Source organism: Ambystoma mexicanum, chromosome 7q, assembly GCF_040938575.1.
Source record: "Ambystoma mexicanum isolate Mex_15411 chromosome 7q, UKY_AmexF1_1, whole genome shotgun sequence".
NCBI lineage: Eukaryota > Metazoa > Chordata > Amphibia > Caudata > Ambystomatidae > Ambystoma > Ambystoma mexicanum.
The window spans coordinates 330,108,125-331,261,557 of NC_090941.1; positions in this window are offsets into that span (position 1 = coordinate 330,108,125).

Here is a 1,153,433-nt window from a genome sequence, read left to right on the forward strand (position 1 = left end):
GAAGAACCGCCAAGCAGGTGAGTTCAGCGCTGCGCCGTAGGAATGCGAAGCGATGCTTCAAAGACTTCTGTCTTTCAGCTCCGTGGCGAGATGAATCAGGATTCAGGTAAGGATTAAAGTTAAAACTCCTGTTCTAACCTTTAGCTTTCTTTTCTTCTTGTTTCAGGTGTCCCAGGACTGAATGTAACGCTCACCTGATTCCCGCAGAGGCGCTGGTCTTGACTGGGTGAATGCTGTATCTTCAAAGGTGATGTGTAACACACGGTTGGCTCTTTGGGCTGGACCTCTGTGCACTGTATGTCTGACTCGAAGAGTAAGATGTCTGCAGATAGAAAATATGGGATTAATGAACTGGAGTTATTGGGTGCCTCTCTCCTCTTCCCTATCTCTTCTCCTGTAGAACCCCAAAGGTTAACTCCCTCACCTTAGGTAAGTGAACGCCGAGCCCTCCATCTGCCTCGGGGCAGGGTGCCGTAACCAGTTTCTTCACTGGATAAGGGTGCAGGCCTCTTGACCTCAGAGGACTGCTGTCCGTCGTTAACTGCACGAACGGTAAGTTCTGGGCACTTCAAATGTCTTGAAAGTCTTTTGTAATGATATCTCTTGTTTTGCAGGGTTCCGGCGATGGCGGATGGCGGGCTGATGAGAGTTGAGGATAGAACCCGCGTGAGGAATAGAAGCGCCTGGAAGCACGTAAGTAAGCGCTTGTAGCCTGCTTCACGATGCGCACTAACTGTCCCTTTTATCTTGCAGGTACAAGTTCAGAGCTTTAGAGAAGCTGAAGGGTGCTGGAATACCCACTGGATTCGGCGTGGGAAGGAGTAATGGCACGTGAGTAATAAAGTTGCCCAATGTCTTTAAACGCACCTTCTTTTGTCTTTCAGATGCGGGATGCAGCGCCGAAGGCCTCCGGAGCGTGCGAAGAGCTGGTAAGCTTTTGTCTTTCAGATGCCGGAATGCAGTGCGAAGACCTCCGGAGCATGCGAAGAGTAGGTAAGCCTTTGTCTTTCAGATGCCAGAATGCAGCGCGAGGCATTGGTGACAGCCGATGGACCAGGTAAGAGATGCGCTGCCACTGAAGACCGTAGTGCTAACCTGTTCTTTCTTTGTCTTTACAGGTGCTGCTGAAGACTGGATTCCAGGATGGTAAGCCTTTGTTCCCTTAGGCCCAGGATCAGAAGCAGAAGACACGATGAGCGTTCTGCTGCAGAGAATGCAGAATAACACAAAGCAAGATTCATCCATCGGGTGTAGTTTAAATAGCCTCCTGTAGTGCTTAGGTGTCTCCTTCCACAGCCACGCCTAGGTAAGAAAAGAGTTCCTACTTTCCAGAAGAGTTCCAGTGTTCTGAACCTAGGGAGTGGCTCCTGCCCCACCCAACAGGAAAAGTAGTCCCAAACAGAAGAGGATCAGGGGTTCAACTGGCAGGTAAGTAAGCAGCATGGTCTGCTGCAGGTAAGTCCACCCAAGCATTATGAGCCCGGCGCTTCCAGCGCTGGGACTGGGCATCTTTATGAGCCTGGTGCCACTGGCGCCAGGACAGGGTCCAAAAGGTCCCAATTGGGACTGGCTGGCACTCGGAACCGGGGTTATGGGTCTGCTTCCAAGGGAGTCGGGCAAGTCCTGATCTTTTGGAAGCAGAGATCATGACACTGAAGCGGGCGTGGCTGAAGACTGGAGCTGCTGAAGACACAGTGAGCGTTACGCTGCAGCAAGCAGAATAACGCGAAGCACGTGTGGCTGTCCGGGCGTGGCTTAAATAGCCTTGGAAGAAGTCCCAGTAAGTATTCTTCCACAGCCTCACCCAAGTAACAAAATAGTCCCTTCAGTAAAATAGTCCCTCCTAAGCCTCATTTGGCTTGGGTCTTCATGCAGCATGGTCTGCATCAGGTGAGTATGCAGCATGGTCTGCTTCAGGTAAGTTATCACTGATGAGCCTGGCGCCCATGGCGGCAGGACTGACTTTATCCTTATGAGCCTGGCGCCATAGGAGCCAGGACTGCACCCAAACAGCCCCTAACTGGGGCTTTTGGGCATGCTCCAAGTGGCATGATGCCTGCTTCCGGGGCTGCTGGGCCTGGTCTGGTTTCCCGGGGGCAGGCATCATGACAGGTCTAGGATGCATATAAACCCTTTTTTCCGGCCTCCAATGTTTTCTAGATTTTTGGAGGCCTAAGATGCGTTTTAAGGCCTTTTTTGGGCTGCCATCATTTTCTGGAACTTCAGGGCTGTATATTTCACTGTGAAAATGTTTTTGGGAATTCCAGAGGTCTAGGATGCGGTTTGAGGCTTTTTTCAGGCTGCCACTGTTATTGGGATATTCAGAGCTCTCTGACACATTTTTAGGGCCACCAACATTTTCTGGACCGTAGGGGTTCTAGGATGCATGTAAACCACCTTTTCGGGCCTCCAATGCTTTCTAGATTTTTGGAGGCCTAAGATGCATTTTTAGGCCTTTTTGGGTTCCATAGAAAGCGTATTTTGGGCTGAAAATGTTTTCAGGAATTTTAGGGTTCTGGGATGCAGTTTAAGGTCTTGTTCAGGCTGTCAATGTTTTGGGGACATTCGGACCTCTCTGGCACATTTTTGGGGCTATCAATATTTTCTGGACTTTAGGGAGTCTAGAATGCATGTAAACCCCTTTTTCAGGCCTCCAAAGTTTTCTAGATTTTTGGAGGCCTAAGATGCGTTTTTCTGCCTTTTTGGGCTGCGTAGGATGCGTTTTGAGGAATTCCAGGGGTCTACGATGCAGTTTAAGGCCTTGTTCAGGCTGCCAATGTTTCTGACACACTTTTCAGGCTACCAACATTTGGACTTTAGGGGTGTAGGATGCATTTTTGGGGGCGAAAATAATGTTGTGAATTTCAGGGAACTAGGATGCAGTTTAAAGCCTTTTTCAGGCTGGGCTGCATATGTTTTTGGGACATTCATAGGTCTCTCACACATTTTTCGGGCCAACAACATTTTCTAGATTTTTGGAGCCCTAAGATGCGTTTTTAGGCCTTTTTGGGCTGCATAGGATGCATTTTTTGGAATTTTCAGGAATTTTAGGCGACAAGGATGCGCATTCCAGGTAAAGAGCTGACCGACAAGAGCTGTTGTGGCTGGAGTGCTCTTGAAAAGTGCAGGGTTGCCGTGGTCTTTATTGTGAAGACAACGCTTTTGAACTGTGCTGCATTCTGGCGAAAACAGTGACGACTTGCATCCGTTTCAGAAAATCACTCCCCCTTCCCACAACTCCTATATAAGCAGAGTGCATGTGCATTCGCGCGTGCGTGTGCATTCCGGCATTCCGGGCACAGAGCTGTCCGACAAGAGCTGTTGTGTGCTCTTGAATCGTGCTGGGTTTCCATGGACTTTATTGTGAAGACGGCGTATTTGAACTGTGCTGCATTCTGGTGAGAAAGGCAAGACTTCTTCAGAGACTCGCACCTGGAAAAGCACAGTGACTGAATACTCATACTTCTTCTTGTTTTCCCCTTGTTATGCGAAAACAGTGATGACTTGCATCTGTTTCAAAAAGCCACCCCCCTTTCCCACAACTCCTATATCAGCAGAGCGCACGTGCATCCGCGCGCCCGCATTCCTGGCAAAGAGCTGTTCGACAAGAGCTGTTGTGGTTGTTAGGGCGAGTAGGGCGAGCGAAGTGAGAAAAGAAACCTTGCTTATTTAGATTTGCAATTTCACTCACCTAATATGCTGAGAGGGTTGTACACACTTAAAACAAGCATGCCTGAATATCCAGCTATATCGCGAACATCTGTGACTCTTAAATCAAATCCCATGAAACCTCCTCGACCATAGTAAGTAGAAAAAAATTGGCGGGAGTTTCATCTTTTTCAGTTGACCAAAGAAACCTGATGGAGATATACGGGAGTTTTGTCACACCCGACACCAAGAGTTGAGTGAAATGGTGCTGAAACACATCGAGACAGCAGTTTTAACAAATAACGGTCTGTTGCCAGCTAAAGTAACTGGGTTGCATTCTAATAATCACAACACTTCCTTAACAGACACCCAACTACTAACTGGTATAAAAGCGGCGACATATGAGCGCAGGTTGAAACTCAATTAATTGATTTAACTGAGGATTGCGTCCCTCCAGCTATACCATACATTGGAACAGTCATTGTAGAAGTGGCTGGTCAACGGGAGAATGAAAAATCATTGCCATGTTTGAACGACACCAGACACGGCCCCAACCAGGTTTGTGATGAATATGGGAATGGACAAGGAATAGGGAATTTAAATAACACACGTATTGGTGTACCGAAGTGCTTTTCTCCGTTTATTGACGGCCCGCAGGAACCAGGGACACAATTAGATCAATAAAACAGTCTCTTTGATCAATCTATTCACACAGTGATCGATCACTCACTATCTTATATTGTACCCACTCCCCGTAGACCACAGGCCATGCCTGAACCCAAACATCACACAGAATCTGCAGATCAGTCACCTCTGTTAGTGATCACTTTAAATGCAATGAATATAACAATGGTCTCTCCCCATAAACTTTTTGAAACTTTAAATTTTAGTTGCTTAACCAAGAAAAACAAATTAACAAGCTTGTTAGTTGTATAGAAGATTTTGACACGAAATATGGAACACGTGAAAATGCTTTAGAATTGAAAAAAATGAAAAGTTCACAAATTACCTGATAAACGAGGAACAAATAGACAACTTAGCAATATCTACTCAGAACTCATCACTGACAAGTTTATCTGTTATCGACTCCCAGAAAATAACATCTTCAAAAAGCGTAGATGTGAACCTTTTGTGCCGAAATACCACCACAGTGGACAAGCATATCACTCCAGTGATTGTGGTTGAACACAAGGGAAAATCCCTGTCTATACAACCTATGAAAGCAGCATCCGTGTTTAATTAGTTTCAAGCTAAACCCAATACAAAAATGAATAAATTAGGTAAACAAATACCCAAAACCACTAACCAAAAATCATCTAAACTACCTGCAGCTCTAGCACCAGATTTTCCTTAATAAAAATTGTGCCGGTGAGGAAACAGAGTGATAACAAATATCAAGAGATAATGAGCAAATATAAATTAAAAGCAAAAACACAACATAAAACAGTGGAAGCAACAAAAAAAATCAATTATCTAATGACTACACCCCCTTAAATGACTTAGGGGCCGATTCATGGAACAAACGTGCGCCGAAAATCTATGCGCAAGCAGAAAAAAACAGGCGATTCATGGAAGTCCCTGCGCGTGTCTTCCTCGGGATGTGCGCCAAACCCGTGCATGGCGCACATGTCACTGCAACATCCTGAAAGACGTGCGCGACGCGCACAGTGAAAGCGCACAACCTCTGCGCATACACTAGAAAGTGGGCGGAACACGGGGCGTAACGCGCGGAATGGGGAACAACTCGCGAAAACAAGAGCGTAACTGGGTATGTACTGCAGGGAAGCAGACGGAACGCCCACACGCACCCGAACCACACATATTCATGGAATCGAATAGGGCAAAGCCACGCACAGCGAAAGACATGCACAAGCCCAAACACGTCCCCCACACGAAGGCAGGCGGTAGCGTCCGTGCGCATTACAAAAGTGGCAACATACAGCAATAGTGCCTGTGCGAGCAGGGTACGCGTATCTCAGGGGTGCGCGGGAAGTTCCACACGCGATTCCATCAGGGTACGTGTATTTCGGGGTGCGCGTGAAGTTCCACACGCGATTCCATCAGGGTACGTGTATTTCGGGGTGCGCGTGAAGTTCCACACGCGATATCAGCAGGGTACGTGTATTTCAGGGTGCGGGGGAAGTTACACACGCGAAATCAGCAGGGTACGTGTATTCCAGGGGTGCACGGGAAGTTCCACACGCGATTCCATCAGGGTATGTGTATTTCAGGGGTGCGCGGGGAGCACCACACGTGAATTGCACGTGTGGGCCCTCCCAGGTGTTCCCTCTACACCCTCCACGGCACCTGCAGGTGGCTCACACCACAGGGGACTACGCTGCACATGTCCTGCAGGCACCCCATCCACCATGGCCATGCCCCCCAGCCAACCCACATGTCAACTTGCACTACTGCCCACCAACGCATGTCCCCCTGCACCCCCAGCCACCAGGGGCACCAACCACCAGGCCCCCACCCATGTCTCCCACCACCCCCACCCCCCCAGTCACCAGGGGCAGCCTCCACCAGGCCCCCACCCATGTCTCCCACCACCCCCACCCCCCAGCCTACCAGGGGCAGCCTCCACCAGGCCCCCACCCATGTCTCCCACCACCCACACCCCCCAGTAGTGCAGGGGCACCCACCACCAGGCCCCCACCCATGTCTCCCAGCACCCCCAGCCACCAGGGGCACCAACCACCAGGCCCCCACCCATGCCTCCCACCACCCCCAGCCCCCAGTCACCAGGGGCAGCCTCCACCAGGCCCCCACCCATGTCTCCCACCACCCCCAACCCCCAGCCTACCAGGGGCACCCACCACCAGGCCCCCACCCATGTCTCCCACCACCCCACCCCCCACTCCCCAGGGCCAGCCCCCACCAGGCCCCCACCCATGTCTCCCACCACCCCACCCCCCCAGTCACCAGGGACAGCCTCCACCAGGCCCCCACCCATGTCTCCCACCACCCCCGCCCCCCAGCAGTGCAGGGGCACCCACCACCAGGCCCCCACCCATGTCTCCCACCACCCGCACCCCCCAGCCTACCAGGGGCAGCCTCCACCAGGCCCCCACCCATGTCTCCCACCACCCCCGCCCCCCAGCACTGTGGTGCACCTGCCAGCAGGCCCCCACCCATGTCCAACTCATGTTCCCCACCACCCCCCCAGTCGCCAGGGGCAACCACCACCAGGCCCCCACCCATGTCTCCCACCACCCCCACCCCCCAGCCACCAGGGGCACCAACCACCAGGCCCCCACCCATGTCTACCACCACCCCCACCCCCCAGTCACCAGGGGCAGCCTCCACCAGGCCCCCACCCATGTCTCCCACCACCCCCGCCCCACAGCAGTGCAGGGGCACCCACCACCAGGCCCCCACCCATGTCTCCCACCACCCCACCCCCCAGCCTACCAGGGGCAGCCTCCACCAGGCCCCCACCCATGTTTCCCACTACCCCCGCCCCCCAGCACTGTGGGCCACCTGTCAGCAGGCCCCCACCCATGTCCAACTCATGTTTCCCACCACCCCCACGCCCCCAGTCACCAGGGGCAGCCTCCACCAGGCCCCCACCCATGTCTCCCACCACCCCCACCACCCAGAAGTGCAGTGGGAACCCACCACCAGGCCCCCACCTATGTCTCCCACCACCCCACCCCCCAGCCACCAGGGGCACCAACCACCAGGCCCCCACCCATGTCTACCACCACCCCAACCCCCCCAGTCACCAGGGGCAGCCTCCACCAGGCCCCCACCCATGTCTCCCACCACCCCACCCCCTAGCAGTGCAGGGGCAGCCTCCACCAAGCCCCCACCCATGTCTCCCAGCACCCCCACCCCCCAGCACTGTGGGGCACCTGCCAGCAGGCCCCCACCCATGTGCAACCCATGTACCCCTGCACCCCCCTCCCCCAGCACTGTGGGGCACCTGCCAGCAGGCCCCCACCCATGTCCAACTCATGTTCCCCACCACCCCCACCCCCCAGCACTGTGGGGCACCTGCCAGCAGGCCCATGTCCAACTCATGTTCCCCACCACCCCCACCCCCCAGCACTGTGGGGCACCTGCCAGCAGGCCCCCACCCATGTCCAACTCATGTTCCCCACCACCCCCACCCCCCAGCACTGTGGGGCACCCTCCACCAGGCCCCCACCCATGTCTCCCACCACCCCCACCCATGTCTCCCACCACCCCCACCCCCCAGCAGTGCAGGGGCACCCACCACCAGGCCCCCACCCATGTCTCCCAGCACCCCCACCCCCCAGCCACCAGGGGCACCAACCACCAGGCCCCCACCCATGTCTCCCACCACCCCCACCCCCCCAGTCACCAGGGGCAGCCTCCACCAGGCCCCCACCCATGTCTCCCACCACCCCCACCCCCCAGCCTACCAGGGGCAGCCTCCACCAGGCCCCCACCCATGTCTCCCACCACCCCCACCCCCCAGCAGTGCAGGGGCACCCACCACCAGGCCCCCACCCATGTCTCCCACCACCCCCACCCCCCAGGGGCAGCCTCCACCAGGCCCCCACCCATGTCTCCCAGCACCCCCACCCCCCAGCACTGTGGGGCACCTGCCAGCAGGCCCCCACCCATGTCTCCCACCACCCCCACACCCCAGCCACCAGGGGCAGCCTCCACCAGGCCCCACCCATGTCTCCCACCACCCCCACCCCCCAGCAGTGCAGGGGCAGCCTCCACCAGGCCCCCACCCATGTCTACCACCACCCCCACCCCCCAGCCACCATGGCCAGCCCCCACCATGCCCCCACTCATGTCCGCTATCACCCCCTCCCCCCAGCCACCATGGGCAGCCTCCACCAGGTCCTCACAATCCCCAATCATGTGCGTTATGGTCAGCCTCCACAGCCAAAAAGCCCTACCAAGTAACCCATTCACCCACATGGAAATGGAAATTACATGTTACACCCCCAATGTTCATAAAGCAAATGAACCCATGTCCGTCACACACAATGGTTGCAATTGAATGGGAAAACACCCAACATGACATGCATGAAACCAATGAGATGATACCACACAGTGAAGTATGAAAACAAAATTGTATTAAAAAAAAAAGAATGCAAAAGAAATGAAACAAACTACAATGGCAATGAAAAAAAGATAAGCTGCATGTCTGATTAAAAAAATAAAAACACCAAATCCTAATCCAAAAAAATGTTGTCCAAAGTCAAATGAAAAATAAAATCAATCCAATGAAGAACTATGTACAAAACTTCCAAGGGTCCATGAGCCCAACTGAACAAAGGAAACCTACAAAAAACCCTAACTAAAATGCAACTATATACAAAAAGTGGAGCAGTGTCCGTGGACTCCAAATCATAAGAACAAACAAAGGAAACATAAAACTAAAGAACTATATACAAAGGTGGCGGGCAAGTCCAGCGGCTCACTCCGTGGTGTTCCGGGCCAGGGCATCATCGAACTCCTGTTCGATGTCCCGGAGGCGGTCCTGTTCCATGGCCCCGAGGGTCCGCAGGGACGACGCCGTGTCCTCCTCCAACCCCCTGCGGATTGCCTCGAGGCACTCGGCCCGCCTCAGGGCCCTCCGCATGGAGTTCTCCGCCCTGACCATTGTGAGCCGCGCCTCTTCCGCCCGCCGCCGCTCCGCATCTATGGCGTGGCCCAACCGCTGCCACACGGAAGACACTCTCTGTCCTGGGTCCTACTGCCCTTCGGCCGATGCCTGCCCCTCCGATGTCGAAGGCCCCGAGTCTTCATGGCTCCCACCATGTTGCTGCTGCTCCTCTGCCTCTGCCCGTGCACTGCCTCCTGCTGCCTGCACATCCTCCGCCGGCTGGGGTGCAGTCGTAGATGTGGCCACCCCTGCGGACGTCCGACTCCCGACTGTGGCAGGGATGCCTCCTCCACCAGCCTGGCCGCACCGTCAGAGGCAGCTCCACAGGGCACCCAGGTGACTGATGGGTGGGAAGATGCCACAGAGGACGACTCGCGCGTAGGGGGTCCAGTTGAGGAGGGGGGTCGGAGCAAGCCCCATCAGACGGAGGAATCCGGCCTGGGTGACCTGTCCCAGCAGGCTGACGTGGTCAACGAGCCATTCGAGATGACGTGCAGTCTCTCCATGAAAAGACTGCAGGTCACCTTGCATGGCCTGTTGACGCAACGCCACACCAGCCAGGACAGGCTCAACCTGGACCTGGATAGCCACGTCCGCAGGCAGAGGAAGGCCAGTTGACGTCAGCTCATCCCCTGCCTGAAAACGGGTTTGGACGTAGGCATCCCTGCTGGTGCAAGATGATGCAGGGACAGGATCGGGGACAGGATTGCACACAGGCACCTCCGCGGTGGTCTGTGCTGCCTCCTGTCCCTGGTCCTGCACTGCACCACTAGCACCAGTGGGATCCCCACCTCCAGACCCCGTCTCTGGTGCTTGCACAGCCTCCTCCTCCACCAAACCCCCCACCAACCTGGATGACTCTGTGCCATCTTCCCCTGTTGGGCCCTGTGGGGTCCCAGCTGCCCCATCTGCTGTCGAGGAGTCCAACTCCAACCTCCGCCTCTTGGACCTCCCCCCGGCAGCTGCGGCCTGGGACGCGGCACCAGACTCCTCACTCCCCGACGAGATGACAACACGGGAGGGGAGCCGGGCCTTGCGTCTCCGGCTGGCGGTGGGATCCCCGCCGCTGTGCTCCACAGCACCCTCTCCGCCCTCTTCATCAGTTGACGCTGCAGACAGGGAGAAACAAAACACAGGCATCAGGGCACTGTACAATGGACACATACACACATGACAGTTGCACATGAGTGGCATTGGCAAACCTCAGACATGTCATCACAATCCCCAACACACATGTCATTACAACTCGCACACATGAGCCATACCACAGCCATATCGCAACTGCCACCACCATCCATACACATACAACAGCATGAGCAGCCAAAGGTGAGCCAAACATCACATGCAACACAGGAAGTGCACCACACATGTACACACACCACCACACTTGCATGCATGTGTACACCTCTGCCAAGTGTCGCATTGTTCAGACGGGCATCCATGTCACATCTGCCAATCAGGCTTCCACATACCGCTGTCACATGCATCCATGTTGCATCACTGTTGCACCCTTGTCAAATACACACACATGCACATGTACACAGTGCTGATACATGCAGCCGAAAACAACATACATGCGTGACATCACGGACATGTCTACTTACATACACATTCATCCAAACATGTGTGCCCACACAACTGCATTTGGCATGCAAGCCTACACACACAAGCACCATCCATGTCTCACACATTACAGCCCTCGCATGTGTCAGCCCCACGGCCCTGTACACCCCCACCCATACTCGACCCCATACAAACAGATGTGCAACCTGCACACTACCGAATAATCACCACACGCACTGCTCACAATCAGGATGCATGTACACTCACCGCTCGATTCCAGACGGGTCTGCTTCTCTAGGACCTGGACGTGGAGCGCTGGGGATATGCGTTCCAGGACCCTCATCTGTTCTTCCGACAAGTGGCCCCAGCGCCCCTTGGCATCCGCTGCCTTCAAGAGGCGCCGGGCCTTGGTCAGGGTCCTGGACCTGAAGTCCTCCCAGCGCTTCCTGACATGTTGTAAGTCGCGGACTGCCACCCCCTTCGCGTTGATGGCAGTCACGATGTCAGTCCAGATCCGAGTCCGTCCTTCATTGTCGGCGCGGGAACTTCCGAAGAGGGCATCATACTGCCCCAGGACTTGCTCCACCAGGACACCAACTTCGGTGGCACTGAAGCTGGTGCCCCTCTGCCTCTCTGGCCGGGGGTTGTCAGTGGTCACAGATGGTGTTTGCCCCGACATGACAACCCCAGAGGCAGGAGTGGGTGGGCAACTGGGTCCTGGGGCTGGGCTGTGGAGCGATGGAATCCCAGTCGGGAGTCTTCGGTTCCAGCAGGGGTGGTCACAGCAACAGCACCCCTGGCTGATGTGCAGGCAGCAAATGGCAGTGCACGTGGGCAGCAGGCAGTCAGGCAGCAGCAGGTGGGAGCGTGCTCGGGGCTCTGGGGGGCAGTAGTTCGGCCTTCTGGGCAGGAGCGTGGTCTTCCGTGTGCATACGCATGGCCAGCTTGATACGGAGTGATTTGGCACGTGAAAAATCTGCACGTCAGCGTGTAATTCGAGGAAAGGCCCTTAGCACATAAGCGCGTCTGCACACATACGCATTTTCATTGGACAGAAGGCCCCTCAAGCGCAAGCGCCCCTGTGATGTGACGCGTACAGACGTGCATGCGCATTTCAGCGCGCGTGAAAAACTGCACGTCCGCGTGTAATACGAGGAAAGGGCCATGCGCGTATGCACAGCAGCAAGCATATGCGATTTCATTGGACCAAAGGCCCTTAGCGCGTGAGCGCGTCTGTGACGTGACGCGCGCAGGTGTTTCCCTCATTGCACGTGATGACAGAACACACGTGGATTTCCACCAATCGTGTGTGAAAGTTCCCGGCACCCCGGAACACACGTACCCAGGCTAATCGCGTGTGGAACTTCCCGCGCACCCCGAAACACACTTATACCCAGGCCAGTTGCGTGTACGCACACTTCCCTCCGATCACACGCGATGACACTCGGACCGTATCAGAATACGGGAAACACGCGCACGGCAAAAGACGTGCACAGGCGTCAATGCGTCTGCCACACGAAGGTAGGTGGAAGCGTCCCCGCGCACAGTATAAAAATGCGCACAAACAACAAACGCGTATATACAGCTACGATGAATGCCCCATTTGTCGCTGCACTGATCGTGGGACACCGCAGGAGGAGGAGAATAGCCAGGGCATGCATTTTCGCACCACGGACAAGCCTTTTTGGGATGCCTGACGACCAGGTCTATGGCAGGTATAGGTTTCCACCCCATATCATCCTAGACCTGGTCAGGGAGTGGGAAGATGACCTCACATCCCCCACCCTTTGCTCCCAAGCATTGAGCCCCTTGGAGAAGTTGCTCAATGTCCTGCATTTTTTGGCCACTGGGTCATTTCAGCGGACCACTGCCATAGTGGGGGGGTCTCACAGGCCACGCAGTCACGCTGCCTACACCAGGTACTGGCAATCATGACAGCGCGGCTCAGTCCGCAGGCACATATACATGCCCAGAACACCCGCAGAAAGGCAGGCCGTTGTCCTGGATTTTTTCAGGGTGGCACACTTCCCCAAAGTGCTCGGTGCCATAGATTGCACCCATGTGGCCCTACGTCCACCTAGGGCCATTGAGCACATCTACCGAAACCGCAAGCACTGGCATTCCATTAATGTACAGGTGGTATGTGATGCAAAGGGAATCATCACCTCTGTCTATGCAAACTACCCTGGCTCCACCCATGACAGTTTCATATACAGAATGTCCGCCCTGAGCCGGGCCCTGGAAGCTGGGCAGCATGGCGACACATGGCTCCTAGGTCAGTACAAATGCCCTTGCACATGCGTGCAAGTCACACACAGACAAATATCCAAACCCTAATAATCTCAACTATTATCTTCTCCCCAGGGGACAGTGCCTACCCTCTGAGCAACCACATGATGACGCCAATCCGGAACCCCACCACACCACCCCAGGTAAGATACAACGCCGCCCATATTGCAACCAGGGGCATAGTGGAGCGCACATTCGGAGTGCTCAAGTCACGTTTCCGCTACCTTGACCGCTCTGGTGGGCAACTACTCTATGCACCACCAGTAGTGTGCAGGATCATTTTGGCAACATGTGTCCTGCACAATGTTGCAACACGATAGGGCGTCCCGGTGGACATGGTGGTGCCCCCACATCCCCAACCACAGGCGCTGCCCATGGGAGGGGACAGGGCACGTGGCGAGGAAGCCCGGACCCAGCTTGTGGCCACATCTTTCACCTAAACTCCCACCCCTGCGGAGTGCACTCAGGCCTGGCACATACCAGGTGACAATCGATGATGACAAAGAGACAGTCAACTGTCACAACCTTACCACCCTGAGATAGTTGCCATGGAAGTGCCACATCGTCTGCATCCCTAGCTACTTAAACACAAGCTATCCTGTGTGACCAAAAGGCACACATATGACATATGACATGATATGGGCCATACAGAAGTATTCCAAGGCGCAATGAGGCAGGGAGGGGGGAACAAGGGAACACAGAGAACGGTACTACTAGGCCAGGTGTCATTGGGATCGTGCAAGTGCAGGGGTAGGGGGAATGGGAAAAGTGCAAGGGGAAGGGTGGGGGGGAGTCCAGTACAGGGGAAGTAGCCCAAAAAAATAATACATAGGTCCCCTGGTGGCAACTACAAAGGTAAGTGCAGACAAGTGCTGGGAAGGGAGGGCTGTAGGGATAGAGAGACAGTACTGCAGTGCAGGGGTTGCCAGGGAGGCAGTGCAAGTGGAGAGTGGCTGGGCCAGGGACCGAGGTCGGTGAGAGTGGCCCAGTTGCAGCTCCTGTGCAGTTCCAGTGGAGAATTCTGCAAGGGAGAGGCAGACAGTAAGCAGAAGCAAAGAGGAAGGTCTTTGAGGTGCTTCCAGAACTGGAGATGATTCCCCTCAAGTTCAAGTCAGGCCGGAAGTCTGTTCCAGGGGGAGGGCCCTGCTGCGGAGAGAAATCTACCCCCAGCTAGTTGCTCTGAGAAGCGGATGACACGGACATGCAAGGTGTGCATCACACACACCTGAAAACCAGGCCCTGGCCATCACTGTCATGTCACTCAAACCCTCCCAAACATCAACATGACATGGCACGCAATACCCATACACCAATGCGGTAACGATAAGGTAGACATTGCCATGTCGTAAATGCACAGTGGCATCGGACACTGCTGCCTGACCCGGAATCAGATGAAATGACAGACCAACAACCTCACACCCAAAATAAGTCATTTCCAAATGCATTACAACAGTCGTAGACGTAACATCACAATGAATGCCTGTCTACATGCACATTATGCATTGCAAAATCAACACTGCAGCTCATGTGTGCAGTGTCCTACTCCTGCATCACACTGCTCAGCGCACAGCACAGTGAACAGCCATTGTGTGTGATGCACACCCTGAGCATCACATCTAAGTGACAGACCACGTCAAACATCAAATTAGGCATGTACTGGATCCATGATCGGTCACAGAACATGTGCTGCCGGGACACAGTGGGCACCAGAAGGCAAACAGTGTACACGTGGATATGCAAGGGTGGGAGTACATGTAGTGCATCAGAGTGCAAGTGTGTGGTTCTGCAAGGACATGCACTCCACATATGCATGTGCACTCAAGTGACCATCAGTGTTCCCTACACATCACATGTGAACATCCACCATGTGTACACCCCAGCATGTCAAACCACAACTATCCCCTCGCACCTGAAAGGAAAACACAACACATGAACAGGCATTGATCAGCAGAACACAACATGTACATGGGATACCACCATTACTATGTCAGAGTTCCCATCACACTGCAGGGCAAGGCAACTATCAACAACAACCCCCCCCTCACAAATGACCATGACCCACTGAACAACTGCACCTGGTCATGGAGCCTCCAAACCTCAATTCCACCTGGCCACAGGATCACATTTACCCTTCGTCACCATCTCCCACCTTGTGTGTAAAAAGATGCCTGAACCCTCAGAATCCACACTCATTTCCGAAATCACAAAATCCAAGGCATAAAAACAAACCCAAACACCCTCCAGTAGATGACTTGACGTAGCAGTACCTCACAAAGGCCAAGTACTACCACAATGATGCAACAACCAAGGTAGCACAGCAAAACAATGTCACGACAGGATGTGAGACATGTGTGGTACATGACATAGGATGATGCACCATGAATGGATGTGTACTGTCAGAGGTCCCCTGTACAGGCGCGGGAGTGTCATGAAACAACCACCCCCACCATGTCCCGGGTGCCTGCAAGGTCAAACTCACACAGGCCCCTGAGACCCTGGTGGGGAAGGAGGTTCAGGGATATGCAGTCGGGACAGGTGTTGACACACTGGATGACTGGAATGAGCGGCAGGAGAGGGGAGGAGGAATGACACATGAAACTAGGGAATGCACGAAAATGTACAACCTGCATGAACACATACACAATCCAAACAGACTTGGACATCATTGTCATGGCCTTCTGTAGTCCAGGCTCAGGAGTGGTATGAACCAACCACCCCCTCTAGGGTTTTGGCGCCTGCAAGTTCGGGGCTTACACAGGCATCCGCAACCCCAGTGGGGAAAGAGGGTCAGGGAACGTTGCTTGGATAGGCACGGGAAGCAGGAACACCGGGTAGAGGGTACAGGTTTCAAAATTGCATAGGATCACGGGTGATTAGGGAGAAAAAAACATACCATATTGAACCACACATACATCCATGCATCAGTACATTCCCCAGCAAGCCTATGCAGAGCAGTTTGTAAGAAAAACAACAAGACACTTAGCTCTGGTTTTGAGTGCTGGCCTCCTGCACTCTCAGGTCCGGTTACAGGAGCACTGCAATGCTGCAAAGAGAGACACAGTCAACAACCTGTACGTGCCAATTGCACAAAAACACAACACCAAACATGCCCCATAGCAACAGACTACTCTACAAACAGACAATCTGTGGTTGATGCTTCGTACCCATATATAACATCACCCCTGTGACGGGTCATACACAGTCAATGCAGTAAGGCAGCCGCTGCTGGGTGCGTGGCAATGGAACACCAATGTGTCACAATTCACACAACATGCAATGTTCCCTGGGTAAGCAGACAGACCCATATAGCAAGCCATGACTACAGAGCAAGTTGCGTACCACCATGACCGAAACAAAGTTGGCAGTGCATTTATCATGAAGTACGTGGAAAAGACATGCACTGCACCCGAGTATGTCCCTTGCTGCATGTCCCTGTGAGCTGCTCCTTTCCATGTCTCGGAAGGCTACATGGTTGATACAAGTGCCTCAATGGACCTTGGTGTACCGGAGGGTATGTGCCACTGCCCCTGCATGTGTCCCAGACAACCCTACTATCAGCAGCCATCAGTCCACAAACACATCTGAGCTGCATTGTGTGCTTCAACACCAATATTCGTCTAAGCTCACCCTCAGTGCTGTGACTAAGCCTGCATGTGCAACTCGCCTGGTGCAAGCTTTGCTGTGTCGTGGCCCCCCTGTGATGCTCACCTTGCCTGGAGTTCCTTGGAACATGTCAGCAGTTCTAGGATGTGGGTCTGCAATCACTGTGCCTCTGCTTCTCCACACATGTGCATGTGGGCACCAACAAACGGGTCCAGAATTCCGTCGTCCAATGGGACATGTCTGCTGGCAAAGGTGCTCTGGAGGCTCATCCCCCTGCAGAAAGGGCATGAAACACATGATTAATGCTTCAAAGTCATCTGTGTGTGTCTCATCAGGCATCTCATTACTTGACCATGTCAGAGAGTCACATCACAAATCACACCATTGGTCCGTCTTTCACCTACAAAGTGTGGAACACTATCTACAGCATGAATTGCAACAAGCACATGTACAGGAAAGAAATGAAACATACTACACAATGCATAGCAATCAATGTCCACATTAATCATGACACACCCCATCTAGCAAAAGCTGAACAGTGGACAATGACACCTAAATCATCCCCACTAGGGGTGTCAACACAAGTCACACAGCACCAGACAGGCCACAGATATGACAGTCCAATGCCCTTTTGTAAAATGCTGTAACACCGAACCATCCTTGTGAGCCCATGGATAAGGGAGGCAGGAGTGGCATATGTGAGTCAAGGAACCCAAGCAGCAAACACATACACAAGACAACCATGAAGGGCCCAGCTGGAACAGACAGTGGATGCCTTCAAAAGCCACAAAGCACCGCACTGTCACATGAAAGCACAATAGACTAGCAATTTTAAACTAAATCAACTATTAACTAATTACACTAACTATGGAAAACCTACATTGCCTATTTAAACTAACTATCAAACAGAAACTTAACTAACTAAACTAAAAGAAAAATCAAAAATGGCCACATACGACCCGGGGGGGAGGGGAGGCACCCAGGAGGGGGGAGGTACAGGGTGCTGCTCAACATCCACATGCGATGATGCTGAGTCAAAAAAAAATCCTCCATGGGCTCAACGCCTGCACAGCACGACCTATGTGGGAGATAGATGGTAGTCCGAGTCTGGCTCATCCTGGAAAGGAGGACGTGGCACAGTAGCCTGGCCACGCCTAGCCGCAGCTTGCCCCTCGTCGGCAGCAAGTCTGCCGGACGGGTGAGCCTGGTTCTGTGTGGCGATGTGACGTAGGTCTGCATGCAGAACCTCCCGTGATACACGTGCTTCCTCTTGCAAGGTAGCACGTGTAACACGGAGTTCCTCCTGCAAGGCCTGGCTGGACAACCGCTGCACCTCCCGGCAAGCCTGTAGCTCAGCCGAGATGGTACACTCAAGCTGTGCAAACCTCTCCTCTGCCCGCTGCCTCTGGGACATCATAAGGACACCCAGAGTGGATCTGAGGGAAGCATACTCCTCGCATCCATGTGAGCCTCTGCGTGAGCAGCAATTGCTTGACGCAGAGACGACATTTCAGCCTGGCGTGCCCTGTCTGAGGCCGCCATGCCCAGCCTGAGCGAGCGGGCCGTGGACCGTGCCGCCTGCTGCTGGAGAAGCACCTGCCTAGTAGTGGGGAGCACAGATCGGGCCACACGCTCCATGCTCTCAGCGATGTTCTCCATTGCTGCCCCCTGCCGTTCGGAATTGGCAGTCATGTCTTGCTCCCACTCAGTATACAGCGGTTGCGCGCAGCGACCGCGTTGCCGGGCTTGACCCCTGCGGGACCCAAGGACCGGGGGTCCTCGCTGTGTTGGCACCACCTGCGGCTGCACGACTACATGCCCCGTCGACGTGATGTCCCAGGCACATCAGTGACTGGTGTGGAGGGTGACCCTGCGTCCCGATCCACCACGGGCGGAGGAACCAAGACTGTCTGATCCCTCAGTGCAGGGGTCGCAGACAGAGGAGTGTCCACATCAGAATCACTCACCCCTGACACATGGACTTGATGGTCATCCAACTCAACATGGACGTCAGAGTCGTCATCAAGGCTGGACTCATAGGCAGCCAGAGACAAGATGGACTGCAGCACTTGGGGGTTTTCGTGGCCTACCACCCCACGACCCCCACTAGTGCCGGGTTGATGTGGCGTTACCAACCCTGTGTCTGGCATGACAACACCATCCTCTGCCTCCATTGCGTCATCACCTGAAAAATAGAGAGGAAAAGGTCAATACACATGTCAGACGCACACGAAACACACACACTGACAGAAAAGGCATCAGGCAGAGATGTGACACACAACATATGACCTGGCATGCATGCTGGGTCTACTTTGAATAGCTTCTGTGATCAGACCTGTTGAAAGGTGGCAGTTTCCATGGAAGTGGGTCTATGCAGTGCAGAAAATGTGTACGCCACTCACTACCTACATGTACAAGCACTACATGGTGTGTGCCAGGAAATGTGTATGCAGTGCAATGTCAAAATCAGACATCACGTGCATTGTGCATTCAATGTGTACCATGTGTAGAAGCCAAGCACCCCTCCACCCCAGTACCAAAGCAGGGATGCCTAGCATGGTATCAAAAGGCTGACCATACACCTGTGTATTGACAGGCAGTGTTGACTGGCATCAACAGCTTCATGTGATTCAAATTACAACACTGCAAACGATGCTGGGACAGTGGGCAGGACACATGATGGAAACTCCGGAGGCCGCCCACGTGTGAAGAAGACACAACAAGAGTTGGACAGAGTCATTGGCCATTGAACAGGCTGAGGCCTGTGAGCCACACAGATTGTCAGAGCCTAAACATGTGTGCAACGCAGGACTGAGCCACAGTTGACATGGGAAGGCTGATGAGATGGCAGGCAATGTATGTAACCAAGGACTTATATTACAGTGATCATCCAGTCAAGGACACATAGGGGCATGCGTGCAATGCACATGGAGCATGAATGGGCACTCATGTCCCTGCGGGACATCTGACCCATGCAGAGTACAAGTGAGATTCCCTGCATCGAGTACTAAGGCTGTACCACATGGCATATGTCTGGCAGATTCTACGCTGGAAGTTAGCATCTACACAGGACACATGAACAAGAAACTACACATTGGCAAGATTGGAGCAGACCAGTGCAAAGGTGGAACTGGGGTGCAGAGTGGCGGAGGAGGGGCAAGGGAGCATGCCTACATGGAGTCCCACATGCAGGCAGAGGAGACATGCATGACGGTAGCATTGCATTACTTACACATCAGAACCATGTACACGTCACATGTAGCAGCAATCATGCACAACACATCCCACAAGTGAAACACACACGTCCTCAACAAACACGCATCAACACTCACTGGACTGGGCATCAAAGTCCAGCTTCTCTCCCACTCCTTCGACCAATTCAGGTGGTATGAACTCCGCAACGAGAGCCTCATGCGGAGTGAGTTCTTCCTCCTCTGGTGCAGGCCCACCGCCAGTCACCAGAGTCAATTTGTAATTTGAGGCACACTTGGCCTTAGTGCTGCGCTTGATGTCATTCCAACGCTTTTTGCACTCCTGCGCCGTGCGCACCTCATGGCCGAATGAACTGACATGTTCCGCAACATGCTTCCAGTGGGTGTCACGTTGGGCAGCCGTGGTCTGACTATTGGCACCCACTAGCATGTCACGGCTGTGGCCCCGCACGTAGTCCACGAGGAAGTCCAGTTCCTGCTTACAGAAAGGCTTCTTCCTCGACGTGCAGGAGGTTGTGGCTGTGTGTGGGGTCCCAGCCTGTGCTGCAGGTGCAACCTTCCTCCTCTTGGACTGTGGCGCAGACCCTGGCTGGCTAATGCCGCCCTGACCAGCATGGCCAGTGGGTTCGGTGGATTGAGCCAAGGGAGTGGCAGGTGGAGGGATGACCAGAGGCCTGACTTGTGTCAGTGGCAGCTGGGTGCCCACTAATGGACCCTGCGCAGCAACATCAGCTGTGGCAGGGTGGTTGGCCGCAACGGTCCTGGTTGGCAGACTCACAACCGGGGTGCTGGTGGGTGCATCTGCCCCTGCACTTGCCAACACCCGGCTGTTCGGGGCAGCAGATGACATGACTGCCCCAGGGACACGTGTCTTGGTCTGAGCAGCCCAGCCTGCCCCTATGGTTTCCCCCCTGGCCTGTTGGAGATCTACCAAGGGCTCTTCAAGTGCCAACGCAGCCTGCGCTGGCAGACCCTGAGCCTGGGTGGCGGTGTCCACAGCTGCACCTGCGGCTACCACCACCCTTGGGCCCGTGGCAGTCGATGGAACGGACTGCCGGGTCATATGGGTGCCAGTGCCAGATGCAGGAGCTGCATCCCCCGGAACCACAGGGGGTGGTGGCATGGCTGCACCGACACATGGCACAACATTGTGCTCAAGTGGCGCACCCCTGGCTCTTCCCCCTCTGTGGCTGCCCTGGACACCCTGGAGTCCCCCTACTCCCTGGTCACCACGGCCACGTCCCCGACCACGCCCGCCACGAGGAGTACGCCCAGCTGAGGCGCCCCTCACCTTTGGTGGCCTCCCAACCATGGCACAGATGTAGTAGTGCTGGCACAGATGGAGTGGTGCCAATGGGAGGTATACACCACAATTGTCCTGGGCAATTGGGGTGAAGGGGGTGGGAAGCAAGATGTTAACAGCCCCCCTGCACCTGCAAGGCTGTATGTGACCCCGGTGATGTGGTGACGGGTCACGCAACGCTCAGGCACCCCAAAACTGCAGTAAAACCGTGAACGCAACCCTGCAGCCTACGTGCGTGGATTCAACCTCCCGCAGTACGCGGTGGCACCCAGTAACACGAATAACGCGTACGCGTGGGACACGCAGGCTACTATGACATCGAAAATGGGTGCGATACACAGGGGCACCCACAGTGGGAAAAATAGCGTGTGTGACTCACCGTCTGACGAGCGCGATGCAGAAAAACACACGTAGCAAATACCCCCGCCAAAAGAAGAGATACGTCCTTGATAGCTGTGAAGTTGTGATGGCGCGCGAAACAACAGGAAGCAGCAACACATGTCGGTCTCCACGAAAGGCACGCACAGCGAACTGCTGGGCCCGCTCACCTTTAACCCGTGCTGAGGGAAATGCACGCGCGCGTCACGTCACTTACGCGCATAGGCCCTTTCCTGTATCACACGCGGACGTGCAGTTTACACGCGCGCTTACGCACATGGCCCTTTCCACGTATTACACGCGGACGTGCAGTTTCCACACGCGCTTACGCGCATGGGCCTTTTCCACGTATTATACACGGACGTGCAGTTTCCACACGCGCTTACGCGCATGGGCCCTTTCCTCGTATTACACGCGGACATGCAGTTTTTCACGCGCGCTGAAATGCGCATGCACGTCTGTACGCGTCACGTCACAGGGCGCTTGCGCTTGAGGGGCCTTCTGTCCAATGAAAATGCGTAAGCGTGCAGCCGCGCTTACGCGCTAAGGGCCTTTCCTCGAATTACACGCTGACGTGCAGATTTTTCACGTGCCAAATCACTCCGTATCAAGCTGGCCACGTATATGCACACGGAAGACCACGCTCCTGCCCAGAAGGCTGAACTACTGCCCCCCAGAGCCCCGAGCACGCTCCCACCTGCCATCTGCTGCTGCCTGACTGCCTGCTGCCCACGTGCACTGCCATTTGCTGCCTGCACATCAGCCAGGGGTGCTGTTGCTGTGACCACCCCTGCTGGAACCGAAGACTCCCGACTGGGATTCCATCGCTCCACAGCCCAGCCCCAGGACCCAGTTGCCCACCTACTCCTCCCTCTGGGGTTGTCATGTCGGGGCAAACACCATCTGTGACCACTGACAACCCCCGGCCAGAGAGGCAGAGGGGCACCAGCTTCAGTGCCACCGAAGTTGGTGTCCTGGTGGAGCAAGTCCTGGGGCAGTATGATGCCCTCTTCGGAAGTTCCCGCGCCGACAAGGAAGGACGGACTCGGATCTGGACTGACATCGTGACTGCCATCAACGCGGAGGGGGTGGCAGTCCGCGACTTACAACATGTCAGGAAGCGCTGGGAGGACTTCAGGTCCAGGACCCTGAACAAGGCCCGGCGCCTCTTGAAGGCAGCGGATGCCAAGGGGCGCCAGCGCCACTTGTCAGAAGAACAGATGAGGGTCCTGGAATGCATATCCCTAGCGCTCCACGTCCAGATCCTAGAGAAGCAGACCCGTCTGGAGTCGAGCGGTGAGTGTACATGCATCCTGATTGTGAGCAGTGCGTGTGGTGATTATTCGGTAGTGTGCAGGTTGCACATCTGTTTGTATGGGGTCGAGTATGGGTAGGGGTGTACAGGGCCGTGGGGCTAACACATGCGAGGGCTGTAATGTGTGAGACATGGATGGTGCTTGTGTGTGTAGGCTTGCATGCCAAATGCAGTTGTGTGGGCACACATGTTTGGATGAATGTGTATGTAAGTAGACATGTCCGTGATGTCACGCATGTATGTTGTTTTCGGCTGCATGTATCAGCACTGTGTACATGTGCATGTGTGTGTATTTGACAAGGGTGCAACAGTGATGCAACATGGATGCATGTGACAGCGGTATGTGGAAGCCTGATTGGCAGATGTGACATGGATGCCCGTCTGAACAGTGCGACACTTGGCAGAGGTGTACACATGCATGCAAGTGTGGTGGTGTGTGTACATGTGTGGTGCACTTCCTGTGTTGCATGTGATGTCTGGCTCACCTTTGGCTGCTCATGCTGTTGTATGTGTATGGATGGTGGTGGCAGTTGCGATGTGGCTGTGGTATGGCTCATGTGTGCGAGTTGTAATGACATGTGTGTTGGGGATTGTGATGACATGTCTGAGGTTTGCCAATGCCACTCATGTGCAACTGTCATGTGTGTATGTGTCCATTGTACAGTGCCCTGATGCCTGTGTTTTGTTTCTCCCTGTCTGCAGCGTCAACTGATGAAGAGGGCGGAGAAGGTGCTGTGGAGCACAGCGGCGGGGATCCCACCGCCAGCCGGATACGCAAGGCCCGGCTCCCCTCCCGTGTTGTCATCTCGTCGGGGAGTGAGGAGTCCGGTGCCACGTCCCAGGCCGCAGCTGCCGGGGGGAGGTCCAAGAGGCGGAGGTTGGAGTTGGAGTCCTTGGCAGCAGAAGGGGCAGCTGGGACCCCACAGGGCCCAACAGGGGAAGATGGCACGGAGTCATCCAGGTTGGTGAGGGGTTTGGTGGAGGAGGAGGCCGTGCAAGCATCAGAGGCGGCGGGGTCTGGAGGTGGGGATCCCACTGGTGCTAGTGGTGCAGTGCAGGACCAGGGACAGGAGGCAGCACAGGCCGCCGCGGCGGTGCCTGTGTGCAATCCTGTCCCCGATCCTGTCCCTGCATCATCTTGCACCAGCAGGGATGCCTACGTCCAGACCCGTTTTCAGGCAGGGGATGAGCTGACGTCAACTGGCCTTCCTCTGCCTGCGGACGTGGCTATCCAGGTCCGGGTTGAGCCTGTCCTGGCTGGTGTGGCATTGCGTCAACAGGCCATGCGAGGTGACCTGCAGTCTTTTCATGGAGAGACTGCACGTCATCTCGAATGGCTCGTTGACCACGTCAGCCTGCTGAGACAGGTCACCCAGGCCGGATTCCTCCATCTGATGGGGCTTGCTCCGACCCCCTCCTCAACTGGACCCCCTACGCGCCAGTCGTCCTCTGTGCCATCTTCCCACCCATCAGTCACCTGGGTGCCCTGTGGAGCTGCCTCTGACGGTGCGGCCAGGCTGGTGGAGGAGGCATCCCTGCCACAGTCGGGAGTCGGACGTCCAGCAGGGGTGGCCACATCTACGACTGCACCCCAGCTGGCGGAGGATGTGCAGGCAGCAGGAGGCAGTGCACGGGCAGAGGCAGAGCAGCAGCAGCAACATGGTGGGAGCCATGAAGGCTCTGGGCCTTCGACATCGGAGGGGCAGGCATCGGCCGGAGGGCAGGAGGACCCAGGACAGAGAGTGTCTTCCGTGTGGCAGCGGTTGGGCCACGCCATAGATGCGGAGCGGCGGCGGGCGGAAGAGGCGTGGCTCACAATGGTCAGGGCAGAGAACTCCATGCGGAGGGCCCTGAGGCGGGCCGAGTGCCTCGAGGCAATCCGCTGGGGGTTGGAGGAGGACACGGCGTCGTCCCTGCAGACCCTCTGGGCCATGGAACAGGACCGCCTCTGGGACATCGAACAGGAGTTCGATGATGCCCTGGCTCGGAACACCACGGAGTGAGCCGCTGGACTTGCCCGCCGCCTTTGTATATAGTTCTTTAGTTTTAGGGTTCCTTTGTTTGTTCTTATGATTTGGAGTCGACGGACACTGCTCCACTTTTTGTATATAGTTGCATTTTAGTTAGGGTTTTTTGTAGGTTTCCTTTGTTCAGTTGGGCTCATGGACCCTTGGAAGATTTGTACATAGTTCTTCATTGGATTGATTTTATTTTTCATTTGACTTTGGACAACATTTTTTTGGATTAGGATTTGGTGTTTTTATTTTTTTAAACGGACATGCAGCTTATCTTTTTTTCATTGCCATTGTAGTTTGTTTCATTTCTTTTGCATTCTTTTTTTTAAATACAATTTTGTTTTCATACTTCAGTGTGTGGTATCATCTCATTGGTTTCATGCATGTCATGTTGGGTGTTTTCCCATTCAATTGCAACCATTGTGTTTGACGGACATGGGTTCATTTGCTTTATGAACATTGGGGGTGTAACATGTAATTTCCATTTCCATGTGGGTGAATGGGTTACTTGGTAGGGCTTTTTGGCTGTGGAGGCTGACCATAACACACATGATTGGGGATTGTGAGGACCTGGTGGAGGCTGCCCATGGTGGCTGGGGGGTGGGGGTGATAGGGGACATGAGTGGGGGCCTGGTGGGGGCTGGCCATGGTGGCTGGGGGGTGGGGGTGGTGGGAGACATGGGTGGGGGCCTGGTGGAGGCTGCCCCTGCACTGCTGGGGGGTGGGGGTGGTGGGAGACATGGGTGGGGCCTGGTGGAGGCTGCCCCTGGTGGCTGGGGGGTGGGGGTGGTGGGAGACATGGGTGGGGGCCTGCTGGCAGGTGCCCCACAGTGCTGGGGGGTGGGGGTGGTGGGGAACATGAGTTGGACATGGGTGGGGCCTGCTGGCAGGTGCCCCACAGTGCTGGGGGGTGGGGGTGCTGGGAGACATGGGTGGGGGCCTGGTGGAGGCTGCCCCTGGTGGCTGGGGGTGGTAGGAGACATGGGTGGGGGCCTGGTGGAGGCTGCCCCTGGTGACTGGGGGGGTGGGGGTGGTGGGAGACATGGGTGGGGGCCTGGTGGAGGCTGGCCCTGGGGAGTGGGGGGTGGGGGTGGTGGGCGACATGGGTGGGGGCCTGGTGGAGGCTGCCCCTGCACTGCTGGGGGGTGGGGGTGGTGGGAGACATGGGTGGGGGCCTGGTGGTGGGTGCCCCTGGCTGGGGGGTGGGGGTGGGAGACATGGGTGGGGGCCTGATGGAGGCTGCCCCTGGTGACTGGGGGGGTGCGGGTGGTGGGAGACATGGGTGGCGGCCTGGTGGTGGGTGCCCCTGCACTGCTGGGGGGTGTGGGTGCTGGGAGACATGGGTGGGGGCCTGGTGGAGGCTGCCCCTGGTGACTGGGGGGGTGGGGGTGGTGGTAGACATGGGTGGGGGCCTGGTGGTTGGTGCCCCTGGTGGCTGGGGGGTGGGGGTGGTGGGAGACATGCGTGGTGGCCTGGTGGTGGGGGCCCCTGCACTGCTGGGGGGTGGGGGTGGTGGGAGACATGGGTGGGGGCCTGGTGGAGGCTGCCCCTGGTGACTGGGGGGTGGGGGTTGTGGGAGACATGGGTGGGGGCCTGGTGGTGGGTGCCCCTGCACTGCTGGGGGGTGTGGGTGCTGGGAGACATGGGTGGGGGCCTGGTGGAGGCTGCCCCTGGTGACTGGGGGGGTGGGGGTGGTGGGAGACATGGGTGGGGGCCTGGTGGTGGGTGCCCCTGCACTGCTGGGGGGTGTGGGTGCTGGGAGACATGGGTGGGGGCCTAGTGGAGGCTGCCCCTGGTGACTGGGGGGGTGGGGGTGGTGGGAGACATGGGTGGGGGCCTGGTGGTTGGTGCCCCTGGTGGCTGGGGGTGCAGGGGGACATGCGTTGGTGGGCAGTAGTGCAAGTTGACATGTGGGTTGGCTGGGGGGGCATGGCCATGGTGGATGGGGTGCCTGCAGGACATGTGCAGGGTAGGCCCCTGTGGTGTGAGCCACCTGCAGGTGCCGTGGAGGGTGTAGAGGGAACACCTGGGAGGGCCCACACGTGCAATTCACGTGTGGTGCTCCCCGAGCACCCCTGAAATACACGTACCCTGATGGAATCGCGTGTGGAACTTCCCGCGCACCCCTGGAATACACGTACCCTGCTGATTTCGCGTGTGTAACTTCCCCCGCACCCCGAAATACACGTACCCTGCTGATATCGCGTGTGGAACTTCACGCGCACCCCTGAAATAGACGTACCCTGCAGAAATCGCGTGTGTGACTTCCCCTGCACCCTGAAATACACGTACCCTGCTGATATCGCGTGTGGAACTTCACGCGCACCCCGAAATACACGTACCCTGATGGAATCGCGTGTGGAACTTCACACGCACCCCGCAATACACGTACCCTGATGGAATCGCGTGTGGAACTTCCCACGCACCCCTGAGATACGCGTACCCTGCTCGCACGGGCCCAATCGCGTGTGGAAATTCCCGCGCACCCCTGAAATACACGTACCCTGCTGGAATTGCGTGTGTAACTTCCCCTGCATCCTGAAATACATGTACCCTGCTGATATCGCGTGTGGAACGTCACGCGCATCCCGAAATACACGTACCCTGATGGAATCGCGTGTGGAACTTCCCGCGCACCCCTGAGATACGCGTACCCTGCTCGCACGGGCCCAATTGCGTGTGGAAATTCCCGCGCACTCCTGAAATACACGTACCATGATGAAATCGCGTGTGTAACTCCACCTGCACCCTGAAATACACGTACCCTGAAGGAATCGCGTGTGGTACTTCCCGCGCACCCCTGAAATACACGTACCCTGCTGATATCGCGTGTGGAACTTCACGCGCACCCCGAAATACACGTACCCTGATGGAATCGCGTGTGGAACTTCACGCGCACCCCGAAATACACGTACCCTGATGGAATCGCGTGTGGAACTTCCCGCGCACCCCTGAGATACACGTACCCTGCTCGCAAGGGCCCAATCGCGTGTGGAAATTCCCGCGCACCCCTGAAATACGCGTACCCTGCTCGCACAGGGCCAATCGCGTGAGGTACTTCCCGCGCACCCCAGTGATACACGTAGCCCGCTTGCTGTGCTGGTACAGGGTTAGCGCAGCCCTTTGCGCTGGATTGGGTATATTGATGGCTTTTCCCTGCGCGAGAGGCGTTCTTGGGGGCGTAACTGGCGCTGCTGCAGGGTCGCTGCACCACTGTGCGCCACGGCTGGTTTTGGTGGCTGGAATCCATGAATACGCTGTGCGCGTAAATGGATTCTTGCGCACGCGGCTGGTGCAGGGATTCGCACGCGCACACTGTGCGCCAGCCGCGTGCGCCACTTGTGCGCTGAATTCTATGAATTACCCCCTTAATCTCTGCCTTAGCTAATGCAGGAGCTGAGAAAGGATCTAAGACGCCCATCATTGAACCACACACAGCTTTTATACTAGGGGATACTAAAAATATCGAATTTGTTAAGCAACTTAGAGTGCGTTCGTGTGAAAAAAGTTCCATCTGAGGTAGCTGTGCCACATGTTCAGGATACCGGCTCTAAAGAAAGTCAAAACATTTCAAATGAACTATTCCCGCAAATTAAAATGATGATCCAATCGACACTTGAGGAATTTCTATTGTACAAAGATATGAGTGTGCCCAATAATATTAATAGAAAAAATGCAAATTATGGACAGACTACAATGAGAGGGTTCCTCCTCTCTCTTTGACCCATAACATGAGAATTAAAAGAGACTCAAATTTAACAGTTTTTAATTAACTCTTGTCCTAGCTAAATCTAATACTGTGGGATGTCCCTCCTCTGGCCTACTGATAGCTGTGTCTAGCACTGAGGGTTTTGAAATCTCACCTTGGTTAACTCTGAATGAACATCTTCAATTGGTTAAAATTAAATACTTGGGAGGTGTACTGCCTCTTGTCAACATGTATAGGAATCCCTTGGCAATAGCCGACAATACGTTTTTTTAAAGATCTGGAACAAATATTAGACACAATAATGGCAACACAAGAAGTCAGTAATACAACATTGGTTGGTGACTTGAATTTGAAGTGTTTTTCTGAAAACAAATCTGTATTTGCAAGATTCATATTGAGAGACTTCAATCAATGGACATTGAAGAAATCTCAATGTGATCCCTTTCAGACAGGGTTTGTTGCTGGAATGGGCACATCAATAAACTTACTGACAATTAAAGCCATTATTACCCACCATGCTCAAATGAAACAACCAATATATCTCGCATATGTAGATTTGAGAACGGCCTTCAATTCTGCTTCAAGAAGATTGCTTCTTGAGAAAATGGTGTCAGCGGGTTGTCCTTCTTATTTAGTAAACCTGATACGAGCATTACACACCAATACCATGATGCAAGCAAGGTTAGACTTGAAGGGTACACTAACACCTTCAATTGAAACACAAAGAGGTGTCATGATCTCTGCTTCCAAAAGATCAGGACTTGCCCGACTCCCTTGGAAGCAGACCCATAACCCCGGTTCCGAGTGCCAGCCAGTCCCAATTGGGACCTTTTGGACCCTGTCCTGGTGCCAGTGGCACCAGGCTCATAAAGATGCCCAGTCCCAGTGCTGGAAGCGCCGGGCTCATAATGCTTGGGTGGACTTACCTGCAGCAGACCATGCTGCTTACTTACCTGCCAGTTGAACCCCTGATCCTCTTCTGTTTGGGACTACTTTTCCTGTTGGGTGGGGCAGGAGCCACTCCCTAGGTTCAGAACACTGGAACTCTTCTGGAAAGCAGGAACTCTTTTCTTGCCTAGGCGTGGCTGTGGAAGGAGACACCTAAGCACTACAGGAGGCTATTTAAACCACACCCGATGGATGAATCTTGCTTTGCGTTATTCTGCATTCTCTGCAGCAGAACGCTCATCGTGTCTTCTGCTTCTGATCCTGGGCCTAAGGGAACAAAGGCTTACCATCCTGGAATCCAGTCTTAAGCAGCACCTGTAAAGACAAAGAAAGAACAGGTTAGCACTACGGTCTTCAGTGGCAGCGCATCTCTTACCTGGTCCATCGGCTGTCACCAACGCCTCGCGCTGCATTCCGGCATCTGAAAGACAAAGGCTTACCTACTCTTCGCATGCTCCGGAGGTCTTCGCACTGCATTCCGGCATCTGAAAGACAAAAGCTTACCAGCTCTTCGCACGCTCCGGAGGCCTTCGGCGCTGCATCCCGCATCTGAAAGACAAAAGAAGGTGCGTTTAAAGACATTGGGCAACTTTATTACTCACGTGCCATTACTCCTTCCCACGCCGAATCCAGTGGGTATTCCAGCACCCTTCAGCTTCTCTAAAGCTCCGAATTTGTACCTGCAAGATAAAAGGGACAGTTAGTGCGCATTGTGAAGCAGGCTACAAGCGCTTACTTACGTGCTTCCAGGCGCTTCTATTCCTCACGCGGGTTCGATCCTCAACTCTCATCAGCCCGCCATCTGCCATCGCCGGAACCCTGCAAAACAAGAGATATCATTACAAAAGACTTTTAAGACATTTGAAGTGCCCAGAATTTACCGTTCGTGCAGTTAACGACGGACAGCAGTCCTCTGAGGTCAAGAGGCCTGCACCCTTATCCAGTGAAGAAACTGGTTACGGCACCCTGCCCCGAGGCAGATGGAGAGCTCGGCGTTCACTTACCTAAGGTGAGGGCGTTAACTTTTGGGGTTCTACAGGAGAAGAGAAAGGGAAGAGGAGAGAGGCACCCAATAAACCCAGTTCATTAATCCCATATTTTCTATCTGCATACATCTTACTCTTCGAGTCAGACATACAGTGCACAGAGGTCCAGCCCAAAGAGCCAACCGTGTGTTACACATCACCTTTGAAGATACGGCATTCACCCAGTCAAGACCGGCGCCTCTGCGGGAATCATGTGAGCGTTACAGAACGCAAAGCCAACCGCAAAACTCCCACCCAGGCGCTATGGAAACCTCGGATACCGACCAGCTAGCCCAGTTACTTGGGGAACTAAGAGCAGAAGTGCATGCAGCCTGTCAGGAAACAAATGCTCTAAGAAGGGAACTGATTATTTCCAAGGAGCGAACAGACGATCTCGCTAGACAATTGCTACAGTCACAAGCCGGACAAACTCCGTTACCCGCATCAGGGGCAAATCTTCCTTCAACATCCTCTACGAACCCAGTGCAGATCAACCTACCTGGGAATGTACCTCTGGCTCCGCCCGAACGATTTTCTGGTGACCCAAAGAGGTTTGCAGTATTTATTAACCAGTGCCGGTTGCACTTCTTATGCCGGCCAGCAGCCTTTCTAACTGATCAAGCTAAGGTAGCTTTCGTGCTTTCGTACCTTAGTGGCAATGCGGCAGACTGGTCGATCCCTCTAGTTAATCAAGATGATCCGGTTCTCCATGATTTTCAAGCTTTTCAGCTCAGTATGGAAAAACTGTTTGCAAGACATTCACAGGGGCAGGCCTTGGACAATGAGCTCCTTTCATTGCGACAGGGTAATCAAGACCTTTTGGCTTATATTGCATCTTTCAACAGACTGATAGTGGAAACTCGATGGCCTGAGGACAAAAGGATTACGCTGTTTTATATAGGTCTACGTGGAGAGCTCAAAGATGTGTTAGCCCAAGTAGTGAATCCCCCGCAAGACTGTTCGGACTATATTGACTTAGTCGTTCAAATTGACCACAGACTGCAGAACAGGAAGGCCGATCGTTCCAAGTTTGATGCTCGAGTATTTTCCAAACCACCAACTCCTACCAAAGGAGTAGACTCTGGGGAACCCATGCAAATAGGGGGCCTGAAAGGACCACTAACACAAAAAGAGCGGGAAAGGAGAAAACAGCTGCAATTATGCCTCTATTGCGGAAACTTGGTGCACTTTCTTCGAGACTGTCCGGTGAAACCAGCCAAGAAGGCAGTAGGAGCTGCAGTTACCAGGGTCACAAACTCTGAGCAGGGAAACAACCTCGCCCGACAAGAATAGAGGCACTCTTGCCGAGCGTTAAAACCAGTTCCGTGACCTCGCATTTCGTGATACCTATGGTCCTCATTAGCCCTGAACATCCGGATCGATTACATGCGATTGAAGCTTACGTCGATAGCGGTGCCATCGGCAATTATGTGGATCATGAAATGGTTTTGAGGATGAATCTGACTCTTTGTCCAAAGGCTGTAAAGGACGTCATTACTACGGTGGATGGTACTGAGATAGCCTCCGGACCAGTAACGCATACCACCCAAGAAGTGACGCTAGTAAGTCAAGATGGACACCATGAGAAGATCGTGTTCGATGTGATCAAGGCCCCTCAGTTCCAGATTATTGTAGGAATTCCTTGGTTAGAGAAGCACAATCCTCAGATCGATTGGCGAGCAAGAACGGTTCAGTTTCCAGAATGTGTCTCTACTTGTCACCCTCGACCTGGTGTTGCACTGGCAGCAATTTCCTCGGAGGCTCCCCAGTTACCTCCTGAATACCTAGAATTCCAAGATGTTTTCCGGAAGGATCAGGCTAACTCTCTACCTCCTCATAGGTCTTATGACTGCCAGATAGACCTGATACCTGGATCTACTCCTCCTTGTAGTAGAATTTATGCCCTCACCGAGCCTGAGAATCTTCACCTCCGACAATACCTGGATCAATGCCTAGCGAATGGGTTTATTCGTCCTTCCAAGTCCCCTGCTTCCTCAGCTTTGTTCTTCGTTCCAAAAAAAGAAGGGGACCTTAGAACTTGTATAGATTATCGCGCCCTGAACCAGATCACCGTTAAGAATAGATATCCGTTACCTTTGATCCCTGAACTTCTAGACCAAGTCAGAAAAGCATGCATATATACAAAGCTGGATCTTAGAGAAGCCTACCACTTGGTACGAGTAAAAGAGGGCGATGAATGGAAGACGGCCTTCCGCACCAAGTATGGGCTATTTGAATATCAGGTCATGCCCTTCGGACTTTGCAATGCCCCGGCCGCCTTTCAATATTTTATGAACGATGTCCTCAGAGAGCTCATAGATGTGTGTGTTGTTGTTTACATTGACGACATCCTCGTTTATTCTTCATCGGAAACTGAACATCGGAAACACGTGAAAATGGTCCTCGAGAGATTGCGTCAACACAAACTTTTCGCTAAGTTGGAAAAAAGTGTTTTCAACGTGACTGAAGTTGAATTCTTGGGATTCATATTATCACCTAGCGGAGTGCGTATGGATTCAAAGAAGGTCGATGCTATTCTCAAATGGCCATCGCCATCCTCCGTAAAAGGTGTTCAAAGCATGTTAGGCTTCGCTAACTTTTACCGCAGGTTTATCCCCGAATTCTCTCGAATAGTCCAGCCCATCACCGCCTTGTTAAAGAAAAACAAACGTTTTGAATGGTCTACCGAGGCGGAACAAGCTTTCCAGAATTTGAAGACTAGATTTATCTCTGCACCGATCTTAAAACATCCTCGCCCAGAACTCCCCTACATCGTTGAAACTGATGTTTCGAGCCTTGCCATGGGGGCAGTTCTATCACAAAAGTACCCAGTAACCAATCAGTTGCATCCCGTGGCATTTTGGTCCCGCAAATTCTCGCCTCCTGAAATCAATTACACTATTACTGATAAGGAACTTCTAGCTATCAAGTCCGCCTTTAAGGCTTGGCAGCATTATCTTCTGGGGGCACGACACACCGTTACTGTGATTACAGATCACCGAAACCTGCAATATTTGAAAACCGCAAAAGCTCAATCCTCTACGCTACTCCGTTGGGCACTATTCTTTGCCGAGTTTGACTTCATAATTACCTATCGACCTGGTACAAAAAACGGTAAAGCTGATGCCCTTTCTCGGATGGGAGTGGAAGAACATTTGATCAATCCTAAACCTGTACCTATCATTCCAGAACAAAGAATTCTAGGTGTAATCGCCACACAATCCATAGAGGAAGTTAAGGATAAAGCCAGGCTACTGGTAACTCCAGCAGACATACAAAATTGGCATCTGCAGGGAAAGGACTTTACGGTGAAGGACAACCTATTATATTTCCAAGAACGGTTATACCTGCCCAGCACAGATTTACAGAAAAAGGTAATCTCTTGTTATCACGATTCTTTAATGGAAGGACATCCCGGTATGACCAAGACCTCGGAAAAGATCAAGCGCTACTTCTGGTGGCCGTCTTGGAAAAAAGATATCAGAGACTTTATAATGTCCTGTGGAGTATGCGCCCAAAACAAGAGTCAAAAGGAAAAACCAGCCGGCCTCTTACGCCCTATTGACATCCCGCCTCGCCCTTGGCATACGCTTTCTATGGACTTCATCACCGATCTACCTCCATGCTCCGGATACAATACGATCCTAGTAATCGTGGACCTATTCTCCAAGATGGCGCATTTCATTCCACTCAAGGGCTTACCAACAGCAGCAACTCTGGCCCGAGAATTTCTCGAAAACATCGTCCGACTGCACGGTTTTCCTTCAGTTCTAATTTCGGATCGAGGTAGTCAATTTATTTCTCATTTTTGGCGAAGTTGCTGTCGGTCGGCTCAAATTGATGTGAGACTTTCGACCAGCCACCACCCTCAAACCGACGGACAAACCGAGAGGACCAATCAAACTCTGGAACAGTATTTGCGCTGCATGCTACAACAAAGTGAAAAAACTTGGAAAGATATCCTTTGGATAGCCGAATATGCCTATAATGGTATCCAGTCATAATGTCGAATACAATAATGTCGAAAGACAAAATGTCGAAAATATTTAATCGAAAATAAAAATGTCGAATTACAAAAATGTCGAATTTTTTTCGATTTTTTTTCGAATTAATGTTTAAATAAATAATTAATTAATTATAGTTTATAAAACATAATTTTTTAAATGGTTAAAGGTATATCCATGGTGGGTGGGGGGGATGGGGAGGAGGGGGGGTTGGATGTAGGGGTTTGGGATGGGTTTCTTAAATAATTAATTAATTATTTAATATTATATTAAAGATTTTTTAAAAATAATTAAAGGTATATCTATGGGGGGTGGGGGGGATGGGGAGGAGGGGGGGGGTTGGGGTAGGGGTTTGGGATGGGGGGGTTGGGGGGGGACCCCCCCCATAAAAAATGTTAGTATTTGTGTAAAAAAAAAAAAAAAAAGTGTTTTGGGTTTTCGATTTTTTTTTCGACATTTTTTTTTCGAAATTATGACTTTTCCTATTATATGTATGTGTTTTCGACTTTTTTGCATTCGACATTTTTTTTTCGACATTTTTGCTTTTCGACATTAAGTTTTCGACTTTTTGTCTATGAACCGCCTATAATAACTCTGTCCACTCGGGAACTGGGAAGACCCCGTTTTTTCTTTTATACGGTAGTCACCCTCGAACCTCGGAGTTGGATCCACTCCAAGATCTTGGAACACCAGCAGTAGACCACCTGCATTCTACAATCACCCAAGCCTTTAAGGAAGCCGTTTCTCACCTTCAAAGGGCTAAAGAACAATACAAGAAAGGAGCAGACCAACATCGGAAGGAAGCCCCCCAATATCAAGTAGGAGATCAAGTCTGGTTATCCACCAAATATCTACCTCTAAAAGGACCACGCACATTCAACCCAAGATACCTTGGTCCCTATTCCATCACTACCATAGTAAATCCAGTAGCGGTCAAGTTGGACTTGCCCCCTCACATGAAGATACATCCGGTCTTCCACGTCTCTCTATTAAAACCCGTGCAACCTCAAACCCGACTAACTACATCTCCAAAACCTATTCTAGTTGATGGAGAACTCGAGTTTGAAGTCAAAAGCATCCTGGATTCCAAGATCTCCAAATCTAAACTATTTTACCTGATTGACTGGAAAGGCTACGGTCCCCAAGAAAGATCCTGGGAACCTGCAGAATATGTCCACGCGCCTCGTCTAATCAAAAGATTTCATCGAACATTTCCTAACAAGCCCAAACCCCCGGAGAAGCCCGGTTTGGGAGGGGCCTTGAGGGGGGTGCTGTCATGATCTCTGCTTCCAAAAGATCAGGACTTGCCCGACTCTCTTGGAAGCAGACCCATAACCCCGGTTCCGAGTGCCAGCCAGTCCCAATTGGGACCTTTTGGACCCTGTCCTGGCGCCAGTGGCACCAGGCTCATAAAGATGCCCAGTCCCAGCGCTGGAAGCACCGGGCTCATAATGCTTGGGTGGACTTACCTGCAGCAGACCATGCTGCTTACTTACCTGCCAGTTGAACCCCTGATCCTCTTCTGTTTGGGACTACTTTTCCTGTTGGGTGGGGCAGGAGCCACTCCCTAGGTTCAGAACACTGGAACTCTTCTGGAAAGCAGGAACTCTTTTCTTGCCTAGGCGTGGCTGTGGAAGGAGACACCTAAGCACTACAGGAGGCTATTTAAACCACACCCGATGGATGAATCTTGCTTTGCGTTATTCTGCATTCTCTGGAGCAGAACGCTCATCGTGTCTTCTGCTTCTGATCCTGGGCCTAAGGGAACAAAGGCTTACCATCCTGGAATCCAGTCTTAAGCAGCACTTGTAAAGACAAAGAAAGAACAGGTTAGCACTACGGTCTTCAGTGGCAGCGCATCTCTTACCTGGTCCATCGGCTGTCACCAACGCCTCGCGCTGCATTCCGGCATCTGAAAGACAAAGGCTTACCTACTCTTCGCATGCTCCGGAGGTCTTCGCACTGCATTCCGGCATCTGAAAGACAAAAGCTTACCAGCTCTTCGCACGCTCCGGAGGCCTTCGGCGCTGCATCCCGCATCCGAAAGACAAAAGAAGGTGCGTTTAAAGACATTGGGCAACTTTATTACTCACGTGCTATTACTCCTTCCCACGCCGAATCCAGTGGGTATTCCAGCACCCTTCAGCTTCTCTAAAGCTCCGAACTTGTACCTGCAAGATAAAAGGGACAGTTAGTGCGCATCGTGAAGCAGGCTACAAGCGCTTACTTACGTTCTTCCAGGCGCTTCTATTCCTCACACGGGTTCTATCCTCAACTCTCATCAGCCCGCCATCCGCCATCGCCAGAACCCTGCAAAACAAGAGATATCATTACAAAAGACTTTTAAGACATTTGAAGTGCCCAGAACTTACCGTTCGTGCAGTTAACGACGGACAGCAGTCCTCTGAGGTCAAGAGGCCTGCACCCTTATCCAGTGAAGAAACTGGTTACGGCACCCTGCCCCGAGGCAGATGGAGAGTTTGGCGTTCACTTACCTAAGGTGAGGGCGTTAACATTTGGGGTTCTACAGGAGAAGAGATAGGGAAGAGGAGAGAGGCACCCAATAACCCCAGTTCATTAATCCCATATTTTCTATCTGCAGACATCTTACTCTTCGAGTCAGACATACAGTGCACAGAGGTCCAGCCCAAAGAGCCAACCGTGTGTTACACATCACCTTTGAAGATACAGCATTCACGCAGTCAAGACCGGCGCCTCTGCGGGAATCAGGTGAGCGTTACAGAACACAAAGCCTACCGCAAAACTCCCACCCAGGCGCTATGGAAACCTCGGATACCGACCAGCTAGCCCAGTTACTTGGGGAACTAAGAGCAGAAGTGCATGCAGCCCGTCAGGAAACGAATGCTCTAAGAAGGGAACTGATTATTTCCAAGGAGCGAACAGACAATCTCGCTAGACAATTGCTACAGTCACAAGCCGGACAAACTCCGTTACCCGCATCAGGGGCAAATCTTCCTTCAACATCCTCTACGAACCCAGTGCAGATCAACCTACCTGGGAATGTACCTCTGGCTCCGCCCGAACGATTTTCTGGTGACCCAAAGAGGTTTGCAGTATTTATTAATCAGTGCCGGTTGCACTTCTTATGCCGGCTAGCAGCCTTTCCAACTGATCAAGCTAAGGTAGCTTTCGTGCTTTCGTACCTTAGTGGCAATGCGGCAGACTGGTCGATCCCTCTAGTTAATCAAGATGATCCGGTTCTCCATGATTTTCAGCCTTTTCAGCTCAGTATGGAAAAACTGTTTGCAAGACATTCACAGGGGCAGGCCTTGGACAATGAGCTCCTTTCATTGCGACAAGGTAATCAAGACCTTTTGGCTTATATTGCGTCTTTCAACAGACTGATAGTGGAAACTCGATGGCCTGAGAACAAAAGGATTACGCTGTTTTATAGAGGTCTACGTGGAGAGCTCAAAGATGTGTTAGCCCAAGTAGTGAATCCCCCGCAAGACTGTTCGGACTATATTGACTTAGTCGTTCAAATTGACCACAGACTGCAGAACAGGAAGGCCGATCGTTCCAAGTTTGATGCTCGAGTATTTTCCAAACCACCAACTCCTACCAAAGGAGTAGACTCCGGGGAACCCATGCATATAGGGGGCCTGAAAGGACCACTAACACAAAAGGAGCGGGAAAGGAGAAAACAGCTGCAATTATGCCTCTATTGCGGAAACTCAGGGCACTTTCTTCGAGACTGTCCGGTGAAACCAGCCAAGAAGGCTGTAGGAGCTGCAGTTACCAGGGTCACAAACTCTGAGCAGGGAAACGACCTCGCCCGACAAGAATAGAGGTCCTCTTGCCGAGCGTTAAAACCAGTTCCGTGACATTGCATTTCGTGATACCTATGGTCCTCATTAGCCCTGAACATCCGGATCGATTACATGCGATTGAAGCTTACGTCGACAGCGGTGCCATCGGCAATTATGTGGATCATAAAATGGTTTTGAGGATGAATCTGACTCTTTGTCCAAAGGCTGTAAAGGACGTCATTACTACGGTGGATGGTACGGAGATAGCCCCCGGACCAGTAACGCATACCACCCAAGAAGTGACGCTAGTAAGTCAAGATGGACACCATGAGAAGATCGTGTTCGATGGGATCAAGGCCCCTCAGTTCCAGATTATTCTAGGAATTCCTTGGTTAGAGAAGCACAATCCTCAGATCGATTGGCGAGCAAGAACGGTTCAGTTTCCAGAATGTGTCTCTACTTGTCACCCTCGACCTGGTGTTGCACTGGCAGCAATTTCCTCGGAGGCTCCCCAGTTACCTCCTAAATACCTAGAATTCCAAGATGTTTTCCGGAAGGATCAGGCTAACTCTCTACCTCCTCATAGGTCTTATGACTGCCAGATAGACCTGATACCTGGATCTACTCCTCCTTGTAGTAGAATTTATGCCTTCACCGAGCCTGAGAATCTTCACCTCCGACAATACCTGGATCAATACCTAGCGAATGGGTTTATTCGTCCTTCCAAGTCCCCTGCTTCCTCAGCTTTGTTCTTCGTTCCAAAAAAAGAAGGGGACCTTAGAACTTGCATAGATTATCGCGCCCTGAACCAGATCACCGTTAAGAATAGATATCCGTTACCTTTGATCCCTGAACTCCTGGACCAAGTCAGAAAAGCATGCATATATACAAAGCTGGATCTTAGAGGAGCCTACCACTTGGTACGAGTAAAAGAGGGCGATGAATGGAAGACGGCCTTCCGCACCAAAGTATGGGCTATTTGAATATCAGGTCATGCCCTTCGGACTTTGCAATGCCCCGGCCGCCTTTCAATATTTTATGAACGATGTCCTCAGAGAGCTCATAGATGTGTGTGTTGTTGTTTACATTGAAGACATCCTCGTTTATTCTTCATCGGAAACTGAACATCGGAAACACGTGAAAATGGTCCTCGAGAGATTGCGTCAACACAAACTTTTCGCTAAGTTGGAAAAAAGTGTTTTCAACGTGACTGAAGTTGAATTCTTGGGATTCATATTATCACCTAGCGGAGTGCGTATCGATTCAAAGAAGGTCGATGCAATTCTCAAATGGCCATCGCCATCCTCCGTAAAAGGTGTTCAAAGCATGTTAGGCTTCGCTAACTTTTACCGCAGGTTTACCCCCGAATTCTCTCGAATAGTCCAGCCCATCACCGCCTTGTTAAAGAAAAACAAACGTTTTGAATGGTCTACCGAGGCGGAACAAGCTTTCCAGAATTTGAAGACTAGATTTATCTCTGCACCGATCTTAAAACATCCTCGCCCAGAACTCCCCTACATCGTTGAAACTGATGCTTCGAGCCTTGCCATGGGGGCAGTTCTATCACAAAAGGACCCAGTAACCAATCAGTTGCATTCCGTGGCATTTTGGTCCCGCAAATTCTCGCCTCCTGAAATCAATGACACTATTACTGATAAGGAACTTCTAGCTATCAAGTCCGCCTTTAAGGCTTGGCGGCATTATCTTCTGGGGGCCCGACACACCGTTACTGTGATTACAGATCACCGAAACCTGCAATATTTGAAAACCGCAAAAGCTCAATCCTCTAGGCAACTCCGTTGGGCACTATTCTTTGCCGAGTTTGACTTCATAATTACCTATCGACCTGGTACAAAAAACGGTAAAGCTGATGCCCTTTCTCGGATGGGAGTGGAAGAACATTTGATCAATCCTAAACCTGTACCTATCATTCCCGAACAAAGAATTCTAGGTGTAATCGCCACACAATCCATAGAGGAAGTTAAGGATAAAGCCAGGCTACTGGTAACTCCAGCAGACATACAGAATTGGCATCTGCAGGGAAAGGACTTTACGGTGAAGGACAACCTATTATATTTCCAAGAACGGTTATACCTGCCCTGCACAGATTTACAGAAAAAGGTAATCTCTTGTTATCACGATTCTTTAATGGAAGGACATCCCGGTATGACCAAGACCTCGGAAAAGATCAAGCGCTACTTCTGGTGGCCGTCTTGGAAAAAAGATATCAGAGACTTTATAATGTCCTGTGGAGTATGCGCCCAAAACAAGAGTCAAAAGGAAAAACCAGCCGGCCTCTTACGCCCTATTGACATCCCGCCTCGCCCTTGGCATACGCTTTCTATGGACTTCATCACCGATCTACCTCCATGCTCCGGATACAATACGATCCTAGTAATCGTGGACCTATTCTCCAAGATGGCGCATTTCATTCCACTCAAAGGCTTACCAACAGCAGCAACTCTGGCCCGAGAATTTCTCAAAAACATCGTCCGACTGCACGGTTTTCCTTCAGTTCTAATTTCAGATCGAGGTAGTCAATTTATTTCTCATTTTTGGCGAAGTTGCTGTCGGTCGGCTCAAATTGATGTGAGACTTTCCACCAGCCACCACCCTCAAACCGATGGACAAACCGAGAGGACCAATCAAACTCTGGAACAGTATTTGCGCTGCATGCTACAACAAACTGAAAAAACTTGGAAAGATATCCTTTGGATAGCCGAATATGCCTACAATAACTCTGTCCACTCGGGAACTGGGAAAACCCCGTTTTTTCTTTTATACGGTAGTCACCCTCGAACCTCGGAGTTGGATCCACTCCAAGATCTTGGAACACCAGCAGTAGACCACCTGCATTCTACAATCACCCAAGCCTTTAAGGAAGCCGTTTCTCACCTTCAAAGGGCTAAAGAACAATACAAGAAAGGAGCAGACCAACATCGGAAGGAAGCCCCCCAATATCAAGTAGGAGATCAAGTCTGGTTATCCACCAAATATCTACCTCTAAAAGGACCACGCACATTCAACCCAAGATACCTTGGTCCCTATTCCATCACTACCATAGTAAATCCAGTAGCGGTCAAGTTGGACTTGCCCCCTCACATGAAGATACATCCGGTCTTCCACGTCTCTCTATTAAAACCCGTGCAACCTCAAACCCGACTAACTACATCTCCAAAACCTATTCTAGTTGATGGAGAACTCGAGTTTGAAGTCAAAAGCATCCTGGATTCCAAGATCTCCAAATCTAAACTATTTTACCTGATTGACTGGAAAGGCTACGGTCCCCAAGAAAGATCCTGGGAACCTGCAGAATATGTCCACGCGCCTCGTCTAATCAAAAGATTTCATCGAACATTTCCTAACAAGCCCAAACCCCCGGAGAAGCCCGGTTTGGGAGGGGCCTTGAGGGGGGGTGCTGTCATGATCTCTGCTTCCAAAAGATCAGGACTTGCCCGACTCCCTTGGAAGCAGACCCATAACCCCGGTTCCGAGTGCCAGCCAGTCCCAATTGGGACCTTTTGGACCCTGTCCTGGCGCCAGTGGCACCAGGCTCATAAAGATGCCCAGTCCAAGCGCTGGAAGCGCCGGGCTCATAATGCTTAGGTGGACTTACCTGCAGTAGACCATGCTGCTTACTTACCTGCCAGTTGAACCCCTGTTCCTCTTCTGTTTGGGACTACTTTTCCTGTTGGGTGGGGCAGGAGCCACTCCCTAGGTTCAGAACACTGGAACTCTTCTGGAAAGCAGGAACTCTTTTCTTACCTAGGCGTGGCTGTGGAAGGAGACACCTAAGCACTACAGGAGGCTATTTAAACTACACCCGATGGATGAATCTTGCTTTGTGTTATTCTGCATTCTCTGCAGCAGAACGCTCATCGTGTCTTCTGCTTCTGATCCTGGGCCTAAAGGAACAAAGGCTTACCATCCTGGAATCCAGTCTTCAGCAGCACCTGTAAAGACAAAGAAAGAACAGGTTAGCACTACGGTCTTCAGTGGCAGCGCATCTCTTACCTGGTCCATCGGCTGTCACCAACGCCTCGCGCTGCATTCCAGCATCTGAAAGACAAAGGCTTACCTACTCTTCGCATGCTCCGGAGGTCTTCGCACTGCATTCCGGCATCTGAAAGACAAAAGCTTACCAGCTCTTCGCACGCTCCGGAGGCCTTTGGCGCTGCATCCCGCATCTGAAAGACAAAAGAAGGTGCGTTTAAAGACATTGGGCAACTTTATTACTCACGTGCCATTACTCCTTCCCACGCCGAATCCAGTGGGTATTCCAGCACCCTTCAGCTTCTCTAAAGCTCCGAACTTGAACCTGCAAGATAAAAGGGACAGTTAGTGCGCATCGTGAAGCAGGCTACAAGCGCTTACTTACGTGCTTCCAGGCGCTTCTATTCCTCACACGGGTTCTATCCTCAACTCCCATCAGCCCACCATCCGCCATCGCCAGAACCCTGCAAAACAAGAGATATCATTACAAAAGACTTTTAAGACATTTGAAGTGCCCAGAACTTACCGTTCGTGCAGTTAACGACGGACAGCAGTCCTCTGAGGTCAAGAGGCCTGCACCCTTATCCAGTGAAGAAACTGGTTACGGCACCCTGCCCCGAGGCAGATGGAGAGCTTGGAGTTCACTTACCTAAGGTGATGGCGTTAACCTTTGGGGTTCTACAGGAGAAGAGATAGGGAAGAGGAGAGAGGCACCCAATAACCCCAGTTCATTAATCCCATATTTTCTATCTGCAGACATCTTACTCTTCGAGTCAGACATACAGTGCACAGAGGTCCAGCCCAAAGAGCCAACCGTGTGTTACACATCACCTTTGAAGATACGGCATTCACCCAGTCAAGACCTGCGCCTCTGCGGGAATCAGGTGAGCGTTACAGAACACAAAGCCTACCGCAAAACTCCCACCCAGGCGCTATGGAAACCTCGGATACCGACCAGCTAGCCCAGTTACTTGGGGAACTAAGAGCAGAAGTGCATGCAGCCCGTCAGGAAACGAATGCTCTAAGAAGGGAACTGATTATTTCCAAGGAGCGAACAGACGATCTCGCTAGACAATTGCTACAGTCACAAGCCGGACAAACTCCGTTACCCGCATCAGGGGCAAATCTTCCTTCAACATCCTCTACGAACCCAGTGCAGATCAACCTACCTGGGAATGTACCTCTGGCTCCGCCCGAACGATTTTCTGGTGACCCAAAGAGGTTTGCAGTATTTATTAATCAGTGCCGGTTGCACTTCTTATGCCGGCCAGCAGCCTTTCCAACTGATCAAGCTAAGGTAGCTTTCGTGCTTTCGTACCTTAGTGGCAATGCGGCAGACTGGTCGATCCCTCTAGTTAATCAAGATGATCCGGTTCTCCATGATTTTCAAGCTTTTCAGCTCAGTATGGAAAAACTGTTTGCAAGACATTCACAGGGGCAGGCCTTGGACAATGAGCTCCTTTCATTGCGACAAGGTAATCAAGACCTTTTGGCTTATATTGCGTCTTTCAACAGACTGATAGTGGAAACTCGATGGCCTGAGAACAAAAGGATTACGCTGTTTTATAGAGGTCTACGTGGAGAGCTCAAAGATGTGTTAGCCCAAGTAGTGAATCCCCCGCAAGACTGTTCGGACTATATTGACTTAGTCGTTCAAATTGACCACAGACTGCAGAACAGGAAGGCCGATCGTTCCAAGTTTGATGCTCGAGTATTTTCCAAACCACCAACTCCTACCAAAGGAGTAGACTCCGGGGAACCCATGCAAATAGGGGGCCTTAAAGGACCACTAACACAAAAGGAGCGGGAAAGGAGAAAACAGCTGCAATTATGCCTCTATTGCGGAAACTCAGGGCACTTTCTTCGAGACTGTCCGGTGAAACCAGCCAAGAAGGCTGTAGGAGCTGCAGTTACCAGGGTCACAAACTCTGAGCAGGGAAACGACCTCGCCCGACAAGAATAGAGGTCCTCTTGCCGAGCGTTAAAACCAGTTCCGTGACCTCGCATTTCGTGATACCTATGGTCCTCATTAGCCCTGAACATCCGGATCGATTACATGCGATTGAAGCTTACGTCGACAGCGGTGCCATCGGCAATTATGTGGATCATAAAATGGTTTTGAGGATGAATCTGACTCTTTGTCCAAAGGCTGTAAAGGACGTCATTACTACGGTGGATGGTACGGAGATAGCCCCCGGACCAGTAACGCATACCACCCAAGAAGTGACGCTAGTAAGTCAAGATGGACACCATGAGAAGATCGTGTTCGATGTGATCAAGGCCCCTCAGTTCCAGATTATTCTAGGAATTCCTTGGTTAGAGAAGCACAATCCTCAGATCAATTGGCGAGCAAGAACGGTTCAGTTTCCAGAATGTGTCTCTACTTGTCACCCTCGACCTGGTGTTGCACTGGCAGCAATTTCCTCGGAGGCTCCCCAGTTACCTCCTAAATACCTAGAATTCCAAGATGTTTTCCGGAAGGATCAGGCTAACTCTCTACCTCCTCATAGGTCTTATGACTGCCAGATAGACCTGATACCTAGATCTACTCCTCCTTGTAGTAGAATTAATGCCTTCACCGAGCCTGAGAATCTTCACCTCCGACAATACCTGGATCAATACCTAGCGAATGGGTTTATTCGTCCTTCCAAGTCCCCTGCTTCCTCAGCTTTGTTCTTCGTTCCAAAAAAAGAAGGGGACCTTAGAACTTGCATAGATTATCGCGCCCTGAACCAGATCACCGTTAAGAATAGATATCCGTTACCTTTGATCCCTGAACTCCTGGACCAAGTCAGAAAAGCATGCATATATACAAAGCTGGATCTTAGAGGAGCCTACCACTTGGTACGAGTAAAAGAGGGCGATGAATGGAAGACGGTCTTCCGCACCAAAGTATGGGCTATTTGAATATCAGGTCATGCCCTTCGGACTTTGCAATGCCCCGGCCGCCTTTCAATATTTTATGAACGATGTCCTCAGAGAGCTCATAGATGTGTGTGTTGTTGTTTACATTGAAGACATCCTCGTTTATTCTTCATCGGAAACTGAACATCGGAAACACGTGAAAATGGTCCTCGAGAGAATGCGTCAACACAAACTTTTCGCTAAGTTGGAAAAAAGTGTTTTCAACGTGACTGAAGTTGAATTCTTGGGATTCATATTATCACCTAGCGGAGTGCGTATCGATTCAAAGAAGGTCGATGCAATTCTCAAATGGCCATCGCCATCCTCCGTAAAAGGTGTTCAAAGCATGTTAGGCTTCGCTAACTTTTACCGCAGGTTTATCCCCGAATTCTCTCGAATAGTCCAGCCCATCACCGCCTTGTTAAAGAAAAACAAACGTTTTGAATGGTCTACCGAGGCGGAACAAGCTTTCCAGAATTTGAAGACTAGATTTATCTCTGCACCGATCTTAAAACATCCTCGCCCAGAACTCCCCTACATCGTTGAAACTGATCCTTCGAGCCTTGCCATGGGGGCAGTTCTATCACAAAAGGACCCAGTAACCAATCAGTTGCATCCCGTGGCATTTTGGTCCCGCAAATTCTCGCCTCCTGAAATCAATGACACTATTACTGATAAGGAACTTCTAGCTATCAAGTCCGCCTTTAAGGCTTGGCGGCATTATCTTCTGGGGGCCCGACACACCGTTACTGTGATTACAGATCACCGAAACCTGCAATATTTGAAAACCGCAAAAGCTCAATCCTCTAGGCAACTCCGTTGGGCACTATTCTTTGCCGAGTTTGACTTCATAATTACCTATCGACCTGGTACAAAAAACGGTAAAGCTGATGCCCTTTCTCGGATGGGAGTGGAAGAACATTTGATCAATCCTAAACCTGTACCTATCATTCCCGAACAAGGAATTCTAGGTGTAATCGCCACACAATCCATAGAGGAAGTTAAGGATAAAGCCAGGCTACTGGTAACTCCAGCAGACATACAGAATTGGCATCTGCAGGGAAAGGACTTTACGGTGAAGGACAACCTATTATATTTCCAAGAACGGTTATACCTGCCCAGCACAGATTTACAGAAAAAGGTAATCTCTTGTTATCACGATTCTTTAATGGAAGGACATCCCGGTATGACCAAGACCTCGGAAAAGATCAAGCGCTACTTCTGGTGGCCGTCTTGGAAAAAAGATATCAGAGACTTTATAATGTCCTGTGGAGTATGCGCCCAAAACAAGAGTCAAAAGGAAAAACCAGCCGGCCTCTTACGCCCTATTGACATCCCACCTCGCCCTTGGCATACGCTTTCTATGGACTTCATCACCGATCTACCTCCATGCTCCGGATACAATACGATCCTAGTAATCGTGGACCTATTCTCCAAGATGGCGCATTTCATTCCACTCAAAGGCTTACCAACAGCAGCAACTCTGGCCCGAGAATTTCTCGAAAACATCGTCCGACTGCACGGTTTTCCTTCAGTTCTAATTTCGGATCGAGGTAGTCAATTTATTTCTCATTTTTGGCGAAGTTGCTGTCGGTCGGCTCAAATTGATGTGAGACTTTCCACCAGCCACCACCCTCAAACCGACGGACAAACCGAGAGGACCAATCAAACTCTGGAACAGTATTTGCGCTGCATGCTACAACAAACTGAAAAAACTTGGAAAGATATCCTTTGGATAGCCGAATATGCCTACAATAACTCTGTCCACTCTGGAACTGGGAAAACCCCGTTTTTTCTTTTATACGGTAGTCACCCTCGAACCTCGGAGTTGGATCCACTCCAAGATCTTGGAACACCAGCAGTAGACCACCTGCATTCTACAATCACCCAAGCCTTTAAGGAAGCCGTTTCTCACCTTCAAAGGGCTAAAGAACAATACAAGAAAGGAGCAGACCAACATCGGAAGGAAGCCCCCCAATATCAAGTAGGAGATCAAGTCTGGTTATCCACCAAATATCTACCTCTAAAAGGACCACGCACATTCAACCCAAGATACCTTGGTCCCTATTCCATCACTACCATAGTAAATCCAGTAGCGGTCAAGTTGGACTTGCCCCCTCACATGAAGATACATCCGGTCTTCCACGTCTCTCTATTAAAACCCGTGCAACCTCAAACCCGACTAACTACATCTCCAAAACCTATTCTAGTTGATGGAGAACTCGAGTTTGAAGTCAAAAGCATCCTGGATTCCAAGATCTCCAAATCTAAACTATTTTACCTGATTGACTGGAAAGGCTACGGTCCCCAAGAAAGATCCTGGGAACCTGCAGAATATGTCCACGCGCCTCGTCTAATCAAAAGATTTCATCGAACATTTCCTAACAAGCCCAAACCCCCGGAGAAGCCCGGTTTGGGAGGGGCCTTGAGGGGGGTGCTGTCATGATCTCTGCTTCCAAAAGATCAGGACTTGCCCGACTCTCTTGGAAGCAGACCCATAACCCCGGTTCCGAGTGCCAGCCAGTCCCAATTGGGACCTTTTGGACCCTGTCCTGGCGCCAGTGGCACCAGGCTCATAAAGATGCCCAGTCCCAGCGCTGGAAGCGCCGGGCTCATAATGCTTGGGTGGACTTACCTGCAGCAGACCATGCTGCTTACTTACCTGCCAGTTGAACCCCTGATCCTCTTCTGTTTGGGACTACTTTTCCTGTTGGGTGGGGCAGGAGCCACTCCCTAGGTTCAGAACACTGGAACTCTTCTGGAAAGCAGGAACTCTTTTCTTGCCTAGGCGTGGCTGTGGAAGGAGACACCTAAGCACTACAGGAGGCTATTTAAACCACACCCGATGGATGAATCTTGCTTTGCGTTATTCTGCATTCTCTGCAGCAGAACGCTCATCGTGTCTTCTGCTTCTGATCCTGGGCCTAAGGGAACAAAGGCTTACCATCCTGGAATCCAGTCTTAAGCAGCACCTGTAAAGACAAAGAAAGAACAGGTTAGCACTACGGTCTTCAGTGGCAGCGCATCTCTTACCTGGTCCATCGGCTGTCACCAACGCCTCGCGCTGCATTCCGGCATCTGAAAGACAAAGGCTTACCTACTCTTCGCATGCTCCGGAGGTCTTCGCACTGCATTCCGGCATCTGAAAGACAAAAGCTTACCAGCTCTTCGCACGCTCCGGAGGCCTTTGGCGCTGCATCCCGCATCTGAAAGACAAAAGAAGGTGCGTTTAAAGACATTGGGCAACTTTATTACTCACGTGCCATTACTCCTTCCCACACCGAATCCAGTGGGTATTCCAGCACCCTTCAGCTTCTCTAAAGCTCCGAACTTGAACCTGCAAGATAAAAGGGACAGTTAGTGCGCATCGTGAAGCAGGCTACAAGCGCTTACTAACGTGCTTCCAGGCGCTTCTATTCCTCACACGGGTTCTATCCTCAACTCTCATCAGCCCACCATCCGCCATCGCCAGAACCCTGCAAAACAAGAGATATCATTACAAAAGACTTTTAAGACATTTGAAGTGCCCAGAACTTACCGTTCGTGCAGTTAACGACGGACAGCAGTCCTCTGAGGTCAAGAGGCCTGCACCCTTATCCAGTGAAGAAACTGGTTACGGCACCCTGCCCCGAGGCAGATGGAGAGCTTGGCGTTCACTTACCTAAGGTGATGGCGTTAACCTTTGGGGTTCTACAGGAGAAGAGATAGGGAAGAGGAGAGAGGCACCCAATAACCCCAGTTCATTAATCCCATATTTTCTATCTGCAGACATCTTACTCTTCGAGTCAGACATACAGTGCACAGGGGTCCAGCCCAAAGAGCCAACCGTGTGTTACACATCACCTTTGAAGATACGGCATTCACCCAGTCAAGACCGGCGCCTCTGCGGGAATCAGGTGAGCGTTACAGAACACAAAGCCTACCGCAAAACTCCCACCCAGGCGCTATGGAAACCTCGGATACCGACCAGCTAGCCCAGTTACTTGGGGAACTAAGAGCAGAAGTGCATGCAGCCCGTCAGGAAACGAATGCTCTAAGAAGGGAACTGATTATTTCCAAGGAGCGAACAGACGATCTCGCTAGACAATTGCTACAGTCACAAGCCGGACAAACTCCGTTACCCGCATCAGGGGCAAATCTTCCTTCAACATCCTCTACGAACCCAGTGCAGATCAACCTACCTGGGAATGTACCTCTGGCTCCGCCCGAACGATTTTCTGGTGACCCAAAGAGGTTTGCAGTATTTATTAATCAGTGCCGGTTGCACTTCTTATGCCGGCCAGCAGCCTTTCCAACTGATCAAGCTAAGGTAGCTTTCGTGCTTTCGTACCTTAGTGGCAATGCGGCAGACTGGTCGATCCCTCTAGTTAATCAAGATGATCCGGTTCTCCATGATTTTCAAGCTTTTCAGCTCAGTATGGAAAAACTGTTTGCAAGACATTCACAGGGGCAGGCCTTGGACAATGAGCTCCTTTCATTGCGACAAGGTAATCAAGACCTTTTGGCTTATATTGCGTCTTTGAACAGACTGATAGTGGAAACTCGATGGCCTGAGAACAAAAGGATTACGCTGTTTTATAGAGGTCTACGTGGAGAGCTCAAAGATGTGTTAGCCCAAGTAGTGAATCCCCCGCAAGACTGTTCGGACTATATTGACTTAGTCGTTCAAATTGACCACAGACTGCAGAACAGGAAGGCCGATCGTTCCAAGTTTGATGCTCGAGTATTTTCCAAACCACCAACTCCTACCAAAGGAGTAGACTCCGGGGAACCCATGCAAATAGGGGGCCTGAAAGGACCACTAACACAAAAGGAGCGGGAAAGGAGAAAACAGCTGCAATTATGCCTCTATTGCGGAAACTCAGGGCACTTTCTTCGAGACTGTCCGGTGAAACCAGCCAAGAAGGCTGTAGGAGCTGCAGTTACCAGGGTCACAAACTCTGAGCAGGGAAACGACCTCGCCCGACAAGAATAGAGGTCCTCTTGCCGAGCGTTAAAACCAGTTCCGTGACCTCGCATTTCGTGATACCTATGGTCCTCATTAGCCCTGAACATCCGGATCGATTACATGCGATTGAAGCTTACGTCGACAGCAGTGCCATCGGCAATTATGTGGATCATAAAATGGTTTTGAGGATGAATCTGACTCTTTGTCCAAAGGCTGTAAAGGACGTCATTACTACGGTGGATGGTACGGAGATAGCCCCCGGACCAGTAACGCATACCACCCAAGAAGTGACGCTAGTAAGTCAAGATGGACACCATGAGAAGATCGTGTTCGATGTGATCAAGGCCCCTCAGTTCCAGATTATTCTAGGAATTCCTTGGTTAGAGAAGCACAATCCTCAGATCGATTGGCGAGCAAGAACGGTTCAGTTTCCAGAATGTGTCTCTACTTGTCACCCTCGACCTGGTGTTGCACTGGCAGCAATTTCCTCGGAGGCTCCCCAGTTACCTCCTAAATACCTAGAATTCCAAGATGTTTTCCGGAAGGATCAGGCTAACTCTCTACCTCCACATAGGTCTTATGACTGCCAGATAGACCTGATACCTGGATCTACTCCTCCTTGTAGTAGAATTTATGCCTTCACCGAGCCTGAGAATCTTCACCTCCGACAATACCTGGATCAATACCTAGCGAATGGGTTTATTCGTCCTTCCAAGTCCCCTGCTTCCTCAGCTTTGTTCTTCGTTCCAAAAAAAGAAGGGGACCTTAGAACTTGCATAGATTATCGCGCCCTGAACCAGATCACCGTTAAGAATAGATATCCGTTACCTTTGATCCCTGAACTCCTGGACCAAGTCAGAAAAGCATGCATATATACAAAGCTGGATCTTAGAGGAGCCTACCACTTGGTACGAGTAAAAGAGGGCGATGAATGGAAGACGGTCTTCCGCACCAAAGTATGGGCTATTTGAATATCAGGTCATGCCCTTCGGACTTTGCAATGCCCCGGCCGCCTTTCAATATTTTATGAACGATGTCCTCAGAGAGCTCATAGATGTGTGTGTTGTTGTTTACATTGAAGACATCCTCGTTTATTCTTCATCGGAAACTGAACATCGGAAACACGTGAAAATGGTCCTCGAGAGAATGCGTCAACACAAACTTTTCGCTAAGTTGGAAAAAAGTGTTTTCAACGTGACTGAAGTTGAATTCTTGGGATTCATATTATCACCTAGCGGAGTGCGTATCGATTCAAAGAAGGTCGATGCAATTCTCAAATGGCCATCGCCATCCTCCGTAAAAGGTGTTCAAAGCATGTTAGGCTTCGCTAACTTTTACCGCAGGTTTATCCCCGAATTCTCTCGAATAGTCCAGCCCATCACCGCCTTGTTAAAGAAAAACAAACGTTTTGAATGGTCTACCGAGGCGGAACAAGCTTTCCAGAATTTGAAGACTAGATTTATCTCTGCACCGATCTTAAAACATCCTCGCCCAGAACTCCCCTACATCGTTGAAACTGATCCTTCGAGCCTTGCCATGGGGGCAGTTCTATCACAAAAGGACCCAGTAACCAATCAGTTGCATCCCGTGGCATTTTGGTCCCGCAAATTCTCGCCTCCTGAAATCAATGACACTATTACTGATAAGGAACTTCTAGCTATCAAGTCCGCCTTTAAGGCTTGGCGGCATTATCTTCTGGGGGCCCGACACACCGTTACTGTGATTACAGATCACCGAAACCTGCAATATTTGAAAACCGCAAAAGCTCAATCCTCTAGGCAACTCCGTTGGGCACTATTCTTTGCCGAGTTTGACTTCATAATTACCTATCGACCTGGTACAAAAAACGGTAAAGCTGATGCCCTTTCTCGGATGGGAGTGGAAGAACATTTGATCAATCCTAAACCTGTACCTATCATTCCCGAACAAGGAATTCTAGGTGTAATCGCCACACAATCCATAGAGGAAGTTAAGGATAAAGCCAGGCTACTGGTAACTCCAGCAGACATACAGAATTGGCATCTGCAGGGAAAGGACTTTACGGTGAAGGACAACCTATTATATTTCCAAGAACGGTTATACCTGCCCAGCACAGATTTACAGAAAAAGGTAATCTCTTGTTATCACGATTCTTTAATGGAAGGACATCCCGGTATGACCAAGACCTCGGAAAAGATCAAGCGCTACTTCTGGTGGCCGTCTTGGAAAAAAGATATCAGAGACTTTATAATGTCCTGTGGAGTATGCGCCCAAAACAAGAGTCAAAAGGAAAAACCAGCCGGCCTCTTACGCCCTATTGACATCCCACCTCGCCCTTGGCATACACTTTCTATGGACTTCATCACCGATCTACCTCCATGCTCCGGATACAATACGATCCTAGTAATCGTGGACCTATTCTCCAAGATGGCGCATTTCATTCCACTCAAAGGCTTACCAACAGCAGCAACTCTGGCCCGAGAATTTCTCGAAAACATCGTCCGACTGCACGGTTTTCCTTCAGTTCTAATTTCGGATCGAGGTAGTCAATTTATTTCTCATTTTTGGCGAAGTTGCTGTCGGTCGGCTCAAATTGATGTGAGACTTTCCACCAGCCACCACCCTCAAACCGACGGACAAACCGAGAGGACCAATCAAACTCTGGAACAGTATTTGCGCTGCATGCTACAACAAACTGAAAAAACTTGGAAAGATATCCTTTGGATAGCCGAATATGCCTACAATAACTCTGTCCACTCTGGAACTGGGAAAACCCCGTTTTTTCTTTTATACGGTAGTCACCCTCGAACCTCGGAGTTGGATCCACTCCAAGATCTTGGAACACCAGCAGTAGACCACCTGCATTCTACAATCACCCAAGCCTTTAAGGAAGCCGTTTCTCACCTTCAAAGGGCTAAAGAACAATACAAGAAAGGAGCAGACCAACATCGGAAGGAAGCCCCCCAATATCAAGTAGGAGATCAAGTCTGGTTATCCACCAAATATCTACCTCTAAAAGGACCACGCACATTCAACCCAAGATACCTTGGTCCCTATTCCATCACTACCAAAGTAAATCCAGTAGCGGTCAAGTTGGACTTGCCCCCTCACATGAAGATACATCCGGTCTTCCACGTCTCTCTATTAAAACCTGTGCAACCTCAAACCCGACTAACTACATCTCCAAAACCTATTCTAGTTGATGGAGAACTCGAGTTTGAAGTCAAAAGCATCCTGGATTCCAAGATCTCCAAATCTAAACTATTTTACCTGATTGACTGGAAAGGCTACGGTCCCCAAGAAAGATCCTGGGAACCTGCAGAATATGTCCACGCGCCTCGTCTAATCAAAAGATTTCATCGAACATTTCCTAACAAGCCCAAACCCCCGGAGAAGCCCGGTTTGGGAGGGGCCTTGAGGGGGGTGCTGTCATGATCTCTGCTTCCAAAAGATCAGGACTTGCCCGACTCTCTTGGAAGCAGACCCATAACCCCGGTTCCGAGTGCCAGCCAGTCCCAATTGGGACCTTTTGGACCCTGTCCTGGCGCCAGTGGCACCAGGCTCATAAAGATGCCCAGTCCCAGCGCTGGAAGCGCCGGGCTCATAATGCTTGGGTGGACTTACCTGCAGCAGACCATGCTGCTTACTTACCTGCCAGTTGAACCCCTGATCCTCTTCTGTTTGGGACTACTTTTCCTGTTGGGTGGGGCAGGAGCCACTCCCTAGGTTCAGAACACTGGAACTCTTCTGGAAAGCAGGAACTCTTTTCTTGCCTAGGCGTGGCTGTGGAAGGAGACACCTAAGCACTACAGGAGGCTATTTAAACCACACCCGATGGATGAATCTTGCTTTGCGTTATTCTGCATTCTCTGCAGCAGAACGCTCATCGTGTCTTCTGCTTCTGATCCTGGGCCTAAGGGAACAAAGGCTTACCATCCTGGAATCCAGTCTTAAGCAGCACCTGTAAAGACAAAGAAAGAACAGGTTAGCACTACGGTCTTCAGTGGCAGCGCATCTCTTACCTGGTCCATCGGCTGTCACCAACGCCTCGCGCTGCATTCCGGCATCTGAAAGACAAAGGCTTACCTACTCTTCGCATGCTCCGGAGGTCTTCGCACTGCATTCCGGCATCTGAAAGACAAAAGCTTACCAGCTCTTCGCACGCTCCGGAGGCCTTTGGCGCTGCATCCCGCATCTGAAAGACAAAAGAAGGTGCGTTTAAAGACATTGGGCAACTTTATTACTCACGTGCCATTACTCCTTCCCACACCGAATCCAGTGGGTATTCCAGCACCCTTCAGCTTCTCTAAAGCTCCGAACTTGAACCTGCAAGATAAAAGGGACAGTTAGTGCGCATCGTGAAGCAGGCTACAAGCGCTTACTAACGTGCTTCCAGGCGCTTCTATTCCTCACACGGGTTCTATCCTCAACTCTCATCAGCCCACCATCCGCCATCGCCAGAACCCTGCAAAACAAGAGATATCATTACAAAAGACTTTTAAGACATTTGAAGTGCCCAGAACTTACCGTTCGTGCAGTTAACGACGGACAGCAGTCCTCTGAGGTCAAGAGGCCTGCACCCTTATCCAGTGAAGAAACTGGTTACGGCACCCTGCCCCGAGGCAGATGGAGAGCTTGGCGTTCACTTACCTAAGGTGATGGCGTTAACCTTTGGGGTTCTACAGGAGAAGAGATAGGGAAGAGGAGAGAGGCACCCAATAACCCCAGTTCATTAATCCCATATTTTCTATCTGCAGACATCTTACTCTTCGAGTCAGACATACAGTGCACAGGGGTCCAGCCCAAAGAGCCAACCGTGTGTTACACATCACCTTTGAAGATACGGCATTCACCCAGTCAAGACCGGCGCCTCTGCGGGAATCAGGTGAGCGTTACAGAACACAAAGCCTACCGCAAAACTCCCACCCAGGCGCTATGGAAACCTCGGATACCGACCAGCTAGCCCAGTTACTTGGGGAACTAAGAGCAGAAGTGCATGCAGCCCGTCAGGAAACGAATGCTCTAAGAAGGGAACTGATTATTTCCAAGGAGCGAACAGACGATCTCGCTAGACAATTGCTACAGTCACAAGCCGGACAAACTCCGTTACCCGCATCAGGGGCAAATCTTCCTTCAACATCCTCTACGAACCCAGTGCAGATCAACCTACCTGGGAATGTACCTCTGGCTCCGCCCGAACGATTTTCTGGTGACCCAAAGAGGTTTGCAGTATTTATTAATCAGTGCCGGTTGCACTTCTTATGCCGGCCAGCAGCCTTTCCAACTGATCAAGCTAAGGTAGCTTTCGTGCTTTCGTACCTTAGTGGCAATGCGGCAGACTGGTCGATCCCTCTAGTTAATCAAGATGATCCGGTTCTCCATGATTTTCAAGCTTTTCAGCTCAGTATGGAAAAACTGTTTGCAAGACATTCACAGGGGCAGGCCTTGGACAATGAGCTCCTTTCATTGCGACAAGGTAATCAAGACCTTTTGGCTTATATTGCGTCTTTGAACAGACTGATAGTGGAAACTCGATGGCCTGAGAACAAAAGGATTACGCTGTTTTATAGAGGTCTACGTGGAGAGCTCAAAGATGTGTTAGCCCAAGTAGTGAATCCCCCGCAAGACTGTTCGGACTATATTGACTTAGTCGTTCAAATTGACCACAGACTGCAGAACAGGAAGGCCGATCGTTCCAAGTTTGATGCTCGAGTATTTTCCAAACCACCAACTCCTACCAAAGGAGTAGACTCCGGGGAACCCATGCAAATAGGGGGCCTGAAAGGACCACTAACACAAAAGGAGCGGGAAAGGAGAAAACAGCTGCAATTATGCCTCTATTGCGGAAACTCAGGGCACTTTCTTCGAGACTGTCCGGTGAAACCAGCCAAGAAGGCTGTAGGAGCTGCAGTTACCAGGGTCACAAACTCTGAGCAGGGAAACGACCTCGCCCGACAAGAATAGAGGTCCTCTTGCCGAGCGTTAAAACCAGTTCCGTGACCTCGCATTTCGTGATACCTATGGTCCTCATTAGCCCTGAACATCCGGATCGATTACATGCGATTGAAGCTTACGTCGACAGCAGTGCCATCGGCAATTATGTGGATCATAAAATGGTTTTGAGGATGAATCTGACTCTTTGTCCAAAGGCTGTAAAGGACGTCATTACTACGGTGGATGGTACGGAGATAGCCCCCGGACCAGTAACCCATACCACCCAAGAAGTGACGCTAGTAAGTCAAGATGGACACCATGAGAAGATCGTGTTCGATGTGATCAAGGCCCCTCAGTTCCAGATTATTCTAGGAATTCCTTGGTTAGAGAAGCACAATCCTCAGATCGATTGGCGAGCAAGAACGGTTCAGTTTCCAGAATGTGTCTCTACTTGTCACCCTCGACCTGGTGTTGCACTGGCAGCAATTTCCTCGGAGGCTCCCCAGTTACCTCCTAAATACCTAGAATTCCAAGATGTTTTCCGGAAGGATCAGGCTAACTCTCTACCTCCACATAGGTCTTATGACTGCCAGATAGACCTGATACCTGGATCTACTCCTCCTTGTAGTAGAATTTATGCCTTCACCGAGCCTGAGAATCTTCACCTCCGACAATACCTGGATCAATACCTAGCGAATGGGTTTATTCGTCCTTCCAAGTCCCCTGCTTCCTCAGCTTTGTTCTTCGTTCCAAAAAAAGAAGGGGACCTTAGAACTTGCATAGATTATCGCGCCCTGAACCAGATCACCGTTAAGAATAGATATCCGTTACCTTTGATCCCTGAACTCCTGGACCAAGTCAGAAAAGCATGCATATATACAAAGCTGGATCTTAGAGGAGCCTACCACTTGGTACGAGTAAAAGAGGGCGATGAATGGAAGACGGCCTTCCGCACCAAAGTATGGGCTATTTGAATATCAGGTCATGCCCTTCGGACTTTGCAATGCCCCGGCCGCCTTTCAATATTTTATGAACGATGTCCTCAGAGAGCTCATAGATGTGTGTGTTCTTGTTTACATTGAAGACATCCTCGTTTATTCTTCATCGGAAACTGAACATCGGAAACACGTGAAAATGGTCCTCGAGAGATTGCGTCAACACAAACTTTTCGCTAAGTTGGAAAAAAGTGTTTTCAACGTGACTGAAGTTGAATTCTTGGGATTCATATTATCACCTAGCGGAGTGCGTATGGATTCAAAGAAGGTCGATGCAATTCTCAAATGGCCATCGCCATCCTCCGTAAAAGGTGTTCAAAGCATGTTAGGATTCGCTAACTTTTACCGCAGGTTTATCCCCGAATTCTCTCGAATAGTCCAGCCCATCACCGCCTTGTTAAAGAAAAACAAACGTTTTGAATGGTCTACCGAGGCGGAACAAGCTTTCCATAATTTGAAGACTAGATTTATCTCTGCACCGATCTTAAAACATCCTCGCCCAGAACTCCCCTACATCGTTGAAACTGATGCTTCGAGTGCACAGAGGTCCAGCCCAAAGAGCCAACCGTGTGTTACACATCACCTTTGAAGATACGGCATTCACCCAGTCAAGACCGGCGCCTCTGCGGGAATCAGGTGAGCGTTACATTCAGTCCTGGGACACCTGAAACAAGAAGAAAAGAAAGCTAAAGGTTAGAACAGGAGTTTTAACTTTAATCCTTACCTGAATCCTGATTCATCTCGCCACGGAGCTGAAAGACAGAAGTCTTTGAAGCATCGCTTCGCATTCCTACGGCGCCACGCTGAACTCACCTGCTTGGCGGTTCTTCAGCATTCCATCACGCTCCCTCCATCTCGCGGCCGCCCTCCGACACCTAAGGAGACAAAGACAGCAAGGTGAGCAAGGGGACTCTCTAAGAGTATACAAGCTACCCCCAAAGACTTACCTGGTTTACCACGGGGGGTACTCACCTCATCTCGGGTCGGCGCAGTCAACTCTGCTTCATCGCCGTACCCCGGCCCCTAAGGGGAGAAAGCAAAGACAATACAACTTACCCCCCCAAAAACTTATCTGATTTACCACGGGGGGTCTCACCTCATCTCGGGTCGGCGCAGTCAATTCTGCTTCATCGCCGTACCCCGGCCCCTAAGGGGAAAACCACAATAGACTTACCTGAATCTTACCAATTGCCATTTGGAAATCTTCGAGTGGTTAATCGGCAACCTGCAAGGAATCGGACAGAGTGAAGATCAGACATTTGAACTCTTATGAACAATTGGACTTTAGAGCCAATACTGGAACTCACCAATTCCTCTACGCCAGTGCAGTAACTGGTCATCAACGCGCACTTGCGTTCGACGCAGGATGGAGAGCTCATCCTTCCAAACCATCAGGTGAGACTAGGAGGGGACATCAAGAGTGATCTGTGGGAAGACAACGGGAGTGGGGAAGGTGGGTTGACACTCAATTCCACGGTGGTTAATTCCCTTTCTCCTTTGCAGAAGAATATTGCTCTGTCATCACGTGCTGTGTGGGAAACACCCGTGCGGGTCACGTCACAGACGCGCTTACGCGCTGAGGGCCTTTGGTCCAATGGATTCGCGTATGCGTGCTGACGTGTTACGCGCTAAGGGCCTTTCCTCGGTTTTCACGCTGACGTGCAGGATTTTCACGTGCCAAATCACTCCTTACCAAGCTGGCCACGCGTAAGCACACGGAATACCACGCTCCTGCCCAGAAGGCCGAACTACTGCCCCCCAGAGCCCCGAGCACGCTCCCACCTGCCATCTGCTGCTGCCTGACTGCCTGCTGGCCACGTGCACTGCCATTTGCTGCCTGCACATCAGCCAGGGGTGCTGTTGCTGTGACCACCCCTGCTGGAACCGAAGACTCCCGACTGGAATTCCATCGCTCCACAGCCCAGCCCCAGGACCCAGTTGCCCACACACTCCTGCCTCTGGGGTTGTCATGTCGGGGCATACCCCATCTGTGACCACTGACAACCCCCGGCCAGAGAGGCAGAGGGGCACCAGCTTCAGTGCCAACGAAGTTGGTGTCCTGGTGGAGCAAGTCCTGGGGCAGTATGATGCCCTCTTTGGAAGTTCCCGCGCCGACAAGGAAGGACGGACTCGGATCTGGACTGACATCGTGACGGCCATCAACGCGGAGGGGGTGGCAGTCCGGGACTTACAACATGTCAGGAAGCGCTGGGAGGACTTCAGGTCCAGGACCCTGAACAAGGCCCGGCGCCTCTTGAAGGCAGCGGATGCCAAGGGGCGCCGGGGCCACTTGTCGGAAGAACAGATGGGGGTCCTGGAACGCATATCCCCAGCGCTCCACGTCCAGGTCCTAGAGAAGCAGACCCGTCTGGAGTCGAGCGGTAAGTGTACATGCATCCTGGTTGTGAGCAGTGCGTGTGGTGATCATTCGCCATTGTGCCGGTTGCACATCTGTTTGTATGGGGTCGAGTATGGGTGGGGGTGTAGAGGGCCGTGGGGCTGACACATGCGAGGGCTGTAATGTGTGAGACATGGATGGTGCTTGTGTGTGTGGGCTTGCATGTCAAACGCAGTTGTGCGTGCACACATGTTTGGATGAATGTGTATGTAAGTAGACATGTCCGTGATGCCAGGCATGTATGTTGTTTTCGGCTGCATGTATGAGCACTGTGTACATGTGCATGTGTGTGTATTTGTCAAGGGTGCAACAGTGATGCAACATGGATGCATGTGACAGCGGTATGTGGAAGCCTGATTGGCAGATATGACATGGATGCCCGTCTGAACAGTGCGACACTTGGCAGAGGTGTAGACATGCATGCAAGTGTGGTGGTGTGTGTACATGTGTGGTGCACTTCCTGTGTTGCATGTGATGTCTGGCTCCCCTTTGGCTGCCGATGCTGTTGTATGTGTAGGGATGGTGGTGGCAGTTGCAAAATGGCTGTGGTATGGCTCATGTGTGCCAGTTGCAATGACATGTGTGTTGGGGATTGTGATGACATGTCTGAGGTTTGCCAATGCCACTCATGTGCAACTGTCATGCGTGTATGTGTCCATTGTACAGTGCCCTGATGCCTGTGTTTTGTTTCTCCCTGTCTGCAGCGTCAACTGATGGAGAGGGCAGAGAAGGTGCTGTGGAGCACAGCGGCGGGGATCCGACCGCCAGCCGGAGACGCAAGGCCCGGCTCCCCTCCCGTGTTGTCATCTCGTCAGGGAGTGAGGAGTCCGGTGCCGCGTCCCAGGCCACAGCTGCCGGGGGGAGGTCCAAGAGGCGGAGGTTGCAGTTGGACTCCTCGGCAGCAGAAGGGGCAGCTGGGACCCCACAGGGCCCAACAGGGGAAGATGGCACGGAGTCATCCAGGTTGGTGGGGGGTTTGGTGGAGGAGGGGGCCGCGCAAGCACCAGAGACGGGGTCTGGAGGTGGGGATCCCACTGGTGCTAGTGGTGCAGTGCAGGACCAGGGACAGGAGGCAGCACAGGCGGCCGCGGAGGTGCCTGTGTGCAATCCTGTCCCCGAACCTGTCCCTGCATCATCTTGCACCAGCAGGGATGCCTACGTCCAGACCCGTTTTCAGGCAGGGGATGAGCTGACGTCAACTGGCCTTCCTCTGCCTGTGGACTTGGCCATCCAGGTCCGGGTTGAGCCTGTCCTGGCTGGTGTGGTGTTGCGTCAACGGGCCATGCGATTTGACCTGCAGCCTTTTCATGGAGAGACTGCACGTCATCTCGAATGGCTCGTTGACCACGTCAGCCTGCTGGGACAGGTCACCCAGGCCGGATTCCTCCGTCTGATGGGGCTTGCTCCGACCCCCTCCTCAACTGGACCCCCTACGCGCCAGTCGTCCTCTGTGCCATCTTCCCACCCATCAGTCACCTGGGTGCCCTGTGGAGCTGCCTCTGACGGTGCGGCCAGGCTGGTGGAGGAGGCATCCCTGCCACAGTCGGGAGTCGGAGGTCCAGCAGGGGTGGCCACATCAACAAGTGCACCCCAGCCGGCGGAGGATGTGCAGGCAGCAGGAGGCAGTGCACGGGCAGAGGCAGAGCAGCAGCAGCAGCAACATGGTGGGAGACATGAAGGCTCGGGGCTTTCAACATCGGAGGGACGGCCATCGGCCGGAGGGCAGGGGGACCCAGGACAGAGAGTGTCTTCCGTGTGGCAGCGGTTGGGCCACGCCATAGGTGCGGAGCAGCGGCGGGCGGAAGAGGCGCGGCTCACAATGGTCAGGGCGGAGAACTCCATGCGGAGGGCCCTGAGGCGGGCCGAGTGCCTCGAGGCAATCCGCAGGGGGTTGGAGGAGGACACAGCGTCGTCCATGCGGACCCTCGGGGCCATGGAACTGGACCGCCTCCGGGACATCGAACAGGAGTTCGATGATGCCCTGGCCCGGGACAACACGGAGTGAGCCGCTGGACTTGCCCGCCGCCTTTGTATATAGTTCTTTAGTTTTAGCTTTCCTTTCTTTCTAATTATGATTTGGAGTCGACGGACACTGCTCCACTTTTTGTATATAGTTGATTTTTAGGTAGGTTTTTTAGTAGGTTTCCTTTGTTCAGTTGGGCTCATGGACCCTTGGTAGTTTTTTATACGGACATGAATGTTTTTTTTTCTCATTCACATTGTAGTTAGTTTTCTTTCTTTAGCATTCTTAATTTTTTTTAATCCAATTTTGTTAGCATACTTCACTGTGTGGTATCATCTCATTGGTTTCATGCATGTCATGTTGTGTGTTTTCCCATTATATTGCAACCATTGTGTGTGACGGACATGGGTTCATTAGCTTCATGAACATTGGGGGTGTAACATGTGATTTCCATTTCCATGTGGGTGAATGGGTTACTTGGTAGGGCTTTTTGGATGTGGAGGCTGTCCATTACGCACATGATTGGGGATTGTGAGCACCTGGTGGAGGCTGCCCCTGCACTGCTGGGGGGTGGGGGTGGTGGGAGACATGTGTGGGGGCCTGGTGGAGGGTGACCCTGCACTGCCGGGGGGTGGGGGTGGTGGGAGACATGAGTGGGGGCCTGGTGGAGGGTGACCCTGGATGCTGGGGGGTGGGGATGCAGGGGGACATGAGTGGGGGCCTGGTGGAGGCTGCCCCTGCACTGCCGGGGGGTGGGGGTGGTGGGAGACATGAGTGGGGGCCTGGTGGAGGGTGACCCTGGATGCTGGGGGGTGGGGGTGCAGGGGGACATGAGTGGGGGCCTGGTGGAGGCTGCCCCTGCACAGCCGGGGGGTGGGGGTGGTGGGAGACATGAGTGGGGGCCTGGTGGAGGCTGCCCATGGTGGCAGGGGGGTGGGGGTGGTGGGAGACATGAGTGGGGGCCTGGTGGAGGGTGAACCTGCACAGACGGGGGGTGGGGGTGGTGGGAGACATGAGTGGGGGCCTGGTGGAGGGTACCCATGGTGGCAGGGGGGTGGGGGTGGTGGGAGACATGAGTGGGTGCCAGGTGGAGGCTGCCCCTGCACTGCTGGGGGGTGGGGGTGGTGGTAGACATGAGTGGGGGCCTGGTGGAGGCTGCCCATGGTGGCAGGGGGGTGGTGGGAGACATGAGTGGGGGCCTGGTGGAGGGTGACCCTGGATGCTGGGGGGTGGGGGTGCAGGGGGACATGAGTGGGGGCCTGGTGGAGGCTGCCCCTGCACTGCTGGGGGGTGGGGGTGGTGGGAGACATGGGTGGGGGCCTGGTGGAGGCTGCCCCTGGTGGCTGGGGGTGGGGGTGGTGGTAGACATGAGTGGGGGCCTGCTGGAGGCTGCCCCTGGTGGCTGGGGGGTGGGGGTGGTGGGACACATGAGTGGGGGCCTGGTGGAGGCTGCCCATGGTGGCAGGGGGGTGGGGGTGGTGGGAGACATGAGTGGGGGCCTGGTGGAGGCTGCCCCTGCACTGCTGGGGGGTGGGGGTGGTGGGAGACATGAGTGGGTGCCTGGTGGAGGCTGCCCCTGCACTGCTGGGGGGTGGGGGTGGTGGGAGACATGAGTGGGGGCCTGGTGGAGGCTGCCCATGGTGGCAGGGGGATGGGGGTGGTGGGAGACATGAGTGGGGGCCTGGTGGAGGCTGCCCATGGTGGCAGGGGGGTGGGGGTGGTGGGAGACATGAGTGGGGGCCTGGTGGAGGCTGCCCATGGTGGCAGGTGGGTGGGGGTGGTGGGAGACATGAGTGGGGGCCTGGTGGAGGCTGCCCCTGCACTGCTGGGGGGTGGGGGTGGTGGGAGACATGCATTGTTGATCAGTAGTGCAAGGTGACATGTGGGTTGGCTGGGGGCATGCCCATGGTGGATGGGCTGCCTGCGGGACATGAGCAGGGGTGCAGGGTAGTCCCCTGTGGTGTGGGCTGCCTGCAGGGGCCGTGGAGGTTGTGGAGCGTACACCTGGGAGGACCCACAAGGCCAATTCACGTGTAGTACTCCCCAGAACCCCTGAAATACACATTCCCTGCTGGTATTGCGTGTGCAACTTACCGCGCACCCCTGAAATACACGTACCCTGCTCGCACTGGGCCAATCGCGTGTGGAACTTCCCGCGCACCCCTGAAATACACGTACCCTGATGGAATCGCGTGTGGAACTTCCCGCGCACCCATGTAATACACGTACCCTGCTCGCACTGGCCCATTCGCGTGTGGAACTTCCCGCGCACCCCTGAAATGCACGTACCCTGCAGAATTCGCGTGTGGAACTTCCCGCGCACCCCTGAAATACACGTACCCTGCTCGCACTGGGCCAATCGCGTGTGGAACTTCCCGCGCACCCCTGAAATACACGTACCCTGCTCGCACTGGGACTATCGCGTGTGTAACTTCCCGCGCACCCCTGAAATACACGTACCCTGATTGAATCGCGTGTGGAACTTCCCGCGCACCCATGTAATACACGTACCCTGCTCGCACTGGCCCATTCGCGTGTGGAACTTCCCGCGCACCCCTGAAATGCACGTACCCTGCAGAATTCGCGTGTGGAACTTCCCGCGCACCCCTGAAATACACGTACCCTGCTTGCACTGGGCCAATCGCGTGTGGAACTTCCCGCGCACCCATGTAATACACGTACCCTGCTCGCACTGGCCCATTCGCGTGTGGAACTTCCCGCGCACCCCTGAAATGCACGTACCCTGCAGAATTCACGTGTGGAACTTCCTGCGCACCCCTGAAATACACGTACCCTGCTCGCACTGGGCCAATCGCGTGTGGAACTTCCCGCGCACCCCTGAAATACACGTACCCTGATGGAATTGCGTGTGGAACTTCCCACGCACCCATGTAATACACGTACCCTGCTCGCACTGGCCCATTCGCGTGTGGAACTTCACGCGCACCCCTTAAATGCACGTACCCTGCAGAATTTGCGTGTGGAACTTCCCGCGCACCCCTGAAATACACGTACCCTGCTCGCACTGGGACTATCGCGTGTGGAACTTCACACGCACCCCTGAAATACACGTACCCTGATGGAATCGCGTGTGGAACTTCCCGCGCCCCCATGTAATACACGTACCCTGCTCGCACTGGCCCATTCGCGTGTGGAACTTCCCGCGCACCCCTGAAATGCACGTACCCTGCAGAATTCGCGTGTGGAACTTCCCGCGCACCCCTGAAATACACGTACCCTGCTGAAATCGTGTGTGGAACTTCCCGCGCACCCCTGAAATACACATACCTTGCTGAAATCACGTGTGGAACTTCCCGCGCACCCCTGAAATCCACGTACCCGGCCAAATCGCGTGTGACACTTCCCGCACACCCCGGTATACACACACACATATTTTTTGTCAGCGGGTCCGTGTTTGTGGGTACCCCTTTGCACGTCATTTGTCCTGGAGGGCCACAGTATAGGACATTCATCATGGCAGTATATAGGTGCTATTTGTTGGCGCACCTTTTGGCGCACATTTCTTACAGCCGCAGAGACGCTACCGCCTGCTTTCTTGTGGCGGTTGTAGGGGAGGATTGGTCCAAGAGACCCCCCTCGCCTGCGTTTTCTCCCCAGGTGAGGGCAATGGCTCATTGGGCGTCCCCTCACACCACCCGGGCCCAGGTGATGGAGGGTTCACCCGCTGGAGACATTGCCCACACGTATTGATTGCTCAACACATATTGACTGCCCACATGTATTAAAATTTAGCTAGGCCCAGAAACCATTTTATTTGGTAAAGATGGTGTGAGCTTGGCGCACTGTAGCGCGGCCCCCACCCTTGGAGAGTCTCAGTCATCCCTGTCGCCGCAGCACCCTGGCAGATCCGCTGCGAGCACGTTCCCACGAACAAGACGGACATGAGCTAGCGTAATACACTAACATTGTATCAGTTCACCTCCCGCAGTGTATCATCGCTCCCAGCATGACCCGGCCAGTAGGCCTGGGAAATGAAAAGAACAGTAAAACGGTCATCAGATGGCAGACAGTCTTTATATATTAATGTCAAGACCACTCGCAAAGTATGCTTTCTTCCACAAAACCCTTTATATTACAAAAGCCTGTAAAATGTATAAACATAAGAAAGCATGCTTCCATGATATAAGCGATGGCGAGCCCACACCATTGCAGTTGGGTGCTAAAAACAAAGGAACACACCAGGGATCTATTTGTTACGTGTATCACTGGGAAACTTACACTCTATGGGCTTGCGCCATAACTGAACTAATGCTGCTAGAGGACACGAGAAGATGAATGTAACCATACAGAGGGCTTATGTGAAGGATGCACGAGAAGGCGTTTGTCATGTGTGCATGTCTAGGCCCCACATGTGCCACCACCGTCACGAACAGTGGCGGGTTATTTTCTGTGTACTCCACCAATTCTAATTCTACCTCACTTACTGCAAATATATATGCATATAACTAAGTACTGTAGTTGTTAAAACATAATGTACGAATAAGGTGCTCAGACTGGATATAATCAAAACGCATCCAGCAAAGTTTAAATGCATGTTTTGTATTGATTTGAATAAGTATCATAGAGTGTTCAAATGTTTGTGATGTCTTTACATAAAATCGGCAGCACACGAGGGAGATACCTTTGTGAAAAACGGGCAAGGCCATTCCCCCTCCCACCCTGCGAAGACTGCCAAGGCATGAGAACAAAGACCGCGCCGCACTGCTTTACCTCCCCCAACCAGACTGGAGCCGCTTCAAAGAATTGTAATCCCCTTTGTAGCACCCAAGGCCGCGGCCCGCCACCTGCATTATTTACAGCTCAGCAGTAAACCTCTGCCTGAACACACGCGCCCCCTTGTAAACCCCACAACCTACCGGACCATCTCAGACTTATGGCCCTGTGCAATCAGGACACCCAACACGCTGACAACACACAGAGGAACATCCATAACAACTTCTAACAAGGCAGAAAGACTTGTACCGCCCGTCCCAGGCTCTGAAGCTTAGCCCCTCGACCTATGGCCTCGGTCAACAGGACACTGGTAACCATGTCCTGACGTATTACCTCCAGACCCCTCACAAGGTACATTCCTTCTGTGTTGCATTAACCTGTAAAATAACCTATTGAAAGATTTACTAAAGAAAATAACACTGTAATGACTGAATGACTGCGGTGTGCATGGCCGAGGGCAAATAAGTCAGGAAAGGCATTCATCTCTGCCACAGGCCGCATTGGCACACCAACACCGCCCGGATGAACTCAAGCCAACCTGCCAGGCCCAGCCCAACCCACGAGGCTGACCAGTGACGTCTTCCAGCCAAGACCAACCACGCCGCAGCAGCACCTATAGTTAGTCGTCGCCACCCAATCCCATTAAACTTGTGCCCCCTATAGTGTGTAGGTTCTTATGACGTTTTTTGTAAATATATACGCCTGTCTTTGCTATTGTCAGACAGAGCGCTCTCAGAGGTTGCAGAGTTCTTTGCATGCCCTATTCTGATTGATAAACTCCCATTTACTCTCACCCGCACTCTGTCTTGGCCTTATTCCCATCCTGGGAGAGTCCTTCATTGTCTCTCATTGCGGGGAGGATCGCGCTGGTTGGGGACGCTTGCCTTCAGTGGTGACCCCGACGTGATTTTTATTATTATTTCCCGATCCAACATTACCGTCCCCTTTTGGCACGAGAATCTCCGGTCGAAAAGGGATACGCACGGTGAGCCAGCTCCGGGAGGCTGCCCGCCAACGGCGACCGGTACACTAAGAAGTGCGCACTCAATAGAGAGAGGGTACGGGATCCCGGTTGAAAAATCCCCTTTGAGTACCGCTCGCCGGAGCCGGGGCTGACTGTTGAGCTGACGGCGACACTGCCTGGACGGACCCAGTTTCAGAGACTATCGGTTCAAGACGGGCACGTGAGTACTGAGTGCGAGCGATTGTAAGGGGAGCGGGGAGAGAAGTGTAGGACAGGTAACGAAGAGGGGGTACGCAGATCTACTAAAGATCATCTTAAACTTTCTTTGCTTTTTCTTTGCATATGGCCATTAGGATTACGAGGTGAATAAGAGATAAAAGTGACGGGAACCTAGCTCCGAAAGGGGGTGGAAGGCGGCGCCGCATAGTGCTATCTTGACTAGTACTGGGAATATATGAAGAAGTGGAATATGAAATAAAAGTGTTCAGCAAAAGGGGGCACTGAGAATATATTAGTGATCGCTATTACTTCCTTCTTTTCTTTTCTTTAGGGGTAGGGGGAGAATAAAAGTGAGATTAACACAAACTTAGGGAAAAAAAAAATAATAAGAGAAAAAGAGTCCTACTGGAAGGGGGGAGAACAGGCTAACATATATATATATATACATGCGCATCCATAGATTCAAATAAGACGGACAGGGACAGCCGGCTACGGAGGAAAGGGAGGGCAGCTTGAATGGTGAATTGAGTGGTACCAAGAGGTGAGTGCACCTCGTATGCGTCAGAAGACAATTTGATGTTGCGAATGTGTAAAGCGACTATAAATATATAATAGTTAAATGGTCATGGTAAGTGTGACCGGATAAAACCTTTTTTTTTGAAGACAACGTTGATACAGTGAAGTGAGTGGGTACCTTTTGATTTCTGGATTGAAATTGTCAAAATAAATGATGGGTTGCTCTTGTATGTGCCCCCCCAAAGAGAACACAGTAGAAACTGTGTACAGTTAGTTTTGTGTTGTGCAGTCAAGTGGGGGGAGCCTAAACGAGCCTAACATTGAATGTGAAGTAGAATATAAAAAAAAAAAACAATATTGATATTACATTTACATTGTAGTTGCAGACACACACACAGAGACAAACAAGCACTAGGAGGGCACAGAGATGGGGGCTGAAACACCATTATCACATATTTGTAAGAATCTCCCAGGGTACGCAGAACGGATTAAGAAATATCACGACCAATGGGTAACTGAGCTGAAAGGAGAGGGGTTACCCCAGATATGGCCAGAGGGAGGGTCATTTGATAAGAGTGTTCTGGATATGGTGACCACATGCATTTGTTTGAAATACAAAGGAAAGCAGCTGCAAAATAGGAGAGAAATAGTAGATCTTTGGAGGTTATTTGAAGAGATACCACCGCCCAAAACACCAGCATTAAATACTGATCTCCCATCCACCACAGACAATCCACTACTGATACAGAAAGATGTCAAAGAATTGCCAAGTGTAGCGCCACCAGTAGAGGTAATAAGTTTGTACCCGATATTAAACAAGCCTGTACCCGCAGAAGGATACAGTGATCCCACATATGTGCCTCCCCCGACAACTACCACACCCCACCGGCCTACGGCACCCCCACCATATGAAAGTACGAGAGAGCGAGGCCAGGCGAGTACACAAAGGGTGGACATACAGAAGCTCACAGATGATTTACAGTCAAGACTGTCAATAGCAAAAGATGAGCTCTCAAGGATAAGGGACATGTGTGGGCAAACAGCACTTAATGCACCTAGATCAGGGCGTGCGTCTAGAGCGCCAAGTGAGAATAGAAAACCTGAAGAGGGGTGGAAAAAAGGTGAGATACTGTTCAGAATTGAAGAAGAACCGACACGAATAATTGAAATAGGGACGCGAGAGGAAGATACCGACAATGAAGAAAGGCCTATGGGGGACAGAGAGGAATTACTATGTGACATAAGGGACGAATTAGAAGAAAGCGACAGGTTGAGCATGGCAATGGGAGGGGGAAGCGAAGGAGAGGATGGTACGTGTTCGATGAGAACACTGGATGATGAATGGACAGGGCGATTAAGGAACAGAGTGGGGAAAATGGCATCACTGGGAACATCAGCAGCCAAAACGGGTCCGGATGGGACGACGAAAGGAAAGCTACAGCTCCCGTTGATACACAGGGGAGGAGGGAGGCCTAACTATATCCCATGGGCGCAGATGGATAAAGCCAATTTATTAAAGCTATTGCCCCCGTTATCAGGAGGGGCAAGTAAGTGGATATATGCCTTTGAGAAACATACTGCTGGGGTACCCCTAGCTATAGGAGATGTGAAAAGTCTGCTCGTGTCAGCAGTGGGCGATCAGGCTGAAAGAGTATGGGTAAAAGCCGGTTTCCCGGGAGTAACGTTAGACTGTGACCGCCATGATGGGGCCTCCTTTAAAACAGTGCGTGCCAGGGTGTGGGATGCCTTACGCGAAACATTCCCAGATACGCCAGACTTACAGTCAGTGATGCAGTGTACAATGAATGACGGGGAGGAGGCTATGGATTACATTTTACGGGTCCAAGAGATGTGGAGAGCAGAAACGGGCACGCCCTGGTATCAATCGACATCTTTATTTTACTTCATTATAAAAAGAGGGCTCCCAAAGGAAGTGCAGAAGGCGCTCGACAAGATAGCAGGAATTGAAGCAAAGGGATGGCCAGAAATTCAGAGCATAATAGTACACCATTGTAAGCGAATTAAGGAGAGGGAGAAGGAGGTGGCGCAGAAAAGATTGGCAGACGAGGCGAAGTTAGTACAGACAAAGTTGGTGAAGGTTGCAGCAGCAGTAGCCGCGCTCCCACACAGCAGAGAGGGAGATGATGAGGAGGAGGGGCTGATAGCACTACAAGGAAGAGTGGCAACTAATTGGGCGGGAACAGGACAGCGGCAGTGGAATGAGCAGGAGCAAGGCGGAGGTCCGCAGTGGCAAGAGTGGACCCCTCGAGGGGGACGAGGTGGGTACAGGGGCCGAAGAGGAGGTGGACCGGGGTACGGGGGAATGGGAGGAAATGGATGACAGGGTCCTAGAGGTGCACAAGGAAGTTGCTGGAACTGCGGGCGGTGGGGGCATTACTCTAGAGAGTGTAGAAGCAGACCCAACAACGGGTTCCAAGAGGTAGAACAGTATGGCCATCCCCACCCGGGAAGCCCATATGGCCTTCCAATGGGACAACAACAACTGAGAAACCCAGGCCAGGGTAATGCTGGCCAGCAACAGGGACCCCAGTACAGAGCACAGAACCACCCACAAAACAATGACAGCGTGCAATACACGCCAGGTAACCCTTTCGCGGTACATGTAAACGGGGCCCCCGCGCCAGCACCTTACAACGGTATGTCAGTGGTTTCCGGAAGTGTATTTAATGAAGGGGGGGCAATGAGACACCCCGCATAGGACAGCCCACAGAGAAAACTTGCGTGTCCAGTCCTATCCACCAGTGCAGCAGAGGAACCATTGGTAGGGGCGCAGATAGGAGACAAGCAATTCATATTCATGGTTGATTCGGGAGCGGAGAAATCATGTGTCAGAGAGGGCCGATTCCCGTTATCTAACAGGAAGTTAGAGACGCAGGGGTTCTCTGGGGCTGTAATTGAAGTTCCTTACACAGAAGCATTGGATGTAACAGTGGGGGGTAAAACTGTAAAGGCACCCTTACTGTACTATGAAAACTCACCAGTAAATTTATTAGGGAGGGACCTCCTGAGTAAACTTAACATGACCATATCATTCACCGAGAGAGGAATAGTGTGTTCCACACCCGGGATATGCCCCTTGCGTGCGATGCTGGTAGTGCACGCCTACACAACCACACAGGAAATACGAGGGCTGCCACAAAATGAGGAAATGTTCATTGAAGGGCTAAAAACTTTGGCCCTCATAATTACAGAGCTAAGAAGCATGGACTGGAGGATTCCAGCGGAATTCCTCTTCCGCCCCATAGTATGTCCCAACGCAGCACCAGGATCAGTGGTATCATTGGACTTGCACGCTGTACAAGTATCAGCGAAAAGGATCGCTGTGATTGGGATGGACGGAGAAGGATGTGAGTGGCGCACAGTGCTGTGTACAAACGCCAACATCGCCCTACGAGAGGTAACAGATGAGGATCTCTTTTCTGACACAGAAGGGGATGGCGAGATAGTGATTGAAATAGCGATGCCCTGTGACATTTTAATACAAGCCAGGGAGACCCCCGTCCCATTAATGACAGTGGTCGGAGCACCGCCGACATTTTTTGATGACGACATGAGGTTCGTACCAAACAATTTATGGACAACAGGCCCCCATGATGTAGGGCTGTTGCACGGAGTACAACCTGTGGTAATAAAACTAAAGCAAGGAGCAATTTTACCGCGAGTTAAACAGTATCCATTGTCCCGTGAGGCTGAAGAAGGGATAAAAGAAACAATAAATGCACTACTAGCACAAGGGATAATAGTGCCTTCAAACTCCCCATGTAACACATGCATTTATCCAATCAAAAAAGCAAAAGGAGGGTCTTGGAGGATGATACAGGACTTACGCCCCCTCAATGATGTAATTCAGAAGGAGTTCCCTCTAGTCCCGAACCCTGCATCGATACTATGCAGCATCCCGAAAGCGGCATCACATTTCACAGTAGTAGACTTGAAAAACGCATTTTTCTCAATACCCCTAGCTGAAGAGAGTAGATACCTTACCGCCTTCACACTGGGGGGTAAGAAATATGAACACTGCAGACTACCACAGGGATACTGTGAGAGCCCGAGCATATTCAACCGCATATTGCATGAAGACTTGGAAAACCTGTCAGTTGAGAGTACGATTATTCAGTATGTAGACGATCTATTAGTGTATGCACAAGATGAAGCAACATGTAGAAAAGATTCAACAACGCTCCTAACTTTACTGGCCAACAAGGGATACAAGGTAGACAAGGAGAAGCTACAGTACTGCCTGACTGAGGTCTTATACCTGGGACAGCTCATATCAAAGGATGGAAAAAGAATAATTCCCGACAGGGTAGAAGCAATAAGATCAGTAGGAGCACCCACAACAGTGAAAGATATGCAGAAATTCCTGGGGATGTGCAACTATTGCCGAGCATTGATATTAGATTATGCAGCATACACGAGGCCCCTCCTACAAGCACTCAAGGAAGCACAACAGGAGAATGAAAAAATACAGTGGTCAGAAGAAATGAGCGAATCATTTCAATCATTGAAAGAGCTAATTTCAAGCGCTCCAGTACTAGCAAACCCCGATTATGGACGCAAATTTTACCTATTCTCACACTGCAAGGAAACACTCATGACCGCAGTACTGACACAAAAAACATCCTTAGGACACAAGCCATTGGCTTACTATAGTGGTACTTTCGATGCCGTGATGCAGGGCCATTTCGCGTGCGAGCAATCACTCGCTGCAGCCGCGTTCGCGATTGAGAAAAGTGCCACAATAGTAATGGGTTGCCCTGTGACATTGTTTGTGGAACACTCATTATTTGCAATACTTGAGAGATCAAAAAGCACACTGACTACACAGCGGGCGACCGCCTATGAGATTATATTGTCCAGTGCCAATATCCATATAGTGAGATGCAAGACAGTGAACCCCGCCACATTCATTACAGAAGCGTGCACGCTCGAAGACATGCAGAACCACGATTGCGCAACTTACACAGGAGAAAGAGGGGGGGACACAGTGGTGTGTGAGAACGCTCTAAGCGAGGGGGAAGTGTACTTTGTGGATGGGTCTGCATCAATTGACGTGGACACGGGAGAAAAACGTGTTGGCATGGCAGTAGTGAGGTTAGAAGATGGTGAGTATGAAACACTAGTACAATACTGCCTCCCATCACATTACTCCGCACAGGCAGCAGAGCTGATTGCGCTCATAGAAGCACTGCATGCAGCAAAGGGTTGTGCAGTGACAATATACACAGACTCAGCCTACATGACGACGACAGTACATGGAGGGCTAGCAAGATGGGGGCATAGGGGATTTAGACGGGCAGACGGAACACCAGTACAGCATGCAGAATTGTTGAAAGAGCTAATTGAGGCCCTACAAAACCCTACTGCAGTAGCAATAGTAAAGTGCCAAGCACATACATCCAACACAGATGTTGTGTCTTTGGGGAACGCGGCAGCGGACGCTGCCGCCAAGGAGGCTTCCTATTTTCAGAAATATGACACAGGTGAGTACATACTTAAGCACAAAAGAAACGAAGAGCCCCCAGAAGGATACAACATGATGCCCATATCACAAATACTAGAATTGCAGGAAGGAGCTAGTGCAGAGGAAAAATTGATGTGGACAAAACGGGGGTGCAGCAAGTCGGGAACAGACCTGCTGTGGCGGCAAAATAACTCAGGGAAAGTGGTAATGCCAATACAGTTACTAGAAATTGCATTTCAACAGTTACACTTCCCTGCACATAACACCAAACAGCACATCGCAGCAGAAATACAGGAAGAATGGTTCGTGCCCTGTCTCCAAGAGCATGTGTCTCGGTTGGCAATGGAATGTACAACATGCCAAATATACAATTCAGGAATGACATTACGTACTCTCCGGGGAACAATTCCTAAACCCATTGGCCCATTCAGAGAGCTGCATATAGATTATGCAGACATGGGGGAAAGGTGTAATGGCGCGCGGTACATGATCGTGGTTGTGTGCCCATTTTCAAGGTGGGTGGAAGCAGGACCCTGTGCACGACCTGATGCCAAAAGCGCCGCCAAGTTCCTAGTAAGGGAAGTGTTCCCGCGCTGGGGAATTTGTGACGTGATTCGCTCAGACAACGGCAGCCATTTTGTAAATGAGCTTTTCAAGGAAGTCACTACATTATTGGGAATAAAACATAAATTATGTTCAATTTATCATCCTCAAAGTAATGGCGTAGTGGAAAAGATGAACGGACTGTTAAAGGGCAGGTTATCAAAACTGTGCTTTTCATTAAAGAAGAATTGGATTTACTGTCTACCCCTTGCGCTATTTGAATTGAGAAATCAGCCAAGCAAGGACCACCATTTGTCCCCGCACGAGATCGTGACTGGGAGACGAATGAACACAGCACACTCTCCACTGCGCGAACACTCAGATGCTCACAGAAGCGCCGCGATATTGGGAGATGAGTTCACAGACTATTTAAGGAAATTGACAAGGGCAGCGCGCGTGATATCAAAGCAACTGTCCCCACCCTTCACTAGAGAAGAGGGTAACGTCACAGAGTCCGTCACGGAGCCAGAGCAACAGTTACAGCTGATGCCAGGCGACTCAATTTATGTCAGAAGCTTTGTGCGTCGGTGGAATGCACCACGATTCCATGGCCCATATGAGGTAATATTTTGCACGCCCACGGCAGTGAAGGTGAAGGGCTTGAGGTACTGGGTACACTTGACCGATGTACGGAAGGCATATAGCAATGTACAAGAGGAGGTAGATGAGGAGGCACAGACAACAGCAAACGATGCAACTGAACAGAATGACTGAATATGAACTTGTGTGTGTATATTGGTACTAGATTTGAATGGGAGAATAACTGTTAAGGAAACTTTAAAAAAAAAATGTGTGTTTTCTCTTTTCATCTTGTTGATTTGTATATACTTAATGAAATGACCAAATTATGGCCTGTATACACCCTTGTCTGTGAATACCCCTCCCCGCATCCCCACCCGCCTCCATTTCCCGTCAAATATATATATATCGGCACTGATGGTGCTAGCAAAATGTTAACATGCATGTACTTAATGCACTTTTATATCTCAAACAGGAGCTTCCATGGCATCTAACGGGCAGCCTGCAACGGATAGAATTAGTAGAATGAGAGAATTAGTACATGAAAGATGCAGATATTCATATGAGTGTGGATTATCTGTATGCATAACATTGTTTTTTATGCTAATGTTTGGTCTGGTTACATATTGGTTTGTAGCGTTCATCTCTATCGAGATGAACGAGGGGGGAGGTATTAACAGCACTACTGGGCCCAATACAACTACAAGAGCCAATACAAGGGAAGGTTATTTTTTGAGATGGGACGGAAATAAACTTGTATGGGGTCGTGTTTGTGCCTGTGCGCTGGTTTGAGCGTGCGCTTTTTTGCCCTATTCTATTCCATGAATACGTGTTGTAGGCGAGCGTGTGTGCGTTCCGTGCACTTGTGCCCTGTACTTCCCCCGTGACGCCCACGTTTTGGCAAGTTGTTCCCCATTCTGAGTGTTACGCCCGTGTTCCGCCTACTTTTGTTGCGTGCGCCGCGCTATGTGCGATTTTCGCTCTGGCCTGTGCGATTTTCGCTGTGACCTGGCGCACGCTGTTAGATGGCCTCTGCGCCAACGTGCGCCGCGCACTTTTTTATCGCACATCCGCTGGTTTTCTCGCGCACGGACTTCCATGAATCGATGTGCGCTGCTTTTCGTGCGATTTTCGCACTTGCACTGCGATTTTCGCTATTCCACTGCGATTCGCACGTTTTTGCCCACTTGCGCCGCGCTAATTATTCCATGAATCGGCCTGAAAATGACTAGAAGCAGTGCATATAAAGCGGAGATGGATGGGGTGCGAGACTCACTGAAAAACAAAATGGACATACACAGTGAGAGGGGCATCTTTTTTAGGAAACAGACATTTTGGGAACAGGGAGATTAGAGTGGGAGGTTGTTGGCAAAAAAATTGAAAGGCTTAGCTGGTAGTCCTTATGTGCAGAAGAAAGTGACAGGAGAGGGAACATTTACAGTTAAAATGGGAGATAAGTGAATTTTTTAGGAAATAATATGCATCTCTGTATACAGAGGACTGTTTGCGACATCCGAAGACTTGGGCGAGCTTTTTGGGAAGATTGATTTACTGGCTTTGTCTTCTGATCAAGCCAATGATATTGATCACCCCATAGGGGAGGAGGGGATACTAAGAACAATAGGCCAGCTTAGCACGGGTAAGTCTCCAGGACTTGACAGACTGCCAGTAGAATTCTATAGAGCACTATGCTCTGAATTGAGCCCGGTTTTATGTCATCTATATAATTCCTTGATGTTTGAGGGGGCCATTTGCCCATCAATGCAGGAGGCATGCATTACAGTAATCCCAAAACCAGGAAGAGACCACAAGCGATGTGAAAATTATTGGCCAATATCGTTATTAAATGTGGACTTAAAAATATTTACCAAGATATTAATTAATCGCTTAGACAAATGTATTGGTAATTTAATTTGGCAATCCCAAGTCGGGTTTATTCAGGGGAGGTATGGCTATGACCACATTAGGACGCTAGTAGATATAATGGGACTCTCAAAGGATGAAATTAAGAATGTATTATAATCTTAGTGGATGCAGAAAAAGCCTTTGATAGGGTTAACTGGGTTTTCCTAAACTACATGCTTCGGAAAATGGGATTTGGTGAAACCTTCTTAAGAATTATTAAATCCCTGAACATTTGCAAAGGTGTGGGTAAATGGAGTGCTCTCTGCCTCCCTCGCATTGCACAAGGGAACTAGGCAGGGTTGTCCGCTTTCACCTTACCTTTTTAACTTGGCTTTGGAACCTTTAATAGCCTATTTTAGGCAGGAGGAAGGACTTAGAGGACTCAGGATTGGGGACAGTGAGGTGAAAGCAATATGGCATGCGGATGACATGGTTATCATATTGTCCAATCCAAAGGATGGAGGGGATCGACTAAAAAATAGGTTTAAGGAAGTGGGACATTTGTCTGGCCATAAAATAAACTGGGATAAAACGGTAGTCTTCCCATTGGAGGTTTTACAGCCCAGGAGCGATTTAAATTCCTGGAACTGTCAATGGAATGTAGGTGAAATTAAATATTTGGGAGTATATCTGGTCTGTGATCTAAAATAAATTGTGGAATTCAACGCAAAAAAACGTATTGAAGTGCTCCGCAGAGACATCTTAAAATCGGAGTGACTAGTATTGGGATTATGGGCAAAGATTAATGCTATCAAAATGGTACTCCTGCCCAAGGTCCTCTATGTTATTCAAACCATACTGTTGAGATTTACGAAGAGAGTCCTTAGGCGTATTGATAATTTTTTTCAAAAGTTTCTTTGGGGTGAAGGGAAAAGACGCAGAATTCCTTTATATGTTCTGCAGCGTGCTGTGCGGGAGGGAGGACTTGGGTACCATACATGGAAAGTTACTGTATGGGTTTTATATTGAAGAAATCAGTACTGTATTTTGGGGAGGGGGAAATAATATACCTATTTGGAAGATTATAGAGAAGGAAAAATTCTAGCCATATGCCCTGCAGGACATTTATACAGGAAAAATGCCAAAATCAGTTGTTAAGCTACCCACTGTGGGCATCACAGGAGAGACTCTGAGAAGTTTTAGGACCGCCAGAGCGGACAATGTGTGGATCCATTGTGAGGCATCATTGTGGCATAATTTGGGTTTACAGATAGATAATAGGACTTCATGCTGGCGAAGCTGGATCCAAAAGGGTGTTTTGAGGGTGTGTGATGTATGGGAGAATGGTCGAATGGTCCCCTTTGAGCAATTTCGGAGAGTCTTTGGATTAGGGGGAGTTGAGCGGAAACGGTATATAGATTTACAATCTCTCCTCACTGAAAGACAGGGGATGTTGGAAGGCCCCATGAAGTAAAGGCCAGTAACTTGCAATGTTTTTCGGTCATCCCCATGCAAAGTGTCAACGTACCTAAAAGTAATGCCGGTGGACAAGCATAACGAGGATGCTTGGGAGAGGATGCGTCATGTTTGGGAGAGGGAGTTGGGCAGGGAGATATCAACAATGGAATGGGACTCCTTGATGAGAATCAGTACACAGTTGAAAATGAATTTGAGTTTGCGGTACGTGCGGCAAAGAATTCTGTGCCGTCTGTACTGGACTCCAGCAAGGAAGTTTAAATTGGGTTGGTCCGGATGATGATAAGTGCTGGGGATGCGGTTGTGATGGGGGTGAATTATTACACATGTTTGGTTGTGTCCGAGAGTAGTTGACTATTGCAATGAGGTACTTGATAGAATGGATGGACTTGGTACTAAGAGACACCCTACCAAGAAAGCCGTATTCGACAATCCTGCTGGCCAACAATGGGAGAGCTATAGTAGCTCGGGAGCATACTGAATGGATCAGCAGAGCACTTGTTGTACGGCACAACAGATTTTAAAGGTGTGGAAATCACGGAAAAAGCCAGAGGTGGAAGGATGGCTATTAGAGTCACAAATGCAATCTAGATATGAGAAAGTAATGCTAAAAAAACAGAAGCGTGAAGAATATTGCACTGAAACTTGGGGTTTATTTGAGGAGTTGTATGGCTAGTGCAGATGTTTTCTAAGGGAATGGATATTTTCGATTTAGTAGGAGACGGGTTGATTGAGAAATTATATTGTTTGTTGTTTGTTGGTGTCTGATTGTGATGCCTTGTCCGGTCATGTTATGTGTGATGGATAACTATAATAAAATGGGGGATCTGCATAGCTTATTCAGGCAAGTGTTATGATTGCTACTTATGATACAACTGAATTGTTTGATACTTTATGTATAATATATCTTGAAATGTTGATCTCTGTTACCATGAAAATGATTGTCTCGTTTTTTGTTATACTAAAAATGAGATAAATTGAAAACACTGGTGTTTATATAATTTGCTCTCATTTTAGCTTTAAAGTAAGAACTCCTTTCATAGTTCCCACGTTGCTCCCCTTGGGCCCAGACCGTGGGCTTTGCTTATATATGTTTGATGTTTGTTTGTTTGCGCCCTTAAGCTTCTGGGTCAGTGGTGCACGATATAAATAATTAATGTAGAGTAAAGTAAATTTGAGAAGTTCCCTGGAGGGAGAAGGCTCAGGGCTCTTACTCCATCAGATTTGATGTCCCGAACCGAATGGCAAGCTTAGTCTGGTGATGGAACTCAAGAGATTGAATATGTTTGTGAAGACTCTGCACTTCAAGATTGAGAGTCTGCAGAGGATCATTCCCTTGTACAAAGCTTTCGGCTTTCTGATGCCCGTTCAGGCTGCTTACTTTCATATGCCTGTTCGGAGTTTGCAAATGAAATATCCAAGTTTCTGTTCTGTGGCGGCATTTCTAGTTCAGAGCTCTTCCATCCAGCCTCAGGACTGCTCCCAGGGTATTTATGAAGGTGATGGGTCCTGTGGTGGCATACCATAACATCAGGTGAGAGAAGGTTTTTGCATCCCTGGACGATTGCATGATAAAAGCTTCCTCCAGGGACTTCTTGTTGAAGCACTTGGACATCACATGCGGGTGCTGCAGGAGCTGGGGTTTCTGCTAAACCTGGAGAAGTCTCACTTACACTTATCCAAGGACCTTCAGTATATTGAGGCCCAGTTTTGGATGACGCAGGGGTGGGTGTTGCTGCCATTGGATTGGGCAGTCCACCTCCAGCGTCTCTTGAGAGGGGGGGCGCTAATCCATGGATTAAGCTATTGCCAGAAAAGTGTTCAGGGTGCAGGGACATATGACAGCATGTGTGTTTGTGGTTCTGTGGGTGAGACTGAGCCTGTTGGTGTCTCACTTGCACGGCTGCTGGAAGAAAGACCCTTAAGCTTATGAGACCAGATTTGCCATCTTTACAGAGCTGATGGCCCTGCTTCATTGATGTGGAAAGAGGCAATCTTCTGAAAGGATTTCCACTGCTTCAACCCTTGCTGAACATAATTCCCACGGATGTTAGTGGACTTGGCTGATGGGGCGATGGTGGGGACCAGAGTGCCCAGAAGCATTGGATGGCCGTACATTCCTCCAATTGCAGGGAGCTGGCTGTGATTTTCTAGGCTTTTTTAAGTGTTCTCTCACTACATCCAGGGGCCGTCGGCTCTAGTGAGGATGGACCACATGTCAGCAATTGCCTATATGAACTGCGAAGGAGGGACATGGTCCCGACAGCTGGAGTTGTTGGCATTTGAGTTGGGCTGCTGGGTGGTATTCAGCCTGCCATATCCACGGGTGATTCACATCAGGAGTGGATAACATCCAGGCTGACAATTTGAGCAGGAGGTTTCCTTCACCCAGTTGGGTGTTGCGCTGTAAGGTGTTTCGTCTGATGTGCAGGGTGTTTAGTCTGCCAGTGCAGGATCTTTTTGCTTTTCCTCAGGATGCTCAGCTGCCTCAGTTCTGCTCAAGGTTACCTTGTCCAAGGGTTTGGATGTGGATGCCATGATGGTGTCCTGGCCGATGCAGCTACTCTACACCTTTCCCCTCTACCTCTGCTTGCCAAGGTGCTGGTCAAGATTCAGGACTCTAGGTTGGCGGTGATTCTGGTGGTGCCAGCAGGGGCGAACATTGCTTTGATGATGCACCAATAGCATGAGTCGTGGGGCTACCAGTACCCCAGCAATCCACTGGCTTGGCGCCAGGCAGGCAGCTTCATGTTCTCTTAGGGAACACAGCAATTCCTGTCGTGGGGTGTGTGCTCTACATCAAGTTTGCTTTTGCCTGCCTTGGGTGGGGGGCTCGGCGGGTCTGACCCGGGGATGACTCTTGAGCCTTGCACTCTCAGGGCAGGGTCACGGGGCCTGTTGATATGTAGCAGGCTGGCAGTGGCAGCCAATCATGTTCAAGACACGTGGGCTGTCATGTGTATTGGTGTGTTGCTGGGTGTCACACACAGCACAATGTGCAGATATTCGAAAGGAAGTGTTGATGACAGAGGAGAGAGCAGGCCTCAAGCAAAGCACACCCGACAACGGGCCTATTTCAGCTGAGTGGCTCAGCCGTAAACAGCAATGGTGAGTCTCTGGAGACAGAATTTGTGCATGTGGGTTACACACAGTAAGAAATAAAAACATAAAATTGAATGAGGCAGCGGGAGTCGGAGAAGAGGCAGTCACTCTCAACGATCACAGTGAAGTGAAGTGTTTGTAATGAATTATTACTATCTCTGTTAGTCGAGAAAGGGCCAGAGCACTGCCACTCAGTCAGTGTGTGTCACGGCTGTGCAGTCATCGTGTGAGCATGACTAACAACACATGCAACTCAAACTACAAGGGGATGTTTGAGCACAGATATAAACAAATATGAAAAAGAAAAGATCACATTTCCAATCAGACTAAATGAGTGTCTTTTGAATGAAGATCCGGTTTTCTCAAACACCTGTTGCAGGCAGCAGCTTCCCTCCCATCCATGGCATATGGTGGTGGGAGCATGAGATCACTTAAACTCAATATTGTTCCTGGCGCTGTATCCAGAGCTGGTGCAGAAGAGAGCCATGTCATGGTCTGTGTGGGTCATTGCTTGCAACACCTGGCTCAGTGTGGGCTAGACAGCGGTGGAGGGCCAGCCTTTATAGTAGTCCTAGTCCTTACAAAAGTGCACCATGGGAGAGGGGAACACTGAATCCTAAAACGACCCGTTTGTGTGTACATAAGTGTGAGCGTGCAGGATGGCCAATTTGAATGAATGCCAGAACCACACTCTTAAATTAGTGTGGATGCGGCCCACATGGAAGAGCTTCCCTGGGCCGACCGGGTGCAGGGAAAGGTGAAAGGTCCTGTCCTGTTGGCGCATGCAGGGCCTAGGTATCCTGGTTGATGTGAACTTTTTGGAAATAGTATCATTGTGCAGTCTTTCATTCTAATAATTGAAGCGTGGACCGGCTCCAAATTCCCATTCCCCTTTTACGTTTATCTTCTTGTCTCCACCCTCCATATTCTATCAAGCATGGCCCCAAGTATTCAATTGAATCCGATTTCTCATAAGGTGGGCCCAGGTGGTGTTAGGGACCTGGCTGTCCATGTTGCTTGGCTGCGCATAAGGCGTTTATAGTGCAGCTCAGTTGGTTTGTTGGAAGCAGCCCCACTGATGCTCGCTAGTGGGCACTGGGTTTCTGGTCGGAAGTCCGAGACAGTCTGCACTTGTCTATCCATTTTAAGATAGACCGGGCCGAGACCGAGTCCTCATTCTTTGGGGTATTACTCGGTGGGAGGGCTCCACAAATGGAGGAGGTCTGACTAAAGCTTAAGCAAATCAGGAGGGACTGAAGTGGTTATCTGCTGCAGCAAAGTCAGGACAGATTTACCAAGTGTGCAGCCTAATGTATTAAACATGCTGCTCTGTGATGCTACTTAGCGAAAGAGATGTTTACGCTGCTGTCAAAGATGCTACGCTCCTGTCAGTGCTGCTTTGTGTTACAGGCATGTGAATGGGATGGTGTTCTGTGGTGAAAACACTTAGTGCTGCCCAGTGGTAAAGGCATTTGATGCTACTCAGTGAGTCACTGTTAAAAAAGCACAATGAAGACGGTTAATTGTAAAGGTTTAAATTGTGTGGGCCTGGGAGGGGTGATGATTCAGCATTTAGGTGGCTCTAGCCTCACAATAAATATGTGCAGGAAGCTCTATGTTTTGACATGGGCTGCCCTGGGTTTATGTTATCGTACCTGCTGGCTCCTTCATGCAGTAAGATTGTATGTATGTATGTATGTATGTCACACTTATCAGGTCATGATCAAGCCTCTCTGAAAGCTCTCCAAGACTGAAAACGAACTGCATCCATGCTACATGTCTTTTTAAGTCATCAGCGAAAGCGCTCATCTTCTAAAAAATGCCAGAAAATCGACATGGACAAACTGCTACAGGCCAGGACAAAGCTTCATAATTTTAGCTTACAGAAATTGAAATTTCCATTAAACTGTAGTAAATATTGCTGCATGTATGTGTATTTTGTGCATGCCCGTTGACTCGGAGTGCCCAATGCACAGTGCTTCTTGTAAGAGCTAATTTCCTAAGTTCCAGTGTACAATTATAGGACACAGACAGTCAATTGTATTTCTCCATTAGGTATAAAGTGTGGCAAGCACAAGTGTGCTATAATTTGTCATAATGTGGTCCTTTCGCTCTCAGTCCAAACTATTGGATTTGGAGCCTAGTGTTTGACCTTGCTTCCAAACTTTGCAGCATACGGCTGTCGCGTTCTGTAAGTAGAGGTGTCACGGTATTGGTTTTATGGCAGTATGATAACCGTCTTGCCAAATGACAGTATATCATGGTTATCACGGTATAGCAGGTGGAGTTAACTAATCTTAACAAATATTTTCTTAAAGGCCATACATTGTCAGCATTTTGATAACTTGTCTCTGCACGATTTTAGCTGATCCTCCAGGAATCTAAGGTAGCTGCAGATTTGGTCTTTCATGGCGCTCACTCGTTGATCGCCTTGAATGAAAGAGTGACTACTGGAAGTGTTAAAATCACATTTTGAGTAATGAGCCTACTGCTCAGTCACAGGTCATCGCTTTGAAAATCGGCCTCGATCTGCATTATTTTGGAACCACATGGCATGGGCATCATGACCCCTCACTGCGATTAGTCATAAAAGTTTGTTTTGATAACGCTATATCCCATTAAAGGGGGAAAAGTCACTCATGTGAGGTTGAAAGCCCATGTCATTGTTTCTTTTGTCAAAATGTCATAGCCAACACACACTCACCGAAAAGTTGCATATTGATAAAATAACTGTAGCTTGTTTACCATCTGCCTGGTGTATTATAAAGGTTTGATGTTGGAGTCACCACTGACCATTTAATCCTAACAGGACAGCGTTCAGTGGGCGCTGTTGATTTCATTCAATACATGTTAATTTACCTTCTTGAAGATAGTGGCACAAAAATGTTTTGTAAATGACAAAGTTAAAATACATATTGGCACAAATATGGCCTAGACCACCACCTCAACACAGCTCCATCATTACCATTTTCCCCAGGTCTGAGCGCATTAGGACCCTTGTTATGTGAGTTGAGACAGAGGAATGCTTTCATGGATGGTGTCACAAATCGAGGATAGACCTGAGAAATATCTCACCCCCATTGCCCTGGATACTTCAAATTGAATGTAGAATCTTTCCTGTCTGCTTGAGTCCAGTGCAATATGCAGAAGGCAGGTGAAGGAACAAGCGAAGCAACAACTCTAGTGCCAATGTGCAAATCTACAGGGAGGACAGTGGGGGCGGGAGGGGCAGTTTATATATTTGCACAAAGCACTGATAGGTACAGTGTTCATAGAGTCTACAGAGCTAACGTATTTTGTGGACATGCATCAGATGGGCATCCAGTTCACCCCCCCCTTGAATTCTGGGATGTGTAGTTCCCCATCTTTCAAATTGGTGCAAAAACTACAAATCGGCTGATCTATAACCCCACTCTACTGATCACAGAGAAAGATCGGTCACAGCATTGAAGCTGCATTTACTAATGTGGCCTCACTTTCCCTATGCTCTTGTCTGCCAAACAAGGCTCCCTTGGCAGGCGCCACATCCCACAGTGCAAGATCCAGACTCTGCAGCACTTGCTTACTGCAGCCTTTCCAAATCAGATTGAAAAGCTCAATAGCGGCAGGCACTAAAACGGTATACCGGTATAAACACCATGACGGTTATTATAGTACAATTAAGCTGTTCACGGTATCTATAATGGTATACCGTTATACCGTTACACCCCTATCTGTTGTTGTATTTCAGAATGTACTTTATGTCCAGAATATGGGGATTAAGGCAATTAGCAAAATTAATTTAATTTTAAAAAAATGATTTCCCAGAATGCCTTGCACACTGCTTCCTCCTTACCTTTCCAGGTCAAGGGTGGGTGAATTAAAAAGAACATTTGTGCTGGCAGACGGTTGCATTTGCTGATACCTGAGGTGTACGATCATTATTCTCTCTTAAAAGCTCAGTTTTGTTTATTCCAACGTTAGTCACGGTCTCTGGCATCTAAACGCTGGCCCTTATTCCAAACAGCCTGCTTTCATATATATTGGGTGTATGGTTGAATGTACAGATCCTACCTTTTATTGTGCCTGTGCACTTGCACAGCTGAGCCCCAATACACAAAATGATATGAAACAATGTTTTCTCTGTGCTTCCTTCTGCATTTGGAGTTTTGTTACAGGCCACTCAGTAAGGGCCCTCTCAGATCCTGTGTTTGGTTTCGATTCAGTGGCTGCATTGAGGACCCTTTTGAAGTTTCATCAAGGCCTGTTTTCTGTGTGTGCCTGGGAGGGATCACGAGGAACTTAAGGTTTATTGCACTAAGTTTCCTTTGAATACGTGTTTTCTGGTGCGGGGCATGTAGGGGACTATTGCAATGCACTCCTGGTAGGGACCTCCAGCAAAAACATTGCCAAACTACAGGTGGTCCAGAACAAGGCCCTCAGGCTGCTACTGGTATTTCCAGGAAGGATCATATCTCCACAACAAGGAGGCAGGTGCCCTGGCTGCCAGTTAAAGAAAGGATCATCTTCAAAACTCTCTCACTCGCGCATAAATGCCTCCATGATCTAGCACCCCCCTACCTGGCCACCTGAATTCAGAAACTCTCCTCTCGAAGGCCTACTAGGGTGGTCTACACCAACCTGATCTCCACTCCGAAAAGTAGGAAAGTGCAGGCAGGTGGCACTAGCTTCCCCTCCATGGACGCCTCATTTTGGAATGCGCTTCCTGCGCAGTTTAGGATGATTGACTCCCATTTGGCATTCCGCAAAGCCATCAAAACCAGGCTATTTGTCTGAATTGTTAATCCTAAATTCCATGTTATGATTTGTTCTCTGTAACATGCCTGTAACCAATACTTTATCACTGTAATAACAATTAAGCATCCTTACATTTTCATGCAAAGCGCCTCAATGCCTGTGGGCTGTAGTGCGCTCTACAAATACAAATAAATAAATGTTTGCTCAGGGTTTTGAACAGAAAACAGGAAGCTGTGGAAAGTGAGAGCTTGTCACTTCAATAAAGTCTAAATACAGCAATCTAAAGCCAGGTTATCGCTAGTGCCAGTTCTGCAGCACGCTGTGTCATACTGGTATGAGCATCACGTGGTGCGCTGAGGACAGGTTTTACTAATTTTCCAGCCAGCAATCGCACCTCTGTGGTTTAGGTGCATTACCCTGATTTAACGAGGGATGGTTCTCACACTGTAGAATTGGGTGGAATTGGGGAGATGGTAACCGTATTGTGGCATTGCTTTAGATTGGAGATTGTCTGAGTGGCATGAGGTGTGTGGTGGCCCCATGGTTGTGGTGAATTGTGGCATTGTTAAGTCATAGCTGAAACTGCATGTTTGCGGACATCACCCTTTCCTGCTACCTTACCTACAGGATTAGACAACATATATAAGCATTGTAAATCCTGGCCCCTAATCGCGTGAGAAATATATACTTAGACAGACCCAGATGTGGGATTCATGATTGCTTAGATTAAATGCTTCTGTCTGAACATGGATTTATCACACTCTCATGCTGTCTCGACTAAGGGCTTGGTGATGCAACTGCCCTTTGGTATCAGCTGTGATTCAAGAATTTGGGAGAACCCATCATTGCACTCGACACAAGTACGACCCTAGCCTGTTGACCCATGCACAATAATATATCTTTAACTGCTATTTTCCAATGTAACAATGGGGTAGGAATTACAGAGAATTTTCTCGGGAGGATAGCTCAGTGGCAACGTGCTTGCCTTAGAAGCAAGACGACACGGAGAAACACAGGTTCGATCCCTGGGTCCGCGCTTAGAAACCTCCTGGTATTAAGCGTGTTATAAATAACCAATCATATCATATCATAGAGATCGAGGAAGGATAGAAATAAGGAGGAATGGTAGAAGTGATAAAAACAAGGAAGTAGAAGGTTGGGGGAACGATGGTAGAGAGACAGGAAGGATACAATGTGAGAGAGGAAGGAAAGGAGGAGAGGAACGATGCCCATGAAAGAAAGGGGAGAGAATGGAAAGGGAAGCAAGAAGAAAGGAAGGAACAAAAGAAAAAAGAAAGAAGAAAATCAAGAGTGAGGAAGGGATAAGGGAGTGATGGATGATAGGAGGGAAGAAGGAAGGAACTGCTTGCTCCTCCTAGCTTATTTCAGTAATATAGATCAGCAGGTTGAGCCCTCGCAGGCGCTGCTGCGACTTATGCATGATCTGCAGGTAGCAGGTTCAAATCCTGGCAAGGTCAACTTAGCCTTTCATTAATCAGAGTTTGATAAATGAGTACCAACTACTTCGGTTGGGAATGATTGTATGTAAATATGTGCTATGTACAGTGCTTTGGCAAACGCGCTATTTAAATAAATCATTATCAAATGCCGGGGCCATGGAAAAGGAATGTTATCACTCGTTTTCTCAAGTGTTTACACAAAACATTACATGCAACAAACACCATTAACACTCCATAAGTTGCATTTTCTGTAAAGCTGTGAATTGACATGATTCACGGATGAGGGTTTGAGGGCCACCTTTCTTTTAGGTGAGGGACACTTTTTCTTAGGTGTGAGGGTCCATTTATTTTCCCAGTCCGACCCTGGGTGCCAGTATGGACGAGATGCTCCTTGCATTCTCTCCTGCTCAATCTGATGGGGGCTCCAGGTTGCTTCCTGCCCTTTTCCCCATACCCTCTCAGGAGGGTTCTTGGGGCTCATATCTTTCACATCCTGTGTTAGAGGGTTTGGAATTTGGGAGGCAGGGGTTGTATAGGTACAGTCTGATGCCATAACTGGTGCTGGCTGTACAATAATTCTGGAGGAATCTACACTGAAAGTCTGTGATCAACATTAGAGAATCTTTGCTCTGTGTGTGCCAATAGTTCTGTGCAGGCTGTGGATTGTTCTGTGCCGATGATTCTGCAATTTTGACAAGAATGCTGGGAAAATGTCTGTTTCCACAACTAGTGCTGGCTGTACAAAACTGCAGGATGCCTTCTACACCAAAGGTCTGTGAACAACAGTAGAGAAACTTTGCTCTGTGTGTTCCAAGAAGTCTGTGCATGCTGTGTATTGTTCTGTGCCAATGATTCTGCAATTTGTATAAGAAGGTTGGGATATTGGCCTGGCTGCTTCCTCTTTTCAGGCTCAGTGGGTGGCTATTCAGGCTTTTCAATAGCCTTGGGCTCTGAGTACTGGCTGTGAGCCCCCTGTGGCTCAGCTGCTGAAATGGTTCTTGCTTGCCAGGGCCTTGGTGTATGCAGGGGTGACACCATGGGAACTTCCTTTGGTGTTGTGTGATTTACAGGACTTGCCTTTTGAACCAGGAAAGTCGGTGGATATAACATTTCTAAGTCTGTGTTTCTGATAACTATTACATTTTCCCGCAGGTTGAGGGTGATCAGGGTGAAGCTGTTGCCAGCCCGTTCATCCGTGTCGAGTCAGAATTGTTTATCTTCTGATGTGATCTAGGGTTTCTTCTCAATGTTCTCTCTAAATTTCACCTGGCACAGGATATTGTTGTGCTGTCCTTTTTCCCTAATCCAACCTCTCCAGATGAGGAACAGTGGTACAAGTTGAATGTCAAAAGATCTCTCTTGAGTTATTTGGACTGGACTGTTTCTATTAAGCAGCCAGACAGTTTGTTTGTTGCATTTGGGGGCCCAAATCCTGGCACGAAATCATTGGCCCCTACTATTAGCCGATGGAATAGCGACCAATTGCTTAAGCCTATGCAGTGGTGCAGGATACCTTGCGTGCCACTATTTAGGGTCGCTTGACTAGAGGGATGGTTGCATCCTGGGTGGAAGTGCAAGGCGTGTCCATTCAGGACATGTAAAGGACTGCGACATTGGGCTGAAGCGAACACCAGACACTGTCGCCTCAACATGCATAAGCAGGGGGCAAAGTCCTTCGGAGGGTGGGTGGGTTGTTGTGTGCTGGCACACATGTTCATGGGTGACTTGTTTTTGTGGCTGGAAATAAATTGGTGGTGGGGGTTTTGGAATAGTGCACTAGTTGGTCTGTTTTTTTATTCATTGACAGTTTTTCACTGCTATATTTGGGATCTTGGAAGTATGTAGTGGGACGAGGAAGAGGGACACGGAGGTAATAAACGGGTTACTTACCAGTAGTTTTCATTACTCCTAGTCCTACTTTTCTTCATCACAGTTCTTGCGACCCAGCCTTAAAGTAGAGTGAAAAAGTCAATGATGTGTAAGGGGACATTGAACTGATAAATTGTGGTAGCTGGCAGTGTTATGCTTTCAGTAGAGATGGGTGGGGATTTTTGGACCTCTGTAACAAGGAAGAGTAGGACTAAGAGTAGGACTAGGACTGGGAGGATAGTTTAGGGGCAACTTGTTTATCTTGGAAGCAAGTCAATGCAGAGCAACGCAAGTTTGAATCCCTGTCCTGCTCCTAGAGACCGGTCTCCGGTACTTAGTGCGTTATAAAAGATTAATTAATAAGGAGTAATGTAAATAACTTGTAAGTCACCAGCTCGATTCTGCTCAGCATTGTGCTCATGTCAATTCATTATTTATTTACCCAGAGCAGATATACTGTGCAAACATACACCACCAAGAAGTTGAGCAGGTGGATGCAACGAGAAGAGTTTTGGTTGAAAAGCCAGATAATTCTGGCCTAAGGGAAGACTCAGTGATCATTGATATTCCAGGTGGTCTGAAGATAAGGGTAATGGGGGAAAATGTGAAGAAGAGAAGGTGCGGCCACCAGCTTCAAAATTGCAGCATACTATTGCTGTTTGTGTGAAAACAGTGTGAGAGGGGGCTCACCTGAGCCTCTTGTTTTGATTGAATTTTGAGTCAGGGGCTAACTCGGTAAATGATGCACTTGGGAAACAGATATTTATTTTCTTATTTATATATTGTAATTAATATGGTATGGATAGCTGCAAAACCTGAGTAAAGAGGGACTCGCCCCCTGTCCCTCAAGTTATAGTACCAATTGATTTGCTACAAAAATACATTTTCATGATCAGTATTAAGAATTTCTCGAATTCAAAGTCTCATAAAAATATAAAGAGTTTATTTGTGCTTGATCTTAGCCGGCCAACACGTGTTTCGAACTCTGGTCGCCCTCAAGGCTAGCTATTAGTACATTTACATCATGTACACATAATGTTTCATAATTATTAGTGTCAAATATAAAATTCCACAACGAAAACATTTTTTTGTTGTTATTACGATTGGAAAAAGAAAAGAAAAAAATAAGAAAACAATAATATTAAGAATGGAACATCAAACTGAAAAATAGAAGAGAGAGAGAAAAATACAATTGTAAATATTAGTCAAGCAGCCAGTTTCATGTATTTATATACATTATTTCATCCTGGCATCTAATGTTATCAAACCATACTTATCAATATTAACAAACATGATATACTCTCTCTTAATGTGATAGTATTAGTCCACTGTTTGTAGTTGCATTTGTTGTTTAGACATCAATTTAACATAAATTGTTTTCCGCTAGGAGAGTAGTTGTGCAGCCACACCCATGTGCACTTGTAATTTTTGAACTGTAATTGCTCATGTGAATATTACCCCGCCATGTTATTACTGTTGATTGCATTCCATTCGTTAAAGGTCATATCACTCACCCTATATTTGTATATTATCCACTGATGTTAAGTGATATTATTCTTGTCACCTTATTGGGGTGTGATAAATTCCAAATTAGAAAAATACGTGACACTTTTGTCAGTATTTAGTCATTGTGAATTGCGATTAAAAAACATGTTCTCCCCCTTACGTCCATTGGTATTTCACTGGTTACTTTTAGGTATTGCACTTAAGACCCTTGTGTTTATATAGTCAATTTGTAGTCTGATTGACACAAAGAAAAATGGTCTAGTGTTACTTAATCTGCCCCTTAATGATCTCTTTTCAATTATTCATCTTATAATCACATATAATGTCCTTACCCTAAATGGAACACTATCCTAAATGGAAATGAATTTGAAAAAATGGGTCTCTGGTCAGAAATCACCCTTGACCGTCGTCATGTGGTTTTCCCAGCGGCCGCCATTTTGATAGTTTTTTTTGTCCGTGATGACGTCATCACGTAATGTTGTGCACCACGTGAGTGCCATGGCCCACAATGTAAACAAAGGCCATCACGCTCATCATATGCACGTAGGTGTTGACCCCAATGATTGTTCATTAAGAAATGCTGTCTTAATGTGTGCTATGTTATAGGCAAAGGCCATTGCGCTTATCATATGCACGCATGTGTTGATCCCAAATTATTGTTTGTTAAGGAATGCTGCCTCATTGAAATAGTTAATGTTTGCTAAATTACAAATAACCTGCAAGCTCAGCCCTAATGTACTACTCGATCGAATTATGGGTCGCGGGTTACTGACGCCATTCCGCTAAAAATGTGATGTAATATTCTCCTAACTCATCCATGTTGGTATGTGGAACCTCTGTTCTGGTTCATTGTGCTGTAGAGCTACTCTCTCACAATGTTGACAGTACTAATGCATCAAATAGTGCTCTTTTAGTAGAAATGACTTACATCCACTTATCCAAATTTCATACTGTGAATATGTTGATATACATCTCTCAAAAATACATTAATTTTGTGTTCCCGATTAAGGCCAGTAGTTAGGCATCGTAACTTACAAATCATTTTCGATTCATATTGTCTCAGGAGACGTTTTTCATTACCCCCTCATATGTTACATTGAACTTTTCGTAAACCAATAAATCTTATATCAGTCTTGTTGTCTTATCAGTCGTGTTGTCTCATTGATGTGATTCATGCCAATGATTGGCCAATGATAGTTTCATATCTTGGCTGTTAAGGCTAGATATATGCTCACGTATATGAATATGTAACTCTTGTATGATGCTTCTAACATAAATGTTATGACATACAGAGATAATGGCATATACCACAAGTCTAGATAGGCTTTATGAAATATTTTGGTGTCTGCATGTGCATATCTGCACATACTGCAGTTACCACATTTGAAAAAACCCTCAATACGTGGTCTCATCCAATCACATCCACTCCTTGCAGAGTCTTCTTTGGATCTGAGAAATAATCAACTTATCATATTCCTGATAGTTGGTGCTTGAGTATAGAGAAATTCAGGATTCTCATATATGTAGTCTGTTAAGTCCCCATCCACCTGTAAGATGTGCCAATGTTTCTTAACCAATTTAAACAATAAGTTACTATCATTGGAGTAATTAGTGGTGAAATTCACCTTATCCTGATATTCAGTGTTGTTTTTCACAACTGGATTTAACCATAGTTTGTCTCGCCATACCTTCAATCTTATTACATGCTTTAGATACACATTTTTTAGTATAGCCTCTCTCACAAAATCTGTGAGTTAGTAGTTCACATTCTTGATTATGTCTGCATCTATACTGCAGTTTCTTTGTGACGATAAAATTCTCCAACTGGAATATTATCTTTGATAGATTTCTGGTGGCAACTGGCGGCATATAAGGTAGAGTTAACCTCAGTAGCGTTTCTATAGGTTTTGCTTTCTATTTTGGCATTATGGATGAATATATTCAGATAAAAAAAATCAATAGTCTTCTGATCACTGTGTCCTACTAATTCAAGATCAAAGATGTTTAGATTGAGATAACTAACATGGTTTCAAAATGTCTCTGAAGAGCCATTCCAAATCAAAATAATATCATCAATGTAGAGTTTCCACATGATGATATTATTAGTAAATTCAGCATTAGTCAACGCATGGGTTTGTTTGAATGGTCCCATAAATAGATTGGCCAAAGCGGGGGCATATTTCACACCCATTACAACCCCTTTGGTCTGGAGAAAATATTCTTTATTGAAAAGAGAATTGTTGTTGCTTAGAGTAGATATAATACATTCCTTGATCATCTCTATGGATTGTCTATAGGATGCTGAAAAATCCATATATGGGTAACCAATAGTCTGTATTGCTAATTTATGGTCTTTAGAAGTATACCGTGTTTTAACATCAAGTGTTGCTAGTATATAGTCAGACTTCCATTCAATATTCGCCAACATTTGTAAAAAATGTGGAATCTCTTATGAATGAGGGCAACAATTCTACCTGATGTCTGATCACAGTGTCAATATGTGTAGACAAACCCTGAGTGGCCCAACCAATCCCACTCACAATTGCACGTACTTTGGGTAAGTTAACAAAAGGTTTGTGAATTTTGGGGAGAAAACATATACAGAGTAATTCGCACAAAAGTGGCGCAGGCGGCTGGCGCACAGTGTTCCCGTGCGATAGACTGCGCCAGCCGCGTGCGATAAAATCCATTTCAACGCACAGTGTATTCATGGATTTTAGCCTCCAAAACCAGCCGTGGCACAGAGTGGTGCAGCGACCCTGCAGCAGCGCCAGTTACGCCCCCAAGAACGCCCTCGCGCAAGGAAAAGGCATCAAAATCCCCAATCCAGCGCAAAGGTCTGCGCCAACCCAAAGCCAGTTTAACGGACTGCCAAACAGCAAACGCCAAGCGGGGAACGTGTATTACGGGTTTCGCGGTAACTTCCACACGCGAAAGGGCCTGTGCGAGCGGGGTACGTGTATAACTGGGGTTCGCGGGAAGTTTCCCACGCGATTGGCCTGGGTACGTGTATTTCAGGGGTGCGCGGGAAGTCTCACACGCGAATGGGCTGGGTACGTGTATTTCAGGGGTGCGCAGGTGTTTTCACACACGATTGGGCTGGGTATGTGTATTTCAGGGGTGCGCGGGAAGTCTCACATGCGAATGGGCTGGGTACGTGTATTTCAGGGGTGCACGGGTGTTTTCACATGCGATTGGGCTGGGTACATGTATTTCAGGGGTGCGTGGGAACTCTCACACGCGAATGGGCTGGGTACGTGTATTTCAGGGGTGCGCGGGTGTTTTCACATGCGATTGGGCTGGGTACGTGTATTTCAGGGGTGCGCGGGAAGTCTCACACGCAAATGGGCTGGGTACGTGTATTTCAGGGGTGCGCAGGTGTTTCCACACGCGATTTGGCTGGGTACGTGTATTTCTGGGGTGCGCGGGAAGTCTCACACGCGAATGGGCTGGGTACGTGTATTTCAGGGGTGCGCGGGTGTTTTCACACGCGATTGTGCTGGGTACGTGTATTTCAGGGGTGCGCAGGAAGTCTCACACGCAAATGGGCTGGGTACGTGTATTTCAGGGGTGCGCAGGTGTTTTCACATGCGATTGGGCTCGGTACGTGTATTTCAGGGGTGCGCGGGTGTTTCCACACGCGATTGGGCTGGGTACGTGTATATCAGGTGTGCGCAGGAAGTTTTACACGCGAATTGACAGTGTGTGTCCTCCCAGGTGTCCCCCCACCCCCTCCACGGCCCCTGCAGGCAGCCCACACCACAGGGGACTACCCTGCACCCCTGGTCATGTTCCACAGGCAGCCCATCCACCATGGCCATGCCCCCCAGCCAAGCCACATGTCACGTTGCAATATGTCCAACCCATGTCCCCCAGCACCCCCAGCAGTGTGGGGCACCTGCCAGCAGGCCCCCACTCATGTCCCCCAGCACCCCAGCCCCCCAGCAGTGTGGGGCACCTGCCAGCAGGCCCCCACTCATGTCCCCCAGCACCACCGACCCCCAGCAGTGTGGGGCACCTGCCAGCAGGCCCCCACTGATGTCCCCCAGCACCCCCGCCCCCCAACAGTGTGGGGCACCTGCCAGCAGGCCCCCACTCATGTTCCACTCATGTCCCCCATCACCCCTGCCCCCCAGCAGTGTGGGGCACCTGCCAGCAGGCCCCCACTCATGTCCCCCAGCACCCCCGCCCCCCAACAGTGTGGGGCACCTGCCAGCAGGCCCCCACTCATGTTCCACTCATGTCCCCCAGCACCCCCACCCCCCAGCAATGTGGGGCACCATCCAGCAGGCCCCGACGCATGTCACCCAGTCAACACGTCATCACAATCTAGATCCCTGGCCCTCATGCCCAGCCTCCACAGGCCAAAGACCCACCCACGTATTGCATACACCCACATAGAAATGCCAATCACATGATACAACCCCAATGGCAAGTATCCAAATGAACACATGTCCCACCCACACACACAATGGGTGCAAGTGAATGTCAAAACCCATTCCATGACATGCATGAAACCAATGACACAATACCACTAATAGAAGTATCAAAATGAATATATTAAATAAAACATGATTGTAAAACAACAGAAACACACAACAATGGGAATAAGAAAATAAAAGGTCCATGTCCGATAATAAATGCAAAACAAGAAATCATTATCCAAAGAAAAACCAAATGAAATGTTGTCCAAAGTCATAGTCCAAAAAATGAAAAATCAAGGGAAAAACCAAAGTAAAAACCATTGATCCATGGTGAACACATAAAAAAATAAAAAAATAGAAGAATGCAATGGCGAACTATGTACATCAGAATAATCCAGGGCCCATGAGCCCAACTCAATAAATGAAACCTACAAAAAAATACTACCTAATGTAAAAACTATACACAAAACTTTGGCCCATACAACAAGTGGTCCAAAATAAGAAAAAAACAAAAGGAAACCTAATACTAACTAACTATTTACAAGGGCAGCTGGCTAGTCTGACGGCTCACTTCTGGATGTTCCCGGCCAGGGCATCATCGAACTCCTGCTCGATGTCCCGGAGGCGTTCCTCTTTCATGTCCCCGAGGGTTCGCAGGGATGATGACATCCGGACCCCCAGGTCCCTGCGAATCTCCTCGAGGCACTCGGCACGCCTCAGGGCCCTCCGCATGGAGTTCTCCGCCCTGACCATCATGAGCTGTGCCTCTTCTGCCCGCTGCCGCTCCGCACCTATCCGCTGGGCCAATCGCTCCCACACGGAAGACACTTCAAGTCCAGGGTTCTCCTGCCCTCCGGCCGATTCCTGCCCCTCCGATCTTGATGGCCCCGAGCCATGATGCCTCGCACGTCGAGCCTGCCGCTGCCTCTGACGCCACTGCCTCTGCCAGCACGACGGCATCCAGGCTGATGGAATCCACAGATGCCGTCGTACACATGCCCTGCCCGATGATGCCGTCACATCCTCCATCTGCTGGGGTCCAGTTGCTGGTGTGTCCACCCCTACTGGACCTCCGACTCCCGACTGTGGCAGGGATGGGATCCCCACCGAGCTGGCTGCGTTGGTCGGGGCAGGTCCACAGGGGGCCCTGGTGGCATCTGGGCCGGAAGACGGCATGGAGTACGACTGGTGCATAGCCTCCACAGAGGAGGAGAGGGTCGCCAGAGTGGCCGACACATGTAGGAAACCCCCGACCATGGTCGTTCCCAACTGGGCCACGTCGGCACAGTGCTCTTCGTGATGACGTGCGTGCTCCCCCCGGAAAGCACGCACCTCATCACGAATGACACCCGTGCGCAACGAGACACCAATCAGGACCTTCTCCATACGGCTGGGGGTCCCCTCGTCCGCAGGTAGAGGAGTGTCAGATGACATGGACATCCCCCCTACCTGCGGACGGGCCTGGGATGGGCATCCCTGCTGGTGCATGGTGGTGCAGTCACAGTGTCAGGGACAGTGACATGCACAGGCCCCTCCGCGGCGACCTGTGCTGCCTCCTGCCCCTGGCCCTGGACTGCACCACTTCCACCAGCAGGGATGCCCCCACCAGGCCCCATGCGCGGCTCAGTAGCGGCCTCCTCCTCCTCTGTGGGAACCACCAACCTGGATGGCTCCACACCGTCTTCCGCCATTGCAAGCCCCTGTGGGGGCTCACCCACCCCTTCCGCTGCAGCCGTGGGTGCATCCCCGCCGCTTGGCTCCACAGCGCCGTCTCCACCCTCTTCTTCACTTGCCGCTGTGTAGAGGGAGACATAGAACACAAGCATCAGGGTACTGTACAATGGACCCCTAGACAGGAAGCAATAGCAGATGAGTGGCACTGTCAAACATCACTTCCATCATGTCCCTCCACAACACATGGGTCAGTGCAGGCAAAACACATGCAGTAACAGGCATGGCACATGCTATGGACATTAGCATACATGTCCAAGGGACTCTTGAAACATACAATGTTTGATTGAAACTCACTTGCATCATGGGTCATGCCTATCACATGCACACACTTCACCGTAGTTTCATCCATCTGGACTCGTACACCCCAGTCACAGTGGATACAAGGATGACTAGGCTGCATCAGTGGATCTGAACATTGTCACAGACATGTGTCATGCATCCATGCCATTTACAAGTCACAGACACGCAGGTCAGACACACAGACATGGACACCATACATGTACATGGCATCAGCACCCATCCATCACACCCACCCATGTCCAGGAAAAGAGACTGGCATGCTTTCATGTGTCCATTCCGCACAGATCTCCCCATGTTGCATTTGAACACATGCACCAACCATGTGGTTCACACATTACTGGCCTCACATGCATGACCATGATGTCCCTGCACACACACATACGTGCATGGCCTATGTCACACATACAGGCAAGTATCAGACAACCAGCACACTGCAACATGCCCTGTCTCACACAGAAATGCTTGGCCACTTACCGCTCAACTCCGGACGGGTCTCCCCTCAAGGATCTGGGCGTGGAGCGCTGGGCATACGCGTTCCAGGACCCTCAGCTGGATCGTACTCATGGTGTCCCGGCCCCCCTCCACGAGGCGCCGGGCCTTCATGAGGGTCCTGGACTTCAAGTCCTCCCAGCGCTTCTTCACTTGCTTGATGGTGCGGGTTGCCACCCCCTCCGCGTTGATGCCAACCACAAAGTCGTCCCAGATCCTGTCCCGTCCATCCTTGTTGGCGCGTGATGATCCGAATAGGGCATCATAATGCCCCAGGACTTGCTTCACCAGGACACCAACTTCGGTGGCAGTGAAGCTGGTGGCCTCCTGCCCCTCTGGCTGGGGGTCGCCAGTGGTCTCGGATGGTATTTGCCCCGACATGGCGACCCCCGAGGCAGGCGTGGGTGGGCAACTGGGTCCTGGGGCTGGGCTGTGGAGCGATGGTATCCCAGTCTACTGTTCCAGCAGGGGTGGACACAGCAACTGGACCCCTGCAGATGGCTGATGTGCAGGCACCAAATGGCAGGGCACGGTGGCAGCAGGCAGGCAGGCAGGCAGCAGCAGATGGCTCGTGGGAGGCTGCTCAGGGGTCTGGGGGCAGTAATTCGGCCTTTTGGGCAGGAGCGTGGTCTTCCGTGTGCTTATGCGTGGCCAGCTTGATACGGAGTGATTTGGCACGTGAAAATTCTGCACGTCAGCGTGTAATTCGAGGAAAGGACCTTAGCGCGTAAGCGCGTCAGCACGCATACGCGATTTCATTGGACCAAAGGCCCTTAGCGCGTAAGCCCCTCTGTGACATATCGCGCACGGGCGTTGCCCTGGCAGGCCTTGAAGATCCCACGTGGATTTCCATTGCTCTGTACGTGCTTTTCGTGGGGTGCGGCGCGTGTGTTTTGCAGGCGTTGGGCTTCACACGCTATTACTTCACAGAGGGTGGATGTTGGCTACGCGTTCTTCTACACGCAAGGCAGACGGTGAGTGCTACCCTGCTCCCCCAGGCCTGATCGCGTGTGAAAACACCTGCGCTCCCCTGAAATACACGTACGCAGGCCAATCGCGCGTGAAACCACCCGCGAGCCCCTGAAATACACGTACCCCGCTCCCCCAGGCCCAATCCCGTGTGAAAGGACCTGCGCACCCCTGAAATACACGTACCCCGCTCCCCCAGGCCCGATCGCGTGTGAAAACACCCACGCACCCCTGAAATACACGTACCCAGGCCAATCGCGTGTACAACTTCTCGCGCACCCCTGAAATACATGTACCCGCTCCCCCAGGCCCGATCGCGTGTGAAAACACCCGCGCACCCCTGAAATACACATACCCAGGCCAATCGCATGTAAAACTTCTCGCGCACCCCTGAAATACACATACCCGCTCCCCTAGGCCCGATCGCGTGTAATACTTCCTGCTCACGCCAGGAATACACGCACACGCTATTTTTGACACAGCGGGTGTCTGTGTTTGTCGCGTACCCCTTTGCACGTCATTTGTCCTAGAGGGCCACAGTATGGGACATTCATCATAGCTGTATATACGTGCTTTTTGTTAGCGCACATTTTGGCGCACATTTTTTTCATGCGCAGGGTCGCTACCGCCTGCTTTCGTGTGGCGGACGTGTATGGCCCTGTGCGCGTCTTTGCCCTTGCGCCATGAATACGTGTTGTAGGCGAGCGTGTGGGCGTTCCGCGCACTTGCCTCCTGTACTTCCCTCGTGATGCCCACATTTTCACGAGTTGTTCCCCATTCTGCGTGTAACGCCCCGTGTTCCGCCTACTTTTGCTATGTGCGCCGTGCTATGTGCGATTTCGCTGTGGCCTTAGCGCACGCCGTTAGATGACCTGTGCGCCGGCATGCGCTGCGCACTTTTTCAGCGCACATCCCACATTTTACTCGCGCACGGACTTCCATGAATAGATGTGCGCTGGTTTCCCTGCGATATTCGCACTTGCACTGCGATTTTTCAAGTAACACTGCGAATCGCACGTTTTCGCACGCGTGCGCCGTTTTTTTCAGCGCACATCAATTCCATGAATCGGCCTGTTAGTTGGCATTGCGGGTAACATGTTGTTTAAGAACCATTTTTCATCATGTTAGAAGCCCTTTCATATGCCATTTAGATTTTAACCCTAGAATTTCTTTAACTACTCTTTTATTTGGGTCTGAAGTAATCTTTCTGTAACATCCAGGTGTTGTTAAATGCAGGGTACCCATTAAAATATAATCTTCTCTGTTCATGATGACAACATTCCCCCCTTTATCTGTCTCCTTGATTACTATAAAGACTGCCTCTGAGAGGCATTCAAGTGCTCTAATTTCTTCATTTTTTAAATGTTGCCTCGTCCAAATTTGGTTGTGCTCTATTTTCGTCCATATATAGATGTATTTCTTGTAGTACTGCCTTATGAAAGATTTCAATGACATCATCAGTGGATGATTGGGCACTGAATTTAGATGTTGGTTTCAATTCTTTCATTGGTAGATTTCCAGAGTGAATACCCAATTCTTCACATATTTGTTGTCAACTTCTAAGTGATTCTCCTTCCAAAGAAAGTAGTAAGTGAGTATTTTCTGTATCTGACATAGTCAGTCTGCTTTCGTGTGTAGGTACCTATGTTGGGTTGTACATGACAGTCTTTTTTTAAAAAAAAGTATTTGTTTATTTATAACACAGCACATCGGAGAACATATACATTAACGTTTGTGTGCAACCCCTCGAGATGCATATAAATTGACATTACCCCTGTCCCTCCCTCATTATTCCTAGATGAGTCTTATCTCCCAGTCTCATTGGATCGGACCAGGCACTGGGTGTTCGCTGGTTAAGTGGAGGGCTCTCGCGATCAAGCGTGGCTTATAGGTCAGGGCCAGGTAGTTCTGATCATAGTCTAACAGCGGTGCCCAAATGTTCATAAAATGATGGAGGTGGCCCGCCTTGGCTACCATGACCTTTTCAGCTATTAGGATGTCCCAAATTTTAACCCATCAGAGGGTCATCAGGGGGCCTTCCACAGACTTCCAGGTGCGTGCCACCGTAATTTTGGCTGCCAGCAGGAGTTGGGTTATCAGCGCTGCCTTCCGTCCTGTCGTTGGGTAGGAGTCTGGGATCGGGATCCCCAGGAGGACATGCTCGGGTGCCAGCGATATTGTCACTTGGCTAATATCCTTTATTGCAGCAAGGCATTCGGACCAGAACTCCCTTACCTTAGGGCATGTCCACCACATGTGAAGATAGGATCCTAGGAGGCCGCAGAGGCGCCAGCAGTGTGGGTCCAAAGCCTGCTGGAAGTGGTGGAGGTGGGGCAGGGGGGGGAAGTACCAGCACAGCAACAGTTTGTGGGCGCATTCCCGATTAGTGATGCAGGGGGAGGCCGTGATCATTCTCGACCAGATGTCCATCCAGGTATGATCCTCTATACAGTGACCCAGGTCCGCCTCCCATTGGGTCATATAGGAGGGCTTAATGCGGAAAGGGTCCTCCTGCAGTAGTTTATAGAGGGCCGTGATCTTCCCCCGAGCTGGCAGGTCATTTACTGTGAGCTCTAGTGGGGTGGGGGTTTGAGTTGATGCAGCTCGGGTCTGGGGGTGGGAGCACCAGTGCCTCAATTGGGCGTAGGTGATCCTGTCTGTTTCCGCAAGTTGGAAGGTTATTTTGCATTGTTCGAAGGTTCGAGGGGCGCCCCCTTCGAAGAGCTGCCCCAGTGATTCGAGACTACCCGCCACCCAATTTCTAAAGTTCATTGGGCAGGAGCCCGGGGAGAAAGCTGGGTTAAGGAAGATTGGGGAGAATGTGCTCAGGTCTCCTGTGATCCCTTTGTGCCTACGGCCCTAATCCCAGGCCCTCATTGATTGTTTAGTGGAGGTCAGCACACCTGGCCAAGCTCGGCGCAGTACGGAGGGAATAAATGGAAGAAAGCGGAGGGGGAGAGAAAGGCGGGATTGTTCGATCTCCACCCATTTCGGGTGCCCCAAAGCGATTCCCCATGCTTGAAAGTGGGCCAGCTGTGCTGCAATTTGATATTTGCAGAGGTCTGGAACCCCCAGTCCTCCCAATTTCGCACTGCCCATCATGGTTCTTCGGGGGATACATGCTTTCTTGCCCTTCCAGATAAAGTCAATCATTTTCCGTTGAAGCCGCTGCAGAGGGGGGAGCGGGATTGAGGTGGGAAGAGAAGAGCAGGCTTAAAGGACCGTGGGAGAAGGTTCATTTTGCATGCCATGATGCGGCCTAAGAGGGAGATCTCCTGCGACTGCCAGCGGTTGAGGTCCTTTTCCATTTCTTCGAAGAGGGGGTGAAAGTTTGTCTAACACACTTTTGCTGGATGGGCTTGGATCTGGACCCCCAAGTATGGGATAGTTTTGACGCTCCATTGGAATGGGCTTTGCTTCTCTAGGGCTTCCCTTTCGCCTGGGCCCAGTCCCACCCCTAAGGCCACCAATTTTCCAAAATTCATGGCGAAACCTGCTACCATCCCGAAACTTTGGATTTCGGCCAAGGCCGCCTTCATGGAAGCCTTAATGTCAGTGATGGTTAGTAACACATCGTCTGCATAGAGAGCAATCTTATGTTGGGTGGGGCCTATCTGAGGGCCTCTGATCCAAGGGTTTTGGCGAACGCGTTGGGCCAGGGGTTCCATGGCCAAAGTGAAGAGTAGGGGGGACAAAGGGCATCCTTGTCTCGTTCCACATGTGAGAGGAATCGGGTCCGACAAGAGGTCGTTGACTCTCAACTGAGTTTTGGGGGCTTCATAATTAGCTAGGACCATTCTCTGGAAGGTCGGGCCAAAGCTGAAGGCCTCGAGGGTGAGGCGTAAATAAGTCCAATCCACTCTGTCAAAGGCTTTGGTTGCAGAGTGATTTGCTGCGCTTCCTGATTAGCGATCTCTATTAGGTCTAGTGTCCTACGGATGTTGTCTTTTGTCGACCTGTGGGTTATGAACCCAGTCTGGTCCGGGTCTATAATGCTAGGGAGGATAGGCGCAAGGTGGTTGGCCAGAATCTTGGAGTATATGTTGGCGTCCAGGTTTAATAGTGAGATGGGTCTGTATGAACTATTGTCCATGGGGTCTTGTCGGGGTTTGAGGATGAGGACTGTGATGGACTCGTGCAGAGTTGAGAACACATCCCCAGTGGCGGCAAATGGGTTGAAGATTCGAGTTAAAAGGGCACCAGTTGAGGGAGGAATAGTTTGTAGAATCGGGTGGAGAACCCATCTGGGCCTGGGGCTCTGGATTTCAGGCTTTTTATGGCTTCCTCGACTTCATCGCTTGTGATGGGCACTTCAAGTCCTTCCCTCGCCACAGGCGTAAGGAGTGGGAGAGCTGCCTCTCGGATGTAGGACTGCTGTTAGTTTGAATTCCTCGGGACTGCCGTCATTATCTCCGATTGGTGGGCTACTGCCAGGCATAGCTTCTCGGGTTCCGCAAATTGGATCACCACCTGTGGGTCGCGGAGGCCCAGGATGGTATTTCTTTTCTTCACTTAAGCTAGCTTGTTTACCAGCAGCTTATTAGCTTTGTTATTATTGACATATTACCATTGTTTTGTTCTGGTTAGTAGTTTCGCCGTGGCGTAATGCGCCTCCAATCTGTTTTCCTTTATGGAAGGCTGAGCCTTGGGCGATCAGTTCCCCTCTGAGCACTGCCTTCATGGGGTCCCAGGTGTTAGCTGGGGAGGTATCCTCGTCACGGTTTTCCATGAATTATTTTTTTATTGTTTGGCAATGGTGTCCCTCACTGCCATGTCACCCAGAATAGGGTCATATAAGTTCCATCAGCGGCGAGGGGGGGGGTCCGGGTTGTGAGCTCGCAAGATTAGTGAGACTGGGGCATGGTCTGAGAGGATCCCGGGGCCAATGGAGACGTGGTCCGTGAAGGCCAGGACCTGGGGGGAGGCCAGCAGCAAGTCCATTCTGGAGAAGGTGCGGTGCAAATATGAATAGAAGGTGAAGTCTTTCTCTTCCGGAAATAACACTCTCCAGGTGTCAATGACATTCAGCATTCGAAAAAGGTGGAGCAGGTCTTTCACCAATTTTAGGTCCCTGGGGGACGGGAGGTGCGATCTGTCTTTGAGAGGGTCTGGGGCTCCGTTAAAGTCTCCCCCAATGACGACTTGCTCTTCACTGAATGGGAGGAGGGACTCCTCTAAGTCTCGAGAGAACCCTCCCGCGCACCCCTGAAATACACATACCCAGGCCAATCGCATGTAAAACTTCTCGCGCACCCCTGAAATACACATACCCGCTCCCCCAGGCCCGATCGCGTGTAATACTTCCTGCTCACGCCAGGAATACACGCACACGCTATTTTTGACACAGCGGGTCCTGATGCTCATTTGGAGCGTAAGCTGAGATAAGGGTGTAGAGTTGGCCAAAGATGATGCATTTGATTGAGATGAAGCAACCCTCCTGGCATCGTAGCGTGTCTAGAACCTGCGGACTCAGCTCCTTTGCAAAAGGAATGGCGGTGCCTCCCTTCTTGGTGCCGTTGGAAGCCAGGAATTGTAGAGGAAAAGGTCTGCTGCGCAGGCGGGAGTAGTGCGCCAGGATCAGGTGAGTCTCTTGCAGGAAAGCTACTGAGGATCCCTCATTCTGTAGCATTTGCAGGACAGATTTCCTTTTCGGAGGGGAATTTAGGTCTCTGACATTTAGGGTGGTAAACTTCAGTTTCAGTTGTGGGGGCAGGCCCTCCAAGCTCTCTTGCCGCGTGAGGGTGGGGTTTGGGGGGAGTCACGTCAGCCATAGTCGTGAGAGGCAAGCTGCTTTGGGTTCTCCTGAGGCTGAGGATTTTCAAGTAGCCTCCAACGGGAGGTGTAAACTTCTAACATAGGCCTCCAACAGGGGGCCAGAACTATGGCCAGGGGGACCGATTTTAATATATTCGTGCATCCCCTCGCCACCAGGCTGTCATCAGCCAACATGGTTGAATTTAACTCCAAGGGTAAAACTGTGACATCCACCTTGGAGGAGAGTATGGACCGCGTGGGGCCCGCAGCAGGCTTAAGTAAGCTGGGTTGGTTCCAATGCTATGTGTTCTTTAGGCATTTCGTTGATCTTCATTTGGGTTTGCGGCTTCTCTGCACCCTGGTCCAGGGGGCGCGCCCCGGCTTGCGGGAAGCTGTGCCCAGATCGGGAATCTTTCTGCCGGGGGAGGAGGACCCCATGCCCCCTGGGGAACTGGGGCGCAGGATTGACGCTGCGTCATTGAGGTGGCTGATGGTTCGCTGGGTGCCCTTGTGCAAGAAGTGTAGAGTCGTCAGAAACAGCCACCGGTAGCGGAACTGCTGGTCTCGGAGGAAGAGCGTGAGTGGACGCAGCATTCTGCGATTCTGCAGGGTTAGAGGGGAGAGGTCCTGGAATATCTGGAGAGGGGAGCCCTGGAAAGATAGTTCATCGCGTGTGCAACCTTTCGCAAAGATGGCCTATTTGGTGGTGTAAAAATGGACTCTTGTGATTACATCCGGGGGGAGTCTGAATCGGTTCTTCGACGTGGGTGCAATCTGTGGGTGCGATCGAGTAGGAGTTGAGTCTCATCCAAGTTTGGCAGCAGCGACTGGAAGAAATTGCCCACGTACTTGGGTAGCTCCTTGTCGGGGATTGAGGAAGGCACAACTCGGATGCGCAGGTTATTGCGGCAGGAGCGGTTTTCCAGATCTTCCTGCTTGAATTCAAGGATCTCGGTTCTGTCCATAAGGGTCTGGATTGTGCGTTGCACTTCTGCTAGCAAGTTATAATGTTCTAGGGCTAGTTCTTCAGATTCCCCCATCCTGTGTTCGATGTTACTGACCCTTTGCTCTGTTTGATCTAGTTTTGCAGTAAGTTCCGACATGGAGTATCTAAACTCCACTTTGATATCGGACATGAAGGCTTGGAGGTCTTCCTTGGTTGGGAGGGTCCCTATATCATCTGGCGCTTTTTGAGGTGTGAGTTTAGGAGGGTCTGCTTTCTTCCCTTTTTCCGTTGCCAGCAGCATGGTGGAAATGTCTGCGGATTTAGGAGGTTTCAGAGATTTGGCCATGGCTCCAGTGTGGGGGGTGACTCCCAGCGAGCTTTGCACGAGGTTAGAAATGTTAACTGGCGGGTAGGGTGCTAGTTGACCGGTAGGAAGTCCCGAGCTGCCAGCTAAGGAACCACACTATCTAGGTATGGTGGCAGCGGGGGGTAGAGTGGGCCGGGTTGCCCCAGGAAGTGAGCAGACAGGATAAGCTTGTCAGGTCCTTCGCCACAGTGGGGTAGTGGTTAACACATGAGTAGAGGGGGGAGCGGGGATCCCAAATATAAGATGGCCATTGGTCCTCTACTCACCAGTTGCTGCAAGTTCCCGGAGTGAAGGTGGAGGGGTCAGGCCCCCTGTGCTGTTGAAGGTAGGGGGTGGGCAGGGGCGCCCCAGGTAGCTGAGGGAGGAGTCGATGCCAGCCAGGGCTGCAGTGGAAGATCTGGAGGTCCTGGATTCCAGGGAAGAGTAGATAAGGCTCTGAAGGGAGGGGGGCAGGTCTTGTGGGCCCTGATGGTCCAGTCCCTATTCCATCGTGGCGAGGACCCCCAGAGGGCATCTGGGTGTGGTTGGGTGGCTCTTGGAGGAGTCTGGGGGGCTCCGGGGCAGAGGTGGATGGAGTGTCCGTGTGTTTAGCTGAATAGAGGGGGAGAGGTCCCCAAGTGGCACCTGCGTGGGCTGAGCAAGGGCTCCTTGGAGGCAGTGACTGCTCCTGCTGAAATGGTGTGAGAGCTCAGCTCTCAGTGGAGGCTGACGGGTGGTCCCGGCTGTTCCTAGCTCACGGGAGGTGGACCAGCTGCATCAGAGGCCGCCACTCACTGGGGCCCCTTCCTGGTCACAAGGGTCACCGCCGGTGACAGATGGGAGCCCCCCTCCAGGAGGGCGCCATGTGCTTGCGGGTCCACCGCTCCCGCATCCAGGGGGAGGATTCAAACGTCCCACTGGTAGGGCATGCTGCAGTGCGGGTGAAAGGAGGAGTGTTCCGGGGCCCGGCACCGGAGGGGCGGGAGGATGCCGCCGGCGCTCTCTGCAGCTCGCGAGCCAGGTCAAGGAGGGGCAGATGCGCCCCGGCAGAGATGGCAGGTGGGTCGAGGGGGGACCCGCTGGATGCAGGCTGGAGGCGCTGGAGTGGGGGTGCTACCCCGGGGGACTCAATCCTCATGGGCCGGGTCCGGGCCAGGCTCCCAGTCAGCCTCAGACTGTGCCGCGACCGCGGCTAAGGCACTGCCAGAGGAGCTGGTATCGTCAGGCTTCGCAGTCGAGCCCAGAAGGGATCCAGGCATCAGGGGCAGTCCCAGAGCCAGCGAGGGTTGTTGGACGGCTGCAGGAACAGGACCGAATCGGCGCGCCCACCATTTTGAAGCCGCTTGACGGACACTGTCGGCGCCCCCCCCTGCCGTGTTTTCTGGGATCTCGGCCTCGTCATGCGCTCAGGTTGTAGCTGTCGGTGCTTCCCACATTCCGCCACCTAGATCCATCGTTCACGAGGGCTGACCATAGTAGGAACTTGGGATATTTAGATGTTGCTGCGGTCCCATGCAGAGGCCATTGGAGGAGCTGCCATATCGCTGTCGCTCCAGCCCACACCCCCTGTACATTACAGTTTTATGATGAAAACATTTCTTTAATTTCAGTGTCCTGATACCTTTGAATAGATCAATTTGAACATCTATCATGTTTGCTTTATTAGTAGGGGCAAACGAAAAACCTCTATTGAGAACAGATTTTTCTGCATCTGTTAGTTCCCTATCTGATAAGTCAATTATTAAATTCTGTGTTGGCTTTTCTGTATTTGCTTCTGAGAGCCTGATCTTGTTGCTCCTTTTATTTGATTTTGATCTCTGCCTGTTGCTGTTTCTCCCTCCTCTTCTTCCTCTGATGACCTTCCCTGTGTTGATGTAGCTTGTACTACTGGTATTTGGAATCTGACTTGTTTGTAATTTTGCTGTTGATTTCCACGTTTGTAATGTTTGATTTCTTCCAAAAAACACTTTCTTTGGCTTGTTCACCCTGTGTTGGTATGTGTTGAGTTCGTATTGGTTGCTAATGTTAGGTTCATCATTTCTCCTTCAGATTCTATTTATGAACTGCCCAGGGAAGTAGTAGGTGTTGTTGTTCTTGACGAACTTTACATATTGTAATTGAATTTACTTTGGAACGTAAACACCCGATCTTCTTTGTAATCTCTATCGTCTCTGAAATATTTGCAGAATTTTCTTAATTTAAATTAATTTCATCCTGATAATCTTTCAAAATTGAATACATTTTGGTAGCTTCCACCGCGCAGCATATTATTGCTGTTGTGTGCAAACAGTGTGAGAGGGGGCTTACCTCAGCCTCTTGTTTTTATTCTATTGCATGTTTTCCAATGTTGAAACACTTGGGTGATGAAGCTCCAAGTTCTTGTGTGTCTTTTAGTATGCACAGTTCTGTCAGCAGATGATAATCTCTATGCATACTCCTTCTTCCCAAGATGTTCATTTTTAGAATTTCGGAACAATTGGGTTGCATTTGGTCCCTTGGGAATGGCGAGTTGGAAAGCTTTCTCTATTCTAGCTCCTGCGTCAGCTCTATATAGGTGTCAACAAACATGCGTTTGCATCCAGTGGGGCATAGTTTGTATGCAGGAGTGGATGAGCATTACCAATACCAGAATATGCACTATCTGCCAATGCTCTCAATTTTTGGTTTTGTTGCATTTTGGTGGCACAGCCACCACAATGTCACCAACACCATTGCTACAGAGAAGAGAGAGAGTAAAGGGGTGCCAGTAAGATGACTTTGGGGTTGGCATGACAACTGGAATTGCTGTGGCATAATCAGCTGACACAGTAAATGTTATTTCTTGTTCCATTATGCTGATCTAATCCAATAGTGGTATGTTGAACTAATTTTATCCCAATCAGTGCTACTGTACCATGTCACATGTCTGTGTTACTTTCAAAGCTGGGGCACGTAGTGAATTTTCTGTTCGAAGCTAGCGGTAGTTTGGCTATATTTGGGCTACCTTCCTGGCCCTGTTTGGTTACATGTAGGTTTCCCTTTCTGGATACTGTTATTATATAAGCCATTGCTTTTTATGAGGTATGTCCTCATAAGAAATCTCTGATTTCTTATGAGGACATCTGTATATTGTCTATGGTATTTGTGAGAAACCAGATATATATCATATATAGTGACCTTGGGGGGGGTTTGAGGGGGCGGCGATGGCCATCGCTATTGGATCCTGACCCTAGGGGTGGAGATTCAGGGGAGGATCACCTGGGTGGAGGGTCCTGGGGAATTGGGAGTGAAATGTCCTCAGGCGAGATGCAGTGTTCTGCTTCTTTCTTTCAGAAAGAACCCTCTATCCCCTAGGTAGTAATAGGGTATTGCAAGCATTGTCCCAATGATCTGGAAAAAGGGGTCAAGGATAAAATAGGTGAGACATGGTATCCCTCTTTTCTTATTAAAGACCAGCCTAAGCCTCACTCAGCTTTTGTAGACTACTGTAAGTCAGCACCCCTAATTTTCCCACATTTCAACCCTGACAGTTCTGGGACGAGGAAGAGGTGACTAAGAGTAGTGAACACCAAACACCTATTTCACCACTCTAGTACTGGGATGAAGAAGATGTCTGTAGAGTACTGTGAGGGTCAGGCATTTCCCTCTAATTATGGTCAGGCAAGCCCAACTGAGACTGCAACCTGTCAAGTGGTTGAAGGTGAATAAATGGTAAGACAGAAAGGAGAATGTAGAAAAAAAGGGAGGCCTGTGTGGGGAAGACCTGCAGGGGACCCTGGCCACGTAGAGGCAGCCATGGTGGGAGCTGAGAGCGAGGCGAGAGGACACCGTCCATGTCTGCCCAAAGGCAGTGGAGTTGCCGGTGTGTGACTGACAGTGCCCGGTGTGAGCAGGGCTCGCAGAGGCTGGCCTGCCATCTGGGAAGTGAAGAAGAAGCTGGAGCCACAGAAGAGGAATGCTGGGACCAGTGCCTGATAGGGAAAGCCACTCAAAGGCTGCGCTACTCCTAGCCGGCTGCACTTATGCATATTGAATACCGAACTATGAGAAACTTGGAAAGCGATTTAAATTATGCATATTGAATACTGAACTATAAGAAAACTTGAAATCAAGCTGAACTATGCACAGTGAAGTACGGAACTGAGTAAAAACTTGAAATTAAGTACATTGCCTCCTGAATTGGATAAAACTGTATGGGCCAAGCAAATAGTGATTAACAGAAAAGAGAAAGTACCCATCTGAAAGCAACCTGAGGAAAGGAGTGCAAGTGTGAAAGAGTACCACAAAAAGGTGGGGCCTTGAAATAGGTGAATGATATGAATACATGCAATGCAGCTACACCTAATTCCAAATGTCCTGTAAAAAGAGACTATGTGAATCTGACTCTGTACACAGGGGCCAACCCAGAAGAACCTTTGTGAACTACTGAGTCCAGAAATCCTGGTTGCGCGACCTGTGATGGGTGGACCGTGTGATCTGACAACAGAGCCTAGACCAGTGAGTCATAAATTGTGAAAACTAAGAACATTGTGAAATGAGCCAAGGAAAAAGTGGTTGAGTTAACATCGTGGGGAAGGGACCCTGAGACCTGAGGCATTACTAATATTGACTTGAGGACGAAGCCTCAAAACCCGTTTCTTTTGAACTCTGTTGCGTGAAACTTGGGAAAGGGAACACTGAGGATTGTGTGGAACAATATTGCATTGAACTGGAGAGAGGCAATCTTAAGATTTTGGAGAACTGTTTTGAACTTGGGGTAGGGGGGGCTGAAGAAGAGGTTAAGAAGCAGCTCAGAACATTACATTGCACACTATTTCTTTGATTATTGACTTCCTCTACACGTTATTTAGTTTTAGTTGTGAGGGCAAGAATAGGTTTTGGACAAAGACAGATTCTTAAGTTGGACTCAAATGTACCTTAGTTTTGTTCAGGTAGGGAAGTCCCACCTTAGCATGAGGCAAGTTAGGACTTCTACACCATGCTGACATTTTCTTTAATAAATCAGATTGTTTTGAACACTGGATCTGTTGTCCTGTGTCTTACCTTATGATGCCTTCACGTACTGTACTTCCCCAATCTCAATGTTATTTTTATGAGGACATCTGTATTTTGTCAGTGGTATTACACCTCGCCAATAAAATAAATTGCAAGGTCATCTGCAGGTTGTAGTTCATTGGATAGATGCAGTACCACTGACAACATGCAGGTGTCCTTGTAAGAAATAACATTAAGATCACATTTACAATATAGGACAACTACGACCATAGGCTGCAACTATACAAGCAACCAACAGATGCCACTCTCCAGTTGCACTGTTGCTCCTTTCCCCATTGTGCTGTCCCCCTTATCCTGCCCCTCACCTGACTTGCGCTGTCTCTCCTCCCCCTTGTGATGTCTCTCCTCCTCCCTTGCTCTGTTTCTCAGCCCCCTTGCACTGTCCCTCCTCCCCTCTTGCGCTGTCAGTCCTCCCCCTTGTGCTGTCAATCCTTCCCCCTTGTGCTTTCGCTCCTTTCCCCTTGTGCTATTGCTCCTTTCCCACTTGTGCTGTCCCACCTCCCCCCTTGCGCTGTCCCTCACTCCCCCATTTGCGCTGTCACTCATTCCTTCAAATTATGTACAATGTGTATTGTTGCTGGCGTACCTTTCATCTATTGGATTTTTGTATTCTTACCTATGTTGCCATTTATTTCTTATTGCTCCACCCACAGTGCTTCACTCACCACCAGCCCCCTCAGCTCTTCCCTTAATTCCCTACCACGCTGTCATTTCGTCCTCTCTGTGCTGTCATTCCTCATTCCTTCCCTCCCTGCTAAATGTAAAATGCAACATACAACTACAAACGCCCAAACTATTGGCATAGCCAATGATTGTTTTCTGAAACCGTCTGAGGTTTCAAACAATACAAATAAAACTAACCCTGCTGAAAATGTCAGTGGCTCATTTATACATTTTCCTACTGGGTCCAGTTACTGGCATATCGTCTTTGGCGATATACTCAACTGGTATGGAGAAAAGCGCAGTTGAATTCTGTTCTATGTCTGAACTGGTTATAGTCTACTGATTTTAGATGGTATTTTCATAACCTGTAGAATTTCACTTGATTTTCTTTTTAAATGAACCACGTTTATTAAGTATCGAGATTGTTCAAGATCATTGCACTTGTTTAAAACGTGATGCAGAGTGATAGCTGGAAGCAGACCTTTCAGTACAAAAATATTTGAAAATGTTATCCCTTATCCTGCCTCAGCAGCAGTCTTATAGTGCCACCTTGTGGCGTTTTTTTTAATTCAACGCCTAAATTTATTTTCACAAATATCGCTTCGTTTTGTTAGACTTTGTGGTATTCTCCAAAGAAAGCTCATGAGTGCACAAGAAACGTATTTTGTAATCCAATTTTTATAGTATGGCCAGTTTTGGAATGCACGATTCCGTCATCAAATGGCTCATGTTGCCGCAACAACTAACAACGCTGATGAATACCTTTTGTTTTTATTTCTGTTTATTTTGATTGACAGGTGAAATCAAACAAGCAGTACATTTTACAGTACGCATGACCGTCATAAAAAAGGAAAGAAACAGTTGTTAAAAAATAAAACAATTGGTGGAGGGCAACGTATTACATTTACCAATGTGTTTACCATTATTGTTAAAAGTAACAGAGGCAAAAGTAAGAAGAGCAGTAAAAAAATACAGGAGTAAAATGAGCACACCTGAAGCAAGAGAAATCACGCAAAATGCAGGTAATCTGGCAAACGGTGTTTATTTGTTGGAATGTATTATTCGGTTCGGTCAAAGGTAAACACGTCCATTTGTAAATTGCCAGCAGACTCCATGAAAAACAAGCATTGGCAATGCCAATAGTTTTGGCGTTTACTTATGTTATTTGCATTTTGCATTTATAGGCAAGGCACCAAGGTGCAAGGGTATCACTACATATTATCCCCACCAAAAATATCGCCATGTATGTGGTCGTCTGGAACGGCCATAGGGGATATTTTGGGGGGGATAATTGTTGGTGTTTTTTGGGAGCGGAGGTTGCGGGTGTGTGCCCCTCTCCTTTAAAAATAATGCAGGTGTGCCGGGGGTGTTCCCCCACAGGTCCAATGCCTTAATAAAGCCGCAAAAATAGGGCGATATATTTGTATGGCGATATTTTTTTAACACATGGAACCGGTGCAAGGAGTTGTATGTAAAGTTTTAAAGGAGGATGTGATAAGGGGTGCAGGTGTGAAATAGAATGAGAAGGATAATAGAGCAAGGGAGGAAGCCATTGAAATAACAAACACACAGGAGCACGTACACACACACACACACATACACGCGCGCGTGCGCGCGTGCGCGCGCGGGCGGGCGCAAAGACCAACATGGGCATAGGGGAACGTGTGAGCAGAAATCGACAGGTCTGTCTAGAAACGGAAGAACTATTAGCACCACAACTCCCCAGCATAGCGCAATGTTTTTTTATAACTAACAAGCATACTTTTTTTTTTAAAACAAATGTTATAAACACAACTCTGCTTCCATTTGTTAAAACATTAATATTGCCACAACAGCAAGGAAACAGGAACTCACCTCTAAGGTTTTCATTACAATCCTCATGTACAACTCAGAGATCACCTGTGAGAAGCCGAACACGGAGCCATTATTAGCACCAACATCGGTGCCAGCCACACCGACAGCCTGTGTAGCAGCATCACGTAGAAGATAGACAAGGCAGAACTCTTGCATTTGCTACTGCTTCTTTTTAACAGGACTTGTGTGAAGGACACACATACTGCTTACAAATCAACTGGATGAATGCAAAATAAGAACATTGCGTGCATTTGGGAAATAAAGATGGCTGAGGCCTTTTAGAGCTTTGTTCACAGGATACTACACATCCTACCGTCCCAGCCCCCTCTGAAGGTGCAACATCTCTGAGAGGAGTCTAGGAGCTGGGGCCTGCTCAGATATTAAATGCCTTGTCTGACCCCCTATTATTATTACCACTTGGGCGAAGGAGCGGAAGTGCCCGCCCCTTCCTACCCTTGTTATTGGGAAACTATGTACAGTGGCATTGAAGAAGGAGATATGTAGGTTATGGTTATTAGTTGAATCTGGGAGTCTCCATCAGATTCTCCTTTCATGTGTGTATACGAAGAAGACTGACACAGCATACAGAATGGCATGCAGCGGCAGAGTTTTTGTTACATTGACAAGGAAGTAGAGGTGGGAATTTGCCAGAAATGGCAGCATCGCCATGTTAGGGTGGAAGAACGCTGCGATGAGCAGGGGCGTAGGAGACACATACAATCTGGGGGGGACAGGAGGCCCTTTGGGGACTTTGCTTTTTAAAATGTATTTATTGTGTTTTAGTCAAAGAATTCGACTTCTCACAAAATGAAAATTAAAATATCAGTACGTGTTAAATTACATATATCATCACTGTATAAAACAAGAGAAAAATATGATAACAGCTTTAGTATTTAAGCGCTCTCAAGATTGGTGGTTCCACTTGTGTCGGTCGGTTTGTCCATTGTTTGTGGGAACAGGGGTGTCCCCTGTATCATGGTCCAACTCAATCATTATATAATTTTATATGAAAGGCACCATTGATGTGGTTACCTCTTATTCACCAATCAGCTTGGTATAATATTGATGAAAAAATCTGTTATCTCATACTGGTGGATTGGGGCATATGCCATCCTGAACTGAATGCAGGGAGGATTCAGACCGGGGCTCTCTACATTCGACCACACGTTTGTGTTATGGCACCTGATTAACAAGAATGGAGCAGTAAAGAACAAGCCTTTCTATGTTGCATTTCTGGATTTTTCCTCTGACTATGAGCTCATGCTAAGAGAGAGGAAATACCAATTATTTCCAGATTACCACAGCTAGAACGCCAGCTCTTTAAGAGGCAGATCACCTGTAAGTGGACTCCTGCCAAATAAAGGAGTTGTAGCATTTTCTGCCAACTGCAAGTTGATACTTTTTTGTGTGGGGAGGAGACGTCTGTGTGTGTGTGTGTGTGTGTCTTGGAATGGAAGGATGGGGGTTTCAAAGAAAGAGGAAATCTTGTTAAGTCCTGTTATGGGAGGAGAGGGACCAGATGTGTGATGTTGCTACTTTGACTGTGCTTTATTGAAGCCTGGGAGGCCACAATCTTCATCGAACTTGATGGCTACAGAATAGAAGTCCTGTTTTTTAAAAACTCTTATTGCACCAACAGGCCACCAGACTAGGAGGGTTATTATGCCAAGCTACAAAGCCAAAAGACTCTAAGCTGCGTTCAATACACCCATGCCACTCAGGGCCTGTCTCACAAAACTTTGTACTCTAGCATATTGGGAAATGCCCTGAGCATCTTCGAATTCATCCTGCTACTTCCTACCTGATTCACAAAGCCTATAACTGGAGCAAATCCCCAGCTACCAGGGGCATCTCTGAGATGCCTTTGAGCAAAGTTTCACTTGGGTGTGAGCATGTCAAAGAAGTTCCAGGCATCTCCAGATTTGCTTCAATTTTAGGTTTTGTGAATAAGTTAGAAGGTAGCAGGAGCATACCTGTGATGCCTAGCACATCTTCAGATTTTCTCCAGTGAACATATTCCTGAATCGTACCCTCAGCGCCTAGTAAGGATCAATCGTCAGTGCCTGTCAAGGATACCTACACCTCTTCCAAAGCATGGAAAACACATGAATAATAGATGCAATGGGAGGGCCACAAACCCCGGACTTCACTGCATTAGCCCCACTCCACCCATTGATGATGACATTTTAAATCTCCCATCACTTGGTCATTCAAAATGCCACAGCCAGACTGGAAGCTGGAGGGAAACTAGGTCATCCGTCTCTGGAAATCTGCCTGGTCCACCAATGCAGACACAGAACAGCCTCAAAACAACTCAACACTTGAAGAAAACATATGGCACCGTTCTATGCACTTCCTTTCCTTAACACATCAAAATCTGCTCCATAATCTTAGAATAGGCTGCACATCGATAGGTGGGGTGGTGGGGGAGTTGTATTGGGTTTTCGAGACGCTAGCGAGTACCTCCTCACATGCATCCCCACTGAAGGATCCCTAACCTTCAACAATAAGCTCAAAACTACCCACAAACTGACCTGCCACCCCTCTGGTCAGAAAGAGCAGTAAGGGGGTGCCGAGCAGTTGTTTCATCCATTTGTTCATTTGTTCATTCGTTTGTTCATTCATTAATTTTTTCAACCATGCATTCCTTCATTCATTCTCCCTCAAAGAGGCCAAGTCAATAGAATGACTGTCCTCAACCACTGGTATCCAGTTAATGCAGATGAATCCCATTGCTCAGCACTGGACGGGCAGAATAACCACCTGAGTTGCAGGCTCCTGCCGCCCAGTGTTTCATCGAGCCGAACTACAACGTCTCTTCAAGCACAGCAGCTTGCTGTACTTGTGAAAAGAGCTCTTGCACTGACCGGTGAGGCATGACAAAGGCTGATGCCGGGCCCTGAACCCCTCAAATTAGGACTTCTACAGGGATGCAATTTCTGTCCCAAGTATGACCCGCGCGATGCTTTGGGCACGCTCGGTGACCCCTAGTGGCTGCCGCCTCTTATGGTGTGGGGTCTTCTCCATTCTTTGCGTCTGAATGATCTCGCTTCCTGTCAGCAGTAAGAGCTGCTTCTGCTGACATCGTGCCACCCTCACGCAAGGCTTTCTCTGCAGCTGTATCGGAACCTGCAATCACCCTTTTCTAGAGATGAGCCTTGATGAGAACACAGATTGTAAGCCTGATAAATGGGACATTGTCACATTTGGTTATTTTGCAGAAGCTTTTCGGGGACACGCAGATATGGTGTGAAACACTATGACTGTCCTCCCAAAACAAGTTGCCCAAGTCCTCTTCCACTGGTTGATCACCGCAATAACAAGGCCACTGTCATGTCCATAAGCAGACAGTGATCTCTGCAAGGCTGGACACTGCACAGCCCTTAGCTACAGGGCAGATATACAGCTGCAGTTCCAAACCCAAAGTACTGTAGCGCTTAGATTACTCCTGCACTCAGGACACTAAGCACTGCCCATATAAGGGATGCTACACATAAGGTTACCATATGTGATATAAGGCACATATGCTACACCCCCGAGTCTATAAGTCTCCTTCATATATGGACATATGGACCAAGAAGAGTGTGGAAACCGAATAAAATTCCCCTTTGTTTCAAAATATTCTTTTGGGGGGGACCAGAACCTCCATCCCATGATAGTTATGTCTTTGAAGTGTAAAGCACAGTAACAGGTCCACCCACTGGCACATCCCATTTACCTTCCATCCATCCATGGGGATTATCAGCTGCAGCCCTCCCATCCATCCATGGGGATTATCAGATGCAGCCCTCAATATGCCGACACTGTGTGCGCAGAAGTAGCGAGTGCTGGAGATAGACGATGGTGCAGACATGGTCTGGTGCCAGATGTGGGCGGTGTTATCACTAGCATGCTAGAGACACTTTAGGCCCTAGTACTTAATCTTTTAACACATCAATCATCACCGCCTATGCATACCCCGTCCCCATAGCAGAGTACTGAATGGGGAAGATGGCTGCAGCCGGCCATATATTATGCCTATTACGACCTCAAATGGGATCACAATGAGCATTCACAGCTGGAAACATGATTCTCCCAATTTGTCCTCGATTTACTCATCATTCAACCTTGCGGCGGCTGAGACAAAGCTGTTTTCATCTTGCGCCCCAGTCAGACATCCTGGCCACTGGCAGCCATCCGTGGTTGGATCCCAGCGTTACAGTTCTGAGGAAGACTTAGCTGCTTCCTCTTGTCGTGGTGCCTCACCTGTGGTGATGTGGCACACCTGAGGATTTTCTACATACCACGCTAATGCGTTCACTAGGCCTTCTGCACGCTAAAGCATTTGGTTTTATGACCTATTGTAAGGTGCCACTGAACGATACGCCTTCTCTGGCTCCTCTCCCTGATTTCATTTCTAGGTTTGCTCTTATGCAAAGGGGCCAGCCCGGGCAGAGAGTCAGGTGCCAGAATGCTCAAAGCCGATTATTGTCACTCTCTATGGATTTGTCTCATCTTCAATGGGAATGCTTTCTCCATCGGAGAGTTTAGCCTCGATACATGAAATATTAGCAAACCACAAAGGGCCTGACAGAAGAGTTAGGAAATGACTGTTATATTTGCCCAGCAGGGCCCGACACGACATCGCACACACACAGGACACTTCACTTACCTTAGGTAGCTGTCGAGTAGTCTCCCTCCTCGATAATCAAACGCCATCAACAGTCAGCATGAGAGTATGTGTCGCTACCTGGCTGCTCTACATCGTTCTGGAAAGCGCAAGCTGAGGCTGCGCAGCAGCTCACTGCGCAGGGGCACGTGCAGTTTGTTCCATGGCGGCCCGGGCACGTTCCAAATGCGCAGGTGCGCGGCATGCATGAGCTGATGAGCGAGTTGCGAGCAGAATGTACTTTTAGCCTGCAGTCTGCAGAAGAACTTTTACTTTTGCACGCTGACTGCTGCAGCCTGCAGATGTATTTTTTTATGCTGCATGATGCAGCTGCAGACAGTGCTGTGCAGAGACACAGAGCACTGCAATGTGCATGACAAAACAAACACATATTCTGGGGGGGATAAATGCCATTATATCCCCCCACTTACAATTGTGGGGGTGATGTGTCCCCCCATGTCCTACGCCCATGGCGATGAGGGTGATCAAATGGGTTTTGAGGTATTAGTTGTGTGTTGCCCTGATGTCGCTTTTGTGGATATGAAACTGTTCAGTCCTTCATTTTTAAATCGAAGCTATAAGTCTCGCTGACAGTGGGCCTCATTCCGAGTACGGCGCTAACCAATGGCGCTATTAACGCCTTGGTTGACGCCGTACCCGGACCGGCAGCGCCTTGGTGGTTGGCGGAATTACCGCCCCATTCCAAGGTTGGCGGGGCGGTAATTCCCCAATCCCCATTTACCCTTCCCCATTCCCATTCTTGCCCCATAGGGCATAATGGGAGTGGGGAAGGCGTCAATTACGCCACCGTAAATTACGGTGGCGTAATTAACATCAAGGTCCCTTAGCGCCATGGTATTTAACGCCTGCTAAAAGCAGGTGTTAAAAGCACCATGGCGCTAAGGGAACTCGGAGTATGGCGGTAAGGGATTACCGCCACCGCTCTCGTTAGCGGTGGCCGCTATCCCTTACCGCCATACTCGGAATGAGGCCCAGTGTGTCTAAAGTACTGTTGCTCACTGATATCACGCCAATAGGTCTGTCACTCGGGGGCGGCCGTTAGTTATCTCCTTCTGGTGCCTAGGTTTAAACGTACTATGTCAGGAGGAAATAGCTTTCCGGTAAAAGCAGCACAATTATGGAACTCCCTCCCTTCCACCTGCAGAGAGGACCTTCCCTACCGCCAATTTAGATCCAAAACCATCCATTGGCTCAAGACTCACGACATATAAACGACCACCTGCTCTCTTGCTGCCCGGATGCTCCAGGCTACTATGTTTGTAAATATGTACATTTAGGTTGTCACCTGCTTTGACGTAGACATCGGTCATGTGACAACCTGCTCCTTGTATATAATATTGCCTATATTGTTTTTCTTTGTAAGTTATGCCTCCTCGGCATGCATTGTTTCCATTTTTACGCGTCCAGCACTGTAACCACAGCCGGACCGCGTACCTTGTATGTAACCAAGCTTTGCAAACCTCTTGTTGCCTCTGCGCCTTGCTACCTCCCGGTTAGGTGCGCAATATAAATAAATAAAATACTAAAAAATACTTATACGCTCATGTGGTGTGGACCAGCCGCCATCAGCACTAGTAAGTTCACTCAAAGCCCCACGGCAGCCAAAGGCAGAACCCCTCCACAGAGGTTTTGCGCATTTGTTTGAGCTACCTTCCTTAAAATTGTTGTGCAACAGCACTAAACGTAGCGATGCTCTGCGCCAGGGTTTCTTTTAACTTATTGTTTCATGCATCATTGGCAATTTAATTCGTTTAATGTAAACACTCTTCCCAAATGTTCATCAGATAAAGAAAACCTCTGAAAGTGGGCCATTGCATTTAGTAAGCAGTTATAACATAGTGGTAGGCAATAGGCAATCCCTCCACTGCTATTGTTGGCCATCTCGCCAACGCAATGCCCAATCGACAATGCAAGTAAAGGAAAGGCAAACAAAGGAAATGAACCAGCCTTGGCATGCGGGAATCCACGTGGACATCGAGGGGCGAACAATTGGCCCTGGCCCCTGCAGCCCAACCAGCATAGCAAAACGGCACCACATTAAACATGCACAGTGCCAAATTTAACATGCATTGGTGGGCTGGGGCCAAGTATACTCCTGTAAAGCACAGCCCACTCTCATTGCGCTCCTTCTACCAGTTCAAAGCATTACCGCAGCCCAAAAAATGATTTAGCACTTGCTGTATTCGAACATACTACGTGTAGTATAAACACAGTTTTGAACCGCATGCATCTAACACAGTGAGCTATTGGTCCAGTAACCCTCATTCACAGAAGGCATACATGCTTGAACCATTTTCAATCATGCCGTCTTTACATGCTACACCGACAGCCGGAACACCCCCCGCCCAAACCCCAGAACAAAAGACTTCCAAACCCGATGGCAGAAGCACCGGGTTTAAAGTGGGCATGCCTAAAGTGGGCATGCCGGCCCCCGCCAACAGCATTCCGCCACCATGCCAGAAGGCTCAAGAGCCTCCCAATCTTCCATCAGCCACACGATCGTCTCCCAGTTACCCATCGCTTAAACCTCACACGCCCCACACCATGGAGGAAATGCGGGTGGCCCTGCCGTCCTCCTGGCAAAGGCAGGTGCCCGATTGCGCCTGGCCCATCAACTGCACTCTTACCAGCAAACTTGTTGGAGACAGGCACAGAACTGCCACTGCTCCTCCACCGTGTGTCCGAAAGCGAGGTCTAGGCAAAGCAGACCCAGCAGCGAGCACTCCGCGCAGACTTTAAACATAGTCCGACAGGAGTTCATCTGACAAAATGTATTGGTGCATACAAATGAAAATCTAGCGTGCATTTACTTAAGTGCAGTCATTTTGCTTGTACTTTGGTAGCACGCACAGCTCCCCGGCAACAGCAGCAGGCTGGCAGACGTGAGAAAGAGGGTCAAGGCCCGGCTGGTGCTTTGGCATTTCATAGCCAAGCATCGGGCAAGTTGCCATGCCAACGCCATACACTGCTCCCAAACTCCCCTTTCTCCTTTTCTTTTACATTTACAGCACCAATGGTTTAGTGATTAGGTGGCTTATGCCACCAAAGCGTCAAAACCAAAAAGAATGAAATGCAGGTACCTTCGCTGTGGCACAACACCCTGGCAGTAATGAGTATACAAATGCATGCATTTATTTTAATCGCCATTCATGCATCACTGTTGTGTTTGATTTAGAGCTTAATAAGCATACGGACTGTACATTATGAACAATGAGACATAATTAGCTGGGTAAGAAATTGAATTTACAATTGAATGAAACAGATATGCCCACTAGATAGTAGGACAGCATTGTTGTGTGGTTTCTTTAAGAGACGTGCTGAAGTGGATAAACGGGGTGTCACGCAAGGCACTAGTCAGTGCATGAGCGGAGCCCGAGAGTGTAAAACGTGTCTCTGTGCCTTACTTAACTGTGTCACACAGATTATTTAGGGACCACCCAGTCTCCAACAATGCGACAAGGTGGTCATGGGAACTGTAACTGTGCTCACATCACCTGAGCCCTGCACTTGGTGGCTCCGTTGTTGATGCTGCAGTTACCCGGCCTGCCAGCTGAGCCCACGCCGGCCCCGGGAGAGGGAGGATGCGGCGGCACTCGTGGCCTGAGTAATCGGGTTCAGGAGGTGGCAGTGACCCATAGAACGCCCAATCTGGTGGCTTTGAAAAGCCTTCTCATGCCTGGAGTGCCTGTAGAGGTTGCAGCTCCTCCGGTGGGCTTGTGCACTTCGTGGATTTTATTTTTATGGTGGTTGGTGTGCCCTGTTTTAGTGTGTCCATGCAAATTTCCCCACCTGGAACTGGTCACTGTTGGTTATCTAGAGGGGCACACCCCCCTGGTCTGAACATTGTATCCACCTCCTGGAGACTATCCAAATTGGGTGTCTGGTGTGGGTTATCACACTCTCCAAACAACTGGTGGGTCGTGAAGCTGTGCTGCATAAGGTCTTGAGGAGCATAGTTGCCTGCCATGGCTGATGAGGTGGATGAAGCACTGGTGGCTGACAGATTGCTCAGACAGGATGGCTCCCCTGCCTTGTTGCTTGGATTTGACACTTCAGGGTCCCTCTTGAGCCTGCGTCTGCATTGTAATCGGTGGATAGAGAGGCTGGATATGTATTCTGATGTGACGGGGGAGTTGAATGACAATGCCAAGAAATCTATGCTGCCTTACTCCGCTGGTCCAGCTGAGGGATTACTTCATACCAATTCTCAATGTGGACTAGGAGAGGTGTGTAATGAGGTCTGCCAAACAGAAGAAAGAGAAAACACTGGATGCCTTCCACGGAAGGCCCCAACAATTGGATGTTTCATGTGCCCTGGAAAACAAAAAGGAGGAAGTCTGGCAACAGTTGATCCAGGGCTGTTTCTCTGTGAAGATGAGGAGATAGATTTTGAAGGAAACTGGAATCACTCTTGCAAGAATACTGGAGTTTGGCCGGTCACATAAGTTGGGTGATGTCAGAGCATCCAAGATGGATGCCACAATGAACGTGATAAAGCTGGAAGAGGTGTGTTTAGTGAGCAGGCAACAGACGAATAAGCCTATCAAAAGGGGTGCGTGGCCCAAGAAGGATAGCTGTACTGAACAGATATCAATCTGTCCACAGTGTGGATATGACTTGCTGCATTCCAGTGATTATCCGGTGAAGGGTCACACATGTGGGGGATGTGGCATTGTGAACCACTTCGCTAGAGTGTGCCGTGTCGCAGTGCCCGCCATGCCATCGAGAGGGAAGGCAAAGCCAAAACCGACTGTTCAGAAATAAAACCAGAAGGTCACCCAGGTAGAACCTGCCAAGAAAGAAGATGAGCGATCCGTCAAGGAAGAGGAGGAGGAAGACATATTTTTAATTTCCAGTGCGCTGGTCATCGTAAGGAAGAAGAAAAGTAAGCCTAAGTTTGTGGTATGCATTCATAATACAGATACCCCAGTCCGCATTGACACAGGTACATCAGTGAATGTGATGACCTATGCTCACTATAGTGCTGTACATGAACCACCGTCACTGAGCAAATGTTCACATTTGGGGGGGTAAACTTCTTTACCCCTAGAGGGCATGCTCATTGCTCCTATAGAACATGAAGGGGAAACCATCAAGGCCACTTTTTCTGTCACCATTTCCATTTGATAGAGCAAGTCAAGGAAGAACTTGAAAAGCTGGTGCAGTTGGACATCATTGAACCTGTTGATGGTCCCACCCCGTGGGTATCCCCGATAGTGTTTGCTCACAAGCCAAAACAGCCAAACTCTCACATGATCTGTGTTGACATGCGCCTTCCCAACAACGCGATAAAAAGGGAAAGTTACTTCACACCAACAGTTGATGATGTGGTAGCTGACCTACAGGGTGCAGTATTTTCTTCGAAACTTGATCCAAGGGCCTGGTATCATCAGTTGGTCCTACACCCTGCTCCATATTATATTACAAGGTTCACCACACACAAGGGTCTATACTGTTACAAGCAGTTGAGCTTTTGAATTTCCTCAGCTGCAAAGGTGTTTCAGAACTCGGTGAGGGGTGCGCTTGCTGGCATACAAGGGGCCATCAACATAAGTGATGACATTCTGGTGTTTGCCCGCTCTGAAGTGGAATATTTGGATCGATTAGAAAAGGTGCTGGAGAGAATTCAGTGTCTGTGCCTAACTCAGAGCAAAGGAAAGTGTGAGTTTCTCCAATGATGACTGGAATTCTTCAGGTTTGTGTTTCAGGAAGATGGGATTTTGTCAGAACCCGCTAAAGTGTAAGACATCAAGAATGTCAAGCTGTCCTAAAATGTGTCTGAGGTGCACAGTTTTCTGGGCATGGTAATGTATAGTGGAAGATTAATTGAGGATGTTGCTACTATTCCTGAGCCACTTCGCAATCTGACGAAAAAAGATAGTGGGTGGCAATGGACACCCTCTGGAACAGGCAGCATTTGATGACATCAAATGTGCACGCACGGCAGAGAGTAAGATGGCGTTCTTTGAGCTGGGAAAAATGTTGGAGATGATTGTTGATTTTACCCCGTTTGGTCTCGAGGCAGTGTTGGCACAGTCCAACAAGAGAGGAGATGTGAAGCTTGTGGCCTATGCAAGCTGAGCATTGTCAGTGACTGAGCAACGCTATTTGCAAATTTAACCTGAGGCTCTGGCCATGTTGTGGGGATGCAAGCACTTCTACTTGTGTATATATTTAAAACCAGTGACAGTGTTTACTGACCATAAACCTCTCATTCCTATTTTGGCAGGGTCATCTTCAAAACCTCCGGCCAGAATAGATAAGTGGATTCTGGCCCTTCAGGAATATGATGTTAGCCTGATATTTTGCCCAGGAAGGGACAATGCGGAAGACTACCTGTCTAGGCAATCTGTCACTCGCAGCTCCTCATCAATAGATGAAGACTGTTGAACAGAATAATTCCTTCAGCTGATCACTGAGGCCCATATTCCAAACTCAATGTCAGTTGAAGAACTTCAGGGTATGACTAAAGACGATGAGTATTTTCAAATAACGCAAAATGCTATTTCCAGGGGTGAATGGAAACATGTGTTGTCGAGTTTGGACAAGAGCAACCACAGTGCCTGAGCGGCATTGGCGCAATGGTGGTACATTGAGAATGAACGGATAGAGGGGGGCGTGGCCAGCGAGCAGCCGATGTAGACGTGTGCCCGCTGAGCTCCTGGTGCCGCCAAACATCCTGTTAAATCCTGGGGGAATCTGACTCGCAGCACCCCTGCAAAACTACGATAAGTTGGCGGAAAGACAGCAGAACGCATCGCAGCTACTCCAAAACAAAAACGGAGACCGAAAGCGGAGATAGCTGCGGCGGAAGGTGAGAGAGTGTGGCTGCCGCCGAACACGATCCAAGATGGCCGACGGCGACTTGGAATAACTCGCCATTCACATCCAGAACAAAGAACAGCGGCCCACGGGAGGTACACACACCTAACGGGAAGGCCGCGACCCCGCCTCGAGACGTGAGGACACTGGCACTGTGCGAGCGGCCCCGGCGCACTGCCCCTGACGACTCCATACACAAGACCGCCGGCGCCGTCCCCGTCCCCAGGCGTGCCGTCCAGCCGCAGGCGCTCCGCTCCACTCCGCGTTGAGCGCCTGCCACTCCAGAGCAACAGGAATCTGGCAACGGCGGGAGGGACGGCGAAGCCAGACACGCAAAACGGTGAGGAGAAAGGTGGGCGGGAGGCGGTGGTTGCGACCGGTCCCTTCCCGCTCCTGGCCTTCCCGCCCGCCCGCTCCCAGTAAATCCCCCCGATCATTGCGGTGCACGGAAATCACCGCTGCAGCTTTAAGACCCTCGCTGGGAGTGCGGCAAAACACAGAGGTAATCCCACACGGCAAGTCTTGGGAAACCATCCAGATACACAGAATCAAGCTGAAAGGGACTAGCATTACTCTGTTGGACATAAGCACGTTGCTCCTGCACACAGAGAGGCGCGGGAAACCCGGAGTGTAGGTGGACGGTCCCGCGGAAGGGAACGGGAGGTGGGGGACGGAGAGGGAGAGCCGCCCCACCCGCCCACCCCCTCTCAACAACCGAACACCCTGAATCCAAATAGCCCCTTTCCTCGACCAACAGCCCAAGTATTAAATCCGTGTCCTGGCTCACGTACAACACTTTTAGGATCAGGAAACCCCTGAAAGTGGAAGAGGGTATGGGTAAAGATAAGGGCAGAAGAGGCACGACACAAAGCAAAATGGAGCAATACGCAGTGCCCACACTGGCCTTGGAGCCGACACAGGCAGCTACTGAAGATGAGGAACCCGAACCCTCTCTCAAAGACATTATGAATGCCATAGCCAATTCCAGAACGGCTATGGAGATTAAAATGGATGGCATCAGCACAGAAGTGTCCCTCCTACGCCATGATTTGCAGAAACTCACGTCTCGCACGGGAGAGGCGGAAACCCGCATATCCAACACGGAAGATGGCCTCCGTAACATGAGTCAACAGATGACCAGAGTAATGCAATGTGTTAAAACTCTAGAAGAACGAGTGGAGGAGGGGGAGGGACGCTCTAGGCGAAATAATATACGAATCCTGGGACTACCTGAGAAAAGTGAAGGCCCCTCCATGGAACTATTCCTGGAACAACTGCTCATGGATCTATATGCCCCAAAGAAATTCTCAAAACTCTTCTCTATTGAACGTGCACATCGAGTCCCAACAGGCAGACCAACGCCTGGGGCCCCACCCCGCACAGTGATCGCCAAAATCCTAAATTACAGGGACCGAGACACGGTACTGCAGATGGCTAGATCCAAAGGTTCCATGACCTATAACGGCGCCAAAATCGCCTTCTTCCCGGACTTCACCAGGGAAGTACAAAGAGCACGCCAATCCTTTGACCAGCTCAAGAAAAAGCTACAGATCCAGAACGTCAAATATGGCCTCCTGTTCCCGGCACAGTTGAAAATCTACCACAATGGCACAACAGTGCACTTTAATGATCCAAAAGATGCATGGAACTGGCAGAAAACAACCTGGAGGGAGATTGGGGCCCTACAAGTAGAAGGGAACGTGAACGAAATAGACCGCGCCCAGACAGACCCCCGAATGCACAGCTACTGCAAGACCAGGATGAACTACCGCCAAGAGGAGCCGACTGAGGCGGGCAGGCACAGGTTGACACCAACATAACCGCCAACATCTGCAAGGGACTTCAAGTTGAGATGCCCGTTGGCAACGCACCGTCAGACCTCCCCCGCAGAATAAAGAAATGGCGGCTCAAGTGGGCCCCCCTGACAAAGGTGAAAGAACTAGTGCCAAGTAACAGCGAGAGACACACAAACTAGTTATACCAAATGTACTGATTAATTTTTCAGTCCGAGCAGACCCCAGTCAAGCTCGGCCTAATGTTCGGGCGACAGATACTTCTAGTTGGGGTGGAGTATAGGGAGGGGGCAAGGGAGTTTGTTTTCATGACAGAGTTTGTTTGTCTAGTTTACTGTTTTAGGATCAATGCGCGCAATGGGCTGGAGTCTGGCTCCCGTGGGGCGGACAGGGGTCACAACCCAGGGACACACACAGCATTACCCGGTATGCCCAACTCCCGACCACCATGACAGAACACGCCATTGTAAGCAAGACCAGGTCCATTAAGATAATGACCTGGAACGTGAACGGGCTGGGCACCAGTATCAAGAGGCGCCTTGTACTACAATATCTGAACCAATGTCATGCGCCCGATGTGGTTTTCCTAACCGAAACGCACCTGGCGGGTACGAACTGTAACCTCTTTAAGCGAACCAATTACAGCATTGCGTTGCACTCGGGTTTCTCCATGGGAGCCAGGGGAGTACTGATCCTGGTACACAAGCGACTACCATTGAATCTCCTATCTGTCACACAGGACACAGGAGGTAGATTCGTTTACATAACCGCGACTCTCTGGGAGCGGTCCATATCCATGCTAGCTGTATACGCACCACCAACCTTACTCACCGCACTAATTAACGATATAACGCCTATGTTAGCGGCGGATTCCTCGAACTTGGTAGTGGTGGGGGGAGATTTTAACGAAGTCATGAACCTGGAACTCGACCGTACGCACATCCGTTCGAGAAACCCAGCTGCGCATACTAAATTAGCCACATTCGTCGACGCAATAGGCCTGAAAGATGTGTGGAGACACTTACACCTCGGCACAAGAGAATACTCGTTTCTCTCCGGAGCACACGCCTCACTATCCAGACTTGATTACTTTTTTCTCCCGACTTCCGAATTACATCTAGCAACCGATGCACACCTCCTACCCAGAGGCATATCGGACCATTCACCGCTCATACTAGGGCTTAATACCCACAGGCCGGTCCCCCCACCCGCATGGAGGTTAAATAATTATTATCTAGGCTTCCCCGACTTGGTGGAGCATATTAAAAATGCGACAGAATCATACTTTGAATTGAACAGAACCTCCGGGGATAGCCCTGTAACACTGTGGGAGGCATACAAGCCAGTACTGAGGGGGGAACTCATATCCCAGATCGCGGCCCACAAGAGAAAACAGGTAGCAGCGATCCGGGCGGCCGAAGTGCGCGTGCAAGAGGCAGAGGTAGCTCATCTATCCCAGGACCTCCCAGAATCTCATCGCGAGTTACAATTAGCACAAAAACAGTTCCAAAACGTAGCCTTGGACAATGCCAGACAGGCACATGCAGCGATGCGTGCCAGAGTATACGAAACCGGGGATAAGGCAGGCAAAGTGTTGGCATGGCTGGAGAAGCGAGACGAGGGGCTCCGACATGTTAGAGCAATTAGATCACAGGGGAATACACTAACAACAGCGGACCGCGACATGGCGGAAGGGTTCGCAGCCTATTATAAGGAGCTTTATGGAGCACCAACCTCCCCCATTGACACCACGGCCATCTCTGGAATCACCCTTCCCTCCTTGACGCCCGAACAAAGAGCCCTGCTAGAAACCGATATAACAGAGGATGAACTGTCTGCAGCCATAGCGAACCTCCAACCCGGAAAAACCCCGGGACCCAATGGCTTTCCCGTTGAGGTGTGGAAGAAAATGGGCACAAGCTTAATCACACCACACTTACTGAAAATGTATGAAACCTCCCGCAGCAAAGGGTCCCTCCCACAGGACCTGAGACAGGCCACTATAGTGGTCATACCTAAGGCGGATAAACCCCCAGATTGCTGCAGCTCGTATAGACCGATTTCCCTCATCAATACTGAAACCAAAATCCTAGCGAAAACATTAGCCAATAGACTCCAGCAAGTCATACCCTCCTTTATCCACCCGGATCAGTGTGGTTTTATGCCGCAAAGATCCACGCGGATGAATATACACCGATTATTCACTGCAATGGAAAATGCGACCACTATCCGAGGCCCTCTAGCCCTGCTGGCAGTAGACTTCGAGAAGGCCTTTGATTCTATTAGATGGGATGCGATCTGGGAAATAATGCATAGAATGGGATTTGGGCCCCAGTTCATGAGTTGGTTTAAATTATTGTATAATTCTCCATTAGCTGTCACGAAAGTGAATGGCCAAGTATCAGACCCCTTTGAAATTGGCACAGGGACCAGGCAAGGATGCCCACTGTCAGCCATGATATTTGCAATAGCAATTGAACCGCTCGCAATACTGTTAAGAACTAACGAAACATGGAAGGGATTCTGATGGTCTGAAGCCTGGGAGGACAAAGTGTCCCTATATGCAGACGACCTGTTGGTATACTTACAGGACCCGGTCAGATCCTGCCCCATAGTGACTGATCTACTCCAGAAATACGGCTCCTTTAGTGGCCTGAGAGTAAACTGGGCCAAATCTACCCTGTTCCCGCTTAGACAAGAGGAAGAATCAATCCCGCCCCAATGTCCCTACCAGGTAGAAAGGGAACAATTCAAATACTTAGGTATATTAATAACAAATAATCTGACTGATTATGTTCCCAGAAATTTGTACCCAGTCATGACAAGATTTGCAGAGGACACCCGTCACTGGTCATCCCTTCCTCTGACATTACTGGGTAGAGCTGCGCTCTTTAAAATGATGACCTTGCCTCGACTCCTGTACATATTACAGAACGCCCCCTTATACATTCCTCCAAACATATTCAAGAAAATAGATCAGACACTTCGTAGACTACTATGGAATGACGGCCACCCACGTATAGCTCTCGCCACGCTCCAAAGATCCATATGGGAGGGTGGAATAGGACTACCCCGAATGCAAACGTATAATTGGGCCAGTCAATTGATGAAAGTGAATGACCAACTACACGGCGACACCGGCGCACCACATAACAGATCTCTAGAACCCGACACTCCCGGGAAACCCATTATGCTATATCTCTACAAGAAAAGAGACCGCGCGGCCACCCCCAACATGCGAGCCAGATAACACAAATCTGGATAGATGCACACAAATTTGTGGGATGGGGCGACAAACTATCGCAGGCGCAACCTCTGTGGAATAACAGGAACCTTCCCAGTGTATACACGCTCCCCAGATGGCCGAACTGGTCTCGGCATGGATCACTCACACTGGGAGACCTTGTGAAAGATAACACCATGGTTCCTTTTGCGGAGTTGGCGCTCCGATTTGGACTTCCCCAAACTGAACACTATCACTATGCCCAACTACAACACGCATTACAGAACATTCTCCCCGAAGTGATCTCTCTACCAGACTTCACCCCCATTGAAAGAAACTTATTCCCGGAACAAATCACTCATAAAGTGACATTGGTTCTGTACAGTGCCATAAGTTCCTTTGGCACACCAGATCTGCTGTCACTGCGGACCAAATGGGAGTCGGATGTGGGGGCCATACTACCGGAGGAATGGGTCATAGCATTGATGTTCCCTAGGGAGATAGCAATATCATCGAGGCTTAGACTGATCCAGTTAAAGATACTACACAGAGTATACTATCCTAGGGTAGCCCTATATAAATGGGGAAGGATCAATGACCCGAGCTTCCTGCGATGCAAAACAGAAGAAGGCACCTTCTTCCACATCCTGTGGGATTGCACACACATCCAACCACTTTGGGAGGATTGTTGTGTGGAACTCTCCAGAGTCATGGGGAAAACAATTCCCAGAAACCCTAAGCTATTACTGTTGGGGATAGATGATGAAATTGACTTATCTAGATATGAAAAATTGCTTTTGTTCACCACTACTGCACTTTTGAAAAGGAACATTGCTCAGAAATGGGGCTCGGAACAAATACCGAGCTACGACCAATGGAGGACCGATGTGGATATTTGTATCGCAACGGAATACAGAGTATACGCAGCCAGAGGATGCCCGGCTAAAGCCCCGAAAGTGTGGCAGAAATGGGAAGAAGCCCAATGAGGGCTAACACAGGCAAATTGGCCATTGAGACACATCGAAAGGCGCCCCCCCCCTGACGCCCATGGTGCCCGCAGGATAGTGCAGCTAGGCGCTGCCCCGTGTTCGGACAAAATTGACCCATTTGTTCTTTGTTCTTTTCTTGAAACATTATGTGTACACCAATCGGAGACAGACAGTGACCTATACCAGCAATGCGCATGTATTGATTGTTTGTTTGTTTACTTGTTTTTAAAACACCAATAAAATATGTTATCAAAAAAAAAAAGAGAATGAACGGATATTCACTAATGACGTTTTATTGTTGAGGGGATCATGGATGGTGGTAGCTTACAAGCTAATTCCAAGGGTGATTGCAATGGCACACCACGGCCTTCAGGGGATGACCAAGACGAAGGCTCACCTAAGGATGAAGGTGTGGTTTCCTGAGTTGGACGAGCGAGTAGGCACATTTGTTAAAGCCTGCGTCTGGTGTCAGGCAGCTGCTCCAGTGCAGAAGGCACCAAGTATGAAGTCCTAATACCAGTTCTTACTTGAGTACCGGACCATGCCTCACTGCTCCATGGGAGTGCCCCAGCAGAGACATTGTTTAAAAGATGCCCCTGAACCTCGAACGCTGGATTCTGGGTGAGATAGACGATCCAGCTCTCTGGGAAGAGAGAACAAGGGCTAATGAAAAAGTGACGGCAAGCAGAAAGCTGCATGATTACCCTCTAACATCTGGGGACGCAGTGCTAGTGAGGATCAGACATCCAGCAAGAAATCTATCCCTGACATATGAACCTAATCCATTTCAGGTTGTGGATGTGAAGGGGTCGATGGTCACGGCGTTAAATGGACATGACACAGTCACGAGAAATTCCTGTTTCTTTCAGAAGTTTGCAACTTCATCAGGTGAGGACAGTGGGGTTGGCTCCAATGTCGAAGGGGCGGATGCCCCCAGCTGCGTAGGAATGGAGAATGAAGATGAGAGTGATGGATTTTCCTCAATGGATGTGTAAGGGGTTCCTGATGTCCAAGGGAGGGGGAGAGAATCAGTATGAAAGGACCCAGGAAGGTGGTGAACAGTGAAGATTTCCACTAAGGGAGTCCAGAAAATGCCCATCATATTTACAAGACTATGTGGTTGATGACTAGAGCTAGGGAGGTGACCTGAGGTTGAGAACCATAACATGTTGTTGATGTTATAATGTTTTGAAGTGTGGTTTTGTTTAATGTTATGAAAAAGGAGGAGTGTTGTGCTGATGAGAATAAACGGGACGTCACGCAAGGCACGAGTCAGGGCATGAGTGGAGCCCGAGAGTGTATGATGTGTCTCTGTGTCTTACTCTACCCTGTCACACAAATAAAATATCATATCATATTTAGGGATCCCTCCAACCCCCCGACAAGCATAGCTTTGTAATCTTGCCTACCCTATGTTTGTGATGTATGAAGTCCCTGCTGACAAGGTACACCCTACGTCACTGTGTTAATTAAGTTGGGACATGCCCCAGCACAGGGTTTAGTCCCAACTATCCAGTGCTACTGTCTCTGTGTTTGTCATTGTGATGCTTCAGGCTAGCTGGAGGCCTCACAGCATCTGGCGATGAGGTAGGCAGTGGGCCTGTAGCACCCCCTATTGTGTTCCACACCCGCCGGTGCTTCCAAGTGTTTCTCTGTGTGCCTGACCATCCAGCACCACTTTTAGCTCCCCCCAGTTGGCAGGTGGAGCCCATAGCTACTCCCTTGGCTTCCCGCAATCGGCAGATGGAGTCTATCGCTGCTGCATCCTTGCCTGCTCCAGACCACAACTGCTCCCATGACGGCAGGCAAAGCCTGTGGCAGGCAGCACACTGTGGTTCCCTGTGGTTAGTGGGTGGAGTCTTTGCCTGTGTTTCTTCACATGGCACCAGGACAGCCCACTGCCCCATTGGTCGTCACCAAGTCTCACCATGATTGATCGGTGGAGCCCTCTGCTGGTTGTCTGTGGGCTGGTTTTTGCTGGGGGCGCCAGGATTTACTGCAGCTCCCAGTGCTGGACAGGTGGAGCTCTCCACATCCCCAGGCATCTCCAGTAGTTCCACTGTCATCCCTGGTGTAGGTTTATTCTGCCAATGGGCAGCTTAGCTTGTGTCCCTTGAAAAGGTGCTCATGCAGCTACATCCTATGGGTTCAATATCTGCACGGCTGTAGGATAATTGTGCCCTATCAGAGTCTGTGTGGAGGTGTCTGTTTGCATCCTTTTCAGGGGTGCGCTGTGGGCACACCCTTAGGACTTGGTGTTTGCACAGCCACTAATGGTCTACGGCATGGATATGGGTAAGGAAGAAAATGGGTTCTTGTCCTCATCTAGTAATCCACCATATAGTGGTTCACAGTCATAGGGCAATATACAAGATCGATCACGCAAAATAACTCATTTGGCTTTGCTGGGAATCCAGTGGTGGAGTTTGACATTGCTGGTGCCCTCATAATGCTGGGACCCTGTGCAACCTATGGGTGGGGCGCGTGGAGATGTTCTTTGACACGGTGAGGGAAACCAATAACAAGGCCAAGAAGTCGATGCTGCTGTTCTACACAGGTGGCATGCTTCACCAGCTGCTCAAACCATTACAGGCCAAAGACGATTGCACAATGCAGCCAAGGAAGCCATACAAGCATGCTTCCAACCTACGGACAATAGAGTTTATGAGAGGTTTTGCATACACCAGCTGCATCATAAGCCAGTAGAGTCCCTTGATGGCTACCATGTTCATCTTTGTTGACTTGCTGTTTAATGCTGGCTATGAGACGAGACTGATGAGATACGGGTGCAGATCATATAAAATTGTGCATCGTCGCAACTATGATGCCAGATCTTGAAAGAAACTAACATTCCTTTGCAATGGATTCTCAAGCTGGGTAAAGCTCACACATTGGTGGCTACGCAAGTGTCCCACATGGAGGAGGCATCAAGCCAAGCCGCGCTGAGGAGCCCCATGCCATTACCTCCAAAGGCCCGTCAAGACCACATAACAGGTCCAACCAGAGGGCAAGGCATATGGCATCCAAGTTCTAGGAGAAGCTATGCAAATCCTCTGATGCATGTGGGGGTGCGCTCCAACATGGTCAAGCATATCCAGTGAGTGGTCACACCTGTGGCCAGTGTGGTAAACCCAACCACTTCACCAGACTGTGCCTGCAGCCCAGCTTCCTGCTGCCACTATGCTCCTGCCAAAGATGGATGGCTGCCATGGATGAAGACGTGGCTCCGTTTTATCTAGAATGTAGAGTGCAGATGACATTTTCTTCATCTCTACTGTTTGCCACGATGCCCAAGGTAAGAAATGACTGCCTCGCTGTTCTGTCTCCATTCTCTCCATGATGATGTCGATCCTCATTGACACTGAAGAATCGTTGAATGTCATCCCTTCCTCTCAATTCCGCCAGTTGATCCCTTCCCTGAAGTTGGCCAAGTTTCGCATCCACATTTTAACCTATGGGGGATCAAAACCATTGCAGCTGGATGGTGAGTTCCACAGTCAGGTGGTTCATGATTGGGTGTTGGTGCCGGTGACCTTTTAAGTGATGCCCACGGCAAAAGACACTCGCCTCAATTGCTACATGGCAGAGGAATGGGAATTGTTCATTTTGCATACCACATGTACCTGAGGGATGTCGATCGTTTGTCTGCGTGAAAGGACACAAGGTTCGCCTGCATGTGGATCTGTCTGTTCAGCCTATCCTGCTGCATCACCACAGGATTCCCTTCCACTTGTGCAAAAGTTTGAAAACAAACTCTGCAAGTTGGAACACTTAGGTATCATAGAGGGGGTGGTGGGCCCCTTGCAGTGGGTGTCCCTGATTGTAGTGGCCAACAAGCCTAAGTGCCCTGATGAGGTATAGACCTGTGTTGACATTAGGTGCTCCAACAGGGCCGTTCATCAGGAAGGACTTCCCATGCTCAACCTTGATAATATACTGTTCGAGCTGCAAGGGGGCAAGGCATCCTCAAACATTGATCTGAATGCAGGTTATCACCAAGTGCCACTTCTGCATGTGGACTTGTGTCTCATAATGACGTTCTCCCCCCACTTTGGCTTGTTTCACTACAAGCGGCTCAGTTGCGGGGTGTCCTCTGCTGAGGAGGTGTTTCAACACAAGAACAGGGTTGTGTTGGTAGATCTCGCCAGGGATTTGAACGCAAGTGATGACGTCCTCATCTTCGCTGCCTCAGAAAAGGAACACATGAGGAGGCTGACAGTGGTATTTCAATGTCTGAAGCAGCATGGGCTGACTGACACTCAACCAAAGAAAGTGCTGCTTTCTCTAGGCATGAGTAGATTTCTGTGGCTTTGTTGTTCATGAACAAGGCTTGTCTCCACATCCTCACAAAGTCAAGGACATAAAAGAGACAGCAGCCCCTATATCCCTGTCAGAGATGTACAGCTTCCTGGAGATGTTGACAGAACCCCTCAGGAATCTGAGCAAGAAGGACCACAAATTGAGGTGGGACCAGGAGAAACAGAAGGCATTCAGATATACCAAATCTGCCCTCATTACGGAAACATCCATGGCATATTGTGACCCTTCCAGAGAGACAGAGATGGTGGTGGATGCCACGCAAGTTGGGCTGGGGACAGTGCTCATACAGGCCGATCCTCAAGCCAATAAATGTTATGTCGCTTTCACAAGTGAGACATTATCCTCTACGGAATGGAGGTATTCCTAAATTGAGCGGGCAGCCCTTGTAGTTGTATGAGCTGCCGGCACTTCCACGTGTACATCGTTGGTAACCCAGTAACAGTGTTTATGGGACATAAGCCATTGGCCCTTACCATGCAAGGGTCAGTGTCAAAGTCCCCCATCCAACTTTAGCAGTGGCTGCTACAACTACAGGAGGATGGAGTAACTGTCCTGTTCTGGGCAGGAGCGGACAATTTTGCAGACTACCTGTCGCCTCACCCTTTGCAGATTCCTGTTGACACTGTGAAGTAGACCAGGATGTGGAGGGTTTTGGTGGGATTTTCACAAGATTGGTTTTACCAAGGTCCATGTGCTCGATGGATGTTGGCGATACCAAGCGCTGGGACGAAGGGCTGCAGAATCTCCTTGCTCAGCTACATGGGGGCCAGTGGAAGGCTTTTCTGATGAGGACACAAGACTCTCAGTCATTCCCTCAGGTCCTGTGGAAGGTGAGAGGGAACTCCATGTTGGCCTCGAAGGAGTGTTGCTGCACAGACCCCACTTCGTCATCCCCCTTGAGTTACAGAGACGGGTGATAGACCTGGCACATTTGGGGCACCAATTGGCCAGCAAGATGAAGGCTCATATTCAAGTGGCGTTATGATTCCCAGAATGTATTAATTTATTGGAAATTTCTATGGTGCCTATACACAGGTGTTTCCAGGCGCCACAAGACAAGATGGGGGGGGGCATGGGAATCAAGAAGTAAAAAAACAAAAATGGTTATATTGGCCTTGTGACAATCCTACCGTGCAAGTGCATGAAAAGGTGGTAAGTGCAAGGGGAAGGGGGAGGGAAAAGTGCAGGAATGGGGTGTGCCCAAGGGTGGGGTGCCAGGCAAGTTCTGGGTAGGCCAAAGTGGCAAGTGCCAGGGGAGATAGGGGGAAGGGGAAGAAGTGTGTGGTAGACAGGGAGGACCAGCTGGGCTAGTCTGGGAAAGGGGGCCCGAGGGATAGTGCTGAGAAGGGATGCGAGAGGGAGTGGTAGGGGTGGTCTGGCCCTTGTATGACTCTGAAGGGACCAGGCTCCTCTCGCAGTGGCAGATGGAGAGTAAGCACGGGAGCGGGTGAGGGAAGGAAGAGGAGAAAAGGAAAGTCTTAAGAAGTTTCTGGAACTTCAGATCCGGCTCAAGTCTGAGAGGGGAGGGAGGATTTTCCAGAGGGCAGAGCCAGCCAAGGAAATGAGGCCAAAGTGGATGATGCCAGGTGGCTAGACCCATCACCAAAGAACCCCGACTATGTCTCCTAACAGAGCCACAAACCCATGGAAGGCTCTGAGCATGGAATTTGGGACCGTGTTGCAGTCTTCACATTTCATAGCTGTGCTCAATGATTTCTCCCAGTTTTCAATAGTGCATTTCGTGGTGTTTACAGATGCAGTTATTTCGATCATGGAGGAGATGTTTGCTGTCCATGGAGTCCTGAACTCCAACAGATCAGACAATAGGCCGTCCTTCCAGGGTGAAGACATTCCACGATTCTTTGCATTCTATGGGATAGAACACTGATGCATAAAGCCCTGCTGGCCCAGTGCCAAAGGGGATTTACAGTGCTTCATGAGAGCACTTTTTAAGGAATTCTGAATCACGCTGCATGTGGATCAATACTTTGGCGATGCTTTGACCTCCTTCCTTATGGCCTACCGGATGACCCCATATGACCCCATATGCTATGACAGGAGTGGCTCCTGTGGAAGCCTTCCTGGGCAGAAGGTCTAGCCGCTGATCCCAGGTCCTGGGCTTAGGGGACTAGGCAGAGCTGGCTCACCATGTGCCAATGCCAGTGCTTTGTAAAAAAAATAAGTGCCACAGCCGGGGGCGCTGTTGCGCACGGAGAAAATGGCCGCCTAGACCCGGTGCTCCTGCATCACCACGAGATCCTGCGCTTAGAGATCCTTTTATACGCCGTCTCTGGAACTTAAAACCTGCTGGTGTGACTGCCGGGGAACCCGACCACAACTCGTGAAAGTTTGGAGCCGTGGGGGAATCGGACGGCTGAGATCTGGCTTGGGCTACGAGGGGGCGGAGCCTAAACTGGTGGTGGTTCGCGCCCAGCCCTAATACGCGACCCGCGCCTCTTACGGGACTGGAGGTGCCTGGCTTCATCGTTGGTTGGTCCGACTCGCCCTGAGCCCTCAGCGCGGACCTGCTGGAGATCCTCTCCCCGATAGCTGAGCTGCGGAGCTTCTGCCTGTGTGTGGACCTGCAGACGGCGCGACTAGAGAAGCAAGTAAGCAGTCGACTGGAGCGGGGACAGAGGGAGGCGGTATACTGATCCTGCCAGCTAACGGCCGTATCTCATTATATAAGACATTCTTTCGCTGGATGCACCCGGCTGACATTTCGCCCTCCCATTTTGTGATATGTGGCCCTGATTACCGGGAAACTTCTGCAGACCCTAGCGCACTTGCGGAACCAGTAGTGCGATCGAGAGGAACGCAGGCAGTGCCCCGAGAGAATATACTCTGCGACAGTGTGTGGTTGGTGAGCGGTTTACACACGGCTGCTCTTCCCCGTAGAGTCGGACACACCAGGCACATTGTAGACCAGACTGGGTGCCTGAGGAGCTGTGGGCTTCACTGTGCAAATTTGGGAGACGCCACTGATACGCTAAACAACGGAACTCGGGGCCTACTGCACTGGGACCTTGGACCTCCTAATTCCCACAGCCTCCTGGTGTCCTCAAACAGTTCTTCAGCCTGAGTGGGGAGCGCTCGGCTGAGCCCTACATTAATTGTGCTGGTGCTTCGCCGCCACTGCACTACGGCCACCCGGCCTTCCGTGAGACGCCTTGTGGGCCCGGATTGGCCTCGCAATGATGTTGTACTAAACGAGGCGCCTGGGGGTGCTCTGGGACCCACTTGGTGCTGCACACATAGGAGGACACATTCCATTCGCGTACTACTACACTACTTAGGTGATCCACTTTTCTGGGCTTCGGATTCCCCGAGTCCTTGCCCGCGTGTTGCGGTTTCGGCATCCTGAGCCTCCACGATACACCCGCTTTACAATCTTGATTCAGCGACATCATGGGGGAGCCAAGCAAAACAGGGCATCCAAGACTCCCGGAGGCAAAAAGAGGGGTCCCATGGACACGTTTACCGACGCGGCTAACCACGCTGTGACGGTGAACACACATCCAGATCCGAGTGTGCCGGGTGAACAGGAGGGGACAGATAGAGAAGATAAACTGGCCACACTTGTCCAAAATGGATTTCTGCCAGTAAACATCAAGCTGGACGAAATAGTTGCCACCATCGGCTCCATGAGAGCCAGAATAGACAAGGAGAGTGCACGTGTCACAGAAACTGAAAACAGGATAAGCGTAAGGATACGATGAGCAAGCTGCAGAACAAGTGTGAGGACCTCGAATCCAGGTCGAGGAGAAACAATGTTCGCGTGGTCGGAGTGGCGGAGTCCTTTGGCAAGGGCCAAATGGAGAAACATGTGGAGGAACTGTTTAAATCCTTGTTCGGGCCGGAATCGCTCTCGGAACACTTCCTGGTGGAGAGGGCGCACCACACTCTAGTACCGGTACCCAAGCCAGGATCCCCGCCACGTACAATAATTGCATGCCTCCTGAACTATAGAGACAGAGACACAATCCTTTGTTTGGCCAGGGAGGCTGGCACATTACAATATGAGGGTAACCGGATACACATATATCCGGATTTCTCCGCCACTGTCCAGGCAAGTAGACGCTCTTATGAACCAGTTAAGAAATTCCTTAGAGCGCGACAGATCACGTACGCGCTGATGTTTCTGGCCAAAATGAGGATACAGCATGCAGGGAGGGCACACTTCTTTGAAAATCCATCTGAAGCCTTATCTTACATTGAGTCCTCCATACCCCTCCCCCCCAGAGGGGACCGGCCGGCATCGAACAACAGACCCCGCCCGGCAGACTAAGACATACGTTCTTTGCAAACTTGGGTCTGGCAGTTCTGCGCCTACCTCAGGGTCCCTCGAAAACGAACACCTTAGACGGGCATTATCTGTAAACTGGTGATGATAAGGAACTGGGGATAGTGGTCATGTGAGGCAACATGGCTACCGTTGGAATGCTCCACAAGTTGAGGGTCATGCATTGTCAAGTTGGGGGAGACGGTGAGGGCGGCGGGTGGGATAAGGAATCTGGAATGGGCTGTTGCTGTTATGATATCCCATGGTTTGAAATGGGACAGGGCCCCCACCTCATGGCACTCGGCCCTGAGGAAGTTACCGGGGGAATGAGTTGTTTGTTATTGGTTAAAAAAGTGGTCTTTGAGGTGCTGACACGATCTATGCTTTGTGCAAGCTATATACACGAGGTTGGGCATGATATTCGGACATTTTCATGTAAGACTTGGAACACGCATTGAGGGTTAAACTACTGTCGTGGAATGTAAGGGGACTGGACAATCGGTTGAAAACTAAGAAGGTGGGAAACTACATTGTAAGGCATGGTGCTCAGATTGTTATGCTGCAGGAGACACATACTGTGGATACTAGTAATGAGTCTATATTGCCTAGTTGGGGCAAATCCAGGTTTTATACAACCTATTCTTCTCAGTCCAGGCGGGTCATTACGCTCAAATCTGGGATTCCGGCCTGAAGGCCATAGATCAGATCCCCTTGGTAGGTATGTTCTGGTGTGGGGCTTGATTGCAGGACAACAGATGCTACTGATGAACACATATGGACCTAACATCGATGACCCTGCCTTTTATATGGATGTATATCAATTAATTTCTACCATGGACGTATCTACTGTGGTGTGGGGTGGTGATTTCAACATTGCTATAGACCCCAGACTGGATAGATCCAGCACTATCGTTAGAGCACCGAGTAGAACTGTTCTTACTCTGAAACACATCCTAACCCAGCTCTCCCTCGAAGATGCTTGGCGAGTGCTTCACCCGAATGGGAGGGGTTACACATTCTATTCCTCTCTTCACGATTTTGAGTCCAGAATTGATTATTGGTTCATATCCCCTGATCTGATTACTGCAATGAAGGCATGTGAGATACTACCCTGTACGTTGTCTGACCATTCCCCGATTACACTAGAGGTTACATTTCAGAACTGCCCTAGGTCGTCCAGAAGATGGAGAATGCCCGGGGGGTTGCTAAGCGATGCTGGACTGGTGGAAGGGCTACACATCGAAATCTTGGCGTTCATTGAGAACAACGTGGGCTCCATGGATAGATGTTCCACGGTGTGGGAATCCTTTAAGGTTTGGGCTAGGGGGACTCTGCTATCCAAATCCGTTGGTCTTCTGAAAGGGGTCAGAACTGAGCTGACGCAAACTGAAAATGAACTTAGGAACCTGGAGGACACCTAAACTCGTACACAGGATAGGGCCACCCTAGCTGAGATTCAGATACATCTCCAGAAATTTAGCAGCCTGGCTACTAGGAGCTTCAGTATATGGCGGCCCCGGTACGAGCCCGTAGATATGGCGAGGGAAATAAGGCGGGTAAGACACTGTCCAATTTATTGAAGCAAGACAGACACCCCAATCGAATTACTAGCATACAAACAGCAGGTGGGGAGATTTTGCTTAATGAGCAGGAGATTAATGCTGAATTTGCCAAATTTTACAATCGGCTGTATAGCAACAGAGACACTAAGTCGGTTACTGAGATCAGGGCATACCTAGAGACACTGACGATGCCAAAACTCTCTGAAGAGTCCCACTTGGCATTGGAACAGCCTCTCACTGCTGAGGAACTTGCTGAGGCGATCAAGGAATTGGCATCCAACAAAACCCCAGGGATTTATGGCTTGGGCGCAGAGTTTTATAAAGAGTTCCATGAGGAGCTTGCTCCATTGTTGTTACAGGTCTGGGAAGAATCTCTCCAGTGTAAAATATTGCCTCCTTCCATGAGAGAGGCCTTAATAACTGTTTTCCCTAAACCGCGCCGCCCGCCCCAGGACATGTCGTCCTATAGGCCACTCTCCCTTATCAACACGGATGCCAAGATATTTGCCAAGGTGCTGGCCAATAGGCTTCTGCCTACGGTCCCCATGCTTGTTCACCCTGACCAGAGTGAGTTTATCCCCGCTAGATCCACGGCCCTAAACCTTCGTAGACTCTTTGGTATCATGGCCCAAATAGACCCGGGTAGGAATGCGGTTGCCATATCGTCGGACGCGGAGAAAGCCTTCGATTCTGTGTCGTGGGGATATTTGCTAGCAGTTTTGGAGGCATTTGGTATTGGTCCCAACTTCATTAGATATGTGGAGCTATTGTACACGGAACCCGGGGCTCGGGTATTGACCGCTTTAGGATAGCGTTCCTAAAATGGTAGTGTTGCCCAAATTGTTGTACCTATTCATGAATATCCCGATATGGCCGGGACGACCCTTCTTTAATAAACTTAGGTCAATGGCTACGACCTTTCTCTGGAATGGGAAGACTCCGAGAATAGGGTGGGAGAAAATGATTGAACCTTACTCCACGGGCGGCATAGCAGCACCTGACTTTGAACTATATTATTATACTTCCCAAGCCCAATTCTCGAAATACTGGTATACCAAAAACGAGGGCCCCCCCCATGTGGCGATAGAGCTGCTCACCACCTCCCCCACTAACTTACAGTCCGTAGCCTTTGACGCACACTATAGGGACACATGTGACTTCAACCCGGTGAGCTGCACGGTTGGTGCATGGAGAGCTATATTTAAGAGACTGGGAGTGTTGGCCCCCTATAACTCAGAGGTTTCCCTTTGGAATTACCCTAACATACTGCCAACGCATGACACTGGCTTACGTGAGGCCTGGGATCCCAATGACGAAATGAGACTGGGCGACATGTTTATTGATGGGAAGTTTGCGACCCTTCAGGCGATCACTGGGGCGTTTGGTAGGGGTCCACTTAGGGTAGTACAATACTATCGCATGAGATCTGCCTTCCAGAGGCACTGGGCGTCCTTTCCCAATGAACCCCCTACACACCCTTGTGTGCAGATGATAACCTCTGGAGACCGTTTGGGGATTTCCAGTCTGTATGCGGTAATGCAGGCACACTCCCCCACGACTAACCTGGTGAAAGACAAATGGGAAAGCGACCTTCAGACCCCCATAGACGACAAGACCTGGGAAAGATACTGCTCCCTCACCAAAAGGGTTTCCTTAAATGCTGGATTGCGACTAATCCAATTTAAAATCATAAACAGATTACACTACACCCCGGCCAGAATAGCCAAGTTTGTACCAGACAATCCCGGTGTATGTCCCAAATGCGGGGAGGGTCAGGCTGGCTCGTTCCATATGTACTGGAGTTGTCCGGTGGTGGTTGGGTTCTGGAAGGAGGTGGCGGATATCCTTGAACAATTTACACAAATCCCCCCAACATTAACCCCACAGAAATATTTGTTTGGGGACATAGGCAAGTGCTCTGAAAAGCGCAGGAGGCTGTTTAATGTCTTGTGCGCGGTAGCCAAAAAATTTATTTTACAACACTGGAAGAGTATTGCACCGCCAACTGTGCAACAGTTCCTTTGGGAATTGACATATGTTAACGAAGCGGAGGAGCAGTTTGTCCTCACCCACCCAACGGCCAGTAGGCCTAAAGATATATGGGGACCCTTCAGAGTGTACTTATGTGACATGCTTTCTGATGATGATGAGATGATATGATTATGCCACCTCGAGAAGATGTATGATATGTGGACCGATTTTCTCCCCTAATGCCTTTGTTCTTCCCTTTGTAATTTTTTTTCTTTTTTTTCTTTTTCTTTTGTTTGTTTCTTTTACTCATTCATGCCTGCACTATGAAGTTGTAGCTGTGTTATGTATCTTTGCGACCACTAATAAAATAAAGTGTTAAAAAAAAAATAAGTGCCATAGCCCAAATGTTTCTATTATGTTTGTGACACAGAAAACAAAGCCAACGCACTGTATTCATATGGCAAATTTCCCCCGGCATTGCCCTGGTGTTTGTGATTTTTGCTGTTCTCTTTTTAACCCACCCTGCTGTGGGAGTGCTTCCAATTATTGCAGTAGCAGAGCTACACCAATGTCATGCAGAGTGATTGAAACAGTGTGTGAGAATGGCCAGAATGGGCACCCAGCATTGTCACCTTCCAACTCATTGTTATTCATGAAAATTGATAACTAGCACTGCCAAGTCTCACCCTAAGTTACCAGGGGAATCCAGACGTGGACCCCTTGCTCACTGTTCTCAGAGAGACACAGTTCCACCTCACTGATGATGTCCAACAAGGCTGAAACACTGTATGGGGTTGCTGTTGGTACTCTTGTTCAGAGGAGAATTACCTAGCATTTCGGTGCTGGACTGCCAACTCACCCTAAATTACCAGGGGAATATAGACGTGGACCCCTTGCTCACTGTTCTCAGAGAGGCACAGCTCCACCTCACTGATGATGCCCAACAAGGCTGAAACATGTGTATGGGGTTGCTGTTGGTTCTCTTGTTCAGAGGAGAATTGGCTAGCATTTCAGTGCTGGACTGCCAAGACTGATATGCAGGGCTATTTCTCCTTGTTGAAAGGGACAGTGAGCTAAAGACTTGGTTGAGACTCTCCCGGGGGCCATCCACCCAAGAACAGGTCAATGGGCTGTGTTCGTGCCCGTAGAGAGACTCCCTGAACCCCCTTTGTTTTTCAATGTAGGTCCTGTTAGAGATTTTGTCAGGGGGCTATACCTAATCTCGTGGTATTCTCTTATGTTGGTAAAATGGTATGGCTTTATTATGGTAATGCCCCATATAGAGTAATAATGCTCCCCTGAGAATACACTAAAACCTGTATTTTATCCCGGTTCAACTCTAAGGACAGGTTACAAGGCTTATTACACTTAGAATCTTGACAGTGCTATCTGTTATCCCAGTGACTTATCTATGAGACTGGGCTACTGCCTTTAGCAGATCTGTTCAGCTGTAAACATGCATAGCTGAAATGCATCACTCACACTCTGTCTAACTACAGAACCGCCAATAAATCAAATGACATAACCCAAACACCGTAAAAATGTATCAAAACACACAGTGACTTTTATAGTGTATATTTATCATGGCAAATAAACTTACTGATTATGAAAAGCAACATTGAACAGCAATAGAATTATCTGTGCGAATGTGGATCAGCAAGAATAAACAACGAGAAAAATAATTTCAAAATGAACTAAAAAAAAAACCAAAATGAAATGTATTCAACCCCCACCGACCTTAGGTCGTGAGATTTGGCAGGAGCCACGCTTAACAAAAACATGTGACTTCTTAGAGAACCATTTGCTTCACATTTTATTTTCGACATGAAAAGAATCCTTTCAGGCTGTCTGAAAACACATGAACAATTATTCAGACCATAATGACATCTGATGGATGTTAATCTAAACCATCATATTAAAAATACCCAGACACAATGCTTTTTGCTTATAGCAGATATAATTGTTGATTATTTCATTTTATTTTCAACAATACTATATTTCTTTTAGCTTTTTTTATATATACAAACACATAACACTATACGGTCACAATACATTTTTCTTCAAGGGTTTAACATGAGATGGTTCACTTCTCATAGCTTTCCATTACAAACATTGTTCTTTTGTAATTCTTCTTCCAAAACCAATTCTTTTGTCACTTCTTTCCATACAGGGATCTTTCTCAAGCTAATATGCTTATAAAATGACGTGTCAACGCATTTCGGCCTTTCTCTCATGGGATGAACCCCAGCTTCAAGAAGTTTTTCCCAAGGCCTTCGTCATGACAGATGGTACTCTTAGATGGCCAATGAGTCATCTAACCCTCAATATACATTTCTAGAAAAAATGATAAATAAAATCATGAGTAAAAAAATATATAAGCACCATGCTTGCTGGGTTGTGCTAATCAATTAAAAAGTGCCATATATAGGCCAGGTCTACTGACCTGCGTAGTACACTTGGAACAGGGACCACTAATGAGTGGGCATGTTGTTTTTGAAGCCACTTGTTAACACATACAGGGTTGTTGTTTTATTCCGGATACAGTTATTTTCCAAAGTTAATTCTCAACATACTACAATTTTCAATTCATTATTTATTTGCATACCTTAGCATGTGATAGATTGATAGATGTCATGCAATGTGTCTTCTCTTTTCTTTCCCAAGTTGAGACTCCTATGGGTAATGATTTTTTTATCTGATCACTATCTTTGAATATATATATATATATATTTTATTGGTGATCTAATTATTTATTAATATATATAGTTATTTTGTGTGAAAATAATAAAAATTCCCAGACACAATTACACCATTAACCTTTCCAGACAACATACAGTTAAATGCAAAAACCATAAAATAAAATAAAAACAAAAATAAAGGTTATTTGTTTTTAGTTCCTCGTAACCAGAATATACTGGACCATGCCTCCGCAATGTCCTGTCCATCAACCTTTGCACTACAAATGCACATAACGCTATCATCAACAGAACTCCTCTAAACCGGCCCTCCATGGGATCTCCTCCAAAGGCATCATCTTTATGGCATCTCAGGCTCCTTATCTTCACCCTGTTTTTTTTGTCCGGCGGCTTTCTTGGGGCCTCTGACTGTGGACCTGTGCGAGACCCTGATCAATAAATGGGAGTGGCCATCTGGAAACAGGTACTCTCTTGTTTCGCTCTCGTAGGTCCGCACACAAACACCATTGGCCATTTGGTTTTAACACACCCAAAGTGGGAGTATTTGATGTGCTATGAATTGGCCTAATGATTCCTCTGGATTCTAAATTCTTAATTATCTCAGCTAATGATTCCAAACACAGGCAATCGATATTGTCACACAAATACTGGTTCCCTACCATGTCCCCCTGGTAATATGGCAATTGGAAATTGGTTAGGCCGCAATCATATGCGTCTTTGGCAAAAACCTCTTTAAACGCCATAAATATTTTTCTCAGCTGATCCTTTTCTTCTTCTTTTGTGCATGCATCTGCAGCCTGAACTTGCTCTTCTACCATTTTTGAAAATTCTGGCAAATCCTCTAATGGATAAACCTCTGTACTCTCCTCTAACCTGTAGCTGTATCTTTCTGTAGATTTGACACATTTAAATATTTTGGAATATTGACCTCCATCTCAAGATGCTGCTTTCCTGTTTTCTTTTCTTTTAAATCCAATAGGATGCAATTATCTTGGTGACAGCACACTGTCTCACTTGATTCATAAGGATACACAGACTGAATTTTAAATATTCCCTTAGGTTGTGAATCCAAAGACTCTGGCAACTCACCCTGTGCATTCACATATCTTTCACGAATATTCCTAATCACTGCATTACTGAAATCTGCATTGTAGTGAGATTTTTGTATTGCCATTCCTTATGCTGAATTCACCTCTAAATGAATATCCTAGCATCCTTTATTATCCACCAGGATTTTAATGGGTCCATCCCCAATCTCTATCAGTGGTGTATATTAACATTCTAGCCCTTTCTGCTTCATGGATTCCTTTAGGCATACAAATGCATCAGAATCTTTCATCTGTTGTCGCTTTCTGTGCCATTGTAACTTGTCTGGTGAATGTGGGGACAGTAATATCCTTTCTCACCTGTAATTCAAAAGCATTTGGGGCCATCGGTGCAAAATGATTAGCTTATCTCTTGTCTTCAAACTCAGGTACAGGTCCCCCTAACCTGCACCACACTTTGTGATTAAGGAAGTCTAACACCATACACATTCTGTGCTTGATGTAATTTCCCAGATTAAATGTGCTTTTTGCCCTACTCACTATCCATACGTTGTGATGGATAGTCTTAGGACCAATTGTGATTCTTAGCATGCATCTTCCCATGACCCTATTTCCAGACCCCAGATTATCCAATGCAAAAATGTGTTGGTTCTTTATTCTGAATCTCGGGATCTCCTCCCTGTTAATATTTGCTGAAGTAGTTTCTCATTAACAACACTTCTTTCCGGCTCAAGTTCTAAGGTGGCTTCTGACACTTCAGAATGCCCATTTACACAGATAGGAATCCATGGCAGTCCCTCTTCCATGCGTACTTCAGAAAGTGTTGTAATGTGTTTTTCTGTGTTTACCTCTGGAGTAACATTTGGCATGCATTCTCTATGTTTAAATAAAAGCGCAATGTGTTTTCTACTATTTGTGTTTGCCATTGTTTTGTTAGGGTCTAAATAAATCTCCAGAGACTGCTTTTCTTTTTTACCTCGCATTTCACCCTGATACATTAGAATGACAGTGACACTTGGCATACAGCCATTCTGAAGATACACTGCCACTTCCTCATCTGACTTAGCCACAGTATGGCATTCTTTTACACTGTTGTTTTGTGACATCACCTTCTTAGGCCTCAATGGTTTTTTGGCTAGGGACTATAAAACCATATTTACCCCATCAATAAGGGGCAACAACCTCTTCAGACAATTCATACCCATTAGGAAAGGTATTTCACTGAGAGATGTGATTAATACTTCCTGTCTCATCCTGTTTTTCCCTATCTTTATCTCAACCTCAGTGACACCTTCGATGGGTATTTCCTCACCATTGAAATTGTGCACAGGGCCTTCATTTTTATCACCTTTATGTAATTTTGTGGGGATCTCCCTTCATTGATACATTTTACAAACTCTTTGGACATGATCGTGGCCGGTGCACCCGTGTCAATCATTGCAAATGCATTGCATTTTTCCTCCACATTGATAGGAGCATAATACTTGTCTTCAACCTCCTCTAGCACACACAAAAAAATTGTGAATTCTTGCTGATTTCAAGACTCACTTTTCTTAGCCCCTTTTCACTTCTCGCTAAACACATGGGCATGTGAAATGATATTTTTCCCTCCTTTTTGTCCACTTCATTTTGAATTCTTTGGCCTATTTTTATGGGCTCAGAACCCACTTGGACCGTGGCAACTGACTGTCCCTTGGTTCTTGGGCTATCAGTTTTCTCACCACAGCCTTGTGACTGAGCCTTTTCACAAGGATCATATGGCAGCCTGTAATTTTCTGGTGCATGACACCTATCTGAGTTTTGCACAATGCCTATCCTTTCGGTCTTGTGAAATATTTGTGGCTCAAAATACTCAAGTGACTGGCCTGCACCCTCCTTTTTGAGCTACCGTTTTTCCTGTCTAGATTTTAACAGTATTCTGACTATCAAGGGAGGATATTTTAACAGCTAATCCTACCTCTTCATCAGGTGTTTCATCTTCACATAACATTTTCTTTTTAAATCGGTCTATCTGTTCTTTAGGTTTTTCTTGTTCATTTTCTCCTTTTTCTTCTTCATCTGCACACACTTCGATAGTCTGGTTCAACTTTAAATTTAACCACACTTCCTTTTTGTGTGTGTGTGTGTGTATCCCTTGTTTCACTTTCATTTGCTGGTATTTTTATTTTTGGACCAACAAACGATTCAGGGCGTTACACAAAACTGATTCATGAGCTTCTGTTTTTTTGTAACATTGCAGGGGCTACTTGTCAGAATGCACAAGTTCACTCCTATGACATTCTGCACCTTCACTTTGCTGTTTTTTTAACTTCACAGAGTTTTCCTATTTGCTCAGACAACATTTTAACTTGGGCCTCTAGGCATTGAAATCGGTCCATGTCCCTGGATTCGTCTCTTTGCGGCCTGGGCCAAGATTGGTTAACTTCACCCTGATTGGGCCTATTATGGTGCCACTCATAAGATTGCTTTGTATTTGGGTTGTTTCTGAACTCCTGGGCCATGGGAGGTGAAGAGCGCGGTGTGACCATTCTTTGACTGTGGTCGACTGGAGGTGGTGATTTTGATATTGATTGTTATTCATGCCTGACATATCGGGTCAGAATCTTACCCTAGGGTTATCACCCAAATATCTAAGACTAATATAAGTCTCTCTATTGCCTGAGTCATTTGATTGGCACATAGGACTTTGGGGTGGCGTCCTCTGTGGTGGCGTGCCCCTCTGGTTAGGTAAGAAGTGAGGGAGAAGGAGAAGAACAAAACAAGTGACTAAAATACTAGGCCAGACGGCATTTCAGAGTAGTGCTGGGGGGGAATAGGAGAAGAACAAAGAGGGGGTCGAGACAAACAGGCAGCTATCAAATAGGTCAGGTGACAAGTCTGAAAAGCAAAGTGCTAGGGTACGGTGACTGGGAGGTGGGGGGCACACAAACACCATCACGGGGGATAGGGGTGCATATACACCAAACATCAGGGGAGGCAAGAGAGGGGGGTGTGGGGAAAACATGACCAACACAGGGATGCAAAAGGGGGGCACAAGCAATGAAAGAGGCGGGGAGGAGGGGAGGGTAAGAGAATGAGACAGACAGGTGTCTACATTACTAGGGGGGGCACACACAACCATCACAGGGGACAAGGGGAGGAGGGGGGCACACACAACCATCATGTGAGCAAGGGGAGGAGGAGGCACACTCACCCATCACAGGGGCAAAGGGAGGAGGGGGGCACAACCACCATCACGGGGAGGAGGTGATCACACACAACCATCACGGGGGCAAGAGGAGGGGGGGACACACTACCATCACGGGGAGGAAGGGGGGACACACAACCATCAAAGGGGACAGGGGCTGTGAGGGGGCACACAGAACCATCACGGGTGCAAGGGGTGGGAGTGGGACACACACTACCATAACGTGGGCAGGGGGAGGTGGGGGCACACACAACCATCATGGGGGCAAGGTGTGTGAGGGGGCACACACTACCATCACAGGGGGCAAGGGGTGGGAGGGGGGCACACACTACCAACATGGGGGTCAAAGGGTGAGAGGGGGGCACACACAACCATCATGGAGGGCAAAGGGTGGGAGGGGACATACACAACCATCACAGAGTGCAAGGGGTGGGAGGGGACACACACAACCATCACGGGGGGCAAGGTGTGGGAGGGGTCACACACTACCATCATGGGGGCAAGGTGTGGGAGGGGGCACATACTACCATTACAGGGGGCAAGGTGTGGGAGGGGGGCACACACTACCATCCTGGGGGGCAAGGGGTGGGGGGGCACACACTACCATCACAGGGGGTAAGGGTTGGGAGGGGGCACTCACTACCATCATGGGGGGCAAGCTGTGGGCTACATTGACCCACTAAACAGAATTTCTCCATAACCAAGCTGCGCTTCAGCAGAAACAGCAAAATGGTTGCGCTGGTTCCAGTGAGCACCATGGCCTCGAAACTGCATTTTGCAGCGATAAAAAGATGGCTGCACCATCTTGCCAAGCACATATTGGGCAGGATGGAACAAGGGGGAACACTGAGGAAGCTTGCCAGTGTGTTCTTACATATACAAAAGAAATGGAATGAAAAAGCAGCGCTGCTTTGCTGAAAGCCCAAAATTCCCATTGACAAAGGGAATATGTCACCTCTAAAATTATTCCGTTCTGATGCTATTTTTCCCTGTTTTCACCAAACTGCTTTTATCAAAAATACCCTGTCACGCCCAGCCATATTCACATTGTGCTCCATCAGAAAAGAGCGTTATACATGTATGAGATGATTCTGTTCAGCAGGTTTTCTTCCAATTCAGAGCAAAAATAAATATAATTGAATCAAATTTCAATGGCTGCCTGGGGGGAAGTCAGCCAAAAAATAGGTTTCTGCAGTGGCTACATGCGGGGGAGAACCAGTCAAACGGGTCTGCTGGGAGGATGCTAGCAACATAAGGACCCCCACAGTAAACTCCTTAAACACACATGTGATAATTGCTAGGTTGGAAAGACCGTTGTCTGTGCCCCAGCCTCATACAATAGAATTCTAGGACACCAAAGTGCGAAGTGAAATATCACACCTATTTGTGACTTCCACCAGAAGCTTCAAAGGAAATCTCTGTGACAACCTGGGGTGAGGGGTTAGCCTTGGAAAGGCATGCCCATACATGGAGAACAATACTGACATTTGTTTCCAAAGAATATTTATTAATAAAAATGTTAAAGACTTTTATCTCTGCAGCAGGACTGGCAAAAATGTGAAAATGTGACAGTTTAAATGTGATTTTGTGGTTCATAACTTAAGACATTGTAGCATTTACTGACCTCCTGGGAATAGAAATGGCAGAGAATTGGATATTATAAGGAAAGTATCCTTGATGCCATTGCAAATTTTAATGCTTACATGTCTAATGATAATCCACACCTATGTATAAAGTCATAAAATTTTAAGTAATTTAATTCTCACTGAAAAGCGTGAAAAACTGGTAGAAGGGCGAAACAATGTCTCACAAACTGGAAGAGTGCACTGGAATGGTCTGCATAAAATATGTAACCTGTTTATGTAAATTGTTAAGAGACTTCAACTGTATAAATGTACAATTTTTGGCAAAATTGGATTTTAGCTAAAGTAACTGTGGGAGGTTTTGAACATTGTAAAACTCACATCATAAATCTGGCATCCTGCCCTTAAAATCCAACCAACTGAGAGCGAGGTGGGGACTAGCACCCCTGACTAATCCACTGGTTTAGAGGTGTGTTTAGCTAAGCCTGCCCAGCCATATACTTCTATGATGTCACTATGCATTATAAATAAGAGTCCATGACAGAGCTCCATACAGACACTCTTCCTGAAGTTCCTGCGCTGCGTTCCTGACCTGCTCTATTCATCTTGCTGATTCCAACTACAAGGCCTAGGCATTGCTGATCCTATCCCAGCAAGGCCTCAATTCTGCAATCCCACTAAAATCCCAAATAACTAAAGGGAAAAAGCTGCAGTATTCTTGTGGGAAGCATCCTGAGACCAGCCGGCTTGCTGCCCACTAACTGCTTGCCCACTAACTGCATCCAGCGCTACCTGTGCCATCCAGTGACCCAAATTGTCCAGCTGTTCGCTACCCGGTGACCAGACCTTGGCCAGCTGACTTTTGCCAGGCGTGCCACCGTGTGGTGACCAGACCCTGTTGACTGTCCAAAAATCCCAAAACTAAAAAGTGGATTGTGAGTATAATCCCCACCCACTAGAAACACATGGGGCCTCATTACGAGGTGGGCGGTAAGGGGTTACCTGCACCGGTAAGGGCACCGGTGCCGGTAATCCCTTACCGCCCTACTATGAGTTTCCTTTGCAGGTCCTTCCTTAACGCCTTGTTTTTGCAGGCGTCAAGGACGGGACCCGCAAAGGGACACCGGGGTCAATAACGCTACTGCAATTTGCGGTACCGTTATTGCCGCCTTCCCCCTTCCCATTGAGCCCTATGGGGGCGCAAATGGAAATGGGGAATGGCTCTGGTGAATGGGGAATTACCGGTCCCTCCGACCACCGGAATGGACCGGTAATTACTCCATCCACCAGGCCGGAGTCGGAAGGGTTTTGGAGGCAGCCATGGCGCTAATAGCGCCATGGCTGCCTCCAACCTCGTAATGAGGCCCATGGCCTATCTTGTCTTGCCTTTGTCCTTATCCAACTCCCTAAGTTGTCATATTTCTGCCCTGGTAGCTTGTTGAAACTGTTAGAATTAACCGCATATCCTGTCTTTAATTTTAAGTGCGCCATCTCTCTTTTCAATTTTGTCTGGTGTAAATCATAAGCCCCTAGTTATTTTTGGAGTAATCAAACTAATTTCCATATATTTTATTGTTGGGGTTGAGCACTGGGGTGACAAGGTTGACCTCGCGAATCAACCTTGGAGCTTACTGTGTTCCTCTTTAACAATATAGCCTGGATAATTTATTGTAAGTAACATTTTCCTTTCCTTCAAAACTGATTTTCTCACTTTTAACTGCTCTATTTCCCTAAAAAGGAATCTCACTCTACCTTCCAAATCTCTCTCAATTCACCAGCTAGAGACCTATTTTCACCTCTATATTGTCCCTGTGATATATATCTTTCCCCCAGCCCAAAAACCACACTCCACATCAGAGTATTTCACCTGTTTATATTGAAAATCATTTGGGTAATTAAAATTAAAAACAGGAATTGAGAAAATTGCAAGTTTTCCCACGTGTCATTTGGCTGCAGCATGCTCTAAACTTTCCACTCGTTTTCGAATTGTATGCCTTTTGCTGATCCATTGCATTGTGATTTCCAGTGATATAACAACCATGCTATTGTGATAAAACATGTATATTATAATTTAAACGTGCACTAATTAATAATTTGTTAAAATTCTAATGTTATTTTAGGCCTTATTTTGTGAGGGAAGGTTGGATTTTGATTCTGTTTTCTCTCCCTTGTTCCTGACTACCCGCTGCTTCTTTCTGTCCACTCAGAATTCGAATATTTGTGGGCTGAGGGAACATTGCAGGGGGAAACCTTAACTTGGGTGATATCTTTCCTAAAATCAAAAAGTGCTCCTATTCAATTGTGCAGGGTATATGTTCTAAGAGAAGGTTAACCAAGTGCAATGATTTCATTTTCATTGTAATTATCACCCCATTGGTGATTGCTGCCCCATATTAAAAATGGTATGATTTCTTTTGAATTTTAAAATAAATAAATAAATGTTGCATTTCACCAACCGACTGGGCTCATGGTCCCTTGCGACCAGGGTATTTGAAAACGGGGGTGTGATATGAGTTGTGTACCTTCTCAAATTGAATTTGCATAAAATAAGGAGAAAGGCATCTCAGTTGTTCGCTACATCCTAGGCTGAGACCAAAGTGTGTGTTGCCTGATTGAAATTCGTAACAAAGGTGTGGGAGGGGGCACACACAACCATCACGGGGGGCATTGGGCCAGAGGGGGGCACACACTACCATCACAGGGGCAAGGAGTGAGAGGGAGGCACACACAACCATCACGGGGTCAAGGGGTGGGAGGGGGCACACACTACCATCCCGGGGGCAAGGGGTGGAGGGGCACACATAACCATCCCGGGGGGCAAGGCGTGGGAGGGGGCACACACAGCCATCACGAAAGGCAAGGGGTTCGAGGGGGGCACACACAACTGTCACTTGGGCAAGGGGTGGGAGTGGGGCCCACACTACCATAATGGGGGGAAGGGGTGGGTGACAGGTTTTCCTGTTCATTGAGACCCCGAATGACACTAGCAGTTGCAGAATCAAGTGTCAGATGAAAGTACTGTCCATACTGTTCCCTAGGTATCTCAAGGGCAGGTATAGGCATTAGTACATTGCTGCCTCTGGCAGGGCTGGGGCTGATCTCAGCTCCATTAAATATAGTGCTGTGTTGTTTTTTTCTTGAGATTTAAAACGAAATATTTACTGTTCCAAATCTTTGCACCGTTTATGAAGTCGGTCTGCCTACTGGCAAAGGTTAGAGTTCTCATCACTAATCATATTCATCATGGCTTGCATTTAATGTATTTGCATTTGGCCCTGATTAAACTCTCTGTCCTTCTTGTCATTCTCCTCTAGCATTTTAACCATTTCTTGTTCTATAGCATGAAATAACTTTTCTTTCTCCATGTTATTCTTTTGAAGCGTTTGCATCTCCAAAATGGTATCATCCTTGTCTTGTCTTATTGCATCTATGACCCCTTTTCGGTGCATCAGTTCCTGTTCACTCTCCTAATTTTTTTTTCCTGAGATAATTATCCATTTCACCAGATTTACACTGCAGCTCTGTGTTAGATTACTCTACTCCGATTTTAGACACTTTATTTGCTCACTTGCATCATCCAAGCTGGTTTGTAATGTATTAATTATTTCGGAATCATTCCCCTGCAGTCTTAAAGACCGATTTAGGAGAAACATCGCACATAATCGTATTATGCAATCTTTTTCTACATACTTGTCTGAAGCCCTGAAAAGTCTTAACACACAGACCTGTACAATACTCCCTTCTTCAATGATGTCCTGCACTGACTCTTTTTGTACCTCTTCATATATGCGGTTTCTCCATAAAACTGCATTTTCTGATGACCACACTCCCTGGGAAAATAACTTTGCCTCCAGGTAATTCACCAGTTCAGAAAAACCTGCTTCAATTTGTGACATAATGATACTGTGCGCAATGCCATACTATCACCTCACAGAATTAGTTCCCTTTTTAAGTGCACCAATTGGCTGTGCCTAATACACTTGCCATGCCCAGTAACTGCTTTAAAGATCCTTCCCACAGGCCAATGCACCAAAATATGTTAAAGATTTTGTCAGGGGGCTATACCTAATCTTGTGGTATTCTCTTATGGTGGTAAAGTGGTATGGCATTATTATGGTGATGCCCCATGCTGTCATGATGCCTACCCCCGGGGCCCCAGACCAGGTCCAGCAAGCCTGCATCCAGTCTTCTGCCACGCCCGCCTCAAGTCTGCAGCTCCTAGAAAAAGGGGGAAACAGAAGGAGAAAAGGTTAGAACAAGAGCAATACCTTTGATCCTTACTTGGATTCCGGATCGACCGCGCCTTCGAGCTGGAAGAAAGAGGTATTTCACGCGCGCCGCCTCGCCTGCTGCAGCGCCGCGCTGAACTTACCGGCATTCGCAGCATTCTCACGGTCCACTGCATCCCTCTGCACGTTCCCGCCGCACTCCGGCACCTAAGGGGAACACAAGAACAGCAAAGGTGAGCCAAGGGAATAAACAGAGGCAATAGTAACTACCCCCATAGACTTACCTGATTTACCGCCGGGGGTACTATTCCTCTTCACGGGCCGGCGCAGTCTCCATAGCATCCTTGCCGTACCCCGGCCCCTAAGGGGAACAAAAGGACAACAAGGTGAGACAAAGGGACAAGCAAGGGGAATCCTTCTCACCACAATAGACTGACCTAATTTTACTGCCGGAGGCATTATTCCCCGAACTTCATATTTTCTCTCCGCACCTGAATAAGGGAGAAGGCAACAGGTTACATTCTGGCCTTATTTTATTGAACTGTGTTGGATAAGACAAATCCTTACCTGAACTTCGTCAGCTACCACGAGGAACTCTTCGCTGGGGTCAAGCTGCAAACTGCAAGGAATCGGACAAGAGTGAAAGGCAGACATTTGAACTCTTACGAACTACAATGTTCTGAAACTCACCAATTCCTTCTAACCAGTAAAGCAACTGGTTATCTACCCGCCCCTGCGCTCGATGCAGGATGGCGAGCTCATCCTTCCAAACCATCAGGTGAGACTTTAAGAAGAGACATTAGAGGCGATCAGTGGGGAGAACAGGAGGGGGAGGTGGGGGTTAACTATCAACTCCACGGGTGGTTAATTCCCTTTCTCCATTTACAGAAGAATACTCCTACGGGCCAAGCAAACCAAGCTGGGTGGGCCAGTCCAGTCTGTCATCTCGGCACTACACGTCACATTGGTGGAGACCGCAGCTGTCCAGTTCGGATCGACGCCCCTGTGGGAGCCTGGTGAGCGTAACAGAACGCGAAGCCTACCCACAAATTCCCACCCGGGCGTTATGGAAACTTCAGAAACTGACCAATTGGCCCAACTACTAGGGGAACTGAGGGCAGAAGTGCATTCCACCCGTCAAGAGACCAATGCTCTTAGGAGAGAGCTGATTTTGTCAAAGGAGCGAACTAATTATCTTTCTAGGCAATTACTGCAAAGCCAGGCTGGACAAACGCCCTTACCAGGACTCGGGGGGAATCCAGCTCCTGTTTCATCGAGTACCTGTGCAAATAAACCTACCAGGAACTATTCCATTAGCTCCGCCCGAACGCTTTGCCGGAGACCCTAAAAGGTTTGCTGTGTTCATGAACCTATGCCGCTTGCACTTTTTATGCAGACCTGGAGCCTTCCCAAACGATCAAGCCAAGGTAGCCTTTGTATTGTCATATCTCAGTGGCAGTGCAGCTGATTGGTCAATTCCACTAGTTACTCAGGATCACCCAATTCTTCGAGATTTTCAGGGCTTTCAAACGAGCATGGAAAGACTGTTTGCCCGGCACTCCCAAGGACAGGCCCTGGATAACGAACTTTTGTCCCTACGACAGGGTAACCAGGACCTTCTATCCTACATCGCGACCTTTAATAGGTTGATAGTGGAAACTGGATGGCCTGAGGTAAAACGAATCACGTTATTTCATTGAGGGCTTCGAGGAGAACTCAAGGATGTCTTGGCTCAAGTCGTGAACCCACCTGAAGACTGAGCTGAATATATAGGCTTAGTGGTCCAGTTAGATTACAGACTTCAGAACAGAAAGGCTGATCGAGCCAAGTTTGAGAATCGGGTGTTGGTTAAAACCCACGCTAACCCCAAAGGGGCAGATGCTTCAGAACCCATGGCAATCGGAGGGGTTAAAGGACCCTTAACCCAGAAGGAAAGAGAAAGGAGACAGCAAATGCAATTGTGTCTATATTGTGGAACTTCTGGGCATTTTCTACGGGATTGCCCTGTGAAACCACCCAAGACGGTGGTAGGAGCTGCTGATAAAAACCATATGGAGTCAGACTCGGGAAACGACCACGCCTGATAAGCGTAGAGGTCCGCTTGCCGAGCTTGAAGAAGGATACTCAGACCTCGCATTACATCATACCAATGGTCCTCGTAGATCCAGGGCAATCATCGCGTATGCACGCAGTAAGGGCATACATTGATAGCGGGGCCATAGGAAACACTATTGGGTCAGGATGGGCATCGAGAGACTATTGTGTTTGATCTAATCAAAGCCCCACAGTTCCAAATAATACTGGGGATACCTTGGTTGGAAACACATAATCCTTGTACTGATTGGCGAGAGAAGAGAATAACCTTCCCGGATTGTGCACGAACCTGTTACCCAAAGAAAAATCTGAACGCAGGCCTGGCCTCAGTAACCACAGCAGTCATGCAACTACCTTCAGAATACCAAGAATTCCAGGATATCTTCCAAAAAGAACAGGCAAACACCTTACCTCCTCACAGATCGTACGATTGTCAAATCGATCTCATACCCGGTGCACAACCCCTTTGTAGCAGGATCTATGCCCTTACAGAACCTGAGAACCTTCACCTACGACAATACTTAGACCAGTACCTTGCCAATGGCTCTATTCGCCCATCCAAATCCCCTGCATCTTCAGCTTTGTTCTTCGTGCCCAAAAAGGAAGGTGATCTCAGAACGTGCATAGACTACCGCACATTGAACCAGATAACTGTTAAGAACCGATACCCATTGCCTCTGATCCCTGAACTACTGGACCAAGCGAAGGACTCTTGCATATACACTAATTTAGATCTCCGGGGGGCATGTCATCTGGTACGTGTAAAAGAGGGCGACGAATGGAAGACTGCTTTCCGCACTAAGTATGGGTTATTCGAATACCAGGTGATGCCTTTCGGGTTGTGCAATGCACCATGAGCCTTCCAATACATCATGAACGATGTCCTTCTTGAACTGATTGACGTTTGCATTGTCGTATATATCAATGATATTCTAGTATACTCCTCTTCAAAATCTGACCATGTGAAGCACGTCCGAGCAGTCCTTCCTTCAGAAATTGCCCCAGCACAAACTCTATGCAAAACTGGAAAAATGCATTTTTCATGCCACAGAAGTGGAATTCCTTGGGTTTATCCTGACCCCAAAGGGAGTCTGAACGGACTCACGAAAGGTGGACGCAATCCTTAAGTGGCCATCACCAAGTTCAGTTAAAGGAGTACAAAGTATGCTCGGCTTTGCCAATTTCTACCGCAGATTCATCCCAGATTTTTCACATGTCGTACATCCCATCACAGCACTCTTGCGAAAAAATAAATGCTTTATGTGGACTGAAGAAGCTGAAAATGCCTTCCAAGAGCTGAAAGCGAAATTCACGTCTGCACCTGTATTAAAGCACCCGCACCCTGAACTTCCATACATAGTGGAAACTGATGCATCCAGTCTAGCCATGGGAGCTGTCCTGTCTCAAAAGGACCCTGAAACTGGCCAGCTTCACCCAGTAGCATTTTCGTCCAGAAAGTTCTCAGCACCCGAGTTAAACTATGCGGTTACCGACAAGGAGTCATTAGCCATTAAATCCGCCTTCAAGGCTTGGCAGCACTATCTTCTCGGTGCCAGGCATACCATTACTGTGATCACCGGAACTTGCAGTATTTAAAAACAGCCAAGGCCCAATAGTCACGTCAACTCCGATGGGCATTGTTTTTGCTGAGTTCTATTTCGTGATAACCTATCGACCAGGTTGTAAGAATGGTAAAGCAGACGCCTTATCCCGAATAGGGATGGGAGAGGCAGAAGTGAACCCAAAACCAGTACCTATAATTTCCGAACAAAGGATTCTTGGCATGACTACTCTACAGACACTAGAGGACATTCAGGTAAAGATCCAGCAACTCTTTGATCCTACAGCCCTGCAGGACTGGGTAAAGAAAGGCCCAGACTACTCTGTCACCAATGATCTGCCTTATTACCAAGGGCAGCTATTTCTGCCACACAAGGAACTACAAGATCTAGTCTTTTCCCGTTATCATGATACCCTAATGGAGGGGCACCCAGGTATTGCAAAAACTGAAGCTAAAATTAAAAGACAATTCTGGTGGCCCACCTGGCGAAAGGATATTAAATATTTTGTGATGTTTTGTGGCATTTGCACCCAAAACAAAAGTCAAAAGAAAAAACCAGCTGGACTCTTACAACCTTTAGACATTCTGCCTACACCATGGCACACCTTATCGCTAGACTTTATTACTGATCTACGTCCTTGTAATGGATTTAACACCATTCTAGTTATTGTGGATCTTTTTTCCAAGATGGTCCACTTTATTCCTTTAAAAGGATTACCTTCAGCCTCAATCCTGGCCAAAGAATTCCTCGAAAACATTGTTCGCATACATGGATTTCCGTCCGTGTTGGTCTCTGACCGGGGCAGTCAATTCATTTCACATTTTTGGAAGAAATGTTGTCAATTGGCGCAAATCGACGTGAGATTATCGACCAGTCACCACCCCCAGACCGATGGTCAAACGGACAGGACCAACCAGACTCTTGAACAATACCTGCGTTGTATGTTACATCAGACTGAGAGTAATTGGAAGGACATTCTTTGGATCGCCGAATATGCATACAATAATTCAGTACATTCTGGAACTGGAAACAGCTCCTTTTATACCCTATATGGGCACCATCCTCGAACATCAGACCTTGATTCACCCCAACACTTAGAAATGCCCGCAGTGGACCATCTACACGCTACGATCACACAAGCCTTTAAGGAGGCAACTGCACATTTAAAACAAGCGAAGGAGAAATATAAGAAAGATGCAGATTGGCATAGAAGTGATACTCCACAGTACCAGATAGGGGATCAAGTATGGTTGGCCACAAAACACATACCTCTCAAGGGAATGCGGACCTTTAACCCTAGATATTTAGGACCTTACTCTATTAAGGCCATTATCAACCCGGTGGCCGTCAAGTTGGACTTACCTGCTAATATGCGAATTCACCCTGTCTTTAATGTGTCACTTTTGAAGCCAGTGCAAACAGGGACAAGATTAACCAAGCCACCAGACCCCATCCTTATAGACGGGGACCCCGAATTTGAGGTTAAGAACATCCTGGACTCCAAGATGGTGAAGTCAAAACTTTTTAATTTAATCGACTGGAAAGGTTACGGACCACAGGAAAGGTCTTGGGAACCTAGTGACCACGTGAATGCACCTCGATTGGTGAAAAGATTCCACCGAAATTTCCCAGACAAACCAAAACCACAGGGAAGAATGACTTAAGGAGGGACCTTGGGGGGGGAGTGCTGTCATGATGCCTACCCCCGGGGACCCAGACCAGGTCCAGCAACCCCGGAAGCAGGCACCAAGTTATTTTGAGCAAGCCCAAAAACCCCTGCTTGGGGCTGTTTGGGTGCGGTCCTGGCACCCATGGCGCAAGGCTCATATGGAGAGTCTGTCTTGGCACCATAGGCGCCATGCTCATAGAGTAGAACTTACCTGATGCAGACCATGCTGCAAACTTACCTGATGCAGACCATGCTGCAAGAGCTCCAAGCCAAATGAGGCTTGGAAGGGACTATTTTACCTTGGGACTATTTTTTACTCGGTGGGGCTGGGGAGGAATACTTAACTGGGACTACTTTGGAGGCTATTTAAACCACGCCCGAAGAGCAGCACACGTTTCGCGTTATTCTGCATCCAGCAGCGTAACGCTCACTGTATCTGTAAGCCTGCATCCAGTCTTCTGCCACGCCCGCCTCGAGTCTGCAGCTCCTAGAAAAAGGGGGAAACAGAAGGAGAAAAGGTTAGAACAAGAGCAATACCTTCGATCCTTACCTGGATTCCGGATCCACCACGCCTTCGAGCTGGAAGAAAGAAGTATTTCACACGTGCCGCCTCGCCTGCTGCAGCGCCGCGCTGAACTTACCGGCATTCGCAGCATTCTCACGATCCACTGCATCCTTCTGCACGTTCCTGCCGCACTCCGGCACCTAAGGGGAACACAAGAATAGCAAAGGTGAGCCAAGGGAATAAACAGAGGCAATAGTAACTACCCCCATAGACTTACCTGATTTACCGCCGGGGGTACTATTCCTCTTCACGGGCCGGCGCAGTCTCCATAGCATCCTTGCCGTACCCCGGCCCCTAAGGGGAACAAAAGGACAACAAGGTGAGACAAAGAGACAAGCAAGGGGAATCCTTCTCACCACAATAGACTTACCTAATTTTACCGCCGGAGGCATTATTCCCCGAACTTCATATTTTCTCTCCGCACCTGAATAAGGGAGAAGGCAACAGGTTACATTCTGGCCTTATTTTATTGAACTGTGTTGGATAAGACAAATCCTTACCTGAACTTCGTCACCTACCACAAGGAACTCTTCGCTGGGGTCAAGCTGCAAACTGCAAGGAATCCGACAAAAGTGAAAGGCAGACATTTGAACTCTTACGAACTACAATGTTCTGAAACTCACCAATTCCTTCTTACCAGTGAAGCAACTGGTTATCTATGCGCTCCCTGCGCTCGATGCAGGATGGAGAGCTCATCCTTCCAAATCATCAGGTGAGACTTTAAGAAGAGACATTAGAGGCGATCAGTGGGGAGAACAGCAGGGGGAGGTGGGGGTTAACTCTGAACTCCACAGGTGGTTAATTCCCTTTCTCCATTTACAGAAGAATACTCCTACGGGCCAAGCAAACCAAGCTGGGTGGGCCAGTCCAGTCTGTCATCTCGGCACTACACATAACATTGGTGAAGACCGCAGCTGTCCAGTTCGGATTGACGCCCCTGTGGGAGCCAGGTGAGCGTAACACATATAGAGTAATAAGGCTCCCCTGAGAATACTCTAAAACCTGTATTTTATCCCGGGTCAACTCTAAGGACAGGTTGTAAGGCTTATTACACTTAGAATCTTGACAGTGCTATCTGTCACCACAGCGACCTATCTATGAGGCTGGACTACTGCCTTTAGCAGATATGTTCCGCTGTAAACATGCACAGCTGAAATGCCACACTCACACTCTGTCTAACTCCAGAACCCCCAATAATTCAAATGACATAACCCAAACACCTAAAGAATGTATCAAAACACATAGTGTAGGTTTATCATGGCAAATAAACTTTCCAATCATGAAAATCAACATTCAACAGTGATACAATTATCTGTGCAAATGTGGATCAGCAAGAATGAACAGCAAGAAAAATAATCTCAAAATTAGCACAACTCAATGACAAAATTAAATGTATTCAACCCCCTACGACCATGGGTCATGATATTTGGCAGGACCCATGCATAACAAAAATATGTCACTTCTTAGAAAACCATTTGATTCAGATTGAATTTTCAACATGAAAAGAACCCTTACAGGCTGTCGAAAAACACATCCATTCGTGCGTGCACCTCAATTCATAGATATATTCACCTTAGGTATGGGTGAGATTTGTGCACTGTTATCATGGGAAACCCCTCTTTGTTGTCCTGCCAGCATGCAGAAGTATTGTGACCTCTGCCAGACAGGCTATCCAGATAGAAGGACACAACCTCTCTGACAGGATGTCTGCTCCCCCGTCTAAAGCGAGTCTCCTCAGCCTGCTGCCTGCCAGGAAAGACTTTGTCCCTCTTCCAGTCTCCTTCTCATCTACCTGCTGTTCATCTGCCTACACCCCTTCTGTCTCCTGAATTTAAGTGCTATCCCTGTCAATCTCACTAAAACCTGCCTCTTTTCCTGACGTGCACCATCACCTGATTTGGCCTCAGTATTTTCCCCTTGAAGAATAGTTTTGCAAATACATTTGCAACAATCATTTCCTGCTCACAATGCTGCTTTCTCAACAGTGCATATTTTCTTTGCAGTTTGTGCAATGTTGAATGAGATCACATAGCCAGTGAAATGCCTTCGCACATTTTAATTCCATTGCAGAAAAGCACTTCAATTTCTACATGTCAACTGAGCCTGCTTTGCACTGCTTTGTTAAAGATAGGTTACCAATTAATGGGAAAGGGTGTTAGTTGGTTAATTCAGCTTAGTATGTGCACAGTGCAAACCGGACAGATTACCTGTTTACCCTGAAGTAGAACAGGTGCTTACTGCAAGAATATGCATTTCCATTTGTAATGTGCATCAGCCATTTGGTGTCTGTATTTTCCACATGGATCCTCCTGCCACTATTTTACTGCCTCCTCTGAATGTAATATCATTGCTCACAATGTCCCTACAGTCCTCAGGTTCCAGAATTACAATGAGCCAGCCCAGGATGCAGAGATTTGTGGCCAGTTTACGCTTTTGTTACTTGTTATGTGGCTACTGCTTCCTGAAAGACAGAAAAAATAATAAAGCTGACAAAACACCACAACATAATCAAACTGAGTCTGAAATAAGGGCCAAAGCTGAACCATGGCAAACACCCACATAAATTAAGCAGTGGACTTTTTTTTATTTCTGGTCTCTTCAACTTTGCTATCGTAGTCCCATTATCATGAGAATGAAAGAAATACTTATCACCCCTGATCTTAACAATGAAAATATGGCTGCTTTGCCTTTTAGGACTTGACTGAACCACTGCCCATAGCACAGCATGGGCGATTTTGTTTGAGTGGAACTCTTGACCACGATTGGACGCTTCTTTCTGTTAAATCCTTCTTGTCTGTCAGTATTTTGGGGCCATGGTTAGATTCCCAAAGAACTGTCTGTATGGCCTATATTCCACCATTAGTCCAGCACTTATGTCCTTAGTGCTCGGTTCTTTTTGAAATTACTCTAAGCCCCATCACCCTTCCTGTTTTTGGGCCAAAACCCACCTAGAACGACATCATCGTAATCAACATCCCCATTTCACCAGTGGATGCAAGCCTGTTGATTTGAACTATGATGCATGTCACGTGCATCTGTATTTGTCTTGGGTGAACCCTAGAATTCTATGTGCTTTGCCAACTGTTATTTTGGTGACTTTTGTTTTATTCAAGAATACATGAAATTTACCCTTTCCAGGAATATTTCATAGACCCACCCTCAGCATTTTCAGCTATTTCTAGGATGCATACATTATTCCTTTTTGAGCAGGCCCTCAATGCCTGTCAGTTTTGTTTTCTGGGGTGCAACTGTATTCTTCTGTTCTTCAGCTGGTCCAATAGCATAGCCAGTAGAGTGCTTGCTTTGACATTTGTGCAGAGCCTGTTGACCAGGTTCGAATCCCGGTAGGGCCAAACTCAGCCTTTCATCCTTCCGAGGTCAATAAATGAGCATCACACACCGTGGGTAATAATAAGGAGCGCTCAGATACCTGATGGTTCGTAGCACTATATAAATGCTAAATTATGTATTATTATTATCTATTAATTGTGTGCTATTGACTTTGATGGTCTCGTCTGCACCTGAGATGTCGATTCTATTTCCTCCATTCATTCTTTGAGGTTGTTCATAATACGGTGCAATATATTCCACTTAGACTAGTGCTAGTTTTATAACCCAGAGTCTTGTGATCTTCAGTGATTATTCTGGCCTCTTCCAAGCTGTCCTCTTTTCTAATCTTCTAACATGTTGACCTGTGGATGTGCCATCTGTTATAAAGGTTCTCCTTTACCCTTAGTCGGACTGATCTTGCGGAAACTCTCCTGACACATTTGGCCTTTAGACATTTTTTGTTTTGTTTCATGGGCATAGATATGGAGCCGTTTGCTCTTTTTTTTCGAAGGAGGTGCATTGGTCTCTGAACAGTGTGTTTCCTTTGCAGCCTCAAGGAATCCACCTGTGCCCGTCAAAATATATATGATGTAGTACAGCAGTCAGTGCCTATGTTTCTTTAATACTGCTGTATCTGTGTACTATTTGAATGTCACACCCCAACAGTTTCCAGTATGGCGGCATAATGGCACAGTCCATGTTTAATTTTCCTCTCAGGTTTTCCACTTGCTCACTTCTAAATGGAGCTTTACCCCTTTCAACAGATCGCCCTGCAATTTAAGATGCTAGTTCTTGGAGGGTCTGGTGTCCTTTCCGCTTTTCCCCTTTTACTCTGTATTCCCTTTTCGACACAGCTGCAAAATGTCTATCTGTTTTTCAAAACGTTACTTTACTTGTGCAAATAAAACCCTCTCTAAAGTTGTGCTATCTCACACAGCAGCATTCTGTCTCTCTGGAAAATGTCTCCCTTTCTGTATTTGAAATAGCAAAAACAAAGAGGTGATGCCCGGAAGGTTTAGAATGAATCTTAACCTCTGGCATTGCTCTGGGCTACCCTCCAGACCATTGTTCTTCGCCTGCCGAGCCATTACAAAAGAGGGACGATCATATGCAAATCAGGCTTGATCCCACCCCAAAAAGGGCAGTCCAGCCCGAACTGCTAGGTCTCATCCCTTCTGCACAAGACCACAAGCCTCGGCAAACATGTTTCAGCCTTGGGCCTGTATTTATACGTGTTCCTAAATCACACAGCTTGCTTGTAAGCAGTGGAGTGATGTACATGGTATGAGGGACTTAAACTAAGCACTGTCGAGGTGGATTTCGCGTGTGACAATAACAAGCAAGCTAGATGGCACCCTACAGGTTGAGGCAAGAGGAGAGGAATAGTCTCATCAGTAGGGTCTCCATTTCTCTCCTGAACTCTAGCACCGCTGGAGCTGCCCATATGCCGGTGGGATGCCGTACAACAGGTGCAGGTGCATAACATGTGAAGGCCTGTTTCCTCATCTTCTCTTGACAGCATTTTGTGGTGTCCAGTCTCACGATGGTGAGGCTTTTGGAATAGCACTGTCCCCTGTCAATCACTTGCTTTCCAGCTAGGGTAGGCGGTGCGTGAGTTGATACTGCCTTGAGTGTAATGCAGAAAACTTTGGAGATGACCCGTGCTTGCATTGACATCCATTGTAGCTCCCAGAGTGAGGGGGAAGATGTGCTCATACCTCATGATGCCGGGGGAAGGATCACAATAGCCTGCTGTAGCACTTCGAATGGTGGTATAAGGGACATCTGGCAGGAACACGTCCCTTGCACATAGATGTGATAGTACTAGTGGTCGGGAATCAGTAGGAAGGGTTTTGCATGAGAGATAGTCGATACCAGGCCTGATAGTGGCCTGGCCAAATTTAGAATCAGCTTGAAGGAGAACGCACAGCATAGTTAGAGGCTATGCAGCCAACACCTTAACGACCTTGCTAACACTTTTCTTTTGTTATCAGCAAAGCCTTTCTTATGCGTCATGATGGGGACATTTCTCAATGAAAAGTCCCTAAACAGCACCTGTTACCTAGAATGTCTGTGTCCACTTAGAGATGTGTTGTAAGTGGGAAAAGGACAGAGCCCCTTTAAGAGGGAAGCCCAGGACTAATGGGAAGGAGAGGGAGGCAGGAGGAAGGGGAGGAGCATGGGAAGGAAAACGGCAGTAATGTAATGGAGGAATAAAGGGAAGGTTGGAGTGCACGATGGCTCCTGTGTGGTTATTGAGTGTGCACAAATCAGCCCCATGCGGGGGGCCTAACAACTGGCGACGAGGCGATACGAACGCCAGCAGTGCCTTGATGCAAGTACCCTGGAACGGGGAGCGCCGCGTCTGAAGGAAGAGGACGGCCCAGCAGCGTGGATTAGGCGGGCTGAGTACGCCCAGCAGCAGAGGAGGAGGAGGGCCTGTGTGCCCAGCAGCATCCCGGGGCCCAGTGTGCCCGCAATGAAAGAGGGGTCCGTGTGCCCTGCAGTGTTGGTGGGCCCGTGTACCCTGCAAGAACGGAGGGCTCGCACGCCCTGCAGCAAGGTGGAATGGTGGGCCCTGGTGCCCTGCAACGACAGAAGCCAGAAGAAGGACCTGAGTGCCCAGCAGTCCAGGAGGGCCCGTGAGCCCAGCAGCAGTGGACCTAAGAGCCCAGCAGTCCAGGAGGGCCCGTGAGCCCAGCAGCGGTGGACCTAAGAGCCCAGCAGTCCAGGAGGGCCTGTGAGCCCGGCAGCGGTGGACCTGAGCGCCCAGCAGTCCAGGAGGACCCGTGAGCCCAACTGTGCGAACGAACACGCACACCAGCAAGGAGATGGGCCCGTGTGCCCTGCAGAGGGAAAGGAGAGGGCCCGTGTGCCCGAAGCCGCAAGGGAGGCCCGTGCGCCTCACTACAGGGAAGAACATCGACCGGAGCAGTGGAGAACGCCGCCGCCGAACTCCGACACTGCACAGCAGGCCCGGCTGGAACATCCCGCCCGCCCGCGAGAGGGAGAAAAGGACAGACTACCACGGACACATCCGCCGCAAGTAAGGAGCTCTGCCAGGGGCCGGGAAGGGACACTAAAAGCGGATTGCGATTACCTGCGCTTCCCACCCCACATCTGCAGGACCGACAAGCGCGGGGCCCAGCAGCAATTAACCCCGCGTCTCCCTGTAAGTGACACTACGAAAAAAAAAAGAAAATAACCCGCAAGTGGCCATACCCTGACCGACGAGCAAGAAAATATTGGCCACAAGGGACACGTGCACCCGGTACATGCAATAAGTGGCCCCACAGCGCCACACGCACACGTGAGGTACGGTGCTTCTGATCAGAGAAACGGAACACACCGCCCTACCCACTTTAGAGCGAACGGCCCGCAACGGCCCGCAAGCCCGCTGCACAGCGCCCCAGCTGCCCCAACCATAGTGAAGACGGGGAAATTTGGGCGGGAAGCCCACCAATGAAATAAACCGGCCAGAGGTCGTCAGCACAGCACCCGTGGCTGCCCCTACCTAATGCGCACAGCCACAACACTAGCAAGTTTGGGCGGGAAGCCCATGACCCAGATACACGGCCCGTAGGCCGTCAACAAAGCACCCTCGGTCACCCCAACCAACGCACGTTTCCACAACGGTGCCCCAAATGAGGGGTAAGGAGAACAATAGAAAGACTGCTACAGAGAGGGGAGTACCACCCAGGAGCAAAACAACCAGACAACTGTAAACAGAGAGCACTAACGGGGACACCCACACCACGCCAAAACACCCAGAGCCACCCACCCAGTGGATCTATGTTATTGGAACCCCCATGCAGCGCTACGACAGCAAAGGGACACATTAGTGTGCCCCACCACGCAGGCCACCGGTGCAGAAAATTGACAGGCCCACAGAAGGACGAAACCAACACAACTGTGCAGCACCACTACCAGAGCCAGCACAAGAGTGCACCCACCCTGCCTACACCCAGCCACCCCGACCAACGCAATACGAGACGGGGGAAGCAACAGGAGGGACACGAGAACGCAGTGGAACCCACGACAAGCCGCGCCACCACCACAACAAGGACATGCACAGGAAAGAACGAGTAGACAGACATGAAAAGCCGGCCAAATTCATGGGTACCAGCCGCAGAGAAGACCCGTACCAGACAGGACCGGCAAAAGTAAAAGCAACACCACCCATACAAACCAGAGGATCAAAACACAACGATCTGCCGCCAAAGATCACACGCAAGCGCACCGTGACTCCATACCCAAACTAAACACCGGCCACGATGACTGACCCAGCGCACGCAGATGCTGACGCAAGTGCGCAAGCCCTAGCAGACTTGGGCCCCACTTCATATGCCACCATCATGAGAAGGCCCAACCCATTCGCCTTGATCCTGCACCAGGGCCAAGGAACAAGATGGGAGGAATGGGTCGAAGAATTTGAGGACTTTTTAGGTGCAATTGGGAACAAAGACCCGCCCAACAAACTCAGCATATTTAGGAACTTGGTAGAAAAAGAGGTAAAGGACATCATCAAGACAATCCCACCTACAGACAAAACCACGTACCAACGTCTCCTCGATGCACTAAACGACAAACTCATAACAGGATCCAACAAAGACTACGAACGGCTTGCATTCAACCAGAAAAAGCAGCGTCCACACGAATCGATTGGGGAGTTCGTCATACGTCTCCAGCAGAAGATAGGAGACTGCGACTTCGCCAACTTCAATGATGAAGAAGCTATAAGACTAAGGATCATAGAAGGGTGCACCTCGTCAACGTTCAGGAAACACCTTCTCATAAAGCCCCTTCCCCTAGGGAAAATACTGAATATGGCAAAAACATACGAGAGAGTTGAGGCACAGGCAGACACCATTGAAAGGAAAATGGAATGCAACGCCATCGCAGCCCTCACGGAAGAGCGACCGCAATACTCTGAGCCTACTCGACCCTGGAGAAGGAGGAAACCGAGAAGACACTGACCAGAAAGCCCGGACACAGAACAATGCCACGGGCGAGGGTGGAAACACACCCACAGACAACCATACCCAGCCTTTGGACGAACATGCTGGCGCTGTGGGCAGGAAGGTCACCTTCAGAGAATGTGCAGGACAAGACCACCCACAAGCTCGACATGCCAACCCACACCCCAGGCAAGAGTCCCGAGTACACCTAGAGCACGGTTAGACATCAGAAAAGACATCACGATTGTGGACACCAGCCCACCCAGAAGTCTCAGGAATGCACAACCCCTCGACCCTTACGGACCAGCACTTGGCACACGAACCCCACCCGTCCTGCGAGAGGACTATGAGCTTCGCAACCGCCCAGTGCCCTTGGAAATATCGTACGGGGGGGGAAGTACAAAGCAACCGTACCAGAGAAGGTGGAAGAATACCCCCTAGACAAACCCCAAGACCATGCCGCCCAATGGAGGACAGCACAGGCAGAACAGCCCAAAGGACAGTCACGACGTGACCCGAACCAAGGAGACCGCAGAGTGCCGGACACCATCCGCATGATACCGAGTCCCGCCAGAGGACACAGCCGTCTCAGTCACCGGACAGCACTACAGCACGCACTCATCAGCGTCCACTACAGGTCATTCAAAGTAACCCACAAGAAGGACTACGTGCCCGAAGAGCGGGTGACAACTATGACAGAGAACCACGGCAAAATGACGCCAAAGGACTCCTTCCTCCACGAGCTATACTTTGAAGAGCAGGAACCAATGAAGGGAGAAGAGATTGAGAGAAGGGAAGAGGAGAGAGCAAAGACCTATGAAACACTGCAACAAGAGAGCATGGAAGAGACCCACGAGCAACCAAGCAGGCCCCACCGGGCCACAAAAAGACCCCAACGTCTCATCGAACAAATGTGACCCGGGAAGTCTCATGTTAAGCAAGGGGGAGGTGTTGTAAGTGGGAAAAGGACAGAGCCCCTTTAAGAGGGAAGCCCAGGACTAATGGGAAGGAGCGGGTGGCTGGAGGAAGGGGAGGAGCATGGGAAGGAAAACGGCAGTAATGTAATGGAGGAATAAAGGGAAGGTTGGAGTGCACGATGGCTCCTGTGTGGTTATTGAGCGTGCACGAATCAGCCCCATGGGGAGGGCCTAACAAGATGAGAATGTGTTAAAGTGAGTACCAGAATATAGACCCCTTTTAAAGATGAATTGATAACCATGATGTCTTGGTTGACATGACAAAAAAGTTGGCTTTGTATCTTTGGTCAAATGTTCTTAACAAAATCAAAAACAGCGAGCTGGAATTCTGTAACAAAGACTCTATACAAAACTGAATTTATCACACAACTTATTTTAGGGTATATCTTAAAGTGGTGAAAATACAGTGGTTTTAAATGGGGTATGTTTCAGGCTTGCATTATTTTGCGTCCTGGACTTATAATTTTCCTTCTAGGATGTAAAAAAATAAAGATATAATGATATTCTTTTGACCTGACATTTTTCTATAAGGATGTATTTGTTGTCATGTTGCTGCAAAGTGTTTATTTTGCAAGTAAACCCTATTAGACAGTATTATTGTAAGATGTGAAATCCAAAACCTTTAAATTTGCACCAAGTAAAGCATGGAAGCTGAGTTGTCAAGGGTGTGCAGTCAAAATATCGAAAAAAAATTGTTGAAAGACAAAAAAATAAAAAAAAAAACGTCGGAAAAAAAGTCGAATAATTTATTTTTTTATTTATATTTATTTTTTGGCTCTCGTATGCAAAAAAAAGGTAAAAACAAAAAAAAAATAAAAAAAGGGGGTTAGGAGGAACCCCCCATTTTGAATAAAAAACGTTATAAAAAAGAAATTCAACTTTTTCTCGATATTTTAACTTTCGACTTTGTTTTTCGATTTTTTGACTATGAACCGTTGTCAAGTGCATAAATTGCAGAGTGTGTTAAAATCCCTGCTTCTCTGTTTAACCAAAATATTGGACAAACGATTTCTCACTGTGACTTAACTGCAAACATTGGAATCCTTGTAAGCGATTAAGTTCACACTATTTGAAAAAACATACCCCTCCAATGGGGCAGAAATAATTATTTTACAGACAAAATGGTGTACCGTAATTACCATTAACCCAGAATTGCAATACCGTTGCACTGGCCCTGCCTCTGTCCGATATCAATTGATTTAACAGGAAAAGATATAGCCTCACCAGCCATTCCTTGCTCCAGGGATTCGAGTATAGTGGGGGATTGTAGCAGAACCAATATTAATTTCCTCCCCTGTTGCTTAGGCTGTCCAGAACTCTACCCCAGTGGAAAATTAGTGAAACTCTTTTCTATGTCCAGTTAAGCGATGTTTTTTGAATTTTTTTATAGCCTGTCCTCTGATCTTTTTAAGGTTTCTAGGAAAGTCAGGATCTTCAAGAGCTAGTGAATGGGACTAATTTAGTAGCAGGTGAAGCAGGGCAAGGTTGCTTTGTAACAATGTTGATGCATGCAGATCTGAAAAGATAGGGCTCTCTATGGGTTGTAATGTTTAGGTATTTTGTGAGCTGTCTGGATTATTGTTTAATGTGCTCTCCAGGCTACTAAGGTAATTATGTGGTGATCTGTGGTCTCTGCCAGAGCAGTTCTTAAAGAGCGTGGAGAATTAAGTTGGCGTATCTGTTGTGTTAGTGTGGTATTTAGTGATTTTTAGTGCACCTTCTGGTGGAATACATTCCATTGTGGAACCTGTGCTGTTTCAGTGGAGGAGTTGTGTGTTGAAGATGCTTTGTCAGTTAGGGTGGGAGATATAATGAATTTAACATGGTCATTTGTAGCCCCTGATTCCCGGCCCTGGTTCATGTAAGGGTGTACTCTTCCCTTCCCCGGAGCAGGGACATTTCCCATGGATACCACCACCACGCACCCAGCCCGCTGGGTAGGGAGGGGCACTGCACCTGCTGAATACCACTACCCCTTTCTTTATTAATGGTCATATATATATAACATCCTACCCCTGATTAACCCTTCAAGCAACTTAACATACCCCTAATTCTTACCCCAACTCTACACTTCCCCATACTTAAAAATGACCCTCTAAAACATTTAATACATATATACATATAACTACACATACATTGACATACAAGGACAATTTCAGATAGATGATACATCCTCTGTTTGAGCTTTTGATTTCTTTTTGAATTCAAAATGACATACCTAAAAGGATTGACATTGAGTTTGCATTGTTTGGTTTCAGATAGTAGGCTTTTGTGGCTAATTGGGGAGTGAAGAATTTGGTACAGACACACATCAATGATTTTACATTGATTCAATTTCTTGGAATTGACTAGGGATGATTTAGAGTACTTCTAATTCAGTATTGTACTTGCAATTTTAGGAAGCAAAGTTCTTATTCCCCTGAAGAAGGATCTGATATCCAAAACCCATTCGGCACGATTAAGACAGAGGATTTTTCATCTTCCTGGAATGGTCTGTATATTCAAATGAGAACTTTCGTGGATTGTGATCATCTATAGGATTGTAAAGATGTATACCTGAATGACCTATGTTAGATCCATATTTTCTGTGGAAATTGCTGATGTACATGATGCTATGAATGTCATTGGAAATTGTGTGGATTTATTTTAAAAGTAGTTCACCATAGAAGCAAAGCAAATCCGTAGTTCAAAATATCTTTTTGTTAATTTGTTCGACATAAACAGTGTTACACTACATGTTTCAAGCAGTATTTATGGTTAATGTGCCCGTTAAGAGTGCTTATGGGTCTCTCATTAGGTTGTAATGTGCTTCTTTTGTTTGTGAGTCCAAAACAAGCACAGGACACATAAATAAATATATTACACTTTATCAAAATACTTTATAATTCTGGTGTCTGCGTCTTTATTCATAGGTGTTCCCTTGGGAGACAAGCACATAGTCCCTACTAGCCGGGCACCGTGGGGCCACAGGCTACATATTGTTACCACATCTTTCTCCAATCAGCGCCAAATTTCATTTCATGGACACATCATGCAATCATGGTTATTTGGGGCTTTTAACGTTGATTTTAGGCAGCAGCAGCACACAAAAGAAGAAACCATTTGGCTTTCGCTTGTTTTTGCTGGTGACTCACCAAGGAACCAAGGACCAGAAGGGTGATAGAAGAGAGCAACCAAGAACCAGAAGGGAGTGACTCACCAGGGACCGAAAGTCCAATGGGATGACAGACCAGAGGAGCATTTCACAAGAGACTAGGGTTGCCAGATGCCTAGATGTCATGAGCAACACCCTACTCTACCCCTGGTCTTTGCCTTTACCTTAGTTTTATTAAAGAATGTCCATTGGCTGCCAGTAGGCTTCACATTGTTGCCTTGGGTGTGTGTTTTGTCAGCATTGTACACATTGTTGGTTGCATGGGTGTGGTGATTATGAGCACAACCTCCAGTTTTGGGTGCATGGCTGGAGATGGTGGAGTCAACAGTCCTGCAGTGCGTCCACTGGGTGAAGTGTTGAAATGCTGTGTATATAGAAGTGTATAGGGTTCCAGAGGATGGTTTATGTTGTTGGGTTGTGGCCATTGCGCAGATTACTCAGTACTGAACTGTATTATGCTGTAGTGGTTCTTTGTAGTCAATTGAATGTTGGGGGCAGGGGCAATGTTGTGAAGATTTTGTGGTTTGGTTGTAAGTAGTACAATGCTATGTGAATGGAAGTGGGTAGGGGTGCCGGAGGCTGTGTTATGTTTGTGGGTTCTGCTACCTGGTTACCTGTTTGCATGTATGGCTGCATTATGTTGTGTAGGTTGGGTAGGACTGCCGTTGCCTGTGTTACGCTTCTGGGTTGTGGTATTTGGCTATATGCTGGCATGCATAGCTGCATTACGCTGCGGTGGGAGTCACCAAGGCCTACGCTCTTGGGTGCATGGCCAAAGGCCGTAGGGTGTAGGCCAGGCCTGCAAGAGGGTAGGCCTTGGCCACACCCACCGAAACATAACGCAGCCATGCATGCCAACAACGTTATACCGGTATTTGGATGCACAAGTATGTTTATGGAGTCATTCTTTTTCACCTTCGCTCCTTTGGTTAAGTTGTTATAACCATATGTTGCTGCATCGCCCACTGTTACAACTGTGCATCTCTCTGAGGGTGGTCATCTTTACAGAAGGGTTGTGAAGGACATTTTAGACTTGGTAGAGGAGCAGAAGTGAGCTGTCAAGCGTACACTTCTATATGGTGTAGGTTACAGCACTTGTTCCACATTAGAGAACAATATGCCACCACTTGCGTTTGCTGTGGTTAGCCCCTGAAGACAACTTTAGTTTAGGAAGTGCAGTAAGCTATTGCGACATTAAAGGAGTTGCTGTGCATCACACATTTAAAATATGCAAAATGTACACAGCCACCCACACATAGTTGCAGTTATGTAGAGCTTACTTTTACGTACATGGAGAGAAGCTACTTTGTTACACATGATGCAATGAATGTACAGCTGCCACAATATGTAAATGTACATTTATGGGCCCAAACTGCTTTCTCTATGTGTAGTGTCTTATGACTGAACGGTAGGTCGGCTGACTTTGTGAGCGCAATGGCTGCGCATACGTGGGTGGTATGGCCATCTTAGGGACTGTAGTGCCTTTCGGCAAGGACATTTTTGGCCCTCTCGTTCATGAAAGGAAACACATTACTTTACAACTCCTTTAACGATTGTACTTGCTTTCCAATGTCTGTTCTATAGTGACCTGAACTGGTTGTGTTGCGTGTGTGTTAGATGATGGCCATTGGTGAGAAGAGTTTGTTGGCAAGTGGTATCTGTCAGTGTGTCAAGGTTGTAAGCGTCCAGTTGTTTTTGTTTCCAATTGCATTATATGTTGAAAGCATTCATATAACATATTGCCAATGTGATTGTATATGTAAGGAGGAATGAATGCTGGAATTGCAAGGTCTACACAATATGCTATGGTTTGCATTTTGTGCCACTTACTAAAGTGCCATGGAATCTAATTTAAGTATAGATACATAGATAAAGTGTTCGCTCAGGACTTGTTCTTGAATGACATGATTGTAGAGAGTGCATGTATGTTGCCACATGTTGGAAGTTTGAAAGATTTCATTTATGGGTATGTTTTTGCTTCCCTATATTTGTACTAACTACATGACAACATTCTGTGCATCCTCTTATCTGTTTAACATGGCCTTACCATTCTGGCACAGTAGTCCAATTCCTGTTTTATTCCTGAGATTCTATCACTGTTTGTAGGATTGTTTGCAGTACTTATGTGCAGGAGTACCATTTGTAAACACAAGTGGTCAGAGCCGTTTACATAACTGTTTTCAACAATTGCTGGCATGTGTAATACATCATTGATTGCTACTTTTGAATAGTAATGTACACCACTTGTATTGGAAAATTTGAATGGACCAGGCAGTTTTGTGTTTGAGTACTTTTTCCTTAGTAGAGTTTGTAAAGGAGTTTATTTACACTACAATGGTGTGTTGCTATCATTTTCATATGGTGGAAGGTACTTTTGCAAGCAGGTTCAGAATGCAGTTTAACGAATGTCCTGGTACTCCTGTGTATTTGCGCACTGGACAGGAGTTATGAGTTTGTAGCATATTCATTTGTCCTTGCTCGTTGCCTTTTATATGGTGGTCGAGCAACTGCTGCAATGACTTGATAGAGGTGTGCCGACCGTTACGCATTGATGTTTACTCTGGGTTGCATTTTCATCGTGACACGCCACTGCTTCTTAGAACAGAGGTGCTTATGGCAACCGTGAAAGAATATTGTAAGAAAATATGTTTCTTAATGGCATACACAGTGCATTTGGAGAATACAGTACTTAAAGGGATGTGTTGGTAGGGAGACTTAGTGTGTGTGTGTAATTGGATCGCTTTGTTTATGAATGGCAACTTGACAGTACCAGTACTGTTGGTGAGGGGACAAGTGGTTCACTTGTGAGTGTGTTGTACGACGTGCGGTTTAGCAAGTGTGTGCATTGCTGTGGGAGTATTTACTTTGCAAATGGATTACTTGTAGTTGTAGAAGGGTGAGAAAAAGTTTTGGAAAGGTGTTCAGCTTGGAACGGAAAATGTTTTCGTGTGTGAAATTTCATTACCTTTTCTGTGCATATGTGCTTTGTACATGTGTGTAGCAATTATTTCCCTTGTTGGTTTTATTAATCCACATTTACGATTGATAGTATTGTGGATGCACAAATAATGTTTTCTTCTTATGTAATGTTACATTCTGTGCAGTGTGCAAGGTAAGTGGCAGGCACCCTGTTCCAATGCATGCAATGTATGTACTTGGTTTGGATTGGTAGGATGCATTAGATGCTCCTTTGCTGCAACTATTTTACGAATGTTATAGGAGATGCGTTAGTACGGAGAAAATTTGTACAATTGTCAGAAGAAAATAAGAGAATAACTGTTTGGATATTGCATGGTGTAAGTGATTTCAATCTGGCACTTCACCTAAGTCAATGCCTAGCGTGGAATGTACAACTGAAATCCTTATTTATTTATTTGTGTCTATAAGTTCTTTTATTTCTGAACGATGAACCACTTATATCACGCCCCTCTCTTTGAATCCCCCGCATCACACTGAACCAGGAATCAGGCTGGTTTGCAAAGTTAAAATATTTATTTATGTATTTTACAATATATATCACACTATTTTTAATGGGTATACAATAATCACCAATGGGGTGATGTTACACTAAACAATCTCTTTAATCACAAGGAGTAATGATGGGAAAACAATGCAGCACAGAAGTGAGACTTTTGTGGGTTTGTTCAAATCAATAGCAATGTGCTAACTATTTCCCCCTGCACACCCTTCAATCCCCCAATATGCAATGTAGAGATTTAGCAGGAGAGAAAACAGGTTTCAGGAATGCAGAATTAAGCAAATATATTAATCCCAATTTCCCCCCAGCAAACAGAAGAGAGAAACAGAACTGATTGGCAACTGTCAACATGGGTTTAAAGTTGGCTTGGAATGAATAGGTAAAACACTAAAAATGATCTAAATCCCTGAAATTGTTGAAATTCTAATGGGAGCCGCTTTATCTGGTTGTAGACAAACACTAGCAATGATTTGAGAGTAATGAGCAATGGAAAAACTTGAATTTGAGGTTGGGCGCAATGAAAAGCTATTTTACACGTTATAGATTTTGGGCAAATGAAATATTCACGCCAAACTTTTCTGCGCGCAGTAAGCGCGATTGCGGAAAAACTATAAGATTATTGAGATGCATTTTTGGGTTCTTTAGAAAGCTTAGGATGTTAGCTACAAGTCGACACTTAAATTTCATTTCTAGCATAACATATGAAGAACTTATGGACGTTTTTGTGGAGGTCGTTTTTTTTCAGACAGAGGCAAAATTGTAAAACAAGGATGCGCTTTTAAAACACAAACAAGGTTTCTTTATACTAGTGATGGACTATGAAGAAACAAACTCCACGGATGCTCAGCCACTTGATCAAGGCAACTGCCAGCCGAGACGCTTGCCTTCTTCAGATGCAATATATCAGCACAAAGATGATTTTAACAGTATTATTACAGAAGGACTGTAGGATAAGGGAGAGAGTTCAGGCAAGACAAAAAGGATTTCTAGTAATACAGTTCTGGATATAAGATAGATTTGATTTGGATAGGGATGACTATGGAAAGCACATAGGCTAGTGACAATTGTATACTATGGATACTCACTACCAATGTTAGAATGGAACCGCCAGGGATCTGGTTCTGGTCAGGGATTTCTGGGACAGACTGCTGGGCACACCGGACTGGTCTGATTCAGCGATCAGCAAAGCGCTCTGGACACCGCACGGCAGGACTGGACTGGATCTGCAATGGCTCTCTGGTCTGTACAGCACAGAACGGCACCAGACAGGGTTTAATCTACCCTTCTGGTTATGAAGATAATTCTTTGGCAGGCAAGCAGTTACAGCACAGCCTGGCTGCTTCTTTGGTTTCCCCTTTAAGTTGAGGGATGGGTTCTGGAAGTTAGAAAGTGGTTCAGCTATGCTCTGAGCCTTACTGCTTTCAAAGTTTCTGTAGTCTGGAGTCTGGTATATGGATAGTTCTCTTGCAAAGTGCTCCCCCAGCAATCAGTTGGTGGGTGAATGTGTGTGCTTTCTTGAGTCCTCAGCTGTCTCTATTTATGCATGTGGTAAAGAGGTGGGTAAGCTGAATTATCCTAGGTGCACCCGTCAGGTAGTCTATTGGCTAAAGTCTGCTCTCTCCCTTGATTGGAAGAGGAAACAGAGTGTCCTCATTATGATGCGGTTTTATGAGGCAAAACATCCTCCCCTTTGCCTTCTGCACATAAAATCTATTTTTGATATAATACATCTTTACATGTGTACAATCTTTATACCAATAACATACATAGATCCCATATTTTGTGGAGCAAATATTCTTCCAATCCTCGTTGCTGTGATTGACAAATTTCCGCACTTTTTGTCCGGGACACAATATTTAATTTGTCCAAAATTTTGTATATATGCTTGCATTGTATGTGGGCATAATCGTATGAAGTTTCATGCTTCTGACATAAATACAATTGCTACAAAACTCGGATTTTCACTGCACCTTCTCAGAACATTGCACAGAGTTCTGGCTCCTTTTAAAATGTGCACAAAAAAATCACATTACCAATACTGTTAATTCTATAATTTTTACAAATTTGCACAGTCCTTTATCAGTCTTTTAAAAAAATATGCTTTCTGTGCTTTGTGACTCAACAAAAGTGTTTGTCCCTGCCTCCATATCCATCTTGCAGCTCCAGAGCAATCTCCGCTCTCTACCTCCTGGCAGAGGCCACTTTGACACTTTACAGTCTGCATATCCCTTCAGCCAGGAAGGTCCATTGTGCTCCTCCAGCAGCAGCCCAAGATCCCCTCCCCTGATTTAATCAACACAAAGGTGTAAGTTCCTGGCCTTGGTGAGAAGCAGGAGAGATGCCTTTTGTTGGGGGAAGCTGGGGGGAACTGGTTTGGTGACTTTGAGTTCAGCTTAAATTCACTGTCAATTTATTACATTTTACTTGGTTTAAAATAAAACGTGCAATTTTTAATCAGGCAACTAGAACTCTAATTCCAGTCTCTAAAGCATGGAGATTAAATAGTTGCAACATATATTACTTTTGATAACAGGTCACTTCATTTCCAGACATTTGATTTCAATTGCACAAATTTAAGCTTCTGATGCAACTAATGACAGCTGTCATACAGGCGGCTGCTGGTGCTGCGCCCATATTTTGCCAGATTTTCACAGGCAAGCACACTTTTTACTGGGGATATTTTGATGATGGATTCCGCTTTTCCTGATATTGTGTGTTCATACTGATTTCTTAAATGAAGTGGCGGGTAACACCAAGTAAAGATATTGGATGTTTTGTGGTGTTTTGGACCATTATTTTGTATTTTCAGGAACCAAGAAAAAGGGATTTAAGAGCAATTTCTGGGTTTCTTTCAAGAAAGCACTGCCTTTCATGAAGTTTCCATTTTTACTCGGTGGGTAGCCCAGTGACATGTTTCAGCAGTGAGGTCTCCTTTCCACCACTGACAACAGGCACAGTAGATTTGGCAGCCATCCTTTTGGTTTCAAAGCGCAATTTTCATAGGTTTTTGGGGCGCATCTGGATTTGCGCCCATTTTGATCATTCTTGCACCATCAGCACACAGGGATGTCGCAGGGCATAGCCTAGTAGGTTAAAACATCCCACAATGGGCTGACATGGGAAAATTAAACATTTCAAAGCCCACACCATTGCAAGTGGTATTTGATGATAGGTGATGGAAAAATGACCGTATGCTTCTTGAGTAGCTCAGAGGCACTCATACCAGATGTGCAAAAGTATTGCATACAATATATTCACACCTGTCCTTTCTGGTGGTGGGTGCTGATGTGGATTAATCTGGATGCATACATTTTGCATAGTTTTACAGAACCTTCTACTGCCAGTGCTTGACAATCACACTAGACTTGTACTGTGAGTGGTTTACCGTACATATGGCGTGTTGCGTACAAATGATATTGTTAGATGCAGAGGTGTTGCATGTGATTGATGGATGTGTGTGTGACTATTTAACAGTACCCTATGAGGCAGTGCTGGCAAAAGAGTAGTGGAAAGGGAAGAAGCACTATCACCGCTTTACTAGGGCGCGGTCCTCACAGTAGTTGGGGAAGCACATGTGCCACAGCCTGTACTTGCCAGCATGCTGGGAATGAAAATGGGACTGTGGGGAGTATCCAATTAGGTTTTGAGGGTGTGCCTCACTGGAAGGGGCGGTAATACTTTTCTTCATTGCTCTGTGTAGTGAGGATGGCAGGGATGGCAAGACGCACAGTGTTGCTGGTGGGTGATGCCTTTGTGCAAGATTTGCACAAGTATGCCCTGGAAAGAGGCATTGCTGAACATTTCTATTTGGAAGGAGTGGAGGCTTTGTGGTGGGGTGTCCGTGTGTGCAGTTTCAGCGCTGTGGCTGAACTTTGCAGACATGTGGCCATTGTGGCTGCTGTTCATGTTGTTGTGGTGCATTATGGAGCCCTGCATTAGGGTTACATGCCTTGTGCATGCTTGCTGAAAGCACTGAAGTGGATTTTTCCCACTGCTACGGTCCTTTTTTCATGTCTACCACCAAGAAGAGTATGGAATTATCTGAATGTAATTGGTCCGCAGCCAGAGGTCGGAAGGTGTCTAATTAACAGAAGCATGTTTGAATTTGTGTGCACAGCTGGGATGTTCTACTGTGACAATGACATCCTTAATCCTTGAAATGTGTACTTTTTCTATGCAAATGGCTTTTCTTTGACCACCATTGGCAATGGAATTTTGTTTTATAATCTACAGGAATATTTGAAGAGGTTCCTGTAAGAATGTGAATGTAAGGAGGAGAAGCTAAGGAAAATCAGAAAAGAAACAAAAAAAGAAGGTGTTTGCTTGCAAGTAGTTATAAAAAAAATAAATTAAAAAAGACTCTTTTCAGAGCCCCCCCCTACAGACGAAATCTCCTACCCTGGCTGAAATGTGTTCCCCACACTCGTACACAGCACAATATGTCAGCGGACAGCGCTATATTTGCATGATCGCACATGCCACATCCAGGGTTTTTGAGGATGCCAGGCATGGAAATCGGACTGTGGAGGCTCACAGATTGGTCAGTCAGGTTTCTGGGTGTGGTGGGCAGTGTTGCCAACTTGGAAACATTCTCGCTGCATTTACGCAAAATCATGGCCCCCTAGCGACTTTGCACTGCAAACGCGATTACTGAGAAATGTAGATACTTTCTTCCGTTGCTTTGGAAATATACATGTTTTCCAATTGGTTTGCAAACCAATAGAAAAAAGTAGCTATAATTTTTGGTAGCCATGTACCTAGTAGTTGGCCATTGTTTCTTAGTAAATACTGTGTAAACTGCACTAGTTGCATCACATTTCATCAAAAACTGGCGCTTGTGTAATATTGAAAAAGTCTGCTACAAAAAAGATGGAAGAGCCATTTGCAACTGTGGGACACTTTTTCATTGGTCCCTGAGTCAATTTTATGGTCTGGTTCAAATGTGATGCTCAGCTAGCAGGGGGTTCTGCAGATCAGAAGCAGCTAAGTGAGGTGCTTTGGCAGAGCAGTGCATTGTGTCAGTACTGGAACTGGCAAATATCGGCGCTTTGAGGTTCCAATAGCGTTCAAACCTGTACATCTAATTATTGCTTAAATAGTTTCTGGGTTGAAAGCGGACACGGGCCCGGCAGACGTATTTTATACATTTTTACCATTTTCCTCCACATGCTAAAGAAGCAAAATATAGTTATTTCTGATAGGTATTTACTTCTGGCTGTGATATATCGACATGCATGCCGTACTGTACTTATGCATTATGTTATGTACTGTCATCTGTAGGTTATCATACCACGGAACACAGATAATTAGCAAGCTAGCTGGGTGAACATTTAAATGAGCGGCTATAACAACCCTGCCCTCGACAATTAACCATCATGCACATGGCCAATTATGCAAATTAGGGGATGCCATTATTTGAATAGTGCTAGCTACCTTCCATACTGAGGAGTTGGCAACACTGATAAGACTGTGGCAGAAGGTCTGTTTGTACAGAGGAATCCAGAAGCCTATGGTTATGGTTGTGTGGGTCAGGAGGCAGAGTGTATGCATTTTGGGGGAGTCTTAGGTACATTTGTTGAAAGTGCATGCAAAACACTGTGGAGTGGCTGCACATTTTGGATTCTGTCATGTGGATGCGCACTGGTATGGAGCATGTGCATTGAAGTTGGTGGTTTTGGTTCCTCTTTCTGCCACATTGTTGATTCTTAATCATCCATCAGTTCTTATTCTTCATTGTGGAGGGAAGAGTTTAGGACATGTTACTGGATTTTGTCTGCACTTTGCGATGAGGTTATGTTTCAGAACTCCTGAGTAACTTTTTTCTCGCATTGCACAGACATAGTTCTGGCTGTGTTCTTCGTGGTTTGGTGTGCAAATGGAGAAAGCAAGGTGCAATGTTGAGAAGGCTATTTGTGCCTTAATGCGAGATGTTGGCAAGTCCTACTTCCGCAATGCAAACATTACGTTTAGTAGAACAACCATTTTTCCCACAGATGAAGGTCATCTTACTGATGCTTGCTATTAGCTTTGTGTGTGAAATATGAAAAATGCTTGGTTGCTCTTTTTGCAAGTACAGCAAGCATTTTTCTAGTACGTGCTGCTTATTTCGACCATTCGAAAGTCAATGAAACACCACAAAAAGCCTCTTTTCAGAGCCAGCACTTTCCCCCGGGAAACAACTGCACTGTTTTTCACAGAGCTACTACTCCCATTATTCATCGCCAAATCTGCAGAGCGTAACGGCTGTTTCTCAGCCTGCATCCTTTCATTGCCAATTCTAGTTCTGAACTCTGAAAGGTGTCGCTGAAAAGAGCCTTTCTTTTAAATGGTTTTGTTGTTGGGAGTTTTGTGTATTTTTTGGTCTTGTAACACATGACACAGAAGGAAAGTAAGGGAAGGGAGGGTAGGGGCACCAACCACAGGGATAAGATAGGGCACATGCAGAGAGAGGAATATGTTGGGTGGCCCTCACTTAGGTAAGGGATACTCATTCTCATGCTCACTGACCAACCCCTCGAAAGCACTTCAAAGTTGTTTCCCCTTGCAGAGTGGCACGTCGCACTTCGTGCACAATACAATGACCTTTGAAAGGTAATGGTCTGCTGCAGTGTATATGACCTGTAAGGCTGATTTAAGGATCCATTGACCCACAGGAGTGTCCCTGGTGGTGACAGGAGCAGATGTGGAGGATGCTGTAGAAGAAAGTAACCTACTGCCTTTTTTTCGAAGGGCACTACTGTCCACACTGCTGCCTTCTGGTTTGCTTTCAGATATCGTCGCATTGAGGTGCTGCTGTAACTGTACAAGGCAGGTTTTCCGCGACTGAGTGAGTGAATCTTACATGGGTAGCACAACCTTTCAGCACGTCTCCTACGCTGGTAAACAGTTTCCACACCCAGCACTCACGTTGTCTGCAGGCGTTGTGGATTTGCTCTACTTCATCCTCGTTCTCCTCTTCATCTACATGTACATCGCCACGCCTGTTACGTTGTCAAGGTCTTTCGGAAGGAGGAGGTGGTGTTGAGGGTCTGGGTGCTGCTGACTTAGAGGGAGTAGCAGCAGTCATGGTTTCCATTAGTTGCAAAGGTAACATAGCACAGTAGAATTGAAGAGAAAGGAATTCCAGCACGAAGTAATGTGGCCCCCTCTCCTGCTCTGCACAGCCACAAACATACTGCAGAGCACTTCTGTAGTGTGCCTTTTTGTAGGGCTGCTGCGGAGCAATTGGAAACGCAACACGGGCCTACATCGTTAAAAGAAATAGTTACATGCACAATGCACAGTGGGGGACATTTGTAAGGGTGTACCTTCAGAATAACACTGCTTATATTGTAGCAAACAGTACTTTTTTCATCTCTGGGGGCCCCAATCGTGACTGGCAAATAAGGGTACACGCCCAGCGTAGATGTGGTCACATAGTGACGTTGCAAATGTTCTCCACTGGGACGGCTGTTCACAGGACCTTTATTGGGTGGAATACTTTGTGGCCATGTGCATACGTGTCCTGCGAACAGGGTTGGCCTCCTCGGACTCATTAAAAGTTCAACACATGTCTGTAACGCTCACCTGATTCCCGTAGAGGCTCCGGTCTTGACTGGGCGTATACCGTATCTTCAAAGGTGATGTGTAACACACGGCTGGCTCTTTGGGCTGGACCTCTGGGCACTGTATGTCTGACTCGAAGGGTAAAATGTCTTAGGTAAGTGAACGCCGTGCTCTCCATCTGCCTCGAGGCAGGGTGCTGTAACCAGTTTCTTCACTGGATAAGGGGAGCAGGTCTCTTGACTTCAGAGGACTGCTGTCCGTCGTTTACTGCACGAACGGTAAGTTTCGAGTAATTCTAATGTCTTTAAAGTCTTTAGTAAGGATGTCTCTTGTTTTGCAGGGTTCCGGCGATGGTGGATGACGGGCTGAAGTGAGTTGAAGATGGAGCCCGTGTGATGAATAGAAGCGCCTGGAAGCACGTAAGTAAGCGCTTGTTGCCTGCTTCACAATGCGCTCTAACTGTCTTTTTATTTTGCAGGTACAAGTTCGGAGCGGCTGCAGGGTGCCGGAATACCCACTGGGTTATATGTGGAAAGGAGTAATGGCACGTGAGTATTAAAGTTCCCCAATGTCTTTAAACGCACCTTGTTTTGTCTTTCAGATGCGGGAAGCAGCGCCGAAGGCCTCCGGAGCGTGCAAAGAGTTGGTAAGCTTTTGTCTTTCAGATGCCGGAATGCAGTGTGAAGACCTCCGGAGCGCACAAAGAGTAGGTAAGCCTTTGTCTTTCAGATGTCGGAATGCAGCGCGAGGCGTTGGTGACAGCCGATGGACCAGGTAAGTGAAGAGCTGTCACTGAAGACCGTAATGCTAACCTGTTCTTTCTTGTCTTTATAGGTGTTGCATAAGACTGGATTCAGGATGGTAAGCCTTTTTCCTTAGGCCCAGGATCAGATGCAGAAGACACGATGAGCGTTCTGCTGCAGAGGATGCAGAATAACACAAAGCAAGATTCATCCATCGGGTGTGGTTTAAATAGCCTCCTGTAGTGCTTAGGTGTCTCCTTCCACAGCCACGCCTAGGTAAGAAAAGAGTTCCTGCTTTCCAGAAGAGTTCCAGTGTTCTGAACCTAGGGAGTGGCTCCTGCCCCACCCAACAGGAAAAGTAGTTCCAAACAGAAGAGGATCAGAGGCTCAACTGGCAGGCAAGTAAGCAGCATGGTCTGCTGCAGGTAAGTCCACCCAAGCATTATGAGCCCGGCGCTTCCAGCGCTGGGACTGGGCATATTTATGAGCCTGGTGCCACTGGCGCCAGGACTGGGTCCAAAAGGTCCCAATTGGGACTGGTTGGCACTCGGAACCTGGGTTATGGATCTGCTTCCAAGGGAGTTGGGAAAACCCTGACCTTTTGGAAGCAGAGATCATGACAATGTCCAGCGACTACTTTAGCACAAGCTGGTTGTTTGTCGGCTACAACAAGTGCAATTTTCATGTGTACAGCTGTCCATAGGACGTGGGTGGACGCCTCAAAGGACTGAAAGGACGTCACCATTTTTTCCTACCATGCTGGATAGGGGCACTGCACTGTTACCAGGACACAGAGGATCACATATGCATGCGCATAGCTGTGGAGCGGACGAAGGTGCCCTCATACAACTAATTAAAGGTTGCATCACAAGATGCAGACATGTGGCCAGTACTGGAGGCCTAAGGATACCTGCATTGTGATTGCGCATATACTGGACTGTCATTGAAGGATGCTACTGGAAACGAGTTTTGAACTTACCACCGTCTCAGCCCATGTGTATTGTGAGACATGACTTGGGTTTAGTGTCACTGTATGCTATTTGTAAATGGAAAATTTGCTCGCTTTATAGAAAATGTGTCATGGCGGTTGAGAAGTCGGGTTTGATCAATATTATTGCGAAATATCTTCTATATTCAATGGATGTGTTTCCTCTAAACTGGAGACTTAAAGCGCAGGAAATCATTGGTGAAACAGGGATATCAACACCATTATTACTAGAGAACCCGAATAGAGCCAAAAAACGATTATGGGAGTATGATTGGATACAAACGCGAATTGCGTGTACGCAATATCAGACATTCATAAACACTCCCTTTAAGATGAAACGTTATGGCACAACTGAAAGCTATTTGATAATGTTCCCCAGTTCACGATTGCGTGATGATTTCCTGCGCTATCGATTGAACCTTTGGCCAACCCATGAACTTCTATATAAACGCAAATTAATAGCCGAGGACGAACTTTCCTGTCGATTTTGTAAATCCCCTGTAGAAATTCTGAAACATCTGTGTTCAGACTGCCCGTTGCTACTCATGCAAATAATCATGCATTTCAAACCCCTATTAATGGATTATGTCATAACCACTAGTGACGGATTGTGGGAATTGTTGTTTCATTCTAACAGGCAATCATTAAGATATGCTATTCTGAATTTTTTGTATAGCTTGAAATTGATAGACAAGAAATCGAATCAAAGCAAATTATGATCAAGTGTTTCTGTAGTTGTATTTTACTTTTATGAATAAGGATAGGTGGCTCTTTGCATTTATTATTCTGTACTTCTTTTTAAAAAGAAAAAATGCTCTGCTTTAAACTGAATTGTTAAATATTGTTTATTCTTTTTTTATCTCCCTTTTCAAAAATGTCTTAACTGTCGAAGTGAATTTTAAAAGATTTTGTAATTGTATTTGTTGAAAAATCAAGTTTACTTGATTAAAACAACTTATAAATAAAAAAAGTATAAAATATTTGAGGACTGCAAAATTGTTTAGCAATGGTTCCATTTTGGCCTCCAGGCTGTCTACTTTGTTATTTATAGAGGTCCCTTCATTTTCTGTGGCTGTATCCTGTTGTGGAAGAGGTGCCGCTTTTGGTGCATTCCTTTTATTTCCAGTATGTCCTGTTAAAGATAAAAAAATATCTTAGGTGTATATGAAGCAATACATATGAACTTTCTGATTTTTCAGAAAGTTCTGCGTACCAATGGGATTACTATCGTTAGTCATTTCGTCATGACAGAAATTCTCTTCGAGTCATTCTAGGGTGCTTGCCATTGCTTTGTACGAAAAAACATCATGGTTTTCTACTATTGTACACTGCATAAACTGTGCAATTATAGGAGAAACTTTAGTGTACTTACCGCGCTGTACAGACATTGTGCTCTGAATACTTTGAAGTCTTTACTCTGTCACTTCCTCCTTCATTCCTATGTAAAGCAGCAGTGCAGTAATATTTTTGGACGCACACATTTTTTCGCTTGTTGGTTTCTTTCATTATGGTGCATACCCTAAGCCTTTGCTCTGTTTGTTTCACAAGTGCAGAGTTTGTAGCCCTACTTCATTTTTCCTTCCAATACACATACATGGTGCTATTTGTATATGTTCCTTGTCTTTGATGAATGGTACCACCATGTAAGAGAACTTCTGCCTTCTTCAGTAGTTTGAATACTACCTGATATTCGCTAGCAGACGCACAGTCCGCGGTTACTGTGCCCATCGGTATGGTGTGATACATTTGGTATGCTGTATGGTACATCTATACAAAGTAAGAGTATTCTGGTAAAGTAGTCATTGTCTCGGGAGGATAGCTCAGCGGCAATGTGCTTGCCTTGGAAGCAAGATGACATGGAGCACCACAGGTTCGATCTCCGGGTCCGCGCTTAGAAACCTCTGGGTATTAAGCGCATTATAAATAACCCATCATATGATATCATATCAAACACCTTTGTAATTCAGTGAAAAGACTTTGTTAAAGGGACGTTATGGTTAAGTTGCACTACTAAAAACCTATATAATTCAGTGAAAAAACAATGTTAAAGGATCGTTATGCTTAAGATGCCCTAATAAAAACCTATCGCATTTACTGCTAAAGCTTTCTTAAAGGAACATTACAGTTACTTTGCACTAATAACAACCTATCCCTATTATGGTTACTAGTAAAACTGAAAACCCCCAGAAATTTGCCAGTTGTGGTAAGATAAGCAACCATAACTCGTGCCACCATTGTGCACTGCAAGGACTACCACCCATGATATCAAAGATGACATCACAAATGTCATTAATGAGGTCACTGATGACATCACATGTGCATTTAATTTTCATGCACATCCTGCAGAAAGGATTGGCATTACAATGTTGTTACAACAATATCAGAGATTATTGGATTAACTATCATGCGCCAAATAGTTAATGTTAATGTTACGAATTGTTCAGACGATACTGAGACAAGGAAGAATACATTGAGCAACAATGTAGATCAAGAACAACGTATGCACCCAATGAAATAAAAACTGCATCTTTATCTTCCAATAACTTTCTTTTATCTGAAGGGAGAATGTAAACACTAGAAAAACATTTTTTTTAAAAATTATTTTATTGGTTTTGAGGTAAGAACGAAACAATACAAACTTGCAACTGAAATAAGAAAACAAAGGAAACAACAAAAACAACGACAGTCTTCATGTGGTATTGCGTATAGGGTATGAGATGACAAATTAAAATAAAGTTCTAGTATCTCAGGAAGTGAGGGGGGGCAGTTTCGGTTAACATCTTCTCTGTGTTGGTGTTAGGAATCAGTTTCTGCAGGACGCTATAGTTCTTCAGGGAGGCTTGTAGTCTGCGTTGAAGCGCATATCGCTCAGAAGGGCCTTCCAGGAGTCCAGAGTGCCGTTTGCGACGTCCCCACTGGTTATGGTTCCGTCTTGCCAGGCCCTGGTTTCAGCAATCGTCCATCTCGCCATTTCGTTCAACCATCGTTCATGCCTGGGGCCTGCTGGAGTCTTCCAGGCCATCGCTATAGTTCTTTTAACCAATATGCATGAGATGTCCATCAGTTTCACAACATGTTTGAATTTGCTTGGTCTAGGGTATGTTCCTAGTAGGCATTCTCCGGGTGTCCAGTCGTACCTTTCCATTCCGGCTTCTATGCAGGATTGTTTAGCTTTGGACCAGAGTGACATCACTTTAGTGCAGGTCCAGAACATGTGGATCATGTCCGCCTTGTCGTTCCCGCACCATGGGCATGTCGGGGAGACCTTCTTGTTGAATGAAGCAACCCTGTGGGGAGTCATATATGTCCGGTAAAGGACATTCATCTGTATTTGTCAAAATCTGGAGTTCCGCGACACTTTCTTGGGGTATATTAATGCTCTTTCCCATTCCCTGTCAGTAAGTGGGGATTCAAGATCTACTTCCCATCTCGCCTTCAGTGCCTGTCCTTTGGGATTAGGTTTGTCGATAAGCTTGTTGTAAAGCCTGGAAATCGGTCTCCATCCGTCCGAAAGGTCGTGCATTTCCTGTAGCAGCGGGTCTGGGGTGGGTTCTTCTGGCCAGCTGTTCCACTGCTTCTTGGCGATCTGTTTGAGCCTATGGTACCAGAGAAACTGGCCCTTGGATAGTCCTTCATTGTCTTGTAGCGACTCGAAGTCCCTAAATTCCCCCTCTGTGAACAGGTCACCCCATGTGTATATGCCAGCTTCCTCCCACCTCCTTGCAGTGAGGAGTTCCGCCTCCGTTTTGCACACATCCACCATTATGGGGTTATCTGGAGAGTACAGATGTTTCACCTGCCTTATGTAGCAGGTCCTGGCCCATACCTGCCTGCTGAGCTTAACAACCAGCGGGGTTTCCGAGGGTTGCCGAAGAGGGTGCCATAGAGTTTCCTTGGGGATTAGGTTGATGGGAGACTGTCTCAGTAGTCCCAATTCGGCCGATGGTTCGTCTGACAGCCATTTTGTGATGTGACTGAGCTGGGCAGCCAGATAGTAGAGCTGGAGATCTGGGAGTTATATTCCTTCTTCTTTATGTGGGAGAGATAGGGTGGCCAATGTCAGTTTGTGCCTACGGGGACCCCACAAGAAGTCCTTAATAATGGCCTCTAGTGTCCTGAAGAAGGGCGGGCGAACGTAGTGGCAAATGTTCACAAAGAAGTACAGGAATCGGGAAAGAATTATCATTTTAGCAATCGCCGCTCTACCCACCATTGACAGTGGTAGTTTGGACCAGAATTTTATAGATCGCCGAAGGCTGGTAATTGCAACTTCAGTGTTATGCTCATGCGTGAGCTGCGGAGTGTGGCCCAAATTGATTCCTAAGTACCGGAACTTGTCGAGTTGCCACTTTATCCCAGTGGGCGGAAGGTCGTTTTCTGCAATGCCCCGTAGTCTGGCTAGGGGCAATGCAGAGGATTGGTGTCTGCGGAATTGTATTCCTGAGTATTTCGCATAATTGTCGAGTACCCCCAGTACTGTTGGTGCGTTGACCTCAGGGTTCCTCAAGTATAGAAGTACGTCGTCCGCATATAATGATATTATATTGTAGACATTACCCACCTTAATGCCAGCATTGACGGAAATATATGGCTATCGGCTCCAGACCCAGTATATACAACATGGACGAGAGTGGGCACCCCTGTCTCGTGCCCCTTTGTATTTCCCAGGATTCTGAGACAATTCTGCCTGTCTTAACCCTGGCCGTTGGAGAGTTATAAAGTACCTGGATCCATCTAATGAAGCCCTTTCCAAAACCAAAGCTCCTCAAAACCTCCACAAGCAACTCCCAGTAGATGGCGTCGAAGGCCTTGATGGCGTCAAGTGACAGTATCGCCAGGTCTTCCTCACGGTCGTGGGTTTCGGCCATGATGTGTTGAAGCCTCCTCAGGTTAGCTGTGGTGTTGCGTCCTGGGACGAATCAATTTTGGTCTTCATGGATTATGGATCCTACCACTCTAGCAAGTCTGTTGGCCAGTATAGAGGTGAGAATCTTACTGTCATAATTTAGCATGGCCAAAGGTCGATAAGAATCGCAATCAGTGGGTGACTTGTGAGGCTTAAGCATGGGGATGATTATAGTCTCTTTCATAGTGTTGGGCAGGATACCATTTGTGTAGGCTTCCTGATAAACTTCGTGCAGGATGGGGGTGAGAATGGATTCATATGTTTTATAGAACTCAGGCGGAAGGCCGTCACTGCCGGGGGCCTTGCCGTTAGCGAGCGACCTGATGGCCAATCTCACATCTTCAGGAGTGATCTCCAACTCCAGCTCGTCTCTCTGCTCACTGGAAATTTGGGGGAGGCCTATCTCCTCCAGTGTTTCTATTAATTCTGCGGTGGATAACTGGGCTTCATGGGCATACAATTTAGAGTAGAATTTGGCGAATGCTTCATTGATCCCCATTTGCGTCTTGTGGGATACTCCTTCTTCATCCCTTATCTCCGTTGGTAGGTGCTTGGGGTGTTCTCGCTTACAGAGCCAAGCTCGCAATCTACCCGGTTTGTCCGACTCTTTGTGAGATCTGGTGGTGTATGTTGCAAAGTCAAATTTCTCCAATCTATCCCATGATTCCTGACACATTTTTCATGGGCTGTTTTCAGCTTCTTCTCGATCTCTGGGGAGATGTCAGGAGTGGACTCCAGGCGTGTGATCTCTGATTCTTGAGCCTCAATAGTCGACTTTAGTTGTCTGAGGGTGCCACCAGCTCTTGATATGATTTCTCCCCTGGTAACCACCTTCATGGCTTCCCACAATGTGCTCCAGGTGGACACTGATCCCTTGTTGATTTTGACGTATTCCTCTAATCTCTCAGCGAGGTCCTCTCTGAACTCTGGGTCTTCTAATGCTGCGGTGGGCATCCTCCACATGGGGATCGGGGGTTTGGGTCCCCTTAGTTGCCATTTCATGACCAGCGGGGAATGGTCAGAGATAGATCTCCCCAAGTACTCTGTGGCTGTTGCCAATGGTATCTGTTCCTTATCAACAAACAAATAATCGATTCTTGTGTGGACGCTTTGTGGGGCTGAGTAGTGTGAGTAGATTCTGGCAGCTGGGTGCTGTGCCCTCCAGATGTCCACCAGGTTAAGTTGGTCGAGTGTTTCCGTCAGGGAGCGAGTTGCGGGATTGCTTGGTTGGGGAGGAGGGAGTGATCTGTCCATACTTGTGTCCATGACGCAGTTGAAGTCTCCTCCCCATGTGAAGGTTCGACCTCGATGGTGTGCCAACTTAGCGCTCAACGCGCTTAGGTATGACGGAATTCCATGCTGTGGAAAGTATGTGTTAGTGAGGCAAATCAGGGTCTGTTCTATGGTGCCCCACATTGTTACGTATCTTCCTTCCTTGTCGGATTCCCACCCTTGTAACTGGAAGGGCACATTTGGGTTTACCCATATTAGCACACCTCTCGCGTATTTGGAGTATGGGGACCCTCTCATAGTCCCTTCCCATCGGTCTGCTAGTTTTGATATAGCGTCCTCCGTGAGATGGGTCTCCTGTAATATTGCGATCAAAACTTTCTTCCTCCTGAGGTAGGACTGTATGCGATTCCTTCTGAGGTACGAGCCCATTCCCTTCACGTTCCATGTCATCACGATGAATTGTGATGCCATCGGGTCAGTGTTTCGGTTTCAGCATGGGGTTTCAACCCTTTGGCCTGATGCGACATCGATCCACGGATAGCGCGCTGCAGGCGGGAGGCCCCTGCCACCATCTTGTATTTTTTCATCATTAGTGAAACGAAGACTGTGAAACTAATAGAACTAGTGACATAACTCAAACTGGTGCGCCCAGTGACTACAACACTGTTGCGGTGCTCAGGCGCTCTCGAGCCGTCTGAACCCATCCGGGAATCGGGCGCGAACTGGGTCGGGCGATGAACTGGCCCGATTGGGTTTTTCGCTGGTGGTAGGGTTGGTGTGAGGCGGCAGGGCCGAACGAGGGCCGTTTCCTTACGTCATACTGTTGATTGGATTACCTTCTGGAGTCCGGTTGTTAGCGATTCGTGTGCTCTTTATGGCCGCATGTAGGCGGTGTGAAAGGGCTCAGGGGTTTAGTCTACTTTCCAAGGGGCATCCTTGCCGTCAGCGAGGTTATTGTCTTCGAGCCACATGTTGGCCGCCTCCAGGTTATCGAGAAATATTGTTCGCCCATCATGGATGACTCTTAGGCGCGAGGGGTAAAGCAACCTGTATTTGAGGTTCAGTTGACAAAGCCTTGCTTTGATCGGGACGAATGAATTCCTCTCCCTCTGCTCTTTCTGAGTGTAGTCGGGGTATATAGTGATTTTAGCGTCCCCCCTTTCAATAGGACCTATTTCCCTGGAGTGTCTTAGAATAGTTTCTCTATCCTGAAAGTTCAGTATCTTAGCTATTATTGATCGTGGATGCGAGCCGGGGGAGGGCGTTTCTGGAGGGATCTATGGGCCCTTTCGACCGCAAAGCCTTGAGTCAGCTTTCCGGCCCCAATCTCCTGTAGCAGGAGGGTTTCGACATAAGATGTGGTGCTCGAGCCCTCGGTTCCCTCCGGGATACCCAGGATCCTGATGTTGCCCCGTCTGGCCCGGCCTTCGGCCTCCTCCGCCCTTTCTTCTAGGAAGGCGACCTTCCTCTTTAGATCTGAGAATTCGGTCTGCAGGGTTGAGGTGGCCCCGGACGTTTCCTCTGTGGAATTCTCAATGATCGTCACCCTCTCCGCTAAGTTTCGGGCATCTTGGTGAATGAGTTGTATGTAAATTTTAAACTCGTCGATTTTGGAGTCTATATGGGTTCTCAATGAGGCAATAGCGTCCAATATTTGAGAGTGGTTATCATTGGCTTCCCCTTCGTTTGGCCGGGTGATTTCGAAGGAGCTAGTTCTGGTTTGGGTGGGGGTCTTTGCCTTGGCTGAGACAAAGGAGTCCATGGTGGTAGCTCTAGCTTTGTTTTTGGCGGCCATCTTGGGATAACAGTTGCTGCTGACCTGGGGCTCAGTTGCTGGGGTGCCGTTAGGGTGAAAGTTGGGGCCCCTCGTTTATAAGGCTTGAAATGAGGAACCCAAGTTGACTATGCACAGAGAGTTCGTAGCCACTGGTTGGGAATAATCCCGGGTGCTGCACTAGTGGTGTGTGGTCTTCTAGGCCCACCAAATTCAGACTGAAGCTACCGCTGCCACTGCGGCACCCATACCCCACCCCCCAGACTCGGGTCTGTTGATGTCTGGACACACGGGGCTTCAGGGGTGAATCGCGGCCAGGGGATGGGAATCGTCACCCCCTAACGTGAGGGACTAATTATGTGCCCCAGACAGTCCAGCCAAGAAACCAAATGCAGGCGGCCACAGGGGGCGGCGGAGACAGGGGCCCCGCTCGCGGGTATTGTGTGGTCTCACGCACCTTAAGCTTTAGGCTTCAGCCTTCGGAGCCTTCCATGGGTTCTCTGACTGCTTCGACCTGGATCATGTCCACTGGGTGAGCCTGAGGATCGAAGTGCCTCGGCAGCAGCTCCTCTGTTGTCTCTGCCTCCGGGAGGTGGCTGCGTGGCGATCGGATGGCTGGTGTTGTCGCCGTATGTCCCCTCATGCACCCCGTCCGCGGGATACAGGTCGTGCAGCAATGGAGCGGGGCTCCAGCGATGCGGGAGCTCCCGTGTGTTGTACGCGGTGCGTGCGTAGGACCAGCTGGGGCGGCCCTCACACGGCGAAGGAGGAGTAAGTCGGGAGCCCGGGAGTCTGGTGCCGGTTCCGATCTGGTGTCGCACGGGGGTCCGCTCCGACAAGCGATGCCTCTTCACCTCACCCCTCGGCGCTAAATCCCAAAGCGCGCTGGTGGAGGTCCTCTGCTCAGGGGCTCCGCTAAGCCGCGCAGGGCGCCATCTTGGATCCAAGAAGCGCGGCAGGGGAGGGAGTATGTTTCAGAGCCTCCTCTTCCTTCCAGGGGGTCCGATAATCCAAACCCTCGGGTAAATCTTGACGGGGACCGCTTCTCCCACCGTCGCGTGCTTTTCAACTGGCTGCAGCTTCTCGTGTACCTGAGAAAAAGGATCAGGAAACGGCGTCTTGGCCGGAGCACGGCAGATCAGCAACTGCACGCCATCGGCTCCAAGCCACGCCCCAGAAAAACATTGATAATTGTACTCTCTATTTGAAAAGTAAAAAAACTATTTTGTTTAACTTCGCTATCCAAACCGACTCACATTCGACATTCGATTCTCAAATCATGATTCGTAAGAATATTCATATAAGGAAAAACATATAATATTCGTAGAAAAACTATTTGCCATACCTGATCTAATCAACAGCCCAATTGGCACTTAACATATGCAAAAATCCTTAACATAAAAAGAACAAAAACAGACTGTTTTCTTTCTGAATTGTGATCCACAGGTACAAAAAAAACTGCAAACGGATAGACTTAAGGGCACATGCATGGTATAAAATTCGAGAGCTGATTGGTTCTTAGAAACACAGATCGCAAATCACAAATATATACTGCAGAAATACTTACATTTCCTCATTGCTTTGGAAATGAATTCAGGTGGAAAAGTGAAGACTTTGTCTAGCAAATTCGCTCAATTGGTACTATTTCCTATCCTGACCTTTCCCCTTTGTGCTTTCCCTTTGCTGTACCTTGTTTTCTGTCTGGATGTTTTATGTTTGTTTTAGTATTTTTTATTCATTTGTTAAGGATTTTTATATCCTTTTTCTTTAAAATTTTGTTTCTTTCTTTTGATTTTTCTTTTTGATTATTTTCTGGAGATTGTGACACCAGGATCGGACTGTGACAAGAAATTGGCCCGGGCACCTAAAAAAAGTGGCCAGCCCCATACCTATAAAAGAAGGGGCCCTCAAACCCTCATCCGTGAATCGCATCAATTTGCGACTTTACCGAAAATGTTAATTATGGAGGGTTAATGGTGTTTGTTGCATGTAATGCTTTGTGTAAACACTTCAGAATACCAGTGATAACATTACTGTTGTTCTTTTTTTTTAAAAAGACATCATCATCACATTGCTAAATCCTATACTTATTTTGCAGAACCAAAGAACAGCAGCGAGTGAAAGACAAATTGCTTGGTTTGGGGGCGATTGGTAAAAGGAAAGAACTGTGTAGCTCAAGACGTGTTTCAAAGAGACTTGATGGCCTCATTTCGTATTCCCTCTGCAAATATTCTTAAATTCGAAATAAGTGTCCCCATGCACACACAGTAAGGGAAACGTGTCTACATAATTGTAGTGTTAGCATGATGTGATAGCCCTGTACGGCAGGGGCTTACAGGTATTACAAGTGGGCCTAGAGGGCTGCACAGAATAACTCCTGCATCCGTTGCTCGGAAGCACGGGATTAGTACTAAACAACAAGTGGCCCAGGAGGCAGGCACAGACAACTGACGCTCTATCCTCACAGGTACTAAAGACTATTCAGCTGTTGGCTACAGTCTCGCAGTTGTAGAGGGAAACGGTAGAGCGGAACCCTCCTCATAGGTAGAGACACTGACTGGACACCACTGCAACAGGTACAATCTCACTCTATCCACAGGTAGAAAACCACATACTTACTGGCAGTGGCTACCACGCTGTAACCGGCATCTCACAACACCCTCACAGGTATAGACTAGTACTCTGCACCTGAAAACTCTCTCACATGACAACTACCTCACAGGTGCAGAGAGGTACCCTGTCTTGGACACCAACCTCAGCGTTACACAAACATATGGACGTACTACCACCCTCAGAGGTACATATCTAAAGTAGACCATGATACACCAAGTATGAAACAGACCGATATCCTGCACTGGACCACATCACAGGTTCAGACTTGCAATCCGGATGGGACACCACCCTCAGAGGTAAACACCTGCGTCTGCACCTGACACTATGCTCATGGGTACAAATATGTGCATGGAGGATTCTCCACAGAGCCGACCATTCCATGGGGCAGTCACAGATTAAGAGATCTAAGTGTTTGTCATGGATGGCACTTCCCTCACTGCTGCTGTACAAAATAACATTTTGCACAGGGCAGACACAGACCAAGACCAAGAGAGCGGTGTCCTTCACATGGCATTACCCTAACTGCTTCTGTACAAGACAGCTACTGCACGGTGATGGGGCAGATTGAGGCAGAGAGAACTGTGGGCCTGCCCTCGCACTCTCCTCACTGCTGCCGTACAAGACTATGTACGTGGCAGATTGAGACAGAGAACTGTGTGCCAATATATTCCATAAGAAAAGCACACGACATTGCAGAGAGAAATACCTCATGCAAATTGTCGAATCTGCACCCCTGTCTGGAAAAATACTGTCAGCTTTCTGCTGACAGCCCCTCTCCCCCCCCCCCCAGTTTCACCACAGACAGGCCGCAGCATAGCACAGAGCACACTGCCCTTTTCTCGACTGTCTAAGGCCGGGTCTCAGCTACCACCACATCAAACACATACACATCCACAGAGATCTATCTCAGGGCATAAAGCTAACCGCGCTAACAGAGTGTGACGTTAGATAAGCACTGTGTGTACTCGGGTTCATTGTGTTTCCTACATGAATGCATTTAAAAGGAATAATAAACACATAAGTCTATACCACACTGTACACCCAATATCCCTTTTGTCGGTACAGCAGCTTGGTTTTCAAAACTGCCCATTTCCTTAGGCTTGTGGCAAAGTCCTATGCTGGAGTTCCGGAAGTGGGTGATAGGGTACGTGGTGGCCAGGGGAGGCCACCCACATCAAGTGATGCTTACCCCAGAGGTGGTACTCGACAGGTCCCCCAGCTCAGGGCTAATCCCAAATTCCTGGTGTAGGCATTAGAGCTGATGGCCAGGAAAAGCGGAACCGAGCGGTGCTATGGTGCTTGCAAATGCAGGTTGCCAATGTTATAGCGGTTCGCGAGCAAGATGCAGGAGCCAGGAGAATTGACATGTGCATGCTCAGTTGAGTGACACGGCCCAACGGAGGGTTCTGCGATACAAATAACTTCTTAGCAGGAGAAGGCGGTTTTGGCCGCAGACACCGGGAGAAAGGACCATAAAAGTCGATGGAGGGTGCCATTGGCACACCTGATTCTAAACATACTCACACAACATTGCAGAGAGGAATACCTCATTCAGATTTCCCAATCTGCACCCCTGCCAGCGTGGTAAATACTGTCAACTCTTGCGTCAGACAGAGTGCCATTGAGAGCCCCTCCTGAGCTCACATCAGCAGGTTGTGTGCATTACTGCACCATTGTTAGCCAATTAGATTGCTCGAAAGGCAGTCAATTACTCCTGGCATAGACCCTCTTCTGACAGCTGTTGTAACCTCGGAGTGCAGACTGAATGAGTGTTTTAAATGTCCTCTAACTGTGAGGTCCTGTGCCAAGGGGCTGCCGTGCCCTCCTAGCCCAAAGTATTTGCCCCTTTCATGTAATGGGTTCTGCCCATTCAAGATGAGGCAAGTATCATCCAGTGTATACGAAAAGGGCAAGTCATGTTCAAATGAATGGGCAAGCCATGTTACAAGGATGGGATACGTCATGTTGAAAGGACGGGATAAGTCAAGTTGAAATGAAGGAAGTTAGTCCTGTTTGAATAATGGGAAATGAATTGAAATGAATGGGGTTAACACTGTTTAAATGATGGTGCAGGACGTGCTAACATGTATGAGGCCAGTTCTGTTTAAATGATGGTACAGTCCTTGGTGAAATACACAAGGCCAAAATTCAGTTTTAATGACAGCAACATGTCCCGCTGACATGACCTGGACCAGCCCTCTTCAAATGTATGAGGCCAGTCCCATTTAGATGATAGGGACGGGCCCCGTCGAAATCCATGTTTAAATGATGGGACAGGTCTGCTGAAAAGCAGGAAGCCAGTCCTGTTTGAATGACGGGATAAGCCCTCTTGAAATAATGGAAACACTGGCACTTAAACAGGACTAGCCTCCTGCATTTAAAGAAGACTGGTCTGTTACATTTAAACATGACTGACTTATTTCAAGTCCTAGAAAGAGCGAGATGGCCCCATGTGAAGGAGATCAGTCCCGTTTAAACAGAGGGGGCCTAGATTGGCATTGAGTCGAATGGGCAATATTTTGGCTGGCGAGATATTCTCATAGCCGTATTTGCTACCATCGAATGCCCGGGTACCCTGAAAAAACTGCTTTGCACCCCAGTTCCAGATTATTTATCACACAATATAGCCCTTTCTCAGCCCTCTCAGCCCTCTCCATGTGTGCCACTGTGGGAGCTGGGCACCAAATGTACCCGAATAATGTCGCAGACACAAAGGCAAGTTCTTTCTAGACACGAAGGACATGTAAGTTATTCTTTAAGTTCAGAAAGCGTCCATCTACTTGGGACTGTCCTTTAAAAAATGTGCCCACGACAATTTCTTCCTAGCGCTGATGTGAAAGGACCAGATTCTGGGAAATGGGTGATTTTTTAAATAATAAGTGCTGTGATGATTCTGGACAGTGGGCTGCCTGGTGCGTAAAGGAGGGAAAAGAGATCTGTAAACACTGCCCCTGTGGAGTTGGAGGGGGCAGTGAGGCACATGTTGGACACTCTTGAGGAACCCACCCCCGACAGAACATGGACCCCCAAATGACCACAAAAAAACCTTACTTATTCTGAATATTTGGACGGTATGTTGCCTCATGCAGCTTATGATAACAATTCACACTAAGTCATACTGCATTTCATAATAAGGACTTGGTTGAGAAGGAGTCACCACTGGATTCTGTCGATCTCGCTGGGAGACCACAGACTCAATAACCCCAGGGGAAGCAGATGGCTGGCAGTAGCCCGCACAGGGCCCGGCCTCATGCTACTAGTGCAGCATTTTCATCAAAGCAAAGTTAACACTTAGTAAATAAGTATTAACTTTCTTTGACGATCTCGTACCGACTCCTGCTCGACATGTGCGCAGCGAGCTGCCTGGCAGTGGCAGCGACTGCCTATGCCAAATGCTAACGTTACAAGTTACACTTTAGTTACTTACTACAAAAATAAGTTACACACTAAATCCGGCCCATCTACTGTTTATACAACCAGCCCAGGGTCCAGTCCAAGTCCAATTTGATTTGCCCAGTGGCCGGATCCGTGGATAGGCCAGTCCACCCCTGGGGGACCCAACATCCAGAGGCACCCTCCACCGATGAAGAGATCGACCTTGTCACAGTCCCTGAAGACCCAGAAGACAGTGAGTGGGTAGAGCAGCCTGCTTCATCTGAGAAGTACCGCCAAAGGAGCTTCACACCTTCCCTGTGCTGGCAGTCAGATGTCGAGTAGGGACAGTGCACATTTTGTGGTGAGGTGCGAAGAGGAGGATTTTCCACGGTTCCTGCACAAAGCCTGGTATCACTGCATACGTGAACGACCTAATAGGTTACCACTGCTGGCAAGTAGATAAATGCTTCAGGAGCAGGCTCCGGCAACAGGCAATCTGCTGTGGTTGTAATGCCCTGCAACCCACTACCTGACCTGCAATGCCACAGGATGCACAGGAAGCAGGAACACCATCCTCAACTGCGTCATCCTCTGCACCTTTCCCATCAATTGCATCTGGTGACAATGATGGAAGTGCCGCCCCAGCGTTGGACTTTCCATGTTAATGCAGGTCACCAGTAGGTGGTGTTTTCACCTGCAGGAAGTGCTATTTGCCATAGGACTGAATGCAATAACATTTGAACAGTTGAGGACGCCTGGGTGGAGCATGGGCGAAATTGCCAGTCATTTTTGTACTCCCTTTTTCAGGTTTGTTTATACCCAACTGTTCAGTAAATTATTTTTTTTTTTAAAAGGCTACTTGTACCAAAAAAATTCTACTTTCCACCTATTTTTCCTACATCCACTTCCTCCCCTTCAGATCCCCTCCTTAACCTCACAAGGGTTATTTTCCAAACCACCTAAAATGTTTTAAAAGATCTAAACTCTGGGTATGTGGGTTAAACATTAAGCACCATGGCAACAGTCTAACCCTACCGGTAACTACCCATCTCCCAAGTTAAACACCCAAATGAAAAAAAGGTCCCTTAACGCAGGTAGCGGTAACATTACCGGCAATCCCGTCTTGATGCTGCCGATTATATCACCATTAACACCTGTGTAGTTTCCTACGCAAGTGGTAATGGTATTTAATTGGAAAAAATACACCTTGCGGTGCACTTCGGTGCCACGCCCTAATTCCTTAAATCCAGTTACTCTGTTGATGACTGTGACATCATCAATAAAGAAACGGACTTCAGAAACTATGGCACAGCACAACGCTAAACTAGAATGTCATATTTTAAAGATAAATTAAACACCCATACCACCACACACTTATTTTACGGTGCACCTCAACGCTGTACCCTAGTTCCTGAAGTCATTTTTCACTGTTGGTGGCCGTGACATCATCAACAGGGAAATGGACTTCTGAATGTATGGCCTGGCATAGCGCCTGGCACAGTGACACACCCCTAAGCGATAATTAAAAAAAAAATGAAACACCCTTACCACCTTACATCTGCTATGGATGTTTAATTTTGAAAAAACACAAATACATTGTAGCGCACATCAGCACACAGGTAGTCCCTGAAATCCATGTTCTCTGTTGATGACCGTGACATCATCAACAGGAAAACAAACCTCTACAAGTATGTCATGGCACAGTTGCATACTACAAGATCACATATATAGATATATATATATATTTATTTAAAACCATTAGCACTCTCAGGGGAAACTACACCGGTGCTAAGAGTTGAGGGAGCAGCGGGGAGAGGAAGGATGCACAGGCAAATGGGGTACTCGTCAACATCATTCAGGCTGCTCGTGCTAGCGGTGTTTCATTAAAAATATATATGTGATCTTCTGATGTGGAACTGTGCCATGCCATACCTTTAGAAGTTTCTTTCCCTGTTGATGATGTCACAGTCATCAACAAAGAAAATTGAATTCAGGAAGTAAGGTGTGGGGCGCAGACGTGCCACAAGGTAAGAGTGTTTTATTTTCTCCAATTAAACCTTCAGAAGTCTGATTCCCTGTTGATGGTGTCACGGTCATCAAAAGACAAAATGGGTTTCCGCAACTTGGGTGTGGCGCTGAGGTGCGCCCCAAACAACCTTAGCACAAGCAGACTGAGTGCTGTTGACCAGTCCCCCATTCCCCTGTGCATTCTTCTCCTCCCCACTTCTCCCTCAACTCTTAGCACCCGCGTAGTTTACTATGCAGGTGATAAGGGTGTTTAATTGGAAAAAAAAACCTACCTTGCGGCACTCCTCACTGTCACAGCCTAGTTCCTGAAATCTATTTTCTCTGTTGATGACCGTGACATCAGTAACAGGAAAATAAACTTCTAAAGGAATGGCACAGCACAGTTCTACACCACAAGATCATATATATATATATATATATATATATATATATATATATATATATATATATATATATATATATATATATATATATATTCTTTTTTAATTAAACACCCTTAGCACCCGCATAGGAATCTACACAGATGCGAAGAGGTGCATGACGAGCGGGGAGGGGAAGGATGCGCAGGGTAAGGGGGCGCTGGCCAGCGGCATTCAGGCTGCACATAATGCAGGTTTATACCAGAGAAAACAGCCCAGGCTCCAAGTATCCTGGATGGCTAGCGCCGTTTCCAGGAATGTAATGAAAAAAAAGCAAATCTTACCTTCAGTCTATGCTACACCACTGCATAATCCTCCTGTACTCTTTTTCATGTAAAGATAAACTAATAAAAAGGAAACACATCATCAACTTCTAATATACAAACAGACAATCTGAATCAAGAATCACAGTTCTCGAACCAATACTCATACATCTTTTACTTTTTGTAAAATAAACTTCATCTTTTTTGTAGACAGACATTGTATACTCTTGGTTAGTCACGTTTTACGAATCAAGAAATCATGCCGAAATAGTGCAAATTTATCTCTGTGCCCACTCTCTCTTTCCCAAAATGAACAACACTACTCTACCTCCTTTATACTCCTCACAACCACCCTTCAAACAAATCAAATATTAAACCACCCCTAAAGCTACTTTTCAAACTTCAGTACAAAGCCTGACTGTGAGAACCACGCCAAAAAGAACACTCAATCGAGAAGCGATCCTTCAGATCACTTGAAAACCTAATCTTATCAAAGCAAAACACAATGTAACCATGGCTCGACCATGAACGTGTCTCAGTGACGCACTTTAAAATCAACAAAACAACATTAAATAAAACAGGTCTCGATTTCAATACACAAATGTGGGACCTTAATTCGCCTAAATTCAACCCCCCCACTATAAAAACAAAATCCAAAATGAACTTGAAATACTCATTTTATCCTATGTTTTCAAGAATGTACTCTTTTTTTCCTCAATCTCAACAAAATACACACCAAAAATAAACGACCTTAGGACACAAACCTTCATTAATCATCCTTACTCACCCTGGCCACAGGCTCCCTGCCCTCAAAAAACTCCCTAATTGGGACCCTTTATATAATTTTATGGCACTTTACAATGTCGATTCTGAACTTGATTTGCGTATCGCATAATGACCCACTTTCAGAATAGAAAAAGTTTGGCACCAGCAATGCATCATGGGAGATATGACTAACCTTTTGGGTACAGGGGCACCCCACTTTGAGCCAAATAAAAAAAAACTACTGGACACATTTGCGCCAAACCAACAAAGGATTTCCTTCAAGCTCTTCATGCCCGACTTCTTTCATATTTGGCGTAATATTTGGCATAACTCCGTCCGGTTGTTTGGGCTGTGCACGTGAACATAAATTTAACATTTTGCCTGTGGAAAATGGAAAGGAAAGTGAAAAACACACCCATTTTGACCCATTATATCTTTTGAAGCGTAACACAATTTTGCATGAAACGTTCCAGTCCTGGGGAGCCCAAGCCCTAATATAGAAATGTCAAACGGTATTAACCATTGAATATTCCTTGTCCAGGATGCCTATATGAGATGGGAAATAAAGCTGATTTAAAGTGAAAAGTGTAATCGATTTTTATGAAGTTCTAGAAACTATGGACTAGTTAAGCCCCAATGCAACAAGAGCCAATAAGGGTTGCAAACCAAAGGTCAAGCCTTGCCCTACACACCTTGCCCTTCCCCCGCCTGTCCTCTCACCACTACCGCCATCCCCCTTCCTCCTCTTTGGATGCGACTAGAGTACCACTAGTTCCTTTTATCCACGTCTAACACTTGTTTTATTAGCAAAGTGTTACTTGAGCAAGACATTGCAGTCGATGCTAAAACTGAGAGATTTGCCTCTGAGGACTGTTTACGGTGTAAACCCTTCCCGATTCATACGGGATGGCTACGATTGGATAAGTATTTATTAAGCTGGGTTGAAAAGGTGCATAAGTTAAGTTTTGGTGAGACTGAATATTGTACATGTGCTCCTTATCCAAGGAAACAAGACAACATTTTAGCCCTGAGATGTCTTCAATTCTGCCTGACATGTGGGTGGCAAGGTGTGTTGTTAGCGTACTGATGCATAGACATGCCAGGGTCTATGTGGAGAGCTCCTAGAGACTCCTTATATAGGTTGAAGATAACTGGTGACATGATGTACCCTTTCAGGACTGGGCAGGTGTGAATGGATGGTGCAGTGACCAGTGGGTTCTTTCTGACAACTAGGAAAACTGGTCAAGTATGGCATCTGTAAACCCCATCTGGGAGTCTTGGTTTTTAAATAATGTTGCATGGTTGAAGGCCTCAAACTCCTTGGAGAGTTTGAGTAGCAACTGGAGGCGTGCATCTCCTTTGTCCATGATGTGTAATGCATTGTTGATAACCTACACGAAACTTCAATGAAATGTGGCTTTCCAACACATTTCTCCCTGAAGTTATTTTGCCTAGCAAGGCCCAGCCTGACTCGGTGGAAAATGCCTACCAGATATTGTTTTTGGAAATAAATATCTGGCACACACAGGTACAGACTGCTGATTATGAGAATGCGTTTTTTTCTTCAGTTTTCCTCTTGGAGTTGGCTACTCTGCAGCCTTTCCTAAAATACAATATTGCTAGCCTTTTAAATTCACCTGCAGGCGGAATTCTGGAGAAGGACAACCATAACTAAAGGCATGTAGTGAAAGAATGCAGCTACATGCTTCCCATTGGGTGCAACAATACTAAAAGTTGCACATAATCATAGGGCGCATTCACAAAGATGTGCAGTAGAGCAAAGCAGGGGATGACCTGAGCACCACAGATCTGCTACCATTTGCAAATCTGGAGCTGCCTGCAGAATCTTCCAGATGCTCAAGTGGAAATGTGATTAACAAATGTTTGATCAATTGATTTTCATGGACGCTCCAGGCAGCTTTGGATCTGCTCGGGTTTTAGGCTTCCTGAAGCAGGTATAAGGTAGCAGGAGCATCTTAAGAAATGTCCAGATTTGTTCCAGATCAAATCTTTGTGAACTGGACCCATGCTTCGGGAAATGAAGGGGAGCAAACCAATGTGCACCAATCTTACTGATCCAATGTTTCATGTTTATTTTGATGTCTTGCTTTTTAAAAGTCTGCATCATCTTGGAAAACTGCTTATGGGTGCTTTGGGGCCATGAGTCAGAGGGAGGAGAGGTCAGAATTAGAGGTTATGTAGAAAGGTGGACACTCATTAGACTAATGATGCTGTGGGGTCCTATTCGGCTGGATGGAACATGTAAACCCTTAGCTAGAACTCTTTATATTAGACTAATACACTGGGGGAATGAAAATAAAATGCTGGCAGATACCAATTGGACTTTAGAGAACAGCTCAGGATGATATATCAAAAGTTGAATTTGAATATAACCTTGGCTAAATATGTCCAGATTTTGGTACACCCGCCTACATGGCATTTATGGACTTAACATCTGTGATTGATTACATGGAGAGGTCTCTCTTGTGCTCTAGTCAGCTGAACATGGGCATCCGTATGCCTTCATTGACCTTTCAACAAAAAAAAAAAATATATATCTTTTTTGAATTTTTTTTATTTACCTGTGTGTAGCCAAGTTAGGCTTTTACAAGGACTGGTTGTTGGTGGTGAAAAATCGTGCTGCCGACCAAACTCGGGCCCTGCCACTCAGACTTATTTTCCATCTGGATTTGAGATTTGAAGTTTTCCCAATGCCAATTTCAGGATTTTGGCTGCGGCGATGGTCCATCTGGTGTTATCGCCAGAGAGTAGACGCGTCCACCAAAGATCATCTTCACAGAGATCACAGTCCAAAAACAAGGGGGAGAGACAGGCTTTTCTAAGTTCTTGAGTAGCAGAGCATGACATCAACAGGTGTCTTATAGTTTCCGGTTGGTTAGTTCCGAAGCATAGTCTACAGACATTAGTTGTTGATTGTGATCTGATTTCGAGAATTTCCCTGGTCAGAAGGAGGTTGGGCATTCACAATACAAAAATCCCCCTCATGACAGCCATTGGTGAAAATATTTTTGTAACATCCCTTTGTCTTAATCAAACATAATAAAATAAATAGGAATCACAAAACTTCCACATGATAAAGATGTAGAAAACCTATGCATAAACACTCAGGGTACAACCTCATGCATTTACGCTAGAGAGATGGAGATCTCAAACTTGAAACCCTCCCTGCCCTGTGAGCCACAAAATCTATAATACTAAAATTCCACTTAAAGAATCCCCATGCACACTAATCTATAACGCCCCATTAATGGTTACACCAAGCAACCCCTGAACAGACAACTTCTCCCATCTACACATATCTATAGAACATAGGCCCACTTTCAATCATGGTACTGTATCTCCATCCCCTTTATAACCTGCTCTGCCCACTTCCTGCAATGGAGCAAGGCTGTCTGAGACACTTGCATTTTGCCCATACATACCGCCAAAAGGGTGTTGGCTTCCACCATACCCCCAAACACAGAGTATCATTCACCTTTATAACTCTCAGTTTAGCAGGAAAGTGTACAGAGGCCCTCAGCCCCCAAACAACAAAGGCCTTCTTTATGGCCTACAAGTCTCTCTGTTTGCGAAAAGTAGTGTTGTTAACATCAAGAAAAATATTGACCCTCTTTCTCTTACAAAAGAGTACATGCTTCTTGGCCTTAACTCTCTCCAAAATCTCCTCTCTCAGCACTGCTTCTCAAGTAGACCACTGTCCCGACTCGCAGAGCAAAGCACCTCCCTACTCACAAAGCGAAAACATTTGATAATCTTAGGTGATGATAAATCATTAGGAAGATCTGTTTCATCCAACAGTTAAGAACAGCAAAAGCCTTGTAGTCTGCTTGCTTCACTCCCATTGGGAGCACGATCCATCTCATCGATGAATCCCTCTGGAGGTTTTCCACTCATTCAGTCTGGGAACCCACAAATCTGTTCTGCTTTATCCTGGGGGCTTTAATCTGTTTCATGTTCTTCACGGTGTCCGCCTGTTCTAGTGCATGAATCTGCTACATCCGTGTATCATGTTACACCTCCCCCACTCAGTTCTCCAATTAAAACACTGCATTATTCAATTTATCATATTTCGAATTGGTTTTTGAGGTCTGATATGATATGATATTTTATTTGTATCGCGCTCATACACAAGTGTTTCAGAGCACGACTAGGCAAGGGAGGGGAGGAAGGGAGAACACAACAACGATCTTACTAGGCCCAGTGACATTGACTACGCGCAAGTGCATGGGAAAGGGAAAGGGGAAAAGTGCCTGGAAGGGGGAGAGTGGGGGGCAGAGGAGAAACAGATAAATAATAATAAATAAAAATAAAAAGATAATTGAGGCAATAAACAGTGGTAGTGCAGCCAGCAAGTGGCAAGTGCTGTGTCTACGGCAGCAGACCCGGTAAGTCTGATAAGTGCAGAAAAAGAAGAAAATGGGGGGGGTGTGGGGGGCTGTATGGGTACAGATACAGACCCCAGTGCGAGGGGTGGCCAGGAGGCAGTGCAGGAGGGTGGCAGGGTGAGCAGGTACCTGGGCCCAGGGGACAGAGGGTGGCCAGGTGAACAGTGCAAAGAGAGAGCAGATAAGCAGGGGATAGGAGGAAAGGGGGAGCAAAGGCAGAAGCAAAGAGGAAGGTCTTGAGGTGCTTCTGGAACTGGAGATGGTTCTCTTCAAGTTTTAGAGTGGCAGGGAGGCTATTCCAGAGGGAGGCCTCAGCCGAGGACAGAGATCTACCCCAAACTTGTTTCTTTGAGAAACGACTGACCCTGAGGGAGTTAGAGGTAGAGAAGCGAAGAGCTTGAGAGGGGAGGTATTTGCGGAGGGATAGCTGAAGATATTTTGGACCCAGGCCTCAGTAAGCCTTGTGGACAATGCAGAGGGTTTTGAATTTAATCCTTGCATCCACTGGGAACCAATGGAGAGATTTCAGAGCTGGAGCGATATGATCCCAGGGATTGAGGCCAAGGACAAGTCTCGCAGTCCTGTTCTGAATTAGTTGCAGAGGGCGGAGAGCAGGTAGATTTAGAAAGAGTCTGTTACAATAGTCCAACCTAGAGAGAACCAGGGCTTGGGAGACAGTGAGCTTCTGGGGGAAGGAGAAGAAATGCAGAGTACCTCTGAGGAGGTGCAGTAGGAAGTTTGACTTTTTAGAGACCTCAGAGATGTGGGCAGAGAAGGAAAGTATGGAGTCAAAGATGACCCTGAGGTTCTTAGCCTCGCAGGTGGGTGTAGGAGGAGCACAAAGGGAGGCTGTCCATAGAGTGAAGGGAAAGGATGGTGAAGGTGTGCCGATGAGAAGGATCTCTGTCTTGCTGGCATTCAGACAGAGATCATTGGCGGCACATCAATCTTGAATGGCAGTTAGGCAATCAGTGATGAGAGAGGGAGAGGAGGTAGCTGAGGGCAGCCTAAAAATGAGTTGAGTGTCATCAGCGTAGCACTGGAAATTAGAGCAGAATATGGCAATGTAGTGGGCGAGAGTTGCCAGCCATTGGTTAAAAAGCCAGGGCGAGAGGTTAGACCCCTGAGGAACACCACAGGTAGAGAGGAAGATAGATGATAGGAACGACCCAAGTTGGACCTGGGAGGGTCGGTCAGAGAGGAAAGAGGTCAGCCAGGCCAGAGCCTGATCAGTGATACCCAGGTTATCATGGAGATGCTTGAGCAGGATGGTATAGTTGACTGTGTCAAAGGCAGAAGAGAAATCGAGTAGGATGAGGACATAGGGAATGTTAAAGTCAAGGTTGGAGAGCAGATCTTCACGGATGTTCAGGAGAGCAGTTTCCGTGCTTCTGGCAGCTCTGAAGCCAGACTGATGGTCAACAGAATTGGAATGAAGGTTAAGCTGAGAGATGGCAAGCTTATCTAGGAGTTTGACCAGAAAGGGAGTAATGTAAATTGGGTGATAGTTAGCAGGACAGGAAGGATCAGCTGTGGGTTTCTTGACAATAGGATGCACAAGGAAGTGCTTCAGAGGGGAGGGGTAGGATCCTGAGGCAAAGGAGTGGTTGCAAAAATCGGCAAGGGCTGGAGCGAAGGTGTCAATGTGGTCCTTGATGGTTATAGAGGGTATAAGGATGAACCTGTTTTGACGAGGCTTTCATAGATCGGACTTGTCCAGCGACCTCATCAGGGGAGAAAAGTGGAAAGGACGAGAAGGAGGGTGGTGGGGTGGTGAAGGGGGGGTCAGCAAACACAGACTCAGAGGGAATAGGAGGGGAGGGGAAGAGAGGGTGGACAGAATGTCCTGGGTTTTAGAGATAAAGTGTGAGGCAAGGGCATTGCAGAGAGCCTGGGAGACAAGAGAAGGGGTAGAGACTGCAGCAGGGTTGGCAAGCTCCTTGCAGATTTTAAAGACTTCGGCCGAGTTGTTTGATGCCGCAGAGACACGGGCTTGAATGTGGACTCCCTTCTTGGTGATGCCAGAGAGTCAGTATTGCCTTTGGAGCAGGCGACAGGCCAGTTTGTCAGGTGATGAGCAAGAAACCTTCCATTTCCTCTCAGCCCCTTACGTTTAAGTGTAGCTAGGTCGGAGTCATACCAGGAATTGCACTTGGCTTTGGACTTCAAGCGGATCCTCATGACAAGGACAAGAGCATCAAGAGTATCAGAAATGGAAGAGTAGAGTAGGGACAGGGCTGTGTCCGGGTGTGAGTCATCCAGAGGAGGAGGGTGGGAGAGAAGGTGGCAGCAAAAGCCTCAACTGACACACGCTTCCTAGGTCGGAGGTCCAAGAACGTAGGTGGCAGTGTTGGGGTGGGCTTGGCTAGGAGGGAAGAGAGTGAGAGATGAGGGGAGAGGAGGCAATGGTCACTCCAGGATAGAGGAGTGGTATGAGAGATAGAGAGAAGGAGGCCAGAGGAGATAAGGACATCAAGTGTGTGTCCTGCAGAGTGCGTAGGGCCAGAGGGGAGGATAGAGAGGGAAAGGGAATTGCAGAGGTTGCGAAAGAGCAGAGATGAGGGACAGGGAGAATCGAGGTGGATGTTGAGGTCACCAAGGAGGAGTAGGTGAGTGGTTGAGGCCAGGAGGAAGGAGGAGAGGTCAGCCCACTCATAGAGAAAAGAGGTTATTTGACCAGGGGGCCGGTTGAGAGTGGCAACAGTAAGGGAGTGACTAGGAGATATTGAGAGCCTGCAGACAAGGCATTTGAAAGAGGAGTAGATCTGAGTGGGAATGATAGTGGCAGGAATCCACTCAGGAAAGATCAGGGCTACACCCCCTCCAGGCCGAGTGGATCTGGGTGCAGAGAGAATCTTGTAGCGATCAGGGTGGAGAGTGTCAAAGCTCGTGACAGAGCTGGCCATGAATCATTTCTCCGTAAGACCAAGGACATCAAGGTCCAGTTCTTCAAGGAGGGGTCCATAGATCCGGTGAAGGAACAACAAAGAGGATGTTGGTGAGGGTCGGTCTGGAAGAGGCGCTGTTATAGGTATCAGCAATAGGGAGATCAGGGTTGGAGGCCAAGATATCCTTTTTAAATTTCTTCTTACCAGACTTAGTGAGAAGGGAAGGATAGTTGATAGAGAAGCAGTTGGAATAGATGGGAGAAACAGAAAGCGCCATGAGTGTGAAGAGAGGAGGCAGAGGGAAGAGAAAGCAAGTCCAGCGGTATTGAACAGTCACTCGGCTAGCAGGTTACAATCAATGGGCAAAGTTAAATGCAAAATACACCCAAGTTTGACATTCAAGTTAAATGCAACATACACCCAAGTTTGACTTTCAAGTTAAATGCAAAATACACCCAAGTTTGACTTTCAAGTTAAATGAGGGCCAGGTAGTTAATGAATTCATAGTGGGCATCAGATGGTAAAGGTGAGTACAGAACAGCTTCAAAAGGATACATAATGGGGAGAGCTGAGAGTACCCACTGAAAATGGAAGTACAGGGAAATCGAGAAGAGGGGAACTAACTCATGCAGAATAAGGTAGGAGAGTCATGGGAGTCCAATAGTCCAGGGGTAGCAGCCTCATGGAGGGTTGGGCTGTGCCAGAAAAAGCTTCTAGCAACCTGTAAGCGGACAAGAATCTGACAGGGGCCTTAGAAGTGGGCCTTGGAAGGTGGTTTTCCCAATTCTACAGAGCACCCCCATTACAGCTTGGCTCGAGGGAATAACCTGACAAAATAGCTTTGGTTGAATCACTTCACTGGGAACTAATCCTGGGATAAAAGGAATCTGCCTTCTTGCCATCCCTATGAGACTTCATATGCACAAAAGTCAGAGTCTTGCCATGGATGTTTCATCCATTGAAGCAGCCCAGACTCACCTCTCCCGGTACCTACCACAAAGCTTTCCACTTCCTTACAAGGATCCTGTTATGGTGAAATGTCCATGTCCCCAAGCAGAAGAGGCAGTGAGTCATCCATCTCCCAGATAGGAAAGCTCTGCCTCCGGCCGTCTCATGCCTCCCTCTAGATACCCAAGATATGCATCTACTAGGGGTCTACAAAAGCCCTTGCCTCCTTCCAGGGAGGGGGGGATTGGCTTCAGGGGATCTCTCTCCATACCTGGAAATGCTACAGGACTGGATGCTTTTCATCAGGACCACCTTCACCAAGCCGGGCGCAACCTCCTTCAAACCTCCAAACATAGCAATACGGTCGCCAAGCTACACCTCCTCTATTGACCCTTTTTCATGCAATTATATAGGGATGCTCAGGCAAGAGTGAGGTGTGAGACAGAGGGGGAACTTGCAGCGGCTACTGGTGCAGAGAAGGGGGCGTGGCAAGGCTGTGTCCAGTCGCCCCTACTTTTTAATCTCTACACAAGTTCATTGTCTCCCTATTTAGAGAAAGTAACACTGGATGGCCCCGTATGGTTGCATGTGTTTTTACAGAACATTTTATTTCACCATATGTTTTACCGAATTCCCCCACCCCCCCCACCCTCAACTCTCCAAAAGGCTGGGTGAAATCCACCGTTGTGGAACTGGTCAGAGGAACTGCTTTCCTGTTATTTGAACCCTTGGTGGTCTCATTTATTTCAATAGAACTTGAAAAAAGTTCTAAACAAGTAGCCAATCTTATTTACTTTGGTACAACATTTACTTGTTATGTTAATAGGACTGTCTATGAGAATGACATTTACGTAAAACCTTGATGTGTTTTTGGTATTGCCTTTCATATTTATGTCTTAATTGTTCGTGAGTTGGTTTGGGTAATTGTTTAACTAACGCCTAATTTTTAATGAGTATGAGCCATTTTATCCTGACAATGTATTTTGAATTGTATGTGTGAATATATTTGTATAGGGTTCTGATACCCCAGGGTCTGGGCGTGTAACAAATGAACAAAATAAATAAATAAATAAATAAGTCAAACTGCTATAATTAATTATTATTATGTATCTGATTTTATTGTACTTTGATGACAAATATATGTGAACAAAGTAAATGTAGGGGGATGAAGATGTTGAAAAGGTCCTCCTGAATCACATGTTCAAAAGTGGGTTGTTTGAAACTGTTTTAAAAACATTAAAAACGTAATTAATAGTACAGCGCGTTAGCGCCAATGTTGCATCAAGTGTTGTCCTGAAAAGTTGTGCAGTGAACCACATTGTTTGTCACTCTGCAATTCTGTAGTTGTCGTGTCACTCACAGTTTCCATATGAACTATTATTTGAAAAAAAGAAAAAATCACCAAGGAGAATCGTCCATGTTTTTTGTCTTGACTGGAGCTAACAATTGAAATGCAGGGATTTCGCAACACGCTCATCGGCTAACTCTCTGTCCCCTCAATGCCCTTAGTCACCATTCTGATAGCGAGTTGACCTAGACATTCGACAAATAGCCTTGGACCACCCTCCCACTGAATTTATATGTTGAACATGAACATTCATTTGCATGGGCACTTCGCTGCTGCAATGGTCAGCAGTACATACTCGCTTAAACCTCTTTTCTGTCACCCAATGACTGCTGATAAATTAAGGATGATGCATTCAGAGACCTTATTTGAAATGCTAATTCATATTTCTGTCACCTCCAAGGTGTATTATTGTAATTTCTCTTTGGTGCCTACCTGATTGCGAAACATCACAGGTTCCATTTAACATAAAGTGCTGTGTCTGACATACTTACTCATCTTAAAATAAATTTGCATATCGCTCCGGTCTTTTGATCCACGCCATGGCTGCCAGTCAGTGTCGTGCTTCCTACCCACAAGGCCCAGCATGAATTGATGCATTGTGATCGCTTCCCCTCACAAGTACTGCATTAGCAATCTCACATTTCGCGCTGACAATGCTGACCTTGCCGTTACTGCATCCATGGATTGCATGTACTTTGTGCCTCTGGAAGGGTGCTGTCAGGTGTGAACTGCTTGAAGGTTTCAGATGTCTTAAAATGGTGTCAGGGTGATACATTTCAAATCCACGACTGAGAGCATATTTTCCCCATTGCCAATAGATGGCCATCAGAGTGGTGCTTTTCACATGAGCAACCTCTTAAATTCTAAACAAGCTTTTGGACTAATACAGAAATTTGTTATAAAAGACACAGGATCCAAGTTACAGTCTGTGGGGGCCATTCTAGTGCTATACATGCGCACGCTCCCTTAAAAAAGGCTGCTTCCCCAATTTGTTGTGTATTGGACAGTCGCTTGTCTTACAATCACTGCTGGAAATGGAAAGAATCCAGACACTAGGACAAGGACGTCATTTCAGCAAAATGCCAGGGGTAGCGGAAGTGACAACACATGAACCTTGACCTCTTATGATATCACAGAAGGGATGTCATTTGAACCCGCACTGAAGTGACATCACAGGAAGCAATGGAACACAACCTTTTTCCCCTTGACAAAACAGGAAGTGGTATCACATAGCATTGTACCTAAGTACACCACGAAAAATATGGTTACAATATCACTGTAATTTGATAAACATGTCATACAAGAATGGATCACCACATGTACCAGAAAAAAACATGCCATCACTGAAACTTGCGAAAAGAAAAATACATAGTCCAAAATGGATGCTTATTCTACTCTAAATGCTTTTTGGAGTATTATGTCTGCATTGTGAATTTGAGGTGTTTAAGAACAGACTAAATCAGTGACGCACGCCCTGAAGTGACCTGAAATAAAACTTTTCCAGAAAGACAAATCATTTGTTATTCCTATTCTTAATTATTTAGGGTCACTGCTCAAAGTGTTACACTTGTGGAACCCCGTTTTTTTTTTCAAGAAGCCTGAACAAGAAAGCCAGCTACTCTAGAAACAAAGAACCACATTGCATTGGCCACAGCCCTAGAGCTTCAATTTATTTATATAAAAAAAAGCAAGGGAGACCTCAGGGGTCGCAAGTGCGACCCCTGGCGACCCCTAAATGACGTCCCTGCACTAGGAGCCAACCTCTTTTTTTAGGCAGCTTTCTGCAAATCGGGAGATCGCACAGACCATAGCCACTCCCCATTACCCACTCATTAATGAGTTTGCAGCCATCAACCGTTAAACACACTTTCATGTGCGTGAATGCAAAGCAAATAAAAAAAGACAAACCAGAGCAGAACTCTTCTGAACTCTGAAGTTAGTCTCTGAATGTTGGCGCGGACATGGGTGTTTGATTTACCTATATCCGGGTTATGGAGATACATTTTCAGGCGGATTCTATATAAGGGTGGATCTGGCACCATTCCTACAATACATATGGTCCACTAGTGGTGCACTGAAAACAGGCTATGCGGCCCCAGTTGGAGTGCCAGTTTAATGCCTCCTGTTCCTTGTAAAGGGCAGGGACACCATCAGGACTCTTCGTTTTTCAGTTCACATGGGCCCCAACCCCCAGAAAGGCCCCAAAGCAGCTGCCCTATGTTGGCAGTCGTCTGAAACAGCAACACACACATTCAACTCAGGACATCAAGGGTCTGATTCATAGAATGGTTTGTGTGCCAAAGAAAGTGCACTTTGCTGCACGCCAAACTCATGTTGCTGATTCATGGATTGGTCTTTGCATGGGTCTGCACTCACTTTGCATGGGTCCTTACCTCCTTTGCGTGGTGCTGAGCGCTTTGCGCGACACACTGCGCAAAGTGTGGGAAGTGCCAGTGCAAAGAAACAAACATGGGGAGGAACATGCATATTCCCCATTCTTTGCGCAAAATGAGGAAAAACAAGGAATAACGTGGGTGTGTTGAGGGACGTGCCACGTAAAACCAACACGCCCACTCAAACGCAAACATAACCCAATTCGTGGATTACTAACCGCAACTTCCCGGAGTGAAAAGGCACACGCAAACCTTGTGATCTCACCGCCATATGACACGCAACGCAACATACAAAGCGCAAAGGCCACATATAAAAGCATGTCAGGCCCGCCATTACACAAGTGCATTTCCAGGTTGAATCCCACCATAGCGGCAGCGATCGTACATGTTCATGGAAGAAGAAGGAGGAGGAGGTTGGCGAGGTACAGGATTTTCCATCCTCGCACAATGCTTTTTGGCATACTAGATGACGAGGTATATGCAAAGTACAGATTCCCTTCCCATGTCATTCTAAAACCTGGTCAGGGAGTGGGAGGACAACCTTGCATCACCCACCATCTGCTCCCATGCATTTACACTCCTGCAGAAGGTGCTGACAGCCCTACATTTTTTGGCTATGGGCCAATTCCAATACACCTCTGTCATTGTTGGGGGCATATCGCAGGTCACGCAATCCTGGTGCCTTTACCAGGTCTTGCGCTGTATATCATCCTATGTGTGTAGGCACATAAACATGCCCCACACACTGCAGGCAAGGAAGAGAGTGTGGCAGGAGTTTTATGCCTTAGCACACTTTCCACGGGTACTGGGAGCCATTGATTGTACGCATATTGTGCTAAAGCCCCATTGAGCGACCAAGCACATGTTCCGCAACCAGAAGCATTGGCATTTAATCAATGCACATGTCATCAGCGATGTGAAGGGAGTTATCATGCATGTAAATGCAAATTTCCCAGGCAGAACACACAATAGCTTCATTTACCACTGTTCTCCACTATACCAGACCCTGGCATCGGGAACCTTTGGCAATACCTGGCTCATCGGTGAGTATCAACTATCATGCACATGCAAGAAGTCACATAACACATAGAATAACAGCCCATGACAATCGATGCTAACAACACCCATTTCCACATTTGCAGGGGACAGTGCCTACCCGCTCTCAACATTACTGGTCACGCCATTCAGGAATACTGGCACCTCAGCTGAGGTAAGGTATAACGCAACACACATAGCACTAGGGGCATAGTGGAGCATATTCTGGGCGCTTAAGTCCCACTTCCGCTCCCTTGACCATTATGGTGGCATATTTCTATATGCCCCACCAGTAGTATGCAAGATCATTGTGGCATCTGTGTCTTGCACAATGTTGCTACACAGCGTGGCATACCAGTCGAGCCGCAGGAGGAACATCACCCACAGACACAGGCACCACCCATCCCCTTGGCAGGCCAAAGTGCACAGGTACAGGATGCATGCAATCAGGTTGTGCAGACCTACTTCACATGAATAGCAGCCACTGTGGAGCACACAGAGTGAAGTCACATCTCTGTTGCTCTTCAATGATGATTCACCTTGCCCATAATAACACCCTTAGAATGTGTGTCTGGGAGAGGCAAACTGTGTGTGTCCATAGCCATCAAATAAAGTGCACAAACCACTGACACATTCATAGCAAGTGGAAACAACAGTTTTCTTGACACTCACACAAAAGCACACAACACAATCAATGAAATCTGTTAACACTTTCACATGCTCACCACAATTAATTGTGCACTCATGCACCCAACAACACACAGAACACAAGTAGAAAGGCACAGCACATAATGTAAGCAGGAACAAACACTTGCGAGGACTGCTCTGGCCACCCTAGGCTTGTCTCAAACTAATATATAGGTGGATTGACTAATCCATTCCATGCCAACAGTAGAGCTCATAAAACACATCTCCATAGAAATAGTCATGCAGACTGAGAAAAGTGCAAGTTCAGTTCAAGAAAGATGTAAATCTAACATGAGCTCTTTTCCCTTAAGAGTCTGCTCCAGCTGTCCTCATTCATGTAGCGATGCACTGCTCTGTAGTTGGCGAAACCAGCATATACTGCTGAGGTGTGGCATGTAGGCATTCCACAGCCCTGTGTCCTTGCATAACAGCAACTGTCTCTTCTTGTAGAATGCCTGAGAAGAAAGGGCAGGGCAAGGGCAGAGCAGGACAAGGGCAGAGCAGGTAACACATCCCTGCACCAATGGCACTGTCCCCTGTGCCACCCTGAGTGCCATGCAACAACTGCAAGCTATAACTCCCACCTCCAGGTCTCCCTCTGCACCCATGCAGCTGTAGGTGCTCACCTCAGGCCAACACACTGAAAAACACCCCACACAGAGACATCATCCCTCCCCAAAACAGCACCACTGTGTACCCCCCCCTGCAACCCATGCAACAACTGCAAGCAATGACTCACCAGGCTTCCATCTCCATGTCTCCCTCCGAAATTAGGCTGCTGGAACTGCTCACCTCAGGCCACGCACATGAATACACCCAACACAGGGAACACATGCCTGCCATCAATTACATCATACCCCGTGCTTGCCTGCGTTACATGTACCAGCCTGCACAAAGTACATAATTGGCTACCATCCACATCATTTCACCCTAAATAATCTTCTCAGCTTGTGCATGAAAGAAAAACAACTGAACAGCCTTGAAGTGTCCGTATGCAACAAGCTAACTTGAGAGCTATGCTCTACCAAGTGGCACCAAAGCGTAGGGTAGCACTCCTGGCCATTTAGGGGCTTGCCCTTGATGCATTTGAGATTTTTTCTCCGGAGTGGGCTGTTTCCCCAGTACGGAACTCTGCTGAGTAACATGACCAGAACACTGCATCAGAGGCAGGTGCACAATGGCTTGGTTAGCACCCCTGGACAGCCAGGGCACTGACTGGTACCCCTCTTATCAAAATAGAAATTATATTGTGCCTCCTATTGCAATAAATATATGTATATTGTACATAGCTAATATGTAACTTGCCTGCAGGCCACTTGTTGAGGTTGTGAACTGAGACCTTGTCCTTCGTTGACCTGTGTGTAAAAGGATTACTCGTGCAACTAAACTAATCCACAAGCATATGTTGAAACAATGTATTCAAATACTGAACCTAGAACACTTGTTTTACTACATTGTTTTAATGTTTGAGAAGTCCTGCAAGGAAAATCTTAGAATACACAGTTATTGCATAGGCTTGTTGATACATGTATTAAAGGCAAACCAGTTATATGTGGTTGTTCGAGACTTGGCACGAACCCTAGATCGGTGATGTATTACATGGAATATTAACCCGAAGTGGGGCTGGACATCGTGCCCGCCAAGTGTATAAAAAGCGAATGCATTCTAATGTACAACGTCTCTCACTGAACACTCTGAACCACGCTGGAGTTCGTTGTGTTGTACTGAGGGCCGATAGCTATCTGATTTTGCTCTGTTTTTGTAACTGGATTCAGTATAAAATAAAGTACTTTGTATGTTCCTTTGTAACCCGTGTTCGGTGTATTTCCTTTTGGGGTACTCAGCCTCGATATTTTGATTCTGTTTTCATAGTTGGCGCCCAAATAGGGACCCTCAAGATTGATGCCGGATTGTTGAAGGTTGACACACGCTATCGGATCGGGATCGGACGGTGTGACAAAAAGGGGCAACACTGAACGAGACGTGACACCTCAGCAGCACTGCACAACCCGATCCCTGGACGATTAGCTTGTGGTCTGAGACGGCATCTTGACGAGGGTCCACTTATCGAGGCGGGCAGATTTGCCGAAATCACAATACACGAGGTAAGATTAGTTAGGTAAGATTCTTTGAAATCCGGTCGGACCTCCTTAGGTTTGTTTTGGTGAGTCGTGACTCGACTCTTAATTCAACCCTGAAAATTTGTATTTGGGGCATTGTATCTGCAGACACAATTATTGACACAATTATTGACCAGGTAACACCAATAATTTGATATGCCTGGGAAATTGTCTACCTGCTTTAGGGCATTGTTCCGCAGCGATAGACAATCTTTGGAAACTGTAAGCATGGCATTGGAAGACATGCCTCCGAACTTCAGTGGCCAATCAATGGTAGTTTCGAAATCCCTCGTAATGAGTATTTAGAGTCAATTCTATTAAAGAAAAAGGCTAGACCTGCAGCATTTGATGTTTTGCAGAATTGGAAAAAAGAAGCGTTGCAACAACTTAAAAGTAGAGAGAAGCATGCGTGCCGTCATAAGACGAACGCCGAAAAAGCATTATTGTATGACCAAGATAAACATTCTGAATCGACTAGAAATATGGACAGGGCTTTCTCACTTGAAATTCATAAAATATATCCGTCCAAAGATCTCCATACTTCCGATGAATTTATAGATAAGTTACTAAATGAACGAAGGCCTGGTGCTTCTGCGCCACCTCCATATGTTCCTCATCCTGCTGCTTTGCCTCTTCCTCCTGTTATTCCTGCTCCACCTGCTGTTGTTCCTGTTGTTCTTGTTCCTCCTAATGTTCCCCTTCCTCCAGCTCCTCCACCTCTTATTTTTGCACCAGTTACAGTACCTCCATTGAATTTGCCTGCTCCCTCTCTTCCAAGTGGTCCTGAGCCGCTTGTAATGGATCGAGGTGCAGGGTCAAAGGTTGTCACTCGCAATGCCATACCACGGGAGAAGAAACGTGAGTTAATTGCATGGGCTAAGCACTGTATGGAGAAGGATGATCAAGCTAGTGTTTTTGCCACACTTTGTAATATGGATAATTTTCCTGTGAAAAAAGTTTTTATTGAAGGTTTAGGGATTCAGTTATGTATAATGTGGGGAAAATTAAATAATGTGGATCTGCCGCAAGGGTTAAGGGATCTAAATACTCTAGCGTTTTCTAGAGACACTGTGGAGAAGGTAAATGAGCATGTCGAGAGGTTGTTTGGCTATAGAAAGGAGTTAGCAAAGTAACAGAATGAGGATGACGAGGAGGAAAATATGTATGTACAGAAATGGTTCCTTCCTTGTCAAAAATCGATATCTGAGGAAACACGAATTTGTACGAAAGATGCGCTTAGATTGATTTCGGATATGTCGATAACTCCAGTTGAAGTATATGACACATATAGTCAGTATACGCCAGAAATGCAGAGGAAAGTGATACAGGTAATGATAGAGTACCTACAGGATGATTGTGTAAAAAGAAAGATTAGTTGTCCCACAGAGTTATTGAGTATTTACAAGAGAGCTTTTTTACTTGACACTTCTTCGACTGCTTTAGCGCTCGATTTAGCTCTGTTGCTTAGTAAGCGTTCGGAGTCACCTTCTTCTCAGTTGCCAATGAGAGAGGTTCCTCTGACATTTGTCCCAAAGGTTGAGATTGCGGCCGACGCTGCGCAGGGTATAGTCGCTGTGGACATTCCTGCACATTATGTATCACAGTTCGTTCACGTCCCGTTCTCAAGACAGGAAGTGAATACTATTAGGCAATCCATTCCTGATATTAGGAAAAATCCGACAGAATTCTATAAAGAAACAGAGCCCGTTTTGCAGTCCTCAGTGTTCACCGCAGGTGATATCGATTTGTTATTCCCTGTACTCCTGCCCGTAAATTTGTGGAAGCAAGTTAGAACTATAGACGAGGTACCAGGGTTGGGAGATACATGGGTAAATATAACTAGACTCAATGGAGAAAGCCCAGCTGGTGAAAGACCGCCCCAGGTGATACTAACTCTGCCTGATAGAATTATTGCAAAATTAAAAACTATTATTCCAGAAAAAAGAATTATATGGGACAAACTTACGGCCTGTGTCCAAGGAAAGTCTGAGGGTGCTACCGAGTTTAATCGGTTCGAACAGGTATTCTCGGATTTCAGTGGACAAGACCTAGGCACAGAGTCTGGGAAAAGGTTGTTCGTGGACAAATTTGTGCGTGGGTTGCTGCCTGACATCCAGTCACAAATGATGTCTTCTGAGAGTGCTTGGCAGGCGAAATCACAATAAGAAGTACTGCATATGGCTCAGTACTACGAGAACCGTGTCAATAATGAAAAAGATAGGGTTGAAAAACGAAAAGGCAATTTGAAAACTAAAGTGCTATTGCAGCAAATTGTTAGAGGCCCCAGAGGGGGTAGTTCTCAGGTTAGAGGTCAGTATGTCCCGCAGGGGAATGTGCCCTTGGGTCCTGTGAAAATTAACCAGTGCTCTTATTGTCATCGAGAGGGTCATTGGTGAGCACAATGCCCCGTCCTTCAACAAAGGGCAAATAATACATTTGGAAATATGGGTAGGAGATCCAGAGGTCGCCCTGGTGTAGGGGGCCCCGGTAGAGGTCAGTTTGCACAGGACCCTCAGCAACCTTTCTCGCAGGACAATCAGACGTCGAGTGTGGACACCAGGAACATATTTGATCATCCTTCCGCTGCATATTTATCTGAAGAGCTTCCTTTTGACAATATTCTGTTTCGTTAGGATTGCCCGAAGCAGGGTTTGGAACCTACACCTATTCCCATCAATCAGAAAGGTCCCTGCGTTGAAATGGTGGTGGGAAATAGGAAACATCAGTTTTTGATAGACACTGGAGCACAGAAGTGTTCCATTGATCATTCATGGGTTCCAAACATTCCACTGTCAGGGCAAACCAATATTTCAGTAGGGTTTTCTGGTACACCAGTTGTTTGTCCGATTTCTATGCCGGTACCTATTTCTTTGGGTCCCTTTACGGACCATTGTCCATTTCTGTTGACTTCGAATTGCGGAGAGAACTTGCTGGGGTTGAATCTGTTAAATGAATTAAATGCAGTGATTTATTGTTCTTCTGATGGAGTGCGCTTGACGATTTCACCACAGCAATTTTCTGTATCGCAATTCTTGACTAGATCTTTGCTGCCAGAATTCATTAATGTACCAGAGAGCGTATGGGCTGTTGACGACAAACATGTCGGTGTTTTACAGAATGAACCTGTTAAGATAGTTTTGAAACATGGAATTGAGCTGCCACGCATTCCCCAGTATAAGATTTCAGTTGAGGGCGAGCGAGATTTGAAATGCATTGTTTCCGATTTTGTGCATCGCGGGGTGATTGAAGAAATTTCAGGAAGTTTGTGTAATAGTCCAATTTTACCCGTGTACAAGAAAGGCGATAATGCAATTCCATTCCGTTTCATAATTGATTTACGTGCCATTAATAAAGTCGTGGCTCCACAATTTCCAATTGTGCCTGATGTAATGACAATTCTAACCTTGATTCCAGCTACAGCTACTTACCTCAGTGTGGTGGATCTAAAGAATGCTTTCTTTAGTATTCCTATACACAAGGATAGCAGATACTTCTTCGCGTTCACCTTAGGGGGACGCTCGTTCACATTTACTCATGCACCTCAAGGGTACACAGAGAGTCCTAGCATTTATAGTAGGGCTTTGAAAGAACATCTTGATACCCTTGAATTGCCCTCTACCTGTACTTTGCTTCAGTACGTTGATGATTTGCTTTTAGCTGTTGACTCTGAGAGTGCCTGTAAGGAGGGCACTGTGTTATTGCTTATCCATCTAGCCAAGCATGGTCACAAAGCTTTGCTTAAAAAATGTCAATATTGTTGGCAGGAGGTCGCCTATTTAGGCTATCTCCTGTCAAAGGAGGGAAGAAGATTGACACCTGAAAGAATAAAACACATTTCTGGCATGCCTGTCCCAAATACACAGAAGGAAATTAGAGCCTTGATAGGTAGGGCTTCTTACTGTAGGTTGTGGATCCCAAATTCTTCACTAGTGATCAAACCGATGTTGGCTTTGACAAATAAGGGTATTTCTTCGCCATTGCCATGGAACGCGGAACACCAGCAATCGTTTGATTTGCTTAAAACTGTATTATGCTCTGTACAAGTTTTGGGCACACCAAACTATGAAAAGGCCTTTGTGTTGTTTGTGCATGAATGTGAGGGAAGAATAGGCCGTGCGGTTACTTTTCTTCCGCCCTTGATCCTGTAGATGCGCTTTGCCAAGATGTTTGTGAGCTGTCGCCGCTGCTGCTGCGTCTGTAAAACAGAGTGAGGGAATGGTCCTAGGCCATGATCTAACCCTGATGGTGCCTCACTCTGTAGATGTTCTACTGAACCGAACTCAAACGCAACACCTCACTTCTGCACGGTTGACAAGATATGAATTGATCTTGTTTGCTCCTCACATTCAAATTAAGAGGTGTTGTGTTCTTAATCCGGCTGAACTTCTACCTTTCCCGCAAGATACTACTTGCGGCGATGAAGTGCCACATGATTGTTTATATAAATGACCGAGCAAGAGACAAAGGGTAGAATCGATTTGAAAGATACTCCTTTGGACAATCCGCAAGGAGAGCTGTTTTGTGATGGCTCCTGCTTCAAACTTCCGGATGGTACATCCACAGCTGCTTATGCGATCACTACGTTAAGCACGGTTGTGGAAATTAAGAGAATCACGCATAATTCTGCACAGGCCGCAGAGATCATAGCACTGACCCGAGCTTGTGAACTTTCCAAAGGGCTTGCAGTGAATATATATATACTGATAGTCAGTATGCCTTTGGGGTGGTTCACAACTTTGGGAGACTTTGGTCACAGAGAGGGTTCCTAACTTCACATGGCACCAAAATCCAACATGGCTCCCTAATAGTACAACTACTCTCAGCGCTTGCGCTCCCTACTCAGTTAGCAGTTATGAAATGTGCAGCACATCGAAAGATTACAGATGATATAGGGAAAGGGAATGCTTTCGCTGATCAGATAGCTAGACAAACTGCCACCGATCCTCATACGGAGATGTATGTTTCAAGGGAGACTGTAAATGCTTATGCGATGGATGAGGGTGTTGGGTCTGTACGGGATATCCAAGCTGATGCCACGTTAGAAGAATCCCAAAGGGGGGCTGAAGGCTTGGGGAAACTTGATGATAACGGGTGTTGGGTGGATATAGTGGAAGGGAAATGGCTACTCCCTGACGCGTATGTAATGATGATGGCATGTATGTGCCCAGAAGATGACAAAAAATGTTAGAGAAAGTTAGGGTAAATGACAAGATTTAGAAAATTGCCCAGCGCTACATCCAGGATTACATGATTTGCCTACAAGATAATGTGGGAAAGGGGACAGTAACTCCAAGGGGAACTTTTGGGCCACCCTCTGTCCCCTTCGAAGTGATCCACTTTGACTTTATTGAAATGGAACAATGTGATAATAAGAAATATGTGCTGGTGGTTATCTGCGCCTTTAGTAAATGGGTTGAGGCTTTCCCTGTTAAAGATGCTACAGCTATGACTACTGCAAAAATCATGTTAAGGGAATACTTCCCGCGGTTCGGGCTACCAAGAGTCATCTGGTCGGAAAATGGTCCACATTTTGTCGCTGCTGTAATTCTGCAGATATGTACGGCATTACGAATTTACAAACGGTTCCATTCGGCCAGACATGCTCAGAGCGCCGGACTAGTAGAAAGACACAACGGTTTAATTAAGAACAAGCTCGCTAAGACGTGTGCCGGCACCAAACTAAAATGGCCGGACGCCTTACCGTTCGTGTTGTTATCGATGCACACAACCCCTCAAACTAAGATAGGGCTCCCTCCATTTGAGGTGGTAATGGGGAGACCTGCCAACATTTGGAACCTTCCTAAACACAAGTCATTGAGAAATGTTGAAAATGTATTACTTTCAGATTATTGTAGTCAGTTGACTAAAAACCTGTATTTGATTTATCACCAGGTACGAGAAGCGTTACATGTGCGATACGAGGGCCCGGGCCACAGCATACGGCCTGGAAGTTGGGTGCTCGTCAAATCGTTTGAGTGCTCCTCTTGCCTCGCGCCTCGCTGGCGTGGGCCATTCCAAGTCCTGTTGGTCACCCAGACAGCGGTGCGGGTTGCTGGGAGAAAGAACTGGATCCACGCGTCCCACGTCAAGAAACTTCCTCACCCTGTGCCACACGTTACAGAAGAAACAGAACCCCTCGCTGATACTGCAACCAACGATCCCAAAGCAGTAAGTAGCACTGGGAGTGTGTCGGAGAATCTCTCTGAGCCCGTAAGGCTTGGGGAAGCTGCCATCTTGTCTCTACACTCTCCAAAAGTTTTGCATCCGGAAACTGCCATTTCAAATTCGGCACCTTCACTTGCTTCCAACACGTTGCTTCCAGCAGGAAGTGACGACATATTGTTTCCGGATCAATCAGTACCGGGAAAAGTAAGGTACAATCTACGTCCGAGGAAATAGACTTACGGCACGGTTTTGCTGTGCATCTGATAGACTTACGGCACGGTTTTTCTGTGCATCTGATAGACTTACGGCACGGTTCGGCTGTGCATTTGAAGAAGAAAAGGATCATCGAGGGCTTGTTTTTGCCCAGAATTTGAGAAAGGGGATTCTGTTAGCTAGGGTTGTGGAAGGACTAAGAAGTCGCTCGACCGGGAGGTCGCCAGCAACGAACTTTGGAGTGTCCGCTTGAAGACTACAATGCCTGCTACCGCTACCGCTCGTATGGGACTTGTAAATAAGGGGGTGACCAACCGGGACAATGGACAAAATGCCTGGGCCCCGAAAATGTATTGCTGTATCTTTATAATGATATTTGGTTTTTTAATAGTCACTGCCTTAGGATTGTGGTACCTCGAGGAAACTCACTCTTTAGAACTTTTGTTGCCTACTGAAAGTACACCTATCGTTCCTACTCCCTTTGTACATTTGCATACTCTATCCCCTAGGGATTCTCAGCACAGACAAAGGTACCACAATAACACTCTACTGCTTATCATTAATGCTACGCATGCGATTTTTAATAAATCTAACTGTTGGGTCTGCTCACATTTACCGCAACACGGGGATAAGGAGCTAGGTTGGTATATTCATTCTTTACCTTTGACAACTGCTTGCTATGCTTCTCTTATAGCACTATTCTTTGGCCGGTGGAATCATAGCATCTCGGGGAACTTTGATGGCACCAATTTGAATAGTTTTGAGAAACGTGTTTTAACTCCCCTGAGATGCTCGCTTTTTGCAAACAGGAGTAAACCGAATGTTGCTTCTATTAGGCCTTCTGATAAATTGTCTCGTCCTTTCCAATCTTTGATTTCCTTTAAAATGGCTCCAATAGGCAATAAGGATGCCATGCCTCCTTCTTACACTGTTAATCATAGCCCCGATTCAGTTTCTTTTTGCATACAAAGGAATGGAACTCAGTCAATGGGAAATTTTCTAGGTTGTGCCAATGTTGCAAATTTGACTGGGGAAAACAGACCTTTGTATGTAGGCGAACCTGTTTACTTTGTATGCGGTAATGTAGCATTCCCATGGTTGCCCAGGGATTGGCAGGGAACCTCTTATTTAGGGATCCTGTTACCTGGGGTGTTTATAGCTAGTACAAGAGAAGTTTCAAAGGCTCGTCCACGGCGGGACGAGAATGGTGACACCCCAGCACAAATCTTGGGAGATATAGCTAAATCAGTTGTGCCATTTTGGGGGCAGATAGCAAATTCAGAAGATATCAGAAAACTAGCGAGAGTACTGGAGAGAACTATCAACCGGACCACGGACATACTCTATAATATGACGTTAGAACAAAAGGCGATAAGATTAGTAGCACTTCAAAACCGAATGGCATTAGATGTCATTCTGGCTGAGCGTGGTGGAGTGTGTCCACTTGCTGTGTTTTCGTACCAGATTCCTCCCCAACTGTCTTCAAGGCAATACAGAATCTGCACGTCCTTAGTTCCGAAGTACATGTTCCCGAGGGAAACTGGGATCTAAGCGCTTGGTTCTGGGACTTCTTGCGATCTTGGGGTTGGAAGGTACTTTTGCTCTTGCTAATTATTTTGGGATAGCGATAGGTTCGATAGGACATAAAGTGTATGCCCCGGATAAAACTTCCAAAGAATATGTGTTGAAAGATATTTTAGCAAATGACCTAATGGCAATAGATATTTCCGACAGTGATTCAGGGTGCATGGACGATGATGCATGGAGTTATTTGCGAGTTATTTGCAAGGAGTAGTTTTAGCACTTGGCATAGGCCAAAAGGAGGGTTTGTCAAAAGTGAAATTATATCGTGCCTCCTATTGCAATAAATATATGTATATTGGCCTACGCCAAGCTGCTCGAAAGTCGCTTGCGAGAGAAACCGTGTTGCAAGGTCCTGACCTTAAATCAATGTAAGCCGCCATTTTAGGCCAATCCGCCATTTTAGGATTCGCTTTGTAAAAGTCACCCTGTAAGTTAAAATGGTGGACGATGTCATTCCAAAATACAACATGGCCGTCTTGACCTCTGTACATAGCTAATATGTAACTTGCCTGCAGGCCACTTGTTGAGGTCGTGAACTGAGACCTTGTCCTTCGTTGGCCTGTGTGTAAAAGGATTACTCGTGCAACAAAACTAATCCACGAGCATATGTTGAAACAATGTATTCAAATACTGAACGTAGAAAACTTGTTTTACTACATTGTTTTAATGTTTGAGAAGGCTTGCATGGAAAATCTTAGAATACACAGTTATTGCATAGGCTTATTGATACATGTATTAAAGGCAAACCAGTTATATGCGGTTGTTCGAGACTTGGCACGAATCCTAGATCAGTGATGTATTACATGGAATATTAACCCGAAGTGGGGCTGGACATCGTGCCCGCCAAGTGTATAAAAAGCGAATGCATTCTAATGTACAACGTCTCTCACTGAACACTCTGAACCACGCTGGAGTTCGTTGTGTTGTACTGAGGGCTGATAGCTATCTGATTTTGCTCTGTTTTTGTAACTGGATTCAGTATAAAATAAAGTACTTTGTATGTTCCTTTGTAACCTGTGTTCAGTGTATTTCCTTTTGGGGTACTCAGCCTCGATATTTTGATTCTGTTTTCACACTATGAGCCATGCCCCCTGGAGAGGCCTGGGCAGGGCTTGTCAAACCTCCTCCCCTGCTCGCATATGCATGCGTTGCAGAATAAAACAAGGACTTGGTCATTGAATCCTGCATGGAACTGTGAAACCTGACAACCATGGTTTACTGACCAGTGCTCACTGCGTGCCTGGGGTGTGCCTCCAGCCATGCAAAGCTCAAATGCGTTTAGCAGCTGCCTTCACTGCCAAGGTACTCGCATCCACTCCCCTGCACCATCAAACCACCTTCGATATTCACCCCTGGGGCCATGCAGATGGTGTGGTTCTTTGCCAGGAGGCTAGGGGCTTTGTTTGTGTAGCAGGCTCATGGAAGGAGCTACCTTGTGCCCTGGCCTGAGCTCCATGATGTCTGGGGGTGTTGTCCCCTTCCGTGGACACCGGCTTTGAATGTGGGTTGACTGTTTGCCTGGCCAGCAGTGGACCCGGGGCATCCTGCTGGGATCCCTGTCCCTCCCTGGAGTTAAAAGCAGAAATGCACCCTGGCCAGAGCACCCCTGCTGCCCCTCCTCACCCCTGACCCTTGTGCACTAGGCTTGCAAATGGCTCTGCTGGGGCCCGTGCCCTGTGCGTCCTGCTGGTCCTTGGACAGGGGGCCACATGGACCTTCCTGTCCAGTACCATTGGTATGCAGAGCACTACCAGACAGCCCACTTCCTCTGGAAGTCTGCATGGCTGTCAATTTTTAATTATTTCAATTTCCAATTGGGTACATAAGGAGACAGGATGCTTATGGCCAGAACTCCCCCTTTGGTACACATAATACAAGAAAGCTCAGTCACTTTCCTCTGGTTTACTGTAGACAGTGTGTAAGGAACCTGGCTGTGCCCTACTTGTTTTTTGCTGCCCCACCAGGGCTTTGTTGTGAAACCACTATGATGATGGCCTCGTGTTGAAACTACTGCACCCCTCCAAGTTGGCCAAGGGCAGAGCCCCACACAATGTTACATCAGAGCATGGCCTGCTGGGGTTGTCCTGATGCCTCACGGTGGTGGGAAAAACAAGCCTGCGTGGCTTTACCCTGCAAGCACAATGACTGGATGAGCAGCATTCTGGAAACCAGAATCTTTGGGTACTGAGGGGGATCATGGTTTGAAAGCTGAAACCAAAAGGAATAGACGGAAGGACGCCACCAGGAGTGGAGCATGCAGCTCAATTTGACCATACATGGTAAACCCCACGTGGCCCATACACAGAAAGGATTCACAGATAGGTAGCTCTTTTTCAATTTTGTGGGTGTTGGTGCATATCTGTTCCAATTTGGTGGAGTATTTTGTCTGGGTAATCAGGATAATCAACAAGACCCCTCCATGGCACCTATTTACTTGACCCCCCAGTGTTTGGCCTTCGAATTCTTAGATAGACAAGTGGCATTCAGCTACACAAGATTGACCAATAACACATTTGTGATGCTGTCAGATGTCTGCGGGTGCACATGCACCACAGTGAATGGATCAGCATGTGCCTACCCTTTGCCGACAAGTGGGGTAACACGCTGAACTGTGCTCATGATATGGATTGGTGTTTGCAACTATATTACATGCACTAGGAATTACCAATAAGTGCAGTTCATAAACTGGTATGGATTAAGCCCCTGCCCTTTGTAAAATCTATATGATCACAGCGCTGCCCATAATGTTGACAATTAAACTGCTGACTCCTATTATGGCGTGGATCAGTGCTCACATAGATCACTGTGCCCTGCATCCCCATAACTGCCTCCCCCTCTACCAACTTAACTTTTTGGCAGCACACCATGAAGTGTGCCGCCGTCTCTCCTCTGACGCAGTGGCGTCAGTTCTCTTCCACTAACGTGGGTCTGAACTATCGTTTCAGGGTCCATTTTTCTTTTTTTTCTTTATTGTCCCCTGCTACCAACTAATGGAAGTGGGGGATACCCCTGCAACCCCTGACCCCCACTACACCGACAAAGGGGAGCAGGGGACACCCCTGCAACCCCTGCTCCAATTAGTCAGTGTAGTGGGGGTCAGCATGTTATTGACATTTTATTAACATGTTGCAATTTTTGGGGTGACATTTACATATTATTCCCCCTTTGTACACACCACCCCTCACGATAACTGATTGATCGGATGGGTCAGTGAGTTCCCCGGATTGATCCTGCTGAGGTTGGCGATGGCCCTGGCATAGCTCTCAGAAGAGGATCAAACTTGATCATCCAGAGGAAGCAAAAGTCACAACAAGGCTTCTTATCTGAACCTGTGGAAGGATAATTATTGGTTGAGCAGCTGTTGTGTCCCAGACATGCACACCCATAGCTTGGGGTGCCCCTTGTGCCATGGTCTGGCCAGTGGAGTGTTCCACGACCCAGAAAATGGACGTGGATGTCTGGCAGGGTTGAGTTAACCAGCTGGGAGAACACCAACCATGCACCAGCTAGGGAGCCCTAAGTGGACCCCATCCACTCCGAGCTGGCACTGGAGCTGCCTGCTTGCCGGGTGCACTCCTTTCTCTGGCCTGCTAGTGGGCGGGTGTTGGTGGGGGAACCACAGTCCGAAGGGAAGTCCTGAATGGGTGAATCTGGGAGCCAAAGGAAACCTGGCTGTTCTCAAAGAATCCCTCCCCATGTGGATGGTGGCCTACCACGCTGGCCGAGCTCAGAGCCATGGTGCAGCAAGGCCTATTCCACCAGTGGATGTTGAGGATCTGGCTGCCCACTGCTGTGGGTGAGTGATGGGCATGCTTGCCGGTGCAGCAGGAGACATACTCTTGTGACCAGGTACCATGAGCTTGGCCCTGTGAGGCTGTGTTGGGGTTTGATGACCCCAGTGTTCCCACCCAAACCCCACCCTGCCTGTGGCCCTCCTCAGCTCCTCCCTGAAAGGGGAGTGGGAGGACATGGTTGTTGAAGGATGAGTGGATTGGTTTGGTTGTCTGGAGGTGGTGCTGCCTGTCCCCTTCACTGTGGGAAGCCCCTGTTGTGGTTGTGCTTCTGGAGAAGATGGTGGGTGTGCTTCCCAGGCTGAGTGCCCAGAACCTGTTTATTTGAAAACCGCAATGGTCTTCGCTGACTCACAAGTGGAGAAGCTAGATGGGGGCCAGGCTGCCTTGCTGCGTGGGTGGGTGGGACAGGCAGTGCCCTGTCCCCCCAGCCGTCCTGCACTTGCAGGTTTGTGCTGATGTCTGGAAAAAAAAATGCATGTAGCTCCTGATGGTGGGTCACTCGTCTTGTGCATCAATGTGGAATGCAGCACGATGTGAGAATCAGTGTTAATTGCAGGACACATTGATCGACACTCTGAAAGCACATTGTCGCCCTGTATACCTCATGGGGCTCTGCTTGTCTAAGGGTTACTTGAATGTCAATATCTCCAGGGACACTCCCTGGGTACGTGGCTGGGGTTGTTGTAGGTCCCTATTCTCTTTCCCTCCCCTAAGTTTGGACCCTGATCAGCACCATCACAGGATCCATGTACCCAGCACTGGAGCATCATGGCCTCCCTGTTTTACCACCCCATGGAGTTGGGAGGTCCAGGCGTCCAGTGTGCCCTGGTGGTGGAGGAGGAAGGGGAGAGACTGGCCTCAGGCACAACTGAGAGTGGGATGGGTCACGCCACCCACTACCACCATTGTGGTGTTAGGGTGGTTGGCACCCCACAGAACAGTGGTTCTGAACTGCTGCAGATACGTGCTTGGTGGCAAAGGCTGAACAGCATGGCAGAGAGGGCCTGCCCTGCGGTGAACAGCACCCAACCCTGTCCACTCTGAACTGACCACCAGTGAGCTTCCAGGATGCTCAGCCTCTGCTCTGCCTGTAGGTGGGAGACACCCATTAAAAGGGGCCCACCTGAGGGGACATACCCTTGACACAGTCCCAAGGTGGGTGGAATCCATTTTCTAAAACTGCAGCTATAAATGTGGGTGGCACGCCAGAATGGGAAAGGCTGTGTGGGTGACCGCAGGCAGAGCCACAGTTCAGGACCAGGGATCAACCAACCCTATGAGTGTGTGTTGTATGCACAGATGGACTGGGTCCCCCCTCCAGCAACAACAGACAAGTTACATTGAAGAGTGTGAGCACCAAATAAAACATCAACATCAGAATTCAGGAACAGAGTAATGTCAGGCAGGCCTGTGGGGTACCCTTGGATACAGGGGAAGGAAATGGACACCAAGGGAGGAGGGGGAAGGGCTGGAGAGGCAATAATGGGCAGCTGGGGAGCGCAGAGAGAGAGACAGAGAGGGGAGCAAGGAGAAGATTTATTGATGGGGAGATGAGGGGAGAGAAGGAGGCTGTTAGAGTGGGTGAGGGCTGAGAGAGGGGCGGAAGAGGGGAAGACAGAGACAGAAGGAGAAGAAAAGAAGGAAGCATGAGCAAAGAGGTCGTAAGGCACACTGGTGGATAAATAGAACAGTTTGGGGATTAAGAGAGACAATAGGGGGAGAGGGTAAAGGCAGACAGGGAATAGAAGGCCATCTGCTAAAGGGGACTCCTCAGCTTCTCAGCCCCAAACCCAAACAACCAATGCTCCACGGCAGGCAACCCAGAAAGAGACCCAGGTCCCCAATCCCCATGCAGTCGATTCCATGCGAATAATGAATGAAACAATAACAAAAACTTTATTGACTAAAAATAACAAAAATAGGGGCATGAATCATTGGCTGTAGTGCAAACACTTAACACTTACAGGGACAACAGATGAACAGATGCTGTGGAATTTCACACGCATGCACCCAAAATATACAGTCACACACAGTGCAGTCAATTACAGTGCAAGATTTGAACAACAATTCTGAAAAGAAAGTCATGTAATACATTGAAGATGCGTAAACATACAGAAAGCGAACAGTTAAAAACAAGTTACTTGTGTGTGGAACACAAGTGAAGGCAGTCAGGCGTCCACATGTGCCAAGCAGTACAAATCGAGATGGTCCAAGTGCACTAAATTGGTCCATTGGAGTGCAGGGAGACGTACGGGCATGCTGCGCTACCATCTGTGTGCAACTCAGCTCATTTACTCCTTTTGGCCAGGCAACCTGCATGCCAAAAGAGCTGGACTCCTGAAAACCAATGCAGGCATGACATGCAATACAATACTGCCATGTGCTGGCAGGGTTCCCCCAGCATGGGGTGTGGCCTATGTCCAGCTTGGGGAAGGAAAAAGCCAGGTTTTGAGTGCATCCCGGAAGGTAAAGTGGTCCTCCACTTGGCAGATGCTGAGTGGGATGGAGTTTCAGAGTGTGGGAGCCTGGATGGAGAAAGAGGTACCTAAAATTCTAGAGGAATTAAAAGAAGAGATCACAAGGATGAGTGGAGAGCCTGATGTGAGGTTTCTGTTGTGTTGGTAGCCTGTAAGTCAGTGTTGGAAGAAGTCAAGTACTATCTTGTGGAGGGCACAAATGGTGATGCAAATGGACCTGAAGGTAGTTTGTTGGACAATGGGAAGCCAGTGGAGCCCCTGGAGTGCAGGAGTCATGTGTTCCCTGGGAGTGAGTGCAAGGATGAGGCCGGTTGTGTTGTTTTGCGTCTGTAGGAGCTTTCTGAGCTGATAGGCAGAGGTGCCCACATAAATGGAATGAGAGAAGTCTATACAGGAGAGGGTGATAGCCAACATTGACGTGACCCAGTGAGGGTAGGCTAAGCAAGGGAAGGATCAGCTAAGGATGTGGAGGTGTAGATGACAAGATCTACAAGCAGCATTCAGGTGGTGAGAGAGTGCTCTATCACAATACATGGTGCATCCCAGGTTCTTGACGGAGCTGGATGCTGTGGGAGTAGGGTCTAGGGAGCACAGTGAGGGGGTGGGTTGGCGGAAGAGTGCTGTATTAGTGCAAATCAGGTTTCCACTTCCACCAGGATTTAGAAGGAGGTGGTTAGCTGTCAGGCAGTGGTTGTGAATCTGTGCAGCCCGAGGTGAGGTCAGGATGGGGAGTAGCCAGGGTCTGGTGGCTCTTGGAAAGATCTGTGTGTCATCTGCGTAGTTGTAGCAGGGCAGGTCATAGGAGCAGATAAGGGTGGGGAGAGGGCTCAGGCCTAGGTTGAATAGTAGGGTGGATAGGGAATCCCCCTGCAGGACCCTGTTGGAGACAGGGCAGGAGGGGGGAGAGGAGAAGGGTGGCAGGAAGAAAATGTTTGAACTGTCAGAGAGCAGAGAGGGGAACCATCTTAATGTAGAGTCCATGATGCCTAGAGAGTGGAGTCTGACGACGAGGATGCTGTTGTTGATAGTGTCAGAGGCTGCCCATGGGTCAAGGAGGATAATTGCAGCACAGGCTTGTGAGTCTGCTGTTCTTTGTGGAAGTGCAACCAGAAATCCAAAGCATATGCATGGATGATCAAGGGGATGTGGCCCAACTCACATCTTTAGTGACAGTCACCATCAGCAAATCACATGATACATGCAAACCCTACGTGTGCCACTGCATGCCACTATCACCAGCCATGAACATGAACATTATTGACAGTGCACAACCTTACCTGCTGGTAGAACTGCACTGCTGTGATTACCTCACCACCTCAACCTAACACTGTGCCTCCGCGATGGGGTATAGGGGGCCAGAGTCCGGCAGATGGTATGGGGACTAAGGTGGAAACAATGTGCTGGGTGGACCTCTCAGGGAGTGCAGATACTGGATGATGCAAGGTACCTGTAACAACATAGGACATTGCATTAGACCAGCTAAAGGAGTTATTCATGCAGACTGCACATGTCTAAATCAATGTAGATTGCAATCTGCACCTGTATGTGTGAGGCTGTTGCAGTCCAATTAACTATGACATTTGACTCTACTGTGCATGGCTGCATGTCCAGCCCTCTACCCAGGAAGGCCTCGATAGGGCAACGGCACATCACACAAGGTGACAAAAAGATAAAAGAAAAAGTCTCCATCTTGGACGGGGGGAAATAAAATATGTCCACCCTTCGGGGGAGGAGGGTGTCCAAATAAGTGACAATAAGTCAACATAAAAACATAAAAATCATACCCCCTCCATGGGCTCACGGACATCAGGGCACAGGTGGGAAAGGTGGTGTGGGTGGCCTGGGACTGCCATATTGTGGTGTATACTCAGGTTGTGACGGTGCATCCTGTCCATGAAGTGCAAAAGCCTGGTCTTCATAGGGCTAGGGTGACTCGTGACACAAATACATACATGTGGAACCCAATGGCGGAGAGATCACGATGAACTTCCTCCCGAGTGGCCACAGAGTCTGCATGTGTGCTCACTCGTGATGCATCAGAGTGCTGGGAGAGCGTCTACCTCAGGGTGTCCATCTCGAGGTGAAGGTGGGATCTTGTAGTCAATAGCTCATCATGCAGTGACGCACAAAAAGATCACTTGAACACCTCCATAAGAAAAACAATACCCCAGAATCGGCATTAGCCTTCGCTGAAGCCAACAAACCTTATAAATCAGCAATAATCACCGAAAAAGCCAATTCCCTCAACCTCCGCATTACTAATGCGTCCTCAGACAGCAAAGAACTGTTTACCATCCTTAGAGAGCTCGAAAACCCTTGTCAAACCTCAGCGCCTTCTAACGTTAGCAAAGACTGGTGCACCACTATTCAAAACGCACTCTCATCGAAAATCCTCCTACTGCAAAATAAAATTGATAGTAAAAAAACGCTCCTAGCTGACAAAACTCCACCCATCATATCAATGACCACATCAAATGCCACTACTGGCCCCCCATTTCAATTCACACCAGTGACTAACAAAGAAGTATTTGACACCATAATGAAACTCAAAGCTTCCAACTGTAAAGAAGACCAATTCCCCTCCCACCTAGTGAAACTATGTGCCCCCACCCTCGCACCTATCATCACCGAATTCATCAATGCCTCTTTCCTCACAAACACAGTTCCCACCAGTATCAAAAAAGCTAGGGTGACACCACTTCTAAAAAAAACATCCCTGTACCCAACAATACCCACTAATAACCGACCTATTACAGCGGTCCCATTTCTCCTAAAAATAATTGACAAAATAGCTTACTGCCAAATTCACAACCATTTGGACCAACTTCAATTACTAGGAGACCGCCAGTCAGGATTCCGTCCCAACCATAGCACAGAGACAGCCCTCCTTGATCTGAAGATCCAAATGGATGCCACTAGAGAAGCAGGCAAACTCTGTCTACTGATGCTCCTGGACCTCTCAGCTGCCTTCGATCTGGTTGACCACGATAAACTCTGTAACACTCTAGCAAACAATTTCAACCTAGCTCAGAACGCTACCAACTGGATCAAATCATTCTTGGCTGATAGGACTTCCAGAGTATCCATCGGCAAAGAATCAGCAGACCCAGTGCCTGTCCCTGCAGGTGTGCCGCAAGGTTCCTGCCTATCCCCCACTCTGTATAATGCCTACACCAAGCTATTATTTGCAGCGTTGGATGCCATGGGTGTCATCTATACCAACTTCGCCGATGACACCCAAATCCTCATTCCTCTCTCAGGCAATCATGAACAAGACTCCCTCCTGGTTAACCAAATCTACTCACTCATCCAAAACTGGATGGCTAATAACAGCCTTTGTCTCAACGACGACAAAACCGAGCTCCTCATACTAGGCTCCTCCAGCAAAATCAACACCCTTGAGCCCGCTTTCAAATCATTCACCATCGATGGAACCATAATCCCTGCTCTTAAACAAGTCAAGACCCTTGGCGTCTACTTAGATGCAACACTATCCATGTCTAAACAAGTAAACACATTAGCCTCGTCCACTTCCTACACCTCCAAACTCATTTCCCTCAGACGTAAATTCCTCTCAGCCAACAACTGTGTTACTCTAGCCAGAGCACTCATACTGTCTAAGCTATTGTAATAACCTATTCCTTGGCACTTCCAAAGCCAACATAGCCAAACTTCAACTCATGCAGAACAAAGCCCTCAGAGCAGCTCTAGGCATCAAAAAATCTGAACATATCTCTAACACCAGAAGAGAGCACCACTGGCTCCCCATCCAAGCCAGAATTCTATTTAAAACCCTGAGCATCACCCACAAATGCAGGGCTAACAAAGCTCCCAAATACCTCAACAACACAGTCACGATGAAGCCCCAGAACAGACTCCTCAGGTCCAACAAAAACGCATACCTTGAAACCCCCAGATACAAAAGAGAGAAAGCAGGGGGTAATAGCTTCAAAACACTGGCCCCCAGACATTGGAATGCGCTACCTTCCCACATTATGAATGAAACCTCCTTCCCTAAATTCAAAAGCTTCTTGAAGACTTGGCTCTTCAATAAGTTCTAACTGAACCAGAGCACTAATCCCCTCCAATTAACTTTTTATACCTGACTGCTTTGTATATTATTGTATATTATTGATTGCTATTCCTGTGGACCTCTGTGTTCTTTCTAAGATTGCATTCTCCCATTGTCTGTAACTACACCGTGATACCCCCGGGTCTGGGCGTATAACAAATGTAATAAAATAAATAAAATAAAGTGCTTCCCTCAAGCTCTCAGTGTCACGGTGATGGGAGGTTCGAGACACCAACATCTCCAGCTGCAGGCATTTTTTTCTGTGCCACTGAATCTGAATGCAGGGAATCCTGCAGAGATGCCCAGTCTGTGGGAAGGCCCTTAGGACTGCATCTCAGCATGCAGTGTCCTTGTCAAGGTGTCCATCAATCATCAACAGAAGAAGTTGTACTGCTACCTAAGGGTGACGGCCACAGTGGCTATATTGTTTGAAGCCTAATTGGTTCAACCAGTAATTGAATTGGAACTAATGATCAAATCATTCACTTTAGGTGCCAGAAGAAAACACGCAGATAGCCAAGAGGGTGTAGTGATTAAACCAAGGTTGTATATTTACTTTTTGCAAACACTCTGTGCACGTATTGAACAGAAAAAATATAAAATGGTAAGAGAAACCTAAAACTGGTAGCAAAAAAGGCAATAGAACAGTAAAATTGGAAATGGAAATTCTTTTTGGGTAGAGTCTAACCCCAACAGTGGAAGTAACTGTGAGGGAAAGAAATGTAATTACACATTAAACATAACTAAACATATTCAATAAAGATATGTTTTCGTCATGTAAAGACATAAATAGAGACATTCAAAAGAAAGTCATTTTATCATGCAGAATTATGCCATAGTAAAGCAAACTAATTCTGTTGTTCTGATAAATGAGGACATTCGAAGGAAAAAAACACCTATGTCTAATATGGTGATTAAATAGAACCATTCAAAAGGAAAACATTTTCATGTGGCAGATAATGCCATAGTGCAGCAAACTATTTTTGTTGCAATTTCTGTGTCCTCAGAGTCTTTTTTTGTAGTCAAAGAAGTCCTTAATCAGAAAAGGGTTGTGCCTTGGAAAGTCTTTAATTGGGAACAGGTTGTGCTGATGTGACAGGGGGCAAGCTGATGTGGCGAAAGATGTGGCCTATGTATTGGTGGTCGCAAATAGGCCAATTGAAGAGATAATATGTGCCCCCTTGTCAAAAATGCGTTTCAGCAGCGAAATTGTTGATATTAAGAATGTCTGCCTTCGTCAGGGCGAAGATTATGGACCCTGTAAGGCAAAAAAAGGACCTTAGTTCTGCATGTATTTTGTCTGGCACCTGGGATGGACATCTAAATCCAAACAAGATAATCTGTCTGTAAATTTGTTGAAAGGCAAAGAGAAAAATGCTTGCTGTGGAAGAACGCAGCTTCCCACGGGAGCTTGGGACCCCTTTTCCTCACTGGTATTTCCCACACCACCGTAACCGTCGTGACTGTCCTCCTCTACCGTGTAGATGTACAGGATATTGGCCTGAATTATTGGTAGTGTCGATTTGGGGATAGTCAGAGGCACTAACAAAAAGTTGATGTAAGAGAAGTCATATGTGTGTGGCTCACCACCCTATTGCGGGGAAGGCTGGTTGAGTCAGAAGAAAAACTTTACCTGCTCAGATCATGCATCTGGTGCAGCGGTAGGTTCTACCAGTGATGAGGCATATGCAGAGGGCTCGAAAAACAAGGGCTCGAGAAGCAGAAGTGAACAAAAAATCAGGTGGGGTTGTATAGGTGCGCAGCTCAGATGGTGGAGAGATACCAGTGCTGATGGTCCTGAGAGGTCAGATGCTGTGCATCCCGAGCAGCTGCTGAGGGGATGACATCAGCCAGGCGATGGATGTCCCCCACCAGCTCCTGCAGGACCTTGCCATTTTGGATGGTTGCATGCACCATCTGCTACTCTCACTCCGACTGTCTGTCCATGTGTGTGGGGCCAACGAAGATGGGATGTCGGGGTCCAAGCCCATCGCAGTGGGACCCCTGTCATTGGCTGCAGGTCTGTTACCCTGCGTTGGACAACAGCCCCTGCTGCTGATTCCAACACAAGTGAAGGCGATCTTACAGCCATAACCACCTTAGATGTGGGGATTCCCACTGACCGGACCTGTGACTCCTGGCTCACTTCCTCTGATTCAACTGCCACATCTGGACTGCTTATTGGGGAACCTTCCATGTCCCTTAGTGAGTCCTCCACATCTGATTCAGCAACTTCATGTCATGAATTTGAAGAGTCAGTGAGGAGTCTGCATCCTTACAGTGGAGTGCCTGCAGCACCAGGTGATTCTCAAAGGGCACAACACCCCAGCCTCCACTGGTGGTCTGCCATGTCTCCCCCTCCGCCTCCTCCCCCAACTCTTCATCTGCTGCATGATCACCTGCACAAAGAAAGACAACATTCCGAGGTATGAGTACCTGGCAGAACATGCATATGGTCATTACAATGCATACAAACACAAGATGGCCAGCCACAAATACATCACACATTGTGACTGAGCACACTGTGACCTGTACAGCACTGATGAATGGCATTCAGTGACCTGTGCACTCATGGCTGGGCATATCAGGCTGTGCAACATGGCATGGTTAATGGGATCAAAAGTACATACATCCACATGGACATTATAGAGAGTGACTCCCATCAGTGGAAGGATGGAGGTCTGTGCATCATCAGTGAGCCCCTATTCTACTCCAACCTTTTCTTGTTACACCATGTGGAAGTGTGACCTGTACATCTGCAGACCCAATATTTCATGCAGGCATATGTGTTGCCATGATCTCCCCAACCAACATTGCCCCCCACTAGATACGTGAATGGTCCCAATCACACGCATCACAACCACGTGTGAGGAGAGTCCAACATGGACATGACAAAGGCACACTTGCAGGGCCATTGCTTAACTGACACTCCAAATGTGGAATGTACTACACTGAAACAGCTATTGGCCATCCACAACTTGTCCGGTCTGGAAGACGGCCTCATTCGTCTATGCACAGACAGTGTTGCGCATCCATGTCCACCAGGAGCCAAGGCCAGGGAATAGATGACTGTGACATCAGGCACACATTGCTGTGATTCTACGTGAGTCCTGATTAGCATTCACAATGGACGATATGCATGCGTGCCACTGGGAGTCTGTTCAATGAGATGTGTGTTGCATGCCATTGCCACACATACGAGTACTGGCACAGCAGTGAATCCCAGCAGGCAGTGATGCGTACTATGACACCAACATGTACCACGCACAGAAACCACACAACCACCTCCCTGAATGCAGGTCAGGTGATGGAAGTGTACATGGCATCATTCATGCAGTGTTAAATATCTTGCACTCTGCACACCCTAAGTTGAAGGGTGTAAGAGGATTTAATTGACCGTATAAATTATAAGTCTATGATTGATCCAGGTGTGGAGGAGAAAAGACTGCTCTGGCACATGGGCAGTAAATATACATGTAGTTTGGTAAGTTCCCAAGATGGGGAACTCCCGTCCCCTGCACACTATCTTAGGCTAGACGCCAAGCAATTTCATATATATATTTACAAATGCACTCATACATTTATAATAGTAGAAAGAAACAGCTTCATAAGTATTTTAAGAAAACACACTAAATGACACATTCAACAATATTAATTTGTGAAAAGAAAATATTTAACATTTTCAATTTTCAATATAACACTGGATAAAAAGGGGGAGGGGCTTGTCCCAATGCATTTCGAGAGAAACTCTCTTCATCAGGGGAAGTGTTTATAAAAGTTGTCTAGAAATAATCCAGAAAAAAAGATTTTGTGAATACATTTCCATTTTTCAGCTAGTATATAATGTAGCAACATATTGTTTACATCATGTAAAGAAGGTCATTTCCCCACAAATATCTCTTGGCTTCTGGTTTCTTTATTCACTTATTCTTTTATACAGTTGTCCTTCCTAATGTAAATATAATAACCATAAATCAGAGGAGTAAAGAACACTCATAAGGTCATAGATATACGTGAACAGCAGTAGATTCTTATATCACTGTATCTCACCTGCCTCCTCAGCATGATGGGGTTCTTCCATTTGCTATAATATCAAAAGGCGTCTCCTGTGAAAACATATTCTTTTCTGAGTACTCTTTACTACATTTGCTATTTAGTATCTGACTTTGTGAAGATTAACAGTTGTTACAGAGTCAACCCATAGGGAAGTGAGTCTAAAATATGATTGGTCATCCTCAGTGGCCCCTTCTCCTTCACCTGTGCCTGATCATGGGGTAGTGCCTCTTCCTGCTCTGTGGAGTGTCCCCTCTTGGCCCTAGTGGCCCTTGGCCACCTGTAGGCCTCCGACCATGCCCTTGTTTGGATGCAGGGTCACCTGGAGGCTGAGGACCACCATGTACTCCTCCTGTGGCCGGGGTATGTGTGTCCTCACCATGTCGGCCTCCTGGGATCTGGGGAACGTGTGCTCTCACCACACCCCCCTCGTGGGGCTGGGGCAATGTGCACTTATGGTACAGGCAAACGTAAAAGCACACCCCAAGAAAATTACCCTCCGGAACAAATTACAGTCTATGTGATGGACAATGTAGAGTGGTCCTGCAAGGCTCCAAAGCAGGTGCTGGAGGTCATAATGCATAAAGGGCTCTGCAAGTCAACCAGAAAAAGAAAATACAGTACACAATTCTTTGAGGGCTCCGCAAGTCACCCAGAAAAAGAAAATACAGTACGCAATGCATAGAGGGCTCTGCAAGTCACACACAAAAGTAAAATGCTGCAAGTGAGGCATATGGTCACCCCAACCGTAAAAATGCATACGTGATGCTGTATAGAAGTTGGCATCCTGGTGGATCGGGTCCTGACACATTTTGACTCCCAGCAACTCAGCTCGGAACAGACAGAGGTCATCTGATCTGGGAACACACTCAGCTACCATCAACCCGGAGGGGGTGGCAGTCCGTTCTGTGAAGACCGTAAGGAAGTGCTGGGAGGACCGCATGCTATGATAAGGAAAAGACAGCCCTCGAGGCAGGCGCCACAGTGGAGGTGCACTGTGAGAGCTGCCATTGGATATCATTCCTTCAGCTCTGGGTCCTTGCGAGGTTCCACCCAGAGCTCCACACCCAGATCCTTAAATGGCAAACCAGTCTGGAATATGCTGGGGAGTACTCATGGGGGCATTGCAGTACAGTGTATACGTGTCATGCATGGGTATGCATGGTTGCAGGTACTCCCTTCTTTTTTTAATTTTATTTTTTATTTGGTTTATTCAAACCTTTAAAAAGATACAGAAAAACCCTCTTTTACATTCCACATCTTACCCTCTTCTGTTAATTCAGCATAGATATGTGACATTTCAGAGTTCTCAAGAAATCATTTTCCCGTTAATGACCGAGCTCTAAATTTACTTGCTCAGCATCCAGACATTCTTTTAAGACTCGCAAGAAAGTAGTCAAAGCAAAGAGTGCTGATCTGTTTGATCCGTCAAACATTGCTTTCCACCAATCATCGGCACTCAATGTTCGATGTTTGTTAATTATAGGTCCAAAAATGTTTGTTCTTTGGTTCCGAAACGCCAGGCAAAACAACGTTAAATGTTTTAGTGTCTCCTTGTTTTCTCTGCAAAAGCGATATATGAGGTCTAGATCAGCAAATTGAGTCCAGGTGCTTAATCGTTCTTTAGTTGCCAGAACATTAAGCCTAAATGGCATGTATAAAGTTCTCAATTTATGATCTGGGAAGCGGGCTAAATAAGCTTGTAGCTGACCATATGCTCTCGCTTCACCAGGTATTTCCTTCATCAGTTTCGATTTAGATCTTAAGTCACATGTGTTGATCCAGTTAGATCTCCATAGCTTCCTCTTTGCCAAATCTGAATTTTCAATTAGTTTTTGTATCAGGATATCGTGATCTTTCAGCGCTTCGAGACATTGATTATTCCACTTTGAAAGAATAGTATGTGCTTTATCCATGTCAGGCTTATGCAGTATTTTTACTTGAGACACTGGCACCTTTAGCATCATTTTCCTAAATATGGTTAACAGGTTCCAGCATTGCTTGGATAGAAATGAGGCCCAGTTCATGACGTATACATACCGTTGAGGTTTCCTTAGGCAAGTGTAGCACTCTGACCCAAAAGATGTTTTCAAGTGTATTCCACAGATCACCTGAGCAACCAAAGGCATTTTCTGCACCATAAATCAGTGCCCGCACAACTTTTTGTTGGTAGAAGGTGACAGTTGGCTTCAGTGAAAATTTCCCATATTGCTTATTGATCATGAAAGCTTGGTTCGTGACTTCGACCCATGGAGCATCAATTCTGTTAGCTCTGATCCTCATACCCAGGCAAGTAGTGCTTTTTACAATCTTCAAAGATTCCGTATAAAGATGGAAAGTACATTTTTTACTTCTCCCGCCAATTCCTGTCAATTTCTTAAGCACCAATATTTCACATTTTTGTTTGTTGATACAGAGACCGATTGTTGTTACGCAGGTTTCGAGGATACCAAGTTTACGCTGAAGCCCTATGGGGGTCAAATCTAGTAAAATAAGGTCATCTGCGTAAATAAGGTAATCAATGTAAGATCCATGGATTTTTGGAGGAAACGTAACAGGTCCATTAAAGACGTCATTGACATTAGATAGAAACAAATTGAAGCTAATGGCCGCCAAAGGGCAGCCTTGTTTGACGCCTTTAAATGTACGAATTGGAGCAGATAATGTACCGTTAGAGTCTAATCTGATCTTGATCAAGGTGTCAGAATGTAACTCCCTGATCGCCTCCAGCAAGCTAGGGGGACAGTTCCACATGCTTAATTTTTTCCACATCAGGTCTCGATTGATGCTGTCAAAAGATTGCAAAAATTCTATTAGAGCCAAATAGACCTTGGTGTTAGTTCCTATCGCTTCTATCTTTATCAGGTTCAACAGTAGCAGGTTTAAGCCACACACAACTCCCTTTACAAACCCTGCTTGTCTCAGAACCACGTGATTGGTTTCTGTGGACCATTTTAGGAGTTTCTGTTGAAGGAGGGCGGCATAGATTTTCCCCAACACATCAAGAAGCGCTATAGGTCTGTAGTTTTTCGGGTCAGTTCTGTCTCCTTTTTTAAAAATCAGAACAACCACATCACTCTTCCACGATTTTGGAGTGGACAGCACTCTTCCACGATTTTGGAGTGGCACGTCTCTTGACGATTCTTTCAAAAAGGATTACACAGAAGTCTGCCCACAGGTCCGGGTTGCGTTTGATGGTGTAGTTCGTCAGCCCATCTGGACCAGGAGCTCTTGAGTCACGCATGTTATTGATTGCGTGTAAGATGTCAACTCTTGCAAACACTAAGTCCCAGTGATTCAAGACTGGCGATTTCCATTCCTCTGTCACTGAGTCTTTACGAAACAGATACGTGTAGAACAGAGCCCATACTACTTCTGGGACCAAATTGGCCTGAAAGGCATGTTTAGGCGCCAGTTTGTTGTTTATCAGTCTCCAGTACTCAGAGAAATGTTTATTTTCCATTTTTGACAACATGAGCTCAGAGAAATTTTGTAGCATTACTTCCATGTGCACTTTGGTCCAATTCTTATAATTCTGTTTGATCGCTCTTTTGCGATCGCGAACAGTGGCATTATTAGATCCTACTAATTTTCTTAGTTCACGCCGCATTACTCTTTTTCTCTGCAACACCTCGAGATCAAATGTATGTTTGGTGGCAAACTCAGCATGTTTCATACTATGTTTGTGTTCTTTAAATTGCATCAAGAGGTGTTGATATTCAAATGAGTCCAGTTTTTGCTGCAAGTGAGATGTAATAAAAATGACTTCGCTTTCTTTGAGGTTTAAGCAGGTCCTGCTGGCTCCAGTGTTCACTGCGTATGGCCATATTGCTTTTTCTGGTTGAGTGGAGCAATTGAATCTTAACTTGACCCTGTCATGTTCACTATGGATCATTTTAGTGACCTCTAAGTGCGTTGTTCTTGTATGAATAGATTTGGACAAGAATATATAAATCAAGAACCTAGCTTTACTCTAGTCTTCTCCAGGTAGGGTTGGCAGGAATGTCTCCAGCTGTGTTACCATTTAGCATCGCCAGCATTTGAAGGTCCATTTCTAGGCACCATTGACAAGCTGCAAGATCTTTTTGTCGATTGCTATTCTTCTTGCGGCATGATGTCTCTTTATTTGCAATACAATCAATATTCAAGTCGCCACAAATAATTAAATCTGTTGGATTTACTTTTTCGAGTAAATTATTAATGGTAGCTGTGACTTGATCAATAAAGGACAACAATCCAGCAGCCAGGTGATTCCAATAGAAATTAATAATGTATTTAGGCGAAGCATGGTGCTTGTCATTTCGCAATGAAATCACGGTGGACACCTGAATGAATGGAGAGATGTTGGTAGATTTCTCAATCTTAAAGTCAGAGTCTTTTTTTACTGCAGTAAGAAGACCCGCCATCGGTCTGCCCTTGGAGCACTTTATCGCTGGATTTAGCGCTATTTCAAATCCTTCCAGTAAGGGGCATTCGGTTAACCAGGTTTCCTGTAAACACAAGAGGTCGAGATCTTCTGCCAGGCTGTCGAAAAAAGGTGCATAAACCCTCTTATGTTCCAAGAGCCCAAGGTACAGACAGAGGTACCCTCCTGATCCTGGCATTACTTATCAGGTTCCATGTTTAAAGTGCCAGCAAGCCACGACTAGTCATTACTCTTGTCTACGGAGTTGACTGTTGACTCAGTGGCGTCTGCAGTTGACGGTAGGCCTTCAGTGTCTTCGATGGTTGTCCTTATGAGTTCCCCCTTCCAAAATTTAGCCGGTACTCCCTTCTGTACACAGCATGTGTGGTGCACTGATCTACACCGGCATGCAGCCTCTGGCTGATGATGTGAGTATGTGGTGGCAGACATCTGTGAAGTGGACAGACATAGGTATGTGCACTGTCAGTTCTTGGTGAGTTGGTGCACTCGTGCACATGCAATGTGAGTTGGTGACAGCAAGTGCTTTGGCAGGTACACATGGCAGATTACAATGTTGGGGGCATGTGAGGGACATGCATGCATGATACCTCTATGGGTTGCACATTTGCAAGTGAAGATTGCATCCTCCACACTCAGCAGCTGAGACTGACACATGTGTATGGATGTCTGGGACTGTCATGTTGGTGCATTGACCTCTCAGGTCAGATCGGTCATCCCGCTGCATGGGGAGTCAGAGATGACGTGCGATCATGACATTTGTTTGAGCTAGGAGCAACAGCATAGGTGTATGTACCTGAACAATATGTGCCTATACATGTTGAATGCAGTGGCGGCTGGTGAGTTTTAAAGCTGGTGGGGCGGTAAGTTCGCAGGGTGAATTTGGGAGCGAGTGCACACAGCGCGCAAGCCCACTCCACCCAAAGGGGGTCTGTGGGGGTTCTACCCCCGCGAAACATTTTGAAAAATAGTCTCCAAAATGTGCTATTTACTATCCAAAACCCACCAAAATATGACATGGATTTGTTCATGCAAGGTGTTTTCGATGGTCTGTCAAGAGAAAGCAAGAGACTGATCTGAGAAAGGGCAACATAGGCTCAGAGCAGTATTAAAATGGTTTCAGGCGTGAAAGAGGTCGTTAACTGCTTGTAACATTTTAGGTGCACCAGAATAATCACATTACAATGTGAAAAGAAGTTAGATTGCCCCCACAAAAGTGAGTTTGCCCTTTCCCCAAAGTCTCTGAAGTTACCCTCCCTTCATTTGAAGGATTAGCCATTCCACCCCACCGAAATGTGTTGCCTTAGTTATAAAAAAAATAACAGAACTTATATGTTATGGTTATTTAAAATAACCATAACAGTTAAGTTGTTCTGTTATGTTTTACCCACCCATTGACTGCCCATGGCCATGTTAATCCCTATGGCCATTCCCACCCAGTTCCTGCCCCTCCTCGCCCAAAACTCCGCCTCATGGGAACTCTTGGAGCTCACTTTAATCAAGCCATACCATAATATTAATAATAATAATGTATTTCTCATATAGTGCTACACAACCATAGGTCTCAGAGCACTGAAATAACAGAAGACACTATTATCCCACAGAGAGGTACTCAATTCTCGACCTCAGGATGATAGGCTGGAGGTTCTGTTTAGGGACCGTGTGGAATGTGTCTCAACTGGACAAATATGCTATTTTAACATTACCAGGGCTAAGTGTTCTAGCATTTCCCTCATGCACAATTTCATTATAGTTACTCACTTACTAGTCTAAATTTGGATCTCTGGGCAAACAGGGCTTTAGACCCTATGAAATTTTGGGCTGTGTTGACTTGACCTGGCTCAGGTACAGGACCATTGGCAGGCAGGTCAGGACGCAGGGGATACATGGTACTTGGGTCTGCTCTGCACTATTAACAAAGGCCCAGCAATAACAAAGGTAAGGCATTTCATTGTTTGCAATTGCGTTTAAATGCACACATTTTTAGGCAACTAAAATGATGATGGGGTTAGAACTTGCATGTCAGGGGAATGATTGGAAGAGAAGGAGGGGACAGTAGACAGCTCATTTTTACAGCGGTCCTTAAGTGTGTGATTTCAGACATTATATAAAGAGATAACCTCAACCCCGCCCCTTTCACTACCACCCCCTACCACGTTAAGGAACTTAATTCTGTCCAATTTGGTCACCCGGAGTGCAGGGTGGGGCCGCACCCCCACCAGATTTCAACAGGTATTAGGAAAATGTAAACCTTCGCACACTTGGGCGTACTGTACACATAGTGGCAGTGAGGTACCCTTTGAGAGGAACACAGCAGGCTGATTGTTCCTGGGCACAGAAGCCGCACAACAGCCCGGTACTGAGGTAATGAGAGAAGGAACAAATGCAGCAGGGGCTGCAAACATATGAATCGTCGCTCGGGACTGGCATAACATCAGGTGCCTCTCTAGAGTCGCGGGGCACAACTCCTTCAGTTTAAATTCCTCCCCCTGATGCAGCAGCCTTCACTTCCACCGAGCGAACGAGGAGAAGACAAGGCACCTGTTGCTGAGCGCTGACGTGCTCTGCTCGCCATGTACGCAGAGGGGTTGTGCACCTGTTTCAGCTCTCTTTTTACGGGTTTCCTTTGCCTGTTCAACAATACGAGGTTTGATACTTTCACTTCAAAATTGTACTTTCATGTAATGTACCGGTCAGGTTTCTGTGAAGGAGGCATGCTAAATTCCACACACTAACACATCTCACATTGGTTAAAAGAGAAACTTCTGATAAATGTGAGAGTGTTTCTAACACTTTTAAAAACTAATAGTGCACAAATCATACTTTCACACAGAGCAAAAAATGAGCTAATGGAATGCGAACACAGAAAAGAAGTTGCGGGTTGGTAAATTACAGTTTCACACAGAGCAAAAAATGAGCTAATGGAATGCGAACACAGAAAAGAAGTTGCGGGGTGGTTGCAAGGCAAGGATTTATTGTGCACATGTATGTTAATGACAGGTCTCTACTTACAAAAGGGGTGCAATGCTCCCGGCAGTCAACACTGGCTCCCAATCAAAGAAAATGCCGCGTGTGGACACAACAAATACAATCCTCGCACGGGCCTCGCACTGCCAGATGAATCTGTGCAACCCCGGATGCACTCACCTAGTAATCTCATTGGCTGTTTGCCAGCCATTGGCAAACAGCCAATGAGATTACTGTATCTTTGCAGGGAGGGAAGCAGAGTCCCTCCCTCCCTGCAGATTACAGATCTTCACTGCACTCTTTGCGCACATAGTGATACTGGCGGGGCCACCCCTCAAGCGCCCCACCAGCATCCTACTTAAAAGAGTTACATAAAGTGCGTGGAGCTACAAGCTCCACGCACTTTACTATAAGGAAAAGCAACGCAAAACGGGACGCGCCCCGCTGTTGCAGCCGGCCCATGAAAAGGAATCCTATTCATGGGCCAGCTGCAATAATACTAATTGTCGCCAGTGTCTTGCCGCAGCGCCCCCACGAGGTACAAATTAAAAACAGATTCAGTAGAAGAACTTATGAACTTCTTCTGAATTTGTTAAAGTACTCAGACCTGTTGGGGGGCCTAAGTGGGGGGGCGGTGCCTTGCCACCCTATTATAGCGCCTGCCACTGGTTGAATGCTTACAGGTGAAACGGTCAGGGATGCAAGTTGCTACATGTAATTGGGTGTACTGGGTACCCAAGTAGGTGTCGTGAGTTCTCTCCACCCACTCGCATGGCCATACTGTGCATAATCAAATCATGTCAGGCTCATGTGGTCCTGCATAGAACAGGGCAGCTTGACAATTATGGTGTTTCCAGCAGTGCACCATGCATGCCCTGGGGGGTTCCCAGACCAACTATGCTTGCATGCATTTGTTGTTTGCCAACCCTACCAAGGGACCCACTGCCTACCCCTCTACCCCTGTGTTGAGCCTTCCGTGGCCACGAGGCATGGGGGTGTGGTCTTTGCCAGGAGGCCAAGGCCATGGGCCACATGTGCCCCTCGTGATCCTATGAACTGCCTAGTCTGAATTTTGTACCTTAGTAATGCATGTTAGGTCCAGAAGGCTGGCTGGTTCCAGAGGTCTGGATGGGCCACAATCTGGTATCTACTCCTGTTGTGTCCATGAAAGGGCATGACACTTTTGTCCATTCCTCCTCCTCTGTCGACACCTAGGGTACACAGTTCACAAGTGAGTATTGTCTCCTTCCTTTGGTCCACTGTTGACAGTGTGTGAGGGTCCTGTGTGCCCTCCACTTAGAACTCACTGACACACCCAGGCTCTGTACATCCCGATGACGGACAAGGGCTATGCACCACGCAATGTGCCCACACAGCTCTGCCTGCTGGGGTGCTCTTCTGAGTGGGCGAGTACTTTTGCAGCCCAGCAGGGTGCCTGGCCGTCAAATGACCCTCAATGACTTGTGCCACAATAGCACGGCAGCCTGTCCGTCTCTGCAATCTTGCGTACTTGGTTCATCTCGGGTTGGACTGCTTGTCTGGCCATGGCTGTTCAGACAGGCATTTACATGCCACCTGTGTAGGGACAGTGTTAACTCGAGGGCGCGTCCCCTCTGGGAGTGCTCCCTCACATGGGTGTCTTTCCCCTCCAAGCAGTGCAGAAGCAGAGCAGGCCAGCAGTTACCCAGTGCACATGTGAGAGTACAAAGATGGTGGGCTGACCACAGTGCCTGGCCAACACACAGTGGGTGTTGGCCCACATGAACATTTTGCCCGTGCACCTCTCTACCAAGCTCAGTTTCCAACTGCAGTCCAGGGTGATGACAGTTCCACAGGTGCCATCTCATCCTCCCCCACACCAGTGGTGTAAGCATGGGCAGCAGCTGCACCCTTCTCGCAAGATTATTGCCTGGGCCCAGGCTTTTCCTCCCACCCATCCAGCTGGACCATTGGTGCATGCGTGACAAACAGGGCCCACCACCCTGCAGCATTGGGACATCCACTGACACTGAGGCCACACATACAGGCCTAAGGGTATGATGCTTACCCAAGCCCACCCACCTAGTATCCTGTCACCTTGGTAAGTACTCACATCAGAGGTGGTGCACTGCTACATTAGGGCAAGTTAATTAAGTGGATCATCGTTACGTGTCACATCAAGTAAGGTGGGGAGTACACAGTGCACAGTGCATTTCGCCATCTGACAGTGGACAGGGGGCATGTGACCAGGGCTGTCACAAGATGTGGTGAGGCCCGGGGCAAAACATTTGGTGAGGCCCTCTTATGATTTTTTGCACTGGGCCAGCTGTGGCACCCCTGCAAATGGGAGGCTTGAGAACTCTCCCCTTGAGTTTGTGTGGAGGAACCCAAATATGGTTTATTTCTACAACTTCAAATCATCAACTACAGCAAAGTTAGATTTTTCTACTGAAGAAAGGTTTATGTCAGACTAGCTTTTGTATCATTATGCATTTTACAGCCCTTTCTTTGCAAAATTGGGTAGAAATCCATACAGTTTGTAATTGGTTTCTTATGGTAGCACATGGAAAAACCCAATAGTTGCAAGTCATCAACCGTGCACAGGAACATTTTCCAATGCATTTCATGCCGCCTTTGCACACAACATATATTAGTACATAAATATATTCATGCTTGTTGTTCCCATGTATGTCCATGCAGGCTGCACCAATATATGCCATTATTACCATGTACAGACTCCCAGCCTGTAAAAATGTCATGCCACAGAAAGTATGTCGAGGCTGACTGTGCACCATAAGTGTTATTACTGCCTAGACTGGCCTAAATTCAAGGTGGGCCAGTTTAGCCAAATAGTATGTTTGCTTTAACCTTGATGTATAGTCCTGTGTATCAAGAGTAAAGAAAAACAAGTATTGGCAATGCTAACAGTTTGGGCTTTCGTGTAGGCATGGGAAAGGCACTGCTGTATTGGTATTTACTAACCATTGATGTTAGCAGGTGCAAAATGGTTTGACTACCTGAGCATCTAACAGCAGTGCCTTGCAAATGCCTAATATACACAAGCCAAAACCGTTGGCTTTGTCAGTGTTTGTTTTTAACAGGACTTCAGTAAAAGACACGCAGGGTGCTTTTAAATAGAGTGACTGAAGGCAGACCTGGTCAAGACATTTGCATTACACTCGTACTGTGCTTACAACTCCAACTAAGTCATTAACTCTCAGAAGAATCCTTTGAGAAAACACTCACAGACACTGTGAGGGCAAAGTTTGATGGCAAGGCTTGAATAAAGCTAGCTCAAAGAGTTCCAATAAGGAAGTGTTTTGGGTGAGAAGGGCAGGAACTGGGTGTGAACTGCCATAGGGATTAGCATGGCCATGAAAAGTCATTGGATGGGCAAATAACTAAACAACATCTACATGCTTTGTGTCCCTCCTCATCTGCCATTTCTCCCTATCTGTTCTCAATGCTGTCATCAGGACTGGAATTTGGCAAAATATTACTCACAGGATCTGAGATCCAGCTCCACAATCCTGGGAAATCTATGTGCACTATACTTTTATTTTAGAATGCTGTAGTGTGTTCATGCTTTAAACTATGTTGGGCAGGGCTTTGAACTGTGGTCGCTAGGTTCTAAAGTGAGGCACTTCTCCCCAAGACCACTAGAAGGTCTGAGCAGGAGCCCTTGTGAAATCCCTTGCCAATGTTGCACTGTACTGGAAATATTGACGTGCATTTTTTAGGTTTAAAAGAGGTGCAGATTTTGAACTTTGCTGATGATAAATCCTCTGAGGGGAAGAGGTAAATGTTATTATGTGGCATACGTCATTTATAACACACCTGTACACAAGTGTTTCTAGGCATGACAAGACAAGGGAAGAGCAAGGGAGGACAATACAAATGATCTTACTAGGCCTTGTGACATTCAGATCGTGCAAGTGTGACGGCGCTACAGTGCAGGGGGTATCGAGAGGGAGAAGTGCCAGGGAGCGGGAGGGGAATGGGGAGTGGTGTCGAAGATGACACCAAGGTTTTTTGCCTCACAGGAAGGCAAAGGAAGAGGGCCCAAGGAGGGCGGGCAGAATGAGAGGGGGAAAGCCGGCGCAGGGGTCCCAATGAGAAAGATCTTAGTCTTACAGGCATTATGTTCATGGGGGTGATTACAATACCTGCCTTACACCCTCCTAATCCTACTGTCGCTGTCCTTTCACTGCGGTAGGACGGATGCCACAGTAAAAAAAGTCTATTTCCACCATTATTTGTTCGCTAAAGCAATAGTTTTGGCTTATTGGTGGCACACCTAATAACCCAAACAAAAGGAATCCATGTAGTGGAGCAACACATTTGAGCAGATCGGGCTCTAGCCCCCTCCTGAAATGTTGGGCTTTGTTGGCTCAACCTGGCTATATGGGCGGCGCCAGCCCTTGGCTGGGGAGGGCTGAAGCCCTCCCACTTTGAGGCAGATGGCTTCTTTCGATGTGTCACCAGCACGTAGCACTCATTAAGGAGCGGTATCAGCATCAAACTGGCAGAGCACATAAGCCTATTCACGCAATATCAACAGACTCACTTTGATAAAGCCAAAGTCTGAACTTCTGTTGTAAGCTTTTACATGGCCCACCTCTTGCGAGACTAGCATAGCATTATGAAAGTAAATAACCTCTGAATTGGGGTGAAAGGCGCAACAATGGCCAAAGGGAAGGTGCAATAGCTATTCAGCTTCCTAGCTGGGCTCAGGGATTTGGGAAGGATGTGGGAGAAGGGCTGGTGGAAGATATGTCAGGGCTGGTGGTGGCCCGTTTCTTTTTGATATTTATGGGGCACCCCTTACATTACAGATTGGAACAATAGGCCAAGGCAGCTGTGAAGTGCTTAAATCAATAATAAAGTCAAAATAATGCAGCAAGGTGGTTAAAAGCTGCAGATTATCAGTAGGTGTCTTTGTTAGAATACTGCCAACATGGGGGCAGCTGCATGGGGGCCCATTTCAACTGTAAAAGCTGAAAGGCCCAGATTCGTTACCTCGGTGGGCAGACCGACAGCACAATGGGTTTATTGGCCCCACTCACTATCCGCTTTCAGAACTGTCATCCAGCCCCTGCCGGGCTGTCCAATGGAGCCGTGGCCAGACGCAACAGGACACAGGCGTTAATCCGTGCCTGGGCTTCGCTGTTAAGAAAGGCCCTGCAATTACTAACATAAAACATTTCGCTGTTAGCACCTGCATTCATATGCATACATATTTAGATAATTGAAATTGTGATGTGGGGTTAGCACTTGTATACCAGGGGAGTGATTAGAAGGGAAATGGTGATATGAGACGTCTCATTCTCACTGGTAGTAGTTCTTGAGTGCAGGGTTTCAGAAATGAAGGAGATGGCTGCTTTAACATTGAAGCTTCACCAGAATCGTCTCCTTCGAATGTGGAAAGATGTTAGATACCCCCACAGTAACTTTGCCCCTCTCCCAACATTTGACGTGTTAGTCCCAACCCACCCCCCAAAAGTTTAGCCTAGGTGCACCTCTGATGCAGTGACCCCACCTCTTAATTATGTGGCCCGCAGGGCTGCTACATTTAGGGGTGGGGGCTGGCACACACACTCACATACCACACTTTCATAGATGCACTCATCCACCAGTCACAACACTCCTTACATGCATGTATACATAAAAGCCAAACACAGAGTTGACCCCAACATAAACGCCAACATGCACGCATGCATTCATTCACATATACATATCCATTACACATATATACACATTTAATTAAAATTAAAAAAAAACACTAAACTTACTGCCATGCACCTTTCAAAAGCGGATGGCCCTCCCATCACTTCGACACGTAGCGATGCTGCTGACTGATAGGAGAGAACTCCTCTCCTATCAGTCAGTGTGTTCACGCTGAGCAGCGTAAACACACTGACTGACAGCAGAGGAGCCCTCTCTTGTCATTCAGCATGTCCACGTTGTCAGCGGAATAACGGGAGGCAGCAGAGCTCACTTCTGAGCCCTGCTGTCTCCCATCATTTTGCTGTTTGTTGCAGAGCCAAACGGCTTCGCAACAGACAGCAAAATCATTGCTGGTGCAGAGAGCAGACAGCACAGTCCCCCGTGTGAATAAAGGACACGGAGGACTGTGCTGCCTTCTTTCTACTCATGAGAGGGGGCCGCGAGGACCCTGAAGAGCGCGAGTCCCGGGACAGTTTGCCCCTCCTGCCCCCCCCTCGTGACGGCCCTGCACGTGACATTATGTGGCCATATTACCACCACTGCTCAGGGGTCACAAACCATTTTACTGGGGCTCAAACCACAGACAGTGTTATGCTACAGCCAGACCTTCGAGCAATGTTGGTGGCTCTATTGGTTCTTTTGGCCAGTACCTTTGGCCAGGCAAAACTGCACATGTGGCTGGGCCAGGCCATCCAGATTGCCTGAGTCACAGCTGGCCCAGCCGTGTCCCACATTTGTCTGCAGCCGTGCTCCATGAAACCTACTTTGCACATACATTGTAGTCTGTGGTTAGTGCCTCCCTGTGTGATGGACATGTGGCATGGGAGATTGAGGGACTCCTCGATGCTGGTACCAGGGCACCAGAGCAGTTGTGTGACTACTGCCTACATGCCTGTATGCTGTGGGAGTGGCTGAGCATGGCCAGCAAATGAAGATCTAGGCTGGACACGCGAGCCAGTAGGTGTCCCAGGGAACTGCTAGTGGGGCTCCATAAGGCAGATGGGGTCCCCAGGCCTTTTGGGAGGGTACTGCTCTAGTGCGTCAATGGCATGGACCCAGTTGTGCACATTGTGGCCACTGTAAGAAAGGAATGGTATCAACAGTAAGACAGACACAAGAGCCCCACCGTTCAAGGGTGTTTCAAAAATGCCTATCTTATCCTAAATCTATATATGGGAGCAAGCTACGACAATCAAATAATAACGCAGTCCTAGTGGTGTCTTGTCAAAATAAAAGGGCCTATAATAATAAACCTAAATCCTTACCTCTAAATACAAATAGTGCGGGAAACAGCGTTACGAAAACGAAAGAAGTCTTGAAATGATATGTCAGTATGTTCAGGCCTTTGGCCTCCCTTCCCCATGTTTTCAGCACGGGCAAGGAGAGCTTAGCACACCCTTTGGCTTGTCGAGCACGAGGTTGCAGTTCAGAAAAAACACCAGGGCCTTCTGCGACAAAGTCTTTTATTCCCTTGAAAGTCTCTTATTTGTAGAATGCCATGGAGTGCAAAATAATATTTAAAGTTTGCTTCTCTTTGCGGTTTACACAATTGAAACAGGCTATCCTTACCCAACCTTCTTACTTCCAGATTCCCATTGCTTTACTGTCAGAGGATAGTGTTTCAAAATCCACTGCGAAAGGGTCAGACCATCCCAAAAGGTGACATTTTGACTGGACCATAAAAAATATCTGGTCCAGCTAATGACCTTGATCATGTGCTGGCTCGTTCTTATAAGGGAACGAAAGTCCCAAAGCATTCAGATGTTCACACATATTCAAGTTAAAAGCATGTTTGGGAGCAGTGAATCAAGCACTACAATCACCCACAACGAACAATTCAGGAAACCTCATGGCAACAGATGCAATCCAGACCGACTATACATCTTTTAGAGAGCTTATATAAGACAAGGGGCCTCATTACGACCCAGGCGGTAAGGGGTTTATGGCAGCGTAAACAGCGCCGACCCTTACCGCCTGAGTACGAGGTCCCTTAGCGCCATGGCGGATTTAACACCTGCTTTTAGCAGGTGTTAAAATCCATGGCGCTAAGGGACCATGGAGTTAATTACGCCACCGTAATTTACGGTGGCGTAATTAACGCCTTCCCCACTCCCATTATGCCCTATGGGGCAAAAATGGGAATGGGGAAGGGTAAATGGGGATTGGGGACTTACCGCCCCGCCAAGGTCGGAATGGGGCGGTAAGTCCGCCAACCACCATGGCGTAAACGTAGTTTACCCCATGGTGGTAAAGTCACGGCCCAGGCGGTAACTTACCGCCTGGGTCGTAATGAGGCCCAAGGAGATCTGTAACTAAGGCGATACAATGCCTTCTGCCTTATTCTTGCCAGTAGGATCTCTTCAGATTCAATCCGATTTCCCTCAGGTATAGAGACTCCCAAATAATCTCAGAAGACTAAAGTCGCACCTCCACCACTATGATGGTTGTAATGTTCTGTTTTGTAACTGGAAGGGTACAATGTAGGAGAGCACAACTGTTGTACTATCATGCCCACTGTTAGACAGACAGTGCCAAGCAGTGGTTGCTATATAACGTCATAAAAATAGCAGCCTTTTTCTACAGCAGATCTTGCATGTAGGCCCACTGTGGAAATATGATGTGCTTGGGTGTGGAAGGCTGCTGTGGGAAGAAACCAGTGTCTGTGGAGACTGATAGTGTAAAGGCAGGTGAGCTGACTGAAGAGGTGCAGTAGTAAAAGGGACGTGAAATATTGAAACTTAGAGTTTGAGAGAAGATAACACCCCAACAAGATAATTAAGAGTGTGCATGGCAAGGATGAGGGTTGAGGAGCTGTGGAATGGTATGGAGAGAATGTAAGGAGGGGACCTGAGGGACCACAGTGGAAACCCCATCCTGATTATTACAAGGACATCAAAAGAACATGGGGCAAGTCTGGAAAAGTCTGGAAAAGATTCTACATTGCTACACTTTGGAGTAAAGCGCTATATAAATGTCAAAATACAAAAATACAAAGACATATAAAAGCAATTTTGAGAAGAGGGTACAAGAGAACTACAAACTCAAGGGATAAGAATGGAGATGCAGAACATGGGGTGGTGGCTGAAGCAGAGATCTTGAGGGGTAGGGGAGCATTAGAGGAGGATGAGGGGGTATTGAACTGGGGACACATGCTTAACGAATTAATGTCTACACCAGATTTACGCCCAGCCTGAAAGGGGGCAGCTCGAGAATGCACAAGACCTTGATGGATTGTTGGGGAGGGGTTGGGAGAGTGGGAAATGAGGGAGGATTGTTTGAGGGGTATTTTATTGGGGAAAATGTTTAGTCAATATTTGCCCTGATGCTGTGTCAGAGGTTTGTTCAGATTGTATGTAATAACAAAACTGTTGACTGTTTTGTTCATTGGATACAAATGGTACAGTAAAGGTTTAGAAAATAAAAAAATAGAAAAAGGGATAAGACTGGCAGCATTGTTGGTCCTGGTTGCAAGCAACTGAGTTGCTGTTGGGAGCGCATGCTGTTGTGTTCTACCATGAAGAAAAAACATGCAAAACGTCACAGGCCCTAGTTCGCAAATGAATGGCATAGAATGTCTAGCAGCAAGGGGTGTTACTGCTGAGGGATCCGTACCACCACCACTTTTTCTGATCGTGGTTCTGGGAGGAGGACAGGGTCAGATTGGGACAAGAAATAGGCCCGGGCACCCAAAAAAAGTGGCCCGCTACTCGCCTTCACTACCCTTGACCTCTGATGACATCACCGGAAGTGATGTCATTTGACCCCACCCCAAAGTGTCATCCTGGAAAGAGATGAAACACAACCTTTCACCCCTTGACAAAACAGGAAGTGGCATCAAATAGCATTGTTCCTAAGTACACTATGAAAAATATGGTTATGATTTCACTAATGTGATATACATTTCATACAAGAATTGACATATGTATCATTAATATCTGTGTGTATAGATCCATATTGCACGTTGCAAGTGCCAAAAGGCGAGGGGTCAATCCCACCCTGGAGGACGTTTCCACGAATTGGAGAAAGTTCCCTGTCAGTAGCTACATGGCAAGAGTTGATTGCAGCCAGATGTGAACCTGAAGTTTGGGCAAGTGCCATATTTGTTTGTTTGTTTGTTTGTTTTATTATTTATATTGCGCGACATACTCTCAGGTAACAGGGCGTAGTAGTTACACATATATGCAAAACTTAGTTACAAGGCTTAAGTATTTAGAGACAGGAAATACATACAAAATATATACAGGTACCTATTTACAAATGACAGGTGCAAGAGAGGAGAGCAAATGATACATACAGCTTACTTGCATTGACAGTGTGTGTGAAAAAAGGTGATGATTAGGTAAGCGTGAGCACAAGTTAGGGAGCATTCGCTTTCAGCCACAGGATGGCGTTGCACTTGAAGTTTTGGTAGGGCAGGTTAGTTCTCAGAGTGGAAGGTAGGGAATTCCAAAGTTTAGCTGCTTTCACCGGAAAACTGTTACCGCCTATTGTCAACCGGTTAAACTTGGGAATAGAGAGGCAGTCTTTGTAGGCAGATCTCGACAGTCTCAGCAATGTCTGTCGGTGGAATTTGTCGACCAAGTAGGTGGGTGCAGCGTTATTGAGGGATTTGTGCGTGACAGAGTTTTAAGAAGAATTTTATCATTCGTTGGAAGCCAGTTATTCTGCGGCTGATCTCAGAAATATGGTCTCTTCTGGAGATGCCTAGTGCCGTTCTAAGAGCATTATTTTGGAGCGTTTGGATTTTTCTGGTAATGGTTTTCGTTGAGCCCAAGTATAAAGCATTACAGTAGTCCAGGCGTGATAGGATGAGGGCTCTGGCTAGGATAGTGCAGCTGGTGTCAGAAAGGAATGGATTGGCAGTGCGGATAAGCTTTCATGTGTAGGCTGTAGAGGACACTAGTGAATTGACTTGTTTGCTGAAAGTGAGGCTTGAATCAAGGTAAAAACCTAGTATTTTTACCTCATGCCCAACTTTGATGCTGTTGCCGTCAATAGTGAACGAGGAGTAAACGGGTCCCAGTTTTTTTAGACTGGAGGTGGTGCCCAGGATGATGAGTTCACTTTTATCATCATTCAGGCATACAACAGGCGTGGCCATCCATGCCTGGATGATGATGTACACTCTATTCACCAAAGCCAAATCTGCTTCATAATCCCCAGAAAGCGGGAGGAGGATCTGGGTGTCATCGGAATAGTACTGTAGGTGATACCTAGATGATCCAGATCATCGAAGAGGGGCTTGTTAAAAAATGTTGTACAATGTAGGTGAGACACATAAACTCTGAGGCACACCGCAGGTGATTGGAATGGGGTCGGCCGCTGCTGTGGGAGAGAAAAGCCTCATAGTTCTACCATTTAGAAAGGATCTAATCCATGTAATTGCATTGTCAGAAAAGTGTGCCGCTGTGTTGAGGTGGTTACAGAGTATGGTGTGATCGACCAGGTCGAACGCGGCCGACAGGTCTAGCAGGAGGAGTAAGGCAGCTTTGCCGTTATCTCTGAGCTCGTCAACTTGTGTCTTGAGGTCGATCAGAGCTGTCTCTGTTCCGTGTTGAGGCCAGAAGCCAGATTGTCTGGATCCCAATAAGTGGTGTACTTCCAGGTGTTTTTGGATTTGTTTATAGGCAACCTTATCCAGAATTTTTAGCAGAAAAGGAACTGTTGTAATTGGCCTGTAATTAGTTGGTATGCTAATGGTATGCCATATGCTAATGCCACCCCACCACCTAGCAACCACTGCTCTTTACGACAAATCAGTTTTGCTGACATGGCACCCAAAGGTCTATGTGAGATATGGAGCCTGTTGAGATCACTAAGCGGGCTTCCCATGTCCAGGGACGTGTGAGGCAGGAACCTCTTCCCAGGTGTGGTGACTCCACATTGACCCCCCTCTTGCAGGCAGAGGCATTTTAACCCAGCAGTCTTGAGCACCACCGGGTGGAATAGCTGGATTGGCAGACACATAGTTCTCAAACCTTTCCCCACCTTCCTGGACAGAGAGGTAGTCATCTTATAATAACACAACATGAGAGCTTTTCTGTTAGTAGGACGACATCTTATGTAATAAAACCTTAAGTAAAAAAAAAATGTTGACAATGGTGGGGCTAAATAAGCACACGGTTTCAACAAGCAACAAAGATATAGACATTTACCTCCCAAAAGAAAACATTTGCACCAAACAATGCTTTTATAACTCTGTTTAGCAGTTTGGCATATTTTTTTTTATCAGTTCTCATGGACACAAAGTCCAGTTAATAAAATATACAGTAAGGTAAAGACAGTATGGCTAGCAAGCTAAGGACATTTTTGGGATTAGATTTACCCAGAAGCTGTTCCTAGTAATCTTTACATCTTTAATAATGTCACTACTTAGTTATTTTACTTGACATTTGCAATCATTTCCGAATGTTCTTAATCGTTTATTTATTTTTATTCTGGTTGTATTGTTTGAAAAGCTGATTGATATTAGTTGACTTTATATTTTGCGATTCAGCCACTTTATACATTTATCTTCAATCAATCTATTGTGCCAAGATTACATTTCTTCACTTTTTGAGCCATGTTAGTTTATTTAACTGACACCATTTCTTCTAAAGTGAAACCCTTGGCTTACCATGGTACTTACATTCTGAGTTTCCCTCTAAGAAACTACAGTATTATTTTCAATTCTGTGTGACTATAGGAGTATGCTTTAGAGTGAGTTTACTTTGGGACCAACCAACGAACCTTTGAGAGGTTCTACTTGTAAGTAGTGCATATCTGTTTTAATAGCTCTGTACATTGTTTGGAACTTCCCTAAAAAATTATCTGTAACTATGATTTTTTTCTCACTTTAGGGAGCCAGTACATTTTTGCTTTACCCTCAAACATGTTGCCTCCCAGAGACCCTACATGTTGACTCAGTATAGCTTTAACCATGTATAATGTCCTTGTCCCCTGACTGGACTCATTTACACAAATTAAAACTTGCAATATAACATTCTAATATCTATCTAAATATATAAAATACTGTGTGTTTCTGTACTCAGCTGATGCAATTTATACACCTCTGTGTGCCCTTCCAATTCAACAACAGCTGTAATTTTAACAAATGCAATTATCAGTGTTAGGTTGCCATATGCTGTCCAAATGGCAAAGTGCACCTCTGTGTGCTTTTCTAATTCAACAACAGCTATCATTTTAGCAAACAGAATGAGCACGGTTCTTACGCAGTCACCTTCACTTTCCACTATCGCAAACATTCAGAATAATTTTAAGTTACTTCTTTTCACCCCTACTTCTCTTCACACAGGGCACATCTGTTCCAGTGTCAATGAAACACTGTAGGACAAAGGCCTCCTTACAAGGTAAAACTGAAAGTAGGTGCTGTAATTATGCTACTATGCAGTCTTATGCCATCACAGGGACTCTGCAATGGAACAAGGTTGACAATTACGCATCTATAAAGATACATCAGAGAGACCTGTGAAATCGATGGAATTTAGATACTGTTCTTATACTGCGCATACCTCTCATTCCATCTGATACAAATATGCCTTTCAAATTCAAAAGAAGACAGTTACCTATAGCTTAGCCTTTTCAATGACCATTAATAAGTCACAGGGACCTACGCCCCCTTCCTGGAAGCCGTGAGTGGTAATTCCGATATTTCAGAAGGGGGACAGAAGTGACCCTATGAATTACCGACCAATATTGACCTTTAAGATATGCTAGAACGGCATATGTTAGGCAGGGAACGGCCAGTATTGTACAATCGTTTACTCAACAAGCAGTTTAGTGTGTATTTCTATAATTCTTGGGCAATGGAATTTACATAGAACACACACCCAAAAAATGATGCTATCCGCTCAGCCATTCCCTAATGGCAGAAATAGCTATACTGGAAGTGCACTTGAAGAAGCAGTGCTCGCTGTCAGTGCTCCAAAGGAATGCAAACATTATGTCTCCTATACTATTGCCCTCCAGTTCAGGCCAGGGGGTTTTGCCTACGCAACCAAAAACATGTATTGTTGTAGCCCCTGCTTGCGTAATAGGATTCTTGCTAGGAGCCCCAGCCAGCATGCTGATCTCTCTTCTGCTTGAACTTCTTGTTACCTGGGATCTTTTCATTCAGTACCGAATTAGTCCTACTTTGGATAATTTTAGTGGAGGCTTCAAATTAGTTTCATCAGTGATTTTAAGCTTCAGCAATCAGACATTCTTATTCACCTATGCATATGACTTTATTTTTGTATTTTCTAGTATTTATTTGAATAGAGAGAAGATGTTCTGCAAGAAGCCCTGTATTTCAGGAATAATTAGCAGGTGGAGCAATCACTTGTCTGGGTGTCTTAAAATAGAATGAAACATGCACAAATACAGTAACCAGGTGATGAGTGGGTGTTAGGCAAAATTGCATGCAGTACCCTTTGGGACCACCACATACAATTAGGACTATAGGTCTAAGCAAAAACCAACCTTTGGTATAAGTCTGTACTACATAGTTTGTAGTAGCGAGCTGAGCATCCAGGCTTTTCCCAAGAGGGAATGTGAGTAGTAAAAAAAGTTACACAGAGGTCTTACAATCACAGTGGTTCAAGTAGTTACTTACACTCAAGGTTTCTTGGTAAAACACTTACAAATTTATTACACAATCATTTAGAAAACATTCACTAGAAGGAGGTAACTTAATATTATACACAAATATAGTTCAACACAAAACCAATAAGTTTCTGAACAATTTAAGCTCCCCTGAAATAGGAGCCAAAGGGCATTTCAGTCACTTTGAATGAGAAGGCAAAGGCACAAGTTAACAGAATAGATCACAAATACTTTCATAGGCAGTGCAAATAGATTTAGTTCACTAGAGGACTCGATTCAGTTCAATAGGCATAGGTCAAAGTCAATGGGCTAGTGTCTTGGTCAGGAAAGAGCAGTTCTTGTAGTAAACAGTAAAGTCTTTGCCAAAGTTTTCAAAAGTTGTTTCTACGAAAAAGAATTGTATGTTGGGTCACACGTTGATTAGGCCTGTAAGTTGGGAAAGTTCCACAAACTTTCACCGCAAAAGTGGCATGCTCTCAATCGGGTTGGCACTGTACCTTAGTATGAATCAAAAGATGCAGCTGAAGACGTTGGTTCCTGGCAGTTCCTGCAGATCTCACTGTTCCTGAGCCTCACTCGTGGGGACAAAAGGGAGGACGTCAGGGCAATCCTACACTGCACGGGATCGTCAGAAAATGCTGATAAAATGGAGTCACTTCAATTTGGGTAGCTGTTCATCAAGCACACAAGCTGGTGTCCTTCCCCCTGGTTAATCCTAACCAGCTTCGAGAATGGTATGCAGGTGGCTTACGAGTTGATTGGTGCCACCAACTCAAAGGAAGAAGTCGTCCTTGAAGGGGCTACTCTGTCGAGATGAACTTGGCAATTCGGACCTGTAGCAGTGCTTCACCGGACAGACCAACGGTCCAGGAGTTGCAGCAGCCGTCTTCTTCCAGCTCGTCTTTGGTTCTTTCGTTCCAGTGGTCGACTCGGCTTTCCAGTCCATGAGACTCGCCTTTTACACAGTTCATTACAGCATACCTGCCACTCACCCAGCAGGGTGGCTGTCCTTGCCGGACAGTCAGCCAGCCAATCACGTCAGAGTGCATTTGGGTCACCTAGGAGACTAAGCACAGGGAGTTTCGTGCTTACTTCCTGCCCACCCCAGACATTCAGACGCCAGAGGCGGTCTTCAGTCCTGAAGCCCGACAAAGGCATATGAACAAAGGGACCAAACCTGGTTTGGCGCGCAGAGAGAAACACTAGAAGGACCTTTCCAAAAAGAAAGGGCGAAAAAAGAAGATCGGGACCCGTTTAAACAAAGGGGTTAAGGCGCCATCTTGAAAAACATGGCTCCCGTGATTTTTAGCTAGCAGTGTTCGCGGTCGGGAAAAATCATGGTAGTTTATTGTAAAACCACTGCCACCAGCCATTTTGATAGGAAAGGGTAGCATTTGACTGCTACATGAGTTTCTAGACACAGGGGATACTAGGTAACTCCTCCAGCACTCTATAGGAAGATGGGCCTCATTACGACCCAGGCGGTAAGTTACCGCCTGGGCCGTGACTTTACCACCATGGCGTAAACTATGTTTACGCCATGGTGGTTGGCGGACTTACCGCCCCATTCGGACCTTGGCGGGGCGGTAAGTCCCCAATCCCCATTTACCCTTCCCCATTCCCATTTTTGCCCCATAGGGCATAATGGGAGTGGGGAAGGCGTTAATTACGCCACCGTAAATTACGGTGGCGTAATTAACTCCATGGTCCCTTAGCGCCATGGATTTTAACACCTGCTAAAAGCAGGTGTTAAAAGCGCCATGGCGCTAAGGGACCTCGTAATTGGCGGTAAGGGGTCGGCGCAGCTAACGCTGGCGTAAACCCCTTACCGCCAGGGTCGTAATGAGGCCCTGAGTGTGTGCTGGGTCTAGGAATTTAAAAAGATTAGTAAAGTCAATTTAACCTTATATTCTCTGAGAAACAGTAGTTTATCCCAGAGAAGGGGCCTCATTAGGACCCAGGCGGTAAGGGTTTTACGGCGGCGTAAACAGCGCCGACCCTTACCGCCTGATTCCGAGGTCCCTTAGCGCCATGGAGGATTTAACACCTGCTTTTAGCAGGTGTTAAAATCCATGGCGCTAAGGAACCTTGTCGTTAATTAACCCACCGTAATTTACGGTGGCGTAATTAACGCCTTCCCCACTCCCATTATGCCCTATGGGGCAAAAATGGGAATGGGGAAGGGTAAATGGGTTAATGGGGACTTACCGCACCGCCAACCTCGGAATGGGGCGGTAAGTCCGCCAACCACCATGGCGTAAACATAGTTTACGCCATGGCGGTAAAGGTACGACCCAGGCGGTAACTTACCGCCTGGGTCGTAATGAGGCCCAAGGTATTTAAACCTTTTGGAAGTCTAAAAAGACATCCCTGTGTTACTGCACTGAGGGTGCTGTGTAGCACGCATGAAAAGATGTCTATGGAGTTATCTTAAAACTCCACAATCAAAGAACACAAGAGTAAAACACACATCACAATACATGAGACAGTGGGAAAAAAAGGCTCACACTCTTTCACAGGAAACAAAATCAAGTCCTCAAAATCCAGCAAAGTTGCTAGGGGTCTCTAAGGCGAAGGGAATTAGCACATTTATGAGAATTCTCCCTAACAGTAGGGAGTGTGTGAGAAATAAAGAGTTGATTGTAGTGATATACAAGAGTACAAATGGACTGATGCAGAGGTTACCTATTTTAGAATATACATTCATTTTACAGGTGGTGCATCAGAGTTTAAGCCAGTTCAGGCTAGGGGGTATTGCCCATGCAACCAAAAACATTTATTGTTGTGGCCCCTGCTTGTGTAATGGGATTATTTGTAGGAGCCTCTGCCAGCATGCTGATCTCGCTTCTGCTTGACCTTCTTCATACCTGGGATCTTTTAATTCCGTACCAAATTAATCCTACTATGGATGATTTTAGTAGAGGCTTCTAATTAGGGATTTTAAACTTCAGCAATCAACAATTCTTACTCACCTACAAATATTCAAACTAACCGGTTGGCTTGTATTCCACTGCGCTTAACACCCTCACAATTAATTAGGCATACTTTTTTATGAGCCCTGGCACTTACAGGCTGCAGAGGATAATGCAGAGGATAATGGAAATGGATAGCTTCAAGCCCAATGAAGCTAAGAAAATACAAAATGTTAGAGGTTTTTTCACCTCTGCGCCGTACCTAATGAATAACTATCAAAATCACTGTTAGTGAACATAAAACCAATTAAACATTCTCTGAGAAATTTCTTAATGTTCTTAGTGTTCTATTTTCCAGTGGTCTTGACCAATTTTCAAAAATCAAGTGGACTTTGCCGACACGTGTTTCAACCTTTTAAAAAGAGATCTCCCTTAGGGATTAAGCCACCACAACAACAGTCATTTATCATAAAGAACAGAAAATTATAATAAAAATGTATAAAGGGTGGCGGTAGGGATGATGCTGCCGTACTACTCAGGCATTGCTTCAATGGAAAGGAGGCACATTATCTGGATAGTCCTGAATCCTCCTCCAATGGCTAGAAACTTGACATTAAAGAGTAGGGAGTTCCATTGGTGGGGGCAAGGAGGGTGACTGAGTGAACAAGAGAGGTAGCAGATTCAGAGCAACGAATAGATGTTATCGAGTGCTTGGACTCAAGTAGTGTGAAGTACTGAGTAGAAGGCCGTGGAGTTAGGAAGGCTGGTGCTTGGGGGCCATGATAGCCCCTGCATCAATTGAAAACAAGATAAAGAATCTCAAAGAAAGGGAGATTAAACACCGAAAACCATCCCTCGTGAAAGTTATACACTTAGGTTTGTGAGGGTTGAGAGAGGTTGAAAGAGGTGCAGGTGTCAGAGTTCAGCACCCTGTCAAGAGGAGTAAAGGAGTGCAGAGGGAGGCCATTGTGGGGGCCTGCGTAGTAGTTCAGTCCCCTTAGACAAAAGTCAAAATGTCAGGTTTAAATGGAGTGAAATGTGAGATTGGAATATCTTTTAGATCTTCAGGTGGTTAAGCTTGGCAGTGGTGGTAATAAAGTGTTGCAGTTTCAGATTAATAAAATGTTGAAGTTTTAGATTGTAACGAATGAGAACACTTCTGATGTGAGCCTTTAGGGTTCGACCATCTTTTATATGTTTGTTTTGTTTTCTTTCAAGGGGACCAAGTTCACACACATGTACATGATGATTGTCTTACTGGCACGTTGCACGTGCATGATGTTTATGTGCATGATGTTTATCTATGATTTCTATTTTATTTATATTATTGAGCATTTGAAAGGCACTTTATACAACATAAATGTGTTTCAAAGCACCACAAGGCTAAATGGGAAGGGAATACGGGAAATAATAATATCCAACTGTAGTCCTCCTAGGTCTTGTGGCATTCGGACGTGAAAGTGCGTTTAGGAGAAGTGCAGGGAATGGGGATGGAAGGAGGAGCAGGGGAGTGGAAACGTGCTGGTTTAGGGCCCCGGATGGAAGTTCTAAGGGGAGCTAAGAAGGAGAACCTCAGGCAAGTGCTGGTACAGGTGGCTCTCAGGGGTGGGATGTGGAGTCACCATGCCGGGGCCCGCAGTGCAGTGCAGTGGGGGGAGGGGTGCTGGTATTGCCTGGGAGGAAGGGCCTGGGATCCTGTGAAATTCATGGGGTTCAGGCCACCGGTCACAGCGGTCGTGGGGTGATTAGCAGGAAAGGGAAAGAGTGAAAAAGGTATAATAAAGCAGAGATTTGAGCAGTTTCTGGATCTTAAGGAGGTCCGGCTCAAGTCTGAGATGGGCAGGGAGGCCTTTCCAAAGGGATGCACCAGCCGAGGACAAAGATCTGCCCCCCACTCTCTGCATGGAGAAGCATTTCACAGTTAAGGAGTTTGAATTAGAGGAGCATAGGGCTCTAGCAGGTGAATATTTAGGGAGGTAAAGTTGGAGATAGCATGGTCTCAAGCACCAGAAGGCCTTGTGGATGATGCAGAGGGTCTGGAATTTGATCCTTGCAGTCACCGGGAGCCAGTGGAGAGATGTTAGGGCTGCAGAGACAGTTCCTGGGCTTGAGGCCAAGGATAAGTCTTGAAGCCCTGTTCTGGATTAGCTAGAGGGGGTGAATGGAGGAAAGAGAGAGACTGAAAAAGAGGCTGTTGCAGTAGTCCAACCTGGAGAGGACCAGAGCTCTGGAGACATTGAGCTTCTATGATGTTTATCTATGTGATTAATTTCAAATTTGTAATAAAAGAATTGATTTTTATGGGAAAAACATTGAGTGGTATTGTAGAGTGAGACTATTAACAAAGTGAAGAAGTGGGATTGATTCTGGACTGGAGGGTGAAAGAGCTTGTGGGGTTGTGAGCAGAAGGACAAGATTAAATTGCTGTAGCAGTGTAGCTTGATGGAGGCAGGGGTACATGATAGAGAATGAAGGGATTCCTAGTAGAAGGAATGAGGAAAGGAGAGAGGTAGAGCAGGTATTTTGTCAGCTGGATAGATGGAGGTGCACTTTTTTTAAAGGTTGCTGGATTTCTGGTGAGAGTTGGAATTGAGGATTGGGGGGGAGGGTGAAGAGCCGAGAAAGGTAATAGTACCCAAAGGGAGAAACAAATGCTATGTTAAAGTCAGAGAAGATTGCATCAATAGATTTTGCCAGGGGTCAAGAGAGAGAAAGCCTGAAGGGCAAAGCTTATTTGCTTCAAATAGGGAACCCTGAAGTTGTGCCAAAATGTACATTTGGCGATAGTAGAAGGAGGGAGCAGGCAATCATTTGAGGAGAAGGAGCGAAAGATGAGGTTGAGTGAGTTGCCATGAATGTGTGTTAACTGTGTGTCGAGGGTGACAAGAAAGTGGTCATGCTAAAGACAGCGTCCTTGGCCATGTTCAGAAGGATGAAGTAGTACATGATATGGCTGTCAATTCAGAGGGTAGAGATTTGAGTATGAAGTCAAGACCATGAAAAGGAGGTTGAGAGACGTAGGATGCAGGTAGATGATAATTATAGCGAGAGGAGTTGGAGCAAGAGCAAAAATGCCAATGGCTTCTAAACAAGATGGGATGAAGTCAGAGGGCAAGTGGGCTTGCAAGGATATCTTTGTTGAGCAAGAGACCCACGCCATACCCAAACTGAAACTTCTCTTGGGAGTGTCCAGTAAGGGCTGAGAACTAGGCAAGTCACCAGAATCTTTGTGATCTATGCAGAAATGAGATATCAATACTACCCCTGAAGCACAGGCCAGCCCTAGAACAAACATAACACAGAGGCTGAATCTGTTTTGTTGCAATGGAACACTCTCCACATTGGATGAAGGGGATTAAGGTATTTCTTCTACCCCAACATCAATCCTAGGCAGACCCAAATCTGGAACCTATAGCATAATAGGTCTCGCTTGCTTATCAGCTGCCAACCCAGGACCTTTGAAGATCTTCCCTCAAGCGGCAAACAAGGTTGATATAGGGAACTTGACATTCTACAAATTTTACAAATTAAACCAATAACAGCAAGGACTCTTTTCTGATAAACATCATCAGTCCAGGACTCCATCCTTCCCACACTAACCTAACAGCCTTCTCAATCTATCCCCAAGATACACTACATGCACACATTCCTATGCATACTGCAGCCTAGCCCTACCCTACTAGTGTCACTACGACCAACTGGATTGCTGTTTAAAGCTATATCTGCATGGACCTTCAACACCTCTGTTCCCTACCCCACATACACCCAATCTTCTAGCTCAGCAGTTCTGCGTGGATGTCATTGGCAGTGAATCAATCTTGGGCTCTCCCTTTTGGATTGACAGAGACCAAGTGTCAACCCCATAAACAATTTAGAGACATACTGGTATTTAGAAATTCATGTATTCTGGCCTGCAGCAACCAACACCTCACTTTTCATACCTTCCTTGCCGTATCCTCCCACTAACATTCTCTCCCCTTCCCCATCTGTTCCAGTGCCAGGCGGCAAAGGTTCTGCTATATACGACCACTTCACATTACATTCAATTATGTTAATATTGGTAATGGATCTGTGGACCAGTGCTACCCGCTGGAAACTTTGTGTCATTTCTGGCAAAGCAATATGTGCCCATTTGTGCTATCCCTTCTAATCTAGTGCCAGGATCTGCTCCTCTCATTGGAGGACGTTTTACACAGCTCCTTGCAGCCCTGCCCTTAGCAGTCTTAGGTGCTGGGGAGGACAACAATATGGACACAATGCTTCTAACTGCCAGCAAGTGACATGGTGTATTAGTACATGTAAGTCATTATTGACTGTCCCTAAACCAATCAGAATGCTCTCAAATTGTCAATAATTTCTGTTATTGTCCTCATTTTAAACATACTGGCTTCAGAAGCAGCCACAAGTCAAAATTGCATATTCTATTTTAATTCAACACACAGTGATAGCAGCTTTATTAAAGTAGGCATCAACCCATGTTAATGACATGTACCGTGGCCGTTTACGCTTAATTAATGCACACGTCCTCATAGCTCACTCATCAACGCAGCTCACAAAATTATCAATAATTTAGACAGTATCCTGGAGTCACTCGTCATTTTGATACACAGACTTTGCTTGATTGGTCAGTGAGAACTAATGTTGACCTTGTGGCACCCTCAAGCCAGTGAAGGGAATTATCTTTTACCAGTGTTTGCCAAGGCCAATGACGAAATTCGGTTTAATCTTAGCTAACCTGCCTTCTTCTTGGAAAGGCAGCACTCTTTTACGCTTACATAAAAAGAGGGACATCTCCTGTTCAAATATATATAATTTCATTGAGCTACTGCGTGACTTTGTTAAGTTGTTTTCTAAATGCCTAATGAAACATCTAACTTCCTGTACAGAACAAAGTTAAATAATACCCTTACCTTAATCAGGTTGCCATAAGGGGTTTTGTTGTTCCCTGATTCTGTTATACTGCCTGGTTTGGAATACGACCTTGGCAAAAGGCAGTAAACCACTTTTGTGAATTTTGTCAATTTTGCTGCAGCTTTGTATCTTGTATAAGATTAAACAGTGGTTGCTATTGGAAACAAACCTTAACTTAGAGTACCCACCAGTTTGCTGAGGCTCATTTGAACACTTTATACCAGTATCTCAGAAAGGTGAGGTTGGGTAAGAATGCGACTATTTGGTGGAAGGTTGAAACAACAAAGGGATAAAAGTAGGGATGCACTTTGGCTCACTTGTTAATTAACCTGCTTATTGCTTACATGCCGCCAGGTTGGAAGGTACATGATCATTTATGTTGAAATTGGGGAGGGTTCTAAGAATTCAGTTGGTATCACATGCTGATGACACAATCATTCTTGATTGAAGCTCAATAAAGCCATTGAGATTACAGTATGCTTTTGAAATGTGTTGTGACCACAGTTACATTATAAATAGCAAGCAAAAAATTTTGTGGGGAAGGCAATAAGAAATGTACCTGTTTTTTGGGTAATTAAATATTAGAATCTGTTCCTTAATGTTCTTTTCGAGGAATCTATTTTGTTGAGGATGCTTTGAGGCAAGTGAAAATTGCTAAACCCAAGTAATTAAAAGTATACCTAACTTTGAGGCCGATTCATGGAATAATTAGCGCGGCGCAAGTGGGCAAAAACGTGCGAATCGCAGTGGAATAGCGAAAATCGCAGTGCAATTGCGAAAAACGCACGAAAAGCAGCGCACGTCGATTCATGGAAGGCCGTGCGCGAGAAAACCAGCGGATGTGCGATAAAAAGTGCGCGGCGCACGTTGGCGCACAGGCCATCTAACAGCGTGCGCCAGGTCACTGCGAAAATCGCACAGGCCACAGCGAAAATCGCACATAGCGCGGCACACGCAACAAAAGTAGGCGGAACACGGGCGTAACACTCGGAATGGGGAACAACTTGCCAAAACGTGGGCGTCACGGGGGAAGTACAGGGCACAAGTGCGCGGAACGCCCACACGCTCGCCTACAACACGTATTCATGGAATAGAATAGGGGAAAAAAGCGCACGCTCAAACCAGCGCACAGGCACAAACACGACCGCCACAAGAAAGCAGGCGGTAGCGTCTCTGCGGCTGTAAGAAATGTGCGCCAAAAGGTGCGCCAACAAATAGCAGCTATATACTGCCATGATGAATGTCCCATACTGTGGCCCTCCAGGAAAAATGACGTGCAAAGGGGTACCCACAAACACGGACACCCGCTGACAAAAAATACGTGTGCGTGTATACCGGGGTGCGCGGGAAGTCTAACACGCGATTTCAGCAGGGTACGTGCATCACAGGGGTTCGTGTGAAGTTTCACACGCGATCGGGTCTGGGGGAGCGGGCTACGTGTATATCAGGGGTTCGCGTGAAGTTCCACACGCGAACAGCCTGGGCGCGTGTATTTCAGGGGTGCGCGGGAAGTTCCACACGCGAACAGCCTGGGCGCGTGTATTTCAGGGGTGCGGGGGAAGTTCCACACGCGAACAGCCTGGGCGCGTGTATTTCAGGGGTGCGGGGGAAGTTCCACACGCGAACAGCCTGGGCGCGTGTATTTCAGGGGTGCGCGGGAAGTTCCACACGCGAACAGCCTGGGCGCGTGTATTTCAGGGGTGCGGGGGAAGTTCCACACGCGAACAGCCTGGGCGCGTGTATTTCAGGGGTGCGGGGGAAGTTCCACACGCGAACAGCCTGGGCGCGTGTATTTCAGGGGTGCGCAGGAAGTTCCACACGCGAACAGCCTGGGCGCGTGTATTTCAGGGGTGCGGGGGAAGTTCCACACGCGAACAGCCTGGGCGCGTGTATTTCAGGGGTGCGGGGGAAGTTCCACACGCGAACAGCCTGGGCGCGTGTATTTCAGGGGTGCGCGGGAAGTTCCACACGCGAACAGCCTGGGCGCGTGTATTTCAGGGGTGCGCGGGAAGTTCCACACGCGAACAGCCTGGGCGCGTGTATTTCAGGGGTGCGGGGGAAGTTCCACACGCGAACAGCCTGGGCGCGTGTATATCAGGGGTGCGCGTGAAGTTCCACATGTGATTTCACAGTGTGGGTCCTCCCAGGTGTACCCTGTACACCCTCCACGGCCCCTGCAGGCAGCCCACACCACAGGGGACTACCCTGCATCCCTGGTCATGTCCCGCAGGCAGCCCACCCACCATGGGCATGCCCCCCAGCAAAGGCACATGTCTCCTTGAACTAATGAACACCAACTCATGTCCCCTTGCACCCCCACCCCCCAGCACTGTGGGGCACCTGCCAGCAGGCCCCCACCCATGTCCAACTCATGTCCCCCACCACCCCCACCCCCCGGCACTGTGGGGCACCTGCCAGCAGGCCCCCACCCATGTCCAACTCATGTCCCCCACCCCCCCCCCAGCACTGTGGGGCACCTGCCAGCAGGCCCCCACCCATGTCCAACTCATGTCCACCACCACCCCCACCCCCCAGCACTGTGGGGCACCTGCCAGCAGGCCCCCACCCATGTCCAACTCATGTCCCCCCCCCAGCACTGTGGGGCACCTGCCAGCAGGCCCCCACCCATGTCCAACTCATGTCTCCCACCACCCCCACCCCCCAGCCACCAGGGTCAGCCTCCACCAGGCCCCCACTCATGTCTCCCACCACCCCCACACCCCAGCAGTGCAGGGTCACCCTCCACCAGGCCCCCACTCATGTCACCCACCACCCCCACACCCCAGCAGTGCAGGGTCACCCTCCACCAGGCCCCCACTCATGTCTACCACCACCCCCACCCCCCAGCCACCAGGGGCACCCTCCACCAGGCCCCCACTCATGTCACCCACCACCCCCACACCCCAGCAGTGCAGGGTCACCCTCCACCAGGCCCCCACTCATGTCACCCACCACCCCCACACCCCAGCACTGTGTGGCACCTGCCAGCAGGCCCCCACCCATGTCCAACTCATGTCCCCCACCCCCCCCCCACCCCCCAGCAGTGCAGGGTCACCCTCCACCAGGCCCCCACTCATGTCTCCCACTCCCCCCACCCCCCCAGCACTGTGGGGCACCTGCCAGCAGGCCCCCACCCATGTCCAACTCATGTCTCCCACCACCCCCACCCCCCAGCACTGTGGGGCACCTGCCAGCAGGCCCCCACCCATGTCCAACTCATGTCCCCCACCACCCCCACCCCCCAGCACTGTGGGGCACCTGCCAGCAGGCCCCCACCCATGTCCAACTCATGTCCCCCACCCCCCCCACCCCCCCAGCACTGTGGGGCACCTGCCAGCAGGCCCCCACCCATGTCCAACTCATGTCTCCCACCACCCCCACCCCCCAGCCACCAGGGTCAGCCTCCACCAGGCCCCCACTCATGTCTCCCACCACCCCCACACCCCAGCAGTGCAGGGTCACCCTCCACCAGGCCCCCACTCATGTCACCCACCACCCCCACACCCCAGCAGTGCAGGGTCACCCTCCACCAGGCCCCCACTCATGTCACCCACCACCCCCACCCCCCAGCAGTGCAGGGTCACCCTCCACCAGGCCCCCACTCATGTCTCCCACCCCCCCCCACCCCCCCAGCACTGTGGGGCACCTGCCAGCAGGCCCCCACCCATGTCCAATCCATGCCCCCCTGCACCTGGGTCCCAACATTCCCCAATCATGTCCGTAATGCCCATCCTCCCCTGCCAAAAGGCCCAACCAACTATCACACCCACCCACATATCAAAGGCAATTACATGTTACACCCCCAATTTAAATAATGCAATTTAACACATGTCTGTCACACACAATGGCTGCAAGTGAATGACAAAACACCCAACATGACATGCCTGAAAGCAATGAGATGATACGACACATTGAAGAATAAAAAAATAATATGTATTTAACAGCAAGTAGAATGGAAATGAAATAAGAAAAAACACAAAGCAAATCAAACAAAACAAGATGAATGTCCAAGAAAAAATTCTGAAAAATTAAAATAAGCCAATTAAGAAGATCATCCTGGGTCCATGAGCCCTACCAAATTAAACCTAACTGACTACTAACTAAAAAGTGAACTATATACAAAAAAGTGGTGCATTGTCCAATCGCAACCAAAAAATAATCAAAAAAACAAAGGAAACCTAACCCTAACTATACAACTATATACAAAGGCAGCGGGCTATTCGGACGGCTCACTGGTTGTTGTCATGGGCCAGGGCATCATCGAACTCCTGGTCAATGGCTTGGAGGCGGGCATGTTCCCTGGCCCCGAGGTCCCGCAGGGATAACGCAGTGTCAAGCTCAAACTCCCTGCGAAGACCCTCGAGGCACTCAGCCCGCCTCAGCGCCCTCCGCATGGAGTCCTCCGCCCTGACCATCGTGAGCCGTTCCTCCTCTGCCCGCTGCCGCTCCGCACCTATCCGCTGGCACAACCTCTCCCACACGGAAGCCACTCCCATTCCAGGGTTCTCCTGCCCTCCGGCCGATGCCTGCACCCCTGATGTTGATGGCCCCGAGCCATGATGCCTCCCACGTTGAGCCTGCTGCTGCCTCCGACGCAACTGCCTGTGCCAGCACGACGGCATCCAGGCTGATGGAAACCACCGACGCCGTCGTGCACGTGCCCTGCCCGATGATGCCGTCACATCCTCCATCTGCTGGGGTCCAGTTGCTCTGGTGTCCACCCCTGCTGGATCTCTGACTCCCGACTGTGGCAGGGATGGGATCCCCACCGAGCTGGCTGCATTGGTCGGGGCAGGTCCACAGGGGGCCCTGGTGGCATCTGGGCTGGAAGACGGCAAGGAGAACGACTGGTGGATAGCCTGCACAGAGGAGGAGAGGGCCGCCACATTGGCCAACACATGCAGGAAACCCCCGAACATGGCAGATCCCAATTGGGCCACGTCGGCACGGTGCACTTCGTGATGACGTGCGTGCTCCTCCCGGGAAGCACGCACGGCATCACGAATCACAGCCGTGCGCATCGCGACCCCAATCAGGACCTTCTCCGCACGGCCAGGGGTTCCCACGTCCGCAGGTGGAGGGGAGTCAGGTGACATGGACATCCCCTCTACCTGCGGACAGGCCTGGGACGGGGCATCCCTGCTGGTGCATGGTGGTGCACTCACAGGGTCAGGGACAGCGACATGCACAGGCCCCTCCACGGTGACCTGTGCTGCCTCCTGCCCCTGGCCCTGGACTGCACCACTTGCACCAGCAGGGATGCCCCCACCAGGCCCCATGTGTGCCCCAGTGGCGGCCTCCTCCTCCTCTGTGCAAACCACCAACCTGGATGGCTCCTCACCGTCTCCCACCGTAGCAGGCCCCTGTGGGGGCTCACCCACCCCTTCCGCTGCAGCCGTGGGGGCATCCCCGCCGCCTTGCTCCACAGCGCCGTCTCCGCCCTCTTCTTCACTAGCCGCTGCGTAGAGGGAGACAAAGAACACAAGCATCAGGGCACTGTACAATGGTCCCCTAGACAGGAAGCAATAGCAGATGAGCACCACTGTCAAAGTACACTTCCATCATGTCCCTCCACAACACATGGGTCAGTCCAGGCAAAACACACACAGTAACAGGCATGGTGCATGCCATGGACATTTCCATGCATGTCCAATGGACTCTTGAAACATTCAATGATATGTAACTCACATGCATCATGCCTCATGCCCATCACATGCACACACTTCACCTCAGTCACATCCATCTGGCCCCAAACACACCAAACACAGCGGATACAAGGGTAATTTGGCTGCTTTACTGAATCTCTGCATTGTCACACACATGTGTCATGCATCCATGGCATGCACAAGTCACAGACACGCAGGTCAGGCACACAGACATGGCTACCATATATGTACCTGGCATCAGCACCCATCCCTCACCCCCACCCATGTCCAGGTACAGAGACTGGCATGCTCTCATGTTCAAAATCTGAATAGGGCTCCCCATGCGGCATTTCAACACATGCAACAACCATGTGCATCACACATCACTGGTCGCACATGCATTACCATGATGTCCCTGCACACATACATGCATACATGGCCTATGGCACACATACAGGCAAGTATCATAGAACCAGCACACCGCAACATGCCCTGTCTCACACAGTAATGCATGGACACTTACCGCTCAACACCAGACGGGCCTCCCTCTCAAGGATCTGGGCGTGGAGCGCTGGGCGTACGCGTTCCAGGACCCTCATCTGGATGGAACTCATGCGGCCCCGGCCCCCCTCCACGAGGCGCCGGGCCTTCACAAGGGTCCTGGACCTCAAGTCCTCCCAGCGCTTCTTGATCTTCAGGACGTCGCGGGTTGCCACCCCCTCCGCGTTGATGGCAACCACACAGTCGGCCCAGATCCTCCGCCGTCCTTCCTTGCTGGCGCGGGACGATCCAAAGAGGGCATCATACTGCCCCAGGACATGCTCCACCAGGACACCAACTTCGGTGACAGTGAAGCTGGTGCCCCTCTGCCCCTCTGGCCTGGGGTTGCCACTGGTGCCAGATGTGGAAGTGCCCGACATGGCAACCCCAGAGGCAGGAGTGGGTGGGCAACTGGGTCCTGGGGCTGGGCTGTGGAGTGATGTAATACCAGTCGGGAGTCTTCAGTTCCAGCAGGGGTGGACACAGCAACTGGACCCCTGCAGATGGCTGATGTGCAGGCACCAAATGGCAGGGCACGGTGGCAGCAGGCAGGCAGGCAGGCAGCAGCAGATGGCACGTGGGAGGCTGCTCGGGGCACTGGGGGGCAGTAACTCGGCCTTCTGGGCAGGAGCGTGGGCTTCCGTGTGTTTTCGCGTGGCCAGCTTGATACGGAGTGATTTGGCACGTGAAAATCCTGCACGTCAGCGTGAAATCCGAGGAAAGGCCCTTAGCGCGTAAGCGCGTCAGCACGCATACGCGATTCTATTGGACCAGAGTCCCTCACCGCGTAAGCGTGTCTGTGACGTGACCCGCACGGGTGTTCCCCACTCAGCACGTGATGACGGGGCACACGTGGAGATACTGCACGTCAGAGTGTCATCGCGTGTAATTGGACAAAAGTGCGCGTACACGCGATTGGCCTATGTACGTGTATTTAATGGGTGCGCGGCCACTTACACACGCAAGTACGTCAGCGAACCTGTATCACGTGGTGCGTGTGAATTTCCACACGCTATTGGACTGGGAACTGGATTCCAGGGGTGCGCGGGTCACACGCTGTATCCCGTGGTGCGTGTGAATTTCCACACGCTATTGGACTGGGAACTGGATTCCAGGGGTGCGCGGGTCACACGCTGTATCCCGTGGTGCGTGTGAATTTCCACACGCTATTGGACTGCGAACTGGATTCCAGGGGTGCGCGGGTCACACGCTGTATCCCGTGGTGCGTGTGAATTTCCACACGCTATTGGACTGGGAACTGGATTCCAGGGGTGCGCGGGTCACACGCTCGCCTAGAACACGCGCTAAGCATAAATTGCGGACTTTAACAATAACAAGCTCAGACGCCAGGATGAACATACCGTTCCTAGCAGCAGTGGCAGTGGGCTACCAAAGGACGAGGAGGAGGATAGTCAGGGCCAGAATATTCACACCCAGAACCAGCCTTTTCGGGATGCCTGATGACCAGGTGTATGGGAGGTACAGGTTTCCACCACACATCATACTGGACCTGGTGAGTGAGTGGGAGGATGACCTCACATCACCCACCCTGTGCTCCCAAGCACTCAGCCCCCTGGAGAAGGTCCTCAATGTACTGCACTTCTTAGCCACTGGATCATTTCAGCGGACAAGTGCCATAGTGGGTGGGGTGTCACAGGCCACCCAGTCACGCTGCCTACACCAGGTCTTGAACATCATGACTGCACGCCCATCAGTCCGCAGGCACATATACCTGCCCAGAACACCTGCAGAAAGGCATGCTGCCGCCCTGGATTTTTACGCAGTGGCACGATTCCCCAAAGTGCTAGGTGCCATCGACTGCACCCATGTGGCTCTACGTCCCCCCAGGGCATCTGAGCACATCTATAGGAACCGCAAGCACTGGCATTCCATCAACGTGCAGGTAGCATGTAATGCCAAGGGAATCATCACCTCAGTATATGCCAACTATCCCGGCTCCACCCACGACAGCTTCATTTACCGAATGTCCACCCTAAGCCGGGACCTAGAAGCTGGGCGGCATGGCGATACATGGCTGCTTGGTGAGTATGTATGCCACTGCACATGCATGCATGTTGGATACTGAGCAAGGTCACAACCTCACCAATGATACCAATCCCCACCTCCACAGGGGACAGTGCCTACCCTCTCAGCCCCCACATGATGACGCCAATTCGGAACCCCACCACGCCACCCCAGGTAAGATATAACACAGCCCACATTACTACCAGGGGCATAGTGGAGCGCACATTCGGAGTGCTAAAGTCACGCTTTCGCTCCCTTGACCGTTCTGGCGGGCAGCTGTTATACGCTCCCCCAGTAGTGTGCAGGATCATAGTGGCAGCATGTGTCCTGCACAACGTTGCAACACGCCGGGGCCTGGCCGTGGACATGGTGGTGGCCCCACATCCCCAACCACATGCACAGCCGCTGCGCATGGGAGGGGAAAGGGCACGGGGGGAGGCAGCCCGTACACAGCTAGTGGCTAATTACTTCACATAGAAATCACACCCCTGTAGAGTGCACACTGCCCTGGCACATTCCATCTGACAATCAATGATGACTCAACCTGACACTGATCCTGAATGTCTGGAGAATGAACCGGGAATTCCATGTCAGCCTGAGATTGTTCACCTGGAAGTGTCACAATGTGTGCATCCCTACCCACACAGACACCACCAATGCAGTTTTGTGAAGTTACACATTGAAGCAGCTAAAATGAATACCCACTTGCAAAATGCAACAAGAGGACAGTGCCATGTCAGCCAACCCAACCCCAGCACTGCCACACGACACACCGTGCCATGTCATGCTAATTGCAGGTAAACAAAGTAATCCCCACAACATGACATCACTCTCACTATGTACAGTGGCACTATTAGAAACCTGCAACACCTGAAATGCTCACAGCAATGCCGGACCAACAACATACTTGAGCACGTAGTACCATTAACATGACATCAAAAATGTTACATATTAGTAGTCTCACCACCTGGAAATGCCTGCACTCCCACCACTGCCAACTGTGCAGTGTTGGCGCCATGTAGAGTTGTAGGTGCACTGCTGCCAACATGGTCCCCATCGCCAGACTAGAGGTCCTTGTGTGGACTTGAGGAAGGGACCTGCAAATTGGGAGGTAGACACAGAAGAAGAGTTACACATCAATGCAACATGCAGTGTACAACACAACAGCAATATGCACTATGAATGTATACACAGTATTGACTACAGACTGGCCACACAGCTCATGGGAGTCCAACGTCACTGTGTAATTCACTGTCACTTGGGCACACCCTTTGCAAGCCCATGGAAACGGGAAGCAGGAGGGGTGTGTGTGACTCAAACCCAAGCATCTGAACCAAATACATTACAAGCCTGCATGTGCCCAGCCACAATGCAGCGTATGCCCACAGGAACCACGGAAGCCAACAGATCGAAGCCAACAGATCGAAGCCAACAGATCGAAGCCAACACATCGAAGCCAACAGATCGTCCCAAAAAAATTGGGAATAAAAGAAATCAAAATAAAAATAAAAATAAGAAACAATCAAAAATGGCCATTGATGGGCCCGGGGGGGTTGGGGAGGCCACCCAGGAGGTCCGAGGACAGGATGCACACCAGAACCCACCTGCGTGGATCCTGGGAAGATAAAACACCTCCATGGGCTCATGGCCCACACGGCTACCCTATTGTGGGAGTATCACTGCTGTCGCTATTATCACCCTGTGCAGCTGCATCCGGAGGTGGTTGCACTATGGGAGGCAGCCCACGCAAGGCCCAAGTCTGCTCCTCCATGGCTGCAAGCATGCGGGTGTGGTAGGTCTGGTTCTGGAGGATGAGTGTGCGGAGGTCCCCATGCAACAACTCACGGGATGCCCGGACCTCCGCCCTCGTTGCCTGCATCTCAGCTGAGAGCGTACGGGTGAGACGCTCCAGCTGCTGTTCTGTCCTTTGGTGTGTTGAAGCCTCAAGCTCAACAAGAGTCGTCCTGAGGTGTAGGAGCTCCTGCCTCAGGGCTTCCCTGTGGCCCTGGGACTCAATGGAGATGGCCTCCTGCAGAGTCGCCAGTGCCGCCCGCCTGTCCCTGTTGGACCCCAACATGTCCTCCCTGTGTGACTGGCAGATGGAGTCGGTTGCCTGCTCTAGTCGCTCCATCAGCCTTTCTGGGGGGACAATGGAAGTGGCCACCCTATCCATGGCCTGAGCCATCATCTCGGATGATGCAGCCTGTTGGGTAGCCATACAGTAAATGGATTGCTCTCATGCGATATTGCCGGGTGGCGTACGGCCACCACGTCGACGGGCACCACACCTGTCTGGGGCAAGGCGAACTGCGCCTTGCTGTGCCGGCACTGCCTGAGGCTGCAGGACTGCATTCCCCCTCTGATCTGCTGGCCCAGGAACAGGATCAGATGTCGCGGAGTGTGACCCTGCATCCGTAACCACCGAAGGCGTAGCTGCCAACACTGACATCCCCATGGAGGGTACTGACCCTGGTGCAGGTGGGTGAGACAGAACAGAATCCCTCCCTGGAACACTCACCTGCGACGGCACGTAGGTCTCATCCGAATCAACACCTGAGTACAGCTCGGGGGAGGTGCAGCCAGAGACACCCCTTGAGAGCACGACCTGCAGCACTTGTGGGTTCTCCCCCACCACCACACCACATCCCTCACTGGTGGGTGGTCGGCCCTGGGACACCTCCTGGGTCTGCACCATCTCCACAACCCCAGCAGTATCAGGTGCGTCTTCCCCTGCAAAGACATGAAAACAAAGTAATGGAAACAGGCATTAGCACCATGGCACACATTGAGGGCTGAGAAGCAAGAGAACCAGTACTTGATTGACACATGTCCCACATGACTAAAACCCTCCCATGCATGCACCCTCACTGCGTATGAAGTGCAGGCAAATGGCACACACTGATGACACCAAGATGGAAGATGAACAAATTTTCTGCATGCTGCCTGGCAGTGGCATCACACATTGGCCTGTGATTGGCAGGTGAAACACACATGCCATCACACAGATGGCATGTACCATTGCTATTGAGTGAAGATGGAGAGGAGGGCAGCACCTATTCATTCAGTCCAGTTCCCGCATGTAATAGCTTTTCTGATTCTAACAGGTCAGATTTTTCACCTGGAGCTGCCAGTCTGAAATGGTCAAATTGCACAGGGACATGTGTGTACAAATGATATCCAGGTAACAAAGTCACTCCACTTTACCATAGCCATGTCAGACATGTGACTAGTGGACAGCGACATGCCTAGTGAAAGTGGTGGAATGCAAACAAACTGACTGAATGAACAGTGAAAAATAAGCAAATATGTTGTGTCAAGGTGACACTTCAAGGGCAACTGGCGTGCAGTTGTGCTAGATGTCTACTGTTGGCAGAAGGGATACTGCTATGGCCAAATGCAGCTGCGCAGGAAGTATTGCATGAAGCACATGGCTGACCCATACGACTGAGGCGCACACACTCTCACCTGGCACCCAAACAGAAGCCCTCACACACACACCATTCACATGGATGACACACACATGCATGTGCACTCACCGGACAATGCCTCGTAATCAGCCAGATCTCCCACGCCTTGGATCTGTTCCTCCGTGACGTAGGTCCCAGCGACTGACTCATGTGGAGTGAGTTCCATGTCTACTACTGGAGACCCACCTCCAGTCACTAGAGTTGCGGCATGACTTGAGGCCAGCTTACTCTTTGCCCTGCGCTTTAGGTCATTCCAGCGCTTATAGCAATCATTGGCTGTGCGCCTCACGATTCCAAGGGCACTTACGATGTCCGCAACGGTCTGCCAGTGTGCCTGGCGTTGTGCAGGTGTGGTCTTGGATCCTGCAACAATGACCATCTCGTTGTCATGTCCGGACACATACTCGACAAGTGCATTCAGTTCGTCATCCGTGAAGCTGGGCTTCCTGGACGGGCCGGACTGTGTAGCCGTGTCTGGGGCATCAGCCTGTGCCGGACGAGCACTCTTCCTCTTCCGCTTGGAAGGTGGTGGTGATCCTGAGTGTCCTGCGCCGCTCTGGACACTAGGGGCAGGAGCCCTGGTGGACTCTGTATCAGGAGTGTGGGATTGCACACTCAGCATGGGAGTTGGTGCAGGCATTGGCTCTAGTGTGATGGTGTCAGGGGGAATGTCAGCAGCATGGACTAGGACCGACACTGTCCTGGCTGGGTGTGTGAGGGCTGGGGTGGATAGAGCCGCAGCTGCCCCTGCAGCCACTCCGCCCTGCCTCCTTGGTGCAGCAGATGACCTTGCTGCCCCAGATCCACGTGGCATGATGGCATCAACGTGCACCAGCGCACGTGTCGTAGCCCTGCTGACCTGGAAGTCAGCCATGGAGTCAGCCAGGTCTGGTGCCACAATGGGCTGGTCCAACAAGGGCTGAGCATGGATGGTGTCAGCCACTTCAGCCTCAACGGGAGGGGGGGAGGGGGGGAGGGGGGGAGGGGGGGGATGATGGGTGCCTTTGACTGGTCCTCCACACATGGGGGGACAGGCTCACCCTGCAAGTTACGACCACGTCCCCTACCGGATCCACCACGGCCACCACTTGTGGCTCTTCCACCTTTGCCACCCTTACGGAATCCTCGCCTCCCAGCCATGGCACTGATATTAATGTGCGTATGGGAGTGGCTGTAGACAATTGTCCTGGGCAATTGGGGGTCAAAGGGGTTGGGTACCAGATGGTAATTGTACCCTAGTGCTCTAGCACGGCTGATTGTAACCCCTGGGGAAAGATGACGGGTCACGCAACGCACAGGAGGCCCAAAAAAGGGAGATGACGTGCACGCAACCCCTCCTAGACCACGTGTGCAGAAAGAAAAACCTGCACTACGCTGTGGCACCCAGTAACACAAGAATGAACGTATGCGTGTCACATGCAGCCTAGAATGACCTCTGAAGGGGTAGGCTACACACGGGGCAAGCACAGAAGTTGGATACGTGCGTGACTCACCGTCTGCCAGGTAAAAGAGCGTGAAGAATGAGCGCGTTTGGCTGGCTAAACCCCCGCCAAAAGAAGATGTGTACGCTGTCTGAGAAGACAGGACAACAGTAGAAGGGGACACTGTTTGAGGGAACAGGCCCAGGTAAACCAGTAAAAGAGAAAAAAGAGAAAAAGCTGTCAGAGGTAACAGGGAATACGAACTGGAAACGCCGTGAAGTAAATCGCGTGTGAAACGACAAGAAGTACAGAATTCACCCACTCGCTCTCCACGAAAAGCACGTACAAGGAAATGGTGTTCTACATGTACCTTATATACAGGCCCACACGTACAGCGTCACTTACGCGGCGTGTACGTTCACCAATCACACGCTTTGTCACTCCTGCGTGTAGATCCATTTTCACCAATCACACGCTTTGTCACTTCTGCGTGTAGATCCATTTTCACCATTCACACGCTTTGTCACTTCTGCGTGTAGATCCATTTTCACCAATCACACGCTTTGACACTGGGACGTGTCACGCAACAATTTCCTGCACGTGCAGGTGACTATAGGCGCGCATATGCTGTTGACGGGTTTACGCGCTAAGGGCCTTTGCTGACGTGTGGGATTTCACTCCCTATCAGGCTGTCCACGCGTTCACACACGAGAGACCACGCTCCTGGCCAGGAGGCAAAATTACTGCCCCCCAGAGCCCTGAGCACGCTCCCACCTGCCATCTGCTGCTGCCTGACTGCCTGCTGGCCACGTGCCCCACAGTGCTGGTGGGTGGGGGTGTTGGGAGACATGGGTGGGGGCCTGGTGGAGGGTGCCCCTGCACTGGTGGGGGTGGTGGGAGACATGGGTGGGGGCTTGGTGGAGAGTGCCCCTGGTGGCGGGGGGGTGTGGGTGGTGGGAGACATGGGTGGGGGCCTGGTGGAGGGTGCCCATGCACTGCTGGGGGGTGGGGGTGCAGGGGGCATGAGTGGGGGCCTGGTGGAGGCTGCCCCTGGTGGCGGGAGGGTGGGGGTGGTGGGAGACATGAGTGGGGGCCTGGTGGAGGCTGCCCCTGCACTGCTGGGGGGTGGGGGTGCAGGGGGACATGAGCAGGTGTGCAGGGTAGTCCCCTGTTTTGTAGGCTGCCTGCAGGGGCCGTGGAGGGTGTACAGGGAACACCTGTGAGGACCCACCCAGCCTAATCGCGTGTGATGATTCCCACGCACCCCTGTAATACACGTACCCTGGCCAATCGCGTGTTAAACTTCCCGCATACCCCTGTGATACACGTACCCTGGCCAATCGCGTGTTAAACTTCCCGCATACCCCTGTAATACACGTACCCTGGCCAATCGCGTGTTAAACTTCCCGCGTACCCCTGTAATACACGTACCCTGGCTAATCGCGTGTTAAACTTCCCGAATACCCCTGTAATACATGTACCCTGGCCAATCGCGTGTTAAACTTCCCGCGTACCCCTGTAATACACGTACCCTGGCTAATCGCGTGTTAAACTTCCCGCGTACCCCTGTAATACACGTACCCTGGCCAATCGCGTGTTAAACTTCCCGCGTACCCCTGTAATACACGTACCCTGGCTAATCGCGTGTTAAACTTCCCGCGTACCCCTGTAATACACGTACCCTGGCCAATCGCGTGTTAAACTTCCCGCGTACCCCTGTAATACACGTAGCCTGGCCAATCGCGTGTTAAACTTCCCGCGTACCCCTGTAATACACGTACCCTGGCCAATCGCGTGTTAAACTTCCCGCGTACCCCTGTAATACACGTAGCCTGGCTAATCGCGTGTATAACTTCACGCGTACCCCTGTAATACACGTACCCTGGCCAATCGCGTGTTAAACTTCCCGCGTACCCCTGTAATACACGTACCCTGGCTAATCGCGTGTATAACTTCACGCGTACCCCTGATATGCACGTTACCCGCTTTGCGTTCCTTGTTTGGCAGCCCTGTAAACTGGTCCAGGGTTAGCGCAGCCCTTTGCGATGATTTAGCGATTTTGATGGCTTTTCCTTGCGCGAGGGCGTTCTTGGGGGCGTTACTGGCGCTGCTGCAGGGTCGCTGCGATACTCTGCGCCACGGCTGGTTTGGGAGCATGAAATCCATGAATACGCTGTGCGCGGGAATCGGTTTTAGCGCACGTGCCTGGCGCAGTCAATCGCACGCGGACACTCTGCGCCAGCCGCTTGCGACACTTTTCTGCGAAATTCTATGAATTACCCTGTAAGTCTCATAGAAAGAGGCGGGGGTGGTTGACATCCGATTTTCTGATCAAAACATGGCAGGATAAAGTGCATATGTTGAATACCTTCGGTCCAGAGATTTTGGTGCATTCTCATACACAGACCCTGAAATGAGCTGAGGCGTGTTCTTGGAGATCAAACTGTGTTAAAGGAAATCGGCCCCAGTGTAAATTATGGATTATGTCCTCATATGATCATGCTGCCCAACCATATTTATGCTTCTGGATTATAATAAATGCTGAAGACAGTAATTGCCCTTAATGTAAATGTATCACATTATTCAGTTGCCCACTGGCATATCTGACCTTTTTAATCCAGTATTATAGGGTGTGCACTCACAGTCTGATGAAACTAAATGTATGTTAGCAGCAGTAGGGTTATACTATTCAAAGGTACTCCAGCCAATCTTCCAACCTAAAATGTGTAAACATGTTTTTGATTTGCAAACCTGCTACAAATGTGCACATATTTAGAAAGGTGTGCTCTAAAGGATTTCTTGCTGGCATGTCTAGAAATAGTTATTCTACATTTCACATTGGCCTTTTTTTGTTCTGCTTGATCCCTAATATAATTGATGTCTACAGATGTATACGGGTTAGGACAAAGTTATTCCAGGTCTGGATGTGATACTTGACAGTGGCAGAAATTACATTAAAAGGGTATTTTTGTTCTGTTGAAAACTGGTAAATGTATCCCTGTGCTGAGATGTGGTGAGCAAGAATTTTACATTTTTAAAAACAAAAGCAACCCCAATGTGCATTAAATACTACACAGCTTTACCTGAAACTTCTGCCAGTCAATGACTTAAGAAGATAAATATTTACTTGTATAGTGATTCTTTTTACGGAAGAATGACAAAAAATTAATTATAATTATTATCAGGGTATATATTGAGCACGGGCCTAGCTTCGGGAAGCAATGGAGCACTTTACAGTTATGGGGGAAGAACACAGTGAGGGAAGCAGAGAAAAAAAATAGTAGGGAGCTAACAGCAGAGGGTGAAGGTGGGAAATTGGCAGAAAGGGATCTTCAAGCAACCAGGTGGGGAGACAATGGGGAGCAGATTGTTGAGTCTCAAGTAGGGGGGAGGGCAGGGTGTATGGACCTAGGTGTTAAGGAGGAGCCATTTCTTGGAGAGGAAGATCTTGAGCTCTTTCCTGAACTGTAGAAGTGATGCTGCAAGTCTGCTGTTTATGGGGAGGAGGTTCGAGAGTGTTGGAGCGAAGACAGAGAAGGTGTGTTTTCTGGTTCTTTGCTTCCTGCATCGTTGTAATGCAGGCCTGCACATTTCCTTATTTCTGATGGATCACAGGCCTCCGAAGATACTGAGTTTCTTGGTAATGTAGCTTGTTGACTTCAGGATGAAAGCCTTGTGGATGATGCCACCCGTTTTTCCGCAGGAGAGACAGTTGGTACCAGGCCATTTGTGTCTTTCTTGCTATGTGCAGTTTGAATGTGAGGTGTCTGTCGATGTTGACCCCATGGGACATGGCACAGGTGTAATGCTCCCGTTGTGCCACAATTCCACCCCACAATCTGGGACATAAAACAGGCTTCTGTGATCTAAATATTCCATTTGATTTAAAATAGTAAATCAAGGAATTAAAGGGGGGTCCCATAACTTACAATACAGTGGTGGTCATCCACAATGCTTTAAATGGGCACAGGTAGATCGTCCATAGAAACAAAACACAACCTGCCCGCTGTTTTCTGCCTAATGTTTTCATTCAAATTTGAACAAACATCAGTACATAGAAAAGCAAATCTGAATTACCATTCTAGATAATAAACACACTTAGGGCCTCATTACGACCCCGGTGGTACGGAGTGAACGGCACCATAAAAGGTGCCGGCGCCGTTCACTCCGTACCGCCGCATTACGAGTTCCCCTTGCGGGACACGGTAAGCACGCCTGGGAAAACCAGTCGTCTTTACCGGGTCCGGCTAGGGGAAGAGGGAGCAAACAACGGGCCATCTCGTAATGGCCCGTTGTTTGCTCCCTCTCCCATTCCCGTTCAGCCCTATGGGGGCTGAAATGGGAATGGGGAAGGACTGTGTCCGGGTCCTTGGAGGGAGGAATTACTGGGCCTTCCGAACTCGGAATGGCTCGGTAAGTCCTCATTCCAAGGACCCGGACCCCGACGCGATTTCGGCGGCAGCCATGCCGCCAATAGCGGCATGGTTACAGCCGAACTCGTAATGAGGGCTTTAATGTTCTTTATAGAAACATACATTGGCATTCATTTTCATACAAGTTGTTACAAACAATCTACAGTATTGGATTATAGATGTTTACCTGAAGCCAACTTCCCGTAAATCAAAATGTAAAGCAGTTCTCAGAATAAAGTTAGACACAAAACAATGTACTTTCTTTGAAACCATGTACTGGCATAAGAGAAGTATGTTGCTTTATTATACATTTCCCCAATTCTTAGACTGATTCAAATCTAAAATGTTAGACACTGGGCCTCATTCTAAGTCTGGCGGTCCAGAAATAAGGGTGCCGTTAGCAATGTACCGGCACCCTTTTTGAACCGACAGACTACGAGTCTGTCTGCAGGGTCTGGATCTCCCAGCAGGTCTGACCTGCCTGGAGTACCGGTCCCTGCAGGCATGTTTCTCATGGAAGCACTGGCATCGTTAGCAACAGAGGCATTGCTTCTGTGTCTCCATTCCATCGGAATGCGGATTTAAAGTTCTCGCCCGCCTGACATCCCAGGCTGCCGCCACCTGCAATGTCACAGTGGCCCTGGAATATCAGGTGGTCGAAACGGTATTACGAGGTCAGCGGCAACCTGCCAGTAGCACCAGCGGGTTACCGACAACCTCACAATGAGTCCCACTGTTGGTGACAACCTAGTGACCCTTAGCTTGGGCATAAATACAATTTGTTGTATTTTCTAACTTTGCGCTGGTTGCAAATAATTGTAAAGGCTTCTCTGGCTTTCATTTTCTTTTGGAAACCTGGAACAGCAGTCCCTAATTCTCTTACTATTTTCAAGGAATCAGCTTCACCCTCACAACAACCGAGTTCCATGTGTTCATTAAGGAACCTATTTCAATTACTGTATTGAATATGGCAGACACCAATCAAAGTAATTGCCATTCCAAAATTCAATATGGGATGTCTACGGCTCCCAGAGATCTCAAACTATAGGAGAAAATTCTTTTTTATGGTAATGCTACCTCAGGTTTCAATTTTTATTATAAACCACAAAGAGCACACAGCCAGAACTATATTCCCCCTTTCATTGATAAAGCTTTCAACAAAAAAACTTTATTTGCTATCTGGAATGTAATTAATTCTAGAAAAATGTGTCTAAATAATATAGGATTACAATAATCACTTTATATTTATCTTTCAAAGGGCCAATGCAGGAAGGGAAACAGATTGACGAGAGGCAGCTCAGTCAGGTCAGCTCTTTGTTTCAGTCTGTGTACCTTCTCCTAAAATCTCTCTCTTGCAAACAGGGCCTGCTTTTGGAAAAGGCCTTTGTAACCTGTCCCATCTTGAAAAGGTCCTCTTAAGAAGATGTTTTTCTGCTGAATTCAAATCGGTATCCAGTTACCTATTCGGACAAAGGGTTGAAAAATTATTATCAAATATGTATTTACAGAGGTCACTTTGAATGTACCTGTTCAAAGCTGACATTGTGTCATACATTCTAACTGAATTATATTTGCAAGTGTGCCAAATCAGTAACAAAATACCAGCTGCTATTATGAACTTTTTAATTTAGCTTAATAAAAGCAGACATTGGTAACCTATTCTTTATGGGTAAGGACTAATGGAGCAGACACTTCTTCATGGGGAATAATGCTCTGCCAAGGTTAAAGGCTGATGACCTGTCCTATGCACATGCTTATCTGAAGTGGCAAGTAATTATGAGCCAAATAAATATAATTGTTACGTTCAAATTAGCTTCAACATTCGAACCAATGGATTTGGACCCTTCTAGGCACAATACTGGCATTTCAATGTATTTCTTGGAGTTTGGAAACAGGATCTTTGTATTAGGTAAACAAAGATGGACCCATGAACTATTTTACGCATTTATGAAAGTGACCAGTGATGGATTTTGGACATTCCTGCTTCAAAAAAGAACTGACTTGTAGATAAACAGACCTCTTCAATTCAAACTGAGGTGTCAATTTCGGTATTAAATGTAAAATGAAAATGTTCTCTTTGTGTAATTTTTACTTATAAAGACAATCAGATAAAGTATAGGTCTATTAACAGACATAGTGTGATCTATAATAAACATTCTGACATGGTAAATTACTTAACATTCTGTACGTTTCCTTAAGCAGCATGGCAGCACACACACAGACGCACCTTTACATCACATTATTTAATCCACAAAGCATTTTTCCTGTTACTTTTTTTGTCTGTTTAACATTAAATACCTGATATTTCGGTATTAGCCTACTTGACCTAAAACATTTGACCTTTTGACCAAATTCACCTTTTCTGAGTGGTCCAAATTGACCTGTTTTGCATAGGGTTCAAATCAACCTTTTTGATTTAGGTCAAATAGGTTACTACCTACTTACCTGACATGAGGTGCAGGGGTTGCGGGGGTATCCCCCGCTACTCATGTTCATGTAAGAAGGTCAAAGGGAGGTTTCAGGGATGTCCCCCGCATCTTTAACAATGGAGGTCAATTTGGTCAAAAGGTCAAAGGTTTTTAAGTCAAATTGCAGAGGTCAATTTGTAAACGGTCAAACATACCCAAACCGATATTTCAGTGTAGAGTAATATTCTATTAATATGCGTTTATACTGTGTCAAATCACGCATTACTATTTAAGTAGGCAAAGTACTGTTTTAGTTACTAACCATATTTTACTGCTACACTGATATGTCTTGAGTTGAATCATCAAATGACAAGGGCTCTCCCAGAAAAAACAATATATGCCACGACACTGCTTTCAAATGCCAGTAAATCCCCAAATGATTACTGCTATATTATACCAGTTATAGCCGAGGCTGCTAATTATAATAATTGTAGTTTAAATACTGTGCCAAATTCCAAGTTGCTACCATACTATGCCAAGTGCAGACTCTTGTGCCATATTATGATTGTTACATCCTCACATCTGTGAGGTGTCAGAAATGAGAGGCGGGCACAAAGTTGTAATGTTTTCAACATTAGCCATTTTTATTAAAATAAAAAGGGTTTGGGTTGAAGGACTATCTGTCCCTATTCTAACAAGAGTATCCTTGCTTTTAAAACTAAAGTTAAAGCAAGCGAACCTTCTGCCCAAAAGATATATGATCCTCACACTAACATACTGTTATGACTGAGTGTTAGGATTATCAACACAAGCAAAAAGGGACTGACCTGAATCTGATGCAGCAGTTAGAAGTGAGGAGAGTCCTCCCGAATACCCTGTGTTTCCCCCGACCCTGTAAGATTAACGGGTGAAGAGTAACAGAGCGCTTAGGGAAACCCTCTGGGGAATAAAAACCTGCACCAGGTCTCCAGCTTCTTAGTTCCTTCTGGACGTGTATTGCTGGTAGCTGCGTAGGTCTTCTAAGCACACTGTGGTATGTGCGAGGAGGAAGTTAGGAGATCTCTGGTCCCTGTAGAAACATTGAGTAAACTAAATTAAAGACCATCAGACGAAAAGTCGGGAGTGAACAGTATAATTCTAATAGAAAAGAAGGTTGCCCGTACTCTGAGTATGGATGCACAACAACCTCTGACAGATGACACTTCTGACATTAACTGAAGAAACGGAGAGTGTTCTGAAAGAGGCAGAGTATTATGAATCTGAGAGTAGAGTTAGCTGGGATCAGAATGAATTCTTATAGAAGGCTCCCTTCCTGCAGCTACGCTCACCGTATTAAGTTCTTGGAAGCTTTGCAGAAGTCTGCGCGGATCCTTGACCACGCCGACTGAATCAATATTGCACATCCGTGCAGACTGATTAAAGGTGTATCTTTCTGTTTGCTGGAAGCAAAGCCTAGCAGGAATTGTAAGGCTCGGAATCGAGGCGTCGGGAACAGATTCTGCGACACTATGAAAGAGAATCCTGAGATTAATAGCGGAAAGGAGAAAACCGCACATTACCTAGGTAACGACACAACAAACACATACCCGGAAGAACGCGGCAGCTTCAGAGACGCGTAGGAGAGACTGTAATTCCTCGTAAGTGCCAGGGATATTTAGATGAGTGAGAGAACAATCAAATATATTAACTGCAGTAGAAGCACAGGTAAAAGGAATAAGAACAGAAAGAATAAGCGATCTTATAGAGCGTTGTTTGGAAAGTGTAGCAACGCAGTGAGCCTCTGTTCGAGAAGGTAGAAATGCTGTGTTCCTGCAGGGGGGCGGAGCCTGGAGCTGGAGGCCTTCATTGGCTGAAGAGACTGCAATGCTGCGGTGGAAGCTCAACGCCATGTTGGAAATATTCAGAGTAGCATTAACACGCTTCCATTGTCGCCATAGTGGCCAACGAAGCCCATGCCGCATGACACATTTACAATCAAAAGGTTCAAGGTAAATGTCTTTATATCCAACTCATCAAAAATGTGCACACATCCAAAAGTGTAATTCCAACAAAACAATCCTTGTTCATTCCCTTCCCCAGAACTATTTCAGGGAAACCGTTGAAAGTGTTTTATTTCAACAATGTTCGGGTAAAGTAAAAAAAAAATGTCTCCTTCACAAAATACTTTCCTCAGAATGGCAAAATAAATGTCTCTTTCATAGAACACTTTTATCAGGATGGTAAAGCAAATGTCTTTTCTATAGAACACTTTTCTCAGGATGGCAAAGCAAATGTCTTTTCAACTTCAACAACTGCTTCAAATGAAAAAGTGTTTCTTTCATACAACTGTCCAAAGGTATGACTTCCTGGAATGCTCTCCTGCCAGGAATTTACCAACTGATATTTTCCTTTTCTCTGCTTTATGGATTGCTGGTGTACTCCCTTGCCAGGAATTTCCCCCTTTTGGTTCACACAGATCCCCTGTTGTACTCTGCTGTCCGGTATCTCTTTCTAAAAAGGGCTCACTGCCTGGTGGTTATCTTTTATCAGGTCTTTACTACGATGTTCTAACTTTCTTGTAAAGTATAACACAGTTACACTTCTTCACTGTTTATACCTTGTTGACTCGAGATTACACTTGTTCCAACTTCCCCCTTATTGAAATCCCACATATGGAGGCTTGTTCAAGTTCTCTCTGTCAAATTCCTTCTAAGTTATTTTTGGCTTTGGCAATGCTTGTTCCACGTTTCCCCAAACTGACATCTCATGTAAGGAGAATTGTATGTTTGCGCTTCTATCTCTTCTTTAATGTCTTTTATCTTATGGCAATGCAGGTTCCAGATTTCCACAAACTGACATCTCATGTAAGGAGAATTGTACCCTTTTTGCCATTGTCCTTCAATTCTACTTGATCAGTATTCAAATTGACTACCCAAATATTCGTTAACTTGATACCAACTTCTCTGGGTGAACTCACTGGTGTAATATGATACAGCTGCAGTGAAGAATTTTCATTGGGTATGGTTCCCCAGCTAGGCAATCTTACTCAGGTTCCCGCATCGTCTTTTCACTCCTTTCCCAATGGAACCATTGCCACTCCACAAGACTGCATCTCTTCCGGGTCTGTGGCAGATGACTTCTCACTTCTAGCAGTCCCTCCAGGGCACCTGCTTTAGCTTCACCGGAGTCTTCTCCTGCGGTACTCAATGCCTTCAGGCAGCTGGCTGAGAGAATCTTCTTCTACCCATACGGCTCGTCTCTGTGCCTCTGCTTCCGGGTTCGCATAACGCTCCGCGCCCTCTACAGCTTTCATTGCCTTTTCCTTCTCTCCTACCTTTCAGGTGATTTCCACGTTTAAAAGTCCCACGCAGATGATTGTAAACCTGACTAGACCACACATTGCACTTAGCATCACTTTCATTCCATATTGACTCCTTACACCTCTTCTTCATCTCAGTGCTTAAGGCTTTCTGGGACTTGGAGACCCAAGGATTTTGAAATAGTTGTAAGTTGCATTGTTGCACATTTTTTTAGCCATTATAAACAATAGCTGTTAGAGATGTTTTAGAGGTGTTATATATTTCTGAAGAGTCAATAGAGTGGAATTAGGGTTTCTTGTACACTAGAAAGGAAAGGATACTGGGAGTCACCACCTCTCCTTGACAGCCATCTCCTCTCATGTGATCCACCCCCAGGATACCGCCCCCAGGGTCAGGATCAGGTAGCAGCTGCCTTTCCCTGGCCACGAGGGAGGAGACTTTAGGCTAGGGATCAGTAATGACTCCATAGGATTCCTCACACATCACAGATGTAGTCATAATATGTTCAAAAACCTATGTGCTGCCATCCCATGACAAATGCACAAGTCCTGACACTTTATATATCATATTTATTATTTCTTTATTTGTAAAGTGCACCTTCACCAACAAGGGCATCATGGCGCTAACAAGGAGGCAAATCATTGAGAGCAGCAGAAGGAAAATGTCATGGAGCACTAGAATAGAAAAGGTTTCATAGTGCGACAAAATAACAGATGATTCTGTGTGACACGTAGGGACAGCAACAGGGAATTCCATAACGCAGCCACCGCCACAGAGAAAACATAGCCCCCAGATCCAAAGCAATGAAAATCAAGTACAGAGCATTGCAGTAATCCAAAGAACCAGGAACCACAGAAGATATCACCAAAGTATGAAAGTGAGACAGAAGAAAAGGGAGAACATGCGCAGAACTTTAAACTTTAAACTTAAAGTAGACAGACTGACAAACCAAAGTGACCTGGGGTTTAAAGGACAGAGTATATGACAATGAAATGCCAAGGTTCTTCACTACCTGCACAGTGTTCAGCAGAGGGCCGAGGGAAGGAGGCCAGAAGTCACTGGTCCACAGGGCAGAGCTCACAGCTGAGCCCACCACTAAGACATTGGTTGTACTTCCATTCAGCAGAAGCCAGTTGTCGCTCATCCAGGGTTTCATTGCAAAAACACAAGCCTGACAATTGGACGCCATATGCTGCAGTAACAGATCCAGGCGGACCAGTATTTGGCTGTCATTGCATAAAAGTAACATCTAAAACCGAAAGAGTGAATGAGTGTGACCAAAGGCTGAATATAAATATTAAAAAGAAGAGGAGAAAGAGCAGAACCCTGTGGGGCCCCACAGGAAATATGCAGGGGGGGCAACAAAAATTAGAGAGAGAAGAAGGGATTGTGACTGATCAGAGAGAAAAGCACAGAACCAAGCGAGTATCGTGCTGGTGAAGCCCGCCGAGGAAAGCCTGTCCAAAAGAGTGGCATGATCGATGGTGTGAAAGGGAGCGACAGATATAACAATATCAGTGCCCCAGCAACACACTGATCCACCAAGCGGGCCAGGTCATCCACAACGGACACTAATACAGACTCAGTCCCTCGTCCAGGGCCGGAAACCTGATTGAAATGGGTCCAAGGAACCAGAGTCTTCCAGAACAGAACCAAGTAAAGGCATCACCAAAGACTTGAGTAATTTCATGAAAAAGGGAAGAAGAGAGATAAGCTGGAAATAAGAAAGAACAGTAAAGTCCAAAGAGTGTTTATGCCTCATATAGTCACAATGTACAAGGTGCAGCTTTAGATGGATTGATGCTTCATCATATACCAAGTACAACCTCACATGTCATGTAAATACCTTCTAATGCCGGTAACGGCTTCATATGCATTGTATAGTTACCACATTTAAACTGCAGTCTTGATATGTGCACCTGCTGCTATCACATAGAAAAAGCATCCTAAAATGCCCCAGAAATGCTAGTTAATGCATCTTGTACATGGTATAGTGAAGGCATGTGAGCTGCAGCCTCACATGTCTAGCTGCTGCCATCATATGTCAGCTATTGCCTCAAATACCCTAGTAATACCCTCTAGTTCCAGGCAATGTCTCATATGCTTGGTATAACTACCATGTATAATGTGCATCCTCACATTTCTAGTTACTGCCATCATAAGCCAACAGCAGCCTTAAATGACCAAGAAATTGAAGTTAATTCCTCATAACAAACTGAAGAGTTATGGCTGGAAGGCTTGGAATAAATCACAACCACCGGTATTGCTCTTGGAAAGCCTCAAAGTCATTGCTTTTAGACTGCTATGATATTACAGAAGGGGAAAACCATATGCGAATCAGCCCTTGGCCCGTCAGAAAATGGGCAGCCAAGCCTGAACTGATATGATATGATATGATATAAGTCATTTGGAACGTGCCTGAACACAAGTGTTTCTAGGTGCGACAAGACAAGGGGCAAAGACAGAGGGAGGACAAAACAAATGATCTTACTATGCCTTATGTCATTCAGATTGTGCAAGTGCAGACAACGCAAGGTTGGGGGGGTGGGAGAAAGGAGAAGTGCTAGGGAAGTGGGAAGTGCTATCAGGGTAGCATTGCTCAGAGGACGAGGACACAGGGAAGCGTGGCTCTGGGTAAGTACAAGGAGGGAGGGGACTGTAGGGTTACAGTCACAGCCCCTAAGTACACGGTAGGCCAGGAGGCAGTGCAGGGGAACCTGGTTATGGAGGAGCCTGGTACCCAGTGAGACTCTGGGGGTAGCCAGGCAACCGGTCAGTGCAGTGGACAGGAGGGTCAGCAGGGGAGAGAAAGCAGAGGCAGAAAGGAAGGTCTTGAGCTGCTTCTGGAGTTTCAGGTGGTCTGGCTCAAGTTTGAGAGGGCCTGGGAGGCCATTCCAGAGTGAGGCACCTGCAGAGGAGAGAGATGTACCCCCGACTCTCTGCCTAGAGAAGCATCTGACCCTCAGATAGTTGGAGAGGGCTGAGCAAAGGGATCAAAAGGGAGGTGTTTTGGAAGAGAGAGTTGGGTGTAGTGCGGGCCCCGGCCCCAGAAGACCTTGTGGATGATGCAGAGGGTCTTGAACTTGATCCTTGCTGCCACCAGGAGCCAGTGGAGGAATTTCAGGGCTGGAGAAATTCAGTGCCTGGGCTTGAGGCCAAGGACAAGTCTTGCAGTCCTGTTATGGATTAGTTGCAGAGGGCGGAGAGTAGAGGAAGGCAGATTGAGAAAGGGGCTGTTGCAGTAGTCCACTATAGAGCGGACCAGGGCTCTGGAATGTTGAGCATCTGTAGGAAAGTGATAAAAGGAAGAATACCTCTCAGGAGGTGCAGTTGGTAGTGGGGCTTATTGTGTGATGTGAGAAGAGAAGGAGAGAGTGGCGTCGAAGATGACACGAAGGCTTTTTGCCTCACAGGAAGGCAAAGGAAGAGGGCCCAAGGAGGGTGGCCAGAGAGAAAGAGGGAAAGCGGGAGCAGGGGTCCCAATGAGAAGGCTCACAGTCTTACTGCCATTAAAGCAGAGATCATTGGAGACACACCAATCCTGAATAGTGGATAGACAGTCAGGAATGGGTGAAAGAGGAGAGGAGGCTGAGGGGAGCCTGAAAGAGAGCTGACAGTCATGCGCATAACAACAAAAGTTACATCCCTTCTGCAATAGAACACAAACAACTCCAGATTTGTTTGGCCGCATTTAGTGTCATCAGTGAAGCATAGCTTGTGTCTCCAGGCACAGCAAGCTCAGAACCCACATCTGGGCCTACCTATCCAAATAAGGGTAACAAATTCAGCACTGAATGTAGTTAGATAGAAGGCACTCTTTGGAGTTGCATTTGAACTGTTTGCATATGGTTTTTCCCCTTTTGTACTGGCATGGCAGGATGATATATTCCAAGTCTTAAAGCCATCACTCTCCAATGCACCAGTTTATGCCTCAAATGCATAGTATAGTCATCACATGCACAAGAGCAGCTTTCCATTTGCACGTGCTGCAATCATAGGCCAAAAGTAGATACCAATGTTCCAATAATTTTGAAATTCTGTCCAATTCCAGTTAATTCTGCATTGGAAGTCACCCAACTAACGTGCATCGCCTCTGTCATGGTCGCACACCCACCCAGCCCACCAGCATTACAAGGCCACATCCAACACCACAGCTCTCAACATTGATCTTGCTACAGCTCCAGCTCCTAGCACTGTTTCAGCACGTTAACAAAACAGTGCATCTTCTTTTTCATATGACCATCCTCCCTTCTGCCCGAGCTCAATGCATCAGCGATGTAATGCTGACATAGTGAGGGTGGGAACTGAAGGTCCACCCCTTTTTCCTCTCCAAACTGTTAGGCTCTCACTCACTCGTATACATTTACATGCAGTTATGAGACGGAGCCTTGCCTGCTGTGAACTTCCTTTATTCACTCCTACACCATAACTAACTGTTTCCCCCCTTCGTCCCTCCCCTTCCGCCCTTTTCCCGCTCCCCTGTGTGTGTCCGTTGTTAAAGGGGCTATGTCCCTTTCTTAACCACGTACAACACCTCCCCCGTGCTTAACATGAAAGTCCAGTTACATCTGTTCAATGAGTCTCACTGGTCTCTTTATTGTTTTGAGAGGCCTCCCTAGGGATTCCCTGCTTTCACCAGTCATTCCCACCTGGGGTTCTGTTTTGTCTTTGCTTAAATCTTCAACTGCTACCTCTTGTGTCTCTGGCTCTTCGAGATATTGGGCCTCATTACAAATCAGGCGGTCCGGAAATAACGGTTGTTTCCGGACCGTCTGATCCCGACTCCTGCAGGCGGGAGGTGATGTTCCAGCCAGGTTTGACCTGGCGGATTTAACACCGCCGGCCTACAGGCGGACGAGGAAACACCAGCCGCATTATGAGATGCTGCCGGTGTTTCCATGATTCCCATTGAGTCCCATAGGACTCAATGGGAATGGGGATTAACACCATTCCGCCTCCGTGATTCCCGGAAAACCGGGGTTGTAATGCCCCGGTAATTCTGGGAATCACGGAGGCGGAATGGTAATATGAGTCCGGTGGTAACCAGGTGGTTTTACTGCCTCGGTTACCGCCGGACTCGTAATGAGGCCCATAGTCTCTTAAAGAATGAGGAATTCCGAGTGAGGTCCCCTGGTTCCCCAGTCGCCGTGATCATGGGTCCCTTGATGGCTTTGATGACCCGAGGCTCTGGGCTGTAGCGCGTGTCTGTCTTTTTGCGTTGAGTTTGCCGGACTAGGACAGTTTGTCCTACCTCTAGTTGGTGTTCCTTCGCTTTCCTCTTCTTGTCAGCCCACTGTTTGGCCTTTCTCATCTTTTCGGCGTCTCGTTCTCTGATGGTCGCATCCTCTTCTGGTGTGTAGTCTTCCCACCGGGGAATGCGTGTTCGGGGTTGGTATCTCACCATGAGTTCGGCGGGTGGCTTTCCCGTTGCATCATGTTGAGTGTTTCGATAGCTTCTGAGCATACTGCAGATAGCCTGCGTGTGAGGTGTCTGCTCCGCTACAGCCTTCTGTCTGGTCAGTTTGATGGTGGCCATAAATCGTTCCACCATCCCGTTGGCTTGGGGCCAGAGTGGTGTAATCTTCTGGTGGTGGAATCCCAAGTGGTCCGCAAGGCTCACAAACTCTCGTCCTTGGAATGGGGATCCATTATCTGTCTTGACAATGTTAGGGATGCCCCACTCGCTGAACAGTTCGTCTACGATGGGTGCTGTTTCTGTGAATGACGTCGAGGGTATTTGCTTAATGAATGGGAACCTCGAGTATTCGTCTATTATTACTAGTAGGTATCCCCCTTCTTCCAGGGGTCCGTAAAAATCCATCGCAACTTTTTGCCAGGGCCTTGTTGGAAGTGTTGCTAGTTGGAGGGGGTTCGGTGTTGGCCCCTTTGCTGCTAGTTGGCAGGGTCTGCAGTGCATCAGCATATCTTCAACTATCCCGTCCATATAGGGAAACCAAACGTAGTTTCTGAGGATTCCTTGTGTGTTGTCAATCCCTCTGTGGCCCTCATGGGCTAGTGTTACCAGGGTCTTCCTTAGGTCTCTCGGGGGCTACCAATCTGTTTCCGTGCAGCAATATGCCTTGGTCTGTGGCTATTAGTTCTTCGTGTACCTTGGCTAGCCGATCAAGCTCTTTCTTGTCTGCTCCCTCCCTTCTGTTACCTCGTACTTGGCGCGCTCTCCATTTTTTGGAGCGGGTCAGGGAGATGGCAGCTTTGATCGTTGGGTCAGCCTTGCTTCTTTCCTCAAATGTTGCAGTTGAGATCGTCGGTGGCATGGCATTTGAGGACAGGTAGGAGATGTAATCAGTAGCCTCATGGGCTAGAGTGTCGTCCTTGTTCATCATGGGGTGGCTGGACAGGTAGTCCGCTGGGTTGGCTTCTCCCCCAGGCTTGTGGACAATCACGTAGTCATACTCTTGTAGCCTTATTCCCCAGCATTCTATCCGGGGTGGCATTTTGGTTTTGGGGTTGCCAAATATTGAGAGCAGTGCTTGATGGTCTGTCGCAAGGGTAAACATTCGTCCGATGATAAAGTGGTGATATTTCTCGCAGGCCCATACTGCAGCTAAGCTTTCTCTTTCCGCTTGCGAGTAGGCCCTCTCAGTGTGTGATAGAGCACGGCTGGCGTATGCCACCACTGCATGTCAGGCGTTGTCTTTGACGTCGGTCTGGGCCAGGATGGCACCGAGTCCGACTGGACTGGCATCTACCGTGATGATGGTGTGCCATTCCGGATGAAAATCGCCAGCTGGCGGTTGTTGGTGAGGCTTTCTTTGATGGTTGTGAACTCTGCTTTGCAGGGTGTGTCCCAGACAAACAGCCTCATTACAACTCAGGCGTTAAGGGTTAACGCCACCGTTAACCCTCAACGCCTGATTCTGATTTTAACGCCTGCTTTTAGCAGGCGTTAAAATCCATGACGCTAACCTGCCATGGTGCTAATTACGCCGCCGTAATTTACGGCGGCGTAATTAGCACCTTCCCCACTCCCATTATGCCCTATGGGGCAAAAATGGGAATGGGGAAGGGAAAATGGGAAATGGGGATTTACCGCCCCACTCACCTTGGAATGGGGCGCTAAATCCGCCATCCACCATGGTGTAAACGGAGTTTACACCATGGTGGTAAAGTTGGTGCAATTAGCACCAAGGTTGTAATGAGGCCAAAAAGGTTAGTCCTTCTTCAGGAGGGTGCGGAGCGGGTCGGTGATTGATTTGTTAGGAGATGGACAAGGGGCGGGAACTCCTAAAAGAAAACACGTCTCCAACAGAACCCTGTTTACATTCATTGTATGCCACTGCTTTTGTTATCTCTGAACCAGGGGTCGTAAAGGCAGTGCCAGAGGTAGCAAGGGAGTTTTAGGGTTCTTGTTGATATCCCCGTCAACGCCCAAATAATGTCCCTGAACTCTGTAGCTCCCTTTAATGCCATCTCCACTATCGCAGGAAACACCTGTAGTCCCAGTTGACCAAGATGACTATGGCTCCCTCTCGCCGCACTCCTCAGCTGGCTGTCTTAACATCATTGGTTATCCAGAGTATATCCCATATGCATGGCAGCTGGTGCCATGTTTGATCCAATTGCAGCAGATGAGGAAAGGGGAGGCGTCTCATCTTTGGAGGTCCTGAGGCTGTTGCTGTGTGTTTAGAGAATACGATCCTGAGCACCACTCCATAACACCGACTGTGATCCATTTTTTTTCATGAGCAACCCAGGAGGCTTAGAAAATATGACCCACTAGAGAGCTCCAGGGACGTTCAGCCACATTGGAGGATTGCTGGCCTTGTCACCTCATTTTAAAGTGTTTGTCACTTAGGGCCTCATTACGACCCAGGCGGTAAGTTACCGCCTGGGCCGTGACTTTACCACCATGGCGTAAACTACGTTTACGCCATGGTGGTTGGCGGATTTACCGCCCCATTCCGACCTTGGCGGGGCGGTAAGTCCCCAATCCCCATTTACCCTTCCCCATTCCCATTTTTGCCCCATAGGGCATAATGGGAGTGGGGAAGGCGTTAATTACGCCACCGTAAATTACGGTGGCGTAATTAACTCCATGGTCCCTTAGCGCCATGGATTTTAACACCTGCTAAAAGCAGGTGTTAAATCCGCCATGGCGCTAAGGGACCTCGTACTCAGGCGGTAAGGGTCGGCGCTGTTTACGGCGCCGTAAAACCCTTACCGCCTGAGTTGTAATGAGGCCCTTAGTCTGGAAAGGCTGCTAACATTATATAAATGGTTTGCTAAGTACAAGGCAGTAGCTAGTAAGGAAGTAATGTGTCTTTTGACAAACTATGCTATCACCCCGATGATCGGGGCCAGGCAGAGCCAATAACGACCCACCATCCAGAGCCTAAGGTAGTTGAAAGCATAGTGAAGACCTCTGCAAGGGTTCGGTGCTGCTGAGGCCTCATTACGAGTTTGATGGTCTGGAAATAAGGGTGGCGGGAAGAAACATATTAGTACCCTTTCTGGACCGGCAAATTCGGAGTCTGCTGATAGGGGCCACAAAACTCCCAGCAGGCCTGATCTGCCGTGAATTCAGGGCCCTAGTGGCAGACTTCTCACTGAAGCACTGACACGGTTATGAACAGTGCCAGTGCTGCAGTGTCCCCATTCCCATGAAGTCCTATGGGACTCCACGGGAATGGGAAGTTGCCATTCTGCTGCAACTAGTGATATCCAGGGGGCACTGGGGTGCCACCAAGATATCAGATGGCGGAAACAATGTTATGGGGTTGGCGACAAGCCCATTGTCCCTTTTCTAGTATCTGTGCATGCAGCCAGGGATCAGAGCTGCAAAAGGAGACATTTGCAGCAGGCCTGTTGGGTGAAATATTCAAAGGTGGGTGTAAAATGGAAACATGGGTCTCGAGCTGATGGGAGGAAAAAGGATGGCAGACTTGGGAAAGGTGCTGGGAGGCCAAGCGGGAATGTGGTCAGAGACCATGGATTCACGCCCATGTTTCTGGCCACTTGATTGGCTGGCGCCTTTCCCCACAAGTTAATGTGCCATCAAGTAGCATGATAAATTATCTGCACCAGCGCCAGCTCAATATGTTCTCAGGGTGTGCAGCCGCACAAGGGCATCCCCACGGCACTGCAAATAACGCCTTGCCTCCAGCTCAGTGTCATGCAAACATAAGTATCGGTCTGGCCCAGTGCCTATTAAAGAATCACGCCACGCCCGGCGCGGGCCTTAAACACAATTCACAAGAACAGCAGGGGGCTCAATTCTGTTGTTCAGCTGATACTTGTTCTTTATAGGTATTTGAGGCACATATTTGGAAGGTAAGTGGGGTTGTGTGGGGTTTTCTTTTGTAAATGTCCCATCACAGTTCCAATTGCCTGTACATTCATAAAAATGGGCTGCTGATGACAGAGATATCTTTAACAAAAGTAGTTCAGGGTTCAGTGAGGCCCCAACTGGTGCTGTCAGCACGTTGGGAAGGGGGGGGGGGGGGGGGGGTTCTCACCGAAAATTCTTGCACAGTGCAGTGGCAGACCTGACAATGACCTGCAGGTGCGCAACGCCATTGAGTTGCCCGGGCTTCAGCCCTCACAGAAATTTTAGATGAGGGGCGGGGCTTCGAGTCATAGCTTTGAATTAGTCAGAGAGGGAAGGAAGGCCTTCCTAAAACCGGCGGTTTTTTATGTTTACTGTGTTTGTGCACAAACATGTATTTGCACAAACGCAGCAAAACGTCAAAGGATTTAGTGTCAGTAAAGGCTTCTATCGCTGTACTGCCTTAAACAAATGAAATGCACACATCAGCCCCCTCCTCACGGATGCAAGCAACATATTGTGCTATTTCACATCCAAGAGGAGGGTGCTGATGTGTGCACTTGCTTTCTGTCATGCAGAGAGGCGAGGGTAGCCTTTCCGGAAATGTGCATTGTTAAAGGGTGTTACATGATAGCTTATGTATGTATGCATGTGTGCAAGGAGTGTGTATGCAATGTATGTGTGAATGAGTGTGTGTAAATGAGTGATTGATGTATAGGGTGGGTGCGCATGTAAATGCGCGAGTGCATGGTCAATGGGATGTCTAAAAGAGTGAGCGAATGTGTCATTGTGTCTGTGTGTGTGTGTGTGTATATATATGTGTGCGCTTATGCGCAGTGCTGGGCCAAGGAACTGACTCTGCCAAGTGAGGTGGGGGTGTGTGGTGGTTGGTGGGAGAGGGACGGGTGGGGAAAGGGGATATATGGGCTCCCCATCAGACAACCGTTGGGGTAGAACAGAGGGGGCAGAGCCTCTAAGTTTGCCTTGCCCAATTTCTGAAGTGGCCCTGCCCATCACCATTTAACCCCCCCTATCACCGAAATGTAGGCTTCTTGCCTTTCCTGATGATCTGCACATATTTTTGAAAGTGGTAACTGAGAAACAGACAAGATCTAAAAATGCTGTTGTAACTGTTGTAAACTAAGTATTTAAATGTGTCTAATAGTTTTAGGCTGTATATTTATTTTGGAACGTTAAGGGAGCTTTGATTAAAGCGTGGTAGTATTATTATGTTATTTTAGGAAAGGTGATTTTCAACTTGGACATATGAAATTTGAATTTGAAATGTGCTGATGTTCTTTTTGTGTGATTTGAATCGTTCTGTATTGTTGCTTCTTTATTGTTTATATGCTTTTGATTAAACAAAAAAAAACGAGTATAGTTTTGTTAATTTGCAGACGAAGAGTCACTAAGTATCTACTGCTCAGTATAAAATATTATGTTCAGTACCGTTGAGTTACAGTGAGATATAATATTTCAGTGCTTAGCTGCAGGACACATTTGTTATGACATACTTCATAAAAAATGATATTACTGCTATCATTATTATTATATGAAGCTATTACCTTCTTCTCTTTTGTTTCCCCTTTGCCACTGCCATCCTAATACTCTAATGCTGGCTTCGTGCTGATGTAATATATTAAACTATAATACTGCAATTTTCATTTAGGAACACTTCACCGTGTGTAGGCAGTGATTGAGGATGCAGGAAAGTGTATTCCGGGTTAATTTGGCAATTGACGAAACAAATGTGAAACATAAAATACCTCCAATACTTGTGCCATCATTAAATCTCCCTGTTAGATTTTAGAAAGCTGGATATTGACCTAGACCAGATTTGCACCAAAAAGAGCAATAGGGTAAGTGGTGTTCAACCTATGTTATGGGTCATAGTAAACTCATTGGCCCTCATTACGACCTTGGCGGAGGACCATGGTGCAATTAGCACCATGGTCCATGGCGTTAAGGGTGCAATTCCGCCATGGTGGTTGGCGGACTTACCGCCCCATTCCGACCTTGGCCGGGCGGTAAGTCCCCATTCCCCATTTTGCCCTTCCCCATTCCCATTCTTGCCCCATAGGGCATAATGGGAGTGGGGAAGGCGTTAATTACGCCACCGTAAATTACGGTGGCGTAATTAACATCAAGGTCCCTTAGCGCCATGGATTTTAACGCCTGCAAAAAGCAGGCGTTAAACTCACCATGGCGCTAAGGGAACTCGTACTCAGGCGGAAAGGGTCGGCAAAGTTTACGCTGGCGTAAACCCCTTTCCGCCAGGGTCGTAATGAGGGCCATTGTGTTGAAATTCACTGGAAGACATTAGGTGTTTCTTCCTAGGCCAGAAATGTGTGTTAAACTTAAGGATTACAGGTTTTCCAAAAGGGCTGCCCTATAGACTTTCTGCAAAAGGTGTTGCCCAAACTGCTAGATCTACCTCCAGGAACAATGCCGGAAATTGAACGGGTACACCGTTCTCTTGCCCCTAAACCAGGAGTTGGTCAGCCCCCTTGTGCCTTTCTGATAGAGTTTTTATGCTACCCAGAGAAAGAAACGCTGCTGAAAAGAGCCAGAGAACTAGTTGGCCCTCATTACAACTCAGGCGGTAAGGGGTTTACGGCGCCGTAAACAGCGCCGACCCTTACCGCCTGATTCCGAGGTCCCTTAGCGCCATGGCGGATTTAACACCTGCTTTTAGCAGGTGTTAAAATCCATGGCGCTAAGGGACCATGGAGTTAATTACGCCACCGTAATTTACGGTGGCGTAATTAACGCCTTCCCCACTCCCATTATGCCCTATGGGGCAAAAATGGGAATGGGGAAGGGTAAATGGGGATTGGGGACTTACCGCCCCGCCAAACTCGGAATGGGGCGGTAAGTCCGCCAACCACCATGGCGTAAACGTAGTTTACGCCATGGTGGTAAAGTCACGGCCCAGGCGGTAACTTACCGCCTGGGTCGTAATGAGGGCCGTTGTGTTGAAATGGGGTGAAAAACATACAATCATGCTTTTTTAATGACTTGAGTAAAGAAATTGTTATGCAAAGAAAGCAGTGTAATAAGGCTAAAAACCTGGACACGGTCAAGTAGGTCGCTTACTATATGATTTATCCACTATATTGAGAGTGTTTGCAGATGGGATTACACACTCGTTCTCTGATCAACTCAAGGTACTCTCTTTCATGAAAGGATTGCATTCTAGTCTTGGTGAAACATCTTCAACGACAGCACAAATCCAAAAGCGTTGATATTCATGGCATACATACGCATCTGTGGAGGTGTTTGCACTTTATTTTTTGATTTTACTATCCTATAATACGGAGGTTATGATTATGGCATTTTTCAACTGTGAAAGTCCATTGGTTGGAAGTTACTGCGCTCTATTGGTAACACACAGAGGTATTAGAGGGCCCTTTCCTCTAATCCCTTGAAGTGAGCTGCCATATCATGGCGCTCATGGGAAGCACTCACTCTTTTTGGTGCCTCAGCTGTGAAGAGAATTTGCTTCGCCGTTCGTTCCTCCTTCGTGTGTGTAGCTTGGTGTTTCTGCACTTGTTGGGATCCACCTGGGGAGTTCAAATCCTGGGAGAATCTACCAGATTACTGGATATTTTGTTCTGCAGTATCTGGAAACAAAATAGTATTTGCGTTCTATGTCTGGACATTGGTTTAAATAAGTGAGGCGTGTATTGTGACTGCCCGTTTGAGATTGTCTATGTTGTCGAGTCCTTTTTCATTTATGCTGTGTCTATTGCGGCTAAACTGAATGATTTAACACGGACGAACACAAAACTATAGCATGATATGGGCAGCTTATATTCAGTGGCTGGGTTTGGATGAACAGACTACTTTGCAAACTTGACTAGGCGGCATGAATAAGCCCAGATGCCCTAAAACGCCTAAGACGCCTAAAATACGTGCTTTAACATTTGTGCTAAGTTAAAGTTGGACTCTTGTCATCGCCCTTTACCACTCTCAGTTGAGATCTCCCAACAGCCCCATTGTTAAGTAAACTTGGAATGAAGGCAACTGTCATGAATGGTCGGCCAAAAGGAGTACATGTTGGTGCCTATTGTAAGGAACCGAAAAGAGTGGATTGTTTAGCTGGATTCAACTGCCTGAGCCTATTGCTGTTCACAAACCTGATGACTTATACCCCCTGGCCCTTCCCCACAGCGCCATCTGAACTGCACCGAGGCTGTGATGTAATATTTCAACTTCATGTTACACCTTTTCATTTCGACCGTCATGCACAAATACTGTTCTGCATGGTGCAGACACTGGTTCATTGTGTGATTAGTTCATTATCTTGAAGTAATATGCTGTGTCAGTATGGATGCAGGTCCAAGATAGATGTGCGTGTAAGTGGCTGAGGGGTATAATATTGTGCTTTGTTAGTGCTTATGTATTATGAACAACTATGAGTATGGGATTCCTGAAGTTGCACTCTGTATCATACTTTACCTGGTGTGGTGTGTACATCCAACTGAACTTCGTTACGTCTCCGAGCATGGCATTGGGATGATTTTGGAACTTATGAATATTTGCAAATGATTATCTGGAAGTGTATGTATGTCTGGGTGTGTGTGAAAACGTACATGTATGTGTGTATAAACGAGTGTATGTATACGCATATATATGAATTTGAATATACGCACATAGTTGTATGCATGTGTGTGTGTGTGTATGTAAAAACACGAATATGTGGGTTTTGGTGTGCATGCGTATATGCGCAAGATTGTCAACTTCCATATGGATTTATTTATTTACATGCTTATTTGGGTATTGTACCCCATACCCTTTAGCTCTAGTATATTTTAGAGATGTAAATTGAAGTACTATTACGGTTGTTTGATGTATTAAGATGCACCTGTCATTTCAATTTTGTTGGTGGGTGGATATTCTATGTCAAGAGGGAGGCGAGCATTAAGCTTCATCTTCTTTTATTTTCCACTCTCCAGCAGTTTCAGCAAATATAAACTTTGTAAACTTTTCATTTTTTTTATTTTTATTTTTTAAATTTAACTTCAAGTCCCATGAATCCTGTAGTCCCATAGTCTCTGGCCATGTGACCTAGTCCTTCCTGTCCCTTAGTTCCCCTCTTCTTTTTCTGCTCTCCAAAGATAAGTACAATCTTTACAGTGCTCCGTGATTTGTGTTTATTATTATTAATAACGTGATCCATTGTAGACTTTATATGGTTATTTTATACCCCTAGATCGTGTGCGCGCACGACGGTGCAGTGTTACTGTAATAAATCGTATTAGATTTTGTTTTTCAGAGTGTGAGGAATCTGCGGCCCGTGCCGCACTACTCGGCACTCCAGGGGCCTGCAGATTTCCTCACACAAGGCCTGCGGCGCTTCCCGAGCGTCGGAGCGGGTAAGCCCCCACCCTTGGAGGGGCGGAGCTATCTGCGAGCGGGAAAAGACCTTCTTCCCCGCTCGCGTAGCTTACAGGCAGCCCCTGCCAAGGGAAGCCGCGAGGGGATCCTCCGCGGCATGCCGTGTGGAGGAGCAACTCCGGCCCCCACCCTTGTGGAGGCGGAGCCAGAGAGCGAGTACGGCTCGCGAATAGAGGATTCCCCCCTCTATCCTCTACCAAGCGTTTTCGCTCGCACGACAGGCCCCCTCCTTTGGGGGGGAGGAGCTTAGCCCGATGATCTCCGTGAAGGAGAGAGTTCTAACCTAGCAGTCGAACGTTTTACTATTACGGAGCAGCGATTCGCTCCATATATTCAATTATACACGCAAGCCTTGCAGTCTTCAAGCTCCTGAAAGGGTGTCAGACCCAAGGGAAATAGTAAGAATCCCTGGATAGACACAGTCACTGACTGAGTAAATAAGAAGGTGCAGCCTCACAAAGTGAATCAGTGGACGTGCCACTACACCTTTCCAAGGTAGATATAAGGCACCTGTCAGCACAAGAAAATGGCTACTTTTGAGTGGAGTGATGAAGAGGCAGGCTACGAAGACCTAGCCTACAATTTTAAAGAAGTGCTGGGGGATTCACTGTCAGAGGCGGTAGCTCAAGGAGTTAGACCCTGCAGGAGAGACAATTGAGCTCTTTTTGTGTGAGAAAAATATAAGCACCGAGGATAGCACGTCTACTAGGACTCCAGCAAAGGGTCCAAAGGGCTGTATCAAGGCCCGGAAGAGCGGAGACTCTTCTGACCCCCCAGGCCAGATCGAAGGGGCAAGACCAACAACCCCAGAGGCTCCTGACGCTTTCAACAAACTCAGGGAAGCGTTTATGAGGAAATCGCAGGTGCCGAGCCTCGAGACCCCCTACACAGGGGAAGACAATATGGGCAACAGAGAGGAGGATTTGACCGATGAGGAACCTCAGGAATCCCCGGCATCCTTGCAGGAGGAAGCAGACAATGAAGGGGGACGAGGAGAGCCAAACTCCTCCTAAGAAAAGGCTCAGAAAGATGAATAATCTAGAGGATGAAACCTCCGATATGTTCCAACCGGAGGAGATAAGGAACCCCAGATCTTCTGATTGGGTGCCCTCTCCGAGGGTAGCAAAATAAATGACGCTAAGGCTGCGGAAAGCATTAGAGAAAGAAGTTAGGCAGAGGATGAGGGCGGAGTGCCCGAAACCAGACTTACCAGGAAAGGTGGCAGAAGCTCCGGAACTCGACCGAAGTTGCTTTCTTTCGTCTCCAAGTCGAACAGAGACCCCAGGAAAGGTATAGACCGCTCCTGGAAAAACTGTCAGGAGAAAGTTCTGGACATAGCCGGGCCATTAGCAAATATTATGGACCTCGCAGAGCGAGCAAAGGATACTGGGGAGGAAGTGGACCCAGTAGTCCTAGCAAACTGGGCGTAGAGAGCGGTATGCTTATTAGGCAATGTGAACTGCGCGATTTCTTCAGAACGCAGGAGAGGTCTCCTACTTAAGATCGACAACAAATTAGATCTGTCATCTTATGAAGCTGGAGAGGCAGCTCAAGGACTCTTATTCGGCGACACATTTGGCAAGGAAATGGGGAGGTTCGTGGGAACCTTTACCTCATTAGAGAAGGCCCAAGCATCAATGAAAAAGATCTTCCCCGGGAGAGTTTTTGGCGGGACCGGTCGGTGCAGAGGCCGAGCGACCGGTCGCTACCAAGCGTTCAGAAGGCCTCAAGGAAACAGGAACACCTACTGGGAGAACAGGCAGCCTGATTCATTCTTCCCGTCTAGAGGTCGTTTCCCGAGAGGGAGGAGAGGCAGAGGACAGGGAAGAGGACACAACTTCCCCACAGGTGAGAACTTTCGCATACCCTCCAGTTGGGGGGAGGACAGCGCTATTTGGGGAGAACTGGCGCTCGCTTTCCAGCGACGCCTGGGTCCTGCAGACAGTGAATGGCATGCACATAGACTTCATAGAGACTCCCATTCAGAGTCATGTTCCCCGTCCTCTAGCCTCGACCCAAATAGAGAAAAGTCTATTACACACAGAATTGCAAAAGTTGGCAGAGAAGCAAGCGATAGAGCAATGCACATCGCCCCCAAAATTGTGAGCACGATGTTTTTAGTCCACCGGAGAGAGAAAGGCCAGTGACAAATCTAAAAAACATGAACGGTTAGGTAGTCTACAACCATTTCAAAATGGAAGGGATGCATCAGCTCAGGGATACACTCAGGCAAGACGATTGGCTAGCGAGGATAGACCTAAAAGATGCATACCTGACGATACCAGTTCACAAAGAGTTTCGCCCTTTCCTAGCGTTCGACTGGGACGGGCAATTATGGCAATTTGCTACGATGCCTTTCGGGCTGGCTTCGGCGCCGTGGGCGTTCAAGAAGATCATGAAACCGGTAGCAGCAGCAATCAAGGAGAAAGGGATTCGGATGATCATATATCTAGACGATATCCTGCTGATGGCAAACTGCAAGGAGACTCTCCTTTACCAAGCCGACTGGGTGGTGAAGCTCCTGTCGTCTCTGGGTTTTTTAGTGAATCAGGTGAAGTCGGAATTGAAACCAACCAAGAGGTTAGAATTCCTAGGGTTTATCCTGGATACCAGGACAGCTACTCTAGAGCTTCCTGGCAGGAAGATACGAGACATAAAAAGAGAACTGAGAGCATGTCTCAGCAAAACAGTGATCTCCCTCCGCACTGTAGCTTGAGTGGTAGGCTTATTAGCAGCTTCGAGACAAGCGATCTTTCCAGGCACGCTTCATTATCGAGCCCTGCAAAGACTAAAAATAAAACATTTACGACAGGGCCTGCATTATCACCACCTAGTTCAGATCGATCAGGAATCCAGGACAGAACTACAGTGGTGCTTAGCGAATATGGAAGCATGGAACGGTAGAGCCATCTTCGGCGACCGTCCAGATCTGATAATAGAGTCAGATGCCAGCCGAGCAGGCTGGGGAGCCAGATGCGGGAATCTCCAGACAGGTGAGAGATGGAGCGCGGAAGAACTCCAGCTTCACATCAACTGTCTGGAATTGTTAGCCGGATCATTTGCGATCAGGGCTTTCACGAAAGTAAAAGTGAATTTGTGTATTCTGCTGAAGATGGACAACATCTCAGCAGTCAGATACATAAATCATTTAGGAGGAATAAGATCTAGATTGCTGGCAGAGATAGCCAAGTATTTTTGGCACACCTGCCTGGATTCTGGGACTTCAGTGGTAGCCGAGTACCTGCCAAGTTCGCTGAATGTGATAGCGGACTGGAACTCCAGATACCTCTCGGACTCCAGCAATTGGATGCTGGATCGGGAGACATTCCGACAGCTGGAAGAACTGTGGGGACCGATTCACACAGATCTGTTTGTGTCCAGACTGAACACACAGAAAGAAAGATTGTTCAGCTGGAGGTTAGACCCAGGAGCAGCAGGGGCGGACGCTTTCCTGCAGGACTGGAGGAAGCAGACTCTCTACGCTTTCCCGTCATTTATAATGATGAGCAGGGTATTAGCGAAAGTGCGCAGAGAAGCAGCGAGCCTCATAGTAGTAGCTCCGATTTGGAAATCGCAAGTTTGGTTTCCGACGCTCATGGAACTGCTAATAGACTATCCGAGACTATTACCTCAAGGAGTGAACCTGCTCACGGACCCAGCTGGGTCATTTCACCCTATGAGAGTGAAGGGGACGCTGCCGCTGATGGCGTGCAGGATAGCAGGAGATGCTGGAATCTCCCTGGAATTTCGGCGCAGGCTGCAAGCCTCATCGCCGAGTCTTGGGCACCTTCCACCAGAAGGAGCTATGACGCAGCTTGGAATAGATGGTCGACATGGTGCAGAAGGAGAAAGATTCATCCCGTTTCTGCCCCCCTAGTCGAAGTTCTAAATTTCCTAGCGGAATTGTTACAGGATGGTAAGGCTTCCAGGACTATAGGAGTCTATAGGTCCGCAATTTCAGCAGGGCATCTGCCGATAGAGGGTCTTCCAATAGGAGAGAATATATCAGTCATCAGACTGCTGAAAGGGATTAGATTCAGGAAACCTCCACAGCCAAGATACAAAACCTTATGGGACGTTTCCATAGTGCTGAGATTTCTTGCAGATTGGCCAAACAACTGATATCTGTCTCTGGGACAGTTATACGGAAAACTAGCTATGTTCCTGTGCATGGTATCATGCAGGAGAGTAGCAGACGTGAAGGCTCTAGAGGTCAATAGAAAGACTTTTGGTCCGGAAGGAGTGACATTCAACATAGTTAGAAGGACAAGGACAGACTCTTCATCAATCACTTACCCGTACATGCCAGATCACCCCAAGTGGTGTGTAGCAACATGTATTAAAGAATACGAGTCTAGAACAGCAGAAGTGAGGCCGGCAGGGATAACCCAGCTTTTGATAGCGTGCAGAAAACTACATAAGGGAGTAGCTAATGCCACGATAGCGAGATGGGTTAGAGACATCATGAACCTGGCTGGCATCGATATGTCCAGATTTGGGGCGCACTCAGTTAGAGGAGCGATGGCCTCGAAAGCATTAGGGCAAGGCGCAGCGTTGCAACACATTATGAAAGCAGCAGATTGGGCTAGTGATTCAACGTTTAGAACGTTCTATTTTAGACCAATTTATACAATAGCTGATCCAGTAGTAAGAAGCTTTGAACAAGCTTAATGCTCGCCTCTGTCTTGACATAGAATGAAGATTCCCACTGCTAATAGCGCAGGCAGCTCTTGATTCTATTAAAGACAAGGAGGCGAGCATTAAATTCCCGTCCAGAATACACAAGCAGATGCGATGATGAAATGAATGACTTGATGCACGGTTTATAATTAATATGATTATTCCTTCCAGAATAGGGTGTGTATTCCCCGCCCTAATATGTACATTTTGTTTCCTCCTGGAATTAGGAGATGAGCAAAAGAACAGCTGAGACGATTAAAGGATCGTATTGCCTGGATCGAGCTCGCAAGTTCAAGTGTGAGAGGCCAATCCAGCACTAAGCAGAAAGTTCGGAACAAGTTGACCAGTTGGTTACACAGTTTGGGAAAGGATTGCAGTTCGAGCAGTCAAGAAGAGGAAGGACTAAGGGACAGGAAGGAGTAGGTCACATGGCCAGAGAATATGGGACTACAGGATTCATGGGACTTGAAGTTAAATTAAAAAAAAAAAAAAATGAAAAGTTTACAAAGTTTATATTTGTTGAAACTGCTGGAGAGTGGAAAATAAAATAAGATGAAGCTTCATGCTCGCCTCCTTGTCTTTAATAGAATCAAGAGCTCCCTGCGATATTAGCATGGGGAATCTTCATTACTGCCTCTCTGCTATCCCTGTTTAGCCGGTTCTAGTTTGGTGGGAAGTAGACCAACAGTTTCTCATTTTAAACTTGATTGATTGTGTAAAATGATCATTAGCTTTGCTTATGTATTAATCCCAATGCTCCTCTGTTTTGTGTTTTATTTTGGCATTTTCTTTCCACTCCCTTCCTTTTTTCTACTTTTGGTCCGTGTTCCATGTGTGTGAGCTCTTGTGGGTTTTCCTTAATGTGTCATCACTCTGCTGTGCTTTTTGCACTATATGCATTTACGTCATTGTTCAAATAAGCAGGGGTGAGGCGCGCACCCCAATTCCTGGCCAATATATTACCTGAACAAGTATCCAAAAACAATCACAGGGTTAAATCCCAAAGTGTCCAAAATATTTACAGGGTTAAATCATAATGAAGTTCACAGGTTAATTCACTTCTTGCACTGTTGTACTCCTCCAAGCGCTTTCGTATCTGCAATACTCATCAGGGAGGCTGAAATGCCATTCAATTCATGTGAAACCAATATAAATGCAGTTGCAGTCTCTAGGAATTATGGTCAATGTCGTGTACCCATTTAAACAATTCAGGTGACCAGTGAACAGTGGCGGCTGGTGAGTTTGAAAGCTGGTGGGGCGTAAAGATCCCCGGGCGAATTTTCGGAGCGAGCGCGCGCAGCGTGCAAGCCCACACCACCCAAGTGGGGTGGTTCTCCCCCCGCACATTTTTTTGAAACTGGCCTCCAAAATATGCTATTTACTGTCCAAAACCCACCGAAATATGACATAAAACGCATTAGGTTTTACATACTAATGGTGGGCATTATTCTTACGTGTGCAAGTGTGGTGGTGTATTTTACAGCAGCTTGTAAATTTGAGAATAGTAGGTACTATGGTGTATGCATAAAGAAATTCATCATTAATGGTAGCAGCTGCAAAATGGTGCAAGTGCCTGGGCATATAATAGCAGTGCCTGGCAAATGCCTAATAATTATAGACAGGCCAAAGCTGTTGGCTTTGCCAATGCTTGTTTTTAACAGTCCTTTAGTGAAAGACATGTATAGCGCTTACAAATCGAGTGGCGGAAGACGAACCTGGTTAAAACATTTTTATTACACCAGGTCTACAGCTCCATCAAGTCATTAACTCTTAGAGGACTGCTTTAAAAACACAGGCAAGCCCTAAAGTTCGAAGGTTAATGGTAAGGCTTGAATGAATCGACTCGAGCTCATAGAATTCCCATGAAGAGGAGTTATGGGCGGGGAAGGGAAGGTACTAGAGGAAATGGCTATAGAAATTAGCATGGCCATGGGAAGTCAATGGGAGGGCAAATAACCAAACAGCACCAACAAGCTGTGTGTCCCTCCACATGTGCCATTTCTCCCTATGTGTACGCTAATGCACACGTTTTGCCTAATAGGTGGTGCAAATAGCCCAAACTAATAAGGCCACCAGTTCAGACAATGCGGATTATGCCGCAAATGCCATGCAAACGTGACGTCACTCAGTCATTGTCTAAGTATGGCTGAATTATGTTCTGCATAAAGGAGGTCTCTTACCTGTAGGGGTTTCCCGTGTACTGTAACAAGATGGATGAGAGTCTCAGCAAATTCCTCTGCAATGCATGCCTCCCAGTCCCGGGAGCTGGCAGTGACCCACCTCTCGGCAGAGTGATGTGGCTTTTGATCCCCGTGTACAAGAACTGATAGAAGGGGTCAAGTCCTAAAAATAGAAGTGGGGGGACTCATCTGCAAATGCAGTGGGTTGTGCTGTCGCCAGAAATGACCATATCAAGGTGAAATATGCACATTTCATTAAATTGGCTTTGCATAACCATCCAAATTGCACATGACGAATGGCATTTTTCTTTCATAAAATCAATACACACACAAAACCAAGAGAAGATATTTGCTTCTAATAGTGTTTTTGAAAACGTTAAAAGGTGTGCATATTTTAAACTCCACAAACCTACACAAATGTTTTCTCTGGAACTTGCAGTACCGAAATGGTACTGCAAGTTCCAACGATAAAGTCCAATGTCCAACATTATAGTGTAATCGGGCTGGGTGCCCTGCCATGCATATGTCCATGAAGGTCCTTTGCTATTGCAGGGGGATCTCCTTCCTACATTCATCGCCACTCGCCACCCCTCCACCCTATTTATACTACCATTGTTGACATACATTTATGGTAGTAGATGCCACGTGCTCAGAGGAGATTGGGGATGGATAGTACAGAATTGTTTGTCTAGCAAAGGTGCTAGAAGTGGTTTCGCGAATGGGCTCAGGCAGGATTAGGGGCTAGGAGATGGACTGTGCTCAGAGGTGTGCGCCCATAGATGGATTTGAAGACAATGTGGAGCATATTCAGGGAGGGGCCGGATGGCAGAGGAGGAACGCATGAAAGCAGCTCTCGGAGAGTGCATAGTTCTGGGGGCAGTGATATAAGAAAGTAAGTTACTTAAATCATCTCTGTTTATTTTTATAGCACGCACCAGCACTTCACGCATATTTGCCTCGTGTAACTACAGGTAGATAGCGAGCAGTGGCGAGTTTTCCATCTCTCTCACGGTGACGAGAGAACAAGGGAAAATGGTGCTGGCTCAGTTACCCATTGTGAGCGTTAGCTCTGCTTGTCACTCTTGAGAAATGTTCTCAAGAGTGAGGAAAGATGGCTCTTTCAGCACACGGGAAAAGAGCGACATATGAAGAGAAACTGAAGGCCTGATTTACAAAACGTTTTCCAATGGAATTGTGCAATTGTAAAACACTTTTGTAAATTAGGTTCTGGCACTCATAGTCAGTGACTGGTGAATAGATTTATGAGGACAATCAAAGGCAAAGCAGCCCTGCACAACTCCCTTGGATAGCATTGGACCCTTGGGCACCAGAGGCATTGCTGGGGGGTGGGGGGGAGCTATAGCCCCGTGTCTTTTGGTTGTAGCCCCAGATAGAATCTCAGGGGCTTCAACCAAAAGGCTAGCTAGCCCCGAGTCCTGACAATCCCGACATCAGTGTAGCCCCGGATCTTTGCCAGACCTAGCAACACCCCTGTGGTGTCGTGTCAGAGGTTAAAGTGAATTTGAAAACTGGAATGGATGCAGGTACAGGGCATAGAAGGAAATCTCCTCACTCTCTGAATGCAACTATAATTCTTTACAGGGCAACTGCGCTCTCCTGATAATTGCACAATTTGGAAAGACATTTTAAAGCATATTTTAGCAAGTTTGTGTGGCGACTGTTAAACAGATGTCTCATGTTTAATTGGGATAGGAATTCATGGAGAGAGGATGGGACTGACAGTGACTCTGGAAACATGTACTTTGTGTGTATTTACTTGTGTGAGGAGCTTCCCCATGCAAAGAGGTGAAACTCCTCAGGAAAGACAATAATTGTTGGTTACAAATATCACCCCAGTAAGCTTTTACTCCTATGCTCCCTCTCTGCTTGTGCTTGCCAGCACCTTTATATGCCAACACACCCTTTCCATTGATATTGCCATTGTGCCCTGGGTGACCCTTAATTGAGAGTTGAAAGTTCTCCAACTCTCGTGACACGAGTGACCTACACATGTACAGTGCCTGTGTGATAACGAGGGGTTCCGGTAATGCACCAGTACATCCAAAGCACGGGGGAGTTATGCCCGTGCAACAGCCCTGACTTTAAAGGAGCTCAACCCATAACGTGCCAAGAACTGTGCAGTGTCCCATCCAATGAACAACCCAAACAGGCCCTGCTTCGCTTCCTACGTGGCCACATGACAATCAAACCTTTCCTAATCGTCCCCACATTGTTATCCTTGTCATTTTACAGACCTGTAGGTTAGTCAAACTTCATGGATTTAAAGCAAAATAATTTCCACACTTATATTAATGTAGTCTAATACTAAACTCTGCGTGTATTCACCCAAACACCTAATTTTCCCATTATTATATGTACATATAATTTAAGAATAATTATAAACACAAGGTCACTGGGAATGTACCTTTATTAATAACCAACCTTCATTATAATACATAGCAAGCAGTAAGTTTGTTCGCCACATATAACATTGCATTCCTTCTCAATATGCTGCACAGAAACAGAATGCTTTCAAGAAATAAAAACGTGTGCTTGTCTTACGAAATTCACTCCCTTTACCTGCCATAAATAAAAGCTACGAGCTCCAAAACCGGACGGGATCAGTCCCGTTCAGGCGGGATGTACATTTCAGTTACCAACACAGCATGTTTACACAAAATATTAGCTCCACACGCCATTATGAAATCCGAATGTAAACCAATTGCAACCTTTATTGACAACCATATTTAATCGAATCCAGGCATCACATAAATTCACAAAACTCACTTCGAAATTATTATCACAGTTATTTGGCAACAATGCACAGTGCCATAAAAACACAGAAATTGCTCAGCCCTGGGAATCCTACACTCATCGCAAACAAAGCACCATGCTATGCTGAAGCGTATGGGAAAGCTGGCCTGCTGCCTGGCCTGGCTGCGTGCATGCCGCTGCAGTGCACGCGACACGCACACACGAATAGATGATTGTTATTCAGTTAAGTAACTGAATAAAAAAATCATTTTTTATTCTGTGCAAGCGCCGATGCAGCAGGGCAGGCCGGCCAGGCCTGCCAGGGTCTGATGCAGCAGGACAGGCCCAGTCAGGCCTATCCCTGAATCAGGGCCCAGGTCTGCCAACTGCCCCACAGGCCCCAAGGTGTTTCCAGCACCGGACGTTGCTGAAGACACCTTGGGGTCCGCAAGCAGTCGGGCACCTCTCTGGCACGGGCACACCATGCACAGCACAACAGGCTTCTTTCTGAGTCGGGCTGGGCACCTCTCTTGTCGGGCACTGCCCGCCTCAGAAAGAAGCCTGGCTTCTAATGCAGGCAACCTTAGTGACACAAGGCCCTTGCCTACACGGTCCCTCCAGTCAGCACTGAAAGACGTGTAGGCCCTGGCTTGCATGTCTTTTAGTGCTGACTGTGTAGGGGCCGTGTTACACACACGCCCGAAACAGGGGGTACTAGTAACTTATCGCAGGCAAGGGCTCAGAGCTGTCTCTCTCTGGTCTCAACAGGTCTTGTCCACACGTCGCTCTCGTCGGGAAGAGAAGTGTGAAGGTGGTGCAGGCGCACGTACACACCCTGCGCCACCTGCATAGATACAGTAATGTCATTGGCTGTTTGCCAGCCAATGCAAGGTTTGTCATTGGCTGGAAAACAGCCAATGACATTACTGTAGCTAGGGGGAAGGAATCTTCAGTGCGGTGTTTGCGCAAATTTTATGCTGGCGGGGCCAACCCTGAAGCGCCCCGCCAGCCTGCTAATTAAAGGGGCTACGTAGAGTGCGTGGAGCTACAAGCTCCACGCACTCTACTATTAAAAAAGAAGAGTAAATTGGGACGCGCCCCGCTATGAAAGCCGGGCCCAGCCCTACACAGTCACAGACATACACATAGCCTAGCCTTGCCACAGCGCCCCTGCGCTGTTGGCAAAGGAAATGCACCTTCTAGAACCTAAAAGAGATTCAATCAGAGAACTTCTCTGATTGAATCTCTTTTAGCTTCTCTCTTTCTTTCTGGGGGGGCGGCACCCGGCCGCCCTATGATAGCAGCCGCCACTGCCAGTGAAAGACTCCCCTCCAACACACACCACCCCAATTCCTGGCCAATATATTACCTGAACAAGTATCCAAAAACAATCACAAGGTTAAATCCCAAAGTGTCCAAAATAAACAATTCAGGTGACCAGTGAAAGACTCCCCTCCAACACACACCACCCCAATTCCTGGCCAGGGGGAGGGGGGAAAACCGTGAATATGGCTTTCCAGTGTAGGGCAAAATAACCCTGGTGCTGCAGCCTCTGGAGTCCGGATCTCCACAAGTTAATTGTATGGGTATGTACAAATGATTAGCGCTGTGTGTTGGTGCAATTTAGTCTATATACACATTTTGTTGCGTTGGGGACAATGGCCACATGCTTGATTTTCTTGAGCTGGAATGTTAAAGGTGTAAACAACCGGTTAAGAGGAGAGAGATACTGGCGTTTATAGGTAAAAAAAGACAGAGCATAGTATTCCTACAGGAGACCCACTGGACCGGGGATAAAGCTGGTTACATCTTGAATACTTTGCATGTAAAATAATGTTCAAGCTATTTTGCCAGTAATTCTCGTGGTGTCTCTATCCGGTTTAGGAATGATTTGAGATATAGGATTGAAGGTGTGTGGGTGGATCATGATGGGAGGTTTGTTGGGCTTAAATTGCATATAGAAAATGTGTACCTGATGCTCTTGAATAGTTATGCGCCCAATGTAGATCAGGCTGCTTTTTTTGAAAAAATGGATGAAGTCCTGGACAAGTTGCATAGTACGGTAGTGGTTATTGGGGCGGACTTTAATGCCACTTTAGATGTGGAAGTGGATACATCTAACCAGACCGGTTCATATGACGAAGCCAACGCTAGGAAAGTAGTTGTTCCAGCCAGGTTTGACCTGGTGGATTTAACACCGCCGGCCTGCAGGCGGACGAGGAAACACCAGCCGCATTATGAGATGCTGCCGGTGTTTCCATGATCCCCATTCCCATTGAGTCCCATAGGACTCAATGGGAATGGGGATTAACACCATTCCGCCTCCGTGATTCCCGGAAAACCGGGGTTGTAATGCCCCGGTAATTCCGGGAATCACGGAGGCGGAATGGTAATATGAGTCCGGCGGTAACCAGGTGGTTTTACTGCCTCGGTTACCGCCGGACTCGTAATGAGGCCCATAGTCTCTTAAAGAATGAGGAATTCCGAGTGAGGTCCCCTGGTTCCCCAGTCGCCGTGATCATGGGTCCCTTGATGGCTGTGATGACCCGAGGCTCTGGGCTGTAGCGCGTGTCTGACTTTTTGCGTTGAGTTTGCCGGACTAGGACAGTTTGTCCTACCTCTAGTTGGTGTTCCTTCGCTTTCCTCTTCTTGTCAGCCCACTGTTTGGCCTTTCTCTTCTTTTCGGCGTCTCGTTCTCTGATGGTCGCATCCTCTTCTGGTGTGTAGTCTTCCCACCGGGGAATGCGTGTTCGGGGTTGGTATCTCACCATGAGTTCGGCGGGTGGCTTTCCCGTTAGGTCATGTTGAGTGTTTCGATAGCTTCTGAGCATACTGCAGATAGCCTGCGTGTGAGGTGTCTGCTCCGCTACAGCCTTCTGTCTGGTCAGTTTGATGGTGGCCATAAATCGTTCCACCATCCCGTTGGCTTGGGGCCAGAGTGGTGTAATCTTCTGGTGGTGGAATCCCAAGTGGTCCGCAAGCCTCACAAACTCTCGTCCTTGGAATGGGGATCCATTATCTGTCTTCACAATGTTAGGGATGCCCCACTCGCTGAACAGTTCGTCTACGATGGGTGCTGTTTCTGTGAATGACGTCGAGGGTATTTGCTTAATGAATGGGAACCTCGAGTATTCGTCTATTATTACTAGTAGGTATCCCCCTTCTTCCAGGGGTCCGTAAAAATCCATTGCAACTTTTTGCCAGGGCCTTGTTGGAAGTGTTGCTAGTTGGAGGGGGTTCGGTGTTGGCCCCTTTGCTGCTAGTTGGCAGGGTCTGCAGTGCATCAGCATATCTTCAACTATCCCGTCCATATAGGGAAACCAGACGTAGTTTCTGAGGATTCCTTGTGTGTTGTCAATCCCTCTGTGGCCCTCATGGGCTAGTGTTACCAGGGTCTTCCTTAGGTCTCTCGGGGGCTACCAATCTGTTTCCGTGCAGCAATATGCCTTGGTCTGTGGCTATTAGTTCTTCGTGTACGTTGGCTAGCCGATCAAGCTCTTTCTTGTCTGCTCCCTCCCTTCTGTTACCTCGTACTTGGCGCGCTCTCCATTTTTTGGAGCGGGTCAGGGAGATGGCAGCTTTGATCGTTGGGTCAGCCTTGCTTCTTTCCTCAAATGTTGCAGTTGAGATCGTTGGTGGCATGGCATTTGAGGACAGGTAGGAGATGTAATCAGTAGCCTCATGGGCTAGAGTGTCGTCCTTGTTCATCATGGGGTGGCTGGACAGGTAGTCCGCTGGGTTGGCTTCTCCCCCAGGCTTGTGGACAATCACGTAGTCATACTCTTGTAGCCTTATTCCCCAGCATTCTATCCGGGGTGGCATTTTGGTTTTGGGGTTGCCAAATATTGAGAGCAGTGCTTGATGGTCTGTCACAAGGGTAAACTTTCGTCCGATGATAAAGTGGTGATATTTCTCGCAGGCCCATACTGCAGCTAAGCTTTCTCTCTCCGCTTGCGAGTAGGCCCTCTCAGTGTGTGATAGAGCGCGGCTGGCGTATGCCACCACTGCATGTCAGGCGTTGTCTTTGACGTCGGTCTGGGCCAGGATGGCACCGAGTCCGACTGGACTGGCATCTACCGTGATGATGGTGTGCCATTCTGGATGAAAATATGCCAGCTGGCGGTTGTTGGTGAGGCTTTCTTTGATGGTTGTGAACTCTGCTTTGCAGGGTGCGTCCCAGACAAAAGGTTAGTCCTTCTTCAGGAGGGTGCGGAGCGGGTCGGTGATTGATTTGTTAGGAGATGGACAAGGGGCGGGAACTCCTGAAAGAAAACACGTCTCCAACAGAACCCTGTTTACATTCATTGTATGCCACTGCTTTTGTTATCTCTGAACCAGGGGTCGTAAAGGCAGTGCCAGAGGTAGCAAGGGAGTTTTAGGGTTCTTGTTGATATCCCCGTCAACGCCCAAATAATGTCCCTGAACTTTGTAGCTCCCTTTAATGCCATCTCCACTATCGCAGGAAACACCTGTAGTCCCAGTTGACCAAGATGACTATGGCTCCCTCTCGCCGCACTCCTCAGCTGGCTGTCTTAACATCATTGGTTATCCAGAGTATATCCCATATGCATGGCAGCTGGTGCCATGTTTGATCCAATTGCAGCAGATGAGGAAAGGGGAGGCGTCTCATCTTTGGAGGTCCTGAGGCTGTTGCTGTGTGTTTAGAGAATACGATCCTGGGCACCACTCCATAACACCGACTGTGATCCATTTTTTTTCATGAGCAACCCAGGAGGCTTAGAAAATATGACCCACTAGAGAGCTCCAGGGACGTTCAGCCACATTGGAGGATTGCTGGCCTTGTCACCTCATTTTAAAGTGTTTGTCACTTAGTCTGGAAAGGCTGCTAACATTATATAAATGGTTTGCTAAGTACAAGGCAGTAGCTAGTAAGGAAGTAATGTGTCTTTTGACAAACTATGCTATCACCCCGATGATCGGGGCCAGGCAGAGCCAATAACGACCCACCATCCAGAGCCTAAGGTAGTTGAAAGCCTAGTGAAGACCTCTGCAAGGGTTCGGTGCTGCTGAGGCCTCATTACGAGTTTGATGGTCTGGAAATAAGGGTGGCGGGAAGAAACATATTAGTACCCTTTCTGGACCGGCAAATTCGGAGTCTGCTGATAGGGGCCACAGAACTCCCAGCAGGCCTGATCTGCCGTGAATTCAGGGCCCTAGTGGCAGACTTCTCACTGAAGCACTGACACCGTTATGAACAGTGCCAGTGCTGCAGTGTCCCCATTCCCATGAAGTCCTATAGGACTCCACGGGAATGGGAAGTTGCCATTCTGCTGCAACTAGTGATATCCAGGGGGCACTGGGGTGCCACCAAGATATCAGATGGCGGAAACAATGTTATGGGGTTGGCGACAAGCCCATTGTCCCTTTTCTAGTATCTGTGCATGCAGCCAGGGATCAGAGCTGCAAAAGGAGACATTTGCAGCAGGCCTGTTGGGTGAAATATTCAAAGGTGGGTGTAAAATGGAAACATGGGTCTCGAGCTGATGGGAGGAAAAAGGATGGCAGACTTGGGAAAGGTGCTGGGAGGCCAAGCGGGAATGTGGTCAGAGACCATGGATTCACGCCCATGTTTCTGGCCACTTGATTGGCTGGCGCCTTTCCCCACAAGTTAATGTGCCATCAAGTAGCATGATAAATTATCTGCACCAGCGCCAGCTCAATATGTTCTCAGGGTGTGCAGCCGCACAAGGGCATCCCCACGGCACTGCAAATAACGCCTTGCCTCCAGCTCAGTGTCATGCAAACATAAGTATCGGTCTGGCCCAGTGCCTATTAAAGAATCACGCCACGCCCGGCGCGGGCCTTAAACACAATTCACAAGAACAGCAGGGGGCTCAATTCTGTTGTTCAGCTGATACTTGTTCTTTATAGGTATTTGAGGCACATATTTGGAAGGTAAGTGGGGTTGAGTGGGGTTTTCTTTTGTAAATGTCCCATCACAGTTCCAATTGCCTGTACATTCATAAAAATGGGCTGCTGATGACAGAGATATCTTTAACAAAAGTAGTTCAGGGTTCAGTGAGGCCCCAACTGGTGCTGTCAGCACGTTGGGAAGGGGGGGGGGGGGGTTCTCACCGAAAATTCTTGCACAGTGCAGTGGCAGACCTGACAATGACCTGCAGGTGCGCAACGCCATTGAGTTGCCCGGGCTTCAACCCTCACAGAAATTTTAGATGAGGGGCGGGGCTTCGAGTCATAGCTTTGAATTAGTCAGAGAGGGAAGGAAGGCCTTCCTAAAACCGGCGGTTTTTTATGTTTACTGTGTTTGTGCACAAACATGTATTTGCACAAACGCAGCAAAACGTCAAAGGATTTAGTGTCAGTAAAGGCTTCTATCGCTGTACTGCCTTAAACAAATGAAATGCACACATCAGCCCCCTCCCCACGGATGCAAGCAACATATTGTGCTATTTCACATCCAAGAGGAGGGTGCTGATGTGTGCACTTGCTTTCTGTCATGCAGAGAGGCGAGGGTAGCCTTTCCGGAAATGTGCATTGTTAAAGGGTGTTACATGATAGCTTATGTATGTATGCATGTGTGCAAGGAGTGTGTATGTAATGTATGTGTGAATGAGTGTGTGTAAATGAGTGATTGATGTATAGGGTGGGTGCGCATGTAAATGCGCGAGTGCATGGTCAATGGGATGTCTAAAAGAGTGAGTGAATGTGTCATTGTGTGTGTGTGTATATATATGTGTGCGCTTATGCGCAGTGCTGGGCCAAGGAACTGACTCTGCCAAGTGAGGTGGGGGTGTGTGGTGGTTGGTGGGAGAGGGACGGGTGGGGAAAGGGGATATATGGGCTCCCCATCAGACAACCGTTGGGGTAGAACAGAGGGGGCAGAGCCTCTAAGTTTGCCTTGCCCAATTTCTGAAGTGGCCCTGCCCATCACCATTTAACCCCCCCTATCACCGAAATGTAGGCTTCTTGCCTTTCCTGATGATCTGCACATATTTTTGAAAGTGGTAACTGAGAAACAGACAAGATCTAAAAATGCTGTTGTAACTGTTGTAAACTAAGTATTTAAATGTGTCTAATAGTTTTAGGCTGTATATTTATTTTGGAACGTTAAGGGAGCTTTGATTAAAGCGTGGTAGTATTATTATGTTATTTTAGGAAAGGTGATTTTCAACTTGGACATATGAAATTTGAATTTGAAATGTGCTGATGTTCTTTTTGTGTGATTTGAATCGTTCTGTATTGTTGCTTCTTTATTGTTTATATGCTTTTGATTAAACAAAAAAAAACGAGTATAGTTTTGTTAATTTGCAGACGAAGAGTCACTAAGTATCTACTGCTCAGTATAAAATATTATGTTTAGTACCGTTGAGTTACAGTGAGATATAATATTTCAGGGCTTAGCTGCAGGACACATTTGTTATGACATACTTCATAAAAAATGATATTACTGCTATCATTATTATTATATGAAGCTATTACCTTCTTCTCTTTTGTTTCCCCTTTGCCACTGCCATCCTAATACTCTAATGCTGGCTTCGTGCTGATGTAATATATTAAACTATAATACTGCAATTTTCATTTAGGAACACTTCACCGTGTGTAGGCAGTGATTGAGGATGCAGGAAAGTGTATTCCGGGTTAATTTGGCAATTGACGAAGCAAATGTGAAACATAAAATACCTCCAATACTTGTGCCATCATTAAATCTCCCTGTTAGATTTTAGAAAGCTGGATATTGACCTAGACCAGATTTGCACCAAAAAGAGCAATAGGGTAAGTGGTGTTCAACCTATGTTATGGGTCATAGTAAACTCATTGGCCCTCATTACGACCTTGGCGGAGGACCATGGTGCAATTAGCACCATGGTCCATGGCGCTAAGGGTGCAATTCCGCCATGGTGGTTGGCGGACTTACCGCCCCATTCCGACCTTGGCGGGGCGGTAAGTCCCCAATCCCCATTTTGCCCTTCCCCATTCCCATTCTTGCCCCATAGGGCATAATGGGAGTGGGGAAGGCGTTAATTACGCCACCGTAAATTACGGTGGCGTAATTAACATCAAGGTCCCTTAGCGCCATGGATTTTAACGCCTGCAAAAAGCAGGCGTTAAACTCACCATGGCGCTAAGGGAACTCGTACTCAGGCGGAAAGGGTCGGCGAAGTTTACGCTGGCATAAACCCCTTTCCGCCAGGGTCGTAATGAGGGCCATTGTGTTGAAATTCACTGGAAGACATTAGGTGTTTCTTCCTAGGCCAGAAATGTGTGTTAAACTTAAGGATTACAGGTTTTCCAAAAGGGCTGCCCTATAGACTTTCTGCAAAAGGTGTTGCCCAAACTGCTAGATCTACCTCCAGGAACAATGCCGGAAATTGAACGGGTACACCGTTCTCTTGCCCCTAAACCAGGAGTTGGTCAGCCCCCTGTGCCTTTCTGATAGAGTTTTTATGCTACCCAGAGAAAGAAACGCTGCTGAAAAGAGCCAGAGAACTCATTACAACTCAGGCGGTAAGGGGTTTACGGCGCCGTAAACAGCGCCGACCCTTACCGCCTGATTCCGAGGTCCCTTAGCGCCATGGCGGATTTAACACCTGCTTTTAGCAGGTGTTAAAATCCATGGCGCTAAGGGACCATGGAGTTAATTACGCCACCGTAATTTACGGTGGCGTAATTAACGCCTTCCCCACTCCCATTATGCCCTATGGGGCAAAAATGGGAATGGGGAAGGGTAAATGGGGATTGGGGACTTACCGCCCCGCCAAACTCGGAATGGGGCGGTAAGTCCGCCAACCACCATGGCGTAAACGTAGTTTACGCCATGGTGGTAAAGTCACGGCCCAGGCGGTAACTTACCGCCTGGGTCGTAATGAGGGCCGTTGTGTTGAAATGGGGTGAAAAACATACAATCATGCTTTTTTAATGACTTGAGTAAAGAAATTGTTATGCAAAGAAAGCAGTGTAATAAGGCTAAAAACCTGGACACGGTCAAGTAGGTCGCTTACTATATGATTTATCCACTATATTGAGAGTGTTTGCAGATGGGATTACACACTCGTTCTCTGATCAACTCAAGGTACTCTCTTTCATGAAAGGATTGCATTCTAGTCTTGGTGAAACATCTTCAACGACAGCACAAATCCAAAAGCGTTGATATTCATGGCATACATACGCATCTGTGGAGGTGTTTGCACTTTATTTTTTGATTTTACTATCCTATAATACGGAGGTTATGATTATGGCATTTTTCAACTGTGAAAGTCCATTGGTTGGAAGTTACTGCGCTCTATTGGTAACACACAGAGGTATTAGAGGGCCCTTTCCTCTAATCCCTTGCAGTGAGCTGCCATATCATGGCGCTCATGGGAAGCACTCACTCTTTTTGGTGCCTCAGCTGTGAAGAGAATTTGCTTCGCCGTTCGTTCCTCCTTCGTGTGTGTAGCTTGGTGTTTCTGCACTTGTTGGGATCCACCTGGGGAGTTCAAATCCTGGGAGAAGCTACCAGATTACTGGATATTTTGTTCTGCAGTATCTGGAAACAAAATAGTATTTGCGTTCTATGTCTGGACATTGGTTTAAATAAGTGAGGCGTGTGCTGTGACTGCCCGTTTGAGATTGTCTATGTTGTCGAGTCCTTTTTCATTTATGCTGTGTCTATTGCGGCTAAACTGAATGATTTAACACGGACGAACACAAAACTATAGTATGATATGGGCAGCTTATATTCAGTGGCTGGGTTTGGATGAACAGACTACTTTGCAAACTTGACTAGGCAGCATGAATAAGCCCAGATGCCCTAAAACGCCTAAGACGCCTAAAATACGTGCTTTAACATTTGTGCTAAATTAAAGTTGGACTCTTGTCATCGCCCTTTACCACTCTCAGTTGAGATCTCCCAACAGCCCCATTGTTAAGTAAACTTGGAATGAAGGCAACTGTCATGAATGGTCGGCCAAAAGGAGTACATGTTGGTGCCTATTGTAAGGAACCGAAAAGAGTGGATTGTTTAGCTTGATTCAACTGCCTGAGCCTATTGCTGTTAACAAACCTGATGACTTATACCCCCTTGCCCTTCCCCACAGCGCCATCTGAACTGCACCGAGGCTGTGATGTAATATTTCAACTTCATGTTACACCTTTTCATTTCGACCGTCATGCACATATATTGTTCTGCATGGTGCAGACACTGGTTCATTGTGTGATTAGTTCATTATCTTGAAGTAATATGCTGTGTCAGTATGGATGCAGGTCCAAGATAGATGTGCGTGTAAGTGGCTGAGGGGTATAATATTGTGCTTTGTTAGTGCTTATGTATTATGAACAACTATGAGTATGGGATTCCTGAAGTTGCACTCTGTATCATACTTTACCTGGTGTGGTGTGTACATCCAACTGAACTTCGTTACGTCTCCGAGCATGGCATTGGGATGATTTTGGAACTTATGAATATTTGCAAATGATTGTCTGGAAGTGTATGTATGTCTTGTAAGAGGATTCAATTCAACACTACAGCTAAGTCAACGCCTAGTCTATAATACTGAATGAAAACCCTTATTGATATATCTTTATGTCCAGTTCATGTGTTCTGGATGACTACCCCTATATAACACCCCTCTCTTGGAATCCTCCTGACCCCACTGAGCCAAGAAGTAGTTCTGTTTTGCAAGTTAAAAGGTTTATTTGATAATTTAACAATAGATATATAGATCACACTTTATAATAAATTAATAATTGAATATCACACTTAATCTAATATGATAAATATTAACAACGGAGAATCTGGCACTAACACGCTTCTTGATAATCTCTAAGGAGTTGACATGAAATGGATAAGGTAGCACAGTGGTAAATAGGTACAGAAGTATAATGTGGTAGAGAATGCTTTATAGAGTTCAAATGGATGGAATGTTGAATGAATGAAATGCAGTATAGAAAATACTCAATATGATTTCAACAAAACAATGTAATCACTTTTCTCTGGCAATCCCCTCCCCCCCTTGATGCAATGCAAGGAAATGGAAGGAAGCACCCAGTTCTCAGAAATGCAATCAACTGTAATTCAGTTCACCCCCAGCAAGCTTAAAGAAAACAGATAGGAGTTTTGAAAACACAGGCCCAAATTGCTTTGATATGTGCTGGCAATGAATTGAAAAATATGCTAAAATACTTTTAATTCCCTTTCAGAGGTTCAGGGTGAGTGGTATCTAGTTAATATTAGTCCAGGCTCACACTAGCAATGATTCAGGAATGATTAGCAGGTTAAACGAATTTCTGGCAAATGGAAGGCAAGCAGCAGCAGTTTTTACATGTGAAGAAATTTGCAAATCGCGGTAAAATTCGCGGATGCGCCGAGCGCTATTACAGAGGAACCACAAGGACTATCTCTATCGTTTTGGGGTCGTAGGAAAGCCTAGGATCTCAGCTTCCAAATGAAAGTTACTGCAAGTCTCTATCACAAACGGTCGCGGAGATATGAGCGATTAAATAAAGGTTGTTTTTCAGATTTGAAATTTTAAAGTTCCAAAAGACAAGTGCAGCTTGCAACTAGAAAATGACAAGTGACAGCTTTACAAATGACAGGTGACAGTTAGGAGACAGTTCTACTTAGATTAAAATAGGATTGAATTATATTATTTTAACTAGGAGATTGGTTCTGCACAGTTTTCTAGGTACTCACACTATATTCTTGAGTGAAATGGGCCTCGCCATGGATCTGGTCAGGTTTTAAACTCGCCTCTGGTCTCTGCACTTCACAGTGATCTGGGTCAGCTCTCTCTGGTTCTCTGGTCTGGGTCTCTAGTTCTGGATAGATTGAAGTCTCTAGTTTGGCTCTCTGGAGGTTTGATGAATTTGAAGTCTGGATCTCTGGATGTTGTATGGTCCGGCAGAGCGCGTTGCAGCAAATGGAATTGAAGGTCCCTATCTGTCCTGTCTGTCTGCTTTTATGTGTTTAGAATGTGGGTGTGTTCTAGCATCACTGACCCTACCTCTCTCTCAGCTTCTAATTGGTCAAACTTCCATTTATCATTTGATTGGGGAATGAACTGTGAGTCAGAGGGATGTCATTTTATGGCTTGCAGATAGGACACTCCTCTGTCAGATTGCACACATTCTATATTTGATAATAAAAGACATATTTCACAGTTACACAGTTGCTTGAAATTACATATACATGGTGTGGCTGAATTTAGCCATGTCTCTGTCCAAATCTGCTGTTTCTAAGAGCTTGCATTCAGAAATGGCACATAATTGACTTTTTAACAGATTTTTCACTTTCTGACATTGACCCAACTTTACATACATGTGTGTAGGGAGTATGGACATTAACTGATGAAGTTTCAGATTTTTAACATGCATACATTTAGAGTAATATCCACTTTTCCGCTAAAACCCCCCTGAACATGCCACCGGGTCGAAAAACCTCTTAAAATGTGGGCAGAAAAATCACAAGAATTATGGTGTCATTTATAAAATTTTCACATGTCCGTACTATGAGTTATTCATCTTTTTCTAAACAATATTCTGGCTACAAAGGGGTGTGGTTTCCTCTCAGCACAAGGTAGAAATACTGGTTTATCCAGTTCTGCCAAGCCAGCTTGCTCTCACAGGCAGTGCCCCTCCCCTTTCCTCAGGAGGAAGCCACTTTTACGACCATTTACGACTCCTGCCAATAAAACCTTTGCCTGAGCCAGGACAGGGCTTTGTTCAGAGCTCCTGTAGAGCACAGGTAATTCAATTATCAGATAGATGGCATATCCTTAGTGTGAGCAGCAAAAGGGCAGCTAGGCCTGGGAACACAGCTGTGACTCAAGTTTCACTCCTGATGGGGTAGTTGCCAGGCAAATTGGAATCTCTTTAAGCTGTCATTTCTGTTCCCCAGTTTCTGCATTCAAATAAAACTAAACATTTTCACATATGCAGCTAGAAGGCTGATTCTAAGTTTAAAACTATGACATTTAAACAATTGCAACCTATGTGACACTCAAAAGTAGGTCACTCAGTCAATTTAAACATTTAGATTTTTTTTAGTGTCTTTCAGTCCAAATTTACTTAAACTGCTGAAATCCACAGCGCAGCCAGTCTTGTTATAAACCTTCAAGTCACTTCAGAATATAACTTTACATTGGATCCACCTCTCAGTAAGTCTTTCTTTAGCCTGCTTTGGGTTCATTCAGTTTTACACAAAAAAGTAAAATCTGGTGTGGTTTTAAAATGCCGGCTTTTGGATAGTGGTGAGTACTGGTACTGCACCCATTTTTGGGATTTAACAAATGAATTCCCCACAATTCTAAGTTGCATTTGGCAATCAGCATTGCCATTCCCAATGGTTTCAGACTACTGTGTGGGTAGTCCAATGGTGGTTTTAGGCAGTTTCCTTCTGTGCCCATAACATCGGCAAAAATGAATGGCAGCCTATTCTTCATGCATTTCCCTGTGCATTTTCTGGGAAGCTCTGGCCATCATGAGGTTTTCCATGTCAGTACTGCACAGTTTTGAGGTAGGGCTCGGATGCATGGGTAAATACATCCCACAAGCCCCCCTCTTGCGATGGCCATTCTATTTCACGAATGGGACTCGCAAAACCTGGGATGTTTCCTCATCTTCTTCCAATAGATGGCACAGTTCAGCATCTTTTCCTCCATCCGGTACTGATCGATCGGTTCTCCTCGCCGGTCCTGATGGGAATATTGGGCGGTACCCCGGGCCCGTTGCGTCTCTGCTCGCGGTCTCCGGATTGTCCTCCTTGGTCATTCTCCATGGTTTCATCTCTCCTAGGATGATAAAGCAAAAGCGGCAATACCTACTCATAGACGTTTTTCCACCACTGTTGAGATAGTGGGGCAGCATATGCATTTCATCATAACAAAACATTACATTCTTATTTTGAAAAAAAAAACAGTATAACTAAGAGACAGTTTCATGCAAATCACAATATTTTAGAGACTAGATGTGGTATGTTTTATGGTTGGAACTGAATTAGTCTGAGACAGTACCCGCTAGGATTCCAGAGGATTCCTCCAGTTGTTGCAGAGTGTGCCTGGGACGGCAACATTTCAACTGGTTTATGTGGACCCACTTGTCTTCCCCCTCTGCCAAAGGACCTTTGGGGATGTGGATTTTATAGGCCACAGGGGAGATCTTGTCGACGATCTCAAATAGTCCTTTCCATGTAGGCAAAAATTTGCGCTGCTTGGCCTGGTTCCTTTGGAAGTTGTATAGATAGACCCGGTCCCCCACCTGATATTCCTTCCTGGAAGTTTTCAGGTCATAGTGGGTCTTCATGCTATCAGCTGATCTTTCTAGATTCCGCTGAGCATAAGCAAAAGCATGTTGGAGGTGTTTCCTTAAATTCTCTACATACTCATGAGTAGTGGAGGCATTTATCAGTGTCTGCTCTTGGGTCCTATAGAGCAAATGCTGAGGAAGCACCATCTTGCGCCCCGTCATCAACTCAAATGGTGACATTTTGGTTGCAGATGAAGGGGTAGATCTGATAGCCATTAGGACCAGAGGTAATCGAATATCCCAACTTGGCCCAGAATCTGCCACAAACTTCTTTAATATGCTCACAATTGTCTGGTTATATCTCTCTACTGCCCCAGAAGAAGCTGGTCTATAAGCAATATGCAGCTTTCTCTTGACCCCCAGTATCTCCCACATCTTTGTCATTACTTCACTGGTGAAGTGGCTACCTCTGTCTGACTCAATCCTTTGAGGTAGACCAAAACGGGAAAAGATGTGGTTAATCATCAAGGCAGCTGCAGTTTCTGCCTTGCAGTTTGGGGCTGGGAGACATTCCACCCACTTGGTAAACAAGCATGTCACAGTCAACATGTACTTATTCCCCCTAGCCGAGCGAATCACAGGGCCTACAAAGTCGATTTGTAAATCTGACCATGGCAGTGTCATCCCCCGCTTTTGTAAAGGTGCCCGGTGTGTGAGGGATGTCGGCTGAAATTGTGCACACACAAGACAACCCTTCAAATATTGGTTGAGGTCCTGGCCCATGTGTGGCCAGTATGCAACCTCTCTTAAGATTTCCAATGTTGTGTGAAACCCCCTATGACCGGCGGTGGCCGCATCATGGGCGTGACTTAACATCAGGCTTCGGAATGAGGTAGGAACCACCCACTCATCGTGGCCAGCTTTGGATTTCCTTACCAGCAAACCCTCTTGGATCCGGAACATTTTTGGACATTTCATCAACACTCTTAGGTCCTCTTTCCCAATGTAATCGGTATCCGTCAGGGGAAAGTTCTCAGGGTCCTCAAGGTGCTGGTAAAATTTACCAATAATTTGATCCCCCTTCTGAGCAGTAATCAAATCAGCATCAGGGGTCTCCTTGCTCCATTGTGCAATTGAAAGGTCGTTGTGAGCATTTGTCTGGGACCTAGTGATAGCAGTGACCTGGATTTCCCCCAATAGGGACTCAATCTCAATTAGATCCCCTTGGATGGCCCCGGTTTTGGCCAGCTGATCAGCTAAGTCATTTCCAGTTTTGTCTGGTCCCTCTACTTTGGAATGACCCTTGATCTTTTTCCAATAGATGGTCATCTCATTCGAGGTGACCAAATCATCAATGTTTTGGATCAACTTCCCATGTTTCAAGGGTTTGTTGTTAGCACATAACATGCCTCTGGTTTTCCAATTAACCAGGTGCTCCACGAACCCGTTCCGTACATAATCCGAATCTGTGATTATGACCAGTTCGTGGAGTTGATGCTGGACAGCAGTGAGGATGGCCTGATGCACAGCCATCAATTCTGCCACCTGACTACTTCGGGGACCAATTTTGTATCCAGCGGAGGGTTCTGGGGACTCATTCACCCATGCATTCCCTACGCCAGCCACCAGTTCTTTCTCCCCGTCGTTGTCAACATGGTAAGAGCATCCATCCACATAGACAGTGGGCATTCCCTCACACTTGTCTTCTTCAAAGACTTTGTGTGGGGAATTAAGGTATGCCTCCATGTTGTCCTTGATTTTCAGACTTTCGTCCTCGAGACAGTTTTCTCTGGCACAATCATGCAAGTCAGCCAGACCTTGCGCGAGGGGACTCTTCTTGTTTTGGCCATATCTGACCTCCACAGGAAAGTCTTGCATTGACAGAATCCAGGAAGTAATTCGGGAATTACTCACATTTCCGGCCCGGATTCTGTCACTTTGGAGATATTGCAGAGGCTGGTGTGGAGTCTCCACTATGATGTGTTCCCCCTGGATAAACGGGCGGTAATTCTTCAATGCCCACACCGTTGCCAGGAGTGCCTTCTCACAATCGTTGAATTTTTCCTCCACAGAGGATAAAGTTTTGCTCGCATAGGGGATTACTTTATTGACCTTGTCATGCTTTTGGTATAATACGGCCGTCAAGCACGTATGAGAGAACCCTGTCTCCAGGAAGAACTCCTTGTTTCTGACAGGGTAAGCTAGGCAAGGCGCTTGTGAGAGGCTTCTTTTGAGTTGTTTTACTGCCTCGGCTTGTTCTGGACCCCATTCCCACTTGACCCCCCCCTTCAGGAGATGAATCAGGGGTCTGGTGATCTCTGCGTAGCCCTCAATGAACTTTCTGCTGTAATTAGTCAGTCCAAGGAGGCTCCTTAGTTCCCGCAGAGTTGTGGGGTCTTTCAGTTTCTGAAGTGCTTCCACTTTCTTTTCCTGGGGACAGAGACCCTGAGGAGTAATCTCATGCCCCAAGAAATTAACACGGGTTCTACACCACTGTGCTTTCTGAAAGGAAAGTTTTGCTCCGGCGGCCCTCAACTGTGTCAGAACATAACGGATCTCCGCTATATGTTCCTCCACAGATGAACTTTTGATGAGGACATCATCTACATAAGCCAGGTTACCCCTTGCACCCAAGTCAGGCATGGCCTTGTGTATAAAAATGTTGAATTCATTGCCGGAGTTGAGGTATCCGAAGGGAGTCCGGGTCCAGGTGTACTGCTGGCCCCCAAAGGTAAAAGCCAGCTTGTATTGGTCCTCCCTACTGACAGGCACAGTCCAGTATCCATTGGTCAGGTCTATTGCAGTGAATACCTGTGACCCCTGGATCTGGGCCAGCCCTTGGTCAATGTAGGGCAGAGGCCATCGGGAAGTATGGACCCGTTTGTTGAGCTCCCTGAGGTCGGCGCAGAGTCTCCACTGGCCGTTCGGCTTCAATATTCCCAGCACCGGATTATTGAAGGTGCTGTGGACTGGACGGATTATTCCCCGGGACTCAAGGTTCTTAATTATTTCGGTAAGGGACTCCATTGATGCGAGAGGCAAGCGATATTGCTTCACAAACACAGGAGTCATGCCAGGGTCCGTGGGGATTGTTGTTGTGTGGATGTCAGTGCGACCACAGTCATATGAGTCTACCGCAAAGAGATCTTGGAAATCCAAGAAAACTTGTTTCAACTTTTGCTTTTGTTCCAGAGTCACACAGGCATCAGCTAGGTTGACTCTCTCTTCCACCATCTGCCTGAAGCCTGGAAAGACTTCTGGTTTGGCTATCTCCGCGGCCTCCTCCAGCTGGGTGGAGAAGTCCCTGGTCAGAGTGCTGATTTGGACCGGAGGCTTCAGGTGGGAAAGGCAGCCCTCATGTACCTGGAAAATCACCTCATCCCTCCTGAAGTCACACGTCACATCTTCCTTACCATAGGGGCAGGAAGTGTACACCAGGAAGTTCCCCCCATGCCGGGTAAAAATCCTGTCTGGTGTTGTATTGTCCTCACTGTCACTGTCAACACAGTCCTTGGGGATTGGTCCTAACAGTTCATTTACTAAGTCGATGGAAAAATGTCGGTCATCAACCGCCATTCCAATAATGGTGCCTGCGGCTAGAGTAATACTCTTTAAGTCGCTGTTATCCACCTCTATTAGAATGGTGTCATGTTCTATGTTGACTAATGGAGTTGGGTTTACCCCCAACCCTTGCTGTTGGAGAGAAGCGTTTAGATGTATGTAAGCATCAGGGTTTTTCAAATGTTGTCCTCTTTTAACTCTCACTTCCAGGGAGAATTGTCGGGTCCTTTCTGGGATGGTGACTTCCTCTTTAACCTGAATTTCAACTGCATAAGGTAGCAATTGAGCTGACCTAAATGCTTTTTCTGGATCATCAAAGCCCATGGGATTATCCGCTAATCGGGACCAAGCTTTGAAATTTATTAGGTCCAAACTAATGGCAAAGCGATTGAGAATGTCACTGCCTAAGTAAAAGGCGGCAGGGACGTCTCGCACGACCCAACAATTGTGGACTATGCTCTTGTTGCCAATGGAGATTTTGAGCATACACCTGCTTGGCAGGAGATGTTTGGAATTAGGTGCTTCCAGGTCCATTTCCCATTTGTCTATCAGTTTGAAGGTGGGAATGGCTGGATCTTTTGGGAGTTGGCGAAACATGGCTTCGCTGATGAAGCTCTTACCGTTGTTCACACACACTCGAGCGAGAACAGAGTCCTTCCCATCATTTAACTGAACAGGGATGAACAACTGCTCTCCAATTTGCTGAATATCAGCCAGGCTCTGAGCTGATTTCACATCTTTCTGGACTATAGGAGTGGGAGTTTCTGATTGGGGATTAGTATAGAATCTCAGAGTGTTTCCTTCCAGCGTGGAGTACCACTTTAGACTGGAAGGAAGGTTGATTTTCAGAAATAGAGAGGACCCCCCATCACTAGTCTGTTGTCCTACTGCTATTACTGTCACGTCTGGAATTTGGCTATTCTGGAAGTGAAATTCTACTTGGTCAGATTTTTGTTCAACCATGTGGCATGTGCCGTTTAAACTAACATGGTTGACACTCTGTTTTAATTTTATTGGTCGGCTAGTCTGGGTCCAGAGGACCTTGTTTACACAATCTATTAGGGGTGACAACCTTCTCAGGAGGTCATTCCCTAGTAAACAAGGGGTGCCCTCCGGGGTCACAACTATGACCGGGTGTTTCAACTTATGTCGCCCAATTTTAATGTCCAAGTCTGCAGTCCCCTCAACGGGAATTTCCTTCCCGTCAAAGTTCTGTAGTTGTCCCGGAAGAGAGGTGAGAGGAATTTGGTAATTCTCTCCCCTTCCTGCATTCAGTTCATCAAAGGCCCTTCTAGACAGAAGGGTAGCTTGAGATCCAGTGTCCACCAGTGCCAAAATTGTACCCTGCCCCTGTACTTGTACCGGGGCATAGTATCTTCCCTCCTTCTCCTCAAGGGGGCACAGATAATGTACATTTTTGGACAACTGGTGGGCTAATTTTCTGGTTTTGGACATCGCTAGCGAAGAGATTTGGGCAGAATTCTGTGGAGAGCCTTGGGAATCTGAAAGAAAAAGTTGGCAACTGGAGATCAGAGCCATTGTGGGTTCCCCTGGCTCCGGTTCTGGGCCGCCCCCCCCTTTTTGGAGGCAGTCACCAGGATGGGTTTGAACCAGGGGATTTTCTTGCTGTTGGTTCTGGGATGAGATGGTGGGCGGCGGTAGCTCAGTCTCCACATCTCCTCAGTCTGGATTTGCATCCCTAGGGACCCATTTTTCTTTGGGAGGAGTTCCCCCCTCTCTGAAGGAGAAGATCCTTTTCCCAGGATCCTCTGAGGATCCCTCTCCCTCAAATTGGAAGATCTGTGCCTCCTCCTCAAACTGAGTCTGTTTGGGTCTTTTGTTTCTCCTACCCCCCCTCTGCTCCTTAGGAGGCAGACTTTCAGGGGCAAGAGATTTTGTTTCCGGTTCCTGGGTTTCCAGGGGCTGTTTACAAGTGAGGAAGGAAGCTTCCTCCAAGGCTTTACACCCCCCTTCCCTTTGTGCCTCCTCCCTGGGAACCGGTGAGTTATCGGGGTGCTGCCCCCGTCATTGTTCTGGAGCACCAGGTCCAGAGTTGGGTACGTTCTGCACCGGCATGCCGATCTGAGGGTTCTGCTGAGCCCTCAGTATGTGACCCATATCCCGCGCCATGTTTTGAACCTGGCGCTCTAACTGGGAAACCCGCTCAGGCTGATACGGGACCCTGTTTTCTCCCCTGGGCTGATCCCGGGAAGGGTAGCTGTCCCTTCTTTGGTAGTACCCCTGGTTGGGAAGATTTGGGTACCCCTCCACCCTTGGCCTCCCCTCTCCCGGATTCAGTGGTCTGGGCTCAGGGAATTGGGGAAAGAAGGATGGATGGTTTTGGGGCTGAAAGTCGGGTGGATATCTGGGGAAAAAGTTCTGCCCAGGGTTTGGTAAATTTCTGCCCTCCTGTGGGAAGTTTGGAGGGAAGTTCCCTGGGTTAGGTGCTTGGCTGGATCCCCCCCCTTGGGCTGGAGGAGTCCACACATAACCCAGGATGGGTCGATTTCCCTTGTAACGGGGACTTACATAATCAGGAGAGCGAGGGACCCCATTTGTGGGGCTGCCTCCTTGGCTCCCTGTCTGTGACTGACCCGAGGACCTCCTGGGCCTAGCATTATTAGGTGCAGGTAGGTTTTTAGGTCCCCCCATCTCCAAATCCAAAACGGGGGTGACCTTTACCTCTGCCACCTTTGCAGCAGCAGGAGTGCTGTTGGTTTTGGGGTTTTTCTGGGCATTACTTTTGCTATCTACCGGTTTCTGCACCTCATAGATCCGGGTAGCCTGTTCAATGACCCAGTCTAAAGATCTTTTCTCGTGAAAATCCCTCACGAGCTGGGTCATGATATATTTGGGCAAGGCATGGAAAAACGTATTTATAAATTCCCTGCTATCCGTGCGCACCCTTCTTGTGGTCTGTGCAAAAGCCCGCTTTAACTCCTGCACAAATTCTTGTGGGGCCTGATCCTCCCCACATTGCAAATTGTAGGCTGCCTTGCGAGCCTCTTGAGGATTTCTGTGAACAGAAAAATGTTTCAAGATGGCCGCCTTATAGGTGGACCATCTTAAATGATTTTGGTCCTCCAGCCCCGCAAAGAAACTGGAGTATTCCGGGGAGAAGGTCCACTTTACATATTGAATACAGCTTTGGTTGTCCTTCAAATGGAAAGTCTCCATCATTTGTTCAAACAACTCTAAGTGCTCCCAAACAGAATACTTAGCGTTCTTATGGTAAGGCGTGATGACGCTCCTGATCGCCTTAATCTGCTTTAAGGGGTCCTTAAGCAAGGCCCTTTTTGCCTTATTGGCCTTTTTGGTTCGGGTAACCCTTGTCCATTCTTCCTCGGACTCAGAGGCACTGCTCCCAGAGGTTCCCGTCTGTTCTTCCAGGTTTTCCCGGATTCTGCGAGCCTGGGAATGGCTGGCAGAATGTGGGGACCTGGTCTCCTGTGTCCTGCACAGTTCAGAGGAGTCTTCAGATCCTCCTTGCTGCCAGGATTTGATGGGTACCCCCTCCACTGACCTAACTGGGCAGAGGTTTTCAGGATGCCCTTAATGGGCCTACTCTCCTGGGGTTCCCCATTGAACTGTACTGTACTTGGGTGCCCATACCCGGATGCCCACCCCTCCATTCCTGAGTGGTACTGGCCTATGAGCCCCATACTCTTAGCTGGATAGTAATCTGCCATCCCTGTGGCCCTGTGCTCATGTACGCCAGGGGACATGGGGGTGGTAGAGTCCAGGGACTGGGGGAGATGAAGGCCCCTGGTGGTAGGGCTCCTGCGGTTATGGTCAGGAATCTCTCTTTCCCAGCGGACCTCATCTCTATCCGCCCCTGCTCCCTGTTGCAATGCAAGAGCCTGCATTTGTGCTTTCAGTTCCTCTGTTAAGGCCTTACTCGACTCTATCAGTTTCTCCTGCATCGCTACCTGTTGCTGGAGCCTATCATTGTGTTGGCAGAGAGCCTCATTCTCTCTCTGTGCTTCCTGATTGGTCCTGGAGTACTGGGCCAGTCTTTGCTGCAGGAGGGTTACCTCCTGGGCAATGTCCCTATTGGCCTGATCCTTTCTTGCCAAAGCCTCTTCCACCCTCCTGGTGTGCTCTAACAAGTTCTGATTTTCTTTTTGGAGGTCACCCAGCCCCTGGAGGGACAGGTGATTTTCTTCCATTTTCCTTTTTAAATGGCAGACTTCCTGGCCTATGGCGTCTCTTTCCTGACTAAGAGCCTGCATTTGTGCCGCCAGGTCGTCCCTCTGCCTTTGGAAGGCACCAGCATTCTGGTGCTCCTGATCAAACTCTGCCTGGGTATCCAGGTCTTTCAGAATTAGTTTGTTGCTCTCTGCCTTCACTCTATCTAGGTGGCCTTGCAGGGTGACTACCTGCCCAGCACATACCCTGTTGAAGTCCAGTTGTTGCTCCAGCTTTTTCTGGTTTTGCAGTAGGGAGTCCAAACCTTCCTGGTATTCCTTCTGCAAGGCCAGAAATCTGGTATCCTGTTCTACCTTTTCCTGTTTTCTTCTTTATTTTAATGATGTGCTGCCTACTATCATCTTCTGACTCCTGGCTCCTCTGCAGCCTCTGCTCAGAAGAGACCAGGTCAGATTGGACCTTCTCTAACGCCATCTGTTGCCTATTTGCCAGATTTTGGCTTTCAGCACATCTATCCTGCATGTCTCCCATATATAGGTACAGGTATGCTGCTATCCTGGCAATCTTATTGTGTTCCTCTTTGGCTTTAGGAGCCATATATAGTTCACTCAGGGCCACATGTAATGGACCCTGATCTCTATATATATCTGACCCTGTTTCAGTGACCTGTCGCGTGATGGCCTGCAACCAGGCATCCTGGCCCTGTTCGGTCCATTCACCTCTCACAAATAGCTTATGCAAGAGGTGCTCTCTGGCTATTTTCATATGTACCAAGGTCGTCATTCTAGAGATTGGTCTCTGTCCTGACTTACAGAAGTTTGTATTTTATTTTTGCAGAACAGAACTTTTCTTGGAGTGTCCCTTTTGAGGAATGCTTCACAGCGTAATGCAGTGTGGTGATCCGACTGGATATGTGTATCTGGTCAGCTGGCACGCTGTATTAAGCTGCACAAGTGGTAAATCTAACCCAACATCCCGGACGAGCCCCCAATTTGTAAGAGGATTCAATTCAACACTACAGCTAAGTCAACGCCTAGTCTATAATACTGAATGAAAACCCTTATTGATATATCTTTATGTCCAGTTCATGCGTTCTGGATGACTACCCCTATATAACACCCCTCTCTTGGAATCCTCCTGACCCCACTGAGCCAAGAAGTAGTTCTGTTTTGCAAGTTAAAAGGTTTATTTGATAATTTAACAATAGATATATAGATCACACTTTATAATAAATTAATAATTGAATATCACACTTAATCTAATATGATAAATATTAACAACGGAGAATCTGGCACTAACACGCTTCTTGATAATCACTAAGGAGTTGACATGAAATGGATAAGGTAGCACAGTGGTAAATAGGTACAGAAGTATAATGTGGTAGAGAATGCTTTATAGAGTTCAAATGGATGGAATGTTGAATGAATGAAATGCAGTATAGAAAATACTCAATATGATTTCAACAAAACAATGTAATCACTTTTCTCTGGCAATCCCCTCCCCCCCCTTGATGCAATGCAAGGAAATGGAAGGAAGCACCCAGTTCTCAGAAATGCAATCAACTGTAATTCAGTTCACCCCCAGCAAGCTTAAAGAAAACAGATAGGAGTTTTGAAAACACAGGCCCAAATTGCTTTGATATGTGCTGGCAATGAATTGAAAAATATGCTAAAATACTTTTAATTCCCTTTCAGAGGTTCAGGGTGAGTGGTATCTAGTTAATATTAGTCCAGGCTCACACTAGCAATGATTCAGGAATGATTAGCAGGTTAAACGAATTTCTGGCAAATGGAAGGCAAGCAGCAGCAGTTTTTACATGTGAAGAAATTTGCAAATCGCGGTAAAATTCGCGGATGCGCCGAGCACTATTACAGAGGAACCACAAGGACTATCTCTATCGTTTCGGGGTCGTAGGAAAGCCTAGGATCTCAGCTTCCAAATGAAAGTTACTGCAAGTCTCTAGCACAAACGGTCGCGGAGATATGAGCGATTAAATAAAGGTCGTTTTTCAGATTTGAAATTTTAAAGTTCCAAAAGACAAGTGCAGCTTGCAACTAGAAAATGACAAGTGACAGCTTTACAAATGACAGGTGACAGTTAGGAGACAGTTCTACTTAGATTAAAATAGGATTGAATTATATTATTTTAACTAGGAGATTGGTTCTGCACAGTTTTCTAGGTACTCACACTATATTCTTGAGTGAAATGGGCCTCGCCATGGATCTGGTCAGGTTTTAAACTCGCCTCTGGTCTCTGCACTTCACAGTGATCTGGGTCAGCTCTCTCTGGTTCTCTGGTCTGGGTCTCTAGTTCTGGATAGATTGAAGTCTCTAGTTTGGCTCTCTGGAGGTTTGATGAATTTGAAGTCTGGATCTCTGGATGTTGTATGGTCCGGCAGAGCGCGTTGCAGCAAATGGAATTGAAGGTCCCTATCTGTCCTGTCTGTCTGCTTTTATGTGTTTAGAATGTGGGTGTGTTCTAGCATCACTGACCCTACCTCTCTCTCAGCTTCTAATTGGTCAAACTTCCATTTATCATTTGATTGGGGAATGAACTGTGAGTCAGAGGGATGTAATTTTATGGCTTGCAGATAGGACACTCCTCTGTCAGATTGCACACATTCTATATTTGATAATAAAAGACATATTTCACAGTTACACAGTTGCTTGAAATTACATATACATGGTGTGGCTGAATTTAGCCATGTCTCTGTCCAAATCTGCTGTTTCTAAGAGCTTGCATTCAGAAATGGCACATAATTGACTTTTTAACAGATTTTTCACTTTCCGACATTGACCCAACTTTACATACATGTGTGTAGGGAGTATGGACATTAACTGATGAAGTTTCAGATTTTTAACATGCATACATTTAGAGTAATATCCACTTTTCCGCTAAAACCCCCCTGAACATGCCACCGGGTCGAAAAACCTCTTAAAATGTGGGCAGAAAAATCACAAGAATTATGGTGTCATTTATAAAATTTTCACATGTCCGTACTATGAGTTATTCATCTTTTTCTAAACAATATTCTGGCTACAAAGGGGTGTGGTTTCCTCTCAGCACAAGGTAGAAATACTGGTTTATCCAGTTCTGCCAAGCCAGCTTGCTCTCACAGGCAGTGCCCCTCCCCTTTCCTCAGGAGGAAGCCACTTTTACGACCATTTACGACTCCTGCCAATAAAACCTTTGCCTGAGCCAGGACAGGGCTTTGTTCAGAGCTCCTGTAGAGCACAGGTAATTCAATTATCAGATAGATGGCATATCCTTAGTGTGAGCAGCAAAAGGGCAGCTAGGCCTGGGAACACAGCTGTGACTCAAGTTTCACTCCTGATGGGGTAGTTGCCAGGCAAATTGGAATCTCTTTAAGCTGTCATTTCTGTTCCCCAGTTTCTGCATTCAAATAAAACTAAACATTTTCACATATGCAGCTAGAAGGCTGATTCTAAGTTTAAAACTATGACATTTAAACAATTGCAACCTATGTGACACTCAAAAGTAGGTCACTCAGTCAATTTAAACATTTAGATTTTTTTTAGTGTCTTTCAGTCCAAATTTACTTAAACAGCTGAAATCCACAGCGCAGCCAGTCTTGTTATAAACCTTTAAGTCACTTCAGAATATAACTTTACATTGGATCCACCTCTCAGTAAGTCTTTCTTTAGCCTGCTTTGGGTTCATTCAGTTTTACACAAAAAAGTAAAATCTGGTGTGGTTTTAAAATGCCGGCTTTTGGATAGTGGTGAGTACTGGTACTGCACCCATTTTTGGGATTTAACAAATGAATTCCCCACAATTCTAAGTTGCATTTGGCAATCAGCATTGCCATTCCCAATGGTTTCAGACTACTGTGTGGGTAGTCCAATGGTGGTTTTAGGCAGTTTCCTTCTGTGCCCATAACATCGGCAAAAATGAATGGCAGCCTATTCTTCATGCATTTCCCTGTGCATTTTCTGGGAAGCTCTGGCCATCATGAGGTTTTCCATGTCAGTACTGCACAGTTTTGAGGTAGGGCTCGGATGCATGGGTAAATACATCCCACAGTCTGGGTGTGTGTGAAAACGTACATGTATGTGTGTATAAACGAGTGTATGTATACGCATATATATGAATTTGAATATACGCACATAGTTGTATGCATGTGTGTGTGTGTGTATGTAAAAACACGAATATGTGGGTTTTGGTGTGCATGCGTATATGCGCAAGATTGTCAACTTCCATATGGATTTATTTATTTACATGCTTATTTGGGTATTGTACCCCATACCCTTTAGCTCTAGTATATTTTAGAGATGTAAGTTGAAGTACTATTACGGTTGTTTGATGTATTAAGATGCACCTGTCATTTCAATTTTGTTGGTGGGTGGATATTCTATGTCAAGACGGAGGCGAGCATTAAGCTTCATCTTCTTTTATTTTCCACTCTCCAGCAGTTTCAGCAAATATAAACTTTGTAAACTTTTCATTTTTTTTTATTTTTATTTTTTAAATTTAACTTCAAGTCCCATGAATCCTGTAGTCCCATAGTCTCTGGCCATGTGACCTAGTCCTTCCTGTCCCTTAGTTCCCCTCTTCTTTTTCTGCTCTCCAAAGATAAGTACAATCTTTACAGTGCTCCGTGATTTGTGTTTATTATTATTAATAACGTGATCCATTGTAGACTTTATATGGTTATTTTATACCCCTAGATCGTGTGCGCGCACGACGGTGCAGTGTTACTGTAATAAATCGTATTAGATTTTGTTTTTCAGAGTGTGAGGAATCTGCGGCCCGTGCCGCACTACTCGGCCTGCAGATTTCCTCACACAAGGCCTGCGGTGCTTCCCGAGCGTCGGAGCGGGTAAGCCCCCACCCTTGGAGGGGCGGAGCTATCTGCGAGCGGGAAAAGACCTTCTTCCCCGCTTGCGTAGCTTACAGGCAGCCCCTGCCAAGGGAAGCCGCGAGGGGATCCTCCGCGGCATGCCGTGTGGAGGAGCAACTCCGGCCCCCACCCTTGTGGAGGCGGAGCCAGAGAGCGAGTACGGCTCGCGAATAGAGGATTCCCCCCTCTATCCTCTACCAAGCGTTTTCGCTCGCACGACAGGCCCCCTCCTTTGGGGGGGAGGAGCTTAGCCCGACGATCTCCGTGAAGGAGAGAGTTCTAACCTAGCAGTCGAGCGTTTTACTATTACGGAGCAGCGATTCGCTCCATATATTCAATTATACACGCAAGCCTTGCAGTCTTCAAGCTCCTGAAAGGGTGTCAGACCCAAGGGAAATAGTAAGAATCCCTGGATAGACACAGTCACTGACTGAGTAAATAAGAAGGTGCAGCCTCACAAAGTGAATCAGTGGACGTGCCACTACACCTTTCCAAGGTAGATAAAAGGCACCTGTCAGCACAAGAAAATGGCTACTTTTGAGTGGAGTGATGAAGAGGCAGGCTACGAAGACCTAGCCTACAATTTTAAAGAAGTGCTGGGGGATTCACTGTCAGAGGCGGTAGCTCAAGGAGTTAGACCCCTGCAGGAGAGACAATTGAGCTCTTTTTGTGTAAGAAAAATATAAGCACCGAGGATAGCACGTCTACTAGGACTCCAGCAAAGGGTCCAAAGGGCTGTATCAAGGCCCGGAAGAGCAGAGACTCTTCTGACCCCCCGGGCCAGATCGAAGGGGCAAGACCAACAACCCCAGAGGCTCCTGACGCTTTCAACAAACTCAGGGAAGCGTTTATGAGGAAATCGCAGGTGCCGAGCCTCGAGACCCCCTACACAGGGGAAGACAATATGGGCAACAGAGAGGAGGATTTGACCGATGAGGAACCTCAGGAATCCCCGGCATCCTTGCAGGAGGAAGCAGACAATGAAGGGGGACGAGGAGAGCCAAACTCCTCCTAAGAAAAGGCTCAGAAAGATGAATAATCTAGAGGATGAAACCTCCGATATGTTCCAACCGGAGGAGATAAGGAACCCCAGATCTTCTGATTGGGTGCCCTCTCCGAGGGTAGCAAAATAAATGACGCAAAGGCTGCGGAAAGCATTAGAGAAAGAAGTTAGGCAGAGGATGAGGGCGGAGTGCCCGAAACCAGACTTACCAGGAAAGGTGGCAGAAGCTCCGGAACTCGACCGAAGATGCTTTCTTTCGTCTCCAAGTCGAACAGAGACCCCAGGAAAGGTATAGACCGCTCCTGGAAAAACTGTCAGGAGAAAGTTCTGGACATAGCCGGGCCATTAGCAAATATTATGGACCTCGCAGAGCGAGCAAAGGATACTGGGGAGGAAGTGGACCCAGTAGTCCTAGCAAACTGGGCGTAGAGAGCGGTATGCTTATTAGGCAACGCGAACTGCGCGATTTCTTCAGAACGCAGGAGAAGTCTCCTACTTAAGATCGACAACAAATTAGGAGATCTGTCATCTTATGAAGCTGGAGAGGCAGCTCAAGGACTCTTATTCGGCGACACATTTGGCAAGGAAATGGGGAGGTTCGTGGGAACCTTTACCTCATTAGAGAAGGCCCAAGCATCAATGAAAAAGATCTTCCCCGGGAGAGTTTTTGGCGGGACCGGTCAGTGCAGAGGCCGAGCGACCGGTCGCTACCAAGCGTTCAGAAGGCCTCAAGGAAACAGGAACACCTACTGGGAGAACAGGCAGCCTGATTCATTCTTCCCGTCTAGAGGTCGTTTCCCGAGAGGGAGGAGAGGCAGAGGACAGGGAAGAGGACACAACTTCCCCACAGGTGAGAACTTTCGCATACCCTCCAGTTGGGGGGAGGACAGCGCTATTTGGGGAGAACTGGCGCTCGCTTTCCAGCGACGCCTGGGTCCTGCAGACAGTGAATGGCATGCACATAGACTTCATAGAGACTCCCATTCAGAGTCATGTTCCCCGTCCTCTAGCCTCGACCCAAATAGAGAAAAGTCTATTACACACATAATTGCAAAAGTTGGCAGAGAAGCAAGCGATAGAGCAATGCACATCGCCCCCAAAATTGTGAGCACGATGTTTTTAGTCCACCGGAAAGAGAAAGGCCAGTGACAAATCTAAAAAACATGAACGGTTAGGTAGTCTACAACCATTTCAAAATGGAAGGGATGCATCAGCTCAGGGATACACTCAGGCAAGACGATTGGCTAGCGAGGATAGACCTAAAAGATGCATACCAGACGATACCAGTTCACAGAGTTTCGCCCTTTCCTAGCGTTCGACTGGGACGGGCAATTATGGCAATTTGCTACGATGCCTTTCGGGCTGGCTTCGGCGCCGTGGGCGATCACGAAGATCATGAAACCGGTAGCAGCAGCAATCAAGGAGAAAGGGATTCAGATGATCATATATCTAGACGATATCCTGCTGATGGCAAACTGCAAGGAGACTCTCCTTTACCAAGCCGACTGGGTGGTGAAGCTCCTGTCGTCTCTGGGTTTTTTAGTGAATCAGGTGAAGTCGGAATTGAAACCAACCAAGAGGTTAGAATTCCTAGGGTTTATCCTGGATACCAGGACAGCTACTCTAGAGCTTCCTGGCAGGAAGATACGAGACATAAAAAGAGAACTGAGAGCATGTCTCAGCAAAACAGTGATCTCCCTCCGCACTGTAGCTTGAGTGGTAGGCTTATTAGCAGCTTCGAGACAAGCGATCTTTCCAGGCCCGCTTCATTATCGAGCCCTGCAAAGACTAAAAATAAAACATTTACGACAGGGCCTGCATTATCACCACCTAGTTCAGATCGATCAGGAATCCAGGACAGAACTACAGTGGTGCTTAGCGAATATGGAAGCATGGAACGGTAGAGCCATCTTCGGCGACCGTCCAGATCTGATAATAGAGTCAGATGCCAGCCGAGCAGGCTGGGGAGCCAGATGCGGGAATCTCCAGACAGGTGAGAGATGGAGCGCGGAAGAACTTCAGCTTCACATCAACTGTCTGGAATTGTTAGCCGGATCATTTGCGATCAGGGCTTTCACGAAAGTAAAAGTGAATTTGTGTATTCTGCTGAAGATGGACAACATCTCAGCAGTCAGATACATAAATCATTTAGGAGGAATGAGATCCAGATTGCTGGCGGAGATAGCCAAGGATTTTTGGCACACCTGCCTGGATTCTGGGACTTCAGTGGTAGCCGAGTACCTGCCAAGTTCGCTGAATGTGATAGCGGACTGGAACTCCAGATACCTCTCGGACTCCAGCAATTGGATGCTGGATCGGGAGACATTCCGACAGCTGGAAGAACTGTGGGGACCGATTCACACAGATCTGTTTGTGTCCAGACTGAACACACAGAAAGAAAGATTGTTCAGCTGGAGGTTAGACCCAGGAGTAGCAGGGGCGGACGCTCTCCTGCAGGACTGGAGAGAGCAGACTCTCTACGCTTTCCCGCCATTTATAATGATGAGCAGGGTATTAGCGAAAGTGCGCAGAGAAGCAGCGAGCCTCATAGTAGTAGCTCCGATTTGGAAATCGCAAGTTTGGTTGCCGACGCTCATGGAACTGCTAATAGACTATCTGAGACTATTACCTCAAGGAGTGAACCTGCTCACGGACCCAGCTGGGTCATTTCACCCTATGAGAGTGAAGGGGACGCTGCCGCTGATGGCGTGCTGGATAGCAGGAGATGCTGGAATCTCCCTGGAATTTCGGCGCAGGCTGCAAGCCTCATCGAGTCTTGGGCACCTTCCACCAGAAGGAGCTATGACGCAGCTTGGAATAGATGGTCGACATGGTGCAGAAGGAGAAAGATTCATCCCGTTTCTGCCCCCCTAGTCGAAGTTCTAAATTTCCTAGCGGAATTGTTACAGGATGGTAAGGCTTCCAGGACTATAGGAGTCTATAGGTCCGCAATTTCGGCAGGGCATCTGCCGATAGAGGGTCTTCCAATAGGAGAGAATATATCAGTCATCAGACTGCTGAAAGGGATTAGATTCAGGAAACCTCCACAGCCAAGATACAAAACCTTATGGGACGTTTCCATAGTGCTGAGATTTCTTGCAGATTGGCCAAACAACTGATATCTGTCTCTGGGACAGTTATACGGAAAACTAGCTATGTTCCTGTGCATGGTATCATGCAGGAGAGTAGCAGACGTGAAGGCTCTAGAGGTCAATAGAAAGACTTTTGGTCCGGAAGGAGTGACATTCAACATAGTTAGAAGGACAAGGACAGACTCTTCATCAATCACTTACCCGTACATGCCAGATCACCCCAAGTGGTGTGTAGCAACATGTATTAAAGAATACGAGTCTAGAACAGCAGAAGTGAGGCTGGCAGGGATAACCCAGCTTTTGATAGCGTGCAGAAAACTACATAAGGGAGTAGCTAATGCCACGATAGCGAGATGGGTTAGAGACATCATGAACCTGGCTGGCATCGATATGTCCAGATTTGGGGCGCACTCAGTTAGAGGAGCGATGGCCTCGAAAGCATTAGGGCAAGGCGCAGCGTTGCAACACATTATGAAAGCAGCAGATTGGGCTAGTGATTCAACGTTTAGAACGTTCTATTTTAGACCAATTAATACAATAGCTGATCCAGTAGTAAGAAGCTTTGAACAAGCTTAATGCTCGCCTCTGTCTTGACATAGAATGAAGATTCCCACTGCTAATAGCGCAGGCAGCTCTTGATTCTATTAAAGACAAGGAGGCGAGCATTAAATTCCCGTCCAGAATACACAAGCAGATGCGATGATGAAATTAATGACTTGATGCACGGTTTATAATTAATATGATTATTCCTTCCAGAATAGGGTGTGTATTCCCCGCCCTAATATGTACATTTTGTTTCCTCCTGGAATTAGGAGATGAGCAAAAGAACAGCTGAGACGATTAAAGGATCGTATTGCCTGGATCGAGCTCGCAAGTTCAAGTGTGAGAGGCCAATCCAGCACTAAGCAGAAAGTTCGGAACAAGTTGACCAGTTGGTTACACAGTTTGGGAAAGGATTGCAGTTCGAGCAGTCAAGAAGAGGAAGGACTAAGGGACAGGAAGGAGTAGGTCACATGGCCAGAGACTATGGGACTACAGGATTCATGGGACTTGAAGTTAAATTAAAAAAAAAAAAAATGAAAAGTTTACAAAGTTTATATTTGTTGAAACTGCTGGAGAGTGGAAAATAAAATAAGATGAAGCTTCATGCTCGCCTCCTTGTCTTTAATAGAATCAAGAGCTCCCTGCGATATTAGCATGGGGAATCTTCATTACTGCCTCTCTGCTATCCCTGTTTAGCCGGTTCTAGTTTGGTGGGAAGTAGACCAACAGTTTCTCATTTTAAACTTGATTGATTGTGTAAAATGATCATTAGCTTATGTGTTAATCCCAATGCTCCTCTGTTTTGTGTTTTATTTTGGCATTTTCTTTCCACTCCCTTCCTTTTTTCTACTTTTGGTCCGTGTTCCATGTGTGTGAGCTCTTGTGGGTTTTTCTTAATGTGTCATCACTCTGCTGTGCTTTTTGCACTATATGCATTTACGTCATTGTTCAAATAAGCAGGGGTGAGGCGCGCACCCCAATTCCTGGCCAATATATCACCTGAACAAGTATCCAAAAACAATCACAGGGTTAAATCCCAAAGTGTCCAAAATATTAACAGGGTTAAATCCTAATGAAGTTCACAGGTTAATTCACTTCTTGCACTGTTGTACTCCTCCAAGCGCTTTCGTATCTGCAATACTCATCAGGGAGGCTGAAATGCCATTCAATTCATGTGAAACCAATATAAATGCAGTTGCAGTCTCTAGGAATTATGGTCAATGTCGTGTACCCATTTAAACAATTCAGGTGACCAGTGAACAGTGGCGGCTGGTGAGTTTGAAAGCTGGTGGGGCGTAAAGATCCCCGGGCGAATTTTCGGAGCGAGCGCGCGCAGCGTGCAAGCCCACACCACCCAAGTGGGGTGGTTCTCCCCCCGCACATTTTTTTGAAACTGGCCTCCAAAATATGCTATTTACTGTCCAAAACCCACCGAAATATGACATAAAAAGCATTAGGTTTTACATACTAATGGTGGGCATTATTCTTACGTGTGCAAGTGTGGTGGTGTATTTTACAGCAGCTTGTAAATTTGAGAATAGTAGGTACTATGGTGTATGCATAAAGAAATTCATCATTAATGGTAGCAGCTGCAAAATGGTGCAAGTGCCTGGGCATATAATAGCAGTGCCTGGCAAATGCCTAATAATTATAGACAGGCCAAAGTTGTTGGCTTTGCCAATGCTTGTTTTTAACAGTCCTTTAGTGAAAGACATGTATAGCGCTTACAAATCGAGTGGCGGAAGACGAACCTGGTTAAAACATTTTTATTACACCAGGTCTACAGCTCCATCAAGTCATTAACTCTTAGAAGACTGCTTTAAAAACACAGGCAAGCCCTAAAGTTCGAAGGTTAATGGTAAGGCTTGAATGAATCGACTCGAGCTCATAGAATTCCCATGAAGAGGAGTTATGGGCGGGGAAGGGAAGGTACTAGAGGAAATGGCTATAGAAATTAGCATGGCCATGGGAAGTCAATGGGAGGGCAAATAACCAAACAGCACCAACAAGCTGTGTGTCCCTCCACATGTGCCATTTCTCCCTATGTGTACGCTAATGCACACGTTTTGCCTAATAGGTGGTGCAAATAGCCCAAACTAATAAGGCCACCAGTTCAGACAATGCGGATTATGCCGCAAATGCCATGCAAACGTGACGTCACTCAGTCATTGTCTAAGTATGGCTGAATTATGTTCTGCATAAAGGAGGTCTCTTACCTGTAGGGGTTTCCCGTGTACTGTAACAAGATGGATGAGAGTCTCAGCAAATTCCTCTGCAATGCATGCCTCCCAGTCCCGGGAGCTGGCAGTGACCCACCTCTCGGCAGAGTGATGTGGCTTTTGATCCCCGTGTACAAGAACTGATAGAAGGGGTCAAGTCCTAAAAATAGAAGTGGGGGGACTCATCTGCAAATGCAGTGGGTTGTGCTGTCGCCAGAAATGACCATATCAAGGTGAAATATGCACATTTCATTAAATTGGCTTTGCATAACCATCCAAATTGCACATGACGAATGGCATTTGTCTTTCATAAAATCAATACACACACAAAACCAAGAGAAGATATTTGCTTCTAATAGTGTTTTTGAAAACGTTAAAAGGTGTGCATATTTTAAACTCCACAAACCTACACAATTGTTTTCTCTGGAACTTGCAGTACCGAAATGGTACTGCAAGTTCCAACGATAAAGTCCAATGTCCAACATTATAGTGTAATCGGGCTGGGTGCCCTGCCATGCATATGTCCATGAAGGTCCTTTGCTATTGCAGGGGGATCTCCTTCCTACATTCATCGCCACTCGCCACCCCTCCACCCTATTTATACTACCATTGTTGACATACATTTATGGTAGTAGATGCCACGTGCTCAGAGGAGATTGGGGATGGATAGTACAGAATTGTTTGTCTAGCAAAGGTGCTAGAAGTGGTTTCGCGAATGGGCTCAGGCAGGATTAGGGGCTAGGAGATGGACTGTGCTCAGAGGTGTGCGCCCATAGATGGATTTGAAGACAATGTGGAGCATATTCAGGGAGGGGCCGGATGGCAGAGGAGGAACGCATGAAAGCAGCTCTCGGAGAGTGCATAGTTCTGGGGGCAGTGATATAAGAAAGTAAGTTACTTAAATCATCTCTGTTTATTTTTATAGCACGCACCAGCACTTCACGCATATTTGCCTCGTGTAACTACAGGTAGATAGCGAGCAGTGGCGAGTTTTCCATCTCTCTCACGGTGACGAGAGAACAAGGGAAAATGGTGCTGGCTCAGTTACCCATTGTGAGCGTTAGCTCTGCTTGTCACTCTTGAGAAATGTTCTCAAGAGTGAGGAAAGATGGCTCTTTCAGCACACAGGAAAAGAGCGACATATGAAGAGAAACTGAAGGCCTGATTTACAAAACGTTTTCCAATGGAATTGTGCAATTGTAAAACACTTTTGTAAATTAGGTTCTGGCACTCATAGTCAGTGACTGGTGAATAGATTTATGAGGACAATCAAAGGCAAAGCAGCCCTGCACAACTCCCTTGGATAGCATTGGACCCTTGGGCACCAGAGGCATTGCTGGGGGTGGGGGGGAGCTATAGCCCCGTGTCGTTTGGTTGTAGCCCCAGATAGAATCTCAGGGGCTTCAACCAAAAGGCTAGCTAGCCCCGAGTCCTGACAATCCCGACATCAGTGTAGCCCCGGATCTTTGCCAGACCTAGCAACACCCCTGTGGTGTCGTGTCAGAGGTTAAAGTGAATTTGAAAACTGGAATGGATGCAGGTACAGGGCACAGAAGGAAATCTCCTCACTCTCTGAATGCAACTATAATTCTTTACAGGGCAACTGCGCTCTCCTGATAATTGCACAATTTGGAAAGGCATTTTAAAGCATATTTTAGCAAGTTTGTGTGGCGACTGTTAAACAGATGTCTCATGTTTAATTGGGATAGGAATTCATGGAGAGAGGATGGGACTGACAGTGACTCTGGAAACATGTACTTTGTGTGTATTTACTTGTGTGAGGAGCTTCCCCATGCAAAGAGGTGAAACTCCTCAGGAAAGACAATAATTGTTGGTTACAAATATCACCCCAGTAAGCTTTTACTCCTATGCTCCCTCTCTGCTTGTGCTTGCCAGCACCTTTATATGCGCAACACACCCTTTCCATTGATATTGCCATTGTGCCCTGGGTGACCCTTAATTGAGAGTTGAAAGTTCTCCAACTCTCGTGACACGAGTGACCTACACATGTACAGTGCCTGTGTGATAACGAGGGGTGCCGGTAATGCACCAGTACATCCAAAGCACGGGGGAGTTATGCCCGTGCAACAGCCCTGACTTTAAAGGAGCTCAACCCATAACGTTCCAATGAACAACCCAAACAGGCCCTGCTTCGCTTCCTACGTGGCCACATGACAATCAAACCTTTCCTAATCGTCCTCACATTGTTATCCTTGTCATTTTACAGACCTGTAGGTTAGTCAAACTTCATAGATTTAAAGCAAAATAATTTCCACACTTATATTAATGTAGTCTAATACTAAACTCTGCGTGTATTCACCCAAACACCTAATTTTCCCATTATTATATGTACATATAATTTAAGAATAATTATAAACACAAGGTCACTGGGAATGTACCTTTATTAATAACCAACCTTCATTATAATACATAGCAAGCAGTAAGTTTGTTCGCCACATATAACATTGCATTCCTTCTCAATATGCTGCACAGAAACAGAATGCTTTCAAGAAATAAAAACGTGTGCTTGTCTTACGAAATTCACTCCCTTTACCTGCCATAAATAAAAGCTACGAGCTCCAAAACCGGACGGGATCAGTCCCGTTCAGGCGGGATGTACATTTCAGTTACCAACACAGCATGTTTACACAAAATATTAACTCCACACGCCATTATGAAATCCGAATGTAAACCAATTGCAACCTTTATTGACAACCATATTTAATCGAATCCAGGCAACACATAAATTCACAAAACCCACTTCGAAATTATTATCACAGTTATTTGGCAACAACGCACAGTGCCATAAAAACACAGAAATTGCTCAGCCCTGGGAATCCTACACTTATCGCAAACAAAGCACCATGCTATGCTGAAGCGTATGGGAAAGCTGGCCTGCTGCCTGGCCTGGCTGCGTGCATGCCGCTGCAGTGCACGCGACGCGCACACATGAATAGATGATTGTTATTCAGTTAAGTAACTGAATAAAAAAATCATTTTTTATTCTGTGCAAGCGCCGATGCAGCAGGGCAGGCCGGCCAGGCCTGCCAGGGTCTGATGCAGCAGGACAGGCCCAGTCAGGCCTATCCCTGAATCAGGGCCCAGGTCTGCCAACTGCCCCACAGGCCCCAAGGTGTTTCCAGCACCGGACGTTGCTGAAGACACCTTGGGGTCCGCAAGCAGTCGGGCACCTCTCTGGCACGGGCACACCATGCACAGCACAACAGGCTTCTTTCTGAGTCGGGCTGGGCACCTCTCTTGTCGGGCACTGCCCGACTCAGAAAGAAGCCTGGCTTCTAATGCAGGCAACCTTAGTGACACAAGGCCCTTGCCTACACGGTCCCTCCAGTCAGCACTGAAAGACGTGTAGGCCCTGGCTTGCATGTCTTTCAGTGCTGACTGTGTAGGGGCCGTGTTACACACACGCCCGAAACAGGGGGTACTAGTAACTTACCGCAGGCAAGGGCTCAGAGCTGTCTCTCTCTGGTCTCAACAGGTCTTGTCCACACGTCGCTCTCGTCGGGAAGAGAAGTGTGAAGGTGGTGCAGGCGCACGTACACACCCTGCGCCACCTGCATAGATACAGTAATGTCATTGGCTGTTTGCCAACCAATGCAAGGTTTGTCATTGGCTGGAAAACAGCCAATGACATTACTGTAGCTAGGGGGAAGGAATCTTCAGTGCGCTGTTTGCGCACATTTTATGCTGGCGGGGCCAACCCTGAAGCACCCCGCCAGCCTGCTAATTAAAGGGGCTACGTAGAGTGCGTGGAGCTACAAGCTCCACGCACTCTACTATTAAAAAAGAAGAGTAAATTGGGACGCGCCCCGCTATGAAAGCCGGGCCCAGCCCTACACAGACATACACATAGCCTAGCCTTGCCACAGCGCCCCCGCGCTGTTGGCAAAGGAAATGCACCTTCTAGAACCTAAAAGAGATTCAATCAGAGAACTTCTCTGATTGAATCTCTTTTAGCTTCTCTCTTTCTTTCTGGGGGGGCGGCGCCCGGCCGCCCTATGATAGCAGCCGCCACTGCCAGTGAAAGACTCCCCTCCAACACACACCACCCCAATTCCTGGCCAATATATTACCTGAACAAGTATCCAAAAACAATCACAAGGTTAAATCCCAAAGTGTCCAAAATAAACAATTCAGGTGACCAGTGAAAGACTCCCCTCCAACACACACCACCCCAATTCCTGGCCAGGGGGAGGGGGAAAACCGTGAATATGGCTTTCCAGTGTAGGGCAAAATAACCCTGGTGCTGCAGCCTCTGGAGTCCGGATCTCCACAAGTTAATTGTATGGGTATGTACAAATGATTAGCGCTGTGTGTTGGTGCAATTTAGTCTATATACACATTTTGTTGCGTTGGGGACAATGGCCACATGCTTGATTTTCTTGAGCTGGAATGTTAAAGGTGTAAACAACCGGTTAAGAGGAGAGAGATACTGGCGTTTATAGGTAAAAAAAGACAGAGCATAGTATTCCTACAGGAGACCCACTGGACCGGGGATCAAGCTGGTTACATCTTGAATACTTTGCATGTAAAATAATGTTCAAGCTATTTTGCCAGTAATTCTCGTGGTGTCTCTATCCGGTTTAGGAATGATTTGAGATATAGGATTGAAGGTGTGTGGGTGGATCATGATGGGAGGTTTGTTGGGCTTAAATTGCATATAGAAAATGTGTACCTGATGCTCTTGAATAGTTATGCGCCCAATGTAGATCAGGCTGCTTTTTTTGAAAAAATTGATGAAGTCCTGGACAAGTTGCATAGTATGGTAGTGGTTATTGGGGCGGACTTTAATGCCACTTTAGATGTGGAAGTGGATACATCTAACCAGACTGGTTCATATGATGAAGCCAACGCTAGGAAAGTAGTTCTGAGATTGTTAAACAAGTGCGATTTGCACATTTGGTGTGATTTTAATAGTGGTAGTAAATGTTACACTTTCCAATCTGTAAGTGATTTCAATCCGGCACACACCTAAGTCAACGCCTGGCATGTAATGCACAACTGAAATCCTTATTTATTTGTGTCTAAAAGTTCTTTTATTCTGAACGATGTACCACTCATATCACGCCCCTCTCCTGCAACCCCCCCCGGTCACACTGAACCAGGAATCAGGCTGTTTTGCAAAAATATTTATTTATGTATTTACCAATTCAATCACACTATGTTTTAATGGGTACACAATAATCACCAATGGGGTGATGTAACACTAAATAATCTCTTTAATACACAAGGAGTAATAGTGAGCAAAACCATTCAGCACAGAAATGATACTTTTGTGTGTGTTCAGATCAAATAGCAGTGTAGTTACTATTTCCCCCTGCACACCCCTCACCCCCCAACAGGCAATGTAAAGAGATAAGAGGAGAGAGGGCAGGTATTCAGGAATGGCATAATTCAAACAAAATATCAATCCCACTTTCCCCCCAGCAACATAAGAGAAAAACAGAATTGATTTGCAAGCGATCAGAATGGTTTTAAAGTTATCTTGAGAATGGATCGGGTACAAACACTAAATATGGTTTAAATTGCTGAAATTGTTTAAATTCTTATGGGAGCCGCTTTGGATAGTTACACACAAACACTAGCAAGGATTTGATACTAAGAAACAATGTAAAATCTTAAAATTAAGGTTGGAAGCAATCAAAAGCTGTTTTACACGCGTCAGAATTTCCCTAAAACGAAATTCGCAGCAAACTTTTCAGTGCGCGATAATCGCAATTACTGGGGAACCGTATGTATTTGGGATGTTAGCTATGAACAAGCGTTGAAATTCTGTTTCTAGCACAAATATTGAGGGAGTTATAGACGTTTTAGTGGAGGTCAGAGACAGGCGCAAAAATGGGAAACAGGAATGCACTTTTAAAAGACAAATGGGATTTCTTACACTAGATTATGACAATAAAAAAAGAAGAATGCCACACATGAATCTCCACAGTTCCTTGCCAGGGAATCCTTCACGTGGTGGATACTCAATTTCTTTCTGGGATTCACTTTAGTTACTCACAACACTAATGACTTATGATTTAAGAATACAAATAAGAGAAACTCAGCGTAAGAAAAGTTCTGACAATTCAAAAATACTCCTAACAATATCAGGTTCTGAAGACAAAAGAGGATGGGTTTAAGATAGGGATTGACTATGGACAATACATATGGTAGTGACACATTCTATCCATAGATACTAACTAGATATGTTTTTAAACGGAACGGTTAGGATTCTGGTCCGTCAAGATTTCTGGTCAGGGAAGGGAATATGGTTCTGGGATAGACAGACTGCTGGGCTCATCAGATTGGACTGGGTCTGTTCACAGCACGGCACAGGACTGGATCGGGTCTTTAGGTTCTGGTCACAGTATGTCACCGGACTGGATTGGATCTTTTGGTTCTGATGATAATTAGTTCAGCAGGCAAGCAGTACAGCACAACCCAGCTGTATTTTGGTTCCCCTTAGGTTTCTGGGGTTGGTTCTGGTTCTGGAAATTTAAGGCCTAGCTGAAAATGGTTCAGCTATGCAATGGGCCTTTCTGCTTTGCCTAGTTTCTGGAGTCTGGAGCAAGTAAGATGGATGATGCTGCAACAGGGTGCTCCGCCAGCATTCCGATAGTGGGTGAATCTGTCTGTCTTTTTCTGCTGAGCTGTCTCTATTTATGCTTATGATAAAGGGTGTGTGTGTGCTGGTTTAGCCTGAACTCTCCCCTTTGACAGGGATTGGTCAAGGTCTCCTCTCTGCCTTGATAGGAGGAGAGAAACAGGGTGTCACCTTTATGGTGTGGGTTTATGAGGCTAAGAATCCACCCCTAGCTCCTTGAACAAAAAATCTACTTTTGGTACAATACATATTTCCACATGCGCAACCTCTATAACAATCATGTATACAGATTACATATTTTCTGTAGCAGATACTCCTCCAAGCCCCGTCGCTGTGGGATCTTATGTCTGCTTTTCACAGAATTTTGCCCTTTTCATCCGGAACACAATGTCCAATTTAGGAGCAAATTTCTACAAATGTGTACGTTGAACATGGGCATTCGTGTATAAAGTTTCATACTTTTACCAGAAATACATTTTGTGTAATATCACATTTTCCGCTGTTTTTTCCCAGAACATGTCACAGAGTTCTCGCGCCTTTTCACCTGTGCATCCAGAAATTACATTAACAATGCTGTTATTTCTATATTTTGCACAATTTTACACAGTACGTTATCAGTCTTTTTAAAATGTGTCTTTTGTCCTTGTTAAGCAACAAATGGTTGTTTAGCTCCACCCCTTTGGTCTTTCCCTGGCACCTAGGAACATCTCCTCGCTGTTTCTCCTGGACAGAGGCCATTTATGTCTCTTCACACCTTGCATTTCCTTTAGCTGGAGGATGTTCATTGTCTCCTTCCTCCTGCAGACCAAATTCTTCCCCCACCCTATAATCATCACATATAATCATCACATAGGTGTGATTTCCTGCTGGAGAGGAGCTCGAGGGAGAGGCCTTGCCTCTGTGAGGAAAGCTGTTATTCCAGTTTGGGTGGCTTTTAGCCAGGCTTACATTTAAATGTTAATTCTGTTGCATTTTTCCTTGGCTGAAAACACACTTGTGATTTCAAACTAGCATCTAGAACAATTATTCCAGATTCTACACCATGGGATTAACAATTACAACATAGATTACTCTCAGTAACAGGCCACTTAGATTGCAAACATTTGCTTTCAGTTTATACAGGTTTTAAAGTTTATCATGCAGGCTTCTGACAGCTGTCATTCAGGCGGCCGAGGGTACTGCACCCAGATTTTGACAGATTTCCACAGGCAGGCAACTTTTGCTGTGGATGTTTCTTTGATACTTTCAGCTTTTCAGGACATTGTAAATTCACAATGATTTCTTGCACTAAGTGAATTGTAGCACCCAGTAAGAATTTTGGATGTTTAAGGGTGTTTTGTGCCGGCATTCTGCAGTTTCAGCAACCAAGAATACGGATTTCAAGCAAGATTTTGGGGTTTCCTTTAGCAGAGCACTGCTTTTCCCTCTGTACTCCATTTTCACTTGTTGTGGAGCCTACTGACATCTTTCAGGAGTGGGATTGCTGTTCCACCACTGACAACGTGCATGGCAGATTGGGAAGCCATCTTTTTGTGCTTTGCAGAGCACGATTTTCAGAGGTTTTGGCACGCACAAGGGTTTTGCGGCCATTTTGATGTTTCTGGCCCATCAGAACACAGTAATGTGCATGGCAGAGCAAAAGTGGGTTGAATCATCCCACAGAGCCCCCCCTCACGACTTGAGTTTGACCGCCCGTCAAGGAAAAGTCGGGAGATTGGGATGTTCTTTCTTTCTTTGGTCCAGATGGAGAAAGTAGTCTCCTTCTCCCATTAGTGTTGGATCGACATGTTCTCCTCGCCGGTTCTGGGTGGGAGTATGGAGTGATACTCCGGGCCCCTTGGGTCTTTCCTCCCAGTCCCCGAGTGGTCCTCCTTGGTACTTAGAATCCTTGGTTTCAGTGCTATGAGACAGAACAGAGCATGGTTATGGAATTTTTCCCCACTACTATTCATGTAGTGGGGCAGATGCATACATTTGACATATAAACTACAATATTCCCCACCTATAATTCCTAATGATTTTGACGGGTGGAATGGTTTTAACAGTTGGAATCTTCTAGGGATCTGGAATGTGTCCCTCTGGGTTTCCGGTTAGCTACTCTATTTGCTGCAGAGTATGCCTGGGATAGCAACTCTTCAGCTGGTTGATTTAGACACACTTGTCTTCCCCCTCTGCCAAACTGCCCTTGGGGATGCAGATTTTGTAAGCGACTGGTGAGATTATGTCTACAATTTCAAAAGCACCCCGCCAAATTTGCGCTGTTTGGCTTGGTTCCTTTGGAAATTGTACAATAGACGCGGTCTCCTACTTGGTATTCTTTTTTAGTTGTCTTAAGGTCATAGTGGGTCTTCATACTGTCTGCAGATCTTTCTAGATTCCGCTGAGCATATGCAAAAGCACGTTGAAGGTGTTTTCTCAGATTCTCAACATACTCATGAGTTGTGGAAGCATTTATCAAGGTCTGCTCTTGGGTCCTGTAGAGCAGATGCTGGGGAAGCACCATCCTTCGTCCAGTCATCAGCTCAAACAGAGACATTTTTGTTGCAGAAGAAGGGGTAGATCTGATGGCCATCAGGACAAGAGGTAATCGAATGTCCTAACTTGGCCCAGAACCTGCCACAAACTTTTTTAATATGCTCACAATAGTCTTGTTGTATCTCTCATCGACGGCAAACTCTCTCCTGAAATTCCTAAGAAACGGGGTGTAAAGCAGGGTTGTGCTCTGGCCGCATTTCTATTCAACTTTTACATTATAGATCTGGGCCAAGAATTCACGAATTGTAACAACGATGCCCCAAAGTTAGGTTTGCAAAAATTCCGTATTTGTTATATGCGGACAATTTGGTCTTGTTATCTCAGACCCCGCATGGCCTCCAAAGCATGTTGTCTCGATTGGGAGCTTTTGTGGTGGCTAATAATTTGGTCATCAATACTTTGAAATTCCAAACCGTTAGTTGTATATCAAGCCCTGGTGGTCGGCGCACGCTGTCTGTTTATTCTTGGGCCTTGCAGGACGTTAAGTTACTAAATGTCACACAATACAAATATCTTGGGGTCACTATTAAATATCTACAGGCCTGGAGTGATGTGGAGGCTATAGCACGGAACAAACTTCAGCAACTAATTTCCCAGTCCCGTATTTTGATTTATAAATTTGGAAAATTCTCACTGAAGCATATCTTATTATTTTATAAAATGAAAGTGATTCCAATCATCCTATATGGCTCAGAGGGAAGACATCTGGGGAAACAGCAAGATTGGGATGTCTTAGAAGCAACATACTGGAAGCAGGTCCTTGTCCTCCCTAAGTGTGTCCCGATACCAATTCTACGCTATAAGCTTGGTTTGGTCTCCCTTTATGCGCAGGCACGCTGGAGACAGTGTGACGTTTTTCGCAAATGCTTGGTGGGGTTAAAGAGTGGGAACATTCTAGAAACATTAGCCCAAACTCTGTTTAAATCAGGTAAAGCCTTCCCAAGAATATGGAGAAATGAAGTTGTGAATAGTTTGGCGGAAGCAGATATTTCAATAGATCTGTTAATTCTGAATCCTGCATGAGCTAAGCTGAAAATGTATCAAGCTGATTGGGCCAGGAACATGTCAAGGTGTACCCAATATAATAATTTCAACATTTGGTTGTTTGGGATAAAGAGGTATGGTTTAACAGCGGCATATTTACTAAAGTACCCATCTCCAAAGGTCCGTTCTGATTATTTAAGATTCAGATTAAATCTATGGAGTACGCGTGAGGTGCTTTGTAAAATGAAATTGTTGACGAGCAACCAAAATTATTGCAGATATTGTCTATTGGTACAACAAAGGGAAACACTACAACATCTGGTGGTGGAATGCAATGCCTTAAATGAAGTGCGAGCAAGATGTTTCAATAACATGTTCTTGCTTCATACGGAGTGGGAAAGTGACCAAATTTGGCAAATGCTGTTTACAAATATGCGTACGAGGGTGCAGATTGCCCTTGTCAAATTTTTACGAATAATATTGCCATGTGTAAAGGAAATGTAATTATGAGTATGTGCCAAGATTGGTTGAGGTCGGACTGGTCTAGGCTACACTGGCGTGGCAATTAATACTTAGTTTGTACTCCTTCTTAAGGGGATTCTATTGTGTTGAGTAATATAGACATTTTTATTTCTGTAAGTAATTTGTATAACATATGAACTGTATTGGTATGTATCTTTTATATTAATTTTAAAAGTTGCTTGCAACTAAATCAAATCAAAAGAATTTAAAAAGTATCTCTCAACTCCACCATTAGAGGCTCGCAGGTAGGCAATGTGTAGTTTCCTTTTGACCCCAAGTATCTCCCACATCTTTGTCATCACTTCGCTAGTGAAGTGGCTATCTCGGTCTGACTCAATCCTTTGGGGTAGTCCAAAACGAGAGAAGATGTGATTGATCATCAGGGCAGCTGCTGTTTCTGCCTTGCAATTTGGGGCCGGGAGACATTCCACCCATTTAGTGAACAAGCATGTTACGGTCAACATGTACTTGTTCCCCCTAGAGGAGCGAATCACGGGCCTGATAAAACCGACTTGTAAATCTGACCAAGGCAGTGTCATCCCCCTCTTTTGGAGGGGAGCACGGTGTGTGAGTGATGTTGGCTGAAATTGTGCACACACAAGACACCCCTTCAAGTATTGGTCAAGGCCCTGCCCCATGTGTGGCCAGTATGCAACCTTTCGCAAGATTTCTAATGTTGTATGAAACCCCCGATGACTGGCTGTGGTCGCATCATGGGCGTGGCTTAGCATCAGGCTTCGGAATGAGGTAGGGACCACCCACTGGTCACGGCCAGCTATGGATCTCCTTACCAACAAACCGTCTTGAATTCGGAACATTTTTGGATATTTCATCAACACTCTGAGGTCCTCTTTCCCTATGTAATCGGTATCCGTCAGGGGGAAGTTCTCAGGGTCCACAATGTTTTGATAAAATTTACCAATTATTGGATTCCCTTTTTGAGCCGTAATCAAATCAGCATCTGGGGTCTGCTTACTCCATTATGCAGTTGAGAGTTCATTGTGAGCATTTGTCTGGGACCTAGTGATAGCAGTGACCTGGATTTCCCCCAACAGAGTCTCGATCTCAAGTAGATCCCCTCGGATGGCTCTGGTTTTGGCCATCTGATCAGCTAGGTCATTTCCAGTTTTGTCTGGTCCCTTAACTTTAGAATGACCCTTGATCTTTTTCCAGTAGATGGTCATCCCATTCGAGGTGACCAGATCATCAATACTTTGTATTAATTTCCCATGGTTCAATGGTTTGCATTAGCACATAGCATGCCTCTGGTTTTCCAGTTAACCAGGTGCTCCACGAACCCGTTCCGTACATAATCCGAATCTGTGATTATGACCAGTTCGTGGAGTTGGTGTTGGACAGCAGTGAGGATGGCTTGATGCACAGCCATCAGCTCTGCCACTTGACTACTTCAGGGACTGATTTTGTACCCAGCAGAGGGTTCTGGGGCATCATTCACCAATTAATTCCCTACGCCGACCACACGTTCTTTTTCCCCGTTGTTGTCAACATGGTAGGAGCATCCATCCACATAGACAGTGGGCATTCCCTCACATTGGTCTTCCTCATAGACTTTGTGTGGGGAATTAAGGTATGGCTCCATGTTGTCCTTGATTTTAAGACTTTCGTCCTCGAGACAGTTTTCTCTGGCACTATCGTGCAAGTCAGCCAGACCTTGCTTGCGGAGCCTCTTCTTGTTTTGGCCATATCTGACCTCCACAGGAAAGCCTTGCATTGACAGAATCCAGGAAGTAATTCGGGAATTACTCACATTTCCGGCCCAGATTCTGTCACTTTGAAGATATTGCAAAGGTTGGTGTAGAGTCTCCACTATGATGTGTTTGTCATGATCACCAGCCAGTTTCCGAATTAAGTCTATGGGTCCATAGGTTTAACCTTGTTAAGGGTATTGAGAGGTCCTGCTGTTAAGTCAGATTTATACTGAAAGTAATGGAAGTTAATTTCCCTCAATGGCTGCCAGGTTGTGCCATTGAGAAAGCTACCATTACTAGTCTAGTCTTTGACCGATCTCTGTTATAAGTAGTCGTTTCCTGAGGGGACTCGCGCTTTGCGTTGCTGACTGGCCCGCAGTATGGACGCTTACCGCGGTCGTCACAGAATTCCAGTCACAGCATTTAGCCCCTCCTGTTTTAGTCCCTTGCCTTATTTCCTCAGTCTCCGGAGTCTTGCCCTTATTCTGTTATTATTCTTCCCTCCCATTTATAGCACCCTGTCCCGTTTACGGTTATTTTATTTTCCTGTCACTCGCCCCTTGTTCCTCCTCAAGAGGTCCTGACTGAAAATTGCTGTTCCTCACGCAAGTACTGTTTCGAGTGTTTTTTAGATGATTTTGGGTGGCACTCGTGAGAGGTTGTATCTGTTTGTCACAGAGGTTGTTGGTTATTCAATAATTACATTTTCATTTGCATTGCCCGTAGTGTGCGCATTATCATTGCTTCGCACACGCCTTGAATAACGTTTCCTTCTGCTTAGGTCTTGTCACACATTGTTCAGTTATTTCATGCCCCTTTTTTCTTTTCTATATTTAGTTTAGGTATTTAGTGAGATAGTGATTATTAGAGCCTTAATCTCCATTCCAATCGTTAAAACATGTTAGAAATTACTGCTGCTACCAGCCGCTCAGTATATTAGGCACCATTTGGTTATTCGCTATATTCGCCCTTCAGCTAGGTTCCACATCAGTCATATTATATTAGAGTGCCCTATTGTTTGTTCTCTCCTTCGTCTCCACTCTTCAGGACATGCGCTCCTGCGTGACGCAGGATGGAGAGCTCACACAATTAAACATTAAGGTGAGCTTTTATCGTTATTGTTACTTCAGTCACCAAATGGTGTGAGGTTTTCAGAGAGAGAGCAGTAGTTAAGAAGGGAAATTGTTCTCTTGTCATTGCTACAGAATGTGCTTCTTGTCAGATGTTCCAGAGAGTTTTCAAGGGCGTCCCCGCAGAGTTCACAGGTAAGCGTTACAGTGTTCCCCCTGGATGAACGGGCGGTAATTCTTCAATGCCCACACCGTTGCCAGGAGTGCCTTCTCACAATCGTTGAATTTTTCCTCGCATAGGAGATTACTTTATTGACCTTGTCATGCTTTTGATATAATGCTGCAGTCAAATATGTATTTGAGAACCCTGCCTCCAAGAAGAACTCCTTGTTTTTGACAGGGTAAGCTGCCAAGGTGCTTGTGAGAGGCTTCTTTTGAGTTGTCTTACTGCCTCGGCTTGTTCTGGACCCCACTCCCACTTGACCCTCCCCCTTCAAAAGATGGATCAGGGGTCTTGTGATCTCTGCGTAGTCCTCAATAAACTTTCTGCTGTAATGAGTTAGTGCAAGGAGGCTCCTTAGTTCCCGCAGAGTTGTGAGGTCTTTTATCTTCTGGAGTGCTTCCACTTTCTTTTCCTGGGGACAGAGCCCCTGAGGAGTTATCTCATGCCCCAAGAAATTGACACGGGTTTTGCACCAATGTGCCTTTTGAAAGGAGAGTTTCGCTCCGGCAGCCCTCAACTGTGTCAGGACATAATGGATCGCCGCTATGTGTTCCTCCACAGTTGAGCTTTTGACTAGAACATCGTCTACATAGGCCAGGTTACCCCTTTCACCCAGGTCGGGCATGGCCTTGTGTAGAAACATGTTAAATTCATTGCTGGAGTTGATGTATCCGAAGGGAGTCCGGGTCCAAGTGTACTGCTGCCCCCCGAAGGTAGAGGCCAGCTTGTATTGGTCCTCCCTACTGACAGGTACAGTCCAGTACCCATTGGTCAGGTCAATTGCAGTGAATACCTTTGACCCCTGGATCTGGGCCAGCCCTTGGTCAATGTAGGGAAGAGGCCATCGGGAAGTATGACCCGTTTGTTGAGCTCCCTTAGGTCAGCACAGAGTGTCCACTGGCAGTTCGGTTTCAAAATCCCCAGCACCGGATTATTGAAGGTGCTGTGGACTGGACGAATTATCCCACGGGACTCAAGGTTCTTAATTATTTCAGTAAGGGACTCCATTGATGTGAGAGGCAAGTGATATTGCTTCACAAACACTGGAGTCATGCCAGGGTCCGTGGGAATTGTTGTTGTGTGGATGTCGGTGCGACCACAGTCATATGAGTCCACCGCAAAGAGATCTTGAAAATCTAAGAAAACTTGTTTCAATTTTTGCTTTTGCTCCAGAGTCTCACAGGCATCAGATAGGTTAACTCTCTCTTCAACCATCTGCCTGAAGCCTGGAAAGACTTCCGGTTTGGCTATCTCAGCGGCCTCCTCCAGCTAGGTGGAGAAGTCCCTGGTCAAAGTGCTGATTTGGACTGATGGCTTCAGGTTGAGAAGGCTGTCCTCCTGGACTTGAAAGTTCACCTCATCCCTCCTGAAGTCACGGGTCACATCTTCCTTACCATAAGGGCAGGAAGAGTACACCAGGAAATTCCCCCCATGCCGGGTGAAGATCCTGTCTGGTGTTGTGTCATCGTCTCTATCACTGTTAAAACAGTCCTTAGGGATTGGTCGTAACTGTTCATTACCTAAATCTACGGAAAAATGTCAGTCATCAACCGCCATTCCAATAATGGTGCCTGCACCCAGAGTGATACTCTTTAGGACGCTGTTATCCACCTCTATTGGAATGGTTTCGTGTTCTATGTTGACTAGTCATGTTGGGTTTAGCCCCAACATTTGCTGTTGGAAATGAGCATTAAGATGGACATAGGCGTCAGGGTTTTTCAGTTTCTGTCCTCTTTTAATTTTTACTTCCAGAATTGTCGGGTTCGTTCTGGTATGGTGACTTCCTCTCTAATCTGAATTTCAACTGCATATGCTTTCTCTGGGTCATCAAAATCCATGGGATTACCTGCTAATCTGGACCAAGCTTTGAAGTTTATTAGGTCCAAACTAATGGCAAAGTGATTGAGAATGTCACTGCCTAAATAAAATGCAGCACGGACATCTTGCATGACCCAACAATTATGGATTATGCTCTTGTTGCCTATGGAAATTTTGAGCATACACCTGCTAGGCAGGAGATGTTTGGAGTTGGGTGTTTCCAGGTTCATTTCCCATTTGTTTACCAGTTTAAATGTAGGAATGGCTGGATCATTTGGGAGTTTGCGGAACATGGCCTCGCTGATGAAGCTCTTACCGTTGTTCACACATACTCGGGCGAGAACAGAGTCCTTCCCCTCATTTAACTGAAGGGGAATGAACAACTGCTCCCCAATTTTCTGAATATCAGCCAAGCTTTGAGCTGATTTCTCATCTTTTTGGACTATAGGAATGGGATTTTCTGATTGTGAATTTGTATAGAATTTCAGAGTGTTTCCTTCTAGTGTGGAATGCCACCTTAGACTGGAAGGAAGGTTGATTTTCAGAAATAGAGAGGACTCGCCATCACCAGTTTGTTGTCCTACTGCAGTTACTGTCACGTCTGGGATTTGATTATTCTGGAAGTGAAATTCTATTTGGTCAGGTTTTTGTTCAACCATGTGGCATGTGCCGTTTAAACTAACATGGCTGACACTATGTTTCAATTTTATTGGTCGGCTAGTCTGGGTCCAGAGGACCTTGTTTATAATCTATGAGGTGAGACAACCTGCGCAGGATGTCATTTCCTAGTAAACAAGGGGTGCCCTCTGGAGTCACATCTATGACCGGGTGCTTCACCTTGTGTCGCCCAATTTTAATGTCCAAATCCGCAGTCCCCTCGATGGAAATTTCCTCCCCATCAAAGTTCTGAAGTTGTCCAGGAAGAGGGGTCAGAGGAATTTGGTACTTCTCCCCCTTCCCGAATTCAGTTGATCAAAGGCCCTTTTGACAGAAGGGTGGCTTGGGATCCAGTGTCCACCAGTGCCAACATTATACATTGCCCCTGTATTTGGACCGGGGAATAAAATCTTCCCCCCTTTTCCTCAAGGGGGCAAAGATAATGTAAATTTTTGGTCAACTGGTGGGTTAATTTCCTTGCTTTGGATACTGATAGGGAGGTGATTTGGGCAGGATTTTGTTTGGGCTCTTGGGAATCTGTAAGAAAAAGGTGACAGCTAGATATGGGGGAAGTTTGGGATTCCCCGGTTTCTGATTCTGGGCTGCCCCCCCTTTTTGGAGGCAGTCACCAGCATGGGTTTGAAACAGGGGGTTTTCATGCTGGTCATTCTGAGTACTGATGATGGGTGGTTTTAACTCAGTCCCCACATCTACCCAGTCTGGATTTGGAGCCTTTGGGACCCATTTTTCTTTGGGAGGAGTTCCCCCATCCCTGAAGGAGAAGATCCTTTTCCCAGTATCCTCTGAAGATCCTTCTCCTTCAAACTGGAAGATTTGTACCTCCTCCACAAAATGGGTCTTTTTAGGCTCTTTATTTCTCCTACCCACTCTCTGCTCCTTGGGTTGCAGACTTTCGGGGGCAGGAGATTTTTTTTAGATTTTTTTTATTGATATAGTTGATTAAATCAACTTTTCAATAGGAAACTTTACATTAAAATATTAAAACAGTCGCATTTAAACAGAAACCAAATCAAACCAGATCAAAATCTAAGACAGTGAATGAACAAAAGAACAATTGAAATTTCAGATGACACAGATAGAATAAATTGACAAAATTAACAATTATCAAGTATATGAATAGAGTTAGCAAATTAGAACGATAGGGAATTCACAAAGAGAAACAACCCAACCAATTAAACAAATTGTTCAACAAATTAAATTCACTGCGTAGAGGTAATTGACTATTGCAATTTGTAGAGAAACATTTGTAGTACACAGCAGTGTTAACCACCTCTGAACGGGATCTAGATTTCCCAAATGGTTGCAGTGGCTAGCAAAGAATTTCAAACGCTCTTTATTTAAAGCCAGACATATTGACAAAATGTGTTCTAGGGTTTCAATGACCTTGGTGTCTAGGCAGAACCGACAGAAGATTGGTTCACACTCACTGCACTTGCGTTTAGCAAGGAGTTCACGAGTGTGCCACAAGTTAAAACGCAGCCTTAGGATTCCTGAACGTATTTTTTTACACGGAAAACTGAGGAGGTAAGGTTCCATTGAGCCCAACTTTTTATGTTTGAATTTTTCAGGTATTGCAGATTTGTACTGAAGGCACCTGGATCTAGTCTTAATCCAATCACAACGATAAATTAGAAGTTTTGCTTTATCTGGATTGGTAAGAAGTATATCAAGGCTAACATCTGCTTGCACTAAGGTAGTATAAATGGCACGTAACCAACATTTCACAAAGTGGTGTGTCAATTTGTATATGTAATTCGAAAAGGATGTTCAAGATAATATTCTCCTTAGTGGACACCAAACATTTCCGAAAAAGTGCACAGGCTTTCCACTGGTATTGCGCATATAAAGAGGTTAAACCCAGTTCGTAGCGCAACCAAACCACTGGAATGCACTGGGGAAAGTGAAGAATTGCCTTTCAAAATTTGCCTTCTAGTTTATCTAACACTGCCGAGGACCAAGGTTGCTGAGATTCAAGGCCACATAATATACATGGAGTAGCTTTTTGTTTCCAGTAAATCATGGCTGGCTCTATGGTGAAAGCACCATAACGGTGCATTATAATTTTGGTCTGAGAAATAGCTGTGTCTAACTTATGCTTCATAACATCCAGGTGGCCAGTAACTGAAGCACTACCATCAAACACCATACCCAAATAAACATAATTCAATACTATCGCCAAATTTATATTGTTAATAGACCATCGCGATTTAAATCTAGCCGAGTTATTAGGTCTATACACGATAATCTGAGTTTTTGAAGTATTGATCTGAAGGTCGTTAGACACTATGTAGCCGTTAAAACCATCAAGTAAACTTTGAAGGCCACTCAGGGTTTTTGAAATTAATACTAAATCGTCAGCATACATAAGCGTTTGGATGATGTGATTGTTTATTTTGGGGACTCCAATGGTATTGCTTCAAAAACCTGCCGTACATCGTGCATGAAATAATTAAAAAGAGCAGATGCCAAAAGGCAGCCTTGTTTTAGGCCACAAGCAGTTGGAATAGCCTTAGATAGCAGACCATCAAGAGTTAATCTGATACGAATTGATGTTTCGCAGTGTAATGATTGAATGATTTGCTGTAATGTGAAAGGGCAATTACCTCTGGTGAGTTTAGCAAAAAGAAGGGGACGGGAGATGGCATCAAAGGCCTTGTGAAGGTCCACAAAGGCAAAATAAATTGCCTGTTTTGATGCCTGTGCTTGGGCTTTAACCGCATTAAGACAAAGCATGTTAATATTTGTCCCCATGCCTGCTAAAAAGCCTGTCTGAAAAGGGTCTCTTGTCTGAGTGGTTTTGGTCCAGATGTTAAAATCTCGAAGAATAAGTTTGGAAAAAAGCTTCCCAGGTGCATCTAAAAGAGCAATGGGCCTGTAGTTACAAGGAAGCGTACAGTGCCCTTCTTATGGATTGGAACTATAATGGAAGTTTTCCATGAGGTGGGAATGCTTTGAGAAGCAATACTTTGTTGGAAAAGGTTGTTCAAAATGTTGGCCCACATTAAGGTGCTAGACTTAAACATGAAGTTACTAAGGCCATCCGGTCCGTTAGCTCGAGAGGGACTAATATGCTTAATATAACCTGCAAGAATAAGTGGTGAACATTCAAGAAACCAGGCTTGATGACCTTCTGGCTGGTAGGCAGAAGTGGAGAAAGAAGGGTCCGCATATAGATTGGTATAATGTTGGATCCACTGAGCCTCATTCATACTGATGACCTGCATAGCACACTCATTCAGGTGAGTACACTGATTGGATATGGCCCATGTTTCGGCGGTATTCTTAGTTGCTATTAGCCTAAGCATATGCTCACTATCGGTCTGTAACATGTGTGCTCGATGTTGCCGTGTCCAGTTGTGATAGCTGCATTTCGCAGATCTCATCTGTTGGTTACAGAAAGGCTGATTCAGTTTGCAAATGAGCCTTTTTTCTTGATTAAATTCTGTCTTTCTATCTTTAACAAGAGTGTTAAAGGAGTGTCTATAGGAAAGCTCATGGTTGCTAGAGGTTTTCGCTGGGTTTTGGAATGTGATCAGAAGATTTGTATACTGAGTTGGGTTGTAAGAGTTATTGTTACGAATAACCAACTCTGACAGGCCTGATAAGTTAGCTTCAGACCATCGAAATCGGGATTTGGCATTATTAACAACTAAATGTTACAAATAAAAGGAGTTCTTAGGATGTACATATCCCTAATGTATTGTTAGTACAAGCAGGTGGTGGTCGCTATGTACCTGTGGAATGACTTGGAAGGTTTGTGTTTGTCCATTTAAATTAGAATTAATGTACATATAGTCAACTGTAGAACATATGGTGCTCCTCGTTGCCACGTCGGATGAGCAGGAATTTCACCACGTGTGGAACCAATAGTCATGTGGAAATTACGTTCCAACATGAATGAGGACCAACACTTGACCTTGGTAATATTGGAGTTGCCTTTTGGATGCAGGCAGTCTAGATTAAGATCTCCAACAATCATTGTATCTGTAATTCCCAGAGTGAGGATTACAAGGTCAAGTAATCTAGTCAAACCAGTATAAAATGTAGTGTCAGTTAACCCGAGGGGGTTGCGGTATATGTTAATCAATGCAATTATGTGAGATGGACATGAGATTTTTACAAGCTGTATAAAAGCAGAGACCGAGGCCCAAGACTGAACAGAGAAGCCTCTTGACATGTTTACCCCCACCAAGAGGCACGATGACGGACGACCCTTTTGGCCCACAATAGATGGAAGTAGGGCGACCTCGTAATTATTCCATGCAGGGGATTACAAAAGCCAAGTTTCTTGCAAGGCTATAATGTCATATACTGCAGGGAAACCAGAAATAGACGTTTGTAAATGTGAATGTCCTCTTGTATTCCAACTGACAATGGTAAACAGACATTCTATAGGTAATGCTGATGGTTATGACATGTTGGACTGGTCTCGATGGGCATGTCTCGCTGTTATTTCATTCTTACAAGTAGTAGATATTAATTGGGTTCTATCATTTCCTGTATATATGCGAGCTGGATCTTGTGCTAATTAAAACCCCATATTAAACAACTGCATTTTAGATTTCCAAACCGTATTTAACACAATTCCAGAAGGGATCCACAGATGCACCACCGCACATGTGGACTCGGAAATGAATTCGATTTGTTCGATATAGCTAGAGGAAATATCCTCAAGTTCCACTAGTTCTGAGAAGATATTAAGTACACTACGTCTGTTAAGATCGTAGGTGCCAAAACAACCCCCTCTGCATTTTAGGATTAAGGAATGACATTTCCGAGTGTTTGGGGGAGGTGGTCTGGTTGTCAACATCTGAGCAGCTTGCGGTATGGGAGTTAGAATTTGACCAGCAACATTTGATGGATGAGAAACAATATTTATATGCCTGGCCAAAGGGGAAAGGACCCGAGTACTGGGTAGAGAAGAACGACTGAGAGCATCTGAGTATATTGAAACAGTATTTGGAAGGAGCCATTGGTGCAAGTTGGTATTTGAATCACAAGGCTTAGGAGGTAACTTAGTTGTAGAGGGCTGGGTGTAGCAGGCTAAATAAGCATCAACTGCTTCGCGTATTTGGATAGATGCAAGTTCGCCGGCCTCCTTGTCATTCAGGGAAGTAGCAGGGGTTGGAATATTTGGTCGAGAGACCTGTCCCAAGGTATCTTTGACAAGATCAAGAGGGCTTTGGGTGCTTGCATGATCCAATTTGCGAATAAGGGCATCCAATGGGGGGATAAGAAACCACTGTTGGAATAGCAGTAACTGGAGGCATCATAGAATTAAGAGGTCTAGAAGTTATCTCTGGAGGAACATGTTTGGAGGGTGAAGCAGTCAGCTTCTCTTGTATTGGAATCACGATACTAATTGTCGCGTGCACCACTCGCCTTTGTTCAGACGGGATGGGCTCCTTTGAACTATGATTGGATGGCAGGGTTGACAAAAGTTCTTCAGTGCATAACGGTGGGAGAGATGACACTGATTCCAGAGATTTGCCTGGCTCTGAGCTTGGTTTCAATGTTTGAAAGAATGATTTCATCGTTTGTTTAGGGAGTCTCAAGGTGATATGATTAGGGTTCCTTTTAGATGCAGGACGAGGCATCTTCAAAGTTGTTTTTTTCTTTTTGGGAAGAAGTGGCATGAGAGTAGGGCTCCCTTGCTTTAGCAGGCTCATGGTGGGCACAGGAGCCAAATTCGGGGTAGGAACTGGACTGATTGGCAATGGCGGGAGACTAGTCCATGAGTCATTCGCAGGCACAGTACCGATGGGATCACCAGTTCCAACTTTTGGGGTAATGATGTCAACAAACACTGGTAGGGCTGTAGTAGGAAAAGAGGGTGGGGACGGGGCTCCATCAGAGCCAATGGTAATGATGGAAAGTTCATCGGCTAGAGCATCTTGCGGGTTCAAGGCATCATGCATGGATGACTTAGAATGCCGTACAAATGAGTCTAGTAAAGAAAGCATTTGATTAAATTTAATGCATTGTTCTGAGATTTTTGCATCAAGCCCTTGATATAATTTGAAGAGGCTTTGTAGAATTAGATGCATTGCGGCTAAAGTAACATCAAGAATGGGAGGAAGGGAAGGTATAGGCGCTAGAGTAGGATCAGGCTTAGGGGAAGGGGGAGGGGTGCTTGGAATGGCAGGATTACAATCTCCAGCAGAACTCAAGGGAGAGGCAGCATGGGTGGGTAAAGCATGCGCTCTGCGTGGAGTGGGGTATACAAAGGAGATGGTTGGGGATTTCGTAGATGACGCCGAGCCAGAAGTGAGGTCCACAATACCATTAGGGTCAGTAAACATGGAAGTGGGAGACTCACATTGGCTGGCGTATAGGGAAAGGTCGGGAACGGAGCAGGGTGAAGATGTTTGAGGCACTGCTATATTCCTTGTGCCTTTCCTCGCCGGGCTAAGGCGAGGACAGGGAGTGCGAAGCATGGTGTTATCCGATAGGGGAAGAGCGGAAAAGTTTGAATCAAGCTCTTGTTGTGGCAGAGTAAGTGGGGCACACAGAAAAAATACTCGTGAGGTATTTGAGGTATCAGTACTTATATATGGCGGTGCGGACGAGACTAATCCTTTCGAACTAGCCGCCATACTTACAGGGGACAGAGTAATGGTCTTATGTGACAAACATGAAGAGCGTGCAAGTGGGTTAAATAAACCTTGCTGGTGGAAAGTTGCAGGCATACCAGTTTTTACAGAGTACGCCATAAGGTGTCTAGGGGTAACTGAGAAGGCACCTCAAACAAATAAACAAAAAAACCCCCCAAAAAAAACAAATGATAATGGGCACCTCGACCGCTGTCTGCGCAGCTAAGCAGCCAAGCAGTACTTATTCAAGTACTTGCGACGAGAGTGCCCGTGCGCATTAGTTAAATACAATTGCCCAATCTGGTCCAAGGAAGGCGGGACTCTGACAAATGGAAACCAAAAAAAAAAAAGAAAGTGTGAACAAAAAACTGCAAAGTCCACACGCAAAGTCTGTGAATCATTTGCAGCAGGTTCACCTCCTTAAAGGGTCCAAGTCCACAAGCCAAGTCCACAAGCCACAAAAGCACTGTACTGCACAGCAAAATTGCAGGGAATTCAGCGGAATTCAGCGGGGCAGCCGGGGCAGCCAAGCAGTACTTATTCAAGTACTTGCGACGAGTGCGTGCGCACGGGTGCGCGTGTGCAGTAGTTAAATACAATTGACCAATCTGGTCCAAGTAAGGCGGGACTCTCCTTAAAGGGTCCAAGTCCACAATCCACAAAAGCACCGCACTGCATGGCAAAATTGCAGGGAATTCAGCGGAATTCAGCAGGGCAGCCAAGCAGTACTTATTCAGGAGATTTTGGTTCCGGTTCCTGGGTTTCCAGGGGCTTTTCACAAGTGGGGAAGGAAGCTTCCTCTAAGGCCTTACACCCCCTTCCCCTTGTGCCTCTTCCCTGGGAACCAGTGGTTTGACTGGGTTCTTCCCCCGTCATTGTTCTGGAGCACCAGACCCGGGATTCGAGGAGTTCTGAGCCGCCATGCTTATATGAGGGTTCTGTTGAGACCTCAGCATGCGACCCAGATCCTGTGCCATGTTCTGGACCTGGTACTCTAGTTGGGACACCCACTCTGGCTGGTACGGTGTCCTCAGATCTACCCTGGGTTGATCCCGGGAAGGCTAACTATCCCTTCTCGCAAAATACCCCTGGTTTGGAAAGTTTGGGTACCCCTCCACCCTTGGCCTCCCCTCTCCAGGATTGGGCTGTCTCGGCTCAGGAAAGTGGGGAAAGAAGGATGGGTTGTTGTGGGGGTTGAAGTTTGGCGGTTACCGGGGAAAGAAGTTTGGTCCGGCATTTGGGTGATTACTGCCCTCCTGGGGAAAAGTGAGGAGGGAAGTTTCCTGGGTTTCCAGGTCTCTGGTTGGATTCCCCCCTCACCCTCCATCTTGGGCTGGAGGAGTCCACACATAGCCCAGGATGGGTCTATTTCGCTTGTAGAGTGGGCTGATGTAATCAGGGGAGTTAGGGGTCCCATTTGTGGGGTAACCTCCCTGGCTCCCTTTTTGGGATTGGCCCGAGAGCCTTCTGGCTTTGGAGTTGGTTGGATTCTGTGCGGCCAGGTTCTTGGGCTCCCCCATCTCCAGATCTAAAATGGGGGCAACCTTCACCTCCGCCACCTTAGCAGCAGCAGGGGTGTTGGATGTTTTGGGATTTTTGCTACTAATTTTATTTTCCAACGGCTTCTGTACTTCATAGATGCGCGTTTCTTGTTCAATGACCCAGTCTAGTGATCTTTACTCATGAAAGTCCCTCACTAGGTGGGTTATAATATACTTAGGGAGAGCATGAAAGAAGGTGTTCACAAATTCCTTGTGCTTCCGAAATGCTATGGCAATTCCTCTCTGAACAAGAGTACCAACAGCAACCCCATACACGTGTTTCAGCATTGTTGGGCCTCTTCAGTGAGGTGAAGCTGTGCCTCTCTGGGCACAGTGAGCAGGGAGTTCACGTCTGGTTGCCCCCAGGTAACTCAGGGTGACCAACCCCAAGTTCCTTGTAAATACTTCAAAAAAGGTAGCAGGCGCTCCTCTCCAGAAAGAACATGGCATGATAACCTGTTCTGAGATGAGAGTTTGCAGCGCACGCTTTTTACTCACTGTACCTTTCACAGATGGGAAATATCAATTTGCCTATCAGTCTTTGTCCTGCCCACATGGGCAGTCCAGCACCGAAATGCTATGGCAATTCCTCTCTGAACAAGAGTACCAACAGCAACCCCATACACGTGTTTCAGCCTTGTTGGACCTCATCAGTGAGGTGAAGCTGTGCCTCTCTGGGCACAGTGAGCAGGGAGTCCACGTCTGGTTGCCCCAGGTAACTCAGGATGACCAAGCCCAAGTTCCTTGTAAATACTTCAAAAAAGGTAGCAGGCGCTCCTCTCCAGAAAGAACATGGCATGATAACCTGTTCTGAGATGAGAGTTTGCAGTGAGGAATTGCCATAGCATTTCGGTGCTGGACTGCCCATGTGGGCGGGACAAAGACTGATATGCAAATGGATATTTCCCATCTGTGAAAGGTACAGTGAGCAAAAAGCGTGTGCTGCAAACTCTCATCTCAGAACAGGTTATCCTGCCATGTTCTTTCTGGAGAGGAGCGCCTGCTACCCTTTTTGAAATATTTGTAAGGAACTTGAGGTTGGTCACCCTGAGTTACCGGGGGGCAACCAGACGTGGACTCCCTGCTCACGGTGCTCAGAGAGGCACAGCTTCACCTCACTGATGAGGCCCAACAAGGCTGAAACACGTGTATGGGGTTGCTGGTGGTACTCTTGTTCAGAGAGGAATTGCCATAGCATTTTGGTGCTGGACTGCCCATGTGGGCGGGACAAAGATTGATATGCAAATGGATATTTCCCATCTGTGAAAGGTACAGTGAGCAAAAAGTGTGTGCTGCAAACTCTCATCTCAGAACAGGTTATCGTGCCATGTTCTTTCTGGAGAGGTGCACCTGCTACCTTTTTTCACAAATTCTTTACTATCAGTGTGCACCCATCTAATGGTCTGCGCAAAGGCACGTTTTAATTCCTGAACAAATTCTTGTGGGGCCTGGTCTTCCCCACATTGTAAGTTGTAGGCTGCCTTGCGAGCCTCTTGAGGGTTCCTATGAATGGAAAATGTTTCAGGATGGCCGCGCTATAGGTGGACCATCTGAAGTGGTTCTGATCCTCCAGCCCTGCAAAGAAGCTGGAGTACTCAGGAGAAAATGTCCACTTTACATACTGAATATAGCTTTGGCTCTCCTTCAGATGGAAAGTCTCCATCATCTTTTTAAATAATTCAAGGTGCCCCCAAACCGAATATTAAGCATTTTTGTGGTAGGGAGTGATGACGCTCCTAATAGCTTTTATTTGTTTCAGGGGATCCTTTAGTAAAGCCCTCTTGACTTTGTTGGCCTTTTTAGTCCTTGTCACCCTAGTCCACTCATCCTCTGACTCAGAGGCACTGCTACCCGAGGTGGCCGCCTAGTCTTCTAAGCTCTCCCGGATTCTGTGAGCCTGGGAATGGCTGGCAGAATGTGGGGGCCTAGTTTTGAGGGACCAGTGGTGCTCGGAAGAGTCTTCTGATTCTCTATTGCTCCCAGGATTGGCTGAGTACCCCCCCTACTGTCCTAGCTGGGAAGAGGATTTTAATATGCTCTTAGTGGGCCTAGTCTCATGGAATTCCCCACCAAATTTCACTGCCTGATCTCTTGATGAGTTATATTTCTGATGATCCATTTCCCGGATTATTCCCTCACTTGAGTCTCCCTGATCAGAGAAGATGGCCCTAGCACTTGGGAAGCTGTACATAGACACCGCCCATCCATTTCTGGGAGGCGCTGACCTATTAGCCACATATTCCCCATTGGGTTTAAGTCTACCATCCCCGTGGCCTTGGTTCATGTGAGCCAGTGGACAGGGGGGTGGTAGAGTCCATGGAATTGAAGTCTCTGGGCCCAGGGTTCCTGAGGTTATGCTCAGGGGTTTCCCTCTCTCATCTGACCTCATCTCTCTCAGCCCCTACTCCCAGATGGCATGCAAGGATCTGACCCTTTTGTTCTTCTATTAAGGCCTTACTGGTCTCTATTAGTTGTTCCTGCATGGCTATTTGTCTATGCAGCCTGTCATTTTTCTCACAGAGAGCCTCATTGTCTCTCTGTGCTTCCTGTCTGATTTGAGAGTATTGGGCCAATTTTTGCTGCAGGAGGCTCACCTCCTGAGTTCTATCTTTACTGGCCTGGTCATTCTTTGCCAGAGCATCTTCCACCCTCCTGGTGTGCTCTAACAGCTTTTCATAGTCCATTTTGAGTTCACCCAGTTCCTGAAGGGCCAGGTGATTTTCTTCCACCTTGGTTTTTAAATACTTTACCTCCTGGACTAAGGCGTCCCTTTCCTGAATTAGAGTACCCCTCTGTGCAGCCAGGTCATCCCTTTGTTTTTTGAATGCACCAGCTTTCTGGTGCTCTTCATCAAATTCTGTTTGGGATTCAAGGTCTTTAAGAATTAATTTATTATTTTCTTCTTTTAATTTGACTATGCGGTTTTTCTAAAGTGACCATCTGTTCTGCGTATGCTCTGTTAAAGGTTAATTGCTATTCTAGCTTTTGTTGGCTCTGTTGTAGAGAGTCCAATCTTTCCTGACACTCTTTCTGCAGTGTCAGTAATTTGGTATCCTGCTCTACCTTCTCTTGCTGCAGGAGATCCAGATCTTCTTTTACTTTTATCAGGTACTGTCTGGTTTCACTCTCTGATTCTTGGCTCTTTCGTAGCCTTTGCTCTGCAGAGTCCAGATCAGTTTGGGCCTTCTCTAGGGATTGTACTTGCCTTTTTGCCAGGTCTAGGTTTTCAGCATATTTTTCCTGTATTTCTCCAATGTGGAGGTACAGGTACGCCGCTATTTTGGCAATTTTACATTGCTATTCTTTTACCCTTGGGGCCATATAAAGCCCACTAATTGCCTGGTGTAATGGACCCTGGTCCTGCCATGTATCTAATTCTGTGGCAGTGGCTTGTTGTTTGATTTCCTGCAGACAAACATTCTCATCCTGCTCACCGCATTCACCCCTGACAAACAATTTGTGCAGTAGGTGTTCTTTTGCCATATTAATTTCCACTGGTGTCGCCATTTCGGAAATATTAATTTCCTTCTGGCTTATCTCAGGGTTACTTTTACCTTTGCAAAATAGGCCAAACCCCTTTGAGTATTTCTCTTGAAGGGTGTTTTTACAGTGTAGCACAGTGTGGTAGCCCAACAAGGTGTATGTACCCCGTCAGTTAGCACGCTGTGCTAGACTGTCACAAGTGGTATGTCTAATTCAGGATCTCGTGACGAGCCCCCAATCTGTAAGTGATTTCAATCCGGCACTTCACCTAAGTCAACACCTAGCGTGTAATGCACAACTGTAATCGTTATTTATTTGTGTCTAAAAGTTATTTTATTCTGAACGATGTACCACTCATATCACGCCCCTCTCCTGGAGCCCCCCCCCACCCCCGGTCATACTGAACCAGGAATCAGGCTTGTTTGCAAAGTTAAAATATTAATTTATGTATTTACCAATTCAATCACACTATGTTTTAATGGGTACACAATAATCACCAATGGGGTGATGTAACACTAAATAATCTCTTTAATACACAAGGAGAAATAGTGAGCAAAACCATTCAGCACAGAAATGATACTTTTGTGTGTGTTCAGATCAAATAGCAGTGTAGTTACTATTTCCCCCTGCACACCCCTCAACCCCCCAACAGGCAATGTAAAGAGATAAGTGGAGAGAGGGCAGGTACTCAGGAATGGCAGAATTCAAACAAAATATCAATCCCAATTTCCCCCAGCAACACAAGAGAAAAACAGAACTGATTTGCAAGCGGTCAGAATGGTTTTAAAGTTATCTTGAGAATGGATCGGTACAAACACTAAATATGGTTTACATTGCTGAAATTGTTTAAATTCTTATGGGAGCCGCTTTGGATAGTTACACACAAACACTAGCAAGGATTTGATACTAAGAAACAATGTGAAATCTGAAAATTAAGGTAGGAAGCAATCAAAAGCTGTTTTACACGTATCAGAATTTCCCTAAAACGAAATTCGCGGCAAACTTTTCAGTGCACGATAATCGCAATTATGAGAGAACCATATGGATTTGGGATGCGGTTTTAGATGCAAATTAAAGCTGTGGATGTTAGCTATGAACAGGCCTTGAAATTTTGTTTCTAGCATGACAATGGAGGGAGTTATAGACCTTTTAGTGGAGGTCAGAGACAGGCACAAAAATGTGAAACAGGAATGCACTTTTAAAAGACAAATGGGATTTCTTACACTAGATTATGACTATAGAAAAAGAAGAATGCCACACATGAATCTCCACAGTTCCTGGCTAGGGAACCCTTCACGTTGTGGATACTCAATCTCTTTCTGGAATTCACTTTAGTTACTCACAACACTAATGACTTATGATTTTAGAATACACATAAGAGAAACTCAGCGCAAGAAAGGTTCTGACAATTCAAAAATACTCCTAACAATATCAGGTTCTGAAGACAAAAGAGGATGGGTTTAAGATAGGGATTGACTATGGACAATACATATGATAGTGACACAGTTCTATCTGTAGATACTCACTAGATATGTTTCTAATCTGAACCATCAGGATTCTGATCCGTCAAGATTTCTGGTCAGGGAAGGGAATCTGGTTCTGGGATAGACAGACTGTTGGGCACATCAGATTGGACTGGGTCTGTTTACAGCACGGCACAGGACTGGATCGGGTCTTTAGGTTCTGGTCACAGCATGGCACCAGACTGGATTGGAACTTTTGGTTCTGATGATAAATAGTTCAGCAGGCAAGCAGTACAGCACAGCCCGGCTGTATTTTGGTTCCTCTTAGGTTTCTGGGGTTGGTTCTGGTTCTGGAAATGTAAGGCCTAGCTGAAAATGGTTCAGCTATGCAATGGGCCTTTCTGCTTTGCCAGGTTTCTGGAGTCTGGAGAAAGTAAGATGGATGATTCTGCAACAGAGTGCTCTGCCAGCATTCGGATAGTGGGTGAATCTGTCTGTCTTTTTCTGCTGAGCTGTCTCTATTTATGCTTATGATAAAGGGTGTGTGTGTGTGATGGTTTAGCCTAAGATCGCCCCTTTGACAGGGATTGGTCAAGGTCTCCTCTCTGCCTTGATAGGAGGAGAGAAACAGGGTGTCACCTTTATGGTGTGGGTTTATGAGGCTTAGAATCCACCCCTAGCTCCTTGAACACAAAATCTACTTTTGATACAATACATATTTCCACATGCGCAACCTCTATAACAATCATATATACAGATTACATATTTTCTGTAGCAGATACTCCTCCAAGCCCCGTCGCTGTGGGATCTTGTGTCTGCTTTTCATAGAATTTTGCCCTTTTCATCCGGAACACAATGTCCAATTTAGGAGCACATTTCTACAAAAGGCAGGCTACTTTTGCTGTGGATATCTCTTTGATACTTTCAGCTTTTCAGGACATTGTAAATTCACAATGATTTCTTGAACTAAGTGAATTGTAGGACCCAGTAAGAATTTTGGATGTTTAAGGGTGTTTTGTGCTGGCATTCTGCAGTTTCAGCAACCAAGACTAAGGATTTAAAGCAAGATTTTGGGGTTTCCTTTCGCAGAGCACTGCTGTTCCCTCTGTACTCCATTTTCACTTGTTGTGGAGCCCAGTGACATCTTTCAGGAGTGAGATCGCTGTTCCACCACTGACAACATGCATGGCAGATTGGGCAGCCATCTTTTTGTGCTTTGCAGAGCACGATTTTCAGAGGTTTTGGCGCGCACAAGGGTTCTGCGGCCATTTTGATGTTTCTGGCCCATCAGAACACAGTGATGCCGCATGACAGAGCAAAAGTGGGTTGAATCATCCCACAACTCGGCTCCTCATGGGACATCCTCACTTATCAAACTTTTTCTGAATAGTAGGAACCTTTGTGGAGATGTTTATAGAGTTGATATTGGTAACGTTGTGATCTCAGACCATGCCCATATTGAGTTAATTTTAGATGGATCTGCGGTTGGTTTGAAATCTAAAAAACAATGGCAAATGAATATACAGTTGCTCAATAATCCAGAATTTGTCAGTCAAATTGAGAAGAAAATCTCCATATTCCTGACAGACAATCTGGATTCGGTTGACAAGTTGTCCGTAGTTTGAGACGCTTTGAAAGCTACAATCAGAGGTAAAACTATTAGTTTTGCTTCATACAAGAAGCGAGACAGAGGGAAAGTTATGGCGTACAAGAGAGCTACGAGACATTATTGTGATAGTCCTAGTGATGAGAGTATGTTGGCTTTGTCCCGTGCTAAAAATGCTTTAGATTGCGAACTTTGCCTGAAGGCAGAGACATATTTATTCTATTCAAGGCAGGCATTCTAGGAGTGAGGTGAGAGGTCAGGAGCATCACTGGCGAGTCGTTTGAAGCAACAGGAGGGAACTAGACAAGTGCTCTTTGTTGTTGATGGGGGGATGACATTTTGAGGGAAAATGAACAGATTTGTGAAGAGTTCAGACAATAATATGCTTCTCTATATAGAGATGATGGACCTGTGTCTGAAGAGGAGGTTAATAATTATCTTTGTTCGATAGATATGCTGAGTCTAGGAGAACAAGATAGGTTAGATCTTGATGCAGATATCACAGCTCAGGAAATTGAAAACTAGATTAGGACATCGGCAAGTGGTACATGCCCTGGGCCTGATGGATTCCCAATAGAGTTCTACAATATACTTTGACAGGTCCTGGCTTCTTTTCTAGTACAATTATATATGGAGATTGTACATACTGAGGCGGTTGCTGAGTCTATGCACAAAGCGTTAATCACGGTTATTCCCAAACAAGGTAAATATCAATTGTTGTGTGAGAATTATCAGCCTATCTCACTTTTAAATGTTGATGTTAAACTCTTGGCAAACATATTCAATAGAAGACTGAATGGCTTACCTCCTACAATAGTTCATAAAAATTAGACAGGGTTTATATACGGTAGGAATAGTTATGATCATTTGCATGAATTGCTTGATGTCACATACCTCAAGAGAAACTCTGTTGATGCGTAAGCAGCTGTCAGTATTAATGCAGAAAAAGCTTTCGACAGGGTGAGTTGGGTTTTCCTTCGTCAAGTCTTGCTTAAAGTTAACTGTGGGCCACATTTCCTCAAATTTTTTAGAGCTTTATGTGGTGGTGTGAGAGCAGCCATGACTGTTAATGGCTGTATTTCAGATTTTTTCCCAATTCAAAAAGGGACTTGTTAGGGCTGGCCGTTGTCCCTGTTGTTATTTTACTTGCTTACAGAGCCTCTTGTGGTTGTGCTGAGGAACAATCTAGATATTAGGGGCATCCCATTTCTGAATTACACTTCGAAGGACCTCTTATATGCAGACAATCTGTTGGTGTTGATTTTCAACCTGGGCTCTCATACCAGGAGCTTTTGTTATCATCGCAGAGGTTTGGAAATATCTCCAACTTTAAGGCGAATGTCTCAAAGACCTTATTACCTTTCATGTCATATGGGACTATTTAATATAGATTGGAGGTGTGCGCTGACTCAGGTTTTAAGTACTTGGGTGTTCATGTTGATAGGGATGTTGAATCTCTTCTTGTCAATAACATTGGGCTGAATCTTATTGAGATATACAGACTTTGCAGTAAATGGGAGAAATTACAATGGACTCTTTGGGGCAAGGTTAGTGTGGTGAAAATGACTCCAAAATTATATATTTTCAGTATGCTTCCTCTGCCACTCCCAAATAAACTGCTTTTGAGTATTAATAAATCAATGAATAGATTTCTGTGGGGAGAGAGTGGCTGTGCGCGGATTCCAAAAGATGTTCTTCAAGGACTGGTACATCTGTGTGGCTTTGGCTACCCAGATATAGGGCAATATCATTCTGCATTTGGATTACTGCATTTGGATTACTTACTCTGCATTGCTGGATTATGATTGACCAAATTGACTGTGCAGGTTGGATTAACTCTGAGAGGGAAGCTGTTTCACCTATGCCCCTTGATGTTGTTCTATTTAGGGAAAAATGATGCTGGTCAGCTCGACTCCTCCATTCATAAAACATGTGGTAAAAGAATGGAAAAGATGTAACGAGATTTGTGGTGAATAATATCTACTCTTTGCGGATTCTAGTTTGTGGAAAAACCTGGCTGTGCAGCAGGATAATTGTGCTTTGTCGTAGATTTCTTGGCAAAAAGCAGGCCTTTGGAGGATTGGACAGGTTCATGATGGACAGAACATGCTTGATTTTGAGTTCTTGTGTTTTAAGTGCAAGCTAAAGGCAGAAGAGACATGCCGCTATATTGTATTGATGGATCTCTCTGCTAATATTCTATCACCATTAAATGCTTCAATGCATGCCTCACCTGTGGCCCTACACTAATCTAAAACCATGCCTCTATCAGCTTCCACCCTATATGAACTTATTATGCCTCAAGAATTTGCACTGGCATCACGTTGTGGTAGAAATAATTGGGATGTAGATTTGGGCTGTTTGTTGTCGGAAATCAAGTGGAATCGAATATGTGCCGGGCTGGTTAAGTATATGGTGCAGGTTGATTTGGAGCTACGACATACGCAACAGTGGACTAATCATTAGTTGTAGTGGTCTCAATGGAAGATGCAGTTGTGCAAATTATGCTGCGAAGATGCTTGCTGGAATTGCAGAAGTGGGATTGGCACCACCCTCCATATGGTTGTGTAGGAAAATTCAATTGTGTTGGGATGGTGTTTTCAAGAGAATCCACTTGGTTTTAGGCCTATTCCTTCCACGAGACCTACTTATTGGTGTATTAGGCTTACTTCCCTCTGGTACTGTATTGAAACTATTTTGGGCATACAGGGCATTCTTGGTTGCCAAGAGACACATTATCAAATTCTGGAAAAGTGATACTACCCCTTGTGTTGATGATTGGCTGCTGAGTTTTTTGTTTCTCTCTAAAAGGGAGAGAGTGACTTTCCATGGTAATGGTCAGCATCATAATTCTGAGATGATCTGGGGTGTGTTTAATGACCTTTATGCTTAGTTGTTTACACTTGTCCCCTAAGGTTTATTTAGTCTGACCCTGGACTTGCATCTGTATGTTGTGTTTTTTTTTCTTTCCTTTTCTCTCTCTTCTTCGTCTCCCCTTTTTATTTTGACTATTTTATCATTATGAATACGATGGTTGAGATAAATTCATATCTGTTTTATATTTTTATACAAAGAAATGAGTGTTCTATATTGTGTGTTCATGTACCATTTGAAATAATAAACAATAATTTGAAAAGAAATGTGTGTGCAACCACCATATCTCAGGTTTGCGTCCCCTCGGGTCATTCCTCTGAATTTCATTCTTCTGAGGTTGATAAATTGTCAATGCGATTAACTCAACAATATTCAGTGTTTAGAAGCAATAGGAATACACCATTAAACACCATAACAAAAATAATAGTGTTACTATCTCAAGCTACCTCCCATTTCTACTCCCTCTCCTTATGTCAGTATCCTCTCTAATTGATTCAGGGTACCTTTTCCCCCTTGTTCAGTGCCCCCTCGTTTGTTAGCTGGGTTTGTGGATTAGAAATCCCATTCAGACATACATTTTCCACTAGGGCGGGTTTTACTTTGGACACATGATAATCCCATTGCTTGGGTGCTGGGAATCTTGCATGGACCCAAATCAAAACATTAAATAATCCCATCGTCCTTCTTTGGAGGTGAGGATCTTTCCTAAGAGGCATCTGCTACCGTCTGCCACTCTTCAGATTTCTTCATAATGACTTTGAGGGCACCTGCTGCGGTGCCAAATGACTACTTGGTTGGTACTAACATGTGCCGGCTGTTTCAGTCTAGCACAAGTCCGCTTGTTTGCCAACGCCACCCTCATTTTGCTAGAAACTGTGTGGACCACTTTGCCACAGTCTACTGTGATAAGGATTTTACTGATGCACTGATTGAAGGAGAGACTTGCCGCAACCAAGGAGGCAGTCCTGGTGCACCCCACCAAGGCTGATGATCGGTTCAGGGGCCTGCCCTTTTTCCTATCTCCAATCAGGAGAGTGTCCTCTGGGTGGAACTTTAGGCGGTGCAGGACAAAAAACATGCCCTTCCTGTCCTCCCCTGCATGACTACCCATCACACACCAAGCACAGAATGCCCACGTCTTCAAATATTGTCTTCATCACTGCCCACTTATGGATTGGGAGAGCAGCACCTTTTCTCAACACCTCACACGTGAAAGGGAAACAGACGCAGCCTTTTTTCAGTCCTGGCACACACAGTGGAACTATGAGAAGGTTTGGCTGGGCGAGGGTCTTATTCTATAAGCGTTAAAGACAAGTATCGAGGGTCGGAAAATTCCCTCTGTGGGCTCTGTCTGTGCTTGGAGCTACATTTTAGTGCCAACGTGATGGGAGAGTGCCTTGCTGTCCAGTGAGTGGGTACTGACAGCATGGAATGGAATGGCGCAGTCCATTGCCCGATTTCACTCAAGTATGCGTAGCATGAGATGCTAAACATGAAGTGGTGTGATGATAAAACAATGGCACGATGAGCAGTGCTGGAACATGAATGTGGGATCTCATGAGTGGGGAGAGAAGGGGCATGATGGTGCAGAGCTAAGGGTGAAGCTATGGCAGAAAGATGAGAGGCTTTTAAAAAGTGCAAATGCTTGTAAAAACACAGGATGAAACTAACAGAGATTAGATGAAATGTGCACAAATCCCATACAAAAACAACCCGACAGTACAGTTGAGCAAAACGAGCACGATCCTTTCTTTATTTTCCTCCCCAGAAAGGATGCCTACAATTAACAGCAGGCAGATTTAATGTAAAACTGAAAAATGGACTCTGCATCTAGAAAGACAGTGCAGGAAAAATCCAATATTTTTAGTCGTGGTTTCACACAGCATGCATCTTTATGCATCTATCCTATTTCAAACAACCCACCAGGTGCACCTATTAAGGCACTGCTGCTGTGGCTGCAGCATCTGTACTTTAAAGCACTCATATGTGCATACATTCAAAACAAAAGAAACAAAAATGAGACAAGCCAGAGCATAGCTGATTCCTGCAGGCGCAGTGAATTAAAGAGGCTCAGCAAGGGCATGGGCTGTTGTTTTCCCAGATTCGAGATCCATGGAGACGTGTTGTCAGATTCCCGAAACAGGAACACTCGTGCCCAATCACAGCAATGTTAATGAGTGGGGTTAGTTTTTATGGGCCATGTCCCGCATTAAAATAAAAATCATATTGCATGTTAATTTCCAGCTGTAGTTCCGCTGAAAGGCTGCACATCCTCCTACAGAAACTGAAGTAAAAAGGCTGGAGGGCTCATTTTCATCAGAGCTGTAATGATAATGAAAGGAGTAAACGCCTTCCCTCAGGCTTTTACCCCTTCCATTAACATCACGGCTCATTTTCAAGCATGTGTGGGGCGCAGAGAAAGGGCGGGACGCACCTTGCATTTCCGCTGACTTCCTTCCTCGCCACCATGCAAATGCTCCAGCATTTGTGCCAGCATGTATTTTCATGCCGGTACAAGTGATGGAGATCCCTATGGGGTGGTGTACACGCGGGTATGCCATCTTTTGCCCTGCACCTTTGCGCTCTGCCATGCAAATGATTAACTTTTTGTGTTAGGATTCCGCCTACGTGTACGTGTACAAATAAGGGCTGCCCACCGCCATATTATGATTTTGATTAAAATGAGCCCCAAGGGGCCTCATTGAAAGTACGTCTGTGCAGTAAAACCAGTGGTAACATGCTGGTATTGTTACTACAAGCAAAATGCTTATACCACATTACCGCACTGCAGTATGTTACATTGAAGGTTTTATGGTAGTACAGATTACTCTGGAGCTTCAGGTGACGTAGACAGCTTTACTGGGTTCATAGGTTACAGGTAAGTACAATAGGAGTAGGCAAAGTATATTCAAGACAAGTCCTTAATATGAGAGCCAAGTTCTTAATATAAGAGACATCCACCTGTGCTCAAGCCTCAGTTTCCAACTGACTCTCTGGAATCCCAGAGGCTTTACATAATAACATTCTACACACAGCCAACACTCCATGCTCAACACTCTATGCCCAGACACACACATCAGAAGCAACCAGATCAGGTAAAACATAACACATCTCCCCCCTTACATAACATAACACAATGCACAATACGGAAGAGGCAGAAGGAACAGCCGCCACTAAAAATGTATAAGACCTCAAAACACAGACTTTCCTTCTAAATTCTCCTAACCAGCAAACCGCTCCGAGCAATAAAGCTATTCCCCTCCAGAGATCCTTAAAGTAGCTACCAAATAGCCATACCTCCACAAGAACTATCAACAGTACCATAACAGACCTATTATGGAACTCGCACAAGGGAACCAGCCCACCTTCCAGCACAAAACCTACACCAACTAAACATCACACCTATAGCCTTACTTCATCATCCGCCAACAACTAGTTGTGCCAAAACACAAAAACAGGGTTCTAACCCCACTGACCGCCTAAAGCAAACCACAACTCACACCACATTTGGCACCAACCAAACTGTAGGCATCCACATACTACCAATAGGCACACAACACCGGGAATCCACATCCCACAACAATTTGCACCCTAATGCGGGCATCTGAATCCCACTCACTATGGAGCACCACAATAGCCGGGCATGTAGCTCCTGCACGCCATTGCACCACCATAGACGGGCAAACAGATCACACACACCAATTGTCACAGCACGGTCCATGCTCAACACTCTATGCTCAGACACACACATCAGAAACAACCAGATCAGGTAAAACATAACACTGTACTAAGAGTTTCAATGATAAAGTGGAGAAGATCATCAAAATTACTGCAGCGGAATTACTGCTCATGGTAATTCAGAAAAATTCCCTATGGAGCACCCTATTGACTCTGAAAATGGGGACTAACACCACTGTCCCTAATCCCTTGGTAATGCCACGGGACCGAGGGGCAGTAATATACATGAGTTTGGCGCCAATTCCGCAGATTTAACGCTGGATTAACGCCAAACCCGTGATGAGGCTCTAAGAACAGAATACATGGGCATTGCTATACACTGGAGCACCACATTTGGGAAACGTTTGAATAGCACAATAATAAAGCTAAACATGGCCAACAATTCGCCAAGTGGCGTAAACACAAAGCGGCTTGTTTTTCACTTCTTCTCTGATCTCTGAAGTGTGCCACTCTTTTATCCCGCCGTTCAGCAGCCTGACATGCAAAAGCTTTGTTCAGACAGTTTAATTTAATCACTGCCACTGGTTCAACAAGATGATAAAATCCCCGTGCTGTATAACATCCAGGATCCAGCTCTGCGTTATCTGATACCGTTTGAAGCTCCTCTCATGAATTCATGCTGATAGCACAAGAACTCCAGCCTTGTCATAAACAATGGATTAATACCCCGGCTTGAATTCCATTAGAATAAGAACGAGATGAAGTTTAGCTCATCCAAGCAGGCCAATGTAATAAAATGTAATTTGGACTAATCTTCCAAAAGAATGTCTCGTGTTTGAAGCTGACAGTCTCCTATCGCATGCAGAAGTAATTGCCCATTTGCCTCACTGAAGCCTCTTGAATCGTGTCCTTTGTACCGCGTGCACCTAACAGGTGTCTCCTTGCCACAGACAATCGGACCCTCTGTCTGAAAGGAGAGATGTCAGAACTACACATATTAAAACAGACACTGGGCATTTTAATGAACCTTGCTGATCCAACCTGGAATTTGGAGACATTTAAGACAAGAAGTGCTGCACACAAGGTCACGTAGAAACATACATAAATTCATTAGCTGAAAAGTTGATTCGAACGATCAGATTGCTTAAATTGTGCCAGCCGAAAGTTTGACACGCCGCCATTTTGTTGGGCGCATGCATGCTTTTTTCAGAAGCTGTGCTGCTAAGGAATAAAGTAGGATGTGATGCACAACAATGGGGCAGGTTAGCGTTTCTTAAATTCTCACATACACAATAAACTAATAGCCACCTGAGAGTTTGGAAGACAGCAAAGCTGTGTTTTGTAGGTGTTTTGTGGCACATTGTTAAAAATGTATTTCAAAACGACAACTCAGCCCAAGCTACGGGTGGGAGGTGATGTGAAGTTGCACTGGGCCAGTGAGGGGGCATTGGGGCACAATGAGGAAGCAGAGAGCGGTGTACACTGGGAACAGTGTTAGGAGCAGAGGCGTTGCTGGGAGGGAGGGCATTGGAGTAACTCTACTGAAATGTTGGGGGGCACATGACATCTGTAGAAAAGGTACCCCAGCCAAATGAATGGGGCCAAAATGGTGAGCCATGAAAGTTGGGGGGGACAAACACCCTGTACCCCCTAAAATTACGCCCATGAAGGGAGAGTGGGGGGCTGAGGGGGTTATAACCCTGGGTCTTATGGTTGTAACCCCGGGTAGAATCTCACGGGCTACAACCAAAATGCTAGCTAGTCCCGAGTCCCGACCATCCATCATTAGTGTATCCCGGGATCTTTTCCAGACCTAGCAACACCCCTGGTTAGGAGGGTTGCTGGGACCACAACTAAAGGGGCACAGTTAGTGGCAAAGGTGCACAGTAAGGTTGCATATTGAGTGAAGACTGGAACACTAGGAAAGGGTTCAGGGCCCTGGGAGGTGGTGCTGAGGCAATGTGAATGGGACATTTATGAGGGGAGCTGGCAACAGAGTAGGCGTAGTGACCAGTCACTGTAAGAAGGCCCTCAGATGCAGTTATCTGGCAATTGAGCATAGAGAAATTGAATTGGGACACAAACAATGTCCAGTACACCTTAATCTCCCACCACAGCCCTTTTGCAAATAGAGGTGATTGTGGGGGATTAGAAGATATTTTGGTGGGGTGGGGATTGTGGAGATTTAGGGGACTCAAGGGAAGGCGGGGTTTGTATAGGATTATGGGACATGTTTGGATTCTGTGTGGAATCATAGGTGATCGCGTGGTATTTTTGGGGTTTGGGAAACCTTGTGAGTTTGGGTCGATGATTAGCTAATATTGAGAACTGTGGGGAATTATAGTGGTCTGGTAGGTTTAGGTGGATTGTGGAGGAAGAGTGAAAATGTTAGAATTTTGTGGAGGATTAGGTGACGTAGGTGATTAAGGGGGAACAAGGTTATGGTAGAAGGAGGTATATTACTGGCAACTGTGGAGGAAGTGGGGAAATCCAAACTTGTTGGTGGACTGTAGGGCATTCAGTCGAGTGCGGGGAATCGAGGGTGTTTGCGGGTGATTGGGGAATTTTGGGAAAAGGCAGGCTAAAGGTTGATTCCGGAGTGTGGGGTGTGTGCAGGATTGGGGGGATCTGGTAGCTAGTCATGGCAAAAGGAGGTGATATTGTAATACGTGCTTTCTGCATCATTGTGTGATGTATCAATGTTCTTTCCAGTGTACAACAGCTAGGAAATGCTTATTGACACAAGTGTGCATGCTGATTTAGTGTGCACAATTTGTGCTGGAGGTCTGAGTGGCTACAGGTGGTTGTAGACGCTCCTGATTTCATTTTATTAACATTTGCCATTAGCGGGTGCACCAGCGGATGGCCTAGGTCTGAAGGCTGATTTATCCACCAGAAGGTCTATGTGCCATGACTCCATTGCCTTTGCTGCTCTATTGTTCTCAATCAGCACTGATAAACACACCCCTACAAGTATTCCCACAATAGTAACAGAGCCCTTATACAGCCATTAAATGCATCTACGCATGGCATATGCCAGTACCTGGAAATGCATGTGTCTTTAACCTGGAGTTGAAATGTGATCGTCCCAGCTAGAGAAGATGTAACCAGGTCATAGACACCTGTGGCTGCTCACATTTCTGTGCATGCCACTTAGCAGCGTGCAGGATTCGCGAATCCATAGCAACTGAGGATGACAGGTGCTGCTTAGGAAGGCCAAAGCAGTAAGATTGTAAACAAGACGGTGGGTATGAAGTGGGGGCATCGTAGCCCTTTGAGTGCTTAAAGACGCCCCCTTCCGCCCCACATCTATGCTCAGTGTTTATAAACCCATTCCTTCCTTCCTACTGAAGCACATTTCCAAATGTTTGAAAAGTGCAGCACAACAGGTATATCTCCCTCACCCCAAATACAGTATTCAAGAAAACCTTAACGCTCTGCTAACTACCCTATTTATTTTATTTTTTATTAAGCATATTTTTAGTTTACAGTTTTAAACTTTTTTTTATGCTGTGTAATTGATTACATAAACGGAAAGACCAACTTTTCCATATACAATGAATACAAGTTTTAAAAGAAGAAAGGATTAAAAAAGAAGACAGAGAAAAAGAAAAGGAACAAAAAGAAGTAGGTGTATTCTCGGGTAGGAAGCAACAACACAGAGTATTCTTTAACAGATAAGAGAACGCTGTCGAGAAAGTGATATAAAATGTCTTAGTCCAAGATTAATTCATCATTGTCTTTTACTCGCCTCGTGAAAAATAATGACTTGCTCTCTACCCTATCTGAAGACGAGAAGCAAAACAGCCACGGCAAAATGAACACCTTTGAAAAAAGAAAGTGTATGATTAACCCTAGAGTATGATAGACACAAGGAAGGAAGATGACTCGTAAGCAAACTCCCCTATAAGGAAAAGCTGTGGTACTCTTAAGAAGAATCAGGAAAAACAGCACCCAGTTGCCTATTCTAGACTAGATTATGAAATAGGAAACCTTGAGTGGGATATGACACAGAAAAAAGAAAGAGCGGATGTAGCTGTTGTAGCCAACACTTTACCCCCTGTAAGCTCTCAAGATCTTAGAAGAACAAACTTGGATAAACAGAATCTGACCTTGATAACCATCCCTATAACCAAAGGTCCAGGGAGAATAAACAGGCCCACCAAAATGAAGCTTATTAGTGGCTTTCTCTGGCTCTATGAAATACCATACTAGGTAAAGATTTAACAAGCACTGGCAAAGCCAAGGGTTTTGGCTTCTCCATAGGTAGAGATACCTGTCACCAATCCGGATATAAATAACATTACACATGTTATATGTTACAATGTTCTACAAACGATCCCAATAAAATGATTAGCATGTTATTCCAGTTACTTACCATAAAAAACAAAACAATAATGCATGTTAATGCTAGACTTTATATTTGCTATACAAAACAATGCAAACGAAATAATTGTGTTCAGAGCTGTGGGCTTGCTTATAAATCGAGTTGCTGATGGCATACTTGGTTAAGAAGTCTGCATTGCACCAGATGCTGCTTGATAGCTGCAATGGCCCCATTGCCATCCAGCCACATGCTTTTGTAGCCAGGTATTGCTGCTCAAATCATCTAGATTCAAAAAGAATTGAGATCTGCAATTAACCCACTACCTTCCAAAAACCTGTCATTTTAGGTAAGATTACGCTGGGCATTTTATGTTAGTCTTGGATACTGCATTTAAGCATTCTTCGATAAATGCTAGCGAAAAGGTGTGCAGACATGTCCTTCCTATGCCAATAGTGTTTTCCATTCACACCGGTGGCTATCACTACTTGAGCCAGAACTAAATATCATCAAGAAACATCAAAGCAAAGAGTGGTCAGACGAGTATGTGTGATAGTGGGCACCCAGTGAAGTAGTTAAAATACACAAAAGCCATACAATAATAAAATAACACAAATAGTGATCAGCATTGTAAGCGACTTCAATTCAACACTACAGCTAAGTCAATGCCTAGTCTGGGATGCTGATGGAAGCCCTTATTGATGTATTTCTATGTCCAGTTCATTTACTCTGGATGACAACCCTTATATAACACCCCTCTCTCAGAATCCCCCCGACCCCGCTGAGCCAAGAAGTAGGTTTGTTATGCAAATTTAAAAGGTTTATTTGAAAATTAAACAATATATATCTATCACACTTTTATAGTAAATTAATATTTGATAGCACACTTGTGAGGATGATAGTGATCAACAATGGATAATCTTACAGTGGTACACTCTTTTTGATGGCTTAGAAGTGATATAGAGAGGATGAAGTAGCTGAGAATGCTTTTATGGCTTCAAGGACAATGCAATGATGAATGAAAATGCAGTACAAAAAATAAACTTGATATGACTTCAACAAAAGACAATGTAATCACTTTTACTTGACAATTCACACCCCTCCCCCTAGCAAGCTTAGAGAAAAACAGGTATGATTTTAAAACACAGGCCCAAAATGCTTTGAATGTGGTGGCAATGAAGTGATATGATGCTAAAATTGATTTTAATTCCCTGTAGGAGGTTCAGGGTGAGTGGTAGACACTTTAAATCAGTTCAGGTCAGCCCTAACAATGATTCAGGGATGGTTATTAGGTTGCAAACAAATTTTAGCAGTTCAAGCAAAAGCGGCTATCTTTTTACAGGTGAAGAAATCAGGCCAAATTGCAAATCACGGTAATTTTTGCGAGTGCGTAAATCGCGATTGCGGGAAAAGTATAAGGAGTAGTTCTAGGTTCGTTGGAAAGCCTAGAATCTTAGCTTTAGGATGAAAGTTAAATTTGCTTCTATCACAAATGGTTCAAGAGATACAGATGATTTCGTGAAGGTAGATTCTCAAAAGAAAAAGTCAAGCTCAGAATGACAGATGACAGTTTTGGAAGCTTTAGAATGACAGAATGACACAATTTCTAGGAGGCAGTTCTAATTAGGTCAAAATAGTTTGAATTAGATTATTTTAAACTAAGAGATTAGTTCTGGCACAGTCCTAGCTGGGTACTCACACTATATTTTGGACAGGAATGCGACTTCGTCACGGATCGGGTCAGGATTGGCTGCGGTCCTCTCCTAGCAGTTCTTCACAGCGATCTGGTCTCTGGTTCTCTCTGGTTCCGGATACAGCACTGCTTTCTGGATACTGCTACAGGTTCTTGCAAATGTTCTTGGCAAAGAATTCAAACAGCTCGCCCGGCTGTTGAATAGTTTGGTTGGTTGTGAGGCCTGCTGAAGAGGATTCAGCTGGTGGATTCAGGCCTCTCTGCTACAAATTCTGGAGTTCATTTCTGGTCTCTGGAGATTGATGGATTTGAAGTCTGGATCTCTGGATGTGAAGTCTGAAGTCTCCCGTTAAAGCGTCCCGCAAGAAAGTGGAAAGTGAATCTCTCTACCTGGGTTTCAATGTTCCTTTTATGTGTTTTGAAAATGGGTGTGTGCCTGGGCCTAGCTAAGCCTGCCCCTCTCACTTATCATTGGCTAGTTCCTCCTCTCTCCCTTGATTGGGGGAAAGAAATGTAGTGCCAGAGTGATGCTGTAGGTGTTATGGTCAGAGGAACCTCCTCTTGTCAAATTGCACACAAATCTATTTCTGACCGAAATACATATTTATCTATGTACCATTTTTCTAATATTATAGGTCCAGTTAACATATTTTCTGTAGCACCAAACCATCTGATCCCTGTCTTTGTACGATGTTGTGTCCACTTATGACAGAATTCTCCCCTTTTCATCCAGATAACAACCTCTAAACCTTTCCAGATTTTACACAGATGTGCACCAGGGATATGGGTTTCAGATGATAAAGTGTCAGATTTTTAACATGCATACATTTGGAGTAACAACCTTTTTTTCCGCTACTATCCCCAAGAACATACCACACGGTCCTAACACCTCTTAAAATGTGCACAGAAAAATCACAAAAATGATGATGTTATTTATATAATTTTGACAAGTCCGCACTGTGAATTATCCATCTTTTTAAAATCATGCTCTGGCCCCAAAGGGGTGTGGTTTTCCAAAGCACATGGTGGAATTTCTGGTTTATCCACTTCCCCCAAGCTCAGCTTGCCCTCACAGGCACTGCCCCTCCCAGTTTCTCCCAAGAGGAAGCCATTTTACGACCCCCCTAATATAACATTTGCCTGAATCCAGGACAGGGCTTTGTTTAGTTTCCTGTAGTCCCCAGGTGCCACTCCCCTAATTCAATCAGAGAGGTGTCATCTCTTTTTGGCAGGGGCAGCAGGATGCAGCCAGGCCTGGGAACACAGCTGCTGAATTCCCTCTCCTGTCGGGGGTAGTTGTCAGGCAGAATTCAGCTAAATGTCACTTTAGTTCCCAGTTTTCTACATTCAAATCCAACTTACAATTTTTGCACATGCAGCTAGAATGCTCATTCTAAGTTAAAAACTATGACATTTAAACAATTGCAACCTATGTGACACTCACAAGTAGGTCACTCATTTATTCTAAACATTTCGATTTTAGTGGCTTTAAACCCAAATTCACTTAAGCTGCTGACATCCCCAGCTATTTTTTATATATACATTAAATAATTACTTCCTCCAAGTCATTTCAGAATATAGTTTTACATTGTATCCACCTCTTAGCAAGTCTTTCCTTGGCCTGGTTTGGGTTCATTTGTTCAGTTTTACACAAAAGTCTGGTGGTTTTAAAACGCTGGCTTTCTGATAGTGGTGAGCACCAGTATTGCATTCATTTTGACATTAAGAAAATTAATTCCCCACAGTTGTGGGTTGCTTTTGGCAATCAGCATTGCCATTCCCAATGGTTTCAGGCTACTGTGTGTGTAGCCCAATGGTGGTTTTAGGCAGTGCCCTCCTGTGCTCACAACATAGGCAAAAATGGGTGGCAGCCTATTCTTCATGTTTTCCCTGTGCGCTCTCTGGGGAGTTCCTGCCATCATGATGTTTCCAATGCCAGTACTGCACAGTTTTATGGTAGGGTGTGGATGCATGGGTAAAAACATCCCACAAGCCCCCCCTCTTGCGATGGCCATTCTGATCTTTCACTGATGGAACTCGCAAGATCTGGGATGTTCGCCTCATCTTCTTCCAGTTCTGTAGATGGCACAGTTCAGCATCTTTTCCTCCATCCGGTTGGATCGATCGGTTCTCCTCGCCTGTCCTGATGGGAATATTGAGCGGTACCCCGGGCCCCTCGGATCTTTGCTCCCGGTCTCTGGGTCGTTCTCCTTGGTCAGTCTCCGTGGTTTCATCTCTCCTAGGATGATAAAGCAAAAGCGGCAATACCTATTCGTAGACATTTCTCCACCACTATTAATGGTGTGGCAAACACATACATTTTATACATCCGGTTACATTTTTCAGTCATATTTTTTAAAAAAACAAGATATAACAGGAAGCATTTTTACAAGAATCATAATATTTTAGAGACTATATACATGGGATAATTTAGGTTGGAACTGGATTAATCTGGAGCGGCCCCCTCTGGGATTCCAGGGGATTCCTCCAGTTGCTGCAGAGTGTGCCTGGGATGGCAACACTTTAGCTGATTTATATGTACCCACTTGTCTTCCCCTTCCGCCAGACTACCTTTGGGGATGCGGATCTTATAGGCTACAGGGGAGATTTTGTCTATAATTTCAAATGATCCCTTCCATGTAGGCAAACATTTTCGCTGTTTGGCCTGGTTCCTTTGGAAATTGTATAGATAGACCCGGTCCCCCACAGTATGTTCCTTCCTGGTGGTCTTCAGGTCATTGTGGGTTTTCATGCTATCAGCTGATCTTTCTAGATTCCGCTGAGCATAGGCAAAAGCATGTTGGAGGTGTTTCCTTAAATTCTCCACATACTCATGAGTTGTGGAGGCATTTATCAACGTTTGCTCTTGGGTTCTGTAGAGCAAATGCTGGGGAAGCACCATCTTGCGTCCGGTCATCAACTCAAATGGTGACATTTTAGTTGCAGATGAAGGGGTAGATCTGATGGCCATTAGGACCAGAGGTAATCGGATATCCCAAGTTGGCCCAGAATCTGCCACAAACTTTTTTAAGATGCTCACAATGGTTCGGTTGTAGCGTTCTACTGCCCCAGAAGAAGCTGGCCGGTAAGCAATATGTAGCTTCCTTTTGACCCCCAGTATCTCCCACATCTTTGTCATTACCTCGCTGGTGAAGTGGCTATCTTCTGTCTGACTCAATCCTTTGAGGTAGACCAAAACGGGAAAAGATGTGGTTAATCATCAGGGCAGCTGCTGTTTCTGCCTTGCAATTTGGGGCTGGGAGACATTCCACCCACTTGGTAAACAAGCATGTGACCGTCAACATGTACTTATTTCCCCGAGAGGAGCGAATTACAGAGCCTACGAAGTCGATTTGCAAATCTGGCCATGGCAGTGTCATTCCCCTCTTTTGGAGAGGCGCCCGGCGTGTGAGGGATGTTGGCTGAAATTGTGCACACACAAGACACCCCTTCAAGTATTGGTTGAGGTCCTGGCCCATATGTGGCCAGTATGCAATCTCTCTTAAGATTTCCAGGGTTATGTGGAGCCCCCTATGACCGGCTGTGGCCGCATCATGGGCGTGACTTAACATCAGGCTTCGGAATGAGGTAGTGACCACCCACTGATCATGGCCAGCTTGGGATTTCCTTACCAACAAACCGTCTTGGATTCGGAACCTTTTTGGACATTTCATCAACACTCTTAGGTCCTCTTTCCCAATGTAATCAGTATCCGTCAGGGGAAAGTTCTCAGGGTCCTCAATGTGTTGGTAAAACATACCAATTATTGGATCCCCTTTCTGAGCTGTAATCAAATCAGCATCAGGGGTCTCCTTACTCCATTGTGCAGTTGAAAGATCATTGTGAGCATTTGTCTGGGACCTAGTGATAGCAGTGACCTGGATTTCCCCCAACAGGGACTCTATTTCTATTAGATCCCCTTGGATGGCCCCGGTTTTGGCCAGCTGATCAGCTAAGTCATTTCCAGTTTTGTCTGGTCCCTCTACTTTGGAATGACCCTTGATCTTTTTCCAGTAGATGGTCATCCCATTCAAGGTGACCAGATCATCAATGTTTTGGATTAACTTCCCATGTTTCAAAGGTTTGTTATTTGCACATAGCATGCCTCTGGTTTTCCAGTTAACCAGCTGCTCCACGAACCCGTTCCGTACATAATCCGAATCTGTGATTATGCCCAGTTTGTGGAGTTGATGTTGGACAGCAGTGAGGATGGCTTGATGCACAGCCATCAATTCTGCCACCTCACTACTTCGGGGACCAATTTTGTATCCAGTGGAGGGTTCTGGGGACTCATTCACCCATGCGTTCCCTACACCGGCCACAAGTTCTTTCTCCCCATTGTTGTCAACATGGTAAGAGCATCCATCCACATAGACAGTGGGCATTCCCTCACACTTGTCTTCTTCAAAGACTTTGTGTGGGGAATTAAGGTATGCCTCCATGTTGTCCTTGATTTTTAGACTTTCGTCCTCGAGACAGTTTTCTCTGGCACAATATTGCAAGTCAACCAGACCTTGCGCGAGGGGACTCTTCTTGTTTTGGCCATATCTGACCTCCACAGGAAAGCCTTGCATTGACAGAATCCAGGAAGTAATTCGGGAATTACTCACATTTCCGGCCCGGATTCTGTCACTTTGGAGGTATTGCAGAGGCTGGTGTGGAGTCTCCACTATGATGTGTTCCCCCTGGATGAACGGGCGGTAATTCTTCAATGCCCACACCGTTGCCAGGAGTGCCTTCTCACAATCGTTGAATTTTTCCTCCACCGAGGATAAAGTTTTGCTCGCATAGGAGATTACTTTATTGACCTTGTCATGCTTTTGGTATAACACTGCAGTCAAGCATGTATTAGAGAACCCTGTCTCCAGGAAGAACTCCTTGTTTCTGACAGGGTAAGCTAGGCAAGGCGCTTGTGAGAGGCTTCTCTTGAGTTGTCTTACTGCCTCGGATTGTTCTGGACCCCAATCCCACTTGACCCCCCCTTCAAGAGATGAATCAGGTGTCTAGTGATCTCTGCGTAGCCTTCAATGAACTTTCTGCTGTAATTAGTCAGTCCAAGGAGGCTCCTTAGTTCCCGCAGAGTTGTGGGGTCTTTCAGTTTCTGAAGTGCTTCCACTTTCTTTTCTTTGGGACAGAGACCATGAGGAGTAATCTCATGCCCCAAGAAATTAACACGGGTTCTACACCACTGTGCTTTCTGAAAGGAAAGTTTTGCTCCGGCGGCCCTCAAATGTGTCAGAACATAACGGATCTCCGCTATGTGTTCCTCCACAGATGAACTTTTGATGAGGACATCATCTACATAAGCCAGGTTACCCCTCGCACCCAGGTCGGGCATGGCCTTATGTAGGAAAATGTTGAATTCATTGCCGGAGTTGAGGTATCCGAAGGGAGTCCGGGTCCATGTGTACTGCTGGCCCCAAAGGTAAAAGCCAGTTTGTATTGGTCCTCCCTACTGACAGGCACGGTCCAGTAACCATTGGTCAGGTCTATTGCAGTGAATACCTGTGACCCCTGGATCTGGGCCAGACCTTGGTCAATGTAGGGCAGAGGCCATCGGGAAGTATGGACCCATTTGTTGAGCTCCCTAAGGTCGGCGCAGAGCCTCCACTGGCCGTTTGGCTTCAATATTCCCAGCACCGGATTATTGAAAGTGCTGTGGACTGGACGGATTATTCCACGGGACTCAAGGTTCTTAATTATTTCAGTAAGGGACTCCATTGATGCGAGAGGCAAACGATATTGCTTCACAAACACTGGAGTCATTCCAGGGTCCGTGGGAATTGTTGTGGTGTGGATGTCGGTGCGACCACAGTCATATGAGTCTACCACAAAGAGATCTTGGAAATCCAAGAAAACTTGTTTCAACTTTTGCTTCTGTTACAGAGTCACACAGGCATCAGCTAGGTTGACTCTCTCTTCCACCATCTGCCTGAAGCCTGGAAAGACTTCTGGTTTTGCTATCTCAGCGGCCTCCTCCAGCTGGGTGGAGATGTCCCTGGTCAGAGTGCTGATTTGGACTGGAGGCTTCAGGTGGGAAAGGCAGCCCTCATGGACCTGGAAAATCACCTCATCCCTCCTGAAGTCACAAGTCACATCTTCCTTACCATAAGGGCAAGAAGTGTACACCAGGAAGCTCCCCCCATGCCGGGTAAAGATCCTGTATGGTGTTGTATTGTCATCACTGTCACTGTCAAAACAGTCCTTGGGATTGGTCCTAACAGTTCATTTCCTAAATCAATGGAGAAATGTTGGTCATCAACCGCCATTCCAATAATGGTGCCTGCGGCTAGAGTAATACTCTGTAAGGTGCTGTTATCCACCTCTATTGGAATGGTGTCATGTTCTATGTTGACTAATGGTGTTGGGTTTACCCCTAACCCTTGCTGGTGGAGAGAAGCATTTAGATGAATATAAGCATCGGGGTTTTTCGATTTTTGTCCTCTTTTAACTTTCACTTCCAGGGAGAATTGTCGGGTCCTTTCTGGGATGGTGACTTCCTCTTTAAGCTGAATTTCAACTGTACAAGGTAGCAATTGAGCTGACCTAAATGCTTTTTCTTGATCATCAAAGCCCATGGGATTATCCGCTAATCGGGACCAAGCTTTGAAGTTTATTAGGTCCAAACTAATGGCGAAGCGATTGAGAATGTCACTGCCTAAGTAAAAGGCGGCAGTGACGTCTCGCACGACCCAACAATTATGGACTATGCTCTTGTTGCCAATGGAGATTTTGAGCATACACCTGCTTGGCAGGAGATGTTTGGAATTGGGTGTTTCCAGATCCATTTCCCATTTGTCTATCAGTTTGTATGTGGGAATGGCTGGATCTTTTGGGAGTTGGCGGAACATGGCTTCGCTGACGAAGCTCTTACCCTTGTTCACACACACTCGAGCGAGAACAGAGTCCTTCCCCTCATTTAACTGAACAGGGATGAACAACTGCTCTCCAATTTGCTGAATATCGGCCAGGCTCTGAGCTGATTTCACATCTTTCTGAACTATAGGAGTGGGAGTGTCTGATTGTGGATTGGTAAAGAATTTCAGAGTATTTCCTTCCAGTGTGGAATACCACCTTAAACTGGAAGGAAGGTTGATTTTCAGAAATAGAGAGGACGCCCCATCACCAGTCTGTTGTCCTACTGCTATTACTGTCACATCTGGAATTTGGTTGTTCTGCAAGTGAAATTCTACTTGGTCAGATTTTTGTTCAACCATGTGGCACGTGCCGTTTAAACTAACATGGTTGACACTCTGTTTTAATTTTATTGGTCGGCTAGTCTGGGTCCAGAGGACCTTGTTTACACAATCTATTAGGGGTGACAACCTTCTCAGGAGGTCATTTCCTAGTAAACAAGGGGTGCCGTCTGGAGTCACTACTATGACCGGATGTTTCATCTTGTGTCGCCCAATTTTGATGTCCAACTCTGAAGTCCCCTTGACGGGAATTTCCTTCCCGTCAAAGTTGTGCAGTTGTCCAGGAAGAGAGGTGAGAGGAATATGGTAATTCTCCCCCCTTCCTGCATTTAGTTCATCAAACGCCCTTTTGGACAGAAGGGTAGTTTGGGATCCAGTGTCCACCAGTGCCAAAATTGTACCCTGCCCTTGTACCGGGGCATAGTATCTTCCCTCCTTCTCCTCAAGGGGGCACAAGATAATGCACATTTTTGGACAATTGGTGGGCTAACTTTCTGGTTTTGGACATGGCGAGAGAAGAGATTTGGGCAGAATTCTGTGAAGAGCCTGGGGAATCTGAAAGAAAAAGTTGGCAACTGGAAATGGTTTTGGGTTCTGGGCCGCCCCCCCCCCTTTTTGGAGGCAGTCATCAGGATGGGTTTGACCCATGGGATTTTGGTATTGTTGGATCTGGGATAGAATGATGGGCGGCGACAGCTCAATCCACACATCTACCCAGTCTGTTGATTCGGTTTTAGGTTCCCCTGGTTCCGGTTCTGGGCCGCCCCTGCCTTTTTGGAGGCAGTCACGAGGATGGGTTTGAACCAGGGGTTTTTGGTATTGTTGGTTCTGGGATAGGATGATGGGCGGCGACAGCTCAATCCCCACATCTACCCAGTCTGGATTGGAATCTCTTGGGACCCATTTTTCCTTGGGAGGGGTTCCCCCATCTCTGAAGGAGAAGATCCTTTTCCCAGGATCTTCTGAGGATCCCTCTCCCTCAAATTGGAAGACCTGTACCTCCTCCACAAAGTGGGTCTGTTTGGGTCCTTTGTTTCCCCTACCTCCTCTCTGCTCCTTGGGTGGCAGACTTTCAGGGGTAGGAGATTTCGTTTCCGGTTCCTGGTTTTCCAAGGACTGTTTACTAGTTGGGAAGGAAGCTTCCTCCAAGGCTTTACACCCCCCTTCCCCTTGTACCTCCTCCCTGGGAACCGGTGGGTTATCGGGGTGCTGCCCTCGTCATTGTTCTGGAGCACCAGGCCCAGAGTTTGGGGCATTCTGCGGTGGCATGCTCATCTGAGGGTTCTGTTGAGCCCTCAGTATGTGACCCAGATCCCGTGCCATATTTTGGACCTGGCGCTCAAGTTGTGAAACCCGCTCAGGCTGATACGGGACTCTATTTTCTCCCCTGGGCTGATCCCGGGAAGGGTAGCTATCCCTTCTCTGGTAATACCCCGGATTGGGAAGATTTGGGTACCCCTCCACCCTTGGCCTCCCCTCTCCCGGATTAGGTGGTCTGGGCTCAGGGAATTGGGGAAAGAAGGATGGATGAGTTTGGGGCTGGAATCCTTGTGGATACCTGGGGAAAAAGTTCGGCCCATGGTTTGGTGAATTTCTGCCCTCCTGTGGGAAGTTAGGAGGGAAGTTCCCCGGGTTAGGCACTTGGCTGGATTTCCCCCCTTGGGCTGGAGGAGCCCCCACATAACCCAGGATGGGTCGGTTTCCCTTGTAGCAGGAAGATTTCCCTCTAATCAGGGGAGCGAGGGACCCCATTTGTGGGACTACCTCCTTGACTCCCTGTCTGTGACTGGCCCGAGGGCCTTCTGGGCTGTGAATTATTTGGCGCAGGCAGGTTTTTAGGCCCCCCCATCTCCAAATCTAAAACGGGGGCAACCTTTACCTCCGCCACCTTGGCAGCAGCAGGGGTGCTGTTGGTTTTGGGGTTTTTCTGCGCATTACTTTTATTTTCTATAGGCTTCTGTACCTCATAGATCCGGGTGGCTTGCTCAATGACCCAGTCTAAAGATCTTTTCTCGTGAAAATCTCTCATGAGCTGGGTCATTATGTACTTGGGAAGAGCATGGAAAAATGTGTTGATGAATTCTCTGCTGTCCGTGTGCACCCTTCTGGTGGTCTGCGCAAAGGCACGCTTCAATTCTTGCATGAATTCTTGTGGGGCCTGATCCTCCCCACATTGCAATTGTAGGCTACCTTGCAATCCCCTTGAGCCCCATACTTCTGGTTGGATAGTAATCTGCCATCCCCGTGGCCCTGGGCTCATGTGCGCCAGAGGACATGGGGTCGGCAGAGTCCAGGGACTGGGAGGGATGAAGGCCTCTGGTACTAGGGCTCCTGAGGTTATGCTCAGGTATTTCCCTTTCCCAGCGAACCTCATCTCTATCAGCCCCTGCTCTCTGTTGCCATGCAAGAGCCTGCGCTTTCAGTTCCTCAACTAAGGCCTTACTAGACTCTATCAGTCTCTCCTGCATGGCTACCTGTTGCTGGAGCCTATCGTTGTGCTGACAGAGAGCCTCATTCTCTCTCTGCGTTTCCTGATTGGTCCTGGAGCACTGGGTCAGTCTTTGCTGCAGGAGGGTTACCTCCTGAGTCCCATCCCTATTGGCCTGCTCCTTTCTTGCCAGAGCATCCTCCACTCTCCTGGTGTGCTCTAACACGTTCTGGTGTTCTTTTTGGAGGTCACCCAGTCCCTGGAGGGCCAGGTGATTTTCTTCAATTTTCCTTTTTAAGTGGCAGACTTCCTGGCCTAAGGTGTCCCTTTCCTGACTAAGAGCCTGCATCTGTGCCGCCAGGTCGTCCCTCTGCCTTTGAAAGGCACCAGCTTTCTGGCGTTCCTGGTCAAACTCTGCCTGGGTATCCAGGTCTTTCAAAATCAGTGTATTGCTCTCTGCCTTTTCCCTATCTAGGTGACTTTGCAGGGTGACTACCTGCTCAGCACATACCCTATTGAAATCTAATTGTTGCTCCAGCTTTTTCTGGCTCTGCAGTAGGGAGTCCAAACCTTCTTGGTACTCCTTCTGCAAGGCCAGAAATCTGGTATCCTAGTCAGCCTTTTCCTGTTGCAGCATATCCATATCCTCCTTCATTTTAATGATGTATTGTCTACTCTCGTTTTCTGACTCCTGGCTTCTGTGCAGCCTCTGCTCAGAAGAGACCAGATCAGATTGGGCCTTTTCTAACACCATCCGTTGCCTATTTGCCAGATCTTGGCCATCAGCACATTTGTCCTGCATGACTCCCATATATAGGTACAAATATGCCGCTATCCTGGCAATCTTATTGTGTTCATCTTTGGCTTTAGGGGCCATATATAATTCACCTAGGGCCACATGTAATGGACCCTGATCTCTCCATTTATCTGCCCCTGTTTCAGTGACCTGTTGCGCGATTGCCTGCAACCAGACCGTCTGGTCCTGATGATTCCATTCGCCTCTCACAAATAGCTTATGTAAGAGGTGTTCCCTGGCTATTTTGATGTCTACCAGTGATGTCATTCTGGAATTTGATTTCCTTCCTGACGCCTTAATTTTGTATTTTATTTTGCAAAACAGACCGTCTCCTTAGAGCGTCCCTTTGAGGGGTGCTTCCACAGTGTAAAACAGCGTGGTGATCTAACCGGATATGTGTATCCGGTCAGTTGACACACTGTATTAAGCTGCACAAGTGGTAAATCTAATCCAGGATATCCCGGCTACGAGCCCCCACTTTGTAAGCGGATTCAATTCAACACTACAGCTAAGTCAATGCCTAGTCTGGGATGCTGATGGAAACCCTTATTGATATATTTTTATGTCCAGTTCATGTACTCTGGATGACAACCCTTATATCACACCCCTCTCTTAGAATCCCCCTGACTCCACTGAGCCAAGAAGTAGGTTTGTTTTGCAAATTAAAAGGTTTTATTTGAAAAATTAAACAGTATATATATATCACACTTTTATAATAAATTAATATTTGATAGCACACTTGTGAGGATGATAGTGATCAACAATGGATAATGTTACAGTGGTACACTCTTTTTGATGGCTTAGAAGTGATATAGAGAGGATGAAGTAGCTGAGAATTTCTTTTATGGCTTCAAGGACAATGCAATGATGAATGAAAATGCAGTACAAAAAATAAACTTGATATGACTTCAACAAAAGACAATGTAATCACTTTTCTTTGACAATTCACCCCCCCCCTAGCAAGCTTAGAGAAAAACAGGTATGATTTTAAAACACAGGCCCAAAATGCTTCGAATGTGGTGGCAATGAAGTGAAATGATGCTAAAATTGATTTTAATTCTCTGTAGGAGGTTCAGGGTGAGTGGTAGACACTTTAAATCAGCCCTAACAATGATTCAGGGATGGTTAGTAGGTTGCAAACGAATTTTAGCAGTTCAAGCAAAAGCGGCTATCTTTTTACAGGTGAAGAAATCAGGCCAAATTGCAAATCGCGGTAATTTTTGCGAGTGCGTAAATCGCGATTGCAGAAAAAGTATAATGAGTAGGAAGTCAGTTCTAGGTTCGTTGTAAAGCCAAGAATCTCAGCTTTAAGATGAAAGTTAAAATTTTTTAAATGATTTCGTGACGGTAGATTCTCAAAAGAAAAAGTCAATCTCAGAATGACAGATGACAGTTTTGGAAGCTTTAGAATGACAGAATGACACGATTTCTAGGAGGCAGTTCTAATTAGGTCAAAATAGTTTGAATTAGATTATTTAAACTAAGAGATTAGTTCTGGCACAGTCCTAGCTGGGGACTCACACTATATTTTGGACAGGAATGCGACTTCGTCACGGATCGGGTCAGGATTGGCTGCGGTCCTCTCCTAGCAGTTCTTCAAAGCGATCTGGTCTCTGGTTCTCTCTGGTTCCGGATACAGCACTGCTTTCTGGATACTGCTACAGGTTCTTGCAAAAGTTCTTGGCAAAGAATTCAAACAGCTCGCCCGGCTGTTGAATAGTTTAGTTGGTTTTGAGGCCTGCTGAAGAGGATTCAGCTGGTGGATTCAGGCCTCTCTGCTACAAATTCTGGAGTTAATTTCTGATCTCTGGAGATTGATGGATTTGAAGTCTGGATCTCTGGATGTGAAGTCTGAAATCTCCCGGCAAAGCGTCCCGCAAGAAAGTGGAAAGTGAATCTCTCTACCTGGGTTTCAATGTTCCTTTTATGTGTTTTGAAAATGGGTGTGTGCCTGGGCCTACCTAAGCCTGCCCCTCTCACTTATCATTGGCCAGTTCCTCCTCTCTCCCTTGATTGGGGGAAAGAAATGGAGTGTCAGGGTGATGCTGTAGGTTTTATGGTCAGGGGAACCTCCTCTTGTCAAATTGCACACAAATCTATTTCTGACCCAAATACATATTTATCTATGTACCATTTTTCTAATATTATAGGTCCAGTTAACATATTTTCTGTAGCACCAAACCATCCAATCCCTGTCTTTGTACGATGTTGTGTCCACTTATGACAGAATTCTCCCCTTTTCATCCAGATGACGACCTCTAAACCTTTCTAGATTTTACACAGATGTGCACCAGGGATATGGGTTTCAGATGATAAAGTGTCAGATTTTTAACATGCATACATTTGGAGTAGCAACCTTTTTTCCCGCTACTATCCCCAAGAACATACCACAGGGTCCTAACACCTCTTAAAATGTGCACAGAAAAAATCACAAAAATGATGATGTTATTTATATAATTTTGACATGTCCGCACTGTGAATTATCCATCTTTTTAAAATCACGGGGTGTGGTTTTCCAAAGCACATGGTGGAATTTCTGGTTTATCCACTTCCCCCAAGCTTAGCTTGCCCTCACAGGTACTGCCCCTCCCAGTTTCTCCCAAGAGGAAGCCATTTTACGACCCCCCTAATATAACATTTGCCTGAGTCCAGGACAGGGCTTTGTTTAGTTTCCTGTAGTCCCCAGGTGCCACTCCCCTAATTCAATCAGAGAGGTGTCATCTGCTTTTGGCAGTGGCAGCAGGATGCAGCCAGGCCTGGGAACACAGCTGCTGAATTCCCTCTCCTGTCGGGGGTAGCTGTCAGGCAGAATTCAGCTAAATGCCACTTTAGTTCCCAGTTTTCTACATTTAAATCCAACTTACAATTTTTGCACATGCAGCTAGAATGCTGATTCTAAGTTCAAAACTATGACATTTAAACAATTGCAACCTATGTGACACTCAAAAGTAGGTCACTCATTTATTCTAAACATTTCGATTTTAGTGGCTTTAAACCCAAATTCACTTAAGCTGCTGACATCCCCAGCTATTTTGAATATATACATTAAATTATTACTTCCTCCAAGTCATTTCAGAATATAGTTTTACATTGTATCCACCTCTTAGCAAGTCTTTCCTTGGCCTGGTTTGGGTTCATTTGTTCAGTTGTACACAAAAGTCTGGTGGTTTTAAAACGCCGGCTTTCTGATAGCGGTGAGCACCAGTATTGCATCCATTTTGACATTAAGAAAATGACCCACAGTTCTGGGTTACTTTTGGCAATCAGCATTGCCATTCCCAATGGTTTCAGGCTACTGTGTGTGTAGCCCAATGGTGGTTTTAGGCAGTGCCCTACTGTGCTCACAACATAGGCAAAAATGGGTGGTGCCTATTCTTCATGTTTTCCCTGTGCGCTCTCTGGGGAGTTCTGGCCATCATGATGTTTTCAATGCCAGTACTGCACAGTTTTATGGTAGGGCTTGGATGCATGGGTAAAAACATCCCACAGCATGAATGCCTAAGAAGTAGGAAAAATGTCAGATGCCAGCTCTCATACCCTGAATGAAGAATCCAGCAGAGCACCATATGAACATGAGGAAAATAACAAGAAATGCAAAGTGGCTAGCAGTTCTCGTCTAATAGTGTGCTAACTTGGCTGCATTTTGATCCGGAAAATGGGAGGAGCTCCTCCTTGATTAAACCACAAAAGGGAGATGCTCAAAACTGCCTTTCAGAAGATGAGGCTGCAGGGGTGGGCTGGGAACCAAAAGAGGCCCTGTAAATAATGTTCTACGGGGCCCAAAATTACACATTTTAGCAAGTCCAACGCTTTTCCTATGAGGATATGTGGAAATACAATGGGTTACCACACAAAAGAGGCCCAGGATGCAGAGGTCTACTGGGAAATCTCCAGAGTTCCCTATAGGGTAGTCCACCACTGTGAGCTAATGGTCAAAGTGCAGATAAGGCTAAGGACTGGCACACTGCCAATGAATGAACAAACCCACATCTTGTTACCCAGAGTAACAGTTCATCAATCTGCATGACTGTCAAAGATCAGCAAGCAGAGAAGAGGAAACATCCAAGATCCAATGGAATATGACAGGAACAGCCACATAACTTGAAGGTCTCTAAGATGGAAAGTCTTTGTCCAGCTTTTCCATCATAACTTTACAAGAAACACTGGCAAGCAACACATGGGACCTTGAAGGCTGGGGTAGAATGGCGAGTGCTGCCTGTAGCAACCCAAACAGAAGGAGCCCAGGGCCCTTCCAATGCAATGTCAAACTGTTATCTTAAAAAATGGAAACAGAATCAGGTGTTCGAAACATCCAGATGATGTGAGAGGTTTTGGATGCCCTCTGCTGTTATTATGTTATGGAGTATCAACTTAACACTTCTCACACTTCAAATGTGGGAACGCAGAGCAACCTGTGACTGACGCAGGCATAGAGATTCAATGATTGAGCTTAAAGTTTATAATTACTATATTTCATACGTATAATTGTGATGTTCAATTGCAAATCAGAGTATTAGGGAGTCAATGAACTAATGTAATGAGGTGCTCTTCATGACGTACAGTGGAACACCATATCTGGAGTCTTTAGTCCCTGGCTCTAGTTAGGAGTTGCGACCCGCTGCACCAGAGCCAGAAGAAAGGCCGCTGACGCTGAGAGGAAGTGGTCATCATCAGCATTATCAATGGCAAGTGGCACTGGACCCCGAGGAATGCTGTCGTGCACATGCGAGCTGAAGGTCTGTGGACAACCCAGCTGGAGGGCTAAGCCAGGGAGAGTCTGTGGTTGTCAGACACACAGCTGCTCAGCAGCAACAAGGCTGAGGTGAGAACCTCTGCCAGACCACAGGTTCCTGGGGTGCGGACAAGAGGATAGAGGGAGAGCAGCAGTGGAGGAGGTACGCTAGTTGCTGTAGTCGAGTGGAGTGGCAGAGATGGCCGTCCCGATGAGCGGATGCCCATAGGACACCAGACCAGGAAATAGGAGAAGGCATTTCTCAGAACCAAGACATGGGTTCAGAGTAGGAAGCCACAAGTGGGAGGGGGAAGCCAGGAGAAAAATCTGTGGTCCGCTGAGAAGTTCACTGATAAAGTGGACACTGAGAGAAATGGTGCATGCTGCAACTTGAGGTGATGTTAGAGACACACTGCATGTTGGGACCTAGAGCATATTTACGAAGGTTGAGTTAAAGAATGCTGGAATTGGGAGTTCCTAGAGAGCAGTGCGAAAGTTCATTTCCAGAGACACATTCCATGCTGGACCATTTAGTTAGAGTTCCTATAGGGTATTGAGAGAGTTAAGTCAAAGAGACACCTGCATGCATGCTGGCACCTACATTTTGTGCCTCTAGAGTGCATTGAGAAAGTTACATTATATTTCAAAAATGTATGCTACAAACTATGGTCTGAACCCCGAAAGCATACCGAGAAAGGGAAGCTAAAGTAAATCATTGTATTCCGAGACTGTAAGTCAGAACTCCAAAGAAATCTTGAGAAAATGAAGGACATTACTACATTTATTGAACTGGGAGTAAGAATTCCTAAACGATCTAGGGAAATTGAAGCTAAAGGAAAACACTGTATGCTGAAATTTAGTGGAGTAGTTCCTAAAGCAAAGAAAGACAGTACAACATGTGTCACGCTCTTTAAAACTAAATAGTCCCAATGCCAGATCCTTTGGCCCGCAATCCACGGGGGGTGGTTGTCTTTTCACAACCTGAGCTGGTTTTAACACTCCCTCTCAGCAGTCCTATTGGTGTCATCTTTTTACTTAGTGACTCCAGAAGAGAGGGGGCACAGGGCTGCTGCCAGTTTTATGGCCTCCGTTTTGGTTTTAGCACATTCTGGTGGCGTAGACTAAGCTGAGGGGTCGACGGGAAGCTGGAAAGCTCAATATCTGGCTGGCATGACAACTAGAAATGCTAGGGGGATGCATTCGGAAAAGCAGAGAATGTTATTTTCAATGCTCCTAAGCAATACCAACCAGTGCGCTCATACATTACTAGATTTTACCGAATGAGAAAAATAGTCTGCTTCATGTGCCTATTTCTGTAGTGAAGGGTCTGTCTGCGCAGTGATTCACTTTGCCTCGTTCCAACCTCTGAAGGTGACACATAAGCCACGTTATAATACGTTGTTAGGTCCGTTCCTCTAATGTGTGAAGTAGATCCCTAATGTTGTCTCCAGTTAATTACTTGCATTTCAGAGCCATGTTTGGGATTCAAACTCAAATGCTGCCTCCACTTAATTACTTAAGTTTCAGACGGTCTGGTATTTGAACCCAGTTCTCACACCCAGGCCTTGCTAGGCAAGAAACGTAGCCAGGAGACCACACAAATATCTTAGTATGAAGCTGTAAAACATCATATATTAACTCTGCTGCAGCAGAGATCCATCGTTGATGCTTGGCTACACCTAGCATGCACGTCCTTGCTAATGAAGCTTTTTTACCCACCCTCTCAACCCCCAGGGAGATGGAAGCATCTGCCTCTTGTCTTTTTTTCTCTTCCAACTGGCTCCCTTAATGCTTATTTCTCCTCAACGTGCTCTCGCCTGCCCAGTCCACACCTGGGCCATGGAGGCTTTATCCATTGTTCTTTTTCCCTCTCTCTTCATATATTCCATTCAGCCTCATGGTGGGCTGGATGGTATAGTCCAACATACAGCAAATAAAATACACACACACATAAATAAATAAAATGCTACTCCGCTCTGGTGTCTGTGTCTTCTTTGCTTTATTTACCTGAGGGGGTAAGCCTGTAACCCACCCTAGCTAGGCCCAATTTGGGGCAGGAGCTACACCCCACTTTGAGAAATTTCCATCCTGAGGCATGCCAATTCCAGCAGCGCCAGAAGACGTTGGTATCACAGCACCCCCAGGGGCCCTTATCAGCCTAACCATTTTCCAGCAGTTGCGGATGGCCAGATATATGACAGCAGTGCTTGGCAAATGCGTATCCAATGCATGCACAAAAGCCAAACACGTTGGCTTTGACAATGCTTGGTTTTATGGTATCCCGGATTTACAATGTAAATATAATTACTAAAATGTCGAGAAAGCAAAAGGTAAATCCAGCAGTGGTATGAATCACACCCAGTGGCGTACCGGGCAAGGGGTTGGGGGGTCGGGTAGTGGTTCTTTTAATAGGAAGTGTAGATCCTTTTGGAGCGGGACACCTCGCCTGTTTGGCACCCTCAATGAGGGTGTCGAACAGGAGAGGTGTGCTCTGCCAGGACAAAGTCCTGTGGAGCACCGGGCAGCATAACGGTGCGAGGACCTGGAACGTTGTTCTGTGCCAATAGAGCATTACATTGGGAGCCATTAGGCACTGATGGCAGGGAGGGTGTACTATTATTTATTTTGAATGTTTTTAATGGCATTTTTGATCGTAACATACCAACAACAGCTTAAAAAAGGGGTCAATCAGTGATTGTCAGTGCGCCATACCTGAAAAACCATATGATCATCCTCATTTCCTTGAACCTGACTATTATTATTATTTTTTATTTAATTGTTTTTTTATAACGCACTTAATACCTGAGTTCGGTTTCTAAGTGCGGATCCGGGTTTCAAACCTCTGTTGCTCCGTGTGGTCTTGCTTCCCAAACCAGCATGTTGCCCCTGTGCTATCCTCCATTCACTTGATGGGACTTTTGTCCCTCAAGAAATGTGAAAAGGGGTGACCAGAAGTGAGAAGGGTGCATAATGAAATAATGATTATGGCTTTAAAACCCAAGGGGGATTTGTTAGGGTTACATTAATCTGCAAGATGTTATTGTGATGTTGCATGCAGGATGGGGAGAATAAAAGTAAAGGTGAAAAAAGAAAGGAGAGAGTGCACTGCTAATTTGCTGGTGTTTTCCTTTCTTTTCCTTTGATAGTTGTACTTCGTGTGGATTGTATATTTATTAGTAGGGTGTAGCCCACTAACTTGTGCCACCGTGTAGGGCACAGAAAGTAAACATGGAGAAAAAAGACCTAGGCATGTATGCCTTCGGTGTGGGCCGCACACCCCAAAGTGGGAATTTGAGGTCTTTTTTCTCCGAGAATAAAACAAAGCCATACTGTTATTGCTCAACATATTTCTATGATGATGTCTAAAGTGTAAAGTTAGTTTATTATGAAAGGCTAGTTTATTATGCAATGTGGTTTGTAAAGTATTAATTGAGAACATGAAATGCATGAAATGCAAAGCAAATCCGTAATAAATATCTTTATCAACTAAACATGGGAAGATGTGTTCAGTTGCTTAAATTGTCCGCATCCTGGTTTCACCATTTAACCAAAGTGTATGATCCTGGGCAAAGCATTTAATTGCACACACTCTGTACGTGATTCACTTCATAGCCTATGTCAACATATCATGCTATCATTAAACATGCCTAATCACTATAAATTCGCTCCATATATAAAAAGAATGCAATTTAGGTATTCTGCACCATAAAGTTATTGGCCACTTGGCTTACTTATGACAACTTTCATGGCGCCTCCAAGTATCAAAGACTGATGATGCGCCTTGCAATGTCCTTTTCCATGTAGTCACTTCACTTGGTGCAATCCATATGTAAATTAGGAGGATTGCATATATTTTGCAAAAGATGGCTCAAATCGATGAGTTTCCTGCATCTGTAATGGTCCTGCAGGTTTTTTTTGTTTTTGTTTATATTTTAAAATGCCATCTGCTACTAATGTCACCCAAAAAGTTGATTGGGCTCTTGAATGAAATCGTTTTTAAACCGCGCACTCTGCATTTAAGGGGAAAAGTAGCAGGACTTTTTTTGTGACCCCCGCCCCCCACCCAAACACACTCTTGCAATGCTGGATACTCCCCTGCTCACACCTGCCTGACGTGGTTCCAGTTGAGGGATCTACATAATATGCAGCACACCATTGAGTTCTGTTTCCCTTCTTCCTTCTGGCCTGTAAAACAGGTAGCGAGTTAATTTCAGGCCGCCCTTGTTTGACCGAAGGGCTGCGCCTGCTCTTGGGACCGAGGGCGGCCGCAGGCGTGCCACCCTCTTGCAGGAGCATTGCATGGCTGTCGTCCCCTCACAGGCGCGCTCGAGCCTGGCCGCCATAGCCGCGTGACAGCTTCCTCAATCGGTTTTCGCGGCTGTTGCTCGGAGTTACAAAGCGCAGTCACTTAGGCAAATGAAAATGACTTTAATCCGGCTCATTTGGACAATTTAGAGCAAACAGCATTAGCGCTATCATGGCTAAGCTGTGATTAGAAGAAAATTGCTGCGCGCGTTTCCAGCGGCTGGCGGACGTTAGGAGCAGAGCAAATCCTATCCGTTATGTTAACAGCATGGAAACACATGGGCCAGTCAGGCATCTCAGCTCTCTCTCCGGCAATTCGTAACATCTGCATCCGCAGCCGCAGTTGTTAAAACAAGCGCGGGAAGACAGAGAATTGCGCGGGATTGATCATTTAATTTCCTCTCACTCTAAAACAAAGTGACCGGAAAATCAATGCGAATCGCTTTATAAACATGCTTGCTATGCAACAACTTCTTGTTTTCCGTTTTAACTGAATTTATCAATCCATTAAGGGACAGACAAGTAAACAGAAATGCATTGTCATTCGTGTTATTTTATTAGTGTCATGTGGGATTACAGCGTGCTATTGATCGGTTCCGGAATATTTTACCCAAAGGAGGCAGAGTTTAACATGCACACATCAAGATCAATACTGCATATGCATATATTTTCATAAAAAAGTGCTTCCTGGACATTTTCGCGACGAATCCCCTGATGGCCACTTCGGTTCTCTTAAGAAAAAAAAGGAATATTTTCATGGCCAAATGATGCTTGGGCAAAACTTTAATTATAAACACTGATTAGCGTTTTCCATTGGTGCTTTCCAGCTTGCACCTTGTTACTCAATGGTGACTACTTTAATTTAAGTGGGAAATGACAATTGGAATTATGGTGTGGAAATGGAGCTTAAGGTCACATTGAAAGTGGCTTTATCAAAACTTCAGCTGTTTGCATTTTTCACCACCGATAGGTAAGGCTACGTTTTAATCGTAGCAGAGCCGGTACGCTCTTAAACTGGTTCCCACGTTTCCACATGTTAGGAATCCGGTCCTGGTTTCATACTTTTCATCTTTGGATTTGTCGCTTTGTTTTTCATATCATAAATGCAGGACTGCATATCCAGCAGTGGGACAAATAGCCAGGGCTTGTAACATCTGTAAAGCGCTGGCTCGCAGGACTGCTTAGCTACATCAAGACGGCAAAGGCTGACAAGTAGGATGAGGGACAGAGTATAATACCATAATAGAGTGAGTTAAATGCAAGTGCCAGGGAACCAATTATTATTTAACAGAGCATGCTGGGAGAAGCTTGTCCCTAATGGGCGCCCGGGCCTCAACCCTTTTTGGACAAGCACCAAACCCAGCCCAATGAAAACACTAAGCATTCTCTCCAGTGCAGCAAGCAGACGACGGGTGCTCCTGGGCTGGCTTGAAATGTCAAAGGGAAACATACAATTTGTGTAGCTCAGCCCGTGTGTCAAGTGTGTTTTACTTCTGAAGCCTTGCATGCCCATTAGGGATTCAGGCTGGGGTACTGCAGCTCTGAATGTGCACATGTGGTGCTCCTTATCCTCTCCGCACATTTAGAACCCCTGGAGCGTCTTGCAGAGAGAGCGCTCCTACTCTTCCACACATGTGCAGGAACCAGGAATCTTTCCCTGCTTACTATTCCTGTTCGTGTTTACGTGGGAGGCGGAGAGCCATCGTGGGAGTCTGTCCTGATGATGGTGGAATGGATTCTGGACTGGGCTGGAGGTAAGGAAAAATAGAAAATGTGTATTTTATTTCAGAAAGTCATGCAGCATCTATATACCGAACCATGATCGGCTCCAGGATAGATTATGGCAACAAATTGCTACTACGAGCCCCTCAATATGTACTAGAGCGGATCCAAGCAGTCTATAATAGAACAGCCAGAATTGTGATGCGTACCCCAATCAGAGCTCATAGTTCTCCAATCCTCAAGAAATTGCATTGGTTGCCCATTATGGTAAGCATTACGTTTGAAACATGTATTGTTGTACTCAAGGCCCTTCATGAAACTGACCCTAAGTATCTTCAGCATAAATGTCAGTATTATTCACTGACTTGCAACTTTCGATCTTGAGATCCTAATGTGGAAATTGCAAATTCTATGTACCCTTTAATTTGCAATGTAGTACATGACTTTTCATTTCCCCACTGGATTCAATGTATTGCACAACTTCATTTTCCAAAGCATTGGGTGATTTATTTTTCCCAAATACATTTTCCTCTGTGTAGGTGGGGGGTTGTGGACCCAAGCCATGATCCATCAGCAAAGAACCAGTTATGTCTGTTGCTCAGCTGCAGACTCGAACCCCTTCCAACTCTTCCCCACCCTGTAATTAATCTCCTGCTTTGCTTTGCGGCTCCAGCTCCCCTCAAAAGTGAGCAAAGCAGCAGTTTTTTTCTCCTTCCAACATATGCTTGCTGTATATTTCTGTTAAGTGCCTTGTGTGTGTATTTTGTCATGTATTCACTGTACTTGGTCCCCACATTGCCTGATAACCATATTTCTTACTTGATTCTGGCACACTGGATAGGAAGCCTGCCATCTCCCATTGTCGAAAAACCTGTTCTGCCACCTAGGGTTGAATCTTTACCCTGCTCTCCTGAGACCCAATGACAGTTGGTGGAGGGCTCTGGCAAGCCCACCCTATAATTATCCTGAGTCACCAAGCTAGTCCCTGTTCTGGGAACCTCCTCCATTGCCTATTCCAACAAATAACCTCCCCTTTGGGCCTGGGTGAGGGGATGGCCTTGGAAACGACCCTGACAACACTTGCCCAAACAAACACTTGCCTGGGTGAGGGGGCTGGCCCCGGAAGTGACCCTGGCAACACTTGCCGAAACAAGCACTTGCCTGTGTGAGAGGGCAGCCCTGCAGTTGGCAGGAACAACAGCCTTATATAAGCCTGTGGAGAAAAGACTGGGGACTTCTTCCTTCTTTTTTCTTTGGCTTCTGGCGGTGTGGTGTGCTGACGTGGTTTGGGTCAGAGGCTGCAGAAGCCCTTCTGTCAGGTACCCTTTCCCCTGTCCTTATCCCCTGGTTCCCTTCCTCCTCAACCCTACTCTATTTTTTCACCAGTGGGTCTCCTTGGCTCTGCCCCTTTTTTCCCTGCTTCTCTCTCCTGGCCTCTCAGCCTCTGTCCCCCCGTGCCTGCCTCTGAGCCTCCCTGTCCCTCTCTGCTTTTCTGTCTCCCTTGTGTCTCCCTGTCTGTCCCCTGTGTGTCTGTCCCCTGTGTGTCTGTCCCCGGTGTGTCTGTCCCTTGTGTTTGTCCCCGTGTGTGTCCCTCTGCACCGGTCTCTCATTTCCCTCTCTTCATCTCTACCAACCCCCTTTCTCCAACCCTTCCCTTTCTCCCTTGGTGTCCCCTTCCCCCATATTTGCATCCAAGGGTATTGCCCAGGCCCCGGGTTCCATGTCAGTGAGTGTGCCTAGCTAGTCTAGTGTGTTATATTTATCCTGCTGTCAATGAGTTTACTCCTCTTATTGTAATACATCTGTTCCTGGTTTCTGCAAAGACTTTGGTGCCCTCATTGTGTTCCCACTTTTCCATGTAACCTGTCTGTTATTTCCAGAGGGGGGGCTCAGTTTGTGTGCCTTCCCAACATACCCCCACCGGTTCTGTTGATTCCCTGGTCCAAAACTGTAGCTCTGACTGTAGTCTCCCACATGGCCTCCCCCATTTTGGCCTTCTTCCCACTTCCACACTAACCAGTATTCTTTTCAAACAGAAAAGAGCAATGGGACGTTCCTTTGAAGTTCAAGCAATCAAGCTATAGAACAGCCTACCCAGAGGTCTTCGGGCCGTAGAACAACTCATGGAATTCAGATGGAAGTTGAAAATACACCTGTTCCAGTAAATATACAGCTCTGCCTTATCCTTCCTGGTGCTAGTGCCTAGATGTCTTTTGGCCATAGGTGCTTTATAAATCCATAACGATAGATAGATATGTGTGTGTGCCTGCACGTCAAGGAATGAGTTCATGCAGTACGGGTGCACACGTGAATGAAAGAGTGTATGTTATGGATGTGTGGGTGAAAGAGTTAGGAATGCTTTGAAGGGAGATTGCTTTGCAAGTTAGTGTTAATGGGTGCACCAGTAAATGTGCATTAATTACTGAATAAATGCGTGTGGCTGTGTGTGCGCTGGGGAGTGAGCCTCTGATTTGGAGGGTACAACAGGCATTTGTTACTGGGTAACAAGCTTAAATCAAACATGATAAGTATTGTGACATGGCTAGGCTGACCTGCATTGCTGCAGTCAGCCTTGTTACAATTTCTGACTATGGTATGGCATTAGTTTACTGGTCATCCATGTTAAAGCTTGTTACATGGCTAGACTGGCCTGCATTGCTGAAGCCAGCCTGGTTACATATTCTGACTCTGGCATGTCATTTTATACTGGGCATCAAGGTTAAAGAAAACATGATCAGAGTTTTTATGTGGTTAGATTGGCCTTCATTGATACAGCCAATCTGGTTACATTTTGTCACTCTGGCATGGCATTTTTTTCTTTTTCTTTACTGGAAATCAAGGTAAAGGAAACATGATATGTAATGGAATGTAATTGAAATGAAATGAGCGCTAAATTAGGCCCAAAGGCATCTGGGCACTGGAGAAGATACAGAAACTGGAGGGCCAGCTAACAAAAACAGAGATGCCGCCAGAGAGTTACTGCAAGGCTCAGAATAGACGAGTTTTAAGAATCTTACAGAAACTAAGACGATCCATAGTTTCACAGAGCTGGAGGGAGAGAGAATTCCACGGCGAGGGGGCAAGGACAGAGAAAGAATGACCCCCTGCTCAAACCCTGTGGAATCTGGGGACCATCAAAAAATTTGCTGCGGCAGACCACAGTTGGCTAGCAGGAACATATCTAGCTAGCTTTCCTTTCAGATATTCTGCTCCAGTGTTAAGAATTCCACAGCGAAGAATAAAGAGAACCTTGAATTTAATACGGTTCTTCACTGGAATCCAATTAAACTGTCGGAGATGCCTTGCAGAATTAGACAGTCTTGTAGCTCTTAGTGCCAGACATGCAGCTTACATTTTGTAACAACTGCAAACAGTGAGTAAAAAAAAAATCAGGTTAATCGAGATAGATTCCATTGCAGTAATCCAGGGATCCCATGATCGATGCAGTCACCAGCCTAAGCTGCAGTTCCAAAGGGAATAAATGCAACGTTTTCTTCAGAATTGAGAAAACCAGAACTGCACACTGTCGGGATCTGAGCTTCCCTGGTCCCAGATGACAGCAGTTTAATGCCCAAACTCTTAACTGAGTCACAGGGCAAGGTCCCACGCACTCTGGCCAAAATGCAAAAGCCCAAAGGGTGTTTGGGGTATCAGAACCATCCACCAAAATCTCATTTTGTCCCCCATTCAGCTTCTCCAAGTTCCTTGTCATCCAATTACCAATTGCAGAAAGGCAATTTTGCAATTTAGAGGTTGGGTCTGACATAGGCAAGTTTAGACAAAAAAAGCAGCTGAGTGTCATCTTTTTTTAAAAATTTATTTTATTGGTTTTTTTCAAACCTTTAAAATGACAACATATATACATACAACATAAAAACATACAATCATCAGTTATGAACTTTCGGACGGAGTCCTCATACACTTTTGTCCAGCATTTCTTGCAGTTCCTGGTTTTACAGACATATTCACTCTGTTGGAATCCTCAACAGGCAATTTTCAATTGACTTCAAGAGACGTGTTAGCGGGAGTATCAATTTGAAATCTGTTCCTTGGTGCATCTGTTTCCACCAGTCATCTGCGCATAAGGATGGGTGATTTGCACTCCATGGACCCAAATTAAATGTTCTTTCGGATCTTAGCTTAGTGCAGAATCGCACCAAGTGTTTGAGAGATTCGTTAGCTTGCAGGCAAAGTCTGCATTCAGGTTTTAGGTGCTCATTGCTCTTCCATAAACGGAGGCGATCGATGGTTTTAAACAAGTTTAGTCTGAAGAACAGAAACATCTTTCGTGCTTGCGGATCTGGAAACAGTGTAATATAGCGCTGATGAGTGTTGTAGGCACGTATCTCTAGTGGCGCATCACGCATTAATTTGGCCGCAGATCTCTCAGTACATGTTTGTTCCCAGTCAGCGCACCAGATTTTAAGTTTTGCTGCATCCGAGTTTTCGTGGAGCATATCAACTTTAATATCGTAATTCTGTAATAATACTTCACATCTGTTCAATCACATTGAAATAACGTTAGAATTACTAGTTGAAACGTCGTAGAAGATGTCAAATTGTGGGATTTGCGCCCGAGTACATGTTTTACGATATAAATTTAGTAAGCTCCAACTAATCCTGGCATGGATCGATATTAACGATAATTCATATCTTATGCATGCGGTCTTCACGCCCTTCGGGAGGGCTAGTACTTTCGACCAAAAACAGTTTTCTAGTGAGTCCCAAGTTTCGTAGGAGCATCCCAGGGCATTTTCTGCCCCATATGTCAACACCGGGATTACCTTTTGATGGTAAAAGGCCAAGACAGGTTTTATCGAGAATTTACCGTATCCTTTGTGAATAATGAATGCCTGGCTTGCAAGTTGTTTGCATTTCCTTCTTATATCCGCCTGCCAAGGTCCATCGTTTATTGATGAACTTATAAGCATTCCCAGATATTTGACGCTAGTAGATATTTGCAGAGATTCCTGGCTAGAGTCCAGTTTAAGGTGCGTCTATGCACCGCCCATCCACCGTTTAAGTTTAGTAGCACAAGTATTTCACATTTTTTTGTGTTGATCGATAAATGATTGGATGTAACGTACTGATGAACAGCGTTTGATCTTCTTTGTAAACCAATGGGTGTTACATCCAAAACGATCAAATCGTCAGCATAAAGAAGCCAACTTAAATGTGATTTGGCCACTTTCGGCGGGAATGATTTTATTGCAGCTATTGATTCGCCTATATCTGATATAAAAAGGCTGAATAGTGCTGCGGCTAACGGGCACCCCTGTTTCACTCCTTTAGGTGTTAATCGTTTTGGATAGTAGTCCAGTTTGATCCAATCTGACTCAAATTGAGGTGTTTGTGTGGAGTTCTTTTATTGCAGCCAATAGATCTAACGGCATCCCCAATGCTCCAATTTTTCCCACAGGATCGTTCTGTCGATAGTGTCGAATGAATATGAGAAGTCTATGAAAGCTAAATAGACCTTTGTATTCGATTTTATCGCTTCCATTTTGATGATATTTAACAAAAGCAAATTCAGCAAACATCCCACCTGCTTTACAAAACCTGACTGGCGATTGTCCACATGGTTTGATGTTAAGGACCAAGCTAACAGTTTTTGTTGCAACATAGTGGCATAGATCTTGCCTAGGACGTCCAACAGAGTGATTGGTCGATAGTTTTTCGGATTTGCTCTATCGCCTTTTTTGAAAACAGGTACAATGATCGCGGTCTTCCAGGATTTCGGAGTCTGGCCGATTATATTTATTCGCTTAAACAACGTTTCACAGATCTCTGCCCATAACTCTGGATGTAGTTTAATAGTAAAGTTTGTCAGGCCATCTGGGCTAGGTGCACGCAAGTTTTTGCTTTCTTAATAATGCACACTATATCATCTTTCCAGGAGGGCAAGGCGCCCATGGTTTAGACATTTTTTTGACAGGGCCGTCAATTGACTCAGTTGCTTTATATAAACCTTCAAAATGGGTTATCCAATCCAGTTCTGACACCATGCAGGCTTGTATGGCTTTTTGTGGGGCATGCAGATTGTTGATTAGCTTCCAAAAGTCTCTTGTGTTTTTATTTTTGAGAACCATCAACATCTGTTCTGCATCGTTTTGAGACATCACGTGCGTGTGAGCTTTTAACCCATTTTTTTATCTTTGCTTGACCGCCTTTATGTCGCGCTTACATGATAGAGCATTAAAAAATGTTCAGCCTTCTTATTTCTCAGTGCATCCAGCGCTTGTGATTCAACAGTTCCAGGTCAAAGCAATGTTGGCGTTCAAAGGCTGTGTGCTTCAGACCCGTTTCCTTAATTTTAAATCGTGTCAAGAGATGGTCATATTCAACAGTTGGGCTAAGATTACAGTGTTGATTTACCAGATGTTCCAAGTCATGTGTGTCCAGTTTTAACCTCACTCTGTTGGAATCCACTTGTATTTTATAGGACCATAATTCCATATCTTGCTTCGACGTGGTTATGAATTCCGTTACTAACATGTTATGGTCGCTTTCAGTTTTTTTAACAATTTTCAACGATGTTATCCGTGGATGTAAGGCTTCAGACACAAACATGTAGTCAATAGTTGACGACAAACCATCACGATACCACGTACAGGCCGGGGGCATGTCATCGCAGGTGTTTCCATTCAATAATTGTACATTACGTATGGCCATCTCTTCGGACCATGAATTGGCCAAAGCTGTTTTTTCCGCGGCAGATGGTTTGAACAGATCAATATTCAGATTACCACAGATGATTATGTTCGGCCAACCACACGTTTCCAACAGTTGATGAAGTATTTCCATAGTTTGGTCAATAAAATCCTGTTTACCAGCACTTTTATGGCGCCAGTACAGGTTTATTACACTTAACTGTTCAATAGGTTTATTTACTTGATCTTTCTTTCTCATTGTGGTTACCCCTGGATGAATGGGGAGTAGTTGATTGAACTCACAATCCTCCAACCCGAAGCTTTTCTAACCATGGTGGCCATGCCCGACATTGGCCGTCCTTTTAATGATTTTAACGCAGGGTTTTAGGCCACCTCAAATTCATTCATGACTGGGATTTCACTTAACCAAGTCTCTTGGAGACATGCAATATCTAACGAGACAAGCCAGTGTGATCGTCAGCTGAGTGTCATCTGCATAGGTATAAAGGCAGACTCCATGCTCATAGATAACATTTGCTAGAGGTTGGAGATAAAGATTGAACAGAAGCGGAGACAAGGAAGAACCCTGGGGGACTCCACTTGAAAGAGATACAGGGTCCGACTGAAATGGAAAAAGGGACACCGATGCAGTACGCCCTGTAAGAAAGGATGAAAACCATTTCAAAGGAACGCCAGAGACACCCACACTTTCCAGACAATGCAGGAGACTGCCATGACCAATTGTATCGAAAGCTGCAGAGAGGTCAAGGAGAATCAAACCCCCACATCTACGCGGTCCTGCAACAAGGCCAGATCATCAAGAACTGAGATCATGACTGATTCAGTACCCATGGAGGGTCTGAACCTAGATTGAAAAGGGTGTAGCAGCTGATGGGTTCCAAAAAAGAGAGTTGTGGAGTAGATTGACTGGTAGTTAGCAACAAGGGTTGCATCCAGATTAGGCTTCTTCAAAAGAGTGGCAACCAGCACATGTTTAAGATCTGCCACAATGATACCCTTTGTAAAAGAGTGGTGGAGAGCAGCAGTGAAAAAAGAAATCACATCCAGCGGCAACACCTGAATGACCCAAAGAGGAACGCAGTCAGTAGGGGAAAAAAACCCACCTCTACTTGGTTCTGCGACAAAGCCAGATCATCAATTGTGTATTATATTATATTGTATTTGCATTGCATTGAATGCTATGTTGTATGTTTTAAAAATATTTATTTAAATTTTAATGTGTGGAAAGTTCTTTTTAACTATATCACGTCAAATAAATAAATAAATACTCACACTGTGAACTTTAACACATGCATGAAAGTAAGATCCCACATCAGTACCCCCACATCCCAAACAAACAATGCCTCAAGCCCCAAGCCAAACTTAATGAAATCAAAGACCTTCAAAACCATGAAACATTCCCTGCCTTCTTCTACTAGCCAGGGCTATAAAGATCAGAATTGCATTAATAAGTGGTGGAACAATGAATTTGCATGCATCATGTCCCATCACCCACCAACACAGAGCAACAGCCAGACTACATCAGCCTCTAAGAAATACATAGCCCCACTTCATACAGTCTCATGAATATCTAAGGAATACAAGGGGACAGAGACCCACCAACCTCACACGCATCAAAGTCATTGGGCCTCATTACGAGTATTGTGAAAACAGAGAAATTGATATGAGGCCGGGAAGCCCAAAGGAAACACACCAACACAGGTTACAAAGAACATACAAAGTGCTTTATTCAAAAGCTACAACAGTTACCAAAAAAAGTAAATTGACAAACGGATAGCTATTCGGCTCTCAGAGTAACAGAACGAACTTCAACGACAGTTCACTGCGTTAGTGTGAGAGACCGTACATTGGGATACTCGTGTTTTTATACTTTTTATCCTGCGTTGGCCAATCCCCTCGCGGGTTAACCATTCCTAGGACCAGGACTAGGGTTCCTTGCCAGGTCAATCCCATAATGTATGCATTTTGATCAGTTCCGCTGATACAGTTGTTCATTTACACATAGGTCAGGTATAGGACAAGGTCTCAGTTCACGACCCCAACAAGTCGCCTGCAGGCATATTACTTATTCATGTGTGCGGAGGTCACAACGGCCAGAATCTCACTCGGAATATCATTCGGCCTCCATCTTGATGTTCAGGGTGACTTCCACATTTACAAGAGAACCTAAAATGGCGGCTAAATCCAAGATGGCGATTTACACAGTTTTCGTTAAGGTCAAGACCTTGCCGCGGAATCTATTTACACAATGTTTTAGACAACTTGGCGTAGGCCAACACACATTCAAAAAATGCAATAGGAGGTATAATATTATTTTGATTCCGACAGTATGGCTACCCCCATACCGGGTAGTAGGTCCGGGTTCCTGGAATGGGGAATTACCGGACCATTCTGACCTTGGAAGGCCCGGTAATTCCCTTTCCCGGGACCCGGACCCGGTACATCCCCATTCCCATTTGAGCCCCCATAGGGCTCAATGGGAATGGGGAGGAAGCTAACAACGGGCCTGTTAATGACGGGCCAGTTGTTAGCATCCTGGTCTGATAGTGGGTCCCGCTAAGGACGACTGGTTTTACCAGAAGTCCTCAGCGGGATCCGCAAGCAGACCTTGTAATGAGGTGATAGAGGGTTAACGTAGCTGGCAGCTCTATCGGCACCCTTAACCCTCTACCGCCTGGGTCGTAATGAGGCCCATTGGCATCTATCTAGACCCTCAAATGTTTGCACTACCCCCCTTTTGCCCAGACACCAGATCTAATGTAGTAGTGCAATTTGCATATAACCAATTAGGCTCCACAACGGCACATTCATATTTGGTAATTCAATGCAGCGTCATACCTGCATAATCCAGTGTCACTCAATACATTGGATAACTTATTAAAGGTCCACATCATGCCCAGATATCAAATGATATTTCCTTATCATTCCTGATTCCAAAGTCAAGAACTCGGAAGATGAATATTACATTACTGAATGATGTGGAAGCAGTGGACACAATAGTGAAAGAGGCTGAATTTTTTGTTAGGACGAACTGGACTGGGGAAGTGAGTGTAGAATCCACCTGGGAGGTGTTTAAGTGTTGTATGCAAGGTTTACTAATAAGCCTCTCAAGTAAATGGCATAAAGCAAGGGATGATGAGGTGAAGTCATGGGAAGGGAGGTTAAAAGACTGGAAAGGGAGTATATGTCAAGCCCGTCTGTGGGGAAGAAGAATGAGTTGACATGTAAGAAGTATTTACTTAACAAGTTACTCTCTGACAAGGCAGAAAGACTCCTCTTTAGGAGCAGATGTAACTATTATAAAGGAGAGAAATGTGATCCGCTATTGGTGCATCGTATAAGGATCAAAGAAAGTGAGAGGTCAATTATTGCAATAGAAGGTGCCTCTGGTATTTTGAGATAGGACCCCAAGGTAATCAGTGAGGAATTTCGAGTTTATTATATCAAACTTTACTCGCCCGATGAAAGGGCCAGTAGTGTCACGATAGAGTGTTACCTGGGTGGGGCTGTCTGCTGAAGGTTTCAGAGTCATTGAAAGATGACTTCCTGCATGAGGCAGCCTTCCTTGGAAGGTTCAGAGGCAGAATGCAGAAGCGGGGAGAAACTTGAGCTGGGGAGACAAAGCCGGCGGGGCTCTTTTCCTGTCTTGTAATCCTATTTATAATAAATATATTAAGCGTACCTGCCGGTGCGCATTGTGTGTCTGCACATTACTAAGTGGTGACAAGCGTGGAAGCCGATGCGACCACATAGAGCCCTGCAGCTTGTCCGTGGTTTTCAGAGGAAAATACAGGTGCAATCCATGCAATATGTTAATTTGATTGATGGCAGGTGCTGCGCCCTCAAAGCAGTTTTTCGTGATTTAAAAAGTAATAAGTGAAGTGAGAAGGCTTAACTCCGGCATCAAGCACATGCTCCACTTGGTTACCTCCTCCTGATCTTCCTCATTCCAGTATTTACCTGACCATCAACCTACAATCTTCTTCATCTCAGTACTAATATTTGGTCACTGAAATATGTTGCAAATTTGAGTCCAGGGAAACTCTCGTTCTTCACTGAACAGTAACTTCAGAAATCAATTTGATCAGAAAGTAATACATACATTGAATTGCTCTTTTCAAACTGTGAGACATTATTGGATGTTCTGACCTTCACTGATAAGGAATTATAGGTAGCTTTTCAAATTATTTTTACCAGCAGCTACGTTGCCGCTAAGGGTTGCTGGGGACATGGCACTTCATAGTGCCCCACCGCCTTCATTTTCTCTCCCTGAAGTTGGACAATAAGCCATGCCGTGGAAAAGATGGATCAGGTCTTTTGAACAGTATGCAAATGTGGTGTGTGGTGCCAATTACAGTGTTGAGAGGAGGAAGTCGCCTCTTTTGCACTACCTGCGTTAAGTTAGGCAGGACAAATTTTAAAATCTGCAAGAGCTTTCTGCGGAAGAAGGTGTGGATCTCAATGAATATGAGAAGTTGATCAAGAAAATGGGAAAACATTATGAGAAAAAGATGAGCACGATATTAGACCGTTACAAGTTTGCTAAGTGCACACAAGAAGGGGAGAGTGTGGAGCAGTATATCATGGCTCTGAGGAAACTTGCCAGAACATGTACGTTCAATCACCAATTAGATGAAAGACTCAGAGACCAATTTATGTTGGAATATAGTAATGGCAAGGTTAGAGAAAAAACTGTGGGCTCAGATGACCCCGCAAGACACCGTTTTATGAATTGCAAAAGAAGTAGAGCACACTGAGCAGTGCCTTAAAGTATTAGAGACCAGATTAAAGGAGTCAACCATAAAGACACAATTACGGCGGCAGTAGCAGTAATCCCCTGGAGAATAAAACGTTTTCCAATGATAGATCTTTCCAGGACAGAAGGAGTTTTGAGGCTCTCAGAGGGATGTTCAACTCTTGAGGAAGAGGTCATGTTGAACCAAGGAGGTGTTACAGGTGTGACAGTGCATCACACTGGGCGAGTAATCCCGATTGCCCAGCCCTGAGGATCATTTGCAGGATTTGCAAAGGAAGAGGTCTCTTAGCAAGATGTTGGTGCACCAGGAGAGGAGTGACATAACTGGATTGGCAGTGGCTATAGCGAAGGGGAAGAAGAAGAGTGTGTTTCCTAGGTTGTCGATGAGGATGAAGAACTGGATAGCCCGAAGGCTCCTGTCTCGGTTAATGGAGTTACCACAATGATGACGATTGACTCTGGTGCCAAATACACACTGATGCCTATGAACATTTGGAAGAGTATGGGGCCTTAATATCTCAAAGAAGTGGATGTATGCCCCAAGGCCTCAGTCGTCCAGAAGATTATGTATCGGATGTTTGATGGAGATTCAGGAGTCCTTTTCTTTCAGGATGACATCCTGGTTTATGCTGACGACCTGGGCGAACATAACTGAAGGCTTGAGGCTGTAAAAACTGCAAAAAGCAGGAATCACACTGAGCAGAAAAAATGCAAAATGAATAGAGGTGAAATTGAGTGATTTGGGCATGTCATTTCATAAGAGGGAGTCTGCCCGAAGAAGACGTTGCCAGGTGTAATTGAAGGGATGCCTGCAACGAGTGGCCGAGAACAGTTACAGACATTTTTGGGAATTACCGAATATTATTAGAAGTTTGTTCATACTTTTGCTATACACACGGGAAGCATGATGGAGTTGTTTAAGAGCAAAGATGAATTTATTTGAAATGATACTTGTATGAAGGAGTTTGTGTTTTTAAAGAATGCATTATCAAGAGCACCGGCATTGCAAAACTACAAAAGGGCAAGGGTCACTATCACCATGACCAATGCTAGCAATGTAGATCTGGGGGCAGTGATGACCCAAATGGAAGGTGGTATGGAATACTTAATAGCCTTTGCCTCCAGATTGTTGAAGGGAGCTGAGAAAAACAATGCCATGTTCGAAAAGGAGGCTTTGGCAGTTAAATGGGCAGCAGAAAAGTTTCAAAGCTTTTGTGGGGGACACAATCTGAGTTCCACATGGATCATAAACTGTTGGTTAAAATAATAGCATTGAAAGGATTGGATATGGTGTCAGGCAGGATTAGGAGATGGGTCTCTCACCTGCAGGAATATGACTGCATAATGAAGTTCAGGATGTCATCTATTGAAGAGAGAGAGGCCAAGGACGAGAACCAAGAAGTGGCGCTGGAAATCGTTGACAGCTCGATTCCCTGGGAGGAATGGGAAAGAGCTATGCAAGATGGTGAAAATATGACCCAAATAATTAATGTGGTGTCGTAATGGAGGGTCAACAGGAAGCAGGCCAAAGATTTTGGTCTCAAGTGTCTGTGGGACGTGAAGGAGGAACTATCTATCAAAAATGGGATGCTGAAGAGAGGTGATGAAATCATTCCACCGGAAGGCATCAGAAAACTCCTGGTGGAACTCGGACACAAGGGACATCAAGGCGTTGTGAAAACCAAACAGAGAATTTGTAACGACTACTGGTGGCCAGCCTATGACATCCAGATTGAGAGGGCCGGCAGGGATTGTATCCTTTGTCATAAACATGATAAGGTGTGCATGGGAATGAGGTCTGATGGCTGTGATGGACATCCACCTGCAACCGTGGGACAGATTGGAACGGATTTGATTCTTCCAATTCGGTGGCGTGGGGTACAATTGTCTGTCTGGTAGTGATAGATTTCCTCACTAGGTGGGCAGAAGTGTTTGTGACAGCCAGTGTGACCGTGAGGAGGGTGACTGAGTTCCTGGAGGAATTATGTGATAGAAAAGGTTACCCCAGAGTCATCGTCACTGCTAATGGTACTGTGATGCTGGAAACGCATCAGAGGGACAGGGCCTCTGAATCATTGTCCTTTATTGCTTTTTATTTTGTGTTCTGTTTTGTTTTCCACGCAGTAGTTCAAGTGGGACTCCTGGCGGTGCAGCTCTTCCTGTATTTGGTTTGGTGAACAGAGCCTTGGGATACCCTTATGGCACCCATGGGTGGGAGTACGACCCAGTACTCCTAGTGTATGTTTTTGGGCTCCTGTGTGTGGCCCACTGAGCAGGGTACGGGCTGGTGGCAGCTCTGTGCTGAATTGACAGGTGCCATGAGCGTCCTCTATTTTGGGATGCCCAGGCTCTGTCATTGGAATCAGTGGATTCCTGCTGGAGACTAGATAGCCCCTGTGGCCTCTTGCCTTCCATCGCCTGTTAGCTTGGATTCCCGAAGTCCGGGAAACCCTGACTCTGTCCCTTCCCCCTGACTGGCTGTTGGGTGGAAGTTCCATATTGGGAACTTCCCAATATGGAACTTCCATATTGGGAAGTGTTGGGAAGTGCCGGCCAGACTATTTAAACTGAGTACAGTCGATGCATTTTAATGGAATCAGAGTAATCGTGGTACCACCTAGAATTGCATATATTTACCATTTTAGAATTGTCAGAGCACAAAGTGTATTATCGTGATTGTATATATAACCGTGAATCTTATTTATATAAAGACTGTGTTTTAACTAATACAGTGTATGGCCATTCCTTTGTGGGTGCTTGGGGACTACACAATACTTAAGAACCAGCCCGCATCACCTCCTGAGAAGCTAGGCCTTCATTGCTCGTCCATTCCTACTGTAATAGAGAATCTTGGCTGGGGTCCTCTGTGCCTCTCCTCTAGCATATAGAAAGCAGGAGTACAGATACCCCCCTCCGGTCCTTTACAGGTACACAGTTCAGATCGAAGGAGTTGATTGATTTGTGCTGCACAGATTCCAAAACAAACAAGACCAGTGCTATCTACCACCCACAGATGAATGGGGTTGTAGAGTGCTTTAAGAGAGTGTTCAAAGAAGCTATAAGATAGGCTTGGAAAATGGGCATGTTTGGGTTACTACTGTGAGGGAGGCTGTGATGGCTCACAGGTTCACCCACACAGCAGTACAGGAGTGTCACCTTTTGAATTTAACAGGGGGAGAAAAGCAAACACTAATTTGTTTCCCCCATGAATGGGTCGCCCTGTTTTGGTAGAAGGGAAATTGAAGAGTGTGAGAGCGAATGTTACAAGGAGTCAGTTAAGAAGCAAGGAAGTGTATGATCAGAGTGGTGTGGCGCTCTCAAATTTAGGTGACATGGTTAGGATCAAACTTCCCCTAATCCCTCAGTTCAGTGTGTGTAAGTGGTGAAATTCAGTCATAGTGGACGATGTTTTCAAGCTCGCTGTTAGGACTCAGGACAACAGCGTATGGAACTTGGAGAGAGGGATGTGGAGAGAGGTGGCAATTCTGGTGCTGTGGGGTGCTTTGCGTCAGGGTTGTTCCATTGGAGTTGGTGATTCTTTCTTGCTGTATGCTACAGATGGATAGCTGTCCAGCTCCAGCAGTGAAAGGAGGTGGCACAGACCAGGATACCGCAGAGATTATGTGCAATGAAGGACTCCAGGAGATGCCTTTTGGAACCTTGTGAAGAGGGTGGTGTGTAGAGCCAGCTACTGCATCTCATGCTCCCTGCACGAGGCAGCCTCCCTTGGAAGGTTCAGAGGCGCAATGCAGAAGCAGGGAAAAGGTTCAGCTGGGGAGACAGAGCCAGAGGTGGTGGGGCTCATTCCCTGTCTTGTAATCCTATTTACAATAAATATATTAAGCCTACCTTTATGCTGGTGCGCATTACACGTCCGCACACTACAAAAGAAAGCTTGGTTCAGTGTGGATGATTTAAGGAGGGCGGCCTTCCGCTTGAATGGAAGGAAATGCCCTGGCCCAGATAGTTGCCTGCTGAGTTTTCCAGAATAATGCCAGAGAGTGTGTTTGAACTGCTGCTCAAGATGTTTCGCTCTTCAAAGGAGAAGGGTTGCTCCAACCTACTACATGGCATGCATCAATTTTGCTTTTTTTGAACAAGGATAGACTCCCAACCTCCTTGAGCTGCTGCAGGCCTATTGGCCTGATCAATACAGACAATAGGATACTTGCCAGGGTCTTAGAAATGCACCTAGAAAACATTTTGCTTCAACTTGTGGACTCTAATTAGGAAGGTTTTGGTAAGGGGAGGCATGCCTCAGTCAACATCCGCAGATTAATCCTAACGCTTTTTGTAATCCGGAAACTGCGCACAGAGGTCGCAATCCTCTCTTTGGATGCAGAGAAAGCCTTTGACTGCATTGAATGGGGGTTACTCTTGGAAACACTGAAGAGATTTTGTTTTGGTGATATGCTGAAAGGCTGGATAGCGTTGTTATACTCCAAGCCAGCTGCTTCCGTTATGACGTTATAATGGCTTTTCTTTTTATATTTTCAAGCTGGACAGAGGCATGCGGCAAGGATGCCCCCTTTCACCGCTGTTTTTGTGGTCACAATGAAACCGCTGGCTAATTCGATTAGGAAGGGTGCAGCGATACAAGGGGTTCATATGGAGATGTTTTGCAAAACCTCTGGCTCTATGCTGATGATTTGTTGCTGGTGGTGCAAAATGTGGCATCTGCACTACCAGCTCTAATGGAACAAATTGAGACTTTAAAATGCTTTTCCGGCTATAAAATAAACTGGTGGAAGTCAGAGGCTTTGCCTGCTTCAGGATCGTGTAGCCTTCATCACATCTGCCAAAATGGATTTTGTTGGTGTCCAGAGAATATGAGGTACTTGGGAATTTGGCTGACAAAGGAGGTGGGCCATATGATGAGAGAAAGTATGAGGTGTCTGACATCAGGCTTGAAGATGGATTTGGTCAGATGATCGGAGATGAAGTTATCTCTTTATGGGTAAATTAATGCAATCACATTTACACCTTGAATTAATTATATTCTATGCATGATCCTGCTTCTTCCACGTGAAGGAAGCTTGAATGAAATAGAAAGATTGATACAGGCTTTTTAATGGGACCACAAACAACCACAATTGAAATTATGGAAATTACAGCTCCTGTGCGAAAGTGGAGGCTGAGGAGTTCCAGACTTTGCATCTTATCATCTGGATTTCTCTGCAAGACATCTAATTCCTTTCCTGGAGGAGTCAAGGGATTCCTGGTTGCGTGCTGAACCTGACACCAACATACCACTTATTCCTGGTGAGATTTCGATAACAGAGAACACCAGAGGTAGTACATCCTCACCTCCAACAGAGTTCTTCAGAAAAAGTTGGCATAAACTAAAGGAACCGACCAATGAGGATCTGTTTTTTCAGTAAATGCATCCATTTAGTAGAACCCCAAGGTATGGATTGGTGGGAAGATGCTTTTCTGGCCAAATTGGTTTCTGAGTGGGGTCCAGTGGCTTGGAGACTTGCTTGAGAACAACAAGTAAATCCCTTTCGATACATTGTCTTCTGTGAAGTGCTTGCAGGCATGCACCTATGGAGAGTATCATATGTTGAAGGTGGCAATTGGTGAAGTGATACCCAAGGAGGGCAAGGATTTTTCAGATTGGCTGCTGGACTTCAAGAGGGAGGGTCACCTTGCTTCTAAGGTATATAAACTCCTGCAAAGCTATATGGTAGTGAATCCCAATCTCCTCAGATCATGGTCAGAATCACATGGGTCTGGGATGACTGAGAATAGGTGGCATAGATTGTGTAGGAATGTTGCTTTGACCTCTTTAAACCTTTGGGCAAGAGTGCGACAAATTCATATCCTGAATAATGTTTTCTGGACTCCAGTTAAGCTGTTTCGGAGGGGCATGAGTGATTCCGAAGCCTGTGGGGTTATGGGCATAGGGTGGGCTCATTTGACCATATGATGTGGGAATGTAGTAAAGGGAGAACATTCTGGATTGAAGTGACCGAGACAATTAATGAATACAAAAGGGAACTAGCATTCCACTCCCTGGTGGAGGAGTACCTAGTTGCAAAAAGTTTCAATTATACCACAATTAACTTGATGAACCAAAATATGGGTAGACCCAACACAATGAAGTGCTTAACATTTAGTGATACCATTGATAACTGTTAACTATTTGTGATTATTTTGTATTGAATAATTGTTTGAAAATGTTTTGACTGATGTGCATATGTACGCAGATTATCTGTTCCTACGATATCATTTTCTGTAAATCGATATATTTCTAAGACGTATTAACACCTCCTAAAGAAGATAACCATAACATTCATCACACAATCAGAACAAATAAAATCAGCTCCAAAAAGTCCCAATTTTAGTTTTATCTATTTGCTGACCCATTTGACAATTTTTGATCATGTCCTAAAACTTCAGCCTACTAAATAGACAAAAATGGGGACTGTGTTTAACTAAATAGATCCCAAAGGTTCACCATATTAACTATTTAGTGAACTCTGCCCATGACTGGACTGGGGTTAAGAATACCCATTCTCTCTTTCTAAGCATGTGGTGACATGGCATGCAGAGTGTGGGGACCTGGCATACTAGGATAATATTCAGTCTGCTTACAGGGCCTTGGAGCAGTCGTTCAGAATTCCATCTGGTGAGGGCACAATAGCCCAAGCTTTATTGATTTATGTAGGTCTTTCTGTTTCTGAAAGAGATGTCTTCTAATCAGACCACCATTCATAAATGGTTCATGCCAAAAGTATAATGCAAATATCTGCCTTTGCTGGGATAGTCTACTGACAACCTCAGCACTGACCCTGCAGAGGGCAGATTCAAAGGTCACATGTGCATTCCTGACAGCTGCTGGAAACGAAATTGACAGCAGGCAAAGGTGGGTTTTTAATCGTCTGTACCTTTGATACAAAACATAATAATGGTGTACCTTAGTCAGCCCAATGGAACTTTAATCTGTAAATGTAAGCCATGCCTGGTTGTGGGATGGTGGCTACTAATGTCACACAATTATAGAGCCACACCAATTTGATATCATACAATGGCCATGAAGCTGCCTTTTGATCCTCTTGCAAGAAGGACAACATCTTCCTCCCTGGCCACAGGAACCCTCCTCAGGAGATCCCCTGGGAAACAGTGCTTAAAAGGCAACACTAATATAACAAATAACAAAGCCACATTCACACCAGTGTGCTGACCGGTGGAGACCATTTGAAGTCAGCATACACATGCGCACGGGCGGAGTTAGAGAGGCCTGAGGAGAGAGGTAGGCCGAGAGAGGGACTGCACCATCTTGATTTCTATTAGAGCTCTCTACATCATCCTGCCCCTAATTTCCTGCAGAACAAGACTTCTGGGAATGATGTCAGAAGGCAAAGGGTACTTGTTACAACAGACTGGACTGGACTACTTACAGGAGGCCTGCTTGTGAACAATCCCATGTGATGTTTTGCCTTTACAATGAATGGAAATCTCACTCTTATTGGATTCATCTTTGGACTCCCAAAACAAGAAGGATTCACTGGCCCTCTGTTGGGAATACAGCCCATTTCAAAGTCCTCTGCCATGGAGGTAAAGAAAGAAGGCATCCAAGGCTGAATACAGCTCTCTCCTCTAATCGTCCCCAGGGAACAGTGGGAGTGAAATGTTGTGGACCAAGGTCTTTAGGCTGATTGTCACACTGAAACCAGCTTCCTGCTCACTGGAGTTGAATGACCCCTTGTAGGTGCCAGCCAACATCCAGGAGTGTGAGCGCAGAACTGACGGAATCACCTTGCTCTGAGGACCCTTGATTGGGCCCCACAGGAAGACCAGAAGTAGTTTGGACCCTGTTCGATTGTCTCAATGCTTCTTTACGCTGACCCTACCATTCCTGACACACTTTGAGCCACCACAGGACCAATCATGCTGCCTTTGGCATCTCTAAACCTTCCAAACCTCTTTCTTGATGCACCTCGAGCCATCACCAGCTTAACCACTGCTGCCGACTGTATTGATTAACCTGATCACCGGCTGGACTCCGAGGGGGAAACAAATTCACAAACCGACAGGACCTGCTGGAAGCCATCGACTTGCTGGTCTCTCAGGCCAATATGACCTAGGAGAATCATCATTTTTTTCGACTGCCATTCTAAACCGTTGGAAGTCATCGACTCAACTGTAGTGAATACCACCTCAACGCATCGGAGGGCTGCACATTGAAGAGACTTTATGCTGACTCACTAGTGGGAGTTCACAACCTGCAGCCTCTCAACATCAGCTTGACCACAGAGAAAGCACCTAGGAGCCCTGCCCGAAGCTGTCGGATATCCAAAGACAATTTTGAAGCAGAATGGTCGCTGACATCCAAATTAAGATATCATAGCGACTTTTAAATGCTCCTTTGATACCTTCTAAAGGCATATCTTTGAACTATTGATATTGTTGCTAAGTCTCCCACCCACTCCTTTGAAGCAAGAGTGCCCATTCACATCAAAGTTCTGCATTGTTTGTCTTTCTTTAGGTTTTAGTGTTTTTAATTGGTTTGCTTCCCTTGATTGTTTATTAAAGTTCCTATTTTACTAAAACTTTGATTGATAATGTATCTTATTGTGAATCTATTGTGCTAAGGTTGTATGGCATCCTACTGTTATCAGCTCTCACCCCTTCTGAAAATATAGCCTGTACTTGGTCTACCTTACTAAAAGTGGCAAAGTAGGAGTACCCGTTGCGCTGGAACTTTTTTCACCTTAATGATCGGGATCACTACTGGTTTAGTGGTAGTGTGGGGCTGAATAGGTGGTTTTACCACTACTCATCACTGTACTCATGCAGTGCAGTATTCATTTCATCACAAGCAGACGTTAGTGTCAGCTTGAACCTGTAAGTGAAAAACACAGCATGTTACATTTGCCTATCGTGCACATTGGAAGGTGCAGGCCATTTTGCTTGTTGATTTTCTTTTTAAAGGAGTCCGCCTGTTATACCCATGCTGTGGTGTCTTTGTCTTTGAAACCTTTCTCAAGACCAGATAGCGCAAAATCTTCTGAATGGGATCCACATGCAGTTGAGCCTGCCCCAGACTTATCCCAGTTAGGATTGTGCCACGCACAGAGGTCCACTCTGCATCTGATACCGTCTTGCCTTGTTAATAAGGATACCACATGTCGGGGTAAAACGGCTACCCCACCATACAGCTACGCTCTCCACTTTGTGCGGCCCCATTTACTAATACAGGTCAGCACTTAAGAGTAGATGCTTTGTGGTCTTCATAAACATACAAATTGGATGTTTTAGTAATTACTGGAAGTTTTTAGAATTTCCTTTTTTTTTTTTAGAAACAATGGGAGTCTTTCATATTGTTTATATGTCATTAAACTTGTATCATACTGCAAATAGACAATTAAATGCTGTTATGCTTGCCCTCTCTCCCACATTTTAAATGTGTATGATTGAGATCCCCTGATGGGAAGGTGAGTTTAGAATCGAAGGCTTGAAAAGTGAATGCCAACTTCCTCCCTTACAATAGCCTAAGAAAAAATTAAAAAACGTTGCTTTCTTTTCTTGTTCTGTCTTCTATTAGCTAAGCGGCACATCAGCGGAACCTAGCTTTAGTACCACTGTAGGCAGTTTTAGATAGACTTCATGATATCCTTGTGTCTCTTTCTAGTGTTCACAGATTGAGTGTAACCTCTCCTTTCCCATCTTGTTGAGTGTGATAATTGTTGCAAGACAAAATTACACAGTTGTGTTAGGCCTCTATTGTGTAAAAATATGGCTAACCCTGTTTACTTGGTTAGTAGGCACCCTTTTGTGTTGTTTTGTGTCCCTATGTTATTCTTTTGAATACGGTATCGTATAGCACGAACTTGGCATATTCAGCACTGGCTGGGCTCCTGTAATTTTATTAGATAGTGTTAGTGGACCGTTTGAATTATTGTTTCAAAAATATGGCAAAGCATTTGGGTGTAGAGCGGACTGAAACTCCTTAGTTCTCGCACGTTTGTTACAAGGAAAAATACATTGGAATGTGTGTAGGAATTTGGGCTAATTTGTATTTTTGCACTTGCATTGCGTTTGTCTGCCCTCCTGTCCCTTTGGCGTTTGTGAATTTGTGTATGGGTCACCTCAACAAGACCTTTGATTAAACATTATGAGGCAGGGGACATGTTGAATTATTGTATCACAACGTGGCTTAGCATTTAAGGGGCAGAGCTAAAACATCTGGGTTCTCACACAGATATTAGCTCAACATACATGGAAGAGTGTGCAGGAAAGTAAATGGAGCAAGCCTGCACTGTTGTATCTCATGATTGCACATGCATTGCATTTGTGATGCATCTCGACTCATGTATGTGTGCCTCGCATAGACAGGTTCAATTATTGTTTTACAATACGGCTAAACTTCTGCATGGCAGAAATGAAGCACCTGTGTTCATGCACGTTTCAGCTGAAAAACACATTGAAATGTGTGTAGGAATGGAAAATGGGGCCTGCGTCTATTTGTTTTATCTTTTGCTTGCACGTTGTATTTTATGCTTGCACATGCATTCCAATTGTGTCTTCCCTCCTGTCACGTGTGTGTGTGTGTGTGGACTCGCGTATAAGTCACCAACCTTTTTGATCCATTTATGCTTAATTAAAATAGTTTTAAGTAGTAGTTGTCAGACTTACAGAATTCCATTTTCCATCTCCTTAATACTGATTTTTCATACTAACGTTAAAGAAAGTCAAGATTATATTAAAGACACAGAGGTGAAGGATTATGCTTTTCTCTCTTTACTGAAAACACGAGCAGCATTAAAACATCAACAATATATATGAATTCCACACAATAAAGGACTACATTTCCCAAGAAATTGTACTTTTTTGTAGTCCATTTTTGATGTTTAAATTGAACCATGTGAAATGTCCAGCCAATCCTCTCACTGCCAGTCCCATAACCTTCTCTCCAACTCCTTGCCCTTCCTCTTTCTTTGTCTCGACGATTAACTTTTGTGTCCCAACCGGTATATGCTGTAACACAACACTGTTCCTTCTTGTTCTTCTCAAGATCCTGCTGCTTTAGCCCCCGTTCCAGTCAAATAATAATATAACAAAATTGAGGCTAGCTATGATAGGGTGGGTCATGTTCAAATGTAATTCTCACAACAGTTTTATTTTCTATACATTACATCAGAAATATATATCAACCTTTGCATTAATTAATTGGGTGGGATAATCCTTTGCCTCTGTGTCTTTAATAGAATCTTGACTTTCTCTAATGTTAGTATGGAAAAACAGTATTCTATTTCAAGACCGGAGGCTAAGATTATGTTAGTTCAAAGATTACTCAGCACCAACGTAGACATCTGATCTATCGGTTTAAAGTAAAATTCTTTAAACGTTGAATCTCTAGACCAGTCTGCTGTTTTCAAAACTTCTTCCGACCTAGCTCCTGGGTTAAATGCTTTTGATCCTCTGATTGAAGGGGTCCCATAAATCCAAATATCGATTCCCGCTTGTGGCATGCACCATTTTGACTGATCTAGCTAAATTTGCTGCTAGCCTTCAATGGTTTCCTAATTGCAATGAAAAATTGTGTCACCCCTGCCGGCCGTAAATTATTTGTCTCTCTGTCGTAAGCCTTCAGACAGCGAACCGGACACAATCTGGGTTGGTCAGGGAATGTTGTGTAATCGACTGTCTTGATATTTGTCTTGTATTAAGGTTTTCTGTTGTCTCCTGACTTGCGCTAATGTCCTTGCGATCATTGCAAAGCGAGCGAAAGCATAGTCTCTCTCTGGATACCACTTCTGTAAAAATGCACCTGTTGCATCCGCCGCTGGGTCTGGTATCCAGCTGAAGAACCGATCCAACTGAGTTTTCAGCCTGGATTCAAATAGGTCTGACTTGCCTGGGCTCCTCATTACCATCACGATCTGAAATACCTCTTTGTCTATTTGCCAGTCGCTGGCATCCCTCAAGTGTCTCAAATTCCAGTCTGCCACTTCATTCTGCAGTTCTGGGATATATTCCGCTGTCATGCTGATTCTGTTCTGGAGACACATGTGGCAGAAATATTTTGCTAGCTATGCTAGCACCCTGGACTTCATCCCTCCTGACTTGTTTATGTATCGAACTGCCAACACATTGTCAATTTTCAGTAGGGCACAACAGTTCACTCTGTCCTGGGTCCAACACCTCACCATGAAGGAGCCTGCCATCAGATCCAGACAATTGATGTGGAGTTCTAACTCCTTCTCTGACCATCTGCCTCCTGTTGTCATTTCTTTGCAATGGGCTCCCCATCACCAGCGGCTGGCATCTGACTCTATAATGAGGTCCAGGGATGAGCCAAATATCGCTCTCCCATTCAAAGCTTCCATATGACTGAACCACCATCGTAGTTCCATCCTTGCTTCTGCAGATATCAGTACCTTCTGTTCATATGACAGACCCCCTCATAGTTGTTGGATTTGTAGGCGCTGTAGAGCCCTGTAATGTAGGTACCCTGCAAAGAGTGCTTGAATGGATGACGCTGATCTCCATACCAGTCTGGCAAGCTCTCTCAATGATAAGTCTTCCTTCGCTAGGATAGTCCTGATGTATTTCTTGATCAGGTCCACTTTCGCTATTGTTTTGCTCAGTGTGGCTTCTCTGGTGTCTAACGCAAATCCCAGAAATTCTATCTTTTGGGTTGGTTTCAATTCAGATTTCTCCCAATTTATTAAAAACCCCAGGTTCTGTAATAGTAGGATGGTTACTTTTGCTATTTGTGCCAGTCTTACTTTGTCTTGACTCACCAGACAGAAGTCGTCTGGGTACATTATCAATCAGAAGCCCTTCTCTCTCAGATGACTCACTACTGTTCTCATCAGTTTCGTAAATGCCCAGGGCGGTAACGCTAGCCCCAATGGGAGGCATGTGAATTCTCACATTTGACCTCCCCACCAGAATCACAGGAATTTCTGATGTTCCTTTGTAAATGGTATCATTGTGTAGGCGTCTTTGCGGTCTATCCTTACTAGCCAATCACTGCTTGCAAAATGTCTCTCAAAAGATGGATTCATTCCCTCTTGAAATGTCTGTATATAATTAATGTGTTTAAGTCTCTGAGGTTTATTATCGGTCTCTGTTTCCTCTTTCCATTTACCAAGAATTTGTTGCTTATGAAACCTAGTGTTGATTCTGTCACCTGTGTGATGGCTTCCTTCCTTTCCAGTTCTAAAATGTCTTGGTTGAATACATTTTTGTCTTCTTCGCTGAACTTGATAGGTCTCGGGTAGGCTGTTTGCACAGGTTCTTGATAGAATTCTAGTTGGAATCATCTGTTCTATCCAAGCATCTCCTGATAATTGTCTCCACTGTTCTAGGAACAGTGCCATCCTCCCCCGTATTACTGGGATCTCTGGTTTCACTGGGCCCTCCTGCACGCTTTCTTTTATTCTCATCTGTGTTTGCTTGTTGGCCTCTGCAGCTTCCTCGCCAGCCTCTGCCTCTGACTCTTCCTCTCGCCTGAAAGAAGGAGTTGGATCTGTGTTCTTCCTGGCCTCTCCAGTTGCCTCTGCCACTGTAGTTGGACTTGTGTGATGTTTAGTGGCTGGCCGAGTGGCCCCTTCCTCTGCCAGCTCATCCAAATAGCCTTTTTCCCTTAACACCCTTTTTAGCAATTCCTGGGCTTTGTCAATGGCGGTGTACATATTGCCAAATTTCGCCATGTACTTAATGAATGAGTCTCTGAACAGCTTGTCCTTGTTGTCTATTGACCATTCTGTGGTGGACAGTTCTCTCCTCTTTTGGTTAATTTTGATTAATATTAACTTGTGGCATTCTGCAGTAAAAGCTTTGTTGGCATTGCCCAACAGGCATATCACTCTTTGTGTTCAGCCTGCTAGTATGTATGGAGCCACCTTCTGTTCTGGTTGTTTCACCTCTTCAGCCATTTGCCATATTTCTGTTACAGGGCCAAAAATGTCTAAAACTCTGTCTTGGCATGAATGCCAGGACCTGTCAATGCCATTCATAGTGTCTCTGCTGCACCTTCCCATGAAGGATAAAAAAAAAATTCTATTTCTGAGGTCTCTTACGCACAGTTTGGCACCTGTATCCTAGGGCATTCCACCCAGAGTTTACTCCTGGCCTCCTTTGAGAGAGGTTACCTAATCCTCCACTTAATGCAGTTGGCAATTTTTGTGGGGGGCTCACACTCCACTGACCTGGGATGGATGAGAGAATCTGGGTCGAACACTTCACTCATCTCTTCCTCCTCCCTTTGCTTTTCCTTTTCTTGGCAGCTTTTTGTTTTCGATGGGGGCTTGGTGATGAGGACTCACATTCGTCAGAGCTTTCGCAAGACATTTCGTTGCACTGTACTTCGTCCATTTCCTAGGAATTGGACTCCTCATCCGTATAACCTCTGCCATTCCACCCCATGACCTCACTCTTTTCCCACCACTCCTCTTTCAACGTGGTGTGCCCGGGGGTGTGTGGTTGCTGCATGCCTTTCAGGCTTTTTTCTTCCCCTTGCCCCTCATGGTATCTGTCTGGGGCCTCTCCTCTTAGGGCTTGCATCCCTTGGGAGAACGTTATTAAGTCATCCACCAAGCTCTTGCCTTGGACCATTGTGCCTAGGCCTGTGTTCAGTACCCTCTGTACAGCTTGTCCCCTGCCTGGCTCTGCCATTTACTGCGGTATGATATTCATCATATTCCTCACTGGAGCTGTGCATACTTGGTACTCTGGTGGATGAACACAGGGATCATGGGCCTGTTCCCATCAATGTGCAGCTCAATGTGGGTCTGGGGTTTACCTTATCTCCAGTTTTGCTTGGGTCTGTGCCCGTCTGTTGTGCTGAGCACTTCTGCTTTATGCTGCCAATCATTGTTGCAAAAGTGAATAGTCTGTATTAATAAACTAATGTTATATATTTTTCTGCCACCAGATTGCACTATTTCGCCTTGCTACGAGTTCTTTCCTCCATTGCGAGTGATAATTGTTGATTTCGCTCTGTAGCTGTTTTGAGTTTTGTTATATTCTTTTTGTTTGAAATTACTCACGATTGCTAATGCCTAACAGTCTTCCCTCTGGACGCTCTCCTCACAGAAATGAACTCGGGCTGGTGCTGGAATCGAATCCCTTCGTGACTTGCCGTCTTCCGCGTGAGAGCGCCCCATTCTCCTCACTTACTGAGGCACCGGACCTTCTCATGGCCCATTGCACCTTCTCTCAAAGTCTTACAATGAACGTTCCGTCGTAAAAACTCTTTTAAGTTTATTGGAGCGCGCCTGCAACAATAAACCATTACAATTCTCCATATCCATTGTCCACAGTCATACAATCTCAAAATATGATTATAATAAAAGAGTACTTAACTGCTGCCCGAGCAGCAAAGAAAGAGGAAGGACAAGGAGTTGGAGAGAAAGTTATGGGACTGGCAGTGAGAGGATTGGCTGGACATGTCACATGGTTCAATTTCAACATATCAAAAATGGACTACAAAAAAGGCCAATTTCTTGGGAAATGTAGCTCTTTATCGTGTGGAAATTTTAATTTATTGTTGATGTTTTAATGCTGCTTGTGTTTTCAGTAAAGAGAGAAAAGCATAATCGGAGCCTCCAGCCTTGACATAGAATCAGCCTCCAGGTTGAAAATAGTCTCTCACAAAGGTAGTTCCCTCATATGAGAGAGTTTTGGCGGTTGGAGACACTGGTGCTGTCGCCTGGGCAATGAATTTCAGAAATTAACATGGGTTGTCAATACTTATTCAAATAAGTGGAAGATGGGCCAAATGCTATATTTGGTGACTTTGTAATGTCCTTTTAGTGATTTTGTGGCCCTTTTCAAAATCCCAAATTGTGCACTTTTTGGTTGCGAGTGCAAAATCACTACACGCTGGATGGTCTGTATAAAGCAGGGGACAGGTTGAAGTATTGTTTCACAGTATGGGTATGCCTCTCAGCTGCTAAAGATATACTTTGTATGCTGCTTTTTCACAGAGTGTGAACAACTACAATGGCTGCCATCAGGCGGAGTATCTCCTCTGCACTTGCTTTTGCCCATTTCTCCAACCCAGACGTGTTAAGTGACTTCAATTCAACAATCCCACTAAGTCAGTGCCTCATCTGTGATGCCCAAGGGAAGCCCTTATTTATATATTTTAATGACAAGTTATACTCTGGATGATAAACCCTAATATAACGCCCCTCTCTTTGAATCCCCCTGACCTCACTGAGCCAAGAAGTAGGTTTGTTTTGCAATTTAAAAAAATTATTGGAAAATTAAACAATATATATATATATATCACACTTTTATAATAAATTAATATTTGATATCACACTTAAGAATATGACAGTGATCAACACTGGGTGATTTTACACTAGCACACTGATTTAATTACTTAAGAGTTAGTATAGGGAAGATAAGGTAACTGAGAATGCTTTTATGGTTTTAAGGAAAAACAATGATGGAAAGAATGCAGTACAGAAATAACTGGTAGGGTTTCACAAGAGAAATATGTTCACTTTTCCCCTGGTGGCAATTCACCCCACCCCCCCATGCAATAGAAGATGGAAAGGAGAGCACACAGTTCTCAGGAATACAATCAAATGTAGTTCAGTTCCCCCCTAGCAAGCTTAGATAACAGGGATGATTTTAAAAAAACAGGCAAAATACTTTAAATGTGGTTTGCAAGGAAGTGAAATTATGCTAAAAATGATTTTAATTCCCTATAGGAGATTCAGGGTAGGTGATAGCTACTTAATATTAGTTCAGGTCAGCACTATCAGTGATTCAGGGATGGTTATCAGGTTGAAAACGGAATTCAATAACGGAAGCAAAAGACAGATATTTTTACACGTGGCTGAAATTAAACAAAATGTCAATTTGCGACAATTTTTCCGAATGCGTTGAGCGCGATTACGGAATAAATATAAGGTTTTAGGCTTGTTGGAAGGATTAGAATCTTAGCTTTCAAATGAAAGTTAAATCTCGTTCCTAGCACCTACGATTCAAAAGATACGGACACATTTGTGAAGGTAGTTTTTTTTAAATTAACATAAACTTCTGAATGACAAAATGACACTTTTACAGCTTTGAAATGACAGAATGAACACACGATTCCTATGATGCAGTTCTGGAGAGGTTCAAATGTTTTGAATCAGATTATTTTAAACTAAGAGATTAGTTCTGGCACAGTTCTAGCTGAGTACTCACACTATAAATTTGAAATAGGCTGTCAAGGTCTGATCATGTTTGGACTGGACTCCTGGCGGGTGGTTCTGAAGTCACAGCTCTCTGGGTCAGCTCTGCTCTGCACTTCACAGCGGTCTGGTCTCTGGTTCTGGCAAAAGTTCTTGGCACTGCAGAGCGGTCTGGTCTCTGGTTCTGGAGATGGTCCTTCTGGATATTGTCTGGTCCGGCAAAATGCGTCGCAAGAAAGTGGAAAGTGAATGTCTTACCTGTCCAAGCAGTCTCTTTTTATGTGTTTTGAAAGTGGGTGTGTGTGTGGGCATAACTAAGCATGCCCCTCACAACTTATCATTGGCCAAGCTCTCCTCTCTCCCTTGATTAGGGGAAGGAAATGGAGTGTCATCGTGATGAGGTAGTTTATGGGTCAGAGGATCCACCCCTGGTCAATTTGCACACAAATCTATTCTTGATCCAAATACATATTTATCTACGTACAATTTTTCTAATATTATATGTCCATTTAACATATTTTCTGTAGCACCAAACCATCCGATCCCTGTCTTTGTAAGATGTCGTGTCCACTTATGACAGAATTCTGCCCTTTTCATTAAGAACACAACCTCTAAACCTTTCCAGAATTTACACAAACATGCACAAGTAATATGGGCATCAGATGATAAAGTGTCAGATTTTTAACATACAGACATTCAGAGTAATACCTTATTTTCCACTACTACCCCCAAGAACATACCACAGAGTCCTAATACCTCTTAAAATGTGCACAGAAAAATCACAAGAATAATGATATTAATTATATAATTTTGACAAGTCCGTACTATGAATTATCCATCTTTTTAAAATTATGCTCTGGCCTAGAGGGGTGTGGTTTCCCAAAGCACATGGTGGAATTTCTGGTTTGTCCACTTCCTCCAACTCAAGTTGCTCACAGAGGCACTGCCCCTCCCAGTTTCTCTCAAGAGGAAGCCATTTACGACCCACCCTAATTTAACATTTGCCTGAGCCAAGGAAGGCTCATTGTTCTGTTTCCCTGCTCCCAAGTGCTCCTCCCCTGATTCAATCAGGGAGGTGCCATCTCCTTTTGGTGGGAACAGCAGAAGGCAGCCAGGCCTGGGAATGCAGTGGCTGAGCAAGTTTCCACTCCTGTCGGGGGTAGTTGCCAGGCAGAATTCAATCTCTTTAAGCCAGGCTTCAGCTAAATGTCACTTTTGTTCCCAGTTTTTCTTCATTCAAATCAAACTTACAATTTTTACACATGCAGCTAGAATGCGGATTCTAAGTTCAAAACTATGACATTTAACAGTTGCAAACTACGTGACACTCAACAGTAGGTTACTCATTTATTTTAAACATTTAGATTTTAGTGGCTTTCAGTCCAATTTAACTTAAGCTGCTGACATCCACAGCTCAGCCAGTTTCATTATGAACATTATTTTAGGCTCTTTCTTTTCCCAGATTTTGTATGCACACAAGACTTCATTCTGCCAAATGTCTGCTGGTGTTCAGTGAGATTTTTGATTATCTTGCAATGTTTAAAATAGGCATTTTTAGCTTGCATTTCAGAGAAACAAAGGTGATTTCAAAGCGCTTTTTGAGCTAACAGGCACCTCTGTTTTTCCTTTGGCACCACGTTTCACTCATGGTGCTTCTGGCCCACCACGCTCGCATTGGTGGGTGGCAGGTTAGGCGACCATTTTGGTGTGCGCAAAAACTGCACGGTTTTCCTGGATTCTGGTGCAATGTGGGCTTTTTCGGCCATTTTGGATTTTCTGAGCCCACAACCCCAAATGTTGCAGCATAATAACTCGAACTGGTGGAGGCTTATTCAGGGATTAAGGAACACGAATAAGTCCTTCAATGCAAGTCTGACATCTTTTGCAGCACACTGCCATAGACTGAAAGGCAGCAAGCAACCCATACTATCTTTGGAGTGTATAGTCTCTTTAGGAGGAACATATTCCAACCATAACTGCAAGCCTGTACCCCACCTCCAGCAGCACCAACCGCACACACCCAAACTGAATGCAGCACCCCATCCCACACAAATTCAGCAGTGTCCCAATACTTCACTGTCGACAAAGCACGGAGCAATATTGAGGGTTGTTCCTTCTGCAAGAATGAAATGAGCAAGATCGAGTTATGGTCATTTGTGAACATCGGGCCAGGTGGCCCGATTGAAAACCACCACAAGTGGGTATGGAGTCAAGCGGGTGACAAAGGTACCAGCACTGTTCGGTGAACTAATAGAAAACCACCACAAGTGGGTATGGAGTCAAGCGGGTGACAAAGGTACCAATACTGTTTGGCTGCTAGCACAGGAGCAAACAATTCATGGTGTAACAACAACTACAATTGCTGGAGTGAAAGCAAAATGTGAAAGCCAACTGAGGCCTTTCAAAAACAATCCACTTACAGCGGCAAATACCCCACTGCCCATCAACTCGAGACTATGACAGCAAAAGGATTGCTCTGGATGTTTTGCTCTTCTCCTTTGTTAAGAGCCAATGCATCCAAGAACTGATTGCATACTTGGGACCAAGATGGAAGATTCTGAGACGCAATTATTTCTCAAGGACTGCAGTTCTACAGCTGTATCAAAAGGTTGTTGGAGAGCTACAGAAGGCACTTCCAGAGGCTGAGGTGGAGAAGGTGCTATTTCTATGGACATGTCTACAAGTGAGCAGAGCACTGACTAAGTGATTTTAACTGCGTGCTGGGTGCCCTGTGACAAGCCACAACCTGCCCAAACATCACACTGTGACAATGGATCTTCCAGCATACAACGCCATGCCAATGTTTCCAACGCACAGCATGGGCATGGAATTTATTTATTTATTTATTTATTCACATTTGTTAAGCGCACATCAGACCGAAGGCATCGTGGCGCTTGTTACAGTGTTTCTTAAACTTAGTTACACGCAGTTGTATCCTTGGTTACATTGGGCAATGGTTATGCTCAAGTATATGTACATAGAGAACACAGTGGATATGCTTAAGTATATGTACATAGAGAACACAGAGGTGGTCAGGTGCACAAGTTAGTTGAAGAGAGCAGTTTTAAGTTGTTTCCGAAAGGAGAGGAGGGATGATTCTGCTCTGAGGTTGGTGGGTAGTGCATTCCAAAGCTTAGGTGCCAGGTATGGGAAGCCTATACCTCCTGCCTTGGATCTATTGATGCGTGGTATGGTGAGACGGTTGGCGTATGTGGATCTGGTTGGTCTTGTGGATTGGGATCTAGACAGTGTGTCAGCTAGGTAGGATGGTGCTGTGAGGTTGATGCATTTATGCGTTGTGGTGAGGATTTTGAAAGCAATCCTATCCTTGACTGGGAGCCAATGGACAGCTTTCCTGGCTAGGGTGATGTGCTCTCTTTTAGGTATGCTGAGTGCTGCTCTAAGAGCATTATTTTGGGTGGTTTGGAGCCTTGCTAGGTTGTACTTGGAGGTGCCGGCTTGGAGCGTGTTGCAGTAGTCCAGTTTGGCTCCAATTGTGGCTCTTGCGATGGACAGGCAGTTTTCTTTTGTTAGGAACGGTTTTATAGCATTGATGAGTTTAGTGCTCAATGCCGATGCTGAGACGATGGCGCTTACTTGTTTATCCATAGATAGGGTGGCATCTATGTGAACTCCTAGTGTTTTAACTGATGATAGGACTGGGATAGTGCAGTTGTCTATGCTAAAGTTAGTGTAAAGTGGGTTAAGGTTGGCAAGGGTGGGCTTCTGGCCTAAGATGAGGATTTCAGTTTTGTCCCCATTCAAGCAGAGTCCGTTGGTGGCCATCCAGGCTTGTATGGTGGAGTAGATTAGTTGGAGGGAGGTGATGTCCTGATGATAGTTACCAGTCAGGGGCAGGAGTATCTGCGTGTCGTCAGCGTAGTTCATGTAAGTGATCCCCATAGCGTCCAGTTTGTCAAATAGGGGCTTAGTAAAGAGGTTGTATAGCGTAGGGGCCGTGCAGGAGCCTTGAGGAACCCCACAGTGGATGATGGATGGCGCAGCATGAGCTGTGTTGGAGAAGACTTTCATAGCTCTGCCTTGTAGGAAGGAAGTTACCCATGAGGCCGCGTCCTTAGAAAAGTGTGCTGCGTGTGTTAGATGATTGGTGAGAGTGTCGTGATCTACTAGGTCAAATGCTGCTGATAGGTCGAGGAGGAGGAGGAGGGCAGGCTTGCCCTTGTCGAGGATGTTAGTAATTTCTTTTTTTCAATCTAGAAGGGCGGTTTCAGTTCCGTGTCCCTTACGGAATCCAGATTGCCTTTTGCCTAGAATTGCGTTGGATTCTAGGTAGTGTTGGATCTGTATATGTGCGGCTTTGTCAAGTAATTTTAGAAGGAATGGGACTGTGGTTATGGGGCGATAGTTGTTAGGGTTTGTGGGGTCAATTGTGTTTTTTTTTAGGAGGGGGCGCACCCAGGCCTCTTTGAGGGTGTCTGGGACTATGCCTGACCTAAATGATGCGTTGATGAACGCAGTGAGGAGAGGAGCGAGCTGCTCAGCACATTCTTTGATGATTTTTGGGGGGCATATGTCACCCTTACAGAGTGAGGGTTTGAGATGTTTGAGGATGTTGATGACCTCAGTTTTGGTGATTTCGATGAAAGTGAACTTGGGTATGTTGTTGGCTTTGACACTATGTTTCATGTGTGCGTGTGAACTTTGCTTAGGTAAGGAGTTGTAGTGGTGTGATATCTTTTTTTTGGAGGAGGTTTATTTTTTCTAGCATGGCTGTTTGTATGCCTGTGCACCAGGCCTCGTCCTTGATGATCTCGTCTGGGCAGGTGTGAGGTATGGCTAGTTCTTTAAAGATACAGAATAGCTCTTTAGATTGAGAGTTGGCCGCCGTGATGCGTTGGTTGTAGGCTTCGGATTTGGCTCGGAAGATGGCCTCTTTGTATTTTTTGGCTATGGTTTTGAATATATCATTTGTGTTGTCGCAGGGATTACGTTGCCAGTTCTTGAGCGCTTGGCGTTTGTCTGTGCGCATTTCTTGGAGATCCTCTGAGAACCAAGAGTTGGAGTGGAAGGATTTTTTCTCTTTTTTGCTTTCTAAGGGGGCAGCAGTGTTGACTGCCCTTGTGATAGAGTCTTTAAATATTTCAGCGAGTGTATTAGGGTCTGATGAGAAAGGGGGCTTTAGACAGGGCACGTTGAGTAGTGCACTGATATTAGCTGCTGTGAGTTTTTTGGCACTTCTGGCAAGAGTAGCCGCAGCTTTGGTGGGCATTCTACTGCTTACAGTGCAGGGGATATCGAATAGGATGAGGTTATGGTCTGTCCACGGGAGGCTGGTGTTGGCGGTGATTACTATGTCGCAGTTGTGGTCAGAGATCCAGTCTAGGGTGCGCCCTTTGGCGTGATTGGGCGCTACGATTTTTTGGGAGAATCCTAGGTTGTGGAGGTCCTTGGCTAGAGATAGGGCAGTTTTGTCCTTGAGGTCGTTGAGTCCTAAGTTTAAGTCTCCTAAGAGGAGTGACTTCGTGGATTTCTTAATGTTGTTTCCTACGAGGTGGTTAATTTGGCCTTGGAAGTTGGTGGAGGGGCCAGGTGGACGGTAGATAGTATGGATATTAATAGTACAGTTAGGTGATGGTGCTAGTTTGATAGAAAGGATGACAACATTTCTGTCCTCTTGATGAGGTATGGTTCTAATGGGTAGGGTTTCCTTGTGTATAAGGGCAACCCCCCCTCCTGTTTTGGTCATTCTATCTTGTCTGATGATGGCATACTCTGTAGGTAGGGCTAGAGAGATGGCAGGGCCGGATGCTTGGTGAAGCCATGTCTCGGTAATGGCCAGTATGTCTAAGTTATTGGAGGTAAGTAGGTCATGTACTTCTATAGCGTGGGCATTGAGGGATCTAACATTGAGGAGAGTGCACTTGTATGGAGTATGGCCGGAGTTCTGAGGTCGCATGGTACGAAGATTTGGTGTGGTGGTATCGTTAATAGGGGCGCAGGGATTACTGCTGGGTATATTGATTGTAGACTTACTCCTGTGGTATGAGGTAGAGGTCCTTTGATAGTGTGGTGTACTAACTTTCGTGGTACATGAGCTGAGTCTGTAATTTCTGAGTGTTATGTGTGCAATATTGGCCTGGTGTATGAAGGGAGCTGTGCAGGCTCTGAGTCTGCCTAATCTGAGGTTTGCGTCTGGTGTCAGTGCCGTGAGTTGTGGTAGAGGTCTGGGCGTGCGCATACGGTCCATTATAGTTGGGTGTCTCTGTGAATGTTGGGCGAGAGTGTGGTCTCTGTTGTGGCTGAGTAGTGTGATCATGAGGGTTAGTAGCGCACATAATAGGCAGGTGTGGAGGTGCGAGGAGAACATACTGGGCGTGAGTTAGATACACAGGGCAAACTAACACAGTGGATGCAGTCTATCACAATGGAGGCAGGCTAACACAGTGAAGGCAGGCAGTCACAATGGAGGCCAGCTAACACAGTGGAGACAGGCAGTCACAATGGAGGCAGGCTAACACAGTGGAGGCAGGCAGTCACAATGGAGGCAGGCTAACACAGTGGAGGCAGGCAGTCACAATGGAGGCAGGCTAACACAGTGGAGGCAGGCAGTCACAATGGAGGCAGGCTAACACAGTGGAGGCAGGCAGTCACAATGTAGGCAGGCTAACACAGTGGAGGCAGGCAGTCACAATGGAGGCAGGCTAACACAGTGGAGGCAGGCAGTCACAATCCATTGCCTCCAGGCAGGCTAACACAGTGGAGGCAGGCTCGGTGCTGGCTAAGGCGATTCTATGCATTAACATTTGCAGCAGCGGTGTTGACTTACGATTGCTCTGTCTTCCGTGTGGTAGGACTGTGCGCATTGTAGTCCATAGTTCTTAGCTCTAAGCACAGATTGAAGTTCATGGAGCAGCTTCAGTGATCTCAGATGGGATTCTTGCCACTTGTGCTCCAGGACTATGGCCAGATGGAAATGCGGGTGCGTGGTTGCACTAGATCGACAGTGGCGCCTCGATAGTGGATAAAGGATAAAATTAAGGTCCAGGACAGTTATGCAGAGGGGTTAAGATAGTTTAGGAGCCTTCTCATTTCAGAACTTTAGAGGGGCAACGTCTGTGGCCCAGGCCCAGAGTGCTCAAAACAGGCGCAGGAACAGGCCTTTGTATGGCCTTCGTGTGGCAGCCGGCGTCCGCCTGCCGGCGGATGCAGAATTCAAATTAATGCGGGTTATCGAGGCTCAGCCTCGTTTTCATGCCCCGTTGCACCCGGCATACCAAGGTCAGGCAGGGTAGTGGGACATGGTCAGACAGGCCCCTGTATGCTGTGGCTGTGATGCGGCACGGATCCGAGATGTGGATGCCGCTTCTGGGAGGGGGAAAGGGCTCCTGCCCTCTTCCCTTGGCATGTGCGTCGGAGTGGGGTCGCAGGCGCGGGAACAGGAACAGGCCTTTGTATGGCCTTCGCCTGCCGGCAGATGCAGAATTCAAATTAATGCAGGTTATCGAGGCTCAGCCTCGTTTTCATGCCGCGTTTGACGACATGTCATACAAACCACCAGATATTTGTTCAAAACATGAAGCAACTATCACAGAGAGCCTTTATTCACACTCTCTTAAAGTGCGCTCTGTCACAGCAGACAATGGCAGCAACGTTGTGGCAGACTTAAAGCAGGCTGAGGTAACCCACATTCCATTTTTTGGACATGTGGACAATTTTGTTGTGACACAATGCCTAAGAGGTCCCATCTTTGATGACATGCTGCATTGTTCCACAGAGGGTGCTGCATTGTGGCAGCCGATCACCCCATGGAGCTCGGCTCTTCCACAGAATAATTACTGTCTTTTCCAGGTACACGTTCCGTTTGGGTGAATGATTATTGCCGAAATCGTCCAGGTTTCCGAAGATTTGGGTACTTGAACTGACCACGCCACCATGAGGTGATGTCTGACTGTACATACAGTGAAAGTTATGGACAGATTTCTTTGCCATCACATCCTTCGAATAATCTTTTCTCCCTGAGGAAGGCTGGCTTGTCATTCAATCGGTGCAACCCCACAGACGACACTCGAGTTGGCCATAAAGACTCAGCCATTAGAAAATATAACAATACACTAACAAATAGACTTGGCCGTAGCCATGAAGCCTTTCGCCGTGTTAAATAATATCTGCACACTATATTTGGAGGTTTTGGTGTTAAGTTGGATTCATTACAACTAATAAATGCTTACTGGCACTAGTTGCACCAGTTGCACTAAACGTAGCCTTTGCACAGTATATTGTGTTTTGCACAATGTGTGTGTATATATACTCAAGTGTGGTTGTGTGGGATGAATGGTTGGATACAGCTGGTACACGTTTTTAGTGAGTTATGATATGTTGGTCATTTGTAATTATGTGTACAATGTTTTTCCTTATACATTTGGTGAACAATTAATTGTGTATAACTGACATTATATAACCATCAGATTGCTCCTGTCCTTTTTGTATCTTTTATAAAGTGCTTTTACATTTAACACTATATTACAAAATATTTCCATTTGACACTTTCATTTAGTAATGTGTTTTATCATAAAAATACCCACAATGGGCATTTAAGCTGTATTAAGTCACGGATGTAGGAATAGGCTGTTGTTTCTGTCTGTCTTTGGGTTCTCATGTTTGCCTATATCAGCCTAGCAGAAGGGTGGAGGACCTCCTGTTCTTGTCTGCAGTGTGCTCCTAAGGCACGCACACTCTTCAGCTACTCCTACACCACTTGCAATGCATTGGCCTGTTTTCAGGACACACACCATTTGTCACACGACCAAATCAAGCTGGGAGTTGTCACTGGATCGAACTCCAGCCTCTGTATACGTGAACACATCCTTGAACAAACGCCTTGACATTAGTGACAACTCCATGGCACCTCAGCAAGCAATGGCATTATACAGCATCTCTTTGTTGGCAAGCCAGTGGCACTTTATTCACCTTGTATAATGGCCTTTATTGCAGGCACCTGCGAGGAGGAGTCACTCGGGATCAAGCCTCAGTGAAATCCCGACACTCATTTTCCTTCTGGAAAAGTCCCTCCTGGGCAACATGGGGCATGGGAGCCCAGTGCAAGATGATGCAGCAGTGGATGAGGAATTAGAGACCCTATGTGGGGAAATGCTGATATGTGTGTATGGGTGGTCTGACCAACACATGTGTTAAAAACAATGACAGCTACCTTTTCCCCCACATTTATTTACTCATTGTTCCAAAACCGTGTGTTAGTACTTTGCCCAGGTCATCAGCCCACTCCAGTGAAAATGTATGTTGGTAACCAAACTCCAGGAAGCCTTGAATGACACAGAGAGTAGTTCCCCCTCCAACAGTGCAGGGTGTGGGGGTCTCTTTATGCAGGTGGTTGCAGCAACCTCTATTGCGTTTGCCAGCTTTACGGTGTCTGCCTCTTCAGTGGTGTGTCTCATGTGCAAGGGCATAGTCCTAGTGCCAGAGCCACCGTGCAGAAAAATACTCCATGTGTGCACTGTGTGAGCCCCTTCAGTATTGCATTCACATCATATAAAGCATGCCTTTGTCAAACGATGCAAAAGGTTACCATTTCACATTGTTTTGGTATGATTAAGTCTTGAAAGACAGCCTAAAAGCCATTTTTACAATTTTGTGGAACTGTATTCTGGTATTTGTCTTCTTCAAGGTGCGGTGAAAATAAAGCAACATGTGTAATCCTTTGTTTAACATTCTATAAGGATTTCTACATTGCTGCAGTACTTTAATTATGATGTGTGTACATTCAAGTCCGATTTATAAAACGGAGAATTGCTGAAAGCCAAATGTTGTGGTGAGAAGGAGAAAGGATATGAGTGCAAATTTGTTGTGATGATTTACCAGGTCCATTGATGTGGAAAGAGAAGTTGCTCAACTGAAAATGTTCTACCTGTCCCTTTGCTGATTTTCAGGGTACACGTTGAGATTACATGTGGGTTACATGTGGGTTTTCACAGTGCCGACTCCATCCTCCTTGCAGAGTAATGATAGATGGATTTTCACTGGTCAATTGTGGGTAGATGTGGGCAACATATAATAGAAAGGAATATCCTTGGAGGAATTGTTCGTTCAGTTTCTGTCCGTATCACAAAGCGGATGAAACATTCCTGAAATGAGTTACGTCTACTGAGAACCATATGGCTTGGACAGTCCTTACTTTCTCAATGAATACCTGTTGTAAGGAAGCCCTAGTGTGCCTTTTCTATGTGTGCGTATTATCCTTCCCTGACTCTCTGGCTCTGGACTGTTTTGTCCACTGCGGTAGTTATTCTTCTTCTTTGTCTCTTCTTGCATCAAATCGTATTCTTTCAGACGGCAAGAGGTCTCACCTTGGCAGGGCTTACCTCCAATCTAGTTCCACACGTTCCTTCCATGTAATTTGACTGCATGATCTGTTGCTTGCTCTACTGTGTAAAGCCCCTTGAATTTGGTTTGATCCGGGGCCTTACAAAGTTCCAGAGGAGGACAGTGTTCCCTGGATAAAGCAGTGGTTGCTTGAGGAATCTTTCACCGGCAGCTGGGATGATATCTTCCTGACTGTTCTTCGACCTCAACCCCTGCAGTTGGCGAGAAATAAAAGACACACTAGCCATCAAGGATGCTACATATTCATACATTTCATTTCCAAACACATCAGAGGCCGAATTTGCATCTGCCAATGCCCTAGTGGGAGGATCCAGGGGTAGTTGCATGCCCCGTCCTGTTACCACCTCATGGGGCGTTAAGTGGTGGTCGGATCTGGACTGATTGCACAATGCGAACAGTGCCAAGGGCAAACAGTGAAGCCAACCCTTTTTAAAGTGGCTTTTATCTTCGGAATATTTTCTTTGAGCAGGCCATTGAGGCACTCACACACCACGTTTGCTTGCAGCGGATAGGCACAGGAGAATGTGTGCTGTATGCCCAGTAGGGTTGTGATGTGCTCAAAAGTCTAATTCATGAAATGAGGCCCATTGACTGACCACAGGACCTCACACACCCCCCATTGCGGAAATACCTCTCTAACTAGGAATTTTGTTGCCCTGAGGGCATCAGGGTGGGAACAGGGACCAACTTCTATGCATCGGGAGAACAGGCACATGTCAACTATCATGTAGCGGTAGCCCTGGCACACCTGGATCATATTGACATGTGATGTGGAGATGTTGGAAATGCCAATTAGGCAGGGTATGTCTCCTCTCACTACACGTAATGTATGCCCTCCAGTGAACGTTTTACAGGTAACACAGTTTCCCATGAATGCTTTTATTTGCTCCGCCATATTCAGACAAAACCAATCTTCCCCAATGTGCGCAGAAAGTACCCCTTTACCCGTATGAGTAGGAAAATACAGTTGCATAAGTGCAATCTGTAATAATGTTGTTGAGAGTACTAGGTTGCCTGTGCTTTCCTGTCACCAGAAAGCATCCGTAGGAGATATTGAACATTCCCTTCTCAACCATAAGTCCTTCTCCTCTGTCAGAGCAATTACCTGAAACTCCATTATCTGTGTGGCTGGTAGCGTATTATAGCCTTCCTTTAGAATCATATTGCGCACACGGATACGTGTGTTTGATGGGATATCGAAGTCTGCTGCTTTGTTGCCCCCGGAAGACTACGTCCTCCCCCCTCATGTGGGTCTGGCACTTTACGATTGCTATTGCTGTTGGGAGTTGGAGCGCATCTATGACCCTATTCATTAGGGATGCGTGCTGCACCTCTGTGCTGTCAGCATGACTGAAGCCCCTCCTCTGCCATTGTGACAGCCCAGAGTGTGTTGTAGACCTCATGTAGGCCGAATCTGAACACACTGTAATTTCCTGGTCCCTGCACGCTTCTAATGCCATTATAAAAGCCACCAATCCTGCTGCTTGTGCTGAAAAATGTGAAGGCAATCTCGTGCTTGCTATTCATTTTTCCTGTACCGTTTGCTTTTAGTCTGACCACTGCCGTCCCTATATGTCTTTCCCCTGTTGTCTGGTTTATTGTTGATGACCCCTCAATGTAGAGAACTTCTCCCCCCCTGAAGTGGCTTCTCCCCCACCATGAGAAGGTCATCATACTGTTCCACATATGTATTACAGTCATGTACATAGTCTCCCTACTCTACTGGCTCAGCTAAAAATGTTGCTGGATTGGCAGTTCTGCACCTCACTACCTTGATTGCTGGATTCAAGATAATCACCTCGTATCGAGAAGCTCGCTGTGTGGTCAACATACTCTTAGGTCTTTCGAGAATAGTGATACTTGCTGACTTCTCTACCGCAAATTTGGCAGCAACTATGGGTCTTAACATCCACCATAATAAGTCAATGGCTTGTGCCCTTGGGTAGTCTTCTGCGCGAGCACGTCAGTTATCGCTTCTCCATTGGAGTGTGAGAACAAATACAATTTGTCATGATAGTGTGGGATCCCCAGTACTGGAGCTGTGCATATTGCTTTCTTCAGCTCCAAGTACTGGGGTAATTTTATGTGTCCATACCAATTTACCATTCCCTTTCTGTGCCTCCCTAAACCTGTTCGACAAGGGTCTTGTATATGTGCTATAGTCAAACACCTAAACTCTGCAATAATTGCAAAGGCCCAAAAACCTCTGCATTTCTCTCACTGTCTTTGGCATCAGCATTTTACTGATCAGCTCAGCCTCTTCTGCAGTCACTTTTCACCCATCTTATGAGATCAACTGCCCTATGTATAGCAATTCCCTTTGGCAATATTGTAAATTTGCCTTGTGCACCTTGTAACCTTTTTCTGCCAATACTGTCAGCAAGTATACTGAGCCATTTCGACACTGTTCCTCTGACTAGCTACAGATTAAAATGTCGTCCACATATTGTATGACTGTGCTTGATATGTGTATGTTGCCTAGATCCATCTGAAGGACCATATTAAAGATGGAAGGTGACTCACAGTACCCATGTGGGAGTCTTGTGTGTTTCCACTTCCAGTTTCTATATAGAAAGGAGGTTAAGTCCTGTGACTCTTCATGAAGTGGTATAGAAAAGAAGGTGTTCTTCAAGTCTATCACCGTGAACTGCGTAGCTTCCATTGGGATACTGCACAAAATTGTCACTGGATTTGGATTAAATGGGAATTCTGCTTCAGCAGTTTAGTTCACAGGGCACAAATCCAGGATATAAATGCCATGATCCCCCTGTTGCCTTTTTCACTAGCTACATTGTGGTGTTATACTGCGATGCTGAAGGTACCAGGATGCCTTGCTTCACTAATGCAGCAATCACCTCATAAATACCCCTGTCTGCTTCCCTTGATAGAGGATACTGTCTTGCCCTTGGTAAAATAGCCACTGGTTTAAGCCTTGACCGCTCCTATATCTTTTAACAAACCCAAGTCATAGGGACAATTGATCCATAAAACACTGGGTACCCGCCCTAAGTATTCCTCGAGAAATGGTGGTGGCGGTTTTTGCGACACAGCCATTCTCTGCGTCACTTCCTTGTGATGTATTTCCACTCAATGTGTAATGCTTATGTCAAACACCACCTCACTATCCGATCAATTGTCTTGGAACAGCTCCTCATCTGTCACGTCAGTCAACCTGTAACATTCCCCACTGCAATTACAGTTCTCCATGATCGTTCTGTATCATCAGTGCCATGCAGTAATATTCTCAAATTTCACTGCAACTGCCTCAAGTTCTATTGGGATCACTTTTCGTTTTTTCTCATTTATGGGAAGCTCTGGTACGAACAGGAATTAATTTGGTATGCATAACCGTCTACCCTGTATCCCTGGAAGCCATGCGATTAACATTTTTACCCCTTATGAAAACAGTTCAATGTCTACTGGCACCCCCCTCTGTACCGTCAGGCCACAATAAGAATGGAGGAGTTCCCTCACATTCTTGTAATGAATCCCTGATGTTGAGCACACTATCCCTTGGTCTGTGAATGAAATGGTCATGTTAAGTTGGCTCATCATGTCTCTACCATTATATTCACTAGTGTCTGTGTGGAATATAACAATGCCATGGTGAAGTCAAGTTCTCCTGCAGAAAGTGGTAATTCGCCAGTAAAAGGAACCAAATCCGCAGCCCCAGAGGATATCTGTGCATTTATGGCAATGCCTGACATTGGGTATCTGCCCTCTCTTATACAGGATCTAGTCGCCCCTGTATTCACAAGAAAGGAAAAAGTCTTGTCACCTATAGTCACCCCTATACGTGGTTCCTCAGACGGCTTAGGTGTAACAGATAGGGTTGAACACATCAGGTCTGTGGGCTGTCCTATTGTGGATATAATGACATTCCCGTCCATGTAAATGGTTTGCCCCCCTACAACAGTCGTCCCTCCCAGCTTTTGCACAGGAGTCAGCATCGTGGAGTCTGCATGTGTCGTGGTTATGATGTTCTGTAGAACCGGTGCCTGCTCTTCTGGTTGTAATTGCTGCATGTGTCCCTGCATCTGTAATGCATTTGTCATGGGCTGATATTGCTGCATTTGCATGTGTTGGGTATGCGTCTGTTGTCGGGCATACATCTGTACTTGCGTGTGATACTGGGCATAATAGGCAATCTGCTCTGTCTGGTATGTGGGCTGTTGCTGCATGCCCCCATTCTGAGCCCTCCCGCCCCTATATCTGCATACTCACGATATGTGGACAATTTGTCCACACGCCTAACATTGTCCGGGACCCCCCATAGGTCTTTGCTCTCCCCATGAAACCCTCCTGGATTCTGCTGCATTGGGTGTCCAAACCTTCTTCTCCTATGTATCCCCCCTCATCACCTTGGCCACTGATTCATATCCCTGTGTCCTGCAAAACCTCAGCCTGTCATCTGTGGTTGGTTCTGCACATGCTGAGCAACTACTCCTTCTCCGCTCATCAACATCACCTATTCCATTGTATATGTAAATACTTTCTTCTGCACTAACTTTGCTTCTTTTTGTTTCCTCTCCTCGCACTACTTTCTCGCATTCTCTTGCATTAGCCTGCAATAGTGCACTATGGCTAGATGGATTTCTGACCACGGCTTAGCCTCTGTTCCCATTAGTTTCTTAAGCTACTTTTGCACTTGATCAGGTAACCGCAGACAAAATATGTGATAAAATAACCCGACTGTTTTGTTCCACGGTTCTCTCATCTCAAGATGCAATTTCTCTTGAATTTGTTGAATATATTGAAGTGGGTCTTCATTCTCATGCATTTTACATGCCATGATTGCACTTAAGTTCGAAGTGTCTGGGTATTGTACCCTTAGAGCTTGCCATACGGCCAGTTATTGAACGGCGTGCCATCATGTGCCATGTTCTATGCAGTCACTCCAGGATATCCTGCTCTATTCCATACATCATAGAGTCGATTCTTCATGTCCCCTACCGCTAATGCCGTATCTGCTGTTAGAATTTTAATCTCATAAATCCACTTGCCAGCCCCTGCAGTTAAAGGTAGCTTACATCTTAAATTGTTGTTGCCCATCTGCTGCCAGGGGATATACTGAGGTCGCCCCCACCCTTTTCCAGTAATGAGAACTGTGTCAGTGTCATCCGTCTGCCCTGTTTTCCCGTGTCTTTAGTAGTAGTGAATGCCCTTGCCATCTCTGTCCTTTTCTGTCCTGGAAGGGCCGTGCGCGTCTGTACATACAGAGTGATATTGTCTGCTCTCCGCGACCCACCCTCGGTTGCGGTAGTTGTCTTTAATGTCCTCCTTTCCTCTACCCATATTTTCTACGCCTCCCCATTTTGTGTCTCTGCCTGGGCTTACTTCCCTAGAGCATACAGAGTGTCTTCTCTCCCCCTCGTCCTCGCTCCCCTGTGAATCCTCGTCTGACTGCATGGTCCCAATATTACTGTACTGTCCCCTTCTCTGTCTTCATCGAAGCCAAGTCTACTTAATGTTATGTCTTCCCACTACTTTCTCTTTGTTCGGTCTGTAACTCTGCGCTGCCCTCACTGAGGTATCAGCACTCCTGTCTGCCTGTGGGGCAACCGTTCTGTTTCTCTTGCTCCTATAGAGTTCCCCATCCTTCTCCTTACACCTTCTCCATCCTCATTATATAAACATGGCAAGTCCATCTTAATTTCTACCACTTTTGAGGAGCGTCTTTCTCTGCTCTCGTCTGTCTCATTAATTTTTGCACCCCTCTCTTTCGCTGCATCAGCATTCTTTAATGTGCCGATCGACTTCAATCCTCCTTTTTGCCTTCTTTATTTGCAATTGCCTCTCCCGCTCTTCTTCTTCTTTCCTCCTTGCTATGTCTTCTAGCTCTCTGTTTTCTTCTCTCCGTTTCCTCTCTATGCCCTTCCTCCATTATCTCAGCCCATTCTTAAGCTTCCTCCTCCGTGCCTTTGCTACTCAGTAATTCCTTCCCTGCATGCCCTGTCTCACTTACTGTTTTCCCATCCAGTTTGAGCAATATCTGTCCACCTATCCATTCATTCAGTACTACCAATTATTGGCCTTCACTAAGTGCTGTTTTCCCCAAGTCATTCTTGTTTAGCTTTGCTTGCATCTTGCTGCACTCTCCACTCTGTTCTACTTCCTTGCTTTGCACCATTAGGTGCACCTTCGCCACTATATACCGGAAGTGCGAAAGTAGGATTGGTGTATCCCACCACTGCTTATAATTCCTTCACGGGATAAAATTCCTTCCTTTCTGTTGCTGTGTCTTCGTCAGCTGTTTGAGGAGTGGGAGGGGGAGCCGTGGGATGCTCGTCCCCGTGTCCTGTTGGTTCAGCATCCAATGCTGCCAAATCGAGTCCCCTTTCTCGTCCTGAAACATGTTCCATAACTCTAATATGGCCAATCGTTTGCTCAGTTTATTCCCCTTACAAGCTGCCTGAAAATAAGTGGTAACTTGTTGCTGCACACATTTGGAAAAACCTCTGTCTTTGGGCCATGGCTTTGCCAACTTGCCCTCTGTGTCGCAAGTCCATTCCGCGCTATACTTGCACATTAACAGCCAGCAGGGGGCGTTCAAGCATCGGATGCTTGATCCGACATCTCCCTTCATCAGGCTGAATCTTACGGCCTGAGAGCAGTATAATCAACAACTTCAACTTCATTTCTGCTCTTCTCACCTTATTAACACCTTGTGCCTCACTTGGACGCCTGTTTTCTTGGGTTCATCTTCTTTCAAGCACTCTTTGGCCTCCTTCAAGCTCACCTCCCGCCTCAAGGATTATTTCAAAATGGCAACCTCATCCTCTCCGTCCTTCTTCCAGCGGTCCTACGGCTGTGATCCTTGATTCTGTCACTCCTGGTCTCAGCCCCAGGCGACTCTAGCTGCCATTACCCCTGTTGGCTCACCCGCTTGCCTCCTGGGGCCTGCTCTGACATTATGGACCTCTCCGCCCTGCCTCTCTCCTCTGAGGCCAGCTGCTCCAGTACCCGCCAAACGGCTCCACCTGTGACGGGCCGAGACCTCCGAGGCCAGCTGCTCCAGTACCCGCCGAATGGCTCCACCTGTGACAGGCTGCAGCTCCTCCACCTCGGCGCCCGTGCTCCCGCTGACCGCGGGCCTGCTTCATCTTCTGCGGGCTCATCCGCTTGCCTCCTGCTAAGTGCGGGCTCATCCGCTCACCTCCTGCTCCGGCATTGCCTGTCTCCTCCAAGGCCAGCTTCTCCTGTACTCTCCACTGACTCCACCTGTGGCGGGCCGCAGCTCCTTGACCTCGGCGTCCGTGCTCCTGCCATCCGCAGGCCTGCTTCGTCCATCGCAGGCTCATCTGCTGCCTCCTACTGCCTGCGGGCTCACCTGCTTACCTCCCGCTGCCTGCTCTTACAATTGTGGACCTCCGTGCCCTTGAGGCTTCCGCAGTCCACAGGCCTGCTTCTACTACTGCTGAGTGCGGGCTCATCCGCTCACCTCCCACTGCCTGCGGGCTCACCTGCTCGCCTCCCACTGCCTGCTCTTCAATTGTGGACCTCTGTGCCCTTGCAGCTCCCGTTGTCCTCAAGCCTGCTTCTACTACTGCAGGCTCACCCGCTCACCTCCCGCAGCCTGCTCCGTCATCTGTGGCTTGCTGTGCCCTTGTTATGCCTGCCATCCTTGGACCTGCCTCAGCTACTGCGGGCTCACTCGCTCGCCTCTTGCCGCCTGCTCCACGGTAGCCACTGTGCCCCTGCGGCTCTTGCCGTCATCGGACCTTCTTCGTCTGCTGCTGACTCACGCATTTACCTCCGGCTGCCTGCGGGCTTGTCTGCTTGCCTCCTGTGGCCTGCTCGCCCTGTGGACTGCTGAGCCCTGCCTCTCTCTTCCGAGGCCGGCTGCTCCTGTAGCATCATAAGGCCTGTGGCTCCTTCTAAATACCAGTGCCTGTGCTCTTGCTCTTACGGGCCGTTTTCTCCCAGCGGCCAGCTCCACCCATTCCAGATCCCAGCACCTCTGTCTACACCCTCAGCTCCTGAAGCTCCCTGGTCTTTCTCCACTGTGGACTACAGTGTTCTCCTCCACCCACTTCAGGATTCTGTTTGGCTGACTCCATCTACTGCGGACTGCAGCGTTCTCCTCCATTGACATTGACTTCTCCTCCACCCCCTGCCGCTGCCTAGCGTGACTTCAGTACCTGATCCTCCTGTGCCCCTCATCTCTCACGGTCATCACCCCCCGCTGCCTGCTTCACCTACATCGGACCGCGATGCCTCTACCTCTACTCCATGGCTCTAACTGCTCACTAGCTGACTTCATCTACTGCGGTCTGCAACGTTCCCCTCCATTGACTTGTTCTCCTTCTCCTTTGATGAACTGCTGTGCCTCCCCTTCTACACCCGCGGCTCCAGAAACTCTCTGGCCTTCTCTCTCCACTGTGTACTGTAGAGTTCTCCTCCACTGACTTGGCCTGCTTTCCTTTTACTGACCACCATGCTTCCGCTTCTGCACCTGCTGCTCCTACTTCTCGCTACCTATTCCTTCTGCTGCAGGCTTCAGTGATCTCCACCCCCTCATTATCTGTGGGCTGTGATCTCACCTACTACTCGCTAAGCCCCTCCCCTTCACCCAACACCAGAGTGTCTCCTCTTCCGCCCCATAGTACTACTACTTTCAGTGCCTGTCCCCTTTCCATCCCCTCTCCCTCTGCTCTACTTCTCATATATACTCCCTCTAGCTGCCTCTCGTCCCTGACATATTCTAATCACTCTCCCTGTTATGCTTCCTTCTCTCTCTCAATAACGCTACTCTCTCTCTCCCCTCCCCCACCCTTTTCCCCCTCACAATACTATACATTCTTCTAATGGCCATCTCCTCTCTCAATCTTCCCCTCTCCTCCCACAACCATTCTATCCCTCTCCCCAATACTTCATCTCACCGCCGCAACCTTATCTATCCTCCTCTCACTAACACATCTAATGCCTTTGATGTCGCCCTCTAGAACACCAGGTCGATCTGTAACAAAACCTCTGCTGTTCTTGACCTTTTGCTACGCCTTAACCTTCAATTTCTCTGCATCACTGAAACCTGGATCCCTCCTCACAATACCTCTGTTCCTGCCTCCCTCACCTCCTCCTCTTCCTCCTTTGAACATGTTCCCCGTTCTACTGGCCGTGGAGGTGGTCTTGGCCTCCTCTTTCGCCCACACTTCACCTCTTCTCCATCCCCTACTTCTCTACCCTCTTTCCCTTCCTTTGAATTTATGTTCAAAATCTTTAATTCTCCTCATGCTATCTTTTTCCTCATCATCTACCGCCCCCCTGGTCCAGTCTGCACCTTTTATGAGGACATTGACCATCTCCTCAGCCTTATTTCCTCCAGTCCCACTCCACTACTTGTACTTGGTGACTTTAATCTCCACCTCTCTTCTAACCCTCCCTTCTCTTCTCTCCTCTCTTTTCCATCCTTGACTCCTACCTCCTCTCTCCCCTACCCTCCTACTCACCAATATGGCTCTACTATTGATCTCATCTTTACTTCCTCCTTCACTGCCTCCCCCATCTCCTCCCTTCCCACCTACCTATCTGATCATTCTCTACTTTAATTTTCCCTCTCCCCAACCTTCCCCTCTCTTCCTCCCCCTCAATCCTCTACCTCTTTTCTCCGGCGTTACCTATGCGGCTTTAAACCCTCCCTATTTCTAGCATCCCTCTCCTCTTCCCTCCCGCCTCTCCCACTTCTCCTCTACCTCCGCCTCTGATGCCTCCCCCACCTTAACTTCCTCCCTTTCTACTACTCTCGATCTTCTATACTCCCGCTCACCATTTCGCCCCTCTCACAAACCTGCTCAACCCTGGCTTTCTTCTCATCTCTCCTCTATGCGCCACCTCCTCAGGCGCCTTGAACATCAGTGGCTCAAACACCCAGACCCCTCTAACCAATCTGCTTATTTCTCCTATCATACCCTCTACGACTCATGCCTCAACTCTGCGAAACGCACCTACTACTCTGACCTTCTCCAGTCACATTCCTCTCACCCTCGCTGCATCTTTCAAACTTTAGCCCAACTTCTCTCTCCATCTACTCCTGATCCCTCCATTACCTCTTCTCTCAATGCTACTGATCTTGCCTCCTCCTTTTCTAGTAAAGTCCTCAATCTCCGTAAAACTATCCTCTACTCCCCTCCTACTCTCCTCCTTCACCTCCTCCTTCCTCCTTACCTTCGGTATGTCCTCTTTCTCTCCGGTCACGCATTCTGATGTCACTCTACTCCTATCCAAAACTCATCCTACTGCTTCTCCCTCTGACCCTATTCCCTCTCCCCTCATGCCTAAAATCTACCCCCTCCTCAAACCCTACCTCACCTCCTTCTTCAACATCTGCTTCTCAACTTCCACTTTTCCTTCTCCTTTTAAACATGCAACTATCATCCCTATTCTCAAAAAACCTTCTGCTAACCCCATCTTGCTTCCAATTATCGCCCCATCTCTCTACTACCCTTCCTTTCTAAACTTCTTGAGCGCATTGTCTATTCTCAACTCTCTTCCTTCATCTCTAACCACTCCCTCCTTCCCTCCACTCAATCCAGCTTCCTCCACAGAAACTTCCCTCCCCTCTGTTCTTAACTCTCTCTTCTTTGCACGCTACTCAAAGCACTCCTCCATTCTTATTCTCCTTGACCTTTCCGCCGCTTTTGACACTGTTGACCATCCTCTTCTCCTTAACTCCCTCTCATCATTTGGCTCCAAGGACAACATTCTTAATTGGCTCTCCTCTTATCTTTCTAGCTGCACCTTTTCTGTCTCCTGGGGTGGCTCCTCCTCCCCCACTTTTCTCCTCAACCACGGCGTTCCCCAAGGTTCTGTCCTCAGCCCCTTTCTTTTCTCTCACTACGACTCATTCTTAGCTCCTATTATCTTCTCTTTTGGTATCTCGCACCATTTCTATGCGGATGACACCCAGCTTTTCCCCTCCTTCTTCTCCTCTCCTGACATTCGTGATAAACTCTACCGCCCCATAACCGCAGTGCCATTCCTACTTAAAATCTTGGATAAAATAGCATATCTACAAATCCAGCATCATCTGGAACAAAACCACCTACTAGGAGTTCGACAGTCTGGCTTCAGACCTCAACACGGTACTGAGGCTGCGCTCATAGACCTCGAGGCACAAATAGACGCACTGAGAGATGTAGGTAAAATGGCATTCTTGCTACTCCTTGATCTCTCAGCCGCATTTGATTTGGTAGACCACTCGATACTTTGCAACCACTTGAACTCCGCGGCCCTCTTCTCTCAGGAGGCAATCGCTTGGATTCAGTCCTTCCTTGATAACAGGACAATGCAAGTTTTCTCTCCTCTAGCAGCCGCGGACCCTGCTCCCATATCTTGCGGTGTACCCCATGGCTTCTGCGTATCGCCTACTCTGTACCAAATCTTCACAAAGCCCCTTTTGGATGATCTAGATGGTCTAGGTATCACCTACACAAATTATGCCGAAGATACACAGATCCTCATCCCGTTGACGGGAGATTACGACAAGGATTTGGCCTTTGTGAACAGAGTATACCTCATCATCCAGGCATGGATGGCATCTCACGGTCTATGCCTGAATGATGACAAAACAGAACTCCTCATTCTATGCACCCCATCCAACATCAATAAACTAGGTCAGAACTACTCATCCTTCAAAATTGACAACAACAACATTACTGTGGCTAAGGTAGTCAAAACCCTTGGCTTTTACATAGACTCCACGCTCACCTTTGGTAAACAAGTAAATGCCATGGCCTCAGCCACCTCCTACACCTGTAAGCTAATCAGAGCAGCCAAGCCCTTCCTCTCACCCAACAACTGCATTACTTTAGCGAGAGCCCTAATCTTATCCAAATTGGACTATTGCAATGCCCTCTATAAAGGCAGCAACACATACATTACGTCCAAAATTCAGACCCTTCAAAACAATGCCTTAAGAGCTGCCCTAAGCTTCCCCAAAAATGCCCATAGATCTGACCTTAGGAGATCCGTCAATTGGCTTTCTACGAAAGACAAGATCCTCCTTAAACTGCATCTTTGACACATAAATATCTCAACCAATCAGCCCCACAATACCTCACAGCTAGATTTACTAGACAAACAGCCACTCGCCCCCTAAGAAAAGTCAACTCCAACCTCCTATTAGTACCCATATTTAAGCGTACTAAATCCGGTGGGAGTAGCTTCCCTGTTAAAGCAGCACAATACTGGAACTCCCTCCCCCCTGCCTTAAGGGAAGATCTACCCTACCTACAATTCAGATCTAGTCTCATTCACTGGCTAAAGGAACATGATATCTGACTTTACATCACTTGCAACTTCCTAGCATTTATTGTATGTATGTGACCATCACTGTTTTTGTTATATATTTGTGTTTCACAGTTATTCTTTGTACTATTGTATATACCTATCCGCCTTGCCTGTTGTTCATGCACACAGCACTGTAACCATAGCTGTACTTATTCCTGTTTACTATGTAGCATAAGCTTAACAACCCTCTTTATGCCTTCGCGCCCTAATACCCTTGGGTCTGGTGCGCAATATAAATAATAAAACAAACAAACTCTCTTCTTGCCTTTCTGCTATTAAATCCTGGATGTCCTTACACTTCCTTACTCTGAATGCTGACAAAACTGAGCTCCTTTTCTTCCCTGCTAACACTGTTCCTCCTCCCTCCCCTCCCCCTTTCATACTCTTTTCCCCCACCCAGCTCTCCTTCTCTCCCCATGCCCGTAACCTTGGTCTCCATATCGACCCTCATCTCTCTCTATCTCACCCCATTTCTCTGACTGCTAAATCACGTTGCTTTCACTTCTACAACATTCGTAAAATTCGACCCCTCCTTACCTTTCACACCACTAAACTTTTAATTACCTCCCTCATCTTCTCCAGCCTCTTTTACTGTCCCTCCCTTCTCTTTGGACTCCCCTCCTTGCATCTCTCCCCTCCTAAATCCATCTACTACTCTGCCATCCGCTCCCTATGCCTTCTCTTACCTCTTGATTCCATCTCCTCCTCTCTCACCTCTCTAGGTTGGCTCTCTTTTCACTCCCAGCTCAACTTCAGGTTCATCTGTCTTGTTTTCAAATCCCTCCATGGTCTTGCCCCCCCCACCACTCCTCCCTTTTTTCTTTCTACACCCCTTCTCGTTCTCTCAGCTCTGCTAATCTTTTCCTACTCTCTCCTCCTCCTCCACACTGCACCCCCTCCCGCTTCCGCTCCTTCCAACTCTTTGCTCTCTTCTACTGGAACCGCCTCCCCCTTCACATCCACTCTTCTCCCTCCTACCCTTCCTTTCGCTCTTCCCTAAAATCTTATCTCTTCCACTCACCTCCCTAACACCCCACATTTCTTTTCCTCCTCCCTATCCCTCTACTCTCACCTCTTACTCCTGCTCTTCCTTACCCTCTCCATCCCACCTACCTCCGTCCTCCCTTCCCCCTGCTCTCTTCTAGTCTCACTTTTTCCACTCTTCTTCATCTCACATTCTTGCATTCCCTCTTTCCTCCGCTCTTACCTCCTTCAACATCTACTACTCCCTTGCATACCCCTGCCCCCCCTACACCCTCCTCACCTCTGCAATATTGTAAGTTGTTCTTGATTCTGTTTTCAGGTTGTGGTTCAATTGTCATCTTATGCTTGCTGTATGTAACTTGTTCTCATGTAAACCACTTTGGAGTAAAGGGCTATATAAATTCAATAAAATACAAATAAAATACAAATATTTTGTCTTGATACTGTGGGAGGAACTTGCACAAATGCTGAAGAGGTGTATCCCTCATTTCCACACAGCCCCTCTTGCATGCGGCGGGACGAGACGGTTTCTTGCTGAAAAATCGTAGCGACCATCCTCTGCTACCACTTTATATAGGTGTGGCCGGGGCTCTCTAGCAGTCACCCCAATTATCAGCAGAGAACACTTGGACCCATCAAAACTCCCCACCCATGGGACAAAGTTACTGGGCCTCATTATGAGTTTGGAGGCAGCCATGCCCTTAATAAGGGCATGGCTGCCTCCAAACTCGGGTCCGGGTTCCTTTAATGAGCCATTCCAACCTTGGAGGACTAGGAAATTCCTCATTTAAAAACCCCATCCACATTCCCATTTGAGCCCCTATAGGGCTCAATGGGAATTGGGAGGGAGCTAATAACGGGCCTGTTAATAACGGGCCCGTTATTAGCTCCCTGGTCCCCTTGCGGGACCCGCAAAGGATGTCTGGTCTGACCAGACTTTCAGAGAGGGTCCCGCAAGGGAACCTCGTAATAGGGTGGAATGGGTTTATCGGCACCATTACCGGTGCCGTTAAACCCATTCCTCAAACCTCGTAATGAGGCCCACTCTATTTTAATAGCAAACAAAATGACAGGGATCACACCAGAAAAACAAGTATCCCCTAGAGCTCTGGTTTTGCAGTTAGTCGACTTGCTCGATTGATGTCATTTCCATGTCATCCAAATCATTGAATGGGTATGGTCTGAACGGCTGCCTGAGCGAATAACATTTCTCACACCTGCAATACATCGAGGATTGCGGTGATGGGCCTAAGAGTGAGGCACATCTGTCATTTTTCTGCCTTTGTGTCGAGTCGTGTGGGGGGCATGAGGGTTAGATTTGGCCCCCCTGTCTACAAGTGCATGCATGAATAGTGAAAATGCATGCACAAAGCAAAGCAAAACATGCAATTTGGAAAAGCTGAGGTGTGTTGTCATAGCACATGCATGCTTTCTATAAGTGCACGTACCGTTGGGATGAAATTTAATGAAGCTCCATTTTTCTTGATTGGAAGTGAAGGAAAATGGTTCAATAAAGAAAAATTGTCTGGATTTTGTTTGGAGATTTTAGCTGGCAGAACATGTCAATTTTTCCCACCCCTTGAAACAATGTTCAAGTGAAGAAATTGTCGATGTGGATAAAATCCAAGCTTCATCTCTTAAGAAAAGTATGTGAACACTCACGTAATTTCATGGTGCTGAAACAGTCAAAATTGTCAGTCCCCAAATATTTTAAAATTGTAAGCCTTTAGGTGTAATTTTGATCTCAACGTATTCTCTTCAAGAAATCATCACTCATGGATTAACTATTTATAGTGTTGCTTAAGAATATTATAGTAGTGGCCATTGATTTGCTGGACAACACAAAGCCATGTGTTTCTGTGCTCACTGATTGCAATACCTCTTGAAAACCATGGTCACCTTCTAATCTCAGTCTATGTTCGGATACGTGCACCTTCATAGTAGTTTTTATAAATATGTCCACCATCTATGCTGTGGTATCTCTACCTTTCTCATTGCTGCCAATCTGTCTCCTGTATCCAAGCTTGAGCACTTTCATATTTGGTGAGGCTGCTAATCTGGGTGCTGCTATAATTCTGGGGCATGTGTACCCTTTTAATTCAGCAATTTATCTGTGCCCTGCATTTATACTACAGCCCGTATAACTTCCCTATTGGCTCATATTGATCAAATGTGACCCCTTTCTATGCCAGAACACAGATGGTCAACAGAAGGCAAACCAGAGTCAAGGAGTTAGGATGCAGAAGACCAGAGGGGCAGGGGAATTAGGAGGGCCCTGAAGCCACAGACAGCAACAGGAGCAACCACTCCTGGACCCCCACATGCCACCAAAATGACTGACACCTGGATCCACAGAACCAGGTGAGAAAAGGAAAAAAATAGGCAAAAGGGAGCCCCTAAAGCCACTGGGGTGGGAGAACAACCCACGACCAACCGGCAGAATGGAGAGGGAGGGAACGGCTGAATAGCCAGCTCCCAGACGGAAAACCACAGTCATCCCGACACAGACCCAATGATGATTCGAGACAGGCAGAGCACCATACCGGACACCAAAGAAGGCAGGGCATAATGGTCACCCCAGGCACATCTGGGAGATGATCAGACACAAGAGAAGGCTTCAACACTGCCCAGGAGAGAGCCCCAGAGGCAACCTGTATCAGGGGTACACCCCCAAGCCCAGACGAGGACCCCAGGAGCCCAGCCAGACATGCAGACACTGAGAGCCAGGAGGCAAGAAGAGCAGGATCCGTTGGACCACAGAGAATAAAAACGGCAGAGACCAACCCTGTGAGGCAGCCAAGGCCTGGGGATTGCCTGAAACAAAGGCCACCGACAGCGGGCATCAACAAGGAGCTGAGGAGCAAGAGTGAAAACCAGCACCTGGGCACTGGGCAACACCCAGAAGTCAGAGCAACCCCTGAACACGACCCTGGCATGACTGAACCCACCAGCCAGCACAAACAAAAGACAAAACTCAAGACCATACAGGCATGTCCAGAAAGCAGCATCTTGGCTGGAGAACCAGAAAGTAGCCCTTCGGAACAGCCAGGTCAAGCCAGCAGGCACCACAAAGGCCAAGTTGGAACCCAGGAACCTAAAAAGGGAACAATACCAAGGGGGGGCCCTCATGGAACCACTGACACCAGTCGAACATAATCCAGCCGCACAGGGCCAGAGTGGATCCGAAGGCCTGGGTAGAAGAAACGCCACCACAGCTAAGAAGCTCGAACCCCGGAGGAAAGGGATGTCCAATCCAGCAGAGGCAGGAAGACAGACCCTGCAACGCCAGTCAAAGATATTGCTGTCCACCCAGCGTACATCTTAGTAGCCAGGCGAGGAACTGCAAGCCAATGAGAGGACTTGAAACTGCAACACAGCCACCGGTAGAACCATGCACCAACTAGTCAGCGAGGGGGTCTCCCAATAGAAAGCACAGCCCCGGTCACCGCGCAGAACACAGAACGGGATCCCAACAGGAGCAGGCCACCCCAACCCCATCCGGGGCAGGCAGAAAGCAGCGTAGAAAGAACACCCCCGGAGGACACATACAGGCTGACAACATGCACAGCAGCGCAAGAGGCAAGAGGAGACCACCTCAAATATGGAGCAGGAAACCACTCCCCCAGGGAACACGTGGGACAAGCATCAGGAGAGCCCCCAAACCAAAAGGAGAAGAGCATATGGACAAGGAGAGCCACCCAACATCCAGGCCAAGCTGCGAAAAACCAGCCAAAGAAGCCAACAACTTCAAGAACTCACCCGGATCAGAGAAATGCAAGGCTTGTACAAGCCACCAAAAACACAAAGGGGCAAAAATCGCCAGACAGAGAAGAGAGCCCAAAACATGCCACAGTGGATACGACGTAGAAGGGACCCATCAAGTCAGCGACAGGAAACCAGCCAGTGGCAGGGGAGGAGGGGGATAAGGGCCCCTCCCCCACAGCGATATCATGGGCGAACCGGCACAGAGAAAAGCCCCACAGGAAGAAGGCAGAAACAGTCAGGCAAGAACCTTAAAACAGAATAGGCCACTGCCCAGCAGCCAGCTGGCAAGAAACCACTGCCCCCGAAGGACCGGCCAAAGCTGCCACAGGCAGCTACCACAGCCAGAGGGCCACAAGGCTGGCAATCCCAGACTGAGAAACAGCTGGAGAACCACCAACAGGAACATAGTGGGAACAGAACGGGTCCCTCACAGGGAAGGGGCAATCCCAACCCAGCGGGACCAACACACATCACCCCAGCCACACAAAACCCCACAAGTCAGGGGCAGAGAAAGGAGTCTAGAGAGGCCCCCAAAGAGGGCAAAAAACGGGAGGACCGAGGCCTCCCATGCCCCAGAAGCGGTGGCAAAAGTCAGCATGGACAGCGCCCAGACCAATAGGAGTCATCAAACGTTCAGAAGGTAGACCAATCAGAGCTACGCAGAGCGCACCGCCACCTGTTCCAAAAAGCAAACAACTCCAGAAGGAGCAAAACACAACCCCAAGCAGTGCGAGAAGTCTCAGGGCAGCCAATGAATACAGCAAGCGACCGGAAACCAAAGTCAGAGGCTGTCAGATCCCAGAACAACAACAGGGCACCACAACAGCAAGCCATAAGGGGAGAGATATCTGAAAACAAGTACCCATGCCATCAACCAGAATGGACAGCACCATGCCAAGGTAAGGATGGAAACAGGCAACCGCAGCAACAGCAAACCCATGCCACGACCTGCTAGGTACAGGTGGGAACAGGACCAGCCTAACAGAGAACCCATCTCCCTGAGGCAGCGCACCCCACAGCAAATAAGGCAGGAGAGAAGGAACCGGCAGCAGTTGCGGCAACCAAAGTCGGGGAAATCCAACATCACCAGGATACAATCCAGCCCAGGGGGCCGCAGGAAAGCCTGGCACAAAAGCCCAGAAACCAGGGTCACAACAGCCCCACACAACACAAACGGGGGAGTGTGAGTGAGAGACAGGCGGCCTCACCAAACTCCAGAAGGGCCCTACCAAACTGGTGCAGCCAGAGAAGGAGGAGGAGGGCAACATGGCGCCAAACGGCACCTCAGAGAATGAACACTCTGCCAGCTGGCCACTTCCAGCCAGAGTGGAACTTTTGAGCAAAGGCAAAGCAGGGACCATCACGGCCGGAGCACTCCGCCCCTCACTCCCTGAGTCACCTGAACACAGTCTGTCAGGAGTCCCAAAGCCAGGGGGTACATGCTAAAATGTCACAAACAGCATCGGAAAGATGTACGATGCTCACCAGCACAGCCCTGGAACTGTTGTGGCTGGGCAACGAGAAAAAATGCCTGAAGGCACAGGCCACATCAAGAGCCCATGTTGCTGAGCTGGAGCAAGCAGCAGGACACACCCGGCATCACTGAGCGCTGCAGTACCCAGAGACATTTTTATGTGGGGGCAAAAGGGGCACTTGCCCACAGGGCTGACTGATCTGAAGAAGTAAGATTCCATTGTTCAACGGTCTTAAATTAGCACATGTCAGGATATTTTATTGGGTGCTGCTGAGGCTCTAAAGCCATTGCCTTTCTTTTTTGACAAGTACATTCTGCCTTGATAAATTCATCGTGAATTACTTTCTGTGTTCACTGTGGTATACATGGTTTGTGTGTTCTTTATGGCACAACTCTGTGGCATTCTTTCCTTCCTGTGGGAATTATGTTGATCTTGTGCAATAGGCAACAGTGAAATGCATATTGATAAATTGAGTGCCACAATGGTTCTGAAGTTAGCTCAGTGTGTGAAGCACCCATTGTAGAGCTATGTGTTTGTATGCAAAATTAGAATATCACATTCCAGCAAGTCAGCTGAGCCCTTCATTTGTCTGAATTTTATAAACCTGCCTGCATATGTACTTGGTTTTTAAGAACAACATCTGCTATTATCAGCAATGTACCTGCACCAGATAGGGGTTGCTATAAAAACTAACATATCATCCATATGGTGAAGGTATAGAAATTGGTTTGTTCAGATGGGGTGTTGTAAAACCTAGGCAATCGCCTCCAATGATGGCATAAACTGTTAGTCCAAGAGGTGAATAAGTATCCAAATTCAAGACTGCGGAACCAAAGCGTTCATGCTTGTATCCTGGATTTGCCAGCAGACAATACTGTGATCCTGGTCAAATCATCTAATATATCTTACATTACTGTGTTGTCCTCTGTGAGGATTGCCTTCTTGCATGCTGCTCGTACTGTTTAGCCCATTCGTTGATATTTCCTCTTATGTAGGCCATTTGGGTGGAAAGGTTGGTAGACAGAAGAGAGTGGACCAGATGTTGCAGGCCTCAGGCAAGCATATTTTAAGGTCTGCTTGTTTGACACAAGAAACAGTTTGCTTTTTGGTAAAAGTCAAAGGTTTTTATGCACGTTTATAAATGAAAATGTCACAAGCCATTGTTTTGGCAGTATTTAAAGCTTTAAAATACAAAAGACAAACCCATATTAAATGTGTTAAATCACATCGTTTGGTATGCTGGTACTTATATACTTCCCTTGATGATGGAGAGAATGAAGCTAGACTCATTCCCATTTTGCATAACACCCTTCTATAATATTTTGTTTAAAATTGTCATGTTTGGTAATGTGATTTGTGTACTTTCCAAGTCCGTTTCTATAAAATGATATTGGTTTAGTTCATGGTAAGAACTAGAAAAGAAAGTGTTCAAATGCAGAAATTGCAGCATTGTCAAAAATCCCAGCTTCACCCCTTAACCAATGCGTGATCCTGGGCACCTCATTTAACGTCTCTGGGCACCTCATTTAATGTTGTATTGCCTAACCTCACAATATTGCCAGTCCCCAAACCTTTAAAAATGGTCAGCCCTTTAGAGTGATTTCCTTCTCATGGTATGATCTTCATAAAAGCCTTATTCATGGTTTCACTAGCTATAGGGTTGCTTCCACTTTAATAGTGAGCATATTTATATTGCACACCACAGGCATTTGTTCTTTTGGTATCTAATGGCAACAATATTTGAAAACCATACCCCACTTCTAATCTCAGTCTGTCTGGATAAAGACACCTTCCTGGTAGCTTCTAATCTGCATCCATTATTCATGCTACGGTATGTGTAGCATTCTCCTTCCTTCCAATTGGTGGTCTCTATCCATGCATGAGCACTTTTGCATTCTGTGAGGCAGCTAATGTGAGTTCTCTGTCTATTATGGGTTACATGTACCTTTTACATACTGACCTGCATTAATACTACAGGGTGCATACCTTCCTGCATGCTACTGATAAAAAGTATCCTGTATGTACTAGAACAGTAACCTCTTCATGGACTGCAAATGTTGGTCTTCAAATGCTACTTGTTTAGGAATCTGATTAGAGCAAGAATGAAGAGGGTAAGGGGACATAAAGGGAGTAAACGTGCTTATTATACTGCGAGACAGCATATCAACCTATAGGTTGTGATCGGAACGGGTGGGAGGCGGGCAGCGCAACCAGCATTCTTGATCCCTTCATTTCTTTGGTTTGTTGGAGGGGGGCCCCAAAGATGTCCATGCCCAGGGCCCCAAAAGTGCTTAAGATGGCCATGGCAGTATCACCCACCTAAACAAAGCCTTTCCTCTGTGCCGCCTCGAGGACCTGCCTCTGGCCCCACATGGCACCCCTCAGAACTCATGGACACCAAAGTTTTGTTACCTCCAGGACGCAACAAGGAGGAGGGATGGCCTGGATGGTACTGCACCCTCAACTGGGGCATCTGATGTCATGTGTGCCCTGGAGGCGAGGGTTTGCCCTGAGGGAAGAGACCACGGCCGCCACACCGAAAGAGGAAACAGAAACAACACAGTGAAAAAAACACCCGACCGAGACAGCAAGAAACAGGTGGATTGTAGCGTCGAGGTTCCTCTTATCCAGTCACATGAATAAGGGGAAGATCCTCCTTCCCCTAGGGAGGGTAGAAAAAGTGTGGTATTTTTACTGTGAGACCTGTCTGGGAGATGAGATCACCTCTTTGGTTAAGGACTAGGAAGAGGGACGAAGGGGTAATAAGAGTCTCAGAATGAATTCCTTTTTTTTTGTTCTGGTGGGGCCCCAAATATGTGCGTGCTCAGGACCCATAATACACTAAAGTAGCCAATGGCACAGTCAGTGGTTTTCTCAGAGAAGCGTGTTGCCCAAAAGATAATGAAATAATTGTCTCCAAGTTTTCTAAACTGTAGGTTTACTTTTCAAGCTCTTTTACATACATGGCAATATCACAGATTTTATAAAAAGTATTGTTTCTTTCAGGTCACATTAGAAAATGACAGCGCATATCGCCAACACGTCTCTGTTGTGGTCTGATACAATGGGTACTAATGACTAGGGTAATTTTAACACCAATAAAAGAACTATACAAAACAAATTTAACTATAATTTGATATATTGTAACCATCTTGAAACACTTGTGTATAGGCGCGTTATAAATACCATATCATATCATATCATATCTATATAACACACATGGAGTTGTTTCCAGGGTTACACTGTACAGGCATACACGTTTCTTATCAGAGCAGGATGAAAGGCTGATTTGCCCCAGTTAGAATGTTGATCCTTGACGACTTAAAGATGTCAATGTAGACACTTAGCCCACTGAGCTATCTTTTCGCAGTACTGATTCTGACTATTGTGAAATCAACGTACTTATCCAGCTACCAAGTGACCAGGGCCATTTTAAGCCTTTTTGGGGCCCTGGGCATGGACATCTTTAGGGCCCCTCTCCACCAAACCAAAGGAATTAAGAGATCAAGAATATCTGGTGGCACGCCCCCAACCCTCCCGACCCACACTGTGAGCATAACCCATTGGTTGAAATGCCACCTTGCAGCATTCAAAACAAGCATGTTTACTCCCTTTAAGTCCCCTTACCCTCTTCATTCTTGCTCTAATCAGAATGATAAACAAGTAGCATTTGAAGGTCAACATTAGCAATCTACGAAAAGGGTTACTTCTCTTCTAGTATAGAAACAGGATACTTTTTATCAATAGTATCCGGGAAGGTATGCAGCCTGTAGTATTAGTGCAGGACTGTATGTAAAAGGAACATGCAACCCAGAATAGGCAGCAAACTCACATTAGCTGCGTCAGAAAATGCACAAGTGTTCAAGCATGGGTAGTGGAGACCAATTGTAAGGAAGGAGACAGCTACACAAAGCATAGCATGGATAGTGAATGCAGATTAGAAGCTACCAGGAATGTGTCTCTATCCAGACAGACTTAGATTAGAAGTGGGACATGGTTTTCAAATAGTGTTGCCATTAGAGATCAAGGGAACACGTGCCTGTGGTGTGCGGTATATCAATGTTCACTATTATAGTGGAAGCAACCCTATAACCAGTGAAACATTTTGAAAGGTTTAGGGACCGTCAATTCTGAGAGGTTAGGCAATACAAGATTAAATGCGATGCCCAGGATCACACATTGCTTAAGAGGTGAAGCTGGGATTTGTGCCAACTCTGCAATTTCTGCATTCAAACACTTTCTTTTCCGGCTCTTACCAGGTACTAAAACAATCTCATTTTATAAAACTGACTTGCAAAGTACACAAATCACATTTCCAAACCTGGCAATTTTAAAAACCAAAATATTACAGAAGGGTGTTACGCAAAATGGGAATTATTATAGCTTCATTCTCTCCATCATCAAGGGAAGTATATAAGTACCAGCATACCAATTGATCTGATTTAACAGATTTAATCTAGGTATGTCTTTTGTACTTTTAAGCTTTAAATACTTCCAAAACAATGGCTTGTGAAATTGTCATTCATAAACGTGCAGAAAAACCTTTGACTTTTATACAGAAAGCAAAACGTGTTTTGTGTCAAACGAGCAGACCTTAAAATATGCTTGCCCAAAGCCTACAACATCTGGTCCGCTCTCTCCTACCACCCCTTCCACTCAAATGGCCTACATAAGAAGAAAAATCAAGTAATGAGCTAAATGATGCCACTAGCATGCAAGAAGGCAAACCTCAGAGAAGACAGCACAGTAATGCAAGAGATATTATATGATTTTACCAGGATCATTGTATCGTCTGCTGGCAAAGCCAGAATGCAAGCCTGAACACTTTGATTTCACAGTCTTTTATTCACCTCTTGGACTAATAGTTTATGCTCATTTTGGAGGGGATTGACTAGGTTTTAGAACGCCCCATCTGAACAAACCAATTTCTAGATCTTCACCATACGAATGACATGTTAGTTTTTATAGCAATCCCTATCTGGTGCAGGAACATTGCTGATAATAGCACCTCTTATGCTGCAAAACCAAGTACATATGCAGGTAGGTTTATAACCTTCAGACATAGGAAAGGTTCAGCCAGCCTTGCTGGAATGTGCTCTTCTAATCTTTCATTTGAACACATATCTCTGCAACGAGTGCTTAACACACTGAGCTAACTTCAGAATCATTGTGGCACCCAATTTATCAATATAGATTGCAACTTTGGCTATTGCACATGATCAACATAATTCCCACAAGAAGAAAAGAATTCTACAGAAGTTGTGCCACACGCACGGAACACACAAACTATGTATTCCACAATGAACACAGAAAGCAATACATGATTAATTGAGATTGTACTTGTCAAAACAGACAGGCAATAGGTTTAGCGCCTCAGCAGCATGCCATAAAATCTCCTGGCATGTGCTATTTAAGCCTTGTGAACAATGAAATCTTACTATAGATCATGCAGCCTTGTGGGGGCCCCCTCCAAGGTGGGGGCCCTGGACTCTCCCATAAAAAACGTCTCTGGAAGCGACGCGCCAATTCGCCCGATTTCCGAAAAACACTCTGTTATATTGGGATTTAAATAATAGTTTGTATTTTCTCTAATAACAATGTAACTCCAAAATGAGTGTTTTTTAACACATCCATAATAATCTTAAAAAAGCCCCTGATTCGAGTTTCCAGAGGTTGGCCCCTAGGATGGTCAAATGCAACTGCTGATGTCCGCGGGCAATAAAACGACTGTTTTTATGAGTGACGTTTTTCTGGAAAATTACGTTTTATAGATAAACAAAACCCTCTTGGTTTCCTGTTTCGAAGTACAGTCGGTATATCCAAGGGCTATTGCACAAGATGTCCACAAGATGGACACGTAACACCGTATTTATAAATCATTGAATGCTACAAGGGCTGTATGGGTCCATTATGCCCAATATTGCCGGTGTACGATTCCCAGAAAAAACTACCGATGGTGTGTTCGTCACATCACTGTAATGTGCATTTCAAAGCGTACATTGCACCTTTAAGGCAACGATTTTTTTTTAACTGTACAATTTGTGCAAAAAACATGCAATTCTCAATACTACACATAGTATAGTTACACAATGTACATACACCCGTAGTTAATAAGTTTACGCACTTCAATGTTACAAAGTGAGATATTTAAAATACGTATCATAGGAATGCCCCAGCCACCTTTCTAATTAAGTTCTTTTTATGCCATGGACCATGCCCACTTTTCCGTTTCACACATACTCTGATGTCAAGGTCTATGTCCCCTGTACACACTTCTCTGCTCAGCTTTTCTGTGCCTGATGTTAGAGTGTCTGCCCACCAGCCACACATCTTCTCTCCTCTCTTGCACGTGCGTGCACATAGGACTCTGAAACACTCAGTCCAATTGATATCAGGCAGCGCTGGGAATTCTATTGCATAGGAGCTGGGACAGACTGAGACAAAAAACCGGTTCAGACCCAAATGAAAAAGTGGCCACAATCACACATAACAATTCGTCACTTTTCAGAAGAGACTGTTTGAGTACTAACCAAGGGGGTGGGCGTTTTTGATAAAAATGTGTTGCAAATAATGCATTTGAAAGCATATTTGCTTAGTAACATTAGTTACAATTAGTGTAGTAACTTGTGAAACTGGCACACTCTGGTAAAAAAAAGTGGCCCATTCTAGCCAATACAATTCTGCCATGGTAGAATCAGGGGCTGGCACATCGGGCATTGCCCAATTCCCCTCTATCGGCCAGCCCGAGCCTGCATGGGGCAGATGAGAGATCTGAGTGACTCAAGCTGGGCACCTTTTCTGCAAAGACTCGCTGTGCTGGTGCCCAGTGTTCTAGCCAGAATCCAAGTCAGTGAGTTGGTACAGCATTAGAAATATGTAGTGCCTTCCTCACGGCTGTCAGTGTTACAGGTCTACTTTCATTGCTGCAACTGTTGCCCTAAGCCCCTGGCACTAATCATTCTTTGTTCTATACTTATGCTTCTCTGATGCAGAGACAGAGAAATTCCATAGGAAAGGTGAGAGACCCTACAGGCAATTTCCCCAATCTGTGCTCTTTGACCATAGCCATAGTCTACTAAGGCTGTGGAAGCAGAGCATTTGTTGCATTCGAGTGTAAATCCGATGTGGAGAGCATGGAGAGTATGATTGTCAAGGAGAACATAGCAGATCAAGGCCATTGGGGACCATGGAGAGGAACACACAGTAAGGGAAGCCGTACATAGGCGAATTACAAGGCCCTGTCACTATGCCAGAAGCCTGAGCCAAAACTATGTATAATTGAATGTATTATTCTAATTTTATGACTCAGTGCTAAAAAGTGAATTTAATGTAAATAATTAGTACCTTTTTTAGATTTGCCTGAAAGGCAGCAAATCCACCTATGGCCAAAGCATTCCTGTAGTGCCAGCTTGTGTAAGACTACAGCAATGCGTTGTCAGGCTGCTTACTTTCTGCTGAGTATTCAGCCAATCTGACATGGCTGCATCAGGCACATTCTCACTGGATTAATATTCCTGGCGCTCCATCCCTAACACCCCCTAACATCTTTCTCTCCCAGTCCCAGACTGAAAGTCCAAATACCTACCAAATAATCTGCTTCCCCTGTCTTCTCTGCTGCTTGCCATCTGTCCCCATCTCGTTCCCTTCCTCCTTTTGACTCACATTTGCTTTCACATTCCATTAACTTCCCCTCTCTCTGCCCACTCTGCTTGAGCCAGAGCAGCAGCCACAGTAGTATATAGGATTAACGTCCATCAAACTCAAAAAGGGTCGTGGTTTGCATAATGCGACAGGTGGCCATGCCACCTTTTGGTATGGCCTTGACCAAAGGTCATATGCCATTTGTCTCACCCCATCTTCAAGGTCATTTTTTAAGGTAATTCCACACTCTTGTTATCAAGGTCGTTCCACACCACTTTTATCAAGGTCATGTCACCCCCCATTATCAAGGTTGCACCTTTCCTCCTCCTACCTAAGGCGTCGGTAGGCAGGACAAAGGTGAGTGCAGCCCGGCCAATCAGCAGCCATGGTGGAAGACAAGCCCAGGCAAAGTGAAGGAATCTGATAAGAGGAGGATGAATTAGCTGAATGGAACAATCAGCTGCTAGGACCTTTCTGGGTATAATATATATAAAGTATCTTTCTTTGTCCATTACAGTTTTAACACTGGCATATGACTTTAAAACAAATCAAAATGTTGCAGAAGCAAATTTCACAAAGATTAAAGAAATCCCAGAAGAAGAAAGTAGAGCCAGTGTGCTATCTACCACCAAGCCTGGTAGAATTGGGAGGAACAGTCAGCAGCCATGGCGGGAGACACGCCCAGGATGGCAAAGTTGAGGAATCTGTTAAGCAGAAAGATGGGGTGCATTAGCCGAATGCACCAATCAGCAGCTAGGACATGCCTGGTCATGTTGAGGAAAATAAGAGAAAAGGCATTGGCCTTTTAATGGGAGTATCAAACATCAAACCTGCACAAATATGTTTGCAGCAACTCACAGTACGTCAGTTAAGAAAAAAAAGCTGTAGCCCAATAAAGGTTTTTATACTTTTTATTTGCTTTCAAAAAGATTACAAATATGTACTATTAAACAAGCCCTTTTATTTACAAGCGCTGATGCAAAATGAAAATATAGCACCATATGTTAAGTCATGGCTCTGGTCAAACCCTGCATTAACTCAAGGAGGTTAGATCCATGTACAGTCTGTCCTCGATGCACAAACCCTCCTTTATAAGCACATGAAACCAAGTCTTTTGCACCCCCCAATTTTGTGAACAGTAGTTCTGTGTTCTTTTTATAACAGGGATTGATATTGTCCTGCACCTCACAAGCATGTGCCTCAATGTTTGTAGGCGGTGGTGGTGCAGGGGCTGTGGGAGTATTTTGAGTCACACCGTTGATAAGAGTCTGGGTCCTTCATTTATGCTCACCCTGGAGTACGTAGGAGAGATACGTATGTATGATAGTGTTGTAAACAGTCAGCTCCTCATGTTCAGGCACATCCTGGCCATTGAGGACACCTTCCATCTCAGCATCTAAATGGTGTGAAGTAGTAGTTCTATGAATGTCACAATCTTCTTCAGGGGTTTAATGGTGTCGATTTTTGAGCTGATGCCTCGGGATCAGGTACTGCTTCTCTGCATTCTCCATCAACTGTTTGTTAAAGTAGCAGTGATTAGTGGAATAGCAATACCCAGCAGACTACCTATAAAGCCCCCCAACTGTTTTACCAATTTCTTTTTAGGTTTAAGAGTGGTTCTTTTTTTGCTAAGTTTCTTGATTACCTCCCTTTTCCTTTTGAAAGTCTGTAACTGTTTGGAGGAAAGAGGTACACTGCCTTTATGGATTATGAGGAATATCTCAGCCATGGCGTTCATCAAATCATCAGAGGCTGAACAGAGAAGAGCATTTCTCTGCTGTGGAGAAGTTGTGACCAGGATGAGTAAAACACCTAGGTTTCTTATCAAAAGCCTAATATGTTAGGAAAGGAAACGCATCACTCATGAATGATGCATCTGTGAGTTGTGGTTTCTGATTTTATTCCCAACCCCTTGTTTTTGTAAGATGTATACCACGGGAAGGTCGGCTGGGTAAAGCCCTATTTGTAGCTTATAATTCTCCAGAGTGTTTGCTTTTAAATCAACTAAAAGATAGCTTTGGGGCATTTTTGTGTCATCCTCAAAAGCTTCTAAAAAGAGGTTAAGTTTGGAAGAGTACATCTGCCTACCCTTGCATTGACACCCACGCCCCAGCCTTGGCTGATTTCTGAAATCACTCGTTGAACATTGGATCTTTTCCCTCTCTCCTCAAGCACTCTCTTGTGCACCCCCTCCTTAAAAAGCCATCTGCAAATCCTACCTGCATGGCAAACTATTGCACGATCTCTATCACTCATTCCCTGGGCAAACTCCTGGAAAATCTGTCCATCTCCCAGCTTACTCTCCAGACTGAATCTGTTGGTTGTCTCCATGCCCATCAATCTGGCTTCAGAGCAGACAGAGGCATGGAACCTGCTCTCCTGAACACCTGTGATGAACTACTCTCAAACCTTGACTCCAGCATTCCTTCTGTCCTCATCCTCCTTGACCATTCCGCTGCTTTTGACACGGTCAATCACGCCATCCTGATCAATTGACTCAGTGAGAATCTGGGCATCACGGATCAAGCCCTGGAGTGGTTGACTTCCTTCTTTCTGGACCGACCTTCCCAGGTCCAACTTGGGTCCTTTCTCTCCACCACATCTCTCTTCACATGTGGTGTTCCCCAGGGCTCTACTCTCTCACCCTGGCTCTTCAATGTCTACTTGGCCCCTTTGGCACACCTGCTCTCTACTTTTAAAAGTTTAAAAGAATATCGAGGCTTAATACCACATAATAGAAATACACCGGTCATGAGTCCAAAGATACAAGTACACTTTATTTTAACAGAACATCTATCTGGCACTCAACACCCCACAATGTGTGCAAGCAGACACCGTAAAATGAGAGAGTTCTGGACAATTCGTAAACATGAGTATTTATACAGTTTTCTCCCAATCCCGGATACATTGTCCAGCCCCTCCTCATGTAACACATTTACCTAGAGTACATAGCATTTCCAAAAAATGAAAAAATGTTAAAACATTAAAACATCCTTGAATAGCTGGTTGTTTTCTGTTAAACACTTCCTATCTTTTTCAAACATTGGACACAAAGGTAATAGTCCTTATTTAATTTGCTTATATTTGTCTACCATTTGTTCTTGAGTTTAAAGTCAGCTTAGTTTCAAGGAGCGAAAAAAAAGATTTCTGCAAAAGCACATGTTCAGCTATTCATCATTCTGTTTCGCTTTTTGAACGGGGAAGACACTGTTAGTACAGATGATATCTAAATTACTGATTAGCACGGGTGTTGTTTAGCTCCAAGGTTTCCTTAGTTCAGGACAAACAATCCACCTTAGCAGCCACAGCATGCTTATCGACGTTGACACAGTACAAAGTTAATTTTGCTCTGCTGGAGCTGAAAACACAAATTCTAACATGGGACAGAAAACAGGAGTTAATCAAAATGGCGGATAACTTAAAATGGTAGCGTAGTCAGCCTATTTCAGGTTCATTCAAATGTGATTTACAGTATGATGCGAATGTGCTTAGGCCAACATTCACTATGAGATGGTACTCATGCAAAATATACTTTTACAAACCCTCCTTTTTGCATAAGCCAAGAGCATTACTCAAACATTAGCATCATCCGAAAACCATGTATCATCGTTAGAACATCCTGAATCGCTATGCTCAAAAACATTGATCGCCCTAACTCCTTTATAGCTATGTCCTGCATTACCAAGGCATTAGTAATCTTTACGGGCATATGTGTTTTAGGTTCTAGTTTACCAACCGCTTGTGCACAAATTCCCCCATCATAGAACAAATGACAGTAAGACACTGTATGCAACAGCAGCAAAACAGCACAATGCCAAAGATCACCATTAGAACTGCAAGGATTTTCCAGCCCCAAGATCGTAACAAGTCCTAGAACCATGTGCCAATATCCCAGTTTCGCTCTGGAACGTGTACTTCAGTACTTAAGGTGTGCAATTTCTTAATTGCCTTAAATATGGTGGGGGAGGAATCGGGTACAAAAATACAACACACAGATCCCACCATTTTGCACACCCCACCACGCTCAGCTAGAATGATGTCTAGCACCATCCTATTTTGAAGAGCCACTAATCTAATAGCCTTTTGCTCTGGTGTCATGTTGTACGGGATGTCAGTGGTTTCATTGATGGTTTTCTCTAAAACCCTCACCAATTTTCTAATATCTTGGGAGTTTATTATCTGTCCCCAAAATGGCACAAAGGATTTAGCAATGTCACCCAGAATCTGTGAGGGAGTGTCACCATCCTCATCCCGCCTGGGATGAGTTCTAGAAACTTCAGCAATGGTGGCAACACATACGCCTGCTAATAGTATACCTAAATAACAAATACCCTCCCAATCTCTTGGCAACCAAGGATATGCCTCATTACCACAAACAAAGTAAACAGGATCTCCTACATGTAGAGGTCTAACTTCACTAGTTAGCAGAGCAACATTCGTACATCTCTCAAATGTACCCATTGGTTGGGGACCCTCTCTTCATATGCAAAATGGAACAGAGTTTGGACTATGGTTAAAAGTATAGGAAGGAGGCATGGCATCCTTATTACCTATGGGAGCCATTTTAAAGGTAATCATTGATTGAAAGGTCTGGAGAGTCCATCAGAAGGCCTACTAGAAGAAACATATAGCTTGCTCCTATTCGTAAACAGAGAACATCCTAAAAGTGCTAAAACTCGTTCTTCAAACTCATTGAGATTAGTCCCATCAAAATTCCCAGCGACACTATCGTTCCAAAGAATAATTCCCTAAGTGAAGCATAACAAGCAGTAGTTAGAGGGAGTGGATGTATATACCAGCCCAATCCCTTTTCCCCATGTTGAGGCACATGTGAACATATCCAACAATTGGTCTTATTTAGAATGGCATGGGTTGCGTTCATGATTATCAAGAGGGTGTTGTTATGATAACCGCCTCTATGTTGGAGGCCTCGTAGACGGAGGGTGTGCGAATACACATATGGTGGAGACACAGTGGAGACACTTGCAGTTGGCAAAAAAACATCAAGCGAATGTGTACTCTCCAGATACCAAATCCCAAATGTCAATTCAATTATAATACCAGCTGTTATTGTGATCAGTATCCATTTGGTCCTCGGGGACCATGACCCTTGATAGGTGGACTCATTATCAGCAAAACTATCAGTGTCCTTATTAGTACAAGTGGCCTCTAAAATAGGCATAGTTTCCCAGCGTCCATTAAGAAGCCTCACTGTTAGGCTTTTTTAGTTCATCCGTGGGTGGCACTTGATCACGTAGCCTATCTTGATTGAAGGTAACTTTGCTGGTCCCTGCCTCTTATTGTATGCAGCAGAGGAATGACAAGGGACTGGCTGAACAGTGGTTTCTTGTGGGTTTTGTTTGTGCCCTCCCTGATTTATACGTGTAAAAATTAATAAAACATACACTCCTTGGACAGGGAATAAGGTACACAAGAGCAGGCTGCGAGAGTTCAAGGAAAAGTTTATCTAGATCTCTGAGAGCGCTCTGACCACATCAAGGTTACAACACATTTATATAAGCACATTGGCATATCTAACATATGATGCTACGTTGGACCCGGATTGGTCAGCCAGGGTGGTGTCTTAGGTGTGGGCATCATCTCTTCCTCTGGGTTAGTTGCTTGGTTGGCGAGAGGATTGACGTCAGACATCTGTGCTCCGGATGGGTGAAGGTCAAGTCGCTGTCAAACATGGTGGTCACTATCTAAGCTAAGAAAATACATTCTAAATAATGAATGCACTTAATAATGGTTGATCAAAAGACCCTCAGTAGTTTATCATGTCATTGTACAAATCACACAGGTATCTATATCATGTGTAACATTTGGGTTATACAGGTCACAGGTTCACGGGTCTTGACCGCTATAATACTCTAATTTAACTGTGGACTTAGTCTCACAAGAATCCCAGGTATGTGGCATTTGTTAGTATTGGTCACGATATACTGCAGCAGGGGTCTAATGTTAGTTGGGGGTCTGTTGGGTGGGCTTCATAGCATGGTCAGCGGTCTGGCACATGAAAGGAATATCTTGCAGGGACACAGGATTAGAATAGCAGTAAGTTTCAACTGGCGAGGGTAAGAGGGCAAGGACACTTTTGTGGAGATGGACGAGCTATGTGCTTGGCTCATGTTGGTTCACATGCAGGACAGTGATCTCAGAGGAAAAGAGATGTGTTACATTTATTATTTGTTGCCAGCATCTTCGGCTTCAGCGTGAGACTGGAGCTGCAGAGTTTTCCAGTCAGAGTGGGAACGAGGGTGGGGGCCATGTGCTCCGAGCTGCTGCAGCGGGGAAAGGGTGAGAGGCATTTTGTACTATCGCAGTGAGGCCTGGTCACCAAGATGGAGACAAAAGGGGGTACAAAAAATGGATGCCCCGTGTCCTACTCAGTGGTTCCATCTACGCAAATGTAACCCAAAGTTAACATCGCATAAGGGCGAGGGGAGTACCCACCACTGGATGCACTTGGTCCGAGTTTTGTACTGAGAAGTGATGGCAGAGAGGGGCCCATTGGCCCCTCGCTCCCACACATTCCCCCCTTTCGTTACATCTAAAGTAACGAATACTTTTATTTTTTATTCTTTTCATTCTCCCTTTGGTAGTACTCAGCCTCCGCCACAGCCTCGTCCCAGGCGGGGGTGCCTTTTATTGGCATCCACGCTCTGCATTTGTGCATCTATCATGGTAGTTACCGTTGTCGGCCGGCCCATTGTTACCATCATCATAGCTGAGGTTGGCATACTTTTCTCACAACACCGTAGTCCCAGTTGGCACACACAGAAGAACAGGAGCACAAAGACGATGACGACGACCAGTATTTTCATTGCCACATTTACCCATGATGGTATCCAACTGAACAGATTGTCGAACCATGTGCTTTCTTCTGCACCTCCTTCTGTTCTCATCCTCTCTCCTAGATTGTGTACTGCTGTTATCACATGCGAGAGTGTCCCGTTATCAGCATCTTCAGTTGGCGCGAATGTGCAACACGCCCCCCCAATTTTTCAGCAAACACCACCGTCCATCGCCGTGAGGAGATCTAGGACATATCTGTTTTGCATTGTCATTAGGCAAAATGCGGAGCACTATTTTTATCACATTGAACCCTTCTTCAGTGTCGTTAGCCAGTTGGATGAGCTCCCAGCGCACTATCTGCAACCATTTGGCATTTGTTCGTGCTTGCAGTCCCGGGACAAGAAGTGAGGCGAAAAATGTCTCTGCTGATGAAAAGAGCTTGTATTTCTGCGGGATCTCAGCGAGGAGTTTCAATGATTCGGATGAGATGTAATTGGAGGATCTTTTACTTTGTGTCAATCTTTTCTCTAGTTCATATTTCTGACAATAGTTCATACGCTGGGGCTTCTGTTATCATTAGTTGGGGCGCTGTCGAGGGTTTAGCCGATTGCCCTGCTGCCGATATGCCAGCCGATTGCTCTGCTGCCGAAATGCCAGCCGATTGTCCTGCTGCCAATATGCCAGCCGATTGTCCTGCTGACCCTTGGATATGGCTCTCTGGTATTACCATCAGGGCTGTGTGGAGGGTGGCTAGAGTACAAGTTCCTTTCCACGATGCGGGGAGGTGCAGGTAAGCTTGTTTGCCACAAATCCAGTACATATCCATTAGTGCAGCGGTGCCTTTCTTCATGTTAGGTATTATTACGGTCTTGTTACACTTCTTGGTCTCCCCCATGTTCACTCTTTCTTCCCCATGGAAACACAGTTCATGTGGCACTTCGTTTTGTATTTTGAAAGGTTTTTCTAATGCTGTGACCCACGTTAGCTTTGTGACATGTTGCGACCAGATGGGGTCACATACCTCCTTTATTCATTGGAAAGTGTCATTGAATAGGCCTCGAAGTGCTTCTGCTTTGCATTCGATAGTTTCTTCGTGCCACTTACTTTCTACATATCGCGTCCCCTTGATGACAAGAAATGGTTCCTTGAGGCAAATTACTCCTTGGCGTCTGCTTGTGCACGTACTCTCATTTTCCAGTTTTTTCAATGTGACGGTGTGCGCTTGGAACGTGCTCTTTATTCTACATAAAACCAGATTAATTAAACATTGGGCCTCCGACAAGGGCACTTCCTGCGGTACTAACTTTTTTGGTGTTCCTGATGCATGCGGAATGAGTGAACAGACGTAGCAACTTTCATTTGTTGCCTGCTTCGCCGTGGCACTCATGTCGGAATACCATTTGTTTGATTGATCAGGGTGGCGGGGATCTTCTATTTCGTCTAACCCCAGGTTATGATAAATGTCATATCTTTTCCCTCCCGCCTCCCTTTTTCTCCTCCTTCTCCCTTCCTTGTTATTGTTTTTCACCTTTTTGTAATGTATTGGAAACATTCCAGCCCAGGTTGTATCATTGTTATTTAATATGGCATGTGTATCGTCATCAGTAGCAGCAATGTTGCGTGAGGTAGGGTGTATGGTTGTCTGTGAACGAGTACTAGTGTTAGTTAAATCATTTGGTCAATAATAATTTCCATCATATTCGGTATATCCATAAGCATTGCTCATATTTATATTCAGACGTAACAATGATACACTTGTTGATCCTACAGTGGTGTGTTCTGAAGGTTGCATCACATCTGTATCGTTGATGTTAATCTCATGTGATTCTTTCCATATAGTCTTTACCGCAGTCCATATCAAGTGCGACCCTTCTCGTATCAGGTTAGCCCCGCTCCCCCTTTGTGCATGTCATTAACCAAAGATAGAAGGGTATAATACCAAGCCATAAAAAACAACATTACTGACATCAAAACTGCAGCACATTTCAAAACACATTCAACATTACTGAACCTTTTAGCCCTAATGGTGTCCCTATCACTATCTAGCATTAATTGGTTCTCCACGATTGTAGTTCGTTGGGCCATTTGTCACCTGGAGGGGCGATATAAATTCGTTAATTCACCACAATATATACATGTATTTACATTTTTTGTTCAACATCATGTTTAATCATCATTTTTAGTCACGTTTGCTCATTTTCTCTATTACACATTTACTTTTGCTATGGAGAGGATGAGAGCAAAAGAGCGATGGAGAAAAGCGTAGAACAATAATCGAAAGGAAGGAGAGAGAGAGAGAGAGAGAGAGAGAGAGAGAGTAGAGAGTTATGGAGAGGGTATTGAACAATCAAAAAAGGAAAAAAGGAAAAATGGGAAAGAAGGAAATTTGAGATAAGTCGTGCCGAACAAGATACATATCATAACTCTTATCTCTGCAGGTTCTCTTTACCGACAATTTGGTTATCCCTTTTCAACCTCATTTGTGGTACCAGTGGCGCCATTTTGCTCCTCCTGGGGGATTGTACTATCGTGTGCCCTCCTCAAATCTGATAAGTGCACCCAATACTTCAATCCTTTCACCTTCACTGCAGTGGGTGTACTATAGATGACCTCATAAGGGCCATGAAACCTCGGTGAATTCCACCTCCTCACAAAGCTGCGGACGGACACGTGTGCTCCTGGCATCAGTGGCCCGCTTGAACTGGCTGTGGCCAGTGTGGTCGTATCAGTTACCACATTGTCAGTAAAAGGCGGTGCTATTTGTCGCGCTACGCTGCGTACTGCACATGTTAACTGGGTCAGGTATTCCTTGAACTCTTCCCCCAGCATTGTGGCAGCCCTGTGCGCATCCGATGCTCTTCTAATCGGGGACACTGGCGTGTGTATTCGCCTCCTAGTTACAATTTCGGGGGGGCTCAGATGGTGGTCTTTACATGGTTGCGTCCTGAGTTGGAACAGTGCTAGGGGAAAGCAATACACCCAGTTCTTCTTCAGTGTGTTACACAACTTGGATAACTTACTCTTCAGCAATCCGTTGATCTTTTCTACCATTCCATTCACCATTGGATGATAAATTGAACATAGTTTGTGTTTTACCCCCAGGAGTGATGTCACTTCCTTAAAGAGGTCATTCACGAAGTGCGTACCGTTGTCTGATCTTATGACATCGCATATTCCCCATCGGGAAAACACCTCCCAAACAAGGAACTTTGCCGCACACTTCGCGTCTGGTGGGGCCCGCTTCCACCCATCTTGAAAAGGGGCATACCACCACAATCAAATATCTTGCTCCATTACACCGTTCTCCCATATCAGCATACTCTATATGGAGCTCTCTAAATGGTCCTGTTGGTCAGGCCAGGGTACCGCGCAGTGTTCTCAATTTCATCCCTGAATTATATGTTTGCCATGTTATGCATTCTACAATGAATTCTGACAGGTGTTCTTGCAAATTGGGGACGAATCAGTGTTCCTGAATGTCTGCGGCAATGTGTTGTTTTGCTACATGGCCGGGGAAATGCAGCTGTTGGAATGCTATTTCGAGTAACTCTACGGGCATTACTACCTTTCCTGTTGTCTCCTGTCTCCAAATGAGATCTGTGGCTGATTGTTTACATCCCTGTTTGCTCCACAATCCTTGCTCCTCCTGTGGTGCTCTTCTTTGTAACTCTATTATCTGCGCTATTGGTGTATTACTGTAGGCTTCTTCTAGTGGGTCTGTAATGGTTGCTTTTACAACACATTCGAGTGTTGGTGTTACATTGAAATACGAGGCCTTCTTCGCCGCTGCTTCGGCTGCCACGTTTCCCAATGACATTGCATCTGTGTTGTTGGTATGGGCTTGGCATTTCACCACTGCCACTACCGATGGTACTGCTAATGGATCTATTAACTCGTTCAGCAATGTTGCATGCTGTACTGGAGAACCGTCTGCCCTCCTGAATCCCCGTCTACGCCACTGTGACAACCCTGAGTGGACTGTGGTAGTTGCATATGCTGAGTCTGAGTATATTGGCACCACACGTCCCTTAGCTGTGTGCAGTGCTTCGATCAGTGCAGTTAGTTCGGCTGCCTATGCAGAGTAATGGGAGGCGCTTTTGCACAATCGTCTCATAGTCATCTTCCTCCATGCGCACTACCGCCATCCCTACGTGTTTTTCCCTGTTTTGGGGTTTATTGATGCTGACCTATCTATGAAATATATTTCTCCCTCCTTCAGGGCATTTTCACTTGCTTTTGGGATGTCATCACCTTCCCCCTCATATGTGGTGCAATCGTGTCCCTGTATGTCCTCTTTCGTACATGGCTCTGTGATGAATGTTGCTGGGTTTACTGTTTTGCACCTTACAACGTGTACGTTGGGGCTCGAAATTATTATTTCATACGCTGTTGCTCTCTGTGTCGTTAGTGTTGATTTTGATCGCTCAAGGATGGCGAATAGGGAATGCTCCGCAAATAGCGTTACTGAACATCCCATGACAATGATGGTGCTCTTTTCAATCGCGAAGGCTGCAGCTGCGAGAACCTGTTCGCACACAAAATGGTCTTGCATTACTGGGTCTAGTGTCCCACTGTAATAAGCCAATGGTTTGTGACCAAAAGATGTTTTTTGGGTCAGTACTGCCGTTATCAGTGTTCCATTACAGTGTGAAAACAAGAACAATTCCCTCTCATAATCTGGGTTCGCAAGGACTGGGGCATCAGCAATGAGGCCTTTTAATTTAAAATATGGTGTCATCATTTCATGCGTCCATTTTATTGCGGCTCTATTTGTCTGTGCTTCTTTTAATGCTTGTAGTAAGGGACATGTGTATGCCGCGTAATCAAGGATCCAGGCTCGGCAATAGTTACAAATGCCAAGAAACTTTTGCATGTCTTTCACAGTTTCTGGGATTATTATGTTGCATATAGCAGCTGCTCTGTCTGGGAGTATTCGCTTCCCATCTTTTGATATCAGCTGTCCGAGGTATACAACCTCGGCGAGGCAGTATTGCAATTTTTATTTGTCCACCCTGTACCCCTTGGTAGCTAGCACATTCAGTAGTGCTATCGAATCTTCTCTGCACTTTTCTTCTGTATGGCTGCAGACAAATAAATTGTCTACGTATTGGATGATGGTGCTCTCTAGATCTATTTTTCCAATGTCTTCACGTAACACCCTGTTAAAAATGCTGGGGCTTTCGCAATACCCTTATGGGAGTCTGCGATGTTCATGCCTGTTGTTCCCTAATGTGAACGCTGTCAGGTATTGGGATCCTGGGTTTAGTGGTATGGAGAAGAAAGCATTCTTCAAATCAATTACAGTAAAACATGTTGATTCTTTTGGTACGCTGCACAATATTGATGCCGGGTTAGGCACTAATGGGAACTCCTTTTGAATGACGTCATTGAGTGGGCGGAGATCTTGGATCATCCTCCACGCCCCTCCTTTTGCTTTTTTGATTGGGAAAATTGCTGTATTACATGGGGAGCTTGTGGGCACTATGATGTCTTGTTTTAGGAGTGCATTTATGGTTCCCCTAATTTCCTCCTCTGCTTCTCTCGATATGGGATATTGTTTTACTCTCGGCGGTATTGCACCTGGCTTGAGTTTTATTTTTATTGGTGTCACCTCATGCAGTAACCCTACATCGTGGGGCCCCATGGTCCAAATTTCAGGTGCTACCTTTGCCATGTCTTCCTCAAATATAGTCAGTGGGGCATTAACGCTAGCCATGAGTGGGTTGTGTACCTCTCTGTACTGGATCATAATATCACATAGTATACTTATTTCCATTATTATATTTCCATTATTATTTCTCCATCATCTTCACTATCAGTGAATAATTCCTCGTCTTTTATGTCTCGTAGCATTATGTTTGGGTCTATACATAACACATTTCTCCACTCGCACCCATGCGCGTCCTGTCCTATGACCACAATACGTTTACTGGATACCTGAACTGCCTCGATGTCTATGGACATTATCGTGCCTGGCACGACATCTGTGTGTGCAATTGGGCGGAATATGAAATCTGATGGTGTTCTCCATTCTTTTCTCATTATCTGTGGCACCACTCGTGCTAATACCTTGATGCCATAAATAAACATGCTTATATCAATGGGTATTCCTCGCACCACAACTTCATTCATCACTGTGCTGATCATCAACATGGCTCGTACTGGGCACACTACTGGTGTTGAACAAACTATTCCTTGTTCTGTAAAGAGATGGTCATATTTAGTTTACTTAACAAATCTCTCCCCAGCAAATTGATTGGCGCGTCTTGTTATGTACAGTAAGGGTGCGCGCACAGTTTTTCCCCCCACCGTTATATCAAGATCTTTAGTGTAAGGAACTTTCAAAATAGCCCCAGTGAACCCCTGCGTCTCTAAATTCCTGCCTGAGAGCGGAAACCGCCCTTCCATAAGACATGACTTCTCTGCTCCTGAGTCTACCATAAAGATAAACTGCTTATTTCCTATCTCTGCCCCCACTAGTGGTTCCTCTTCTGCACGTAGGGTGGTGGATAGGACTGGACACGCAAGTGTTCCCTGTGGGCTGTCCTAATCTGAATGTCATTCTTGCCCTGGCACTGAAAACACACTGTCTCGAACCACGGTCACGCCACGGTATGGTGCGGGCGCACCATTTGCGGCTGTTGCAAAACAATTATTGTTTGCGTTTCCTACTGCGTTTTGTCTTGCCATAGGTTGTGGCGGTGGTTGCTGTCCTTGCTGCATCTGAGGTTCATTACAGCACGGGTCCTAATGTCTCCCTCCTCCCATCGGTAGTCCATAGGGGCTACCTGGGTGTGGGCACCCCCAGTCTTGATCGTTCTCCATGGGCTGTTGCCCCTGGAAATACCCTGAAGGCCGCATTCTACAATCTCTGGAATAGTGTCCCCATCTCCCACAATTCCAGCATGACCCTTGTGGTCCGCCTCTCATTCCTTGACCACCAAATCCTCTGTTCCCCATACCTCCAAACCCCCCTCTCTGGCCACGGTACCCACCTCTTCCTCTTGCTGGTCTTTCTTGCCACTGTTGTCCGCCGTATTACTCTTCTCCGTTCCACGGTCCTTGTCCTCCTGTTGCCCGCAGTGCCGCTATTGTTACTGGTCTGTTTCTCGCTCCTTCATCCCCCTCATTTTCTCTGTCTGTGGCTACACTGGTGTTGATGGCGGCGACCTTCACTAATTTGTTCTGTACCAGCTATGCCTCGTCTGCCAGCCTTTTTTGTGCTATCTCTTTTTCTCTCTCTTTGATCCTCCTGCAGTGGTGCACAATTATGCTCTGTATTTCAGGCCAGCCCTTGGCTTCTATCCCAGCTATTTTGTCCAAGGCCTTCTGTACCTCCTTTGGGAGCCCCTTTTTGATGATAAAATAGAACAAGGCGGTGGACTGGTTCCACGCCATGCCAGTTTCGCTTCTCCATAAATCCTGCACCCGCAGTATGAATTGCGTGGGATCCTCGTTCTCCTCCATTGTACACTGCATTAATAAATGTAAATCTGGAATATCTGGAAACGTGCGCTGCAATGCATCCCACACTTGGGCTCGAACATTGTTGAACGCCGACCCATCGTGGCGGTCACAACTCATCGTTACCCCAGGGAATCCGGACTTTCCCCACACTGCGTCTGCTTGGTCACCAATTGCTGACTCTAATAAACTTTTCGCATCCCCTATTGCTAGTGGCACTCCTGCCGTGTTTTTCTCACAGGCATGTATCCATTTCCCAGCCCCTCCCGAGAGTGGGGGGAGGACCTTCAGCAAGTTGTTTTTATCCATTTGGGCCCATGGAATGTAGTGTGGCCTACCTGCTCCTTTATGTATCAATGGCATTTGTAACTAGTGTTTCTTTCCTATCTTACTTACCACACCTTTCTTTATTTTACTTGCCATCATATTTCCCCCTCGCTGTCTTAATCTACCCTGCCATAGTGATGGTGATGGTGTATCTGGGTAACGGCGGTTTGGCAGTGGGGACCCGGCCTCGGCAGCTGCCTCTTCATATTCGTCTAAGTCACATCATACCTCTTCTATTTCTGATTCTTGCTCATTGTTTTCTTCACGTCCTTCTCCTTTCTCACTTTCTGGGGTGGGCCGGCCTATAATCCTCACGGGTTCGTCATTTAGATGAAACAGGAACTCCCCTGACTGCCACTCTTTCTCTCACCCTTGTGGTATGCGTGTTCCTTGTGATGATGTTGATCACGCTGGCTCTGAGATTGCTTGCGCCACTTCCCCTACTGTGCTTAATGTTGGCGTTAGATCTGCCATGGATAACAGTGGCACCTCTCCTCCCCCTGGCAGCATTTGGCCTCTATCGCACAATGCCCTCAGCCGCGTTATTTCCATCTGTGCATACGCTAGCTGGCGGTCTAATTCTCCAGTTAAGTGTGCCAACTTCACGGGGAGTGCACTTGTCGGACCATACAAACCTCCCTTATCATAGGGCGGTGGTGCCGTGGCAACTGCTCCGGTTGAGGTTGCGGGGGTGGGACATGCTGGTATGTACAGGGGCTCGCTGTATCCTACTGCTGGCCTTGACATTAAAGGATATATTTTCATTGTATCGCCTTCAGCTGTAGTGGTTGTGCACTCGCCCTTTGGCGTTCCGCTTACCTCTTTCTGCGTTTTCTGGGTTTTGTTCGTTCTTTCTTTACCTACCTCTGCTGTAGGTGTAACTTCTTCAAACATTCGCCACAGGTCTAGTACTTCTCTTCTATTCTGTAGTTGTTTCCCCTTATACCTTGCCAACAAGTGTGTGGACACTAAATCTAACACCCTTTTATCGAATGACCCACCTTCTGGCCAAATTGGCGTCACACTGTCTCCTTTTATCTCCGTCAACCACTGATCGTGGTATTTTTGTATCTTCTCACTGTATAACGGAAGGTGCTGACAAATATGGGTTAGTGGTGTTATTCCCCCCATGACGATATTTTTTTTTCTTTCCCTTTGTCTGTACTTGCCCTTCAACCTCTCTTTCCCTTTAATCACTTCTTCACTGGCCTTTCTTTCCTTCTAGCTGGACAATATACCACGTATCTTCTCAATTACTTGTAGTTTGTATGCACATATATGTATCAATATGTATATATATAAATCAATTTTCAATGTTACCCTTATAATGGTTGCATGTTCAAATTCAACAGTTCATTTTTGCATATTTTGCCACTTTTACCCGCAAATCAATCACAGTATTTGGATATCCTTGACAAAAATGGACAGAACACAAAGGACATATAACACATATCATGCACATGCACTACCTGCGCGCTTTTTCTTCCCGTCTGTTCCTTTTACCACCCCTTCCCCGTTTCGCCTACTCTTCTCATTCACTCCCCACCTCTTACACCCTCTTACTCTTTTCCAAGAATTCTTTCGTACCCAGAAAAAGAATGTTCTAAATAACTACTCAGAGTCTACTCAATATACGAGACTCCTACTGTTTTCTCTGTATCTTCACTTATTTATTCTGCACTGGACGAGACAATGCTACGCGGCGCCGCCTTCTACCCCGTTCGGGCTAGGATACCACTTCTCTTTTTCTCTTCACTTCTCACAAAAACCTAATGGCCATATAAAGGACAGATCAGAAAAGCCTCATTATCACTCACACAGGCCCTACTCTTCCCTATAACCCATTACCACCTGTCCCCCCTATTTCCCCCTTACCTTTCCTTAGTAACCTTCGCATCCGGCACTCACGTGTTCAATCAGGTGACTCGAGGGTCACCGCTCGCAGTCCGACCCCAGTCAGGCTCGCACCCCAACCAAGCCGTGGCCCGCCTCGGCGAGCAGCTTTTCAGTCGGGTATTCGTCAACCGGGAACCCTTGACCCTTCTTCGTAGTGTGCACAGGCTGGTCGGCCACAGAGGCGATGGTTTTGCTGGGGGGTGTCCCAGATCTCGCCGCATGGCGCCGGCCTCGAGGCACCTCTCCGATCATGTTGCAGGGGGTCACCAAATGTTGTGCCCTCCCTGACTTATACGTATAAAAATGAATAAAACAGACACTCCCTGGACAGGGAATAAGGCACAAAAGAGCAGGCTGCGAGAGTTCAAGGAAAAGTTTATCTAGATCTCTGAGTGCGCTCTGACCACATCAAGGTTACAACACATTTATGGAAGCACATTGGCATATCTAACATATAATGCTACGTTGGACCCAGAATGGTCAGCCAGGGTGGTGTCTTAGGTGTGGGCATCATCTCTTCCTCTGGGTTGGTTGCTTGGTTGGCGGGAGGATTGACGTCAGACATCTGTGCTCCGGATGGGTGAAGGTCAAGTCGCTGTGAAACACGGTGGTCACTATCTAAGCTAAAAAAATACATTTTAAATAATGCATGCACTAAATAATGGTTGATCAAAATACCCTTAGTAGTTCATCATGTCATTGTACAAATCATACAGGTATCTATATTATGTGTAACATTTGGGTTATACAAGTCACAGGTTCACGGGTCTTGACCGCTATAATATTCTAATTGAACTGTGGAGTTAGACTCACAAGAATCTCAGGTATGTGGCATTTCTTAGTATTGGGCACGATATACTGCAGCAGGGTTCTAATGTTTGTTGGGGGTCTGTTGGCGGGGCTTCATAGCATGGTCAGCGGTCTGGCACATGAAAGGAATATCTTGCAAGGACACAGGGTTAGAATGGCAATAAGTTTCAATTGGCGAGGGTAAGAGGGCAAGGACGCTTTTGTGGAGATGGACGAGCTATGTGCTTGGCTCATGTTGGTTCACATGCAGGACAGTGATCTCAGAGGAAAAGAGATGTGTTCCATTTATTATTTGTTGCCAGCATTTCTGGCTTCAGCGTGAGACTGGAGCTGCAGAGTTTTCCAGTCAGAGTGGGAGCGAGGTGGGGGCCATGTGCTCCGAGCTGCTGCGGCGGGGAAAGGGTGAGAGGCATTTTGTACTATCGCAGTGAGGCCTGGTCACCAAGATGGAGACTAAAGGGGGTAGAAAAAATGGATGCCCCGTGTCCTACTCAGTGGTTCCATCTACGCGAATGTAACCCAAAGTTAACATTGCATAAGGGCGAGGGGCGTAATCACCACTGGAGGCACTTGGTCCGAGTTTTGTACTGAGAAGTGATGGCAGAGAGGGGCCAATTGGCCCCTCGCTCCCACGCAGTTTCTTGTGGGCAGAGAATCCTAGCTGTACTTTCATATTCTATTCCATTAATGTAATGTCAGCAGGCTCTAAATCTAAATCCTGTTCCGTGGTCGCAGATTGTACCTTACAACTCCAGGTACTGAATGATCGGTGAACAAAGCGTCTTCGTTTCCTGAAGAAGATGTAGAGGCAGAAACAAGAGTGATAGACGATAAAGAAGAAAACGACGAAGCAGCAATCTCCCCAGACCCAATGGGCTCAGGAAGGACTTTCGTGACACCCTTGGTGTCGATCAAAACAGGCTTGTTGTGAGCGTCGAGATCATCAATTCCCTTCTCCTCCCCTTCGTCATAGGGCAGAGGAAAAGGAATCCTCTTCACATGTGTCGCGTGGATTCAGTGTTTCTTTCTGGTCACTCATACTACAGTTTGTGTAGCCAAAAGGATCTGATGTGGTCCTTTGCAATGAGGTGCAAGGCAGGTGCCCCTCTCGAAATTCTTTACCAGGACCCACTGACCAGGTCAGAGTCGATGACCTGGACCCTCGTATTTTACAGGGAGGGCTGCTCGTACCTGTTGGGTGAATCAAATGCAAGTTTTGAGTCAACTGATCACAATAGTCAGACAAAAATGGATATTCGATATCTTTGAACTGCTTGGGTCTCGGAGCATTCCATAGATTGGCTGGTCTCCCCATGACAATCTCATAGGGGGAGAGCCCTGTGTCTGATTGTGCGTTTGTCCTCATTGATATTAAGGCTATTGGCAAAGTGTCAGGCCATTTCAGATTGCTGTGCGCACACACCTTGGTGATTTTATTCTTTAGAATACCGTTATGGCGTTCCACAAGGCCGGCACTCTGAGCATGTCTGGCCGAGTGGAAACATTTATCAATCTGTAATCCCGCACATACATGCAGGATGACAGCATGGATAAAATGTGGACCATTATCGGACCAAATTACTCTTGGCAAGCCAAACCTAGGAAAATATTCCTTAAGCATGGTCTGTGCCGTTGACATTGCTGTGGCATCTTTCAGTGGGAAAGCCTCAACCCATTTGCTAAAGGCACGGATCACAACTAGAACATATTGATAGTTCTGACAACGTTCCATCTCAATGAAATCAAAATGGATCACTTCAAAAAGGCATGTAGAGAGACCAAAACTGCCCTTCGGTGTCAGTGTTCGATTCCCAATGTTATGTTGCAAACATATCATGCAACTCCGGACCAAATGTTCAGCAGTTTTCTGGATATTAGTGTTTTATACCAGACAGGATCTAACTGTTGCCAAATCTTTTTGGCACATTCGTGTGTTGGGCCATGAGCCGTGGTGACCATAGCAGTGACATAGGCATTGGGTAGCATCCATCTTTGCTCCTCATTATCCACCCAACAACCCTCATCATCTAGACCCGCTGGACCCTCAGCTCACTGTTTAATTTCTTCTGGGGTAGTTTCAGCCTGAATTTCTCTCATACAACTAATCCCTTCGTCCATTATACAAGTGTCAGTAACCCATCTTGTTGGATCGGGCACATACATTTTTGAGTGCAGGTCAGTAGCAGTCTGTTTGGCTATTCTGTCAGCAAAAGCGTTCCCTTTTCCTACATCGTCCATCCCTTTCTGGTGGGCGGCGCATTTCATTATTGCTAGTTATGTAGGAAGCGCAAGTGCTGACAGCAACCGGACTATCAGAGTGCCATGTTGAATTTTTGTTCCATGTGAGGTCAAGAATCCTCTCTCAGCCCATAGTCGACCAAAATTATGAACCACCCCAAATACGTACTGACTATCTGTATATATATTTACACTAAGCCCTTCAGAAATTTCACAAGCTCTGGTTAGCGCAATCATCTTGGCGGCCTTCGCAGAATTATGCGAATTCGTTTAGTTTCCACAACAGTGCTAAATGTGGTGATTGCATAAGCAGAGGTGGATGTACCATCCGGAAGTTCAAAACAGGAGCCATCACAGAATAGCTCCCACTTGTGGATTCTTTAAAGGTGTATCAATTAAATCAATTCTGCCCTTAGTTTCTTGTTCTGTAGTAAAGAGGCAATCATGTGACATTTCATCACTGCAATCCTTCTCTTGTGGAGAAGGCAATAGTTCAGCCGGATTCAATGAACAACATCTCTTAATTTGGATATGCGGAGTGAATAGAATCAGCTTGTATCTTGTTAATCGAGCTGATGTGAGATGCTGCGTCTGTGTCCAGTTTAATAGAACGTCTACGGAATGGGGAACCATCACGGTTAAAGAATGACCTAAAACCATACCCTCACTTTGTTTTATGGATGCAGCAGCAGCTACAGCTCTCAAACATCTTGGCAAAGCACATGCAACAGAGTCTAACATGGAGGAAAAATAGCCGCACAGCCTATGCTTGCCCCCATGTTCCTGTGTCAAAACAGCCAAAGCACATCCATCACATTCATTTACATACAAAACAAAGCCTTTTTTGTAATTTGGTGTGCCCCAAACTGGCGCTGAACACAGTGCAGCCTTAAGCAGATCAAAGGTGTTCTGGCAATCCATGTTCCATGGTAAAGGCAAAGAAATGTCCTTCTTTGTCAGTGCCAACATAGGCTTTATCAACAAAGAAACATTTGGGATCCACTGTCTACAATATGAGACCATGCCCCTTAAAGCTCTGACCTCTTTCTGTGTATTTCAAACAGACATATCAGAGATGCTTTGTATCCGTTCAGGTGTCAGTCTTCTTCCCTCCTTCAACAGGAGATAGCCCAAATAGGCGACCTCCTGTCGACAATACTGAAACTTCTTCAACAAAACCTTATGCCCATGCTCTGCTAAATGAATAAGCAGAAACACCGTGCCTGCAGCTTGAGAATCAGCAGCTAGAAGTAGATCATCAACATATTGCAACAATGTGCAAGTGGAAGGTAACTCAATCGTATGAAGCTGTTCTTTCAACGCTCTGCTGTAGATGCTTGGACTCTCAGTGTACCCTTTCGGCACACGAGTGAATGTGAACGAGTGTCCCCCTAGGGTGAACACAAACAAATATCTGCTATCAACATGCACAGGGATACTAAAGAAAGCGTTTTTAAATCCACAACACTAAAATGTGTAGCTGTGGCTGGAATCATAGTCAGAATTGTGGTAACATCAGGCACAATCGGAAACTGTGGAGCAACAACCTTATTAATTGCACACAAATCAATAATAAAATGAAAAGGAATTGCATCATCCCCTTTCTTGTAAACTGGTAAAATAGGACTATTACACACACTCCCTGCAATTTCCTCAATTACACCTTGGTGTACAAAATCAGAAATAATACTCTTCAAAGCCTGTTCACCTTCAACCGAAATCTTATACTGCGGAATACGTGGCAATTTAACATCTGGTTTCAACACAATTTTAACGGGTTCAATTTTTTAAATTCCAACGTCTTTATCATTAACTGCCCATAAACATGTTGGAACTTTATTCGATTCAATTGGTAAAGGCATAGACAAAAATTGTGGAACGGAAGTTAGTTGGGGCGAAATTGTAAGTACACTCCATCTGGAGAACAGTAAATCACAGCATTCAATTCCTTTAATAAATTCAATCCCAACAATTTGTCTTCAATAGAAATGGACAAGAATCAGTGAATGGTCCCAGTGAAATTGGTACCAGCAGAGAGAACAGACTTACCACTGGTGTACCAGAGAACCCTACAGAAATGTTGTTCTGCCCTGATGGTGCAATATCTGGAAACCGTGAATGATCAATAGAACACTTCTGTGCTCCTGTATCTATCAAAAAGAGATGCTCCCTATTCTCCACCTTTATTTCAACGTAGGGCCCTTTCTGATCGATGGGAATAGGTATCCATTCCAGACCCTGCTTTGGGCTGTTCTAAGGGAACTGTATATAGTCGGATCCAAAATCCTAAGAAAAATAGACATTCCAAGGATTATCAAAAATATTCCCACTAGTAACACTATGTTCCTGTTTATCTTGTGATGGTGTCTGTGGATTCTGTGCAAACTGACTTCTACCAGACCCCCTATCCCAGGACGGCCTGATCGTCTACCCATGGAACCATACGTGCTATTCGATCTCTGCTGAAGGATCAGGCATTGTGCTCACCAATGACCCTGCTCTCTACAATATTCACACTGGTTCATATGTACAGGACCCAGTTGTGCGCCACCCTGTGGTGTAAATGGACCTCTAAACTGTGTATTCCCACCTCTGGCTCCTCTAGCTATTTGCTTCAGTAACATTCTAGTTTTCAGAACTCCGTTCTTCTTTTCCACCTTCTGCTTCTCTGTATTAACCATATTTTCATAGTACTGGGTCCTGTGTAACACTTCAGATTGTGATTTCGCTTGCCATGCACTTTCAGAAGTCATGATTTGTGATTGGATTTCAGGCAATATTCCACACATAAACGTATCAACCAACAGCCTCTTTCCTGGCTCTGTACATGACCACTAAAAATCCGAAAATACTTGCTCAAATCTGTTAAAATACTCAGTTGCACCCTCTGGCTTCAATTGCATGCAAGCCGTAAACTTATCCCATATGATTCTTTTTTCAGGAACCAGAGTTTTCAATTTAGTCACTATTCTATCTGGCAACATCAGTATCACCTGTGGCGGTTTCTCACCGGCATTCCTTTCCCCATCTATTCGTACAAAGGCTTCCCATGTATCACCCATCCCTGCCTGATTGTCTACAGTTCTAATCTGCTTCCACAAATCAGCAGGAAGGATCACGGGAAACAACAAATCTATATCACCCAGCGTGAAAACTGATGAATGCAAGACAGAATCTATTTCTTTATCAAATCCTGTTGGATTCTTCCTAATTTCTGGAATTGATTGCCTAATGGTATTCACTTCCTGTCTAGAAAATGGGACATGGACAAACTGTGAAACATAATGTGCTTCAATAGTGGTGGCAGGTGTTCCTGCTGCAGCATTAGCTGGAATCTCTACTTTTGGAACAAATGTCAGAGGAACCTCCCTCATCTGCAATTGTAAAGTAGGCAAATCTGAAAGTCTATTAAGCAACAAGGCTAAATTAAGTGACAAAGTAGTCAAAGCAGTATCGGGCGAAAATGCTCTTTTATAAATAACCATCAAATCTGCGGGACAACATTCCTTTCTCTTCATAAATTCATCTTGTAGATACTCTACCATCACCTGTAACACTTTCCTTTGCATTGCTGGGGCATACTAAATGTGTCATGCACTTCAATAGGAGAAATTGAAACATCCAAAATCCATCTAAGAGCGTCTCTTGTGCAAATGCGCATTTCTTCACTCACTGGTTTCAATGGAGGAAGAAATTGCTTCTGCACGTATGAAGCTTGCCATTCATTACCATCCATTTCATTTTCCTGTAATCGATCTAGTTCCCTTTTAAACTCAAATACCTTCTATACATGCTCATATACTTTCTCTGCAGTGTCCCTTGCGCGGGCAAGGACATTCAAATCCCTCAACCCTTGTGGGACATTCATGTCAGTTAAATCACTCCATATATCAACTAAATATGTTCCCATCCGTTCTATCAAACTATTCTGTTCAGGAATACTCCCCTGGTCAGAAATCGCAACTAAAACAGCCAATTCATCACGCACTTCTATGTACTCTTTAGCCCACGTATACAATTCTCTCTTTCTGCCTTTAGATACTGTGCTACAAGTCACTATTCTTGGATCAGCTACCGGCCCTTCAACCACTACAGGTGGAGCAGAACCTCTTGGCAAAGAGTCAATAGATAGTGGAGGCAATAATGCTGTCGGTGCAGACAGAGCTATGGGGACGGCAACTGTCGGCAAGGGTGCAGGTGTAGGAGGGGGAACAACAACAGGAGGAGGCACATAAGGAGGTGGTGCAGTTGAAACAGTTTCACGTTCATTCAATAATTTATTAAGTAACTCATCTGATGTATGAAAATCCTGAGACGGAGATATCTTTTGCACATCTAGTTGAAAAGCCCTATCCATACTTCTAATGGATTCTGACTGTACCTGCTGATCATACAACAATGCTTTCTCAGCATTCGTCGTGTGTCTATGAGCATGTTTTTCTCTACTTTTGAGTTGCTGCTTCCTTCCTCCAATCTCTAACTGCATCAAATGCTGCAAGCCTAGCCTTTTTTTCTCAACAATACAGATTTTAAATGCTCTAGGCGGGCAATTTTAAAACTACCATAGACTGGCCACTGAAGTTCAGAAACATGTCTGGCCTGTCTGTGCCAAATTTTATTAAATAATATAGTTCCTAGGCCATACTTACAATACATTAAATAAGCCGGCGACCCATCGGGTGGCGCCGGTTGGCCTTGTTTCCAAGATTGTCTATCTCTGCGGAATAATACCCTGAAACAGGCATATCAAATCACTGTCTTCACCTGGCATCATTTGTATTTGTAAAAACAAAACTGCAACCAATATCAGGACTTTTAAGAATCGGGGCACGACTCACCTGATTTCAAAGGGGTCCGATCGGATTACAAATCGTCGTGGCTGGCATTTTCACAAAACAGGCCTCGATACGGTGTTGCTCGTCGTGATGTCCTATGAAACGCTGCTCACCGTCCAGGGATTGGGCGTGCAGTACTGCGGAGGAATCGCGTCTCACTTTGCAGGGGCCCCGTCACTCTCTGATCACGGTCCGGCAGACATATCTTTGTCTAGCGATGTGACATCAATCCTGAGGCTCCCTATTCACGTGCCTTCTGAAAGATTAAAAGAATATCGAGGCTTAATACCACATAATGGAAATACGCCGGAAACGAGTCCAAAGGTACAAGTACACTTTATTTTAACAGACCAGCTGTATGGCTCTCAACACCCCGCAATGTGTGCAAGCAGACACCCTGAGATGAGAGAGTGCTGGACATTTCAAAAACATGAGTATTTATATAGTTTTCTCACAAGCCCGGACACATCGTCCAGCCCCTCTTCGTGTAACACATTTACCTAGGGTACATGGCCATTCCACAAAACGAATACATGTTAAAACATCCTTGAATAGCTGGTTGTTTTCTGTTAAACACTTCATATGTTTTTCAAACATTGGACACAAAGGTAACAGTCCTTATTTCATTTGCTTATATTTGTCTACCATTTCTTCTTGAGTTTAAAGTCAGCTTAGTTTCAAGGAGCGAAAACCAAGATTTCTGCAAAAACACATGTTCAGCTATTCATCATTCTGTTTCGCTATTTGAACAGGAAAGACACTGTTAGTACAGATGGCATCTAAATTACTGATTAGCACGGCTCTTGTTTAGCTCCAAGGTTTCCTTAGTGCAGGACAAACAATCTACCTTCGCAGCTTCAGCGTGCTTATCTACATAGACACAGTACAAAGTTAATTTTGCTCTGCTGGAGCCGAAAACACAAATTCTAACATGGGACAGAAAACAGGAGTTAATCAAAATGGTGAATAACTTAAAATGGCGGCGTAGTCAGCCTATTTCAGGTTAATTCAAATGCAATTTACAGTGCGATGCGAATGTGCTTAGGCCAACGTTGACTATCAGACGCTATTAATGCAAAATATACTTTTACACTTTCTCTTCCAAGTGCCAGTGTTATGCAGCTGACACTCAGCTCTCTTTCAGGCTCACCTCAGCCTCCTCTCCACGCTCGCTCATTCCTGACTGTCTATCTGCGATTCACTAGTGGTGAGCCTCCAACGACCTCTGCCTTAATACCAGTAAGACTGAGATCCTTCTCACTGGGACCCCTGATCCCGCCTTCCCTCTCTCACTCTGGCCACCCTCGTGGGGCCCTCCCCCTTTGCCTTCCTGTGAGGAAAAAAGCCTTGGTGTCATCTTCGACTCCACTCTTTCCTTCACTCCTCACATCACAGACCTCGCCAAGAAGTCCCACTGCCAGCTGCACCTCCTCGGAGGTATTCTTCCCTTTCTCACTTTTCCCCAGAAGCTCACTGTCTCTAGAGCCGTGGTTCTCTCTAGGCTGCACTACTGCAACAGCCTCTTTCACATTCTGCCTTGCACTACTCTCCACCCACAGCAATTAAGAACAGGACTGCAAGACTTATCTTTGGCCTGAAGCCCAGGGACTGTATCTCTCCAGCCCTGAATTCTCTACAATGGCCCCCGGTGGCTGCAAGGATCAAGTTTAAGATCCTCTGCATCGTCCACAAGACTTTCTGGGGCCAGGGCCCACATTACATCCAACACTCTCTCCCTAAATAGCTTCCTTCCAGAGATCTTCGTTCAGCTATCTCCAACTCTTTGAGAGTCAGACTTTTCTCTAGGCAGAGCGTGGTGGGATAGATTTCTCCTCTGCAAGTTGCCTTTCTTTGAAATGGCCTCCCTGTCCCTCTCAAACTTGAGCAGGACCACCTCGAGTTCCGGAAGCAGCTCAAGACTTTCCTTTTCTCCACTGCTTTCTCTCTCTGCCTCCACTGCTTTCTCTCTCTGCCTCCCCTACTGACCTGCCTGTTGGCTGCACCAACTGGTTGCTTATCACCCTCAGAGTCTCACTGCTTCCCAGGCTCCCCCTGATCAGTCCCACCTGCACTGCCTTCTGACCTACCGTGCACTTAGGAGCTGTAACTGCAAACTCTACAGTCCCCTGCTTCTTTTGCACTTACCCAGAGCCGTGCTGCCCTGGCTGTACTTACTCAGAGCAATGCAGCCCTGTTTGCACTTCCGCCCTTCCTCTCCCCTGAACTTTGCGGTGTCGCACTTGCACAATCTGAATGTCACAAGGCCTAGTAAGATCATTTGTCTTGTCCTCCCTATGTCATCTCTCCCTTGTCTTGTCGCGCCTTGAAACACTTGTGCATAGGCACGTTATAAATGACATATCACATATCACATACCCAGCACAATGATCTGTAATTTATCATGGGGACTCTCAAAAAACACGATATATTGGGCGTTTAGTTTCAGTGATCTAGAGCAATGCCCCTTCTGAAATAAGTTTTGTTATACATAGAACATGGACATATGTCTATGGTGAACATATTGTGTGAACACATTTTCAATTTCTGAGTTAGCACAGACCGTTCCCATCAGATAATCCAATTTAACCAGGTTCATAAGGTGAGGGGGGAAAGACTGTCATTATTAAAAGTGGATGGTATTCCCTGAACAAACTTAACATGTGGCCTTTTGATCAGTAAAGCTCTGTACATCTTCTGCCGACATGAGTATCCAAACAATATTGGTTGGAGGATGTGACAGGGTGTTTGCAGTATTTACTAAAACAATTTTGATAAAATAACTTTGACCACAGTTAGATGGGTCCACCAGATGCATGAGAAAGGATTCTATAAATGGCAATCTGTGGTAAGAGGATGAAGATCTGTCAGATCCTAAAACAATGTTTACATCCACAAGGGAGTGGTTTATAGCTGTGAGTACTCTTTTATCAAACACAACATGTAGTATCTTTATGTAATAGTTCAGTTGTAATCTGCCATTGTTTCTTAACTCTAACGATGTTAGAGTTTTCAATCACCATAGAATTTGTAAGAACAAAGGCATCTGATCCTATGTATTCACTGAGCATTTGTTTTAAGCTATTGAAGTTTACCTTAATACTGTTACAGATATTTAAAGTGATCCCTTAATTTTCATACATGTCATCAGTAGACATATGTCTTTGGTCCTGTGAGACAAATTGAACAATGTGCTCATTGGGGGACAGCTTGCTTGTCAAATCCCTCAGACAGTCACCTAAACGGGGCATAGAGTCACCCTCAGCTACCGCAAAAACCACAGAGTCAAAAACCACAGAGTCAGTATCGTGATATAGACAGTGGTCCTGTAGTTGATCGATAACATCATAAAGTTCCAAGCATGCATATGTGGTTGTGAAGCAAGCTATGAATATGGCAATGTGTGTGGAAGTTGTTGGTCTTTCTTTAGAATACTTCCAACATACACACATTGTCTCATCATATATGATATTGCAACCACATAGCAGGTCATAGCACAAATCATACAGGTACTTGTACATAATCTTGGGATCAGTAATAATATTGGTGTTTTGCAAGTTAGTTCTTTGAGCACATTTTCCCATAAAGAATTAAGGCACAGTTTGGCGAGTATACACCTAGTGGGATTCCATTGTATTTTTTCAGGCCTTAAGAGTGTACCCTCATTTAATAGTATTTTTGGATGAACAGAGCTTTTGTGATGTCATCAACACACCAATCAGAATACTAGGAGACTTTTTGCTTGTCACTCAAGTTCAATTTTATATATTCGCAAAAGAGTTCCAACGAGATTTCCTCAAAACGACAAATGTCATCAATCTTATCTATTTTATAGCCTTTCTGTAGAGGCAACTGCAACTCAATCTTGTACTTCATGCCACTGAGCGCCCTTTCCAAATCAGTGTGGCTACAATGACTGCTTTCTTAACCCCTGCTACATGTATGGCACAGTGGAAATAGTCATTTACCATTGGTTTGCACTGGTAAAACAGGGTATAAAAGGCATGTTGGAGGAAACACTCATAACAACATGTTATCAAACCAAAGTACTGATCTATATCTTTGAAGTCCTTTTGCTGTTGGCCACTTCAGTTCAATTAACACCGCTCTCTGAGCTTGGGGGTGCTATCCAGTCAGTAGCTGTCGTGTGCTGTTGTGCAAAGCTATGTATGGTTTGTTTTGACGTTGCAGTGTAGTGAAGTTTGTGTGATTTGTTGTACTTTAGGGTTGTGGTTGTGTTTGGTTAGAGTTTGAGAGGTGTATGCAGAGGAGTGAAATTGTTAGTGGTTGGTTACTGGCTTCGCTATCTAGAAGTGATGTATGCTAAATTTCCAAGTTCTTTCTAGATGTGGCGTGTGAATACCTCTGCATTTCTATCTAGATCCAGCACTGTCTAATATTCACAATCCTGTCTATATATGAAGCACGCCAATATTCACAATTATGTGAAATTGTGTGGAAAATGCTGTGGGTACTCCATCAATTACATCATATTTGTTAAAATAACATCAACCCAGCTTATGTTCACCACCACCATGTAAAGCTGTTTGTATGTATGAAGATACCCTCTTGGTCTGCATCAAGCATCAGTTACTGTATAGATTGGACTGAGTAGCACTTTTGAGTCCCGTGGTACAGATCTTTTGTAACTAATGCAATGGTTTTGGGTTTTCAATACATATAAAGGTACATAGCCATGCACACGTATGCTAAGGTGACACATTGAAAAGGGTCAAGAAATTCTTCATAAGTTGTCTCCTCTAAGGTAATGGGGTCTGCCACAATGTCATTGTGTAGACTCATATCTTTGATGCAATGCCCAAAAAGTGTGCAGGCCTGTCTAAGAATGTTGATATGTTGATGTCCTGTTGACAATAAGAGCGTAGTTCTTCTTGAAAATCGAAAAAATAACAGTGAGTCGACGCATACCATTCAAAGATATAAGATTTTATTTTTGGCATCATAGCATCAGGACTGTAAAAATGCATAAGTGGAGAAAGTACTCTTGGCACCCTCAAAACCTAGAGCCTATGGTAGTTTACTCAAGCTCATTGGCAAAAATTAAAGAATTAATAAACCTGATCTTTAAAGGAACTACCGTCAATATCATGATCTTGAAACCTTACATTAAAGGTGATACTCTGATTCTTTCCTTAATCAATTGGTTCATAATGAAGTACCGATCTTAGTCTTTGGAATTGTTGCCTATGAAAGTGTAGCCACGGAATTGATTGTCAGTGAAGGTTCTTATGAAATCCTTTATACAACTGTTACCTGCAAACCCCCAAGCAGAGTCGTTTGACGGATGCTTTGCATATATAGTGTAGGGTAAATGTACATCCATTTCCTGACAGCATTCAATGTCAAAGACAATATATGATTCAGCTTTTTGGGGTGGTTTAATGCAGGTCATGTAACACATGTGTGTTGCAGTAATAACTGAAAAACCACAAAGCCTACCTATCCTCCCTTTGCCCTTGTGTTCAGGCAAAATATGGTGTCCACATACTTGGCAGTCAATATAGGGTTCACACACAACCTCTCTGATAGATGCTTTTTGAATGTGTCTTTCTAAACACGATGTAGATCTGCAGACAATGCTGACATTTAACTCTCTCTTCAGGGTTTTCCAGGCATCACTTTTTCTGACTACGTGTGCAACAGTTTAGACACTGACCGCCATCTTAGTGTTAAATAGTTTATTACAAAATGTGCACACATATTTAGCTCAGAGAAAAGCTTTCGAGTTGAGTATGCAATAGAAATGTTTCTCATGATGGAGCACATGTATGGTTCTATCCCCCTGAGGACCATCACTCTCAAAGGTCTGCCACTTGTGATCAAAATACAGTATCTTAATAGTACAATCAAAATATGATTCAAATGTCTCTAGGCTTGTGAAAGACACCAGATGATCATCATCACCAATTTTTAATTTTGTATGGACATTTTAGAAATTGCCTGTAAAACAGCATCTGTGGATCTTGGGGTACCAAAAGACCAGCTACATTAGCGGCCAGACATTAATTACCAATTTCTCGGGGGAGATTGAGCAGAGGTGTCTGTTTATTCGCAATGATCTTACTTAAAATCAAAGTACTTAGATGTCTGCAAATGCCTCCCGCTTTGGCTCTCACAATCAGCACTGTGAGTCTCAGAATATTATAAATGAGATTCTCTTTGTTACTCTTTAACATGTTTTGAATTTGATCGAGAAAGTGATCTGCATCTAAAAGTGTCTTAGAACATTGTTTTGTTAAAAGAGGTTTGCTAAGATTAAATCTACTCAACCGTAACTGTACAAAATCATTAGGCCTGATTTCCGGTAGTAGTCTTTTAAGGAGTGCCAGAATAACTGTGTTAATCACATCTATGCCATTGATAAATTATGTCATGCTGTTCAAATGTACACATCGGAATTCTTCAAAGTTTTTCAAAGCTCTGTTTTTCTGTTTAAAGTGCTTGTAACTGTTGACACTCTCTAAAAAAGATTGGACTGCCCCCCTCGTCTTCATCCATGTAGTGACTACGGTTGCTCAGAGGTGACTCTATGGGTGCACTTTGTGGTAGATGCTTTATGAAGTTATTAGTGCGCACTAGGGTCTTTTCAAAATTTTTCCTAAATTTAGCCTTTGCTTTTTTTTACTTAGTATATACATCTTTACAAACAAGATGTGCAACTGTCCATTTCCTGTAGCAGTTTTGTCCTTTTCTAAACAAGTCCTGCAAATCTCTGTTTCTTTAAATTCTGACTAGAATTTGTTATGTCTTCTAGTTTCCAGATCTGAGTCGGTTCCTTTTGGGTTTTTTTAACGTCCCATGAGAACCATCCCCTGTCCTACCAGAAACCCTCATGTTTTAAAAAAAAATTACAGGCCTTAAATATACTATTGTTTTTTAGTCAGCTGCTGCTACTGCTGCTGCTGTCTGAAGAATTGTCACGTCTTGCTAGCCAACAGTGATTCCCATTGTTAAAACCTTTTAATAGGTCTTGTAAGTGTCTTAACTATTGCAGTATATTTCAGAAACAACTGGTACAGTATGATGGATCTACAAAGAGACCTTTATGTCTCAAGCATTTGAGCAGTTTTGTCACCTTTTTGCATGCCTGTACTATTTCCCTATTTAACATGCAAGTACACTGCGTTATTTATTTCTGCACATGTGTTAACAGGGTGATCCTGTTGAGCATGTAAAGTTCCCTCACCTACTGGTAGGTTCTCTGATGTGTTCTGTGGTTCATAAATAGGGGCTACGTTCTCTGATGCATCCAGAGGCTCATCACATTCAGTGGGAGTAAAGGGTGAGAGGGCTTGGCGAGGTATGTATTTATCTGCACCATATAAGGAGGATTCAGGCTTTGCATTCAGTCAACCTTCTCCACTTTCAGCCACCAACATGTCCTCACACGTCTCCACAGGCAGCTGGTGTTGTAACTGAATGCAGTTGTTCTCCTCTGTGATAGATACATAATTTCTTTGATCAGCGACATTCATGGGGTGCTCCTCAGACTCAAAATGTTGTTGTTTAACTGTTCACTAACTTGTGTGCTATTCAAATCAATAAATGGTATGAGTTGTTCTGACTGTTTTTGTCATGTATTTGTGGTGGTATTTGAGAATAACAGGCTGAATTGTGAGATTTGTTGCAACACATTCTACACTAGTCTCATCTTTACACCCAGGCTTGTGTGGATAATAAAAGGCATGTGAATGGTGTACACCAATTGGGATGGGCCATGTTTAGAAATGAATTGTTATATGCTGTTACGCTAGCAGGTTACCCATGTGCCCAAAAAAGAAGACTGACGACCTCTTTTTTAGTGTTGCAGTGTGAATTTTAATGCGAATTGAAAATGCCCTCTGTGATTACACGTGTTTCGATGGCACTCCCGTCTTTCTCAAATCAGGGCTAGTGGTGGTGAACAGTTACAAGTATTAGTACATATTTTGTGTATGATATACACTTAAATCAAAATCATTTTAATGAAGTGATTACATTCGAGATAAACAGTTATTAAGAAAACAAAATTTGAAAGGCAATTTAGCAAAACAGCCATGTTTGTAAGTTCCATAATCATATCCATCATTCCATAACCCCAAGGGGTGGTGGGAAAAGAGTAATAAAATAAAGAGAATGTCCTAGATCTGAATATATATGTTTCACAAAACTCACTCAAGACAAAAACTTTCAGAAGAGAAACTGAGACAAACTCAACTTTGTTGGCCACGAGCTGCCATCACAATCCAGTGATTAGGACTATACTGAATGGAGAATTTGTTAGAGCCCTCAGAAACTGCACAGAACAAGGAGATTTTGATTTTGAAAATGAATGTATACTACTCACCAGCAGGTTCAACTCACGCATGGGTAACCTGCTAGCGTAACAGCATATAACAATTAATTCTACTTGAACGGAGTTGGGGAGCCAGACACTCAGTTGTTACCCATCTCATGCGACCCTGAAAAGGAGCCAATTTCCAGGAAACAAGGGCACTGAGGCCCACCACAGGGTACCCCCAAAGGTTCCTCATTCTTCTTCGATGTTTAGAAATGAGTTGTTGTAACACAGGAACCTATACCTGAAGTACTCGGTAAAACAGTAGGGGTACTATCAGTATCTGTGGGCCTGATATTACCACTCACTGTACCTGTCGGTGGACACTGTAAGCGTGGCACTTTGGGTTTTGTAAATTTGTTTATGCTTTCTTAAACCTGTGAAGAAACAGAAGAAAATAAAAATGTCAGCACTCACTTCCTGAAGATGAAATTCTTCAGCTTTCGATTTTTTGTGTTATAAGGAGAACATATTTTAATATTATATCAAGGCTGCTTTTAAGGGATGGGGAGTAACGCTAAACATTAGGTGTAGCTGTTTTAACAGTTACAGTACCCACCGTGGCTGTTTCTTCTGCAGTACAATGTATTTTTTTCCAGGGCTGGATTATACTGGTGATGACTGCTCAAAAACTTGCTGATGCTTGGGAGAGTTTGGGACAGGTAATGGTTCACGTATACACCCTTCTTCCCACTATGGCACATGATAATCCTGCAGAATCCACTACAGAAATTACATTTCATGTTGTGCTGTAGGAATCAAAGACACCTCCCCTTAATTACTGATCTAAATTGATGTATCATTCTTTTGATTTTTTGATGAATCACAGGGGGATGGCTACATATGCTTACAGAATGTGGGAGCTTCAGAGTGTTTGGTATTCATGGCTGTTAGATCATGGGGTATCTATGTAATACAGAATATATTTATGAGAATATTGAACTGTATGAGCCAATACGCACTTGTGAAAAAGCTACAGGTTTTGAGAAAAAAGTTGAGTAAGAGGGAGAAAAAGACAGGAGAATGGTGATAAGGAAATAGAGAGGGACGGAGAAGAGGGTGGCTCAGCTGATGAAAGAGAGAGGAGGATTGGAGTGAAGTAGAGAGGTGTAGAGAAATGACACGTGTTAGTGGTTAGAGATAATAGTAGAGATGGAGGTGAGAAGAGATAGAGAAGAAATGGTAAGGTATTGGTGAGGAAAGAAAGAGGAGAGTCGAGAGAAAGGAGAGAACAGTTGAGCAAAAGAGAAAGATGGTGGTGTTAGTAGGGAAAGAGGGAAAACATCAAAATGTAACTATAAATGTAAGGCCTACAAAACATCAATGAATATCACCTCCTTAGCATGTTGCTTTTGATTCATGTTGTAGGAGTTTTCAAGAGGATTTGCAATGTCAAAGAAATAACCCTTCAATGGGTAGTCTTTGTATGCACTTCTGACAGGGGCACACGATGGAGGCTACAAATCATGACAATGTACAGTAACTCATTAAAGGAGCCACAGTATACCTCGTTGTTTGTCTAAATGCATTTACTAAAATGGAGGTTAGGTCAGAGCAGTGTCTGTTACTTATTACCTCACTAGAAGGACACAAACTTAAAATTTGAATGTAGCTTGCTCAAAAACAGAAAGCCAAATACCCCCCTTTCACCAAACAATGTCATGAATAGCTTACTTCGATATGCCTTGATTACAGAATAAACAGGAGACAGTCCCCTCATTGTCTGTCTGATAATGGCGAGGCTTTCAAAAAGTAGCTGTTGTCTGCACTGGTTTGTGTGGGTGGTATTTTGAAAATGTCAGTTTCCGACATTGCATGTTCCGCAGATGTTCAATGTACAAACGCCATGGTTTAGAAGGTTCCATGTCATTTCATCCCCTGTCATTTTAACATGCTCATTCCATCGAAAATGTTCATTGTTTTTTTTACTTTTTTGGCGGGGTTCCCCCCAAACTCCCCTCCCACACTTATTTTTGGCTATTGCCTACCCACCCAAACCCTTATCTGCCCTTTCCCACTCCCCCCCAAAAATCTGATGAGTATATTCGTTGTAATATGCATGTTAAAATGCCAGGGGATGAAAATGCAAGTGATGAAAGGACGTCATAGCGGTTTAGAAGATCTTCTTTTGTCTCCTCACTCAAGTTTGTGGACTCTTTGTGAATGGGCTGGAACTTTTCTTTTTCATCTTCTTTTATAAACTTACGATTTTAATGCAGCTCTCACAAAACCAGCAAGCCCAATACCCCCCTTTCGCCAAACAATGTCATGAATAGCTTATTTCGACATGCCTTGATTACAGAATAAGCAGGGGACAGTCCCTCGTAGTCTGTCTGGTAGCAGCGAGGCTTTCAAAAAAATGTGCTGTCTTCTACACTGGTTTTTGAGGGTAGTATTTAGAAAATGTCAATTTCTGACTTGGCATGTTATGCACATATACAAAGTACAAATGTCAAGGTTTAGAAGATATTCTTTTGCAACTTTCCTCGAAGTTTGTGGACTCTTTGTGAATGAGCTAGCACTTTGCTTTTTCATCTTCTTTCATAAGGTCTAGGAGGTCCACAACATGTATTTTTTCTTTTTCTTTTAGTACCCCTGTTACACATGTAGACCAGTCCAGATCCCCGCTCAGCAACCTGTTGCTGCAATTTCTGTTGCATCCTATTATATATACAACTGTACAATGCCCATGATACCAAACCCATCACATCTGTAGCATTGCTCTTAGCAGCAGTGGTGACATAGGTCTTATAGTCATCTGTAATCCTCTCTTTAAAAAAGGTGCAGCTCTTCTGAATAAGCTTCTAAATATACCACCAATTCCTGCACCATACATGACAGGAGCCCCATAGAAGGCACACATGCTGTGCCAAGCTTGGGTCATGTAGTAATCTCTATAAAGGGCAGGAACGCCATTGTTTTTCATAATAACCGTGATTAATAGTCAAAAGCCTTACAAGGACGAAGATGTATCTTCACGAACACCTTCCCTTACCTGAATGAGACAGGAAAAGCCTCATCATCCATTATCACGATGTTGAAAGTATCAAAATGTTCTTTACACACTGGCACAAAGTCCCTTTTAATATACTGAATATTCACAATGAAATTATTCAAACCTTTGCTTGGTATATGTCTGGATTCTTGTAAAATTATTACATGGTCTAGGATATTGAATCACAGTGAGTGCCACTACCCATGGCCCTTTTAAATCTATTGGTTTGGCTAATTTCACAGTGTAATTGGAGATCTGGTTGTCTGGAAAACTGTCTGGGGATGCGTTGGATGGTGGAGTGATATAGAAAGCGGAATTTTCAATTTTCGTACTCTGCTCATAGCAATCTAAGCCTTTAAATCCTTTAGGGAGCTAGCCAGAATTTCAACCAGATAGTCCTTCTTGGAACCGCTACCCCTCGTTGATACAATGTTTTTGGCACAATATACTCTAAAAACTCTATACACTCTCCTAAAAACACCTTTTACTGCCTCATTGATACAGTCCTTAAGACGTAGACGGCTACGGCTTCCTTGACACCAGTCTCATTTGTGATAAACTGCTCCATCGTATGTGTTTGATCATATCATGCTTTTTGAATAAAAACATTTTTTTTTTATTTAACCCTTGATGCATAAAGGTTTTGCCACACAATCAACACATTATTATCAGTCACATCCTCATTAGCCATTTTGATAGGCATGTGGTACTTAGCATTATACAACTTTATAAACATCTGCAGGGCATCTGTGTATTGGTAGGTATTTTGACCACTAAAATAGCGCTACAATGTACTTTTTAATCTTCTTTTAAAATAAACTACTATAGGTGCCTTGACCTCAGCATGCATAACTATATGGTGAATGTTGAACATCTTTAGCAATGCTCTCAATGATTTGTTCAGACGTTTATGGCTGTTAATATATATTTTCAGCTATTGTTGTGATTTTACAGCTTATACAAATCAATTAAACTATCCTGCCATTGTGAGTCTTTAGAACCTGTTAAAATTGCTCTTTTAGGGTAGTGCTTTCTAGCTGGATTATGTAGGGTCAAGAGTTCTCCCCTGATAACCAATCTATTACATTCTGCCTTTTAATCTTCTTATCCACAGCTTCCGTGGCTTTAAAAAGAGTTGCCATGCTCCTTTCCAATGATAGAAAAAACACAAGAGATGCTTCACACATGAATGCCTTTATTTTTCTAAACATTTTTAACTGATGTTTAGTTTCATTTATGTAGGAATCAGTGTTAATGTTTGTGCTAAATGTTGTGCTGTACTTTTCACAATTTTATAGACGACCTTCCTTTCACAACTCTTAAAAGCATGACTACATAATCATAAAATGGATGCATGTAAAATGAATGCCCTTTAATACAGAAGTAAGACTCTGCACAGGTCCCCTGAAACCAGATGTAACAGAACTGCCTGAGACTTGTTTCCCAGCTTTGGCCCCTTTTCAACCCAACTCAACATATTTTGAATTGTTTTTAAAACCTCCGCAAGTACCCAGGGTTGTCTGTGACATTCATTGCTTTCCCACCCGATTCAAGCCATTGAGTGCCTGAGTCATCCATTGCCTACCAGTGCTCTAGCAATCTTTGAGCCAATCGCCACTGAAGAATCACATCGTGGAACTTGCCGAACATACTCAATTACTTTGAGACACCGAATCTACCATAGCCTCCATGTTCTTCACCCGATTCGAGCCAGAGGACCACATCACATTGCTGGACCGTCTTCAGCTGACTTGACTCTGTGGGTGCAATTGTCTCACCCATCTCTTATGCTGACCCCACATATTGGAAAGCTGACTCAACCTGTTTTGATGCTTTCTCAAACTGCAGAAAAGCATCTATGAGCCTGTCCCTTTAATTAGAGTATTTGTATTTTTGTATTTTTAGTTTAAACAAAGTTTTCTATCTGTATAGAACCTTGGTTTGACATTCCTTTATTTTCGCACCTCAGTGTCATTGTTGTATGGAAGCTTCTTTGCTATCTCACATCTCTCTTGAACAGTGGCGCCTGCCATCGGCCCATGCTAGCTTAAAGAGGCAAATGAGATATAGCATCCATGTTGTGCTTGTTTCACCTTCATAACTAAGATCATTGCTGGTTTAGTAGTTGTGTGGGGCTGAGTAGGAGTTTTATCGACTACTCACCCCTGTTTTACTGCAGAGCAGTAGACATTTTGTCACAATAGGAATTTCATATAAAAAAAGCTCCCATATTTGTACATGAGGGCCAGTGGCCACCACTACTTATCACTGCCGTGCACACATGCATGCACAGCTGTGATCTGAATACATTTTATGACTGTATTTGTATTTTGTATTTATTTAGTTGTAAAACGCTTTAGCCAAAGCACCCCACATAACAAAATACAACAGTACAATATAAATGAAAGTTACAAATGAGTGATGGATAAATACACTAGGCAAGAGGGGATAACAGATACATTTCCAGGTGAGAACAGAAAAAAGTAGGGGAGGAACAAATGAAGAAAATTAACGAATTTCAATGCTTAGGAACAAGTACAGAAAAAGAACGGAAACAAGATTGAGCAAAAGGAGGATTGGGCACAGCTGAAAGGAATTGAGATTGAGAGCAAAGAGTGTGTGAGTGGTGGTCAATAGAGATTAGAGATGAAAGATAGGTAGCTGTTAAACCATGAATACACATAGACAATAGAAAGAAAGAAATAGAAAGAACGTGGAAGAAAAGCCGAGATGCAAAGGAAAGCCAGTGTTAAGAATGGAGTGAGGACGAAATAGAAGTATGAGGGGAGAGATAGAATATTATATTAGTAGCAGAGTAAAAGGTATAGTAATGAGTGGCGAGCTGCTTGCTGGGAAGTCCAAGAAGTAGTGCAGAAGAGCAGATCAAATGAGAACGAACTAGTGGAAATAAGTAGTTTATCAACATGAAAAGAAAGAAAGGGGTGGACTTTATGGATTTTGGACAGGTGGCAGTGACATGACCAACATATATTGCAGATGTGGTGGGAAAAGGAGAGAGAAGAATCACAGATGGCACCAAGGTGACATGCAGAGGGGACGAAGGAGAGAAGCAAAGAAGGGAAAGAAAGAGCAGGAGGAGGAGACAGTCAAGATAGTAGAATGAGGAAATAAAACAACCTCAGTTTTGGAAGCAATTAGGTGTACAAAGTAAGGGTGTATCCAATATTGTATAGCTAGAAGACTTGCCAAAGAGTGGAGTAAAGGGTATCAGGAAACGTAGAGAAGAAAAACAAAGATCTGAGAATCATCAGCACAGAGTTGATAGGAAAGACCAAAAGAAGAAATGATAGAAGAAATAGGATTCACACCTGGGGTAGGGACATCAGCCAATCAGGTGACTGGAAGAGCGTGCGGCAATAGACATCCTCTGCCAGCTGCTTCCAGCCACCCAAGGCCCTTCCGCAGCTGGCAACATTTCTGTTTCTATTTTATGTGATGAGGCAACTGGAAGCTACTGCCTGTTGACTCTAAACCTTCCCACCCGCCTCGAAACCTTCCACTTTCCACCCCTTCCATCCTTCCCACTTACTTGCAAGGGAACAGAGTTTTATGCGCCAGTTCCTGCACTCTTCCCAGTCCCGGCTACTGCAAAAGAAACGGAAAAGGGACTTAGTCCCTTTTCCATATAGCAGCGGCTATCTGTTTTTTTTCCCTTTCCCTCAGGATATTGGTTGACAAACCCTGGGGTACAAATGGTTTTCATGACCCCGGCAGGGGTGGGTGGACATGGCGGTAACGGCCCACAGCCCGAGATGAGGCCATTGTTTTGTTCAAGCCTACCTTAGCTTGGACTGGCAGGCATTACCGGCTATATCCGCTTTGCTGGAGTCGTGAAAGCCATAGTTGTCTCAAGTGACGAAAGGAGGTATAAGGAATTTGAAGCACGAAGTGGACATAGTGGTGGTATTTTAATGGCTGATAGCCTGAAAATCCTACCTTTCCATAAATTTAAGAGGGCTTTCCAGGCCTCAAACAAAACTAAGGAAAGTGTCAGAATGTCCTTCAAGACAATAGGCCACCGTTCTGTGTCAAAAATGCCTATTTCTAACCCTAACACATAAACTAATAAAAAAAGGGGAAACTGAGACTCATAACTTGCATAGGAATGACCCCCATCTTCTGAGTAATGTCGAGTGTTCGTTCCACTGCTCCAGATGTAGCAAAAAGGGGGAAAGTAAAGCTCAAAGTTTCAAAACAAAAAGGTTCTTCAACAAGTAGCAGAAGAAAGGGCTTCTTCCCTTTCGTCACAATGTTCAGAAAAAACAAGAGGTAGTTCTCCTTCTCTTGTTTCTTTCAACTCCCAGTCAACATCAAGGTACTGCCTCCCTCCCCCTGGTTACCATCGGCACAAATGTTGACAAAGCCAAGAGGTTGTCTTGTCGCTCTTGATGTTTCAAAACTCACAGTCAATACCATGGTACTGCCTCCTTTCCCCTGGATACAGATGCACAAATATTCACAAGGCCAAGTGGTTGTCTTGTCGCTCTTGATGTTTCAAAACTCACAGTCCATACTAGGGTACTCCCTCCCTTCCCCTGGATACCAGATGCATTATTGTTCACAAGGCCAAAAGGTAGTTCCTCTTCCCCTGGCCTTTCCACGTTCTACATAGGACCAGGGAGAATGTCTCCCTTCCCCTGGTTTTCATATGATCAAGATGATGACTCCCTCCTCTTGATGTCACCATACATATGACAGTTCAAATAAAAATGGGTGTGAGTCCCAGACTCACAATCGTCTTACCTGGTATACTTTCCTGCCAGTACTTGGGTTACTCTCTTTCATTATTTGGGTGCAGGTGCCAGACTCGCAATCTTCCGGCCTGGTATACTCTGCTGCCAGGACTTTAATGGTCTCTTTCATACACTTGGGTGCAGGGCCCAGACTCGCAATCTTCCTGCCTAGTATAATCGCCTGCTGAGACATTACTAATATTCACAGTCTCATACAATGTCAGTAACTTCCCTTTGTGGCTTTCGGTATTTTGATTTTTGTAACAGTTTGCTTTCTAGTGTAAGTGCTGCCACGAAGAAGACATCTCCTTTTCTGGGTGAGGGAGTGGGTTTCCGACCCAGCTTCTCAAACACTCCGGTTCCCTATGCAGTGCCCCGGTGCCCCAACTACCTTCAACGGGCTCAACGGCTTCTCGTGATGGCTTTTGGGACTCTCACAGCCTTTATTCGGCTCTACAGCTTCGCTCTGTACTCAGGTAATGTTTCTCCAGCTTCCCAGTCTACTTGGTCTGCGGGAAGGCTCTGTCCTTCCTTCTGCCTCGACCGTTGCACAGCGTAACACTTTCCAAAGGGCCTCCCGTCGGGACACTCTCTCCCTGAGCCTTTCTGATTCACGGTTCTGCCTGCAGCTCTATGGTTCCTTGGCCCAGAGGAAGAAGACTCCTTGTTTCTCTATGGTCAGTGCTTTTGAATGTCCCGGCACCAATAGGTTTGGTATAATGACTAGAGCGCATAGCTTGGTTCCTCCAGGAATTCTTCATCGCTCTGGCACTCTTCCTCGTCCCAGTACTTTGAGTCAGAGTCAAAGGGGGCATTTAGGAACTTTCCTATTTGTCAGACAAGGATGATCCTTTTGAATATGACAACAGGATATGGAGGATTAGGGAGGTGGGTCCCCTGGTTGTGTAAGGGGGATACCATGTTCTCTCTGGTCTGGCATATCATACCCAAGTTCATAGGGAAACCTCCTCCCCATGTGATCCTCCCTCAAATTGCCACACCAGGGTTTTCTAGACTGTGATTGCACCACCCTGTCCACATGAGAAGGGGTTTCGCATGGGGAAACACTGACAACTTCACCAGATTCGTCAATGCGGGGACCCAGTACAGAGTCTTGAGGTACCCTATAATGTATGTATAATGAGGGGGACCACTTATTGCATAAGAAACCAAAAGATTTAGATTAGAAAGATAAGAAAGAAACCATTGTAGAACAGATCCAGATAAACCCAGTGAGCAAAGAGTGCTTTCACGTATGTCTGAGTGGTAGGAATATCCCAATTTTGGACCACTTGTGCTTTTGCCTGATGATGCTTTTCCTTACCGCCACCCACTTGGTGCCCTAGGTCAGTTCCAGTAGCCTGCACTATCTGGCACTTTTAAACCTGGCTAGACAAGTCAGTATTCTGTGTGGCTTGCAGCACCTGTTTTAGATGGGATACATGTTCTTCCTAGGTGTGGCGGAAGACTGCAAAATCATTTAAACAGGCAATGCTGAATTCTGCTGAGACCGATAGGTCCTGGTTTAACATCCCTTGAAATGTGGCAGAAGCATTTTGTAACCCAAAGTGTATACCAGTGAACTGGTAGTTACCCTCTAGTATGGAAAATGCTGACCTCTCCTTTGCCTTGTCAGGCAGGCCATCCAGTACAAGGCAGGGCGATCAAAGGTACTCATTTACTTGGCAGAACCTAATTAATCAATCTGCACAAGCCATTGGGCCCTCTGAAGTTCACACACAAGTGAATGCTGGACATTTTAGGAATCAGTACCACTGGGCTAGTCCATGAACTATGGGATGGCTCAATGAACCCCAGGGCCAACATCTTAGAGACTTTCACCTTGATGATGACCCTGACCTTGTCAGACATCCAGTGAATTATGCTATTCACTGGCTTACTATCTTGTGTTTCTATATCATGGACAAACCAGTCTGTGCAACCTGGACTCGGTGAGAACCGACACACAAACTGGACTGCAGCCAGTGGTAATTACTATTCTGTTACATCAGAGGAGATTTACATCCTGTCCATGGACCCCTCTGTGGCTTCTGTGTGTAGCAAGTTAGGAAGAGTTGCAGTCTCCTCTTCAGACTCACCATCAGCCACCAAAGCCAATACAAATTCCTCCCATCTGTACTACGGCTCCAACAGTTTGACATGAAAGACCCCATGTGCCTGCTTAGGAGCCGTTGTAGCAATGAAATAGTTAATATCACTGATCTTTTCCAGAATCATGTACATCCATCCAATTGTCATGAAGTGCACTGGGCTTGACAGGGTCCACTTTGCAGACTAACCCTCCTGGCGTGAACTCTGTCACTATGGCCTTCTGGTCATGCCAGTGCTTCATTAGGTCCAGGCTAGCCTTTTGATTCCTGACTGATTGTTCCATGTACTGAGCCATTCTGAATCTTAACCCAGATACATAATGGGCTATATCGTAGGAGGGACTTCAGGGGTTACCCTCCCATCCTTCTCTCACCAGACTTAGAGGACAGCTAACAGGATGGCCAAACAAATGCTCAACAAGACTGAACCTGACTCCATTCTGTGGCACCTCACTGTAGGAATGGCAGGAGAAAATCCCACATTCCCCTCAGGTGCTCTTCCAAGCCACCTATCATGCTCTTCATGGTCTTGATGAATCTCACCACAAGTCCATTGGTTTGGCAATGGAAAGCTGTAGAGAATGTGTAAGTACCTCTACACTACGTCCACATTGCCCCCTATACATAGATATGAAGTTCATATCTATGATGGCAGTGGCAGTTGGAAGGAGGGTCAGGATTGCAGGTGCCCACACGCAGCAGCACTAAAAGAGGCATCAAATGAAAAAGCCTAAGTGCAGTGGCAGATAATGGCACATAATCCTGGCAACTGCACATATCCCCATGCGGAAAATTATCAAAATCCAGCAGAGTGGGCAATGAATAATATGCTATCGAAGTCCACTTTGCGGAACTTAAAAGTCTGATCGAAAGGAGCTTTTAAATAGTGCAGCAATTTCCAAATGTCCATTCAAATAAAAGTACAGAGTTTACAGTGATATAAATCATCACTGACAGGATGGTTTCAAGGCATGTTTTGGGGGGCGGGGGGTCATCTCAGCTGCTCTTTACACCAGGGATGTCATTTCACCAAAATGCTAGGGGTAGCGGAAGTGACATCACACGACCCTTGACCCATGATTTCATCACAGGAACTGATGTCATTTTATCCCACCCCGAAGTGATATCGCGGGAAGAGAAGGAACACAACCTTTCACCCATTGACAAAACATAAAGTGGCATCACATAACATTGTTCACTACGAAAAATATGGTTACGATATCACTATAATGTTATGTACATTTCATACAAGAATGGATCGCCATATGTATCGTTAAGATCAGTGTGTGTAGGCCCATATTACCAAATTACTGTGAATGCAAGCAGACATCCATGACCAAATGATAATGATGTGTTATTATATAACACTTATGCTTAAGCGCTTTATATAGAAAAAATAAACACCCAATCCCCCCTTACCTGCCTTCTACCCCTTTCCCCCCTCCGAATTTCCCTTCTCTTCTACTATCTTCCGACTCCCCATCCTACTTATTTCTCCATCCTCTCAGCCTTCCCCTTCCTAGCACTTACTCCTATCATCTTTTCCCTTGACTTTTGATAGCAGCTTGTCTGTCTCCCCTCCTCCCCCCCTTGTTCTTCTCCCTCCTCCCCCCACCCCTGCTTTTTAAATTTGTCACTGACAAATTTGCTCAGTAGCGTGCCTTGTTCATCTCCTTCTCCCCACTCATATCCCCCGTCCCCCCTCCCATCCCTCCTCTTGTTACCTCCTGCACTACATCAATTGTCATCAGACATAGTAATGTTACTGCTTGCTTTGTTCTCCTTCTTTTCCATTACCTCTTGCCTTACTTGTTCTATGCACTTGCGCTATCAGAAATGTTGACAGACCTATTACGATATTTTTCACATTCTGTATTGTTTCAAGGACTTTTACTGAATGTAACTGTATTTTCCTATGTTCCCTCCCTCCTTGAAGCGCTTTGAAACACATTGTGTATAGGCGCTTTATAAATAAACAATCAATCAATCAAACAATCAACCTGTGTTGGTACTCATTTATCGACCTCAGAAGGATGAAAGGCTGAGTTGAGGTGTTTAAGAACAGACTAAATCAGTGACTCACCCCCTGAAGTGTGCCTGAAATAAACCTTTAATGAGTCTAGCAATTATTGTATAGAATTCCAGAAAGACGCATTATTTGGTATGCCTATTCTTTCTTATTTAGGGTCAGTGCTGAAAGTGTTAAAACTTGTGGCACTCCTGATCTTATTTTTCCTCTTTTTTTAAGGGGCCTGAACAAGAAAGCCAGCCACTCCAGAAGTAAAGAGCCACATTGTGATGGCCACATTGACCACAGCCCAGGAGCTTGCATTACAAAAAACCAGAACAGAGTCAACAGCTACCCCTGTTCAACTATGCATTAGCGGTAGGTATGCAGAGCAGCAGGCTAGGTTTAACACATACTAGCTGGTGGTGGTCACAAAAAGGCTGGAGAGATTGAGGAAATAGTTTAATTAAATCAAAAAGTTTAGACACACATCTAAATACTGTAGGTCCAAATACACAAAGTTGGACCTTAAAAAGCACATTTGATGCTTTTTTAAGTAAAAATGATATTCTACTATAAAACACATATGGTGGATTGGAAGGTCCAATGCTGGTTGATTTAGAGAAAGCTGCAATGGGTCAGTTGGGACAAAATAGGTAATTAAAAAGGAAAATATGTCTGCTGGTACCACATCCCAGGACTTGTGGAATCCTTCAGAGGCAAACGGAAAGGGAATCCTTTGGCATATATTTAGGCCTTAATTCTCAATAATCAAGGAATTAAAGACAAATATTCCTGAGCCCTGAATTGTCTTTGTCCAGTCTCAGAAATGCCTTTGTGTGAATATTGCGCCTTGATGCCTACGGGCTATGGTGCATTAGAAATAAACCAATAATAAAAATAATAAAAATAAATTAAAGAGTTGCAACAGATGCTGAATTGGCTATGAGGGTGATCCGAATATTCACTCATCACGGTTTACATATATACTATAGCAGTGCTGTATTTTTTTATCAAAAATACACAAGAAAGTAAAAAGATTTTAAAAGTGCAAAAGCATTGGCAGAAAACCTGCAAAAGCAGATGGTAGGAGCATTATGGTTTATGTCAAAATAACACATTGGGCCTATACCTTTATTATGAAATTGTCAGTCTAGTTGTATGTTATTCCTTGAATTAAATGAAATTAGCAAGCAGGTCAATTGGAGGTTTTAAGCACGACTATCACAACAGCACCCCAAAATGCTTGAGGGATCTAAGGCAAGTTGGATGGAGCAGAACATTTCATTCCAACTATACCGGCTTCCCCGGGCGATGAGGTGGATTGGCTACATGTAAACTGACTTATGTAAAAACATGCAAAAGGGGGAGGGTATGTTAAATGATATGGCTCTGTTTGCAAACAATATCTTTTTGGGATAGGTTTTCAGATAACATTAAGTTTGTTCCCCATGGATATTATTAACACTTTAGCTAAATTCTATAAACCTTTATATGCATATGAAGTGAAGGGCAAAATATCTGAGTATCAAGAATGAATGTTTAAATGTTCTCACAACCGCCCCGTCTAAGCTTTATGGACCAGCATATACTGGCGAATGACTTCAGGAACAGCAAATTAGGCAAAGCACTTGAGGGTATTGTGTTGAGCATAGCTTGAGCTAATTAAGGGTTTCCCAAAGAATTGTACAGGATTTGCGAAGGGTTATTGACAATGATACTCATTAGTGTGCTCTACTGGTGGATAGTAAGGGGGCATCATTAGAAGAATTAAATAGGGCTCCAACTTCTGTTATCCATAAACCAGGCAGAGACCCACAAAATGTGAACATTTTCACCTTATATCCCTGCCTAAAATAGATGTGAAAACGTTGGTGAAGGTGTTGGCCACATGAGTGCAGAGTGTAATCTGCTATTTGGTGCATGGCCCACAGGGACGTTTTTCGCCCAGCAGAATGGCTTGGAACAACACACGCGCTCGTACATATTATATGTCAGGAAACACTCTTAAACCAGCCAGCAACTCCCAGAAATTTGATGCTGAAAAGGCTTTTGACGGAATTGTTGAACCCCATGCTTCGAGTGCTATCCGAGTTTGGCAAGCCTTTTATCAACAAGGTGAAATGACTGTATTGTAATCTCATAAACATGATTAGTTGTAATAGGAATTTATGAGACATAATTGGCAACTTTCTCTTCTATATTTCCTTTTGGGATTGAAACCACTTTCTAAGGGGCTTAAAGATAACATGGATAATGAAGGCAATAAAATAATAGTCTGCCCCTTCCAAATTATGCTCCACACCAACAACATACTCTTCACCCTGTTCAATCCACATAGGTCAATTAAAAAGCTATTGTTCATGGTGGAAAGCTTTTCTGTGTTCACCAGGTATAAATTCAATCTTGTCAGATTGGCCCTCTTCCTCCACTCTTTATTCCATTATGTAGTGCCTCCAACCTCTATTGGTTGTGATTCTTATAAAGGTGTTCCTCTCCCAACTATATTGCTATGGTTTACCCCTGAACTTAAAATCCTTCGGAAAGCTAAACGAGCAGCGGAATCCTCCTGGAGAAAAACGCCTAACTCCTACAACAAAGCATTCTTTACTGCAGCTGCTTCCGCCTACAAAACAGTTAGCCTCACCGCCAAGAAAGAGACCTATGACATTAGAATCCACAATGCCAAATCTAGAACAAAAGAGCTCTTCAGTATCCTCAGAGAACTTGAGACACCTTCTACACCTGCGGCATCCTGCGTGAAAAAACACTGGTGTGCAAAAATCCAAAAAAGCTCTTGCAGATAAAATTGCCCCGCTCCAACCAAAATTGAGTAAAAAAAGTACTGCTTGGCTAAAAACACCAACCCCTCTCCACCTCCTATACACAACACCCCCCACCTGCCCTCCCTTCTCCTTCTCACCGATTTCAGCCAAAGAAGTAGAAAACATCATCAAAGGCCTCAAGCCGTCGAGGTGCCAAGGGGATCTCTGCCCCGGATCCCTGACCAGCCTCCATCATTCAAGAAGGTGCCAACAAATTGGCCCCTTTCATAACAGCCTTAATCAACTCCTATTTCGAAACTAGCCCAGTACCTAGCAGCCTTAAGGAGGCCTAGGTCATGCCCCTCCTAAAAAAAAACACCCTTGACCCAAACAACCCCAACAACTATATAGGCCCATCACCACGGTTCCTTACATCCTGAAGATCTTAGACAGAGTGGCCTATCTGCAAATTCAGAAACATCTGGAAGATAACAACCTCCTGGGCCTCAGATACTTGGGCTTTAGGCCAAGGCATGGAACAGAAACAGCCCTTCTGTACCTCAAAATCCAGATGGACGAGGTGAAGGACAATGGCAAACTAGCCATACTCCTGCTGCTCGACATCTCGGCAGCTTTCGACCTCATCGACCACCAGATACTTACTGAACACCTGGAGTCAGCAGCTGCCTTCTCTAGCGAGGCCTCTGCCTGGGTACAATCCTTCCTTTCTAATCGTACCACAAGGGTCTTCTCACCTTTGGCTTCAGCTGACCCTATCTCTATCTACTGCGGAGTCCCTCAAGGTTCGCGCGTATCACCAACCTTATACAATATCTTTACTAAGCTCCTGTTTGACTGCCTTGACAACCTGGGTGTCACATACACAAACTATGCTGACGATACCCAGGTTCTCTTCACGTTGTCAGGATGCTATGAAAAGGATTCCAAACTGATTAACGATCTATACCGGGAAATCCAGGATGGTTGATGGTTGAACATAGCTTATGCCTCAACGACGAGAAAACTGAGTCTCTTCTCGTCGGATCCCAACCATGCTTAAACAAACTTGACCCTCGCTACGCCTCCATCAATATTGATGGAAACCTGTTCAAAGTGACCAAAGAGATCAAAACTTTAGGGGTATACTCTCTCCCTCAAAAAACAAGTGAACACCACTGCATCCTCCACGGCCTACACAAACAAGCTTATCAACGCCTGTAAAGCATTCCTCTCCCCTATTAGCTGCATCGTCCTACCCAGGGCACTTGTGCTTTCAAAAAAGGACTACTGTAACACCCTCTTCCTAGGCACTTCTGAGCGCAATCTGAACAAACTCTAGGTTCTGCAGAAAAATGCACTCAGAGCTGCACTGAGCGTCCCTCGGCATGGCCACATCTCTAGCTTCAGACAGGATTCCCACTGGCTCCCAGTACAAGACAGAATCACCCTTTGATCACTTGTCATCATCCATAAGTGCCTCTCGAATACCGCTCCCAAGTATTTGACAGACAAATTCAACAAACAGCTATCAGTCAGGCCAACTAGAACAGCATGCTCACACTGCCTCACCATTCCCAAATTCAATCTAAAAAAAGCGGGTGGCTCTAGCTTCCCAGTCCTAGCGGGCAAATAATGGAATGCTATACCCCTTAATCTTAGAAGGGAACCCTTGTTCTGGACCTTTAGAGCAAAAACGAAGTCTTGGCTTACTAACAAGAATTGCTCACATGTTTGACCAATCTCTCTATCCCAATTGTATTGTATGTCACCATGTGCGACCATCATGTAACCCTGGTCACTTGCACTTATCGCTATTGTCCTCGCCTGTATAGTATGTAAACGCATGTAACTTGTGGATCCTGCTCTAAGTCTTTGGCGCCCAGTTACCTCAGGGTTCGTTCGGCGTGCGGTATAACCAAAGAAACTAAACTAAACTATATTGCTTGATGAATGTGTACAATCTGTGTTCATTGCACCAATGGTACCAGCTAATTTAAAATAACTGTGACTGCATTTGAGGGGTAGTTGGGTGACTGTGGTACCGCAGAATCCTTTCGGGGCTCAATTACTGCTCTTCAACATCACGTCCCATGCAAGAACACCTGCTACGTTAAATTTGAGCTATGACCTTATTGCATTCCAGAGTATTGCCCCAGGAGCTCACCTTCCCTCTTTTCTGTTTGTGTTCTTCAGCCAGAACTTTGGGCGGACAACAAACTATCATTAAGCGTGATCTTGATCTCATAGGGTCCCAAACTGTTGATGGTCCCATAACCTAATGGGCCATGCTGATATCAGATTTTGTTTTCCTCATTTTGTACTCTTTAGCACTGCATGACTTAATGTGTGCATAGTTCTTATTATTTTATATTTCAAAATTTCTACTGCAATCATGTAATTTCTATGCATCTTCCTTCTAGCACCTAGATGCCTCCCTAGAGACATATGTGTGCTGTTTGAAGCAAAAAATAAAATGCAATTCAATTAATCATATCAAGTTCAATTGGTTAAAATACAAATCCCTCCCTATTGCCCAATTCACCACAAAAGCAGGGATAACCAGTTATCTGTTGCACTAGCTGTTGAAATGCCTGAATATTCAGATCCAAAAATGAAATCAATTTTGACCTATAGGGTAAAGGACAATTTTGGCGTAACATTCTTCAAGCCAAGAAATACGCCACATTCAGGTGTCAAAAGAGATAAAGCATTTTATTTAAGAATATACATGCAACCCAGGGAGCAGACACGTAAGAAAGGGGATGGGGGTTAAGATGGCACATATCTTGCATACTAAAATAGAAACAAATACGACCAAACATTATGTAATATAAGAAGAAATCAAGTGGAACAGTATTCCACACACACACAGACACACATTCCGTCACCATGCAGACACATACCAATATCGAGTGCCTAAATACAGAGAGTTTGATCCACACACTCATACAAAGCACCCATCAACAGAAACGCACACCGGGCACCTAACTGCAGATAAGGACACTCCACACCCCGCATATTACACCCAACTATAGAAGAGCAACACCATTACACCATTAGTAGGCGGGACAACTGCAGAAGGCATGCCACTAAATTTAGGCAATATACAGCCCCTAAAAGCAAAAATGAGGCTCTATTCACCCACCTATCCAGATCCTACCCACAGAAAGGAACTCCTGACACCCAGTTATACACAGGTATTATACCTGAACACAGAAGAGCAGCAGCACAACATACACATAGAGGCCGATTCATGGAATAATTAGCGCGGCGCAAGTGGGCAAAAACGTGCGAATCGCAGTGGAATAGCGAAAATCGCAGTGAACGTGCGAAAATCGCACGAAAAGCAGCGCACGTCGATTCATGGAAGGCCGTGCGCGAGAAAACCAGCGGATGTGCGATAAAAAGTGCGCGGCGCACGTTAGCGCACAGGCCATCTAACAGCGTGCGCCAGGTCACAGCGAAAATCGCACAGGCCACAGCGAAAATCGCACATAGCGCGGCGCACGCAATAAAAGTAGGCGGAACACGGGCGTAACACTCGGAATGGGGAACAACTTGCCAAAACGTGGGCGTCACGGGGGAAGTACAGGGCACAAGTGCGCGGAACGCCCACACGCTCGCCTACAACACGTATTCATGGAATAGAATAGGGGAAAAAAGCGCACGCTCAAACCAGCGCACAGGCACAAACACGACCGCCACAAGAAAGGAGGCGGTAGCGTCTCTGCGGCTGTAAGAAATGTGCGCCAAAAGGTGCGCCAACAAATAGCACCTATATACTGCCATGATGAATGTCCCATACTGTGGCCCTCCAGGAAAAATGACGTGCAAAGGGGTACCCACAAACACGGACACCCGCTGACAAAAAATACGTGTGCATGTATACCGGGGTGCGCGGGAAGTGTCACACGCGATTTGCAGGGTACGTGCATCACAGGGGTTCGCGTGAAGTTATTCACGCGATCGGGCCTGGGGGAGCGGGCTACGTGTATTACAGGGGTTCGCGTGAAGTTCCACACGCGATCGGGCCTGGGGGAGCGGGCTTCGTGTATTACAGGGGTTCGCGTGAAGTTCCTCACGCGATCGGGCCTGGGGGAGCGGGCTACGTGTATAACAGGGGTTCGCGTGAAGTTCCTCACGCGATCGGGCCTGGGGGAGCGGGCTACGTGTATTACAGGGGTTCGCGTGAAGTTCCTCACGCGAATAGCCTGGGCGCGTGAATTTGAGGGGTGCGCGGGAAGTTCCTCACGCGATCGGGCCTGGGGGAGCGTGCTACGTATATTTCAGGGGTTCGCGTGAAGTTTCACACGCGAATAGCCTGGGCGCGTGAATTTGAGGGGTGCGCGGGAAGTTCCTCACGTGATCGGGCCTGGGGGAGCGGGCTACGTGTATTACAGGGGTTCGCGGGAAGTTCCACACGCGAATAGCCTGGGCGCGTGTATTTCAGGGGTGCGCGGGAAGTTCCACACGCGAATAGCCTGGGCGCGTGAATTTGAGGGGTGCGCGGGAAGTTCCACACGCGAATAGCCTGGGCGCGTGTATTTCAGGGGTTCGCGGGAAGTTCCACACGCGAATAGCCTGGGCGCGTGAATTTGAGGGGTGCGCGGGAAGTTCCTCACGCGATCGGGCCTGGGGGAGCGGGCTACGTGTATTACAGGGGTTCGCGGGAAGTTCCACACGCGAATAGCTTGGGCGCGTGTATTTCAGGGGTGCGCGGGAAGTTCCACACGCGAATAGCCTGGGCGCGTGAATTTGAGGGGTGCGCGGGAAGTTCCACACGCGAATAGCCTGGGCGCGTGTATTTCAGGGGTTCGCGGGAAGTTCCACACGCGAATAGCCTGGGCGCGTGTATTTCAGGGGTTCGCGGGAAGTTCCACACGCGAATAGCCTGGGCGCGTGTATTTCAGGGGTGCGCGGGAAGTTCCACACGCGAATAGCCTGGCCGCGTGTATTTCAGGGGTGCGCGGGAAGTTCCACACGCGAATAGCCTGGGCGCGTGTATTTCAGGGGTGCGCGGGAAGTTCCACACGCGAATAGCCTGGGCGCGTGAATTTCAGGGGTGCGCGGGAAGTTCCACACGCGAATAGCCTGGGCGCGTGTATTTCAGGGGTGCGCGGGAAGTTCCACATGTGATTTGACAGTGTGGCTCCTCCCAGGTGTACCCTGTACACCCTCCACGGCCCCTGCAGGCAGCCCACACCACAGGGGACTACCCTGCATCCCTGGTCATGTCCCGCAGGCAGCCCACCCAACATGGGCATGCCCCCCAGCAAATGCACATGTCTCCTTGAACTAATGAACACCAACACATGTCCCCTTGCACCCCCACCCCCCAGCACTGTGGGGCACCTGCCAGCAGGCCCCCACCCATGTCCAACTCATGTCTCCCACCACCCCCAAACCCCAGCCACCAGGGTCACCCTCCACCAGGGCCCCACTCATGTCTCCCACCACCCCCACCCCCCAGCACTGTGGGGCACCTGCCAGCAGGCCCCCACCCATGTCCAACTCATGTCTCCCACCACCCCCAAACCCCAGCCACCAGGGTCACCCTCCACCAGGGCCCCACTCATGTCTCCCACCACCCCCACCCCCCAGCACTGTGGGGCACCTGCCAGCAGGCCCCCACCCATGTCCAACTCATGTCTCTCACCACCCCCACCCCCCAGCACTGTGGGGCACCTGCCAGCAGGCCCCCACCCATGTCCAATCCATGCCCCCCTGCACCTGGGTCCCAACATTCCCCAATCATGTCCGTAATGCCCATCCTCCCCTGCCAAAAGGCCCAACCAACTATCACACCCACCCACATATCAAAGGCAATTACATGTTACACCCCCAATGTAAATAATGCAATTTAACACATGTCTGTCACACACAATGGCTGCAAGTGAATGACAAAACACCCAACATGACATGCCTGAAAGCAATGAGATGATACGACACATTGAAGATTAAAAAAATAATATGTATTGAACAGCAAATAAGAAAAAACACAAAGCAAATCAAACAAAACAAGATGAATGTCCATGAAAAAATTATGAAAAAATAAAATAAGCCAATCAAGAAGATAATCCTGGGTCCATGAGCCCTACCAAATTAAACCTAACTGACTACTAACTAAAAAGGGAACTATATACAAAAAAGTGGTGCATTGTCCAATCGCAACCCAAAAAAAATTCAAAAAAACAAAGGAAACCTAACCCTAACTATACAACTATATACAAAGGCAGCGGGCTATTCGGACGGCTCACTGGTTGTTGTCATGGGCCAGGGCATCCTCGAACTCCTGCTCAATGGCTTGGAGGCGGGCATGTTCCCTGGCCCCGAGGTCCCGCAGGGATAACGCAGTGTCAAGCTCAAACTCCCTGCGAAGACCCTCGAGGCACTCAGCCCGCCTCAGCGCCCTCCGCATGGAGTCCTCCGCCCTGACCATCGTGAGCCGTTCCTCCTCTGCCCGCTGCCGCTCCGCACCTATCCGCTGGCACAACCTCTCCCACACGGAAGCCACTCCCATTCCAGGGTTCTCCTGCCCTCCGGCCGATGCCTGCACCCCTGATGTTGATGGCCCCGAGCCATGATGCCTCCCACGTTGAGCCTGCTGCTGCCTCCGACGCAACTGCCTGTGCCAGCACGACGGCATCCAGGCTGATGGAAACCACCGACGCCGTCGTGCACGTGCCCTGCCCGATGATGCCGTCACATCCTCCATCTGCTGGGGTCCAGTTGCTCTGGTGTCCACCCCTGCTGGATCTCTGACTCCCGACTGTGGCAGGGATGGGATCCCCACCGAGCTGGCTGCATTGGTCGGGGCAGGTCCACAGGGGGCCCTGGTGGCATCTGGGCTGGAAGACGGCAAGGAGAACGACTGGTGGATAGCCTGCACAGAGGAGGAGAGGGCCGCCACATTGGCCAACACATGCAGGAAACCCCCGAACATGGCCGATCCCAATTGGGCCACGTCGGCACGGTGCACTTCGTGATGACGTGCGTGCTCCTCCCGGGAAGCACGCACGGCATCACGAATCGCAGCCGTGCGCAACGCGACCCCAATCAGGACCTTCTCCGCACGGCCAGGGGTTCCCACGTCCGCAGGTGGAGGGGAGTCAGGTGACATGGACATCCCCTCTACCTGCGGACAGGCCTGGGACGGGGCATCCCTGCTGGTGCATGGTGGTGCACTCACAGGGTCAGGGACAGCGACATGCACAGGCCCCTCCATGGTGACCTGTGCTGCCTCCTGCCCCTGGCCCTGGACTGCACCACTTGCACCAGCAGGGATGCCCCCACCAGGCCCCATGTGTGCCCCAGTGGCGGCCTCCTCCTCCTCTGTGCAAACCACCAACCTGGATGGCTCCTCACCGTCTCCCACCGTAGCAGGCCCCTGTGGGGGCTCACCCACCCCTTCCGCTGCAGCCGTGGGGGCATCCCCGCCGCCTTGCTCCACAGCGCCGTCTCCGCCCTCTTCTTCACTAGCCGCTGCGTAGAGGGAGACAAAGAACACAAGCATCAGGGCACTGTACAATGGTCCCCTAGACAGGAAGCAATAGCAGATGAGCACCACTGTCAAAGTACACTTCCATCATGTCCCTCCACAACACATGGGCCAGTCCAGGCAAAACACACACAGTAACAGGCATGGTGCATGCCATGGACATTTCCATGCATGTCCAATGGACTCTTGAAACATTCAATGATATGTAACTCACATGCATCATGGCTCATGCCCATCACATGCACACACATCACCTCAGTCACATCCATCTGGCCCCAAACACACCAAACACAGCGGATACAAGGGTAATTTTGCTGCTTTACTGAATCTCTGCATTGTCACACACATGTGTCATGCATCCATGGCATGCACAAGTCACAGACACGCAGGTCAGGCACACAGACATGGCTACCATATATGTACCTGGCATCAGCACCCATCCCTCACCCCCACCCATGTTCAGGTACAGAGACTGGCATGCTCTCATGTTCATAATCTGATTAGGGCTCCCCATGCGGCATTTCAACACATGCAACAACCATGTGCATCACACATCACTGGTCGCACATGCATTACCATGATGTCCCTGCACACATACATGCATACATGGGCTATGGCACACATACAGGCAAGTATCATAGAACCAGCACACCGCAACATGCCCTGTCTCACACAGTAATGCATGGACACTTACCGCTCAACTCCAGACGGGCCTCCCTCTCAAGGATCTGGGCGTGGAGCGCTGGGCGTACGCGTTCCAGGACCCTCATCTGGATGGTACTCATGCGGCCCCGGCCCCCCTCCACGAGGCGCCGGGCCTTCACAAGGGTCCTGGACCTCAAGTCCTCCCAGCGCTTCTTGATCTTCAGGACGTCGCGGGTTGCCACCCCCTCCGCGTTGATGGCAACCACACAGTCGGCCCAGATCCTCTGCCGTCCTTCCTTGCTGGCGCGGGACGATCCAAAGAGGGCATCATACTGCCCCAGGACATGCTCCACCAGGACACCAACTTCGGTGACAGTGAAGCTGGTGCCCCTCTGCCCCTCTGGCCTGGGGTTGCCACTGGTGCCAGATGTGGAAGTGCCCGACATGGCAACCCCAGAGGCAGGTGTGGGTGGGCAACTGGGTCCTGGGGCTGGGCTGTGGAGCGATGTAATACCAGTCGGGAGTCTTCAGTTCCAGCAGGGGTGGACACAGCAACTGGACCCCTGCAGATGGCTGATGTGCAGGCACCAAATGGCAGGGCACGGTGGCAGCAGGCAGGCAGGCAGGCAGCAGCAGATGGCACGTGGGAGGCTGCTCGGGGCACTGGGGGGCAGTAACTCGGCCTTCTGGGCAGGAGCGTGGGCTTCCGTGTGTTTTCGCGTGGCCAGCTTGATACGGAGTGATTTGGCACGTGAAAATCCTGCACGTCAGCGTGAAATCCGAGGAAAGGCCCTTAGCGCGTAAGCGCGTCAGCACGCATACGCGATTCTATTGGACCAGAGTCCCTCAGCGCGTAAGCGCGTCTGTGACGTGACCCGCACGGGTGTTCCCCACTCAGGACGTGATGACGGGGCACACGTGGAGATACTGCACGTCAGAGTGTCATCGCGTGTAATTGGACAAAAGTGCGCGTACACGCGATTGGCCTATGTACGTGTATTTAATGGGTGCGCGGCCACTTACACACGCAAGTACGTCAGCGAACCTGTATCCCGTGGTGCGTGTGAATTTCCACACGCTATTGGACTGGGAACAGGATTCCAGGGCTGCGCGGGTCACACGCTGTATCCCGTGGTGCGTGTGAATTTCCACACGCTATTGGACTGGCAACAGGATTCCAGGGCTGCGCGGGTCACACGCTGTATCCCGTGGTGCGTGTGAATTTCCACACGCTATTGGACTGGCAACAGGATTCCAGGGCTGCGCGGGTCACACGCTCGCCTAGAACACGCGCTAAGCATAAATTGCGGACTTTAACAATAACAAGCTCAGACGCCAGGATGAACATACCGTTCCTAGCAGCAGTGGCAGTGGGCTACCAAAGGAGGAGGAGGAGGATAGTCAGGGCCAGAATATTCACACCCAGAACCAGCCTTTTCGGGATGCCTGATGACCAGGTGTATGGGAGGTACAGGTTTCCACCACACATCATACTGGACCTGGTGACTGAGTGGGAGGATGACCTCACATCACCCACCCTGTGCTCCCAAGCACTCAGCCCCCTGGAGAAGGTCCTCAATGTACTGCACTTCTTAGCCACTGGATCATTTCAGCGGACAAGTGCCATAGTGGGTGGGGTGTCACAGGCCACCCAGTCACGCTGCCTACACCAGGTCTTGAACATCATGACTGCACGCCCATCAGTCCGCAGGCACATATACCTGCCCAGAACACCTGCAGAAAGGCATGCTGCCGCCCTGGATTTTTACGCAGTGGCACGATTCCCCAAAGTGCTAGGTGCCATCGACTGCACCCATGTGGCTCTACGTCCCCCCAGGGCATCTGAGCACATCTATAGGAACCGCAAGCACTGGCATTCCATCAACGTGAAGGTAGCATGTAATGCCAAGGGAATCATCACCTCAGTATATGCCAACTATCCCGGCTCCACCCACGACAGCTTCATTTACCGAATGTCCACCCTAAGCCGGGACCTAGAAGCTGGGCGGCATGGCGATACATGGCTGCTTGGTGAGTATGTATGCCACTGCACATGCATGCATGTTGGATACTGAGCAAGGTCACAACCTCACCAATGATACCAATCCCCACCTCCACAGGGGACAGTGCCTACCCTCTCAGCCCCCACATGATGACGCCAATTCGGAACCCCACCACGCCACCCCAGGTAAGATTTAACACAGCCCACATTACAACCAGGGGCATAGTGGAGCGCACATTCGGAGTGCTGAAGTCACGCTTTCGCTCCCTTGACCGTTCTGGCGGGCAGCTGTTATACGCTCCCCCAGTAGTGTGCAGGATCATAGTGGCAGCATGTGTCCTGCACAACGTTGCAACACGCCGGGGCCTGGCCGTGGACATGGTGGTGGCCCCACATCCCCAACCACATGCACAGCCGCTGCGCATGGGAGGGGAAAGGGCACGGGGGGAGGCAGCCCGTACACAGCTAGTGGCTAATTACTTCACATAGAAATCACACCCCTGTGGAGTGCACACTGCCCTGGCACATTCCATCTGACAATCAATGATGACTCAACCTGACACTGATCCTGAATGTGTGGAGAATGAACCGGGAATTCCATGTCAGCCTGAGATTGTTCACCTGGAAGTGTCACAATGTGTGCATCCCTACCCACACAGACACCACCAATGCAGTTTTGTGAAGTTACACATTGAAGCAGCTAAAATGAATACCCACTTGCAAAATGCAACAAGAGGACAGTGCCATGTCAGCCAACCCAACCCCAGCACTGCCACACGACACACCGTGCCATGTCATGCTAATTGCAGGTAAACAAAGTAATCCCCACAACATGACATCACTCTCACTATGTACAGTGGCACTATTAGAAACCTGCAACACCTGAAATGCTCACAGCAATGCCGGACCAACAACATACTTGAGCACGTAGTACCATTAACATGACATCAAAAATGTAACATATTAGTAGTCTCACCACCTGGAAATGCCTGCACTCCCACCACTACCAACTGTGCAGTGTTGGCGCCATGTAGAGTTGTAGGTGCACTGCTGCCAACATGGTCCCCATCGCCAGACTAGAGGTCCTTGTGTGGACTTGAGGAAGGGACCTGCAAATCGGGAGGTAGACACAGAAGAAGAGTTACACATCAATGCAACATGCAGTGTACAACACAACAGCAATATGCACTAGGAATGTATACACAGTATTGACTACAGACTGGCCACACAGGTCATGGGAGTCCAACGTCACTGTGTAATTCACTGTCACTTGGGCACACCCTTTGCAAGCCCATGGAAACGGGAAGCAGGAGGGATGTGTGTGACTCAAACCCAAGCATCTGAACCAAATACATTACAAGCCTGCATGTGCCCAGCCACAATGCAGCGTATGCCCACAGGAACCACGGAAGCCAACAGATCGGAGCCAACAGATCGGAGCCAACAGATCGGAGCCAACAGATCGGAGCCAACAGATCGGAGCCAACAGATCGGAGCCAACAGATCGGAGCCAACTGATCGGAGCCAACTGATCGGAGCCAACAGATCGGAGCCAACAGATCGGAGCCAACAGATCGGAGCCAACAGATCGGAGCCAACAGATCGGAGCCAACTGATCGGAGCCAACAGATCGGAGCCAACAGATCGGAGCCAACAGATCCTCCCAAAAAAATTGGGAATAAAAGAAATCAAAATAAAAATAAAAATAAGAAAAAATCAAAAATGGCCATTGATGGGCCCGGGGGGGTTGGGGAGGCCACCCAGGAGGTCCGAGGACAGGATGCACACCAGAACCCACCTGCGTGGATCCTGGGAAAATAAAACACCTCCATGGGCTCATGGCCCACACGGCTACCCTATTGTGGGAGTGTCACTGCTGTCGCTATTATCACCCTGTGCAGCTGCATCCGGAGGTGGTTGCACTATGGGAGGCAGCCCACGCAAGGCCCTAGTCTGCTCCTCCATGGCTGCAAGCATGCGGGTGTGGTAGGTCTGGTTCTGGAGGATGAGTGTGCGGAGGTCCCCATGCAACAACTCACGGGATGCCCGGACCTCCGCCCTCGTTGCCTGCATCTCAGCTGAGAGCGTACGGGTGAGACGCTCCAGCTGCTGTTCTGTCCTTTGGTGTGTTGAAGCCTCAAGCTCAACAAGAGTCGTCCTGAGGTGTAGGAGCTCCTGCCTCAGGGCTTCCCTGTGGCCCTGGGACTCAATGGAGATGGCCTCCTGCAGAGTCGCCAGTGCCGCCCGCCTGTCCCTGTTGGACCCCAACATGTCCTCCCTGTGTGACTGGCAGATGGAGTCAGTTGCCTGCTCTAGTCGCTCCATCAGCCTTTCTGGGGGGACAATGGAAGTGGCCACCCTATCCATGGCCTGAGCCATCATCTCGGATGATGCAGCCTGTTGGGTAGCCATACCGTAAATGGATTGCTCCCATGCGGTATTGCCAGGTGGCGTACGGCCACCACGTCGGCGGGCACCACACCTGTCTGGGGCAAGGCGAACTGCGCCTTGCTGTGCCGGCACTGCCTGAGGCTGCAGGACTGCATTCCCCCTCTGATCTGCTGGCCCAGGAACAGGATCAGATGTCGCGGAGTGTGACCCTGCATCCGTAACCACCAAAGGCGTAGCTGCCAACACTGACATCCCCATGGAGGGTACTGACCCTGGTGCAGGTGGGTGAGACAGAACAGAATCCCTCCCTGGAACACTCACCAGCGACGGCACGTAGGTCTCATCCGAATCAACACCTGAGTACAGCTCGGGGGAGGTGCAGCCAGAGACACCCCTTGAGAGCACGACCTGCAGCACTTGTGGGTTCTCCCCCACCACCACACCACGTCCCTCACTGGTGGTTGGTCGGCCCTGGGACACCTCCTGGGTCTGCACCATCTCCACAACCCCAGCAGTATCAGGTGCGTCTTCCCCTGCAAAGACATGAAAACAAAGTAATGGAAACAGGCATTAGCACCATGGCACACATTGAGGGCTGAGAAGCAAGAGAACCAGTACTTGATTGACATGTCCCACATGACTAAAACCCTCCCATGCATGCACCCTCACTGCGTATGAAGTGCAGGCAAACGGCACACACTGATGACACCAAGATGGAAGATGAACAAATTTTCTGCATGCTGCCTGGCAGTGGCATCACACATTGGCCTGTGATTGGCAGGTGAAACACACATGCCATCACACAGATGGCATGTACCATTGCTATTGAGTGAAGATGGAGAGGAGGGCAGCACCTATTCATTCAGTCCAGTTCCCGCATGTAATAGCTTTTCTGATTCTAACAGGTCAGATTTTTCACCTGGAGCTGCCAGTCTGTAATGGTCAAATTGCACAGGGACATGTGTGTACAAATGATATCCAGGTAACAAAGTCACTCCCCTTTACCATACCCATGTCAGACATGTGACTAGTGGACAGCGACATGCCTAGTGAAAGTGGTGGAATGCAAACAAACTGACTGAATGAACAGTGAAAAATAAGCAAATCTGTTGTGTCAAGGTGACACTTCAAGGGCAACTGGCGTGCAGTTGTGCTAGATGTCTACTGTTGGCAGAAGGGATACTGCTATGGCCAAATGCAGCTGCGCAGGAAGTATTGCATGAAGCACATGGCTGACCCATACGACTGAGGCGCACACACTCTCTCCTGGCACCCAAACAGAAGCCCTCACACACACACCATGCACATGTATGACACACACATGCATGTGCACTCACCGGACAATGCCTCGTAATCAGCCAGATCTCCCACGCCTTGGATCTGTTCCTCCGTGACGTAGGTCCCAGCGACTGACTCATGTGGAGTGAGTTCCATGTCTACTACTGGAGACCCACCTCCAGTCACTAGAGTTGCGGCATGACTTGAGGCCAGCTTACTCTTTGCCCTGCGCTTTAGGTCATTCCAGCGCTTATAGCAATCATTGGCTGTGCGCCTCACGATTCCAAGGGCACTTACGATGTCCGCAACGGTCTGCCAGTGTGCCTGGCATTGTGCAGGTGTGGTCTTGGATCCTGCAACAATGACCATCTCGTTGTCATGTCCGGACACATACTCGACAAGTGCATTCAGTTCGTCATCCGTGAAGCTGGGCTTCCTGGACGGGCCGGACTGTGTAGCCGTGTCTGGGGCATCAGCCTGTGCCGGACGAGCACTCTTCCTCTTCCGCTTGGAAGGTGGTGGTGATCCTGAGTGTCCTGCGCCGCTCTGGACACTAGGGGCAGGAGCCCTGGTGGACTCTGTATCAGGAGTGTGGGATTGCACACTCAGCATGGGAGTTGGTGCAGGCATTGGCTCGAGTGTGATGGTGTCAGGGGGAATCTCAGCAGCATGGACTAGGACCGACACTGTCCTGGCTGGGTGTGTGAGGGCTGGGGTGGATGGAGCCGCAGCTGCCCCTGCAGCCACTCCGCCCTGCCTCCTTGGTGCAGTAGATGACCTTGCTGCCCCAGATCCACGTGGCATGATGGCATCAACGTGCACCAGCGCACGTGTCGTAGCCCTGCTGACCTGGAAGTCAGCCATGGAGTCAGCCAGGTCTGGTGCCACAATGGGCTGGTCCAACAAGGGCTGAGCATGGATGGTGTCAGCCACTTCAGCCTCAACGGGAGGGGGGGAGGGGGGGGGAGGGGGGGGATGATGGGTGCCCTTGACTGGTCCTCCACACATGGGGGGACAGGCTCACCCTGCAAGTTACGACCACGTCCCCTACCGGATCCACCACGGCCACCACTTGTGGCTCTTCCACCTTTGCCACCCTTACGGAATCCTCGCCTCCCAGCCATGGCACTGATATTAATGTGCGTATGGGAGTGGCTGTAGACAATTGTCCTGGGCAATTGGGGGTCAAAGGGGTTGGGTACCAGATGGTAATTGTACCCTAGTGCTCTAGCACGGCTGATTGTAACCCCTGGGGAAAGATGACGGGTCACGCAACGCACAGGAGGCCCAAAAAAGGGAGATGACGTGCACGCAACCCCTCCTAGACCACGTGTGCAGAAAGAAAAACCTGCACTACGCTGTGGCACCCAGTAACACAAGAATGAACGTATGCGTGTCACACGCAGCCTAGAATGACCTCTGAAGGGGTAGGCAACACACGGGGCAAGCACAGAAGTTGGATACGTGCGTGACTCACCGTCTGCCAGGTAAAAGAGCGTGAAGAATGAGCGCGTTTGGCTGGCTAAACCCCCGCCAAAAGAAGATGTGTACGCTGTCTGAGAAGACAGGACAACAGTAGAAGGGGACACTGTTTGAGGGAACAGGCCCAGGTAAACCAGTAAAAGAGAAAAAAGAGAAAAAGCTGTCAGAGGTAACAGGGAATACGAACTGGAAACGCCGTGAAGTAAATCGCGTGTGAAACGACAAGAAGTACAGATTTCACCCACTCGCTCTCCACGAAAAGCACGTACAAGGAAATGGTGTTCTACATGTACCTTATATACAGGCCCACACGTACAGCGTCACTTACGCGGCGTGTACGTTCACCAATCACACGCTTTGTCACTCCTGCGTGTAGATCCATTTTCACCAATCACACGCTTTGTCACTTCTACGTGTACATCCATTTTCACCAATCACACGCTTTGACACTGGGACGTGTCACGCAACAATTTCCTGCACCTGCAGGTGACTATAGGCGCGCATATGCTGTTGACGGGTTTACGCGCTAAGGGCCTTTGCTGACGTGTGGGATTTCACTACCTATCAGGCTGTCCACGCGTTCACACACGAGAGACCACGCTCCTGGCCAGGAGGCGAAATTACTGCCCCCCAGAGCCCTGAGCACGCTCCCACCTGCCATCTGCTGCTGCCTGACTGCCTGCTGGCCACGTGCCCCACAGTGCTGGTGGGTGGGGGTGTTGGGAGACATGGGTGGGGGCCTGGTGGAGGGTGCCCCTGCACTGGTGGGGGTGGTGGGAGACATGGGTGGGGGCTTGGTGGAGAGTGCCCCTGGTGGCGGGGGGTGGTGGGAGACATGGGTGGGGGCCTGGTGGAGGCTGCCCCTGGTGGCGGGAGGGTGGGGGTGGTGGGAGACATGAGTGGGGGCCTGGTGGAGGCTGCCCCTGCACTGCTGGGGGGGTGGGGGTGCAGGGGGACATGAGCAGGTGTGCAGGGTAGTCCCCTGTTTTGTTGACTGCCTGCAGGGGCCGTGGAGGGTGTACAGGGAACACCTGTGAGGACCCACCCAGCCTAATCGCGTGTGATGATTCCCACGCACCCCTGTAATACACGTACCCTGGCTAATCGCGTGTATAACTTCCCGCGTACCCCTGTAATACACGTACCCTGTCCAATCGCGTGTTGGACTTCCCGCGTACCCCTGTAATACACGTACCCTGGCCAATCGCGTGTTAAACTTCCCGCGTACCCCTGTAATACACGTACCCTGGCTAATCGCGTGTATAACTTCCCGCGTACCCCTGTAATACACGTACCCTGGCCAATCGCGTGTTAAACTTCCCGCGTACCCCTGTAATACACGTACCCTGGCCAATCGCGTGTTAAACTTCCCGCGTACCCCTGTAATACACGTACCCTGGCTAATTGCGTGTTGAACTTCCCGCGTACCCCTGTAATACACTTACCCTGGCTAATCGCGTGTTAAACTTCCCGCGTACCCCTGTAATACACGTACCCTGGCTAATCGCGTGTTAAACTTCCCGCGTACCCCTGTAATACACGTACCCTGGCCAATCGCGTGTTGAACTTCCCGCGTACCCCTGTAATACACATACCCTGGCCAATCGCGTGTTAAACTTCCCGCGTACCCCTGTAATACACGTACCCTGGCTAATTGCGTGTTGAACTTCCCGCGTACCCCTGTAATACACTTACCCTGGCTAATCGCGTGTTAAACTTCCCGCGTACCCCTGTAATACACGTACCCTGGCTAATCGCGTGTTAAACTTCCCGCGTACCCCTGTAATACACGTACCCTGGCCAATCGCGTGTTGAACTTCCCGCGTACCCCTGTAATACACGTACCCTGGCCAATCGTGTTTTAAACTTCCCGCGTACCCCTGTAATACACGTACCCTGGCTAATCGCCTGTTAAACTTCCCGCGTACCCCTGTAATACACGTACCCTGGCCAATCGCGTGTTAAACTTCCCGCGTACCCATGTAATACACGTACCCTGGCTAATCGCGTGTATGACTTCACGCGTACCCCTGTAATACACTTACCCTGGCTAATCGCGTGTTGAACTTCCCGCGTACCCCTGTAATACACGTACCCTGGCCAATCGCGTGTTAAACTTCCCGCGTACCCCTGTAATACACGTACCCTGGCTAATCGCGTGTATGACTTCACGTGTACCCCTGATATGCACGTTACCCGCTTTGCGTTCCTTGTTTGGCTGCCCTGTAAACTGGTCCAGAGTTAGCGCAGCCCTTTGCGATGATTTAGCGATTTTGCTGGCTTTTCCTTGCGAGAGGGCGTTCTTGGGGGCGTTACTGGCGCTGCTGCAGGGTCGCTGCGATACTCTGCGCCACGGCTGGTTTGGGAGCATGTAATCCATGAATACGCTGTGCGCGGAAATCGGTTTTATCGCACGTGCCTGGCGCAGTCAATCGCACGCGTACACTCTGCGCCAGCCGATTGCGACACTTTTCTGCGAAATTCTATGAATTACCCTGATAGTATTTTGGATCCAGTTCCTAACCACAGAAAGGACACTCCATACACCCACAGATCCATCTCCGAACTACATAAATGATACTCCTTACATGCACTTACACACCATTTCTGCACCCATCTGCAAAAGGGCAGCACCCCAGCATATACACACTTTTTTGGCATGTATAAGTCTTCTAATCACAGAAAGGATGCTCCATACATCAACATACCTGGTTCGTAATCACAGAACGTATGCTTGATGCGCTCACTTACCCATAGCTACAACACCCAACCTGTTGAGTGTCAGCACCATCACTCAAACTTTTACTCCAACTCCACACATGTTCAATTAACCTTCTTGATTCCTGCTTATGCTTCCATGAGGAATTTCACAGTGGATGTGTCTGCCTTCAAATAACCACCAAGGTAACGTGTCACAATGTGAATGACCACACTGAGTGGTGTCATATTTAGTCCCTGGCCAGTGACACCAGCAGAGTTCTTCTGGGTTCCGTGGCAACCTATTTCATTTCCCCTGACACCACATATGTCGCTTCCCTGCTGCTGGACTGTTGATCTGTGTACCCAAATGGTCCAGGCTCTCAGGACAAGCATGTGGCATTTCTGCAGCAACTCTTCTTCAGCAATAGCATACAACCTTTAATCATCACGGAGTGGCCACCCTAAACACTGGAATCTGCATCCAAAACCACATATTTCACTCACACCTACCACGGCCTTTAACCTTTTTAGCACGCACACCTCGGACCTGGCTTATGTCAACGCCAAATCTACAGACACCAAACACCAACCACAAGTGCTAAGGTCGTTTATTACACTCCAAGCATGTATAACGTCTCCTCAGAGCCTTCCTCTTTTGGGGCTGACAACACTGAGTGGTGGGCTTTCTCTGAAGTATGGTCAATCCTGCTGCCCGCAACCTCAGCACACTACAAATCATCACCAAAGTATAACATATTTCAGATCAGGCATAATGATGGAGCAAGTTGTCTAAAAAGGCAAATCCTTTCAATTAAGCAAATACAGAAATCGGCCCCAATGACTCCTACCACTCAGGCAGCCAAGTTCCAATTTCCAGTGGTGAAAATTTGCTGCAATAACATTGTATTTTTCAAGAGTCCTCAAGCCTCCTGTCTATGCAAAAACTACAACATATTGTTCCCTACTTTTGACCAACGAAAGTGTTCATGAATCCAAACTTTCAAAGTTCACCCCTACTCTGCCAAATAAAAGTAAGATGCTCCAGTGGAAAGACCCTGCAGGGCACTCACAGCTTGGGTTCTCTTTAGGGCTCTTTGTCTTTTCTGTAGCTACCCTCCGAGGGTTTTGGTTTCCAATTCACTTCTGTGTAGGGTTCTCTGCGACCGCTAGTTAGTGGAGTAATGCTTTTAGGTACCCTTCCAATCCCAGGATGTGACACAATTCTCTTAGGGCTCTCCTTCTTAGCAACAGTCTCTTAGATGATTTATGCACTCCAATCCCCTCCTACCCCCCCCCCAACTTTCCTCGATTTTGGGTTTTCGGTATAACAACTGTATTATTGGTTTTAATCACAAATCACTTGCGTCTCTCCACAACTTTTCTTCTTTCATGATTCTCTTAGGTCACTCTACAACCTCTAGTTCTTCCAGGATTCACTTAGGTGTCTCTATTACCTCGGGTTCTCTCAGGATTCTCTTATGTCTCTTTACAACCTCTGGTTCTCTTACAATTCTCATAGAACTCACTATGCCTGCTAGTTCACTTAGTATTAATTCAATGGCATCAAGTACCCCCCCCCCTTCTTTGTTAATTTGTTTTAGGCAGAAGATATCCTCTATCTGCACAGACAACATTGGGGCTCCCATTGAACCTAACAAATGGTAGGACACAATCATCTCTGGTTGTAACCCCCTCCACACCCATTTGTTAAGATTGAAATTCATAGATGGAAATGTTGCCCAAGCAGCTATTCATATAACCATGGAAACTCCCTTGAAGCACCACGACCCAATTCATCCACGCGGGAATGAGAATACTAAACATGTGTCAGTTCAAGGTCAACAAGAACTGTCTGCTGTGGGTACATGTGTTCAAGCATAGCCACAGAACACATTTTACTAATGACAGCTAGAATTAAGGCATGCAGACTGTAGTATAGATGAAAGCCACAGATCAATAGCCCTTTGAAAAAAGTATACATACCCCAACATAGACACGGAACACAGATGTGCAGCCTCACAGAATGTACACAGGCTGAAGCAGGAATACAGGAGACAGATTTGAAGAAACCAGGAAGGTTCCCATGCTGTAGCATAGAGAGAGAATATAGATCAGAAGTGACCAAAAAGTGCACATATATAACATAGACTGAGATTAGAAGAGGACCATGGTTTTTAAATGGTGTGCCAGGAGGCTGACAGGAAAACCTGACATTGTGGTTTGCAATATGTCAATGGTGACTATTGTGATGGAAAAATCAGACTCTTCAGGTGGACTGGTGAACGTCTTTAATAGCAGTCAGCAAAGCCTACATACATAGGACATCAGCAACCCAATGACAGAACGAGACTCAGTGAAGCAACCCCTCCTCCCTCCAGGCACATAGCTTTTATACAGCAGAGCACACATGCATTTCAATAGAGAGGCATACTCAGACATGACATGAGATTGTCAAGCAACAGTGTTTCAGGTAACTGTTCACTGTCCAGCATAAATTCAAAGGCAGGGGCTTCGTTCTCATGCTGGGGAAGTCACAATCTAGACATCAACAGAAGACGTTTTATGACACGTTGCGATTCCTGCTACGCAAACCACTTCTACGATTCCCACACAGTTCAGGGCTCGCTGGCTCGCTTACTAAATAACTACTTCCGTCTGCTAAAACCACCTTGCTTGGAAAGTCGTCTCTCTAAAACACACTTATGTATGACAAAGCGGAAACACGTCAGAAGGGAGAACTATCAATGTGGGCATATTCGGGTAGTAGACGGCAAAGCCTCTGTGATTACTTGCATTGGTAGAAAGGTGATATTGGGCCTCATTACGACCCAGGCGCTAATGGGTTAACGGCACCATAAAAGGCTGCGGCGCCGTTAACCTATTAGCGCCTAATTACAAGGTCCCTTTGCGGGACCCGACCTTAATGGCTGGCTTTACCAGCCGTTAAAGTAGGGACCAGCAAAGGGACCTTGGTGCTAAGTACGGTGCCGCAATTTGCGGCACCGTACTTAGCGCCTTCCCCATTCCCATTGAGCCCTATGGGGCAAAAATGGGAATGGGGAAGGGCCATGGCGGCATGGGGAATTACCGCCCCGCCAACCTTGTAATGGGGTGGTAATTCCCCATTCCGCCATGGCGGACACCGGTATGGACCATGATGCTAATAGCACCATGGTCCTCCGCCTGGGTCGTAATGAGGCCCATTGACACTTGCAGTTTCCCATGAACAGTGGACCCCTGTTGATGCAGCATATAAGGCCAGTAGCCTGAGATGAAAAGTGAAGTGATTCATATCTTCTGGATACCAGCTTGAGGGTGGGGAAACTTGGAGGACCAGTAAACCCCATCTGGGAATGTGAATTGCCACAGGGTCCAGGGACTTAGGATCAGGTAACCAGCTTGAGATCCAGACAGACATCCCCCCAGTTGAAGGGAATAGGGGCTAAGAGGAAATTGGAGGACAAATCATGAGGTAGGTGCATATTAACCCAACAATCTGAGACATTAAAAATGCAGGCATACTGCCAGGTGAGTTGAAGGTATATGTTCTCACTGGGAACCCTAGGGTGAGCGGATAGACTATTGTTTTCATGACATGTGGTTTTAAAAGCAGCAATCACATTGAGTCGGAGACAAATCAGGGAGCCAACAACAATAATACCAGTAGTTGGGTAACCAGACATGGTGTGCACCCAGGACTTCAGTCTGATCATCAGACCCCAGAGTTGTCCTGTCTGTGCTGAAATATCAAAGATCATAGAAGGGGAATTGAGTTCAGTTCCTATTGGGAAGAAATGCTCACCAAGTCTGTTCAGTTCAGGGCATAACTGTCTGCAGTTTTACGACAGGACAAATGTCAATGTTCAAAGAGTTCCAGCCAGGATGAGGTGCTGGGTAAAAGGTACAAGCAGTGAACACGATTCGTGACAGTGCCAGAGCAAAAGATACTAAAAGTTCAGACAAAACATATCGGTAATACCAGAGCCAAATACAGTGATAAAAAGATAATGACTACAAAGTGATAACAACAGGTACCAAATCCAGCAGGTATCAGCATATCGGTTGATGAAGCTTCCTAACTTTGCCAATTCACAACCACATCAAGAAGATTCATTGTTGTTGAGTGGTCAGGTCCTGCTGGCACTCTGTTCTTGATTACAGTCCCTGTGTGGCCCTCTGCGGGACTGCAGGGCGTAGCTTCTCAGATCTGAGTGGTGTGGGTCAGTGGGGTCAAATTCTGGAGGCGGTATGCGAGGAGGGGCACCTGGATTGGGGTTGTGCACTCTGGTGCTTTGGTTTCCTGATGAAGGAGCCTGAACAAGAGCTCCTGTAGAGATCCCACCAGCGCAAACAGACTGTGCAGCTGGGGGTGTTGGTTCAGCACCTGTACGTACAGGTGCACTAAGAGTAGTGGAATCCGCTTCTGACGTTTCTAATGGATGACCTGCAGTATCGGGTTGGCCTGGCACTGGCACGGCTGAGGCAGAATCTGGCCCACTGGTGGAGGCAATGATGGGCATGACAGGCTGGTTCTCGGTAGCTGGAGATCTGCAAAGTGGAGGTGGTGTATTCAGCGGGCACTGGCAACTTGCACCAGTGGCCCGCATGCATCCAGGAAGTCAGAACAGAGCACTTCACAGCAGCTTGAATTGTCAGCAACACCTTACGTGGTCCCCGCTACCTGGCCTGGAATGCAGACTTTTGCTAGTGGACCTTCAAAAAAACCTAGTTGCCTGGCTGCAGTGGATGGCAGCAAGCAGCTTCCAGTTCTGGTAAGCCAGTTTGGACCTGTGCATGAAGAGAACAAACAGTCTTAACTAACGACCGACAATAATGAAGACCAGCCTTATGTTCCAGGTGCAGATTCAGGAAACGTGGAGCTACTGGGGGAGCAGTTACCATTCGCATTGCAGGCATTGTAAGAATCTCATGGGCAGATAGACCGTGCTTGTGCTGTGGGTTATTTTGCATGGCAAACAGTCGTATGGGCAGAACCTTCTGCCAATTTAGACCAGTTTTGTAACACACTTTAGACAAACTGAGCTTTAGATCACCATTTTGGCATTCTACTGCACTGCTTGACTGGGGTGGTAAGCACAGTGTAACTGTTGAGAAATTCCCAGTGCCTTGCACACTTCTCTAACAATCTGACCAGTGAAGTGGGTACCTCGGTCACTGTCTATGACAAGGAGGAGCACGAACCAAGTTACAAACTCTGCTAGCAATTCTTTTGCCACTATGACAGCATCTGCTTTTCGACAGTGGTAGGCTTCCATCCAGCGAGAGTACATAGCAATAACTACCAAAACGTAGCTGAACTGCTGACGTGGGGAGCTACACAAAATTTGTCTGAAGTTTAAGAAGGGACCCTCCGGTACTGGTCATGCAGACTGCTTCACCTTCATCGCTCACCCAACATAATGAGTCATACATATGGTGAAATTTTCGCAATAAGCATATGCCACAGATGCAAAGCTGGAAGCAACCCAATCCGGTTCACATTGGCGATCATTGCATTTTTACCTAAATTGAAATGTTACGTTCCACTCAGGCCAGATATGGAAGGAGTACCTTGGGTGATACCAGGCGGCTGTCTTGGGAATGCCAAAAGGAGCCCTCTTCCAACTTACACACCTGCTGAGCCCAGTTCACATTTTCCTCATCGGGAGCTTTGTCTTGTAACACAGCCATGCTGGAAAGGGAGGCAATTGGTGGTTGTTGGACTGCAACACAAACAAGAATTTCATTAGAAGCCAGTGGCCTGTATAAGGCTGCCGAATGAGCTACCTTGCCTGCTACGGTATTGCCTTTGGTAGTAAAGAACTCTTAAGTGCCATGTCCTCTGCATTTGACAATAGCTAGGGCAGCTGGCAGCAAGAGAGCATGAAGTAGGGCTAACACATACTTCCATTCAATATAGGGGTCTCTGTGGATGTTAAATAACCTCGCTGCTTCCACAGGACACTTAAATCGTGCACTGCTCCATGAGTATATTGGGAGTTGGTGTAAATCATTGCCAACTTATCTTTTGGTAGGATACATGCTTCTCTGAGAGCTACGTGATCAGCTGCCTTTGCTGACTTGGTCCTAGGCAATTGATAGGCTTTGAGGACAGCATGTGGATAAATACAGAGTAACCAGAGACAAGGTCTCCTGCTCCAAGGGCATGAAGACATGAACCGCCCACAAAGAGTATCATGTCTGGGTTCTGGCATGGGATATTTAGAAAATCAGTGCAGAGCGACATAAGAGTTTCAATAACCAAAAGACAGTCATGCGGCACCCTGTCCTTCGGGGTTGACAACAAGCAGATAGGATTCAAAATGGAGGCAGTGGCTCAAAGTAACATTCACAGCAGGTATAAGCAACTTTTCATATTTTGTAAGATGTGCTGTGTCTTTCCCTTAAGCAGCAAGGCTAACACTGAGTGGCGAACTGAGATGGTTACAGGGTGACCTTGTACCAGTGAATCGTTTTTTTCTACCAGCAGAGCTGCCGCGGCAACGTCCAGCAGGCATGATGGGAGTTCAGCGGCCACTGGGTCTAACGCAACACTGTGGTCTGACACGTGGTGATGCTTATCACCATGTAATTGTGTTAGCACTCCTTGGGCAAACCCATCACGTTCATCACAGAATAACACAAATGGCTTGTTATAATCAAGCAAACCCACAGCTGAGGCTGTCGTGAGCACCTGCTTTATGGTGACAAAGGTATCTTCAGCACTCATGGCAGGGCTTCTGGGGTCAAATCATGAGTGAGGATCTAAAGGGGCTTAAGTGTGGAGATGTACCCTGAAACCCACTGTCGACCATCCTGAGCAATCCTCTAATTGGTTTTCAGGTCTGGGTTTTAAGTACTTTCTGAATTGCATTAATACAATCCGAGGATAGTGACTCTTTCCTGCTGAAATCTCATGGTCCAAATATCGCACCCAGGGCAGGCACAACTGTAGCTTGTCTTTGGATGCTTTGTGAACCTTTTCTGCAAGTGATGTCAACAGTGTGTCAGAGTCCTGCTCGCAGACTTTCAAGGATTGCGAGACAGTAGGAGATAATCTACATGGACCATCCTGTGGGGAAAACAAGGTTGGGCTTTCTACATACCCGATAGGAAGACGTGTGAACTTGTACTGTTTGGATTAAGAGGTAAAGGCGAACAAATACTAACTGTCAGGTGGATAGGTATGGAGAAGAATGCTGAACATAAATCCACAACAGTGAAATTAGTGGCTGACGCAGGAATACAGCCAGGATGATAGTGGGGTTGGGGACCATAGGAAAAGCTGGCAGAACAGACAGCAGCATTAAATGTGTGCAGTTCCTGGACAAAACGTTAGAATTCTTTACCTGGTTCTTAGTGGGCAGGATTGGGGTGTTCCAGCACAATAATACCTTATTCAAGCAGAAACAATCACTGGGCGGATGCTTTCTTCTGCCTGTATAGAGATGGAATACTGAGGCAAATATTGCAAAGGCTTGGCTGGGTGCAGGGTGATTTTGTGTTGCTCGGCATTGAGCATATATCCAGCCTCATTTGTATGGGTGGACCATACTTTTGCAGGGACTCAATCCAGCACTTCCTGCTGCAGCAAGGGAGCAATGGTTCGGTCTCCCGGGTTCAAATGGGGATTCTCCTGTAAACACAGCCAAAAACTCATGTTCCCTATGGGCCGAGATGGTGAGAAATATAGAGGAACAGTAAATGGCTTAGTTTCCACAGCACTAGAAAAAACAGATTCACAGGGAACACAGACTCATCAAGAATGCATGGTTGTCAGAAATAGGGCCCAGAGTAATCATAAGTGGTGGAGACACAGTGTGAGGTATGGGGGTGCCCCCAATACCGACAGCATTAACAATTTCATCAGAATGTACAACCTGCAGAAATTCAGAAGCCTACAGAGTGGAGCGCAATGCTCCAGTGTCAATCAAACACAAAACCTTTTGACCAGCAATGATACAATCAACATAGGGTGTATCAGGATTAAGTAGTACAAGCAGTGCAACAAGTTCAGGAACTCCATGGCAAGCCTAATGAGCATTCTGCAGAGATGGCAGCAGAGGCAGGGGCACAGCAACCCAATTGGGGCGGTCGACTGACTGCCTCAACTGTCTTATTGGGGCCAATTTGGACATTTAGCTTTCCAGTGCCCAAACTCCTTGCAATAGTTGCACTGGTAATTAAATGCATTCAGGTGATACCTTTCTGTAACATTCCCTTGTTGAGTCTGCTGAAAAGTACCTCTTGCTCATCCCCGCCCCTGCCCCTAGCTGCCATGGATCAGAACCCTCCTCTTTCCTGGGCAGGCTGCATTTGTTGTATTTGCAATGCCATAAGTTTAGCCTTGGTATTTTCTTTTTGCCTTTCAATATTTTAATGGAATTGTTGTGCAGCTAGCAAGACCTCAGCCAAATTCTTTCCCTCCGAGCCTTTTAGGACTGGTTTAATGCCTTCTGCCACCTTCAGCTGTAACCCCATAACAAATTGTCATACCACAGTCAGAGGAGCTACGACAGCTGAATCAATGATCCCAGAATACTGCTCAAAACAACGCTTCAAACATTTGAGATATTCTGCCAGATCACTCTTAGCCTGCTTGCAGGTGTTAATCTTAGCCCAATCAGTCTTTCTAGAACAAATTTCATTAATTGTCTGTACCAGTCTGTCAGTAAATGCCTTTAACACATCAGTAGGGGATTCTTCCTCTGGTCAGTTGCAGCACTGCTTTAGCAATGTGACGGTATCAATTTGGAGACCAGCTTGCAGTAACTGGTTTAGATCTGCACAAGTGGATCGGTAACAAATGATAATAACCTGCTCTCCTTCACAGAATGTAACTAGATCTTCTCAAATCTTAGAGGACCTTTGTTCATTATTGAACAGATCTGTGGCACTACACGGTGCATGCTCTGTGACTATGATATTTTCTCCTCTCAGGAGCTGCCTAATAGGGAATGCACTGGTACTGCTATTTGCGGGAGATCCTGGGAACCCTTCAAAAGTGTGGGAGCTACTTGAAGATGGAGACTCAAAGAGATTGGAGATCTGACCTTCTAATGCGGCCCAGATCAGGCTGATAGATGAACTGATTGGGGTGGACTGCTGAGAGGATGGTGGTTGGGTGGAGTCTGGACTAACTACATGTGCAGGACTACTCAGCTGAGGAGCAACTACAAGATTTAATATAGCTAGGTTGTGGGTGTCCAGGCTGTCCTCAAGGGATTACCTTGGTGGGGGCGCCCATTGGATCACGGGATAAAGTTGGTTAAAATTGATTTTATGTGTGGGAGTCTGTAGATTGAAGTACTCCGCTTTTAGTGTCTTAAATTGCTCCTGGAGTTTCTACTGGGAATCTTTCAGGGCTCGGGTCATCAATTCTGACTGCCTTTTTGTTGCTTCGGTGAACCAGTCTAGATAGCTATTACACTGCTGGTGCACGCGTGTGACTCTCTTCTCCAGCGCCTTTTGTAACATGGTGATTTTATTAGGGTCAAATGTGACTTACTGAGGAAAATATCTAGGTGATTACTTCTGAGTATAATGGTGCCATTTGTCCAGAAACGTACAGGCTTTGCGTGAATAGTGTGTATACATAAAGTTAGTTGGACTTCCTTAAGGAGAAAGTGGCACCTCTCTAGACTGACCTGGACCCATTCTCACAGGGGTTAGACAAGGTATGACTTATTGCAGAACCAGATCCTTACCTTACTCCATCGGCGGCGAGCAGTACTGTGCTTGGAGGCTGGTGGGGTTGGTGCGGCTCATGGCTGACCACTCTTTACCATCTATTCAGAGGTTCGGGTGAAGTCACATGAGCTCTGTTCCTCCCCCGTTACCGAGAAACGCATGCATTTGTTGGTCGAATCTATATCCAGATGACTGTTCCTTCACAGTCCACATACCCCTTTACTCTACCCAGAGTACAGAGAAGTTCAGCTTCTTAGAGACAGGGTTAGGGAAGTGTCACAGACAAGGTACATAAATGTAGGAAACAAAGTATATTGCAGCTCCTGTACTAAGTTAGGTCGGAGGGTTAAATAGAAGGTGTGGTTGCAACTGAGTTGCACATGCAGGGTTCGAGTTATCAGCGAAGGACTGGACAGGACAAGTAAGGGCTCTCATCTAATACCATTTTCTTTGCACTCGCACAAGACACACTTATTCCAAGATCCTGGTCTATACTTCTCTGCTCTGACCGGCATAGCGGCCTCATGTCATCTGAAGTCAATGGGTGCATGGTTGTGCTGCTGCATCATTATTGCGCTGGCCAACCACTTTCCCCTTTTCCCTCTCATCAGATCAATACATTTATAGGCAGGGTACTTTCCCTCCTATGTCCTAGGATGACCAGACAATTTCCAGGTTCCAGATTTCTTTTACCTGGGACAAACATTACCCTAACCCGTTTTCAACAAAATCAAGACATATAATGCAATTAACTGCTTACCACCAGATGAATTTCAGTAGGCTCTTCTTCTGCATCTGCTCTGTCTACTCCCCCAAATCCCTCGTCACACCTACCAGTGTTCCCCCTCGTGAAAATCGTCTTACCGTCGCCCACGGGGATCACTGGGATTCACGTCCAGTGACTCTCGAGTTTCGCTGCAGGGCAACGGGAATCCGACATCGCAGGCACCAATCTTTTCATGGAAAAATCAACCACAGACTCTCCAGGTGGATTGGTGAATGTCTCAATAGCAGTCAGCAAAGCCAACATACACAGGACAACAGCAACCCAATGACAGAACGAGACTTAATGCAGCAACCCCTCCTCCCTCCAGGCACAGAGCTTTTATAAAGAAGAGCACACATGCATTTCAATGGAAAGGGAGGTTCAGACATGGCATGAGATCATCATCCAACACTATTCCAGGTGACTGTTTACTGTCCCAGTATACAAATCATAGGCAGAGGCTTCGTTCTCACACTGGGGAAGGCACAATATAGATATCAGCAGAAGATGTTTTATGATGCCTTGCTATTCCTGCTATCAAGCTACTTCTACGATTCCCACACAGTTTGGGGCTCGCTTACTAAATCGCTAATTCCATCTGCTAAAGCCGTCTTGCTCGTAAAGGTGTCTCTCCAAAACACGCTTATCTATGCAAAAGGAAAACATGTCAGAAACTATGGATGAGGGCATTGTTAGGTAGTAGACGGTAAAGCCTCTGTGGTTAAGACATGCGCATTAGAACATGGGAACTGCATGGCAATGGCAATAAGGCTCTGTTAAGCAGGCAGTTAGTTTAGACTCATTATCATTATGAAGACAGCAGAGTACCTGAGGAGTTCATTCAACAATCTTAAGTACCCAGTTTTTCCACCACACTATGATTATATACGAAGAAACAATGTAGCAAGTTAAACTATGTATAAGGATTTCTTGAAGAGAGAACTAAATTCGCTTTAGGGGCTGACAGTTTTTAAATATGTAGGGACTGGCAATTTTGACCATTTTGGCCCAATGGGATTAAATGGGTTGCCGAGGATAAAACACTTTGGTCAATTGGCGCAGCTGGAATTGAGTTCAGTCTGCCATTTTTGCATTTGATCACAATGTTTCCCGGTTCTTGTCAAGAATCAAGATGCAATTATTTCTGAATGTTTATTTGACTTCGTAAACTAAAACAAATAATCAGTTTTGTAGACCTGACTTAGAAATTACAGATAACATATGACAAAACAATAAGAAATATTTTTTCAAAAAAAGATCTGTATAGGATAATGTTATCCAGACGTGGACCCCTTGCTCACTGTTCTTAGAGAGGCAACAGTTTTACCTCACTGATGATGCCCAACAAGGCTAAAACACGTGTATGGGGTTACTGATGGTACTCTTGTTCAGAGGAGAATTGCCTAGCATTTCGGCGCTGGACTGCCCCTGGGCAGGACAAAGGCTGATATGCGGGGACATTTCTTCTCTGTGAAAGGGACAGTGAGCTAAAGACTTGGTAGAGTCTCTCCCAGGGGTTATTCACCTAAGAACAGGTCATTGGGCTGTGTTCCTGCTGGTAGAGAGATTCCCAGACCCCCCTTTGTTTTTAATGTTATATAATAGCTGAATAATTGAAGTCTGCAAGTGCCAACATTATTATTTAAAAATGCAAAATGCCATATCATATCATATCATATCATATCATATCGTTACAAATGCCATATCATATCTTATCTGCATTTCACTTTTTTTATTTTAAAGATTTAAATAAACCCAACAACAGAAACCGTGTGATAAGTTCACCTTCTTATTTTGTTTTTAACACAAGCTTGCAGATTATTAATAATGTGAAGATCATTTGAAATTGTAGAAAAAATGCATCTGTTTTTTGTGTCAAATAAGTAGACCTGAAAATATGCCTGACATAGGCATGTATATGCTATGTTTTCATTTGAATTTAACACAAATCTAGCTGTGAAGCAGAGCAGTGTTGTATAAGGGGATAATGTAAGAGGGTACAATAATATGGATGCACTTAGATTCTCAGAATATAGCATTAAGAAAGACTTGGAACGACATGGAGAGAGGTGATACAATAGGTTGCAGACAGAGGATGCAGGTAGGGGAGGCAAAGGCCTCTGATGTTTAGTCAGCTTTCACCTGTTTGGGCCCCATTAAATTTCAATCTCCCACAAGAAAAGAAAGAGCAAGAAATGGGGTAAAAATGCCATAATATTAGTAGGCAAACCTATTCACTGAAGTCAACATGGTACTGTAAAGTGAGATAATATGATCTCTTCCGGATCACAGTATTGTCAGGTTGCAAAGCCTTGACACATTGTCTCGGCTGTCTTGAATCTGGCTTCCAAAACACTTTTCCCAACTAAAATATTTGGCCTCTTTATGGGTTCAATGGTATGAGAAAACATGGAAAATGGTGGTAAAGGGGCACTAATGGAAATACTACCACTTTATCCCATTTCCTGCACCACCAAATTATGGGGTGGGTGGTGAAGAGGAGAAATCATCTCCAGCAAAAAGCTGGAGGTGAATCCTCCACTTTTCCTGTGATTTACTGTGTCAGAATCACCACTCGCAATAAATCTGCAAAATCCCCATCGAGTTCTTAGGATTCCAAAAAAGGGGGCTAACTCTGCCATTATCCCACATGTTAAACCATGGTAAATCTGCGGATGTCTACTAATTGACCTTTTCACAATTGATTGTGAAATCAAGGTCAATTAGGACATATGTGCGGGGGGAAACCCCCACAATCCCTCACTCAATCCAAAACCCTCTCCAACCCCATACCCAATCCCATTATATTATTTATTACCCCAAATCCACCCCACACATATATATAAACGGTAAAATAAAGGTAAAGGTCAATTCTGCAGAAGGTCAATTAGGACCACTATTATTAGGTCAATTAGGACAAAAGGTCAATTGTAAAAGGTCAATTTGGGTAATACCTAATCTGCAGGACCAAGCCGTGGTAATGCTAAATCATTTTGGTGGTAATTCCGACAGGTTTACTGCCAAACTCATAATGAGACCTCTTGTGTTCTTCATTGTGGGTGGCTCAATGTTTACAACACTTATTTGAAGAGAATGAGCTCTAAACCTGCACCATACTGATGCTATGCTATTTTTTTTATAACTAATACTTTCAGGAACAAGTATGCTGTTTTGCAACACAGTTGTTGTTACTATCACCAACGTTTTTATATATGAGTTTAATAACCTCAGAGATTATAGGTGAAATCTGCCTTGCCAGGATTTGGAAGTGTGATCTGGCATATGAACACAGATCTCTGAAACATGTTCTGAACACACGGAGCTATCTGCTGAACCATTGTGACAATTAAACGTATGAATATGCATTTCAACTTTAATTGTATGTGTTCAATACATTGAGCAAAGAAAGAGAACATTGCTTCAAAGGTTGTGCTGTAGTAAACACACAAACCTTAAGTACTACAGTGAACACCGAATACATTACAGGATTAATTGGTTAACAAAGAATGTAGCTGCTAAAAACAGCTAGCTAGCAGGCACAGAGCCTGCAGCAGCCGACTATGGCATAAAAACATGTGTTTTTATATATTTTGTAATATTAGTGCACTGATTTCTTTACATCAGGCAGTCAAGTGGGGCCCCCCCCTCAAGTTGGGGGCCGGGATCCATGCCCCTTGTGCCGTCCCATAAAGACGTCTCTGGCTAGGAACATTGGCTTAACTCTACCAGAGCAACTGCTGCACAGCTGACAATAGATGAGCTACCATTTTCCAGATAGCGGTCTCCCTGTGTGTCCATTGTGCGGTGACAAGCACACCTGCTTCCTCGCAGTCTTTGCCCCTTTCTGCCTTTCCCCAGCCTCTTTGGGCCAGAGGCTGTCTTTGTAAGCCAGCCTGGGATTGGGCTTTCCAATGAGTGGCTTGTTTTGAGTTCTTTAATTCACTTTTCGTGACAATTTTTTTGTAAACTTAGTTCATTATTATTCCCCTTTTTGTATTACTTAGTATTTAATTGGTATGCATATGGCTCAAGAGTTTGCTCTGGGACCTTAAGTATAGGCTGGAGGTTTGGCACCATCGTGGAAACATAGAAGAATATGAGCATGTCTGGGGGATGTTTTGTGTTCACCAGCGAGTGTTGCCTGCCGTTTCACCTGCTCACATTTGGTTACAGCGGTGTATTCAGAATGGCCTTGAAGTGATTTGACCCTACTAAGAGTTTACAGTTAGAATAACTGCAACAAATGTTCGATGTACGCTATGGTTTTAATTCAACTGTTGTATTAATAGTTGCATTTTCCATTTCCTCTGTAATCATACTATGGCAATACTGGAGTGTATTGGAACTTGTAGTCCTGAGTCTTCCATTTAAGTACTGACAGACAACAATTTGTGCATCTCTGATTGGAGAGTGAGTCTTGGGAACCATACGCCATCCATTGTGGCCCTAAAATAAAATCATTGGGAGTTTATCCAATTCACCACACCCCTTGGAAAAAATAAGGGGAGCTTGAATCATGTGTTGCACCTAATAGTATGTACATTGGATCATTTGCAATAGTCAAACCTGAAATACTCTTGATCATCAATCTAATTTCAAACCAATATGCTCTGAAGTTAGGGCAATTACAGAAAATGTGTGTAAGAGTTCCCTTTTCTCCATATCCCCTTCCAGCATTTATTGCTGTGTTCTGAGGAGTTGCATGTAGTCTCGAAGGTGTGTAATACGATCTGTAAAGGATTTCTGCATGTGCGTCTGCAAGGCCAGTATACAAAAAGCTGTACCCATCCTTGTATGTATTATCTCTCACATGTTCTTCCATCAGTCACTTTGAAGTTATCCTGCCATTTATATTGTTATTTACATTTTAGAGGATCAGCTTTGTCAGTCATCAGAGCATGCAATCCTGTGATTAAGCCCATTGCAGCTGTAGACTTTAGGAGGCATTTCTCCCATGGGGCAAGAGACCAAGAAGCTCCTGCTTTAAATGCGGGGTGTCACATCCAGTTTCGTAGATAATAATAGTGACTACCTCTGTTCTCCAAAACTCCAAAGTCCTTCTTTCACTGGTCAAATGGTCTTATTTCTCCCCCAACAAACAGGCCTCCCCCATTTGTACACTCACAGTTAGCCCAAAACTCAAGACTTATGTCCACCATTTCAGGTGTAAAATCAGCACCCCCTTAAGTAGGCGTGAAAGGAGAGGGGAAGGTTAATAATTATGGGTTACTAATCAAAGTAGCACATGGTTCTAAAATGTCTTCAACGATCAGATTAATGTAAAGGTTTGAAGAACTTTGGGATTTTTTAACCACATCTGGGCTCAAACATACAGATATTATTTGTTCTCTTTGGATGCAATCCAGATTTTTCCAAAATTCTCATCGGGTATGTCCAGTCTACCCTGATGAATGCTTTCTCAGCGTCTAATGTTATGGGAATAGATCAGACACCCTTCCCGCATTATCGAAGAAAAGTAGTATTCACTGTATATTATCTAATGTATTCCTCTGTATATTAAAATGGATCAATTAAAAAGGACATACACTGTTAGGGAGAATTCTCATAAATGGCTTATTTCCCTTACTTAATGAGTCCCTCAGCAGCTTTGCTGGATTTCTAGGATTTATTTTTTTCACCTGATAAGAGTGTGAGCCTTTTTCCCACTCTTACATGTGTTTTGCTGTGTGTGTTTTCACTTTTTGTGTGATCTTGAGCACTGAAGCCTCACCTACTCCATGGCCTCATATTTTCATGTGTGTTACACAGCTCCTTCAGTGCAGTAACACAGGGTTGTCTTTGAGACTTCCCATGACTCAATTTTTCTGGGGCTGACTACTGTCCACCAGAAAAGGTAAAGTTGCCATTGACTTTATTTTAGTCACTTTAAACCTCAGACCCTGTACACCCCATCTTAATGGCATATTGGAAAGGGTTAACTCTTATCCCTTTTTGCCTGTGTCTCTTGAAGCATTGCTTTGCTCCCTTTACATCAAGACTTGGCTGGTGGCAGTGGTAACTACCCTTACTTTTATACCGTGGTTATCTTATATAACCATGGTATTGTTTCAGGCTATTATATTAGCCTCAAACATAAACCCGCTTGACCAAATACATTTTAGTTTGGCTCTGGCTGGGTTTATTCACCATTTCTTTCTGTTAAAGTCTTGTTAAAGTCTTTCTTGTGTTTTTCTCTACGCGCCAAACCGGGGATGATTTCTTTGTTCGCCATCTTTTCGCAGGCTTCTTCACTGAAGCCCTCCTTAAGGCGCCTGAAAGTCTAGGCAGGCAGAATGTGAGGGAGGGATCTTCGGACCCCTGCCATGGGTTCCCTTGGTAACCCAAGTCGCAGCCCTGTTTGATTGGCTGAGGGGACTGTCCTTGACAGGACAGCCATCCTGCTGTGTGATTGACAGCCAGGCTGTATGAATGGGGAAAACTGCAAAAAAACCAGGTCTCTGGGACTGGAAAGGCAGAGATCGCCAATGGAACGAAAGAACCAACAAGGAGCTGATGGAAGAGGACCCCTACAATGACTGAACCACCCGGTGAAGCCCTGCTGCAGGTCCGCATCTTCAGAATCCGACAACAGAGAAGATCCTCCAGGAAACCTCTTCCCTTGAGCTTGTGGGACCAACCAGTTCACCCAAACTGCAAGCCAGGACCCCTCCTCTGATCGAATTCACTGTACAGAGCTACAGTGGGCCAGATAGCCAGGAAGGTCGGACCCTGCTTGGGTTTTAAGGAGTGCACACTTTATTTGTTGCTGTGCTCTGCTGCTGGTTTCTTCCTTGGGTAGTGCAGGACCCTCCAGTCTTCCTACTTCTTGTCAGTCTGACAGTCGCGTCAGGAACCGTGAGCCTGCAGGAACTACCAGGAATGTCCGCCTCAGCTACAGCTTCCTCTCCATTTTAAGGTACTGTGCAAATCCGGTTGATCATTTCGTTCAACCACGGTGAAAGTGTTGGAAATCTTTCTCCAATCTGAGGGCTTGTCCTTCTCTTCTCTTTGAACTAACTTTTCTATCAACCAACCTCGTCCGGAAACTGTACTACAAACTTTACCGCAAACTACCCTGAACTTTGTGATCTTGAAAAAAAGACTTTTGACCCATTGACTTTGGCCTTAAGCCTTTTCTACCTGATTCTATCACTGTAGTTCCTCTTGTTCAATTCCCCTGAGTACTTACCTTTTGGTTTTATTTAATTTCTAATAACTTTGTCTTTCCCTCCCTTTTTAAATTGCTGGAGTGCCATTTTGCTCCCACTTCATTTGTGAGCTTAACTTGTCTGGAATTTAAGGGACGTGGTGTGGTGTAGTAAGAGTGTGATTTTTAGACTGCTTATAATAGTGTAATGTTATACAACTAAAGAGTGAAATAAATGTATATTCATTTACTTGAAAACCTTGAGTCAGTGTTTGCCTGAATCATAGTAATTGCTGTCCTTTGTGTAACTATCTGATACTGCTCACTTACTCTTGAGATAAGTCTGGCTACTCAGCCATCACTACCACTTTAATGGTGTAGTACAGGTTTCTACCAAAGGTGAATTTGTACTGTCAATTGTAGTCTTAATTGTGTGTGGTGTTCCTAAAGGGTACTGCATATAATTCTGCCTAACAGCTATTTAACCTGATAGCTAAAATATGTGTGAATAAAAAGAAGCATCCTTTTGCAGGAATCCATCTTCCCAACTCCTTTCCAACAATCCCCTCATGAAATCTAGGCTTCCTACAGGCAGAGGAAGTCAGATGACCCACCCACAGCCCCTGATGAGGAACTAGGAAGTGCAGGGATGTGCCCCTTGCTTTCAAGCAGAGATTGGTGGTGGAGGAAGCTGTTGGTCCCTTCCTGAGGTATTTATGAAGGTTCGTAGCAGTTTGGTTTTAGGCTTTTAAAAATGTTTTGCATGCATCCATCTTCCCCAACCCTCTCCCATAATCCACTTGCAAAATCAAGACTTTTTATAGGTCGAAGAAGTCATGTGATCCCCCCACAGCCCTGGAGGAGGAATTCGGACTTGCATGGCTTTGCCTTTCACTTGCAAACTGAGATTGGTGTTGGAAGAAGCTGCAGGACCCTTCCCTAAGGTAGTAGTGATTTTTAGTGCCATTTTTCTATTGGACCTTTAAAACAAGCATCCTTCTGCAGGCATCCATGTCCCACCCCTCGTCAATATTTCCCTTGTGAAATCCTGGCCTCCTATAGCTGAGGAAGTCATGTGACAGTCCCCCATCCCAACCATATTCCAGTCTACTGCAGCCTTGCCCGAGCATTCTACGATGGGGAGAGACTAAGGGTGCCTCCTGGTTACCTGTTCACCTCGCTCCCAAACCCTGCTCCTTCTACAATACCCCGCCGAGAGTGCCAGACTACTTCACTGAACAGGTAAGAGGTTCCCCCCAACTATGTTTTTCACCCCTTACTATCCGTTCGTTAACCATTTATTATCCACTGTATTAATTTGTCTGCACCCTAGATACATTTTTGCCCAATGCATGTTTCAGCACCCAACGTAGTTGAACCTCACTAGATTTTTTTTTTCACCACTGTTAAACTAATTGTCTCAGGGCTTAGAGTAACTGTTACCCCACCAGATCTACCGCATCACGTTTAGATCAAATGTACCACCACCTATGATAGTTGTCGAGCCACTATATGTATTGCGCCACTCTCAGGTTAATTGATTGTATTATACAGTACAGAATAGTATGCAGTTTGTGATTGTGCTCCTGTGTGTCCCAGGTTAAAGCACAAAATACAGAATCCCAAGAGAGACTGTTCTAGGTGCTCCTGGGGAAAAGTGTTATACTGTAGCCCAATGCAATCCACCTTCCAGATATAATCATACTATACAGGATAAAGTACACACTACTGTATACTGTTGTGTATTTCTTCTAGGCGTTCCGGGGTAGAAGGTATTATACAGTGTCCTGCCTTTTTTCTGTCTCTAGGTGGTATGGGGTAAAGAGTGCTTTACAGTATTCCTCTGTGTGCCCACATGCAGGTGTCCCACAGAAAAGTGTATATATCATTGTTCTCTGCTTCCACATGTCTCAGGTCAAAAGGTGTTATATTATATCAAACTCTAATCTTGCTTTCAGATGCCCAAGAGCTAAGCGTGTCATACATTGCATTGTGCTATATGTTCTGCATGTTGATGTTCCCAGAGTAAATATGCTGTACTGAACTATTGTGTTCTGTATCTAGGTGTCCCAGAAAAACAGTGTGCTGCATTGCACTTTATTATTTTCTGTATTTACATTCTCCCAGATTAAAGCACACTGTACCGTGTCATACAGTGTTTTTTAGATTGGTATCTCAAAGAAAAGCATATTTTAATTGTACTATTTTATATTTTGCCTCTACATGTCCCCGCGGGAAAAGTGTGCTGCACTGTACCATTGAATTCTGCATCTAGATGCCCCAGATGAAATAATACTGCATTATGTTTTATTGCATTCTGCATCTATGTTTTCCCAGTGTAAATTGTGCTACACTGTAATATAATATGTTCGGTATCTAGGTGTTCCTAGGGTAAAGTGGGCTTTACCATTGTGCTCTACATCTAAGTATCGCCGAAAAAAGCATATTGTAATGCACTTGCTTGTGGTGTGCATCTAAGTGTCCCCAGATTTAAGCGAGATGCACTGTACTATTGTGTTCTCAATCTAGTCATCCCACACAAAAGCGTATTGCATTGTACATTATTGTATCGTTATGAAAAGTGTTCTGCATCTGGCTGCACCGGACCAAAGATTATGGCATTGTACTATAATGTGTTATGTACTTGGACGTTCTGAGGGTTAAACATGCTGCACTGTAAAATACTGTATGAAACACATATGGATATGTTTCCCTTTGCGCTCCAAAATGATTGTTCAATTTTACTCCTTTCGTTTTCTATATTTCCAAAAAATGCAATACAATGATTGTTGCCAATAAATTTGCAATTTGATTCCGTTTTGCAGTATTATTTCTTCGTTGTATACAGAATTTGGTTACATTCTGTATACAAAGAAGAAATTATTCTGCAAAACGGAATCAAATTGCAAATTTATGACAAGAGGTGTTCGGAAAATCGCAATCATGCACCATCAATGAACAAAGAATGAATGTTTAAGAATGAACATAATTCGAAACTAAATTCTGTATAAAATGAAGTAATAATACTGCAAAACGGAATTAAATTACAGATTTATGACAACAATCATTGTATTGCATTTTTGGAAATATAGAAAACGAAAGGAGTAAAATTGAACAATCATTTTGCAGCGCAAAGGGAAAAATATCCATATGTGTTTCATATAGTATGCTAAATAGTTATGGACAGCCTCAGAACAAATGGTATTTATATGCTGCTCCAATAGAACCTTGAATACAAATACTTTGTTAAAACAATATCGGGTACTCGCCAGTTGCCGTTAAGGCTGGTTTGCTCTTCTTCAAAACTGTAATATACTGTGTTCTGCAGCGAGGTAAACGCTAGTAAAGCATACCACGCAGTACTTGACAGTGTTATGTGCCTAGGTGCTCCCCTTGCAAAGTGTAGCGCATGGCATCGTATCCACGTTTGCTCCTTGATGACCCTAGGGTAAGGCATATCACACACCCCTATTATTGGCTCTGCATCTAGGTGCCTCAGGATAATGCATACACAGGCTCCAATAGGTCTCTGCACCCAAATCCGCCAGGGTAAAACATGACTGTGTATCCTTTTTTGCCTGACACATCTGTCCCTTGGTCAAGTGTATTATATCACCCTGTACAGCTTCCCCCTAGGGATCACATTTATATAATATCCACCTATGTTTTACTACTGGATATCCCAGGCTGAATCATACTGCACTTGTTTTTAGATGTCTCAGAGGAAAAGTACATATTGTTGGACTATGTAGTGAACTTTGTTGTAGATCCAAGGAACACCCCTACACTGTATTTGACTGACCTTCTTCGTGTTATCATTGTATGCTCAGGACACAGAACCAACTTGCTCACCCAGTCTGCACTTAGAAATACTGCCTCCTACTCATGGAGTAACAGTTAAAATGACCCCTTTCAATTCAAAATACACAACCATCTTGAACTTGTATGGCAAGTCCCTTTTGTGTTATCATGAATCGAAATAGCCAAAAATCATGATGCATGAGACAGGAGAAAAACAAACATTTATTGTAACTGTCAAGGCCAGAAAATATCTAGCAGACATTCACATTCTAGTAGAGCGAGTGCATTGTTATCGTGGTTGCAGAAAGCAAAAACCAACAATTTGTTACAAATTTCTTCAATAGTCATTGGCTGGCATGAGGTACAGTTTATGTTTTTCAATACATTACACTTCATTGGCCATTCTAAACATGTGGTAACAGTGACGTCTATTCTAGTTAGCTCATGCCCAGTGAAGTTATCTGCCTTCTAACACTCTATGATTGGATGGTGAGTGTTAAAACATGTAACAGTCAGATTTGTTTTTTTATTGGCTGTTCCAGGAGGAGTAGATATGGAGTGAAGAAGCACAGAACTTTTGACCAATCATAATGTGAGATGTGAACGTACGACACAAAATTATAACATTTAAGTTCCTTCCTAAATTATCTAAGCGGTTCACACTAGAATACTGATGCCATCATTAAGAACTGTGTACTATCAGTTCATTTTGCACCTCATTTGGTGGAAAGGCTACTTGCATGTCCTTCCTGTTTCTCATGAGTTCATCTGCCTGAATTCTGACCTTATGTGCTGGGGCCTAGCTGCTTACAAACCTTGCCCTTTCATAATGGCACACGTGTGAATATGTTTGCGTAGTGTATATTGCCATATAACTGTCTTTATTTTGCTAGTACATTCAGGCATTGTGACTTCGATGTGAACTACTGTATGGACCGCTGGTTCCTGGTCAATGCTATAGCACGAGTAATAGTGCTCATGTGAGGTGTGGCTTACAAGTAGTCATTTTCACTGTTGCATTCACGTGATGTGAGCTATGTGTAAACCTCTATGTTGTTCACTAATTCCCAATTAGGGGTGAGTCACGTGTAACAGGGTCTTTGCATAACTGCTTGTTCACCACAGAGAGCCCTGCAAATGCGATTTATCCTACAGGGGGCAGTGTTGTGCTATAATTGTTTTAGCTCCTGGATCATGCTTCTCCATGTCTTACTGTTCAGCTTCTGCCAACGTGCGACCTTCATTAAGTTACATTTGGTTGTTCTGCCTAGGGACACAAGTTGTTATATTTCTCTGGGACACAGCTATGGGAACTCGGCAAACATGACGTGGTCCGACCAATCATTTTCTGTTGCACTTTCACAATCTCACTACCGCAAACTAAACTCTGGGAAAGCTCTCGCCTACCTTGCTTTAGCTAATCACTGCACAGCATTCGGCTGGTGGCTGTGTGAAAGTTGCAACTGGGAATGTGTGCCTTTTAGCGAGGGTCTGATTGCTGCTTTCTGCTATGGGGTGATGGGGAGATTTTCATGTTTCAGGAATGGCTAGCTAAATCTTGAGGCCTAGTGTTATATATTCAGCTAATGTAAAATAATGGCGATCATGTATTCATCAATATGAACAAACCTTCTACATGTCTCTAATGTTAAAAGAAGCTGGGTTTTGGTAAAGGTACATGACTATGTTGGTCTACAAGGGGTGTGTTATGGTTTGGTTGATGCGTGGCTACTAGTGCTCTGTTGGCCTAAGCATGAAGCCTTTTGCTAAATGGGGCTGCTTGTGTCATTGTAGCGTGCTTTTCTTACATTGTCATTCACAGCTTATATTATTATTATTATTTTTATTATTATTATATTTTTGCGCAGATTTGGGACGTTGGATAAATGTGACAATATTCTCATATTCCCCTACAAACTGTTGTGCACAAGAATACAGCCTCTTTGATATGGTTTAGCAAAGTGCTAACAAATAGTAACAAAGAAAATCCAAACCTAACTCCCACCAAAATTACCACTAGCTCACACAACAGGTCAAAACATAGTCTCTCTAATGGGACACCCAGGGAAAGACAGCTGAGACAGAAGGGAATTAACCAAATAGTTAACTGCTCATACCAAAGACAGTATCTAACCGTCCACCAAAATGCTTTCCCACACAATACCCAGCAACATTGACCGGCACGCGTGTGGGATAGAAAGCTATAAGCCAGACCCAAAAACATCTATGTCTCATGTTATTTCTCCATTTACCGACAAGTCCCATTCACTTCATGAACCTTACCTGGGGAAGCTGGAAATGAATGGGGCAACATGAGGACAAGAAACAGAAAACAGGAAACCACCCCATAGCCAGCATGGAATGTGATCACCTCATAAAAACAGCCTACAAACAGTAATTTCAGAAGCATACACTATCGATCACATTGCAGAAAAAGATCATGTGGCTCTAGGACGAACCCTCAACCGAAACATGCCTTTCAAGGTCTACCACCTGCTTCAACCTTTCAGGAAACCCAAAAATAAATGACCTGAGTTATAACCTACTGAATCTGATTCTCAAGAAAGCATTAGCCTTAGTCCGTCTACCAACCCCGCCACCAATCAAACAAAATTGGACCCTGATAGTCACAAAAGACAGGACCAATATAGAGCATCCAATAATACTAACATTGGACCCAGGGGCAGGAGACAAGATGCACTGCAGTCTGATCAACTCCTGCTTCAATTCTAAACACAGAACAAAGATTCAGGAACATTCTTTGCGGAGGCAGAATGGACACATGTTATCAGATGACAATAATTAAAAGTGCACAAATCCATTCCCATTTACTTTAAATTCATCCATGTCACCCAAACTGACAAAAGAATAGAAGGTATCTCAGTGACACTCAAGGAACATCTCAAAATCTCAACATCAGACAGAATTCCCTGATTGTGTAGGACTCCTGATCCACCTGATGCTCAATCATCAAACCAACCTCCCTTCTTTACTTATTTACAGACTACCCCCATACAACTCAAACATCGCAGAACTTCTTAGACGTAAATGCCATGTTGGCTATGGAAAACTAACACCCAACCGCCTTCTGACATTTCAGCATTGGTTTGTGGAACAAACAGAATCATTGCTCACGTGTCTGAGCACCTACATGCTCGCTTCTACCTCAAACACACAATGAAAGGAGCGACGCATGCTGCAGGCCACACCCTCTGTGTAATCTTCTGCAAAACGTCTTGGTAACCACATCCCCACCGATTTAAGTTCTGTGGCGCGACCTTCTAATGATACCTTTTACTATTAACATAACAACACGTAAACTCCTGACATACAACTGCCAAACAAACACCACCAGAAGAAGCTGGAGAACACTAAACCTTTCAAGAACTCAAAATCAAATGGAAAAGATTAAGCCAAACTACCATGAATTGAATTTATTACTGCTAGAATAAATGTAGGGACACTACAGATGTGGAAAATGGAGATACTGAACATTCTCAAACCACTAAAATGCATCACCTTTTAAGAAGCAAACAACAGTACCAAAATGGTCCACTCCCCATTTAAGAACACTGAACAAAAAGAAATCAAATACTAGAAAAAGATGTAGGAAAGACTACAACCAACAAGACAAGACAGCCTTCCAGAGACAGATGCACCATTCCCAAGTGCAAAGCAGAAATCCTAAAAGCACAAAAACATTTCTACGCCAAACATATCAGTAAGGCTCCTTACCCAAAGAAATAAAGCAAAGTGTGAATGTTCTTGTGTGCAATACAAACCTGTATTGTTGTATGTTAGTGGGCAAGCAGGAACAGGTATATCGTTTTTTAATTCATGCAATAAGAGCTATGATTCAAAATGAAACAGAATCTTCTTTGCCATGCATTGTAACTGCTCCAACAGGTTTAGCGGCATTTAATGTAGGAGGTTTTACTTTACATCATCTGTTGTTGCTACCATTGGAGCATGACAACACACTAGATTATCGAAAAATTGTAGCAAGTGCAGCACAAGAAGTAGGAACAGTTCTTAGATAATTAAATACCTTGATTGTAGATGAAGTAAGTATGGTGTCTAACTCAATGGTAGTTTTCATTCACTTGCGAATGCAAGAGGTTTCGAATGACTACAACATTTTGTGTGCAGTTAAATATATACTTGTTTTTGGAGACTTTTTACAATAAACTTCTGTGAACCGTCAACCAGTTTGCAAAATACTGCAATCTAAGGATAGTCAAATAAGTATAGGAAGTATTGGTCATTTTTACCTTTGGAATCGTTTTGGATTCTCCAATAAGTGACTGTTAAGATGGATTTTCAGAATCCTCCCTGTTGGCGGGATCTGAGAGGCCACCCTACTTATGGAGTAGGATACTTGCAACCTAGGTCTAGCCAAACTGCATCAATGTAGACTTCAGGAAATATGGAGCACACTAAAACTAGGCAAATAAAACAATCCACACAACAATACAATACAATCCAAAAATGTTCAAATTTATTAGGCTTTAAACACGTAGTGAGTAATTTGTGACATCAAATGGAGGTGTAAAAGCAAGCTTTCATTTAACACAGTCAACCAAGGTGTAGGAGGGCAGCAAAGCGGAGTGTGCATCTCCGCTTTGCTTTCTTCCTTCAACCTGGAGGAGCACCCGGTTTTATGCATGCATGACATTTTCATGGAGGTGTAAAATCAATGGATTCCAATTGGATACACCTTAGAATTGCACTGGTTCAACAGTAGGCAGACTCCATTTGAATCCATTATAAAATTCATCCTGCAAAGCTACATTTTCAGCAGTGTTTTATTTGTCTCCAAGGGGAGAGTGAATGTGAAGAGTAACAGCAGTTTTGCCTTGCTTTTAATTTTACTTATACAATCCGCTTTGAGAGTGATGAGAATTGCATGCAGGGGACCCTACCTCAAGTAATTGCAAGCTTTAACAGTCCACGGCATGCAATTACCAATTTTTAGAAAATGCCCCCCTAAGAAATAAAGGAAGTAAAAAACATAACGGCAAAGATGTACTAGCTGCACATATGTATACACAGTTTGTAATGCCAACGTGGGATTACCTAAACTTGCACATGCAAAACAGTCAAATCAATTATTCACATCAAATGAAAATAGCACCACTGGGAAAAATAAAGTCAAAATAAGCTTTGCACATAAACTCAGAAAAATGTACCATGATTTATAATAGTAAGGCCTCTATGTCTTAAAGAATTCCTTGACTGCCAGCTAAGTAGGCGTATTGCTTGTGCATGGCCAAAGTTCCAGGTACTGGTGCAGGAAGCAGTCATCAAAGTCCACCATCAACAAGCATTGGCAAAGCCAAGAGGTTGAAGAAAGCAACTGCTTTCAGGGGCATATAGTGCAGTAATGGCCCGCAAGATCGTGTCCAGGTAGGCTCAGGTCGACTTCATAGGGAAGTAGTTATTTTCACCCCAGGGGTCCCTCCATGGTGCGTATAGTGATACAAGATCTTTTGACTGGAGAAGGCATTTGTGTATATTGTATAAACCCAATCTCCCATAAAAACAAGCATGGCATTCGCCATGGTAAATAAATAAGGGACTAACTCTATTGTCTATTTCTATGGCGGTCCAGCATTAAGGAGGGAGCACCACAGACAGATCAGGAAGCTACGGGAAGCAGGTAATTCTGTGGGGGATGGAGCAATGGATGAGGGTGCAGAATCTTATGGTGTTCGCAGAACGTTGTGGGGGGCAGTGGCATGCGCCAGCTAAAGTAATGGCTGCACCCAGGGAAGGGTCACAAGTGGCTGAGAGAACACAGCTGGACACTGGCAGTTACCGCCCACATTCCCAGCCAGCTGATTGGTTAAGCACCTTAGTGATTGGTTAAGGGAGTACAAAGGTAATGTGCAAAGCCATAGTAGGATTTGTAAAAAGGTAATGTGACAAGCCAGAAGTAGGAATCTGACTCGGGGACATCATGTTCATGGATCTTTATTATATTCTCTTACAACTAGTCTGACCTACTGGCCAGCTTCAAAGAAAATAACAAACTAAAAAAATGAAAATTAATGCTAAGTGATAAGTTCCCTATTCTAAAACTCAAATGTTAATGGAAAGGGAATTCTTGTCAGCATGGCATCAAGTCCTTAGCCCAAATTCTAGTCCAAATTCTATACTAGCCTACTACATTTATAGAAACATGCACAGATACGTCTAAAGGGTTCAACAACTCAAAAAGATGTTTTACTGCTTCTGTTTCAGGTTTTCTCTCCTGGACAGACAGTTCTTGAGGTACGACTTTAAAGGTTAAATGTTCCAAAACATTGTTAAAAATAAAGTCTTACTTGGGATATTTCAATCTCTCTTTGTCTTGACACCACTGGGTGCCGTTTTCACTTGTTTACCCCAATCCAGGGTGTTTCTTTTACACTCTGGGTTTCTTCTCCTATTTCTCTCTTTTATCCCTACTTAAGGGTATCTTTACTATCTCCCCTCTCCTGGGATCTTTTGACTCTTGTTCCCCTCTCTCGGGGTATCTTCACTCTCGCCCCCTCTCATGGGGTATGTTCACTCAGAGCAAGGTGATGAGTCTCATACGTGACTTCTTCACGCTGGGCTCACCCCTTGCCTCCTCTTCCCTTCCAGGAATAGTTGGGCTGTCCACAGTCCCTCCTTCACTGAGGAAGTTTAGGTTGCCTAGCTCCTTCCATAGGCTAGCACGGGCTGCTTTTCTTCCAGCTCCTCTGAGCTCCTGGATCAGAGGAGTGCAGGCCACTTCTCCCACTCTGGATTCAGCGGGGCTCTCTCAGGATTCTCTCTTCAGCACAGCAGGGTGGGTAGGTACCAGGAACAATGCAGCCTTACTTCCCTTGCTTTAGACTTCTTTTCCACAGCAGGGCAGCTACAAGGCACAAGACACAAGGCACAAGTCAGCCTGCCTTACCCTGCTTCAGGCTTCTTCTCCACTGTTTTCTGTAAACCAGTGAGACAGGGAACCAGTTCCCAGCGGAGACAACTTGCAACAGAACTCTACTTTTCTTAAGTCCTTTCTCCACTAGCTGACTACTGATTGGCTGAACTGTCTGGCTTCTACATTGCGGGAAGTAGTTCTTACATCATAGCCTCCCAGGGTAGGTTATCCCCTATCGGTCAGTTTGAATATCAGCTTAGTCAATTAGGAGTTACAATTAACTCTCCTATATTAAGGCTTTGCTCCAGTTCATCTGGTTTGCTTCTCCTGGGTAGATTGTAGGTATGGCTCTCTGAGTTCCTCTTGCTTTATGAAAGAGGATTTTATTTTATTTCCCCATGTCTTTTGTTTTTGTAGATGTTATTTCATTAATTTAGATTCTGTTTACTCACTGTGCGTAATGGGGAATTAAACCCTGGTCTTTTTACATGGGGTAACAATTCAACCACTCTGCTATTTCAGCTGTGCTGCTAGTCAGTGATGAGGGAGGCTGAAGCCCTTTTCTGCAGCAAAGTGATTTTCCTCTCTTCATGCTGGCAGCGCGTTTTGCTGCATGTTGCTGGATTAAACAACCACTCCTATCCCTTTGCCACCACAGTGTTTCAGAGATATGTTACCCATGTGAGTTGAGGAAAAACTTCGCTTCACCACACTAAGTAGAGGTTTTTAGAGGTAGTCTCCGAATCTCACAACACAAAATGTGACCCTGCACGGATGCTTGTCTAGAAATTCACCGATCATGACCAGGAATGCCACCAGGAATGCAAGAGCTAGGGAGTTGTCTTTACGCCCATTCACTACCTATGACAGCAGGGTGGTGCAAAAACAGCTAAGCAAACTTACGTCCCTATTTCTGATTTTCTGGCTGACCAACCCAAGGCCACGCAGAATAGCTGGAGACACTTACGTCTGCCATTGGTCCCATTTATTGTGGTCCAGGGGTTGCAGGTGAAGTGGCTGAAGTTGGTATTGGGATTGGTTTGGTATAGAAGGCGGTTTGTCTCTACCCCAGGACCTTTTCTAAAGTTCTTCCAGCAGGCCCGGCCCTGCACTTTCAGACAGAAGCCATTGAAAGTCCCACAAAGAGAAGAGAACCACAAGACATGGCAGAGATAATCAGGAGCGATGTTCATCTCGATCACGAGGTGGCAGGTTCAGTTTGTGGGGAGGGGCAATGCATTGCTTCAGGCAGGTCCCTCTTCAGTATGAAGAGCAGCAACTGGAGGAGAGATAGTCTTGTCTCACAAACCCGCGGCTGGCAGAATCTCAAGGTGTAACTCAGGATGGCCGACAATGCTGCAGAGATGCCCTTGCAGAGGCTAATTGGCCCACAGGATTCTCCCGGGTCAGTTTCTCACCAAAAACCACCCCAAATCTCACTTGGTCTCCTTTAAACCTGCTGGCATAGACAGGCAGACTTTTTACATATCTGTTGCAACATTTTTGAGGAAGAACTATTATTGAACTCTAAAGACCCTATTAAAACCCATTTCTACTTATCTGATTGTGATGGAATGACTTCTGCTCTGCAGGAGTAAAAGTCAATTTAAAAACCAGCCCATGTAAAAAGAGGTCAGAAGATGCAGAACATGAATGAGTAAGCATTGTGGATATTTTGTCAGGGAGGAAACAGGCAAGGAATGAAACAATGTTCAAAAGGACATGCCCTAATAGAGAAATGTACAAAAGGGATTTAAGCTCTCTCTAGGGCCCCAAAAGGTAGACCAGGGCAAAAGGATTACTTGAAATTATCTGATAGCACTGTTAGGCTTTGAAGTTCTTTAGATGTGGGTCAAAGCAGGTTTGAATGATGAAATGGGGCCTTGCTCACGCCATCCTTAAAGCTCTCACATGATGTCTGGTAGGCACAGGTGACCTTCTTTGGCAATTTCTTTCACATTAACACCATTGAGGAGTAAGGTAAGTGTCTCATACCCCTTGATAAAAGGCCTGTATTTGCCGGTGATGGTGAAGAAGGCTCTCACCTTTGTCTGGGTAGTGGAGAAATCCAAATCCATGATTGCCTGGACTTTGGCCTGGGGAGGTTGTGTCTTAGCACAACCACTTGATGGCCTAAGGAAGTCAGATTTTGGCTGGCACTTTCTGGCCATTGGAGGCCTCGATTCTTAAGCCAGCCTTCTGCATGGCTGGAAGGACATGCTTCAGATGGGATCGACGGTCTTCCCATGTGCGAGTGAAAACAGAAATGTCATCTAATTAGGCAATTCTGAAGTCCTCTAGTCCTGACAGAGCCTGTTTCACCATCCTCTGAAAGGTGGCTTTCTAACCTAAAGAGCATAACACTGAACTGGTATCGCCATATTTCTGGAGTGGAAAATGTTGACCTTTCCATCATTTTGCCAGTTTTGCCAGTTTACCAGTACCCTGATGTAAGGTCAAATGTACTCATAAGCGTGGCAGCACTTAATCTATCAATGAGCTTGTAAGCTCTAATTATGGGGTGTGTATCTGTCTTAGTGACATAATTGAGCCACCTGCAGTCCATATAGAAGTGCACTTCAGTCTTCCCACTACTGGGCTTTGTTTTTTTAGGTACCACTTCCACAGGACTTGCCCATGGGCTGTGGGAAGGCTCAATAACCCCAATTACAACTCCTTGAAAATCTCCTTGAACTTGTCAGACACCTGGTGAACTGTACTCCTAACTGGTTTAATGTTCTCAGTGTCGATATCTTGGAAGCACCCATTAATCTTCTCTGGAGTCTGAAAGGACATCACTGTAAATTGGCCCAGCAGCTGATGGCAGCCTCACGATTGTTGCTCTTTAAGAGCTAGAGAGATCTAAACTTACTCTAGAGACCCATCATTGGACTTGGTGTGCAACAAGTCTCAACATCCGTCACCAAAGCCATCACTAAGTCAACCCGGTTGGAATGAAGTTTTAGTCAGTTGACATAGAAGACCTAATGTCTCTGCATCCGGCCTTGGTATCAATGAGGTAGTTAACCTGACTAATCTTCAGTAGCACATACGGCCCGTCCAAGTGTGATTGTGGCCTTGTCATGTGCTCCTGACTGACCTTCCGATTTTTGTTGTATTTGACCATCTTGCATCTGAGGCCAAACACAGAAACCACTGGGAATTCATGGGTAGTAGTTCAGGGATTGTCCTACCATCCTTTGTGAACCAGATTCATCGGAGTCCTAAAAGGATGGCAAAATAGGAGCTTAAAGAGACTGAATCCTAAACCGCTCTGTGGCAACTCCCAATAGGCAAATAGAAGGCATGGCTTAGAAGAGGCCTCAGGGCCCCTTCTAAGCCACTTATCACAACTTTCAGGGTTATGTTAAACCGCTCAACACGCCCATTGGTTTGTGGGTAAAAGGCTGTGGAGAATTTGGAAGTTACTCCACATTCATCCCTCATGGCCTTCATATATGCAGATATAAAGTTGGATCTGCTGTCAGAAATAACTTTAGTAAACCTGTAGGATGTTTTAACTTGGAGATATCTAATGCAGAGGAATTTTGCACCTTCTCCAAACCAGGCACACACAATTCTCCTTTATTTAATAAAGTTTTTTTTATTAATCTACGATCCCCAATTTAATAGAATTGATTCCCCATAGCTTCCTTCCCCCTTTGGGACAAGGAACACACATGGTTGCACAGAAGGTCTAATAGAAATAATTGAATCAAATTACAAATAAACATATATTGTCTTCATAACAGGTCAATGATAACAAATAATCAATACACTAGTCACTTCAGTTTTTAATGCCACTAATATGGGAATATAATCTGTAGTAACACACACTTAGCCATAAGTATCTATGCATTTAATTCACCCTGAGTGTTGGTGGTACTCATAAACAGGATCAGAGGCCGGAAGGTCTGTCTTCTCTGGAACAGACGAAACCCTGTATCAGGAAGTGGGGTCTCCTATATTAGGGTGAGCTTCCCCTTGAAGCACCACTCTTCCCATTTAAATATTCACGGGCAGATTTGCAATTCAACTGAAAGAGCAACAAATACCACCAGGTGTGCCCCATGGTGTAAAATAAATAAGGGAAAGATTTAATGTGAAGGAGCAGGAGATGATATCAATTAAACGTAAGGATGTGAGACTAACCTTATTAGGTGGACGCTAGACTTTTAATCCTGAAGGATCGCCTGATGGCCAAAAAAACCTCTGTGGTAACTCACAGGAATTATGAAGGAAATAAAAACTGGAAAAAATAATGCAAGGAAGAACTAGGACCCGAAAGGAAGGGAAAATGAGTGTGGTTAGTAGGGTACTATCCCGAGCGCCACAAGGGCGTAGCTAATGTTTTATTCCTGTGCAAAAATTCTGCATAGCATGCAAAGTACAGTACATAGTGAAGTTCCCAGAAAAGAACTCTACGTTACCCAAGTTCCACAACAAGCAAAAGGCAGGAAGTATATCAATTGACACAGCAAAAGGGAGAAAACAAGGCAATATAGGGCTGGAGCAAAAAGGTCAAATACTGTGAAGAGCAGAGAGTCAAAGGTACAAAAATCGAAATCCAAGAGGTAGTCAAATTGAACTCTCCGGGTCATAACAGGAATCAGCAGAGGAATGGCAAGGAAGAAGGCAGAAAAACCTGCAGCGGTGATTCTTGATAAGAAGCGGCGGCGTCCGGATGCTGCAGTGCTTTTTGAGAATTACGGGAGGCGGTCAACGTGTTTCCACTGTGCCTCACATCGGGTAACCTAGGCGACCTGATCTTTACCCGGTGCGCATGTACACAAAGCCTTATGTTGTGTTTGTTCACGCCGCCAACATTGCAAAACCAAAAACAAAGCTTTATGTGGTTTGCATAGACCTTGCTTCCTGCGAATCGTGACACTGAGCATGCAGGCACCAATAATTGATTGCATGAGAGTACAGGAGGTATCTTTAATTTGTGGAAACAATACATTTGTTAAAATATCCCTGTCTATGTACATCTCACTACTTTCCCTTTTTTCAAAAGATCACCCTTCTTACTGAATAGACAGGTCAGAGTTTCAATTTAATCGTAACAAACTATTGGCCCTTCTGGTATGCGAATGGCTTGTAGAAAAGAAAATGCATGTTCAGCAGAATGTTGGCAAAAATCATGTGAGTGATATTTCTATTCAAGTACTGTGTAAAGCAACCTTTCTCCCTTTTGATGAGATCTTTGAACAGCGGAGAGAATTGGACAGTGAATAATCACCCTCTCCAGTCTCCAGTGACTTTAATTGGTTTATCTATCTTCTTTTTCTAGGTATGCACACAGTAAAATGACCTTTACGACACCTGTTAATAGTTCTTCTGTGCTTGACATCGTGAATCTCACTGTCTACACACCATGGGACCTAATCTATGTCTTTTTCCAGAAGCACATACACATTCTGAAATGTTCCCTTACTTCACAGGATGCACAATTAATTTATTGATTTCCACCCCTCAGTACTAACAAATAATAGGGACTGGGATTTAATCTAATTCCCTTTATAGGGTCACTTCCCACAAGAATGCTTCCCTTTTAGATAATACTCACGTCAGGATTTCTTTTGGCTGAATCACAGACATGCGGGCACCACCTCTTAAGGACTGCTTCAATTCTCCTCCTCCAGGAACAGGTGTGCACGAGCCAGTAAGATAGGATTAGCTTTTCTCCACAGCCTGTCTGATTTCCCTTCCACTGAAGAAGGCCTGGGTCTTAACTCCTTCCAGGCCTCACTTTTGGGGTTCCGATGATAATCTAAAATGGGTCCAAACAGAGAGCAATCAATTCCATCTCCTTCTGGTTATTATCAATCTTCCTTTCTCTCCTTCTCCCTCAACAGTGAGTGAGTGAGTTTCTTTGTTGAGTGTCCATGTGTAAGTGTCTGAGTCGCCCCAGCCTGTGTGTGTTTTACCTTTTATAGAACAGAAACCCCACCCTTTTTCAGGTGTGTATGCTTTCCCTAATCTAATTGGTCAATGTATATGATTGGCTAAAGTTCCCAAAGTGACATCACAGTAGACCTTACCCTTGGTAATCATTGGGCATATTAATCAAGGGGGCAGCCAATGGGAGTCATTTCTAAACCCATCTTCTTTCTCATCTAATATGATCTAATTCCCCCTATGTGACCATAATTTGCTCACCAGATTCCCCTCTCTGGCGTGAATAAATGGATGTAATCTGTATCATTACAGCATGAATAATTTCAGAGTTATAGATTTTTCCCTTAATCTCACTTCTACATTTATATTCAAATTATTTTTCCATCTCAACATAACAGGCTCATCAGTGCAAATGCTAGGATGCACTAGTGTGTGCCCTTTCATTGCGTAAGTGAAAAATTTGCCTAATTTGAATAATTAAAATTCACATTAGCAAAATCGATTTGGTAGGCCTGAATAGATCATCTCAAACTGAACATTTCACAAAAAGAATTACGTTTCTATGAAGTTCTGTTTAAGAGTTATGGGCAAAATAGTGAATCAAATGTTGCATTTCTTTAATATACAAAATATCACTTAGCAGCTTTGGTTTTTCGGCCTAGAATCCTTAGTCCATACTGTTAATGCAGAGCAGCAAGGTGTTTATGGCAGGGGCCTGTACACTGTAACATCCCTTGCAGTGTGCAGTTTTTTGGGGGTTTCGCAACTTCTGTCCTGCCTCCTCTTGAGAAGTTTCAGACCAGGGGCTAGATTACAGAAACCTTTTCACCGGTGCAAGTGCAAAGTTGCATGGCATTAGCACTAGGGCAAAGTTCACCCTATTTCTAAAAATATTGGAACATATTAGAAAACTATTGTACCATGACAAGTGCAGTTTGTCATGCTAAAGGCACCTGGGCAAAATTGCAAAAAAGACACCTTTTCACTTAATTTTTGCATCAGGGCAAAGTTTGCCCTCGTGCTAATAGCATTCTGTATTAGCACTAGGGCAAACTTTGCCCTGGTGCAAAAATGTAGTGGAAATGCATCTTTTTTGCCCGAGGGCAATTTTTGCCCTTATGCTTTTAATATGTCAAACTGCACTTGTTGAGGGGCAATTGATTTTTAAGTGTCCCAGTGTTTTTAAAAATAGGGCAAACTTTTCACTGGTGCAAAGTTTCTGTAATCTGTCCCCAGCAGTCCTGCCAAGTGTTCCATTTTTATTTTGAGGAAGTCCTGCAAGATGGTGTTCATAGGTTTAACTGAGCAGGACCACAGATTCAATTGTTTTTAAATGATTTCTTTAAATGTTCAGCCCTAACACACTCACAAAGCAAGTAATAAAATTCAACACACACACTTTATGGCACAGTCTGGTTTACTTCACCTGTTTGAAGGAGGATCCTTATCCACAGTGGGCAGCTTCAAAGAGTATTATTTTATTTTATATGATTTAATGTGCAATTTGGCTATTAAACAAGCCTTAAACACAATAAAATAGCGAAACACAAAACCATAATTAATACATGCTTAAAACACATTAAAAGGGAAAGTCAAACATTTCATATATATAAATGAATCATCTATATGTGACAGAATCATAAAAAGAAAAGAAAAAAGAACCTTATTCAATCTACTAATTTCAGAAATTCTTTCCATACATAAATCATATATCAGCTCTAAGCAAAGTATTCCAAAACTGGTCAAAATCTAACTTTCCCACAAAAACATATTTATGTACTTATGCCCTCTAAGAAAATTGGATACATAAATTACATATTTCATGGGTCACATTTACATCCAACTCCCAAGTCGGTGGGACCTGGTTTTACCTTTCTGTTGAATTTTGGCAATTTTAACCATAGAAGGTTTGGCCTAACATTTCCTAATTCGGTACATATATGTCCATATATGTGCAATCACCCCTAGGACATGGGTACACAATATTAGATTTGCAGCATTAATAGTTTCTGCGCACTTGGTCCTTTTTCATAACTTCAGTTCCTTACGCAGTAAGAAATTCTACCAAGTTTTCAAATAAGTAGCAGAAATTAAGATTTAGATGTATGTACTTTACACTCTTTTTCTTATTCGTTTTGCCAAGTTAAATGTCCTTCTACTGTGTTTGTGGACAAAAGCCCCAGTACTCATGCAGAGCGGTCATGCGGAGTTGGCTCGCTGAGGTGTGAGCAGTCAACTGCAGTCCCTCCCTGCTTTCCTGCCTGCCTGCAGTCCTTCTACTATGTTTGTGGACAAAAGCCCCAGTACTCACGCGGAGCGCTCATGCGGAGTTGGCTTGTTGAGGTGCGAGCAGTCAACTGCAGTCCCTCCCTGCTTTCCTGCCTGCCTGCAGTCCTTCTACTGTGTTTGTGGACAAAAGCCCGAGTACTCACGCAGAGCGGTCACGCAGAGTTGGCTCGCTGAGGTGCGAGCAGTCAACTGCAGTCCCTCCCTGCTTTCCTGCCTGCCTGCAGTCCTTCTACTGTGTTTGTGGACAAAAGCCCCAGTACTCACGCGGAGCGGTCACGCAGAGTTGGCTCACTGAGGTGCGAGCAGTCAACTGCAGTCTACTGAGGCTCGGAGGTAAGGAGGTATGGACCTACAAACGTACCCCTTGCTCCCTAGACCTGAAATCTCCATGGAAAATTCTGAACTTTCTCCTCCCCACCCCCAAGTGAAAAGTCCATCTGGTAGGGTACTAAGGAGCAGATATCTTTGCCTAGAAAAGCAGAAAGACTTTTGTAAAACTTACACGGCTAGAAAAAACCGTGGAAATAATGTCAGTTCTGGCATTATTCCACCGAAGAAAGTGACATCCTCGCGCTCCCTGGCGTACCCTACCCAAATGGAGGATGCGAGTCGCAAGGTCACGAGTGCCCAGAACGCACTAAATGATATTTTCCCCGGTGCTCTGGAGGGCGTAACGGGTGAAAAATCGGATGATGACTCTACGAACATTTCCTTTGCATCATCACACTCTGCTTCTGAATCTCCACACTTTGAGCCCTCCACCCCCAACTTGCACAGGTTCCCCCCCAGCCATCTCCAAACGTACCTGGAGGCCAATCTGTTTTGGACCTGCGGGGGGAGGGCCATTGTTCTGCATCAGATCCGTCGCTGGAGGTCGGGAGCCCGTCTCCTACTGCGATCTCTCCGCTGTCAGCTGCGTGTACCCAGCAGGCCTCCGCCGTGGCGAGTGAGGTTGAGCCTAGCGGAGTGGAGGAACCCGAAAGGCCGATCTCAGCTTGCGGGCCGCCGCGCTGACTGCTGGTGTCTCCCGTGGCTCCGCTTTGCCTCTTTCTCCGTTGATGGGTCTTGGAGCCCCATCGGTGGGGGTGGTGGGTCCTCCAGCTGAGCCGCCAATTGTCCACACAGGCGGAAGTTCATGCTTCTCAGTCACTGCCTGTGTCAACGGTCGGTGGTGTGGATGCGGAGCTTCTCTCTGCTGCCACCTCGTGGCCAAGCCAAACAGCAAGAAACTTTTCTGATTCTGCTTCTGTTGTCACTAGTTCTTGTGAAAATGGGTCTACGGACTTAGCTCTGTATCGACCAACTGCTGTAAATCCATCAAATGCTGTGGCCAGTGACGTCATTGCCCAGAAGAGAGACATTGCAATGGCTCTATTGAAAAAAAGAGCACTATCAAGAAAGATTGGAAAGGAACTGGGGGAGCCCTTGGATCACGGCACCCAACAACGCAAAAGGGCTACCTACCAGAAACAAAAAAAAGGTGACTCAGTCAAATCAACTTTCCAGAATCTTCCGACAACACATACTTTTAAAGAGTTCTTCTTCAAGCAATCAAAGAGGATACCAGAAACAGACACTGAACTTTCCGATGCAGAAATGCTTGATGTTCCGCTACAAGTCCCTTCAGATCCAACACAAAAGAAAAAAACAGCGGACATCGATCATAGTGTAACAGAGGCCCAGAGCTATCAGAAAACCATTCCATCTTCTAACACCCGGGGAGGTATGGACGCGGCCATTTCGCACCGAAAGGAAGCACGAACAGAGGCAATAAATTTGCTTGATGAGGACGTGCCATCACATAGTTCCGAGAAAGGTGGATTGGGGAACAATCTATTAATACCATCAACTATTTCCCCTCCAACGTTTGGAACGAACCAAAGAAAGACATCATCGCCAATATTGGCCCAACCGGACCAAAGGAACAAGTCCCTTCTCAAAGTGGCTCAACTGGTGCTGGCATCACATTGTCAAAAAACAATTTTATCTGACTTTCCATCTGGAAGACCGTCATTATATAACGATCTCCCAAAAGACACCTCAACACCGGTGAGAAACAGAAGACCCAGTGACATGGTTGGAAACTTACCTAAAGACACGCCAACAAAAAGGCCGGACCTGGTCACAATTATGTCTGCCATAACAGTGGGTCTCGCACCATTTGTAAAACTGTATGAATCAATTAATGACTCAATGAAGGATTCATTAACTCTTGCTTCAGCTTTAAATACCAAAGTAACCTTCTTGGAAGGATTCATCACTGCTTTAAACCAACAAAATGCGGAGAAAGAAAGCAAATGGGACTCTAAACTCACCCGGCTTGAGACTTTAATCACCACAATAAGCAATGCAAGTAGTTCTGGAGAAAACAAGCAAAATCCTCAGTCAGATTGCGTCCCCTTGTCAAATTCAAAGGTCTCTCAACCAAAAGGTGAAAAGACAAACCAAATTGCGAGAAACCAGCGACCAAACTCTACGTCACGAAACGAGAAAAAAAGCAAAGAACCTCTAAAAGTGCCAACAATCTTCAAAATTCCCAAACCAACCGTCTCAACTCATGAAAAGATCACAATTACTCACGTGGCGCCTCAAGCTCCAGTATGCCATAATTCAGAAATTGAACAAACTATAATTGTACTCGACAGTTCCAGGCCAAATGAGGCAGGGTCTTTGGGAAACTCGTCACTTTTAGATCTTACTGTTCACCTGAACGAAGAGGAAATTAACCTAGAGTCAAACTCAAATGATGTAGAAAAACCTCTGACTCTGAGCAAAGCCAAGGTCTCAGAAACAAATAGAACAAAAGTCACCACTAAGGGGAGGGAAAAAGCAGCAGCCCAACCACCCTCTAAAGAACCAAATTCCCTACCAGAACAACATGAAATTGTCACTCAAATGACAAAAACTGAAAATGGTGGCATTAAGGTATGCACAGAGAAAATGCCCCGGTCAGAATCCAAGGTAATTTCCAACCGAGTCTACAAAATGCAACAACTTGCAGCCGGGAAAAACTTCCTAGTCTTGAACAGAAGGACGGTTTTGAAAATCCTAACCAATATACCAGCATTGAAATCTTCAAAAACAGTGGATCTCGCATTGGTCGAACCATATCATAGAGATGGGAAGGCCAAAACCTATCTCCACGTTAAAAATCCTGTGGACATAGACTTGAAAGAAGATGTGACTGCGGCGTTGAACCAAATGGGTTTCTCACTAGCCGAAATTCCTGTGTCTGTTCCACCTTCAAACAGCTTGGTGGAAAAGCAATCGGAACATCAACCCAACACTGAAGACCTTCCTCTAGGCAGAAGAAGAGTGGCCTTCTGGGAGAAACCTGAACTCACCCGGGGGAGATTTAGATCGAGACTCCATTTGTCCAATATCAATACAAACTACCGAAAAACTCAACACGAAGTAAAATGGAGCTCAAATCCCAGATGGGAAAAAAACCGCAGACGCCCGGATGCAACTGATGAAAGTGCTGAGTGGGCTCACAATAAAAAACGAGAACTGTCGGGGCCCTGGAGATGGTTGAAAAAGGTGTTAAATCCAAACCCTCAAAATTAACAACTAAAAGATTCAGCGACGTCTACTGCAGCTCTACAACTTGAATGTCCTTGTAAGAAAAGGAGTACCATGTGTTCTTGGAACACGAGGGGTCACGACCACTTGACAAAGCTAGATGCCTTTGACCTGAGCCATTTCGACATTATTTGTCTCCAGGAGACGTGGCTACTGGAAACACCAGTGCTCGATGGATACGATACGTACATCTCCACAGCAGTGAAAGGCTTTTTCGGAAGACCATCTTCAGGCCTTCTAACAGCAATTAAAATCGGATCGGGTATTTCCATTAGAAAGAAAGTGGCCGAATCATACGGTATGTTAGCTCTATTAGCTGAGTGGTTCCATACAGAGACTTCATCGAGGAGTAAAGTGAAATCTAACCTCGCTATCATCAATGTTTATTGGAATCTGCAGAGAACAAGCAACACGGAATTTTGTGATAACATCGCGGAAACCATAGACACATTTTCTACTGAACTGGCAACTGACCACATCATAATCTGTGGCGACTTGAACGCCAGAGCCGATCAATCTTCTGCTACATCCTATCTCTGCCCCTCTGCTGTGAGAGGTGTGCTGTGGTCTGATTTCATGGACACAAGAAAATTCTACAACGTTGCATCAGCTCGAGGTCAGCTCCCCCGGATTCCAACCTGGGAACGAGCGGAAACGTCAGCAACTCTGGATCACATTTATACTTCATTTTCTTTTCTCCCTTTTGTTGACTTTTTTGAGGTATACAGAACTAAATCCAGTGACCACAATCCTTTGATAATGACCTTTGAGTCAGAAACAACTCCTAAGCAAGTATATCCATTTGAGGTGGAGGTAGCACGGAAGTCGTCGGGAATCCAACTCACAGCGACCAACATCAAGGAAATCGCCAAGAAATTTGATGCACTCAGCAAAAGTACGATGGACTTAACAAATAGACCAAACTACATTCCCTTGTTTCTGCCACATAGGAAAGAAAAAGGAATCTGCACCCGACCTAAAGGGAAAGATGTACATGAGTATGACATTGAACTGGTCTTGAAACGAAAACAAATGCGCAAACTGAATCGCTTAGCCAGAGTCTCCAATAACCACGAGCAAAAAGACATTGCTAAAGCCGCAACCAGATCATATAGATCCTGGCTGAGACAGCATAAAGCAGTAATGTACCAGAATGACTCAGAGCAAATGTTGAAGACGTTAACATCGAAAAACCCTAGAGAATTCTGGACTCTGATTAAAGATAAAAACGACAAGACAAATAACCAACTATCGAACGCAGTATCGGAACAGGCGTGGATAACCTTCTTTTCATCCCAATTCACTCCTACACCGCAAACCTCAAGTAACTATGCATGCGGTACAACATCGCGTGGGAAGACCTGGCAGATCGCGATGAAATTCTGGTGACAATTTTGAAATTAAAAACTTCTAGGGCACCTGGCCCAGATGGTTTAACCAACGTAGACCTAAAACAACACCCTGAGGAATGGGCCGCCCTAACTACAAAAATCTTCAGGCAATGTATGATTACTAGGCAAATACCTAAAACATGGACTGACGCGGTAATAGTACCTATTTTTAAAAAGGGAAATAGAGAAAACCCGGCAAACTACCGCCCTATCACCCTCCTTGACATCATGGGAAAAATCTTTGCTACCCTCTTATTGACCAGATTTCACAAATGGGCGAGATCGGCGCCTTGTCTGGACAAATTCCAAACAGGCTTTGTTAAGAACGCAAGCACCAGCATCAACATCTTGATTTTGAATATCATAAAAGAAAATGTAAAGAATGGTGCTCCAGCAGTTTATATTGCATTCATAGACTTAACACAAGCTTTTGATAAGATCAGCCGCCAAAAGCTGTGGGTGAAATTAACAAAGTGGAATTGCCCTGCAAAAATATTATGCCCGGTGATCGCATTACACACGGACACCAAACTCAGAGTTCGTTTAAATCGGCAAGGGATGCTATCGGACCAATTTCCATCTGAGCGTGGTGTGAAACAGGGATGCCCGCTCGCTCCAGCCCTATTCATCGCCTTTATGGGAGACTTCCAGTATACACAACCAGCGGTCAGAGCCTTCCCGCCCAAACTGGGTAACACTGCAATATCTAGACTGCTATATGCTGACGACTTGATCCTCATGGATCAAACCCAAATTGGTCTCCAACGCCAACTCACGAACTTGGCTAAGTACATCAGCGACAGCGATTTGGAGATAAACATACTGACGATGGGGAAAAATCGTTCAACAACTACTGATCCAGGCCACTGGTACATGAAAGTTGAAACCGTTTCTACTATGAAATATTTGGGAATCATGATAGATTCAAAAAGGTCAGAAAGTGCGACCCACTCAGCCTTGTGGACAAAGATCAAAATCTTGACAACCCAAACCAAACTAGTAGACCGGAAATATGGTAAATTCTCGCTTCTTCCGGCGATCCAATTTTACAAACAAAAGGTAGTGCCATCAATAATCTATGGCATGGACGCTGCGCTGAACATCGACAACACCATATGGACAAAGCTGGAAGGCTACCTATGGAAAGCCGTGCTAGGTCTGCCCAAATCTTCATCCATTTCAGCTGTCAGGCGGGAATTGGGTTTACTATCACTGCAAGCATCAGTCGATCAAAGTCAGATGAGACTCTTTCGGAAAATCATCCATCCAGATACCCTCCCGATCTACAAGCTGGTCCAGATAGAACTCAGCCAAGGCCGTTGCAGGGCCCTAAATAATTGGGAACACAAACTTACAAAAAAAATATCAGATTTGGCTTGCTCAGCAGAAGACCTCATCCTGAATCCCAACAGAATCAAGAAAAAAATAGCACAAGAAGATTGGATCCAAACTGGTGAGAAAGCAATAGGAAATAAGCTACTGGCTCATTTACCAGCAACAACAAATAAACTCAATCAACCTATGAGCTACTGCATAAAATTTCCCAATAAAAAAATGCAGAAAACCTTTATGAAAATAAGATTCAATCAACTACCAATGAAGGAAATTATAGCAATCCGCACGAAAACTGAAGCACAAACTTGTAGATTCTGTTCGGACCCAGAAACAGTGGAAACTTTAAGACACTTACTTATGACTTGCACCAGAACTGCGTTTTTGCGGGAAGCCTACTTGCTGCCTCTGATCCACGATGTATCCCTCCGAGAGGAAAACACATGGTGGTGCCGTTTGATCGCAGGAGACAGAACCAAGTGGTCAACAGCGGCAGTAAAGATGTTAGAAGCAGCACTGAGTTTAAACCAGAACTTGTAAACTAACCAAGTGCGACTAAACGAATTTTGAGGTTTTTGTAAATCGAGACACTATGCGATTTCTCCAAGCATCAAGCTCTCTGGTTATTCTCCTTATCTTTTGCTTCTTTTTCGTTTTTACTTATACTATTCACTTTGTAAAATGTGTTTTTCATTGCGAAGCAACGTCTTGTAAAAATCAAATGTCCTTGATTACAAACAAGTAAATAAAATTTTTTTTTTAAAAAAATGTCTTGAAGTTCAGTGGCAAGATAAGCATTTTAAACCCAAAAATTGCATGCCAGTTTTTTTCTTTCTTCCTAAGTGTGAGCAAATGGCAAGTCCTTTGAAGCTGAATAAGGAGCCTCTTCCTGGAGAGTGGAGCTTCCTGCCCCTCCCCAGGAAGGACAGTGTCCAAGCCTGCTATTGTCTTTGCCTGGGGCCCAGACGAATGTCTAATGAAGCCCATTTTCATGAGTATGCGAGGCCTCCCAACAGCAATTAGCCTTTCCTGCCAGCAGTGAAGTGTCAACCTTTCCCAGGCTGTCAGAGCAGAATTGTCTTTTTTAAATAGTTGCTTAACTCAAGACTGGGTTTAACTTTAAGTTTCACCTAAATCTGTCATTTATACATATAAAATGAACACAGTTTATAGGTGTCTTTTTACGTTAGCAATCAATTGACAATCTTAAAGAATTAAGCCTTTAAAAAAACATGCTTTCACAACAGGCGATTTTGCTTTTCATTCATGAAAAAGCACATTAAACTGAGTTTTTTTAAATCTAATTTTCCTCTGAAGCACATACACATTTTAGTTAGCACTAGTTCTTCCCCTGAGTGCTGGGATTGTTTGCAGTCTGGATACATGTATCCTGCCTTTGTTTAGAGTTTCTCTCTACAAAGCTGATTCTGTTACTTGTAGCAAAGTTTAGCTGCGTTTTTCCTGTGGAAAATGAAAACAAGAGTTCCTGGATTGCTTTTTCATTAGATACATTTCATAGAACTGTCAGCCAATGAGGCCGGGTTCCTCTGAGTCACACTGGATGATACTGGCCATTGCAGTACCCTTTTAAACTCAATGATTGAATTGAAATGAATGGATCTAGCACCAAAACAGCACTTTTTAAGGTTGCAAAGCTAACATTTTAAAAGGCATTTTCGGTTTTCAGCACAATTCATTCACTTTGCTCCGTGTTGAATGTGGCAGAGCCACTGGCATGCTCCTGCAGTAAGAACTCTGTTTTCACCCCCCCCTGACTGTGTGTGGCATGGTGTGCAGCCTTTTTCTGGTTGTGACCCAAACACAGTTTTGAAATTTTGGCACACAAAGGAGTCAGCACATCCATTTTGGGTTGTTTCTTTCACCATTTGTAAAGTGATGCAGTAGGGCACATTGAAATGGGTCAAAATATCCCACAGAAGGCTCACATATCCATTGATATGTATCCTACTCTTTTACAATAGGCCGGTTGGAAAGCATAAGCACTGCTTTCTCTGCGTTTTTACCATCTTTTACGAGGTCCAAGGAATACTATGAGTGCTTGCATTACATTTTTTGTCTTTCTGCAAACTGTTAGGGAAAGACCCAAAGTTTCCAGCCGTTCTGTGTTGGATTTAACCAATGCCACCATCAAGGGGGGGGGGGAGAATTCAACTAAGCCCAATCAGTTTCACTGCCAATTCTAGGTAGTTCAATCTTAGTAATGTATTCAGTGGTAATTATATTTAAATGGCTGACTACTAAAGAATGATAGTAAATAAGAGCGATTCTGGAAAGGGCTATATATTGAAGAATTTTTCTCCTGAAACAAAACCCATCATCCCAAAACTTTAAGGTCCTCACCGTCAGTGTTTGTCATGCTACTCAAAGGACAGTTAACTGTCTTATTACTTAATTGTAGAGCGGGATTCCATGATGCTGGGTCTAGATCTGATCCTGGTATTGCTTGAAAAGAGTTGTTTTCTATCGGTTGAGTGCTGAATCCCTTCGACGTCGTTTGAATAGTTTTTGGAATGACACAAGGACTAGGCAGAATCACAGCTTTACTCTGATCTTGCTTCCAGTTGACAATGGTGCCACGCAGTCTAACACTTCTTTTAGTAGCATCTGCCAGTTTGTTCATAATACTAGACTTCTTCTTTAGCTTTTCCTTAGGTTGTTTAATCTTGAATGCGTCTTTCCCTTGCTCTTTTTCATCAGGGCTAGTAGAATAGTTTTGTAGGGTTGAGGTACTTCTTCCATCCAAGGATGAAGAATCCTTTGATGAAATAAAAATTTCCTCATATTCCCAGTCTGAAAGATCAATTGATGATGGATCAATATTTACGCCAGCACTAGTATATGGCATTTAGGAATCAATTACATAGTTACTCACAGGTTTATTAGCTCTGGCCATTTTAACACATCTGTCCTGGATTAAACGTGGCTTCAATGGTACCGTGCTAAAAGTCTCTGCAGATGTTTGTGTTCTACAGGATTCAGTGTTTTTCAAAACTATGGCCGATATTGTAGTGACCATTGCCTTTATGTCAGTTTGATCCTCAACCAGCTTTGACAATATCGCCTCCAGTGAGGCCAGTTTGGACGTAATCCAAAGGGCATTATTATCCTTACAGCTTTCTTCTGCATTCAAAGTTGAGACAGGTTGTATCACCCGATTTGAGGTTTTAAAGCTGTCTGAATTGGAGCAGGTGGATGAGCCTGAGGAGGAAGCCAAAGCAATCAGATCTGGCAAACCAGATATATTATTTTCCGAGACATTATCTCTCCCTCGTGTACAAGGTAACACCTTCTCTCCTCCCAATGAGGCCCTCTGTAAGCCGTAGCACATATTCAATAATGTATTGTTATTATCAAATGTCAGCGAAACAAATGAGGCTTCGGTATTCAGGGGCACAGAGGTAGCTGCATAGTTACTCTGTGGTGAAGCTTTATAAAGGGAGAGATAAGGCTCAGGAGATGTTATCTTCTGTTGAGTCATGTTACTTGACATCAGTTTTTTTCACAGGCAGGTAGCGGGTAATTTATTTTTTTGCTTTTAGGTTAGTTAAAGCATTAGCCTCTTTCTTCCCAGCGCTTGCTTTAGAACTTCACAGGCTAGTTCTATGAGGGCCACTGCATTGCATTATGGATAAAAGAGGCTTTACAGCACCACAAGGTCACTAGCAACTGATTGTGAAATGGGCTCAAAGGGACGCATTACGCAACATGCAAGTCACCCAAAAACAATTATGAAGAGCTGGTAAAAAAAGTAAAAACACTTAATACAAGACACAGTGAAACGGGCTCAAAGGGAACTGTTATGCATCTCCACAGTCACCCAAACACATTCATAAAATGCGGGTAGAAATGGAAAAACACTGGATCCAAAACACCACTGTTATGAAGCCAGCGCTGCGTTTATACAGTGCCTGAATACCTCGCTAAATACTGTATACACCGTGCCCGTAGTTTCTTACCCTTAGGTCTGATAACTGCTTCTCCGCTGCGGAGGTGTGCTTAACACTGGAGTTAAATGGGTCGTTTTCAAAGTCTCTGCAGTAAGGAGACTGCGCCATGGATGACCACTGCACATACCACTCTCTCAGGAAACGGGGTGCAGCTCGCAGCTCCCTCCCCCACTCTCCGGCTCTCACGCTGCACACCTCCACCTCCCACACTGTGAAGCACGCTCGAGGAGCAGACCCAGCAATACCACAGATGGCAACGAGACATCTCAAGCTGCACTGAATTGGAAAGACGTTCAATCACTCATCTGCTTCAGCCACTTCTGACACTAGCTGAGAGTTTATTAGCTTGGGAATGGAACTTACCTGTCCTCCCATCCTACATGTTGGGGTTGGGTGATGTCATTGTGAGTTGAAAGTATTCCGATATGTCAGAATTCAGTGCTGTCTCCATTTGAAGTTGGTTTCAGTCACAATTGCAGCATATAATGTGCCCTTTTTCATAAAACACCACAGTTCATATTGCAGTGGCTTATCAAACCCCTATCAACACCCCATATTATCACCATTGGTAGGTTTCCTAATCCTAACTCTTTATTTCTGTAGAAGAAAATGAACACACAAAGCAATATAATGCAAATACGTTTTTTTTTCTATAACTGGTTTTCTTTCCCCTCAGATTAGACAATTCCCCATTTTAACAAATGTTGAAGGTTATTTTCTTGTATGTGACAGGGCCGTTGGTCTAGCCCTGTCAGGGGTTGGAGGGAACCCGACCCCAACAACCCTGGGTCCAGAGAATGTGTAGACAGGCCTCCTCCCACTATCTCCTTACCTGCCAGGACATTACCATGGCAGGAACTGGGGTCACGCTGCATAACATCCTCGCAAGAAAAACCACAGACCAGAAAAGAAGAAGAGCTAGCTCACCAAGAAAAACTCCCTAATACAGCAAAGCCGAATAGAAAAAAGGGGCAGGTCTTAAAGCTCTTATGTAACCTCCCAAACCCTCCCCTGTCACACCCTTGAAAGCAAGGTAAGGCATTGGTAGGGTAAGTGGCCAATCGGGAGAGGGAGAGGGATATATAAGCGGGAGCTTGGGAGTTGTTTGGTGTGGGCTCCAGTTGGGTGAGGACTGGTGGCAGAGGAGGACATCCAAGTGACCAGAGGAGGCAAAAGAAACTGGAGTGCGGATGCTATTGTTAAGGAGGAGGTCCATAGAGTGTCTGCGTGAGAGAGAGAGGAGTGTAAGCAGTAGAGGTAGAGCAGGAGTGGGGGATTGGGGTAGCTGTAGTGGCAGAGGTAGTAGTGGTTTTGAGTAGAGTTTGAAGGTGGTGGGAGTAGGCAGCCCAGTACCTTAGTGGTAGAGTGGGAATTAGTAGTAGAGGGTGAGCAGGGCACCAAATCCCTGGGTGTCAATAATAGTCAGAGAAGGGTGCAGGCACCATATCCCTGAGTAACTGGGAAGATAGTAGTGCCAGGTAGTGGTAGTAGCAGAGTGGCAACAGTAGTCATGTTTGTAGCAGGAGGAACAACAGTGAGTGGGAAAATAGGAGGAACCATAGGAGGCAGAGAAATAGAGGGAGACAAAGGTAGAGGAGTAGTTGGTAGTAAGAACAGAAGTGGGAAAAGGAAGTAAAATTGAATTGTGGAAGTGGAAAGGCAGAGTGTGAGACAGAAAGGACAGTGACGTGGTGGGAGGAGAACAGTTAGAAGGTTCAGTATAGCAAAGGGTCAGGAGTGAGAGGCTGTGAAAGGTGTGAGCATGATGTTGATTGAAACAAGGCAACATTTCCTATTCCCAGAGAGACTAACCAATGATAGGAGAGGAAAAGTTAGGAATTCCCTAGGGAGACAGAAAACCAGCGTCTTATGGAAAACACCTATAGCCATATTTGGAAGAACAGATAGGTGCTACCAATCGCAGTGACCAACTACCCGGTTGGGATGTCTGGGGCTGGGAGGTGGGACCCAGGCCGGGGAAGTTGAGAGAGAAAAGGGCCAGCCCTGATGCCAAAGTTCCCAGCCCATTATGCCCGGAGTAACCCAAAGATGAAAAGAAACCAGCCATTCTGATAATTAACTTTAATAAACACACTTGATATTGACTTTAGGAGTCAGTGTGATTCTTTGTGGTGGGCCGTCCCATCACAGGTACTTGAAATGTTCATCTCAGGTTTTGTCAGCTTTGGTTTTGAGTGGCTGCAAAACATTTCACATTTAATTTGTGCATGTGTTTCTGATCTGCTATGCCCAGGCTGCAGCTCACATGTTGTCTTAGTACTTATATTCAGTGGACATAGCCTTATAGATCCCCCCTCTTTCTCTTGCTCCTTACAACGGTTTATAGTGATTGCTTTGAAAGAAAACTTTCGAATCACTAAAGCCTCGAAACAAAAGTTTGGAAAAACAAAAGCTTTGACAAGTTATATTTAACATGCAAAAGTACATTTCTATCGAAACCAATCCGTCGACAATAGACATGGACTGGTTTCAATAGAAATGCACTTCTACATGTTAAAAGTAACATTTCAATGCTTTTTTTGTAACTTTAAAATGTTACATGGAGCTGTCCAGTGCTGAAATTTCAGCACTGGCCAGCCCCTTGTTACGTTTTAAAGTGTTTGTGTATATTGGGGCTTCCCCCCTAACCCCCTCAACTCCCACGCCACCCCTACCACCACCAACCTAACCCAAGCCCCAACCCTAACCCTAAACCCTAGCACTTGCCCCAACCCTAACCCTAACTCTAACCCCAATGTAACCCTTAAACTAACCCAAACCCCAACCCTGACCCTATTTTAACACTTAAATTAGCCCTAGCCCTAACCCTAGCCCCAACCCTAACCCTAACCCAAATTTAACCCCTAAACTAACCCAAGCCCCAACCCTATTTTAACACTTAAACTAACCCTAGCCCCAACCCTAATCCCAAACCTAACCCCAAACCCCAACCCTAGGCCCAACCCCCCAAAAGTCTATGTAAAAAGGACGAGTATACTCGTCCTTGGCACTCAAAGGGTTAAACTAACCCAAGCCCCAACCCTAACCCTGGCTCCAGCCCTGCACTAATACTTACCTTCATTTAGATACCGTATTGAAATTTATTTTGGAAGAATGTCTTTTCGAAAAAATGGCTTTTCGAAAAGATGTATTCTCGGCATTTACATTTGAAACTTTGGGTTTCGAAAAAATGACTGGCTACCCTTACAACAGCAAAAGGGGCAGGGCAAAGGATGCATCTTCATTCTATCTCTGTTCTTTTCCTTCACGTGATTTCCTTGGAGGCACCTGTTCACCATCCCACAGGTCCAGGAAATAATTCTTTATTTAATTAACTAAACAATACATCCTATTGGTTATTCTTTACATTCTACATTTTCGAGCACTCTAATTTGATTACTTACCTGTTACCTTGCCTGATAATTTTTCAGTTTATTCCTTTTCCTTTTCTTGTTCTTCAGTTTTCATTATTCACCATTCTCCTCAGCACTGACTTCATGTGGCTCCTCAGACATTCTCAAATCTGATTGGGGAGACAGCTATTCAATTGATTGATATGGACCAATTTTTCCTTCTTTTGAGATTCGGCTCTGATAGGCGATAGGAGGGATATTTTCTATGATCTCACAATCACCTCACCAAGAATGTACAATTTCTTCTCCTTGGCTTAGTTTGAAAATTGTATAGATACATCCTGTCACCTATCTCGTTCTCCTTGTGGTGGCCAAGATGGGGAACCTTCCCACTTTTCCTTGGCCGGCCTCAGCTTGCAGCAAATAGGGTTTGGAGACACAGGCTGATGGTAAACCAAGCTTCCTATATTAGATAGCAAATACACAGCATACAGAGGGATAACAGGGAACACAGCATGCAAGTGTTCCGGCAGTTTGGCACACAGAGCTCTCTCTCTAGGCCCCCACCCTAGAGTGCCGGTTTATATAGCATATCATAGGCAAAACACTAATATGTTTCTGTACTTTCACAGTGGGGGTTATACTTGGCATGATATTGCAGATATTTGGCAAGAACTATCAACATCTTACTTCTGACCTTGTTACACAGCCCTGTGGGAACAATGTGTTGTATTATGGATGAGTGGAATTCACAGAACCCCTTTGGTTATCTGGCATATATATAACTACTGCTATCCTTGTAGAGGGTAAGCGGAAGAGAGGATCTGACGTGTCCTCTGCCACAGGAGGGGTGTGGGCTGTTGGAGTCTAGGGTGATGCAGGGAGAGGGACACAGAGGGTGGCAGAGGGAGATGCCATGTAGGGCCTGAGGCCTAACCTTATGGGGAAAGCTAATTTAGCATACCATAGCCTAATAATAATCCTGTGAAACATAGCATAGCATAACATAGCATAGTATAGCATAGCAATCCTGCATAACATAACATATCAATACTGCCACATCATCCTGTTTTGTTGACTTAGAAGTTTTAGTAAGATCTCATTCCTTCAGCAGACTTCTTCAGTTTGCGTTCAGCATATGCAAAAGCATGCTGTGTATTTGTTTGTTTGTTTTATTTGCTTGTATAGTGCACTGAACCCAAGGGTATCTGGGCACTTTACTTGTGGAACAACATGGTTACAAAAAAAGATACAAAGTACAATAGTATTTACAGAAATATACAGGGTAATATACAGGAATATACAAATCAAGAGCGATACATTATGTACAGTGTTCATGGGATGCATAGCTTAGGATGGTGTCCAGTCAAATGATCGAATGCAAAAGGTGAGAGTCAATAGGATCGAAAACAAAAGGTTTGGATTTTTTTTTATTATATATATTTTTTGGGGTTTCCGTTTAGGTAAAAAAAGTGGTTTTTACCACAAAAACACCGGTTAGGGGGGACCCCCCCAAAACAAAAATGTAAAAAAAAAAAAAATCGAACCTTTTATTTTCGGTCCTTTTGACTCGAGCCTTTTGTCATTCGATCCTTTTGATTCGATACTTTAACCTATAACCGCTTAGGACAGTATATGCTTCCTCAAGTTCTCAATGTACTCATGAGTATCTAAGGCCCTTACCAAGGTCTGCTCCTGAGTTCGATAGAACAGATGTTGAGGCAATTCCATTCTTCATCCAGTCATCAATTCTAATCAAAACATTTTGGTGGAAGAAGAAGGTGTAGATCAAATAGCCATCAAGAGAAGCAGAGATCGGATGTCGCAACTTGGTCCAGAATCAATAACATACGTCTTCAAGATACTCACACTGGTTTTGTCATATCTCTTTGCACCCCAACTCGATGCTGGGCAGTAGGCAATATGGATTAATTTTTTCACTCCTAGAATTTCCCACATCTTAGTCATCACCTTGTGGCTAAAATTACTACATCTGTCAGACTCAATCCTTTGAGGGAGAATGAAATGAGAGATGTGGTTGATCATCAAAGTGGTGGCTTTCTCTGCCTTACAATTTGGGGTAGGAAGGCTCTCCATCCTTTTGTGAAGAGACATGTCAATGTCAACATGTATTTGTTTCCTCAGGAAAAACATGTTACTGATCGAATGAAGTCTACTTGCAAATCAGACAATGTTAACAACATTCCTCTTTTCTGCAAATGAGCTCTGTTTGTGGGAGCAATCGGTTGGAACTGAGCACACATGAGACATCCCTTTAAGTAGGTATTCAGATCCTGGTCAATTTGTGGCCAGTAATTGACTTCTCACAGTATATCCAGAGTCTTTAGAAATCCCATGTGACTGTCAGTGGCCGCGTCATGGCCATGCTTAAGCATCAGACTTTGAAATGAGGTAGGTACCACCCACTGGTCATTCCGAGACTGGGGTTTCCTCACCAACAGCTTATTCTGTATCTTGAACATACTCTGACATTTTAACAGAATAGGAAGATCTTCCTTTCCCTTGTACTCCGATTCTGCCAGAAGAAATCTGACTGGTATCTGACTGAAATCCCACAAGTATTTATAGAATTTCTCGATAATGGGATCCGCTTTTTGAGCAATGATCAAATCTGCATCAGGAGCATCTCTAATCCACTTAGCAGCTGTAAGTTCACTGTCAGTGTGATTATGTGATCTGGTCACTGCCGTTAACTGGATTTCTCCCAGGAGGTGTTCCATATATATGAAGACCCCCTGTAGAGCTCATGTTATTGCCAATTTTCCAGTAAAGTCATTTCCAGTCTTATCTGGACCCTTTATCTTGGAATTACTTTTTTTTTATAACACATTTTATTGATTTTCTGTTACACATTCCATAACACAACATTAGACCCGGAAGGAGTCAGACAACAACAACCTTCAATAGCGCTGGATCCATGAAACCATACACAGTAATCACAATCTAATGATAGTAGCAGCATCGCAATATTTACATGGGTTATGTATTTATTGCGGGCATCATTTTATTGAGCATCTTCCCACTTCTGGCAGACTTTTTGGGCTTTCCCCGGGCATCCTCTGGCTCTGTAAACCTGCTGCTCCCTTGCTATGCATATATTCACATCTGTAACCCATTGCTCAAATTGTGGTGTTACACTTGATCCCCACATTTTCGCTATATTTCTCATAATTAATGCTGTAGTGGTTGAGATAAACACCTTTTCATATCGCGTCATGACCCCCTCTTCTTCCACTCCCAATAACAGTAGTTTGGGTTCTCTGGGGACTACACCTCCCAGGACTCTCGTGAGTTCATCACAGCATTGCTGCCAGTACTGTTGAATTCAGGGGCAGTACCATGGTATGTGGAAGAAGGTGCCCTCTTTGTGTTGGCAGCGCAGGCGATTTGGAACTGCAGTCCTGCCCCAGTGGTAGAGAGCCACTCTCGGGTAGTATATTATATGTAATATTTTAAGCTGAATAAGCCGGAGTCTAGATGATATGGCCGTTTTTGGAATAACTTTTGATCTTCTTCCAATAGATGGTCATTTTATTAGACATCACCAGATCATCAATAGTCTGGATCCATCTACCATGCTATAACAGTTTATTATTTGCACAAAGCATTCCTCTGTTTTTCCAATTAATCAGGTGTTCCACAAACCCATTTCACATACACTTAAAATCAATGGTATAGACCAGATATGTGAGGTGGTGGTTTAGAGCAGTGAGGACAAATTGATAATTGTCGTAATTTTTTCCACCTGACTACTTCTGAGACCTATTTTGTAATAAGCAGAGGGCTTGGGAAGATCATGTACCCAAGCGTTTCCAATGCCTGGAACCAATTCTTTCTCCCTGTCTTTTGTAATATGGTCGGAAACACCTATCCACATAAACTATGTGTATCCCCTGGCAAGTGTTTTCTTCATATAGCTTGTGCCTGGATGCCAGGTATGCCTCCATGTTATTCTTGACGATTAGACTTTCGTCCTCCAGACAGTGTTCTTCAGCACAATCATGTAAGTCTGTTAAAATCCTTGAGCTAGAGGGCTCTTATTATTTTGGTCGTACCTGACCTCCACAGGTAAGTCCTGCATTGATGGAATCCAAGAAATGATTCTTGAATTGGAGACATTCTCAGCCTGTACTATTGTAATGTTTGGTGGGAGGTCTCTACTCTGATGAGCTCCCTCTGGAAAACAGGTGGTAGTTTTCGAATGCCCACACCATTGCCAGCAGTGCTTTTTTGCAATCATTGAATTTTTCTTCTCAGGAGGATAATGTTTTGCTCACGTAGGAGATTACCCTTTTGACTTTGTCATGTTTTTAATATAACACAGCCATCAAACAGGTATCTGAGAAACCACAGTCTAAGAAAAACTCCATATTCTTGATGGGTTAAGCCAAACAAGGAGCTTGTGATGGGATTTGTTTCAATTGCTTCACTGCCTCGGATTGTGCTTCACCCCACTGCCACTTTACCCCGGCCTTCAATAAATGGACCAAAGATTGAGTAATATCTGCATAATCCTCAATTAATTTTTGACTATAAGTAGTCAGTCCAAGGAGGCTTTGTAACTCACGGAGAGTTGTGAGGTTCTTTAGTTTGCATAGTTCCTCAACCATCATTTTTTGGAGTTTGAGACCCTCAGCTGTGATTTCATGTCCCAGGAATCTCCCTCTGGTGTTTCACCATTGTGCTTTCTGAAAAGATAATTAGAACCAATAATTTGATTTCTGCCAGATGTTCTCCCACTGTTGAACTTTTTATCACCAGATCGTCCACATAGGCTAAGTTTCCAGTTTTAACTCAGATCAGGCATGGACTTGTGCAGGTAAATGTTGAACTCATTTCCTGAATTGATGTACCCAAAGGGAGTACGGGTCCAAGTTTATTGTTGGCCCCCAAATGTAAAGGCAGTTTATACTGATCTTCCCTATTCACGGGTACCGTCCAGTAACCGTTTGTCAAGTCAAGGTCTGAGAGCACTTTTGACTCTTGGATCTGGGTCAGTCCTTGTTTTATATAGGGAAGATGCCACCTTGATATGTAAACCCATTTGTTAATCTCCCGCAGACCAGCACAACGTCTCCATTGCACAATGGGTTTTAGGATCCCCAATACCTGATTGTTAAAGGCACTGTGGATTAGATGAATTATGCCATGGGATTACAGATTTCTGATGATCTTTGTGAGTGATTCCATGGACATGAGTGGCAACCGTTATGGTTTTACAAACAAAGGAGCCATTTCAGGGTCCGTTGGAATCATCGCAGAATGGATAGTTGTTTACTCTGGAAATCCAGAAATACCTGTCTCAGTTGTTGTCGCTGTTCATCGTTTTCACAGGCATTGGCCATACTGATCTGTTTTTTGACCATCGACCAAACACCCAGAGACACCTATGGTGTCGATATTGCAGAGGTATCCTCCAATTGGGTGGAGACATCTCTTTTAATAGTATTTACCTGGACAGGAGTATCAGTGGATTCGAGATAGTTATTATAAACTCCAAATATTACCTCATCTTCCAAGATATCACAGGTAACATCTTCAACCCTGTAAGTGCATGAAGAATACATCAAGACATGTCCCTCATGTCGGTGTGGATCTTTTCTGGTTGAATACTGCCTGTTGTATCATAACTATGTTCAGGAATTGGACCTATGAGTTCATTTTTTAAGTCAATAGAATAATATTGGGAATTGACTGCCATTCCAATAGCTGTCTCTGCACCCAAAGTAATACTTTGAGGGTCGCTGTTATCCACCAATATTGGAATGGTGTTGTAATTTAGATCGACCAGCATATTTGGATATGGGGACACTCCTTGTTTAGGGTATGACTCAAATTAATGAGTGTTTCCTGATTTTTCAGGGTTTGACCTCTTTTTATTTTATTCAGACTGTAAATTGTTGCAACTGTTCTGGGATTATAACCTCTCCTTTTGCTTGTACCTTAACAGCATAAGGCAACAATTGATCTGACCAAAATGCTTTCTCAACATTTTCAAAGCCCATTGACTAAACTACATCATTAATAACATCCACATTAATTGCAAATTGATGGAGAATATCACTAACTAAATACAATTCAGAAGTAACATCTCTAAAGATCCAACAATTATGGTCAATAGTTTTAATGCCAATCTTCTAAAGAGTACTTTGATTTCATTTGGGGTCCTCCTGAACATAAAACTTCAAGGTATAACCACTTGCTGTTGGGAGGGAGATTAATTCTTAGGAGAGATCTTTTATCCTCCCTCAGAACCACAGTGTGATCTTTGGTCATGCCTTTGTTGCTCCCTGAAGAGGTAACTATCCCTCCTAACCAAGTAACTCCGGGATATGGTTGAAAGTTACTGTAACCTTCATTTCTGGGTTTTCAGTCCCCTTGATTCTGGGCTCTATTGTCCTGGAATATAGGAGGAGGAAAATGTTTTAAAAAGGATTTGGAGAGGGTGTCAGATTTCGTTCCTGTGAGAAATTCTGTGTTGGATTTCCTGTGAGAACAACTTCTTGATTTAACCACTCCGCCCTGTTGTGGGGGAGTGTATCTGTAACCCACAATGGGTCTCGAGCCCAGGTACTGTGACCTTATGCAGGTACGAGTGTCTGAAGGGTTGGTATTTTGGAACACTGGTTGGGTGTCATCCTATTGGGACTGGACAGAGGGCTTCCTCTGTCGAGCATGCTGTTTGGTGGTAGGAGGAGCACTCTCTGAACCCCCTGACTTCAGATCCCAAGGAGGGCCACTCTTGACCTCTGCCACTTTTGTGGTTGTAGGCATGGAATTTGATTTGGAAGTTTTGGGAATATTTTTGTTTTTGGATGGTTTTTGGACTTCATAAATCCTAGTAGCCTGTGAAATCACCCATTTGAGATTTTGTGAATCGTCAAAGAAATGCACTAATTGGGTGATTATTTATTTTGGGAGTCAATGTGCTAATAAACTCCCTACTGTTAGCATTTACCTTCTGAGAAGTCTGTGCAAATGCATGCATCAACTTTTGGGCAAACTTTCTCGGGATTGGTCTTCGCCACACACAGTATTATGTACAGCTTTATGGCCCTTTTGTGGGTTTATATGGGTAGAATTTTTTTTTAAATACCATTATGGTGATTTTCATCTTCCAGCTCTGCAAAGAAGCTGGAAAGCCTAGGAGAAACTGCCCATTTGACACATTCCGACTTGTTAGAATCATTCTTTATTCCTAAAGAGGATATAATTTGCTCATAAACATCTAGATGTTCCCACACAGAATATTGATGGCTTTTGTTTTATAGGGTCTTTGTTTAAACCCTTTTTGGATCCACTCTTCCTCTTAGTCAGAGCTACTGCTGGAACCCCATCCCCTATTGTCATCTGGGCCCTCCCTACTGTTCTGATTTTGCCTTCTAGATGCACAGGACACAGGCTCCTTTCTTTGTTCTTTCCTCTGGGATTTCTCAGGGTAATTTTCTGAGGATCCCTTTTTAGAGTTTGGGTAATATGGGGTTTCTTCTTCTGGGGGCTGACAATAAACAGTGTATCTTCCCTTAGATGATCTAGATGAATTCACATCGTCTCCCTGATGAAAACAGAATTTTAAAAGGCCCCTCCTTGGCTGAAGCTTTTGCCTTGCAAAGTCAGCAAAGTGGGCTAAATGATTTCTCTGCAGGATCATTTTCTGCAGTTCCAGCTCTCTCAACCCTTCATGATAGTTTTCCTCAGGCCCAGATGTATCTTCATTTCCACTCCTGTCCTCTCCTGAAATGCTGAATGGGGCACATCGCCCTCCTGGTGAAGGCGATAAGTCATCTATATCAGGTAATATTTGGGAGAGGGGATGTTAGACACCTCTGATCCTGTCTATAGGAAATTATAGATGGGTAGAGTGAGGCCTTTGACAAGAGGGAAAGATCCCCTCGTTTCAAAGTACTTACCTCTGATGGTTGTCAGCTAGGTAATGGTCGGGTGATTTTATAATCCCTTCTTCTTGGAGTAATTTTTCATTTGTTTCCATTTCAATAAAAATGTTCTGCTTACACTTGGCTAACTGTTATCTCAAATCACATATGCTGGCTTGATGAGCTTCCAGCATTTTGCTATTGGAAGTCTCTTACTTTGTAATTCCTGCTGTAAACATTCCTTCTTGCCCTGGAAACTTTGAATGATATTAGACGTTTCCTGACTTTTCTCTTGCTAGTGCATCATTTCTTTTTCGAAGTACACTTTTAATTGAACTGCCTGTTTCAGGTCAGTTTCAATTTGTTCCAGTTTGTCCTGTATGATCTCATAGGTTATTTATAACACGCTTAATACCCAGAGGTTTCTAAGCGCGGACCCGGGGATCGGACCTGTGATGCTCTGTGTCGTCTTGCTTCCAAGGCTAGCACATTGCAGCTGAGCTATCCTTCCGAGACAATTTGGCAGAAGATTTCTGTAGAAGTGAATTTGAATCTTTCACCATGTTTAATTCTTGGGAAGAGACTTGGTTCACACCCTCTTTTTCCTGTGCCTTTTTCGGTTCTTGGATCAGTTATGTTAGGCGATCCTCAGCACATCAGGCCTCCCCACATCAGAACACTGCTAACATTCCCCAAACATCTCCACCCCAGCTTCGAGGCTCAAGGGATTCGGTGAACCCACAGAACCGAAAACACCGTTCCTTCTTTGGTGTACGGGCTCGTTTACAACCTTTCCTGCATTGGCAACTGCCTTGGAGGATGTATCGCAGAAGGGACGGCGATACGTCATCACGTTGGTCACGTGATACAGTGTGGCGTTCCTCACGTGATCCTGGTAGACGTCACATGACCCAGGGACACACAGTATAAAGAACTGAGAGGCAGGACGATCATTGCTTCTCAGCTGGCTTCGGACCCTGTTTGGCGTTTTTACTTGCTCCTTGCTACCTCGACCACGGAACTCTATCTAGGACTCTCTTGGACACCCCTTTGTACCTTTGCTCGGAACTGTTTACCTGTTGCCGGATTTTTGGACTGCATATCGACTTGTCTTTGGATCATCCCTGAATATCTTGCTGTACTTCTACGCCCAAGTCAAGCCCTATCTTACAGGTGGCCTACCTGTATCCACGCTTACCCGCGGTTCTACCACTCCAGGGACCGCTGTATCTTTTTGAGCCTTGAACCTCCCTACTAGGTTACCTGGGTCTCCCTTACACCAGATAGGTAAGACACTTTAGATTCTTTTGTTTACCTGCCTGTATTGTGATTGCCTGGTGCTTAACCTCATTCCTTCTTGACAGCAGCATCGGTGTTCCAAAGGCTCCGTGGATCTGGGAAGACATCTCTCACCTGTGGCCTCAAGGGTCGCACAGCGGGTTTCTATTTTGTTCCCCTGTGCGTCACTTGGGGACGGAGGTCTCATCGGTCTACACGACACTCAAGTCAGAACAGACTGAGAAGCCGTATAGTCGTGTTAGACGATGCAGGGATCCACGGACGAACCCATAACTGCTCTAGTTCAGGCAATTACAATATTAAGGGCAGATATGGCCGCCGCGAACACAGTGATCCATCAAAGGTTGGATACCATACAGAGCGTTCAGCAGTCCCTTCCTGCAGACCCGGAGTTTGGAGATGGCAGCTCCTCCACTACACCCCCAGTCCCGACTCCAATAATCCTCCCAACTCCTTCCCCCCTGGCTGCTCCTGAACGTTACCAGGGTGATCCCAAGAAATTCAGAACCTTTGTTAACCAGTGCAAGTTACATTTCTTATGCAGGCCTTTGGCCTTTCCCACGTCCACTGCTAAGGCCGCCTTTGCCCTTTCCCATTTAGCTGGAACAGCTGCCGCTTGGGCTAATCCCCTGTTAGAAAACAATAGCCCGGTTCTTTATGACTTTGATTTGTTGGTCCTAGAAATGTCCCGAGTATTCGATACTCGACACAAGGCACAGTCTAGGGATTTGGAATTGTTGGAATTGACTCAGGGCAAAAGAACTCTGATAGATTACATCACCCGGTTCAATCAGCTAGTTGCGGAAACATCATGGCCAGAAAACAAGCGGGCGGTGGTCTTTTATAGGGGGTTGAGTAACACTATGAAAGACGCTTTAGCAGTGATCCCTTCTATGCCTACTCAGTATCAGGAATTGGTTGATCTCGTCCTGCAGGTAGATGCACGCCGATCGGAGCGTAGAGCTGAATTGGGGGCCTCCTCCTCTCCTACTCTTGTTAATCCTCCCGCTTCCGGTACTGAAGAACCTATGCAAGTGGGAGGGGTACGCAGTCCTATTACAACATCTGAGAGGGAACGGAGAAGGGTAGATAATGCGTGCTTTTACTGTGGCACCACTGGACATTTCGTGAAAGAGTGTCCTCGACGTCCCAAGAAGAGTCATGTTTTTCGGATGGCTCGACCTTAGAACCGGAGACCAGGTCGAGTGTCCCATCATCTTCTCCGGGAACCCCTCTTGCCTTTGCTCGTGTTCAACCCATCTCCGTAAAGGCTACTCTATGTCCCTCTACTGGCCTTCTACATGCAGTCAATATCATTATTGATTCCGGTGCCACTGGTAATTACATAGATATTGATTTGGCCCATTCCCTCAATCTACCCTTAGTGGTAAAAACACGACCGGAACATGTCCAAGCCGTTGACGGCTCCGCATTGGTTTCTGGTCCTGTTAGACATCAAACTGCACCCCTCTTGTTGAACATACAAGACATACTCACAGAAACCTTATGTTTTGATTTGATCACCGCACCTCAATTCGGTATCATACTAGGGATTCCCTGGTTACGTGAACATAATCCACTGATCAATTGGCAAGCAGGCACTGTACTCTTTGAGTCCGATATTTGTCAGAATTATTGTCTCCCGATCCATCAAGCCCCTGACACACCCTCTCGGGCCTTGGGAGCCTTAGCACAACTCACACTGCCAGTTGACGATCCAGAAGTCATACAGTCCCATACTGTTGGGGGGTTGGTGTCTGGGATTCCGCCAGAATATCGGGCTTTCGAATCAGTTTTCGAACGTGGCTCGTCTGAGGTACTTCCTCCACATAGAACTTATGACTGCCCGATCGAATTGCTTCCTGATTCCACTGTTCCTTCGGGCAGGATCTACTCTTTGTCTCCTTCGGAGGAACTGGTGTTAAAAGAATATGTACAGAACGCCCTGCGTTTAGGACACATCCGCCCCTCCACTTCACCAGCGGCAAGTCCTATCTTCTTTGTACCTAAGAATGAGGGGGATTTACGTCCTTGTGTGGATTATCGGCGTCTTAACGCGATCACCAAGAAGGATAGATATCCCATCCCGTTAATCACTCCACTCTTAGATCATTTAACACATGCTTCCATTTTTACCAAACTCGATCTACGCGGCGCATACAATTTGGTACGCGTTCGCGAGGGAGACGAGTGGAAAACTGCTTTCTGTACTTGTTACGGCTTGTACGAATATCTTGTCATGCCCTTTGGCTTATGTAACGCCCCGGCCACATTCCAACGATTCATGAATGACATTTTCAGGGATATTCTGCATGTGTACATGGTTGTGTATTTGGACGACATCCTGATCTTCTCTCGTGATCTGGATGACCATGTAAAACACGTCCGAGAAGTATTAACCCGTTTAAGCAAACATTCCTTATTTGCCAAACCTGAGAAATGTCAGTTCCATAAGACCTCTGTTGAGTTTTTGGGTTTCCACATCACCCCTGGGGCGTTATCCATGAACGAGTCTAAGGTCAAAGCAGTCTTAGATTGGCCAGTACCTCAAACACTCAAGTCCTTGCAGGCCTTTTTAGGATTTGCCAACTTTTATAGGCGTTTCATTTCTTCCTTTTCCACGATTGTAGCCCCACTCACGGCCCTGACTAGTCCTCGGGTACCATATCAGTGGCAGAGAGAACAGCAGGAGGCTTTTGAGACTTTGAAAACCGCCTTTACTACCGCACCGGTACTCCAACATCCCAATCCTGATCTTCCGTTCATAGTCGAGGCAGATGCCTCTTCCTTTGCCCTCGGGGCGGTACTGTCACAAACATGTCCTAATACAGGCAAATTACATCCAGTGGCATACCACTCCCGTAAGTTTTCCAGTACTGAGTCTCATTATACCGTTACGGAAAAAGAACTCTTGGCTGTCATGGACGCTTTCCGTGTTTGGCGTCATCATCTTCTGGGGGCTAAATATCCTATCACAGTATACTCCGATCATCGGAATCTACAGGATTTGGCCTCTCTGAAATGCATTAATAGCAGACAGGTTCGATGGCATCTTTTCTTTTCCTCCTTTGACTTCCGTATTACGCACCGTCCTGGAACGGCACATGGGAAGGCGGATGCCTTGTCACGATCCCCGGGGGGGGTCCAATTGCCTACATTCCCCGACACTGTTCTCGGAAAGAGTCATGTGATTTGTCTCTGTACTCCCTCATTGTCACTGATAGACTCGGTTCGATCCTGGACTAGCGATCATTCTGACCAGTTGCGAGAATGGGACCCAGTGTTCTCTGATGGATTACCGTTCGTACATGAACGCCTGTTCCTTCCCACACCTGACACACGTAATCTGGCCCTTGAGTGGTCTCATGACGCTCCCTTTAACGCTCACCCCGGACAAGAGCGCACTTTAGATCTTCTCAAGCGTTGGTGTTGGTGGCCTTCTATGAAGCGCGATGTAGAATGTTATGTTAGATCATGCGCAGTATGTGCTCAGGCTAAACATCAAAGGGGTCGACCAATCGGGTTGTTGCTTCCGCTTCCGGTACCTCCCAGGCCCTGGCATACGTTGACGATGGATTTCGTTACTGATCTCCCCAAGTCAAAGGGCTTCGACTCCATCTGGGTGGTGGTGGACACGTTCACTAAAATGGCCCGTTTCGTTCCCTGCAAAGGTATCCCTTCGGCTCCTGTATTAGCGGATTTGTTTTTCGAACATGTGTTCATGCTATTCGGCCTTCCTTTGGTCATTATATCTGATCGAGGGTCACAGTTCACCTCTCGGTTTTGGAGATCCCTGACGAAGCTATTGGGCATTGATACCAGGTATTCTTCGGCCTATCATCCTGAGACCGATGGACAGACCGAAAGGACGAATCAATCTATGGAACAATACCTTCGTTGCCTTATATTGCAACATCAGACCTCTTGGTTGGCCGCTTTGCGGCTTGCGGAGTTCGCATATAATAATGCGGCTCATTCAGCCACTGGTTATTCTCCTTTTTACGCCCTCTATGGCCAACATCCCAAGGTCTTGCCGGTCCCTGATGCTTCTGATTCTGCGAACCCTGCGGCCACGACATGTCTTAGGGATATTTCTGCCTTACACGCTAGTACAGTGGTTCATCTCACTGAAGCAAAGGCTGCTATGAAGGCCCGTGTGGATGGCAAGCGTCGGGCTGCTCCCCCTCTGGTGGTGGGTTCCAGGGTCTGGTTGTCTTCACGTCATCTTCGCCTAGTGGGTTGTCGGAAGTTGCTACCTCGCTTTGTCGGTCCTTATGTGATTTCAAAGGTTGTTAATCCGGTGGCTTTCCGTCTAGTGCTTCCCAGCTCTTGGCGCATCCATCCTGTGTTTCATGTCTCCCTCCTCAAACCTTGTCCCGACTCTGTCCGTCTTCGTACCCCTGTTGCGCCGGTGTCCTTGTCCTCTCCTGATGTTTTCGAGGTGTCGGCCATTTTGGGCTCCAGGTGGTTTAGGGGAGGGATCCAGTATCTGGTAGATTGGAAGGGTTACGGCCCGGAGGAACGTTCATGGGTTTCCACCTCTGACCTGAACGCCCCTCGCTTGGTAGCCCGTTTCCATTTAGACCATCCATCCTGCCCACGGGGTCGTGGGCCGTTGGGGAGGGGCTATGTTAGGCGATCCTCAGCACATCAGGCCTCCCCACATCAGAACACTGCTCACATTCCCCAAACATCTCCACCCCAGCTTCGAGGCTCAAGGGATTCGGTGAACCCACAGAACCGAAAACACCGTTCCTTCTTTGGTGTACGGGCTCGTTTACAACCTTTCCTGCATTGGCAACTGCCTTGGAGGATGTATCGCAGAAGGGACGGCGATACGTCATCACGTCGGTCACGTGATACAGTGTGGCGTTCCTCACGTGATCCTGGTAGACGTCACATGACCCAGGGACACACAGTATAAAGAACTGAGAGGCAGGACGATCATTGCTTCTCAGCTGGCTTCGGACCCTGTTTGGCGTTTTTACTTGCTCCTTGCTACCTCGACCACGGAACTCTATCTTGGACTCTCTTGGACACCCCTTTGTACCTTTGCTCGGAACTGTTTACCTGTTGCCGGATTTTTGGACTGCATATCGACTTGTCTTTGGATCATCCCTGAATATCTTGCTGTACTTCTACGCCCAAGTCAAGCCCTATCTTATAGGTGGCCTACCTGTATCCACGCTTACCTGCGGTTCTACCACTCCAGGGACCGCTGTATCTTTTTGAGCCTCGAACCTCCCTACTAGGTTACCTGGGTCTCCCTTACACCAGATAGGTAAGACACTTTAGATTCTTTTGTTTACCTGCCTGTATTGTGATTGCCTGGTGCTTAACCTCATTCCTTCTTGACAGCAGCATCGGTGTTCCAGAGGCTCCGTGGATCTGGGAAGACATCTCTCACCTGTGGCCTCAAGGGTCGCACAGCGGGTTTCTATTTTGTTCCCCTGTGCGTCACTTGGGGACGGAGGTCTCATCGGTCTACACGACACTCAAGTCAGAACAAGTTACTGCTTCCCGTGAGCTAGAGCACCACACACTTGCGCGAGCTGATATCTCTGTCTTTTTGTGACACTTAAATTATGATTAATTTGTCCAAATTCATTTTGGGACTCAACCTCTTTGAGAATTAATTAATTATTTTCTTATTTTAATTCAGCTAAATTGAATTTTAGGGTCACAATGTTGTCTAACAAGGCATTATTATGGGCAGATTGTTCTTTATATTTTCCTTGCAGCTTATTTTTGACTTCAATACCCTGATTATAAGTATCCTGGTGGACACGAAAATGGCGTCATCTGATTCTGCAGTTCATTATGAGATGTTTTAATTTCAGCTTATATTTGATCCATTACATTGTGCTGTTGCAATATGGAAACCTGCCATTGTTTCAAGGATTCTTGCAGCTGCACAATGTCTTGCAGTTGGTCGCCACACAATTGCTTAAGGCTCTGCAGATCTTCCGAATTTTCTGGCCCACTTCTTCGCACTTTATAATCAGAACCTCCCTGTCTGTTAATCAGCCCTCCACAGTTTGTAGGTGAAAATACGAGTCCACAGAGAGGGAGATCAGTTTAAAGCTCTCTGTGCCACATTCATCTCAAATGCCGACGCCCACTGAGGCAATTCTGTCTCTGACTTCCAAAGATAAATATGTGTGGCTTTCCAATCCTCTTTAAAATATTACTTTGAAACAGCATGACAGTTGCCCACACATACTGTTATGTCAGACATCTCAGTTTAAATGTACCAACCTTCCTTGAACAATTCTCACTGAACAGAAAGGCAAACATTTTCTTACTTCTATTTTGCCACAGACAATCAATCACTTACAACTCCAATTCAAACCTCTAATAATTTTCTAGGTAACAATTTCTACTTCTGTGCACACCTGAGTGTTTCCTTATGAGGCTGCGGGATCAATGCCACATATGTCAATGCAACACAAAGCTTTCATGCACATTTGTGAGCTCTGCACAATTAAGGTAAACAGGGTGTAGTTTACAATGACACCAGTAATCCCAGGATTCATATTTCCAGTTCTCTGGGATGTTTTAACTGGGTAATATCTAATTCAGGGGAATTTTCCACCCACCCCAAACCAGGCACGCTCAATTCTCCTTTATTTAATAAAGTTTTGTTTATGAATCTGGAACCCCCAGTTTGATAGAATTGATTACCCACAGCGTTCCTCCCATTTTGGCACAAGAAACACACAGGGTTGCACAGAAGGTCTATTTATTAACTAAATAGAAATAATTTAATCAAATTACAGATAAACAAATTGTTTCTTCATAACAGGTCAATGATAAGAAATAATCAACACACTAGTCACTTATGTTTTAAATGCCACAGATGTGGAAATAGAGATTTAGTAACACACACTTCACCATAAGTATCTTCACCCTGAGCACGCAGGCACCAGAGATTGAGTGATGAGATCCCAGATGGAGTCTTTCATTTGTGAGAACAACAAATTAGTTAAAATATCCCTGCCTATTCACATGCCACTACTTCCCCTTTTTTCAAAAGACAACCCTCTTTACTTGGCAGGTCAGAGTTTTAATTCAATCGTAACAAACTATTGGAACTTCGGGTACGTGAATGACTTGTAGAAAAGAAGATGTATGTTCTGGAGTATGTTGGCAAAATTCTCTTCAGTGATGTATCTATTTCATTACTGTGTAAAATGTAGCTTTCTCCCTTCTAATGGGCACTTTGAAAGAAATGGACAGCGAATATTCACCCTCTCCCTTTTATCTAGATCAATTTAGCTTTAAAAGCAGTATTCTAGTCGATGGAATATCCAGAAGTGACTTTAATTACTTTATTTATCTTCTTTTTCTAGGAATGCACACAGTGTGAGAAACCTGAAGGTGTCTCCATGACTAGTCCCTGGGGATCTGTCATCCAGGTGGTCAGGACATTGTCATCGCTATTGGATCCAGTTCCTGGGGGGGACCAGTGAGAAAGGATCACCTGAATGAGGGGTCGTTGGGGAGTGGAAATAGAACACTGACGGGTGAGATGCAGTATTCCCCTTCTTATAACACCTTTTCCCCATCCTACCATGTAGGATACTCAAACACTCTACCCCCCCCCCTTTTCCAACAAGAGCACTTTCGCACACACCACGAAAAATGACAGACAAACACCAGAGCCATTTATCTGACATGTCCCAACACAAGGGTCAGGCAAAGTCAGGCAATTGACCAGAATCACACACACCTGACTGCACAGGGATAAAAGGTAGAGCACGAGAGCAAAATACGAGCAAGGCAGACCGCACGAGAGAGCTAACCCAGGGTGGAAGTTCAAGAGGGGGAGAAAGACAGCATGAATTGAGAGGGTGAGAAGGAGAGAAGCAACCTTGCCCTTTTCGATCCAGGCCCGTGAAACCTCAACGGAAGGAATTATAACATGTGAACAATAGCCAGCATGTTTTAAAGCAGATGTCAATGGTACACAGGGCCCTCCTCTGCTGATAACCAAGCTGGGGAGAGACGCTTGCCACCATGGTACTGTCCTTGACTCCAAAGACAAGAAAAACCAAGCGGTTCATCACAGCCGGTGAGTCAAGGGGAGAGCCGATAAGAAACCGAACTGTGTTGAACAAAAGTAGCAAGCAGCTAATTGAAGAAAGTACAAAGAACTGTTGATACGAAAGGGGAAAACCAGCGATAGAGGAGTCGGGCACCACGTGGGTGCTCACTCTGGAAACCCTGGGCGATTACCCTATTGGTGAAACTGCTATTACCAGAAGGCCTTGTGAAAGGTACGAGAAAGGGGTCAAAGTGGTCATACAGGGGTCTAGTAAAATCCTCTGTACAGTCGAAAGTCTTTGACTGGCAAATGATTGTGAAGCTAAGGGAAGTGATCCTGCATCATAAGAAAGTAGAAGGAATTGTGTGATTGGAAAAGATTGGCAAGAGTGAACCTGACGGAGCGATGCCGATGGAAAGGGAGGTAAAGTCTAAAAGTCCTGATGAAAAGTGTGTTGACAAAAGTGAACCGGGTGGAGGGATGCCCACAGTGAACTGGGAAAGCTCAAGCGTGTGCTGTGCTTTGGAGTCCCACCTTGTCCCGTGCTCAAAATGTGGGGAGGGGAGACCCTGACTACCGCATCCTTTCTTATTATTTGTGAACACTTCTTTCTTTCCTGTCAATCCTATCCCACACCCTTTTGTATTTAGTTGTAAGGAATGGCAATAGGTGTTTCTTACTATAGGCCCTTTTATTTCACCAGACACCACTAGGACTACCTTATTATTATTTGATGGTCATAGCTTGCTCCCATTTTAGGTTTAGGTTTAGATTATGCATTTTTCCAACCCGCATATACAGTTTAATAAAGACCCTTGACCGGGATCACTTATCTCTGTCTTCTTCTGTGCTAGACGTCATTGCCATGGAAAAAGGGTGGGGTGAACCTCACTGTATACACACCATGGGACCTAATCTATATAATATATCTTTTCCCAGAAGTACATACACTTATGAAATGTTCCCTAACTTCACAGGATGCACAAGTAATGTATCTATTTCCACCTCTCAGTACTAACACATAATAGGGGCTACTCTAATTCCCTTTATAGGATCACTAACCACAAGATTACTTCCCTTTTAGATAATAGTCACATCAGAATTTCTTTTGGCTGAACCGCAGACAGGTGGGCACCCCCTCTTAAGGGCTGTTTCAATTTCCCCCCTCAAGGAACTGATGGGCATCAGCCAGTAACATAGGACAGCTTTTCTCCACAGCCTGTTTCCTTTCCCTTCCACTGAAGAAGGCCTGGGACTATAACTCCTTCTAGGTCTCACTTTCTGACAGTGATGATAATCCAAAATGGGTCGAAACAGAGAGCAATCTATTCCATCTCCTTCTGGTTATTATCAATCCTCCTTTCACTCCTTCTCTCCTTCTTCCCCCTCCGTTGGTGAGTGAGAAAGTGAGTTTTTTCAGTGAGCGTCCATGAGTAAGTGTCCGAGTATCCCCAGTCTGTGTGTGTTTGACCTTTTATAGAACAGAGACCCCACCCTTTTTGAGGTGTGCATGATTTACTCAATCTAATTGGTCAATCTATATATGATTGGATAATTTTCCCAAAGTGACATCACAGTAGACCTACCACTCTGTAGTCATTGGGCATATTACTGAAGGGGGCAGTCCATTGGAGTAACATCTGCACATAGTTTCTCTCCCATCTAATATGATGTCATCTCAGAGGTTTCTTGCATTACAATGTATCATATGCTGAAATATTAAATTCCACATATAAGACCACTTTAATAATTTACTCACCAGATTCCTGTCTCTGACACAAATCAATTGATGCAATCCTTATCTTTCTAGCATGAATAATGTCAGAGCAATCGATGTTTCCCTTTATCTCACTTCTGAATTTATATTCAAATTATGTTTCCATCTCAACATAACAGGCTAGTCACTGCGACTGCTAGTATGCATGACACACTAGTGTGCACCCTTTCTTTGCCTCAAAGTACAACTTGGCCAAATTTTTATAATTAAAACTGACAGTAGCAACATCTTTGGTAGCCCCGAATAGATTATCTCAAATTGAACATTAGACCAAAAGAATGACATGTCTACAAGGTTCTGTTCAAGAGTTAAGAGCAAAATAGTGACTCCATTGTTGATATTTTTTTTGTTGGAGTTTACAAATCTTTATTGTCATTGTATAATTATCATGCTATTTTTATTGTTTCAAACATACAGAGCAAACTCAAACTCCCCCCTTCCCTCGCCTCTGCCCTTTACCACCCCCCCACCCTCTTGAAATTCATTGTTCATCTTTCTTTTTTTCGGATCGCTTATGCCGTAAATATGTCAAAAATGTGTAATCTGTGTGGGCACCATTGCTCCATGTAATCTGATTGGAGATAATCTAACACCCCGCCCCACTCCTTCGTGAAGGAACCACTTACCCCCTGCAGATTATGGGTAATATTTTCCATTGCCACCAGATTCCACACCTTCTGTAGCCAACCAAATACCAACCCTTTGTCTTTAGTTCTGGGCAATTGCTGCCCATGCAGCAATCACCAGGCAAATGAGTGTCCTCCATTGTACTTCCCCCAGAAGCTCACTGTCTCCCGAGCCCTGGTTCTCTCGAAGCTGGATTACTGTAACAGCCTCTATCTTAATCTGCCTGCCTCCACTCTCCGCCCTCTGCAACTCATCCAGAACAGAACTGCGAGACTTGTCCTTGGCCTCAAGCCCAGGGACCGTATCTCTCCAGGACTGAAATCTCTACACTGGCTCCCAGTGGCTGCGAGGATAAAGTTCAAAACCCTCTGCATTGTCCACAAGGCCTTCTGGGGCCTGGGTCCTAAATACCTTCAACTCTCTCTTCCCAAATATCTTCCTTCCCGAGCCCTTCGCTCATCCGCCTCCAACTCCCTCGGGGTCAGCCGCTTCTCGAAGCAACGAGCTGGGGGTAGATCTCTCTCCGCGGCAGGGGCCTCCCTCTGGAACAGCCTTCCTGCCTCCCTGAAACTTGAGGAGAACCATCTCCGGTTCCGGAAGCACCTCAAAACCTTCCTCTTTGCTTCTGCTTTCTCTCTCCCTCTCCCCTGCTGAACAGCTAGTATCCTTCACTGAAACTGCACTGATTCTGCAACTGGACCACTCTTAACGGCCTCTGTCCTGGGCCCAGCCACTCTCCACTTGCACTGATGCACTGGAACCCCTCTGCACTGCGGGACTGTCTCTGTATCCCTACAGCCCCCCCCCCCTTTCCCAGCACTTGTTCTGCACTTACCTTGCACTTGCCACCAGCTGGGCCTATTTATTTATTACTTTACGCCACTTACCTTGTACTGCACTTCCCCCCTCCCCTTCCCCTTGCACTTTTCCCCCTCCCCCACCCCTGCACTTGCGCGATCTGAATGACACCTGGCCTAGTAGGATCGTTGTCTGTCTCCCCTTGTTCCTCCCCTCCCTGCCTCGTCGCGCCTTGAAACACCTGTGTATAGGCGCGTTACAAATGCCATATCATATCATATCATACTTCCGTTAGTTTCCTTGCAGACTGGTCTTTTATCCCACATAACCACACACTCCCTATCTGGCCCACGCTAGGATACATTCCCCGTATTTGTTTCTTAGCTTCGGCCCAAAACCCCTGAATTCCATGGCAGTCCAACCAAATGTGCCTCCAGTTACCCTCCCCCTTGCCACATCTACAACATATTTTGGAAGTGTGCGGGTACATTGAGTTTAGTCTCTCAGGTGTATAATGCCACTGGGTTACAATTTTCACCCACATTTCTTTCATTTGGACCAAACAGGCCATCTTAGGAATACCCTTCCACAATTCCTCCCACTGCTGTTTACTAATGGGTTCTCCCAAGGTTTTCCCCTATTTCTGCATATAACTCCACTTTATGTCCTCTTTCTGCCCATTGATAAACTTATACAGTCAGGAGACAAGCTTCTTGTCCCCTGAATTTGTCAGCGTGAATTTTTCAAATGGGGTGAGATCCCTCGTGGCTGATTTCTTAATAGATGGGGTTGCGAGCCAATGCCTTAAGTGCTCATATTTGCATCTGTCCGTTTCTTTGAGATTCATAAGTGATGCACAGACCTCAAACGTTCTAATTTCCTGGTCTTGTATCATTTCCCCTATTTTCGTGTAACCCGCAGCTTCCCATTTGCTGTATGCTCCTTTTTCCATTCCTGGTGGGAATTCTGGGTTCACAAACATAGGGGCAATGGGGGCGAGTTCTTCTGATAAGATGCCCTTCCTTACTTGCTCGTCCCATGCCTCAAGTGGAGATCTCATGACCTCGCTAACTGGCAGATTGGGATGTCTATGTTGTTTCTTTATCCATAATGTCCCCACCAATGGAGATCTAGCCACCGCCCTGTCCTGTGCCGCCCATATTTTCCCCTGGTCCCCTCTCATCCATTCCTTCAAGACCCATAATTGCGCCGCTTGATAGTATTTATAAAAATGAGAAAGAGACATTCCCCCCTCCTGCGTTGGAGCCGTTTGGACTCCTCTGGCTATCCTTAGGGGTTTCTTTCACCATATGAATGATGAAATTACCTTTGTTAGAGTTTTGAAGAAGGAATTGGGGATTCTTATTGGGATAGCCTGAAAATAGTAGATCAGTTTCGGCAGAACCGCCATCTTTACCGTTACCATGCGTCCCGACCATGAGATCGTTAGAGGGTTCCACCGTCCTATATCCATTTTTATTTTCTCCAGCATTTCTGGATAATTTTCTCCATATAATCGGTCTACTATGTCTGTGAAGGTTATACCTAAGTATTTTAACCCTTTTTTCGCTATTTTTCCATTGTTGATTTTTTTAATGTACAAAATATCAGCATCTTTGGTTTTTCTGCCTGGTATCTGTTGTCCATGCTGGTAAGGCAGTGCAGCAGAGAATTTATGACGGCAGCCTGGACATGTCTTGTAGTGTGCAGTGCTTTGGGGTTTAACCACTTCTGTTCTGCCTCCTCCAGAGACGTTCCCAGGCCTACAGTCCTGCCTGCAGGCCTTCCTAGTTCAGGAAGGCCTGCAAGATGGTGTTAATAGATTTGACTGAGCAGGACCACGGATTCATCTGAATTTATATATTTTTTTATAATGTTCAGCCCTAAAACACCCACAAAGCAAGTAATAAAACGGAACACTAAAACTTTACGTTGTGGTTTGATTTGCATTGCCTGTTTGAAGGAGGATCATTATCTGCAATAGGCAGCTACAAAAGTGCTGATTAGCTTGGGAAGGGAACGTATCTGTCCTCCACTCCTTTATGTTGGGGATGTCATTGTGAGTTGAAAGGATTCCCATATGTCAGAATAAGTGCTGGCTTCATTTAAAGTTGATTTCAGTCACAACTGCAGCATGTAATGTGCCTATTTTCATAAAACACCACATTTCATATTGCATTGGCTTATCAAACCCCTATCAACAGTCCATATTCTCATCATTGGTAGGTTTCCTTATCCTTACTCGTTATTCCTGTAGAAGAAAATGAACACCCACTGCAGTAAAACACAAATCTGTTTTTCTTTCTATAACTGCTGTTCTTTCTCCTCAGATTAAGCGATTCCCCATTTTAACAAAGTGTGCAGGTTAGTTTCTGGTACTTGAAATGTTCATCTCAGGTCTTGTCAGCTTTGTTTTTGATTGGCTGGAAAAAAACTGTGCATTTCGTTTATGTATTTGCCAACTGCTTTGCACAGACTGCAGCAGACATGTTCTCTTAGCACTTATATCCAATGTGGATATCCTTACATACCTTACACAAGAGAATATCTCGATCAGAGCCTCTGACACCACAAGGGCATTGATGCTTCTTAAGGGTGTTGCCTCTGGGTATCAGTGTGTGTGGTCTAATTAACCAAGTTGTGCCATTCATTGAGGTGTTGTTTGGATCCAAAGGACCCACAATGTCCATACCATTTCTCTGGAAAAGCCTCCTAAATACTGGCAGTGGAATTGAGTGTCTCCTCCAGACTTACCAGATGCTTGAGAAGTATGGCAGGACCTGATAAACTCTTTTGTTTTTACTCCCCTCTGGGGCCAGTAAAAATGGGCAGATATCTAGGTCAGCTGTTTTGATCATTCCTAATTCACCTGCCAAAGGAATGTCGAGAGGCCAGTCCAGTAGGAGCCTTCTGTGTCATTGGGGCACAAACAACCTCTGGATGGCCCTGGCCCCAGAATTCTTGGGCGCTCTGCATAAGATACCATTTTCCCAGTGCAACCTGAAAATATCAGAGACTTCCCCCTGAGTGTGTTTCTCTGCCTGTTCATGCAGATTAGCCAGAGTGAGGCAGTCTCACTGCAGCTGGCAAAAGTTAGCCTGACTTGGAACCCCAGCTGAGGACAAGTCACTCAGTACTGGCAGGCCCTTGACTTCTGAAACCACTGTGTCCTCCATTAAAGGTTGTGGTTTTATGTCTGCAGGCAACCCTTTGATGACTGACTATGCTACCACCACAGGAGTCACCCCAGTGTCCACTAGGCACCCTATAGCAGGAGAGGTGCCTCTGTGCACTCTAGATCTGTACTGAGTAATACTGGCTGTGCCAGTCTCTCACCATCTTTAGCAGGAAGAGCTCCTGGGCCCATGTCCTAAAGTGCTGATTTTCGTGCTTCTTCCATGGCCCTAGATCTTGTGACCGCAGCATGATTTCTTCATCGGGTAGGTCATTTCCCAACAGTTGAGATGTTTCACCTGACCAAATGAACTCCACGATAGCCAGCTGGCATCGGGTAAAGCCATCAACCCGCCATACTTACTTGTCTGGACCAGGAATGTTCTGATCCTTTTGCACCCACTGTCGTCAGTCAGCAGTGATACAGCAGTATCACCTAGTTTCAGGGCTTTATTCCCATTCATGAAGACATGCTCCAAAAAGATTTGAGTATTCTGAGTATTTGGGAACCGGGGCATAGCTGGAGACCCAGTACCTTTACCACTCAGAGTCACTATCGAGTTCATCATCCATGATCCCCACACTTATTATTGCTTCCTCCTCCATAAGGGTAGCGCTAACTACAGCCTGCTTGACGCTACCCTTGCAGGCAGGATCTCCTTTCCTATGGGTCTGGTGTCCTCACACAAGGCGGCCCTTGGGGACTGAAAATGTGGGTGCCCCATTGCTGGGGGTACCCTAACTTCTCCTTTATTTGGGAGCAGATGGAATATATTACCATCCTTCGTTTTACTTTTATCAATTGCCTTTTCATCTAGTTTAGATGTAGTCATCTGAGACTTTTTCTGGATTTGAGTGCTCACATACCTGTCGGCAGCCTTTGCAAGTTCCCTGTCAGCATTTTACGGAGTCTGTTGGGATGGAAATTAGTCTATCTCACCCCCCTAAGCACTTTAGAGTGATGTGAATCTCATAAGCAGCCATGTAGTGTGCTAGGGGGAAAGGACCATGCTAAGAAACCTGGCACGGATATAATGTAGCGGGAATGATAGATGCATAGATCGAGTGCGCGCATAGAAAGGAACGCCATTTTGTAATTCTGGTAGATGCATAAACTTGCATGGCACGGCACATATTTAGCTCAATAGAAGGACTCAACTAGGCCCAGATCATTAAGGCGGGATGAGCCTTCATGGCCAGTTCTCACAGAAGCTTCCCTTTGTCCCTTCACTTTTGCAATTACTTCGTATCACTGGGAGGAAGGCACCCTTTAAGGCTGTGAGACAACACCAGGCTCCTCCCAGTGCCCATTCATCACAGCCAAACTATCAGCAGACCTCTAACCCCCACCCAACCCACCCAACCTACCCAGAGCAATGGGCCATACCACTGACCCGGTCCACAAACCCCTGCATTTCATGATAGGGAGTGTCCCCATCAGTGCGACGTACAGGGATGGATACATGATTGACCAAAACGAGGGTGGCGGCCTTGGGTGCGAAGGATGCGATATCAACAAAGCACAGAATGTGTGGGTCAGCATGACTGTAGTTCTTCCTCCCTGGCACCCGTCCCTGAGCCTCCCAGGTGCATGCCACAGTGATATAGTAGTGGGCTTAGTGTATCATTGCTATCCCGGTACTGTAACATACGAGGAACATGACCTTCACTCCTCAGAGAGATGAACCCAGCTGACCCACGTGGGAACAGACCAACAGTGGAGAATAGAACCAATCGTAGCCTGGCATCCCCTGTGGAGCAGACCCATGTATAGGGTCTCACCAACCAGCAATGCTAGTTATTACTGTATAGCAATGACAATGTACTGCCTTTTAAGCTTCTGCCTGTACTAAGTTTGCCCAGAACGTTCTTGAGCAGCAGAGTTCTTTGCTGATACCTTTGTATTCTGTACAATTAAACCTTGTTATCCTTGCAAGCAATCTCTTGCCCTTTTTCCCTAGAGGATTGTATTCATTTTGGCTTGAGCGTAAACAGGGACTTGCCTTCAGGTTGCAATAAAAAGGTTGCAGTGATCACATAGATCCCTCAAGTCCCATCTTGTACAGCATCACATAGTCCCTCAGCGTATGCTCTGCTGGCTTCTGATTTTGCTCTGTTATAGCAGCAGCTTCCCTCTGTTTCTTCTCAGCTAAAGCCAACATTTTTCCACAAACAAGGAACTTCCTGTATGCTACAGCATATCCGTTTATGCTCACGTATGAGGTAATGGAAACTTGGTAACGTGCAGAAGCATGAGACCTAATAGATACGTGCAACCGGCGGGACACATGGGACCTTTGGGGCACCACACTATCTGCTTTCTGGGAGGAATGTTGGGAAGAGCTATCTCTCTCCCTATCCACTTCCATGCCCCTCTGAGAAAGGGGCACCAGAGCCTGGGCCTCCAAATCACTTCTGGCTCCCTCTTATCAACCACCTTGCTGCTGCAGACTGTAGAATTGCGTCTAGTATCCAGAGTGTTTATAAATTCATGTTCTGCATCTTCTGTCTTTTTTTTACAGGGATGAGTTTTTATAGAGTTTTTAATAGTTAGTTGTATTATTGATTTCTTTAAATAAAGTATATATCTTTATAGAACCATGATTGGACATTCTTTTATTTTGCAACATCCATAATATTGCTGTTTAGGTTGCTATGTGGGAGTCCCTCATGGGAGCCCCTTCTCTTGAGACAGCTCACACAGCTCACTTAATTTGAAGCTTGGTGCCGAGATCATGTCAAATCCCATCGTAGCAAAAATGCCTGTCAGTGTTACTAATGTTAACTGGACAAACTTTTATTTTGGAAGACTAAGCTTTAGGCACTATCTGTTTCAAATCCCACCCACTGCCACCAGTGTGACAATATGACTTCTGCCCTGCAGGAGTACAAGAATGAGTAGTGACTGCCTACTCGTCCCACACACCTCTACAAACTAACAGTGATCATAATCATGAAGGTAAAACAGGCCCAGCTAAAAGATATACCTCCTTCACCTTTTGTGATAACATGGGATAAGGGAAGGCTATATCATCGGAAGCAGTGTGAATGTGAGACATAGCAATCCAAACAGCAATAGTATGCATATTCCAAAATAAAAGTATGTCCAATAACTGGTTTATAAAGATATAAACTTTAATTAAACAAACCAATTATACAACTAACTATTAAAAACACAATAAAAAAGAATCCCTGTAAAAAGAAGACAGAAGATGCCGAAAAGGAATTTGTAAACACTCTGGATACTTTTCCAAGGAGGAAACAGGCAGAAAATATAACTATGTCGATCAAAAGGATATGTCTTGATGGAATAAAGTATGAAAAGGACTCAACCAGTCTCTAAGGACCAATGTTGACCAGATGGACAAGGTCACTTGAAAGTACCTGATTCCAATGTTAGGCAGTATGGCAGTGTCAAACCAGGCTTCAATTTGCTGTACATGTAGCGAGTCGTATTGGTCCAAGTATCGAGCTGGCATAAAATAAGTTTGAAGCGGGTGCTTGGTGTGGTTTGAAGGCGACGTTCCAGCGATGCAGTTCTGATGGTTCACCAGGGCCTGTTCGAAGGTCGATTCAGTTTGAGACATGGCTAACCACTGCAACTAGTCAATGAAGGACGCGATGCTCCAGTGCTTCGAATCAAGGTTTGGCTGTTTGAAGCTGTGATTCTGATGGTCTGATGCAATGCTTGTAAGGGCAACAGTTGGAAGTCACCTGCAGAAGTAAGGTGGTTTCTAGAGCCGAACAGGTGACATACTCAGCTTGGTACTATGTGACGGCAACTCCTTCACCTCGATCAAAGAGGTCCTAACAAATTCTTTCTGAAGTCCTTGAAGGTCTACATTTGAATCAAAAAAGAAGTGAGAGACCCCCTCTCTTCTAGGAAAAAGGCCACAGGGGGTTGAATAAAAGCAAACCTACTTTGAAAAGTGACCATTTCCTTCCAATGCCATACCCAGAGTGCTTTGTTCTAAGGAAGCGGAGGGGTCAAGAAGGTGATAAAATCCTACCAAACAGTAAAATGGAGGAATCCTTCATCAAACCGACTTGTGCTCAATGACTGTCCTACACCCCATCCCTTTTCTCAGCCTGCAGCTTCATAGGTTTTCTGGTGTGCAGCCCCCTATTGAGGCAGACCGTTATTAAGGACTTGGATCTTTGAAGCCAGGCTCTCGGGGTGTCTCCGGCTGGGAGATCTCAAACTTGGCACGGGGGTGGGGCTATCCTTTCTCCCAGAGGCATGCATCCTGCTGTTTGATCCATTTTACTGGAATACAGGCAGATAGGTGCTTGAAATCCACATAGCCTCTCATATCTGTGTGGGCTTGGAGGAATGACACTGGTATTCTACAAATTAAATGTGGCTCAATGATTATGTGAACTACCAAACATCAGACCTAAATAGGTACAGCTTGTATTTTTGGATTATCCTGCCACCAGGTGGGTAGGTTCTGATAATTATGATGATTTTGCCATGAAGGTGTAGACTTAAATTAAAACTCTTCACTGCAGTGACTTGGCTGTCACATCATCTGTCAAATAGGGCACCTGGGATCTATGAGCCTGCTCTTTGCCACTTGAGAGCAAGGGATGCAGTTCAGCATACTGATGCAGTAAGGCACAGGTATACACTCTGCTTTTGGGATGGAGTTTATTGAAAGGGCGGTCAGGTTACCAGACCACTCTTTCTGAGATGGAATTACCTGCATCATTTGATTATTTAATACAAATCCAAAAAGAAAGGGATTTTACCCCTGGTGTGCTGCAGTGGTAAACTGGTTCGATCAGCAATGCAGCAGTCTGAGGTTCAAATAGTGTGCCAAAGCCAGCACTGCAGGTCCTGATGTCTTGAAGGTGTTTCAATGATGTTGACTCTATTTTGAGGACAGTTTGAACTGGAAGAATACAGGAATCCACTGCTTTGGCTTCTTCTGATGCTGTTAGTCACAATCCAGGGGCTTAGGGACAAGAGTAGTCCTTTGTTGTCTTCACTCCCAGTCCAGGGAGACTAGCTGGCATCTGCAGGGGCCATTCCCCCTCAGAGAGGACCCTGGGTACCTGTGCAGCTGGCAGAGAGTACAGGTCTTGGTCCAACAACAGTCATCCTCAATATACCTCGGATGGTTAGGGGGCAGAGTTTGCCTCTGCCTGGGAACACCTGCCTCACCTCACAACTGGCGGCCTTTGGAAAGAATTGCTCTCCCAACAGGGTCCAAATAAATTCTTGTTGTTTTGTAGGTTCAAAAGGAATCAACTAAGTACTGGGAGGCCCCTTCCTTCTAAAGGTTAAAGATCATAAGCGATTGGATAAAAGCAAGCCTGCTTTAAGGGGTCCAATCACTGTCATGATAATAAGTGACATTTGCCTTCTTGCATCATACCCAAAGTGTTGTGCTCTGCAGGAAGTGAAAAACAAATGAAGGAAATAAATTTCCACAGAAAACCAAGATAGAAGAACCATTCCTATAGTCCCTTCTCCTCTGCCTGATTGCTCTAACCGAGTCCCTTCCCGAGCCTGCAGCTTGAAATGCAACATCACGGTGTGAAGTTGGCCTTTTTATTATTGGTGTTCCACTTTGAAGCATGTTTCTTAGGATTCCTCCTGCAGAGAGTTTCCTGGGCTGTAGAGGTGTTGCCCAAACTCCTAAAGAATCAAAGAAACGGAGTTCCTGCATATTATCCTTCCGGCAGAGCAGAGACAGGCAGTTTGGCTAAAATCCACATAGTCTGTCCATAGGTGGCTTGAGCTCATAGGGTTGGTATGGGTATGATACAAATCTGACGTGGCTTTAATAATTGGGTGAACTATCAGACACCCTCGCAAACCTCAGGCATGGGGCTTTATTAGCGATTACCCTGCCACTAGACAGATAGTTATACATCATTCATTTTGTTTTGGATCTGAGGTGGAGATTTAAATTCAACTTGGGAGAAACTTGGGACAAATAGCCGCAATCTAAATAAACTACAAGTGCTACAGAACAATGCACTAGGAGCGGCACTTAACATCCCTACAGCCAACCACATCACTTCTGCCATACAAAAAGCCCACTTGCTATCAGTGAAGGATAGAATTGCCTTTAAAATGCTATCACTAACCCACAAGTGCCTTTCGAATAAAGCTCCCAAATACCTAAATAGTAAGTTCACAAAGAACCAATCTAACAGACCTACCAGAGCCTCTCAGTTCAACCAACTAACGATACCCAGATGCAAACTAGAAAAAGCAGGGGGTAAGAGTTTCCCAGTCCTAGCTGCCTAACTCTGTAATGCCTTGCCTTCAGACCTAAGAGCTGAGCCAGCCTCCTGCGCCTTCCGCAAAAAACAGAAAACATGGCTGTTTGCACAGGAACGATAATGATTATGTTTCTCCCATTGATCACAAACTTGCTAGTGTTCATCTTGCTACATTGGAGGATTGAGTACAGCATGCTTATTTTTCATATTATTTGCACAATGGCCTATGTAGGGAACCTATTTTATCTCACATATTGTAACTGTGTTATGTTTATGTATTATAACGGTATTTCCTTCATTGTAACTGTGTTACGTTGATGTATTATAATGTTCTTCCCTTATCAAATTATGCATCCTGCTACATGTAAAGAAACTTCCTGTACCACAATTGTAACCTGCAAACTTGCGCGCAGATACCTCTGGGTTAGGTGCGCTATATAAATGCACAAATAAATAAATGAATTAAATAAACTTCATGTGCAGTGATTTAGCTGTCAAAGTAGCTGTCAAACAGGGCACACGCCACATTTGAGCCTGCTCAGTGCCACTGAAGACCAGTAGCTGCAAATCAGGAGACTGATGCAGATGGGGATAGGGGTCCACTATGTTTTTGGCATAGAGCATTCTGCAAGGAGGGTCTGGTTATCAGACCACCCTTTCTGAGATGGATTACCTGCATCATGTTATTATTAACACAAATAAAAAAGCTAGGTCTTTTATGCCCTTGCCAGGAGGCACTCCTTCACATTAATATTAATATTAATTAATATCTTTTGTTTCTCAGTTTAACTCTCTTTAAGTGTAGTGATTCTTTGCTTTGCATTTTGGTACACAAAGAGTATGTGGATTCAGTTGTATTATTTCTCATACTGTTTCGTTATCTGTCACATAATCTCATTTGTACCATTATGCATCTCTTCTGGCATTAATGTTTGGAAAAGGCACTGTAATATGTCATTATTTCCATTTAATATTAGTGGGCTTTATTATATGGATTGATTGTTATCATTCATGTTATTTGTTCTTCCATTATCTTCACTTCCTGGAATAAGTGCACCATTCATATTGAACTTTGGGGACTGTTGAAGCAGCAATTTAGCCCTTTGCAATAGAGGTGTCAAGTGATATCAACGGTACAGATTGATGGACTTTTCCATCAGTTTCCATCAGTACTGCAGATATTGATGGAAATAGTCAGCCACTTGTGAGTTGGAAAATGGTAATCTTGGCCATCTTTTGGGTGTCAGCATTTCAGAAAGATCTGAGTCTTGTGAGCAGTGTAGAAGAGATAGCTGTGTTGATGACAGACTTGTGCACCTTCCAGAGTGAACTGGTTAGAGGGTGGAGGCTTTCCCCTAGAGACTGGACAGGAATTAACTGATCTCTGGGGGATTTTTGTTAGGTTTCAGTTTCAGTCACAGGGTTGTGACCTATTAATGGGGAGCTCTGGTGGGTCAGACAGGTTGTTGCATGACTGTTCTGGTACAGCAAACATGTAGCTCTGTAGATTGTCTTGCAAGACAATAAGGTTGTCTCTGCCTATGCTTCTACCTAAATGATTGAAAGAGCTTTGTTTCTGCAACAATCCGTTTTTCAATAGAAAATAGACTTTGTGGACATTGTCTCAATGGGTATAAATTGAGTATAATGACGAGAGATGAGAGTTAGAGCTGGGCTGCTCTAACACGACTGCTGCTCGGAGAGTGTGTTGTATTTAAGGGAATCACTAGCAGTACCTAAGTCAGGATGAAACTCCTAAAGACCCTGACCACAGCGATTAAGGAAAAATGCTTTAACAATACTACCTTCTCCTTTCATTTGATATAAAAAATGCAACATAGGGCATTAGTCTACTACAACCACAATGAAGCCAAACAAATTTCAATACAACGCAAACCAACATTGTGGTCATGAGGTTGCACCCCATACGGAAATCTACAAGACAAAACATTATCATATTTAGTAACCCTTAGTTTCACCACCTCATGGAAACGCAAACTAGCCACTCACACACAACATTTAAATATTCCTTTCCCAGACCTCAGATAAGACAGCTATGCACCTCTAACACCAACAGACACACCCAGCCCTAGGCCAATCCACATCGACAATGCTCTGGACACAAATCCCCCAATGCTCCTATTATATCACATCTAGAAAGCTGTCACACAGGCAGAGCTCAGGGTAGTTATGATCTGCACAAAGCAGTGCAGTCTTTGTTTTACCTCTCCTCTGAATTAACCAGACCCATCTGATTTTGTTTAGATCTGCCAGAGCACCTGGAGACCATGCAAATGACAGTGAGGATGGTATAAATCTTGATAACGTAATGTAAAGTAACATTTATGCTTAACCCTCAGTAATAATTTCTCAGCTTCATTGAGATGTAAGGTATTGATTTGACCTTTAATGGATGCCAGTCGCCTAGATGGTTGCCTGTCCGCTTTAGCCTTGTGCTGTGTTTCTAATGATTTAAACTCCCCCAACAATCCCTCCATTGTCAGATTTTGCATGCATTTCAGGGCAGTTGCAGAAGCTTCGTGGTTCCCCCAGGCTATTTACTTGAGAGCATCCCAGTGTTTCTTGGAGATGTATCACATGGCAAATTGAACTTAAGATATTGGTTTCTGTTTCTTTTCAATACTTACCTAGCTGAAGTATCCCTCAGCACTGTCTAATCCAGTCTGCACCACACCCTTTTACCCATAGTCTCTTTAACATCTATTTCTGCCCTCACTGGATTGTGATCTGAAATAGATCCAGACAGTATTTCCAATCTCCTCACTGCCACAGAAGCCCCACCAAGAGAAACATCTAATCTGTTCTTGAATATGACTTCAGACCCTGTGATTGAGTATTTTTTCATCATGAGGCTGCTTGTATCTCCCAACATCAATCAAAATTTAGATATCAAATAAGATTTTCTAGCTTAGTAGAAATGTTGCTGGCCAGTGAGAAATTTGTCTGAGCCAATCTATCAAGAGGACCATGTCTCAAGGCAGAGGAGAATTGTCTAGCATTTCAGTGCTGAACTGCCCTTGTGGGTGGGACAAAGACTATGCAAATGGATATTTCTCCTCTGTGAAAGGTACAGTGAGCTAAGACGGGGTTGTAGACCCTCCTGAGTAGGCACCTTCCTATAGAACAGGTTATTCGGCTATGTTCGTTCTCAGTAGAGCTGCTCCCAGACCATTTTGTGCATTTTTAGGAATTTTAGATTTCATCCTAAATTACCCAGGCTAATCCAGACGTGGACCCTTTGCTCACTGTGCTTAGAGAGGCACAGCTTCACCTCACTGATGAGGCCCAACTAGACCGAAACACGTGTCTGGTGTTTCTATTGGTAGTCCTTTTCAGGGGAGAATTGCCTAGTGTTTCGGTGCATGACTTCCCTTGTGGGTGGGTGGGACAAAGACTAATATGCAAATGGTTATTTCTCCTCTATAGACCCTCCTGAGTGGGCACCTTCTCATAGAACAGGTCATTTGGCAGTGTTTGTTCTCTGTAGAGGGGCTCCCTGACCTTTTCGTCCATGTCTCAAAGCACCAGGAAATGGGGATGGAGGGGATGCCCTCGGAAATATCCCTAAAGAACACAAGAATGTGCTGCATAAATCACTCATGTACCACATTAGGAGTGTAATATAATGCAGACATATATACTTCTTTTTGCATTTTTCCTTTGACATTCTGACAAACCTGTCTTCTTTATCAGGCATGCAATTCTCTCAGATGGATGAACATGTTTATTCCAGGGGAGAGCTACTCCTGCTCTCTTCTTTCTATGTGGGGACTGACATAGTGGTATATATTTTCTGTGTTTCAGCCATTTTTGATCCGACAGATTCCAACATGTTTCTTTTGAAGCTATTCTAACTATTCTTTCCTTTTGAAGTTCCTAGAATAACTGTGCCCTCTTATTCAGAGTATTATGTCCTTTCACTTTGTAGGACCAGGACAGCTGTGATGTGCCTAGTTCAGCCATGTTCTGAGTATTCCTGACACTTCTTACTTGTAAAGCTGCCCAGACCTTTCCCAATACCGCCCCCCACATCATAGAAGACACCCCAAGAGCATTCATACCTGCTATCTTGAGACCCACCTACACTCCTATTCCTACAGCCATCTCCTTGCTAAACTAAACTCCCCCTGCCATGGCGGAGGTAGCTTTAATGAAGGTAAGAATATTTTCTCTTCTTCTCCTCCCTCCACCCGAATTGATTGTGAATAAGAGTAGTATCTATGGTCCCAAAACTATTATTCCACACCTTCGAAACATATGCACATTATCACCTTAATTGCAAAGATCGTCAACCTTTTCAAGACATTGCATCCAGTTCAATTCAATATTTTCAAGCATTAAAAGTGTTATATCAATGTGAACATTTAGGATTTCCTTCCAGATTGTGTAATTGATACTGCACTCTTAATACTAGTACCAAAATCAGGTACTTCCTCCTATAATAGGATGTTACAAAACGAGCAACCCCCTCCATTCTAGAGACAGATACAACTGCAGCCGCTGCATTGGAACATTGCTCCTCACAGGGAGTTAGTCTGCTGTGATATCGTCCCTTAAATTCAACAATGCCCCAATGCCATTCGCATCATTTCTGTGGAACTTCAGAACTTACATCCTGCTTCCCTCCTTCAAGCTGAAGACTGTGATAACCTTTCCATGTAACTTGAATTGCATCCCAAAGGGGCTTTTCCATTTGAATGTGATTTACTGCTTGGAAAGTTCCTCTCTAAGAGATTTCATTGCCCCTCTCTTAGCCTGGGTGGTTTAAGCCAAATCTTGCAAGATTGAAATTTCACTATTCAGATAATAAATGTGTTCCATGACTTATTTAGCTGTGTAAACACACGTTACTAGAATGCCCTAAATACGTAGCTTCTTATCCTGTCTCATTCAATTAATCCCCCCTCAATTTTTATGTCCATGCTAGGCAACTCCCCGAACGGGACGCAATAGACCAATAACACAGTCATTCATATTTTCCAGTTCTGATCCTTTTCACTGAGGGCCCTATCATCCAGATCTGCACATTGTACCTGTGCTATGATATTAGAGTACATCAGCTCTTTAAGCTCTTGTAAGAGCCAGGCTATCTTATTCGCTGTTATACTCAGTGTGGTCTCCTCTCATCAACTCTCATACCCTAACTCTGAAATGCATTTATTGCTTTTTGTTACCACAGCGGTCAGACTCATGCGTACATTGGATAATTCCAATTTCAGAGTTACTATCAGATCTGCTGCCCTCTGTTCACCTGGTGATCTGCCTTCGGTGAATGTCTGCATTCATTTGAGGCCAAATGTTCCCAGGATCATCCAAATGTTAGAGGCTGGCTTGGGAAGTATTTAGTGACTGCTATGGGCTGCTGGACCAGTGCCGTCAGGACCGCAGGCACGTTCTTGCTTTCACGCCATCCTTCTGAGCATCTCTTCTTCCAACTTCCACAGACCCCATTGAGAGGTAGTACTGGAGGAATGTTTTTCATGGCATGGGTTAACAAGCGCAAAAAAAGGCAATGTCAAGTCTCCCCTTTACAGGTTTTGGCGCCTCTTTACTCCTCTTGCCGCCCATTCATCCTGAGGTGTGACTGCCATTGCAGACACCCCAGTCACATTGTTTCCCTCAAAGATGTACTACGGAAGGGGATGCAGCCCACTTTCATTCCTCACCGCTGCTAATTTAATTCACAGGTTTCTCAGGACCTCATGTTTTTTTCTTTCACCCCCCCCAGTTATAAACTATTTTAATCCATCAAGGAGTCAGGGTCAGGAGTCCTTGCTTCGTGTGTCGGCTCCCTTGCCATTTTTACCATGACTCCAAGGTATGTCTTTTTGAAGGAAAGCGAATGAAAAATGAAACAGTAAAAAATTATTTTTTTTAAATAAAAATTAAGTCTGAGGCATGTCTAATTGTTGCAGGTAATTAAATACATCGTATAAACCTTTCTAACTCAGAAACGTTGCCGAGTCTGTGTGCTGTTATGCATATAGTACAATAAGAGTGGCAACGGACAGGGGAAATCATGTAGAAAGCTCCATTTGGATATTTGGTTAATATCTAATTTGGCAAATTTAGATATGTTTTTGTTCAAAAATTGAAAACAGGCTACCTTTTGACAAAATTCCTGCGGAAATTTGACAACCTTTGAAGGGAGTAACATGATTTAATTGTAAAATGTATATGTTTGTTATCAGATAGGCGTGTTTTTCATGAACCCAGCTTTTCTGTTTCTTCATTGCACTACACTTGCTTACCTTTATATGTATAATCGCACCTCCTGGTCATCTGACCAGTTTAGTCAATTGAGCCCATTATCCCTCTTTAACAATATATGTTGAGATTGGAAATTCAACTATGGTATTTTATACATGTTTTTTGTTGGGAATGTCCTCCATATTTCGATGATTTTCTCTATTTTACCTGCAGGCAATGGTAAATGGATCCATTTCTAATTCTATGACATTTTCTCTATGATCATTCTCTTCATTTGAATTTAGAACAACATAGAAAAGTACATACAAGTCATAACATACTCAAATAAATTCAATTCGAATTCAGTAAGGTACAAACGGTGCTTGAGAAAGTTACACACTGTTTCTGAAAAAGAGACACGGTTCGACACATACAATGAAGGTATTCATCACCAATAAATAACAAATACACTCATTTGATGGCAATTCAAATAGTCAGTTGCTTTAAAAATGTAGAGACCTCATTAAGTGCTGCAACTCTATACAAGTATATTTTGCCTGCAGCAAGGGAACGTTTCCTGTGTGATCCTCACAATATCAAGTATTTCCTTCATTCATCACCCACTCCCTCACAACTTGGTTAATAATGCTGCCACACAAACTGCTACTTAACAGAACCTTATCTGCTGATATCGGCTGATTTTTGCAAAATATTTGTACATGATTGTAAAATCTTCTGGATTTGTATTTATTATGTTTGTTATTTTATTGTGATGTATGTGTCATATGTTATGTTTTTGTACAGCGGCATACAACTAGTAGCCACTGGTACTGTGTGTGGGCTGAATAAATGGGTTTTTACTAACGCTACTAGCACTACTACGATTACTACTGCTATTGCTGCTGACCACTACCACTACTACTACTACTGCTTCTACTACTATTGCTACTACTACTACTATTACAACTACTACTAATAAGAACAATAATACTACTAAAACTGCTCCTCCTCCTACTACTGCTACTTCTACTACTACTGCTACCACTACTACTAATAATAACAATATTACTACTGCTGCTACTACTACTACTAATAACTATACAACTACTTCTACTGCTGCTACTACTACTAATAACTATACAACTACTTCTACTGCTGCTACTACTACTAATAACTATACAACTACTTCTACTGCTGCTACTACTACTAATAACAATAATACTATTACTACTATTAATGCTACTTCTACAACACATGTTTTAAAATAAATATTGCCGTTTATTTTCTTTTAATAGACAGAAAATTGGATGGGACCCACAATTGTAAATTGAACTTTACACTTCTTTGTTACTTTTAATACGTATGTCCGGCTTGCTGCCAAGTATGCAGAAACAGTAGGTAAGAAAGAAAAGGGAAGGCAGTCAGCAAAGAAAGAATGCAAGGGGATCGAAGAGTCACAGACCCTAGATATCTCTTTCACCAATTCCAAATACATACCATAAAGATCAATTAACAACAACTAGGCTATCACTTTTTAAACTTGTCATTTTGTCAACTTAAAAGGAAGCTTTGCCCTGGCTCCAAGAAATTAATCAGATCCTCTATTCATGTCTCAATTTCTGTCCCTGTATGTGACTTTGGTTACCCACAATTTTCCATTTTGTTCGGTGGTTTGTTTGAACTCCAGTATTTGGGGCATACTGCTGTTATACGAAGATTGTGAGTAGATCCCACTAAAGGTAACTTGCCGTATAGCTTTACTTTACATTGCAGAAGCAGGTGTTATTCTCTTTAATAATACACCCTTTGGGAATTCGCTGGTCGTAGCGCATAATATCAAAATATGTGTTAAACTCCCAACACCAAGTCTCAGAGCCAATCAGTTTCATTTTCCGCATTTCACATGAAGACAAGTATTCCTGTGACAATCAATGTACTTTCTAAAGTCTTGTCACATCAATTTCCCCTGAAACAATTAGGTTTAGAGACAATTTTGATTTAAAGAAACCATACATGGATAGTTGGAAGCAAGTGTCACAAACAAGACAACTGGTCCTATTCTTTTTTCACATAACACACCTATTCCGTGTTGTTACACCTTACTGATCAAGGTATTTTATACAAGGATCTCACTGAATAAATGCCTTCGCAATTCCCTATTTTATCTGCTATCAAAAAACATGTTAGCTGAATGTGACTAGTTTCACAATGCTGACTGCCAATCCTATCAGTCCTCTGAGTGTCATGCTAATCCACTATTCATATGCCCCGTTGTACACCTTCAGCGGCCTGTGTCAAGGCAATACATTTCAACTGTATTTCAAATACAGAAATGCCATGTTTTTACATCAGTAATTCAATTGTAGATGATGCTTCTCTTTTAAACTCATAACGCTTTGTAACTCAATTTAAATATTGCTGATTTTCCCCAAATTCCATTGGAGGTATTTTCATAACGTGGCTCGATCACACCTTTGAAAATGTCATGGTTTTTGCAGCGCACCTGTTGTGCTTAGTGTTAGAGATTATTTATTTATGGCTACTCTGTAAGTTACTGCTTACTTGCACTACAGGCTCCTCCGATAATTTTCGGCGTTTCCTCTACAACAAGGTTCTGCAACCATTCGCTGGCCAGATGTTTTGGGCTATGGCTCCCATGATGCCTCTGCATTGACTATGCTGGGTAGGGATTATGGGGTTTGTGGTCCATAAACATCTGGGAAGCCAAAGTGTGCAGACCCCAGCTCTACAAAGTGCAAGGAATGCATGCGTACCCGAGCACAGCGGGTTTACATGCATTATTTGGACGTTCCAGTGCAAAGAAGCGGAAAATTCACCAATTGGCATGAAAATTGCATGCTGGCGTGAAAGCATGCATTTTAGGCAGGGGGCGGATGGGGAAGGTCGAAATGTTGGCTCTCTTTAAATGGATTGTAAATCTATATATTTTTAACGTGGAAAATGGACCTGTTTGATACTATGTGCATCATTTAAATAAGGTCTAAATTGCAGAGAGAGCTGCCAACATGTGCATTTATGTGGACAGCAGTCCCCTCAATGCAACTTTAATGGTTTCACTACGAAACGCAAAAAATGTAGTTAGACCTAGTGAAACTGGCTTTGGAATCTGACCGCTTTTAGCAAGTGCGCCAAGTCAGTGCTGTTTTGCTGTTGGGCTTTCCCCAAGCCCCCTTGAAGTAATTGAGAAGCACTACTCTGGGCCACACCCTCCTGTGCAAGGAGGACACACAGAGAGAGGGCCTGGCATGCCAGCACCCTCGCCGTGCCCAAGTCTCACCAAGTCGGCTCTGTCTTGTTGTTGAGTTTCCCTCGGCCTTCCTTGGCTTCCTTGAGAAGAAAGTACTGTGGACCACACCCTCCAGTGCCAGAAGGACACTAGGAGAGAGGGCCCAAGTCGTGCCAAGACAGTGCTGTTTTGCTCTTTGGGCTGTATGAGCGGCCGTGGCGGGGGGCTTATGTGGTAACTCTGCCATAAATCATTATATCACCATGTGGCACAAAGGAGGGCATAGAACGACCACCTTCAGGATTTAAGTTTCAGGTTTTAAGCAATTTTGAAGGAATTTAATACTTAAGCAATAACCCCTGGGACACGGAGTCATTACCGAGTCAGGTAAAGCTGGGGGGCACATAGTTCATGAGAGCCTTAATGAAGGCCCCGGGGCTTTACCTGACTCGGTAGTGTCCCAGCAGCGAGGGGCTTATTGCTATTAGTACCCTGGGCTGCAAGACGGGGGTACTAATAGCATTGTTTTTCTGTTCCAAAACGCTCCAGCATTTTTGGAACAGAAAAATAAAAATGTAAAATAAAATGGCCACCGGAGAAGGGAAAACGGAATCTGTTTTCCCTTTCCATGGCGGCCATTCAAACTGAATGGAAAAAGGTAAACAAATAAAATGGTAACCATGGAAAGACTACGTTTCCATGATGGCCTTTTGCGGATCGGGAGTGGACGAGCTGGGGAAAGAAGTGTTCCCAGCATGTTCGCTCCCGTAATTGACCAAAAAGCTGGAAAGTGGGGTTGGGAGGGTGGGAAGGGGATTGTTTGGATTGGCAGGGCGCGGGGGGCGGGAAAACACTTACCTGAATCCCTAGTGGGGCAAGATGGCACAGCCTCCAGCTGTGTGTTGGGTTGGAGTGGGGATTACCCCGCTCACAGCCTCCTCATTGAATGAGGGGCTGCAACCCCTCCCTCCGGGGACAAAGGAAAAGAACGTCGAAAGAGGGATTCCCAGTCAGGCAAAGCCCCGGTGAGGGCCAATCAGATTGATTGTAACAATCTGATTGTCCCTCGCCAGGGTACCAATACAAGCAATTGAAGTAGACCTTGGGGATGAAAATGATCGGGTAACCCTGCATACTTTGCAGTCCAGAAAGAAGGTAGCAGAAACACCTCCCCAATGACAGAAATTGGATTGGAGACTAATGGAGGGAGAAATGGATTAGGGGAGAAAGATCATATGGAAAGATGTGAGGTTGATAACTTTATGGTCAAATAGTGGGTAGAACATTTAATTTCCCAGCAGAAGTGCAATACAGAGCAATACAAAAAAACAACAAAAAAAACAAAGGCTGACAAGGCCCCAAGAAATCCACCCCAGGGGTAGATGAAGCTCAGAAAGCATTTACAATTGCAAGAGATAACACTTACCAATTGATTGACACCACTTATGGGAACATAAGTACCCAAGGATGGAAGGGTCTCGAAACAGACTCAATCAGCAGCCACCAACAATGCAATATGATGCATTGAAGATGGTGTAAATGTAAATATGTGGGAGAATGATGACCTATGTTCACGACTGGTTATTATTCTGAGACCATGGGAGCTGATGTCAAAGAAACAAGACAGAGCTGAATCATCAGAGGCTCTGGAGAGAAAAGTGGGAAGAGGCTGGGAAATCCTCAGAGAATACTGTGAAGGAGAGTGAGGGGAATATGCTTAGGACAAATAAGAAAGCTACAGGGAGGGAAATTGATTACACATAGAAACTAAACCAACAAGATTAATGAGCACCAGATCAAAGACCATGGAAGCTATTAAGAAAGTGATTGATAGACATTCAATCAATTACCCGTTCCATCACAATTCACAATCTCAGTTTAGAGGTGGAAACTTATTAGAAAGGAAATCTAGGGATAACTATAGTCAAAGACACAAACACTCTGTGATATCCACATAGCTCTAACTGAAGCGAAAGGGAATGCAGTCTTTATGACAAATGTACCTAGACTAAGTGGCAAAGCAAAAGAAAATAAAGAATCCATCAGAAACTAAACTATACATTGGCTAAGGCAGGTCAAAGGGTGTGGCTCGATTGAGAGAGAAGTCAGTCATCATAGAAGTCCAACATATATCCCACCACATCGTTAATAAAGAATCCATTCTAATGTGCCTCGTTGATTCATATTTGACATAGGGTCTTTTATTAATATAGAAGTCTTTCACCACAGGGTCCTCAATTCAATGAAAAGGTTTCGGCCCAATATTTGTGTTCCTTTACAAACGCACCCCAATTACTTGCCATAGTACATTAATAGTACCAAAGAAATCAAATGAAGTTCATGACACCATTCAAGGATCCGAGGAGCATGACATATTGAAAACTTGACGCATGTATACCCACTCGGTGATGGAAAATCACATTGGTTGCCAAGTATCCCAAAAACAGACACACTAATGTACAAGATAAACAGATTGTGCTTATGACATGAAATAATGTGGGAGGGCACACATATCTGGAGGGCAGTGACTGGAAAGATTATATAGGTACGATGGGCATTATCTGTTTACAAGTTACTTGGAGCATGAAGAAAGTGGCCCTAGAGAGATACTGGGGATATTGTAAAAGTGACCTTAGAGGTTAAGAGTGATATCATAGAAGTAAAGTCCCCTGATTTAAAGCTGTTGAAAATCACATTTATAGATTACTTTTAATAAACATCTATAGCAGAACGCAAGGAAGCAAAGGATTGGTTATAACAAGATGAAGGATGAGATCATGAGTGAATACAATTAAATATATGGCAGAGGGAAGGAAATCTGTTATTGTTGCAAGGGATCTTTATCTACAATATGAACCACTTCCATATGTTCTCGATCTCACACATGAGGAAGATAACATTTGGAATATTCCAGAAACAAGATCAACATTACCTAAGTGGGTACATCCATTGGCCTATGAAGTAGCTATGAGTGTAACAAGAATGTAAAAGCATGTAATGAAAGGTTTGATAATGATATGCAAGACAATAAGGCCATTGGGAGGGCAGTGCACTGTGCCTTTCTCAAATACATTTTGTTTACTTTTTATATCTGGGCACATATTACACATTTTGCCATGAAGGAAAGTGATCACAACCCTGAAATAATTAACTGTTGAGATGTTTTGGTGCAAGAGGGAACAGATGAAGAATGAAATGGATATACGCATTTAAAATACAGGAAATGAATATCCTGTGATAAGCTAAAGGTCCGAAGCAAATATCGGTCATAAATCATGCTGTGAATACACATGTAGAGGCAAAAATGGTGAATTAAGAGGTCTGCCCATTAGAAATGATAACATATATGAAGCTATGGTGAAAGGATTATACCCATATTTCACAGTCTCACACAACTCCAGCAAGAGAAGAGCTAAAACATTGAATCATGGTATGACAAAGATTGTAAAAAAGCCAAGAAGCTTCCTAATGACATCAGTTAAAAAAAAGAGAGTGACCAAAAAGAAACTTATCCAGAAAGAAAGAAGAGACTATAAAGATGCTATTGAGTGTAAAAAGCTGTCAGGGTTCCACTCAGTTCTTCCTCATCATGTCTTGCACCAGGTACACACAAGAGGAAACCCTTCCTTGCCTCCAGCAAATCTGCCTGTATTCCTAAGAATTTGGGACTCAAACTAAGCCCTCAGAAAACTCGTTCATCCAGAAGCACGCGTTCCTTCAGAGAACGCTATCGGCTGCCATGGAAACGTTGGCTTCCATTGCATACATGTATGCCTTCAAGATTACGGCGGCGCATGTGCGTGCAGTCAGCTGTTCGTTATATAAACCCCGCCCACTCTGCACGGCGCTGCTTCTGAATTTGTTCTGAAAGCTCTACGTCTTGCTGTTACCTTGTTTTCCTGGTTTTCGCTCCTCTGGTCCGTATTTCGACTTCCTTGCCTTGTCTCCTGATTTTGCTTTGACTTGTTTGCCTGTTGCCAACTCGGAACGCTTACCGGACTGCACCCGCATAAGCCTGCTACACGTAGCCTTCCTGTTGCCAACTCGGAACGCTTACTGGACTACACCCGCCAAAGCCTGCTACACGTAGCCTGCCTGTTGCCGACTCGGAACGCTTACTGGACTGCCCTCGCTTAAGCCCGCCACTCTTAGCCTACCTGCTGCCGACTCGGAATGCTTACTGGACTGTACCCGCTTAAGCCTGCTACACACTTATCCTGCCTGTTGCCAACTCAGAACGTTTACTGGACTGCACACGCTTAAAGCCCTCTACAACTCGCCTACATGCTGCCAATTCAGAACGCTTATTGGACTGCATACGTTTACTGGATCATCACTAATCTGGAACTCTCAACGGTTCTTCACATCTTCGCTTCTTCTCCTGTCTGAAGACTTTAAAGAACTCAGGGCTCATTAGCGCAATGGCACAAGGATCAAAATACTGTGTTTAGGCATCCTCGTGCCGGCGGGAATAGTCAACAATACTTTTGTGCTCCCGGGATTACACCTACATTGCTGCAATCCTCTCTTCAGACACACTCCAAGACACCTAACATCCTTCTATCGGTAAGCTAAATACTGTTTGAGTCTTTTGATCTTCCCTACCTTGTTTGCCCCCAGTAATTGCTACCTCTGTTTTTCCCAGGGTACTCATCATCCTAGCTTGGAAAACCTTAGCCATATCTCTCATTCTTCACTCATTCTTCACTTGTGAGTAACAGCTATTAATCTCGCCTAGTTCCGCCACTGCCTTGAACTGTGCATTAATCCTTGGTTTTTTCTTTTGCAGCCAGCTGTGTAGGTACCAGGGTGTACCAAATATTTTCAAGCAATACTCACCTCAGTCTGTCCTTTTGTACACTTGAGGGGTATATTGTTAGAAAGACTCAATTGTTTCACGACGTGTCAAGCCACCACTTCTGAGTTTAGCCCTTGGGCCTAACAAAAGCAAATATTTGAAAACATAAAGTGGAAGCAAATCCTATAGGTGGTCATTAATAAAGACTCAACAGCAAAATAACAATGCCTGAGAATAGGGTCAAGCAAAAGAAAAGAGGTGATGGCTGGAAGGTTTAGAATACATCTTAACCTCTGGCATTACTCTGGGCAACCCTCCAGATCATCATTCTTCACCTGCCAAGCCATTACAGAAATGGGAAGAACATATGCAAATCAGGCTTGGTTCCACCCCCAAAGGGAAGGTTCAGCCCGAAATGCTAGGTCACATCCCTTCTGCACGAGACCGCAAGCATCCCCAAACATGTTTCGGCATTTTTGGGCCTCATCGGCCCAGCAGGAACTGGATCTTTGTCTACAAATACCCGTTCCACTCAGGGCCGCTAAAAAAAAAAAGTGGTGAATGCAATCTAAACCTCTGGCATTTCTCTTTTCAACCCTCCAGGGATATCTGTGATTTTACTGAGGCGCATAATTTTGAATCCAAAATCGCCGAATTCAGAAATGGGAAATTTGAAAGGCATGCCATGGTGAAATTATGATCCCACACCTGCCCCCCTACTTACCAGTTGGCGGCACACCTCGTTGTCTGCCACCGACTATCCACATCCAAGACAAAATTCAGCAAGTGTCTTACTGAGGTTTCTATTGGAGCCATTTAAGAAAATCCAATATATATAACACCTTTTAACTTAGTAGCAGCAATGCTCATTAGTACAACAGACTGAGTGCCTTCGTCTTTAACCAGGGACCCCTCTTCTGTAATTCATTATCACTTAAATAAGCTGCAGGGGGATGCTTGAGTCAATAAACAGAAGCACACATGATTATACAGAAAAGCTTCAGCAGCGTAGTATAGAAAGGTGTGAGTCTGATTTGTTCATCACCAAGGAGTGTTCTCCCATGCCCTTCCACCTGTACTCCCTCATCCCCCAGATTCTGTGCTAGCCTCCAATACTAGTTGACAGAGCAACGTAAAAAGTGAGGGATTGTAGCAGCAACTATCTACTATTACTATATTAATGTCTCATTATGATATTATGTGCATTTTAAGAAAATGTCATTATTTTGCAGTGCATACAAGATTTCTTGCAACATACCCCACAAGTTCAACCCTACAATATTAAACAAGTGCTCAGTGAAGACTTTTCTGTATACCAGCGAGTTACCATATTATTTGTTAAGGTCTATGCCCAATGGAACTCTGAACACTTGGAAAGGATGCAGACTTTGTGAAAATCATTCAACTATCTGAATATCCATTGCCCTAATATTATAGAGGAGTAATGCTAAGTGTAGTCGATACCCATTTTCCCTTGCAGGCCAAGAAAATGATATTGCAATGTTGCTCTCCACCTATAAGGTATTGTTAGTAGTATTAAAGTAGGAGATGCTGAGCATAACATTTGTCTACTCAAAATCCTTAGATGGCACATTATCATTTGAGTTTCATAATGTGTTAACTTGCAAAGGGACCGCTGCAAAACACCTGCGTGACATATGTACAAAGAAGAGGAAGCATCGGATGAGGCTACATATCTAAGTAGACTGCTTTCTCGAAGGCAGTAACAAATTGTTGGCTGATAGTTGGTTTACATATTGTGGGTGATGCTTTTGGTGAGGCGCCATGAGCAACAGAAATTCTGGTACTTGAATGTTATTCATGTTACAACAAAGTTGATGTCTGTACAAGTCTAGAAACCTTTCGTAGAGCCAAAAGTCCAGGATGATATCTAAATGTGTTCTGGGGCACAAGTTAAAGTCACAAGGTAAAGGCATGGTAAAGCCAAGTATAGGAGTTATGGGTGGGGAGGAAACATGATTTGGTTAATGCGTCCAGGCAAATCTTGGTTAGATTATGCTGTTCATGGAGCCACTTTTTCATGTTAGTATTTAACCTCTTGTTGGTGTATTCTGTTGGGGTTTATAGATTTTGAAGGTCACGTTTGCATAGTAGGGTATTGCAAATGAGCTATACCAGAATATTAAGATTAGTTAGTTATTTTAAGAGAAAGCAAATGTCAGGTCATTGTTGTGGCTTGTACCTTATTAAATCTTATTAAATCTTTTTAGTTAGGTGAGAATTGTCTGTGTGCTCTGCTAAAAATCTTCTGAGCGGCACCCAGAAGCAAGCTGGGCGAGCGCACATGTGCACAGCTTAGAGGGAACATTGCCAGAGACCAGTGGGAGCTGGCAGCACCCCCACCTGCAGTAGCAGTAAGCCTTTAGACGCTCTTTTCTCACCATTGCCTCATTTGGCCTTAGCAAGAGCCATACCGGGCTCCTCGCAGCCTTCTCTCCCCTTTTTCCCTCCACCCAGGACTGCTCCTTCCTTCTCCCTCCCATCCCACCATGATTGGTCCAAGGACGATCCAGGAACCTAGTACTCTACTCACGATGCAGGAAAGGCTCCTCTACCCCCGGAGATGGCAGCAACCCACCTGCAGAAACGGTAAGCCTTACAGGCCCTTTTCCTATCTCGTCCTAACCATGCCTTAGTGAGAGCAATACCAGGCTCCTTGCAGCCTTCTCCCCCGTTTCCCACCTAGCAGCACTGCCCCTCCCTTCTCCCTCCCACCCCACTGTGATTGGTTGAAGTATGATCCAAGAACCCCTCTTCACAGAAAGCCACAGTAGAAACAAGAACCCAGTGATGGGATTGCTGCTGCTGCCAATGTGTCATTTTGTACTTTCTGTCCGTCTGAAGCATATCTCTTCTAAATAAACACAAATGTAAATACGAAAGAAAGGCAATAGAATATGTCAATGTCTATGGTGAATAAAAGACTGCTGATGTCACATCCCTTTCCTCAGCTGGTGTTGACACAAGGGAAGCATGATGCTTGAATCTGTAAACCTTCTATGACCTCGTCTTTGTTTTCAAGTACTTACTTGGGCCTCAAGCCACTAACCCAATGTTCAACTAATACGAGTATGGGCCTCATCAGGAGTTGGGCAGAGCTGTAAAAATGCGACGGTAAGCCTATTACCACCGTATTACAGCTCCACCCAATCCTGAGTTGGGGGAAACCCGAAGCATTCACCTCCAGCTTTAAGCTGGAGGTGAATTTGCTGACCTTCCGCCCATTTTCGACAATTACAGCTGCAGTAATTGCGCCCAAAATGCCCCATTGAGTCCCATGGACTAACAAAAAATCGGGATTTACTGTGGCGCCACAACTTGTGATCCAGCACTAATAGCGCCGGACAATGTTGTGGTAAAGCTAATTATGTTGGGCAGTATTCCAGTGGATTTACTGCCGGGATGCCGCCTACTCATGATGAGGCCCTATGTAAGTAAGAATGTTCTGCTTTTGAGCTCCTTTCAGGTCTTGATGCAGAATGATTAGATTTGGATATTAATATTGGCTCTTCATCTACTTTGCCATTTTTGCCTCTAGTTCCTGTTAATGGGGACTAGAGGTGCCAAACTCAACCAACTGTTGGGCGCATTTTGTACCAGTGAATTTGTAAACGTTTTCTAGAGATTATAGCTCCTGCCCTCCGCTCCAACACACAGCCCTATAATATGCCCCACGGGTCACTGGCTGGCTCCAACAGCGCTGTGGGGGATGTTTTACAGCACCCTTCACCTAGAAATAGAAACATTTACATTATTCTTGGGGTGTTGGGGAAGAAATGGACAAAGCAGGGGCAGAAAGGGGGATATGAGTGTTTGTTGGAGTGGCAGGGCAGCAGGTTTGTATCCAACAAAAGTGATCCACAAATATGCGCAGATCACCAAACCTTTCGCTCTGTGATGTACGAAAATGTATGTGTCACTTATAATATTCGCCCAGCATTATTGGTGAACAATTGGAAGGTGTCTCTTGTAAGCTTTGTTGATTATTGCGTGCTTATCAAACGCAACTACTGTATGCCACGTGCACATGAGTAGTTACAAACAGGAGTAAACTGTTGCGAGACTGGTGCCTGGAAGCCGTTTCTTTGCATGTGGACTCCACATGCCTGGACCTGCCCCATGAGCTTAGGCTGAGTTCAGGTTCCCTACTGGATAGTTTCATTGCCCTTCAGGGCTGCCTCATAATACCAAGTGCAGATTGCATATCAGAGAAGTGATGGGAGATGTGCACAATTCACATAGTTTGAACTTTCCACAGCGAGGGTCAGGGCAGTGAAATGCATGCCCACCAAGTAAATGCATATGTGATGCCATCAGTGATGTCATCAATGACATTTGTGATGTCATCTTTGATGTCCTGGGTGTTAGTCTTAGCAGTGCACGGTGGTGGCACGAGTTATGGTTGCTTAGCTTACCATAAATGGCGAATTTCAGGGGTTTTCCGGTTTTACTTCGAACCATAACGTCCCTTTAACAAAGTTTTTTTACTGAATTTCATAGGTTTTTAGTAGCGCAACTTAACCATAACGTCCCTTTAACAAAGTGTTTTTACTGAATTTCATAGGTTTTTAGTAGCGCAACTTAACCATAACGTCCCTTTATCAAAGTTGTTTTACTGAATATACATTTTCATAGAGTGAATTTGATATATGTTTACTAGGATTCCCTTACTTTATATACATGTAACATTGAACATGCTGAACCCCCTATTAGTGATTTTGATGTCTGCAGACTGTGCGTATGTCCATGAATGGACGCGGACAACATCAACACTACCCAAAATCTCAGGGGGTTTCCTGTATTGTTCTATCATGCCATATAAACACTGCACAAGTTCAAAAAGCAACACATAAACACATTATATGTAATAATAAATAAGAAGTGGAACCTATATATCTAACACGTCAACCATCCATGTAAATACCACATGCAGTAAAATGCAATATACCAAAACAAAAAAATATCCCTCCAACATAATTACCTCACAGAAACTGCAGAGTTAGAAGCAACAGTAGACCTACACCACAGTATGAATACAATTTACCAAAACTAGTAAGTAAATTAAATTTTTCTTTTATATTTCTAAACTTTTTGTATTAGATACACTAAAATTAATATATTTTTGTTTTTTAAAACACAGAAATGTGCAGTACTTTGGAATGGCTTGAGTAAAATTTTCCACGTGAGGAAATGTCTGAAGACAGTGATACTAATGGTACACACTTCTCTATATAGGCAAATTAATAATCATTACTTTGTGTATTTAACATATATACATTTATTTTTAACAGACCATACAAACATTGAAAATAATACACCAAATGACACATTGAAAAAGATGCTGCAACGCATGGAACAGAAAATGGACATGCTGAAGGAAAATTTCAATGTTTTGAAATAGTTTGTGGAGGACCACATAAAAGAAAAAATTAAATACCATTGTCCCACAGGTACCTGTTCCCCCTCTATATGTCCCAGTCAACTATCCCCAAACCCTCAACACCAAGAAAAACGTTTTGATGAGACTTACATCCCTTCATCCTCTCCCATCCATCCTCTCCAAACCCCTAATTCCCCTATATTTGTATCAGTTTCTGCTTCCCCCTCTCTTTCATAAATTGTGTATATGTATATAATAAAATAAATATTATGTTTATTTAATGAAATCCTTTGTGTCTTATTTTTCTTAAAAAGCAGTTAAAATGTCTACGGACAGCGCGCCTGTCCGGAATGTCCGTAATTAACAAAATGGGGATGTCCTAAGGACACTATACCTGTCTGTACCATTTGCAAGCAAAGTGGGAACTGTTCTTTAAACACACCCTGTGTCCGGGATGTCAGTAAATTAACAAAATGGGGGTGTCCTAAGGACACTATACCTGTCCGTACCGTTCGCAACCAAGATGGAACTGTTCACAGAACACACCCGGTGTCCGGGATGTTCGGAACTGATCAAAATGGAGGAATCCTAAGGACACTATACCTGTCCGTACCATTTGCAAGCAAAGTGGGAACTGTTCTTTAAACACACCCTGTGTCCGGGATGTCAGTAAATTAACAAAATGGGGGTGTCCTAAGGACACTATACCTGTCCGTACCGTTCGCAACTAAGATGGAACTGTTCACAGAACACACCCGGTGTCCGGGATGTTCGGAACTGATCAAAATGGAGGAATCCTAAGGACACTATACCTGTCCGTACAGTCTGCAGAACATCTACGCACATGCGCACCACACCCATAAGTCCTGCGAACATCGTGCCTGTCCGTAACTGTCGGTCTCACTTGTATCGCACTTTTAATTTGTTTGTGTACCCGAACACTGTCCGTGGAACACCCGCATGCATGCGCACGACTGTTCCCGTCCATTTAGTGGCCTGCGGACACCCGTTCCCTTTGCGGACATGTTCCCGACATCATCATGTGACCGCACCCACACTGAGCGTGTGTCCTAATTTGCGGAAACTGTCCGGTTCCCCAACATTTTAAAAGAACTTTTTCATACAATCCAAATTATTTTACAGTAAAAATTCACCATTGCACATGTCCCAGACAATGACCCTAGCTTTCCACATACTTTTTGGAACTTTATGAACCTTTTTGGGTGTTCGATCTGTTTGTGAAGCACACCCCTCCACCCCTATGAAAGGCCACACCCCAGAGCTGATCTTCATTGTACTTCTGCTATTGCAAATTGACTTTTGCTGCCTTTGCTGCTCTTGCTGAGATTGTCTCATCAACCCTGATGGCATCCACGGCTTCTGTTGCTACATCTGCCTCAGCACCACCACCAAACCCTCCACCACCACTACCTCCCCAAGGGCCTTCAGAGGGGAACAGGCGTGAGGATGTAGAGAACGAGGATGAAGAGGATGAAGAGAATGAGGTCGAGGAATGCCTACTACAAGCACTTGCCGGGAGTCTTGGGTGTGGCAGTTGTTTACCATTCATGGTAACGTAACAAAAGCACGTGCGAACAAGGTCACCTGCAAACAGTGCAAAATGGTGCTGAGTCGTGGGAGACGTGGTTCGTACAGCTTTGGTACGACATCCATGAAGCGACACCCAACGTCATTCCACAGTGGGGACATTCGCAAGGTTGTACCTTGTGATAAACATAGTAGGTTGAGTTCCTCTACAGCATCCTCCGTTTCTGCTCCTCTCACCACAAGAGACACTCCTGTGGGAGAGCGCATCCCTCCAGCTGCTTCACAGGCCATTCGCGATGCTGTATTGTGAATGTACTGCAACGCAGTACTCTGCAGGGGGGAGAGTCTTTGAAGTGCTTTCGAGACTACGGTCACGAAGCACCAGAAGACCTGCTACCTACCTAAGTAAGGCCCACCCTACATCTTCCTCTCTCCACCTGCCCTTTCTTATCCCTGTGGTTGGTGTCCTTTCCTTACCCTTTTGCCCTGCTCTCCTAGTGTGTTGTGTGTAAAAAACCAAAAAAATATAAAACAACAAAAATAAAAAAAGGCTCTTTCAGAGCCACCTTTCACGGTTTAAAAATAAAAGTGTCAAATAAACAGTGCAGGGCCCTGTGCATTTTTGGAAGTCCTCGGACAGTCCTAGGACATATAAAGTTTTAGGGTGCTGCCCTAGCAAAACCAATGCACTTTTCTCTGGGAGGAATTGGTGGCTCTGAAAGGAGCCTTTTGGTGGTGTTTTTGTGTGTTTGAAAAACTTGAAATCATCAACATCTACAGCAAAATAGATGACTGTAATTCCAAAAAAGGTTGCAATGCATTTTGTACATTTCTCAGAAAAATCTGATTGCCAGCGTAAGTAAGATGGACTCCATCTCTGCGAAAAATGTATGTGCTACGAAACATACATTTTCATTGTGAAAAGAGGACATGCCAACATCTCTTAGAAAGGCACAAACAGCCTTATTGACATTGCGCCTCGCTTTCTCCATTTGTGGACCAAATGAAGAAGAACGCAGCCACAGTTGTCTATGCACAATACGAGAAAAAATTACTTTGGGATTTGGAAACATGTCCATGACCTTCGAAAGTCCTTCTTTCATTGCAAATTGCAAAGAAATTCTAGACACATGTCCTAAACTGTTCCCTCCGCAATGAATTATAATTATGTCTGGATGATGCTCTGTCTCTAAAGTAGCACAGAGAGCTACCAAGTCCAGCCACTTCATTCCACGCACTCCATGCCAGTGCACTTCCACATGAGGGAATCCAAGATCTGCACCTTCAGCCAACCAATGTATCCACGAGTCTCCCAAAATCCGGATAATTTGTTTTCAGAAACACACAGCCATAGCTATCTGTTCTACTCTCAGGAAAAAGACGTTCTGACAAAATCTCTCCTTACACAACACACCCAGTAAATTTTACTGACCAATCCCTAGCTACGCACATTCTCATTTGCATGCCTCTCCACCCCAGAATCCCTGTATGTAATACGCGCTGGCCCCGGACTACCGCCATGTCCGCGAACATATCGAAAATCTTGGTGTGGTGAATGTAAATTTAAATAGTGTGCCCCATTTTCCCTTTGAGGTTGGCTCTCAAAAGGGCCGTTTTTTTTGTATTTTTTGCAGATGCCTGACAGACACCTGTTAGTTTGTATTTTTTTTTCTTCTTACTTTACTACTAAAATCTTCACATAACCTTCTCCAAAGCAACCCTTACATTCCAAAACAGCATGGCATTTCCCAAAAAAGATAAGGAAACGCCATCTTCTTCAAAATAAACAGCATTACTTGAATCAATATTCTCATTATTACAAAAAAACATACCAGCTCTAAGCATGAAAGCAGACATGCCTTATTTGACTGCACACCTAGCAATGTTTTGCTGAGGACAAAAAACAGAACTATTGTCCCATATTGCCCTAGATAGTAATCGAGAAAAAATTACTTTCGCATTTTGAAGGATGTTCATTACTGCTTGTACCAACTGTTCCAAATCTGCCAACAAAGTAGGGGCACTGACGTAGCCCGAATGGAAAGCACCATAGTGCAAAACTACCAGATGGGGACTGTTCATCCTGCCCATATCTTCACAAACTTGTAGAATTTGCTCTACATTGCAATCAGGCACAGCGGTCCACACCACCTCCACTCCTTTAACATCGAAATTGTTTGCCACATGCCTACATTGAGCATACTGCTGTAAAGCATGCACAAAGATATCTCTGAGCACCAAAACCCTGACTTTCTCCACCTCTGCCATCTTCACTACACACAGTCTCTTTCTACACAAATCCACAACATCAAGATCTGATTGGCTGATCCCTACAGTCCCCTTTCCATACTGGATTTGCTAGAAAACCCTGGATGTGGCAAGCCCTATCCGTGAACAGCCACGGTGGCTGCGCGGAGCATAACTCTTACCAGCCCTTCTACCCTTTCCACATCACTCTCGGTGCCATTCCCTCATTGGATACAGCTAAGCAGTCACACAACCATCCACCAATCACATCCAAGACCTCTACATCTAACTCCATCATCAGAGTTCCGCACTTCAAATGTACTGTTGATCACTCTGAGAACAAGTCTCATCTCATTGGAAAGCACCTACTACAAAAACTACTCTACAACTCTCCAAGATTTCTACTTACAGCTGCATTCATATCCACATGCATGAATACAAACTACAGGTATGCATATTTTATTCACAGTACATGTACAACTCTTATGAATCCATATAAACAGAGTAATGCCACTAAACCTGCATAACCTATACATACATGCCAACCCTCCCGATTTAGGCACAAGACTCCCGATTTTTCATTGAAAAATCACACTATTTTTTACTATCTCCCACCTAAATTAATCCTAGTCCCAATGCAATGCTATGGGAAAAATAAATGTTCCCGATATTGTATTCACAGTACATGCATACATGCCAACCCTCCCGATTTAGCCGGGAGACTCCTGATTTCATTAGCAAAAATGTTGCTGTTTTGTACTGCCTCCCTCGTAAAATAATTCTAATCCCAATGCATTCTAATGGGGAAATTCAGCTCTCCCGATTGCTCGGAGGGAATCTCCCTCCAAGCTGCTACAAAATGTTGGCATGTATATACATGTACAACTCTTATGAATGCATATAAACAGAGTAATACCACTAAACCTGCATAACCTATAAAATGAACTCATTGACATTTTTCCCATCACTATAATCAACTGTCACTTCCAAACCTGTCTGCTATCTACAACACACCTTTAAAAAACCAAGTGAATTTAATACACTTAAAATTCTACTCATTTGCAAAACATGTTGAACTAACATATTGTAAATAAAATATAAAGGCTGCACATAGTCAAATGAAATGCATGCATACACTATGTTCAGATATCAAAGAAGAATACTACTACAAAAACATAAAAATCAACGTCTACATTAACATCAGTGCTATAAACACACACAATTACTAACTTCTTTCTTTTACAATTGGAGTGAATACCACTCTCCTGAAAATCAGCAGCATCTGAACTGCAAACAACATATCCGAAGAAACCTGCTCATTCCACCAAAAAAGAGTGAGTACAATACTACCTTAATATTCTTACTGTTCCTCAAACACACTGGCCCTCATTACGACCCTGGCGGAAAGCGACTGACCGGAGCGCCACAGCGTAAATAGCGTTTCCGCCATTGCACGAAGGAGCAAAGTGTGGCCCATTCCGACCCATCGGGCACGAGCACCACGGCATGGCGGAAGTGCAAAGTCCGCGATGGCGGAAATGACCCCAAAACGGCCCACACCGCCGCCGTACGGCGCCCTAGGTGCAATACCGCCACCCCTCTTAGCGGTCACCGCAGTGTGCGCCTACCGGAAAGTACGGTGCCCGGAAATATACGGAAACGGAAGTTAAAACATGGGCCCGGAACGGGAAACATCCCGGCGTACACCTATAAATACACTAAAACCACACAACCACTAAAATCACAACCCTGAAACACACCCCAACCCGTCAACCACCCTAGCGAAACCAAGAAAAATGGGAAAAGTAGCGAAGAAAGCGTGCGACCGCAAGCGGCAGGTCCACTTCTCCCGTGAGGAACTCACCGTGCTAACAGAGACCCTCCAGGAGAATGCTGCCGTCGTCTTCTGCACGCAAATGACCAGGACGGCACTTGCAAACAAGAAGGCCATATGGGCTCTGGTGGCACAGCGGGTAAGTGCGGTGGGGACCGCACCCCGCACCCCACAGCAATGCCGCAAGCGATGGGACGACCTGCGGATACGCGTCCGCAGCATACTCTCTGCCAACCGCAACATTGCCACAGCCACCGGGGGAGGTCCTGAATCACCCATCAAGTTGACCCCCTGGGAAGAAATCTGTGCCTCCACCATCGGAATGGAGAGCATAGAGGGAGTCGGAGGGATGGAGAAAGGAGTGCAGACATCCGAAGATTCAGGTAGGTGGGCCAGATAAAACAATGCCAAATCCACACAGTCCATCCATGTGAAGTACCATGCGTCCACATAGTGCAACAGAAACACATGTCCAGGAGAACGTCCACACACATCGGCCTGATAGCGCACGTTAAAACCCACAATAAATACATAAATAATTAAAAACCCCTAATACACGCACTACACGTGCAGCAGGCACACCCTAACTGCAGGCTGCCAAACAACTGCACCCTCACTCCACACACAAATCAAAGCACCTCCAAGGCCCCGACCCAAATCACCCTCAGGTACCACCCCAATGCATGTGATACAATGCCATTCCAATTCCCACAGACCCATCAATAACCCTCGCCCTCCTTTACTCCACCACAGGGTCCGATCCAAACGACGAGCTACAGGACACCCCTACCAGCACACCTGCAAAGAGGGCCAAGACCAACGGCCAGAGACCCTCCACCTCAGCTGCACGCATCAAGACACGGCAGCAGCACAAATCAGGTGGCAGCACAGAGGAGGGAACATCAACAGGCACCCCAGCAGCCAGCATGCCCACAACACCACCACCACAGGTCCCCCCAATGGATGCCACAGAAGGCACTGCCTCTGGTGGCAGCAGCACCATAGGTGACACCCCATTGATGGCAGCATGCTCGGACACAGAAAACGGGGATGCCGAAGTCAGATCCATCCATGACCTGTCCCAATCCCCCTGTCTGTCCCATCCCGTACAACATGAGGATACCACGCAGGGGCACCCACAAGACGACGACTGGCCATCCCCCACAAGCCCTGTGGCAAGGCAACATGAGGACAACAGCCCCTCTGTGACACCCCCGCAAATGGCCATGGCCCAGCAGAGGCAACAGTCCCTCGACCAGTTGATCGAACAACAGCAGCAACTGGCCACGCTCCTCAAGGACCATGCTGATGAATGTGGGGCCACTAAGGCAGACATAGAAACATCAACTGAGACACTTAGGGCACAAATCGAGAGTAGCACCGAGAGCCTGAGAGTCCAAATGGAGAGTAGCACCGAGAGCCTGAGAGTCCAAATGGAGAGTAGCACCGAGAGCCTGAGAGTCCAAATGGAGAGAAGCACCGAGAGCCTCAGGGGGAACTGCATGCGACGGCCAAGGACGTATGTGCCGATTTGCCGCAGTGCGCCGTGTGCTCACTGAGCTCTCGCAAACCCTTAGGGACATGCATGGACGTGAGCAGGCAGACACATCATCTGTTGCAAGTTCCGTCCAGGGCAGCCCCCAACGTAGATCTGGAAGGAACCTGCGCTCCACAGGCAGGGGTGCCCCTGATACCCGCAGAGTGGGCATGCAATAGCGACAGCCCACTGACAATGAGCATCTTTGGACACTGGTGTTCGGGGGGGAGGTAGGAGGGTGGAGGGGGTGTGTTGGGCTCACTTGGGTGGCGGGTCGATAGGGTGTTCAACATGACCTCACATATGCCATAAAAAGTGCACGATCAACCAATGAGATGTGTGGACATTGATCTTTGTGTACTAGGCCATCATAGGCGTACAGTCCATATTGTGCATGTCCCAGACACACGCAGTGCCACGAGTCCCGTGTCCATGTATCAGCCACCAGGCGTGTGTGCTAGAAGCATACATCAATGAGATGCTGACGAATGTCACGGGCCTCCGGTGCCTCGCAGACTCCATGAGGTGCTGCCACATCCCCACCCTCATCATGACCATCTTCAGGTGCTTGCAGTTCTGCGTCAGGGGGCATGGGCACATTTCTACGTACGCACATGTTGTGGAGCATGACACATGCCATCACCATCTTTGCAACCTTCTCATGGCGGTACAGGAGTGCCCCGCCAGACCTGCTGAGGCAGCGGAAACGGCCCTTCAGTAGGCCGAATGCCTGTTCTATGACTACACGGGTACGTGAGTGGGCATGGTTGTAGTCCTCCTCATGCTGGTCCCGTGGGTTCCGGACTGGTGTGAGGAGCCATCTCTTCAGTGGATATCCAGCATCACCTGTATGTGGACGAGAAACGTATGATGTGGAATGCCATTGATACGTACGCACACCCCCCCCCCTTCCTGCCAGGTCATTGCCAATTCACATACCCCACATCATCATGCATGTAATGAGACTCACCGAGTAGCCAGGATCTGTTCCCTGCGTGTCGCTCCATGTAGCGTGGTATTGTAGAGTTCCTCAAGACCATAGAATCATGGGTTGATCCAGGGAATCGGGCACAACAATGTGTAATGATCCTGTTGGAGTCACACACCATTTGTACATTCAGGGGAATGAAATTGTTTTCGGTTGCGGTACTGGGCCTCCATGGCATGTGGGACAACCAATTCAACATGGGTGCAGTCGATGGCACCAATGCAACCCGGTATGCCGGCAAGTGCATGGAATCCCACTTTCGTGTTTGTAATTTCCTGCTCCGAGCGTGGTAGGGAGATGTAGTCGTCTGCGTGCTGCAGGAGGGCATCGAGCACTTGCAATAGTGTCCGTGAGAACAGTGGCTGAGAAATGCCATGCAACTGTCCGACTGTGTGCTGGTAGGTGCCTGTGGCCAGGAAGTGGAGTACAGACACCACCTTCAGTAGGGGTGGGATGGCGGTTGGGCTATCTATCATGCTGACAAGGTGAGCCTGTGTCATGTCCACAATGGCGGCTATGGTGTCCCGGTCCAGACGGTAGAGGGTGTGGATCTGCTCATCAGTGAGGTTGAACGGATGTGCTCGGAGGCGTGGGATTGCGGGCTGCCTGCGTGGTGGTAGTGGCTGTGCTGGTGGGCCTTGCTGGCCCTGCCTTGGCCTCCTCCTCCTCCTGCGTCTCCTCCGTGCTGCTGGTTGTAGTTGGTGTTCGTCTTCTTCTTGGAGTTGGAGCACTTGCAGTGCTATCAGGTCCCCCAGGGCCAACATCGCGAGTCCTGCCGGTAGCATTTCGGTGTGGTTGTGGGAGGAGACTGGCTGTGCAATTTATGTGTTTTCAGGCTGTATGGCCTCCACCTGTGGTGATTCATTCCACCTGTGCAAACTGCTCTCCCCTTTGGCCGAGCACGTCACGCGCACAACGCTGCAATTCGGGGAATGGTATCTTGCTATTGCTATCATGTATTTGTACCCGATGGCCGTGTAAGATTGGTTGATATGTTCATTCTGCTGTGGTCCCATTGTTTCCCATACTATCTTTGCAGTCGCGAACAGACTTGTGAAGGGTCACTGGAACGTAGTACTCGAGTAACGGTGGGCCCTCATGCATCACTGTACCGAGTTGCAACGACGGGCAGGGCGTCCCATTCGTGGGTGAAGGCAGTTGCCATTTTCACACACAGCCGCACTCGATGGAATAATTAGTGATTTCAAACAGCCACAGATGCCTTTCCGACGTGGTGTTGCAAATGAGGAATTCGAAGGGCGGCGCTTTCGGTTTCCAGCTAGCGGCGAGGAGATGCCCACAGGTCTGACTGCAAATATAACGTTCTATTGTTCAATGTCCTTGAGACAGGGCCCATGGCGAGGGAGCAATGATTGATATGAATAGTTTGGGATGCGCAATAGCTACGTGGGCGATGAGGCCGGCCGTTCCCAAATACATGTTACTTCACAACACTGGAATTACGGGCTGGGGCACTGTGGATTTTGCAGGCTGCATAACGCACAGACTCAATGGATGTTTCTAATGTTATGTGAGTAATTATTCAGGCGTTTTGATCCCGGGATGAGGGAATGATGAATGGATGCATGGGCAGGTGATTTGATACAGAGTTTGCCATGTACAGGGCTTCTTGGGATCTATCCGCCTCCCCTACGCTATGTGATGCAGGGCTGCCATAGTGGGACCATCGTCTATCTGGCCTTGTTGAGCCCTCCCTGTCTCGAGGCGCCCTCAGACACTTGTGTCCATGCACGTTAACATTCCCATCTGATGGATTCTGTTTTGACAGACGCATGCACAGGTACACTCGTTTGTGATGGTGTTTGCACCTCGATATAGATGGTTATGAGTCGCAAGTGGTTTTGGGGTGGTGATGATCCTTTTGAGTGGGCTAGCATGCATATGGCTGTGGATTTCGTGTGATCATTGAAGTGAGTTGTTCGAATGTAGTTCTGATGGCCATTCTGTTCTTTTTCTTTTCTTTTGGTTGACAGGTATCTCCTCCCCTTTTGCCACTGCCATCTGTATGCCACTTCTGCAGATGGATTTTACTCCCGACACCTGCTGCTTCGTGTTAATCAGTGGAGCAGCATTACGGTCTTATGGGACGATCGCCAATGGCCCACATGCCCTTACGCAGTACTGGTGGCTCGGAGCAACATTTCGGCCTTTCAGCTGGACTAGTGCCTCCCCATTGGGACGGCCCTGCGGTTCTGTGCACTTCCATGTTGCCTTTTCGTACGTGAATGTGGCTCTGTGTACCATGGGGGAACAGGGCGACACACAAGTAGTGGCTGGTCATTTCTTGCGGATGCAGCCCACAATGGTGATTAGTGTTTTGGAGTTCATGGCCTGATGGCTGTATGGGCTTGGTGACTTTGATGTGCATAAATTTCTATTCTGATTTGGCCCGTGTAGCGTTTTTCTTTGCAAGTGATGTGGCCTATTTGGGGGGCGATGTATTGTGAGGAGATCTGCATTGGGTTCCAGCTTCGGGGTTTAGTTGCGTGGTACTGTACTGGGCGCGTTTGCCTGCTAAGCCCGTGAGGTCAGGGATGGGGGCTGCCTATATGACAGTTTGAATGTTGTCATGCTCAGGGGCGGGGGATTGGGTTTTGTGTAACAGATGCCGGTCAGCCAGGTGGACTGGTGGAATGATGTGATTTTCGGAATATTGCTGGTCACAGGTGCCTGTGTTTGCGTGCGTTTCTTGGTGGGGGACTGTGGTCATGTCCATTGGGATGGCTTCTGTATTCGTGCCATCTGTGCCCTGCAGCTCCCATTGGCCCCTCTTGTGTTTCATTTGTTCGTTGGCATGCATGGGTGACTTGTACATTTCAATGGTTGCATTGTGACTTCATTGCACCTACGGGGAGTTGTACTTTGTGGGCAGGGAGCGGTGTACAGGCACTCAGTGGGGCCGTTTACGGTTGATTCGCGATGCCGTACTTCTCGCCATGGCGGAATGGTACATTACGCCATGCCTGATGGCGTTAGGTACATGTCCGCTAGGGTCGGAATTGGCGTACCCTTGCGCCATGGTGGTGTTTGCGGTTTGGCATGGCACGCGCGCGCGTGCTTGGTGCAGTTAGCGTTGGCGTTCACTACGGTGTCGCTAATGGCTTCGTACTTTGCGGTGACGGGTCATAGTCGCACCGAGCGCTATTCGATGGCGGTATTGCATTTCCGCCATCGTTTTTCGATTTCCGCCAGGGTCGTAATGAGGGCCACTGTGTGGTTCATTCATGTAATTTGCACACCAATAAAAACAGAGTTTTGTGAACCATTCTGCCCAAAAATCCCCATTTATTAAACAGGGATTAGCAGGCAGAATGCCACACAAATCCCCGTTTATTTGGAACACAAACAACATAATCAACCCCTAGAATGTTAGTATTACAAAACAAAGAACTGTTTTAATGTGATACCATTAGGTTTAATATTAATGCTTCTTCTCACCACCAGCTCACTTTCTACTCTCATCTGAACCGCAGATTAGTAAAACACAAATAAAAGAATAGCCTTCCCAACTAATTGTAGCTGCCCAATGCACAATCACACGCCACCACATGCATCTTTCCCATCATACTCAGACACTCATGCACACAGCACACATACATTGCAGAACGGCCCAACCCATACCTTCTTTTTTTTTTTCAACAGACCCCAAAGAATGCCTACCAACAAGCAAGTCCGTAGAAAGCAACGCAGAAGTAGAGCAAATCAAAATAAAAGTGTCCAAAATAAGCATCCATCTCTACCAGAGTTTTTCAGCTAATACAGCCATTTAGAGAAACAAAACAAGCTTCCAGTACAAAAACTTTGCCTCCTCTATCAAAATGTAAAACGAAACAGAAAATGATTAACAAGAAGTCAGCTACCACTACTGCTAAAACTGCTCATATAAATCTTGATATACTAGCAAGTAACCATACCAAAAAAAAGTTTTTTAGCAATAATGTTCCACCACAGAGTCCTTCAGAATCTTATAAAAACAGGAGACAAATCATCCACAACCCTTCAAACCTACCATAGAAAATTAATCTTAGAAGCTTTGATAGACAGTGCAATCCTTCTCAAAAGAAAGTTAATAATTTTAGTGTTAAACAGAATGAAAGCACTAACAAAACTAAACTAACTACTAACAGGCCGATTCATGGAATAAATGTGCGCCGAAAATTCCGGCGCAGAGGGGCCTATACGTGCGCTGCGCCGAAAAATAGCGAAAAGCGCAGGGAAACCAGCGCACGTCGATTCATGGAAGTCCGTGCGTAAGAAAAGCATAGGACGTGCGCTGAAAAAGTGCGCGGCGCACGCCGGCGCACAGGTCAACCAACGGCGTGCGCCACGGCCACTGCGCTATCACTCCGAGCGCAGCGCACAGCTCTAAAGTAGGCGGAACACAGGGCGGGACACTCGGAATGGGGAATAAAATGGGGCACAACACTCGGAATGGGGAAGAATGTGGGCGGCACGGGGAAGTACAGGAGGCAAGTGCGCGGAACGCCCACACGCTCTCTGGCAACACGTATTCATGGATTCGAACAGGGCAAAACAGCGCTCGATCAAACCAGCGCACAGGCCCAAAAACGTACGCCACAAGTAAGCAGGCGGTAGCGTCCCAACGCACTTAACGAAAGTGCGCCAAAACCTGCGCCAACAAATACCACCCACATACAGCAATGGGCCATACCGTGACCCCAAAGGACAAATGAGGTGCAAAGGTGTATGCCATTAACACGACACCCACTGTTCAACAATTCGCGCGTGTGTGTACAACGGGTTGCGCGAGAAGTCACTCGCGCGATTGCCCTGGGTACGTGTATCCCGGGGTGCGGGGAAGTCCCACACGCGATTGCCCTGGCCACGTCGATATCAGGGGTGCGTGTGAAGTTCCACACGCGAAAAGCCAGGGTACGTCAATTACAGGGGTGCGCGGGAAGTTTCACACGCGAAAAGCTAGGCTACGGGAATTCCAGGGGTGCGCGTGAAATCCTACACGCGAAAAACTAGGGTACGTCATTTACAGGGGTGCGCGGGAAGTTTCACACGCGAATAGGCTGGGCGCGTGTATTACAGGGGTGCGCGGGAAGTCCCACACGCGATTACAGCAGGGTACGTGTATTTCAGGGGTGCGCGGGAATTTCCACACGCGAATAGGCTGGGCGCGTGTATTTCAGGGGTGCGCGGGAAGTCCCACACACGAAAAGCCAGGGTACGTCCATTACAGGGGTGCGCGGGAAGTTTCACACGCGAAAAGCTAGGCTACGGGAATTGCAGGGGTGCGCGGGAAGTCCCACACGCGAAAAGCCAGGGTACGTCCATTACAGGGGTGCACGTGAAGTTTCACACGCAAAAAGCTAGGCTACGGGAATTGCAGGGGTGCGCGGGAAGTCCCACACGCGAAAAGCCAGGGTACGTCCATTACAGGGGTGCGCGGGAAGTTTCACACGCGAAAAGCTAGGCTACGGGAATTGCAGGGGTGCGCGGGAAGTCCCACACGCGAAAAGCCAGGGTACGTCCATTACAGGGGTGCGCGTGAAGTTTCACACGCGAAAAGCTAGGCTACGGGAATTGCAGGGGTGCGCGGGAATTTCCACACGCGAATAGCCTGGGCGCGTGTATTTCAGGGGTGCGCGGGAATTATCACACGCGATTTGGCTTGGTACGTGTATTACAGGGGTGCGTGCGAAGTTACACACGCGATTAGGCTGGGTGGGTCCTGTCACCCTCGACGGCCCCTGCAGGCAGCCCACAAAACAGGGGACTACCCTGCACACCTGCTCATGTCTCCCACCACCCCCACCCCCCACCATCCAGGGGCAGCCTCCACCAGGCCCCCACTCATGTCTCCCACCACCCCCACCCCCCACCATCCAGGGGCACCCTCCACCAGGCCCCCACTCATGTCACCCACCACCCCCACCCCCCAGCAGTGCAGGGGCACCCTCCACCAGGCCCCCACTCATGTCTCCCACCACCCCCACCCCCCCGCCACCAGGGGCACCCTCCACCAGGCCCCCACTCATGTCTCCCACCACCCCCACCCCCCCCGCCACCAGGGGCAGCCTCCACCAGGCCCCCACCCATGTCTCCCACCACCCCCACCCCCCAGCAGTGCAGGGGCACCCTCCACCAGGCCCCCACTCATGTCTCCCACCACCCCCACCCCCCAGTAGTGCAGGGGCAGCCTCCACCAGGCCCACACCCATGTCCCCTATCACCCCCACCCCCCAGCAGTGCAGGGGCAGCCTCCACCAGGCCCCCACTCATGTCCCCTATCACCCCCACCCCCCCGCCACCAGGGGCACCCTCCACCAGGCCCCCACTCATGTCTCCCACCACCCCCACCCCCCCGCCACCAGGGGCAGCCTCCACCAGGCCCCCACCCATGTCCCCTATCACCCCCACACCCCAGCAGTGCAGGGGCAGTCTCCACCAGGCCCCCACTCATGTCCCCTATCACCCCCACCCCCCCGCCACCAGGGGCACCCTCCACCAGGCCCCCACTCATGTCTCCCACCACCCCCACCCCCCCCGCCACCAGGGGCAGCCTCCACCAGGCCCCCACCCATGTCTCCCACCACCCCCACCCCCCAGCAGTGCAGGGGCACCCTCCACCAGGCCCCCACTCATGTCTCCCACCACCCCCACCCCCCAGCAGTGCAGGGGCAGCCTCCACCAGGCCCCCACCCATGTCCCCTATCACTCCCACCCCCCAGCAGTGCAGGGGCACCCTCCACCAGGCCCCCACTCATGTCTCCCACCACCCCCACCCCCCAGCAGTGCAGGGTCAACCTCCACCAGGCCCCCACTCATGTCCCCCTGCACCCCCACCCCCCAGCAGTGCAGGGGCACCCTCCACCAGGCCCCCACTCATGTCACCCACCACCCCCACCCCCCCAGTCACCATGTGCACCCTCCACCAGGCCCCCACTCATGTCTCCCACCACCCCCACCCCCCCGCCACCAGGGGCACCCTCCACCAGGCCCCCACTCATGTCACCCACCACCCCCACCCCCCCGCCACCAGGGGCACCCTCCACCAGGCCCCCACTCATGTCCCCCTGCACCCCCACCCCCCAGCAGTGCAGGGGCACCCTCCACCAGGCCCCCACTCATGTCTCCCACCACCCCCACCCCCCCGCCACCAGGGGCAGCCTCCACCAGGCCCCCACCCATGCCCCCCACCACCCCCACCCCCCCGCCACCAGGGGCACCCTCCACCAGGCCCCCACTCATGTCACCCACCACCCCCACCCCCCAGTCACCATGTGCACCCTCCACCAGGCCCCCACTCATGTCTCCCACCACCCCCACCCCCCTGCCACCAGGGGCAACCTCCACCAGGCCCCCACTCATCTCTCCCACCACCCCCACCCCCCCGCCACCAGGGGCACCCTCCACCAGGCCCCCACTCATGTCACCCACCACCCCCACCCCCCCGCCACCAGGGGCACCCTCCACCAGGCCCCCACTCATGTCCCCCTGCACCCCTACCCCCCAGCAGTGCAGGGGCACCCTCCACCAGGCCCCCACTCATGTCTCCCACCACCCCCACCCACCTGCACCAGGGTCAGAACCCTCAATGGGGATGTCAGTGTTGGCAGCTAGGCCTTTGGTGGTTACGGATGCAGGGTCACACTCCGCGACATCTGATCCTGTTCCTGGGCCAGCAGATCAGAGGGGGAATGCAGTCCTGCAGCCTCAGGCAGTGCCGGCACAGCAAGGCGCAGTCCGCCTTGCCCCAGACAGGTGTGGTGCCCGCCGACATGGTGGCCGTACGCCACCTGGCAATACCGTATGGGAGCAATCCATTTACGGTATGGCTACCCAACAGGCAGCATCATCCGAGATGATGGCTCAGGCCATGGATAGGGTGGCCACTTCCATTGTCCCCCCTGAAAGGCTGATGGAGCGACTAGAGCAGGCAACCGACTCCATCTGCCAGTCACACAGGGAGGACATGTTGGCGTCCAACAGGGACAGGCGGGCGGCACTGGCGACTCTGCAGGAGGCCTTCTCCATAGAGTCCCAGGGCCACAGGGAAGCCCTGAGGCAGGAGCTACATCAACTCAGGACGACTCTTGTTGAGCTAGAGGCTTCAACACACCAAAGGACAGAACAGCAGCTGGAGCGTCTCACCCGTACGCTCTCAGCTGAGATGCAAGCAACGAGGGCGGAGGTCCGGGCATCCCGTGAGTTGTTGCATGGGGACCTCCGCACCCTCATCCTCCAGAACGAGACCTACCACACCCGCATGCTTGCAGCCATGGAGGAACAGAGTAGGGCCTTGCGTGGGCTGCCTCCCATAGTGCAACCACCTCCGGATGCAGCTGCACAGGGTGATAATAGCGACAGCAGTGATACTCCCACAATAGGGTAGCCGTGTGGGCCATGAGCCCATGGAGGTGTTTTTTTTTCCCAGGATCCACACAGGTGGTTTCTGGTGTGCACCCTGACCTCGGACCTCCTGGGTGGCCTCCCCAACCCCCCCGGGCCCTTTAATGGCCATTTTTGATTTTCTTTTTATTTTTATATTTTTTAAATTTTCATTTTTATTTTTATTTTAATATTTTTCCCAATTTTTTGGGGACACATTGTTGGCTTCCGTGGTTCCTGTGGGCATACGCTGCATTGTGGCTGGGCACATGCAGGCTTGTCATGTATTAGGTTCAGATGCCTGGGTTTGAGTCACACACACCCCTCCAGCTTCCCGTTTCCATGGGCTTGCAAAGGGTGGGCCCAAGTGACATTGAAGTACATGGTGACATTGGACTCCCACTACATGTGTGGGTAGTCTAGTCAATACTGTGTATACATTCCTAGTACATATTGCTGTTGTGTTGTACACTGCATGTTGCATTGATGTGTAACTCATCATCTGTGTCTGCCTCCCAATTTGCAGGTCCCTTCCTCATGTCTACACAAGGCCCTCTAGTCTGGAGATGGGGTCCTTGTTGGCAGCAGTGCACCTACAACTCTACATGGCACCAACACTGTTCAGTTGGAAGTGGTGGGAGTGCAGGCATATCCAGGTGGTGAGACAACTGATTTATTACATTACTGAAGTCATGTTTATGGTAGTACGTGCTCAAGTATGTTGTTTGTCCTGCATTACAGTGAGCATTTCAGGTGTAGGAAGTTTCAATTGGGGACACTGTACATCGCAACACTTGTCACGTTGTGGGGATAACTTTGTTTACCTGCACATAGCATGACATGGCACTGTGTGTTGTGTGGCGGTGCTGGGGATGGGTTGGGTGACATGGCACTGTCCTCTTGTTGCATTTAGCAAGTGGGTATTAATTTTGGCTGCTTGAATGTGTTCCTTCACAAAACTGCATTGGTGTTGTGTGTGGGTAGGGATGCACACATTGTAACACTTCCAGGTGAACAATCTCAGGCTGATATGCTTTTCACGGTTGAATCTCCAGACATTCAGGATCAGTGTCAGGTTGAGTCATCATTGATTGTTAGATGGAATGTGCCCGGCCAGTGTGCACTCCACAGGGGAGTGAATACTATGTGAAGTAATTAGCCACTAGCTGTGTACGGGCTGCCTCCCCTCGTGCCCTTTCCCCTCCCATGCGCAGCGGCTGTGCATGTGGTTGGGGATGTGGGGCCACCACCATGTCCACGGGCAGGCCCCGGCGTGTTGCAACGTTGTGCAGGACACATGCTGCCACTATGATCCTGCACACTACTGGGGGAGCGTATAACAGCTGCCCGCCAGAACGGTCAAGGGAGCGAAAGCGTGACTTTAGCACTCCAAATGTGCGCTCCACTATGCCCCGGGTTGTAATGTGGGCTGTGTTATATCTTACCTCGGGTGGCGTGGTGGGGTTCCGAATTGGCGTCATCATGTGGGGGCTGAGAGGGTAGGCACTGTCCCCTGTGGAGGTGGTGATTGGTATCATTGGTGGGGTTGTGACCTTGCTCAGTATCCAACATGCATGCATGTGCAGTGGCATACATACTCACCGAGAAGCCATGTATCGCCATGCCGCCCAGCATCTATGTCCCGGCATAGGGTGGACATTCGGTAAATGAAGCTGTCGTGGGTGGACCCGGGATAGTTGGCATATACTGAGGTGATGATTCCCTTGGCATTACGTACTACCTGCACGTTGATGGAATGCCAGTGCTTGCGGTTCCTATAGATGTGCTCTGATGCCCTGGGGGGACGTAGAGCCACATGGGTGCAGTCAATGGCACCTAGCACTTTGGGGAATTGTGCCACTCCGTAAAAATCCAGGGCAGCAGCATGCCTTTCAGCAGGTGTTCTGGGCAGGTATATGTGCCTGCGGACTGATGGGCGTGCAGTGATGATGTCCAAGACCTGGTGTAGGCAGCGTGACTGGGTGGCCTGTGACACCCACCCACTATGGCACTTGTCCGCTGAAATGATCCAGTGGCTAAGAAGTGCAGTACATTGAGGACCTTCTCCAGGGGGCTGAGTGCTTGAGAGCACAGGGTGGGTGATGTGAGGTCATCCTCCCACTCACTCACCAGGTCCAGTATTATGTGTGGTGGAAACCTGTACCTTCCATACACCTGGTCATCAGGCATCCCGAAAAGGCCGGTTCTGGGTGTGAATATTCTGGCCCTGACTCTCCTCCTCCTCCTCCTTTGGTAGCCCACTGCCACTGCTGCTAGGAACGGTATGTTCATCCTGGCATCTGGCTTGTTATTTGAAAAGTGCGCAAATTAATGCTTTGCGCGTGTTCTAGGCGAGCGTGTGACCCGCGCACCCCTGGAATCTAGTTCCCACTCCAATAGCGTGTGGAAATTCCCACGCAGCAGCCATACAGGTGCGCTGACGTACTTGCGTGTGTAAGTGCCCGCGCACCCCTGAAATACACGTACATAGGCCAATCGCGTGTACGCGCACTTTTGTCCAATTACACGCAATGAAATACACGTACATAGGCCAATCACGCGATGACACTCTGACGTGCAGTATTTCCACGTGTGTTCCGTCATCACGTGCTGAGTGGGGAACGCCCGTGCGGGTCACGTCAGACGCGCTTACGCGCTGAGGGACTCTGGTCCAATAGAATCGCGTATGCGTGCTGACGCGCTTACGCGCTAAGGGCCTTTCCTCGGATTTCACGCTGACGTGCAGGATTTTCACGTGCCAAATCACTCCGTATCAAGCTGGCCACCCGAAAACACACGGAACACCACGCTCCTGCCCAGAAGGCCGAGTTACTGCCCCCCAGTGCCCCGAGCAGCCTCCCACGTGCTATCTGCTGCTGCCTGCCTGCCTGCCTGCTGCCACCGTGCCCTGCCATTTGGTGCCTGCACATCAGCCATCTGCAGGGGTCCAGTTGCTGTGTCCACCCCTGCTGGAACTGAAGACTCCCAACTGGGATTACATCGCTCCACAGCCCAGCCCCAGGACCCAGTTGCCCACCCACACCTGCCTCTGGGGTTGCCATGTCGGGCACTTCCACATCTGGCACCAGTGGCAACCCCAGGCCAGAGGGGCAGAGGGGCACCAGCTTCACTGCCACCGAAGTTGGTGTCCTGGTGGAGCATGTCCTGGGGCAGTATGATGCCCTCTTTGGATCGTCCCGCGCCAGCAAGGAAGGACGGGAGAGGATCTGGGCCGACTGTGTGGTTGCCATCAACGCGGAGGGGGTGGCAACCCGCAACGTCCAGAAGATCAAGAAGCGCTGGGAGGACTTGAGGTCCAGGACCCTTGTGAAGGCCCGGCGCCTCGTGGAGGGGGGCCGGGGCCGCATGAGTTCCATCCAGAAGAGGGTCCTGGAACGCGTACGCCCAGCGCTCCACGCCCAGGTCCTTGAGAGGGAGGCCCGTCTGGAGTTGAGCGGTATGTGTTCAAGCATTACTGTGTGAGACAGGGCATGTTGCGGTGTGCTGGTTCTATGATACTTGCCTGTATGTGTGCCATGGGCCATGTATGCATGTATGTGTGCAGGGACATCATGGTAATGCATGTGCAACCAGTGATGTGTGACCCACAGGGTTGTTGCATGTGTTGAAATGCGGCATGGGGAGCCCTATGCAGATTTTGGACATGAGAGCATGCCAGTCTCTGTACCTGGACATGGATGGGGGTGAAGGATGGGTGCTGATGCCAGGTACATATATGGTAGCCATGTCTGTGTGCCTGACCTGCGTGTCTGTGACTTGTGCATGCCATGGATGCATGACACATGTGTGTGACAATGCACAGATTCAGTGACGCACCCAACTTACCCTTGTTTCGCCTGTGTTCGGTGTGTTTGGGGCCAGATGGATGTGACTGAGGTGAAGTGTGTGCATGTGATATGCATGAGCCATGATGCATGTGAGTTACATATCATTGAATGTTTCTAGAGTCCATTGGACATGCATGGAAATGTCCATGGCATGCACCATGCCTGTTACTGTGTGTGTTTTGCCTGGACTGACCCATGTGTTGTGGAGGGACATGATGGAAGTGTACTTTGACAGTGGTGCTCATCTGCTATTGCTTCCTGTCTAGGGGACCATTGTACAGTAGCCTGATGCTTGTGTCCTTTGTCTCCCTCTACGCAGCGGCTAGTGAAGAAGAGGGCGGAGACGGCGCTGTGGAGCAAGGCGGCGGGGATGCCCCCACGGCTGCAGCGGAAGGGGTGGGTGAGCCCCCACAGGGGCCTGCTACGGCGGGAGACGGTGAGGAGCCATCCAGGTTGGTGGTTTGCACAGAGGAGGAGGAGGCCGACACTGGTGCACACATGGGGCCTGGTGGGAGCATCCCTGCTGGTGCAAGTGGTGCAGTCCAGGGCCAGGGGCAGGAGGCAGCACAGGTCACCGTGGAGGGGCCTGTGCATGTCACTGTCCCTGACCCTGTGAGTGCACCACCATGCACCAGCAGGGATGCCCCGTCCCAGGCCCGTCCGCAGGTAGAGGGGATGTCCATGTCACCTGACTCCCCTCCACCTGCGGACGTGGTAACCCCTGGCCGCGTGGAGAAGGTCCTGATTGGGGTCGCGATGCGCACGGCTGTGATTCGTGATGACGTGCGTGCTTCCCGGGAGGAGCACGCACGTCATCACGAAGTGCACCGTGCCGACGTGGCCCAATTGGGATCGGCCATGTTCGGGGGTTTCCTGCATGTGTTGGCCAATCTGACGGCCCTCTCCTCCTCTGTGCAGGCTATCCACCGGTCGTTCTCCTTGCCGTCTTCCGGCCCAGATGCCACCAGGGCCCCCTGTGGACCTGCCCCGACCAATGCAGCCAGCTCGGTGGGGATCCCATCCCTGCCACAGTTGGGAGTCGGAGGTCCAGCAGGGGTGGACAACACAGCAAGTGGACCCCAGCAGATGGAAGATGTGACGGCATCATCGGGCAGGGCACGTGCACGACGGCGTCGGTGGTTTCCATCAGCCTGGATGCCGTCGTGCTGGCAGAGGCAGTGGCGTCGGAGGCAGCAGCGGGCTCGACGTGGGAGGCATCATGGCTCGGGGCCATCAAGATCAGAGGGGCAGGCATCGGCCGGAGGGCAGGGCAACCCTGGGATGGTGGTGTGTTCCGTGTGGGAGGAGTTTGGCCAGCGGATAGGTGCGGAGCGGCAGTGGGCGGAAGAGGAGCGGCTCGCCATGGTCAGGGCGGAGTTCTCCATGCGTCGGGCATTGAGGCGGGCTGAGTGCCTCGAGGAAGCTCGCAGGGAGTTTGAGGTGGACATGGGGTTGTCCCTGCGAGACCTCGGGGCCAGGACAGAGTCCCGCCTCCAGGACATCGACATGGAGTTCGATGATGCCCTGGCCAGCAACATCACCAAGTGAGCCGCAGGACTTGCCCGCTGCCTTTGTATATAGTTAGTTAGTGCTAGGTTTCCTTTATTTATTTTTATTATTTTGGACCGCTCGGACAATGGCCACTTTTTTGTACATATATTTTTCATTAGTTAGTGGTAGGTTTCATTTTTGGTGTTGGGCTCATGGACCCTGGAACATTCCTGTATATAGTTTGTTTTTTTGGGAGATACATTTTTTTAATTTCTTATTGTTTTCACCATGACGTAATGGTTTTTCATTAATTTCCTATGACATGATATTGCTTTGGACAAAATCATTTTAATTTTTTATTCCTTTGTTTTTTTGTTTATCACTTTTGTTCTCGGACATGGGCCATTTATTTACTTAGCCACATCGTTGTATGTTTGAAAAGTTCACTTATTTTTGGTATTTAATACATTTTTTATATTTTCTTACACTTGTGTTATTTTCTCATTGGTTTGTTACATGTCATGATATGGGTTTTGACATTCACTTGCACCCATTGTGTATGTGTGTGTGACAGACATGTGTTCTTTTGCATACTTGGCATTGGGGTTGTGTCATGTGATTGCATTCACTATGTGGGTGGATGCAATCCTTGCCTGGGTGTTTGTGCTGGGTATGCTGGCCATTACTGCCATGATTGTGTATCGTCAGGACCTGGGGCCAGGGGGACATGTGTGGGGGCCTGCTGGCAGGTTCCCCACAGTGCTGGGGGGTGGGGGTGGTGGGAGACATGAGTGGGGGCCTGGTGGAGGGTGCCCCTGGTGACTGGGGGGGTGGGGGTGGTGGGAGACATGGTTGGGGGCCTGGTGGAGGGTGCCCCTGGTGACTGGGGGGCTGGGGGTGGTGGGAGACATGGTTGGGGGCCTGGTGGAGGGTGCCCCTGGATGGTGGGGGGTGGGGGTGGTGGGAGACATGGTTGGGGGCCTGGTGGAGGGTGCCCCTGGTGACTGGGGGGGTGGGGGTGGTGGGAGACATGAGTGGGGGCCTGGTGGAGGGTACCCTTGGTGACTGGGGGGGTGGGGGTGGTGGGAGACATGAGCAGGTGTGCAGGGTAGTCCCCTGTTTTGTGGGCTGCCTGCAGGGGCCGTCGAGGGTGACAGGACCCACCCAGCCTAATCGCGTGTGTAACTTCGCACGCACCCCTGTAATACACGTACCAAGCCAAATCGCGTGTGATAATTCCCGCGCACCCCTGAAATACACGCGCCCAGGCTATTCGCGTGTGGAAATTCCCGCGCACCCCTGAAATACACGTACCCTGCTGTAATCGCGTGTGGGACTTCCCGCGCACCCCTGTAATACACGCGCCCAGCCTATTCGCGTGTGAAAATTCCCGCGCACCCCTGAAATACACGTGCCCAGGCTATTCGCGTGTGATAATTCCCGCGCACCCCTGAAATACACGCGCCCAGGCTATTCGCGTGTGGAAATTCCCGCGCACCCCTGAAATACACGCGCCCAGGCTATTCGCGTGTGGAAATTCCCGCGCACCCCTGAAATATACGTACCCTGCTGTAATCGCGTGTGGGACTTCCCGCGCACCCCTGTAATACACGCGCCCAGCCTATTCGCGTGTGGAAATTCCCGCGCACCCCTGAAATACACGCGCCCAGGCTATTCGCGTGTGGAAATTCCCGCGCACCCCTGAAATACACGCGGCCAGGCTATTCGCGTGTGGAACTTCCCGCGCACCCCTGAAATACACGTACCCTGCTGTAATCGCGTGTGGGACTTCCCGCGCACCCCTGAAATACACGCGGCCAGGCTATTCGCGTGTGGAACTTCCCGTGCACCCCTGAAATACACGTACCCTGCTGTAATCGCGTGTGGGACTTCCCGCGCACCCCTGAAATACACGCGGCCAGGCTATTCGCGTGTGGAAATTCCCGCGCACCCCTGAAATACACGTACCCTGGCTTTTCGCGTGTGGGACTTCCCGCGCACCCCTGGTATTCCCGTAGCCTAGCTTTTCGCGTGTGAAACTTCCCGCGCACCCCTGAAATGGACGTAGCCTGGGATTTGACGTGTGAAACTTCCCGCGCACCCTTGAAAATCGCATGGGCCGCTTGCCGTGATGGTCCAGGGTTAGCGCAGGCCCTTGCGCTGGTTTGTGATTTTTATGAGATTTCCCAGCGCAAGGGGCGTTCCTGGGGGCGTAACTGGCGCTGCAGCGAGTCGCTGCGCCACTGTGCGCCACGGCTGCCTGGGGAAGCTAAAATCCATGAATACGCTGTGCGCCGGATTCGGTTTTGGCGCACGCGGCTGGCGCAGACTATCGCACGCGCACGCTGTGCGCCAGCCGCGTGCGCTATTTGTGCGCTGAATTCTATGAATTACCCTGTATATTACAAAAAAACTTCTCAATAAACGGAATGTCAACAAAAATAACTTCTTAAATATCTGTGGAGGTGAATGGGGTCACACCACGAGCACAGAACCATATTTTAATGAAGAAACATACAAACAAAACCAAACAAACACAATTGCCATACATAGCAGTTGACGAGGTTATGAAAAAATTAATAATACCATAATGGAACAAGAAATACTGCTTACAAAAATATCCCCAGAAAACTCAGAATTACCGCTCCATTCGACTGAACCAGAACGTCCAGTATACAAATGGCCATGCACGTCAATGTGTAACATTCCCCAAAAATCTTTCAAATCTTTACGCCAGTTCCTCAATCAGTATGTGAAAGAAAAAGACAAAATCAAAATGAAAGTGCTGCAAAATATGGATACCTGTCCAGTGCACAAATACACAGGACTACAATGACATTCATTAGCCTGCATTTCAGGACCTATTTGCAAAAGCACCTTCCATCACATCAAAATGATATCAACACATCATTCAACTATAAGAAATCTAGTCTATAAACTGTACTATGCTAAAAGTCCTGCTTTAGCACTAGCCAATTTAAATAACACTCTTCTACATGGTACACCCAAAGACCTACTCAAAGAAATCGACCATATCCAGAGAAAATATTTTGGAAGTGAAAGCCACTTAAAAAATGCAATAGCTTTACAACAGACTAGCAACAATTCTGCACATGGCAACCTTCTACTACACACATAAAAAAATAAATACTGAAATTTAAAAGTACATCCGCTGAAGTACCAAATCATGTGTGTGGGTGTTGCCGCAGAACTTTTTATAAAAGTAACCCAAAAACTGTAGATGTAACATATAAAATAGAAGACAATGGAGATTCCAAATGGTTTGAATTAGCTCTCTACCTTATAGCAGAAAACAAATAGGAAATAACTGACCCCTTAATACTTTGCAGTTAATGCACCACAAAACTTGACAACAACCACACTCCTTCACGTGCTATCACAAATAACTTGCAATTATTCCCACTACCAAAACCCCTGCAACAACTCAATTTATCCCCTGCAACAACTCAATTTATATGAGAGCATTATAATTCAAACAATGCACCCATTTCAAGCAATAATACGCCTTCAAACAAAAACAGCAAAATTACCTCCCTCTGAATTGGTGAAAGGCATTCATGGCAAAGTAGTTTATTTACCATTAGATCTGAAAGAAAATGTGCACACTCTGGGAGTGCAACGTCCAATAGAGCAATCTTTAATTGTCTTAGTAAATGGTGTACCAACAAAAGACAAACAAATTTGGCAACAAATCGTAGACTTACATAAAGTTAGACAAGCCTTGCAATATCTAAAAGACAATAATGAATACTACAAAGAAATAAATATTGAAGAAAACTTAAGGGAAACTACTGAAATAATTCAAGAGTCACCAGAAACTGGTCAATTTGAACTTCTAGATCCTGCTACAGTATCCAATATTTTAGACCATTATACAATTCATCCATAACACTCTAATGGCACCATAGATGATGTACTAGAAATGTACCAAATGATCACCAATCAGCATATGGGAAAAAAGTATAGAAGCACATGCTTTTCCTCTACTCTTTCCTACTGGCAAAGGAGGAAGGTATGATGATAGACCCACTCAGATAACAGCATCAGAATAACGCTCGTTACGGATGTATTCTGAAGATCCCAGATTTAGACAAAATGTGGAATACATATTCCACCTACTCTTTGAAAGTGAACTAGCAACTCTATGGTAGGGAGTTGCACAGATATTGAAATCAGGAACCCACTTTCAAAATATGTCAGCTATTCAATTAATACAAAAAGTGCAAGAAAAAGATGAGGTTTTACAATCAAGCATTGCAAATCTGTTAGCAAACATGCGTGGTATGAAAGAGTACTGGTTCTGACATCACGGAGATGTAAGTTGTATAATAAGAAACCTTGGCCCACCCACTTGGTTTGTTACATTAAGTTGTGCAGAATATGCATGGGAAGATTTACATGATTTCCTATGCATGTCGAACAAAAATAAAACAAACATAGATATACTAACACCTGGAGAACTTTGCTCTCTAGGTCCTATTAATGTTTTAAGATATTTACATCATCGTTTCATTGCTATACTACACTTTATTTGTAATAAAACTGTTCCTCCCCTCAGAGAAGTGCAACACTTCTTTTGGAGAAAAGAATGCCAAGCCAGACGAGCACCACATATCCACATGCTTTTATGGATTGAAGATGCTCTTAAATTTGGTCAAGGCAGTAATGCCACTGTTTTCCAGTTCATCCAAAAATATGTCACTTGTGAAATTCCATCGAAATAACAAATAGTGATCTTCATGCACAAATTGTACCATTTCAAAGACACAAATGTGGCAAATATTGTCGTCGCAAATACTAAAACAAAGGGAAATACTACACCAAATGCTGCTTTGGTTTCCCTAGACCAGTTACATAAACAGGTGAAGTGAACAACTTCATGTCTTCAGTTAGACATAGTGTTAAAGGTAAATCACTTAAGAACACGTATTACATAAAAAGAACAGAAGAATCAAAATACATCAATGATTACAATGAAATCATTGCTCTCTTATGGAATGTAAACATAGATGTGCAGTGCATTGCAGACAATTCCACTGCAGTTGCACGATATGTTACAGCCTACTTAACAAAAGCAGAAAAAACAGAGCTTCAAGACCTCTGGAATGACCTATCATCGGACAAAACACTATCTCAGAAATTGTACAGATTAGGCATAAAAATGCTCTCTCATAGCGAATGTGGCTCCTATGAAGCTGCAGATCGTTTAACGGTACTGCTTTGTATGAAAAATCTGAAAATATAGTATGGCTAAATCTTAGTCCTGCTAAATCTAGAAAAAGAGTTCCCAAATCATACGACGACATAGAAACAATAGCCAAACATGATCCCAACAGCCAAGACATTTTAAAAAACAATTTACTAGACACATACTACCCGAACAGGAGTACCACTTTGGAAACCATGTGTCTATACCACATAGCCCAAAACTTCCGATACAAAAATAATATAAAATTCGATGAAAAAAAAAGTCAGATATAGCGTGACAGATTGTGAAGGCAGCTTAGTGAAACTTACCAAACAAAGCTTAATTAATCATATCAAATTGTCATTAAAAACTCCTCAACATAAAGAACTATATTACAAGTCCCTGCTACAACTTCTTAAACCATGGAGAAAAGAAGAAGAGATACTAGAAAAGTATGACTCCTATGAAGACGCTTTCAAAGCAAATGAAAGCATTATCACTGATATAAACTTTATGCAGTACAAAACAATGTTGCACAATGAACAGCAACATGAAGAGGAACTCCAGGCCCAACTAGATAAGGACACTCCCCACAGTAGTCAACCTTCTGTAACAGGAAGTCAAGAAACACTGTGACAGCCACTAATTTCAAATGAGGCAGAATTAGCTATGACAGAAGTAGAGAACACCATGTGTCACTATGAAGAAGATACAGAAGACTTAACTGTACTACAATCAAAACTGAACAAAGAGCAGCGTACCATTTTTCAAGAAGCAACAAAAGAAATTGCACATGGTGTACAACATGAAAATAAAGAATGTACCTGCCAAAATTACAAACCTATACCGCTAAATGTCAGTGGTCAAGGTGGTTCAGGCAAAGATTCTTAATCAAAATCATCAGCAAGTTCCTTCAACAATTGACAAACAACAAACTGTCAGCTGTTGTAACTGCCCCCACAGTTTTAGCTGCCTACAACATAGGCGGTGTCACTTTACACCGATTACAACTCCTTCTAGTAGAACACCTAAACAAATAAGAATATTACAAACTTTCTACAGAAGCTGCAATGGAACTACGCAGAGTGTTAAAACAAATGAAAATGCTACTTATAGATGAAGTGAGCATGGTCTCCAACCTAATGTTAGCTTTGATTCACCTCAGATTGCAAGAAGTATTTAAAACAAACTACGAAGAGCTCTTTGGAGGAAAACACATTATTGTTTTCGGAGATCTTCTTCAATCGACACCAGTGAAAGGTGAACCTATTTTTAAAACCTTAGGACCAAACTCTGCTGTAAAACTGTTGGCAGCATAGGCAATGCCAACCTTTGGCAACATTTCCAATACAGAGAATTAACAGAAAACATGTGCCAATCTGCAGATCTCACTCATGCCAACATTTTAAAAAGTATTAGAGTTTGTGTACTATCTCAAGAAGCACAAGCAATATTAAAAACCCGCCACATGCATGCACTTTATGGCCATAATTAATGTGCTACTGATGTCATGGACCAATTAGCACACAAAAATATCAAATGTATGTCCTTAATGCCAACTCTTGCAAGCTGTTCCAAATTCAATGAAACAATGTTGAAAAAAGAAATGCAACCAAAAATTGAAATTTGCTCCACAGTCAAACTGGATGTCCATGGTATGACACTACCTATGGTTCAACAACCACAACAAGATTAAATACCTCAGAAAATTCTATCACCAACGCAGCTGGTTTGAAGAAAATATTAAAATTATCCTTAAACTGTAGAGTAATGCTTAAACGTGACCTTGACGTGGAGCAAGGACTAGTTAATGGAGCACTGGGTACAGTTGTTGGCTTTCAAACATACCCACGTGACAACAACATTCAGTTTGTCAATATTCTCTTTGACAAACTTTCAGAAGTAAAAAGGATAGGACGCTCAACAGCTCAATTCCTTCTCTTCAAAGACATGTATGTACGCAGAGACACATTTTCTCTAACTCTAGCATACACAGTCACCATTCACAAATCACAAGGTCTTACCCTAGACAAAGCATTTATAGATATTGGGAACACAGTCTTCAAAGAAGGCATGAACTACGTAGCACTATCACGCTTACGTAAACTTGACGGTCTATTTCTAATCAACTTTGATGCAAGTAAAGTAAACATTGATATTCCTTGCATTTTAGAATACAATAGACTACGTTCACTATACACCCCCATCTAAAAACATATCCTGTTCCACAAAAAGGAAAACATTGTAAAAGAAAACTAATTCAAACAGAAATGCAACAGGATTTCACTGCAAATCCTCCAAAGTGAGAAAAAGAAGCTAATACTTCAGCAATTACCACAACGAAAGAAGAACCTATTACTCAAAGTAACTCAGGGACTTCTTCAAAGAAGCAACACACACCCCAAAAAAATGACTTGGACACAGAACTATCTGGTCCATTCAAATTTTCAAATATAACTGGTGTTAAGTTGCTGCGCAAAGATAGCAATTAATATTCTATTTCAATTGCCACCAATTGTTGACAACATTTACTTACACAGTACAGACCGTTTGTGTTTGTAAATGTTACTCCTTCATAGAAATGCATCAAACAATCCTGTCAACACGCATAGTGTTCATGGAATAAGACAAGAATGGGACTAATGTGCTGGAATGGTGAAATTCACTATAAACTCACAAGAAGATCCACAAGAATTTCTAATGTACTTACTACAAGTACTGGAAAACAAAAACATACCTATAAAAGAAATCTTCCAGATTTCATACATGTGGAAACATACATGCACTCTCTGCAACAATGTGGCACAGGAACAAATCCCTAATGAGCGCTTCGTGTATGTATCCATACCTAATTGTGACCCCGTTCCATTTCAGAAACTTGTACAAAATGCAAACCATGGTAGATTATGTGCTACCTGCAATTCAGATAATCGCTCCACCTTACTAATACAAACACATAGTAAATATGTAATACTAATGCTTCTATGCTACAATGCAGATGGTACCAAAAACAACTACAAGCTGACTGGATTCATACATGGTCAAGTATCACTTGGTAAGAAAACCTTCACAACAATAGGTATAATCTACCACGCAGGAGTCACAACCAATGCAGGTCACTACACTGCATATATAAAAAAGAAATGTGGATGGTTTGAATGTAATGTTAGTACTATTACTGTAAAGCAGAGATTACCAGCAAAATCTGTACTTAAACATTAACAAAACTTCACTTAAAAAAATCTAACCCGTTAGAATACGCCAACAGGTATCTAACTGCCGCACGATTTTGCAACAACCATACGCCACAGGTATCTAACTGCCGCAAGATTTTGCAACAACCAAACAGATAAATCAATACCACTAGATTATAACAAAAAATAGACAGAATACGCCAACAGGTATCTAACTGCTTCAAAAATCTACAACAAGCCAACAGATAGAACATTAGCCAGAAACAACAATAGAATACTGAAAACAAACAAACAAATAGACTGTAGCATAACAAAAAAAGGTTTTTTTTAATCCGACATGGATTTTTTTTCCCACAGACCCAATGATTTGAAAAACAAACACAGAAACTGAGCAAATTGCACAGTACACTGGTTTGTAAACTACTAAATATGAGGGTCGAAAAAAGCTGAAATGTCTATTATGCAATGTAATAAGTCTTTACAAAATACATACACTAACATGCTCTTTTCTTTTATCACAGAAATTGAAAAAAAATATGTGCTCCAGTTACCCAACTCATGAAAAGAATATATCAAATCTCAAAACATCAAACAGTAAGTATATTCTAATACAATGCATAAATACTGCTGCATAACAGAACCATTGAAGCAAACATCTAACCATACACCACAATACAAAAAGTGTACTTCCATGGATATGTTATACTACAGTGCTTGTTACCAAACTCTACAATTTTAATGACATGACATAGCCAAAACTTCACATGCAAACTATACAAATCAAACAGTACACAAACTGTAGATTTGCAAATATTTGATAGATATTTGATTCTATGGGTGTGATCTATGGGTGTGATATGCTGCGGTGGTTGTGGCCAGGGCCTAGAGTCTTGGGTGTATGGCCTACGGCCTGCGGCCATGCACCCAAGACTCTAGGCCCTGGCCACAACCACCGCAGCATATTACACCCATAGAATCAAACATTTTAACTGTCTATATGGGCCCACCCATATCACACTTTTTGCAAAGTTTGGTGAAAATTCATCCAGGGAGGGCGAATTTATAAGCCACCTACGGTGGCTTATAACTTCAGTGCATATAACTTCGGTCTTGGGTGCATGGCCCAAGACTCTAGGCCCTGGCCACAACCACTGCAGCATATCACACCCATAGATCACACCCATAGAATCAACATTTTAACTGTCTATATGGGCCCACCCATATCACAGTTTTTACAAAGTTTAGTGAGGATTCATCCAGGGAGAGCAAGGTTATAAGCCACCCATGGTGTCTTATGACTTGGGTGCATATAACTTCGGTCTTCGGCCATGCACCCAAGACTCTAGGCCCTGGCCACAACCACCGCAACATATCACACCCATGGTGGCTTATAACTTCAGTGCTTATAACTTCGGTCTTGGGTGCATGGCCTTCGGGCATGCACCCAAGACTCTAGACCCTGGCCACAACCACCGCAGCATTTCACACCCATGGTGGCTTATAACTTCAGTGCTTATAACTTCGGTCTTGGGTGTCATGCAACCAAGACTCTAGGCTCTGGCCACAACCACTGCAGCATATCACAGCCATGGTGGCTTATAACTTCTGTGCTTATAACATCGGTCTTGGGTGCATGTCCTTTGGCCATGCACCCAGACTCTCGGCCCTGGCCACAACCACTGCAGCATATCACACCCACGGTGGCTTATAACGTCAGTGCTTATAACTTCGGTCTTGGGTGCATGGCCTTCGGGCATGCACCCAAGACTCTAGACCCTGGCCACAACCACTGCAGCATATCACACCCATGGTGGCTTATAACTTCAGTGCTTATAACTTCGGTCTTGGGTGCCATGCACCCAAGACTCTAGGCCCTGGCCACAACCACTGCAGCATATCACACCCATGGTGGCTTATAACTTCAGCGCTTATAACATCGGTCTTGGGTGCATGTAATTTGGACATGCACCCAAGACTCTCGGCCCTGGCCACAACCACCGCAGCATATCACACCCATAGAATCAAACATTTTAACTGTGGCATATGGGCCATTTTTATGTCCGCGTACACCGCGCGTGTCCTTAGAACAGTTTGAACTTGCCTGCGAACAGCACGGACGGGAATAATGTCCTTAGGGCACCCCTCATTTTCACTAATTATGGACATCCCGGACAGCGCGGGCATGGTGAATACATCAGTAGCACCTGCCACCTAAAAAAATACAGTATTTAACCCATCTCTTACTCCCCAAACCTCCCCAAGCACTCTTGCACACAAAAACACTCCCCAAAACCACATTTCACCTCTGTTCGCCGCCACGCTGTCGGCGGATCTAAGATGACGGGTGCATCGGAACAATCTTATGCACTTCACGCTCTTCACCATCCAATCAGCGAACGCGCCACATGTCCACGGACATGACGCGAGCCGATTAGCCAATCGGTGTCCTGCCCGCAGAGCAAGCTTTTTGATCGTTTTAAAAAAAAACTACTGGACGGATTTTCACCAAATTTACAAAAGCACGCTTTCGGGACCAAGCCGCTGCCCCTGTCGCAAATTTGGTGAAAATCCGTCCAGAGGTTTGGGCTGTAGGCGTGCACAACATTTTTTTCCCATTCAGTCTATGGGAAAAAAAGAAATTTTGGGACCCCCCCTATAACTTTGCCCCACCTGGACCAAACTTCAACAAACTTTGCAAAGAAATTCAGAGTGGGCCATATACTTTTTTTTGCAAAGTTTGATGAGGATTCGTCCAGGGAGAGCGAAGTTATAAGTCGCCCAAAAAGTGCTCTTCCTATGGGATTAGCAACTTAACCATAACTACACAGCCACTACTGTGGCTGTGTAACACATCATATATAAATCAAACTGATGGCAAAGGAATTGTGTATTGTGGACGTCACATGTTTTTAAAAGTTACAATAACTGTCCAACAAAAGATTGATCAAATACGTTTATTTTCATCCGTCAGCAGATAAGCACATGTGTGGGTTTGGAAACTCCTGGACCGGGTGCTCGACTTTAACATGTGGTAAGCCTGCACTTCTCAAGTTTTATTCCTGGCAGGGCTGATTCAGCCCTTGCCTTTTTGAGATCGATAAATGATGCACTTTTAAATTGGGTATTAATAACATTACAGTGCTTAGAAGTGGGTGGGACCAAGAACGAAACACTATATAACAACCTGATGTTATTAAAAAAAACATTTTCCAAATATGTAATAAAATGTTATTCAGACTCTCATTTCTTCCCACCCCTGTCCAGGTGTGAAGGGTTTTCTTTTTGCATAACCAGCTCTTCATGGTGCAATGCTTGTAAGCGCTGCCCCTGGAATAATTCTATTTGGAAGCCCCCTCCACTAACAAAGCAGACATATTTGATATTTGTAGTGCCAATATGCTGCCCTATGCTGTCCCAGCCCAGTGTTGGTGGTTCCCCAGCAGGCCAACTAGAGTGGCCATGTTGCAGAACCATTCATGACTCCGATGGCTGAAGGGGAGAAGGAAGCAGCATGACAATGAGCGTGATGGAAGGTTTCCTGGCGCTTAGGTGAATCCTGCCTTTCATTTCAGTTTTGGCTAAGTAGAAGATGCAAGCAACTCTACAGTGAGAGGTAAGTTCTCCCAGACTTTACAGTACCTTTGTATGAAGAAAAAGTGCAGCAGATGACTTATGTTCCTGTGCAGCTCTGCAGATCTTGCTTTTCCTGGGCCTCAGTCGTGGTGACAAGAGGGAGGACTTCTGGGGACTCCTGCTCTGCAATGGGAAAGTCACTCCTCGCAACCGGCAATCTTTAAAGAAGTGCCACTTCAGTGTTTCAGCTCCTCTTGACTACTGCAAATAGCAACACTGAGGTTTCTGGCTGTCGAGATGGACTTTCCTTCCTTCTGGGGTCCAGCACCCTGTTGATGTGGCTCAGACTCGGTCAGTTCTGCTTCTTGGGAGCCTGGAGGATCTTCCTGGAGCTCTTGGCCAACTTAAAAGCAACACACACAATCTGGCGTTCCTCTCCCTGGCTATATGGTTTCCAGCAGCAACTCTGTGGAAATTCAATCAGCTCCGAGATGGATGTCCAGGTGGCTTACTTTGGAGTTGATTGGTCCCACCAACTCAAGGGAAGAAGTCGTCCTTGCAGGGGCTTCTCTGTCGATTCGAATTTGGAGTTTCAGCACAGCAGCAGGCTGTGTGTAATAGAATATGTGTGTGTTTTTGCTGGACTTTTTTAATTTTATGTGTTCCAATTTGTTTCTAAAGTCTGGAGGTGCCTTGTGGAAAGCACTGACCATTTATAGAAGTGTGTAACCTAACCTATTAAAATATTGTGTTTTTTACTTTGAACGCTCTCTGGACAATGATATGTCTTTATGCGACTCCTAGATAGATAAGAAATATAACTATCAAAAAATCCCTTGGTCCCTGATCCCTTTGCAAGGCGGACAAAAAGAGGGGTAGTTGAGCTTTTGCTACTTTTTGTCTCAGAATTCAGTCCCATTGTTAGCTCAATCCCCCTTAAGAAAAAATAGGGACTCACCCTTTTTTATACACTGCACAGAAGGTGCTGTGTGGCACAATGTAAAGATGATGCCTATGGAGTTTGTCAGACTCCACAACCATAAAGAAACACAGAGTTCAAAATCACATGAAAAATACATGAGAGTGGGAAAAAGGGTCTCACTCTCTCCAGGTTAAAAAATCACGTCCTCAAAATCCAACAAAGTTGCTGGGGGTCTCAAAGGTGGAGGGAATTAGCACATTTCTGAGAATTCTCCCTAACAGACTCCTAGGAAGCCCAAGTTTTTGGCATCAAAATGACATGCTGGCATGAATGCGAGTGCATTTGTATGGTGGAGTGAATAGGGAAGGCGGTAGATGTAATATTGCTTTGTTTCCTGTTCCGACATACAAATGATTGAACATATGGATTGAACATTTACGCTGTAGATTACCAATACGGCCTGTTTTCATGTATTTGTATGGCGCAGATGAGGGGGGGAATTTGCCGCTCGCTTCCTCTCTGCCATAAAAATGCTCCATCATTTGCGCTGGCATGGATTTTCATGCCGGGGGAAATGCTGGGGATTCCTATGGAGTCTGTCCGTTTTATTCACCAGCAAAAAGCTGGCAGACTTCAAAGGAGTCCATTGTAAACGCTGCCCGGCATGCATACATTGCAGGTGGCGCTAACTGCATTTGCACTGGAATGCAAAAGGAGGGTGTACAAGCATGTATGCTGCCTTGTTGACCTACCCTTTACACGAAAATTTGGTGGCGGGTCCGTGTACTTGAAGCTGCACACATAAGTGGTGCCCACTGCCAAGTTATGAGTGACTCAAAAATGAGCTCCAGTGTTTTTTAGCCTAATCCAAGTATTTATCATCCATTCAAATTTGGTTATTGCTTTTTTTTTTTTAAACAAAGTGTACATGGCATAGGACAAGTTACATAAACTACAATCGAGGGTGGAAATTAAAATGCTTTGTTCAAATTGATTGCTATGCTATTTTCCTCCATTGGTGTTAAGCTGATACAATGTGACATACTCCATTTTAAAATGTGTTTGAGAAAAGGGGGCTTTTAATGTATTGTCGATTTATTAACATTTCGGCTACACATTGTTTACAACATAGTGCATGTGAAAAATTAGACATGCTGAACAATGCACTTCCCCACCAGCATGTGTAATATTCCCATGCACCCTTTATCACTACTCGAGCTAAATACTATACAAATGCAATGTAACACAAAACAATCTTAATGTAAACAGTCCGCTGAGGTGCAGGCAGCTAAACATCACGATAGGGCGTTTGAGAGGCACACTGTCAGGGTGCTAATTTTTGGTGGAGATGATGGCGAATACATTACATTTCAAACGCCGCAGAGGTGCCGCGTAGAGCGCGTTGTGGCGTTTCAGAAGAGGTGCACCGCAGTGCAGATGTGCACTCCCGTGTGTCACTAAAACAAACCAGAAGAATGAGAAGCAGGTTAAGCGCATGGAGGAGCATGAAGAGTGCAGGGAACGTTTCCGGGACTGCGCCGAAGCACTTTCATCCTCAGCCTTTTTAATGTCACAGTTCATTTGCAGACCCATAACTGGAATCAGGAATTAAAAAGCCTTGTATAAAAGTCCGTAACTTTAAACCTTTAAGACTCATGTTTCATGCCATTAAAGTCTGTCGAGGGGGTTTTATACTCCAGATAGTGTTTTAGGGCCTTCAATCATTTTTCCCCCAGCACTGAACATTTTTATAGGCCCTAAATGAAAAACTCAACTACATCACATCCTAAAAAAATGGTTTATGGATCACAGACTTTAATGTAGGTTTTGAACCGTAATGGGCAGCTGATGAGGTTTTATTAAAATTGATGAAAATGTTTATAACCCAGTGATTTTTGAGATTTCCTTCAAACGAGGTCGTCAGTTTGGGATTCGAATTTCGAATTGCGACATGTTGCGTTTCTTCACCATACTGAGGCATTTTAGAAATGTGATAAAACTATTGCGTTTTGATAGGAAACCGTGTTAATTTTCATAAAGCAGGCAATGGCTAGTTACGTCGACATTGTGCGTTTCGTATTTTAAGCAATGCCCTCCTGCGTCCGCCAGCAGGCGTAGGCTTCTGGGGCCAGATGAGAAACTGCACTAAGAAGTACACGGTACGATGTAAATGTCATTATAAATGTATAAGGCGCTCAAATTCGGAGGCACCAGAGCGCTATGGAAGCAGAATGAATCGAAAATAAACTAATAGCAGCGTTTGCAATGCTACCAAGACAACTATTAAGAAAACACATGAGATGTTAGAAGAGCTTCACGAAGGTTCCTCAGATTAGAATACGTTCTGTGTTGTGGTAAATTGCTTTCCCGTGTAATTCTTCTCCAGCAGAAACGAACGTCACCTGTGAGAATTGTCCATGTTGGGGGCACATCGTGCACCATACTAACACCACCAGTGCAAATGAAACCGTTACTTAAATTGATAATATTTTCCAACCGGTTCTACGTGAAACCATATTTTTTTATCATCACCATCAAACTTCGTTTTTTCAGGATTTTACCCGATTAAACCAACCATACTCATTCAAATAACATACCACATTGCATACAAAGAATGTATCTAAAAAAACAAAGAGCAATTGAAATCTATCTGATTTCAGCCATCGCCCAATTTTAAATATGTGGGGCGAATAAATGTTAATATCCTATAAGAGAGAATGTATATAACAAAACAGTCAAAATCCTAATCATCATAGTGTAAAAAATAAGATATGCGAAAAACAAATATTATCTAAACTGGAATCCGACTACGGAGCGACCTCATGATATTTGATTTTCATGAACCAGGTATTATATATATTTTGATACTGCAAAAATGATACAGTTACTCTCAGGGACTTCATTTGAGGTTTCCCTTGCTACCCCTGTGGTCTCTTTTGCCACCACTAAAAAAATTGAAGCGCCTGGGCTTTACAATAATACATCATTATCATTTGGCCTTGGACGTCTGCTTGCGTTCACAGTAATTTGGTAATATGGGTCTATACACACTGATATTAACGGTACGTATGGTGATCCATTCTTGTATAAAATATATATTACATTACAGTGGTATCATAACCATATTTTTCATAGTGTACTTAGGAACAATGCTATGTGATGCCACTTCCTGTTTTGTCAAGGGTGAAAGGTCAAGTTCCATCGCTTCCCGTAATGTCACTTTGGGGTGGAGTTAAATGACATCACTTCCTGTGGTGACATCAGAGGTCAAGGTTCGTGCGAGGTCACTTCCGCTACTCCTGGCATTTTGGAGTAATGACGTCCCTGGTTACTCTCCACATCAATAACGCTTCACTAACAGTTCTCAATGAACTAGCTATCAATAGTGGCTTGATGACCAACAGGTCAAACATCTCTACTATCCTGTCAAGGTGGAGAGTTCTCATTACTGTTCGTTCCCCGTTTGCTAGTAAACTCTGCTAAAAGTCGAATACTTAGGTGGCATTTTACATACAATGATTTCAAAGCAAAGGGTTTCCATTAAATGAAGATCATTTTCATGGCCTTCAGTGCATTGATATAAAAAGTAGGTTTTCAATAGAGAACTCCTACTGCATTTTGCCAACATATCAAAGTGGGCCGCAATCAATAAAACAGTTGTCGCTTGTTTCTTTGTTTACTGATAACATTTCCAAAGGTTTTTCCAAAATGAAAAATAGAACTGCTTCTCTAACAATTTCTCTAATTCTTTTTAGCCACAGGCACGACACTGTTCCAGTGGAATTAATTAAATCAAAGAGAGCATTTCTATAATCATTTAACTCTGTATCAGTCCACACCCCTACCCAACAAAGCAACATTTTGAATCGGGCCTCAAAGATAATGTCTAGATTTCCTAGCACAATATCCCAAACTAGACGAGTATGCTCATCCTATTTGCAAAGACTTACATAGAGCTCAGCATTAAGGTGTTAAGGGTACTTTTTGGACAATGCCAAAGATGTTTTAAGAAAAACAGATTCGCAGAAACTTTCATGCAATCAAGATTAGTATAGCCCCATATCTCAATTCTGCAAAGGCTGCAGGCATATTTCTGCTTGATAAATCTCCAGTGTTGGAACAGCTGTCTGATATCCACATTGTCTGGAAAAATGTAGTGTGGCCCTTTGTTATCTACTTAAAATCTGATCACCCTTAACAAACGGTGCCTTCACCTAACCCTATTATTATAGGAATGCCCAGATTCCACATTATAAATCATCCTGTTTTCCCTATTTCAGATTCAATCTGGGTGGTTTCTTATAATGGTAGATCACAACTGTGCTCTAATTTCAATCTATAGTCCACTGTTTGTTAATTAAGCAGTAATCAACTGTTTTACAGGTGTACCAGAAGGTAATGGCCTGGGACCCGAGATAATAAGCGCAAGCACAAGGAAGGATTTTAAAAAGGGTCCCCTGGTCATTACAATGTAATACAGTCTGTGGAATGTATGATTATTGATGTCAGCTTCCCTTCCAAAACCACGGAGTGCTATGAGAAAGAACAAAAATAAGACACAAAAAAAAATGCTGTGGCGTGTGTGCAACCGTGAATCCAAAACGTTAAAAAAAAGATGAACAATGGCTACCACGGAAATGAATTGGGGCTGCACTGGATCTCCTTTTCCATTTCCATGACACAAATTCCAGTTCTATTTCCATGAGCACTGTGGGGAGGAGTCAGTGTGCTGTGACATGGTAAGGAGTGGGACCTGTTGTGCACTGCTGTGGAAAAAGCATTAACATGAATAGAGGCAGGGAAGCAGGGAAGCAGGGAAGTGGACCAGGTGGCAGTTGAGATGAGAAAGGGGGCAGGGCGGAACTCGGGCCTATACCAGTGGTTCCGGCCCACCTTATTCACACCTTGATTGGCTGGCTGCCATTTCCTGGGTGCTAATGCAGATAGCCTCAATCCTGTTTAGCTATTTTTGCAAATCAGCTGGGGCTTTGCACAATAGACAACATGTGAAATGAGAGACGAGAACTCAAAGGAAACATAATTTATAAATAGTGAAAAAGGCATGGGCCCAATCCTTTCTGTACGGGAAACAATTAGAAAGTCCCACCTCCAAACCTTATTGTTACTACCACACGATTGTAACTATTTAAAGGTTTTATGGCATCCAAAATACCTATGGGAACTTGCAGAGCAAACATAACCTTCCATTACCTGGTAGGCTGAACTGGAACTAGTGTTAATATTGGCATAAAAAATAAAGATGCATAAAACAGTGGAGAGTATATAATGAAATATCTTAATATCTAAAAATTATTTAATCAACAATGTAATGAAATCATAAGACTTTAAAATATGTATAACATTTCCTGTATATTTATCATACTAATGTATTCAAATGTCCCGTAGATCACTATTTTGACCACTGGATGCCGCTCTTCAACTTCCATCCAATGTAGTTCCCATTTTTGTCCACTGGAGGCTTTCTCATTATTTTTTGGTTTCCAGGATGGCTCCAAGTGAAGACGTTCCCGTGTTCATCATGGCCTTGGATATGTTTTTGGAACTTGGATTTTTCACCTGGATTCTTTACTGTTTTTGATAATTTTGTAGGTAACCCATTTTTTGATTGTTTTATTTATTTTCGGATTACTTTTCACGTTTTTTGTGGTTTATTCGTTTTTTGGACACTGTTTGGCAAGCTGGATTACTTTTGGGAACTTGGATTTCTTCACATTTTTGGATGGATTTTTTCTTGGACTCTTTGGATTTTGGAATGCTTTCTTTGGACACTGTGTTTGGATCAATGTATTACTTTTGGGAACTTGGATTACATCATGTTTTTGGATATTTTTTTGCTGGATTCTTTGGTTTTTGGAATGTTCCTCTGGATACAATATTTGGATCACTGAATTACTTTTGGGAACTTGGATTACATCATGCCAGGTTGGATGTCCATTTATTCAGGATTTTGGAACGATGTTTCAGGATATGGTTCTTGGATTGGTGTATTTCTTCTTGATAATCGCAAAAAAAACTTTACTTTTCTAAACGGTGCAACACTTACATGACTATTTACAACGTGAAGTTTAGTAAGTTTAATATATTAACTTTTAATTCCTTAACACCTGTGGTTGCTAAATTTGTTAAGGACTATTAGCAGTCACTTTTTAATATTTTTAGGTAAACGCAATACTCTGCAATGTGAAATGTCATTTTGGTTTCAATACAGTTCCACTTGACAATTCCCCCACTGACAGAGCTTTCATCCTTGCTATTTTCTTTTTACTTACTATTTTGAATGCCTCTTGAAAATGGTTGTGCTATGTCTCGTGAAATACATTCACATTGCTAAACCTGATTCAGGTTCATTTTGTACTGTTTGCAGTAGTATTGGTTTTTTCACTGACGTAATTACCTATATCATTGTTTACATAGGGATGCTCTGAAAATGACACCTCTTATTGCACCACTGTTTCGTGATTTCAGTATTTGCGGAATGATCAAAACACATATAACAAGGCTGAACACAGGCAAGCTTTTTCTGCAAAGTAATAAACTCTAGCTAATCTGCTCCCATTTTGTTAGCACAATTTATAAAGAATGATTTGTACAGAATCATTTTGAAAAGTCTTTCTCAATGACACTTTCTCAGTGTGGCCTTATCATAAGGTTTTTCCCACTTTGACAACGTTGAGTGAGGGGAAGGGTTGCTGTACCCCTCAGCCATTCTGTGAGGAATTGCCATTTAGCAAGGGTGTAGAAGCCCTGGCTTTTTTCTTATTTTTCATTAATTAATAAAATGATGCAAGGATTTCAATCTCAGAGAGGGTGATCTGCTAACCCGATACCCCTTTCATAAACTTCATGTCAAAGGCATAAGTGCCACGTGCCCTGCTGCATCAGCCCCCTTACCTGCATTGCCTGCCCTCCAGTGGCACAGAGCAGGTTCAGAAGTTACACATGCTCTTTTTATTAAATGTGTTTTTATTGCATTTCTTAACGAAAACGTACAGACCAAACATGTCCGTGACAATCCCTCCACCCTCCCCGCCCCCACTCCCACCCTCCGGAAGGTCTCTGAGTACTTGACCATCCGAGTGTCCAAGACCGTTTGCCTTTTATGTGAACATGTCCAGAATCCTAAATTTTTGCGGGCACCATTGCTCCATATAGTCGCCCTGTAGATAATCTAGGATAACTCCCCATTCCGTTCTAAATTTCTGGTGGTCACCTTGAATGTTGTAAGTGATACGTTCCATTGCTATATGTGTCCATATCCTTTGTGACCATTCGGGCAATGTTGGTGGGGTTTTCTGTTTCCACTTTTGGGCGATCAGCCATGCCGCTATGAGCAGCCGCATGAAATTCCGTTTCTGTGCCTCCGTCATGGTTTTATCTCTGGCGTTCCAGAGGCCGCATAGCCACACCTCCTCCCCCAGATCACCCGCTCCGGTGAACATTGAGTTCATTTGTGTTTTGACATGTATCCAGAATTGCTGGATAACCGGGCAGTCCCACCAGATGTGTCTCCAGTTGCCCTCAGCACCACATTCTCTCCAGCAATCCTTCAGTGTGGATTTGTACATTTTGTGTAATCTTTCTGGGCTATAATGCCATTGTAGAAGGATTTTCGTCCACATCTCTCTTGTCTGTATAGCCCGTGTCATTTTAGGAATTTCCCCCAAAGTGTATTCCCATTGGTTTCTTGGAACTTCCCCCCCAACGTGGTTTCCCACTTTTTCACGTATAGCCATTTAATCTCTTCGGGTTGGGCGTTAAGAAGTTTATACATGTCCGATACAAATTTCTTGGTCCCTGCATGCGTCATAATGTAGGTTTCAAACAGGGTCAGTTTTCGTGTCGCTGCATATTTGATATTTGGGGAGCTGAGTCAGTGGTATAGCTGTTTGTATTTATATCTATCTTTATTGGTGAGGTCGAATTGTGTTGTGCAGTCTTCGAACGTTCTAATTTCCTGGGATTGGTACTTATCGCCGATCTTTGTACAGCCCACTTCCTCCCACTTTTGATATGCACCGTTCTCCATCCCCGGTTGGAACTCTGGGTTTTTTAACATTGGCAAAAAGGGAGCCGGATCTATGGTCAGAGTCTCTCTTTGGGTGGCGCTGTCCCATATCATTAACAATGCCTTCAGAATCTCGCTGATTTGTACGTTCGGGTGCCTGTATAAATTTTGTATCCAGTGTAGATGGCGGAGTAGGTTCGTGGCGACCGCTCTGTCTTGTGCTACCCACTGCTTCGGGGAGGAGTCCGGTAACCACTCTTTCAAGACCCATAGTTGAGCTGCCTCAAAGTATTTACGGAAGTGGGGGAGGGCGCAGCCTCCATTCATTCTCTGTGCCGTCAGGACAGTGCTAGACACCCTAGGTGTCTTCTTCCGCTAGACATACAACGTTATTGTTTTGGATCCTTTTTTGAAGTAGCCGGGACTCTGATTGGCAACGCCTGGAAAAGATACAAGAGTTTGGGCAGTATTGCCATTTTTGTTGTTGTAATCCGGCCCACCATGACGGTGATGGGGGGGTTTCACTTCTCTATGTCCTTCCTGATTTTTTCTAATTGTTGGGCGTAGTTCTCTTCATATAGCTTTTCTATTTGACTGGCCAGTGTGACTCCCAGATACTTGACCCCTTTCACTGCCATCCTCAGTTGGAGGGCCGATGCTTGCCTGTGAATGGCCTCTATGTGTCCTCCCAGAGTAAGAACTTCCGACTTCGGTCTGTTTATTTTTAGCCCTGAGATGGTTCCATAGGTCTCTATCTCCTGAAGAAGGGTCGGAAGCGATTTCACTGGGTCTACCAGGGCCACCAACATATCATCCGCATATGCTGCAATTTTGTGGGATATCCCCCCATTTCTATGCCTTTTATATCTGGTCTGTCCCTTATTCGTGTCAGGAGGGACTCAAGGAATATGCCGTATTGGAGTGGCGAGAGGGGACAACCCTGTTTAGTCCCCCTCTCTATCCTGACCTTGTCTGAGAGCTTCCCATTTACTGCGATCCTTGCGCAGGGCGTGCAGTAGTTTGCCCGAATCATGTTTATATATTCCTCCCCCATACCCATCTATGATGCGAAATAGTAGTGACTACTCCATGTGGTCAAATGCTTTTTCTGCGTCGAGCGCCAGTAGAAATTCTGGTGTTTGCGTAATTCCTACCTTCTTGATCAGGTGGGTTATCCTCCTAATATTGTTGTGGGTTTGTCTGTTGGGGACGAAGCCCGACTGGTCCTGATGTAACAGTTTCAGGAGCACCTTCGAGAGTCGGCTGGTGAGTATTTTGGTGTACAGCATTGCGTCTAAGTTTATTAGCGCGAATGGGCGATACGAGCTGGGAAGTGTCAGGTCTTTCCCTTGCTTAGGGAACACCACTATTTTGGCCTCATTCATGGATTGTGTGATAGTGCCCTTTTCTTTCAAAGTATTAAAGAGTTCCGTTAGGATGGGTGCTAAGTCTTCTCTGTACGGTTTGTAGAAACGTGCAATGTAGGCATCCGGACCTGGGGCATTGTTGTTGGGGAGATCCCGAATTGCCCTAATAACTTCTTCTGTGATCAGGCTGTCCAACCATTGTTTCTCTTCACTCATGACCGTTGGGAGGGTGATCCCGTTCAGATATGAGTCTTGCACTCCCTCACCGGTATATAGGTATATAGGCATTGATAGAAGTCTTTGAAGATATTCCCGATATCCTACGTCTGCAATTTTATCTGTCCTTGGTCATCCTTCAGTACCTTAACCAACTATTTCTGTTGCTTCCCTTTCAACTGCCTGGCTAGGAGTCTATCGGCTTTGTTCGCTTTTACATAATACCAGTGCTTCAGGTGTAGTAGGCTCCTCTCTGCTCTTTTGGTGTGAATAGTTTCCAGCTGCCCCTGAATATGCAGTAAGGCTCTCTTCAACTTAGTTGACTGTTTCTGGGCCAGCTCTGCCTGGATAGCTTCTAGTGTGCCTTCCAGTTCTCAGCTTTGAAGGCCTCCCATAGGTTTGCCCTTGATATCTCAGGGGAGTTGTTTCTTGCAAAGTATTCTTCTATGTGTTCTTTCACTGTGTTTCCGGTGACTGGGTCCAACATGATTTCCATTGGGACTCTCCACTTGTCCGATGGTGTGACAGGCTGATTTCCGCCCAGAGTGGGGGGCGTGATCAGAGAGAGACGTTGCTCCTGTTTCCACCTGCACAATCTTCCCAAGGAGACCATCGGAAACCCAGAGGTAGTTGATTCTGGATCTGTAATTGTGAGGAGTGAGTAAATCCTTGGGCCTGGCCCCAGACCTCTCTCCATGCGTCTTCCCAGGCTAGATTTCCCATCTTTAGTTTTAGGGCCTTCAAGATTGTTCCCTGGCCTGGTATTCTGAAGCTTGAGCGATCTAGATTAGGGTCCCATTCGATGTTGAGGTCCCCCCCAGCACCACTTCCGCCTTTGCAAATGCTTCTAATTTGTCCAGGCAGTCTCTGATAAAGCCATCCTGGCCCGTCTTCGGGGCAAAGATATATCCCACCGTTAGAGGACGCCCTTCGATATGCGTGGTTAGGAAAAGGAATTGTCCCTGCTTGCCTGCCTGGATGTTGTGGATTTGCGAGTGTAGGGATTTGTGGAATGCTATCAGGACGTCCACCCTTTTCTCCTGTTCGTTGGCCTGATAGATTTGGTTGTATCCTTTGAGGCAGAGCCTTCCCCTGTCTTGCCTTTTTATATGGGTTTCCTGGAGCATTATGATGTTGTATTTCCCTTTGTGTAGGAAGTGCTCCACCTTTTACCTTTTTGCCAGGCAATTCAATCCTCGACATTGTAGGTTTAGATTTTCAGCCCCATTCCTTCCTATTGTGGGTGCTCACTATTGGCGGCCGGTGGACACTTGTCTGCTGATTGTGTTTCCTTCCTTTACCCCGCCTGCCCCAACTTCCCTCTTCCCCCAGTCTTCACAACCCCAACTTGCGAGATTTCCCCCCTCATCCCAATAACTGCCCTGAGGAGGGCCCTGGGACCTATGACCGCTGAGGCGTGAAGCCCTTCGCGCCATGCCATCTAACGACTCAGGGATAAACTTTGTGGGCAATTCTAAACCCTACTCGGATTCCAGTTCCGACACCCATGAAGGAGTCCCCCCTTCACCTGAATGTGGATTCTAATGCCAGCGAGAGCCGTGTCGATCAGGATGGTGGGCGCAGGCTATCGATTGGCTCTGAACTCGTGATTAGGGTTGTCCTGGGGCTCATACGGGCAGGTTCTTTTTTCTGGGGCGCCTGGACCACCTGTTAATTGTCTTCCACTCCCATGGGGTTTGTCGCGCTGAGAACCCTAACCCACAGCTTCCCTGGTGGTTTCCCTCTGGTTCCTGAATATCCAGAAGATGCATACCCTCCTCTCACGTCGTTATTCTTTGTTATTTCCCTTTCCAAGTGAAGAGAAGACCGAAAGGAAAGGTCCACTTGTACCTGATGTGTTTGGCTGTAAGTTCTCTCGTGACTGGACCCATTTCCTGCTGTTTCTGCAAAGTCGCCAGGGCCAGATCTTGGTTGTATGTCCACTCCATTCACTCTAATATGGTCCATTGTCCTCGCTTTTCGTACGATCAGTTCTTTTGCGTGTAGGACGTGAGGGCAACCAGCACATCTCGGGGTCTGTAGCCCGGCTCCCTTGTCCCCCGTGGTCCTACTCTATGGATATGTTTTTTATCCTAATATTCGACCTCCGGGAGCAGTTTTCTAAGTCCTCACATTGCAATTCGAGATTATGGGCCAGACGGACCAGATGTTCCTGCGTCTCTGCACTTTGCTGTGTTTCTTCCTCCATGTTTTGCACTATTTTATCCAGGGTGTCGGTTCTTTCGCCCAGGTTCACTACCTCTGCTTTCAGCTCTTGCACTGCCATTTTAAAGTCTCTTTTCATTGATTCGAATTGAGTGGTCATAGTGTTGAACGGGATATTATATCGTGCCTCCTTTATTGTATATATTGGCCTAAGCCCAGTCGCTCTGCGAAGAAATCCGCGTTGCAAGGTTCTGACCTTAGATCGATTAAGCCGCCATTTTAGGTTCATCTGCCATTTTGATTCTCGCTCCAAAGTCACCCTGTGTTCCAAAATGGTGGACAGTTTTCTTCTGTTTGTGACATGGCCATCTTGACCTCTGTATGCAAGTTAATGCCTAAACTGCCCTTAGGCCAAATATTAGGGTCATGTAATGAGACCTTGTCCTTCGTTGACCTATAGATCGAGGATTACCTGTGCCAACGTAACTGATCTGCGAGCATATATTAAGCACAATGTTGTGTAAATACTAAACGAGAATACTTGTTGAACTGCATTGTATTAAAATAAGTACTAAAGCTTATGTTAGATCCGAGAATATATTGTGATTCGTCGAACATGTAAATTGAAGGTGATCCATATGCATATACCTGGGCGAGTCAGAGGTGAACTCGGCACGAATCCTAGATTGGGAATTATTAACCTACAGAGGGGCTGAACATCATGTTACAAAACTGTATAAAATACCGAATATTCCGGTGTACAGCCCCACTCACTTCTTACATCGAACGGGCTGGTATTCGTTGTGATGTACTGACGGCCAGATAGCTATCTGTTACTTTGTTTCTTTGAAAACTGTTCAGTTACTTTGAATAAAGATCTGTGTATCTTTTTAAACCCACGTTTGGTGTATTTCCTTTTGTGGTACTCAGCCTCAATATTTCCTTTTGCTTTTACAGATGGCGCCCGAATAGGGACCCTCAAGATTGATGCCAGCTCGTTGAAGGTTGACACGGCTATCGAACCGGGATCGGACGGTGTAAAAGGGGCCACTTTCTTGGATGAGAAGCAGCACCTCAGCAGTGCTGCACGACCCGATCCCCGGACGGTGAGCATGTGGTCCGAGTCGGCATCTTGACGAGGGTCCATATATCGAGGTGGGCAGATTTGCCGAAATTATCAAACACGAGGTAACCTTTGTTAGAAAATTTTGAAATCTGATCTGACCTCCTTAGGATTGATCAGGTCGTGACCAGATTCTTAAGTATCCTGATAATTTGTTTTGGCGTATTGTTCTTGCAATTACAATTATTGACCAGGTAACACCAGGAATCTCTTATGACTGGGAAATTGTCTGCCTGCTTCAGGGCATTATTTCGCAAGGACAGACAATCTTTGGAATTTGGCCGACCTACTGTTCCTCTTCCACCAGTTGTTCCTCCTTTTGTTGTTGCTCCTCCACCTGTTCCTCCACCTTTGCCTGCTGTGCCAGTAATAATACCTCAGTTCCTTGATGTTCAAAATTTGCCTACTCTCCCTCTTCCAAGTGGTTTGACGCCGCTTGTACTAGATCGGGGAGCGGGATTGAGGGTTGTTACTCGTAATACTGTCTCTCCAGAGAAGAAACGTGAGTTAACTGCATGGGCTAAGCATTGCATGGAGAAGGGTGAACAAGCTAATGTTTTTGCCACACTTTCTAATATAGACAATTGTCCTGAGAAAAACGTTTTTATTGAAGGATTAGGAATTCCTTTATGTGTAATGTGGAACAGGCTAAATAATACAGATCTCCCACAAGGATTGAGGGATCTGAATATTTTAGCGTTTTCTAGAGATGCTGCGGAGAAAGTACAAGAGCATGTTGAGAGGATTCTTGAGTATAGAAGGGAGCTGGAAAGGTTACGGTATGATGATGAATATGGTGATAGTTTGGACGTTATGTTCATGCAGAAACGGTTCCTTCCTTGTCGTAAATCGATAACTGAGGAAATGCAAGTTTGCGCGAAAGATGCAATTAGATGGATCTCAGAAATGTTGATAACTCCTGTTGAAGTATATGACATGTATAGTCAGTATACGCCAGAAATGCAGAGGAAAGTGATACAGGTAATGGTAGAATACGTACAGGATGAGTGTGTAAAAAGACAGGTTTGTTGTCCCGCAGAGTTATTGAGTATTTATAAGAGAGCTTTTTCAGTTGACACTTCTTCAGCTGCTTTAGCGCTCGATTTGGCTTTGTTGCTTAGTAAGCGTTCGGAGTTGCCTACTTCTCAGCTGCCTATGAGAGAGGTACCTCCGACATTTGTCCCAAAAGTGGAGATTCCCGCTGATGCTGTAGCAGGTACAGTTGCTCGAGAAATTCCTGCCCATTATGTGTCACAGTTTGTTCACGTCCCGTTCTTAACACAGGAAGTAAACACCATTAAGCAATCTATTCCCAACATTAGGAAGAATCCGACAGGGTTCTACAAAGAAGTAGAGTCTGTCTTGCAATCATCGGTATTCACCTTAAGTGATATCGATTTGTTATTTCCTGTACTCCTGCCCGTCGACTTGTGGAAACAGATTAGAACTGTAGATGATGTACCAGGGTTAGGAGATACATGGACTAACATGATTAGATTCGATGGAGAAAGGCCAGCTGGTGAAAGACCGCCTCAGATAATATTAAATTTGTCTGACAGGATAGTTACAAAATTGAAAACCATAATTCCTGAAAACAGAATTATTTGGGACCAGCTTACTGCCTGTGTCCAAGGGAAGTCTGAGGGTGCTATCGAGTTCTTCAATCGGTTCGAACAGGTATTTTCAGATTTCAGTGGACAAGATTTAGGCACAGAGTCTGGGAAAAGATTATTTGTGGACAAATTTGTGCGTGGATTGTTGCCTGACATCCAGTCGCAAATTATGTCCTCCGAGAGTGCTTGGCAAGCGAAGTCTCAGTCAGAAGTATTGCACATGGCTCAGTACTACGAAATCGTGTCAATAATGAAAAAGAAAGAGTTGAGAAGAGAAAAGGAGACTTAAAGATGAAAGTATTATTACAGCAAATTGTTAGAGGCCCTTGAGGGGGTAATTCGCAATTTAGAAGTCAGTACGTTCCACAAGGAAATGCGCCCTTGGATCCTGTAAACATAAACCAGTGTGCTTATTGTAGACAAGAGGGTCATTGGCGTGCACAATGCCCGATCCTCCAGCAGAGGTCAAATAACACATTTGGGAATATGGGTAGACGATCCAGAGGTCACCCAGGTGTAGGGGGTCCTGGTAGAGTTCAGTTTTCACATTATTCACAGCAATCTTTTTCACAGGACAATCAGACATCGAGTGTGGATAATAGAAACATTTTTGAGCATCCTTCTGCTGCTTACCTCTCTGAAGAACTTCCTTTTGATGACATTCTCTTTCGTTAGGATTGCCCGAAGCAGGGTTTGGAACCAACGCCTATTCCCGTTAATCAGAAAGGTCCCAACGCTGAGATGTTAGTGGGAAATAGGAAACATCTATTCTTGATAGATACTGGGGCACAGAAGTGTTCCATTGACCATTCACAGGTTCAAAACATTCCACTGTCAGGGCAAACCAATGTTTCTGTAGGGTTTTCTGGCACACCAGTTGTCTGTCCGGTTTCTTCGCCGGTACCTATTACTTTGGGTCCATTTACAGGCCACTGCCCATTCCTTTTGACTACGAATTGTGGGGAGAATTTGTTGGGGTTGAATCTGCTGAAGGAATTAAATGCGGTAATTCATTGTTCTTCTGATGGAGTGCGTTTGACGATTTCACCACAGAAACTTTCTGTCTCTCAATTCTTGACCAGACCTTGGCCGCCGGAATTCAGTGATTTTCCAGAGTGTTTGTGGGCAATAGACGACAATGATGTCAGTGTTTTGCAAATCAACCCTGTTAAAATTGTCTTGAAACATGGAGTAAAGCTGCCACGTATTCCACAGTATAAGTATAAGATTTCGGTCGATGGTGAGCAAGCTTTGAAATGCATCGTCTCCGATTTTGTGCATCGAGGGGTGATTGAGGAAATTGCAGGTAGTTTGTGCAATAGTCCAATTATGCCCGTGTACAAAAAAGGCCATAATGCAATTCCCTTTCATTTCATAATTGATTTACGTGCCATCAACAAGATTGTTGCTGCACAATTTCCAATTGTGCCTGATGTGACGACAATATTAACTATGATCCCTGCTTCAGCTACTCATTTTAGTGTTGTGGATCTAAAGAACGCCTTCTTTAGTATTCCAATACACAGAGACAGTAGATACCTGTTCGCGTTCACCTTAGGGGGACGTTCGTTTACCTTCACTCATGCACCGCAAGGTTACACAGAAAGTCTGAGCATTTATAGTAGGGCTTCGAAAGAGCAGCTCGATACTCTTGAGTTGCCCTCTACTTGTACACGCCTTCAATATGTTGATGACTTGCATTTAGCTGCTGACTCAGAGAGCGCTTGTAAGGAGGGCACTGTGTTGTTGCTTAGTCATTTGGCTAAACATGGAAATAAAGCTTCGCTTAAAAACTCCAATACTGTTGTCAGGAGGTCGCCTATTTAGGCTATCTCCTGTCAAAGGAGGGGAGAAGGTTGACGCCTGAACGGATTAAACTTATTTCTAGCATGTCGGTCCCAAATACGCAGAAGGAAGTTAGAGCCTTGATAGGAATGGCTTCTTACTGGAGGCAGTGGATCCCCAACTTCTCACTAGTGATTAAACCAATGTTGGCTTTGACGAAGAAGGGCATTTCTTTGCCATTACCGTGGAACTTCGTACACCAGCATGCATTTGATTTGCTCAAGACTGCATTTTGCTCGGGACCAGTTTTGGGCACACCAAACTATGAAAAGGCCTTTGTGTTGTATGTGCATGAATGTAATGGATGTGCTTTGGCTGTATTAACGCAGGAACATGGAGGGAAGAATAGGCTGTGCGGCTACTTTTCTTCCGCCCTTGATCCTGTAGCATGCGCTTTTCCAAGATGTTTGCGAGCTGTCGCTGCTGCTGCGTCTGTAAAACAGAGCGAGGGAATGGTCCTAGGCCATGCTTTAACCGTGATGGTACCTCACTCTGTAGATGTTCTACTGAACAGAACTCAAACGCAACACCTCACCTCTGCACGATTAACGAGATATGAATTGATCTTGTTTGCACCGCACATACAAATTAAGAGGTGTTGTGTTCTAAATCCGGCTGAACTTTTACCTTTCCCGCAAGGTACTGCTTACAGTGACGAAGAGTCACATGACTGCCTTTAAACTACCAAACAAGAAACGAAGGGTAGAATCGATCTGAAAGATGCTCCTTTGAACAATCCACAAGGGGAGCTGTTTTGCGATGGCTCCTGCTTCCAACTCCCGGATGGTACATCCACAGCTGCCTAAGCAATCACTACACTGAGCACGATTGTGGAAACCAAGAGAATCACGCATAACTCTGCGCAGGCCGCAGAGATTATAGCATTGACCCGAGCTTGTGAACTTTCTGAAGGGCTTACAGTAAACATATATACTGACAGTCAGTACGCCTTTGCAGTGGTTCACAACTTCAGTAGACTTTGGGCAGAAAGAGGTTGCTTGACCTCACATGGCACTAAAAACCAACATGGCTCCTTGATAGTATGGCTACTCTCAGCACTTGCACTCCCTACTCAGCTAGCTATCATAAAATGTGCAGTGCATCAGAAAATTGTAGATCATGTAGGAACAGGGAACGCTTTTTGCTGACCAGATAGCCAAACAGACTGCCACTCATCTCTCTTCAGAAATGTATACTTCAAGGGAAGCCACAAATGCTTGCACTTTGGATGAGGGTATTGATTCCGTAAGGGATATCCAAGCCGATGCCACATTACAAGAGTCTAAGAAATGGGCTGAGGGCTTGGGGAAACTGGATGATGATGGGTGTTGGGTGGACAAGGTTGAAGGGAAGTGGTTACTGCCTGACGCATACATTATGATGATGGTTGTTATGGCTCATGGTCCCACACACATATGTGCTCGTAAAATTACTGAAATGTTGCAAAAAGTATGGGTAAATGACAAATTCCCTAAAATAGCTGAACGCTTTGTTCAGGGATGCCTGATTTGTTTGCAGCATAATGTGGGAAAGGGCACATCAACTCATAGGGGTAGTTTTGGTCCACCTTCTGTTCCCTTTGAGGTTATTCAATTTGATTTTATTGAGATGGAGCGTTGAAACAGTTTTAAATATGTATTAGTAGTAATCTGTGCTTTCAGCAAATGGGTTGAGGCTTATCCTGTCAAAGATGCCACAGCTATGACCACGGCAAAGACTATGTTAAAGGAATATTTTCCAAGGTTTGGGTTACAGAGAGTCATCTGGTCTGACAATGGTCCACATTTTATCGCTGCTGTAATTCTGCAGATATGCGCGGGATTACAGATTGATAAACGGTTCCATTCGGCTAGACACGCTCAGAGTGCTGGAATAGTAGAAAGACACAACGGCATCATCAAGAACAAGCTCTCTAAGATGTGTGCCGGCACCAAACTAAAATGGCCGGACGCCTTATCGATCGTGTTATTATCTATGCGAACAACCCCTCAAACTAAGACTGGGCTCTCTCCCTTTGAGGTGGTTATGGGTAGGCCAGCTAATATTTGGAATGTTCCGAAGTCTCACTCTTTACGAGATGTCAAAAATGTACTTCTCTCTGATTACTGTATTTGATTTATCATCAGGTGCAAGAGGCTTTACCTGTACGGTACGAGGGTCCCAGTCACAGCTTATGACCGGGGGAGTGGGTCCTCGTCAAATCATTTGAGCGATCTTCTTGCCTCGCATCACGTTGGCGGGGCCCCTTCCAAGTCCTGCTGGTCACACAGACTGCGGTGCGGGTAGCAGGGTGGAAACACTGGATCCACGCGACGCACACCAAGAGGATTCCACACCCAGTGCCACACGCTACAGAAGATGCAGAACCCCTTACCAGTACTGCAACCAACGATTTCGAAGCAGTAAATAGCATCGAGAGTGTATCAGAGATTCTCCCTGAGCCCGTGAGGCCTGGGGAAACAGCCACTTCATCTCCACATTCTGCAACAGTTTCGTCTTTTGAATTTGTCCCAGATCTTGCATCCGATCCTGCTTTGGATTCATCGCTTCCAACGGGAAGTGACGACACGTTGTTCACAGATCACTCAGTACCAGGAAGCACAAGGTACGATCTGCGTCCGAGGAAATAGACTTACTGCACGGTTCGGCTGTGCTATCGAGGGAAATCATCAAAGGGCTTGTCTCTTTTGGCCCGATCATTTGCACCGAAGGGGATTCTGTTGGCAAGAGTTTGTGGAAGGACTAAGAAAACGCTCGGCCTGGAGGTCGCCAGCAAATAACACTGGTGCTTTCTTTTGAAAACTACAATGCCTGCAACCGCTTCCGCTCGTACAGGACTGATAAGAGAACGTGTGACCAGCTGGGAGAATGGACAATCCACTGTGTGGGCCCCGAAAACGTATTGCTGTCTTGTGATAATGTTAATTGGTTTGACAATAGTCATTGTTTTAGGTTTCTGGTATTTAGAAGAAGTACATCCTTTTGAGAATTTGTTGCCTACTGAAAATGTATCTACTGTTTCTACTCCCTTCGTGCATCTGCATACACTATCTCCTAGAGACTCTCAGCACAGACAGAATTATCACAACAACACACTTTTACTCATCATGCATGCTACACATGCCATTTTTAACAAATCTGATTGCTGGGTCTGTTCACATTTACCGCAACACGGAGATAAGGGGCTAGGTTGGTATATTCATCCTCTACCTTTGACAATTGCATGTTATGCTTCTCTTAGAGCACTATTCTATGGCCGATGGAACAATAGCATCATGGGGAACTTCGATGGGACTAACTTGAATGAGTTCGAAAAACGTGTTCTGACGCCCCTGGGATGCTCGCTTTTTGCAAATAGAAGTAAGCTTAATGTTGCTTCTATTAGGCCGTCTGATAGACTGACCCGTCCTTTTCAATCTTTGATCTCTTTTAAGATGGCTCCTAAACGTAATAAGGATGCCACGTCTCCTTCTTACACTGTTAACATTAGCCCCGATTCAGTTTCTTTCTGCATACAAAGGAATGGTACTCAGTTAATGGGTGATTTTAAAGGTTGCGCCAATGTTGCGAATTTGACTGGTGAGGACAGACCTTTGTTTGTTTGTTTGTTTTATTTATTTGTATAGCGCTCCAAACCCAGAGGTAGAAGGGCGCTTAAAGAGGATAGTTACAAAGTGTGACAAAAGCAAATTCAATATACAGCAGTTTACAGAGTATATGAACATAGTTAAGCAGTGGGGGTACTACAATTTCAAAATACAACAGTTTATAGAGTTTGCAGACATAGTTACGCAGAGGGAGGTGTGCCCACCATCTGTGGTGCTACTCTTTGTTTTGGAGCCAACCTATAACGTGTTTCCTGAAGGTCTGGAAGGACTCAATAGTTTTAATGTTGAGTGGTAGGGTGTTCCAGAGTTGGGAGGAAAGTACTGTGAAGCTCGTCCCTCCCGCTCTTTTTAGAGAGAATCTGGGCACTGTCAGGCATAAGGTGTTGGAGGATCTGGTGGTTCTGGTGGCGGGTTTCATGGTAAACTTATTGGTGAGATATGGTGGGGCTAAGTGGTTTAATGCCTTATATGTGAGGCAGATGGTTTTCAGGTCAATTTTTTGTCATATGGAGAGCCATTTGCACAATTTTCTTGCATTGGAGATGTGCTCTCACCTGGGGATGTTAAGCGCTGCAAGTAGTGCGTTATTTTGAAGTACCTGTAGTTTGTTGATTATAGATTGTTTAGCACCTAGATACTGGCTATTACAGTAGTCCAGTTTGGATTGTATGAGAGCTCTAGCAAGAGTGAGGCAGCTATTCGATGATAGGAAGGGTCTACTAGCCCTAATAAGCTTGCCAGTGTAGGCAAAGGCTGAGGTGATCATGTTGGTTTGTTTGGTGAGGTTTGAGTTGGCATCAAGGTAAAAGCCGAGAGTTTTCACGCTTTTGGCAAGAGGGATGGTGTGACCATCGATAATGATGTTGTTTTAGTTGGGACTAAGTTTAGATAGGTTGCTGGGGCAGCCGACAAGGAGGAGCTGCGTCTTCTCATCATTCAGGCAGAGGCCGTTAGAGGCCATCCATGCCCGAATTATGGAGGATATTTAATTAATCCGGGTGACGTCTGCATGGTAGTTGCCTGTGATGGTGAGGAGTATCTGGGTGTCATCTGCATAATTCGTGTAGGTGACACCCAGATGGTCCAGTTTGTCAAATAGTGGCTTTGTAAATATGTTGTACACAGTGGGGGAGACGCAGGAGCCTTGAGGGACCCCGCATTAGATGGGGATGGGGTCTGCTGCAGCTGTTGTAGAGAAAACCTGCATGGTTCTGTTTGCCAGAAAGGATTGTATCCATGTGATGGCCGAGGGGGAGAAGTGGCTACAGAGGATACTATGGTCGACCAGGTCAAAGGCCACTGAAAGGTCTAAAAGGAGTAGGATCGCAGCATTACCTTTGTCTTTGATTTCATCAATCTGACTTTTGAGATCAACAAGGGCAGTTTCTGTTCCATGTTGAGGTCTGAAGCTAGATTGACGTATTCCTAGCAGTTGGTTGGATTCCAGATATTCCTGAATTTGGAGGTAGGCAACTTTATCCAGGATTTTTAACAGATATGGGACAATGGTGATGTGTCTGTAATTAGTGGGTATGGCTGGATCTAATGATTGTTTTTTCAGGAGCGGGAGAACCCATGATTGTTTTAGGTTGCTGGGAACTGAGTTATTGGTGAATGAAAGGTTAATAAGTTTAGTGATGAATGGGGATAGGTCTCTAGCTGCGTCTTTTATGATGTGGGCGGGACAGCTGTTCCCTTTGCAGTTCGAGGGTTTTAGGCAGGTGATAATTTTTTGAACTTCTGCCGTAGTTACTTTCTTGAATGTGAAGCCTGATATCTTAGCAAGCGGCGTTGGTGAGCTTAGGTTGGTAGGCTTGTTGTTGGAAAGTTGTTGCCGTTTGTCTTCAATTTTAGATTGGAGTCCTGTGATTTTGTTGTTCAGGGCGTTTTAGATGCTAGTGCATCAAGGTTTGTCTTTTAGGCAGGTGTCTGTAGGTGGTTTGGGATTTTCAAATTCTTTTAGAATTTTAAATAATTCTTTAGTGGAGGGCCCTGCCTGATCAATCCTGACGTAGTATGCATCTTTTTTGGTGCAAATTATCTCACTTTTGTATAGGGAAGATATATTCATAAGATTTGATTTATTTTCCGCAGAGGGATTGGTTTTCCATGTGAGTTGTGCCATAGCTTTCTTTTTCCTAAGTAACTTGAGTTCAGGGGTGTACCACGAGTTCAGATGAGCTCTTGGTTTATCTTTATGCAATTTCAGAAGGGCAATGATATCCATCGCCTTGGCCATGGAGTCATTGAAGGTGTCAATCATTAGGTTAAGATCAGCATTGGCTGGAAGTGCGTTGATGGTAGGTAGGACAAGGGGTAGTAGCGCCTAAGCAGTGATGTTGCGTTTGTTTCTGGTAGGGAAGGCTGGTGCCATGGGGCACTTTTTGGGTACTACATGATTACTGTTAACCTCCAGAAGGATAAGGTGATGATCCGTCCATGCCAGAGGTTGGGGGTCCTTACAGATTGTGCTGCAGTTGTAGGTCACCACCCAGTCGATAATTCTGCCCTTCTGGTGGGTGGGGAGGATATTGAGTTGTGCAAAGCCATGTTCTGTAAGGGCATTAGCTAGGATGCAGCAGGTGCATCATTGGGGTCACGGTAACCAAGGTTGAGGTCTCAGAGGATAATAATTTGTGCTGATGGCTTGGAGTTTCCGGCAATGAGAGATGTGATGTCTTCTTCAAAGACCCCAGGGGGGCCTGGTGGTCTATATATGAGGTGAAAGGTGATTGTACTTGTGGGGGAGGTTTGCAAGTTGATAGTAAGTAGCTCACAAGATATGAATGATACTGAGGGGACTGATCTGAAGCCTAGGGAAGATTTATATTTGTATGTAGGCGAACCTGTCTACTTTGTTTGCGGTAATGTAGCATTTCCATGGTTACCCAGGGATTGGCAGGGAACTTGTTATTTAGGGATCCTGTTACCCGGGCTATTCGTTGCAAGTACTGTAGAGATTTCCAAGGCTCGTCCACGGCGGGACGAGAATGGTGACACTTCAGCACAAGTCCTGGGTGATGTAGCTAAATCCTTTGTGCCATTTTGGGGACAAATAATGAACTCTGAAGATATCAGGAGACTAGCGAGAGTACTGGAGAGGACCATCAACCGGACCACTGACATACTCTATGACTCTAGAACAGAAAGCAATAAGGTTAGTAGCATTTCAGAACCGGATGGCATTAGATGTCATCCTGGCTGAACGTGGAGGGGTATGTAAATTAGTGGGGTCCGCTTGCTGTGTTTTTGTGCCAGATTCCTCCCCAACTATCTTCAAGGCAATACAGAATCTGCATGTCCTAAGTTCAGAAGTGTATGTTCCCGACGGAAACTGGGATCTTAGCGCTTGGTTCTGGGACTTCTTGCGATCTTGGGGATGGAAACTACTTTCAGTCTTGCTGATTATTTTAGGTATTCTGTTGTTTCTTTGTTGCTGTATACAATGGGCCTCATTACACGGATGGCGGTAAGGATTTACCGGTACCAGTATTTTACCGGTACCAGTAAATCCTTACCGCCTTACTACGAGGTCCCTTTGCGGGTTGGGGAATTTAACGCCTGCTTTTTGCAGGCATTAAAAACCAACCCGCAAAGGGACCCAGGGAGCTAATTACGGTACTGCAATTTGCGGTACCGTAATTAGCGCCTTCCCCATTCCCATTATGCCCCATGGGGCAAAAATGGGAATGGGGAAGGGCAATGGGGGAAGGGGGAATTACCACCCTGCCAACCTTGGAATGGGGCGGTAATTCCCTTTTCCGCCAAGGCGGTGCCGGTATTTTACCGGCAGGAACCATGGCGCTAAAAGCGCCATGGTTCTCCGCCATCCGTGTAATGAGGCCCAATGTCTTCCTGGTATATGTTCGATGCTAGGAGGATGTTGTGCACAGGCAATGGGTTCATTAGGACACAAGGTATATGCTCCAGAGAAGAGCTCCAACGAATATGTGCTGAAAGAAATCTTAGTATCTGATCTTATGGCAATTGACATCTCCGATAGTGATTCAGGATGTATGGACATTGAGACGTGGAATTATTCGTGAAGTGACTAGAAGTAGTCTAGAAGTAGGCCAAAAGGAGGGTTTGTTGAACGGGATATTATATCATGCCTCCTTTATTGTATATATTGGCCTAAGCCCAGTCGCTCTGCGAAGAAATCCATGTTGCAAGGTTCTGACCTTAGATTGAATAAGCCACCGTTTTAGGTTCATCTGCCATTTTGATTCTCGCTCCAAAGTCATCCTGTGTTCCAAAATGGTGGACAGTGTTCTTCTGTTTGTGACATGGCCGTCTTGACCTCTGTATGCAAGTTAATGCCTAAACTGCCCGTAGGCCAAATGTTAGGGTCATGTAATGAGACCTTGTCCTTCGTTGACCTATAGATCGAGGATTACCTGTGCCAACGTAACTAATCTGCGAGCATATATTAAGCACAATGTTGTGTAAATACTAAACGAGAACACTTGTTGAACTGCATTGTATTAAAATATGTACTAAGGCTTATGTTAGATCCGAGAATATACTGTTACTATTCTGATTCATCGAACATGTAAATTGAAGGTGATCCATATGCATATACCTGGGCGAGTCAGAGGTGAACTCGGCACGAACCCTAGATTGGGAATTATTAACGTACAGAGGGGCTGAACATCATGTTACAAAACTGTATAAAAGAGCGAATATTCTGGTGTACAGCCCCACTCACTTCTCCCATCGAACGGGCTGGTATTCGTTGTGATGTACTGAGGGCCAGATAGCTATCTGTTACTTTGTTTCTTTGAAAACTGTTCAGTTACTTTGAATAAAGATCTGTGTATCTTTGTAAACCCGCGTTTGGTGTATTTCCTTTTGTGGTACTCAGCCTCGATATTTCCTTTTGCTTTTCCAATAGAGGCCATACATTTTGCCTGGAATTCCCCCGAACCATGTTTTCATGTCCTCTTTTGTGGCCAATGTTGCGCCGGCTCGGTCTGAGTCTATCCTCAGGGGTGCTCGCCTTGCGTCCTTGCCTTTATCTGTAATGCGGGGTCGGTACGGCAGAGTTGAGCCAGGCTTGGTTCCTGTCTTGTTTGTGGGGTCTGTGCCGCCGCTTGCTGGTGCTTCCCTCTTGTATTTGACATGTGTACCAATCTCCTGTGCCCCGCTCACTTCTGGGGGTGTGCTGCAGGCCCACTTGTTATGGCTTGCTGTCAGCGCATGAGTGGTCTGCTTAATTCATTGGTGGAGAGGCAGATGATGTGAGGATAACTGTCACACGAAGGTCCTGTAGGTTGGGTGTATCTGCGTAGTCTTATTCCCCACGATTCTTTGGTCTGGCCCTCTGGTGTACCTCTCTCCCCTTGGTGCCTGCTCTTTTGTGTAGGCAATGCCTGGTTTCGCGGCCGGCTCTCCACCTGATTCCCTAGGTTTCCTATGCTTACTGACCTTCAGTGCAGTGGGGTATCAATTACACCGTCCTTTCCGGCTTTTGGCCCTGAGGCATCCAGTGATAGCTGTGATTGGGCTGGTTTTATAACCGGTAATGGGGGGGCGTGGATCTCCTCACCTCATCGCTCGTCGGATCCCCTTGGGTTGCTCCATCCGTGCGGGGGGCAGGTTTGCCTCCTCTTTTCCCTCTGATCGCAGTTATTGAGCCAGCTTTATTGGGTCCTTCATCGCTGCTGCAGACCCTCTGTCGTTCACGGGAGGTAGGGCAGTGAGGGGTGGGGTGCCAGCGGTGGCGTGACTCTGCTGTTCTCATTGCACCATGGGTCCCAGGCCGGGCCGGCCGTGGTCTGCTCAAAAAGGGGGGGGGTTTCTTCCTGGTGTGGTGGCTGTTGAAGCAACTCGGCTTCCCTCCTCCTGCTGGGCCGGCACCCGGCTCTATGGGCCTGCGTTGCCTTGCCCTCCTTCTGGAGGGCTAGGTGCTGGTGGAGCTCCGTTTTGCCCCTTCCCGTTGTGTCACCACTTCGGCCACCCTGCTGTGGGTCTCCACGACTCCGCGGGCTGTGCTCCCGTGTCTTCCTTCAGGCGGCCTGGCCAACGGCTTCTCTCTGCCACCCTCTGTGATGTGCTGCCCGCAACAAGGGCCAGACTTTCCCTGAGGTTCTTCCTGCGGCTGTCGATTTGCACTTTTTGGGGTGGAAAGAGGCACTGTTTTGGGCTGACGCTTCATGAATCGGCTTTCTCCCTCTGGGTCTCAGCCGGTGATTTTGTTTCCGTGCCGATTATGATCTGCTCGGCGAGTGAGCCCGCCCGTCACTGTCTGCGGCTGTGGACCATCCCCCACTCTGCACGTCGCTGCTCATCCCAGCGTTGTGTCGGAGAGCTATTGCCAAAACCTCAGTATGATGGACTCACTGCTCGTTTGCCAGCTTCCCCTGCATGGATAACTCTCTGCCGGGCTTAGAAATCCGCTTTATTGTTCTCTTTATTATCGCGGCTCAGGAGGGGAGACGGAGCTCCGCTCACGCACGTCTTCCCCTCTCAGCTGCCATCTTGGAATCTAGACATGCTCTTTTGACAGCTGCTGTGACAGCCAACTCACTTCAGCACAGAGGCTGAATTTAAAGTCTGCAACTCTGTTCCACAACCACATAGTGAGGAAGAATTATTACTCTAGTGGCAGTATAAGCTTTAAACATAAAGACTGAGTTTAGGGTATGGTGGACCGTAATTCATATAACTATATGAACACACATCTGATTTATATCATACCTGTGTCAACACAGGGAGCTCAGGCCAAGTATGGAAGGGTTGTGTATATTCTAATCAGACAGCCTGGCCATGCCAGCTTGCAAGGAAAGAGGTTTAAGGACTGTGCCTCTCCTTGGATCCTTGCGAGGTCTGGAAAAACCTCTCTCCAGCAGGAAAGCCTCCCAACAGAACCCATCCTGGGAAACAGGAATGAAACGGCACATCCAAACTAAATTGACTAGACTAACACCAGTGTGTTGCATACCCAAGGGACTTTGATGCTATGCTACGGGCCTGAGAAGAGGACATGGTTAGTGTAGACAGAGGGAGCTCAGCACAATTGTGGAGGATTCCATCATCTTGTTTTTTTCTATACATCTCTTTGGTTTCTGTCATCCTCCCCTTCTTTTAGCACAAAGCACTTTGGGTATGATGTAAGAAGGCAAAGAGCACTTGTTACAAGGCCATGGTTTGTACCCCTTAAAGCAGGCTTGTTTTGTCTAATAACCTGTGGATATTTGCTTTTAAAAGAGGGGCTCTGGCACTCCTTTTTAGATTCAATTTAGGACCATCCACTCAGAAGAAAGACCTATTTTGGGAGAGTTGACTTTCCAAAGCTCTCTGCCAGTGAGTTGGAGATTGAGTGTCCAACGCAGAGGCAAGCTTTGCTCCCTAGCGATTCCAAGGGCACATTGGCATTGACCTGCTGCCGGAGCAAGACCTGCCTTCTGCCAACTACAATGGGACCCAGGACCTCACTGGAGATGAAGAACCCCTGCAGGTGTTTGCCAGCCTCCCCCGTGCTTCGGAGAATGAGAACAAGGATCTGTCTTATCCCTGTGCCCCTGGATTCAGACTTACAGCAGCCAGAACAGCGAGGCTCCCTGTATTTTCACTGTCAAACTGCTTTGATCTGTGTTTTGAACCTGTTTGAGACAGTTGAACCAACAGGACCCTTGAGAGCTTGATCTTTGAGATGCTGTGCTGCACAGTCCAACCAGTTTGCTACTGCACCATGCCAGCTGAGTGCGTCAGTGCCTCAGCTCGAAATACAAGCTCATATCTGCAACTGCCGTGTTCAAACAGCTTTTCAAACTGCCAGTCTCTTCATCATCAATCCTTATTGATCGTCAAACTGAACTTAGTGACCTCACCGAAATGTAACCCTTGAATGCCACATGGAACCACCCAACTCGATCTGCGCATCCAGTCACAAGCATCTTCGCAATTGAACCAATTGTCTATCCGATCCACACTTCTTCAAACTCTGCTTCAAACCACAGTGAACTTCAGCTTGACCCTGGCTCCACACCTGCTCCTCATCTGGAACAACATAAACACTGCATTTAAGCCTTGTTTGAACCACTCACACAGCACCAAGATGCCTGGTTTGACGCTGTTGAACCACCAAGAACCATAGAAAGATATTATTGACTGATAAAAATGCCCCCTGGTTCATTTATAAGTCCTAAAGCCCGTTTAGGTCACCTTTATCACACACAAACATATCCTTCTATGTATTGCCTTTCACCTCTGTTTCATTACCTAGAGTGCTGCATCTTTCTATCCTGGTATATTCTGTGTTCTTTCCACAGGGGTGGGTTTTCTGTAGTGTTTTTCTATTTACTTATTATTGCATGTGGTTTATTTAATTAATATATATATGCATATATATTACATGGCTGGCGGCAATAGCTGCCCTATAGTGAAGGTGAGTCAGAGACACATAGGAACTCCTCAAAATTCTATTGTCAATAACTTTTGATTTGAGTAATGGATTTGGCCGGAATATCGAAAGTGATTAAAATTCTGCGGGCTCCCCAGGCTGCAAAGCTTCGTAAAGATTCATTAAAAAATTAAAAATGTATTGAGTGTCCAATTTTTCTTATTTTTCCAAAAGTGCGGCCTGCTTCCCATTCATTTTCCCATAGACAAAAAAGTTTTGCCAAAGCGCACAGCCTAAACCGCTGGACGGATTTGGACCAGGTCTGAAACAACTTGGGCACAAAATGTTGACTTGCGATCCATTAGTGGTTTGGGATTATTCTGCGCTGTAGTTATTTAAAAATTTGATGGAGAAGCAGGTGCCCCTCACCCCAAGAATTATAGTTATATCTCCCATGGTGCATTGCAGGATCATAGTTTTCAGAAATGAAATGACCGCCATTTTGTTTTTCTCTCAATGCGAGAGATATTCTTGGCTATAGCTGATGTTATGGAAAATGAAATGTAGCAAAAAGCTATTTGCAGGTCAAAAAACATACAAATGTCATCAGGGCAGAGGGGGTGGGGGGGGTCGCTAGAAACCACTGTGTGAAATTTGGAGTTGGAGGGGGTCCAGGGACCAAGTTTACAACATGAAACTTTCTGTAGCCTCGGCTATAGCCGCGAATAGCCGACATCTGAAAGCAAACTGCGTCACAGAAGCAGCGTGTGCTCTGGGGTGAAAAGGAGAGGGCATGGGAGGCGAGGAGACCATCTGTTAAGTGGGGAGAGCTAGCACAGATGAGGGGGGCACTTGGTGATGGCCTGGGGGGGCAGGGAAGCATTTTGTTCTGGCTGTTTTGCCGATATTCACAGCTATATCAGAGGTTACAAAGGACTACAGATAACCACGAGTATGTGTAGTTCGGTACCCGCGGTTAGATTTCATTTTTTAAGATATTTTTATAACTATAGTGATGTCGGGGGTAAAAAAATCACTGGCCATGACCAGTGCCTCCATGGCCAATGACTCAATTGCCATCCAGGTCTCCCATTCATGCAGTAACCATGACAGACTCTGCTAAGCTTCAAAGTGAGGAAGGGGGCCACCCTCCTCAGGCCATGTTGCCTGAAAAATAAGCAAAACTTACAAGACCACTTCGAGGAATGGCCCAGCCTTTTTCTTGCTTTGAAGCAAAGCAGGTTCAGCCCCACTTTGAAGCGAAGCAGGGTCAGTCCCGGTTACTGCATGGATGGGCGACCTAATGTGCATCTGAATTATTTACTTTTATTAAACCATGCTACTGTCAAGCCTTGAAGGTTTTGCACTGAAATTGCAATCTGGTATTTGTAGTCTCCCAGTCAATAATAAAAAAATAAAACAATTGGTATTTTAACAGCAACTGTGGGTTTTCCATCCCTGCAGTAACTGGAACAAATCCTGCTTAGATTCAAAGTGAGGAAGGGGTCACCCCACTAAGGCCATGTTGCATAACATATGTGCCCCCCTTAGAAGAACACTTAGCAAAACATGGCCTAAGGGGGCTGGATTCTTCCTCGCTTTGAAACTAAACAAGGTCGGTCCCGGTTACTGCATGGATGGCAGACAGTCCACGGTCCTGAATGCTGTGTGTTTTCTTATTTTAAATATCTCGTAACACACAGCATCCACACTTTTATAAGACAGAAATTATGTGTACCTTTGAAGTTAGCTTTATAAGGTAGAGTATTGTTGAAAGACAGACATGGGGATGAGGAGGGGAAATGATGAGAGGGCAAGAAAGTCATGTGTATTTGTCCACGATGTTGCAAGAGAGTTTGTAATCCTGGACACTGATGCAGTTAATTTCCCCTGATTGTGGTTGCTTTTCAGGGCACCAGTAAAGGACACATGTGGGTGGACAGCGTAACTTTTTTTCAGAGGGCGGATGCAACCCCTTGGGTTTTTTTGAGGTTGGTAAGCTTGTTCAAGTATTTGGATACCAATATTTTACTCAGTCAGGTTGTCATGTCCCCAGTGCAGACGCTTACCCACACGACCACAAGCACTTTCATATTGGGATTTTGATTTCCATGGAATATTTCACTACAGATTGCTGGGTTAAAAGGTGAGCACCTTTTATACTTTGCCAGCATATTTATTGAAATATTTCCTCGATCAGGTTATTGTTCTGATGTTCATTACTTTGTTTTAAACGTCAGAGCCTATTTTGTCTTGCATACGTTCTTCTAAGGAGAATGTCAATTGAACTACATTTGTATATGTCACTTTAAGATATGTGGCCACTGTGCCTATAGTCATGGGTGCCAGCTTTTGATTTCTGCTATGGGTGCAGAAAGTACCTGGGCATATGTTATTCTTGCAGCTGGTAATTTTTTCCCGTTTCCGTTCTGCTTGAATGTCGTTAGTTGGGGTTGTGCGATGTATCACAACAGTCACTAATAGACCAGCCATTAAACAACAAGCTTGGAGCATGGGACAGGACTTTTCGTCATGGCCAGTTAGGTGCAGGCTGTTATGGCATGACTGTTTCACCGCAGGTTTTGTTTGGGTGCGCCCAGTTAGACACAGCCAGTTGGGGCTGGGACCTCTCGGTGCAAGGATGTTTTGACGTGAGAGGTCGCAGTTAGTGCAGCATGAACCTCCAAGCACTTTGCATTTTGTACTTCTCGGTGATAGGATGTTTTGGCGCAAGAGGTCGCAATTGGCATGAACCTGCAGGCACTTTGCATTTTGGAATATGGATCAAACGTGAAAAAGATTTCTTAACTGCAACATTATAAAACAGGATTGGGCATGTATTACACCTGCTTTGCAGAATTGAACACGTATTAAACATGAAGAACATTTATTTACTGCAACATTATAAACTGCATGCAACTTTCGCTCACAAACAACTTCACACTATGTACACACACACACACACACACACACACGCTCACATAACACAAACACACATTGCATGCACAGCCTCTCAGATGACATGCACATCCTCACACCACACATTCCCCCTTACACTGCACATATATTCAAAAAACCAACCATCTCTGGGCAACATTATAAAACAGAAAAAATGAAATTAAAAAATCACATTTATGCTGTACACTGCTATCAGAGAACCCTGGTTTTATGGAGTTAGAGGTGCAGCACTTAGCCATTATGCTACAATGATGTTATTGTTTGGCTTTTCACAAGTTTCATACCTAGCTTTTTATCATTGAACATATTAAATTATAGGCTAAGTATGCCCCATGAAGCACCAAGCCATTGTGGCCTACTGGTTAAATGTTCTGCAATGAACTCTGGCAGACCAGCGTTCAAGGCTGTATGTTTTTTTTTTTAATTTAACTAATTTAATTTAATTAAAAGAAAAGCAATGATGGCATTTAGACGTGGCTGCTATGTCAGCCACATCCAAACATCCATTGCCCCAAAATAATGTCAAAGGAATGGCTTTCGCGCTGAAATGGTCCCTGTAGCGGAATCACTGTGCCAAATCGGCCCGCGCAATAATGATGGTGCCGAAAAAGGGTGTACTGCTTGGAGTACACTGGTTAACCAACGTATGTGCTCAAAGGCAAATAATTAAATCTCACTGTGCTTTGCCTAAAAACATTGTGAGTTCTCAAAGCCTGCAGTCTGAAGGAATTGGCTAGTGGTCTGTGTGATGCTGGAAATGCATTGGAGGGACAGGGCCTCCGTATCCTTGTCGTTTACTGCCTTTTTATCGGGTGTTCTGTCATATTTTCCGCACAGGAGTTCATGTGGGACTCCTGGCGGTGCAGCTCTCTCTCTTTTGGTTTGGTGAACAGACCCATGGGATACCCTTACAGCACCCATGGGTGGGGGGTACAACCCTGTGCCCCTAGTGTATGTTTTTGGGCACCTGTGGGTGGCCCGCAGAGCAGGGTATGGGCTGGTGGCAGCTCCATGCTGAATCTGACAGGTGCGTTGAGTATCCTCCATTTTGGATACCCCGGCCCTGCCATTGGAATCAGTTGATTCATGATGGAAAACAAGATGGCCCCTGTGGCCTCTTGCTTTCTATTACCTATTGGGTGGATGTTCCATATATGGTGTTGTTGTGAAGTCCAGCCCAGACTGACTGGAGCCTTCCCAGTGACTGTATGTTCTGGGTATGCCCTGTGGGTGGGACCTGGGTGAATGGAGTGTGTGACCAATATGCACTTCTTGTTGTGGCTGTCTGGTTTCTGGTATGAGAGACAAAGACTGAGACAGCCCTCCCCGAAACTGGCCTGAATGCAGTGTGTAGTGTTGAATGGCTGGGTACTTGTCCCAATCCACATTCCTTGATGTGAGTGTCTGAGAGGGAGGAGGATGGCCTGAATGCACTGTGTGCCTTACTGGCTGACTGACTGCCTGAATGCCCTTCTGTATGATTGGCTGCTGAGAATGACCCAGCAGTGTGGATGAGAGACAAGATAGTATATCTGGGGACCTCTCACCACTGGAAATTGTTCAGAAGCGGTGTCTACACTTTAAGAGTAACTGGAACTGCTGATCCTCGACGCCCAGCTGGAAGACGAAGACTTGCTGTTGCATTTGCTTCGACCTGATCTGAAAGCTGCCGAACTCGTCAAGGACTGATCTGAGAGAAGACCTGGTAAGGCGCCCTCTTCCGGTGCTCCGAGGGACCATCGAGCACCGCTAACCTTCGCCGAAGCTCCCTGGAAGTCAGACCCTCGAAAGTCTGCCGACCCGAGACGGGACCGCTGAGGAGAATGAAGCAAAGCACCCGGACTTCGCCGCTGTCGAAGTCTATTGCCGTCAACCAGGGTTTGCAGGTTTGTGTAACCGCTGGAGGCCCATCGAAGTTGTGTTGCCCAGCAGTGGGGACCACTTGACGCTGTGCCGCCGACAACCGGAGCCGCCCGCTCCTTTGCCTAAGAACATTTGAATCCAAGGACTCCCTTGTCCGCAACATCGACCGCTTTGTCCCGCCGGAGAAAGTCGAGGACGACCAACGCGCCGAGGAGAATCCGCCGGTGGGTTTCCCGCCACCTGAAGGCCACAAAGACTTTGACGACTCAACACCCTTGTTGGGCCACAGTTCTTCTGAAACTCTTTGCGGTCATGAACAATCCATCGCCGAGGTGCCCCGCACACCTTATCCTCGCAGGACGTCGCTGACGAGCACCGCTTGGATCGACATCGGGGTCTTGGCACCCTTGAACTTCTCATCGCCGCCATCGACGACAAGTTCACCATCTTCGCCGCCTCTCGACGATCTGTGGCTCCTGCTTTAAAGGGAGTCACTCAAGAAGGATCTTTCGACGCATCTTCGAAGAACTCTACTCCACCAGGTACATTGGGGGGTAAAACCTTAATAGGAGGAAATAAGGCTATTGAACAATATATGGACTGGGCTTGTGCTATATATCTTTATTTTACAGGTTGCCCAGGTGGGGGATCTCCACACAGAACTGTGTCTATCGGTAGAGGCCAGCATTCTGCCTATTTTTTCAACCATCTTACGTTCCTTCCCATCTCTATGGCTGGTTTCCTCGTTATTGATCTATGTGACATTTTAACCGTACAGTTGATGCACTTTCATGAGATTTGATAATATTGGTGGTAAAACTTTAGAATTGTATATATTTGTCATTGTTGATTTCCGAGTACAAAGTGCGTTATTGTGATCATGTACATACATTTGAATATTAATTATATAAAGACTGTGTTTTCAGTAATACAGTGTGTGGACATTCCTTAGTGGGGGCTCAGGGACTACACTGTACTTAAGAACCAGCCTGCATCACCTCCTGAGAAGCTGGGCCTTGATTGCTTGACTACATTACCAATAATAGAGAATCTTGGCTGGGGTCCTCTGTGCCTCTCCTCTACCATATAGAGAGCGGAAGTACAGACACCCACCTCCAGTCTTTACAGTCTGATAGCATTTTAAAATGGACAGTGGGTACGGCCAAAGGCCCTGGGCACTGACCCTGGCGGAAGACCATGCTAGTGGTCTGGAAGCGTTCTAAAAATTTAAGGAATAACAAAACACTTGAAATTGCAGGAAAAAACATTAGTTGCAGGGACGTTAAGGTGGGCAATACATTGTAATAACACTCTTGAAAATCAAAGAAAAATCTTTATTTGCTGGGACGTTAAGGTGAGCAATACATTGTAACAAAACCGTTCAAATTAAAGGAAACCTCTTTAGTTGCAGGGACGTTAAGGTGAGCAATACATTGGGCCTCATCATGACTTGGGCGGTAACGCCGGCGGTATTACCGCCAGCGGTATTAGCCCTACCGCCGAACTCCCAGGCGCTAATCGTGCCGGATCACGAGTTCGGCGGTAAAGTAAATCCCCATTCCCCATTGAGCCCATTCGGGAATGCCCCATTCCCCATTGGGCTCAATGGGGAAAATTCACGCTCTTACCGCCGGCGGATTTCCCGCTCGCGGTAATAGCGCAAATTCTTAGCAGATTTCACACCATCTCAGAGCTCGTGATGAGGCCCATTGTAACAAAACCTTTAAAATTCAAGGAAAAATATTTGGTTGCAGAACGTTAAAGTGTGAAATGAATGCAACAAAACCCTGGAAATTCAGCTAAAGCTACCTTAACTTCGCCCTTTGTTGAGCAGACTATGACCACAATGATGACATCACAGATCACATCACTGATGACATCACTAATTACATTACAACAGTAAATGGTATTAAGCATGGTCTTCAGCCATGGTCAGTGTACATGGCCAAATATATTTTAACACATGAATGGGTACTAGACATGGCCTTCAATTATGGACAGTGGTCACAACTTTCACCCATGTGCACTGAATATTTTAAAACACTAACAAGCTACCACCATATATTTTGGCCTTTAACAGTGGGTACAGCTTTCAACAGTGTCCACTGTATATTATATACACTGAACAAGCACTAGCCATGGACTTTAGCACAATACTGGCCAGTGGCCACAAACCTTGACTGTGCCCACTATATATTCTAACATATAAATGGGCTACTAGCTGTGGCCTTTGACCTTGATCAGTTTTCGGGTCCTGGAGTGATTAAAAGTGCGTCACAAGTGAAACGAACAGTTACGGACAGGTGTTTGTTCTTAGAACAGTTTCAACTTGTCTGCGAACAATACGGACAGGCATAGCGTCCTCAGGACACCCCCATTTTGTTTATTTACAAACATTCTGGGACACTTGATGTGTTCTGAGAACAGTTTCAACCTGCCTACGAACAGTACGGACAGGCATAGCGTCCTCAGGAAACCCCCATTTTATTTATTTACGAACACCCCAGGACACATAATATGTTCTAAGAACACTTACATCTTGCCAGCGAACAATACGGACAGCGTCCTCAGGACACCCACATTTCATCCATTGACGAACATTTCAGGACACCGCGTGTGTTCTTAGAACAGTTTCAACTTGCCTGCGAACAATACGGACAGGCAGAGCGTCCTCAGGACACTCCCATTTTGTTTCTTTATGAACATTTTAGGACACAGCCTGTGTTCTTAGAACAATTTCAACTTTCCTGCGAACAATACGGACAGACATAGCATCCTCCAGACACCCCCATTTTGTTTATCTATGAACATCCCAGGACAAATAATATGTTCTAAGAACACTTTCATCTTGCCAGCGAACAATATGGACAGCGTCATCAGGACACCCACATTTTGTCCATTGACGAACATTTCAGGACACCGCGTGTGTTCTACGAACAGTTTCAACTTGCCTGCGAACATTATGGACAGGCATAGAATCCTAAGGACACTCCCATTTTGTTTCTTTACGAACATTTTAGGACACAGCCTGTGTTCTTAGAACAGTTTAATCTTGCCTGTGAATAATACGGACAGGCATAGCATCCTCAGGACACTTCCATTTTGTTTCTTTTCAAACATTTTAGGACACAGCCTGTGTTCTTAGAACAGTTTCAACTTGTCTGCAAACAATGCGGACAGGTATTGTGTCCTCAGGACACTCCCATTTTGTTTCTTTATGAACGTTTTAGGGCACAGCCTGTGTTCTTAGAACAGTTTCAGCTTGCCTGCAAACAATACGGACAGGCATAGCGTCCTCAGGATACACCCATTTTGTTTATTTACGAACATCCCAAGACACATAATATATTCTAAGAACACTTTCATCTTGCCAGGGAACAATACGGACATCGTCCTCAGGACACCCACATTTCGTCCATTGACAAACATTTCAGGACACCGGGTGTGTTCTTAGAACAGTTTCAACTTGCCTGCGAACAATACGGACAGGCAGAGCGTCCTAAGGACACTCCCATTTTGTTTCTTTACGAACAGTTTAGGACACAGCCTGTGTTCTTAGAACAATTTCAACTTGCTTGCGAACAATACGGACAGGCATAGCATCCTTAGGGCACCTCCATTTTGTTTATTTACGAACATCCCAGGACACATAATATGTTCTAAGAACACTTTCATCTTGCCAGTGAACAATACGGACAGCGTCGTCAGGACACCCACATTTCGTCCATTGATGAACATTTCAGGACACCGCTTGTGTTCTTAGAACAGTTTCAACTTGCTAGCGAACAGTACGGACAGATATAGTGTTCTTAGGACACCTCCATTTTCGTTTCTTCACGGACATTCCGGACACCCGTGCTGTCCGTGGACACCTGAATTGCTTTAAAAAAAAAAAAAAGAAATGAATTAGGACACAATATAATAATGTTACTTTATGTTACATGTATGTTAAATTTATGACAGAGAAGGTGAGGCAGAAACTGAAACAAAAACAGAAGAATAAGGGGTTTCACAAGGATTTATATGAGGTGAAGAAGGGATGGAAGTCTCATCAAAACGTTTTGGTTCATGGAGAGGGTTTGGGATAATTGACTGGGATATGGTGAGGGGGGACAGGTACATGTGGGACAATGGTATGTAGTTGTTTGTTTGAAGTGATCCTCCACAAAGTTTTTCAAATTATTAAAATTTGCCAAGAGTAGGTCAATTTTTTCTTCTATGTGCTGAAGAGTCTTATCTAATAAAGCTTTTTTATTAGTATTTTCAATTTTTGTATGGTCTGTACAAAAAAAATATATATGTTAAATGTATATAAAATAACATTAATTAATTGGTTTATATAGTAAAGTATCTACCATTAGATTCACTATCTTCTGACATTTCCTCACGTGGGAAATGCTCCTCTAGCCACTCCAGAGTACTAGACATTTCTGTGAGAAAAAAAACATAATATCATTCTTTTTTGTATCTAATACAGAAAGTTTACAAATATATGAGTACAATGCAGTACACTTACTATTTCAGGTAAGGTGTGTTCTGAGTGGTCTTTAGATCTGCTGTTGTTCTTAGTTGTGGAGTTTCTGTGAGGTAATCATGTTGGATGCCTAACTTTCTTCTTTTGGTATATTCCATTTTAAAAAATATTGTATTTAAATGAATGGTTAGTATGTTATATATATATATGGGTTACACTTCTTATTTATTACTACATGTAATGTGTATGTGTGCTGGTTTGTGAATTTGTAAAATGTTCATATGTTATGATATAACAATTAAACATACCCCCCCAGACTTTTTGGGTAGTGGTGCTGTTGTCCGAACATGTCCACGGACATTAAAAGAGTTTGTGGACATCAAATTCAGTAGAGGGCTTTCGGTATGTTCCATATAACATGTACATAAAGTCAGAGTTAGTATTGTTAAGTTGCGCTACTAAAAACCTATGAAATTCAGTGAAAAAACTTTGTTAAGGGGACGTTATGGTTCCAAGTAAAACCGAAAACCCCTGAAATTCGCCAGTTATGGTAAGCTAAGCAACCATAAGTAATGCCACCACTGTGCACTGCTAAGACTAACACCCACGACATCAAAGATGACATCACAAATGTCATTGATGACATCACTGATGACATCACATGTCTGTCTCCCTCTTTTTTCCTTTACTGACATATGTAGGCCACATGGTTTTCTTCAGTAACAGTCATGAAGTAAAAATTGTAAACGTACTATATTTGTAGACTTAGCCTTCAAGTATGTTCTTACAGTAATTCCCTTAGGGTCCAGGGTCCCCCTTAGGGAAACATATACATATGGTAAGACACAAGCTTGAAAAACAGCAATTCTTTCTGTGCATGAAGATAATCAGTTGGGTTATCAGCACTTTCTGATAGTTTTTTTTATTTTTTTATTACTGTATTTTCCCTGTATATGCTCATATTTGTATACATTGTACTCACACTACTTTCCTTAGGGTCCAGTCACATCATGTAATACAAGTACATAGGATAAATAGCAGCTTTGAAACAGAGCAATCATTTACTTGCATAAAGATAATCAGTTAGGTTATTAATTATTTCTGCTACTACTTCTGCTTTTTTGCTTACTTCACTTTCCCTGTATACACCCATATTTGTATGTGTTATTGTCTCTTTGTGTCTTGTTTGTAATAATGCAATTATGTAATACGTGGGTTTTATTAGCTACTTATTACGTATTTCACAGTACGCAAAACTCTAAAAGAAAACAGTTATCATTTAATTATTCAACATATCAACATTATGAATATTGTACCTTCATCATATATGCTGCACACAATGCCTATGTTTCTGCATGAGTAGCTTAGTATACTGGATAGAACTTCATAATAGAATGCTATTTATATCAATGCATTGCTTAATGCAGTAATTAGCTCATGATATTTTTTCCAATGATCCTTGACAGTTTTTTCTCAACATTATAATAAGAATCCCTTGTACACACATTTCATGAAAAGTAAATACACATGTGATGTCATCAGTGATGTCATCAATGACATTTGTGATGTCATCTTTGATGTTGTGGGTGTTAGTCTTAGCAGTGCACAGTGGTGGCACAAGTTATGGTTGCTTAGCTTACCATAACTGGCGAATTTCAGGGTTTTTTTGGTTTTACTTGGAACCATAACGTCCATTTAACAAAGTTTTTTCACTGAATCTCATAGGTTTTTAGTAGCGCAACTTAACCATAAAATCCCTTTAACAAAGTTTTGTCACTGAATATATATATATGTATATATATATATATATATATATATATATATGTTCAAGAAGAAAACTAGTTGTAGGGACGTTAAGGTGAGAACTTAATGCAACAAAACCCTGGAAATTCAGCTAAAGCCACCTTAACTTCACACACCCTTTTGCGCATACTATGATCACAATGAAGACATCACAGATCACATCACTGATGACATCACTAATTTTATGTTGTATAGGAACACTGGTGACATTACAAATCACATCACTGATGCCATCACTGGTGACAACACTAATTGCATTGTATATAACTGATTACATCAATAATGGAAGTAGACATATCATCAATTATAAGTTAGCTCATGAAAACCTTGATTACCTTTAGGCCGTGAACTTGGCCATGACAAAGGGTGGGGTCACTGGCCAGCAACAAAGGCCATAGCTAGTTGTTGGTTAGTGTTAAAAAATACCAATGTGCATAGTTAAAAGCCATGCCTAGTAGCCCGTCACTGTTTTAAAATGTACAGTGGGCAACACCGAAACATCTAGTCCGTGGCCATAGCTAAAGGCCGTAGCTAGTGCCAATTAATATGTCAGAATATGCAGTTGGCACAGCCAAAGGCCATAGCCACTGGCTAGTATTGTGTTGAAAACCATGGCTTGCGGCTGGTTAGTGTATATAGTATACTGTGTGCACGGTCTAAGGCCATAGGTATTGGCTGGTTAATGTTGTGTAATACACAGTGGGCACGGTCGAAGGCATTGCTTGTTTCATTGTATTATTTTAAAGCGCACAGTGGACATGGCCAAAAGATGTACAAACTGATCAAAGTTGTACCTTGCGAGAAGCGTAGCAGGTTGACTTCCTCTACTTCATCCTCTGTTTCTGATCCTGTCACCCCAAGGAACACTCCTGTGGGACAGCGTATTCCTCAAGCTGCCTCACAGGCCACACGCAATGCTGATGACCCTTACCTTTCGAGGGTCACAGTTGTGTGTATGTAATGCGACGTAGTACTTTGCAGGGAGGAGAGACTTCGTAGTGCTTTTGAGGCTATCGTTTCAGAACACAAAAAAGTCTGCTAACTACCCAAGTGAAACCCACTCTACATCTTCCTCTCTCTGCTCGCCCTTTCTTATCCCCGTGGTTGGTGTCCCCCCTTACCCTCCTTTCCCCTCCTCTCCTAGTGTGTCTTGTATAAAAAAACAAAAAAAATTTAAAACAACAAAAAAAAAGGCTCTTTTCAGACCCGCCTTTTATAGTTAAAAAATAGAAGTGAAAATAAATGAAGCAGTGTATTTTTTAGAAGTCCGCAGACAGCCAGCGGACCTCTAAAATTTTGGGGTGCTACCCTATCATAACCATTGCAGTTTTATCTGGGAGGAAGTGGTGGCTCTGAAAAGAGCCTTTTGGTGGTGTTTGTTTGTGTTTGAAAAATTTGAAATGCTCAACACCTACTATAAAACGCATGCTGTAATTCCAAAAAAGGTCGCAATGCATTTTGTACATTTCTCAAAAATATCTGATTGCCAGCATAAGTAAGATGGACTCCATCTCTGCGAAAAATGTATGTACTACGAAACATAATATTTTGATTGTGAAAAGAGGACATGCCAAAATCTCTTAGAAAGGCACAAACAGCCTTATTTACATTGCGTCTTGATTTCTCCATTTGTGGAGCAAATGAAGAAGAACGAAGCTACATTTGTCTCTGCGCAATCCGTGAAAAAATTACTTGAGAATTTGGAAACATGTCCATGACCTTCCCAAGCCCTTCTTTCATTGCAAATTGCAAAGAAATTCCGGACACATGTCCTAAACTGTTCCCTCTACAATGAATTACAATTATGTCTGGATGTTGCTCTGTCTCCAAAGTAGCACAGAGAGGTAGCAAGTCCAACCACTTCATTCCACGTACTCCATGCCAGTGCACTTCCACATGTGGGAACCCAAGATCTACAGCTACTCCACAGCTTTCTGCATGCACCTTCAACCAATGTATCCACGAGTCTCCCAAAATCCAAGCAATCTGTTTTTTGAAACACACAGCCATAGCTATCTGTTGTTCTCTCACAAAAAGAGTATCTGAGAAACTCTCTCCTGGCACAACACACCCACTAAACATTCCTGACCAATCCCTTTCTCTGCTCATTCTCATTTGCATGGCTCCCCAACCCAAAAATCCCCGAATGTAACACCCGATGTCCGCGGACTACCGCCATGTCCACAGACATATTGTAACATGAACAGTCCTTCTACCATTTCCTTTTCACTTTCTGTGCCATTCCCTCATTGGATATAGCTAAGAAGTCACATGAACATCCACCAATCACATCCAAGACCTCTACATCTAACTGCATCATCATAGATCAGCACTTTAAATGTACTGTTAATCTCTCTGAGTACAAGTGTCATATCATTGAAAAGCACCTTCTACCAGATATACTGTACAAGTCTCCAAGATTTACTACTTGCAGCTGCATGCATATCCATATGCATGAACACAAACTACAGGTATGCATATTTTCTATATAGTACATGTACAATTTTTATAGATTCATTTAAACAGATTAACTGACTTTTAGCTTGTATAATCTATAAAATGAATGTACTGTCATTTTTTCCATCTCCTAAAATCAACTGTCACTTACAAACCTATCTGCTATTTAATTTCTTTTTACACACACATTTTCAAAGCATGCTGAACTAACATATTTAAAGTACAATATGAAGAGTTAAAATACTCAAACAAAATTGCATGCACACTGTATGTTCAAAAATCAAACAACAATACTTGTACAAAAATGTAAACATTTATTTACTTATATTTATATACTGCGCAAGCAGGCCATGGCATTGAGGCGCTGTTACTTACAAGAGCTTAGTTACAGAAATAGTGGTATTCAGTGGTACATTATGAATTCCACAAGGCATACAAATGATATTTTGGTTGGTACAGTTAGTCATTACAATACAGTTTATGCATTAAGAACATATGATATGTATTCAACTGGTGCGACACATTTTATGTGAATAAGATAGTTTTCATGATTTTGAGGAAGGCGCTGAAGGTCAATATCAATTAATCAATGTCTAAATTAAAAACAATGCTATATACAAACGAAATTCTTTATTTGTTTCCTTTACAATTGCAGTGAAGACCATTCTCCTGAAAAGAGGCAGACGAATTTGAAGTACAAAGAACAACTAAGAAGAAACCTGCTCATTTAAAAAAAAAGTAAGTTGAATACCACCATATTATTTGTACTATTATTCAAACACACTGTAAGGTTAATTCATGCTATTTCTGTGTCTAAAAATAGAGTTTGTGCACCATTCTGTCTACAAATCCCCATTTCTTAAACAGAGATTTACAGGCAGAATGACACACAATTTCTTAGTTTTCGACACACAAATAACCCAACTCAACCCCTAGAATTTTCATATTATAGAACAAACAACTGTTTTAATTTTATACCATTAGATTTACTATTTCTACTTCTCCACACCACCAGCTTACTTTCTACTATCATCTGAACCCCATTTTAGTAGCACATAAATTCAAGATTAGCCATCCCAACTAGTTGTAGTTGCCCAATGCACAATCACACACCATTACATACATCTTTATTATATCACTCACACACTCATGCAAACAGCACACATACATTAAGAACACCCTAAACCCATACCTTCTTTATTTTTTAACTGACCCTAAAGAATGCCTACCAAAAATCAAGTCCGTAGAAAGCAACGCAGAAACAGAGCAAATGAAAATAGAAGTGTCCAAAACAAGCATCCATCTATAGCAGAATTTGTAAAAAAAAAGTTAAAACAAAACAGCTAATACAGTCATTTAGCGAAACAAAACAAGCTTCAAGTACAGAAACTTTGCCTCCTCTATCAAAATGTAAAACAAACCACAAAACAATTAACAAAAAATCAGCTACCACTACAGATGAAACTGCTCCTATAAATCTTGATATAGTGCAAACTAAGCATACCAAAAAAAGTATTTTAGCAAAAGTGTTCCGTCACAGAGTCCTGCAAAATCTTATAAAAACAGGAGAGAAATCAAACTCAACCCTTAAAACCTATCGTAGGAAATTAATCTTAGAAGCGTTGATAGACAGTGCAATCCTTCTCAAAAGAAACTTATTTATTTTAGTGTTAAACAAAATGGAACCACTAACAAAACTAATGATTAAATTACAAAAAAGACTTCTCAATAAACTAGGGGGTCGATTCATGGAATTAATGTGCGCTGAAAATTCTCGCACAGAGGTGCCAAAACATGCGAATCGCAGGAAAAGTGCGAAAATCGCAGTGCAAGTGCGAAAATCGCAGGAAAACCAGCGCACAGCGATTCATGGAAGTCCGTGCGCGAGAAAAACATTGGATGTGCGCTAAAAATGTGCGCCGCGCACGCCGGCGCACAGGTCATCCAACAGGTTGCGCCACGGCCACTGCGAAATCGCACATAGCGCGGCGCACATCACAAAAGTAGGCGGAACACGGGGCGTAACACTCGGAATGGGGAACAACGCGTGAAAATATGGGCGTCACGGGGGAAGTACAGGAGGCAAGTGCGCGGAACGCCCACACGCTCGCCTACAACCCGTATTCATGGAATCGAATAGGGCAAACCAGCGCACGGTCAAAGACGCGCACAGGGCCAAACAAGTACGCCACAAGAAAGCAGGCGGTAGCGCCCCTGCGACTGAAAAAAATGTGCCCCAAAATGTGCGCTAACAAAAAGCACCCATATACAGCCATGATGAATTCCCCATACAGTGGACCTCTAGGACAAATGAGGTGCAAAGGGGCACCGACAAACACGGACACCCGCGGTGTGAAAAATAGCGTGTGCGCGTGGTCCTGGGTGCGTGGGAAGTTCCACACGCGATTAGCCTGGGTACCTGTAGTTCGGGGTGCGCGGGAAGTTCCACACGCGATTGGCCTGGGTAGATGGGGGTGCGTGGGAAGTTCCACATGCGATTGGCCTGGGTACGTGTACTACGGGGTGTGCGGGAAGTTCCTCACGCGATTGGCCTGGCTAGGTGGGGGTGTGTGGGAAGTTCCACACGCGATTGGCTTGGGTACGTGTACTACGGGGTGCGCGGGAAGTTCCACACGCGATTGGCCTGGCTAGGTGGGGGTGCGTGGGAAGTTCCACACGCGATTGGCCTGGGTACGTATACTACGGGGTGCGCGGGAAGTTCCACACGCGATTGGCCTGGCTAGGTGGGGGTGCGCGGGAAGTTCCACACGCGATTGGCCTGGGTACGTGTATTCCGATGTGCGCGGAAGATTCACACGTGATGTCTGCAGGGTACGTGTATTTCGGTGGTGCCGGGGAATGCTACACGTGATTTGGCCATGTGGGTCCCCCCAGGTGTTCCCTCTACACCCTCCACAGCTCCTGCAGGCAGCCCACACCACAGGGTACCACCCTGCACCCCTGCTCATGTCCCACAGGTAACCCATCCACCATAGCCATGCCCACCAGCCAACCCACATGTCACCTTGCACTACTAATCACCAACACATGTCTCCCACCACCCCCACCCCCCAGCCACCAGGGGCAGCCTCCACCAGGCCCCCACTCATGTCTCCCACCACCCCACCCCCCAGCAGTGCAGGGGCAGCCTCCACTCATGTCTCCCACCACCCCCACCCCCCAGCAGTGCAGGGGCAGCCTCCACCAGGCCCCCAGTCATGTCTACCACCACCCCCACCCCCCAGCCACCAGGGGCACCCTCCACCAGGCCCCCACTCATGTCTCCCACCACCCCCACCCCCCAGCAGTGCAGGGGCAGCCTCGACCAGGTCCCCACTCATGTCACCCACCACTCCCACCCCCCAGCCACCAGGGGCAGCCTCCACCAGGCCCCCACACATGTCTCCCACCACCCCCACCCCCCAGCCACCAGGGGCACCCTCCACCAGGCCCCCACTCATGTCTCCCACCACCCCCACCCCCCAGCAGTGCAGGGGCAGCCTCCACCAGGCCCCCACTCATGTCTCCCACCAACCGCACCCCCCAGCCACCAGGGGCACCCTCCACCAGGCCCCCACTCATGTCTCCCACCACCCCCACCCCCCAGCAGTGCAGGGGCAGCCTCCACCAGGCCCCCACTCATGTCTCCCATCACCCCCCAACCCCCAGCCACCAGGGGCAGCCTCCACCAGGCCCCCACTCATGTCTCCCACCACCCCCACCCCCAGCCACCAGGGGCACCCTCCACCAGGCCCCCACTCATGTCTCCCACCAACCCCACCCCCCAGCAGTGCAGGAGCAGCCTCCACTAGGCCCCCACTCATGTCTCCCACCACCCCCACTCCCCAGCAGTGCAAGGGCAGCCTCCACCAGGCCCCCACTCATGTCTCCCACCACCCTGACCCCCAGCCACCAGGGGCACCCTACACCAGGCCCCCACTCATGTCTCCCACCACCCCCACCCCCCAGCAGTGCAGGGGCAGCCTCCACCAGGCCCCCACTCATGTCCAACTCATGTCTCCCACCACCCTCACCCCCTAGCCACCAGGGGCAGCCTCCACCAGGCCCCCCACTCATGTCTCCCACCACCCCCACCCCCCAGCCACCAGGGGCAGCCTCCACCAGGCCCCCACTCATGTCTCCCACCACCCCCACCCCCCAGCAGTGCTGGGGCAGCCTCCACCAGGCCCCCACTCATGTCTCCCACCACCCCCACCCCCCAGCAGTGCAGGGGCACCCTCACCAGGCCCCCACTCATGTCTCCCACCACCCCCACCCCCCAGCCACCAGGGGCACCTTCCACCAGGCCCCCACTCATGTCTCCCACCACCCCCACCCCCCAGCAGTGCAGGGGCAGCCTCCACCAGGCCCCCACTCATGTCTCCCCCCCACGCCCCAGCAGTGCAGGGGCAGCCTCCACCAGGCCCCCACTCATGTCTCCCACCACCCCCACCCCCCAGCCACCAGGGGCACCCCCCACCAGGCCCCCACTCATGTCTACCACCACCCCCACCCCCCAGCAGTGCAGGGGCAGCCTCCACCAGGCCCCCACTCATGTCTCCCACCAGCCCCACCCCCCAGCCACCAGGGGCACCCTCCACCAGGCACCACTCATGTCTCCCACCACCCCCACCCCCCAGCCACCAGGGGCACCCTGCACCAGGCCCCCACTCAGGTCTCCCACCACCCCCACCCCCCAGCAATGCCGGGGCAGCCTCCACCAGGCTCCCACTCATGTCTCCCACCACCCCCACCCCCCAGCCACCAGGAGAACCCTCCACCAGGCCCCCACTCATGTCTCTCACCACCCCCACCCCCCAGCAGTGCAGGGGCAGCCTCCACCAGGCCCGCACTCATGTCTCCCACCACCCCCACCCCCCAGCAGTGCAGGGGCATCCTCCACCAGGCCCCCACTCATGTCTCCCACCACCCCCCCCCACCCCCCAGCAGTGCAGGGGCACCCTCCACCAGGCCCCCACTCATGTCTCCCACCACCCCCACCCCCCAGCAGTGCAGGGGCAGCCTCCACCAGGCCCCCACTCATGTCTCCAACCACCCCCACCCCCCAGCCACCAGGGGGACCCTCCACCAGGCCCCCACTCATGTCTCCTACCACCCCCACCCCCCAGCAGTGCAGGGGCAGCCTCCACCAGGCCCCCACTCATGTCTCCCACCACCCCCACCCCCCAGCCACCAGGGGCAGCCTTCACCAGGTCCCCACTCATGTCTACCACCCCCCTACCCCCCAGCAGTGCAGGGGCAGCCTCCACCAGGCCCCCACTCATGTCTCCCACCACCCCCACCCCCCAGCCATGCGATTTTCCTGGGTACGTGTACTTCGGGGTGCGCGGGAAGTTCCACACGCGATTAGCCTGGGTACGTGTGCTTCGTGATGCGCGTGAACTTCCACACACGATTTGCCTGGGTACGTGTACTACGGGGTGCGCAGGAAGTTCCACACGCGATTAGCCTGGGTACGTGTACTTCGGGGTGCGCATGAACTTCCACACGCGATTTGCCAGGGTACGTGTACTACGGGGTGTGCGGGAAGTTCCACACGCGATTGGGCCTGTGAGAGTGGATTACATATATTTCAGGGGTGGGCGGGAATATTTACCCGCGACTGTGCCTGTGAGAGCGTGCTACGTGTATTCCTGGGGTGGGCGGGAAGATTCACACGTTTGCCTACGAAGTGCCGAAAAATGGTCCAATCCTGAGACACGTACGCCAGCATGAAGCAGTGTATGTCGACCCGCGCAGCATAAAAGTGCACGCAAACAACAAACAAGCTCATATGCCAGGATGAATATACCATTCCTAGCAGCAGTGGCCGTGGGTTACCAAAGGAGGAGGAGGAGGATAGTGAGGGCCTGAATTTTCACTCCCAGAACCAGCCTTTTTGGGATGCCTGATGACCAGGTGTATGGGAGGTACAGGTTTCCCCCACACATAATACTGGACCTGGTCAGTGAGTGGGAGGATGACCTCACATCACCCACCCTGTGCTCCCAAGCACTCAGCCCCCTGGAGAAGGTCCTCAATGTACTGCACTTCTTGGCCACAGGATCATTTAAGCGGACAAGTGCCATAGTGGGTGGGGTGTCACAGGCCACGCAGTCACGCTGCCTACACCAGGTCTTGAACATCATCACTGCACGCCCATCAGTCCGTAGGCACATATACCTGCCCAGGACACCTGCAGAACGGCAGGCTGCCACCCTCGATTTCTACGGTGTGGCACAATTCCCAAAAGTGCTAGGTGCCATTGACTGCAACCATGTGGCACTTCGTCCCCCCAGGGCATCTGAGCACATCTATAGGAACCGCAAGCACTGGCATTCCATCAATGTGCAGGTAGTATGTAATGCTAAGGGAATCATCACCTCAGTATATGCCAACTATCCAGGGTCCACCCACAACAGCTTCATTTACCGAATGTCTACCCTAAGCCAGGACCTAGAAGCTGGGCGGCATGGCGATATATATGGCTGTTTGGTGAGTCTGAATGCCACTGCACATGCATGCATGTCAGATGCAGAGTTATGTCACTACCCCACTAATAATACCCATCACCTCCTCACCAGGGGACAGTGCCTACCCTCTGAGAACCCACATGATGACGCCAATTCGGAACCCCATCACGCCTCCAGAGGTAAGATACAACACAGCCCATATTGCAACCCGGGGCATAGTGGAGCGCACATTCGGAGTGCTCAAGTCACGCTTTCGCTCCCTTGACCGTTCTGGCAGGCAGCTGTTATATGCACCCCAGTAGTGTGCAGGATCATAGTGGCAGCATGTGTCCTGCACAATGTTGCCACACGCCGGGGCCTGGCTGTGGACATGGTGGTGCCCCCACATCCCCAACCACATGCACGGCCACTGCGCATGGGAGGGGAGAGGGCACGGGGTGAGGCAGCCCGTGCGCAGCTGGTGGCTAATTAATTCACATAGAAATCACACCCCAGTGGAGTCCACACAGGCCTGGCACATACCATCTGATAAGCAATGATGACTCGACCTGACAATTAAGACGAACAAAGGGACTGTCAACTGTCAGAAGCATAGCAGCCTGAGATTGTTCATGTGGAAGTGTCACAATGTGTGCATCCCTACCTACACAAACACCACCAATGCAGTGTCATGAAAGGACACTTCCATGCTGCATAAATGAATACCCACTTGCAAAATACTACATGAAAACAGTGCCATGTCACCCACCCCCTCCCCGGCACGGCCACACAACACACCATGGCATGTCATGCAATGTGAGAGGAAAGAAATGAATCCCCACTACATGCCCCAAGTGTCAGCAGCTACAGTGTCCCTAATGGAAACATGTCCACACATGAAATGCTCACAGTAATGCAGGACCTACAACCCACATTACCAAATACTTACCAAGAATACCAATCACCTACACAACCTCCAACCTACCTTAAACATGACATTACAGACTTAAAAATTAGCTAGCCTTACCACCTGATGATGACAGCCCTCCGAACACTTCCAAGTATACAGTGTTAGCGCCACCCAAGAGTGTAGGTGCACTGCTTACAACATGGACTGCAGTTCCAAGGTGGACCGCATTGTGACGACATGAGGAATGGACCTGCAAATATGGAGGATGAGATGGATGCAGAGGCGCATATCAATACACCACGCAGTGTACAATACAACAACAATATGCACTATGAATGTATACACAGTATTGACTACAGACTGCCCACACAGCTCATGGGAGTCCAATGTCACCATGTACGTCAATGTCACTTGGGCACACCCTTTGCAAGCCCATGGAAACGGGAAGCAGGAGGGGTGTGTGTGACAAAAACCCAAGCATCTGAACCAAATCCATGACAAGCTTGCATGTGCCCAGCCACAATGCAGCGTATGCCCACGGGAGCCACACAAGGCAACCCACAAAAAAAAAAAATGGCCATTAATGGGCCCGGGGGGGGGGGGGGGGGTTGGGGAGGCCATCCAGGAGGTCCGAGGACAGGATGCACACCAACAAAACCTACCTGTGTGGATCTTGCGAAAAAAAAAACACCTCCATGGGCTCATGGCCTACACGGCTACCCTATTGTGGGAGTATCACTGCTGTCGCTATCCTCGCCCTCTGCAGCTGCATCCGGAGGTGGTCGCACTATGGGAGGCAGCCCACGCAAAGCCCTAGTCTGTTCCTCCATGGCTGCAAGCATGCGGGTGTGGTAGGTCTCGTTCTGGAGGATAAGTGTGCGGAGGTCCCCATGCAACAACTCACGGGATGCCCGGACCTCCGCCCTAGTTGCCTGCATCTCAGCTGAGAGCGTACGGGTGAGACGCTCCAGATGCTGTTCTGTCCTTCGGTTTGTTGAAGCCTCAAGCTCAACAAGAGTCGTCCTGAGGTGAAGGAGTTCCAGCCTCAGGGCTTCCCTGTGGCCCTGGGACTCTATGGAGATGGCTTCCTGCAGAGTCGCCAGTGCCGCCCGCCTGTCCCTGTCAGACGCCAACATGTCCTCCCTGTGTGACTGGCAGATGAAGTCGGTTGCCTGCTGTAGTCGCTCCATCAGCCTTTCGGGGGGGGACAATGGAAGTGGCCACCCTATCCATGGCCTGAGCCATCATCTCTGATGATGCTGCCTGTTGGGTTGCCATACCATAAATGGATTGCTCCCATGCGGTATTGCCAGGTGGCGTACGGCCACCACGTCGGCGGGCACCACACCTGTCTGGGGCAAGGCGAACTGCGCCTTGCTGTGCCGGCAATGCCTGAGGCTGCAGGACTGCATTCCCCCTCTGATCTGCTGGCCCAGGAACAGGATCAGATGTCGCAGAGTGTGACCCTGCATCCGTAACCACCAAAGGCGTACCTGCCAACACTGACATCCCCATTGAGGGTTCTAACCCTGGTGCAGGTGGGTCAGACAGAACAGAATCCCTCCCATGAACACTCACCTGCGACGGCACGTAGGTCTCATCATCCGAATCGACACCTGAGTACAGCTCGGGGGAGGTGCAGCCAGAGACACCCCTTGAGAGCACGACCTGCAGCAGTTGTGGGTTCTCACCCACCACCACACCACATCCCTCACTGGTGGTCGGTCGGCCCTCAGACCCCTCCTGGGTCTGCACCATCTCCACAACCCCAGCAGTATCAGGTGCGTCTTCCCCTGCAAAGACATAAAAGAAAACAAATGGAAACAGGCATTAGCACTATGGCACACAATGAGGGCTGAGAGGCTACAGAAACAGTACTTGATTGACACATGTCCCACATGACTAAAACACTCCCATGCATGCACCGTCACTGCGTGTGATGGGGAGGCAGATGGCACACATTGATGACACCAAGATGGAAGATGAACACATTTGCTGCATGCTGCCTAGCAGTGGCAACACACATTGGCCAGTGATTGCCAGGTCAAATACACATGCCATCACACAGATGGCATGTACCCTAGCCATGAAGTTAAGAGGGAGAGGAGGTCACCAATTGTTCATTCAGTCCAGTTTGTTCATATGATTGATTATTTCCATTGTAATGGTTCAAATGTTTCACCTGCAGCTGCCAGTCAAAAATGGTCCTATAGCACAGGGACATGTCCAAACTATTCATGTCCATGAAACTGAGCCAGTCCACTGTACCGTAGCCATGTCAGACATGTGACAATAGGACTGAGAAATCCTGAGTAAAAGTGGTGGTATGCAAACAATCTGCCTGAATGAACAGAGGTAGATAAGCAACAGTGTAGTGGCAAGATGACACTCCAAGGGCAACTGGCGTGGTGTTGGGCTGGATGTCTAATGTTGGCCGAAGGGATGCTGCTATACCCAAATGTTGTTGCCAAGAATGTTTAGGAAGAGGCACATGGGTGAGCCAAACCACTCAGGCACACACACCCTCCCCTGGCACCCAAACAGAAGCCCTCCCACACACACCATGCACATGGATGACACACACATGCATGTGCACTCACCAGACAATGCCTCGTAATCTGCCACTTTTCCCACTCCTTGGATCTGTTCCTCCGTGACGTAGGTCCCAGCAACCTGCTCATGTGGAGTGAGTTCTATGTCGTCTGCTGGAGACCCACCTCCAGTCACTAGAGTTGCGGCATGACTTGAGGCCAGCTTATTCTTTGCCCTGCGCTTCAGGTCATTCCAGCGCTTGTAGCATTCATTAGCTGTGCGCCTCACGATTCCAAGGGCACTTATGATGTCCGCAATGGTCTGCCAGTGTGCCTGACGTTGTGCAGGTGTGGTCTTGGATCCTGCAGCAATCACCATTTCGCGGTCATGTGCGGACACATACTCTACAAGTGCATTCAGTTCGGCCTCATTGAAGCTGTGCTTCCTTGACGGGCCGGACTGTGTAGCCGTGTCTGGGGCATCAGCCTCTACTGGACGAGCACTCTTCCTCTTCCGCTTGGAAGGTGGTGGGGATCCGGAGTGTCCTGCGCCGCTCTGGACACTAGGGGCAGGAGCGTGGGATTGCACACTCAGCATGGGAGTTGGTGCAGGCATTATCTCAAGTGTGATGGTGTCAGGGGGAATGTCAGCATGATGGACTTGGACCGACACTGTCCTGGATGGGTGTGTGAGAGGTGGGGTGGATGGAGCCGCAGCTGCCCCTGCAGCCTCCCCAGCCTGCCTACGCGGGGCAGCAGATGACCTAGCTGCCCCTGATCCACGTGGCCTGATGACACCAACGTTCACCGGCGCACGTGGCCTAGACCTGCTGACCTGGAAGTCAGCCATGGAGTCACCCTGTGCCAGGTCTGGTTCCACAGTGGGCTGGTCCAACAAGGGCTGAGCATGGATGGTGTCAGCCACGGTAACCTCAACCAGGGGGGAGGGGTGGGCATGGGTTTCCCTGACTGCTCCTCCACACATGGGGGGCTAGGGGCACCCTGCAAGTCACGGCCACGTCCCCTACCGGATCCACCACGGCCACCACTTGGGGCTCGGCCACCTTTGCCACCCTTACGGCTTGCTCGCCTCCCAGCCATGGCACTGATGTTATTGTGCGTATGGGAGTCGATGTGAACTATTGTCCTGGGAAATTGGGGGTCAAAGGGGTTGGGTACCAGATGGTAATCGTACCCTAGTGCTCTAGCAAGGCTGTATGTCACCCCTGGGGAAAGATGACGGGTCACGCAACGCACAGGCACCCCAAAAAAGCGAAGTAAGGTGCACGCAACCCCTCCTAGACCATGTGCGTGGAAAAATAAACCTGCACTACGCTGTGGCACCCAGGAACACCAGAATGAACGTATGCGTGTCACACGCAGCCTAGAATGACCTCTGAAGGGGTACGCGACACACGGGGCAAGCACAGATGTTAAATACGTGCGCGACTCACCGTCCGCCAGGAACAAAAGCGTGAAAAATATGCACGTGTGCGCGTTGGCAACACCCCCACCAAAAGAAGAATTGTACGCTGTCTGAGGAGACAGGACAACAGTAGTAAGGAACGCTGTTTGAGGAAACAGGCCCAGGAAAAAGAGGAAAAGAGAAAAAGCTGGCAGAGGTAACAGGGAGTACGAACTGGAAACGCCTTGAAGTAAATTGCGTGTGAACCGACAAGAAGTACAGATTTCACCCACTCGCTCTCCACGAAAAGCACGTACAAGGAAATGGCGTTCTACACGTACCTTTTATACACACATCACAGATGCGCATACGCAATGAGGCCATTTCCACCAATTACGCGCTTTGACACTCGGACGTGTATCTCTTCTTTTTTACACGCGCCATTCTCTACGGCCATGCGCGTGACGTCACAGCTGCGCATGGTGGCCTTTGGGCCAATGAAATAAAACTGCACGTCCGAGTGTCTTCGCGTGTAATCGGAGGGAAGTGAGCGTACACGCGATTGGCCTGGGTACGTGTATTTCTGGGGTGCGCAGGAAGTTCCACACGCGATTGGTGGAAATCCACGTGTGCTCTGTCATCATGTGTAATGAGGGAAACACCTCACGTCACAGACGCGCTCACGCGCTAAGGGCCTTTGGTCCAATGAAATCTCATATGCGTGCTGACGTGCATACGCGCTAATGGCCTTTCCTCGATTTACACGCAGACGTGCAGGATTTTCACGTGCCAAATCACTCCGTATCAAGCTGGCCACGCGTAAGCACACGGAAGACCACGCTCCTGCCCAAAAGGCCGAATTACTGCCCCCTAGAGCCCCGAGCAGCCTCCCACGAGCCATCTGCTGCTGCCTGCCTGCCTGCCTGCTGCCACCGTGCCCTGCCATTTGGTGCCTGCACATCAGTCATCTGCAGGGGTCCATTTGCTGTGTCCACCCCTGCTGGAACAGAAGACTCCCGGCTGGGATACCATCGCTCCACAGCCCAGCCCCAGGACCCAGTTGCCCACACCCTCCTGCCTCTGGGGTTGCCATGTCGGACACTGCAACATCTGGCACCACTGGCATTCCCCGGCCAGAGAGGCAGAGGGGCACCAGCTTCACTGCCACCAAAGTTGGTGTCCTGGTGCAGCAAGTCCTGGGGCAGTATGATGCCCTCTTCGGAAGTAAGCGCGCCAACAAAGAAGGACGGACTCGGATCTGGACGGACATCGTGACTGCCATCAACGCGGAGGGGGTGGCAGTCCCTGACTACCAACATGTCAAGAAGCGCTGGGAGGACTGCAGGTCCAGGACCCTCTTGAAGGCCCAGCGCCTCGTGGAGGGGGGCCGGGGCCGCATGAGTACCATCCAGATGAGGGTCCTGGAACACGTAGGCCCAGCGCTCCACGGCCAGATCCTAGAGAGGCAGACCCGTCTGTAGTTGAGCGGTAAGGGCCAAGCATTGCTGTGTGAGACAGGGCATGTTGCAGTGTGCTGGTTGTCTGATACTTGCCTGTATGTGTGACATAGCCCATGTAATGCCCATGTGTGTGTGCAGGGACGTCATGCATGTGAGACCAGTAATGTGTGAACCACGCGGTTGGTGCATGTGTTCAAATGCAACATGGGTTGCCCTATGCGAAATGGTCACATGAAAGCATGCCAGTCTCTGTTCCTGGACATGGGTGAGGGATGGGTACTGATGCCATGTACATGTATGCTGTCCATGTCTGTGTGTCTGACCTGCGTGTCTGTGACTTGTGAATGCCAGGGATGCATGACACATGTCTGTCGCAATGTTCTGGTTCACTGGTGCAGCCTAGTCATCCTTGTATCCACTGTGTCTGTGGTGTACGAGGCCAGATGGATGAAGCTAGGGTGAAGTGTGTGCATGTGATAGGCATGGCAAATGATGCACGTGAGTTCCAGTGTATGTTTCAAGAATCACTTGGACATGTATGCTAATGTCCATAGCATGCTCCATGCCTGTTACCGCATGTGTTTTACCTGCACTGAGCCATGTGTTGTGGAGGGACATGATGGAAGTGATCTTTGACAGTGCCACTCATCTGCTATTGCTTCCTGTCTAGGGGACCATTGTACAGTACCCTGATGCTTGTGTTCTATGTCTCCCTCTACACAGCGCCACGTGAAGAAGAGGGCGAAGACAGCTCTGTGGAGCAAAGCGGCGGGGATGCCCCCACGGCTGCAGCGGAAGGGGTGGGTGAGCCCCCACAGGGGCTTGCCACGGCGGAAGACGGGACGGAGCCATCCAGGTTGGTGGTTTCCACAGAGGAGGAGGAGGCTGCTACTGAGGCGCACATGGGGCATGGTGGGGCCTGGTGGGGGCATCCCTGCTGGTGCAAGTGTTGCAGTCCAGGGGCAGGGGCAGGAGGCAGCACAGGTCGCCGTGGAGGGGCCTGTGCATGTCACTGGCCCTGACACTGTGACTGCACCACCATGCACCAGCAGGGATGCCCCATCCCAGGCCCGTCCGCAGGTAGGGGGGATGTCCATGTCATCTGACTCCCCTCCACCTGCGTACGAGGGGACCCCTGGCCGTATGGAGAAGGTCCTGATTGGTGTCGCGTTGCGCACAGGTGCAATTCGTGATGAGGTGCGTGCTTCCCGGAGAGCACCGTGCCGACGTGGCCCAGTTGGGAACGGCCATGGTCGGGGGTTTCCTACATGTGTCGGCCAATCTGGCGACCCTCTCCTCCTCTGTGGAGACTATGCACGAGTCGTTCTCCATGCTGTCTTCCAGCCCAGATGCCACCAGGGCCCCCTGTGGACCTGCCCCGACCAATGCAGCCGGCTCGGTGGGGATCCCATCCCTGCCACAGTCGGGAGTCGGAGGTCCAGCAGGGGTGGACACACCGGCAACTGGACCCCAGCAGATGGAGGATGTGACGGCATCATCGGGCAGGGCACGTGCACGACGGCGTCGGTGGATACCATCAGCCTGGATGCCGTCGTGCTGGCACAGGCACTTGCCTCGGAGGCAGCGGCAGGCTCGACGTGGGAGGCATCATGGCTCGGGGCATCAACATCAGGGGTGCAGGCATCGGCCGGAGGGCAGGAGAACCCTGGAATGGGAGTGGCTTCCGTGTGGGAGCGGTTGGGCCAGCAGATAGGTGCGGGGCGGCAGCGGGCAGAGGAGGAACGGCTCACAATGGTCAGGGCGGAGAACTCCATGCGGAGGGCGCTGAGGCGGGCTGAGTGCCTCGAGGGTCTTCGCAGGGAGTTGGAGCTGGACACTGCTTTATCCCTGCGAGACCTCGGGGCCAGGGAACATGCCTGCCTCCAAGCCATTGAACAGGAGATCGATGATGCCCTGGCCCATGACAACATCCAGTGAGCCGTTGGACTAGCCCGCTGCCCATGTAAATAGTTATATAGTTAGTGTTAGGTTTCCTTTGTTTTTGCATTTTCTTTTCACCTTTTGGACAATGGGCCACATTTTTGTATATAGTTATTTTTTATTAGGTAGTGTTGTTAGAGGTTTCATTTCTTTTGTTGGGATCATGGACCCTGGCTTGTTCACCTGTACATAGTTCACTGTTGGATTTTCTTTTCTTTTTACTATTTACCCATGGAGCAATGGCTTTCAATTATAATTTCACATTGGATTTTCTTTTCTGGACTGTGACTTTGGACACCATTCCTTTGGATTCTGATTTTTGGTTTTGCATTTTTTCATGGACATGCTTCTTTTTACTTTTTTTACATTCCCATTTCTCTTAGTTTATTTTTGATTCAATTCATGTTTTCTTTAATACATATTTTTAGATCAAACTTCAATGTGTAGTATCATCTCATTGGTTTCATGCATATCATGATATGGGTTTGGAGATTCACTGACACCCATTGGGTGTATGTGAGGGACATTTGTTTGTTTTCAAACTTGCAATTGCAGTTCTATCATGTTATTGCCATTTCTGAGTGGGTGGTTGCAATACTCGGGTGGGTGTTTTGCATTTGGAGGCTGACCATAGGGACCGGGGATCTAGATTGTGATGACATGTTGGCTGGGGAACATGAGTTGGACATGAGTGGGGGCCTGCTGGCAGGTGCCCCACAGTGATGGGGGGTGGGGGTGCAGGGGAACATGAGTTGGACATGAGTGGAGGCCTGCTGGCAGGTGCCCCACAGTGCTGGGGGGTGGGGGTGGTGGGAGACATGAGTGGGGGCCTGATGGAGGCTGCCCCTGCACTGCTGGGGGGAGGGGGTGCAGGGAGACATGAGTGGGGGCCTGGTGGAGGCTGCCCCTGGTGGCTGGGGGGTGGGGGTGCAGGGGGGCATGAGTGGGGGCCTGGTGGAGGCTGCCCCTGCACTGCTGGGGGGTGGGGGTGGTGGTAGACATGAGTGGGGGCCTGGTGGAGGCTGCCCCTGCACTGCTGGGGGGTGGGGGTGCAGGGGACATGAGTGGGGGCCTGCTGGAGGCTGCCCCTGCACTGCTGGGGGGTGGGGGTGCAGGGGGACATGAGTTGGACATGACTGGGGGCCTGTTGGCAGGTGCCCCACAGTGCTGGGGGGTGGGGGTGCAGAGGAACATGAGTTGGACATGAGTGGGGGCCTGTTGGCAGGTGCCCCACAGTGCTGGGGGGTGGGGGTGGTGGGAGACATGAGTGGGGGCCTGGTGGAGGGTGCCCCTGGTGGCTGGGGGGTGGGGGTGGTGGGAGACATGAGTGGGGGCCTGGTGGAGGCTGCCCCTGCACTGCTGGGGGGTGGGGGTGGTGGGAGACATGAGTGGGGGCCTGGTGGAGGGTGCCCCTTTTGGCTGGGGGGTAGGGGTGCAGGGGGACATGAGTGGGGGCCTGGTGGAGGCTGCCCCTGCACTGCTGGGGGGTGGTGGTAGACATGAGTGGGGGCTTGGTGGAGGCTGCCCCTGCACTGCTGGGGGGTGGGGGTGCAGGGGGACATGAGTGGAGGCCTGCTGGAGGCTGCCCCTGCACTGCTGGGGGGTGGGGGTGCAGGGGGACATGAGTTGGACATGAGTGGGGGCCTGCTGGCAGGTGCCCCACAGTGCTGGGGTGTGGGGGTGCAGGGGAACATGAGTTGGACATGAGTGGGGGCCTGCTGGCAGGTGCCCCACAGTGCTGGGGGGTGGGGGTGGTGGGAGACATGAGTGGGGGCCTGGTGGAGGGTGCCCCTGGTGGCTGGGGGGTGGGGGTGGTGGGAGACATGAGTGGGGGCCTGGTGGAGGCTGCCCCTGCACTGCTGGGGGGTGGGGGTGGTGGTAGACATGAGTGGGGGCTTGGTGGAGGCTGCCCCTGCACTGCTGGGGGGTGGGGGTGCAGGGGGACATGAGTTGGACATGAGTGGGGGCCTGCTGGCAGGTGCCCCACAGTGCTGGGGTGTGGGGGTGCAGGGGAACATGAGTTGGACATGAGTGGGGGCCTGCTGGCAGGTGCCCCACAGTGCTGGGGGGTGGGGGTGGTGGGAGACATGAGTGGGGGCCTGGTGGATGCTGCCCCTGCACTGCTGGGGGGTGGGGGTGGTGGGAGACATGAGTGGGGGCCTGGTGGAGGGTGCCCCTGGTGGCTGGGGGGTGGGGGTGGTGGGAGACATGAGTGGGGGCCTGGTGGAGGGTGCCCCTGCACTGCTGGGGGGTGGGGGTGGGGGGAGACATGAGTGGGGGCCTGGTGAAGGATGCCCCTGCACTGCTGGGGGGTGGGGGTGGTGGGAGACATGAGTGGGGGCCTGGTGAAGGGTGCCCCTGGTGGCTGGGGGGTGGGGGTGCAGGGGGACATGAGTGGGGGCCTGGTGGAGGCTGCCCGTGCACTGCTGGGGGGTGGGGGTGGTGGGAGACATGAGTGGTGGCCTGGTGGAATCTGCCCCTGGTGGCTGGGGGGTGGGGGTGGTGGTAGACATGAGTGGGGGCCTGGTGGAGGCTGCCCCTGCACTGCTGGGGGGTGGGGGTAATAGGGGACATGAGTGGGGGCCTGGTGGAGGCTCCCCCTGGTGGCTGGGGGGTGGGGGTGGTGGGAGACATGAGTGGGGGCCTGGTGGAGGCTGCCCCTGGTGGCTGGGGGGTGAGGGTGGTGGGAGACATGAGTTGGACATGAGTGGGGGCCTGGTGGAGGGTGCCCCTGGTGGCTGGGGGGTGAGGGTGGTGGGAGACATAAGTTGGACATGAGTGGGGGCCTGGTGGAGGATGCCCCTGGTGGCTGGGGGGTGGGGGTGGTGGGAGACATGAGTGGGGGCCTGGTGGAGGGTGCCCCTGGTGGCTGGGCGGTGGGGGTGGTGGTAGACATGAGTGGGGGCCTGGTGGAGGCTGCCCCTGCACTGCTGGGGGGTGGGGGTGCAGGGGGACATGAGTGGGGGCCTGGTGGAGGATGCCCCTGGTGGCTGGGTGGTGGGGGTGCAGGGGGACATGGGTGGGGGCCTGGTGGAGGCTACCCCCGCACTGCTGGGGGGTGGGGGTGGTGGGAGACATGAGTGGGGGCCTGGTGGAGGCTGCTCCTGCACTGCTGGGGGTGGGGGTGGTGGGAGACATGAGTGGGGGCCTGGTGGAGGCTGCCCCTGCACTGCTGGGGGGTGGGGGTGCAGGGGGACATGAGTGGGGGCCTGGTGGAGGCTGCCCCTGGTGGCTGGGGGTGGGGGTGGTGGTAGACATGAGTGGGGGCCTGGTGGAGGCTGCCCCTGGTGGCTGGGGGGTGGGGGTGCAGGGGGACATGAGTGGGGGCCTGGTGGAGGTTGCCCCTGCACTGCTGGGGGGTGGGGGTGCAGGGGGACATGAGTTGGACATGAGTGGGGGCCTGCTGGCAGGTGCCCCACAGTGCTGGGGGGTGGGGGTGCAGTGGAACATGAGTTGGACATGAGTGGGGGCCTGCTGGCAGGTGCCCCACAGTGCTGGGGGGTGGGGGTGGTGGGAGACATGAGTGGGGGCCTGGTGGAGGCTGCCCTTGCACTGCTGGGGGATGGGGGTGGTGGTAGACATGAGTGGGGGCCTGGTGGAGGCTGCCCCTGGTGGCTGGGGGGTGGGGGTGCAGGGGGACATGAGTGGGGGCCTGGTAGAGGCTGCCCCTGGTGGCTGGGGGGTGGGGGTGCAGGGGGACATGAGTGGGGGCCTGGTGGAGGCTGCCCCTGCACTGCTGGGGGGTGGGGGTGGTGGGAGACATGAGTGGGGGCCTGGTGGAATCTGCCCCTGGTGGCTGGGGGGTGGGGGTCGTGGTAGACATGAGTGGGGGCCTGGTGGAGGCTGCCCCTGCACTGCCGGGGGGTGGGGGTAATAGGGGACATGAGTGGGGGCCTGGTGGAGGCTGCCCCTGGTGGCTGGGGGGTGGGGGTGGTGGGAGACATGCATTGCTGATCAGTAGTGCAAGGTGATATGTGGGTTGGCTGGGGGGCATGCCCATGGTGGATGGGCTGCGTGCGGGACATGAGCAGGGGTGCAGGGTAGTCCCCCGTGGTGTGGGCTGCCTGCAGGGGCCATGGAGGTTGTAGAGCGAACACCTGGGAGGACCCACACGGCCAATTCACGTGTAGTACTCCCCAGAATCCCTGAAATACACGTACCCTGCTGAAATCGCATGTGCAACTTCCCGCGCACCCCTGAAATACACGTACCCTGCTAAAATCGTGTGTGGAACTTCCCGCGCACCCCTGAAATACACGTACCCTGCTCGCACGGGGCCAATCGCGTGTGGAACTTCCCACGCACCCCTGAAATACACATACCCTGCTGAAATCGCGTGTTGAACTTCCCACGCACCCCTGATTTACACGTACCCTGCTGTAATCGCGTGTGGAACTTCCCGTGCACCCCTGAAATGGACGTACCCTGCTGAAATCGCGTGTGGAACTTCCCGCGCACCCCTGGAATACAAGTACCCTGCTCGCACGAGGCCAATCGCGTGTGGAACTTCCCGCGCACCCTTGAAATACACGTACCCTGCTGAAATCGCGTGTGGAAATTCCCGCGCACCCCTGGAATACACGTACACTGCTCGCACGGGGCCAATCGCGTGTGGAACTTCCCGCGCACCCCTGGAATACACGTACCCTGCTCGCACGGGGCCAATCGCGTGTGGAACTTCCCGCGCACCCCTGAAATACACGTACCCTGATGGAATCGCATGTGGAACTTCCCGCGCACCCCTGAAATACACGTAGCCTGCTGAAATCGCGTGTGGAACTTCCCGCGGACCCCTGAAATACACGTACCCTGCTCGCACGGGGCCAATCGCGTGTGGAACTTCCCGCGCACCCCTGAAATACACGTACCCTGCTCGCACGGGGCCAATCGCGTGTGGAACTTCCCTCGCACCCCTGAAATACACGTACCCTGCTGAAATCGCGTGTGGAACTTCCCTCGCACCCCTGAAATACACGTACCCTGCTGGAATCGCGTGTGATACTTCCCGCGCACCCCTGAAATACACGTACCCTGCTGAAATCGCGTGTGGAACTTCATGTGCACCCCTGTAATACACGTACCCTGCTGGAATCGCGTGTGATACTTCCCGCGCACCCGTGTAATACACGTTCCCCGCTTGGCGTTTGCTGTTTGCCAGCCCTGTGAACTGGTCCAGGGTTAGCGCAGCCCTTTGCGATTATTTGGGGAATTTGAAGGCTTTTCCTTGCGTGAGGGCGTTCTTGGGGGCGTAACTGGCGCTGCTGCAGGGTCGCTGCGCCACGCTGCGCCACGGCTGGTTTTGGATGCGAAAATCCATGAATACGCTGTGCACGGAAATCGATTTTAGCGCACGCGGCTGGCGCAGACATTCGCATGGGCACGCTGTGCGCCAGTCGCGTGCGCCACTTTTGTGCGAATTTCTATGAATTACCCTGTAAATGTCAACAGAAATAACTTCTTAAGTATCTGTGGAGGTGAATGGAGTCACACTACGAGCACAGAACCATACTTTAATGAAGAAGCATACAAACAAAAGCAAACAAATACAATTGCCATACATAGCAGTGGATGAGGTTATAAAAAAGTTAATAATACCATAATGGAACAAGAAATACTACTTACAAAAATATCCCCAGAAAACTTAGAATTACCTCTCCATTCAACTGAATCAGAACGTCTAGTATACAAATGGCCATGCACGTCAATGTGTAACATTCCCAAAGAATCGTCCAAGTCTTTACGCCAATTCCTCAATCAATATGTGAAAGGCAAAGACAAAATAAAAATTAAACTACTGCAAAATATGGATACCTGTCCAGTGCGCAAGTACATAGGACTACAAGGACATTCAATGGCCTGCATTTCAGGATCTACTTGCAAAACCACCTTCCATTATATCCAAATGATATCAACACATCATATAACTATAAGAAATCTAGTCTATAAACTGTGTTATGCTAAAAGTCCTGCTTTAGCACTAGCCAATTTAAATAACATTCTTCTACATGGTACAGCAAAAGACCTACTTGAAGAAATCGACTATATCCAGAAAAATTATTTTGCACGTGAAAGCCACTTACAGAATGAAATAGCTTTAAAGCAAATTAGCAACAATTCTATGCATGGCAACCTTCTACTACACACATACAAAAAAGAAATACTGAAATTTAAAAGTACATCTGCTGAAATACCAAACCATGTGTGTATATGTTGCCCTAGAACTTTCTATAAAAGTAACACAAAAACTGTAGACCTAACATATAAAATAGAAAACAATGAAGATTCTAAATGGTTTGAATTAGCTCTCTACCTTATAGCAGAAAACAAATACGAAATAACTGACCCCTTAATACTTTGCAGTTACTGCACTACAAAACTTGATAACAACCAAACTCCTTCACGTGCTATCACAAATAATTTGGAATTATTTCCACTACCAAAACCCCTACAACAACTCAATTTATATGAGAGCATCATAATTGAAACAGTGCACCCCTTTCAAGCAATAAGACGCCTTCAACCAAAAACAGCAAAATTACCTCCCTCTGAATTAGCGAAAGGTATTTGTGGAAAAGTAGTGTATTTACCATTAGATCTAAAAGAAAATGTGCACACTCTAGGATTGCAACGTCCAATGGAGCAATCTTTAATTATCTTAGTAAATGGTGTACCTACAAAAGACAAAAAAATGTGGCAACAACGGGTAGATTTACATACATTTAGACAAGCTTTGCAATATCTAAAAGACAATAATGAATACTACAAAGAAATTAATATTGAAGAAAACTTGAAGGATACCACTGAAATAATTCAAGAGACTCAAGAAGCTGGTCAATTTGAGCTCCTAGATCCTGCTACAATATCCAATACTTTAGACCATTATACAATTCACCCATTGCATTTTAATGACACCGTAGAAGATGCACTAGAAACGTACCAAATGCGTCAAACAAAAGGATCACTAATCAGCATATGGGAAAAAAGTATAGAAGCATGTGCTTTTCCTCTACTTTTTCCTACTGGCAAAGGAGGAAGGTACGATGATAGACCTATTCAAATAACAGCATCAGAATATCGCTCATTACGGATGTATTCTGAAGATCCCAGATTTAGACAAAATGTGGAATACATATTCCACCTACTCTTTGAAAGTGAACTAGTAACTTTATGTTACAAAGTTGCACACACATTAAAATCAGGATCCCACTTTCAAAATATGTCAGCTACACAATTATTACAAAAAGTGAAACAAAAAGATGAGGTTTTACAATCAAATATTACAAATCTATTATCAAATATGCGTGGTACTAAAGAATACTGGTTTCGACGTCACGGAGATGTACGTTGTATGATAAGAAACCCACTTGGTTTGTTACATTAAGTTGTGCAGAATATGCATGGAAACATTTACATGATTTCCTATGCATATCAAACAAAAACAAAACAAACATAGATATACTAACACCTGGAGAACTTTGTTCTCTAGATCCTGTTAATGTTTCAATATATTTTCACCATCGCTTCATTGCTATGCTACACTTTATTTGTTATAACACTGCTCCTCCCCTTGGAGAAGTGCATCACTTCTTTTGGAGAAAAGAATACCAAGCCAGAGGAGCACCACATATCCACATGCTTTTATGGATTAAAGAGGCTCCTAAATTTGGTCAAGACAGTGATGCCACTGTTTACAGTTTATTGAAAAATATGTCACTTGTCAAATTCCATCAGAAGCAACAAATAGTGATCTCCAAGCACAAATTTTACAATTTTAAAAACACAAATGTGGCAAATATTGTCGTTGCAAATACAAAAACAAAGGGAAATACTACACCAAATGCCACTTTGGTTTCCCTAGGCCAGTTACAAAAACAGGTCAAGTGAACAGCTTCATGTCTTCAGTTAGACATAGTGTTAAAGGCAAATCACCTAAAAATACATATTACATAAAAAGAAAAGAAGAAGAAAAATATATCAATGATTACAATGCAATCATTGCCCACTTATGGAATGCAAACATAGATGTGCAGTACATTGCAGACAATTCCACTGCAGTTGCACGAAATGCTACAGCATACTTAACCAAAGCAGAAAAAACAGAGCTACAAGACCTCTGGAATGACCTGTCATCAGACAAAACACTGTCTCATAAATTATACAGCTTGGGCATAAAAATGCTCTCTCATAGAGAATGTGGCTCCTATGAAGCAGCAGATCGTTTAACTTGTACTGCTTTGTATGGAAAATCTGGAAATATAGTATGGCTAAGTCTTGGTCCTGCTAAATCTAGAAAAAGAGTTCTAAAATAATACGAAGATATAGAAACAATAGCCAAACATGATTCCAACAGCCAAGACATTTTAAAAAACAATTTGCTGGACACATACTACCCAAACAGAAGTACCACTTTGGAAACCATGTGTCTATACCACATAGCCCAAAACTTCACATACAAAAATAATATAAACCCCATTGATAAAAAAGGTAGATACAGAGTGACAAATTGTGAAGGCAGCTTAGTAAAACTCACCAAACCAAATTTAATTAATCATATAAAATTGTCATTAAAGACTCCTCAACCTAAAGAACTATATTACATGCCCCTGCTGCAACTCTTTAAACCATGGAGAAAAGAAGAAGAAATACTAGATAACTATGACTCCTATGAAGACACTTTCAAAGCAAATCAAAGCACTATAACTGATGTAAAGTTTACACAGTGCAAAACAATGTTGCACAATGAACAGCAACACGAAGAAGAACTGCAGGCCCAAATTCAATGAAACAATGTTAAAAAAAGAAATGCAAGCAATAATTGAAATTAGCGCCACAGACAAAGTAGACATACATGGTATGACACTACCCATGTGTGAACAAGCCACAACGAGACTAAATAGTTTAGAAAATTCAATCTCCAACACAGCTGGATTGGAAAAAATATTAAAATGATCCTTAAATTGCAGAGTAATGCTTAAACATAACCTTGACGTGGATCAAGGACTAGTTAATGAACCACTGGATATAGTTGTTGGCTTTCAAACATGCCCACTTGACAACATTCAGTTTGTCAATATTCTCTTTGACAAACTTTCAGAAGTGAAAAGGATAGGACGCTCAACAGCTCGATTCTTTCTCTTCAAAGACATGTATGTACGAAGAGAACAATTTTCTCTAACTCTTGCATATGCAGTCACCATTCATAAATCACAAGGTCTTACCCTAGACAAAGCATTGATAGACATTGGTAACACAGTCTTTAAAGAAGGCATGAGCTACGTAGCACTATCACGCTTATGTACACTTGACGGTCTATTTCTAATCAACTTTGATGCAAGTAAAGTAAACGCTGATATTCCTTGCATTTCAGAATACAATAGACTTCGTACACTATACTCCTCCCATCTAAAAACATATCCTATTCCACGAAAAGTAAAATGTTCTAAAAGAAAACTAAATCAAACAGAAATGAAACAGGATGTCACTGCAAATCCTCCAAAGAGATTAAAAGAAACTAATACCTCATCAAGTACCACAATCAAAAAAGAACCTATTAGGGAAAGTAAACCAGGTACTTCTTTAAAGAAGGAAGACAAACTCCAAAAAAAACACTCAGATACAGAACTACCTGGTCCATTTAAACTTTCAAATGTAAATGGTGTAAGTTGCTATGCAAATGTAGCAATGAATATTCTATTTCAATTACCACCAATAGTTGACAACATTTACTTACACAGTACAGACCAATTGTGTTTGCAAATGTTAGTACTTCATAGAAATGCAACAAACAATCCTGACAACACGTATAGTGTTTATGGAATAAGATAACAATTGGACTACTGTGCTGGAATGGTGAAATTCACTATACACTCACAGGAAGATCCACAAGAATTTCTAATGTACTTACTACAAGTACTAGAAAACAAAAACATACCTATAAATGAAATCTTCCAGATTTCATACATGTGGAAACATACATGCACTCTGTGCAACAATGTGACACAAGAACAAATCCCCAATGGGCGCTTTGTGTATGTATCAATACCTAATTGTGAATCCGTTCCATTTCAGCAACTTGTACAAAATGCAAACCATGGTAGATTATGTACTAACTTTGAATTTCAGATAATCGCTCCACCTTACTAATACAAACACATAGTAAATACGTAATACTAATGCTTCTATGTTACAATGCAGATGGTACCAAAAACAACTGCAAGCTGACTGGATTTACACATGGTCAAGTATCACTTGGTAAAAAAGCCTTCACAACAATAGGTATAATCTACCACACAGGAGCCACAACCAATGCAGGTCACTATACTGCATATATAAAAAAGAATTGTGGATGGTTCGAATGTAATGATAGTACCATTACTCTAAAGCAGAGATTACCTGCAAATCTTACACATGCTTATTTAATCTTCTTAAAACCAACATTTATTAACTAAACTGTACTTAAACATTAACTAAACTTTTATTAGAAAACTATAAACTGTTACAATATGCCAATAGCTATATAACTGCCCCAAGATTCTACAACAACTAAACAGATAAATGAATACCACTAAATTATATAAAAAAATAAACAGTTAGAATACGCCAACTGGTATCTAACTACCCCAAGATTTTCAATAACCAAACAGATAAATCAATGCCACTACATTATAACAAAATATAGACAGTTAGAATACGGCAAATGGTATCTAACTACCCCAAAATTTTACAATATCCGAACAGACAAATCAATACCACTCCATTATAATTTCTTAAAACCAGAATTTATTAACTAAACTGTAATTAAGTAAACTTCTATTAGAAAACTATAAACTGTTACAATATGCCAACAGCTATATAACTGCCCCAGGATTCTACAACTAAACAGATAAATGAATACCACTAAATTATATAAAAAAATAAACAGTTAGAATAATCCAACTGGTATCTAACTACCCCAAGATTTTCAATAACCAAACAGATAAATCAATACCACTACATTATAACACAAAATAGACAGTTAGAATATGCCAAATGGTATCTAACTAACCCAAAATTTTACAATATCCAAATAAATAAATCAATACCACTTCATTATAACAAAAAATAGACTGTTAGAATATGTCAACAGGTATCTAACTGCTCCACAAATCTGCAACAAGCCAATATATAGAGCATTAAACAGAAACAACAAGTGAACACTAAAAACAAACAAACAAATAGACTGTAGAATAACAAAAAAAGTTTTTTTAATCCAACATGGATTTTTTTTTCTCCCACAGACCCAATGATTTTAGCAGCAAACACAGAAACTGACCAAATAGCACAGTACACCAGTTTGTAATCTACTAAATATGAGGGTAAAAAAAATGTTGATTATTCAATGTTATAACTTGTTACAAAATACCAATACTCGAATGATCTTTTCTTTTATCACAGAAATAAACAAAAAATACATGTACTCCAGTTACCAAACAGTAAGTATATTATATTAAGTACAACCATCGCAGCAAATCACACCCATACTGACTTATAACTTTGCTGCCTATAAATTTGATCTTGTCCATGCACCCAAGATTATAGACCCTGCCCACAGCCACCACAGCATATCACGCCCATAGTGGCTTATAACTTCGTTGCTTATAAATTTGTTCTTGGATCCAAAAGTTATAAGCCACTATGGGTGTGATATGCTGTGATGGTTGTGGCCAGGGCATAGAGTCTTGCAACCAAGACTCTATGCCCTGGCCACAATCACCGCAGCATATCACACCCATAGAGTCAAACATTTTAACTATGCCGTATGGACACTTTTAATGTCCGCGGACATCATGAGTGTTCTTAGAACAGTTTCAACTTTGCTGCCTATAAACTTGATCTTGTCCATGCACCCAAGACTATGGGCCCTGCCCACAACAACCACAGCATATCACACCCATAGTGGCTTATAACTTTGTTGCTTATAAATTTGTTCTTGGATCCCAAAGTTATAAACTACTATGGGTGTGATATGCTGCGGTAGTCGTGGCCAGGGCATAGAGTCTTGGGTGCATGGCCATATGGCCATGCTCCCAAGACTCTTTGCCCTAGCCACAACCATCACAGCATAACACACCCATAGAATCAAACATTTCAATTATGCCATATGGACACTTTTAATGTCCGCGGACATCATGAGTGTCCTTAGAACAGTTTCAACTTGCCTACAAACAGTACGGACAGACAAAGCGTCCGCAGGGCACCCTCATTTCATTTATTTACGAACATCCCAGGACACATAATGTGTTCTACGAACACTTTGAAAATACTTGTGAACATGTGTTCTTAGAACAATTTGAAATTGTTTGTGAACAGAACGGACAGGCATACCGTCCACAGGACACCCCCATTTTATTTATTGACGAACATCCCAGGACACATGATGTGTTCTTAGAACAGATTCAACTTGCCTGTGAACAAAATGAACAGGCTTACCGTCCTGAGAACACACCCATTTTGTTTATTTTCGAACATTTCAGGACACCGCCAGTGTTCTTAGAACACTTTCAGCTTTCTTGCGAACAATACGCACAGGCATAGTGTCCTCAGAACACCCCCATTTCATTTATTTAGAACATTTTAGAACATCTGCGTTGTCCGCGGACAAAGCGAACACAACAGGTGGGTCTACCACCTAAATAAATAAAACATTTAATCCATCTCTTACTCCCCCACCCGCCCCAAACACTTTCACACAACAACACACTGTACTAAATAGTATTTTTCAACAAAGTTTCACTGCACTGTCCGCGGATGTCCGCGAATCCAAGATGGCGGACGTTTCCGAAAATCTGACACACTTCACGCTTTTCACCGTCCAATCAACAAACACGTTGCATGTCCGCGGACATGACGCAAGCCGATTGGCCAATCAGAACACTGTCCGCGGAGCGAACAGGGAAGTGTGTCTGCGGGCCGATCATAGATATCACTAATTTTTTCTAACCTATTTTTTGCTCATTTTATAAAAAACTACTGGATGGATTTTCACCAAAAATCGGGACGAAGCTGCTGTTCTTGGTCCAAATTTGGTGAAAATCCATCCAGTGGTTTGGGCTGTAGACGTGAGCAAAGTTTTTTTCCCCATTCAGTCTATGGGAAAAAATAAGTTTTGGGACCCCCTTATAACTTTGCCCCCCCTGAACCAAACCTCACTAAACTTTGCAAAATAATTTGAAGTGACCCATATACTTTTTTCGCAAAGTTTGGTGAAGATTCATCGAGGGAGAGCGAAGATATAAGCCACCCAAAAAGGGCTCTTCCTATGGAAACAGCAACTTAACCATAACTACACAGCCACTACTGTGGCTGTGTAATCCACTCCAACAATCCAATAATCCAATAATCCAATAAATATTCCAAATGGTCACTGTTCCATAATAAAGAAACAGTATCACAAAAAGGAACACAAATTGTTAGTGCACTCAGTCTGGGTTCATGGTGCAAAAACCTTCTATAATCTTTAATTGTGCATGGAGCCACAATTAAAATTCATCTAACTAAGGTGGATTTACATAACAGCATAAGTAGTCCCCAATGCTCCCTTCCACGACACACCACCCGTTCCACCCCAAACACTGGGACTTCTTCAGGCCAAATTTCATCATGTTTACACTGGGCATTATTTATTTCTACACCTCTATGAGTCACCAGTTCACCGGTCACCGGTCATGTGAATCGCTCTCAACATTTTCAAAAAAATATATATGAAAAGCCAGTGGCCATCTTTGCCTAGCTACTTAAAAATGGTAGCTGTACTACGTACTGTTTGTATCTCTTGATATCTGGTCAAAATAAATATGTAACAAACATAATATAAATGACTCAATTCGGTGCATTTTATCTAATCTTTTTGTTAATTGTGCCCTGTAGCCAAGTGGCTGTTGGTCTTGCATTCTTATCAGCCACAACAGTATTATCCTGCGAGACACGCTGAGGACTACTAATTTAGAAGCGCTAAGCTCAGAGGATCTCTTAGTTTAGTCTTCTGCCTTAATCATCATGTACACACATTCATTATTGCCCCATGTATGTGCACAATGAGCTCAGATTAAACGCTAAGGAAAGTACTTTAAGAACATATAGTGTAGAAATATATCACCTTTTAAATTTTGTAAATTCTCATTGTCAGTAAAAACAAAAAACTATCCTTATCATGTCAGTAAACATAAAACAAGTGGCCCAGATATGTGATGTCTTCAGTGATGTCATCAATGACATTTGTGATGTCATCTTTCATGTCCTGGGTGTTAGTCTTATCAGTGCACGGTAGTGGCGCGAGTTATGGTTGCTTAGCTTACCATAACTGGCTAATTTCCGAGGTTTTTCAGTTTTACTTGTAACCATAACGTCCCTTAAGCAATGTTTTTTCATTGAATTTCATAGGTTTTTATTAATGCAACTTAATCATAACGTCCCTTTAACAACGTTTATTCTGTCAATTTCATCGGTTTTTATCAGTGCACCCTTAATTTCCTACAACTTAATAATATCATACTTACCCCAATAAAGCAACATTTTTGTCCAATTTACAAAGTTTCACCTCAAAACTCTGTCATTTCCCACCCTCTGGAATCATTTTTAACACTTATACACTTCTATACTTTTTTTGAAACTTTTTCCACTGGTTTTGTGTTCGTCAACGTTCACAAGCGTCTGACATCAAACACTTTTCAGACAGCGTCACATAACTACGCGCGCATGTGCTATGATGACGTGTAGGTGAACACGTGCGAATGGTCCGTGCTTCACAAACAGTTCAGAATTGCATTTTCTGCTGATCTAGGAACTTTGAAGATCGAAATGTACACTTGCACAGTTCCTACACCTATTTGTACCCATTATAAATTAACAATCTAGCACAGAGCACATACTTAGGAGAATATTAGCACAAATGCTATTTATCTTACACATGGCATCAGCTGTAGCCATGCCTCCTCCCCAAGAGGCAACACCACCACCAGCTGGAGGAACTACACAACAAATGAAGAGGACCAAGAAGATGAGGTAGAGGAAGTGCCTACCTCTACCACCCAGAGAGAATCATGGGTGTGACAGTTCTTTAACACTGTTGGGAATGTACCAAAGGCTAAAGCTACCAAAATGAAATGCTCTGAGTACAACATTGTACTCAGTCGCGGACTACCTGGACACTAATCCTATGGGACCACCTGCATGCGCCACGCCACACACAATCTAACCACTGCAATGCTCTCAGAAAGGTTGTTCCTTTCTTAGGAAGTAGTAGGCTGTATTCCTCCACCTCATTTTCCTCAAACAATACTGTAGCCAGACAGCCTACTTCAATGGGACACAAAACCCCACCAGCTACCTGGCAAGCGATAAAAGAGGCTGTTGATGCATATCTTTCGAAGACAACAGTACTCTGTATATACTGCAACACACTACTCTGCAAGGGGGAGCATTTCTAAGTGCTTTTGAAGCTGTAATCAAAGAGCATGAGAAACACTGCCCCTACCTTAGATTTAACACACACGCAAAATCTTCTCCTGCCCCTCCATATTTGTGGTGGGTGCCTCTTCCCTCATTCCCTCCTTTAGGAACCACCTTTCATAGTTAAAAAATAGAACTAAAAAAAATATCATATAGACTCCATCTACTTTACATTTGTCAATAAAATGATATCACCCTAACTTCAAAGGCCCTCGCTGCACTGTTTATGTTCGCCCGCCCCTACTGCTAACATCACTATATGCTCAGGATGGTCTTCACCTATTTCAGTGACATTAGTGGGCAGTGTAGCCAAACGTACCCTGTCACCACCAGCGTCATAAGGTTATCTAATGCAGAACGAGAAACTTAAACACACACATCCACAACAAACACAAAACATTTGTTTCTTTTTTCAAAATTATAGAAACATTTTGTTTTGAAGGCAGGAGCAATAGTCGGGACCGTAACAGGTACTTTTCATTTTGACACAACGATGAAAACATTTAATTAAATCCACAAAAACGTGGTTAACTTTTTCAAACACAGTTCATAGCTACCAAACTTCGCCTCATTCTCATTTTTAGTGTAACTGTCAACAGTGATCTTCTAATGCCAAATCCGCTCATTGATTGATTAATTCAAGTCTTTGCGTTATTCACCAAAAATGATCTTCCATGACCGAGTAATTTATGCACATGGTGCTACTTTACAGAGGAGAAATTAGTGCTTTAAAATTGAAATAAATGCAACATTTTCACATCCGTATGTTTCTAGAACCTATACGCTCGCATGTGGCTCCTTGTTACTGCAACCACGAAAGGACCGATAGTTGTTTGGCGATTCTCCCAGATGATCGTTATCACAGATCCGCTGTTGATAATTATTGTCCAAATACTGTTGAAGAAGTTGTTGGCCGGTAGACTGTATCCATGACACGCTCACATCGGGATTATATAACTACATAAAATCGAGAATGCAAAAACATATTTCAGTAACAACTTTATAGTTAAATATACACAGTATGTTCTTATTTTGGCTATACAATTAAGTTACAATTAACACATATGATGTCTATTCTTTGTGTCAAATTGAACATTCATCCATCAAAACGTTAATCATATGGCACACAGCACACTTTCAATCCACACTTCAGTAAATATTATTTGAAATCTTGCTTACATTGCGATTTGCTAATCCATTTTTCCGATGTAGCGGAGGACCAACCCCTTCAAAACACAGTTTTCCGAAAGAGAAACTGTACTTTCCAATGTAAGCTTTCAATATAGTGAATCTTATAATTTCTTTGTGGATTTTCGACACATTTAGTCCTTCAAATTCTTAATGTGGTGTATTCAAGGACACATAACATTGAGACCCTTCATCTAGCGTTCACAGCGTGCCCGAGTCAGTTTTGTTTTTTGAAACACATGCCACAAAAATTAACAATATTACTGGCAATCAGTGTACTGAAAAACAACAAAATATTTCAAGTAAACCACATATCACAATATTTACTTCCATTTTACCGGTATCAACGCACCTGTTCCCAATAAATGTACGTTTTCTTTCAAAGATAACCTCAGGTGCAGTCCACACAGGCATGGATTTCCCTATACGTCAATAGTGATCTGCCCCCAGCTCTCTGCTATGAGAAGCGTTTCCCCAACAGAGAGTTGGAGCGAAAGGATTGAAGGTATCATGAAGAAGAGTAGTTTGTCAGAAAGAGCTGCAGGTAGAGTGTTCCCATGCCTCAGACAGCCTTGTGGATAATGCAAGGGTCTTGAATTTCATCCTTAAAGCAACCATGAAGGCATCAGAGTTTGCCCAGCATAATTGCTAGAACCTGAAGGGATAATAGCGATGGAAAGAGAAGTACAGTGATCACATAAAAGTGTACAGACATGAACAGTGGAGTACAGACTTACTAGCTTCTGTGTACATCTATTCAAGCAATCATATCCATTTCTGCATTCATGCACACGCCCCTCGTTGCCCTCCACAGTAGGATGTAAATGTGCAAAGGCCACAGGTGCATGTTTATAATACACATTGGCAATTCAAATGCCTTTGCCCGTTATTTAAATGTTGGCTAACACGGTGTCACATAAACTTTTGGTCTATTGCAATCTGCAGCCACTTATCATGGAACCTACTTTCCTGCGTGTCCAGACTTCATTTACTTTATTCATTTATTTATTGGTTATTTGTGAAGCGCCTACACCCAAAATAAAATGTGCATGTCGCCACAAGACCAAAAAATGATGGGGGGGGGCAGGGAACAAAATAACAAAGATATGATATGATAAGTCATTTATAACACGCCTGTACACAGGTGTTTCTAGGCGCCAAAAGACACGCAATGGAAAAACAAAAGGAAACAGAACAAATGATCTTAGTAGGCCTTGTCTCATTCATATCATGCAAGTGCAAGGGGAAACGACAGGAGAAGTGCCAGGGCAGAGTGCAATAAGCAACCTCCAGAAAGCGAAGCCAAGATGGCTGGCTCTAACGAAGTGCAAATAGGCATGGCACCATGGGGTTGCAGATATGTTTATGTTTATTTATTTGTACCGCGCACAAGGTACCCTAAGGCTTATAGGCGCCGACAAACAAAACAGAGATACATAATGTACATAACATAACAGACAATAATGAAATCTCTAGCATATAAATTGCAAAGGGTCATATATAGCCAAACACAAAAAGTGGGTCATCAAACATCATAAAGTACAGAAGAAAAACTTAATTTATCACAATTCTCAATTTTGTGTGAGTGGACATGTCCTGTACATTGATGAGCCTATTTATGAATTTGGGCAAACTGCTAGACCCACAACCAATGATGATACAGTCAGTATTATCTACTTGGCACCAATTGCTGATCTGTAATCTCCGGAACACTTGCAGGTCCTGCGATCTAATACAGTTGGAACCCACTTTATTATGAAGCCATGCTAAAACTTTATTTTTAAGTGACTCCCTAGATTCGGCTTGCTTCGGCTTGTCCACATTGATTAAAACGATGTTTCTTGGATCCAGTGCGAAGGTCCTCACATTGGAGTCCACAATTTTAGGCAAGGTGGCTTTTTTCTGTCGAATGTCTTTAGGTTGAAGGGGGGCCAGACGTGGCGCAGACTTCATGAGCAGAGATGTGCTGTCTTGTAGCACTGGAGTCCCTGGACGGGTCACTAGCGGAGCTAACTTTGTTTGCCAAAAGGAATCTCTATGAGTTAACTCAATCGGCTCTGTTTGAGAGTCTGCATCAACTCCAAAATCAAAGATGGGGGTTTTGGAGGCCTTTTCCTCTCTTATGAACTTCAGCTCGTTGGGCTTCTGTGGAGATGACAAAGGGGGCATAGACATTTTTGGTGTAACAGCTTCTACCCAGGCGTAAAATTCCACAAAGATATAGTCCATAGTGTATGGTGGGCCTGGAGGAAGTGCATGGGGCTACAGATCATGAGGGAACCTGGTCCCCATAAGGTTTAGAGGGTGGCCAGGTAACCAGTTAGTGCAGCAGAACGAGGACATCAGCATGGGAGAGAGAGAGAGAGAGAGAGAGAGAGAGAGAGAGAGATAGAAAGCAGAAGCATAAAGGAAAGTCTTACATCTCTTCCAGAACCTGAGGTGTTCCTGCTCAGGTTTGAGAGAGGCAGGGACGCGGTTCCAGGGGGAGTCACCAGCCAAGGAGTGACATCTATACCCCCCCCCCACTCTCTACCTAGAGAAGTGTCTAACCCTCAGAGAGTTGGATGTGAATGAGCGAAGGGCTCAAGAAGAAAAATGTTTAGGAAGATAAAGTTGCATGTAGTGTGGTCCCTGGCCCCAGAAAGCCTTGTGAACAATGCAGAGGGTCTTGAACTTGATCATTGCAGCTCCCAATTGGAGCCAGTGTAGAGATTTCAGGACTGGAGATATATGATCGCTTGGCTTAAGGCCGAGGTCAAGTCTTGCAGTCCTGTTATGGATAAGTTACAGAGGTCCAAGAGTTGAGGCAGGAAGATTTAGAAAGAAGTTGGTACACTAGTCCAGCCTAGAGTGAACTAGGGCTCTTGAGACAGTGAGCTTCTGGGGTAAAGTAACAAAAGCAACAATACCTCTCAGTAGGTGCAGCTGGTAGTGGGACTTTCTAAAGACATCTGTAATGTGAGGACAGAAGGAGAGGGTGGATTCAAAGATGACACCAAGGGTTTTTTTCCTCACCTGAAGGTGCAGGTACAGGACCCAAGGAGCACAGCCAGAGTGAAAGAGGGAAAGCAGTAGCAGGGGTCCAATAAGAATGATCTCAGTCTTACTGGCATTAAGGCTGACATTGTTGGAGGCCCTTAATTCCTGAATCACAGGTACACAGTCAGGAATAAGCGAGAGAGGAGAGAATGCAGCACACAGCTTGAAGGAGAGCTGTCATCCGCCTAACACTGAAAGTTAGAAAATAATGTAGAGATTAGGTGCGCTAGAGGTGCCAAGTAAAGGATGAAGAGCCACAGTGAGATATGCGGTCCTTGGTCTTGAGGCCAATGTCTTGCAGCCTTATTTCGAATTAGCTGGAGGGGGCCGAGAGAAAGTGGGTAGATTAAGGAAGAGGCTGTTGCAGTAGTACAGCCTAGAAAGTACCAGAGCTTTACAGACATTGAGCTTTTAGGTAAAAGTGAGAGGTGGAGGATGAGGATGGGGCAAGCGTGACGGGCCCAGGGCAATGTTCAAGGGACACATACATATGTTCATTGCAGTAACATGGTCTTCAAAGGGGAGTCTGGAGACATGGGGACTGTTGTGGCCATTTGGACACTAGTCACAGTGCATAAGATGCCTTTGAGGTGCACATGGTGTACTGCACCTTGAGCATCCCCATTCACCCAGGCCCCTTGCGAGCGCACGATCACAGGTGCCAACTGATACTGGAAGGGGGTATATGAGGATGAGGCCAGCGCCATAAGCCAATGCACGTGTTTTTGCACACCAGTATGTAACCATACTCTTATATGTTTGAACTTGTGGTGCACTTACAAAACCTTCTCACAACTGTTTAGCTTGAATTATTTTTTATATTTGTATTTAGTTTGGTTAGGTGGATATCAATGACACTACAAATTATACTGCTGTGGATGAGATACTGGCTGCATCAATCCACAGTATTGTCCGCTGTCACTGGGGAATTCATCAATAATGGCTCGAACCACACCAGCAGGTATTATTCTTTGGACGCAAAATCCCAGTCTTCTATGAATCTACCATGTAAACACGGGATATGCCACAAACCTGCACCACCTGAGTAACAGGTACAGACATAAATTACTGGAAAGAAGGCAATAATTGTATTTTTATATTTGCATTACCTTGCAAAATGTCTGGCATTGTTTTAAGTTTCAAAGTACCTTTTCATACAACATATTGACAGTTCCTGTGTTTTGCATCCGCAAACAGAACTCCCTGGTCCATTTAGATTCAGTAACACAAACGGAGTATATTGTCATGCTAATGTAACAATGAATCTTCTCTTTCAATTGTCTACAACTGTTCACAACATTTAAACGACTCGGACCAGTTTTGTTTGCAAATGCTCGTCCTTCATAGAAATGCCACAAACAATACTGACAACACTTACAGTGTCTCAGGTGTAAGGCAACAATTGGAATACTGTGCAGGAATGGTAAAATGTACCATAAACACACATGAAGATCCACAAGAATTCCTAATGTACTTAATACAAGTACTGGAAACCAAAAACCTCCCTATAAATGAAATCTTCCAAATTTCATACACCTAGAAACAAACATGCACTACTCTGCAACCATGTTTCACATGAGCACATCACTAATGCAATTCAGACATTTGGTCCACCATACAAATAAACTCACATAGCCAATATGTCCTATTAATGCTTCTAAGGTACAATACAGATGGGTTCAAAAATAACTGTAAGCTTACAGTCTTCACACACGGCCAAGTATCACTTGGAAAGAAAACCTTCACAACAGTAGGTATAGTATACCACACTGGTGCCACAACCACTTCTTAGCACTACACTGCATATGTCAAAAAAAGAAGCGGTTGGTTTGAATGTAACAATACCTCAGTTACTCCAAAACATAGGTTACAAACACATTTAACAAATGCCTACTTAATATTCCTTCAACTCAAATTTTGTCTCTAAACTATAGCACAATTAACAGTATGAATACGCCAGCAGGTATCTAACTATAACCATAATACTACAATAATACTTTTGAAATCTAGTTAGAATACACCAACAGGTATCTAACTACTTGAAACATAATCTTCATTCCAAAACACTTCAAATACGACATCTCAATTTTTATACAATGAAACATCTTCTAACCTCTAATGTAGTTAGAATACTCCAACAGGTATCTAACTACTTCAAGCATTCCCTTAATAGCAACATACTTCAAACAAACATACTATCACCTTTACACTCACGTAACTGTAATCAGTTTTTTTTTAATCCAGTACATATTTCTTTCCCAATGACACAATGATTATTAAATGTCAAAATAATAGCAGTGTGTCATACACTAATGTTGTACCAAACATAGTACTTGGAATGTACTGTTTATGAGGGTCTAAAAAAAATGCATATGTACAATTGTATACAACTGCAGCTTTTAAACTATCCCGCTTAACAAATTGTTATGTTTTCCCCCATAGAAAATAAACCAGAGATTCCATCTTCATAACGCTACAAAACTAAGTAACCACAGCAACTATAATCAAATACATATTCTATTCGCACTATCCTCAATTGTACTACAATCATACATACCATATACAGTTCAATTGCATCCTTCCTCCATATTACAAACACTTTGTACTCCTACATTACCTATAATTACTATACACATATTGCTACTATGGTGATTTTGGCCCTACTCCTACTACATTACCTATAATTGCTATATACATATCAATACTGTGGTTGTTGTGACCAGTGCACATATTCTTGGGGCCATGGGCTGCGGCCATGCCCACCACAATCTGGCCACTGGTCTCAACCACCACAATACAATTAACTATATAACGGGTATGTTATATCATCATCATCCGACTTCACTTCACTCCACTCCACTTCATCATCCGACGCCGCAGAGAGGGCAGGAGCCCTCTCCACCAGGACTTGTGTTGAAAACTGCAGCCGCTGCACGAGACCGCCCAAACACCAGCACTATTCTGGTGAGACTATGCAACAAACAACTAGATGTGCATTTACTTCATCACTGCAGCAACTAAATTCTTCTAGTGCCTGAGCATCACCTTACACAAGTATTCAAAGTGCACATAAGGATCAGAAGCCTCGGTTCGGCGCTTTGTCAAATCCCTTTGCATTATACTTGCATCAACATGGCCCCTTGAAAATGGCCACCATGTTCTGTTATTATGGCGAGTATCTCCACGACTACACGGTCGCATCAGCTGATTGGTTGCTCTATATTAACCAATCATTTCGACCGACAGGCGGTAGCTGGCCATTCATTCAAGGCCTGAATTATGAGGCCTGTGGCCACCGGTGCCGCGGGGCACGCCAGGCTGCTTGTGCTCCTTCTGCCTTCTTCATGTCGTCCTTGCTGACACTTGCAGTGAGCCATCATCAGCCTTACTATGCAAGCTCCACACAATTTGCACCTTGAACCCCCATCCCACTATGATTTTACTGTTCACACGCGCTGACCAGCCTTCCGAATCCGCCTACTTATGTAAGACTTACCCGCATTAATAGCCATTAAGGCTAGCAACTTTATGGAGTATCTACATAGAGAGTGAGATTACCACTCTCTATGTAGTGGTAATCTAGTATGGAGTATGGAGTCTACTCTCGTTATTCTCACTACATTCGCGGGACTAATCTGTGTGCACTGCCTACGCTGACAATCAATCAATCCTATCACTGTAATCCGGAATCCGTTAATCACAGAGCCTCCAGCATCTGAAGCCACGTCGCTCTCGGGTCACCACCATCAGACATTATGTATCTGCTCCACTGTTAGCCTTGTCCTCATGTTGCCAATTACAACTATATGTGCCACGCATCATAACTGTGCAGCCACCTCCTTGCTCTTCTTGGTCCCCATGCCTCAATTCAGACTAACACTTGCCACTTTTGCATACTCTGAATGTTCCAAACCAGCCTGGCCTACATACAATATATGATATCACTGCACCTTAGCCCCTAATAAATGCTTACTGTAGCCTGTTAATATCATTGCAATCTGTTAATTTGCACCATTTTTAGTATGCACTGTCCATATACTGCATTACATGTACCTATTGCAGATTGATAGCTTTCATAGGCAGACAAATTGCTTCGCTTCAGTATTTATATCGCTGAGCCTTACACGCTCCCACTGTAGTTTGCTATAACTATTGTAACTTGTTAAATTGCCTATCTCTTAGCATTTACTATTCACATAACGCCTTACATGTGTCTACTGTAGTTTGCTAGTCATTATATCCATACAAAGTGCTTTGTTACAGTTATACAGCGCATTGTAATATTTGCTCCTACTGCAGCCTGCTATAATTAGCGTATCTTGATAAATTGCCTCACCCTTAACATAGCTATTGACTATATGCATCGACGGATAGCCTGCTTGTTACTGCACTGGGCTAAAACTGACTCTTCTTAGCAGTACATCATAGCCCATATCAGTGTGATAGTCATTGATCCATGTCAAATCCTCATTTTTAGTCTCTATCTGCGTATTGTGTAGTATGCTAACCATCTATACTATATGCCCAATGCTAACTACTGCTCTGCACATACGTCCATACTAGTTACAGATCCTTGATCTGTGACACCTAACCTATACTAGCTCTAGCTTGCCTAGTCATGTACATGCTCACCCTAACCATCACGTGCATTCTAATTACACTTACATCCATGCCACTGTCCACAATGGCATCCTACACACTAGTCACCATTGCAAATGCTGAGAGCAATGACATTCAGGCACCAACTACAGCCCACTATGATATGCCTAGTACACCTAGCATCTCCTTATCAATGTCCTCGAGACTACCACCGTCTGATAGCATTACACCAACGAAATTCCTACCCTCCCTCCACCAAGAGGTAACTAAACTTAACTTTACTGCACCAACAGCTCCAAGTAATTCTCATCCACTCACACCAGTCCAATGGATCAAGCTCTTCGCCACAAGACCTACCCCCAAACAACCCTGCCTAACGAAAATCAGGAATTCAAGACTAGGCTCTAGATTCATGATAGCCCATCCTCTGTTAATCAACTGTAAATGTATAACTACAACTAAGTCCTCGACTACAAGAATTAAAGTAGCCAATCCTCTCAACACCAAAGCAAATAATGCTCCTCCCACCTTGCCAGAAAACACTACTTCTACAAAAAGTAATCTGGATAGAACTACCCCACTCATCAAGGGAGTGCTCATAAACGCTATATCCATGCCAGCTCACGCACTAGATATTGCCGACCTCATAACCATGAATGACCTTGACTTCTTAGCCATAACTCAGACTTGGCTTCACACTGCGGCAGGGGCATCAATCTCACTTGCCATACCGGATGAGTACACTATCATTAGATTAGATAGAGAATCCTCTATAGGCGGCAGTGTCACCTTTATTGCCAAAACATTATTAGACGTTAGCCCCATACCAAACCTAAAATTCCCCTCAGGAGAACTACTGTCCAACAAGTTACTCATCACGGCATCTCGAACACTCACCATCCACCTCATGTATAGACCACCAGGACCACTATCTACCTTCGAGGAAGACATCACACTACTTCTTACTGCAAACACTAAACTAGGATCTCAAATCATCCTGCTAGGTGACCTCAACCTAGACCTTCATCACTCTAAAGATGACAATGCTCTAGCTCTTGTCAACACCTTATCTGAACTGGGCTTCTCACATTGTATCACTAAGCCTACGCACATCAAAGGGAGAACACTAGATTGGATAGCGGACATCAACTGCGACATTGATATCCTCTCCAACACAGCTGGTGCTTGGTCTGACCAACATATCATCTCATACACCATACAGGACAGAAGCCATCCCAACCATTGCAATCCAATAGTGTTAAACGGGAAATCATATTGTGCTTCCTTTCTAATATATATTGGCCTAAGCCTAGTCGCTCTGCAAAGAAAACCGCGTTGCAAAGTTCCAATTTTAGATCAACTTCACGCCATTTTAGGATCATCCACCATTTTGATTTCTGTTCATATGTAATTCTGTGTTATAAAATGGTGGACTGTGTTTCCAACTTGTAACCAAGCCTTCCTGACCTATGTACCCAAGTTAATAGTTAAGCTGTCTGCGGGCCGAATGTTTAGACTAGGTAAGGAGACCTTGTCCCGTATATGACTTGTGGTCCTAGGATTGTCTGCACCAACAAGCCTCATCCACGAACATACATCAAAAACAATGTAATGCAAACGTTGAGCGTCGACACTGGCTGTGACACATTGTAAAGGGATATGTGCTAAGGCTTACTGTTAAATCTGGGAATACAATTTGCCATTGTAACTTGTTCGAATGTAAACCAAATGTAATCTGTGTGCATATTATTGTATGAGCCATAAGTGAACTCGGCACAAACTCTAGACCACAGATCATTAACCTGCAGACGGGCTGGACATTATTACTGAAGTGTATAAAATGCGAATGTCCAGATGTCCAGTACCTCTCACTCCTCACCCTGAAGGGCTGGTATTCGTTGTGATGTACTGAGGGCCAGATAGCTGAATTTGTTTCTTTGTAACTGCGCAGTATTAAAGATCTGTGAATCCTTATAAGCCTGTGTTTGGTGTATTTCCTTTTTGTGGTACTCAGCCTCAATATTTCCTCTTGCTTTTACAATAGCACCACCTACACGTACCAGGAATAACCGTAACATAACGGTAGAAAAACTACTCCCCTGGCTACAACCCATTATTAACCATACTATAGTATAGTATAGCTAATCTCTGGACGTACCTGGGGACAGGTGGCATCAATATTACCCGAAATCACAGCGGGACACATTATTCTTTTATGTTTTAGTAGACTAATTATACTCAGAGCAACAATGCAATCAATGAATACAGACCTGTTTTACATCCCTTATAACTTTTGGAAATACAATAGTGTTTTTGAAATGATAACACAATATTATGGATTCTATCAAATATTAAAGAAAATGGTGTACCCTGTAAAAACAATTCAGTTCAACACCTGTCAGGCATTATTTCCCAAAAGAAGATATAACTGAGGAAGAAACTACTAACGGTGAATCATTTTACGTTTTACAAAACAATACAATTCTGCCATGTATAATAAACTGTTAAACTCTATCTATTACAGATCTCTTATACCTCACAATGTAGAAGAATAAACCAATCATAAAAACCAAAAAAATGAAAATAGATTAAATAATATTGAAACTCAGAAGAACAAATTATCTGTGCATATGAATGAAGCTACAAGTCAAAATACAGAACTATCTACATATGTAAAAATCATGTAATTCAAAATGTTGATTTTCATTGCCCTACCTGTACATGTTACCCTTTCCCCATCAATCACTCCAATCAATTCAAGGGGACTTTGCAGATGTACATTTTTATGAGATTTGTATCCCTAATTCACCCAATCATAAACATAAACTACCCCTCAAATTCCCTTTTTTTTTGTTTTTTTTTGTTTACTATAGTGACTTTCCCTCCCTTTCAAAATGCATATTATTTGAAGTCTGTGAACTATATACATGTTTATGTCTGCACCATCATATGTAGTGATGCCACGCAGCTTGCTGATGTTCGTGAACTGACTGCCATGTCTGTGGTGGAAAAGATGCACTTTTTAATTTGTTTGCAAATGTCACGGCAAAGTCACAGTCTTCATACCGCCTGAATGACATCAGCCGGCTGTGCGGAGGTTCGTGAACAACGAACATGTCCACAATGACGTGACGCACTTTTAATTAGTTCACAAATGGTCATTGCTGCGCACCCGTGTGACGTCTCCAGGGTGCACGCATTTTAGTGAACACTGTGATGTGGTAACTGCACCCTGTGGCGTGATGACGTGTTTGCGGTCGATGCCCATGCTTTGTGGCCATTTTGAAATCCAATTTGCACCCACCCTAACAACTCTCAAGTGGAAACTTTACCCTTCCATAACAACTACTAACATTATTTGTTTTTCTCTGAAATTTGTACAACTGTTAATGTCCTTTTTTTGGCTTTTGAAGTTTGAGGACAGGAGGAAAGACTGCAGATGGCTCGTTTCAGGGGAACCACTAATTTCTTTTAGTCATTCTCAATCTGACAGATCTACAGAGAGGACACATTTTGGGAGGTGCATTTTGGGAGCTGAAAACAAGAAGAAATGGCATCAGTCATAACTATACCTCCCCCTCATGGGCCACCACCACCACCTGGAGGACCAGAGAAGCGAACAGCGGCACTGCAGCGGATGAGCAGCAGGAGGAAGAGGACGGTGCTGATGCAGTCGAGGAGGTACTGAGTCCTTGGTTTGTTTGTTTTTTACCACCATTGGGGGAATTATGAAGGCTCAAGCTGCCAGTGTGCGCTGCACTGGTTGTGGTGTCACACTCAGTCATGGCCAGAAGAGGCATTACTCCTACTGCACCATCTTCATGCATCGCCACACCCAGAATTTCTACCCAACGACCCTGAGAAAGGCAGTTCCTTTTCTACTGTGCCATCACATTTCATAACTGCCCACACTTGTTCCATCTCATTGGGGCAGAGGAATCACTCTGCTGCATCACAGGCTATACAAGAGGCATTTGATTCCTACCTTCAGAGGACAACTGTCCTATGTATTTACTGCAATGCACTCATCTGCAGGAGCAGCAATTCCGTAGTGCCTTCGAGGCTGCTGTGAAGGCCCATGAAAGGAATTGCCCCCTAGCTTAGTTTAATCAACAGTGCTTGATATCTTTCCTTCTGCACCTGTCCCTCCGTTATAGTGGTTGGTGCCCCTCTCTGACCCTCCCTCCCTTTCTCCTTCTGCCAAAAAAATAAATGTAAATAAGTTCCATGGGGATCAACCTTTCAAAGTCTAAAAATGTAATTAAAAACATGTGTGCACTACATCCTTATGACCCCACCTGCTTTATGTTGATGCATAGAGCAGGCGGACTCCATAAGAATCTCCAGAATTTCCATCAGCATTAAAACCCATGCCTATGCAAATACCAGAGCATTTGTATAGACATACAAACAATTACAAATGCAGCATGGTGGGAATAGAAGGTATTACACCACCAAAGAACATGAGCTCTCTTTCTATGTATTTCTACCCTTGATGTCTATGGATGAAAGAATATGTCTGTGACTATTCCATCAGAAATTGCAGAATGAAAGCTGCATTAACTTGACTTGAACTTCTTTTGGTACTCTTTAATGTTGGCTCTTCAAAGACCCTTTTTGTTCTTGTCAGACTGTAATCTTAAAATGTACACCTGCAATGTGTAGTCATACTTTTTTTTATTATGTACTCTTTTTACAATTTAATTACTTTCACAAAAAAAGTTCACTGCATTCTGAATATTCCAAAGAGAATTATCATTTCCAACACTTCTAATATGTACTCCATCTTTTCTAAAAATGTTCACTCATTCTATATTATCATTTTCAAAAGATAACATTCCAAAATCTCTCATAAACGTACAAAACAGCTTTATTCACATTCCGCCTTGCTTCTTTAATTTGTGGATAAAACAGCGTTGATCTTTAACACGCTTGTCTCCATGTAATTTGTGAAATAATAAACATTGTTTTTGGAAAAAGTTTAATCAGCCTTTTGAAAGTATCTTTCATGGTGAAATGCAAAGAAACGCTAGTTTACATACCCTAAATTATTACCTTCACAGTATAATACAAAAATGTCTGGATGCTTCAAAGGCACCATATCTTCACACATTGGGAATAGTTGACTTCACTTCATGTCACAAACTCAATACTATATCACTTGCAATGTCTTTCAAAGCCAAGATCATTTGAGATATCAAGCTGCTCTGCCTGTATCTGCAGCCAATTAACTCATGAATCTCTTATAATCCCAAACGTCTTCTTGTTGAGCTCCATGCTTTGAGAAATTCAAACAAGAAATCAAGCCCTTGGTGCCCTGTTCTCCTCTGTAGTTCAGCCCCTCCTGCACAAAGAGAAGGCCTGATTGATTGAGCCTCCTAATGTCCACAGACATCTGTGGTGTCTGCGGTCTCTACAGGCCTCTTTTCCTACAGCAAATGGTAAAAAGGTCTGCATGGCATGTATGATCCATCCACTAACAGTCGTGCATGTCCACATATGTCGGGGCACTACCTTTCATCTCTTTTTTACCCTTATCTCTGCAACACTCCATAATTGGCTGCTTTCAACTAGTCACACATCCATCCACCAATCACATCCAAATGCCCTACATCAACCCCCCCCTACTTTTGTTCAACTGATCAGATGTATCCTTCAACTCTGAGAGTGCATTTGTCCTGGGATTCAATGCCTGCTCTATTACAACATACTTTACAAAGTTTTACAGATTTCTATTTACAGAACTTATAGGATTAACATTCAAAAATCTACATCTAAGAATTATACTACAGGTATGTTTTATTTTTCAAAAGTAATATTCTATACCACCTTTTTATAATCAAACTTTAAGAATACCTTTTTTGTGCTGCAAACATACTTCACTGCAGCACCTATCCCAATGTTTCATAAGTGCTTTTAAAAGTAGTTCTGTGCTCCCAGCGACTTCTACATATGCTACTACTTATAGCAGTGCACAATTCCATAATTAAAAATACCTCAAATACCAAGTTATAGTACAAACAATGGCATCTTTTTAAAGAAAAATCGCCTGCCTCTGTCAAAACTATAGCAGACCTTCATATTGCACTGTTTTATACAACCCCCCTTTAAAATCACTTCAATTATAAGTGGTTCTGTGCTACAAAAAATGGTTCACTGCAGCACTCATCCAAATAGTTCATCAATGCTTTTTAGAAGTACTCCTGCATGCATAGTGAATGCTGTGCCCTACTACTTACAGCAGTGCACAATTTAAAAGTTGCCAACAATCTTTCTTTTACCAAACAAACCTCCTCAAGAATGCAGGGAAATTTCAAAAACTTCCCCTTCGAATACTGAAAAAGAGAATGCTATATAACACAAGAAAATAAAAGAGCACCCAATTATGCCCCTAAACATTAAAAGAACATGTTCTGGCTCATTAGACAAAAAGGATAGCCCTTTAACAAGCATTTGAAGCAAAATAACTAAGAACATTGAGTTAATCTGGTAAACACACTTCAACCAATGAGCAATCATTCTGAACCAATACTTATATTCCTATCCACATATATGTGTAACATAGTTACAAGTTAGAAATGTTGATCAAAATGTAAATTCTATTAACAAGCAAATATACAAAATGGGTTTTTTAATCCACCTTTAATGTTTTCCCCCGATTACAATATGTTAATACAACAACAGTGTATCACACACAAATGTAGTACAAAACATAGTACAGACAATGTACTACTTCTGAGTGTCAAAAAAAGTAAATGTATATGTAAAACTTTAATTATGTATTTCTTCCATACCACATTCTCCAACTAACTATATTTTCTTTTCCTTACAGACAAAGAAACACAGATGTTCCCTTGTTATCATGCCCAAATAAGCTCACTATTGTAGCCATGGTCAGTAGCCACATTGTTGCAGGCATTCAACCCAAAGTAAGCAGTGGCCAGATTGTTTGGGCATGGCCAAACAATCAGGACACTGGCGATGCCCACAACAATATGTACTGTGACTACTACTAGTACTACTACTGTACCCACACTCCAGAATTCCTATTCTGCCTCTACCCAGGGTTCACATTGTTCAAAATACATAACTATTAGACCCAACTAAAAGTCAGATTGTTGGGGGCATTAAACACAAAGAAAACATACATACTCTTGTAACCATGCATAATTTGCCTATAGCCACAGTCACGTTTACTAGTTGTTTTACATAATTATTAAACCCAAATTACCCATTGTTTTAGCATATAACATAACACCACGATTCTCAATGGATGTCCGCAAACACCTATTGATGTTCGTTTTGGCCATGTATAGCAAAAATTACTTTGAACATGACAACAACCCGACAGCCATTTTTAAACACAATAACACATTCATTTTTCCTTTTCTTCTTTTTGTCACCCTACCCAGACACTCCTTTATCCTCAAAATAACCAGAAAGGTATTTTTCAGAGCTTTATTGTACCGCGATGTCCACGGTCTATGGGTGCAGTTTGCAAATCCAACATGGTGTCCGGCTCAACATTTTTACGCTCCTCATGTTGGTCAATTGACCAATCATCGACCACATACCATATCCGTGAATGTTACACGGCTCTCTGATTGGTCCAAAGATGTCCATGGACCGTACAGAGATATCCCTAATTATTTTATCCTGTAATTTGAGCATTTAAAAAAATCATCAGAATGGATTTACACCAGATTTACAAAGGAGCATTTTCATGGCCATTCCGATGCTCCTTGAGCAGGTTTGGTGCAAATCCGTCCAGCCGTTTGTGCTGTAGCCACAAGCAACATTTTATTCTAAAGAAACACACCAGGTTAATTATAAAAAAAGAGCCATCTGTTCAAAACCAGAAAATAGCTGAAATTAAATTCAAAATTGTGGACCTCTGAGCTGATACAATTGGAGCTGATCCCATGGGGTAGAGGCCTGAGAATTCGACTTCAAAACATAAAAGGCACTAGAGAAAAGAAATCAGCAGGCTGTCTTTCCAGGTGTGTCTCATTGCTGTGTGGGCTGAGCTGAAGTTTCAGTTGTTCCTAAAACCCTTGTGTAGAGTACAGCCAAGGGAAACTGGAGAGTGGGAAGCTCTCCTTTTATGAGGACGGATCACAGACACCCGTGCAATGGAGGTGTGTGGATCTGAGGAGTGCCCGTAGTAGTGGCAGGAGAAGCAGTAAAGTTGGGCAGCCACCACAGCCCGCAACGTTTATAAGTGGTAGTCGGAAGAAGGAGCTCTGTACTCCTAAGAAACACAAATTCCTTGCCGGTAACTGTAGCCAGCTTTCAATTCTACTCGCTTCGAGTTGTGAGCGAGTGACAAGCAACCGTAGAAGTGGGAAGTCTTTTAATAATGGGAAAGTAGCACATGCTTATCTGAAATGCTTGCTTGTGAAGAAAAGCCTTTCTTTCCCAAGAAGCAGAAATACTTTGTTGCTGAGTTGTCTTGTGTCTCTGAATAACGCAGAGAATGCTACAGGTAGCCATAGCAAAGCAAAACTGACCTTCCTGGAGTGTTGCAGGTATTGTTAAAGGACTGCGAGCACAAGACAATGTTTCCCTGTACCTTGGAGGCCGAGTGCTCACTGAAACTTGGGAACAAGTTATTATTTTTAGTGACAGTTCAATATTAAAGCGCGTGCACCTAGTTTTGGTTTCCTTTATGAATATTTACCTTGCAACACATCAAAGGTTGAAGCAGTAGAAGAAAGATGTAGTAGAAGTCAAAAATAGAACACTAATGCCCAAGCCCATAGAGGCATCTCTATGAAAGCCACATCCCATACACATAAAAACAGTACACTGGTGGTTTTGAAGTTGCTGAAAGTGTTGATACCCAAAAGTCTATATCCAAAGTTGGAAGAGTGGCACAATCACTTCGGGTAATGGCTCTAGACCAATTGTACATACATCTGGGGAAGGGAGCTCGGTACTTGTTCACCAAAGTGAAGCAGAATCGATGTTAGCTGCAAGACAAGCAAAGAGGCTGCCCTTTCTGAAGATATAGAAAGAAGTGTTCGTTGCCAGCCTGTGGCGGTAGAATATGTCTTGTAGGAATGCCTACTTTTAAAGTTGCCATTGAAGCAGCATATTGAAAAGCAGTAGAAGTTGTAGTAGCAGTAACAAGATTGTGGTTGTCAATATTGGTGCAGTTAACTGCGGTCAAGGGAGTTGTCCTCACAGTTACATTGTAGAAGGAAGTTGGTTGTGAGAAGAGTAAATCTCAAACAAGAACATCCTGACAATTGTATAAATGACACAGCAGACTCCAGAAGTGAAGTAGTTGTTGGCAAAGTGGGAGAAGAAACCTTTGCCAAATTCAGCTGTTCTTTCTTGGAGGGAAGTCGTCCAAGAAACCTCATTGGTGCTGTTAATTCTTTCTGAAACTGTAAAGGAGGAGATCTGTCATCAAACAAAGAAGAGACTTTAACCAGTGGATTTCATTTGGGCAAACCTTTTGTTTCCTTGGAACTTTCCAAAGTGGATTTCTTTGGGCAAACCTTTTGTTTCCTTGGAACTTTCCAAAGCTTTTGTTAAGACTTTTTGTTTCATGGAGAAAATTGGCTTTGAACATGGGGGAGCAAGAGCTGCCCAGGACCACGAAAAGTCATGCAAGACAGTTGGTGGGGTAAACTTTTATTTATGCTGTATTGATGTTATTAGAATGTTGATATTGTTTATGGTGAGGGTTAGTTTTGTGAACGCCAGGAAGTTTTCGCTTAGATCTTAGAATAGGTAGAAATCCCCTTGTAGAGTATATTCAGTTAGGATTTATTTATTATTTTGTGTATAATAAAATGGTAAATCCTGAGAAAACTCAATACAGTTGTGAGTCTCACATTACTGACCCCTCACAGATGCCTGAAGCAGATTTTACCTGAGGCAGACCCGATTCCCAGAGGTGGGAGATTACCTAGAGGGTGTGCGGGTCCATGATCACTCTATTCTTTCAAGGAATATTTGAAAAGTGAGCATAACAATCCCCAATGCATTTAGATATAAGCCCTCAAGAAGCATGTCCCTGCTAAGTCCCTAGACTGGGAGGAATTGGAAGGAATGCCACTTGCCAGAATGATTTTGAATAGAATGCTTTAGTAAAGTGCAAAATTCAATTTACCTTCTCACTGTGTTCAGAGCCAAGTGAGCTTTCATTTAAATATGAACAAATATAATTATAGGCATTTTTCTTTGCCGTGTGTGCAGTGAACAACAGACAGCGGGCCTCATTACAAGTAGCCCGGTAAAAATGGGTTCATTACCGGCATGCCGGTAAGAACGGGTCCGCGCTCGTATGAACCCGCTAATAGCGGGTGATTACGAGTGCGCGAGCACGCACGAACCCCCATGCCAGTAATGGTAAAACCGGCATGCCACTAAAGGCCCTCCAACCCCCCGATAGCGGCATCACGGTAATACCACCATACTAATACCAGGTTCACAAAACCGGACCTGGAAATTACGTCATTGCGCAGGAACGGGAAATGGCCCGGCGGCCATCTTTAAAAACACAATCCATTGCCATCCTCCCTAACCACCAGTTTTTTCGTGTCGTGCTGTGTTGGAAAACCCTGAGGATGTCCAAGGCCACCCGGAAGACAACCACCCGGCAGCGGAAGAAGCGTTTTTCAGACGCTGAGCTCAGTATGCTTGCTGACACTCTGGCTGCACATGCAGCCATAATGAAAATCAATTATATGTAGCAAGAAGCCCAGATGAGGAGAAAGGAAATCTGGCAGGAGGTTGCCTGGAAAGTGTTGGCCGTGGGGACCACCCCACGCACCGTGCATGACTGCCGCAAGAGGTGGGATGACCTCCACTTGAGGGTGCGAAACATCCTATCGAGCAACAGGAGGGCGGCCATGGAGACAGGTGGGGGTCCACATTCACCTGCTAAACTGATGCCCTGGGAGGAGACTGCCAGCACTTTTATTGATCCTGAGTCAATAGACGGATTCGGAGAGATGGAGATGGGTGCGGCATCATCCACAGAAAGAGGTGAGTGACCCTGCACATCCCTGTAGCGGAAAACATGACTTAGCCCTAGTGACGTGGATGTGAGACTAGGCAAGGAAATGCATGTCCCTACACCCACATCAACATGTCCAAGTCAAGATTACGGCCCAAACCCTGCCACACAGAAATGCATGCTGAGTGCCAATCCCATAACCTACACACAGGCAACATACCAGGACCGTGCCCATGTAACCCAACACACAAACCCCATATCAAAGGCATGCCACCTGCCATGCAGTGAATGCTAACATGCCCCCTCTGAATACCCTGCGTGACACACCTGTAAGACATGAATGCATGATCAAATGAATGATGAACAGCACCATGGTATGCCTCTGCCATGTCACAGCATCACTGATGCCCTGGAACTCTTCTACCCCCCAGGTACCGATGAGGAAGAAGCAACCCAGGAGACCACCACAAGGGCATCCACCTCACACCCTAAGAAGAGGGCTACCACCACCACCACCTCCGCTGGTGGCAAGCAGGCCACAGCCACTGCCAGTGTGCCTGTGCGAGCTGGGACACAGCCAGCAACACCTGCTGCCAGTGTGACTGACACACTACTGACCCAGCAGGCCACACCCACACCTGTCGAAGGGGAGTCCCTGGAAGCACCCGCCTCCACTGGGGAAGAACTTGATGCCAGTGTGGACCCTGAAGGAGACACTGAGGTGACATGCCCGGCCACCCCGAGCCCCGTGCCCACCCCCTCGCCCCAACACCTGCAGTCACCCACCTGCAGTGAAGCTGATCCCTGCCTCCGTGACTATGACCTACCCACCTCTGAGGAGTACAGTCCCAAAAATGCCATCCATGTGACTGCACAACCCACCACTCCAGCCCCCTTCAAAACCCCGAAGACACGATTGCCGATGGTGGAGGCCCGACAGGAGGCCATGTTAGACCTACTCCGCCAGTACATAGCAGATGGGGAGGAAACCAGGCGGGGTATTTCCACAGCAATTGCTGGGACCACAGCGGCCATTGCTGCCAACACAGCCGCTGTTAATGCATCGGCTCGGCTAATTAGGGACTGCCTGGGGGCGGTGACACAGGTTCTGACTTCAATGCTGCTCCATATGCAGCGGCCACGGCTTGCAAGAGGTGTGGAACCTGCCAGCGACTCACCTACTACCTCCACACCAGCTTCATCTGTCCCCACCAGCCCAGTGCGCCAGACACGTAGGAGTGCAAGGCACACTGAGATGCCGCCTCTGGAGAGGAAGAAGTCCCGGAAGTAGTGTGGGCGGACAATGGGAGTGGGACACAAGGTTGGGGGTGAAGGGGTGCATCTTGTAGAGTCTATTGGGGGTATTGGTGTTGGTTGGGGGGTTTTGGAGTTTGTTGGGGGGGTTTGGGAGTTTGTTGGGGAGGTCTGGGAGTTTGTTGGGGGGGTTAGGGAAGGGGAAGTGGGCACATTTTTGCTGTTGTAATTAATACACACGTTGTGATAAGAAAAATCCATGGCTGGACATTGTTATTTTCGTGTGCATCCATTTAATGTGCTACGGTGTTCAGTGCCCAACTCCCAACATTCCCTGTGTGCATGTCCACATTGGCCCAGTGTCTGACTGACACATGTCTTTGATAGTCCCTGTGGGTCAGGAGTATTCGTGAATCTGTGCTTAGCATACTGCATGGCCATCCCATGCATCATGTACTAGCAGGGGGGCTACTTCACCTCCGTCTCCATCCCCATCATCCTCACCCGGGGCATGCATGTCAATGTCAGGTGGCAGTGGTACATTTCTCCGGACGCACATGTTGTGCAGCATGACACAGGCCATGGTGATCTTTGCCACCTTCTCAGGCCTATATAGGAGTGCCCTACCAGACCTGAAACGTGCCTTCAACAGGCCAAAGGTCTGCTCTAACACAACACGGATGCGGGTGTGCACACAAATGTACTCCTCTTCATGGCTGTTCTGTGGGTTCCGCACAGGGGTAAGTTGCCACGGCCTCCGTCACCTGCAAGCAAATACAAATAGGTGTGTGTCACTCTGAGCTGGCACCTTCAGGAAGCACAGTCATGGTGGCAGCAATTTGGTGTGGACATGCACATGTCCCTGTACGTATGTAAAATTGTCACCTAGATGCATTCTAAACTGTTATGAGGTGTGGTAGTCTGGATGGCGTTCAATAGATGATGCAGGGTGTAATCATGCATGCTGAGGCGGATGTACTGTGGTAGTACGACAATGTTTAGCCTCCCATTCAAGCAGTTAGTTCTATGCATGGTCACACTAGCCACATTGGCCCAATTGCCATCCTGTACAGTCATGCATTGCTTGCCATCACCATGGTGGCCTGGTTGTGCCTCTTACTTGTTGTCATCGATATGCATTATTTGTTTAATTTGTGCCAGTGATGTGACATGTTTCGTTTGTGAGGTTCAGGTCTGGAGTGTTTAGCTCTGCATGCATTCTCCAATCACCGACAATTGCCACGCAGGTGGGGTATGCATCCCCCCACCCCTTTCCCAACCAGGTGGAGTATGCATCCCTACACATCAGTACCCCAGAGCACTGCCATGGCCCAGTTGTGCAACTCACCAAGGAGCCAGGCACGTGGTCCAGCATGTAGCTCCATGTGATGGGGTAGGGTGGAGTTGCGCAGTACCATGGCATCATGTGTTGATCCGGGATATCGGGCGCAGCAATGTGTGATGATCTTGCTGGAGTCACATGCCATCTGCACATTGATGGAGTGGTATTGCTTGCGATCGCGGTACACCGCCTCTATGGCATGGGGGACTACCAATTCAACATGGGTGCAGTCCAGGGCACCAACACAATTGGGCATGCCTGCCAGTGCATGGAAGCCTACTTTGGTGTCGGCTATATCCTGGCCAGTCCGTGGTAGGGATATGTGGGTGCTTGCTTGCTTTAGGAGGGCATCCAGCACTTGGTTCAACATGCGCGAAAAAAGTGGTTGTGAAATGCCATGCAGCTGCCCCACTGTGTGTTGATAGGTGCCTGTGGCCAGGAAGTGGAGTACGGACACCACCTTTAGTAGCGGGGGGTTGGCAGTGCGTATTTCTATGAGATTGCCTATGTCGTTGTGTATCATTTCCACTATGGTGGTGATGGTGTCCCGGTCCAACCGGTACAGGGTGTGGATCTGCTCAGGGGTTAGGTTGAATGGGCTGGGTCTGATGCGAGGGATTGGTGGCTGCCTACGAGGCACTGCTGGCTGCGCTGGTGGTATTTGCTGGGCCTGTCTCACCCTCCTTCTCCTCCTGTGTCTCCTCTGTGCTGCCTGTTGTTTCTGCTGTAGTTGTTGTTGTAGTTGGTGTTGTTGCTGTAGTTGTAGCAGTATTGGCATGTCCTCCAGCGCCATGATTGCAACAGCTAGTGGTGGCATTTTGGTGTTGGAAGGGGTGTGGTGTGTGGGTGTGCTCATTTTATACTGGCCCAGCCTCCATTGCCCTCACATGTGGGGATTGTGTGCATCTGTGGCTGTTGGCTTGTTTCCTGATTGGTTGTTTGCGGGTGGTCCGCAATGCCTGTATGGCCGGCATCGTGCAGCCCGTGATTACCGGCATTGCGATGCCGGTATTTGCATGTCCGCGTGGGTTGGGATGTCCCCCTATTACCGGCATGCCAGTATTTGTTGCCCGAAGGGGCGCGTGGACGCGCCCATGCCGCTATTAGTGACGCCGTTATTTAGGGTGCCGCTAATACCGGGTTGCCGGGTCAGAATACACCGGAGCGGTAAACGATGCCGGTATTAGCATACTGGCATCGTTTTTGCCTTACCGCCAACCTTGTAATGAGGCCCAGCATTTTGCAAATCATAGCTAAATAAATTAAACAGTCTGTGGGATATGGACAAACTATGGAACTATAGGCGCTGGTAGGGTATAGTAGTCCTATGTCCGTTGGTTTCAGCAGAAATTGTAGGTGAAGGATGAGGCAGATTAGTTTTATATTTAACATGTGATTTGTTTTATTTCTATTAGTTAAACAGCACTAATACAATTCTTAGCCAGTTTCAACATATTGATAGCTTTACACAGCCACAGCCGACGCGCGTTTCAACCTTAGTCTTTATCAAGGCTGGTGGTTTTGTGAATTGGTGGTGCAGTTATGTGGTGTACCCATTGTAGTGACAAAAAATGAGGTCAATGCGTTATGTACATTTTTGCATTTGTTCAAAACACCCGTTAACATAGCATTTTACCAAATTTAGAAATCCCAAGTGTATTGTGAAACCCATGCGAGGTGATTAGTCATGTGTGTTGGCAATAAGTGTTAGTGACATGTCAGTTAGTTGTAACAACAATAACATATCCATATATTCATAGGTCATGGAATGACAGGTTGGTAATTTCAATTTAGAGACAAACAAGGACATGGTACCAAGGAAAGAAGAAAAGAGAGACGGTTGTTAGTCGGTTGGGGGATATTGTATAAAGGCAGGGATGCCCTGGGATAAAGTGGGCAAGGAGGAGGTAAAGGTATCTTACCCTTTGAGTAGTGTCATGTGCTTCAAGAGATTGGTGTGCTGGTCCTACCCATGTTGGGGTGCCAGAGGACTGGTTAGTCAAGCTAGAGAGAAGAAACATATGGTTGAATGGAGGTGAAGTGGAAAACCATTAGTAGGTTAGAGGTATAAGTGAAAGTTAGCAAATTAAGGTTTCTAGGAATCTCGTTACGGGTGGCGGATTATTTTATTGGGGTGGTTGGGCCAGATAGGTTAGTTTGGTAAAGGAGGAATGGAAGGACTGTTGTCTATATTAGTAAACAGGTTGTGATGTGTTGGTGTTGGGAGGCGTATGTCAAGATAAACGGCCGGGTGGGAGAGACGCGGTTGCGTGAGGAATTATTGTCAGCAGCTAGATTTTGGATGGAGCGTGTTAAAATGGGTGCTGGCGGTTAATAATGCGGCCGGGTGAGAGGGACGCGGTTGCGTGAGGAATTAGTCAAATGTCTGCAGCTAGTGTTTGGATAGAGCGAGCTAAAACGGGTGCTGGCGGTTATAATGCGGCCAGGTAAGAGAGACGCGGTCGCATGGGGAATTAATGAATTGTCCGTAGCTAGTGTTTGGATGGAGCACGCTAAAATGGGTGCTAGCGGTTAATAGTGCGGCCGGGTAAGAGAGACGCGGTTGCATAAGGAAATTGGTGAGAAATCAGCCGCTAGTGTTTGGATCGAGCGGGCTAAAATGGGTGCTGGCGGGTAATAATGCAGGACCTAAGTTTTGCAGGGCTTACCTGTGCCGGCTGGCATGAATCTGCTATCTCGTCACGTTCTCTATCTCGGTTTGTTGCAATGTGGCTTGACTTCCTGTTTATATGCAAGGTCTACTGCGGTTGGCTGCTCAGTCGAGCAATCTAATTGGATGAATGATAAGAGCCCAGGGATAGGCTTGTCAGAATAACTGGTCAGAATGGTTTGGTCCTGTGATGGCATGGACAGGGTAGGGAAAGGGGGGGAGACATAGTGGAGCACAATAAGGGGTGGGGGACTAATGAGGTGGGCATATAGTAGTCTCAAAGTAAGTTAGGTGGGTGGGTGCCGGTAAATTGCCGGTAAGCTGAATGCACTACTTGTTTAAGGGAGTTTGGCACATACAAACAGGATATGTGGACTAAGGCTTACCCCAAGGGGCCGGGATCGGCGCCTGAGCTGTGTGTGCCAGTGGCAAGGGGGATAAAATCAAAATCTTTTTTGGCACCAATTACGAAACCCAGCAGCAATTGGTTAACAGACAACAAACCAGTAGGATTTTACAAATGTGGAACATGCTCAATGTGTAAATTTGCCTGTACAACAAAAACTGTAGTCTTCAGCACTATTGACACACACATAATTGAACAGTACATTAATTGTAAATCAAAATTCGTGGTCTATGCTATCACCTGTGTCTGCAAACGGAAATACATTGGAAGCACAAAGAGAGAGCTTAGGACAAGGATTAGGGAGCACCTGAACTCTCTACACTTGCAGGATTCCAGATACCCGCTGGCACTACATTGGCAAGAACAACACCAGTGGGACAACAAGGAAGATATTACCTTCACAGGCCTTGAGAAAATCCCTATCAACATAAGAGGTGGAAACCGCGAACTACAACTGCGTCAAAAGGAAGCCAAACTGATATGCAGATACCGATCTGTAACCTTCGGGCTAAACAGTGACCATGACTTCCATGTATTCCTGTAAATAATTGATGTAACCATCATGAGCTACATTTTGGATCTGGATATATGTGTTCCAGCCACACTAATGCCTTGTACCAATCTCCATATGTCAATAAGACATCCATCCCGATGGGGCCGCATACATCCATCTACTAGTCCACTGACCCACGTGTCATGCACCCACGGGCTCTACTGAATCAATTGATTTTGATTTTATACCCTAATTGGTTCAAGCATTTCCTCTGCTGTACCCAGCTTACCCAGCAAACCCATTCAACAACGTAATAAACAAGCCTCCCATGGCTGCACCACAAATCGGTACTGATCACCCCCCTTGCCTGCTCACATTACCATGCGCAACTAACTCCTAACAACATCACCTCCGTTCTTTATATCCCCCTTGCCACTGGCACACACAGCTCAGGCGCCGATCCCGGCCCCTTGGGGTAAGCCTTAGTCCACATATCCTGTTTGTATGTGCCAAACTCCCTTAAACAAGTAGTGCATTCAGCTTACCGGCAATTTACCGGCACCCACCCACCTAACTTACTTTGAGACTACTATATGCCCACCTCATTAGTCCCCCACCCCTTATTGTGCTCCACTATGTCTCCCCCCCTTTCCCTACCCTGTCCATGCCATCACAGGACCAAACCATTCTGACCAGTTATTCTGACAAGCCTATCCCTGGGCTCTTATCATTCATCCAATTAGATTGCTCGACTGAGCAGCCAACCGCAGTAGACCTTGCATATAAACAGGAAGTCAAGCCACATTGCAACAAACCGAGATAGAGAACGTGACGAGATAGCAGATTCATGCCAGCCGGCACAGGTAAGCCCTGCAAAACTTAGGTCCTGCATTATTACCCGCCAGCACCCATTTTAGCCCGCTCGATCCAAACACTAGCGGCTGATTTCTCACCAATTTCCTTATGCAACCGCGTCTCTCTTACCCGGCCGCACTATTAACCGCTAGCACCCATTTTAGCGTGCTCCATCCAAACACTAGCTACGGACAATTCATTAATTCCCCATGCGACCGCGTCTCTCTTACCTGGCCGCATTATAACCGCCAGCACCCGTTTTAGCTCGCTCTATCCAAACACTAGCTGCAGACATTTGACTAATTCCTCACGCAACCGCGTCCCTCTCACCCGGCCGCATTATTAACCGCCAGCACCCATTTTAACACGCTCCATCCAAAATCTAGCTGCTGACAATAATTCCTCACGCAACCGCGTCTCTCCCACCCGGCCGTTTATCTTGACATACGCCTCCCAACACCAACACATCACAACCTGTTTACTAATATAGACAACAGTCCTTCCATTCCTCCTTTAACGAACTAACCTATCTGGCCCAACCACCCCAATAAAATAATCCGCCACCCGTAACGAGATTCCTAGAAACCTTAATTTGCTAACTTTCACTTATACCTCTAACCTACTAATGGTTTTCCACTTCACCTCCATTCAACCATATGTTTCTTCTCTCTAGCTTGACTAACCAGTCCTCTGGCACCCCAACATGGGTAGGACCAGCACACCAATCTCTTGAAGCACATGACACTACTCAAAGGGTAAGATACCTTTACCTCCTCCTTGCCCACTTTATCCCAGGGCATCCCTGCCTTTATACAATATCCCCCAACCGACTAACAACCGTCTCTCTTTTCTTCTTTCCTTGGTACCATGTCCTTGTTTGTCTCTAAATTGAAATTACCAACCTGTCATTCCATGACCTATGAATATATGGATATGTTATTGTTGTTACAACTAACTGACATGTCACTAACACTTATTGCCAACACACATGACTAATCACCTCGCATGGGTTTCACAATACACTTGGGATTTCTAAATTTGGTAAAATGCTATGTTAACGGGTGTTTTGAACAAATGCAAAAATGTACATAATGCATTGACCTCATTTTTTGTCACTACAATGGGTACACCACATAACTGCACCACCAATTCACAAAACCACCAGCCTTGATAAAGACTAAGGTTGAAACGCGCGTCGGCTGTGGCTGTGTAAAGCTATCAATATGTTGAAACTGGCTAAGAATTGTATTAGTGCTGTTTAACTAATAGAAATAAAACAAATCACATGTTAAATATAAAACTAATCTGCCTCATCCTTCACCTACAATTTCTGCTGAAACCAACGGACATAGGACTACTATACCCTACCAGCGTCTATAGTTCCATAGTTTGTCCATATCCCACAGACTGTCTTCACAAACAGGAACCTTGGAGTTGGTTCTCTGACAAACAAGAACTAGGTGCAGGTCGTAATAAAGTACCAAACCAAAAATAGGAGTGCGCAGGAGTGAGGGAGTTCCGCCTACCAAACTCCAAACCTTTCCTTATAAATAAATTAAACCCTGCACGTTTTCACAGGTGTAGGCTGCCACTTTATTTGTGGAATGGTGTAAAATATATCCACACTTCCAAAATGTATTGATAAATTATGACTTGTAAAAGCGATAGATTGTTAAAAAGAGACATATTGGGAGGAAAGGGTGCTTAGCTGGGTCAATTTTCCATAGTAAATTATGTTATTTTCAAATGAACAGTAAACTTTCATGAATGGCAATATATTAAAGTACAGCACCCTGAATTAGATACACCCAAATCATCCATGTGGGTGGATACATAGGGCCATTTCATGGAATTATTTGTGTGTAAAATCTGTGATTTGCGTGCCATTCTTCGTGCGAAACCCCGTTTGTCGATTCATGGAATTGACTGCACTGCACTTTTATGTAACTTGCGTGGAGTTCACACCGGCTCAGCACGTCTCTGCGATTGGTCAAGGTGCCTTGCGCAAGACACCATGCAGAGCATGGGCGAGGCCTGCGCAGAGGGCGGAGTAGGGGGCAGAACTCGAAAAAAGAGGAAGAACAAGGGAAAAGGTGGGTGTTACGAGGGATGGGCCGCAGGCAGTCCATAGCACGCCCACAAATGCACACGACAAAGCATATTGATGGATGTGACGGCACAACCTCTCGCCTTTGAAATGTCCATGCAAATCGTTTCATCTCTCCGCCACCTGAAGGCAGGCATATGTATACTTGCGCATAGGAATCTTGGTGCAGAGGAGGGTTTGCCGTCGGATTTAGGGGTGCATGTATGCAGCCGAGGATCTAATCGGAGTTAGGTGTGTGCATACGCAGTGTAGTGTGGAGCAACAATGGTTTACGGGGGTTTGCACGCAGATCTTCAGAGTCTTTCCTTAGTTACGGTACATCATATGGCATGTTGTCGGCGTGTTGGTAATAGTTATGGGGGGCCCTGCGCAGGGTCCCCGAGATGCAGGCCTGCTTGCACGCAAAGGTAGCTGTTCTGGCTGTTTTTGCTTTGCATGGGGGCATGTCAGGGGCATTCTGGCGTGCATTTTTTATTCTGCGTGCATGCTCATGCAGTGTCGTTCTCTGTGCACGGCCCTTGCAGGATTAATGCGCTATTTTCCATGAATTGGCCCCATAGTGTAGATACATCAAGATTCTGTGTTCTCTGAATTAATACCACAGCTTCCCTAAAAACAAGCCTGTGGATTGGGATGCAACTCACCAGAGCTTGTGTTTCATTTACATGCATATGTTAGAAACCAATCACACCTTATTGAACATGGGAGCACATTGCTAATGAGACATTTCTAGCAAATGCATTTTCTGTGTGTCATTTCGCTGATACCAATATTTGTTTTTGAGATTGGGAAAAGTGTAGGGAAACCATAACCTATATTAGCCAGCAAGCGACGTGTAAGGAAATGCAAATTACATTGTGCTAGTTATACTATTTAGAAATAGATGTCTAGGTATACTATTGTTTGATCCACATACGTTTTGTGTGTGCCAAAGGAGAGAGATTTGACAGGCAGGTTGATTTTCTTTGGAACATGACCTCCAAATGTCTGTAGGTTAGTGTGGTGACTTGCCCAGAATAAAGTTTTGGGACCACCTTTGAATTGATTTTTATTTTAATAAAATGAACTATTGATTTCTAATATAGCCTATTTCTTGTCTCAGAACTGTGGTGGTGTGGGACTGCATTCCAGAGGATGTTAAATAAGAGGGTGGCACTTATTGAGTATTTCCAGTCAGGATTATTTGTCTCTATCAGGTTTTCCAACCAAAGGCCCAGAATCAGCAATGGTGTGTTCAATTGTGTTCAATGGTGTTGGATAGACCCTCACCTCTTTTATGACTACCAGGATTTGTTTCCAGAAAGAACTCAACAAAATATGCAATGAATCACTCACCCGACCATATTCATGGCAGTGCTGATCAGAAAGTCCAGGGTGCCACTTGTAGAGTGTGTCCAGGTTTCTATAGCAAGTGTATTGGATTTTGGAACTCACTTTCTGCATTTGCATTCTCATGTGGACATTTGATATATCTAACTAGAATAGTGACCACTGCTCTTTAGCCACAAATCTGCACAATAACCTTTGTCAGTGGGACATGAATGTTTGCTGAGCTTTACAATGTGCTTCCTTGATATTTTCTATAAGATGGAGACCTTTTGACCTCCATAAGTAGTGGAAATGTTGTCAAACCGTGGACACCCCAAAGCTGTATGTCTAAGTTCATAATAGGCCACGTGATCTGCTTCCACATTGCTAAAGTCATTCTAGCACTGCAGAAATAGTTTAATTTCATTATTTATTAACACATTGTATAAACCCATGAGTGCCAGCAACCACCTGTCCACCATTTATTTTAAAGAACCCCTTAACGTGCAAATTTAAATTCTGGGTTCTTATGCCATGTTTCAAGGGTAGATCGAAGGAAGTAAGAGGTAGAGTTTTAGTAATATAGTACGAGATCTGTAATATCTCCCCCGTCACTGTAATGATATGTGTATTAGAGAGGTACTTCACATAGGGATTGGCCCACTATGGCTTGATCCATTGCTGCCCATGCATTATCATTTGATCTATGGGACCGTTAAAACAGATGCACAACTCAGTTACATTGAAATAAGTATGAACGTGTGGGAAACACAACCATTCTCTTTCCCTAGCACTTTTCATTGATTTCCTAAATATTCACTAGGATGTACCCATCATGCAAAATTCGAATTCAATTTTTGGAGGTTTTCAAAAAACGAATGTGGTATTTACCCCAGGAGAGTCTGAATGAAACAGAGCAGACAGAGGAGGATTACCATTTTAACTGTCTCCACTCTACCTACTCATTGGATTGATAGTTTCTACCAATTAGAAAAGTTTGATTTTGTTTGTTGTAATAATTTGCCCGATAGAGGGAGTTCAGTGGTTTTGCAATTTGTCCCCTACATATTTGACAGTAGTTGCAACCGATTCAAGTGGAGACAAGGATGAAGGTGTCCAGAGCATGAAAAGGTGTTCCTGGTAGATATGTTGCGTTAAAATACCATCAGTGTCTATTTATGGTACTGCAAATAATAATTTTGAGGCTGCAAAGCCATCCTGGAATGTGGCCTAATCCAAGAGTAGGACATGTGAGAGGTGAATGTTGTTGGAGACAAAAGGCAAGGGACTACGATGGATCGAATTAATACAATAAATATATCATGTATGGCTCTAGATGTAAAGCAAATAATGTTCTGTGTAGTGCTTAATTCCATCTCACACCACTTAAGAGTGTGGTGGGGGATACGTTTAGGGTGCAAGTCAACAGTGTGCCCAAAGAGAAGCACTAGAGGGACCTTTAGACCTGATGGGTACAATCGGCCATTTTAGGAATGAGGCGTGGACCTGCAGACCCTTCCAGGTTAAGTTCTTTTTCACTGTGCAGCTTCCCTGCTGGCGATACAGTCCTGTGGCTGCTGCCTAAGTAGCCATTGTGCCATGTCTGCAAACCTTTGAGGATTCCTAGGTTGTTGTGGAGACTGACTCCTCTTTAGGCCGTTTCTGGGATCCTCAGTATTAATCTGCATATAAACAATCTGTTTCAAACCCCTTCCAAAAGCTGCAGTTCATCGTTCAGTTAAAAGGAGGAAGAAGAGAAAACCCATATCGCTTTGAGGAAACAGCTCAGTTACTGGACAACCTTCTCTTTCCACCACACTGAACAGTTTTCAGGCCCAGAAAGGAGAGAATGCCCTTGAAACACACATTAATTTGCTTAAAAAATCCTACTTTGAGCCAATTCTACACGGGAATTGTTCTGAACCTGATGCTGCGTGCAAAAACATTGCATTAATCCGTCTATACATGGCAATACAATTCTGTGCACACTTGAACTGGCACACCTACCCACTATGCGGTGCCCTACTGTGATCACACCTAGTCACATATGGTATGATTCTGCTGTTTTAGGCCTAGAAATTGTGATGTGCCCATGCCTGAATTCTGCAGTTGCTTTGACTCTATGCCCTTGCTTGATGTATACTGAGCTATGCTTGATATTTATAGTTTGCTTAGACTCTATGCCCTTACTTGATATTTACAGTTTGCCTAGATTTTGTGCCGAATTATGATACTTACAGCTTACCTAGATTTTGTGCCCGTGTTTGATATTTGCAGCTTTCCTAGATTGTGTGCCCAATTCTGATATTTGCAGCCTGGGTAGATATTGTGCCATGCCTGATATTTGCAGTTTGCCTAGATTGTGTGCCCGATTCTGATATTTGCAGTTTGGCAGATTTTGTCCCATGCTTGATATTAGCAGTTTTCGTAGACTCTATGCCCTTGCTTGATATTTGCAGCCGGCCTAGACTTTGTGCCCAACTCTGATATATAGTGCCAACACAAATTTATAGGCCCCTGACACTATCCCACCCTATGGCCTGCCACCACTACTATCAGGATCATGCTCTTTACCCAAGGACACACGCGGTCCCACAACCACTTGTATGATGCTCACATTCAGGTTGTTCTAACTATTCTGCTACCTCTCACATTGGTTGTTACCTATAAGGCCTACTCTGAGAGGCATTACATACAGAGGGCAACTAACCTCCTTTTCCACATGGCTGACAAACACAGCATCTCATTAACTATGTCCACACTATTACCACCTTCTCACACAATAAAATCCACCAAATTCCTGCTCACTTTACAACTCGGCACCACTAAACCCATTGCTACCTTAGATATGACAGCAAGTATCCTGGACCCACTCACCTCTAGCCAATGGATACAGTTATACACTGCCTGCCCTACACCTAACCAACCTTGCTCCGTAAATATTAGAAACACCAGGTTAAAGAATGCACAACCGCTACCAACTAACTACAGAACAAGAACTAATACCAAGACTACATCCACTAAATGAAATGAGGATACCCAAAATAACCTCAAAATTAATAGCATTTTGACTCCACTTGTTAAAAAGCCTTCACTTACAGATAGCTCTAATGCCAACCCCCCACTAATCAAGTGTGCATTTATAAATGCAAGATTGCTACCAGCACATGTGCTAGACATAGCCAACCTCATAGTAAGTAATGATCTTGACCTCCTAGCAATATCCGAAACTTGGCTTCATGCTGCAGCAGGCCCCTCACTCTCCTTAGGCATCCCAGAAAACTATACCATCCTCACACTAGACAGAGAAGCTTCTAGAGGAGGTGGAGTAGCCTTCATTGCCAAAACCCAGCATGGCTTAAAGGTAATCCCAAATCAACCATTCCCATCAGCTGACCTCCTACCTATCAAATTATCTCTCACGGCTACTCGCACAGTAACGATACACCTTATGTATAGGCCTCCAGGTCCATTATTTTCCTTTGAGGAAGACATCACTCAACTCCTTACCATAAATAGAAAACTCAGCTCACAAATTAAGATAATGGGAGACTTTAATCTGGACTTGCACAACATCAATAATGACAATGCACTTGCCCTTGCGCACACCATCTCAGAACTTGGCTTCTCACACCGTATCCTCAAGCCTACATATACCAAAGGGAGAACACCAGACTGGCTTGCTGACCTGAACTGCAACATCAACTTCACATCCAATATACCATGCGCCTGGTGAGACCATAATATTATTACCTTCACTATCCAGGATAGTCCTCGACCCAATTCGAACAACCCACTTGCACCTCTTGCGTTCACTAGATAATCGCACCATCACAATAGAGAAACGTCTGCCTCTTCTAGAACCCATCCCCAGAGACCGCATCTATATTGGCATGGACCCCTCCTCACTAGTTGAGCTGTACACCCAGACTCTAAACCAAGTCATTGACAAAGTAGGGCCTTTAAAGATGCACAAAGCTTAGCCACTTTCCCATCTTAATACCTGGTTCACATCCAATCTCAAAACTTTACTCAATGGCTCGTGGGGATAGCTCAGGGGCAACGTGCTCGCCTTGGAAGCAAGATGACACGGAGCAACACAGGTTCTATCACCGGGTCTGCGCTTAAAAACCTCTGGGTACTAAGTGCGTTATAAATAACCTATTATATCATCATATCATAATGAAAAAAGAAACACAGAAGCAAACTGGAATAAGATCCCCTCAAACCTGAACAAATACATAGTCACAAATGTTTTGAATACTTACAAAACCGATATACTCCAGACAAAAAAGGACACCTATAATGATAGAATCACGAAAGCAGAATCCGAAGCGAAATAACTATTCACCATCTTGAGAGAATTAGAGTCCCCTACACTCCCTCCAGAAACCTCTACTAAAGATGCAACCTGATGCTCAAATATACAAAAAGCGCTTCTCAACAAAATCTCTCTATTACAAACAAAAATCGAAATGAAAAAACTTAGCTTGCGTGACGATACACAATTCCTTGAGTCACAGGACTCCCCCTCAAATCACGGCAGCCTATTTGAGTTTACCACTGTCACCTCTAGAGAAGTTTAGGAAATAATAACTAGCCTCAAACCATCAAGATGCCAAGGGGACATCTGCACGACAACAATCATCAAAGAGGCTGCGAAGGCTCTCGTGCCTTTCATCACTATGTTAATCAATGCATCATTCAAAACGAGTACAGTCCCGACAAATCTGAAAGATGCATGGGTTCTACCACTATTAAAAAATACTAGCCTTGATCCTAATAAGCCAACAAACTACAGACCCATAAAAACAATGCCTTTTCTCTTAAAAAATCCTAGACAGGGCCGCCTTCTAGTAGTCGAATAATCTCCTTGGCTTGAGACAATTAGGCTTCAGACAAGGTCACGGTACCGAATCAGCCTTGATTGGCTTAAAAACTCAAATGGACAAACTAAAGGACAAAGGCAACCTAGCCCTCCTCCTGCTACTTGATCTTTCTGCTGCCTTTGATTTAGTCAATCATAACGTCCTTTGTAAACTCCTTTCATCAGTAGCCCACTTTTCAACTAAAGCTACGACATGGATACAATCATTCCTGGACAACAGAACTATGAGGGTATTCGCACCATCACCGACAGCTGAACCAGCCCCATTCACCTGCAGAGTAACACAGGGTTCTTGCGTATCGTCTCCTTTATACACCATCTTTACTAAGCCCCTGTTCGACAACCATGTCAATTGGGGTGTCATCTACACTAACAGATGACACCCAAATTCTTATCCCCATCATAGGTGAATACGACTGCGATACTAAACTGCTCAATGGAATCCACCTGACCATTCAAGCCTAGAGGGCCATCCACGGCCTATGTCTCAATGACGACAAGACAGAGTTACTCCTCATTGGATCCCAAACTAAATTGAATAAACTGGACAATCAATTAAAATCCTTCAATATTGACGGCATTGACATCAAAGTGTCTAAGGAAGTGGAGACCTTAGGAATTTACTTAGATTATTCACTCACTCTCACCAAACAATTTAATGCCACATCCTCTGCCATGGCATATACTTGCAAATGAATCAATGCCTGCAGACCGTTCTTATCCACGGAAAGCTGCACTACCTTAGCAAGAGCCCTCATATTGTCTAAATTAGATTACTGCAATGGCCTCTGCCTACGGGACTAACCAATGCAATATAATAAAACTACAAACAGTGCAAAACAACGCACTGTGGACTGCACTCAATATTCCAAAAACTCACCATATCTCTGGAGCCAGACGCAACGCCCACTGGTTTCCAATTCAAGACAGTATTGTTTTCAAAGCCCTAGCTCTATCCCACAAATGTCTATCCAGCGCAGCCACTAAATATCTTACATGCAAATTCACTAGAGACCAGTCTGACAGACCCACACTGTCATCTCTCACTCAATGCCCCAAAGTTCCCAAATTCAAGCTACAAAAAGCTGGAGGCAACAGTTTTCCTATATTAACTGCAACATTTTGGACTTCCATGTCAGTAGCGCTAAGAGCTGAACCTTCATTCTGGGGTTTCTGAAAAAAAGTGAAAACCTGGCTGCTCACCCATGAAATCCCATAAGTACCCTGCTCACCCTGTTCACATAGATGCAGTCGTGCAAAAATGTTCCTTGGACTTTTTGATCAATATACATGTAATATAACCTGCTAAACTGTTAACACACTGAATATTTTGTGATGTCTAATGTTGATGATTGATGACCTCTTCCTGTAACTCTTTTCTTGTTAGGTGTCCGCACCTGCATGTCTGTAACTGAAATATAAGCTTTCTTTTATGCGCCCAGATACCTCAGGGTCAGGAGCGCTTTATAAATGAATAAATAAATAAATAAAAATAAAACATGCACTTGAATGCAACGAAAATGGTGATCCGGGGAGCTCGTTTGCTTGTATAGTTGGAAACCCTTTTAAAACAACAGTCACAACACAAATGTATTTCCTGTAAAGCTAACTCCCATCTCTGTACCCTTTGCCAGCAACAGGATAACTGGGGCTTTGGGCAGTAAATACCGACTGGGAAAGCTTTCAAAAACCCTTTCAAAGCCCAGATGGGATTACATTAAAACTTGTGGAAGCACACATTCATTGCTACCAAAACGGACCCATCGCCACACTAAACATTCTCAGCCGGCAAAGAGAAAGTATTTTAGTTCCTAAATTCACAATATTTTCAAATACCTTTTTCCATTAAGGGTTTACCAAAGGGGACCTGTGGGATCGTTCAGTCATCTGTGTGTTTCCAAAATATTTATGCTGAATAAAACACTTGCAGCATTCTTTCACAAGTAAAGTGTCCTCACTCGGAGACACTACATTTGTTTAGTTCCTGCCCCAAACTAGATTTGGGGATTTTCCCCTTCGTAATTGTACCACAGGCTGAAAATAATGGAATGAAAGTTTGCATGTTTCAAATGTAAGTGGTTATGATTAATTCAAAGCTTTTGCACCCATCACTCTTCTGTCCTGCGAAGCACCCAACCATTGAGGGAGCTGCAAGGTGTACATTAGAACATTTGCAAACAACTTAAACTGGAAAACAAACATACTATGTAATTCTGTGATCAGAATGTATCCACCAACAAAAAACAGCAGTTCCCACAATGTAAACCAACACAATGCACCACAATACCAAGTAACCATAACCTTTGTAACAGCTCAAGTCATAAAAGCCGTTAATCATAAACCTGAGCAAAATTCAGCTGTAGATGGAAAAGACGACTGCAACACGTAACAGTATTTAAATCCAAATTAATACGTTTTCCATGTCAACGCTCTCCCATAGTTTCTACTCACACAACAGAAAACATCTAAAAGAACTATGTTCTGCCATAAAACATAAAAAGTTTTCAACGTCAATTCTCTATCAAAGGTGTGATTCTGGTGTACATGTCATCCCTCTCTCCTCTTCATGCACAAGAGTTCCAGGTTCACTGTCCAAAAATAGGTTTATGTTTTCCATTTTTCTTTTATTACACTTAAAGTGCTTGCCATCATTTGTTTCAAACTAACTGAGGGTAATTCATAGAATTCAGCGCACAAGTGGCGCACGCAGCTGGCGCACAGTGTGCGCGTGAGAATTTCTGCGCCAGCCCCGTGCGCTAAAATCCATTTCCGCGCACAGCATATTCATGGATTTTAGTTTCCAAAACCAGCCGTGGTGCAGAGTAGCGCAGCGACCCTGCAGCAGTGCCAGTTACGCCCCAAGCCCTCCCCATGCGCCATGCACAGCGCACAAATCCCGTACATGGTGCACAGGACCCCAACCACGAAAATGCCTGAAAAACTCCCCGCGCACCCCTCCGAATACACGTACCCCGCGGCACGGGGAGTGTCACACGCAATTGGAGCGGGTATGTGTATAACAGGGGTTCGCGGGAAGTTTCACACATGAAATGCCCTGTGCGAGTGGGGTACATGTATTCCTGGGGTGCGCGGGAAGTTTCACACGCAATAGGCCCTGTGCCAGTGGGGTACGTGTATTCCTGGGGTGCGCTGGAAGTTTCACACGCGAAATGCCCTGTGCGAGTGGGGTACGTGTATTCCTGGGGTGCGTGGGAAGTTTCACATGCGGTTGGAGAGGGGAACGTGTATAACAGGGGTTCGCGGAAAGTTTCACATGCGAAATGCCCTGTGTGAGTGGGGTATGTGTATTCCTGGGGTGCGCGGGAAGTTTCACACACGATAGGCCCTGTGCCAGTGGGGTACGTGTATTCCTGGGGTGCGCGGGAAGTTTCACACGCGATAGGTCCTGTGCAAGTGGGGTACGTGTATTCCTGGGGTGCGCGGGAAGTTTCACATGCAATTTGATTTGATTTGATTTAATTTCATTTATAAAGCGCAAAAAACCAGGCCCAGGGGCAACCGGGCGCATACTCTTAAACATGTTACAAAAAGCAGTAGTTACAGAAGTTACAAAAATATACAGCATATATACATGTACCGAAGGGTACCATTAACAGCATATAATACAGGGACAGAGCAGAGAGAAAATGTATATTCAGTCCTGTACACCACATGGAGTCTGGACTGTGTCATGGTCTCATGAGTCTTGGGAGAGCAGCCATGTTTTAGCATTGTTCTTGAAGGAGTGGAATGATGGTTCAATTCTGATAGGTGTGGGCAAGGTGTTCCAGAGTTTAGAGGCCAGGACGGGGAAGCTCACCCCACCAGTTTTTTGGAGTTTGCATCTAGGCACGATGAGGCTGTGAGTTTGGGCGGCTCTGGTAGGTCAAGTGGAGGTGTGGCGGAGAAGTGGGCGGACAGGTAAGGTGGGGCGTTGTTGCTCAGACATTTGTGAGTCAAAGCTAGGGTTTTCAGGGCAATTCTCTGTTTTACCGGGAGCCAGCGTAAGTCCGATCTGACAGAGTAGATATGAGAGCGTCTCGGGATGGTTCAGGCTGCCCTTAAGGCATTATTTTGTACAGTTTGCAATTTATTAAGGTTAGACTGACTGGTCCCTAGGTAGAGAGCACTATAGTAGTCGATTTTAGCCATAACAAGAGTTCTGGCGGGTGGAATACAGTTGGTGGAGTTTAGGAAGGGTCAAAAGGCAGTGATAAGTTTGCAGGTATAGGCCGAAGCTGACCTAACTGCATTTATTTGTCTGTTCAGAGAAAGTGAGGAGTTAAGATAGACCCCTAGCGTCTTAGTATCTTTGGAGACTTTAATGTCATTGCCGTCAATAATGAAGGACTTGTAGGTTTGGTCTAGTTTGTTGAGCCGATGATTTGATCCTAAAAGTAAGAGCTCAGTCTTATCATCGTTAAGGCAAAGTTCGTGCTGTGCCATCCAGGCCTGGATGACCGAGTAAACATCGTTAAGGGCTTTGGTGTCAGCTGTGTAGTCTCCTGTGATAGGGATGAGTATCTGGGTGTCGTCCGTGTAGTTAGTGTAGGAGACACCCAGATAGTCAAGCACATCGAAGAGGGGCTTGGTGAATACGTTATACACTATAGGGGATACACACGAGCCTTGAGGAACGCCACAGTGAATAGGGGAGGGATCCGCTGATGCCAGCGGTGAGAAAACCCTCATGGATCTATTGCTCAGGAATGAGTGGATCCAGGGATTGGCAGAGTCGGAGAAGTGGGCTGCGGATTTGAGATGCTGGCAGAGTATTTGGTGGTTGACCAGATCAAAAGCCGCAGAGAGATCGAGGAGAAGGAGAAGAGCTAGCTTCCCATTGTCCTTCAGTGACTCCATCTGAGTTTTCAAGTCGATCAGAGCTGACTCCGTGCCATGTTTAGGGCGGAACCCTGATTGTTTTAAGCCCAGGAGATTGTTTAGTTCGAGGTAATCCTGAATCTGCAGGTAGGCTGCGCGGTCCAGCATCTTGAGCAGGAATGGGACTGTAGTGATAGGTCTGAAGTTAGTTGGGATATTAGGGTCAATGGAGGGTTTTTTGAGGAGTGGGATAACCCATGCATCCTTTAGGTTGTCGGGGACAATACCCGTCTTGAAAGAATCATTTATGAATGCTGTAATGAACGGGGCTAGCTCATGAGATGCTTCCTTGATAATAGGTGCTGGGCAGGGGTCGCCTTGGCAATTGGAAGGTTTTAAATTGTTTATGATGTTTTCTACTTCGAGAGTAGTGAGTGGGGAGAAGGAGAAAAGTTTATGCGGATAGGTTAAATGTGTATTAAGTGTAGGTGTGGTCGGTGGTTGGTCCAGCTGCAGGGATTTCTGTTTGTCCCTGATTTTAGATTGGAGGGTAGCAATTTTACCCAGGAGTGCTGACTGAATATTGGTGCACCAAGTGTCGTCTTTGGAGCAAGAGTCAGGGGGGCTGCAGGTGTCTCGAGTTCCTTAAGGATATTAAAGAGTTCCTTAGTATTGGACTGGGCTGACATAATGCGGTTATTATAAGAATCTTTTTGTTGCCTGGAGTACAGCTTCTTTATAGTTAAGGGTGGCTATCAGAAGACTGTCCTTGTGGGCGTCGGAGTGGTGACTTCTCCAGCGTGTCTCTGCTGTGCGTTTCTCTTTGCGTAACACTCTAAGCTGGGGAGTAAACCATGAGTTAAGGGGTGCTCGTTGTTTGGGTTTCCTCAGTTTGAGCGGGGCGACAGAGTTGATGGCTGCAAGCAGTGACTGGTTATACATGTCGGCTCGGTTGGTGGGGTCTGAGCAAGTGTCAGGAGCGTTATTTAGTGTGGGAAGGATAAGGGGGAGTAGTTTTTCTGTCGTAATGTTCTTTTTATTTCTAGTGAGGGTGGCTGGGGAAACCAAAGGCCTGGGGGGTGGGGCTGCTTCGATGCTGAAAGTGATGACATGGTGGTCAGTCCACAAGCAAGGGGCGTTGGAGATTACGCTAATATTGCAATTGGTGTCACTAAGCCAGTCAAGGGACCGCCCTTTAATGTGGGTGGGTTCCTGTATGTGGTGAGTGAAACCTAAATCTGTTAAGGTATTAGCTAGGTCGAGGGCCGCAGGATCATTAGGGTCTTGGTGTCCTAGATTGAGGTCACCTGGATGACCCTGTGCCATCTTCCTCCGTTGGACCATGTGGTGTCTCAGCAGCCCCTTCTGCTGCTGAGGAGTCCACCTCCGACCTCTGCCTCTTGGACCTACCCTCAGCAGCTGCGGCCTGGGACGCGGCACCAGACTCCTCACTCCCCGACGAGATGACACTCTGGGAGGGGAGCCGGGCCTTGCGTCTCCGGCTGGTGGTGCGATCCCTGCCGCTGTACTCCACAGCACCGTCTCCGCCCTCTTCATCAGTTGATGCTGCAGACAGGGAGAGATAAAACACAGACATCAGGGCACTGTACAATGGACTGATACACACATGACAGTTGCACATGAGTGGCAGTGTCAAACTTCAGACATAGCATCACACTCCACGACACACATGTCATTTCAATTCACGCACATGAGAATTTCCACAGCAATATTGCACCAGGCAGCAACATCCATACACATACAACAGCATGAACAGCCGAAGGATAGCCTGACATCACATGAAACACAGGGAGTACACTAGACACGCACACACGCCACCACTCGTACATGCATGTCTACATCTCCTCCAACTGTCGCAGTGATGTGATCGTCATACATGTCACATCTGGCATTCAGCCTTCTACATATCAGTGTCACGTGCATCCATGTTGCATCACAGTTGCACACTTGTCAAATACACACACATGCACATGTACACAGTGCAGATACATGCAGCAGGAACCACCATCCATGTGTGACACCACAACCATGCCAACGTACATACACAGAAATTCAAACATGTGTGCTACCACACCTGCATTTGCACAGCATTCTTACCAACACATACACCATCGATGTGTCTCACACCTAAGAGGGCTCACATGTGGCAGCCCCACGCCCCTGTTCATACACATCACTACATGGCCCTACGAAAACACATGTGCAACCTGCACACTACTGGCACACCACCACACACACAGCGTCCAATCAGTGTGCATGTACACTTACCGCTCGACTCCAGACGGGTCTGCCTCTCAAGGACCTGGACGTGGAGTGCTGGACATATCTGTTCCAGGACCCTCATCTGGTGGTCGGACAGGTGACCCCGGCGCCCCTTGGCATCCACTGCCTTCAAGAGGCGCCGGGCCTAGTTGAGGGTCCTAGACCTGAAATCCTCCCAGCGCTTCTTGACATGGTGTAAGTCATGGACTGCCACCCCCTCCACATTGATGGCAGTCACGATGTCCATCCAGATCCTGGTCCGTCCTTCATTATCGGCGTGTGACCTTCCAAAGAGGGCATCATACTGCCCCAGGACTTGCTCCACCAGGACACCAACTTCCCTGGCACTGAAGCTGGTGGCCCTCTGCCTCTCTGGCTGGGGGTTGCCAGTGGTGCCAGATGGTATTGTGCCCGACATGGCAACCCCAGAGGCAGGAGTGGGTGGGCAACTGGATCCTGGGGCTGGGCTGTGGAGGGATGGTATCCCAGTTGGGAGTCTTCGGTTCCAGCAGGGGTGGTCACAGCAACTGCACCCCTGGCTGATGTGCAGGCAGCAAATAGCAGGGCACGTGGGCAGCAGGCAGTCAGGCAGCAGCAGATGACAGGTGGGAGCGTGCTCAGGGCTATGGGAGGCAGTGATTCGGCCTTCTGGGCAGGAGCGTGGTCTTCCGTGTGTTGTTGCGTGGCCAGCTTGATACAGAGTGATTTGGCACGTGAAAATCTTGCACGTCAGCATGTAATTCGAGGAAAGGACCTTTGCGCATAAGCGCATCAGCACACGTACGCGGTTTCATTGGACCAAAGGCCCTTAGCGTATAAGCGCTTCTGTGACGTGACTCACGTGGGCGTTTCCCTCGCGATGTGGGCATAGTGGTTCAGCGTGCGTGGAAAAACTGCACGTCAGCATGTGGATGCGTGTAATCCGAGGAAAGGGCCTACACGCGTAACTGATGTGATGCGCGCGGGCGTTTCCATCAACACGGGTGCATGTTCATCGTACACGTCCAAAAACTGCATGTCTGAGTGCCAGCTCGTGTAATTGGAGGAAAGGGCCTTAGCGCGTACACACGTAAGTGAAGCTGTACGTGTGGGCCGCTTTAAAAGGTACGTGTAGGACCCCATTCCCTTGTACATGCTTTTCGTGGCAAGCGAGTGGGTGAATTCTGTACTTCTTGTCGGTTCACATGCGATTATTTCACAGCGTTTCAAGTTCGTACTCCCTGTTACCTCTGACAGCGATCTTTATTTTTTTTGGGCCTGTTTCCTCAAACAGCGTTCACTTCTTCTTTTGTCCTGTCTCCTCAGACAGCGTACAGTTCTTCTTTTGGTGGGGGTGTTGCCTACACGCACACGCATGTTTTTTCACGTTATTTTTCCAGGCAGACGGTGAGTCGCGCACGCATTCACCAACTGTGCTTGCCCCGTGTGTCGCGTACCCCTTCAGAGGTCATTGTAGGCTGCGTGTAACACTTGTTTTTGTGTTTCTGGGTGCCACAGCGTAGGCGGGTTCATTTTTCCACGCACGTCGTCTACGAGGGGTTGCGTGCATGTTACTTTTTGTTTTTGGGGTTCCTGTGCGTTTCGTGACCCGTCATCTTCCCCCAGGGGTCACAGACAGCCTTGCTAGAGCACTAGGGTACGAATTCCATCTAGTACCCTACGACCTAGCGGTAAGGGAGGCAAAGGTGGCTGACCTCCAAAAGGTGGGTGTGGTGGGCGCGGTAGGGGACGTGGCCAGGATTTTCAGGGTGCCCTTAGACCCCCATGTGTGGAGGACCAATCAGGGACACCCATGCCCACCCCGGTTGAGGAAAACATGGCTGACACCATCCCAGCTCAGCCCTTGTTGGAATAGCCCATTGTGGCACCTGAGCCGGCACAGGATGACTCCCAGGCTGACTTCCAGGTCAGCAAGTCGAAGCCATGTGTGTCGGTGCAAGTTGGTGTCACCAGGCCACGTGGATCTGGGGCAGCAATGTCATCTGCTGCCCCAAGTAGGCAGGGTGGGGAAGCTTCAGAGGAAGCTGCAGCTCTATCCACCCCAGCTCTGAGTCTCCCAGCCGGGACACTGTCGGTCCTGGCCCATCAAACTGAGGTTCCCCCTGCCAACATCACACTTCAGCCAATGCCTGCTCCAAGACCTATGGTCATTGTGCCTTCACACACTCCCAGTACCCAGTCCACCTGCGCTTCTGCCCCTACTGACCAGGCTCAGCTCCACCTTTGAAGAAGAGGAGGAAGGGTGCTCTGGCACTACAGGCTGAGACCCCAAACACGGCTACACAGTCCGGCACGTTTAATGACCCCGAACTTGATGCACTTGTGACCTATCTGTCAGCACATAGCCACGAAATGTTGGTGACTGCAGGGTGCAAGACCACACCTGGTCAACGTAGGGCACACTGGCAGACCATCGCAGACCGCATAAGTGCCCTTGGATTTGTGAGGCGCACAGCTGATGATTTCTACAAGCGGTGGAATGACCTGAAACGCAGAGCAAAGAACAAGCTGGCCTCAAATCATGCCGCTACTCTGGTGACTGGCGGTGGGTCTCCACAAGAGGACAACAAACTCACTGAACATGAGTCTGTTGCTGGGACCTTCATCACAGAGGAACAGATCCAAGGTGTGGGAGATGTACCTGATTATGATGCATTGTGGGGTGAGTGCCCATGCGTGTGTGTGTAATCCATGTGTATGTTGTTTGGGTGATGGGTTCTGATTGAGTGCCAGTTGAGGGTGTGTACTCCTGAGTGTTATGGGTCACCCATTTGCCTCCTCCCATACATTCACATGCCTTGGATTTGGGTATGACTATATCCCTTCTGCCCACAGTTGCCAAATAGGCCCACATTAGTGCACTTTACCTTGAACTGTCATCTTGCAACTACATTGTTCAGATTTTGTAAGTGTTCATTCAGGCTGATTGTTTCCACTCTCCCTTTTTTGCTACACATTATTCTTCCCTATTGCAACATATGTGATATGCTTCAGTCATTGTTTACATCCCACACTGGGCCACTATTTTTACCTAGTTATGTTAATGATTACACCATTCAGGCCGATGGAGTATTGGGCTGCAGAAATGTTTTGTTAGGGCCTGTTTGCATGTGGAAGATGACAGATGTTTCCTGTAATGTTGAAGTGACCAACCATTGATCAGCCCACAATGACTGTGTTATTGGACACTGGATGTGTTTCAGTGTGTGGCACATGCATATTTTGCAACACTATTCAGCATCAATCTTCGCATCATTTGGATGTGACATGGATGTGTGACAGTACTCATTCACTGACATATTGCTGTAGTTTTGTAATTTACCGTGGCTATGCTACAGGACATCTGTGTGGTGGCATGTGTCATGTATGTGTATTGGACATGCCACTCACAGCCTGATGTGTGATGCCAGTGCTACCCAACATGCTGCAAATGTGTTGCTTTTCCATCTTGCTCTCCCCAGTGCCTTCCTTTTTGACTCCACTTCCAACTCTTTGACAGTGCATGCATGGCAGGGTTATAGTCATGTGGGACATGTGTAAATCATGTACTGGATCTCTGGCTTGTCACGGCCTATGTGTGTGCTTTTGTGCTCATGCCTGTTTCCATTTGTTGTCTTTCATGTTTTTGCAGGTGGTGACGCACTTGGTGCTGTTGAGGTTGAGGAGATGGTGCACACCTAGAAGGAATCTCAGGCACGACCGAGCACCGGTGGGGGACGTGGTGTGGTGGTGGGTGGAAACCCAATGTTACTGCAGACCATACTGTCCAGGGGTGTCTCTGGGTGCACCTCCCCAGACCTCTATTCAGGTGCTGAATCGGATGATGAGATTTATGTGCAGTCGCAGGTAAGTGTTTCTGGCAGGGATTCTGTTCTGTCCAACCCACCTGGAGCAGGGGTAGAACCCTCTATGGGGATGTCAGTGTTGGTAGGTCCGCCTTTGGCGGTTACGGATGCAGGGTCACACTCCACAGCATCTGATCCTGTTCCTGGGCCAGCAGATCAGAGGGGGAATGCAGTCCTGCAGCCTCAGGCAGTGCCAGCACAGCAAGGTGCAGATCGCCTTGCCCCAAACTGGTGTGGTGCCCGTCGACGCGGTGGCCGTGCGCCACCAGGCAATACCGCATGGGAACAATCCATTTACGGTATGGCAACCCAACAGGCAGCATCAGTAGAAATGATGGCTCAGGCAATGGAGAGGGTGGCCACTCCATTATCCCCCCTGAAAGGCAGATGGAGCAACAACAGCAGGCAACAGACTCCATTTGCCAATCACACAGGGAAGACATGTTGGCGTCCAACAGGGACCGACGTGCGGCACTGGAGACTCTGCATGAATCCATATCAATAGAGTCACAGGGCCACAGGGAAGCCCTGAGGGTGGAACTCCATAACCTCAGGCAGAGTCTGCTTGAACTTGAGGCTTCCCAAAATGTTAGGGCAGAACAGCAGCTGGAGCAGCTCACACATTCGCTCTCAGCTGAGCTGCATGCAATACGTGAGGAGATCCGGACATCATGTGAGGCCATGCGTGCTGAAATGCAGGCAACCCGTGATGTGCTGCATGGGGATCTCTGCACTTTAATCCGCCAGAATCAGACCTTCCAGACCCGCATGCTTGCTTCCATGGAGGACCATACCAGGGCTTTGCATGGGCTGCCTCCCCTAGTGCCACCGCCTCCTGATGCAGCAGCAGAGGATGAGCAGAGCGACAGCAGTTCTCCCACAATGGCATAGCCGTGCAGGCCAGGAGCCCAAAGAGTTTTTTTCTTTTTTTGCAACATCCATGCAGGTGGGTGTTGGTGTGCACCCTGTCCTCGAACCTCCTGGGTGGCCTCCCCCACCCCCTCTGGCCCCCACATGGCCATTTCTGATTTATTATTTTTTTTTTGTACAGTGTGTTGCCTTATGTGGCTCCCGTGGGCATCCTCTGTATTCCGGCTGGGCACATGCAGGCTTGTCCTGAGTTTGGGTTAGATGCTTGGGTTCGTGAGACACACACCCCTCCTGCTTCCCGTTTCCATGGGCTTGCAAAGGGTGTGACCAAGTGACAGTGAATTACACAGTGACGTTGGGCTCCCAGGAGCTGTGTGGGCAGTCTGTAGTCAATACTGTGTAGACATCCCTAGTGGATATTGTTGGGCACTGCATGGTGTATTGATATGTGCTTGTGCATCCATGTCTTCCTCCTAATCTGCAGGTTCCTTCCTCATGTCTTCACAAGGCCGTCTACTTTGCAAATGCAGTTCATGTTGTATGCAGTACACTGAGACATTTGCGTGGCAGCAACACTCTACAGTTGGAAGGTGTCAATGTGCTGGCATATTCCGGTTGTAAGACTACCACTACTTGAACTTATTACTGTCATGTTTTTGCATTTTTCCATGGTGTGTTGCAGCATTGTGTTGGTGGTAAGTATTTGGTAAGGTGTGCTGTTAGTTATACATTTCTGGGAGCATATTGTGTGTGGGCAGTTTCCATTAGGGACAGCGTACTTTGTGACGCTTGTGTCATGTCTTGTGCATTGCTTTGTTTGCTTTCACATTACATGACATGCCATGGTGTGTTTGGTGGTGGAGCTGGGGAGGGGTTGGGTGACATGGCGCTGTTCTCATGTTGTATTTAGCAAGGGGGTAAAGAATTTAGCAGCATAGATGTATGTCTTTTGATGACACAGCATTGGTGGTGTTTGGGTAGGTAGGGATGCACACAATGTAACACTTCCAGGTGACCAATGTCAGGATGGTATGGTTGTGATAGTTGAGTGTCCCTTATGTCATCATCATTGATTGTCAGCTGGTATGTGCAAGGGCTGTGTGCACTCCACACGGTTGTGATTTTATGTGAAGTAATTAGCCACAAGCTGCATACGGACTGCCTCACTATGTGCCCTTTCCCCTCCCATGCGCAGCGGGCGTGCATGTGGTTGGGGATGTGGGGGCACCACCATGTCCACCGGCAGGCCCCGGCGTGTTGCAACGTTGTGCAGGGCACATGCTGCCACTATGATCCTGCACACTACAGGGGGAGCATATAACAGCTGCCCACCAGAGCGGTCAAGGGAGCGAATGTGCGCTCCACTATGCTCCGGGTTGCAATATGGGCTGTGTTGTATCTTACCTCGGGTGGCGTGGTGGGGTTCCGAATTGCATCATCATGTGGGTGCTCAGAGGGTAGGCACTGTCCCCTGGGGAGGTGGTGATGGGTATCATTAGTGGGGTTGTGACATTACTCAGTATATGACATGCATGCATGTGAAGTGGCATTTAAACTCACCAAGCAGCCATGCATCGCCATGCCGCCCAGCTTCTAGGTCCCGTTTAGGGTTGACATTCTGTAAATGAAACTGTCGTGGGTGGACCCTTGATAGTTGGCATATACTGAGGTGATGATTCCCTTGGCATCACTGTGATGCTGGAAATGCATCTGAGGGACAGGGCCTCTGAATCCTTGTCCTTTTTCTGTTTTTACCATGTGTTCTGTTATGTTTTCTGCCCCGGAGTCCATGTGGGACTCCTGGCAGTGCAGCTCTCTCTTTTGGTTTGGTGAACAGACCCATGGGATACCCTTATGGCGCTCATGGGTAGGGGTGCAACCCTGTGCCCCTAGTGTATGTTTTTGGGCACCTGTGGGTGGCCCCAGAGCAGGGTATGGGCTGGTGGCAGATCCGCGCTGAATATGACAGGTGCTCCGGGTGTCCTCCATTTTGGGATACCCAAGCCCTGCCATTGGGATCTGTTGATTCCTGATAGGAAACAAGATGGCCCCTGTGGCCTCTTGCTTTCTATGGCCTGTTATCTTGTTTTCCCAAAGTCCTGGGAAGCCCTGTCTCTGTCCCTTCCCCCTGACTGGCTGTTGGGTGGAAGTTCCATGTATGGTATTGTTGTAAAGGCCCAGCTAGACTGGCTGGAGCCTTCCCAGTGACTGTATGTTGTGGGTACCTCCTGTGGGTGGGACCCGGGTGAATGGAGTGTGTGACCAATATACACTTCTTGTTGTGGTTGTCTGGTTTCTGGCATGAGAGACAAAGACTGAGACAGCCCTGCCCGAAACTGGCCTGAATGCAGTGTGTAGTGTTGAATGGCTGGGTACTTGTCCCAATCCACATTCCCTGTTGTGAGTGTCTGGAAGGGAGGAGTGTGGCCTGAATGCACTGTGTGCCTGATTGGCTGACTGACTGTATGAATGCCCTGCAGTATGATTGGCTGCTGAGTGTGTGCCAGCAGCGTGGATGAGAGAGAGGATAGTATATCTGGGGACCTCTCACCACTGGAAAAGTGTTCAGAAGGAACCATTGGCTCAAAAGCGACCAAAGGGTTCAGAAGGGACCTTTGGTTGAGAAGCGACCATTGTGCTCCTGAAGCAGCCAGGGAGCTGAGTCTCCACTCTACGAGTAACTGGAACTGCTGATCCTCGACGTCCAGCTGGAAGAAGAAGACTTGCTGTGGCATTTGCTTTGACCGATCTGAAGGCTGAAGAGATCGTCGAGGGCTGACCCGAGAGAGGACCTGGTAAGGCGCCCTCTTCCCGTGCTCCGAGGGACCATCGAGCACCGCTCCATCTTCGCCGAAGCGCCCTGGAAGACAGACCCTCGAAAGGTTGTCGACCCGAGACGGGACCGCTGAGGAGATCGAAGTGAAGCACCAGGACATCGACGCCGTCGAAGTCCATTGCCGTCGACCAGGGTTCGCAGGTTTGTGTAACCACTGGAGGCCCGTCGAAGTTGTGTTGCCCAGCCGTGGGAACCACTTGACGCCGTGCCGCCGACGACCGGAGCCGTCCGCTCCTTTGCCTAAGAACATTCAATCGAAGGACTCTCTCGACCGCTGCGTCGACCGCTTATCCTGCCGGAGAAAGTCGAGGACGACCAACGCACCGAGGAGAAACCTGCCGGTGGGTTTCCCGCCACCCGACGACCTCAAAGACTCGGACGACTCGACGCCCTTGCCGGGCTCCCGTCTCTACAATCTTTGCGGTCCAGAACTATTGTCATCGAGGTGCCCCGCACACCTCCGCCTTGCAGGACGCCGACGCCCCGACGCCGACGAGCACCGCTCGGACGAAGCTGCCGCCTCTTCGACATCGTTCTACCTCGTTCCTCGATGGACGTTCGACGCCCCGTGCCTCCTGCTTGGAAGGGAAGGCATTCAAGAAGGGCCGTCGATTCCCCGTCGCCGAACAGCGAGTCCCTCGACGTTCGTCGACGCCTCTTCGAGGAACTCGACTCCACCAGGTACATTGGGGGGGTAAAAACATTATAGGAGAGAATAAGACTTACAGAGAAATATATGGACTGGGCTTGTGCTATATCTTTCTTTACAGGTTGCCCAGGTGGGGGGATCTCCACACAGAACTGTGCCCAGTGGTAGGGGCCAGTATCCTGCCTATTGCTCAACCATCTTATTTTCTCTCCTCTCTCTATTGCTGGTTTCACTCTATTGGTCTGTGTGTCATTGTACTGTATTGTTCATGCACTTCAATGAGATCTAGGGTGGTACCACTTTAGGATTGTAAATATTTGTCATTGTAGATATTGCCGGAGTACAAAGTGAGTTATCATGATGAATGTACATAACCTTAACTTTTGATTATATAAAGACTGTGTTCTAACCAATACAGAGTGTGGATATTCCTTTGTGGGGGCTTGGGGATACACTGTACTTAAGAACCAGCCTGCATCACCTCCTGAGAAGCTAGGCCTTGATTGCTCGACCATTGCTACCGAATAGAGAATCTTGGCTGGGGTCTCCTGTGCCTCTCCTCCACCATATAGGGAGTGGGAGTACAGACACCCCCCACCGGTCGTTGAGATCCGTTCTCTCACACTGGTGTCAAGCGGTGGGATGCTTATGGTTTTAAGAATCAGTGTATAACCGTGCCACTTACAAAGGATATTTGCCCTTTATTGAATTAAGGTTTAGTTGTGTACAAGGTAACTGCATTACAAACAATGGAGTCTATTGCGAATGGCAAATTAACTCGGATGAGCTTGGAGGCTCTCCAGAGTGCTTGTGAAGCTAGGGAGTTAGACTTTGTGGATAAGTCTAGGGCGGAGCTGATAGCTGCCCTGGTGGACTACCAGACTGATAGTGAAACTCTTGATGAGGGGGGGAATGCAACCAATGAGGACTCTGCCCCTGGGGTTTCAGCTGAATCTGTTTCTGGGAATGCCGCCATTCCTGCTGCCTCTGTTCCAAACTCCAGCAATTCCTTAGAGCTTGAGTTATTAAGGATGAAATTGGCCTTTGAATACCGCAAGTTGGAAATAGATGCTGAGCTTAAGAAAGAGGAGTTGGCTCAACAAGTTGCACTCAAAAATAAGGACCTTGAACTCAAGAGCCAGGACACTGAATGTCAGAGGATCCAGCTAGAGAAAGCTAGAGTGGAGACTTCAGCTAGATCCAGTGAGAGTGTCAGGTCCCCAGCCACCAAGTTTATGAAAGATTTGGTTGGTGTATTTGTGGAGGGTTCGGATATCCTCCAATGGATTGAAGCGTTTGAAATGGCTTGTGAGATTCATGATGTGGATAAAAGAGATTGGGCGAAGTGTTTGTTAAGCAGAGTGCCTCAAACCGGGTATGACTGTATTCTGAAGCTGAGCGTGGAAGAAAGGGGTCAGTACGAGTGTATGAAGTCTGCTTTGATTGCCAAGTTCGGCAAGACACCTACCCAATACCTTAGAAGGTTCAGGGATTTTAAGAAAAAGGAGAATATGTCTTGGGTTGACTGGGTGAGTGCTGCGCACATGAACATGATGGGGTGGATCGATGGATACAAGGTTAAGACTTTTGTTGAATTGTCCCACCTCTTGTTTTTTGAGCATTTCTCTGAAGCCCGTTCACCAGAGCTGCGTCAGTATGTGGCTGACCAGAACATTTTGGACCCCTTTAAGCTGGCTAGGTTGGCTGACAAGTGGGTCTCCCACCAGGTGTCCCCTAAGGACTCCAGTGGGAAGGACAAGGACAAAGAGAAGGGGGCCTCTCAGAAAGCTGAGGAGTCCCCCAAGCAGTCACAGTCGGGTAAACCAAAACCTTCCTCTCCTAAGACCCAAAAATCTAGTGGGGATAAGTCATCTGGGGGTGGGAATAAGAGTAGTGGACCACCTGCTGCAAAGCAGGCTCCCAGTGGTTCCAGTACCGTACCCCGCACTCCTGGCGCTTGTTGGGACTGTGGGGCTCTGGATCACAAAAGGGGTGACCCCAAGTGTAAAGGTAAGGCACTTGGAGTACAGGCTGTCAGCCTGACCTACCCTTACCCCGTGTCTGAGGTGGAGGCCACTGTCCTCCCTTCCTCTGCCGGGATCACATTTGGTGCTCCGGTGGAGATTTCCTTAGTGTCCCTTGGGGCCTGGGACCAGTACGCGGAAGTACTGGCGACTATCCCACAGAACACCCGTAGATTTTTGAGAAGTGTCCTCTTGAATGGCCAGCCTTCTACTGGTTTGAGAGACACTGGGGCAAGCATGACAGTGGTGGACAGGACCCTGCTCAGGCCAGAGGACTATGAAGGTGCTCCTCTGCAAACCACCAGGTTAGCTGGTGGGCCTCCCAAATTATCACCTGTAGCCTTATTCACACTCATGATTGGCGACAAGACAGCAAAGCTTCCTGTCCTGGTTCAGGACAATGTCCCTGCTAACATTTTGTTAGGGAATGATCTAGTAGAGTTGGGGTTGATCTCGGATGGTCTTCCCATGACTGCTGCTGCCGTCACTAGATCACAGCTGACACCGGGTCTGGCTGTGGGTCAGATACCCGAGCCAAAGGCGAGGCCTAAGGCAAGGAGGAGGAAGACCAAGAAGGCCACCTCTGTGGAGGGAGCACCTTCTCTTCCTGCACACCCCTTGGGATCCATGCTCCGGACGGGCTGGGTCCAGTGGGAAACCCAAACTCAACTCCTTTGGGAGAAGAGACAGAAGACTCTCCTGTGGGAGAGGCTCTTAACCCGGAGGATCATCCCGACCTTCAATGCTTGTTAGCTGAAGGGGGACCCTCCCGGGCGGACTTCTGTAAGGGACAGAGAGAGTGCCACTCTCTCGAGGGACTGAGGAAACAGGCCCTGGCCCAGGCACAAGGAGAGGTGCCTAGGAATTTCCGGATTTATTGGGAGGGTGAGCTCCTTGTTAGTGAGCCCACTAAGCCTGAACCTGGTGCCCGCAAGAGGTTGGTGGTACCCCAGGTTTACAGGCCCTTCCTACTGCAGTTGGCGCATGAGGTGCCCTTGGCTGGTCATCTTGGGACCAAGAAGACTAAGCAGAGGCTCTCTGCCCATTTCTACTGGCCATGGATGGGAGTAGAAGTGGAGTCCCACTGCAGGACCTGCCCAACTTGTCAGTTGTCTGGCAAGACTGGAGGCAGTGTCATTGCCCCACTGCAGCCGTTGCCAGTGGTTGGCACCCCATTTGAGAGGGTGGGCATCGACATCGTTGGTCCCCTTGACCCTCCCACTTCAGGTGGACATCGGTTCATCCTGGTCTTGGTAGATCATGCCACCAGGTACCCTGAGGCGATACCCCTTCGGACGGTTACGGCCAAGGTGGTTGCCAGGGCTCTCCTGGGCATTTTCACCCGTGTTGGATTCCCCAAGGAGGTTGTCTCTGACAGAGGATCCAACTTCATGTCGAGTTACATGAAAACCATGTGGAAAGAGTGCGGGGTAACCTACAAGTTCTCCACCTCTTACCACCCCCAGACCAATGGTCTGGTTGAGAGATTTAATAAAACTCTCAAGGGCATGCTAGGGGCTTTGGAAGAACCCCTAAGGAGGAAATGGGATCTCCTCCTGCCATGCCTGCTGTTTGCTTACAGGGAGGTACCTCAAGAGGGTGTTGGTTTCAGCCCCTTTGAGTTACTCTTTGGACATCCCGGAGGGGTGGCTTCCTGCCTTGATCAGAGAAGGCCTGGAAGCCACCCCTCCGGGTCCCGCCAAGCAAGTGGGGGACTATGTGTTAGGCCTCAGACGGAGGATGACACAGATGATGGGTCAGGCAACAGCAAATCTCAAGGCCAGCTTGGAATTGAATAAGTACTGGCATGACCTTAAAGCCTCGCAAGTGGATTGGACTCCGGGACAGGAAATCCTTGTGATGGAGCCTACCAAGCCTAGGGCTTTGGCAGACAAGTGGACTGGACCCTTCAGGATCATCTCCAAGATGGGCGAAGTCAATTATCTGGTTGACATGGGAGCCCCTGGGGTAGCCCCTCAGCTATTCCATGTCAACAGGCTCAAGCCTTTCCACAGGCGAGCGGAAGTCTCATGTCTCTTGCTAGCTTCTGGGCAAGAAGAGGATGAGAGTGAGCCCCTTCCTGATTTGCTGCATAGCAACCCTCAGGATGGCTCAGTGGAGGGAGTACATCTCTCTCCAGATTTGACAACAGAGCAACAGAGGGCCTGTAGGGCTTTGCTCCAACAGTACGCCTCTCTGTTTTTGCTGAAGCCAGGCCTTACACTGTGGTGTAAGCACGAAATTGACACTGGTGACAGTGTGCCTGTCAAAAGCAGGTGCTACCGTATGTCAGATACCGTTAAGAACCACATCCAGGCTGAGGTCGCCAAGATGTTGGATCTGGGTGTTATTGAACCCTCAACCAGTCCCTGGTCCAGTCCAGTGGTCCTTGTCCCCAAGGCAAGTTCCCAGGCGGGTACCAAGGATTGGAGGTTCTGTGTGGACTACCGAGGAGTCAATGCCGTCACCAAGACTGACGCGCACCCATTACCCAGGGCTGATGAGCTCGTGGACACCATAGGTGCTGCCAAGTTTGTGAGCACCTTTGACCTCACTTCAGGCTATTGGCAAATAGCTCTGACGGACCATGCCAAGGAAAAGACGGCCTTCTCAACACCTGAGGGACTCTACCAGTTTAGGGTCATGCCTTTTGGGTTGAAGAATGCCCCTGCCACCTTCCAGAGATTGGTCAATCATGCGCTCAGTGGGCTGGAAGCCTTTTGTGTGGCTTACTTAGACGACATTGCTGTCTACAGTTCCACCTGGGAAGAGCATTTGACACATCTGGATAGGGTGTTGCAGGCCTTGAAAAGGGCTAACCTCACTATCAAGGCCACCAAGTGCCAGATAGCTCAGGGGAAAGTTACCTATCTTGGTCATGAGGTAGGAGGGGGTCAAATCCAACCTCTCTCCAGTAAAGTACAGGATGTACAGAACTGGGAGACTCCCACTACTCAAACCCAGGTGAGAGCCTTTTTGGGCCTCACTGGGTACTATTGCAATTTCATGGCAGACTATGGGACCATAGCTGCACCTCTGACAGCTCTAACGTCACCCAAACAGCCTAGGAAGGTTAATTGGACCGAAGACTGTCAGAGGGCCTTTGATGGCTTGAAAGAAAGTCTGTGTAGGGCACCTGTGTTGAGTGCGCCTGACTACAGCCGACCCTTTATCGTCCAGACGGATGCCTGCGACACCGGAGTTGGAGCTGTCTTGTCCCAGTTAGATGACAAAGGGAGAGAACACCCTATCATATTCATCAGTAGACAACTCAAGGGTAGAGAACTTAGGTGGGCTACTGTTGAAAAGGAGTGTTTTAGTATAGTTTGGAGCCTTAGGCGTTTTAGGCCCTACCTTACGGGGTCTACCTTCAAGGTCCAAACAGATCATAAGCCCCTGAAATGGCTTATGCAGATGAAGGGTGAGAACCCGAAATTGCTCAGGTGGTCCATTAGCCTGCAAGGGCTAGACTTCACCATAGAGCACAGACCAGGGAAGAGTCACGATAATGCAGATGGCCTTTCCAGAAGGTATGTTGACCGTCTGGATGAGGGTGTCTATCCCGTGGGAGATTAGACACCCTCCACCTCAGTCTGGGGGGGGGCGACTGTGATGCTGGAAATGCATCTGAGGGACAGGGCCTCTGAATCCTTGTCCTTTTTCTGTTTTTACCGTGTGTTCTGTTATGTTTTCTGCCCCGGAGTCCATGTGGGACTCCTGGCAGTGCAGCTCTCTCTTTTGGTTTGGTGAACAGACCCATGGGATACCCTTATGGCGCCCATGGGTAGGGGTGCAACCCTGTGCCCCTAGTGTATGTTTTTGGGCACCTGTGGGTGGCCCCAGAGCAGGGTATGGGCTGGTGGCAGCTCCGCGCTGAATATGACAGGTGCTCCGGGTGTCCTCCATTTTGGGATACCCAGGCCCTGCCATTGGGATCTGTTGATTCCTGATAGGAAACAAGATGGCCCCTGTGGCCTCTTGCTTTCTATGGCCTGTTATCTTGTTTTCCCAAAGTCCTGGGAAGCCCTGTCTCTGTCCCTTCCCCCTGACTGGCTGTTGGGTGGAAGTTCCATGTATGGTATTGTTGTAAAGGCCCAGCTAGACTGGCTGGAGCCTTCCCAGTGACTGTATGTTGTGGGTACCTCCTGTGGGTGGGACCCGGGTGAATGGAGTGTGTGACCAATATACACTTCTTGTTGTGGTTGTCTGGTTTCTGGCATGAGAGACAAAGACTGAGACAGCCCTGCCCGAAACTGGCCTGAATGCAGTGTGTAGTGTTGAATGGCTGGGTACTTGTCCCAATCCACATTCCCTGTTGTGAGTGTCTGGAAGGGAGGAGTGTGGCCTGAATGCACTGTGTGCCTGATTGGCTGACTGACTGCATGAATGCCCTGCAGTATGATTGGCTGCTGAGTGTGTGCCAGCAGCGTGGATGAGAGAGAGGATAGTATATCTGGGGACCTCTCACCACTGGAAAAGTGTTCAGAAGGAACCATTGGCTCAAAAGCGACCAAAGGGTTCAGAAGGGACCTTTGGTTGAGAAGCGACCATTGTGCTCCTGAAGCAGCCAGGGAGCTGAGTCTCCACTCTACGAGTAACTGGAACTGCTGATCCTCGACGTCCAGCTGGAAGAAGAAGACTTGCTGTGGCATTGACTTCGACCGATCTGAAGGCTGACGAGATCGTCGAGGGCTGACCCGAGAGAGGACCTGGTAAGGCGCCCTCTTCCCGTGCTCCGAGGGACCATCGAGCACCGCTCCATCTTCGCCGAAGCGCCCTGGAAGACAGACCCTCGAAAGGTTGTCGACCCGAGACGGGACCGCTGAGGAGATCGAAGTGAAGCACCCGGACATCGACGCCGTCGATTTCCATTGCCGTCGACCAGGGTTCGCAGGTTTGTGTAACCGCTGGAGGCCCGTCGAAGTTGTGTTGCCCAGCCGTGGGAACCACTTGACGCCGTGCCGCCGACGACCGGAGCCGTCCGCTCCTTTGCCTAAGAACATTCAATCGAAGGACTCTCTCGACCGCTGCGTCGACCGCTTATCCTGCCGGAGAAAGTCGAGGACGACCAACGCGCCGAGGAGAAACCTGCCGGTGGGTTTCCCGCCACCCGACACCCTCAAAGACTCGGACGACTCGACGCCCTTGCCGGGCTCCCGTCTCTACAATCTTTGCGGTCCAGAACTATTGTCATCGAGGTGCCCCGCACACCTCCGCCTTGCAGGACGCCGACGCCCCGACGCCGACGAGCACCGCTCGGACGAAGCTGCCGCCTCTTCGACATCGTTCTACCTCGTTCGTCGACGGACGTTCGACGCCCCGTGCCTCCCGCTTGAAAGGGAAGGCATTCAAGAAGGGCCGTCGATTCCCCGTCGCCGAACAGCGAGTCCCTCGACGTTTGTCGACGCCTCTTCAAGGAACTCGACTCCACCAGGTACATTGGGGGGGTAAAAACATTATAGGAGAGAATAAGACTTACAGAGCAATATATGGACTGGGCTTGTGCTATATCTTTCTTTACAGGTTGCCCAGGTGGGGGGATCTCCACACAGAACTGTGCCCAGTGGTAGGGGCCAGTATCCTGCCTATTGCTCAACCATCTTATTTTCTCTCCTCTCTCTATTGCTGGTTTCACTCTATTGGTCTGTGTGTCATTGTACTGTATTGTTCATGCACTTCAATGAGATCTAGGGTGGTACCACTTTAGGATTGTAAATATTTGTCATTGTAGATATTGCCGGAGTACAACGTGAGTTATCATGATGAATGTACATAACCTTAACTTTTGATTATATAAAGACTGTGTTCGAACCAATACAGAGTGTGGATATTCCTTTGTGGGGGCTTGGGGATACACTGTACTTAAGAACCAGCCTGCATCACCTCCTGAGAAGCTAGGCCTTGATTGCTCGACCATTGCTACCGAATAGAGAATCTTGGCTGGGGTCTCCTGTGCCTCTCCTCCACCATATAGGGAGTGGGAGTACAGACACCCCCCACCGGTCGTTGAGATCCGTTCTCTCACAATCACATACTACCTGCACGTTGATGGAATGCCAGTTCTTGTGGTTTCTGTAGATGTGCTCAGATGCCCTGGGGGGACGTAGAGCCACATGGGTGCAATCAATGGCACCTAGCACTTTGGGGAATTGTGCCACCCCATAGAAATCCTGGACGGCAGCCTGCCTTTCTGCAGGTGTTCTGGGCAGGTATATGTGCCTGCGGACTGATGGGCGTACAGTCATGATGGCCAACACCTGGTGTAGGCAGCGTGACTGCGTGGCCTGTGACACCCCCCTCACCATAGCACTTGTCCGCGGAAATGATCCAGTGGCCAAGAAGTGCAGTACATTGTGGACCTTCTCCAGGGGGCTGAGTGCTTGGGAGCACAGGGTGGGTGATGTGAGGTCATCCTCCCACTCACTCACCAGGTCGAGTATTATGTGAGGTGGAAACCTGTACCTCCCATACACCTGGTCATCAGGCATCCCAAAAAGGCTGGTTCTGGGTGTAAAAATTCTGGGCCTGACTATCCTCCTCCTCCGGTGTCCAGTCAAAGGATCGAAAATAAAGGATCGAATGACCTTTTGCTCGAATGCAAAAGGATAAAAAAAACGGTCGAATTTTTAAATATTTATTTATATATATTTTTTAGTTTGGGTAGGTAAAAAATGTTTTTAATAAAGAAAACGCGGGGTTGGGGGGGATCCCCCCATAAATAAAAAGAAAAAAAATAATTCAACCCTTTTTTTCCATCCTTTGACTGTCGATCAAAAGGCATTCGATCCTTTTGTTTTCGACCCTATAACTGGCAACCTCCTCCTCCTCCTGCGTTATCCCTCGACCAATGCTGCTAGGAACGGTATATTCATCTTGGCGTCTGAGCTTGTTTGTTGTTTGAGCGCACTTTTATGCTGGATGGGTCCACGTACGCCTGCTTCCTATTGGCATACGTGTTTCCAGATTAGCGCATCTTTTTTGGCGCACGCATTAGCCCCGTTCGAATCCATGAATACGTCTTGTAGACGTGCGTGTGGGCATTCAGCGCATTTGCCTCCTGTACTTCCCTTGTGACGCCCACATTTTCACACTTTGTTCCCCATTCCGCGTGTTACGCCCCCTGTTCCGCCTACTTTTGTTGTGTGCGCTGCGCTATGTGCGCTTTCGCTGTGCGCTCAGCGCATGCTGTTTGGAGACATGTGCGCCAGCGTGCGCCATGCAGAATTTTAGAGCACATCCAGGGATTTACACGCGCACAGACTTCCATGAATCGCTGTGTGCGGGTTTCGCTGCGATTTTCGCACTTGCACTGTGATTCGCACGCTTTCGCACACATGTGCCCAAAATTTCAGCGCACATTAATTCCAGGAATCGGCCTCTGAATCTATTTGCAGACATTACATTTCTGTTATGCTCTACAATTAACAGAAAACATACATTCCAAAAATATAAACAGTCTATACTAAAGGCTGGATCAGATAATGCTTTCAAATGAATGTATTCGTTTCTGAAAGGATGAATTGCCAAAGTAAAACTGGACATATATTAATTGGAACCACTTGCTGTTGAGTGCAGGTGCCACAAGAGGCTTGCTTGTCACCTCTGTTATTTTATACATGTTTGAAGCATCTTGACGACTGGCTAATATATCAAAACCTCACCTTTGAAAACTATGCTGATGACACACAGCGATATTCTATGTGAACTCAGAATACCCACAAAAGAATTCTGAATCCATAGCAAATATATTTTAAAAAATATTGAGTATTTGACGGATTCCAATTGGTTGAGCCTGAATGCTTCAAAAGGTACCTATTGACACCCTTAGCATCATCATCATTGAATAGTTGAGAAGAACTTGCTCTCAACAAAGTTAATATGAAAGCACAGTCATCAGTGTGAACCCTAGAAGTCTATTTCGACTCACATCTCTCCATGTCTCAGCATGTCACTAAAATAGCTAGTCCATCAAATTATTATGTAATTATTCTTAGAGAAATAAGGTCTTTCATCTCTGAATATTATGCAGCCTTCATAGCAGGAGCAGTCATTAGCTTGATGATTGATTATGGAAATGCACTTCTAGTGGGAGTACCTCAACATTCATTAAATTGTATCCACGTAATCCAATATATGGCAGCCAGAATTGTAACTAAGAAGCAAGAATGACGGTGGGCACTAGTATGAAAAATAAATTCGTCTATGGTAAATAGATCTATTTCACACAGACAGTGAATCAGAATGTCTGGAGCAAACAGGTACACAAATCCTTAGCACAAGGATTGAAACTATAGTAGCAAGAGGATCAGGGATTCCCCTGGTCCAACCTAATGCTCACAGGTAGTGTACTTAAGCATTCAAAATATTTAATCTCCATTAATGCATTCGTTGACGTCTCGAAAATATTGTTTTATATGTATTATACACTATGTTGGAATATCACCAGGCGACATACCATTACACATTCGAGGAGTATTCACAACAGAGCCCTTCACAGGCTTTTTTTCCACATCTGAGCACTGCATGCATGCTGCTGGAGTGACCTCACGGGGTGACATCAATGCTGGGAAGTCACGCTGCAAACGCTGCACATTAATGACTAGGTAAGGAATGGGCGTTGCTGCGGCACAGCCTTCAGAGATACACACAGACTCTTGATTGAGTTCGGAGGGTCCCAAAAGCTACAGGTACATGTCTATTACTTAGACAACCACACATGGGTCGCAACATATGTTTTACTTATCATTTCGAATTTCATTTTCTCTGTTTGTTTCTTTTTGTTTACATATCAAGTGCTTTTACAACCACCAGCGGGTTGCAAGAGAATACCCAGGTAAACTTTGCAGCTTTACCATTTTTCCAAATAATAATGTGCCGATTGATTTTTTTATTTTAATTTTAATTTCATTTTTTTGTTATATTTTTGTAGTTCTATGAAAGGGTATGCATTGAATGCAGGTAAACAATTCTATGTTGTTTTACATGGTGTATCATATGGGCACTAATGAGATTTTGTTCAATCGTTTTGTCTTTTTGACTTCCGTGTTTGTCCATTTTTGTTAACATTGTGTGCTGTTCATCATGACAATGTATTATAATATATAACAATGTATTATAATATTTAACATTGGTTGGATATATTATTTTCTTACTGGCTTGATTATCACTTTCTAGCCCTGAAGACAGACATTGCTCCGAAATGCATTGGCTTCTGTACTGCATACTGCATTCTAATGATTAAATAAATATGGACTGAGTTTATACATTGCACTATGCAGAGAATATTTTTGAGACATTAAGGAATGCATTAATAGAGATTACATATTATGAATGCTTAAGTACACATTACCTGTGAACATTAGGTTAGACCAGGGAAATCCCTGATCCTCTTGCTAGCCAGAATTGTAACTGCCACCCCACATAGGGCACATATGTCAGCTGCCCTGAGGATTTGAGGAAACTGCATTGGTTGCCGGTAATGCTAGAATCAACTTCAAGGCACTCTTTCTTGCATTCATGGGGTGGGGCCTAAATACTTGCAGCACAGATTTCAGTTCTATTGGCCACCATACACCCGGACTGATATGTTCAACTCCAAGCTATTAAACCCTGGAACTCTCTTCTGTACTAACTTCGTTCCATTGAACATCTTCTTGACTTTAGACATAAACTTAAAATTCTTTCCAGCGGATTTACGGTTAGATGTCAGTAGCCATAGGCGCTTTACAAATACCCAAAGATATAGATATGTGAATAAAGATACAGATGAAAGTGTAAGCACCATGTGGTTTATGTGAAATCGGAAACAGTTATAAAATAGTTTGGAGTGATCAATGTCCTGAAAAAATCTTCAGCTAAAAGGTCAAGAGGAATAAGGGGAATGTTTTGAATACATGCTACATTCTAAAAAGAAAGTGTTGATGGATTTTACAATAATGTACTAGTAGAGGGGGTATCCAGTGATTCCCTCGAATACAAAGCATTGAATGCAAAAGCCTCGGAAAAAAATGCATCGAAAAAATGCATTTTTTTGTAGGTAAAGTTTTTTTTTTTTAAACGGGTTTTAAGGGGTAAAAAAACAGGGGTTGGTGCGGGCCCCCATTAAAAAAAAAGAAAAAAAATGCATTTTTTTGATGCATTTTTTTCTAGGCTTTTGCATTCAATGCTTTGGATGTCGAGGCTATCACTAGGAACCGTAGAGAGAAGTTTCAGGATTTTGAGGAATGTAATCCCACAGTTTCTTGGCTGCCACATTTGGAATGAGAGCAAAAGTACTCATTAGAACAGCATGTACAGCTCAGAAAAGATAAGGATGAAGGAAATGTTGTTGTGTGCTGTGAAAATATGTTAGGAACATGCATGGGGTAATTAATAGAATTCAGCGCAGAAGTGGCACACGCGGCTGGCGCACAGAGTGAGCGTGCGCCAGTCTGCACCAGCCACGTGCACCAAAACCCATGTTGATGCAAGGCGTATTCATGGATACTAACATCCATAATCAGCCGTGGTGCAGAGTGGCGCAGCGACCCTGCAGCAGCGCCAGTTACGCCCCAACCCCGCCCGTGCGCCAAAAACATCGCACAAATCCAGTACATGGCGCAAAGGCCAGTGGACCAGCATACAGCCCCCCAACCACGAAAACACGCTAAAAACGCCACACAGCCCTCACGTGCCAACGAAATAGCATGGAAAACACCCCGCGCACCCCTCGGAAAACTCGTACCCTGCTCGCGCAAGCAAAATTGGGTGGAAAACTCCCTGCGCACCCCTCGGAATACACCCCTTGGAATACGCGTACCCCGCTCGCGCCAGCGAAATTGCGTGGCAAACACCCTGCACACCCCTCAGAATATGCATACCCCGCTCGCGCCAGGGAAATCGCGTGGAAAACACCCGTGCACCCCTCGCAATGCATGTACCCCACTTGCGCCAGTGAAATTATGTGGAAAACCCCTGCACACCCCTCGGAATATGCGTACCCCACTCGCGCCAGCAAAATCGCGTGTTAAACTCCCCGCGCACCCCTCGGAATATGTGTACCCCACTCGCGCCAGCGAAATCACGTGTAAAACTCCCCACGCACCCCTCGGAATACACGTACCCAGCTCGCGCCAGCAAAATCGCGTGGAAAAAGTCCCCCCCTTGGTGTGGGCTGCCTGCGGAGCATGCCCAGGGGTGAAGGGCTGCCTGTGCGGCATGGTCATGGTGGATGGGCTGCCCAGGGGCATGCCCAGGGGTGAAGGGCTGCCAGCGGGCATGCCCAGGGTGGATTGGCTGCCTACCGGGCATGCCCAGGTGTGAAGGGCTGTCTGCGGGGCATGGTCAGGGTGGATGGGCTGCCTGCGGGGCATGCCCAGGGGTGAAGGGCTGCCTGCGGGGCATGCCCAGGGGTGATGGGCTTCCTGTGGGGCATGCCCAGGGGTGAAGGACTGCCTGCAGGGCATGGTCAGGGTGGATGGGCTGCCTGCGGGCATGCCCAGGGGTGATGGGCTGCCTGTGGGGCATGCCCAGGGGTAAAGGGCTGCCTGCGAGGCATGGTCAGGGTGGATGGGCTGCCTGTGGGGCATGCCCGGGGTAAAGGGCTGCCTGTGGGGCATGGTCAGGGTGGGTGGGCTGCCTGAGGGACATGGTCAGGGTGGTTGGGCTGCCTGCGGGGCATGCCCAGGGATGAAGGGCTGCCTATGGGGCATGGTCAGGGGTGTAGGGCTGACTGTGGGGCATGACCAGGGGTGATGGGCTGCCTGCGGGGCATGTCCAGGGGTGAAGGGCTGCCTGCAGGGCATGCTTAGGGGTGAAGGGCTGCCTGTAGGGCATGGTCAGGGTGGATGGGCTGCCTGTGGTGCATTGTCAGGGTGGATGGGCTGCCTGCGGGGCATGCCCAGGGGTGATGGACTTCCTGCGGGGCATGCCCAGGGGTGAAGGGCTGCCTGCGGGCCATGGTCAGGGTGGATGGGCTGCCTGCAGGGAATGCCCAGGGGTGAAGGGCTGCCTGCGGGGCATGGTCAGGGGTGACGGGCTGCCTTGGGTCATGGGGAGGGTGGATGGTCTGCATGCATGTATACTGGGGTTGTGCGGGGAGTATTACACGCGATTTTGCTGGCACGAGAGGGGTATGCATATTCCGAGGGGTGCGCAGGGAGTTTTACATGCGATTTCACTGCCACAAGCGGGGTACGCATATTCCGAGGGGTGCGTGGGGTGTTTTCCACGTGATTGGGCAGTGTGGGCCCTCCCGGGTGTAGCCCTCCCCCCTCCCCATGGCCCACAGGCAGCCCATCACCCCAGGGCATGCCCCACAGCCAGCCCTTCACACCTGGGCATGCCCTGCAGGCAGCCCATCACCCCTGGGCATGCCCCGCAGGCAGCCCATCACCCCTGGGCATGTCCCACAGGCAGGCCACATGTCAGAATGCACTTGGGAGGCCCAACTCATGCCCCACCACCCCCCATTGACGGGCACCTGCCAGCAGACCCGGCTCTTGTGCCCCATCCCCACCCACCCCCCATTTAAAGGGCACCTGCCAACAGGCCCCAACTCATGCCCCCTCGCCCCCCATTGATGGGCACCTGCAGCAGGCCCGACTCATGTCCCCCACCCCAACCCACCTCCCATTTAAAGGGCACCTGCCAGCAGGCCCCAACTCATGCCCCCTGCCCCCCATTGACAGGCACCTGCCAGTAGGCCCCGACTCATGTCCCCCACCCACCCCTCATTTAAAGGGCACCTGCCAGCAGGCCCCGACTCATGCCCCCCCTGAAAGGGCACCTGCCAGCAGGCCCCGACTCATGTCCCCCACCACCACCCAACCCCCATTTAAAGGGCACCTGCCAGCAGGCCCCGACTCATGCACCCATTGAAAGGGCACCTGCCAGTAGGCCCCGACTCATGTCCCCCACCCCCACCCACCCCCATTTAAAGGGCACCTGCCAGCAGGCCCTGACACATGGCCCACCAAACACCATGTCATAGAAAAACAGACCCATGGCCCTAATGCCAACCCAAATTTCCCCCCACCCCCAGTACAAGCACGCCACCATCCACTGCACCCACTCTCAAATTACCCATGCCATGAGAGTCCTAAAAGAACCAGCATGGCCATGCATAAATGTACAACAGAGCCACACAGTGGCAACACATCACTGAGGCAATGCTCATAGAGACATGCACAAAACCAATGAGAGTACACAAGACCAATAATGAAGATATATGAAATGTATTAAACAACATAATAAATAACATAATGAAAATCACACTTGCAAATTAAGAAATAAAGAAAGCAATACCAAAAAAAGAGTAAAATCCAATGAAAAACAAAAATCCACGACATGAAAACTGAAAGGTAGTCCATCGCCAAAGTCCATATCAAGCAAATAAAAACCAAAAGCACAAAAAACCATTGATCCCTGGGATAATGAAATAACAAAAGTATGTACAAGTCTGGAACTATTTACACGGCAAGTCAGAAAACAAAAGTGTCATTGTGATGCTGGAAATGCATCTGAGGGACAGGGCCTCTGAATCCTTGTCCTTTTTCTGTTTTTACCGTGTGTTCTGTCATGTTTTCTGCCCAGGAGTCCATGAGGGACTCCTGGCAGTGCAGCTCTCTCTTTTGGTTTGGTGAACAGACCCATGGGATACCCTTATGGCACCCATGGGTAGGGGTACAACCCTGTGCCCCTAGTGTATGTTTTTGGGCACCTGTGGGTGGCCCACAGAGCAGGGTATGGGCTGGTGGCAGCTCCATGCTGAACTTGACAAGTGCTCTGGGTGTCCTCCATTTTGGGATACCCAGGCCCTGCCATTGGGATCAGTTGATTCCTGATAGAAACAAGATGGCCCCTGTGGCCTCTTGCTTTCTATTGCCTGTTGTCTTGTTTTTCCCAAAGTCCTGGGAAGCCCTGACTCTGTCCCTTCCCCCTGACTGGCTGTTGGGTGGAAGTTCCATCTATGGTATTGTTGTGAAGGCCCAGCTAGACTGACTGGTGCCTTCCCAGTGACTGTATGTTATGGGTACCTCCTGTGGGTGGGACCTGGGTGAATGGAGTGTGTGACCAATATACACTCCTTGTTGTGGTTGTCTGGTTTCTGGCATATGAGACAAAGACTGAGACAGCCCTGCCCGAAACTGGCCTGAATGCAGTGTGTAGTGTTGAATGGCTGGGTACTTGTCCCAATCCACATTCCTTGTTGTGAGTGTCTGAAAGGGAGGAGTGTGGCCTGAATGCACTGTGTGCCTGATTGGCTGACTGACTGCATGAATGCCCTTCTGTGTGATTGGCTGCTGTGTGTGTGCCAGCAGTGTGGATGAGAGACAGAATAGTATATCTGGGGACCTCTCACCACTGGAAATTGTTCAGAAGCGTTCAGAAGCTGAGTCTCCACTCAAGAGTAACTGGAACTGCTGATCCTCGACGTCCAGCTGGAAGAAGAAGACTTGCTGCTGCATTTGCTTCGACAGATCTGAAGGTTGCCGAATTCGTCGAGGACTGACCCGAGAGAGGACCTGGCTAGGCGCCCTCTTCCCGTGCTCCGAGGGACCATCGAGCACCGCTGAATCTTCGCCGAAGCGCCCTGGAAGTCAGACCCTCGAAAGGCTGCCGACCCGAGACGGGACCGCCGAGGAGATCGAAGTGAAGCACCCGGACATCGACGCCGTCGAAGTCCATTGCCGTCGACCAGTGTTCGTAGGTCTGTGTAACCGCTGGAGGCCCGTCGAAGTTGTGTTGCCCAGCCGTGGGAACCACTTGACGCCGTGCCGCCGACGACCGGAGCCGTCCGCTCCTTGCCTAATAACATTTGAATTGAAGGACTTCCTCGACCGCACCGTCGACCGCTTTATCCTGCCGGAGAAAGTCGAGGACGACCAACGCGCCGAGGAGAATCCGCCGGTGGGTTTCCCGCCACCTCACAACCCCAAAGACTCGAGCGACTCGAGGCCCTTGTTGGGCTACCGTCATTCACAATCTTTGCGGTCCAGAACTATTGTCGCCGAGGTGCCCCGCACGCCTCTTCCTCGCAGGACGCCGACGTCTCGACGCCGACGAGCACCGCTCGGATCGAAGCCTGCCGCCTCATCGACGCCGTTCTACCCTGTTTGTTGTCGGACGTTCGACGCCCCGTGTCTCCCGCTTGAAAGGGAAGGCATTCAAGAAGGGCCGTCGATTCCCCGACACCGAACACCGAGTTCCTCGACGCTTCTCGACGCCTCTCGACGATCCGTGACACCTGCTTTAAAGGGGGTCATTCAAGAAGGATCTGTCGACGCCTCTTCGAAGAACTCGACTCCACCATGTACATTGGGGGGGTAAAAACATTGTAGGAGAGAATAAGACTATTGAACAATATATGGACTGGGCTTGTGTCATATCTCTTTATTTTACAGGTTGCCCAGGTGGGGGGATCTCCACACAGAACTGTGTCCAGTGGTAGGGGCCAGTATTCTGCCTATTGTTTCAACCCTCTGTTATCTCTCCTCTCTCTATTGCTGGTTTCCTTCTTATTGATCTGTGTGCCATTTTAACAGTATTGTGAATGCACTTTAATGAGGTCTAATATTAGTGGTACCACTTTAGAATTGTAGATATTTACCATTATTGATTTTCCTGAGCACAAAGTGCGTTATTGTGATAAGTGTACATAACCTTTGAATATTAATTATATAAAGACTGTGTTTTCAGTAATACAGTGTGTGGACATTCCTTTGTGGGGGCTTGGGGGATACACTGTACTTAAGAACCAGCCTGCATCACCTCCTGAGAAGCTAGGCCTTGATTGCTCGTCCATCGCTACCGTAATAGAGAATCTTGGCTGGGGTCCTCTGTGCCTCTCCTCTACCATATAGAGAGCGGAAGTACAGACCCCCCCACCGGTCTTCACAAGCTGGTGGCAGCGGTGGGATGCTTATGGTTTTAAGACTCAGTGTATAACCGTGCCACTTACAAAATATCCGCACTTTATTAGATTAAGGTTTGGGTGTGTACCAAATAACTGCATTACAGGCAATGGAGCCCATTGCAAATGGTAAATTGACTCGGATGAGCTTAGAGGCTCTCCAGGGTGCTTGTGAAGCCAGGGAGTTAGACTTTGTGGATAAGTCTAGGGCTGAGCTGATAGCTGCCCTGGTGGACTACCAGACTGATGGTGAAACCCTTGATGAAGGGGGGGATGCAACCAGTGAGGACTCTGCCCCTGGGGTTGTCGCTGAATCTTTTTCTGGGAATGCCACCATTCCTGCTGCCTCTGTTCCAAACCCCAGCAATTCCATGGAACTTGAGTTATTAAGGATGAAATTGGCCTTTGAATATCGCAAGTTGGAAATAGAAGCTGAGCTTAAGAAAGAGGAGCTGGCACAGCAAGTGGAACTCAAGAATAGGGATCTTGCGCTCAAAGACAAGGACACTGAATGTCAGAGAATCCAGCTAGAGAGAGCTAGAGTGGAGACTTCAGCTAGACCAATTGAGAGTGGCAGGTCCCCAGCCACCAAGTTTATGAAAGATTTGGTTGGTGTGTTTGTGGAGGGTTCAGATATCCTCCAATGGATTGAAGCGTTTGAAATGGCTTGTGCAATTCATGATGTAGATAAAAGAGATTGGGCTAAGTGTTTGTTAAGCAGAGTGCCTCAAACTGGATATGACTGTATTCTGAAGCTGAGTGTGGAAGAAAGGGGTCAGTATGAGTGTATGAAGTCTGCTTTGATTGCCAAGTTTGGCAAGACACCTACCCAATACCTTAAAAGGTTCAGGGATTTTAAGAAAAGAGAGAATGTGTCTTGGGTTGACTGGGTGAGTACTGCGCACATGAACATGATGGGGTGGATTGATGGTTACAAGGTGAAAACTTTTGTTGAGTTGTCCCACCTCTTGTTTTTTGAGCATTTTTCTGAAGCCTGTTCACCAGAGCTGCGTCAGTATGTGGCTGACCAGAACATTTTGGACCTCTTTAAGCTGGCTAGGTTGGCTGACAAGTGGGTCTCCCACCGGGTGTCCCCTAAGGACTCCAGTGGGAAGGACAAGGACAAAGAAAAGGGGACCTCTCAGAAAGCTGAGGAGTCCCAAAAGCAATCACAGTCGGGTAAACCAAAACCTTCCTCTCCTAAGACCCAAAAATCTAGTGGGGATAAGTCCTCTGTGGGTGGGAATAAGAGTAGTGGTCCACCTGCTGCAAAGCAGGTTCCCAGTGGTTCCAGTACCGTACCCCGCACTCCTGGCACTTGTTGGGATTGTGGGGCTCTGGATCACAAAAGGGGTGACCCCAAGTGTAAAGGTAAGGCACTTGGAGTACAGGCTGTCAGCCTGACCTACCCTTACCCCGTGTCTGAGGTGGAGGCCACTGTCCTCCCCTCCTCTACAGGAATCACATTTGGTGCTCCGGTAGAGATTTCCTTAGTGTCCCTTGGGGCCTGGGACCAGTACGCAGAAGTACTGGCAACTATCCCGCAGAACACCCGTAGGTTTTTGAGAAGTGTCCTCTTGAATGGCCAGCCTTCTACTGGTTTGAGAGACACTGGGGCAAGCATGACAGTGGTGGACAGGACCCTGCTCAAACCAGAGGACTATGTAGGTGCTCCTCTGAGAACCACCAGGTTAGCTGGTGGGCCTCCCAAATTATCGCCTGTAGCCCTAGTCACACTCATGATTGGAGACAAGACAGCAAAGCTTCCTGTCCTGGTTCAGGACAATGTCCCTGCTAACATTCTGTTAGGAAATGATCTAGTAGAATTGGGGTTGATCTCGGATGGTCTTCCCATGACTGCTGCTGCAGTCACTAGGTCACAGGTGACACCGGGTCTGGCTGTGAGTCCGGTACCCGAGCCAAAGGCGAGGCCTAAGGCAAGAAGAAGGAAGACCAAGAAGGCCACCTCTGTGGAGGGAGCACCTTCTCTTCCTGCTGCACCCATTGGGATCCATGCTCCGGACGGGCTGGGTCCAGTGGAAAACCCAAACTCAACTCCTGTGGGAGAAGAGACAGAAGACTCTCCTGTGGGAGAGGTTCTCAACCCGGAGGATCATCCCGACCTTCAATGCTTGTTAGCTGAAGGGGGACCCTCCCGGGCAGACTTCTGTAAGGGACAGAGAGAGTGCCACTCTCTCGAGGGACTGAGGAAACAGGCCCTGTCCCAGGCACAAGGAAAAGTGCCTAAGACATTCCGGATTTATTGGGAGGGTGAGCTCCTTGTTAGTGAGCCCACTAAGCCTGAACCTGGTGCCCGCAAGAGGTTGGTGGTACCCCAGGTTTACAGGCCCTTCCTACTGCAGTTGGCGCATGAGGTGCCCTTGGCTGGTCATCTTGGGACTAAGAAGACTAAGCAGAGGCTCTCTGCCCATTTCTACTGGCCACGGATGGGAGTAGAGGTGGAGTCCCACTGCAAGACCTGCCCCACTTGTCAGTTGTCTGGCAAGACTGGAGGCAGGGTCATTGCCCCACTGCAGCCATTACCAGTGGTTGGCACACCATTTGAGAGGGTGGGCATCGACATCGTCGGTCCCCTTGACCCTCCCACTTCAGGTGGACATCGGTTCATCCTGGTCTTGGTAGATCATGCCACCAGGTACCCTGAGGCAATACCCCTTCGGACTGTTACTGCCAAGGTGGTTGCCAGGGCTCTCCTGGGCATTTTCACCCGTGTCGGATTCCCCAAGGAGGTTGTCTCTGACAGAGGATCCAACTTCATGTCTAGTTACATGAAAACCATGTGGAAAGAGTGCGGGGTAACCTACAAGTTCTCCACCTCTTACCACCCCAGACCAATGGTCTGGTTGAGAGATTTAACAAAACTCTCAAGGGCATGCTAGGTGCTTTGGAAGAGCCCCTAAGGAGGAAATGGGATCTCCTCCTGCCATGCCTGCTGTTTGCTTACAGAGAGGTACCTCAAGAGGGTGTTGGTTTCAGCCCCTTTGAGTTACTCTTTGGACATCCCGTGAGGGGGCCCCTCGCCTTGATCCGAGAAGGCTTGGAAGCCACCCCTCCAGGTCCCGCCAAGCAAGTGGGGGACTATGTGTTAGGCCTCAGGCGGAGGATGACACAAATGATGGGTCAGGCAACAGCAAATCTCAAAGCCAGCCAGGAATTGAATAAGTACTGGCATGACCTGAAAGCTTCGCAAGTGGATTGGACTCCGGGACAGGAAATCCTTGTGATGGAGCCTACCAAGCCTAGAGCTTTGGCAGACAAGTGGACTGGACCCTTCAGGATCATCTCCAAGATGGGCGAAGTCAATTATCTGGTTGACATGGGAGCCTCTGGGGTAGCCCCCCAGGTATTCCATGTCAACAGGCTCAAGCCTTTCCACAGGCGAGCAGAGGTCTCATGTCTCTTGCTAGCTTCAGGGCAAGAAGAGGATGAGAGTGAGCCCCTTCCTGATTTTCTGCATAGCAACCCTCAGGATGGCTCAGTGGAGGGAGTACAACTCTCTCCAGATTTGACAACAGAGCAGCAGAGGGCCTGCAGGGCTTTGCTTCAGCAGTATGCCTCTCTGTTTTCACTGACACCGGGCCTTACACCGTGGTGTAAGCACGAAATTGACACTGGTGACAGTGTGCCTGTCAAAAGCAGGAGCTATCGTATGTCAGATACCGTTAAAAACCACATCCAGGCTGAGGTCGCCAAGATGTTGGATCTGGGTGTTATTGAACCCTCAACCAGTCCCTGGTCCAGTCCAGTGGTCCTTGTCCCCAAGGCAAGTTCCCAGGCGGGTACCAAGGATTGGAGGTTCTGTGTGGACTACCGAGGAGTCAATGCCGTCACCAAAACTGACGCGCACCCATTGCCCAGGGCTGATGAGCTCGTGGACACTATAGGTGCTGCCAAATTTGTGAGCACCTTTGACCTTACCTCAGGCTATTGGCAAATAGCTCTGACGGACCATGCCAAGGAAAAGACGGCATTCTCCACACCTGAGGGACTCTACCAGTTTAGGGTCATGCCCTTTGGGTTGAAGAATGCCCCTGCCACCTTCCAGAGATTGGTCAACCATGCGCTCAGTGGGCTGGAAGCCTTTTGTGTGGCTTACTTAGACGACATTGCCGTCTACAGTTCCACCTGGGAAGAGCATTTGACACATCTGGATAAGGTGTTGCAGGCCTTGAAAAGGGCTAACCTCACTATCAAGGCCACCAAGTGCCAGATAGCTCAGGGGAAAGTTACCTATCTTGGTCATGAGGTAGGAGGGGGTCAAATCCAACCTCTCTCCAGTAAAGTACGGGATGTACAGAACTGGGAGACTCCCACTACTCAAACCCAGGTGAGAGCCTTTTTGGGCCTCACTGGGTACTATCGCAATTTCATGGCAGACTATGGAACCATAGCTGCACCCCTGACAGCTCTAACTTCACCCAAACAGCCTAGGAAGGTTAATTGGACTGAAGACTGTCAGAGGGCCTTTGATGGCTTGAAAGAAAGTCTGTGTAGGGCACCTGTGTTGAGTGCGCCTGACTACAGCCGACCCTTTATCGTCCAGACGGATGCCTGCGACACCGGAATTGGAGCTGTCTTGTCCCAGTTAGATGACAAAGGGAGAGAACATCCTATCATATTCATCAGTAGACAACTCAAGGGTAGAGAACTTAGGTGGGCTACTGTTGAAAAGGAATGTTTTAGTATAGTTTGGAGCCTTAGGCGTTTTAGGCCCTACCTTACGGGGTCCACCTTCAAGGTCCAAACAGATCATAAGCCCCTGAAGTGGCTTATGCAGATGAAGGGTGAGAATCCGAAATTGCTCAGGTGGTCGATTAGCCTACAAGGGCTAGACTTCACCATAGAGCACAGACCAGGGAAGACACACAATAATGCAGATGGCCTTTCCAGAAGGTATGTTGACCGTCTGGATGAGGGTGTCTATCCCGTGGGAGATTAGGCACCCTCCACCTCAGTCTGGGGGGGCGACTGTGATGCTGGAAATGCATCTGAGGGACAGGGCCTCTGAATCCTTGTCCTTTTTCTGTTTTTACCGTGTGTTCTGTCATGTTTTCTGCCCAGGAGTCCATGAGGGACTCCTGGCAGTGCAGCTATCTCTTTTGGTTTGGTGAACAGACCCATGGGATACCCTTATGGCACCCATGGGTAGGGGTACAACCCTGTGCCCCTAGTGTATGTTTTTGGGCACCTGTGGGTGGCCCACAGAGCAGGGTATGGGCTGGTGGCAGCTCCATGCTGAACTTGACAGGTACTCTGGGTGTCCTCCATTTTGGGATACCCAGGCCCTGCCATTGGGATCAGTTGATTCCTGATAGAAACAAGATGGCCCCTGTGGCCTCTTGCTTTCTATTGCCTGTTGTCTTGTTTTTCCCAAAAATCCTGGGAAGCCCTGACTCTGTCCCTTCCCCCTGACTGGCTGTTGGGTGGAAGTTCCATCTATGGTATTGTTGTGAAGGCCCAGCTAGACTGACTGGAGCCTTCCCAGTGACTGTATGTTATGGGTACCTCCTGTGGGTAGGACCTGGGTGAATGGAGTGTGTGACCAATATACACTCCTTGTTGTGGTTGTCTGGTTTCTGGCATATGAGACAAAGACTGAGACAGCCCTGCCCGAAACTGGCCTGAATGCAGTGTGTAGTGTTGAATGGCTGGATACTTGTCCCAATCCACATTCCTTGTTGTGAGTGTCTGAAAGGGAGGAGTGTGGCCTGAATGCACTGTGTGCCTGATTGGCTGACTGACTGCATGAATGCCCTTCTGTGTGATTGGCTGCTGTGTGTGTGCCAGCAGTGCGGATGAGAGACAGAATAGTATATCTGGGGACCTCTCACCACTGGAAATTGTTCAGAAGCGTTCAGAAGCTGAGTCTCCACTCAAGAGTAACTGGAACTGCTGATCCTCGACGTCCAGCTGGAAGAAGAAGACTTGCTGCTGCATTTGCTTCGACAGATCTGAAGGTTGCCGAATTCGTCGAGGACTGACCCGAGAGAGGACCTGGCTAGGCGCCCTCTTCCCGTGCTCCGAGGGACCATCGAGCACCGCTGAATCTTCGCCGAAGCGCCCTGGAAGTCAGACCCTCGAAAGGCTGCCGACCCGAGACGGGACCGCCGAGGAGATCGAAGTGAAGCACCCGGACATCGACGCCGTCGAAGTCCATTGCCGTCGACCAGGGTTCGTAGGTCTGTGTAACCGCTGGAGGCCCGTCGAAGTTGTGTTGCCCAGCCGTGGGAACCACTTGACGCCGTGCCGCCGACGACCGGAGCCGTCCGCTCCTTGCCTAAGAACATTTGAATTGAAGGACTTCCTCGACCGCACCGTCGACCGCTTTATCCTGCCGGAGAAAGTCGAGGACGACCAACGTGCCGAGGAGAATCCGCCGGTGGGTTTCCCGCCACCTCACGACCCCAAAGACTCGAGCGACTCGACGCCCTTGTTGGGCTACCGTCATTCACAATCTTTGCGGTCCAGAACTAGTGTCGCCGAGGTGCCCCGCACGCCTCTTCCTCGCAGGACGCCGACGTCTCGACGCCGACGAGCACCGCTCGGATCGAAGCCTGCCGCCTCATCGACGCCGTTCTACCCTGTTTGTTGTCGGACGTTCGACGCCCCGTGTCTCCCGCTTGAAAGGGAAGGCATTCAAGAAGGGCCGTCGATTCCCCGACACCGAACACCGAGTTCCTCGACGCTTCTCGACGCCTCTCGACGATCCGTGACTCCTGCTTTAAAGGGGGTCATTCAAGAAGGATCTGTCGACGCCTCTTCGAAGAACTCGACTCCACCAGGTACATTGGGGGGGTAAAAACATTGTAGGAGAGAATAAGACTATTGAACAATATATGGACTGGGCTTGTGTTATATCTCTTTATTTTACAGGTTGCCCAGGTGGGGGGATCTCCACACAGAACTGTGTCCAGTGGTAGGGGCCAGTATTCTGCCTATTGTTTCAACCCTCTGTTATCTCTCCTCTCTCTATTGCTGGTTTCCTTCTTATTGATCTGTGTGCCATTTTAACAGTATTGTGAATGCACTTTAATGAGGTCTAATATTAGTGGTACCACTTTAGAATTGTAGATATTTACCATTATTGATTTTCCTGAGCACAATGTGCGTTATTGTGATAAGTGTACATAACCTTTGAATATTAATTATATAAAGACTGTGTTTTCAGTAATACAGTGTGTGGACATTCCTTTGTGGGGGCTTGGGGGATACACTGTACTTAAGAACCAGCCTGCATCACCTCCTGAGAAGCTAGGCCTTGATTGCTCGTCCATCGCTACCGTAATAGAGAATCTTGGCTGGGGTCCTCTGTGCCTCTCCTCTACCATATAGAGAGCGGAAGTACAGACCCCCCCACCGGTCTTCACAGTCATGATGCCCGCTCCCGGGGAGCCGGTTCAAGCCCTGCGTCCACGAAAGCGGACATCCAGTCCCCAAGGAAGGACCCAGCAACCCCATATAGGGGCCCTTTGGACAGTGTCCTGGCGCCTATGGCACCAGGCTCATAAAAGACATCAGTCCTGGCGCCATAGGCGCCAGGCTCATTATGGAAATGCTTGGGTGCACTTACCTGATGCAGACCATGCTGCAGGATCCCGGCCTCCTTGAGGCCTGAAAGAAACTACTTTACCCGTGGGTCTAATTTACCATCCGGGCGTGGTCGGGGAAGGATAAATACCTGATTGGAGGAAGTATACATACCAGGAACTTCTTCCAAGGCTATTTAAACCCCACCCGAACAGCCACACGTGCTTCGCGTTGTTCTGCATCTAGCAGCTGGACGCTCACCGTGTCTGCTCCTGCATCCTGACTTCTGCCACGCATGCCAGCATCCTGGATCACCTGCAAAGGAAGAGAAGAAGAGAACAGAAGAAGGAAAAGTCCTTACCTGCTAAATCCGCATCCCGGAGACATCTCGCCGACAATCCTGAAAAGGAAGACTTTTATTTAAAAGCTCATCGCGTCGATCGCTGCAGCGCCGCATTCCACTCACCTTTACAGGGCGCCTCCATGTTCAGCAGCGATCATCCGGATTCGCAGTCACGCTCCAGCGCCTAGGGAGAAAAATACCAGAACAAAAGGTGAGAGAGAGAAGGGAATAAGGAAAGCTAAATCTCCATGTTAAGACTTACCTGTTGATTCATTCCCTCTTCATTTCGGGTCCGCGCCGCATCCTGGCATTTCCGGACCCTGGCCCCTAAGGGGAAAAAGAGACATCAGCGTTAATGAGCGAATGAAAAGACATTACCAAAAAAACGCTCATTAAAGACTTACCTGATTTCTACAAGGATTTCACCTCTCATCTCGGGTCGGTGCCTGTTCCCCGGCATTCCGTACCCCTGCCCCTATGGGGAAAAAGACACTAGCATTAGTACATTAATGCATGGACACAAGGGGAACCTCTTATCAAAAACTTACCTGGAAGCCAAGCAAGTTTGGTTCTCACCAATCCGAAAATCCAGTGAAGTAACTGGATACCAACGCGCCCCTGCATCAGAAGCAGGATGGAGAGCCTGTCCTTCCAGACCCTAAGGTGAGACGCTACGAGGAATCACAGAGGGTTTCGAGGAGGGTGAGAGGGGAAAGTGGGAGGCTGATTGCATTACCCCGCAGACAGTTAATCCCCTATTTTCGCCTACAAAAAGATACTTCTGCGAGCCAGACAAGCCAGATTTGGGGGCCCGGTCCAGTCCGTCTTCCGAACCCTGCGCATCACCTTAGAAGAGGTCACAGCAGCGCGAACCAAGCCAGCGCCTCCGTGGGAGTCAGGTGAGCGTTACACAAAGGAAACCTAATAAAAATCCTATAAAAAAAAAACTATATACATAAAGTGGAGCAAAGTCCATGAACTACAAAAGAAATATAAAACAAATGAAACCTAAGCCTAAAGAACTATGTACAAAGGCGGCGGGCTAGTCCAACGGCTCACTCTTTGATGTTCCGGGCCAAGGCATCATCGAACTCCACGTCGATGTCCTGGAGGCAGGCCTCTTCCCTGGCCTCGAGGTCTTGCAGGGATGCAGCCATGGCCTCCTCCAACTCCCTGCGAGTTGCCTTGAGGCACTCAGCCTGCATCAATGCCCTGTGCATGGAGTTCTCCGCCCTGACCATAGTGAGCCGTGCCCTCTCTGCCCGCTGCCACTCCGCATCTGCTGGCCCAACCGCTGCCACACGGAAGACACTCCCAATCCTGGGTCCTCCTGCCCGACGGCCGATGTCTGCCCCTGTGATGTTGATGGCCCCGAGCCATGATCGCTCCCACCCTAAGCCTGCTGCTGCCGTGCACGTGCCCTGCCTGTTGATGCCTGCACGTCCTTCTCTTGCTGGGGTCCAGTTGGTGGGGTGGCCACCCCTGCTGGACCTCCGACTCCCGACTGTGGCAGGGATGTGTCCTCCACCAGCCTGGCCGCTGGCTCAGGGGCAGCTCCACAGGGGGCTGAGGTGATACTTGGGCGGTAAGATCACACAGAGGACGACTGGCGCATAGGGGGGTTCAGTTGAGGAGGGGGTTGCAAGAAGTTCCAGCACACGGATGAACCCAGTGCCGACGACCTGTCCTAGTAGGTCGGCGCGGCCAAAGAGGGATTGGAAATGACGTGCATTGTCCAGACGAGAACCCTGCACGTCATTCTGAATCCCACGTTGGCGCAACGCCACCCCAGCTAGGACAGCCGCAATCCGGTCACAGATTGCAACGTCCGCAGGGAGAGGAAGGCCAGTTGTTGTATGCTCATCCCCTCCCTGAAAACAGGTCTGGACGGAGGCATCCCTGCTGGTGCCGGATGATGCAGTCACAGGATCGGGGACAGGATTACACACAGGCACCTCCACGGCGGCCTGTGCTGCCTCCTGTCCCTACCCCAGGGCTGCACCACTAGCACCAGTGGAATCCCCCCTCCAGGCCCTGTGCGTGGGCCTTCCGCGGCCTCCTCCCCAACCAAACCCACCACCAACCTGGATGACTCTGTGTCATCTTCCTCCATAGGCCCCTGTGGGGACTCAGCTGCCCCTACTGCTGCCGAGGAGTCCACCTCCAAATGCTGCCTCTTGGTCCTTCCCTCGGCAGCTGCAACCATGGAAGCGGCACCAGACTCCTCACTCCCCGAAGAGATGACAACTTGGGAGGAGAGCTGGGCCTTGCATCTCTGGCTAGCAGTGGAACCCTGCCTGTGTGCTCCACAGCCACGTCTCCGCCCTCTTCATCATTCTACTCTGCAGACAGGGAGAGACAGAACACAGGCATCAGGGCACTGTACAATGGTTAGATACACATGTGACAGTTGCACATGAGTGGCAGTGTCAAACTTCATAGATGGCATCACACTCCCCAACACACACATCAATTGAACCCACACACATGCACAAATTAACAGGAATGGTGCAGCAGGCAGCAGCATCCACACACACACAACAGCATGAACATCCAAAGGTCAGCCTAACGTCACAAGCAACACGGGGAGTGCCAAACACATGCACATACGTCACCAGACAGACAGGCATCTGTACATCTCCACCACCTGTCACAGTGCAATCACCGGCAACTATGTCACATCTGCCAATCGGCTACCTACATGTCTGTGTCACATGCATCCGTGGTTATCACAGTTGCACACATGTCAAACACACACACACGCACATGTACACTGTGCACGTACATGAAGGTGGAACCAGCATCCATGTGTCTCACCCCAACCATGGCATAGTACATACACAGAAATGCTAACATATGTGCGTCTCCACATGCATTTGTGCATCATGCTTTGGAACACATACACCATTGATGTGCATCACACATGACTGGACTCACATGCGGAAGGCTCATGTCCCTGCACATACACATCCATACATGGGCTTTCCCAGACATATGTTCAAGCTGCACAGTCCTGTCACATCTCAACATGCACTGCGTCCAATCAGTACACATAGACACTTACTGCTCGACTCCGAACAGGTCTGCCTCTTAACCCTTTTAGTGCCAAGGGCGAGGTATCTCGTCCTTGACAGTGCACACGCAGTGCCAAGGATAAGATAGCTCGTCCTTTTCGGCACCTTGCTTTGAGCGATCCCTGCAAGGCATGGGGCCACAGCGCCAGAGACCCCTGGGGGCAGATAATCACTGCCCCCAGGGGTGAAAATAAAAATAAATAAAAGCAAAAAAAAATCGAGGGGAAGTGGGAGGGGGTTTGGGGCCCTGGGGCCCACTGGACCACCAGGGATTGATCAAAAAGTGGTGTCCCTGGAAAGGGGACTTTCTCCCCTTTCCAAGGACACCACATATGAGGCATTGCTGGTCACGGATCGGGCGCAGGGCGCTCGATCCGTGACCAGCAACCCACTAGACTACCATGGATCCGTTTGTGAGGTGGGGGGAGGGGCTGCTTCAAGTAAGCAGTCCTCTCCCCCTCCCGGCCCCCAAAGCATGGGGGCACATGCATGTGAACCCCGGGGCAGATGGCTGACCATCTGCTCCAAGGAAATGTAAAAAAAAAAGTGAAATTATGGGAAAAGGGGTGGGGGAAGGGGTGGGGGCCACTAGCCACCATGGATTTTTTACTGAATGAAAGGGGGGGTGCCCCCCCAACCGAAGTAGAAAGGAGGCACCCCTTGTAACCCTCCCTGGGGGCAGATATCTGCTCCTAGGAAGGGGCATCTGACCTCAGGGAGGGATGCAAGAGGCGCCCCCCCTATCTGCCCCCAGGGAGGGTTGCATGAGGTGAGGCCTTCCATTTGGGGTGGGGGAGGGCTGAGGGCCACCCCCCGTTGCAGTACATCATTCGCTGCCAATTTAGGGTGCCCCTCAGCCCCCCCTAAAAAGCAGCCTATGAATTTGTATTATTTTTTTTGTTTACCCAACTTCGCTTGCTGCAGATGGCCACATTAGTGTGGCAATCTGCCCCCAGGGTGCCCAAACCCTACTGCCCCATCTATTGGGGGTCCTGCCCCACCTTTTGTGGTAGCCCTCTCCCCCCACCCCAAATGGAGGTGGGGTGTACCTCACGCAGCCGTTTGTAGGAGGCCCAGGGAGGCCTGCATGAGGTGTCCCTGCCACCCATTTGGGGTGGGGGGGGAGAGGGCCACCACAAAAGGTGGGGCAGGACCCCCAATAGATGGGGAAGTAGGGTTTGGGCACCCTGGGGGCAGATTGCCACACTAATGGGGCCATTTGCACCAAGCGAAGTTGGGTAAACAAAAAAAATAATACAAATTCATAGGCTGCTTTTTAGGGGGGGCTGAGGGGCACCCTAAATTGGCAGCGAATGATGTACTGCAACGGGGGGTGGCCCTCAACCCCCCCACCCCAAATGGAGGGCCCCACCTCATGCAACCCTTCCTGGCGGCAGATAGGGGGGGCCCACCTCTTTGATCCCTCCCTGGGGTCAGATGCCCCTTCCTAGGAGCAGATATCAGCCCCCAGGGAGGGTTGCATGAGGTGGGGCCCTCCATTTGGGGTGGGTGGGGGCTGAGGGCCACCCCCCGTTGCAGTACATCATTCGCTGCCAATTTAGGGTGACCCTCAGCCCCCCCTAAAAAGCAGCCTATGAATTTGTATTATTTTTTTCGTTTACCCAACTTCGCTTGGTGCAGATGGCCACATTAGTGTGGCAATCTGCCCCCAGGGTGCCCAAACCCTACTGCCCCATCTATTGGGGGTCCTGCCCCACCTTTTGTGGTGGCCCTCTCTCCCCCACCCCAAATGGAGTTGGGGTGTACCTCACGCAGCCGTTTATAGGAGGCCCAGGGAGGCCTGCATGAGGTATCCCTGCCACCCATTTGGGGTGGGGGGGAGAGGGCCACCACAAAAGGTGGGGCAGGACCCCCAATAGATGGGGCAGTAGGGTTTGGGCACCCTGGGGGCAGATTGCCACACTAATGTGGCCATCTGCACCAAGTGAAGTTGGGTAAACAAAAAAAATAATACAAATTCATAGGCTGCTTTTTAGGTGGGGGCTGAGGGGCACCCTAAATTGGAAGTGAATGATGTACTGCAATGGGGGGTGGCCCTCAGCCCCCCCCACCCCAAATGGAGGGCCCCACCTCATGCAACCCTTCCTGGCGGCAGTTAGGGGGGGCACCTCTTGGATCCCTCCCTGGGGTCAGATGCCCCTTCCTAGGAGCAGATATCAGCCCCCAGGGAAGGTTGCATGAGGTGGGGCCCTCCATTTGGGATGGGGGGTCTGAGGGCCACCCTCCATTGCAGTACATCATTCGCTGCCAATTTAGGGTGCTCCTCAGCCCCCCCTAAAAAGCAGCCTATGAATTTGTATTATTTTTTTTTGTTTACCCAACTTCGCTTGGTGCAGATGGCCACATTAGTGTGGCAATCTGCCCCCAGGGTGCCCAAACCCTACTGCCCCACCTATTGGGGGTCCTGCCCCACCTTTTGTGGTGGCCCTCTCCCCCCCACCCCAAATAGAGGTGGGGTGTACCTCACGCAGCCGTTTGTAGGAGGCCCAGGGAGGCCTGCATGAGGTGTCCCTGCCACCCATTTGGGGTGGGGGTGGAGAGGGCCACCACAAAAGGTGGGGCAGGACCCCCAATAGATGGGGCAGTAGGGTTTGGGCCCCCTGGGGGCAGATTGCCACACTAATGTGGCTATCTGCACCAAGCGAAGTTGGGTAAAAAAAAAAACAATACAAATTCATAGGCTGCTTTTTAGGGGGGCTGAGGGGCACCCTAAATTGGCAGCGAATGATGTACTGCAACGAGGGGTGGCCCTCAGCCCCCCCCACCCCAAATGGAGGGCCCCACCTCATGCAACCCTTCCTGGCGGCAGATAGGGGGCCCCACCTCTTGGATCTCTCCCTGGGGTCAGATGCCCCTTCCTAGGAGCAGATATCAGCCCCCAGGGCGGGTTGCATAAGGTGGGGCTCTCCATTTGGGGTGGGGGGGCTGAGGGCCACCCCCCGTTGCAGTACATCATTCGCTGCCAATTTAGGGTGCCCCTCAGCCCCCCCTAAAAAGCAGCCTATGAATTTGTATTATTTTTTTTGTTTACCCAACTTCGCTTGGTGCAGATGGCCACATTAGTGTGGCAATCTGCCCCCAGGGTGCCCAAACCCTACTGCCCCATCTATTGGGGGTCCTGCCCCACCTTTTTGTGGTGGCCCTCTCCCCCCCACCCCAAATGGAGGTGGGGTGTACCTCACGCAGCCGTTTGTAGGAGGCCCAGGGACGCCTGCATGAGGTGTCCCTGCCACCCATTTGGGGTGGGGGGCGGAAGGGCCACCAAAAAAGGTGGGGCAGGACCCCCAATATATGGGGCAGTAGGGTCTGGGCACCCTGAGGGCAGATTGCCACACTAATGTGGCCATCTGCACCAAGCAAAGTTGGGTAAACAAAAAAAATAATACAAATTCATAGGCTGCTTTTTAGGGGGGGCTAAGGGGCACCCTAAATTGGCAGCAAATGATGTACTGCAATGGGGGTGGCCCTCAGCCCCCCCACCCCAAATGGAGGTCCCCACCTCATGCAACCCTTCCTGGCGGCAGATAGGGGGGGCCCCACCTCTTGGATCCCTCCCTTGGGTCAGATGCCCCTTCCTAGGAGCAGATATCAGCCCCCAGGGAGGGTTGAATGAGGTGGGGCCCTCCATTTGGGGTGGGGTGGGGGGCTGAGGGGCACCCCCCGTTGCAGTACATCATTCGCTGCCAATTTAGGGTGCCCCTCAGCCCTCCCTAAAAAGCAGCCTATGAATTTGTATTATTTTTTTTGTTTACCCAACTTCGCTTGGTGCAGATGGCCACATTAGTGTGGCAATCTGCCCCCAGGGTGCCCAAACCCTACTGCCTCATCTATTGGGGGTCCTGCCCCACCTTTTGTGGTGGACCTCTCCCCCCACCCCAAATGGAGGTGGGGTGTACCTAACACAGCCGTTTGTAGGAGGCCCAGGGAGGCCTGCATGAGGTGTCCCTGCCACCCATTTGGGGTGGGGGGGGAGAGGGCCACCACAAAAGGTGGGGCAGGACCCCCAATAGATGAGGCAGTAGGGTTTGGGCACCCTGGGGGCAGATTGCCACACTAATGTGGCCATCTGCACCAAGCGAAGTTGGGTAAACAAAAAAAATAATACAAAATCATAGGCTGCTTTTTAGGGGGGGCTGAGGGGCACTCTAAATTGGCAGCGAATGGTGTACTGCAATGGGGGGTGGCCCTCAGTCCCCCCCACCCCAAATGGAGGGCCCCACCTCATGCAACCCTTCCTGGCGGCAGATAGGGGGGGCCCACCTCTTGGATCCCTCCCTGGGGTCAGATGCCCCTTCCCAGGAGCAGATATCTGCCCCCAGGGAGGGTTGCATGAGGTGGGGCCCTCCATTTGGGGTGGGGGACTGAGGGCAACCCTCCATTGCAGTACATCATTTGCTGCCAATTTAGGGTGCCCCTCAGCCCCCCCTAAAAAGCAGCCTATGAATTTGTATTATTTTTTTTGTTTACCCAACTTCGCTTGGTGCAGATGGCCACATTAGTGTGGCAATCTGCCCCCAGGATGCCCAAACCCTACTGCCCCACCTATTGGGGGTCCTGCCCCACCTTTTGTGGTGGCCCTCTCCCCCCCCACCCCAAATGGAGGTGGGGTGTACCTCACGCAGCCGTTTGTAGGAGGCCCAGGGAGGCCTGCATGAGATGTCCCTGCCACCCATTTGGGGTGGGGGGGGAGAGGGCCACCACAAAAGGTGGGGCAGGACCCCCAATAGATGGGGCAGTAGGGTCTGGGCACCCTGGGGGCAGATTGCCACACTAATGTGGCCATCTGCACCAAGCGAAGTTGGGTAAACAAAAAAAATAATACAAAATCATAGGCTGCTTTTTAGGGGGGGCTGAGGGGCACCCTAAATTGGCAGCGAATGATGTACTGCAACGGGGGGTGGCCCTCAGCCCCCCCCACCCCAAATGGAGGGCCCCACCTCATGCAACCCTTCCCGGCGGCAGATAGGGGGGCCCCACCTCTTGGATCCCTCCCTGGGGTCAGATGCCCCTTCCTAGGAGCAGATATCAGCCCCCAGGGAGGGTTGCATGAGGTGGGGCCCTCCATTTGGGGTGGAGGGGGGGCTGAGGGCCACCCCCCGTTGCAGTACATCATTCACTGCCAATTTAGGGTGCCCCTCAGCCTCCACTAAAAAGCAGCCTATGAAGTTGTATTATTTTTTTTGTTTACCCAACTTCGCTTGGTGCAGATGGCCACATTAGTGTGGCAATCTGCCCCCAGGGTGCCCAAACCCTACTGCCCCATCTATTGGGGGTCCTGCCCCACCTTTTGTGGTGGCCCTCTCCCCCCACCCCAAATGGAGGTGGGGTGTACCTCACGCAGCCGTTTGTAGGAGGCCCAGGCAGGCCTGCATGAGGTGTCCCTGCCACCCATTTGGGGTGGGGGAGAGAGGGCCACCACAAAAGGTGGGGCAGGACCTCCAATAGATGGGGCAGTAGGGTTTGGGCACCTTGGGGGCAGATTGCCACACTAATGTGGCCATCTGCACCAAGCGAAGTTGGGTAAACAAAAAAAATAATACAAATTCATAGGCTGCTTTTTAGGGGGGGCTGAAGGGCACCCTAAGGGTACCCTAAATTGGCAGCGAATGATGTACTGCAACGGGGGGTGGCCCTCAGCCCTCCCCCACCCCAAATGGAGGTGCCCCTGCCAGCCATTTGGGGTGACGGGGGAGAGGGCCCCCAAAAATGGTGGGACAGGCCCCCCCAGTGGGTGGGGCAGTAAGATTTGGGCACCCCGGCGCCAGATTGGCACACCAATGTGACCCTCTGCACCAAGGGGAGTTGGGTTACCAAAGGAAAAAAGTGAAAATGGTGGAACGCTTTTTAGGGGGGTGCGGTGGGGCACCCCAAAGGGTCAGGGAATTTTCTAATGCGATGGGGCGTTGACCCCCTCCTCCCCGACCCACAATGGAGTGGGTGCCAAGTCATGCAGCCCTCCCTGGGACCAGATATCTGCTCCTAGGAACGGATGCCTGAGCCCAGGGAGGAGTGCAGGACAGCCCCCCCTTATCTGCCCCTGGGGGGGGCTACATTTTGCTGGTGTGACCGTAGATAACACATGTTCTTTGTTTTGTTTACAGCTTTTTCTACCCGAGCAGCTGCAACGTTATGTGAGTACTGTTTTTTATTATTCTATGGTTAGGGCCCACTGTCAGTGGGGTGGGTGAGACTGGGGCTGGATTGTTGGTGGTGTGGATGGGAATGGCCCGTCTGGGCAGATAACCTCCAACTGTCCTGGAGTTGCGGCTGGGCTGCATTACAGCTTTTCCCTTCGGGGAGGTATTGGCACATTGCCGAGACTCCTTGGTGGGGAGAAGCTGTAACGCAGGGCAGCCAGGGCTCCAGCAAAGTCGGCGGTAATATTCCTGGCCTTGGACACCCTTCTCCCATGTGGGTCTTTGCTGGTGGTTCTGGGTATTACATTCTGGGCCGATTTGCGTAAGTCAGCAGATGTCATACCTTCTCGTGTTCCCACAGGTGTCCCGATGAAAAAGGTACCTCGCATGTGTAGGTGCACCTACCGGGGGCACAAAAGGAAAAGGGTAACCCGCTGGTAACCCCAAGCCTTTCGCCACAGCACAATTTGTTCATGTGGGCAACCTACAGATTTGGGCCTAGGGTGTGGAAGCCAGCAAGGAAAACAGGGAACCCCATGCATTTCCCAAAAGAGGACACCTGTGGGAATGCACAGAGGTCTGATTTGCGCGAAGCGGGCCAGAATTTATTACCCAGAACCCCAGACAAAGTGAACATTGTGTTTTTTCCCCACCAAATAACACATTTTGTCGGGGATTGCGGCTAATAAAAACTGGGGCAATTTGCGCAAGGCAGACCTCTGTGGATTCCCACCGGTGTCCTCTTTTGGGAAATGCATGGGGTTCCCTGTTTCCCTTGCTGGCTTCGACACCCTAGGCCCAAATCTGTAGGTTGCCCACATGAACAAAATGGGGAGAGGCGAATGGCTTGGGGTTCCCAGTCGGTTACCCTTTTCCTTTTGCGCCCCCGGTAGGTGCACCCACACATGTGAGGTACCATTTTCATTGGGACACGTGTGGGGACGCGGGAAGGTAGGCCACTTGTTGTTGGCGGTGTGTTTCGGTGGGTGGCCAGAGCGAAATGTCTGAGAATTGTCTTCATTTCCAGCCAATTTCAGAGACATTTCCCTGTGTTCACTCACCGAAACACATCGCCAACAGCAGATGTCATACCTTCTCGTGTTCCCACAGGTGTCCCGACGAAAAAGGTACCTTGCATGTGTGGGTGCACCTACCTGGCTGGCAAGGGGCAAGCCGAAAACGCAAGCAACCCCCAGTCTGTTTGCAGAGGGGAATCTCAGCCATTCTGCCGACCGGCACAACATACAGATATGGGCCTCGGGTGTCCAAGCCACCAAGGAAAACAGGGAGCCCCATGCATTTCCGAAAAGAGGACACCCGTGGGAATCATCAGAGGTATGATTTGCGCACATCGCCCCAGAATGTATTACCCAGACACCCCCGCAAAGTCCGAAATGTGGGGAAAAAACGCATTTTCCGCACATTTAGCTCGGCGCACCCATCGAAACACGCCCCCAACAACACATGGCCTACCGTCCCGCATTCCCACAAGTGTCCCGATGAAAACGGTACCTCACATGCGTGGGTGCACCTACCTGGCTGGCAAGGGGCAAGCCGAAAACGCAAGCAACACCCAGTCTGTTTGCAGAGGGGAATCTCAGCCATTCTGCCGACCGGCACAACATACAGATATGGGCCTCGGGTGTCCAAGCCACCAAGGAAAACAGGGAACCCCATGCATTTCCGAAAAGAGGACACCTGCGGGAATCCGCAGAGGTATGATTTGCGCACATCGCCCCAGAATTTATTACCCAGACACCCCCGCAAAGTCTGAAATGTGGGGAAAAAAACGCATTTTCCGCACATTTAGCTCGGCGCACCCATCAAAACACGCCCCCAACAACACATGGCCTACCGTCCCGCGTTCCCACAGGTGTCCCGATGAAAACGGTACCTCACATGCGTGGGTGCACCTACCTGGCTGGCAAGGGGCAAACCGAAAACGCAAGCAACCCCCAGTCTGTTTGCAGAGGGGAATCTCAGCCATTCTGCCGACCGGCACAACATACAGATATGGGCCTCGGGTGTCCAAGCCACCAAGGAAAACAGGTAACCACATGCATTTCCAAAAAGAGGATACCCGCAGGAATCCGCAGAGGTATGATTTGCGCACATCGCCCCAGTATGTATTACCCAGACACCCCCGCAAAGTCCGAAATGTGGGAAAAAAAACACATTTTCCGCACATTTAGCTCGGCGCACCCATCGAAACACGCCCCCAACAACACATGGCCTACCGTCCCGCGTTCCCACAGGTGTCCCGAAGAAAACAGTACCTCACATGCGTGGGTGCACCTACCTGGCTGGCAAGGAGCAAGCCGAAAACGCAAGCAACCCCCAGTCTGTTTGTAGAGGGGAATCTCAGCCATTCTGCCGACCGGCACAACATACAGGTATGGGCCTCGGGTGTCCAAGCCACAAGGAAAACAGGGAATCCCATGCATTTCCGAAAAGAGGACACCCGTGGGAATCCTCAGAGGTATGATTTGCGCACATCACTCCAGAATTTATTACCCAGACACCCCCGCAAAGTCCGGGGCACATTTCGGACTTTGCGGGGGTGTCTGGGTAATAAATTCTGGGGCGATGTGCGCAAATCATACCTCTGCGGATTCCCACGGGTGTCCTCTTTTCGGCAATGCATGGGGTTCCCTGTTTTCCTTGGAGGCTTGGACACCCGAGGCCCATATCTGTATGTTGTGCCGGTCGGCAGAATGGCTGAGATTCCCCTCTGCAAACAGGCTGGGGGTTGCTTGCGTTTTCGGCTTGCCCCTTGCCAGCCAGGTAGGTGCACCCACGCATGTGAGGTACCGTTTTCATCGGGACACCTTTGGGAACGCGGGACAGTAGGCCATGTGTTGTTGGGGGCGTGTTTCGATGGGTGCGCCGAGCAAAATATGCGGAAAATGCTTTTTTTTCCCCACATTTCGGACTTTGCGGGGGTGTCTGGGTAATAAATTCTGGGGCGATGTGCGCAAATCATACCTCTGCGGATTCCCACGGGTGTCCTCTTTTCAGAAATGCATGGGGTTCCCTGTTTCCCTTGGTGGCTTGGACACCCGAGGCCCATATCTGTATGATGTGAGAGTGTGACATTTCAGGTGTGAAAACGGACTTGGGGTTACTTGTGTTTTAGGCTTTCCCCTTGGCAACCAGGTAGGTGCACCCACACATGTGAGGTACCGTTTTCATCGGGACACCTGTGGGAATGCGTGACGGTAGGCCATGTGTTGTTGGGGTGTGTTTCGATGGGTGCGTCGAGCAAAATGTGCAGAAAAAGCGTTTTTTTTCCCACATTTCGGACTTTGCAGTGCTGTCTGGGTAATAAATTCTGGGGCGATGTGCGCAAATCATAACTCTGCGGATTCCCACGGGTGTCCTATTTTCGGAAATGCATGGGGTTCCCTGTTTTCCTTGGTGGCTTGGACACCCGAGGCCCATATCGGTACATTTTGCCGGTCGGCAGAATGTCTGAGATTTCCCTCTGAAAACAGACTTGGGGTTACTTGTGTTTTAGGCTTTCCCCTTGGCGGCCAGGTAGGTGCACCCACACATGTGAGGTACCGTTTTCATCGGGACACCTGTGGGAATGCGTGACCATAGGCCATGTGTTGTTGGGGGCATGTTTCCATGGGTGCGTTGAGCGAAATGTGCGGAAAAAGCGTTTTTTCCCCACATTTCGGACTTTGCAGGGCTGTCTGGGTAATAAATTCTGGGCCGATGTGCACAAATCATACCTCTGCGGATTCCCACGGGTGTCCTCTTTTCGGAAATGCATGGGGGTTCCTGTTTTTCTTGGTGGCTGAAGCACCCCAGGCCTAAATCTGTTGGTTGCCTCCCCAAACCCTTTGGGGGGGGATAACAGTGTTTTAGGCTTTCCCCTTGGCGGCCAGGTAGGTGCACCCACACATGTGAGGTACCGTTTTCATCGGGACACCTGTGGGAATGCGTGACAGTAGGCCATGTGTTGTTGGGGGCATGTTTCCATGGGTGCGTCGAGCGAAATGTGCGGAAAAAGCATTTTTTCCCCACATTTCGGACTTTGCAGGGCTGTCTGGGTAATACATTCTGGGCCGATGTGCACAAATCATACCTCTGCGGATTCCCACGGGTGTCCTCTTTTCGGAAATGCATGGGGGTTCCTGTTTTTCTTGGTAGCTGAAGCACCCCAGGCCTAAATCTGTCGGTTGCCTCCCCAAACCCTTTGGGGGGGATAACAGTGTTTTAGGCTTTATCCTTGGCGGCCAGGTAGGTGCACCCACACATGTGAGGTACCGTTTTCATCGGGACACCTGTGGGAATGCGTGACAGTATGCCATGTGTTGTTGGGGGCGTGTTTCGATGGGTGTATCGAGCGAAATGTGCGGAAAATACGTTTTTTTCCCCACATTTCGGTCTTTGCGGGGGTGTCTGGGTTTAAATTCTGGGGCGATGTGCGCAAATCATACCTCTGCAGATTCCCACAGGTGTCCTCTTTTCGTAAATGCATGGGGTTCCCTGTTTTCCTTGGTAGCTTGGACACCCGAGGCCCATATCTGTATGTTGTGCCGGTCGGCAGAATGGCTGAGATTCCCCTCTGCAAACAGACTGGGGGTTGCTTGCGTTTTCGGCTTGCCCCTTGCCAACCAGGTAGGTGCACCCACACATGTGAGGTACCGTTTTCATGGGGACACCTGTGGGAATGCGTGACGGTAGGCCATGTGTTGTTGGGGGCGTGTTTCGATGGGTGCGCCGAGCGAAATGTGCGGAAAATGCGTTTTTGTTCCCCACATTTCGGACTTTGCGGGGGTGTCTGGGTAATAAATTCTGGGGCGATGTGCGCAAATCATACCTCTGCGGATTCCCACGGGCGTCCTCTTTTTTGAAATGCATGGGGTTCCCTGTTTTCCTTGGTGGCTTGGACACCCAAGGCCCATATCTGTATGTTGTGCCGGTCGGCAGAATGGCTGAGATTCCCCTCTGCAAACAGACTGGGGGTTGCTTGCGTTTTCGGCTTGCCCCTTGCCAGCCAGGTAGGTGCACCCACACATGTGAGGTACCGTTTTCACGGGGACACCTGTGGGAACGCGGGACAGTAGGCCATGTGTTGTTGGGGGGCGTGTTTCAACGGGTGCATCGTGCGAAACGTGCGGAAAAAGCTTTTTTTTCCCGACATTTCTGACTTTGCGGGGCTGTCTGTATAATAAAATCTGGGGCGATGTGCGCAAATCATACCTCTGCGGATTCTCACAGGTGTCCTCTTTTCGGAAATGCATGGGGTTCCCTGTTTTCCTTGGTGGCTTTGACACCCGAGGCCCATATCTGTACGTTGTGCCGGTCGGCAGAATGTCTGAGATTTCCCTCTGAAAACAGACTTGGGGTTACTTGTGTTTTAGGCTTTCCCCTTGGCGGCCAGGTAGGTGCACCCACACATGTGAGGTACTGTTTTCATCGGGACACCTGTGGGAATGCGTGACAGTAGGCCATGTGTTGTTGGGGGCATGTTTCCATGGGTGCGTCGAGCGAAATGTGCGGAAAAAGCATTTTTTCCCCACATTTCGGACTTTGCAGGGCTGTCTGGGTAAGACATTCTGGGCCGATGTGCACAAATCATACCTCTGCGGATTCCCACGGGTGTCCTCTTTTCGGAAATGCATGCGGGTTCCTGTTTTTCTTGGTGGCTGAAGCACCCCAGGCCTAAATCTGTCGGTTGCCCCCCCAAACCCTTTGGGGGGGATAACAGTGTTTTAGGCTTTATCCTTGGCGGCCAGGTAGGTGCACCCACACATGTGAGGTACTGTTTTCATCGGGACACCTGTGGGAATGCGTGACAGTAGGCCATGTGTTGTTGGGGGCGTGTTTCAATGGGTGTGTCGAGCGAAATGTGCGGAAAATACGTTTTTTTCCCCACATTTCGGTCTTTGCGGGGGTGTCTGGGTAATAAATTCTGGGGCGATGTGCGCAAATCATACCTCTGCAGATTCCCACAGGTGTCCTCTTTTCGTAAATGCATGGGGTTCCCTGTTTTCCTTGGTAGCTTGGACACCCGAGGCCCATATCTGTATGTTGTGCCGGTCGGCAGAATGGCTGAGATTCCCCTCTGCAAACAGACTGGGGGTTGCTTGCGTTTTCGGCTTGCCCCTTGCCAACCAGGTAGGTGCACCCACACATGTGAGGTACCGTTTTCATGGGGACACCTGTGGGAATGCGTGACGGTAGGCCATGTGTTGTTGGGGGCGTGTTTCGATGGGTGCGCCGAGCAAAATGTGCGGAAAAATGCGTTTTTGTTCCCCACATTTCGGACTTTGCGGGGGTGTCTGGGTAATAAATTCTGGGGCGATGTGCGCAAATCATACCTCTGCGGATTCCCACGGGCGTCCTCTTTTTGGAAATGCATGGGGTTCCCTGTTTTCCTTGGTGGCTTGGACACCCAAGGCCCATATCTGTATGTTGTGCCGGTCGGCAGAATGGCTGAGATTCCCCTCTGCAAACAGACTGGGGGTTGCTTGCGTTTTCGGCTTGCCCCTTGCCAGCCAGGTAGGTGCACCCACACATGTGAGGTACCGTTTTCACGGGGACACCTGTGGGAACGCGGGACAGTAGGCCATGTGTTGTTGGGGGGCGTGTTTCTACGGGTGCATCGTGCGAAACGTGCGGAAAAAACTTTTTTTTCCCGACATTTCTGACTTTGCGGGGCTGTCTGTATAATAAAATCTGGGGCGATGTGCGCAAATCATACCTCTGCGGATTCTCACAGGTGTCCTCTTTTCGGAAATGCATGGGGTTCCCTGTTTTCCTTGGTGGCTTCAACACCCGAGGCCCATATCTGTACGTTGTGCCGGTCGGCAGAATGTCTGAGATTTCCCTCTGAAAACAGACTTGGGGTTACTTGTGTTTTAGGCTTTCCCCTTGGCGGCCAGGTAGGTGCACCCACAGATGTGAGGTACCGTTTTCATCAAGACACCTGTGGGAACGCGTTACGGTAGGCCATGTGCTGTTGGGGGTGTGTTTCGATGGGTGCGTCGAGCGAAATGTGCGGAAAAAGCGTTTTTTCCCCCACATTTCGGACTTTGCGGGGCTGTCTGGGTAATAAATTCCGGGGCGATGTGCGCAAATCATACCTCTGCGGATTCCCACGGGTGTCCTCTTTTCGGAAATGCATGGGGTTCCCCATTTTCTTTGGTGGATTGGACACCCGAGGCCCATATCTGTACGTTGTGCCGGTCGGCAGAATGTCTGAGATTTCGCTCTGAAAACAGACTTGGGGTTACTTGTGTTTTAGGCTTTCCCCTTGGCGGCCAGGTAGGTGCACCCACACATGTGAGGTACCGTTTTCATCGGGACACCTGTGGGAACGCGTGACAGTAGGCCATGTGCTGTTGGGGGCATGTTTCGATGGGTGCGTTGAGCAAAATGTGCGGAAAAAGTGTTTTTTCCCTGATATTTTGGACTTTGCGGGGCTGTCTGGGTAAAAAATTCTGGGGCGATGTGCGCAAATCATACCTCTGCCGATTCCCACGGGTGTCCTCTTTTTGGAAATGCATGGGGTTCCCTGTTTTCCTCGGTGGCTTGGACACCCGAGGGCCATATCTGTACGTTGTGCCGGTCGGCAGAATGTCTGAGATTTCGCTCTGAAAACAGACTTGGGGTTACTTGTGTTTTAGGCTTTCCCCTTGGCGGCCAGGTAGGTGCACCCACACATGTGAGGTTCCGTTTTCATCGGGACACCTGTGGGAACGCGTTACGGTAGGCCATGTGCTGTTGGGGGTGTGTTTCGATGGGTGCGTCGAGCGAAATGTGCGGAAAAAGCGTTTTTTCCCCCACATTTCGGACTTTGCGGGGCTGTCTGGGTAATAAATTCTGGGGCGATGTGCGCAAATCATACCTCTGCGGATTCCCACGGGTGTCCTCTTTTCGGAAATGCATGGGGTTCCCCATTTTCTTTGGTGGATTGGACACCCGAGGCCCATATCTGTACGTTGTGCCGGTCGGCAGAATGTCTGAGATTTCGCTCTGAAAACAGACTTGGGGTTACTTGTGTTTTAGGCTTTCCCCTTGGCGGCCAGGTAGGTGCACCCACACATGTGAGGTACCGTTTTCATCGGGACACCTGTGGGAACGCGTGACAGTAGGCCATGTGCTGTTGGGGGCATGTTTCGATGGGTGCGTTGAGCAAAATGTGCGGAAAAAGTGTTTTTTCCCCGATATTTCGGACTTTGCGGGGCTGTCTGGGTAAAAAATTCTGGGGCGATGTGCGCAAATCATACCTCTGCGGATTCCCACGGGTGTCCTCTTTTTGGAAATGCATGGGGTTCCCTGTTTTCCTCGGTGGCTTGGACACCCGAGGGCCATATCTGTACGTTGTGCCGGTCGGCAGAATGTCTGAGATTTCGCTCTGAAAACAGACTTGGGGTTACTTGTGTTTTAGGCTTTCCCCTTGGCGGCCAGGTAGGTGCACCCACACATGTGAGGTTCCGTTTTCATCGGGACACCTGTGGGAACGCGTGACGGTAGGCCATGTGTTGTTGGGGGCGTATTTCGATGGGTGCGTCGAGCAAAATGTGCGGAAAAAGCATTTTTTTCCCCACATTTCGGACTTTGCGGGGCTGTCTGGGTAATAAATTCTGTGGCAATGTGTGCAAATCATACCTCTGCGGATTCCCACGGGTGTCCTCTTTTCGGAAATGCATGGGGTTCCCCGTTTTCCTTGGTGGCTTTGACACCCGAGGCCCATATCTGTACGTTGTTCCTGTCGGCAGAATGTCTGAGATTTCGCTCTGAAAACAGACTTGGGGTTACTTGAGTTTTAGGCTTTCCCCTTGGCGGCCAGGTAGGTGCACCCACACATGTGGGGTACCGTTTTCATCGGGACACCTGTGGGAACGCGGGACAGTAGGCCATGTGTTGTTGGGGGCGTGTTTCGATGGGTGCGTCGAGAGAAATGTGCGGAAAAAGCGTTTTTTCCTCGCATTTCGGACTTTGCAGGGCTGTCTGGGTAATAAATTCTGGGGCGATGTGCGCAAATAATACCTCTGCGGATTCCCACGGGTGTCCTCTTTTCGGAAATGCATGGGGTTCCCTGTTTTCCTTGGTGGCTTTGACACCCGAGGCCCATATCTGTATGTTGTGCCGGTCGGCAGAATGGCTGAGATTCCCCTCTGCAAACAGACTGGGGGTTGCTTGCGTTTTCGGCTTGCCCCTTGCCAGCCAGGTAGGTGCACCCACACATGTGAGGTACCGTTTTCACGGGGACACCTGTGGGAATGCGGGACAGTAGGCCATGTGTTGTTGGGGGGCGTGTTTCAACGGGTGCATCGTGCGAAACGTGCGGAAAAAGCTTTTTTTCCCTGACATTTCTGACTTTGCGGGGCTGTCTGTATAATAAAATCTGGGGCGATGTGCGCAAATCATACCTCTGCGGATTCTCACAGGTGTCCTCTTTTCGGAAATGCATGGGGTTCCCTGTTTTCCTTGGTGGCTTCGACACCCGAGGCCCATATCTGTACGTTGTGCCGGTCGGCAGAATGTCTGAGATTTCCCTCTGAAAACAGACTTGGGGTTACTTGTGTTTTAGGCTTTCCCCTTGGCGGCCAGGTAGGTGCACCCACACATTTGAGGTACCGTTTTCATCGGGACACCTGTGGGAATGCGTGACAGTAGGTCATGTGTTTTTGGGGGCATGTTTCCATGGGTGCGTCGAGCGAAATGTGCGGAAAAAGCATTTTTTCCCCACATTTCGGACTTTGCAGGGCTGTCTGGGTAATACATTCTGGGCCGATGTGCACAAATCATACCTCTGCGGATTCCCACGGGTGTCCTCTTTTCGGAAATGCATGCGGGTTCCTGTTTTTCTTGGTGGCTGAAGCACCCCAGGCCTAAATCTGTCGGTTGCCTCCCCAAACCCTTTGGGGGGGATAACAGTGTTTTAGGCTTTATCCTTGGCGGCCAGGTAGGTGCACCCACACATGTGAGGTACCGTTTTCATGGGGACACCTGTGGGAATGCGTGACGGTAGGCCATGTGTTGTTGGGGGCGTGTTTCGATGGGTGCGCCGAGCGAAATGTGCGGAAAATGCGTTTTTGTTCCCCACATTTCGGACTTTGCGGGGGTGTCTGGGTAATAAATTCTGTGGCGATGTGCGCAAATCATACCTCTGCGGATTCCCACGGGCGTCCTCTTTTTGGAAATGCATGGGGTTCCCTGTTTTCCTTGGTGGCTTGGACACCCAAGGCCCATATCTGTATGTTGTGCCGGTCGGCAGAATGGCTGAGATTCCCCTCTGCAAACAGACTGGGGGTTGCTTGCGTTTTCGGCTTGCCCCTTGCCAGCCAGGTAGGTGCACCCACACATGTGAGGTACCGTTTTCACGGGGACACCTGTGGGAACGCGGGACAGTAGGCCATGTGTTGTTGGGGGGCGTGTTTCAACGGGTGCATCGTGCAAAACGTGCGGAAAAAGCTTTTTTTCCCGACATTTCTGACTTTGCGGGGCTGTCTGTATAATAAAATCTGGGGCGATGTGCGCAAATCATACCTCTGCGGATTCTCACAGGTGTCCTCTTTTCGGAAATGCATGGGGTTCCCTGTTTTCCTTGGTGGCTTCGACACCCGAGGCCCATATCTGTACGTTGTGCCGGTCGGCAGAATGTCTGAGATTTCCCTCTGAAAACAGACTTGGGGTTACTTGTGTTTTAGACTTTCCCCTTGGCGGCCAGGTAGGTGCACCCACACATGTGAGGTACCGTTTTCATCAAGACACCTGTGGGAACGCGTGACGGTAGGCCATGTGCTGTTGGGGGTGTGTTTCGATGGGTGCGTCGAGCGAAATGTGCGGAAAAAGCGTTTTTTTCCCCACATTTCGGACTTTGCGGGGCTGTCTGGGTAATAAATTCTGGGGCGATGTGCGCAAATCATACCTCTGCGGATTCCCACGGGTGTCCTCTTTTCGGAAATGCATGGGGTTCCCCATTTTCTTTGGTGGATTGGACACCCGAGGCCCATATCTGTACGTTGTGCCGGTCGGCAGAATGTCTGAGATTTCGCTCTGAAAACAGACTTGGGGTTACTTGTGTTTTAGGCTTTCCCCTTGGCGGCCAGGTAGGTGCACCCACACATGTGAGGTACCGTTTTCATCGGGACACCTGTGGGAACGCGTGACAGTAGGCCATGTGCTGTTGGGGGCATGTTTCGATGGGTGCGTTGAGCAAAATGTGCGGAAAAAGTGTTTTTTCCCCGATATTTCGGACTTTGCGGGGCTGTCTGGGTAAAACATTCTGGGGCGATGTGCGCAAATCATACCTCTGCCGATTCCCACGGGTGTCCTCTTTTTGGAAATGCATGGGGTTCCCTGTTTTCCTCGGTGGCTTGGACACCCGAGGGCCATATCTGTACGTTGTGCCGGTCGGCAGAATGTCTGAGATTTCGCTCTGAAAACAGACTTGGGGTTACTTGTGTTTTAGGCTTTCCCCTTGGCGGCCAGGTAGGTGCACCCACACATGTGAGGTTCCGTTTTCATCGGGACACCTGTGGGAACGCGTGACGGTAGGCCATGTGTTGTTGGGGGCGTATTTCGATGGGTGCGTCGAGCAAAATGTGCGGAAAAAGCATTTTTTCCCCCACATTTCGGACTTTGCGGGGCTGTCTGGGTAATAAATTCTGTGGCAATGTGTGCAAATCATACCTCTGCGGATTCCCACGGGTGTCCTCTTTTCGGAAATGCATGGGGTTCCCCGTTTTCCTTGGTGGCTTTGACACCCGAGGCCCATATCTGTACGTTGTTCCTGTCGGCAGAATGTCTGAGATTTCGCTCTGAAAACAGACTTGGGGTTACTTGAGTTTTAGGCTTTCCCCTTGGCGGCCAGGTAGGTGCACCCACACATGTGGGGTACCGTTTTCATCGGGACACCTGTGGGAACGCGGGACAGTAGGCCATGTGTTGTTGGGGGCGTGTTTCGATGGGTGCGTCGAGAGAAATGTGCGGAAAAAGCGTTTTTTCCTCGCATTTCGGACTTTGCAGGGCTGTCTGGGTAATAAATTCTGGGGCGATGTGCGCAAATAATACCTCTGCGATTCCCACGGGTGTCCTCTTTTCGGAAATGCATGGGGTTCCCTGTTTTCCTTGGTGGCTTTGACACCCGAGGCCCATATCTGTATGTTGTGCCGGTCGGCAGAATGGCTGAGATTCCCCTCTGCAAACAGACTGGGGGTTGCTTGCGTTTTCGGCTTGCCCCTTGCCAGCCAGGTAGGTGCACCCACACATGTGAGGTACCGTTTTCACGGGGACACCTGTGGGAATGCGGGACAGTAGGCCATGTGTTGTTGGGGGGCGTGTTTCAACGGGTGCATCGTGCGAAACGTGCGGAAAAAGCTTTTTTTCCCTGACATTTCTGACTTTGCGGGGCTGTCTGTATAATAAAATCTGGGGCGATGTGCGCAAATCATACCTCTGCGGATTCTCACAGGTGTCCTCTTTTCGGAAATGCATGGGGTTCCCTGTTTTCCTTGGTGGCTTCGACACCCGAGGCCCATATCTGTACGTTGTGCCGGTCGGCAGAATGTCTGAGATTTCCCTCTGAAAACAGACTTGGGGTTACTTGTGTTTTAGGCTTTCCCCTTGGCGGCCAGGTAGGTGCACCCACACATTTGAGGTACCGTTTTCATCGGGACACCTGTGGGAATGCGTGACAGTAGGTCATGTGTTTTTGGGGGCATGTTTCCATGGGTGCGTCGAGCGAAATGTGCGGAAAAAGCATTTTTTCCCCACATTTCGGACTTTGCAGGGCTGTCTGGGTAATACATTCTGGGCCGATGTGCACAAATCATACCTCTGCGGATTCCCACGGGTGTCCTCTTTTCGGAAATGCATGCGGGTTCCTGTTTTTCTTGGTGGCTGAAGCACCCCAGGCCTAAATCTGTCGGTTGCCTCCCCAAACCCTTTGGGGGGGATAACAGTGTTTTAGGCTTTATCCTTGGCGGCCAGGTAGGTGCACCCACACATGTGAGGTACCGTTTTCATGGGGACACCTGTGGGAATGCGTGACGGTAGGCCATGTGTTGTTGGGGGCGTGTTTCGATGGGTGCGCCGAGCGAAATGTGCGGAAAATGCGTTTTTGTTCCCCACATTTCGGACTTTGCGGGGGTGTCTGGGTAATAAATTCTGTGGCGATGTGCGCAAATCATACCTCTGTGGATTCCCACGGGCGTCCTCTTTTTGGAAATGCATGGGGTTCCCTGTTTTCCTTGGTGGCTTGGACACCCAAGGCCCATATCTGTATGTTGTGCCGGTCGGCAGAATGGCTGAGATTCCCCTCTGCAAACAGACTGGGGGTTGCTTGCGTTTTCGGCTTGCCCCTTGCCAGCCAGGTAGGTGCACCCACACATGTGAGGTACCGTTTTCACGGGGACACCTGTGGGAACGCGGGACAGTAGGCCATGTGTTGTTGGGGGGCGTGTTTCAACGGGTGCATCGTGCAAAACGTGCGGAAAAAGCTTTTTTTCCCGACATTTCTGACTTTGCGGGGCTGTCTGTATAATAAAATCTGGGGCGATGTGCGCAAATCATACCTCTGCGGATTCTCACAGGTGTCCTCTTTTCGGAAATGCATGGGGTTCCCTGTTTTCCTTGGTGGCTTCGACACCCGAGGCCCATATCTGTACGTTGTGCCGGTCGGCAGAATGTCTGAGATTTCCCTCTGAAAACAGACTTGGGGTTACTTGTGTTTTAGGCTTTCCCCTTGGCGGCCAGGTAGGTGCACCCACACATGTGAGGTACCGTTTTCATCAAGACACCTGTGGGAACGCGTGACGGTAGGCCATGTGCTGTTGGGGGTGTGTTTCGATGGGTGCGTCGAGCGAAATGTGCGGAAAAAGCGTTTTTTTCCCCACATTTCGGACTTTGCGGGGCTGTCTGGGTAATAAATTCTGGGGCGATGTGCGCAAATCATACCTCTGCGGATTCCCACGGGTGTCCTCTTTTCGGAAATGCATGGGGTTCCCCATTTTCTTTGGTGGATTGGACACCCGAGGCCCATATCTGTACGTTGTGCCGGTCGGCAGAATGTCTGAGATTTCGCTCTGAAAACAGACTTGGGGTTACTTGTGTTTTAGGCTTTCCCCTTGACGGCCAGGTAGGTGCACCCACACATGTGAGGTACCGTTTTCATCGGGACACCTGTGGGAACGCGTGACAGTAGGCCATGTGCTGTTGGGGGCATGTTTCGATGGGTGCGTTGAGCAAAATGTGCGGAAAAAGTGTTTTTTCCCCGATATTTCGGACTTTGCGGGGCTGTCTGGGTAAAACATTCTGGGGCGATGTGCGCAAATCATACCTCTGCCGATTCCCACGGGTGTCCTCTTTTTGGAAATGCATGGGGTTCCCTGTTTTCCTCGGTGGCTTGGACACCTGAGGGCCATATCTGTACGTTGTGCCGGTCGGCAGAATGTCTGAGATTTCGCTCTGAAAACAGACTTGGGGTTACTTGTGTTTTAGGCTTTCCCCTTGGCGGCCAGGTAGGTGCACCCACACATGTGAGGTACCGTTTTCATCGGGACACCTATGGGAACGTGTGACAGTAGGCCATGTGCTGTTGGGGGCGTGTTTCGATGGGTGCGTCGAGCGAAATGTGCAGAAAAAGCATTATTTTCCCGACTTTTCGGAATTTGTGGGGCTGTCTGGGTAATAAAATCGGGGGCGATGTGCGCAAATCATACCTCTGCGTATTCCCACGGGTGTCCTCTATTCGCAAATGCATGGGGTTCCCTGTTCTCCTCGGTGGTTGGACACCCGAGGCCCATATCTGTACGTTGTGCCGGTCGGCAGAATGTCTGAGATTTCGCTCTGAAAACAGACTTGGGGTTACATGTGTTTTAGGCTTTCCCCTTGGCGGCCAGGAAGGTGCACCCACACATGTGAGGTACCGTTTTCATCGGGACACCTGTGGGAACGCGTGACGGTGGGCCATGTGTTGTTGGGGGCATGTTTCGATGGGTGCGTTGAGCAAAATGTGCGGAAAAAGTGTTTTTTCCCCGATATTTCGGACTTTGCGGGGCTGTCTGGGTAAAAAATTCTGGGGCGATGTGCGCAAATCATACCTCTGCGGATTCCCACGGGTGTCCTCTTTTTGGAAATGCATGGGGTTCCCTGTTTTCCTCGGTGGCTTGGACACCCGAGGGCCATATCTGTACGTTGTGCCGGTCGGCAGAATGTCTGAGATTTCGCTCTGAAAACAGACTTGGGGTTACTTGTGTTTTAGGCTTTCCCCTTGGCGGCCAGGTAGGTGCACCCACACATGTGAGGTTCCGTTTTCATCGGGACACCTGTTGGAACGCGTGACGGTAGGCCATGTGTTGTTGGGGGCGTATTTCGATGGGTGCGTCGAGCAAAATGTGCGGAAAAAGCATTTTTTTCCCCACATTTCGGACTTTGCGGGGCTGTCTGGGTAATAAATTCTGTGGCAATGTGTGCAAATCATACCTCTGCGGATTCCCACGGGTGTCCTCTTTTCGGAAATGCATGGGGTTCCCCGTTTTCCTTGGTGGCTTTGACACCCGAGGCCCATATCTGTACGTTGTTCCTGTCGGCAGAATGTCTGAGATTTCGCTCTGAAAACAGACTTGGGGTTACTTGAGTTTTAGGCTTTCCCCTTGGCGGCCAGGTAGGTGCACCCACACATGTGGGGTACCGTTTTCATCGGGACACCTGTGGAAACGCGGGACAGTAGGCCATGTGTTGTTGGGGGCGTGTTTCGATGGGTGCGTCGAGCGAAATGTGCGGAAAAAGCGTTTTTTCCTCGCATTTCGGACTTTGCAGGGCTGTCTGGGTAATAAATTCTGGGGCGATGTGCGCAAATCATACCTCTGCGGATTCCCACGGGTGTCCTCTTTTCGGAAATGCATGGGGCTCCCTGTTTTCCTCGGTGGCTTGGACACCCGAGGCCCAGATCTGTACGTTGTGCCGGTCGGCAGAATGTCTGAGATTTCCCTCTGAAAACAGACTTGGGGTTACTTGTGTTTTAGGCTTTCCCCTTGGCGGCCAGGTAGGTGCACCCACAAATGTGAGGTACCGTTTTCATCGGGACACCTGTGGGAACGCGTGACGGTAGGCCATGTGTTGTTGGGGGCGTGTTTCGATGGGTGCGTCGAGCAAAATGTGCGGAAAAAGCATTTTTTCCCGACATTTCAGACTTTGCAGGGCTATCTGGGTAATAAAATCTGGGGCGATGTGCGCAAATCATACCTCTGCGTATTCCCACGGGTGTCCTCTTTTCGGAAATGCATGGAGTTCCCTGTTTTCCTCGGTGGCTTGGACACCCGAGGGCCATATCTGTACGTTGTACCAGTCGGCAGAATGTCTGAGATTTCTCTCTGAAAACAGACTTGGGGTTACTTGTGTTTTAGGCTTTCCCCTTGGTGGCCAGGTAGGTGCACCCACACATGTGAGGTACCGTTTTCATCGGGACACCAGTGGAAACGCGTGACGGTAGGCCATGTAATGTTGGGGGCATGTTTCGATGGGTGCGTCGAGCGAAATGTGCGGAAAAGGAGTTTATTTCCCGACATTTCGGACTTTGCGGGGCTGTCTGGGTAAAAAATTCTGGGGCGATGTGCGCAAATCATACCTCTGCGGATTCCCACGGGTGTCCTCTTTTTGGAAATGCATGGGGTTCCCTGTTTTCCTCAGTGGCTTGGACACCCGAGGGCCATATCTGTACGTTGTGCTGGTCAGCAGAATGTCTGAGATTTCGCTCTGAAAACAGACTTGGGGTTACTTGTGTTTTAGGCTTTCCCCTTGGCGGCCAGGTAGGTGCACCCACACATATGAGGTACCGTTTTCATCGAGACACCTGTGGGAACGCGTGACGGTAGGCCATGTGTTGTTGGGGGCGTGTTTCGATGAGTGCGTCGAGCAAAATGTGTGGAAAAAGCGTTTTTTTCCCCACATTTCGGAATTGCAGGGCTGTCTGGGTAATAAATTCTGGGGCGATGTGCGCAAATCATACCTCTGCGGATTCCCACGGATTTCCTCTTTTCGGAAATGCATGGGGTTCCCCGTTTTCCTTGGTGGCTTGGACACCCGAGGCCCATATCTGTACGTTGTGCCGGTCGGCAGAATGTCTGAGATTTCGCTCTGAAAACAGACTTGGGGTTACTTGTGTTTTAGGCTTTCCCCTTGGCGGCCAGGTAGGTGCACCCACACATGTGAGGTACCGTTTTCATCGGGACACCTGTGGGAACGCGTGACGGTAGGCCATGTGTTGTTGGGGGCGTGTTTCAATGGGTGCGTCGAGCGAAATGTGCGGAAAAGGCGTTTATTTCCTGACATTTCGGACTTTGCGGGGCTATCTGGGTAATATTATCTGAGGCGATGTGCGCAAATCATACCTCTGCGTATTCCCACGGGTGTCCTCTTTTCGGAAATGCATGGGGTTCCCTGTTTTCCTCGGTGGCTTGGACACCCGAGGGCTATATCTGTATGTTGTGCCGGTCGGCAGAATGTCTGAGATTTCGCTCTGAAAACATACTTGGGGTTACTTGTGTTTTAGGCTTTCCCCTTGGCAGCCAGGTAGGTGCACCCACACATGTGAGGTACCGTTTTCATCGGGACACCTGTAGGAACGTGTGACGGTAGGCCATGTGTTGTTGGGGGCATGTTTCGATGGGTGCGTCGAGCAAAATGTGCGGAAAAAGCGTTTTTTTCCTGACATTTCTGACTTTGCGGGGCTGTCTGGATAATAAAATCTGGGGCGATGTGCGCAAATCATACCTCTGCGGATTCCCACCGGTGTCCTCTTTTTGGAAATGCATGGGGTTCCCCGTTTTCCTCAGTGGCTTGGACACCCGAGGCCCATATCTGTACGTTGTGCCGGTCGGCAGAATGTCTGAGATTTCCCTCTGAAAACAGACTTGGTGTTACTTGTCTTGTAGGCTTTCCCCTTGGCGGCCAGGTAGGTGCACCCACACATGTGAGCTACCGTTTTCATCGGGAGACCTGTGGGAACGCGTGACGGTAGGCCATGTGTTGTTGGGGGCGTGTTTCGGTGGGTGCGTCGAGCGAAATGTGCGGAAAAGGCATTTTTTTCCCCACATTTCGGACTTTGCGGGGCCGTCTGGGTAATAAAATCTGGGGCAATGTGCGCAAATCATACCTCTGCGGATTCCCACGGGTGTCCTATTTTCAGAAATGCATGGGGTGCCCCATTTTCCTCGGTGGCTTGGACACCCGAGGCCCATATCTGTACGTTGTGCCGGTCGGCAGAATGTCTGAGATTTCCCTCTGAAAACAGACTTGGGGTTACTTGTGTTTTAGGCTTTCCCCTTGGCGGCCAGGTAGGTGCACCCACACATGTGAGGTACCGTTTTCATCGGGACACCTGTGGGAACGCGGGACGGTAGGCCATGTGTTGTTGGGGGCGTGTTTCGATGGGTGCGTCGAGCGAAATATGCGGAAAAAGTGTTTTTTTCCCCACATTTCGGACTTTGCAGGGCTGTCTGGGTAATAAATTCTGGGGCGATGTGCGCAAATCATACCTCTGCGAATTCCCACAGGTGTCCTCTTTTCGGAAATGCATGGGGGTCCCTGTTTTCCTCGGTGGCTTGGACACCCGAGGCCCAGATCTGTACGTTGTGCCGGTCGGCAGAATGTCTGAGATTTCCCTCTGAAAACAGACTTGGGGTTACTTGTGTTTTAGGCTTTCCCCTTGGCGGCCAGGTAGGTGCACCCACACATGTGAGGTACCGTTTTCATCGGGACACCTGTGGGAACGCGTGACGGTAGCCCATGTGTTGTTGGGGGCGTGTTTCAATCGGTGCGTCGAGCGAAATGTGCAGAAAAGGCGTTTATTTCCTGACATTTCAGACTTTGCGGGGCTATCTGGGCAATATTATCTGGGGCAATGTGCGCAAATCATACCTCTGTGTATTCCCACGGGTGTCCTCTTTTCGGAAATGCATGGGGTTCCCTGTTTTCCTCGGTGGCTTGGACACCCGAGGGCCATATCTGTACGTTGTGCCGGTCGGCAGAATGTCTGAGATTTCGCTCTGAAAACATACTTGGGGTTACTTGTGTTTTAGGCTTTCCCCTTGGCAGCCAGGTAGGTGCACCCACACATGTGAGGTACCGTTTTCATCGGGACACCTGTGGGAACGTGTGACGGTAGGCCATGTGTTGTTGGGGGCGTGTTTCGATGGGTGCGTCGAGCAAAATGTGCGGAAAAAGCGTTTTTTCCCTGACATTTCTGACTTTGCGGGGCTGTCTGGATAATAAAATCTGGGGCGATGTGCGCAAATCATACCTCTGCGGATTCCCACCGGTGTCCTCTTTTTCGAAATGCATGGGGTTCCCCGTTTTCCTCAGTGGCTTGGACACCCGAGGCCCATATCTGTACGTTGTGCCGGTCGGCAGAATGTCTGAGATTTCCCTCTGAAAACAGACTTGGTGTTACTTGTCTTGTAGGCTTTCCCCTTGGCGGCCAGGTAGGTGCACCCACACATGTGAGCTACCGTTTTCATCGGGAGACCTGTGGGAACGCGTGACGGTAGGCCATGTGTTGTTGGGGGCGTGTTTCTGTGGGTGCGTCGAGCGAAATGTGCGGAAAAGGCATTTTTTTCCCCACATTTCGGACTTTGCGGGGCCGTCTGGGTAATAAAATCTGGGGCAATGTGCGCAAATCATACCTCTGCGGATTCCCACGGGTGTCCTCTTTTCAGAAATGCATGGGGTGCCCCATTTTCCTCGGTGGCTTGGACACCCGAGGCCCATATCTGTACGTTGTGCCGGTCGGCAGAATGTCTGAGATTTCCCTCTGAAAACAGACTTGGGGTTACTTGTGTTTTAGGCTTTCCCCTTGGCGGCCAGGTAGGTGCACCCACACATGTGAGGTACCGTTTTCATCGGGACACCTGTGGGAACGCGGGACGGTAGGCCATGTGTTGTTGGGGGCGTGTTTCGATGGGTGCGTCGAGCGAAATATGCGGAAAAAGTGTTTTTTTCCCCACATTTCGGACTTTGCAGGGCTGTCTGGGTAATAAATTCTGGGGCGATGTGCGCAAATCATACCTCTGCGAATTCCCACAGGTGTCCTCTTTTCGGAAATGCATGGGGGTCCCTGTTTTCCTCGGTGGCTTGGACACCCGAGGCCCAGATCTGTACGTTGTGCCGGTCGGCAGAATGTCTGAGATTTCCCTCTGAAAACAGACTTGGGGTTACTTGTGTTTTAGGCTTTCCCCTTGGCGGCCAGGTAGGTGCACCCACACATGTGAGGTACCGTTTTCATCGGGACACCTGTGGGAACGCGTGACGGTAGCCCATGTGTTGTTGGGGGCGTGTTTCAATCGGTGCGTCGAGCGAAATGTGCAGAAAAGGCGTTTATTTCCTGACATTTCGGACTTTGCGGGGCTATCTGGGCAATATTATCTGGGGCAATGTGCGCAAATCATACCTCTGTGTATTCCCACGGGTGTCCTCTTTTCGGAAATGCATGGGGTTCCCTGTTTTCCTCGGTGGCTTGGACACCCGAGGGCCATATCTGTACGTTGTGCCGGTCGGCAGAATGTCTGAGATTTCGCTCTGAAAACATACTTGGGGTTACTTGTGTTTTAGGCTTTCCCCTTGGCAGCCAGGTAGGTGCACCCACACATGTGAGGTACCGTTTTCATCGGGACACCTGTGGGAACGTGTGACGGTAGGCCATGTGTTGTTGGGGGCGTGTTTCGATGGGTGCGTCGAGCTAAATGTGCGGAAAAAGCGTTTTTTTCCTGACATTTCTGACTTTGCGGGGCTGTCTGGGTAATAAAATCTGGGGCAATGTGCGCAAATCATACCTCTGCGGATTCCCACGGGTGTCCTCTTTTCAGAAATGCATGGTGTGCCCATTTTCCTCGGTGGCTTGGACACCCGAGGCCCATATCTGTACGTTGTGCCGGTCGGCAGAATGTCTGAGATTTCCCTCTGAAAACAGACTTGGGGTTACTTGTGTTTTAGGCTTGCCCCTTGGCGGCCAGGTAGGTGCACCCACACATGTGAGGTACCATTTTCATCGGGACACCTGTGGGAACGCGTGACGGTAGGCCATGTGTTGTTGGGGGCGTGTTTCGATGGGTGCGTCGAGCAAAATGTGCGGAAAAAGCGTTTTTTCCCCACATTTCGGACTTTGCGGGGCTATCTGGGCAATATTATCTGGGGCAATGTGCGCAAATCATACCTCTGTGTATTCCCACGGGTGTCCTCTTTTCGGAAATGCATGGGGTTCCCTGTTTTCCTCGGTGGCTTGGACACCCGAGGGCCATATCTGTACGTTGTGCCGGTCGGCAGAATGTCTGAGATTTCGCTCTGAAAACATACTTGGGGTTACTTGTGTTTTAGGCTTTCCCCTTGGCAGCCAGGTAGGTGCACCCACACATGTGAGGTACCGTTTTCATCGGGACACCTGTGGGAACGTGTGACGGTAGGCCATGTGTTGTTGGGGGCGTGTTTCGATGGGTGCGTCGAGCTAAATGTGCGGAAAAAGCGTTTTTTTCCTGACATTTCTGACTTTGCGGGGCTATCTGGGCAATATTATCTGGGGCAATGTGCGCAAATCATACCTCTGTGTATTCCCACGGGTGTCCTCTTTTCGGAAATGCATGGGGTTCCCTGTTTTCCTCGGTGGCTTGGACACCCGAGGGCCATATCTGTACGTTGTGCCGGTCGGCAGAATGTCTGAGATTTCGCTCTGAAAACATACTTGGGGTTACTTGTGTTTTAGGCTTTCCCCTTGGCAGCCAGGTAGGTGCACCCACACATGTGAGGTACCGTTTTCATCGGGACACCTGTGGGAACGTGTGACGGTAGGCCATGTGTTGTTGGGGGCGTGTTTCGATGGGTGCGTCGAGCTAAATGTGCGGAAAAAGCGTTTTTTTCCTGACATTTCTGACTTTGCGGGGCTGTCTGGGTAATAAAATCTGGGGCAATGTGCGCAAATCATACCTCTGCGGATTCCCACGGGTGTCCTCTTTTCAGAAATGCATGGTGTGCCCATTTTCCTCGGTGGCTTGGACACCCGAGGCCCATATCTGTACGTTGTGCCGGTCGGCAGAATGTCTGAGATTTCCCTCTGAAAACAGACTTGGGGTTACTTGTGTTTTAGGCTTGCCCCTTGGCGGCCAGGTAGGTGCACCCACACATGTGAGGTACCATTTTCATCGGGACACCTGTGGGAACGCGTGACGGTAGGCCATGTGTTGTTGGGGGCGTGTTTCGATGGGTGCGTCGAGCAAAATGTGCGGAAAAAGCGTTTTTTCCCCACATTTCGGACTTTGCGGGGCTGTCTGGGTAATAAAATCTGGGGCGATGTGCGCAAATCATACCTCTGCGGATTCCCACGGGTGTCCTCTTTTCGGAAATGCATGGGGTTCCCTGTTTTCCTCGGTGGCTTGGACAACTGAGGCCCATATCTATACGTTGTGCCGGTCGGCAGAATGTCTGAGATTTCGCTCTGAAAACAGACTTGGGGTTACTTGTGTTTTAGGCTTTCCCCTTGGCGGCCAGGTAGGTGCACCCACACATGTGGGGTACCATTTTCATCAGGACACCTGTAGGAACGCGGGACGGTAGGCCATGTGTTGTGTTTGTGTGGTTTTCATAACGTTTTGACCCATTTGCTGGTGCCCTTTGTCTCACAACCCTTTCTTTTCCCAAATGTGACCTACATTTAGTCACTGCTTTATCCACCATACACTTTTGTTACCTGCACAAGTCACCTACCCTTGAAAAGGTTTGCCTGTGCTCTTTCGAAAAATGTATGGCTGCCGTTCCTCACCACATTGGTTTTCCCAATTTACACATGCTTAGTGCGTCTGGTCAGGCCGTGAGCGTAAAACTCCTGTGTACCATGGCTCAGTGTTTGGCTTGTGGTATTGCTTGTTTTGTAAAAACACTACAAAAATTGTATGCTCTCCTAACTGCAAGAGTCGGGGGAATGTAGCGGAGCATTGCTTTTCTCAAATTTATAAAAGCCATTGCCGTACCAAGCCAACCATGTCCAACACATACCTTTTTTTTCAGTCATTTTCCCGCTTTTCCCCCATTCGATGGCAGTTTCCCCTACCTAGTTGTTGCCTGACCTATGCAAATCACCCCTTCCTAAACTTGGAATTTTGTCTACTTTTCAGAAATATATGCCTTTCTGTCCTCCAATTTGGCTTTCCTGCCCTTTTCTTCCATTCCGTCCATGCATGTCCAATTGGCAAAAATGGCAAAAATCGCCTACCTCTCACAAAACGGTTGATAACCACATCAAAATAATTTTTTTCCACTTCCACTCAACCTCTTCCTGAAAGCCACGAAATTGGGGAACTCAGCACAGCAAATCATTTTTTCCTAGCTCTTACAAGGAAAAAAACACAGGCTTCTTTGTACATCATTTTATTGGCATTTTTTGAAAAAAAACAAAATTTTAGCACTTTTTCCTTATTTTCTCTCACCCCCCTACAGCAACCTGGGATTCCTGGGTGGCGTTACGACCGCCTACATGTGGGAAAAAAAGGAGCCAAATTTGGCCGAGATATCTCATGTAACAAAAAAGATACAAGCCATTGAATGGCCACATACCAAAATCACCAAAAAAGGCCCTGGCACTGGGGAGAAATACCCATGGCACTTAAAGGGTTAAGGACCTTGAGGTGAAGCGCTGGGCATATGCGTTCCAGGACCCTCATCTGGTCGTTGGTAAGGCAGACCCGGCACCCCTCTGCATCCGCTGCGTCCAAGAGGCGCCGGGCCTTCCTGAGGGTCTTGGACCTGAAGTCTTCCCAGCACTTATGGACATTTGGTAGGTCATGGGTTGCCACCCCCTCCGCGTTGATGGCAACCACGATGTCCATCCAGATCCTTCTCCATCCATCCTTGTTGGCACGTGTTCTTCCAAAGAGGGCATCATAATGCACCAGGACTTGCTCCACCAGGATGCCAACCTCTCCTGCTTTGAAGCTGGCAACCCTCTGCCTCTCTGGATGGGAGATGCCAGTGGTCTCTGATGGTGTTTCCCCCGACATGGCAACCGCTGAGGCAGGTGTTGGTGAGCAACTGGGTGCTGGTGCTGGGCTGTGGAGCGATTGAACTGCAGTCGGGAGTCTTCTGTTCCAGCAGGGGTGGTCACAGCAACTGGATCCCTGCGGATGGTTGACGTGCAGGCACCATATAGCAGGGCACGTGGCCAGCAGGCAGCAGCAGATGGCTGGTGGGAGTTGGCTCTGGGCTCTTGGGGGCAGGAAAATGGCCTTCTGGGCAGGAGCGTGGTCTTCCATGTGTTTTCGCGTGGCCAGCTTGATACAGGGTGATTTTGTAAGTGAAAAAAACAGTACCTCAGCGTGTAATTCGAGGAAAGGCCCTTAGCGTGTAAGCGCATATGTGACGTAACATGTGCAGGCGTTTCCCTCGGCACAGGTGCATCCGCACATGCAAAAACAGCATGTCCGCAACAGAATGTGTGTGATTCGAGGAAAGGGCCTTAGCGCGTATGCACGCCAATGACATGGGCGTTGCCTTGCGCGCGGGCGTTGACTTCAGCATGGGTTAAAGATGGGCATGGGCCAGCAGTCCACTGTACGTGCTGTTTGTGGAGACCGGTGTGTGTGTTTACTCTTCTGGAATCACACGCAATTACTTCACAGCATTTGAAGTTCATACCTCTTCTTTTGGCGGCGTGATGCCTACGCGCACAAGCGCATGTGTTTTTCTTTTCTTTTCACGCAAGGCAGGCGGTGAGTCGCGCACGCTATTTTTCCCACTATGGTTCCCCCTGTGCATCGCACACCATTTTTGAGGTCATAGTAGCCTGCATGTTCCACGCATACGTGTTTTTTTTGTACCTGGGTGCCACACCATACTGCTGGAGGTTAAATCCACGCACGTGGGCTACCAGGGTCGTGTGCACATTTTTCTTTTGTAAAATTACAATTTCTTGTTTTTATGAAAATGTTATTTATTATAATTTTTTTTTTTTGGGGGTGTCTGAGCGTTGCGTGACCCGTCTTTTTTCCCCAGGGGTTACAGACAGCCTTGCAGGAGCACTGGGGTACCTATTCCAACCAGTACCCTGCCCCCTTCTAGCCAATTGCCCAGGACAATTGTTGAGTGCACCTTCCATCGGCTATTTTCCATCTGTGCCATAGTTGGGAGGCCACCAAAGGCTGGGCCAAAGTTGGACATCCTCCCAGGGCTGGGTGTGGTCGGGCACGTGGGCCTGGAGACCAGGGAGGACAGGGAGGCCAGGATGGCCAGGGTGGCTACAGAGGGGGAAGAGGCAGGGGTGCCCCGCTGGGGAAGGAGGCCCAGCCACGTGCTGGTGCAGACATGCCACCACCCCCTGTGGCTCCTGGTGATGCAGCTGTTGCATCACAACCTGGCATCCTTATGACCCAACAGCAACTTACATCTGCTGTCACGGACCCACCGGTGGTGGTAGCTGCAGGTGCTGGTGTGGGCACCACCACCCGGGCTCTGGGTCAGGCAGCGCATGTTGCGTTGCGTGACGAGGACTCCAAGGACGATTTCCATCTTGTCCGGAGGTGCAGGTCACGTGTGTCCAGTGTAGCTGTGACTGGGGCACACGTATCTGGGGCAGTTATGACATCTGCTGCCCCAGGCAGCCGGGTGGTGGTAACTGCATGTGCAGATTCAGCCCGGCAGTGAGTCAGACCCAAGCCAAAGCTTCTGTCCTCATACCAACACTCACTGCCTTGGTCCAGTCCACCAGCGCCACTGCCCCCACTGATCAGGGCCACATTGGTCACTCAGGGTCAGTATCACCGGCCAAAAGGAGGAATCGTGCTCCTGCGCAAGAGGCTGGGACCCAAGACACAGCTCTGGCCTCCGGCACGTCAAGGAAGAAGCCTTTCGGCAAACAGGAACTGGACTTCCTTGTGGACTATGTGTCGGAACACCAACACAATATGCTTGTGGGCCCACAGTGCCATACAACGCATCACCAGCATTGGGTCCACTGGGAGCATGTTGCAGATGGTGTGACAGCCATGGGATCACAGGTGCGCATGGCTCAGGACTGCTACAAGCATTGGAATTACCTCAGACGCAGTGCCAAACAAAAGCGTGCCTCCAATTATTCCATGTCTCTGGTGACTGGTGGTGGGCCACCACCAGAGGAGGATGAACTCACTCAGCACAAGGAGATCGCTTCAGAGTTCATCCCGGAAGAACAAATCCATGGAGTGGGAGAGAGGATGGATTATGATGCATCATCTGGTGAGTATTGATGCGTGTTACTCAATGACATGTGTGTTTGGCATGTGTGACCCTCCCAGCTACAACTTGGCTCCTTCCTTTCTTCAATCTCCCTCTCTACCTGTGTTGTTCACCAGGGGTCTGACCTCTCGGCCTGACTTTACAAACAGCACCTGGCAGCTCTCGCCTACTGCATTTTCATTTTCTGCTATGACTTCCAGTGCTATGCTGATGACAACCAACTCATTTCCAGGCTGCCCTTGGCCACCTCTTCTCCCTCCCTCATTTCTGATAGCCTCATTGCCATTTGCAATTGGTGTACTGCCAACGATCTCTGTCCAAATGTCAGCAAGACTGACATCCTCCTCATCGGTACACCTCTGCCATCCTTTCCCCTCACTCTCTGGCCAGCCCCACTTGGCCCTCCTCCTACCTCCACCTGCAAGGCCAACAACCTCAGGGTCACCTTTGACTCCACACATTCCTGACATATCTTGAGATAGATAGATTAACTTCTTGCTTCACCTCCTCAGGGGTACTGTGCCTTTCCTATCGTTCCCCTACAAGCTCAAAGTCTCTCAAGCTCTGGTTTACTCAAGGTTGGATTACTGTGACAGGCTCTTTCAATATTCAACCTGCCTCCACACTCCGCCCTCTACCACTAATCCAGTACAGGACTGTAAGACTTGCCCTTGACCTCAAGCCCTGGGATCTTATCTTTCCAGCTCTGTAATCCCTTCATTGGCTACCAGTGGATGCAAGGATGATACTTCAGGCCCTCTGCATTGTGCACAAGGATTTTTTGGGACTGGGTCCAAAATACCTTCAACAATCCCTCTGCCAATTCCTCCCCTCTTTAGTCCTTTGCTCCTCCACCTCACACTCCCTCCAGGTCAGTGGGTAATTGAATTAATAAGCTGGGGGCAGATCTGTATGTACTGCTGGGTGCTCCTTTGGAAAAGCCAACCTGGTATGTTAAAACTTGAGGAGAAACATCTCTGCTTCCGGAAGCACCTCAAGACCTTCCTATTTGCTCCTGCATTAGCCCCTCTTCTCCACAGCTGAACAGTTTCCTCTGTTGGCACTGTGCCCCTGCACACACTCTGTCCTTTGGGCCCAGGTACCTGCTCACCCTGCCTCCCTGCTGCACTGCCTCCAGGCCTCCCATTGCAGTGAGTCCTGTGCGTGTACCCATACAGTTCCTCACTCTTCTTCTGCACTCATCAGATTTGCCCTATCCAAATTATCTTGCACTTGCCACTTGCTGGCTGCACTACCACCTTTTGAATGGCTATTCTATCATTTGACTTCATTTTCCTTCTTTGGTCTCCTCTGTTTGGCATGTTCCCCTTCTCCCCCTTCCCGAGTCTTCAACCCTTTATCCCTTCTCCATGCACTTGCATGTTCTCAATGTCACTTTGCCCAGTATGATAGTTGTTTTGAATTCCTTTTCTCCCTTGTTCCCCTCCCTTTGCTTGTTTGCGCTCTGAGCCACACGTGTACGAGTGCAATCTTGATGAGATGTCATATCATGTCATATACATCCTTTGTCCTTGGTGCAGTGTGTCTCACTCTGACTGTGCTGATGGCAGTGGCTCGCCATGCACATGTGTGCACAATCATATTCCATGTGCATTACATGTATGCCCCTAGGTGTCCTTGACCACCTGCTCATTGTAGTATGTGTCCAGGATGATCCAAGTGTCATCTCATTTGGACAGCCATGTCATGCTCACTGTAGGTCTGTGTGTCATCACGCACAACTTTAGGCTGTCCACATCTGTATCATGCACATGGCTCCCCCGTTACAGGCCCACTGCCTTGTTTCAACTGGTGTTGTGTCTTCTACATGCATGGGTGTACTATTGATGGTTCCTCATCTGTCCTCCATCATGTCCACTTCTCATCAGCTGTAGTGACATTTGAATGATGAAATGCAATAGACGCATGCCAACACTGTCTGGCAATCCACAGTTCTGTGGGGAACCTTTCATTGCCATGCAGTGCCTCCCTGCTATTGTCCAGAGGGTGAGTGTTTCACAGTATCCATGCTACATGGTGCATGCCATTTGCACATGATGGCTGCAATTGCCCTTACACTGACATCATGTTTGGAGATTGTCATCACTACGTACGTGTTGATGTTGGAAGTTGCATGCACTACACCACACACACCCACTCCTGTGCTAAGTTCAGCCCTTCAACATGCAAACACAATGCTGCTGTGTGATGGTGACCTGATATGTATGTACCCATGTCCCTCCTTTCACTGTATAGAAAGGCACTAGCATAGGTGCCTCCTGTGACACATGTACTCTGCATAGTTGATGGTAGTTGAGTGCTGCACATGAACATGCATGTTACATGTGTCATTGTGTGTTTGGTTTGATTTCTAGTTGTGGCTATTTGTGTGTTCCCCCGTGCTTATGCTAGGGGCCAACTCTTTTTTGCCATCTCTCATTTCTGCTTTGGATATGTGCCTGCTAGAGGTTGTGTGTGATGCAGGTGATGTGCAACATGCAATACATGTGTTGCCTTCACATTTTGCACACATCCTTTTCTGCTTTTGGGATACCCTTGCATTGCAATGCCACTGGATGCATGTTGGGGTTTGAGTTGCCTGTGACATGGCTGTTTCATTAGTTGGCTGTCAATGTTTTGAACTGTATGTGTGTGGTATGTGCTACTGACATGCGCGTCCTTGTTTCTTTTCTTTATGTTGCAGGTCATTACGCCCTGGCGGCAGAGGATGAAGATGTCATCCCAGACATGGTGATCAGTTCACATGACCAACCAGGCACCAGTGGTGGTCGTGGGGTGGCAGCCCACGAGAACCCACTGGTGCTGCAGGCTATCGTGTCCAGAGCTGACTCTGAGTCAGGCTCTGATGTATCCTCTGAACACTATGTTGAGCCGGATCTGCATCATGACGTGTCGTCGCCAGTAAGTGATCCTGTGTTGGATGATCTGTCCGTGAAGACTGCAGTAGGGGGCCAGGCAGGGTTGGAATGTCCGCCTGTGGTGGTTACGGGTGCACGGTCACACTCAACACCAGTTGGCCATGTTCCTGCGGTATCAGGTCGACGGAGGGATGCAGTCCTGCAGCCGTGGGCGGCACCAACCCAGCCAGGACCATGGCTCCTTGGGCCCAGCAGGTATGGTGTCCGGCAATGCTGTGGCCGTGTGCCACCGGGGTCAATTGAGTGGGAGCGTGCCATGATTGCCATATCACAGCAACAGGGGGGAGCAGTTGAGATGATTCCTCAAGGTATGGAAAGTGTGGCCCATTCCATCCTCCCCTCTGTAAGGCAAGTGGTGCACCAGCAGTGGGCTACGCAGTCCACATGCTGCTCACTCAGGCTGGGCATGGCGGCATCTGACCGGGCGCGCCAGGCTGAAATGGTGGATCTGCGTCAAGCACTTGATGCTCAAGCAGAGGCATACCGCGAGGTCCGATCTACTCTGGCTGCGCTCTGGATGGACGAGAGTAGGCAGACAGAAGACAGGATGGTGCAGCTTGAAAGAACCATCTCAGCTGAACTCCATGCAAGCCGGGAGTCGCTCTGTTTGTCATGTGAGGCCATGCAGGCAGAACTCCGTCTTACATGTCAGTCCTTGCAGGAGGAAGCACGTGTGACATGTGAGGTAATGCATGCTGACCTACGTCTCATTGCCATGCAGGACCTGGCTTACCAGACTGGCATGCTTGCTGCCGTTGATGGGCAAGGCGCGGCTAGGCATGGTGAGGCAACTGAGCCACATCCACCTTCTGATTTCCATCCAGAGGGTGACAATGACAACCTATCTCCCACATAGGTCAGGCCATGCAGGCGCTGAGCCCAGTGAGTTTTTTTTTAATCTCAACATCTCCACATGTGGGTGTTGAGGTGTACCCTGTACCTCCCCACTTCTGGGTCCCCGCCACCCCTGTGGCATATATGGGCATTTCTTTTAATGTAATATATTTTTTTTTCTGCACATTTTTTTTTTTGGGTCTGCAAATAATTGTTTTTTCCTACAATTTTTTCTTTTTTGGTAAGTATGTTTATTTATTCTTTTCTTGCAAATTTTTGTTCAAATTATTTTTTCTTGGTTTTTATGTTTTTTATTACTTTTCTTTTTAAAACATTATACTTTAAAAAAAAAATGATTTACTGATTATTTTTAATTTATTCCAGCAAATAATTATTGAATTGATTTTTATTTTCTGCTGATTTTTTTATTTATTGCATTTTCTTTTTTCTATTGTGCATTCATGTGACAATGCAGTGTGGTGCTTTGTGGCATTTGAAGGAATCCACTGTGTGTTCCAGCTGGGCCCATTCAGGCTTGTCTTGTGTATGTGTTTTGCTTGGGGTCCTGACACATATGCTACTCCTGCTTCCCCTTTCCACGGGCTCGCAAGGATGGCTCGGTATAACAGTATCTCACACAGGGGCATTGGGCTTCCGTCATATCTGTGGCCAGCCTGCAGTCCTACTTGTGTGTACACCCCTAGTAGGTATTCCGAATAGCTTCTCCAATGCATGTCTGCACTTCACTTTGGTGAGTATTCTGTTGACTGCATTTCATCATGTTGCTTATGATATTTGTTATGTATTGACTGTCTATGTTCATGCACTTCCTGCTGTAGGTGGTACCATGCACCGTTTGGCTGTGTAACACACACTGATGGTGGGAGGGGTCTGTGTGCTGACAATGTTGAATTGGGACACTTTCCCCACAGTGATTTTGATATGTCACATGAAGGCTGCACGCTGAGTTATCCATGTCACCACGCATTTCAACGAACACCCATTCCTTGCTTGCACCACTTTGGCCATCTTGTAGCAGCCCTGGCTGGTGTTTTGATGTGCCATTTGAAGTATGGCCACATTGCTTTTGACTTGACTGTCATGTTTGTGTCCTGGACCTGCTCCCCCCTCTCATTGGTTGCACTTGGCCCTTGTGACAATCTGGCCAACCAGGAGGCTGCAGCCTGCCACCACTACCAAAAGCCCACAATGGAGGCCCTGTCTAGCCCTGTCCACCAGCCTTCTGGGTCCCTTGATTGTCCCCCTGTCTCCCCTGCCCCTGACAGTCTCTCTCTGTCTCCCCCTTCACCATTACATCCCCTCCCCTTCTGAACCGTCTTCTTTCCCTCTGTCCCCTGTGTGTGCTTTCTTTCCCCATCTCCCCCTTCATGCATTTTGACCTTGGTCCCCTCCTCCCTTCTCTCCTCCCTCTCCCTCTCCACCACCCTTTCCCCTCCTCCTTGTCCTCTGTCTGTGTTTTTCCACCACTACCCCAATTGCCATCAGGCATGGTGATACATAGCCGCTTGTTCTATATTTCTCCTTCTGCCTCTGTCCATCCGTTCCCACCTTCACCTTTTTTAGTATTATTTTGGCACTTACTTTTATCATTGGTCCCTCCACCACTGATTACAGGTCGTCTCTTCCCCCTTTCCCTTCTGTCTTTCTTCTCCCCTCCCCAGCACTATCTTGAAGCTTTGTCGACCTTCCACAGTTTGTCACTTCTTTTGTTACTCTCCTCACCTCTTCCCTCCTCTTCCCTCACTCCCCTCCTTATGTGACTCCTGCACTGCAACTATTGCCATCAGGCATAGAAATGTTGATGCTAGTTTTGTTTTCCCACATTCCCTCCCTAGACTCTCCCTTATTGTTCCAGGCACTTGTAATATGTACTTTGATTTGATAGTTTATTTTCACATTGTGGACTGTTTGAAGGACTGGTAGGAATGTACTGTTCTTCTCCCGTGTTCTCTCCCTCATTGAGGCACTTTGATGAACTTAGTGTGTAGGTCCTATAATGATTTTCAGTGAATCAGTGTTGGGTCACTGTCTGCCATTGTCTATGTGGGGAACTCTGTACATGATACATAACTGAAGATCTAATGTCTTTCCGCAAACTACTGAAAACTTGGCTCTTCCCATAAAACCAACCCGTACGCAAACTAACCCAAACTGAATAACGGCATCTCAATGACACCAACCCAACAAACTACTAGATCTTGAATAACAATAGCACAAATAACAATACAACATCAAGATCCATGCGAGAAATCGACAACTAATAACCGCTAATGTAAACTAAAAGGACAAACAGAATAGAACGAGTAAAGTAGATCAAAGCAGTGAAGTCGTTAAAAAGAATAAATCGTACAAAAACAGTAATGAGGTATAAATTAAGGAAATGGATGTAATGAGTGCAATGGACAAAATAAACAAAATGGGTGAAATGAATAAAGAGAAGAGGATGGAAAGATGAATACAAGAGACTGATGAGTACACAGACAGATGGCACCGACTGTATGAGTGCATGGCATAAATGGAAAGTACAGAATAGATGATTGAAATACATGAGACGGGTGTAGTGCATGAAACAGATAGAGAGCACGGAATAAATCCAGTGAGTATGACAAGTGTCATGGCCTGAATCGATAATACATGATGAATGAACAAAGTGAATGGAGCGGATGAAATTGTTAGAATGGATGAAGCGCGTGAAACGGATGAGTGCCCTGAGCGGATGAATGCGCTGAGCAGATGAGTGTGTAGAACGGATGAGTGTATAGAACGGATGAGTATGTTGAGCGGATCTGTATGTTGAGCGGATGAGTGTGTTGAGCGGATGAGTGCATTGAGCGGATGCGGTGTAGAGCAGAGGAGTGTGTAGAACGGACGAGTGTGTAGGGCGCATGAGTGTGTAAGTGCGGAGGAGTGTGTAAGTGCGGAGGAGTGTGTGGCACGCAGCAGGGCATAGAGCAGATGAATGTGCAGTGCGGATGAGTGTAAAGAGCGGAGGAATGTATTGAGCGAATGAGTGCGTATGAGCGAACGACTTTATAGAGCAGATGAGTGCATATAGCAAATGAGTGCCTGGAAATAACAAGTATATATAGTGGATGAGTGCGGGGAGCGGATGAGTGCAGGGAGCGGATGGGTGCACAGAGTGGATGGGTACACAGAGCGTGAAGGGTGCGCAGAGCATGATGGGTGCACAGAGCAGAAGAATGCGTAGAGTGGAAGAGTGCGCAGAGTGGAAGAGTGTGTAGAGCGGAGGAGTGTGTAAGAACGGAGCAGTGTGTAGAGTGGATGAATGCATAGAACAGACTAGTGGGTAGAGTGGACAAGTGTATGGAGCAGACGAGTGCGTAAGAGTGAATGAGTGCATAAGAGCGGAGGGGTGCGTGAGAGCAGAGGGGTGCGTGAGAGCAGGTAAATGCATGGAGCGGGTGAGTGCATAGCGCGTGAGAGGGCATAAAGCGGACTAGTGCCTTGAGCGGACAAGTGCCTAGATCAGACGAGTGCATAGAGCAGACGAGTGCGTAGGGCGAATGACTGCGTAGGGCGGATTGAGTACGTAGAGCGGATGAGTATGTAGAGTGGATGAGTGCATAGACTGGATGAGTGCGTAGAGCGGATGAGTGCATAGAGCGGATGAGCACGTAGAGCGGATGAGTGCATAGAGTGGATGAGTGCGTAGAGCATGTAGAGCGGTTGAGCGCCTAGAGCATATGAGTGCCTAGAGCAAATGAGTGCGTATAGCGGATGAGTGCCTAGAGCGGATGAGTAAGTAGAGCCGTTGAGTGCGTAGAGCAGACGGAATGGGTGAAGTATGTGGATGGAATGTGTGACATATGTGGATAGAACGAGTGATGTAGGTGAATAGAACAGGTGACATATGTGGAAGATACTGGTGTAATATGTGAAAGGTACGGGGAAGTATGTGGATGGTACGGGTGAAATACGTGGATGGAATGCATAAAACAACTTAGAAATACACGGAACGGATCCGAATACCTGGAATAGAGTCAAATTCCCGGAACGGATTCAAGTGCGTGGAACGGATTGGAATGCGTGGAACGGATTGGAGTGTGTGGAACGGATTGGAGTGCATGGAGTGGAATGGAGTGCATGGAGCGGACTGGAGTGCATGAAATGGATTGGAGCGCCTAGAACTGCGTGACTTACATGGAATGGTTTGGAGTGCATGTAACGTTTGAAAGAGCATGTAACCCATCATATCACATCACCATGCTTACTCTCTTCTTTACACCACCATTCAACTAGAACACAGAGATACTATGACACCATTCGGTATAGCTGTTTTCATACCAACATCTGCCTCATACTCCCCATCACTCTAACTAAACACTGCTGGCTACACACCCCCAGCCAGGCGTTCTCCTCAGGCCTAACGCAGCCTCAATCGGTCTGGATATATCCTGCCAGAACGAACCCATACTCTTGATCTCTCAACCACCACACCTACCGCTAAGAAGCAGCTATTACACGAATGCCACACCATCTGCACACATATCCGGTGCTCACATGCACCTTTGACTCTCTCTAATCTCTCTACTGACTTGAACTTCGGTTCCCAAGGGCGTTCAGCCTACCAGCGCCTTCAGACCATACCAATGGTACATAAGGCGCTATATAAATGCAAAGTAACATAACATAACATATGTTCTGCTGGTCAATGGCTGATCCTATGTTGTGCTTTATTTTGAGGTGTCAGGGGATGGGTGTGGCTTAACACACAGGGGGGTCCTTGAGTGCAATGTTCCCATGTGCTGTGTACAGGACACTGAGGCTCACTTCATTTCACATGCATGTATTCGATGCATGTCCCTACTGACACAAACACTTAGGCAAAGCCCCCCCACAGCAATTACGTTGACACCATGCACACACGTGCACCCAGATTGCCTTCTCAGGCATGCTGTGTCCCGACAATCCATGTTCACTTCCAAGCATTGATTGTGTACATGCATGACAGGGTACTATTTTGTTGATTGCACTTTTTTTAAATGATGCTCAAGGGGTTTCCCCAATGCAATGCACACTCACTGTGCTGTCCAGTGGGCGGTGTGTTGCAGGGGACACACACGCAGCTCACAGTGTTTGATATGGCAATTTGCTATTGTCCAATTTGAATGCCAACAGGCATTCTGACTTTTGTTGCTTGCACCACTGGTGGCATGCATTTGTGCCACCGTTTTCAGCGTGTGAGGTTTTGGTCAGTCATTTCTTCAGATTCCATGTCATGTGTGATTGTCTGGTGCCTATTTACATTTCTCACGTGGCACTTCATGACTATTGTGTCATGTGTTATGCATATGGTTTGATGTTTTGCCATTGCATACCATGGTATGGTGTGGCAGACGGGGCTCAAGGGGGTTGGTAGGGTTTGGGTGGCATACCAGTATTTTCATGCCCTGTTTTTCAGGGGTGGGGATTTGCACCTTGCATGTGTTCCCTTTGGTCACATGGGATTGGTTGTGTTTAAGTAGCTAGGAATGCACAAAATGTGGCACTTCTGTGGAGACATTCTCAGGGTGGTACGGTTGTGACAGTTAACTGTCCCTTTCTCATCATCGATTGTGACCTGGTATGTGCCGGGCCTGTGTGCACTCCGCAGGGGTTGGAGTTTAGGTGAAAAATGTGGCCACAAGCTAGGCATGGTCTGCCTCGCCACATGCCCTTTCCCCTCCCATGCGCAGCGGCCGTGCGTGTGGTTGGGGTGTGGGGGCACCACCATATCCACTGGTACGCCATGCCGTGTTGCAACATTGTGCAGGATACATGCTGCCACAATGATACTGCACACTACTGGGGGTGCATATAGTAGCTGTCCACCAGAGCGGTCAAGGGAGCGGAAGCGTGACTTGAGAACTCCGAATTTGCGCTCCACTATGGCCCTGGTTGCAATATGGGCTGCGTTGTATCTTACCTTGGGTGGTGTGGTGGGGTTCCGTATTGGCGTCATCATGTAGGTGCACAGAGGGTAGGCAATATACCCTGTTAAGGTGATAATGGTTGTCATTAGTTGGGCTTGTGTATTTGTCTGTGTGTGACATGCATGCATGTGCACAGGCATTTGTACTCATCTAGGAGCCATGTGTCGCCATGCTTCCCAGCTTCCAGGGCCCGTCTCAGGGTGGACATTCTGAATATGAAACTATTATGGGTGGATCCAGGATAGGTTGCATAGACAGAGGTGATGATTCCTTTGGCATTGCATACCACCTGCATGTTGAGGGAATGGCAGTGCTTGCGGTTTCGATAGATGTGCACAGTGGCCCTAGGTGGACGTAGGGCCACATGGGTGCAATCTATGGCACCAAGCACTTTGGGGAAGTGTGCCACCCTGTAGAAGTCCAGGACCACGGCCTGCCTTTCTGAGGGTGTTCTGGGCATGTACATGTGCCTGCGGACTGAGGGGCGCGCAGTTATGATTGCCAACACCTAATGTAGGAAACTTGACTGCGTGGCCTGTGAGACGCCCCCCACTATGGCAGTTGTCCGCTGAAATGACCCAGTGGCCAAAAAATGCAGTACATTGAGCACCTTCTCCAAGGGGCTCAATGCTTGGGAGCACAGGGTGGGTGATGTGAGTTCATCCTCCCACTCAGTGACCAGCTCTAGGATGATATGAGGTGGAAACCTATACCTGCCATAGACCTGGTCATCAGGCATCACAAAAAGGCTGGTCCTGGGCAAAAAAATGTGGGGCCTGGTTATTCTCCTCCTCCTGTGGTGTCCCACAATCACTCCTGCGAGGAATGGGACACTCATTGTAGCTGTATATGCTTGTTTGTTGTTTGCGCGAACTTTTATGCTGCGCAGGGGCGCTTCCACCTGCTTTCGTGTGGCAGACGTAATTGTGCGTGTGTTTTGACGTGTGCGAGTTTTCCGTATTCGATTCCATGAATATGTGTTGTTCACTAGCGTGTGGGCATTGTGTGTGTTTCCCAGCGGTACTTCCCAAGTTACGCCTCAACAGTTTCACAAGTTGTTCCCCATTTCCTGTGTTCCGCCTCCTTTTTAGGTGTGCGCGTGAGAAGTTGTGCGCTTTCCCCTTTCCTGTCGTGCACGCGTTTGGAAAGTCGCAGTGACGTGTAAGGTAAGCGCAGATTTGGCACACATACCGGAAAAACACGCGCAGGGCCTTCCATGAATCGCAAGTGCGCCAGCTTTTTCACGCTTGTGCCACAAATTTCGGCCCACATTTATTCCATCAATAACCCTGTAATGTTTATGTTGTTATATGGAAGGGCATAAGTGAACAGAAGGGAACTTTTAATATAAGTGGAATTACCCCCATGTGAAATACTCCAGAATTTTAAAATAATTTTTCTCAGAGCACTGAATCGGAGGACAGGAAAATATGTCACCACATTCAGAAATTAACTGAAGATGATCAATGAGTAATAATTATAACATACACATATATCAGTATTAGCCATTCAATTACTGCTTCAAATAGATCATCCAGGATTGTACCACAAGAGACACTAGGGAAAAAACTGTATAGAAAAATACCTGATGAGGGATGAGTTGCATTTAATCATGTATTCCAACATTAATAAGTGCTTTGAAACATATCAAAAGGCAAAATAAAATGCTATAGATTGAGGTGGTCAGCTGAGCTTGGATCTGGAATATAATTAGAGGGATGGGGAAAAAGCTTGAGAAACTTCCCTGACTCTAGGAAGGTGCACATTTAGCTGCTTTGCAAACTAATCAGTACTACACACAAAATAAATATGTGAATGACCAGAGAAATTAAATGTGACCAGAGTCAGAGAATTGTCTTCATTCAATAGTAACTTGCTTAAGATTTTAAAATAAAATGTTGGACTGAACTACAAATACAAATGAATGGAATAATTTTTCCGAAGCTGATCAAATTTAGCCCAGGATGGATTTGACTGTATAATGAAAAATGTTATGAATTAAGATTACAAATGATGAGAAAGATATCCCTTGATAGAAAACGAGTGCACTTGGAAGTGACATTTGTGTATATCACTCTTTTTTATCAGCCAAATTGACAATTTCTCCAACACAGCTAGACGATATTTTGGACCCAGTTTATTTCGGTCTTAAGTTATAAAATCGTTTTTTAAAAAACGATTTTTATTAGAGACCGATTTAGAAACACTGGTCTGTAAACGCACAGAGCGGTCTTTCTAAATCAAACGTTCACGCCCCTGCCACACACAAGTGTACGCAGGGGCTGACAGGCTGACCAGGCCCCGGAAGCAGCATCGGGAGAGAAGGTGTAAGTGTATGTGTGTGTTGTGTGTGTGTGTCTGTGTTTGTTTGGTTTAGCGGAGTCTTGGGTGGGGAGGGAGAGGTGGGGGCTGAGGGAGGGGGATTTGGGGGGAGGTGGGGAATGAGGCAACCTTGTTTTTTACTTTTTGTAGTCTGCCTAAAATCAGCCAAAACAAATCGGTCTTTTTGTTAGGCGTCCTACAAAAAGTGAACATAAGACATAGAACCTTTATTTCTGGTACATTCAAGACACAGCTTTCCCATACACTCTTCATTCTTTAACAACTCAATGGGAGGAGTGGGAGGGTTGAAGAACCTACAACTTCAAATGTCCTTTCAAGCACATACGCGTTTCGGCACCCCTTTCCCTTTGCAACATGGATGGCTGCTGAGTTCACCACCTAACTGGTGTACCTGTGATCAGTTGGTACCAGGGTTCAAACCTGGTGAATGTCCACCAAGTGGGGGACATCAGAATGAACTGAGGCCATGTTTTGATCCACCCCACCAATTTCATTTTGTATGCGTTTAGCAAACAGTACATTTAATATCTTTGTTACGTATCTATTATTTTTGTTTTCATGTATCCCCTACCTTTTAATGGATGTATTCTAGCTGTTATTTCTTGGGCACAGTAAATAAGCACAGGACACCAGTAAACCCATGTGTTTTGTAATGTTACTTATTTATTCTTTTGATCAATTTCATGCTGTTTTGAAAGTAAATATTCTAATTAATGTGTTGATGATTTATTGTTTTTCTGAAATACAGTAAAATGTAGTAGGGTGGGGGCACTCATGAAGTTGGAATAATGTGGTTTAGGACAGTGCTGCAGAAGATACTCTCACAGTTGAATTACATTTTAACCAGTAGAAGACTAGGTGGCCCAAAGTCATGGGGCCCGTTGACCTGCACTATAAATAACCCATGCATCCTGATTTTGGGAAGACATCCCATACTGTTCTCAGAAACAAACTGTATTTCTCGATAAATCCCCTCCCCCGCATAATCAGATTTGTCAGAGATGCTATTCAGCTTAAGTTGCCCTACTCTAGCTACCCTCCCTCACCAATTCACACCGGAGTGAGTACACAACATGGAGCAATACTTAATCCTCCTACTAAGTATGCATTCGTACTGAGATAGTCATTAAGGGTGGTTTGTGGTACAAAAGAGCCCTGCACCGGCAGGTCTCCCTTTCCCCAAGTGGCAGGAAGAATTTCAATGGACTGTGCAACCACAATCACCATCTTTTATAAGAGATAACCTTTTTCAATGTTACCAACATTGCAAAGAAAAACATCAATAGTGCATGCATTAAAACACATACAAAATACTTACATTAAATGTTCATGACTGCTCCATTCTTTTCGATGACCACTGGTAGGACCTTTTCCCCAGAGGCATAATTGTCCTGCAACCCATTTCCTGTGTATGTACTTGAGAACAAAACGTGCACATTAGGTTTACCTTGGTTATGGATTCATGAACCAGCTTTAAAATATTCCCTTTGGTGAGCCCACACGATTCCCATTAGATTTAAGTCCAGGAACTCAGGCAGTTTTTGAAACCAAAAAAGGCCCAGGATGTCAATGACTCTCACAGAAGAGGAGGTTTGGGAATTTGGGCCTGTCCTACTATTATTTTTCCAGTGTCCTGAAGATAAAACCTTTGGAAATTCGGGACCAGCGATCCACAGACTTTGTGCTCTTTTAAGAAGGGTATTTTTGTAATGTCCTTAAAGGACCTGTGCCGTTCTTAAATTTGCTACCCCAGTGGTGGACTTTGGCTGCAGTTTACTAGACAGGGGCCCTCTTTTTTAAAACGACTTCATATTATTATATTGAATTGCTCAAGCATGATGGATGTTTTACACATGGATAGCATATTGTTAAAGAACCTGCCTGTTTTGATCAATTGTTTTGCATGAAGCACCTGCTTCTCCTTGTTGATGTCATGGATCATAGGTGACAGCCTAAAATGTAACAGAACTAAACATTTCAGTACAGCAGTGAATATATACAAACACACAATTCGAGGCTGATTTTATACCTGAGGTTACAGTCCCATACCCACAATAGACATGTTGGTGGTGGATCGTGAAGAAGTCAGGTGCCATCTGCTTTTTCCCATTATGCACCTGGACTCCAGCTCCCAGAATGTTAAGCAAAACCAAGGACTGGAATGGAATTAATCATGTTGGCAAATACAATAAAGTATGTGCAGCGGGGAAGCACTTCACAAAAACAAAACACAATCAACCTCATTGGCACAGTTCAACTAAAAATCATAACCCACATTGCTGTTCTCTTTTTTTGAACCAAGGGCACACTGGGAACAGTAGATGGGACTATCCATAACTTTCATTTCCTGATGAGAGGGCAACATTTCACTTGCCATCTTCCTTAATTAGGTTGTTAATCATCTCACACAGGCAACTAAAAGTACAACAAAACAGTAATGTATAAACCATCTGCTATGTTTTCAGGTTAGAAAGGAGGGAGAAAGCTCAGATTGGGTGTCTACTCATCTACTGTAAATATGGATAGTTAGCATGCAGAGGCACCCCCAAATCTTACACAATACAGTACTGCATCCCACAGCTCCATCTGCTACAGTATACAATACAACCCTTACTGTTCCTCATGCTTAATTATCGTCCCCTCTGTGTGCCCTTTCCCACTGGTGTGGCAGTAGATGGCAAACCATGTGAGACAAATCAGGATATTGACAAGACATTACTTGATTTCCCTAATCGAATCCACAGCACCACACAGCTTTCTTTTATTGGCACTCATCTCTGGGACAATGAAATTAGGAATTACAGGCTCAGTGGATGCAGTCGGTAAATTGGTTCACAAGTTTCAATGCACTATTAATATCTGTACAATCTTCTTCAATCATGGGTCCTTTCCAGGGGATGGGATGGGGAGGAGTGGTAGATACGTTGCATACACATCTGCAGTTTTAATTATTTCCCAGTGTACCATCCTAAAAACAGTCAAGTACAACCACCAATGCTTGCCCCCTTAATGAGGGCTTATTGCCATAATATAACCCCAAATGAATAGCAACAAACACCTTGCAAGACCCCACAGGCACTACTGGGTGCTGTTGATGAGGTTTACATCTCCATGGCAGTGGGGAAGCCTTACCCCGACGAAACTCAACTGAAAAATTCAATTGAAGAAAATAAAAAAGGTGTTCAAAACCACAGTACTCATTTAAAAAAGACACACCAAGAGAACATTGAAAGGGGTAATGTGCTATGCAAATAGTGAGGGAGACCCAACACAAAATTAAAAGAATAGCTGCTCCACATGTCAATTCAGCTAATTGTTAGAATTTTGCAAAAACAAAAACAGCTTTGATTGTCCAGGGGTACCGGACCTGTGCTATGCAATCCCTTTATAGAGTACATAAATCCATTCTGGGTTATTTTTAAATTGGAAGGAATACTTCAAGTTACCAGGTTAGTGTACAAAACATCTCAGCCAACAGTGCTATGAGGTTAATTGCTGGTCTAATAGTGCATACATTAAGCCATACATTGCATACTCTATTGTCTATGAAACCATACTATTGTCTAGCTTTGTTTTTTCTAAGTTAAAATTTTAAAAAAACATTACGGTCAAATTAAAAAGACATTGGAGGAAGTGATCTTCAAACCCATCCCACACAAATGCTGCTTTTTTAGAGGCGGCCCGTCATACCACTCCACTACCAAAGCTGCGACCTCCGAACCCATGGATGCGTAGATGAGCTTAATTAATACAGTGGGACATGCCTTCATATGTCACTAGGCGCTCAACTCAAACCTTGTGAATGGACAGAATGGTTTCAATCTAGCACCCCACCGTAGAGAAAGAGGATAAAGTGGAGAGTGAATGCTAGTTTCTCTTTCGACTTTTCAGTGATGAGAAAAAAATACAAAATCAACCTGAGGTCACTTGCTGAGACATCAGGTCTTCTTTTGATGAAAAGGTACATCGCATGTTGGCTGATATTTCAAATTTTGATTGTAAGTAATGTTCTCCTAATGTGAAGACCAGGTTCTGTTGGGATCTTAAAGACCATCTCACAGTTTACCATCCACACTGAATCTGTTGGCTGCCTCCATAACCTTCAGTCTTGCTTGAGAGCAGCCAGAGGCACAGAAACTGTTCTCCAGAGCACCTGTGAACATCTGCTCTCTAACCTTGACTCTAGCTCTCCCTCTGTCCTCATCCTCCTTGACATTTCCTCTGCTTTTGACACAGTCAATCATGCCACCCTGATCAACAGACTGCTTGTGAACCTGGGCCTTATGGATCAGGCCCTGGCATGGCTGAACTCCTTCCTCTTGGACCATCACTCCCAGGTCCAACTTGGGTTCTTTCTCTCCACCACCTCTCTCCCCACATGTGGTGTCTCGCGGGGCTCTATCCCCCCCACCCCCCTGGCTGTTCAATGTCTATCTGCCCAATTTGGCCAACCTTATCTCCATCTTCTCTTCAAAATTTCAGTGTTATGTGGATGCCACTCAGCTCTCTTTCAAGCTTCCCTCAGCCTCCTCTCCTCCCTCACCTATTCCTGACTGTCTATCCGTGATTCAGGATTGGTGTGTCTCCAACGATCTTTGCCTTAATTCCAGTTAGACACAGTTCCTTCACAATGGGACCCTTGCTCCCACTTTCCCCCTCTCACTCTGGCCGCCCTCCTTGGGCCCTCTACCCTCACCTTTGTGTGACACAAAAAACCTTGCCGTCAGGGGTGTTGCTAGGTCTGGAAAAGATCTGGGGCTAAGATAATGTCCGGACTGGCGGGACTCGGGGCTAGCTGGCATTTTGGTTGAGGCACCTGAGCTTCTATCCGGGGTTACAACTAAAAGACCCAGGGCTATAGCCCGCTTAGCCCCCCTAGCAATGCCTCTGCTTGCCGTCATCTTCAACTCTACTCTCCCCTTCTCTCCTCACATCACAGACCTTGCCAAAAAGACCCACTTCCATCTGCACCTCCTCAGAGGTATTTTACCTTTTCTCACTTTCCGCCAGAAGCTCCCTGTCTCTAGAGCCCTTGTTCTCTCCATGCTGGACTACTGCAACAGTGTCTTTCTCAATCTGCCTACCTCTACTCTTCGCCCCCTGCAACTAAACCAGAACTGGACTGCAAGAGTTATCCTTGGCCTCAGGCCCAGGGACCGTATCTCTCCAGCCCTCAAATCTCTCCAGTGGCTCCCGGTGGCTGCAAGGATCAAGTTCAAGACCCTCTGCATCACAAGGCGTTCTGGGGCCTGCACTACATCCAACTCTGTCTTCCAAAATACCTTCCTTCTAGAGCCTTTTGTTCAGCTACACCCAACTCTCTGAGGGTCAGACGCTTCCCCAGGCAGAGAGTGGGGGCTAGATCTCCCTCCTCTGCAGGTGCCTCATACCATATGACTTTGGGCTTTTTTGGGAGAATATGGCACCCAGCATCTCAGGTTCCCCATGTACGTGATGCCATGTTGTATTATAAGACAATAAGAATATGAAGCAATGGCTTTTATTCTGGATCCCAGTAATATAATATATTTAATTAGTAATTCCATTCACGATAGGCATTGCGATTTTCACTTAAATGTAGCAATTTATTCAATGCATTTAAAATCTTGAATGATCTAATAATCTTTTATTTTCTTGCATTTATGTCTATTCTCTCTTTGAGTCTTCTTTCTTTCTTAGTTACCTTCTTCCTTCCTTTCTCTTCCTTTCTTTGTTTCATTTTTCCATTTGTCTTGTCTGTATTCTTTTTGTACTTCCTTCCCTAAATTTCTTTTATGTTCATCCTCTTTTTCTTTGTATTTTAACTGTTCTAGCTTATTTTCTTCCTTCCCTTCTTCCTTCCTTCTGTTCCTTCTTGCTTTTTTACTTTTCTTATTTTTTTCTTACAACCTTTCTACCTTTCTTTTCGTCTAATTTGCAGGGGGTACCTCCAAATCCCCACACATCCCCCACTGTGGTGCTGCTCCTTTTGGCACTGTCTGTGCAGGTTCCCTTTTGGCACACAGTGTTGGCATGGCCATTATGGCACATGGACCTAGGATCACCATATTTTTACTTAAATATATTGTCACCCTAAACACTCATATAAATCTAGTGGTTATGGTGACAGTATACTTAAGGACTACATGGTGTTCAGTATGAAAATGAAAAAGGTGTGCTTTAACATATTGGTTGCGGTGTCCCGCATCTCATGTTTGCGGCATATATGACATGCGGGACACATCAACTTTCAGTTACAGTACATCTTTTTTTTATGAGCACTGTGTACTCCTTCAAGTATACTGTCATCCTAATCACTAGATGTATTAGTGTTTAGGATGACTGTTTATTTAAGAATAAATATGGTGCACCTAGGTCCATGTGCCCTGCTGGCTGCGACCAACAGGGTGTGCCAAAAGAGTAGCTGTGTCCAAATCACCATACCAAAATTGCCAGCGTCGAAACTGCCACTCAGAATTGTCCTTTTCTGCCCCCACTGTACTTATCTTTTCAATCCCCTAGCCAGGGCCAGCCTTAGTGGCAGCAGCGCCATGGGTGAACTGGCACCCACCCCCTCCCTACCTGCCCCTGTTAAACAGGGGGCAGGGGGAAGGATGCGCCACATTATTTTAATACCTCCTCGCTCCGGGGCCTCGCAGGGAGCTAATCACTGGAATAGGACGCTTATGCTAATGCATGAGTGCCCTATTCCAATGAAAACCACCTCACTCCGATGATCATCGGAGCGAGGAGATAATCATGTGAAGCATCATCACCCTATTGCTATTAAATGCCCCCCCCCCGCCGCAGGCAGATTTAATAACAAAAGAGTGCCTGCCGCTCCTTCTTCCACTACGCCAGCTCGGGGGAGCCTTTGAAAGACTCCCCCGAGCTGGCTTGGTGGGGGCTAATGGCACTAAGGGGGCATGGTGCCCCGGGCAGTCACCCGGCCCGCCCTGACCTAAGTCTGGCCCTGCCCCTACCCTTACACCTACCTTTACACCTTTTCCCCTAGAAACCGAGTTTCGTCAGAGAGAGAGGAGCACATCGATACAGAAGTGATACAGAGCACAGTTGTCTGCTGTGAATGCTGGAGGCTGATTTCCTGACACTAATTGAAGTGGGTGAGCTGTTTTAGGCAGAATCCTGTCCAGTGCCCTAAGGGACCACTACACACAATTAAGACTACAAGTGGTAATACAAGTTCACCTTTGGTACAAGCCTGTACTACACTGTTAAAGTGGTAGCAGTAGCAGAGCAGCCAGACTTATCTCAAGAGTAAATGAGCAGTAGTAGAGATTACACAAAGGACCACAATTTCTGTGACTCAAGCAAACACTGACTCAAGGTTTCAGGCAAAAAATATAAGTACATTTATTTTTAAACCATCTGTTATAAAACACAACACTTCTATAAATTCAAAACACATGTAAAATACACTACACAACCAATTCCACTTGTTCCAGCAAATTCAAGGTAAGTACATTCGGATTTGACAGACCGGTGTTGCAATACTAACACGTGCCTGCCGATAGAAATGCTCACAAACTCAAAACACACTTTGTACTTAAGAATTTCAAACAAGGGAAAAGTGGATAAAGAAAATAGGCAATAATTTTTCAAGGCAAGGAGACTCGAGGACTTATTCAAAGACACAGATTCAAGTCAATAGGCCTGCACTAGTGTCAAGGGAGCAGATGCTCAGTTGCCGAGGACCACACGTTGAACAGTTCGGGATTCGAGATGCCAAGAGTTTGCAAAGATTGTCAAATGGAAGGACAAGTTATAAGAGGGAGGGAAGAAAGAACAAATCTTTGTGGAGGAAAAGGGTTCACCCCAATTCCGGCTGGTCAGACAGAGAGAATGACCAAGTGTGCACAGTACCTTATTCCGTTGGAGAAAAGCTGGTGCCACGGCAGTTGTTCCTGGTAGTTCCTGCAGACTCATGGTTCCTGCGGCTTCAGTCGTGGGGACAAGAAGGAAGACGTCTGGAGTGATCTGCATTACCCAGGGATGAGGCCAACAGCAGCGAAAAAAACAACGATGAATAAAAGGTGCGCTCCTTTAAAGCAGGAGAGGGCTCTTCTGATAGCTTTCCGGATCACTACAACACAGCAGTGATTTCGACCCAGGAGAGGATTCTGTGACTGAAGAAAAGACAAGCTGGTTGATCCCACCAGGCTCATGGGAAGAAGACTCAGGACTGGATCTTCTCTTAGTCGTTGAATGGGTAGATAGCTCAGGACTGCAGCAGGGCTTCACTGGGACTCAGGGTTGCAGCAGCCATCTTCTTCTCCTCTTCTCTTCGGTTCCTTGTAGTTCCAGAGGCGACTCTGCCTTCTAGCTCAAGAGTCCTGCCTTTTATGCAAAAATCCCCCATTCACACAGCCTGACTGTCAATCACTCAGCAGTGGGGTTGTCCAGCCCGGACAACCACCTCAGCCAATCAACACAAAGTGCGACTTGGGTCTCCAAGAAGACCCTGTGCAGAGGGTGACTACACCCCGCCCTCACATTCAGCCCACCTAGACACCCAGACGCCAAAGGAGGGCTTCTGGTCAGAAGCCCACCAAAGGTCGGTGAACAAAGGAGGCAAACCTGGTTTGCTGCACAAAGAAAGACCCAAGAAGGATGTTAACAAAAAGAAATGGCAATTAAACCCAACTGGAGCCGAAATAAAAAGTATTTGGGCTAGCGGGTTTAAAGTTTGAGGCTACTAAAATAGCCTAAAACAATACCACCTTATGTAATACAATCGCGGTAGGAAAATTAGGGTAGATACCACTACCACCAGCCAAGTCTTAATGTTAAGGTAGCGAAACAATGCTCCAAGAGGTACAGATAAAAAGGGCTAAGAATTACCCCTTTACAATACTCCATGTAAGATGGGGTGTACTGGATCTGTAGTTAAATGACTATGTAAAGTTAATGGCAACTTCACCCTTTTCTGGGGGACAGTAGTCAGCCCCACAAATGGAGTTGGTGGGAAGTCTAAAAGACAACCCTGTGTCACTGCATTGAAGGTGCTGTGTAACACACAAAAGAGTGGGGCTACTGAAGTTGTGTACTCCAGAGTCCACAATCACAAAAACAGATGCAATACACATGGCAAAACAAAGGTAAGAGTAGGGGGGAAGCTCACACTCTTACCAAGTGGAAAAAATAAACTCCCAAAATCCAGCAAAGCTGCTGGGGTACTCACTAGGTAAGGGAAATTAGCCATAGAATGAGAATTCTCCCTAAGAGGCTGCTACCTGAAGCCCAGGCTATTTAACTGCAGATACCACACAGAGTGTGGCGATACAGAGCGCAGTTGTCCGCAGTTTGCAGCAGAGTGATGCAGATTGGAGTCGGGAAGCCTCACCAGTAAGCTGATTTACGGAAGTGCGAATGAGAGGGTATAAAGTTTCCTCCTTAATCTTTTTTATTTATTCACTCGTTTTCTTGCTTAAACTTGTTCCTGGTTAAAAAAAGTGACTGCTGTGAGAATGACACAAAGGAGGGACGTGGTTCTAGCTCTCTCTCACAACTTCCTTAACCTTAAACTATGAGTGGCAGTTAAGCTAATTAATGTACTACTGGGATTGCCATTTTAAATTCACATAGTAGTGCCTGTGTGTATGATTTGCAGAGAGGGGGGAAACCATCAAAGATGCAAAACAAACGAAAAAGTCCAAATGTCAACACATTTGATTGAAATGGCAACCGAATTACTGCTTCCCCTTTCTCCTGGGGAGGGAATATCAGGCACTACTAGTGCCAGTGTGTTGGGAGACAGAGCTTGTGAAACAATTGTTTTGACTGACATAACGGCTCCCATGATAGAAGGGAAACATCCCACTTCTCAAATTACATCTTTTTTTAATTCGATAAGCTAATTAAAGATGGTGGGCTCACATCATCATTGCCAATGACAACAGTTCCATCCCCTGTTGTGTTAACTCCATCCAGTAGTTGCCTATGATCGGACAAAATTCTATTGAGTTTTTCAGATTATCGGGGCTGTACATTAACTTCCTATTCCTCAACTTCAGGTCCAGTGCCCCCAAGACGATTGTCTACTCTTCTTAATAGTTGCATGCAATCAATAGAGGGGCATCACTGTTATTTAAAATCAAACATGTTGGGGTTCAACATAAAATAGAGTTTTGGAAGCTGAATCCCCCTGTGCACAAGGTGAACCTTGGTAAATAGGTAATCCTGAACCAAAACATAATGTCGGTAATACATTTAACATGAGAAGGAGTACGAAAGAAAGCGATTATGAAGCCGTCCTTGGGGGGTGGGGGGTGGGTTGTAGCATCTTGTAGCCCTACAGAATCTGACACTCAAGCAAGGCAGGAGGAAATAAGCATGATGGCGTCTGTGAGTGCATCTAGTGGCAAGCAAAATGAACTCCGGTCACAACAAGAAATGGACCGCAGTAAAAGGCAGACTATTAAGCCTTGAAGCGGGAAATAAATGACCAAACTGATGAAGAGATAATCTGCTTGGCCCCGTAGCCTCTACCTGAACAAAGCCGCTGCCAAAAAATCTAAAAATAAAGCAAGGAGACAGGCCATAGGAAGTCATTGCGCATGTTTTTTCAGCATCTGGTGAATCAGTCCTTGGTTGCCTCAATCTTAAAAAAACAAGACTGGAGAGGAGTGAATTTACAACAAAATCTCGTGAGGCCTCTAGAGAGAAAGTTGAAGCCCTGACTGAATTCAAAATGGCTCCAAGAATAATGGAAAAATTGCTGAATCTCAAACTATAGCTTTGGACGTTGGTCTAGTGGCTGTAACTCAGTGCCAAGAACCAGTCATGGTGCACAGTAGGCAGCTATGTTGGCAGGTCAGAAGCTTCCTCTAATTGTAATTTGGCTTCTGGTTCAGCCAACTTATTACAACTGGGTTTGGCTGAACAAGGAAACACCTCACATGTCCTGCAATCTGCATTAGGCAAACCAAGGACAATCCAACCTTAAGCATTTTTTAGACGCCACTGCAAATTCTGACGGTCGATTCTATCCTTCAGGAGATCAAACAAGATTAATGCAGTAACCATCTGAGAGTGTTTTGAGAAATTCTAAAGTCCCTGAAAGGTTTCAAGAATGGGAATCTTCTAACATGTTGGAAATCTATTGATCAAAGGACTGACTGATTTGTAACAAAGAGGGAGGAATCTTTATAAGACAGGGTCCTTCTATAATTTTAGTAGAAACCTGAGAATCGTGAAATTATATTGAATCGATTAAACTTAATATTGCTCCATGTTTGAAATTCCCACTTAAGGGCCTTACCTTCAGCATACATAAATAGAGTTGATTTTATTGACTTGTTTGTTTGTTTATTTGTTTATTTATTTGTATTGCGCACCAGACCCAGAAGTAACAGTGAGCAGAGGTTACAAGAAGGTTCACAGCTTAAGTTACAGGAAAAATACACATGGCAAATATAAACAAGTCAGGCAAAAGCAATTATATGTAAACACAAGCAGAGATAGGAACTTTCATGATCGCTGTGTCTATGATCTAAGAACAGCTATGGAGAAGTCTATGTACAATGTAATTAATCTATGTACAATGTAATGAGGGTGGCAGGCCTTAGTAGTCTGTTGTCTTAAACCAGTTTATGCAACTATGTCTAAAGTTCTGGTAAGATTGATCAACTCTGAGGGAGGGTGGCAAGGAGTTCAAAAGCTGGGCTGCTTTAACTGGAAAGCTGCTGCCCCCAACCTTTGAAAGTTTAAACCTGGGAACAATGAGGCAGTTAGAGTTGGTAAGTCTGGAAGGTCTAGAAGAGGGCCGTCTGTGGAATCTCTCAGAGAGATAGATAGGCGCAGCTTTGTTCAACCATTTGTGAATAAGTGATGCAGTTTTCAGCTGGATTTTGTCACTGGTAGAGAGCCAGTTGTTTTGGTGCCTGATCTCAGATATATGTTCTCTAGTTATGCAAAGAGCTGCTCTAAGGGCGTTATTTTGGAGAGTTTGGATTGTCCTGATGATATATTTGTTGGCGCCAATGTAGATGGCGTTGCAATAATCCAGACTGGACAGGATGAGTGCTCTAGCCAAGATAATGCAACTGTTATTGGAGAGAAATGGTTTGCCAGTTCTAATAAGTTTACAAGTGTAAGCAGTGGCAGTGGCAATGACATTAACTTGTTTATTGAAAGTGAGAGTGGAGTCAAGGTAAAAACCTAAGGTTTTTACCTCAGTGGCGACTTTGATAAGGTTGCCATCAATTATGAAGGAGGTATATTCATGACCTAGTTTATTAAGGTTAGTGGGGGTACCCAGGATGATGAGCTCTGTTTTGTCATGATTCAGGCATAGACCGTGCGTTGCATCCATGCCTGGATGATGAGGTAAACTCTATTCACCAAGGCCAAATCCTTTCTGTAATCCCCAGAAAGTGGGAGGAGGATCCGAGTATCATCTGCATAGTTAGTGTAGGTGATGCCAAGATGGTCCAGATCAACAAAAAGGGGCTTGGTGAATATGTTATACAAGGTAGGAGAGACGCAAGAGCCCTGGGGCACAACACAGGTAACAGATATGGGGTCTGCGGCAGCTGAGGGGGAGAAGACCCTTGTGGTTCTATCACTTAAGAATGATTCAATCCAGGCTATATCCTCCTTAGAAAAGTGTATGGCTGAGTCTAGATGGCTGCATAAGACCTTATGATCCACAAGGTCAAATGCAGCACAGAGGTCAAGGAGAAAAAGGAGGGCTGATTTCCCCTTGTCCCTTAGCTCGTCGACTTGGGTCTTCAGGTCGATAAGGGCAGTTTCTGTTCTGTGTCATGGACAGAAAAGGTGGTGTGATTTCAGGTATTTCTGGATTTGTAAATATGCAACCTTATCCATGATTTTTAACAAAATGGGAACTGTCGTGATAGGTCGGTAATTAGTTGGTATCGATGGGTCTAGGGTTTGTTTTTTTAGCAGTGGGAATACCCATGATTCTTTGAGGTTGCTGGCAATGGTGCCAGTCGTGAATGAGGTGTTGATACGCTTAGATATGAAGGGAGCTAGATCCCTGGCTGCATCCTTGATAAGCTGAGCTGGACAAAGGTCGTCCTGGCAATTGGAAGGTTTGAGTGATAGTATAACTTTTCCACCTCAAGAATGGAGGTTTTGGAGAAATTGAAGCGAGTGGGTGGACTGTCAAAAGTTGGAAAGGTATTGTTGTGGGGCTTTAAGGTGGTTAGGGATGCTTTTTGTGGGGCAATTTTGTTTTGAAGGGTAGTCACTTTATTATTTAACGCTTGCTGGATGTCAGAGCACCAGTTTTTGTCTTTGGTGCAAGTGTCTGGCGTAGGGGTGGGGGTCTCTAATTCGTTTAGGATCGTAAATAATTCCTTCATGCTGGAATTGGCTTGGGCGATATGATTATTGTAGGATTCGCACTTGGCCAGGCAGATTTCTTTTTTGTAGAGGGAAGAGATTTTGGTAAGTTTGATTCTGTTTTCTTCAGATGGGAGTGATTTCCAGGAAGCTTTGCAACTTCTTTTTTTTTTGCTGTAGGTCTTTTTAATGTGGGGTAAACCATTTGTTCAAATAGTATTTAGGCTTACTTTGTCTCGGTTTAAGCAGGGCAATGGTGTCTAATGAAGTTGTCATGATTTTATTACACTCATTGACAAGCGAACCAGGATCAGTGCTGTTTGGTAAGGAATTGAGGGTAAGGAGGATGAGAGGAATGAGTCTATCCGCTGTAATATTCTTTTTGTTCCTGGTTAGGGTGGGGGGAGCAGTGGGAGTGAGTATAGGGAGGGGTCTAGCGGTGATGAGTGTAAATGACACAAGGAAGTGGTCAGTCCAGGCTTGTCGGGAGATGGACTTAATGTTGGCGTTGCAATTATAGTCTGCCACCCAATCAAGCAATCTCCCTTTGTTGTAGGTGGGTGCATTGGTTCTTTGGGTAAGTCCTTGTTCAGACAAAATATTGGCTGTTGCAGTGGCATGAGTCAAGTGGGTCGTTGAAGTCCAGGTTGAGATCCCCTAAAAGGAGTATTTGTGAAAAATGTTTGAGGTTGTTTGAGAGAATGATGGTGATATCCTCCTCGAAGGTCCGACTGGGGTCAGGGGGTCTATAAATAAGGTGCACGGTAAGGGTCTGGGAGTTTGCTAGCAATAGTTTGGCTCAGGGAACTTCACAAGATTGGATGTCGAGGGAGGGGGCTAGTCTCAAGGATAGGCTAGATTTGAAGATGATGGCAGTGCCTCCGCCTCGTGCCTCGAGTCTGTCCTGTATTAGGATCGAGTAACCGTCAGGGACTGCTAGCATGATCATGGGGCCTGCTGCAGCATGCAGCCATGACTCAGTGATGGCGAGAAGGTCAAACATTTCTGCTAAAATCACATCAGCGATCTCTGTGGCATGTGCAACCAGAGATCTAGCATTTATAAGTGCCCCTTTGAGCGGAGGGATGGGGTGCTCTGAGGTAGGTGTAGGAAGGATTTTGGTAACTACACTCTTAGGTCGTTTAGCAGTACAGTGCTTAGGAGTAGCAGGAAAGAGGTCCAATAGGCGAAAGGTTTGCTACTTATGTTGTTTTGGCTGGATGGGGAAACATTTCTTTTGATGTCTGGGAGTGGCGTAGATCTAGCAAGGGGTTCAAATAATTTGGCTAGTCTAGATCGAAGTCTCGTGTTCTGGTGTCAGTATTACAGGGATTGCTTAGGAATAGGGCCTGGGTAATGAAGCTAAGTTTGGGAGGACGTAGAGAGGCATCTGTAAGCAATGTAGGGCTGTTCAAGCGCATGGGGTCATGGTAGTGGAGGGTGGAGGGTGTAACAGAGCCCATTAGTACATTTATTGAGAGTAGTGTGTCTAAGGTGATGAGCATAAGGCTGGTAGTAAGCATACTGCGATGAGAATCTTGATAACATAACATGAAGCGTTGTGTAATACACAGGTAGTGGGTACGTTCTCAAATGATAGCAGCGAGGTTAGTACAGGCAAGGGTCACTAGGCTGCCAGGATTGCAGAGTGTGCTGAACAGAGGAGCATGAGGAAGTGCTTGAGTAAAACAACAAATGTAAATGCTGTGTAAAAACAACATTAGTCTGCAATATGTAGGATTGAACAAAATAGAATACAATGCGTCAGCAGGTCAGGTGCATTTGAGGCAGCACTAGGCAGTTAGTTTGCAGGATTGAATTGTATAGAATACAGTACTTCAGCAGGAGTAGATGCATTAGATGCAGCACTGGTCAGCTGGTGTGCCGGATAGTGCCGTGCAGAAGAACAGAGTGTACTCACATAGCATCCACAGGTATGGGTACATTGGAAGTGGCGCTTTACTGCTAATATGGGCAGAACTAAGCAATACAAATACAGGGGTGATCGAGTAACCTCAGCAAGTGTAGGTGCAAAGAATAAAGCGTTAGATATTATCATACAGGAGGTGCAGTATATTCATCAATTTGAGGCACTCGTATGATGTAGACACATGCTGGACTACTAACGTACCAAGTTATGTGGTACGGAAAACATTTAACGGCACTCACGATGTAACAATGATTAAATCGAACAGTGGCGTGCTGGGCAGTTATCTATGAAGCTGTGCAGCTCAAAGTCAAGTGCGCGTGTTCCCACGTTCTGGCAGAAGAACAAATGTAGATAGCATAGAAAGTTTCAGATGATTATAGGGTAAGAATTGTATAAATTCAAATCTACTTGCATATAGCCTTCAGGCAGAGTAAGGAGATGAAATACTAAGTATGAGAAAACGGTAGTTGCCTGAGTCGTATTAGCGTACAACAATGAAGGAGATTTGGGTGGGAATGCAAAGTTACCTGTGTTTTGCTGGATGTTTGTGGCAGAATAGGGTTGGATCTGGGTAGTGCCTTTGCGCCCTGTAGCGAACAGGGGCAAACAGGGCCTTATACTGACCTTCGGCTGGCCGGCTCCTTCCGCCAGCCGGCGGGTGTTGAGTAGTTAAATTCCAATGCATTGCTTAGCAACGTGATGGACGCTCAGCCTCGATGTGGCGCCGCAATGCGCCCAGCATTTTGTTTGCAAGAAGGATGTGAAACGGAGGCGATTTCGATCGCAGGAGGGATTCAAATAATGCCCATACAGCTGTGCGCCTCTGGAGTGCACTAGGTACACGGAAGTGCAGGTGAAGGCTCAAATCAATGTAGCCTCACCATGTAGGGGTCGAGGAGGCCATCGTCATGTGGTTTCGGTCGTCTTCTGCGTTGGTGAGGGCGGACTGGCGATGTTAGGCTGTCTGGCGAAGGGTGAGGGGGGCTCCTGCCCTCTCCTGTTTGTGGGGGAATTGTTACCCAGGAAGGCAAACAGGGCATTATACTGGCTTCGACTGGCCTGCTCCTTCTACAAGATGGCGGATGTTCAGTAGTTATATTCAAACGCGTTGATTAGCAACGATATGGACGCTCAGTCTCAATGTGGCGCAGCAAAGCGCCTGGGATTTTGTTTGCATGAAGGATGTGAAACGGAGGTGATTTCGATCGCGAGAGGGATTCAAATAATGCCCATACAGTGTTGTACCTCTGGAGTGTACTAGGTGCAAGCAAGTGCATGCGAAGGCTTAAATCAACGTAGCCTCACCATGTAGGGGTTGAGGAGGCCATTGTCATGTGGTTTCGGTCGTCGTCTGCGTCAGCGAGGGCGGACTGGCAATGTTAGGCTGTCCAGCGAAGGGTGAGGGGGGGCTCCTGCCCTCTCATTCTTGCATCATACGACAGAGCCATAACGTCTATCAATTTGCAAGTGGTTACTGACATTATATCGAGAGAGGGTCATTCATTTAGACAACTGGGCTTTAATGTTTCATTGAATTTGGGTGGGGAGAGCAGGCATAACAACCTAAACAAAGAATCAGGCCCCCACATCATTTGAGCAGAGGGGTCATTCTTACTAAAAATATTCCAGAAAATGTAGTGCATGTACGCAACTGGTCTTGGCTAAATGGAGCCTTCTTTCAGTCTGGGAAAGGCGATCAGTCGTAGCCTAATTTCAATGCCTTTACATTTTTTAATTGGAACTCTATGGGACATCAAAACTTGCTTGCTAATGGTGAGTTATGCCAACTCCTTCAGCAACATTGTATGATTGTCTCCAAGACGTTTGGTTAACTGAAAAGCTGTTGTTTGATGGCTATGTGTCCCATTTCCAACCGTCCTAAAAGGGGTCGTCCATTGGGGGGACTGCTCACTTTAATTAGATCCTGATCAGGAATAATAATGGCGAGCACGACAGAGATACAGCTAGGCTTGTTGGCATCTCACATAATGTTGAAGCACAGGGGAAATTATTATGATTTTCTGTTTTTAAATGTTTATTAGCATAAGGGGATCATGGATTTGGACAAAGCACTGGATGTATTTGTTAATTTCATCAATTGCTGGTGTGTAAATTCCAAAGCAGATTACCAATTGTGTTAGGAGATTTTAATGCTCGCTGTGTAGACTTTGATTCAGCATCAACTTTCTTTGTAAATTTGGGTAACCCAAATAAAGGGCTGGGAAATGGAGTGCAGTGTGAGAGCCCTTCAAGGCTTTCAGGCTCAGAATGCTAAATGGTTCAACTAGCGGAGACATTCCCCACAAGCACACATGGAGTAATGGAGTAATAACATTTTTTCCTCAACTGTTGACTACATATTTCCACAAGACCGGGTACGTAACGCATGCCATCATTTGAATGTGACACTAAACGGTTCAAGCGATCACTGTATGTTATTGATAGAAATGGACCTTTGGGTCATAAACGAAAAGGTTTGATGGACCTAAAGATCTAGTGACTAATTGTGCTGGAACCAAAATTTCGTGGAACCCCAAAAATGTTGGTCGAGTTAATGAAGCAATGTCAAGATGCTTGGACCAGACCACGCTCCAGTGGAAAATAGACACATTCTCAGTTGATGTATTTGAACTTTATATAAATTATTTCCTTGGTTTTACTTTAGGCAAAGTTTCTGTGTATAAGGGGCTAAGATCTAAACATATTCAAACTTTTGACTAGGAGGTAAGTGACAGAAAACGAGAAATGAGAAATCAAATTAAACATCTAACAAGAAATAAAGACTTGTCTCTGTCAATTGCTCTAGTCAAAATTAAAAGAGTGAACACACAATATACAAACTGGTTGAGGGGTTATAGAGCCTCGCTGTACCAACAGGATGCAGAGAGAATGCTTTTCACACTGAGGAACAAAAACTCCTCTGCTTTTTTGGAAGATTATTAATAATGATGTGATAACCCAATCTGATATGCAAACTAAGTCAGTGTCTGAAGTAGACTGGGGAACTGATTATTCTGGTGTTTTTGCAGAAAATGCTCTTGAAACTGTTGCAACCCCTATCACTTGGAACTATGTTGCAGCTTATCACATTCTTATGAACCAGATTGCAGAGGAAATTCTTGTCAAGATAAGCTCCTATAGAGCCCCTGGCCATGGTAAACTATCCAATATATCATTTTAAGGTGCTTTAAGGGAGTGGCAGGTTATTTTATCATTTTTATTTGAGCAGATTTTACAAAGAAATCAATTTCCTGAATCATGGCGCAACACACACATTGTTCCAATATATAAAAAGGGCCTGAGGTGTGATCCAAAGAATTACCGACCAATATCAATATTGGACGCAGACAGCAATGTCTCTGCTGCCCTGATCCATGGCCATCTGGAGGCATGGGCAGTGCAGTAAGGTAGAATAGATAAATAGCAGGTTGTCATAAGAACATGAACACCACAGTTGATGGAGTGGCATTGAAATGTGTCCAATCGTTAGCATGGTCATGAAAATACAAATCTGTCTTTGTTGCGACTATCAACTTGTCCACCGTATTTGATGCTGTTGACAGAGACTTACTTTGGGTAAAACTACAAAGATGGGGCCTTACCCGAAGGTCTTCTGTGACTAATAACTGGCCTCCATGAACAATCAGTAGTGCAAGTCACTTTAAATGTAGAGGGGGGGGTCTATCGGAAAACATATCATCATCAAGCAGTGTCAGACAGGGGTCCCCCTGTCTGTTTAATGTATATAGGTTCGATATAGGAGAATGCCTTATGCCAGAAGCCCTAGCCTCTCCAAAACTAGACAACCTGTAAGTTGTATGGCTATGTTATACCGACAACCTTTTATTAATCTACTGCCCAGATATAGGATGAAAATGTCTTTTAATGGCTTTTAAAGGATTTGCTAACAACCACTCCCTAAAAATCATTTCTTCTAAAACAAAAGTAATGCATTGCACCATAAAGAAGCGTTATCTTCTTTTAAGTGGTCAGTTTAAAGCGAGCCTCTTGAAAGAGTGGATTATTTTATTTATCGGGGTTTTACCATCATGTCCAAACCACACAAATTGCAAATAAGAGATTGGCTGTGTGCACAGATTATTGCATTAGCAATCATACAATCAGGGTAGATGCCAGGTTTGATCGATACACATTTATACCAATTCTAAAGTTCTTAGAGGATAAGGCTATCCCAAAGATCCTATATGGAATCGAGATTCATTTTTTCTGGGTATTGGATACCTTAGCAAAGTTGGAGGGTAGCTACAGGCAGGAAGTCTGGAGTATTCTGGCCTCGGTATCTTGTGGATACGATTCTATATGAATTGGGTATTAATTCTCCGACCGGTACAGCCAATTGGAGACTCTTAAATCTATACAGGAATTTTATAAGCCCAGTTTCTGAGTCCCTTTATGTCGACTTGGCAAGAATGGTCAGAAATGGGAATCTGCATTTCTTGAAAGAATTAACTGATTATTGTGAGACTTTGTTGAGGGAGAGTGATGCAACTTGTGAAGATCTGATCACAAATCCTGTAAGAGTTAAATCTCTGTTGTATCAAAGTGACTGGATTAATATATTTGACAAAATGCATGGGTATATATCCATTGTCCACTTGTCTACGGACCATGAAAAAAGAGGAACCTTAGCTCCATACTTGTCTATTTATCTGAGTCGCTGAAACAGGGGGTCCTTTTTAGGGTTCTGGTGGAATCTGTACCGTACAAAGCAAAGTATGTATCGATATGGGCTGATTCCTGCGGAAATATTTGGTTTGTAGATCTTGTCTCCTTCAGGAATCAGTTAAGGACCTTAAGCATTTGTTATTAACCTCTCCAACTTTGGTTGGGTAACTCACACAGCACTTTAGAAATGCAGGTGGATTTGTAGAATGAGTGTTTGGCAGGCAGGACTACATCGACCGTAATAGCAGTGATAGGCTTTTTTTTTAACCAACTTTCTTTATTCAAAAAACAATCTTTTTCAGACATTATCTTAGGACAGTGGTGTATCTTAGTGCAAGTCAATTATTGTGGCCACATCGCCACCTTAGGAATTACAATTTTGGTATAGCTTCAAAAAATAACTTAACATTAACTGCAACCATACAACAACCCCTGTCCTAACCCCCTCCCCCCTCCCAGTTCCCATTGGCATGGATCAGTTTGTCTGACGTCAGTCAGGATTGTTGTGTTCTGAGTGGGGGACCTCTGCGTAGCATCGCGGCTCCTGTGCTTGGTTTGTCCGTATTCAGTTGTGAATTGCTCTAAGCAGGTTTGGCCTGAAGAAGTATGCTTCCCTATCTCTGACATAATCGAAGAGGGGTCCCAGATAGCTCTGAATTTTAGGTACTTTCCGTCCCTCAGGGCCCCCACCTTCTCCATGGCCATTACATTCCAGGTCTTTACCCACCAACATGCTGTTATTGGGCCTTCAGGTTTTTTCCATGCCTGTGCCAGAGTCATTTTAGCTGTCATTAGCAGGTGAGTGATAAGCGTTGCATTGTTTCCTGTTGCCGCATATATGTCTTCCACCATTGTGCCCAGGAATATAGTTTTGGGTGCTGCTGGCAGCTGCTTCCCTGTGATCTCCTTTATATGACCCAGGATTTCCTTCCAGTACTTTGCCGCCTTCGGGCAGGACCACCACATGTGGTATAGATCTCCATTGCCTCCACAGTTTCTCCAGCATGTGGGAGGGTAATTGGGGTTCATTTTGTGCAGCCTGTGAGGGGTCAAGTACCACCTAAAGCAAATCTTATGTGCAGTTTCTCTAACAGCTGTGCATGTGGAGGCTTTTCGTGCTCTTGTCCATATTTGGGACCATTCCTCCTCAGTAATGGGTTTGCCTATGTCTTTCGCCCAGTTGTCCATATATGGGAAGGTGTCACTCATTTGAGCTTTGTCCAGTAGCTTGTATAGTTTGGAGACAGCTCCCGCTTCATCCCCTTCATGCAGCGTTAGTTCCAGGCCCACCGGTTCCCTTGTAGCTGCTTTCTTGATTTCTCTATGTGTTATCCAGTACCGGATCTGGAAGTAGGTGTACCTATCTGTTTCCCCCACTCCAAATTTCTGTTTGCACTCTTCCAAGAGTAGTGGGTTTCTCTCCCTGAAGAAGTCCTTCAAATACAGTGATTGTCCTATCCCGAGTGCTTCCAAAACCTGGGCCGTTTGCCCGGTGTGAAGCTTTGGTTATGCACCATTGGGGTATAGGGGCCCAATCCTGGGGTGATGTTCTGTCTTTTCAATGCCTGGTCCCAACCTTGCAGCGAGATCTTGGTTGCTTCCAGTAGGCATCCCTCTGCCTCCCTGTCAATCTTCCGTAGATCGTGCAAGGCTTCTAGTGGGATCATGGTCACTCCCTGTTCGATTCCCACCCATCCCTTTGATATGTCCTCTCTCTTCCAGGCCAACATTGGTGCTATTTGTGCAGCCAGAGCGTATCTTTCCATGTCTGGCACCCCCAGGCCTCCCAGGTGTGGTGGCCTCGTTAGGATATATCGTGCTGTTCTGGCTTTCCCCTTGTGCCGTATGAAGGAAGTCAAGTTGCCCTGTAGTGCCTGGTTTATTTTGAGGGGGATCTCGATTGCAAACGAGCTTACTGAGTATAGTAGACGTGGTAACAGGGTCATTTTGAGTGCCACGATCTGTGCAAACCAGGATAGCTCCTGAGCGTCCCACCTGTGTAGGCCCTCCCTCAGTTGTTTTAACAATGGGGTTATATTTGCTCCGTAGAGATTTTTATGGCTCTTTGTTAATTGGATTTCCAGGTATTCTATTGAATCTTTTTCCCATGTTAGTGGGTATCTAGACCCCAGGTCTTCGGCAACCTCTTCCCTCTCCGTAATGTTCAGAGCCTTAGATTTGGTGACGTTTATACTGAAGCCTGATATCAAGGCAAATTCTTGTAGAGTATCTAGTGCTCTTGGTAAAGTATTCTTAGGGTCCCCGCGGAACAGCATTATATCGTCTGCATACAGTGCTATATTATGTGTGCACCCCCTGCATTTAATTCTCTGTATGTCAGGGTCTTGTCTTATTATTTCAGCTATGGGTTCCATCGCCATGGCGAAGATTAAGGCGAGAGTGGGCAGCCCTGTCTAGGCCCTCTGTTGATTTTGATTTTGGCCGTGGGGCTCCCATTAACCATGAATGTCGTGCTTGGGAGGCGAAAGTTTGACAGGACCATTCTGCTAAAGCTGGGGTCACATCAGAACTTCTGCAGTACCAGTTCCAGATCTGCCCAATCTAGGCTGTCAAATGCTCTCCTGGACTCTAGAGCCCCTATGGAGAACCTTTGCTCTGTCCTACTTCGCAGGTCCAGTATATCTACTGCCCACATAATGTTGTCTTGTGTGTGTCTCCCTTTTATAAATCCCGCTTGGTCGGGGTGAATTATTTTGGGCAGGACCTCAGCGAGTCTGGTTGCAAGAACCTTAGCGTAAAGCTTAGCGTCGGTGTTAAGTAGGGAGATTGGCTGGTAACTAGCAAAATCTGTGGGGTCTTTTAGGATAGTGGTGGAATCTCCCATGTCGGGCGTGACTGTACCACACTCTCTTATGTGGTTAAACAAAAGTGTTAGAGGGCCCAGCAGTTGGCCGTGGAATGTTTTGTAGTATCCACTCCCAAGTCCATCTGGGCCCGGGGCTTTGTTGCGGGGCAGTGCTGTAAGGGCATCGCTAATTTCTTGTGATGATATGGGGGCTTGCAGGGCATTGTTATCTTCCTGTGTAATCTGGGGGACGGAGAGCCTAGAGATATACTCTCTTTGTACCTGGGGGTTTAGGTGTTCCCTTTCTAACAGTTCCTGATGGAATGTTTCCAATATTTCAAGTTTACCCTTCTCCGTAGCGCACAGCTCCCCTTTTTGGTTCTTTAATTGTACTATGTGATTGCGGGAGTTTTGTTTGCAGAGTTTAGCTGCCAGGAACCTGTTTGCTTTGCTACTCTGGACATAGTATGTCTGTTTGGTGTTAATTAGTGCTTGTGCTGTGTGTTCCGCTACGTGTGCCTCTAGTTGGGCTCTTGCCTTCCTGACCACTGTTTTACGAGATTGTCTAGCTTTGTGTTGGGTTTCTGCTGCCTTTAGTGCTGTTTCCAGGTTCTTTTTAAGGAGTTCCCTTTCCCTCATGTATGCTGATGTTTGTGAGATAAATTCACCCCGGATCACTGCCTTCCTGGCATCCCAAATTACCCCCCAGTTTGTCTCCCCGTTGTCATTCTCCTGGAAATAGTTCTGGATCATCTCTTCCATGTGCCTATGGGCCAGGTACTTCAAGACCATTTTGTTCAGTCTCCATGGCCTACGGTTCTTATAGATGGATCATGCCATTTCCATTTGTAATAAGACTGGGGCATGATCCGACACATATTGGACTTCTATTTCTACTTTGCTAATGCATGGGATCAGGATTGAGGACACCAGCAGCATGTCGAATCTTGAGTATCCCCTATGGACCGCTGAGTAATGGGTGAACTCTCTCTGTTGGCCATGGAAGAACCTCCATGTTTCTATAACTCCCAGGTCCCTAAAGAGTTTGCCCAACACCTGCCTATTTCTTGCGTCTGCTGCAGTGGGCGGAAGGGTTTTGTCCAGGGTGGGGTCCATGACACAGTTAAAGTCGGCACCTATTATTGTCTGACCCTCACACCAGCCCCCCAGAGTTTTCAATACTTCTCTTAGGAATAAGTCTTGCCGCTCGTTCGGGGCGTAAATTGCAATTAGTGTATATAATTGATCTTGTATCGTCCCTTTTAGGATTAAGTATCTTCCTTCCGGGTCGCTGTATATCGCCCATATCAGATTGGCCCCGATTAGTATGGCCACCCCTTTGGTCTTCCTCCTACCGGAAGCAAAGTACTGGCGGGGGAACGCCTTATGTTTCAGTCTTCCCTTTCTCTCTTTCGGGCGTTGGGTGTCACCTCTCCTCCCTCTTGGACTTCGCCAGGACCTGTGTCTGTCCTGCATCGATTCCAAAATGGTTTACCTCCTCGCTCCGTCCGAGGGTGGTGTTGTCCTCTGAGATATTTGTCGCAATTGTCCTTCAAATTGTCCCAGAGGCGTGCTCCGCTTTACCCAGTTCTAGGTGGCTTAGTCCTTCCAGGAGACCGTAGTCACCCCAGCAGCTGGCTTCTCCCTTTCCCCTTCGCGCCTCGCTTCTTCGTGGGAGTCGACGTCCATTCCCATTGTCTGGGGTTTCTGCTTCTGAGGCTGCAGGCAGGGATTGAGTCCGGGAGCTGTTCCTCTTCTTCCAGGCGTAGGATTGCGACTCCTTCCTCGCAAGTGGTGATTCGCTGTTGCTTGCCCTCTCAGGGGAACTGCAGGCCAAAGGGATATGCCCACCTGTAGATGATTCCCTTGGACCTTAGTGCCTTAGTGACCGGGGCTATTAATCTTCTTTTATGTAAGGTCGAGAGGTCCAAGTCTTGGTAGAGCTGGCCCTGGGTTCCATTGATTGTGACCGGTTGTGAGTTTCTTGCTGCTCGGAGGATTTCCTCCATCACCGTGTAGGAGGTCATTGCCAATAGGACATCTCTGGGCCTGGCTCCCGAGTCCCTCCTGGGGGGACCAACTCTGTGCACTCTATCGACCTGTATGTCCTCCGGTTGGATGTCTGTTAGGAGGCTACTGAAACATAACTGCATTGTCTCTTTCAGATCTTTGTCGCCAATGGATTTGGGCAGGCCCTTAACTCGTATGTTAGATCTCCGGGATATGTTCTCTAGATCCTCTGCTTGAAGTTCTAGATTGTGCGTGGCACTGGTAATCTGTTCCAGCAGCACGCTGGACTGCTTTGAGTCTTCGGCGATTTCTGAGAGTCCTGCTTCTGCCGTGTCAACCCTCTCTCCTAAGCCTGTAATGTCCTTTTTTACTTCCTGTATTGAAGAGTGGAGCTCCTTTCTTATTGTCTTTAGTTGATCTTGGAGGGCCTCCATCATCCGGGTCTCCATTCCCCGGAGGCATTCTTTGAGATCTTCTTTGTTCAGAGCCATCTTCGTGGGAGTGTCCACAAGCTGTCGAGGGCCACGCTCCCCTGTTGTCTCATTTTGGGGTTCTTTAGTCTGGTACTGTCCCCAGCAATGTTCCAGCTGTGCGTTTCGGGTTCTATGCGGGACGTCTTTGGACTTGGTTCTTGGCATCTGTTTTTCCCTGTGGGGGGGGGCCTTGTCGGTTCAATTGTGGTTGCAGGTTTTGGCAGCATGACTGTTTCGATACGGGCGTCGCGTCTTATTTTTGCCCCGACTCCCAGTATGGGCCAGGCTCCTTGCACATGTGCTCTCCAAGGAATACCTTTGCTGGGCGGGGGCGACCATGCCAGTCCCAGGAGTCTTCCTCTTCCTGCTTGTAGGTTTGGTTTGCACACTGTCGGGGTTGGGTGATTTCGCCCCGTGGGCACCTGTCGCCCTGCCGTTGGTGCTGGCTTATTTGAACCAGTGCGTCTTGGTCTTCAGGCCCCCCCTGTCATATCCCTGTTGCAGGTGGCTCCCTGCGTGAGGTTGCCCGGTTGTTCTAAGGCCTCTTTGATGGTATTCTGAGGCTGCTCGTCTCCGTCTCGCACTGGTTCTTTTCTGGATGTTCCTATGCTCTTTGCGCCTATTTTGTGTCCTGGGGAGCTATGACCCCTGGGGGCGGTTGGTGGTCATTTCAGGTTGCCCGGGATGTGGATCACGACGAGAGGCTAGTCTTCCCCCACTGGTTGTGGCGAGGTGGGCCCTCTGCTTGAGGTGACCCGGGTCCGGGAGATGCCGTAAAACCAGCGATCCAGTGTTTCTTGTTGTGCCGGTCCGGTCTGGCTGCGCGCTGTTTGTGGCACCTTTGTGGAAGCACAGAGGGCGGGCCCCCAGTGCCACTCCCGGCCAGGGCCCTCAGTTTCCTGTTTGCTGTGGTCAGGGGGGAGCCCTTGTCTGGGCAAAGTTATGGCTGCTTCCAGAAGCAGCCTCACGGGGGCTGACCAGCGTGCAGGGGGACTTTGCTTGGGCACAGTCTATACCAGGTGATGGGGGGTCCCTGGGCCCTCCAATGTGTGCCCTGGTGCCGGATTTAGAGGCCTTTTGTCCTCCTCCACCCCCTCCTTACTTGTCAGGTAGGCCGTGGGCTCAAGTGCGGCACTCCTCGCTTCTCAGCTCCAGGGAGCCGTGCGTGCTCCTGCAGCGGCGGCTATCCACCTTCACTCCCTCCTGCTTCAGATGGTGTTCTGTGGCGACGGCCGCCGGCGGGCAGGCGGGGGGTGAAGGGGCGGCAGGGGCCTGGGCCCACGACATCAGCGAGCGGTGGAGTCCGCTCACGTCCGCCCCTCCAGGGGCGGGCCAGCCACGGGATTATATCCTCCACCTCAGAGGATCCCCTCAGTCGCTGCGCCACCCTCCTTGGTGGGGGGAGCCAAGGCCCGCAGCAGCGTCAAGGCGGGCAGCCGCAGGGTGATTTAGCTCGAGGGTGACCGCCGGCGGGGCCACGGGAGGTCTCGCCGCCTGTCCCGTCCTCAGGGTAGTGTGCCTCTCCTCTCTCCCGGCCTGGCCACCCATGGCTGTCGGGGAACGATTTTTGGCAGACTATTAGCCCAGGCGGCTGATGCGGTGCAGGACCCTTATTGCAGCCTGGATACCGCTGCACTCCAGCGCCCGCTGCTAGGTTCACGTGGGTCCAGTTGCGAGCGCGCCAGCTTCCCTTCTCGCTTCTATGATTCAGGAGTCGCTGGGGGGCTTCATGGGGGTGCTATTGTCTCTGTTGAATCTCCCGCCTGACGGACCTCGGAGGAGTGCGTCTACCTTAGACGGCGGCCATCTTGGAATCCAGTGATAGGCTTTTTAAATTCTTTACAATTGAGAAACGGAGTGTTTTTTACTCTTAACTTGATAAGATTGCCTTGTTCTTTTCTATATGGCTTGAAATGTGGTGATATGATTTAAGTGTTGATTTTCTCAGTAACTATGAATCTGGATAAATTAAGAAATTGCAGAGAAGTGAACTTTTAGGAAGAATTAATTGTGATGCTTGGTAATGTTTTAACCTTTTTTAATATGTATCTGTTAATTCTACTTGTCTTTTTTCTGTAATAATTTGTTAACGCCTATTTTGCCATAAAACATTAAAAAACAAAACAAAAAAAGAGTATTCTTTAACCCCTTATCACCCATTCCCCTTCATCTGTCACCTATCCCCTGTCATTTCTGTTTCTTGCCCTCTTCCACTCACCCAGAAATCCTCTGCTCCCTCAAACCCAAAATTGCACCATCTCTCAAATGAGGGTGCCCCCACCGGAGCGCACCAGGCCATGCAGGAGAAGGGGGGGCCCACATGTTTCAATAGGAACTGATGCGAAAGCATCAGCACCATTTGTTTTTAAATGCACCCCACTCCCGAGAGCATGTGCATTTAATTTCAATAGGGTGCCTCCACTCAATCTCCCACCATGAAAGACTCCCCCGAGCTGGCCTTGCGGGGGGCTAATGGTGCTCTCGGCAGTCACTGAGTTGGCTCTACCCTAGCGCCAGTCATGTCTCCAACACTGCCACCTGACCCAACCAAAGCCCTGTGTTAGCCCTTCTCTGCGATCCCCTCATCCTGAACTGTTCGATCAGACTAACAGGTCAAGCACCTTTACCAGTTGACCACCCTAGCCTGTCGACCAGTTTATGTCAACCAGATTGACTCAACTATCAGTTGGGAGTTAATTAAGAGACCCAGCACTATTCTACAGAGCAGAAGACCTGCTTAGGACAGTGTTGGAAATGGAAAACATTTGCTGGGGGAACTGTCACCTCTTTGGAGGGGTGGGGCTGTGGGAATGAGGGGGAAGACCTAAGAGGCATGGCCTCTGGCTAGGTTGCACAACACATTATCTCTTCATAGAACCCATGTCCACAATTTTAAATGTTAAATATGTCCTATAGTGATACAGTAAGAAGCCCTTTTAAGAGAATAATGGAACTTGGACTCTGTTGTTTTGATTGGTCACAATACTCACCCTAATAAAGAGATATCTGTAAATTGTAGGACACATATACCATTTTGGACAGCTGCAACACAGTATGTGAGGCTTTGGCAGTTTCTGTATGCAGACTACAATGCTGAATCTAGCTGAAGAGCAGATTACTTGTTTGTGTGATAACGCAGCCTCAAAACAGATTTAGCTGGTAGTGTTCTGTTCTAGCTCTTGGGGTTATGGCAGCAATCTGTAGAATTATAGCATGCACTTGAGCAACCTGTGCTTGAATTAGTAGATTGCTTTCAGAAGACTAGGCAGTGCTCTGTACTGAATCCTCTGAAAGTGGTTGGCTTGTTGAAGTGCAGGATCTGGTAGAGTCCTATAATGGCCTGGAGTATAGAGCAGCACTCCGGCAAGATGTGTTTTGATGGAGCGCTGCTCTGTCTTGTTCCGGCCCATTTCCTGTACTGAGGAGGCACGTATGCTTTCCTTTGGTTTGCATGCATTTAGAGAACATCATGGTCAGGCAGTATTTTAACTCCTGCTCAGGCAGAGAATTTGGTCTCAACTATTCACAGTGAAGTTTATCTTGGATCTCGATTATCTATTAGTTCTAAGGCAATGATTTCAGCATCTGTATCTTGATTTGCAGATGCTCTTTTGTGGCAGCACTTTGGATATAGGAAACAGAAGGGAACCGTATCTCACATGATATCTGGCCAGCGCACCTTCATTTATGCTGCAGGCTACTGTGTGTTCATGCGTGCATGTGACTTTACTAGTGTTGGGGTGGTCAGGTACGGTCCAAGTGATGAAGAGGGGTTCATACTGCGCGTACCATATTTGTGACGGGGTGCAGCGAACAGCCGCAATGTAACAATTTCATATGTATCGAGTGTAGTTAAATGTGAATGGGACAAGTTACTTTAGTGTTACTTTTTTTTAAAGTTGATACATTTTAGATTTGCATGCACAAAGAAAGATAAAATGTTAAACCTGCCAAATGAAATGTAAATGCAATTCAAACATGGTGTGCTACAGGGTGTCCAGAAGCAAGCAACAATGAGTTTCCTTATGCACACACAAGGAAGGGGGGCCTGTCCAAAGAACCCATCGTAAAGGAGAGTTAATATTGATTAAACATGCATGCACACTGAGGAAAAAGGTAATTTATAAATCTGTATGTAGTGAGCTTTTATGAATTCAATTAGACGTTGCAACCAGCAGATCGTACAGTGAATTTCAGGTGGCTGAGAAAATCTAATTCTGCAGGATTAGGGGCTGGGGGAGGAACAATGATCAACCAAGTAGATGGTCAGCCATTGAACAGGACACACAGTTTATGACTTGGTAGTTCCGCAGGAGGCAGATGCAATCTCTTCAAGTGCATTGAAGTTTTGCAGAGGGACCCAACCCTATGTTTTGACCAGCAATAAACAGGGGTGAAGTAACGCTTGTGGCTAAAGTGATCGATACCCAGCAGTTTAAATTGCATTCTCAGATGTGCCGTGCATGCTGAAATAGTAGTAAATTTAGATTAGAATGTTCTGGGATGCCAGTAAAGGTTGAGGTAAATGAGCTGGTTATAGCCAGTTCAAAGAGAACTTGTTTTTCTGCTTTCCTCATGTTGTTGAAGTATTCATGCAAACCATGTGCAGTTACGATTAAGATTAAAGGGCTCAGGCCTGTTGTTACTTGCAATGAATTATGTTTGTACACAAATGTTTAACTGTGTGATGATGCCATGACCTACAACTGACAAATCCCAAGAAGTGGTGTGCTATGAATATGATCCGAAGATGGTAATTAAGATAATAAGTGGTCAATGAGAATGGAAGGATTGGAGAAAGATGGCATATCTTTGTATAGGTTGTCCGTTTACACGTGGGGCGTGGATTGCAATAACATATATGGGAGTGTTTTAATATTTCAAAAAAGTATGTAATGTGTCAACGTATGTGGTTTGACTCCATACGGTCATCTTGCTGCTCCCTGGACGATTGTACAATTAACTTGCTTTACGTACAAACCTGCACTAGCTTAATAAGTAGTGAGCCTGCGTGGTTGAGGTAATTAGGGGCCCATCCGAACACTAGTCCCACTACTAATCACGCAGCATTAGTGGCATGGGCCACACAAAGTTCAAGCATGCAATGCGATGTTTGCATTCGTAGTGTCAAACATTGGATGCAGACAATGCCTGTCTAGATGTGGTTGTTCCTTCTCCAGCTGGTCTATCTCTCCCTCTCTTCTTTAAAGCTGCCTATGCGGGATTCCAAACACTACCTTCACAGTAACATGTTTTCATCTTAAGTAGGAGGCTGCTTCTTGTTAGTCTGTAAGAAGCTAGCAACCTTCTCATCCCAAACTGTCACTCCATGTGGTGTTCTTTTGCTTGTGGTGTTACTGTATAAGACATACTCCTTACTTTGTTAGGCATATTCAGCTTATATTAACTGAATTAAGCCTTTCTTAGGTACCTCTTTACAACCTTTCAACTAACATTCTTTAGATCAGTGAAAACCTTGTGGGTCTGCTCTTCTGTCTGTACTTAGAACATCAAGCACAGGCGGCATGGCCAAGCACCGTAGTGGATGGCCGCCTGATTCCGAGTTCCCGGCCCAGCTTCAAACTTCATTTAATTACATGCAGTATGAATTGTGTTTGTCTCTAATAATTCCATGTTCTTATTGTTTGTCTTTCCCTCTCCCTTATGTCTCTTTCCCTTACATGTTTCAACTCACCATTATATTATTATAGACTATACATTTGTACATACTACCTTCACTGGTATCCATGGCACTTAACATAGCCACAGGGAACGTCAAAGGGTTACATAATCCTGTTAAAAGACAGAACATTCTCTCACACCTCAATAAGGCTAAACCATCAATTGCATGCCTACAAGAATCTCACTTCTCACAGGCAGAAGCTGTCAAATTGAAATGCTTAAGGGTGGGTCAAGTTTTTTCTTGTGCGGCATATGGAAAGAAGAATAGAGTCATCACCCTTATCAATAAGCATCTTGATGCAAAGTCTTATCCTCAGAGTCAGATGATGCCGGGAGATGGGTTTTAGTTAAACTTCTCATTGATTCTATAGAATATTCTATTTTAAATGTATATGGCCCCACTAATGCAGACCCTACCTTCTGGACTCAGCTAAGAAATCATATTTCCAAATCTTACTCTAATAACCTCATTGTATGCGGAGATTGTAATGAGATCATGGATCCCCTTCTCGACAAAAAGTATAATGTACGTTTTCAAACTACTAAATCCCATTTACAATTTTCCAACTTTGTATCTGAATTAGGTCTCATCGATCCATGGCGTATCACTCATCCCTCAGATTTGGACTATACCTTCTATTCCCATCCTCATTACTCCTTCTCAAGAATTGATTATGTATTTATATCCAAATCCTTAATTAATTGCTCATTAGATACCAAGATAGAATCTATCACGCCTCTGTTCATATCAAACTATCCCATTCACAAAATGTACATCAACATAATAGATGTGGATTCAATTCAGCTCTTTTAAAAGATGAACAATTCAATTTGTAAGATTCATTCATCAACAGCACACCTGTAACGCTCACCTGATTCCCGCAAAGGCGCCGGTCTTGACTGGGCGAATACCGTATCTTCAAAGGTGATGTGTAACACACGGTTGGCTCTTTGGGCTGGACCTCTGTGCACTGTATGTCTGACTCGAAGAGTAAGATGTCTGCAGATAAAAAATATGGGATTAATGAACTGGGGTTATTGGGTGTCTCTCTCTTCTTCCCTTTCTCTTCTCCTGTAGAACCCCAAAGGTTAACGCTCTCACCTTAGGTAAGTGAACGCCGAGCTCTCCATCTGCCTCGGGGCAGGGTGCCGTAACCAGTTTCTTCACTGGATAAGGGTGCAGGCCTCTTGACCTCAGAGGACTGCTGTCCGTCGTTTACTGCACGAACGGTAAGTTCCGAGTATTTCAAATGTCTTTAAAAGTATTTTGTAATGATGTCTCTTGTTTTGCAGGGTTCCGGCTATGGCGGATGACGGGCTGAAGTGAGTTGAGGATGGAACCCGTGTGAGGAATAGAAGCGCCTGGAAGCACGTAAGTAAGCGCTTTTTGCATGCTTCACGATGCGCACTAACTGTCCTTTTATCTTGCAGGTACAAGTTCGGAGCTGCTGAAGGGTGCCGGAATACCCACTGGGTTCGGCGTGGGAAGGAGTAATGGCACGTGAGTAATGAAGTTACCCAATGTCTTTAACGCACCTTCTTTTGTCTTTCAGATGCGGGATGCAGCGCCGAAGGCCTCCGGAGCGTGCGAAGAGTTGGTAAGCTTCTGTCTTTCAGATGCCGGAATGCAGTGCGAAGACCTCCGGAGCACGCGAAGAGTAGGTAAGCCTTTGCCTTTCAGATGCCGGAATGCAGCGCGAGGCGTTGGTGACAGCCGATGGACCAGGTAAGAGATGCGCTGTCACTGAAGACCGTAGTGCTAACCTGTTCTTTCTTGTCTTTATAGGTGTTGCTGAAGACTGGATTCAGGATGGTAAGCCTTTTTCCCTTAGGCCCAGGATCAGATGCAGAAGACACGATGAGCGTTCTGCTGCAGAGGATGCAGAATAACGCAAAGCAAGATTCATCCATCGGGTGTGGTTTAAATAGCCTCCTGTAGTGCTTAGGTGTCTCCTTCCACAGCCTCGCCTAGGTAAGAAAAGAGTTCCTGCTTTCCAGAAGAGTTCCAGTGTTCTGAACCTAGGGAGTGGCTCCTGCCCCACCCAACAGGAAAAGTAGTCCCACACAGAAGAGGATCAGAGGCTCAACTGGCAGGTAAATTATCAGCATGGTCTGCTGCAGGTAAGTCCACCCAAGCATTATGAGCCCGGCGCTTCCAGCGCTGGGACTGGGCATATTTATGAGCCTGGTGCCACTGGCGCCAGGACAGGGTCCAAAAGGTCCCAATGGGACTGGTTGGCACTCGGAACCTGAGTTATGGGTCTGCTTCCAAGGGAGTTGGGTGAGTCCTGACCTTTTGGAAGCAGAGATCATGACAGCACACCCATTTTTTGGCAGAAAACTCTCCTGCTGATACATCTGTACATAATAACTGGGATTGTTATAAAGCGATATTAACAGGACACATCAAATCCTATACCTCCACTAAAAAGAAAAAAATCAAAAAAGGAACAGAAGATATTCTCAAACAAATCAAATCTTTACAATCTGAATATATACGTACTAATTCCGCCCCTACTGTTAAAAAATTATTAAATACAGTACAATGACATAGCTACAGAATACTCATGTGCCAATCATTTAAAGTGTACATCCAAGATTTCAGATTTCTCACAAATCTGGCAAATCATTAGCATCATATCTCAAGGAGCAAAAAAAGAAAAAGCAAAAAATACTGTAATTAAGATTGTGATGGTAATAGAGTACTTACTGATAAGGACATCTTACGAGTCTTCTCAGAATGTTATTAAAAGTTATAATCGTCTGAGGTACTGCCTAATAGTACCCATGCATCAGACTTCCTTAAGCATACACATTGCAACTCATATGTAAATTCCAATCTCCAATTGTTAAATAATCCCCTATCTCTGAGTGAAGTCTACAGAGCTATTAAAGACTTCAAAAAGGGTAAAGCCCCAGGCCCAGATGGATTCTGTATTGATTACTTTTCCCACTTTAAAGATATATTGGTTCCTAAACTCAATTAATTATATACACCCTTTATCACTAATGGAAGAGCCACTGGATCTTTTTTCTGAAGCAATGCTTATTGTATTCCCTAAACCCAACATAGACTCTGAATTAGCTCAAAATGCTAGCCCCATGTTCTTAATTAATACTGATTGCAATGTTGTTTCCAAAATTCTAGCCAATAGCAATATCCCCTTCCTTCCAAATTTGATAAGTGGTTTATGTCAAAGGCAGAATGTTTTCAGCCAATATGAGATTATTTACAAACATTCTCAGCAACATTCAAAATTCTCAGGATCCATATGCGGCAATAGCACGTGATGTTGAAAAGGCCGTCGATAGGGTTGAATGGAACTTTTTGTTTGAAGCTCTTACTTGGCATACAATTCCCAAACCATTTAAATCTATGGTCAAAGTATTGTGTTCTAACCCCACAACATCAATCTTTGTTAATAATTATATGTCCTCCTTTTTTCCTCTTAATAGTGGTACTCGCCAGAGATGTCCTCTCTCCCACCTTCTGTTTATTCTGGCTTTAGAACCCTTTCTAGAAGCAATAAGACAGGATGACAATATACATGGTATTCAATATAAAGGTATTAAGATTAAAATGGCTGCCTATGCAGATGATGTACTACTTTTATTGAAGGTAACATATAATTGTCTATACCATTTAACTCGTATTATCACACAATTCACCCTTGCATCGGGGTACAAGCTTAACACGGAATAAGTCTGAAATTCTACCACTTAACAGACATTGCATCAAACATCACATTTCAAATTTTGGAATGAGATGGTGCCCAGCAGATATTAAGTTCTAGGTATTCATATAACATCCTCAACCAAGAATATTATTAAACAAAATACAGCAAATATCCTAACTAGGGTGGAAGAACTAACAAATACATGGTTACCCCTTTTTCTATCTTGGTGGGGTAGACTTGAAGCTGTTAAAATGATGATCTCACCTATTATACTTTATTCACTATATATGCCCCTATTCCACTTCCTGCCTCTTTCTTTAAATCATTAGAATCCTGTATTCTCACATTTCTCTGGGGAAAAAAGAAACAGAGAATCTCATTGTGTAAACTCAAGAAGCCTAGGCCTGAAGGTGGAGTTGGTTTCCCGGATTATAGAAAATATCATTCAGTCTTTGTTCTGAGATAAGATCAGTTATGGTTTATTGCAATTAATCCAAATGTGCCAAACTGTTCTCTCATAGAGAAAGCAATGGTCTCCCCCATGTCCTTATGGGACTGTCCCTACATCATAAATAATAATAGATGCTTTACCAGTACTAGCATTAATGTTACTATTATGTACCTTCGATCATACTTATTCTCGTTAAGCACAAAAATATTCCAGTTTATACCACAGTATATTTGGTTGAACCCCCTTTATAAAAATGAACAAGAGAACTATTTGTTGGAGACCATTGCTATCTCTTGGCATTAAGTTTGTAGGGCAGCTGTTCATTCAGGGTATTCCTCTTGCTTTTGATGAGTTCATGCCCAAATTTCATGTGTCAATGTCTTTTCTGCATCAATATGTAAGTCTAATCAATGCTTGTGTATAGGCGCGTTACAAATGCCATATCATATCACATCATATCAATGCTATTGTGGAAAATTATGAATTGCTATTTTCTAATAGGAATGGTTATCAGGCTCAAAGACTACTTCATCTATCTAACCCTAATGTTACAGCATCCATGTTCTACAAAGTATGTTCTTCTATGTCAAATGATGAAGCCTTACTTAAATGCCTAGAGGCTTGGAACATAGATTGCTACATAAATGACTCCCAACTGGAATGGCCTTTGATGTGGACTAATATATCTAAGGCCATTATCTCAGCTAGTTTACCTCAAACGCTGTACTTCTTCCACCACAGAGCATTCATTACGCCACTTCTCAAGGGTGGAGTTGCTCAAAATGACACATTTTGGACATGTCTTTGTTCTCAGGGGTCTTTCAAGCATATTGTTTTTGATTGTAGTCACGTCAACGTATTCTGGGAGAGGGTTTGGAATACCCTTGATCATATTTTTCAGGTACAATTGCCTTCTCCTTTACTGTTTTGCTTCAGGGTAGCAAAATTATCCAATCTGCTATTGATTAAAATAAATGTTATCTGTTTGACCTATTTATTGCCATAGCAATCCAGACTACTACATTCAACTGGAAGGATCTCAAAGGTGTACATTTTAAATCATTGTGGAACTATGTATGTAACCTTCATAGAATGAAAAAATGCAATGTTGTGTCCCCACCCTTGCTGCACAAGCATGAATTAAAATGGTAGTCATTTCAAGACGTTTTGGAAAATGTAATGCCTAGTTAATTAAAAAGATCATATTTGACTATTATAATATACCTGAGTAAACAACGTCCCATCCCCTCCCCTCCTTTTGTTCATGTGTGTCCTTGTGCATTTTTAATTTCTATCATAATTGCGTCATTCTGAGTTTATTTTGAATTGCATTTCATGCATTAGGTTATAGTATCTATTTATATATGATTATAATGTAGAGGAGGTCCCAGATACGACCTGCACCCCTGCCCCCCATTGCGAGTTGCCAGTAAGGTACTCGCCAAGGTATGTGACGTACGAGGATCAGCTGAACCAACAAAGGGCTGCAATGGGCCCCTGCCCTGTGTACATTAGAAGATCAATACCTGTTGTAATGCCCATAACCAGGCAACCCTGGGCAGCACGGTACCCAATCAGAAAACCGTACCTGCCATTGGTACGAAACGACAAGTATTTACAGACTGTCCATGAGGAAACCCCAAAGGCCTCAATGGAAGGCCAATGGAAATAGACTACGGGCCTGGGCAGCCCCGAGAACAACCAAAAGTGGCTACTGAAAGATATGCATGCCAGTACCGACAACTGCGAGGATAATTGTAATGGACGAAGGGGAAAGACACTGTGAAAAACATACGAGAAAGGTGCCATGAGACAAGATGGAAGCAACCGCCTTATTGAACGTGTGTAAATAAGCTTGAAACACAAGATGCTAAGTAATCGAGTCTGGTTGCAATGCTTAGTAGAAGTTAAAGTGGCAAGCGCCGACTGTATACATCTACCTCAATACAGCACAATGTACACGTGTGACTCCATTTTGTATAAACAGAAGTACTCCCAGGCGGCCCAGGACTGACTGGCCAAGTTTCATATCGAGGCCCAAGCAGAGGAAAAGAGCGGGATAGAAACTTAGCAAAGCATGGCTCATGCCGGGGAAATCGAGGTCAACCAGAGAAGGGGAGGTGAGCATGAGCTCACGAAGCTCCAACTTCAGGACATCCCAGCCCGCTCGTGAAGGTCAAGATAAGAGAGGCCCATGCAGGTGGCCAAGCGCATACAGAATTAAATGCACAAAAGGTTGGAAACTGAAGCAGATTCACGGTGGACCAACACGTGACCATACAGGCGTGAAGATGTACCACCGCCTGATGTCATCCAGAACCAGAAGGTGCCATAACTTTTCCTGATAAGAGACTACAGATCCAAGGCCATACCCAGCCAGTTAATTGACACATAGCCCTAAACCACTAATTGATGGAAGGGAGGCAGGGTGAATCTTGGGACACCAGGCACCAGGGTGTTATTCTGCATGCTGCTAATTAAAGTGGAGATTTATGTTTAGGGGTGAAACTTGCCCAATCACAAGGGTCCTATAGACATTGTAACCAATGAGATGTCGTACTTGTAGTGACGTCAATCACATGTGGTGTAGAGGGATGGGCATAGAAGCCCACCCGATAAGAGTTATCCAATCCGTATGCCTTATTTTCATATACAGATATAACACCTATACTTAAGTTAGCTTTCCCAACCAATTATATTGCATGATGATTTTTTATAGAAGTGTACGTCATTGATGACGGAATTTGACAATAAAAAAGGCTGTTTGACTGAAGTTCGGGGAAGTCGGGGTGAGACAGGTGTTTGCGATGCTGCTGATATCCATAAGCCGATGTATGTATTATTAAACAGACTTCCCTTTGCCAACTTACTGAGTCCCTAGTATTGATTTGTGCTGGAGTATGTAAGTCATGCACCCTGTCCTCACACGGTGCAGCTATCTTGTATTACAAGTTTTTGGGGGTTGAGTACTGACCAATGGGCCCGTCAGTAATTTCCTCTCCCCGAGAACACTTGGTAGCGTGAGGATGGTTTCGGCCATCGATTATTGATAATAGATTAATATAGTTATAAGGCACCTTTAAACCGACGGCACGAAGTAACTCTGGGCCTCCGGTTACATCGCAGGTCCTTTCGCTATTCTGGCTGAGTAGGCCGAGAAGCTTCTGGTGGACAGTGATAGTGTATTTACTCCCGAAAATCTGCAGTGGGTCTAAAGGAACCCCCTTTTCCAAGCATAACCCTTTTCATTCCCACGGGAAGCGGATCGGACGAAAACCATAAAGCGGAAAGAGGAAGGGGCGATGATCCCGGAGATCCAGAGAGGAAAAGAGACGATCGGTGAGTGAAACAACAAAACTCGTTACCTTGGCAAATGACTCATAGGCATTAGAGCAAGTGCGGGAAAGGTAACGGAGGGTGGCGGAGAAAGATAAATTAGTTAGAGGCAGAAAAGACGGTATAGATATGGTGGATTAATGACTCGAGTATAAAATGAAGTAAAATGAAGACATATATAATAGAATACCAGGGGGGCACCTGAGCTAAAACGTAATAGAATACCAGGGGGGCACCTGGGAAAGGAAAAAACGTAAAGGGAATACCGGGGGGGCACCCGTGATTAAAAACTGTTAGGCATACCGGGGGGGCACCCGAGATTAAAAACTGTAAGGAATACCGGGGAGGGGGTGTCCGAGAGAAAACTGTAAATTTGCCTTGTTCCTGCGCTTTAAAGAGTGGTCAGAAGGAACTTGAACCCGGAGCCCACAGAGAGGGGGACGCTAGGCTACGATGACATTTAAAGACGTCATAAAGGGGTAGTGTCATGATGCCTACCCCTGGGCATCAGGACCAAGCCCATCAGCTCCGGGGGCAGGCATCCAGATACTTATTAAAACCCCAACAGCCCCGGCTGGGGGCTATTTGGGTTCAGTCCTGGCTCCTTAAACCATGCCCGAACAACAGCACACGCTTCGCGTTATTTTGCATCCAGCAGTGTAACGCTCACCGTGCCTGCAGTCTGCATCCAGTCTTTTGCCACGCCCGCCTCGAATCTGGAGCTCCTAAAACCAAGAGGAAAGAAAAGGACAAGATTAGAAAACAAACTATTTCGAATTCCTCACCTGATTTCGGATCCATCTCGCCTCCGCACCTGGAAAGAACATAATTTCTGTACGCGTCACATCTCCAGCTGCAGCGCGGCGCCATACTCACCAGTCCTCGCAGCATCTTTCGATTCAGTGCTGCCTCCATCATTTCTTCGCCGAACTCCGGCCCCTGAGGGACAAAAGAAAACAACAGGGTGAGCCGAGAAAACCAACAAATAAAACACTTTTCATCATAGACTTACCTGATTACCACCGGAGGCATTATTCTATAACTCTCCACATCTTCATGTGCCGCACCTGAAAAGGGAGAGAAAACAACACGTTAAACACCGGCAACATTTACCGGACGGCGTCAGGTAATAGAGACTCTTACCTGAGCGCCACCAACTGCCACGAGGGGTATCTTCTCACAATCTTAGTTGCAAGACAAGGAAGGAAGGGGGGACAAGAGTGAATCATCGGACATATTGAACTCTATGAATTTGATACTTACCAAACTTTGCCAGGAAACCTCAGAGTCAATACTCTCCGGAACTCTCCCACGCCTTCAAACCAGTGAAGTAACTGTCATCAACGCGCCCCTGCAATCCATGCAGGATGGAGAGCTCATCATTTAAAAACATAAGGTGAGGTTCCTAAAAGGGGATATCGGAGGTGACAAGAAAGGTGAACAAGAACGGTGGGAGGGAGCTATCACTCATATCCACTGGTGGCTACATCCCTTTCTCCACTTGCAGGAGAATACTTCTACGGATCAAGCAGATGAGATTAGGCGGGCCAGTCCAGACAGTCATCTGAGCACTACGCATCACGTTGGTGGAGACCGCAGCTGTCCGGGTCCGATCGACGCCTCTGTGGCAACCAGGAGAGCGTAACAGAACGCAAAGCCTATCTACAAATCCCCACCCGGGCGTCATGGAAACCTCAGAAACCGACCAACTAGCCCTATTGTTAGGGTAACTTAGGGCAGAAGTGCACTCTGGGCGCCAGGAAACTAATGTCCTCAGGAGAGAACTGATTGTGTCAAAAGAGCGCACTGATGATCTTGCTAGACAACTGCTGCAAAACCAAGCTGGGCAAACACCATTACCTGGACTCGGGGGGAATCCAACTCCTGTTTCATCGAGCAATCCTGTGCAAGTGGTTCTAGCAGGGAGCATTCCTTTAGCTCCACCTGAACGTTTTGCTGGGGACCCGAAAAAGTTCCCCGTGTTTATGAACCAATTGCTGATTGCACTTTTTATGCAGACCTGGAGCTTTTCCGAACGACCAAGCCAAAGTAGCTTTTGTACTATCATACCTTAGTGGCAGCGCAGCGGATTGGTCAATTCCACTAGTCAACCAGGATGACCCTCTTCTTCGGGATTTCCAAGGGTTTCAATTGAGCATGGAGAGACTATTTGCTAAACATTCACAGGGACAGGCCCTGGATAACAAACTCTTATCCTTATGACAAGGTAACCAGGATCTACTAACCTATATTGCAACCTTCAATAGGTTGGTGGTGGAAACCGGATGGCCAGAGGTAAAACGAATTACATTATTTCATCGTGGACTTCGGGGTGAACCAAAAGATGTTTTGGCCCAAGTTGTGACCGCACCTCAGGATTGTGCAGAATATATAGACTTAGTGGTCCAGTTAGACCACCAACTTCAGAATAGAAAGGCTGATCGAGCTAAATTCGAGAATCGGGTATTGGTTAAACCCAGTGTTACCCTCAAAGGAACAGATGCACCCTAACTCAAAAAGAAAGAGAAAGGTGACGGCAGATGCAATTATGTCTGTACTGTGGGGCCTCAGGACATTTTCTACGGGATTGCCTTATAAAACCATCCAAAAAAGTAGTCGGAGTTGCTGTTAAAAATCAAACAGAGCCTGATTCGGGAAACGACCACGCCCGACAAGCATAGAGGTCCGCTGGCTGAGCTTGAAGAAGGATACTTAGACCTCGCACTTCATCATACCAATGGTCCTTGTGGATCCAAGGCAGCCATCACACATGCACACAGTAAGAGCATACATTGATAGCGGGGCCATAGGAAACTATGTGGACCACGAATTGGCTACTAGGATGAATCTACAAAAAGACCACTTCGGATGTCATTACCACAGTCGATGGAACTGAAATTGCCTCTGGGCCTGTAACTCATTCCACCGCAGAGATGACATTATCGGGTCAAGATGGGCATCGAGAGACTATTGTGTTTGATTTAAACAAAGCCCCGCAGTTCCACATAATACTGGGGATACCTTGGTTGGAAACACATAATCCTTTTATTGATTGGCGAGAGAAGAGAATAACCTTCCCGGATTGTGCACATACTTGTTACCCGGAAAAACCCTTGAACCAAGGCCTGGCCACAGTTGCTGCTCCAGTCGTGCAGTTACCTCAGGAATATCAAGAATTCCAGGATGTTTTCCAAAAAGAACAGGCCAACACCTTGCCACCTCACAGATCATACGATTGTCAAATCGATCTCATACCCGGTGCACAACCTCCATGTAGTAGGATCTACGCCCTTACGGAACCCGAAAACATTCACCTGCGACAATACTTGGACCAATACCTTGCTAATGGCTTAATTCGTCCATCCAAGTCCCCTGCATCTTCAGCTTTGTTCTCCGTGCCTAAAAAGGAAGGTGACCTCAGAACATGTATAGACTACCGTGCATTAAATCATATCATGGTTAAAAACCGATACCCATTGCCTCTGATCCCCAAATTACTAGACCAAGTAAAGGACGCTTGCATCTACACTAAATTAGATCTCCGAGGGGCATATCATCTGGTACGTGTAAAGAAAGGCGATGAATGGAAGACTGCCTTTCGCACTAAGTACGGGTTATTCGAATACCGGGTGATGCCCTTCAGGTTGTGCAATGCACCAGCAGCCTTCCAGTATTTTATGAACAATGTCCTTCGTCAACTCATTGACATCTGTGTTGTCGTATACATAGACGATATTCTGGTGTACTCCTCCTCAGAATCAGACCATGTTAAGCTCGTTCGTGCAGTCCTCAAGAATCTAAGCCAGCACAAGTTATATGCAAAATTGGAAAAATGCGTTTTTCATGCTACGGAAGTTGAATTCCGTGGATTTATCCTGACTCCAAAAGGAGTCCGAATGGACTCTCGAAAGGCTGACGCAATTCTCAAGTGGCCAGCACCCAGTTCAGTTAAAGGGGTACAAAGCATGCTCGGATTTGCTAATTTTGTAACGCAGATTTATTCTGGATTTCTCACATGTTGTACACCCTACCACAGCACTTTTGTGAAAAAACAAATGCTTCTTGTGGACCGAAGAAGCTGAAAAAGCCTTCCAAGAGCTGAAAGCGAAATTCACATCTGCACCTGTCTTAAAGCATCCATGCCCTGAACTTTCATACATAGTTGAAACTGATGCATCCAGTTTAGCCATGAGAGCTGTCCTGTCCCAGAAGGATCCTGAAACCGGTCAACTTCACCCAGTAGCATTTTGGTCCAGAAAGTTCTCGTCACCCGAATTAAACTATGCGGTTACCGATAAAGAGTTATTAGCCATCAAATCCGCCTTCAAGGCTTGGCGGCATTATCTTCTCGGTGCCAGGCATACCATTACTGTAATCACCGAAACCTGCAGTATTTAAAAACAGCCAAGGCCCAATCGTCGCGCCAACTTCGATGGGCATTGTTCTTTGCTGAGTTCGATTTCGTGATCATTTATCGACCAGGCTGTAAAAATGGCAAGGCAGATGCCTTATCCCGAATAGGGATGGGAGAAGCATATGCGAACCCGGAACCGGTACCTATAATTTCAGAACAAAGAATTCTTGCCATAACTACTCTACAGACACTAGAGGATATTCAGGTAAAGATCCAACAACTCTTTGATCCAACAGCTCTGCAGGACTGGGTAAAGAAAGGCCCAGACTACTCAGTCATCAATGACCTACCTTATTATCAAGGGCGACTATTTCTACCACACAAGGAACTACAAGAACTAGTCATCTCCAATTATCATGACACCCTGATGGAAGGTCACCCAGGTATCGCAAAAACTGAAGATAAAATTAAGAGACAATTCTGGTGGCCTACCTGGTGAAAAGACGTAAAGTCATTTGTGATGTCTTGTGGCATTTGCGCCCAAAACAAAAGTCAGAAGAAAAAACCAGCTGGCCTTTTACAACCTTTGGATATTCTACCTACACCATGGCACACCTACAGGCCGATTCATGGAATTAATGTGCGCCGAAAATGTCAGCGCATGCGGGCGAAAGCGTGCAAAAGCGTGCAAATCGCAGTGCCAGTGCGAAGATCGCAGCGAAACCCACGCACAGCGATTCATGGAAGTCGGTGCGCGTGAAAATCCATGGATGTGCGCCAACATCCTGTTCGGCGCACGCTGTCGCACACGCCTTCAAACAGCGTGCGCTAAGCGCACAGCGAAAGCGCACATAGCGTGGCGCACACAACAAAAGTAGGCGTAACAAGGGGCGTGACACGCGGAATGGGGAACAACGCGTGAAAATGTGGGCGTCACGGGGGAAGTACAGGAGGCAAGTGCACGGAACGCCCACACGCTCGCCTACAACACGTATTCATGGAATGAAACGGGGCTAACGCGTGTGCCAAAAAAGATGCGCTAATCTGGAAACACGTACGCCAGCAGGAAGCAGGCGTACATGGACCCGCGCAGCATAAAAGTCCGCGCAAACACAACAAACATGCACAGACGCCAGGATGAATATACCGTTCCTAGCAGCAGTAGTCGTGGGATACCGCAGGAGGAGGAGGATAGTCAGGCCCAGAATTTTCACACCTAGAACCAGCCTTTTTTGGATGCCTGATGACCAGGTGTATGGGAGGTACAGGTTTCCACCTCACATTATACAAGACCTGGTGAGTGAGTGGGAGGATGACCTCACATCACCCACCCTGTGCTCCCAAGCACTCAGCCCCCTGGAGAAGGTCCTCAATGTACTGCACTTCTTGGCCATTGGATCATTTCAGTGGACAAGTGCCATAGTGGGTGGGGGGTGTCACAGGCCACGCAGTCACGCTGCCTGCACCAGGTGCTGGGCATTATGACTGCACGCCCATCAGTCCGCAGGCACATATACCTGCCCAGAACACGTGCCGAAAGGCAGGCTGTCGTCCAGGATTTTTACAGGGTGGCACACTTCCCGAAAGTGCTAGGTGCCATTGACTGCACCCATGTGGTTCTACGTCCTCCCAGGGCATCTGAGCACATCTATAGAAACCACAAGCACTGGCATTCCATCAACCTCCAGGTAGTATGTGATGCCAAGGGAATCATCACCTCAGTATATGCCAACTATCCAGGGTCCACCCACGACAGTTTCATTTACAGAATGTCAACCCTAAACCGGGACCTAGAAGCTGGGCGGCATGGCGACACATGGCTGCTTGGTGAGTATAAATGCCACAGCACATGCATGCATGTCAGATACTGAGTAATGTCACAACCCCACTAATGATGCCCATCACCACCTCCCCAGGGGACAGTGCCTACCCTCTGAGCACCCACATGATGACGCCAATTCGGAACCCCACCACGCCACCCGAGGTAAGATACAACACAGCCCATATTGCAACCCGGGGCATAGTGGAGCGAACATTCAGAGTGCTCAAGTCACGCTTTCGCTCCCTTGACCGTTCTGGCGGGCAGCTGTTATACGCTCCCCCAGTAGTGTGCAGGATCATAGTGGCAGCATGTGTCCTGCACAACGTTGCAACACGCCGGGGCCTGCCGGTGGACATGGTGGTGCCCCCACATCCCCAACCACATGCACGCCCGCTGCGCATGGGAGGGGAAAGGGCACGGGGTGAGGCAGCCCGTACGCAGCAGGTGGCTAATTACTTCACCTAAAATCACACCCCTGTGGAGTGCACACAGCCCTGGCACATACCAGCTGACAATCAATGATGATAACATAAGGGACAGTCAACTGTCACAACCATACCAGCCTGAGATTGGTCACCTGGAAGTGTTACATTGTGGGCATCCCTACCTACACAAACACCACCAATGCTGTGTCATCAAAAGACACTTATATGCTGCTAAATTCATGACCCCCTTGGAAAATACAACATGACAACAGCGCCATGTCACCCAACCCCTCCCCAGCTCCGCCACCCAACACACCATGGCATGTCATGCTATGTGAAACAAACAAAGCAATCCCCGAAACCTGACACAAGTGTCACAAAGTACACTGTCCCTAATGGAAACTGGCCACACACAATATGCTCCCAGTAATGTAGAAATAACAACACACATGACCAAATACTTACCAACAATACAATGCAGCAACACAACCTCAAACATAGGAAAAACATGACAGTACTAAGTTAAAGTAGTCGTAGTCTTACAACCTGAATATGCCACCACATCTACCCCTTCCAACTGTAGTGTTGCAGCCTTCCAAATTCGTCAGTGTACTGCATAGAACATGAACTCCATCTCCAAAGTAGATGGCCTTGTGAAGACATGAGGAATGAACCTGCAAATTTGGAGGGAGACATGGAAGCACAAGCACATATCAATACACCTTGCAGTGTACAATACAACAACAATATCCACTAGGAATGTATACACAGTGTTGACTACAGACTGCCCACACAGCTCATGGGAGTCCAACGTCACTGTGTAATTCACTGTCACTTGGGCACACCCTTTGCAAGCTCATGGTAACGGGAAGCAGGAGGGGTGTGTGTCTCACGAACCCAAGCATCTAACCCAAACTCAGGACAAGCCTGCATGTGCCCAGCTGGAATACAGTGGATGCCCACGGGAGCCACACAAGGCAACACACTGCAAAAAAATTAAAAAAATCAAAAGTCAAAAATCAAAAATGGCCATGTGGGGGCCGGGGGGGGGTCACCCAGGAGGTCCGAGGACAGGGTCCGCACCAACAGCCACCTGTGTGGATGTTGGGGAAAAAAACACCTCCATGGGCTCATGGCCTGCATGGCTACGCTATTGTGGGAGAATTGCTGCTGTCGCTCTCATCACCCTCTGCTGCTGCATCAGGAGGTGGTGGTGCTATGGGAGGCAGCCCACGCAAAGCCCTGGTATGGTCCTCCATGGCACTAAACATGCAGGTGTTGAAGGTCTGATTCTGGAGGATTAAAGTGTGGAGATCCCCATGCACCACCTCACGGGTTGCATGCATTTCTGCACGCATGGCCTCCCGTGATGTCCGGATCTCCTCACGTGTTGCCTGCATCTCAGCTGAGAGCAAACGTGTGAGTCGCTCCAACTGCTGTTCTGAAATTAGTGGAAGCCTCAAGGTCAAGAAGAGTCTCCCTGAGGTTATGGAGTTCTCAGGGCTTCCCTGTGGGCCTGTGACTCTATTGAGATGGATTGGCGCAGAGTCTCCAGTGCCGCCCGTCGGTCCCTGTTAGACGCCAACATGTCTTCCCCGTGTGATTGGCAAATTGAGTCTGTTGCCTGCTGTAGTAGCTCCATCTGCCTTTCAGGGGGGACAATGCAAGTGGCCACCCTCTCCATTGCTTGAGCCATCATCTCAACTGATACTGCCTGTTGGGTTGCCATACCGTACATGGATTGTTCTCATACGGTATTGCCTGGTGGCGTGCGGCCACCGCGTCGGCGGCCACCACACCTGTTTGGGGCAAGACGATCTGCGCCTTGCTGTGCCGGCACTGCCTGAGGATGCAGGACTGCATTCCCCCTCTGATCTGCTGACCCAGGAACAGGATCAGATGTTGTGGAGTGTGACCCTGCATCCGTAACCGTCAAAGCGGACTTACCAACACTGACATCCCCATAGAGGGTTCTACCCCTGGTGCAGTTGGGTTGGACAGAACAGAATCCCTGCCAGAAACACTTACCTGCGACGGCACATAGGTCTCATCATCTGAATCAGCACCTGAATAGAGGTCTGGGGAGGTGCACCCAGGGACACCCCTGGACAGAATGGTCTGCAGCAAGATTGGGTTCTCACCCACCACCACACCACGTCCCCCACTGGTGCCCGGTCGTGCCTGAGAATCCTCCTGGGTCTGCACTATCTCCTCAACCTCAACAGCATCAAGTGCGTCATCACTGCAAAAACATGAAAGACAAAAAATGGAAACAGTCATTAGCACCATAGCACACAAATAGGCCTGACAAGCTACAGAACCAGTACATGATTTACACATGTCCCACATGACTATAACCCTCCCATGCATGCACTGTCACTGAGTTTGAAGAGGAGGCAAAAGGCAGACACTGATTACACCAAGATGGAAGAGCAACACATTTGCTGCATGCTGGGCAGCACTGCCATCACACATTTGCCTGTGAGTGGCATGTCCAATACACATACATGACACATGCCATCACACAGATGGCATGTACCATAGCCATGGTACATTCCACAAGTACATCCATATGTCAGTGAATGAGTACTGTCAGCCATCCATGTGAGATGGACATGATGAGATGAAAAATGCTACATAATGTGACAAAATATGCATGTGCCACACACTGCAACACATCCAGTGTACAAAAATACAGTGATTGCAGGCCGATGTACACATCAATGGTTGTGCACTTCAACATGACAGGAAACAACTATCATGTTCCACATTCAAACAGGCCAGAAAATGTATGTGATCAGGCCAATACTTAATCAGCCTGAATGGTCAAATCATTCACCTTACAAGGTAACACATGTGAGCCAATGTGGGGTTCATCAATGACAGAAGCATGTCACATATGTGACAATAGGGCTGAGGAATGCGTAGCAAAAGTGGGAGAATTGAAACAATTAGCCTGAACGAACACTGAAAAATACAAACAATGTTGTTGCAAGATGCCACTTCAAGGGCAACTGCCGTAATGTTGCGCTAAATTACTACTGTGGGCAGAAGGGATAAGGTCACACCCAAATCCAAGGCCGCTGAATGTTTTGGATGAAGCACATGGGTGACCCATACCACTCAGGCACACACACCCTCACCTGGCACTCAATCAGAACCCGTCACCCAAACAACATACACATGGATTACACACACATGCATGGGCACTCACCGGACAATGCGTCGTAATCAGGTAGTTCTCCCACACCTTGGATCTGTTCCTCTGTGACGAAGGCCCCAGCAACAGACTCATGTTCAGTGAGTTTGTTGCCCTCTGGTGGAGACCCACCGCCAGTCACCAGAGTAGCGGCATGATTTGAGGCCAGCTTGTTCTTTGCTCTGCGTTTCAGGTCGTTCCACTGCTTGTAGCAATCATCAGCTGTGCACCTCACAAATCCAAGGGCACTTATGCGGTCCGCGAAGGTCTGCCAGTGTGCCCTACGTTGACCAGGTGTGGTCTTGCACCCTGGAGTCACCAACATTTCGCGGCTATGTGCTGACACATAGGTCACAAGTGCATCAAGTTCCGGGTCATTAAAGCTAGGCTTCCTTGATGTGCCGGAGTGTGTAGCCGTGTCTGGGGTCTCACCCTGTTGTGCCAGAGCACCCTTCTTCCTCTTTTTTGAAGGTGGAGCGGAGCCAGAGTGGCTTACGCCGCTCTGATCAGTAGGGGCAGAAGCACCGGTGGACTGGGTAGTAGGAGTGTGGGAATGCACAATGACCATAGGTGTTGGTGCAGGCATTGGTTGCAAGGTGTTGTTGGCAGAGGGAACATCAGTTTGATGGACCTGGACCGACACTGTCCTGGCTGGGAGAGTCAGAGCTGGGGCGGATGGAGCTGCAGCTGCCCCTGCAGCCTCCCCACCCTGCCTACTTGGGGTAGCAGATGACATAGCTGCCCCAGATCCACGTGGCTTGGTGACAACAACTTGCACCAACATACATGTGGCCTAGACTTGCTGACCTGGAAGTCAGCCTGGGAGTCATCCTGTACCAGGTCAGGTGCCACAATGGGCTGGTCCAACAAGGGCTGAGCTGGGATGGTCTCAGCCATGTTTCCCTCAACCATGGGGGGGCATGGGTGTCCCTGATAGGTCCTCCACACATGGGGGTATAGGGGCACCCTGCAAATCCCGGCCACGTCCCCTACCGCGCCCACCATGTCCACCTTTTGAAGGTCAGCCACCTTTGCCTCCCTTACCGCTTGGTCGCCTCCCAACCATGGCTCTGATGTTGTGCGTATGGGAGGAGCAGTAAACTATTGTCCTGGGCAATTGGGGGTCAAAGGGGTAGGGTACTAGATGGAATTTGTTCTCTAGTGCTCTTACAAGGCTGTCTGTGACTCCTGGGGGAAGATGACGGGTCACGCAACGCACAGGCAGCCCAAAAACAAAAACTAACGTGCACGCAACCCCTCGTAGACCACGTGCGTGGAAAAATGAACCCGCACTACGCTGTGGCACCCAGAAACACAAAAATAAGCGTACACGTAATACACGCAGCCTACAATTACCTCTGAAGGGGTACGCGACACACGGGGCAAGCACAGTTGGTAAATACGTGCGCGACTCACCGTCTGCCTAGAAAAAGAACATGAAAAAGAAGCGCGTGTGTGCGTTGGCAACACCCCCGCCAAAAGAAGAATTGTACAATGTCTGAGGAGACAGGACAAAAGGAGAAGTGAACGCTCTTTGAGGAAACAGGCCCAAAAAATGAAGAAAAATGAAAGCTGTCAGAGGTAACAGGGAGTACGGACTAGAAATGCTGTGAAGTAATCGCATGTGAACTGACAAGAAGTACAGATTTTACCCACTCGCTCTCCACGAAAAGCACGTACAAGGAAATGGCGTCCTACACTTAGCTTTTAAACCGGCCCACACGTACACGTCACATACGCGTGTACGCGGGCCCTTTCCTCCAATTACACGTGATGACACTCGGATGTGCAGTTTTTCCCCCTGGGCTCTGTCATCACGTGCTATGAGGGAAACACCTGTGCGTGTCACTTCACAGACGCGCTTACGCGCTAAGGGCCTCTGGTCCAATGAAACCGCGTACGTGTGCTGATGCGCTTACGCGCTAAGGGCCTTTCCTCGAATTACACGCAGACGTGCAAGATTTTCACGTGCCAAATCACTCCGTATCAAGCTGGCCACGCAACAACACACAGAAGACCACGCTCCTGCCCAGAAGGCCGAATTACTGCCCCCAGAGCCCCGAGCACGCTCCCACCTGCCATCTGCTGCTGCCTGACTGCCTGCTGCCCACGTGCCCTGCTATTTGCTGCCTACACATCAGCCAGGGGTGCAGTTGCTGTGGCCACCCCTGCTGGAATCAAAGACTCCCGACTGGTATACCATCGCTCCACAGCCCAGCCCCAGGACCCAGTTGCCCACCCACTCCTGCCTCTGGGGTTGCCATGTCGGGCACAACATCATCTAGCACCACTGGCAACCCCCAGCCAGAGAGGCAGAGGGCCACCAGCTTCACTGCCACCGAAGTTGGTGTCCTGGTGGAGCAAGTCCTGGGGCAGTATGATGCCCTCTTCGGAAGTTTGCGCGCCGACAAGGAAAGACGGACCAGGATCTGGATGGACATTGCGACTGCCATCCACGCGGAGGGGGTGGCAGTCCACGATTTACAACATGTCAAGAAGCGCTGGAAGGACTTCAGGTCCAGGTCCCTCAACAAGGCCCGGCGACTCTTGAAGGCAGCGGATGCTAAGGAGCGCCGGGGCCACTTGTGGAACACCAAATGAGATCCTGGAACGCATATGCACAGTGCTCCACGTTCAGGTCCTTGAGAGGCAGACCCGTCTGGAGTCGAGCGGTAAGTGTACATGCATACTGATTGTACGCTGTGCGTGTCGTGGTGTGCCTGTAGTGGGCAGGTTGCACATGTGTTTTTGTATGGCCATGTATGGATGTGTATGTACATGGGGTGATGCTGACACATGCGAGTCCTCTCATGTGTAAGACAAATGGATGGTGTATTTGTGGGTAAGCATGCAGGCCAAATGCAGATGTGGGAGCACACATGTTTGAAATTCTGTGTATGTACGTTGGCATGGTTGTGGTGTCACACATGGATGGTGGTTCCTGCTGCATGTATCTGCACTGTGTACATGTGCATGTGTGTGTATTTGACAAGTGTGCAACTGTGATGCAACTTGGATGCATGTGACACTGACATGTAGAAGGCTGAATGCCAGATGTGACATGGATGGCGATCTCATCACTGTGACAGTTGGTGGGCATGTACACATGCATGTAAGTGTGGTGGCGTATGTGAATGTGTTGTGCACTCCCTGTGTTTCAAGTGACGTCAGCCTCACCTTCGGATGCTCATGCTGTTGTATGTGTATGGATGGTGCTGGCTGGTGCGATATGGCTGTGGAATTGCTCATGTGTGTGAGTTGAAATTACATGTGTGTTTGGGATTGTGATGCCATGACTGAAGTTTGACACTGCCACTCATGTGCAACTGTCATGTGTGTATCAGTCCATTGTACAGTGCCCTGATGCCTATGTTCTTTCTCTCCCTGTCTGCAGCGTCAACTGATGAAGAGGGCGGAGAGGGTGCTGTGGAGCACAGCGGCAGGGATCTCAACGCCAGCCGGAGACGCAAGGCCCAGCTCCCCTCCCAAGTTGTCATCTCATCAGGGAGTGAGGAGTCTGGTGCCGCGTCCCAGGCCGCAGCTGCCGAGGGTAGGTCCAAGAGGCGGAGGTCGGAGTTGGACTCCTCGGCAGCAGAAGGGGCAACTGAGACCCCACAGGGTCCGATGGAGGAAGATGGCATGGAGTCATCCAGGTTGGTGGGGGGTTTGGTGGAGGAGAAGGCCGTGGAAGGGACAGACACGGGGTCTGGAGGTGGGGATTCCACTGCTGCTAGTGGTGCAGTGCAGGGGCTGGGACAGGAGGCAGGACAGGCAGCCGCAGAGGTGCCTGTGTGTAATCCTGTCCCCGATCCTGTGACTGCATCATCCTGCACCAGCAGGGATGCCTACGTCCAGACCCGTTTTCAGGGAGGGGATCCGCTTACAACAACTGGCCTGCCTCTCCCTGCGGACGTGGCTATCCGGGACCGGGTTGAGCCTGTCCTGAGTGGGATGGCGTTGCGTCAACGGGGCATGCGAGGTGACCTGCAGTGTTTTCGTGAGGACACTGCACTTCATCTCGAATGTCTCGTTGGCCGCGTTGACCTATTGGGACAGGTCACCAGGGCCGGATTCCTCCGTTTGCTGGACCTTGTTCTGACCCCCTCCTCGCCTGAACCCCATATGCGCCAGTCGTCCTCCATGCCATCTTCCCAACCATGTATCACCTGGGTTCCCTGTGGAGCTGCCTCTGACGCTGCGGCCAGGCTGGTGGAGGAAAGATCCCTGCCACAGTCGGGAGTCGGACGTCCAGCAGGGGTGGCCACCTCGACAACTGCACCCCAGCCGGAGGAGGACGTGCAGGCAGCAGGAGCCAGGGCACAGGCACAGCAGCAGCAGCAACAAGGTGGGAGCCATGATGGCTCGGGGCCTTCAACATCGCAGGGGCAGGCATCGGCCAGAAGGCAGGAGGACCCAGGACTGGAAGTGTCTTCCGTGTGGCAGCGGTTAGGCCATGCTATAGATGCGGAGCGGCAGCGGGCAGAAGAGGCACGGCTCACGATGGTCAGGGCGGAGAACTCCATGCGTAGGGCTCTGAGGCGGGCCGAGTGCCTCGAGGCAATTCGCAGGGACCTGGAGGTCCAGATGTTGTCGTCCCTGCGAACCTTCAGGGCCATGGAAGAGGACTGCCTCCGGGACATCGAACAGGAGTTCGATGATGCCCTGGCCCGGGAAATCGGGAAGTGAGCCGTCGGACTAGCCCGCTGCCATTGTAAATAGTTTTTAGAGTTAGGTTTCCTTTTCGTTTTCCTTTTATTTGTGGTGGATGGACAATGCCACACAAATTTGTATATAGTTGTATTTTTAGGTAGTTTTTTAGATAGGTTTCATTTGTTTGGTTGGGCTCATGGACCCTTTTCATACTCCAACAATGGATTTATTTGAAATATTTTTTGGAGTTTGCACATGGATTAATGTTTTTTTTTTCACATTGGATTGTAAATAATTGGACTATGGATTCATTTGAATTTTTTTTTTTCATCATGGACATGAAGCAATGGATTTTCTTTTCCTTTCCTTTGGATTTGCATTGGTGGAGGGAGAGTTTGGACTGTTTTTCTTGCAATTTTTTTTTGATTGGTTATGGTTTTCATTCACTCATCTTTTGCACATGCTTTTCATTTCATTTTTGCTATTTTGGTATGCTTTCTTTTCATTGATTTATTTATGTACATAATACATTTTCAAATTTTAGTTCCATGTGTGGGATTCCCTCATTGGGTTGATGCATGTGAAAATGTGGGTTTACACAATCAATGCCAACCAGTGTATGTGTGTGACGGACATGTGTTGATGTACATAGTTGACTTTTGGTTTGTGTCTTGAGATAGGCATGTCAGTGTGGGGTGGATTGGGAAATCATTGCGTCTCAAGAATGGGGTGACATGAAGTGGTTTTTCTGGTGTAGAAGTGGGCCATGATTGTGCATCATTATTTTGTGTGGGGGAGTCATGGATGGGGGCCTGCAGGCAGGTGCCCCTGACTGCTGGGGGGTGGGGGTGCAGGGGGACATGGGTGGGGGCCTGTTGGCCGGTGCCCCTGACTGCTGGGGGTGGGGGTGCAGGGGGACATGGGTGGGGGCCTGCTGGCAGGTGCCCCGCACTGCTGGGGAGCGGGGGTGCAGCGGGACATGGGTGGACATGGATGGGGGCCTGCTGGCAGGTGCCCCTGACTGCTGGGGGGTGGGGGTGCAGGAGGACATGGGTGGGGGCCTGCTGGCAGGTACCCCTGACTGCTGGGGGGTGGGGGTGCAGGGGGACATGGGTGGGGGCCTGCTGGCAGGTGCCCCTGACTGCTGGGGAGTGGGGGTGCAGGGGGCATGGGTGGGGGCCTGCTGGCAGGTGCCCCTGACTGCTGGGGGGTGGGGGTGCAGGGGGACATGGGTCGGGGCCTTCTGGTGACCCACACTGCTGGGGGGTGGGGGTGCAGGGGGACATGTGTGGGACATGAGTGGGGGCCTGCTGGCAGGTGCCCATGACTGCTGGGGGTGGGGGCTCAAGGGGACATGAGTTGGTGATCAGTGGTGCAAGCTGACATGTGGTTTGGCTGGGGGGCATGCCCATGGTGGATGGGCTGCCTGCGGGACATGACCAGGGTTGCGGGGTAGTCCCCTGTGGTGTGGGATGCCTGCAGGGGCCGTGGAGGGTGTAGAGGGAACACCTGGGAGGACCCACACTGCCAATTCACGTGTAGGACTCCCCGCGCACCCCTGAAATACATGTACCCCATTTGCACAGGGCCTATTGCGTGTGAAACTTCCTGCGCACCCCTGAAATACACGTGCCCCACTCGCACAGGGCCTATGGCGTGTGAGACTTCCCACGCACCCCCGATATACATGTACCCTGCTCAAATCGCGTGTGAAACTTGCTGCGCACCCCTGAAATACACTTACCCCACTCGCACAGGGCCTATCGTGTGTGAGACTTCCCGTGCACCCCCGAAATACACGTACCCTGCTCAAATTGCGTGTGAGATTCCCGCGCACCCCCGAAATACACGTACCCTGCTCAAATCGCGTGTGAGACTTCACGCGAACCCCAGTTATACATGTACCCCACTCGCACAGGGCCAATCGCGTGTGAAACTTCCCGCATACCCCTGAAATACACGTACCCCACTCGCACACAGGGCCTATCGCGTGTGAGACTTCCTGTGCACCCCCGAAATACATGTACCCTGCTCAAATCATCTGTGAGACTTCCCACGCACCCCCGAAATACACGTACCCTGCTCAAATCGCGTGTGAGACTTCATGCAAACCCCAGTTATACACGTACCGCACTCGCACAGGGCCAATCGCGTGTGAAACTTCCCCCGCACCCCTGAAATACACGTACCCCACTTGCACAGGGCCTATCGCGTGTGAAACTTCCTGCGCACCCCTGAAATACATGTACCCCACTCGCACAGGGCCTATCGCGTGTGAGACTTCCCGTGCACCCCTGAAATACACATACCCTGCTCAAATCGCGTGTGAGACTTCCCGCGCACCCCCGAAATACACATACCCTGCTCAAATCACGTGTGAAACTTCACACGAACCCCAGTTATACACGTACCCCACTCGCACAGGGCCAATCTCGTGTGTAACTTCCCGCGCACCCCTGAAATACACGTACCCCACTCGCACAGGGCCTATCACGTTTGAAACTTCCTGCGCACCCCTGAAATACACGTACCCCACTCGCACAGGGCCTATCGCGTGTGAAACTTCCCGTGCACCACTGAAATACAAGTACCCTGCTCAAATCGCGTGTGAGACTTCCCGCGCACCCCTGAAATACAAGTACCCTGCTCAAATCGCGTGTGAGACTTCACGCGAACCCCACTTATACACGTACCCCACTCGCACCGGGCCAATCGCGTGTGAAACTTCCCGCGCACCCGTGAAATACACGTACCCCACTCGCACAGGGCCTATCGCGTGTGAAACTTCCCGCGCACCCCTGAAATACACGTACCCCACTTGCACAGGGCCTATCGCGTGTGAGACTTCCTGTGCACCCCTGAAATACACATACCCTGCTCAAATCGCGTGTGAGACTTCACGCGAACCCCAGTTATACACGTACCCCACTCGCACAGGGCCAATCACGTGTGAAACTTCTTGCGCAGCCCTGAAATACACGTAGCCCACTCGCACAGGGCCTTTTGCGTGGGAAACTTCCCGTGCACCCCTGAAATACACGTACCCTGCTCAAATCACGTGTGAGACTTCACACGAACCCCAGTTATACACGTACCCCACTCGCACAGGACCTATCGCGTGTGAAACTTCCTGCGCACCCCTGAAATACACGTACTCTGCTCAAATCGCATGTGAGACTTCCCGCGAACCCCAGTAATACACGTTCCCCGCTTGCCGTGTGCTGTGTGCCAGCCCTGTATACTGGTACAGGGTTAGTGCAGCCCTTTGCGCTGGATTGGGGTTTTTGATGGCTTTTCCTTGCGTGAGGGGCGTTCTTGGGGGCATAACTGGCGCTGCTGCAGGGTCGCTGCGCCACTGTGCGCCACGGCTGGTTTTGGTAGTTAAAATCCATGAATACGCTGTGCGCGGAAATGGATTTTAGCGCAAGCGGCTGGCGCAGAGATTCGCACGCGCACACTGTGCACCAGCCGCGTGTGCCACTTGTGCACTAATTTCTATGAATTACTGTGTTAATCTTTAGACTTTATTACAGATCTACCTCCACGTAATGGATTTAACACCATTCTGTTTATTGTGGATCTGTTTTCCAAAATGGCCCACTTTATTCCTTTAAAGGTATTACCTTCTGCTTCAGTTCTGGCCAAGGAGTTCCTCAAAAACATTGTTCGAATACACGGATTTCCTTCCGTATTGTTCTCTGACCGATGTAGTCAATTCATTTCACATTTTTGGAAGAAATGTTGTCAATTGGCGCAAATCGACGTGAGGTTATCAACCAGTCACCATCCCCAGACCGATGGTCAGACGGAGAGGACCAACCAGACACTTGAACAGTACCTACGTTGCATGCTACACCAGACCGAAAGTAATTGGAAAGATATTTTATGGATTTCCGAGTATGCATACAATAACTCTGTACATTCAGGAACCCCTTTCATACCATATATGGACATCACCCTCGAACCTCAGAACTAGATTCACCTCAGCATTTAGAAATGTCTGCAGTTAGTCATTTACACTAAACTATTACACAAGCCTTTAAAGAGGCAACAGAACATTTGAAACAAGCAAAAGAGAAATATAAGAAAATTGCTGATCAACATGGAAGTGAAACTCCACAATACCTAATTGGGGATCAAGTTTGGCTGACTACAAAACACATACCTCTGAAGGGAACTCAGACTTTTAACCCTAGATATTTGGGACCTTACCCCATTAAGGCCATTATCAACCCGGTGGCCGTCAAATTGGAATTACCCTCTAATATGCGAATTCATCCTGTCTTTCATGTTTCACTTTTAAAAGCAGTTCATCAACCAGGAACAAGATTAACCAAACCACGCGACCCCATCTTAATAGATGGAGAGCCTGAATTCGAGGTAAAAAATATCCTGGACTCCAAGATGGTTAAATCAAAACTTTTTTATTTAATCGATTGGAAGGGCTACGGACCACAAGAAAGGTCATGGGAGCCTAGTGACCACGTTCATGCACCTCGGTTAGTGATGAAATTCCATCGAGACTTCCCAGACAAACCAGGGCCAAGGGGAAGAGCAACTTTAGGAGGGACCTTGGGGGGGAGTGCTGTCATGATGCCTACCCCTGGGCATCAAGACCAAGCCCATCAGCTCCGGGAGCAGGCATCCAGATATTTATTAAAACCCCAACAGCCTTGGCTGGGGGCTATTTGGGTTCAGTCCTGGCGCCTTAGGCGCCAGGCTCATCATGGAAATCAGTCCTGGCGCCATAGGCGCCAGGCTCATAGACTTTACTTACCTGATGCAGACCATGCTGCTAGTGAGTCCAAACCAACGTGAGGCCTGGATGGAACTATTTTTCTACAGGGACTATTTTTTACTCGGGCGTGGTTCTAGGGAACTTCTTACCTGGAACTACTTTGGAGGCTATTTAAACCACGCCCGAACAACAGCACATGCTTCGCGTTATTCTGCATCCAGCAGCGTAACGCTCACCGTGCCTGCAGTTTGCATCCAGTCTTCTGCCACGCCCGCCTCGAATCTGGAGCTCCTAAAACCAAGAGGAAAGAAAAGGACAAGATTAGAAAATGAACTATTTCGAATTCCTCATCTGATTTCAGATCCATCTCGCCTCCGGACCTGGAAAGAACATCATTTCTGTACGCGTCGCATCTCCAGCTACAGCGCCGCGCCATACTCACCAGTCCACGCAGCATCTTTCGATTCGGTGCTGCCTCCATCATTTCTTCGCTGAACTCTGGCCCCTGAGGGACAAAAGAAAACAACAAGGTGAGCCGAGAAAACCAACAAATAAAACACTTTTCATCATAGACTTACCTGATTACCACCTAAGGCATTATTCTATAACTCTCCACATCTTCATGTGCCGCACCTGCAAAGGGAGAGAAAACAACACGTTAAACACCGGCAACATTTACCGGATGGCGTCTGGTAATACAGACTCTTACCTGAGTGCCACCAACTGCCACGAGGGGTATCTTCTCACGATCTTAGTTGCAAGACAAGGAAGGAAGGGGGGACAAGAGTGAATCATCGGACATATTGAACTCTATGAACTTGATACTTACCGAACTTTGCCAGAAAACCTCAGAGTCAATACTCTCCGGAACTCTCCCACGCCTTCAAACCAGTGAAGTAACTGGCATCAACGCGCCCCTGCAATCCATGCAGGATGCAGAGCTCGTCATTTAAAAACATAAGGTGAGGTTCCTAAAAGGGGATATCGGAGATGACAAGAAGGGAGAATGAGAACAGTATTTGTATTTGTTTATTTATAACGCGCAGACCATCAGGCCCGGGGGCATCAGGGCGCAAGTGGGAGGGAGCTATCACTCATATCCACAGGTGGCTAAATCCCTTTCTCCACTTGCAGGAGAATACTTCTACGGATCAAGCAGATGAGATTAGGCGGGCCAGTCCAGACAGTCATCTCGGCACTACGCATCACGTTGGTGGAGACCGCAGCTGTCCGGGTACGATCAACGCCTCTGTGGGAACCAGGTGAGCATAAAAGGTAGTTCAAATCCCATGACGGGGTAATAATTAGAAGGCAGGTATACGTTGACCAGCTGGTGTCTGTCTAGTCTTTCAAGCATCTGTCCTAAATGTTCTGTGTATGCTGAATGTGGAATTATTGTGATATTAAATGATGGCAATGCATTTTGGTTTTTGCGATTTTGTAAATGAGAGGGAATCGCCACTGAATTGATGTGTCTCGAGTAAAACTGTTGGTGTAAAAAGTTTGCGGAAAAGTTGGATTGGAGCTTGCGTATGTGGTGCTCGCTCATAATAGAGTAAAAAATTGAAACACTGTGTGATCATTGTTGGTGAAAAAATTAAGGATGGAAGAAGTTACCCCACTTGCACACTTGTGCAAGCAATTGCCAAAACATGCAGCAAAGCTAAAGAAATACAGCCAGGAGTGGGTTAAGGGCACCGCAAATAAAATGTTCATGCCATGGCCCCAGAATGGGTCATTGTCTAAGGCTGTTTTACAGCACATGACCACATTTCTACATGCCACATATAGCGGGAAGAAACTCGAGAAACGCCTTGCCGTTCTCGAGCTTTGGAAAATGTTTGAACAAGTAAAGGAAGAAGAACCTCCCGCAGACTGGATATTAAATGTATATACGGAGGGGGGTGAGACGCCTACCGCGCCACCTGCCCCACTGAAACCAGTTGTTGAGGGAAGTAAGTCGGAAGGCCTTTACCCACTACAAGAACTTAAGGCAGCCACAGGTTATAGCAACCCTGCATACGAGTCACCTGCATTTAGCAGTGACGAGATGAAAGAGAAGGAACAGGAAATTGACTCAGCCTCCACGATCCCGTGGGACAAAGAGAGGCGAGATGAGGAAAGGAAGGACCAGGCACAAACAAGTGCACCTCTCGATAGAGAGAGAGAGAGGGAAAGAATCGGGAAGGAACCAATGAGGTAACATTTGCAAAGGACGAATGGATAGGAGGGCAGATACTATTGAAATTAGATGGAAAAGGAAGTGATGACGCAAGGCCGAGTGAACAGTCTGTTGAGGCGCAAAGTAAGGAAAAAAAGAAAGAAATGGCTATGAGAGACGAGAGGGCAAAAAAAAAGGATAGGTTGATGCGAGACCAACTATATCGCGAAGAGCAGAGTATAACGTTCAGTCGCACGCAATATGCAGCCTATGAAAAGTGCAGGCAGAACATGCTAAAGTTGGAGGAAGAAAGGAGGGTGCACGAAAGGAAAGTGAAGAAGAGAGAAGATGAGGAAAGTAAAAGGGCAAAAGAACGTAGAAACGAACGGATGAGGGAAGTAGATAAGGCTAGATAGGAGGCGAAGAAGCAAAGAGAAATGGATGAGAAAGCAGACCGTAGGTGCAGGCATAGGGCGCGAGATTTAGAATATTTGCAGCGGGAAGTGAAAAAACCCAATCCTGTTGTAGACTGGGAAGACATAGAAGAGTTCTTTCCAGCAAGTGATGCAGTACCAGGTACAAGCGGGACAATTATTGATGATGACTTCGACAACAGAAGCATCGGGGAAGCGATTGATAAAATATATGATGAAATGGGACTGGAACGAATCCCCCAAGAGGGAAGAAAAGACAAGCGCTTAGAGAGCACTCAGTTATATTACACTGAGGATGTCACCCAAAGTAGTGGGAGTAGGGGACGTTCCCTAGATAGACTTGAAGTCGAGCAGAACGAAGATGATACAAGAAGCTGTGTGAACTGGGAGTATTCAGAGTCTGAGTCCGAAGGGGAAACGGAGGAAACTGTGTATGACAAAGGGAGACGGTGCAAAAAGCAGCACCCAGGGAACCAAGAGGTACGATGGTCAGATGCTAGAGGGTCCACAAGTAGGACACCGAAGTCCGCTGGACAGTCCAGCTGACACAAAGAGACACCCCACGGTCAGAGGGGGGCATCAGCCCCTGCCTATGCGGACAGGCTAAGAGCATTACCAGGCAGGCGGTAAGGCAGAAACGCCACCCTGGCAAAAGACCGGAAAGATAGAGAGGACTGTGCATTCCAATTCCCACTATTAGAGAAAGGGGGGCAAGTATATTCCTTGGCCGCACATGGACCGTGAGAATCTTAAAAAAAAAAAACTTCCCATGCTGACGTCGGGGGCTGGGAAGTGGATACATGAGTTAGAGAAAATGACAGGGGGTGTCACCCTAGCAATAGGGGACATCAAGGGTCTCCTAATTGCTATACTCAGAGAAAGAGCAGACGATGTGTGGAAAAGGGCAGGCTACCCTAGGGTAACTATAACTAACACCTCTCATGACGGAGCACCGTTTAATAACTGTAGAGCAGCAGTATGGAAAGCGCTACATACGCTATATCCAGACACATCCGATATGGGAGCTATAATGACTCGAAAAATGAAGGAGTCGGAGGATTCGTTGCTTTATATCCAGAATTTTCAAGGCGTGTGGGTGCTTGAAACGCATGAGTCTTGGACGAAGTCTATCCCTGTATTCTATCATATATTGTGCCAAGGGTTACCAGAACCGGTGCAAAAACAACTCAAAAAATTGGTAGGAATAGAAGCTAAACCGTGGGCCGAGATCCAGTTGACAATTGCCCATTATTGTAGGCTGTTGCAAGAAAAGAATCGAAAGAAAGAGGCAACGCGCAAGGGAGAAGAGGCGAAGCTAGTGCAAAGGAAGCTCTCGAAATATGCGCTCGAGGGAGTCATGCTAACAAGCCCAGCCGATTCGAGTGCGCAATGTGCCACTAACCCGCCGCAGAACAATCAGGGTAAAGCGGGATATTATCCGAGAGGAAGGGGATTTGGTGGAAGAGGATGGCAGGATAATCAGGGAGGCTTTAGAGGTAACCAAGGAGGTTTTCAAAATGTTCAAGGTGGTATCCAGAGAGCACCAATGGGCAGTCCTGCTATGCCAGATGGACAGATGGCCCGACCACCACCAGTGTGTTGGCTGTGTGGAGTGACAGGACATGTGGCACGCATGTGCAGAAGCCAAGCCTTGTGGCAGAACAATCAAGGGATGGGACAGGCACAGTGAATCAACCGGCTGCCCCACAACAGGGCAATGTACAAAACTATACCGTGCAGCAGCAGGCAGCTGGCTTGCAACAAGGTGCACAGCAAGTAGTCCAACCACTGAACATGGGGAATGTACCACAGGGCCAACCCCAGCAGACACTGACGCAAGTGGCTCAGAGCACTAACACTAGTGGGCGAAACCCACAGGTATACAGTGGACCGAACCTATACATGAAATAGGACGGCTCACAGGGATCTCTGATGTTCTCTATCCTATCGGTGACACCAGGCCCTAGTAGGGAACCGAGGGTAAATGTCACCATAGGGAGAAAAGAGTATTGATTCTTAGTCGAGAAAGGCGCGACGCGTTCGTGCATAAGAGAAGGCAAGTTTTCCTTGTCCAGTGAGGCAATAGACACGCAGAGTTTCACTGGAGCTCATAGTAGAGTTCCCTTTACAGACACTCTCCCGGTCTCAGTGGGAGAGCATGAAATTAATGTGCCTTCACTGTACTCCCGTCAGTCCCCAGTAAACATCATGGGTCGAGATCTAATGACAAAGCTGAATATGTCAATCTCATTTACTGAGGATGGCATAGTGTGCTCCACGCCAGGAATGCATTATTCCAACGTATGCGAAATTATCAGAGCATACTCGGGACGTGCAGCTATGAGAGCTTTACCGCTGGAGTCAGAGGTCTTCGAATATGGCGTGCAAGTGCTTATGGCGGGATTGCCGGGCCTCACAGGCAAAACTATGAGGACCCCTGACGAGTTTCTTTTTAGACCAAGGATACCCATGCAAGAAGAAGAGGGACAAATATTTCCTTTGGAGATACAGTTTGCCGCAGTAAAGGGGAAGGTGGTTTTAGTAGAAGGATACGATGACGAAGGAAGGCAATGGTGCGCAGTTATCACCATTGAAGAAGGGTATCGAGTGACTGACGTCACATATGATGATCTGTTCGAAGAGCACCCTGACTTAGAGGAGACACCGGTGGAAGTAAGTCTTATATTCTGGGTCAAAATGGTCAAACGAGAAGTGCCACAGCGAATGATGCTAGTGATGGCACGACCAGAATACTTTGAGGAGGACATGGCCCAGGTGCCAGTCACGATATGGACAAACGGGCCTTATGACGTAGGACTCCTGAAGGGGGCAGGAGAGGTGAAGATGAAACTCAAGCCTGGAGCGATCCTACCAAAAGCGCGACAATACCCCATGTCCAGAGAAGCGGATGAGGGGATTGCGAAGACAATCTCTGCCATGATGGAGCAAGGCATTCTAGTAACGTCAGAATCACCTTGTAACACGGTGATCTATCCTGTCAAGAAATCGAAGGGAGGGTCTTGACGTTTAATCCAGGATTTACGAGCATTGAATGACATAGTCGAAGCCGAGTTCCCTCTCGTCCCTAATCCATCCACCATTTTGTGCAACATACCCACGGAGGCAAAATATTTCACGGTAATCGATTTGAAGAATGCATTTTTCTCAATTCCATTGCACCGTGACTCACAAGACCTGGCGTCATTTACTTTCAGACAAATGCGCCTGAAAAGTACGAGGCTGCCACAGGGGTATTGTGAATCTCCGTCCATTTTTAACAGAGTCCTGCAAATGGACCTTAGCAACATTGTGGTAGACAATGTTGTATTGCAGTATGTAGATGACATTCTGATCTGCAGCACCACTGAAGAGCAATGCCGACACGACTCTGTTCAGCTATTGACCATATTAGCTGAGAAGGGATACAAGGTGGACAAGGACAAGTTGCAATACTGCCAACAGAAGGTGTTATACATAGGGCAACTAATCTCACATGAAGGGAAAAACCAGAAAGGGCTGAAGCTATCATGAACACGGCTAAGCCGCTCACGGTAAAACAAATGCAGAGCTTCTTAGGCCTATGCAATTATGTCAGAGCATGGGTCTTCGATTACAGCTCATACACGAAGCCCTTGCTCCAGGCCTTAAAGAAAGCCCAAGCAACAGAGGGAAACATTGAATGGACTGAAGAAATGGAAAAGGGGTTAGCAGAGCTAAAGGGGGCAATTTGTAAGGCCCCAGTTCTCGGGATCACCAATTATGCAGGGGAATTCTATCTCTTCTCTCATACCGATGGCAATTTTATGATGGCAGTGCTCACTCAGCGAACATCGCTGGGTTACAAGCCCCTAGCGTACTACAGTGGGAGCTTGGACCCGGTCATGAGGGACCACTTCCCATTCGAGCAATATTTAGCAGCCGCCGCGTTTGCCATCGAGAAAGTGTCATCCATTGTGATGGGATGCTTCATGACATTATATGTTGAGCACTCATTATTTGCCATATTGGAAAAGCCAAAAGGCGCCTTGACTTCACAGAGAGCATCCGCATATGAGGTGATTATTTCAAATCCATCGATCAAAATAGTGCGATGCAAAACTGTGAACCCTGCTATGTTTATCGCTGAGCCAGTCACAGATGGAGAACCTGTGCATGACTGCGCCAATTATGAAGAGTTTTATGATGAAATCCCCAGAGTGAGAGAGAATGCTCTGCCAAGCGCAGAAGTCGTCTTCATTGATGGGTCATCGAGAATTGACCAAGAAGACGGGCAACGGTATACAGGCATGGCCGTGATCAAACACATGGCAAATGGAGAGTTCCAAGTACTTGTCAGTGCACGAATACCATCCCACTTTTCGGCACAGGCTGCAGAACTAGTGGCATTGATACTCGCCATTGAGAATCACACAGACCAGGAAGTAACAGTGTACAGTGACTCCGCCTATGTGACGTCCACCGTGCATGCAGGCCTGGCACGATGGAAAAGGAGGGGCTACCTCAGAGCGGACGTCACGCCAGTGCAACATGCAGCCTTGTTGGACAGGCTGATAAAAGCACCACAGCTCCCAGCGTGCATAGCGGTTGTTAAGTGCACCGAACACACCAAGGGAACAGATTTCGTGTCACGTGGAAACCATGAAGTGGACACGGAAGCCAAGCGCATGGCATCCAAGGGTGAGACAATCATGGACGTGGAGGTGGCACGTACCCATGAACGAATGATGATAGCCTGAGCCACTCCAGAAGCCTATAGCAATAAGGGGCAGACACAGTTAATGGAACTCCAGGGGGAGGCACCGTGTGTTCTTTAAACCCGTCTGATGGGTTATGGAGGCAGGACAGCTCTGGTAAACCAGTAATGCCTGTCACCCTTCTAAAGGTAGCGTTAGAACAGCTCCACTACCCTTTCCATATGTCAAAAGAAAATCTTGCGGCAACGCTCTCAGAAGACTGGTTCACGCCGAATCTAGCGGAGCATGTTGCATTCTTTAAGGTCAATTGCATAATTTGCCAGCAATTCACCTCTGGGCACACATTGAGGGTGATGAGAGGAATCATTCCCAGATCTGAAGGGCCTTTCCAGCACCTGCATATCGACTATGTCGATATGATCCAGGTTTGTAATGGGTACAGGTATTTAATTGCCGTGGCGTGTCCATTCTCTAGATGGATAGAAGCAGGGCCCTGTACACACCCTGAAGCTGCCTGTGCTGCAAAATTCCTGGTGAGGGAGGTTTTCCCCAGGTGGGGTGTGTGTGAGGTTATGAGGTCAGACAACGGGCCCCATTTTGTTAATTCAGTATTTGAGCAGATTAGCTTGTTGCTTGGTATAAAGCACAAGTTCTGGTCGGCGTATCACCCAGAAGGAAATGGCATATGTGAACGGCTCAACGGCCTGTTGAAAGAAAGGATAGCCAAATTGAAGCCCACATTAAAGAAGGGATGGCTGCACTGCCTACCACTGGCATTATATGCGCTTCGGAACCAGCCAGGCTCCGACCATCACCTCACACCGCACGAAATTATCACTGGTAGAAGAATGAGAACCCCTCTTACCCACCCGAGATAGGGCTAGTAGTGATGCCCAGACTGCTAGGGAGGTTCTGGGAGATGAAATGAAGAATTACCTTGACTGCCTTACCTCTAGTACATTTGTCATTTCAGGCCAGTTGCAGCAACGGCGTAAAGAGATCAGCACACTGCAAACCACAACAGACAGTGCTGAGACAGGCGCAGCACACAGTCTTTGTGCACCACTCATCTTCCCTGGTGACAGCGTTTTGGTGAGGAACTTTACGAGGAAGAAATGGGACAAACCCCGATTTAATGGCCGTCCGCTGTCAAGCTCCAAGGAAGAAGAGCCTGGATCTTCCTGAATGACGTCAAGCCCTTTATAGGAGAAAGCACTCCTACTGCATCTACCGTGGAATCTACAGACAACGGGAAAGGACCACAGCACATGCAGACAAGGTCTATGGTGAGGAAGAAGGACGCACAAGCAGAAAAGACAAACTGAAGAACTCACTGTGAAAATTGTGGCTATGCATTGAACGTTTTCTCTAAGCAGTGAACGAGATGCAAGACTTTTCAAACAAACGCAATGTGCAGCTGAAATCGCAGAGCAAAGGAAAAGGTCACATACTTTGAATCTGCGGTGACGCTGGTAACGTAAACACGTAGAGCCACAGAGTAGTGAACAAAGAACTCTAAGACTCTGTTGAGCAGTAAAGGCAGGACACTTTCATAAGCTAAAACTGTTATCCTGAAAGCATCCAGTGTCTAGACTTTGTTCACAAATGTATGGTACACCCCAGCAGAAACCTTAAGTGGGATGTACTCACCTACTTCCAATTAGTGACATTGACTTATCCATCACTCATAGGGAGAGAAACAAGTGTCACAGAATCATCCAAGATCCAGAAAATAAGAAGGTAATCAGGCAAGTATTGACTGTCATCACAGAGTTCCTCGCTGAATTGCCCGAGCACGAGGACCAAAAGACCAATGCTTCCGCCTCAAGCAGTCATTGACAAAGTGACCTACACGTTATTCTTTCGAATCATTGAGGAGTGCCCAGAACTTGTCGGGAGGACCACAGATACACTGACGTTCATCAGAGATCCCCGAAACAATCATTTTCTAAACCAGATATGGAGTAAACTAAATAACGTGGTAGCCATCCACGCAGCAGGCAAGTGCAAACACTGCTCAAAGCAAAAGCGAGGCGTGTGATTGAGACTCTGCAAAACAAATAAATGTCCCTGTCCCCTGAGGACAGCCTACTAGCCCACAATGTCCTCTTCGGCTTAGTAAATGACTTTCCGGAAATGGTAGGGAGACCTGCCGAGGTTGTCGTCCTCACCTTCCTCAGAGACCCTGCCAACGCGAGAAAGATAGGAACACTCTTCTATAGCATACAGCTACAAATGGAACCGTCCAGCTTTCAGAGGGAGTTTCTGAGAGAATTCCAGTGAAATTAGTCGGCGAGGGACAGAACGAGAAGGCAAGGACTGATCACACTGCAAAAAAGACAGGTGACATAAGAGGCAGAGAATCAGAGCAAATGTCATTATCACCTGAAGATAGCAGAATTGCCTTCACAATCTTCTTTCACCTCATCGAGAACTTCCCAGAGCTAGTGGGTAGACCCATCACTGTTGACGTGCACACGTTTCTCTGTGATCCAGCAAAAAATGCACAACTCAACAGACTCCTGAGAGCTATTGCCTCACAGCTGAGAAGCAACCATGGACATCTGCTGCTGAGAGGGGCTTTAGAAGTGAGAGGTCCAAGATAAAACTTTTTCATCATCTCCCCCAGGGGCAGAGCATGGAAATAAAGACGCAGTTCTCCATGCTTTTAATGGAGTACAGATCGAGGAAAGCAGAAACAAGGATACCAATATCGTGATTTTATTTTTCTGCTTTTTCTATTTTTCATCATCCTCCCGCAGTGGAGTAAATGGGGGGAGAGAGACTTTGCATCAACTCGACCTCGAAGAACCAAGCGAAAGAAGCAAAGCAACGAACTTCACTGCCGTGTTTACCTTTTTCAACCTTTTTCTTACTTTTTCCTACCTTCTCATATGTTCACTTTTATTTTATTTTTTGTTTTTATGTTTTCAATGGTTTATCTATGCGTGATGTGCAGCGAAGCCACCCTTTTATGGTGTCACTGCGAACAAATTCCTGCATGTCCTCAGGGCAAAGACGAATTGGGAAGGTGCCCTGGGAATGCGTTGTATACATAAATGCAAGAAGAATGTGATGTGCAAAAAACTGTAGTCTAACCTTTTTCCATAGTCTAGCAAAGGATCTGTATTCCATAACTAGAGACTTCCATCATCACCCGCAAGAGGGGGGACATTAAGCTGCACCCGCACTTTAGTGTTTGCTGAACTTTTTAAGTAACGAAATCAAGATAAGAGAAGAAATAAACTATTGACTATGGACTTGTTCGAGATGGGGGCCCAAAACAGTAATTTAGTTGTGCCACCAGTGGATGGGCGCCCCCGCGTTCCTGGTAGGAGGTGCTGCAAACTATCCTTCAAGGCAATCATATGTATAGTGATTATTGTAGTATTTTTGTCATTAACGATCAGAACTGCATTTTTTATTGGTGCATGAAGCATCCCAATGTCCGTGCATCCACCAGGTAATGAGCGTCTGGGCCCCACAAAAGCACCCAGACCTTATATTGTCATCCCTGTTCCAAGAAAAATTGATGATAAAGCAAATGATTTACAGTTGAATTTAATTTAGCAGTGATATGGATGCACCTGAAATTATGAATGACGAGAAAAGCTGGAGACAGGGTCAGCACGGAATGAATGACAATATAGCACTGTCTACAGCACACACCCACACACTGAGTGCACACGAGCAAGGGCAAGTGTCAATGGCTGTGAGACCCCAGGCCGAACCGACAGAAAACAAAAAGATACCTGTGAAACGAACAGCTCCAGAGAACAGAGAACCAAGCGAGCAACAAGACAGAGATGGCATGACAAAATCCCTCAAGAGAACAGGGGAAGCCACAAAAGAACTCGTGGGGAAGACACATGCGGTAGTCAAGTATGTGTTTCCGCTCATACTAAGAGGAAAGAAACTACACAAGGAGCTGAGCAAGAAAACTGCAGCAACTGTGATAACAAGCACACCTGCTCCAACACCCGAGATAACGACCGAGCTTACGACACTGCCACGTGTTGGAAGGATGATGAGCCACATGTGGAAGGAGGTCTATGAGAGAATGCACGAGGGAAGGAGAAGAAACACAAGACCTCCCCATAGTACTGCAGGGCAGGAAATGAAACCTGCCCCTCCAAGGATAATACCAGAGAAATTACCTGAATGAAGGAGCAGTACAGACGCATTCAGAGACAGTGTTGGCCAATTACAGAAAAATGTTAAGAATCAAGAGAAGCCCATATGAAACGGACAATTAACTAAACGACTACTTGGACAGCACAGCCCATCTTGGAAACAACATATGGTACCAGCACATGAAGGAAGTTGGACGAAGGTAATCAGATGAGAATGTTTCATCTGTGCACTCCTGCCATACAGCATGGGAAAGTCCAAGATCTTCGTGGCTGTAGAAGAAGATGTCCCCACAGCATATTGTATGTCACACGTAGCTATGTGCAACATCAGAGGACAATTCATGGGAAGAGATGCCTCATTGATATGGGCCAACGAAAAGGACTACCCTGATGAAGACGGGTTTGTCCAGGACATCAAAACAAGAAACAGGGCGCACACCAAGAATCATGTTGTTAGATATGAAAACCCTGACGTCAAAGGAATAAGGTGGGAAATAAACTCAAGACTGAACGTCCAAGGAAAAACGGCAGAAGAAGCTCAAATATGGAGGAACCAGGGACAAATGCAGATCTGGGGATCAGTAGTTTCCCCTAACGGATGGGAGGAAGGAGTCGTAATCTGCCGAGCTTGGATGGTCCTTGGAGCCTGCAAGGAAGCAGTAGAAAACTCACAGAGGTTATGTAAACCTCTATGGCCGAAGTTGGTGAAGCTGTTAACATGAGTCGAAGACAGGGGAGGGCCCCTGCAAATAGTACAGTTGGAGAACCCGAAACTGTGCTTCAGAAGTAATGGCACAAGGAAAATGGGGGAAACTCAAAACTGTGGACGAATATATGAGGCACCAGGAATGGCACAAGGAACCACAGTCCTGATGGACCGTTATTGGACGTGTGATCCAAAGCATACATAAGACTGCCAAGAAATTGGGAGGGCATATGTACATTGGTCACTGTCCATGTTCCCTCACTGGTGATTCCATAAAACGATCTGAATCTGGACAGCTTCCCGAAAGCAGATGCTGATCTAAGAAGGAGGAGATCTGCAGAACTGATATCCAGAATGAAGAGAAAAACTACTTTTCTCCCAAATCAGAAGAAGCATTCTATGCGATTCCATATGAACACAGGCTGTTCAGCCTCACTTCAACAGTATTCACCACAATGCTCCTGCCACACATCCAAATTGGAGTGAATGCTAAATGGTTGCAGATTACCAGATGGGAGTTACTGCAGACCATCAACACCACAATAAAAGGATTCCATGCGATCAAAGAAGAGCTGAGAGCGGTTAGACTGATGACTCTTCAGAATAGATACGTGTTGGACATGATCACCGCAATGGATGGAGGTGTTTGCGCGAAGATTGGAGAATCATGTTGCACGTTCATACCATCACACGATGAAGAAAATGGGACCCTCACAGAGGCCATAGGCATGCTGACAACCCTGAAGAACCAGATGACCGAAGAAGTTGATGAAATGAATGATGATAGCTGGTTCGGAAACCTATTCTCATGGGTCCCGCAATGGATGGCAGACATATTTAAGTTTCTGGGAGCATTGCTAGCAATGGTGCTGCCAGGATTCTGTGTTATCAAGATAATCATCACACAATGCCAGAAAACTGCAAAGAAGGCCTTTGGGATGAAAGTAATGATCGATGTCGAGCCATTGTGGAAGCCCAGAGACCTAACAGATGAGGAGATAAGGAATTTTGTGAAGGCCAGCAAATTTGCAACTGAGGGAATGAAATTCACTTATCCCAAGAAACGAAGAAGGTATGAAGGCAAATGGATTTACTGCAGTCCAAATGGACAATGCCAATTGATGACCTGGAACAAAGATGAGCATGTGAAAACAGCAGGAAGCTTGAAAGGGGTGATAAAGATATGGACACCAAAAGTGCATACATTCACGACATCTTGTGTAAATCCAGAAGACAATGAACAAGAGTTCGAGGAATCAAAGAAACTGAATGTAAAGGAGGAAGTAGGAGTGGTCGATGAACCAACCAGAGGGGGGAGTGTAGAGGAGGTCCCAGATACGACCTGCACCCCTGCCCCCCATTGCGAGTTGCCAGTAAGGTACTCGCCAAGGTATGTGACGTACGAGGAGCAGCTGAACCAACAAAGGGCTGCAATGGGCCCCTGCCCTGTGTACATTAGAAGATCAATACCTGTTGTAATGCCCATAACCAGGCAACCCTGGGCAGCACGGTAACCAGTCAGACAACCGTACCTGCCATTGGTACGACGAGTATTTACAGACTGTCCACGAGGAAACCCCAAAGGCCTCAATGGAAGGCCAATGGAAATAGACTAGGGGCCTGGGCAGCCCCGAGAACAACCAGAAGTGGCTACTGAAAGCTATGCATGCCAGTACCGACAACTGCAAGGATAATTGTAATGGACGAAGCAGAAAGACACTGTGAAAAACGTATGAGAATGGTGCCATGAGACAAGATGGAAGCAACCGCCTTATTGAACGTGTGTAAATAAGCTTGAAACACAAGATGCTAAGTAATCGAGTCTGCTTGCAATGCTTAGTAGAAGTTAGAGCGGCAAGCGCCGACTGTATACATCTACCGCAATGCAGCACAATGTACACGTGCAACTCCATTTTGTATAAACAGAAGTACTCCCAGGCGGCCAAGGCCTGACTGGCCAAGTTTCATATCCAGGCCCAAGCGGAGGAAAAGAGCGGGATCGAAACTTAGCAAAGGATGGCTCATGCCGGGGAAATCGAGGCCAACCAGAGAAGGGGAGGTGAGCATGAGCTCACGAGGCTCCAACTTCAGGACATGCCAGCCTGCCCGTGAAGGTCAAGATAAGAGAGGCCCAGCGCATACAGAATTAAATGCACAAAAGGTTGGAAACTGAAGCAGATTCACGGTGGACCAACACGTGACCAGACAGGCATGAAGATATACCACCGCCTGATGTCATCCAGAACCAGAAGGTGCCATAACTTTTCCTGATAAGAGACTACAGATCCGAGGCCATACCCAGCCAACTAATTGACACATAGCCCTAAACCACTGATTGATGGAAGGGAGGCAGGGTGAATCTTGGGACACCAGGCACCAGGGTGTCTATTCTGCATGCTGCTAATTAAAGTGGAGATTTATGTTTAGGGGTGAAACTTGCCCAATCACAAGGGACCATGTAATCTAGGGTCCTATAGACATTGTAACCAATGAGACGTCGTACCTGTAGTGACATCAATCATGTGTGGTGTAGAGGGATGGGCATAGACGCCTACCCGATAAGAGTTATCCAATCCGTATGCCTTATTTTCATATACAGATTTAACACCTATACTTAAGTTACCTTTCCCAACCAATTATATTGCATGATGATTTTTTATAGAAGTGTACGTCATTGATGACGGAATTTGCCAATAAAAAAGGCTGTTTGACTGAAATTCGGGGAAGTCGGGGCGAGACAGGTGTTAGCGATGCTGCTGATATGCATAAGCTGATGTATCTATTATTAAACTGACTTCCCTTTGCCAATTTACTGAGTCCCTAGTATTGATTTGTGCTGGAGTATGTAAGTCCTGCACCCTGTCCTCACATGGTGCAGCTATCTTGTATTACAAGTTTTTGGGGGTTGAGTACTGACCAATGGGCCAGTCAGTAATTTCCTCTCCCCGAGAACAATAATATATTATTTTATATCTATAATAATATGAGATTCCCATACTGCTTTAATTTGTTATTAATGACGGTCTTACTCCAGCCAATATGTGGCATTTATGTATCTTTATCTGCTGTTCTTGTTATTGTATGAATCTTATATACTTACTGATCTTAATAAAAATATTTAAACACAAACAAAAAGAACATCGAGCACATCACACAGATAATCTCTGTGTTTCAGCACAGTGTGGTTTAGTGTACAGGAAAGAGCCCAGTATATCAAACACTGTATGCACTGCATAGGGCCAGATCATGCACTCTGCCTAATAGTGTGATGTAAACAAGACAATGCGTATAGGGCCAGATCATGCACTCTGCCTAATAGTGTGATGTAAACAAGACAATGCGTATAATCATGACCGCGTGATAGGTATATCAGCATTCTCAACACTTGTACTATGGTAAGCCGGCACACTCCATAGCATTTCAATAGTTGCTGTTTTTATTACTGAATTTCCTAGTTACATTCATTATTACGTAATTTGTAAGAATAAAACATTGAGTCAACTCAGCTGGGGCACAATCATAAGACCTTAACTTTAACAATGCATTTCTGCAGCAGTTGCCGAATCCACTGAGCTACATCTTGAACTCCTAACGCGTGTGCAGCACTCCAGCGAGTGTTAAATCGAATGGGGCCCCAAGCATTCAATAATAAGTGACAGGTGTCAAGGCCAAGTCCAAATATATAGAAAACCAGGAAAGGGATGAGCAAATAGCGACGGTTTAATAACTTTTGGAAAGTTTTTTATCTACTTCTTTCTCGCTGGGTTTTAGTGATTGCAACGTCGGTCCGTCTGAAATGCACGGTGCCGAATGGCTCCTTTCCACGTTTTTGCATTTGCCTAATGTTTGAAAATCGCTTTCTTCATTTTTTCATCACTCAACATGTTTTTTTCCAAATCTCAGCATAACTGGTACAAAAGAGGTTTTTTTCTTTACATTTTTTGACAAATGACATATTTCCTCTGGTGCTTGAGTATACCATTATTTTGTTGTTCGCATTGCAGAACATGATGTATTACAGCGAGGGGCTGACCTTTAAAGATCTTAGCACCCAATTCATTACAACACACAGGAGTACGTACATACGTGTACAACACAAAATCTCAATGCGGACCTTTTCAGTTAACGCTATCTTACAGAAGCAGTGTACTGTAAGCAAAAACAAATTGTTCACATATTTTAATATTTTGTATTCGAATTGAGTGCAGATAAGTATGCTGTTAACTGCAGAAATAAACCCTGGCATTTGGAGGCGACTTCCTGCCCATAAATAACGGGGAATGATTGATAACTGCAGTTGATTCGCTGGTAAAATGAAAACAGCTAAATAGCCTTAATGCAGCACACCAGTGCCCGGAAGGATCATACGTTGCAACCCCCTCTTCGTTCCAAATCAGCTCTCCCGGATCTTTCTAGTGCCGCATTTAATGAACAAAAGGTCACATACAACACGCTCGAAGTGTTCGATGAATGCCACAGCTATTTATACAAACAAAGCAAACGGCGTACGTCTTGTGACGCTGGAAAAACATAACCGCGTAATAGTTCCTCGGAGGTTCACTGTAATGAAGCAGTAAGTGGTGGCATCTCTTTTTACACACCAGAGAAGCCTGACCCGGAAGCGGGCCCATCACATTGCTGATAAGACCGGAAATGAAAGGAAGGGCCGAATGACAGAAACAGAGGCTAGTAGAAAATGAAAATAAAAAGGCAAAACAACCATGACAATGCTTGAATCTAAAGAGGCAGCTTAAATGAAAAATAAAAACAAGAGACGATGATCAACTGCAAAACTATCTCTAAACGTAAACACATGAGGATAGTGAGTGAGTGAGTGAGCTAGTGGGTGTTCGGGGATAGTGGTGGGCATTGGCTCTCCCTCACAAGAAAAATGTGGAAACATATGCAAAAATGAGGCACTTGAAAGCACAGACTACAATTGGTTCCAACTCTTAGGTTTTACACACATTTCTGAAGAGGCACTCATGACATGTTTCAATACTCCATGATCAACTGGGTTCCCAGAAGGCATAAATGGTGTGGCAGCAAAATCATTCCTGACACCAATATTATGCTCCAAAGACACTGCTCCTAAAGAATCTCAGTCGTTTCAGTTGAACTTCTGCCGAGGAAAAAACATTATCTGCTCCCTAGTGCCCAATGGAGTGTTGTGCTTCATTTGTATCTACATTCGGGAATACATGCTGGTTTCAGTCCCTTTCATGCCTTCTAGATATGGTCAATTAATTAATGACCTAACAATATTGCACGATGATTCAGCACAGTACATTTCTTCCTGAAATGTAATCGCCCTGAAGCCTGGATCACAAGCAGGACTTATGTTCCATAGCTATGATTGAGCATGCCTTTGGCCCACCGGGTAGGGACCTCAAAGATACAGTAATACTCACAAGGAAAGCATAAGCAATTGGCTTGCCCAATCAGTCTCAAGGATGACCAATAACCAGCAGTCGCTTGGCACAGAAAAAGATTAGAAGCTGCCAACCCAGCATCTAGACTATTGTTGGGCCGATAAGTATTCGGCCGGCTTGGCAAACGATACTAGCTCCACAATAACTGGGAGAGTTCCTAGTGGTGCTGCCCTAACGCTGCTGGGTCATACTCTAGGTATCTTCTTACTGTCGCCGAGTTCGATTCTGGATCTTCGCCCATATTTATGCTGTGTCATCAGCTCCTGAATGTTTTCCCTATTACCGCTATGTCTCAATTCCCCTATTGCTGCTGTAGCAGGCACAGGAAGGTAATCGAGAACAGAGATCTGCTCCGATTGCACAGGCACTTACACCTACCCACAAATCTGCTGTCTCTCTACTCTGCATCAACACACAGATAGAATGCAGCTAGCCCGTGAGTAATTTCGGCCAAGCTGCACACATAATGATGTAACATCATACACCCTCAACGCTCTCTCGAACGCAGCTATACCCACAAACAATTCGGACTAGCTGCAAACATAACCTCATATATAACCCTGACTCCTCTAGAATGCGGCTGCCAATGACAAATTCGACCTACCTGTGCACACATTGCTTGGTCTCATACAACACCCACACCTCCACTAACACTGAAAGGCACCTACCGACTTCTGCCGGCCCAGCTGCACACATAGTGAGTGCACACACGCACTAATTACATTCTCTACTGACCTGGACTATGGTCTCCGAGGGCATTCAACCCACAGCGCTTTGAAATCATACCAGTGGTAAAAGGCGCTATACAAATGCTCAATAACATAGCGCATATGAAATAACACTTCAAGAAGGGTGTGAAATTTACACTTCATTGGTGGGAAAACTGTGTTGTGTACTGGACAGGTACGGGCTAGTCATCATTTGCCATCATCCAGATGTTTGTATATGTCCTTGACTTGCTGTAGTGTGCTTCCTGCGTGTGGTGCACCTCAACTATCTTTTGCGCTACCTTATGTGCTGCCTGAACTGGATCCGTTTTCGTAACAGACAGGGAACATAGAACACAGATAGCAGCCTTTTAGAAAATAGAAAGGGGAGACACTGTTGGATATCTGGTGACGATTATTATGTGCAAGTTCAGCAAGTGGAAGGAGTTTTCTCAGTTATCTTGAGCTTGTAAAATGAAAAACTGGGATACTACTTCCTCACCTGGTTACTTATCCAGTTTGGCCATAGGTTTGTGGATCTGAAAACTCAGGTGTTCTGCCACAGCATGATTAAACTTGATAGTGAATTGGTGTACTCAACTACAAACTACTTTATCAGCAAAGTCGTGAAGGTGGACAATGTGCTGCAAGAAAGGATGTGTGCTCAAGGGGTTAGTAAAGGGCTCTCGGTGCAAATTTAAATCAGAATATGTCTGTTATAAACATTACAATTCCATTATTTAGTTTAGTTTAGAAAAATGACAATACCAAAATGACAAAAAGTCATGGGCCAGTCTCCTACTTTTATTCATGCAATTCACCACACCAATTGTTACTGTCCTGTCTCTGAATCAATTGACGTAATGTTTTTGGCAATAATTCTGTTACAAAAAAAGTAAAATTAAAATACTTGGCCCTCAGTGATCAGCATGTTTCACTGATGTATGAACAAAGAATTCTGTCTGCACCATGTGTTTCGTCCAGAGTGGGAGATCGAGCCACCTATTTACGTTCCTCCATTGTGTACAAACAGGCCTTCATCAGGACAAAAATAATTTTAAATGCATTAAATATGCCCCTTATAACATGATCGTATTCTCAGACAGTAATCTTCCTTGTTGTAGAAATCTTCACCAACAGATGTATCCCAACAAGTATTCAGTGAATCACTAACTTTTGTCCCACTAAACTCTCCATCATATAAAATTGTAATGTTTATGACAGATATGTTCTGATTTATATTTGCACTGAGAGCACTTAACTACCCACTGAACACACATGTTTTTTATTAAAAGTTTTTTATTTTCTGTGTTTCATAAATAATGTTTTTTTTAGATAGCCGTGCCCCGATACATTGACAGTCTGTTTTCATAAGTGTTCCTTATAGGTGTGTAAGTAAGATTTGATGCATTTTTCTATCTGTGGCATACAGAACAGCATTGGATAATGTCCTTTCTTTTATTTTGCCCATGATGACTGAATAGTTTAGAACTGTGGCACCACTTCTGTAGTTCACACTGTGACTGTGGGCATTCAGTTGCTCATGCTGATTCTACATACCTTACAGAGTTTGCCACAGTTCAGGGTGTTGTTTCATAAGCTTGACTACCTTAGGTGCATGAAGTGGTATTATGAATGGATTCTCTAATGTCTAAGGGTCTCAATAGGTGCTTGTTGGAACTGAGTGCAGGTAAGGAAGAGGTTCCACTGGCAAAATGGAATTGGGCTTGGTCTGAGATAGCACATTAGCTTTAATTTTGGTTGTGTGAGGATGATAAGACAGCGTGTAGTGGTACTTGGAAAAAAACATCCTTCTGGCATATGGTGGACTCAACCACTGAGGTTACTTCCAAGGATGTAATTTCTCTATGGTTGGTTAGTGCTTCCCCAGGGTGAATTGCTCCGTCAAGGTGATATTGCCCTTGTGTAAACCCATTAAGGCCAGGATCTCTCATTCATAAATGGCATAATTGCACTTAGCCAATGCAAGCTTCCTAGAGTGGTAGGCCATGGGCTGTAACACACCATTTCCTTTCTGTGATAGCACGGCTCCAAAAGCACCATCAAAGCCATTTGCTTCTAGCATAAATTAGTTGTGTGCTATTGGTTAGATGAAAATGGGAGACAGGTAAATCAATCAAAGGGTCTCCCGCGTTGTAACATTCCACAGGCATGGGTTGAATGCTTGTGTTAGTTGGTTCAGAGGTTGAGTCAGTTGAGAGAAGTTCTTTATGACTCACCAGTAGGAGTTTGTGAATCTCGAGTATCCAAAGCACTGTGAGATTTGTGGGTCTATGCCAGGGTTGTCGGACTCCAGGCCTCAAAGGCCAGATAACTGATGGGTTTTCAGGGTATCCTTTATTAATATTCATGAGAACGAATTTGCATACATTTAGAATCATTGTATGCAAATTTATCTCATGAATATTAATGACGGTTATCCTGAAAAAGGGATGTGATTTAGCACCCCCACCCTATGGGGGTGAGATGAAGCCTGATTTACACATGGTCTTTTCCATTTTGTAATGGCTTGGCAGGTAAAACACGATGGTCTGGAGGGTACCCCAGAGCAATGCCAGAGGTTAAGATTTATTCTAAGCCTTCCAGCCATCACCTATTTTGTTTTGCAATCCTGAAAATTCGACATGTTTCTGGCCCTCGAAGGTTGAAATTGGACAATCATGGTCTAGGCCATTCAACAAATCAATGTGAAACTCATAAATCCATTTCCTTCTGTCCACATGCACTTGCAAAGGAAACACTGTCAAACCAAGTTAATAGGCACGTTTACTAAGCTTCACACATTTCCAAAATATGTTTCACAACCATTTCTCTTCCCTTATCAACTGACCAAATGTAAACCTGCAGTACAAAAGTGACTTGCTAAATAATTCCCTTGTAAATTCACCAGTTACACATTATTCAAAATGACGTTCGTGCTGATAGAATGTTGACCCATATGTGTGACAATAAGTCCTTAAATCGTCTCATCCACATAGCATAAAGCAATGTGTATGCGTATGTGATCCACACTGCACCTTTCAAGTTCATCTGTCAACATGGTGTATGTGTTTTTATGAACTCTTTACCTGTATGAACAGTCGCAGTAGACGTATTTCAAAACAGTCTGAATGTAGCAGTGCTGTTACACATAAAACATTCCAAAATGATTGCATGACACCGAACAATCACATTTCACCCTTCAGATCTCCTAGTCTGTAGCATCCAAATCCAGTACAATTCTTTTTTTTCTGCAAGACCTCACGTCCCCCCTATCTAGGATCTTTAGGAACATGTCCTAATATTCTAAATCATAATTGTGAAACACTGTGGTTTATCGCGATAAAATGGCTTCCTAATTCAGACCTAGCTGATTTTGTGCAGATAGCTGACACATGTTCATTTGACCTTTTTCATACTGATCTGGGTGTTAACCCCTATATAAATTCACCAGGGCATTGTATCTCATGTATGCCAAACGTAGTGATACACACTACATACTTTTTCAACTGAATGGTTTTGGTACTTTTGGGATGTAAATCCATGTCCCTTCAAAACATTATTAGAACCTTAATAGTTGAGGCACGGGAACATCCCCACATTTTTCTGTGCCCATACCGTTTGTGTGATGGATGGTTGACTAATGTCTGTACTTATTATTAGGTTGCCAATATTTTACTGTTCTTTTATGTGCATATCAATAACATTCCTTGGTCAGTTTGTAAAATATGGCAACTTTATCGCAATATTTCTTTGACTTTTGAAATACATATAAGGATTATACGTGACCACACAAACAATTCTTCTCAAAGGAGTTTTTGCAGAAGTATTTAACCCCACTGTTCTGGAAATCTTTTATACTTGGTCTCGTGCAGTTTTTAATGTCTTGGGATGATAGCTTCTTTCATGAAATTGTTGTTAATATTCTCTTAGTACTTCATTAAACTCATGCTTTGGTGTATAATGATTTCATTACAAATGCTGAGAATATGGAAGGGCTGCCAGTAGCTTAGTTGAATGTAGTATGTCAATTGCTGGTACTTGTGGAATATTGGTGTACTAGGAATTCACCTCATAAGTTACCAGAATGATTTTTGATTTGTCAATTTGAAGTTATTCCACCTTTAGGACCAAATCTGTTGGATCTTTAATGTGTTTATAGTCCTTAAAAATGAGTTGTTGTATAAAATAGCCAAGACAAACAGACTCAAAAATACTTTAAGGAGTGCTTAAACTGAGAGATCTTCTGAGCAATCATAGCACTCACATGTATCAATATGCATTTCAACTTTCGGAATGACGTGTGATCTAAATGTTCCCCATAGAAGGGTGAAAATACTACAGGAGTTGTGTTATTGTGAATGGACAAACAGGGTGTACTACAGTGAGCAAAAAAAACATTATAGGGTGAATTGATCGGAGCAGGATGTACTTGTCGGCAACAGCCTGGCAGTAGGTTTGGCACCTCAGCAGCGCACCATGGAACTTCCTGATATGTGTTATTTTAGTTTTGTAAACAATGGACACCGATTACTTTCAAGCAGGCTGCCACGTGGGGGACCTTGCAGGTTGGTAGCCCGAGGCATGTGCCCCTTTTGCCCTCCCATAAAGATGTCTCTGAAAGACATGTGGATGTAATTTCCTGTGTTTGGTTGAGGACACATTGTGCAAATAGGGTGCTGCTGACCAGAGAGTAGCCATGGTTACTTTGTTACATTTTAATATGCAGGGCATAACACAACTAGCTCATAAAGAAAAAAACAGGAAAGACTTTTTTTTTATATGTTTGAAATATGTTTGAATCACTGTTAAGTTGAATGTTCAAAATTGACAATGAGTAGGGATTTATGTATTTATTTATTTCATTTACAAAGCGCACAAACAACCCGGAGGCATTGAGGCGCTGTATGTGAGGATAACGCAGTATGTGCCATGGCCTCAAATGGACAGCCAGAGCCAGTAAATGGATCTATAAATTTGAAAAACAAATAGCAGGGGTAGCTTTAGTACTAGGAGACCTTAATTACTGGTCGCCATATTTGGGGACCAGGCTGGGGACATATGTGCAAGGGCTGGGTAACCTGGGGTAAGTCTTGCAGATAATGAACATGATGGAGCAGCCTTTATTGAAGTAAGGGCGAGGATATGGGATGCCCTACGAAAGATGTTTCCAGATACCCCTGACCTACATTCTTTTTTTTAAACCTTTATTTAACTTGCTTGCATTGGGTTACAGGGAGATCGACCTCTCAGGTACATACACATTTACTCTTAATACAGGTATTTTGACACAGTTCCTTATTGTTTGTGCCATTTCAATACATTTATAGGTCCCAAGCTCAAGGAATCTTCAGTACATTGTCTGTAGTTACAGCCTCATATTACCCTGATACCACTTAATCATTGTAGTCTACTAATGTATTCTCAGAACTGGCTCCATATGTCCTTAGGCTTACCCGCTTCTGGCACTGATTTTTGGGCAATCCTAGATTTTTGGGCAATCCCCTTTATTTTTCAAACTGTACCCACCTATCCATCCTCCCGTTCATTTGCAAATGTCAGTTCCTTGAACCATTCTTGTATCGTAGGGGCTGAGTCAGATTTCCATCTTAATAGTATACATTTCTTAGTAATTATACAACCCATGTTAAATAATCGATGCTTCTTTACATTGGTCGTCCCAATATCCCCAAATAAGAACCTGAGGGGAAGCATAACGGGGGGAATGTCTGTCATTTCATGCAGTGCTTCGGCCACTGTCTGCCAAAATTCCATCACTTTGATACAGCTCCAGAACATATGAATTGTTCCAGCTGCCGCATTCGCGGTGTTCGGTAAAAATCGGGCAATTTTTTCCAGTGTGTAATGCAGCCTGTTTAACACCTTAAATTGTATCAGTCGGAAGCACGCACTTAATGAGACTTCTTTTTTTAGGAGACAGTATTTCTGCCACTTGGTTTCATCAATAGTTGTACTAGTGTCTCTTTCTCATTTCAGTCTGATATTATTTCGCTGTGCCATCCTGTTTTCGACCTTTGCATATATTCTGGATATCAAACCAGGCCTATTGTCCCGCTTACTATCATTTCTATATATTCACATGGTTCCAGTTCTCGGGGAACGATGGACACTTTTTCTTTATCGCTGCACGCATACGGTAGTATTGTAATACCCGTAGTGGGTTATTTCCCAATTTTGCTTTAAATTCTTCTATTGTAACAAATCTGTCCTCCGGGTAGAGTTCCCCCAATTGCATTTCCTTATTCAGGTCCCACGCTATTTGAATGTCTGCATCGAATGTAGGAGGGATCCTCGGGCAGTTCCACAATGGTATAACATTAAAATATAGGTTGGTCGTTCTCATTCTGTTATTCAGTCGGTTCCATGCGTCACAGTTTTACACACTGGTTCATATGTGCAAGAGTCTACATAGTGGTCGTTAAGTATAACCGATCGGAGATCGGCCGGGGCTGCACCATATCTCTCCAGTGCTTTGTGAGGTGTTCCAGTGTCTGGGCCATACCAATGTCCCGCATAGTGTGCCTGCGCTGCCAGATAATATAATTCAAAGTCAGCAGCAGTCAGCCCTCCCCTGTCATGTGGTTCAGTCAGTGATTCCCATTTCATGCAGGGTATCTTACACTCCCATACAAACTGCACCACCAGTGCACTTAGTGATGTGAAGAACCTCCACCTGGCCATATTGGGATAGTATTAAAAAAGTATAGTAGTTTGGGTGTCACCACATTTTTAATAATGTGATTGTTCCGTATAATGAGATTGGGTATTTATTCCACAAGTTAAGTTTAATTTCCAATGTGTGCAGATGTTTCTTGTGATTCTTCTCAAATAGTAGCTTCCGAGTCCTGGAAACCATCACCCCAAATATTTAACTGTATCCTTGGCCCACCGGAGCCCATACAGACTATGTAGTTTTGTAGTACTTTGCGTTAATGGGAATAATTCGGACTTGATTGTGTTTATTTGTCTAACCAGAGTGGAATGTGAATTCCTCAACCACATCCACCATGGGCTTAATATTTGCATTTGGGAAACGTATATACAGGAGGCTATCATCTGCGTATAGTGAAATCACTTGTGGGGGGCCTAGTATATGTATATCTTTGTGACCATGAAGTTCACTCATTCGACATGCAAGCAGTTCAATTGTGAGGGCAAACAATAGCGGGGAGAAGGGGTACCCTTGGCGTGTACCTCTTGCTAGTGGAAATAGCTCATAGTTGTTGCCGTTGGTATGCACTCTGGCTGTTGGGTGAGTATATAGTAATTTCAATTAATTTATAAATCCATCCCCCACGCCAAAACATCTTAATACCCCGAATAAAAAGTTCCACAATACAGAATCGAATGGCTTTTCCGCATTAAGAATAACTGCCGCTGCAGAAGCACCCAGGTCTATTTGAGACATTATCCCGAATAACCTTAGTAAATTCAGGGCAGTGGATCTGCCCGGAATGAAACTCGACTGGTCGGGATGTACTAGGCTAGCCATATATGGGAGTAGTCTGTTTGCGAGTATTTTGCAAATATCCTTGCATCTGCATTGATTAGTGACAATGGGCGGTAGAAGACATCTTGGAGGGGGGGTCTGTCTGGCTTAAGAAGGACTGTTATCACCGCCTCTAGTAGTGATGGTGGTTGGCTACTAACATAATTCTTCCCACACCTTCAGCAAGCAGGGGGGCATGTATATCCCTAAACATCCTGTATAATTCTGTCCCTAGTCCATCCGGACCCAGAGCCTTTCCAGTCGCAAGCCACGAAATGACTTTCGTTACCTCTTCAAGTGTTATAGGACCACTCAACTATTCGTGAGATTCATTGTCCAAGTGGGGTATGGCAGTCCCTTCCAGGTAAAAATCTACTTCTTCTTTAGTGATAGTGTCCGCGTTTGCATAGAGGGTTTGATAATAATTGAGAAATGCCATATTTATCTCGCCTGCTTTAGTTACATATTTTCCTTCACGGCCCGTAATGCCCGTAATGTGTTGCATTTCCCTCTCTCCTCTAACTATCCCTGCTAGATGTCGACCGGGTTTGTCACCCTTGCCATATTTGAGAGCCTGGCTCAGTCTCTTTGTGAAGCGGACCTCGCGTTTCCGCCAACTCTTGGAATGTTGATAATTTTCCCTTAATGATCCCAAAAAGTGCTATGTCCCCAGTGTTCCCATATTCTGTAACAAGGTTTTTTAAGGATAGCTCCAGCTCTCTCAATTTCTTTCTAGTATTCATGAGTATGCCGGTCATAGAGGCTATCATTATGCCTCTGAACCATGTTTTGAACATCTCCCAAATAACGGCACAGCTTGTGACTGACCCCTCGTTAATCAAGAAGAAATTTTCTATTTCCACAGTCAAAGTATTAACCAATGAGATGTCTGTAAGAGCTGATGGAGCCATCCTCCACAACGGGCGGTGTCTAGCCTTATTTGTTAACTCTATGTGAATCACTACCGGTGAATGGTCCGACAGAGTACTTGGCGCAATCTGCCCAGCCATGTGACCGGTATCAACCAGAAGTCAATTCTGGAGAGCGCATTGTGCACCGTGGAGTAGTACGTGTATTCAGCCATGTTCTGATGTCCTACTCTCCGTGCATCTATAGGTGCGTGCTCTGTCATGATTTGGTGTATCATTTGCGATGCTCTTGAGTTACCCCGGCTTCTGGTGGTAGGCCTGTCTTTGGATACATCCAGTATCTTGTTGAAGTCACCCCCCCACCCCATAGAACGTGTGCATCTGCTGTCTTCCCTGTAAGAGTGGATATGTGGGAATAAAATGTAAGGTCATCCAGGTTCAGACCATATGTGTTCACCAATGTAATAGTCTCATTATTTATTGCCCCAGTGACAGTCACATATCTACCGTCGAGGTCTATATGAGTAATCCTCACACTACATTTTATGGACTTGTGTATTTGAGTAATTACTCCTCTAGCTTGCGATGAGTATACAGTGTAATATCTTTGCCTATCCCATTTAGGTGCGAGTCTGCAGTGGATAATTTCTAAGGCATACGTTTCCTGTAGCATCACTACATTAGGCAAATGCTGCTCCAAATATGGCCATATTTTCCTAGCTTTTATTGGATTGTTGATTCCACGTAAGTTCCAAGATATCAGTTTTAACATATCAGCCATTTGTTTCTGGTATGGACATCTTTTTATTACCTGTATACTGGTATCCTGAATCTACGTCTGATAATCGCATCATCCCGTTCACCCAGCTGCACATTTTATAACTTTTTCTGGTTGAACATTAGTTCTCACACTTCTCCATACTGTCATAACTAGGTTAGCACCCCCCCTCCACCCACATCATCTACCCCAAATCGATGATGTATCCTCTTATTAACGTTGGAACTTCCCCGAGGCGCTTTGTTGGCTAGTATGTCCTCCCGACCCGGCTCCATATTGTCCCTGTTCAACTCCAGCTTCAATAGTCAGGTTACAATTTCATAGAGTCAACAATGATTCATATCATATCCCGGATCAGCCGTTTACATTGCCTTCATCTTCTCCTCCTCTTGGTGATAGGTTTGGATCCCTGTTCTGGTGCAGTGGTGGGGCAGGTATGGAAGCCTCCACATAATTGAGTGTATCTGCCAGAGATTTGAAAATGTGTGCCCTGGCCCTATGCTGGATCCTTAATTTTCCTGGGGGAAAGATAAGGGAGTAGGGAACTCTGGGTGCTCGTAGAAGGTGCTTCACTGGGTCGTATGTTTTCCTCTGCACTTGAATACCAGAAGCAAAGTTTGGATGGTATCACACTCTCTGTAATTCAGCGGTGCAAGGGTTTGGTGCATCCTCTCAATGAGAAACTGTGTGGAAAAAGAGGCAGTGTCAAACAATGATTTGAGGAGGGTCTCAACAAAGGGCTCCATTGCACCTCTAGATGCTGATTCCGGCACTCCAATTATATGAATGTTATTGCATCTGGACCGTGACTCCAAATCTTCGCACTTATTTCTTATCTTGGTGACTTCAGCTTTGAGGGTCGCTATATCTCGGTCATGCTGGGTACGTGTATTTTCTGCCGTACTGACTCTTGTCTCCACTTTATTCATGCTTCCACTTTCTTTCTCAATTTTCACTTTCAGGGATCCCATCGTTGAGACAATGTCATCCAACTTAACATTAATTGCATGAATCCACTCTGCATGGTATGTAAGAGGTGGTCATCTCGTGTATTTTCTGCCATGGCGACTGCATGATCGGCATTGATGTGCAAAGCCACCTCTGGGACTGAGGACCTGGGGCCAGCGAATGAATCCAAAGGGCCTTTTTTTATTGGTACCCTTTGTCATAGTGCAAGGAGGTGTTGTGTACGAGGTCTTTGGAAAATGACGTCTGCCGCTGACAAACTGGATATCGAGCTCCTGGCTCTCTGTAATTGAAGTGTGTTCCTATGTTGTGGTATTGTAGAGATGTCTGACTGCAATACCAGTCACTTGCTAGTCCTCCGCTGTGCTGCTAAACTATTCTTGCCTTAAGTTTTTAGATTGTGCTGTCAATGATAGTAGTGTCGTCCAGTCTGCAAATATCAGTATCAGACCCAATATTGTTTATTCTCCCAGGCCTGGTTTCATAAGGGTTGCGACTTGCCCTCAGATCAGTGTTGAGTCTACTTTTGAGTAGGGGTGGAGTGGAATGTAACATCTGATCTCAGTTCCACTGCAGGGTCTTTTGGGTCTTGTGGGTATGTACCACTGAGAGTAGATGTGTGCCACTGGTGTGCTTCTTCCTGTATAATGCCATTCCTCAGCAATTTCAGGTTGTTCTTGTTCCTTCCCTGCTTTGTAGTGAGGTGAGCCTTGTTCAAACTGAGAGGCAGTGCCTTATACCTCTTTGGGCTGCATATATGCTCTCTCAATGTGGTGCTGTTGGAATTGCTATCGGCCCCCCAGCAGGGTCGCGCCCCAGACCCGGCAGAATTTTACAGGATCTATTAGTGCCCCCCTCATGGAGGCAACCAGACCTGATGGAACAATCTCAGGCCACTGATTCCCCAAGGGACTGCATATTGCAGCCACACATCACACCCGTGTACCTTCCCAGACTGCCCAGGGTGGACAGGCCATCACCGGATAAATGTTGATATGCTCCAGGTGCGTCAGTGCTGGAGCCTTGGCCCGGGTTTCTTGCTGATCATGCAGCCGTAGCAGTCTTTGGCAGCATATGCCCTGGGCAGCATGCGCCCGACAGCAGGGGGCCTAGGGTACACCAACAGCTGACAGCCGGCAGGGTAAAGTGCAGCAGGGTCCACTCACCGCCACAGCGTGTGGTCCAGACAGCAACTACAGCACGCAGGTTGTCTCACACCCCGTCAGACACGGGCTCTGTCAGTTAGGATCCTGTGTCCCTCTTCCAGCTGCAATCAAGGGTCCCCGCCGCACAGACCGCCTACTCCCTCGGACACTGTCTCCCGTCACTGGAGATACCGATCCTCTTCCATCTCCCACATGTTACTTCAGGTTTGGGTGGATTTTGTGGATGGACAGGGCACCTTTCGCTTTGTTCGTGGGTCACCACAATCAGGCTGTTGCTCGCAACACTGCAAAGCCAGCTCCTCCCTACCCTGAAAGTATGCAATGGGCGCTGTCGGTCCTCACCCTTGCCTTATTTCTGAAGCTTGTAGCTTCACACCGAGGGGATCTCAAGGTCTGATATCTGGCCAGTCTGTACCCGGGATGATGTACTTTGCTTTCTGTTGGGTTATATCGTTGGATTAGGCACTTCAAAGGATTTATAAATCGAAGGATTCTCCGGGGGCCTGGAGCCTTGGTATCAGCCGGCCATTCTTCCCGGCTGCTCAACAGCGCCCCCCTGACTTACATTGTTTAATTCAGTGCACAATGGGTGATGATGAGGACCCAGTTAGGTTTATTCTTAAGTTACAGGAAACGTGGAGAGTTGAGACAGGAGGGCAATGGAACCATTTGGTACAATTTTCTATTATATCGTAAAAGGAGATTACCAAAAGAGGTCCAGAAGGCATTAGATAAAATTGTGGGAGTTGAAGCTAAAGGGTGGGCAGAGATACAACGTATAATAGTCCACCATTATAAGAGAATCAAGTAGCGGGATAGGGAGACTGCCCAAAAGTGTGCAAACGGACGTAGCAAAACTAGTGGAAAAGAAAGTAAATAAGGTTGTCATCCAAGCACCGGTAATGGCACTAGCTCAGGGGGAAAAGACAAGAGACACTCAACAAATTGTGAATGCCACAATTGCGGCACTATGGGGCAAAGAAGGACAGGGGTAATGGGGTGGTGGGAACAGTACCCCATCCCACAGTGGCAGTAGGAAGGAGCACCAAGGGGAAGAGGAGGATTTCGAGGAGCAGGAGGCTTTGGGGGAGAGGGCTCCGGGGAGGAGGATTGGGAACATCACAGTGCTGATATTGCGGGAGAAGGTGGCATTTTGCAAGGGAATGCAGGAACAGGCCTGGGATGGGATTTCATTATGGGCCATCACCTCTAGGGCAAGGATTCCAAGGGCCTCAAGGAATAGGACACCCTCAATTTGAGCGAGGGTGTCAAAATTAGTTCCCTTATGGGGCTGACAGGCAAGGGCAACATGGACAACAACCACAGCAGGGTGAGAGAACACATTTTAACAGGATGGCAGGGGGAACAGGTGCACCATTCCAATGAGTTACAATGACGGGGGCGGCCCTTTTTCATTCCCCAGGACAACCATATATTCTGATTAAGACAGCCTACAGAGAGCACTCGCGTATCCAATCCTTTTGACAACCGCACACCCTGAAGAGGAGCCCATGGTGGAGGCGGAAATAGAAAACAAAATATTTATATTTATGGTAAATTCAGGTGCAACTAAATCATGCATTATGGATGGGAATTTTCAATAATCAGGTAAACTTCTTGACACGCATGGACTCTCTGGGGCTATTTCTACGGTTCCATACACTGACGAGCTGTATATAAAAGTGGGAGGGAAGGTAGTACGAGCCCCCTTGTTATATTCAGAGAGTTCCCCCGTTAACCTGTTGGGTAGGGATCTGCTCAGTAAACTAAATGTAACTATATCCTTCACAGATCAAGGGGTAGTGTGTTCCACTCCAGGGATGTGTGTAGCTCGAGCAATGGTAATAATCAATGCAATGGCAAGGGAGTCAGTAGTCCATGGGGTTCCTGTGGTCTGGAACATATTTGACTATGGCATAAAGGTACTAGCAAAAGCAGTGCTTCAATTTGCGAAAAAATGTTGGCGAGTACCCACAGGTTTTATTTTCTGACCCATGGTGCCACCCGACAGGGTGGCGGGGACAATATTGTTATTAGATGTGCAAGGACTAGTAGTGTCAGACAAAAGAGTAGTCCTGATTGGAACAGATCAGGACGGGTGGGAGTGGCGGACAGTACTATGTATAAACCCAACAGTACAATTGAAGGAAATGACTGATGAGGAGTTATTTGAGGACAGTGAGCAAAATGGGGAGATTTTGGAAATCTGCATCCCCTGTGATATCATGGTGCAGTATACGAAGGTACTATGCCCTCTGATGGCGGTGGTGACCCTGTCTTTATTTTTTGAGGAGGACATGCGATATTTGCCGGCACAATTATGGACTGTTAATCCACATGATGTTGGGTTACTGAGAGATGTGACCCGAGTACAGATTACATTGAAATCAGGAGCAGTACTCCCTAGGGTGTGACAGTACCTGTTGTCAAGGGAAGCAGAGGAAGAGATAAAAGGCACTGTTCAGGCTCTATTAGAACAAGGGATCATTGTGCCATCCACGTCCCCGTGTAATACGGCCATGTACCCAGTTAAGAAAGTAACCGGGGGTAGTTGGAGGGTGATCCTCTTAATGACGTGGTGCAGAAGAAGTTTCCGGTATTTCCAAATCCGGTGACAATCCTAAGTAGCATTCTGAAGACAGCAACATACTTCACTGTGGTGGATCTGAAGAATGTGTTCTTCTCAATCCCACTCCACCCTGATTCATGGTATCTCACTGCCTTTACACATGGTCAACGGCGCTTTGAGCACACGTGTTTACCTCAAGGGTACTGTGAAAGTCCAAGTATTTTCAATCGAGTGATGCATGCTGACTTGGGAAATATTCAGGTGCCTAGCGCTATCATTCAGTATGTGGATGATCTCTTGGTATGCAGTGAAAATGAATTGAACAGCAGTGCAGCATTATATTATTGAAATTGCTGGCTCACAAAGGGTACACAGCAGATAGAAAGAAGCTACAATTCTGCCAGTAGGAGGTACTATACTTGGGGCAACTGATTTCTGCAAATGGGAAATAAATATTACCAGATAGGGCTGCGGCAGTACGCACTACCCCTAGGCCCAGTAGTGTCAGGGAAATGCAGCAGTTTTTGGGCTTAAGTAATTATTGTAGGGCATGGATCCTAGAGTATGCAGCCTACCCAAGGCCACTTTTACAAAGTCTCAGAGAAGGATAGAAGACAAAAAATGGTAAATTGGAGGAGACAAATAGACAATTTGAGGACTTAAAAGAAGCTATTTGCACAGCATCTGTTTTAGCAACTGCAGATTATACAAAGGAGTTGTATTTATTTTCCAACTCTGATGGACTGCTCATGACAGCAGTATTGACCCAAAAGAGCATAATTGGCCACAAGCCATTGGTTTATTATAGTGGGATGCTCGACTCAGTCATGCAGGGACCGTTTGCATGGGAACACGCACTCACAGCGGCTACAATTGCAATAGAGATGGGGTGCTCTGTTACCTTGTTTGTGGAACATTCACTATTCGCCATTTTGGAAATATCTAAATCGACCTTGACAACTCAGAGATCCTCTGATTATGAGATTATAATATCCAAACCTCATGTTCATATAGCCAGGTATAGGATGGTGAATCCCGCCACATTTTTGACAGAGGCATCCACTGATGATGACCTACAAACGCATGACTGTGCTACAAACGAGGGTGAAGATGAGGGTAAATCTAAAGCTAGAGACAGTGAATTGGCAGAAGGAGAGATACTATGTCCCAGGAGGATAGCTCAGCGCAATGTGCTCGCCTTGGAAACAAGACGACACGAAGCAACACAGGTTCGATCCCTGGGTCCGCGCTTAGAAACCTCTGGGTATTAAGCGCATTATAAATATGCAACTAAAACATATTCCTGTAACAGCGCCTCGATGCCCCCAGGCTTTGTGAGCACTTTAAAAATGTAAATAAATAAAATAAAATAAATATATGTTGATGAGTCATCAAACATTTACCAGGAGACGAGACAGAGGCCTGCAGGGGCAGCAGTGGTGCACAGTAAAGGGGGGAGCATGATGTTCTGATCATGAAAAAATTACATATGCATTATTCAGCTCAGGCAGCGGAACTTGTTGCTCTCATTGAGGCAATGAGACAAGGCAAAGCTCAATCGACAGAGTAAGGACATCATTGAAGAAGAAGACCTTTAGTAAAGGATCCATGCAAGGGCGGTGTGCCGTGGCACATGCCCGATTTTTCTTTTTTCTTTCTTTTCTTTTTTCATTTTTTCTTGTCCTTTTGTTTTATATCCTTTTATAAATATTTTTGATTTTTCAATTTTTGAAGGTCCAGGACCCGGTCTGCCCTGGTAGGAAAAGGATCTCTCCCGGTCCATCCTGTCTCCCTCTCTCTTTCTTGATAACCTTTTTTATCCTTTCCAGGGATAAGCAAGGATGCCTGACCGACGTGTTCAAACCTCTCTGTTATGTAGGGATAGTGTTCAAAGGAAGGCAATTGGTTCTAGGAATAATGCATTATGCTTTTTTGGTATTGTATTGTTTTGTATGACACTGGTCGTGGTTGTCGGAGTGTATGAAGGTATGTCTATTATATGGGGTAGCCATATAAAGGGGGAGATGGACAGTTACATAATGCTAGTATGAATATGTCTATGATAAAAAAGAATACAAAATGTCTCACTTTTTGCTGGCCACCCCTACAGGTTTTCTTAGACAAATAAAACGGGAGGTACCAATGACATATGATTTATATAAGGGGTTGGGCTTTGATGCGATTTCTGACATTCAGTATTCAGAATGATTGAATAGCTGGTATGTTAAGGATTTCAATCAGGCAACGCACACCTTAGTCTCGGCCTAGTATGCAGCATGTGACTTAAATGCTTATGTTTTTATGTTAGATTCAATATTGAGATGTTACACCACTCATATCACACCCCCTTTTCAAATACCCCAGTTCACAATGGACCACGAACCAGGCTGGTTGGTAAAATATAATATTTATTTATTTTAAAATTCAAAAGAAATCATACCATTTTTAATATGGGGCAGCAATCACCAATGGGTGATAAGAACAATAGGAATGTAAGCAATGCACTGTGTTTAACCTTCTACTGACATATCTACAAAACACCAGGGAATAGGAGCACTTTTTAATTTTAGGCAAGATAGCACTCAAGTTAGAATTTCCCCCTGCAATGTTCCCTCAACCTATCAATAATCAATTCTGAGTGGATAAACAGAAGCAGCAGGTAATCAGGAATAACAAATGGAAAACAGAATGGAAATCGGACCTTCCCTCCCCAAACAAGAGAGAAAAACAGATTTCAAACCCTGGCAAAGCTAAAAATGACACTCGGAAATGGATGAATAGAATAATGAATGTGTGCAAAAACCTTGAAACAATATTATTCCTCACTACAGAAACCTTGCACAAGTACTAACAATCACAGGCAATGGATCACCAAGAAAATACAGTCGAAATTGAGTGGCAGGTTTAAAACAGATTGCAGCAAATGAAACATTGGAAATTCAGCAAACTTTGCAATTCCCGTCTGAAATTACCCATACGTTTTTAATAAAAACAGGTGAAATGCACTGATTTAGAGTGTGTAGAGGTTTTATGTTGGGGTGTAGCTATAGATCAAAGGTACAATAGGGAAGTGAAATTAGGTCTCTAGTTGGTAAATTGAGTGAGTTATACAAGATCTAGAAAGGTGCATTTTGAGTAAAATGGAGCGGTGAAAAAGGAAAGGAAATCAGTTTTGAGAATAGTTTTACTCTACACTAGAGCATTCAGGCTAAACTACCAAATAGGGACACAGTAAACTTCAGGGTTGATTTGCAAATTCAGCCCTAGCACCTCAGCACCCAACTCTGGCAGAACCAATCCGATCACTTGAAATAGGACTAAGGGCTTATGTTTAACACAAGACAGAAATTACTAAGATGGAGCGAGCACTAGAAATCAAAGGCAGGTTTGCAAGAATGATTCTGATGGTATTGCAATCTATCAGGGTAAGGATAGGATGACTTAGAGACGGGAACTAAGGGCAAGGCAAGGTATACTATGGTTTTCTATGGTTCCTATTGATACTCACAGTCCACTTTAGTTTAGGATTTTGGGACAGTCAGCGTTCTGGTCACCACACGGATCTGGTCTAACAAAGGACAGCTGGACAAAATCAGTGGGACAGGATCAGCTGGGCAGGGACTGGATACCAAAGGATAGTTCTTCTGGACTGGCAATTCTGGTCACTGGATTATAGGTCATCAGAGTAGCAGGATGGCAGCAGCATGCAGTGAGTGGCGGCAAGACAAGCTGGATCAGGATGCCAATGGACCACACTTTTCTCCTTGTTAATGGGAGATTTTGTGGTTTTCAGAATTTGAGGCCTTGCTGGAGCAGGATCAGCAATGCTTGGCCTTGTAGTTGGGGTCTGGATCTGGAAGATGACAGGTAAAGGAACGGAGTGCAGGAAATCAGGAAGAATGTGTGTGTAGAGTCTTGTTAGGGACCCTTATTTATAATGCCTAGTGACATCATCCAAGTATATGACTGGGGCAGGCTTCACTAAACACACCCATAATAAAGGGATTCGACAAGGGTGCTAGTCTCCACCTCACTCTCAGCTGGTTGTGGTTGGATTTCCAAGGGAATGATGTCAGGTTTATGAGGTGAGTTTTACAATGTACCAAAACTCCCACATTTACTTTACGTAAAATCCAATTTTGCAAAAACATATATTTATACACTTGCAATCTTTTGGCAAATTACACACACAGGTTACATATTATGTGCAGCACAGATCAGTCCAATCCTCAGGTCTGTGGAACCTTGTTTAGCCTTTCTGATACCTTTTGGTAATTTTACACATGAAAGATCTGGACTAAAATTCCATAACTTTGTACACAGATGTGAATTATCCCCAGGGATGTAGGTACAGCATGTTATGTTCGCAACATTAATACTTTCCTTGGAATCTGTCATATTTTGTAACTTCTGTTCCCCAGGCGGAAATTAGTTCTACCAAGTTTTAAAAGAAAGCCCATAAAATTAGATTTGAAACTGCTAACTTTTTACTTTTTTACTAATTCCTGCTGCAGAGATAAAAAGTCTTTAAAGTTTATTTCTGAAATAGTCTTTGTGAACAAATGGCAGTTCCTTTGTTGGGTAATTTATTTTCTTTAACTTCAACTGCTACCAACTGTCATTTCCTTCAAGGCAAAGTGGGGGTTTCTCATCTTAATTGAAGGTTTTATTGCCCTTCACACTTGACAGGTGAGTGTCCCAGGACTGCTATTGTCCCAGTCTGGAGCACAGACGAAAGTTTGATGAGCGTGTGAACTTTCTTTGCCCTGTCCCATTCACAGTTTTTCAAGCTGACAATTTTCACTTACGTGTCCTGGATTTATGGTGTATCTCCCTTCCTTGGGGAAGTTTCATGGCTGGCAACTACTGGAATGACTGGTTTTTCTGAGAGCTTGCAAATCTAGCCCATGTGTTTTAAACTCTTTAATTTCTTATTTTGGGTCCTAAATTAAAACAAACGTGTGAAAGAAGATAGCCTATGTGTGTATTATCACTACTAACATAATCCCTTTACATGGCTAAGTAAGCAGGCTTCCATTGACAATTTATTTTAAACAGGCCATTTTTGCCTTCAGTTAGCAAAGCCCATTTTTCCACATGTGTTAAAAACTGCTAGCATTTCTTTCTATAAATTCGGTTTGGCAGCTCCTTCAGATTGCCACTGTCTTTGCAGCTGTAGTCATTTCCTTGAATGCAGGAGTTTTATCTAAAGCATAGATACATTTGACACTGACCTGGCTCAGAGAATTAAAGTCTCTTTGAACTGCTGAGCCTGGATACTTTTTGGAAAGAAATAAACACGTGTTCCAGTGCGAGTGAAAGTAAAGTTGCTTATTGATTTCTCTCAGAGTTGGTTTGACTTGGCCTGTCACTCAGGAATTATGCCTGGTTTTGGTGAAGCACAGTGAAATATCCTGGGCATGACAGGGCCTTTTGAATCACAGTGGTTTCAGAATGAACAGATGGAATTAGCATCAAAGCAGCATTTTTAAAGGGTAATAAATGTTTCATTTTGAAGGGGAATTTTAGGTTTTCCGCAAAGCAATGCTGCCTTTCCACTTGATTTCATTGATAGGTTACAGAACACACTGGCATACTTTTTCAGTGTGTCCCCTTGTTCCATTTTGCCTGAAGTGTGCTAGGCTGGATGGTGCAGCCATCTTTTGTTGCAGCCAAATGCAGTTTTGAGGTCCTGGTGTGCACAGGAGCCAGCGCAGCCAGGTTGCTGTTTCTTGCACAAATGCAGCTTAGTGATGTGGGGCAATGCCATTGAGTGGGTCAATATATTCACCATATACTCCGATATGCGTACTGCAGGAAGAAATGTGATCAATGAAAGCTGTTATGTGTGTGCACTTATCCCGCATGCGTCAGGGGCTCCTAAGGTTTTAGTTCCACATCCAGTCCCAATTATAGAGGCACAAAGCCTGCTACATCTGGCACTATGTAGGATAAAGGACACATTCCAGGCACAGGCGTGCAGTTGGGGAGCATTGATTTAGACCCAGCGCTATGCAATGGCAGTACAAAATACAGCAAGGGTCTACAAGCACCATAGTTTTCCTTGGGAGGCCACTTACATGTCAACGAAAAATACCAGGGCACCACAGTGACGTACCTGGCAGATGGACTGATCGAGTACAGTAAAGAAACAATAGCCCAAGTAGAGACTATGTGTGCCCAAATATGGTCCAAATACATCACAATGCTGACATGGATTGCAACAATGGAGAAGCCAGTGAGAATACATAGAGACATTGGGGTCATTACGAGTGCAGCGGTAAGGGGTTAACGGCACCGGTAAGGATGCCGGTGCCGTTAAACCCTTACCGCTGCATTCTGAGGTCCCTTACAGGGTACCACTAAGGCCGGCTGGTAAAACCAGCCGTCCTTAGCGAGAGCTGCTAAGGGACCAGGGAGCTAATAACGGGCCTGCAATTTACGGGACCGTGTTAGCTCCCTCCCCATTCCCATTGAGCCCTATGGTGGTTCGAATGGGAATGGGGAAGGGTTTTTTGAATGGGGACTTACCGGGTCCTCGACGGTTGAAATGACCCGGTAAGTCCCCATTCAGAGAACCCGGACCCGGACATGACTTTGGAGGCAGCCATGGTGCTAATAGCACCATGGCTGCCTCCAAACTCGTAATGATCCCCATAGACTATGAACTTTGTTTTAGCAATAAAGGAACAGTTCCTGTTGGCGTAAACACACAGTGCAACCACACTCTTGTGATCCCTGATATGATGAAAGATACGGCAGCAGTGATGGATTACTACTGCGTTTGTGGCCAACAAGCCTACTTGCACTTCCCACCATCCTGGAGGGGCACATGTTCACTGGCCACCCTGCACTCAGTACTACTGGTAATCCCAGAAGAACACCTGAAGGGAAAATAAATGCCTGTCAAGGTGCCAACAGCCACTCCATCACCTAAAGAAGCAGAAAGAGACTTGCAGATCACACAATAAATGTGTATGCTGCCAGAAAAATAACCATTTCAACAGCTGAGAAGTAAGAAGAGATCAAACTATATACCTCGAAGGACTCTTCTTCACTGCTCAGAGGAATACCTGACAAGTATCAGCTTTTTAGCTCAGCAGAGACTTTCTTTTCAACCTTTTTGGCTCCTGGGACCCAAGCAGCAGCTAATGCCAAGTGGGTTCAGATCATCCGATGGGAGCTAGTCCAGCTCACCAATGATATTCTAAAATCTTAGTGTGGTAGATGCAAAGTCCCCCTCCTTCCCAGAAAGAATGCAGCCTGTGCTAAAAATGGACTACAGGCGCTTCCGCAGTGTTTCATTACTATGGCCAAGCACTGGCAGCACACAAAGTGACTCACCAGCTGTCTACCGTCCGTCAAGGGCCCATGCAGGCTAAGAATAGGGATTTACATGTTCTTTGTGACAGAATCCTGAAGGGGACAGATTATGAAATTAAGGTGTGAATGAGACTACAGTGCCCCGATAACATTAGCAGGAGTGGAATATGGACAGAATGAATAAAAAATAGTTATACAAATGTTGAGTTTTTCCCTTGGGCTAGACATCAAGGTTTGTAAAAGTCTGCAGGGCTGCAGTGTGGTTCTGTATAGGGTAGCAAAATGTAGAGCAGCATGCCCTGACACAAACCGCTGACAATGAAAAAAAGAAGGCTTTGGAGCATCCCTAGTATGGAAGAAGGACGGTTTGGGATGAAGCTATGGTCCATATCCAGTGACACCACTACAGTAAAACAGGACTATATAGACCCCGGCCTGGCAACGGAAGAGGGACAGGAGAAGTCTGTTCAGGCAGCAGAGTCCTTTGCTACCATCCTCATGTTTGTAAAATTAAACTTGTTATCCTTACAAGATAGATTTTGTTGCCTTATTTCCATAGAGGGGTGTATTCTTACTCATTTGAGCGTAATTAAGGACACCCTTACAAGGGCCTGATTGAGGAAACCAGTAGTGGAAAAATGTGTGACTACTGAATCAGTGAATGTGTTTCATAATCGAAGCCCAGAAGAAATTCCCCTGTATAATGATTACTGAATCTAGGAACACAGTAATCTATAAGCGCCTAAGCAGTAGCTGCCAAACACCTACAGGCTCAGAGTTTAGTGACTACCAACTGATCAATTTAACTATGCCCACAGTCAAAAACGGGCATGCCAATGGGGTCAATTGAACAGACCACCAAATTGGCAAACACTGAATTTGCCTCCCTCAATTCGTACAAAGCCAATGTGAAGCCCTGGTTATTTTTACCCTGGATTGGCAGCTGACCCCTTGTCACCAGGCTAGGTATGGGATATTACAGACACTTACCTATCCAGATGAGCTACAGAGGTGATTTGTGTTTTGTAATTGAACCCACATTAAATGATAACAGGAGTGGATCACAGTCCTGTGTCCATGGGTGTACCAATTCTGCCCAAACCCATACCCCTTGAAAAGGGGGACACCACTAAGAACAAGAATCAAATAAATGACACTGTCACGTCTGCTCCCGGCAGGGAACCACGGGCATGGTCGTTATGGCAACGATGGTGACGCATTTCATGCATTTCTCCTAGTTCCACTAACATGGAGGTCGCAAGGAAGAGCAGTGCTCTAGTTATCCAAACCAGGAAGTTCCAGGTGGCTCCGCCCCTAGCCTCGGAGAATGGATTTCCTTCGGCAGCTTCCTCGACTCAGCGCGTTGCTACTGCTTTCAGAGGCCACGCTAAGTAAGTCCACGACTCCAGACTTGCTCTATTCCGATTTAGGAAGGCTCTCTTTCTTAATCCTCTTTAAAACCTGTTTCCCATTTCTGTACCGAGATTCCTCTCCTTACCCGAACATTATCAGTTAGAACGAAAAAGACTTCTGCGTTGGCAACTGAGAAAGATGCGAAAATCTCTATCTACAAACGCCAGCGAGGAATCTCGCAAACTCAAACAAGCCTATAAGAACTGGTTAAAATCTCACAAGGCCATCATGCTACACAATGATTCAGAGCTTATGCTACTGAAAATGGCGAGTTCTAATCCAGCCGACTATTGGAGACTTATAAATGACAATCTTGCTCCACAACACGCCTTGCAGGCAAACTTGGTCCTAGAGACAGAGTGGATTTCCTTCTACTCGGATCTCTTTCGCAAAGATAAAGGTATCAAAGAATGGGAATCCCCAAAACTAACACACTGGGAACTCACCTTTGACTACGAAGATATCTTACAAATCATTAAGAACGTGCATTATTCTAGAGCACCTGGACCGGACGGGTTGACACATTTTTCTATCAAACGTCACCTGGAAGAATGGTCAGTTTTTTGTGAGACTTTGTTCAACAGAATTACCAAGTGTTGTAAGACTCCAAAATCATGGAAAACGGCAGTGATCATACCGATTTTCAAAAAAGGAGACCGCAGAAACCCAAAGAATTATAGACCTATCGCCCTTCTTGACGTGTTGGGGAAAGTGTATGCCGCCCTTCTCCAACAACAACTCGTGGCGTGGTCTACTAAATGCAATCGTGTGGACCCGAGACAAACAGGATTTGTCAAGGGTGTGGGATGCTGCGTTAATCTCCTACTCTTAAACTTACTGAAGATGGAAGTCCACCGGTCAAATTCTAAGATCTATTTAGCACTAATTGATTTATTTATTTATTGATTAGATATACATATAGCTAATTGGCTTTGTATAACACATTAACAAAACAAAATAAATACACACAATCTAAAAACATATTACATTTTCACATGTGCTATACAATACAGTTTAAAATTGCCACAATTTTCAAATAAAATACCACCATAAAATATATCAAGTTAATATCATTGCCTCGCATAAAATTCATCCATTGCTCAGAGATCTCAGTCATCACTGTGTCATTGTTATAAGATTTAAAACATGTAGTTCGCAGATCATTTAGACTTTCACAGCACATGATTAGATGATGAAGGGACTCAAATACATTTACTCCACATAGGCGACAATACTTCAACATATGTGTGGAATCAATGTTCGCACAATTTGTTTCTAGTGCATCAGTCACATTAAATTTCATCATTAGGTAGGTGTGAATTATGCCAGCATTGGGATAAGCAAGAATATAGGAGGGAGACAACACTCTACTCATATATTCATTAAGAAATCTGCCACTATGCTTTTTATATGCTAAGTTTACAATATTTTGTTCATGGCAATAGTCCTGCACCTTGACCTTAAGTCTCATTTTTAAAGATAGTAGAGAAAGAGTACCTGGATCAGACCCATTAGTCAATGTACAGTGTAGTCTTTGAATGATACCAATGGTACCAATCAACACATTACCTTCCAGACTAAGATATGCTTTTATAAATGGCACAAAGATAGTTTCAGTGCAGAGTGTTGCAGCTTTCTCATAGGATAGAACACATTGGCAGATATATGCATACAGATAACTTTTGATGTTGAATTCCAAATACAGATATTCCACACTCACTCTCGGAGGGAGACGTAGTAATTTTCTTAAGAGAATAGACTCAAAGACCACACTACGTTTGACAAACTTATGCCCCCAAATTTCCACAGAATAGAGCAGCATTGATCTTATTTTTGCAAGGTAAATGTTGAGAACTGCAATGACCGAATAACAGCAATTGCGACCAATAAAAACACTTAAAGCGTTTGCAGCCACTAATTGATTTATTTCAGGCTTTTGACATCATAAATAGAGATCTACTATGGGAGAAACTAAGCAAGTGGAACTGTCCATCTAGCCTGTTGGCTGCCATTCGTGAACTCCACACAAACACCTCTATCAGGATCAGACTAGACCTCAAGGGCAAATATCGGCCCCTATTGACACATTCACAGCAGTTACACAAGGTTGTCTCCTAGCAGCGAGCATCTTCAATCTGTTCATATCAGATATCAAAGACATTTTCAAAGGTCTGATCACATTTCCACCGAAAATCCATGGTCCTCACATTGATTACCTGGTCTATGCAGATGACATTATTCTGTTGGACTTAACACCAATAGGACTCCAACGTAAACTTAGCGTTGTCGAGACGTATCTAACAGAGAATGGTCTTAACATCAATAAGGGGAAATGTGAAATTATTGTCTTTGAAAAACTGCAGGGTACCAAAGGAAACAAGAAGAAATTCAACTGGTTCCTGGCGAAATGACCTATCAGGATTGTGAAGAACACCACCTATCTGGGGATGAGAATCAGTGCTAGCAGAAATGACGCACCTTGGGTAGAGACAGTGAAGAGCAACTGCCGGCAGTTGGCATGTCAGGCGTCGCTGATTAACAAAAAATGTGTCAAATTCTCCCTAAAACCTACGGTAACCTTTTTCCAACAAAAGGTGGTTCCATCACTGATATACGGTGGAGAAAATGCATTTGGCTGTGGGCATGAGGTGGGGAACTCGCTTGAAAACATCTTTTGGTCCAAAGTTCTTCATCTCCCTAAGGGGACTTCCACAGCATGTGTAAAATATGAACTCGGGTACATCTCAATTCAAGCAAGAGTTGCCTGGAATCTCTTAAGTCTTTTCAGGAAAACAATACAAATGAACCCACCACCACAAATTGCAATACTTCACAATCCAGAATCCGAAGAAACCCAAACAATCTTGTATCAATGGAATGAGCTGTGTCGTGAGGTTCTTGACACATATGACATCATGACACTAATCTTGCTTGAGAATCCTGACTCTACGAAATTGAAGTTGTGGAGAACCGACTGGATTAACACTTGTAAACTAAGATCGGAATCACGCACAATGAAAGAAGCTCCCGGAGAGGCGAGAGCTTATGGCTGCCTTCCAGAATACTTGACCTGTTTTCCGGACCAGTGGTCTAGAACCATATACTTACAGTTTAGGCTCAATGTTCTGCCTACCAAGGAGCGATTATGCTTTTGGTCTGAGTCAAACGATTCCGATCTACTGTGTCGATTCTGTAAATCTGCAAATGAAAATCTGAAGCATATGACAATGACGTGCTCTGGGGGTAGAACAAGAAAGAAATATCTTCTTTGGTCCAGTAACAGAGAGACTCCAGCTTGTATCTCGGGAAGATTGGTGGAGAGCTATGTTTGACGGGTCAAATAGATCTGTGTTATATGCTTTGGTTTCCTTTCTTCGTGCCATAAAAGACCGTTTGGACGCAAAGCCTGCCCTCTAATTGAGGGGGAGGTTTAGAAGTGCGCCCTGCCGATGGAAAATATGTTTCATCTATGGACGTGGATGCAAAAAAATGTATTCTTTGATGTTGTTTTATGATTTTTGGTTGTTGATTTTCTGTTTTAAAGGTTTGAAAAAACCAAAATAAACTAATAAAAAAAGAAAAAAAAGAAATTAGCAGTGTCATATTTCAACACCCCGCAACAGGGATTGTTAGCTCTTCAAAGTCCAGTATGTATAGAACTTCTTTCCCATCTTCCCCTCACACCTTTTCCCACTGCTACCATACTAAGCTTTTCCTTTACTCTCTTAGATTCACCCGCACAGTTTCAAAACTACATTTCCCAACAAGCAGTGCAAACCCAATGGATTACATTCATCATGCCGTACAACTCCGGTGGGTTTCTACCAAATCCATTTACTCACCTGTTACAATTCTTCCTTTCCCACTATTAACTTTACCCTACTTCTTTCCCAAACTTTGGAATTAGCGGTTCCATTTTCCACCCAGACCTCAGGCCTACAGATTTAAAGGTATATGGCAGCTTACAAGAAATATCTATTTACTCTCAATCCCGTATAATCAATCTGTTTTCCTTGTTTAGGATAGTCCGAGATAGTGCACTCGTTTCTCCCAAAGTTTCTGACATTGGACTACTCGCCTGCGAGTGAAGCATTACACACAGCTGATCTCCACTCCTCGGCACGACAGGGTTTTATTCCCCACAAGGGTTTCCCTGACTTCTTCTCATTTTGCCAGTTCTCAGGCAGGGTGAGAGGAGGATAGGTGGGCCTTATAATCTTCAATCAAGAAGGCCAAGAGTACAGGTTAGTGCCCTTTTTGTTGTTATTCAGAGCTCTATAATTGTGACTGTGAAATAGTTAAACCTTGAAACTGGTGTATTCTTAAGAGTCAATTAACAGAAACATGTAGAAGCTGGAGACATTTTACTTTGATTCTGTAGGATTTACATGAGCCTCAGGCGGGTTCTGAACAGCAGCCATAATTGTGGCAATGACATTAGAGCCAGAGTCATGCTAGGGGAGGTGGCATTGATCTAATAGCAATTGGTTAGCAAGCGCATGAATCTCCATAAGTCTGTGCTAAAATGAAGTAACCCACTGTACGAGGTTCAGGTAAGCTTACCTACATGCTCCTTATTAGATCATCCACAAAATCAACTGGCCTTGTACGGTACACAATCAGTTACCATTAGACTCAAAGGGGAACTATCACTTGCTAATTCCCTCCATCACAGAACAAGGTCAACCTCCTCGGGCTCAATGTCAAATGGCCACAAAAATATCCCAATTCTTAAAGAATGTTCAAGTGTTTTTATTTTCAATATAAAGGGGGGACACCTAAGGGCCACCCTCCTCTCACTGATCTTCCCATGGGCTTCCTCCATCCTATTCCAGACTTCTCTAATCACAAGATGATGAGTAGAGATCAGTAACCCCTTCTATGCAAAGTCTGACTGGCTAAAAGGACTAAATGCATCGGCCTTATCTATTTGACTCCCCCCAGGGTATTCTAGGTTGATTCTGAACGGCCGTGCCACAAGAACTGTAATGATCTTTGAAACCGGAATTGGTGCCTTCCAACGAGCAAGGTCTCATTTACCCTTATCACGATCATGCTCTGGTATTCCTCACACTGATGTTATTTCATTCATTTCCCTTCTTTCTACCCCTCCCTCTTATCTTCCTCCCGCTCTCTATTTCTCTCTCTCTCCTCTCCTCTGTCCCGCCAATATTATTTTGTCTCATGTCTACTCTCTTCCCCTCCACTCTAATCTCTACTCCCATTACTCTTCACACCCACTGCTCCCCAGTACTATCTACTACTACTGGTCTCCATGGATTTGAGTTGTTTGACCGGGGTAAAAAGATTTGCCGTGGAATTGACTGTAGTCATTTTCGCCACAAACATGTTTTATCTTGGTTTAAAAAAACAAACCCATTTCCCCGCAAACCGCCAACACACCCACAAACCCCCTCTACTTACCTTTTCTCCATCCACAGCCTCTCCTGCACCTCTGCGGCATCAGATCTGTCCCTCTAACGCATGTCAGAACCAATGCCGCCGGGTCCCTTTTTCTTTTTTCTTTCCTGTTTTTTCGGGTCCCCTGCCTCAAATTTTGAGGAAGTGGGTGACACCCCCACAAACCCCAAAGCCCAACAATACTGAACATAGGGAGCAGGGAACACCCCCTCAAACCCTGCTCTTCGTGTTCGTTATTTTTAGCATTTATTCAATGCTACTGGCCGAAATCGTTCAAATGTACCATTTGATTGATTTTCTTTTAATCAATTTGGGTAATTCTCTCTCCACTACTCTCCACTCCCAGTACTCTCCACTACTACTCTCCCACTCCCACTACTCTCGACTCCTACTATTCTCGGCTATTCTCCACTCCCACTACTGTCCACTCTACACTACACTAAACTCTACCCTTACTTCTCTCACACTCACCCTCCTTTCAATCTCTCAGTCACCTTTCCCACTCAATCTCACCCACTCCCCATACATTTTCACTCACTCTCCCTCAATCACTGTACACTCACTCTTACATCCAAGTACCACTTTCTCTCATGAACCAATACACCATCTTTAATACACTCTCTGCTAGTCTCCCCCACACTCGCGCCATTGTCCTTCCACCACCTGGTCTATTGGTCCACCTCCTCGCACTTTGATCTCACCCGAACAACCCACATTCCCCTGTTCTTCCTGTCTCTTTATATCCTCCTTCTCCACCTTCTCATGCTCAGCTGATTTCCTGAGCCGATTTCTGTCTGGCTGTCCCCCCTGGGCTGGGATAGAGATGGAAAGCCATAAAGTGTCCTATAAAACCCACACCCATTTCAAACGTGGCCGGCCAGTGTTTTTCAATGGTGGCTCATTACAGCACATGTCAATTTCAGAGTCTGTATTCTGTGACAGATGAGTGTCCTGATTGCGGGTCCACAGCAAGTAATGTTCCATCGTCTGGTTGTTTCTCACTGCATCTCAATAAAGAAACTCTTACTACAACAAGAGAGGCGACAATATGTCTAATAGGACACAAGCGACACCCATAAGGACAGAATCCAGCATCCCTAGCCAACTCCTAGTGAACAACCTTCACCCACTCGATAAATGCTACTATAGATCATACCTGTATAAAGTTGGCTGAACAATAGCACTTGCCACACTAACTAAGCTGTAGATATTGGCAGAGGCATGGACCAAAGAGAGTTCTGAATGTAGGCAGACGTCACCCCTGGACATAATTGCAAGCGTTAGCATTGCAACATTCCAAAGGGGGTAGGAGCGGTAACATGAATGAGCAACCGAATAAGATGATGAATGCCATGCAGCCCCAACACATGGAGGGAGTAAACCCGGGCTTACCGATGCCGCCCTCCTACTATATTGGGAATGTTTTCTGGGCTAGACTGCAAAGAACGCACACACGCTGGCCGGACCCACATACAAACAGTGGCCACATAGGCAGCCGGCTGCCCTACGTGGGCAAGGTTATTCATATGAACAGAGGCCATATGGGAAAGGGACCGTGAGTGTCATACTGGCCCTGAGCTAGACGTAGACACAGAGGCGCCCACACGCCCCACCTGATTAGAAATACAGAAATTTAGCACCTCACTTCAAGACAGAAATGCCAATTAACCAACCCACTAACAATTTCACCCTCTCCATACACCTCTCAATTTCTAACCAAACACAACCACAAACCTACAACACAACAATCTGCACAAACTTCACTACACTACAATAACAAAATAAAGCACACATAGACCTGCACAACAGCAGACAACGTCTTCTGACAGTATAACACCCCAAGCCCAGCCAACGGAATTCCAGGCTGAGGCCGCCAACAGCAAATCGCTGCTCTCTTGCACTTCTGCAGCTCATCCCACTAACTCCCCCCACCCCTCCCTTTTTTTTCAGAGCCGCCAGAGCGCCAGGGCACCACTCCCGTACCACTTTAACATTGACATTAACATCTCTTTCTGGTGGGTTGCACGGTTCATCCTCTACCACTGGGATCTCTGGATTTGAAAGAGAAAACAGAAAACACTGGCCAACATGTTGTACAGCAGATATGGGAAGATCAAAAGTTGTACTTTCAAGCTGCCACCAGGCACATGGGGGAACAGGGACTGGGGCCCTAACAACTGAGCAGGACTAGCACTCTAAAACACCCTGGTCCTCCAGCCCCAGGTTGAGAGGGCGTTGCTATCTCTCTTGAAAGGGTCAGACCCTTGACCCTGTCACACTAAGCAACCACAAACATCATAGACGTATTCCTGTCCCTGGCAGAATTGCTGGGCATAACCCAATGTGGTCTAGCTCCCACACCCATTAGGGCTAGTACTGCAGATCCCATCTTATCCTCTTCAAGCCATCTAAGCTGCATGGACCCTATCATGCTTAACTGGACAGACAATGCATCAATTCTGTTTCCTTATCAATCCCCCCTGACAGCCCACATGGATAGAATCAAAGCCACATAGTAAGTGCCATTTTGTTCCTTCAAAAATGTTCAACTAGAGGCAATAGATAACAGTTTCTCCAATTTCCCCATTTCTGTGAACTTCACCTTGTTGTTAGAATCCTTTAGCCAAACCTCAAAGGAGTTGGCAGATACTTTCACTCTGGTAACATTGGGACATGACAGAATGAAACCATCCACCTCCTGGTATACTCAAGAGATCTATGTCAACAAATGGTCCATTGGAGCCCTTTATAAAGACTGTGGCAAGTCCCACAAATTGGGGGACCTTCTATCCCTCATTGCCTTAGGTCCCAAACATAGGAGCTCGATATATGAACTCAAGGTTACTTATTACGTCATCACCATTACAGCAGCCTGTAAAAGGAGCAAAGTCCTTTTCGCAGAAGTCAAACACGGCTCAAACCCTACACCAGACCCGAGGTCCCAGAATTCTGGGAGAAATGTTAGGCTATCAATAAGTTCTTTTCCAACATTTGAGATATTTAACCAGATGCGTTAAAACAATCTTCCAACAGCTTGCCGGGAAGAAGAAACAGCTGTCACATCTATGGTTGAACCAACATCTCTAAAGGCACCTCAGATTTACCTCAGAGATCTCATTTATGTGCGCGCTATTGTGTGCAAATTGCACAGCTGTAGGTTCCAAGGTCCTTACAGGGTAGTTTACGCTACGGCGTCTGCATTGCTTGTGAAGGAGCGCAAATATTGGATTCATCTATCAGATGTCCGGAAAGCAACTGGTACAGCACCGCCTCCTGCAGGCACTGAAGCACAATGATATTGCCAAAATGAATGTAGCTACCTTTCTAGTGACAGTTATGCAACAGTTGCGCCCTGTGGGCATTATGACACTATGGGGGTAATTCATGGATTATTTGCACTGAAAACAACGGGATTTGTGCGCCATTCTGCACGCAAATCCCTGTATAACAAATGGGGTTTTGCGGGCAGAATGGCACATACCTCCATTTTTTTGGCGCAAATAATCCATGAATTACCCTGTATGTTTTCTTCTTTCCCACAGAGTTCAAGATTCAGAAGTAATGCAATTTATATATTGTTGTGTATAGAGTTCTTCTGTTTCTGTCTTCCTTCCTTTATTGTAGGTCATTTCATATGGGGTGTTCATATAAAAGGGGGCCTCCGTATAGTAATAACACTGAAAAATTAAGTATTTGGATAGCAAGACATTAAAGGGAAACAGAAAATGAGATTGAGTACAATTAATATATGGGCATGATCTTAGATACAGTTGTGGATGTGCACCACCCCGAGACAGACAATATTTGGTACAACCACATGAGGGAGGTGTGAAGAGCGAAGTCAAATGGGAGCGGCTACATTTACACACTTATACCCCAAGCCACAGGCACACCAAAACTGTTTATCCCGCATGAACCGCCACATCTTATAGCCCAATCTTTAGTGCACCTGGCCCTCTGCAGAATACAAAGTTTGTTTCAAGGACATACGGTCCACGCAGTCATAATGGACCGAGATGAAAATGAATGCACCAAGAATAAAAATTAAGCACAATGCCAAATAAGGCCATTACTGAAATTGGAACGTGTGCTGTTTTCCAACGACAGATGGGTGAAAGGGCTTGTTAGCTGTGCAGTGGAGGGCCTACTGGGGTTTTAGGAGGATGCAGTGGCATGGGTCAACCAGAAATGTTCTAGAACTTGTAGTACCTACATTTACCTGGATCAATCTGAACGCAAAGTCCGCCAAGGTGCAAATACTGGCACACTTTTCCTTTTGCCTCAGAGGAAATGGCACTATACTCATAGGCACAAATGAAAGGTTAAATATGACTTTGTTCATTCTCAATCTGACCAATGGCACCTCTGTATTAATGGATTTGTACTGGGTATTTGGGCAGTACGCTTATCTCCACCTTCCCCCATCCTGGAGAGGTGTTTGTTTGCTCACTACCTTGCATTCAGAGTTCTTATAGTGCCAGACTAACATTTCACTGTGATAAACATGCCACCCCCAGTTGTAACTGCACTCCCTCCCTATCAGCGTGCCCACTGCAAACAAAGAATTCAACAAGAAAAGAGGTAAAATTGCTAGTCTTAAAATTCCTATGATAAGCTCAAAGCGATCCCAGAACAATTACATCTGTTCACAAAGATGGAAGCGTTCTTTACCTTCCTCCATGGGCCTGGTATCCAAACTGCAGCTAATGCCAAGTGGTTGCAGATAACCAGGTGGGAGTTCCTCCAGATAGTGAACCAGACACAGTAGTGTCTCAACTCAATAAAAACGGAATTATGGGCTATTAGTCTTTTGACCCTCCAGAACCGATATGTTTTGGATTTGCTTACGGCAATGGAAGGGGACACGTGCAAAAAGATATGAGTTTCTTGTTGCACATACATACCTCCAAATGATGTGTACAATGGATCTTTAACCAATGCAATAGGGGCGCTCTACAACTTACGGATTGCCATGGAAAAGGAAGCTGGAGTTAGTGTTGAAGACTGGTTCGATTCAATGTTTTCATGTGCCCCATCTTGGTTGGGGATAGCCGTAAAGTTGCTCATTCCTATCGTGATATTTTTTCTTGTTATTTTTTGTTCCTATGAAATGATTTTACGGTGCTGCTCCAAGAAACTGCCTAAAAGTGCAATGATGATATCACTTTCTATAACAACAGATAAAGCAGCTCCCCTCACAAAACACGTGTACATGCAGACCGATAAGTCAAATGGTGAAATAGGGCACAGGATGTATGAGTAGAACAAAAATTTGGTCCCCCATGGACACTGTCCTATCCCCCACTGGATCCAGAAAATGATGTGGATTCCTAGGTAGATTTGGCAGGAGATGGGGGCTGCTGTTTTATGACATGTACCCAGAAGAAAATGTCCAGATGGGGGAAGGTTTACATCATGTGTGCAAAGTGTGGGTGCCCAAAGATGATGAATATAGAAGAAAGGAAGCATCTGGATTAGTTATTGGAATATTAACTAAAAGGAGGGGGCAGAGCAACATCCTAGGCAGACAAAGAGATTTGGGCTGTGCAAGACATAATATTAAAAGCTCAAACAATTTTGCCTAGTGCACACCTTTTAGCTTAAATGTGGTAAATGTATTAAGATACTTAGCGGGGTGCAGGGGAGAATATCAACCCTGACACTGGGTTGTACCAAATTATGTGAAAACAGCAGGTGTCCACAACCTTTGTGGAACACTCCTGTCCCTTGCACACCCTTGTAGTTGAAAACACAACCAAATTCTCTTGTGTAATTTCAAAAATAAAACTTTATCAAGGGATGATTTCGTCATCCATGAATTTTGTGCCCCCATTGGGGTTAGTTTAGACGAACAATAATTCAACGTTTAATTTGTATCAGTTCATAACCAACATATATAACCTAAAGTAAACTGATTTTTACAGTACATGGTATTCATAGTAACTATTTTTCATAGTCCAGACAACCAAACATTTACATTTACAGTTCCAATGACTTATAGTAGACAATTTGTAGTTGATTCAAACTCCTAATCCAATGTTCACAGTGATATGTGATATGCGTCTTAACAGGCAGAGTCAAAGTCTTCAAGGTACAGTATGCTTTACACGTTTCGGGGTGAATAGAACCCCTTCTTCAGAAGATGTCTACTAGACGTGTTTTTTCTTCAATTTATCTGTATCGACAGTAAAAAGTATATTATTATTTTAATCATAATGATACATCATAATCCCTGTCTGTCATGACTGGATTTTTCTTAATATATAATCACCTGTTCATTTCTTAGTGTAGTCTTAATTTGAAATTTAATTTCCATCTTGATCAGTATATCTTTGTCAATCCTGAAAAAAATATATAAAAAAATATAAAAAGGGGGTTGTAAATCCCTACCGTTATTAGACGAAATCATCCCTTGATAAAGTTTTATTTTTGAAATTACACAAGAGAATTTGGTTGTGTTTTCAACTACAAGGGTGTGCAAGGGACGGGAGTGTTCCACAAAGGTTGTGGACACCTGCTGTATTCACAAGACATAATATTCTGCAGATACTGCTGGCAGTTCTCATTGGGCATGGCAGAATGCACATATTTTCAGTTGTCGTTATCTTTCACACATATTAGAAGCACCATATAGCAATACAGAGAAGAGCAACAATCTATTCACGTTGCGGTTGCAGTTGTTAAAGACAGGGTGATGTATTTTGTAATTAGCGATAGTATATGATATATTTTAAGAGAGGTAGCCGACGTATGCAGGTGTGTGAGATGGAGTAAGAGAAGTGTTATGGTAGAGCCGAGGTCCAGGGGATAAGGTGGCAGGAGTTCCAACATGTTGAATTTCCAGGCACATTCCAGGATGTGTTTGAGATAGTACGAGAAACAGGCCTAATGTGGGGTTGCGGCTCTATCCAGTTGATTCAGAGACACGTCCCCCTTCCATCCCCCAGAGAGAAGTTATGCTGCCAAGGTCACAGACAGCCGTGATGTGTCGTTAACAGCTAATTGGGTAGCACCTGGAGAGTTCAGAAGAGCTGGGAAAGGAATGCTAGGTCCCAGCAGGAAGGGGATGCACCCTTTGAAGGCTGAGTAGGGCATGGGGTTCAGTGATGCCAAGAGGCCTGGTGAAGCACTACTGCCCTCACCCGAAGAACAGTCATCCTATTGGAACAGCAGGCGCTGCGCACTAGGGACCAATAAATAACCAAAGTTCAAACATATGATAACATCATTCATGGCCATCTGCGTTGCCAGAAAGATAAGGGAGGAGGCGTGCTAAGGCTGTACCATGATTTGGGATGAGAGAAGCAGCGGTGAAGCCAACAAATATGTCTACAAAGGCAGGGAGCTGTCTGTGTGTGCCAGAGTGTTTGGTATAATGAGGAGAGCAGGGGTGAAGCCAAGCAGAATTGACCTTGCTATTCACACTTTGATCAAGCTCCAATGGACCGGTGCACATCAAATAATGGTCAGGAATTTGTGCTCATTAAAGCAATGTATTCTGGTAACAATGTACCTGGTAGTCAATCCACTCCTAAGTTTCACAATGATGATGTAGCAGGCCATGTGTTTGGAGGAATGTGTTTTAGATAATGTGTGACCAATAGGGTCATGGACTATCGGGGGCAATTCGGAATGTAAATAGGTATTAGCCAATGGGGAGTGCAAGAATATGTTGTAAATCCTTATTAAGCATAGTTATGTCAATATGCGGTTTTCCGCTATAAAAGCTGTAACTTCTATGACCGGGGGAGCTCTGCGTTACTTCGGTTCTATGTGACCGTTTAATACGTTTTGCATGTAATAAACCTTGTTTTACTTGCAAATGGTACATTGATTATTTGCCCTTATTTGGGATTGTTTTTGGGTTTGGGTTTTGGGACATTCGCCTAGAAATGCATTAGTCAAAAACATCTATCTGGAAAAAGAGATAAATGTTGGTTCCATGGAAAGCAAAGAAGAAACTCAAGTCAGAAAATAAATGTCATGTCAGTAAGCACAGGATATAATAAAAAACAACAAAATGGGGAAAAATCAATAAAAGGAGCCACAATCTCCTGTTAAGGGCATGTCAGGATATTATATGTTCCTAAATTGCTGACCAGAAACTTGGAGGTACCTAGAAAAATTCAACATACTAACAAAAGGGGATAGAGGCAGACAATTTCCTGCAGACTAGACATTTAACATAATAAAGCTCTTTCACATAATAAGTGCTCTAGAAGCTAAGGGCTCATCAATGAAACAATCAGAGTGCAAGATCTTTTTAAATTGTGTGCACGGGGTATCAATGAGATTAGGGGATTTGAGATCAACAAATCAAAAGAATTTAGACATGAAATTACATCATAAACATCATCATAAACTAGAAATGGTGCAGCAATTTAAGAAAAGAAAAGCTGAAGGGGAGAGATGGCGCACCAAGCGAAGCACCATTGAAGCACTGCTTTGCACCGCACGCTTGCCTGAATCTGGACTTATCAATCATTTGGTAATTGTTTACTACAACTGACCATTCATCATTGGAATACTAAAGACTCTAAGGACTTTAAGGACATTATTGTTGGAAGTACCAAGTATTTTTTATACTTACATTCTCCCTTTTGTCCATTGTTACAGAGCAAAAACTTTGAAGTTCTGCCCTTTTTTCCTGACGTTACAAAAGAGCGACCTTGCGCGCACAAGTGGACGTGCACCGTGTGAAGCACCAATGAAGCACCGCCTTGCTGCTTCGCTGTAGTGACGTGCGGCATGTTGGTGCTTCTCCTTTGCTTAGTGTGCTTTTGCTTTGATTTTGGAGTCTGTAGCGGTTATAAACAGTTACATACAGTAAGGTGGGTGCAGAATATTGTTTACATAGCCTGAAGTTGTGTAAACATTGTGATTGCCTTTTGTGGCAAATGAAACGCACTTTGTACATCCTACGTACAGGCATGCCTCCTCTGACCGTAGTGCATGGAACTGATTCTAATCTTACTAAGAGGCAGAGGAATGGCCTGAAAAGGTTTTTTGCAGTTAATCTTGTTCTACTCCTAAATCGCAACAGTCGATGGCAAAGCCAGACCAATATGTCTCAAAGAACAACTCGACTGCAGACATACATTGCTTTTTCCCTATTCCACCTATAAAATCCCCATCCGCCATTACTTCGGCAGAACCTCAAACATCCAAGGCTGCCGCTGGAGGAGCCACGAGTACAACAATTAGTCATACAGTTCAAACTGTAGTCTGTAATGTATCTATCAGACAGCACTGTATTGAAGGGTGAATCAGTGGCGACTGACTCGGCAGTTAATGATGGCGATGAACCAGACGTTTCTGAAGATATAGCCATCATCGATTTAGACTCATTGCACACAGACTACACTGTCCAGACCATTTCTAAAAAACTATCCTTTTATCCTAATATGTTTTCTGAAGTTAGTCCAATTAGATCGCATGTGGTTTCATCATTCCTTGCTCCAACCCCTAGGCAAACTCGTGTCAATGACATTCAACCTGCCTCTGATGGTATGGGTAAAGTATATTCAGAGCTCCCAAATTGCAAGTATCATTGCATGGCAGTCTAATTATAAGGCTCCGCAAGGGCAAGATGTTTGTTCCATTGGAAATAATGTAGCCTCCTCCCTATGTCCTTTATACAGTGACCAAGCCACGTCACCGGTGCTCTCTTGTAGCACCAACTTGCTGCCTAATACTCCTTTACCAACTGCAGATGTTCAATCCTTCTTACCACATTTTGTGGGCATAATTACAGATGACGTGGAACAGCAGGATAAAGACACACTGACTAATAGAAGCATGTGTGATAAACCAGGCAAAAAGCATTCACAATTTTTATGAACCATTTAAAAGGCGATCCACTCACAACTAATACAAATGACAGTAGGAACTTAAATTTCCAAACAGGAAAAGTGCCTATTGTAGGAAATACTGGTAAAAAGACAAAGAATATGAAAATAAAGAAAAATGTCACGACAGGCACTACGAAGCAATTTATTAAAGTGCTAAAGATTCTGACAAAGAACACACAATTGGCCTTGGCTGCCGTTGCCAAAAAAAACGTATTATTGGATCAAACTTGCAAACTCAAAATGAATTTTCAAGTTCCAACTGAGAGTGATACTGTGAACTAACTCCACTCCCCTGTGGATGATATTGGAGAGGCTTTTCATAACCATGTAATCAAACATCTCCATTACCTGCCACTGCCCCTCCGAAAGTGCTTCCACTTGTGATTTCATCTGATGCTCAAGTAACGGAGGCAACCAGACGACAGGAAATTAGGAGAGAGGTTGATTCCTACATGTCACAATTTGCCAACTTAGCTAACATAGGAGCTCCACAAATTACTCTGTAAAGGCACCTATCACATCTGAAGTTTGTATTAATGAACATAAAACCAAGAACAAACAAACAATATTTGAATCTGTAGCACCAATAAAGAAGAGTCATCCTGTGAGTGAGCCTATAGCAATACCTGGTGCCTTGAGTGTACAAGATGACCAATATGGAGGTTATGGAGCTGAAATATCTCAACTGCTCCAATCTCGATTACCCAAAGAACAACATAAAAACTCATATGTGCCAATGGCAGACATACAAAAACTGAAACAGGCTAAACACATACTGGTACCTTAATACTTGTCTGTCGGGATACTCCCTTCCCCCAATATGTGTTAAATAGACACAGTGTGCTCGAACCTTTTTCCGATATCCACAAATTAGAGGATATAGGAACAGCTGACATTGACCAGGTTGAATTCATCAATGAAACCAATTTAGGTCTGGTATGTCTACAGCTACGATCACAGTTAGTTTGTAACATTATCTGGACATTATCTGGACTGCAAAGTAACAACTATTTGACATGGGCTTTTTGTAACTACTAGGCCCCTCCCAAATTAATGAAGTATAACAGGTTTGTCCTCCTCAATTAGGATCCTTTTCTCGAGCAGGACCTGACGCTGTTACTTTAACTCATGTTCAGCCATCTGGTACTAAATGCAATTGTGAGGCTAACAGTTAACTACAACAGCAGGGGGTGGACAGAATTATAAAAATGGTATCTTGGAATACTTGCGGGCATCGCCATCTATTTAACAATGATGAGTCTCAATTGGGACAGTTTGACATAGTGTTACTCCAAGAAACATGGTTGACCCACTCACCTGTGTGGCATGATTACGCAATTCATTTTACTCCGGCTCTGCAATGTGAGAAGGGTCGTCCCATGTCTGGTTTACTTACATGTATCAAAATCAGTTCCGGGCTTAGTATTGTTTTTTCACACGCCCCGAATGCTTTTATCCAATTTACCATTGTTTCTGTCCACTCAACCTGTATGCCTTGATTAAAGCATATTGGAATTCCATGGGCATTGAAGATTTTAAATGTTTGCATGATGTCTCTAAAATGTTGGACTATGTTGCCATGACTCCCAAAATTGCTCATGTTATACTGGCTGGGGATCTCAATTTACACTGTTTTGCACCTGATAATGCAAAGGAAAAGAATAAGATAATTAATTTGATATTAATTTGATATCCTCATGTGCTGTTTGTATGCTCAATGGGTCTTGCTCGGGAGATATTCCCCCTAGCAGCACATGAAATGAAACCATGAAACCGAGGTCATTGTAATGCGACTATTGATTATATGTATGTGGACTATAAGCTATTTATGAGAGTACAATTTTTTCGAATAATAACTGCAATGGTTAGCGATCATCGAATGTTATAACACAATGGTCTGAGTCAAAACAACCATTAACTCCTCATCAAATGCATTCTTCAGGAGTTATGACAGTCAATGCACAATTGAATCGTCTGAGATGGACGGAAAAAACTCTTACAAATTTTGCTAGTGATTTATCCTCTGCCTTTGTCCATTCTTGACATAGTGGCGCATGGTTTGACATATCCTATTATGATCTAATGCAGAAATATACGTCAACTAAACAGAGACAAACACAGACTGAATGTAAACTACATGTCTTCGATAGTCAAATAAAAAAGAAAAAGTCAGAACATTGCACCCAAAAACGCAAAGCCCTAACTTTGTGCAGACATCAAAGAGCAACAGCTATAATTAGAGCTAATATGACATAAAGAAACTGGATGCACTCCTATCGCGTCAGGTTATGTCAGGGAGATGGTGAACATATGTTGAATTTGATGCAAATAAAAATACTGCACAAATATGGCTAGCACTGAACCAAGCAACAGTCACTCCTCAAATGATGGCTCAGGGGCACAGTGTTCCTGAAGCAATCTGGATTAATCGCTTCACTAAAATATATGCTAATCTTGTGACCAGCACATATGATCAAACATTTGAGGAAAAGGCCCACTTCCACCTTGATACAGTAAGGGCAGACATATTGTACTTTATTAATTCAATAAGTCAATCTAAAGCCCCGGGGCCTGATGGGCTTTCAAATAAGATTTTTAAACAGAATCCTGAAATTTGGACTGAAATCCTGTTCCAAATATTTCAACACATTAATTAGACACAATGTACTCCTCCTACATGGAAACATTCCATCATTGTCCCTATTTTTAAAAAGGGAGACTGCCACCAGCCCGAAAGCTATAGACCGATTGCCCTGCTAGACGCTCCTGGTAAAATCTACAGTCGAATCATACTCCAAGAGCTTAAAGAGTGGACAAGGTGTGAGCAAAAATGAGACCCTTTCCAATCTGGCTTCGTAAGTGGGTTGGGCACGGCCCCAAATATGCCAACTCTCAATCTACTTAAAGCCAAATACTTAGATCAGAACCAAAAGCTATATTTAGCATTTGTAGATTTTCGTATTGCGTTTGCCTCGGTTGATCGGGAAATGCTTTTTGCAAAACTGCAACATTATGGGTGCCCCTCATCACTTCTTACTTTAGTCAAACTTTTACATTCTAACACCACTATACAAGTAAGGCTGACACTTGATGGTTTACTATCTGCCATAATTCCAACTGAGCGAGGATTAAAACAGGGGTGTATACTAGCTTCCACTCTGTTTAATCTTTTTTTGCTGGACATAGGCCATAAGTTTGAAGACATTATCTCAGACACTCCAAAACTGGGAAATCAAAAAATTAAATGGCTACTTTATGCCGATGACCTGGTTTTATTATCTTTAACACCCTCAGGTCTCCAAAATCTTCTAAACAAATTGCATGAGTATGTCACAAAAAATAACCTGACTATTAATCATGATAAAAATCAAATACTCATTTGTCACAAGACTTTGACCACTAAGACATTGATCTATCAATGGACCATGCAGAACAAAGTACTATCGGTTGTCTCAGAATATAAATATCTAGGACTGCCTTTCACTGACACAACTGGTGAAACTACTCAAATGACAACCCTGGATGCAAAACTTCACACACTGAGCTCGCAGGCCAAAATATTCTTACATACATATGGTAAATTTATATCAACCCATATAATGACCTTTTATCAACAAAAAGTTGTTCCGATTAATCTTGTATGGAGCAGAAACATTACTTCCAAAAGCCAGAAAGTATTGGGATTGTTTTGAGAAAGGTTCTGGAAATCAGTGTTGAGCCTTCCGAAGTGTACACCGTTGCCCCTTTTGCGATATGAGTTAGGTGCCATCTGTCTCCACACCCAAGTACTATGGAAACTGATTAGTTTATATAGAAAGTGCCTCATAGGAGCTGTGGAATCATAAAAATACAATATTAAGGCTTTTACACCATGTAAAGGAAATAAAGAAAAATACACCAACACAGGCTTGTAAAGATTCCCAGAATCTTTATTACAAAACTGAACAGTATCGAACAAAGTACACAAATAGCTATTTGGCCGTCAATACATCACAGAGATCACCAGCAGGGTTCAATGTGAGCAGTGAGCAGGATTTGCTAGCTGGACCTCAGTGTATTTATACAGTTTGTTATAATGATGTCCAGCCTCTTACAAGTTAATTATATACTGGGCTAGGGTCGCGCCAGGTTCGTTTCCTTATTTACATATCTCGTGCATGCGGTTTACTTTTCAACATATTTACTACACACACTATTACTCTTTTGTTTTTACGTTACGCTCTTTACACATTTCTTTAATACAGATCAAACAAATGTGTCGCATGTCGTATTTCGATAGCGTTATTGTTCTTGTATACTTGTAGGTTAACATCGCCGATTCAAGTAATCCCCGGATCCCGAGGTCAACGAAGGACAAGGTCTACATGACCCTAACATGTAGCCTGAAGGCAGGTTGGACATTAACTCCCCTACAGAGGTTGGAGAGGTTAAAGCAAGAAGAAGAGCACACGAGACGGCCATTTTAGACTACAGGGTGACTTTGTACGATAAACTGAAATGGCGGCTCTAACCTAAAATGGAGGCTTGATTCACTTGAGGTCGCGACCTTGTAATACGGATTTCCTTGCAAAGAAACTGGGCATAGGCCAACATATACAATGAGGACGAAACAATATTATATCAGTTCTAACAAACCCTCCTTTTGGCCTATGCCAAGCGCTAAACTACCTTCAATCATTTTGAGGTTAACTCCACATTTCAATGTCTATACATCCCGAATCATTGTCGGATATATCTATTGCCATTAGATCAGACACTAGAGTTTCTTTCGACACATACTCTTTGGAAACCTTATCTGGGTCGTATATTTTATGCCCTAATATACTTGTTGCTTGCCCGCAACGTCCCCCTAATACTGAGCATATACCAGGGAGACACTGTATACAACAACAAAGAAACAGAAAACTTCCCAAGATAATCAGCAGGGCCAAAAACAACTTCCATCCCCATGACAGTAAGAGGTCCCAAAACCATGCAGTAAGTTCCCAGTTTCCCTCAGGAACATGTACTTCTGAACTAAGAACATGAAGATTTTGGATAGCCCTAAAGATCATTGGAGAGGAGTCTGGAACGTAAACGCAGCAAGCGGACCCCACTAATTTACATACTCCTCCACGCTCGGTCAGAATGACATCTAATGCCACCCGGTTCTGAAGAGCCACTAATCTTATCGCTTTCTGTTCTAACGTCATATTATAGAGTATGTCAGTGGTCCGATTGATGGTTCTCTCCAATACTCTCGCTAGTCCCCTGACATCTTCTGAATTTGTAATTTGCCCAAAAAATGGCACAAAGGATTTAATGATATCTCCTAGAGTTTGCGCTGGAGTATCCCCTTTCAAACCTCGTTGTGGACGAGTTCTCGAAATTTCTGCAGTACTGGCAATAAATACCTCAGGTAGTAGAATCCCTAAATAGCAGGTTCCTTGCCAATCCCTGGGCAACCATGGAAATGCCACATCACCGCAAACAAAATAGACAGGTTCGCCTACGTACAGAGGTCTGTTCTCACTAGTCACAAAGTCACTATGTACAAATTTGCAACGTTGGTGCACTTTTTAAAATTATCCATTGACCGTGTTCCATTCCTCTGTATGCAGAAGGATACTGAATTGCGGCTATGGTTAACAGAATAAGATGGAGGCGTGGCATCCTTATGGCCTATAGGAGCCATTTTGAAAGAGATTAAAGACTGAAAAGGATGAGACAATCTATCAGAGGGCATCAAAAAATGCTTTTCAAAACTATTCAAATTTGTAACATCAAAGTTCCCTGAGATGCTGTCATTCCATCGGCCAAATAATAGTGCTCTAAAAGAAGCATAGCAAGCAGTTGTTAAAGGTAAAGGATGAATATACCAACCTAGCCCCTTATCCCCATGTTGCGGTAGATGTGAACAAATCCAGCAATTGGTTCTATTTAAAATTGCATGAGTGGCATTCATAATTAACAAAAGAGTATTATTCTGATAGTTCCGTCTATGCGAAGAATCTCTAGGCGATAAAGTATGCAATTGCACGGAAGGAGTGGGGATAACAGATACATTTTCAATAGGTAAAAAGTCCTCTAACGGATATGCTTCCTCCAGATACCATAACCCAAAACCAACAGTTACTAAAAAGCCAGTTATTATTACAAAAAGGCAACAATACACTTTGGGGTCCCTTTACATGCTTGATCATTGTCTCTGCTAGTCATATTTTTATCTAAAAGTTCAGTACAAGCGGTAGCGGGTGCAGGCATTGTAGTCTTCAATCGAAAAACACCAATTGTTAGTTTGCTGGCGACTCCAGTCACGCGTCTTCTTAATGTCTTTCCCACAACCCTTAGCCAACAGAATCCTTCCATACAGTCGGGCCAAAAGACAAGCCCTCAAATGATTTTCTGAATCGCACAGTCAGACCGTGCTGTACGTCTATTTCCTTGGACGCAAATTATATTTCAGAGTTTCTGGTGAGAACAAAGTGTTGTCACTTCCTCCTGGAGGTGGCGAGTGAACGGAAAGGGGATCAGAAAAGGATTGATCCGGAAGTTCCACTGTTGGGGAGTGCGGAGACAAGATGGCCATTTTGTCTGGCCTTGCGGATTCTGGAGCGGTCTCCGATTCTCCCTTGTTGGTTGTTGCTGTTTCAGGCACGCTAGTTACAGCAGTGGGAAGGGATTCTGTGTCTTCTGTATCGTATGGCACGGGCTGTGGGATCCGTTTGGTGTGCGTCGCATGGATCCAGTTCTTACGACCCGCTACCTGCACAGCAGTCTGAGTGACTAGCAGGACTTGGTAGGGACCCCTCCACTGAGATGCAAGGCAAGACGACCTCTCAAAAATGTTCATGAGTATCCAGTCCCCTGGTCGTAGACTGTGACCCGGACCCTCGTACCGTACAGGTAATGGCTCTCGCACCTGGTGATAAATTGAAAACAGATTTTTAGTCAACTGGTTACAGTAATCTGAAAGAAGCACATTTTCTTTATCCCGCAATGAGCTGCTTATTGGCAAACCCCAAATATTAGCAGGTCTCCCCATTACCACCTCAAAGGGAGAGAGCCCAGTCTTAGTTTGAGGGGTTGTTCTCATCGACAGCAACACGATCGGTAAGGAGTCCGGCCATTTTAGCTTGGTGCCAGCGCACGTCTTAGCGAGCTTGTTCTTTATAATGCCGTTATGCCTTTCCACTAATCTGGCACTTTGGGCATGTCTGGCGGAATGGAACCGTTTATCAATCTGCAATCCTTTGCAAATTTGTAGGATTACAGTAGCGATAAAGTGTGGCCCATTATCCGACCAGATGACTCTCGGCAGCCCGAACCTAGGAAAAAACTCTTTCAACAGAGTTTTTACCGTGGTTATGGCCATTGCATCTCTAACCGGGAAGGCCTCAACTCACTTACTAAAGGCACAAATGACAACCAACACATATTTAAGATTGTTGCAACGTTCCATTTCAATAAAATCAAAGTGAATAACCTTAAACAGAACAGAAGGTGGAGCGAAACTTCCACTAGGAGTCGAGGTACCTTTTCCTACATTGTGCTGTAAGCAGACCATGCACCCTTGGACAAAGCGCTCCACAGTTTTGAAAATCTTATCATTGGCCCATACACTGTGTAGCATTTTAGTCAATTTACGCGCACAAACATGTGTCGGACCATGAGCCATAATAACCATCATTGTAATGTAGGCATCAGGGAGTAACCATTTTCCTTCAATATTGTCCACCCAACAGCCATCATCATCCAGTCTCCCTGCACCCTCGATCCATCTCTTAGTTTCCTCTAGCATCTGCTTGAATGTCTTTTACAGAATCGATACTTTCACCCAAAGTGCAAATATTTACGGTTTCTCTTACAGCATACATTTCTGAACTGAAATCAGTGGCAGTTTGTTTAGCTATCTGATCAGCGAAAGCATTCCCTTTTCCTACATCATCTGTATCCTTTTGATGTGGTGAACATTTTATAATAGCTAACTGAACAGGGAGTGCGAGTGCTGAAAGTAATCGCACTATTAAAGTGCCATGCTGAATTTTTGTTCCGTGCGAGGTCAAGAAACCTTGTTCTTTCCAAAGTCTACCGAAGTTGTGGACCACCCCAAAAGCATACTGACTATCGGTATATATATATTTACTGTAAGCCCTTCAGAAAGTTCAGAAGCTCGAGTTAATGCTATAATTTCTGCGGCCTGCGCGGAATTATGCATAATTCTTTTGGTTTCCACAATCATGTTTAAAGTAGTGACGGCATAAGCAGCCGTGGATGTACCGTTCGGAAGTTTAAAACAAGAGCCATCACAAAATAGCTCTCCTTGTGGGCTATTCAAAGGCGTGTCTTTCAGATCGATTCTGCCTTTAGTCTCTTGTTCTGTCACATAAAGGCAATTGTGTGACGTTTCATCACCATCAACAGTATCTTGCGGGACAGGTAAAAGTTCAGCCTGATTTAATACACAACACCTCTGAATTTGAATGTGGGGGGCAAACAAGATTATTTCATATCTTGTCAATCGTGCGGAAGTGAGGTGTTGCGTTTGAGTTCTATTCAATAAAATATGTACAGAGTGAGGTACCATTAGGGTTAACGCATGACCCAGGACCATTCCCTCACTCTGTTTTACAGAGCAGCAGCAGCAGCAACAGCTCTCAAACATCTCGGCAAAGCGCATGCAAGAGGATCAAGGGAGGATGAGAAATAGCCGCATGGCCTATTCTTCCCTCCATGTTCCTGCATTAACACAACCAAAGCACATCCATCACGTTCATGCACATACAACACAAAGGCCTTGTCATAATTCGGAGTTCCTAAAACCGGCGCTGAACACAGCGTGGATTTGAGCAAACCAAATGCTGTCTGGTGTTCCAAAGTCCATGGCAATAGCAAAGAAATACCCTTCTTTGTCAAAGCCAGCATTGGTTTAATCGTTAATGAAAAGTTAGGGATCCACAATCTACAGTAAGAAGCCATACCTATCAGGGTTCTAACTTCCTTCTGCGTATTTGGGACAAACATGCCAGAAATAGTCTTTATTCGTTCAGGTGTCAACCGTCTTCCCTCCTTTGACAGGAGATAGCCTAAATAGGCAACCTCCTGACAACAATATTGGAATTTTTTAAGTGAAGCTTTGTGGCCATGTTTCGCTAAATGACAAAGCAACAACACGGTGCCTTCTTTACAGGCGCTCTAGGAATCAGCAGCCAAGAGGAGATCATCTACATACTGTAGTAATGTGCAAGTAGTAGGCAACTCGAGAGTATCGAGCTGCTCTTTCAATGCCCTACTATAAATACTTGGACTCTCAGTGTACCCTTGTGGTGCACGAGTGAATGTGAACGAGCGTCCACCTAGGGTAAACGCGAACAATTACCTGCTAACCTTGAGTATGGGAAAACTGAAAAACGCGTTTTTAAGATCAACAATGCTAAAATGAGTGGCAGAAGCCGGAATCATGGTTAGTATCGTTGTAACCTCAGGTACAATAGGAAATTGAGGAGCCACAATTTTGTTAATGGCACGTAAATCAATTATAAAACAAAAGGGAATCACATTATCACCTTTTTTGTATACTGGCAAAATGGGGCTGTTACATAGGCTACCCGTAATTTCCTCAATTACTCCACGATGTACAAAATCAGAAACTATACATTTCAAAGCCTGCTCGCCTTCAACTGAGATCTTATATTGCGGGTTGCGAGGCAATTTTACTTCATGTTTCAGAATAATTTTAACAGGTTCAATTTGAAGAATGCCCACATCATTATCATCAATTGCCCATAAGCATTCTGGAACATTACTGAATTCTGGCGGTAAGGGTCGAGTCAAAACCTGAGAGGCGAGTGATTGCTGAGGTGAAATTGTTAACCGAACTCCGTCCGGAGAACAATGTATACTGCATGCAATGCCTTCAACAAATTTAGCCCCAGCAAGTTCTCCCCACAGTTTGTGGTAAGTAGAAATGAACACTGTTCCATGAAGGGACCCAGTGTTATCGGTACCGGCAAAGAGACCGGACAAACTACAGGTGTGCCTGAAAACCCTACGGAAACGTTGGACTAACCTAACAGGGGAATATTTGGAACCTCTGAATGATCAATGGAACATTTCTGTGCTCCCGTATCTTCTAAAAATAGATGCTTCCTATTTCCCACCGCCATCTCAACGTAGGGGCCTTTCTGATGAACGGGAATAGTCGTTGGTTCCAAATCCTGCTTTGGGCAATCCTAGCGAAACAAAATATTATCAAAAGGAAGCTCTTCAGAGAGGTACGCGGCAGAAGGGTGATCAAAAATGTTTCTATTATCCACATTCGAAACTTGCTTATCTTGTGAAGGAGGTTGCTGTGATTCTGGTGCAAACTGACCTCTGCCAGGGCCCCCTGCACCTGGGCGACCTCTGGATCGTCTACCCATGTTCCCAAATGACCTTTGCTGCAAGGTCGGACATTGTGCGCGCCAGTGGCCTTCCTGTCGACAATAGGCACACTGGTTAATGGTTACCGGAGCCAAGGGCGCACTTCCCTGTGGAATGTACTGACCTCTAAATTGATTACCCCCTCTAGGGCTTCTAACAATCTGTTGTAATAAGACTTTTGTTTTCAGGTAACCCTTTTTTTTCTCAGTATTTACACGATTTTCATAGTACAGAGCCATATGCAGTACTTCTGATTGAGACTTCGCCTTACAAGCGCTTTCGGAAGACATAATCTGTAACTGGATGTCAGGCAGCAATCCACGTACAAATTTGTCGACAAACAGCCTTTTCCCTGACTCTGTGCCTAAGTCTTGTCCACTGAAATCTGAAAATACCTGCTCGAACCGATTGAAGAAATCGGTAGCACCCTCAGATTTTCCTTGGACACAGGCCGTAAGCTTGTCCCAAATGATTCTTTTTTCAGGAACTATAGTTTTCAATTTTACAATAATTCTATCAGGCAAGGTTAATATCACTTGAGGCGGTCGTTCGCCAGCTGGTCTTTCTCTATCTAGCCTAACCATGTTATCCCATGTATCTCCCAACCCTGGTATGTCATCTATAGTCCTAATCTGTTTCCACAAATCGACTGGCAGGAGTACGGGAAATAATAAATCAATATCACTTAAGGTGAATACCGACGACTGTAAGACTGACTCTATTTCTTTATAGAACCGGGTCGGATTCTTTCTTACATCGGGAATAGATTGCTTTATGGTGTTCACTTCCTGTCTTGAAAACGGGACGTGAACAAACTGTGATACGTAATGTGCAGGAATTTCTCCCGCAAGTATTCCTCGTCCAGCATCGGCCGCAATTTCAACTTTCGGGACAAATGTCGGAGGGACCTCTCTTATAGGCAACTGAGAAGTAGGCAGCTCCGAACGCTTAGTAAGCAACAGAACCAAATCAAGCGCTAGGGCAGTCGAAGAAGTATCAATCGAAAAAGCTCTCTTATAAACACTCAACAATTCTGCGGGACAACAAATCTTTCTTTCTACACACTCATTCTGCAGGTACTCTACCATCACCTGTATCACCTTCTTTTGCATTTCTAACGTATACTGACTATATGTGTCATATACTTCATCTGGAGTTATCGACATATCCGAAATCCATCTTATCGCATCCTTTATACAAGTTCGCGCTTCCTCACCTTTTAATTCACGGCGAGGAGAAAACCGTTTCTGTAAGTACATAATACCTAAACTACCACCATCTGCTTCCTCATTCTGTAACCCTTCCAACTCCTTCCTATACTCAAAAATCCTCTCAACATGCTCATATACCTTCTCAGCAGTATCTCTGGACAATGCTAAGGCGTTCAAATCCCGTAACCCCTGTGGGAAATATTCATTGTTTAATCTATTCCACATTATACTCAAATGAGTCCCTAATCCTTCAATAAAAACATTTTTCTCAGGAATACCTTTTTAATTTTCGAGTGTGGCAAAAACATCAACTTGTTCACCCTTCTCCATACAATGTTTAGCCCAAGCAATCAATTCACTCTTTTTGTCTGGGGACACAGTATTGCGAGCCACAACCCTTGGACTCGCTCCCTGGTCTACTACAAGCGATGCAGAATCACTTGGAAGAGGAAGAGTAGGCACATTCTGAATATCAACAGGTGGAGGCAAGGGTTCAGGCAAATGAGCGACGGCTGGAAGAACAGGAAGAATAGCAGGGAGGACCGGAGGAACTATAGGAGGGGGAATAACAACGGGAAGGGGCAAAGCGCCAGGAGGAGGGACGTACGGGGTGGCGCGGAGGCATCGGGCCTTTGTTCATGCAAAAGTTTATTAATCAATTCATCTGACGTATGAAAATCTTTTGAAGGGTAGATTTTCTGAATACCTAATTGAAACACCCTGTCCGTGTTCCTAACTGACTCCAATTGTTTATTTTGATCATATAACCGTGCCTTTTCGACACTTGTCATATGTCTACGCATATGTTTCTCTCTACTCTTTTGTTGCTGCAAAGCTTCTGTTTTCCAACTGTGCAATGCGTCAAATGCTGCGGATCTAGCCTTTTTCTTTACTAATACAGACTCTAGATATTCTATACGAGGGATTTCAAAACTACCATTGGTTGGCCACCGAAGATTAGAATTATGTCTGGTCTGTCTGTGCCAAATGTCATTAAATACTATACTACTAAAGCCTTTCTTACAGTACATAGTAAATGCCGGCGACCCCTCCTGTGGTGCGGGACGGCTATCTTCCAAAGATTGTCTGTCGCTGCGGAATAATCCCCTAAAGCAGGCAGACAATTTCCCAGGCATATCAAAGTTCTGGTGTTACCTGGTCAAGTAATTGTGCTCGCGAGCACAATGCGCCAAATTCAAATTGTCAGGGTTAAATTAAGAATCGGGCCACGATTCACCTGACCAAAGGACTGGGAGGCCCGATTGGGTTACTAAGGACAATGCTAAGGACCCACGTGTCTGGTGATTTTCGGCAAATTTACCCACCTCAATATATGGACCCTCGTCAAGACGTCGGCTCGGGCTACAGCTCACCGTTCATGGATCGGATTGTGCAGTTTTGTTGAGGAATTTGCTTCTCGTCTAGAGTGGCCGTTTCTGTTGGCAACGTCCGATCCCAGTCCGATAGCCGAGCCAACCTTCAATGAGACGAAGTCGATCTTGAGGGTCCCTATTCGGGCGCTATCTGTGGAATCATAAAAATACAATATTAAGGCTTTTACACCATGTAAAGGAAAATACATCAACACGGGCTTGTAAAGATTCCCAGAATCGTTATTACAAAACTGAACAGTATCGAACAAAGTACACAAATAGCTATTTGGCCATCAATACATCACAGAGACCACCAGCAGGGTTCAATGCGAGCAGTGAGCAGGATTTGCTAGCTGGACCTCAGCGTATTTATACAGTTTGTTATAATGATGTCCAGACTCTTACAAGTTAATTATATACTGGGCTAGGGTCGCGCCAGGTTTGTTTCCTAATTTACATATCTTGTGCATGCGGTTTACTTTTCAACATATTTACTACACACACTATTATTCTTTAGTTTTAACGTTACACTCTTTACACATTTCTTTAATACAGATCAAACAAATGTTTCCCATGTCGTATTTGGATAGCGTTATTGTTCTTGTATACTTGTAGGTTAACATCGCCGATTCAAGTAATCCCCTGATCCCGAGGTCAACGAAGGACAAGGTCTACATGACCCTAACATGTAGCCTGAAGGCAGGCTGGACATTAACTCCCCTACAGAGGTTGGAGAGGTTAAAGCAAGAAGAAGAGCACATAAGACGGCCATTTGAGACTACAGGGTGACTTTGTACGATAAACTGAAATGGCAGCTCTAACCTAAAATGGAGGCTTGATTCACTTGAGGTCGCGACCTTGTAATACGGATTTCCTCGCAAAGCGACGGGGCATAGGCCAACATATACAATGAGGACGAAACAATATTATATCAGTTCTAACAGAGCAACGAACCCTAATATTTTGGGGATACTTGCCAATTATGTTCTTATATCACCATCTGGATTTCCAAAGGTGTGGACTAATTGTGTTCTTGATGCACTGTATGATGCAAGCATCTCAATAGCCCTTCTTCTTATGAATCCCAGAAAGGCAAAGATACACCTATATCATTTTGACTGAATATTTACACGCACACAATGTCAAAATTATGTAGACTGCGAGGCTATGATGTTTTCACATAAAAGTTTTCGCACTATGCAAACTTATTTGATCAAATGTCCCTCAAAATTTGTGAGATCACAAATGCTTCGTATTCGCTTAAACCTGTATTTAATTGACCAGATACTGGTGAGAAGAAATATGATCCCTGAAGCCCAAATAGCATGTCGCAATTGCAATGACCAAATTGAAACTCTCTCTCACCTTGTAGTTGATTGTCCTGCTTTGACAACCATTAGCCACATGCATTTTTAACAAACATTGTCAATTTCTATGATCTCGTTCTAGAGATGAAATATGCTAATTTTTATTTTGTTCTACGAAAATAGCTATACAGTTAGCACTTGATCAGTTTGTCAGCACTGCTATACCTCCAGAGGTACATTGGAACTGAACGGCTCCATAATAGAGTAATAAGCTATGTGACAACAATCACCCTGGAGAGCAAGTTGTAAATGTGCTCTGTTTTTATTTGATCATTTCTTCTGCTCCTCTTTTTATGTATGTGAAACCAGATTTAATGAATTGTAGATTTTTTTAATTCTCTTTTCATTTGAATTGATTAATCTCATATGAGTCTTGATGTAAATACTTGAAATTTAAGTTGTATGTAATTATAATTTGAAAGGTTGAATCATTCAGCCAAACAAATAAAAAAAAAAAAGAAGGGGAGAGATGTAACTCGTCTGCTCCCATAACTAAGTTAGGCCTGCAACTAACAGAAATCAAAAAGTTCTAAAAAAAATGACTATGTTGAACAATGGGCATTATTGAGGAACTGGGATTCATCACACACAGCAAGTGCAAGTGGCGTGACCAGTTCATGCATGCACAAAATCACCAACCCCTACCCAAAGCACAGCAAGTATGCAATCCCTACCCAAGGTATGTCCTGGAAGGAAGAAAGCACATCTACACCGAGTGCCTCACAGACCCCCACAGCTGTGATTTATGGTGCTGAGAATGCACACCTCCAAGCCCTACTAAGGCAGTTACCAGAAGTGGGTGCTGATGGAACTAGTCACCTAGTAATGGTACATACCCCTTGGACTCCTGGGGATTTTAGGAATTTGTGAAAAGGGTTGCAAATATTAGAGAAGAACCTGAGAAAAGTACTGAAGAGGTGCGGGCGATCACTCAATGCTATTAATTCCTCAATGGCTAATATAAATCAGCCCATGAGAGTGATTATACCTGCTGAAGTGCACCAGCATTTGACGAAATGGAGTAGCTGGCCCACTGTGAATGTCTGGTACTGTGCTGAATTGGTTCAGATAATAGATGCTTTTGTACAAAAAGATTGCTGTAGTGTGTCCCGTAAGCCTGTGGCAAGATTCTAACTGTAAACAAAGAAAAGATGAATCACCAGTTGATTTAAAATCATAGTGTTTCATGTCAAGAGCAGTAGAAGGAGGCCAATGAGGGTAAATTAAAGATTTCAGCAAACACATCAACAGACCGGTTCCTGGTGGGCAGTGTTTGTGAACACGGGATTGGGGGGGGGGGGAGGACTATGTCAGGAAGAGACATTGGATGTGCAGGGGAGGATGAAGAGGCCATGGAGGTGGTACTTGGTTAATAAGGAAAAGTAGATGGTTTCACAACTATCAATATAGCCTGTCACTATTGAATGTAAGAGGGAAGTGTGAGGGCCCAAATTGGCCTCAACTCCATGCTGCAGAGTGAGCAAACACAGTTCACTCTGCTTCTCATGTTCAAAATGTGACAACCAAGTGAATATGAAGAAACAACAAAATAATGGTTAGCATATCCTATTGGCAGATTACATCACATTACATATGTTGATGCCAGTGGATAAGAAAGGCTTCTATGTCAATTACAATACCAATGGTGAGGAAATGCAGCATTTATTAGACATAGAGCAGGACTGCCCTACAATAAAATCTAAAGATTTTAATGGAGTTCCATTGTCCTCAGAAACAGTGTGTGAAATCATCATCTCTAATAGCCCGGGAAGTCACATTGTGACTGAACTGATTACAGTTCTATTGGCACCATTTGAGGGCAGCATGCTTTTCTGTCAAGCCCCATAACCCCATTAAATCGATTAGGGAGAGATATATTGCGTAAAATCAGATGTACCTTCTATTGTACTGTGGCTGGTATATATCTAGATATTCACATTGAGCATGAAGGTGAGGTGATTTCAATGTTGAAAAATGATCAAGAAAATAATATAAATTGTGATTTCTGCATATAACACTCAAGGACTTAGAAGAACCTTTACCTCAAGTGCTCTAAAGGCTATGTCAACCAGTGCAAATCCAAATAGATACAAGTATACCCTTGCCCAGAAATCATTGAACCCAGAAGCAGGGGAAGGTATTTCTTTACTAATAAACTGATTATTAGAGCAGGAAAACCTGACATCTGCAAAGAGCCCATGTAACACCGAAATTCTGCCCATTCAGAAATCTGTTTGAGACGTGTGTAGATTTGTTCAGGACTTGTGAGTAGTGAACACAGTTGTGCTACCATCATTCCTCGCTGTCCCAAATCCTGGAAGTATATTGTCATGTATACTGCCTGCTGGTAAATGGTTTACAGTGGCCTATCTGTGTTAAACTTTTTTCTCAGTCTCTATATATCCTGCCAGCCAATATTTATTAGCTTTTTACCAGATGTGTCATCAAAATTACATGGACCCACAGGGGTACACACAAAACCCACCCCTTTTTAGCTATGCTTTCAAGAAAGAGTTGAATAACCATTGTAAATACAAATAGACCCAAGTAAACCCTTACCCAGAAAGCTATGACATACAATGAAAACAGAAGCATGGGTGGGTATTTCTGTAGCCATAAGCTGATTATTAGAGCAGGGAAAACTGATAACCGCAACAAGACCATGCAACACCCTAAGTGTGCCCATTCAAAAAACTGGTTGAGACATGTCTAGATTTGTTCAGGACTTGTGAGTAATGAACACAGGTTGCTACCATCATTCCCTGTTGTCCCAAATCCTGCAGGTATATTGTCATGTATACTGACTACTAATACATGGTTTGCAGTAGTCCATTTGTGTTCTCTTTTTGTCAGTCCCTATACACCCAAACAGCCAATATTTATTTGCTTTTTCCTTCATGGGTCATCAAAAGATGTTACCACCTCCCACAGGGGTACACAGAAAGCCCAGTAATTTTTAGCCAGACTTTAAAGTAGTGGTGTACTGAAAGTTGGCTTTGAGTAAGTATCTGGCCAAATTCCAGATGAAAATAGGATATTCGGCTTCGGCCGAATACTGAATTAATTATAACGCAAAGCTGAATAGTTTCCCCTACAAAATGCATTAAGTACTGCCTTGATGAAGTGCCTGGAACCATTAATGCGTGCCATTTCTGTCCTTTAAATTGATCATTAAGCACATGCTGTTGTCAGAGAAGTGTGAAAGGAAAGTTCAAACAAAGTCCCTGCCCTTCATGCGCTGGACAGATAGACTTTCATCTGATGGTTTGCTGAATCAAAACTCTCATTATTTTGAAAGTGCACTGTGATGTCACTGGTCTCCCCTCTATATTGTAGTTGAAAATCATTGAGCTGGAACAATAGTTTACAAAGCAGCTATTGGAGTGGTATTTTATTTAGGGGCTTGTGATGACCTGTGTGAGTAATCTGAAAATTACAGGTTCCAATCCTACCAATTCCCAATCCATGTAGTTTAATTAAGTGGATGAATATGACTGCTGCAGAGATCCCAGTGAGTTCCAAACCCTGATTAAAATAGCTCAGGGGATACTGTGCCTGCAGCAAAGAGCTCTGTTCAGCCTGCAGGCCAAGGTTATAAAGCAAGTAAGATGGCTCAGTGGGAAGTGAGCCTGAGGCAGAGATGTGCTTGTAATATTGAAACAAAGATTACCATTTCTGCCCTATGTTGCCAAAATGAGTCTGTTTGAATTGGCTTAAAGTGACAGATGGTACTAAAGAACGTGCCTATCCAATTGATTGGGAGTTTTGCAAAACATACATTTTTAATCAAAATGCCCCAGTTTATGGCAGTAGAAATCTTAATCCCAACATTAGAACGTTAAAAATAGGGATATTTCTTTGTTATGAAGACAGGTATATACAAGTTTACCATTCAGAAACTTTGGACCAAATGGATGTACAAGCAAAGCAACTAAGTAAAATAAACATGTACATGCCAATTAAAGATTTGAAAATCAGCACTGCCCCTTCATTATGGGTCAGCCTAGAACTATGGAGGACTCAGCATTCGCTGTATAATTTTTGTCTGGTGTTTTACCATGCCCCAAAACAGCACAAATATACCCAACCCAAAAAAATAAAGAAAAATGCTATTAATGAAAACACATTTTCAAATGTCTCATCTCCTCGCAACACCCCAGATGGAAAGCATGGCTTTATTTCCACAAAGGTATGTATTCAGTAGCACTTCAGCAGTCAGCAGGATGCTTATTGATATAATCATTCCTTTTGTATTTCAGAGCTAGTATTGCAGGAAGCCAGAAGGCTAAAGATGGGCAGGCACAAAAGGAATATTTGGAAGTATGAGTAGACAGATGCCAGTCTTCCCTCACAGTGATTGCATACATGCATACTACACTTTTGGGCTAGTCTTAGATACTTGAGCACTGCCAAACAAGCAACATCTATGAATTCATAAAAAACACCAACTGTGCTGATATTGTTTAACTGTTTATTTTCTGATAAATTATTCCTTTCATGGATTCCACAAACATTTTCTGTAGACAACAAAAAAGAGAACTGCAATAAAGAATTAATTAACATATTTTAAAGTGTCTTTAATTTTCGTGTTTTTCGTCTGCATACATTTATTTATTAAAAAAGGCAACTATTCGGTATTCGGCCAAATACTTAAATCTACTATTTGGTACACCCCTACTTTAAAGAAAGATTTAGATAACAATAAATTCCATAAATTCCCCAGGTGTGACCGGGTTTAAATTAGTGCAATACGCTGACAACGTATTGGTTATGTCTACTGCATATGAAACGTACAAGCAGGATATGTTAGTGTTAACAGCCCTCACGGAGAAGAAGCATAAGGCATCTAAACAAAAGCTATAACTATGTTAAGAAAATGTACATTAGTTGGTTCATAACATATCCACAGATGAGCAAAGCATGATATGCTATCATATGATATGGCATTTATAACACCCTATACACAAGTGTTTCAAGGCGTGACGAGGCATGGGAGGGGAAACAGAGAGGAGACAGACAACGATCCTACTAGGCCAGGTGACATTGAGATCGCATAACAAAATCAGGGGTAGATGCCATAATACAATTGCCAAAATCAATTACAAACAGACAAATTATGTCTTTTTTGGGTGCCACTGGGTATTGTCGCTAGTGGATAATGATTTGACTATAATAAAGCCACTACAAGAAATGGCTCACCTAAAAACATCTGAACCCGTCCATTGGACAAAGGAAGCCCATTTATAGAGATTAAAAAATCCTAGCATGCTCCCAGCCCTTGGATTACCAGACTAAAAAAAGCCATGTATGTAATATTGTCATGAGAAGCGGGCTATGCACAAGTGTTTCTGACTCAGAAGCACACTGATAAACATTGTCCTATTTCTTACTATACACGAGACTGGGTTCAGTAGCAGCTGGGTAACCACGCTGCCTTTGGTCAGTTCCAGCAGCTGCACTGGCCATGCAAAGTTCGGAAAATGTAGTATTAGGGAATCCCAAAATAGAAGTGGTGCGACACACCATCACTGTCCTGCTATTGAAAACAAAACCTCAATCTTGTCCAGCTAAGGAGCGTTTCATGGATGTAAGTTGTGTGAGAAATGAAAGAGGGGAGTTAAAATCCATGTATGCAGTTTTTTATAGCCCATGACATGATAGAAAGCAAACAAATAGAATGGGTCAATTCGGCACCGATAGCTGATCTAGTTGCAATTACTTGTGCATGAACCATAACAGTGAGCAAGCCAGTTCACATTTACACTGACTCTCAATATACCTTTGGGATAGAGCATGATTATGTTAGTTTGTGGAAGGTACAAGTTTATTTTACTGCAGACGGAACGCCGATTAAAACAGACAGTATGCAATGCAGTCTTATAGTTGAATGGCTACCAAAGGAAATAGTGGTCATGAAGTGAGACGCACACCAAGCCCCATGAGATGATGTCAGCAAAGGAAATATGCTCATTGTTCAAACAGTAAACAGGGATCCCCTTTCCCTTGAAATCTTGGCCTAAAAAAAAGATTCATCAGAGGCAAGTGTAATCAGAAAAAACACAATTTACACACTTGAACTGTTGTCCATGTTACAAGAGTAACCACCAGATACCGCGAAGAATGCATGGGAAAAGCAGAATATTCTCCTTACAGCAATAACCTGTGACATTTTTCTGAAGGGCATTTAGCTGTTCAAAAGCATTACAAGTGTATTTACTATGAATGCTGCATGTCAAAAATGGAACGACAAACTGGATGAAAAGGGAATGGTTTTCCAAAGGTTATTCGCAAATTGCAGAACCGTTAATTCAAAGGTGCCTGATAGTTCAACATCAAAACATATGAAAGACAATTTATATAAAACAAGGTGCACACCTTGCCCATGGACCCCCTTTGCACAGCTCCAGTGTGATATCCAAATGCCAAAAATGTCATCCCTGGGGTATGCCCTGGACATAGTAAATGAATTTTCTAAATAGGCGGAAGTGTTTCCTACCCCTAAGGCAGACACACCTGCATTTCTGAAGCCTTGGTTCAAGATGGTATACCTGGGTGTGGAATGAAAGCTCCACTGTCCTCATCATCCCGAATCAGCAGGGTAGGTAGAATGACAGAATGGAATCCTCAAAGGGAAGGTAGCTAAGAAATGTGCCGAAACCATCTTGAAGTGTCCAGACATGCTACCACTAGCTCTAATAACCATGAGAGGAACCACCATTAGTATAACTGAACTAAATCTCTTGAACTACCGACTGGTATACCAATGCATTTGCCATAAATTCTTCCATTGCCTATGAATGGATGGACAGTACATTTAGCAGGTGACACAGTACTTTGCTACTGTAAAGGTTTGGTGTAAACTTAATTCTATATACCATCAGGTTTAAGACATATTGGGCCTCATTATGAGCTTGCTGGTCCGGATACAACGGTACCGGTAAGGTTGCCAGTACCGTTCTATCCAGACCGGCAAACTCTGGCGGAATGAAAGGCACCCGTGAGCACAGCGGGTTATGAACTGTGCCAGTGCTGGATTCCTGCTTCTCTGATTTCTACGCAGGCCTACTCCTCTTTCGAATGCCTCGTCTGCAGGCGCTCTCTCTCTCCTAGCCATTCACTTACTGTGGCTACTATCTATCGGCCACCTGGTCAGATATCCTCCTTCCTCTCTGAATGGGCAGACCTTTCCTCTTCCCTCCTGGTCTCGACCTCTCAACTCCTCCTTCTTGGAAACTTTAACATCCACCTGGATGCTCCTTGTCCCTCCTCTGGACTCTTTTGCGACCTCTGTGACACTCTCTCAATCTCTATTCTCCCCTCAGGCCCGACTCACTCTGCAGGGTACACTCTGGATGTTCTGATCTCCTCAGACCTTCCCCTTTCTATTCCTCTCACCACTCCTCTCTCCTGGAGTGATCACTTTCTCATTTCCTCCCAGCTCACCCTTTCCACCCCCCAGGCCAAGCCAACTCCAGTACTGTCACACACCTTCTCTGTCATCCGGCCCATGAAGTGTGTATCAGTTGAGGCTTTCGCCACCACTTTCTCGCCTCCCTCCCCCTTTGGCTAACTCACACCCTGACACAGCCCTTTCCATGCTCCACTCTGCTATATCTGATACTCTCAATGTTCTTGCCCCTGTCATGAGGATCCGCCTGAAGCCCAAAGCCAAGTGCAACTCCTGGTACGACTCAGACCTCGTCACCCTCAAACGAAAGTGGTGGGTGGCTGAGAGGAAATGGCTTACTTCTCGTGCATCCTCTGACAAATTATCCTGCCGCCTGTCTGCACCCAGAAGAGAGCTCACATCCAAGCCCCTGTCTCTGCGGCATCTAACAACTCGGCCAAACTCTTTAAAATCTGCAAGGAACTGGCCAATCCTGCTGCAGTCTCTACCTCTCCTGTTCCTTCCCAGGCCCTCCGCACGGCTCTGGGTTTGCATTTCATCTCTAAAACTCAGGACATCCTGTCTTCTCTCGCTTCCTTTCCCCTCCTCCCTGCTCTTCCTCTGGCCCTTCTGCGGCCACCTCTCCTCCCTCCTTCTCTGCCTTTTCCCTGTTCTCCCAGATGAGGTATCTAGACAAGTCTGATCTATGAAAGTCTTGTCAAAACAGGTTCACCCCTGTTCCTCCAAAACCATCAAGGACCACATTGACTCCCTGGCCACTGCTCGGGCTGACTTCTGCAACCACTCCTTCACCACTGGAGTCTTCCCATCCACCCTTAAGCACTCCCTTGTGCCCCCTCTTCTTAAGAAGCCCTCTGCCGACCCGTCCTGCCCGGCTAACTATCGCCCAATCTCCATCACTCCTTTCCTTGGCAAACTCCTGGACAAGCTTGCCATCTCCCAGCTCAATCTCCATACTGAATCTGTTGGTTGTCTTCATGATCATCAGTCTGGATTCAGAGCTGCCAGAAGCATGGAAACTGCTCTCCTGAATATCCATAAAGACTTGCTCTCCAACCTTGATTCGAAAACCCCCTGTGCCCTCATCTTACTTGATCTCTCTTCTGCCTTTGACACAGTCAATCATGCCATCCTGCTCAACCTTCTCTGTGATAACCTGGGTATCACCAGCCAGGCCCTGGCGTGGCTGACCTCTTTCCTCTCTGATCGACACTCCCAGGTCCAACTTGGGTCTTTCCTCTCCTCTATTTCTATCTCTACCTGTGGTGTTCCCCAGGGGTCGAACCTCTCTCCCTGGCTGTTCAACCAATACCTGGCACTTCTTGCCCATCGCATTGCTGCTCTCTGCCCCAACTTCCAGTGCAATGCGGATGACACTCAGCTCATTTTCAGGCTACCTTCAGCCACCTCTTCTCCTTCACTCATCTCTGAATGTCTGTCTGCTATCCAGGAGTGGTGTGCCGTCAATGATCTTTGCCTTAATGGCAGTAAGACTGAGATTCTCTTCATCAGCACACCTGTTCCCGCCTTTCCTGTCACTCTCTGGCCGGCCTCTCTTGGCCCTCTTCCTGCTCCCACCTACAAGGCTAAAAACCTCAGGGTCATCTTCGACTTCACACTCTCCTTCTCTCCTCACATCTCTGATGTCTCTAAGAAGTCTCACTACCAGCTGCACCTCCTTAGAGGTATTCTTCCTTTCCTCTCCTTCCCCCAGAAGCTCACTGTCTCCAGAGCTCTGGTTCTCTTTAGGCTGGACTATTGCAACAGCCTCTTTCTAAATCAGCCTGCGAGTTGGTGGTAGATCTCTTTCTTCGGCTGGGGCCTCCCTCTGGAACAGCCTCCCTGCCCCCCTGAAACTTGAGGCGAACCATCTCTGGTTCCGGAAGCACCTCAAACCCTTCCTCTTTGCCTATGCTTTCTCTCCTCCTCTCCCCTGCTGAATTCCTGGCTATAACTGAAACTACGCTAGTTACCTGGCCACCCTCTGATATCAGGCCAGGTCACCTCCCCCACTAGTTGCACACCTGCACTTCTTCCCTGGGAACCCTCGCACTCGGGGACTGTTTTCTGTATTCCTACAGCCCCCCTACCAGCTCTTATACCCGATGTCTATATTTACCCTGGCACTTTTATTTATTGTTTTATTTATCCCATGTACTGCACTGTCCCCTCCTCCTCTCCCCCGCACTTTTCCCCTTTCCCCTTGCCATGCACTTGCACAATCTGAATCACACCTGGCCTAGTAAGATCGTTGTTTCTGTCTCCCTCTGTTCCCCCTCCCTTGCCTCGTCACGCCTTGAAACACTTGTGTATAGGCGTGTTATAAATACCATATCATATCATATCATATCATATCATATCATATCATATCATACAGGCATCCCCATTCCCATTGTGCCCTAAGAGGCTCAAATGGGAATGCGGATCACCCGATTCTGGCACCCGCAAAAGGGCAATTACCGGGTCTGGCGGGCTGGCATACCCCAGTAATTGCCTATTCGCGGGTGCAGGAATATCTTGCAAGTTTGAAGGTAGCCTTGACGGTTCTACCGGCAAGGCTACCTCCAACCTTGTAATGAGGCCCATTGCCTAAAAGACCATCCACCCTTTGGCATGCTTCCCAGATGAGACATTGTGTATATATAATGAAGTACACACAAAATAACTTCTAGTACTAGCACTAGACCAGAACCCATAAAGTATTATTGATGACTGGAACAGTTGTTCACTACTGAGATGCACTTGCCTAGACAAACACAGTACACCACTGTACAGCAGCACAGCTGGACATTGCCACGGACATTGACACCAACCCTTATGTGTCTGCTATTTAGTGTCATGATATTGGTTTTGCTTTTCTGGAAAACTGAGTAAAAGTGTTACGCTCACCTGGTCTCTGCGGAGGCATTGGGGCACAGTTGCAGCCCTCCCAGGGGTGAGGTTGCTCGGGTCTGACTTTGCCCTCTGTGCTTATGTGGTGGCTGGTGATAATAGGTGATGCTGCTCGGGACTGCTCCTTCATGGAGAATAGGGGGTGTGAGTATGCCAGCTTGTGCGTCTGATCCCCTTCCAGACCCCTTCTCCCAAAGCTTGGTACCTGTGGGATGCGCTGTGCGTGGGAAGCCCACCTGTTGATTAGTTTTGGCGAGCGCTCCGTCCTGCTGCTTCTGGCAGGGGCGCTTGTATGAGCTGGACCAAGATCCTTCACTGGTCCCTTGCACTTGGTAGTGCAGTCCTGCTGCAACTAAACCTCTATACTTCAGGTAAGTGTTCCTGTTTTCCTTTCTTTCCTCATCTGTTTTTGTTGTGTTGTAAAGTTCATTGTCTTGCATTGCTGTCCATTCCACTTTTGATGTTTTCTATTTTGCTTTCTTCTCTTGCAGGTGATGTTGCTGGCCCGGCAGAAGCTGCGGAGCTCGAGGCGACAGCCAGAGGGAATGAGGAACGAATCTGCAGCAGTACAATAGCTGGTAAGGTGTTAACTAGGGGGCGCGTAGGGTTCAAATGCGGCACAGCTCTAGGATGGATGTTCTAACCTTGTCTTTCTTCTTCTTCACGGGATCCGAGTTTGTAGATGCGGAGTGCGGTGCTGCGGTGTCGGGATCAAGATCACTGGATGTCAGAAGATGAGTCTGCACATGAAGCAATGAAGCACCGGTTTCCTGGAGGTGAGTGTGCAGGAGAATGCCTGGTTTCAAAGGTAAGTAAACTGGTCCAAGTGGTGGTGAGCGTCACGTTGCACGCGAGTGTACAGTAACGCGAAGCACCGGCTTTAGGAATGGATCAGCTTATATAGCTGAGCTTCTGAAGCCACGCCCACCAGGTTCAGCCTGCCTGCCACACCCTGACACACCTGATTAGTCAGCACATGAAGACCAGGCCTAGGGAGCCACACCCAATTAGTCAGCACATGAGGATGTTCTCTGGAATAAAGGCTTTCTGCTCCTGGAAAGTTCTTAATAAAAGCACTCCTGAACTGAAATAAAGTGTTCCTGCTCACATCTCTATATGAGCCTGGCGCCAAAGGCAACAGGACTGAGTCCAGCCAGGGCCCCTGTGTTTATAGGTCCCAAAGAGACATAAGTGAGTCAAGTGACTCATTGTCCCATTACTAGATGGTGTGGTTTTTGTGTTCTGGGGCCTGTGGCCATGACAAAAAGATGGGGAAAATGGATACTCAACAACAGGTAACCTCAGTGCAGATAAATGGCTCGCTCTGGTGAAAACATAGAAACGGTCAACTGGCAGGGTGGAACTTGTGGATTGCATTCATGGGAGTGTGGTATTGACTACTATACTGGGCTAATCTCAAGTGCAAAAGAATTCACATTTGGGCAATTCCCCTTTATGTGTACCCCATTACCATAATGGGTCCATGAAGACTGGGGGAGCAAGATGTTAAAAGCAAATTGCTGTGTATCCAAATGCCATAGGTGCACACAATCAGCACAGGTGGAAGCAATGGAGCCAGACCAAGCACAAAAGGAGTACACCCACACACCACACCCCTTCCTACACCAAAATGATCACACTTGCTGGTGAAAATTCATGGCTGGAGGACATGCCTGTATTGCCACTCCATGACCAACAGCTACTACCAGCACATGAGAGGAGAAGGAGGGTGAGACAGGCTCAGCAAGTACTACCAGTGCAGCCACTGGTTCCATGTAGGCATCCACCAACCCCTCGCATCAGGGCCAGTCCTTACAACCAAACCTGTGTGCAGATCCACCCAGTACCACCAGGACTGTGACACCATCACCTCCATTGTGGACATGAAACACAACAACATGGTCAGCCTGATTGAAATCCGCACCGCCAGCCCCCCTCCACTGAAGGTAGTAACTGTCCTCCAATTCCTGGCCACAGGCACCTACCAGCACACAGTGGGTCCGCTGCATGGCATATCACAACCCTGTATAACACGCATGCTGAACCAAGTGCTGGATGCCCTCCCGAAGCGCGCAAGGGACTACATATCCCTAGCACACACTGGCCAGGAGGTGAATGAGACAAAAATGGTCTTCCAAGCACTGTCAGGCATGTCACATCGAATCGGTGCTCTCGACTGCACCCATGTGGAATTGGTGACCCCACATGCAATGGAGGTGGTGTACCGGATTCGTAAACCATTCCACCCCATGAAAGTGCAGATAGCATGTGACTCCACCAATTTCATCGCACTTTGGTGTGCATGATTTCCAGGGTGAACACATGATGTCAAGGTGCTGTGGAGCTACTTGCCACCCCGCCACATGGAGCAACAGGCTGCACAACATGCCTGGCTGCTGGGTGAGTCTGCGCACAGGCCCATGGCAGTGTGTGGGGGGGTGAGATACATACTCCACCTGGGTGAGAATGGGATGGTGACTGGACACTTCCCATACTGCAAAACACTCTCCCCTAAACATCCCAACCTAAACATGACACTGAAAATGTCAACCACACTAACCCTTGTGGCACAACAATGCCAATATGTCATACTTGCAAGTAGCCTACATCCCTCACATGTGACCACATCATGGTCCCTCTCATTCCATCCGGTTGCGTGGTGAGTCCGATAGGAAGGCCCCTCAGTCCTGTAAGTCACACTTGCCCTACACCATGTCGTCGCCAAGTAGTGAACAGGCCAGATAGTTGCGCATATGTGTAGCCAGTGTCTGACAACTGTGATATCCTGAGTACCAACATAAACAATGTACAGCCTTAGAACAGATGTCATGGAGGACATACCCCCACTCATACACTATTGTGCTGCCATGCAGGTGACGCTGGCTATCCCCTGATTCCATGGCTCCTTGCCACTGTCAGGAATCCGCAGTACAGGCACGAAAAGGACTAGAATCGGGCTCATTCCCGTACTCTTGTTGTGATCGAGCAGACCATTGGCCTGTTGAAGGCACGGCTCCGCTGCCTCAGCAGGCCTGATGGTGCACTCCTCTATGCCCTGAGAGGCTGGATGAGATCATCATGGTCTGTGCCATGCTGCACAACATGTGCACCCGGCGGTATGTACCTCTGTCACCTGACATTGACCAGCAAGCACCGGGTGTGGATGAGGATGAGGATGGACAAGATGTTGCACAATGGCCAGTGCGCCATGCACCAGATGGACGTGCGGTGCGCCAATCAGTGCTTGGTAATTTCAAATGAGAGACAGGGGTGCAGAGGGTGGAATGGTGGCTGTACTCTGGGCACTGGGACCGTGTGCATATGGACACAGGGTGCGGTGGTAGATGGGCACTGTACACTCTAATGCATTGAATGGACAAACGCCAAATAACCAATGTCCACTTGTGATTTCTTTTTTAAACACAACGGTTGTATTGAACAGTAGATTTCGGCATAGTGAATTGGCCCTCCACAACCACCCCTCCCCTCACAACTCCCCCACACATCTCCACCCCTCCTCCCCCAACTCCTGTGTTCCTTCTAGTGGTTTTGTGGCAGTTTTCTGCCAGCCCTGTGCCTTGGCAGGTTGTATTGGTTTTGGTTTGGGTGGCAGTTGTTGCTTGCAAGTGGCCTTTGATGTGGATGGTTTGGTCCGTCATCCCAGGCCCTGGCCTTTTTTGCTGTTGTCCTGGTCTTTGCTGCAGTATCCTCACCATCGCTGTCAGAATCTGTGCCTGTGGGGGACTGAGAGAGGCACAGCATCAGTGATGGATGTACATGCATCATGCATACATTGGTATTGGTGCAGTTGTACGCATGTGATGAATTGCTATCTTGGAGTTGTGGCATACAGGTTGCTTGCTGTATGGGGGGGTTATTCAGGCATACGTCAGGTTCTCACATGTGTAAGGTGGTGTATGCTGTGTGACATGCCTTTGTGTTGTGGGCTGCGTGCAGTGTGACATGCTGTTTAGCTATTTGTGGGGTGTGTTTCAGGTATGGCATTGGCATGCTGCATGCAGGTTGATGTGACAGTTCTGGGGACAGCATCTGGACAGGGATGTGTCCATGTGTGTGTGATGGCCCATGCATTGCCTTATGTCACTATCACATCTGTAGGTCATCATCATGCTTTGGTTTCCTATGGTTTGTGTGGACACTCACCTCCATCTGCCGATGACGGTACTCCACGCTCCATATCTCTGACTCCCTCAATGCCCTCCATGCTGATGCTACTGGCGCATGTCTCCTCGCATCAGGTGAGCTTGATGGAAGAGTGGGCCCCATCGCCTGTTGCTAGACCTGGGCTCCGATTGGCAGATAGTATGTTCCTCACACGGAGCCGTAGGTCATCCCACTGCTTTTGTGGTGACCTCACTGACCTTTCTGGCCACTCCCTCCCACATCTCCTTTTTCTTGATTTGTGCAGGCCGCCTGAGGTCTGCTGCATCAACCACATCAGCATTTGGGTCAAAGTGTCGGCCAACATATTCAATTAATCTTCAGAAAAACGCACCTTGCGCTGGTGGGAGGCACCTTTCTTGATAGCCTTTGGCATTCTGGTGGAGATGTATGTGGTGGTTTGGGGATCCAGGTCCTTGTGTTTTTCAAGATGGCCGCCGTTGCATTTCCCGTTCCGGCACAATGATGTTATTTCCGTTTCTGGTATATATATATACGGGTGGACGGAGGTTTCAGCCCATTACATGATGCCGCTTACGGGGGTTTGAGGGTTGTTAACGGCATGCCGGTACGGACGTTACTGGCATGCCGGTACACGCGTGAACGCATTCTTGTAATCTCGCATTCCCGCATTCTCATAATCGGCCGCTGTTAGCGTCAGCTAATCGGACACGGTATTGCCACCATGCTGGTAAGAATTGGTTTTTACTGCAAATCTCGTAATGAGTCCCATTGTTTGCAAGAAGACTTAGGGCCTCATTGTAACCCTGGCGGTATCCATGCCTGTAAAACAGGCACTGCTGCCGGCAGAGTTGCATTTTGTCCGGCACCCATCAATTAGGAATTACCGGGTAATTCCAACATTGCTGGACCAGGTAATTCCTGCATTGCCGGGTGTCGGTGCCTGTCACTCCCCATTCCCATTGAGCACAATGGGGCTCAATGGGAATGGGGACTTCGGATGCATCGGTACATCCGACATGCTGCGCTCGCTGGTGCTGCTCTGCCCACAAGGCCAGACCTGGCGGGCTGACAGGCCCCCGTGAACAAGCTCGTAGTATGGCGGTCCAAGAACTATGGTACCGGCATGCTTACCGGTACTGTAGTTCCCAGACCACCATGCTTATAATGAGAAACAGAACAGAAAACATAAACGGAAAACAGATAAGCCCAACGATGGGCGAGTGTTTGGGGTTCCAGGGGGGAGTGACGGGGGAATGTCAATAGCAGGGTGTAGGGGGGAGCTGAAAGTCTTAGGTTGACGGGTTAAGGGGGCGGAGCATTCCGCTTGCACGGGTGCAGGGCTCTGACGAGGTGCAGACTTCCCCGGGTCTCGGGGTGCAGGAGGGGGTTGTGCCGGGCCTAAGGCTGTTTGCTGGTGGCAGGATTGTGTCCTGTTCCGCCTTACTCAGCGTTAGTGCATTTATCGCTGTATCCCCATCTAGCGAAGGTTGGGGGGCTGTCTCGTTAGGCCAGGATATTTCCTTGTGTAATCCAGTAAGGGGGACCAGATTTGTTCGAATTTGGAGGTATTGCTGAATCTTATGGCTGTGATTTTTTCCGCCGCCACTGTCTCCCAACATTTGGACCACCACATTTGTATGGCTGGGCCCTCAGAGTTCTTCCAGAGTCTGGCCAGGGAGATCTTTGCTGCTGTCAAGAGTTGGATGCATAAGTCTGCTATGCGGCCTGTTAGCGGGAACTGGCCCTCGCCCGTAGCTCCCAGGAGGATGAAGCCTGGGTTCCAGGGGATTGTGAGGCCTATTATCACTTTGATTTGATCCAGGACCTCCCTCCAGAAAAGCACGGACTTCAGCAGGTCCAGGCCAGGTGGAGCAGCGTGCCCCGGTTGGGGCAGCCCCTCGAGCATTGTGGGGGTATGGCCGGGTTGAATTTGTTCATAGCCTCTGGGGTGCGGGCCATCTGTAACACACCTGGTAGGTGCCCTCTCTGTCGTGCATCTAGAGCTCTTGTGGGCCCAGGACCAGATCTGACTCCATTCCTCCGGCTTGATGGTTCTGCCAATGTCTTTTTCCCATTTGAGCATGTACAGTTCTTTTTTGGACGGGTCCGACCTGTCGAGCAGTTTTTATAAAGTCGAACCTTTCCCTTTGGGGGGGGTTCAACATGAGGGTCTGCTCTAGGGCTGTTAGCTCTCTGCCCCCTAGTTTCTTGGCCGCTCCGCTGGATAGCCAGTGCCTGAGCTGGGTGTAACGGAATCTTTCCATCTCGGGGATCGAGAATTTGGCCTTGCAGTCCTTGAAGTTTAGCGGGTTCCCGTAGAAATCCACCATGGTTCTCAGACCACCCTCCTGCCATCTGTTGAAGGTGTTCAGACGAGTCTGAGGGGGGAGTCAGGGTTGCCCCAGATTGGGGTGAGCAGACCTGTCGGGCTTCTGCATTTCCAGAGATGAGCCACTTTTTTCCAGCTCGACATCGTGTTCCACGTTGCCGGTAGTGGGCCCACGTGCCTTGGCATGTTGCCTCCTTTCATGTGAGGAAGTGCTTCAATCGGGGTGGTGCTCCAGTCCTCTTCCAGCTTCAGCCATTTGGCCCGATTGGTGGTTGTTTTCCAAGCAAAGGCTTGGGAAAGCTGGGCTGCAAGGCAGTATCTGACCACGTCTGGGACCCCCAAGCCACCGGTGGCAGGCCCGCGGAGCATGATGTGTCTTTTGGGATTCTCTGTTTCTTGCCCTCCCAAACATATTTCAAAATGGCTCTTTGCAGTTGTTGCAAGGCTTTCGGAGGGATGGTTGTGGGGAGCGCCAGGCAGAAGTAGAGCAGTCTTGGGAGCAGGTTCATTTTCAGCGCCGTGATGCGGCCGAACCAGGAGATTTCCTACTTGTTCCAGCTTCCCAGGTCATCTCTGAGATCTTTGGTTAGTTGTGGGAAATTTGTTCTGTATATGTTTTCCGGCTTAGACGGGATCTGGACACCCAGGTAGGTTATCCGTGCTTTAGCCCACTGGATCGGGTAGGGGGCTTGCAATCGCTCCATGAGGTGGCCCAGCACGTTGCTTACCATAGCTGTGGACTTGGCAATGTTTATCGTGAACCCCAAGGCTTCTCTGAATTCCTCCAGCTCCTTTCATAGGGCCTGCATGGACCCCTCTGCTCGGGTGAGATGAGCAGTATATCGTCCGTGTAGAGGGCTGTTTTGTAGGATTCTCCCTTAAGTTCCAAGCCCTGGATTGTCGGGTTGCTCCGGATCCTGCTGGCCAGTGGTTCCATGGAGAGAGCGAAGATAAGCGGGGAGAAGGGGCACCCCTACCTGGTCGCCCTCGCAATGCTGATTTTCCTGGAAACCCGTAGTGGCAGAGGGTTTCTTCTATGTAGCCCCAATCCAGCATATTGAACGCTTTGTGTGCGTCTAATGAGAGGGCCACTAGGGGGGTGCCCATTCATTCGCTGACTCAATGACATCATTGTTCTTCTAATGTTGTCCTGCATGTTGCGGCCCAGGATAAACCCTGTTTGATCCGGGTGGATGATGTCTGGGAGGATGGGGCTAGTCTGTTGGACAGGATTTTGGCAAACAGTTTGGCATCATTGTTCAGCAGCGTGATGGGTCTGTATGACGCGCATTGTGTGCGGTCTTTGCCCGGCTTCAGGATGAGGAACATGGAGGACTCTTCCATGGATGGTGTGGTGGCCCCCGACGTTAGAAAAGAGGTAAACAGGACAGCCAGGTGCGGTGCCAGAATGTGGGTGAACTTCTTGTAAAATCTTGTTGTGAGTCCGTCTGGCCTGGGGATGTGTGATGTGCGGATCATGTCGGATACTTCCTCCATCGTGATTGGTTGCTCCAGGGTTTCTAGAGCCGGGTGTAGTGGAGGCTTCTGGGTGGCAGCCAGGAAACTGGCTCGGGCTGGAGCGGCCGTAGGGGGCCCTGCCATGATGCCTTCATGATGCTGCATCATAAGGTCAAGCTTCTCTGCCTCTAGGTAGCGCAGGGTACCAGTGTGGTCAGACAGGCACTGGACATGGTTCCTTGTTTGTATTTTCTTCAGCTTGTGCGCTAGGAGGCGGTTCACCTTGTTGCTATTGAGATAGTAAAATTGTTTGGTGTACAACAGAGATCTGGCCGCCCGGTCTGCATGGTGCATTTCCAGTTCTGCCTTTGCTCTTTTGCGGTCTCGGCCAGTAGCTTTGGCCGGGTGCTTTTTAAAGCTGCTTTCCAGCTCTATTACTTTCCTCTCCAGGTTGGTTGGGTGTAGCTGGTTAGGTCGGCGGAGCCTTGCTGTGTCATTCATGGCTACCCCCCGGATCACTGGCTTCATTGCATCCCAGGTGGTTGCCCAGGTGACGTCCGGGGAGGCGTTCTCCTTGAAATAGTTCACGAGTGTTTCTGCTAATTCGGTATTAATGGCTGTGTCCGAGAGGATATGGTCTTGGAGTTTCTGCAGCCTTTGGTGGGGCTTCGGGAGACTCTGAGTGCGTAGGTTTAGAGTTACTGGTGCATGGTTTGAGATGGTGATGTGTCCTATGTCGATTCCTTCCACTCAGGGGGCCAGAGGGCTAGAGGCTAGTATCAGGTCAATCCTCGAGTATCCATTGTATACATGCGACAGGTGTGTGTAGTATCTTGCTCCTTGGTTGAGGAATCTCCAGATGTCTACGGTTTCTGTTTCCCTTAGTAATTCTGCCTGGCTAGGGAGTTAATAAAATCCTCTCTCGACTGCAGGAGAGTTTTGTCCAAGTTAGTGTCTGGTGGCAGGTTGAATTCCCCCCCAATTAGCAGCTGACCTCTGGCAAAGGCGGCTATGATCGTCAGGAGCTTACGGAGGAAGGGGCCTTTGTCCTTGTTGGGGCTGTAGATGGCGATTAGAGTGATCGGTAGATCAACCAGTAGGCCTCTGAGTAGCAGGTATCTGCCCTCGGGATCGTTTTTGGTGGTGACCTGGGTTAGGGGCAGATTGCCGCTGATGAGGATCGCAACCCCCCTTTTCTTTTTCTTCGCCGAGGCAAAGAAGCGTCTTGGTTAGCTTTGAAAGTTGATTCGCTTCTCGTCTGGCTCTAGGAGATCCGTTTCTTGGAGGAAGACTATGTCCGAGACAGGTCGAGCTAGATTTTGCTCCACGAGTTTCCGTTTCCTGGGTGCATTCAGGCCCCAGACGTTCCAGGTCGTCACATTAAGAGTCTGCTCCGGGGTCCCCATCTATGGCTTCTATGGAAAAGTGTTCTGTCGCCCTCCATGGCACCGAGTTCCCTCTGACCTTTTTGGTTTGTCCTCCTTCCGCAAAGTTCTCCCCTCCCCTCAACCCACTGAACAAACTTCCGGGTCAGCCTTAAGCCAATGGGGCAGGTGACTGGTCCAACACGCCAAGTCAATTGGAGGCAAAGGTGCCTCTTATGCATCCGGTGAAACTGATGATGGGTGCCACATGGGGAACTCCAGGGAGTTCCGTTCCAGTGGGCTACCAGACTTCGGCGGGCCGCTGGCTCAGCCATTGACATTCTTCTTGCTTTTGGCGGGAGGGGCGCGCAGTCTGCACCATCTCTCGACTCGTGTCCAGGACTTCAGGGGCTCCCACGGTCTTCCCTCCGGGATCTGGGCGGGTCCGTCAACCTCGCTTGGTATCTCCTCTGGGTTCATGAAGCTTGCCGCTTCTCTGGGGGTGAGGATGTGGCGGGTTTTGCCTTCCCATGCAAAAGATAGGGAGGTAGGGAATCCCCCGCGGTATGCGATCTTCCTCTCGCGGAGCCAGTCGGTCCGTGGTTTCAGGGCTTTCGTCTTTGCCAAGGTGACTGCCGCTAGGTCTTGGTATAGGGAGATTACCACATCCTGGAAGAGTACTCGGGGGAAGTTTCTAGCCTCGCGCATAATCTCTTCTTTGATCTTAAAGAAATGCACCCTCACTAGGATGTCTGGAGGGGAGGCGTTGCTTTGCCTAGCCCTGGTTCTGTGGACTCTGTCGAGCTCCAGGGGGCCCCATTTGGGAGGGTTAGAATGAAGTGCAGGAGATTGTTAACGTAGGGCCCCAGCTCTACATCAGAGATTGTAGGGGAGGTTCCCCTCAGGCGGATGTTGTTGCGCCTGGATCTGTTCTCGGCATCCTCCTGATTCAGCTCTAGGGCCTCGCACCTAGCCTAAAACGCCACAATTTGGTCCGTGCTCTCGCCGAGTTCTGCTTGAATAGGGTGGTTTCTATTTCTTCAGTTCTTGACTCGATTTCACCCACCCGCCTATCCAAGGTGGAGATCTTGCCTTTCAGTTCCTTGGTGCCTTTTTGGTATTCTTTAGTGATCACCGCAAGGAGCTCTTGGAGATCCCCTTTTGTTACCCCCCGCGCTGATTGGTCGAGGCTGGCTTCCACTTAGATCCCCGAGGAGGGTTCTTCGGGGCGCTCTCCCCGTTCGGGTTTCTCCGTCATAGTTGCCGCGCACAGGGAGGAGATGTCCGCTTGTTTTGGGGGTCTGGGGTTCCTGGACATTCTGGGCTGTGGGTTGCCTGGCCTTCAGGTGAGGCCCCCCAAGTTGATCGCCAGCCGAGAGCTCTTTGCCCTGACTTTTGCCCGCGTAGGCTGAGGCGGCACCTGATTTCCAAGCAACCGGCACATAGGGATAGAACTCCTGGTGCAACAGGCGTACTGGATTCCAGTGGTGGAGGGTGGGTGCAAAGTTGGTCTGGGAGGTCCCAGGTACGTTAGTTTGGGGGGGTCCTCTTGGTGCTGGTGGGGCCTGGGAAGGACTGGTGCCGCATGTTGAGCTGCTGGTGTGTGCTCCCTGAGTCCGGCGGGGCTGTCTGGTGCGCACTGTGCCCATGCTTGTGACTAGGGCTCCGAGGTTGCAGTGCCAGAGGTTCGCAGCCTGTTACCATGCGTTGGGGGGCCGGCGTGCGGCGAGGGGCAACCAGGAGACTGCTGTCTGTTGGTGGCGGGCGATGTGGGCCTTGGTGCGTTGCGTGGTATCTGGAGCATCAGCAGGGGGCATGGGGCAGACTGCCGGTGTGAGTCTTTCACATGTGCAGCAGGGAGCTGTGTGCAGGCAACCTGTGGAACGATTGCCTCCTTGTTTGTGCAGGCCCCAGCAGATCTTGTTGGCCCTGCTCCCACTCAGGCAGGGGGAGGTTTAAGGCACCCTCCCGTCTGAGTGGCAGACTGCAGGTCCCTCCCGAAGGTGCTTGGGGGGGTGCCTCTATTGCCCCTCTCCTCCACCAGCGTGCTGATAGGGGCACGCGGGAGGGCGAGAAGTAGAGCAATGGACCCCTTGGCTGGTTTCCGAGGTCCGCGATCCCCCACTGCTGCCGGAAGGGTCTAGCAGGCTGGACCAGCGGCTGTCCCCCCGCGCTGCTCGAGCGGGCCTGTCTGTCACAAGCAGAGCTTGTTTCTTTTGAGTCGAGGGGAGGAGAGTGCAGGTAGCTCCTGAGCAGGATTCGAGGATTCGTGGCACCGCAGAGTCGCTTTCCTTCTCTCCGGCCTGCTGGTGCACCCTATGCTATGCACCGGCTCCGGCGCTTCAGAACGGGCCGGCAGTTTTCAGGTGTCGGAGTTCCGTGATGAGCGAGACGCTGGTGCGTGGCTGGTCGCAGGTCGCTGCTGGGGATGCTTGGGGGAGGATGTCTCAGCTGCCCCGGGTTGCAGAGGTGGGGGACGTGATGCTGAGCAGTGGTTCTCTAGGCTGGTGTCTGGGGGCCGCACTGCCCCAACTCTTTTCCCCCTGTGCAGCTAGTGCGGAGCTCGCAGCTCATGTTGTTGTCTTCACTCCCTCAGTGCCGAGTGGAGGGGAGAGCAGGCACCTCTCCAGCAGGCTGCGGATCACCACCGGCGATGATTCGGGGAAGGAGTCAATGCTGCCGTACCGCTCTCCTCAACCCCGGCAGGTGCCCCTCATGCTATACGCCGGCGCCGGCACGGCGAGCAGGGCAGGCAGTCCTCAGTCGTCCGGGGTCCCGCAGCGGGCTGGATGTTGGTGTGCTGCAGGTTGCTGCCGGGCGGCGGGCACGGAGCGGAGCCCCCGGGGGACTCAGCAGGCCGGAGGGGTTGCCCGAGTGACTGCCGAGACCCGCACCTCATGCAGCCGGCATAGTGGCTTCAATGACTGTGCTGCGCCCAACATTTTGGAGCGGATGAGCGGAGGCCTCCCCGGCCCCTCATAGACCCGGTGATTTCTCTGGGCCTCGGCAATCCCGCGGGCTGGGAGTTGGCCTCTGCATGCAGGAGCCCCACTGGAGCTGAAGGCACCATTTGTCGTTTTCGGGAGGTCAGTTTCACCGGGAGATATTAAGGTCGGCATGTGGACACGGTCAGGAGCTCTTAGAGAGCCAGACCAGCCATCATGGCACCAAGCCACGCCCAACTCCATTTTGTCCATTTTTTACAGATGCAGCAATCTGACTGGCCTTGCAGAAGGATATACTGTTAAGTAAAGGATAGTACCAAAAGGGTCCGGGGGGCTAAGTCTGGGATGCCCATAATTTGGCAGCCTCTGCCTTTTCAATTTATCAGGGTAATAAATATCTGGAAAAAACCTGGAAAAACTGGACAAAGTAGATTGGATATTAGGTTTAGTATCTGGTTCTTCGGAAAACAAAATTCATTAATGTGTTCAGTGTGTTTCCTGTCAGATCTTCCATTATCTTTAATTCCCCTAAATGTGCATCTACCGTCAATGACCCGGGGGACTGCTGCAATCTTCGGATTGCCCACCAAACCCCTGGCATACGATTGCTACGGATTTTATAGTGGAACTTCCTAAATCTTCCGGTAACACCTGGATCATGGTGGTGGTGGACTGTTATCTCTGTTTGCTCGGAAATGGCACACTTTATCCCTCTCTCTAGCATTCCTACAGCAACAGCGATGGCCCAGGCCTTTCTCCATCATGTGTACAGACTACATGGGCTTCTGGATAAAATTATTTCTGACCACATGATGGTCACACTCTGCAAACATCTTGGCATTCAACAGGGACTCAGTTCTGGATATCACCCTCAAACCACTGGACAGACTAGAAGAACACATCAGACATTGGAATAATATCTGCGGTGTTATGCTTACGTCCTACGGAATGATTGGAGTTCCTACAAGGATACTGGCCAAGTAGCATATAACAATGCCTTACATTCATCCATCAAATGCTCTCCTTTTTTGTACTATGAAATACATCCTAATTTGTTGCTGATACACTCTCTACGAACATCTGCAATGCCATCAGCCAATGCCTTGGTCGCCAAACTCCAGGATGTGCATACATTATTTACGACCACCTTCTTGGAATCCAAACAAAAACAAAAGACCCAAACTGATAAACGGAGATTGCCTGTTCATGCACTGATATTGCTTGATGTCCATGTCTTTTTTGTGATTAATTATGTATACATGTTTTTGATAATAAGATTCTTTTTATTAATAGATTGTTTATATCTTTCTGACTATATGTGCTGATAAGTGGTAAATATCAGCTAGTTCTGTAGTTTGAGTCCACCGACTAACGTGAGGAAGGGCAGGGTCGGCTGTACCAATTGGATATTATTTGAAGAGTTTCTTCCCGTAAGAGACAGGCCCTCCGGTAATAAAAAGGTGGGAAGTATCCAGATTATGTTGCACCCCAAAACAGCAAGCCATCTTTCAAGACGTATTCCTGGTTCTTCCTCAGGGAGGAAAACTGGGGGTCAGTGGAGGTAGAGAGTCGAGTATGGTCCAGAAAAGAATGAACATTGTTCAAGTAGTGTTTGGAAGGTAAGGTTGGGAGAGGTTCGGGTTTGAGGGTATCTGTGACAGATAACGACCTGGATAGGCATTCGCCTTGCCATTGGTAGCACCAGGAATGTATGTTATAACAAAGGTAAAGTGAGCAACAGAGAAGGCCCATCGAGCATGTCGGCTACTGTGCATTGTAATGTACGAAGATGTTTCAGGTTCCAATGGTCCATCCGTACTGGTACAGGCTATGGAGCTCCCAAGATGTGATGGCACCATTGTTCAAAGGCTGCTTTTATAGCGAGAAGTTCTTTTTCAATAACGGCATAGTTTAATTAGCTGGTGGTCAATTTCCTCGCAAAGGCGGCTATTGGATGTTCTTTAATGATCTCAGGATCATTTTGTAGTAATACAGCCCCAATGGCAATATTGGAGGAGGCATCTGCCTCGATAACAAAAGGTTGGGTATTGTCAGGATGATGTAGAACGGGAGCCTCCATAAAGGACTTCTTGAGAATTTTGAAGGCTTTTTTTGGCCTGGACGTCCCATCGGAATGGTAGGTTGACGTGTAGAAGCTGCGTGATATCAGTTGATGAATGAGCAAAGTCAGCAATGAATTCACAGTAATAATTGGCAAAGCCTAAGAATCTTTGAATGGCTGAAACCTTGACCGGAACCATTTGGTTACCAGAATCATTGATCAGGTATCCCAAAAATGATATGGGGGTTTGATGAAAAGCACATATTTCTGCTTTGACATATAGATGGTTTTGTTGCAGACGAGCTAAGGCCTCACTGACATGGTAGCAGTATTCTTCCAGGTCAATTACAAATATCAAAATGTCATCCAGGTAAACTCACATGTACTGGCCAACGATGTTAGAAAAGACATAATCCATGTACCTTTGGAACACAGCCGGGGTGTTACTAAGGCTAAAAGGCATTACCTTGTAGTTGAAGTGGCCCAGTTGTGTCTCGAATGTAATTTTCCATTCGTCATCTGATTTCATTCTGATCAGGTGCTACGCACCCTTCAGATCCAACTTGGTGAATATACTGGCCTTCTTCAATGATTCCATAGTGGCTTTTATAAGCAGCAAGGGATAATGATCCTTGATTGTGATCTCATTAAATTGTCTGTAATCGATGCCCAGGCGTAGTGTTCCTTCTTTTTTGGGTACGAAAAAGAGTGAAGCTCCCGCAAGGCGACTTCGATGGTTCAATGTACTCTTTAGCCAAACATTAATCGATGTTTTGTTCCAATACTTTCCTTTCATTATGAGACAATGAATACACCCTACCATGTGTTATTGGCTTTCCGGCTTCCAGCGGCACCTTACAATTGAACGGATGATGGGGTGGTAAAGGAATTGCGTCAGGAGTGGAGAAGACTTTTTCAAACTTGCCATGATATTCCCGGGGAACCATAGCCAAGGAACACATCTGATGACATTTGTGAGTACCAGTACCAACAAGAGGAAAGACGTCACTCCTAACGGTCTGACAACATGTTGAAGTACAGCGTTTGAATCCAAATATTAAGGTTTGCGTGGACCAGTTGATGAAAGGATTGTGATACATCAGCCAAGGTAACCCCAAAACCACTGGATGTGTAGGTGTTCCTATAAATTCAAAAAACAGTTTTTCTTGATGTTGGTTTATGGTGCAATGCAGAGGCATAGATTACAGATGAATGGGTCCAGAAGCTAAAGGAGTACCACCAATGACTTCCACCATGATTTGTTCTGCCTTAGGGACCAAAGTGGTTCCATTGGACTCTGCATGGCCTCTGCAAAAGACTGATCCAGATAGTTGCCAGAAGCCTTGCAATCTAGTAAGGCCCGAATTTTGATCTTCTTGTGGGGATTTAAAGTCTCAAGTTTGATTGCCAGTAATAGCAGTCTTACACCAGGCATGCGTGATGCATTAGTACCGGGAAGAGAAGGGATCTCAGTTGGGCTCATTGATGTTTTCCATAATGACAACAAGCCCACTAGCTTCCCCCTGCCTTCGCTGTACAGAGCGGACAAGACCCTAGATAATGTCCCGATCCTCCACAATACAAACAGAGCAGCAGCATCCTTCTTCTTTTCTTTTCTTCCTAGGACAAATGGCCCCTAATGGTGCCCAATTGCATGGGTTCCGGAGTGGAAGAGTCTGCGCGGGCCATGGGTGTGGGCATCCTGGAGAATGGTATACTAGTGGCATTACGTTTCTTCTCACCACGTCTCTCTGATAATCGATAATCAATTTTTATCAATTGTTCGATCAGGGCTTGGAGATCACTTCGCTCAGGGAAGTGAACCTGCTCATCCTTGTACTCTTCTCTTAACCCTCTCCGGAACAGGATCTATTGTATTACTTCTGGCCATTGAGCGTCTACCGCAAGCTGACAGAACCGGCTGTTGTACATGACCAAATCTTGAGCCCTCTGACGTATGTCCACCAACTGGTTCTAGGCTTTGGACCTCAGATTGGGTGATTGAAATGCTTAAAGAAAGGCCTTTTCAAATTCTGCAAAACTATTGAGTAGGGGATTTTTTGCAGATATGTGTGGGGCGGCCAAGCCATGGTATTCCCTGTTAGATTGCTGAGGATATCCCCATTCTCAGCCTTCTCTTGTGAAAAATTAGCCTGTAGGAACAAAAACTGGACTATGCAATGTTTGTAGAATTCTGCAAGATTACGAGGGCCTCTGTTGAACTTCATAGCAGTGTGATGTGCCATTGCACTTTCAGTGGTAGAACCACGAGTCATGGCAGCCTGTAATGCGGTGTTCTCCTGCCGCGTGCGTAGAGCATCCAGTTCTTCCCTCAATTGCTGAAAGGGATCCATGGCAGGGTCAGGTGAGAGGCGTCTCAGTCTGTTAAGCACAGCTTTGCATGATTGTGAAATACCTGAGTTCTGAGACGATTCTGGCATTGGATGCCCTCAATGTTTATCTTGTTGCCGTGGTGGCGAAGCATTGTCTTTGATGTGTGCCAGAGTGAACAGGGTGAATGCAAAGGGTCCAGTTCAAGCACCTCTCATGGACTGTGACACAAGAGATAGTAGAACTGAAATCCCCAACACCACAGACTCACCTCCCAGTATTAGCGTGGTGGAAGGGCAGTGTAAGCACTGAAACGGGAGGTTAATTGATGGAATCAATTAAGATCAAGAAGATCAGAAGAACAGGGTCCAGGGAGTCTGGCTGTACACCACCAAGAGGAGGGGGAGTGTAGGAGAGGAGGAAGAAATAACCAGGAGGAAGGAGACGAGAAGAGAACAAGACTCCCAACCTGACTAGCAGAAGCTAGGAAAAGGTAGAGTAGCAAGGCAAGTACTGGCAAGGCAGAAGGAAACCAGACAGACTGGAATATAGAATGCCGAGAGCCAGAGCAACTAAAGAACTTGGAAGCCTTGAGACGCATGGGTGTCAGAGATGAGATTGCTGTTATACTGAAAGCAGTGTCCAAACGAGGCCGAGATAGCATGCTGGGAACCATGGCAATGGACAATCAGGTTGCCACGCAGTTGCCGTGCTGACATCACCAAACACTGGCGGGGCCAAGGAAGTGCCACCATCCCCATAGTAACTGATGGGGAAATGGTTGCGTGAGGAGCCACACTGTGCATCTGCTGTAAACAACAGCCTGTGGTGCGTGCCACCAGGAGCTGATGAAGTAAAGAGGGGAGCAGCTGCTAATGAGGAAAAACCCGCCAACATCCATGCCAGACTGGTGAGTGCATGCCCTTCATGTGCATAAAACTGCTCTCCTTTGAAGAAGATATCCTGCACCTTCTCTCTAACTCCAAACCTTCATCAAAGACTATACTCCTTGGTGACCTTAACTTGGGTTATATGGACGAAGCCGATATCAACTCCTCATCCCTAGCCAGCTCCCCTAAGGCACTAAGCTTCTCACAATGTATCCCTAGCCCCACGCACATAAAAGGCAGCATCCTGGACCGGCTAGCTGACCTGAATTGTGTCATTCCAATCTGCCCTGCCCTTTGACTGATCACAATATCATCTCATTTGCCAGTCCAGCCTCATATCCCCCACCACCTAAGGTGCCGGCCTTGCCTCCTACTCTAACATGAAGTTCTCATAATAGAACCAAAACCTGCATCCTGCCACTGCTGGACAATCTTTCCCCCTCAAAGCTACTTGCCAGTGACCCAGCCTCTCCGGTAGACACTTTCAACCAAATCTTCACTCGGGTCAACAACATTGAGGCTCCCCTCGCGCATCGTAATGTGAAACCTGTCTCGCATCTCAACATCTGGTTCTCTGCTGATCTCAAAGCCCTACACCTGAAAAAACGTGATGCTGAAACAAAATTGAGGAACAATCCTCCTCAATCTAACAGACTGCTTCACCTCCGTAATGATGGAATACAAACAGGCAGTACTCCAGGTAAAAAGCACTATCTACAATACTAGAATTGCTTACGCAAAATCAAACTCCTGCGAATTCTTTGCGATTCTGCGCTAGCTTGAATCTCCTGTGCCCCCGCCAACTGACTGCCCCAAGGACAGTACCTGATGCTTCAATACTCAAAAGGCTCTACTAGATAAAATTAAAATGCTCCAGAAGAAGATCCTAATAACAAAAAACACAGTGAACAGCGTCATTCCAATCACCTCCACCACTGGCTCTCTGGCCTCCCAACAAAACATACCACTGTTTAAGTTTGAACCAGTCTTGAAAACAGAGGTTATCCAGATCATCAAAGTCCTTAAATCCTCCTGCTACAAAGGGGACTTCTGTTCAGCCGCTGTCATCAAGGACTGTGCCAAACCCTTTGCCCCATTTATTACTACCCACATCAATGCCTTGTTCTCGACTTGCTCAGTGCCAACTAGTCTATAGGATGCATGGGTCCTTTGGTGAAAAATCTGACTTTTGACCCGGATATCCCTACGAACTACCACCCAATCACCACTGTCCCCTTCCTCATTGAAATCCTGGATCGTGCGGCATATCTACAAATCCAGCTAAACCTGGAATCCAACAACCTCCTCGGTCTGCGCCAGTCTGGCTTCCGACCAGGCTATGGCATGGAATCTGCACTGCTGGACTTGAAAAACCAATTGGATGAGATTAAGTATGCCAGCAACTCATCCCTCCTCCTTCTGCTTGACCTGTTGGCAGCCTTTGACCTTGTGAACCACCAGATTCTGTGTCAAAACTTAGCCTTGGCAGCCCACTTCTCTGCTGCATCTTTCTCCTGATCTCCTCCTTCCTTTCTGACTGATCCATGAGAGGCTTCTCTGCTAATGCATCGGCCCCCTCTGCACGTCACCTGTAGCATCTCCTGAGGTTTGTGCATCTATCAAACCATCAAAGCCTGGATGAACTCACACCTACTCTGCTTCACTGATGACAAGACTGAAATCCTCTTGGTCGGCTTGCAAGTCCTTCTCAGCAAACTGGATCAAGCTTACAATGTCTTTACCATTGATGGCATTAGGGTACTAGTATTTAGTAATGTAAAAACCCTGGGTGTTTTTACTAGATGCCACCCTGTCCCTAACAAGGCAGGTCAAGGCTATCACATCCTCTGCTGCATCCTCTACCAAGTTAATTAATGCCAGCAGAACTTGTCTCTCTACTGACAGCTGCCTCAGCATTGCCCGTGCACCCATTGGCTCCAGATTGGATTATTGTAATGCCTTATTTGCAGGCATTTCCACTCAGAACATTAACAAATTCCAGGTTATTCAGAACAATACACTCAGGCGGCAATAAACATCCTGAGGTGGGAGCACATTTCAAGCGCCAGAAGGAGTGCACACTGGCTACCCATTTGTGAGGGCATTATCTTCAATACATTAGCCATCACCCTCAACTGCTTCTTGAACACTGCCCCGAGGTACCTCTCTTAAAAAATGTAACAAAGCACAATTGTCAAGACCCATCTCTTCCTCCAATACTCACGACTGAACACCCCAAGATTTTGACTAAAGAGAATCGGGGCGATCTTACCGGTCATCACTTCTAAGAACTGGAACTCTCTACCCCTGACAATAAAATCTGAATAATCTTACTTGGCCTTCTGAAAACATCTTAAGACTCTTTTTCACTCAGGTCTCAACCCCTGTCTGAGCCATTGACTGAAGTCTATGAGCTTAAAATGTATATTTTTCCACCTGCTGTGCCAATTTCTGTAACCAACGCCTTGTTACCTACGGGTTTAGAGTGCTTAACAAATGAAAATAAAATTCTAATAAATTAATTTAGCAATTTTGGGGCATGCTGTGACCCGATTCTTGCAGAAATGGACTCAGACATGCTTACATTGATGGAAAGCCTGGGGAAGAGGTACAACAAAATGAAAATTGTAAAATAGGGAAAGATATAGAGAGAATGTCATTGCATAAACTACAATGCGAGCTAATCACACACCTGAGGACATACAAGGAGATGCAATCCTTTGTTATGAGATTTTCAGGGCCGAAATATCGGTACATCTACATGCCATTTCGTCTTAACTTACTAGGCTCCCTACAGACGTGGGGTCCCATAAGAGGGATCCATTGGCAAGAAATAAATTGTTGGCCGGGGCAGGCTGAAATGCTAAATATAGGCTGATTGGCTGTAGCGGACAGCACTAGGGCTGAGGAAAATGTGGTTGGGAAAGTGCATAACGATATTAGAGGATTTAAACAGTGACGTCAAGTGGGCTAGGCTCTGTAGAGATAATAAGTGCACACACTTTAATCGTGTACTTATTTTAGCGTTGCCAGTGACTTCAATTGTGTTAAGGTGCACTATGCAAACATGGTGCTAATGTTGTGCTAGGTGTGTGACTTAGTGTTGATATGAGGCATGATTTGGGAGTTAGCTCAGCACAGTGTAGTGTAGGCTACTAACAATTCAAATGACTAAGCTCTAATACACTAATATTTAACCCAACAAACTAAACTAATTATTAATTAGACTGGGGTTTAGGCCATAGCTCAGCTGCAGCGTGGGCTTATAAAATAAATGCCCAAATTGAAAGCTGACCTGCAGTGTGCTTGGGGGAACTGGAAAACAGCAGAACCTGCACTAGCAAAACAGCCCCTCTGTTTAAACAGAAAAAAAGACACAAAGAATGCACGATGCTATGTAGCACATTTTATCTGGGCTTGTGAAAGAGTGCTGTATAAAGTTAATTGCGGGGAAGCAAAAAGGGTTTTTGAAATTACTGGGGTGTTGGCTAAAAGGAGAGATGTTTCATTGATTAATGATCTCCCGGGAGGAGTCACGAAAGTTGGTGGTGAAACCATATTTTGGGCCTCATTACGACCTCGGCGGTAGCCATGCCGCTATTGGCGGCATGGCTGCCACCGAAATCGCGTCCAGGTCCGGGTCCTCAGAATGAGGAATAACCGGGCCATTCCGAGTTCGGAAGGCCCAGTAATTCCTCCCTCCAAGGACCCGGACCCGGTCCTTCCCCATTCCCATTTCAGCCCCCACAGGGCTGAATGGGAATGGGAGAGGAAGCAAACAACGGGCCATCACGAGTTGGCCCGTTTGCTCCCTTTTCCCCTTGCGGGACCCGGTAAGCACACCTGGTTTGACCAGTCATTGCTTCCTGGGTCCCGCGAGGGGACCTCATAATGAGGCGGTACGGGGTAAACGGCGCCGGCACCTTTTACGGCGCTGTTTACCCCGTACCGCCAGGGTCGTAATGAGGCCCTTTGGATTTGTATTTATTAAATTTATAGAGCACTTTAATCCAAAGCACTTTAGATAGCAACAACAAGATTACATAGGAAAATTGGAAGCATAATTATTATTATTTTTTAAATTTTTTTTATTTTATACGGTTTATTACAAACCTTTAAAATATGATTACATCATTGAATCCACACACATAACGTAAACATTTTCATTCAACAGCTTGTTGCAGTTTTACGCAGCAGTTTTTTCCGGCTATTTGCTTAAGCAGTTTCCTTTTCAAAGCTATTTAATTTAATTTCCACAATATCTATAAAAAAGGTAAGGGCAAAAGTTAATTTCCTATCTGTCTCATCAAACAAGATTTGCCACCACTCGTCAGCATTTAGGAAGGGTCTTTTGTTGATCAAGTCTCCGAGACATCTTGTTCGTTCCCTTGTGAGGGCTGTGCATAGCAAAGTAAGATGTTTTAACGTCTCCTCACATAGCCCACAGAATCTGCAGATCTTTGTCATGTTTTTATTTTTCTGCCATAAGCTTTTTCGCTCTTGTGTCTTAAATAGATTCAATTTGAATTTAAAGTATAAATCACGTCGCCGCGTCTCTGGAAATAATTTTAGGTAGTTTGGAATTTCGTTGTATGCTCGTTTTTCATGTGGTACATTTTCCATCAATTTGTGCGTTCTTCTTTTCTCTTCTGTTGCGATCCAGTCACTTCTCCATAGGTATTTTTTCACCAAGTTTGGGTTACTGTGTAAGGTTTTGGTATCAGTATCAAGATTCTTTAAAATCATCTTGCAGCTCTCCACCCATGAGGTTAGCACATTTAGTTCCTTGGAGTTTTCAATGTTTTTTAAGATCTCAAATTGAATAGGAGTATTTATGTTGGTTATTTTCGAGTATAGATTTAACGTGTTCCAGCAGATTCTGGCGTGAATTGATATTAGGCCGAGCTCATATCTGATGCACGCCGTCGGAGTACCTTGGGGCAGATGTAATACCTTGGTCCAAAAGGTATTTTCAAGGGAATTCCACAGCTCCCATGAGGCCCCAAATGCACATTCAGCTCCATATATGAGTGCTGGAACTGCTTTTTGTTTGTAAAACGCCAAGGCTGGGAGGAGTGAGTATTGTCCATATTTTTTATGGATAATGCATACTTGATTTGCCAATTGTTGGGATTTAGATTTAACACTAGCAACCCGAGGTGTGTCATTAATGCTTGAGTTGATGATCATTCCTAAGTATCTTGTCGATGGTGTGCTTTGAAGGAAAGTCTTCTCTAATGACCAGCGGAATTTACTTACTCTGCCTTTGCTTTTGCTTCTAAGATTTTCTAGCACGAGAATTTCAGACTTTGCCAAGCATAATTATAAACATGAGACAAACCTTCAATAAGTAGAACAATTTACCTAGGTCTATAACAGAGAAGCAGAACAGAGAAAGAGTAAGAGGGAAGTAATGAGGTTAACAGGACGGGGAATGAAGAAGATGAGATTTCAAGAAAGAACGGAAGGAGGGGTATGAGGAAATGGAGCGGATAGAGAGAGGTAGAGAATTCCAGTGTAGGGGGGCAAGAAGCTGAAATGATCGGAAATGAGAAGGGGCACAGGGAGGCGGGGGAACAGTGAGTAGGAAGAGATCAGCAGATCGGGGGCAAGAGGGATCGTAGAATGAGAGGAGATAGGAAAGGTAGGGAGGGGCGAAATCATGAAGAGATTTAAAGACGAGACAAAGGAAGTTAAATTTAAGTTGTGAGTGAAAGGGAAGCCAGCCAAGAACAGAGAGCGAGGAAGAAATAGAATTGCGAGGAGAGAGAAGACAAAGAGTGAGGCTAGCAGAGTGATAGAGGGATTTGAGAGGAGCAAGATGAGAGGCAGGAAGGCCAAAGAGGAGAGAAGAGGGAAGAAAAGAGAGCTTGAAAGCTGGGGAGGAATAAAGAATGGGGTTGGTGAGGGAAAGATTGAATGGAAGAAGAAGAAAGAAAAGAGAAAAGGAAACTTTAGTGAGATTGGCTGCTGGCTGGCTATGGCTGTGAAGCTGCAGTTTGTGTTGGAATCGGTAGCTAAACTGAGGTGCAGGAAGGAGGGAGCCAGGGGAGCTTTGCAGAGCCTAGGAAGTGGAAAGTTGGAGATGGCCTGCTTCGTAGAAGACATCTCTATGCCAGCCATGCAGACAAAGTGGCACTGAAATCTTGGTAGGCATAATTGACAAAATAAAAGAGAAATATCTAATTAGAGGTAACATTATTCTAATTAGTGAACTGTCAGATTAGGTATGTGGGGGGAAATCCATTTTCTCTTAATGCACCAGAGAACAGATGTTTTTTTCTGTGAGCAGATAGTCAATGTTGGAAAGTGAAATGCCAAAGCCTGCTAAAATATCAGTTATATTTCAAGGTTGCATATAACAAGGTGTGCACTCTGCCAGGTTTGCTAAAAGGGATGCCAGTTTCGCTGGGCGCAAAACAGAAATCATTGTCTTGGTGGGGAAATTAAGAAAGTCTATGCCAATGAACTAATTATAAGCGCACTAACAGATCATGAAAATTGCATTTTTGCTAAACTGTCTTTATATTGTTCTTCCTATTTCTGGCATGTGTTATGAGGTGCAACGTCAATATTTCTCTCTATATTTCTTTCATTCTGTTTTGCTAAATGGAGATAAAATGCCAGAGAGCATTATTATGAAACACATGTGTGGTTTGTTATTGTGAGATTTATTTATTTGCCTATACAATATAACAGATGTCAAAGCTGAGTGTGCCCAGCATTATACTAGGTCTGGCGTTGTCTTAGAAAACAAAAATCAGAGTATCCTGTGCTCTTACACATAGTGAAAGGGGCCTAGATACAATTCCTTGTAGCTCCTGTATGGATGCTCTATCTCAGTGGTTCTATGTGATATTTACGCATTTTAATGGCCGAACACAAAAAAGACCAATGTTTTGGCCGTTTATGTGTGGCCTTTAAAATGCTAAAATATTACATACCCCCCTTCACAAGGCGATCCCCTCACCCACCCTCTCCTGCTGGTTGTCCCAGAAATCAGGGGGGAGGGGGAGTTAGCCCCCATACCTCTATTTCCTCTCCCATCCCACTTCCCATCACAGAGCTGTCTTTCTAAATCTATGTTTTTTTCCGACTAAGTAAAAACTATTTTTTCACTTAATATCATCTCAATGACCATTGCTTTAGAGAATATTTTATGATCCACAAAAAGTTGGTGGGAAATATTTTCTCGATTAGTCGACCATAATGAAGTAGGAGAGGGAGTAATTCGATGGATAGGTGGGGAATGTGATTTTCGGGGTTCGAAAATTAGGCACTGATAGGTATTTATTATATGATATTGCATTGTACTGTGTTGTGTTGAATGAATTAATGTATCTAATGTTTGTTTTAGAATATTGTGCCTAAAGTAATTTATTGTCATTTGTAATGAACTAAGAGTTGTGAAGTATATGATTAAAAATGAGTTTAAGTTTTTAATAAACTATAAACAAAAGAAATAGGCCGAAGTACTGCCATAGATATGCCACTTCAGCATTGTATGGCCAGTTGTTTCCATATTATGCCAATTATAGCTGCATGTCGGGTATTGTCATTATATGAAAAGTAGATCCCCTACATTGTCAGTTTCTGCAATAATACAGTATCCAAAGATCTAATCAATGCAAGTCACTGTCAGTGGGTTCCATGCGTTAACATTGTGGCAAAAATGGCCGTTTACACAACAAATTGCAGAAAAAGGCAGTGGTTTTGCCGCTGCAATCCATTTAAAGGATGCAGGGGACACCGCTACAACCCCCAGACCCCTTATACCATTTAAGGAGAGCGGGGGAACCCCCGCAATCCCCGCTCCCCTTAAATGGTATAAAGGGGTACACCTTTACCGGGTCAAACCACAGCATTTTTGCCGCGAATTTTTATAAAGGTGACATTTTTGCCGCAATTTTATTGCTGCATACCTGTCAGTGCACAGGAGCATTCATGCTTTTTTATTCATATAGCGCTTTCGCCAAAGCGCTGTACCTAGCTCATATTTACATTTAATTATCATCCCAACCGAAGTTGATGCTCATTTATCAACCCAGAAGAATGAAAGGCTTAGTTGGCCTTGCCAGGATTTGAACCTGCAGATCAGACACAGATCGCATCAGCGAGTGCTCAACCCGCTGAACTATTTTACCGCTTGGATATTAAAAATGCAATGCCACCATACGAAAGCATGTCAAAACTGGCTGCACAATGTAGGCCAGACACATGATAAAACGTATTCAAGTTTGCTGTAGCATTGATGATGCGCAGTAAAACATGCCATGCCACAGTAAGAGATACCTAGACTGGCAGCACCAAAATGCCAATTTAACCATGTAATAACACTTATCATGCTTACTTTATAGTAGCTGCCAAGAAAAATATATGATGCCACAGAAATGACTGGCTGCACACAAATGCCAGTCTAGCCAGGTAAATTACACTTATCACGATTGCTTTATCAGAGATGCGCAGTACAAAATGTCAAGCCACAGTAAGAAACGGCTAATCTAGCTGCAGCAAAATGCTAGTCTAGACATACAATAACACTTGTGATGCTTACTTCCTTATAGATGCCCACAAAATTATGCCATGATGCAGTAAGAAATGGCTAGACTGGCTGCACCCAAATGTCAGTCTAGACGGGTAACAACACTTATTATGCTTACTTTATTAGAGATGCCCTTTAAAAAATGGCTGTGCCTCAATGGAGACAAAACAGAAATCCTTGGGCACAAGAAGTCCTTAAAAAATCTCACCTGACAATACACTGCATTCATCATAGACAACATACATATTCCTGTATCCTCATCAGTCAAAACCTTAGGAGTCCACCTAGATGCCACCCTCTTGATGTCCCCACAGGTTAGAGCCATTGCATCCTCTGCTGCCTACTCAACCAAACTACTCAAGACAGCAAAGTCCTACCTGTCCACTGAGAACTGCCTAACTCTAACGAAACTACAAATCATCCAGAATAATGCACTCAGATCCACCCTCAGCATTCCCAAAAGGGACCATATCAGCACAGTCCCCCTTACCTCTCCAACAAGGTAACTAAGGCAAGCTCACCCAGACCCACCAGAACACCCTACTCCCATCGTCTCGTTCTGCCCAAAGACAAACGCACCAATGCAGGTGGGGCCAGCTTCCCTGTTACTGCAGCCAGACACTGGAACTCCCTGCCAACTTCTCTCAAAGCAGAACACTCTCACTATACGTTCTGGAAAGCTCTCAAAACTTGGTTGTTGACCTAAAACCTCCTGTTCCCATGTAACTATGCATAACCCATGTAACTATGTATAACCCGTACCCAAAATTCAGCAAGCATTCTACTGTATTCTGCAACAGTGCCTTGATGCCCACGGGCTGTGGTGCACTTTATAAATGAATAAAATAAAATAACAAAAAATGATTTAGAAAATCTAGTACAGGAAAAGAGCGTTTTATTAAGCAACACAGCAGACTTAATGAATGGTGTAGAGCCACCAGGAATTAGTTATAAGTAGCATTAAGACATAGTAGATATAACAATGATTTGATATTAATGCAAAAGAAAGCATATACTCAAGTGTTAAGAGTACTAAAGATGAACTGGAGGCAAGAAAATGGGAGGAGAACCCTAGATCGGCAGGTGCACTGAACTGCCGTAAATTGTAGCAGTTAGTAGCAAAAGGGAAGAACCGGCATGTCGGTATGTTAAGCATAAGTTGTTTACTAAGGTGTCAACCCAAGCCTAGATTAACCACTGCTCTGAATAATAGGGTAGTGATGGCCATCAAAGCCTACCTGGAGATTGCAATATGACTCTTCTTACCAATTTGACTGAAGAAGCAAAACCCTGTTCACTTTTAGAGAGATCCTTTTGTGCAATTGTAAGTTAAAAATCAAATAAAGCTCGGGACCAGATGGAATCCCTGTCAACTTATTTACATGCATTATGGATCTGTGGGCCTTGCTACTTACTATTGTCTTCAACACAATAAAAAGTAAGCTTTGCCTCCCGCAAAGCTGCAATCGAGCAATAATTGTTCCACTATTCAAACAGAGGCCCTAATTTGTATTGCTCAATATTCGTACTTAAGAGGTTATCAAATATATTTGGATGCTTAGTATATCTTAGATCAATGGAATGGCTTAAAAGACAAAATATACTGGCTGATGCGGAGATTAGCTTTAGGGAGGAATTAGGTGCAGTTTATCAAGCCACAAACCTTTATTTATTATTTGAAAATATGTTACTTTGAGAGGGACATCAATTTACTTGACCTTTTGTGGAAGTGTCTATAGCATTTGACTTGGTCAATCAACAATTGTGGAAAATTGAATGAGAAGGGCATGCCGCGAGGTCTTCTTAACATACTTATCGCTAATCATAAAAAAAACAGAGGTATGACAGAGGGGGTAGTTGCACAATCCCTATGCGGCTCAAGAGAGGTGGTAGGCAGGGCTGTGTCCTTTCCCTTCCCTTATTTAACTTATACACTAATGTCTTGCAAGGGTGTTTAGAAAATCTGTCAACATGTGTGCCCACATATGGCCCATTTAAATTGTCAATGTTGGCATATGCAGACGATGTTGCCCTGATGGCCAGAACTCCCAAAGCATTACACATTCTGATTGAGAGTTACTCTGCTTTCATGAAGGACATGCTGCTTAAAATTGATGTTTGTAAAACAGTTATTCTTCAAATTGGAAGTTCTCATAGGAAAAAGTCAAATATTTGCTCAGATCATCTATGGAAAGAACATGTTACATTTGTAATTTTGTAATTTGAAACGTGTTCTGCACATATGGCAGAATAAACTGCATTTGCGCGCTGGTCCTAAATTGACATTCGAACAAAATGTACAATGAAGTGCTAAAAATGTGTTATTGAAGTATATATATGTTTTCAGAATTTTGCAGAATAGAAGAAGGGAGGAAATGTGCCTTAATTTGATGGAAGAGAGTTCTGGAAACGTGCTCCATATCGCCTTTTTGAGCATAGCGGGATAGTGGAACATTTATCACATTTTAATCTTCAGCGTTCTGTGATCTCGTTGGCTGATAGGCAGTATGGCGGTCCTGAAATAAGGGTGCCTGTAGCAACGTAGCAAATAAAAATTCAGTGAAATGTAATTCGACAAACAAATTGGTACACCATCATAGGCCCCAATCACTGTGAAGCTAACTCCACCATGCTAGCCTTATGCACACTCAGGTTGTGCCACAAGCTGTAACTGAGGGACCTAATGCAGTAGCTTTCCTAAGCAATCTTCTAGAAGGATGGCACACAGGCACAGAAAGTTCTGCAAGCACAGAACATTTTAACACTACACTGACAGAGACATGCATACAGAGACACCAGCTCAAAAGCGACCTTCTAAAAATCCTCAACACACAAATACATAATAGAAGTTGATATCACACCTAAAAAAAGAACCCCCACATGCCATATCAGCAGACCTGAAATTGATCACTGCACTGCGTCATTATGCAATTGCCTCACTGCAGCTTGCGATGACAACTGGGAAAGAGATGCAGCAATATCTCGGTTGGGTTACTCACTTCCTGCACCTGACATTGTAAACTTGCTCTGTGCAACTGGCACGATTTTGGGTGTCCTTCTGAATGTGAGGAAGAGGGCAGACAGCTTCTGATCTTCACTGTGGATTTTTCTCTATTGTCTGCACCTTAGGATAAACAATCTGACCAGTATTTTCACTAGCCTGCCTGCATGGGGAAGTTTCTTCTGGTGCAGAAGAAAACCGAGGGAAGGTATGGGTGATTGAAGGAGTGGTTCTGACGTCTACAAATTGTTCCTAATCATCCCTCACTGTCTCACACATCAAATTGTGATAGCATGAATTACACCAAGCCCCCCCACGCCCTCTCTATACTGGTGAAGATTTAATGATTTTTTTCTACTCAGTCCCATCACCGAAAAATCAGGTCAATGGTTTACTTTGCATCTAGGTTGGAAGGACTAGCAACATCTATGATCACATCAGAGGATATTTTGCTTTGGTATTTATTTGTCTCGTGTACGTTGTCTCTGCATCCCGCTCCGTTATCCATCGTGTTGCCTGATATTGAGACTGGGGATGGACACCTGCTGAAGATAGAACCAGTGCTAGCATCCTTCCCTGCGATGGAGTCGACACATTGGAATAACATATTTCGGTGTGAAACACTTAACAAGTAAAGTTTATTGCATAGCAAACAGTCAATTTTTTTTTTTTACAAAAATAGACAATAACACCAGCTTGCATATAAAAATCCAAAATTAAATACATAATAAAAACGAATAACAGAAAAGGGTAAATTAACCTATTTAACATATACACCTAACTGAGGTGTGCAAATGATATGACTGACGACATTGTAGGTACACTTTCTTCCCGGAAACATGGCGGGCATCTCTGTAGGGTATCACTACATAATTTTGCAGCAAAAAATACTAAGGCCGAAAAATGCCGATTTTGTTACTGCGCATTTCTATGCAATTATATGTGGTGGGGAGAGTTAGGGTAATACATCATGTATGTGGAGTATGGGTGGTGCAGTTGTATCCCCCTGTATATAATTTCGTGGAAATGTGCACACACAAAAATCAGTATTTTCAGCTGCAGTATTTTTTTTCCCGTGATAATCACATAGATCCCTCTGTAGCGAGAGTTGCCAGGCCAGGCGTTACAGTCCTAAGTGCACTTGTACTGGCATTTAAGTGACTCTGGCAGCATCCAATCGTGTGGCTGGAATTGTGTTGCTGGGGAATCCTAAGTAGACTTAAGAACCAGTCATGGAAATTTGCAGATACCATTCACTCTGTTTTCGCCTGTTGGTCCTGATTGATTGGTTGGTTTACATTTCCCCTTGTCAGTAGATGAAGAGGCCAGAATCATCTGCTGCCTTGGGGCCATTCTTTGTTGTAAGTAGCTGTTTTGTCTTTCTGGAACTTCCAACCCCGATTTGGCTCATTCAACAATGTCCTCAAAAAGGGGCTTATGTAGATGTATTTTAATCTCTAGCGTGGAGATCTGATTTATCTTGAGGCCATAGGAAGTATGGGGAGAATAATCAGAGCCCAGGTCTTTGCCTTGACACTGTAGTGACATAGTTAGGTCCGCACTATTAATTTAAGTTTAATTAAATCGAATCCAAGCACACCGAATTAACACTAAGATTCTCACAAAGCAACACATCGTCCATACGTAATTCTGTTTGTATTGCTGCAAGCTATATCACTGTGGCTCCATAAGGGCATAGATGGACTTGAAGGAGTGAGGGAAAGCTTCAAGAGGCAACCATGTATTTCTGTCTTTCTGAAAAGTCGATTTTCCTAGTTGCACCTCTGTCAGGGCTAAAGCCAAAACCAGACCAAGACAAGGGGTACAGAGGTGCATGGTGGGGGCTGTGATGCTTCGACAGGGCGTACGAACTGTGTCTAGAAAGTTGTACCCATTTAAAAGGTTGCTGTGCCCTTTCTGCAGAAAAGCAGCCCTAAAAGACTACGTTTCCCAGCAGAAGCAGTCTCCTGCCTACAACTCCCAGCATGCTCGGGGCCACTGTGGGCCAATCAGGAGCCCAGTCAGGTGTGGCTCGTCAACGCGCAAGCGCAAGCCCCGAGGCACGGGGCTTGCGCTTGAGACTTCGGAAGGTGAGGACGTGCAGAACCCAGCTCCAGCAGAATCATTCGCGAGGGGCCCAGCCCCACCGGAGAAGCAGCCCGGCCCCTCGCTCCCACAAGATAAGTCCATTTACCCATCTTGGGAATCAGAGGGATCGGGGGAGAAGCGCAGGGGGCCTTAGCTCGCCCATTCCTAGCCCCTGTGCCTACCGAAAAGATAAGTGGGCGTGTATTTTTGGCGCGTCGCCATTCCGCGCTTGTATTGTTGCGGGGAAGTGAAGTGTCCGGAAATATCCATATCCAACGTGTGCGTGTGTCCCCGCCTCCTGGGACCAGGGAGAACAAGGCGCACGGGAGGCGAAAACACATGCGGCAACTTTCCGCGGCGGTCTGAAGGAAGACCCCTGTGGAGGTTAACGCTGGCAATTTTCCACATCAGGAACTAGTGGAAAAGCCCCAGAGAAGTGGCATAACTTTGGCACACTCAAAAGCCTGTGAACAGAGCTCGGGTGGCAGCAATGAACATTGTGTGGTTTGAATGCGTATGAGGAATGAATGTGAAAGTTACCAGAATTCAGAGACAAAAACTTAACTCGTGTTATTTCTTTTAGCTTGGACCAGCACAGAACACTACGGACCTGCCACAAGACTTGACGGCTCTACCAGGGACAGGACACTGAAAACTAGAGCTAAGTTTGCATGCTGGAAAATAATGCTATTTAGTTGTGGACTGATCTAGGTGCTTGGGTTAGACTTTGTACGTAAGGTTAACCAGTGAGGGGGCCTAAGTCTGGGTATGTGGTATTGGGGTGCGAATAGCTACTTGGTACCAAGTACATCTAAAGTGTGCAACAATCAGCCCTTTCCCTAAAAATTCCCCTTCCTATCCACAACCTCTCCCCAACCCTCAATCCGGTTTCCCTAAAACCCCCCAACCTATCCAACCAGCGAGACCCTAACCCTCCTTCCCTGCTCTGGTCCAGGTAGCCTGTGTAAGCTTCGACTTGCAGGCTCCACGACCATAGTGGGGGTGGTTGGTATTGCGTCGCTCCTGCGCCTTGGACCAGAGTGCCTTGACAGAAGCGCAAGCCCACGTATTTTCCAGGCACCTGAGCAGCACAGCCAATCCCCACAGCAGTCATGGAAGAAATTGCTAAAGCCTTGCAGGATTTGCAAGGGGAGTTGGCCGCATCCAGGCAAGATTACGCTACTTTGTCCGCGCAAGTGCGCAGTCTAGCTGCTCAAGCATCGCCCTTACCTGGTCAACCGTCTACCCCGTTACAGGTACATGCAACCCCGGAAGCCATAGTTCCCCTCGCACCTCCAGAGCTGCAGGGGATCCGCAAAAATTCTCTACGTTTTTAACCCAATGTCGTCTCCACTTTCTCACCAAGGCGTCAGCCTTTCGGTCTGCTCAAGCAAGTACTGCCTTTGTGATATCGTACCTTACAGGGGACGCTGTCTCTTGGGCGAACCGTTTGGTTCAAAAGGACGATGCCGTCCTGTATGACTGGGATGAGTTCCTAGGGGAATTTGAGAAAATCTTTAATCGACAGGCAGCCACCCTCTGTAAAGATCGGCAATTGTTGAGTTTAAGACAAGGCAATAGGGAGCTGGTGACCTATGTCACGCAGTTCAATCGGCTAGTGGCAGAAGCCGAATGGCCTAGGGAAAAAAGGATGTCTCTCTTCTATCAGGGATTGAAAGATGAGTTAAAGGATCTTATAGCCCAGGTTGACCCACAGCCAAGAGAGTGCTCGGATATGATAAACCTGGCCTTGCGTCTCGACCACCGCATGGCGGAAAGGCGAGGCGATAAGAGAAGAGGAGAATCCCGTCCTGTACCACGGTTTGACCATTTTAAAGGATCTCGTGGGACGGTGGACAAATCTGAGGGGGATGAGCCGATGCAAATCAGTTCAATCCGGGGCCCCTTAACAAAAGAAGAGAAAGAGCAGAGAAGAAAAGACGGGGTCTGTATGTATTGCGGTAAGGCTGGGCATTTCATTCGCGAATGCCCCGCCAAACCAAAAACCCAGGGAAACGCCTCGGCTCGCCGGTAGTGGGGGTCACCCGGTCGAGCCTAGTAGATAGCAGGGCCCCAAACGCAGGATATTCAAATTATGCCCCATACTTCACTCTGAGAGGTTGCCTAGAGTTCTTGACAAAAAAGAAACAGGTTACCCTGTTTGTCGACTCGGGTGCGACCGGAAATTTCATCGATGCCCAGTTCGTGGGTACTTTAGGAATTCCGGTGCTATGTAAACCTAAGTCAGAACCGGTACACGCAGTGGATGGTACCCCCCTTAGTTCGGGTCCCGTTACTCATAGTACCTGTGCTATGACCCTTCAGTGTGGAGATGGGCATACAGAAAAGATTGCCTTTGACATTATTGCAGCCCCGCAATTTGGGCTTATCCTGGGATTGCCGTGGTTAAAGAAGCATGATCCCTACATTCAATGGACCACAGGGTCGATAAATCTGAATTCTCCATATTGCAGAGAACATTGTTTAAAAAAGGCTTTGCCTGACATTCGCACCATCAGCATTGTTAATAGTCAACCAGAGGTACGTCCTGAAGATCTGCCCCAAGAGTATGCCGACTTCGTAGATGTGTTTAATAAACAGGCTGCTGAGTCTTTACCCCCACACCGGCCCTTCGATTGCCGGATAGACCTGGAGCCAGGAGCGGTACTGCCATGCAGCCGCATCTATGCTTTGACCGAGGCTGAAAATGACCACCTCCGGGAATATATAGCATCCAACCTCAAGAGTGGCTTTATCCGGCACTCCAATTCTCCGGTTTCGTCACCTCTGTTCTTCGTACCGAAGAAGTCTGGGGAGCTCCGGACTTGCATAGATTACCGCAGAGTGAACCGGATAACCATTAAAAACCGTTATCCGCTCCCTTTAATCCCTGTACTTCTTGACCAAGTTAGGGATGCGGTCATCTATACCAAGTTGGACCTTCGGGGCGCATACCACTTAGTACGGGTACGTGAAGGAGACGAGTGGAAGACCGCCTTCCGAACCAAGTTCAGATTGTATGAATACCAGGTCATGCCATTCGGCCTCTGTAACGCCCCTGCCGCCTTCCAACATTTCCTGGATGAGTTACTCAGAGAATATCTGGACGTATGTGCCGTTGTGTACATCGACGATATCCTCATTTATTCCGGCAGCCTCCAGGAACATGCCCAACATGTACGTGCGGTGTTGCAGAAATTGCGAGAACATCATCTCTACGCAAAGCTGGAAAAGTGCGAATTTCATCGTACCACTGTGGAGTTCTTAGGTTATTTCCTAACCCCAACCGGCGTACAAATGGATACTAAAAAGGTGCAGGCGATTTTAGATTGGGCACCTCCGGCTAATGTAAAAGAAATACAATCCTTTTTTGGGTTTGCAAACTTTTACAGACGCTTTGTTAAGAATTTTTCAGCATTGGTTACTCCAATCACGAAGCTTCTCCGTAAAGGTTGCCCGTTTGTTTGGGATGCCTCAGCCGAGCAGGGATTTCAACAGCTCAAAAAGGCCTTCACCGACGCTCCGGTACTAAAACATCCAGATTTGTCCAGACCATTTGTGGTTGAAACGGACGCCTCCAGTTATGCTTTGGGGGCCGTCCTGTCCCAAAGAGATCCCACGACGGGTTTGTTACATCCGGTGGCCTATTATTCAAGGAAGCTGCTGCCAGCTGAGGTGAATTATATCATCGCAGATCGAGAACTGTTGGCAATAAAAGCAGCATTTAGTGAATGACGGCACTATCTGATGGGAGCACGCCATACGATAACGGTAATCACAGATCACCGTAATCTACAGTTTATCAAGACCGCCAAGACCCTGAGCCCGCGTCAGTTACGTTGGGCCTTGTATTTCGCAGAGTTTGATTTTATCATCACATATAGGCCCGGAACCAGCAACCAGAAAGCTGACATCTTATCACGCTAACTTGAGTCGACAATTCGAGAGGCGAACCCTACGCCCCAGTCAATAATCCCTTCCGCTCACATAATTGGTGCGACCTCCGACTTCTTTGAAGCAATTCAGAAGGAAATCTCTATGCAGGAACTGCACCATTGGTGCAAACAAGACCCTCGGAACGTAGTTATTGCAGGGCTTCCCTACCATGCTCATGCTCTGTACTTGCCTACTACGGCACTCCAGGAGAAGGCCATGTCATGGTGTCATGATTCATCCCTTGTGGGTCATCCGGGAAGATCAAAAACACAAGAACTGGTGGCTAGATATTTTTGGTGGCCAAAATGGCAACGAGATGTTCAACAACACGTATTGAAGTGTGAAGTCTGTGCCCGCAATAAGGCCAGTCACCAAAAACCTGCAGGTCTTCTGCATCCCTTACCAACTCCGGACGTACCATGGCATACTATAACCATGGACCTCATTGTGGATCTCCCGCCAATACAAGGTCACACTTCAATACTGGTGATAGTAGATACATTTTCAAAGATGGCCCATTTTATTCCTTGCAAGGGAGTCCCAACCGCTAGTGCAATTGCGGAACTCTTCCTACAAAATGTCATTCGCCTACTCGGGCTTCCACACCGTATTATTACCGACAGAGGCCCACAATTTACCTCACGGTTTTGGCGTGAATTTTGTAGGATTATTGGGATGGAAGTCCATTTGTCATCTGGGTACCATCCCGAGACTGACGGCCAAACCGAGTGTGACAATCAGGGGCTCGAGCAATACCTGCGTTGCTTTGCTGCAAGCAGAGAGACCACTTGGGTCCAGCATACTTGGTTAGCTGAGCTGGCCTACAATAATGCCGTACACATGTCCACCAGAAAGACTCCCTTTTACTGTCTCTACGGACGACATCCACATATTCTCCCCGTAGCTGTCCCGTCCTTAGGTGTGGAATTGGCCACACTAGCGGGACAGCGAATTGAAATTGAGCAAGTATGGAAGGAGGTACAAGGTAATCTCGTTAGAGCAAAAAACTCTTTAAGTATTATGCAGACAAGCATCGCCGTGCCAGTCCTCCCTATTGTGTGGGTGATAAAGTGTGGCTATCCACCCGCAATATTCGGTTGGATGGTCCCAAAAAGCTACAGCCCCATTACTTAGGCCCATTCCCAATAGTAAGAATCATAAATCCTGTTGCAGTCCGATTGGATTTACCATCTCAAATGAAAATTCACCCCACGTTCCACACGTCCCTGCTAAAACCTGCCCTGTATGGAACTCCCTTCAAACCCCCCCCCCCCCCGGATAATTGTACACGGAGAACCTGAATATGAAGTACGTGCAATGTTGAACTCTAAAAAAGGCACTAACGACGAATTATACTATTTAGTGGACTGGGTGGGGTATGGACCTGAAGAGCACTCGTGGGAGCCCTCACATCACGTTCATGCTTCAAGATTATTGCGCACTTTCCATAAGAACTATCCAGATAAACCCGGAGGGCCTACCTTCTGTGGGAGGGGGAGTGCTGTCAGGGCTAAAGCCAAAACCAGACCAAGACAAGGGGTACAGAGGGGCATGGTGGGGGCTGTGATGCTTAGACAGGGCGTACGAACTGTGTCTAGAAAGTTGTACCCATTTAAAAGGTTGCTGTGCCCCTTCTGCAGAAAAGCAGCCCTAAAAGACTACGTTTCCCAGCAGAAGCAGTCTCCTGCCTACAACTCCCAGCATGCCCGGGGCTGCTGTGGGCCAATCAGGAGCCCAGCCGGTTGTGGCTCGTCAACGCGCATGCGCAAGCCCCGAGGCATGGGGCTTGCGCTTGAGACTTCGGAAGGAGAGGACGTGCAGAGCCCAGCTCCAACAGAATCATTTGCGAGGGGCCCAGCCCCACCGGAGAAGCAGCCCGGCCCCTCGCTCCCACAAGATAAGTCCATTTACCCATCTTGGGAATCAGAGGGATCGGGGGAGAAGCGCAGGGGGCCTTAGCTCGCCCATTCCTAGCCCCTGCGCCAACCGAAAAGATAAGTGGGCGTGTATTTTTGGCGAGTCGCCATTCGGCGCTTGTATTGTTGCGGGGAAGTGAAGTGTACGGAAATATCCATATCCAACGTGTGCGTGTGTTCCTGCCTCCTGGGACCAGGGAGAGCAAGGCGCACGGGAGGCGAAAACACATGCGGCAACTTTCCGCGGAGGTCTGAAGGAAGACCCCTGTGGAGGTTAACGCTGGCAATTTTCCACATCAGGAACTAGTGGAAAAGGCCCAGAGAAGTGGCGTAACTTTGGCACACTCAAAAGCCCGTGAACAGAGCTCGGGTGGCAGCAATGAACGTTGTGTGGTTTGAATGCGTATGAGGAATGAATGTGAAAGTTACCAGAATTCAGAGACAAAAACTTAACTCGTGTTATTTCTTTTAGCTTGGACCAGCACAGAACACTACGGACCTGCCACAAGACTTCACGGCTCTACCACGGACAGGACACTGAAAACCAGAGCTAAGTTTGCATGCTGGAAAATAATGCTATTTAGTTGTGGACTGATCTAGGTGCTTGGGTTAGACTTTGTACGTAAGGTTAACCAGTGAGGGGGCCTAAGTCTGGGTATGTGGTATTGGGGTGCAAATAGCTACTTGGTACCAAATACATCTAAAGTGTGCAACAATCAGCCCTTTCCCTAAAAATTCCCCTTCCTATCCACAACCTCTACCCAACCCTCAATCCGGTTTCCCTGAAACCCCCCAACCTATCCAACCAGCGAGACCCTAACCCTCCTTCCCTGCTCTGGTCCGGGTAGCCTGTGTAAGCTTCGACTTGCAGGCTCCATGACCAGAGTGTAGGGGTGGTTGGTATTGCGTCGCTCCTGCGCCTTGGACCAGAGTGCCTTGACAACCTCAAAGGTACAAATCTCTATTGGGAATGCCAGAACATGTAATTTATGTCGTACAGGCAAGCCTCTAGTCTAGTTTCAGGGAACCGTGTGCTGATAGGCTCATCAGCTATGACTACCCACACAGTTCTTGATAAATTGTGAACTTGACTACATTTCATACCTCAAACATTCATTCATAAGATTAATTAAAAACTGGATTGCTGAAATGATGTAGGTACTATTGTTTAATGATATGTGCATATCTGACCAGCATATTTATGTACCTGGTTTGGCCCAGCTAAACACCACAAAGCTTCATTGAGGGAAGAAGGGACTCTATGCAGGCACTTATACACCAGCATGTATACCATTCGTCTGCAATCTGCAGCTCTCCAATGTTTTGGACTGAGACGCCCATGATCCCTAACGGTGCTAGGGCTTATACAAGTTTCAGTTCAACACATCTGGAGAGCCAAATGTTGCAGCTCCCTGGTATACATACAGGGTATTTCCCCCAGCAGGCAGTAGCATCTGACGAGCACCTGCATTGGAGCTGAACACAGCTTGTCAAATGTGAGGTGGAAGGAATCCCTTCCAGCCGGCCAGTGGCTCATCTGTGTGTTTGGAAATGCCTCTTTTGCCACATGCACATATCTACTTCTGCCTACCTGTACTCATTTTGCCACAAGCAGGTCAAAATTTTAGGAATCTGCTGACCCTTAAGTAATTCTTCATATGTTGATGATGTTTGTCCAGTTAGTTTTACTCAACCAGATGTATGGACGGCAGCATATTAACTGCAGACAACTACATATTATTAAACTTTGATAGCCTACTCCCAAATAATGAGCCACCTTGTCTCACTGTGTACTAAAATAAAGTCTAGCATTGCATGACACAGAGCAAACACCTAATACCTTTTGAGTTGAAGGGGCTGCGCTTTTTCAATTTAAGTGCACTAGTTTGACCACCCCGTTTCCTTACTTTGTGTTACTGACAACATTCACCATTATACACAGTGAAGCTCATTTGGCTCTGGGCATAACGTGAATGAAAGTTGTAAAAGCCTTGCATAAGCCCAGCCTCAGACAAGAAGGGGCTCTACATCACACACCACTATAGCTATCTGTATAAGGTTCCTAGCAGCTCTGAAAGAACTTCAAAGAGGACTGGTCCAAGGCTTTGCAACCAGATTAGCCACCGATCAAAATCCATCCTTATTTAAAAGTACCCATAGTTCCTCCCAGCTTTTCTGTCTATAGATACTGGCTGTCCCGGGCCTAGTGGAGTAAGTAGAAGGGCAAGTAGAAGGGTTTTGTTCTCATGTATTTTTTGCATGATTTCAACCTGCCCGGGCTCACAATGACACACTGGTACTGTGTCAGGCTTAAAAGCAGGCCCACTGCCGGCCAAAGACAGACTCAATTCCTTAAACATTGTGCACAAAAGTATAGGTATTATGAAGCTACCACGGTAGTGATTTGGCATAGTATAACAACTTTGTGCAACATAACAAAGCAAAAATACAAACAAATGAAAATGTTCCAAAATTGAATGTTTTGCTTATTATCAAGGATTTGTGAAAATTGCAAATTCACAATTTCTGGCATAGAACTACTCATGTTGTTTTTAGATAGCTTTCCAGGTGTCCAAGATGCAGAGATCACCATTGCTCTTTCCTATGAGTCTGCTTTGAAGCACATTCACTTCTGTTTCATTCCTATTCATTCCACTTCTGTTTCCTTCCTATTCCCCCGCTTTGGCTGGCTGGCTCAGGGTCCTTCATTGCTGACCTTTGGGTGCACTGGTGTTCATATTGTTGGCTATTTTATGCTTAGATTTATGAATCCAAAACAGACAGCTTTCAAGAATGCAGACAACCACATAAGTAGAATAGGCAATTTCAGTTAACAAGTTGCACATTTCACAGCACCACCCAGTAGCCACCCCAGTAAATTCACTTCCTGTTGAGAGTCACAAAGCAATGCATCGTGCATATGCAAATACACAAATAAACTTGCATTTATAGCTTCTTGTGAGATAATTGTCACTACTTTGTAGGGCAGCACTATTTTATAAAGAGCTTAATTAATCCAAGAGAGTCACCTCTCAGAGATGCAGACAGCCACATACACATTTAATCCTGATTGGGGATTAGCATTGTAGTGCAGGCAGATATCCTTGTGATTGGAGCATTGGTGCATGTTTACCAAACACCATCAATTTTATGGTGGGTCATAAAAATGCAAGAAAACAAATCCTTCTTAAAAGACAAATGAGATAAGAATTATTAAGATTGGGCAGTAAGGGATAAGAAGCGGATCCATGCATATGTGCCGTACAACTGGTTTGCCCCATATACAATGAAGGGTCCTAATGGATCAAACCAGTACTTCTAGTAGTTGTGTGGATGTGTCATGTGCTCCAGATGTACTTAAGCATTCCATTGACGCTGAAGACTTCTGCACAGTAAAGTTTAAATATAGAACATAAGAGCTAAGAATATAAAGGGGCCTAGTCACAAAAAGGTTTTTTTATGCTAGAGAAGAGAATGTGCTAGTGCATCACATTCATTTGTGTCAAAAATACACATCAAACTCTCAATGTGCACCTGACTGTGCACACCACAGATGCACACATTTAGATTCTTTTTCCCTTTCCTCCATATCAAGTCTTCCCAACTTGTTGGACACTCCTTGAAGCCCTCTCTTTCCCATCAAAGGCTTATGGAGATCACATGTCATAAATTATCTCATGTAAATATTCCCTCCAACCCCATAATCGAAATCATACTTAAAATCCTCAATTTCTATATTTCAAATCAAACCGCTCAGTCCTCCATGCACAAGAGAAATGGTATACAAAGCATTCCCCCAGCTGCAGGATATTTGAATTCAGGGTGCAATTCTTCCACCTAAGGAAGACTCTACAACCACGGTCAAGGAAGTGTCATGCTAAGGAACCATTACCCCACCTCTTCCTTCCATACCTCTCTTCCCTCAAATAACTCCACACTGCGAACATATTGCAAATCCTACCCTGCAAGCATTCTCCATCAGACAACCCTTTAGGTCTAGTGTTCTAGACATACTCCTACCCTACTCATCATCTAATAACAACCAAAATGAATGAAAAAAACACACAAACAAGGCTGCCCTTATGGCTAACCTGCCCTGGTACATAACTCCCCTTAGAACACAGTCACCACATCGTCACAAGGTAACAGATACGTCTGACCTGCACTCATAAACACCATTACTGCATCTGTTTTTTTATTTTTTTTATTTGTGTGCGGTTCAAAAGAACCTTTACAAAATAGCACAGCAATACATTATTAAATATCATAATACAAAACAGTACATTATTCAAAAGTAAAAATGAAAAAAAAAATGTTTACACTAAAAAAGCGAAAATCTCCTTTTCTATTACTTTCAGAAAAACAACCAATGCAAAGATTAATGCTCTCTCATGTCCTTGCATGAGTCGATTCCAAAGAGATTCCACGCAATCTTCATAGTTCACATTTACAAATCGTAAAAAGAGCTTAGTCCTTACATCTCTAAAATATGAGCATTCTAACATCAAAAGTTTTAAAGTTTCATTTTGTTCTGAACAATTCAAAAAATGACATTTAGAAGCACCCTGATTTCCATTTAAGGTTCCCCAGTATTTTATTTGTTCAAGAGTATGGTACTGATTTAATCTAAATCTCATATAATACATTCTAGTTACATTACATGGAAATATAGTAAGATAACCACAACAGCCATCTCTTTAATGTGGAAATTTAGCATATTCTTTGTATGTGCTCAGTACTTTTATTTCATCTAAGGTTTTGCACCAATCGTTCTCAAATAATTTATGTTTAACATAATTTGGACGGATATATAAATCATCTAGGTCAACACCCACATTATTCATAGTTTTTGCCATAGATTCATAGTAGCCAGCAATGGAGCTAGAGGAGCATCCCCTCTTAAATTCAAAGAAATCTTGATATAATGAATTATCGGGGCAGTTAAGAATTTTACAATAGTCAGATAAAGCCCGCCAGGTTAGTCTAGTAGATAGAGAGATCAAGCCCATCTCATATCTGATAACACAGTTAGGAATTGCTGGAGACAAATGCAAAGCTTCTTTCACCAAACTACCCTGTATAGAATCCAATTGCTTATGCAGATTGCAAAAACAAATATCCAATGCATATATAAGAATTGGTTCTACCTTTAGGGTAAGGAACTCAAGCAACGGTGTCACAGGAAATTTGCAAAATTTAACAAAAATAAATTTCATTTGGCTTCTGAGAGGTCTATCTTTTTGCTTCAGATACTCTACCCATGAATTAATAGAGGTCGCGTTGCTCAGGCGATATCCTAGATAAATAGTTTCTTGTAGTTCATGTATACAAATGCCCTTGATATTCCAACTATACTTCTTAAGTTTCTTACTGGATTTGAAGATCATTATACTTGTCTTAGACGGATTAGGTTTGAGATTGTGATGATAAGCACATTCTGAAAATATATTTAACTTAGACTGGAGACCAGCTGGAGTTAGATAAAAAAAAAATAAGATCATTTGCAAAGGCTAGCCAGTGTAGTCTTAATGAACATAGCCTTGCAGGAAAAGTAACAGTGGACTTCCACAGTTCATCTATATCAGAGAGATAGAGGTTAAACAGCAAAGCCGCAAAATTGCAGCCTTGCTTTAACCCAAGATGTAATTGCACAGGATCAGTCAGAGAACCCCCTTGAGTTAGACAGATTCTGCACGATGTATTGGTGTGAAATTTGGTAATCCAATATATAAGATATTCAGGAATTTCCAATTTTTGCATTTTAGTCCATTGTACATTGCGAACAACAGTGTCGAATGCAGAAGCCATATTGATCGAAGCAATATAAATGGTGCTGAGTTCTTTTTTTTTTACTACAGTGATCAAGTGCGCCATTATTGTAGCATTTAACGTTGTTCCCATCTGGCGTCTAAATCACACTTGGCGTTTGGAGTAGATCTTATGAGTCGCTAGATGTTTTTCAAGCTCATAGATGACTAAGATAGAGAAGGTCTTAGCCGCTGCGTCTGTCAAAGAAATTGGTCTATAATTCTCAGGTAAGCTAGAATCACCTTTTTCATAAAGTGGGATCAGAATGGAAGTAACCCAGGATATAGGAATGGTACCACTTACTAAGATGCTATCAAACTTAATTTTTAAGATCGTACTCCAGAAAGTTGGATCAGACCTATACACACATGATGGAATTCCATCAGGGCCTGGAGCACGTGAATTGGATAATTTTTTATTGGCCCACATGATATCAAAAGTGTACCAAACAAATTGAGCAGACGGATGAGGCAACTCCAAATTGTCTTGTAATTCAGCAAAGCACGTGGGTAGCGCATATTTTTTCTTGACATAGGCTATCCATACTTCTGCACTGATTATAGACTTATTTTGATAAACTGGTGCATCTCCTTTCTTAAGCACAGTCCAAATATCTCGTGAATTATAACTGCAGATAGCTCTGATAATTTTGCAATTTTGTTTATTATATTGTTCAATATGTACTCCTTTGATTTTAAATCTATATTCTTGGATAATACGCTTCTTTTTTAAGCAAATATTGTTTAACTGGTAGGTGCATTAATTCAAGCTTTCTTATATCTCGATATTTAGATCTTTTCAGATATTTAATTTTATAATTAGATCTATATTTATGATTGATCACAAGGGGTGTTTGTCTAATTCTGAAATGATCAAGAGCTTCTATAATACAGTTATTGATGATCAGATTTAGATACTCAATATAATATAATTCTGGTGTGTTCAAATTAATACTGCATTTAAGATGTTTTGATACATGCTCTGTTAACCTCCTACATGAAGTGGGATTCCATCTAAGAAAAATATTATCTCTTTTGATCTCAATTGCTTGTATACAATAATCGGTATGCCATTGGTTGGTATCAATGAGGGTATTGAGAACAATGGGAGCGTGATCACTATAAACAATATCCCCAATAATAGCAGAGTCAATGCATGATAGCAATGAGTCGAAAACACAGAAGAAATCAATCATATAGCTTGTGTTTCCTCTTTTCCAGGTATGAATATTAGAAAGTTCACTAAACTTAACAAATGACATGCCCCAATCCTTGAAGTAGGCACACAATTCAACCCCTCTCTTAAAACTGTTTGTTTTGGCTTGTTTGGAGGCATTGTAATATGCAAGCAATCCTATACATTGAGAGTTAAAATCACCACCTACAATAGTATCTTAATTGGAATCAAAAGTTGAGGCTTGATCAAAACAACAGTCTATATCATCAAGAATCTCCATTAGTTTATACTTCAAGGAATTGCAGTACAAATTAATGCCTAGAATCACTTTTGTATCATGCTTGTTCAAACGCAAAAATATTGCTAAAACATGAATGCATGAAAACACCAAAGTTACATTGCAGGCAACAGAATTGTTAACTGAGATTGCTAGGCCACCATAGGGCCTGCCTTCCACACCTTTAATGGCAAGAGAACAATATGAATGTTAATCAGAGGTAACTAGTGGATCTATTTTCATTGTTTCCTGAAACAAAAAAACTGATGGTAATTTGCACTTTTCAAGGGTAGATAGCCAAATCGGAATATGACTGAATCCACATGAATTCCATGACAGTACAGTAAGTACTGTCTTCACCTTAGCTTATGATGAAGATAAGTTAGGATTTGCTGCAAATATTATTTTTTAGTAGCAGTTCAATCTATGCCATTTCACTATTAATGCAAGCAATAGTCAGTAATTGGGAAATACAAAGTTTTTCATTTTTTGCACCAATTGTCGAGCCAATTCGTTTTTTGCGCAGAAGATTCAGAACTCTGATTATCATATAAAAATTCTCTTGCCAACTATTCATCATTGAATGTATATAATGAGAAACCCATTTCCGATAGCTCCTTTCTGTAAGACCATATAGGTTTCAATACATGTTCAGAGAACAGGTAGCATGTCATACGATAGTTGTTAGTTGGATCTAATGCAATATGTTCAATATCGCTCAACGCTAGGATTCTCAATGGTGGAATTGCATAAAGGAGATCAAGGAGATATCTTCTGTTAATTTGTGCTACACCTACGATTTCCTCTTTACCTTACAACCCTAACATGTTGATACCTTTCTTACTGTTGACTTTAACTGGGCAAGGCTGGGCATCAACAATTTTGCATTGCTCAACCTGTGTACTGCCTTCGGAGACATTAGTAGAATTATTTGCCCCAAACACAGGATTGTCTAGATTCAGGACATTTTTCAGATTGGTTAGGGTTTCATTAAGGGGTTCTTTCCAGAGGTTCTGATGAATCAAGTTGTTTGCACAATGAAACAGTTACAGAAGGTGTTTGGGGTATGTTATGCTGTGCAATAGTTACACTCCCCGAAGCTTGTGTATTTAAGAGCTGATTGATTCATTAAGTGGTGGAATTTCAGCCTTTAAAGCATTAAGCATGGACTCATGCACATTTGATACATCAATATTAGTACTTTACAATGATTGTCTAACTGTTTCCTGTACAATACAAGCGGGGCTATTAAAATCCCCTTGATTCTTTGAGAGTAAATTTTCATTGGATGATTAATTGGGTAAAATAGTAAGCTTCCCTCTCCCATTTAAAGTAATAGGGGCATTAGTGGTATTAGTTACTGGATCCTTATCAGGTTTTTTCAGTAGCATTTTGGAATATAGTAGTGGTACCACTTTTGTTAGTATGGCAGAGGGCAGTTTAGATACTTTACTTAAGTATATGTGTAGTTTGGGAGAGAATGAAGACCTATTGGATGTATATTTCCTTCCACCACTTTGAAAGTAATTTGGAAGTATTTTTTGAACTTTTAATACTTCTCCTTCGTCTTCAATCACACTGTCAGAGACAATCTTAGAATCATGCATGACTGGAGAATCTGCACATTCAGAATGTACTTCGGCAGTAACTATTTTTATGTTCCAGCAAGAATTTGATGGTAGTTTGACTTCATTTGTCTTTGACACCTTCTCATGATCAGCACCAAGATGCGATTGACATTCCACAGAAAGTTGTGCTACATCAATTACATCTTCACTACCACTGTCAGAGATCACCAACATTTCTTTTTTTGGTTTTTTAATTTTTTCATTGGCAGATCTCTGTTTTATTTCAGATCGTTTAAGAAAACATTTTTGATTTTTATGAAATCTTCTAGAAGAATAGCCAATATAATCAGTTTCGCAGTCAACTGATTCTGCGTCCTATTTTTGTTGATCAATAAGTTTGGTTAAGACTGAGGGACCATCAACAAGTGACTCCCTTTCTTCTGGCAGGATATTGGTAGTTGTTGAACCAAGATTGTTTCTAAGTTCAACTAAAGAAGAGTTGATAGTACCTAATTCAGGTAGCAGCAAATCAAATTCTTTGGAGGGCTGATTTTCAGGCCCATAAGTATTGACAGAAAAGGACTCATTGGATTGAGTACCTTGTTCATGTGAGATCTTAGTTTTGGCCTTTTGGGGATTCTTTACACCTAGATGGAACTCCTCTAATGCAAGAATAAATCCTTCCATACTTGTGACTTTGGACACAATATCACTCATGGTATGTTTTATGTCCCTTAAGTCCAAGTGAGTGACATCGTGGCCTTCGTCTAACAAGTCCAGTATCCTTATTATCACTTGAAATGTAAACAGTCCTTGATCAGGACTTTGTGGAGGTTCTGATTCAGAAACATTAGCTGTTGCAGTGTTGTTTGCCATTGAATTAGGCAAAGGAGGACTGGACGGCAGGTAGACTCCATTGCAGTATACATTATCATGCAAATCACGATTTTTAGGTATGAGGGGGGTCAGTAGGCTAATAGATAACCTAATGCGAGAATCGAGGTCAGCCAATGCTTGTATATCAAAGTCGTTATTTGGCGAATTCGATTCATTGGCTGAGGTCGGAGACACAGCAATTGTAGCATTAGGTTTTACATTCATATCATCTAAATGACTTGCCTTGACAGAATCTTCACTACTAGAAGAAGGGACTGCACAATTATTGATATGATTGTTAAGGCTAGTAGGCATCACTATACCATAGCACTTTCCGCTTCTCAGACCGCTGGCCATCTTGTAGGAATATTAGATAAGTGCTAAAGCAATCATACAAAGGTTAAACCTTATTTTACAGTGAATGCACAAAATAACGTAAGGCTTACAATAACAGGTCCTACCTCAATACAAGATGATGGCTTCTATAAAACAGGACTTGCAGACCTTAAGAATGAATTAAATTTGGCCTAAGTTGGCCCACCCGCTGTATTGCTCGCCAAGAGTGCACAGACAGTTATTTATCACCAGTACATTTGCAGAGCAGAGCAAATACTTTGAACGCAGGTAGACGGAGCAATAACTCACAACCAGATACGCAGTTAGCAAAATAATGAGCACTTATACGGCTATTTATTCATAGCTAAGAAGCAACAAGTGATAAAACAGAAATAAATCACAGAAAGGATAGAGAATTCAAGAGAAAATACATCACCATGGGCGTAACTGAATCCCTCATCTCACCAGAAGCGGCTGGAAGACCCCGGTAACAGCCTGGCAGAGAGCACAACAGCCCACAGGAAGGTCGGAACAAGGCGTCCCCCCTCCGACTGAGGTATTTGTGTTTTTTCCACCTGACCTTTCTAGAGCTGCGCCTATATGCCCTCCTCAAAAAGGGGTGGCAATTTCTCGAACCTTCTGGCATTAGTGCTTGCACATTGCTGAGTGACCGTTGGTTGCCGGCCGGGTCAACCGACAGTAACCCCAAAGGAGCAAAGCTTCCCTCTTCTAAAGCACCACGGAAAACAATTCCATAACTCATACTGAGCAAGACATAACAAAACCCTTTTTTTATATCTGGTGCCAGCCGGCACCTGTGGATCCCAGCAGCTTTCCCAGCACAGTGTCCTTGACTGAGGCTTGCATACCAGGCTAAGCAACGAATAACATTAAAAGCATGTTTTTTAGCAAAGCAATTCCAGTTTTCACTGAGGCATGGAATAAATATCCATTATAGATCTGAGTGCCCCCAGAATGCACTGCGCATATACACCATGTTGTAGCTCAAGCATAACACCCGCCCAGCTGAACAGCCAAACAGCCTGTTGCACTTCCAGGCACTTACGGTGCGTGCGCGGTGCACATGCCCGAGTATTTTCAAAGTAGTACGCGACCAATCACTGTGATAAGGGGCGGGGCTGCCGGCAGCACCGGGGATTATGGCTGCAATTATAGAAGTATGCAGTGAGTGGGACGGTAAAGTAACTGGCAGCACAAGCACTAACTCCCAGTCACTAACTCCCAGGAAAAGATAGATTTTGCTATCAAGAATTAAATGGGGCTATTTACTTAATGTAGTTCAGAAACAGCACGTTGCGAGTGGATGGCACTTCCTCTTGCCAACGGCGTCCTGGTGGAAAGAGTGGAAGAGCAAAGCACGAAAAAATTCAAAGTCCAATGAGTCCAGCAGCAGCTCCAGCAAAACAGCCTGTTGCACTTCCAGGCACTTACGGTGCGCCGGTCCGAGTATTTTCAAAGTAGTAAGCACCAATCACTGTGATAAGGGGGCGGGGCTGCCGGCGGCGCCGGGGATTATGGTTAATGTAGTTCAGAAACAGCATGTTGCGAGTGGATGGCACTTCCTTTTGCCGACAGCGTCCTGGTGGAAAGAGAGGAAGAGCGAAACTCGCAAAAATCCAAAGTCCAATGAGTCCAGCAGCAGCTCCAGCCAAACAGCCTGTTGCACTTCCAGGCACTTACGGTGCATCTGCTTTCCCTTTTCCCACTAACACCATCCATCCCTTTCTCTTGCAGAGGCACATGCAGCTCGAACAACATTATTTGTTTTTTATTTGTGACAATGCAGAGTCCTTGGCTTCACTTTTGATTTCTGCATCACAGTTTTGTGCTGCATTGAACATGCTGCTATATGTCTCTTTAAGTGAAATTGTAGCTTTTCATATTTTATGAAAACAGCATTTGCTGCAACACATGCCTTTTGAACTGCATTGGGCACATTCAGCAGTTTTAAGTTTCAGGCACACTTTCCTTTACTTGAGCACCGGTCCACTTTGGTAAAGTTGAAAGAGGCCAATTTCTTTTCATTCACTAAGCCTTATGTTGGAAAACAATGTTTTGAACTGGCCTGCATATTCCAATTGGCCTCAGCATCAGCCAGCTTCATTCTCACAATAGGGCCTTGCATGGCCTTGCAGTCTCTGTCACTCTGGGGCTAAATTTGCACCCTACATATCCCCCCTGACTCTTTAACTCGGGTCACTCGTAGGAAAGAGTTAAGCAGAGGGGGGTTTTTATTTTATTTTTTATTTTTTTGGTTTTCCTCATTGGAGCAGGTCCGCTCCTTTTTCCCATCCTGAGACAGTGGGCGCTCTGGTCTGCACCCCCTCGCTTTGGATTGTGGTGTTTGGTCCTGGAACCCCTCCCTTTTTGGGATCTCCTACCTCCAGGCTGCGAAAGCAAATGAGTCATTGCATTTGTAGAGAGGAGTAAACTAGAGGTTAAGTATATTATACAGTACTTCTTTCCCCAGTAAATAGGCATACAATTTGTAAATGAAACTACATCGCACATTACCATTGATTTTCAGTCCCATGAACATTTCTACAAATATTATATTTCTCTAATTTATATACATTCTTCCTAAGCATGAATTGTTTTACTCCCTTTATATATGTAACATTCTCCATCCGGGTTTCCATTCTTTCCTTTCATTCTTCAGATGGTGCTTGGGCTCTACCCTCACTGGGCTCCTCAATCAGTCATAGAGCCTGTCTAGGGGGACAGCTCTTGAAGTGATTTAAATGGATCATTTCTCTTCCATATGTTCTCCTTTAGGGATTCAGGTTTTATAGGCAACAGGTGAGATTTTATCAACAATTTCAAAGGCACTGTGCCAAGAGGGTACGACCCTGTCACCTATTTCGTACTCCTTCTTGGTAGTCTTTAAGTCGTAGTAGGTTTTCAATCCTTCTGCCGATTTTTCTAAATTTCGCTGAGCATAAGAAAAGCACGCTGAAGATGTTTCCTTACATTTTCAACGTACTCATGGGTAGTGGACCCGTGTATCAGTGTTTGATCTTGAGTTCTGCAGAGCAGATGTTGAGGTAGCACTATCTTTTATCCAGTCAGGAGCTCAAATTGAGAACATTTTATTGCAGAAGATGGTGTGGACCTAATAGCCATCAGGACAAGCAGTAAATGGTTGTCCCAACTACGTCCAGAGTCCACCACAAACGTCTTCAATATGCCCCCAATTGTCTTATTGTACCACTCAGCTCCCCTGCTCAAGGCTGGGTGGTAGACAATGTGAGTTTCTTTTTACCCCTAGAATCTCTCACATCTTGGTCATCACCTCACTGGTAAAATGACTTCCTTGGTCTGACTCAATCCTTTGGGGAAGCCAAAATGAGAGGAGATGTGGTTGATTATTAGTGCAGCACCTGTCTGCACCTTACAATTTGGGTCCGGAAGACATTCTACCCACTTGGTAAACAAACATGTTACCGTCAACATGTATTTGTTTCCTCTAGTGGAGCGAATCACTGGCCCGATGAAATCGACTTGCAAATTCGAGCAAGGCAGTGTCATTCCCCTTTTCTGTAGGGGAGCTTTGTGTGTGAGAGAATTTGGCTAAAACTGAGCACACACAAGACACCTCTTTAAGTAGAGGTCGAGTTCCTGACCCATGTGTGGCCAGTATGCGACCTTGCACAAGATTTCTAATGTCGTGCAAAACCCTGTATGACTGGCAGCATCATGTCATGGGCGTGACTTAACATCAGGCTTTGGAATGAGGTAGGTACCACCCACTGGTCACATCTAGATAAGGCTCTCCATACCAAAAAACCATCTTGGATTCTGAATTTTTTTTAAAACTTCATCAACACCCAGATATCCTCTTTCCCGATATAATCAGATTCTGTGAGAGGAAAATTCACAGGGTCTTCAATATGTTGATAACATTTTCAATAATTGGGTCCTCTTTTTGTGCAGTAATCAAATCTGCATCTGGGGTTTCTTTACTCCACTGGGCAGTTGAGAGGTCATTGTTGGCTTGGGTTTGGGACCTGGTGACAGCAGTGACTAGGATTTCCCTCAACAGGGATTTGATTTCTATGCAATCTCAGTGAATGGCTCTGATTTTGTGCCAACTAGTCAGCCAAGAAGTTTCCCGTCTTGTCTGGTCCGTCTATTTTGAAGTGACCTCTCATCTTTTTCCAATAGATGGTCATCTCATTAGAGGTTACCAGATCATCAATTGATTGCATTAATTTCCCATGCTTTAGCAGTTTATTGTTTGCACACAACATGCCAACTATGCGGACGATGCCCAGGTGGTGTTTGAACTTTGTACAAGACTCTGAGGTCCTTAATGTGGTGTATGCAGCTTTACAGTCATGCGTGATTTCTAACTCACTGGCCTTAAATGACAATAAGACGAAGCTGCTTATTGTGGCTACCAGTCAATAACTGAATAAACTTGGTGACTCTTACAAAAGCTTCAACATCGCAAATAGCCAGATCCCGGTGTCAGACACCGTCAAAACACTAGGTGTATATTTTGATGCTGAGGTGAATATGAAGACCCATGTTTCCCACACTTGAGCATCTTGTCAATATGTGGTAAAACATCTGAATCAAATTAGGCCTTACATCTCCCTCAAAAACAGATCCATCCTCGTCACAGCCTTGGTGAACTTGAGCCGCGATTACTGTAATAGCCTCCTGTCAGGGATAACTAAATCCAACATACAGTTCCTGCAAGTGGCCCAGAACAGTGCAGTATGTGCAATTGTTGTCCTAAGCAAACAGGATCATGTATATGACTCCAGAAAAGCGTTGCACTGGTTATCTGTTAAATCAAGTAAATCTACAGGGAGCCTGGCAGGGTCCTGATATACCCAGGTAGGTACATGTATTAATATAAAGGAATCAGGATGGGAGATCCAACTCCAGTTCCGAGGTTGTGAAAATACAATTTTATTTCAAACCAATTTTTTCATAGATGATTTTTAAATTATTTACACAACATTCGATAAGCACGAAAGTGACAACAGACAGATATGATTATATACAATGGAAATACAGGTGATTATCAACCTCTGAGATATTGAGGTCAAATTTCCACAAAAAGGCACAGGCACAAATGTCAGTAGGATGGTCAGTAATTGGTCCAGGGCAACACTGTTTGTTAATTATGCCCTGGACCAATTACTGTCCTGGGTAGCACCTTGTTTAGCCATAGGACCATCCTACTAGCATTTGTGCATGTGCCTTTTTGTGGAAATTTTACCTCAATAACTCAGTGGAAATACAGGTGAGTGTCACTTGTATTTCCATTGTATATAATCATACCTGTCTGTTGTCACTTTCGTGCTTATCAAAAGTTGTGTAAATAATTTAAAAATCATCTATGAAAAAATTGGTTTGAAATAAAATTGTATTTTCACAACCACGCAACTGGAGTTGGATCTCCCATCCTGATTCCTTTATATTAATACATGGTTATCTGTTATGCATGAGATCTCACACAAGAACCTATCACTTGCGTATAAATGCTGGTCCTCCAGAGCACCCAGCTATCAGGCCAAACACCTGCTCATTGACCATCCTGTTCGACCTCTTCGCTCTAGAGACAATTGTACATTTAAATAGCATCAATTCAAGTTGACTAAATTTGGCGGTAGCAGATTTCCTGTATGAGCTCCCAGAGAATGGAATTCACTCCCACTAGCAATTAGAACTATGCACTCTATGACCAGCTTTAAGAAAGCAGTGAAAACACATTTGTTCTGTCAAAATATTGGCTAAACATATGACTCCCCTCTCCTCACTCTGTATTTCTGATTTGTGTTGCTCGTTTGTTTGTCCTTGTTATATGTGCACCCTGATGCCTATGGACATGTCGTGCATAACAATAAATATAATACATAAATAAATAAATGCCTCGATTTTTCTTGTTAATTAGGTGTTCCATTAACCCATTCCTGACATAATCAGAGTCAATGATTAGGGCCAGTTGTTTGAGTTGGTGGTGTGCTGCAGTGAGGATTGCTTGAGGTACCACCATCAACTCTGCCTTCTGGCTACTTCAGGGACCTTTTTTGTACCCACTAGAGGGTTCTGGGGTATCTTTCACCCAGGCATTCCCAATGCCCACCACTACTTCCTTTCCCTGTTATTGTCAACGTGATAGGAGCACCCATCCACATAAACTTTGTATATCCCCTGACACGTGTCTTCCTCATAGACTTTGTGCGGGGAAGTAAGGTGCACCTTATTAATAATAATAATAATAATAATTTAGCATTTATATAGCACTACGAACCCTCAGATATCTGAGCGCTGCTTATTATTACCCACAGTGTGTGGTTCTCATTTATCGACCTCGAAAAGATGAAAGGCTGAGTTTGACCCTGCCGGGATTCGAACCTGCATCAGCAGGCTCTGCACAAATGTCAAAGCAAGTGCTCTACTCACTGTGCTATCGGACCGGCTTTGGTCATTGGTTCTTAGACTTTCATGCTCGAGAGAGTTTTCTTGAGCACAGTCATGCAAGTCAGCCAATCCTTGTGCTAGAGTATTTAAGCCTGCATCTCTGCAGCATCACACAACACAGCAAAATGTTTCAAAGTCTGTAAGGAACTGACCAATCGTACTGCAGCCTCCTCCTCTACCTCACCCTCCCAGGCCCTTTGCTCGCCCCTGGCTGCACACTTCACCACCAAAACAAAGGACATCTTGTTTTCTCTCTCCTCCATGCCCACTCATGCACAATCATCTCCTGGGCCCCCCTAGGCTGCCCCATCACTCCCCTTCTCTCCTCCCTCTACCCTGTCACACCTGAGGAGGTCTCTAGACAAGTCCATCTATGAAAGCTTCTTTCAAACAGGTGGACGCTTGCCCCTCCAAAACCATTAAGGACAGCATTGACTAACTCGCTCCAGCCTTAGTAGGCCTCTGCAACCTCTACTTCACCACTGGAGTCTTCCCCACGTCCCTCAAGCACTCTCTTGTGCACCCTCTGCTCCAAAAACCCTCTGCCGACCCTATTATTCCGGCTAACGATCGCCCAATCTCCATCACTCCTTTCCTGGGAAAACTCCTGGATAAGTTGGCTATCACACAGTTTACCATCCACACTGAATCTGTTGGTTGTCTCCATGACCATCAGTCTAGCTTTAGAGCATCCAGAGGCATGGAAACTGCTCTCCTGAACACCTTTGAAGACCTGCTCTTAAACCTTGACTCAAACTCTCCCTCTGTCCTCATTCTTCTTGACATCTCCTATGCTTTTGATATGGTGAACCACAACATCCTGATCTCCCATCTCTGTGAGACCCTGGGCATAACTAATCAAGCCTTGGCATGGCTAGCATCCTTTCTCTCTGACCGTCCTTCCTAGGTGGAACTCGGTTCGTTTCTCTCTGCTATTACTCTCTTTAGTTGTGGTGTCCTCCAGGGATCTAATCTATCCCCCTGGTTTGTCAATGTCTACATGGCCCCTTTGACCCACGTTATCTCTGCCTCCACCTCCAACTTTCAGTGTTATGCGGATGACACACAACTCTCTTTCAGGCTACCCTCGGCCTCCTCCTCCTCCTCGCTCATCAGGGACAGTCAGACCGCAATTCATTCCTGGTGTGCTGCTAATAATCTCTGTTTTAACGCTACTAAGATAGAGATAGTCCTTATTGGGTCCCCTGCTCCTGTTTTCCCACTCTCACTCTGGCCACCACACTTGTTGCTGCACCCTCACCCACTAATGAGGAAAAAAACCTGGGGGTCATCTTTGGCTCTACTCTCTCCTTCTCTTCTCACATCTCTGACATGTCCAAAAGTCCCACTACCAGTTGCACCTCCTCAGAGGTATTCTACCTTTTCTCACCTTCCCCCAGAGGTTCACTGTCTCAAGTGCCTGGGTTCTCTCCAGACTAGACTACTGCAACAGTCTCTTTTTCAATCTTCATACCTCTACTTTTCAACCACTTCAACTTATCTGGAACAGAACTGCGAGACTTATCCTTGGCCTCATGTCCAGGGACTGCATCTCCCCGGTGCTGAAATCCCTCCACTAGCCCTCCATGACTGCAAGGATCAAGTACAAGTACCTCTGCTTAGTCCATAAGACTTTCTGGGGCCAGAGTCCCTACTATCTATAATGCTCTCTTCCTAAATACTCTCCTTCCAGAGCCCTTCACTCAGCCTTCTCCAACTCTCTCCGGGTCAGCAATTTTTCCAAACAGAGATTTGGGGGAAGATCCTTATCCTCTGCAGGTGCCTCCCTGCCTCTCTCTGTCTTGAGCCGGACCTCTTTAAGTTCGAAAAACTCCTCAAGACATTCCTTCTTCTCTTCCTCTTTCTCTCTCCCTCTCTCTCTCTCTTGCTAACCTCTTCCCTCCTCTCTCCTGCTTCCCTGCTATATTCTCATCCCCAACCTGTTCAGTCATCTGACTGGTCACCATTGTGCACCTCTAGAGCCTTATATGTCCAAGGCTCCCCCGCCAGTCTTGCACTTGCCTCTCGGCCTCTGCACCCTGCCTTTCACTACTGCACTCAGAATACGTTCCATGAGAGTGGTGCCCACTCTGCACTTAATCCCAGCCCCTGTGGACTGGGCCGACGTGTCCCCATTCCCCTCCCTCGCACCTCTGTCTGTGCACTTGCATGACCTTGTATGAACTAGGCTTAGCATGTTTGTCTGTCATGTCCTCCTCTATCTACCCTCCCTAGCTGGCTTTGCCTGCATGCATGGGCGCATTGTCTACCGTTCCTTTTTTGTATTGTGTGCCCCCCCATGCTAGCTATTGCTGTTAGATCATTCAGAATCTTCAAGGCATACAAATGACAATGATATCCCCGTGTTCCCTTCCCATCTTGAAGCACTTTCAAGCACTTCACTTGTATATAAGCGCTTTACAAATAAGCGCTTTACGAATTAACAATTCGAAGTTACTCTTCTTGCTTTGGCCATATCTGACCTCCACTGGAACGCCTTGCATGGACAGAATACAGGAAGTAATTTTGAAATTACATACATTTCCTGTTAGGATTCGGTCGATTTGTAAGTAAGGCAAGGGGGTTGGTGAGGAGTCTCCACAATGATGTGCTCTCCCTGAATATATGGGCGGTAATTTTTCAATGAAAAAGGAGTTATATGACATGATAGCTTATTTATAACACGCTTAATACCCAGAGGTTTTTAAGCGCGGACCCGCGGATCTAACCTGTGTGTCGTCTTGCTTCCCAGGCAAGCACGTTGCCCCTGAGCTATCCTCCTGAGAAACCAAGTCCGGTGGAACTGAAGCTCTGTGCACACTTTATAGCAGAAAAGAAATGCTAAAGGACATTCAATGTGGTCATGGATATAATATTTAATCAAGTAAAAGGTTGAATAGATGATTAAATGAACATATTCAAAAACATAGAAATAGTGAAATTCATGTCAATTTACACTTCTTATTAAATTGTAGACTTAAAAAAACACAGTGATTGTATTCAAAACAAAAAAATCAGATGTACAATTGTCACAATCTCATAGTCAAATTACATTCTGTGAGAACATGAAAGTTCTGAGTTCAATCATATGAGATAAGTCCAAATAGACAGATAGGTGGTTCCAAAGTATATCTCCTTATCTCTATACTACGAAACATTTCAGGCTTGCTTGCCCTTCATCGGGTTTGGACAATTCAAAGATTTCAGAAAAATTATAAAAGAAATGAAAAAATGTATGAATCTATTTGTAACTGAATTTCCCAGTTAACGTTATTTATAATTCAAAGATGTGTTAAACACCTACTCACCTGTATTCTGGCGAGGGCATCTGCCTGAAGTTTTGACAAATTCGAGTCAACTTGTGTATTTGTCTACCCTCATTGAGCGAGAGTGCGATCTGTAATGAGGTAAGAGAGACCTACATGAGTTAAGTCATGTAGGATGGGCTAGAAGGGAGATCAGTCGCTACATTGCAAGTGCTGTGTCCCAGTTCTATGCCCTGTGTTTTTATAATGCATCACCAATTTGTTTTCCAATAGAGATGATAGTGATGTCTGGCACCTGATTGTTCTGGAAATTAAATTCCACCTTCTCTGAACGTTGTTCAATCACACTCACATAATTTGTGCTTTGTTTTAGTTTGATCGGCCAGTTAGTCTGGGTTCAGAGGACCTTGTTCACACAATCAATCAGGGGTGATAACCTCCAGAGGAGGTTATTCCCCAATAGGTGTGCCCTTGGGAGTCATGACTATCACCAGGTGTTTCACCCTATGTCGCCCAATTTTTCTTTCCAGATCCGCAGTCCCTTTGATGGAAATATCATTCCCATTGAAGTTTTGGATTTGTCCGGGAAGAGGTCGGAGGGAAATTTGGTGACTCTCCCCCTTTCCTGAATTTAGATGGTCGAAGGCCTTTTTGAACAGGAGGGTGGATTGGGATGCAGTATCCACCAGCGTTTATAATGCACACCGACCCTGTACCTTGACCGAAGTATAACATCTTCCTCAAGGGGGCAAAGAAAATGTTCATTCTGTGCCAGCCTGGTGGTTAACATTTTTTATATAGCGCTCTGACACTGTGTGATCTTGGACAGTTGTCTGTGTTGGAGACCGGGAATCTGTTAAAAAAGATTTTGCACCCAGAAACAGTTGGGATTGGGAAGTCCCCTTTTTCCCTGAATCTTTGCTGTCCCCCTTTTCCTGGAGACAGTTACCCAAACCTGTTTGGGGGAGCATCCCTCTGTGATTTCTGGGTCCTCTTGGTGACATTGTTTGGGTTGAAGAACGTCTTGATCTGGGTCAGTCTCTATACTTACCCAGTCAGAATCAGGGTTTTTTGGGACCTATTTTTCCTTGGGAGGGATCCCTCCATCGCCGAAAGAGATGATTTTCTTACCAGAATCCTCCAGGGATTCTTCTCCTTCAAAAGGGATGATGCAGACTTCTTTTCGTTTGCTTTTTCCTAATTACCCTCTTTTCTCTAAGTTCCAGCTTTTCTGGGTTAGAAGATTCATATTCCGATTGGTTTCCAGGGGTTTTGTTCTGGTGAGAAAGGAAGCTTCCTCCAGGGCTGTTCATCTCCCCTCAACCGGGCCTCCTCCTCAGTATCTTGTTGGTTGTCAGAATTTTCTTCCAGTTATTGTCCCCCTGCCCCCGGGCATTAGAATTAGACCCAGATGTTGGGTTATTCTGGGTGGCAGGTTCCAGTTGAGAGTTTGACTGAGCCCTTAGCATGTTGTTGGACCGTCGCCCCAGTTGTGATACTTTTCTGGTTGGTAGGGAGGTCTTGATTCATACCTTTGCTGCTCCCGGAAAAGGGTAACTGTCCCTTCTCCTGGAGTAGCTCGGGAATTGGAAGTTTCCCTGATAACTTTCCATCCTAGGTCTCCCTTCTATTGGGTTCAGGAATCTATTGTCCTGAAATGGGGGGAAGAGAGGAGGATTATTCTGGAAATTAGGGTTCGGGAGGTACCTGGTAAAGAAGTTCAAGTTGGGAAGTGGAGTATTACTTCCCTCCAGAGGGAAGGTTTGGAGGGAGGTTTCCTGCGGTGGTATTTACCTGATTGGACCCCCCCTTGTTGCGGGGAAGTCTTATATATCCCGGTATAGGTCTTGTACCTTTGTGTGTTGGACTTACATAGGTGGCAGGGTCAGAAGGGCCATTTGTCGGGTATCCTGCCTGACTCCCCATTGATTGGGCTGAATCCAAGGGTCTCGTCTGCCTGTCGCTCCGCTTTTTGGCAGAAGAAGTATTTTTAGCCTCCCCCCCCGTCTCCAAGTCCAATGGAGGGGCATTTTTTACTTCTGCCACCTTCGCAGTAGCATATCTGTTTGATGGTTTAGGAGTTTTAGGGCTATTTTTATTTTTATTTTCAGAGGGATTTTGGACCTCATAGATCCTGGTGGCCTGTTCAATCACCCAATCCAGGGACTTACGCTAATGAAATTTTCTCGCTAATTGGATCATAATGTATTTCGGGAGCGCATGTACGTATATATTGATGAACTCCCTAGTATTGATATTCACCCCCGCCTAGAATTCTGGGCAAATGCCTGTTTCAAATCCTACACAAACTCTCTAGGCGCCTGGTCTTCCCCACACTGCAGGTTATATACCACTTTGTGGTCCTCCTTTGGGTTTCTGTGAGTGGAAAAGGGTTTTAAAATGACTGCATTGTAGCTGGACCATTTATGGTGATCTTGATCCACCAGCCCTGGAAAAAAGCTGGAGTACTTTAGGGAGAATGTTCAGTTGTCATCATTTGTTCATACAGCTCTAAATGCTCCGATACTGAATATTTGGCATTCTTATAGTAGGGGGTCATAAAGCTCTTAAACTGATATACATGGAGGGCTCTGCAACAGTGGTCCAGGGAAATATTTATAAGAATCTGGACTGACAGGTGAAAGCCATCCAGAGCATCTTGGAAAATATGACTAAGGAGAGAAAGGAAAGGAAAGCTACAGCCATGCTCTTGGTGACATCAGCACTAAGGAGGACCACAGCAAGTGCTGGCAAATCGGGGGACGGTTCAGGAGACTTACCCCAGGTATCCATCCTGAATCTGGTGGATGCCTCAGCACACACTTCCTCAGAGACAGCTCTTACAGAGAGGGACATGGTCGAGATCCTGGAAGAGGAGGAGGCAATATTCAGCCTTTGGGAAATGCCCTTTAATGACTCAACGGTGGAGGATCAAGTGGGGGTGCAAGAATTAAGGATGGAAGGAAATATACCCACCCACAAAGAGAATGCCCTGGCATATGCAATTTTCAAGAAGACATGGGGAAATGGATCAAAAAAGAAAACCCCCCTGCAACAAGCAAAAAAGAGGAAGAATATGTCTGAGGGGAGAAACCAAAATCCAATGTGGCAACAAAAGCAATAAGGCAACTCCCGATCCCACTGTTAATAAAGCAACCAAAGGATCCTGTGGGGTGCAGCAAACTAACTAAAAGCACAGAAGAGAAAAATTAAGAGGCGGAGTGAAGAATCTGTATTTGTGAACGTGGGTAATGTGGGGGATATGAGTCCTCAAGGGCCATTGACTCATCAATGGACAATATGAGGGAGCTCATGAATTTGTCAACTTATTCTACCGACCAGGAGGGCTCTGGGATAGCTTGCAGTTCGAGCGTGAGTCAGAACAATCCGTCGGCGATGACATCAAGCCAAGATGCATTTGAAATAATGGAGGGGGCATCTAGACAGCTTGTGGGGAAAAGTGTACCTAATAGAGAAGAGTTCATGACCCTGGAACTGCACCGAAAAAACATTTTGAGTACTTGGGCGGGAGTGTGTAAGTTGAATCTGGAGGGGTTGGACCTGGAAGAGAGGGAGGGGCAAAGAACAGACCTAAGGGCCCCTCAAATGCCTGTAAATTAAGCGAGGCATGTCCTATTGGTTAGGATCCTGGACATAAAAGATAGATTGGTTCTAAATAGGGGAAATGTGCAGAGGTTGTTCCAACATCTACCAAGACTATGGGCCTCATTACACGGAAGGCGGTAATGGTTAACGGCCACCGTTAATGGTAACGGTGACCGTTAACCATTACCGCCTTACTACGAGGTCCCTTAGTGGGTTGGTGCTTTAACGCCTGCTTTTTGCAGGCGTTAAAAACCAACCCGCTAAGGGACCTCGGAGCTAATTACGGCACCGCAAGATTGCAGTGCCGTAATTAGCGCCTTCCCCATTCCCATAGAGCCCTATGGGGCAGAAATGGGAATGGGAAGGGCAATGGCGGAAGGGGGATTTACTGCCCCTCCAACCTTGGACGCCTTCCGTGTAATGAGGCCCTATGCGCTGTACGTTCAAAAGACATTCGGTCGGTGGAGTTCATGAGCGCCACGCGTACTGACAATGTAAAATTATGTCTGGCATCTAAGTTGGTGAAAGAGCAGTTGATAGAGGATGCTGCCCTTCTCCTGCCCTTGGGGTTTAACTTGACTGATGTGCTGCCAGAGAAGGATGGGTTGCGAGAGAGGGGAGAGGAGAGTAGAAACATGGGAAGAGGGGTCTCTGGAAAATGAGATGGGGCAATGATTGGAAGGGAAAGAAGAGGGATGAAGGGAGAGACCAACCCTGCCAAGGAGTTTCCTTCAAGTGGGATGATAAACCTGCTTTTAAGGTAACCATCAATGGCTGGGATAGCAGTAGCAGTACAGTTGAACCCCTTACAGACGGGGCAGTGAGGGATGAAGGGGCAGAATGCTGGGATTGGGTCCCCAGAGGTTTGGCCAATGAAGGCAGAAAATGATAGCTAGTTGTGGGGGATGGCCAGAGAAGATGAATTATGTGCTCTTGGAAAAAGAGAGGATTTGCCCACTTGTTTGGGGAGGGGGATAGCGATGTCACTTCATATGATGTCTTATGTTTTCAGGAAATGTGGCTATTAAAACAAACAACCTTGGATTGTTATTCGGTTTTTCTTAACCCAGGAAGGAAAGGGGTAAAAGGCATGCCGATGTCAGGACTTCTGACTGCAGTCAGATCAGGCTGGGATGGTCAATGATGGCCTTGTTTAGCCCCAACCTATTTATCCAGTCTCTATTGATTAGACTACCGGACTTCCTGAGTGGTAGGGGAACACATTTACTCATATGCAACATATACTGGCAGCTGGAGGCCATTTCTGTCCAATCATTTCTGCAGGATTTGCTGGATAATTTGGATGCTAGTACCGAGTTGACCTCAGAGTATGCCGTTGTCTTATGTGGGTACTTCAATATGCCATGCCCAGAAGTAGGAGGGAAGTAAGGTAAGGCAGAGAAAGAAGGGCAGGGGGAGAATGTGAGAGAGAGTGTGGATAGAGGAGGTGGCATCTCTTGAATGGCTCGATCCGAGGATATGTGCCAAGTAGGCACACCTGGAAGAGAGGAGAGTCAAGTTCAACAATCCACCACATTTATGTCTCAGCCAACTTTCTCCCTCAAGTAATAACTATGGAGGTCCTTGAAATGGACAATAGTGAGCACAACTGCCTGAAAATGGTTTGGAGAAGTGGTACTCATGAAAAAAGGAGTGGGGCCCAAAAGACCTGGCGGTGACACAAGGCTGCAATAGATTGAGACTTAACAAAGGGAAAATTGAGCACATGACAAAGAAACTCAAGTGGGAGGTGGCAATAGGCAAGGGAGGCGTAAAGAGCTCCTTTGTCGATTACCCGGCACTACTGGCAGAGTCTGAAGAAAAAAAGGACGTGAACAGGCACAAAGTCTTTGTAAAAAAGCATGCATATGATAGGGAAATAGTCCTGGCAAAGCGCTCATTTAGAAAAGATATTAAGGCAATTAAATCCTATCATCTATTACAGCCGAGGATAGGATGAGTGTCCAGAGGGTTAGGTGCCAAGCATATAGGAATTGGTCCCGCTCTAGGCGTTCCTTTCAACGCCAGAAGGATGCTGAAGCCATGCTAAGGGAAATGTCCTCTAAAAATACAAGAGAAACTTGGAATCTGATTAATTCATTCGGGTTCTCCCAACAGTCAATTCAAATGAACGCTGTAGCAGAGAACGATTGTATTGACCATTTTATAAAATTGTTGAATACAGCTGGGGGGACAATTACACCTGAATGCCTTGGGAGAGGAGGGGTTTGGTTGATTATTTTTGACAAAATTGACATCTTGATGCTCATAAAAAGGGCAAGCAATTCGAGGGCACCTGGGCCAGACGGGATAACAAACATCATGCGAAAAAAAGACATCATGGCATGGGCAGAGTTTATAACAAACCTGTTTAATCAGATCTTGTCAGTTGCCCGTGTCCCAGACTCCTGGAAACAATTGATCACAATACCTATTTAAAAAAAAGGAGATTGTGAGGACCCTGTAAACTCTAACCTGATTTCTCTGCTGGATGTAATAGGGAAAATATTTGCAGGCTTACTCCGGCAGAGATTGGAAGAATGGGTCACATAAAGGGGCAATTTGACCCTCTGCCATCAGGTTTTGTGAAGGGAATGGGGACTAGCTCTAATTTTCTGCTGCTTAGCGTTCTGAAGGCTCAGGCCCTGCTGAAAAGGAAAACAATCTATTTGGTCTTCATAGATCCGGCTCAGGCCTTTGATTCAATTAATAGACTGACCCTATTGCAGAAACTGGTTAGATGGGATTGTCCTAGTGATCTTGTCTCTGCCATCAGGGTACTGCATGAGGGAACAACTTTAAGTGTCAGGTTGAATGGAGCAGGTTTATTGTCCAGAACCATAAAAACATCTAGTGGACTCACGCTCTTCATTTCAGATATGGGAGAAGCATTGGAAGAGGTAAGAGGGTTCCCTCCAAAAGTAAACAGGAAACAATAGGCCATATCGTATATGCAGATGATTTGGTACTCTTAGACCAAACATCTTTGGGTTTGCAAAGAAAACTGGATGAACTCTCTGAATACATCTCAAACAATGGGTTGAGTATAAACCCATCTAAGTCGAGGATTCCTGTTATTAAGCCTCTGCAGGGGACAAGGGTGAAGCTGAGAAATTGGTTCCTAGAGGACGAAAGGCTCATAAGGTTGGAAACTTTCACATATCTAGGAATGTCCCTAAACAGTAGCAGTAATGATGCACTAAGGGTAGAGTCACTAAGGGCAAAAATGAGTGGCCTGGTGTGTTGGGTGTCTTGGCCCACGTTCAAGTTATTATGCTGCAACACTTGGTGCTGTGGGCTTAGGAAATCTAAGAGGGCGGAAAAGCCCACATTTGCGCCAGAATCCTGGAGAACCGTGCAGTTTTGCGCACAGCAAAATGGTCCCCGGGCCTGCCACCCAGCAGTGCGAGCGTGAGGGGCCAGGAGTGCCATGGGTGAAATGTGTGCCAAAAACAGCAGTGCCGGTTAGCTAAAAAAGCGCTTTGAAATCACCTTTGTTTCTCTGAAATGCAAGCTAAAAATGCCTATTTTAAAAATTGCAAGATATTCAAAAATCTCACTGAACACCAGCAGACATTTGGCAGAATGTATTCTTGTGTGGATACTAAATCTGGAAAGAGAAAGAGCCCAAAACAATATTTATAACAAAACTGGCTGAGCTGTGGATGTCAGCAGCTTAAGTTAAACTGGACCCAAAGCCACTAAAATCTAAATGTTTAAAATAAATGAGTGACCTACTGTTGAGTGTCACATAGTTTGCAACTGTTGAAATGTCATAGTTTTGAATTTAAAATCAGCGTTCTAGCTGCATGTGTAAAAATTGTCAATTTGATTTGAATGCAGAAAACTGGGAACTAAAGTGACATTTAGCTGAAGCCTGGCTTGAAGAGAGTGAATTCTGCCCGGCAACTACCCCCGACAGGAGTGAAGCTTGCTCAGCCACTCTTCCCAGGCCTGGCTGCATTCTGCTGCCCCTGCCAAAAGGAGATGACACCCCTCTGATTGAATTAGGGGAGGAGCACCTGGGGACTACAGGAAACTAAACAAAGCACTGTCCATGGCTCAGGCAAATGTTATGTTAGGGGGGTCGTAAATGGCTTCCTCTTGGAAGGAGAAGTGGGAGGGGCACTGCATCTGTGAGCAAGCTGAGCTTGGGGGAAGTGGATAAACCAGAAATTCCACCATGTGCTTTGGAAAACCACACCCCTTTGGGGCCAGAGCATAATTTAGAAAGATGAATAATTCATAGTGCGGACTTGTAAAAATTATATAAATAACATCATCATTCTTGTGATTTTTCTGTGCACATTTTAAGAGGTGTTAGGACCCTGTGGGATGTTCTTGGGGATAGTAGCAGAAAAAAAGGTTGTTACTCCAAATGTATGCATGTTAAAAATCTGACAATTTATCATCGGAAACCCATATCCCTGGTGCACATTTGTGTAAAATCTGGAAAGGTTTAGAGGTCATTATCTGGATGAAAAGGGGAGAATTCTGTCATAAGTGGACACAACATCTTACAAAGACAGGGATTGGATGGTTTGGTGCTACCGAAAATATGTTAACTGGACGTATAATATTAGAAAAATGGTACATAGATAAATATGTATTTGGATCAGAAATAGATTTGTGTGCAATTTGACAAGGGGAGGATTCTCTGACCATAAACCTACCTCATCTCTCTGACTCACAACCCAGTTCCCCCAATCAAGGGAGAGAGGAGGAACTGGCCAATGATAAGTTGCGAGGGTTGGGCATAGAAGATGAGCCGACCCTCCCACTTTCTAAACACATAAAAAGAGCCACTGGAAGCCAGATAGGACTTTCTTTTTCACTTTCTGCAGAGCATTTTGACAGACAACTCTACATCCTGATTTCAGACTTCACATCCAGAAACTCCAAGAACTCTAGAACCCAACAGCTGAACTCCTATCAGCAGGCCTTCAAAACCTAGCAACCAAACCAAACTATTCAGACAGCTGGGCTGAGCTGTCTGATTGTGGCTAAAACCCTGTGCCAGAAACACCTGAAAGCAGTGCTGTACCCGGAACCAGAGACCAGACCGCCGTGCAGTGCCAAGAACTTTTGTCAGAACCAGAGATGCAGACTGCTGTGCAGAGCCGCTAGCAGAGCTGACCCAGATCGCTGTGAGCAGAACCAGGCAGAGATTGTCAGTGGCGAGAGAACCGCCCGGAGTCCAGTCCAACCGGTTGACCCGATCCGTGACGAAGTCGCATTCCTGTCCAAAATCTAGTGTGAGTACCCAGCTAGCACTGTGCCAAAACCAATCTCTTAATTTAAGATAATCTAATCCAAACTATTTTAACCTATTAGAACTGCCTCCTAGAATCGTGTCATTCTGTCATCTTTAAAACTGAAAACTGTCATCTGTCATTCTGAAACTGTGGTTTCATTTCTGAAAAACTACCTTCACAAAATCGTACGTATCTCCGGAACCGTTTGTGCTAGGAGCGAGAAGCTAAGATTCTAAGCTTTCCAACGAACCTAAAACCGACTTGCTACCCCTTATAGTGCCTCCGTAATTGCGATCGACGCAAGCGACTAATTTGCCGCGATTTGACATTTTGCTTAATTTCAGCCACGTGTAAAAATATTTGTCCTTGCTTTCCTTTGCTGAAATTCGTTTGCAACCTGACAATCATTCATAGAGCATTGCTAAAGTGATCCTGAATTAATTTAAAGTATCTCTCACTCACCCTGAACCTCCTATAGGGAATTAAAAGCAATTTGAGTATATTTTTCACTCCATTGCCACCACATTTAAAAGGATTTTGCCTGTGTTTAAAACTCCTACCTGTTTTCCTCTAAGCTTGCTAGGGGGGAACTGAATTATATTTGATTGCATTCCTGAGAACTGTGTGTTTTCCTTCCATCTCTTTACATTGCATAAAGGGGGGGGGGTGAATTGTCAAAGAAAAGTGATTACATTGTCTTTTGTTGTGAAGTCATATCAAGTTTATTTTCTGTACAGCATTTTCATTCATCATTGCATTGTCCTTGAAGCCATAAAAGCATTCTCAGCTACTTTATCCTCTCTATATCAACGTCTAAGCCATTAAAAAGAGTGTACCACTATAACATTATCCATTGTTGATCAACATCATATTCTCAAGTGTGATATCAAATATTAATTTATTATAAAGGTGTGATATATATATATTGTTTAATTTTCAAATAAATCTTTTTATTTGCAAAACAAACCTACTTCTTGGCTCAGTAGGGTCAGGGGGATTCTAAGAGAGGGGTGTTATATAAGGGTTGTCATCCAGAGTAAACGAACTGGACATAAAAATATATCAATAAGGGTTTCCCTCAGCATCCCAGACTATGCATTGACTTAGCTGTAGTGTTGAATTGAATCCGCTTACAAAGTGGGGGCTCGTAGCCGGGGATTCTGGATTAGATCTATCACTTGTGCAGATTAATACAGTGTGCCAGCTGACAGGATACATATCCGGTTAGATCACCACGCTGTGTTACGCTATAAAGCACTCCTCAAAGGAACGCTCTAAGGGAACGGTCTGTTTTGCAAAATAAAATACAAACTTCTGTAAGTCAGGAAGGAACTCAAATTCCAGAATGACGACACTGGTAGACATCAAAATAGCCAGAGAGCACTTCTTACATAAGCTATTTGTGAGAGGTGACTGGACTGAGCAGGGCCAGGATGCGTGGTTGCAGGCAATCACACAACAGGTAACTCCAACTGGGTTAGATATCTGGAGAGATCAGGGTCCCTTACATGTGGCCCTGAGTGAACTATACATGGCTCCTAAAGCTAAGGATGAACACGACAAGATGGTGAGGATAGCGGCATATTTGTATCTATATATGGGAGCCATGCAGGACAAATGTGCTGAAGGCCAAGATCTGGCGAATAGGCAACAGATCGCGTTAGAGAAGGCCCAATCTGACCTGGTCTCTTCTGAGCAGAGGATGCACAGAAGCCAGGAGTCAGAAAATGAGAGCAGACAGTATCTCATTAAAATCAAAGAGGACATGTGTATCCTGCAACAGGAAAAGTCTGACCAGGATACCAGATTTCTGGCCTTGCAGAAGGAGTACCAAGAAGGTTTGGACTCCCTACTGCAGAGCCAGAAAAAGCTGGAGCAACAATTAGATTTCAGTAGGGCATGTGCTGAGCAGGTATTTACCCTGCAAAGCCACCTAGATAGGGAAAAGGCAGAGAGCAATAAACTGATCCTGAAAGACCTGGATACCCAGGCAGAGTTTGATCAGGAGCGCCAGAAAGCTGGTGCCTTTCAAAGGCAAAGGGACGACCTGGCGGCACAGATGCAGACTCTTAGTCAGGAAAGGGACACCTTAGGCCAGGAAGTCTGCCATTTAAAAAGAAAAACTGAAGAAAATCACTTGGCCCTCCAGGGGCTGGGTGACCTCCAAAAAGAGCATCAGAACTTGTTAGAGCACACCAGGAGGGTGGAAGAGGCTCTGGCAAGAAAGGAGCAGGCCAGTAGGGATGGGACTCAGGAGGTAACCCTCCTGCAGCAAAGACTGGCCCAGAACTCCAGGACCAATCAGGAGGCACAGAGAGAGAATGAGGCTCTCTGCCAGCACCATGATAGGCTCCAGCAACAGGCAGCCATGCAAGAGAGACTGATAGAGTCTAGCAAGGCCTTAACTGAGGAACTGAAAGCGCAGGCTCTTGCACTGCAACAGGGAGCAGGGGCTGATAGAGATGAGGTTCGCTGGGAAAGGGAAACGCCTGAGCATAACCTCAGGAGCCCTAGTACCAGAGGCCTTCATCTCTCCCAGTCCCTAGACTCTGCCACCCCCATGTCCCCTGGCGCACATGAGCACAGGGCCACAGGGATGGAAGATTACTATCCAGCCAAAAGGATGGGGCTCATAGGCCAGTACCACCCAGGAATGGATGGGCGGGCATCCAGGTATGGGCACCTAAGTACAGTGCAATTTAGTGGGGAACCCCAGGAGAGTCGGCCCACTAAGGGCATCCTGAAAACCTCTGCCCAGTTAGGTCAGTGGGGGGGGGGTACCCATCAAATCCTGGTAGCAAGGAAGACTCCTCTGAGCGTCACAGGACACAGGAGACCAGGTCCCCACATTCGTCCAGCTATTCCCAGGTTCGCAGAATCCGGGAAAACCTGGAAGATCAGACGGGCACCTCCGGGAGCAGTGCTTCTGAATCAGAGGATGAATGGACCAGGGATACCCGAACCAAAAAGGCCAATAAGGTGAAAAGGGCCTTGCTTAAGGACCCCTTAAAACAGATTAAGGCAATCAGGAGAGTCATCACGCCTTATCATAAGAACGGCAAGTTTTCTATTTGGGAACACTTGGAGCTCTATGAGCAAATGATGGAGACTTTCCATTTGAAGGACAGCAGTAGCTGTATCCAGTACGTCAAATGGACATTCTCCCCTGAATACTCCAGTTTCTTTGCGGGGCTGGAGGACCAAAACCATTCAAGATGGTCCACATATAGGGCGGCCATCTTGAAACATTTTTCTGTACATAGAAATCCCCAAGAGGATCGCAAGGCAGCCTACAATTTGCAATGTGGGGAGGATCAGGCCCCACAAGAATTTGTGCAAGAATTGAAGCGTGCCTTTGCTCAGACCACCAGAAGGGTGCGCACGGACAGCAGAGAATTCATCAACACATTTTTCCCATGCTCTTCCCAAGTACATAATGACCCAGCTCGTGAGAGATTTTCACGAGAAAAGATCTTTAGACTGGATCATTGAGCAAGCCACCCGGATCTATGAGGTTCAGAAGCCCATAGAAAATAAAAGTAATGCGCCCAAAAACCCCAAAACCAACAGCACCCCTGCTGCTGCCAAGGTGGCAGAGGTAAAGGTTGCCCCCGTTTTAGATTTGGAGATGGGGGGGCCTAAAAACCTGCCTGCGCAGAATAACTCGGGTCAGTCACAGACAGGGAGTCAAGGAGGTAGTCCCACAAATGGGGTCCCTCGCTCCCCTGATTATCTAAGTCCCCGCTACAAGGGAAACAGACCAATCCTGGGTTATGTGTGGACTCCTCCAGCCCAAGGGGGGGGGGATCCGGCCAAGCACCTGACCCAGGGAACTTCCCTCCTAACTTCCCACAGGAGGGCAGGAATTCCCCAAACACTGGGCAGAACTTTTTTCCCAGGTATCCACCCAATTTCCAACCCCAAAACCATCCATCCTTCTTTCCCCAATTCCCTGAGCCCAGACAACCTAATCCGGGAGAGGGGAGGCCAAGGGTGGAGGGGTACCCAAATCTTCCCAACCCGGGGTATTACCAGAGAAGGGATAACTACCCTTCCAGGGATCAGCCCAGGGGAGAAAATAGAGCCCTGTATCAGCCTGAGCGGGTTTCGCAACTTGAGCGCCAGGTCCAAAACATGGCACGGGATCTGGGTCACGTGCTGAGGGCGCAACAGAACCCTCAGATGGGCATGCCGGCACAGAACGCCCCAAACTCTGGACCTGGTGCTCCAGAACAATGACAGGGGCAGCACCCCGACAACCCAAGGGTTCCCCGGGAGGAGGCACAAGGGGAAGGGGGGTGTAAAGCCTTGGAGGAAGCTTCCTTCCCCACTTGTAAACAGCCCCTGGAAACCCAGGAACCGGAAACAAAATCTCCTACCCCTGAAAGTCTGCCACCCAAGGAGCAGAGAGGAGGTAGGAGAAACAAAAGACCCAAACAGATCCACTTTGTGGAGGAGGTACAGGTCTTCCAATTTGAGGGAGAGGGATCCTCAGAGGATGCTGGGAAAAGGATCTTCTCCTTCAGAGATGGGGGAACTGCTCCCAAGGAAAAATGGGTCCCAAGGGATTCCAACCTAGACTGGGTAGATGTGGGGATTGAGCTGTCGCCGCCCATCATTCTATCCCAGAACCAACAATGCCAAAATCCCATGGGTCAAACGCATCCTGATGACTGCCTCCAAAAAGGGGGGGGGCGGCCCAGAACCCGAAACCATTTGCAGTTGCCAACTTTTTCTTTCAGATTCCCCAGGCTCTTCACAGAATTCTGCCCAAAACTCTTCTCTCGCCATGTCCAAAACCAGAAAGTTAGCCCACCAGTTGTCCAAAAATGTACATTATCTGTGCCCCCTTGAGGAGAAGGAGGGAAGATAGTATGCCCCGGTACAAGTACAGGGGCAGGGTACAATCTTGGCGCTGGTGGACACTGGATCTCAAGCCACCCTTCTGTCCAGAAGGGCCTTTGATGAACTGAATTCAGGTAGGGGGGAGAATTACCGCATTCCTCTCACCTCTCTTCCTGGACAACTGCAGAACTTTGACGGGAAGGAAATTCCCGTCGAGGGGACTGCAGATTTGGACATCAAAATTGGGCGACACAAGGTGAAACACCCGGTCATAGTAGTGACTCCAGAGGGCACCCCTTGTTTACTAGGGAATGACCTCCTGAGAAGGTTGTCACCCCTAATAGATTGCATAAACAAGGTCCTCTGGACCCAGACTAGCCGACCAATAAAATTAAAACAGAGTGTCAACCATATTAGTTTAAATGGCACGTGCCACATGGTTGAACAAAAATCTGACCAAGTAGAATTTCACTTCCAGAACAACCAAATTCCAGACGTGACAGTAATAGCAGTAGGACAACAGACTGGTGATGGGGGGTCCTCTCTATTTCTGAAAATCAACCTTCCTTCCAGTTTAAGGTGGTATTCCACACTGGAAGGAAACACTCTGAAATTCTTTACTAATCCACAATCAGAAACTCCCGCTCCTATAGTCCAGAAAGATGTGAAATCAGCTCAGAGCCTGGCTGATATTCATCAAATTGGAGATCAGTTGTTCATCCCTGTTCAGTTAAATGATGGGAAGGACTCTGTTCTCGCCCGAGTGTGTGTGAACAATGGTAAGAGCTTCATCAGCAAAGCCATGTTCCGCCAACTCCCAAAAGATCCAGCCATTCCTACATTCAAACTGCTAGACAAATTGGAAATGGACCTGGAAGCAACTAATTCCAAACATCTCCTGCCAAGCAGGTGTATGCTCAAAATCTCCATTGGCAACAAGAGCATAGTCCATAATTGTTGGGTCGTGCAGGACGTCACTGCCGCCTTTTACTTAGGCAGTGACATTCTCAATCGCTTTGCCATTAGTTTGGACCTAATAAACCTCAAAGCTTGGTCCCGATTAGCGGATAATCCCATGGGCTTTGATGATCCAGAAAAAGCATTTAGGTCAGCTCAATTGCTACCTTATGCAGTTGAAATTCAGCTTAAAGAGGAAGTCACCATCCCAGAAAGGACCCGACAATTCTCTCTGGAAGTGAAAGTTAAAAGAGGACAAAAATTGAAAAACCCTGATGCTTATATTCACCTAAATGCTTCTCTCCAACAGCAAGGGTTTTGGTTAAACACAACACCATTAGTCAACATAGAACATGACACCATTCCAATAGAGGTGGATAACAGCGACTTAAAGAGTATTACTCTAGCCGCAGGCACCATTATTGGAATGGCGGTTGATGACCGACATTTCTCCATTGATTTAGGAAATGAACTGTTAGGACCAATCCCCAAGGACTGTTTTAACAGTGACAGTGAGGACAATACAACACCAGACAGGATTTTCACCCGGCATGGGGGGAACTTCCTGGTGTACACTTCTTGCCCTTATGGTAAGGAAGATGTGACTTGTGACTTCAGGAGGGATGAGGTGATTTTACAGGTCCATGAGGGCTGCCTTTCCCACCTGAAGCCTCCAGTCCAAATCAGCACTCTCACCAGGGACTTCTCCACCCAGCTGGAGGAGGCCCCTGAGATAGCCAAACCAGGAGTCTTTCCAGGCTTCAGGCAGATGGTGGAAGAGAGAGTCAACCTAGCTGATGCCTGTGTGACTCTGGAACAGAAGCAAAAGTTGAAACAAGTGTTCTTGGATTTCCAAGATCTCTTTGCGGTAGACACATATGACTGTGGTCGCACCGACATCCACACAACAACAATTCCCACGGACCCTGGCATGATTCCAGTGTTTGTGAAGCAATATCGCTTGCCTCTCACATCCATGGAGTCCCTTACTGAAATAATTAAGAACCTTGAGTCCCGAGGAATAATCCGTCCAGTCCCCAGCACTTTCAATAATCCGGTGCTGGGAATATTGAAGCCAAACGGCCAGTGGAGACTCTGCGCCGACCTTAGGGAGCTCAACAAATGGGTCCATACTTCCCGATGGCCTCTGCCCTACATTGACCAAGGGCTGGCCCAGATCCAGGGGTCACAGGTATTCACTGCAATAGACCTGACCAATGGATACTGGACCGTGCCTGTCAGTAGGGAGGACCAATACAAACTGGCTTTTACCTTTGGGGGCCAGCAGTACACATGGACCCGAACTCCCTTCGGATACCTCAACTCCGGCAATGAATTCAACATTTTCCTACATAAGGCCATGCCCGACCTGGGTGCGAGGGGTAACTTGGCTTATGTAGATGATGTCCTCATCAAAAGTTCATCTGTGGAGGAACACATAGCGGAGATCCGTTATGTTCTGACGCAGTTGAGAGCCGCCGGAGCAAAACTTTCCTTTCAGAAAGCACAGTGGTGTAGAACCCGTGTTAATTTCTTGGGGCATGAGATTACTCCTCAGGGTCTCTGTCCCCAAGAAAAGAAAGTGGAAGCACTTCAGAAACTGAAGGATCCCAAAACTCTGCGGGAACTACGGAGCCTCCTTGGACTGACTAATTACAGCAGAAAGTTAATTGAAGGCTACGCAGAGATCACTACACCCCTGATTCATCTCTTGAAGGGGGGGGTCAAGTGGGAATGGGGTCCAGAACAATCCAAGGGAGTAAGACAACTCAAGAGAAGCCTCTCACAAGCGCCTTGCCTAGCTTACCCTGTCAGAAACAAGGAGTTCTTCCTGGAGACAGGGTCTCTAATACGTGCTTGATGGCAGTATTATACCAAAAGCACGACAAGGTCAATAAAGTAATCTTCTATGCGAGCAAAACTTTATCCTCTGTGGAGGAAAAATTCAACGATTGTGAGAAGGCACTCCTGGCAATGGTGTGGGCATTGAAGAATTACCGCTCGTTCATCCAGGGGGAACACATCATAATGGAAACTCCACACCAGCCTCTGCAATACCTCCAAAGTGACAGAATCCGGGCCGGAAATGTGAGTAATTCCCGAATTACTTCCTGGATTCTGTCAACGCAAGGCTTTCCTGTGGAGGTCAGATATGGCCAAAACAAGAAGAGTCCCCTCGCACAAGGTCTGGCTGACTGGCATGATTGTGCCAGAGAAAACTGTCTCGAGGACGAAAGTCTAAAAATCAAGGACAACATGGAGGCATACCTTAATTCCCCCCACAAAGTCTTTGAAGAAGACAAGTGTGAGGGAATGCCCACTGTCTATGTGGATGGATGCTCTTACCATGTTGACAACAACGGGGAAAAAGAACTGGTGGCCGGCGTAGGGAATGCATGGGTGAATGAGTCCCCAGAACCCTCCGCTGGGTACAAAATTGATCCCCGAAGTAGTGAGGCGGCAGAATTAATGGCTGTGCATCAAGCCATCCTCACTGCTGTCCAACATGAACTCCACGAACTGGTCATAATCACAGATTCAGATTATGTACGGAACGGGTTCGTGGAGCACCTGGTTAATTGGAAAACCAGAGGCATGTTATGTGCTAATAACAAACCCCTGAAACATGGGAAGTTAATCCAAAATATGGATGATCTGGTCACATCGAAGGGGATGACCATCTACTGGAAAAAGATCAAGGGTCATTCCAAAGTAGAGGGACCAGACAAAACTGGAAATGACTTAGCTGATCAGCAGGCCAAAACCGGGGCCATCCAAGGGGATCTAATAGAAATAGAGTCTCTTTTGGGGGAAATCCAGGTCACTGCTATCACTAGGTCCCAGACAAATGCTCACAATGATCTTTCAACTGCACAATGGAGTAAGGAGACCCCTGATGCTGATTTAATAATGGCTCAAAAGGGGGATCCAATAATTGGTAAGTTTTACCAACACATTGAGGACCCTGAGAACTTCCCCTGACGGATACCGATTACATTGGGAAGGAGGACCTTAGAGTGTTGATGAAATGTCCAAATATGTTCCAAATCCAAGACGGTTTGTTGATAAGGAAATCCCAAGCTGGCCATGATCAGTGGGTGGTCCCTACCTCATTCCGAAGCCTGATGTTAAGTCACGCACATGATGCGGCCACAGCCGGTCATAGGGGGTTTCACACAACCCTTGAGATCTTAAGAGAGGTTGCATACTGGCCACACATGGGGCAGGACCTCGACCAATACTTGACGGGGTGTCTGGTGTGTGCACAATTTCAGCCAACATCCCTCACAGACCGGGCGCCTCTCCAAAAGAGAGGGATGACACTGCCATGGTCAAATTTGCAAATCGACTTCGTAGGCCCTGTAATTGGCTCGTCTAGAGGAAACAAGTACATGTTGACCATCACATGCTTGTTTACCAAGTGGGTGGAATGTCTCCCGGCTCCAAACTGCAAGGCAGAAACAGCAGCTGCCCTGATGATTAACCACATCTTTTCCCGTTTTGGTCTACCTCAAAGGATTGAGTCAGACAGGGGTAGCCACTTCACCAGTAAAATAATGACGAAGATGTAGGAGATACTGGGGGTCAAAAGGAAGCTACATATTGCTTACCGGCCAGCTTCTTCTGGGGCAGTAGAACGCTACAACCGGACCATTGTGAGCATCTTAAAAAAGTTTGTGGCAGATTCTGGGCCAAGTTGGGATATCCGATTTCCTCTCGTCCTAATGGCCATCAGATCTACCCCTTCATCTGCAACTAAAATGTCACCATTTGAGTTGATGACCGGACGCAAGATGGTGCTTCCCCAGCATTTGCTCTACAGGACCCAAGAGCAGACATTGATAAATGCCTCCAGAACTCATGAGTATGTGGATAATTTAAGGAAACACCTCCAACATGCTTTTTCCTATGCTCAGTGGAATCTAGAAAGATCAGCTGATAGCATGAAGACCCACTACGACCTGAAGACCACCAGGAAGGAATATAATGTGGGAGACCGGGTCTATCTATACAATTTCCAAAGGAACCAGGCCAAACAGCGAAAATGTTTGCCTACATGGAAGGGACCGTTTGAAATTATAGACAAAATCTCCCCTGTAGCCTACAAGATCCGCATCCCCAAAGGTAGTTTGGCGGAAGGGGAAGACAAGTGGGTCCATATTAATCAGCTAAAGTGTTGCCATCCCAGGCACACTCTGCAACAACTGGAGGAATGCTCTAGAATCCCAGAGGGGGCCGCTCCAGAGTAATTCAGTTCCAACCCTAAAATATCCCACATATAGTCTCTAAACTATTATGATTCTTGTATGCAACTGTCTTTGAATTATATCTTGTTTTTCAAAATAAGAATGCTATGTCTCTTGATTTATAAAATGTATATGTTCGCCACACCATTAATAGTGGTTGAAAAATGTCTAGGAATGTGTATTGCCGCTTTGCTTTATCATCCTCGTAGAGATGAAACCCGGAGACTGACCAAGGAGAATGACCCAGGGACCGGGAGCAAAGATCCGAGGGACCCAGGGTACCGCCCAGTATTCCCATCAGGACCGGCGAGGAGAACTGATCGATCCAACTGGAGGGAGGAAAAGATGCTGAACTGTGCCATCTACGGAATTGGAAGAAGATGATGCGGACATACCAACGCGTCGATAAAAACACCCTTTGCACCTGACTCCCCCTCGACTCGAAATCAAAGCGCAGTTGGGTCGGGGGGCTTGTTGGGTGTCTTGGCCCACGTTCAAGTTATTATGCTGCAACACTTGGTGCTGTGGGCTTAGGAAATCCAAGAGGGCGGAAAAGCCCACATTTGCGCCAGAATCCTGGAGAACCGCGTAGTTTTGCGCACAGCAAAATGGTCCCCTGACCTGCCAACCACCAGTGGGAGCGTGAGGGGCCAGGAGTGCCATGGGTGAAATGTGTGCCAAAGGAAAAACAGCAGTGCAACAGCTAAAAAAGCGCTTTGAAATCACCTTTGTTTCTCTGAAATGCAAGCTAAAAATGCCTATTTTAAACATTGCAAGATATTCAAAAATCTCACTGTACACCAGCAGACATTTGGCAGAATGTATTCTTGTGTGCATACTAAATCTGGAAAGAGAAAGAGCCCAAAACAATATTTATAACAAAACTGGCTGAGCTGTGGATGTCAGCAGCTTAAGTTAAACTGGACCCAAAGCCACTAAAATCTAAATGTTTAAAATAAATGAGTGACCTACTACTGAGTGTCACATAGTTTGCAACTGTTGAAATGTCATAGTTTTGAACTTAGAATCAGCGTTCTAGCTGCATGTGTAAAAATTGTCAGTTTGATTTGAATGCAGAAAACTGGGAACTAAAGTGACATTTAGCTGAAGCCTGGCTTGAAGAGAGTGAATTCTGCCCGGCAACTGCCCCCGACAGAAGTGAAGCTTGCTCAGCCACTCTTCCCAGGCCTGGCTGCATTGTGCTGCCCCTGCCAAAAGGAGATGACACCTCTCTGATTGAATTAGGGGAGGAGCACCTGGGGACTACAGGAAACTAAACAAAGCACTGTCCCTGGCTCAGGCAAATGTTATATTAGGGGGTTCGTAAATGGCTTCCTCTTGGAAGGAGAAGTGGGAGGGGCACTTCATCTGTGAGCAAGCTGAGCTTGGGGGAAGTGGATAAACCAGAAATTCCACCATGTGCTTTGGAAAACCACACCCCTTTGGGGCCAGAGCATAATTTTAAAAAGATGGATAATTCATAGTGCGGACTTGTAAAAATTATATAAATAACATCATCATTCTTGTGATTTTTCTGCGCACATTTTAAGAGGTGTTAGGACCCTGTGGGATGTTCTTGGGGATAGTAGCGGAAAAAAGGTTGTTACTCCAAATGTATGCATGTAAAAAATCTGACCCTTTATCATCTGAAACCCATATCCCTAGTGCACATTTGTGTAAAATCTGGAAAGGTTTAGAGGTCATTATCTGGATGAAAAGGGGAGAATTCTGTCATAAGTGGACACAACATCTTACAAAGACAGGGATTGGATGGTTTGGTGCTACCGAAAATATGTTAACTGAACGTATAATATTAGAAAAATGGTACATAGATAAATATGCATTTGGATCAGAAATAGATTTGTGTGCAATTTGACAAGGGGAGGATCCTCTGACCATAAACCTACCTCATCACTCTGACTCACAACCCAGTTCCCCCAATCAAGGGAGAGAGGAGGAACTGGCCAATGATAAGTTGAGAGGGTTGGGCATAGAAGATGAGCCGACCCTCCCACTTTCTAAACACATAAAAAGAGCCACTGGAAGCCAGATAGGACTTTCTTTTTCACTTTCTGAGGAGCATTTTGACAGACAACTCCACATCCTGATTTCAGACTTCACATCCAGAAACTCCAAGAACTCTAGAACCCAACAGCTGAACTCCTATCAGCAGGCCTTCAAAACCTAGCAACCAAACCAAACTATTCAGACAGCCGGGCTGAGCTGTCTGATTTTGGCTAAAACCCTGTGCCAGAAACACCCAGAAAGCAGAGCTGTACCCGGAACCAGAGACCAGACCGCCATGCAGTGCCAAGAACTTTTGTCAGAACCAGAGATGCAGACCGCTGTGCAGCGCCGCTAGCAGAGCTGACCCAGTTCTCTGTGAGCAGAACCAGGCAGGGATTGTCCGTGGCGAGAGAACCACCCGGAGTCCAGTCCTACCGGTTGACCCGATCCGTGACGAAGTCGCATTACTGTCCAAAATCTAGTGTGAGTACCCAGGTAGCACTGTGCCAAAACCAATCTCTTAGTTTAAAATAATCTAATCCAAACTATTTTAACCTATTAGAACTGCCTCCTAGAATCGTGTCATTCTGTCATCTTTAAAACTGAAAACTGTCATCTGTCATTCTGAAACTGTGGTTTAATTTCTGAAAAACTACCTTCACAACATCGTCCGTATCTCCGGAACCGTTTGTGCTAGGAGCGAGAAGCTATGATTCTAAGCTTTCCAACGAACCTAAAACCGGCTTGCTACCCCTTATCGTGCCTCCATAATTGCGCTCAACCCACGCAACTAATTTGCCGCGATTTGACATTTTGCTTAATTTTAGCCACGTGTAAAAATATTTGTCCTTGCTTTCCTTTGCTGAAATTTGTTTGCAACCTGACAATCATTCATAGAGCATTGCTAAAGTGATCCTGAATTAATTTAAAGTATCTCTCACTCACCCTGAACCTCCTATAGGGAATTAAAAGCAATTTGAGTATATTTTTCACTCCATTGCCACCACATTTAAAAGGATTTTGCCTGTGTTTAAAACTCCTACCTGTTTTCCTCTAAGCTTGCTAGGGGGGAACTGAATTATATTTGATTGCATTCCTGAGAACTGTGTGTTTTCCTTCCATCTCTTTACATTGCATAAAGGGGGGGTGAATTGTCAAAGAAAAGTGATTACATTGTCTTTTGTTGAAGTCATATCAAGTTTATTTTCTTACGGCATTTTCATTCATCATTACATTGTCCTTGAAGCCATAAAAGCATTCTCAGCTACTTTATCCTCTCTATATCAACTTCTAAGCCATTAAAAAGAGTGTACCACTATAACATTATCCATTGTTGATCAACATCATATTCTCAAGTGTGATATCAAATATTAATTTATTATAAAGGTGAGATATATATATTGTTTCATTTTCAAATAAACCTTTTAATTTGCAAAACAAACCTACTTCTTGGCTCAGTGGGGTCAGGGGGATTCTAAGAGAGGGGTGTTATATAAAGGTTGTCATCCATATTAAACAAACTGTACATAAAAATATATCAATAAGGGTTTCCCTCAGCATCCCAGACTAGGCATTGATTTAGCTGTAGTGTTGAATTGAATCCGCTTACAGGTGGGACAGCGATTGATGCTCTCAAAGAAGTTCTGTAAGTTTACCCTATCTCCACTGATAACCTTTTATCGGTTAAAGGTCGTCCCAACAGTGGCCTATGGAGCATAAGGTGCTCTGCACACACCAAAAAATATGCAGGAGAAATTTGAGAGATTTTTTTGAGGAAAGTGTTGAGGCTCCAGGAGAAGTCCCTATTCAGGTTATTAGGCATGAATTGGCTCTATTATCATTGGAAGCAATGGTAATTTGGAAAACTTGTTCTGTTTGGTGAAAATGTATAATGGAAGAATTTTGGGGGATGCAATCACAAAGGGAAATGATCAAATGTTGCTGAAATGGAAAGCTTCCTGCCTAGCCTTCCTAAGTGAGTTTGACGTGAACGAAGAAACTCTGGTGCAAAATCCAATGCTAGTAAAAAAAGGTTATGGAAAATGGATTGGGTTCAAACATGCCAACAAAGAGTGGGCTTAAAACTCTTCCTGATAACAGTCTTGAACTTCAGAGAGAGGGGTTCTGCTAGAATTTCCTAAGATTCCGATTAAATTTGTACCCCACAAAAGGAGTACTGCTGGCAAGGAAACAATGGAGCAGTAGTGACCCGGACTGCAGATTCTGCAAGAAAAAGGAGGTGGCAGAAACTTTAGAGCATGTGGTCTTGGACTGTCAAGGACAGAAATGCATTAGGGCAAGACACCTTGGGAAATTTCTGGAGGAAGTCTTCACATTGAGATGGGAAGAGCTTTGGGCATGGGTTCATGCGGTGGAAAGAATTTCCTTGGTTATTGGTGTTTTAAGATTTCTGGATGAAGTGTTTGACATGTCACATTAATAGAACCAACCTAGAGTCACAAACATCTCTGAAGCTGGTACTTCACCCAAGGATGGTAGAAGGATTCCCGTTTGAAACCACTGACATTGTCAAGAATGTAATTTAATACCAAAGGACTCTTTTAACAATGCTGGATGTTTCATTAATTTTTTTGTAGTATGATACAAAATGTGTTTATGTATGTCTTTGAGCCAAAAAACAGAAGGCCCAAACTGCTATGTATGTATCTATGTATTTTAATATGAAGTGTTTTAAGGTGAAATGTTTGCATTTGCAGGCCAAACACTGAGAAATAAAATAATAATAATAACGCTCTTTATGGCCTTTATTTGCTGAATTGGGTCTTTCACAAGACCTTTCTTCTGTTTGGCAGACTTCCTTTTCCACTGCACCCGAGTCCACTCACCCTCTGACTCAGAGCTGCTACTGTTGGCGGGCCATTATGTCCTCTAGGTGCTCCCTATCTCTATGAGACGGGGTAAACCTCACAGAATTACAGGGTCTGGACTCTTCTCTCCTGTGGTGCTGTGAACTTTCAGGGTCATTCCCCTTGTAATCTCCTTTTTGCACAGGAGATTACTCATCCTCCTCTTCCCTCCTTCCAGATACACTGGTGAATTCACCCCCATCTCCTTGAATTTGTGGAGGTTTTTAAGATACTATTTTGAGGTCAAAACTCTGTCTATTCTCTCTCTGCAAAGCAGACCAAGTGGTCCCTCTGTAGTTTCATTTTCTGCCTGTCCAACTCCCTGATCTTTTCAACATAGAAGGTTTCCTGGTCAGAAGTACTCACTAGGGTATTTTGGATTTGCCAGGACCCACTGGTTCGGCCACCTTCCCCTCTGCTTGGTAACCCTGAATCCTCATCGATGTCAGAAACGTGCTGGCCATCTGGATCAGTTGGAATAGGCCTGGTTGAGTCCAGCTGCTTTATGTTTCCCCGTTCTTAATAAGTGGTATGCATGAGATCAGCTGTACTCTGGATGTATAAAGTGGTTAATTGGCTTGAGATCCCTAGTAGAGAGGTCACCAATCTGTGATCAAGGGTGCTTTTCCATACCCTGACTGGTCAGTGGGCCTCAAAGCCTGTTTGTATTTGGCTATCTAATTTGCCAACCAGTCACATCTGTGTTTCTCAGTCCCTATCTCGTGGTGGGATGCAGAGACCTGAGTTTTTAATCCTGACACAAGTGCATGAGTGGATTCTAGCACTTTACTTTGGGCCATTAATCGATCATTTAGTCCCTTGATGTGTTCACAATTGGGCTCAATAAAAAATTTTGAGGCTTGCATCGTGCATGCATATTCAGAGTTTTTCTTTTTCAGGAGACTAATCTCTTCCTCTTGTGCAGTTCTGCACTGTGCTGCCTGCCCTAGGTCAATCTCTGCTTGCCTCACATGTTCCACTAATTGTGCATTTTCTAACCTAATATCAGTCAGTTTCTGAGAATCTGACTCATTTTTCTCTGCATCTATCTTTAGCTGTCAAACTCCTGAGAAAGGACACTATGCTATTGGTTTAATAGGTCTTTTTCTCATGCCACTAGCTTTCTCTATTGTTTCAAGGTGTCCAGATTTAGGTGCATTTCATCAAAATCACATTGGGACTCTATCCCTTTGATTGGCTATTTTTGGTTTTCATTTGTTTTATTTGAAATTAGAATGTGATCATGTCCTCTACAAAGACTCTATTATGAGTAACCTGATCATGTGATTTGTGTTGCAGTGGGCCCAGATTTTGAACACATTCTTTATGCTCCTCTTGCAGTGCAGAAAATTGCATTATGCACTCTACATTTTCTTGTTGCTGCATTGCTAACTCCTCTTTTAGCTGTTCAATGAGACTTTCTTGCTTTAACTCAAAAATGTGGCTCTGTTGCTCTTTAGCTTCTAATTGTTTCAGCTCTTGCTGGGCTTGATTAAAATGCTCAGCCTGGTTTTGCACAGAGGCCACACTATTCTGATGTTGTTATTCCACTATCAACAAATGGAAGAACATATATGCTACAAAATTGTGAGCTGAGTCATCTTAATTTGCTCATCTCTACTGTTTTGTGTCATATAAAAGTCTGTTAGAGCTTGATGTAACAGACCATTATCCTGCCACATGTCAACATTTGCAGAGGTAACCCCCTGCATCATTCTGACTTGCCACATTTTGACATTTTTCGACAGAGATGGAGAGGCCATACTAGGCCAAGTATTGTGAGAGTGAAGCCGCCTGAGGAAGATAAAAGGGAAAAATTATGCCTGACATTTGAGAAATAAAGTCAAGTGACAGAGAGCGTTTATCAGGAATAAAGAGACTTAATTTCCATCATATACAATGACAGCCTGTAAAGAGAAAGGCCTATTTCGTTTTTGTAAAAGTGAATACTGGTTTCCTATGTTAACTGTGCCCTATCTGTGTGCTTTAGATTAATACTTAATCTACCTCTTTTCAAATATTGTAGAAAAGAAAGAGTGTATTTATGAACAGCAAGCCTAGATATGATGCTTAAATGTTACATGAAAGTACTTATTTTCTGAAGTATGGATGCAGCTGGTGTTTTCCCTACTGAACTGAAAGTACTGTGCCTTTCAATATGTGATCTCAAGACCTTTGGCTGAGGACCTCTGGGAGAAGAGGATCTGGTTTTCAGTTTAAATGCTAAGATATACAGAGAAGTAGATCAGAATTATGGGATTTACAGATAACACGGCCAAAAGGAATTACCTTTAAGGTCAGGTCTCCCCATTAACTGTGCATTAGCTTTGAACAAAAACCTTTGAAACCCAGGAGGGGAGGGCATGGTCACATGGGCTGGTCAGATGTCCTGATCAGGTCCTAGAAGAGAAATGCAACCTAAGAATTGGGGGGGGATCTTTGGAACTGAGGGACCTGGGTGCATTGCCATTGATAACATTGAATAGATTTTCTTGAATAAAAGATGCATCGTATGTCCCAGTGAGCTCATCTCAGACTCATATTGAAGGGGATAAGAAGCCTGTCAGAAGCATTTTGTGTGATGGATACAACTGGAGTTATGAGAAGAATTATGATTGATGTGCCTTACACATTGCATGGCAGACAGACACTGGGAAATATAGAAGCTAGCTGGGCCTGCTATTTGAGGAGTCAGAAGAAGTCTGGATTCTGGGGACTACCCTTGACCGAAGCCATTGACCAGATCTGTGCTGTCGTCAGAGGCGCCATGCTGTTTCCCTGAATGCCCCATAATCAAGGTCTCCCTTGTAAGTATATATATCCCAAAGCTATCAAAAGTGTAGGGGGAATTTGCCAGCATTAATCCCCATCTCACATAGCGGGTAGGGGGGTGGTACTGGGGAGACTCTTGGCACATATTATTAAACCCAATTCAAATTAATTCCACCATAGAAAATCACCCAATCCATTTAAATGGAATTGTGTTGGGAACTACCTGCCTTAATCCTTTTCATTAAATTGTGGGGAGGGGGAAGCTTTGTAGATCCGAAACGCACTGAATTAAAGTTAAATAAATTAATTCCCATATAGAAAATCATGGGATGATTGTTGTTATAGTTTGAAACTAACAAAGATCATACCCAGTGTGTTAGAGCCGATATTGACAATAATGTACTTGGGTGACTCTACCTTTCTGAAACCCCTGTCTTCTGTACATAAGGGGTGTCCATAATCCCAAAACTGCAAGGAAGGCAAAACTGTGGTGGAATGAACTTCGGTCAAACATACGTACCGACAACATTAAATCTTTGGTAGCCAGACATTTTAAAGAAGCGAAACACCAGATAGCACAAATGAGATTCCAAATACTAGATGTAATCGAAACAAGAAAAGGAACAAATGTGGACAACAACAGGCTTCTTAATCAAAAAGAAAACTATTGGATAGACGGACTCAACTCTTTGCATCCAGGAGGACTTAATGAAGAATGTAACTATATAAGTTTTCTTTAATTTCTTTGAACTCTTCAATGGACAAAAGAAAGAAAAACTGGATATCAATGACTTATGAAATTCCACTACAAACATATAAAAGTGTTATGCATTAAGGATATGTCAGCAACCAGAAAAGAACTCATCCATTCACTGTATTTCAGTATGTTTTTCTATGCCCACTCTCCACTTATTAGTAATACAAACAAGAATACCATTTGAATTTGATGCACGGTATATTGTAAGTATTAAGGGGTAATTCATAGAATTTAGCGCACAAGTGGGGCACGCGGCTGGTGCACAGTGTGCGTGTGCGAATCTCTGCGCCAGCCGCGTGCGCTAAAATCCATTTCTGCACACAGCATATTCATGGATTTTAGCTACCAAAACCAGCTGTGGAGCACAGTGGCGAGGCGACCCTGTAGCAGCGCCAGTTATGCCCCCAAGAACGCCCCTCGCGCAGGGAAAAGCCATCAAAATCCCCAATCCAGCGCAAAGGGCTGCGCTAACCCTGTACCAGTATACATGGCCGCCACACAGCACACGGCAAGCGGGGAACGTGTATTACTGGGGTGCGCGGGAAGTTTCACATGCGATAGACCCTGTGCGAGTGGGGTACGTGTATTACTGGGGATTGCGGGAAGTTTCAAATACGATTGGCCCTGTGCGAGTGGGGTACGTGTATTACTGGGGTTCGCAAGAAGTTGAACACGCGATAGGCCCTGTGCGAGTGGGGTACGTGTATTACTGGGGTTCGTGGGAAGTTTCACATGCGATAGGCCCTGTGCGAGTGGGGTACGTGTATTACTGGGGTTCGGGGGAAGTTTCACACGCGAAAGGGCCTGTGCGAGTGGGGTACGTGTATTACTGGGGTTCGCGGGAAGTTTCACACGCGATTGGCCCTGTGCGAGTGCGGTACGTGTATTACTGGGGTTCGTGGGAAGTTTCACATGCGATTGGCCCTGTGCGAGTGGGGTACATGTATTACTGGGGTTCACGGGAAGTTTCACACGCGATAGGCCCTGTGCGAGTGGGGTACGTGTATTACAGTGGTTCACGGGAAGTTTCACATGCGAAAGGGCCTGTGCGAGTGGGGTACGTGTATTACTGGGGTTTGCGGGACGTTTCACACGCGATTGGCCCTGTGCGAGTGGGGTACGTTTATTACTGGGGTTCGCAGGAAGTTTCACACACGATTGGCCCTGTGCGAGTGGGCTACATGTATTACTGGGGTTCGCGGGAAGTTTCACACGCGATAGGCTCTGTGCGAGTGGGGTACGTGTATTACTGGGGTTCGCGGGAAGTTTCACACGTGATTGGCCCTATGCGAGTGGGGTATGTGTATTACTAGGGTTCGTGGGAAGTTTCACACGCGATTAGCCCTGTGCGAGCGGGGTATGTGTATTACTGGGGTTCGCAGGAAGTTTCACATGCGATAGGCCCTGTACGAGTAGGGTACGTGTATTACTGGGGTTCGCGGGAAGTTTCACACGCGAAAGGGCCTGTGCGAGTGTGGTACGTGTATTACTGGGGTTTGCGGGAAGTTTCACACGCGATTGGCCCTGTGCGAGTGGGGTACGTTTATTACTGGGGTTCGCGGGAAGTTTCACACGCGATTGGCCCTGTGCGAGTGGGGTACGTGTATTACTGGGGTTCATGGGAAGTTTCACACGCGATTGGCCTTGTGCGAGTGGGGTACGTGTATTACTGGGGTTCGCAGGAAGTTTCACACACAATTTTGCTGTCAGAGTGGGGTACGTGTATCCAGTGTGGTGCGCGGGGAGTCCTACACGTGAATTGGCAGTGTGGCTCCTCCCAGGTGTCCCCTCTACCCCCTCCACAGCCCCTGCAGGCAGCCCACACCACAGGGGACTACCCTGCACCCCTGGTCATGTCCCGCAGGCAGCCCATCCACCATGGGCATGCCCTCCAGCCAAGCCACATGTCATCTTGCAATATGATCACCAACTCATGCCCCCCTGCACCCCCACCTCCCAGCAGTGAGGGGCACCTGCCAGCAGGCCCCCACTCATGTCTCCCTGCACCCCCACCCCCCAGCAGTGAGAGGCACCTGCCAGCAGGCCCCCACTCATGTCCCCCTGCACCCCCAAGACCCAGCAGTGAGGGGCACCTGCCAGCAGGCCCTCACTCATGTCCCCCTGCACCCCCACCCTCCAGCAGTGAGGGGCACCTGCCAGCAGGCCCCCACTCATGTCCCACACATGTCCCCCTGCACCTCCACCCCCCAGCAGTGAGGGGCACCTGCCAGCAGGCCCCCACTCATGTCCCACGTATGTCCCCCCAGCCACTCACCCACCCAGCAGTGACATGCCCATCTCATGACACAAACCAAAAGTCAACTATGTACATCAACACATGTCCGTCACACACACACACACACACACACAGGTTGCCATTGATTGAGTAAACCCACATGTCAACATGCATGAACCCAATGAGTGAATCCCACACATTGAAGTAAAAGATCAAAATGTATTAACATGAAAACCAATTGAAAGTACTTAAAGCATAAAATAATGGCAAACATGAAATGAAATGCATGTCCAAATAAAATAAAATACTAAAAAAAAACCCAAGTAATCCAAAAGAAAAATGGCCGAAACTCTCTGTCCACCAAACCAAATCCAAATGAAACGCAAAAAAGGTAAATCCATTGATCCATGGTGAAATGAAATTAAAATGTCCAAATAAATCCAACGTCCAACTATGTACAATACAATTTTCAAGGGTCCACAAGCCCAACAAAACAAATGAAACCTATCTAATAACCTACCTAACAAAAAAACTATTTACAAAAGTGTGGGGCATAGTCCAAAAGCCCCAAAATAAAAAAAAAGGGAACCTAATACTATAAACTATTTACAATGGCGACGGGCAAGTCCTGCGGCTCACTCATTGATGTTTTCGGCCATTGCATCATCGAACTTCATGTCTATTTGCTGGAGGCGGGCCTCTGTCCTGGACCCGAGGTCTCGCAGGGAGGCACTCATGGCCTGTTCCAACTCCCTGCGAGTCGCCTCGAGGCACTCTGCCCGCCTCAACGCCCGATGCTTGGAGAACTTCGCCCTGACCATGGTGAGCCACGCCTCTTCCGCCCGCCGCCGCTCCGCACCTATACGCTGGCCCAACCGCAGCCACACGGAAGATACATCCATTCCTGGTCCTCCTGCCCTCTGGCCGATGCCTGCCCCCCTGATGTTGATGGCCCCGAGCCATCATTGCTCCCACCTAGAGCCTGCTCCTGCTGCTGCTGTCCATGTGCCCTGTCCGATGATGCCTGCACATCCTCCATCAGCTGGTCTCCAGTTGTGGTGTCCACCCCTGCTGGACCGCCGACTCCCGACTGTGGCAGGGATGGGATCTCCACCAAGCTGGCTGTGTTGGTCAGGCGAGGTCCACAGGGGGCCCTGGTGGAATCTGGGCCGGAAGACAGCAGGGAGAATGACTGGGGCATAGTCTCCACAGAGGAGGAGAGGTCCGCCAGAGTGCGCGTCACATGTAGGAACCCACCAACCAGGGCCCCTCCCAACAGTGCCACGTCGCGACGCTGCTCTTCGTGATGGCGTGCATTCTCTGCCCAGGAAGAACGCACGTCATCACAAATGTCACGCGTGCGCAATGCAACACCAATCAGGACGGAGCCCATACGTTCATGGGACCCCTTGTCCGCAGGTAGTGGAGAGGCAGCTAACATGGCACTCTCCCCTACCTGCGGACGGGCCTGGGACGGGGCATCCCTGCTGGTGCATGGTGGTGCAGTCACAGGGTCAAGGACAGGGACATGCACAGGCCCCTCAACGGTGACCTGTGCTGCCTCCTGACCCTGGCCCTGGACTGCACCACTTGCACCAGTGGTACTACCCCCACCAGGCCCCATGTGCGGCTCAGTAGCGGGCTCCTCCTCCTCTGTGGAGACCACCAACCTGGATGTCTCCGTACCGTCTTCCGCCATTGCAAGCCCCTGTGGGGGCTCACCCAGACCTTCCGCCACAGCCGTAGTGGCAGACACGGCACCAGCCCCCTAGCTCCCGGATGATGGCAAGTCCTGGGAGGGTGGCTGGGCCTTGCGTCGCCGCCCAGTGGAGGCATCCCCGCCGCTTGGCTCCACAGCGCCGTCTCCGCCCTCTTCTTCACTTGACGCTGCGTAGAGGGAGACATAGAACACAAGCATCAGGGTACATTACAATATTCCCCTAGACAGGAAGCAATAACACATGAGTGGCAGTGTCTAACGTCACTTCCATCCTGTCCCTCCACAACACATGGGTGAATGCACGCAACACACATGCATAAACAGGCATGGTGCCTGCAATCAACATCAGCATCCATGTACAAGGGCCTCTATTAATCAAAATGTTGCCTCACATGCATCATGGCTCACACAGATCCCATGCACACACATCACCGGAGGGTCATGCATAATGCCTTGTACACCACAGACACAGTGGATAGACACAGTGCATACAACGGTGACCGCACTGCATGAGTGAATCTACACATCATCACGGACATGTGTCATGAATCCATGGCGTTTCGAAGTCACAGACACACTTCTCAGACACACACACATGTGCACCATACATGTACATGACAGCAGCACCTATCCCTCACACCCCCATCATGTGCAAGAACAGACACTGGCATGCTTTCATGTGTGCATTTGCCATACAGCTCCCCATGTAGCATTGGAACTCATGCACCAACCATGTGGTTCGCACATTACTGGTCTCACATGCATCACCATGATGTCCCTGCACACACACATCCATACATGGCCCATGTCACACATACATGCAAGTATCAGACTACCAGCACACTGCAACATGCCCTGTCTCACACACCAATACTTGGCCACTTACCACTCAACTCCAGACGGGTCTTCCTCCGAAGGATCTGGGCGTGGAGCGCTGGGAATACGTGTTCCAGGACCCTCATCTGGATGTCACTTATGCTGACACGGCCCCCCTCTGCGAGGCACCGGGCCTTGTGGAGGGTCCTGGACCTGAAGTCATCCCAGCGCTTCTTGACGTGCTTGATGTCACGGGTTGCCACCCCCTCCACGTTGATGGCAACCACTACGTCGTCCCAGATCCTCTCCCGTCCTTCCTTGTTGGCGCGTGATGTTCATAAGAGGGCATCATAATGCCTCAGTACATGCTCCACCAGGACACCAACTTCCTTCACACTGAAGCTGGTGGCCCTCTGCCTCTCTGCTGGGGGTCGCCAGTGGTCTCAGATGGTGTTTGCCCCAACATGGCGACCCCCGAGGCAGGCGTGGGTGGGCAACTGGGTCCTGGGGCTGGGCTGTGGAGCGATGGTATCCCAGTCGGGAGTCTTCTGTTCCAGCAGGGGTGGACACAGCAACTGGAACCCTGGCTGACATGCAGGTACCAAATAGCAGGGCACGTGGGCTGCAGGCAGTCAGGCAGCAGCAGATTGCAGGTGGGAACGTGCTCGGGGCTCTGGGGGGCAGTAATTCGGCCTTCTGGACGGGAGCGTGGTCTTCCGTGTGTTTTCGCGTGGCCAGCTTGATATGGAGTGATTTGGCGCGTGAAAGAATTGCACGTCAGCGTGTAATTGGAGGAAACACCCTTAGCGCGTAAGCGCGTAAGCGCGTCAGCACACGTACGTGTTTTCATTGGACCAAAGGCCCTTAGCGCGTAAGTGCTTCTCTGACGTTACGAAAAAAACTGCACGTCCGCGTGTGAATGCGTGTTATCCGAGGAAAGGGCCTATGCGCGTAAGTGACGTGACACTTGTGGGCATTTCCCTCAGCACGGGTGAAAGGTGAGCAGGGCCAGCAGTTCGCTGTATGTGCCTTTCGTGGAGACCGACGTGTGTAGCTGCTTCGTGTTGTTTAACGCACCATCACATCTTCACAGCGATCGAGGACGTATCTCTTCTTTTGGCGGGGGTATGGGCTACGCGTGTTTTTCATTATCACGCTAGTCAGACGGTGAGTCGCGCACGCTATTTTCCCCAGTGTGGGTGCCCCTGTGTATCGCACCCGTTTTCGAGGTCATAGTAGCCTGCGTGTCCTACGCGTACGCATTTTTTGTGTTACTGGGTGCCACCGCGTACTGCGGGAGGTTGATTCCACGCACGTAGGCTGCAGGGTTGCGTGCACGGTTTTACTGCAGTTTTGGGGTGCCTGAGCATAGCGTGACCTGTCACTACATCACCGGGGTCACATAAAGCCTTGCAGGTGCAGGGGGGCTGTTAACATCTTGCATCCCACCGCCTTCACCCCAATTGCCCAGGTCAATTGTGGTGTACACCTCCCATTGTCACTACTCCATCTGTGCCGGCACTACTCCATCTGTGCCATGGTTGGGAGGCCACCAAAGCTGTGGGGCGCCTCAGCTGGGCGTACTCCTCGTGGCAGGCGTGGTCAGGGACGTGGCCGGGGTGACCAGGGAGTCGGGGGACTCCAGGGTGTCCAGGGTGGCCGCAGAGGGGGAAGAGGCAAGGGTGCGCCACTTGAGCACGATGTTGTGCCATGTGTCAGTGCAGTCATGCCACCACCCCCTGTGGTTCCGGGAGATGGAGCTTCTGCATCTGGCACTGGCGTCCGTGTGACCCGGCAGTCCATTTCATCGACTGCCACGGGCCCAAGGGTAGTGGTAGCTGCAGGTGCAGCTGTGGACACCACCACCCAGGCTCAGGGCCTGCCAGCGCAGGCTGCATTGGCGATTGAAGAGCCCTTGGAAGATTTCCAACAGGACCGGAGGGAAACCGTAGGGGCACGCAGGGCTGCCCTGACCAAGACACGTGTCCCTGGGGCAGTAATGTCATCTGCTGCACCGAACAGCCGGGTGTTGGCAAGTGCAGGGGCAGATGCAGCCAACAACACCCCGGTTGTGAGTCTGCCAACCAGGACAGTTGCGGTCAATGACCCTGCCACAGTGGATGTTGATGCGCAGGGTCCATTAGAAGGCACCCAGCTGCCACTGACACAAGTCAGCCCTTTGGCCGTCCCTCCAATCCACCAATCCACCAGTCCCACTGGCCATACTGATCAGGGCGGCATCAGCCAGCCAGGGTCTGCGCCACAATCCAAGAGGAGGAAGGTTGCACCTGCAGCACAGGCTGGGACCCCACACACAGCCACGACCTCCTGCGTGTTGAGGAAGAAGCCTTTCTGCAACGAGGAACTGGACTTCCTTGTGGGCTTCATGCGGAAACACAGCTGTGACATGCTAGTGGGTGCTAATTGTCAGACTATGACTGCCCACCGTGATACCCACTGGAAGCAAGTTGCGGAACATGTGAGTGCATTCGGGCATGAGATGCGCACGGCGCAAGAGTGCAAAAAGCATTGGAATGACCTCAAACGCAGCGCTAAGGCTAAGCGTGCCTCAAATTACAACTTGCGGCGGGCCTACACCAGAGGAGGAAGACCTCACTCTGCATGAGTCACTCGTTGCGGAGTTCATACCATCTGAATTGGTCAAAGGAGTGGGAGAGATGCTGGACTTTGATGCCCAGTCCGGTGAGTGTTGATGTGTGTTTGTCGAGGACGTGTGTGTTTTACTTGTGTGATGTGTTGTGCATGACTGCCACTACATGTCACGTGTACGTGGTTATGGTGTGTGAGTAATGCAATGCTTCCCTGATGCAGGTCTACTCTGCTGGATGGTGGACATGTGGAGCAGACAGGGACTGTCCACATCACCACTTTTGCACCGTAGTCACATGCTGGTTACCAGTATGCCCCTCCGGTCCATGTTCCAGCTCACTGGCACTTCTGCATGTAGCCTGGGGTGAGCTTCCTCTCATCCCAGGAACTATGCATAGCATGACTGACGTGCATGTGTCCTCTGCCTGCAAGGGGGTAGCCAATGTAGGCATGCTCCCTTGCCCCTCAACCCCCTGCTCTGCACCCCAATTCCATTTTAGCACTGGTCTGCTACAATATTGCTGTTGGTTACTTCCGTGGTCATGCCTCCTGTGTACATTCTAACATCCAGCGGCCAATCTGCCAGACATATCCATTGTGGTACTTCCTTATTACTTGATGCAGGGTGTCTCACTTGGACTGTGCAGAGGTCAGATGCCCCGCAGGGACATGTGTCCCCATTCATGCTCCATGTGCATTCCACGCATGCCCATATGTGTCCATGACTGGATGATCACTGTTACACAAGTCCATGATGACCCAAATTGCATGGCATTTCATCTGCCTTCCGGTGTCAGCTGTGGCTCAGTACTGCCTTGCACACTTGTTTATGGTCAGACAAGCTTTGAGGGTCACAGGCCTCAGCCTGTTTAATGGCCAATGACTCTGTCCAACTGATGTAGTGTCTTCTTCACACGTGGGTGGACTCCAGAGGTTTCATCATGTGTCCTGCTTACTGTCCCATCATCATTTGCAGTGTTGTCACTTGACTCACATGATGCTGTTGATGCTAGTCAACACTGTCTGTCAATACACAGGTCTATGGTCAGCCTTTTGATACCATGCTAGGCATCCCTGCATTTGCACTTGGGTGGAGGGGTGCTTTGCTTGTAGATATGCTACCCATTGAATGCACATTGCACGTGATGCCTGAAGTTGACCTTGCACTGGCTTCACATTTTCTGACACACACCATGGAGTCCTTGTACATGTAGGTAGTGAGTAACATAAATATTTGCTGCACTGCATAGACCCACTTCAATGCAGACTGCCACCTTTCAACAGGTCTGATCACAGAAGCAATTCCAAGTTGACCCAGCATGCATGCCAGGTTCTATTTTGTGTGTCACATGTCTGCCTGATGTGTTTGTTGTTGGTATGTGTGTGTGTTGTGTGCTTTGAACATGTGTAGTGACCTTTTTTCTTTCTATTTTTCAGATGATGACGCAATGGAGCCAGAGGATGGTGTTGTCATGCCAGGCACAGGGTTGTTATCACTACATCAACCCAGCACAAGTGGGGGTAGTGGGGTGGTAGGCCACGAAAACCCACAAGTGCTTCAGTCCATCTTGTTTCTGGCTGCCTATGAGTCCAGCCCTGAAGAACACTCTGACGACTATGTCAAGTTGGATGAGCATCAGATCCAGATGTCAGGGGTGAGTGATTCTGATGTGGACACTCCTCTATCTGCGACACCTGCACTGAGGGGTCAGACAGTCTTGGAACCTCTGCCCGTGGTGGATCGAGACGCAGGGTCACCCTCCACATCATTCACTGATGTGCCTGGGACATCACGTCGATGGGGGCATGTAGTCGTGCAGCTGCGGGCGGTGCCAAAACAATGAGGACACACGGTCCTTGGGTCCCGCAGGGGTCAAGCCCAGCAACGTGGACACCGCGCGCAACCACAGTATACTGAGTGGGAGCAAGACATGACTGCCAATTCTGAACGGCAGGGGGCAGCAATGGAGAACATCGCTGAGAGCATAAAGTGTGTGGCCCAATCTGTGCTCCCCCCTGCTAGGCAGGTGCTTCTCCAGCAGCAGGCGGCACGGTCCACGGCCCGCTCGCTCAGGCTCGGCATGGCGGCCTCAGACAGGGCACGCTAGGCTGAAATGTCGTCTCTGCGTCAAGCAATTGCTGCTCACGCAGAGGCACACATGAAGGCCCTGAGGGAGGAGCATGCTTCCCTCAGATCCACTCTGGGTGTCCTTCTGATGTCCCAGAGGGAGCGGGCAGAGGAGAGGTTTGCACAGCTTGAGCGTACCATCTCGGCTGAGCTACATGCTTGCCGGGAAGTGCAGCGGTTGTCCAGCCAGGCCTTGAAGGAGGAACTCAGTGTTACATGTGCTACCTTGCAAGAGGAAGCACGTGTATCACAGGAGGTTCTGCATGCAGACCTACGTGTCATCGCCACACAGAACCAGGCTCACCCATCCGACAGACCTGCTGCCGACGAGGGGCAAGCTGCGGCTAGGCGTGGTCATGCTCCTGTGCCACATCCTCCTTTCCAGGAAGAGCCAGACTCGGACGACAATCTATCTCCCACATAGGTTGGGCTGTGCGGGCGTTGAGCTCATGGAGGTTTTTTTTTTCCTTAGCATCATCGCATGTGGGTGTTGAGCAGCACCCTGTACCTCCCCCCTCCTGGGTGCCCCCCGGGTCGTATGTGGCCATTTTTGATTTTTCTTTTAGTTTAGTTAGTTAAGTTTCTGTTTGATAGTTAGTTTAAATAGGTAAAGTAGGTTTTTCATGGTTAGTGTAATTAGTTAATATAGTTTAAAATTGCTAGTCTATTGTGCTTTCATGTGACGGTGTGGTGCTTTGTGGCTTTTGAAAGCATCCACTGTCTGTTCCAGCTGGGCCCTTCAAGCTTGTCTTGTGTATGTGTTTGCTGCTTGGGGTCCTTGACTCACATATGCCACTACTGCTTCCCTTTTCCATTGGCTCGCAAGAATGGTTTGATGTAACAGCCTATTACACAAGGGCAATGGACTGTCATATCTGTGGCATGTCTGCTGCTGTGGAATTTGTGTTAACACCCTTAGTGGGGATGATTGGGGTGCAATTGACAACTGTTCTTCTTTTGCTAGATGGGGTGTTTACTGATTCATGTGTACATTCATTGCTATGCATTGTGTAGTATGTTTCTTATCTTTAATGAACATGTGCTTGTTGAAAATCATGCCGTAGATAGTGTGTTCCACACTGTTGCTGTGAAAGACGGACTGATGGTGTGATTTCTGATGTACGTCTCTGACATGGTCCACTCATGCAATGCCTGAAGAGACACACACAGATGAATATTAAGCATTAATCATGTGTTTCATGGACTTTCTGCAGGGGAATGAGCCTCAAGACCACCTTTGCCAGCAGACATGGGCCATTGGACGTCTGGAATATGGACACGTTTGGTGGTGCCGACATGCGCATGTGTGCGCAAGCAGAGGCACAGGGATTGCGATCATACATCCAATAAACGATGACGTGTTTCAAGGGACTCCAGGCAAGGTGAGCAGCACAGGGGGATCACAACACAGCAAACCTTCCACCTGGCCAGTTCAACATGCATGCTTAGTAGCAGCACTGACGGTGAGCTTGGACAAATATTGGTGTTGAAGTGCACAATACAGCTCAGATGTGTTGGAGGACTGATGGCTAGTTGATGGGAATGTTGTCTGGGGCACCTGCATGGGCAGTGGCACATATTCTCCATTCCACCATGGTCCATTGAGGCACTTGTATTAGCCATGTAGCGTTGCAAGTCATGGAATGAAGCAGCTCACAGGGACAGACAGCAAGGGACAGACTTGGGTGCAGTGCATTTCATTTCCAAGTAGAATTTGATACATGCACTGGCTACTTTATTTTGGTCATCGTGGTACAGGACTTGTTCTGAAGTCAGACCTTGCTATATGCGTCTGTCTGCTTACCCAGGGAACATTGCATGTTGTGTGAATCGTGACACATTGGTGTTCCATTTGCCACGCACCCACCGGTGCCTGACTTAATGCATTGACTGTGTATGAACCATCACAGGGGTAATGTTACGTATGGGTATGAAGCATCCACACAAGATTGTCTGTTTGTAGAGTATTTTGTTACTTTGTGGCATATTTGGTGGTGTGTTTGTGTGTTTTGGGCATGCAAAGATTATTAACTGTGGCTCTCTTTGCAGCATTGAACTGCTCCTGTTACCGGACCGGAGAGTGCGCAGGCAGGAGGCCAGCACTCACCCCAGAGATAAGTTTCTCTTTGACTTCCATTTGAGTAATTTTCTGCTATGTGCATGTGAGCAAGTTTGGTCTATTTGTGTATGTGTTAATGTGTGTACTACATTTTGGTGCATTCCCTACTTTCCCGTGTCAATCCTACTCCCCTCTCCTGCCCCACATTCCGGTTATCCAGTATGCCTATGCCTGTGCCAACTGCATATCCCTGACCCTCCTTCCCCACAAGGGTCTCAGAGGCCTGTGTGAGTTAGACCTTGCAGGCACCCAGACCACGGTGGGGGAGGTTGTTTTGTGCCACTCCTGCGCCTGTACACGGGAGCTGTGACAGTAGACATCCGTTCGTGTTGCATCATTCTAGGTTATGTACCACACATGGTTCAGATCCTGTTGTGACATTGTTTTTCTGGGCTACCTTGGTTGTTAACATCATTGTGGCAGTACTTGGCCTTTGTGGCGTACTGCTACTTGAAGTCATCTACTGAAGGCTGTTCAGGTTTGTTTTACTGCCTGCAGGGTATTTGCTTGGCTTCTGTGTTGTCCTGCTTTGAGTTCTCTTGGATTTTGTGCTTTTGCAAATCTAGGTGGACTCTGAGGGTGCTGGCAACTTTTTACACACAAGGTGGGAGATGGTGACAAAGGGGAAGAGTGATCCTGTGGCCAAGTGGAATTCAAGGATGTCGGATGAATAACCCAGATGCAGTTGTTCAGTGTGTCGTGGTGATTTGTGAGGGAGGGGCGTGTTTTGTTGTTGATAGTTGCCTTGCCCTGCAGTGTGATGGGCACCCTGAAATTGTAATTGTGCTTTACTATGTACATGATGTATTCTGCTCATCAATGCCTGTTCATGTGTTGTGTTTACCTTTCAGTTGTGAGGGGATAGTTGTGGTTTGACATGCTGGGTTATACACATGGTGAATGTTCACATGTGATGTGTAGAGGACAGTGATGGTCACTTGATTTCACATGCATAGGTTGAGTGCCTGTGCCTAGTCACCCACACACTCGCACTTTGATCCACTGCATGTACAACCACCCTTACATGTCCACATGTACACTCTGTTTGCCTTCTGGTGCCCACTGTGTCCCTGCAGCGAATGTTCTATGACCATTTGTGGACCCTGTACATGCCTAATGTTGTTATTTTATGTAGTTTGTCGCTTAGATGTGATGCTCAAGGTGTGCATCACACAGAATGGCTGTTCACTGTGCTGTGCGCTGAGCAGTGTGTTGCAGGAGGTGGACATGGCACACAGTAGCTGCAGTGTTGATTATGCAATGCACATTGTGCATGTGGCCAGGCATTCATTGTTATGTTTCAAATACGACTTTTGGAATGCATTTGGGTATGGCTTATTTTGGGTGGGAGGTTGTTGGTCAGTCATTTCATGACATACCAGTGATAGTCATGGCCTGTTTTGCAGGTCTGTGTGATTCACACCTTGCATGTGTGCCTTTTGGTCACACAGGATTGCTTGTGTTTAAGGAGCTAGGGATGCACACAATGTGGCAATTCCATGGCAACAATCTCCGGGTGGTTAGGTTGTGACAGTTGACTGTCTCTTTGTCATCATCGATTGTCACCTGGTATGTGCCAGGCCTGTGTGCACTCCGCAGGGTTGGGAGTTTAGGTGAAAAATCTGGCCACAAGCTGGGACCGGGCTTCCTCGCCATGTGCCCTATTCCCTCCCATGGGCAGCGCCTGTGCCTGTGGTTGGGGATGTGGGGGCTCCACCATGTCCACCGGTACGCCCTGCCGTGTTGCAACATTGTGCAGGACACATGCTGCCACAATGATCCTGAACACTACTGGGGGTGCATAGAGTAGCTGCCCGCCAGAGCGGTCAAGGGAGCGGAAGCGTGACTTGAGCACTCCGAATGTGCACTCCACTATGGCCCTGGTTGCAATTTGGGCCGCTTTGTATCTTACCTGGGTGGTGTGGTGGGGTTCCGGATTGGCGCCATCATGTGGTTGCTCAGAGGGTAGGCACTGTCCCCTGGAGAGGTGATAATGGTTGTGATTATTGGGGTTTGTGTATTTGTGTGTGTGTGTGACATGCATGCATGTGCACGGGCATTTGTACTCACCTAGGAGCCATGTGTCGCCATGCTGCCCAGCTTCCAGGGCCCGGCTCAGGGCAGACATTCTGTATATGAAACTGTCATGGGTCGAGCCAGGGTAGTTTGCATAGACAGAGGTGATGATTCCCTTTGCATCGCATACCACCTGTACGTTGATGGAATGCCAGTGCTTGCGGTTTCGGTAGATGTGCTCAGTGGCCCTAGGTGGACGTAGGGCCACATGGGTGCAATGTATGGCACCAAGCACTTTGGGGAAGTGTGCCACCCTGTAAAAGTCCTGGACAAGGGCCTGCCTTTCTGCGCGTGTTCTGGGCATGTATATGTGCCTGCGGACTGAGGGGCGCGCTGTCATGATTGCCAGTACCTGGTGTAAGCAGCGTGACTGCGTGGCCTGTGAGACCCCACCCACTATGGCAGTAGTCCGCTGAAAAGACCCAGTGACCAAAAAATGCAGGACATTGAGCACCTTCTCCAAGGGGCTCAATGCTTTGAAGCAGAGGGTGGGGGATGTTAGGTCATCTTCCCACTCCCTGACCAGGTCTAGGATGATATGGGGTGGAAACCTATACCTGCCATAGACCTGGTCGTCAGGCATCCCAAAAAGGCTTGTCCGTGGTGAAAAAATGCATGCCATGGCTATTCTCCTCCTCCTGCGGTGTCCCACGATCAGTGCTGCGACAAATGGGGCATTCATCGTAGCTGTATATACGTGTTTGTTGTTTGCGCGCACTTTTATGCTGTGCGCGGGGACGCTTCCGCCTGCCTTCGTGTGGCGGACGCGTTGAGCCCGTGTGCGTCTTTTGCCGTGCGCGGGTTTCCCATATTCGAATCCATGAATACGGCTTGTTCGCGTGCGTGTGGGCGTTCCGTGTAGTTCCCTGCAGTTACACCTTCTTTTTCACACGTTGTTCCCCATTCCGCGTGTTACGCCCACTGTTCTGCCCACTTTTGTTGTGTGCGCTGCGCTATGTGCGCTTTTGCTGTGCGCGAAGCACACGCCGTTTGATGACATGTGTGCTCGCTGGCGCCATGCACGGATTTGGCGCACCACCAGTGGGAAAGTAGCGCACAGCCTTCCTTGAATCGCACGCGTGCACATGTGCTTGCTTTCTCAGGCTTGCGCCTCCTTGCGCCTGCTTGCGCTGGGATTTTCGGCGCCCGTTTGTTCCATGAATCGGCTCCTAAATCTATTTATTAATATATTCCTGAACACACATAGTTACAAATGATACACAAGAATGAAGGAGGTTGCAATGTCATTTAAAGTTCTCAATTTTACAATTGATTTAACAAAATGTATTGTTTGTTATCATTCCGTGGAAAAATGTTCACTCCATTCGAAATAGTTCCAACACAGGATGAGTATCAGCAATATAAGCAAAACAACAACATTATGTGACTAGCTACATTTATAAGCAAATTGAAACCAAGAAAATAACATAAGGCTTGTTTTATTAACTAAATGCATTCAAAAGGGCCACCGGTGCACGATGACATCACGCTGATGACGTCATCACGTTACATGTCAGCGACATTTTGAAAAGTATAAAGACAGTCAGGGCCACCAGCAACGCGCATCTCCGCGAGCATGGTGCCCTGCTGTCTCAGAATATGCCGAAAACAGTTAAGACTCCCTGTTTAGGGAGAGGAAACTCTATCCCTTTCACACCCACATGCTGAATTATACATTAAACAACAGCACTTAGAACAGTAAATATTTTTTTACACACAGGTTGAAAAAACAAGAGAGAAACAACAGAGGAACACATATAAGACCAGAAAAAGGGTAAGGGCCAAGTTAAGTGTCAACTAATAGATCTTTTGAATAGAGAAATATAACAACAGTATTGTAGATTTTTTAAACTTTCTTTATTGGCATTTTCAACATAACATACAGTGAGGCCATGCGCTGACAATAACTTGAGACCCGCTCCCTCCTCCCCCCCTTGCCCTTTGGATCAGCATTGTCTTTAAACCAAAACAGTTATTCGCATGGTGCCGCCTTAGTGGCAGTGGCGCTGTGTGCCACGCTGATGACAGGACTCTGTGATGGAGATGGTGATTGCGAGTCTAATGCGTCTGTCGTTGACAACAGGAAGGCAATGTATGGTGCCCAAATGTCTGGGGGGTGTGAGTGGAGCGGTAGCGTCTTAATGAAGTCCTTCACTACGTCCTGGCAGTATGTGATGTCCTTAAGACAGAGTTGAGGGCTTGGTGAGGGGCCACTACCCCAGGTGTATGCGACTCTCCTTCATGCTAGGATAAGCAATAGGTCTGTCAATTTCCTGACATCGTCCGGCAGCGATTGGGTCCGGCCTAGCATCGCCATCCTTGGGTCTATCTCGAGGTCTGTTCCTATTATTGCCGTTGTTTTTTCAAAGATTGCATTCCAGAAGGTGGCCACATGATGACAAGACCATGCCAGGTGAAGAAAGTCTGCCTCGGACGCTCCGCATCTGTGGCACTCTGCAGATATTGTTTCTCTTTGGGTATGAAGACGCTTGGGTGTGTGGTACGTTTGGTGAAGGAAGTTGAAGGGAATCAGTTTAAATCTTGGGTTTATTGCAACCTTTTGCGTTAGATTTAGTATGTAGGCCCATTCTTTGTCCGGGATTCTGGTATCTAGCGTTTTTTCCCATCTTTTCTTTGCTTTCCAGCAAGGCGGTTTCTGTTCGCTAAGGAGGGCTTTGTAGATGTTTGTTACTAGGTGTCCTTCTCCCTGGGATTGGATTGTGTTGTGTAGCAGCAGCCAATCGGGTCGTTGTTGCGGAAAGGTCGGAATTGCCGCCTGTAGCGAGTGTCGTAGTCTTAAGTAGATGAAGGTATCAAGGGCGTTGTTGTTTCCCCTTTCTCGTGCTTGTTGCAAGGCCTCTGGGAAGAGATTGTGCATGGTATTTTAACTAGAGTTTTGCTGTCCATAGCAAGAATACTTTTTCAGACGTGACGGGAATTCCTGGAATGTGTTTGATTGTGAGAAGCGGGGAGAATCTGGTTATGACATCATTTTTCTTTGCTATCTTTCGCCAAATTGAGTAGGTGGTAGCGACGGGGTTCATTGATTGTTGGCTTGCTGAAAATTGGCCGAAAATTATGGCGTGAAGGAGATGTGGAGACACGAGCGCCCTTTCAATTTGGACATGGGGCGTTATAAACTGCGTTGCGTACCAATGACTCAGGAATTGTGCTTGGCCAGCCCAGTAGTAGTGTTCCAGATCTGGGAGGGCCAGACCTCCCTACCGCGTTGGTAGAGTTAATGTGGTATATGAAACTCTCGCTACTTTACCAGCCCAGATGAGGTCAAGGACCATGCTTTTAATGCATTGCAGGAGCCTCTGGGGGAGCAGCAAAGGGATGTTCGAAAATAGGTACAGTAGTTTTGGCAGGATGATCATTTTTACCAAGCATTTTTGGCAGCGACCTCCACCTGTCGATTCTAGATTGTATGGAGGCCAATGTGGCCTCATAGTTGTCGCGTACGATGTCTTCTTTCAGTCTGGACATATAGATGCCAAGGTACCTCACGTTTGAGTGTTGCCATTGGAAGCCAAAGTTGTCTGTGAATTTGGTGGTAGCAGCGGTGAGTGGAAAAATGACTGATTTGGTGTTATTAATTCTTAATCCTGAGAAGCGTCCGAATTGGATTACTGCTCTCATCACCAGGTTCAGGTTCTCATCGGCGTTCCGAAGAAACAGAGCTACGTCATCTGCGTACAAGGAGATGATCATCTTGTTGGGGCCGAATGAGAGGCCTCTGTGGAGGTGGTGCAAGCGCAAGTCAGATGCCAAGGGTTCCATTACGAGAGCGAATAACAGTGCGGAAAGAGGACAGCCCTGTCTGGTCCCTACTTTTAGGTGAATGTCGGCTGAACACAGACCTCCTAATATGATGTTAGATACTGGCTTTTTATAAAGCAGTGAGATCAGGTGTATGAAGTGTTTTCCCAGTCCCATTCTTTCCAGAACAGTGAAGAGAAAGGGCCATTCGACCGAATCGAATGCCTTTTCGGCGTCTAGTAATCTGCAACCGCCTGACTCTCTGGATCGAGTGCTTCTATTGCTCCGAACATTCGTCTTATCCCATATGAGGTGTTCCTTCCAGGGATGAAGCCTGCCTGATCGGCCAGTACGATGGCGGGCATGAGAGGTAGTAGTCTCTTCGTTAGGATTTTTGCATAGATTTTATTGTCAAGGTTTATCAATGATATGGGTCTGTATGAGCCGCATTGGGTTGGGTCTTTGCCAGGTTTATGCAGGAGTATGATGTTAGCCCTATATAGGGTTGGCAGCAGTTGGTCATTGGTCAGGGCCTCTTCGTACACTTGTAGGAGTAGCGGGGCGAGGAGGTCTGCCTAAAATGTATAGAATTCGCTGGACAAGCCATCTGGCCCGGGTGCTTTCATATGGGGTAGCTCTTTGATGGTCTCAAGGATCTCGTTGATGGTGATAGGGGCGTTCAAGAGTTCTCTGGGCTCCGAGTCGACCCAGAAGAGTTCCACTGTATTTAGGTATTGCGCCAGCTCGGTCGGGCTTACGGAGTAACTTGAGTCATACAGTTCTTGATAGAAACTGCAAAATGTTTCAACAATTTCAATTGCGGAGTGGACTGTGTTGCCGGAGTGGTCAATCACAGATTCAATTGACGTGGGTTTTCTGTCGGCTGCTATAAGTCTCGCAAGGAAGACTCCGGGTTGTTGCCCTTCGCTGTATTGGCGGATTTTACGGTGTCGGTCCAGGAATTTCACTTCTCTTTCCAATGCGTACCTGAAGCTCTCCAGTTCTTTTTTGATCTCTGCGAGGACCTGTGGGTTGTTGCTCGCAGATTTCGCTAGTATTCAGTTCTCTTCGTATTAATTTTAGTTTTCCGCATTCTTTTGCCATGCAGACTACCCTGGTGAAGCACTTCATGGACACCCACAGAGTCCCGGCTGAGGATACTGACCTTTGATTGATGTCTAAGAAGGATTTTATTTCTGATCGGAGTTCGTCTACAAAGACAGTGTCCTGTAACGCTCTGGGTTTAAATTCCAATGTGGAGTAGTTTTAATTGCTTGTGTGGTGGTGCATTCTAGGGACACCATGGAGTGATCCGACAGTGCTTGTGGTTGAATGTGGCACTCTCCCCATTGCAGACTGCTGTGTGTGGACACACCAGGAGATAATCTATGCTTGAGCTAGTTTTGTGCACCCAGGAGTGGAAGGTGAAGTCTCTGGTATCGGGGTGTTTGTGTCTCCAGATATCGACGAGGTGGTAGGCACTGTAAATTTCCCCAATTTGCATGCTTGCCTTGGATGGAGCCGCTGTCGATGTATGCGACTTATCTTTGGAGGGATTGAGTGTTGTGTTGAGGTCTCCGCCCCATATGATCGTGGCGTGCCCTGCTGAGTTTAGTTGGATCATTACCCATTCAAAGCTGTTGGGGCTGTCGGTGTTTGGTCCGTATGAATTTACCAGAGTGATGTCCTCTCCATCAATTGTTCCACGTATTAGTAGCGATCTGCCCTCTGTGTCTTTTTTTTCTGAGATTAATCTGAAGTTTATTGTTTTATTGATGAGGATAGCCACTCCTCTAGCATACGACGAGAATGACGCGAAGTAGCGGTGGCAGCCCCAGTCTTTTGCCCAAGGGCGTTCGGTGGTCGGGCTTAGGTGGGTTTCTTGGATAAGAGCTATATCAATCTTGTGTCAGCGTAGGTATTGAGTCATTGCACTCACTTTGGCCGGCTGGTTACCCCCTTTAATATTCTAGGTGGCTACGGTGAAGGTGCTGTCTTTTGGATTCTCTGTGCCAGAAGTTTTTGGTGATTTGCTGTTAGAAGGCGGAGGCGGCGTGTGGTGGCGGGGGGTGTAGGTTGAAGCGTGGTCTCCTCGTGGGCGGCGCATGTGGGTAACCTTGAACTTGGTGCAACTTGTTAACCCCCAACTGGTGGGGATCCCCCTCCCAATTCTCACAAGCAACCCCCAACTCGCTCGTCGTTATGACCCATCTTCGTAACGTGAAACTAGTAAACTTAAACATTGCTGTTCTAGGGACGCTAGGATCCTCCCAAGTCACACGGCCGTGGGGTGTACGAGCCCTTATGGTGTGTTCCAGTGGAATGTTCTTTCACTTAATGCGGTGTTCTGTCGCCTGTTATTGCCTATGGCAGGTTCCGTTGGGCCCGTTCTCTCTGTGCACGTGGCTGGTTATTCTCTGGTGGACCACAACCAGCTTGATATAGATATGGGTTCGCCTCTTCTGGGGTCTGGAAGAACTGGGTCCTTCCCTGGTGTTGAACTCTTAGGCGTGCGGGAAACAGCATCGAATAAGGGATTTGGTTGGATCGGAGTCTTTGTTTGATGTTGGTGAAGGACCTTCTTTGGGCCTGGACGGCTGGCGAGAAGTCAGGGTAGAAGTGAACTGTATCGCCATCGTGCTGTAGCTCGCCTTTCTCCCTGGCCATTCGAAGGATCGCATCTCTGTCTTTATAGTTGAGGAGTTTTGCAATTATTTGTCTAGGAGGCGCTCCGACAATGGGTTTTGATGCCCAAATTCTGTGGGCCCTTTCTAAGACAAACAAATGCGAGAGTGCCTCTGGGCCGAAGAGGGACTTGCACATCTCTTCCACGTGGTCCTCCATTTTGACTTGAAGTTGTTTCTCCTTTACCGCGACTATCCTGATGTTGTTCCTCCTAGAGCGCCTTTCGAGGTCTTCGTTCCGTGCGTTAGCCGTTTTCATCAGGGCCTCGAGAGTCGACACTCTGGTGGTGAGGGACGTCATTCCATCGTCGAGGTTGGATATTCATTGCTCCGCCTCATCCAGGCGCTCGCTGTGGTTGTCAAGCTATGTTGTACCTGATCCACTTTGGATGAGAGGTCGTCCAGTTTGCTATCCAAATTGCTGATTCCATTTTTCAGTTCTAGGAGCAGTGCTCTGATGTCAAGCGCATGGGATTCGCACTCTTCTTGGCCAGATATCTGTGGTGGGGATTCTGGTTCGCTGTTATGTCTGGGTTGTTTGGACGAGGTGCCCCCGTCAAAGTTAAATTTGCATTGCGACTTGTCGGATTTCCCCATCGCAAGCTTGTGTGCGCGGTGCGGGTGTTGTTCTGCTGGTTCGTCCGGCTGGTGGGCTGGGTTGTTGGTGCAGGGTGCCAACCTTAGATGACCACGCTGTTCGATAGGGGGAGTGTGCCACTAGGGAGTTTTCAGGATTGCTAAATTGCCTGGTGTAGCTGAATGGTACGCTTCTCGTGGTTCTGAGCAAAAGTCCCAATAAGCGCCTGGTGGGTTGGGGAGGTGTCAGCACATCAGATTGCTAGTATGGCTCAAAATTGCATGGGCTCAGTTGTTCTGTTTTGCTTTTTTGTTGGTTGGTAGTGGAAGGAGTGCGGCAAGGCGACTTAAAGAGGCTGGGCCGGCAGAGGTGTGTGCAAGCCCTGTCTGTTACAGCCCCCTCGCTGCGAAGGCAATGTCCCTTGCGGTGATCAGTGGAGGAAAGGGTTACCTGGGCGGGCCTGGCCTCTTAGCCTGGGTTCCCAGAGCATCTCGCACGTGGCCCCTGATGGTCTGTGCCTCTGGTGTGCTTAGCTCACCCCCTGCCGCGCTGCAGGCTCCGTACCTGGGTTTTCTGTCCTTCCCCTGCTGTGGCTCGGGAGCTTCTCTTTCCTCTGTTCTGTTTGGCCGAGGCCTCAGCTGTCAGACAGCTCCGCACCTCCAGAGTGGCACAGGGCACGGGCGCAGGGGGCCCGCCGTCCTCTCTCCCTCGGGCCGAGCGCAGCCGTTAGCCCGCGACCGCTATAAGATGCTCTGTGGCCACAGATGCCCCACCGGCAGGTCCGGCAGAGGTAGGCGGGTGCTGGCGGGCTTCCAGGCACCTCGCAACTGCCGGGTGCGCCTGTCAGGATTTCGGCTGCGCAGAGCACCAGCGGTTGCCGATTTTCTGACGGAGTGGTACCTGGGGCTTTTGTGGGAACGTGTGCTGCCATTATAAGGTAGTATTCCACCGGGGGAGTCAGGATTAATCAGGATTTTGTAGGGCCATGCGGGAGCTCACAGGTGAGTGGCCATCTTGTTCGGGTCCTTAGCGCCCTCTCAACAGTATTGCAGATTGAAATTAGAGCGTGTGTTTGTTTAACTTTTACACAGATTCAAAGGGTAGCTCACTCAGAGTGGACAAACATTTTTGGGATTTACCTTCCAAAACACAGAATATAAGAAAAAGGCCAAACAATCCAAGGTAAATTGCACATACAGGTAATGGTGATTTATGTGAAAATGTTGAATTTTGTTAAAACTGAAACAAATGTTTTATTTAACTTTATTATTTAGTTATTTTCATTCATTTAGCTCTTTGCAACAGTCCCTGAAGAAGGTCATAAAAAAGACTGAAATGCACTGGACAAAAAGCAATTATTGCGACAGGCCTATCACAAAATAGTCTAAATCAATAAAGACAATCACAATTGAATCCATACAAAGTCTTAAAGTATTTTTTATAAACAAGAATATACATCTTATAACAAAGAAGCAGGAATAATCAACAGTGGGACACCACATAGCTCCTTCCAGCCGACTGGGATAACCAACCCAGACATATATTTATCCTGACCTACCATCTACACATTATTCAGATAAAGGCGAGAACATTGGGATAGAAGTCCTAAAGGCCCATAAGAGGTAACGCCTCGATCCACCAACCTTCCCACACATCCACATTTCATAAAAGGTGTCAACTTAAATAATTTTAAATCCACTTACTTATCCACCCAAGCACCCATGACACACCCTCAATTTATCTCCACCCACATTCCAACCAACGCGCACACGCACACACTCTCTCCCTTCTTTCAAACTCTTTCTATATGAAGCAGGGACGTTATTTAGGGGTCGCCAGGGGTCGTAATTGTGATCCCTGAGGTCTCCCTTGCTACCCCTGTGGTCTCACTTGCAACCCCTGGAGAATAAAAAAAAGGAACAAAAACTTTTTTTTAATTACATTTTTTTTAAATGCAAGCTCCTGTGGGTCTTTGCTTCTGGAGTGGCTGGCTTTCTTGTTCAGGCCTCTTAAAAAAACGGGGTTCCACAAGTCTAACACTTTCAGCAGTGACCCTACATAAGAAAGAATAGGAATTATAAATCATTTGTCTTTCTGGAATTTTATACAATACTTGCTAGACTCATTAAAGGTTTATTTCAGGTACTCTTCAGGGGATGAGAAACTGATTTAGTCTGTTCTTAAACACCTCAACTCAGCCTTTCATCCTTCTGTGGTCGAAAAATGAGTACCAACACAGGTTGGGTGATATTTTATGTATATTTGTACTGTATAAAGCGCTTAAGCATAAGTGCTACATAATAAAACATCATTATCATTTTCACCATGGATGTCTGCTTGCATTCACAGTAATTTGGTAATATGGGCCTATGCACACTTATCTGAATGATACATATGGCGATCCATTTTTGTATGAAATGTATATCACATTATAGTGATATCACAACCATATTTTTGGTAGTGTACTTAGGAACAATGCTATGTGATACCACTTCCTGTTTTGTCAAGGGGTGAAAGGTTGTGTTCCATCGCTCCCGTGACATCACGTACATGTGGGGTCAAATGGCATCACTTCCTGTGATGTCATCAGAGGTCAAGTGTCATGTGATGTCACTTCCGCTACCTCTGGCATTTTGGTGAGATGTCGTCCCTGATAAGAAGCCAGACCTATTGGCTTTGACAATGCTTGTGATCGCAGAGGCTCCTGTCGTGAAGGCTAAAAGAGGAACTGTGTAGTTCATGCTGAAGCGACTGGGATCATCAGTGAAAAAGAAAAGAAACAGAGACATTAGGTTACTGCCAAAGAATGCAAACTCAATGTAATGTTGGTCTGCGGTGCTATGGAATTCATTCTACTTTATTTTAATTTAAAACAGCCATCAGTTTTCAATGTCTTTTTGCTCATGAGGCCAAATTATTATTTGTGCAAAGATGAGCTGCAGTAGTCGTTCTACTTGAAGATTACTTGAAGTAGAAACATTTCCTAACATAAATGTCGAGCACTAGAAGTCTTAACTTGCCAGCCAGTTAGAACTAGATAAACACTGTGAGTTGGCTCGGCTGGAAGGGGATTTCTTTCCAGTTCACGGAATGAACGTCTTTCCCTGTGGAAATGCAGCCTGCTTTCAGAAGAGGGCGCCACCTTCTTGGTCTATCACACGTTAAATTACAAGGTCACTCAGACTATTGATAAATCACACTGCCGCGGCTTCTAACTGACAGCTCAAACTAACATCAAGCTGGAGGAGAGGGAACAAAAGGCCATCAAGCAGCCATTTTCTTGACACTTTTATTCAATCACCAGCAGATTGCTTACGACAGCAATAGCAGCTGTTTTGTCTTCATCTTTCCACATTTGATAAAAGGTGTCAACTCAAATATTTTTAAATAATTCACTTAGCCCTCTTCTGCACACACCAGCGCTGCTCAGAATATGTATGCCATTGCTGTGTGAGCAGATCAGCGAGGCAGGTCAGGGCTCAACGCTATCAGATGAAGGTCATCTGTGGTCTAAATGGATGCAGCGATAAGGCGGCCATTTCCTAAGGTCACGGATAAGAAGTGCATTCACTTCAGATTTGGGGCGAGGACAAAATGTCTAAACAATGGAAGGAAAATGCAGTATTGTTGTGTACACTTATCTTTCAATGGGTGACGTTTTTTAAGAGTTGTCAAGTGATTGACCCTTCTTAGCAATACGGCACGGCTAATATTTTATATATGCTGGATTTTCAATATACTTAATTCCGCAGTAGCGATTTTTTTTTATAAGTCACTCCTCGGCCCATCCCTACATAATAGGATACCAATGTCCCCAGAGAGAGTTCGTCAACCCCCATGTTTGTCTTGCTATACGATTGAAATTCGACAACTAGAAAGGCTTGTGCGACATGAGTGAAAAACCCACAATATCTCAGAACGTGCGTCATGGGTAACCTTCATTCAGTCCTAGCTTTATAGCCAACCGCATTTTAAAATCTGAAATGTACAACCATGTTGCAGGTCCCAGCATGCAAAGTGATGAAGCCTAAAAACCCTGAATTGAAAAAAGTTGATCCCAGGGTCATGTGTCAATTAGCAGCCATGCAAAACTCCTCCTTTTTCAGGCATGGCGGCAATAAGTGCTGGCAACAGCGCAAACACAAAAACATCCAATGTCTGGCATACCATATAAGTGTTTTCCCATAATGCTATCCTGATGAAGAAAGTGTGAGCACTGCAGAGAGGGTACAAGACTTTCCTCTTCAGTGGAAGGAAAGTGGAAGGTGCATTGGGTTCAATAAATGTTTCCTTAAAAGTTCCTCAGTGACAGGTGAGGCAGTAGGATTTTGGGGTTGCAGGCCAGAACAGATTTATGCCGCTTGAAGGAGGTGGGTTGGGGCATGCAATGGAGTGAGATGTTCTGCCACCCTATTGGCAACACCTGGGTGTAAATCACTGTTACAGACAAAAGGGTGGCTTCTTGCCAAGGAAAAGATTTTGGCAGGCAGTTTGGCCAGGGACACACTGAATCCTTCCTGCTCACTGCTTTGTGGATGCAGCTTTTTGAGACTCTGTTGTATGTCATGAACAGTACTGCTAAGTACTCCAGGAAAGGTATAAAAAACACAGTGCCGTTAAAAAATGGCTACTGCTCACTCTAGTTTTACCAATTAAGAGATTTCCGTATTACCATTTTCTCTGAGCTGAAACTGAGCAGAAACAGAGCCTAGCTTTGCCCTCCCTTTAATATCGAAAGTTAGTATTAGAAGTAATAACCAAATGGGCTGGATGAGAAATATAAACTCCTTTTCCTCCAGGTTGTTGATGTAGGATGTCATACATTAAACACGACCACTGGTGTAATTAACCGGAATATGATGGCAATAGAACTAAGTCACACTATGATTTCACACTTTTTCATCTACCTCTGCCCCTGAGGAATGTCCTGCATTGGGTGGCTAAGATAGGACAGAAATATGTAGGGGTATGGTGAATACAGAATAGTGTATGTATACACAACTGTTTTATTCAAGAACGTAGACAAATGTTTGAAGTTTTGGAAAAATGTGTGCGGTTTGATAGAATCTGTTTCATTTGACTTCACTGAACGTGTGATTGTGCATCCTGTAGAGTTTTAACTTTGGTGTATATGTTTGGATATTACCTAAATTAATTTTAGTGGTCTATTTCAATAAAAAAACAATAGCATTTTTGTATGCATTGGACAAGTATGCATATTTTTCTAGACTTTTTATAAATGCATTAGAGAGGACATTACGATACTATTGAGCAATTGTGATGGCAATCGCTCCTTTGTTTATTGATATATATTTAGTACCCAGGAAGTAGGAAAGATTTTTTGCCTCCTCTGATTAGGATCCTAGGTGTTACCACATTGTAAGTTGTAACAACCTTTCTCTATCTCCATTATCCCCTTCCCTTATCTCCCTTTTGAGATGATGCTGATGTATGTGATTTTATACCAACTACACTGGCCTCCACCAGACTGTAGTGAAGTCTTTCAATTTACCCATAAGCCTGTCCCAAAGGAACTAAGCGCTCCACCTCTAACCCATATTTAAACTCCTTTTCCACACTACAAAATTAAGATTACAAAGTATTTGTCACTGAAGGTCACCCAAATACCTATTTAAATATGAGTTACTGCATACCTCTACTCATTTACCTAATGGAATCCAAAGAAGAATGATAGACACATTTATTTTATATTATCTTTTGTCTCATCATTTCACCAGTCAGATTAAACTCTTGGAAATCGTGCTGCTCTTAAATGATTAACCAAAAAACAGCTTAAAAAGAGGGATGTATAATAAAGACAATTATGTTATGTCTCCATAATTATAGTAGTCCAAAGAAGCAAACAAAATAACATATCTTTGTCCATCAGTGACATCACAGAAAGTTATATCAATCAATACATTTCAAATATAGTTGTAAAATATTTTCACTGAAAGTGACAACCTTTGAGCTCAAGGGATCTCAAGATGCTCCGTTACACATTCTTTGACCATAACGAAGACCCTACAAATGATGAAGGCATTCTCAACAAAGCGATGGCAGTGTTGTCCTAGTGAAAAACATTCTTATGCTGGTGTGATGACAGTCTCACCAAAACAATACCAGTGTTGCTCCAATTAAGCACATTATCAAGAAGACATCTACAATTCCCCCGGAACTGCTGAAAGTCATCTCCCACTTCCCCTTAAATACTTTATTTTTTTTTATTTTTGCAATGGTTAAAAATAAACAGTTCCTGGTGCCCCAGGAACAGTCCTGTGCTGCATCTCTCTCCCCTTTTGACCCCCTATGTTGCTCCATGTCACTGTCATTTCCCATACTGTACTTGTGAGTAACATTTATAATGTCACTCGCTATTTATTTGATGAACCGGCTGTCTAAAGGACGTGTTTCACCACTTTATTGGGCCCAATTTATCTCTGACACACCCCAGACACAACCTTCTGAATTCTGTTTATCTTTTTACCTCTATGTGGCTCCTGGTCATTTAATGGGGACATGGACACCTGCACCTAAATGTGCAGGCCCTGGCCACATCTGCGCTGTGAAGAGGGGGAGAGTGTGTCGTAGCTACCCTTTCAAGCACACAGACATTCACACATTTTACATTCTCTGTAGGATCGGTGGGTATAGGGTTAATAGCCCGTCTGGTGTACCTGTCATTGATTGAGGACCAAGGTTAGAGCCTGGTGAGTGCCTCACTAACTGGGCAAATGCCTCATCAAATAGTTCCTACATCTATGTTATTTTGAATGTGTTCAGTAAACAGTTTATTAACTGCCCGGTTTGCCCCTCATCACTCTCTTTTTTCTTATAGAACTGCCCCATTTCATGCCCCACATTCCCATGATTGGCCTCATTGCCTACTAACATCCCTCATGTCATTCCCATTGCCCATACATATGCCTCTAGCCAAATACAACTGCATCCCTGTTTTCCCCATGTCACTCTTTTTCCCCAGAACTGCCCCTGTTTCTTCCATTGACCTCACAAGTCGTTCCATTGAAATGTGAATCTGTGGCCCACATTTCCGCAACTCCCCTCACACATGTACAAACACATTATGTGGTATGAGTTGGAACATCAATTACCCCCACAATATACCTCTTCAACAGACACAAATCATCATATCTCTCTCTCTCTCTCTCTCTCTGTCTCTCTCTCTCTCTCTCTCTCTCTCTCTCTCTCTCTCACACACACACATCACTTTTATTTTTTTTAAACATATCTCCTTGGCAAACTGGTCCATCATTTCTTCTTTGGTACATCTCCCAGGGCAGAAACATGAAGTGGGGAGAGAGGTGTCAATCGCCTATCTTTTCAAATCCAAGCAAATGGTTGAGGCACATATTATGTATTAAGATAGAAAGCATAAATGCAACATAGACAGTGCAAATACAATAGTAAGGATCCTAATAATGATAATTATGAGATAAATTAATATCACTGCATTCTTCAATCTTCATTGTGTTATGCTAGCCCTAATATTGATCATATACTGCCGGACATATAATACCAAAAGGAAATAAAAAAATAGAATATTTGAAGGCATTTGGAAACAGCTTGCAAAATTATTGTAAGCATAATGTGTGGTTTATTTAAAAACTCCTACCAGTAATGTATGTATACACAGTGTTTACTAAGCAACAATGTTGTGCGACCTACTTTTCTAGTTCCATATGTCTAATAAATTTCAAATAAAAAAAAAGATTAAAGAATCTAAGAAAAGCGAGCAAAGATCTTATCCAAAATTGAAAATCATAATTGGTTACCTGGGGCCAGATTACAGAAACTTTGCGCCAATGCAAGGGCAAAGTTGCACAGTATGAGCACTAGGGCAAAGTCTGCCCAATTTTTAAAAACACTGGCACACACTAGAAAACTACTGCACCATGACAAGGGCAGTTTGGCATATTAAAAGCACCAGGGCAAAAATTGCCCCGGTGCAAAAAAATGCATTTCTACTGCTTTTTTGCACCAGGGCAAAGTTTGCCCTAGTGCTAATACGGAATGGTATTAGCACTAGGGCAAACTTTGCCTTTATGCAAAAATTCATTAAAAAAGTATCTTTTTTGCACTAGGGCTATTTTTGGCCTGGTGCTTTTAATATGTCTAACTGCACTTGTCATGGTGAAATAGTTGTCTAATGTGTCCCAGTGTATTTAAAAATAGGGCAAACTTTGCCCTAGTGCCAATACCGTGCACCCAACTTTGCACTTGCACCAGTGCAAAGTTTCTGTAATCTGGCCCCAGATGGACTGGTCTATTTCATTTCTTCTATCCGAACAGATTATTGGAACCCAGAGACCACACAAAGCCCTCACATCAGTCATACCTGGCCATTAAAACCGATGCTTGTTTGGGATAGTGAATGTGAATCGTAAGACCCCAGATTTCCAGTCTCCTGAACAAGTCTTTATCTTGTCTCGCATAACAAAGTAACTAAGTAACTAACAAAGTAGCAGGCCTCCAAATTAAAATTAACAAAAAGAAAGAATCCATAACTAACTTGACAAATTGCTCGAACACTGCCCAGTTGCCCACACCCCAACACCCCTTGCCCAAAACACCTACCCGCTTCAGCTTCTCTAAAGTCTCAACCCTTGAAGTGGAAAAAATAATTCTAAGCCTCAAACCATCTATCTGTAAGGGTGACCCGTGCCCCTCACAAATCATCAAAGATGCAGCAAGAGACCTCTCACCATTCATTACCAAACTCATTAATGCCTCCTTTTCCTCAGGCACCATCCCTAGCAACCTCAAAGAGTCGTGGGTCCTCCCTCTTCTCAAAAAACCCTCTCTAGACCCTTCTATACCTACCAATTGCAGGCCTATTACTACCGTGCCCTTCCTGCTAAAAATATTAGACAAAACAGCATACCAACAAATACAAAAATACCTTGAACAAAACCACCTCCTTGGCATTCGGCAATCTGGCTTTCGACCCCAACATGGGACAGAAACGGCCCTCATTGATCTAAAGGTGCAAATCGACACCCTAAGAGATAATGGGAAAACTGCTCTACTGCTTCTCCTAGACCTCTCGGCAGCTTTCGATCTAGTAGATCACAAAATCCTATGCAACCATTTGGACTCAGCTGCCCAATTCTCCCAAGAAGCCATCCGCTGGATCGAGTCATTCTTAAGCAACAGATCTATGTGCGTCTTCTCCACCTCAGCAGCTGCTGACCCCATCCCAATCACCTGCGGAGTTCCCCAGGGATCCTGTGTCTCCCCCACACTGTACAACGTGTTCACGAAGCCCCTGTTTGACGATCTCGACAGCCTGGGTATCACCTACACTAACTATGCCGATGATACCCAGATCCTCACCCCGCTGACGGGAGATTACATCCAGGATTTGGCCTTGGTGAACAGGGTGTACCTCATCATCCAGGCATGAATGGCCTCTCATAGTCTATGCCTGAATGATGACAAGACTGAACTTATCATCCTTGGCTCCACTCCCAATGTCACCAAATTGGACCACCAATGCACCTCATTCATCATCGACGGAAAACCGATCAAGGTAGCCAAAGAAGTGAAAACTTTAGGAATATACATCGACTCCTCCCTCTCCTTCCACAAACAAGTCAGTTCCATGGCATCATCCAAGGCATACACATGTAAGCTTATAAGAGCAGCCAAACCCTTCCTATCCTCACAGAACTGCATCACTCTTGCCAGAGCCCTGGTATTATCAAAATTAGACTACTGCAACGCCCTTTACGCGGGAGCTAACAAACAGGTCACCAACAAAATCCAGATGTTGCAAAACAACGCTCTCAGAGCAGCGCTTAGCATTCCTAAAAGAGACCATATCTCCAACATCAGAAGAGCACATAACTGGCTCACCATCTCAGACAAAATCATGCTAAAAGTAGCTTCCCTAACTCATAAATGCCTCAACCATGCTGCCCCCGCTACCTAGTCGACAGAATAAATAGATACACCCCGAGCAGACCTACCAGGACTTCCAATGCAAACCTGCTTATAGTCCCTAGGTTCAAACGAACCAAAACAGGTGGCAACAGCTTTCAGGTGAAAGCAGCCCAACATTGGAACTCCTTACCGCCCTCCTTAAGGACTCCTCAGTCCTTCACTCACTTCAGACATAACTACATCCAGTGGATAAAACATAACGACTGTTAATTTGACTGACTGACTTACCATGCTACTGTAAACCTAGAAACGTGTATATTTGTATATTCTTAAAATCTTTTAATTGTTAAACTGTATATATCTGCCTCTATACCTAATCCTAGACATTTGTATATTTGTTTATACTTAAATTCTTTAATTGTTAAACTGTATATCTTTGCCGCTATGGTAACTGATCCAACTAATGTACTCACTGTAAATACTGTGCAGCACTGTAACTAAGCTGAGAATAATCTTGTGTGCTCCTGCTCCCTCTTACCCTCGGGTCGGGCACGCAATACAAATGAATAAATACAAATACAAATACAAATAATTTATCTTTCTCTTCACTATTTGTACAATTGTCTGTGGCTACATTCTGTAGATTTATTCTCCATACACAGCGATTGGCTGACAGAGGTTCTTTGGAGAGTAAGTTAGGACTTTGCATTTTCTCCTTGTAGCAGCCTCTTTGACTGTAAGAGAAGTATGAGTACATCTCTTGGAGAGTAGGAGATGAAGAAAAATAGAGGTTTAATTAACACTTTCAGCTTCTCACACTACCCTAATCGATCCAGCTATTCACTGAGGTGAGTGATAGAATATCTTTGCCAAATGTGTCTTCTTATTTAGGTAGATCTGTCGAATGTAAGGCTCCTCCCTGCAAAAGGCATTGGCTATGTGATAGGCAACACAATGGGCCTCATTACGACCCGGGTGGTACGGGATTGCCGGTACCGGTAAGGGCACCGGTACCAGTAATCCCTTACCGCCCTATTACGAGTTCCCTTTGTGGGTCCTCCCTTAACGCCTGGTTTTATCAGGCGTTAAGGACGGGACCCGCAAAGGGACTTTGGTGCTAATAACGGTACCGCAATTTGCGGTACCGTTATTAGCTCCTTCCCCATTCCCATTGAGCCCTATGGCCCCCTTGTGACTGTCTTTTTTAATATAATGGTTTTGTAGCTCCCCTATGGGGGCTCAATGGGAATGGGGAAGGGCCCTGGTGAATGGGCAATTACCGCCCCTGCCAACCTTGGAATGGGGCGGTAATAGCTCCATTCACCAGGGCGGAGTCGGTAAGGATTTGGAGGCAGCCATGGCGCTAATAGCGCCATGGTTACCTCCAAACTCCTAATGAGGCCCAATTAAGCTAAACTAAAAGACGAAGGACATAATGTACAGACACATTCAGATATAGAAACTGTTACAATGTAATAATTGATAGCCTGTCAAGTGTCAAGCATGACAAGAAGATCAATCAGGACAACTATTAGATTAACTGTGAATAGCGATGTAGATACCCAAAATTCAAATGTGTTCTATAGACCATTCATCTGTATGGCATTGAAAACCGATTGCAAAATCTACAAAGTGTCTATATTCGGAAGAAATGGAAGCTGGCTTTATTGGAAGCTAGTCGAACGGCGACTCCTCTGTACAGCCTATTTCATAAAGCTAGCTGGCGCTTTTTTGTGATGTCTGTAATTGTATGCTAATGATTTGGCTCATCTTGTTAGATAGCGGATATAGCCAGAAACCGCTAATATTTAATGTAAAAAAGTAGCTCCTCAAGACTGCGCCAAAAGGAGGTTAGCAAAAAGACTTCATTGATTTTCATAGATTGGTTTTATTCTCTGATGCCCTTAAGCTGAGACGTGTTTTGGCTGGTCACAGCCTTTTTCAAAACAGGGCATGGTCCACGATTATGCAATTTCCGCGAGGATTTAGGATGGATTTTGTATCATAGGTTAGATCCCCTTGCTTCAGTGCTTCTAGGTCGTGTTCTAATACGCGTCGGCACGGTGTCTATATTCGGTGTTCATTGCTGATGGTCTATTGGGCCAGGCCTACCTGCAATTAAAGGTTGGATCTATAGATGAAATTCAACTGCAGACACAGAAGAAATGTTAGAGTTCAGTTCACTTAAGTGGGTGTAGGCCACTATTGATGTCCAAAGGTAATTCCTCATATTCATAACACATAAATGGGTGCTCAGCATAGTGCAGGTTCAGAGGGAAGAAAAAGGCCCAGGATGGGGACAGTGCGGTCACATGAGGAATTGGGGACCTGGAAATTTAGCAGTGGTCTCTCTTGGCTGGTTATTTTCAAACATGCTGTTCTGAGGTAAATATCCTTTGAAGTGATTCAAAGATGGCTCAATGCTATCAAATAGGCATGTAATGAGACATTGCTGTAGAATTTGTACAAATAACGGTTTCTCAAAAACTGTTTGCAGTTGGCAATGGTAACACACTGATGTTTAAGTAATTCAAAGGTTTTGGCAACCTTTTGGTCTGCCCGTGCAATGCTTTCAAATGACACGCACTTGTCCAGGAATCAGGGTGATTACTGTGAACCTGCATCTCCACCTGAGCTTCAGACATAGCAGATATGGCTCAGGACATGTTGCCGCATTTTTGCTGATTAATGTCCAGCACCACTCAGGCTCAACTGCTCAATCTACCTTCATTCGTGACTAAAATGGTTTGGGAACCACTTCCCTACTAACAATGTAATTCGAGCACAGGCACTAGATTTTAGCAGGCAAGACAATCCCATGCCTACAACATTATGCTGAAGAATCGCACCGGCCACAGTGATTGGTCAAAGAACAATCGTCAGTCACATCCTGATTGCAGCTTTTTAGTCTTTGGCAAATAATCTTCTTCAACTAAGAGTCCCTAGCGCAGTAAATGTATGGTACAATATTGACGCTCATTGGTGGGGATTTGTTACCATTAAATTGTCCAACAGGACGTCTTCCTAAAAAGAACCCAATTCTACTTCTAACACAGTGCAAATTAAGGGTACTCCAACTTGGTAAGCCTTACTGGTAATCATAACTACATGTCCTATAGGTTGCCTGGTGTGCATGGCTTTTCCACACTGCAGAACTCATCTACAATGCATTTTCCCCTGCTTCTCCTTCTGCTCTTCCTACTCACCTCTCCCTACACTTTCTCCAATCACGCTACATCTTCCATCTTTCCTATCCGTATCATAAAAGTCACATCTCGAAACTCCCACTTCTCCATCTCTCCTTCACCTACTTTCAACAAACAAAGCCAACAAGCTAACCATATCTCCATTAACACCTATCCATCTCACTACTCTTCCTCTGAGATTCAACTTCTCTTCCTTACCACGTGAACTGAAAATTGCACTTTGGAATGCTCAGTCGGTATGCAACAAAACTTCCTTCATCACAGACTACTTTCACACCAGCTCTCCTCCTCCAGTCCTCATTGCCATCACAAAACCTGGATTTCTCCACCTTATGCTGACACTCTGGCAGCCCTACATGATTCCAAACTTTCATTCACTCTCCTCATCTGACTGGCAAAGGCGGAGCTGTGGGACACCCACTCTCTTCCTGCCTCAATGCCTCACAAATCTCCAAGGCCACATCCTCTCCTACCTCTTTTGAATACACCATCTCCACCTCACTCGGTTCACATCATGTCCATCTACCAACCTCCTGGTCCAACTGGACCATTCTTTGATTAACTTGGGCAACTCTCCTTCCACTAAACATCACTGCATTATCTTAGGTGACTTTAACCTACCCTCTACAACCACTTCTCAGAAATCTTAACTTTATATATTTTCTTAGTGGCCCCACTCTCTCCATAACCTGCCTACCTACACTGGGGGTAACTCTTTGGATTTCTAATTCATCTCCACCTGTCTCCCACATACTAATATTACTATCACACATCCCTATCTGATCACTCCATTGTTTCCATCACCATCTCCTTTCAACACTATGACCTCTCCTCACCACTTGCCTAAGCTATTACTAAAAGGAAATATAAACCTTCTGCCATTCCTCCCTTCCTCTCAGGCCTACAGTTCTCACTTTTCCACTAACACTGCCTTCTCCAGCTCCCAGTCCCTACTATATGACTCATTCTCCTCTCACTTCTCACTGCTAACTTTCACACCTAAGTCTCAGCGTCATCAACCATGGGTCACCCAATTCAAAAGCTCTGGGCGCACAGACATGCATCGGCTGCTGCACAAATGGAATTGTACGCCCTCACTTGAGGACCTGAAACTCTGCCCTGAACTCTTTCAAGTCCTATCTTGATAGACCAAAATGGATTTCTACTTCACCTTCATTTGATATATACGGTTTGGCCGTGGCACAATTGTTCGAGGCGTCACATTGGCTGCAAAGCCAATTTTGCTGTGGCCAAATCTGGCCAAACTGATACTCCCCACCCATCCCCATACACTCCCCCACCCACCCCCTACTTACCCTTTGGGCATCCGCTCATCTTCTGACCCTGTGGCATCAGATCTGTCCCTCCTACGTGGGTTGGATCCACCACTGCAGGGTCCGCTTTTCTTTTGTTTTTGTTTTTTCTTCCCGCCCGCCTCCAAGCCTCCGGGAAGTGGGGGACACCACCGCTACCTCCAAAAATCATCACTACCAAACATGGGGAGCAAGGAACAGCCCTGCAACCCCCAATCCCCATGTTTGGTAGTGATTACCCAAATTGATTGTTTCCAAACGATCAAATGGCACTGGCTGAATTCAGCCAGATTTACCATACAGTCAATTGGAAACTATCAATTTGGGTACTAATCTATCATTGACTCTCACTTCAACCATCCTCACCAGCTACAGGACACCCTACACTCACTCCTCACTCCTCCTAAACCTATGACTATTAAATCCATTCTCACAGCTAATGACCTAACTGAATACTTTGCTGCAAACATTTCCAAAATCAGATACCCTCTCCTGACCGTCATCCTCTGCCTCTATCTCCCTCTTTAGTCACACTAATACTGAAGAAGCCCTATCTCTAATTATTAACGCTTACCCCTCTTGTGCCCCATGAGACCCTCTTGCTTCTCAGATAGTCAAGCCTATTTCCTCTTTAGTGGCCTCTCGCCTCACTGAACTCTTCAACCTGTCCTTGACTCTGCTTGCTTTACCTCTATTTTCAAAAAAGCGATGGTCATCGTTCACCTAAAAAAGCAAGGGACTGACCCAAACCTACCAGCTACCTTTTGCCCCATGTCTCTCCTTCTGCCTTACTCTAAGGTGATTGAAAGGGTTTTGTTCAACTATCATTCTTAGATATCCACAACCTCCTACAAGCAGGTTTCCGCTAATGTCACTCCATCAAAACTACTCTCATGAATATCTCCAACTTCATCACCTCTTCTAAGTACTCCAACCGATCCTTTGTTTGCGTTGAATCTGAACTGGCACCACACCAATTCCCTGTCTGGTGGAGCAACTACACCTCTTAACTCACTCTTCTAACTGTTGGTGTTCCACAAGCCTCTGTCTTGGGTCCTCTCCTCTTTCATTCTACACCTCTGCTCTTGGGGCACTAATCTTCTTCTTTGGGTTCTGATACCAAGTCTCCATGGATGGCACCCAAATCTTGTATTCTTTTCCTGTCCTCTACTCTGATCTCTCTATCAACATTTCAAACTGTCTCTCTGCCATAAAATATTGTATGGCTTCACACTCTTTGATGTTAAACACTAACAAAACAGATGGGCTCTGCTTCTCTGCCAAAAACTCTCACTCATCTCCTTGTCTGCCTATCCAATTTCCAGCTGACACTCTCCCCTAGTCTTCTTCAGCATGATGCATGATCTATGACCCTTCTCACACCTCTACTTTCAACAATGGTGGCACACTGCAACCTCCTAAATATTATGAAAATCAGGCACCTCCTTCCTTTCAACACTGCCAAGCAACTCTTAACTACTCTCTCTTCTTTAAACTGCACTACTGTGTCAGCATCCACTTTGGTCTCCCTAACAATGCTTTCTGTCCTCTCAACAAGATCATTAATTCGCCACCAGGACTCTCTTTCAACTACCTCAATTTACACCTATTTCTTCGTACTGTTGCCAGGCTAGATGGCTGACAATGCAAAACAGAGCCAGATTTAGATTTCTTCTCCCTGTTCATATATCTATGCATGGTAAGGCACCACAATATCATTCCACTATCCAAATCTACATGCCTTCTCTTAATCTCTGGTCTGTCTCCTCGACTACACTTGAGGCACCTCGGCCCTCCCTGTTCTTCCTTCCGCTACCACTCTTTCTCTCTTTACACTCCACTTGCATTGAATTCTCTTCCCCCAGACTTCCGAGAAACAGTCTGCATTGATTTGTTCAAAAACAAACTAAAAGCATATCCCCTCGCCTCTGAGTTACCCTCTTAAACTACCTGCCTTCTAGCTACCATTTTTCCCTCACCTCTAACCTACCTCTGTCCCTCACTTTCTCTGCCTCCACTCTAGCACTTCATCCATCATTGTCACATCCCTAACAAAGCTGTCCATATTGCCTATCTGCATTTAAAATGCCTAATGTTGGTTGTCCATAACCTATGTATGTCCACCAATGTATTGTCCCTGGTAACTGTTCCATTTACTCCCCTCCACAACCTAGTCAGAATGTCACTCGAAATCACCCGATTGTAAGAAGCTCACTGCTTCCCGTCAATTCTGATTTCTTATCCATTGTATGTTCTTTTGTGATCAAAAGAGCATTGCTCCTCCCTGTATATAAAAAAAAATACAATAAATAGAAGGTATTTTGATAAATAGCTGTACCACTTTGGTCCTTACTTAGTTCAGAGAGCAGTTGTTTACTAAGGGCTGATTTGGACCCACTTCAGAAGGTGAGCCCAATTAATCTGCTGTATCTAGTGGGAACGGAATTCATGTGAGTAGAATGATCTCTCCTCAAAGCAAGGGCTTACCAGCTACTGTGCTTTTGGGGGAAAAGTTGGTATTGCTAGGGAAAATTCCAAATGAAGAGTTGGAGTGGTCTGATCCACTGCGCCATCTCGCCTGCATAGGTGAATTATCTATTCCTGCCTTATCAGCCAGTCGTTAGACCTTCCTGATGTATCTACCTGTGCATGGGTTTTACTGCTCTACTATATTAACCCCACTTTCCAAACACATTGTGAGCATCAGTGTATTCACTTGAAAAAAAAACTGTCCCTCTACAGCTTGCCTTTTGATTTTCAATTCCTCCAATGTGTTCTATATTTAAACAATAAACTGGAGCTATCAAGCAAACACTGTTACCTTTGATATTAACGGGGAGCCGCCAACAGTGGAATGTTTTGTAAAGGTATGATGCACACTCTCCACAGTAAAGCTGGAGTTTAGGTTAGGTTCTCACAAACAACCGCAAATTGTACTTTCCCCAGGAATTATGCAGTCTTTTCTCCTATAACTTATTCCCTGAGAACTGACCACTGTGGTGTTATTGTACTTGGATCACCCCAATTTCCACCTTATGCTCCAGCCTTCCAATAACTTCCCTAACCAGACTTTGAAGAATTTCCACTGTCTCCTCTACTAAACCGGCCGCCACAGGAATCCTCACCAGTTTAGATTCTATGGATGCACTGGAATATTTTAGAATACCCAGTGATTCTTGGGGTTGAATTCTCACTTGGTTCACTTTGGAGCTTGCCAGTTCTTTTCAGTTCCCATCCTTTTCCTTCTTGCTTTTTGACTTTGCTTTGATAAATGTAACCATTTAGCTTGATTGGCTGGCTATTTTTCTTCCCAGCATTCTGCTTTTGACCCTGTAGCATGTTGTACAATTAATATCCAGAAAACACCCCTTCCCTCACCATTGAGGGTTATGCAGCCATCGCGTCGTCGTCTGTCACTCGATATTTCACTATTATGTTAGTTTATTATTTGTTAGGCAGCAGTCTGTAATATGACTATTTCATGCGCCTTCATTGTGCTCAGTTTCTGGCATTTCAACCTTATAGGAAGTGGCATGCTATCTAGCTGCCTGGCGATCAAGTGTATGATACATCAAGTGCACCAATTGTGAGATGCCATTTATTCTGGTGCTTGCTGAGGGCATAGCAGTAAAGCCTTTATCTTTTGAGCAGAGGATTTCACTCTTTCTTTTCTTCACATTTTTGGAGGAACACTTTTTTAAGCCATTGCTGTCAAAAGTTCATAAGATCGTTTTCTTTTAAAACTGCTAGATTATTTAAATTCTGTCCTTTCCCCTGTGTGCCATAATACTCTAGAGGTTCATGTGGCTTTGATGTGGCCTTTCACACCCATTGCTGATAGAGTAGTGGGAAGCAAAGACTCTCTTGCAGTGCTCGCTCCCATTAATTGTGTGTTTCCTGTGTTTCCGGTGCTCCATGCCGAGGTGTGTGTTTGGGCTTGGTCCTTGACACCTGCACTGCCATCAGTGATGCCACCTCCTCTCATAGTGAGCTGCCTGGAGCCACTGCAACGCCACCCCATCAGCATTGGAATATGTATAACATGATACTATGGGCCGTATTGATGCTGCCTCAACGCTGTTCCCATGTGTTTCTGCGGAACACATCTTAGAGCACTGTGCATCTATGTGAGGCATCTCGACTGCATTCCGCTTGTCATCTACTGGCTCTCTTTCAACCACCTCTAGTCCCACTACATCTTTTGTGTGTTGCGGCCACACTTTCCCTACAATGACGAGGGTGATATAATATCCCTTCATGAAGATCATATCTGCCTTTCATCTTGTGCAACCAGTGAGTTGTATGCCGTTTCTTTCTATTAAAAGGCGTACTCTGGAGGATTTAGGTTTTGTGTATTGAAATTGAGGCTGATTTCAGGCAGCATTTCAGCATGTAGATTGATCAGGCACACTCATGACTCCAGTCAAGGTCGCGCACCAGGATCCGACATTCTAGAATATTGAGAACCATTACATTTAAGTCGGGCTTACGGCATGATTTTGGAAGAATGATGATTGTGACAAACTGTACTAAGGAAGGTTTTAGATGTGGTTGAGGAATGCTTTAATAGAATAAACATGTTCAACGCGTATCAGCACTAGCTTGTATAGATTAATATTGTGCGAGCAGGAGGTGTGTTGTTTGTCCTTTAATCTTTGTTGCATTTTGGATGCTAAGGGCATAGCTGTGACAACTTGGTATGCAGAGACGGTTAAAGGGCCTCCATGGACATCTCATGCAGCAGGATGATGGCAGCCATCTTAAAGCATTTAGAGTATGTGTTAGTGAGTAGTGACTAGGAAAAGAGGATGGTGATAAAATTAGACCATGGAGAGGACGTTTGGTGATGTATTACTTTGTATTTTTCTAATGGCTAGACCAGACCAAAGCACCCACGTCTGAGTGCCTCACTACTAGTGATGAAACAAGTACACACAATTAAAAACAATGAACCACAATATCAAATTACTTAACACATAATAAAAACACTGACATTTCATATATATCTTATTAAATGCCTGTACAATTTAGATTCGCCCATTTTGCTACCCCACTAGGAATTATGAGAACATTCCCACATCCCAGTGAATTGTGTACATCTAAAAGAGTTGGTCTATTTTCTGAGCCACGGCAAAGGGTTTTATTTTGAGATCCGTGGCCTATGGAAAAAAGTGCAGACATGTAATTATTACGCACTGTCCCACATTACCTAATCATCAGTAGCTATGGAATAAAGATAAATAAGCTTTGTAGTAATCAAAAATCTCCATTTTCGCATCATATCCCTAGCCACACACCACATGGCAACGCATTTTACAATGATGTGGATATGCCAGTGAAAGAAAGTGCCAGAATGTTCTGTTTCTAATACCTGTATTTATATAGTCTCAATATTCAGTGATACCTGGATATTGACCTCTGAAATCTTAAACATTGAGATTAAGTTAGGCGCTGCCATAAATGAACCAAAAGCAACCAATAAATAAACTGAACATTTATTGGGAGGTACTGACCTCATTGCCTGCACCAAACCATCTAATATAAACATACAATGAATTGTAAAAATGAGATGAGAGAATTAAGGTTATAAAGTTAATGAAGTTTTTAATCCTATATCGCAAACCATTAGTTGACACATTGATTGTTTTAGGTTCACATTAAACAGAACAAACTTAAGGACACACCTGGTGTAAGGGCCCATCAAATAAACGTTATTACACGCTGGTAATAGGCAAAACACATCTGGTGTAAGGCCCCATCAAATAAGCATTATTTACACGCCAAATAATTTAGCAAATGTCACGCCAACACGTGTTTCGACCTCAGAAGGTCCTCTTCAGGGCGTACAAATGTTTAGGAAAGCACTCAAATTAACATACATTTCTGTATATATTATTTTTGGGTCAAATCTATTGTCTAGAGGAGGGTAGGACATAAAGGAGCAGCAAGGGGGGAGAGAGAAAAAACAAATATAATTCGTCAGAATATGTTGGAACATTGCAGAAAACATAAAGCAAAATTATGATCATATCATTATACAGTCAACTCCAATTATCAAATCAATACACTTCCTAAAGGAGTCAAAAGTGTGATATAATATCTTGAAGTTCATGTCTGGACTGGGTCATTACTAAGGACAGAATTCGTTAGTATTCTATATAGGAAAGCGGTTTCACGCTGAGAGCAACAGTCCTTTTGTTTTCTGCACAGGTGAGAAAGGCATAGAGTAAAGGCATAGAGTAAAGGACCTGAATTACCCTGGCCTAATGATGATGGTGTAATGGGTGATTTACAAGAGAGTATGCCTTGTAAAAAAGAGTTAGAGAGATCAGTGGATAGATCTATTGTAGAGCCCCAGGTCCGTGTACATAAACTGAATGGAAGTATGTATGAGCTTATGCCAAAGTCTGATGTTATGACTGTAACTGCGGACATGCCAGCTATAATGGGTTGGGAATCCAAAAATGTAACTAGTGGAAAAATGAGTTTGAATCGCTCGGCGATGCTGAAGGCTTTTCAAGCCATACCGGCACTGCGCACTATCAGAAGCGATGACATTGATTGGGTAAGATTATCACATAACAATCCAACACAAATGATTTGTGGCTACCATTCCCGTATTATTACGAGATTAATCTGGGAACAACGGGATGATTTGGAATCATTGGGCCTATCTCCATGTCTGTTTCGCTCTGACGAGCTAGCTGAAATTTGGTGGTGGAATCCTCCCATTGATGAATGAGGACCTTATGAAACAATTTATGAACTTCGCAGCCTCCTTTTTGGGTATGATGGGTATGGGTGCCACTAATGAAACTGCTGTACCTAAAACAATGGATAGACAGTAGGATCAAACAAAGGCGCTATCGTTTGTGTCATGGAACTCTTGTGGGAATTCAAATTTGAAGGCATGGATTGCATCACTTGACATTTATACCAGGCCAGGGATATGTTTGATCCAGGAAACCATGGCAGTAGGTGTATTGGATTTGGATGGATATTATACCCATCAACAACCTGCTATTAGAGGTGTCTTGGGTCGTCCTGCAGGGGGCCTTGCGCTCCTAATTGATAAAAAGCTGAGGTTAGAGTCCGCGTTAAATTGGGCTGATGATTCACTCTTGGCAGTGGAATTTAATTACAAGGATGGGTTAGATCAGGTCTTCCTTATAATTATTCTTTATTGGAATCCAGCCAAGTCCTCGTTTGCTACAATTACCAGACAACTTGACTTGATCTTGGAACAGGCCTTCTCAGATAATCCAAGCGTAAAGGTCATTATTGGTGGAGATTGCAACTCCTCATGCCTAGGGCTAAATAACGACGGAAAACCTGGGCATAATGACCATAATAAAAAATCGATAATGAATGGCAAAAAGTGGGTAGAATATCTGTTGACTTGGGATCTTCAAATGGTGCCATTTAAATTAGGAACGCATAACTACACTTGGACTAGAAGTTCATGGTTTTCCTTGATCGATTATGTCTTTGCCTCTTCAATGTGGATGCAGTCCATAGAGCCGATTACGATTATTAATCTATGTAGAGGTGATAATTTAGCATTGAGCTCAAAAATTGGTGTTAAAATAGGTAGTCATGAACTTAATTCTGGACTATCTACCATTGAATTTAATCGTAACCGGTTATCGGTTAAATGGACCTCAAAGAGATGTCAAAAATTTATAGAGAATATGCAGGATGACCAGTTACTGATACTGGGGACGATTGTAGACCAACAGGCCTGTGTGATTGCTGAGATACTGAATCTAATAAGAATTGCTATACATGTGGCACATATTACTAGTACTCAGGAAACAAATGCTTGCTCAAACCATCGTTACCTTTATAATCAGAGGGTGGTAAACTTGCGTAAAGAGAAACGATACAAACTTCGACAACTTGTCTTGTGTGCATATACAGAAAATGAGTATCGTATCTTGAAAGAACAGATCAATTTGACATATAGAACACAAGTAAAAAGCATGAGCTATGAATTGATAAACACCGATAACCGGAATCTCTTAGTATTATTACTAAAGAACAAAACCAGACAGGTGTGGGGCACTTTGCGGACTTTGATTGGAAGGTCTGAAATCCTCGAAGAACCATCTATTGCTGCAACTACATGGGTTAGTTATATTAAAGCGAAGTATGCTATGCCACAAGGGTTTCAAGCTTCCCTAGATATGAACTGGCCTGAGCCCAGAATCGGTGTCTGTAGTTGGACTAAAGAGGATATATGTATGGCGATTGTAAAATCAAATGGTTCAAGAGCAGCTGGCCCTGACGGGATTCCACCATGCTTAATTAAACTTAATCCAGAGATGTGGGCATCGATTTTTAAGATTAAATTCGATGCTATTCATCTTTTAGGTGAAATTCCGAGGTCTTGGCGCTCTGCAATTATTATCCCAGTATACAAGAAGGGGCCTATGAATGAGCCAGCTAATTTTAGGCCCATCGCTCTAATGGACTCGTCTGCAAAATGTTTTACCAGTTTAATATTGCTATCCATTCAACATCATATTTGTACTAATAATCTCTTGTCTAAATTACAAATTGGTTTTCGCCGTTATATGGGATGCCAATTAAATGCTACTGTCATTGCCCATGTGTATCAGTTGACTAGGTCATCTAGTTCGGGGCCGATCTATATGGCAGCACTTGATTTAAGTGCAGCATTTGATTCAGTCATTAGAGGGTTGTTATGGGCAAAGATGATTAAATTTGGTTTTGCACCCCAATTGGTTGCTTTAATTGCCGCTTTACACAAACAAACGAATTATAGGATCCGATTAACAAAAGCTGGTGTCTTAACTGATTTCATCCCCACAGAAATAGCCCTTAAGCAAGGCTGCAAACTTGCGGCGGTATTGTTTAATTTGTACTTATTGGACCTAGATGAAGAATGCAAAGAGGCTTGTATTTATCCGGTAAAAATGGGTAATCTATCACTGAATTGGGTGAGCTTTGCCGATGACTTATTGTTCTTTGATCGGACACCCTTCGGGCTTCAGACTAAATTGACATTATTCTGTGAATTTGCTAATAAGCATAATTTACAGGTTAACCCTGATAAGTCTTATATCGTTGTCTTTTCAGAGGGACGTAAAAGGGTGGCGAGATTCACATGGTCCCTTAATGGGATTGCGATTCCCAAGTCATCTTCCATTTGTTATCTGGGTTATCAATTATCAAGTACATACTCACTGGCAGGCTGGAAAATGCTTATTGAGAACAAAATGCAATCACTAACGGCTCAGATGAAATTAATTCATAATAGATTAGGGACATTTTCTATGCTCCCAATTCTTAAATTTTACCTACAGAAGGTTGAGCCGACTATTCTTTATGCCTTGGATATATGCCTCCACGATATTGAGGGGATACTTGATATAAGCCAAGGCAATATGTGGAAGAAAGTATTGGGGTTGGCCATGTCAACACCAAATGTAATCATCTGTCATGAGCTAGGCCTACTGCCTTTATCTGTTAAATGGCATTGGAGAACCCTTGCGAATTTGCTAAAATGTTATCACCCCCGAAAAACTCATTATATATTGACTTAGGGTTGATGATTATCCAAGGTTACCCACCCTCGATCCTGAAATTTAGGAATACAATGGAGGGGATACTTGCCTCTACCCTGATTACTCATGAGGATCTAATACTACGATGACCCTCGTGCAAAATGAAATATTGTCGCTACTATTGGTGTCTGTTAATAGACAAAATAAACACTTATAAATCGTACTCTGAATATGCGAAATTCCCCAAACAATGGGGTGATTGTCCGCGGTACCAAGGAATCTTTCCATGTAGTTTAGCACGGTCAATATATATGAGATTTCGGATGAATCTATTACCAACAAATCAAAAAATTATGAATTGGAAAAAGTACAAAGATAAGAGTGTGAATGGCTGTGTCGATTCTGTAATAACAACAACATTATAGAATCACTTAAACATCTAACGGTATACTGTGATTACTTTGAATCTAAGAGAAAAGTTATGTTGGGTGAGTACCTCTGTTCAGACTTCATCATAAGCAGAGAGAATCTTTGGCAAAGATGTATGTGGGGCAGGTCTCAAAGCCTTATTTTGAGTGTAACCAACTTCGTGATGGTTGTAGAAAGAAAATTACGTGAAAAGTTAGCACTTATTCCAAGGGATGAGTTGGTGGAATTGACTAAATGATCACGAAAAGATGTATTTTGTTGGTTATTTGATTGAGAATATGGGTTATCTTGTTTAGTGGAAAAAAAAAAGATTTATTTTAATGTTTATTTTTAGGCGACCGAATATTTGGTGACTATTAAGAGTATTTTAGCTATCAATGTAAAAATTAAAGTTTTATTTGTTAATTGGTCAAATAGTTTTTGAGGAATTCATGAAATGTGTATATGAATTGGTGAAGTTGTTGTTATGAAATTGAGATGTGGTTGGTTAATTGATTCGTTCTTGTTTTGTTTTGTTAATTGTGAATTTATATGAATTTTTAACTGTAAAGGTTTATTTTTAACCATAAACAATAAAAAAAAAAAGGCATAGTTACTACTAGTTTGTTTTTTGGGGACGCTAAATTGTATGAGAAGTTTTACATGGACTTAGTAGATTGTCTATGGACAAAGTAAAGTAATGCCTGTCATTAAACGGCTGCAGTAACATTAACAAATATTGAGAAAAGTTAAATAGTTGTTTAGGAGTAGGTTGTTTAAATTGATAATAAACTCTATCGCATTGTAATATTCTTTGAATTACCTCAAGTTTTCTCATTGAACCATCCAGAGCACGTGTTGTATACATTCTGCGCCGCATGTGATGCAGGCTTTCATAGTACATATTGTGCCGATAATCTGCAGATTTAGAAAAAGACCCGATTTTATATATTCTCCGTCTGGGCCACATGTCAAAGCACTTCCTTTAAAAAGACAATACTTCGCGTAAAGTTAGAAAACGTAGATGCTTACCAGCAAGTAAGATTTAATGGCACCTTTTCGTGCGCCGTCGGGCACCTTTATAAATATGTAAATGTGTAGTCACAGTCAGAGCATGCAATGCACATCAATCGAGTTTCCTCTCATGAGATTATGCCATAATCTGTATCGTAAGAAAGGGAGAGTGGCTCGTCAGCATTGGAAGAGCTTGCTTCACAAAATTAACTGCATACATTTTCTAACGTCGTATCATTAATTTCACGTAGGGACGACAAAATATGTGTTTTACCGACATGTCAAAGTTTCATGCACAATGGCGAACGCTGTCGGGAACCCACTGAGAGCATCGGCTGGAGAAGCCGGCTGCTATGTCAACAGGAGTTGACTTCTGGACACGTGATGCATCACGTGTTCAGGTTGATAAACTACACGTTAACATTGCCGGAAGTCATACTCAGCAGGCTCAACCAAAATAAAGGAATTGTGTTACATTTCCTGTATTGTAGTACAAAGTGTGTTCTAGTGTATATATTGGTTTGTATGGTATAACGTTGTGAAGGGACTGACAAGAAAACTCACTGGCATGTTTGTGTTACATCCGCATTGGCGATCGCCGTACTGCTCCCTTGAGAGCATCGGCTGGCGGCGCCAGTTGCTATGTTAGCAAAAGTTAATTTTGGGACACGTGATGCATCACGTGTTCAGTGGACTAAGATATGCATTATTATTGCCGGAAAGCATTCTGAATAAGATAGACAAAGGTGTGTTTCCACAAAAACTCACAATAAATAAACTGGTCTGAGAATCCCGAAGACACATTACAAAGGCCAATGAATTAGAGTTTATGAAATTTGCAGAGGCTCACACTGACAGGCCAAAGCATGCCGGATAGCTGTAGGAGGATCTCAGGAGGACTTTGGGAGGCCATCAATGACAGCATTTTCAGCGTCTCAGTGAGTAATGGCTAAGGCATAATGACATTCACTAGTGGTGTATCGCTGAATTATTCTTATAAGATGGATCTAAAAAATTGAGAATTGAATACATGTTAGATCTGATTCTGCATCTTTAACATTAAAATACCAAACAAAAATGTTTGGCCTGTTGGATCTTGCTGTAGAGAGATGGCATTCAGAAACATGTGTCATAATCTTTGATTGAGTATAACAGGCAAATAAACAAGGGTCCTTCTTTCACAGATTCACCCCAAATGCATCACAACGTCCCCTCCCCAGAAGAAACCGTAATATGAACCTCAATTTAATCGTTTTTGAAAACAACACTTGTGGACTCTAGGAACATTCCCACCTATTCCACAAATACAGCAAAGATGATTAGTAGCAAAATGAACTTTTAGGAATACCAGGTAACTCGAGAGAAACAAGAGAGGTATGGAGCAGGCATCTTTAACTTTGATCATTTCTGATCGCCTAGTGTGAGGGGTCAGTAATACTGCTTGTAGATTTCTCAAAATAGACCATTTTATAAAAAAAATAGAATAGAATAATACCGTGCTTGGCCTACTCAATAGAGGAATTCCCTACCTAGTCTAAAAACAAAGTGAACATTCTCTAGAATTAGTAAACTGGCCCTCACTCTAAACAACCAATATACAAAGAAATAATATATCAACAAAATATAAATACAATGCCTTTATGGCCTTTTCCTGTCCTGGGTAGACTCCCTTCCCAAGCTTAAAAGTCACTTCCAAATATTGAGCAAAAGAAAAGAAAGGTTTCAAACCAGTTCTTGAAAATTCAAAGCCACTCTTTATCCTTGTATTGTGGAGTATTTTTATCCACGCCAATGCGCCACACTGCACCCCTTTGCCAATGGGGAAAGAAAACTGCCAGAAATGGAGGGAATAACCCCTGTGCACACTAAATTTGCAAGACTGCGCATGGTTCGTAAACCACCAAAAGAGCTGCACGCCCTGCCACATACACAGGCACGGTGGTGTAAAAGCAGGAATCATTGCTGTCATGTGTCATCTGTCACCGGAAACAAGGCCACAGAAGGGCCTAATCTGAAAAAACTTACACATTCTGTCACTTTCCCAGAGATTTATGGAAACGAAAGTGTGCTGAAATCATGGATTCTCCAGGCAGTCAGAGGATTCCAGGCATCACTGCCTGACAGCTGCCTATGGAAATTGGCTGTCAAACCCATTTAAAGGTGCGTCTTTTTCTGGAAGAAATTGCAAAATCCACTATTTCACCACGTTTGTGAAGGGCTAATTCTTTTAAAATGTTTAAATCCTTTATAAACTGTGTTTATATTTTAGATTTGAAATGAAAAGATTTTAATGTCAAAGAGCCCAGTCTGGGGCCAATCCATTATTTTAATTCTGATCTGACAGCCTGGCCTGGGAAATCAGACATCTCTGCTTGACACTCCATTGAGAACAGGAAGGCTAATGGCTGTTAATGGTTCCCGCATAATGCCAACAAGCCACAGAATGGGGCGCATTAGACATTTGTCTGCTGGCTGACCAAAGAACAAAGGACAGGCTGAGCATTGACCTCTGCCAGCAGGGGCAGGATGTGGAGGAGGTTTCTCAGTGAACTTCAAAGGACTGGACAGCTGCTGACTGAAAAGGGGAAGTTACACAGGAGGACTTTGGTGTGAAATCCTTATTTTTAATTAAAGTTTAAAACTCTTTAACTGAGCAACCTAAAGAGGGATAAATCGGAAAGTTGGTAGACATTAAACTAATTCCAGCCTTATGATTGGAAGACATTGAGGAAACTCATACCATTTAAGGAACCAATGTTATGAAAAATGTCTGATTGTGGTAAAACTGTTAATGTTGCAAACTTACAATTGTATGTACACGGTCCACTGATAAGCACCCATATATGTATCACATTAGAAATGATTAAACCAAAGTGTTATGGGTAAAATTGATAAAAATCCATGGAATGACCAATACAGCTCTAACAAAGAAGGGAAGTGAATATAAATGTAGACAATCGAATATAAAGTATATGTGTCCAATTTTATGAGGGTACACAATGGTAGAAATGTATATTTGTGCAAAACTATGTTTTGGGTAAAAATCCAGGTTGGAGTTCCTAAATTCTGTCATGAGATGACATCTCTGTTCAGGCTACCAACCAAAACAAATCACATGCCTGTAGCCACTCACAACCATGGGAGTGTGCTTTGAAGTTCTGCCCATGCCATAAACTTTGTAATGGATAAATATACAAGTTTCACTACACACAAAGAGACTGCTTCCAGAACACTGTTTCCAGAACACTGCTTCCAGAAGACTGCTTCCAGAACCCATTCAGATGTCCACTCAGCACCTTATTGCAGAACTTTTCATCTTGTAGCTGACTCCAGAATTCTTTGAAAGATCCAGATTTCTTTGCAGAATTCAGACTCTAGCATTGCAAAATTATTGCTAGCCTGACCCAATTGCAAACATCCCAAACTTGAAGGGATTTAATTCTGATTCAGCTTGGCTTGCTACCATTAAGGCTTGCCCGCTGAAAACTTGCATCTTGCTATATACCGTGTCCAGTAACCAGAAGGGGCCCATTTAAATCCAGTCTGAGGTGCAGTCCAAATTGACCAGAACCGCCTTGCTGATCCAATCCCGCTAGAGGTGCCCTGCTGCCGGTAGACCAGATCCAATTCATTGACCAGAGCTGACGGTCCAATTTAATAACTTCTTCTGTAAGTATTAATAGGAAGAACAGTGACCTATAATATATTTGCATTGTATTATCCCTATCTCAAACCCATCCCATCTTTAATTCAGAACTCTAGTATCGGTAGAATCCTTCTAGCGCTGATTGTCTCACCTGTGTTCCAAAACCATAACTCCCTAGTGATTTTGAATAACTAAATTAAATCCCAGGAAGAAGTAGTGTATCCACAACAAGACGAGTTACGCTGATCACATGACTGTAAGATCCATATGTGGCATTCTCTTTTTCATAGTCATAATATAGTGTAATGAAACCCATCTGTCATTTTCAAAAGCGCATTTCTGTTTTCATTTTCGCACCTATTTTGCAAAAACGCCTCTCACTAAAACCTCTATAAATCCTTCAGTTTTAAAGATAGAAACGAATTTTCAACTCTCACTGATACCTAACATCCTTCCGTAGCTACATCCACAACTAAAAACCGCATAGCGGAACAGTGTATTTGACCCGTTTTTCTTCAATATCGCATAGTAAAAGTTTGCCGTGAATTTGCAAAATTCCCAAGTTTACACGTGTCATTTCCCCATTTCAAAGGGCTTTTTCCATCCCATCCTGATCTCAAGTGTGTATTGTTGTTTATATTATAGCTCATGTATGTTAGGACCTGATTAGTGTTGCTTTTCTTAGAGCTGTTCTCCATTTAAGCATTTTTGCACCCTTTTGCAGTATTTCACAAAGCCATTTTCACCTGTCATTTTCAAAGTGTCATTTGCCAAAATAAGGTTTTCACTCTTGATTGGGAGGCAGGATTGCCTATAAACTTTAGACCTTGTCTTTTACTCCTGAATACCTGCTGATTAATCACATTGGGGTAGGATTGCTCCTTTGTATTTAAACAAAACTTTGCAGGGGGAATCTTAACCTAAACCCTATCTGTGCACAACACAAAACTGTTATGTTTCCTGTGTTTCTATTCTGCATCATTATAAGTGAATTCAATTGCTTTTCTTATTTCTGAATTGTATGGTCACCCTTTGGGTGATTGCTGCCCCATATATATATATAATAAACTTATGTGTGATTTGAATATTAAAATAAATAAATACATATTTACCTTTACAAACTAGCCTGATTCCTGGTTCAGTGTGACCTGGGGGATATTTTGAGAAGGGTGTGATATGAGTGTTATATCATTCAGAATATTGAACTTATAGACAAAAGTAAAATAAGGGTTTAATTTGCACACTACATTGCTAGGCGAGACCTGGGTGTGTGCCTGATTGAAATCCCTTACAGTATGAAAAGATCCCCTTCCAACTTCCAGGAAGATAAATAGCACCAATGATAATTCTTGTTATCATGATCAACTTCTTCTGTTTCAATTTTACAATTGGTACACATGTCAGGATGTTTTTTTATTGTTTTTATTTTATTAAAATGCATTAGCTTAATTACATATAAACTTTATCCATATTACAAAAAATAAATATTTATGAAAAGACATAAAAACACTAAGATTGTCATAACCTCCAAATAATGGATTTGGTTAAAAATGGAAAGAAGGGTTGATCTGTTTAAAAGTGGACTGGAGGCCACAGTGTCATGTCAGGATGTTCTACTACTTCTACTTCCACCCACCACACTCTTAATGTTGGCACTATGAGAACAGCCTTCTTGGTTTCATAGTACAATACTGCTTCAACCACTTCAATATGACACCTACTGACAATTGTATACACCACCACAGTTCAAGTGCAACTGCTGCTGCTTTGGTATTTATGACTTTTAGGTAGATTTTAAACAGACAATCATCCTTTTCAGGTTGGCCAGGCACTCTTCCTTTTAGTAGCTTTCTTAAAAGAGACAGCCTCTTTGCCTCTTTAGTAGGTATAGCTACCACCAGAGCAACCTGTTTCTGCTCATATGATTCTTCCCCTTCTAGCTTCAGCAGTCTGTTGTACCACAGGATGTTTTCTACTTCAGGGTAAACTTCACAAGTATTTGTTCTCCCTTTTCTCCAGCTTTGCAAACACCCTGTTACCCAAAAGCTTCTGTGCCATTTTCTCAGCTTTAGGAAATAGTGGGTTGCTTGTTTCTTCTGCCACTTAACTGTTAACAACCTTACAAAACAGTTAGTTGGTTTTTTGATGATTCACAAAACAAGTTTCACTCTTAAAAAGGGGGAAATGCTTGTTTTTCTCCTCAAAGCTTTTAGCCTCTTCACTTCTTAAATGAGTACCCATGTCAATTCTGGATACAATCCAGACTTTAAACTTCACTGTAAAAACAACATAAGCAGTGGTCAAGTCCTAACAATTTAAGATTTAAGTGGGGGGACTCATTAACAAATGCAAAGGGATGTGACAATGACAGAAATGTGCATATCAAGGTGAAATATGAACATGTGATTAAATTGGCTTTGCATAACCACCAACATTGCACAGGACTAATGGCATTTGCCTTTCACAAAATCAACACACACACACACAAAACCAAGAGAGGATATTTTCTTCTAATAGTGTTTTTAAAAACGTTAAAAAGGTGTGCATTTTTCAAACTCCAAGAACCAATATACATGTTTTCCCTGGAACTTGCAGTACCGAGATGGGACATTTCACCTTTAGTTGTTTGTTTTTCCATCAGGTTATATAGTGCAGTGGTTAAATGTCTGGCCAGCAAACCTGAGGACTGTGTTTCTATCCCAGAGGTCAGCTTTAATTCATAAATTCAAATAGGATGTTCAATATTTCTCATTTTAGTGGGTGGACTCGGTCCTCCCGCGTGTACCATTGGCTTGAACCCTGATAATAAAGCACATAGTTAATATTCTTTAGGTTTATCTTAAGTATGTGACTCTCGTGTCCTGTCCGTGGGCCGCTGTAGTGGAGGATCGACATATTGACCTTGTGATATTTATGTGTACATTTGTATATCTGTAGCATTGATTCTGTCTATGGCCTGGCTCTTATCTGCCTCTCGGAGACACCAATACAAGAGGGTAGCACTACTTTCTGCCAGACACCTCAGGTCCATCCTGGAACTTTTCCCGGGTTGGTAGCAGGCTCTTGTATATTATTACCTATTGTTCCACTATAGATATTTTTATTATGGATGTTATATGTTTTTTGTCCAAGTACAAGGGCTTCACACATTGATATGTATTATCTTTGATTTTCTTTCTTTCTTGATGTTAGAATATACTTTTGTTACTCCTGATGAAGACGTCACTACACTAAAGTATATACGTCGAAACCGGTCGAGTTTGGACTAAGATGAGGTCGTGGTTAGAAAACTCTGGGACCCATCTTAATTGCCTAGGCCACTGATGTCATCTGCTGTGGCCCGTCAAATTGATTTCATGTTCTTTCTATAAATCTTTCAGATGAATTAATTAT